The sequence below is a fragment of the Chiloscyllium plagiosum genome, unplaced genomic scaffold, assembly GCF_037043375.1.
Source record: "Chiloscyllium plagiosum isolate Xiang-an unplaced genomic scaffold, Cpla_swu_hap1 HiC_scaffold_4, whole genome shotgun sequence".
Classification (NCBI taxonomy): domain Eukaryota; kingdom Metazoa; phylum Chordata; class Chondrichthyes; order Orectolobiformes; family Hemiscylliidae; genus Chiloscyllium; species Chiloscyllium plagiosum.
This window is the reverse complement of record NW_028270142.1, coordinates 35,169,792-36,323,224: the sequence shown is the minus strand read 5'-3', so window position 1 is coordinate 36,323,224 and position 1,153,433 is coordinate 35,169,792. Positions and strand designations below refer to the sequence as shown.

At 40.4% G+C, this 1,153,433-nt stretch overlaps 7 protein-coding genes, 1 long non-coding RNA gene and 1 pseudogene across 34 annotated transcripts in view; 4 read left to right on the top strand and 5 right to left on the bottom strand.

Moving 5' to 3' along the window:
* Positions 1-364,977, bottom strand: part of itga9 (integrin, alpha 9) — a 389,627-nt gene extending 24,650 nt beyond the window's left edge. Inside the window, exons 1-27 of the mRNA XM_043688825.2 lie at positions 364,539-364,977; positions 363,979-364,106; positions 353,159-353,265; positions 321,630-321,753; positions 316,637-316,704; positions 296,410-296,539; positions 295,181-295,266; positions 290,687-290,749; positions 286,505-286,642; positions 276,714-276,819; positions 270,498-270,592; positions 265,830-265,920; positions 255,171-255,216; positions 242,097-242,251; positions 226,554-226,711; positions 135,300-135,452; positions 113,845-113,921; positions 98,626-98,773; positions 86,062-86,148; positions 78,503-78,582; positions 55,776-55,865; positions 52,949-53,057; positions 48,666-48,773; positions 28,955-29,080; positions 20,769-20,888; positions 18,475-18,576; positions 421-540 (exon numbers count right to left, since the gene is read on the bottom strand). Of these exons, the coding sequence (XP_043544760.2) occupies positions 421-540; positions 18,475-18,576; positions 20,769-20,888; positions 28,955-29,080; positions 48,666-48,773; positions 52,949-53,057; positions 55,776-55,865; positions 78,503-78,582; positions 86,062-86,148; positions 98,626-98,773; positions 113,845-113,921; positions 135,300-135,452; positions 226,554-226,711; positions 242,097-242,251; positions 255,171-255,216; positions 265,830-265,920; positions 270,498-270,592; positions 276,714-276,819; positions 286,505-286,642; positions 290,687-290,749; positions 295,181-295,266; positions 296,410-296,539; positions 316,637-316,704; positions 321,630-321,753; positions 353,159-353,265; positions 363,979-364,106; positions 364,539-364,726 (3,003 nt within the window). The 5' untranslated portion in view covers positions 364,727-364,977. The remainder of the gene's footprint in view (positions 1-420; positions 541-18,474; positions 18,577-20,768; positions 20,889-28,954; positions 29,081-48,665; positions 48,774-52,948; positions 53,058-55,775; positions 55,866-78,502; positions 78,583-86,061; positions 86,149-98,625; positions 98,774-113,844; positions 113,922-135,299; positions 135,453-226,553; positions 226,712-242,096; positions 242,252-255,170; positions 255,217-265,829; positions 265,921-270,497; positions 270,593-276,713; positions 276,820-286,504; positions 286,643-290,686; positions 290,750-295,180; positions 295,267-296,409; positions 296,540-316,636; positions 316,705-321,629; positions 321,754-353,158; positions 353,266-363,978; positions 364,107-364,538) is intronic.
* Positions 364,978-395,327: 30,350 nt separating this feature from the next.
* Positions 395,328-587,332, bottom strand: golga4 (golgin A4). 4 transcript variants are annotated; one of them, XM_087986136.1, is made up of 26 exons: positions 587,172-587,332; positions 574,763-574,858; positions 563,709-563,807; positions 546,874-546,957; positions 545,238-545,558; positions 537,081-537,128; positions 532,965-533,021; positions 519,916-520,014; positions 517,559-517,712; positions 512,636-512,823; positions 504,460-504,543; positions 499,145-499,292; positions 481,188-481,366; positions 476,965-477,093; positions 474,397-474,552; positions 461,017-465,275; positions 439,678-439,799; positions 434,938-435,068; positions 430,995-431,108; positions 423,935-423,964; positions 422,023-422,091; positions 421,846-421,921; positions 418,992-419,092; positions 411,337-411,423; positions 405,323-405,386; positions 395,328-395,857 (listed from the first exon to the last, which is right to left on the bottom strand). In XM_087986136.1, the coding sequence occupies exons 1-25, from the start codon at positions 587,235-587,237 to the stop codon at positions 405,357-405,359; spliced, it is 6,927 nt and encodes a 2,308-aa protein (XP_087842262.1). In that variant the 5' UTR covers positions 587,238-587,332; the 3' UTR covers positions 395,328-395,857; positions 405,323-405,356. The 4 variants fall into 4 exon arrangements, with proteins under 4 accessions (XP_087842262.1, XP_087842263.1, XP_087842264.1 ...); XM_087986137.1 differs by lacking the exon at positions 405,323-405,386; XM_087986138.1 differs by lacking the exon at positions 423,935-423,964.
* On the top strand, positions 587,279-757,399 carry lrrfip2 (leucine rich repeat (in FLII) interacting protein 2). 21 transcript variants are annotated; one of them, XR_015756931.1, is made up of 30 exons: positions 613,978-614,184; positions 616,384-616,557; positions 657,087-657,173; positions 665,662-665,709; positions 672,463-672,513; positions 672,610-672,657; positions 674,848-674,907; positions 678,654-678,707; positions 679,015-679,080; positions 679,298-679,369; positions 683,930-683,977; positions 684,074-684,118; positions 689,558-689,614; positions 689,715-689,768; positions 692,832-692,900; positions 694,718-694,831; positions 706,373-706,402; positions 714,201-714,332; positions 714,521-714,592; positions 717,087-717,257; positions 721,527-721,619; positions 722,985-723,077; positions 723,518-723,610; positions 731,433-731,565; positions 732,734-732,783; positions 734,800-734,920; positions 735,944-736,023; positions 747,575-747,679; positions 748,264-748,451; positions 757,263-757,399. XR_015756931.1 is itself a non-coding variant. In XM_087986153.1 (29 exons), the coding sequence occupies exons 2-29, from the start codon at positions 616,468-616,470 to the stop codon at positions 748,372-748,374; spliced, it is 2,247 nt and encodes a 748-aa protein (XP_087842279.1). In that variant the 5' UTR covers positions 587,279-587,497; positions 616,384-616,467; the 3' UTR covers positions 748,375-749,375. The 21 variants fall into 21 exon arrangements, 20 of the variants coding, with proteins under 20 accessions (XP_087842279.1, XP_087842268.1, XP_087842266.1 ...); XM_087986153.1 differs by lacking the exons at positions 613,978-614,184; positions 757,263-757,399 and adding an exon at positions 587,279-587,497 and having other exon boundaries at positions 748,264-749,375; XM_087986142.1 differs by lacking the exons at positions 613,978-614,184; positions 757,263-757,399 and adding an exon at positions 587,820-588,253 and having other exon boundaries at positions 748,264-749,375.
* On the bottom strand, positions 592,558-595,125 carry LOC148150111 (teashirt homolog 1-like; annotated as a pseudogene).
* On the bottom strand, positions 757,186-813,859 carry mlh1 (mutL homolog 1, colon cancer, nonpolyposis type 2 (E. coli)). The gene is made up of 19 exons (XM_043688835.2): positions 813,655-813,859; positions 804,990-805,080; positions 802,748-802,846; positions 800,352-800,425; positions 799,557-799,629; positions 798,059-798,150; positions 792,550-792,592; positions 790,558-790,646; positions 786,226-786,338; positions 776,326-776,419; positions 776,095-776,248; positions 771,772-772,112; positions 769,656-769,804; positions 768,441-768,549; positions 762,303-762,366; positions 762,055-762,219; positions 761,636-761,728; positions 759,143-759,268; positions 757,186-757,394 (listed from the first exon to the last, which is right to left on the bottom strand). The coding sequence occupies exons 1-19, from the start codon at positions 813,765-813,767 to the stop codon at positions 757,236-757,238; spliced, it is 2,241 nt and encodes a 746-aa protein (XP_043544770.2). The 5' UTR covers positions 813,768-813,859; the 3' UTR covers positions 757,186-757,235.
* Positions 813,860-814,131: 272 nt separating this feature from the next.
* Positions 814,132-900,498, top strand: LOC122549292 (TPR and ankyrin repeat-containing protein 1-like). Of its 4 annotated transcripts, XM_043688833.2 has the most exons (26): positions 814,132-814,279; positions 822,854-822,998; positions 829,882-829,974; positions 838,372-838,511; positions 846,119-846,233; positions 846,852-847,002; positions 848,537-848,637; positions 850,431-850,517; positions 852,132-852,273; positions 855,683-855,823; positions 859,242-859,409; positions 859,506-859,676; positions 861,177-861,422; positions 861,619-861,792; positions 865,568-868,429; positions 869,905-870,104; positions 871,786-871,923; positions 872,219-872,359; positions 876,115-876,271; positions 878,102-878,190; positions 880,130-880,233; positions 881,524-881,656; positions 885,137-885,282; positions 890,425-893,465; positions 895,290-895,385; positions 898,208-900,498. In XM_043688833.2, the coding sequence occupies exons 3-26, from the start codon at positions 829,957-829,959 to the stop codon at positions 898,327-898,329; spliced, it is 8,883 nt and encodes a 2,960-aa protein (XP_043544768.2). In that variant the 5' UTR covers positions 814,132-814,279; positions 822,854-822,998; positions 829,882-829,956; the 3' UTR covers positions 898,330-900,498. The 4 variants fall into 4 exon arrangements, with proteins under 4 accessions (XP_043544768.2, XP_043544769.2, XP_043544767.2 ...); XM_043688834.2 differs by lacking the exon at positions 822,854-822,998 and having other exon boundaries at positions 814,169-814,279; XM_043688832.2 differs by lacking the exons at positions 814,132-814,279; positions 822,854-822,998 and adding an exon at positions 829,250-829,559.
* A 5,919-nt stretch (positions 900,499-906,417) lies between these two features.
* On the top strand, positions 906,418-944,284 carry LOC122549513 (serine/threonine-protein kinase DCLK3). Its single transcript, XM_087986135.1, has 5 exons — positions 906,418-907,614; positions 932,495-934,296; positions 939,416-939,548; positions 942,890-943,057; positions 943,769-944,284. Exons 1-5 carry the CDS (start codon positions 907,278-907,280, stop codon positions 943,984-943,986), a joined length of 2,658 nt encoding a protein of 885 aa, XP_087842261.1. The 5' UTR covers positions 906,418-907,277; the 3' UTR covers positions 943,987-944,284.
* A 64,870-nt stretch (positions 944,285-1,009,154) lies between these two features.
* Positions 1,009,155-1,135,107, bottom strand: stac (SH3 and cysteine rich domain). Its single transcript, XM_043688836.2, has 11 exons — positions 1,134,310-1,135,107; positions 1,091,615-1,091,888; positions 1,088,386-1,088,486; positions 1,074,691-1,074,772; positions 1,074,460-1,074,575; positions 1,072,156-1,072,231; positions 1,071,694-1,071,761; positions 1,037,269-1,037,363; positions 1,028,762-1,028,813; positions 1,018,741-1,018,878; positions 1,009,155-1,011,506 (listed from the first exon to the last, which is right to left on the bottom strand). The coding sequence occupies exons 1-11, from the start codon at positions 1,134,442-1,134,444 to the stop codon at positions 1,011,408-1,011,410; spliced, it is 1,236 nt and encodes a 411-aa protein (XP_043544771.1). The 5' UTR covers positions 1,134,445-1,135,107; the 3' UTR covers positions 1,009,155-1,011,407.
* Positions 1,134,987-1,151,146, top strand: LOC148150110 (uncharacterized). The gene is made up of 3 exons (XR_015756930.1): positions 1,134,987-1,135,124; positions 1,147,676-1,147,832; positions 1,150,631-1,151,146. It is a non-coding gene; the product is annotated as an uncharacterized LOC148150110 (long non-coding RNA).
* Positions 1,151,147-1,153,433: the final 2,287 nt, after the last annotated feature.

The window sequence follows — 1,153,433 nt, the reverse complement described above, 5'->3', positions numbered from 1 at the left end:
TGATCATGGCCTGATGGACCTCATGCACAGCCCCTACAGGCTACATTCCATCACACAGTTGCCTGTTGAGAAAGCCTGGGTTAAATGAATGGATAGAAAATCAGGTAGTTCTGATTCAGGAAGCAACCCCATAGTTTAGAAGTCTGTTCAAATTAGTGAGTAATTGCACAATTTTGTGACAATGGCCTGGAGCAACATTTGCACGGAGGACAAATGTCTCTGGAAATCCTAACTCTGTCTACCTGCAGAGGTCCTTTCTACGTTGTCGAACCAATCCATGTGTTGAAGTTGTAGGAAGCATTTAAATGAACAGATAGTCCATCAAATTTAGTGTGTCCACACTGGAAAGAAAAAGAAAAGGCAAAGTTCTGCTTCCACTGAAAAATCTAAGATAGTCTGAGAAACTACAGGGCCAGTTACCTTCCAAAGCAAGACTGCGAGTAACAGGAAAATGAGGATTCCCACAAAAAGGCTGATGGCGATGATCCATCCCACAACATAACCACGAGGCTCCAGGTTGTGTAAGGCTTCAAACACCACCTAGAGAGAAACGGAAGCTGGGTTACATGCCAGGATTCAGAGTTACCAACTGACCAGACATTAAGATGGCATCACAAATGGTGTTCATAAATTCTCAATACACCTCAATTTGACAACGCGCCAGTAAGTGGAGTATGCCTCATCTGACATCCATATGCCAGCTTTCAAAACTGTCAATCATCAAAGCAACATGCACTTTCAGATTTTCTCAGTGATTCAAATTATTCATCCTGTGGGTTTAAACCACAACACAGTTGATGAAAGGTTGCTGCTGAGGCATTAGGTAGTGGGTGCAAATCTCACTGCAGGACCCGAGACCACAAATCAAAGTAGTAATGACTGAGTGCTGCATTGTTAGAGATGTTGACATTTATGTGAGCTATTAAACCAAGGGTGGATGTAGGAATTCTCTTGATCCCATTTGAAAGAGGAACAGGGAGTTATCCTCAGTGTCTTGGCCAGAATTTATCCCCAGTCTATACCATAAAAAGAATAAATTATCTGGTCCAAATCAAATTAGTTACTGTGTTTCTCAGAACAGTGACTATGCTCCAAATGTTTTCCATTGGCTGTCTCATGATCATGAAAGGTGCTATGTAAATACAAGGCTTTTGTCTCCTTTCAATATTTTCCATTCCAACCTATTGACAATAAACTCTCTTGTAAAAGAATTTATTGGGGTATTAAAGGTTCAGCTACATTACTTGTAAACTATCATACCTGTAACTGAATATTTATTGTCAAAGTTTCAAGAATAGGAAGAGCACATGACTGATTTTCCTTGGGAGCGGGGGACAGGTTGAATTTAAGATGAACCCTGATTACAGTGGATTCAACTCAATTACCTTTCAATAAGTGGGAACATGGAACAATCTGCCCCACCAGCAGAGTTGTGTTCAGAGCCATGCCAGGGAGAGTTACTGAGGCTACAGATTCTAATTGAAATACATAAGCTGCCCACTGAGAGCTAGTTTTGAGTTCCCTACAGGCCTTCCTTAAGGCATCAAGGGTGGATCTAGACAAAAGTAACCTGTCCAAGGAAGGGGATTGAGTAATCAGCATGAAGCCAACATAATTCCTTTGCAGACAAAAATTAAAAGTTAAATTGTTCCTGGAAACGGTTGAAGCGGTACTCCTTCGTGGGATGTTGCCATCATTGACAAGACCAGCAGGTGTCGCCCATCCATAACCACCCTTTACAAGGTGGTAGTTCACTAACAGTTTGAGCCACTGCAGTCCATGTGTTGCAGGTACACAAGTAGGAGCTGAGGGGAAGAGTACACAGGTGGAGGAGCTGTGGATCACGTCAGTTTCCTCGTCTGGATTAGGGCAGGTGCTTTGGATGCTTCAATAGCTCACTGAATCATGCAAATAACCTCACTCTCAAGGTTTGGACTATATCTAAAACCCCAGCTCTACGTGTGTGGCTGAACAGAGTTTGTCAAACTTGAACCTTAATGAAAATGCAAAACACCAAAGACATCACCTGCAAGGCTAGAGAAACATTTCCACATTGGCACAGTTTGATGGCAAGTTATAGAACAAAACAGCTACAGCAGAGAAGACCAGCACTGAAAAATACCAAGACATTTTGTCCCATTTTACAGCTCTTTCAAAAACTGAAAGGTTGTACTTTACATTCCTTCCTCCTGGGAGCAGGCTGGCAGGGGCAGGAATACAATTGGATACCATTGTGGTTGTTGGCCCTGCTACTATCTTGCCAATAGCATAGACTCAGAGAATCCCTAAAGCGTGGAAAGAAGTCATTTGGCCCATTGAGACTGCACCGACATTCCAAACAGCCTTCCTCCGGTCCCCACCCCCCATCCTGTCCCTGTAACCCCGCATTTATCATGGCTGATCCACCTAACCTGCACATCTTTGCACAGAAAGGAAACCAGGAGAGCACGCACAGGCAAGCTACGCAGATAAAGGGAGAATATGCAAACTCCATATGGTCAGTCGCCCCACGGGTAGAACTAAATCTAGTCCCCTGGTGCTATGTGTTTATATCTCACGTTGAAAGCTGGTCATCTTATACCCAACAATGAGACCCCACCCTACCATACTCCCATACCAGGGTGCTCTTCCCCACCAACCTCATCATGCCTACCAGCCTGGCCCCAGTGAAATACTCGTTCCCATGAAAGATCACAACCTGAAACATCTCGTTCTCTACAGATGATTCACTGAGTACTTCCAGCAATATTTAACTACAGCCTTGCATAAGTCTCTGAATGAAAACTTCTGGGCTGCTGGGTATTGTCTCTAGACCCAACAGTGACCACTGATTGCCGGCAGCATTACTTGTACCAGAGAGCCCTGTGATTGGCTTGCAGAGACAGAACCCACTCCCAGATGGGGTCAGACACCTAACCCTGACTCAATGAACAACTCAAACAGTCATTCAAACCATTACAGGATGGCCTGGCTAAGTGAAATCAGCTCGACCCCAAATTTTCAGTCATGTATCAAAGCAACCACCCCTCAGTATAAAAGTCCAGGATCATAATACTACTGGATCATTATCATTACATCATACTGACAGACAGCTATTTGTAGCTCAGTAGCCTTATTCACTACACTTAGTATGTTGACATAACACGCATTCAAATCTGGCTTTATATTCCTTATTTGTCCTTATCTAATATGACACTACCTTTGTCCAGTGCTATTCAACAGGCTTTACCCTTTACGCATTTTACTCCTGTTTTCTGCTTGTATGCGCTGGCATTATGGATTTTGCTTTCCCTCCTGTTTCTGATCACAAAACCATGTTTCAAAATATATTCATTGTAGAATTGATCACATCACTGGCACATCTGATATTTGTTTCCTGATTTCCTTAACTGAATTGCTGATTTGCTCATTTCACAAGGCAATTTAGAGTTAACTATTGATGCAGGACTGGAGTCACAAAAATGCAAGAGTTGTTCAATAGAGAATTTTCAACTTACAACAAATAAATTCCTTTAAGATACTCATATCATTCTTTTGTAACAATCTTAAAATTAATTAAAGATTGTGTGTTTAAGTGTCAAGTTCTGAACATTCTGAATACAACTCCTCTCTCACTCTTCTCTAATAAAGCTCAAATTCTCCACTCACTCCTCAAAACCTTAAGTTAGCTTAGAAACATATAGGTCTACGGAATCAATTTTCAAAATAGAGGGATATTAATTCACTTGAGCAACATAACAACATTTACCACCATCTGAGAAATAAATATGTGTACAATTGGTTGCATTTATTTACAGCTGTTTAAAAACATACTTCAATTTTTCATTTGGAGTGCTTCTTGCTCTGTCAGTGGATGTGTGCTGGTAACAGTTAACCTCTGACTTCTAATTTTTACACAGGATTTGAGCAGGCTTCTTGCACATGCAAAGGTCACTTCTTACTTATTTCAGAGCTTTCAACATTGTGGATTTGTTAGGAGTCGCATTTATGACCAGCAAGCGTGACACAGATTGTAATCTCATTTGAACATAAATTTTTTAACTCAACACACTTGTATTTGTGATCAGAATCGCAGGGTCAGGTTCACCTTCGCACTTTCCCATTTCTACCCCCCACTACTAAAACCCCCCTCCAAGCCCATTCACTCCAGCGGCTCCAACTATGATGAACTTATAACAGCAACATGCATTTATATAGCACCTTGAAAGTAGTACCAATGTCGCAAGGCGTTTTACTGAGCATTATCATAGAAGATTGGACACTGAATGATATAGAGATAGAAGGAAGACGACCAAAAGGTAGATCTAAGAGATATATTAGAAGCAGTAACTTAAAGGAAATAAAACTAGAGAACTGAAAAGGAATTCTAAAACTTACGGCTTTAGCATCTAAAAGCACAACTATTTATACTGCATCAAAGAATATTGGGAGCTTGCAGAACATTGTAATTGCAGGAGGATAGAGATGTGGTGGGTGACAGGGATCAAAGATAATAGAAGGTGTATGAGATCATAAAGAAAATAAAGCATAAGGATGAGAATTTTAAAATGATGTGTTGCCTTAAGAAACATGGATTGAATCCCTCGTATTATTAAACATCAACAATTTGTGTTCACTAAAGCAATGCAAGGATCTTTTGGAAAACACCTGATAGTAAGTCATTTAAATTTCATATCTATCTGAGTTCAGTGACAGTACTCTGCTTCTAAACCACGGAGTTCTAGGTTTATCGAAAGATATGAGCATATAATCTATGTTGACAGGTGACATTTTTCATACAAGAACTTAAATGAGTTTTTTTTATTCTATCTCAGGAAGATGTAAAATACAACAAGGCACATTTTTGTTATGTTAATTCCGAGGACGTGGGCATTGCTTCAGCCCTGTCCCCAGAGAAGGTGGTGGTGAGCTGCCTTACTTAACCACTACAGTTTATTTGCCAATAGGGAGGGAACTCCAGGATTTTGACCCAGCAACACTGAATGCACAGTGATATATTTCCAAATCAGGATGGTGAATGACCTGGAGGAGAAATTGCAGGTGGTATGCGCCCATGTATCTGCTGTCTTTCTCCTTCCAGATAGAAGTGGTCCTAAGTTTGGAAAGTGTTGTCTGAAGAGTTTTGGTGAATTTCTGCGCAATGCATTTTGTCGCTAATACATACTGCTGCAACCATTTCTGGTGGAGGGAGTGGATGTTTGTGGATGTTGTGCCAAACCAGTGGGTTACAGTCAGAGGGATCTACAGTACAGAAAAATACGCTTTGGCCCATCACATCCGCATCCATCAAAAACAACCACCTAGCTACTCTGATCCCTTTTTCCAGCATGTGGCTTTTATGCACACCTGATTATTTCTTGAAAAATTCAAATCAAGTTGATCAAACATAACTTCCCCTTAACAAAACCACTTTGACTCTTTTTTGAGTAATCCTTGTTCCTCCAAATTCTGTCCCTCAGAATTGCTTTGAATAACTGAGGTAAGACTGACGGGCCCATAGTTTCCTGCTTTTTCCCTTGCTCCCCTCTTAAATAACGGTACCACGTCAGCTATCCTCCAGTTCTCTGGTACCTCTCCTGTGGCCAGTGAGGAATTGAAATGTTTTGTGAATGCCCCTGCTGTCTCATAGAGTCACAGAGATGTACAGCATGGAAACAGACCCTTTGGTCCAACTCGTCCATGCCAACCAGATATCCTGACCTAATTTAGTCCCATTTGACAGCAGTTGGCCCATATCCCTCTAAACCCTTCCTATTCATATACCCATCCAGATGCCTTTTAAATGTTGCAATTGTACCAGCTTCCACCACTTCCTCTGGCAGCTCATTCCATACACACACCATCCTCTGTGTGCAAATGTTGTCCCTTAAATCCCTTTTATATTTTTCTCCTCTAACCCAAACCTCTGCTTTCTAGTTCTGGGCTCCCCCACCGAAGGGGAAAAACTTTGTCTATTTATCCTATCCATGCCCCTCATGGTTTTATAAACCTCTATAAAGTCAGCCCTCAGCCTTCAATGCTCCAGAAAAAAAACAGCCCCAGCCTATTCAGCCTCTCACCATAGCTCAAATCTTCCAATCCTGACAAAATCCTTGTAAATCTTTTCTGAACATTTTTAAGTTTCACAACATCCTTCCAATAGGAAGGAAACGAGAATTGCACGCAATATTCCAACCGTGAGGTTAGCGTCCTAACCAATGTCCTGTACAGCCACAACATGACCTCCCAACTCCCATACTCAATGCTCTGACTGATAAAGGAAAGTATACCAAACACCTTCCTTACTATCCTATCTACCTGCGACTCCCCTTTCAAGGAACTATGAACCTGCACTCCAAGGTCACTTTGTTCAACAACACTCCCTAGGACCTTATCATTAAGTGTTTTAGTTGTGCTCTGATTTGTTTTTCCAAAATGAAGCACCTTGCATTTATCTAAATTAAACTCCATCTGCCACTCCTCAGCCCATTGGCCCATCTGATCAAGATCCTATTGTAATCTGAGGTAACCTTCTTCGCTATCCACTACACCTCCAATTTTGGTGTCAACTGCAAGCTTACTAACTATACCTCTTATGCTCACATCCAAATCATTTATATAAATGATGAAAAGTAGTGGATCCAGTACCAATCCTTGTGGCACTCCACTGGTCACAGGCCTCCAGTCTGAAAAACAACCCTCCACCACCACCTTCTGTCTTCTACCTTTGAGCGAGTTCTGTTTCCAAATGGATAGTTCTCCCTGTATTCCATGAGACCTAACCTTGCTAATCAGCCTCCCATGGGGAACCTTGTCAAACGTCATACTGAAGTCCATATAGATCAGATCTACCGCTCTGCCCTTATCAACCTCTTTGTTACTTTTACAAAAAACTCAAACAACTTTGTGAGACATGATTTCCCACACACAAAGCCATGTTGACTTGCCCTAATCATTCCTTGCTTTTCCAAATACATGTAAATCCTGTCCCTCAGGATTTCCTCTGACAACTTGTCCATCACCGACGTCAGGCTCACTGGTCTATAGTTCTCTACCTTATCCTTACCACCTTTTTGAAGTAATGGTACCAGGTTAGACAACCTCCAAGGGGCATAGCAATCACTTCCCTAACTTCCCACAGAGTTCCAGGGTGCACCTGATCAGGTCCTGGGAATCTATCCACCTTTATGAGTTTCAAGATATCCAGCACTTCCTCCTCTGTAACATGGAGATTTTTCAAGATGTCACCATCTAGTTCCCCACGTTTTTTTTTATCTTCTATGTCCTTCTCCACAGTAAATACTGATGCAAAATACTTGTTTAGTATCTCTCCCATCTCCTGCAGCTCCACACAAAAGCTGCCTTGTTAACCTTTGAGGGGCCTTATTTGCTCCCTAATTACCCATTTGTCCTTAATGTATTTGTAAAAACCCTTTGGATTCTCCTTAACCCTATTTGCCAAAGCTATATCATGTACCCTTTTTGCCCTCCTGATTTCCCTGTTAAATATACTCCTACTGCCTTTATACTCTTCTGTCTATACTTGACATATGCGTCCTCATTTTTCTTAACCAAACCCTCAATTTCTTCAGTCATCCCCTACAGCATTCCCTACACCTACCAGCCTTTCCTTTCACCCAAACAGGAATATACTGTCTCTAGACTCTCGTTATCTCATTTCTGAAGGCTTCCTATTTTCCAGCCATCCCTTTATCTGCAAACATCTGCTTTTGAAAGTTCTTGCCTAATACCATCAAAATTAGCCTTCCTCCAATTTAGAACTTCAACTGTTAGACCTGGTCTATCTTTTTCCATTACTATTTAAAAACTAATAGAATTATGGTCGCTGGCACCAAAGTACTCCCCCACTGACACCTCAGTCATCTGCCCTGCCTTATTTCCCAAGAGTAGGTCAAACTTTGCATCTTCTGTAGTAGATACATCCACAAACTGACTCAGAAAATTTCTTGTACACTTTTATTCTCACTATTGTAGATTTACAGCAAAGCTCTGCTTAAAACTATTTACTTCTCTGTTTCTGTGCTGTGACCTCTCTCAAACAGGTTCCTGCGAGATCAGTTGTGAATTTCACTGTTTGTTAGGTTTTCCTCGGTACTCTTCCTTCCTTATCTCACAACAACCAAGGCTTTATTTCATCCAGCCCTGGAGATCATCTACTTTTAAGACCATGAGACCCCTATTTAGAACTTCCTCCCTGTCTATACTAATTTTACGATTGTATCACAGACCTTCTCCCTGATTTCTACACCATCCTTCTCACTAGCAAACACAGACACAATGTCTTAACTCTTCTGGCTCCATGCACAAATCTCTTGATCCTTAATGGGCCCTACTCTTTCCTCCATTATGTTTTTACTCTTAATATACCTCTAAAAACAACCAAGAATTTGTCTTTATTTTACCTGCCAGTATCTTCACCCATCCTCTTTTAGTTCACTTAGTTTCATTTCTATATTCCATCTTGCATATTCCATACTCTTCCAGGGTCGTGCTGTTTTGAGTCTTTGGTATCTGCTATAAGACTCACTATTGGTCTTAATCCAATGCTGGTCCATCCTGGACATTGTCAATCTTGAGTGCTGGTAGAGCTGCACTCATCCAGGCAAATGGACAGTATTCCAGCAGACCCGTGACTTGCGCCTTGTAGATGGTGAACAAGTTTTGGGAGTCAGGAATTGAGTTACTCGTTACAACACTCTTAGCCTTTGAACTGCTTTTATAGCCACAGTATTTATATAGCTCGTGTAGTTCTATTTCTGTTCAATGGTAACCCCCAAATGTTGATGGTGGGAGAATTCAGTGACGGAATACCATTGCGTGTCAAATGGCGATGGTTAGATTCTCTCCTTTCAAAGATGGACATTGCTAAGCACTTGTACGACACATGTTACTTGCTAAATCTCAGTCCAAGCCTGGATACCGTCTGAATCTTGCTGCATTTGACCACGAATTGCTTCAGTGTCTGAGCAGTCACAAACAGTGCTGATCATTATTTGCTGATGATTGCACATCACCACTTCTGCCCTGATAATGGAGGGAAGGTCATTGATGAGGCAGCTGAAGTTAGGTTGGGCCCAGGACACTACTCTGGGGAAGTCAACAAAGGAAGAAGAGTTTTCCTGGTGGCCCAGGCAAAAATTAACAACCAATCAACATAATTAGATTTATTTGGTCAGTTTAGGCATTACAATGTGCTCTTCCTATGTGCAGGGGCTGCCATTTTTTCTGACATGCTAATAGTGACTGCACTTCAGAAAATACTTTTTAAAAGTATCTTCTGGGGGTGCATTGGCAAGATTACAGTTATTGCCCCTTATTATTTGCCTTGAGATGCTGCTCATGCATGACCACCTGATTGCTTTTATTATCAGCAGCTTGCTGGACAACTCCAAAGATTATGAAGAATCAGCCACACGATGTGGACATCACGTGATCTACAAGTCATACCAGAAGCCCATACCACTGCAGTTTCAAAAGGACCTGGTGATTGTGTCGGGTGATTAGTAAAAGCAAAAGGTTATTACATTTATTGAGTTGAATTTCATCTATTCAGGACGGCTAAAATCTTGTGCTGGGGTTGAAAGCAGGAAGCAATCCAACTTCAAATAGTGGAATACCAGGAGACTATTCCAAGTAGTGACAAATTAAATGACACTCATCAATCAGCTCAGTACTTCACTAGGGAGCTATGGCCATTGATGCTGAAGACAGGTGTAATGGCTGAAGAAGATTAAGTAAGATTGGAAGCATTCACAGACAGGCAACCCTCGACAATGAGGTTGGGACTTGACTTTAGATGCAACTGGTGCTCCAACTGCAGGGGTAACCAATTTTGCCTAGAAGATGAGTGGGTGTCCTTTAAAGGGATGTGTGGAATGTGGTGCACTAAAAGGAGTCCATAAAATAACTAAGAGACAGCAAGTGACCTTTAATTAGCCACTTAATTTCCTCAATGGGGCTCCAGGCAGGCAGTAAACTGAAAACGTACCACTGCTGCAAAATTGGCATGTTGGTTGAAGTATTGCAGGTAAGCGCAAAGCTCCAGTTTCCTCACTTGCAGCTCAAAATTTCCTAGCCTTCCAACTCCCAGACTTGATAAAATTCCAGACATGGACTATGATATAATGTGCCTCACAGCAACCACTTCTGACACAGCAGAATCCCTCTGTCTAGTTAGACTTCTAAACAGAGATGGAGGCAAAACAGCATGTTTTAAACTGACCAGCTGCAATATTACAAGTGGAAGAGAAAGGCTTGTATTGATATAATGCCTTTCATGTCCAACAACATCTGAAAGCATTTTCCGGCCAATGAGATTTGAAGTGAAGTCAACATTGGTAAGTGGAACATAGCAACCAATTTGTACAGTGTGAGGTCTCATCAAAAGAAATCCAATGATGACTAGATAATCTGATATTTTTTTTTGCCATGTTGATTGAGGAATAAACGTTGGTCAGGGATAACCCTTTGCTCATTTTTGAGGTAGGACCATGCAATCATGTATATGGACTTGACAGGACAAGCAGAGTCCTGGTTTCACTCAATGAAAGACAGCTTCAATAGTGCAACACACCCTTGGAGCTGCATTGGAATGTTAAGGTGGGATTTGAACACACAAGCTTCTGTCTCACAAGCAAGGGTGCTACCAGCTGAGCCACAGATGACACAGGTGCTGCTGAGAAAACAAAAAAGTGATTTAGCCCCCCCAAAAAATAGAAAGCTGATCAAAAGTACAACATCAGATCTTAAAGGGCATTGTTCATTACAAAATTAAAGCAGATGAACAGAGAAAAAATAGAAAAAGGTAGATAGTGGATGGGTTCCCCATCGGAGATATGCCACAACCTCTCAGCTTCAATTCTTGCCCCTGGTTTGGCATTTAACTAGTTTCTGTACCCGCCTCCCTGCTTTGTAGTCTCCACTTCACTAGTGTTTGTAGTCACTAGTTTGTGTACGTCTGATGGTCAGGTAGGGTTTTATTTCAATGTTGAAAATTTCAAATTTGTAATAGAGAACAAAATATGAGAGTAGGCTGATAAATGGATTTGCAGGGGAATGCACCCAGAAACTTGCTAGATCCCTGCTGCCCATATAATGTACAGGCCCAGGGGAAAAAAAATTACAGTGAGCACAACAATGGAGAGGTAACTTTGCTTAAACCCAATGTTTATCAACAGTTACTGGAGAGGAGAATGCACCCTCCTGTGAGTACAACACCTGTACCATGTTTTACAAGTGTTAATAGCTGGAACAACAGCAGCTAAGCCATTTAAGCCAGGATGCTGATCCAGCACATGTGTTGATTTGGATGCATATAAAACATCAAAGATGTTGGAACTCAGGAGTATCGCTGCTGACAAACTTTGTTAGTTCAGCAAAAAATACTAGACAGGGATTATATAACCGACAGCTTCTGACGCAAACTAAATTTCTTACATCAAACCCACCTCTTAATTAAATTAGCGTTGAGGAGGGATTGAGAGAATTATAAAATGCTAAAATATGAAATGTGCATTTCAGGCATCAGCTCTGCAGTCCTCCTGAAATATGACTTCACATAACACCAAACAGAAGGAAACAGGAAGAAGCAAACTGCTGAGAGGGATTCCAAACCAGTAATCAAAGAAGGTCAAATGACTGGAGTCAACAGTAGTATATAACTTTAAACTAAACTAATCCATTTGTTTAAAATCTTATGATTTCTTCTTATGGAGTTCACCTTTTCAGGAGTCATCAGCAGGGGTGACTTTAAGTTTGCATAAGAATCAGTCTGAGCAAAGCAGGAGATTAGACAATGTTGAAAATAGGCATTGAGGATCTGGAAAATGGATTGAGTTGATGGACCACTGCTTTTAGAGGACTATCAGGGCTTGAGGTGCTTACAGAAGTAATAAAGGGCAAAGCCATGTTGGAATTGAACACTATGATGGGAATTTGAAATTTGAGACATTCGGGACTAGAAGTGTCAAGATGAAAGTTTCAGTAGAAGGTAAAATGAGGTGGAAAAGGAGGAAGGAACAGGTAATGTTATTGTGGCAGACATGGAGGTTAAAATCTTAGCCCAGGCTGGTTCAACTTAAGAGCTTCATCATAAGGTCAGAAGTTGGAATGTTTCCTGATGACTGTACATTGCTCAAAATCATCCATGACTTCTCATATTCTGAAGCATCCTGTGTCCATATGCATTAAAAGCTAGACAATATCCAAGCTTTGGCTGATAAGGGGCAAGTAAAATGCATGCCACATGAGTGCCAGGCAAATGACCATCTCCAAGACAGAACTTAATCATTTCCCATGACATTCAATGGCATTACCATTGCTGAATCGTAGCACTACAGTACTTTCAACATTCTAGGAATTACCAAAGATAGGAATTGAAGATAATCAGCCATATAAAAATCATGGCAATAATAGATCAGAGGCAAGAAATCCATGCGAGCAATTCACTTCTCCACAAGACCCAACTCTGAAGTGTGAGGCAATACTTCCAACTTGCCTAGATGAGTGCAGCTCCAGCAACATTTAAGAAACTTGACACTATCCAGCCAACTTGATTTGCACTCCATCCACCCCGTTAATTATTTGGCTTCTCTATCACAAATGCACAGCGTACCATCTACTTCATTAACTGATCAAAGCTCCTCCATGTTCCAAAGCATGACCTCAGCCAGCTAGAAGGACAAGGGCAGCATAAAACAGAATTTATTTTATGTGTGAGTCTAGAATGAAGGGACACTTTAAAATTTAAGGGTCACTCTTTTATGCATTAAAGGTTACTTTTATTGATGAAAATTGTTTTAAGTCTGTAACAGATACTGAGAAATTAATTTCACTTAAGTATGGTTCCTGAGGTTTGTCTTGATGCATATCACCGAGGGTGTAAGGACAAAGGGGTTTAGGGGTTATGAGTTGGCATGATGTTGTATATGGTTATAAGGGGCCAAGAGGATGCTTGGTTGGGCCGTGGGTTGGCTAAGAACAGCTGTGGTCATGGGTAGACGGGGATAATTTGGTACGTTGTATATGATAGCCATGAAGGGAGGGTGAGGCATGGATTGGCATAGATGGAGAACTGGAAGTGAGTTTGGAGTGGTCCTCAAAGGCCTAATTGCTTTTATTACAACTTGGACAAATTGCAAGAAAACTGAGGCAAGAATCTTACACTGCCCGGATTCGCATTCGGCCACCTCTGACTGCCTGCAAATTGTTCCTGGGGGACAACGAGGCTGGCTCTAGCACACAGCCACTATCCAAAATCCATCTAGAAACATAAAATGATACAGCATGGGAGAAGTCCAGTCTCACTCCAACTTCAAATGAAGCCTTCTAGTGGGCAATTGATGCAAACTTAAGGGCCTCATCCAACTGTCAAAAAGTGCGGCTGAGGTCAGGCAGCATCTGAGGAGCAGGAGAGTCGACGTTTTGGGCATTAGCCTTTCATCAGGAATGCTCATCATGATTAAAAAGATGTCAAGTTCATCTTGTTCTTCCCGTCCCCTTCTGGAAGTTGTCACATATTTGATATTTGAATGCTGTTTCCTTTATAAAAAGTCAGTTCAAAGGCAGGAGGTGCAGAATGTCAAATCTGTTATAACTGGCAGTATTCTGGAGGTTGTGTAGAGGTGTGGGAAAGACACAAGAGGACTTTTGCCAAAATGTCGACTTTCCTGCTCCTTAATGCTGCCTGACCTGCTGTGCTTTTCCAGCATCACACTACTGACTCTGATCTCCAGCATCTGCAGTCCTCAGTTTCTCCTGGCCTCATCCCACAGCTGAGGCAGGGCAGACCCCATGTTGGATGCCCAGAATGCAAACACTGTCATGTCTGCCTGTGGGATTCAGGAGTAGCCCTTTTGTCAACCTGATCAAGGGGCCTAGCATCTGGAAACAGGGCCTGCTCAGTGCTACCCTCGACCCGTCACCCATTCTTTCAACAAGCCCCTGCACCTCCCAAGCCAGCAACCCTAATGTGCCCCTCACTGACTTGTGGGCTTGGCCCTTTGCTGGTCCTGGGTTCCTGAATGATGCACTGCTCAGATGGTGCTGACAACAACAATGAGCTGCCAAGCCTCTGGTCATCAGCTCTTGATCAGTAGGATTTCAATTCCTGTGGTTCTGGATCTTGAGGAAAGCTCATTGCTGGCCACTTTACTGTTGGGGTCATACTTTAAAAGTGGACATTCCCCAAAGTCAATTTTTCAGCCAGGTGGCAAGGCACTGACCAATACACCAAACCCTGATCCCCGCTCCACCAACAACCACCACCACTACCATGTGGATTACATTCCATTCAATATTTCTACAAATTTCCACTAGTTCTTTTGCCAGTCACTTTAAATCTGCAACCTTTGGTTGTTAACTGATTTGTCAGTGAGGGCAGTTTTTCATAGCTTACTCTGTCCAAACCATTCACAACTTTGAACACCTCCGCTGAACCTCCCCTGAACTTCCTCTGCTCGAAGAATTACCCTAGCTTCTCCACAGAACTGAAGTTCCTCATCTCGGGTACCATTCTAGGATTGCTGTCTGCTCTTTCTTCAAAGCTTCAACATCCTTCCTGAAAGCTGGTGCAATAATCCTCTGATATGCAATACTCCAGCTGAAATTTACCAAATATTTTACAAAGGCGAAGCATAATTTGCTTGCTTTTGAATTTGATGCCTCCATTAATAAAGCCATAAGGGACACTTCTGCAATGTCTCACTCCAACTATGCAACAGCACTTCCTGTAGCTCTGTTTTTGATCTGAGCTCGCTCTTAGTGTGAAGCCAAGTTATGGATTTGCTCTAGTACTCTTGTGAAATGCTTGTCAAGGTCTTTGTTTATGTTGAGCAATTGCAGTAAAGGGTTTGCTTAAAAGTCTGTAGCTGATAACTAAAGGACATTTAAGCATCTGGAGCCAGTTCTGAGTTAGTTTTAATACTATGTGAGCGGTTTGGAACTCCAGCAAATATTTTTCATATTTGCACATATCTGTGGCTAATGTTATTTTGTGGTGGGGACCTGGCTCCTTTTCTATTGTTCCCTCAGTTCCCATAACATAAGTATATTCCCACCCTCTTGTCTCTTCCCCCCCCGCATAATCTCCAGAATACTGCCAGTTATAACAGATTTGACATTCTGCGCCTCCAGCATTTGAACTTTAAAATTTTTAAAAAAGGGAAATGCACTCGAATATCAAATATGTAGCAACTTCTAGAAGGGGATGGGAAGAGCTAGATAAACTTGACATCTTTTTAATCATGAGTATTTTCACAAGTGATGACTTAAAATAAATTTAAATTTGATGTCAATTCACGTTTATGTGCAAACAAATATAAAAATAGACTTTACCAATAATTGTTTCCATGAAGTTCCTGCTAACTCAGTAAGTCAACATAAACATGCAACAAAGTACCAACTGAAAGTTGCCACAAACTCCTGTAATAACAACACAATCTGTATTTATCATTTAACTGCATGCAATTGTCATAAATTTCACGTTGTGAAGTTTATTTACAATTACTACTGATATTAATAGGTGATTTTTTTATGCTTCTACTTGTCATAATGCAGATAATAAATGACTAATAAACTTGAATCCACTTGAATCCACACAATATCCCGAAGTGTTTAATCAAACAAACATTTGACACTGATTCATAGATGAAATTAGTGCAGGTGTTCATATGCTTGCTTCTACCTGAAGAAAAAGGCAGAAATTGAAGAAAAAGGCAGAAATTTGGAAGGGCAAAGGGATTTAGGGACAGAATTTCAGAAATCAAGGTTTAAATGGTTGAAGTTACAACCAGCAATGGTGAAGCAAAACAACTGGAGGATATAAAACCCAGAGTTGGATAGCACATATGTCATAGGATTAAAAGGTTGAAACAGGTTATCGAGATGGGGATGGGCTGGTCAAATAGAATGTTGAGATTGGAGGTTCGATTCCAGCACTGTCAATGCAATCCACTTGATTACTTTCGACAATGTCAATGGCATTTCAGACTTACAAGTAGAGTTTATTTCATTCCATTTTCCTTGTATTTATTTGTCTTTTGCTGGAGAGTGCTCTTTAAGTTTGGCCAATTACTATAATTCTCAGCAATACTGTCCCATATACTCAGGGGGATTAGATTGTCTAATTTCAGGTAATGTCTTCACATCCACAGAATAATATTCAGGAATTTTTATATTAGTTATGACAAAAAGTATGGAATACATCATGTCACTGGTGAGTTCACAAATATGATGCATGACATTTTTTTTATGAAGGTTAAATTCAATTCAATTTTAAGCAGGTTGTACTTCCCTTGTAGAATTTTACTCTCTTTTGGGACCACATCAAACCTCAGACCATACTAAGTTTGCCAAGTTTCATCATTAGATTAGCTCACGGATGTCCTTGTAAGTCAGTGATACAACAGCTTCAAACCTAGAGTCCCCTTTCACTTTTGGAATCAATAGGCTTGTAAAAGGAGGCCGAACTCTTAAATTAATCCATGGAGATTGCTGTCCAAGGCTAGGAACTTATGTATCCATTTTCTAACACATAGAAACATGGAAAGAATGAATGACATAGAAGGAGACCATTTAGCCCATCACGGCTAGGCCAGCCAAAAAAAGACCTAGCTATTTTAATTTTGTCTTCACGCTCTGGCTCTCGAGCCATTTGGGGTGCTCCATCTCAAATGCACATCCAAGCATTATTTAAATGCAACAAATGTTTCTGCCTTATCCATCCCTTCAGGTAGTGAGTTTCAAATAGCCACATTGCTCTTTCAATCAAAGGGAAAGTGTCAGTCCTCATACAATTCCCATCTACTTCTTCTCATAATTAATTTATACCAATGCCTCCTGGTTATTTATTTCTCTGCTAATGGTAATAAGTTCTTTATACCCTTTGACCATCTTCACTTAGTAGCCTGGGCTACACTTCATCTGAGCGCAAATGAGTACTGCAGATGCTGGAGATTAGAGCCAAGAGTGTGGTGCTGGAAAAGCACAGCCTGTCAGGCAGCATCTGAGGAGCAGGAAATTCCTAATGAAGGGCTTTTGCCCGAAAAGCCGATATTCCTGCTCCTCGGATACTGCTTTACTGGCTGTGCTTTTCCAGCACCACACACTTGGCTCCACACTTCATCTGAGCCTAATGAATTATCCACTCTCAAGGATGCTAAACAACTTAAACTGCATCCCTCACTAAATTTAAACTACTCAATATGTCATATTCCTCCTCCTAAACCGCAATGTCTATTTTGCCCACTTCCTTTGTGAAAACAGATACATGGCATTCACTAAGAACCAGGTCAATGCTTGTGCTGCCATACCCAGGTTACCATTATTGCCTCTAACTGACCTGGCGCTTCCTTGGTTATCCTGCTGCTCATTTTCGACTGAGAAGGTGTATTTTTTTTTAATTGTACTATTTGGGCTTTTTGTAGGACTCAGTTCTTTCCTATGATACCTGCTTTTTTTAAACTTTAACCTACTCTATGCACATTTGGGCAAGCTGATAGTTGAGGAAGCACTCAATATTTAGGATTCCTGCCCATTTTACTTTATTGGAATATATGTGATCTGTATTTAGCTCCTCCCTGATTATCTTCCACTTCTTTGACACTGATTTACCTTCAAGTAACTTTTTCCAATCCAATTCTGCTTGACCACATTTCAGCTGCTTAAAATTGGATTTGCTTGAATTAAAAACCTTCACTCTTGGTCTTTGTCCTTTTTCTTAGAACTACTCTAAACCTAACTGAATTGTGGTCTACACTAAAATGTTTTTTACCAATAGCCCTAAACCTAACTGAATTGTGGTCTACACTAAAATGTTTCTTACCAATAACCCTAAACCTAACTGAATTGTGGTCTACACTAAAATGTTTTCTTACCAATAACCCTAAACCTAACTGAATTGTGGTCTACACTAAAATGTTTTCTTACCAATAACCCTAAACCTAACTGAATTGTGGTCTACACTAAAATGTTTTCTTACCAATAACCCTAAACCTAACTGCATTGTGGTCTATACTAAAATGTTTTCTTACCAATAGCCCTAAACCTAACTGAATTGTGGTCTACACTAAAATGTTTTATTACCAATAACCCTAAACCTAACTGAATTGTGGTCTACACTAAAATGTTTTCTTACCAATAACCCTAAACCTAACTGAATTGTGGTCTACACTAAAATGTTTTCTTACCAATAACCCTAAACCTAACTGAATTGTGGTCTACACTAAAATGTTTTCTTACCAATAACCCTAAACCTAACTAAATTGTGGTCTATACTAAAATGTTCTCTTATCAATAACCATTTCACCTATCCAGGTTCATTACCAAAAAGTAAGTCTAGAAATATGTCTTGATTTCAGCAATTAAAAATGTCCAGCCTTTCAGCTTCAGTACTACTTCAATGCACGTCCATAAATGTTTATTTCCTTTTTGTCTTATTTGTATTTGAATAACATTGATATATGAAGCAATACTCACAGTTGCATCTTCAGAAAGTCCTCCTGCTACCTCCACCATCCTCAAGTCTGACATTACCATTCCTTTTGCTCTGGTAACGAATTGGATAACTGAGGCACTGTCCTGTGGGGAAATGGTGAAGAAATCAAAAATAACAACTGCTACCTTCATCATTGATGCACGTTGTCACCAGAAAGTTACAGATATTTTAGCAGCCCAAGCAAGAGAAAAATCACGAGTTTGCTCTGTAACACGATTACGGCAAGCGGATAAAGTCCATACAGAATTAATAAAACAAAAACAAGCTGCTCGATCCTTCATGTATGCACCAGCTCTCCACTTTGGTGATTCAGGTGAAGCTATTCTCTGGTCTTCTCCCTGACATTTCACACAATCTTCCTGTGTGTAGCTAACAGTCTAATCCGTTTTTGAATTCTTGGACTTAATTTGACTCCATCTCACTTAGGCAGTGTGTTCCACACATTCAACAAACCGTGTGAACATTTTTCTTTTCTCATGTCATTTTTGCTTCTTTTACTAATTACTTAAATCTGAACCCTGTTATTCTCTATAAATAGGAAACAACAAGTGGGGCCCTACCAACTCTATTCAGACCCCTCATGATTTTTAATACCTCCACCAAATCTCCTCTTACTTTTCTTTTACCAATCTACCTTCATAAGTGAACTTCTTCATCCTTGGAACCATAGTCATGAATCTCTTCTTTCCTGACACTTCTTAAAGTGTGACACCCAGAACTGACACCAATACTCTAGCAGAGGCCAAACTAAAATAATGTTGTATACAAGTTCAACGTGACCTCCATGCTTTTTATTTTATGCCCCTAATGATAATGCAAAGGATACTGTAAGCTTTATTAGGAGAAAGTGAGGACTGCAGATGCTGGAGACCAGAGCTGAAAATGTGTTTCTGGAAAAGCGCAGCAGTTTTTTGATTCCTGAAGAAGGGCTCATGCCCGAAACGTCGATTCTCCTGCTCCTTGGATGCTGCCTGACCTGCTGCGCTTTTCCAGCAACACATTTTCAGCTGTAAGCTTTATTAACTAACTTCTGTTGCCCTCCCACATTCAAAGACTTGTGCACATATTCACTAATGTCTCTGCTTAGATTTGTACCCTTTATTTTTATTGTCTCTTCAAATTCTTTCAACCAAAATGAATCACCTCACATTTCTCTGCATTAAACTTCATCGGTCATCTGACTATCTATTGCACCAACTTGTCTATTGCCTTTTGAAGTTCATCACTATCTTCCTCACAGTTTACAATGGTTTCAACGTCTGTGTTACCTGCAAATTTAAAATATCACACTCTACACCAAAGTCTAGGTCATTAATATATATGTCAGTAAAAGTAAGGGTCCTAACACTAACACCTGGGACACTCAACACCACAAATCTTCCTCTAGACCATAAACATCCATTTGCCATTGCTGTTGTGTCACTCAGCTAAGTTCAAATCCATGTTGGTACTATCTCTTTTATTTCATGATCTATAACTTTGCTCACAAGTTCATGTGCATCACTTCAGCAGCATTGGCCATATCAATCTTCTTTCTTCCCTCTTTGAAAAACACAAACAAGTTAGTTAAAAATGACTTTCCATGAAGGTGGTGGCTATTTCCTTAATTAATCTGCACTTGTCCATGTGACTATTAACTTTGCCTTAGATTACTATTCCTTGAAGATTCCCCGCTGCTGAATTTTAACGTTATTTGCTGGTTCCTTATTAATCAGAGAGATGGAAAGTAGTTCTAGATGAGAATAGGATTGCTCTGTGCAATAGTATAATTTTGGGCTTCAAGACCATCATCAGATGGGATGAAAATTGTCATAAAAATCCAAAGTGATATAGTTCGGACATGTGGATGCACCATTTTACCTTTAACTCGTCCATAATTTAGAACCAATAAGCAATAAGTTACAGCCTGACTCCAAATAGGCGATAAGGACAACCCGGGATGGGAAATGGAAATGTTGCAGTGTTACATTTACAGAAGATATCTGAAGAGGTGATGGGGGAGTGTTGGGGGGTGGTTAGACACATTGTTAGGCAGACCAAAGGGAACTTTTCTCAACACAAAACTCACGTTGCTACAAAATGAGGAGAGCTTAATAATAGTGTTGAGTGTCAAAATGAAAATGTACTGTGCTCCCCAGCACAATACAACTCAGGACTGCTGGCTGACTTGTTAAAATTTAAAATAAAGCATTATATACCTCAAAAGCCATGTTTCTGAAAGGACAGAGTCTTATTCTGTATACCTGGGGGGAGAAAAGAAATGATTTGTACTCACCCTTTTCAATATTTCAGTATTGAGTAGTAAATGTACATAGATATTCCTCGTTTCTTCCTTTGCTATGGAGGTAAGTTGACAGTTGATGATTGAACAGGGTCGTCCAGGCCTATCGCAATCCTAAAAGAATTGGCAAGCCAAACAAAAATAAACTTAACATTCTTTAATTACACAACTGATTTAACAAATTATCCAACATAGCATTGTCCAGAAACGGTGCAAGAACTTTTTCTCACTTTCTTGAATGGTGATCCATAGCGAACTGTGGTGAGAATAATGAAAGAACTACAAACCATGGACACCAACATGGATGCCTGATCCTCCAATCCATGCTATCAGTCATGCTAGGAGCAAAGTCTGGCAACTTCAGGGATTAGATGAAATGAGATACAGATAAGCATGTCAGCAATTGGATTCTGTACATCTGCCTTACATTTTACAGATAAATACTTGGCTTGAACCTTCTGAAGACTAAGCAAATTAAGAAATTATACCCACCAGTTAAGCAACAGCACAGAAACAGATGATACAGTCATAAAACATATGCAAAACAGATAATTTTGTGATAAAATGGATATTTGCAGAATTGCAGACTGCAAGCTACATTTTTTAGGATGTGCTTTTTGAAAGCATCACTTCCCACTGGCAGAACCAGTTCTCAAAATCATATATCTAATAGTATTCAACTTCTATAGTCAGCATGGTTTTGTGAAGGGCAGGTCGTACAGTCAGCATTGTTTTGTGAAGGGCAGGTCGTGCCTCACAAACCTTATTGAATTCTTTGAGAAGGTGACTAAGGAGGTGGACGAGGGGAAAGCAGTAGATGTGGTGTATATGGATTTTAGTAAGGCGTTTGATAAGGTTCCCCATGGTAGACTACTGCAAAAAATACGGAGGTATGGCATTGAGGGTGAGTTGGAGGTTTGGATTAGGAGTTGGCTGGCTGGAAGAAGACAGAGGGTAGTAGTTGATGGCAAAGGTTCATCTTGGAGTGCCGTCACTAGCGGTGTTCCGCAAGGATCTGTTTTGGGACCATTGTTGTTTGTCATTTTTATAAATGACCTGGAGGAGGGGTTAGAAGGTTGGGTGAGTAAGTTTGCGGATGATACGAAAGTCGGAGGAGTTGTAGACAGTGAGGAAGGATGTGGCAGGTTACAGCGGGATATAGATAAGCTGCAGAACTAAGCAGGAAGGTGGCAAATGGAGTTCAATGTAGCTAACTGTGAGGTGATTCACTTTGGTAAGGGTAATAAAAAGATGGGGTACTGGGCTAACGGTCGGATACTTGGTAGTGTGGAGGAGCAGAGGGATCTTGGTGTCCATGTACACAAATCTTTGAAAGTTGCCACCCAGGTAAATAGTGCGGTGAAGAAGGCATATGGCGTACTGGCTTTTATTGGTAGAGGAATTGAGTTCCGGAGTACTGAGGTCATGTTGCAGTTGTATAAGACTCTGGTGCGGCCACATCTGGAGTATTGTGTGCAGTTTTGGTCGCCATACTATAGGAAGGATGTGGAGGCACTGGAACGGGTGCAGAGGAGGTTTACCAGGATGTTGCCTGGTATGGTAGAAAGATCGTATGAGGAAAGGCTGAGGCACTTGGGTTGTTTTTATTGGAGAAAAGAAGGTTTAGGGGTGACTTGATAGAGGTGTATAAGATGATTAGGGGTTTAGATAGGGTCGACAGTGAGAATCTTTTTCCACGTATGGAGTCAGCTATTACAAGGGGGCATAGCTTTAAATTAAGGGGGGGTAGGTATAGGACAGATGTTAGGGGTAGGTTCTTTACTCAGCGAGTCGTGAGTTCATGGAATGCCCTGCCAGTAGCAGTGGTGGACTCTCCCTCATTATGGGCATTTAAGCGGGCATTGGATAGGCATATGGAGGATAGTGGGCTAGTGTAGGTTAGGTGGGCTTGGATCGGCGCAACATCGAGGGCCGAAGGGCCTGTACTGCGCTGTATTCTTCTATGTTCTATGGGTCTAAATCACTGGTTGGAGAAGTGTCGAATTTTGCTCACCACAATTTGGAATGAATGTCAAGATCTTGGAGAAACTTTTGATTTATAACAGTGGCAACAAGAATGAGGCATCTTGAGACTGGAGAGCTAGAATTTTCTCCTTAGATGAAAAAGGTTCAGGGATGATTTGACAAGTATTCAAAATTGAAGGATTCTGAAAGAGGATTAGGGAGAGTTGGTTCACCGAAGGGAGGGTCAGTAACTTATTTTGGCATTAGCATGAGTGTAGGTTGGCTCAATTGTTTCCTGAGAGGAGCAGGTTGTACTATGATGAAAAGCTGATTAAATTGTGTCTGTATTGTGGAATTCAGAAGAGTAATTGAATTAGAGATTCTTAAGAGGTATGACTGGATAAACATTGAGAAGTTGTTCGGCTGGTTGGGGAATCTAAAACATTGGGCCAGACTTTGCATCACTTTGAACTGACAAGAGGAAAAATCTCTTCATTGAAAGAGCTGTGGATCTTTAGAATTCTCTTTCTCCATGAGATTATAAATGTGCCGTCATTAAAGCTGACATAAGTAAGGATGAATTTTACTGGAAATCAGCTAAGTGTCAATTTTGGCGAGTCTCATGGAGGGTTTTACTTAGAGTCATAGAGATGTACATCATGGAAACAGACCCTTCGGTCCAACCCGTCCATGCTGACCAGATATCCCAACCTAATCTAGTCCCACCTGCCAGCACCTGGCCCATATCCCTCCAAACCCTTCCTATTCATATACCCATCCAAATGCCTCTTAAATGTTGAAATTGTACCAGCCTCCACCACTTCCTCTGGCAGCTCATTCCATACACATACCACTACCCTCTGTGTGAAAAAGTTGCCCTGTAGGTCTCGTTTATATCTTTCCCCTCTCACCCTAAACCTATGCCCTGTAGTTCTGGACTCCCCGACTCCAGGGAAAAGACTTTGCCTATTTACCCTATCCATGCCCTTCATAATTTTGTAAACCTCTATAAGGTCACCCCTCAGACTCCAACGCTCCAAGGGAAACAGCCCCAGCCTGTTCAGCCTCTCCCTATAGCTCAAATCCTCCAACCCTGGCAACATCCTTGTAAATCTTTTCTGAACCCTTTCAAGTTTCACAAGCAGGATTTCTCACATAGACTTCCCAAACTTAGTATGCATTAGCCCCCAGTGACATACTGTGTCCTCCCTCTCACCACAGCTTCAACTACTCAGCACTGCTGGGATCCCATCAGATACCTGGTGCTGGCAATGTCTTGGAAACCTAACAGTGTGCTTGGTCAAGTGCTGGCAGGTATGGTTTCTGTCGATTTCCCCTGGAGAGAGGAAATGTGGAACTCAACTTTGCCGACAGGGACTTGGACAACCTGGTGAATAGTTAGTATTCATACAGCATGCATGAAGATATTGTTGACTGGTGACATCCTAAGATGGAGGTCGAGAGGTTGAAGGGCAAGCTTGAGCCACCAAACAACTGCTCTGACTTTCAGGTTAGGAATTGTCGCTATCTAGTTTCTATCTGGTGGGTGGGAGAGAGAGAAAAAGAAGAGAAGGAAAAGTCAATGAAGCAAAACTAACTAATAACAGGATGCTATTATGAACAAATAGGCTTATTTTCACTCACTTGCAAGAATCGCTTCTCATCATTTGGTTGAAAAGAGTGATGCGGAATGGAATAGGAGGCAAAGAGCAGCAATAGCAGAGCAGGTTCAAACAGCCTTGTGGCTGACCCTGCACTTATTTCCAGTACCAAAAAGTCAGTAGAGAAAGGAGATTCTCGCTTTATTCATAAACTTGTTATATTCTGAAATGCTTGCCTAAAAACGTGGTGAAAGAAGATGCAACCATGAGAAAATTGAACTTCTACTAAGCGGAAAACGTTTCAGAGCAGTGGGAAAGAACTAGATTAAATTGCTGCTCTTTCAGAAAGCGAGCACAAGAATAATGGTCTGAATGCTCTGTTGTTCTTTATGGATCAATGACATCATTACAACAGGGTCTCATGAATGCATTTACTAATTTTCCTTTAGAAGCAGTGAACTCTCCTTTTTGTATTACTTTACACAAAATGACAGGAATAAGGTGATAATATCTTGGATGAAAACATTGATAAGCCACTTGCTTTCACAAAAGACAAAATCACCCTCCAACACAAATCACAAGAATGAGATATGTAACTAAGTTGTAGTGGACCTTATGAATGCAATAGACTGCTTTATTTCTGATAATATAGTCATATTTTATGAATTAGTGTATACATATATAAGCAATTGACAACTTTCCTTGCAATTTAATATAATATGATTAGTCCATGTCAGTTTTGGTCAATGGTAACCAGAAAGTTCATAGTAGGGGACTTCAGTGATGGTAATGCCATTGAATGTCAATGGGTGATGGTTAGATTCTCTCTTATTAATGGTGGTCAGTGCCTCGCACTTGGGTGGCACAATGTTCCTTATGAATTGTCAGCCCAAGCCTAGATATTGTCCAGGTCTGGCTCCATCTGGACATGAACTACTTCAGCATCTGATGAGTTGTGAATGAAGCTGAACATTGTGCAGTCCTCCTTCTGACCTTTTAATGGTGGCGTGGAGAGGTCATTGATTAAAGCACAGCTGAAGATGGTTGTATCTAGGACTCAACCCAACAGAATTCCTAACCTCAAACAACCATAAGCATCTACCTTTGCGCTCAGTATGGCTCCAACCAGCGGAGACTGTTCCCTTTGATCATCATTAATTCCACTTTTGCTAGAGCCCCTTAATGTTGAAACTTTATTGCTGGAACAACACAGCAGGTCAGGCAGCATCCAGGGAACAGGAGATTCGACGTTTCGGGCACAGGCCCTTCTTCAGGCCCCTTAATGCCACACTTGGTCAATGAGGCCTTGATATCAAATGCAGTAACACTCACCTCACAAGTCACAGATGACTCAAACCTACCAAGGTGTTAGATACAGGGATTCTGGTCTAAGTAGTATCTGAGTTGTGTCTTTGGAAACCGTACCAGGAACAGTATCTTTGGTACTGTATTAAAGCTGGGTTTTTTTCAATTTATAAAGTTGTTTTCAGGCTAATGGGATAATAATTTTACTGCCAGTTTAAAATCTTTGAATTTGCATTATTATTTTCAACTATTCTATTTTTTTCATCATTTCTTTTGTATTAAACTTCCCATTTCATTATTAAAGCAAAAATCTGCTGCATGGCTTGATTAGAGAGAGAACACTTCATTAAAAGTAAGCCAGATAAAATCATAGTCTATCAAACAAGGTTCCTATCTAAGTTCTGGCTTGTCTGATAATAACATTAAGCAGAGAATCAGATTTGTATTATTTTAACAAATGATAGGCTCTCCATTGAGTAGCAGAGTTTTGGTTGATGGGATACTAACGCCTGGATTTTCACTGTGATGGTGAACCTCCCCATCATGTCAAAAATGGTGGAGCATGACTCTTCTCAATTTCTTGGGGTAGGGGACCTTTCATTCATGTATTTCCTAAAGGCAGTTGGTCATTTATATCAGAATCTGTCTCCAATCGAGTTGGATGGCTGTAGCGTAGCAGTGTGCAAACCCGAGAAGTGGTTTTGTACTTTGAGCATTTCTTCCAATAGCCAGAGTATGTCTTTGGAGAGATATGGCCTTGGGATATCTTTGGCGGGAGTATGTAGGCCATATTTGGGTGTGAGGAAGGATAAGGTGCCTTTGAAATTGTTATTATGTGAATGTGCACAAAAAAGTGTATATATTAATTAATTGTCAAGCGTATTGAAACTAATCAATTAACCTACCAAAAGTAACTCAGTATCAAAGCAATTGTCAAGAGGACCTAGCAAAAGGCCTGGAAAAAACTGTTTTGAGGAACTGTCAACAGAACCTACCAAAGGAAGTCCTTTAGGCCTTAATGTCCCTTATGTATTTGGGAAAAAAGGGAGTGTTTCAAAAATCATTCCTTATTATTTCACTCAGTCTGTTGACATCAGCCAGAGAAATTGCCTTAATGGGTTTGTTCTGCATGACTGATTTCATAACCTTCCATTATTATAGTAGGATGCCTGCTCTTTCACTGTTTGATTGAACACAGCAAGTGATTATAGATTCTTTGAAGTGGGACTATGAATTCTAAATTGCTTGTTGTTATAAGGGACTTGTACTTGAATGATATTTATAAGGATTTATTTGGTTGAGAATTGTAAAAGTAATCATTTTTCTTACGTAGGAAATGCTTTGTTTTAATATAGAAAAGTCTACAATAGACTTTTAAACTTTATTTCATCGCTGTATACATGCTGAGGTCTGTCTGTGGTGGATACAGGGTGAATTGGCATGAAGGTCTAATTACCAAAGGTGGTGGTAATGGGTCATGAATCACCATAGGGGTTTTAAAGGGCCATGGGAGAGGTGGGTAGAGAAACATAGGTTTGCATGGAAGATATAAGGAATTATAAGGTAGTTGTAGGGAATAATGTGAAATCAAGTTTCATGATGTGGCATGAGGTATGTGTCAGGAGCATAAGCATTGCATGAGTGTTCTGTGCTTTACTCTTCCTTTTTACAACTTTGACACAATGCTAGAGCTATTCATTACTTCTGTAAGAGGCAGATTGGCATAGTGGTTAGAACTGCTCTCCTATAGCACCAGAGGCTCGGGGTTTCATTCTAACCTCAGGCGGCTGTTTCTGTTGAGTGTGCACATTCTCCCTGTGTCTGCATGGATTTCTGCTGGATAATCTGGTTTCCACCCACAGTCCGAAAGATGTGCAGGTTGGATGGATTGGCCATGTTAAATTGCCCCATGGTGTCCAGGGACGAGCAGATTAGGTGGATTGGCTGAGGTTATGGAGACGGGCAGGGCATGGTCTGGATGGGATGCTCTTCAGAGCATTGGTGCAGTCCCAACAGGCCAATTAGCCTCAATCTGCATGGTAGGAGTTCTATTATTCTAGGGTCACCCAGCCTTCCTGGATCTAAATCTGATGATTGGGCAGGCACTTTTAAACGTCAGGTTCCCAGAGCCTGGAATCTTCCTGACTCTGTACACTCTATTCATGGCAAGAATGCAAATTGTTGAACATGTTTGTATTTGTGAGGCAGACATTATAAAGACACTATTCTTAGTTAATATGAACACTTCACAATTTGCCAACCAATGTTGGGGTGCATCATATTGGTGGCTTGTGGATCAACTTGTTGCTAAGATTACAGAGGCACAGCTCAAAGTCAACACAGAGATTTTTTTATCTCCTCCCTCTCATTGTTATTCACTCTGAAGAGCAGTTGGCAACCCTGTACTATCCTCATGAAGATAAGAATTCTTTACATGCAAGACAAACTAACGAATGCCTGAATTGTTAGTCTTGGTTTCCAGTGTCTCTGAATAGGGATACAGATCAGACAATCGAGACTCAGCCATTGCTATCAAATGAGACTCATCTATCAGTATGGAGTCACACCAAACAGGAGTACAGTGGATCAAGTGAGAACCATCTATCAACGTGGAGTTGAGGCAGTCTAAGTTGCAATGGCAACACAGACATTTTCTATGCATGCTGTGGCCTGGAGCTGGAGATAATGATAGTAAAAGCTCCAATTTCTTTCTAGCATATGACTGGACAGGGATCTTCCCCACTTTCACTGCTTGTCATTGGCATTTGTTAGAAGCACGTAGAAATCTATCTTCAACTTGTTTGGTAACATTATAAATGCATTTAACTTGATTTTCAGATCCTGAATTGGATATGAATGTAGAGTTTTTGGGTCAGGAACAGGAACATTGCCACTAGGACACAAGGCTTTCTTTTCTACATGCAGGGTCCTTTCAGGGAGCAGATCACCAGTGAGGCAATAACTGAACTTCTAACATTACTTGCCACATCAAATTCAGATATAGTCAGTGAGAACAAGAAAAGTTGTAGGGGACAGAGGAAAAGAAAATCAAGCTGTTGTTTCTTTTTAATACCCCAGGCATATCTTATCCTCTGTCATAATTAGTGCATGATGCAATGCAGCCATTTGAGTGACACTTTATGCAAAAATTCACGTTCATTTTTTTTACTAACTTACTACTAACTTTGTGGTTCATCCTTTTTATTATTCTATCTGATGGACAAACTAAATTTTCTGTATCCTATTCCATTACCTCAAATGAGAACCCATGTTACATATTATTATTAAACTTTGAAAAGCTTCACTTACCAATACTTTTCTACCAGATTTAGTGAAGAAAGCAAAGATTGTGTGAAAAATATTCTCCTTATCCTGAGGTATGAAGCAGGGATCGGGGTTTCTGTGGTAGGTGCAGTTACCTCCATTGTGTTCAACCTTAAAAAAGAACAAAGCCAGGATCAGTGAGCTTTAGACTATAGTATTGAGGATTTGTACTTCAGGAATAGACATACATCAAGCTGAATTGTTATAGTACAGCTACAACACAGTCAAGTACCTAATCATGTGGAAAGTTTTCCTGTCATTTATCATCCACAGAAACCAGGCCAAGTCTAATCCAGCCAATTACCATCCCATCAGTTGACTCAATCATCAGCAATGCGATGGAAGGTGTTGTTGGCAGTGTTATGAAATATCACATACACAGCAATACCCTAAGCAATCCTGATGAACAGTCATAATTGACTTGAAACATTATATGTTTTTCTCACACCATGGTTGCTACCAGATCTATTGAGTTTCTCCAGCACTTTCTGCTTTGGTTTCAGATTTCTGGTGTCCACAGTATGTTGCTTTTGCCTGACTCACTAATGTTTAGTTTGACTTCCACATAGGCTTGAGTTCCACGTGGTTCTGATTTCCATTCAGCTCATGACCTCATTGCATTCTTTGCTCAATTCTTGACAAAAACCTGAAGAAACAAAGTGAGGTAACATTTGACCTGAGGAGATGCAAGATTCCACAGATCCTGACATATACCAAGTCTGCTTTCATGTGTCTATCTTCTTTCCTGGTGAAGAAGCATGTTCTCATCCTATTTTCAAATCCTTCTATGACCACACTTTTGCTAATCTCTGACCTCCTCTAGATCCACATCCATCCAAGGTGTCTATGCTCCTGTAATGCTGGTCTCTTGATAGTCACCAATTTTAATTACTTCATTATTTGGTGCTGCGCCTTCAATGCCAAGATGCTAAAGTAGCTCTGTAATTCCAACCCTAAACTTTTCCATCTCTCTCCCACTTCTTTCACTTTTAAGACTTTTTCGGGAACTTACATCATCGTTCAAACTTTTGGTCATTTGGCTCAAAATAAAATATTTACTTTCTAACTTTCTTCGGAAGTGTCTTGGGACAATTAATTATCTTGAAAATGCTATATAAAAACAAGTTGTTGCTTTTCTTGTTGAATGCTGCACTTTCAATCTTCAGAAAACATCAGATTGAAGCCAACAGCTTCACAAGATGCTTCAAGTATGGCAAAGTCCCAGTTGGATCTTTGGCTTGATTCCAACAGCTTTATGTGGTTCCCTTGCTTCCATGATCCATGTTAGAAAGTCAGATTCTGGCTTGCTGATCTCAGTCATTGTGGTGAAAACATCAGCCTATTCATAGAAGTATTTATTTTACTGCCATGGGAAACAAACCAATATCAACACCACAGAGTTTAATCTATCTCACCTTTCTTAAGCCTTAAACAGAGCAGGTTTCAGCAGCTCCGATTTTAACTCAGAGTATGGATCAGATTGTGGAGGGGAGTGGTGGAATGGCGGAGGGAATTGGTGTAAACAAAAGGCTCCCAATCACCAATATTTCAATAGAATTGGCAGGCTGGCCACCCAAACTCAGGAAAGTGGCAGCTTGCCCACTGTGCACAGGCATTTATTGACTGGAGTCTTCTGCAGCCTATTTGACTGTACCTCTTAAAGTAAGGTTACATTTCCTGAAGATAGAGTGCCTTTCCAGATTGAGCCCACAACTGCACTTAGTCATAGGCATAGAGATGTACAGCATGGAAAGAGACCCTTTGGTCCCACTTGTCCATGCTGACCAGATACCCTAAATTAATCTAGTCCCATTTGCCAGCACTTGGCCCATATCCCTGTAAAAGCCTTCCTATTCTTATAACCATCCAGATGTTTTTTTAAATGTTGTAATTGTACCAGCCTCCACCACTTCCTCTAGCAGCTCATTCCATACACGCACCGCCCTCTGCGTGAAAAAGTTGCCCCTTAGGTCCCTTGTAAATGTTTCCCCTCAAACTTTAAACCTATGCCCTCTAGTTCTGGACTTCCCCAACCCAGGGAAAAGACCTTATCTATTTACCCTATCCATACCCTTCATGATTTTATAAACCTCTATAAGGTCACCCCTGACCTCTGACACTCCAGGGAAAACAGTCCCAGCCTATTCCGCCTCTCCCTATATCTCAAACCCTCCAACATTCTTGTAAATCTTTTCTGAACCCTTTCAAGTTTCACAACATCCTTCTGATAGGAAGACCAGAATTGCATGTAATATTCCAAAATTTACCTAACCAATGTCCTGTACAGCTGCAACATGATCTCCCAACTCCTATACTCAATGCTCTGAGCAATAAAGGAAATCCTACTAAACACTTTCTTCACTATCCTATCTACCTGCAACTCTATTTTCAAGGAACTATGAACCTGTACTCCAAGGTCTCTTTGGTCAGCAACATTACCCAGGACCTTACCATTAAGTGTACAAGTCCTGCTCTGATTTGCTTTCCCAAAATACAATACCTCACATTTATCTAAATTAAACTCCATCTGCTACTCCTCGGCCCATTGGCCCATCTGATCAAGATCCTGTTGTACTCTAAGGCAACTTTCTTCACTGTCCACTACCCTTCCAATTTTGGTGTCATCTGCAAACTTATTAACTATACCGCCTATGTTCATATCCAAATCATTTATATAAATGACAAAAAGCTGTGGACCCAGCACCGATCCTTGTGGCACTCCACTGGTCACATGCCTCCCATATGAAAAGCAATCCTCCACCATCTTCTACCTTTGAGCCAGTTCTGCACTTGCTGAATCAGAGGCTGTCTCAGGTTCTTTGACACATCCCCAGAGATCCTGGTGCAGGGAGCCATGTCAAAGAGCAAGGTATCATTCGGCAGCACCCACAGAGGCAGCCCAAGGAAGAAGCTCCAACTGCCCTTGACAGATGAGGTTGACAGAGTTTGGACCAGCAGCAGAAGCACCCCAGGGTAGCGATTGAAAGAGCAGTAAGGGCAAAACAGTTTTTCCTCTCACCAAATAAAAACAAAAATGCTGGGGGCACTCAGTACGTCAGGCAGATCTGGGGACATGGAGAGTTAATGTTCCTTGTCTATAACCATCCATATCTCCACCTTGCTACCATAGTTCAATATGCTCAAACTCTCTCACTTCCCCCAGGTTTACTGCTCCCCTCCCATCCAGCACATACTTTAAATTAAAATCACGTAAACTTGCTGCTGTTATGGACCAGACTAACCCCCCCTCAAAATATATTAAGAAGATAGCCTAGACCCTAATTCTTTCTTAGTTTAAAGTTAAGTGTAAGGTGTTGCATTCCAGATGCAAGTCGATTGGTCAAACGTCTCGACTTTAAGCAAAAAAAACTTTATTTTTACACCATAGGTAAAATACAGACAAACCAAAAAGAAAAGAATTGGCTTAATTGTAACTCAATCAAAATGGTTAACAAAATAATACATACAGTCAGTTCTTCTATAACGTGATGGTTGCGTTCTTGTGCAACTCCACATTATAGAAATATCACACTTTAGATATAGCATGTAATCACGATGTAATCACATTACAGCCAACACACGTTTAAAAGTTCATGCTTTAGAAAAAGTGTCCCCAATTCATCAATTGTGGTACAGTGAATTCACGTTGATGAAATGTGCATTATAAAAGAACAACCTGTATATTAACTACTACTAAATAATTGTTCCATAGAGTAACATCATTTAAGCACACTCATGGTAAAGGCAAATTTAATAAAATAGATAGTCTCTCATGCAATGCACGCAGCAGGAAGAGAACTCCATCTTTTAGCTATAACGGAAAGAGGAATAACAGCTTCCACATCTAGCTTCAAGTCCCCAACAACTGCAGAAAGCTAAAACTAAAACACCAATTTTAGCTATTTAGAAACATTCATTTTAACCCCTAGTCCTCCCGACTAACTTGCAGACTGGACTCACACCCAAACTCAGTGTATATAATTACGTGGCCAGTGGGTAAGAATGTCACAGCATGAGACCAGCACCTGAAGGAATGGACACCCAAGAAAAATAGTGTGATGGGAGATGGAAGGGATCAGTACCAAGTGTTTCTCTGATGTTGTAGCACACTACTTGATTTATATGACATCAAGTTAAAATAGTTGCTGCAGTCTAACTGACATGGTGCATTACCAATTTTTACCTACTTAGCCTTGTCTGCCTGTGGCAATTATTTCTGATAATTTCCAAGACTAACAAATTCAAAAGAGGCAGGTGCACAGTATGAAAACATTTATTTCTACACAACCTGTTTGGAGAGGTTATGACAGATTGCTTGATCAGGTGGGACTTGAATCCTGGCCTCCTAGCTCAGAGGTAGAGATATTACACTATACCACATGAGCCCTATTAAACCTGGTCAGAGATGTTATTAAACACCTCTGGACAAGGTGGGACCTGAAATCAGGCTCTTAGCTCAAGCATAAGGACACTACCACTGTGCCACAAGACCCTATAGATAAAGTAGCCCGACAGAAACCATCTTTAAATAGATGCCTTCCAAATGTTGAACACTTACCCTGCCTATCTTTATCAGTATAAAGGTTCAAATTGGGACAATAATGTTTTCCTTTCCATTGTTTGTATTTAACTATTACTGATCAGCAACAAGAAAGCTGTCTATATTGTCCTGAGAACTGACCCAACCATTCTCATCTTTGGAAGCAAACACTCCTGACACAGCTGACTGGGGTTCTGTTTATTACTCGATTATTATAATGCTGCATTTAAATGTTGTATTGATTGCTTCCAGCAGGACTCAATGAGAGTAAAATCAGAAAAATTAGTTTTTACAACACATGAATGAATCCCATGCTTTTCTATTAAAGTTTATCTGAATTATGGCTACAGTTGGAACCCTTGTTACTTATACACTATAATATTATTTTAAGAACAACCTGTTTAGTTTAATGTATGCAAACTTAAATATCTACAAACAACTATGTTTCTGGAAGCTAGTGTCTCTATTGCAGAGGGTGACTGTACAAATGCTTAAGAAAATTGATTTCTCCCAAACAGAAATTGGCTGATGTGTGCATTAGTCAATTAACAAGAATGGAGAAGTTGAATTAGAAATAACAAAATTTGCAACAAGTAATAATTGTTGTCGTGACTGTGATACTTTCATAGATTGCATTGATAGCTGTGCAAGCAAATGCTTTATATGATGTTACACCAAGCATCAGACCAGGAAGGACTCAAGAACAGCAGTCAGAAATTGTGCTATACACAGATAAGGGTAAAACTAAAAGATGTGAAGTGATTAAGATGGGGCAAGAAAGAAGAAACTTGTGAATGAAACATTACAGCACAAAGATAGAACACAGTATAACAAGAACAGAAAGGCCTGGAGAAACCCAGCAGGTCTGGCAGCATCTGAAGAGAGAAAATAGAGTTAACGTTTCAGTCCAGTGATGCTTTGTCAGAATTCATTGTTTAGATTGCATGGCCAAATAAACGTTAGTTGATCAAATGTGCAATGTGTACCAAATTAACGGAATGAATTAAAGCCACAGATTCAATTTGGTTGGTGTAATGTTTCAGTCATTGCAAAGATAACTGCAAGACAGTCAATAAACTAGGTTATAAGGTCTACGGGGAAAATGATGTGGTCTATAGGTGAAATCACTTCTGTGAAGGAAAAATATTACAGGACGTACACAGACAGTGGAGAGTTTTAGGGTAGAACTTAGAAACAGAACAGATTCAACACGGTAAGTAGGAGTTGTGCATAAAGCCCCTGCTGACAGCTGTGATATGATAACATTAAGCAGGTAGCAAAGGCACAAAAGTTTACTGTAATGGGGAATTTTAAATTAGACAGGTTGGGAGAAGTAGATTAGGAAAGGTCACCAATTTCTTCACTGCTTCTATTTTTCTGCATCCATATATGGGATCAACAAAACGGCAGGTTACATCAGATCTGGCAATACACCAGATCTGATACTAATCTAAATATACATGAACATTCATCCCATGATAATCATGAATGACTGACTTCAAAGTAACATTTGAAAGAGTGAAACATTATTACAGCTACTATGATTCTAGATAATACTGAGACAAAGACACAGTCAGAACAAATATTTTAATCTGTAAAAAAACAGAGGATCAGTGGCAAAAGTATCTAATATTGTACAAAAATACAGTCTGCTTCTGCTTTGGTTGTATTAGCCTCACAGACTAACATATTCCTCAGACAAGACATCTGTTTGTCAAAAAAAAAGAAAGCCATGGTCAACTAAAGAAAAACTTAAAACAAAAATAGCACAATTCCTGGCAAGTGGAAAAGGGTACAAAGATTAGTAAAATGTAACAAAATAGATGGCAGATGTTTCCCAAGGGAAAGATCAACTTTTACATAGTTGTATGAAGGCTAGGACAGGGAACTGAATTTGATTTTTAGGAAGGAGAAACAAAAACCAACTGTATTTAGGGATAGGAGTATAGGAGTTGGGAAATCATGTTGTGGCTGTACAGGACATTGATTAGGCCACTTCTGGAATATTGTGTGCAAGTCTGGCCTCCCTCCTATAGGAAGGATTTAATGAAACTTGAAAGGGTTCAGAAAAGATTTACAAGAATGTTGCCAGGGTTGGAGAGTTTGAGCTACAGGGAGAGGTTGAATAGGCTGGGGCTGTTTTCCCTGGAGTGTCAGAGGCTCAGGGGTGACCTTATAGAGGTTTATACAATCATGAAGGGCATGGATAGGGTAAATAGACAAGGTATTTTCCCTGGGCTGGGTGAGTCCAGAAGTAGATGGCATAGACTTAGGGTGAGAGGGGCAAGATATAAAAAAGACCTAAGGAGTAATTTTTTCACGCAAAGGATGGTGCGTGTATGGAATGAGCTACCGGGGAAGTGGTGGAGGCTGGTACAATTATGACATTTAAAAGGCATCTGGAGGAGCATATGAATAGGAAGGTGTTAGATGGATATAGGCCAAGTGCTAGCAAATGGGACTGGATTAATTTAGGATATCTGGTCAGCATGGATGAGTTAGACCGAAGGGTCTATTTCTGTACTGTACATCTCTATGACTCTAATGTGTTGAGTCAGTTTCAGTGAAACTAAGAAACAGTAACGGCCAGCAAATATTAAATGATTATTAGGACACCAAAGCGTCGCTGAAGTATAGGGCATGTTATCAGATGATGAGATATCATGGTAATACAGTTGTCAAGAATGACTTTAATCTGCATCTAGATTGGGTAAACTAATTGAGCACTAACACTGTGAAGCACAAAGTTTCGGAGTGTTGAATTTCAATAAGGAATATTACGAAGACATATGGCACAAATTGGCAGGAAAAAAATACATTAAAAAGCAAGACTACCCCTCAGCCCACACCAAATCACCATTTAGTTTCATCCCTAAATACAGTTGGTTCTGATTAATGCAATAGCTCAGTTCTTGTGCAGTCGCATGTTAAGAATATCGCACATCAGCCGTGCCATTTAAACTAATGGGGCCAGAATCGCAGTACAGCCAATACAAGCAAGGAAAGTTTGCATTCTACAAATAAAGGTTTAAGTTCTACAATCGCTTTAAAGCCAATTCGCATTGAAGAAACACACATTGTAGCAGAACTGACTGCAAAGGGCGAATAAAAGTTGCCCATTATAAATTGTGAGAGGGTGGCATAACAGAAGTTTGCCATCTTAATGTTTTGTGACACATTGCTGTGTAGGTACAGTCAGTTCTGATATAACGCGATAGTTCTATCCTCATTTGACTTCACAATAAGAAATTTGTACAATAGCGGTGTCATTTAAACTAATGGGGTCAGAATCGCATTATGGCCAATACAGGTAAGGAAAGTTCACACGATAAATAATGGTACAAATTCTTCAATCGTATTAAAGCCAATTCGCAGAACTGACTATAGCTTGTGTGATGAGGGCAATGCTGAGTCATGTGACAACCATCCACCTTTTCTAATATATTATATGGTTTGCATAATTGCCATTTTCAGTAATTCCCATAAATATCTGTCAACAACAAGTGGCAAGATGTTCTTTTCTTTTAAAAACACAATAGAATGAGAAGAAGAGCTGTGAATACAAATGTGATAAGAATCAATTTTGCAAAAAATCTCTGCTGTAAGAACATAGAACATTACAGCGCAGTACAGGCCCTTCGGCCCTCGATGTTGCGCCAACCTGTCATACCAATCTGAAGCCTATCTAACCTACACTATTCCATGTACATCCATATGCTTGTCCAATGACGACTTAAATGTACTTAAAGTTGGCGAATCTACTACCGTTCCAAGCAAAACATTCCATCCCCTTACTACTCTCTGAGTAAAGAAACTACTTCTGACATCTGTCCTATATCTGTCACCCCTCAATTTATGCCCCCTCGTGCTCGCCGTCATCATTCTTGGAAAAAGGTTCTCCCTGTCCATCCTATCTAACCCTCTGATTATCTTATATGTCTCTATTAAGTCACCTCTCAACCTTCTTCTCTCTAATGAAAACAGCCTCAAGTCCCTCAGCCTTTCCTCATAAGACCTTCCCTCCATACCAGGCAACATCCTAGTAAATCTCCTCTGCAGTTGAAACTTTATTGCTGGAACAGCACAGCAGGTCAGGCAGCATCCAGGGAACAGGAGATTCGACGTTTCGGGCACAGGCCCTTCTTCATGCTGACCAGATATCCTAAATTAATCCAGTCCCATTTGCTAGCACTTGGCCTATATCCATCTAACACCTTCCTATTCATATGCTCCTCCAGATGCCTTTTAAATGTCATAATTGTACCAGCCTCCACCACTTCCCCGGTAGCTCATTCCATACACGCACCATCCTTTGCGTGAAAAAATTACTCCTTAGGTCTTTTTTATATCTTGCCCCTCTCACCCTAAGTCTATGCCATCTACTTCTGGACTCACCCTCTGCACAATCTCCTCTGCACCCTTTCCAAAGCTTCTACATCCTTATAATGCAGTGACCAGAACTGTACACAATACTCTAAGTGCAGCTGCACTAGAGTTTTGTACAGCTGTAGCATAACTTCATGGTTCCGGAACTCGATCCCTCTATTAATAAAAGCTAAAACACTGTATGCCTTCTTAACAACCCTATCATCCTGGGTGGCAACTTTCAAGGATCTGTGTACCTGGACACCGAGATCTCTCTGCTCATCTACACTATCAAGAATCTTACCATTAGCCCAGTACTTTGCATTCTGGTTACCACTAAGAATGTTCCACTCACTGGTAACGTAGACTGGAAAATATAAGTTCATTCTCCACTATCTTCTGTCTATTTAAAAACACGCTAACATTATAGAATAGTACTGCACAGAAAAGGGTCAATCTGTCTATCGCTCTTTCAATACACAAGTTCCCCCATATTCCTTACTCCTTCAATTATTTATCCAATACTGTTTTGAGGATTTTTGAATCTGTGTCCTTCAGCTAAACATTCGGAATCCTAAGCACTTGTTGCATAATAAAAGATTTTCCTCATATTGTTGCTGGTTCATTTTACTGAATGCATCATTTGCTCATGTTTTGTTGATCACAGCTCCCAATGAAGTTCACTGCGTGCCAATACTTGGGAGAGTGGCCAAGTCAGACAGAATGAGCTCAGAAGGTATAGTGTGATCTGACCAAAGTGCATTTCTTGAAAGATCTCTTGCAACGTCCCACTGTTTACTGGTTATACAGATTTTCTACTTATGATGAAGCAAATCTTAAACTGTAACTTATTCCTATACTCTGGGGAAACTGCCGTATGTAAAGCATTAAGTGATCAAACCTTGGAGAAAGATCAGAAAATTGCTCAGATGAATAGCTTAGATGAAATTTCCAGACAAGATGAGACAAGTCAGCAAATTTCTTTTTCATTGGTTTATGTCAATAATGCTTGAAAAACTAAACACCGTGTCACTGTAAAAGAAAACAAATAATATGGGTTAATCAACAAACATAGCACCAAGTTAAGAAAGTGGAGGAATTGGTAATGTCGAAGCTCTGTTCTCTGGTGATTGACACTGATTGAGAAAGTTTTAATGAATCTTGGTACCGCAAATTCAATAGGGAATGGTTATTAAAGTAGAACAGGATTGATCATTTCTCGCTTTATAGCATCAGCAGAGAGCCAACTGAAGCAAATTGCAGGAAAGCCCTCCATGAATGAATACTTCTTTGAAGTAATGGTAAGAAAATTACAAATCATGCATGGTTAAATTTCAGATGCTCATCGACGGCAAATGAGATTACTTGCAGCAATTCAAGGGGTGGCTCAGTGGTTACAACTGCTGCCTCACAACGTCCAACCGACTCTTCTTTGCAGCTACAAACTGGATTCATTCCGCCCATCGACCAACCAAGTCGTACCCACCACCTGTATTTACCTATCACTACCTTACCATTCTGCCCCTCTCCCAACCCATAACCCTTCCACCCCACCCACTGAAATGCAGCTCTCCCTACCTCCACCCCCATTCCTGAAGACAGGTTATACCTGAAACATTGACTTCTCCACCTCCTGATGGTGCCCATTGTGTTTTTCCAGCCTCCTGCTTGTCTACTGCCAATAACTGTACACAAGCTTTTGGCTCACAGATGGATATGCACTATGTACATGGACTTGTTCTCCAATAATTGCAACAACTACAGCCTTACGATCAGCAAGAGAAAAGTCTGAATTAGCCATCAGCCTGTGCCCTATCTTAAGCCCATTTCAGTCCATGAACAAAACCTGTCAGAAGTCGATAGGTGCAATGAATTTGGCAGCGCATTCTCTCAAGCTGCCTACATTAATGATGAGACACACGTAAGAATTGTCAAAGCAAGTGTGGTCTTCAGCAGATCACAACCATCATTTTGGAAACTAAGAGTAACTCTATCGAAAGTCAACACATGAGACATTGACTGTGTACCAACACCATGTCAAAAAGCTCAGCATTTTAATTTGAATAGCTCTGCAACGTTTCTGAAGATCAGATGACAGGGCAAAGTACCAGGCACTCCAGTGCTCATCTGAGCTAGTATGCCGAGCATCCACACCATACTGAAATATTCACAACTGAGCTGGGGCTCATTATGTAACCAGAATGTCTGATACTTACCAAAAGGAATCTTTCAAGGAGAGCTTGGGATATGCTCTCAAGGCTGTCAAAGATAGCATGACAAGGGCATTCTGAAGGTTTCACTTAGAACATAGAACAATACAGCGCAGAACAGGCCCTTCGGCCCTTAATGTTGAGCCGACCTGTGAACTATTCTCAGCTCATCCCCCGACACTATCCCAAAATCATCCATGTGCTTATCTAAGGATTGTTTAAATTTCCCTAATGTGGCTGGGTTAACTACATTGGCAGGTAGGGCATTCCACGCCCTTATCACTCTCTGCGTAAAGAAGCTGCCTCTGACAGCTGTCTTAAATCTATCACGCCTCAATGTGTAGTTATGCCCCCTCATACAAGCTGACATCATCATCCTAGGAAAAAGTATTTCACTGTCTACCCTATCTAATCCTCTGATCATCTTGTATGTCTCTATCAAATCCCCTCTTAGCTTTCTTCTTTCCAATGAGAACCAACAAGGAGTTTTGACATTGACTCCCAGGTCCTGAAAAAACTCTCTCAGGATCACTGTAAAAATGATGTGACCTCCTTTGAAAGCAAACACAAAAACTCAAACACCTCAGACATGGTCATGCCTATACAGCATGTGCGGAATGTGCTGACTGACAGATAACAGTATGCGTCAGAATGCTCAGGAAGCCAAGTGTGGGGCTCACAGGTTTTCTCAGGAAGAAGGTCCTGGTGTAGGAGGGTTGTTCATTACACACAGGAGGAAGGATGTTACAGATGCAAATAATGTTGTACATGTGGGAGAAGATCGCAGAGGACACTGCCAGAAACCCTGTCCCCAGAAACCTGGCTCCAGTGCCACAGAAAAATTAATGAGTGCTACAGCTAGAAAAATAAACTATAGACTTGTTTGTGGTAAAATTATGAGGATGAGGTCTTCCATGCTTCTAAGAATTATACAAACTTTGCAGTAATTAACTTCAGGTGGGACTGGCTAGAACAATTATTTATGATAAATTTGGAAGTATGAAATAATAAATTAGGTTATTCAACATAATTCCATTCCATTAAAAGTATTTGACAGATGGTAAATGCACAAGAAACACTTTAATGTAGAGTTGCTGTGTGTACATGATATCATCACAAAAATGGCAGAAACCAGGAAGGTGTTCAGATGCTCTCAGCAAAAATGTTAAGTACAATTAGCTGTAGCTAAAGTTAAATTATTTCCATTCCTAAATGATCAAGTTAGTCTGCTTCTTATATTAACAGCAATGTACAATTGGCAAAAAGGACAGTTTGATTTTCTGCTCATTTTGCCTGCAAATTGGTCATCGCTGTTGACATGCTGCAAGACTCTACAGAATGAAAGGGGTTACATTGCCCAGCACACCTAGGGAATCTTGGAAAATCTTGTACATGCAATCTATGACTTTCCTCCAATAAACATCTGGCTGTCTAACTTCCAGAGCCAGATATAAATTGTCAGTCTGAGGTGCAAGATTAATTTTCCAGTTTTATACTTCAAACTGGTAACCTCAGCCACTACAAACATATGTAATAAGTTATACCATGGGGTGGACACAATTTTCTGATCATTAATTCAAATGCATGGAAAACCTATACTGGAAAAGCCTACATTTTGATACAAGCTTGCGTCAATTTTCCATAAGAACACAGGACTTAAGACCAGGAATAGACTAGTCTGCCCTGCTCTTCAAAAATACCATGGCTGAAATTGTTGTGGTCTTAGCTCTACTTTCCTCTCTGTCTCCCCCCAGAAACCCTTGATTCTATTCTCCATCAAAAGTCTATCTCGATTAAGCTTGAATAAATTCAATAACCCAGCCTACAATGCTTTCTGACGAAGAGAATTCACAGATTAATGACTATCCTGAGTGCCACTGCACCTCACAGGAACCTTACAGTGAACCACTGCCCTGTTCTCTGTCTTCTACAACAATGTAACCCTTACAACACAGTTTCCTTCACATTATAGCTCATCAAATTTCTACCAAGTGACCTCAGCACTTCAAATTCCTGAAGAAGGGCTCATGCCCGAAACATTGATTCTCCTGCTCCTTGGATGCTGCCTGACCTGCTGCGCTCTTCCAGCAACACATTTTCAGCTCTGATCTCCAGCATCTGCAGTCCTCACTTTCTCCAACTCAGCACTTCACCTCAGGTACCCATTCATACCTGAAGCTCTATGGTAATATGTTATAAGGACAAAACCTCAAGGCTAAGTGGGCCTTTCAATCTTTAGAAAGGCAATCACGATGGGTGCATCACTAATATTACACCCATTCAATATCAAAATCAAAAGTTTCTTCCCCATTGTGCCCCTGTTCGATGCAACATTTAGTTCTGATCATTGGGATATGAGAGAAATGTCATAAGTAACACAAACACATTACAGTATGTGGACCTCAACGAGGATTAATTGTTTGTGAAATGAAACAAATTAATTCATTTTACAAAATTCCATCACAGATGCCATCCCTGCTGTTTTTACAAATTTAATATGTACTGATATTTTTAAACAAGTTACTTGGCTTGGTCTATAAAATAGGCAACAAGGAACCTAGTTGCAACCTGCTACTTTATTAAATACGCCAGTCTCAAGCAAGACCCATTGTCTTGAAGGTACAAGACCTTGGCAGCATATCCCTTAAGGAGTGGAAGAAAATTCAGACAACACTCATTTTTATCATCATTATTCAAACTAACATCTACCACTGGAAGCTGTGTGCGTGGATACAGGATGAAGATAGGATTGCACTAATCGAAGAATGGTGACCAACAAAATTGCCAGCAGCTAATCCCGGCCTGAGTCACCCCCTTCAGAAGACAATGAGGAAATAAAGAATAACAAAGGCAAGAGTGAATACTTTTTTTTGTAATGTGTTGTTTGCAATTTCATAACTCAATGTTTCAAATGTCTCCAGTACATTAAGCTTCAACCATCATTAGACCACTTTGCACAATAAATGTAGTATTTTCTCCCCCTCAGAGAGTTCTATGGAATGGCTTCCTTCAGGCATGCTTCCGAATTCCAGAGCCCCATGGGGATCAGTGCTACTAGCCTTCTCCGCCAACATCTGGCAAGCTTGCAATGGTTTGCAGCAGCTTACTCAACAGATTTACAAGACATCCTCAACATGCCAAATGATTAATAATGAGCAGGTTATCATACTGCACACTCCTCTGACAGGCAGGTATGTGTGCCTATATTGTATTTCACCTCCTATTGCTATACTGTGAAATGAACCTCTTGGGAGATGGCCCAGAATGTTAGGCTCAGCCAGCCCCTGTCATTCTTCCATGTTTTGTTTATTTATACACATATATTTTATTTATCAGTTTTTTCCATCACCTTGTAATTTCAGTACGACATCAAATTATTCATGACAAAATTATGCAGATTGATTTGAACCATTTGCAAATAATAGAATGCTTGCACTGAATTTTCTTCCATGCAAACATCTTGACTAATTAGTCAGTAAACAGACCGTTTCATGAAAGAGACTGGATGAACTCATGAACTATACATTATGATTAGATTGTTAAATGAACAAGCAAAATAAATTCACTGTGCTAAAAGAATTATTTCTTTGTTTGTTATTCCATGTTAAATGTATTAGTCTTCTCTCCATGGATCCCCTACTGCTCCAATGCCATTCTCCAGACTGAGTTTCCAGCTCTTTCAAAGTTGTTCTCCAGCCAGTCACCAGGAGGTTTTCAGAAGTGGGCCAATGGGCTGCAATGACTCACAGCTCTCCCTCTAAGCTGGAAACTATTTGACCTCCAAACAAGATCAGAACGTGGTGTTCTGACTGCAATGTTCAATGTTCTGTCTTTGATTATGGGAATCTGTTTATTATTGATGTTTACTTTGAGAGATAACGGCATGGTGGTAATGCCACTGGACAAGTCATTCCGACACCCTAGGCCACTGCTTTAGGAAGTGTGCTCAAATCCCACCATGGCAGCTGGTGGAATTTCATTTTAATTCTTTAAAAAATCTGGAACGGAAAGTTACTCTTAGTACTTGTGATCATGAAATTATCATCGATTGTCATAAAAAGTCTGCCATATTAATGCATCAGGGAAGGAAATGTGCCATTTAATAAGAATGGCCTAGTAAGCCAATCAGTTCAAGGGTAAATAGAATGGGAAACAAATGCTGGCGCTGCCAGTAACACTCAAATCTCACCAAAAATTATGCAAGTTGATCGAGAAAAGATGTTAAAACAATATCTGCAGTGGACTGTAGCGGTTCAAGAAGGCAGCTCACCACCACTTTCTCAAAGACAACTCTGGGTGTGCAATAAATACTGGCTAGCCAGCAATGCTCACACCCCACAAATGAATCTAAAAAACAAGAGTTGTCGTAATGGGTGATTTTAAATTCCTCAATATAGACTGGGACTCCCTTAGTTCCAAGGATTTAGAAGGGGAAGAATTTGTTAGGTGCATCCAAGAGGGTTCCTTCAAACAAAATACACAGTTCAACTAGGAAAGTGGTCTGTCCTATACCTTGTCTTGGGTAATGCGCCTGGCCAGGTGATTGAAGTTTCAATGGGAGAGCATTTTGGGAACAGTGGTCATAATTCTAAAAACTTTAAGACAGTTAGGGATAAGAATAAGACTAGTCCTCAGGTGAAGTGTTAAATTGAGGGAAGACTATTTACAACAGTATTAGGCAAGAGATGAAGAAATTGGATTGGGGGCAGCTATTTGAGGGTAAATTCACATCTGACATGTGACAGTTTTTTGAAAACCAAAGGATCAGGATCAGAATGTTCCTATAAGGATGAACAAAAAGAATGGCAAGATTCGGGAATCTTGGATGACAACAGATATTGAGCCAAAAAGGAAAAGGAAGCATATATAGGGTTTAGGAAACTTAAACCAAAGAAGACTTTTGAGAAGCATAAAGAAAGGAGAAAAGATATGAAACAAGACGACATTAGTGGAGGGCTAGAAGGGACCATGAAATATCCTTGGCCAATGAGATTAAGGAGAATCACAAGGTATTTTAAACATGCATTTGGAGCAAGAGGTAGCTTAAGAAAAAAGGAAGGAATTTATGTGTGGAGTCAGAAAAAGTGGGTGAAATTCTTAACAAGTACTTTGCATTGGTATTCACTTAGGAATGGCCTGCTTCCACACTGGAGGTATTCTATAAAAGGACACGGATGATGGGAAGATTAGGGAGGGGTATGTTGATATTAAGGAGGGGGTGTTGGGTGCCATGAAAATTATTAAGGTACATAAGTGCCCTCAGCCTCTATCTTAGGATATAGAAAGAGGCAAGTGATGAGATTACTTGGGGCCTTGACAGACATCTTTGTATCTTCTTTAGTCATAGTTGAGCTCCCCAAACACTGTTGTCTCATTGTTTAAGAAGGGCAACAGGGATAATCCAGGGAATGATCAGCCTGTGACCCTTTAGAAGTGGTAAGAAAATTATAGGAGAAGATTCTTAGGGATAGGAATTACTCGCATTTGAAGAACAATGGACTTGATAGTCAGTATGGGTTTATGTGGAGGAGATCTTGTCTCACAAAACTGATTGAAGTTTTTTGAGGAAGTGGTGAAGGTGACTGATGAGGATTGGACTGTGAATGTTGTCTACACGGACTTTACTAAAGCAGTTGGCAAGGGTCTTCATAGTAGGCTGGTGCAAAAGATTAAGTCAGGTCGGATCCACAGTGAGTTGGGTACAAAATTGACTTGCTCATAGAAGACAGAGGGTAGTTGCAGAGAGATGTTTTTCTGACGGGCTAATCACCACAACCAATGATGGTATTTGAAGGGTTGGTGCAGACTCGATCAGCTGAATGGCCTCCTTCTGCACTGCAGGGATTCTGTGATTATGGTATGGTCTTTCAATTGTTCAAACTGGTACTCATTCCCTTGCATCATGCCTTTTGCCTTCCTAATTTCTTGTTGAACCTGCATGCTAAATTTACACTGTGCCTTTTATATGGATACCTATGTCTCTCTGAACATCAAAGTTCCCCTTCTTTGACCAGTGATGGGAAATCCTTGAGCAACTCCCCATCTATCCTGAGGACTATGAAATGAATGTTCAGTCTCTTGTCATATAATTAACTGATTGTTTTTTCACTTTATCGTCATCTTACTGATGTCGTAACCATTAAAGTAATAACGTTAGAAACAAGAGTTGAAATTATTACTGGATTGTAATTATTTTGTTTTGGGAATTAAGGATCATGTCAGCAATTACGCTTCATAAAATAAGTAGCTGTTCATTAATTATTATGCTCTTCACACTGCCTACATTTTGTATGTGTCCAGGAGCTTCAATCATGATAAGATTCTATGTAGTGCTTTTGAAAGGGGTTTCAGCTGTGTAGTTCACAAAACTAATTAGACACAAATTTGCATGATTTGTTAAGGGAAGGTGGTTGACCAAGAGCAACAGATGGGGGAAGGAATTAGTTTTTGCAAATTTCCTCATGGCCTCAATCATAACTTTGACAGAAGATCCATACAAAGCCCATGGTAAAACATCACTGGTGATGCTGATGACTTCTTCCAGGGATTCACAATTGCAGACAGCTGAAATTCACTATTGAGAACTTTACATTTGTAAACTTTGCATTAATTAAAAGTCTGGTTGGCATCAGACAGACATGAATATCAGAGAACACAAAGCACATTGCAATACATAGAAGATGGCTGCCCCCATCTTCAATTGTCATGTTTTTGCACTGGGTAGAGTTCAGAGAACTGAATCAAGCATGAATCTGGGACTCTAAGTTATGAGTGAAAGCCTACAGAAAACTTCGAATTTTTAATTTTCCTTTTTTCCTTTATGCTTTCCTTTATAACATCAAATCAAAAGTAATTACTTCCAAAGTGTAAAAGATGCTACAGAATTGGAAGTCTTACTTTCTTTGATTTCTTTGAGCGTAAGATTGAAATAAGCTTTGATTTAATTTTTCAAAACATTGAATGTCATGGGTAATTTGGATATATGCAGATTACTTCAATAATTCTGCAAGTTTAGAATTATGGGGGAACACAAGTACAAAATTAGTAAGGGAATGGTTTCCTTAGAAAATTCAATAGAGAAAAGAGAACAAATTTCAACCAGCATACTAATGTTACCAGAATACAAAGATCAGTCTTTGATGTCAACACAACCAAAGAAGAACTAAGGTAATTTGAAAAGAAACCCCTCAAAGGGGGTCAGGTGCCTGGTAGTACTGAAGGAAAAAAGGCACATTTTACTGAAGCTTGTCCACTTGTGCTGATCAGGACAATTCATTAAAAATACCAGTGCAGAGGGAAATCCAGATTTATGTTGCATGAGGAGAATTCTGAAGGGTTGGCAGGTGGACTGTGATTGTTAGAGGCATTGTGACAGAGGATGCATAGATTAGCTGATGACTGACAGTTAATTAATAAGCTTTGGTTAAACTTTAAAGGAGATCATTTGGCCCAAGTTGACACACCCCATACACTCTAATATAAAAGCCAAGTTAGCCAGCTGGCACAGTGAATGTGGACATTTAACAAACACAAGGATAGGCCTTCATACTGTCATGGAGAATGAGAGCTGCAATTGAGCTGGGATTTGAAGATAAGTTGCGATCTCCCCAGACCCAGGCTAACAGGCCCTAACAAGGGAGGGTGAAGATACAGGGTGAAGACAGGAGGGGTCAGTCAGCCGATTAGCATGGGACACATTGTGTTTGGGGGCTTCAGATTGTCACAGGGTACCCAGAAAAGAGGCACGCTCTCCCCCTCCTCTCTGCCTCATCAGTTCATGGACTAGATGCATGGTGCTGGCTTCCCCGCCATGTTTAACATCCCACTTTGAATGAGCATTATAGGCCTCAATTGGCCACAGGTGAGTTACTCAAGGATTTTTCATCACTGGTTAAAATTGCAACAGGGCATCTGGAATTGTACCACTGGCGCGATGCCCAATTTTCTGATCACCCCTTTCATGTCATTCTGCCCTATGAAGGGCTGAGAGGTTCAGGACCCTGTCAATTGTGATTCCCTTTACTGAGTATGTTGCTATATTTTCAAGGTGTGCTAGGTGTAATGAAGACAAATTGTCCCTATTAGCAGCATGAATAATATGGGGCTTGTTGGTAGTTACAGGTTTGAAACAAGCAAAACATCATCTTCAAACTTAAATGTGCTGTTAAACGGTCACTGTACACTTTTCAGAAAAAGATGCATCTTACAGTAGAGTCTACTTGCCAACCCTTCATTACATAGAGTCAAAAAGCAACTAAAAATAATCTGAGAACTAGTTCTTTGGCAACGAGTGAATAAAGAGTTCTGAGGCCAGACAAATTGATTGTTTGCAAACAGTGCCAGTAATGTACAAATATGAACTGACATAAAGGAAAAATTAATACAATCTAGGTCTAGAAAGTGAACATAAACAAAAAAAAATTACCTTCAGCCCAGAGATTTACAAAGTTTAACTATCTGCAACATATGATTTTGCAAACAATGATACCTATATGTGCCAATGAGGTTTAAAAACTGATTCAAGCAACATGCTCAAAGCCAGCAGGACACTGCAGTAGTATTGATGGTGCTATGTACTCACCACAATATCCTGGATGAGAAAGATGTCAGCTCCATTTGTAAGAAGTCTACTGGGAATCATAATTTGCACAGCAAGTTCTGGTGCACCGCTTGGGCCCATGTTTATAACCTGTCATTCAATAATAAATGGAAAAAAAGAACATTATTAACCCTGCTTGATTCAAACTCTTATGGGTATCAACAGTTGCTCGATTCCCAAGCATAGCACTCTCCAGTCTACTGACACAACATAGAATATTTATGGCTCTCATTTTAATGTGGAATTCTATAAAAGAACAATTGATAATCCAGAGATCCTTTTTAATGAATGGGAGTTATATGCTGTGCAGACGTAATTTCTAGAGATAGGCCTCATGATCATTGCTGGTAACACCAGCCTCAAGATGTGGCCTTATTTGTCTCATTGTGACTTCCTTCTTGCATGGAACTAGTTTATGTTTCAAAGATTTACTTTTCCATGTTTATCCTTTCTATAATCATCACAAGTTGAAAGCTCGAAAAGAGAAACAAAGGCAGTGCAAGAAGTGGTGAAGTCAGACTTAATGGCAGCTTCAATTCTAATTATGGAAAACCTCAGTAAACATTTAATCACAATTTGATTTGCAGAGTAATTCTTCTCATTTCATAGGCGATAGCACAAGTCCATTTAATCCCAACATAGAAAGAATCGTAATAGAAGCATTCCACTGTCACCAGCAAAGGTGGAACTATTTTAGCATAATTTCAATCAAAAAATTCAACCATGAATTCAGTGAAGCAAACATTTGAACTGCTAGTTATTGCGAGGCCCTTTATGGTTTGTTCAGACAGAGACTTTAAAAATCTTTTGCTTCATATATTTTTCAAACCACATGAATCCAATAAAGAGTTTTAAACTCTTAACACCAAAACAAAACTAAAAGTGGAAACAGAGGAAATAGATTAAACCCACTCATTTTTATTACTTGAATATGTTCAGAATATGTCTCAGTTCTGACAGGAAGACCTGATAACTTTATAATGCACCATTACACAACCAAGTGCATAAATGTACAGCTTTAAGTGTTCTACAAGTGCCAAGTTTCAAAAATAGCATCAATGTAAAATAAAGCCTCAGTAAAACATTCTCTTGACATCTTTAGGGATAAAGTGATTTGTAAAAATTCCAAATTTCAGTAGAATGCTGGACAATAACTCCTCCCCTACTATCATACCTTCCCCATTATGGGAAGGAGCACGATCAGAATGAGATAAATAAAAGCTGTCAATGGGGCCAAACAGGCATAGAATTGGGTTGGAATGTGTTTGCGAGCACTAAATGCATTTTCCCAAAGGGGTTGTTTATGATGAAAGGAATGCTTGTAGAAGAGAGCTTTATGTCCCCAGCCAAGAACTTGCACTATCCCAGAGGTACAAAAAGGGACTGAGTTTAATTAAAATAATGCTGAATGCTCTGAATGTTCAGGTCTTGGCAGCATTCAGACAAAACGAGAGTTCTATTCAGTTACATAGAACAAACTGCAGTGAGTCTCCCTACAAGTCAGGTCCACACAACCTGTGTTCTCTTAGAGATCAAAGATACACTATTAAAATGATTGAAATAAACATACTGCTTTGAAGTAGTATACAGTGAGAATATCAAGCTTTTTAGTTTAGGGTCTGAAACTGTTCTATAAATAAATACATTAGATTACTTTAACTCCTACAACACATTGAATACATCACTGAATTAGAACTACCATTTTCTAAACCTTGTCAATTTGAACTGTTGATATTTACAGCAGAAAAGGCTACTTTTTGGCCCATCCAGCTCCATATTGGAGTTGGTCAGAAGTGACTTATTGCTCAACTCTCTCCCAGAGCTCTGAATTTTCCTCAGCGTCTGTAAATTGTCAACCTTTTCCCTAAAGGAAGCAAATAATCTCCCATCAACCATTCCCTGTGACAGAGCATTCTGAGCTCCAACAATGTTTCACATAAATACTTTTCTCTAATCATCACCGCTCATTCTGTGAAGAATAGTTTGACCAGATCTAGTCACAAGTGGGGAGGCAGGGGGTTGAGTTTCAACTCCAAAGATGTGATGAATCCATGGAGATTGGAGGAGTGGAGTATTTGCTTAACTTTTCTTGGAGATCTACCTAAAAACACTGGCAGATCAGACACCTGATAGGCAGGGATAGGAAATAAGTGATAGGACACTGTACCAAGATGTGGGATTAAATCCTGCAGTCACTGAAGTAGCAAATGAAGACAGAAGGAAGCCTGAAATAATACAGCTGCAAATTTTCCTCAAGATACCTAGAGAAACCCTTCCTGGCCCCAAAAGGCAGCCTAAACAACTTTTTTAAAGCGAAGCTTTCTGGGCCACAGTTTCTGATTCACAATCTATGTCTCAGCATGCCTTGGAAAAGTCATCAATGTTCCTCCACTGAGATCTCTAATTCAAACAGCTGATCAGGTTCCAGGTACAGTAATGGAGTTGGACTGTAAATTTAATGAAGGCTCCTGTCCTTTGAGTGGGTCACATGCTTGCCATTACAAAACAGCAAGTTAAAATTGGAACACAACCAGAGGACAGCTTGACTAAAAGGGCAAATTTCCCATTATTTTAGCCTTCAACTCACCTACCTCACTGGCTCAACTCTCAATAAGCAGGAGATAAGAATTAAAATCAGGGCCATTGATCCACTATTCAAATTGTCTTAACAATTAATATTCTCAAATAGATCTCCTCTTGGTCTTCTTAACTCCAACAGAAGCACTGTCAGCATCTCTGGTCTCATCTCAACACAATGGATTTCCACCAATCATAGGAGTCTTCAGTAAATCTAGAAACACCTGAGGAGTGAGGGATGCCAAGCACAGTCCTTTGTAGCTCAATCTCATAATCTCTGATTAGACAGTTCAGTGAATAGTTCAATTCAAGAGCATCCCAAATCCAATCCGCCAATCTGCTGGCGTAAACCTCAAATCATAGGAGAACTGGGGTGCAGAAGGAGGCAATTTGTTTATTAAGTCTGCACCAGCTCTCTGAGCATTGAGGGTTACTGCCAAACATCGGCCTTTTATACTGTGACCCTGCACATTAATTCTATTTAAATAGACATCTAATACCTTTCTGAATAGCTCAATTGAATCTGCATCCACCAAACCTCCAGGCAGTGTATTCCAAACCACAATCACTATGTGTGAAAACCAATTTCTCTCCCCTTGCACTTGTTTTTTTTTAACGCAAAACATTTTTAAAGTGCACTTTCTGGTCCTTGATTCTCTTAAAAGAGTGAACAGCTTCCCCCTATCTACTCTCTCCAGATTATTCATGATTTTGGAAAGTTTCTATCAGATCTCCTCATGGTCTTCTCTCTAGAAACAGTCCCGATTTCTCCAACCTACCCTTATAACTGAAGTTTCGAATCCTTAAAACCAAATACTAATAATTTCCAAAATGTAAACAAAAAACTGAGAGCTGCAAATGGAAACACAAAATGAAATAAGTTATTTAAACTCATTAAATGTACAGCACCTAAACTTCCCCACCAGCGTTTTAAAATCTATTCACAAGAAATTAAATCCATTAACTGACATCTTGCAAATGAAGTTATCAAACTAGTGATCACTAACTGGTGTTTGTTCCTAACCTTTCGATTTTGGGTATATTCAGATATGTGCATGGGAAGCCGGGGATTCCCATCACATCATCTGCTTCTTGGTGGATGAGAAGCAGGTTGGCATTTTGGACGTGGACCCTTCCTGAGAGCAGTGCACTGGAGAGTTAGGTGTTCCTGGGTTATTCCTCTGTTTGGATGCTGGTAGGTTTCTTGTGAACATTGGTTACTGACATCAGTTGCTGTAGCTTCAAATCAGCTGACTTAGCACAGACCAGAGACTGAATCGGTTAGTATTTGATAAATGCACATGGAACTGAGTAACCAGCTGACAGCATTCTGTTGCTCTTACAGGGTACCAATATGTTTGTCAAATGCTGCAGGGCTTTGGAGTGTGGGTCAGAAAGAGGCGTTCAATCTATGTTCAATGATATCTGTGAATCTCTTGTCAGCATTTCAAGATTATGAAACTGCCTCAGAATAGGGTAGATTTTACTATTTCAGATGCCTGCTGAAATGGGAGCAAATATTTCAGCTTCAAGTAAAGGATTTGCTATAAACCCACATAATTTTTAACACTTGTTAAGGTTACATAGACCAAAATGATATTCTGGCAGAACATTTGTGCAACTACAAGATAGACCACTTTAAAATAATTGCTACTGAAAAGAGATTAATAGTGGCAAGAATAAATCACCTGAAATGTCAAATTAAAAGGTTGAAAAAGGCAGGACATGTCCTCCAATTGAATAAACTTTGATGCATCCACTGAATCACCATAAATAAAGGAAGTTGGGGAAATCGACCTATTTTAAAAAGAAACAAAGAGTTATCAACTGATAGTACTTTGTCCAACAGATTGAACATCAGGAATGACCAAAAGGTTGTGTTGAATTTGTTAACTAGCACCAGCATTATTCTTAAACATCTTCCTACAGGGTTAAGTAATTTTTAGTCTTGAGTTTCAAATTAATGGAACATTTCTCAGAGGCAACATTTAGGATTGAAGAACAAAACAGCACCTGATTGTTTAACTGAATTTATCATAAAGTCCAAAATCTCAATGTCATTTTATTCAATCCACTGATAATAGAATAAATTTAAAAGTGACATATGAATGTTATATATCGTTGATTAAAATGTAACAACTTGCACTTATTTCACAAAATGTTTCTGAATAGCCAAGATCTTTTTCATAGGTTGGGGAGTCCAAAACTAGAGACCACAGATTTAAGGTGACAGGGGAAAGACTTAAAAGGATTCTGTTTGTAATGCAGAGGGTGGTGAGTATTTGGAATGAGCTGTCAGAGGAAGTGGTGGAGGCAGGTACAATTACAATATATAAACGGCATCTGGATGGGTAAATAAATAGTTGGGTTAGAGGGATATGAACCAAGTGCTGGCAAAATACTGGCTAGGTCAGCTTGAGAAGTATGGTCAGCACGGATGAGTTGTACTGAAGGGTCTGATTCCGTGCATATGACTCTGTGACTTGGCACAGTATTGGAAGAGCAACAAAAACTTATCTTGGAGAGAAAGCTTCAAAGGTGTGATTAAAGACTTGGGAATATGTTCCAGAGAATGAGGTCTGGGTAGTAATTAAGTTTAGCCATGAATACAGGGACATAAACAGATGTGGGGTGCACAAGAAGCTGGAGTTAGGTGAGTTTTTTGGGGGTTTTGTTTTGCACCTGATCAGCTAACTGGTAGGACGTATCATCAGTTTGTTACAGAAACCACCCAATTGTCATTTCCAAGAACAATTTTTTTATAACAAGTATTACGACTGAACAACAACCAGAAAATCAATTCTTATTTTTGTGTTGATCAAAGGGAGCACTGGAAGTCCTACCCTGTCACTTCCCAAAAAACCATATACAGTCTAATGTCATGGCCACCTTTCTACAATGTAATGCTTGGAGTATCCAAAGGGTTAATTACTAAACAAGATGTTTCTATTCCAGAGAGTTGCAGTAACTTCAAAGTTGCAGATTTCTAAATTGGCACTTGAGAAATGAGTCAGGAGTCAGTGAACCCATTACTAATAAATTATCAACTTTGACATAACAGTGGGCGTTTCCCTACACAAAAAGCACAAAGAGGAAGTCATCTGACAACAGTGAAGGTCTGTAACATCCTTTGGAAACTGTACACAAAGACAAAGTTTGATATGTACTTCCAGTTCTTCCTGTATCGGGTATTATCAAGAGATCTGTCTTTTTCTTTACAGTGTAACTCTTTCCCCTCTCCAATTGGTGTTCTTGTCTGATCAGGTTTCCCTGCACTCCCATTACCCCATTACCCCATTACCCTGTACTCAATTCTCACAACTCATGGATTACAATCAGTTCCATTATAGTGGCTTTATCTTCCATTGCTATCTAATGTATAAGATTTCCGAATTAGAATCCCCCTCTACTTTGTTCATAACTTTATTAGTAACTGTTACCCTCTCTTTAATATCTTCTACTCCACTTTAATGTTGCACACAGAAAAGCATGTGCAAATTTTATGCTGTAAGTGTCACATTGGGAGAGGAAAGTAAATCATTGTGCTGTGGTTATGCCTGCTACCTTCTGATCTCCAGTCTGAGGCCTCCCTTTAGAGCCCCTTTTTCAATATCCCTGTTTTCTGATCCTCAACCATCCTTAGCAGCAGCCTAAATTTGATCTTTTAACAAAAACTTTAATGGAATGTTGCTTTTGTTTGTTCAGCCAGTATTCATTGCCCTTCCCTAATTTCTCAGAGGGCAGTTCAGAGTCAACAATGTCACCGCTGGTCTGGAGTCATATGTAGACTGGACCAGGTAAGGATGGCAGGTTTTCTTTCCAAGGGGAAGGTGAGGACTGCAGATGCTGGAGATTAGAGTTGAGAGTGATGCTGAAAAAGCACATGTCACGCAGCATCCAAGGAGCAGGAGAATCGATGTTTCGGGCAAGAGCCCTTTATCAGGAATGCCCGAAACGTCGATTTTCCTGCCCCTGGGATGCTGCCTGACCTGCTGCGCTTTTCCAGCGCCTCACTCTCGACTCAGGCTCCTATTCCTGCCAATACTGAACCAGATGGCTTTTCATGACAATCGAACGTGATTACATGATTACTGTTGGCGCAGCTTTCTAACTCCAGATTTTTACTGAATTCAAATTTGAATCCCACCATCTACCTTGGTGGGATTCAAACCCAAGTCACCTGAACATCAGCCTGGGCGTCTGGATTGCCAGCTCAGTCACAATTCCATTAGGCCGCTGTCTCCCCGTCTCTACTCTTTGCTGACGGGCTGCTTTCATCATTCCAGCTGGATGCTGAGCAAGTCCAAGATCCAACATCAGCAGCCAACAAGCCGCTTGGCCCCTCCATACGCTTCATGATTCAGGTGCAATGATTCATCTGTGCACCCCCACTCCACCACTCCCCCCACATCAAAAGATGTGGGCAACTGAATTTCTACTCTACAGTCTTATCTATTACAAATTACATTCCAGAATATTCATTTCAAATCTTGCCATTACGCTGGTCAAATTTACCCTGTAATGGCTGTGTCCACTTCATGTTTCAAAGGCATTGTAAGGATGAGGGTGTTATCAAACAGAGATTCATTACGCTCAACATTTCCACTGCAAAATAAAAAGAAACAACATTTATTTCAGAGGCTGCTTCAACAATGTATAAAAAAAGTTAGACATTTCAAACTGCTGTATCAGAAACAACGTGCAATTAAATAATTGTAATGATGTACTTTGATATCAAATAATGGTGCGATGGGGCAAATTCCTGAGTTTATACAATATCAGCACAAAGCTTGAAAATAGCTTGACTTTTCCTGCTGCTCGTGTTTGACTTGTAGAAATCAATTGCGAACCAGCTGCTCCGTTCAACATTTCTGAACAGCATGTTCAAATGTTGCGATCATTTGATATTTTTGTAGACAAGTAATGATGTCCCACTGGGTTAGAAAGGAAATTTAAGGCAACGGGAGAACTTCAGATGCAATGCAATATTATCGCAAACAGATTAGAAACACTCTGTTGGCATGAAGCTCTCAAGGTCATGATGAATGGATAAAAAATTAAAATGCTGTTTAGCCCAGGAGAATTACATCCCACTGTAGGAGGCACAAAGGTTCTCTTTGTCATGTATCACAGCAAAAGGAGGAATAAAATCCTGACATTTCAGCTTAGCACGTTGCAGGTGACAGGATATTTCAATAAAATTATATGCTAAATTTGAAATAAAAATAATCGTATAACAGGTCAATTTATTTTAAAAATGGGATCATTTAAAAAGAAATGAAGGTTAATGCAGGCCTGAAATCAGTGGAGTGCCACAAGGATCGGTGCTGGGTCCTCTACTTTTTGTAATTTATATAAATGATTTGGATGTGAGCATAAGAGGTATAGTTAGTAAATTTGCAGATGACACCAAAATTGGAGGTGTAGTGGACAGCGAAGAAGGTTACCTCAGATTACAACAGGATCTTGACCAGATGGGCCAATGGGCTGAGAAGTGGCAGATGGAGTTCAATTCAGATAAATGTGAGGTGCTGCATTTTGGAAAGCAAATCTTAGCAGAACTTATACACTTAATGGTAAAGTCCTAGGGAGTGTTGCTGGACAAAGAGACCTTGGAGTGCAGGATCATAGCTCCTTGAAAGTAGAGTTGCAGGTAGACAAGGTAGTGAAGAAGGCGCTTGGTATGCTTTCCTTTATTGGTCTGAGTATTGAGTACAGGAATTGGGAGGTCATGCTGTGGCTATACAGGACATTGGTTAGGCCACTGTTGGAACATTACATGCAATTCTGGTCTCCTTCCTATAGGAAGGATGTTGTGAAACTTGTAAGGTTCAGAAAAGATTTATAAGGATGTGGTCAGGGTTGTGGGATTTGAGCTATAGGGAGAGGCTGAATAGGCTAGGGCTGTTTTCCCTGGAGCGTTGGAGGCTGAGGGGTGACCTTAGAGAGGTTTATAAAATGATGAGGGGCTTGCATAGGATAAATAGACAAAGTCTTTTCTCTGGGGTAGGGGAGTCCAGAACTAGAGGGCATAGGTTTAGGGTGAGAGGGGAAAGATATAAAAGAGACATATGGGGCAACCTTTTCATGCAGAGGGTAGTACGTGTATGGAATGAGCTGCCAGAGGTAATGGTAGAGGCTGGTACAATTGCAACATTTAAAAGGCATCTGGATGGTATATGAATGGGAAGGGTTTGAAGTAATATGGGCCAGGTGCTGGCAGGTGGGACTAGGTTGGGTGGGGATATCTGGTTGGCATGGATGAGTTGGACCAAAAGATCTGTTTCCATGCTGTACATCTCTATGACTCTATGACTCTAATGTTTTAGAAACAGGGACTTCATTAGAATTGGAAACTGAAAGCTAAGTAGGCTATCTAGAGGAACTGAACTAAAAAGGAGACGGAAAATAAGAGGTACTCGCTTGAGATTTTTATTGAAAAGCCAAGAGGTAATAACTGGTGGAAGCTGTATCAATCAACTTGAAGGAAAGAATCGGAGTCTTGCTCTCTGGAGAGGTCAAGCCCCAGTTTTTGTTCTGAGCTGGGCGTGCAGAAATGACAGAACTTGCCAATCTGCAAATCTGACTTTTTTAAATGGCTACCTCAACTTCCAATATTTGGTACTGAGAGTGACGGTGAGGCAGGGGAGCGAAGACAAGCCAGGATGACCTGAACAGGAAGCCCACGATAAAGGCTGGATCGATGAAAAGCTGCTTGGGTGCCTGGCAGCCTCTGCCATATTGCTCAGAATTTATAAATAAGGGCTAAAATATAGAATATCTCTTCTGCCCTCACCTCCTTTATTCCTCATGCTCTATCTATGCCAAATTATGTCGTGTAGGCAAACAGGACAGCCAGAAACACACTTTCCAAGCCACAAAATGCCAGTTATCAAATCCCCATTGAACCCATACCCACCACATCACCCCTGGCTCTTTATATCCTCTATACCAATGTAGAGTCAACTCATAGTGAAAGTGAGGACTGTAGATGCTGGAGATTAGAGGCAAGAGTGTGGTGCTGGAAAAGCACATCAGGTCAGGCAGCATCCAAGGAGCAAGAAAATCAATGTTTCAGGCAAAAGCCCTTCATCAGGAATAAGGATGTGAACTGAGGGGTGGTGAGATAAATGGGAGAGGGGGTGGGGCTAGGGGGGAAGGTAGCTGAGAGTGCAATAGGTGGATGGAGGTGGGAGTAATGGTGACAGGTCAGAGAGGACGTTGGAGCAGATCAGTGGGAAGGAAGATGGACAGGTAGGACAGGTCATGAGGGTAGTGTCTAGTTTGAAGGTTGGAACAGGGATAAGGTGAGGAGAGGGGAAATGAGGAAACTGGTTAAATCAACATTGATGCTGTGTGGTTGGAAGTTCCTGAGGTGGAAGACGAGGCATGACAAGGGAGTGACAATGGTGGAAACCCAGGACCTGCATGTCCTCTGCAGAGTGGGAGGGGGAGTGGGAGGGGGAGTTGAAGTGTTCGGCCACGGGGCAGTGGGGTTGGTTGGTGTGGGTGTACCAGAGATGTTCTCTGAAGCAATCTGCAAGTAGGCATTCTGTCTCCCCAATGCAGAGGAGACTGTATCAGGAGCAATGGATGCAATAAATGACATGTGTGGAAGTGCAGGTGAAACTTTGATGGATGTGGGAGGCTCTGTTGGGACCTGGACGGAGGTGAGGGGGGAGGTGTGGGTGCAGGTTTTGCAATTCCTGCAGTGGCAGGGGCTGATGCCAGGAGAGGAGGGTTGGTGGGTGGCGTGGACCTGACAAGGACAGACCCCGCCCCCCCCCACCCCGGTCCTCACCTTCCCCTCATCTACATTGGGGAGACAGGATGCCTACTTGCAGATTGCTTCAGAGAACATCTTCAGGATTCCCACCCCAACCAACCCCACCTCCCCATGGCCGAACACTTCAACTCCCCCTCCCATTCCGCCAAGGACATGCAGGTCCTGGGCCTCCTCCATTGCCACTCCTTAACTACCTGACACCTGAAGGAAGAATGCCTCATCCTCCGCATCGGGATCCTCCAACCCCATGGTATCAATGTGGGTTTCACCAGTTTCCTCATCCCCCTTCCCCCCACCTTATCCCAGTTCCAACCTTCCAACTTGGAACTGCTCTCATGACTTGTCTTACCTGTCCATATTTCTTCCTACCTATCCGCTCCACCCTCCTATCCGACCTATCACCTTTACCCCCACCTCCACCTACCTATTGCGCTCTCGGCTACCTTCCCCCCAGTCCCACCCCCCTCCCATTTATCTCACCACTCCCTCGGTTACAGCCTCATTCTTGATGAAGGGCTTTAGCCCGAAACATCAATTCTCCTGCTCCTCGGATGCTGCTTGACCTGCTGTGCTTTTCCAGCACCACACTCTCGACACGAGAGTCCACTCATGCCAACTCACCTATACCCTTTACCATGTCAACTGATCTCTTATTCAGCAGGACCCAGACACAGGTGAGAAAAAAAAATCAGTTCTATTCAATAAAGTATATTATTTACTTCATTGTATTGAGCATAAAACTTCCATTCATAAAAACATATTACTATATTTAAATTCACTCCCCTTAATAGAGCCTTGTAAAATGAACAATTCATTCACATGAAAAATATTGGAATTCATGGTGACACATCAAAGACTTGAAAACCACTTTGTTGGTGTCAATTAAATGATGATAATAATGGCAACTATGGTGATGCGAGATCACAGATAAAGAGAAATTAGGAGCAGAAGTAGTCTATTTAACCCTTTACTCCTGTTCCACCATTCAATATAATCAGAGCAGATCCTCTATCTCAATCTCATTTTCCTGCTTATTCCCTATTTCCCTGATGCCTTTAACATTTAAACATTTATCTCTTTCTTGAATATATTCAGTGATTTGGCCTCCATGGCCTTCTGTGGTAGAGAATTCCACAGATTCACTCTTCTTTGAGTGAAAAAATCTTTCCTCATCTCAATCTTGAATGGTAATCCCATACCCTGAGGCTGGTTCTAGATTCTCCAAAATGGGGAAAGCATCTCCTTTTCAACTCTGATGTATAAAGCCTCAGTCAAGCTAATCTCTCCTCTTCGGGCAGTTCTACCAGAACCAGCCACGTAAAACTGTCCTGTACTCCCTCACTGGTAAATATATCCTTTTTTTAAGTAGGGAGATGAAAACTGCATGTAATACTACAAATGTAATCTCACCAAAGCTCTGTGTAACTGTAGTAAGACATCAATTCATATCCTCTCACAATGAAGACCAATATACAATTTGCCTTTCTAATTGCTTGATGCATACATTTTTTTAAAAAATGGAGCTAGCTGGATAATTAAATCATTAACTACCTTACTCCCTTGTGATGTTGTTGAGATAAATATACTGGATACACACATATGGTGACAACATGTTTGAGAACATACAGGTGGGATCTTCTCAGCACAGGATGATATGTTCCAAGCATACATAATGCGATGCGTTTTAGGTACACACTGAGATGGAACAACCCTAGGTTATCCAATATTTCCTCATGGCTGTAATTTTCAAGCTCTGGCAGCATTCTTGTTAATCATCGTACTCTTGATACAATAATTATGTCTTGTATCATGCTGGCTAGAACTGTGCATAAAAACTTCAGTTATGACCTAATTAGTTTCTTAAATAGATCCAGCACTATATTCCCGCTTTTGCATTCAATGCTTTGCCCAATAAGGGAAGGCATTCCATATGCCTTCTTTAACACCTTATTTCCCTGCTCTACTACATTCAGGGATCTGTTGCCTCCCACCAAGATCTCTCACTTCCTTTAAACCTCTCAATACCCACCCTTGTGTTGTTTGCTTTGTTTCCCTTCTCTAAATATATAACATTGCACTATAGAATTCCATTTATCACTTTTCAACCCATTCAACAGTGGTATCATTTTGTAGTTAACAGCATCCTCTTCACTATCAACCACCTGGCCAACTTCTGTGTTGTCCTCAAATTCCCATGCCTCTCAGATTTAAATAATTAATATATGACACAAACTTCAAGAGCCCCAAAACTGAGCACTATGGAAACCACTTAGTGACGTGCTTTAGCACACAAAATGTAACAATGTTTTCTAGGTACTCATGAAATGCTAACGGGTTCTGGATATGCAGAAAACAGCAATAATATGCACTGAATATGAAGAAGTCGCAATGTTTTCAGATTACACAGAGAATAACATAGACTTTTCCAATTTATTCTGAATATACATAGACTAGCAGGGTATAAGAAGTTGATCATTTGATTTGGGTACACAGAAGACAGCAATATTTATTGGATAGATAATTGGAACATTTCTTTTGAGTAAACACAGAACAATATGTGCTGGTTTTAGAAAGGATGGCAATGAGTTCTGGGAAGATAAAATCATACCGATGGCATGTTTAATTTGGTATTAGGCATTCCATTAGCACTGTTGTGGTAAATATATTGCAATGTTAAAGAAATTATTTCCCATGAGAATTACAGGCAAAATCGTCTGAGGAACAGAATCATGGCTTGCTGGCTTAAGCAAACCATTTCACTCATCCCAGCTTCCCACACACAAAAAAACAACCCACATTTACACTGGTGCAGACCGTGTACTGACCTTTTTGAATCTAAATCAAAACAGTAAAAGATAATGGAGAAGAGAAGCAGTGTGGTAGGATTTATTTTGAACAAGTGCCAAAAGTAGCTGCGATGCATCTTTGACTCAGTTATTCACTGTCTGAGTAAGTTCTCATAATCCCAATAACAAGCTTTTCAAAAGGAATTACAATTCCAATGCAATGAGATGCCTAATGAGTATCAGTGAGAAGAAATTTCTAGGCAAGGATAGTTCATGTGGCTGTTGAGTCAGGGAATGTTTGTATATCTGTCTAAATTCAGATATCTGGTAAACAGTATAAACTTCCCCTGTCCCAATACAATTCTGGATTAGTGGTGCTGGAAGAACACAGCAGTTCAGGCAGCATCCGAGGAGCAGGAAAATCGGGCAAAAGCTCGTCATCAGGAATAAAGGCAGAGAGCCTGAAGCGTGGAGGGATAAGCCAGAGGAGGGTGGGGGTGGGGAGAAAGTAGCATAGAGTACAATAGATGAGTGGGGGAGGGGATGAAGGTGATAGGTCAGGGAGGAGGGTAGAGTGGATAGGTGGAAAAGAAGATAGGCAGGTAGGACAAGTCATGGGGACAGTGCTGAGCTGCAAGTTTGGAACTGGGGTGAGGTGGGGGAAGGGGAAATGAGGAAACTGGTGAAGTCCACATTGATGCCCTGGGGTTGAAGTGTTCCGAGGCGGAAGATGAGGCATTCTTCCTCCAGGCGTCTGGTGGTGAGGGAGCGGCGGTGAAGGAGGCCCAGGACCTCCATGTCCTCAGCAGAGTGGGAGGGGGAGTTGAAATGTTGGGCCACAGGGCGGTGTGGTTGATTGGTGCGGGTGTCCCGGAGATGTTCCCTAAAGCGCTCTGCTAGGAGGCATCCAGTCTCCCCAATGTCGAGGAGACCGCATCGGGAGCAACGGATACAATAAATGATATTAGTGGATGTGCAGGTAAAACTTTGATGGATGTGGAAGGCTCCTTTAGGGCCCTGGATTGAGGTGAGGGAGGAGGTGTGGGTGCAGGTTTTGCAGTTCCTGTGGTGGCAGGGGAAGGTCCCAGGATGGGAGGAGGACATGGACCTGATCAGGTAGTCACGGAGGGAACGGTCTTTGCGGAAGGCGGAAAGGGGTGGGGAGGGAAATATATCCCTGGTGGTGGGGTCTTTTTGGAGGTGGCGGAAATGTCAGCGGATGATTTGGTTTATGCGAAGGTTGGTAGGGTGGAAGGTGAGCACCAGGGGCGTTCTATCCTTGTTACGGTTGGAGGGGTGGGGTCTGAGGGCAGAGGTGCGTGATGTGGATGAGATGCGTTGGAGGGCAGCCTGCGAAGGTTTACCTGTCCCAATACGAGTCCAGTACAGTGATTGCATAATGATCTTTGTGATCTCAGGATGCCTAAAACCCTCACAACCAGTGTATTTAGAAGGTTAGTGACTTGTAATGAAGACTTGTGGGCGGCACGGTGGCACAGTGGTTAGCACTGCTGTCTCACAGCGCCGGAGACCCGGGTTCAATTCCCGCCTCAGGCGACTGACTGTGTGGAGTTTGCACGTTCTCCCCGTGTCTGCGTGGGTTTCCTCCGGGTGCTCCGGTTTCCTCCCATAGTCCAAAGATGTGAGGGTCAGGTGAATTGGCCATGCTAAATTGCCCATAGTGTTAGGTAAGGGGTAAATGTAGGGGTCTGGGTGGGTTGCGCTTCGGCGGGTCGGTGTGGACTTGTTGGGCCGAAGGGCCTGTTTCCACACTGTAATGTAATCTAAAAAAAAATGCTGACAAAATACACACTGACCGAGAAAGGTCCACTAAACTTTGGCAAGTGAGCCAAGCAAGATATAGGTCCATATAAAAATTATTAGTAACAAGACTGCAAGGTAAATATTTTGGATTGCATACTATTCTATTTCATTGTGCTAAATTTTGTCAGAATAACAATATCTTGTACCTATGCAGTGAATCATATTAATTACATTTGGAAAAGCAAAAAACGGATTCATATTTGACTTAATAAAAAGAAAGTTAGCTTTTGAATTGTTCCACTCAGTTATTTTCCTTTTCTTAGTGAGCCAGACTGCACTCACTCCACGAGAATAACATTTGGCCTCTTTTGGCAGTGCCAGGTTCATTGTGGGATGGCTCTTGTATCCGTAGCAGACATGGGCCTGTTTCCACATAAAGCATGGAGCTTGGCTATTGAATTCATCAGGAAATAGCTTTAGATTATTTACTGTGTAAATAATCTCAATGTACCTGGTTTGTGTTAGGCGCAGAAATGTCAGTGAGTTTAAAAGTTTGCTGAGTGAGGGTTTGTCTGCGCTAAAAAGTAATTACATCTTACACTATTAACTATGTCAGTATGCAGTTAATGTTTTTGCTAATAACTGTATTTTTGCCATATATGGAATCAATCTCTGAATTCTTGTGCGTATTCAGCCAGACTCCTATAACTGCTAATCTTGGCTTAAGGTCCTCTGAGTAAATCAATTTTTCTCCCTGTTATTTTTCATCCAAAAAATTCAACGCATATTTGAACTCTCAAAGTTCACTTTAGTGCAACTATTATCAGTGGATATTTCTGCAGGACTATCTGAGTATTCCTTGCTATCTTTCAAAGAGCAATGTTCCAGTACTTGTACAGCAATACTAGCTACAGACAGAGAAGCTAGACTTAACCACTGTTTTGTAACATTGATGAATCGAGCAATGGATAGCTGTTCCTTATTGACTAAGGATTAAATTACAAAGTGCACAAAATAAAGAGCACAAGCTACATCTTGCCTTGAAATGCCGACGACAAATGGTTTATTGTGGCTTGTGCTATGGATTAGTGCATTTCTCATATACACATCCCATGGAACGAAGGGCTTAAACTAGATTTAGTGCAATAGCAGTTTTCCTTTAATAGAAGTATTGCTTGGAGATCTGACTGGAAAGCATTACCCTAGAGAAGCTGAATTGCCCTCGCTCCCAGAACCATCTAAAGCAGACCATTTAAAAGTGTGTGAATGATAAAATATCCCTTTATTTAGTTTAATAATTCCTGACACCTAAATGTTCATAATCCCTGCTAATAAAATATTGGGTTGGATCTGAAACTGTTTTTTTACAGCAGCCCATGTCTCAGGAGACAGTTTTAACCAAGCACTAAACTACATCAATGAATATATGGATAGCACAGGCGCTATCAGCCACGATCGAGAATGGCAGAGCAGGCTTGAGATGTGGAATAACCTATTCCTGCTTCCAAATTCGTAAAAACGAGTCTCTGTCGTTAAACAGAGCAGATTGTATTTTGTAGGCCAATAATTTTGTAAATACGCTGACTAGCCCTGTCATCTTGCCCAGTGTATGGTGTAGGTACATCATGAAGTTACGTAAAGCCATCTCCACTGAGTCATAAGTGGTACCTGTGAATGATGTCACGATATAATTGCCAAATTGTGCTGACTCCTGTGCACCAGAGGTTTCCTCAGACAGTCCCAGCAAACCCAGCAGTGGTCAGGACAAAATTGCTTACAAACTCCATCTTGCTTTAATTTGATGTAACCACTTCTGCATAAATTACACTAGGCAAATCAACAGTTCAGCAGTTTGAATCTAAACACTTGAGATTTGAAAGAATTTTTTTGAAATGAGTTGCATTTACACAGTGCCTATCAAGTCCTCTGAACTTCCTAAACCATATTACAACAACTATAGGGTGGCCTTGTTGCAATATTGGGTCAAGCCTGTCTGGAATCACGTGCAGAAATTAATTTGCAATACTGATGGCATGCAAAAAAATGCCGTGGTTTATATGTGGACACCAAGATCTCACAAAGCAGTGAAGTGAAAGACCAATAAACCTGTTAGTTGATGTTGCTGCTAGGAACAGAAATGTTGGCCAAGACCCCAGCAGAGCTCCCTCCTCTTGGACTGTCACAATGTCAGTTATCACTATCTTAATTTCTAGGATGACACACTATATTTTGCTCCAGAAAAGCTGTTATACTCAGGCAATTGTTTGTTATCAATGTTTCTCTCCATTTCTGATTCTTTTTCACTCTCACTATTGCCTGTTTAGTTCTGTCAGGATGGGCATCTATACAATACAAAGTGCTGAAGCAGATCAGAGAACAGATGGGGGCAGGGTAGAGCTGCTGAAGCTGCCTGAAAACTAAGGCAGACAAAGGCACCACCCATAACTCAAAGAAGGAAGTTGTTTAGTTAACAGTTTACAGATACTTTAGAACAATAGTTTTAGAGAAGTGCCCTGATTATACTTAAACTTCCAAATCTTCTTACTTCTGAGTCAGTTTGAGACAGTGCTGATTTTTGAAAGAGAAAGGAAGCTAAACAAAGCCCCTGTCTTGATCCCAATCAATAAATCTAGGGTCTCTTTTATTGGATGGGAACAGTACAGCATTTAATAAATACCGTACGTCTTTCAGGATATTGACTCACAACAATCAAATCCTTCCTCTTCTCCCACCCTCTCTCCCCACCCTCACCCCACTTAAACTCAACAAACAGCTGGTTTGAATTAAGATTATCCCAGGAACTACAAGAATGCTGCATCTGAGTGTATTATGCAATTTATTTGTTTAGCAGACTCCATACAATCTAGAATGTAGGACAGTGCCCAAGCCAAAATCTAGTGTTATAATTCACCCTATTCATTTTTCATGCTTCTGTGTATCTTGTAAACTATTTCAAGTAAATACTTGACTCAGAGGGTTTTTTTTAAACAGTTTTATTCCTTGCAATTATCATCTCAATATAAACTTCCAACAAACTGAAAGCATGTTTTATTGCACTAACTTCTACTATTACACAGCTTGTTACAGCCTGACAGGTGATGATATACTTACAATCATAAATATGTATTTACTTGGAAGAGGCAACTTCCAGTCTGAATAGGGCTATGATTAGGGATGGAAGAGAATGTCCTCAAGCCAAGGATTCAAATCCTATCATGATAACTGGTAGAATTCTCAGGGATCAATGAAGAGGGAGCCCAAAACATCAGTGCAAATGATAATGCTGAAGCATTTGCAATTATCTTAAGCCAGGCGGACAGAGTGGATATCCAGCTCAGCCTCCTGTTGAGGCCTTCAGTATCACTGATGCCATCTTTCAGTCAACTGGATCCACACCGGAGGCACTGGATCCTAACATTCTAGCAATGGTACTGAAGACCTGTGCTCCAAAACTTGCTCCACTCCTCAAACTGTTCCAGTACAGCTGCAGCACTGGCATTTACACAAAAATATGGAAAACTACTCAGGTAGATGTTATACAGAAAAACAAGGACAAATCAACTCAAACTAATTTTATCCCATCCATTGACTCTCAATTATCATCACAGGGATGGAAGTAGTCATCAATATGGCTATCAAGTGGCCTTTTCTCAAACATAACCTGCACACTAATGGTCAAGTTAAGTGCTAACAGTAAAATCAAACAAAATAAACAGAGGATGTTGAATATCTGAAACAAAAACAGAAATTGCTGGAGAAACTCAGCATAAGGATTCTGAAAAAGAGTGTCTAGACTCGAAATGTTAACTCGGCCTTCTCTCCACAGATGCTGCCAAACCAGTTGTGTTTCTCCAGCAATTTCTGTTCTTGTTTTCATTCTAACAGGCCTACTCAGCTGCTGACCTCACAGCGGCCTTGGTCCAAACATGAAGAAAAAAGTTGATCTTTATAATAACATCAAGAAGCCCTATCAAAACTGGAGTCAATGAGAATTAAGGGGTAAACTGCTTGTTGGAGCCATCCCGGGCACAAAGAAAGATGGTTATGCTGGTTGGAGGTCACCTATGGCCCTCAGATATCTCTACAGGAGTTCCTCAGGAGAGTGTCCAAAATCCAAACATCTTCAGCTGCTTTATCGATGACCTTCCCTCCATGATGATGTCAGAACTTGGGATGTGCACTGATGATTGCACAATGTCCATCAACGATCATGACTCCTCAGATACTGAAGCAGTCCATGGCGAATTGCAGCAACAACTGGACAATATCCAGGTTTGGGAAATAACAGTTCAACTCCAAAAATAACTGACAATATCCATTTATAAGGAGACAGAATCTAACCATTGCCCCTTGACATTCAATGACATTACAATCACTGAATCCCCTCTATTAACATCCTCGATGTTGCTATTGACCAAAAACCGAAGTGGATCAGCCATATACATGCTGTAATTTCACAAGCAGATCAGAGGCTAGGAATTCTAATGATTCACCTCGTGACTCCCCAACAACTGTCTACCATCTACAAAGCACAAATCCGGAGTGTGATGAAATACACTCCATCTGGCTGGATGAGTGCAGCTCCAGGACATTCGAGAAGCTTGACACCATACAAGACAAAGCAGCTGGACAGATTGGACCTTCAATATTCACTCCCTTTTCTACAAGCGCACAGAGGAAGCACTGTGTAATATGAATAGAGAGGCACTCAAACAGCTCACCAAATCTCCTTAGACAGTATCTTCCAAATAATATCTTACTACCTAAAGAGACAAGGTCAGCAGGTACATTGCAAGACTACCATCTGCTATTTCCCTTCCAAGAGACACTTCATCCTGACTTGGAGGTATATCATCTATCATTCTGGATCTCCCTCCCTAACAGCATTATAGGTGTACCTACACCACATGGAGAGCAGTAGTTCAATAAGGCTACTCAACAACAACTTCCAAAGGGCAATTAAAGGTGGGCAATAAATACTGCCTCAGCTAATGATGCTCACATCCCATAAATTAATTACATTAAAGTGAAAGATTGGTGGGTGAATGGAGACAAGGAGATGAAAATGAAGGATTCTTACTGGATGAAACAAGGGAGAAGGAGCCATTTAGATTCCCTTTGCCCCTTGCAAATGGCTGGGAATTTGGTACTTAAGAGTTTCTCAAAGCTAGCAACAGCTTCTAGAAAAACAGCATGAATCAAGGACCCTTTTTTTTTCAAGTAAATACAGTCACATCTGTATGTGACAACATGCCACATGATCAAATATCATGTGGGTCCAAATGTCATATGTTCCAACTTAAGTTGGGAACCCTAAAGTGAGCTTAACATTCACTGCCAAATGAGATTTAATTCCAGTGTTGTGCTACCACAGATTGACCGAAATGAAAGAAACCAGTTTCAGATTGCAAGAGCGCAATTTACTTATTAAAAAAAGCATATCTGCATAAATCGAGTTTCCTCACAAATGATACCGGTTTGAATTCCCCTCAACACTTTAACATTAACATATTCTATTAACATGACTGTGCTGCAGAATGTTTTAGTTAGATCAGTTCTGGATAATACAACATACATGTGAAGAGGATCAACAGAAACCTCATTAATTACCTGTAATTGGTGAACTGGTAGGTACTTTTGTTTCTCAGTGCTAAAGCATACATGTTTATGCTGTATCTGTGGAAACCTTCTCCCTGAACTGAAAATAGTTTCCAGTTCTGCTTTTAATCAGCCGTGTGTAACCTCTTGACTCTAACTTGTCTTGGAAAGGTCAACCAAATCCAAATAAATGCCTAAGCTAACCCAAAATGACCTGAACAGGGCAATTTTGATTGAAATATAAATAGCCAAATTCAGTCCATCCTGACCTTTTCAAAGTAAGTTGACAGTACTGATAATTGTAGAGAAAAGAATGTGCAAAGTTATTAGTGAAAATTCACTATTTGGTCCACTGAAAAATTATTCTTTCACGAATTGTTTAAATTGTTTTTGCCATCGTATTCGCAACATCCCAAGTGTAGCAGCTTCTTCCGTTTACATGATAAACAAAACACTCCAAATTAGAGATGCTGAGTTTGGCTTGGCATTTAGGGCATGACTACAAATTAGCCCTGCAGATAAACTAATAAAGGATCAAAACAAATTGTACTTTGTTCATTTTCTTTGAGTTTTTTTTCACCAGTTATAGAAATGTTTGAGATGGGAAGAAAAAAAAACTGTTTGACTCTGGATCATCCAATTGAGTAATGACAGCTTTGACACTTTCTGCTTAATGTGGGAGGATGGACGACCTTTTGGGTAACCAACTGTTGAAGTTGAAAGCAGCAGGTCATCAGGAAATGAAACCTGCAGTAATATGTTCAACCAGAGTTGACACCAAACCAAGATTCTAAACTCATTGCTGTCAAAGACGTTGTCCTCTGGTGATGTGATGCTACCAGAGCAGTGGACAGGGTTTCATCCAACTCAACTGATCTGTCAGTAATATTAACTGATCTCTCAAGGTCAGTAGCTCTTACATTTCTCCAGTTGGATTCCTGAATGCACTATGAAATGGCCAATTTATACAGGCATCAGTAAACTGCCACAGCCTAAAGGCCAAGAAAACCAGGGTGGTGCAGAAAAGGATTCCTGGTGCAAATTAGGAACAAAAATAGGCACATTACTACAGCTATCACTCCAAGTCCAAAGATTATGCATTCAAGTCCCAACGCAAAGCTTGATTGGATGATCTTGATGTGACACCTTGGTACAGTACTGAGATAGTGCTGTAATGAGAGAAGTATGGCACCATCAAACCAACTCTCTTCATGATTTTTCTTGCAGCAATATTACATCTTACCAACAAGCTACCCACACATATGGAGATAATCTACAGAACAGCTGGGAAACTGTTCAACTTTCACAATCAGCCAAAGATTCAGTGTGTAAGTGATGCTTGTGTGTGCACTGTCTTAAAAACTGAGCTTCAGATCATTGTCAACTCATTCTCTGGAGCACATCAGAAAAACAGGCCTTTTATTCAAGACTCATAAAACTCACATGCTTTGGGGTGGCATGGTGGCTCAGTGGTTAGCACTGCAGTCTCACAGCACCAGGGACTTGGGTTCAATTCCAGCCTCAGGCTGCTGTCTGTGTGGAGTTTGCACGTTCTCCCTATGTCTGTGCGGGTTTCCTCCCACAGTCCAAAGATGTGCAGGTTAGGTGAATTGGCCATGCTAAATTGCCCATAGTGTTAGGCACATTAGTCAGAAGGAAATGGGTCTGGGTGGGTTACACTTTAGAGGGTCAGTGTGGCCTTGTAGGGCCAAATGTCCTGTTTCCACACTGTAGGGAATCTAATCTAATACAATTTTCCAACCAGCTCCTACAATAAAGCATCATTCCCTTGTCAATTAAGATCAATCGCTAAATTATGGAAAATGTGGATTGTTTCCCATATCTTGGAAACCTCTTGACAAATGCAGATGTAGACATTAAAATTCTTTATCATTATAATGTGCCACTTTGCCATCAGTCAAATAAAGAAAAAGTATTTAAGATCCAAGATCTTACACTGACAGTAAAGTCATGGTTTACTAGATAGCAGTGATGCCACATTCCTATTGCTTTGGAAACATGGACAATGTACAAAATGCACCTCAAAGTACTCAAGAAGAGCTATCAGCAGTGCCTCACAACATCCCCTAAATCCTGGGGCAAAGACATGTGGTAGAACAGCAACCTCTTCTCTCAAGCTTTGAGCTGCTAATCCCCGAAAACCAGCACTGCTGAGCAGGACATGCCCTTCCTGTGCCTGATTTCACTCTTTAAGTAGTTCCTCTATTGAGCTCAGCTATGGCAGGAGAATGTCAGAAGAACACAGCACAGTGGCACAGTGGTTAGCACTGCTGCCTCACAGCGCCAGAGACCTGGGTTCAATTCCTCCCTCAGGTAACTGACTGTGGAGTTTGCACATTCTCCCTGTATCTACGTGGGTTTCCTCTGGGTGCTCCGGTTTCCTCCCAAAGTCCAAAAATGTGCAGGTTAGGTGAATTGGCCATGCTAAATTGCCCGTAGTGTTAGGTGCAGGGGTAAATGTAGGGGAATGGGTCTGGGTGGGTGCGCTTCGGCGGGTTGGTGTGGACTTGTTGGGCCGAAGGGCCTGTTTCCACACTGTAAGTAATCTAATCTAATCTAGAACAGAGGAAACACTTTAGGAATCAACTCATGAGAGACCTTGGCTTGTGACCAACCAAAATGGAGAAGATTTATTCTATTAGGTATCCAACACAAACTGACTTCTTCAGAACGGTGCTGAAATAAAGTCAAGGTATCAGAGGGATCACACAAACTCCTAAAACCTCATCTAATCAACCCTTTAAGCACCACCTGTTTCCCCACGTGGCAGAGTCCACAGATTGCGCATTGGATTTATCTGGCCATCTCAGACCTATTGCACTTGAGTGGAAACAAGTTATCCTTAGTCCAAAGGAACAGCCAAAGGAGACTGAGCCAGTTCTGTGTTTTAGAAACAATAATAAACCAAGGCTCTGTGTGCGCTCTCATGTGAAATAAAACATTCCTCACTATTATTCTCCTGTATTGGAGATCTCCAGGTATGATGACATATATTCATTTCTCAAGAAAAAAGATTAAAGACTGACAGACTGAAAACTCCATTCATTACTTAAGTTCATTAATAGGTCACATAGTAGCCTGCAGCATATTTCTATGTTAAACCACAAACTAAATTATTATTCAGAGCATCACAAAGCAGCAATTGATACTATTTAGCCCATCTCTTTCGAAGAGCTATCTAATTAACCACTGCTTGCTTTTATCACATGGGCTAAAATGTTTCTCAATCTGCTTCAGCACCCTTTCAGGAGTGTACTCCAGATCTAAATCGCTCACTACTTTGAAAAACTCAATTCCCCTTTGATTCTTTTGCCTATTGTATTAAAAACAGTGTCCTCTAATTAATGACCCTTGAACCATTGGAAACAGTTTGTACTGGCATTATCAAAAATCTTCATAATTTTGAAGCGTTGTATTAAATCTCGATTTATTCTTCAATGACCTAGGGAGAAAAATCTAAGCTTAACTGATTGTCCTCATTGCTGATGTCACTCAAGGGAGTTGATGGCCTAGTGGTTTATTGCTAGTTTATTAACCCAGTTAATGTTCTGGGACTTAGTTTGAATCCTGCCATGGCAGATGATAGAATTTGAATTCAATAAAAATCTGGAATGAAGAACCTAATGATAACAATGTCAGAAACGACATCCGGTTCACCAATGTCCTTTATGGAAGGAAACTGCCAACCTTTTCTGGTTGTGCACTTTTATGACTCCTGACCTACAGCAATGTAGCTGACTCCTCACTGCCCTCTGAGCATTTAGACATTGGCAATTAATGCTGGCCTAGCCGGTGATGCTCACATTCCGTAAATGAAGAAAAAGAAGTTCTAATAAATCCCCACTGCACCCTGCCCAAAACCTAGAAATCCTAGAAACATTGGATACGAGACTCCAGCTAAAGTCTAACCAGTCACACAGAAAGATTTAGCATAACTTGTTATATTATAATCAGGGCACAATCATAACAAACATTAACCATCAGAAGCTAAAAAGTACAGCAGTCATTCTGTGTAACTTGACCCCATCAGTTGACTATCAGTGGTATTCCAGTGACAGTCAGCTATAACTCTTTATGAGCCATGGATGTGACTTTCACCTTTGAACTGGGTTGTTTCTCTTTCAAAGGCCTTCTATAGTTGGAAAAGGGATGAGAATCGGCCGACAGATGTTAGAGACGAGGAAGGGGATGAACAAGACGGATCTCACAGATAATGAGTATTAGTATTAGGACAGCTATATTCTGGATGGTATGGAGTTTGTTGAGTGCTATTGGATCTGCACACATCCAGTCAAGTGGGGAATATTTCATGACACTGGGTTTGACAAAGCTGAGCTTTGTCATGGATAAGGAGAGCTTTCTTTTTCATTATCCAGCACATTGTGTTATTGTCACTTATTTGGTTCCATTTAGGCCCTCTAACCTGCATCCCTAACATCCTACCACCTCCCCCACTACTTTTTCCATCTCTATGCTTAACACAATGCCATTTCATGCCTGTTACCCTCCATCACAGGCATCTCAGACCCTACATGTCAAGTCACGGCCCTTCCATGCTGATTGATGTTATATACACCACGTACTGAACCAAAGAGCCCTAAAGTAACAATAACGTGTGAAACTACACACTGCCCATGACATTCGTGAAAAAGATTGAGGGGGCTCCTGTTAAAGATGTATAAGATGATGAGAGACATGGACAGAGTGAATAGGAAGTAGATGTTCCCCTTGGTTGAAGGGTCAATAATAAGGAGGCATAATTTTAAAGTGAAAGGCAGGAGGTTTAGAGAGAATTGAGGAAAAGCCTTTTCACCCAGAGGGTAGTGGGGATCTGGAATGCACTGCCTGGGATGGTGGTTAAGGCAGGAAACCTCACAACCTTTAGAAAGTGTTTGGACAAGCTTTGAAGTGTCATAACATTCAATGCTATGGACTTAGCATGGGAAAGTGGGACTGGTGTAGGTAGTAGTGTACCTATGGCAGTACAGACTCAATGGGCCAAAGGCTGTCTTCTGTACTGTATGTTTCTATGAAAAAAAGCACTTACAGTTTTTAGAAAACAATATTCATACAACTGCATAAACTTTCACCCAGAATACCAAAATGCAAATAACGAAGTTGATACCACTTGATACCTCTTAACCTTGAAGTCATAGTTTAAGTCATACTAAGCACAGGGGAAGATGGCTGTGGTGGCTGGAGGACAATTATCCAATTCCAGGATATTTTTGCAGGGAGTCATTAGTAGTATCCTAGGTCCAATCATCTTTAGCTACTTTATCAATGACCTATCTGCAATCATATGGTCTGAAATGATACTTCTTGCAGATGATTGCATCATATTCGTCACTATTACTGACTCCTCAAATACGGAAGCAGTTCATATTCATATGCAGCAAAATATGGACAACCTCCAGGCTTCGACTAATAAATGGTAAGTAACATGTGCTTTGGTAATGATGACCTCAAATATAAGTGGATCTAACCCTTGCCCCTTAACATTCAATGGAATTACCATTGCTGAATCTGTCATTATCAACAGCCAGGGCATTACCATTGATCAAAAACTGAACCATTCACTGAAGCGAACCAATTATATAAACTGTGGCTACAAGAGTAGGTCAGAAATTACAAATTCTACAGTGAGTAACTCAGTCTAAATCCCTAATGCCTGTCCACTAATAACAAGGCACAAATCCAAAGTCTAATGAAATATTCTCTACTTGACTGGATGCATGCAGATCCACTCAACAAACTCCATACCATCCAGAATATAGCTGTCCTCTTAATTAGCTTTGCATCCACCTATTTAACATTCACTCTCTCCACCATGAATGCACAACGACAGCAATGTGTACTGCAGCAACTCACCAAGGCTCCTTCAATAGCACTTGCCAAGGCTGCAACTTTTGTCATCTAGGACAAGGGCATCAGTTACAAGTTCATCCCCAAGCCACACATCATCCTGCTTTGGAACTATTTTACCCAATCCGGGAACTTCTTTCCTAAAAGTCCAATGGATGTACCTACATGCTAAAAAATGCAGTGGTTAAAGAAAGGAGATCATCATCACCTTCTCAAGGGTGATTAGGATGGATAATAAATGTTGCCAAGCCAGCAATAACTATATCCCACAAATTTAAAAGAAACTTGTACAAAAAAAATCAAACAATTGAAAAAAATAGAACACAAAAAAACTTATTATAACCTCATACAGACTCCGATTATCAAAGTCAACACTTTTTTTGTATGTTTGGGAATAAACTCAATCATTTTATAAGAGTCAATGCTTTGAATCAAGCCTTAGGTATGCTTGGCAAGATACGACATGTACAGAGCCAATGAACTCTTCTGTGACAATGGAAGGTAAAGAATTGCTTAGAAAACACCCATTCATAACTTTGTCTAAAAATAAACTGCTGTCCCTACAACTGATAAAAATGTGAATCATCCAGACATTTACAGTATCAATAACTGAAGCCATTAGCATGTGTACCACTTTGTCTTGAGCAAATAAATATCAGCCATTTATAAAAGAGAATAAAGTTTTAAAAATGCTCATTATTACATCACAAAATTGTCAGCCTTCTTGGAGTCTGTGTTGTCGAATTCCTTACGCAATTGTTTTATGTTAGTGTGGGCTTTCCACGAAGCCAACTGATAGCTTTAATGGTGGAAGAATCAAGAACAATGCACAGATTTAATTGGCAAAAGCTGCAATAGCAGCATATTAGGGAGCAAGATGTTAGGAACTGGAGTGCACTCTCTGACAATGGTGGAAGTGGGTTCAATTGAAGCATTCAAGAGGGAATTTGCAGGGATACAGATGGGAGAGTGGTATAAGGTCGACTGCACCTTCAGAGGGCCAGCACAGACAGCTTTTGTGCTGAAACTATTCTATGATTCATTCCTCTTCACTATGACCTTGTCCCTTTGTAGTTCACTGTCCCATATTTCATTTCTGTCACTTTTCTTCATTTCTGTTTACACTGCTTCTTCACCCATGCCCTATTCTATCACCAGAAATGCCTTCAGTTTCAAATTCCTTCTGCTCTTGCATCTTTATCTTTAACACATTCCTGGTTTCTCAGTTCAACTATCATGGTCCCATCTCAGATGAATTCATTAATTCCTTCTTCTACTGTCCCATCTTCCCTTAAAATGCCACTTCAAAATCTACCTCTTCAATCATGTCTTCAGTCTCTGCTGCTAATTCTTACTCTACTATTGATTGACATGTTACTGTCCCCTTTGAGATTTTTATTGTTCACGTGATATCATATAAATGCAAATTGTAGCATTAGGTAAAAGTTTTTGTTTCTTTGTAAATGAAACACCTGGTTTATAGCGAAGAAATGACACTGGGCAACTTTTGGGTGCTAACAATGACACTGGCAGAGAGACACTTGCCTATTGGCTTAATCATGTCATTTTCTTCCAATTACTCAGAATGACAGGAAGAAACAAGTTGTGCAGGGAGTTTACTCAACTATCAAATGTGCTTTAATTACACATCCTTCATATCTGAATGTGAATTTGATTAAAGCACAATTTTCTAAAATTAACCTATAAATGAGAAATTGTCATCACATTAACCTGAAAGTATAAGTGTTAATATAATACTTGTTATATAACAAATTATATTTGTTATAATTATAATTTATTCAATTAGAAAATGCTTGGATGAGCATTGAAGTGTCATTACATTCAATACTATGGGCTTAGCGTGGAAAAGTGGGACTAGTGTAGGTAGTACTATATTACTACTTCAAAATACTAATTGCAAAGAATATAACAAAGTTTTGTGTATAAGGGAAGAGAGTAGCAAATCTAAAATCCAAATTTTGTTTTTCTGAATGAGTGATGGAGGAAAAGTTAATCCAATAGTAGAGGACATCTTCCACCTCGTCATTGAGTCTCAGTAAAATCAAGAGCTAAAAAAGCATATGTTATTCACTGAGATGATGCACTCTAGATCATCTTTACTCGCAACAGAAAACATGCTTCATCTTGGATTTTTGCAAGTTCCGTTAAGTCGACATGATCTAGTGGCTGACTCTTCTGTAAGTGAAATCAGTTTCCCTGTACTTTATCAGAAGCTTTTATGAATCTAAACACCTCTATTAAATCTCCTTTAACTTGTGCTACTCTCAGCTTCTCTAGTCTCCTGAAATCGCCAAATTTCTCATCCTTACTATCATCCTTTAAACCTGCTCTGCACTCTAAAATTCTTAGTAAAGTTTGGTACTGACCTAAGCTCAAAATTCAAGCAGCTCGTAATTTATAAATGTTTTGCACAACTTTATTACTTTTAAATGCCAAAAGTCTATTTATATTAATCACATTTGGATCCCATATGTTTTTTCAAAAGCCTATCAACTTGCTTATCACCATCACTAAGATTTCTACACATAAACTCCAAGTGTCTCCATTGTTATTAGATTAGAGTCCCTTCAGTATGGAAATAGGCCCTTCAGCCCAACAAGTCCACACTGACCCTCCGAAGAGTAACCCACCCAGACGCATTCCCCTACCCTACATTTATCCCTGATTAATGCACCCAACACAACAGGCAATTCACCTGACCTGCACATTTTGGATTGTGGGAGGAAACCAGAGCACCTAGAGGAAACCCACGCAGACATGGGGAAAATGTCCACAAAGACAGTTGCCCAAGGTGGGAATCGAACCTGGGTCCCTGGCACTTTGAGGCAGCAGTGCTAACCACTGAGCCACTATGCCACTCAATTCTGCCTTCAGAATTGTACGATTCAAACTGCATGTTCTGATAGAGTCATAGAGATGTACAGCTCAGAAACAAACTCATCCATGCCAACCAGATATCCTAAATTAATTTATTCCTCTTTCTCTCTTCCATTGAGTGTTATTTCACAATCCACTACATGTAATTTCAACCTCCATGTGTCTGGCCGAATGACCTATCTTTCTATTTCGTCTACTGTTTGCATCACTGTTTATTATGTTTCTAATTTTCATGTCATTTCTGCCTTTAAACCCCCAGGTCATAACAACAAGTATTACAAAAAACCGCCAATGTCATGCAGACCACAGGAAATCACCAATGTATAATTCTCTCCATTCGGTAAAACAGCCATTCACCAATACAAAGAATGAAAAAGATAGTAAAAGCTGAAGGCAAAAACAGTATTTCAAATGAAATTGTCTTGCTCAGTTGACGTCAAATAGCCAGACAACCTAAATGCTGAGGGTAGAAAATAATAAACCTAAGTCATTCAATGATTTCTCAATTCCACAGTGAGCCTTACCTTTGTGTTGTAACTGTGAACTCCAAACTCTCCTGCTCCCCAGACAGGTGACTTGTGTCAAAAATAATGCTGAATTCATGCTACAGGGTAAAAAAAGATTTGCAGATGAATGAATGAAGTCACACAATCTTATCTGTCTTGCAGAATGTAAGATGACTGGAGGTGCTGAGTGCAACACTTGTTCATTTCTGTTGATGTATTGCATTGTAAGATAGATACAGAGACACGTCTGCTATCTAATTACCCCAGGCATTTTAATGAGCTGTCGCTGTTGACCTTTATCGTAGATCCAAGGCAGCTCTGTTAAACAATCTATAACTTTATCTAATCTAATACAATCTAATGGATTCCTCGGCCCCAAATTTAACTGAAAGCATAAACAACATTTGCAATGCCTTCAATGGGATCTTATACTCCATAACTACCTGATGAAGGTGCACTGCTCCAAATGCTAGTGCTTCCAAATAAACCCATTGGACTATAACCTGGTGTTATGTAATTTTTAACTTCAATAGGACACATCCCATGGTAATGACTTGTCACGTGGATGCCTGTGAGTTCAAAGCACAATGATAAATAAACTTTTTTTTATTAATCAATAGTACACAGAGAGAATAAATTGACATAAAAATAAATACAAGATGAAAAGATATTTATTCCCTCAATGATTTGAAAACTCTGATAAACATACATGAAACTTTACACATGACCTGCTCCAAGGATGGTCAGTGTACATGCCTTCAGCTGATAACACATGCTAATCTGACCAAAGAACAGTGCTGTTTTAGTTCAGTTTGCCATCTCAAAGGTTAGATAGCAAATAATCTTACAGAAGAAAAATGTTACAGTAAATACAGTATACTGAAGTGATAGATATATTGTGAGTTGTCTTACACTTCCTGTTGCTTAGTTTGAATTTCCAGGTGGCCAAAGCTGAAGAGGACAGAGGAAGCAGCCTTGGGATTTGGGAAGGTTGGTGGGAAGAGGGTGAGAAATAGGGCATGGTAGCAAAGAAGGAGTTAGAAAAAGAAAGGAAAGAAAACAGTCTTGAAAGTTATGCAGAGAATTGGACAAAAGAGGAACGTGATTATGTGATATGTTGGTATCTGCAGCTGATCCATTTATAAGGTCGCCTGTTGACTTTCTACTTCAGCCTTTATCATACCCTGTCCGTTAACATCAACTTTTGGAAAATAGTGAGTTGACTACCACAGAAGCAAAAAACTGTAGCTTTACAATTCATGTAGCCTATAAATGATATCACTACAATAAGCCAAATTTCTAACTGAACAGGGCCCTTCTTCCTTACCAGATTGGATATAAAATTAGTTTGTTGCTTTCTTTTTTAAGACTATAAATAGAATCGCCCTTATTTTCCTCTTGTCACTTTGCAACAATGGCTTTTGAAGAGAAAATGTAATCCCAATACCCAATTACAGGACCAGCTGCACAATCCTTGACCCTTCCCGAATGTGAGTGAAAAGACATTCAGTTATCAACATTCAGTGTGATTCAGGACATATACTTAATATTGAAAACAACAAATGCTGGAGATCACAGCATTCATGGAGAGAGAGCAAGTTTTCATTTCGAGTCTAAATGACCCTTCATCAGAGCTGACGAGAAGTGTGGAAGGGCAGCATTCATGCTATTGTTGGGGGTGTGGGTGGTGGTGGTGGAGTGTAGAGTGCTGGGGAAGAAACAGATCAATGATGTGTCTAATCACCAGACGAGAACGAACTGACAGTCCCACTTGGATGGGGGAAGGGACACCAAAACAGTTGTCTATGTGCTAAAAAATAGTTTTGGGAGTTGCAGCCATTCCTTTATCCAATCCATCTATACAGGTGGTTTTGGGATAATGCGCATTTTGGCTATAATGTCATTGAAGAATTAGTTTTAAAAACGCTTCACTTCATTTGTAATGGCACGATTCCAGCAGAGTTTGGTTCGTGCGCTTCATTCTGCACATGTGTGATGTCAGCTGCTGACAGATCAGCTTCCTTACATTTTTTAAATGTACTGGGTTAAATTTACTTTTGTTAATAAATATGATTTCAACCTTATTTAGGCTGGGCTATAGGTTATATTAGAATATTGGGTGATTTTTGAGCGATTGTGAATGATATATTTTGCTGGTCTACCCCAACCCCACTTTTCCCATCGGCCCCATTATTTCTATTAAGTGATTTTCTATTGTGAGGTTTCGCTAGAAGCAACTACGGCGTTATAGGAGAACTACCTGCACCTCCATTCCCCACCAGGATGGTCTGACAACTTTTGACTTCTTCTTTGGTGAGAGGCCTGAACAATATCTAACCACCACTACTCTTTTCCATTTGGCTAAACTTGATCTCTCACTGAACAATTTCTCCTTTAATTCATCTCAGTTCTAACAAGTCAAAGGAGTTGCAACGGGCACCCACATGGATCCCAGTTATGCCTTATCTTTAGGTGGTTCTTTAGTCCAGCCCTATACTGGCCCCCTTCCACAACTCTTTTCTCGATACAACAATGACTGTTTCCATGCCACTTCATGCTTCCACCAAGACCACCCCTCTATAGCTTTCACATCATCCATTTCCGACACTTCCCTTCCTTACCTTGACCTCTCTGTCTCCACTTCAGGGAATAAACTGTCCACGGCTATCCACTGACCTGCATAGCTGCTTCACAACAGCTTGTCACACCCCACATCCTGCAAGGACTCTAGCCCATTCTTCCAGTTCCTTCGCCTAAGTCGTATCTGTTCAGGTGATGCCACTTTCTAAAATAATGCTGCTGATATGGTTTGCTTCTTCCACAATCATGGCTTTCTGCCCACTGTGGTTGACAGGACCCTCAACCACACCTGAACTATGGTTGAGTACTTCGCCCTTGCCTCTTCCCATCACAACAGTGTGATCAAGTCTTTGTCTTCACTTTTCATCCTACATGCCTCCATAATTAAAGGATAATTCTCTGCCATTTTAGGCAACTCTCGCAGAATGCCACCACCAAACACATATTCCCCTCACTCCTCCGTCAGCATTTCGTGGAGATCATTTCCTCCTGGACATCCTAGTCCATTCATAGACAATTAACACCATCCCCCCCTTCCCATGTAACCACAAAAAATGCAACACCTGTCCCTTCACCTCCTCCCTGTTCATCATCCAAGAACCTAAATAGTCTTTCCATGTGAAACAGCTTTTCACCTGCATTTCCTACAATCTTGTCTATTGTATTCGCTGCACCAAATGTGGCTTATTCTACATTGGAGAAACCAAACGCAGACTGGGTGACCGCTTTGCAGAACACCTCCGGTCTATGCGTGAGTATGACCCCACTTCCTGTCGTTGATCATTTTATCACAGCATCCTGCTCGCATGCCCACATGTCTATCCTCGGTATGCTGCAGTGAATCACGGTGCAAACTGGAGGAATAAAATCGCATCTTCAGACTAGGCACTTTACAACCTTCTGGGCTCAATATTGAGTTCAACACCTTCAAATTGTGAACCCACTCCCATTCCTTCCCTTTCCTTAGCTTTGCTTGTTACATTCTCTGTCACCATGTCCTCTTTTCCAAAGCCCCTCCACTGCCAAACCCAGTGGGACTGTCTGTCCTTTCAAGTCTGGCAATTAGATACACGACTATTCTAACATTCTCCCATTCCAATCACTTAATATGAACTTCAACATCCTTTCTCCCACAGCACTCTACACTCCAATTTCACTCCCCACCACCAACTACAGCATAGATGCTGTCCCCTCCACACTTCACATCAGCTCTGGCGAAGAGTCTAGATTCAAAACATTGGCTTGTTCTCTCTCAATGGATGCTGCTTGACCGCTGTGAGCTTCAGCACTTCTTGTTTGCAGTACATTTGTTCCCAACTAATATACTTAAATTGCTGGACATGGAATATTCAAGTCGAAAGTGAGCATTGCAGATGCTGGAGATCAGAGTCAAGATTAGAGTGGTGCTGGAAAAGCACAGCAGGTCAGGCAGCATTCGAGGAACACGAAAATCAATGTTTCGGGCAAAAGTCCTTCATCAGTCAATTTTCCTGCTCCTCAGATGCTGCCTGACCTGCTGTGCTTTTCCAGCATCACTCTAATCATGGAATATTCAAGTCCTAAAGGATGTATCTCATGAGAGAACTAACAAGGAGGGAAAAAATGAACTTAACCTCTCATGCACCAATCTGTCATAGTTGTAACTGGCCTTGACAGGATTGGTAAGAGAGATCACTGAACAGTCTGAGATTGGATTCCCTACAGTGTGGAAACAGGCCCTTCAACCCAACATGTCCACACCAACCCTCCAAAGAGCAACCTACCCAGACCCATTCCCCTACATTTATCCTTGACTAATGCCCCTAACACTATGGGCAATTTAGCATGGCCAATTCACCTAACCTGCATATCTTTTGACTGTGGGAGGAAACCCACGAAGACACGGGGAAAATGTGCAAATTCCACACAGACAGTTGCCCGAGGCAAGAATTGAACCCTGGTCCCTGGCGCTGTGAGGCAACAGTGCTAACCACTGAGCCATCATGCCGCCCTATTTGTGCTGTAAAAGTCTGTCCACTATTGTGGAAACCTCCATTGTGCTATGTAATGCTACCACATTGCAAAATGGGATGGATTCATAATAGATTCAATACCTCAAAGCTTGGCAATCATGAAGGAATCATCCATCAACATGGTCCATCATTAGTAGAATGAATGATTTCAATTTATTGTAATCTCACAGCTTTCATTTCACTATTACTTTCAAGGTGGGGATCAATCTTGATTCAATAAGGAGGACCAGCACCTGAGATGCTTAAAAATGAAGTGTTAGTCTAGTGAAGCTAGACTATCTGTATTCTAAACTGTCGAAGCAGCATGCTATAGACAAATGTTTAGTAGAATATTAGATTTAAGTGCAACCCATGAAATTATCCGTCCATTAATTCCCAATACACAGTTATAATGCTCTGGAATACTAAATTACAAAAAATAACCACAGATGTTACTTTCTTTCACCCGACAAACTGTTGTAGGAATAAAATAATAACTGTAAAAATAATGGCAAATGTTTGTTTAAAATGTTAGAGAAGTCTATAAATCATACAGAGATGATCAAATACCGTGTGGAGCATGGTGCTTCTGTGGAACTGAATTGGGTAGAGCTGGAAATGAGTGGTTTCATCTTATATGGATATCCTGAAGTTTGGTGAGATTCAGATGGGAATGTGCTCAATATTTCTGTTACATTATCTGCCTCTACAGGGAGCTTGAATGGAGAAAGTTGAGTTTATCCTAACTGTATGGAGAAGTGTGAACTGATGGGCTGATAGGCCTTTTGTGATTCTACACTTTGTATATTTTTATATCTTTTCATTAAAATGTTTGTGTCTATGTGCACTTTCTGTGGACCTCTATTATAAAAGCTTGTGTCTACATTTACACTGAAAAATCCCCATATAAACTGCTCAAGCTTTTTTGCCCCTCCCATCAGCATTGCTGAATCAAACATATATTTCTGCTTCCCAGAGTAAAGCAAATTGTCTGTGTTCACAAGGAAGAGCAATAAATTAATATATATAAAAACAAGGTAGGATGCTTTACTTCTAAAAGGAGACTGATCTATACCTGCAAGCCCTAGTCAAATCCTACTCTGCCCTCTAACCTCACCACCTCAGTACATTCTTGGATTTCAATCTGTGTGCTCCACATCACAGATAATCCATTACAGGGTATATCCATATATGTTTAGAATGCCTCATTAATGTTCTGAAACATGCTTCAGATCACATATTGTTAGTATCGGCCTTGCTGTTTTACATCAGCCCTTCTTCATAGGATCATAGATCAAGGCCACACCAACGCTCTGAACAGCATCCCACACAGACACCCCCCCCTAGTCTATCCCTGTAACCCTATATTTCCTTTGTCCAATCCATGTAGCGTGCACATCCCTGGACACTATGGGCAATTTAGCACGGCCAATCCACCTAATCTGCACATCTTTGGAATGTGGGAGGTAACCAGAGCACCCAAATGAAACCCACACAGTTATGGGGAGAACGTGCAAACTCCACACAGACACAGGGTGGAATCAAACCCAGGTCCCTGGCACTGTGAGGCAGCAGTGCTAACCATTGAGCCACTGTGCTGCCCATTATGACCAATAATACAGAATAACTGCTGATAAAATGAAATACTTTGTTTATTTCTGATTACATTATAAGGAACATTTTACGATATGTTTTCCAATTCCCAAATTACGCTTAAACAGTTTTAGTGCTTTTAATATTGTGGTCCTCTATCACGTGCACTGAGTGTAAAGAGCTGGTCTCTTCTCAAACTGACCAAGCAGCGGTAGTGCAGGACTTTAATCTCTGACAGTGACTAAAGGGCAATGTTAATTACAGACTTGGCATTGTCACTAAACAGAAGCCCACTGTAATAAGCACAGAATGTCAGGTAGTGCTGCAATACCAATAAATCTCAGGTACAGCAGAGTCCCAAAGACACTGCAGAGTTCAAATTTTCTGAGGAAGTTCGAAAGGCCATTTGAGGGAAAGGAAATCCTCAATAGGTCTCTCCGACCATCACATTTCACTAATACATTCCACCCATGCCTTTCTCCCTCTCTCTCTCTCTCTCTCTCTATTTCTCTTATACTTACAAATGTTAGGCAGGGAGGTGGTAGGCAGTTATGGTTGCAAAAGGACGTACATGTAACTGGAACTGAGATGCAATGATTAGTCTTAATGTCAGATTTTATAATCTCATCTTTCACCGATATCCATTTCAATGTTGGGAGGTAACAGAGAACTCAACAAAGAAGTATATGTTTTCCTCATTAAATAACAGATACAATTAAACAGTTGGATTAAACTATACAAAAATTAAGTCAAAGCACCTTAATCACACTGATGTTCAAGATATGAATTCAAATCCCAGCCTCAACTGGTATCCAGAGCAGCTATCCTAAAGCTGTTGAGTTCAGCAAAATACCATTTGCAGAAAACAGGGGAAATATGTTGACAAATACCACAGAGTATTGAAGAGAATTGGAAACATGTTTTGCAGAGCACTCTCTTGGAATATTAATCTGCACTGTTGGTGGATCAAATGGCATATATCCATTTCATCGTCATACACATTTTGAATGCATATAGTACCTCAGGAAAGCCAGACTACTAAATGTTCTCATTGTTGAGGTGTATCAAGCGGGGAGGGAAATATTAATATTCACATTAAGCCACTGGACCTCCCTAATCCAACAAAACAAAAAGACAGTCTATTAAATGAATGCTTCCTGATTCAAGGGGGTCGCAGAGGAAGATGGAATTGGAACAGCTAAATTGGAGATGTATTAGCATCAAAAAGAAAGAGGCAGAAGATTCCAACACTGGGTTAACCTATTTAATATTAAGCGGTGCTGCCAGCATTGCAAAAACAGAGGAAATCCATGCATGATGACAATGACTAACCAGCCAAAGCTTCAGAGAAATTAATCCAAACAGGCTGTTACCGTACCATCTGCTGTAAATATAACAGACTCAGCACTCTACCTTGGACTGCGATCTCATGAAAGGAAATCCCACGCTGCATATCAGGAAGTCCGACTCCATCAGTTCACAAGAAGTGCCCTTTTCTTCCTGAAATGATGATGGGCAGGGTGAGAAATTACCAACCACAACTGGAAAATATAAGGATAGCAGGATACCACCTCTTTCTTCAGCAAATTATTTTACTCCTGCACAAACTCAACAGCAATTAAGAGAAAAATATATGGACTCATTAATTTTAACATCAAAATAAACCTTTTCAATTACAGCCTGCAAAAACATTCGAGAAAATCCCTAGTCCAGAGGGCAGGAAATGTGCTAATCCTGTAATGTCATCAGTGATTTCTTTTTTGTATTGACAGTACCATAAAACCTAATTACTGAAGACATTCTATCTGCTATACACCTAATGAGATAGCTCTGTTTGGTAATTTCTAGTAGAAATGGGATTGGTACTAAGGCAGGTAGCCCAAGATGTTAAACTGGAGGCAAACGTCAAACAATTTTATAAGGCTCGCAGCTACACTGTGACATGTTAACTTAAAATAACAGAAAATACTGGGAATATTCAGGTCACTGAGGCAGCATTTGGAGAGTGAAACAGGTCAATGACTGTATTTCCTCAAACAGAGAGAAAACTTGCTAACACTATGAACTCCCATCTCTAAGTCAGAATTCTGAGATTCAAAACACAGTCAGGATCTCAAATAGGCTATTTAGACTGGCAATTCAGCAAAATACTACAAGTGTACTGCACTATCAGAGGTTCTACCTTTGGGCCAAGACAGTAAGCTGAGCTCTTATTTCCCTGCTCAACTAGATACAATAGATCCTGAAATATCATTCAAGGAAGAACAGGAGAGTTTTCCTGGTGTCCCGATCAATATTTATGCCTCAACTCACTACAGAGTAGAAATTTAGATCAGAATAGAAATTTACTGTCACATGTACTTTTACATGAAAAATACAGTGAAAAGTTTTCTAAGTCTCCCCACCACAATAGGAGAAACACCTGAACTGGCTGTTCCCCCTAGCTGTAAATGTGAAACTTTGCCATGTGGAAATTACTTTCTATGCTTGCCAATATAACAATGACAACTTTTCAAAAAGGAACTCATTGGTTGTGAGGTACTTTGTCACGGGTGGAAAGGTACGACTTGCATAGGGACTGTTCCTTAGATGTGCAAGATTCTATTCTCAAAGCAAGACATTTTTACAAGTACTCTGCACTGTTGTTGGGTAACAAAAAGAAAGGCGGATTTCCTGTAATTGGTAAGGGTAACTCTTGGCTTGGACAAAGTAGTTAGCCAGCTGGTTCCTGCTGTAACTTTTCTCATAGGAGATCAGTGCACACTGCCATGAGAGCAAAGAATAGCCAGGCAATTTGATGGCAGAGTTTAACTTCCATCTGCTGTGGTTGTGGATCAGCTAATTTCTTTTCAGCCTTCCAATTTCTTTCTTCCATTTGTGTCAAACAAATGAAAAATCAGGCACTGTAGTTAATAGAGGGCCAATTCAAAATCACCTGCTTTCTGTCCCTGGGGTCTCGGTGACCCACTCCATACAGCTCAATCATAACTACTTTCAGAAGACACATTTATAAGAATTTCATGCAATCACAGAATCCCTACAGTGCAGATAAAAGCCATTCAGCCCATCACGTCTGCACTGACCTTCCGGAGACCATCCCACCCGGTTGGAACACCCTTACCCTAGACATAAAAAACCCTGGATTTAGCATGCATAATCCACCTGGTCTGCACATTTTGGAGGAAACCAGAGCATCCAGTAGAATCCCATGCAAACATGGAGAGAATGTGCAAACTCCACACAGTCACCCAAGACTGGATTCGAACTCAGGTCCCTTGTGTCGTAAAGCAGCAGTGTTAACCACTGAGCTACCATGCCACCATATGAGCAAAATTCAAACAGCAAAAGATTTCCTTTCATGTTCTTGGGATGCCTTCCTTGACTATACAAAATAGTATCAAAGATCAGTTACATAACCCCAGTTCTGTTAGGTTTAGGTCAGTGCAGGTAACAGCAGTATATTCCATTGACTGAAGGGTTAGTTGTATTTTTTTATACAATGATACAGCAGCTTTTATAAACATTTCTATTACTAATCCAGATATTGGACACTTAATCTCTGCTCTACTAGACTATTATTAAAACCACTTGGATACATGCCCATGACTTCAATTTCTGGGGAAGAGAAAAGTGAAAATGGGATATTTGTCAGATTGGCATAATGCCACACCCAAAGGGAGAACAGTTTTTTTTTTATTTACACCAAGCAGAAAATACACTAGCTGTATAAAAACACAGGGAATGCCAATTACCCCATTTCTATGTCAAATGTGACTGGGATCACCCTGAACAGGGCCTACAGCTAGGCTGCCAGAGCAGCTGCCTGTTTCATATGCAAATGGGTGTCTGATGATGTGTGACTTAGAAGTAAAATCTGGTGAAGCACACATCGTGGCCATTTACCTGGTAAACAAAAACAGTAAGTTTAAAATAATTTGGCTTGTCACACCAATAGTTAACGACTACCTTCAAGATCGCAACTGGACAATGCGTCACTGTTACTTTGCAGCAGGGAGAATTGTTTGCTCATAATGCAAAGTAGAAATATTTTTTTTTCCTCATTCTATCCCAAAGCATCTGAGGCCAGACCTAATACCTTTCCACTTCCAAGATTAAATCAGCTAAGAAGTCACTACTCATGCACATTCCAGAGATTGAATTTGATACATTGCTGAGCTGTAGATCTTCATATCTCATTTCTCAAATCCTCTTTAGTAAGCTATCTGAGGAGATAATTTATATTTTTCCATCTCCCTTCTGGTCACTACCACAGCAGACCATAAACAAACCCAATGAAATATCCGTGAACTCAGTGTCCAGACACTTACTGAGTGGATAGCTCACTTTGCAAAGTTTCCCATATCTGGACATTCACCTCAGTTCAGAGGTTTCCATTAGATCTAAGTTTCATCCTGGGAAGGTGCAACAGGTTTGAGTCAGGCCCACTGCCCTGGGAAGCAGATTTTAGGAAAGCTAGATTGGGTGAGTGCTGAAATTGGCTGGTTAGAGGGTTCATCTTTGCTCTCTGGGACTGAACTCCAATTGTTTTGAACATCCAGACCCCTGAGCCTTCATCTTGCACATCCCAATCCACCTCCTCCATCTATCTCCATACCACTTTCATAGTCACTTGCCTTGTATTCACTCTGGGGTAGGCTTCAAGAGCCATGTAGAGATGAAATGATGTAAAGACAGCTGATCATTTAACAGCATCTTTAAATTATCAATCAAATTGTGAACTCAGAAGGCCCTGCTGAGATTACAGTAGCTTTTGAAACTTAGCCAAGCATATATAATGACATTTTAACAGCTTGTGAGGAAGAGTCAAGAAAGATTTCTATTGACTCTGCAAGACCAAATTGTAATGTTGTTTTTCTACCCTATATCATATGACATGTTAATCAAAACAGTCAAGAGGAGGGCATTTTTTTAAAAAATTCTCACTAACGGCTTCAGTCATTTTTCTGTATCTTTATAACAGCAAGAGATTTTTTAAAAATTCCAGGTATTGACATTTGCACAGAACTTATACAGCCTTCAAGAGGGTGTGCATTTGATCCATCAATTAAGACTCCCACACTCTGGGCAAAGGCAAAAAGCTTGCAAATCAGAAATAGAGTCTGTTAGAACTCAGTCAAGGTTTAAATGATCCAATTTTCCTACCTACATGATATATACCTAACATCCACTTCCACCTATTGGCAAAAATGGGATCTGTCAGAAATGGGGACCGGATTTCCACATCTGGGTCCCATCTGCCATTTTTAAAAGGCTGCAAAGTTTCCTGACTGCACTAAAATTGGGCCTCAGATATTTGAGACCCATGATATTAACTCACAGAGAAGGTGCTCACTGATCACCAATACTGCCAATAGCTATATCTGCTTGATCACGGAATGCTCAAATTAGTGCTCACATATCAAAAATACGTCACATTAAAAGAGACTTCACAAAACTCAAAGTGGCAACTTGTTTTGCTGAATATAGCAGCAATAAGGATCCCATAAAAACGCAAAGAATAAAACTTCTAAAATGTTTTCCCTTCTTCACTATTTTTGCCATAATCTCATTTAAGTTGAGCTTTTAAGACATGATATTGGCATTTGGCACTGACTGCCCATTTTGTTGCATATTCTATGATCTCAGTAGTAAATGCTGCACACTCTCCTCTGTTTTCATATTTTAACAGCACTTACTTCTAGAAGTTTATAAATGGCCAGTCCTAAAGATACACATTTTAAAGTATTTTTGCAGTGAATGATTGTCAAGATTAAACTCAAAGCATTCATACACAGTGGTTGTGTGTGCATTTTTTTCCCTCCGTTTAAAAGCTTGCATTAATGGCTGCTCCTGCACAGGAAATGTTCATACTCCAACCCTGGTCTCTTTCTGTACTTTAAACAAAACATTTGGGTGTTCAGGAAAGAAACATCTTTGTGCTAGAATGTAACTAAGTTGCAGTTTTTTTAACAAAAGTATAAGTTACACATCCATGAAAAATTTAGAATGTTTTATAGTATTAGCATAACTAAATATAAAGTAACATTAAAATAAATTTCTCCTTGGCTCCATCTGAATATTTACTAAAATTTGGATTACTGTTACTGGAACTCCTTCCAATGGGCGTTATCCCATTAAATTGAAAGGACAAAGCTGTGCCCAATGCTCTTATATCATTCCTAAGGCAGCAATGAACTAGTGCAATCTGCAGGGCACTGTAACACTTTGTTTCCACAGTCTACTCGAGTACAATCAGTATTACCTCACATCCCCTCACCGTCTACACAGATAAAATGACACATTTACTGTTGAACCATGAAAGACTTAGAAATCACGACGAACAGATTTATACATCGGTCTGTCTGTTCTGGCCTTTTATGTTAGAACTGAAGAAAGTTCTTTTCTGAGTTACCGTCACATATTTCTTTCCTTGCTGCTACTCATGCACTGGCACTGATTTCCCAACAGACATCAGTTGACAAGTAAGGATTACATTCAGCAGTGATGGCCCAAAGCTTAGCTCTAATGTTTTCTAGGAGGCAGCTTCCAATTAGTTTATATTTCTTTTGAAGCATGGAGTTAGCATAGTAGTGACACCTCCATCTTTGAGTCTGACGATTGTGTAGCCTACACCACACCAGGGACTTCACTGCACAATCTAACCAGATATAGTGCAATACTGAGGGAGTGCAATTATGTCAGAGATGCAGTCTTTTGGATGAGACATTAAATTGAGATTTTTAGCAGTTATTGTGAAAGATTGCACATGATTATATAATAACAAATAATAGCAGGGCAGTTCATCTGGATGACATTGATTCAGCAAACATCGCTAAAACACAGTCATTTATCTCACTGATTTTTGGGGGAACCCTGATGTATGCAAATTGGTGATGATTTCTACATTAAAAAACAAGGGCATAGACATAAAATACTTAATTCCTTTTAGAAGTCATGAAATTGCAAAAATGCTATATCATTACCAGTTCTTTTTCCCTTACCTTCATTTGCCCTCCTATGAGGACAGTTTAACCTGCAGGACAGAAATCTGGAATTTCTATGGGTTGCTCTGCTCTCCTGCTATAACTTGAGGAAGATCAGTAAAAACAATGGAAAATTGCTATAAAAATTCTTTTGCTGCATTTGCTTGTTGCTTTTTTTTCTAGTTACCATATGAAATTGAAACGAATAGCAATATATAGTCAGAGAGTTAATCACAAGTTCTTTTAAAAATTGTATTTCGCAATGTCTCAGCCAGAATTTTCACATTTTTGCCTTTAGTCCAACAGTGTCAACTTTATCTTGTGCACTACAAGGACATTGGCAGAGAATTTCACAGGGTTTTCTCAATTTGGTGCCACAACTAGTGGCTGTTTTTACCATTTCTCACTTGGTTCCTTCAAAGTCACAGCTGTAGATATGGTGAAATGTCAGATGATTAACAAGTTAACCTTGATGTTTCTTCGATAAGCCAATTAAAAAGCATTTTTACATTGCAATGGCAATGTCTGATCCCCCGTGTAAAAAGGTTATGTCCATCCTACCAGAGCCTGACTGAAAAGCTGACAGCATCACTCAATTGTAGTCGAACAAATACTGTTCACAACAACATTCCTGACACCCAATCTCTTTAAGTTCTTGCTCTCTGATTAGCTCTGACACAGGCCTGGTCCCTCCAGCATAGGTGTCGTGCGCCCAAGATCTGGACTTTGTCTCCTGAGGAGTCTGCACAGAGATTGTTAAATTTACCAGCTTACCACACTGCCTTTGAGTGAAAGTGTACCAGTGGTGGGATCGGTGTGTGGGATGGAATTGGCCAACCCTGGTCACAGTTGGACTCACTATCGAGTTCAATAACTTTAGGCCTTTAGCATCTTCTTCCATGTCTTTCATCCACCCATCACCCAAGGCCCTATTATCACATGGGCTGCTACTACCATCAAACCACTGCCAGCTACTAATGGTCCCCATTAGCAATCAATTATTCTTCCAGATGATTGTTGCACATTCCTTTGTCTGCCCATCTGTTGTCTTTCTCTGGCCTTCATCACCACCAATCATTTACTTCTTCCCCAACTCCCCACGCACCATTTTCAACTAGCTACAACCCGTTCTGAATAAGGGTCACTAGACTTGAAATGTTCACTCTGCTTTCTCTCCACAGATGCTGCCAGGCGTGCTGAGTTTCAGCAGCAATTTCTGTTCTTGTGCCATCCCACTCCTCACTTACCTTACTTCATTTGCTGTCAAAGTGCTTTTGGGACCTTTAAGTCCTGAAATAGATCAGTGAGTGGTGTATAAAGGGGAATGATTTGACTTACAATGCTATGCCTGCACCAGCAAGATTTCTCCTGCAGGTCTCCACCAATGGACACAATTGGACAGGTCAAACTCAGAAATCAGATTGGAAAAATCACCAACTGCTAAGTACTGGTCAAGCTTGTTCGAACATTAATCTGAGTATCAGGTTCATTGTGACAGTCACTGTTTTTAAGTTTCCAATAAGAGCAATTTAAAACTGATGCATTTTGATATGTAGCAGTTCCTTGATGTTCAATGGCGTTGCCATCACTGAATCTCTCACTATCAACATCCTGGGGCTTATCATTAATCAGAGACTGAACTGATAAATATTGTGGATCCAAGAACAGATCAGAAGCTAGGGATCCGACACAGTAATGTGCTTCCTGACTCCCCAAAACCTGTCCACCATCTACAAGTCACAACTCAGAACTGTGACAGAGCACTATACACTTGCCTGCATGAGCAAAGCTCCAGTAACACTCAAGCTGCTCAACAACATTGAGCTCTTAGCAGCTCTCTTACAAATGAAAAATACTACAGTTGCTGGAAATCTGAAATTTAAAAAAAGAGAATGCTAGAGAAACTCAGCAGGTCTTGTAACATCTGTGGAGAAAGGAAGTTAACATTTCAAGTTCAAAGACTCCTCAGAATGAAGAAGGGTTATTGAACTAAAAACGCAAAATCTGTTTTTTTCTCCACAGATGTTGCAAGACCTGCTGAGATACTCCAGTGTTTTCTGTTTTTAAAGCAGCTCTATTAATGTGGGCTTCACCCACCAATGTAATTATTCACTCCTTTCACTGCTACATACAATGATAGCAATGTGTATTATGTACAAGATGAATTGCAATAATTTCCAAGGTTTCTTCAATAGTACCTTCCAAAGCTGCAACCTGTTGCATCTAAAAGAACCAGTGTAGCAGATGGACGGGAATATCGTCACTGGCAGATTCACCTCCAAACCACACAATATCCTGACTTGAAACTGTATCACTGCTGTTCCTTCACCATCACTGGATTACAACACATTGTTCCTGGTTATTCTTGGTTATTCTGTCATTGCTAAACTTTAAACCATGGCTCTGAACCCAGTCCTATCATTTTATATCTGATTTGAGTTTGCAGTACCAACAGACAGCGGGAAATGAACAATGCCAGCCTAACTTCAGCCGTCTCTTCTTTTAGGCAATCAGATCACTCATAAACTAATGCATTGTAAATTAAGCTGACAATTAAGATAAAATGTTAAGTCCCACTGTCACCAACTAATAGACAAAAGTCTGACTATTTGATCAGGACATCAATAAAACTATGCTCCTTAATAATATTCAAAATCAATTGTGTTTTGTGAGAACTTGGAGGGCCCTAATACTCATTGTATAACTCTCTACACAGATTAACTAATGTGAAGATAGCCTTCTCTATCTGTAGGACAGGATAAGCAGTGAATCAATAGCTCTTAAAGAGATGGTGCTCAGAATTAAATTGAAAAACCTGATGTTTCCTTACTCAGCTTTCCTTGCTCAGCTGGGAACCAGGGATAGACGTGAGCAGGTCCCTCATTGTAGAACCATAAAGTCATGCAGCACAGAAACAGACCCTTCGGTCCAACTTGTCCATGCTGACCAAGTTTCCCAAACTAAACTAGTCCCATTTGCCTGCATTTGGCCTATATCCCATTCATGTACATGTTCAAATGTATTTTAAATGTTGTGACTGTACCTGCAACTACCACTTCCGCTGGCAGTTTATACACACATGAACCACCTTTTGTGTGAAAAAGTTGCCCCTCAGGTCCCTTTTAAATTTGTTTCCTCTCAGCTTCAAAATATGCCCCCTTGTTTTGGACTGCCTTACCTTGGGGAAAAGACTTGTCCTATTCACCTTATCTATGCCCCTCATGATTTTTTAAATGTCGATAAGGTCCCCCCACAACCTTCAATGTTCCAGTAAATAAAAAGTCTGTCTCTACACATCTTATTCCAGGAAGTGTTGCAAAGCAGTGGTCGATATGCTTAAAGCAAGACTTCCAGAGTACATATATAATATTTCTAGCAGCTTGGGCCAACAGATTTAAAATAAATTACACTGATTTGCTCAGCCATCATCCAGTTTGATTCCCAATGTTACCTCTCATATTTACTGGATAGATGAGTAACTATTATAGAATCTGCTAGACTTAGGAAGGTAACAAAGAAAGATTAACCACTGAGAAAATACATAAAATACTCAGGCAACCTTGGGCTCTTTAGGACGTGCAGGTAAATGTTGCTGTTGCAGGGGAGAATTTGTTGCTGGCTTAGGAAGTGTCATTATATTGTACATATTTCTTGATTCTGAAACCATGCTTTAAACTGGAAAATTATACATGCAACTAAGGAAGGAGAGAGAGGAATAACAGAACTTGTTGCAGAAAATTAATGCTTTCCAATTCACGATAATGTGACTAAATGCCTTGAAAACTTTCAGCTTATCATAGGGAGCCAATCTGGATTTGTAAAGGCTTGCTCATGCTTAATGAGCATGTATTGAAAAGGTAATAGTGGTGTGTAGGGCAATGCCTATTTATGTGGACTTCGAAAAAGGTGTTTGACATAAAATCTCCCATAAAAGACTGTTGCAAAGTTTAACTGCATGAAACTGAAGGTGAATTATTAATCTGATTAGCATATAGGCTATGCAGCAAGAAACAAAGTAGGTATACATTAAAAGGTAGATACTCCAATTGGCAAACTGATTTGTAATGTCCCACAAGCAACTATGTTCAAGAACCTATTCAACTTTTTTTTCTGTTAATGGCTCAGATGATTGGAAAGTTACTGATCAAACAATGATGGGTGGCAGTATAGATAGAAGCATTACATTAGAAATTGATATTGACAGATTAAGTGAATTGACAAAAACGTGGCACATGGGCTTTAATATAAGTCAATGCAAGGTTAACTACTCTGTGTCTAAAATGGTAAAACAGTGTACTTTCTAAATGGGTGAGAAGCCTCAAAAAATAGAAAACCCAAAGAGACTCGCAAGGTTAGTTAACTAGATCATCAAAATGGCATGACCAAGAAGAGGAGGTAATCCAAAAGGCTAAAGGAACATTGGTTGTTACAACTAGAGGACTAGAATACTTGGTCGTCAATGGCATGCTATACAATGCCCAAGTTAGATCTCACCTTGAGTACCATGAACAGTTCCAGGTACTACTCTCTAAGAAAAGTATATTATTCTTAAGGGAGTTTTGTGTAGATTTACCAGAATTCCTGAGCAACCATTTATTAAGATTAATTATAGGCCAGCAAGGCCAATTATTGATTAAGAATAGCCCTAGTGATACATCAATGGAACATCCAATTGGTTCTCAAATGATTTCAATCTTATTGCCTTCACTAAACAATTTGAGAGTCATAAAAATAATAAGGCATAGAAACAGGCTCTTTGGATCAAATAAGTCCATGCTGACCATGGTGCCCACTCAGCTAGTTCCAGTTGCCCACATTGGTCCATATCCCTCTAAATCCTTCCCATCCATGTACCTATCCAAATGTTTCTTTTTAAATGTTGCGATTGTACTTGCTTCAACCACTTTCTCTGGCAGCCCATTCCATATACACACCACTCTCTGTGTGAAGAGGTTGCCTTTCAGGTCCTTCCTAAATTTTCCCCTCCCTAAAATCTATGTCCTCTAGTCTTCAATTTCCCATTCCTGGGAAAAAGGCAATATGCATTCATCTTATCTATGACTTTCATAATTTTATACACCTCAATAAGGTCACTCCTCATTCTCCTACATTCTAAGGAATAAAGTCTTATCCTGGCCAGCCTCTCCCTATAACTCAGGCCTATCAGTCCGGGCAACATTTTCATAAATCTTCTTTGCACTCTTTCCTGTTTAACTATGTCTTTCCCATAACAGGATGACCAAATCTGTACACAACACTTCAAGTGCGGCCTCACCAAAGACTTATACAACTGTAACATGACATCCCAACTCCTATACTCAATGCCTTGACTAATGAAAGTCAGTGTGCTAAATAACTTCTTCACCATCCTATCTATCTGAGACTCCGCTTTCAATGAATTATGTATTTGTACTCCTAGGTTCCTTTGTTCCACAACACTTCTGAGGACCTTACCATTTATTGCATAAGTCCTAGTGAGCGGCACGGTGGCACAGTGGTTAGCACTGCTGCCTCACAGCGCCTGAGACCCGGGTTCAATTCCCGCCTCAGGCGACTGACTGTGTGGAGTTTGCACGTTCTCCCCGTGTCTGCGTGGGTTTCCTCTGGGTGCTCCGGTTTCCTCCCACAGTCCAAAGATGTGCAGGGTCAGGTGAATTGGCCATGCTAAATTGCCCGTAGTGTTAGGTAAGGGGTAAATGTAGGGGTATGGGTGGGTTTCGCTTCGGCGGGTCGGTGTGGACTTGTTGGGTCGAAGGGCCTGTTTCCACACTGTAATGTAATCTAATGTAATCTAATCTAATCCTACCTTGGTTTGACTTTCCAACACCTCACACTTATCTGTTTTGAATTGCATTTACTAATTCTCTGCCCAGTTCCCCATCTGATCAAAATCCCTCTGTAATTTTTGAAATGCAACTTTGCTATCAATGATATCTCCCAATTTTGTAACATCCACTAACTTTCTAATCATGCCTTGTACATTCACATCCAGATCATTTATGTAAATAACAAATAACAGAGACCCAATTCTGTTAAGGAATGTGTTCAAATATCTGTTCTAAAATTATCTTTTACTCATTGCTACTTGTGTTCTATGCTTGTAAATTATTACAGAGTAATGTTTTTATACTTATCTTTTTGATACTATTTAGAATCTTACATTAGTGCAAGGTTGCCTGTCAGATGTCTCCTTACAGGAATGAAAAGCTTGAGACACCACAGTTTTCACAGTTTCCAAAAAAAATTTAATAAGTAGTTCTCTGATACAACAGTTGTAATATTTTTGGTACTTTCAAAGTGCTAATGATGCACAACCTGGAATGATTGCTATCATGTAGGCTCTAATTTATGGAAATTAGTTCAGGGACCTTATTTTGTTGAAGGGATATAATTTGCTTTTAGTTTAGACAGACATGCAGAATAATTGATGTGAGTAGGTCATTTAACCAATGCTATAACTACAGAACCAGAGGAAATGTGTCTGAAATTAACTTGCTCCAAAGTGAAGTCTTGGATTAAAAATTGAAACATGCAAAAAGAACAAGGATTCATGACTTCAACATGAACAGATCTGATAAAATACAGCTGCACTATGGAACCATAACTAAAAACCAGTAGAATGGAATTTTTTTTCTTAATCTTGTATCTCATTCAGCCACACAAGCTTCTTCATAATATAAGGTTTGAACTCAACAGTCAAATTGTTGCCATCAATGCAATTTCCCTTCTGATTTGTTGAAATGAAGGGAGACACCAAAGGAATTGAATCACCAAACTGCTGTTATTGATCCTGGTCTCTGACAGACTTTATGCTATAAGTTACAACCAAAATAAACCTGAAGCCACAGGAATTCCCATAACACCCTTCTATAAATAGCTAAACTTCAAAAACCTGGTAGAACAACATGGGTTTTAATGGCCCTAGTCTGGGCTTCAGTTCCAAAAAGGCAGATCAAAGATTTTGAGCCTTATGAGTTCAAGATTGTTTACCAACCTGCCACATTTTGATGAAGAAGACCTCTTCAGTGAAGTTAAAATAAACATTAGTGTCATATGCATCATCTCCTGCATTTCGAACCGTTACATTCACAGAGATATTCTTCACTCCTCCTAATGCTAAGTAAGGCTTGTGCTCATCAATACTGAAAAGGAAAAGAAATGGATTATCATTCTGTACCACTCAGAATCAACAGAGAGTGTCGCAAGATGTGGGATACAACACAGACATCAACATTTGAGCAGCAAAAGGTGAATTCACAAACCTATGTTGTGAGCAACATCTGAGCCTTCGCTGAAATATAGTATTATGATGCTGTCAAATAAGACTAATATCTGTTAAATAGTAACATAATTCATTCTAAATTACATTTCACTTTTAAATGTCTTCTTTAAACTATAATACATAGGAAATGATAAGACCATAGGAAATAACTGCAAAGTAGCTGGTTTAGTCTCAAAGTTAGAGGACAGTTAAGCAAAACCAGAGAGACTGCAAGAAGTGAGAAAACACTTATGGTCATCAGACAATTGGATGGGGAAGACAGTGTATTATATCCAGTAAATGTGAAATACTTTAGAAGCAGTATTTTCCTCAACATCAAGATACAGTTTTATATTCAGTTGATGGAAGAGCCCTCTATTCCAACCCTTATAACCCCTCATACAGCCACCTTATGCTCATCCTACATTCACAGTCATAACTGCTTATGGCCCATCATTCCTCTCATGCCCCTACCCACTTAACCATATAACCCCCATGCCCTTTAAAGTATCAATGCTGACATAATAGCAACCCATGCCCTGCTCACCACATTTGCCTTTAACCCTCTTCATGCCAACTCAACTAGTATCCAGGAATCATGGTGATAAAAACAAATTTGTATCCATTGCTGGCCATCACCATTTGAAACATTTGCCATGTATACAAAAACATTCAATACATTTAAGTTGATTAATCTAATCTCTTACAAAAGCAAACATTGATATTCTATACTTGGAGCTGTTGATCAGTTTGTACTTAACAGGCATCCCACTGTAAAAATGCTAGATTGTAAAATTCATCATACACCACGTATCCATTTGTGATAAACAAATGGGTTATGTCAAAAAAAAAACTAGAAAGCACTGATTTTTTTATTCACTCAAAAGCTTTTACAGTTCAAATGGAATTTTAGATTTTGACATCTTTGACAATTCATTGGCAGTTCTAATGAATTCATTATATACACAGTCTTGCCTAGTTTTAACAATCTCAAAGGGTACATGACCTCCCCAAAATGGAACCTTATCTCTCCCAAAGGTATAGCTGAGACGAGGATAAGATCAACCACACCTTACACTTTAAACAGTGTTTCAATGGGTGGCAATGGCAATGATTACCTAAGGCAGCATGGTCAATGTAAGCATCTGATCAATGGCTAATTAACATAGCATGACTTGTTTCCTCTCCCATATCCCTTGTGTTCCTTTGATTAGTGGTTCTTGCTACTCCCCATTCTGCTTGCTCTTGTTTTCCAATTAACCTACACCCCACAATGCTCCCACTGTCTCTGTCATCCTGCTCTTCTGGTGTACTTCCCCACTGCTTCTGCTCCATACTGCTCCTCTGATTTTCTCCATGTTTTCATCTCCTTGTGCTCCTGCCACAATAGAAGCAAGCACATTTCACTTGTATCAGTCGGTAAATAGCTGGTTCCTTTAAAAGGATCATTGCAATATGATTTTTTAGCGTTATCTAGCATTACAGTTTGTGTGGAGCTGTGCAATTAAAACTTTATTTGACTGAGGATCCTACAAACAAAACCATTTGCAAATCATTGATCTCATGCACTTCAACTTAATCTTTCTCGAACATATTATACATGGAAGACAGAATTTAGTGCAGATCATTTCTGAACATTCAGCAGGAGTTCAATTTAGTTAGGTCTCATTGCTAGTGCAGAAACTTGCTGCACAGTCACAGCTATAACTCCTATCTTCCAGTGACTGCCATGTAGCCCTCTCTCCTATGTACATACACATACATGCACAAACACACACATATACACTACTACCCCCTTATTCACATATTTCAGCAAAAGAGAATGGGGACCGTGTGGTGATATGAGGAGAAATCTAGTGGGCTCATAATTAGAAGGGTCAAAATCAGGTGCACTGGTGATTTCTCCGAGCTGGTCTGCCATCAAGTGAGGCTCCATACCAGGAGTGTGCATAGAGTCATAGAGATATACAGCCTGGAAATAGACCCTTCGGTCCCACTGAGAATCACTACTATATTTGTTAATGATGTGCAAATATTATGTGGACAATAGGTATAAAGACGATTTTGTTCAAACCCACAGGCTACTACCTTCAAACTTGACTAAACAAAAAAATAAACATATCAAATGAAAACAATACAAATTGTTGCTTGAAGGTATTAAGGACTGTGAATAGTCCTAAACTGATCAAGGTGTATTTTTGCATGTGGGAAGATGCTGAGCCCATTTTGTTGTGCTCCTTCCTTTACAACAGCAAGCCTCACAGTCTGTCCTGTCCTCTACTTGGCTTCCTGAAGCAAGGAAGAACCCAGAATGGCCACACAGATCTGTCTTTCCTCTTTCACAATCCCTCTACCACCCTTTTCTGTTCCCACCCAGGCCTCCGCCCTTCTGGTCTGCCGTGAACTTTTATACTGTATTCGATTTAACACTTCAGCATTTAAAATGTTAGCTTTCAGAGCTCTGTATAAAGCAGTTACTGCTGATATGAGCCCTCTGAAAACATTGAAGCTTCCATCATAAATCAATGGATCCCACACTGCGGGTTGAGGCTGCTGCTAAAGGGAAAACTGGGTCCTTTTGAACCCCAGTGCAAAGTTCAACTGCTCAGCAACTCAGTGCCTCACACCCATGCACTTCAAACCCCACCTCTTTCCTCTGCCAGTAAAAATGATATCTAGCAGAGCCAAGATTTTCCAGCCACTTTTAAAGGCCTCTGGATTCAGCTTGGCTCCAAGATAATCTGACATGGTATCACAGTAGTTTAATCATTTATACTTCATTCTAGTCAGAGTTAAAAGCTGAACTAATCACAGTTATTATATCTTACACTATTTGACTGTGTATAACAGAAGTACAAAGTGGCTAATGTATCAGGCTGAATATTTAGAGTAATAACATAATTAATATGACTCCATTCAGGAACAGTAGAATTCTTATTCCAAACTTGAACATAATCACTCCCAACAGAGAAATTCCAGTAATTCTAAACTTCCAAATGGAGACTTTCATAGCTTAGTCCTGTCTATACAAGTAAATGTGAATAACCCATCACTGACCTGAACCAAAATGGACTTGGAGCAGTCCGCAGTCCCAACTATTCTTCTGCTAGGCCTAGTTTTTACAATCCTCAGCTCGAAAAGAAAGTGAGGTAGGAAATGGTAGCAGTAATACTTACAGTTCTAATATGAAGTCACCACACAGCACAAAGACAAGAGATTGACTAAAATTATAAAAGTGCTGATTAAAAAATACAAGTCCATGTAAATCACTCCATTCGGAAGCTTGGTTTTTAGTCTACTCTCGGGTTGAAATCACAGGTGGATGCACACTAGCATTGGTGCCACTGGCGTGCATGTCTGTTTCCATCCCATCCCCAACCCCTGCTTGGGGTGGTGGGTGGCAGAGTGAGGGGGCAGCACACGGATGACTGTAGGACTAGCCATCTAAATGCAATGGATTGCCAATCTTGCTCACCAGGGGCCACTTCAGGTCAAGGAAGGCAACTGAGATTTTTCAAATGTCTTCCCGTTTCCTTTAGGCAGCTGAAGCTTATTCAGGGGCCTTGAGGCAACCACCCAGCAGCAGACCATGTGCCTGTGATCCAGTTTGGCCAAAAGATCCTCCCAGCAGCCAAAGGCTGCTCTAGTAAAGATTTTGTCCGTTCGCCAACACACACACATACACACAAAACACAACAAAATGTAAAATAAGTTGCAGAGAGGCCTCCTCTAATTTGAAGTTTTCTTTCTCTTGCTTACTTGCCAATGCAATTTATTGCTCCCTATTTTCAGGAGCCCGCTCACTATCCTTAATTGGACAGCAGCCTGCCCTTTGGTGATTAATTGGCCACTCTGGGAAAATCTTGACTGACTTCCTCTCATAGTGCGGCTCCTGACCTCCATTTCAGCCTGACACCAGAGTTCAAATAACCACAAAGAAAATCTTGTCTTTTGTGTGAGATCACAATAGAATATCTGAATCATAGTTTCCACGGGATAGCAGTTTGTTATTTAACAGCAAAAACATGGATATTCAAAGAAAACAATCCAGATTGAAACCAAACCCATACTGGTTGCAAAGCAAAAACACTAACAGTCAGTGTTATGGCAAGCTCTGAGACTGAATGGGTTTATTGATCAAAATTGGCAGAATAGCTGACTGAAAAACATGAAAATTCAATAATTTAATTAGCTGAACAATTCCGAATGGCAATATATTATAAATGGTTTTTCCACTGTTCTATGCTATTTGAAGTGACTTAACCACAGAAAATTAAACTGTGCCTTCTTCTGCTGTTTGAAGTGGCAAGTACTATGCACATTAAGTATCTAAAGTGGAACTATTTATGTAGAGTAACATTAAACAATAAAAATTACAAATGCTGGCATGCTGCAAGGAGCATGCCAGATTTCAGTTGGCCCAAATGAAGATGAAGTCTGAGATAGTTATACCCTCAGGCCACATGCTATGATACAGTGATGATATTGTTGAGCATGTCTCTTAAAAGTGTACTGATACAAGGACACACATAAACTGGCATCTTTCTCAGCAACAATCACCTAGTTGTACAGCTCCTTCCAGTGCAGAGATAATGGCCGAGTATTATTATTGCTAGACGAGTAATCCAGAGACCCAGAATCCAGCCATAGCAGTCGGTGGAATTTACATTTGAAAATCTGGTATTAAGAGTCCAGGAGTTTAATTCAGAGTCTAATGAAGACGGTGAAAACTTTGTTGATTTTGTCGGACAAACCCAACTGGTTTATGAACGCTTTTTGGGGAAGGCCACTGTTGTCCTTACCTGATCTAACCTACATATGATTTCCACCCATAGCTATGTAATTAACTCATAACGGAAATAGTCTAGAAAGCCATTCTGTTGTAAAAATCGCCACAAGGTCTGAAGAAATAAATAAGAGCAGGCATTGTCTGTTTATCTACAGCAGTTCAAGAAGGCATCTCATCACTACCTTCTCAAGGGCAACTAGGGATGTGTGCCAAATGCTGGTCCAGCCAGCAATGCCCATGTCTAAGTGAACAAGAAAAATGTAGTCCAAAGTGCCAAGAGGTTTAATTGGAATGTTAACAAAGCTGTCTGTATCAGTGCCTGGACACAAAGGTGTGGGACCCACTGACAGCCAGTCCCTTGCTCTAGATGCCAATGGCCCACACTTCAGCCTCACCATGAACCTCACCCTCCATCATTCACTTGTCGCCTGGAATCCAATGGCTATCCTAAAGCCTGGGTGAGTCTTTATTAGCAGCCATACCTCCAGTGGCTCTGTGGTTAAATAGAACTGCTGACATCCTGGAAAGGCCTGTTACAGTCCAATTAAGAGCTTGGATAGTCCTTAATATGGTGGGCCTTCCTTAATAGAGACAATGCAGGACTTGTGCCAGCTCTCAGGGTGTTGGGCGAAACTCTCAGCTTATATTAAATATCATCTTGCTTCTTATACACAAGGCATCAACAATGACTTATGAAGCCTCAAAGAAAGTCAGAGCACAAACGATTCAATTTAACCTGGTGTCACATAGGTTATGTAAATCCACTGCTCATTGCTGACTGATCCATTGCAAGTACATTCAGGGGTCTGGCTAGCTCAGCTGGTAGATGACTAGTGTGTAGGTCAGACTAACAGTAACAGTATAGGATTCAACCCTGTTCCGCCTGGGGTACTCATCATCCTATCCATGGTAAAAGAATCTTAGCACTTCGCTGTGATTTGTTAAAAATCACCAATGATCTGCCTCTGGGTAGTGAACTCAAGAAAATGAAGGTGTGTGCAGCAAGTTCAATTTACATCATAATCCTCCAATAGTGTTTCTACTCTTGGGTGTTACAATGGAATTACTCAACAATTGGTTCATCTTGGTGGACCAAATATAATCAGTCCTTTTCCAGAAGTGTGGCTGCTACATGAGCAGCAAGCAATATCAGAAACATTTAGATCCGATTTAAGTGCCCAATAGGCACATAACTAGCCAATGACAAGGCTTCCCTCAGGATACAGGGTCAGGCAGAGGCTGCCAGTTCCCCATTGCAATATCTGTTCTCCAGCCAGCTGGTGAAACACTTCTCAGTCATCAACATTAAATTCCAGCCTAAGGCATCATAGGCTATCCTAACCTGGGAAATCCAGTTAGCACTACTGATAGTTATCTCCACTGGAAATGCTCCAGTTTGGCACTATTTAAATGGACCAAGAACTTCTTCTGGTAAAATGTGAATCTTTCAGCAAGGAGTAGGAATTACAAAAGATAATCGAGCACTTTCTTTCTCTGCTGGTCCCGTCAAGAATGTCTAAACAGAAGCTATCTGCTTCAGCCTAGACCAGCCTCTAAATTTCTCCTCATATTTTAAGGGCAGAGAGTCATAGACTGGTGAGCACAGAAACAAAAAATCATGATACAACCATATTATCCGTATACTGTATTAAAGTTATCTTTTAGTGTCAACTTTCAATGTGCTGTCTGCCATGGGAACTTTATTCAGCTAAGTGTTCTTAACCTTCAAGTGTTGAATATCAGTTTAAAAGCAGTATCAGTTTAAACAGAGAATTAAATATTTTTTTCTTGTTACAGTATTAAAATCAATTCAATACTTGTACTGAAACATAACCTAGAATAAGATAATTACACTGTTGTTTGCCGTTCACTACTTTGTATAGCACCGCAACAGTGTCATGCTATTCAGTCGAAAACTTTTCCAACTTACAAACTTATCTAAAATGTAAAAAAGACTATTTTCTGATCCTATAACATTTTAATGAACTAACGATGCTCAAAACCAGCTGGCTCTTGTGAACTGACTTTGCTTTAGTCTTCTGTGGATGTATGAGACCACTTAACAAATATTGGCATCGACCCAAACAAGTGGAACATTTCCCAGATATGTCTTGTCCATAAAAATCAATGCAAATCCAATCTGGCCAGTTACCACCCCTCAACCAGGAGTAAAACAATGGCAAATATTGTCTACAGTGTTACCAAGAAAAACACACTCACCAAACTTCTTAAACCCTTGGTTCAAACATGGGCAATTAAGCAGAATTCAAGAGAACAGTTGAGAATTACTATCTTTAATATCAAGACAGCGTCTGACCATGTGCATAATCAAAATGCACAAGTAAAATTAAAGTAATTGGAAATCAAGGGGCAAACTTTATGGTTAAGTCATTACTGACATGAAGGAAAATGTTTATGGTTTCTAGGGGCCAAGCATCTCTGTCCCAGGCTATCATTGTAGGCAGGGTCAGTTAGCTCTGCTGGCTGGTATGTGATACAGACTGATGCCAACAGCACCAGCTAAGATTACCACGAGGGTCCTAGCATCTGACCTCCATGGCTACTTTATTTATTATCACACAGAATATTCTGAGGGAAGCGTCCTGGGTCTAACCGTTGGTGGCTCTCCCTTCATCATATGGTCAGAAGTGGAGATGTTCACTGGTGACAGCACAGCACTGAGTTTCATTCCCAATTCATCAAATAATGAAGCAGTTCAGGCCTACTGTTATAATTGGACTATATTCAGACTTGAACTGCTAAGTAATCATTATGGCAATCAAGTGCCAGGCCATGACCATCTCCAATGAGAAAGACAAACAATACTTCTTGATGTTCAAGTTCACTACCATCAACACCTTGAAATGTAACTCAATCAGCTAAATAAAAATTGTGGCTACAAGAATCATCAGATGCTGGGAATTCTGTGGCAAGCAGCTCTCCTTTCAAATTCCAATGTGTTTTCACTGGTACAGGTCAGGAGTATAATTGAATGCTGTTCGCTAGCCTAGATCAGTGCAGCTCAATATAATCAAGGACAAAGTCTGCTTGACTATATTCCTAATCAGCTTTGTAGTCACACCCTCACCACCAGTACACAGTGACAGTAATTGATATAATTAAATCAACAAATGATAATGATGTCACAGGTGATGTGATTCTGACATCAAATGAAGAGGTCAAGAGAAACAACAGATAAGATGGATGTAGAAGGTACAATTTTAGACATTACACAAAAGAGGTACATTGCTATCTCCAAAATACAGATGTAACTGACAGTGTTACAGTTCTTCAGGGGTGAAAGAGCCTTATATAACAACATCAGATAGAGTGTATGTATAGGTATCCACAGCAAAGATATTCCAAGAAGAAATATTTTAATACTAGCTTAAGAATGCAGTAAAGCATGTACCATTTACAAGATGCACTGTAGCAACTATAGCACAGTGGATAGCACTGTTGCCTCGCAGTGCCAGCGTCCTGGGTTTGATTCCTGCCTGTCTGTGTGAGTTTCCTCCCACAAACCAAAGATGTGCAGGTCAGGTGAGTTGGCCATTCTAAATTGCCCACAGTGTTAGTCAGGGCTAAATATAGGGCAAGGGAGTGGGTTTTGCTTTGGAGGGGCAGTGTGAACTTGTTGGGCTGAAGGGCCTGTTTCCACACTGTAGAGAATCTAATCTAAAACTGACTCAAATTTCTTTAACAGTACCTTCCAAATTAAAAATCTTTATTATCATAAAGCACAAGGTTAGCAGCTACATAGATAGACATTTGCATGTCAGCTAGGACAAGATAAAGTACTTATTGGTTCTCCTAATACCAATTCTGACAGCTGTACACCTCAGGACAGAGCCAGCTTGATTAAGAGTGGTGCTACCAAGTCACATTCCATCCAGCATTGGAAATATATCACTGTTTGTTTAATATTGCTTAGTCAAAATCCTGAAACTCCCCCCATAATAGGCCTCTAAGAGTAGCTACATTAGACAGTACAGACTGTAGCAGTTCAAGAAGGTACTTCATTACTATCTTAAGAACATTTAGGAATGGGAATTAAATGCTGACCTTGCCAGCAATACTCTCATCCTGCAAAAGAACTAATTTTCAAAACCAATTGTGAAATTGACAATTGAGCTGACCTTATTAAACTTAAAGCTACTAATCATTAAAAGGTCGTTACACACCATAATACTGATGCAAGTTCAGTCTCCTTCTCTTTCAAAGACTTCCAGGATGTCAAAGTTGAGAAGTTAAAATATTTCCAACTGGGAATGGGACAACCTCAGGACAATTTTAACACCACCTATACGTTGTTCCCAATTGGACAGGAAGTAGGGTGGAGACGAGTTCAAATCAACCACAACATTGCAATTTTACTGGGCCTTTGGGCCGCAGCAGGAATAAAGAATTCAGTTTATCATTACCCTAACTTCCCAATCATATTATACAATCTGTCTTCAAGTCATTCCTGCATCTGTTCTGCATTACACAAAAGGTTGCACAGCAGGTTTACAAAGCCTTTCTGTTCTCTTAGTAGCCAGAAGGATTTAACATTTGAGATTAAAAGTAGCTTCAGTTTTAGTCATTCTGTCCTATAGTATTCTAATTGACAGTGGAACTGTTTGCAAGATGAAAAAGCTTATGTTTTTATATATACATACATACACACACACACATACACACATATTTAATTATTTCTTAAACAAATGAGGTCATTGATTTCTCAGTTTCATCCTCTGTAATCCTTCTCCTTTGACATGGCAACCCCAAATCTATCTTTCATTCCTTAATAAAACAGATGATGTAAAAGATGGAATCTTCAGTGCACCTCTCCTCTTTCATTGTTCATGACCCAGATTTATAGATCCAAGGCAGCAGGACAAGAAGTTCTGTCTGCTCTGAAGGGACTAATAATTAAATATATGCCAATTCTCCATCTTGTAAGTTCTTAGAGACTGCATTATCAAACAAAGAACAAACAACATCGAAGGTGATGAATGACTTCAACTGTGTTAACTCTGAACAAATATGGCATAGTTTTTAACAAGAAAAATGCTTCTTGCCAGTAGACTGTGAGCTGATTTAATATTGAGATATGCAGTTCCATAGTCTCTGTTCGAAAACTATCTACAACCCGTTTAAGTATTAAAATGTGTAAGTGAAGCAAAACCTGCATGTTCCGAAATCTGAAAATTGCCACAAACTGTAAACAACATAATATGTCAGTGAATGTCCTTTTTGCTCACGATCGTCACTCGTCCTGCTAAACGTTGGTCATGGATAGTGTAAGAAATAGTCAAAATAAGCACTGCTGAGGAAATCTGACATTTAGAACTATTTTATGGTCCATTTATGTATAGATCTAAGTTTGTTTTAATTTCAATCGCTAAGAAAGAAATCTACCACAGAAACCCTTTTATTCCATGAATGTGTATTTAAAGTGCAGAAGGGCACTTGCGTTTGCTTAACATTCAACTTCTCCATTTCTGCCCATTACAAAGAAGGAATATTTATAAAGAAAAGGAAGGTAGAGATTGGTGGCCCTTTTATTCTCATCCATTGTTATTATTTATTCGACTAGATTGCCTAACATTTGCCATATCTATGAATCATCATCATCTGCATTGAGACTGTCGACTTCTTGACATCTGCACATCTCAGGAAAAGTTGTGGTATTCTTCCAATCTACGCAGGAGCATACGTAAGTGCAAAGTAATTTGCTGAGAAGACACCCTCATACATATTTTGCAAAGTAAATGGTGGTGGACAATGAAACAACTAACAGGAGGAGGAGTTTTGACAAATATTCCCATCCCCAATGACAGGAGAGTCTAGCACATCAGTGCAAAAGACAAAGCTGAAGCATTTGAGTCCCATCTTCAGCCAGAACAGCCAAGTAGATCAGCCTCCTCCAGAGATCCCAGCATCACATTCACTCAATTTAATTCATCCCATGTGATATCAAGAGAAATTTGTAAAGCATTGAATATTGCAAAGGCTACAGGGACTGACAACATTCTGATGATCTTATTGAAGGGCTGTGCTGCGGAAACAGTGTGCTCAAAGCCAACTTGTTCCAGTACAGGCAACAACCCAGAAAACAGAAAATTGTCCAGTTATGCCTTATACACAAATGCAGGTGATATCTAAGCACCTGATAACAACCCTATCAGTCTACTTTCAATTAGCATGAAAGGGAAGATGGAAAGCATAATTGACAGTACTATCAAATGACGGTTGCTCAGCAATAATTTGCTCAGTCATGTTCAACACAGGTTCCATCAGGAGTACTCAGCTCCTGACCTTCTTTCAGCCTTGGTCCACACATAGACAAAAACACTGAACCTCAGAGGTGAGGTGAGAGTGACTGTCTTTGCTATCAAAGCATTGTTTAATTGAGTATAGCATCAAGGAACCTGAGCAAAACTGGAAACAATGGGAATCAAAGGGAAAATTCTCCACCAGCTGGAATCATACTTACATAAGGGAAGATAGTTGTGGATGTTGGATGTCAATCATCTTGGATTTGGAACATGACTGCAAGAATTCCTCAGGATAGAGTCTTAGGTCTAATCATTACTGGCTCTTTTATCAATGATCTTCTTTCCATCATAAGGTGAGAAGTGGGAAAGTTTAATCTATGTTCACTGTGCAAAACCTCTCAGATACTGAAGCAGTACATGTCTATATGCAACAAGACTTGGTCAATAGCCAAAGTATATGGGCACTTTACCCAAATGTTCATAGCATTCAAAACAAGGTAGGTAAGTTAACGGCAAAAATCATCTTGAATTAGTATAATTCAGTAGCCATTATGGAGACATGGTTGCAGGATGGTCATAGCTGAGAATTAAACATCCAGGGGTATCATACTATTTGGAAAGACAGACAGGAAGGTAAGGGAGGTGACGTAGCTCTGATATTTATGGATGACATCAGGACGATAGTGAGAGATGATATAGGTCGTATGGAGAATAAGTTTGAATCCATTTGGGTGGAAATTAGAAATTTGAAGAAGAAAAAGTCACTGGTAGGCGTTGTCTATAGGCCACCAAATAATAACATCATATTGGGGTGGCCAATAAACAAACAAATAATAATGCCTGTAAAAATAGTATCACGGGAGATTTTAATCTACATGTTGATTAGTTGAACCAAGTCCATCAAAGCAGCCTTGCTGATGAGTTCATTGAATATATCCACGATAGTTTTAACATAATGGAACCAATGAGGGAGCTGCCTAACTTAATCTGGTCCTGTGCAGTGAGACAGGAATAATTAATGATCTCATAGTTAGGGATCGTCTTAGAAGGAGCGATCACAGTATGGTTGAATTTAGAAAACAGAAAAAAACTGAAGATAAAATACAATACCAGGGTCCTGTGTTTAAACAAAGGAAACTACAAAACATTGAGGGAGAAGTTGGCTAAAGTAGACTGAAAGCAAAGGCTTTATGGTGGGACATTTGAGGAACAGTGGAAGATTTTCAAAGCAATTTTTCAAAATGCTCAGCAAAAGTATATCCAGTGAAAAGGAAGGACATTGGAAAAGGGAGTAATCTGCATGGGTTTCTAAGGAAATAGGGGAGGCGATCAAATTGCAAGTGAAGGCATACAAAGTGGCCAAGATCAGCGGGAAACTGGAGGATTGAGAAAGTTTTAAAGATCAACAGAAAACCACTAAAAGTGCTATAAAGGAAAAATAAGATACATTATGAGAAAACACTAGCTCAGAATATAACGACAGATAGCAACAGTTTCTACAAATATACCAAGCAAAAAAAAGTAAACATTGGTCCTTTAGAGGATGAGAAAGGGGATTTAGTAATGGGAATATGAGGAAATGGCCAAGGAATTGAATTGGTATTTTGTGTTGGTCTTCACAGTTGAGGACACGAAAAACATGCTAGTAATTGATGACAAGGAGACTAAGGTAGGTGAGGATATAGAAACAATCATTATCCTGAAAGAGATAGTCTGGGTATGCTAATGGAGCTGAAGATAGACAGGTCTCCTGGCCCTGCATCCCAAGGTACTAAAAGAGATGGCAGGAGAAATAACAAATGCGCTTATGGTAATTTTCCAAAATTCGCTGGATGCTGGGGCAGTTCCAGCAGACTGGAAAACAGCAAATGTGACACACTATTTAAAAAAGGAGAAACAAAAGATGGGGAATTATCATCTGGTTAGCTTAACTTCTGTAGTGGGGAAAATGCTTGAATATACCATCAAGGAAGAAATGCCAAGATATCTATGTAGAAATTATCCCATTGGGCAGACGCAGCATGGGCTCAGGAATAGCAGGACATGCTTAACTAATTTATTGGAATTCTACGAAGATATTAGGAGCACAGAGGACAACAAGCATCCAGTAGGGGTGGGGGGTTAATCTGGATTTCGAAAAAGGTATTTGAGAAGGTGCTGTGCAAAAGGCTGCTACATAAGATAAAGGTGCATGGCGTTATGGACAATGTATTAACATGGATAGAGGACTGGTTAACTAACAGGAAGCAAAGACTGGGGATAAATGAGGAGTACTTTTTTTTGTTGGCGATCAGTGACTAATGGCATGCCTCAGGGATCAGTGTTTGGACTATAATTGTTTACAATTTACATAGATGATTTGGAGTTGGTGATCACATACAGTGAGTCAAAGTTTGCGGATGACACTAAGATGAGTGGTAGAGCAAAGTGTGCAGAGGACTATGAAAGTTTGCAGAGGGATATCGATAGTTTGGGTGAAGGGGCAAAGGTCTGGCAAATAGAGTACAATATTGATAACTGTGAAGTCATCCATTTTGGTAGGAATAACAGTAAAAAGGACTATTATTTCAATGATAAAAAACTGCAGCATGCTGCTGTGCAGAGGGATCTGGGTGTCCTTGTTCATGCATCACAGAAGATTGACTTGCAGGTGCAACAGGTAATTTTGTCCTTCATTGCTAGAGGGAATGAGTTTAAAAACAGGGAGGTTATGTTGCAGCTGTACAGGGTGCTGGTGAGGCCACACCTGGAATAATGTGTGTGTTTTGGTCTCCTTACTTGAGAAAGGATGTACTGGTACTAGAGTGGGTGCAGAGAAGGTTCACTAGGTTGGTTCCAGAGTTGAGGGTGTTGGCTTATGAGGAGAGATTGAGTAAATTGGGATTATATTCATTGGAATTTAGAAGAATGACAGGGGATCTTAGAGAAATATACAAAATTAGGAAGGGAATAGATAAGATAGATGCAGGAAGGTAGTTTCCACTGGTGGGAAAAATTAGAACAAGAGGGCTGAGCCTCAAAATTAGGGTGAGGAGATTTAGGACTGAATTGAGGAGGAACTTTTTCACTCAAAGGTCTGTGAATCTATGGAAGTTCCTGCCCAGTAAAGTGGTTAAAGCTTTCTCATTGAATGTTTTTAAAGCTAAGATAATAATTTTTTGAACAGTAAAGAAATTAAGGGTTTATCGTGAGAGGGTGAATAAGTGGAGCTCAGGCCACAAAAAGATCAGCCATGATCCTATTGAATGGTGGAGCGGGCCAGGTGGTTCTTATGCACCACATATTTACCATCTGAAACAAGAGAAAAGTATCTATCATCCCTTGATATTCAAAGGAATGATCATCATGGAATCCATCACTATTAACATCTTAGGAGCTTACGTTCGCCAGAAACTGTAATGGATTAGCCATATAAATACTGTGGCTGCAAAAGCAGGCCAGAGGCTAGGAATACTGTGGCAAGTACGTCATCTCCTGTGACTCCAAAGCCTGTTCACTATCTACAAGACAAATCAGGGATGGTGGTGAAAGATTCTAAAATTACCTCAGTCTACACAACTCCAACAACATTCAAGGTAATTCACACAATCCAGGACAAATCAACCCCTTAGACTGGCACACTATACACCATCTTCAACACTCTCTTCTTTTATCACTGATGCACTATATTTCTCTGCTTATTGCAAAAATTTAACCTTATTAGAAAACAAGCATTAAAGGTCTTAATTGTAATATTTCCTTTAATTCACATATGTACATTATATATATCAAAGTTTTTACTTCTGGATAAGCTGGAGCTAACAAACAGCTCACAACTCTATTGAATGAAAAGCAACGTTGAAGATTTTAATTTGCTGCTCAAAGGACTGAGGCACCTAGAATAGGATTCACACAACATACCTGGATAAAAGCAGCTTGCCACGAAGTTGCAGATCAGCAGCACAGTCATCTGATAGACAGTTTCTTTCAAAAACAGTCTGTAAAATAAAGAAGAACTCAGAGGTCAGTGAAGAGCCATTGGGAGAAACCTCACAGGAGATGTGCTGAAATTTGGAATTCATTAATTTAGAATTAAATAAAATTGCAAAGCATAGTTTATTGTGAGTTTCTGAAGCAGTCCTAATTTCTACTTCTTTACTTAATTCCCTTTCTCCTTAGTTTCTCAATTAATGCTATACAGGTGTAAAAACATTTTGTTTAATCAAAGATTTTTCAACTGAAATCATTAATTTTAAACTTGCTAATCTATCCATTATTTTTTATCAGACAATTCCAAACCTTTCATCAGTTCATCCTTTTCTTCTAAGCCTAGTTGCAAACCTCACCAGACCACTCTGCCCATCTCTTGCATCAGCACCCTATCCAGTCTTCCATTTAAATGAAGCTAAATATCTAATTTAACAAATCAGGATTGTGTAATTCACAACTAGGAATATACCATGGCATTGCCAGCAAACACTCAATATACTTGGTTGCATGAAAGCATTTGTACACAAGTGACCTATAGGATGAACATCAGAATTTTGGGCGATGTAAATTATCCACATAATTACATAACTAGGATGTCCTAATACATTTGCAGCGTCTTAGCAATCTTATTGAGCAAAATAAGTAATCCTAAAGTCAGATCTTTCTCCAGAAGTGGGTTTCTAGCAGCCATTGTAATTAAAACTACATGACCCTTTCAATTGAAATATGGCAGCCAACGCTTAGCAATAAGTTGAAAATGGCTTTTTTATTCACTGCCAATCATATGGATTCATGTAACACCCCCAATTCAATGAACAAGGAGGAGCTTTTATTTCAGATAGTCTGGAATGTAAAGCTGTCAAGATGTGTGGATTTCTATGCAGATGGCAGGTTAAACAGCAAAACTACCAGTATGTGAGGAAGCTGGCAAAACACGTCAACCCGAAACTGTAACCCAAGCATGTTATTCAGATAGTGGGAAACTACCATAGGGCTGCCACTTACATCTGTTAAGTAATTATTAGCTGCTGTTTTAATCTAGGTTTAAACTCTGTGCACAGGGCTTTCTCATGGAACTTGCCAGGAAAAACAAGGTGAAAGGACAGCAGGAATTCATATGGTCGAGAGAACAAATTGGCAAAAAAGTTTTAAATGCAAAAATGTGTCACCTGTACACTTGCCAAAGTAAAGGTTGTAGAAAAATTCTGTGGGCTGACAGTGTGTTTTCATTGCTTTGGAGGTAATTCTCAATACTTTGAAGTCATTTCTACGACTTTGAACTGGGTGGGTCAGGACACTACAATATTTACTTTCTTAGCCTCCAGGTCCTTCCAGATAGCATTGTGTTTTTATTCATTCATGAGATGTAGGCATCACTGGCTGAGCCAGCATACATTGTCCATCCCTCATTGCTCTTGAGAAGCAGGTACTGAGCTGTTTTCATGAACCGCTGCAGTCCACTTGCTGTAGATAGACCCCAAATGTTGTTAGGGAGGGAATTCCAGGATTTTGTTCCAGCAACACTGAAGGAACAGTGATATATTTCCAAGTCAGAATGGTGAATAGCTTGCAGTAGAACTTGAAGGTGATGGGGTTCCCAGATATTTGCCACCTTTCTCATGGTAGTGCTCAAGGGTTTGGAGGGTGCAGTCTAAGGAGATTCGAACTTTTGCAGTGTATCTTTTAGATGGTAAACACTGCTGCAACTGAGTGTGTGTTGTAGAGTTTGTGGATATCGTGTCAATCAAGTGGGCATCCTTATCCCAGGATGATGTCAAGCTTCTTGAGTGCTGTTGGAGCTGCACTCATCCAGGCAACTAGGGAAATTCCATCACTGTCCCAATTTGTACATTGTAGATGGTGGACACTTTGTAGGGAATCAGGCGATGCAGAATTCCTAGCCTCTGACCTGCATCACGAGACAAATTATTTCTATGATTAGACCAGTTCAATTTCAGTAAATGGTAATCTTCAGAATATTGCTATTGAACCATTCAGTGATAGTAATGTCATTGTGTTCGCCAAGGAATGATGGTTAGATTCTCTTTTGTAGAAATGATTATTGCCTGGCACTTGTGTAGTTTAAAATTTACTTGCCATTTATCAGGCCAAACCCAGATATTGTCCAGGTTTTGCTATATTTGGGCACAGACTGTTTTCACATCTGACAAGCCAAAATGATGCTGAGCATTGTGTAATCATTCCCACTTCTGATATTACAATGGAGGAAGGTCAATGATGAAGCGCTGAAGATAGTTGGGCCAAAGACACTACCCTAAAAGAATACCCATAGCGATGTCCTGGTGTTGAGATAACAGACCGGCAACAACCTCAACATCTTTCTTTATGCCAGGAATGACTCCAGCCAGCAGAAAGATTTCCCCCAATTCCCACTGATTTTAATTTTTTGAGGGCTCTTGATATTGCAGTCAGTCAAATGTCTAGGCCACTCACTCTCATCTCACCTCATGTCTGAATCTCATCTCGTCCATGTCTGAATCAAGGCTGCAATGAGGTCAGGTGCTATGTAATCCTGTGGAACCAAAACTGAGCAGTGCTGCTTCTTGATGACACCTTCCATTACTTTACAACTGAACGAGAGTAAGGTGATAGAGTGGTAATTGGATAGGTTGGAGTTTTCCTGCTTTATGTGTACAGGGACATAGATGGGCAATTTTCCATAGTATTGGTTAGATGTCAGTGTTGTAGCTGTACTCGAACAGCTTGGCTAGGGGTGCAGCACGTTCCGGAGCACATGTCTTTCAGTACTATTGCTGGAATATTGTCAGGACCCACAGCCTTTGCTATACCCAGCATCTCCAACTGTTTCTTGATACCATGTTTGTTACTGATGGTAATGTCAACCAGGAGAAAGTGAGAACTGCAGATGCTGGAGATCGAGAGTGTGGTACTGGAAAAGCACAGCATGTCAGGCAGCATTCGAGGAGCAGCATATTCGAAATTTTGGGCAAAAACTCTTCCTTATTAAGGGCTTTTGCCTGAAACGTTGATTCCCCTGCTCCTTAGATGCTGCCTGACCTGCTGTGCTTTTCCAACGCAACACTCTTGACACTGGTGGTAATGTGCCAAATCACTGTGATATTACAACGAGGGTAAGTGTCAGTGGTGGCTAGTTAAACAGGGGTCTGAGAAGGTGCCTAACATCACCAGAGCGGTGAAGGCCCTTACAGGTTTGTTAGCCTGAGGAGGGGTATGCAAGAAGGCACAATGAGGGGCTTGTGCTGGGCTATTTTCCTGTCCTGATCACTGAACCTCTTATAACACTACCCAAAAGCACACACTATATTCCTGTTGCTGACGGTTCCTGCCACTTCCAAACACACCTGCTCACTCTCTGAAGCTATCTTCCTTCTTCCAGCAGTGAGAAACAGAATCTCTCTTTGCAGGCTTTTCCATTTCCAGACTCATGAGAGCAAATTAGATGCTGCCTCCTTGCCCCCCACCCCCCCCACCCACCTCCTCAGCTATGAAGGTCTGGCTGTGTCAAAATGCAGATTTCAATTCTTATTCTTGCAGAGTCCCTTTAAGTAGTGGAACTTAATAAAATGATGCAGGTCATCATCATACCTACTCAGTAACAGTTCAAGAAATCTAGAAATCAGATGCAATGGCTGTGTTAAAAAGGCATTGATGAGCATATTAATGAAGCGTCTGGTAGACTTTTCTTCCAGGAGCAGGTCTCAATGTTAATATCCAGCTTTATACATTTAAAATTCCATTTTGACAAAACCAAGGCCTCACTTTATCTTGTGTTAGTTATTTCAAGCCACAGTGAGTTTTCTCAATTCTTCCTGAGTCCATTAGGTGGAGCAGCATACTCTGGCGCCTGTTGTGAAAAGGAACAAGCTGAACAAAGCTGCAGGAGCCTTATTGGAAAAGTCAGCCTTGAAGAAAGCCATGAAAAATCTGTGACTTCACAAGTACTGAAGGACAGACTGGAAAAGCCAATATCTGGGCCAATCCTGATTGAAGCAGCGGAAAAGTCCACAATTTGCCCAGCCCTGAAGGCAGCTGTGGAAAAGCTAAGAACCATCTGTGGATCTGTTCAAAAACGATGAGATCATGCACTCCTCTAAGCAAAGGATGTTTCCAAACTGCTTCTGAAACATTCTCTGTGTGAAAGTAACACTTTTCATATTCTGGCTATATATACCACATAGCACAACAGAAAATATTAATCACGCCACTGTCATAATTTAACTGATCAGTATGAGTAGATCAAAACAAAACATGCTCTGGGATATCTTTCACATGGATATTATTTGTTCATGTTCAACTGATCAAAACCCCTTGGTTCTTTATCACGTGGACTCATTTTTGATCTGGTTCAAGATTTTTAGCCATAATATTCAGAAGTGAAAGCATATTTATAATTGATCCTGCAACTTCCAGAGGAATTAACATGGAAAGATTTCTTGTGAAGATACTCTGGAGTTCTGGAATAATCGCTGTCTGCTTGTGATTGAGGTCATGATCCTTATTGGGTGCCAGAACTGGCAAACTGAATCCTAATCTGATGTAATGAAGGCTAGAAAGACCTTTGAGGATTTCAAACAAAAGAGACTTCTGAATCACTGGTATTTTTATGGCATATAAGAAGACCATTCAGCCCAGAGCATCCAGGTCAGCACGCTGTCAAGAAATCTTAGCAATCCCATACCCCCACTCCATCCCTCTAGCCTTGTATGTTTACTTTGCTCAGGTCCATTCAATTTCCTTTTGAAATCATTCAATGTTTCTGCTTCCACTGTCTTCAAAGACAGAAAACTCCAATCATTGCCACTCACCACATAAAAGAAGTTTTTTTAAAATTCATTTATGGGAAATGCTTGTCAGCCACTTGACCAGCATTTATTACCTGTTCCTAATTGCCCAGAGGGTAGTTAAGAGCAAACCACATTGCTGTGGTTCTGGAGGCACATGTAGGCCAGAACAGGTAAGGGTGGCAGTTTCCTTCCCAAAAGGACATTAGTGAACCAGCTGGGTTTTTCCAATAATGGATTCACAGCCATCAGTAGACTCTTAATTCCAGATTCTTTTCTATTGAATTCAAATTCCACCATCTGCCATGACAGGGTTTGAACCTGAGTCACCAGAACATTATCCGAGTCTCTGGATTAACAGTCCAGCAGGAGGACCATTAGGCCATCTTCATCACGTTCCTCCTCCGCTTCTTGTTCAAATCCCTCAATCTGTGTCCCACAGTCATTATAAATCCCTTTTTACAAACAAAAACAAGCGTGTACATATTTGCAGTTCTCCAGGGTGCAGGCACCACTCCTAGATCTAGGAAGGATTCAAACATAATGGTCTGTACATCCACAACCTCCACCCTCAGTAATCCTGGATGTATCCTTGTTGATTCAGGTGATTTATCAACTTTAAATATAGATATCCTAGCTAATATCTCCTCTTAGTCAATTTTTAACCCACCAATTATCTCAACTAACCTTTCTTTCACTGTGAGTTGAGCAGCATCTTCTTCTTTGATAAAGAGAGATGAAAAGCATTCATTTGTAGCTTAGCTGAGCATGGAAATAATTCCACAGAGGCTGGGATCCCATCACCAAGTCAGCCTTTGTTTACACATGGAGAGTCCTTGACACTGATCCAGCTCTGTCAGAGTCAGCTCTCAGACTGATAAGGATGCCTGACACTCCTGTTCTTTTTTTCTTCTGCGGTAGTGCTTATTGTTTCCCCAGCACCCATGGTGTGTGTGTGTGCAGGTGTGTGAGACAGCGGGAGACACAAGATGCACGAATCTTTATTCAATTCCCACCACCAGGAAGAAAGGAAAACACCCGGGTGGCCAGTGACAAGCAGTGCCCTTCAAACAGTGAAGGGGAGGGCAGGGATTAACACTCCTGTTCTTTTTTGTCAACCAGAGCTCCCTGATTGGACCAGATTAACAGCCAGAGTCAGGGAATTCATTTTATGAGGTCCACTTGGCTGACCTTATTACCATCACTACAATGACAATTTATGTATAATAGAGGTAAATCCTGGGCTGTGACTGCCTGACCAAGATTGTGAATTAAACTATGTTTTTTAACTTAAGGTGAAACCAAATGCCCAAGAATGGGGAATGGCAGGATGTTGATCTGAACTCCATTTGACAACAGACCTGTATGAATGGGTTGACATTTGGACAGTGGGCCAGGTCTAATGCTATTGAATTATCAAGTGTGAGCTTCAACATTTGGCACAAAGGGAGAAGCAACTGACCTTGCTACCTGCAGACACAGACCTAGGCAGTCAGCCTGAAAGTAACTGCTACAATGCCAGGTAGAAGGAAAGGACTGCCTTTGGATTAATCATAAGTACAGTGCTGGTGCAGACAGAACTTCTATTCAAAGAAACGAGGCTTAATGTGGGGAGCTGAAGAAGAATGAATCTTCAGTGGGTGCCTCACTACATTACTGGCAGCCCATTCATGTATGCTGTGAAGAAGATCCTTGTTTTAAAGGGTACTGGAAGATTTCTCCTGGTGGTTAGAAGAAGAGAGCCTGTTGAGTCAAAAGGAAACTTTTTTAAAAAAAACTTCAAACACTAGGTTACTTATCTACTGAAAATAAAGGTAAAGGTAATGTTGCCATTGACCAAAGGCTGCTTTCCAATTATAGACAGACAACTGGACATGGTTTAACCTGAGGGGCACTGCACATGAGGCGAAGGCCAAAGATGAGAAAATGGAACTTCCCTGGCAAACTCAGACTGGAATTGAACCCATGTAGCTTGCATCACCCTGCTTCCCAAACCAACCCATCCAGCCAACTATGCTAACCAACCCTTTTAAAAACAAAGGGTCAGTTACCTTGTGTTTTATTTTGCACAGATTCTCTTGGGTTTTTCAGGGATTCAAATTCATTTTATTCAGGAAACGTTCCATCAGATTGGAAAATACCAAATAAGACTCTTCTATTCAAGAAAGAAGGGAGACAGAAGCTAGGAACCCTTGGGTCTGTTAGCTTATAACAGAGTAATTTGAAAATCTGAATGCAATCAGGTAGCATCAACATGGTTTTGTGACAGGTGAATCACCTTTTATTAATTTATTAGCATTATTTGAAGAGGTCACAAGCATCACTGATAATGAAAAACTGTTGAATGTACAGTGCTATCCAGGATTTTCAGAAGTGCCATATCAAGGTTAGGGGTAGAATATTAGGCTGAAAAGAGGATTGGTTAGATAATTAGAAGAGGAGGGTTGGTCTAAGTGGATTATATTCAGGATGGTAGGATGTAACAAGTGAAGTGCCACAGGAATTAATGTTGAGGTTTTAGTTATTTATAGTCCATACAAATGTCTTGGATAAAGCAATCAAAGGAATGGTTGTTAAATTGGGGTGGCACGGTGGCTCAGTGGTTAGCACTGCTGCCTCACAACACCATCAACCTGGGTTTGATTCTGTGTGGAGTTTACACATTCTCCCAGTGTCTGCGTGGGTTTCCTCTGGGTGCTCCGGTTTCCTCCCATAGTCCAAAGATGTGCAGGTTAGGTGAATTGGCCATGCTAAATTGCCCGTAGTGTTAGGTGCATTAGTCAGGGGTAAATGTAGGGGAATGGGTCTGGGTGGGTTGCTTTTCGGAGAGTCGGAGTGGACTTGTGTTGGGCCGAAGGCCTGTTTCCACACTGTAGGGAATCTAATCTAATCTAATCTAAATTTGCTGATGATATGAAGATATGCAGGTAGGTAAGTGACGACGGAGTTTGTAAAGGTTCAGAGAGGTAAACTAAGTGGGCAAAAATCTAGCAGATTTTATTGAATAATTCAACAAGCTTGAGGGGCCAAACAGTTTCCTCTTGCTTCTAATCACAGTTATACAGTAGATGTAAAGCCTTTCCAGCAGCATATATCTAAGTAAATTCACGAGAGCATTAAAACATTCCAGTACTCACAACAACATTTACAAATCCCCACCACCCAGACAATGCTAACCCCCTTCCTCATCACCAACCTCTCCTCTCCATGGCTCCTCCCCAAACCCATTCTCTTGGTTCACCCTCTGGAATCCTGGCACCTGTACAATCAATGTCAGAAGAGTCAGCATTGCCACAGAGTGATGGGGTGAGGTCAGGTTGAACATATTATTGGATGGTTATGGCATGAGGGAAGGGGGAAGAATGTTGTCTGGGGTGAGAGGGTGAGGGATAATACTGTTCAGGGAGAGGGAATAGATGAGGGAGAACATTGCACGGGGTGAGGGAGACGGTGAATAATGTCGGGAGTAAGGGAGCAAGGATATTGTTTTTGGATAGGCAGAGCTTGTTCATGCTGAACCAAAAATATCAACCATGGGATAAGTAACATTCATTGTGATTGTCAGGCCTATGCTCAGCACCAACAACTAAACAATTTGTACTTAAAGCAATAGAATATTCGAAGGCACTTCATGGGACAATTATGAAGCAAAGTATGATACTGAGCAAGTTAAAGACAATATTAGGGCAAATGTCCAAACCCTTTGTCAAAGGCATGAATTTTAAGAAGTGACTTAAAGGTTAGGGGTAGAATATTAGGCTGAAAAGAGGATTGGTTAGATAATTAGAAGAGGAGGGTTGGTCTAAGTGGATTATATTCAGGATGGTAGGATGTAACAAGTGAAGTGCCACAGAAATTAATGTTGAGGTTTTAGTTATTTATAGTCCATACAAATGTCTTGGATAAAGCAATCAAATGAATGGTTGTTAAATTGGGGTGGCACGGTGGCTCAGTGGTTAGCACTGCTGCCTCACAACACCATCAACCTGGGTTTGATTCTGTGTGGAGTTTACACATTCTCCCAGTGTCTGCGTGGGTTTCCTCTGGGTGCTCCGGTTTCCTCCTATAGTCCAAAGATGTGCAGGTTAGGTGAATTGGCCATGCTAAATTGCCCGTAGTGTTAGGTGCATTAGTCAGGAGTAGGAGGAGGTTTTCTAGAGATTAGGGCCTAAGCAACCAGAGACATAACCACCAATGATGGAGGAATTAAAATTGGGAATGTTCAAGAGACTAGAATTAGACTAGCACAGATGTCCTGGAGGGTTCAGAAACTGGAGGAGATTACAGAAAAAAGGAATGGCAAGGTCATAGAAGGATTTAAAAACAAAGATTAGAACTGTGAAATTGAGGCATTGTTTGAATAGCTACTTAAATGATCTTTAATACCATGTAAATTGAGCCTTTTGGTTAATGAAATAAGGGCAAAATTGTGGTCAGCGTGGCTCAGCTCTGATCAAGGCAGCTTTAATTGAATAACATTAGGAAACGAACTCAGATGAATAACCATTACATTTACCCTTTAATAGAATGGCGGTGGGAACAGAACTTACTTTGTTGGAGCAAGTGTCATTAATTTGCTATCTGCAGCGCAATAAGTGTTCAGACAGTTCTGAACTTGTATTTCAATAAATAAAGCATTTTGAACTAAATTATTAACAAGAATCAATTCTATTTAATATCTTAACATTCCTTGTTTTCAGATTGGGTTGCATTTGTCATTTGTAAAGCCAGGCATCTCACTTAAATCATGTAACAACACAATACCCTGTACTAAACAAGTTATGCTAGATTTCTAATGCAAATATCCTCAGGGCACAAGATCATCTGGACAGCATATTGAACACTAAGTGCTTTTTTTAAAAAAACTTTTAAGTCCTTCTATTAATGTTTTAAACAAAAGGACGGAGATCAATACTGACAATATTTCAGCTACAGCTAAACAAATTCAAGTATACCATGGAAATTGACTAACATCTTGAATTTCCTCAATTACAGTAATTATGAATCAGTTCATTGTAGGTGGGCAGTTCTCAGCGTTAGTCATGCACTGTTCACTTTCAGAAATTGGAATTTACATCTGTATGTTGTTACATGTTATATCCAAGCAATTCTTATTCTAATGCAAAATATTTTTATTCAAGAATCTGTCTTAGTTGAGTCAGAAGAATTTACACAAGATTGTTTAAAACATCAGTATTTTGTTTATCCAGTGTGTTAAATTGTTAATAAATGATTCTGTGCCTCAGAGTGCCAGGCGAGAGCAGCCCGATAATAATCATAAGGTGTTACGATACTTTATTGTCACTTTGGCATGAATGTGAAGAGGTGCTACCTGAGCTCCTCATCCACTAATGTCAGTGGTTATCATACCTTCCGCAATGTGATTTCCCAATAGACTTGAGTTATACTTCAATATAATGTAATTCAAATCAGAACTGGCACTCTTTCAAAAATGTTGACAAGATTGTAAAGATTTTAGGAACATTTTAAGGATGTGAATAGGTTTTTTTTAATGTCAGCAGAACTGAAGACACTCTCATATTCAGACGTTGAAGGCTTGTTATTAGGAATAGTACATCTCAACAACAACTCACATTTGAATAGTCTTTTAATATAGTAAAGCATTCCAACATGCTTTACATGCTGTACAATGCATTTACTTATGTGTCAGAGATATGTGTGTTCCATTAGCTGCATATTTAGCTGTCAGCCTGATGTTTATCAATTAATATTGTAATCGTAATTTACAACCAGAGTTGCATTTTTAGTTGCAGTTTAAACCACCAAATTCTCTAGTGTGTTTCCCTCTGGCAATCAGCATTCAACTTCTTCCTTCTGCATAGAATATTTATTGGCATTAGTCCCTTGATATAACAACTAGAGAATCCCATAGTGAATATCTATGCTCGATGACCAAGTTTTCACTTGCCAACAGTATATTACAAGATAGATAATGGACAGGGCTGCAGAGAATATCTGATAGAATGAAACCAGGAATGAGAGGCAGGCCAGAGGAGATTCACTCAGTTGATCCTGGGTATGGAAGGATTTTTTTTTATGAGGAGAGGTTGAGTTTGAATGCATTACAGTTTAGGAAAATGAGGTAAAATACAAAATACTTAGGGGGCTTAACAGGGATAATGCAAAGCAGTTATTTCCCATTGTGGGAGAATCTAGGATCTGAGGGCATAATCTCAGAGTAAAGGGTCATCTATTTAAGGTACAAATGAGGGGAAATTTCCTTTCATTGGGGTGAATTGTGAAGGATGAATCAAGAAATTCCTTGGAGCATTTTTGACTCCTCTGAAGTTACTTTTCCACAATTGCAGGTCTGGAAAAACAGGCAACATTTCATAAGGAAGGATTTTAACTTTGACAAATATGAACAATTGTGGGAACAAGCAAGCACCTCAAGTTATGGTGCATACCGATGGAAGACACACTCTATCCCCAAAAGAAAATTATGTACAAAGTTAAAAGTGTTTAGATGTAGCATGGTGAGGGTGAGTGTGTGTTTCCTCTTGTCTCCTGCTGAGGTCGAAGTGGGAGACCAAGAAACCCTCATGATTAACCGATAATTAAACTCTCAGCTCTGCTGATTGTATCTTGCATAGAGTTGTGTAGGATAGCATGATGAAATTATGTAAGCCTCAAATTATGAGAGTTATTTTACCCAAATATTTTGAGTCACACAAGAACTTCCATGGGCCTTGCTGAAAGATTTCAGCCAAGACCATCCTTAATTCAGTTGTTAAAAAACAGCCCAACACCTGATACTCAAATCTCCTCTATGTGCAAAAGGGAAATACCTGATCTCCATTCAACAGTGCTCTAAAATTATCCATGAAATAGAACCATGGGCCAACTTGGGCTTATCTTTAACTACTGCTTATGTCAATTTTTATCCAATAAAGTCTTTGCAAACATGGATCCATTGGCAAAATACCCTCATGCTCAGGATTTCTCAAACTACAAACATGAATAGCATAAACATAAAAATATACTTATTGCACTCAAAATAAACACTGAGGTAATGAGAACTTATGTATGCTCAGGAAGAAGAAAAGACAAGGTTACACGCAGAATTCTAAACAATAATATGGGGGTGGAGGCAGAGTCAGTGTAGAAGCTTAGCTGCCTAAAAGTTGAATTAGGGCTACTGTGTAGCAGATGGAAGTTCAAATAATTTACTTACTCATCTCAAGGGAAAATACAAAATCTAAATTAAAAGGGTCCAAGATGGAAAAACTGTTAGAGAGAGGTTTAATTGACCATAGGACACAGAAAGCAGTGGCAGAGGTGATGTGTGATGGTCTTGTCAATACTGTCAGTAGTTCACTGAAAAAAAAGTGTCAGAAAATAGAGATAAGTGTTCTACTTTAAAAAGGGATCAATAATTATAATCTAATAACCACAGATGAGTGAATTAAACTTTGCGAGAGGAACTTAGTTAAAAGCATCATTAGCTTTGCTCATTATGATCACCTAGAATATTTCATGTGATAGAGGACACATAACAGAGCATCATGATATGTATATAACCCAGCTGTTCAAAGTCATTAGAACAGTATTTTGGGGAGGTACCGTGGGCATTATCTAATTGGATTTTCAAAATGTTCTTGATTATTTTGGAACAGTCCTTTTGAAGATATTTATATTCCACGATTTAGGGATCACAAATAAAAATTGCCTAATTCTACAGAACATGAATGTGGACTCATTGAATAACTGACATGTGCCCTTTATACTTTTGTAAGCAATTCCTCTTGCAATGAATGGTAACAGCCTATTAGCCTTCCTAATTACATGCTGGAGCTGCGTACTAACCTTTTGCAACGTATGCACCTGAATATTCAAATGCTTCTGCATCTCAAAGCTCTGTAAACTCTCACCATTTAAATCTTTTTTTTGTTCTTTCTGCCAAAATACACAATACACATGTTTCTACATTATATGCCATTTTCCAAATATTTATCCACTCATTTTATTTATTCATATCTCTTTGCGAGTCCGTTTAGTTTCTTTTCACAACTTACTTTCCTATCCAGCTTTGTGTCATCAGCAAATTTAGCAACTATACCTTTGGTCCCTTCATCCAAATTATCTTTTTTTTAAATTAAAATTCCAGCACTGACCCCGTGACACACCACTCATGACATCTTGTCCCATTTATGCCATACCTGCTTCCAGTTAGCAAGCCAATCGTCTATCCATAACCATATATTACCCCCTACACCATGAGCTTTTATTTTCTACAATAACTTTTGATGTGGTACCTTATCAAATGCCTTTTGAAAACTGAACCACAGAAAGGCTACTGGTTCAGCTTTATCGACAGCATGTTACCTCCTCAGGGAACCTCAGGAAATTGCTTAAAATTGATATCCTTTCACTCTGCCTGATTACCTTGAGCTTTTGTAACTGTTTTGTTATGATGTCCTTAATAATAATGACTTCAACATCTTCCGTATGACAGATGTTAAGCTAACTGTTCTGGTTTCCTGCTTTCTGCCTCCATTTCTATTGAATGAAGGAGCTACATTTGCTATTTTCCAAAACTTCCCAGAATCTAGAGAATTTTTGAAAATTAAAACCAATACATCAATTATTGTTCGAAACAATTTTTTAATTTCCTAAAGTGAACTCCATTAGCAACTGGGATTTTGTCAGCCTGCTGTTCCAACCATGTGCTCTACAACCTGGCTTCCTAAATTCTTCTCTGTTGTGTGAAAACCATCATTGACTTACAGATCTATCACTCCAACTTTCCTAATTTACTGTCCTCCTCAAATGTCCTGTACCCTTCAATATTCAAGTCCTAATCTCTGCCATCCATCAGATCATGCTTATTTAGATCTGCATCACCAAGTCATTTGTTCTGTTTTCAATGCTTATGCATTCAGATTAAGAGCCTTTAATTTCACCACTTTATTACTGTTGTAATATCTAGCTTTATCTGTTGATTTACTTTTAGCCTTATGCTCTCTATTTCTGCCATGGTCTCTTTATAATTTCCCATATAAGTGTCTCCCTCTCTTGTCTTATCCCTATATTTTGACTTATCGCATCTTCTCAAATTTGACTCCTTACTCTCACTACTTAAGAACATGAGAACTAGGAGCAGGAGTAGGCCATCTGGCACTTTGAGCCTGCTCACCAACCCCCTCAACTCCGGAATCAACCCAGTGAACCTCCTCTGCACCCCCTCTGGTGTCAGTACATCATTTTTCAAGTAAGGAGACTAAAACTGCATGGAGTACTCCAAGTGTGGCCTCACCAGCATCCTATAACAGCTGCAACATGACCTCCCTGCTTTTCAACTCAATCCCTTTAGTAATGAAGGACAAAATTCCATTTGCCTTTTAATTACCTGTTGCACCTGCAGACCAACCTTCTGTGATTCGTGCACAAGGACACCCAGGTCCCTCTGCACAGCAGCATGCTGCAATTTCTTATGATTCAAGTAATAGTCCTTTTTACTGTTATTCCTACCAAAATGGATGACTTCACATTCATTAACCTTGTATTCCATCTGGTAGACCTTTGCTAACTGGCTTAAACTATCTATCTATATCCCTTTGCAAAGTTTCACAGTCCTCTGTACATTTTGCTCTACGACTCATCTTAGTGACATCTGCAAATCTTGACGGACCACATGTGATCCCCAACTCCAAATCATCTTGGTAAATTGTGAATAGTTGCAACCCCAACGCTGATACCTATTCAGTGCTATGGTCATTTCCTCACATCCCATTACTAAATCCCCCTTCTCATCCTCTAAAGGACCAAAGTTTACTTTAGCTGCTCTTTTTTTGTTTTATATATTTACCGAAACCTTTGCTCTCTGTCTTTATATTCTGAACTAATTTTTTTCTCATATTCTATCTTACTTTTCCTTATAGCTCTTTTTTGTGACTTTCTGTTGACCTTTCAAGCTTTCTCAATTTAGATTAGATTACATTAGATTGCATTACAGTGTGGAAACAGGCCCTTCGGCCCAACAAGTCCACACCGACCCGCCGAAGCGCAACCCACACATACCCCTAACCTAACACTACGGGCAATTTAGTATGGCCAATTCACCTGACCTGCACATCTTTGGACTGTGGGAGGAAACCGGAGCACCCGGAGGAAACCCACGCAGACACGGGGAGAACGTGCAAACTCCACACAGTCAGTCACCTGAGGTGGGAATTGAACCCCGGACTCTGGCGCTGTGAGGCAGCAGTGCTAATCTTCTACCTTCCCTCTGATCTTGGCCAGTTTGTAAGCTTTCTCTTTCAAATTAATAGCCTCCCTTATTTCCTTAGGCACCCATGGCAGATTACACTTTTTCCTACAGTCCTTCCTTTTCACTGGTTTAACATTTAAAAATATTTAAAACATTCCGTCTACGTTCCTAGTTACATGGCTCATTAGAACACTGGTCCTGGCAGAGTTCAAGTGTATACTGCCCTCTGGTACAGCCCCACTTTCCCTTATTCTCTGTATTTCTGCCATGGTCTCTTTATAATTTCCCATATAAGTGTCTCCCTCTCTTGTCTTATCCCTATATTTTGACTTATCGCATCTTCTCAAATTTGACTCCTTACTCCCACTACTTAAGAACTTCAAAATACTGGTGTCAGATCCCCATGAATGAGAACTCACTTTTATCACTCTGGTCTCCAAGCTCCTTTCTCACTTACTCTATGCCAGTTTGTAAATAGCTCAGGTAATTATCTAGAAATTATTACATTTAACATTTTGCTTCTTACTTTGGTGCCTAGCTCTTCATCTTGACTACTCAGAACTTCTTTCCTTGTGCTACCTATGTCCCTGGTATCTAGATGAACCCTGCAATAAGTAGATAAAAGCAAAATACTGTGGATGCTGAAAGGTATGGAGAATATTAGAGAAACACAGCAGGTCCACCAGCATCAATAGAGAGAGAAATAGAGTAAAGATTTCGAGCTCGATATGAGTATTCTTTAGAATCACAAACCACAATAAGTGGATCCTACCCCTCTGACTGAGTTGCTCTACAGCCTTCAGAAGATCTCTAGAACCCTGGCACTAAGCAAGCAACCAAGCCTCTAGACTTTTGCTTTTATTTTGCTGCAGAGAACAGTATCAATCTTCCTCACTATACTGTTCGCTCCTTCCACTACTTTCCTATCTGCTTCCTCATTTAAGTGGCTTCTTGTACCACAATGCCGGTGTCTATTAGTTTATCCATTCCGCAGTCCTCACATTTATCTAAACTAGCTGAGAAGACCTCAAATTGATTGCTTAACTATAAATACTGAGGTACTTGCACTGGGTCCCCTGAGATGCCTTACTTATAAATACACCCACCTCTCCATGTCAAATGATGAAACGAGAAGACCCTAACTGAAAGGTGTGGCCACCTTGCTGGATAGAGTGCCCAGGTAACTTTCCCCTTCCCTGATATGTCACAGTCTCTGTTGTCCAGCCTCCAGCTCCAACTCTCAGGTGAAGCTGCTTAAGTTGCAAATGTTTGCCACAGACATGTTTGTTCTGATCGAGAAATCACAAATTGTGCAACTGCAAGCATCAATTGCCCTGCATCTTTAAGCCCTAATTTATATGATTATTAATTCTTTGTCTCTCACTAGCAATTATTGTACTAACTTGATAATGAAATCCAATAAACATTGTCACTTCAAAATAAGTTAAATAATGCAATATTTACTTTCTTTCCAAAAGGCATTCAACACAATGCCACACACTCAATAGACTTGAAGAAATATACACCTCCCTGAATAAAAGGGATGAAAGTAACATGGATACAAAACTGGCTGAGGGATAAGAAACAGCGACTAATCCCTAATAGGTATTTTTCGAGCTGGAAGAAGATTTGTAGTTGAAGTCACCTGTGGTCGGTATTAGAACCCTTACTTTTCCTGATATATATTAATGATCTACAACTTGGTGTGCCGGAGATAATTTCAAAGTTTGCACTTGATAAAAAATTTGGGAGAACTGCAAACTCTTAGGACAATGCAGGACTTTAAAAGCACATTGACACATAGTAGAGAGGACAGATAGGTGGCAGGTGAAGCTCAATGAAGAGAAGTGTGAATCAATTAGTAGAAAAGCAATTTATTGTCACTTAAGTGAAAAGTGTTTGAAGTGACCATATTCCAGCCCCTATATTAATAACAGAAATCATATATAAAAAAGTTAAGACAAAATCCAACTTTGCTCAATTCACAGCTCATGGTTTCACAAGGTCAAGGAAAAGACAGGAACCCACATTCTCCAATGCTGCAGAAAGTCTACATCGAAGCCCCTGAGTAATGAAATGTAGAGAGACTACAAAATAAGGGGTACTACTCTGAAAGATGTGCAGGAGCATAGAAACCTGGAAGTATACACACATAAATCAAAGGATATAGGACAGTAGAGAGAGCTGTTAGCAAAGCATATAGCATTCTAGGCTTCATCAATAAGGGTCAAGAGACCAACAGCAGGGAGATAATGCTGAGATTCAGGAAGACACCAGTTAAACTTAGTTCTGGGCATCTCACTATTGGAAGGATGTAAGTGCATGGGAGAGAAAACAGAAGAGGTTTGTAAGAAGGATTCCAGGAAGGTGACACTTAAGACATGAGGATCGCTTTAAGAATTTGAGATTGTTTGAAGAGAACATGAAGAGGCGATCTGATTGAAATTTTCAAAATCATGAGACACCTGGAGAGAGGGAATATGGAGAAACTGCTCCCCCTCCCAAACAGATCAAAAATCAGAAGGTACAGTTCTAAAGTATTTTACAAATGTAGCAAATGTGAAATGAGAAAACACTTTTTCACACAGTGTGTATTTAGGGTCTGGTATTCACTGCCAGGTGGTGTAGTGGGAGCAGGTTCAACTGAGGCACTCAAGAGGACATTGTTTCTATTTAAATAATAATCCAATGTACCCGTAAAAGGCAGTAGATTAGCACTAAATTAGTGCAACAAGCAGACGCAATAAATCAACAGCCTCTTCTGAAGTGCTACAATTCTGTGATTCTGCTAAAGTCACTTCAATAAGTCTAAGCTATGGAAATGCACATTGTTTTCAAAGTTACATATTTCTCCATTTCAGCATTTTACGCACAATATTTTATGTAAATTTTAAAGACTTCCTTGCCTGCACTCACAGGGAATATAATTTGTAATTTCTGTGCAATGGGGCACTGGTTTGAGAAATGTTCATAGCTATTCATATCAAGATGGATAAGTTACAAAATTGGACCACCCACCTCATCTAAATAATTTCAATGTAGGAATCTGAGTCTCCCACGTTCTCTCTATGGAGTGCTGGCAGCACAGTCAACCCAGTGAGTAGGGCTGGAAACATAGTTTCCTACTCACACAATAAAGGCAGCTTGTTTTATATTTAAAGACGAGTTTCTCTTAAAGGCAAGTTGAATAGACATTTTTGCCACATTAGAAAATAATGAATAAAGCAGAAGGATCCAGACAAGTGGTTGCGGTGTTGAATGTATCATTGCTCTGGCTTGCAGATGAGGACAGACATTATAAACCCACAGAAAACCAGGTAACTCTTAAAACCTCTCAGAATGGCACAGGAGTGTGTAGCTAGGAGGATCAATTCCCAAAGTCCAGATCTGAGATCCTAGCCGCATTAAATCTCATAAACCTAGACAGATCATGCATGACAATGATTATATCTTATCATGACATCCTCTATTCATTGCACCATTAGCTACTCCTGATATGCACTACATTCTTATCATTCATGCAGCACTAGGCCTTGAAATTCAGGATTCATACGTAGCATTTAGATTTCCAAATCACTCTCTGACTCCTATCAACGCTTCTAGTCTCTCTGGTATCTACATAAGTTATTCTTCCGTGCCAGGCACATCACAACATTATAACATTCACTGAAATTCTGCTTTTCTCTTTAAGACCAGATAGCACACAATGAAAGGAGCTACGTAGAGCAGAATTGACAGGAGACTGTCTGCATCTCTTGAGTCCCACAGAGCAGATACTTTGCAGTGGTGTCTGCTGCATCCAATATCACTGACTGCATTGGAGAGGATAGCATCTTTCTGCCTCTGTCCTTTCACTGCTCCCAGGACACATCCACCTTGATATTTGTATGATCAAAAGGCTGCTGATGGCATGACCATGAAACCTTGTTTTCCACTTCATCCCATCCCTGCTTACCCTACCCAAACTTTTCCCTTCCAAATTCTTATTTTCAGAAAGGCACAAAGTACTGCCTGTCTAACCTCTGGAGGGAATGGGAGGAGGATCAGCAAAAATTGCTTGATTTGAAATTTGCAGCCACCAGTATGAATATTGGCACTCATTTTACCTGGAAGGTTACTGGACTGACAGGATAAGAAAGTGTTGAGTCATCCAGGTATGGATATGTAAAGCTAGGTGTAAATGATGGATGCTAGCTCTCTCCAGAGGGCAAGAGCACAGACAAGTTCTCGCTGCAGAAGATTCAGATAAAGATATCATAGAGGCATGTCTACTGAGATGCTGGGTGTTTGACTGGCCTGCTCGACTTACCTCTGTCATGTTAAGGAGCATGGAGGAATTCTTGCCCAAGTGTCTTCACCCCATTTTAAATTGTAACATTCAGTTTATATCGCCTCACCTTATTCTTCCTACCAAAATGCATCATAAGCAATCTCATGTCTATTCATTTCACTAACCCATCTATGAGCCCTGAAATCTGTTACTATCCTCCTTGAAGTTTACTTTATTTGGAGTTTCATGTCATCAAAATGTTGAAATTATGCCGTTAATATCCAAACCCAAATTTTAAAAAATCGTTGCTCTTAAGGCTGATTTCTGGAGAAAATTATTATGAGCTTCTTCTCACCAGTCTGAAAATCAAACATTTAAAGTAAACAAAACTCTAGCTAAACCAATTTTGTCACCATGCTGCCAATGTCCTTTTAGTTCCCCAAGTTTCAATTATGTAACCAGTTAATTATGTACTTTGTAAAAACGCCTTTTGAAAATACAATACACTACATCAACCACACTACCATCATCAACTCTCTCTATTACAATTATAAAATAACTCGATCAAGTTAGCCAAAACTAACCTCCCTTTTAAAAATTCACATAAAGTCCTGGTTATTAGCAAATAACTTTGCAAATGACAATTAATTTCCATGAATTATTTTCTCTAAAAATTTCCACAATTTGATATTAGGTTGATCGATGTGTAGTTTTCAGGTTTGTTAAAAATATCTTCAAACCAAGACTGATTTTAATGGGCCTGCTTCCCAATGGAGTCATTATTAATGGGATAACCCACAGCTTGCTGTTAGCTCTACTTCTGTTCATTACTTTTGGTACTGGACGCAGGGAATTTAACATGATTATTACATTCATACATAATATTCAATTGAGTAGTAAAGTCACGATCTTAGAAGAAAGGAATTGACTGAAAATTGGATTTGGACAGTGTATTAGATCAGAAGTAAACGTTTGCCTGGAAATGGAACATAGAAGAGCACCAAGCATGATCTCCAACTTGTCTGAGTAGGAGCCAGGCTTTATGATGATGGTTTGGAGATGATGGAAAAGAACAGGCCCAAAGGGCAACTGATTCGGGGCTTCAAAAAAATCACAAGCAAATTATATATAATTTGAAATGAGTGAGCCACGTAGAATTAAGGTGTCATCCATTTAAAAAGCAAAAAACTAATTTAGATGTATCGGTCTTAATTGTCTTAGAAAATTTGGGTCATCCTTACATTTACCCGATCACCTATGAAAAGTTGTAGAGAAATTGTTGACAAATTCCTGAATTGCCTCCATGCTTTTTTGCTCCTTCCAAGTGGTAAGGTGAGGTGGGATTGAGGATAGGTACATTTGAATCAATCTTGTGAAAACAGGATAAGTGTCCACAAGCCTGAATTTTCTTTCTCATCTGAAATACATAGTATATGTATGTGTGCTACATATTAATGTTAAGTTAAGTCAGTAAACATGATAGTACAAACATAAGTTAATTATTTTGTTGTAGAGAAAATCACGTGAACATTGTGAAGTAAATAATACACATCCCTTCACAATTAGATCAAAGGATAATTATTCAACAAGATTCTCCACTTCACAATCTATCCATCACCATTAAAATTATCCCATTATCCAAATTGTCCTTAGATCATTTTCAGCACTTAAATGGCTTCACACATTTTTCAATCAATTACACAGCAATTTCAACTAGATGGGACTGTAAGTGACTGTTTTGTGAATAATTATGAGATTTTCATTAACCCTTTGATCTCTCAAATGACTTTGCCAGGTTTTTAATTCATTCAAAACATCTGCTGAATTAATATCAGTGATTTATTGTCAGAACATCACTCTGTCAGAAAGTAAAACTTCTGATAAAGAATGATTCAATCAAATTCCAGAAGTTAAACACTGAGTTCATGATATTGGTTTGTGCAAAGAAAACCTATTACTGTTCTCAAGGGGTTACAGTGAATGGATTTGCCTGTTGCTGACCATGGTACAAGTCTGCTTAGAGCTTGTACTTTCCATTAAAAAAAACTACATAAAGAACAAAGAATGTGGCATCTGTTGTGCAGTAAAGTCTAAATTTCACCTGGTTTTGCTGAGCCAGTTTCTGTCCTTTTCTCCAGCGCAGGATTGGTTTTAAAGCTGGAAGCTCCTTCTCAGACTTGCCAGCAATGAGGTGCTTGCCCAAGTTGTATGTAACTTCAAACACAATTGGTGTTATCACATCCTTCACCTCCCGCTGTAGAAGAAAGCAAATTAAGAAATTTCTCAACAAGGCACAATAGGCATAAGAACAGAAAATGCTGGAAATACCCAGCTATTCTAGCAGCATCTACTTTGAGAGCAACAGATTTCCACCAAATGCTTTTGTATGGTATATCAGAAACCCCGGGGCTGAAAATGTGTTGCTGGAAAAGCGCAGCAGGTCAGGCAGCATCCAAGGAACAGGAGAATTGATGTTTCAGGCATGATCCCTTTTTCAGGAATGAGGAAAGTGTGCCAAGCAGGCTAAGATAAAAGGTAGGAAGGAGGGACTTGGGGGAGGGGCGTTGGAAATGTGATAGGTGGAAGGAGGTTAAGGTGAGGGTGATAGGCCGGAGTGGGGGTGGGCGCGGAGAGGTCAGGAAGAAGATTGCAGTTAGGAAGGTGGTGCTGAGTTCGAGGGCTGGGACTGAGACAAGGTGGGAGATGGGGAAATGAGGAAGCTAGAGAAATCTGCATTCATCCCTTGTGGTTGGAGGGTTCCTAAGCGGAAGATGAGGCGCTCTTCCTCCAGCCGTCGTGTTGCGATGGAGGAGTCCAAGGACCTGCATGTCCTTGGTGGAGTGGGAGGGGGAGTTGAAGTGTTGAGCCACGGAGTGGTTGGGTTGGTTGGTCCGGGTGTCCCAGAGGTGTTCTCTGATATGTTCTGCAAGTAGGCGGCCTGTCTCCCCAATATAGAGGAGGCCACATCGGGTGCAGCAGATGCAGTAAATGATGTGTGTGGAGGTGCAGGTGAATTTGTGGTGGATATGGAAGGATCCCTTGGGGCCTTGGAGGGAAGTAAGGGGGGAGGTGTGGGCGCAAGTTTTGCATTTCTTGCGGATGCAGGGGAAGGTGCTGGGAATGGAGGTTGGGTTGGTGGTGGTGTGGACCTGACGAGGGAGTCACGGAGGGAGTGGTCTTTTCGGAACTTTGATAGGTGAGGGGAGGGAAATATATCCCTGGTGGTGGGGTCCGTTTGGAGGTGGTGGAAATTATGTATATGGAGGTTGGTGGAGTGGTAGGTGAGGACCAGTGGGGCTCTGTCCTGGTGGCGATTAGAGGGTCGGGGCTCCAGGGCGGAGGAGCGGGAAGTGGAGGAGATGCGGTGGAGAGCATCGTCGACCACGTCTGGGGGGAAATTGCGGTCTTTGAAGAAAGAGGCCATTCTGGATTGTTCGGTATTGGAACTGGACCTCCTGGGAGCCCATATCAGAAACCCCATCAAGAAGATCTGAGGAAACTGGGGAACACTTGCAGCTCACTAAGCACAAAGTCATTCATATTATTTCACAAAAGAACACTTATCAGTTAATATTACGACCAACATAGTTAAGGAAGAAATTAAACAGAAGAAAAATTGCCATTTGTTTTCAATGTTCTAAATATAAGTTTTAATACTCTTTCAAGATGACTTATTTTACCTAATCACTCTGTTAGCAATGTTATCACATATCTCTGGAATAGATGTGGTCTTGAACCTGGGTCTCCTAGCCCAGAAGTAAGGACAATACCACAGTGATCCTACTTTTCCAAGAAGAAATTTTCTAATCACCTGTTCAGAGACATTGTTGCACGTCTCTGGAGCAGGTGGGACTTGAATCCAGGTCTCCAGCCCAGAGGTAGGGATACTACCACTGCACCACAAATGCCCCGTTCTTCAAAGATGTGCATTTTGATTGTATACTTTTCAGCTGAATAACCTGTTACAAAGCATTTGCTTTGATTACACTGATTTTAGCCATAGCTTTAATGCATTGAAACTTGAAAGGACATTTAAGTACTGATGCCAAAGATATAAACCTCTAACCCTTCATGTGCCTCTACGTCCAAGTCTGGATCTAAATATGATGCTTAGTCACCAGCAAGGTGCCACAGTGGTAGGTTAATAAATAATAACAATGGAAAAGAGAGACACATTGCTAATGCTTTTTGACTTGCAATAATCAGGACAAACGTAAGGATTTCAAATTGTCACAACAGTTTATACAACAGCAAAAGAGATTGCAAAATGTTTGGCGAGTGGATTCTGATTGACTGAGTTGTTGCCATTGAGAAAGCAACAGAGAATCACAAGCTCCAGGGTAATTTAAAGACGTCCAAAGCTGAAACATTTTCCCTTAGTTTGCGGAGAATAGCTCCCTGTTTATGAATATACATCACTTCTAGCAAGCAGAAATGAGCCATTTTATGACCTCAGCTGATTATTTTAAAAGTGGTTGTTGGTGTAACTTTTGGCACACTCAGGATTATTTAGCATTTGCTACTGATCATGGAATCACATCTAACAGCAAACAATTCGGGTTTTGCAAGTATGGTCTGGTTGCATATGATCTCTACCTTTGCTTATTACAAATAACCAAAGGAGCATTCTGTTTGATACAATCAGCCAGTTGTAGAAACAGATGGCCAATGTTACTGGCATAATACCAACACAGATATTCATACACAATGTGCTCAACTGTGTGGTAGGAAGAAGATCTTTTTGAACTGTTAGTAGCATCCCATTACTAGAAAACACCACTAAGGAACTTGCTGAACCTAAAGTGGATTTCATAGTTACACCACTTGTTTGGGCACATAAGGGGTCATTAAAACTTAGCTCAAATGCACGAGTTGCTAAGTTTATAAATTTAATACTACATATCTAAAAAACAGGAGCACATCTGTACTGCCATGATATAACAACATGGCATAAATGCTTACAGCTTTCTTCAGCAGCATGTTCATTTCTGAATTTGCAGTTTTGAATGAGCACATACACAAGGCACTGCTATCAATCTGTAGGTCATGTACAATCTTTGCAAAGATTACTCCATTAACAGGATGCTGCAGCAAATCTTGCAATTGAACAACATCACGGATTAATGACAATGCCAGAGTGATATCAGATTTGTATTCCGGAAACTTAATCACAGCAAATTTTAAGGTGCAGAGGTATTCTAGTACATAAGTGATGAAATTAGGCCACCTGATGAAGAGGCAGTGTCTCAAAAGAGTTTCCAAATAAACCTGTTGGACTATAACCTGGTGTTGTGTGATTTTTAAGTAAGTGACAAAAGCATAGTACACAGGAACTACAGGCAATTAACACACTTAGTGGAATGCTATCCTTCACTATGAGAGAAACTAAACAGATTAGTAAAAATGTTCTGTTTCAGTTATACATGGCATTTCTGAAATGGGATTTGAATACTATATGCAGTTTTCACTTTATTATTTCAGAAAGGATGTCTAAACACTTGTGGTGGTGGTGATGGTGGTGGTGGTTCAGAGAAGTTTCACTAGGTTGATACCTGTAATGAATGAGTTGTCTTATAGGTTGGACTGACCGGGTTGGTTCAACTGAAGTTTGGAAGAGTGAGGAGTTACTTGACTTTAAGTGGTTTTGACATGATAAGCATGAAAAGGAGATTTTTGCTTATGAGTGATTCCAGAAATGTTTAAAAATTAGGAGTTCCCCTTTTAGGACAAAGACAATTGCTGTTTCTCTCAGGTGGTTGTGGAACGTTGGAACACTCTGCCTCAGAAATCAGGATCTTTGAATATTTTTAAAGCAGTGCAAGATGGTTTCTTGCTTGACGAGGAAATCAAAGGTTATCAGAGTTAGATGGGAATGTGGAATTCAGAACAGAAACACATCAGAGCCACATTTATTTTTCAGATAAACAATCCCATTCTCCTTTGAATGTAATCAATTGGATCTGTGTGCTCCATTCTCTCCCAACCATTCATTGATAGAAAGATATTTCCTCATCTCATTGTTACTTCTTTTGTTAATCATCTTAAATCAGTGCACACTGATTCTCAAACCTTCTGCCACTGACACAGTTTCTTCTTAATTACTCTGTATTCTTGGCAGACTCTGTAGACCATTTGTCAGTGTTGGTTGCAAGTGCATTATTCTAATGTCTTGGTCAATGAGATAGCTTTCTCCCAAGTTGCACTTTAAGTCAGATTCCCACTAATTAGAAGAAAAAAACTGAGATTGTTTCTGATGAATGCAAGGCTTTGGCAACATGGTTTTCTTTTCAGCAAAACTCAAAGTGGCAGAATATCCCATTCGGTAATGTTAAACAATTCAGCAGTTGCAGGTAGTGTCTGGAGAAGAATAAGTTTTGTTTTGGATATTTCATCATAGTGTTCCTTCTCATCATTTGCACAAATTCTTTTCACAGGCAGCAGAGCTCCCCATATCTGCCACTTTTGCTCCCACGTGAAGGGCAGAGGAAGATGGCCAGTCTAATGATCATGCTCCCTGCAAGTCCCTGCCTACTGCCAGGTTTAATTTGAACACCAACTGGAATTGGGCACTTATGTGCTCTCACTTAAGGATCTTAATGGGAAATGGGGCAGGAAGGCTATTCACAGATCTTCCTGTTACTACCTTAATCAGGTGGGAACCAAAACACACTGACCAGTTACCTGTCTGATTATATGCCCCCCACTTCTGTTATCAAACTCCCCAAAGGGGGGTTGGGGCATTAAGTACCACTTTTCGACTAGAACTAAAGATGTTTTACATTCAGTAGACAGTAACATGTACATTCTTAAAATCTTTGCCAACTAATCCTCTCATTATTTATATAATAGCTAATCACTGGTCTGATAACTGGTCTGATGGTTTAATATGAGGGGAAAACAGGATTGAGTTGAATGAACAACTAAGTGACAAAGTTCCAGCTATCCCATCCCATGCATCCTTAACACACATCTTGGTATCCTTATATCTTCTATCTCTGTCTTCACACTTCAGCATAACCATTTCCCTGCACCTTTGTTCCAAAACCTGTTTATCAGTTTAATTTCATGGAAACCCAAGAACACAAACAGGCAATATTCAAAAAAACTATGAAAATCAAGTGTTTATCAGATGGTTTCAAAGGAGTCTCTCCAAAGAGCTTCATGATCAGGTAGATGCCTTTTACAAATCCTGTCACCTCTATTCATTCAACTGGTATTTCTCCATAATTAGGTTAAATTAACTTATATCAAAATCATTAGCTCATTAGATCTGACACTAATTAAATTAGGAAGGTAAAGTTCAAAATCCCAAGTCAATGCCTAATTAAATGCAGCTTGCTGTGTCAGCTTGATTTACCCTAATGTGTGGACTGAGCTCAGTAATCATACTATTTTCTGAAACAATATAATGTTAAAATCATATTAACAATGAGGAGACATTAAATCTAACATTGAATTTCTTATCTGCTAATCCCAATATCCGTCTTTGTATGTCTTCATAAGCTAATTGACGTACACTGGGTTATTTGCTAATTTATTCTGGCTAAAATGAAGATTTCTAAATGTGATGCTGAACTGATACTTCTATAAGGTTGCCAATTTTATAACTGAGCTGTATAGGGGTATTTTTAAAATGAGCTTTGCCTGAAACAACCAGACATAGGATAAAGCTTTGAAGGTGGACCAGAGAACACCAATTTAAGGTAAAGAGCAAAAGTAGCAAAGGTGACATGAAAAATAACTATTTTATACAACAAGTATTAGTTTCTGGAGTGCATCTGCCCACCTCCATCAAAACTAAATTCAATTTGTCCAATTACCACTCCATCTGTCTATTCTCATCACAAATGGAAAATGTCACTGACACCATTATCAAAGGGCACTGACACACCGTGATAACCTACTCACTGATGCTCAGTTTGAATCAAGCACTTGACACCAGAACCTTTAAAGCTTTAGCTCAAATATGGACAAAAACACTGAATTCAAGAGGTGAGATGAGAATAACCAACCTTGACACAAAAGCAGCATTTGCCTGGACTTGGCGGGTCAAGCTCCAGTGAAAAATTGAAGTCAGTGGGAATGGGATAAGGTTGGTGAGGGGAACTCTTTATTGTCTGAGTCATATACAGCAACAACTTTCATGTAGGATATTCATCTCATCCCTAGGACATCACTATAGGGGTTTCTCAGGGTAGTGTCCTGGCTCAACCATCTTCAGTTGCTTCATCGAGACCTTCCCCATGCATGTGGTCAGAATGTGGCTGTTCACTCAAAATTGCAGAGTGTTCAACTCCATTTGGACTCCTCAGATAGCCATATCGTCTGTGTCCACATTCAGCAGTAACCGGGCAACATTCCAGCTTGGTGTGATAATTGGCAAGTAACATCTGTGCCCACAGTGCCAGACAATTAATATCACCAGCAGGAGAAAATCTAAACATCTCTTAATGATGTTCAACAACATTACCATTTCTGAAATCCTCCAAAGTACAGAGAGCTAACATTAACCAGAATCTGAACTGGACCAGCCATGTGACCTCAAGAACAAGGCAGTGGCTGAGAATCCAGCAGCGATTAATTCACATCCTGCCTCTCCAAAGACAGGCCACAATCTACAAGGCACAAGTCAGAAGTACTATGGAATACTCTTCACTTGCCTAGCTCCACAACAGTCAAGAAACTCCAGGGCAAAGCAGCCTGCTGGATTGCCATTCTAATCACCAATAATCGGAAAGATGTTGTGAATCTTGAAAAGGGTCAGAAAAGATTTACAGGGATGTTGCCAGGGTTGGAGGATTTGAGCTACAGGGAGAGGCTGAATAGGCTGGGGCTGTTTTCCCTGGAGCATCGGAGGCTGAGGGGTGACCTTATCGAGGTTTATAAAATTGTGAGGGGCATGGATAGGATAAATAGACAAAGTCTTTTCCCTGTGGTGGGGGAGTTCAGAACTAGAGGGCATAGGTTTAGGGCGAGAGGAGGAAGATATAAAAGAGACCTGAGGGACAACTTTTTCCACACAGAGGGTGGTACGTATATGGAAAGAGTTGCCAGAGGTAGTAGTGGAGGCTGGTACAATTGCAACAATTAAGAGGCATTTGGACGGGTATATGAATAGGAAGGGTTTGGAGGGATATGGGCCAGGTCCTGGCAGGTGGGACTAGATTGGGTTGGGATAACTGGTCAGCATGGACGGGTTGGACCGAGGGGTCTGTTCTGTGCTGTACATCTCTATGACTCTGACTCTAAATACTCATTCCCTCCATCCCCAGTACACATTAGCAGCAGTGTGTATCATCAACAAATTTAACTGCAGCAACTCAGCAAGCTCATTCAATAGCTCCTTCCAAACTTGAGAGTTCTAACACGTAGATGGTCAAGGGCATTAGAGTAATGGGAACAGTACAACCTGTTCTGCTCCAAATGACACACCATACTTACTTGGAATTATATCACTGTTCCTTTTTGTCCCAAAGTCCTGGAATTTTCCTTAGTAACAGCACTAAGTGAGAACCTCAACAAGATAGACTGTGGTAGTCTAGGACAACTCATCACCAGTTTCTCCACGGCAATTAAGGATGGCTAGATCCTGGCCTTGTTTATGATACTCATGAAAGAATTTTTGAAAACTGCTCAACAGTATGGAGGAAGCAAATTTCAACTGTGTGTTTTAAAAGAGAATTAGATCATTATCTGAAGGAAAAGGAAATTGTAGAGTAGCAGGTAAAAGAAAGAAGAATGGAACTGGTTGACAAAGTTAAAAATCACACAACAGGTTTAATTGGAAGCACACTAGCTTTTGGAGCGACGCTCCTTCATCAGGTGGTAGTGGAGGGGTCAATCCTAACACAGAATTTATAGCAAAAATTTGCAGTGTGATGTAACTGAAATTATACATTGAAAAATTGATTGTCTATTAAGCCTTTCATCTTTTAGAATACAGTGATAGTTTCACTTCTTTCATGTGTAAATCACAAAACCTTTTTTTAAAGTTGCATTCTCAGGTTAGCTGTTAACAATGGTGATAGCTAGACAATATGTTGAAGGTGTTGGCCCCCTGTGTTCTCTGTCTATGACCTGATGTTTAGATTGATTCTAATCTAAAAAGTGAGATAACGGAGTTTTACATGAATTCATTCAGTTTTTAAGCAAAGTGCAATGTAACCCTGCAAGTACAAATTCACCCCACAAAATATATGTGTGCATGTGGGTCTTTGTCTGTCTGTGTGTGTGTGTCTGTCTGGGCTGGGGGTTGTGAGTGTGAGAAAGTGTATGTATGTGTGTGTAGTGAGTGCAGAATGTCTTAAGTCTGTGAGGGGGTGCATGTGTGAGTGTGTGTGGGTATCTGTGTGCGCGTCTGTGTATATGTGTGTCCGTGTGTATGTGTGTATAGGAGTGCCTGTGTGTGTGTGAGAGTGTGTGTGTATAGTGGTCACCTGTAATGTGACATAAATCCAAGGTCCCGGTTGAGGCCCTCCCCATGGGTACCAAACTTAGCTATCAGCTTCTGCTCGGCCACTTTTCGCTGCTGCCTGTCCCGAAGTCCACCTTGGAGGATGGCCACCCGAAGGTCCGAGGCTGAATGTCCTGGACCACTGAAGTGTTCCCCAACTGGGAGGGAACCCTCCTGTCTGTTGATTGTTGTGCAGTGCCCATTCATCCATTGTCGTAGCCTTTGCTCAGTTTCCCCAATGTACCATGCCTCCGAGCATCCTTGCTTGCAACGTATAAGATAGACAATGTTGGCTGAGTACATGAATACCTGCCATATACAAGGTGAGAGGTGTTCCTACGTGTAATGGTGGTATCTTATCTATCTCCACACTATGACACGTCTTGCAGTGCCTACCATGACAGGGTTGTATGGAGTTGTCCTGACAGCCGGGCAGTTTGCTACGAACAATGATCTGTTTAAGGTTTGGCAGTTGTTTAAAGGCAAGTAGTGGAGGTGTGGGGAAGATCTTGGTGAGGTGCTCATCCTAATTGATAATGTATTGCAGGTCACGAAGAATATGGCATAGTTTTTCAGCACGTGGGAAATACTGAACAACGAAGGGTACCCTGGCAGTTGCTGCACAAGACGTGTCGGAGTGTGGACATAGATACCACCATTATGTGTTGGGACACCTCCTACCTTGTACATGGCAGGTATTCATGTGACTCAGCCAACATTGTCTATCTTATATGTTGCAATCAAGGATGCCCAGAGGCATGGTACATTGGGGAAACCGAGCAAAGCTAGTGTGCTTCCAATTAAACCTGTTGGACTATAACCTGGTGTTGTGTGATTTTTAACTTTGTACACCTAAGTCCAACACCAGCATCTCCAAATCGGAACTGGTTGAGTTGCTCTTGTAATGAGCCAACACAGGTACAACACACTGAATAGCCTCCTTCTGTGCTTTTACCAATGACTTTAGATCCCAAAACTTAGTGAACAGTGTAGAGCTTTTTATGAGGCATGACTGGACAAATTAACTGGTAGGGCAACAACCCTAATTTCACACTTGTTAAAAATCAAAGCCTGAAGTTAGTGAGAGGTGCAAACTGAGTTCATTGATCTACCCAGCCATTTGTTCTATCAGCAATTGCTGTGAACTTTCTGCTTTCATGAAGGATTGTGACAAAAGATGAATATTGGGAAACAGCCATTTTATTTACCTGTTTACCAACTATAGTTTTTACACCATTTTAGCATGACAAAGTTGAAGTTTTATTCATACAGAAATTATCTCACATAGGATGTATCCAATCCTTGAGCATGAATGTCAACTTAATGTCTATAAATAAAAAGTATTCAACTTCTTTACAAACATAAACTTTATAAATATAATCCTCACATACATGCTTGCTCTTGAAGTATATACTTAAAATAATTGGCACAGTGACATGATAAAGCACTGGCTATTGTTAATTTATATTTAGCATGCAGAGAATCAAAGTTAGAGACACAGACTCCTTTAAAAACTATCTTTACTGAAAATTATCAGTACATCAAAAGCAGATTATCACCAGTCTGTAAAGCAAAGAAAACATCTCGAGAGTTCATGCTTCCTTAACAAGTTTAATGTATGTTGCAGGTTTATTGTTTCAATAAGCATCTAATTTCCTGAGTTATCAATATGTTAATTTTTTTGAAAAAAGGTTCATATCATTGTTCTTGAGCAAATAACTTGAACTATGTTTAGTACTGATTCTTTGCTTCCCAACTGTGCAATTACCTGAAGGATATCCTTGGTAACTCTCACAAAATAGTGTAAATACAAGATGCTAAGTGTTAATTTTCAGATTAGACTCAGCACCAACTAGAGGACATGTTGGGGATCCCAGTCCACATTAGAATAGAAAACCATAGGCAGTGCCATCATTAATTAATAAAACCCATTCCAGTGGTCATTGTACCTGTAATTTAAATAATTACCCTCATCTTTAGATGAAACGAACCAGTAAAACTGCATATAAAATTTTAGTTACACTGAATACGTGAATTCCAGGTCCAACAACATTTTCATGGAAGATTACATGTTGAAAATTTCAATCACATTCTACACTGAACTACAAAACAATTGGAGTTCTTATGGCCAGACCCTCGATGAGGTTCTGCAAATTATTATGGTTCCAGGTGGAATACAGATTACAGAGAATTAATTAGTTCTCCTTTGGTTGCTTGAAGGTTGATTTGCGAAGGATCCCCTCCCTTTGCATTCTTTTCTCCAGATTCAAATGAATTCAGAAAGAAATCAATTTTTCAGTGATGACAAAAGAGTAAGTTAAATAGTTACTAAATGTAAAAAGTCATAATAACACAGAACACATACAAAAGATTAGAAATGAGAAGCTGGTCCAGAAATTATAATATATATGGTTCAGTCTCCAAGTTATTTATAAAGATTAAACAGTGAAACACTGATAGTAGAACAGCCAATATTTGAGAATTCTGGCTTTTCAGGTTGGTGGAGATTCTTTCCTTTTGACTGGCTTGCTGGCTTACAGCAGAATGAAAGAATCTTTTACCTGTAATGCAGTGACGAATAATGGATGGTTCTCCAACTGTGACCTTCACAACACACTAGTGTTTGAACCCAGACTGTATACCCAAGTTTCTCAGTGCACTGTCACACATGACCACCTCATCTCACTATCACCTTCCACTACCACACAAAGACAGGGGTTCAACTGGCTTTTAACCCTGCTTTTTGTGCATTCTCAAAAAGGGAAGACATAAAACATGTCTCTCATCAAGACCACTTATCTCCTATCATTTTCGTAGCCTGAGATAACTCCAGGAGATTACAGTTCAGTTCGGAATGCATTTTCATTTTCAAAGCTTCCTTGACACTTTATCGGGGTCTCATTCCTAGGTCTCTCTGTCGCTCCACACAATGAATGAATTTACGTCAAGACAACTAGTGAATTTATAGCCACAGTCATTTTGGCTGGAATTGGTCCTTTTTTAAAAAAAACACACGTTGCCATTAATGTTTGATATGTCCATGGGGGATCGGGGAGCGGTTGGGGGTGGGGGTGGGGGTGGGGGCTTGATCGCTGATATTGTCACTGTGACCTCCAAATATTACTAGAGTGACAATCCACAAAATTTTTAGGGCTCTAAAATAAATTTGGGAGACCAGCAGAATCCCTAAGAAAAAGACAACGGAGACAGTGTTTCCTCAATTTCAACAGCTTCCCCCTGCTTTGACTAGAGGTTGAAACTTTGTCCACTGCTTAAAGTGACACACAGCGTTGATTCCTTCAGCTGGAAACCTGAGTTTCTGAGCTTCAATCAATAACAGTGACAATAGTAACAAAAGGTACACCGAGTGCATGAAGCTCATCAATGGTAAATGTCAGCCCCAGGCACTTGGACAGGCAGGTTATGTGAATGATAAAAGCAGTAGAATTTCACACATTGGCCCCTAAGGAAAGGATCAGACTGCCCTTTCACAAAGGTGGGTACAGGATTATCCAACAAACATAACAGAACTGTATCCAGAGTGGTATTTGCACCGGCCCAAACTATTATCAATGATTCGGAGATACCGGTGTTGGACTGGGGTGTACAAAGTTAAAAATCACACAACACCAGGTTATAGTCCAACAGGTTTAATTGGAACCACACTAGCTTTCAGAGTGATGCTCCTTCATCAATTCTTCAATGTATAATTTCAGTTACATCACACTGCAAATTTTTGCTATAAATTCTGTGTTATGATCGAGCCCTCCACAATCACCTGGTGAAGGAGCGTCACTCTGAAAGCTAGTGTGCTTCCAATTAAACCTGTTGGACTATAACCTGGTGTTGTGTGATTTTTAACTATTATCAATGAGTTAACTTACCAATGACTCCAAAAGGTTTGTGGTGATCAGTTTTGTTAAGCCACGTGATGCTGAAATTTAGGATAAGCACATACAGATCAATAGCCTGTTAGTATATAGCATCCCAATTCTAAACCACAGACTATTCTTCTTAAGAACCCTATTAATATGTTTCAGACTTTCTATATTTTATAACTTCTATGAAATAAATTATACCTCTGCCTGGTTTTGTCATATATTATATTAAATTATAGTGATCTGTGGTCGCAGGAGTTTCTGTGTCCTCTCATCTGCAAGTTAAAACCTCATCTGAATTTGTAAGTATATTAAAATCAGATGGTATTGACTATATTTGAATCATGCTGAACATTTAACTGTTTTGCAAGGTAATTTTCGAATTAGATAGGAGCTCTGCAAACTGCAGATATAAATAGCTAACAGGCAGCTGATAACATAGACTATTTCATTGTTTAGTTAAGTCAAACAAAGAAAAATACTTAACCAAATATCTATTCTTTAACTATGATGTCTGGATCCAAGTCACTTAGCTACTTCTGTCTCTGGTTATATTTGGTGCACTGAGCATTAAGAGGGACTATCTGTCAGAATTTTGATCTGTTTTGATCAACTCCACCCAATGAAGAGTCATTAGTTTGGTGAGTAAGAATTCCAGGATTGGATCATAATAATGCTTGGATTGAGATGATATTTATCTGTAACTGAGTATGTTTCCAAACATATTCACAGGGATGATGGCCAGAAAATGCAGATGTTATACAGTTATCTTTTACATGAATTGTTTTATTTTAACCCAGAGTGTTTGATGCTGAAATAGGTTGTAGTCTCTGGCACTCAAGAGCAGTTAAACAGTTCTGGCAAAATAACCTTAAATTTATAATATTCTTGTACATTCTATTATTGAAGGAAATGTACAAGTAATTGATGAGATGTTGAGATACACTGCGAATAAATTTTTATCATTAGCAGGTTTTAACATAAGCAGTTAATGGGTACAGGTGTTGGAGTGTGTGGGAAACCTACATAATGTGAGACCAGAACAGTTTAAATCCAGAGCCCCATTAATATCCAAGAGGAAAAATACCTGCCTGTACACATTAGGAATCACCACCCGGATAAAAGCAAAATTTCAGATGACAAGAATCCATGAAAGAAGAAGAGGGAGTGGGGTGGGGTTTTCAAGTTGCAAGGGTAAAAAAAGAGTTTACAACCCTCAAGGCATTAATAACAATGTGGATGGAGGGATGGGGATCAAAGAGAGAAGACCAGGATAGAGGAGATCCTAAGTTTCTTTAGGGGTCCTGGAGGACGTCACCTTTGCCTCCTGCCTTACAACAGCATTTTCAAAAGTCCTGATGCTGCCTGCCTGAAGGTTTAACTGACTGACCCTCTGCTATAGACAAGTTTCACATTTCTGATAGAGTCACATCACAGTTTGAACAATCACAAGGGCTACAGTGAAGGATAACGCCCACCATTCATCTTCTCGGGAAAATTAGTGATGGGAAATAAAATGTAATAATACCATCACTGCCTATAGCCCATGGAAAATAATCACAAACCATGCTGGCTTCATGTCTACAGATCCTCTCAATAATCCATGGTATCCCTAACCTAAGTAGAATAAAATGACATAAAGTTCCTGATACCATTCTATGGTGTCACATGGCTCGAGTGCACGCTTACGCTTCAGTGAAGAACACAAGGTTTGCTGTGGTATTGCACAGTTAAATAGCTCTGAACAGTTCATGGAGAATGATCAAGCTCACAACTGGTTGCAGTTGGTGAGGTCACGAGGTCTCCAAGGAGCAGCAGAGCCTGTCAGGATATGAGTATACAGTTTAAATTTCTTTTAGTTCTATTTTTTCTTCAGTTCCTGGATAGAGTCGGAGAGATCACAAGGTTTCCAGGGAACAGCATAGCCTTTAGGGAAACGTGAGTAGACAGTTTAAATTTATTTCCAGTTTCTCTTCAGTTCCAGGACGCAGTTGGAGAGGTCACGAGTCTCACATTTGGGCGGTTACTACTATACTACTCGGGTAGTGTCTCTCACTCATCCTCCTCCTCTCAATAAAAGTTCTGTGCGGTGGTTGGTAGGATGACAAATGTTTTCTTTTGTCTTTTTTTTTCTGGCAGTCTATTTGGGAATTTAGAAATAGCAGGAATGGAGGTTAGGGCAGTTGAATGTTCCTCCTGCAGTATGTGGGAGGTAAGAGTCACCTCTAGTGTCGCTGCTGACTTCATTTGTGGGAAGTGCACCCAACTCCAGCTCCTCGTAGGGAACTGGAGTTGGAGCTGGAAGAACTTCAGATCATTCAGGAGGCGGAGGGGGTTATTGAGAGGAGTTACAGGGAGGTAGTTACTCCACAGCCACATAAAGGAGGTAGGTGGGTTACCGTCAGGGGTAGGAATGAGAACCGGCAGGCAGTGCAGGGATATCCTGTGGTGGTTCCCCTCAACAACAAGTATACCAATTTGGATACTGTTGGGGAGGCCAACTTACCAGGGATAAGCAATGGGGCACAGGTCTCTGGCGCAGAGCTTTAGTCATTGGGGACTCCATAGTTCGGGGGACAGATAGGAGATTTTGTGGGAACGAGGGAGACTCACGATTGGTGTGTTGTGCCAGGGTTCGTGATGTCTCTGATTGTGTTTTTGGGATCCCTGAGGGGGGAGGGGGAGCAGCCCTAAGTTGTGGTCCACATAGGCACCAATGACATAGCTAGGAAGAAAGGTGGGGATCTAAGGCAGAAATTCAGCGATCTAGGGTAGAAGTGTAGAGTTAGGACAAACAGAGTTCTTATCTATGGTCTGTTGCCCATGCCACGTGCTAGTGAAGCAAGAAACAGGGAGAGAGCAGACCTGAACACATGGCTGCAGGAATGATGCAGGAGGAAGGGTTTTGGATTCTTAGATAATTGGAGCTATTTCTGGGGAAGGTGGGACCTCTACCAAAGGATGGTCTTCACCTGAACCACAGGGATACCAATATCCTGGTGTGGTGGGGGGTGGAATATTTGTTAATGCTCTTTGGGACAGTTTAAATAATGCAGCAGAGGGACGGGAATTTGAAATATAGTTCCAGTATACAAGAGGTTGTGGGTAGTGAGGTCAGGGATAGGTTTACAGGATGATGGTTTGAAATGTGTGTAGTTCAATGCCAGGAGAAGCTGGAAAAAGGCGAGTGAACATGCAGCATGGGTTGGTACCTGGGATTTCGATGTTGTGGCCATTTCAGAGACATGGCTAGAGGTGGGACAAGAATGGTTGTTGCAGATTCTGGGATTTAGATGTTTTAGCAAGAACAGAGATAATGGAAAAGGTTGGGGGATGGTGGCATTGTTATGCAAGGCTAGTATTACAACAACTGAAATAATGTTTGAGGACTTATCCACTTAGATGGTTTGGGTGGAGGTTAGAAATAGGAAAGGTCACCCTGTTGGGAGTTTTCTATAGGCCTCTGAATTGTTTCAGGGATGTAGAAGAAAGGATAGCAAAGATGATTCTGGATAGGAGCAAGAGTAACAGGATAGTTGTTACAGGGACTTTAACATCCCCAATATTGACTGGGAATACTATAGTTCAAGTAGTTTAGATGGGTCGGTTTTTGTCAACGTGTGCAGGAGAGTTTTCTGATACAGTATGTAGACAGGCCAACAGGCCAACATATTGGATTTGGTCCTGGGGAATGACCCTGGCCAGGTCATAGACTTGGAGGTAGGTGAGCACTTTGGCGATAGTGACCACAATTCCGTTATGTTTGCTTTAGCAATGGAAAGGGATAGGTATATACTGCAGGGAAAGAGGTATAACTGGGGGAAAGGAAATTATGATGTGATTAGGCAAGATTTAGGATGCATAGGATGGGAAAGGAAACTGCAGGGGATGGACACGCTTGAAATGTGGAACTTATTCAAGGAACAGCTACTGAGGGTCCTTAATAAGTATATACCTATCAGGCAGAGAGGGAGCCATGGTCTACTAAAAAAGTTGAAGCTCTTGTCAAGAGGAAGAAGGAGGCTAATGTGAAGGCTCAGTTAGGGAGCTTGAGAGTTAGAAAAAGCCAGAAAGGATTTAAAAGAGAGGGCTAAGAAGAGCCAGGACGGGACATGAGAAGTTGTCGGTGGATAGGATCAAGGAAAATCCTAAGGTCTTCGAGAGATATTTCAGGAATAAAAGAGTGACTAGAGTAAGATTAGGTCCAATCAAAGATAGTAGTGGAAAATTGTGTGTGGAATCTGAGGACATTGGGGAAGCACTTAATGAATACTTTTCATTAGTATTCACATTAGAAATGGCCAATGTTAGTGAGAATACAGAGATACAGGCTACTAGATTAGATGGGATTGAGGTTGACAAAGAGGAGGTTTTAGCAATTTTGGAAAATCTGAAAATCGATATGACCCTGGGGCCGGATGGTATTTATCCTCGGATTCTCTGGGAAGCCAGGGAGGAAATTGCAGAGCCTTTGGCTTCGATATTTATGTTATCATTGTCGACAGGAGTAGTGCTTGAAGGCTGGAGGATAGAAATGTTGTTCCCTTGTTTAGAAGAGGAGTTGGGACAACCCTGTAATTATAGGCCAGTGAGCGATATTCCAGTTGTGGGTAAAATGTTGGAAAATGTTACAAGAGATAGGATTTATAGTTATCTGAAAAGGAATAATCTGGTTAGGGATAGTCAACTTGGTTTTGTGAAGGGTAGGTTGTGCCTCACTAACCTTATTGAGTCCTTCGAGAAGGTGAGAAAACAAGTGGATGAGTAATGTGTTTGATGTGGTGTATATGGACTTCAGTAAAGTGTTTGATAAGGTTCCACATGATAGGCTATTGCACAAAATAAGGAGTTTTGGGATTGACGGTGATTTAGCATTTTGGATCAGAAAATGGCTAGCTGATAGAAGACAGAGAGTGGCGTTAGATGGGAAATGTTCATCCTGCAGCTCAGTTACCAGTGGTGTGCCACAAGGATCTGTTTTAGGGCCACTGCTGTTTGTCATTTTTATAAATGACCTGGAGGTGGGTTTAGAAGGATGGGTTAGTAAATTTGCAGATGACACTAAGTTAGGCAGAGTTGTGGATAGTGTCGAAAGATGTTGTACGTTACAGAGTGACATAGATAAGATGCAGAGCTGGGCTGAGATGTGGCAAATCGAGTTTAATGTAGAAAATTGCGAGGTAGTTCACTTCGGAAGAAGTAATAGGAATGCAGAGTATGGACTAATGGTAAAATTCTTGGCAGTGTAGATGAATAGAGAGATTTCAGTGTCCAGGTGAATAAATCCGTGCAAGTTGCGACCCAGGTTAATAGGGTTGTTAAGAAGGTATAGGGTGTGTTGGTGATTATCAGTAGGGGGATTGAATTTTGGAGCCACAAGGTCATGCTTCAGCTGTACAAGACACTAGTAAGGCTGCACCTGGGGTATTGTGTGCAGTTCTGGACACCGCATTTTAGGAAAGATGTGGAGGCTTTGGAAAGGGTTCAGAGGAGATTTACTAGGATGTTGCCTGGTATGGAATGAAGGTCTTATGAGGAAAAGCTGAGGGAACTGAGGCTCTTTTTGTTAGAGAGAAGAGGATGAGAGGTGACTTAATCGAGCCGTATAAGATAATCGGAGGGTTAGATAGGATGGACAGTGACAGCCTTTTTCCTCAGATGGTGAAGGCTAACGTGAGGGGACATAGCTTTAAATTGAGGGCTGATAGATTTAGGTGTAGCTTCTTTACTCAGAGAATAGTAGGGGTGTGGAATGGCCGGCTTGCAACAGCAATAGACTCGCCAATGTCAAGATATTGGGCATATATATGGATATTAATGGAATGGTGTAGGTGAGATGGGGATCAGATTAATTTCGGAGGTCGGCACAACATCGAGGGCCAAAGGGCCTGTACTGTGCTGTAATGTTCTATGTTCTAATTGGAAGCTGACAGAATTGCATTCAGAAGAGGGTGGGATAAAATGTGAGGCATGGTTTTTAATGAATCAAAATTGGTTCAAATGTTCCTTAAAACTGTCAGTTAATGTTTGAAGTACTTACTTCATTTAAAATAATCTCAATATTACAGACAGCAAAATGTCTGAATGTGAATTCCCAGAACAGAACTGTAGCAAAAAATTGATAATGATAATGGTAGAGATGGTAATAATGTAGCAGTAATGAAAGTGACAATAGAGATAGTCATTGCTGTGAAAACTCTGATAAAATTACAATGCAGATAAAAATATAACACTATACCTAGGAATGCAGTAATAAACTAACTTCAGAGCAATCCGTCCTTTTTCTTTATAAAAGGAAAATACTATTGAGACTAGACTTGCAAGAGAAGTTTGAGAGGGGAATGAAGGACCAAAGGATAAAGCCTCCAATTCTGAAGCCTGAACAGAAATGGCACTGGGAAGAGGCACATATCCAGGTTTTCACTGTGCTGTCAAGCTGCAGAGGAAAACTGGATATTTGTGGAGCCAGGTCTGGCTTCAAATCAATGAGTGCGTTGAACTACGTTGAGCTGCTAGACTGGTCAGTGATCCTGTTGGCTGGACTTGATTAAACTAATAACCACGGCAACTAATTTTCTTTGCCAGTGTATGTATAAATGGGGACATGTGTTATTGTAGTCAGAGTTCTAACATCCCACGTACTCAAAGATGCAAAAGGTGAAGTCCAGTGGGGTTAATTTTTAAAAACTGATCAAACATTACTTTACTATGCATTTTGCCTCCATTTCCAAGTGCAAACTGAACAATTAATCAACTTTCTATAAGCAGAAGTTGAATATTTTAATGGAACTATGCCCTGCTGATCTACAAACTACAGGAAGGAAGGAAATCATTGGAAGTTCAGGAAACTCCCAGTGATGATTTATTGGTAATGATCATTCTGTGACAACATTTTGTATTTTCCCAGAAACAGCTGGACAAATCAGCTACATGGTATCTTTAGCCATGTCAATAACACACAGCAGGCATGAGGGAACTGTCCTTGGAGGAAATGGTACACCCTCCACACTATTGACTCTGCTTCTTCTGCCTTCAAGGGTTAAGTCACAAAATAACTTCCATAATACAGTATGAAAGGTTTGGAGATTTTTGACGGAGTTAAAAAGGCAAGACATTGTTCGTTACCAGGGATTCAGGAATGAGAAGCCACCAATTTAAACTCATCACTAGTAACGGGAGGATTAGCGAAATTTCTTTCAGCAAGGTGTTACTTGGGCATGGAATACTTTGTCAGGTGGAGTGATTCAAGCAAAGACTAGAGCATCTTTTAATGGAGCGATAAATATTTTAATCTACAGGGCAGGAGAAAGAAGCAGCAAAGAATAGATTTCACACTGTCCCAGCACAGACACGATAAGCCAAATAGCCTCTGCCTCCGCTACAAATATCTATTCTTATGGGTCTTATCCATGTTTATATTTTCATTTGGCTATCAACTAAGTGCTCAACAATGCAACCATCCCAAACTAGTCCCGTTAGTTCTTTTTATTTTTGTGCTCACCAGGTAAAATGTACAAAATTTGACTTCATGATGTGAAACCTATTTCACAATAATAGCAAAGTAATATGATGACATGAAGAGAATGTAACATTTTTGACACAGAGCCTTCTAAGCAGGCTTTCACTAGCTGTTACAAGAAAGGACTCTGATCAAGATCTCTCAGAAGTGTCTTTAAAATTCACGCTGGGCACAAATTGCAGCCCAATATGGAAACCTCGTCATTTTCATTTCCAATTATTTCAAGGGGGAAGTCAGTTTTATGCCAAAGTGACAAGTTCAAAATTTATTACCAAATAAGAGCCTTTCCCTTTGTGTACGGTTTCCTTCCCATCGTAACGCCAACTGGAACAACACTGAAACATCTGCTGCATTTAGATTGCCCCCTTTGTTTCCGAGATAACACCTGACTCCAACAGAGTCCCTGAAATACTCAGCTCAGCTTCACTTGGCTCTTTTCACTGCTGGAGGGAGCAGAAGATGAACCTACAATGCCTGCTCGCATAGACCAGCCACTACATTTCACTTTGTTGGTTGTTTGAGGCTTTTCAAGGCAGCAAGGGAATTCCAGCAGCCAGAAATAAAAGTCAAAACATTGGTGCTGAAACCTTTGCATTAGTTGCTAGTGGAGGGAAAATGGCCCACCGTATAAACTGGTGGGAGTTCACTGCAACGGAAGATAAGAAAGAATAATTTCAATTAGATGCAGCTCCACACAATAAGATCACCATTTACCAAAAGTTCCTGAAGAAGAGCTTTTGACCAAAACGTCGATTTTCCTGCTCCACGGATGCTGCTTTACCTGCTGTGTTTTTCCAACACCACTCTAATCTTAGATAATTCACGAGTCAGGTTTTGCTAGTCTCAAGAAATGAATGAACCCTGAAGTGAACTGGAGCAGCCCATTGTGACCAATGGTGCACACTCTGATCACTCGGTAGCTTTAACAATAAAGCATTAGGTGCCAAGCGCAAAGGGTTCCGAATATCTTCCCTCATCGTGAGGTGAGTTATTAGTCAGGATATTGTTTAAAACCCATTGTATAAATAGGGCAAAAGGTGAATCATGAATTAAAAGTTTTTTTTGGCAGTTGATTGAGCTACAATATTTATGACCCATTTGGAGATTAATGGCGGAGTGGCCAGGTTATGATAGTGGGTGGGGAAGTTTGCACGGACACCTGCAGGAAAATAATAATCATATTTATTTTCATTCCCTAGGTTTACAACAATACCAAAAACTAAATAAAGACTCTCCCACAGGTTTCAGGTTGTCATGCTGCTGGCAAAAGTTAAAGCTTTACTCATAACCTCCTAACCTTCCAATGTTTTATTTGAGTCTCCACAGTATTTCAATCCTTCCTTGTTGTTGCTCAGTCCTAAACTAAAAATCCTTAGGATGTAAAATTTTTGCTAACAGTACAAAGATAAACACAGGGGTCAACAATCTAATGGTGCTGACTAGCTTGTGTTGCAGCCAACTATTCCTCTATAGTGCTATAAATTGTGAGTCAACGGGGCAATTTCTAAAGAAGAGAAAGGCCCCCAAAGTACAACACAACATTTGACCTCCTCATGTTGTCAATGATTCTAAGACGGAAGCTGAGGTCATCAGCATTTTCCTTTGGAAATCAGGAACAGGAACAGTTACGGTCATTATTGCCTTGTCAGCAGCCTGCAATCAGCTAGTGCTTGGTTTCAACATGGGTTTCAAAACTTTGTGGGTCACGTTGTTAGCAATGCCACAAACACATTTCTAAATTCATTATCAAAATCAAAAATTTCTGGAAAAGCTCAACAGTTCAAGCAGCATCTGTGGAGAGAAAGCAAAGCTAACACTTAAGTGACCCTTCTTCAGAACTCAATTCACAAGTTCTATTTTGAAGTATGCAAGAAAGGCTGCCAACAAATTCATATATTCGTCAATCTCGCCTTCATGTCTGACCTGGAAAACCACTTCAATGTTTAGAACTATTTTTTTTTCTTAAACTACTTTTTACTATTTGAGTGATTGGTCATCATTTCCTAAGGAGATCTCAAGGAAAAAGCGTCAAATTGATGATCTTGGGGAAGGGAGTGTCGAATTTCTTAGCCAAATTGCTTTTAAAAAGGAAGAAGTGTTGTCCATCTTAAAAAGTATTAAGGTAGATAAGACTCCAGGTCCTGATGGGATCTATCCCAGAATATTAAGGGAGGCAAGGGTAGTAATATCTGGATTACTCCCCGTGCTATGAGCTAGTGAGGGCAGGAACAGGACGATAGAGCAGATGAATGCATGGCTGAGGAGCTGGTGTATGGGAGAAGGATTCACATTTTTGGATCATTGGAATCTCTTTTGGGGTAGAAGTGACCTGTACAAGAAGGACGGATTGCACCTAAATTGGAAGGAGACTAATATACTGGCAGGGAAATTTGCTAGAACTGTTTGGGAGGATTTAAACCAGTAAGGTGGGGGGTGGGACCCAGGGAGATACTGAGGAAAGAAATCAATCTGAGACTTGTACAGCTGAGAACAGAAGTGAATCAAACAAACAGTCAGGGCAGGCAGGGACAAGGTAGGACTAATAAATTAAACTGCATTTATTTCAATGCAAGGGGCCTAACAGGGAAGGCAGATGAACTCAGGGCATGGTTAGGAACATGGGACTGGGATATCATAGCAATTACGGAAACATGGCTCAGGGATGGGCAGGACTGGCAGCTGAATGTTCCAGGATACAAATGCTACAGGAAGGATAGAGGGGGAGGCAAGAGAGGAGGGGGAATGGCATTTTGGATAAGGGATAGCATTACAGCTGTGCTGAGTGAAGATATTCCTTGAAATACATCCAGGGAAGTTATTTGGGTGGAACTGAGAAATAAGAAAGGGATGATCACCTTATTGGGATTGTATTATAGACCCCCTAATAGTCAGAGGGAAATTGAGAAACAAACTTGTAAGGAGATCTCAGCTATCTGTAAAAATAATAGGGTGGTTATGGTAGGGGATTTTAACTTTCCAAACATCGACTGGGACTGCAATAGTGTTAAAGGTTTAGATGGAGAGGAATTTTTTAAGTGCATACAAGACAATTTTCTGATTCAGTATGTGGATGCACCTACTAGAGATGATGCAAAACTTGACCTACTCTTGGGAAATAAGGCAAGGCAGGTGACTGAGGTGTCAATGGGGGAGCACATTGGGGCCAGCGATCATAATTCCATTCGTTTTAAAATCATGATGGAAAAGGACAGACAAATTCTAAAAATTGAAGTTCTAAATTGGAGAAAGGCCAATTTTGACGGTATTAGGCAAGAACTTTCGAAAGCTGATTGGAGGCAGATGTTTGCAGGTAAAGGGACGGCTGGAAAATGGGAAGCCTTCAGAAATGAGATAACAAGAATTCAGAGAAAGTATATTCCTGTCAGGGTGAAAGGGAAGGCTGGTAGGTATACGGAATGCTGGATGACTAAAGAAATTGAGGGTTTGGTTAAGAAAAAGAAGGAAGCATATGTCAGGTACAGACAGGATAGATCGAGTGAATCCTTAGAAGAGTATAAAGAAAGTAGGAGTATACTTAAGAGGGAAATCAGGAGGGCAAAATAGGGACATGAGATAGCTTTGGCAAATAGAATTAAGGATAATCCAAAGGGTTTTTATAAATATATTAAGGACAAAAGGGTAACTAGGGAGAGAACAAGACCCCTCAAAGATCAGCAAGGCGGCCTTTGTTGGAGCCGCAGAAAGTGGGGGAGATACTAAATGAATATTTTGCATCAGTATTTATTGTGGAAAAGGATATGGAAGATATAGACAGTCTGATTGCTCAAAACAGTGGAAGCTTGTGAATTTATTCTTAAAAAGCACATGAGATCTTAAAATTTGCCTACTTAAATAATAAAAAATAGCCAGTCCACAACATAAATTATTGTCTCATCAAGGATCACAACATTTCAAAAGAACAGCATAAAATGTTGCACTGATCTTTAACCACGAAGCTGCCAAATTAAACTTTATTGTTGTGAATTCAAGATTATTGTTGTACTGTTGACTATGAATTGGAAAAGGAGGATTTCCTTCCTAGTCATACAAAGATGTGATGATTGGTGGTTGAATTTACATATTTTTAAGTGACAGCGCAAGACCCACAAAGAATAGAACTACTCCAAAGGGTAACTCGGTCTCCCTGGTGCAACCTTAATTCTTCTGTGTATGGCTTTTTTTGTGTTAAATAAAATCTGAAAATGCTCAAGGAACTCTGCAGATCCGGCAGCATCCATGCAGAGAGAGACAGAATGCAAATCTATTTCCCTCTCTTTTTTCATTTTATGTTTCCCACATTTTCTGTTTTTATTTCACTCATCAGCATCTGCAGTATTTTGCAATTATTCAGGATAGAGGCCTCTACAAATAGCATTGCTTAGTAGTTCAAGGAAGAGGACACCCAACGTAGCATTGTTAGCACTGCCCAAAGGAAAAGATAAAACCAGAACTGTTTGACACCAGTTCTGTTGCAGGATTGTTGGAAAGATTAATTATAAATGACAAGTAACTGCCTATAGAATTCTACTTTGGATTTTCTGTCAGAACCTACTCTCTTAGCATTCTTATTTGCCAAGTCACCGATAACGTATTGAGGCTGTTTATCAATACTGGGGAGTTTATTTCATGGGCACCAGAGTGTAAACATATACACACAGGCCTGAATACCATGCACTTGGGGACCAGACCTCCTACAAGTCCCCTGGAGCTCAGTCTGGGTCTACAGGTCCCCAGTTTACATTGGCCACCACAAGAAGACTTTACGGAGGGCTTGCTGGCAAAGATAAGATGCTCTGGTGTTGAGAAGCTTATATTGTTTGCTTTTATTTTCCTTAATACATGTACTGCTAGCCAGCAGCAAGAATTGAAAGCAGGAAGTGACAAATAGACAAAGCTTTGTACTATGCTGACAAACTTAACACATTACATAAACCAGAGACAGAAAAAGATACACGAATGCAAAAATTCAAGATGCTGAAGAGCAAAATAAAAGGAGAAAATAAGCAATGTAGAAAATGACGAATGAGAGGGAACCAGATTTGTATTCCGTTTCTTTCTGCACAAATGCTGCCAGATCTGCTGGCATTTTCAGATTTTATTTGACATAGGATTGTCATACACACAGCTAATATTATGCAAAACTGCACCAGTCTATTATTTACAGGTCTTGCACTATCGCTTAGAAATACATAAATTCATCTACCAATCATCAGACTTTTGCATAGCAAAAAATCAAAAATCTTAAATTCACAAAAATAAAGTTTATTTTTGTATTGTGCATGGAACATTTTGGAAAATAACATCTGAGGTTCTGACGTTCAATGCAGATTTTTGAATCCATTCCATCAGAACATTGTATATTTTTACAAAGCTTTTATTTTCCTGTTCTTACGATAGTTTTTTTAAGAACCCTTTGAAGAAACTAAGTAAAATAGAATTGGAATTGAGAATTAGTCTGCCTGTGGTATTTTCAAAATTTGTTTTGAAATCCAGAAATCTGAGATGATAACAATTACTACATGAAAAGAATCAATGCTCTTTTTTTGACAACTTGCCTTTTAACTAAGCAGTAATTAAAGCCAAATAATTAGACTCTCACATGTTAGACACTGGCCCATTTCCAATCTCCAAAATAAAATATTTTTACTGTCATGTAGCCAGTGGTTAAGTTATTCAAATAGCAAATCCAGGAAAGAAACCGAAATCGCTGTTTAAACAAAATCAAAATGCTGAATTCAAAAATTTCTGTTCTCAAGCATTATTAAAGCCTACAAACTCAGTGTCATTTATAATAATACAACTTTGCCTATTTTCAACATCAAAAGCTGGCTAGTGAATGATCCAAGATCACCAAATGATAACGAAATCAATTCAAAAAGCTGAGTAAACGTAAAGAAAACCCCAGATATACCTTGGCATTGTGCAAGCGTTCTGTGCTGTGTTGTTTCATATGGCATTTGAAAGATTTTACCACTGCATGGAGTTGATGAAAACATGGCAGATTTCCTCTTTTATAGCATAAGTTGCATGATAAGATAAATGCAACAAATCTGAACATAACATATGGTTACGAGCAGTGTGAACACAACCATGAACTTGTGCCAACCCAACACTTAAACAAATTTGTGATCCTTTGTTTCAGAACGAAGATTGAGGGTTCTGCTTCCAAGACTGGACATAATTGCATGCCACTGGTTTCATCACCACTTTTCAATCACAGGCACAGATCCTCACTAATTCACACACAGAGCATCATCAGTGTCAGGCTCTTCACAGTACAAATTTTTGTAAAGGGATAGACAGGTCACCTGACAATTCTTTCACCACCTCCACCAATCTGTGGACCCATCAGCTTCTGTTCAATGGCACTTCCTTCTCAACAGGACTTCGATGTAAGACCTCATCTAAAATATGAAATAATGCACTGAGGTACGGAGGGAATATTGCACTATCAACCATTTTGGAGTGGCACTTGTTCCTAAGATGGGAATGCCGCAAATTCAGCTAAATTGATGTTTACTTCATCCTTATCTGAACTTTCTTAGAAGAGGGTGGCACAGTGGTTAGCACTGTTGCCTCACAGAGCCAGAGACCCAGGTTCAATTCCTGCCTCAGGCGACTGACTGTGTGGAGTTTGCACATTCTCCCCATGTCTGTGTGGGTGTCCTCAGGTGCTCCGGTTTCCTCCCACAATCCAAAAATGTGCAGGTTAGGTGAATTGGTCATGCTAAATTGCCCGTAGTGTGAGGTGTAGGGGAATGGGTCTGGGTGGGTTGCGGGTCAGCGTGAACTTGTTGGGCCGAAGGGCCTGTTTCCACACTGTAAGTAATCTAATCTAACCTGTACTGAATGCATTATCCCTCTTATACAATTCTTGCTCATTTTCAAACTCAGTGGAAGTGCACTTTGGGATTACGCACTGTAGGGGTTATCCTATTGTTACTGCTCCATCAGACATGTAAATTTTAATTGCATTTACTTCATTCAAGCCTGAAGGCCAAGTAATGTCCATTTTTTTGTTCCTATGTAGACTGCTTGCATGTGGAGTGGAGCTTTCTTGAAACTCATATTAATCTGAGAAGGAGGAATATCTTTGAGTAGCTGACAGTACAGTTACAGTTATTCCACAGGCTGATAGGAATCAGTTTTATGTTCACAGTTGCCTTTACTGTGAATTTATGGTCTTAAAAACACCATATAAATTGTCAAGTGAAGAGAGTATGATCATTCCCCTGTCCCGGCCAAGGAGTAGGGGGTGAGAAGTCAGCACAGTAACTGTGGAGAGAAAAGGACATGTGAGTCCTGACAGAGACCTACGACCAAATCTTTGCTGTTAAGATGGAAAGATTTCATCGGGAAAGCGAACTAAATGACAAACCTGACTCAATGGAAATGAAACCCTCAGGCATGATTTAGGTTCAGGGAGGAGAAGGGCATAATCGAGGCAGCTTGTCACTTCCAAAGACACATAGGCTGCTAGAGACTCAAGCAAGTATGAACCAGTCTTGTTAGAAGGTACAGGATATAATCAGAAATGGGTAAATAAGTCACGTGAGGCCATATTCACAAACATACATACAAGGAGCAGAAGCAGGATATTTGACCCCTCGAGTCTGATCCAACATTCAATAAGAACGTGGTTGGTCTGCTTGTGTTTTGAAATCCATATTTCTATCTAAGCCCAATAACCTTTAACTCCCTTGCTTGTCAAGAATCTATCCACTTTATCTTAAAAATGTTTAATGACCCAGATACCACTCCCTTCTGAGACAGAACATTCCAAAGTCACAAGAGAAATGAAATAATAAAGCTTAATTCTTAAAGTGTCCTCTAATTCCAAATACACCCAAGTCCACATCCACCTTGTCAAGACTATTAGGGATTTTTTTTTCCCATTCATTCATGGGATGTGGGCATCACTGGCTGGGCATTTATTGTCTGACACCAATTGACCTTGACAAGATGGTCGTGAGCTTCCTTCTTGATCAGCTGCAGTCTATGGGATGTAAATATACCCAAAATTTTCTTAGGGTGGGGAATTCCAGGACTTTGACCAACAATGAAGGAACAGTAATGTATTTTCAAGTCAGATTTGGTTAGTGGCTTGGAGGGAACTTGAAGGTTGTAGTGTTCCCATGTATCTGTTGCTCTTATGGTCATGGGTTTGGAAGTTGGTGTCCAAGGAGTCTGGGTAAATTTCAGGAATGCATCTTGTGGCTGGTACACACTGCTGTTACTATACATTGGGCATGGAGGGAATGAATGGGCTTATGGACGTGGTTCCAATCAAGCACGCTGCTTTGTCCTGGATGATGTCAAACTTCTTGAGTGGTAGTTGAAGCTGCACCCATCCAGGCAAGTGGTGGGTGTTCCATCATACTCTGTTCCACGCTGGAATGCACAGACTGAGAAGTTAGTAGAGGTGGGAAATGTCACAACCTTTCAAAAGAAGTGAAGTTAGTGTAGACAGGTCAGTGAAGGCATCGTGGGCTGAAGGACCTTTTCTGTGCTGTATGACTCTATGATGCCTGAATTGTGCTTGGTAGATGATGGACAGGCTTTAGAGCAGGATTCCTAGCCAATGACCTTCTCTTGTAGCCACTGTATTTAAATGGTTAGTCCAGTCAGTTTCTGATCTATGGTAAGCCCCAATCTTTTGATAGTGGACAATTAAGAGATGAGAATGCCATTGAATGTCAAGGTTATGGTTAGCTTCTCTCCCGTGGAGATGGCTATGTCTGGCATTTGTGAATGTAAATGTTACTTGCCAGTCATCAGCCCAAGCCTGGACATTTAACAGATCTTGCTGCATTTGGTCATTGACTCCTTCAGTATCTGATGAGTCATGAATGATTCTGAACACCATCATGAAGAACCCCTGCACAGATGATCTTGGTTGAGATGCGTGACCTCCAACAAGAATAACTATCCGCCACACTCAGTCAAATGTGGCATTGATGTCAAGAGCAGTCACTTTCACCTTCCTTCTTTTATAATTAATCCAAGTCACCTCTCTTGCTTCCAAACTCCATCTGAAACAAATCCAGTCTGTCCCATCTTTCCTCGTAAGAGAACCTGCTCATTCTAGGCATCAATCTAGTAAAGCTCCTCTGAAACACCTCTAACACATTTACATTTTTTCCGAAGGAGACCAAAGATGCGACACGGTATTCAAGAAGTAATTTCACCAATAGTTTTAGTATACTGAAGCAAGACAGTCTGACTTCTCATAATAAAGGATATCATTCTATTAGCTTTCTTAATTACTTGCTGAAACTTCATATTAATGTTTGGGGCTCATGTACAAGAAGACTTTAATTCTTCAGCAATTATTTTTCCTTTGGGCAACACAATGCTTTTTTAAAAAAATTCTTCCTGCTAAAACAAACAGTTTCATGTTTTTCCATATTATATTTCATCTGTCAGTTTTGCCTACTCTGACTATATATTCATCTGTTTCCCTCTGTACTCCTCACAGTAAATGTACTACCTATATTTATGTCACCTGCAAGCTTAGCTACCATGACTTCACTCTCCTGATCTAAACCATTGATCTTAAAAATTGAAAAAGGTAGAGGCCCCAGCACATGGCCCCACTTATTTCATTCTACAAATCAGATAAGGTCCCAGTTATGCTTGCTCTCTGTTTTCTGTCAGCCAGACTATCCATTCTAATATGCTACCCATTATACCATATTCGCAAAGCAGCAGCATTAGGGTAGTGTCACTGGACTGATAATCCACTTGCCGAGGCTAACGTTCTGGGAAAATGAGTTTGAAACACACCAGGGCAGATGGTGAAATGTGAATTAAACAACATGTGGGGAATTTAAAAATTAGCCTAATGGCAAATACATAAGTATCATCCATCCTTACCTGCCCTGCACCTGACTCCAGATCCACAACATTATAGTTGACTCAGAAAGAGCCGACCAGCCACTCAATTATATAAAACTGCTAAAAGATCTAAAACAAGGAATGAAATCAGACAGATCAGTCACTCCAGTGAATTGTTTTGACCATCTCCTACTCATGAGCACATTACCTCAGCTGAAAATGTGTTGCTGGAAAAGCGCAGCAGGTCAGGCAGCATCCAAGGAACAGGAGAATCGACGTTTCTTCAAGAAGGGCTTATGCCCGAAACGTCGATTCTCCTGTTCCCTGGATGCTGCCTGACCTGCTGCGCTTTTCCAGCAACACATTTTCAGCTCTGATCTCCAGCATCTGCAGTCCTCACTTTCTCCTCACATTACCTCAGCCAATGACTTAAATTGACTGACCTTTTACAACATCACATTGCTAATGATAGCTTCTAATAACAATCCATTTTTCTCTTATAACATACAGGCACTGCGAGACCTGTGCCAATTTAAGACTGAGTATCACTAAACTGCATCCGGGCAAAGAAACAAGAACTACATTTACCTATATATTGGCAGACAATTTGGAAAAAATTTCATGGATCTCTCAGAGACTGACGACCGCCATTTGGCAACTACTGACATAGAATGAACCACTCTGGTGCAGTAATTCATATACCTGCAGCACTCCGTATAAGCCCATAGCCATGATGCACAGGTCATCATGACCCAAACAGAATACTAGTATCAAACATTCCGAATCAAAACAGGGAGCCTCTGTGTACTTAACTAACAGACTGCAGCAATCAATGTGCATCATCTCTTATTAAGTAAAAATTAAATTAACAATTTTTTACATCAATTTAATCTTAACATTCGTAGGTCTTAAATGATTCAGGGAACATCTCTTGTCCGTATGCACCAACCAATCCCATCTTCCGGTGGCCATTTGTTTCAACTCCCGCTCCCACTCCCCCGATGATACGTCTATACTGGGCCTCCTCCAATGCCTAAATAAGGCCACCTACAAACTGGAGGAGGAACACCTCATCTTTTTCCTCAGGATCCTACAATCAAATGGCCTCAACGTTGAATTCACCAGTTTCGAAATATCCCCACCTCCCACCTCATCCCAGACCCAACCCTCCAACTGAGCTCCACCCTCTTGACCTCACCTATCCACTCCATAATTCCCACCAATCTACCATAATCACGCACTACCTGCACTCATCTACCACCATCCCACCTTTCCCCTAGCCCCACCCCCTATTTATTTCTCAGCCCCCTTCCCTCTTCCCAGTGCTGATGAAGGGTTATACCTGAATCATTGACTCTTTTGTTCCTCAGATGCTGCCTGACCTTTTGTGCTTTTTCCAGTGCCACACTTTATTGACTCTGACTTCTCCAGCATCTGCAGTCCTCACTAACTCCTAATCCATCTAGCTCACCTATCCATAGCAGTTGCTTTCTGCATTTCTACTTACTCAACAAAATGTTTTGCCTGTGTGTCCCATATTTTTTCTCCTGCTCTTAATTTCTAAGTCCAAGCTATTCTATTTCAATTCTGTATGGCAAAAATGCTTAAAATCTGAGGAAAGTAAATATTTCCTCATATGGTATAAGCTTTATTGTGATGCAGGTGAAGAACAATTTGAAACTGTATCTCTGGCACAAAGACAAGTTCTCCTAATTTAAGAACTCTGTGCAAAGATGTGGACTTGGAATATAGTTGGAAATGCTAAGTCTGGTATGACTTCATTACTTCTCAATGTTATCTCTATAGAATTAAAGTCTAGTGCTTGGTTTGTGTTTTTTATTAAATGGTCTTGTTAACCTGTGACACTGTTTCTAGTGATTTGTGGATTTGTACTTTCAGATCACTTTGTTCCTTGACACATTTATACGTGCTCTCACTACATTTCTTTCAAAAATATATTGTGTATTCATGTTCATATTCATTGGTCAATTCTTTGCCCATTCTGCAAAAATTATTAATATCCTTTTATTATTTATTGTAGTCGTCCTTCTCAATAATGACGAGCACCCATAATTCAGTGTTAGCCCTGCAAATTTTGAACTTTCTCTTAAATTCCACAGTCTGAATTGCTAATTTAAATTATATTTGGACAATATTGGATTCACCATTTACTCACTGTTGGATTCCACTTTCCACATTCTACCACACCCGAAATCCCATCCTCTGCTTTCTGTCCAGAAGCCACACAGCAAGCATTTCTGGTACTTGTCCCCGACGCCACGTTCTCTCAGTTCTTTAATAGTCTACTGTGTGGCTCTTTAACAAACCTTTTGAAAATCCTTGCTCTTATCTTCATTGCTCTTTCTTTTGAGGAATAACAATGCTGAATGTATAAAAATTTCCCCTTTGAAATCTATGCTGACTATTTCATTTTGTTTCGCTTCTAGGTATTCTTCTGTTTTTCTGCTGTCATTGTTAAATTGACAGAGTGCATGCATTTCCTGGGTAAGAAAGTCCAAATCTTTAAAGTGTACATGCATAATTTCATTGTAGTTGCAGGTTGCATTAAACTGAATTCTGGAGGAGCCAACCTTAAGCGGTGATTTTGTTCTTCCCGAGACTTACAATGAAACAGCAGATTTAATTAAGAACCAGCTGAAATTGGATCCTCATTAAGTGACTCAGACCGGTTTTACTGGGAACCCTAATAAATAGCCAACTTAGCACAGTCTCCAATAGAGTACTAGAGTTGAATGTCACAAGGAATAAAGTGGAGAAAAGACAGCAGTGATTGGTTCCTTTTGCTCATACAAGGCAGCTAATGGTGAGTAGGATTGGTGAGCATGTCCAGACTGGAAAGTAAGAGTAAGGCCTTTAGTTTGTGTTTTAGTCTCTAGTCCCTTTTTTCCTTGGGGAAAAAAAAACTTTTTTTTAGGTTTAAGATTGAGACTGGTGTAAAGAATGGAAACCCAGAGAGACCACTTAAGTTAAATAAAATTATAATAGAAAAGACTGATCAGATAATGTGGTGCAACTGTAGCTTGTAGAACCTACTGGACACCCAAAGTGATCCACAGTGAACACATCCGGAGCCGGTGTTTAACATTTAGTAGTCAATGACAGGCATTTAAGACAATAAATCACAACAAATATATATCCTCATGAGGGAGAATGATTTTATAGTAAGGGGAAAAGCTGACCATAGTTAACTAAGGAGATAAAGCATTGTATCAAATTCTAAGTAAAAACTTAGAACGTGGGAAAGATTAATGTGAAAACAGAGGATTTGGAAAGTTTTAAAAGCCAACAAAAATCATAAAACAATAATAAAAATGGAAAGAATAAACTGAGTGTAAACTAGCAAGTAATATAAAAACAGATTAAAATTTAGTCACCATAATGTTATCAGACCATAGGCCTACTTTCTCAGAGAGACAGAGAAAAAGAGATAGTAGCTTAACCTTAGGGTTATCATGCCTCATGTAAGGGGAGAGGCTAAGAAGGACAATCCTCATAGTCAGTCTTACTGGCATGATGGCTCAATGGTTAGCATTACTGCCCCTCAGTGCCACAGATCCAGGTTTGAATTCAGCAACTGTCTATGTGGAATTTGCATATTCTCCCCATAGGTTTCCTCCAGGTGCTCCAGTTTCCTCCCACAATCCAAAGATGTGCAGGTTAGGTGAATTTGCCATACGAAGTTGCCAATAGTGTTCAGGCATGTGTAAGTTAGGTGCATTAGTTGGGTAAATGTAGGGGAATGGGTCTAGATGGGTTCCTCCTTGGAGGGTGTGGTGCACAGAAGGGCTTGTTCCCACCTGGAGGGATTCTATGATTCTAAATTCAACTAGTTCAGGAATTGCAACCATGCTGTTGGCATCACGTTGTATTGCAAACCAGCTATGTAGCAAACTGAGTGAACCCCCTTTTAAAGCAGACTGGAGCTTCTTTAAACACATTTTTCTAAAAGAAGGGAGAAACCAAAGTGAACATTGGCCTCTTAGCGAATGAGGCTGGGGAAGTATTAATAGGGAACCAGGAAATGGCAGAAGAGTTGAATAAAGACTTTGTATCATGGGAGAGGACATCAATAGCATTTCAATAAAAATAACCTAAATCATGGAGCAAATAGTGGAGAGAAAACACATACAATAATTATTACCAGAGAAAAAGTACTTTGGAAACAAGGGTGACAAAATGGCAATTAGTCCCCAAGATATGATGGGTTGCATCCTAGGATACCAAAGTAAGTAGCCTCAAATATAACAGTTGTACCAGCAGTAATCTTCCAGATACACTTCCAGCATGGATGAGTTCATGGAACTGTGATGTAACCATTTATTGTGAAAAGGGCAGCTCAATATTCCAGTGTTCAGATGTTCCAGGCATGATAGAAAGGAATATAAAAGGGTGAGGGGGTTGTGGTGGTGTTGAGGGGAGAGGGGGTGCATTGCATTACTGAATAAAGAGCTGCACTAAGAGGAAATCCCAGATGGTTATCCAGCTAAACTATGTGGGTAGAACTCCAGGAAAAGATGCATTAGAGAAACATATGTAGACAGATCATGCAAAGATGTAAAAGCATCTGGGTTCTAGTGGTAGTTGGTTTTTAACCTCCTAATATTGACTAGGACTCCCCTAGTGCCAGGGGCTTTGGTGTTTGATGCATTCAGGAGGTTTTCTCGAAACAATATATAGATAGTCCTACTAGTGAAGGGATCATACTTGACCTTGTATTTGGAAAGAGCCTGGCCAGATGATCGAAGTTTCAGTGGGGGAACATGATTCCACCTGCACCAGCACTAATGGCTATGTCAGCCACTTCGCTTTTGCTTAATCTCCCTCAATGCAGGAGAAAGCAGCCCACAAAAGGTCAGAAGAAGCCAAGATGGGTAATGAGGAACCCAAACCTGTCTGCTCAACCCCTACAACAAGGGGGTGTTCTTGCCTTATTGGGAGAGGGCTGCTCATTTAGAGCTGCAATCTCCAAATAAGCTTAATCAAAGTGCTGTGCTGCTTCCCCATTTCCAGCACTGTGAATGCATTCTTAACATGCACAAACCTCAAACCTTTTTTTGAAACTCATTCCCCTTTCCTCAACTGTCTTCTGTAGGAGCAAGCCTGCACCTTAAGAGAGCAACCCCACCAATCATAATCTCCTCTACCAGCCAGTTAGGATGGAGATCAGGAGAAATTTCTGTGAAATTCTCTAACACAGCTGTGGAAGTTCAATCATTTAAGAAGGTTCAAGACAGAAATTGATATTTCAAAGACTGAGTCATTAAGGGATATGGAGATAATCGAGGAAAATGGCATTGAGGTGGATGATCAGCTTTGATTGAATTGAATGGTGGAGCACGCTTGTCAGGCTGAATGTCCTACTCCTTCCTATATTTCTATGTTCCACAGCTTTTCATGTGATCAATTGCTGATATTTTATTTTATATTTTATAATTTTATATAATATTTTATTCATAGATTCCATTTTTGTGTTGCTGTCATGTGTAACTTGCAGGAGTAACTTTGTGTAACTTTGACCAAGTGGTCAAAGTCATGGCTTCAAAAGGTGTCTTGGCAGAAACTTTTTTTTTGTTGTTGCAGTGAGCATTTTATATGTTACACAACCACAACTGAGCACCAGTTGTTGAGGAACTGAATGTTAAAAGGTAGTGGTTGGGGTGCCAGTCAAATGGGCTGTTTTATCATGGACACACTAAACTTTATGAAGCTGCACTCATCCAGGCAAGGTGATCAGTGTTCCATTGCACCCTTGTCTTATGCTCTTGCAGACAGTGGGCAGGCTTTGGTCATATGTGATAAGTTGGTCACCACAGTTTACCAAGCTTAACATGGTCATGCAGCTATCATGTTTATGACTGGCAAACCACAACTCCACAGAGTATCATGATTCAAAACTCATTACATCTTAAATGTTAACAGTATCAAAGTGTCACACCTTAAAAGCATGCATAGAATAATTATGATTGGCTCAAAATAATAACCAGCTGTTGAACTAGCCTTACTGATTGGCCCAAATACCTCACTAAATGTGAATCAAAACCACCTTATTTGGATGATATCTTATTAGTAAAATATCAAAGACTTTTCTTTGGAGCATATTCAAACAAAAGTTAACTGTGCCACATAAGCAGATAGTGAGGCAAGTTACAAAAGGTTTGGTGCGAGAGTCTGAACAAAGGAAAGAGTGATAGTGTATTCAGGTGGGAATTTCAGATGTTAAGGCCTTGACAGCTAAAGCCCCCAAGTATTCCCCAATATAAATTGAGGATGTTCACAAGGTCCAGATTAGAGGAATACAGAGTGTAGTGATTGTAATGAGGTCAGTCAGGTGGGCCTCATAGAATGAGCTCCCTGATTGGGGCTGTTAATCTGGTCCAATCAGGCAGTTCTGGCTGAAATATGCTGTTCACTCAGAGGGAGCTCGATCAGCATCATGGACTTTCCACGTGTAAATAAAGGGTGATTTGGTGGTAGGATAGAGGCCTCTGGAGTTATTTCAGTGGTGATGAGAGAAAAACATGCTCCTGAAAAAATACACTTTCAACAGTTATCTTTGAGTTGAAGTAAGCATTTCTGCTATCATACCATTATTTGGGAAGCTGAAGGCTAGGCCTACTATATGGAAAGAATGAATTATTTTTTTCTGGGCAAACTAAAAGCAATGAGTAATTCTCCTAACAGCTCATGGACCTGCAATTTTTTTCAGTTGTTAGCAGCCTAACTTTGTCTGAGGCACAAGACAGTGAAACCTTTCAAGGGTTGATGGATTTAGTTAAAGCAGAAGTGTCTACGTAAAGGATAAGTATGGGATTTAAAATAGAGCAAATGAAGTATAACATCCAGGTTGAAAACACAACTGCCTTATCCAGCAATAATGAGCAGGGAAGGAAATGGATCCCATAGTAAGGAAGGGATTATGGCTTCAATCTAATGTTGAACTAGAAATGTCAGATAAAGTAACTGATGATGGAGAGAAGTAGAGAAAATTTATAAGCAGACATCAGATGAATGGAGTTGATGTTGGTAGTAGGGTTGACACTAGATGAATGGGGGAAGGGTGGTCATATGGGGCAAAAAACTGTCAGGGGTGGGGGAGATGGACAATATTAACAAAAACTCATGAACATGATAAATTCCAAGTGAAACGTAAAAGCAAAACTGCCCAAACATATTGCAGATAAAGACATGGCTTGTGGCAAGATTTATGGCAGAATCACTTCATAGGTCTGGCAAAGCCCATCGTGATAATGGGAGCAACTTTTCACATCTCTTATGCATAAGCTAAGTGAGAAGATATGTTCTTGTGCAGCAGCAAGTTTCTAATCAAGGGTGATTATGATACGTTAAATATCTCAATAATATTTAGCTTCCTACCTTACCAAAAATGCCAGTACCCAGTGACTTCACCTCACCACTTGAAGCAAAGGAACTACATGTTGAACAGTAGGAACTAACTTCTCATAGCATACTCATGGACATTGGTCAAGTGCACCTCCATTCCATTGGTGCTGGAATCTAACATGTACTGGCCTTTAAGAAGCCTTATGTCACATCTCCATTCTATGTACAGGACACTTCTGTCCTTCAGTAATGCACCTTGAGCTCAAGGACTGGACCTGGTTACATCTCTGGACTTCTGTTCAGTTAAAGCATACACTCATTCTGAGCCTACCTGGATGCTCACAGCACCCCTGCCTTGCCTTGCCTTGCCCTCTCAGCCAGAGATATCAGTTTCACATTACTTCTGAGTTACCTTACTGTTTAGCACATGCAAAGAGGCACGAAGCTTGGTCATGGTTGCCAATGGGCCTCAGTAAAGTCAAGGGAAATAACCTCCACTCCACACTAAGACAAAGGTGACCTCTGATACTAGTTCTGGGGCTTTGAAACAGTCAGCCAGCCACTTGGGGTGCTCAGTCAGGACGCTTTCATCATGACTGGTTAGGAGCTGAATGTCAGGCAACCCACCGTTATTATTGACTCTTTTTATGCCCTATTTGTGGCTGATGTCCTCTTGAAACAACAGAAATGGAGGTGTAAGGGAGATGAAAATGGGAGACACTTTTTGTCATTCGTGGTGCAAATGAAGAAGTGTCCCAAACATGTGATCAGACTGAACCAAGGGCATGCAGAGCAACAGCTGTCAGTGGTGATGAATGAGAGATGATGTAGTAGGCAACACTGATTGGGAGAGAGCATGAGCCTTATTAAGAGGTGAATACAGTCAGATCAAATGAGTAGGAGGCACCAGAAGATGATAAAACTTATGCTAGTAGATTGCAGAAGGTCATGGAACCTTTTCACATTGCTGATCATTCCTCCAGATGGTTGAAACTATCCTAAATACAAATGGCAACCTCAGACCTGACTGGCATGATCTGATGGTGAGGCCTCATTCCTGGACTGATGCGAAGAGGATGCCTCGCCTGTACACTATACCATCCAGCAGGACCTCCAGCCCCCTTCCTGTAATTGTGCTCTTGTCTACTAGTCTACATTGACAGCATTTGTTTGGGTGCACAATAGGCTTCTAAAGATTGTACCAGCACTAGGGATGTCAGTCAATCCTGGGACATTTGGTGGGTGGCAAATTGTTCTCGGAATGAGACCTGTTCAAATCTGGGAGAATCAGATAAGAACAACACTATCTGCTCATTGCAGGTAATTAATGAAGTGAATTCGGTCAGATACTGTGAAAAAACTCACTAGATCTCACATCAAAACAAAAACACACAGCAATTTGCACTTAGCCAAAAGAATTGTGAGATTTGACCCACAATGTGAAGTGTTCTGTTGTTACTTCCAGCCACAATCTTAAACAGAACAAGAGGAAAGTGCTTCACAGCATCCACTATAAAAGTAACGGTCAGCTAAATCTCAAATAGATTAGAAAAGACAAGTGTTAGCCTGACTCTCTCTCCATCCTGCACAAACAGACAAACCTGACAGCACTGGAAACAGAGATGAAACAGAGAGGTCAGAGACACAGACACCTTCAGTAAGGTTTTTGTCACCATGAAACAGATCCATTCCCTAATGGCCTGACTCAAAATTGCATCCTGGAAAGAAACAAAAACAGTCAATCGGGCAGGCACCTCTTTTGTTGTGAACAGATTGGTTGAAGATTTTGGCCACATAACAACAGCTACTGTAAAGCATCAAAGAAAAAATTCAAGAACATCAGGAGGAACTCTTTCTCATCTTGACCAAAACATCTGATTCAGTAAATTGAGGTCTTTTCAATTTTGCTTCAAAAATTTGAATGTCCAATAAGATTCATAATAATTCAATGACTGCAACTGTCTTGGGTGGGAAATTTGAAACAGATGCTTTCCATATCCATACCAGAGCTCAGGCAACAACTTATAACAATCCCCCCACTCTCCCACCATACTCTACAATGAAGGTATTCACCTCAAAGATCACTTGTGTCGATGTTAATTACCACCAGATGAAAAACTTTTTAACCTCAGTTACCTCTCTACCAAAATTAAACTGACTACCATAGATATATGTGACCTACAGCCTGACGATAACTGCAATGTCATTGCCCACTCTACCAGATTTGCAAGCCATCATCAATCTTTTTCATTCTGTACCCAAAATATTCTTCAATGTTGCCAAAACGAAACTCCAATCAACCCACACATGGTCAGCCAAGTATTCCACCTCCCATGTACATTGAAAGAGACACTCAGGAAAATGTTAACCACTTCCCATGCCCTAGAAACCATTACCAATGAGAATAGGTTACCACATTGAGGAGGAGATCAGATGTACCATCTCAGCCTTCTACAAAGTATGGCTCCAGAAGTCAAGAAAAGGCTATTGTACAGAACAGTTGCCCATACTCCCATAGTGCAGTGAGACGGAGTGTGCATGTGGAAAGCTAGAGAAATCCTATTAACAACGAAATTTTCTATACTTAAAAGAAGGGCTATCAACTAAATAATAGCATCTTCTAAGACGCCAGCTTCACGAGCAACAACAATGGACCACATATGACTTCAATGATCAAAAGCTATCTGTTTACACGTGGAAAGTATTTAATTGATATTCTACATTGGGATGTCAGTATTTATAGCAATTATCCAAAACTCCTCTCCATTATGTTGACTGAGGTTTAATACTTCCACCAAAATAGTCAACGTGGAAACATTTCAGATGACCGGCTTAAGGATTATTACATAGGTACCCCGTAATGTTATAGATTACAGTACAGACTGCAACGGTGCAGCATAACTTACCATTTTAATAGTTTAAAATGTTAAGCTTAAATCAAGGAATGTGACTGAAACTTTCCAAACCCTCATTTCCATAGATTTGTTTTTCCCAGGAACATTGTTTGGTCTCTGAAAGTCAGTTTAATTTCCTGTTCCTATCCTTGCTGAGGTTTCCTGGATTGGATGAAGTTTGGGGCTTGATTACATGAGATCTTTACTGCTGATATTCAGCAAGCCTGGAAATTGGGGTAAACTGACCATCTTGCAGGTACATGTGAGGACATATTCGCAAATTAAGTATGACAGCGCAGCAGGGTCAGTCTGTGGGTTTGTTCTGGTTGCAGAAGAGACAAATATAACTGAAAGAAGAAGCGAATTTCCAAAATCGTAACATTCCTGATTCTGGAATTAGTGCCAATAGACTCCAGCATCAGAAGCTGTTCAGAGCAAAGTGCTTGAACAGGAAATAGTAACAAACTACTTTAAACAGCTTTTCAGTGATTCGATTAAAATGAAGTGCATGCTAGGTTTTCAGTTATCTGAATTCGTTCTCAAAGTTGGGCACAATTCATTTGTAATTGTGTTCCAAAAGTAGTGAAATCTTTCTGGACAAGAATTCCAATGCAATTCATCAGAAATCGATCAAATCAGCGTAACATATCGAAATTTTAAGCACAAGTTCAATTAATACGACTTGCGTGCAATTCTAGTTTTCTTCCTATTGGGAGGATGTTGTGAAACTTTAGAGTTCAGGAAAGATTAACAAGGATGTTGCCAAGGTTGGAGGATTTGAGCTATAGGGAGAGGTTGAATAGGCTGGGGCTGATTTCCCTGGCGGATCAGAGGCCGAGAGGTGACGTTATACAGGTTTATAAAATCTGGGGCATGGATAGGATAAGTGGACAAAGTCTCTTCCCTGGGGTGGGGGAGTCCAGAATTAGACAGCATAGGTTTAGGGTGAGAGTGGAAAGACATAAAAGGGACCCAAGGGGTAACTCTTTCATGCAGAGGGTGCTGTGTGTATGGAATGAGCTGCCAGAGGAACTGATGGCGGCTGGTAAAATTGCAACATTTAAAAGGCAGCTGGATGGGTATATGAATAGGAAGGGTTTGGAGGGATATGGGCCAGGTGCTGGCAAATGGGACTTGATCTGGTCGGCATGGACAATTTGGGCTGAAGTGTCTGTTTCTGTGCTGTACATCTCTATGACTCTATAACTTCAAGCCTCAGTTTAAAAGTTATTTCACGAGAGACTGACCTTGTCCACAAAACTGGCTTTATCTCCCAGATGGAAATAATGAGCATGGCAAATTTCCACAAAGTACCCATTTGAGTTGGCATTAAAAACTAAACAGCTTTTACCAGGACAAAATAAACAATTGTGATATATTAACTTGCTTTGGTTCAAGGACATTTTTATATATAATTTCGCAAATAGGTTTGACCAGAACTTGAATTTTAACTTCACTTCACCACTGCCAAGTGCAATATTTCCAAAGTGGAAAGTCTACACTGGAATGACAGCAAACTGAGGTCGTTGTATCCTATCCTTTATATTTCCAGCTGTGTTACACCAGCCATCAAAATGATGGACTGAACTAAATATTAGGATATATTCATATCAATGAATAGGAGTCAAGCTTTCGCTGGTATTTTTCTAATGAGAGTTAACCAGTTCCTTAACAGCTCTCTCACACTATGGTTTTAATTCCCATGTTGGGAATCAACTTGCTTTTTTTTCCACACCCCATATAATGATTGATTCACTTAGGACATTGCTATAATTCCAAGGTCAATGATAAGTACCGGTCTTGTTTAGCCTTTCTATTCATACATGGTTAATGGAGGAGGATGCACCTGCCAATCTAACCAATTCAATTTACAAAAAGCATTAATCTAAATTACATCAATCAGTCAAAAATACCCTTGCCAATTGTTTTCAGATATTTACAGGCAGCAGCACTGCCAAGTTTTACAGCAGAACCAAATCAGCAGCACTCCAGCCAACAATTCTTATGGCTCTTGTGGTGCATCTCAATCACAATCATGCTGATATTCTGTGACCTGAGAATTGTAGTGTACGCATCATGGAATCCCTACAGTGCAGATAGAGGCCATTCAGCTCATCAAGTCTGCACCAACCATCTGAAGAGCATCCCACCACTGACCCACTTCCCCCAACCGTATCTCCATAAGCATGTATTTCCCATGGCTAATCCACCTAGCCTGCACATCCCTGGACAATACAGGGCAATTCAGCTCTGTCAGTCCACCTTAATGTAAACACCTTTGGACCATGGGTGGAAACCGGAGCATTTGGTGGAAACCAACATAGAGATGGGGATAATGTGCAGACTCCACACAGACCCCCAATTGAACTCAGATTTGAACCCAGAGCCCTGGTGCTGAGAGGCAGCAGTAACCCTTCACTGAATATTTCTTGTGTCATTAAGTACAGGAAGTTTTAAGTTTGTAACTCAAGAGGCTTTCATCTTCTCAATCACTATTCTTATTTGGATAGTAAAGCAACAATGTTCTTACTCCACCATTCTATTTTCAATGGAGTGGAATGTTCTGGATGGACAATTACAAACAATAGTTCAGCCAGGAATTCAGCTACAGTGGGTCCTTTCTTTCTTCCTAATTGAATGGAAAACTAATTCTTACAGATAATAAAAGAGCTATCACTTCAGTAAGGTTGGGGAGACAATGTGGTGAATTGCATTAAGCCAAATGAACTAGGTGCCACACTTGCTTAAAAAAAATCATCTTCTACTTTGTATTAATTGCTTTTGACTGCATTATGGTTAATCTGAACTGTGATGTGCTGTGCAGAACCTATGATTAACTTTCAATAAGCACAGCTTCATAACACTAACTGGATTATAAATGGTCTTGAACAGTAATACAAGATGGCCAATAGCAACGACCTACTCTACAACCTGCCCAGTTCTCTTTTGAGGTTAAAGCTCATTCACCAATGTTCATTCAGCAAGACTGCTGAGTATCAAGTTTATCAACCAGAATCCGTGGTCCTAAAGTAAGACTTAGTTTTGCTCAATGTGTCTAGTCAAAGCAGAAAATAGTGTTCCCACCCAGGAGCTTTTGAATTATATGAATTGTAATTAATTCTGCTCTTGAATGTAGTCATCAGGTAGAGTGGGTTTGCCAGATTTTAGTACCATTGATTTCTCAATGTTTTTTCTAATATTAATTTTCTCCTTCTTACTAGTCCTTGGTTCTCCACAGAGTGAAGGGATCGTCAATCAATGACAAACCTAAGGAGTGGAATTTAACCAAGGGCAGTGGGAGTTTCATGGTTGGACAGCTGGCAAGAACCCTCCACTGCCTCCCTTGGGAAAGGCCAGCCATTTTAAAAATGGCGAGTTAGGCAAGTGAGTGGCCAGCAATGAGGCTTCCCTACAGAGGTGGAAATTCAGACTCCTGAGAGCTGCCAGCCAATCACAAACCAGCAACTTTTCAGTGCAGGCTGCACTATGAGGAATGGTAGGAATTGTCAGTGATGCATCAATCAAAGGCTTGAGATCCGTGACAGGGTCCCAGGACACTGGTGATCCAGGATGAGTTTGTCACAGGACTGTGAGGGAAGGGGTCAGAGGCTAGCATGGTGGCAGTAGCTGAAAGTGGGATGCAGCACCCCCAACCCCCCGGCCTGCCCCCTCCACAGCCTGATGCCAGGCCTCTGAGACAGGGACAAAATGTCTGACATCAAACAATACCCACCATTCCTCTAAGCACTCCTTCGTCATAAACACCAGCCCACAATGCTTGGGTTTACCTTTCAGGCTCCAGCATGGTGGTCTGTGCCATCCACTACTGTCTGATCACAGAAGTGGGCATTAATTGCACACTACAGAGAGGGGTGACCTTTTGTGGCATATGGTATAGTGTCACTACCTTTGAGATAGGAGGCCCAGGTTTAAATCTCAATGCTCCGGAGGTACTTAATAACACCTCTGAACAGGTTGATGAGAAAGATATCCATAAGACTTCCCTACCTGCTCTTAACTGCACTAATGGAACAGCTGTACAGGCTGCCCTCCCACACCCACCTCGGTGTGGGGGAAGAACATTAATGTCTGCCCTCAGACTAAGCAAGGAGTGAGAGATCAGGTCTGATCAGGCAAGTCAGCTTCACAAGGGAGAAAGGCTATTTGTTGGACATTAAAAATCAACAAGTGGCTGGAGCCAGAGAGATGGAACCTGTTCTGAACTAAGATAAGATGGCCAGCTCTTATTCTGTCAGAATGAATATAAATGGGGCTTGTTCTCATTCTTATGTTGCCAATCAGAACCTATGTACCCACAAGTAAGTCACAGACCTTTCCTTATAAGATTACTTATTTCTTGATTCAATGGGATCACTCCAGGGAATAATTGTCCCTGAATTTACAATTAGATGAGTTGAATCCCTGTGTGAAGTTGAATTTGTCCAAGTGCTTCTTTTTACAACTACTCCCATCCTTTGTCTTCCTGTAGTAGTCAAATAACATGAGCAAGGGTCCCTGACTCCAGTCGAGAATGTTCCTCTTTTTTCTAGGGGAGAATAAGACTGTATTCAAAGGTAAATGGTGCAGATAAGAGAGGTGTTTAAGACAAGTGTGCAAAGAGGTATAGTTGTAAAGCTCTCAAAAGAAGCATGACATACTTCAAGACAGAGGTACCCACTCCATCACTGCCATTTGAACTCAACACACCAATCAACACTACTCGTGCAGTGTGAACTGCAGCAATTCATAAAAATTACTTTGAAAACACTTCTAATCCCTGCAACATTTTGTCATTAGAAGGAGAGCAATAAGTCAACACTGAGTTCCCCTCCAGGTCACATACCACATTAACTTACCATATTTTATTAATCCTTCATTATTACTGGGTCCAAAAAAAAACAAGGAAAACCTACCTCTTACCACCATGGGTGTACATACACCAACCAGGACTGCAGCAGCAACAATGAGAAAGCCCACCCTCATCTTTTCCTGGAAGTTAGTGATAGGCAATAAATGCGACATCACCACCATCACCCATACCGAAGAACATTTTTTTAAAAAATCAATTAATACTCATGAATAAAACTTTGTCAGGAGTTCTACAGACTCAAAGTTACATTGTATGATTTGCACACAAATCATGAACATACTGTATATACTCGTGTAAAAGGTAACCCCTTATTTTTAGCCAAAAGATTTTGTATGTTCCATATATCTTGTATAAAAGTCAACCCTCTTACAAAGGAAACTGCATGTTTCCATTAACTCTCATAAACGACATCACTTTCATTCATTCATACCAGTAACTCTACTCATTGCTCCCACTCTTTGTTTACTATATTGTGTCCCTATTCATTTATTCATTCAAAAATCTACTTAGCCCACATAGTTTACTACAACATGTTTTGATTCATTCGTTCATTCAGACCAGGGCTAAGTCTATCGGTACTTAGCACACTTTACATCCAAAAGTTAATATTGTTAAAAAGTTAATCATTTTAATTGTGCCATTATATCTTAATAAGAGATATTGGCTACATATATCTTTAATTTTTTGACAAATCTGTTAATGATGATGAGGTTCATAATCTACAGGAGTAAATGGGAGGGAAATGAAAGACTATGGCCGGAAGTTTCAAGACGCTTACACATTCAGAATTTAATAAATGTTTCATTTTAAGTGTGCCATTATACCAGGCTATGACCAAGATGAGCAGTGTGGTTTTGCAGGATTTCAATGAATCTTTGACATGTTAAATTTTCATACCAGTATGTATAAGTAAAATTTACTCCCAATAATTGATTCTTGTTTCTCTTCCTTTTATCTGGTAATTACCTTTACTGTCATTCATTGTGTTTTATTTCTTTACCTGGGATTAGTTGTACGGTCAAATCAACTTCTGCTAACAACATGGTATTTCAAATTGCAGCATGAATCTCAGCCCCTCAAAACTAGAGTATTAGTCAACACTATAAATTGAAACTTTTAAAATAGTCTAAAAAAAAATTGACTTTTACACCAGCGTATACAGTAACATTATAACACAAATAGTTCATCTAAAACTAACTGTCTTTTACAAACTTGACTCCTATCACTACAAACCTATTCCAGCAAAATGCAACCATCTACAATCTCATATCAAACTCCTCAAAAGCTCAGGCTGCAGAATGCGTTCCTTTCAATCAGCCCTCATCAATTGGACAGGTTTGACGCAGAATATTCCACAACCTGCCACACTGAATGTTCACCTATCCATTTCATAGCTGTAGTTCAGATCCAGTGACAACATATATCTATGCCAAAATATTTAAAATGTGAATGGCTTCCTAACGTGGGGGTCGTGAGCTGAAATTACACGGTCATGGGCTATGAGGCTGCTATGGCTGCCATTGAACTCTGACAAAGTTGAAACAGCTGTACAGATGTCCTCCCACACATTCACCTTTCACGGAGGGATCATGACAATTCACAAGCCTCAAAATAGGTCACAGCAGGAAAACATTTAGGAATCACTCATCTATGATAATATTGCCTTCCATTTGGAAGTACTTTTCCATGATATTTTACTTCTGCAAATTTTGCGAGTGGAATAAATATAATCACTGCATTTAACTGGTTAAACTGGTCCAACTGGTTAAACTTTTTCCTCTTTTAGAGAGAGGTAGGGCTCCTGTCGGAACCGAGCTCAGCTTCCAGAGTCCATTAGGAATCATCGAGAAGTGTGATGGAAATCAGAAGTAGCAGAACTCGAATTGTACAGGACTGCAAGATTAAAGAATATGTCAGTTCATCTTATGCACAAAATGATGTTGTTGAATGGCAAATTGTTACACTGAGAATCAAAGTAGTGGATATGATTTTTGTGCTTGAGTTGAGGGCTGTTGGCATTGAGCAATGGAACACATCCCAATATGGACACCCATTTGGTGGCAGAGTCAAGCAATCCCAAATAAAGAATACCACAGGCAGAAGCATAGGAAAGTTCCTTATATTCTGTCTTAGCCGTGTGGCTCAGTCCCAAGTTAAATTAAGCACTTTGCACTTTTTCTATTTTGCACACTAATTATCCTTAAGGCTGCCTAAATGATACTGCTAACCAAAACAAATTTGGAACAGTTTTATGTTATGGGCTCTTGCCCAATAAAAACTTCCCAAACTTATATTATGAATGATCCTTCCAATGAGCAGATGGAGGAAACTTCCATCTGTCAGTTGGCCTGGATCTGAACTCAGCTTTAAGACACAAGGGCAGACACTTACCAGAGCACAACTGTTGATTTTTTTTTTAAGAAAGACATCCAAAATTCATAACTGGTTTTGGAAGGCCAACAGCACTTGGCTCCTTCTCTGATGGATTTAGGATAAGGAGTTAAGAGAGCCATTGCATCTTGTTGTGTGTGACTACTGCAGCATAAACGTTGCAGTGAAATTAGATGCAAGGAGTGAACAAGTGGATGTTAAGGATTAAAAAACACTCAAAATTGCTAGGACATTGCAAAGCAGAAGTTACTATTTATAATTCAAACTTAATCCATCAAAATCAACACGTCAAAGGTTCTCATTGTTTTAGCTGCGGTATTGTGGAAGAGATGCATACATTCTTAAAAGGATAAGAACAAAAGGTCATCTGAGATTATGAGTAAGGATAAGCAAAGATTCCAATTGATTAAATTCAATCTTTTATTTCTCCATGCTATACATGGAACCTCTCCCCCGAGAGGCCTGTACAGTGAGGCATCTTTTGCGATTGCATAACAGGATGATAACAGTGGTAACCATGTGTAAAGTACTTGGGAGATATTATCCTAATGAAACTCTGCAGAACAGGGAACTTATAATGACTGTCTCCACATGAAGCTTCAAATCTTCTTTGCTAATCACACAATACATTCTTCTTCCACTTTCAGATCATTAATCCTTGTACACATTTGCTCACTGTCATTGAAGGTGTACACTTCTCTTTAACGTAATTCACTGTAGTCAGTTGAGTTTCTTGAGAAGCAAAAAGGAGGTTTTGTTTCCTTGGTGTAGAGGTTAAATCAGAGATTGTTGTTCTCTCACACGCTCTAACAAACAATATCAAAGATTCATCAACCTGCCCTCCATGTTAGACAACAGCTTGACACAAGTTAGACCCTTGAATCAGCAAAAAAAACACATTGCAAAAAAGAAGACAACTGGTCGAGGGATTTAATAATGCAGGCTGGATGAGGTAATCTGAGACACTCTTCTAAATCCATACAAAAGTAAAGCATTCAAAATGATAATTCACAAAATGTCACAGAAATGATGATCTTTGGATAGTGTGCAAACTGAAACAAATTACACGAGTTTAATACAATATCGGTAGATTTGTGCTCTATTCATGACAGCATTATCAAGCTCTCTGAAGTTTCCAGTACACAGTTTGAACTGAAATCTGTTAAAGACAATACACAAACTGCAGATAACATGTAGTGTGCTTTTAAGGGCAGCACATAAGTGGCTTGTTTCCTGGGAAGGGTCATCAGTCCATTTTCTCAGGAAATGCTTATTCCTTTACTACAATCTCGTCAACAACCACAAAACCTGCCAAGGGAGGTCTCACTGAGTGATACAAAGAAACAGATAATGTGTTTCCATGTACGTCATTACTTCATCCTGATAGGGCAGAGCTACATACTATTTCAAATATTTAGATGAAACATATGCGGCAGTGTTCAGTCATTGAGGTAAAAATATAAAAGAAAAGGATTCTCATTTCAGGTATAGGTACAACACACTTAACGGCTTTGAAGGGCCAAGTTTACAAATTTACAGTTCGTTGCAGTGGGAATACCAGTTGCATTAGGAAATCCTGATTTTCCACCCCTAATAGAATGGAAATTATTGTGAGGTTCAGTAACTTTATATTTATTCTCCAAAACAGAAAAGCTCCATTCCTGGACTATTGTTTTGCCAGATAAAATTAGCTTCAACTCATTGTCTTCCTGTTATAAAGAAACAGGTTTAAAATTGTGAATAACTTTAACCTAACGTGAACATTAGAAAATGATGGGATTGGGTCACACCCCCAATCAATGTAATTTTGCATTTCAGAAGGGATGTCACTAAGACAGTTCCCAAATAGGTGAGATTAAAATTACCATCATAACCTCTGTGTTCCAGTTTCACAAGGGACTCTATGGAACTCAACAAATTAGCTTCTTTTCTGACATGGTCCCCTGTAACAACACTCAGAAAACTAGACACCATTTATGACAAACCTGCCCAGCCTTTGGCCATCTCAAACATTCACTTGATCTGCCATTGGATTACTATCGTTTCAGTTAATAATATTTACAAGATGCACTTTATTGACACTACAAACCATATCTGACAACACGATGAAGTCAATTTTCAACATTCAGAGAATACAACCTTCAGGACACATTCAGTTCCAAGAGTGTTAACTTTAATCATTTCAAAATGCTAATAACATTAAATTTAGCAATAGGGGAGACATTTATTATGAGGCTTTTGATAGGTTACTCAGGACAATTTAAAGTTAATTGAAGATGACGTCAAACGGTACAGTCAGCGAAATGAAGTGAGAGACAGAAGCAGACTACATAGGAACAGGAGTAGGCCATTCAGCCCTTTGAGTCTGTTCCACCATTCAATGAGTTCATAGTTGATCTGAGGCCTAACTCTTTGTACCTATCTCTGGCCCATATCCCTTAATACCTTTGTTTAATAAGAAATGATCGAGCCCAGATTTATAATTAACAACTGATCTAGTATCTACTGCCACGTGTGGGAGAGAGTTCCAAACCAAATGGTGTGTAGACCTGCTTCCTAACATCTCCTCTGGCCCTAATTTTATATTATGCCTCTAGTTCTAGAATCTCTAACCTGTGGAAATAGTTTATCTTCGTATACCCTGTTTTTTCCTGATATTATTTTGAAGATTTAGATTAGATCACCTCTTAACCTTCTAAATTCTAGAGAAAACGGGCCTAATTTGTGTAATCTCTCATCATAATTCTCCAGGTGTCATTCTTGTAAACCTACATTGTACTCCTTCCAAGAATTTATCCTTCCTCAGGTGTAACTGCCCAGATCTGCTGTCAATACTCCAAGTGGGATCTAACCAGGGTTTATATAGCTGCAGCATAACTGTGCATCCTTATACTCCAGTCCTCTAGATATAAAGGCCATTAGCTTTCTTGATTATTTTCTGCACCTGTTTGTGTCATTTTAAAGATCTATGCATCTGAACCTCCAAGTCTCTTTGGACATATCTTGTATGTAACTTCATATCATCTAGAAAGTACTCAATCACTTTTTTTTTGTCCAAAGTGGATAATGTCACACACATTTACATTGAAAAACCATCTGCCACAGTTTTACCCATTCACATAGTCCATCAATATCCTTTTGTGTTTTCATGTTATCATCTACACCATCTACAATGCCATCTAACTTTGTGTCATTAACAAATTTATATACATGGCTTTCTAAGCCATTACAAAGTCTTTAATAAATAATATGAACAATTAAGGACCTCACTCAGATGCTTATTGGACACAACTAGGTCATATCCTATCAAGTTAAACATCTATCCATATGTTCCGTGGCCTGCCACTCAACCAATTTCCCAGCCATGTCAGTAATTTGCCCTCAATTCTGAACTTTTACCTTGATTAACAGTGTCTTAAGTACCTTCTCAAAGAGCAGATAAACACCAACCATAAACCTCCCCCTGTCCACTATCTTAGTCACTTCTTAAAAACTCAGTGAGGTTTGTCAGGCATAACTTACCTATCATGAATCCATGTTGGCCCTCCCGGATTAACTGAAACCTTTCAAGGTGTTCGGTTAACCTATCTTTGATTATAGACTCCAACAATTTCCCCACCACTGATGTTAGGAGACCTGGTCTGTAAATCCCAGATTGTCCTCTCTCACCCTTAAAAAGCAGAGTACCATATCCAATTTTACAATCCAATGATGACTCATGAATCTAGAAAACTCAAAGATTATTGTTAGGGAAGCTACAACGTGTTCCCTTACTCACTTTAACACTCTTGATGGTCCTGGGATTTGTCACTCTTTAGTTCATTAATTTCCCCATTATCAATGTTTCACTTACATTAACTTTTATTAGTACTATCCCAGATCCAATATTAATTTCCTTATGACTTCTAACAAGGAATTCTCTTTCTCTACTGCAAATACTGACGCAAAGTAATTATTCAACACATCTTCTATTTCCCATTTGTCAATATTCCCACTTTCAGTCTTTAGAGGTCCAACATTGTTCCTGACCAACTGCTTTCCCTTTGTCACTAGGGCATTTTTCCACATTGATTTTGATAACCTTAAAAGACAATCAATTTAGGACAAAAGCGTAACTAGGGAGAGAATCGGGCCCTTCGTTCCTGATGAAGGGCTTTTGCCTAAAACCTCGATTTTCCTGTTCCTCGGTTGGTGCCTGACCTGCTGTGCTTTTCTAACGCCATTCTAATCTCAAAGATCAGCAAGGCGGCCTTTGTGTGGAGCCGCAGGAGATAGGGGAGATACTAAATGAGTATTTTGCATCAGTATTTACTGTGGAAAAGGACATGGAAAATATAGAATGTAGGGAAATAGATGGTGACATCTTGAAAAATGTCCATATTACAGAGGAGGAAGTGCTGGATGACTTGAAATGCATAAAAGTGGATAAATCTCCAGGACCTGATCAGGTGTACCCTAAAACTCTGTGGGAAGCTAGGAAAGTGTTTGCTGGGCCTCTTACTGAGATATTTGTATCAACGATAGTCACAGGTGAGCTGCCGGAAGACTGGAGGTTGGCTAACGTGGTGCCATTGTTTAAGAAGGGTGGTAAGGACAAGCCAGGGAACTATCGACCAGTGAGCCTGACCTCGGTGGTGGGCAAGTTGTTGCAGGGAATCCTGAGGGACAGGATGTACATGTATTTGGAAAGGCAAAGACTGATTAGGGATAGTCAACATGGCTTTATGCATGGGAAATCATGTCTCACTAACTTGATTGAGTTTTTTTAAAGAAGTAATGAAGAGGATTGATGTGGGCAGAGCAGTAGATCTGATCTATATGGACTTCAGTAAGGCGTTCAACAAGGTTGCCCATGGGAGACTAATTAGCAAGGTTAGATCTCATTGAATACAGGGAGAACTATCCATATGGAAACACAACTGGCTCAGATGTAGAAGACCGAGGGTGGTGGTGGAGAGTTGTTTTTCAGACTGAGGCCTTTTAACCAGTGCAGTAACACAAGGATCGGAGCTGCGTCCACTACTTTTCATTATTTATATAAATGTTTTGGATGTGAGCATAAGAGATATAGTTAGTAAGTTTGCAGATGAAACCAAAATTGGAGGTGTAGTGGACAGCAAAGAAGGTTATCTCAGATTACAAAGGGATCTTGATCAGATGGGCCAATGGGCGAAGAAGTGACAGATGGAGTTTAACTTTGATAAATGTGAGATGCTGCATTTTGGGAAAGCAAAGCTTACCAGGCCTTATACACTTAATGGTAAGGTCCTAGGGCGTACAAAGAGACCTTGGAGTGCAAGTTCATAGCTCCTTGAAAGTGGAATCACAGGTAGATAGAATAGTGAAGAAGGCATTTGGTATGCTTTCCTTCATTGGTCAGAGTATTGAGTACAGGAGTTGGGAGGTCATGTTGTGGCTGTACATGACATTGGTTAGGCCACTGTTGGAATATTGCATGCAATTCTGGTCTCCTTCCGATCAGAAAGATGTTGTGAAACTTGAAGGGTTCAGAAAAGATTTACAAGGATGTTGCTAGTTTTGGAGAATTTAAGCTATAGAGAGAGGTTGAATAGACTAGGGCTGTTTTCTCTGAAGCATCGGAGGCTGACCTTATAGAGGTTTACAAAAATCATGAGTGGCATGGATAGGATAAATAGACAAAGTCATTTCCCTGGGGTGGAGGAGTCCAGAACCAGAGGGCATAGGTTTAGGGTGAGAGGGGAAAGATATAAAAGAGACCTAAGGGACAAGTTTTTAATGCAGAGAGTGGTACGTGTATGGAATGAGCTGCCAGAGGAAGTGGTGGAGGCTGGTACAATTGCAACATTTAAAAGGCATTTGGATGGGTATATGAATAGGAAGGTTTGGAGGGATATGAGCCAGGTCCTGGCAGGTGAGACTAGATTGTGTTGGGATATCTGGTCAGCATGGAAGGGTTGGACTAAAGGGTCTGTTTCCGTGCTGTACATCTCTATGACTCTAAGTGTTAGGTCTCATTGAGTACCTCATCCCCATGGAATGATGTAAATTCAGAAGTGTCCTAGATATTGTACATTCAGTTTCCTCATACCTTTCAGATGGTTGTAAGTTGCACATGGGAGAGACTTTTGTATTCAAGGTCACATGTGTGGAGAGACATTTCAACGTAACAGATCTGCTCCAATGCACCTCCTTTACACACAAATCGGAGAGAAAAGAGAATGCTAAGGGCCATCACTGACTGTATTTATAAAGTGCCTCTGAGCCAACAAAGCCAGGGCTCAAAGCAATGGACTCTTCAAAATTGTTGCCAATTAATTTGGTGCTCATTACCTGAGACCAATTTGCAGAGTTTCTCAGAAACAGCCGATAAGGAGAAAAGCTTCAGAACAATGTTTTCTCTTTCCCAAAGATCCTGTGCAAGCACTAATAAGCAAACAAGATAATGCAAGCCCAACATTGGCACCAGAGACAGGCCTTGTATCTTGCTGGTTCTGGTGTCCGGTTGTCTCTACTACCAGGGCCTACCAGGCTAATCAGATGACAGCTCTATCCCTTATTTAATCAAAGCCCCAACCTGAAGAAAAATCGCTGTCTCTTCTGGATTTGTGATGGAGGCAGGTTTGGTGTGCAGAATACAGTCTGACTCACTTATCCTTTCTCTGACAGGAAGATCCAAACTCAAAAGTCTTCAACTGATTCAAAACAGGTTAACTACAATTGCTTACAGTGGAAAAGTTTAATTGATGATTTTAGAATTTTAACTTGTTGAGACGTTGGTAATTATCAAGTTCACAGAACGTATTTCATTGTGATTGTTTTAAGTCAGTAGCAAAGTTTTGCTGGGATATATCACTCTGCTGTTTATATTTAAATGACCAGAGCACCACCAGGAACTGTCCTATAAGATTAAAATGGTTGCTTGTTTAAATTATGTACCAGTCAGCAAGTTGCAATTTTAAAGCTTTATTGGCTAAAGTTTATAGAAAGCAGCAACCTTCACAGGGGCAAAGATATCAATCATCTGGACCTGATTGGGCAAAAGTACAACCTTACCGAAAATTGCTTTAAAAGCATTCTCTTTTTTTAGATCACCATCTACTGTGACTTGTGATTTTTAACCTTCAAATTGAATAATCGCATCATTAATCTTGCGGGAAACAATCTGAATATAGTTTTTAAATGTACAATAACATTGCACCAACATTGTATTATTATGCTGTCTCCAAAAAGTAAACATTGAACAAGTATGCAATTAAAGTTTCATTTACTTAGCTTTGATTTTGCAGTCCCTTTCCTGAAAGTAAAGACCATGGTTATCTATAGTTCCGAATCACTGCCATTAACTTGGTGAGACCCCTTTAAAACATCAGAATTCCAAGAAATGTACTGGTGTTCTGAGGCAGAAATAACCTAGATTATCTTTCAAATATTGCTTCATCTGGTCCATGATCATGAAGGAGGAGAATATCATTCAGCAACATATTACAGGAAGACCTCTCTGTTTGTTGGCATCCTTCCCTATAGTTGATAGACACATTGTTAAATTTACAGACCAACAACTGCAGGTTTGTTAATATCTTCCCAATATATAGATGCACACAAGATTCACACTCTTGTACTTGTCTTCAAACAATACATTCCACTATCCAAGCTAGAAAAAAACAACAGATGACTGATCAACTGACCATATCACTCGGGATAGATTTCTAAGGCTTAAATGGTGTTAACAGAATACAATCAGTTGCACTGCATGCCTATGACTGTTAATTTTCCTTGCTGTTCACTTTACAATGCTCATTATAATGGACCTCCACCATCAATAGTCTAAAGCTGAAAATACCAATATCAGTTACACATAGGCATACAACACGGAAACAGACCCTTTAGTCCAACTCATCCATGCTGATAGGTTTCCCAAACTAGTCCCATTTGCCTGTGTTTGATCCACATTCCTCTAAACCTTACCTATTCATGTACCTGTCCAAATATCAATTAAATGTTATAACTGTACTTACATCTACCACTTCCCCAGGCAGTTCATTCCATATACAAGCCACCCTGTGTGAAAACGTTGCCCCTTAGGTCCCTTGTAAATCTTTATCCTCTCACCTCAAAAATATGCCCTCTAGTTTTGAACTCCCCTACCTTGGGAAAAAGACTTTTGCTATTCACCTTATCTATGCACCTCATTAGTTTATTCACCCCTAAGGTCGCCCCTCAACCTCCTACACTCCAGTGAAAAATGTCTCAGCCTATCCACACACTCATTATAATTCAATCCTTCCAGTCCCACACATGTGGCAAAGAACTGTGGAAACACATTTGTTTCTCCATTGTTCAATAGAAATGTACTGCATTTCCAGAGGATTCGCATCTTCACTGTACTGGTTCAAACAGAGCAATTCCACAAACTGGGCATTAATTAGCCAATATACTTGAGGGAGGGCAAAACTATAACAGCAGGACTTATTCAAGAGGGGTCTAATAATGTTTTTGGGGATCAATTTAAAGTAAGTGTTAACATTTAATCACAATACGTACAATCCTTACTTTATAGGGCTATTTCAATATCATGTAGATATTTTTAACTGCAGCTTCCATAATTTTATAATAGCATGAGGCTTACATTTCTCAGAAAAATGTCCAAAGTATATAAAAATGAAAGTGTGAGCAGTTTATCAGATTTAATTATCAAAGCCAAAGTGATTTTGTGAAAAGGGCATGATTGACAAATTTGCCAGTGTTCTTTGAGGATATCACAAGCAGAAATGATAAAAAGGAAGCATTGCATGTAGGGTATTTGGGTATCCAGGAGACACACAGCCACATTAAAGGTTAATGTACAGCACTGAAAGTAACATATTAGTATGGATTGAGAATTGGGTAACACACAGAAGACTAGGTTTTAGGATTAACGGGTCTTTTCAGGTTGGCAAGATGTAACTATTGGAGTTTCACAAGTATCAGTCATCAATTATTTGCTACCCTTTTATTTATGACTTTGAGGGGAGAGGTTGCAGAGTGTAATGTATCTAAAGTTGCTAATGATATAAAAATAGGTGGGAGGGTATTTCATGATGAAGATTTAAGAAAGTTGTAAAAGGGTATAGATAGGTGGGGTGAAATAGAAAACCATTAGTAAATAGAGATAAATGTGGGAAAGCATGAGATCATGCAACTCACTGTGAAGAACCGAAAGGCAGATCTTTTTTAAAAGGAGAGAGACTCCAAAAAAGCATTGGTTTCTTGTGCATGCAACACAAAAGATTAGCACGCAAGTGCGGCAACTAATTAAGAATACAAATGGAAATGTGGCCTTTATTGCTTGGATGTTGGAGCTCAAAAATAGGGAAGGTGTGTTACAACTGTACAAGGTGATGGTGAGGTCACATCTAGAATACTGTGTACAGTTTTGGTCTCCGTACTTAAGAACTTTCAGAATTAACATTGCAGGCAGTTCAAAAGAGATTCACTGGGCTTATTCCTGGGATGAAGGGGCTGAATTATTAAGAATGGTTAAAACGGTTAGGCCTGTATTCATTAGAGTTTGTAAGAATAAGGAGCAATCTTTCTTAAGCATACATGAATCCGAGAGGTCTTGACAGGGTAGATGGTTCCACTAGAGAAGGAATCTCAAACTAGGGGACATAGTTACAGAATAAAGCGACATTTATTTAAAATTGAGATGCAAACTATTTATTCTCTCAGAGGACAGTGAATGTCTGAAATTTTCTATCCCAAAAGGTTGTGGAGACTAGATGACTGAAGCAATTTAAAGAGGATGTAGATAGATTTTTTTGAAATATGGAGAAGTTTAGAGCTATGAGAAACTGGCATAAAAGAGACGCTGGGCAATTAGCTACAATCTTATAGAATAATGGGGTATGCTTGACGCTCTGGATGACCTACTCCTGCTCTTGTTTTACGATTTTATGTAATTCCTAGTAGACATTTTCTATAATGTGTCTTTGAGACTGTCTCACAAGGAAACAAGATAGATGTTGATTACAAATAGTGAATTAAATGAATGTATAGTACAAACAATGTGTGATTAAAAGTACTAAACAGTTCAGAGGTAATTAATACAGAGGAAGCCATAGCATAGCAGTAATGTCACTGGATGAGTGATCAGGGCAAAGGACTCTTCAAGATGGTGGCACTGGCAAGATGACATCTGCAGCTGAAGCGGGACTTGTGACCCAGCAGCAGCCTGGCCTGGCAGCAGAGCCATTGACTCTTCGTTGTGGGGTGAATGTGGGCTCAGCAGCATCAGCGAAGTGGGCCCAGCAGCGAAGAGATGGCACCTAAAGTGGGGCGAATCCTACATTGGTGGATCCTGCGTAGGCAGTGGTGAAGCAGTGGAGGTCTCCCTGCAGGCAAGGTGCCAGCATGCATTGGCTCAAAAAAACTGATATTCTGAACTTCTTAGCTTCTTTATGTTTCTAATTTATTTCCTATGACCTATAATGTTGGAATATTTATTTCTTTACATTTCAATTTTTTTTATTTCCTAAGAATTTGATTTTAAGTATCAGTACTTAGATATCTTTGTAGCTAAGATGGCATGGTAATGCGGTGACTGCAACTTTTCCTTGTACTCTTTTGTACTCTCGTGTCATTCACGTGACACTAAAGCTAATTCAATTCAATAATTACCAAGAGCCTCAGGCAATTGTACTGGGGACATGGGTTGAACCCACCATAGCAGATTGTGAAACTTAAATTCAATAAATAATTTGGAATTAAAAGCTCGCCAAATGTTGACAACTGCCAATTGTCATTAAAAACCCATCTGATTCACTAATATCCTTAATAGAAGGAAATCTTCCATCTTGACCTGGTCTGATCCACACATGACCAAAGATCTACAGCAAATGGTTGATTCTTAATATACTATGGACAGTTAGGGAAGTGTAAGAAATGCCCACATCCCGTGAATGAATAAAACAAATACACATTAATAATGTATAGCAGGGGGATTGAGTTTAAGATCCTTAATGGTTATGGTACACCTCTACGTATTCCTGGTTAGACCACACTTGGAATATTGTGTTCAGTTCTGGTCGCCTCATTACAGGAAACATTTGGAAGCTTTGCAGAAGATGCAGTGGAGATTTACCAGAATGCTGCCTGGACTGAAGGGCATGCCTTATGAAGAAAGGTTGAGGAAGCTAGGGCTTTTCTCATTGGAGCAAAGAAGGGTGAGAGGTGACTTGATAAAGGTGTACAAGATGTTGGCAGGCGTAGATAAAGCGAATACTGAGAGACATGTTCCCATGGCAGTAATGTCTATCACAAAGGAGCATTATTTTAAGGTAAATGGAGGAAGCTTTAGGGGAGATGTCAGATATAGGTTCTTTACACAGTAAGTGGTGGGTGCGTGGAATGCACTGCCGGTAGTGGTAGTAGAGTAAAATACATTAGGGACATTTAAGCGGCTCTTGGATAAGCATATGGATGGGTACAATGGAAGGTATATAGGTTAGTCTGATCTTAAGAGTAGGATACAAGGTCAGCACAACATCGAGGGCCGAAGGGCCTGCACTATGCTGCACTGTTCTATGTCCTATGTTCTAATGCCTGTCTCTAAAAAGTTGGCAGAACCTGTCAGACAAACTTGGAATTTCCTCTCCAGTTATACAAATGCAAACACTGAAATGATTTCTTCAAGCTGTTAATGTTAACACTTAGCAAATTTCCATTTTGAAAATCAGCCACATTGTATTTATTAGCAGTGAAAACCCCTGTTTGGTGCTAAAATCTCTCCTTTTGATATGCCAAACACAGCATCATTTATCAGCTTCTTATGAATATGGGAACCACATTTCCCTATATTACTACAGTGATTGGAAATAAAAGGTGCATTTCGATTTATTATGGAGAACTTTAGGATGTCTCCACATTGTAAGAGTTTGTCCTTTCTTATAACCTGTTCCAGATCAAGCTTTAGAAGTGAAATAATATACCAAGGCACAGTTGTCCTGGTCACTGAATCTCCAGCAAAAGGAAAATCATTTTGATAGCCATCAGATAAGTGAAAACAGTTTTTAGTATAAAACTTTCTTCACATTCTAAGAACCTCTTCTCAGCAAATCTTGTAATCAATTTTGCATTGTAATATGGTTTGTTCTTTCCTGATGCAGAGGCCACCATCCCATTCAACATGATACACGTGCCTGATATTAAATATATTTTGCAGGAAAGGACTTTTTTTTCCACAGGTCCTTCTGTTGTTAGAAAATATGAAAAATATATATGCCTGATCCCATATTTAGAAAGCTAAAGATACGCCATAAACACAGAATCCCAAAAAGATACTTAACAACCTGTCACTACAAGTCATTTTGATTTCAAACAAAGTACATTGAAAAGAAATTAGCAGTTTATCATAAAGAGAATAGCTCCCACTTTTTATTGTTCACTACCAATAGGCCATCTGCGATCTTGAACAAGGATAAAATATTTATTATTTAATAGCCTTAAATTTAGTACTCATTACACCACAAATAGAACAGGACTAGTGAAAGATAACAGAAACATGTGGAATTTATCAGACACTATGAATTCAAAAACGTGGTATTTAACCTCATCAAATAAAAGGAAGTCCAATCAGCCAATTTTTAAACAGTGACTGATAAGGGACTTATTAAAAGAGACTTCTTAAAAAGTTCACAGTGTCATATACAAGGAAATCCAGCATCAAACATAAATTACACAAGAAAACATAAAAATGGTGAATTGCACCAGATCGTTCCAGTTTTCTGGTTGATGTAAGCTCTAAAACCTGCAGCAAACACACATAACCTTGGAGTATATTGTGCTGGATCACATTTTGGTGATGGTACTGGTGCACATACAACTAATGTCTATCAGAGGTAAGCAGACGATGATGTCAACCAGCATCCAACACTTATTTGGCAAATGTTGCCGATTTCAAGCTTGAACTTATACTTTCTCTTAACCTTACACTGCTGAACTCACATTCAGACACAAGACAAACCCAACGACAGAGATCATGAACTGCTTACAACTCAATTATTCATCAATTTCTTATGGAAGGTGCAGTGATTCTACAAGAGTTTGGTGCAATCTTTACTTGTTTCATTTTGCAAAAGTCTCCAGAAATGGTGTGGTCGGTGCTGAAGTCTTTTTTTTTGCAGATGTCAAATTTCTCCACAAACCATGTGCCCCAGATTTGAGCATACTAGAAGGGATTCCCCTTGTAATACAGCATGATTTGGAGAATGGACAGGGAGCATTCAAGCTGCTCGAAAAGAAAGTAAAAGGGAAAGAATAGCTCTCAGTGAAAGGCCATATCTACTGAGTGTTCAAATGCTGGTCTCTGAACATGTAACTCAGCAAGAATGAATTTGTGTGATGTCTGTGTTTCAATAAGGATGTGTTGTCAGTTGTCACCTCAGAGCAGGGCAAGAATGACATTACCAAGTAAAAGGGAACTGTAGAGAAGTTCAGATCATAGCATCCAAACTGGAACTGGAGATATTTGAAGCACTTAGCAGTTTATCATCCATTGTTACTTAAAGGAAATCAAACACAGCTCATTACATGAGATTCTCTCTTGCAAATGAAAAATAGGCAGAGTGACAACACTAAATTGCAGGCTTCCTATTGTGCAGGATATTATCAATCACACACAATTTTGCAAACTCCACATTAACTCAAACATATACGTTTCTAGGACCATAAAGGATTCTGTATCCTCAACATTCAGCTGCTGTGTCCCCATTGGCAGTTAACATTGTTTGTAAACTACAATTTGTGGGCATTTGTAGACAGTATGTCTCCCAGGCAAAAACCTCAATAAATGGAGAGATGGACCAGTATCAAAACTTGTACAGAATGGATTCAAGTGGGGAAAAAATAGTAGATACATTGGGCTGAATTTTACAAAATGCACATTGGTAAAACAAGGACTGCAGATGCTAGAAACCAGATTCTAGATTAGAGTGGTGCTGGAAAAGCACAGCAGTTCAGGCAGCATCCGAGGAGCAGGAAAATCGATGTTTTGGACAAAAGCCTTTTATCAGGATGAAGGGTTTTTGCCCGAAACGTCGATTTTCCTGCTCCTCAGATGCTGCCTGAACTGCTGTGCTTTTCCAGCACCACTCTAATCTAGAATGCACATTGCCCAGTCAACTATTAAATCAGTAGGAAATCTGCCCACAAGAAAGCTATAAAGTTACCATGCCGCCAGTATAGTTATCAGGGACTGTGGATTAATCACACATCACGATCCATCTGCCCATTTTCAGGAGCTTTCCAATGTATCCTACGTTGGCCTAAAACTGGTCTTTGCCAGAAGCATGAAATGAGCTCAGAATAAATTGACAACTTAGGATTTATCATTTTCAATTCCATTATCCAATGAACTTTTGCCTAAGGTAATTTGACCAGTCTAAATCTGATTTAGAAGGGCAGATCATAGCATTTATATGTCTTTGCAGGTACCGACAGCTAGTCTGGACAGGCAAATTACTCTTTCTCTGTGATCTCAGAAGGAGTTCCCAGCCTGCGGCAAGTGTGGGTAGGGGTTCTGCTCTTAATTCAATTGAGCAGTGACCCTGGGATCTCCAGGCCATCAAGTATAACCACAAATAAAATAAATCTACTTATGACAGAATCATGAATTTAGAGTGATGTTAATGCCAAACCAATGTGTGTCACGGACAAATAATCTGTGCCATTAATGGAAGGACAAACTTTCGATCATTGCATCTGAGTAAGTTTAATTGCATCAAAATCTACTTATTATTGGCTAAACTGAAGCACTCAAACAGCTCAGTTCCAAACCTTTCAGTTCAACTGCAGTTCATCCCATCAAAATGAAGGGAAATATTAAACTTATAGCTGAGTATGTTATCTCTCTGCAGTTACTGGCTAGGCTGGTATTTCAAAGAGATAGTTTGACTGCATGTTGAAAGGAAGGAATTGAAAAATTTAGTATAAGAATAATTGGCCAGTTTTTTTTTAAAACTTAGACATTTGGAAACTGACAATTTTCTTTGATTTTCCCTATCCATTCTCTGATGGTAAACATGGCCTTACATATATTATTTGAATCAGTGTAATCTCTGTGACAAATGTGTGAGATATACAATACTTATGAAAATATTGCAAGTAGATCAAGATTCATTTTAGAAAAAAAACACCATTTCACATTTTATAATTCACTCATTACAGAGCAGCTGATCCAGAACATGATAAGTTTCTGGTCACATTTTAAAATTACAATTACAGAGCCGACCTGAATTTTCTTCCACTGTGCCACTCCAAATAAAGCAGGACAGTGACAGAAACCATAGGAGAATGGGGTGGTGAAGCCTACCTCCACCTGTGCTCAGACCATAAGAAATAGTAATAGGAATAGGACATTTGGCTCACAAGCATGCTTCATTATTCAAATGGATCACAGCTGGTCTGACATTCATGTCAATTGTCCAGCCCTTTTCCCATAACCATTCATTCCTGTACTGATCAAGAATCTATCTCAGCCTTTAATACACACAAGAACTCTGTCCCCACAGTCTCTGTGGCAAGGAGTTCAAAAGACACGCAACCCTTGGAGAACAAATTCCTCCTTTCAATCTTAAATTAGTGCCCCTTTATTCTGAACCCGTACCGTCTGATCCTAGACTCTCCCATGAGGGGAAATATCCTCTCGGCATTTAAATCTCTCAAGCCACTGAAGAATCCTAAATGTTTCAATGAGATCACTGGTCATTCTTCTAAACTCCAATGAGTAGATTCCCAATGTGCTTAGCCTTGGCTCATAAGGTAATCCCTCCATATTAGGGATCATCCAAGTGAGCCTTTTCCGACCTGCCTCCAATGAAATAATATCTTTTCTTAAATACACAGATCAAAACTGCTCACAGTACTCGAGCTGTGGTCTCACCAGCACCTTGTATAGTTGTAGCCTTCTCTCCCACCTTAATGGTTTAAAAATCATGCCCAAAGATCTCTTCACTACAACATCACTAAGTATTTGCTCTGCACAATTTACCCTGCATGTTGACTCAGGAAACTTGGTGAAGGTCAAAGCAAGATTGGACTGACACACAGGTTAGGAAAATTCATGATCAGTTAGTTCAATTTCAAAAAGCACACCAATTCCTTGTTCTTCAACAGCACAGGGATCAGAGAATTAGACAGAATTTAGTGAATCCAATTGGTGGGGCCACCGGATTCCTAAAAGTAGTATTAGTCTGGAAAAAAGATGTGGTACCGTATAAATTTGGTCCCCTTGACTTGCACACTCCATTCCCTGAACTGCATCTCCACTGCTTAGCCACAATGCAGAACACAGCCTTGTTGAATTTGGCCCATTAAATCACCATGCTTTAAAACTACTTTCAACTCTGAGTGGATTGGCAAATGAGGCAACAAAATAACTTCTCCCTAACAAAATTTTCTGTGACTTCTAGTGATTCCAAAACTCTCATGTGCCAAGTTAAAATGTATTTTGTTATTACTCCTTCAGAATACAAAGAGGTATCCTCCTGCCAATGTTTCACAATCAGAATACTTGTGATCCAGCATGAGGCAAGAGGCCAGATGCTAGACTGCCTAAGCGCAATGGTAGTCACAAGAGTTGACTTTTGCTTGGAACATAAAAACCAACAAAAGCTAGTTTGACTAAAAGGCCTGTTTCTCTGTTACAACCTCTACGTATTCCATATGTATTGTGGAAATTCAAAATAAAATCACATTGGCAAATTTTAATCTGCCCAGAGTAAAAGTTGAAAGAGATTATGAGTTGTCTCAGAGTTCATCAGGACCATAGAGAGATGGCTGCCAATAAACAAAGGATTTGGATGTTCAATTCTAATATTATCTCAGTTGAGTTTAAATGTTCACAGGTTATATTGTACAATGTCAGTCAAAGACTTACATATAATTCTGGTCACTGTGACATCAGGGACACCTGGCCCTTAAGCAGTTCATAAGTGAACAATGATACTCTTTGCCAAAGTTAGAAGAACTTTGAGATGCGATAATTCAAAGCTCATCATCCTTGCAAACAAACATGTCACCAGGACTCTTTCAGACTTAAGACACAAACTAAGTCCCTTCCAATTAGAAGTCAAACCTCTAACTTCACATTAAACTCTCTCCATTTGCAGTCCTGTTGAAAAACCATTAATATGAAAGGTTGGATCCTGTCCTACCTCAACCCACACCAGATAATTTCCATGGCCTTCCCTACATCGCACCTACATCGATACATTTGAAGAATGCTTCAAATGAGCAATGCCCTATTTAGACCAGAGGCAAATTTGCCACAGAATTAGCAGGATCGAGCTCCATAAGGGAGCTGCCTGCTACAGCAGGAGTATCAAAGGTAGACATCAGTCATGTCAGGGACTGTCACTGTCATGTAAAAGACAGGAGGCTGGAATTCAGAGGGGCAGAAACCTCAAGTGGACAAACAATATTCTCGCTTGCAGCTAAACCCATAGTGGGAAAAGAAAATATTCTCATCTGTAAAATTCTTTGCAGTTTTGTAATTTCAGTTTTGAAAATTGCTTCCACGTCCTATTACAAGCTCCACAAGCTTTTATTGCGCATTAATTTAATGTTAATTTGAGGTGAATAGATTCCTAGTTTTCTCCTGATGAATCTTCCATTTGAAAAATACAAGGATTTCCAGAGGCTTTGGAATTGAGTGAGATCCTCTGGAAACACAATATTGAATGTATTCCTTCTTGAGTTTGCCATCTCATTGAAAGCTCATGTTTGTCCTTTCATTAATCCTGACATATTCAATATTTCTAGTACTGTTCTTTTACTTCCTATTAGCTGTGATTACTGTCAAAGTTCAATGGAATGTTTACATCAGAGTTATCCACATCAGCAACATACGAGAGGCTCGCACCTTTCTTCATGTTAACAAAGATTGTAGAATCATTCTTGAGAGTTTGAATCTAAACTCCACTCCAATTAATCATTGACATTTCAAGGAATGGGGGCTAGATTTTCATCATGAGTGTGGAATTTGGGAGTCAGACTACCCCACCTCCATCTCAGCAGTTCTAACAGAAAGCATTTTCATTTCCTGGAGTGGGTCGTAGCTTGGAATCTGTCCTGCCACCAGAGGCAGACCAATGCTGAAGCAGTCAGATTAGAAGCCACCCTTTAAACCTTACAGCATTAGCCCACTCAGCCAGCTCCCGTTTTCAAACCAAAATCTTGTCCTATGAATAAATACCCATATGAAGCTCACCAATCTAACAAAATGAAGATCAAGCCCAGCGCAGTGGAATGATTGAGTCCAGCACAGAGGAGAGTCCGTGCCCTTGTGGGGAAAGCCCAGTGTGGAGTGTCTGCAGGCCTATGGCTACAGAAAACTGTAATAATGAACTTTTAATTTTATTTCTTTATTATTACACTTTATTCTAAGAAGAACTGTAATGTTTAACTTTCAATTTATTTCTTTATTTTTTCTACTTTGTACCCAAGATTTTGCACCTAGGTACTGCTGTACCTAAAATGGCACTGGGAATGGTGACTTTGAATACTTTTCATTGTGCTCCTCTATCCCCTTACTTGAGTATACGTGACAATAAAATCTAATTCTATTTCCAACTTGGATAGGTTTTGAAAAATGCAATATCCACATCATAACAATGGCAAAATAAACCAATTTACATTACCCTGAATGGCTATGTAAAGAAACACTATAGTAGAAAACCCATTTGTGTTTTTGAAGGTAGACACATCATCAAATTCATGTTCCTGAGGACTGTCCCATAAACAAACTCTGCATTATAACTGTCAATGCTTCTGAACAGCCAAACAGATGGCTGTGCTACTCCATGAAGAATGAACAAACAGTAATGAAAAGAGTTTAAATAATTAGCTCTGGATTTAATTGGAACAAAGCAGAAAACAAGGTAGGACTGATAAATTGAATTGCATTTATTTCAATGCAAGAGGGTTAACAGGTAAGGAAGATGAACTAAGAACATGGTTGGAAACATGGGATTAGAATAGCATAGCAATTAGAGAGGTAGTGCAGGAATGGACAGGACTGGCAGCTTAATGTTCCAGGGTATAGATGCTTTGGAAAGATAGAAAGCGAGGCGGCAAGAGAATAGGTGGGAGTGGTGTTTTTGATTAAGGATAATATTACTGATGTACTTAGGGAGAATAATCCTGAGAATACAAACAGCAAAATTATTTGGATGGAACTGAGAAATAAGAAAGGGATGATCACTTTATTGGGATCGTAGTGCAGACCCACCCCAAGAAACAAATTTTCAAGGAGATTTCAATTATCTTTGAGAATAATAGGGTGGCTATGGTAGGGAATTTTAATTTTCCAAACATAGACTGGGGCTGCCATTGTGTTAAGGGCTTGGGTGGAGAGGAATTTGTTAAGTGTGCACAAAAAAATGTTTTGATTCGGTATGTGGATGTACCTACTAGAGAAGGTGCAAAACTTGATCTACTCTTGGGAAATAAGGTTGGGCAAGTGATTGAGGTGTCAGTGGGGGAGCACTTTGGGGCCAGTGACCATAATTCTATTAGTTTTAAAATAGTGATGGAAAAGGATAGACCAAATCCAAAAAGTTAAAGTTCTAAATTGGAAAAGGGCCAGAACTTTCAAAGTTGATTAGGGACTAATGTTCTTAGGTAAAGGGACGGCTGGAAGAATAGGAAGCCTTCAAAAATGAGATAACGAGAGTCCAGAGACAGTATATTCCTGTTAAAGTGAAGGGCAAGGCTGAAAGGTTTACGGAATGCTGGATAAATAGACAATAGGTGCAGGAGTAGGCCATTTCTGCCCTTCGAGCCTGCATCACCATTCAATATGATCATGGCTGATCATCCTTAATCAGTATCCTGTTCCTGCCTTATCTTCATAACCCTTGATTCCATTATCCTTGAGAGATCTATCCAACTCTTTCTGAAACGAATCCAGAGACTGGGCCTCCACCGCCCTCTGGGGCAGAGCATTCCACACAGCCACCACTCTCTGGGTAAAGAAGTTTCTCCTCATCTCTGTCCTAAATGGTCTACTCTGTATTTTTAAGCTGTGTCCTCTGGTTCAGCACTCACCCATCAGAGGAAACATGTTTCCTGCCTCCAGAGTGTCCAATCCTTTAATAATCTTATGTCTCAATTAGATCCCCTCTCAGTCTTCTAAACTCAAAGGTATACAAGCCCAGTCGCTCCAGTCTTTCAGCATAAGGTTGTCCCGCCATTCCAGGAATTGACCTCGTGAACCTACGCTGCACTCCCTCAATAGCCAGAATGTCTTTCCTCAAATTTGGAGACCAGAACTGCACACAATACTCCAGGTGTGGTCTCACCAGGGCCCTGTACCTAAATTGCTTCTATACTCAATCCCTCTTGTTATGAAGGCCAGCATGCTATTAGCCTTCTTCACTATCTGCTGTACCTGCATGCTTACCTTCATTGACTGGGTGTACAAGAACACCCAGATCTCTTTGTACTGCCCCTTTACCTAAATTGATTCCATTTAGGTAGTAATCTGCCTACCTGTTCTTGCCACCAAAGTGGATAACCATACATTTATCCACATTAAACTGCATCTGCCATGCATCTGACCACTCACCTAACCTGTCCAGGTCACCCTGTAATCTCCTAACATCCTCCTCACATTTCACCCTGCCACCCAGCTTAGTATCATCAGCAAATTTGCTAATGTTATTACTAATACCATCTTCTATAACATTAATATATATTGTAAAAAGCTGCAGTCCCAGCACTGATCCCTGCGGTACCCCACTGGTCACTGCCTGCCATTCTGAAATGGAGCCGTTTATCACTACTCTTTGTTTCCTATCAGCCAACCAACTTTCAATCCAAGTTAGTACTTTGCCCCCAATGCCATGCGCTCTAATTTTGCTCACTAACCTCCTATGTGGGACTTTATCAAAAGCTTTCTGAAGTCCAGGTACACTACATTTACTGGATCTCCCTCGTCCGTCTTCAGAGTTACATCCTCAAAAAATTCCAGAAGATTAGTCAAGCATGATTTCCCCTTCATAAATACATGCTGACTCTGACCTATCCTAATGCTACTATCCAGATATGTCGTAATTTCATCCTTTATAATAGACTCCAGCATCTTTCCCACCACTGAGGTCAGATTAACTGGTCTATAATTTCCTGCTTTCTCTCTCCCACCTTTCTTAAAAAGTGGTACAACATTAGCCACCCTCCAATCCACAGGAACTGATCCCGAATCTATCGAACTCTGGAAAATAATCACCAATGCATCCACGATTTCTCAAGCCACCTCCTTCAGTACCCTGGGATGTAGACCATCATGCCCCGGAGACTTATCAACCTTCAGACCTAACAGTCTCTCCAACACCAACTCCTGGCAAATATAAATTCCCTTAAGTTCAGGTCCTTCAGCCACTGTTACCTCAGGGAGATTGCTTGTGTCTTCCCCAGTGAACACAGATCTGAAGTACCAATTCAATTCTTCTGCCATTTCTTTGTTCCCCGTAATATATTCCCCTGTTTCTGTCTTCAAGGGCCCAATTTTAGTCTTAACCATTTTTTTGCCTTTCACATATCTAAAAAAGCTTTTACTATCCTCCTTTATATTTTTGCCCAGATTACCTTCGTACCTCATTTTTCTCTGCGTATTTCCTTCTTAGTAATCCTCTGTTGTTCATTAAAATCTTCCCAGTCCTTCGTTTTCCCACTTATCTTTGTTATGTTATACTTTTTCTCTCTTAACTTTATATGTTTCTTAACTTCCCTCGTCAGCCACGGCCACCCATGCCTCCTCCTAGGAACTTTCTTCCTTTTTGGAATGAACTGATCCTGCATCTTCTGCATTATACACAGAAATATCTGCCATTATTTCTCCACTGTCATCCCTGCTAAGGTATTGCACCATTAAACTTTGGCCAACACCTCCCTCATAGCTCCATAGTTCCCTTTATTCAACAGAAATATTGTCACTTCCGATTGTACCCTCTCCCTTTCAAATTGCAGATTGAAGTTTATTGTATTATGGTCACTACCTCCCAATGGCTCCTTCACTTCGAGGTCCCTGATCAATTCTGGTTCGTTGCACAATACCAAATTCAGAATTGCCTTCTCCCTGGTAGGCTCCAGCACCACCCACTCAAATAACAATCACTTACCTTCCCGACCGGCTTTGCGCTCCGACTTCACTTCTGCCCAGCACCCGCTGTTCTCTGCTGCAAGCAGCAGATGACTAGAGAAATTGAGGTTTTGGTCAAAAGAAAAGAGGGAAGCATATGTCAGGTATAGACAGGATAGATCGAGTGAATCCCCTAGAGTACACAGGCAGTAGGGTTATACTTAAGAAGAGGTCAAAAAGGAGACATGAAATAGCTTTGGTAAACAGGATTAAGAGAATGCAGAGGGACTCTATAAATATATTAAGGACAAAAGACTAACTAAGGAAAGAATACAGCCCCTTAAAGATCAGCAAGGCTACCTACTTGAGGAACTGTAGGAGATGGGGAATATACTAAATGAGTATTTTGCACCAGTGTTTCCTGTGGGGTGCGGCATTTTGGAAAAACAAATCAAAGCAGGACTTGTACACTTAATGGTAAGGTCCTGTTGCTGAACAAAGAGACCTTGGTATGCAAATTCATAGCTCCTTGAAAGTGGAGTTGCAGGTAGATAGCAGGGTGAATGTGGTGTTTGGTATGCTTGCCTTTACTGGTCAGTGCATTGAGTATAGGAGTTGGGAGATCATGTTGTAGCTGTACAGGACAATTTTTATGCCATTGGTTTTTGTGTTTCCTGTGGAGAAGGATATGGAAGATAGAGAATGTGGGGAAATGAATAGTGACATCATGAAAAATGTGCATATTACAGAGGAGGTGCTGAACAACTTAAAATGTAAAAAGGTGGATAAATCTCCAGGACCTGATCAGGTGTACCCTAGAACTCTGAAAAGCTAGGAAAGGGATTGCTGAGATGTTTGTATCATCGATAGTCACAGGTGAGATGCTGGAAGACTGGAGGTTGGCTAACATGGTGCCACTGCTTAAGAAAGGTGATAAGGACAAGCCAGGGAACTATACACTAGTGGACTTGACATCAGTGGTGGGCAAGTTGTTGGAGGGAATCTGGATTTACACACATTTGGAAAGGCAATGACTGATTAGGGATACTAAACATGGCTTTGTGTGTGAGAAATTGTGTCTCACTAACATTGGTTGAGTTTTTTAAAGAAGTAATGAAGAGGATTGATGAGGGCAGAGCAGTGGATGTGATCTATATGGACTTCAGTAAGGCATTCTACAAGGTTCCTCATGGGAGACTGGTCACTAAGGTTAGATCCCTAGGAATCCAGGGAGAACTAGCCATTTGGATACAGAACTGGCTCAAAGGTAGAAGACAGAGGGTGGTGGTGGAGGGTTGTTTTTCAGATTGGAGACCTGTGACCAGTGGTGTGCCACAAAGATCAGTGCTGGTTCCACTGCTTTTTGTCATTTGTATAAATTATTTGGATGTGAACATAGGAGGTATGGTTAGTTAGTTTGCAGATGACACCGTGATTGGAGGTATAGTGGACTGCGAAGTAGGTTACTTCAGAGTACAACAGGATCTTGATCAGATGGGCCAATGGGCTGAGGCGTGGCAGATGAAGTGGGGTGCGGCATTTTGGAAAAACAAATCAAAGCAGGACTTGTACACTTAATGGTAAGGTCCTGTTGCTGAACAAAGAGACCTTGGTATACAAATTCATAGCTCCTTGAAAGTGGAGTTGCAGGTGGATAGCAGGGTAAAGGTGGTGTTTGGTATGCTTGCCTTTATTGGTTAGTGCATTGCATATAGGAGTTGGGAGATCATGTTGTAGCTGTACAGGACAATTTTTATGCCATTGGTTTTTGAGTAATGCGTGCAATCCTGGTCTCCTTCCTAATGGAGGAATGTTGTGAAACTTGAAAGGGCTCAGAAAACATTTACAAGAACGTTGCTAGGATTGGAGGATTTGAGCTATAGGGAGGCACTGAATAGGCTGCGGATATTTTCCCTGCTATGTCAGAGGCTGAAGGGTGACCTTATAGAGGTTTATAAGATCATGAGGGACATGGATAGGGGAGTCCAAAACTAGAAGGCATAGGTTTAGGGTGAGAGGGGAAAGATGTAAAACAGACCTAAGGGGCAACTTTTTAATGCAGAGGGTAGTGCGTGTATGAACTGAGCTGCCAGAGGAAGTGAAGGAGGCTGGTTGATCGCAACAATCAAAAGGCATCTGGATAGGTACATGAATAGGAAGGAAGGGTTTAGAGGGATATTGGCCCAATGCTGGCAATTAGGACTAGATTTATACAGAATATGTGGTTGGCATGGACAAGTTGGTCCGAAGGGTCAGTTTCCGTGCTGTATGTCTCTATGACTTTATCAGTATGTTTCCAATGTATCCTATTTCCCACTCTGCTGGATATACCCAGAGAATAACCTGGGGCTGGGACTTCAGCCTTGGTCAGTCACAGCCCCATTTTTTTTTAAATTCCCAATCCTATTTTATCCTGGAACAGAAATACAAATCTTGTCCTAGCTATCCAAAGTTAAAATTATAGTAACATCATTTCTACAGTAACTATTTGACACAAATACCAAAGCACTTCATATCATATAGTCAGTTCTGCTAAAACACAGTCGTTCCATTCTTGTGCAATCCTGTCTTAAGAAAATTGCATAATAGCAGCACCATTTAAACTAATGGGGCCAGAATCACATTATAACCAGTACACGCTTTAGAAACAGTGTCCCCAATTCGTCAATCTTGTTATCGTGAATTCGCGCAAACAAAATGCGTGTTACAGCAGAACAACCTGTACAACAAAAACAGAAAGTGCTGGAGAAACTCAACAAGCCTTGCACCATACGTAGAGAAAAAAAAATAACATTTCAAGTGCAATGTTGACCTTTATCAAAACTCATTTTGTAATACCTTGAGAGTTGAGTGTTTACAACATTTTTGTATCAGCATGTCAAAAACAGCATATAAGTGATCTGTTTTTATCAAATGCTACTGATTAAATGTCTATTGAAATAATGCAATTAAACCTCACTATTGCTCTGACCCGCAATATTCTAACTCAAGGGAAGCAGCTCCCCAAAGCCTGACCTGTACGTGTTTTGTCTTTGTAACCTATCAACCATTGAGTGTATCAGTGAGGAGCAGGCATGGAGAATTTAATAACTATAAGTGCTAATCATCAAACCGTGACACACTATTCACAAAGTGACAGAACAAACAAACTCGAAATGTAAATGTCAATGAATTAAATTAAGCTGCTTCAGTTTACAATAGGATACTCTAAAAATATATCCATTACGAATATTAAACCTGTTGACTCAGTGCCACGTGAATTAGCTTCATTCGGTGAATGGGAAAACATGCAATCTACTTCATATGTATTAAATACAGCAAAATTGCATTTTCATCAAGCTGGAAAATTAATTATGTTAAGTAGTATCTTTTTGGAGGAGATAGGAAGTCAGGCAGGGTAGTTTAATTAGGGAGAAAGTAATGAGAGACTGGAGCCAATACAGCTATAAGTACAGCTGCTGATGATGGAGGGAGGGAAAAGGGGGTGCACAATATGTTAGGAGTGAGGAACACAGAAGCATTTGAATAGTAAAACAAGTGGTTTTGATTTGAGGCACTGTTGGATCAGCAGCCAACACTGACCAATCTCAGGAAGGGTGGTGGGCTAATGGAACCTAGTGAGAGTTAATGTATAAAGTTCATGTATGGCAATGAACCTTCAAGCTTAATAAGAATAAAAGTTGGGAGACCAGCCAATGAAGCCATGGAAGAGCTGATTGGAATGTAACAGAGGCTTGAAGAAGGGTTCAGCAGAAAAGGCACTGAGGCAAGATGATATTTCAGTTATAAGTAGGCAAAATATTTGAGTTTATTAACTCAACCCAAGGTTACAGTAAAATAGCTTGCTGATACTGCAGTAGACAATCTGATTCACTAACAGACAGTGGTCAGGTTAGAGTCAATAACTTAGATCTTCAACATAATTGGACATTCAATTATTCATCCAATAGTGAGTGTCATACTGTGCAGTGAGACAGAGATTTGTATCGTCAGTTTACTTGTGGAATTGGACATAATTGTCTAATTATGTCACAAAGATGCTGACTGTGAACAAAAATATATAAGGGACTAGAAGTTGTATCTTTTGGGGATGTTAGAGCTAACATCATGAAAGTGAGAAGAAAAGCCATTGCTGTTTCTCTGGATTCAAGTGTATAGATAAAGATGAGGTAAGAGCAGAAACTTAAAAGAAATTAAAACAGAAAGCTATGGGAAAATGGGAAGAGATTTGAGATATGACAACATGCACATCAGATGACAGAGGAGTCAAAGGTATTTTTGTTTTTAAGAAGGAGAAAGGTGATGGTGGCAGATTTTAAGAAGAGTAAGATAATACCCAAAGGGAGGGAATTGTTAACCATACTGCCCTGTTATTAAGGACTTATCAGAATCACAGCTTTTAAAACCAAACTTTATTTAATGTGGAATCTTTTTGGAACCGACTGTTCTTTTAAAAATGTGCTGCAAGGGTTGCAGCTAAGGGGATCATCTGACCTGGTTTGTGAAGTCAAAATGCATCACTCAGGATGAAAGGACGAAGCCCTGACTACAAGGTGTTAGTGACTCATATCCCAAGATATGGTGCTTGTCTCAATCACCCTCAAGATAAATAAGTTCAAACAATAACACAGGATATTAAAGCTCAGAAAAAACATTTATAAAAGGAAACCATGAAAAGTCATGTGATGGGATAGCCATTGTGGTCTCCCTTTTTTTTAGCTTTAACTGCTGTCTGCAGAAGACACAGTAGCACCTGAAAAGGCAATAAAATCTATCCTTTAAGAATCAGAGAGTGAACTATTATAAGATTTCCAAAGCTATTCCGATTATGTTAACCATTACTGCCAACTGACCTCAAGGTACTAGCATAACTAGCACTACTCTCTTAAATTGTACTTTTTATGTGTGAGAGACAGTGCAAGCGCTGCATTTAATTGTGGGTTGTGTATGGAAAGCAATCCTCTAATACAAACTTGCTCCTGTTTGCTCAAATTGTACACAATCCTCTAATAAAATCTTGCTGCTGTTTGTTCAAAATGTACATATTACTGAGCAGTTTTAAAAAAAACATTCATCTTCCAATCAAAGCTCACTGATTATAATCATGAGGGAAGGGAACAGGGATTTTGGATTTCTTTCACTTAACATTAATTAACATTGGCGACAGGAAGGAAGTTGCTTGGTCAGTTTAGTGTAAATATGGTCAAGAGAGCAGGAGTTGAGTCTTATGAGGAAAATGTACTCCGAAAGGGTATGAGCAAAGATAGATGAGAAACTGGAGGCAATGCCAGTTCAGGGATAAGACAGCATGTGATAATTAACAATTAGGGAATTTGGGTCTTGTGGATTGCAGAAGTGAAAGATGGTGCAGAGGTAGTTTAGTTTATTGCACATATTGTTAGAGGTGAGCATGAAGACAGCAGAGAAGTTTAAGAAATAATTGTTACTACGGAAGAGAAGCTAAAAGTCTCCTTTACATTTCAAGGTAATCATCTGCTAATGATCATTTTTGAGAGGGGAGAATCGGATCTAAAAACATTTTCTACAGTCCAGTCAGTTCTGACAACATATGGTTATACCAATGGTCTGCCAAAAATGTTGAAAACTGTATCTTTGGAATTAAAATTTTAACATTCACTTCATTCATCACTGCACCACAGATGCAATGCATCCCATGTAAAGATGCAATACAGCAACTCATATGAAAGGTGCTTTTATATGAAAGGAGAGGATAAGGCAGGGCAGGAGGGAATGAACCAACAGGAGAGGGTAATCCAATTTGAGATGAAAATTAAAATCATTGAGGGTCAAAAGTTACTTGGTGCTGTGGGTGAAGGAGTAAATCAAGGAAGATATTCTCTAGTAAAGTAACCAGTTGCAAATCATTGCGTTAGTCACTCTTCATGTTTGTTGTTTCATTCATTCATTTTATAACTCAGCTGTATTTCCTCAGCAGACAATAGGTACATTTCTATTTGAATGTACAGAGTTGTCCCAAAAGCATGAAGTGAGCAAAATGATCCTTTTAATGTATCCCTTAATCCAATGATTTGGACACAAATCGGATGTTATTATGGTACTACTGTGTATATCTTTCCTGGTTATTGTTAATAGTTGGGGACACAGGCCAGCTCAATGCTGAATTCTATTAATCAGTGCCTCACAGACTGAAGATTTTCCTTTTATCATCATCCTCTTTCTCTCTATTGGTAAATTTCTTTTGGATCCAGTTGACAAAGTTTTTATTTCCATTTTAATTTCTAAGAGCTTTAATTTTGGGAAAACCTCAAGAGACCTTTATTAAGTGTCCTCTGGAAATCAAAGTTCTTTCAATTGAATTGCTCTTGTCCTCTCATTAATTGCATGCTCAAAGATGTCTAGTCGGAAGAATTGAGAGTTTTCTGTAATTTTTCATTTGACTCTTTGCCTTCCAACTATTTTGATTTTTCCCCCATCTACACTTGTCTATTATAATTATCCATATCTATCTTTCTTGTGCTACCTTTGACTGGCTGATTGCACTTTAGGGCAGGGGCTAGTTTGTACAAACATGACCTAATGAGAACCAGAGTTTTGAACAACAAAAATCTGGAGGCCAAATACAGTGTGAAAACTCTCAGTCATCATGGAAATCCCACTATGTGGGCATATATTGTTGGCGTACAATTTTGTTCAGTTTTTCAACATAGTTGCTGTTTATACAGAAATTGTTCCACTTCATTTAAGCTTGTGGATCAGGTGACTTGTTGAACAAATACTGAAAGGCCTTGATTTAGTTGCAGCTGAAGGTCAGGCCACATGCAGGTGGTCTACAGGTGTGTCCACAAATGGCAAGTTCAGTAACTTCAAGCCTTGAGGCTGTGTTACTTAAAGTGTAGGCAAATAAAGCAACAGGGTTACTCAAATCACTTCCAAAGGTTGTTATTGGCAGCATTTCTGTATCAATTTCACACGCACAGGGCATTGCATAAATAACACATGGGCTGGAATGTAGACTGCATTTCACCAACTAGAGCTATTCATTGAATGAGGTTGGAAATCAGCATTGCACACCATTACATCAATGGTGGATTTTGGAGGTTATGTCACTGTTTTACATCTAGTTGCTTTACCATTGCGTACACAAGTTGCTATGGCAGTCCAATATGTGAAAAAGATTTTCACACAACTCACCCAGCCTGATCCCAATGCTTTTCCATTCCCATCTATTTAATACACCTCATTAAACTAGATGATATTGGCAGCCCTCTCACACTGCTCTAAATTCTATGTGTGAGAAGCCAATGTAGCTCTAACCCTGCCAGATGAACCACTGCATGAGATGTGGAATGGTCAAAAAAGGCCAAGCGAAGTCTAAAAATGTAACTTTATTTGGAATTCTTTCAAACCAGGAAAGATCCCTCAGGGCCCACATGGAGTCCATTCTCTTCCACAGTCCTGGGTGCCAGCATCAGCAGCCAAATTCTACCCCTTCCAGTTTGGATGGATTGAAACATTCAATATTAATCAGACTTCTACTTTGAATAGTGAGCTGGTGCAGGAGTCAACCTCAAAATTAGCTTCAGGGTTGACTTCATCTATATTCAGACCTCAAAGCATATTCATACTCACTGAATGGTGAAAATTATCCTGTAATGTACTTATACCTTTTTGACTCTGGCTACCTCCATCCAAAAACACGACAGCAGATTTCTACCATATCTCCATCAAACACCAGAAAAAAAAATCTGGAAATGGTAACAAACCTCAGAATTTATTGCCATTTCTCAAGCTTTAAAAGTATATTCTGAAGCACAACAGTAAATGCTCGGCTTAACTTGCAAACACCTGAGGAGGGGAATTCCAGTGTAGGCTCATTTTGAAAAGAGAGCTTTCAGTTGGCATGTCAATCTTCCAATGCCTCTGGAACAGGGAAGGGTAATTGGCAGTGAAGGGGAGGGAGCTATTCAAATTTAAATACTGGAAAACAAATAGGCTGGTGCATACATGTGCTCAGCTGTCAGGAGCAAGGCGGTTGGTGATTAAAAATAACAAAAAAAGAGTGCTTCAAACAGAGTAGATAAGAGATCTGCTGACCAACTGTTTGACTTGTATGTATTATCAATCTACTGGGTATCTGATCTATTGCCTGTTCCTTACTGCTTCCCAGTCAAGGTTGACATCTGCCTTTTGATTATTTAAATCTAGAGCCAGTTCCCATGTCTATGCAGTGCTTAATGCCATTAATCAGGTGCCATGTTCACCTATGACCTAACTAATGGCTTTCCATTCCAAAGTAGAGTCATGGGGAGAAAGCAGAGGATGACACTAAGTTATAAAGCTGATTCAGAGAGTCTGTTTAGGCACAATTGAGCAAACAGCACCCGTCTGGACTGAAATAACTCTGCGATAGAAACACAGAAAGTAGGTGCAGGAGTAAGCCATTCAGTCCTTCAAGCCTGTTTGCCATTTATTACGATTATGGCACATCATTCAACTCAACAATTCAATAATAAGAACAGAAGTTGCTAGCAAAGCTCAGCAGATCTGGCAGCAACTGTGAAGAGAAATCACAGTTGGATTGGATCCAACATTTTGGATCTAATAACGGGCGGCACAGTGGCTCAGTGGTTAGCACTGCTGCCTCACAGCACCAGGGTCCCAGGTTCAATTTCAGCCTTGGGCAACTGTCTGTGTGGAGTTTGCACATCCTCCCCGTGTCTGCGTGGGTTTCCTCTGGGTGCTCCGGTTTCCTCCCATAGTCCAAAGGTGTGCAGGTCAGGTGAATTGGCGATGCTAAATTACTCCATAGTGTTAGGTCAATTAGTCAGAGGGAAATGGGTCTGGGTGGGTTACTCTTTGGAGGGTCGGTGTGGATTGGTTGGGCCGAAGGGCCTGTTTCCACACTGTAGGTAGTCAAAAAAAACTTTCTCAGAATTCCATAGCCTCTTCCTGCCTTTTTCCCCAAATTTTTTAGCCCTAAGTGCAATATCAAAACCTTTACAATCATACAATAATTTGGCTTCTAATACTTTCACTGGTAGTGAATTCCACTGCCTTACCACTCTTTGGATGATAAAATTTCTCCTCGTCTCAGCCCTAAAGTTTACCCCATATCTTCTGATTGTGACCACTGGTTCTGGATTCCCCCACCATCAGGAACATCATTCCTGCATTTATCATGTCTTGCCCTGAGTCGGTGACACTGATGCAGTGTGGAGTTGGGACCCAGAAATTATCTGGGTGTCAAGTCCCCAAATCTCAATTGAAACTCAAGTCTATTGTTCCAAATATCTCTTTCACACGGCTGCTTCTTGTTTGCTCATCAGATCACACTGCTGATATTGAGATCAAATGAAAAGATGAAATCTGATAATTGCCGTATGAAAAGTCCTATGGGAGAGAGAAAACATTTAGGTCTGTTAGGTGCGGGTGTCAAAAGAGTAATTGTTACCTGTATACTTCTTAGAAAATTTCTGTACAGCATGGTGGCTTTTTTCCAAAATGTGTCAACATTCCAAGATATATTCTCGTTCCTCTTGAATATATTTTGCTTAATATTTCCTAAAAAAGCCTGCAATGTTACCTCAAAACCTCTTGCAAACAGTGTAATTTACTGTGAATACTTTGGAAACCAGGGACCAAGGTTTTTTAGTTTTGCTAGTAAAGCTGATTTATAGTTAGTATGTGGTTCTATTTGGAGGACATTTTGAAGAACACAAATGTTCACAATGTAATTTGGCAACAAAAAGCTCCCAAGTTACACTTTCATAATTATTTTAGAAGCAATTTATATTTGTACTCTTTACAAAGAATTTCTCAAACAATATCAAAACCTTTACAATCATACAATGATTTGGTTAAAATACTTTCTGTGGTAGTGAATTCCACTGGCTTACCACTCTTTGGATGATAACATTTCTCCTCATCTCACTCCTAAATACTTTACCCCATATCCTCAGATTGTGACCAATAAACAATAAAACCTCCAAATTTACAGTGCCAGTTGAGGCACAAGAAATGCACTACTCTCAATCCAACAATAATAAATATCATGGTTGTGTAGCTGAAGCCACCAATTGAGAGGCAGGGGTAACTCCATGAAAAATCTCTTGTCTGAGCATTAGTCAACAATACTTAAAACTGCTTCTAGAGTCATTTTTTTTTGCCAGAACTATAAGCAATTCTGATTAATTGAGCTAAGAGTACAAGCCCATGCAAAATTTACATGGATCGGATGTTCAGCTGGAGCTGTAGACCCAGTTTCAAATATGAGAATACTGTAAACCGTTTACTTCTGGTACTATGGGAATGAAATAACTCACATTATAGTGAAACATTCACACCTTTAGGACATCCTACATGTATGTTACCTTAAAGTAATTACTTTAAGTGTTAAGTCACTGCTGTGGTAGCAGGAAAATGCAGTACCAATTGATAGGCTGCAATAACCAGGATGAGATAAATGATGTATGACTCTCTCTTTGTTAGTGTTGATTTAGATTAGTTAAGGTGAAAGGAGAACTGCATTGTACTTATTTGTATATTGCTATGGAAATTTTTACATCCACCCAAAAGAACTTTTGATACCAAAAAGTGAAATTGCTGGAAAAGCTCACCAGGTCTGGCAGCGTCTGTGGAGAAAAATTCACAGAGAGAACACAGCAGTTCAGAGCAAAGGTCACTTGACCAGAAATGGCAGCATCCAAGGAGCAAAACCCTTCATCAGGAACCTCCATCTACTTGACCAGGAATGTTAACTGATTTATCTGCACTGATGATAAATTTACCTCAATTGAATTTTGGAAAAACTAAAATCCAAATCTTTTCCATTGCCAAGACCATCTCCTTTTACCCGAGTAACATTTTCCATTTGGCTCTTCATTAAACGTTGTTCAATTATGTTGCTGCAATGTACCTTTGGTAATTTTAATATGTTAATGACAACATTTAAAAGCAAGTTATTATTACTGAAATATCAGCTGTGATTTTATTAGCAAGATGCAAATCTAAAGTCAGGACAAGGTGCAGGTTCCAAGTTCTCTCAATGGTCCACCACTGGGCCCAATGTCCCATTAATCCAAAAATAGTGGATGAATTTTCTACACCGTAAGTCCAATCAGAGGACAAGCAGGTCCACAGTCTCAGTGGTCATTATTGAGGCTACAAAGGGAACATACAGGTATCTCCATTTCAATGTTCTCTCACAAGAGAGAGTTGGAAAAGTTATTTTTCTACCAAGTCCTGGTAGGTAGCAATTGGATGAAAAACCCTTATAACAGCTTCATCAGGACTACTCTGTCATCTGGGGTTAGTGTGGGTGGTGGACACTCTGCATCATGTAACCTCCAGACATGATGCTCTTCATTTCCCATCCACCCATTGGGAAACCATTGAAATACCAGCTCCCCCAACCTGCAGCTTGGAAAATGGCCTTAAATCCCTAAATGTAGGCCACCCAAATCTAGGTCAGAACTACCTGCCAACCATTGATAAAATAGCCCAACAGCAGTACTGTGACTTGGGGCTGTCCCAAACATGTTGATACCTAGGGCTTGGTAAAATGTCACTCATCAATTCATAGAGTGGAAGAACATTATTCAGTCTGTGTCAGCTCTTTCAAAGAGTTATTCAATCAATATTTGTCCACCATTCTTTCCCCATATTATTGCAAATGTTTCCTTTTCCTTTGATACAGATTTACATTAGCATGTTAGCAAAAATGACACGTGTGGGAAATGATGGGAAGCAGCAGATATTAAAGAATAGAAACAGAGCATTTTGGTGCATGGTTTTACAAAGTGGGGATGGTACATGGTGAGGTTCCTCAAAATTCAGGACTTAAGGTACAAGATACAATTCTGAAGCATACAGACGACAAAAATTAGAAATTTAGTATAACCAGTGAGAAAGAGAAGTGCAGAGAACATTAACAAGCTGATGGAATAGGCAAACAGGGAGCAGTTGCAATCCAGTGTAAGAAGCATGAAGTGGTACATTCAGGTAGGAGATACAAGTTAAATGGAACAATTTTAAAGGGAATGCAAGAAATTTTAAAGGGAATGTAGTGTTTGTTAGTTATCTTTTTGAATGCAGTAGGGAAGATGAACAAAATAATTCATCATTAAAAAAAATACAATCATGAGCATTTTTCATGCTTAAGCATCTTAAAGAACCTTACAAGTGACAGGATTTCATTCTAATGTAGAAAATACAGGAGTTTGAAGAAGAGTGCAGCAAAAAACTTACAAAGAGCAACATGATAAAAATTAGATGCTCTACTTTTTTGTTAAAAATCACACAACACCAGGTTATAGTCCAACAGGTTTAATTGGAAGCACACTAGCTTTCGGAGCAACGCTCCTTCATCAGGTGATGTTGTGTGATTTTTAACTTTGTACACCCCAGTCCAACACCGGCATCTCCGAATCATGACTACTTTTTTGTGATGTTGAAGAATGAATGAAGGAAGATTGGCCAGGAAAATGAGACTGACTTGTACTTTCTTCTTCGAAATAGCTTCACAGGTTCTTTACCATCAACTTGTGCAAGCAAATGGCCTGTGGTTTCATACATAATCCAAAACACTGCTTCCAACAAAGCAAAGCAACACACACTCAGTGTTGAATTAGAATGCCAATCTGGTGTTTTGTGCTCAAGTCCTGGAGTAAGCCTTCAACTTTGAAACTTGTGATTTAGAGGCCAGAGTACTACAACTGAACCACATCTAACATAAAACCATATGGATCCTGGCATTTATAAATAAAGGCACAGGGTGTAAAATATCCAGAAGGTATCATGAACCTATAGAAAATAACAGTATAAAACAAGCTGAAATGAACTAATTCTGAATACTACAGTTTAGAAAGGTGTGGAGTTTTTGAAAAGAGTGCAGAATAGAATTTCTGGAATGTTCTAGGGAAACAAGATGAGAGTTACATAGACACACTGGACAAACTGCAGATGTTCACCTTACAGCAGAGATAAGAGGATGTCTACCAACAGACTTCTAAATTATGAAGAGTTTGGATAGAAGAAGTAAAGAGAAACTGTTTACAATGGTTGAATGGTCAAGAACCATAGGGTACACATTTAAGGTGACTGACAAAATAAATTAAGGTGACATAGGGAGAAGTGTTTTTATGTATGAACAGTTAGAATTGGAAATGCGCTGCCTAATAGGGTGTTGGAAACAGATTCAAAGGGTGCTTTCAAAAGATAATTGACCAAAACTTTAGAGGAAATATATTGCGGGAACATGGACAAAGATCAGGGAGTAGGACAAATTTAATTATTTGTTTAAAGAGCCAGCAGAAACCCAACAGACAACATGACCTTCTTTTATGTTCAGCTATTGTAAGATTCTATGATTTATCCCTTTTGAATGTTATTATTCAATGTGTTCTACCATCCTTTCAGGCAAAACAATCCAGATCATAATTCTCTGCATATAATAAATCTGATTTCCCATCAGATTTTATTAATAATTTATTTAAATTTACATTCTGTAGTTACTCATGAATGTTGCCAGTTGAAATGGTTTCTCATTTAATGTTATTCGAACCCTTTAATGAAAAGACTCTTCTGCCAACATCTAGCCTCTGATTTTGAATGCTTTTCTCACTTGTCAAACCAGCCCTTGAAGAGTTTAGGAGGGTCTTGATCTCCCAACTCCAATTTTCCTGTCCTGAACTAAGGCAAAGATTTTTGCTGAGCTTCAAATTCAGGCTTCCTGTCTCCATTTCCGGCAGCTGCAGTATTCAATAGCATGGGAAATTGGGAAAGCTGGGAACCAACACAATACTGCCAGATACTGCTGACACCACTGTGGGAGCAAGTATTTTGAAATGTCCATAATTGTGATGGATGTAGATGGATCTTTTCAAGTGATGCCAACGATATCTGTACAGAGATGTCGTGAATGTTTTTTGTTCATATAGGGGATGTGAGCTTCACTGACTTGGCCAACACTTATTGTCCATCCCTAATTGCCCTTGAGAAGGTTGTACTGAGCTGCCTTCTTGAACCACTGCAACTAATTTGCAGTAGGTACACCCACAAATTACAAAAGGAGTTTCAGGACTTTGACCCAGCGACACTGAGAATATGGTAATCTGTTTCCAAGTCAGAATGGAGAATGCCTTAGAGAGGATTTTGCAAGTGGTATTGTTCCAACGTATCTGCTGCCCTTATCCCTCTAAATGGTAGTAGTGGTGGGTTTGGAAAGTGCCATCTAAGGAGTCTTGGTGAATTTCCACAGGGCAACTTGTAGATGGTAGGCACGACTGTTACTCTGCATCAACGATGCAGCAGTGAATGTTTGTGGAATCTTGGGCGGACCATGGTTTGGAGGCAAGAAACATAATAAAGATTAGCACAAAATGAGTTTACTACTTCAGTCATTATGAATTGCTGAAATAGGAGTTATAGCTTTTTTACTACTATGAGCGATGACAGTGCTTTGACTTGAAAAAGTAAATTACATCACATGGATACCAGGTATTTACTTGTAATAAATGGAAAGCTGTCAAGTGAAAGAACATGTGAAAGTGGAAAGATGCATTTGAGTACTTATCCAAAGTGTTATTCTGCACTGAAATTTGAAAGTTAAATTCAGTTTAAAATCCAGACCTAACTGTGTGAAATTCCCCACTTGCATTAGTTTTTGTATTTGAAGTTCAGTTTATCCATCTGTTTGGTTGTTTTACTTGCATTAATAAACATGACCTTGGAACATTCTCAAACTCTCTTCATAGACAATTCAGAGCATTGTGAAGTATAGGTATTGTGATCTCGGAAATATGCCAGCTAGCTGGCACGTAACTGGAATGCATGAACAACAATTAATGACCAAAAGCTGTTTTAGTAGGGTAAGCTGAGGAAGAAATATTAGTTCAGACACCTGTTTTCCAAAAGCACCATGGGAACTATTTATATCATAGTAGCTCATCATTCCCTTAGTACTGCACTGAAGTATGAGCCTAGATTATGGGCTCAGGTCTCTGGAATTGAAATCCTATTCATGATCTAGACTGGAACCATTACACTGATTTCTTACAATAACCAAATTTTAGCTGCAATACATCTCTAAATTTAGTTTACATTAATGGGCTCACAACATAATCCTCTTAGGTTATTTCATTGACTGACACAAAACCATCATCCAAAACTAACAAAGTCTTTTTGAAAACCTATTCTTAATTACAAATGGAAATTTAATCCTGAAAGAGTCAAATGATTTATCTTTCTGAAATAACTATTTGATCAGAGCTGGGATAATTTGGAGGTTTGACGCCTTCGGCTAGTCCAAAAAGATAGATGCTCACATTAATATGTCCATTTAAGCTTTAATAACTCATGTCTTATAACAGAATTGACATGTTCCAGTGTTTCTCTGCTTAAGTAAACTAAATACATCACAAAAAGGGAGGAAGCAGAGTTTTGGAAATCAAAACACTCATTGCAAAGAGGGATAGCAATGGTTTCCTGTCTCCTCACAAAATTTCATAGAATAGTGACCTTGCTGAGCATGGGCTATGCTTTTAGACTCTCATTACAAACAAGTTGGCAATTTTAAATCACCAGAAAAATCACATAGACTGAGCTCATCATTGTGTCAAAGTTCGAGATATGCGTACCCATCACTCAATATATTATGCCAGAAGACCTAGCTTCACATTTTGCCCTACCTTCAGCTGTTTAGGTCTAAACCTCTGGAATTCCCTCCCTAAAACTCTCAGCATCTTTACCTCTCAGTTTTCCTCGAAGCCTTAACAACCAACTCGTGGACCAAGAGTTCTGTCATCTATCCCAATGGTTCAGATGGAGGATCATCAGCCTGAAAATTTCCTCTTAAATACTTAGCCCTTCCTCTCTCCAGAGACGCTGCCTGACCTGCTGAGTTTTTCTAGCATTTTCAATTTTTATTTCTAACAATTCTTTATTTGGAATTTCTCGGAAAAGGAATTTTCCTTTGAATATATAACTACTAAGTCTGCTTCAAACACCTATTCAGGCAATTCCTGTATTATAAAAACTCACAGTCTAAAATACTGTTCTCTCATGTCGTCTCTAAATTGTCGATCATCCTAAATATTTTTTCTCTAGTTGTTGATGCTTCTACCATTGGAAACAATTTTTCTTTACTTACTCGACCAAACCATTCATTACTTTGAGTAATTCTGTCAAATAAATTGCCTGTTAATCTCCTGTACCCTGAGAAGGATGAACCCATTTTTTTCCAGGTTCTTGCCATAACTGAAGTTCATCAGAGACAGAGACAGAGACAGAGACAATCTCTTCTTTTACCCATCTGGTCTTGACATCCTTCCTAAAAAATGATGCACAGAACTCAATACTATACTCTAACTAACAACTCAACCATTAATCTTTAATGAAATTTTAGCAGAACATCCTTGCTTCTATATTCCATTTCTCTACTGATAAACCAAAGATGCCATTTTTTTTTCAAGGCAGCCTTTACAATTTTTCCTGTAACCTTCAAAGCCTTAAGGATCACCTTTAAGGAGAAGTGAGAAGTTGATAGGTAGAGTTATAAACAGAGAATTCCAGAATTTTGGGCTGAGGCAGATGGAGCCTCAGCCCCAACAATCAACATCCCGAGGTCTCTATGTTCCTACACTTCCCATTATAATTGTACCAATTTGAATATTTTACTCTCCCCAATCTGTCCATCATCATCTGATGATGTAATAAAGATCAAGTCCTTCAGAAGGAAGCCTTAGAAAAACGTGAGTTTTAATAAACTAAATGAGAAGACCGTAGGTTCCAGTGCCCATATCAAAAACTTGACTATGACTCTGGACCATGACTTCAGTGCAGTATTGTGGGAGTGCTACATGGTCATTGTTTCCCTGATCATTAAACAGAGAACACATTAACCTATTCAGATGTTACATACATAGCCCATGGAACTATTCAAAGAAGAGCAAGAGAGCTCAATGCGCTAACCCGCATTTCCTTCAAGGCAACACTACCAGCATGGAAATCTAATCCTGGCTTTACAGCCAGCTGCCGGGTCTTCCAATGACCCTGTGTGGAAGTCTAGTCCCAGCATGGAGGTCTCATCTCAGCGTGGCAGGGCGGTCTTGGCCTGGATTTCCAGCATTCCTTGAACCCAGAAGTCATTAACTGAACTGTGATGAACTTTTAATTATTTTCCCTTATGACTTCTGTCACTAATTTAGGTGCCATGGCGAATTCTAGAACTTTTGTAAAAATACATGTGACAATAAATTGTTATTCTATTCTAAAAGAAAATATATGGCCAATTATTACTGCTGTTAGTGGCACTTTGTGAACATAATTTGGCATTCATGTTTAATACCCGGAATTAAAACTGTGAGCATCTTTTAAGAACAACAATACTTCACTGTCTATTAATCACTTTGGAAGCTTCTGAATTGCAAATCATTGCCGTTTTTAAAAGCATAGTTGAAATCAATAAGCCATACTTAGAACAACTGAGGACATGAACAAGTTTATGCTTTTGAGTAAGATTGTGCATCTTGAAGACCATAGCTAACTACTTATAATACAATTAATGAATGTATGATGCAATATAAAATTCTGGTAGAGTATCAAAACATGAAGAAATAGGAATTAAAAATTGCTCAAATATTTTGAACAACAGCGACTAGGAAAGCAGAAGTACTTGTTATGGTGTTGAAGGCATGTCCTGTACCTTTGAGAGAGAAGAATGCTGTTCTGAACTGACAGCTTACAAGCATCTGTGTATATGACTAGATGGCAGTCCCAGAGTGTATAGAAACATTGAAAATATGTAATATTTGGCTGCGAAAAGGATACCTGAGTTTTGGTTGCTGTTTTGACAACAATTTGAATTTAACCAGTTTAAATTATGCCACAGGATACTACAACCCAATTCAGTTTGACTTTATGGTTTTGCCAACATCAGCTCCATGAGACGATCCAATGTTGGGGGTATAAAATTGCGGACATTTTGAAAATTGGAGAGAGAACAACTGCTGTTGAGACAGAATCACATGGAGAACTAACATCTTGCTCCCCAAGAAATTAGGAAACACTCTCTATTAAAGGTACTTTTTCATATGAAACATGCTCTCAGTAAAAAGAAAGATGACCCAGGGAGATCTTCAGCACAAACAAGACAGACATACAAGATAACAGCGACTGTGTGGTTTTGAAATTAGTTGAAGTAACTTTAATAAGTGCCTTATTGGAACAGCATATTGTTATAGAGTTGGAAGCAGATAATAGCAGTTAAGAGAAAGGGGGGGGGGGGTTAGAGTTGTGAACAGTCGTAGTTTAATGTTCACTTTTAGAATTAAAAAATAAATTGATGTTATTTCCTTTAAATTGTAGAATTTGGGAGTTCTCTGTCACTCATTTTAACAGATTATGAGGCAAGACAAGCTTTTCTGGGCGTTTGGGTTTAAGTAAGAGAAGGGTTCACCTCTGTGTTGTAACATGCCAAACTGATACAATACATTAGGTTTGGTAAAAATGATAGATGTTAAAGTGAGTTCTGAAGTTGGATAAAGAGTTCAAAGACACAAAGATATAGGGAGAAAATTCTAGAGTTTTGGATCAGACAATGAAGGAATAGTTACTAACGGTGAGGCCAAGGAAGTGGCGAATGCAGAAAACATGAGTGTCATTATAACATGGAAACCTCAGTGGGTTGGAGCGGTTTACAGAAAAGGTGAGAAAAGGAGCTCAGGGAAATTCGAACAGAAGAGAGAGAATTCTCAAACTGGACCAATATAGACCAGCAAGAACAGGAGCGATGGGTGAACGGGAATGGGCGTAGGTTAGATTTTGCTGCAGTTTTGAAGGAGCTCAAATTTATGGAGAGCGGAGGTTCGGACTCCAGCATTGAAATTTTTGAGCCTGAAGCTAAGGGCAGCAATGGTGAGGAGTTCAGCAGTAAATAAGCTGAGCTGATGCAGAAACAGGTGGTTTTGTGGAGAAGGCAGTAGGCAGTCTTAATGATGATGGTATGACATCAACAGTTCCATCTAGGGTCAAACAGAATGCCAACTTGGTAAAAATATTATTCTGCTTGACAGTGACCAAGAAAAGGGACTGTATCAATGACTAGGAAATGAAGATTTAGGTAGGGTCCAAAATGAATAACCTCATGGATTCTTCTTCCAAGTGTAAAAGTATGGATGTGAGCTGAGAAACATTTGAAGGAGTTTCAGTGGATACAACTGAACAGGAGACTGAACACCAGGTTTATTAGACAATAAAGGAATGACGCTGATGAATGATGGTTGAGTATTGGTATAAAAAGCCACAGACAGCTTCAGAAGGATAAGAGGGATCGTACACTGTGGTGGCAACAACAGTTATTATCGGCTCATGACACTGGTCGAGGCGGTTTCAGTTCTGCAGCAGAATCCGGTCCTGGATTCAAGAGATTCAGATTTAAAGGGCACGGGCTTAGAAGGCAACAGTATTTCAAGAAACTCTAATAGGAAAACAGGTTGTAGATGAAGAGAAAGTTCACAAAGACAGAAAGGTCGAGGGTATCTTGTCGAGATAGTGGCTGACAAAGGCAGATTTGAATGAACTCGAAAGGAAAAGAATGAGTCATATCTGCAAGACAAAAGAACAGAGCACAAAACAACTCCTACAGGATGCCAGGTTCTAGAAACACATCCAAGAAAGATAGGCCGACAATCTGGAAAGAATTGCTGAGACCACCCATTATCCATTTCTGGAAACAGGTCCAATTACAGTTAGCAGACTTAATGCAGATGCAATGGAAAGGATTCAAAACAGTCACCAAGAGATACTCAAAAGATTTAATCTGTTATCAAAGGAGTGTTGACTTTGGGGGTGGAAGGCAAATCAGGGCTTTATAGTAATAGAAAATGTTTTAAAAAGAACCAAAGTTAAACAAATGTTTGGCTTGGTTTTATATAGCACCTACCCACAACCTCAAGATGTTCCAAGCACTTTACAGTAAACGAAATAGTCTGAAATTCTAGCCACTTCTACAATATTGGAAAGCAAACTCTATGACATAACAACTGGACAAAAATGATCTAAGCTTCACATTTATGTTTAATTTACATGATAGTCTGATGCCAAGCATACCGAATATGGGTCTTGAGGTTTCATACAGGAAACTGACAGTTATATATTTTTTAAAAATGCAGATGCTGGAAATCTAAAACAAAGCAGAGAATGTCGGAGAAACTCAGCAGGTCTGGCCAAAAGATTGTCGGCTTATCATTCTCTGATGTGTTTCTAGAACCTGGCATCCTGTAGGGGTTGCTTTGTGCTCTGTTCTTTGCCTTGCAGCTATGACTCACTCTTTTCATTTCGAGTTCATTCAAATCTGCCTTTGTCAGCCACTGCCTTGATAATATATCCTCGACCCTTCTGTCTTTGTGAACTTTCTCTTCATCTCCAACCTGTTTTCCAATTAGAGTTTCTTGAAATACTGTTGCCTTCCAAGCCCGTGCCCTTTAAATCTGAATCTCGAGTTAATTACCTGCTGCTGCTGCAGAACTGAAACCGCCTCGATCAGTGTCATGAGCCGATAATATCTGTTGTTGCCACCACAGTGTACAGTCCCTTTTATCCTTCTCAAGCTGCCTGTGGCCTTTTATACCATTGATCAAACCATCAGTGCAGAGAGAAACAGAGTTAACGTATTGAGTCCAGTATGACTGTCCTCCAGTGTTGAAGAAAAGTCACGCTGAACTTGAAATATTACCTCTGCTTCTCTCTGCAACCTGCTACCAGACCTCCTGAGTTTCTCCCACACTTTTTCATGGGATTTTAGGAAATATACTATTTCTTGATTCTGCAAGGAGTTAGCTAAAATAGATAATGTCACTGAAAAATATAATTTATGTGGCATCTTCCAGGAAGTTAGGAAATCCTAACTGCATCACAGGCAATGAACTGGCTTTTGATGTGTCTTCATTGTTGGAAACGAGGTAGCCAACTTGCTTATCAAAGTTTCACAAATAGCATAAAGACTCCTAGCCATCTGTTTTACTGATGCTCATTGAAAGATAATAGTGGTCAGAACTTTTCTTCACGATAATTTTATGTCCATCTAGCAGGAAGGCAAGACCTTGATTCAACATCTCATCTGAAAGATGATATCTCCAACAGCAGCATCTTATTGGTACTGCATTACAGGTATTTTACGTGTCAACAGCCGAAGTTGGAATTTCATTCTGGGGTCAGGCAGTATGTCTGCATCCCAACTCTGCATTAGGCTCTGATGGCTTTTTTCTCCCCCCCGAGCTGGCCAGTGATGGCACACACACATTTTCTACATAAAGACTGTGGGCAAGCTCCTGACTGTGGCGACCTAAAAAGGAGCCTCTCCAGAAAGGTTAGGTCAACAGCCTCACCATCAGAGTTGCAAGTTGCCAATGTAGCTAGAAGAGTGGGGAAAGCATCAAAATGGAGATGCCTATCTAAGATTTTGACAACAGGCAAAAATAAAACTGGCAAAAAATAAAGCTGCTAGATTGCTACACGAGATAGGGAGTCCATCCACATGGTGGTCTACGGCCACATCTTACAGGCATAGCTACAGGATGCAGGGATGGGGAATTAAAGAATATTACAAGAAGCAGTCACCAGCTCTTCAATACTGACTGCCACCACCCCATACACCCCCTTCCACCAGCAAGCAATTTCCATTCACTGGCCAGGATTAGGCCTCAGTGGAGGAGCTGATTAGCATCTCCAGTGTGTTCCTAATTGGCCCTTTAAGGGCCTTAATTGGCTACCCACTACTTGTGGGTAGTTATAACAGTTGTTATGACTTGTACCTTCCAACACTTATTCCTAAAGAAGCCCACAGGCAGGAACACACACAAGCTGGGACATAAGCATGCACTGGAACATAAGCATGCACTGGGAAATTCTGGACCTGCCCACTTCTGATCTAGTCTGAGGCCATTGAGACGTTCACCTTCTGCTTCATAAAAATCACATCCTTATTTCAAACAGTAAAGAAATCAAATCAACTGACAAGAGATTTGCAATAATGTCCCCAGAATCTATCTAATTGTCAAATGGGATTGCGGACTGACCTTGACAATGACAAAGTAGTGCTTGCAGCTCTCTTTCCTGGAGGACAGCTTAATTTTCTCCATGACCTGGCTCATTGGTTCACTGGCATAAATGTAAACCCTCGCCTGCAGGCCTTTCTGTTTCTTCAGTGCATCTGCTGTCAGATTGTAAATCAATTCTGGAACGAAGCAGTGAATTAAGTATTAGTAAAGTCATTATAGTACACATCTAGCATTCAGGCACACCAAACAAAGATAATCTAGTTAAAACAGGAACATCAAAGATAATAGTATCAGCACCAGCTTAAATCATATTTAATCTTAAAAAGTCACACAAACAGCACTTCTGGACATAAAACAAAAATTTTAATAAGTCACACAGGATATTAAGAAGAGTCAGAGTGAGGGACTCTTGTTGCAGAGTGGTAGTGTCCCTACCTCTGAGCCAGCAGCCCTTGATTTCAAGTTTTACCTACTTCAGAGGTGTGTATTAACACCTCTGAACAGGGTGATTAGGAAGTATTTTAAAAAGTCACCTCGCAATGCATTATCAGTATCAGTGTTATTAGAAAATTGCTTCATTTTTCCTTTAGACATTTCACTGCTGTCTCATTCATCCAACAGCTTCTCATGCCTTGCCAGACATAACAGAGGGAAGAAAAATCTGCATTTTCCTTTGCCTTCAAAGATTCTTTATCCCTCCAGTTCAGTGTCCTGTGCATCACCCTAACACAAAGTTATCAGATACACTTGATATCCAGTAGAAACAGACCATAAATTATTCAATGTTTTGAACAAGAACTTTTGCTCAGGTGTTTCTTTGCTTCTCTGTTACACTTCACCATAATGAGAAAAGTCCTGACAAGGCTGAGTTTGTGTACAGAGCACAGCAAGCTACACTGCTTGATTTTGACTGGTCATCTTAGTCTGGACACCACAAGCCTATATTCCGCCTCTTGAGGGAGACTGCCATCTTGATTTTGTGCCATTATCCAACTTGAAGCAACCTTAATTCTATACTGTTTGAAAGAGACTGTGTATAATTCTACCAAAGCTCAGATATGAGAGACAGGAATGCACGACTGAGTTAGTGATTAAAGCACAGAGCACACTTGCATTTATGAATAATTTAGATAAGCTATCAAAAACAGATCAAAACCACACTGAAGGTTTCAGCTGAGCAGAGTGTGTCAGCTTGGATCTGGAAAGGCTACATCATGCCTGATAAATAGAACTACTTTCTAAAGCAATAACTAAATTACAACGGGCATGCCTATAAATATAATTTAGCAAATGCCTTCTGTAAATCTGTGTAATGTCCCATAACAGAGAGTAACAGTTCAAGTGAAACTCATGGAATTGACAGTACATTACTGAATGATTACAAGATTGGCTAGACAGAGAATGGGGTTAATGGTCATGTACTCTAACTAGCCAGATGTAACAAATGATGTCTCAGAGGATTGTGTTAAAGCTTCAACTATTCAGATTAATCAATAACAGCTTAGATGATGGGATAGAAAGATACATAATTTGTACATGAATAGAGTAGATGAATACATAAATTACAAAAAAGGTAAGAGAATAGTAAATTGGCAAAATTACAAATGAATTTCAAGATGGGCAAGTGTGTGATTGCCCGAGTTAGACTTTAAAGAATAGATTGCAGTGCTTTTTAAATGGTAAAAAGCAAGATACAACAAAGGTGAAACAAACTTTGCAGTTATGTGCATGCAGGTTAACGTTATATAAACGGATCCAAAGCAATTAAAATGGATAATGGAATCCTGGTCTCTCTCTCGCTCTCTCTCTATATATATATCGAAGACTAGAATACAGAAGATTACAAGTCGTATGCTGTAGCTGTATAAAGTTCCAATTTGACTACACCTGCTTTTTCAATTCTAAAATAGGAGCAGGAATAGAACATTTGCTGCCTTGAAACTACTCAAAACAAATCTCTGAGAGAAGATGTTTTCTTTCTCACTATCTTTGATCGGAGGCCTCTTATTTTGTAACCGTTCTAGGTTCTACTATGAAGGGAAACATTTTTCCATATCCACTCTGTCAAGCCTCCTCAAAATCTTACATCCTTTAATAAGATCACTTCTCATTCTTCTAAACTACAGTTAGTACAGGCCCAATCTGTTCAACATTTTGTTTAGAGGACAATCATCCCAAAAATCAACTTTATTTCTCTGAACTGTCTCCAATGCAAATATGTTGCTCCCTAAGTAAGGGAAACAAAACTGTATGTAGTGCATTGGCTGCAGTCTTACCAAAGTCCTGTACACTTTCACAACTTGAATACCACATTCTCCTAACAATTGATACCAATGTTCCATTTGCCTTCTTGACTACTTGCAGTACCTGCATACTAGAATTCTGTGATTCACATCCAAGCAAATCCAGATTGCCCTGGACAACAACAATGAGCAGTGTCGCTTTCATTTTAAAAATATTCTGCTTTTCTATTCCACCAAAGTGTGGAACCATACAAACTCTCACACTATTATCTATTTGTTCATGTTTTGGCAACTCATTTAAACTATCTATACAGACCCTTTGTGCTCTCCTCAAATCTTGCTTTCCCTTCTATACTTGCATCATCAATAAATCCGGCTACAAGACACTCTGTTGTTTCATTCAGTTACTAACATAGCTTGTTAGTCTATGGACGCACCTTAGTGGGTCCTTGCCTTGGGTTAGGGCTACCTGCACTGGGCAAGGTATGGGTGGTGTCTAAAGTCAAGTCAGCTTTGGACTATTCCCCTCAAAAGGAGAAGTTTCTGTAATGGTTTGCAGGGCAGTGCAGAAGAGCCTCAGAAGGTAAAATATGGATCAGTAGTGGGAACAATTACTCTCTGCAAACTCCCACACACTACAGTCGAATGCAGTAAATTCTCTGCTATCTCTCTTTCACCTTGTATTTACCTAATGGATAATGGTTAAGTCAAAATTAGCAACTTTTCTTTAACCTGTTTCAATTCCCATTCTTTTACTTTGCTCTACTCCTTTTTTTTTGCTCATTTGTTCCTTTGTTTTATTCATTACGTATTAATTATAAGTCAGTTTTTAAACTTGATGAATTATCAGAATAATCCAATGTTAGTACCCTCTATCTGGTTGACTTTGAAGTGAATTTATCATTCATAAATGGGTCTCTGGGCCCCATGTTAGCTCTGACCTTGCTTCATAAGGTTGAATTGTTTTCGGATTCTTCCTTGAATCTCATAAACGATCTCTCCTCTCAGCCTCCTATCTCGAGATTTCCAGCTTTTCTATTTCTACAGACTGAGGATTAAGGAAATACTTCTCCATGCAAAGGGGAAAAGGTTTGTTGGGAACTCTCTTCGCAAACAGCAGTGTTTGGTCAGTGATTCTGATCAGCCAAAAGTATAAAGGAATACAGGGTGAAACAGCTTGCTGGCAATAAATCACGGAGCAGCCTTGATCTCAATAAATTGAGGAGCAGGTTTGAGGGGCTAAATGGCCTCCTTCTTTTCCTGTGTGTGTACATGGAAACAAGGAAAACACTTACTATTTGGTTAAAAATCACACAACACCAGGTTCTATAACCTGGTGTTGTGTGATTTTTAACTTTGTACACCCCAGTCCAACACCAGCATCTCCAAACACGACTTACTATTTGGAGGTTCACAACAAACCATTAGGCTAAATATCAGCTTCCATAGTGTCCTATCAGAGTAACTTTCTCACGCTGAGGGACGAGGCGAGCACAATAACCACAAGGGAGAAAAGTAAAATGACAGTTTTCATAAAATCAGAAGTCTTATTTTTCCATTTTATTTTTGTTTTAATTAGAGTTCCCTGATTTAACAGGGCTGTGTTTGGTTTTCCTACAAGCAAATTTTATATTTTCCAGCTGTTTCCTGTAACATGTTTCTGACGAGATGAATGAGCATCCAGAACTAACAGAGCTGCACAGGGTACTACATTCAGATAAAGGTCCTCTCTCCAGACAGTAGCACAACTGAAGGTGTTTTAATGTGTGTGCAACTGTAATTTATTTAATACTCATTAAAGGGGTGTTTATTATAAAGTGGAATATGTTTGGTAGGGTGGCCTTTTTTATATTGTTCCTCAACATCTACAAGGACCATTAGCTGCATATCACCCCTCCCCCACACCTCTGCCAGTATAAAGCTCTATTCTTCTCGTAACAGAGGATTCTTCTTCTTGCTAGTAATTTCAAGTAGCCACAATCTCTGCTTGAATTCCTGCGGCAAGTAGGTTAGGGATTACTTCTGGTTCTTTGCATTTAATTTTTTGTAAGGCAGTCACGGCACATATATATTCTGGAGGCTGTTTGCAGACAGCAGCTTGGGGCCAGATTTGTTACATCCATGCCTTAATGTGTGATGATCCAGTTCTTCTAGCTCTAAGAAATCAGATATATATCTAAACTGCAGCATAGTGTGGGACTACTTGATCTGTCATGTCTGTCACAGTGCTAGCTTGTCAGCTACAGCTGTCCTACGAATTAGCGCAACTCAGAAATATTCATAAAAGTAAAAGTAGCTGAAAGTTAATTATATGAAAGATATTGTAAAAACCCAAAGCTAATTTGTATGGTTTCAAACTAAATAGTCCTGAAAGGCAGAGCCAATGAAAGAAGAGGAAATCGTGCCTTGTTTCTGTCAATGAACAAATAGAATGTGTCAAAGCTCAAAGTGAAGGAATGATGAAATTTCAAAATAACACCCAAGTAAATAAAAATGCAGTTGCTGAAACATCTACAAACCAAAGTAATTGACAGCATTAAAAGATTGCTGAGGCAGCTAATACACAAGATCATGGGAAACTGTCACAAGGAGCACCTACAGATCCAATGGATGCACATGTGCAACCCACGGCAGCTGAATAGCATCAGCAAAAAATATCTGAGAACTTAGAATTCTTGGAATGGTCCAGATTCCACAGCTGGGCAAGCAACCAGATAACCAGAACTAATTATTTGGAGTCCTAGGAGCTAAGTTACATTACTTTCTTATATCTTAATGTAATATCATGACACTTGTATTATAGAATCATCAAAACTAGTTATTGAATAAACCAACCAGCCAGAACCATGCAGGCAGTATTTTTGAAAGGCTAACAACTTTAAATAGCCACAGTGGAAATTAGATGAGGTTAAAAGGAATGAAAGCAAAGCCTAGTGTATAAAAAGTGTTAAAGATAATGAAAGTACGTGATAAAGTTTTACAGCACATAAGTAGACAATTCAACACATTCAGTGGTTATGCTTCACATGAGTCTCCTTTTACCATACTTCATCTCTCTCCATCAACAGATCATCAATCTCTTTCTCCCTCATGTACTGATCCGGTGTGTGCTTCAATGCATATATGGTATCTAACTACTCTGTGGCATCGAGTATCGCATTTCCACCACCAAGAGGTTTCTCCTAAATTCCTTTTCCATTTATTGGCATCCGTCCGATACGTATGGACTTCCCCAGAAGTGGAAACATCCGCACTATGTCTGCCATATCAAACTTCTTCAAAAATATGACTACAATCAGTCTATTTCTTAGTAGGGAAATCTTACTGCAACTGTACAATGTGCTGGTGTACTATGAGCAGTTTTAGTCCCCATATTTAAGGAAAGGTATCATTTCATTGGAGGTAGTTCAGAGAAGATTCATTACGATGATCCTTCAAAAGGAGGAATTATCTTATGAGCAAAGGTTGAACAGGGTGGGACTCTACTCACTGGAGTTTAGAAGAATGAGAGGTGATCTTATTAAATCATGTATGATTCTTAAGGGGCTGAGAAGATGTTTCCCCTCAGAGGGTCTACAATTGGAGGATATAATTTTAGAATAAAGGGCACCAATTTCATAGAGTAGAATCCCTACAGTATGGAAATAGGCCCTTTGGCCCAACCTATTACTCTACATTTACCCCTGATTAACACACTTTGCCTACACATCCCTGAACATTATGGGCAACTTATCATGGCCAATTAACCTAACCCGCACATGTTTGAATTATGAGAGGAAACCAGAGGACCTGGAGGAAACCCACACAGACACGGGGAGCATGTACAAACCCTACACAGACTGTCACCCAAGGCTGGAATCAAACCTGGGCCCCTGGCACTGTGAGGCAGCAGTGCTAACCACTGAGCCACTGTGCCATGCTATTTTAAGACAGAGAAGGAGAACTTCATTGCTCAAAGGGGTGAGTGTCTTTGGAACTCCATGCTTCAGAAAGCTGTGGGGGCAGACTCCTGGTATATACTTAAGGCTAAGATAAATAGATTCTGGATCAGTAGGAGAATCAAGTATTATGGGGAAAGGACAAGAAAGTGGATGTGAGGAATGTCAGAGCCATGATACAATTGAATGGCAATGCAGGCTTGATGAGCCAAAAAGCTTACTTCTGTTCCTAGTTCTTATGGTTTAAAAAAGTCTTAGCCTGTTCAGTTTTTACTGATAGTTGTATCCACACTTTCTGAAATCATTCTTGTAAATCAGATCTTGCTGTTTACTCAATACTGCAATACATTTTGTAATATGGAAACCAGATTTAAACACAGTACTCATTTGACAATTTTAGGACAACTTGTCTGTTTTTAATTCTGTTCCAGTAAAAATACTCTTTCAAATGAAAATTCATACCTAATAAAGGAGGAAAATTTACAGACTTAATGTGCAAGACCACAGAGGTGGGTCTATTGGCAATTCTAACAAAAAGTCAGCACAGACAGAGTGGACTGACTCTGCTCCTTCTCTGTTATGTGACTGAATTGTATAAATTAACCAGAATGCTTCTTTAGCCTTCACTACTACTTTTAATAACTTGTGAATCTCTTTTTTTTAGCTGTTGTGCCTCCAACACATTTGGCGTCATAGAGATGTACAGCATGGAAACAGACCCTTCGGTCCAACCCGTCTATGCCGACCAGATATCCCAACCCAATCTAGTCCCACCTGCCAGCACCTGGCCCATATCCCTCCAAACCCTTCCTATTCATATACCCATCCAAATGCTGCTTAAATGTTGCAATTGTACCAGCCTCCACCACTTAAATTCATATTTCCCCAAAGTAGATGACCTCCTCATTTCTCTGACCGAAACACAACTCTCATTTATTTCCACTGAAGTATTTTGCCATTTACGAATGGCAAATGAAGCGAATGAATATCTTTTTGTGTTTTGTCATTTTTTCTCAATGTTATCCATACCATCCAACTTGATGTCATCGACACAGTGATATCATATTTCTTACCCAAGTCCAAATCATTTGTGTGAATGATGAGTAACATTAGACTGATCCAGCACTGATCCCAGTGATTCCCTATCCTGGATGATTAAAGGTTTTTAAACAACACTATTCTCTACTTTCTCACCAGTATGCCATGCATTCTGCTGTTTGTATCTGGACTCTGTTTTCTGACCTTACTAATAAGGTTGTTATATAGTAACTTTTAGGAGGCTTTTAGAAGGTCCATTGTGCATACTTTTCAGTTCAGGAAAAAATGTAAATAACAAAATACTTATAAGAACAGGAGTAATGAAAAGCAATGGTGCAAAAAGTTAACATGTAAGAGAATAATAGCAGCAAGGATAAAAAGCAGTCATTTACCCAATTAAAAGTTTTATTTATATATTTAAGGTCATTTACCCTAGTAAAAGTTTTATATACATATTTACGTACAATAGAAATAGCTTAATAGTAGCAGAAATCTAGTTTCAAGGGTATAATGTATTAATTATCACTGAGACCTGACTACAATGGAAATGAATAAAAGATAAATACTCTAGACGAGATAGCCTGGAAAAAAGAACAAAGATTGGAAAAGGAAGAGACATAGCAATGTTGATAAAAGAACGCACTAACATAATATTAGTGAAAGAGGTTATCAGCAAGAGAGAATACAACTGAATAAATAAAAAACAAATGTAAGACTTTGCTAGGGGTTTACTACAGGCAGCAGTGTTGATGTTGTGAGATATGTACAAAGATCAAAGAAACACCTTGCAAAAATAGTGTGGCGACAATGGAATACTTTAATTTCAAGTAGACTGGGAGTAACAGAATACCTTTGGTACCAAAGGTAATGAGTTTCCTGTTTCTGAGACAGTTTTCTGGAACAATGGCCCTGATATTAATGAAGAGGTATGCTGGGAATCTGATGTCAAAGAGTTAACCCGATTGTATGTTCACTGCACTGTTCAGTCACATTTTGCTGAAGTCCCCACATTATTGCTTGACTTCTGAGTTATCGTGATTGTGTAACAGTTGCCAAATAAAAAGCATAACTTTTTATGGGGTCCTGAAGATCAGCAGGAGAATTTGGACTTACTTCTAAATTCAGTGCAAGAAGCAATTTAATAACCTAACCAGGTCAGAAAAGGCAAATACCCTCACCTACTGCGTGCTGTGCTCGTCACTATAACTCCAACCCATTTCACTCTGCCATTTAAGTCTATTCTATCTCATCATTCCACATACTACTTCATATTTTCATCTGCCCACATTTGCTACTCCTCCAAATCCTTGTTGTCATACCACCGCGGGCGGCACAGTGGCACAGTGGTTAGCACTGCTGTCTCACAGCACCAGAGACCCGGGTTCAATTCCCGCCTCAGGCGATTAGATTAGATTAGATTACTTACAGATTAGATTAGATTACTTACAGTGTGGAAACAGGCCCTTCGGCCCAACCAAGTCCACACCGACCCGCCGAAGCGCAACCCACCCATACCCCTACATTTACCCCTTTAACCTAACACTACGGGCAATTTAGCATGGCCAATTCACCTGACCTGCACATCTTTGGACTGTAGGAGGAAACCGGAGCTCCCGGAGGAAACCCACGCAGACACGAGGAGAATGTGCAAACTCCACACAGTCAGTCGCCTAAGTCGGGAATTGAACCATGGTCTCTGGCGCTGTGAGGCAGCAGTGCTAACCACTGTGCCACCGTGCCGCCCACCGCGACTCTGTGTGGAGTTTGCACATTCTCCCAGTGTCTGCGTGGGTTTCCTCCGGGTGCTCCGGTTTCCTCCCACAATCCAAAAATGTGCAGGTTAGGTGAATTGGCGATGCTAAATTGCCCGTAGTGTTAGGTGAAGGGGTAAACGTAGGAGAATGGGTTTGGGTGGGTTATACTTCGGCAGGGTTACACTTGTTGGGGCGAAGGGCCTGTTTCCACACTGTAAGTAATCTAATCTAATCAAACCACTCCATGATACGCACAATCTACAAATGCACTGGGTGTACAACACCATTACAGTATTATGTAGGTCTGTTCTTTTCCTTGTTGCACAGAATTAGGTAGGATATATAGCCCAAATGGGTCAGTTAGCTTGATGGCTGGTTTATGATGCAGAGTGGCGCCAACAGTGTGGGTTCAATTCCTGCAACTGTTGAGGTACCAAGAAGAACTCTCCTTCTCAACCTCCCCCCCCACCCTCCTAAGGTATGGTAGCCCTGAGGTTAAACCACCAACAGTCATACCTCTCTAATGAGAGAGAAGCCCTATGGTCCAGTTGGAATACGGTGACTACTTTCTAGCACAGAAATGGGCCACTTGTTCCAAGTGGACTATGCAGGTGTTTGGAATCTTGTTGCGCCTTTTCCCACCTTTTCATATCTAAATCCACCACTAACTTTTTATTCCTTTCTTCCTCAAAAGTTTGTGAGCAAGAAAAAAAAACACAGGACACTAGGGAGAAGACAAAAAACTTATTTTAAAATTCATTCATGAGATGAGGGAATCACTGGCTAGGCCAGCATTTATTGCCCATTCCTAGTTGCCCAGAGGACAGTTAAGAGTCAAAAAAAAGCCTGACATAGTCAGTCATTCTCACAGAATCATCACTCAAACGAACAACATCTCAGCCACCACCATCACCATCCCTGCATATGATCCAACCTGGCAGACAGCAAAGACTGAGAAGATGTGGTGACATTGAGGGATACAACTGGGAAGGAACTGCCCTGAGAGTCCTCAACATTGTCTTTGTACTGCACGAAATTTCATGACATCAGGCTAAACATGATTAAGGAATGGGGAAAAGATGCACCAATCTTCAGCCAGAAATGCCAAGAGGGCGATCCATCTTGGCCTATTCCTGAGGTCTCTAGCATCACAGGTGTTAGATTGAGTCGATTTGGCTGAAAACTATGTGGTATCAAGAAATGGCTCAAGGCACCAGGTACTGTAAAGGTTATGGGCCCAGACCACATTCTAGGAGAAAGTGAGGACTGCAGATGCTGGAGTTCAGAGCTGAAAATGTGTTGCTGGAAAAGCACAGCAGGTCAGGCAGCATCCAAGAAGCAGGAGAATCAACATCGATTCTCCTGCTCCTTGGATGTTGCCTGACCTGCCAGACCACATTCTAGCCAAGTACTGAAATGCTAAGCTCCATCATAAGCTACACCATAATGTTCATTGGCATCTACCTGACTGTGAAATAGAACAAATCTCAGCCCATTATCCCCTACCAGTCCAGCTTGATCTCTGGCAGTGTGTTGGAAGGGTTCATCAATTGGTCTGCTCACTGATGTTCAGTTCCAATATGGTTACTTAGGTCTTGACCACATTAAGTTAGCTATTTTGGTAGCAAAAACAGGAAGGCAGATTATCTCAAAGTGGTAGATTGGGAAAGGGAGAGGTGTAATGAGACCTGGGTGTCCTTGTACATCTGTCCCTGAAAGTAAGCATGTAGTGAAGAAAGCAAACAGTTATGTTGGATTTCATTCTGAGACGATTCAAGCACTAGAGCAAGGATATCTTGCTACAATTGTACAGGGCCTTGTTAAGACCATACTTGGAGTAGTGTGTGCAGTTTTGGTCTCCTTATCTGAGGAAGGATGTTCTGTGCATGGAAGGAGTGCAACAAAGTTTTACCAGACCAATCCTTGGAATGGCAGGATGGTCGTATGAAGAGAGACTGAATCAGTTAGGATTATATTCACTGGAGTTTACAAAAATGAGGAGGGTGGGGGAAAGGGGTGTTCGCACTGAAATCTATAAATTTCTAACAAGTAGAATGACACAGGTAACATGTAGAAGGTCTAATAAGGGACAGTGCGGTGCAGGACAGGACAGGTGGCAATGGAAGATAATTTTAGTGGTAGTGATCATAACGCCATTTTAAATTTGTTATGGGAAAGGTAAAAGATGGTCTACAAACAATGTATGTGTGTGTGTGTGTGTTATAACAGGTACAAAGGGAGCAAATCAATGGAAGCCCAAGTGGAGTATGGAAAGTGCAGAGGTGAATTAAGAAAGCAATTAGGAAAACATAGAGGTGGCATGAAAAAGCACTGACAGATAAAATAAAGGAGAATCCCAAGATATTCAATAAGTTTAGCAGGGGGAAGAGCTTAACCATGGAAAGAGTCAGGTCCATTAGGAGCAATTTGTGCATGGAGGGTATTAAATGAATATTTCACATTTGTCCTCACTTTGGAGGAGGAGGATGTCGGTACAGAATTCAGGAAGAGGGACTGAGGGGTTTTGAGCAGTTTGATGTCATGACTGAGGAATATTGGACATTTTGGCAGGCTTAAAAGTGGACAAATCCTGAGATCTGGATCAACTGTATCCCAGGCTATTGTGGGAGATGAGGGAGTAAATTAAAGGGGTTCTGATCCAAATTTTTAATTTCTGTCTAGCCACGGAGAGGTGCCAGAGGACTGGGTGACAGCTGATGTGGGTCCACTTTTCAAGGGCAAGCTAAACCAGGGAATCACAGACCAGTGAGTCTCACATCAGTGATGTGGAAATATTGAAGAAAATTCGGAAGGAAAGAATTAATCTCAATGTGGAGAGACAAAGTTTGATCAGGGACAGCCAACAGGGCTTTGTCAGTGGGATGTTATGCAGAACAAATCTAATTGAATTTTCTGAGGTGGCAACCAGGTATGTAGATATGAGTAGTGCAGTTGTACTTTTTATTGATTTCAGCAAGTCTTTGACAAGGTCCCATATGGGAGACCTATAAAGAGGGTAAAAGCACATGGGATCCAGCGTAACTTGGCAAGTTGAATCCAAAATTAGCTTCGTGGTAAAACACAGAGGATGGTGGTTGAAAGTTGTTTGTATGTTTGGAGGCCAGCATCCAATGATATACCGCAGGGATCAGCACTGGGCTGTGATATATATAAATGATAAGCAAGTTTACAGAGTAGTTGACAGGGAGGAAAAAAGGTCTTTGGTTAGAGGAGGATATGGATGGATTGGTCAGATTGGCAGATCAGTGGTAGATGGAATTTAACAGGGCTAAGTGTGAGGTGATGCACTTTGGAAGAAGGAACAAGACAAGGGCATATTCAATGAATGGAATGATATTAAACAGCTCAGAGTTACAGAGGAATCTTGGGATGCTTGACCACAGATCCCTGAAAACAGCAGGATGGATTAATAGAGTGGTTACGAAGGCACATGGGGCACTTGCTTTTATCACCCACAACATGTATTGTAAGAGCAAGTAGTTAATGTTGGAGCTGTAAAAAATCTTTGGTTAGGCTACAACTGAAGTACTGTGTACAGTTCTGGTCAGTGCACTATAGGAAGGTTGCAACTACAGAAAAGGTTCAACAGGATGTTTCTGGGCTAGAGCAATTTAGCAAAGAAGAGAGGCCAGATAACCTCAGGTTGTGTTCTTTACAGCAGAGAAGGTGGAGAAGGGACCTAAGTGAGGCATATAAAACAAGGAGGGATATGATTAGATTAGATTACTTACAGTGTGGAAACAGGCCCTTCGGCCCAACAAGTCCACACCGCCCCGCCGAAGCGCAACCCACCCATACCCCTACGTTTACCCCTTACCTAACACTATGGGCAATTTAGCATGGCCAATTCACCTGACCTGCACATCTTTGGACTGTGGGAGGAAACCAGAGCACCCGGAGGAAACCCACGCAGACATGGGGAGAACGTGCAAACTCCACACAGTTAATCGCCTGAGGCAGGAATTGAACCCAGGTCTCTGGCGCTGGGAGGCAGCAGTGCTAACCGCTGTGCCACCGTGCCGCCCACTAATGAATACGGTGGATGGGAAACTGCTCAGTTGAACAGTCAGTAATAAGGATGCACAATTTTAAGGTGAAAGGCAGGAGGTTTAAAAGGTGGTGGGAATCTAGAATGCAGTTTCTGGAATCTGGAATGTCTGGGAAGGCAGTAGAGGTGGGAAACCACAAAATCTTCAAAAAGTCTTTGGTCCATAGGCTTGAGTGTCAGGTCATTTCAAGTATTCATCCAAGTCCTGGAAAGTGGCATGAGTGTAGATTTAGAGTAGATCTTGTCACGGCAGACATGGGCCGAAAGGCCTCTTCTGGACTGTATGGTCCAATAATTCTTGATAAACGTAGGAAGGATCTATCTGATTACCAGCAGTCCAGAACCAGGGTCAAAGTCTAAGGATACAGGAGAGGCCATTAGGGCTGAGATGAGAAGACTTTTTTTCACCCAGAGATTCGCAATCGTGTAGAATTCCCTGTGACTAAAAGCAGTCGAGGCCAAAATGTTGAATTTTTTCAAGAAGTTGAGATATTCTTCTTCAGGCTAAATGGATCAAAGGGTATGCAAAGCAGGAATGGATCATATTGAATGTTGAGCAGGCCCAAACAGTTGAATGGCCCACTCCTGCTCCTATTTTCTATGTTTCTATATTTAGTCTTGGTCCAAACAGGGATACATGAGCTCAATTTCAAAAGGTGGGGTGAGACCTTAAGAGAATTTGAATACAAAGCCTGATTGTAATTATATAAATCTCAGGTTGGATCACATTTTGAGTCCTGCGTTAGTTCAGGGTTCTGTATAAAACCTGAGGGTAGACATATTGGCTTGGGGTCACATGTAGTGCAGATTCACATGAGTAATAACAGGACTAAGATGGTTAAATTATCAGGGCAGGTGAAATTTCTTTTGCATCTAGAAGATTTTGCAATTGAGTTCTTTCAGATAATCAAAGGGCTTGTTAACGTAGATGGAATGAAATGATTCTCTGATAGAAGAGTTTAGAATGTAGAGGCCTAACTTTACAATAAGAGCTTTGTCATTCAGGAGTGTTGTCAGGAAGTGTTTCTTCGCACAAGGAGCAATTAAAGGAAATCTGGAACAGTCTCCCCAAAAAACTGTTTATGCAAGATCAACTGAAAATCTCAAAACTGAGATCAATGGGTTAGGTTATAGCATTTGAGATACGGAATCATGACAAGTAAATCAAGTTTAGTCACAATTTCACTGAAATAACAACATCGATGTAGCCATTGATCGGACTCTGCTCCAGTCCAAATACATGTTCCTGACCATTCTTCATTTTCCCATGGTCTTTCTCCAAATCTTTACATCCCTGATAAAGAGGCAGGCCAAAACTAATAATGGGATGGAGAAAAATACAATTTTATGTTGAAGCACTCCACCCTCCCTAGTTATGAATTATAAAACAAAATGAGACCCCAGTTTGACAGGATGGTATGAAACTTAAATGTTTCATACATGTTAAAAATTATAAATGGAACAACCATTCCTACCAGGATTGATATGATTTCATAAAACCATAGAATCCTCACAGTGCAGATACAGGCCATTCAGCTCATCACGTCTGCACCAACCTTCCAAAAAGCAACCCACCCTATCCACATAACCTCACACTTTGGTTAACACCTAGACTGCACATTCCCGAACACTATGGGATAATTTAGCATGGCCGATCCACCTAACCTGCACATTTTGGACTTTGGATTTATGGAAATGCTGCTTGTTTGGCTAACTCCTAATTACTGATTTTATTCAAGTCTTATAAATTGTTCACATTTTACTCAACCTCAGTGTTGTGTGAGGATTATTGAACAAGGTAATTTTATTTGTTTCAAGGTACTGATTTAAAAATAGTATATGGACAACAAGTCAAAGTTTAAGATCTTATTTCAACACTGATTCATGTTCTTCATACACTAAAGCTTACAAATTCTTAATCATAGCATCTAAATCACAAATCAGTACATACTGGAGTACATTTTATGATTTGTGCATTTTAGGAGCAAATACTTAGTGTGCTTGTATATTATTCTAATTTTATTTTGACAGTCACTCATCCTTTTAATGAAAAAGGAAAAAAAAGTAAATCTGGCTTAAGCATCAGCGCTAAACATTCATACCTGACATGTACAAATTGAACAGTATTTCCAAATTTTAAATAATTTTAAAACTTTTAAAAGAGACAGCACATGGTTAGATTCTCTAGCTTAATTAAATTCCCAATGATTACAAATTAGTCCAACAATTTTAAATTTTCATTGAATTGCAACTCTAACCATAGTATCAATGTTTTTTGGAATCGGATATTTACTCCTGTCAGGATGGTTTGCAAAGACCAGTCAGTTATTTTATCCCTGCCATTCTGTAAGTGGATGGGAAATCAGTTGGAAAACAAAGAAATAGAGTCATTCAATCTTAATTCAGTCAAGCAGAAACGGCCATGTTTCCGTTAACTCGTTGCTTCGTCAACCTGGGAAACATTCATAGTACCAAAGAAAAACTGAGCATCACAAAGAAAGTAATCGTCAGACTGTTACCTATTTCACCCGGGACCTGCTTGCCATGAAAACGGAAACAAGTGGTGACATTTAGACAGTTGACTGGCTGTATGCCATCATGGCACTGTGGAGCTGTGATGTTAATGGAGTCAGGAAGTAGAATGGAGATCTCCAGGGTAATAACCGGACGAGCTCTGAAAAGGAGTAAAAATATAAAAAGAAACATTCTCAACATGAAACCAAATAAATCAGAGATTTCTCTCCTTTGTGGGTTGTGGGTAACTAACCTTTTCACAAACATGGAACAGTGAAATCGGCACAAAGATCCAATATGGAGGCTGCAGCCCTAACATTCCAGTGCAGTACTGAGGAAGTGCAGCACCATCAGAAATGCTGTATCTCAGATGGGATTTTAATCCAAAGTCCTACCTACCTCAAATAGATGTGAAAGTACAACTCCGAAGAACAGCTGTGGTGTGAACCTTCGTGACCTGATTGATATTTATCTGGAATCAACATTACAGAAGCTAATTAGCTTGTCTTATATCACTTTGGCGTTTGTGTAGGAATTTGCCATGTGCAACTTGGCTACTTTTGTTTCCTTTTCACAGCACTGACTGCACTTCAATAGAAAATTTATCAGTTGTAAAGTGCTTGTGATGTCCACTGATCATGGAAAGTGCTAAATAAATGCAAATCTTTCTTTTTAGAGGGAAACAACTTTTCCTCTGGATTTTCCGATTTTCACAACCAGCAGTTGCTTTCCTGTTCTAATGATCAATTTTAAGGGAAGGATTCAAAGCAGTATCAAAAGGTGTAACATGGTTCTTTTTTGTTCACTACGTCAACTAGATTCCTAGCTTACCTGAACAGAATTCCTAGGTATCAATATTTTTTATAACCTGTAAAGTATGTTAGAGAATTCCAAAGACTACAACAAAATACTCACGTTTCTATTTTTTACAATAATTTTCATGTCTTTTCAGGATTCAGCATCAGCCAAAAGAATAGACAACACAGTTCTATGTATTTACCAGAAGAGTGTAAACCAATTTTCTTCAATGTTTCAATCCATTGCTTTGAGATGTTCATTAAGCACCTTTCCCAAATTATCTAATCATCCATCAATAGAATTTTAACTTGGAGATGTGGTGACAGACTACCATTCATCACCTTAGAGGAGGTTTACTGTACCAATACACTTCTTTCAACTATGTGAAAGTTTACAATTTGTAATTATTATTGGTGGATGTTGTAAAAGTACTGATACCAAATAACTTGGCCCTCCTGCAATGACAATGAAGGATACATTATGTATTATCTTATCAGCTTTTCAGGGAATTTCAAAACATTTTGGCCCCAATTAAATTCATTCGATAAAACTTAAATCTTGAACTGTAAGTATGGGTAGCAATGACTATGAAAATAATGGATGGTCATGAGAATCCATTGTAGCTGTTACTGCCTCTCAGGGAAGGCTATCAATTGTTGTTGTCTGGTCAAGCATTTGTGTGACTCTAGAACTGCAACAATGTTGAGAGTGTAGTGCTGGAAAAGTACAGCAGGTCAGGCAGCATCCGAGGAGCAGGAGAATCGACGTTTCGGGCATAAGCCCTTCATCAGGATTCCTGATGAAGGGCTTATGCCCGAAACATTGATTCTCCTGATCCTCAGATGCTGCCTGACCTGCTGTGCTTTTCCAGCAATACACTCTCGACTCTGAGCTCCAGCATCTGCAGTCCTCACTTTTTCCTAATTGCAATAATGTGGTTGTCTTCTGAAATGGCCCACCAAGTCTGTCAGTTGTACTAAACTGTGACAAAATTTCTAATAAGAACAACTTAGAGCCAGAGATGTACAGCATGGAAACCGACCCTTCGGTCCAACTCTTCCATGCTGATCAGATATCCTAAATTAGTCTAGTCCCACTTGCCAGCAGTTGGCCCATATCCATCTAAACCCTTCCTATTCATATACCCATCCAGATGCATTTTAAATGTTATAATAATACAACCCCCACTACTTCTACACAGCTCATTGCATACACGCACCACCCTCTATGTGAAAAGGTTGCCCCTCAGGTTTCTTTTGAATTGTTCCCCTCTCACCTTAAACCTATGCTGTCCAGTTCTGGATTCCCCCATCCCTGGGAAAAGACCTTGTCTATTTATCCTATCCACGTCCCTCATGGTTTTATAAACCTCTACAAGATCAGCCCTCTGACACTCCAGGGAAAATAGGCCCAACCTGTTCAGTCTCCCTCTATAGATCAAACCCTCCAACCCTGGCAACATCCTTATAAATCTTTTCTGAACCCTTTCAAGTTTCACAACATCCTTCCTATTGAAGGGAGATCAGAATTGCACACAGTTTACCAAAAGTTGATGAATCACCTAGGCACAGGACATAACAAAAGTGCATTCTGCCCAATGAACTTTACAAATTTCACCTCACCAGGTGACTTGTAACAAAATTGAAAAAACTGCCACCCAGATTAGCGCAGTTTAGTCATACTCTCAGAATAATATCACGCATCCAACAGGCCAATTTCTTGATTTGTATCTGTCGATACACCCAGTCTAGTTGTACACAGTCCAGGAGGTGGTGACTAGGGAGTCTTCAAATTGTCAACATTGCACCAATACTCATGAAGTTTCATATCACCAAGGAAGCACGAAAAACCATTGGTGTTACAGCTGACCGCCTACCCACAGTTAATGCATTGGGGTATTCCTCAATGTCGAACACCATTTTGATGATAAGGGCCCAGTTTATATTCAGGATGAGATATTTCAACATATCATCATGAATGGCCCAGCATCTGCATTACTGACTGAATCCTGAAGGACATATCTGCCATAATGGGTCTGTGGAAAAGAACTAACAAGAGAAACAAAACTTTGCCAGCTGTAACTCAGTTGTTAGCAATCTCAGAAACCTGTAGATTTAAATCATATTTAGCATTTGAGCACAAAAAAAAAGCTAATTTTTAAATGCCAAGAAATTCTGCAACAGTTTGAGGTGTGGTTTTTTCATACAAGCTGGTAAACTGAGGCCCAATGAAATAAATGTTAAAAGAATACCCCAGCTGATATTTATCCCTCAATCAACATCACAAAAACAGGTTATATCAGTTATAATCACATTGTTGTTTGTGGATGCTTGTGAGAGTCCAAATTTATTTTTCTTGAATGGGATGTGGGTGTCATTGGCAAAACAAGTATTTGTCGTACCTTGCCAGTCACTCTTAAAATGATTGGCTTTCTTGGCCACTTCAGAGAGATGATAACAGTCAATTGCATTATTATGGACAAGGAGGTATATATAGGCCAGACCACGTAAGCACAACTGATTTTCTTCTCTAAAGATTTAGTACAAGATTATTTTTAACACAAACAAATCTGGTTATAATGGATGCCATCAGACTAGCTTGTAGTTCTAGATTGCCATAGTGAGATTTGAATCTATGTTCCCAGAACTTGGGGTTCCAGATTACTGGTTCAGCTCCATTGCCATCTGATCCAATTACTTTATCTTTGTCCTCTCAGTTAATCTATGTACATATCCTTTTACAACCTCCTTATATCCTCTTCATGATTTACTTTCCCATCTTTATTTGCATCAGCAACAAATTTGACAACTCTCTATGTCCCTTCATCCAATTCATTTATATACTATAACAAGTTGAGACCCAGCACTAATCCCTGTGGAGCACCACTTTTCCAAACAGAAAATGACACATTTATGCACACTGTTTCTTATGAACTAGTCAATCTTCTATCCTTTCTGATTTGCTAACTCCCACACTGCAAGCTTTTATTTTCACAATGACCTTTGAGGTGGAATCTTATTAGATGCCTTCTGGAAATCAGTGTACAGTACATCCACCAGTTCTCCTTAATTCATCGTATACCTACTTCCTCAAGGAACTCCAATAAACTGGTCAAACTTTATTTCCCTTTCACAAAACTATGCTGACTGCCTGATCACCTTGAATGTTTCTAAGTTATCTGCTGTAATGTCTTTAACAGTAGTCTGGAACACTTACATCATGGGAAATGTTAAGTGAACTGGATTACAGTTTCCTGCTTTGTGGTTCCCTCCCTTTTTGAATAAAGGGCTTACATTCACTATTTTCCAATTTAATGGAACCTTACCTGGTTTTGGCTCTATCACTGCATATATTTATATCAGAGACAGACTAATACTTGGTCTTTTTTAGAATCAAGGGATTTTAGGAGTGGGCAGGAAAGTGGTGTCGAAGCCAAAGATCTGTCATGATCATAAATGAATGTTGGAGCTGATTCAAAAGACCGTATGGTCTACTCTGGCTCCTATTCCTGTATTCTTACATTTTCATGTTCTTGTGCTTTTAGATGGGCTTTCTATTTGCTCTGCTAGGAACTCTTGGTACTTCATCACATGGGTTCAAAGATAGTGGTCACCAGTGAATGGGAATCAACAAAATGGATTTGCCAAGACCAACAGGCTGAGTAAGTTTCAATGAATATATGCAGTCAAAAAGAGGAAGTAATAATAGCAACAATTAGCTGTTGTTCAGTCAGTCTTTTCCAGAACACAGTTGTGCTTACACTTTTAAGTGGAATTTTCTTTCCGCCAAAAGCAATAGATACTCCTGATTTGAATCGGACTCTATGTTTCTTCCATTATGTTTACTGAATGAGCACAAGCTTCTCAGTTTCAGAATAGCTGGCACACTTGGAGCACGCCTGCAGACCCATGCTTGTCATGCCATGTCTGTATATCTTGGCGGAGCAGTATCGCAAGAACAAAGAGTAGTACAAACAGAAGTGGGCCAAGTTTTCAGAGAATCTCAGCAATGTATCAATAACACTTGGCTACTTGTCTATTTTTCTTGGCAACCCACTATCCACGACTTATGTGTTTTATTTATATAGGATTAGGTTAAGTGTTTCTTATGATAATAAACTATTTTCCAATACTTAATTTAAAGATGCTGAGATTTACTCAAAAAGACAGTGATGGAGGAAGGATTGTGCCATCACATCTGGACATGCACATGAACCATTGGAGGTTATTCATGAGAGTTACATATTTAGCTTTTGTTTTTGACATTTACCCAGATGTTAATATCTAGTCAGTTCATAAAGTCAAAATTCGTCAATTAATATTAGTTTTGCAACTTTTAATTCTGTTTATTTACTAGGTTTCACACTTGGCTCACTAATATAGAAGGCTCACTTCTGAGAGAAGGATTCGAGTTTCAGGTCAAGGCTTGAGAACATAATCTTCTCTGAAGAATAAGAGAGTATGCATTGGGCACTGCTCGTTGAGGTGTCAAATGCTGTCTGCGTGGCAATACAGCCATTACAATCTCTCATGTGACATCAGCATAAACTACATAGCTATCTACTGAGTTGTTGTATGAAAGACCTTGCTGAATGCAATCTGCTGTTGTGTTTGCCTACAGAACAAGAGTGTCTTCATTTCAAAATGAATGCATTAGTGTTTAACAATGTGGAGATTTCTGTTAATATTAAAAATCACTGTATAAATGCAAGTTTTTTCTCCCTCGGTGTAATAATCTGTGGGACAATTGGAAACAAAGAAAAATCTAACATTGACGCTGAATTACATTCCAATCTGCAACACTCTATGACAGTGAAAAGAACAATGCATTGGCATAATGCCTTTGAAAAATCTAGTTAAAAATCGTACAACACCAGATTATAGTCCAATAGGTTTATTTGGAAGCACTGGCTTTTGGAGCACTGCTCCTGCATTAGGTAGCTGATGACAGGACAGTTACCTGATGAAGGAGCAGCACTCTGAAAGCTAGTGCTTCCAGATAAACCTGTTGGACTATAACCTGGTGTTGTATGATTTTTAACTTTGTCCACCCCAGTCCAACACCAGCTCCTCCACGCCATTTCAAAAATATGTGGTTCCCTTGGCTCCACATTATTGTACTAAAAGTGACTGAAGGAATCAAACATTGCAGTGTTAATTTATCAAGTACTAGTCACTTGCTGACACTATATCCAGGAAAGCCTTGCTTGCAACATCACTACTGCACTCTGGACGAGTTAGGCTGATAGAGAACAGATACATTTGCTCCCTAAATTAACATGATTCCAGCAGAAGTGAACAGCTTGTGAACTCTGAGGGTGCCCCAAACTTTGCTTGCTGATTTCTGACTTCACAGAAACTCTTTCAATCCAGACTCAAGTTTTCACAGTAACACTAACATTTGACCTCCCACAGTTCCAACAGTGCTATAATCTCCATAAGGTAACCATCATTCCCATTTTCCGAATGTGCAGAGAGTATGTCTGGAAAAAGTGTAGTAACTTTCATGGGCATATCTTATGGAGGAGAAGCAGTAACAAAGGGACAAAGAGAAATCAGACATGCATATCATGTCAATAGCTAAACAGAGGTGCCTTGATACCCTCTGAGCAGCTCTGTCTTTGAAATACATATTTGTATAACACTGTCAGTTTAATTCAAGTCCACAAAGCGTCTGTCTGCATTGCTAAAGTGACAATTAGATTAGATATCCTACAGTATGGAAACAGGCCCTTCGGCCCAAAAAGTCCTCACTGACCCTCCAAAGAGTCACCCTCCACTGACCCTTCCTGAAGAAGGCTTATGCCCGAAACGTCGATTCTCCTGTTTCCTGGATGCTGCCTGACCTGCTGCGCTTTTCCAGCAACACATTTTCAGCTCTGATCTCCAGCACCTGCAGACCTCACTTTCTCTCAAAGAGTAACCCACCCATACCCATTCCCCTACCCTACACTTACCCCTGACTAATGCACCTAACACTATGGGACAATTTAGCATTGCCAATTTGGATTGTGAGAGGAAACACACACACACATGGGGAGAATGTGCAAATAGCTGCCCAAGGTGGGAATTGAACCTGGGTCCCTGGTGCTGTGAGAGAGCAGTGCTAACCACTGAGCCACCATGCCACTCATAAGTTGCCCTGCTTTTGTTTTTAAGTACTTGATCTTTTCAAATATATAGTATCAGCACAGGAAATATCAGAGTGGCATCCATAATGGACAAGCAAGAAAGGCACATAGTGTGTAAACATTATCTTGCCTGCGTTGCTTAGGGCATTAAACTTTTCTGGTATTGCTATGCTGTCCTTAAAATGTGTAAGCAGTGAATACTAGGAATCAGGGCCATATCATTTGAGCAGCATATTTGCTTGCTACTTGGCCCTCCTGAATGCAATTTTTCCAGCTGAGTTTGCTGGTATCCCTGCACAAAATGCACAGCCCTTTACAGACATGAGATAATGCTGTACTGCACTGCCCCATGAGGACAGTTACCCTCTGAACTCTTAGGATTCAGACAAGATGACCTCAATGAGGATAGAAGATTATCTAAATGGATAAAATGCCATGGAATTGAATAATTCTCTGCAGACTACCACTGGCATCTCCAAGTGTTCTCGTGAATACTGTAGTATTTACAGAATCTAAGCCAGACCTTTACTTAGGTTTTCAGTCTGAAGCAGCACACTTCACTTTTAGAAATCAAATTATACAAAAATGCTTATCCAATTCATATACAAATTAACTTATCCAGAAAACTTTTATTCAAGTCTGTCTGCTAGTCAATGATTATACTTTGTGCATGAGCACAAAGGCCATTGAGGAAATTGTAAGCTATTATTTCATTATTCAGCTATCTCCCTTGATATAGAGGTGTAAGGGTAATTGTTCAGGAGTGTTTTAAGCACCATCCAACGTGATGATGTTGGTAGAACAGCTCAGGATTTCGAAAGAGTAAGAGCCATCAACGAGTCTTCCTTAAATTCTCTAATATTATTTATCATATTAACGGAACAAGTACCAAGTTGCTGTCATGCATTTTATTTAGAATAAGAGACTCTTCTCATTAGATTATAAAATGGTTTTCCTCTACCACACTAGACCAAGACCCTTTAGATCTCGATGCTAAAACAGGGTAGTAACCGAAAATCAACTTTATAGTCAGCAATAGAACAAAGAGCTCATTCAGATTAAGAACCGCAATGTGGATTTTTCATACAATATCATCCACTCAATCATTAAAAATTGCTGGTACTATAGAACTTACACATTGCTCCAAGAAACAAGAAGTTTATACTTTCTGTCCTGTACACATTAAGACATGAAACAGATATGAAAAAGGCACACCACGTTATACAGCATGAGAAGAGGGTGCTGATTAGTTGGGCCATTACTGGCATTGAGACGCAACAGAAACAGCTACCTGTCAATCTTAATTCTCAGGCCAGGTTGGTAGATTCTGGTTGGGCAAAGTGTTACCATGGCAAAACAGCAAGGATTGACTGTCTCTACGACCTGTCTTTTTGAAAAAGGTGTATTGTATCCACAAATTCCTTCTGCCTGCATAAAAAAGGGTCCTGTGTATTATATTACATTGATGAAATAGCGTTGATGTTGTTTGTCTAGTAATGTAGTAAATGCTCAGGGGATCCAAATCTTATAAGGCAGCTGGTGGAATTTAAAGTCAATGAATGAATAAATCTGGATTAAAAGCTAGACTCAGTTACGGTCACCATGAAACCATCAGATTGCCATAAAAACCCAACTTGTCCACAAATGTCCTTTAGAGAATGAAATCTGCTGTCCTTACCCTATCTGACCTACACGCAAATCCAGAATTCCTTCTGAAATAGCTTAGCAAGAGCACACAGCTATACCAAGTAGCTACATGAAAGTCAAAAAGGAATTGAACTGGATAAACCAACCAGTCTCAATATGAGGTACCACTCTCCATAGTCAACTCTGCAAAGTACTCCTTATCAACATCTAGGGAGTGTGTCAAAACTGAGAGGGCTGTTCAACATAGTAACCTTTTTTTAAAGAAAACAAACCAAACCAAACACCACCATCACCCTCCCAAGTGTATGTCCCACTGGTAGGATAAACCCAATAAGAGCAAGGGGATTGTGGTTCTCAATAGTCACCCTGGGTGTCCTCAATTTTGACTACAAACCCCATGACATCACATGGCAACAGATCAAATAAAGACAAAGAAACATCTGTTGATAATCTACTCCTTCCCCTTAGCTGATGAATCAGCATTCGTCCATGTTGAACACAAATTGAAAGAAGCACTGAGGGTAACATGCACATGGAACATAATTATACTTAATAATTTGTTGGAAATAGGTGTAATGCCAGAACATTGTCAGTATAAATAACTATTCCATCAAAATAAACTATTTAACTGGTGCTATGGGCTTTATGGGAAGTCCTTGGCAGACAGCATAGCAGATGACCAGGAAAAACGGATCAAGGCCAGTAAAGAGTTTCCTGACACATTGATTAGTGAATAGAAGATTCCAGTCACTGCATACAGAGATACACACTCTGTAGTGTCAATGCTTTCATCCTCTAGTATCAGTAAACTGCTCTCTCCTATCACAGGTCATATGCTTTTCTTCTCAATTCTGCTTAACCACCATATCTAAACTGTTGCTTCTTAATAAACTACCTTAACATCACTCATGAGTTCTCAACCTTGTATTTTGGCTAATCCATTTCCCCTGAACTGGATTCCTGTGCAAAACTTCAGTAAGGGTAGTAGAAACAAGGCTCCCTTAATAAATCCATGGTAAGTGTCCTTAATTATTCTACATATTTCAAAGTGATGATTATTATCATCCTCAATATTGTTTCCAAAACGTTTTTAAGGTGACAGCTTGGTCTCTTTCTCCCTTTTTTTAAAAAAAATGATAGCTCATACTCAGACTTCTAATTCTTCTACACCATACCTGTAACTAGATAGGACTGAAGCAAAAACAGAAATTGCTGGAAAAACTCAGCAGGTCTGGCAGCATCTGTGGAGAGAAAGCAAATCAACATTTCGGGTCCAGTGAGCCTACTTCAGAACAGATTGATGTATGACAGGCAGAACCTCTGCTCATTCCTTCTTTACATATTCTTAAACAATCTGCAAGTATTTAATTCAAGCATAATGATTTAAGTACTTTCAATAATGATAATTATTCCTCTATCAGTAATGGCATTCTGTCCAATATCCCTTCGTACTTAACTAGAATGTCTTCATCCTGCATCATTCCCCTCTGTTGTGAAGACAGATGCAAGGTTTCATTAAGAACCATACCCACTTCTTCCACCAGTCACATGCAGGGTACCTTTTAGATTTTCATTAGGCCCTACCCTTTGTTTAGTCACCCCCTTGCTCTTTATGTATTTATAAATGTCTTTAGTTTTATTCTTGCCAATAGATTTTCATATTCTCTCCTTTTCTTCCTCAGTATCTTTGTAATTTTACCTTGCTCATTCTACAACGTATTCTGCGGTACTGCATTTTCAGCATCTGGCATAAGCATTATCCAATCTTGTATTGCTGTTGACCATTCAAGGAGGTTCTCGAATTGGGTGCACTGCTCTTTCCTTTATGTGAACACTTTCTTTTAAAAATTACATCCTTCCCTTGAATATGTTTCTCTTCATTTCCCTTCAAGTTACTGTTTCCAGCCCTGATTCACAAATCACATCACAGCTTAGTAAAACTGACCTTTTCTCAATTAGTACTCTCACTTCTGGTCTTACCATTTTTTAAAAATTATATTAAATCTACCTGTACTATAAACATGCAAAGGATCTCCTCTGATATTCATTCCAAAAGCTCAGTTTTATTTACTAAATTAAGTCCAGGACCACCAACTCTCCATCAAGCCTTCTAAGCACTGGCTATGTAAGTACTTATGAATGTATTTTAAAGAATCCTGTGCCTCTATTCCTTCTATTTATCCTATCCTTACTCAGCTAGGAGAAATTGCCTACTGTTACTGTCTTGTTGTTTCTGCCAATTGTCAAAAGTTGACCTAAATTTTGTTCTTTTATCTCTGACTATTTGGGGATCAATAAAATGCTTCCAGTAATGTCATTGCCCTATTTTTGTTTTTCAGTCATACTCATGTGGCCTCATTTGATGATCCTTCCAGCATATCATCCTACCATCTGCTCTTGTTCTTCTTTCAATAGTGACCCAATATCCACCCGAGAGAACGGATAGGTCATCACCTTAACAACTCAAAATGAAAGACAGCACCACCAAAAATACTGCACTTTCTCAGTACCTGACATCAGTGTGTCAGGCTGGATAATACACTGCAGACCTGGGACGGAGCTTAAACTTTCAAATTTCTAGCTCAGGAGGTCTCCTGTCAACTGCGCCAAGGCCAACACCGAAACATTTATTTTAAACTTTGCACATACTCTTACCCTCCGTGTTGAATTATACAATTAACAATATTGGACTTTTATTCAGATAGATTTACTTTTTAAGAGTTTTTTTTCTCTGAAAAGCATCAAGTTGAAGAATTACAAAGATTCTTTGCATATCCACAGCATAAATCAATCATACTGGCACTGGTTTAGCTGTGCTGTTTTGAAGTCTGCATATACCTTGACTGATTTCATAAAGAAGTTCACAGAATAGTTACAGCACAGGAGAATGCACAAACACATTGCCAAATCCAAAAACATGCCAAAAACACTGCAGAGTGCTTCCAAGCACTTTAGAATGGAAAAAGTCAAAAATCATCCTACCTGCAATTTAGGTGCCTGGTTATTTAAAGAAGGCTAGTGCAGAGCTTATCTTGCATCTCTGCACTTGAATGTAGGTTAATGAAGGTACACATTGCCTTTTTATTATTCTTTAATAAGATATGGGCACTACTGGTAAAGCCAATACTGTTGGCAATGCCAATTTGCTGTTGAAAAGATGGTGGTGAGCAATTTTCTTTAACCACTGGTTTTGATCTGGTGCAGATGCAGGTATATTCTCAGTATTGTTGGAAAGGAAGTTCCATGACTAAAAAATAACAGTGATGGAACTGCAATATAATTCCAAGTATGGATGGTATGTTGCTTAAAGGGGATCTTGCAGGTGGTTTTGTTCTATGTGTCTACTGCTCTTGCCTTTCTAGGTGGTACAGGTCAAGGGTTTTGAAGGTTATTTGAGGAACCTTCAAAAGTTATTGCATTGTATTTTGCAGACTGCACACATTGTTGCCATGGAGGGAACAAATACGTAAGGTGGTGATTTTGAACCTCTTCAGTATTGCCTGAGCTGTACTCATCCATTCAAGTGGAGGGTATTTCATGAATAACCTAATTTGTGCCTTAAAGATGATAAGTAAGTGTTAAGGAGTCAGGACATGAGTGAAATGCCACAGATTTCCCAGCCTCTGTCCTGCTCTTGTAGCCACTGTACTTATGTGGTTGATCCAATTGTGTGTCTGGTCAATGGTATCCGACAAGGTTTTGATGGTTGGGGGGAAGGGGGTGGGCATTCAGCGATAGTAATGATATTGATAATCAAGGATGATTGGTTGATTGTTTCTTGTTGGAAATGCTTATTGTCTGGTATATGTGAAATCTGTGAAGTGAATTGCCACTCATCAGTCCAAGTCTGAATGCTGCTCAGGTCTTATACAGTATTCAGTTTGAGAGGTATAAAGGGTATTAAACACTGCAATGTCATCAAAAAACATACCCACTTCTGGCCTTATTTTGATTTGAAAGTCATTGGTGAAGCAGCTGAAGATAGCTGGACTTAAGACACAACCCTGAGGAACTCCTGCAGCTATGTCCTGGAGTTAAGATGACTGTTCTCCATCAACCACATTGAAATTCTGGGTGCTAAGTATGATCACTGCCTGTACATTCTCCACATTGAGGATACTGCATCTCTTCAGCAGTTGAGTGGTGACACATTATCTGGCACACGCAAGGTGGCCCTGCTCTGCACCCTTCTAAAATAATGCTTGAGGGGACAGGCATACTGAGCCTCTGTAGTTCTATTACAAATGACACTACATGAGGTAATGTCTCACAAAAAGTAGAAAATATACAGTAAGTACATGAATTTCTGTCAAGAAAGGGAAGCATTTTGATTGTAGCTCCCATGAAAGATTACTTGGCCAAACAACTGATATCGGAAACATTAAAGTCAATTCTTCAAATGACCTGCTGCACATTTTCAACTTTTTTTCAGATATCCAACATTTTCATTTCATTTTGTACAAAAAAAACCTAGTTTTAAAGATAGAAAATAAATAGTTCTTACCTCAATAGGACCACACTGTCTGACATGAAGGCACCAATGGTTACATCTGGAAGAAAAAAAAAGACATGTTGATAATTTACCAACCCAGTACTCTTTCTCATCATGAGAACTTCACATTTTTGCAGTAAGGCATTTTTCTTTAACCACTAAATCACTCGAGTGGCATTGTTTTGATAACTTTTCATGTTTTTCACGCAAAGGACATCTTGATCACACTCAATCCGGAGGATGGTAACTTAGTCCAGGTCACCAGCACTGTTTTGAAAAAGATATTTCTCCACCTCCTGATGCTGCCTGGCTTGCTGTGTTCTTCCAGTCTCCTGCTCGTCTACCTTGAAAAAGATAAAATACAGGTTCACCGTAATGAGAACAGGGCATGAAGGGTTAAATTATCCAGACTGATTGTATAACCATGGCTTGTATTTCTATGAGTTGGGAACTTTTAGGAATCATTGAAATTATGATAGGAAACCAAAAGAAATGCAGGTGCTGGAAATCTAAAACAAAAACAGAAATGGCTGGAAAATCTCAGTGGATTTGGCAGCATCTGTAGACAGAAACCAAAGTGAATGTTTAGGATCCAGTGACCCCTCTTCAGAACAGATTCAGAAATGATTTGATAGAATAGATACAGAGAAACTATTTCTAACTGATGGAGGAATCCAGGTTAATGGACATTATCTCTTAAAAATGGAGAGTTCAATCAGTTGGAAAACACAAGGCATCTGATAAGCATCTGGAATCCTCTACTTCAAAAGAACTGGGGCGGTTGGGACTGGGGAAATTTAAGACAAGTTTGTACAGCTGAAATCTCCAACTTGTTGTTCCCTCCAGTTCCTTATGATACTGATATGTTATGGATATGGGATGACTGAAGGTTAGTACCAGGGATTCTCAACAAAGAGTGATCCTGACACCATCCAGACATGAAGGGTGGTGATAGCCTTAGCAGTATTTTCCACAAGTGATGCAGAGAAAATCAGGGGCAAGATGAGGACAACAAAAAGTGTTGGAGATCACAGCGGGTCAGGCAGCATCCATGGAGAGACAGCAAGCTAACATTTTGAGTTTAGATGACTCTTCAGAGCTGGTGAAGTAGAGATCTACAGCAGCTCTTCCCATCCCACATCCTGCAAGGATTCTATCCCATTCTCTCAGTTTTTTTTAACCCATGTTGTATCTGTTTGGATGATGCCACCTTTCAAAACAGCGCTGGTGACATTGCTTCCATCTTCTATAGCCATGGTTTCCTACTCACTGTGGTTGACAGGGCCCTCAACTGCATCCGACCTATCACCCATGCACCTGTCCTTGCCCCGTCCCATCACTCAACAGTGTGATCAGGCCCCCCATGTTCTCATTTTCATCCCACCAGCCTCTGCATTCAAAATTATTGTTCTCCGCCATTTCAGACAACCGCAGCAGAACGCCACCACCAAATACCTCTTCCCTTCACTCTCCCTGTCTGCATTTCACCAGGATCGGGACACCCTAGTCCATTCCTCGACCATTAAATCCAACCGCTACTTTCCATAGCAACTTCCCATGTAACCACAGAAGGTACAACACCTGCCCCTTCACCTCCCCACTACTCACCATTCAAGATCTTTCCAGGTGAAGCCGCATTTCACCTGTACCTCCTCCAATCTTGTGTATTGTATTCACTGCACCCAATGTGGCCTACTACTCTGCATTGAAGAAACCAAACGCAGATGGGGTGATCGCTTTACGGAATACCTCTGACCTTCTCGAAGCCAGTCATTTAATACAGCGGCCTGCTTGCGTGCCCACTTGTCTGTCCTCAACATACTGCAATCACAGCACAAACTGAAAGGGCAACAACTAGGTGCTTTACAAACTTCAAATTGTGAACCCATTCCTTCCCTTTCTTTTAGCTTAGCTTGTTCTGTTCTCTTCCAATCATGTCCCTTCTCCTCTTCCAGTGGGACTTCCCCATCTGGCAGTTTGGCACACCATTGTTCTGCCATTCTCACATTCCAATCACATAATCTAAACTATCAACATCCTTTCTGCCCCAGCAGTCCAACCCCAGGCCCCCAAGCTCCCCCCCCCCCCCCCCCCCCCCCCCCCGCCCCATTGCGTAAATGCTGCCCCCTCCAAACTCCAGATCTAATGAAGAGTAATTTAGACATGAAACGTTAGCTTGCTTTCACTCCATGGATGCTGCCTGACCCGCTGTGATCTCCGGATTTTTTTTGGTTTCAGTACAGATTCCAGCATTTCCAGTAATTTGCTCCTCAATGTAAGGACACTTTTTTTTGGATGCGTACTTGTATCTAGTTAAGATTGATAGTTACTTGTTAGAAAATAGTGGGAAGCCGAGAATGACTAGGGGCTTATGCAATAGTCATGGTGTCCCCACGTTTCAAACAAAAGGTCCTGGTTCAAGACTTGCCATAAAGTATGATGACCACATGTCCAAACAGATTGATTCACAAAAAGAAAATACAGAGATGCCTGAAAAAGGTGTATAATTTAGAAAAAGGGAGGGAGTCATGTGGAATGTACAATATTAATGTCTCAAAAATTATTGAAGTACCAATAATTTCAGGTCATGTAGATCAGGTACAGTCTTCCCAAAACATCATTGAAGTTTCACTTAATGATTACACAAGTGACTGAAAAAAAGAATTGACAGACTCTGTGCAAAGTTGAATTTCACCATAATTTCTCTGCAGATTAACAAATCACTCAAGCAGTTGTATGGTCTTAGCCTGTAACCTAATCAAAGCGGTCCAATGATTCAAGCATCTAAGTTTATTTCACCTACTTTTTGGCCCATATCAGGTGAGCTGCAAATCTTAAATCCATGGAAATATGTCCATCAACTCAACATTTTACCCATTAAACTTAATACACATACAATCACAGAGAGGGAAAGGACAAAACATTTGCATTTATATAGTGTCTTTCACAACCACCAAACATCCCAAAGCTCTTTATAGCCAATGAGTGGTAATTGGCCATAGTCCAGGAGACACAGAAATCTCTCTATATTAGCAAAGCATCAATCCACATCAAGTATGTTAAAGGCGAAAGAAGAAGACCTCCATAATATACTTCAGCCAGTATGGGAATTGAACCTGCACTGTTGGCATTATTCTGCACCACACTCTAACCATCTAAATGAAAACACAATGAAGCACTTTCTCTACTGTTGTGTAAGAAACATCACATCACCTTACACATAGCAATCTCCCACAAATAGGAATGATGGCAAAGTAATGCACTCTTGTAATGTTGAGTGAAGGATAAATATTGACCAAGGTTCCAGTTCTTCAAATAGTGCCTTGGGGATCTTTTATATTCACTAGAGAGGGCAGACGCAGTCTCAATTTAACATTTCATCTCAGAGACCATAACTCTCATAGCATAAAGTTAAAAATCACAACACCAGGTTATAGTCCAACAGGTTTAATTGGAAGCACACTAACTTTCGGAGCGACGCTCCTTCATCATGCTCCTTCTCATAGCATTGATGTCACTGCGGATTTTTGTGCTCAAGTCCTGGAGCAGACCTCACACCCACAACCTTCAAGGCTGCTACCAACTGAGGCATAGCTTATAGTTTCTTAGTCTATAATCCTTGTACGTGGCAAGAATCGGTGCAATGGAACTGCAAGTACAGAATTATGGCAAAAATGCAGTATTTGTTGTTTGCTGCATGTGATATTTTGTTTGAGATCTGTGCTCTCAGTATCAATATATTCTTTACAATATATGGTTATAAGTTCCATCCCTAGAGCATAGGAGGCCATTTAGTTTGTTGAGTTGGCACTGTGTCTCCATATGAGTAATTTGTAATTCTCATATTCTCCACTAGCCTACATATTCTTCCTTCTCAGATAATAATCCCATTCTGTCTCGAATACCTTAATTGAACCTGCCTTCACCACACTCTTATGTAGCACATTCTCAACTGTCATTATTCACAATGTCTTTAAAGCTTCTTTCGCCAATTACCTTGAAGCTGTGCCCTCTCATTCTCAAACCGACTGCCAGTAAGAACAGATTTTCCAAGATTCTTTATGATTTCGAAGGCCTTTACCAAATCTTCCTTCAATCTTCTCTGCACCAATGAAAACAATCCCATAGACATCTTTCTCAATCTATTGGAACACATCTAGTTGTTAAATATAAGAGCCACTGGCTCACATCCAATATTATTCATTTCCGTATACACTTTGGAGCAGACGGAACAACTTCAAACCTAAACAAAGTTCTTCATCCTTGGAACCATCATCATGATTTTGTTTTCTCCACCCTCTCTAGGTTCTCACATATTTCCAATAGTGTGGTGCCCTGAACTGAGAAATACTCCAGCTGAGGCTGAACCAGTATGTTACAGAAGTTTAACATAACCACCTTACATTTTTAAACCACATCCCGTTAATAAATCTTGATGATGTATGTTCATGAAGCACTTAATCTATTCTGCTACATTCAATGCTTTACACAGATACATATAGATTTCTCAGTTCATACATCCTCTTTAGAATGTGCTCTATATTTCATATTATCCAAGTCTTCCAATCAATGAATCATTGTGCACTTCTCCACACTGAATTCCATCCGTCACTTGTGCACACATTCTACCAATTTCTCCACATTCTTTTGAAGCTCTGCACCATCTCCTTCTCAAGTCACAATGCTTCCCAGTTTCAGGTCATTCAAATCTTTTAAAATGTACGTTGTAAAAATGTAAAGTCACCACAGTCTCACTCCCTATTAGACAAACGACTTGTAACTATTTAAATGAGGTACCGATGTTTTAACCACATAAGGAAGTAGCATAAAGAAATGTAAAGAAAATATACACATGTAATGGTCAGTCCACCTGCAAAGACTTTCACATCTGAAGATGGTACTATAGCCTTGGTATTTTAAGCTAAAGACACAATTAAAATTGCTTCAATAGAAGAAAGTACAGAAGTAGTCTTAGCAAAGATTCAGGCACTTAAAAGTTGATCATGCTGATGGGCCTGATTCCATCTGCTCCAAGGAGAAAGTGAGGACTGCAGATGCTGGAGATCAGAGCTGAAAATGTGTTGCTGGAAAAGCGCAGCAGGTCAGGCGACATCCAAGGAGCAGGAGAATCGACGTTTCCAGCAACACATTTTCAGCTCCATCTGCTCCAAAGTGTATACGGAAATGAATAATATTGGATGTGAGCCAGTGGCTCTTATATTTAACAACTAGATGTGTTCCAATAGATTGAGAAAGATGTCTATGGTCCTATTATTTATTGAGATAAAGAAATCACACTCTGTGACTAATAAACCTGACAGTTTGACGTCAGTTGTAGGGATGTTATTTACAACCACTTCAAGGAGGCTAATGGATTTTTAAGGATTTCCAACATTGGTTTCAGGAAACCCATTGACATTGTATACAGAGATTTACTAAAATGTATTTGACAAAGTGCCATATAGAACATGAATGGAAAAAATAAATCATGAGAGAGTGTCAAACAGATAAAATTGACTTGCCCATTTAAGATTGACCCTCTTCTGCAATATCCCTTTTATACCGTCTCCCAAATCCATGCCCTTTTTTCCTATAGCTACACATTGGAATTTTTACAATCATGGTCTTCTCTTCGTCACAGTTCTGAAAAAAACCTGTATCGAAGTCACAAATTGATCACCAAGAGGGGAACCTTGAGATATTTTTACAAGATAACGTATTGGTTTAGAGATCAAGGAGAAGACAGGGTAGAGTGGTATTCTATCTCAGCATCCGAGTACAGTTCAGATCACCAGATTAGGATATCATAGGTTTTGTATTCCAGTATTGGTTTGTGAACAAGATGAAGAATATTAGGGTTGTAGAGAAGATGCCAGTGAAGGCTATCAAATTGCAAGTACATGCTCCAAGGATTCATATTGTTTATTTATTTTTTTAAAAGGAATCGAGCGACATATTGAGCTTATTAAAATGAGGAAAACTAGATTCTGTCCAATTGAAAAGATTATTTTTAACTCAAAGATGTTAAACAGACAGTCAGCTTGAGAGTCATCATTCTCTGGAACAGACTACCAGACCGTCTGTGCTCTAAACAGAAATTTGTCAAGTTGCTGAGTGAAGGACATTTCCAGTTATAGAATCACAGAAAATACAGCACAGGTGGTGGTCAATCAGTCCATTGAGTCTGAGCTTTTGAAAAGTAATTTATCAGTCCTCTTTCGCTCTCTTTCCACAGATCCCTACAAATGCTTTATTCCCTCAAAGAATTATCCAGATTCCCTTTGGAAGTTACAATGTACTCACAGTCCTGCTTTCTAAATCCTCACCATTCACTGTGCTTTTCCATTCAAAGACACATTCAAACTTCTTTGAATAACGTTCAGCAAGAAATTTCTGAGAGGAGATTTTCCTGATTTGGCCCAAAGCAGGTTCTAATTGTAAGTGTTAAGTCAGAACATAGGTCAGCTCTGCTGAAAGTAAAGCCAAGCAAAGCAGACATACAGTAAATGGTGATAAAATCAAAAACGTGCTGGAGATCACAATGGCTGAGGCAACATCCATGGAGAGAAAGCAAGCAAATGTTGAGTCTAGATGACTGTTCAGAGATCCTACAGTGAATGATGGGGGGGGGGAAGGACAGTAAACCTGGGCTAATGTTTTCAATGCTGAACATGAAGTCTTATTGTTTTGGGAAGTCAAAAGCATGGACTGGGTGACCACTTTGCTGAACACATCCACTCAGTCCGCAAGCATAACCCCAACCTTCTGTTTGCTTGCCACTTCGATAGACCATCTTATTGCTCACACTTCTGCCACAGGTCTGCTAGTGTTCCAGCAAAATACAAGCTTGAAAAACAGCACCTCATTTTCCACTTAAACACTTGGCAGCCTTCTAGACATGTCACAGAGTTCGACATTGAGTTCAACATTGAGCATGAACTCTGTCATTTTGTTTCCAATGCTTCCCCACCCTCCACTCCCCCAACCATGCCTGATATGTCTGGTTTTCTTAGCTTTGCTTTCAGCACAGTTAATCTAGATTCTGCCATTAACAACTACTATCAGCACCTATTCTAGATCTATCTCCAATTTCTACAACCATTGCCACTCATTTTGCCTTCTGTTCTTAACACTTGTGACCTCGAATCTGGCTTGGCCTCTAATCTTCCCTTCTGTTTCACTTGTTCTTCCCCACCTTGACCTGCAGCACGAGACCCATCACTTTTCCACTAGTTCCAAGAAAGAGTCATATTGGACCCCAAACATGGTCTTATTTCATTCTCTGCAGATGCACTCAGGCCTTCTCTTGGTTCCTAAACTGGTTATCATCTATCAGGAACTGGCACTGTGAAAGATGTGCAAACAGCCTATTTTGCACAGTCAACCTGACTGTGTTGTTGCAACTCTACGCTCCACATGATCTACCATGCTGTCTGCTGACGTACATGTGCTCCACAACATATCTTAATTACCCATGGAGAAATGCAAAAAATCTTAAAAGCAAAGCTCCTCATGTCTAATTCCATCTTCAAGTTAGCTGTTGTAATTTTATCACTTCCTTTCACTACATGCTAATTTCATGATCTTAGCTGTTAAGGAGTTGTCATCTACATTGGAATGCTCTTTTCCCTCTATTTTTCTCTCAACCAATGTGGAGAGCCAGATGTTGCTCTTCAATTCCCAATATAATTCTGGTAGGTACTGGCACGAATGGTATTGATAAAAACCCTCTGTAACCTCTTGCCAAGAAGGAGGACATTGACTCCAATCCTTTGCTCACATCACTAAGCCATGCTGAATCATAGAGAATGTACAGCATGGAAACAGACCCTTTGGTCTAACTCACCCATGCCGTCCACATATCCTAAAGTTATTTAGTTGTATATGCCAGCATTTGGCCCATATTCTTCAAAACCCTTTCTATTCATACATCTATCCAAATGCTTTTTTAAATGTTGTAATTGTACCAGCCTCCACCACCTCTGGCAGCTCATACCACCCTCCGCAGAAAAAAGTTGCTCCTTCGGTCCCTTTTAAATGTTTCCTCTCTCACTTTAAATCTATGCCCTATAGTTTTGGACTCCCCTCGCCACAGGGCAAAAATCTTGTCTATTGACCCAATCCATGCCCCTCATATTTTTATAAACCTCTACAAGGTCACCCCTCAGCCTCTGACACTCCAGGGAAAATAGCTTAAACAAAGCAGCATCCGGAACATATTCTTGGAAATCATTACTGCTATTACTTGTAGTCATAAAATGGCATAATAATTTTGCCTCTGCTTCCTGTTCAGACTTTCCCCCCCAATATTGCTAACTAATTTACTTCTAAAAAGCTTTTAAAGATGTCACACTGAATACTAAATCATGGTTTCAAAAAAACTGGTTTGTGTTATACCCATAACTGTATCATTATATTCCTTACCATGAAGAGGTCTAGTGGGGCATTGTGTTCCTACATCTGATAACCTAATCTTGGGTTCAAGTCCCATCAGTTTCACAGGTGTTATAACATTTCTGAACAGGTTGATCAGAAAATATCTAATACTCTCCATGAATATTATGAGATAAACATTATAGATTAGCACTCCCTATACAGTCAGAATGGAACTGCCATGGATGTCAGTTCTTGTCATATTCCACCTCATTTTCACCTATTAAGGGGTTAATGCATAATGAGATTTGATTGGACTCCAGGCCAATAAAAGTATTAGCTCAGAAGAGAGGCCATTGTAAAAGGCTGGACTGGTGGATGAGTTAACACTCAGTTGAACAGAAGAATCATGGGGAACATGAAGGGAGAATGAATAATACTTCTGAACTTTTGACAAAGGAGGTGAACTGCTGACTCAGCTGGATTGATATATTTTAGCAGTTATATTCAGTGGCATTTATTCTGTAAACTCTTTCCTCAATGTCTCTGTAGTTATTTGGACATTCTTCTGAGATAATTCAGAGGTGTGGGTATTTGCAGCCCACCTGATAGTTCAATGGTCTGTCTGTTTGACACTTTTAAAGGGTTATAGTAACAGCGTTTTCTCTTTCATAAAAACATTAGTGAACAGGTACTTTAGTTTCTCTCATCAGTTCCACACTTGCCATTGTTTGTATTGTGTGTTTTTGTATAAATAGTACATACTGGGTGAATGGCCAAGGAGGAACATGAGTTAATATGGACATCACGAGAGGCTATTGCAAACAGCAGGACTGGTGGATGATTGACAGTCAGTTAAATGAAAGGATCACGGGGAACATCAAAAGAGAACGAGAGATGTAAATAATACTTTTGAGTTTACTCTTCAAATGTTTTCTAAACTCAGGCTATGGTTCACAAGTCTCTGAGATCTGTGAACTGAGAGACATGATGAAATTGTTGACTCCTTGAAAATTGCAGAGGTCAAGGAGGTGGCTAACCTTGCAATGAAGCCAGCCACATTGAGAGTGCAGGATATGGGTTTATTACCCACACCCTGATCCTCCGGGAGAAAGTGAGCACTGCAGATGCTGGAGATCAGAGTCAAAAAAAGTGTGGTGCTGGAAAAGCACAGCTGGTCAGGCAGCATCGAGGAGCAGGAGAGTCGACGTTTTGAGTATAAGCTCTTTATCAGGAATGAGGGGAGGCCCCAAAGGGCCTGAGAGATAAATGAGGGGGGAGGGGTGGTGCTGGCGAGAAGGTAGCTGGGATAGTTAGATAAAGATGGGGGAGGGGGGGCGGTGATGGTTCAGAGCAGAGGGTGGCAATGAACTGTCCTACCTGTCCATCTTCCTTTCCAACTATCCGCTCCACCTTCCGCTGCGATCTATCACCACCACCCCTATATGCATCCAGCTACATGACACTCCCAGTTACCTTCCCTCCAGTCCCACTTATCTCTCACCCCACCTTGGGCCACCCCCACATTCCCGAAGAAAAAGTTAACCTCTGCCAACTAAAATTAAGACACTAGGAACAAGGGCAGAAACCTGCTAGGATTGATTGATTTATTGTTGGGCAAGTCTATCGAGGATTATAGTCCCAAAACAAATAAATTGATTTAAAGGACAGGTCAGCCATTAATCTAACTGGTTGCTAGAACAGCTCCAAGGGGCTGAATAGTCTACTTTGATCCAATGTATCAAAGTTGAAACTTTATTGCTGGAACAGCACAGCAGGTCAGGCAGCATCCAGGGAACAGGAGATTCGACGTTTCGGGCACAGGCCCTTCTTCAGGAATGGGCATCTGCAGACCTCACTTTCTCCTCCAATGTATCAACTCAATATATTGGAAATATGTATGAAAGGCAGTCAGGATAGCAGGCATTTTCACAAAAGTATGATTGAATTGAGCAAAGGTTGAATGTGATGGAAATATGTTACAGTCCAGACTGTAACGTAAACCATAAATCTCTTCCATGCTATTATTCAATACTGCCTACATTGTATTAAGTAACCATTGTACTCAAAACAGGCTTAACATGCTGAAAAATGCCTCAGCATGAAAGAATGCACATAAAACATGTCCTATAATGGAAACAAACTACAGCCAAATTTCAATCGGCTGCAGAACATGTAGCCAAAAACATAAGCATACCGACATATTGAAATCAAACAGCTTAGGCTAACCTTGACAAGTTTTGGATAAGAGACAAGATACAACAAAACATTTTCCAAAATGGCTTTCAACTCACATACCTGGATAAGCATTTCCATCCATGTCCACTCCTCCTGATATTGACTGGCCAAACATGCGCAATATTGGATTGATTGTCTGTCCTGAAATCCTCTAGAGGTGGGGGAGGAAGAAGCAAAAAAAAAAATTAGAAAAACTGCAGGAGAGAACAGAAAATTTCTTGCATCAGAGGAGACATTAAGCTAGCATCATTTAACATATCTGATGCTGGAGTTTGCATGAGACTCCAGTCAAGGATTCGAGACAGCATATCTCTGAGTAAGACGGCAAACATCTAATTTACCAGCTTACCTTCTGTCATTACTGAACCCAAGTGCTATAATTTTGAAGTATTTTCTAATTATATATGGGGGCTTGTCATTCAAAATCTATGAGCTTTAAATAGGACAAGGTGACAATTTCAAACAAATATAAATGTCATCTGTTTGACAGCAGTGATATACAATCTCTTTTTCAAACTTAATCAGGGGAAATGCTTTGAAGTCTATAAAGCAGCACATTTATAACTGAATATTCCTCTCATCCTGAGTAGCAGTTATATTTTGTTTTCAAAGCCATTGATTAAATGAATAATGTTGGGAAATCATATTGAGAGCGAGACAAGAAAGTAGTAACAGTTCAGCAACCCATTTTGCATCACAATATATTTTCGTGCTCATTGACATCAAGCCGACAAGATGTCAAACAAACTGGTCAGACACACACTCATATTTCTTGTCTGGCAATAAATGAAACTTAACCCTGCAGTGTGCTCTGCTCAATCAAACAGCACCTTAAATTAGAAACAAAATTCTTCATAGGATTTCAACAGCTTCAATCAGAATTCACAGAAGGACGACGTCAACTCTTTCAAAAAGCAGTCAAGTTAGTCCATCTTTTTGTTCTTTTCCCATATCCCTACAATTCTTTTCTCTTCACATTAAAAAAAATTGACCAAATTCATCTTGAAGGCCAACATCGAAGCTATTGTCATTATCCTATCAGGAAGTGCAATTCAATTCCTAACCACTTTGTGCAAAAATGTTTTCCCTCATGTTGTCTCAAGTTCTTCCACTAATTATCTTAAATCTGGGCTCTCTTGTTATCAATTGTTCAGTCAGTGAGAAGAGTTTGTCTCTGTTTACATCATTCAGGATTGTAATTGCCTCTTAAGAAATCTTCTCTTCGCCTCTGCTCAAAGATGCACAATCCCATCATTTCTAGTCTATCCCCATTATTGTAATCCCTCAATTCAGAACCATTATCCCAGAACTTTAGTGTAAATTTCTTCTGTCCCCTGTTCAAAGTTTTACACCCTCCTAACAACTTCCACACTTACTTCAGCTGAATTTGAATTGCATTCTTTGGAGGTTTGGGGTAACATCCTGGCAAATATCCTGGCTTTTGTACTCTATGCCTCCATGTATAAATCCCTTAAGTTTTATTAACTGCTATCTTAACTTGTCTACAACTTTCAAATATTTGTGCATGGTTACCCCATCCTCTATCAAAATAGATCTTTAATTTATGTTATTGTTTCTCATTTTTCCAATAAAAATCTATCAACGTCAAACTTTTCTGTACTGAATTTCATCTGCCATGTCTCTACAGTTTTAATATGGAAGAGGAAACTCCATCAGTGTGAGCATTAAGGGCCAAAGGCCTGTTCCTGTGTGGTATTGTTCTTTGTACGTTTTCCATCAGCTTGTCCATGTTCTCTTGATATTACATTTCTAAGTTTCATGGTATTGCAATTTTGAAAATTGTGCTCAGTGTACCCAAGTCCAAGTCATTATTCTGAGAACAGTAATGGTCATAGCCTGAACCTTGGGGACTCCACTGTATACATTCAAAAGATAACAACTATTTCCCAAATCTGTTTTCTATTCCTGAACTATTTTTACAATCACAATGCTTTGGTACCTTTCACCCTATGAACTTAATTGCATTAACAAGGTTAATATGTGGTATTAAATTTAATGCCTTTAAAGGTTTTTGTACTCATTATCAACTCACTGTTCTTGTATATCCTCTTATCAAGTAAACAAATGTAGAACATTCTTAGAATAAGAGTTGATTGTTTGGATTCATCATGCCCTAAGGTGGGGAAGCAGTCATGAAGGATGCTCACTGATTGCACCAGTGTAGATGAGGAGACAAATATTCTCCAGATAATGAGGGAATTAGGCAATGAATACCATCAGCCAGGATGCAGGTAAAGGGGAGTGTGTTCTCCAGGGTGTGTTTGACCTAATCTGCCTCCTCTTTTCTGAAGGTAAGGCCCATAATCAAGCTCCCTTCTGGGAGTCCTTTGTCACAGGATTATAATGTGTTGTGCATGTACAGCTGCAAGCAATTTGTCCAAAGGTTAGGTTTGTTCACACATTTTGACACTTAAGTGATCACAGTACCCGCACAATGAAATATTCTTTACTTCAACTAACAGAGTAAAGTGAAAAAGTCCTCAATCAATTATCCATGACTCAAAGAGGAAACAGCATGACCACCCAAACAGGAAACAGCGAGCTCCAAACCAGTGGTTTCCAAGAACAAAACCAAGCACATCTTGAAAGCTTAACTGGCCTGGATTCCGATTGCCAAAAGGTTTTTGTGGGTCTGCCTGCCTCATCAGACCACTGTCTTGACTTTTTCCTCTTGGTGACTCACCTCTTAACCCACATTATGACACATTATTTCCCCTTCCTCATTTGAGGAGACATCATACACCTTTCTCTAAGATATCCCCCCTTTGTTGAGTGTGGCTGTGGAGGGCACAGCATACCATGATAATGCAGATGGTGTACATTGCAGGGCATTACCTGAGCAGTCAACACATTGGAATCTCTGTCTCTGAGCAGTCCAGCGATTTGTTCAACAATAGCCCTATTGGAATAATGTTGTACCTCTCCTTGATATCAGTCAGAGAACTGTAGTTATAAGTTGGATCGTGAGGGGTAGCTCCTCTGTGTAAGCAGCACCGTAACCAGGAGGGGGGGGGGCCTGAAAGTACTGCAGAACGTGGGAGTTGTGACAGCTTGCTAAATATCAAGTGCAGACACAGAATATTTGAATGGTGTGGAGACAGCAGACTGTACATTAAGGAAATGGAAACCTTTCCTATTGATGAATACAGGTGGCTGTTGCAATGTAGCTGCAATTGATTGGGTCTTGTACTCGTGGGAAAATGAACTATCACAGAAAACCTGACCAGCATGGCTGCTTGACTCTAAGGGAAGGAACACAAATTCACATATTTTAACAAACAGATCATTGGTCGCCTCTCAGCTTCATTTTGAAAATAGCCTGACTGGAAAATTCCTCAGAGCTCCTCAGTGGGTCTCCGAAACGAGCTCTGTTTCAGAGCCATTGTAACCTTTTGAGAGGGGTGGGGGGTAGCCAAACCATTCTGGCAGTCACTGTTGCTTGTCTAGAAGCTGGGAGATGAAGGAAACAAACTCCTGGGACACCCTGACCACCTTCTGCACTGCAGCAACATGTGTGGATATAGTTTCTGGCCAATGCTCATTGTCACCATGGTAACCCAGATCTTACACCTCTGCAGGCTAGTCTGTAGCCTGTGCCTGCTGGTGCTGCTTCTGTGCCCCACAACACTGATCCCTCCTCAGCTACAAAATGGCCATATGCAGAGCAGGGTTCTGCTGTGCGGTCAGTTTCAGAAGATCTGTGAATTAATGCGTATAATCATTATTCTCTTTGAAGCATATCCTCCCAACCAACTCCATGATGCCCTTCCCTTGCAATTTCCTCCCCAGGCCTCCTCCCAAACCATTGTGCCCACCATGATAAGGTCTTGTATGGCCCCAGAGAACAGCTTCCTACTTAATAAATTGTCGGATTGGTGATGAAGACAATGCATATTGGATGGCCAAGGAGGAAATGTCAATAAACAATCCATCCATAGTAGTCAGCTTGTCTTCTGTGACATTGAAGCAGAAACATATCATTTTTGCCTCAGCACATAAGAGCTACCAACGACCCCCCACCCCCCCAACCCACTGTATCTATCTGTCCTCAAACCTTTTGTTTGGCAGACCCCTCCAATCCTCAAGACAGTTGCCCTACATCAATTAGGCACTTACAGATATTGAATGGATCTCCTTTCTACTATGGCAATGTCTATATCTCAGACTCACTGAAAAACTGGGAAACCCACCTGTCTTCAGGCCCCTTGGGGCTTGGGCTCCCAGGAAATCATCCATCCCTGTAGTGTGCAGGCAGAGGCAAGAACAGGGATGCAGGATCAGTCATGAGTCCGAATTCTCACCCTGACATGAAAATCCAGACCCTCAAATTTGCCCAAAATCTGTCATATCATAAGAGGAAAATATGTCACAAACTGTCATCACTAGAAGTGGGTTTCTGATCGCTGGGGAGGTCGCTATGTAGTGGTAATGTTACTGGACTGGTAACCCTGAGGCTCAAGCTAATGTTCAATAAAAATCTGGAATGACAAACAGTGCTTGTCAAATGGCTACTATGTAACCATTGTTGTAAAACCATCTGCTTCATGTAAGGAGAGAAAATCTGCTACTGTCACACAGTCTGGGCTACGTGCGACTCCAGAATCACAGCAATGCTCTCTGGGAAATTAGAGTTGGACAATAAATGCAAGCCAAGCCAGCAATGCTCAAATCCAATGACAGGATAAAAGAAAATGAATGAACAATTACCATTGAGTATTTGGAGACTATTCCAGCGGCATCTCCATGGTAAATGTAGACAGCTCCACGGTAATCATTTTCATTGGGCGCTCCAATCGCAACATCTGAAAAGAAAAACTTACTTTCAGTAAGTGCTGGCAAATGGTTACTTTGGAGTTGGTGAGAGAATACATTTTCTGATGCAGATAGTGGTTTGTGGACTGGAATTTCACTTGCTGCTGTGGTATTAAACCCATTGACATAGCAACTGTGATACTGGATCAATGAGGTCTGGCAGTTGTGGTATTGGACTTGGTTCGAGCAGCTGTGGTTTGGATTCAGGTTAGTGCTGACCTTAGCACTTTGGGATTGGACCCAGGCCTGTAGCTGTGATGCAGGAGGTAGCTGCAATGTATTCCCCATTCCTAAGTGCAGGATTCGTAAAAATAAATGAAACAGTTGAGCTGTTATGCGCCTGCCACCCCATCTTACTGCACCTCCCTATTCTTAATGGGTCTTTTCAATTTATCTTCGATTTCTCTCTGAAACTATCTAATCTAATCTCTTTATACATGTGAAGGATGTTTTAAATTGGATAAGGAGAAGGACCAGGATAAAACATCAGAGACATGGAAGAAAGAGTGGAGAGATTTGGCAGAAGTCAACATATTCGGATAATGAGCAGTCGAAAACAAAATAGATCAGGCAGGATGAAATACAAAGTACGCTAAGGCGTATCTGGAGTGTGTACATCAAAATGGATGGACAATTACAAATTAGACGAGTAATCTGCAGGTACACACAATTACATGGGCTTACATTAGTCCAGAAATTCCCATGGTTAGACAGCCGTTGGAGCAGCATGGACTGGAATTGTGGGTCAGGACTGTACAAGAATCCTAGATGTGGCTGACTGCAAAGGAATTACCCGTGAAATTGACAACTCCAATGGGCAAATCTCATGACTGGAATGCTCCAAAAGAGTCCATTCAAGGTGGAGAATTTGGGATGCTCCACTTGCATCAATAACTTGCAAGGAAGAGAGAGTGAGAAGATTAAAAGCCTACTTGAACTGTTAAGTAACTATTATGCTGACCCCACAACTAACTACATAATCCCCCATACTTTTGGACCCCTGGCAATCACTCCCCACAACCAGCCTGCCCCAACCTAACAGGATTCCTACAGCCTGAAGATTCAGGGCCTGACACCTCTTCCCATTGCTGCCCCTGACATCTACACCATCCCACCCTAAACCCAGCCAACCTAACCTAAGCAGCCCATCACTCATCTGGCACCCTACCTACCTATTACCCAAAGCGGATGGTGACCTGGCACTCTACTTATCGTGTACTCTACTTATCTGGCAACCTACTCATCAGGCACCCCTCACACCCTACCCACTTTGCATAATAACTCCCTAACCAATGCCCACAATTGCTTTACATACTTACCTTTTCACAGCAGGTGTCCAAGTGTCTGACTGAGCAGTTAAATCTCAGAACACAGCACAGTGACTGCTGCAAAACGGGGCAAGGCTTAACTCTGGAGGCAAACGCAAACTAACCTCTGCTAAAATTATGCTCTAGCAATAACAGAGCCTGGATCTAACAATAGCAGGAATGGGAACTTATCCCTATATACAACATATTCCAGAGAAAAAGGAAGGGATAAAGACAGTGGAGTGAATGCAGGGGGACGTGAGGGATGATATTCAACAGGTAGAGAAGAGGTTGATGTACATAAAGATTCAAAGGCAGAAATAAAAGTTACACTTGTAGAAAAGTGGCTATCATCATTATGTTACTGTTAACTAAATAATGGGGAGAGGGGACAAATCTCAAAGCAAACTTCAGGAAAATGTAAAAGCAGCAGAATAATGTTAAAAGAAGTCTTCAGTGTAATGACTAAGAATGGGATAAATTGTCGAGATGTATACAAGAGAACTTTCATCATTTTGTTGGACCAAGTTGCATGGAAAGAACTAAAATAAACCCCAATGGGAGAGTTATGGAAAGGGACAATGAGTTTCAACTGGAAGAGAGCTAAATTTTGTCAGTCATAGAGGGGTCCATCCCAGATTAGCAAGTAAATTGTTAAATGTGTACCGGAGATAAAGGAGATGATAGTTCAGATCCAGACCAGACAAGTTTCAATGAAGGGGGAGAGAAGATTGTTGACCTGAATCAGTAACGCTGCTTCTCTATCTGTAGACAGTGCAAGTATATTGAGAATATTCTCTTTTTGTTTCAGTGTAAAGATGACACTTTTTTTGTATTGGATTGTAGACCTTACCCTTTCTACTATTTGACATAGGTTAAAATCAGTTTCATTAAAGAAAATTATTATTTTACAGTCAATAAAAATAAAATACTGGCATGTATATTCCTTGAACATGAATGAGACAGTCAGGTAAAATAGTGTAATTTGGTGATTTCATCAATTGTTCACATTTGTGACAACCCAGAGATTCATTGGGCTTGACATCTAGCACATTACCCCATTAATGTATCTGTGTGCCTGTACGCACGCGCTCTTGGCCAGGATTTTTCAGATTTACAAGCTGCAGGTGATACAAGTATGTACAGCTTTATCTTCCTTTCCTACCCAAATCTTAACATTGTGCCTTTCTCCTCTCAGACATCCAAGTAATGTAACCCCAATCAAACAGCAACAATGATGGCACGTGATTTTATGCTTGCAGCCAAGAGTACTGATACTGGCATGGCCCATCGCTTAGAGGATGTCGCTAAAAATGGATGAACCTATGAAGAGACACCAGACACAAGTAGACTTAAACCAGGTCAGGTGTAAGGAGAACACAGCTGACCAATTTTGCTGCCAAAAGCTCAGGAAAGGATTTGGTGGAAGAGCCTAAAGAAGGCTGCAAATTGGTATGCCCAAAGAAGTGTTGGGCATTGATGAGTGTGTTCAATCGCGTGCAGTATGCTGGAGTGCAGCAATGAAATGGTTTGGCATTTTATGCAGAATTTCCGTGAGTGGAAGTGATGGCCAACCATATTCACACACTGAGGTCCCAATCATAATGCACCATCTAACAGCTGATGTCACAGCTTTTGTGCAGCATAAGCAGAAGTCACCTAGCATCTGAATTCTGCAGTGCAATGTCAGGCTGCTTAACATGGCTGGGATTTATAGTATGCAACAGGTTTGAAAGGTGTCACAGCTATCTAGGAGCCTGCCCTCCAACACTTCACTAGCATTCTCAGTTCCCCACTAGAATGGTGGTAGCTCGGTGAAAGGTAAAGATGAAAGGTGAAACCTCTCAGGTTTGATCTTTCCGCCCCTCCCACTAAGTTAATGCCTGCCCACCAGCTAGCCCAAATGGCTTCCACCCATGCCAAGATGACTTGATGTTTGGAGCTAGCCACCCAAGAGCCAGAGTTGCTCACCTTGTAAACTTCTCTGTCACACCACTCCCTGTGGACATTCACAACTTGAAATGAATAATAGAAAGCATCAAAAACACTGCTAGAATTATTGCAATAGCTAGGAAAAGGAAAACTAACCTCTAAGTGATTGAGTTTTATTTTCAAATGGTGCCAGGATGGAGAAAGCCTTTTTTTTTAAATAGTGAATACATGTTCAACCACATGCGATTAAGGGATGACTTTCATTTGAGCACAAGCTGGTGTCAAAAAAAGCATTGCATTCTCACTGACATTGTGATTTGCCTGTGTAACGATGCTGTCACTTCAAAAGGTTATTTTCTTCTGTTTTGTTTTTAAGAGAGGTTGTAAGGCCTAAGTGCAGAACTACCTCTTAGAAAGTAAATAATTTGTGAGGCCTTGGTGTTATTTTATATCTGGAACAATCAGAGCAGCTTGGGCGTGCCAGGTCTCTCAGACTAGGCTTTCTCGTTTTTATTTCAGGTTTTCTGGTTTAGTTTTAAACAGAAGACTTTAGGGTCTCAAAACAGTCAATGCCTCCTAGCTGCGATTCTCTCTGAATTTCCCCTGATGATTTTTTCCTTCTGAATTGGAGAACTGCACCTGAGAATCTGTGTCTGAATTTGCTTTTTTGCCAAGGGGTGTTTATGGGATGTTACTATATTGGGACAGTTCGTTAGTAATAGGCACTGTATCTGTTACTCAGTTAATTTTTCCAATAGTTGTTATTCTAAATTCCTCTTGAATTGTATTTTAACTATAGTGTTTAAATAAATTTTGCTTTGCTTAACATCAAGTAATTTGACTAGCTGCACTGCATCAGGAACACAACACTTCATATCTACCTTGAAAATAAGAAGGTTAGGGTCTGATGTGGTCCCTAACACTTGGAATGCACACTTCTGACAAGCATTCAGTGTTCACATATTCATGCGCTTACAAATTTGGTGTCCCACGTGTTTCACCTCAACAGCGTATATTCCCAGAACAAATACTAATTTGGTAGTAGTCTTTTGAATAACCCCGTGAGATAGTTACCAATGGGCCCGATATTTTTAGACCACTGACATTAAAAGTAAACAGTAACGGCATAGTCAAGATAAATAGCAGGTTTATAAAATAGTAGATGATCAAAAAGATGGCTGAAAGATAGAAGAAGAAAACTGAAAAAAGAAATAAGGGACAAAGAATGTTTGAAGAAACATAAGTGGATAAACCAAAAGGGAACACTGAAGTCTTTTTTATACAAACAAATCCAAAAACAACAGTGAAATAAAAGATGCAGCTGGTTAAGGTCCAAAGAGGAAATTTTGTTGAGCAGAGGTTATGACTCAGATACTATATCAGAACATAATGCCTTTCTTCACTAAAGTTGATGCTGCCAAAATCAGTCATGGATGAAGCGTAGGTTGATGACATTGTACACAAATACGTAAAATGTAGCTACTTAGAGCATTGGCACAACGCAAAAGTGGAAAAGTCATAGTGCAGATAGAATATTTGCTTCTTCAGAGAAGGAAAGGTAGAAAAATCAGAGGCTGCGTTCACAGCCTTTCAAACCTCCTTGGATATGAAAACGATGTCAGAGGACTGGAGGATTGCAAATGTTGTACTATTATTCAAATAAGAATCAATAAATTCAGTAACTGGATCATTCAGTTTGACATGTGTTGGGAAAATGTCTGGAAACTATAATTGAAGATAAAATTAATTGTAACTTGGAAAAACTACAAAGGAGAGGCCAATATTGTTCTCCTCAAAAAAGAGAGGACTAATGGAAAATTTAGAATATGTTATCAAGGACTTTGAGACTGTAAATAAATAAAGAGGAACCGGAGGACTGTTGTGGCACATTGGTAGTGTTCCTACCTCTGAAGAAGGGCTCATGCCCGAAACGTCGATTCTCCTGCTCCTTGGATGCTGCTTGACCTGCTGCGCTTTTCCAGCAACACATTTTCAGCTCTGATCTCCAGCATCTGCAGTCCTCACTTTCTCCTAGTGTTCCTACCTCTGACCTACAGAGGCCTGGGTGCAAGACCCACTTGCTCCATAGGTGTGTAATAACACCTCTGAGTAGGCTCACTTAAGATAGAATTAAGAAGGACTGTTCCCTCTGCCAGGAGGACTGGCAGAAATTTAACGTATTTGGTTCAAGAACCAAATGGAAAAGGAGTTGGTTTTTGATTTAAGCATTAAGTGGTTATGGTTTGAAATGTATTACCTGAAGCGTGGTTGTAGCATACGCAACAGGAACTTAAATTGGATATCCAATTGAAAAGGAAAGTATTGGGAAAAGGGTGAGAAACTAGTTCTCTATTCAAGGAGGTTTATTTGATCTTAAAATAGGATAGAAAGATTTCTCTTGTGTTAGATGATTTTATGATCTTAGGTGTTTGGTCCCCCTTTTTGGAAATGAGGGTGGCTTTTTATCCTGGCTCAAAAGGACTGAAAAGGCTAGTTCTCCACCAAATCAGATTGCTAGTTAAACATGAAAACTAAGCTAAAATGTTGCAGATGTTGAAATTCCGAAATAACAATTCTGATAAGGAAATCTTAAGTCTATATTTTTCTCTCTCGAGATACTGTACAAGATGTTGAGTATTTTCTCCATTTCATATTTCACCCAAAATGTTAAACAATTGACATGGTCAAAACATTGATAGAAAAGACACCCTCCAAACAAGCTGAACAAAATCATGGTAAACTTTGCTCTTTATGTTAATCACCACGAGTAGTGCATTGCAACATGATAAAGATGGCAAATAAAGGGAACAGATAAAGAGGTGTTAAAAATCATTTGACAAAATTGGAAGGTAATGTATAAGGAAACACTGACCTGGAAACCCATCATCATCTATGTCACCCAGAGATCCAATGCTATCTCCAAAGTGTGCATTGTACATGCCATCACCCATTAAAAGCTGCTGTTCCTCCAGTGCAGCCTATAAACAAGAAATCAGGAGTGTTGAGAAAAATTTGTGCTCTGACCTGATTCACTTCAGCGAGGATCACTTCAAAGTTCTCAATTTTTGCAGACTAATTTCAACAAAAGGTTCAAGGATTTTATTCCTGTACTTCCCATTAAAAGTCAAACTTACGTAGTTCCATTTATTTGCAAATTTAGGCTGAATGTGTGTTGTGTGCACCAAACAGTTTTTTCTCAATATTCAACACAGACACCCAATTCATGTGCGTGGATCTTTAGGATGTTTATGCAAGGTTATGCTCGCAATGCAGTTTCTAAGCCACTCTGAAGTAAAGGAAGAGTGTGGGGGACAGCAGCAGACTGGTTAGAAGGCCCACCTCAGCAGATCCTGCATTCCCCCTTATTTCCTTTGCTTACATGTGTCCCTCATATGTTCTGCATAGCTACTCATCCAATATCCACAAGGTATATTGTTGAAGAGTGATGCAATAGCAGTGGGAAATATTTTAAATGCCAGTGTAACAACAAAATTGTGACAAATAAGCTTCTCATGCAGAAATCAGTCTTCATACTGAAAATAAAAATGTGCAATCCTATGAGAAAGAAGTTTAAAGTCTTGAGTAACCAACTCTTGAGCAATTGCAACAAAACACCTCCATCTGATGAGATCAAGCTAGCTTTCCATTTTGGAATTCAGACATGCATTCATATTAGCTATAATCTTTCAAAACAAACCATCACAGCTACATGGAATTGAAAGAACAAATGATGTTACAGCTCTATTTCAAAGCAGACTTACCTGTAAATCAACTGAAGCAGGAATAGACACTTCAATTCTTTTCATGTTCAAGAGCAAAGGATTTCTTTCATAAAGTCAAAGCTGTCTATGAATGTAAATCACGGAACTAGACATGACAGGAGGATTTCCCAATTCATTTTTCTACCTGTTTGAATACATTGTGATACTTTTTCCAAAGTAAAACATATGCTGATGCCATACTCATCAACAGTGGTCAACTTACCCCTGCAGAATGTTGCACTGCAATCAATCACTACATTTAAAATACATTTCTGTTACTTTATGGCATCTCAGTGACATTTGAAGCTGTAAAGACAGTTTAGACATATCCTCAATGTTCTCAACTGCTCAGTAGGCTTCCTGCAGTGGTCAGCAACTTTTCAAGGTTTCTGTACTTCTTGTGAGCTTCCAAAGCCCAGAGCAGCATGTGAAAATAATGTGCAGGAAGAAATGCAATGTTCCTGTGGTCAAACCAATAGGACACCGACCTCAAACAAAAATGCTTTCCAAGCTTCCAAAAGGCCACACAAAATGGTATACAGTTGGGAAGGTACATAAAAAGTGGTTTACCTCTGAAAGAAACATCATCTGCATTTTGTCAGCCAAATCTGTCCTCCACATGGAGACAAAAAAAAATTCTGCCCTGCTTTTTATTGAGCCGTAAACAACAAATTCAATTCTACTTCAGTTATGGCCCAGTTGGTTGCACTCTCACTTCTAGTTCAGAATATTTTATATTCAAGTCCCATTCAGGTTGCCCGCTTACAAAAATCTATTCTGGCGCTGAAATGCAATAGTCCAGAGGAAGGGATGCACTATCAAAGTTTCCATATTTGAATCAAACCCTGACCCAAGGCACAGACTAATCTTTCAAATGGGCAGAAGTGATACCAACTTCAAAAGTATACGAAAGCATTCTTAAGTGATCTAACCAATATGTAATCCTCAAATCAACATAAAGAAGATTTTCTAGTAATTTTCAACGGCTGTATTCAATCCTACTGTCAGTAAGACAGGAATCTGGCACAAATCTGCAGCCTAGCATACTTAAGGAAGTAGTGACCTGGAAATATTGTTTGCGCTAGTTGTCATTTCCAAAATTCTGCAATCTTTGGAAACTTTCTACAGATTGGTGGATAACTATGTCATCTTCTATTTAAGAAGGGAGGCAGGAAGAAAATCAGCAATTGTAGACCAATCAGCCAGGTGTCAGAAGTGGAAAAAATACATTATAGAAGATTTAATAGCCGAGCACTTGGAAATCAGAGGCAGGGTCAGATGGAATCAGCACAGATTTACAAAAGACAAAATCATACTTGATGAATCTATTGAAATTCTTCGAGATCTTCAAAAGACATGTGTATTGAAGGGGAAAATTGTATAGGGCAATGGAAAAAAGCATGGAATAGGATTAATTAATGAACTCCACCCCCAATTTACAGATTTGATGAGGGGAAGCCAGAGGACATGGTTCATTTGGACTTTCAGAAGGTTTTCAACAAAGTCCCACCAAAGAGAGGAGCGTGTAAAATTAAAGCACATGGGTTGGGAGTAGTGCATTGAAACATACAGAAAACTCATTAGTAGCAGATAGGAAACAAAGATTAGGATAAATAGGTCTTTTTCCAAATGGCAGACAGTGACTAGTGGGCTACTGCAGAGATCAGTCTTCGAACCTGATCTTAACAATTAATGATTTAGATGAGGGTATCAAATCCGCAGATGAGACAAAGCTGAGTTTCGAGGGTGAGCCGAGAGATGGATGGACAAGCTGAGTGAATACATACATGACAGATTCAATATAATGTGGATAAATGCTTCCACTTTGGGAGCAAAAACAGGAAGGTGGATTATTATCTGAATCGTTTCTGAACCCTTTCAAGTTTAATAACGTCTTTCCAAACACAGAATTGTGATTGGCTCTTAAGTGCCCTTAATTATTGATGAGCAATGAATGTTGACCCAGTCAGAGACATCCTCAGTCCACGTGTGTACTAAAAAAAATTCTGGGCACCACACTTTAGGAAGTATGTCGAAGCTCTGAAGCAACTTACTAGAACATAGATAGAGGCATAGATAGAGTCGATAGCCAGAGACTATTTCCCAGTGCAGAAATGACTAACACGAGGGGTCATAGTTTTAAACTGGTTGGAGGAAAGTATAGAGGGGATGTCAGAGGTGGGTTCTTTACACAGAGAGTTGTGAGAGCATTGAATGCTTGCCAGCAGCAGTTGTGGAGGCAGGATCATTGGGGACATTTAAGAGACTCCTGGACATGCATATGGTCACAGAAATTTGAGGGTGCATACATGAGGATCAGTGGTGGGCACAACATCATGGGCTGAAGGGCCTGTTCTGTGCTGTACTGTTCTATGTTCTATGTTCTATTCTATGTTCTAACAATACCAGGATGAAGGGCTTCAATTACAAAAGCTAAAGCAGTTCTTAGAAAATTAAGAAGAGACTTGATAGAGGTTTACAAAATCATGAATGATTTTAATAGCTAAAATAAGGAGAAATAGTATTGAGAAGGAGAAAGAGGTCAGAGAACAGAGGTCTAAGGTGATTAAACAAACAATACAGAGGCATAAACAAGGGAACACTTTTTAACAATGTGTTGTCATGATCTGGAAAATACTACAAAAAAAAGGGTGATGGAAGTAGATTCAATGATAACATTAGAAAGAGAATTGTGTGTATTGAAGGGGAAAATTTTGAGGGCAGTGGGGAAAGAGCACAGAATGGAATTAATGATTGAACTCCACCATGATTGGCCAAATGGACACTTTCCTGCACTGTATCATTGTAAAGTGTGATCCATAGAGAGACAAATACATGTATCAAATAGCAGGTTTGCCTGGAATAGCCAAATATAAGCAAATACTGCTGATGCTGGAAATCTGAAAGAAAAAAAAGTAAATGCTAAAGAAACTCAGAAGGTCTGGTAGCATCTGTGAAGAAATAAAGTCAAAGGTCACATGACACCAGGTTATAGTCCAACAGGTTTATTTGACATCACAAACTTTTGGAGCGCCGCTCCTCAGGTTCATCTGATGAAGAAGCAGTGCTCTAAAAGCTTGTTGTTTCAAATGAACCTTTTGGACTATAACCTGGAAGCATGAGACTTCGGAGTTTGTCCACCCCAGTCCAACACCAAGCACGTCCACATTGTGAAGAGAAAAACAGAGTTAATATTTTGAATTGGATACAACTTTTCAGAACTGAAAGAGGTTGGAAAATTCTGTTTTTTAACAGAAGTGAAGGAGTAGCAAGGGAAACAAATAAGGTGGAGGTCTGGTGAAAAAGATGAAGGATTGCTAACTGAAAGGGATAGGAAAATGGAGATGTAACTGCATGTAAATTAAAAGGTGAAGATGAGTCTTCTCCTTTTATCTCAAATCCCCCAACCCCAGCAACATCCTTGTAAACTTTCTGCATCCTTTCAAATTTAACATCGTTTCTATAGCAGGGAGACCAGAATTGAATATAATATTCTAAAATTGGCCTCACCAATGTCTTGTACAGCTACAACATTATGTTCCAACTCTTTTACTCAATGAAGGCAAGCGTGCCAAAATTTCTTCTTTACTACCCGGTCTACCTGCAACTTCACCTTCAGGAACTAAAAAGCTGCACCCCTAGGTCTCTTTGTTTAGCAACACTCCCCAAAGCCCGACCATTAAGCACAAAGGAGTTTTGTGCTCCTTTGCTTTACCAAAATGCAACACTTCACATTTATCTAAGTTAAACTCTGTCCTCCACTCCATGGCCCATCTGATCAAGGCCCTATTGTGCTCGGAGATAACCTTGAAATGGTTCAGAAAAGATTTACAAGGATGTTGTGGGATTGGAGGGGTGTTTCCGTGCTGTATAACTTGATGGCTCAAAACAACATCTTGAACCCAACATCCTTGCATTTAATTTGCAAGGAGAGGTGACATGGACTCAATGCCAAATCATGCCGTGGTGACATGGGTCAGGTGCTAGGTCATGGAGTAGAGTCAGGAATCTTGTGTTAACTGGTCCATATCCAAAAGGCTCCATATGTAAAAGGACACAATGCTCTGTTATAGCTGGATTTCTGCTTGCTAGGTTTCTCAGGAAGGACTGTAATTGACCTAACCTGCATCATGCAATCTGTCCATATTGTGCTAGAAGAATCTGTGTAGATGCAATAGAAGAGTGTGGGTTTGAGTGCAGAGCTTCATCCACAGAAAAAAGCCACACTGGAAGAACTGCAGCTGGCATGGGAGCAGAGCAGTCAATCTCTATCTGAAGCTAAATTTGGATGGATAGGCATGGAAAGTGAGGGGAAGGGAGGCAATGAAGCACCCATAAACTAGAGTGGAAATATTACTCCTGTCTTTGTGTCATTTACAGGGTCAACTGTAGGGTGAAAAGGGAAGGATTTAAAAGGGACATAAGGGGTAACTTTTACACACAAAAGGATGGTACATGTATGGAATGAGCTGCCAGAGGAAGTGCTGGAGGCTGGCACAATTACATCATTTAAAAGGCATCTGGATGGATATATGAATAGGAAGGTTTAAAGAGATATGGGCCAAGTGCTAGCAAATGGGACTTGATTAGGTTGGGAAAACTGATCAGCATGGGCGGGTTAGATCAAAGGGTTTGTTCCCATGCTGTACATCTCTATGACTAATTAAAAAGGTGAAAAGTTGTGATCAGCATCTCAGAAAAGAGATTTTAACACTCCATGTTAAAAGCACAAGAAAGTTGCGAGGTAGTACATGTTGATTTTTTTTCAGTGGAAGGGCAGCAGTTCCTTTTTAGCTAGTAACTATATCAAGTGACCAAATGTAGAGTCAATGCTCACCATCACAAATGACAAAACTAATTGAGGTCTGAGCAGATCAAAAAACTGTTGACAACCATGACAGACTTTCTGACTTTGAGTCTGCATAAAACAACATTGCAAGAACAGAAGTAAAGTAAGGCCAGATGCTATCTTTGAGGAGGCAAAGCAAGACAAGACAAGGCAATGTGAAGCAGGGATGCTGAGCATTTCCAGGTCAGAGTGAGCAAGCTCCATGACAGTGTGTGAAGAACCAATAGATGCAGCTTCATTCAGTCCATGAGCTGGGAACATGTTTCTGAGAGCACACAGTGTCCTTGCTCAGTGTTATAATTATATTTGGCAGCGCTGCCCAAGATGCAACACTGAAGTGCAGAAGTGTCCTGTAAGTGACGATATGCCTTGACGGTTGCCACATAGTGGATGCCAATGTCCCTGAACATGGATTGAGTGTCTGTCCATTGCTCATGGAGATTACCACAAGATGTTGAGTGTCCAACATGGAACTTCTTCAGAGTAAACGGTTAGCTGAAGCTGCCAGGGACCCTATGTTCTAAATGCATTCAACTCTCACGCTTATCACTGTTTTGGCAACTTTATAAACCTCCTAGTTTGATCTAACACAATCTTTAACATCTATTGTTCACCATGGCTAAATCACCTCTTCTCCACCTTTTGTGCCTTAAAGGATTAAAATTTATTGTAAAATATGTACTAATTACTTAAAAGCTAATCATTATTACCTTCTAATCCACAATCTACAAAATGTTGGAAGATTTACCACAACCAATTTGCCCATACTGCATAATCCTTATTAAATGCACCTCTGATTCTGGGTTTGAACCATGTCCTACATTACAAATATTGTTTGCTGGCCTATAAATAAACTCCTATCATTGTTGCTTCCCTTTACTGTCTTTTAGCTCCACCCAAACTGATTCAACATCTTGATCCTTCATCTAAGATCCTCTCTCACTACTGTACGGATCACATCCATTCATTAACAGTGCTATCCCATCTCCTTTGCTTTTTTGCCATTCCTTCCTAAATGTCGAATACCCTTGAGCACTCATTTACCAGCCTTGCTCACACTGCATTGTCACCATTATCCAATTAGATCATGTTTATTTCCATTCGTACCATCAATTCCTCTATCTTTTTGTGAATGTTGTGTGCATTCAGATAAAGTACCCTTAATTCTGCCATTTTATTGTTCTTGCAATCACAAGACTTATCTTGAGTGAACATAAAAGTTTGTACACTGTCTGTTCCTGTCATTCAGATTGCCTATCCCTGATTGTTACTTGTTCTGTTGCTTTGACCGCTCCCTTTATTTCACAGCATTTCCTTTACTTGACATCTTGACCTCACTTTTGTTTAAAGCAATCTCTATCCATTCTAACAATATTACAATTTGCCATTGCTTACTCTAACAGACTTCTCAAAATCCAGCATCTCAATACCGATGTAGAATTTTGCTGCAAATCAGATGACATGCTACCAATACTACAACTTTGACTACATTTCAAAAGAACTTGACTGAATTCGGGATGTCCTGAGGTCAGACAAAGCTTTTTACCATTCACTTCAGTCAGTAAGGAATTATCACCTCCTAACAGAGCCAAGTAGTTGCACAATATACATTGCAAGAGGGCGGGATTAGAATATTTCCACTTCAATGATAATTTATTTCTTCATCCTTCCTGAAAATATTCCCTTGAACTGTGGGAAATGGGGCACTAGTAATTGACAGCTAAATCTTTGCAGAAAGGATGGGAAGAACAAAAGCATAAGATAAACTTCAAGGGTTCTCATTCATATAGGGAAAATAAGCTCTTTTTTAGATAGAAGTTAGGGGTGAGCAGTGAAACATCTACACTTGCCCCTTGACCCCACGTGAGGTAATGATTTATTTTAACTTTTACTATGTTGAGATTTTGCTGCTCATGGTCTGCTCCTCTGTGCTTGCTTTTTTTGGTATACAATCTCCTGACCAGTGCTTTAGCAGTAACCCACATTACTTATGTGTAACACCTACAATGAGACAAACTAAAAACTTTTGATTTAAATAAAAAAATTGCTTTTCAATATCCAAATGAAAATTTACACTAACTTTTAGTTTGAATCAGATGGTAAAATGTCAAAGGGCAATTTTAACCATCTCCAAAACTTGTAATCCCGAGAGAAAAGATATCTTTTGATAACATTATAGAATGCTACTTTCACCTTGCCATATCAAAAACATGTGGAATACATAAAGTACAAGCTTGACAGACAATCGCCGTGCCACATTCTTCAACCATATACTCTTTCAAGTGAGCCTTCTACACAATTGGAGTCTTGGGAATTTCACTCTGTAATGCATACACATACTATGTATGTTTTCCCTACATAACTGATCACTTCCCATTCAGGCAAATGTAAAATACAACGGATATTGGAAATGTGAAATAAAATCAAGCGCTAGATGTACTCAGAAGATCTGGAAACCTCAGAGATGCTGCCAAGATTAGTGTTTCCCTTTTGTTATTCAACCCCTTCTATGGCACAAAGCCTATCATATTTCAAAATAAAAACAGAAAGAACTGTGGATGCTGTAAATCAAAAAAACAAACTGTTGGAAAAGCTCAGTAGGCCTGGTAGCATCTTTGGAAAGAAATCAGAGTTAACGTTTCCGGTCCAGTGATCTTTCCTCAGAAGTGATAGCAGCGGGGAAAATGGTAGCCAGGTTACATACGAAAGATAGGGTGGGGGAGGCTATGAGGAATAAATGACAGATGGGGATAAAGCCCAAAGTGAGAGAAGAATAGTTAGGCAGATAAAGGTTAGATAGCGATCAGACTAGGATGGTGAATAGCTATTAACTGTTAGTGGTTAACAATGGGTTGTGAGTAATAGCAGACTCAGTGATAACAAGGCCTGGTGTGTGTGGTTGAGGCAAGGATATGGCAGAATTCAAGCCTCAGACTTATTGAACTCAATATTGAGTCCAGAAGGTTCCAGCAGAAAATGAGGTAATGTTCTTCCAGCTTGTGCTGAGTTTCACTGGAGCACTGCAACAAACATGAGACAAGATATGATAGGGAACATGTTGACATGGCAGGTAACTGGAAGCTCAGTCTTTTTTTGCAGGTAGAATGTAGGTATTCTATGAATCTAGTAAATCTGATTGAATCTAGTCTACTGCATTCGCTGCTCACAAATGTGTCTCCTCTACATTGGGAAACAAAGCATGGAGTGGTGACTGCTTCATAGAACATCTATGAAGCAACCTGCAAGAGACCCTGAGCTTCCAGCTGCCTGCCATGTCAACGCACACCCCTATTCCCTGGCCAACATCTTTGCCTCAGGCTTGTTGCAGTGCTCCAGCAAAGCTCAGTGCAAGCTGGAAGAACAACACCTCATTTTCCACTTGGGGACCCTGCAGCCCTCTGGACTCAACATACAGTTCAATAATTCCCGGGCTTGAACTCTACCATATCCTTGCCACCACCCCATAATCCCGGCCTTGTTATCACAGAGTCTGCTATTGTACACCAGCAATTGATGGCCATGAATAATCCCCAATAATTGCTGTTCACCCTCCTAGCGAGATCATTATCCACTCCTTTGTCTGTCCCACTCTCTTTGGGCTCTATCCCCATCTATTGTTTACTCCTTACCTTTTGTCCCACCCTATCTTCTGCAATATAAAATTGACATTTTCCTCGCTACCATCAATTCTGAGGAAGGGTCACTGGACCTGAAACAAATCTAAATTTCTCTCCACAGAAGTTGCCAGATCTGCTGAGCTTTTTCTGAAATTTCTGTTTTTGATCGGTCATATTTCTACCTTCTTGCAGTTCTGAAAGAATTCTGGACCAGAAATGTTAACCATTTCTGTGTCCACAGCTGTTGCCAGATCTGCTGAGTATTACCAATCACTTCGATTTTATTTCATTGCTCCGTAGCCTAAATCTTCAAAGTTAAATTTGGAAAGATTTCTCTGTTGAACTCTGCACAGGTCAAAATAAAAAGGTTTTCTCCTATTCAATAACTTTTATCTAAATAAGCAAAAATCGTACTTGTTCCAAATAATAAACTTACATTGCCTCGGTTGATGAACATAGTTACTTGCCCTTCATCTCTTATCTCTGTGAACATTGGGGCTCCAACGAGAAGATCAGAGTAGCCATCTGAGTTCAAATCAACTGCACATACTGTTGAGCCAAAGTAGGACCCCAGCTAGAATAAAGAGAATCAAATTGTGTCAACAAATACATATGGCTCCTTCACTTATAAGAAATCCTCTGTGCAAGAGTAATGATTTTGTAATTCAACATGATATTGCAGTTCTACAGTAAATTTCTGTGTTGAAGGTTTTCACGTAAAAAGAATCAAAGATGAGTTGTACGCAAATCAAATGCTGAATAAACCAGGTGCGTATTATTTTTCCCACTTGTGACTCAAAAGCTTTCTGAACGAGCAGACTTGCCCTACCAGAAACACAGATAATGGAGATACATTGAGACTGATTCAGCAAGTATTTAAATGAGTGGTCAGAAAATTGTATGGGGCCTAGGTCTGAATTTGCAATCTGTGCAAGTGGTGGCTGAGGGTCCACACAACAGTGGCAGGGAAGTCAGAAATTAATCCCTTTTAGCACTGCTGTATTGTCATATTGAAGGTAACATCAACCATTGGCTAAGGTATTTGCTTAAATAATGCACATGCAACTCATAGTAAAACACAGTTCTGCAAGAAGATTATTTTTACTTTTTGTTAGAACACACATGCTTAGTGATAACTAATCATTAGTTTTGTAATATATTCAGCAAGGTAAAATAATGATGGCTAGATATGCTTCAGCACTATTCCAAGGAACAGTAACTGATAATATGCAGTTGGAAAAAAAATTGCTTAAACTCAGATAAGCAATACAATAAACATAAATGTACAACTGCCAGATTTTCTATCTTCACCTGTGCCCAATGCCTGGTTTGCTATTAATGCCCGGTCATAAATCAGCCTCAGGAAGGCAGCAGCTTCCTTTCTGGCAAGATATAACAATGTAAAATGTACCTTGGAGGGTCCACAAGGGATCCCACCCAATAATAAAGGAAAAAGACCTGGGAGGAGACTGCTTCAAAAGTCACCTGGCAGGTCATATAACTGGGGTTAACTGTAATGGGCAGTTCACTGCTAATTGTGAACACGTACCATACTGCCAGATAAATTCTCACAAAGGAAAACTGATACAATCCAGTCCTTCCAACTCCATCTGAGGTCATTGTTTCCATAGTAAGTGCTGAGATAGTGGGAAGTGATTCTTGGCAGCAAAGCACAGATTCAGGAAGGGCAGAGACGTTTTAATCAACTTGTTCAGATCACATCAGGGCAGGTGGGACTTGAACCCAGGCCTTCTGGCCTAGAGGTAGTAACACTACTTTTGCACCTCTCAGGAAAAGGTCAAAAATCAAATGACACCAGGCTATAGTCCAACAGGTTTATTTGAAATTGCAAGCTTTCAGAGCTCTGCTTCTTCCTCAGGCACAGACATCAACATGATTCGTTGCTCACACTATTGTACATGTTTACCGTCAATTGTTATACAGTGTATTCATCAGACTCACAAGGGGAGAACTCAGAATAAGGATAATTTGAACTGTGCAAATACTCAGCAGGTCAGGTTGCACCTTTATAAAGAGAAATAGAACTCTTGCCGAGTATTTCTAAGAATTTGTATTTTAATTTCAAATTTCCAATACCAGAGATACTTTTCTTAAAACTTATGTAGTGCTTCTAACAATTGTAACAATCAAGGACTTCTTGAAAATAAATAAAGTGACCATGCATTTCATAACAACAGTGCTTCTTAAAAACATAAAGAGGGAATTTTTTAAAATTACAGATAAATGGTTATAAAAACGACGTAATGTTCTACAGAGCACAAAGGCTATGGGCTCGCATCTTTCTGAAGTAAGTCAATATAATAAATCCATTGCTTCCCATACCAATCCAAGTAATAGTGTACTTCTGCTGGTGTTATATGGGGCATGCATTGGCTTCTTTACTAAACAGCAGTAGGAACAAATGCGCAAAGGAAATTGTACCATACACTAACCAGGGATCACCCATTCACAATTCAATAGAAGCTCAATGGACAGAATCTTTGAATTACTGCTTTCTGGGCTCAAGCCTAAGTTAACAGTCTCAGATCAAAACCTCTGCCCCCATTTTTGTTTCATTTTGACATTTCACACTTCTTCCAGACACATTCGCTGAGCTGCAAGGTTCAGGCGAGCCTTCACCTGAGGCCCACTGAAGATGTTACCTAGTAGGGTAACGAAACATCTGGAAATGAACCTTGCAGCTCATCAAGCAAACATACATCCAAAACCTCAACCTGAGCTACAAATCTTCTCAAAACCCACTAACATTCTTTGTTTCTTGTCCCACTGTCACCTCTTTTTGTCTTCCAGTTAATTTCTGCAGCCTGTCAGACTTTTTGTCATTTCCTCCCTTGTCTCAAAATCTGTAATATTTCTGAACACTCATTCTGAGAAATGTCAACTCTGTTCTATAATGACTGATGCAGTCAGGTCTGCTGAGTACCAATCATTTCAAATTTTTATGAAGTTGCAGACTCTCCTGGTCAGCAGTTCAATTCATTCAGTGATTGCTACTGCAGACACAGGCCCTAAAATTCACATCGTTACCCTGTTCTACAAATAAGATGTTTTATTATCCTGCTTTCACATGCACTGCCTTTTCAACATGCACTTAATCACTTCAAATCAGTGAATCAAGCAATGTAGACCCCTTAAAGGCAATGGCCGAGTGGCACTAGTGCTTGGAAAACTAACAGCAACTTTAGCTACAATGCACTGGCTATTTTGTTTCAAAATTAAACAAATTTACAAACAGCCTTAGTGGTGGTTTAGTTTTAAGATTTTATAAATGTTGCTATCCCTGTATAACAACTTTTTATTTAAATGGCTGCTTGAAAAGCAAAACCAAAAACTGCATTTTTATCTGATGGAAATTTAATGACAATTGTTAGATTACTGCTGCAATATTCCCACAATACCGATATTCATGAATTTTCTTCCACTACCTTGTGAAAGACGGCTGGAGTACTTGGAATTTGATTTTATACATTATCTCAAGACAGGTCAATGAGTAACAAAGCTGCTTCTGTCTGAAGTAAGTGGAACACTAAAGACATTACGACCAGTTACTTTGAAATTGATGTTCACAAAAATACAGTAGATAAGGATTATATATTTTCAGTGTTGGAGATGATGTGGTTCCAGAATGACATCAATATTATAAAGCCAATGAACACTGAAAACAGCATTAAAATACCTGATAAAGAACACAAGCAATTGCATATTAGAATATGCATTGGAAATTAAAGAAATGGAAAACTCAAATGTAAGATTGAGAACATCAGTGGATTAGAAATAAAGATCTTTAGAATTATACTTCATCTCAAAAAGTGCCAACTCTAAAAAATCCGAGCCTTTTCCAGATCAGAAGTTCCACCTTCCCTTTCTGGGAATAATTTTTTTTTAAATCATGTTCTTCACACCCAATGACAAATACAAAAAAAATGATCTGTTCCTTGATTTTCTGTTTTCCTCCTAACAATCAAGCTCATTTCATTGGTATTGCCGTGGTCAATCATATTATCCACTCCAATTTGTCCCCCAAAACCATCTCTTCCATCCCCACCTCAATTAAATTAAGGGTACAATGTGACAAATGTGCATTTCTGGCCTGGATATTGCCAATAGGTTGCACAGATTGACAGATCCCAGACTGCTACTTACAATATTCTAAATAGTAACAGTCATTTGGACAAATGTACACTGATTAAGGAAATTCTGCATTGCTTGTTAATGCAAATCATACTTAGCTAACCTACCAAGGATATGATGGCTGCTGGGTTTCCAAAAAGTGTTTGACAAAGTATCATACAACAAGCTTGTCAGAAAAGTTGAAGGGAATATTAGGAACAGCGCCATGCATGAATTTGAAGCTGGCTAAGTACAAAAAGCAGTGAATATTGGTTGTTCTTCAGACGAGGGAAATATGGTGAGTATCCAGGGATATATGCAGGTTTTATTTTCTTTTAGACTAAAGTTAGCTTTGCCTCATCAGAAATGCAAGCACCATGTTCAAAATGCAGCCCAGTGATCCTGTCACCTTTAAACCAAATTTATTAGCTGGTGCCAGCAAGAAGCAGGCATATGACAAAACATCAATTCTCTGAAAAAAACTAACCTCTTTTCCTGGAATTGTGAAAATCGCTGTAAGTTTGCCATTGCCAATCTTAAATATGTAAACCTAGAAAAGGAAATCAAATGGCATTATATTGCATCAACCACAATTAGACAAGCCACATAATAAACTTTCATTTTGGAGTGAAAGATGAGTAACGGCAATTAAATGACCATGCTCAGAAATTCTTTACAAATATATATTGTTTCTAACAATGCCCAAATTGAGTTTTAAATGTATGATAAGTGGGTCAGGCTTATGCATTAGATGAGTGTTAATTTTGACTTTAGTTTGACAATATTGTATAATGGAGAGGTACCATTGTGCAGTCTCACTCCTGATGTAGTGTCTGCTTGCTGGGAGCTCATTGTAAGCAAACTAACAATATGTACAAGTTAGCATTATGGATGTGAAAGAATTGGCCAGTGTAATCTTGTACAATGGGAGAAATGTCTTGCAATTGTAGAGGCATAAGTATTTGCAACTGTTGTCAAATCCAAATTAGTTATTTAAAGGTCATTTACTTCACAAAAAAGCTCTTAGCAAACTACAGAGAGACAAATACGAAGCAACCTTTGATGACACTTTGGTCATGACACACCAAACATGGTAATGAGGAAAGTAACATAACTGTATCAAGCTTTAGTACGCTCACAGGGAAAAGCTTTTCAAATAATTTCACATATTTCAAAACCTAAACCAAACCAATTCAAACATCAGTCTCTATTCAATTCTGGCATTGTTCGAACTATAAATGATGTCACATGGGAACAGGAGCAGGCCATTTAGCCCACTGAACCTGTCCCACCATTCAAACTCATCGCTGATTTTCTCTTAAACACCACTTTACCACAGTCTTATGTTCCTAATGTTATTGGATTCCAGAAACCTGTCTGTCTTGAACCTGCTCAATGATTGGGCTTCCACAACCCTCTAGGGTAAAGAATCCCAAATATTAATGAACATCGGAGTGACAAAATTCATTCCCATCTCCAACTTAAACGGTTTGTCTCACATCTTGAAAGTGAGTCACCAGACAAGGAAAATGCAACCTACAGCCACCCTACCACACCTTGCAAAAACTTTATAACTTTCCATTAGATCATCTCTCATTTTTCAAAACTGTAGAAAATACAGAACCAATTTTCTCTCCTTATAAAAGGATCCCACCATCTCAGGGATTAATCTGATGAACCTCTGTTGAACTCCTTCCATGACAATTAAAGCTTTCCTTCAGTGGAGAGATGATAATTTTTTAATAGTACTCCAAATGAGATCTCACCAAAGTTATGTACAAATACTGCAAGACATCCTTACTCCTGTAATTCCCTTGAAATAAATGCCTTTCAATTACTTGCTGCACCTTACATACTAACCTTTAGTGTCTTATAGACAATGACACCCAGATGCTTTGGGCATCCACACTTATTATTTAAGAAACATTGTTTTTTTTCAATTAAATTGCATGACTTCACAGTTATGTAAATTGTACTCTGTCATGTTCCAGACCATTTACTTAGCTTGTCACAGCCTGCTGAAAGCCTCCATGTACCCTCAAATGCTAAATGTCATTAGTATAGCTATAAACTATGAATCTTGAATGAAAATAGTTAGCCAAGAAAATGGTTAAGCATTTACTTAATCTGTTGGAGAATTATCATAGTTGTCATGTTAATGATAAGAAATCTGTTGGAAAATATCAGTGAGTAAAGGATAATATGGCAGTCATGTCTGAGTGAGACACGAAGAGGCTTAAAATATTAAATAATGAAGGCTTAATATTGTTTCAATATTTATTTTTATATACTAAATAAATGTCCATTTTTTGGACTGGACTATTAGTTTTGTGGGCTTCTCTTTTACACTTCCAATGCAGATAAATTATTTAAATTTTAACCATGACCATCAGCTGTGAGGATGATCCATGCTTGCAAGTGCTTTCCTATGTGTACCTGTCATGTAGGCATGGAGTAACAAGGAGTTGAAAAAGGTGTGGCGCTAGTAAAGCGCAACCCTCCAACTTGGCACTGCCCTCTTGACCTATCCATCTTCATTCCCACCTGTCCACTCCACTCTCCCCACCGACCTATCACAACTATCACCCACCTGCATCCACCTTTCACCTTCCTAGCTACCTCGACCTCCGTATTTATCTCTCAGCACCTTACCCCTCTGTATTCCTGTTGAAGGGCTTATGCCCGAAAAGTTGACTCTCCTGCTCCTCGGATGCTGCCTGACCTGCTGTGCTTTTCCAGCGCCACACTTTTCGACACTGACTTCTCCAGCATCTGCAGTCCTCACTTTCTCTCATGAAGTAACAAAGAGAACAGCTCAAGAAAGCAGTGCTGTCATTTATTTCCTTCCTCTCTGTAAGGAAGTACTGTCACATCGACATAATGTTTCTCATCAATAATCATACGAGCAGTCATATGAGCAAACTCACAGATCACTACTACAGAACAAAATGCAAAAATCAGGCTGTCCTTTTGCCTCACAATTTCTTACACCACCACATGGAGACTGGAGAAATTTGTGATCGGAATGAATGAACTAACTGGCTAATCCAAGCCAGCAAAGCAATCTGACTGATAGGACTGTGGCCAAGTTGAATAATTAGCATCAACTCCCAGCATAACTCAACATAGATATTTTGTTATTCTAGGATGTTACAAATGCAGACATCAGCTGAACTGTACAGTCAGTCATTGCTCATGTCCGCACAGGTGCAAGAAGCTTCTCTGTTGATTCTTCTGGGCCCCCATACTGTACTTGCTGTTCCAACATTGTGTCCCTGTGGACCAAATTGGACATCTCTCTCTGAAGGAGAACATCAGGACACCTGATGGAACAAAGTATCTAGGTAACTTCCCTCACCCTCCAAAGCATCGCAGTGTCCAAAGCTTGGACAAAAGTCTGCTGGGGCCCACAGCATCTCTATGCTGCAATTGCAGAACATCATCCTGCCCTACTATCCTGATAGTGTTTAACCAAATAAATCTCAAGTTTAGAAATATTCTTGAAATAGAAATGTCTCAAAGCTGAAATGTCGTTGCATGAGAAGGAACTGAATACAATTGTTCCTTTTGGAAATTAAGGCCGTCTCAAAGGACAGCAATGTATCTTGCCTGTCAGAAGTGTGCAAAGCAGGTTCAATAGTTGGTAGGGTGAATACATGCCATTTAATGTGCATGTAATTTGTAAAACCTGGCATCTGGGAAACATCCTACACTTTGTCAACCAAATGCCCCCATTCCATTAGATTTTTGGCACTTGCTTGATCTATTTGTGTACAACTGACTGATTGATTTGGCCTGTGTCAGCAACAGTGCCTTGAAAGCATCTTGTGCTATGAATATTTACTGCATTCTCATATGTGTGAGCTCATGACAGGAAAACAGTGCCCACAGTCCTGACATGAGAGAATGAGAACAGGAGAGAGTGAGATGAGTATCCAAAGAGTAATGCTTCCTCCAAGATGCATGCTCTTGGCTCCGCTGAAATCTGCGATGTACCACACATACAGGCCTTTCAAAAAGCTCTTGCACGTTCGGTGATTTTCAAATCTACCCAAATGGTCATGTTCTGTGGAGTTTATGGCCAACCCAATAAAAAAGAAAATGAAGGTACATGATCAGTACCAGTGAAGGGTGTTGAGCAAGTTAATTTGCTGCCTGACCCAGAAGTAGCCCTTTAACTTGTGTCTCAGAGTCCTGATGGGAAGTAAAAGAAAATTTATTTTTATGTTCTATACCTTCAAATGAATAGTAACTAATGCTGTGAGAGAATATTGAGACTAAATAGTGAGGTTCAAAAATACACAATCCAACAAGAAACTCACTATTGATACACTTGAGGAAATCAAGAAACTGCAAACCATTCCGATAGTCTGTCTGTTAATTGCAACAGATAGAAAATCATGAGAAACAACCATGCATATTTTTACAACATTCACCTTTCAATACTGATCCAATTCATACATCTTTCATGCACCTGGGATGGGATTGATCCCATTGGAGATTCAGAGATAACTTCAGATAACTGCAAAAGGAGCAGCAGCACGAGAGCAATCTCATAAATCAAGATTGGAGGAATCTATTAACAATACATTGTTATCTCTTGAAGTAGAGGAGGTTCCAGTTCACTTCCAGTTTTGAACAATTGGTGGGGGAAACAGGACTGGGATGTAAGCAAAATCTTTGTACAATAAGAAGTCTCCATTAACCTGCACCACACACTAACTGAACAATTAGAAACATTTATAATTGCAGCTGCTGGTCAACGATTGGATCCAGATGTTCTGAACTTACTAGTGAAAAGTAAAACTCATAACACCACAAACAAAACTGAATAAATAAACAATGTCAAAATGTTCCCTTTATGACACAGTTGCATTTGGAAAAGTAGAATGAGTCTGGAAATACAGCAGTATAGTACATTCATGAAGGCCTTTTGTAATACAAGTGGATGACTGAACTGTTTATACTTCCAAACATATACCTTTCCAATGCCTTCATCCTGTGGGGCTCCACCGACAATCTCCAAAGAACTAGGTTGTGTGAAATGGCCGGTAGTCACTGCATATCCTATATGGGAAAAAGAGGAGAATAATGAACGAATAGTCCAGCTGGTTCAAATTAACAGCAAGACCAGTTTCAGCAAGCACCATTCATTCCCACTAACTCAATGTAAACAAATAGATTCAGCAACTTCAACTATATTTGTCAGTGTATGGCAACTCTGAGAAAATTGAATGCAAATACTTCCTGCAAAAACAAAGCTATGTGAAAGCAGCCTCTGATCTTATTTTAGTCCTTCCCTCCTACCATTTAGAAAAAAAAAGCGACAACCCTTTCGTGCTTCAATTGAACACAAGTATTCCAGTAACCTTAATTTCTTATGTGATATTGTGAGTCTAATACTGCTATTTAGATTTTATGTACAACTATGAAATGGAGTCCAAATGTAAAATGGGTCAAATGATGAGTGGCAAGTTAAGCCAATGGACAAAAGCATGTCCCCACTGCCAACTAATTCGTACCAATTGGATCTTCATCCACTGTAAAAATAATTTGAAGCTTCGAACAGGCTGCAGAAGAATAAATTAACCAACTCATGATCCCTGAATACTCTAATGAATTTTTATAAATACATAATATTTCTGAATCCTGCAGAAAGAGGCGAACGTTATCACCTGAAAGCGATTCAGCACCCCTGGCCCTGGCCACAAAGCAAATCTCAGGCATTACATAGTCTGATGGTCCAGAATATCACATATTTCTATACATTTATACATCTTGCATTAATAATAAGTTTTTTGACAAGCTGTCTGATTCTAGAAAGACATGTTTGGCATTTTTAAATGCCAATATCCAACAACCTCAAAACTTAATGTTCCATCTCTTTTTTGAGAAAAAATATAAACATGTTGTGCATTTCTTTCTCCAAAATATGTCCTGTGATTTTTGTTTTAGAAAAGATATCAGTGAAGATTTGAGGATTTAGCAGAAGAACAAAGATATGTGATAAAAGGCATTGTTTATTGCATTTAGTCCCCAGACTGAAAAGTGGAAGATCTACCCCACTGACACCAGAACAAAATGCAGTGAGACTCCCCCAACTTGCTTCATTTTGAATTCAGTTTGGCCTGATTATAACTTCACTCATTTAAAATATTCTAAAGCAAAAATGTTTTGCCACAGCTCTATTATTGTGGTGCAAATACTTACCAAGGTAACGGTAATGGCTGGGCCCATTGATTGAATCCTCAAAGTGATAATACTTTCCATCTTTCAGACTATAAACTTTGACAGTGCCAGTCCAATAGTATGAGCCAGGTGCCCCCATTACAACTAGATCCTACAAAATAAAGCATATGTTAAGGCTACTAAAGTGTTGTCAATATCACATGGATCTGATGATCATTAATCATACAAACAGTATCAATACACAGAAAATGAACATGGGAAGTTTTGCCAATGTGGGACCTTTGCTAAACTAGTAGTTCACAATATCATCAATGCCTGCGGCCTAGAGGTTACACAATTAAGCTAAAATTGTCCAAACCAGCATTACGTGTTGTGTAATGTTAACTCAAGTTTCATCAGTCATATATCAAGTTATGATAATTAATGCTGGTTTCAAATAAAAATCAACCAAAGCAGCTCTACTCACAAAACAAACAAAAACCTGGATGGAAACAAAGATACCATGATTCCGTCAATTTCTTTCATTCAGGGAGTGTCTTCAAATTACACTCAGTATGGGCAGTACTCAGTTTTAACTGCTGCACAGCAATGAAACTATTAAATGCTCAGTAGCATTTTCTTAAATTCTTTTCAGTGATTAAAAACTACTCACAGACGGATGACTGGACAAACTCAAGAAGAGAGTGTGCTTTGTTGTAAGGCCTCCAATTTTAAACTATAATTATTAAAATGGTGCTGACTTACCACTTAAAACCAATAATTTTTTTAAATTTGTATTAAATAATAGAAAAGTTATATTTTATTATGCTGACCAATATATTGTGTCCCTGAATATGTAAGTAAATTATAACTGAAATCTAAAGTATAACCTCACTTGGAAAAAAATACAATTTCTAGTGTAATGTGGTCCAATTTCCTGGCTGCATCCTAGCGAAACAAAATACCCCTCACTGCTTTTAATTCTTCAAAATTCAAAATGTTTTCCCCAAATCTCTCGTAAGTCTTTCAACAGCTTGAATTAGATGAATAGCTGTTTAAATAACTCAACTTACTGGCCTGAGAGATACTTGGTCTGGCCATAATACTGAGTTGCAAACTAAGGTATAAAAGCAGAGTTTTGGTTTCATAATCCATTTTTTCTTGCTATTTTCTTCTTCCCTATTCCTTCAAGTTTTAAAATGTTAGCCAAAAACAAGAATGTAAAATACATAAAACAACATAGTATTTGAGCCCAAGTGTTATATTTACTCTCTTTGTGCTCCCTCTGAGCTCCTACATTTCATTCTTCTCCTGAAAGAGTGTAAAATATTGTGGCACACTTATTGGAGATTATTTTACCAATTAAATGCATTCCTTCCGCAGAGCATATTTCACACATCTTGTCGAAAACTCAACCATGTAGTCTCCTGAAGAAAAATTCAGCAAAGTTTCCACCTGATCCTCAACCTTATGTTGCTAAATTCCAAAGTATCTGCCTGCTTTAACATCTCAAATTTTTACATTCAAAAATACATAAGCCATGAACATCATTGCAAAATAGCCAGTCATATGTGTCAATCTAGACGACTGGTAGCAATCCCCTCAGCCAAAAGGTTACGAGTCAAGGCCTCAACGAGTCTAGGTCTCAACCAGATGATCTAGGCTGATACTGAAAGATATTATGGAGTTACTGGAGATTAAAAAAAAAACTTTATCTTAATGCTGGTGGAATCCTGCTCTGGGAACACTGGCATAGAAAACAAAAATAATCACAAATCATTATGATTCCAACTGATGCCACAACTCAACAAGTCAGATCCCAGACTTAAAACTAGCTTTATAGGTTTTTTTTGTTTTATGTGGAGGTGCTGATGTTGGACTGGGGTGGACAAGGTCAGAAGTCAGATGACACCACGTTATGGTCCAACAGTTTTATTTGAAATCATAAGCTTTCAAGGCACTGCCCCTTGCATCAGGAGAAGTGAAGAAAAGCATATAGACACAGAATTTATAGGCAGGGAGATCAAAAGATCATACAAATCGTGGAAGTGGAGTGTCAACAGGCAGAAAAATAGGTCTCTGCATGTGATCAAGAGTGTCAGACTATGTGAGTAAAGTGTCAACAGCTGAACAACAAGTGTAGGGATGACCTATAATGCAATTAAATGAGGCAGAGAAATTATTACAAAAAATTAAAAATAAGGTGATGCTAGAGACAAACCAAATGACTGGAATAACATGATAGTAGAAGATTCACGCCGAGCGTCTAACCAAAATAATAAGTAATCTAAAACTATGCAAACTAATTAAGGTTGAGAGATCATATCAATATATCAAGGTGATGGTGTCAAAACAGTAGGGAAGATTTTACAAATTCTGAATAGTGTGCTGGGGTCGCATATAGCACAACAGAAGATCACGGCTGAGACTGTCTTCATGGGGATAGAACTTGGTTATCAGTTTCTGCTTGGTGATTCTGCATTGTTGTGCATCTCAAAGGCTGCCCTGGAGGACGCTTCCCCGAAGATCAGAGGCTGAATGTCCTTGACAGCTGAAGTGTTCCCTGACTGGGAAGGAATGCTCCTGTGGTGATTGTTGTGTGTTGTCTATTCATCCATTGTCGTAGCGTTTGCATGATCTCACCAATGTATCATGCTTCAGAGAATCCTTGCCTGCAGCGCATGAGATAGACAACATCGACCGAGTCACATGAGTACTTGCCACGTACATGGTGGGTGGTGATCCCATGCATGTTAAAAGTAACCATCTCGGTGATCACACACGGCTGCATCATTTGCTACAGCAAGGTTGTGTGGTGTTGTGGTCGATGATGTCCTGAAGGCTGATAATTTTTTGCGAATGATGGTATCTAAGGTTTGGTGGTTGTTTGAAGTGGAGGCATACAGATGATCTTGGCGAGGTGCAACAAAATCTAGGATAGCCTGTTCTTGAGCTATTTATCTAAAAAAGTATCCAGTACATACTCAACAATAGTATTATTGCTAATGTGGTTTGTATAGTCTATAGACAGATTACCATAGCAATGTGTTGCATTCATCTGTAAATTGCTATATAATGCCATCACTAACCTTACACTATTGTTTAGACACCTGGACAGATAACTCCCACTAATGTTTCCATTCCTCTTTGCTTATTAGCTCCAGTCTGACTGATCCAGTCCACACTGAGATTTCTTGCAACCATATCTTTTCTCACTACTTCAAAAGATTTTATCTTTCACTAACTACACCTCAGTAATCAAAGCATTGAAATAGCTAGTTCCATTTCTGCTCCATAGTGAAAATATTGATGAAAGAGGATTTAGCATTGGCAAAACCTTTGAATGTCACAAGCTAATTAAATTCTCTTGTTGGAAATGGTCATTGCCTGGCATTTGTTTGGCACAAAAACTAATTGCCAATTATTAATCCAAACCATTGTTGAAGCGGCTGAAGATGGTTGGGCCAAAACTTTACCCTGAGGAGTTCCAACAGATTAAACCTGAGATCAAGATGATCTGTCCTGCTTTTGGGTGGATGTGACAAATGTGGGCAATATTCCACATTGATTGGTAGATGCCAGTATTGTAGCTGCATTAGAACAACTTGGCAACTAACTCTGAATGATGACTCTTGAACATTACTGTTACAATGTTGTCCAGTCGAGCTTTTATTGTATTTAGTGCCTCACCTGACGTCATGCGATAGGAATTAAATTGGCTAAATTTGCAATTCTGAGGACACCAGGAGAAGGTGAGTAAGGATCATTCACTCAGTACTTTGGCTAAGCTAGCTGTAAATCACTCGAACTTGTTCTTTGCACGGTCATGCTCAGTTCCCCATCATTGAGTATGGGAATGTTTATGAAGGTTTGCCTTCCAGTTAGTTGTTTCATTGACCATCATCATTCACAACTAGACGTGGCAGGACGACAGAGCTTTGATCTGATCCAATGGTTGTGTGATGGCTTTGCCCTGTCTGCCTTATACTGCCTCCACAATTTAGCACACACCCAATCCTGTTCACTCTGTTGACACCTAACTTTTAGGTATGCCATTCTCTCCTGCTATCTTCAATGAAGTAGGGTTGATATTATAGCTCAATTATAATGGTTGAGTGAGGGTTATGGTGGGTCATGGGATTACAGACTGTGGTTGAATATAATTCTGCTGTTGTTGATGGCTCATGGTGCCTCAAGAATGCCCAGTTTTGAACTGCTATACCTGTTCTGAATCCATCTTATTTAGTACACGGATAAGTGTTACACAACATGATGAATGGTAAGCTCAACAAGACAGGATTTTGTCGCTTGAATTTCTCAATTTAACCTGTCTCTACCACTCTTGCAGGCATTCATCCCATGCACTAAATACTCATTCAGTGAAGAAGAATCACATCATAGCTGCTCCTTTTGCATATCATTTTAATTTATGTCCTCTTGTTTTTGCTCCACTCGAATGGAAACGGTTTGCCCTCCCCACTTTGGGCAGCTTGCTCATGATTTGGCAAATTGCTATCAGATCTTCTCTCAGCCTTCCTCTCTTCAAGGAAAACAGTCCCAACTCCTTCAACCTATCCTCATAACCTAGGTTACTCACCCCGGAACTATTCTTGGAAATCATTTCTGCACACTCTCCAATGTGTTCACATCCTTCCTATTTAATGAAACCCAGAACCCCAGACAATATTCCAAATATCTAACAAGTGTCTCATACAAGTTCCTTGCTCTTTTGTTCTGTGCCCCTCTTAATAGTGGTCACCACTGTCCCAGAAAGCCATAGAGTTGCCTTCTCATTAGTGAGAGACAATTGGTGGTGAATTTTACCTGAGCATCAACTCACCTCAGGCAAAAGGGAGAGGTTGAGAAGACAGGACTTCATGGTGACCTCAGTGTGGAAATGAATCTGTCCTGATGATGTCACTCTGCATCACAAACCAGCCATCCAGCCGACTAAGGTGACTGACTCCACTAGATTTATAAAACTGAGAACACCGTGCTTTATTGACTGCTCTCACTGCCTGTCCTGCCACTTTTAATGGTCACTGCACATATACACCCTGGTCCCTTGCTCCCTGCACCCCATTTAAAATTATACTTAAACTGTCTTTCCATGTTCTTCCTGTGAAAATGCATCAGCTTGCATTTCTCTGCGTTGAAAGTCACCTGCCACCTATTTGCCTACTCCAAGAACTTGTCTAGTAACTTAGAATGACATTTCCAAATACCCAATTTTTCATCCTCCAGTCACCCTGACATTTCTGCAACTATCAACCTTCAGAATCCTACTCATCTCATGTTTGATTCTTATTCTCATTTCTAGCGAAAATGTTGCTCCCTCATGCTGGTTATTTCTCTGGTAAAGTCCTCATCTCCACTCCTGGTTCACAACTGGTTAGGTTATTTATCACCAGGTTTGGCAGGATGATGATCATGATCGCCACTGCCAAACTAATCACACAGTTCCAGAACGCAAATATAGTCACATGCTTCATGTTTCCATTGCAAGCCCTTCTCTACAAACTCTTAAACCCTTCCCCCTATACTTCCATCTGCAAATACTAGTCCAAGGAGTTTTGAATTTCTTTGGTAGTATGCAAATTGTTTTTCATTCAACTTCTTCACTGATAGTTTACAGCTGAGATGTTGATAGTGTGGTGCTGGAAAAGCACAGCAGGTCAGGCAGCACACGAGGAACAGGAGAATTGACGTTGAGCATAAGCCCTTCATCAAGGATGAGGCTTGTGGGTTGGGGCTGAGAGATAAATGGGAAGGGGGTGGAGTTGAGTGGAAGGTAGCTGGGAAAGCGATAGGTGGATAAAGGAGAGATTTAAAAATCACACAACACTAGGTTGTAGTTCAACAGGTTTAGTTGGAAGCACACTAGCTTTCGGAGCAACGTTCTGAAAGCTAGTGTGCTTCCAATTAAACCTGTTGGACTATAACCTGGTGTTGTGTGATTTTTAACTTTGTACACCCCAGTCCAACACTGGCATCTCCAAATCAGAAGGTGAGAGAGAAGGGGATAGGTCAGGGGGGCAGTGATGGACGGGTATGGAGGGCGGTGCCAAGTTGGAAGTTTGGGACTGGGATAATGTGGGGGGAGGGGAAATGAGGAAGCTGTTGAAATCCACATTTATCCCAAGTGGTTGCAGGAATATGAGGCCTTCTTCCTCCAGGCATCAGATGGTAAGGGTTTGGCGGTGGAGGCGGCCCAGGACCTGCATGTCTTTGACAGAGTGGGAGAAGGAGTTGAAGTGTTCAGCCACGGGGCGGTAGGGTTGGTGGGTGCGGGTGTCCCAGAGATGTTCTCTGAAACGGTCCGCAAGAAGACCTCCTGTCTCCCCGATGTAGAGGAGACCACACCAGGTGCAACAGATGCAGTAGATGACATTGCTACCCTGCAACCACACAGGATAAATGTGGATTTCAACAGCTTCCTCATTTCCCCTTGCCCCATATTATCCTAGTCCCAAGCCTCCAACTCAGCACCACCCTCCATACCCATCCATCACTGCCCCCTCTGACCTATCTTCTCTCTCACCTTCATCCACCTATCACTTTCCCAGCTCCCTCACCCCAACCCCACTCCCCTCCCATTTATCTCTGAGACCCGACCCACAAGCCTTGTTCCTGATGGAGGGCTTATGCCCGAAACGTCGATTCTCCTGTTCCTCAGATGCTGCCTGGCCTGCTGTGCTTTTCCAGCACCATACTCGTGACTCTGAGCTCCAGCATCTGCAGCCCTCACTTTCTCCGAGCTGAGATGTTGGCAAAGCAACTGGTAATATGATTCAACTATAGTGAATTGCCAGAGGGGAAGTGGTAGATGCAGATATAGTTACAACTTTTAAAAAATCATTTGGACAGGTACACGAGTATGGAAGGTTAAGCACGATATGGGCCAAACAAACACAGTCTAATGGGACTAGTTTAGTTTAGGAAATTCAGTCAGCATGGACAAGTTGGACCAAAGGGTCTGCTTCCATGGTGTATGACTCCATGGCTCTGTTACTGGAGATGCAAGGCAATCAGATTGAGGTGGCAAAGGAAGATTTCTTCCTTCAGTGCAGTTAGTGAGTTAGTCATATTTTTAAAATTCTTAGAAGGCTTTGTGGTCATTCTTCAGTAAATTAGGTTTTTATGCTTTTAATACAAAGTAACATTGTGCATTTGTTTTGTGGATATCCATTAACACCTAGAACAGTAATAACAAATGCATTTCCTCCCAGCTGTTTCTCTTGTGAAACTTGTACAATCTAAATAAAAAATCTGCTTCCCATGGGTCTATTACAGGAGCTGCAGACAGAGATCATTGCTAAACTGGCTTAGAATTCATGATGTTTGTCTGTTTTAGCTCTGTGATTCTTTCATTCAGTCATTAAGTGGTAGTCATGCTTGATCTCCAAACATCTTCATCTACACAGGCCGACCAGTCATTAGCCATTTGGGTTTCTCACTCATTTATTGAGAGAGGTTTCACCCCATCACATTATGCCTCTAAACAAAAAAACGTTCACAGTCCTACTAATGCCACTAGAAAGTGAACACTCTTTTTAACCAATACAATCATCCATAACCCCATAAACTGTAGCAGCAAAAGTAAACCATTCAGCATCGGATTGGCTCTGCATTGAATGAGATCAAGGCTGATCTAGTAAGCCCCAATTCCACTTTCTTGCATTTTCCCCATAATCCTAGACTCCCTTACTAAATAAAAAAAACTGTATCTCAGCTTTAAATATATGATGACTCCGCTTCAAGAGACCTCTATAGTAAAGAATTCCAAGATCTGTCAGAGAAAAAAAATTCCTCCTAGTCTCTGTCTTAAACGAGTAACCCCTTATTCTGAGATTATGTCTCTGGTCCTTCACACTCCACAAGGAGAAGTAACATCTCAGCACACACCTAATCATGTTCCCAAAGTACCTTCTATGTTTCAGCTATTAGTTTAGCAACTCTCAGTTAAATAGTTAAAAATCACAACACCAGGTTATAGTCCAACAGGTTTAATTGGAAGCACACTAGCTTTTGGAGCGACGCTCCTTCATCAGGTGATTGTCACTTGATGAAGGAGTGTCGCTCCGAAAGCTAGTGTGCTTCCAATTAAACCTGTTGGACTATAACCTGGTGTTGTGTGATTTTTAACTTTGTACACCCCAGTCCAACACCGGCATCTCCGAATCATCTCAGTTAAATAAATAGTCTTCTTTTAACCTCCAATGATTCAAAATATCAAAGATAACCAAACCACAATTTTCAACACCCCAGGTATTGCTCCCAAGTTGCTAACAGCACTGCCTGTAAGATTAATATTTTAATTCCTGGAGATTCCAGGTTAGTTCAAGAGAATTAATAAACTCATTCAGCACTCTTCTGCTCCTACAACAGCTGTGATTATTTACAAAGTGTCTAGACCATTGCTTAGCTGATGCTTTAGATAGGTCTGCATTTGGAGTTAGGAGCATTTGAAGCCAAAAAATTCTTTTTGTTTAGCTGAATAACTCACTTCCATGATTTAAATCCACAAGGTAATTGTTGTAGAAAAGTATTCATACAAGTCCCTTGACAAGTCCACAGAGGTTTTTCCAAGTAGTTGACATCTTTACATCATATTATTCTGCATTAAGAGATAGCAGTTATATTGCTGTGCACAGGTATGTGCAGAATGCCACACTCATCAACCAGGTGTCATGAAACAATTCATCAGTCCACAGCACACGATGAGAACTGTGAAATACACAGTCATTGAGAGTTCCAGAATTGTGTCTAAAAACAAGATTATTTCAAACTTCTGGGAATCGTAAGACATAAATGGTGACCACCACCGACTGAAAGTTAAATCCACATGGATTGTGTGCTGAATTAAAATTGAATAAAAACAACCAAGATTAATGGCAAAGCAACGAGGAAAAGTGGAGAATCACGTATAAAACAAAATGGCCACTCTTAGAGCATGTACAAAGAAAAGGTCATGGAGAATGTCAATCTCTGTTGCAGCCTCATGAAGACAGCCTGGCCAATCAGAATCAACCAGCCTCGTCTGAGAATCAAGATTGACCAGTAATTGTTCTTGCTGCATCTCCATGTTAATGATAGACCAGTTAATCAGCACCATCTTTGCATACTTGCATAAAATGGTATCCCTTTGTTCAAATCTGTTTCCTGTGTTCTAGCTCTGATGAGACCAAGATGAAAAGCTCATAGTAACAGATTATTAGTCAAAATTCTCTGTCACCAGAAAGATGAAAGATTTGAGAGTTACAGCACTTATGTCAGCAGTACAAAGCTGTTTGCTGAAATCGAGATCTCTGAAAGAGTAATGTTTGACATTGGAACACATTTCACCTCAAAAGAGTTCAAGAAATTGGTTGAACCAAAAGGGTTCAACATCATTACCGCAGCACCACGTAACCCTCAAAACAGGATTTTATAGAAATACATGTTAGATGGTCAAGAAGATGTTCATGAAATGCTGAGATGAAGGAAGTACAAAACCTTGCCTTATTATCACTTTGAATCATACCTCTTGAGGCTGATATGAAATTGCCTGCAGAGCTATTCAACGGCAAAAAGTACAAGACAAGCTAGATACTTGCTCCTGATCATTTGGAGGATCCAATGCAACAAATCGTTAATGCACAGGTAGCAGAAAGACTGGTAAAATATCAGGAGGAAATAGACTCTATATTCTACTTACACCTGAACTGGAAAAGCAGAAAAGATCATCAACACCACTAACAAGCAAGCCAATAAAACCAATATCAAACTCATGCATAACCCTTAGAATATCAGGCACAATATCACAAGGATATTGTGCCAAGTCATCACTGAGAATGATGAATGACATATGCACAAAACAGAGATATATCCTGTCAATTCAATGGTACTATAAATATTTTTGAGTGAAGAAAACAAGTTATAAAGCACTCAAGTTGTTTAAGCTTAGTGATAAAAGTCAGTTATTAATGTTTAACTTGCTTCATTTTTGTCTAATGATTTGAAGTTATATTATGTAGAGGCATTACATTTTTGAGAGGCTTGTTATACTTCTCCATGATTTGCAAAAAAGTGAAGAACTACATTATTAGGTGCAAATATGCAGAGAACGTGTACCAAAGGCAAAAAACAATTTGTCAAAGATTTTCATCTTCACTCATTAGGACGTTTCACACAAATATCAAATGCAAAGGGAAACAATATATTTACATTGCATGATGTGCAAGTGGATTCTGAGATGAGATGGAAATGTGTTGCTGGAAAAGCGCAGCAGGTCAGGCAGCATCTAGGGAACAGGAGAATCGACGTTTCGGGCATTAGCCCTTCTTCAGGAATGCCTGAAGGGCTAATGCCCGAAACGTCGATTCTCCTGTTCCCTAGATGCTGCCTGACCTGCTGCGCTTTTCCAGCAACACATTTCCATCTCTGATCTCCAGCATCTGCAGACCTCACTTTCTCCTCAAAGATTCTGAGATGATTATGCTTAACAAATGTAACAATAGCAACATAATATCATCACAACCAGTGCATGCCATGAATCAACAGATTTGCTTGAAAGCAAACTAAGAAAATGCTTGATGGCCCACCCCAACCCTCCGAAGAGCAACAAGCTGTTTGATGAGATAAACAACGGGGTTCATTCTCACAGCTCACAACATTCACCTGTGTATGAGATGCCTAACATTGACATCTCTTTACACACTTCTCTTATCTATGACCTGTTCTGCACAGCAAGAATTGGCTAAATGGTTAGATGATTTAGTACAAGGTTTGAGTAAATTCTCCACATACACACTGAAATGTACACCTATGCAAATGGTATTGCCATTGGATTCCCCCTAGACCCAGCACTTGTAAACATTTTTGTTGGTTGCTATGAGAAACATGTCTTTGACAGCTAATTTTTATTCATTCCTCAGAAACCAAACATAGCTTGGGTGATTGCCTTGCAGTGCACTTCTGATCCATATGCAAGCATGACTCGGACTTTCCCATAGTCAGTCATTTTAAACACAGCATCTTGCTTACATGCCCACATGTCTGTCCTTGGCATGCTTCAAAGCTCCAGCAAATCACAGCGCAAACTGAAAGAACAACATCTCAGCTTCAGACCAGGCACTTTACAAAAGTTTGGGCTCAATATAGAGTTTAACACCTTCAGATTATGAACCCTTCCCACTCTCTCCCTTTCTTTTAGCTTTATTGTTACATTTTCTGTCACCATGTCCCCTCTCAGTGGGACTGTGTTCTTTTCAGTCTGGCAGTTAGACACACCATTGTTGTTCTATTCTTACATTTTAATTAGTTAAGCTGCACTATCAACACACTTTCTACCTCCCACAATATTCCACCTCCCTTCCCACTATTGCACAAATGCTGCCCCCTTCACACTTCACATCAGCTCTGATAAAGAGTCATCCTGATTTGAAACGTCAGCTTTTTCTCTCTCCATGGATACTGCCTAATCTGCTGTAATTGCCAGCATTTTTTGTTTTCAGTACAAATTCCAGCACCTGCAGTAATGTGCTCCTACCTTTGTAGGAAAGATGGCGCCGGGAATGACGACATTGAATAAATCATGTACTCCTGTACTGGAGTACAGGTGACAATAACCATCATGCTATTATTATTATTATTATTACAGTATGCATCATATGTCCTTTCTCTTCTTTATTTTCTCATCAACATCCTTAGTCATCCAGGATACTCTAGCTTTTAAAAGCTTTTTCCCCTGTAGGGAAGGGAATCAGCTGCCCTTACCTGATCTGGTCTGTGTAACTCCAGACTCACAGAAATGTGACAGACTCATGACTGGTCTCTGGACAGTTAGGGATGGACAACAAATGCTGAACTAGCCAGTGATGCCCACATCTTGGAAGTGAATTAAAAACAAAATATTTATGGAGGGAATGCGGTGTCATTCACTACTGCATTATAATTAGATGCAAAGTGACATGTCAATTCTCAATATATGGTGAAACCTGCTAAATACATTCAAAGAATGCTCCAGCATTTTGTGTCAAAAGATGTAATTATTTCGAAATTCTGAGAACTACAAAATAACACATTTTATATAAATACAAGCTTTTTGTTTGTCTCATATTAACAGTGGTCTGTGCAATCAGTGATCCACAAGGGCGTTTGTTATGTTCCTGTTGCCATAGGCACTATATTACTAATGCAAACTAAAGGTCATCTGTAAAGAAAAAAAGCCACTCAAAATGCACCAAATATTTTGTTCCTCTCAGCAAGTCCCCAGCTAGTATTGTGTTCTCAATTTCTGATTTAGAAATTTTAGTTTTGCGAGTCTGCATTAGCCCTTTGTGGAGTTAAATAAATTCAATTTAGGCACCAAACATTGATTCATAATGTTTGCCAAAGATCTTCGCCTCTCGGCATGGATTGGGGAAGACAACTGGAACCAATTAATTGAGGTGGATTCACAGTCCAGACACCAACAGCTTATAAAGTACATTGAAAGGCAACTGGACACAGGGTCAGTTGGCTGAACTTGCAGTCTGGTGCACAAATCATCGCAATAAGCATGTGCTAATGCATAGAATAGGTGAAAAAAAACAGGAAAACAGGAGATAAAATTTAAATCAACCTTTAAGAAAAATGTATCCATTCACGATTAAATCCCAGAAATTCCAATTGCATCAGGATACACATGGACACAATGTATTCTGAGCAGGGAGGGATTTCAGTATTCATAATCAAGCCTTAGTATTTTGAGTGACTGTGCTGACAGAACTTTTAAAGATATATTTGCTACACTGGGTGTGCAGCAGAGAACCATCTCAGAGAAAAATACTATCTAATTTACCTATTGGATAGGATAGTATTTGTATGAGTGACCACTACATAGTTGAAACTTTATTGCTGGAACAGCACAGCAGGTCAGGCAGCATCCAGGGAACAGGAGATTCGACGTTTCGGGCACAGGCCCTTCTTCAGGAATGAGCAGAGAGTGTTCAGCAGGAGAAGATAAAAGGTAGGGAGGAGGGACTTGGAGGAGGGGAGTTGGAAATGTGATAGGTGGAAAGAGGTCAAGGTGAGGGTGATAGGTCGGAGTAGGGTGGAGGCGGAGAGGTCAAGAAGAAGACTGCAGGTCAGGAAGGCGGTGCCGGGCTGGAAGGATCCGGCTGAGACAAGGTGGGGGGAGGGGGGATGAAGAAACTGGTGAAGTCCAAGTTCATCCCCTGCGGTTGGAGGGTTCCCAGTCGGAAGATAAGACGCTCCTCCTCCGACCGTCGGGTTGTTGTGGTTTGGCGGTGGATGAGTCCAATGACCTGCATATCCTCGGTGGAGTGGGAGGGGGAGTTGAAATGCTGTGCCACAGGTTGGTTGGGTTGGTTCGTCCGGGTGGCCCAGAGGTGCTCCCTGAATCGCTCCGCAAGTAGGCGGCCTGTCTCCCCAATATAGAGGAGGCCACACCGGCTGCAGCGGATGCAGTAGATGATGTGGGTGGAGGTGCAGGTGAATCTGTGGCGGATATGGAAGTTTCCCTTGGGGCCTTGGAGAGAAGTGAGGGGGGAGGTGTGGGCGCAAGTGTTGCACCTCCTGCGGTTGCAAGGGAAGGTGCCGGGAGTGGTGGTTGGGTCGGTGGGGGGTGTGGATCTGACAAGGGAGTCGCGGAGGGAGTGGTCTCTACGGAAAGCTGATAGGGGAGGGGAGGGAAATATATCCTTGGTGCTGGGGTCTGTTTGGAGGTGGCGGAAGTGACGGCGGATGATGCGCTGTACATGGAGATTGGTGGGGTGGTAGGTGAGGACCAGTGGGGTTCTGTCCTGGTGGCGGTTGGAGGGGCGGGGCTCAAGGGCGGAGGAGCGGGAAGTGGAGGAGATGCGGTGGAGGGCACCGTCGACCACGTCGGGGGGGAAATTGCGGTACCACTCCTCCGCGACTCCCTTGTCAGATCCACACCCCCCACCGACCCAACTTTCTCCTGACCACTACATAGTACTTGTGGAGAAATAATTCTATCTTCACAATAAGAAGACACTCCATCATACTGTCTACCATCTAGAAGATCAGCTGCAACAGACAATGGGGAACATTACCACTCCAAGTTCCCCTTCAAATCTCAGACATTCCTGACTTGGAATGAAATCAGTGATCCTTTGCAATCACTGGGTCAAAGTTTTGAAACTCTCTTGTCACAGCCATCTGGTAAGTGTTTCTATAACGCCAGGACTGGTCCACAAAGTGGCTTAACACGATCTCCTCAAGGAGGATTGCAATCGGCAACAAATTGCCAACCTTGTCACAGATACTTGCATCGAAAGAATGAACAAAAAGTAAAATTGCTATTATGCTAACAGAATAACTTCAGAACAGATCTAGCCATTCAAACAGAACTGTGCAGTCAGGAGCTGCTGTATCAGCAGCAGCAGAATTAAATTTGACCTCATGGTCTAGCATATCTCTCATTCCACATGACCATCAGGCCTGGCCTCGATGTCTACTTCAGTAAGGAGTGCAGGGAAGGATCTAAAAATGAAATATAACCTGGTGAAGCTACGGAACAGGATTACATGCATGCTATAAAACTGAATCAGCATGCTGTAGACAAAGCTAAGCTATCACACAACAACTTATCACATCAATTTTGACACATCCAGTCATTAAAGGTGGTGGACAATTGAATACCAGGAAGTGCTGTGATAGTGTCCATCTGCAATGATAATGGAGCCCAGCTGCTGACTGCAATAGGCTGAAGCCTTTCAGCTACCACATTCAGCCAGGATTGCAGAGTAGATGACTCATTGTGGCTGCCTCCTGAAGTCCTCCTGCATAAAAGAGGCAGTCAAATTGATTGCCTCCATGTCATAGAATGAATAACTGAAGGCACCAGATACAGTAAAAGCTTGGGACCCCGCCAAAATCCTGGCTGCAGTGCAGATAACCAGAGTTCCAGAACGAGCTGTGTCGCCAGCCAAGTTGTTCTACATCATAGGCATCTCCTTGACAAATTCAAATTGTTTAGGTTTGTCCAATCTAGCTATTTACCAACTCTTCATCTGTTGCAATCATCAGCAAATTGATGGAAAATATTATCATCAGTACTATAAAATGGTACTTACACATCAGTAACTACTCACCAGTTTAGGTTCCACCAAAACCACTCTGATCCAATTCCATTAATACTTTGGTCCAAATGTAAACCAAAAAAAAGCTGACTTCAAAAGATCATGAGAGAGTGATTGCCCTTGACATGAAGGAGACAGTTGTTCAAGTTTGCAGTTAAGAAATCAAAACAAACTGAGGAAAATGGAAATCAACAGGAAATTTCCCATTGCTTAAAGACTATTGTCTACGCTGGAGACCAATCATCCCAGCCTCAGGACATTGCTGCAGAAGCTCTTCATAACAATGGATGTGACACAATTATCTTCAGTTGTTAATGATCTTCCCTTCATAACAAGGTCTAAGGTAAGGTTAGACTCAGTCCTTAAGATTTAACCAGGTGTGACACCAAAGAGTTTGAACAAAATTGAAGTCAATGTGAAAAAGAGGGAAAAACCTATCAGTTCAAGTCAAACCCTGCGCAAAAGCAAGATTACGTTGCTGAATGGGAGGGCAATCATATCAGGCTGGGGCATCATCATAGAAGTTCCTTAAGGTAGTGTCCTCGACCAAACTATTTCCAGCTGCTTCATCAACCACTTTCCGCCCCAACCTCAGGTAATGGGAATATTCACTGACAAATTCACAGAGTCCAGGACTATTTGCACTCTCAGATACTGAAGCAATCTGTGTCTCATGCCTGAAGATCTGGATAACATTCAGGCTTGGGCTGATAAATGGTAAGTAATATTCACACCACAAAAATAACCAGCAAGGACCTTGTCCAACAAGAGGTAATCTAATCATCTCTCTTTGACATCCAATAATATTACTACTGTTGAAGCCCACACCATCAACATCCTCAGAGTTAACATTGATCAGAATATCAACCAGAATGGTTTTAGAAATACTGTGGCAACAACAGCAGGGCAGAAATTGGGAACTCTGTAGTAAATAATTCATTTCCTGACTATCCAAAAATTGTCTTCCATCTGCAAGACACAAGTCAGAATTCTGATGGAATACTCTCCCCTGCCTGAATAATTACATTTCCAACAACACTCAAGAAGCTCAACACCAATTAGAAATGTTCAATAAGTTACGAATTTGATTTGCCAGGAACACCCACTTAATAAATAACAAATCAAAAGCTTTCTGCGCATTCACATAAGCCAAATTCCTATCAACAGACTTTTGACTTTAAATTTACATGGTCAAGTTAGGACAGTTCATCATAAATTGCGATGTGTGGGGTTTTTCAATTCGATCAGTCCTGTATATCGGTATTTCTGCTACAAGCGAACATTACTCTAGCAAAAACCAGTTTCCAGTACGTACTTAAACAGAAACCAGATCTTTAATTGTCCAGGGTGCCCAGTATTTTCAAATAGAAAAGCTCCTTTGTTCTGAATTGACACCCATAGACAAACAGATTAATACTCCAGCAATTAGCTTTTTAAATCAAACAGCAATAGCATTTATCTGATGACTGAAATGAAGAAAAGAAAATCATCCAAAGTTGCTTTCCAAAGACACAACCAGACATTCCTGATGAAGGGCTCTTGCCCGAAACGTCGATTCTCCTGCTCCTCGGATGTTGCCTGATCTATTGTGCTTTTCCAGCACCACACTCACGACAAAAAAAATAGGCCATCATCAGAACAGAGAGCAAGTGCTTTGTAGATTTTAAAGAAGAATTGTAAAAGCTTTGCACAGCTATCAATGGTGGGCAAAAAGATGGTGTGCGAAGTAAAAAAAAAGTTGGTGTAATGGAGAGTGTAAGAAAGGTTGTAGAACTGGAGGTAAGGTTTCAGAGTTAGACAGAGCCATTGCAATCAAAGGATTTAAATTTGAGGATGAGAATTTTAAAGCTTTGATGTTAGGACACAAGAGGCCTGTTTACATCAGTGAGCCTTGGCTGATGGACAGAACTTGAGGTGGGTAAGAAAAAAACATTACAGCTTCGTGTGAGCTCAGTTTACAGAGGTGGAGGGCATAAGGCCTGCTAGAGGTGATAAAAGTGTTTCAGAGGATTAGGAGAAGCAGAATCAAGTTATATTACAAAGGTAGAAATATTTTTTAAAGCTTGTATTTATGTAGCACTTTCACAGTTATCAGATATCACAACGAAGAACTTCTTGAAGTGTTTTCACTGTTGCGATGTGGGAATCATGAGAGCTAACTGATGCTCATCAAATTCTCACAAATAGCAATGTGACAATGCTATCTAAGCCGATATTTGTGATGGGTCCTCTCGCTTGCTGTGCCTGCAGGGATAGAAAAGATGACTGAAGAAACAGCAAGGGTTGGACAGAGAGAGCCTGTGACTGGGAAGGAGAGAGAGAGGCAGCTCAGAGCATAAAATAGGAAGAGGATGCTGGGCAATAAGCAGCATTACTCACTTTCACATTTACAATTTATACACCATTTCCCCAAATTTAAAAAAGTGAAATCTGTATTTTTCACTTAAAAACCATTCTCCTGGGCCTTACTTTACCTTTATAAGTTACTGTTGGAATAACAACCACTAAACAAAAAGGTGTTAAATGTTTCTAATCTTTCCTCCTCTTCCATATTTGCCCAAGACGTTATTTTGTGGATAAGGATTAACTACAGGAATAGAGAGATACAGTAAAAAAAAGGACCTTTACTCCATTATGTCCATGCTGGTCATCAAGCATCTATTTACTCTCGTCTCATTTCCCAATAGGCACCAAGTGATCATCTAAACACTTAAGTGTTGTGATGGTTTCTGCCTATACCACCCTTTCAGGCAGTGAGTTCCAGATAGCTCTGGGTGAAGAATTTCTCTCTGAAGTCCTCTCTGAACCTCCTACCCTTGACTTTAAATCTATGCCCCATTGGTTATTGACTCCTACAAAGGGGAAATGGTTTTATTTACCCTGCCCACACACCTCAATTTTGCACACCTCCAGCAGGACTCCCTCAGCCTTCCCCACTCCAAGGCAAAAAAAAACCCAGCCTATTTAACATCTCTTTCTAGCTGAAATGCTGCAGCCAACACAACATCCAGGCAAACATTGGGTACTCTGGAAAACAACTATCAAGGAAGTTGTGTTCCCTTTATAGTATGCTTCAACACTTCCTGCTTTAAAATTGTCTGTTTTTGTACAAAACACTTCTGGCTCTTATATACATTAAAATGCTTTTTTAAAAAACAAAATGGAAATGTGTAGTAAAAGACATGTGTCTAAGTAACTCACAAGAGCATGACCTTCCAGATGATATCTGGAGGATGATGATTGAATGCGTAGGGGTTAGGCAAGATGGTGCAGGGACTGATGGAGCAGTGGTGGGTTGCAACTTTCCCTGTAAAATATTCTTCCTCATTAGCCTTTAATGGCGGCATCCAGCTTAAAGAAAATTTTGACCAAGGAGCCCCTATAGCCAAAACGTAATCCCAAAAACTCGAAAAGAACCTTACAACAAAAACGTTCTGACACATGTAACCACATGCAGCATTGTCCCAGACACTTTGTAATTTTGATTGGGCCACATTGTGCCATGGTACCAGGGAATGATAATGCTGGAACAGTATCTGAAAAAGGAAACCATTTCCAAGTCAGCTCACACAGTATAACATGGTTTTTCTATCGTTGTCAAATAGTTTATTAGAGAATTTGGCAATGAACAGTTTTAGGGAATGGGGTTAAAAAAGGAGATGGAAAGTATACTGGATGAGAAGAAACCAATTTGATGATATCAAAGACAAGGTGAGACAGGAAGTTTCAGCATTAGGCTTGTAGATGGTATACCATGTTTGCACATGCAGCAGTATCGAAGGGAATGAATTGCTAAACACTAAAGGAATAAAGGGATAGCTGTATTGTCACCTTCCAACTGATGACAGCAGACTAAGGCCAGTAATCGACCAGATTTAATTTATCCTGCTTTTCATGGACAGCACATACCTGGGCAATCTTTTACATTGTTGCATAGATGACAACGTTGTAGCAATTCTACAGCACTTTGGGTAAGAATTCTGGGACATGAGTCTTCAGCAATGCAGCCAGAATGTTGTTGGAGTCCACTTTATTGCACACAGCATGTTCACTTGTTTCTTGATATCTCACAACATTCATTTAAATGGACTGAAGTAAGATAGCTGATGACGAGCAACTCATCTTCAAAAACGCAGAACCTCTGATTAAAGATACTTGCAAAGCAACTAGATATGGCTCAATGACAGAGATTCGATTGGATACAATAGCTATGGGTTCAGTTTGTTACCCAAAACATGTTACTTCAGCTGCAAGTATCGACTTTTTAATGAATTTGTTCATAGAATTTGGATATTGTTCATTGGGTCAGCATTTATTGCCCATCCTTAATTGGTCAGAAGGTAGTTAAGAGTCAATCATATTACTGGTTCAGCAGCTCAACAGAATCACAAAGAGCTTCTGCCAGAATGCAACACATATAGAAATTACACCTGAAGGTCAAACACATTTCTTCCCTTTATATATCTTAGTAAATTATATCAAGAATTACAAATTTCTTAATCTCTCAGATTATGAAAGCCACAAGAATCACTCACTGAAGCTTTTATCTGATGCAAAGCACATGTGCACTTTGGAAGCACCAAAAGACTTATAGGATACATATTAATTAATACAAATAGAATCTTATGAGGAGGTGATCTTTTAACTGAGAGGAGTAGACTAAGGAGTCACATATTTCTTGACTATCCCATTCTGTTCCAGATATTTAGCTGTAAGTACAATATAAAGATTCCAATAAAGCTACCAGCATAGTAACACATGGTTTCAGTTTCAAAATTCTCACCAATAATCAGAACTTTAAGTAAATTTAAAGAAAATAAACCGTGAGAACTTTCTGGGAAACAAGAACATCTGAAAGATTTAAGTAATTAAGACAGATCCTTTATTTCTACTAGATAAAAGCAAATTACTGCGGAGGCTGGAATCTGAAACCAAAAGAGAAAATGCTGACCCTTTGACAAAGGGTCAGTTAGACTCGAAATGTCAGCTCTTTTCTCTCCTTACAGATGCTGCCAGACCTGCTGAGATTTTCCAGCATTTTCTCTTTTGGGTCCTTTATTTTTACATCAGACTTAAGTTGAAAATATTCACATTGCATCAAATTTCCACAAATAGTTGCACTGAACTAGACACTGTACAGCATTCCACAAAACAGATCTCAGTAAAGATTGCTTCCTTACCTCAGAGAAGTGACCTGCTATTCCAGCCTGGCAGGAGCCATGTTCCTCACCATATTTTTTCTTGTACTCTGCACAAAAAGCATCCACAATTTATGAGAGAGAATCTTTACCAGAAATAGGAGTCAATACTTTTCAGAATTTCTTATTTTAGTACATGTCATGCAGCTCTTAAAGAAAATGTCCGCATTAACTGTTGCAAACATGTTAGGGTGAATTTTATTAACACTTTCGCGGCAAACTGGAAGATGGTATGGCTGGCTCAATAGTGCAGGAAGGCAAAGGGTGAGAGGACCATCATTTTCCTGCCACCATATGCCAGATCAGGTGAAAGGTGGCAGGCGACTGGCCAGCTCAAAGCCTAATGAACCATTTAAGGTGCCAATTAAAGACCTCTTCCTGCCTTACTGGCATGTTAGGGAGTCTGAAAAATGAGCTGTAATGTTGATTCTCCAGTCTAACCTTACTCTGTGAGCAATTTAAATAGTCAAAAAAGAATAAAAATTGAGTTATATTTTGCAGTAGACAATGGGTCTCAGACAGCGACAGTTTGTTGCTCAATTCAATCTAATTTTTTTTTATCTCTGTTATTTTTGTTTGCAGTGATCTTACTGGATGGTTCCATGATGCCACAACCCTCATTCAGCAAATAGGAATCTAGACAGGAAGCACAATCCAGGCTGTTCAGATATGGAGAGCATCTCACTCTTTAAAAGTAAAAATTCGTATTGGACAAACAACACGGGAGAGTACAATCCATGTTGTCTTATGGCATTGTGTTTTTACTTGATACCTATAACAAAGATATCCTTGCAAATAATGGGAAGAAAATTATATGTCCCATCAGCAAGGACTACATTATTTGAAAAATGGCTTCCCTATGATTAATATTTTGTCAAAGAGGCCAGTCAGTGAGAATGGTAAGCTACCACTAACACCAACCCCTCCCATCACCCACCTCTCCCACAGGAAAATACAGTGGGCAAGGTTCTTTTTAAAGGAGATAGATCTACTGAGTCACCTTTATGTGTCATCCACAAAAATCCAGCCCAAAATGTACATTTAAGGACCATGCCTATTCTTGCAACCCACAAATATCTGTGTCTAACAACAATGCACCACTTTCTGAAATCATTCCGGTTGCTCCTGAAAAGGCACTACTCCAATGTTAGCAGCTAAAGCATCCAACGCAATGGTATTTGGAAAGGCTGGATTTTAGCGGGCCTGGATATCATCATGTCTTTAAACTTGTAGAAAGCATTGCCTTGATGAGAGTCCCAGCACCACCTTGCACCTTCTTGAGAAACTGCTTTAAGCACTAAGTGGTGGTTGTTAACAGAGGCAAAGATTTCACCAACTGCTTTACCATGCCCAGAAATTATTTTATGATCTGCAAAGATTTCTAAGTGGAAAATTGTTTAACAGCCTTCTTTCTCTCTATATCTAATATTATTCCATCCTTGTCAATTCTGTATCCCACGAAGCAAATATATACCTTTGAAAATTCATACTTTTTATTGAGGATAAGCCTTTTAGCTTGCAGGTATCTTAACAAATGTGTTAACTCACTGGTCTTATTCTTCAACTTCTCCCCATGTATCAATATTTCATCCACATGGTGACATCATTTAAACCTTGCAAAATATTAGGCATCGTTCTTTGATAAAAACCTCTGGGGCTGAAACATTCCAAATGGGAATCTATTGAAGCAAAACCTCCCAGATAGTAAGCAGTCTCTACTTCAGAGCTCATAGTACCTGTCAAAACCCATTATTGGCATCAATTTTAGTGATAACTTGACTTTTAGACAACTTGGATAAATTCTCTTCAATGCTGGACATGGGATGGATTCCCTCGCTACCACCTTGTTAAGTTGCATGAGATCAATGGAAAATTCTGATGGATTGTATGTGATTATCCAACTAGGTGCAGTTCAATTCTGTCTAAAATTAATCCTTTCAGCATCATTATTCTCTACAACAACAGTCTTTGAACCTTGTCAGGCTAGTTGAATGAGTGAGAATGCTGAAAAAGGTTAACGGATACATTTCATAAGGTGAGGCACGATAAAATAAAAGATAATTCTAAAGGGTGTTCACAAATCATTGAAGGGGAAAGTACAGATTGATAAAATGATTACAGAAGTAAATCATGGGCTTTATAAATAGAGGCATAAAGTACAAAAGTGAGCAAATAACACAGCTTTATAAAGTACTGCTACAGTCTCAACTAGTGCATCTAATTCTGAGCACTCCACTTTAGACAGATTTTACAGACATGTGTGCTAAAGATCTTCAATAAAGATTCCAGGGATGAATGATTTCAATTCTATAAATATATTGGAAACATTAAGGCTTCTCCTTAGAAAAGAGAAGTTTACAAATAGATTGAGTAGATACATTCAAACTCATGAGGCATCCAGACAGAGTAAATAGGGAGAAACTGTTCCCTCTGATAGTATGTTTGAGGACCAGACAACAGATTGGAAGTGTTTAGCAAAAGAACTGAAGGTGAAATACAGGAAATATTTTTCCTGTAGCAAGCAGTTAATATCTGGATTGCATATCCTGAAAGGGTGTTGGAGAGCAAATTCAATTATGGCTTTCACAAAATTGTTCTTGCAGAAGTGGAATCGTATCCAGCTGTGTTGCAACCATTCTATAATTCTTAGATACTAAATACCAATATTTAAGGCTATTTTCTTTGTGACATTAATGGTGACAAAAATCAGCTGAATTAGTATGCTGCACATAATCATATTGAGCTCACTCATTAATCCATTCACCTGCAGTTAAGGCAGCATCAATGGAACATGGCAAGTGTGTAGTTGAAGCAGAATCCGAATAGGGCGTACAGCATATCTATTTCCTGCACATTTCACACTGCTGTGTGTAGTGCAGTGTGTGTCAATGTTCCCATTTCTCTTTGTCTGTCAAGAAATCTGATCAATTAATCTGTCTGGAATGGAGTGAGCCTATTGTGACAGAGATAATTCTGCACTTTTGTCTGAAAGACAATTACACTGGCCAATTAAAGATATTGTGGGCGGCACGGTGGCACAGTGGTTAGCACTGCTGCCTCACAGCGCCTGAGACCCGGGTTCAATTCCCGCCTCAGGCGACTGACTGTGTGGAGTTTGCACGTTCTCCTCGTGTCTGCGTGGGTTTCCTCCGGGTGCTCCGGTTTCCTCCCACAGTCCAAAGATGTGCAGGTCAGGTGAATTGGCCATGCTAAATTGCCCAAAGTGTTAGGTCAGGAGTAAATGTATGGGTGGGTTGCGCTTCGGCGGGTCGGTGTGGACTTGTTGGGCCGAAGGGCCTGTTTCCACACTGTAATGTAATGTAATCTAATCTAATCTAATCACTGATCTGAACAAACCAAATTAAATATTCTCAATGTGGAATTGCAATGTAGGCTGATTTTATTTTGGCAGTACTACTTAAAAGGTGATGTCTCTTGTCTGGTTTTTCATTCAAAACTTCTGCTGGGTCAGGCAGGTCTAAAAATCGACTATCTAGCTCAAAACCATTCCAACAATCAGCCTTGGATAGTAAGGTTTAATTGTTATCAAAAAGTAAGTCCCGAGGACTTTGAATTCAGACTGTAGTGACTGTAACGTGGTCAGCCAGGTGGACCTCAAAATACGAGTTCCTTGATGGGGGCTGTTAACCTGGTCCAGTCAGGGAGTCCTGGCTGACAGATATAAGTAGGAGTGTCAGGCTTGGGATCTGGCTTTGCCACTCCTCTCCCTTGTAAATTGCTGTTTCTCTGTATACATCTGTCAATGCTAATTGTTTATAAACTGTACTGCTAAATAAAGTTTTTTAAAAAGTAGGAATGTCAAAGGTTCTGTTCACTTAGAATTGGCTCTGAAGAAGCAGGCCCAGTGCCAAGTACTATGCACGTATAAATAAAAGGTGGTGACTTGGTGACAGGATGCCAACCTGAGCTTGTATTAATATCTGATGGACCCATAGAGAACAAGATCAAACCACCAATAATACAGTAGCATTATTAAAGGTAATTTCCAAATATACAGGCCCAGTGAAAAATATTCCTGCACTGAACATTGTGTTGCCTAGGCCCAAAGATGTAATGTCAGAGGTTGGACAGTAGGCGTAGGTATCCTGTATGTTTATTGTTATAATTTAATGCAGACCAGAGCATACATTTTGCCCCGTGACATTGTCGAGACAAATGTTAAGATCAAGGCAAATTGCTCACAAAAAGGTCGGTACATTTTCTAAGTCCACAGATAACTCTTATAGCACCTATGATAATGCCAAATTTTCAGAGCAATGAAGTTACTTTTCGATTGAAACACATTTTCACTGCATACAAATTATGGGCCAGCATGGTGGCTCAGTGGTTAGCACTGCTGCCTCACAGCGGCAGGGACCACAGTGGTTAATTCCAGCCCCAGGCAACTATGTGTGATGTTTGTACATTCTCCCAGTGCCTGCATAGGTTTCATCCAGGTGCTCCAGTTCCTCCCACTTCCCAAAGATGTGCAGGTTAGGTGGCTTGACCATGGTGTCCAAAGATGTGCAGGCTAAGTGGTTTAGCCATAGGAAATGCAGGATTACAAGAATAGAGTAGGGAAGTGGGTCTGGGTGGTATACTCTTCAGAGGGGCAATGTTGTCTCCATGGGCTGAATGGCCTCCTTCTCCACTAGGGATGCTATGATTAAATTGGTTCTGATCCTAGTAAAACAAAACAGGTTCACTCAGACACAGGCAATACCAAAACAATGACATTAAACTTTCTATTTTTTGGAACCTGAGTCAGACGGTTCAAAATCAACAGCCATCAGTCCCATCCAGAGCCCATACGAAGTTAAAAATTGAGAGAAGGTATCTGTTCTCATACCTCTCTGCCACTGGTGACGGAGAACTGGATATGTAGAGAATCGCTACCAAACATACAAACTCTTCTAAACCCAAGGTTGAAATTAGTTAGTCTCTCCATGGGTGATAATTATATCAAGAACTTTACCTTGGTAACAGGGGAGTAGTTCTTTAGTTTTTCTAGACAAATTAGGTGGAATGATGTAGCAGGCTCCGTGAGGCAAGATGTGATCTGACTCATAGTGTATATTCTTCCAACGATGTGCACATGCCTAAAATCAAGTAAAATTAAATTTTGTCACTTACACATAAATTTTACAAATTGCATAATGCATGTATTTCCCAAGCAGAAATCTTACCTTTGTCCTCAATTTCTGGTCACTCTGTTTTGGTCAACAATCATTACCATTGTGAAATGTCCATGTCAAATGTATCTCATTCAATTTCGCTATGCCACATATAAAATATAATTAGACACTCTAGTCTATAACTGACAGTGTTGTGAACTGCGAGTCTTACTGCACAACATTGTCACCTTGCATAGATGCACTCAAATTTGTAAAATAAAAACTCAACTGTCCACAAGCACTAACATTAGAAACTTAAAATGGGCTCAGAGCAAAATACTGGTTAGATTTTCATTAGTACATTCATTACAACACACTGACTTTTTATGTCCACTTTCCCACCATGTACTCTTAGTATTTAATGATTGATCAGGAATTTGATAGAGATCTATAAAATCATGAGCGGCATAGATAAGGGAGTTCAAAAGGAGGGGACAATTTTTAAAGGTGAGAGGAGACAGATTTAAAAGGGAGCTGAGGGGTAAGTTTTTCACACAAAAGGTATGTGGAATGAACTGCTCGAGGAAGCAGTAGATGCAAGTACAGTTACAATATTTAAAAGACATTTGGACAAGTACATGAAGAGAAAAGGAAAAGCTTAGAGGGATATGGGCCAAATGAAAATTGGTCAGTAAGGATGAGTTGGACTGAAGGGTCTGTTTCCATGCTGTATGATGGCACAACTCTATTCATGTATTGATCTGCAATTTTGATACTCCGGTGAAGTTACAGGAACTGATCAAAAATGTTGTGGTGGAAATTCCCAGCAAGGCTCACTGCCAGGAGCTGTAAACCATATACAGGCTAGGGAGGTCAACATCCTTTGTAAGGATGTGAACTGTTTCTATTTTAGTATTTATGATTTTGTCAGAAAAACCTCCACATGTATTGGGAAGACTTTGTTGACAGAATGTGGTTCAGTCACCTGTTTCCTTTTCTATTTGCACTGTTACCTTCCTGTTCAATTAATTTATTCAAGGCCTTAGAAAATTCAAATCCACATAAATATTCAGAGGGATAAAATGGTTATTAGTAATGAAAAACAAAAAGCATATTTTAGAAAATCTGTATTCTGTTTGCAAGTCCCTGTCCGTACATGGGACTGCATGGCTATACAAACTTCAGTCATAGTATTATGTCAATAATTACCACCGAAAATCAATTACAATTGGAATTCACTTCACACAGATTATGCAGGCTAAAACCATCCAATATAATTTTAATGTCTGTAACACTATTTTCAGGCATACTTTAAATAAAAGAGACGAAAGAGTAAAACAAAACCACTAAGTTACAAAAGTAACCACACCAACTTGTACAGATTGTTAGTGGTAAGAAGCAACCAATGAAAGGGGGTCATTGTTCTATTAGTGCTTCAGCAGCAGTTCAGGTCCTTTTCTTCATCAGATGAAGTGGTAGGGTAGTAATCACCAAAACAGGAAAATCTGGGTCTGAATCACATGTTCAGCTGTCCTAAGATATTGTCATTGACCATACTTTCTTTTCAGAAAATTTACCAGGAAAGGGAGGATATACTGCTGAGTGGAGAATCCTAAACCAGTCAGTAAAATTAAATATCCTGCGTTATTATAGAATATTTAATATCTTCAGCATGTCCAAAATGCAGTACAGCCATTGACGTACAGAAATATCAGTCCAGACTGTATGCTTAAGTCTTGAAGTGAACGTTACATCTATAACTTTCTGAATCAGAAGTGGGAGTACTATCACCAAGTTAAAAGTTGAAAGCAATATTGCTATTGGGACGTACCATGCAGGACATTATGTCTGAAGGGAGGACCGATAATAGATGACATTTTATCTACAATAAATGTAGAAGAAAATATTTGTAACCTGCTACAGCTAAACCTAAACATAACATTTAAATAATAAAAACATAAAATTGTGCACCTAACAGCTCATTTATTGTGCTCATGCCAGTTCTTTGAAAGAGTCCAATGAATCACAGTAATTTCCCCTTTTGCCATAACCCGAAAACTTTTTCCCTTTAAATATTTATCCATTTCTCTTTAAAATAAAAATCCTGTCTGAATTTGCTACCAGCATTCTTTCAAGCTGTGCATTCCAAATATGGTACAAAAGTCGTGCTAACTTCATTTCGACATTTCAATTTGGGACATTGAGGACCTCAGATTAAAAAGGTACTCCTAGGTAGCAGTGACCACATATGATTAAATTTTACATCTAGCTTGAAAGGGAGAGGTTTGCATATTTTAAACGTAAATAAGAGCAACTGTACATGCATGAAAGCTGGGGAAGCTAAATTGAATTGGAATTAAGCTAGGAGATAGATCTGTATAATCTGCCAGATATTACAAGGGATATTTCAGAAAACTCAAAATAAGAATTATAAAGAAAAATTCTAAGGGAATTAAAGAATGCTTCAAGCTTAAGCAAAAAGCATATCATTTTGTAAAGAGGAGTGGCAGGTCAGATAATTGATCAGAATATAAAGAATGGGAAAAATAATTAAATCAGGAGAATTAAATTTAGAGGATGAGAGGATGCTAGCTAGAAATGTAAAAACAGATAACAAGAGTTTCTATGTATATTTGAAAAGAAAAGTGTAATTAAATTGAGTTTTGATCATCCAGAAAGGGAGAATGGTGAATTAATAGTGGATAATAAAGAAATGACTGTATTGAATAAATATTTTGTTTGTGTCTTCACTATGAAGATTACAAAAAAAAGTCTGAGTAATGCATGTAAATTTGGCCACTGCAAAGAAAAACTTGGTAAAATTCCAATCATTAGGGAAGTGGTACTGAATGGATTGGTGCAGTGATAGGTTAGTCTCCAAGTCGATTCTTCCTAGGGTCTTACCAAAAGTCTGGATCAGTGGTGCTGGAAGAGCACAGCAATTCAGGCAGCATCAGAGGACAGGCAAAATCGACATTTCGGGCAAAAGCCCTTACCAAAAGTTGCTATTGAGATGGATGCACATTGGTGTTAATTACGCAAATCTTGTTAGATGATAGAAAGATCCGATCAAACTGGAAAGGAGCAAATATTACCCCTGTATTCAAGGCGGCAGAAGAGAGAAAACAATTAAGTAATTAGCTTGACACTTGTGGTGAAGGTGTTGGAATTAACTAGTAAGAAAGTGACAGCTGCACACTTGGAAATTCTCAAGGCAATTAGGTAAACACAGAATATTTTGCAAAAGGAAAATCATCCAGGTTTCCTAAGGTAGACAGTCCTAGGACTCCAGATAGCATAGGCACAGGCGATGACAACTATGGAAATGAAGCACAAGGGAGGAGTAGTTGCAATTAGTTTCCAGTCTCAATTTCCTCAGAAAAGTGGGGCCATTTTCTGGAAGCTGACATTATGTCCGTCATTTGAGGTGGCTCAATAAGCTTGTAATTGCTGCCTCACAACAGGGGTGAACCATTATGAACCCTACAGAGACAGCTTCAGAGGCAGGTGGGAGGAGTTTGGAAAGCTGTTGCATACCATTATACCAGCTCCTGAAATATGCTGTTTGCCAGAGGCAGACGTACGATTACAGTGGCTACAAACTTGTCAATGATGGACAGTCAACTCAGTCAATTCAGTCTTCATCTAGAGTTACTAGTGTTGGATTGGTCCCTGCTGAGTCTGGGGGCTCATAGTAGCTCAGAGATAACCTCCAAACCTACGTTTGCTTTACTTTCCCCTGCCATGGTGTGGACCAAAGTCCGTACGCAGCCAAACAGGGTGGTTCTTCACTTAATTATGAGAATGGTAAGTTGAGGGCAAAAGGTTTGAATTTTTATTTCTGGTAACTGTAATAAAACTGTTCTACCCATCTTCCTAGTCAACCTGTTCAGACATGTAATTACACACATCAGAAGCAGGTGGGACTTTATCCCAGGCCTCTCGGTTCAGTGGTCCCTCTGCACCACAACAGGGCCCCATAAAACCATTTCAAACAGTTCGTTTATACAGGTAGTTCTTCTGTAATGCGAGCGTTGCATTCTTGTGCAACCTCGCAATATAGACAAACCACACTTTAGAAACAGCATTTAACGTATTGGCGATGTACTCCCATTACAGCCAATACACGTTTAAATGGTCATGCTTTAGAAACAGTCCCCATTTCAGCAACCATGTTACAATAAATTTTTGTTATCGAAATACACGAGGGTAAAACAACCCGAGGGCAAAACAGTTATGCTTTTTGTGCCCTTTTTGTAATTAACATAAGGTTTTTTTTAGTACAGTGGTAGCCTCTTGTGAAAATGGTCAGTGACTGAAAATAGTGGTAACCAAACTGCAAAAAAATTGATCAAACCAGGTTTGACCATGCAGTCTGACCAGACCAGTGTCAGCTAGAAACACAACATAGCAAAGTAGCTCCATTTTCAGATGCTTTCACACTCATACCTGCCTCAGCAGCACTCACTTTTTTCCACCTGTCAAGTGCTGTGGACCTCCCAATGGGCTTCTGACCTCCCAAGTACACCCACCATTGGACATCTGCTGTAAGATTCCCCATTGGTGTACCTCCAGCAGATGTAGGTCGGGACCCAGCAATAGGCCTTGCTCACAATTGTAAATAAAATTGCTGTTGCGCACCCAGTCAAGTTAACATGCTTAATTTCAAACACAGTCATTAAATGAACTAACTTAAATTTACAAATCCCAATAGCAGGGGAAGCAGTGAAGCTGATCACCCACGGCAATCTGGTTGACGAGCCTCTGAAATTCTTGAACTGCAGATTACATTCTCCAATAGTCTCACTTGGCAATTCCTTCATTTCATGGAGTACAATTTAAGTACAATCCTATTTTTAGCAACGCCATAATTCAAATTCAGAATTTCATTAGTTTCAGAATAAGCCACAATACTATGGTCTTGCCAGCAACACTGGTCAGACATCACCTCAAAAGCATTTTGTCCCATTAGGATGAGAAAAACATCTACTTTATCTTCATCCGCTAACTTATTTGTTTTCAAGTAAAATGAACAACCTTCATTCCGAATTACACAGGCCCTCTTTGAATACTCCATTATCCCCAAATTTGCCATGCGATGAGACTGGGCCAAGAATCTATTTTTTAGACCATGCAAATAACTGAGCCCAACAATGCAGATACTCAAAATTCTGATGGGCACAGCAAAATCAGAACTGTTAGGACTTGTAGCTTCAAATGAAAATCTAAACATACAGCAGTTTTAAATTGTATTCCCTTGTCCTACACACAATTTCACAAATAACATTCGTGCCACACAGGTACCAGGCAATAACCACTTCCAACAAAATAGAATCTAACCATTGTCTCTTGACAGTCAATGGTATAACAAATGAATCCTCTACTATCAACATCCTGCAGATTACCATTCTCCACAAACTGAATTAGGAGCGTCGCTCCGAAAGCTAGTGTGATTCCAATTAAACCTGTTGGACTATAACCTGGTGTTGTGTGATTTTTAACTTTGAATTAGAATAGACTTATAAATACAATGGCTACAAGAGCCAGTCGGAGGCTAGGAAACCTGCCGCAAATAAATCACACATCTATAAGGAACAAGTCAGGCATGTGATGGAATACTCCCCACTTTCCTGGATGAGTGCAACTCTAACAACATTCAATAAACCAGGATCAAGCAGTCCGTTTAATTGCTATATCTATAAAAATTTACTCCCTCCATCACTGATGCATAGTTGCAGCAGTGTGTCTCATCTAAAAGATGCACTGGAGAAACTCACCCAAGGTGCTTACATAAGCACCTTTCACACACAGTCACAATTGTCTGGTAGGACAAGTGCAGGAGCTACATGGGACCACCACTACAAATTTCAGTCCAACCGGAAGTCTATCAACAAACACATTGAGTTAGACCCCATCTACCACGCCCTGAGAAAAGGATCAGGAAGTGACTTCACCACAGGAAAGAACATCACCACAGGAAAGGACAGCACCAACCCAAAGAAACGCAAACATATATACAGAGAGCAGGAATTTTCAGCATTGCTTTGCCTGAGGCCCACTGAGGATATTACCTAGTAGGATAACAAAACGTCTGGAAATGAACCTTCCAGCTCAGTGTGCAAACCTACATCCAAAACCTCAACCTGAGCTACAAGTCTTCCTGATTTGGAAATATATCACTATTCCTTCAGTGTCATTGGGTCAAAGTCCTGGAACTCCCTCCCTAATGGCATTGTGCACCCACATACAGCATGTGGACTGCATCAATTCAAATAGGCAACTCACTACCACCATCTCAAGGGCAACTAAGGATGTTCAATAAATTTGGCCCAGCCAGTGTTGCACACACTGCCTGAATGATTTCTTTTCAGAAAATAATATTCCAGACTTAGCTTTATCATTCAATGTACTATTCCAATTTACTGTAAGATTACCTCCCAGTTACATCTTTTTGAGGTTAAACAGCCCAAGCCTCTTAAGTTTCTCACACCTCAGACCTCTAAGGTTCAGGAATAGTCTCTTGATTATCTTTCTGAACTGTCTTCAGCACTGAAAATGCTTCCAACTCCAGCTGATAAGTTGCAGCCGGTTGTACTATCTGTTTGCTTTGATCATCTGCTTTTCATTCCACTGGGTCTTGCTGCCAGTAATTTGACCTGTCATCAGATGTGATCGCTCAATAGATCTCCTTATACTAAATCTGAGGTGCTGAGAGAGTGAAGGCAGACCTAGCACAAAGATAGAAAGATAGTAGAGGAGAGACAAATGAAGACAGAGAGTGCACACATCATGAAACACTAAAGTATTCACTATAAACCACAAGTACAACCTCGAGTGACTTAGTAAATCAGATATAACCCCAAATTTATTGTCTTCAGACAATTTCCTGTACACATTGTTCTTCAACAGACTTTAGAATAACTCTCAAAGGGTCAGGAAATAAGAGAATGCAATGCAGCAGATGGAATGAACTGCCCACAGAATTTATGAAGACAGGAATGTCATGGCTGTAAATAGTGTGAGAGTGAAATGAAATTCAACATGTAAAAGAGCACTTACAAGATCATAAGCTTGTCATTTCATCGACAAGCAGCAAAGATGCTGATTCAAGTTTAAATTCTGAGTGTTGTTGCATTCTTGTTGTTACAAACTTTAGTTACAAGAAAATGAATGAAATAGGCTTTAAAGCTAATTAACTGACTGTGAACAATTGCTGAATATGCATTCCGCTAATGGCAGGCAGCTGAATGGCATCCCTGCTGGTTGACAAGCAATTGTGAAACTAGCCTTTAAACAAGAGGCAATCTCTTCCTATTGACCACACTGAGATTAGGAAAGGCAATACAGCCAAATTGTATGTAGAAAATCAATTCATCTTGAGGATTGGAGGAATTTTGCATGGTTCTACACCCAATGCAGAATTCACAAAGTGGGAATATGGGTTGAAGGTAGACAATGATAAGAAAAGGTCAATTCTACATCAAATAAGTGAGGCTACACATCTGGATCCTGTCTCACAAGCTGACCATGTCATTGATGTTAATTATCATATATCAATATTGTTCTCTTCATTTGAACAATGAGCTTTTGCAGCACTCTTGCTATAACAAGTGTATCCTTCCTTAGAGCTGGAACTGTGTTGCTGGAAAAGCGCAGCAGGTCAGGCAGCATCTAGGGAACAGGAGAATCGACGTTTCGGGCATAAGCCCTTCTTCAGGAATGGGGAAAGTTTGTCCAGCAGGCTAAGATAAAAGGTAGGGAGGAGGGACTTGGGAGAGGGGCGTCGGAAATGTGATAGGTGGAAAGAGGTCAAGGCCTCCTCTATATTGGGGAGACAGGCCGGCTACTTGCGGAGCGTTTCAGAGAACACCTCTGGGACACCCGGACCAACCAACCCAACCACCCTGTAGCTCAACATTTCAATTCCCCCTCCCACTCCACCAAGGATATGCAGGTCTTTGGACTCCTCCATCGTCAGACCACAACAAAACGACGGTTGGAGGAAGAACGCCTCATCTTCCGGCTAGGAACCCTCCAACCACAAGGGATGAACTCGGATTTCACCAGTTTCCTCATTTCCCCTCCCCCCACCCTGTCTCAGTCAAATCCATCAAATTCAGCACCTCCTTCCTAACCTGAGATCTTCTTCCCGACCTCTCCGCCCCCACCCCAGTCTGACCTATTACCCTCACCTTGACCTCTTTCCACCTATCACATTTCCGACGCCCCTCTCCCAAGTCCCTCCTCCCTACCTTTTATCTTAGCCTGCTGGACAAACTTTCCCCATTCCTGAAGAAGGGCTTATGCCCGAAACGTCGATTCTCCTGTTCCCTGGATGCTGCCTGACCTGCTGCGCTTTTCCAGCAACACAGTTCCAGCTCTGATCTCCAGCATCTGCAGACCTCACTTTATCCTTCCTTAGGCAAGGGGTACAGAACTGCACATGATATTCCAAGAGCAGTCTAGTGACCAATTATCAGTGAAAAAGTTAAAAATCACACAATACCAGATTATAGTCCAATAGATTTACCACAACCACCTGATGAAGGAACAGCGCTCCGAAAGCTAGTGCTTCCAATTAAACCTTTTGGACTATAACCTGGTGTTGTGTGATTTTTAACTTTGTACACCCCAGTCCAATACCAGCATCTCCAAATTAGGTTTATCAGGCCAGCTTTCAGAGTGCAGCTCCTTCATCAGGTGGTTGTAGAAGACCATAAGACACAGAATTCATAGCCTTTAAACAACTGCCAAACCTTAAACAGAGGACTGTTCGCAGCAAACTGTCCAGTCTTAGGGACAACATCAACCACAACACTGTACAACCCTGTCAAGTCAATCAATGCAGGATGTGTCAGAGTGTCGACACGGATACCACCATCACCCGGGGTTACCACCATTATGTACGCGGCAAGTACTCATGTGACTCGGCCAACATTGTTTGTCTATCTCATTCACTGCAGGCAAGGATGCCCCAAGGCATGGTACGTTGATGAGACCAAGCAGACACTACGACAATGGGTGAATAGACACTGCGCAACAATCACCAGACTAGGGTGTTCCCTCCCAGTCAGAGAACACTTCAGTCATCAGGGACAGTCGGCCTCAGATCTTCGAGTGACCATCCTCCAAGGTGGACTTTGGGATACGCAACAATGCAGAGTGGCTGAGCAGAGACTGATCGCCAATTTCGGTACACATGAGGATGGCCTTAATCAGGGCCTTGGATTCATGTCACACTGCAGGAGACCCCACTACACTACGCACTCAAACAGTCATACAGACACTCTCTCATACACATGCTGTCTCTCAGACACACACATACACCAACCCCATACTCATACCCATGCATACCCTTTCACAGACTTAAACTTCATCACACCCACACACTTTACCAAGCTTTCGCACACACGCACGGACACAGATACACTAACACACTCACTTTCTTTCTTTCTCTCTCACTCTCACATGCAAATGCACACATTTAACTCTATGGGTAAATTTGTATTTGCAGAATTATATTTGCAGATACATTCTATTTTGCTCAAAAAATGCACAACCTGCAGGCAGTCAATACATGTAAAAGAGAAATCTCAATTATCCAAACAAGATGGGCGGGCAGTATGTCGTTTGGATAATTGATTATTCTGTTAATTGATTCAATGGCTCGCCTCTGGGGCTTGGAGTTTTCTGAAGTTTCCTTTGCCCTCTGCCTTGCTACCACACTCTGTCTCAGGGTTTGTTTTTAAGCAGACACACACATGTGTAAGGGACCTGCAGCATTGCTGAAGCCTGCCACACCAGTCCCCCCCAATCAGTTCAACGGAATTGACAGTGAACACTTGCTAAATCCGGTCCTCGTTCAAGAGACTAAGCAACAGCACATCGTGCACGGTCCTCCACCCCGGTCCAACCCCATCCAACTACGCTTCCCTTTCATCTGCCCCTCTGTCCAACCCCCCAACCCTGTCCAACTCTGCCCCTCCCATCAGCCTCCACTCCCACCACCCAACCCCACCCCCATCTGCCCCTGCCCACCCCCAACCCCCGTCCAACCCTGCCGCCCACCTCCTGTCAGACCCACCATCTGCTCCCCGCCCCTCCGGGGCAGCTGGACTGGACACCAACAGCAAGACTGCTACTGCCTTTGGGAGGGGGAGTCTCAAAATAGCACGTGTGTACACACACAACTTTTTGATAAGTTTCACCTTTGCCCTGTACAATGTTGGAGAGGTTATCTGGGGAAGGGGGGAGGGGGGCGTTTAGGATACACCCCTGTGTGGAAGTTCAGGAAAAGTGTGGAAAGACAGAGAGAGAGCGAGAGAGAAAGAGAGGGTGGCGGTCAATTATTTGGAGATGGTGCCTGGGCTCCCATCGATGTCCAGGACTATTCTTGGCAGCATTTCAGTGAGTCGCGATCGTTTTTAATCATTGTAAACAAAAGACACAATCAATGTTGGAAACACCTCTTTGATATAATGTTTCATTTGGGACTTTGAGATCTTCTTCGGATAATCCAATATTCGGATAATTGATATTCGGATAATTGATATTCGGATAATTGAGTTTCCTCTGTGTTTTGTAAATTCCACTTTGGAAATAGAACCAGTCTGACTCAAGATCGGGGTACAGACAGAGCTCTGACTTCACACCTTTAATACATTGTCTGACCTTCTGTTATAGAACCTTAAGTTATCTTGTGAAGGTGACAGAAAGGAAGTTCTGGGATTTACATATTAATGAACCAAAACCTACAAGCCATTCTAAAAGACGAAAGACTTAACAATATTCCAGGTTTGTTTAATGTATCATTTCAGTAACCATGATTTGGAGGTGCCAATATTGGACTGGGGTGTACTAAGTTAAAAATCACACAACACCAGGTTATAGCCCGAAAGGTTTATTTGGAAGCACTAGCTTTCGGAGCGCTGCTCCTTCATCAGGTGGTTGTGGAGAATAAGACTATAAGACAGAACTTAGAGCAAAGGTCTGACCATTGTGGCACAGACAGACCGTCTCACACAGGGCAGCTCACACCTTAAATGCATTATCTGGGCCGACATGACACCAACTGTTAAAGTTCACTTGAGAATGTAACTTCTAAATGTTCTGCAATTTACACGTGAAAGAACTGAAACCAACATTTTCATTCTAAAAGATGAGAGACTTAAACAATCCAGGATTTTTTGCGATATATAATTTCAGTTACATCATACTGTAAACGTTTGCTATAAATTCTGTGTCATATGGTCTTATTCTCCACAACTACCTGATGAAGGAGCAGTGCTCCCAAAACTAGTGCTTCCAAATAAACCTGTTGGAGTATAACCTGGTGTTGTGTGATTTTTAACTTTGTCCCAGTCCAACACTGGCTCCTCCACTTCAATGACGAAGTCTGTTTGCCTGCCAGCAACTGTGTGATTGGTTCTCAGGTAACTGAACAGTTTGGGGCTGGGAAAAAAAAGAGAAATGCTTTGGTCTCCACCAGTACAAGTGCCTTTTCTTTGTCCTTTGTTTTCAAAAAGGATTTTAAACCTGAATAAAACCAATTCATCATTCCTCCAGTAGTTATCGTAAGCTTCAATTTTAACTGAAAGGCCAGAGACCATGTGTAAGTTAATCAGATACCTTGTGTCTCATGCAAACCAGTAGAAACATCCAGAAAAGGATGACTAAAAAGTAATATTCTAACCAGCATAACAACCATCTCAGTAGCCCATGACTTGGAACCTCTAAGCTACCTTGGAATGATTCTTTGCCAAAGCCTATTTTTCTGTGCATGTATGTGCAGGGGGGGATGGGGAGCAGTGCTGGGCATGAGTGCGAGTGCACGTGTGTGTGCACAAGTGTGAATGCGCGAGACAGCGCGAGAGCTTATAAAGTGGGTAAGAGTTTTAATGTATAGGGTTATAAGTTGATTGATTGTGACCTATCTACTTGTACCTAGAGTCTAATTACCTGAAATAAGTAATAATGCTTGTTAAATACAGAAACCTGGTCCATGTTTGCTAACAACCTGGGTCTGAAATAAGAGAATTTTGTGTACTTACTTTGGCATTTTTCACTTTTGTGATGACTCTAGGAATAGCAGGGCTTGATTTCCAACACTCTACTCCATTTTTTCGTAATCACATCCATTATAATAGATTCTAGTATTTTAACTAAGCTGTCAAGTTAACAGGTCTGTAGTTGCCTCTTTTCTTACTCTCTCCTTTCTCAAACAGAGAGATTCTATTTGAGACCTTCCAAATCTACAGGCATCATTGGTAAATTAATAGACTTTTGAAAGATGATCACCAATGCATCCATTATTTCTGTAACCATCTATTTCAACACTCTTGAGTGAAGGTCATCAGCTCCCAAGTATTTGTCAACTTCTACTTCCATTAATTTCTCCAATACTACTTTTTTTTTAATAATACTAATTTTATTCCCAATCACGTGAGACCCATAGCTTTTAATTATTTCGGGGAAACTTTGTGACCTCTTGAAGACAGACAAATTACTTATCTAGCTTCTCCATTTACTATTATAAAGTCTCTTGTCTCTGCCTGTAATGGACCCCCAGCTACATTTGCTAATCTTTTTCTTTTTTACATGCCTTTCACAAAACATTGTTTCATATTTGAAAGTATATCAAGGAACACAACAATCATTTAGAATAAGGTCCATAAGACATAGGAGTAGAAGTAAAGCCATTCGATCCATCCAGTCCACTCTGCCATTTAATCATGGCTAATGGGCATTTCAACTCCATTTTACCGCACTCTCCCCGTAGCCCTGAATTCCTTGTGAGATCAAGAATTTATCAATCTCTGCCTTGAAGACATTTAACGTCCCGGCCTCCACTGCGCTCCGTGGCAATGAATTCCACAGGCCCACCACTCTCTGGCTGAAGAAATGTCTCCTCATTTCTGTTCTAAATTGACCCACTCTAATTCTAAGGCTGTGCACATGGGTCTGCCTGCCTAATGGAAACAACTTCCCAGCGTCCACTCTTTCTAAGCCATGCATTATCTTGTAAATTTCTATTAGATCTCCCCACAACCTTCTAAACTCTAATGAACACAATCCCTGGTTCCTCAGCCGTTTATCGTATGTTAGGCCCACCATTCCAGGGATCATCCGTGTGAATCTCTGCTGGACACGCTCCAGTACCAGTATGTCCTTCCTGAAGTATGGGGCCCAAAATTGGACACAGTATTCGAAGTGGGGCATAACTAGAGATTTACAAAATCTCAAAAGCACATTGCTGCTTTATATTCCAACCCTCTTGACATAAACAACAACATTACATTTGCATTCTTAATCACAGACTCAACCTACAAGTTAACCTTTAGAGGATCCTCGACTAGCACTTTCCGATCCCATTGTACTTCAGCTTTATGAATGGTCTCACCATTTAGAAAATAGTGCATGCCTGTATTCTTTTTCCAAAGTGCAAGACCTCATTTTTGCTCAGCCATTTTATCAGCCATTTCCTGGACCACTCTCCTAAACTGTCTAAAGTTTCCTGCAGCCCCCCCTACCTCCTCAGTACTACCTGCCTGTCCCACCTAACTTTGTATCATCAGCAAACTTCGCCAGAATGCTTCCAGTCCATTAATCAGATCAATAATATATAAAAAGTGAATAGCTGTGGACCCAACACTGAACCCAGCGGGACACCACTTGTCACCGGCTGCCATTCCGAAGAAAGAACCGTTTATGCTAACTCTCTGCCTTTTGTTGGGCAGCCAATCCTCAATCCATGCCAATAGCTGACCTCAAACACTACTTTACTCAGCAGCCTCCCGTGAGGCACCTTATCAAAGGCATTTTGGAAATCTAGATCGATAACATCCATTGGATTTCCCTGGTCTAACCTACTTGTTACCTCTTCAAAAGAATTCTAACAGGTTTGTCAGGCACGACCTCCCCATAGTAAATCCATGCTGACTCTTGATACGGCTGAAATGTCAGGATTCCACATCTGCTCATTTCTCAGATCATTAATCTTTGCTTGTTTAACCTTTAACATGCAGAAAAAATTTTCCAATGGGAATTCTCATTCAGTTAGCATTCCCACCAAGAATGCAAAGTAATAAAAGAGTTCTTAAAGGTTTCTTCATCAAGAAGTGCTTAACAATTTTGTTTTGTTCATTTGACAGCATGTTGTGCATTAAAAAACATGACCCTGTTATGACATATATCATTGTTGCAATACAATGCACAGTTCCCTATCTTTTTCCCAAATGCAAGACAATAAATACATTTGTTAAATTATAAACAGTGCCCCTTGAACTGTCATATCCTTTGGTTTACAAAAATAGTTCAAATCTATACTTCAGCACTTTCTAACACCTTTTCTCAAAATAAAGCTATTTGATAGTCCACAACTGCATCACTTTTCTCGTCAAGCATTAAACAAAATGCATTTTTAAACATACATGAAAAAATGTCAGAACCTTCTCAGAATTAAGCAAATTAGCACATTTAAGTTTCTGAATATTTTGGGGATGTCGTTTTGTAGTAATAGACCACATCTTTGTTGAATAATAAAAAGATTTAACTTTATACAACAAGTTTTATGACTTCAGAATGTCCCAAAGTGCTTTACAACAAAAAATGTGGTTCTGATATGTGGTGATTGTGATCACACTATCTAAATTGTAGCAGCTGGCAATACAGCACTACGTTAATATTGAACTGAATTGTCTGCTAAGATTTGTGTGCTCATATCCTGGAATGGATCATGAATTAACTCACGTAGACTGAACAGTGCTCTCAACTTGCTGACACCAGAACAGAAAGTAAGATTACTTTTATTGCCCAACATCCCAGCAGGCAACTAACACCACAAACTTCAAAATCAGCTACAATCTTCAAACAGCCCAGGCAGATTCTTGTAATTGCTAATAACCAGGTTTAATTTTTGTAAAAACTCTAAAGTTACACATGAAACATTTTATCTGATATTCAGAATTTCCAACAACACATTTTAGCCACCATGAACCCTGCAGTGTATAAACAATTCTATCTTTAAGTTCAGTAAGAGGTTATGCTTTTCTCTAATATAACATTGGTGGTTCAATGTTGAGATCACATTCGTTGAATGGCGTACCCAGTTGGACTATTCCGTATTTTAACACACCAATGGTATTGTAAAGGTTAATAAGTGCCTTCATAACCACTTCAGGCTTCAGCTGTGAGAGGCCAATAACTGATTCTAATTTCAAAGACACTTCAAAGATCATATCATTCAGTTAAAAAAAACACAGACACTAGAATACAGGAAATAAGGGCAGACAGAGTATAAAACCATTCAAGACTGTTGCAAAATTCACTGGTACCTTGGCTGATCTGAACTTGTATTTTTTTAAAGATTACTTGCAGTGTGGAAACAGGCCCTTCAGCCCAACAAGCCCACACCGACCCTCCGAAGAGCAACCCACCCAGACCCATTCCCCTACATTTATCCCTTCACCTAACACTAAGGGCAATTTAGCATGGCCAATTCACCTAACCTGCACGTCTTTGGACTGTTTCCTCGTTCTCATTACTCTCAACTTTCTACAGTTTCTGTCTATTTGAATATGCTCAATAACAGCTATCACAGCTCTCTTGGTACAGATTTCCAAAGATTAACAAGTTTGAAAGAAGAAATTCCTTTCATTCTCAGTTGTGAATGGGTAACCCTGAAACTGTCAATATCTTCCTTCAACAGTACCTTTCTAACCATGAACCTCCCACAATCTGGAAGGATAATATGATCAGATGCATGGCAGCACCATCACCTGCAAGTTCCCCTTCAAGTTACACATTATTCTGAATTTGAATGATATCATTATTCCTTCACTGGCACTGGGTCCATATTCTGGACGTGGAAATGTCTACCCCACATGGACTGAAACAATGCAAGAAGAGAGCTCACCAACAACCTCAAGGGCAATTAAGAATGGGCAATACATGTTGGCACACACAACCTGCAAAATATTTTTTTTAAACTATGCTGTAAAGCTCCAAAGAATCTGAAGTTTCAATAAGATCACTTCTCATTCCTCTAAATTCCACTGGGTATGAGCCCAACCTGCTCAAACTTTACTCGTAAGACAATCACTCATCCAAGGTGAAATTTCTCTGAACTGATCCCAATGGAATTGTATCCCTTTTAAGTAAGGAGATCAAAACTTATCACACTATTCTAGGTGTGGTCTCACCAATGCCTTGGACAGTTGCAAGAAGACTCTCTGTTTTTGTGTTCCAAACCCCTTGCAATAAAGGGCAACATTCCATTTGCCTTCTTAATTAGTTATACCAGCTTAGATGCACACTGCACGTCTAAAGACTCCCAGATCTCTCTATTCTGCAGCATTGTGTAGGTTACCTGCTTATGAGAAATTGTTTTTTCCCTTCTTCATACCAGTGAATAACCTCTCAATCTGCCTTTTTAAAAAAAAAAATCCATTCACTGACCAACATATAACAAGAGGTTTATTTGAAATTGCAAGCTTTCAGAGCTCCACACTTTCCTCAGACATGGGATAATTGGAAGGTATAAGACACAGCTTTCCTAAGCAAAAAGTTAACAACTTTAAAACTAGCTGTCCTTGTTGAACCCTTTAATCAGTTAGGAGGTAGACTGCTGATTAAAATGCAAAATCTATATTCCTTTCAAGTCTTTGTCCCTAGATAATTAAAGGTTTTATTAACATACAAGAGGTGATATCTCAGGTTAGACAATACAATTTAGATGCGAGGATTCTGTCTATGTATTAAGCGGAGGTCCAATTTTATTTTTTTGATAGGAGAGGGAGGGGGGTGCACATGTGTGTAGATGTGATTGCACGGTGTATATATATAAAATACAGTGTGTGTGTGATTATGTGTGAGAGAGGGTCTGTGTACGTGTGTGTGGGAGTATATTGTGTGGTGGGGTTACCTGCAATGTGATGTGAACTCAAGATCAAGGTTGATACTGTCCTCATGGGTATAGAACTTAGTTATCAGATTGCTGTTAAATCTAGGTTTGGTCAATATATCATATCAGTTGCATGACACTATAATATTTTGCTATAAAATCAGTGTCCTACGATCCTGCCCCACTCGTTACCTGATGAAGGAGCAGCACTCCAAAAGCTAGTACTTCTAAGTAAACCTGTTGGACCATAACCTGGGTTTGTGTGATTTTATTTTAATAAGTGGTTGATCAAATCAAACAACATATTCTTTTGGCTTTTCCTAATGAATAGTACATACCAAAATCAACCAGCCTTTACTTTCAAAATTCAAAACAAAAGGTCAATGGTTCGAAGTGAACCTGAGGTTAGGCAGCACTGATTGAGAAATGCTGTGTACACTAATAGCTAAACTAATAAAAATTTTCAGATATTCAGTTGAGGTCATAATGGCTCATTTCCCCTTGCTGAAAGTCAGATACATTCATTTGCAGGGAATTGTTCTCTGCAAGCTCAAAGAATATGTTCAAGCCGTGCAAATTTATTAATTACCCTGCAGCATATTTAATTTAGTAGCTTTAAATTAAGGGATGGTAGGTATAGGACAGATGTTAGGGGTAGGTTCTTTACTCAGCGAGTCGTGAGTTCATGTAATGCCCTGCCAGTAGCAGTGGTGGACTCTCCCTCTTTATAGGCATTTAAGCGGGCATTGGATAGGCATATGGAGGATAGTGGGCTAGTGTAGGTTAGGTGGGCTTGGATCGGCGCAACATCGAGGGCCAAAGGGCCTGTACTGCGCTGTATTCTTCTATGTTCTATGTTCTGTAGGGTGCCTATAGGTACCTATTGCTTTCTCCATAGCAACATCTCAGCCAGAGCCGAGTTTCTAACCAATCAGCACTTTTTTTCTTGTATGATGATTGGTTGAAACTTGGCATTCTGGTGATTATCCTGAGGAGTGCAAGATAAAAGACTTCAGCAATGTGTCTTCCTTTTCAGTAATATTCACATTTAATAATTCATAGAGTCATAGAGATGTACAGATAAAGGAAACAGATCCTTCGGTCCAACTCTTCCATGCCGACCAGATATCCCAACCCAATCTAGTCACACCTACCAGCACCCAGCCCATATCCCTCCAAATCCCTCCTATTCATATACACATCCAAAATGCCTTCTAAAATGTTGCAATTGTACCAGCCTCGACCATTTCCTTGGGCGGCCCATTCCATACACGTACCACCTTCTGCGTGAAAAAGTTGCCCCTTAGGTCTCTTATATCTTTCCCCTCTCACCCGAAACCTATGCCCTCTGGTTCCGGACTCCTCCACCCCAGGGAAGAGACTTTGTCTATTTATCCTATCCATGTCCCTCATGATTTTATAAACCTCCATAAGGTCACCCCTCAGCCTCCGATGCTCCAGGGAAAACAGCCCCAGACTATTCACCCTCTCCCTATAGCTCAATTCATCTAACCCTGGCAACATCCTTGTAAATCTTTTCTGAACTATTTCAAGTTTCACAACATCCTTCCAATAGCAGGGAGACCAGAATTGCACACAATATTCTAACAGTGGCCTAACCAATGTCCTGTACAGCCGCATGACCTCCTGTACTCAATACTCGGACTAATAAAGAAAAGCATACCAAATTCCTTCTTCACTATCCTATCTACCGGTGATTCCACTTTCAAGGAGCTATGAACCTGCACTTAAAAGGTCTCTTTGTTCAGCAGCACTCCCTAGGACCTTGCCATTAAGTGTACAAGCTTTGCTTTCCCAAAATGCAGCACCTCGCATTTATCTAAATTAAACTATTTCAAAGGTTATCACTATTAGCCATAGTTCAGTTACCAATATTTGAACTGAAAATGTGTTGCTGGTAAAGCACAGCAGGTCAGGCAGCATCCAAGGAACAGGAGGGCTTATGCCCGAAACGTCGATTCTCCTGTTCCTTGGATGCTGCCTGACCTGCTGTGCTTTACCAGCAACACATTTTCAGCTCTAATCTCCAGCATCTGCAGACCTCACTTTCTCCTACCAATATTTGAAGTACTCTTAAAAAAACTGATTCTGGCAATAAAGAAACAAAATGATAGTATCAATCAACTCAAACAAACAAGATCCAGAACAGAAGTGGGGATGGGGTAAAAGGAACAGCACTGAACTCAACATAAAAGACAAAATATTTCACATATTACAGGCAAGGAAAGTCAGCTATTTGTCTATTTTAGAAGAAAAATAATAACCTCATGCATTCTAAATCACAATCACTGTAGTGCACAATTATTAATAAAAATTAAGTTCATAATACAGTTGTTATAGCCAATGTGTACCACAGACTCTTTTCAGAAAACTACTTTGGCAAAATAACTAAAAATGTGAATATATTATCTGATGCTCAAAGCTGAGCCTATGTGGTATCTGAGTGAAATATAATCCACCAAAAATAATGTTGTGACTTAGTGAAGAGATATGTAGTTTTAAAGCTATCAAAATTCTTTCGACAAAAATACATTTCCACCTGTTCACAGTCTGCAAGTCAATGTGCTTCTGCAAAAGATTTTATCAACTCTGAGCATCCTGTTGATCTTCAGCATTTCTGTAAACACTTCACAAATGTTATTTCTGCACTAAATTAATGGGTGGCCTGAGCAAAACAACAAAAACATTAAAAGGATCAAATCACTGGTGAAAGCTATGCATGAGAGACCCACTCCGAAAACCTGACTTCTGTCTTCATATCCCCAAATGTCCACTTACAAAGCTGCATGTAGAAGGCCACTGAGAAATGTGAGCTTAATCTTTCTTCTTATTTTCCTAGTTCACTGCCATTGCTTTGAAGCACAGGTACTGGTAACCTTCACAACAGATTACTGGGCTGTCATCAGTCAAGAGCTAAACTCTTTCTGGCCATAATTTAAATAAACCATCCATAACATACAATAGGTAGCTGTGATATACAATACACCAGTCATTTTGTTTTGGTTGGAAACATCAAAAGAGCAATTAGGGCCACAATTGTAGCTATGTTTTCCCATTGTGGAAGTTCCATTCATCTAGCATGCAACAATTTTAAGTTGCCATCAATCAATTAATTCTCATATGTCCTCAGGCCATTTATTAATTTGATGAAGATATATCATTTCAATAATTTTAGTGATGATACTGCTGGAAGCAATTAATGAGTGGTCAGTCACAATGCACCATGGTTAAGTGTTTTAAATATTCCAAGTCAAATTTCATGTCAAAAGGAGGTCCGTCAAGCAGACAGCCCAATGCAGATCTAAAAGCAGACATTCAAGTTCCCTATGATTGGGTCACAAATTCTCAGGGCCTTTCATATCCAAACCTATTCAGTTTAGGTTGCTAACTTGGTGGCATTATCACATGGCCTCCAAATCACCCCTCTGTCAAACTGTCTTTCTTTGCTTGCCTCAGCTTCAACATTTTTCCAGCTAATAAGCAACACAAAAAAACTATTTTTGCTGACGTTCCTTGAATTTTCACATCAACATCCAGCAGATGAATCCTTAAATCTTGGAAATGCAAGGATAACCTTGGAATGAGTGTACTCCAATCAGCTCCTTTCTCCCATGCCCCCAACACCAAAACCACTCAATCCACTAAAACAAAGATAAATTACAAATGACTGTTGACAGTATTTGGATAATTAACAAATATGACAGCTTTGTCATTCTGTCTCTCACATATTCTTAAATACTGGGTTATTTTGGTCCAATGGCTGTATTACTTGGACCTGGACACCGAGCTCATAGGCCTGTCTGGTCAGCTGCATCCGCCTGGTCAGAAGCATATATTTAGTGTAAATTTTTTCCATAACAGTTGCTCAGCCTCCATCTGTTTCCAGATCAACAGAAAATAGTGAGCAACATGGTAATGCTACCCTTCTGGATCTGATCAAAATAGAATTCAAATAATTTTAAGTATACTGCTAAGACTCAAGTATTGCACGGAATTTAACAAACGGTTGATCTTACTGGTCTCAGGGTAGAATGGACCAAGTTAAAATTGGGGATAGACAGCTTTGAGAGTCTGTGCTCTGCGCAAGCACCTGTTCAAAGGAGAAATGGCTAACATTCAGGGAACAGCCCAAATCATTTACAGTGAAGAAAACCAAATGCAAGTGGCACTGTGCTGTATTGTGACACTGCAATATTTCCACAAATCAAAGGTGCATTCAATGAAAATTATATCACTTAATTCCAGGAATATGGAAAAACACAAAAGGGATTCCCAACTGTATCACAGGAATGCTGCTATCCCTTTATTTGAAGAGGATCACAAGACAGACTTATTAAAGCAACTAAAATGGTAACATATAGAGTTTGTAACAAATAGACAATTTGTTTTTAAATGAAGTTTGAGGTCAGTCCCAATTTTATTGGGGGCCAGAGCACAATGCATGCATATCGTGAACCAAAGAAAATTACAGCACAGAAACAGGCTCTTCGGCCCACCAAGCCTGTGCCATCCAGATCCTCTATCTAAACCTGTCACCTATTTTCTCAGGATCCGTATCCCTCTGCTCTTTGCCCATTCATATATCTGTCCAGATACATCCTAAATGACGCTACCGTGCTCACCTCTGCTGGAAAGACATTCCAGGGATCCACCACCCTCTGCATAAAGAACTTTTCCCCTTTCCCCTCTCACCTGGAACTCAGCCCCTAGTAATTGTGACTGCAACTCTGGGCTAAAGCTTCTTACTATTCACCTTGTCTATACTTCATGATTTTGTAGACCTCAATCAGGTCCTCCCACAACCTCCAGCTTTTTGATGATAATAATCCTAATCTACTCAGCCTCTTTTCATAGCTACCACCTTCCATACCAGACTACATCCTGGCGGTCCTCCACTACACCCTCTGCAAAGCATCCACATCCTTTTGGTAATGTGGTGACCAGAACTGTGCACAGTATTCCAAATGTAACCAGGTCACATAGAGATCTCACTGCGGCAAATAAGTTTACTGACTGACCGGAACATTCAACCCGCAAATCATCACTTAGGAAGCATAACCTCAGACCCAATCAGGCAGCAGGTAGTTGCCAGTGGTGAAGGAAGTGCAACCCAGGCCAAGGAAGACTCACAGTCTAGGGCCTGGAGTAGCATTCCTCACACATAACATTAAAATAAAAAGTTTCTATGTTCAGTTTCTTCCTGTCTACAATCCCCCTTCAGACAGGTCTGAAACAGTGGAAAAACCCTTTCCAATTCAACATTCAGATAAATACTACAATCATTTCCCGATTGCACAATAAGGACTCAAAAAACATACATAGAAAGAAACCTCAGCTGATCTCATGTGTATCCTGCTAATCTGCTCAAAAAGAACAAGCTAACTTCAGGATATGGCAGGAAGGCAAAAGTATTAATAGACATTGACTGATGTCATTTAAACTGAACACTTCTCTCACCTTCTCCATCACTACTCAACACCATTTCTTTCTGTCAGGTGAAGAGTTATTTGTAGTAAACAAACACATGAAGATGTTGCTAACTCATTAGTTTAAAAGCAGAGCTATACTCAAGAAATGCTTCTCTCATTCTGCAGTACGTCTACCCAAAATATCAAAAACAGGGTTCATCAAATAAAGTTAGATCACAACGTAGGCTCTATCAATGGGAATGCACTCGTTCTTTTTTTAAAATCCTTCAATCTGATATCCTTTCACTTGAGAACCTTACCAGAGTTGAAACTGGTCACAACATAATGATCAAGGAGGCCTTCAAGAAAGTGTTAGATATTGTAAAACTTTTTTTATAGACACATCAGTTGGTGAAACTCCTGGTATGTAGAACTGGAACTGATAAGAAACTTCTCACTCGCCAACTTGTAAATCATTTGCTGAACCATATTTCATTAAATTGCATGATATCAATAAAAGCTAGCATCATATTTTCTTGCTTTGGGGGTCTGCTAGTGAGTTTATACAGATGCATATGTATCCATAACGTGTCAAACATGTTCAACCTGCATGTTTTTGTTGTCAAATTTTATTACTACAAACAACCATAAATGTGTGAAGATGTACACATAGTTTTAAGAGCAGAGGAGATATACAACATCACCACATGAAAAGGGATGCACAAACATAGAAAAAGAAGTACGCTTTTCAATCCCTCTAGCCTGCAGTGCCATTCAAATTGATCATGCTGTATCTTAATTCCATTTATCCACTTTGATACCATGATCCTAAATACCCTCATCTAACACAAAATTATCCAACTTAATGTTGACGTTTTCCATTGATCGCACCTTCATAGCTTTGTGCAGGAGATGTTTCTAAATACTATAAGTACTTCCTGAAAGCACTCCTGAATGGCCTCAATCTAATTTTAATGTTATGCCCCCTTGTTCTGAATTCCACAAAGGAAATCCATTTCTCTCTTAGTGATACCTCAAAGTTAGCTTTCAATTTTCTATAATCAACAACATAAAACCTAGTCTATGCAGCACACCCACACATTTGACCACTGTATCAGTATGTTGAAACCACAGTTAAGACTAATACGTACTTCAGAGGTGAGCTGTCCAAAGATGTACAGAGGATGTGAGCTGGGATGAATCAGAAATGTATACAATTATAAGATAACTCTTATTCACTTTGTAATCCAAGCCTCTTGAAATAAAGGCCAATATTCTACTAGCCTTTATTGTTATTTCTTGAACCTGACCACTATCTTTTAATAATGAGGAAGAAAGAATAAAATACCCGGCTTCATATTAAAAGGAGAAATGTATTAGAAGCTACAAATGTAGGGAAAAAAATGAATGACTTTAGAAAAGAGATCAAAATGCCATCCGCATACAGTATTCTAATCTTTCTCACCCCCTGATTACACATCAACTGTGGTAAATGTCATGGAAGAAGAACTAAGAAAAGGATTAGTTCATTTGCATTTGAAAACACTCAGAAACACCCACTTTTCAACTTGTGTGAGTGAAGAAATATTCAGTGTTCTGGGTGCCAGATATAATCTTTTGAGAGGTCACTTTCTAGTTCAGATGAATGGAAACTATTTGAAGTGTGTACAAAATCATAAAACCTCAAAACAGCAAGTCAGTGATTGGTAATTCTACAGCAAGTAACTCGCACTTTTCTCAAAGCCTATCCACGGGCATAAGTCCTACCAGAATATACTTTTGCAAAGGATGCCTGCAGAAAGATACAATGGTTTTTGTCAAGGTTCATACCAAGCAACTCCATGACACAGGTCTCTGTGTTCTATGGTCTGTTCCCCAGGACATAGAGACAACATCGACTGTGCTTGGAGGACCATCAACTCAGTGAAAGACACTCTTTGGTCTGCCCAAAGCTTGTTTGTCTTCCAGAGCAAGGAGTTGACCTCAACCAAGTGGCACATTCCAAGGTCCAGGACCACATGGTGAGGGACGTACTAAAGACTGGGGCAGTTGCCTCAAAGGAACAGTAGGAAAGAATGACCATCTAAGGCCTTTCTGCCAAAGGTAAATAGAGATCCATTCAGTTATCAGACCCTTCCAAAGCCTCAAATATACATAAATATAAAATTGTGTAGAAGAAAGCAATGTCTTTGGGTTTTTTTCTTGCTGGATAGAGTCAAACTCCAATGTTAGTTTCTTCATATGCTACTGTACAGTGACTATGTATGCAATGATATTTTTTATGAATAAAATATATTTTTGAAATGAAAATATCAGTAGTGTGAAAAAACACTCAAGTTGCCTAGATAGTACCAATGCCAACAACACAAGAAGCTTGGCATCATTCAGAATGAAACATCCTGCTTGGTTGGCATCACATCCACAAACATTCACTCTCTTCACTGCTGATGCACTATCTAAAAGATGCACTGCAGAAATTCACCAAGGCTCTTGAGACAGCACTTTCCAAAACCATGACCTCTATCTCAGTAGAAACATGCATCAACTGCATGGGAACACCACCATATGCATGATCCCCTCCAACTCAACATTTTGATATGGAATTATACCACTTAGTCAGAACCCTGGTAACCCTGATAGCTTTGTGGGTGTCCCTATACCTGTAGGATGGCAACAGGTCAAGAAGGATATTATTAAACTAGAGAGGGTTCAGTAGAGATTTACCAGGATGTTGCTGGGAATGGAGGGTTTGAGTTATAAAGAAAGGCTGGATAGGCTGCGACCTTTTTCACTGGAGCGTAGAAGGTTGCGAGGTGCCCCGATAGAGGTTTATAAAATCATGAGGGGTATAGATAGGGCTATTGGTAGATGTTTTTTCCCTAGATTGGGGGATTTCAAGAAGACCAGGGGACATACTTTTTAAGGTGAGAGGACAGAGATTTAAAAAAAAGACATGAGGGTGCAAATACTTTGCACAGGTGGTTCACGCATGAAATGAACTTCCTGAGGAAGTGGTGGATGTAGGCACAGTTACAACATGTAAAAAAACATTTGAACAAGTACATGGATAGCAACAGTTTGGAGGGATATGGGCCAGGAGCATGCAGGTGGGACTAGTTTAGTTGGGGATTATGTTCGGCATGGACTGGTTGGAATGAAGGGTCAGTTTCCCGGCTGTATGACTATGACCACCATCTTCCCCAGGGCAATAAAGGGATGAACAATTAATGCTGGTCCAGCCAGGTTTGCCCAACTCGCAAGAATGAATGTGCGTGTCCTGGATAGTGTTGAGTTTTGTGCATGATCGTGAAGCAATACCTATCCAGACCAGTGGACAGAATTCTATTATACTCCTGACTCATGCCTTATGGATGATGACCAGAATTGCGGAGAGTTACTTTCCACAGAATCCTAACCCCTGACCTGATCTTTTAGCTACAGTTATTAAATCACTAGTCCAGTTAAGTTTCTAGGCAAAGATAATGATAGGTAATGACAGTCAGAAATTCAATGAGGTAATGTCATATAAAGTCAAGGGGTGATGGTTAGATTCTCTCTTGTTGGGGATGGTCATCACCTGGTACTTGTGTGATGCAAATGATATGGAAATTTCTCAACGAAAAGCTGGATATTGTCTTCAGACATTCACCACATTATGCATAGTCTCCTCCTAATCCTTCTTTTAGTAATATGTATCAGTTAAACAGGCCACATACATTAGGGAAACTGCACTAACCAATTTCCATTACCATTACTGTCAATCACAATAAATTAATTACTTGTTCACACTGTATTGGTTATTATGGGCTGCATTCAGTAAACAAATGGAATGAAGGGGATCCATTGGAGTGACCGTGGATGCTTGCAATCAATATGAAAGTAAATCAAATATTTTCTTCTCTCTCACAAACATGCGATATGGTTGATGACATAATCAGATCAAGAGCATCACACAAATGAGTTTGGCAAATTAGGCTTAAATTAATACAAAAGTAATTTCAGGATATTGAAAGGATTCATTCTGCATGAGTTCACTGATACGTGGCAGCACAGAGATCAATATGGTTTGGAGAATTAGGCCCAAAACATTAGCCATGACATCAATCAAGGATTGAGCTGCATTATCAGTGGAATTGCATAACTGTGTACGCATGTCCACTGATGCCTGTGTCACTGTGGACTGCCTGAAAGGAAATTTGTTTTTCCTGTCCTTTGATACTTTTATGGAATCAAGCAGCTTTTGGAATGCTTTGAAAAATGCACTGTGTGTTACACTTTGTGAACTTTGGGGAAAACATGCTGAGGCTGTTGGAATATTCTGACAACTAAGAGTCACCCAGTTTTATGGCATCAAATGTCATTATTAGATGTTGTGATACATGTTAGATATGTATTTACTGCAGTGATTGAATAAAGTCTACTATCCTTGAAATTCATTTCAGCACTATACTAATACACATTCAGAACTGAAATACACAATGTTTGGGAACTTTAATATCCAGCTTTGAAGTAATTTAAGAATGCACAATCATTTAAGTTTGAAACAAATTAATTTTAAGCTTTCTCTTAGATTAAAAACAGTTGCCTCTAGATTATTTCAATTGACAGAACAACTGATAAAGCTGAAAAAGGGGCATCATTTTGCAATTACAAAATGTTAGATTGGCTGAAGATGTGATAGTTTATTTTGTACAGTTGGGTCTTTACAAATGCTTCACTGAGTTTCAGAAACATATTTTAGGAGGGAGCTGTGCTCACAAATTGAATAATAGTTTTGAGAGGCACTTAAAGGACTTCTTAAAGTATGACATAAATGGACTCAAGGGTTTGGGCATAGTGCAGTGACATAGATGGAGAACTGGTTAGCAGAAAGGAAACAAAGAGTAGAAGTAACAAACATGGATTGATATGGGCAGAGCGGTAGACTTTATCTATATGGCCTTCAGAAAGGCGTCAACAAGGTTCCCCATGGAAGACTGGTGAGCAACGTTAGATCTCATTGAATACAGGAAGAACTAGCCATTTGGATACAGAACTGGCTTAAAGGTAGAAGACAGAGGGTGGTGGTGGAGGGTTGTTTTTCAGACTGGAGGCCTGCAACCGGTGGAGTGCCACACGATCGGTGCTGGTTCCCTACTTTTCGTCATTTATATACATGATTTGGATGTGAACATAGGAGGTACAGTTAGTAAGTTTGAAGATGACACCAAAATTGGAGGTGTAGCGAAAAGTACAACAGGATCTTAATCAGATGGGAAAATGGGCTGAGGAGTGGCAGATGGAGGGTTAATTTAGATAAATGCGAAGTGCTGCATTTTGGAAAAGCAAATCAGGGGCAATACTTATACACTTCATGGTAAGGTCTGAGAGAGTATTGCTGAACAAAGACTTTGGAGTGCAGGCTCATAGCTCCTTGAAAGTAGAGTCTCAGGTTGATAGAATAGTGAATAATCCATTTGGTATGCTTTCTTTTACTGGTCAGAGCATTGAGTACAGGAGTTGGGAGGTCATGTTGCGGCTGTACAGGACATTGGATAGGCCACTGTTGGAATATTGCTTGCAACTCTGGTCTCTTCCTATCAGAAAATTGTTGTGAAACTTGAAAGGGTTCAGAAAATATTTACAAGAATGTTGCCAGGATTGGAGGGCTTGAGCTATAGGGAGAAGCTGAATAAGCTGGGGCTGTTTTCCATGCAGCAGAGGATGAGGGGTGACCTTACAGAAGTTTATAAAATCATGAAGGGCATGGATAGGTTAAACAGATGAGGTCTTTTCCTGGGGTCAGGGAGTCCAGAACTAGAGGGCTTAGGTTTAGAGTGAGAGAAGAAAGCTATAAAAGGGACATAAGGGGCAACTTTTTCACACAGAGGGTGGTGCATGTATGGAATGAGTTGCCAGAGGAAGTGATGGAGGCTGGTACAATTACAGTATTTAAAAGGTATCTGGATGGGTATATGCATAGGAAGGGTTTAGAGGAATATGGGCCAGGTGCTGACAGGTGGGACTAGATTAGGTTAGGATATCTGTTTGGCATGGACGAGTTGGACTGAAGGATTTGTTTCTGTGCTGCACATCTCTATGGCTCGAGGGCTTTTTCTGAGTAGCAGAAAATTAGATGGGTACCACAGGGATCAATGTTTGGACCCGAGCTACTCACTATATATATTAATGTTTTAGGTAAGGGACTAAATGTAATATCTCCGAGTTTACAGATGTCACAAAGCTTGGTAGGAGAGGGTGCAGTTGGACAATTGCATGGCGGATGAAGTATTATATGGATACATGTGAAGTTATCCACTTTGGTAGCAACAAAAGAAAACAGAAAGTAGATTATCTGAATGACAACAGATTAGGAAAGGGGAGATGCAATGAAACCTGAACATTCTCATATAGCAGTCGCTGAAAATAAGCATACAGGTGCAGCAGGCAGTTACGAAAGCGAACGGTATGTCAGCCTTCATGGTGAAAAGATTCGAGTGCAGGAGCAGGTGCAGTCTTACTGCAATTGTACATGGTGTTGGTGAAAACATAACTGGAGATGTGTGTGCAGTTTTGGCTTCTTATATGAGCAAAGATGTCCTGGCTATGGAGGGAGTACAACAGATTTACCAGACAACTTCCAAGGATGGCAGAACTGATGTGTGGAGACAGAATGGAGTGGGTAACATTATATTCATTTGAGTTGGGGGATCTCATAAAATCATGTAAAATTCTAACAGGACTAGACAGATTAAATGTAGGAAGGATGTTCCTGATGATTGAGGACTCCAGAACCAGGCGTCAAAGTTTAAAGATATCAGCCATTTAGGACCAAGCTGAGAAGAAATTTCTTCACCCATGGAGCAGTAAGCCTGCGGAACTCTACCTCAGGTTGAGGACAAAACATTTAAGGTTTTCAAGAGTTACATGTACTTCTTACAGTTAAAGAGATGAAGGGTATGGGGGAAAAGCAGGAACAGAATACTGAGTTGAATGACTAGCCATAATCATATTGAACAGCACAGCCGGCTCCAAGGCTGCATGGCCTACTCCTGTTCCTTCTTTCTATGGTTCTATGTTTCTATATTTAGCCATCTTTACTGGGGACCTAATTAGAAATTTGTTTATTTTTATAACTGCATGACAACTTGAGAGAATTTATCATTTTGTTTGGTTTGGCTTTCTTTTCCAGTATGAATGGCTGCATGACTCAATGACAACGCTGTTGTATTGTGCTGAATATGTTTTCTTAACATCCATTTCAAAAGGATTCTAATTGCTATCACCTAGCTTCTGCATTAGTGACTACACCTCTAAAGTATTTTGTTGGCTATAAGCTGCTTTGGGATATTGAACTACAGATGAACCTCGATTATCCAACACGCGATTATCTGAATATCGGGTTATCCAGCAAAATCGCAAGATCCCAATGTCTGGTGAAACGATGTTATCTGGCATTCGATTATCCGGAATTCGATTAACTGAATGAACTACTCCCCACTCGTGTCCTTCGGGTAATCAAGGTTCCTGTGTAGACAAGTCATTTCTTTCGTGTTGGACCCAAGCAATTTTATTCATTGCTCCTGTTCAGGCTCTGCTTAGTATGTCCAATTTTAAGATGATTGCAATTAAGGTATGCAATCCCACAAATATTAAAAGTTAGAATTACTTATGACTTGTCATATCATGAAGTATCCTATAATGTTAGAAATGCAACATATAGCAAGTCATAAACTTCTCAGTTAAAGATGTAAATACAAATCAAATACAAAAGCAAAATACTACAGATCTTGGGTATCTGAAATAAGAGCAAAAATAGCTGGAAATGCTCAACAGACCAGGCAGCATCTGATGTGAGAAACAAAGTTAATGTTTCAGGGCAATGACTCTCCCACATCACTCAGAAGGTTCTTGTCCTGAAACATGAACTCTGTTTCTCTCCATGGATACTACCTTAAACACCCCACTCACTTTGCAGAGAGTTATTAAAAATAAAGACCTGCACATAGCAAATTACCACCTCTCAAGTGGCTCAGTATCTACAGAAAGCAGCTATCTCATTGAACAGAGAAGCCGTATAACAAAGTGAATAGTCTATTAAGTTTGGTTTTAGTGTTGAGGTATGCAGGTAAATGCAGAGGAGTGCAGTACACAACGAATGCTGAACTGGACTTGAAATGTTAACCTTTCTCTCCACAGATTCTGCCGGAACTGCTGAGTTTCTCCAGTAATTTCTGTTGTTGTGTAATTTAGAAGTTTACTTGCAGCAATCAGCATCTCACCAGCCCTTTTTTTCTGCCCTTATATTTACTATTTGGTAGTTTATTCTGTTGTAATTTTATTTGTCTGGAGCTTTAGAATCATTTCTGACATTGCTGTCTTATCTCTGAATAATTCCTAAATCAAGGATCCCCACCGACTGTTCTTTTACTTGGCTGTACCATTTTGGAGACTCCACGCTATCACAGACATTAATCTTTCATCAATCTGATTCCAAATACCTTGAAATACAAATAATTAAAAGAAAGATCACACAATACATTCATTGACTCTCCAACCTCAATCCAGTTTCATAAGCTTATGCACCCTGAAACACATACCGCGTGAAGCAAAGTGTCTTCCCTTTTTTAGCTGCTTAACTCTACTTGCATTTATCTCTAAAAAGTCATTATCCTCAAGGATGAGAGGCCTCATCAGTTGCAGCTGGCTGATCAATCCTCAATCGCCCTGCTATAGCTTGTAACGTTGGTTCCCTGTTTGTCTCCAGACCTCAAGTCTCAACGACATTCAATAGTCTAGGCATCATGCACCTTTTACTGCTGGCCTGAATGAATTGCTAGCAAGTTCAATTGCCAAATGGATATGTCTTCATCATCTGATAATACCAGTTTCCTCATGATTGAGGGACGGGAGGTTTAGCCTCAGCATGGCTACTCACCATTTCATACAGTTGGATTCATATTTGAGCAGATTGATGAGCAGACTGCTTCAATGGGAAAAGATCGACAAAGTTGGGTCATGGAATTTAGTAGACTGGACAAGTCTACAAAGGGAAGGTGTTGCTAAGAGGTCATCAGCTTACCAGGATGCTGCCATTGCCTCCAGCCTGTCGAGACAGACTCACACCCATCCACTCGTTGTCTCTGTTCTCTCTGCAAGTTTTACCACAAGTCTTTCCTCGTTGATTACCTGAGAAATTCAAGAACAGTTATTACACTCCACGTTAGTCCCAATAACGACAAATAATCAAAACGTTGTGAAACAAACAAATGACACTTGGATAAACGTGCCAGAAGCATCAAAAGTTATTAACCTTCAAATGGAATACTCCATTCTTTCCATGTAGATTGTGACATTAAGAGTGTTCAACAATGATATGAACATTGCTAGTCCCTAACACAAAGATTAAAATTTACTTGACTAATTGAAAATGGTGTTTGTTCAGGAAAACAAATTGTTTCCCAAACACATGAATTGAACAATTTAATTACATGGCAAAATGGGAATTTAGTGGAAAATAGAGGAAAAAAATTATCAGATATTTCTAACAAGTTAACTAAAACAATAGAACATAACATAACAACAAAATCAACATAGGGTCATTTTATAATGTATGGCCAACAGAAAAGAAGCTTGGAATAAATTCTCAAGTGGTATATGGTAATGGAAGGAGCAGATAACTTGATTGAGGAAAGGATCAAAAATTCAACATTTTTTTGGGGATTATGGCAAAAAGGAATGAAATATTTAGATGTGTTGGTTACTTTTATTTAAAAATGCTAAAAGCCATATTATGTGAGAGAATGGTTTGATATAAAATTAGCCTCTTGCAACATATAAAGGAGCTTGGTTATCCCATTATGCTTGTACCAGCTCTGAGGTTGCTACCCAATTATTACCATACTTCTCCTCTCCCGAGTCGAACAGTGTGGTGCTGGAAAAGCGCAGCAGGCCAGGCAGCATCCGAGGAGCAGGAGAATCGATGCTTCGGGCATAAGCTCTTCTTCAGAAGAACTTATGCCCGAAGCATCGATTCTCCTGCTCCTCGGATGCTGCCTGGCCTGCCGCGCTTTTCCAGCACTACACTTTTCGACTCTGGTCTCCAGCATCTGCAGTCCTCACTTTCTCATACTTCTCCTTTCCCCACTGTTTGGAAATGCTTTCTTTACAAGTGTAACTCCTTCACCTCATCAGCTAGGAGGACAGGTTTTAGATTAGATTAGATTAGATTACTTACAGTGTGGAAACAGGCCCTTCGGCCCAACAAGTCCACACCGACCCGCCGAAGCGCAACCCACCCATACCCCTACATTTACCCCTTAACCTAACACTACGGGCAATTTAGCATGGCCAATTCACCTGACCCGCCCATCTTTGTGACTGTGGGAGGAAACCGGAGCACCCGGAGGAAACCCACGCAGACACGGGGAGAATGTGCAAACTCCACACAGTCAGTCGCCTGAGTCGGGAATTGAACCCGGGTCTCTGGCGCTGTGAGGCAGCAGTGCTAACCACTGCGCCACCGTGCCGCCCACCTTTGTTCCTTTTAGTAACATCAGCATCCTTAAAGGAGCCAATAGCATCAGCAGGGAGGCCATGACCATCCACAAACATCTCTGCTGGGCAAGCCATGTGCTTAGGATGCCTCAGTCCCGATTATCAAAGTCAATATTCTTCACCCACTCAAACAAGAACAGGACAAAGTAAACGTTTCAAAGGCTTCCACCAGGAAATGAAACACAGATGTCAATGTGTGTGAGATCCTCATTCAGAAGAAATTGAATTTGAGGAAACTACTGTTCGGAGGGACACATTATTTGAGAACACCCTTCAGCAAGAGGAAGTATGGAGAGCAACTGAAGAAAAGAATGCCAATGATCAAGGCCAACAACCAATTCCACCTCCTGGAAACACTTGCCAAATGTGCAGTCAGAGATGCATTGGGTTTATCAGCCATGCAAAGACTGTAAGAACCTATAATCTTTAACATAGAATTTCCTAGGTGGACAATCATTTTTTTCACGTGTGATTGTCAATGACAATATTCAATTCACTTTTGAAAGTTATTGAATTTTCTTTCAGGCAGTACATTCCAGATTTTGATAACTCACTTAAAAAGGAAGTCTTTCAAGCCTTGGCTCCTTATCAAATTATCTTAAGTCTGATTTTAAACCACTTTGCAAGCTACTTCTTATCTACTCAATCAAACCATTCATGGTTTTGAACACCGCAATCAAATAACTCCTTAACCTTCCTGGCTCTGACGAGAGCAATCAAAAATGCTCATCTCTCCACACATCTGACATCCCTCAAACTTCATCCCATTCTAATAAATCCGTTTTGCATTTTTCCAAAGGCTTGGCATTCTTTGTGTGTCTAGAATGCACACAATAATCTAGCTAAGGCCAAACAAGTGGTTATTATCCTTTTCCTTAATTATAACAGATAACTCAACTTGTCCTGCTATCTTCAAAGACTTTTGAATGAGAAAGTGCATTCCACATCCTTGGAATATCCTCAAGCACTTCACAGCTAACTCATTTATTTCATAAATGTAGTCATGTAGACAAAAACAACAGTCAGTCAATTTCCAACAATAGAATTGTTAATCTTCTAAAATCATCCTGAAATCACCAGAAGCCAAAGATTAACATCATGGCCTATCTACACACTATGGACTGCAGCAATTCAAGAGAGCTCACCACTTTCTCAACGGCAACTAAGAATGAACAATAAATGCAGACACATTCCTGATGAAGAACTTATGCTCAAAACATCGACTCTCATCTTCCACGGATGCTGCCTGGATGGCTGTGCTGTTCAAGCACCATACTTTTTGACTCTCATCTCCAGCATCTGCAGTCCTCACTTTCTCTCAATAAATGCTAGCCAGCCAGCAATGTCCACATTCCATGATTGAATCTTTAGAAAATTCTAGTCCTCTAGATTTAAAGGCAAACATTAGTTTTCATCGATTATTTTCTGTATCTGCTCATGGCATTTAATTATTTATTAACCTGGATCTCAACTACAAATTTCTTTGGAACTGAATTGCTTTAACTTATCACGCTTTCAAAAATCCCCCCTTTTTAGGTCCAATGTCTACAAATCTATTCAGCACAGTTTTGCCCAATCACTTTTGTACTAACATCTCTGTAAATTTGTGCTTTGACCAACACAGTTTATAATTATAGGCAATAGACAATAGGTGCAGGAGTAGGCCATTCTGCCCTTTGAGCCAGCACCACCATTCATTATGATCATGGCTGATCATCCTCAATCAGTATCCTGTTCCTGCCTTATCCCCATAACCCTTGATTCCACTATCCTAAAGAGCTCTATCCAATTCTTTCTTGAAAGTATCCAGACTTGGCCTCCACAGCCTTCTGGGGCAGAGCAATCCATACACCCACCACTCTCTGGGTGGAGAAGTTTCTCCTCAATTCTGTTCTAAATGGCCTACCCCTTATTTTTAAACTGTGTCCTCTGGCTTGATTCTGCCTATACAGATATTTGTGTCATCAGCAATTTTGGATATGTGGCTTTCCACCTCATTACCTTTGTTGTAAATACATTCACTTAACAGTTGAGACTCCTATGCAAATCTTTGCAGAACACCAAATATGTTGCCAAATAAAGTTTTGGTTCATTATGGAGGAGAAAGTGAGGGCTGCAGATGCTGGAGATCAGAGCTGAAAATGTGTTGCTGGAAAAGCGCAGCAGGTCAGGCAGCATCCAAGGAACAGGAGAATCAACGTTTTGGGCATAAGCCCTTCTTCCTGAAGAAGGGCTTGTGCCCAAAACGTCGATTCTCCTGTTCCTTGGATGCTGCCTGACCTGCTGTGCTTTTCCAGCAACACATTTTCAGTTTTGGTTCATTATCCCTATTCTCTGGCTCCAGCTGTTCAGCCTATTTCTCAACAAGGTTGGTAATTCCATTCAATTCCACAAGCTTTAGCTAACAGTCTCAAGGAGAACTTTCTCAAAATGATTTCTGAAAATCCATATAATATTTTTAGATTAGGTTCCCTACAGTACAGCAACAGGCCCTTCGGCCTAACAAGTCCACACACCGACCCTCCGAAGAGTAACCCACCCAGACCCATTCCTTTACCCTATATTTACCCTTGACGATGCCCCTAACCCTATGCCTCGCTCTCTCTCTCTCTCCCTCTCTCTCCCTCCCAGATGGAGATTACAATATACAAATTGATTTGCTTCTACCAGCTACAGGGACTTGGGATTTACGTGCTAACATGATACATAATTTTCTTCAGAGCACAATAGAGAAAAAGACCAATGCTTTCCCTTAAGGAATTAGATATGAGAAGCAAGGTTTTCATATACCTGGACAATAATTAAACGCTTATTATAAGTGACCTGGGTTTATTAAATGTATTAAGTCATTTTTCCTTTTTAGTACGATCTGTGAAGATAGGCTTCATTGTGTGAACTTAGTACTGGATGGAAAGAACTACTATCACCAATGTCACAAAATACAGATAATCAAAATTTTAAAATGCAGAGAAAATGTTCAATTTTGAAAATAATAGTGTGATATTGTCATCCAAATCATTGGACCATCAGTTGCTCAAGTGCCTGCGTGTACTGAACTAGGGTCAGTATTGAAGTACTGTTGCTAAAAGATCTTCCTCTCTCCACCTCTCTCTGCCTTCTGCAAGGACCGTTCCCTTCACCAATCCTTGGTTTGCACCACTCTCCCCACCAACATGACCCCACGAACCCCCAGGTACCTTCCCCTGCAACCACAAAAGGCGCAAAACCTGCCAGCACAACAGCCCCCTCACCTCCATCCAGGGCACCAAACAGTCCTTCCAGGTAAGATAGAGGTTCACCTGCCTCTCTTCTACCTAGTTTACTCTACCCAGTGCTCCCAATGCGGTCTTCTCTACACCAGGGAGACCAAATTAAACTCAAGACACGTTTTGCCAATCATCTCAACCAGGCCCATAGGGGCTGGCCTGGTCCCCCCAAGTCACCACCCATTTCAATTCCCCTTCCCACTCCCTCCCTGACTTCACTATCCTCAACCTCCTCCATTGCCACAGCGAATCAGACCGCAAATTGGAGGAACAATACCTCATCTTCCACCTGAGCAGCCTACAGCCCAGAGGATTCAACTTGAGTCTTCCAATTTCAAATAAACTCCCTTCGCAGCTCCTCTCCCTCCTTCCTTCCTATTCCTCTCGTCAACCCTACCTTCCAGCCACCAACCGAATTCATTCCTTCCATCAACCAACCAGATCGTACCCTCTACCTGTGTTCACCCACCTCACCACTCTGTCCCTCTCTCCACCCCCATTTAACTGCAACTCCCCTTACACCCATCCTAGTCCTGAAGAAAGATTACACATGAAACATTGACTTCTCCACCTGCTGATGCTGCCTGGCATGCTGTTTTCTTCCAGCCTCTTGTTTGCCTGCACTGGATTCCAGCATCTGCAGTTTTTTTTGTCTTGAGAAGATACATAGCCTGGTAACTCTTTGTCGTGAATGGAACAAGGGCCAGGTGGATCTCATTGATTAAATCACCTTTGACATCCAATTCTTCATCCAGACACACGGAACAGCCATGGGGACCAAATTTGCACCCCAATATGCCAACATTTTTATGCACAGGTTCGAACAAGATTTCTTCTCTATGCAGGATCTCCAACCGACATTGTACACCAGGTACATTGATGACATTTTCTTCCCCTGGACCCATGGCGAGGAGTCACTGATAAAACTACACAGTGACATCAACAATTTTCATCCCACCATCAAACTCACCATGGACTACTCTCGACTGTCTGTCTCATTCTTGGACATGTGCATCTCCATCAAGGACGGACACCTCAGCACCACATTCTACCGCAAACCCACAGACAACCTCACAATGCTACACTTCTCCAGCCTCCACCCAAAACATATTAAAACAGCCATTCCCTAAGGACAAGCCCTACGCATACACCGGATCTGCTCAGATGAGGAGGAACGTGACGGACACCTGGAAGTACTCAAGGATGCCCTCACAAGAACGGGGTACAATGTTCAACTCATCGACCGCCAGTTCCGACCTGCCACAGCAAGGAACCGTAATGACCTCCTCAGGAGACAGACACGGGCTGCAATTGAAAGGGTACCCTTCGTTGTTCAGTACTTCCCAGGGGCTGAAAAATTACGCCATGTTCTTCGTGACCTGCAACACATTATCAATGGAGATGAGCACCTCACCAAGACCTTCCCCACACCTCCACTCCTTGCCTTTAAACAACCGCCAAACCTCAAACAGATCATTGTTCGTAGCAAACTGCCTGGCTCTCAGGACAACTCCATACAACTCTGTCACGGTGGACGCTGCAAAACGTGTCAGATTGTGGACATAGATACCACTATTACACGTGGGAACACCTCCCACCGTGTACATGGCAGGTACTCATGTGACTCAGCCAACATTGTCTATCTTATACGTTGCAGGCAGGGATGCCCAGAGGCATGGTACATTGGGGAAACTGAGCAAAGGTTACGACAACGGATGAATGGGCACCGCACAACAATCAACAGACAGGAGGGTTCCCTCCCAGTTGGGGAACACTTCAGTGGTCCAGGACATTCAGCCTCGGACCTTCGGGTGACCATCCTCCAAGGTGGACTTCGGGACAGGCAGCAGAGGAAAGTGGCTGAGCAGAGACTGATAGCTAAGTTCAGTACCCATAGGGAGGGCCTCAACCGGGACCTTGGGTTCATGTCACATTACAGGTGATCACCATTGCACTACACACACACACACACACACAGATATTCCTACACACACACACTCACATGCACACGGACACAGATACACACAGACGCCCACACACACCCTTATAGACACACACACACACACACATGCACCCCCTCACAGACTTAAGACACTCTGCACTCACTACACACATACACACACACACACATTCTCACACTCACAACCCCCACCCCTGACAGACACACACACAGACAGACAAAGACCCACATGCACACGTATATATTGTGTGTGGTGAATTTTTTTGGTACAAAGTTACATTGCACTTTGCTCAAAAACCACATAGATTCATGTCGAACTCTGAGCTCAAAAACTGCATGAATTTATGTAAAACTCTGTTATTTCACTTTTTGGATTGGAATCAATCTAAACATCAGATCATAGACAGAGAACACAGGGGGCTAACATCTTCAACACATTGTCTAGCTATCACCATTGTTAACAGCTAACCCGAGAATGCAACTTTAAAAAAAGGGTTTTGTGATTTACACATGAAAGAAGTGAAACTATCACTGTATTCTAACAGATGAAAGGCTTAACAGACAATCAATTCTTCAATGTCAATGTATAATTTTAGTTACATCACACTGCAAATTTTTGCTATAAATTCTGTGTTACGATCGAGCCCTCCACAATCACCTGATGAAGGGGCGTCGCTCCGAAAGCTAATGTGCTTCCAATTAAACCTGTTGGACTATAACCTGGTGTTGTGTGAGTTTTATCTTTGATTGGAGTTGTTAACATGGGTCAATCAAGGAGCCCTGGCTGACAAAAATAAATAGATTACCGCACTTAGGTGGTAGTGTGGGGGTTAAATAAAAAAAAAATTTAAAAAATAAAAGAGGACATCAAATAAGCACTACCGCACTTAGGTGGAATAAAAAGGGAAGTGTTACGTTAGGGCCCGGGTGTCCAAAAAAAAAATAGATGATTCAGAGCCTTCTTAGTTTAGGGGACTGATTCTGTGCTGGCTGGTGTTATGGTCAGTATGTTACTGTTAGTTTCTGCTTTTTTGGAGGGGGAAAAAAAAGGAAGGAACCTGATTCCTGAAGTGGCTGAATTAGTTAGCCAGTTTGTTAACTGGCATTCCTTTTAGTGAGGACTGTATCAGGAGTTTAACAATGTGTTTCAGGTGTAACTCAATTCTCATTAGGGGATTGTTGTTTCACTGGTTGGTTACAGCCTGTTACTTTTCTTTTTACCCTTTTTTCAAAGGATGATTTTGTGATAGGGCTTAGCCCTTTGACTCTAGTTTTTGTATGTGTCTTTACTTTTTTTATTGGTGTTTGGACTGAGCCCTTGTGGAAGACATACATTCTTCCAGAGGAGCTGTTCCTGTGGGGAGGCCTGGGACTGGGCCTCTGAAGATTGAACACCTGTGTGCACTGGGAGGAGAGCACCTGCTGTATCCTGGAGTTTGGGTGAAGACCTTTCCTTCAAGAGTGGACCACCCCACCCGGGAAGGGGATAGGCTGTCCTAGAGGTGGCTGGAAGGTGTGTCAGGATAGCCCACTGGCCAGATGGTGCATCAAGCTGGGTGAGACCAATGGTATGTAGGGGCAGACCAAGAGCCAGGAGGTGGGTAGCCATCCTCAGTGCTATCACCACAGGCAGGTACTGGGCTGCCCCAGAAGTGGTCAAAAGGTGCTGAGGGTGGTTAGTAAAGGTGGGTAGGCTGTCCTGACTGCTGTCACCCCAGGCAGGTACCAGGACAGGCTGCCCTAGAGGTGGTTGAAAGGTGTCAGGGCAGACTGAGCTGGAAGGTATGGAGGGGCAGGCTGCCTTAGTGGTGGGAGGGATGGGGGCTTGCTGGGTCTGTTTATGTAACTGGGTTAGTTTTATGTACAAATGTCACTGTCTTTATAGGTGGAACTAGGATTTGAGGTCTGTCCTCCTTTCCCTGTAAACTGGTTGAACGGTAGGGGTTGGAGCCTGGCTTTACTGCTCCTCTCCCTTGTAAAATTGCTGTTGTACACAGCTGTAAATGTAAACTGTTATATTTTAAACAAATTGCAATAGATTCCAGTTCCATTAGAGCCTGAGTGTCTTTGGAGAAGGAGTGCACACAGTCTCCTCCAACACCCTGGAGTTCAGGGAGAGGTGGGCACCAATGTGGAGTGCATTATTTTCCTCCTCCACCTCTACTTTGATTTAATCCCTACCCACCCCTCTCACTGTTTGATCTCATAGCATTGCCCTTTGTGAAGGGCACTGCTTGTCACAGGCCACTTGGGTGTTTCCTTTCATCCTGGTGGTGGAAATTTGAATAAGTGCACCTTGTGCCTCTCAGTCTTCCATCTACACACCCAACATAGGTGTGGGGGAAAAAACCATTACTGTAATTAGGTGGTAGTTGGGGGGGGTCTTAAGTCTCACATCCTGCTAGGGAAAAAAAACAGGGGCTTCAAGAAGAAAAAAGATAAACAGGTGCTTCAGTGAATCCCCTCACTTTAGGGCTGGCTCTGAACAATGAACATCTTAATCAGAGTCTGTAAGTAAAAGGTGACTTTGTGACAAGATATCTGCCTTCTTGCCATGATCTCAGGATGGTACTGAAGTGGCATTGTGATTGTTATCGGAGCAAAGTCATAATTCAACCATTTGCATATTGGCAGAGAAAATCATGGAAGTGACTGGATGGATATAGGAAACAAAATGGTTCACTCATATCCTTCAGAAGAACTTGTTATCCATAGCTCGACTGCATTCATATACAATATGATAGCTTGTAATTCCCATATGACATAGGGATGATCCTTTGCCAGTGTTATCCACATTCCAAGAACAGTCATTAAATAGATCATTACTAATATCACTAATATCACTAATATTTTAGTGATATTTGCTTGAATGTACATGAGGAAAAATAAATTAAAGTATATCAAAAGCAATAAACCTTGTATTCCCTCAGTAAATCCTGCCTTATTCTGGGGGAACCATCACAGTATAGAAGAGTACTTGCACCCAGCTCCAAGGAAAGATTCTTATACAGACCTTACCCCAGCTGCTTCAGGAGCTCAAACTGCTCATAAACACTGCGAAAGGTAAGGACACCCCTTTTACTGGAGGTTAAGCCAAGTGAATATGACTGAGTAAAGTCAGAGTCTCATGTATACAAGGTGTTGACAGTTAATTCAGGTTTTACACCACATGCCCTGACGAGTGGTAGGACAGAGCACAAAACCTTTTCATTGAAAGCAAAATTGAAAAGCTTCTGACAGTCAGCATATTCAGGCTATAAAATGTTCTAATAAAGGTCTGTATTTAATAAACAATACACTTTCTATGTTCTTACATCTTTGATACTAAAAGATGTCCGGCTGATGATTGGATCATTTAGCCTCCTGTGGGAGGGATCGGGTTTCAGGTTCAGCCTCCCATGACGTCCATTCAGACTTCATTTTCATGGAGTCCTTCAATTTAAATGCATACTTAAGATTGCAAACCTCTGCATTTTGGACCAGGGTTGGCTCCTGTATGTGGGGATTTAATAATGAACCGAACAGCCCATCCAAATCAGCTTAGGAAACTTTGTTGAATTCCTTTTTGATTTGTAACAATTCTGTAGGATTTTCAAGTGATCAGGGATAACGTTCTGTATGGTAACGGAATGATTGTGTTATCAGGTTAGAAAAGTGCATAATGGTACTCAGAGTGATGATTCGGTCCTCCACAATGACTGACACAAGCAAAAGCAGCACATACTCAGGGCCTTGGTAGGATCATTTAAATTTGTCTCAGCAGATACAGATCTCTGCTCAAAAATCAAAGTCCCTTCCGCTGCTTGAAAACATTAAAAGTTAAATTTAAGCCCACCAACCTTTCCTCCACCTCTGCCCGCACAGGGCAAGACGCGATTATAGGAACACAAGTGATTTTGATCTAACACTAGAAAGAAGTCGCAACTTCGCAACAAGAACAGCGGGGGGGGGGGGCAATAATATGCATCAAAGTTGCTTCAGACGCTGTGTGTGCTGTCGCTGTCACAGTGATGGGACGTTGCATAACTCAGGAGGTTAGCTTCTTTCTAAAGCGCACAGTCAGAATTCAGGAAGGAAAACACCCCTCACCCCACAAAAACAAATGTAAACGAGACTAACCTCGACCCAGATCCAACTCTGTACATCTCTTCGCTGGATTACTGTGAATTCGGCATTTATATACAGCTCCCGGGGACAGCACAGTCGAGCTGTAAGTAGAGTTAGCCTGAGGAGCTCCTACCAGCACCCTGCAGAAAATATATTACATGAGAAAGAGTGAGGAACTCTGCCTAAGACAAACATTTTTGGAACCGAGTAAAACATAAGAGTTCAGCCTTCTTGCCAGCACACGGGGTAAATTGGCTTTTTCAAGTAACTTCAGGAAAAGTTTTGGACATTGCATGGATCTGACCGAACTCAGTGAAACGTTAGGCGGTGAATTAATCCAATATCAGTGCTGGTCCTGGCTCAGCACACGTTTACCTTCAGAGTGACATTATCAGACAAGCATCTCACCAAGAATGAAATCTTCTCTTTAAATTGCAAGGAAATCACATTGCCAAGGGCTGCAATTTCCTCCAACTTCATACCGTTACAAGCGAGAGTGAAAGCACGGAGCTTATAACGGAGGGATTCAGACGCAATAAACGCTATTTTCTGACACTTATCGTCCTACTCACCACCGTGTATTGTCGTGAAAATGTTCCAGTACAGAATATCCAAAGAAAGTGCCACTGGTCCCCCGAAACACGACTGGATGGTCTAAATCAATATTGTACGAATGCACCAAACCAAAGCAAATTAAAGCCACACAGAGTTTCAATAACTTCATATCCTCTGCAAGCAGCCCATCCATTCCCCACCTCATCAGAAGCCGGGGGGAAGACTTGCTTTAGGCGTCTCTAAGCGAAAAGAAAAAAACCCTCCGGCGAATTGCAAATAAACCCTGAAAAGGAACCAAACAATCAGGTCAGTTGGCAATGCGGCTGGTCCCCGATCAGAGATCAACTCACATCCTGCAAACTGTTAAGAAGGACAGAGTTTCTCCCCTCTGATCATCTGATTAACTGGGAGTGGGCTGCGAAGAGAATCTAAACAGAGAGCAAAGGCGCCACACACCGGCTACTCAAAGACATTTACTATTTCTCCAGCATGTGCTGCATGACCTCGGGGCATTAACTCTTTTGAATCATACAGTCATAGCACGGAACAGACCCTTCGATCCAACTTGACCACAGAACACCTTTCACTGTATCTTTCTAGCGACACGTGACAATAAAAAAAGCAATTCTATAGCTGAAAATCATCTTCGCAACCAAGTATCCCCAACTATGGTCCATATCCATCTAATCTGTTCCTATTCATGTACTTATCCAAATGTCTTTTAAATATTGTAACTGTAGTTTCATTCACCATTCTTCTTTCATTACCTTGATACAAATTGCAACAAATTTTTAAAAGCCTGTTAAAGATATGGCTGTAAGATCCTCAGCTAAATTTCATAAAAGCAGAATGTAATGTATTTAAAACTTAGTGAAATAGGAATAATTAGCATTTATTCCATCTAAAAGGACTTCATGCCATTATTGTCAACAAACAGTACAAGAAACATCACACAGAAAACCTAATAAACTGAATGACCAGCCAGTCTATTTCCTGTGGTGTGTGGGAGCAATGTTGATCAGGGCACCAAGATAATCAAAACTGAGGGACAGGGCTTCAGTTCAGTTCAATGCAAACACCACCACATCCTGGGATCTTTACAGCCTTCAAGTTTCAATATGGAGTTGAACAATTTCAGAAAATGAACATCTATTTTTATTATCTATCCCCAATACTCCCACTATTGCCTATCCCCACTACCCAGACTTGTCATGAAATGAACATCTCCTTCCATTTCTATTACCTACCCCCACTACCCAGGTCCTGTCATGAAATGAGTTGCTTTCAGCACAGCCAACACGTTTTCAACGACTCACAGCCTCCACTATCATTAGTTTCTCTTCTCCCCAAGCCAACTATCAACAATTCCTTTGTCTTCCCTTTTTTCTATTCTCTCTCTCTCTCTCTGGGCTCTGTCTCTATCTATACACTCACTCCTTTCCCTCCACTCTATCATCAGCATAAATACCATCATTTCCTAGCTACTGTCAGTTCTAGTCACAGGACTTGAAACATTAATTTTGTTCAAAGTTGGTGAGAAGATTTGTAGCTCAGGTGCTCATTGTTGTGGTTCTGTTCGCCATGTTGCAGATGTTTCGTCCCCTGTCAACTGACCCAATATACCAGCCACTGCAGCGGACAGCTGGAACTGACAACCGGAAGCGGCAGAGACAAACCACTATAAATGCCGGAGGAAACATCACAGAAGCGCTTCACAGGAGGCTCCCAAGGATGTCCCCTAGACAGGGGACGAAACTTCTGCAACACAAATTCCCAGCTCGGGGAACAGAACCACAACATTAATTTTGTGTTTGCTCCATAGATGCTGTCAGACCTACTGAGTTTCTCCAGCAAATTTTGTTTCAGTTCTCTCTCATTTGCACTTCTTGTTTTATTTTTAGGCTTCAGTTTAATATCTCAAATGAAGACAGCACTTCCAAAAAATGCAAATCTCATTCAGGACTGGACTGATTGATACACTCATATCTGACCTTTCCTTTAAGTTGATTATTACAATCTTGTACAAGTACTGTTAATATTATGATTTTAATGTTGCTCATTTTAACCTAGTCTTAATATGAATAATTATAACAGAAAATTACAAATATCAAAGAGTGAATCTTCGAAAGATTAAGAGGGTTCCTGTTGAATCAGCACAATTTAGTGTGCAGCCGGAGAGTTTATTTTCTGCTTACCTTTGATGAATTGTTTACTCATTTCCAAATACCAAATAAGTAACATATTAGTGCACTTAATGTAAAAACAGAGCTCACATGTGAGCTATCACTAATTTTTAGGGTATTGAATATAACTTGGCATTTCTAACTTGCTTTCCTTTCTGTCATTTGACAATGATAGGACTGTGGTAATAAATTTAAGCAACCTGAACCCTGTTTCTAAAAGGCCAGTGGAAGAAACTAAAAGGAATTGTTTGAATTTTTCCAGTTGAGTTAAATTCTGAAGATTCATGTAGTTTAGCACTTAAGATTACACAGTTGCAGCCTGCTTATCAATATCTGGTTAAAAAAGGGTCAATTTTGAACCATTTACAATGCATCTGTTTGTGATCAACAAAAAATGTTTCTTTTAAAGTAGAATCAGTCTAAATTAATTTAATTTATGATTGATTTGGAACAGATCATCGGAACTGCTTTCCACTTTCTGGAACTGTCAGGTTGCTTCAGTGATAGCGTGTGTGAAGGTCTTGATTGTGGATTCAAGTCCCATTCAACACAAGAGCCCATATTCTGGGCTAACACTTCAGTGCAGTATTACGGAAGTGCTGAATATGCTGTCTTCCAGACAAAGTGTGAAACCAAGACTTTGGCTCATTTGGATTTAAAAGATGCCATGCTTGAAAGAAGAGCAGGGCATTGTCCTGGTTAATATTCAATCTGCACACAACACCAATTACCTGCCGTGTTTGCCTCTCTAATAAAATCAAATGCACGTCAACACATTAATGCAAGTTATTTCTCTCAATAGTCACCTTTAGAACTGCAATGCTATATGATTGTTCTGGCTTTAGAAACAAACAACACAGAATGATCATCATGAAGACAGTTGGACCAGTTTATCAGAAATGTTCTATCTTAATGCATTTGTAAGGGATCAGGTTGTATGGAGGAAAATGACCTCTGAAATAATGCATGAATTTCCTGTCAGTTAGATAGTAACCATTTTCCTTCCTGATGGTCAGGAAAGGGTGTTCTTAAGTTTTCCTGCTTTAATCAAGGGAAGCTTTTTCTCAGTTGACTTTGTGAATATTTTTAAAGTTGGTTTGGAAAAATGCTAACTTTAGGAGAATACCAGCTGTCTGAATCTAAACTCCATATTAATATTAATGTTGTGGTTTTAATCTCCTTATATTGTGCTGAGAATTATGGAGAAGTCCAAATACTTGTCAGAGGAACTCTGCTCTTTTGCAATAATTGATCTTGTGTATGGAAGAAATTTGATTTAAAAAAGGCTGACTCCTTTTGTGCTCTCTCATGCATTGATTGGTGTTTCAGCTGGTTCACTCTATGTCACCTTTACCCACATGGATTTGTCAACAGAATTTTGTGTGTATTCTGAAGTATGAAACTCACAGCAGTTTACATTTTTTGAAGAGTAAAGAATCTTGGTTGATTTTTGAAGAACATAACATTAATTCTGAACTATTGTTTCAACATTTTCATGGAAATAAATATGCAAGTGAAAATTGAACAGGTGGAGCCAGATTACTATCCAAATAACAAAGGAAGAAAAAAGGAAGATGCACATTTACTTGATGCTTTTGATAATCTCAAGGAATCCCAATATACTTTACAGACCATGAAATAGTTCAAAAAACTAGTCACTACTATAATACATGAATCACAGCTACCAATATTCGCACATTAAGGTCCCGCAAACAGCAATTAAACCCAAATCTTCTGGTCTCTAGGTAGTCAGAGAGGGGACATGTGCCCAGAGATACATGTCAGCATTTCTAGGAAGTCTCAAAGCAATGGCTACATGATAATTGGCCAGGAAAATTAAACTTTCAATTAGAAATCACTGTGCATCTGAGGCATGCTGAGAAAGCAGAGGTGGAGTGTCATGAAATAGAGACAGACAGTTGAATTAAATCAGAAGAAGCCAGTGAGGTCTGCAGATGCTGGAGGTCAGAGTTGAGAGTGTGTTGCTGCAAAAGCACAGCAGGTCAGGCAGCATCCAAGGAGCAGGAGAATCGATGTTTCAGGCTGGAGCCCTCCTGATGAAGGGCTCCATCCTGAAACGTCAATTTTCCTGCCTCTCTGATGCTGCCTGACCTGCTGTGCTTTTCCAGCAACACACTCTCAAGCTGAACTAAATCAGCCTGTCTAGTTCTGTATTTACAAAAACAGTAAAACTAAACCATCAAAGACCCCGAGGTAATCACTCCCAATGGTTTCTAACCAGACTTTTGACTGACCAATCCCAGACTTTGTAAATAATCAATTTCCAGACACCAGTTTTATATCTTAAACGTAAGATGTAATCATTTATTAAATACACAATCACTTTAGCAGAGAGAAAATTAGGCAATACAGTCGCTGATTAATGACTGTGTTTTAAATATTTGTTTTGATCTCCCTCTTATACAAAAGACAGACAGACTAGTAGGTTTGCAGATTAAACAAAAACTGGTGGGGTTTGGATAGTGAGGAAGGTTTTCAAAGATACATCAGGATATAGATTAGTTGGAAAGTTGGGCAGAGAAATGGCAGATGGAGTTTAATCCAGACAAATGTGAGGTGATGCACTGTGGGAGATCAAATGCAAGAGGAAAGTATACACGACATGGCAGGTCCCTTGGGAATATTGTTATACATAGGGATATTCGGACGCGTGTCCAAAGCTCCTTGAAAGTGGTAACTCAAGTGAATATGGTGAAAAGAAGGCAGATAGCATGCTTCGAGGCATTTAGTATAAAAGCTCACAAGTCATGTTGCAGCCGTTTAAAACTTTAGTTAGGCCACATTTGGAGGATACAAAAGATGTGGATGCTTTGAAGAGGGGGCAAAAGACATCTACCAAGATGTGGCCTGGATTGGAGTCTACTGGTTATAATGAAAGGTTCAACAAATTTAAATTGAACATCTGAGGCTGAGGTGGGGATGGAGGGGTTGGGAGTGACCTGATAGAATGGATAATTGGAATATTTTTCCCATGGTGGAAATCTCAAATATTAGGGGGCATAAGTTTAAGGTGAGAGGAGAAAAGTTGAAAGGAAATGTGCAAGGAAAGTTTTTTACACAGAGGAATGTGCTGCCAGAGATGTGGGAGAAGCAGAGATAATAGAATGTTTAAGAGACACTTAGGCACTTATGCATTGTATACAGGCTGGTGGGCTGAAGGATCACCTTCCTGTGCTGTACTGCTTTGTGTATTACAACCAAATGCAGTTACAGGATAAGTAATGTAAAATAACCAAACTGACCAGATTACTTAAATGGGTTTCCTGATTGGTAGTTTCACAGGTATAAATAGGAACTCCTTTTTCTGAAAAGTTGATCATGGTCACCTTCTGAGTTCAGCGAGGCAAAGGCAACATAACTCAGATTTCTACATTATGGGCTTCCAGAAGCTGAGGTATCAGGTTAGGGAGGGAGCTTTGAAATCTTTATGCTGTCACAACAGCAACCCAGAACCATCTCTCAGAAAACATAGCTAAAATAAAACCAAGATTAATTCTGCTTCGGCCCTGATAAACCAATCAACTCTTCCCGAGGCCTCAATTAGCATTCAACAACTACCATCTGCTTGAACATAGAGTCTCTTCCAGACTTGCTGGAACCAATTCCCAGTTACTGACCTTGTTTAACATGTGTCCTTAAGTGTTGCGTTGAAGTGTCAGCCAAGGTTTCTGTGCTCACATCTCTCAAGTGGGATCTAAGCAAACAATATCCTGGCAGAGAGACAATACTGCTCCCTCTGAGTCACTTCAAGTGACACTTCAAGCTGAAGAAAAGGTCTTCAAAGAAACTGGACGTTTGTTTCAGTGTTAAGCCTACCTTGAGTTACTCAAAGGTTGAACTGTTTTGGGAAGGAGTGGAACTGAGGTTAATACTCTGCATCTCAGACTCTTGATTCCTTTTTGTTCTGTACAACCAAAACAAATGAAGATGTTGAAAACAATACTAGCCTAGGCATGGTTTACTAGTTCAAAAGAAATTCTAAAAGCTCTCATTCATTCCTAAAATGTAATGTATGCGCTGTCCCCCCATCAAGTAAATACTTTTTCTAACCTAATATTTGGTATCTGTTGAAAATGTTCTTTTTAATGGAGCGAAAGGCCAAAATATAATTTGCTAATAGGAGGACTTTTCTTACCATTGTTTTATGGGCTTGGAACAAGGCAGTGAATTTCGTACCATCTGTGAGGCTCCTTGGGTGAAGCTTCTGTCATTGGAACATGAATCGGAGATTGGCTGATCACAAGTTTCAACATGTCAGTCACACTGATCTCCAAGGAAACTTTTGAGACTCGGCCAAATTAAAATTTAAAACCTAGGAGTGATAGATTTTAGATGGCAAGGATATTAATGGTTCAGAACCAAGGGAGGAGACTATCGGTCAGATACAAATCAGCCATCATTGAATTGAATGTGCATGGGAGGATGAATGGCCTACTTCTGTTCTCCATTCCATGCTCCAAATGAGGCTGTTCTTGAAAGGCCAACTCTTATAAAATGTGCCCGGCAGTACAAAACATTTAGCAGCAATGTAGTAATTACTTATGTGACTCCTTAAAGGATTTCTTCATTCATTACCAAGAAAATCATCATTCATATAGCACCTTTCATGGCCTGAACACACCCAAAAGCATGTCACACCAAAATAATTATTTTTCAAATGCAGTTACTGTTATGTAGATAAATACCGCAAACAGTGTACAGCAAGAGCCCACAGCCACGAAATGTGGTGGGTGACCTGTTAACATGTTAGTGATACTGATTAAGGGATTGATGTTAGGATGTCAGGAGAACACCCCGATGTCCTTCAAGAAAAATGGCATGGGAGTTTGTCACCCTTCACTAAACAGACAGGCACATGCATTAACTTTACAATGTGAAAATGGCATCTCCAATGCTCCTTCTGTACAGTTTTAAAGTATTAGCCTGGATGATTCTATTAATCAGTTTTAGCAGTGAGAAGCAAGATATACAAGGATATTGGGCTAAGAAATCTTAATATTCCATCCAAGTTGACCATTAGCTGACTTTTCATTACTGCAAGGTCTGGATCTTGGGATAAATCCGCATGTGTGGTACAGAGTTAATGGGAGATCTGATCAATTTCTCAGTATGGGCAAATATAGCCCATAACATAATGCGCTCACTTTGACTGATATGTTGTTGATAATACTCATCATATATTAACAGCATATCCAGATGTTAGTATAAGAGCTGCATAAACTTCTGCCTTGCTTTTATAGTTAAATGTTAGTCATATATCAGCTATAAAACAGCATTTTCAATGATGTAACCATTTTAAAATCCAGACAAACTATCAACATGAAGGCTCAAAATAGCAGACCATTACACAAATGATATCATTGTAAATGGCATTGCCTGCAAAAATATCCCATCACAATTGCAGAAATTCTTTTTTTATTGAGTCAAGTTACTTAGAACCTATTAAGGTACTAAAATAACTGGAAGGGGGAAGGGTTGGCTAATTTAAAATGTAGTATGAGTCTTCAGGAGAAATTTCAAATTGAAGGTGAGGTATGTTGATATTCTGAGAATCGTTTATACAACAGAAAAGGTAAAGCTCCAAAATTACTTACATTGGAAGCGCATAATGTTTCCTGGGAATTATTGTAATTCTACTCACCGGAAATTCGGGAGTGCAACAAATTGAACACATTGGCCTCTGCTCCCAATTCGCTAATTTGTCCTCCTGTTAGTGAAAACTTCAAATTGTGAACAGAATCTCACAAAGTTTACCTCATATGACACAATAACTTTTGCCACCCATCACTAAGCAGACAGGCACATGTGTTAACTTTTCAATCTGAAAATGGCACCTCCAATGCCACATTTCACATTGCAGTTTCTTTTTTAAACAAGAACAGAATAAAATTAAAACAGGGCAAAAGGACTCCACTAAAAGGCAGTGCCAAAATTCCTGACCCCAGTTCCTTGGGTCCAATTTCCATCCTCATTTAAGCCACAAAGATCTGTCCATGTTGTGATTGTGAAGTAAATTACCTTGAAAATAACCATGTAATTTGTTCATCCTATTTCAATCTAGGAAACACGTAAAGGTGTACATTGAGCTCATTGTCCTGCTTAAGATTTGTACTCTAAATGAGCCAGGCATGTATTCTATTACCTCAATTTCACGATCTGCATTGACACTGGTTGCCTCTATTGTGTTCTTTTGGCTGATTTGATAAACTTCCAAGGATGAGATTTTGATTCTCCCTTCACATATTATGTAAGGACTTGAGACACAGTGCATAGTGTCCCTGCCTCTGAATCAGTGTTCCTGGGTTTGTGTCTCACTCCAGAACTTCAGGATCACGATAGTTCTATTCGTAACATGAACAAACAAGTTTGTTATCAACTTGTGACTCCTTCCAGTACATCTATGGCAGGTGTCCCTGATCAGCAGTGGCAACTGTTCAAGCCATTGCCTCTGGTGACAAGCCAATGTCCTTTTCTAGAAATAACTAGCTACAGAAAGACATAAGCATGTATTTTGCCTGTCTAATGGCTCACTAGATGTGAAAAGTCTCTAAGTCTAAGTCACACATTATAGTCCAATCCACTCACAGGCGCAGCAAGGTAGAATTTCAATTGTCTGTTTCTCCATCACTGAATCCTGGTTCGACTGACTTTGTGCCACAGAACTCACTAAAAATAACTGCTGCTATTGCACATACAAAGGCTAGACTCAGTCCAATTTCCATTCAATCTGCACAAATCACCAGTGTGAGTTGAGGGAAAAATCCTGCCTATTTAATGTAAGCAAGTAAGCAGACAAAAAGTTATGCAATGAGTGATAGTAATCCAGAATACATTGCTCGTAAAGCTATTGGAAACATAGAATTTTACAATACAGAATGAGGCCATTCAACCCATTGTGTCCATACCATCTCCTGAAAGCTATCCAGCTAGTCCCACTCTCCTGCCCTATCTCTAGCTTCATTCCTTTGAAATATATATCCAGCTCTTTTGAAACCTGCTGTTGAACCCTCAAGCAATCAGAGCTTGTCAAATTCAATAACAAAAGAGAAATGAATATGTATTCCTGAAGAGAAAATATTCACATATCTGTGTGGCAGAATCCTCTCAAGAAACTGGTTAGATAGTTCTTTGAAAGAGACTGACTGTCACTTTCTCAAAGGGAAAGCAGTGAATGCTGGCTTGGTAGTGACAGTTACATCCCAAGAATAATTTTTTAAAACATCAAAGCAAGTGTTAAGAACACCCAAGGTTCCCAGACTTCAGCAATAATTACAGAGAATTCTTTTCAGTAGTTTCCCACAGCCCAAAATGCCCTGGAAACCTGGAGCTCCACAGCACTGGTTAATTTATGTTCTTAGTTCCTTTTTCGACAGGATGCTAGAATGAATATGAAGTACATTGGGCTGAATGGCATCCTTGTGCAGTATGGGAATTCAAATTTTAAAAGCTTGTTACTTATCCAGACTGACATTGTGGCATTTAAACATGTTGTTGGACTGAAACACATTGTCCACATATATTCAGTGGTCAGCTCAATTCACTGTTCCAATGTAGGATTACAGGAGTTACTGAGTACCCTTGACTTGTATATCTCAATTTTGTACTGAAATTTGCTATTGTTGCTATTATTCCAAATGGTTTCAGGAATGGTCATTCAAAATAAACAGTATTATTCATTGCTTTTAATACAGCTTTAAAAAGAGCTTTCTGTGTATATTTTCCATAACTTTGGAATAATTTAAACAGATGCTTTGTGCTACCAGGGTACCTTTCCATGTGCAGAATAATGTTTTTATTGAATATATTTTAAGCTTGAAATATTTTTCAATAGAAGTCTTGTTAGAAAACTTCGAAAAGTAACAGTTTTAACCATGAATGATCAAACTGACTTTTAAATGTAATAACACTAAAGGATTTCTGCAGCAGTAGAAGAGAGTAAGCTTCTAACAAGTTTCTCTTAACTCTCAGAACATAGTTAAAACATCTTATACTGATAGCATATTCCTTCTTACCACTTTATGATACTATTCAAGAGCACTAAAGGTATACCTACACCACACGATTGCAGTTATTCAAGAAGGCTGCTGACTGTCACCTTCTCAAAGGGAAAGCAGTGAATGTTGGCTTGGTAGTGACAGGTACAACCCAAGAACAATTTTTTAAAAATATCAAAGCTAGTGTTGAGAACACCCAGTGTTCACAGACTTCAGCAATAATTACAGAGAAGCCTTTCAGTAGTTTCATACAGCCTGAAATGCCCTGGAGACCTGGAGCTCCACAGCACTGGTTAATTTATGTTCTCAGTTCCTTTTCAGATGGTAGGCTAGAATTAATATGAAGTAATCTCATTATCTTGTCAATTTGTACTAACAACCCATTTCCAAGCTAAAACTTGTACTTACATCTTCTTTCACAATTTCAATTGTATTTTTGGCAAAAATATGTTAAATAAAAATACCTATAGTATTAAAGAAGTAACTATCGTAAAAACTTGGGTGAATCAGATGATAAATGATTAAAAATGAGAGCTTGATGTACAATACAGAAATTGTTCTCAGGCTTCAGGTCACACAAGGTTTTCAGGCTGCACTGTTTTAGTTTCCACTGTGGGCTGTCTCATAACTCAGCTCCATGAGTTCACATTGGTTTCAGTTTGTGTTGTAGGTTGTGTTCTTGTGTCTCTTTCACTACTACTAGATCCTAACCTACAATAAAACTAAGTTTAAAGTTGTGGCACTGGGGAGCATGAAATCCTAATGGAATGCAATATAACAGTCTGGCAACTTTACATGGGTAAATACCATTTGTTGTCAAATTATTTGCCTGACATTGGGGATACTAAAACTACTGGGATGAGTTTGAAATGGGCTCCAGGACATTGATGGAGCATTAAAATATGGAACCTAAGCCTGCACCTGCAAGCAGCAGGACCTTTTCACTAATTTTACACAAACAATCCCCCCTTAGACTCTCTACATCTTCATCTCACTACATAGCTGAACTGTTCCTCTAATCTAGCTTTTGATCACTTAGAGTCATAGAGATGTACAGCATGGAGACAGACCCTTCGGTCCAACCCGTCCATGCCGACCAGATATCCCAACCCAATCCAGTCCCACCTGCCAGCACCTGGCCCATATCCCACCAAACCTTTCCTATTCATATACCCACCCAAATGCCTCTTAAATGTTGCAATTGTACCAGTTTCCACCATACTTCTGGCAGCTCATTCCATACACATACCACCATCTGCGTGAAAAAATTGCCCCTTAGGTCCTCTTTTATATCTTTCCCCTCTAGTTCTGGACTCCTCAACCCCAGGGAAAAGACTTTGTCTATTTATCCTATCCATGCCCCTAATAATTTTGTAAACCTCTATAAGGTCGCCCTTCAGCCTCCGATGCTCCAGGGAAAACAGCCCCAGCCTGTTCAGCCTCTCCCTATAGCTCAGATCCTCCAACCCTGGCAATACCATTGTAAATCTTTTCTGAACTCTTTCAAGTTTCACAACATCTTTCTGATAGGAAGGAGACCAGAATTGTACGCAACATTCCAACAGTGGCCTAACCAATGTCCTGTACAGCCGCAACATGACCTCCCAACTCCTGTACTCAATACTCTGACCAATAAAGGAAAGCATACCAAACGCCTTCTTCACTATCCTATCTACCTGCAACTCCACTTTCAAGGAGCTATGAACCTGCACCCAATGTCCCTTTGTTCAGCAACACTCCCTAGGACCTTACCATTAAGTGTATAAGTCCTGCTAAGATTTGCTTTCCCAAAATGCAGCACGTCACATTTATCTGAATTAATCACGTTATTTGGCTCAATTTCAGTTGGCTGCCTCTGTAACTGTCTTCCTGGTAACTGGTTTCCTGATGAACGTTGTTTGCCCAAAATGTCAATTTTCCTGCTCCTCGGATGCTGCCTGACCTGTGTGTTTTTCCAGCACTACTCTAATCTTGACTCTGTAACTATCTTGTACAATTGGACGTTATAGGTATTAAGTACATGACAGCTGTCGTTGCCTAACTGAGCACTTACCACCTGAGAGACATGACTACCTAGTTGATTTTAACCCGACTGCGAATCCTCTTGCAAGGATGGCTGCCTTGAAGAAGTTTTCTTCCTCTCTCTACAAGAATCTCAGTGAGTCTCTCTCTCAATGCAACCCCCAGGTCATCTCCTCTGCCCTGAAGCTCTTTCCTCATTTCCCCTTCCCCAACCTCACCCCAGGTCCAATCTTGCAGCTCAGCACCGCCCTCATGACCTGTCCTACCTGGCTATCTTTCTTTCTACCTATCCACTCCACCCTCCTGTCTGACCTATCACCTTCATCCTCACCCCCATTCACCCATTGTACTCTTTGCTACCTTCCCCCACCCTCCTCTCTGACCTGTCACCTCCATCCCCACCCCCATTCACCTATTGTACTCTATGCTACTTTCTCCCCACCCCCACTTCCTTCTCATTTATCTCTCCACTCTGCAGGCACCCTGCCTCAATTCCTGAAGGGCTTTTGCCTGAAACGTTGAATTCCCTGCTCCACAGATGCTGCCTGACCTGCTGTGCTTTTCCAGCACCACTCTAATCTAGACTCCGGTTTCTAGCATCTGCAGTCCTTGTTTTTACCTCTTTGTCATTGCAGATCATTATCAGCTAGGTCTGTCATCAATTAGTGCCATGGGAAATGGGAACATTTATGAATGTTTTCTTCCCGAACCCAATGATGGTGAGTTTGAGCAATCACACACTTTTCCTTTTGCTGCCATGAATCATATGACACCTGGTGAAGCAGCAGGTGAAGTACATATATAACAAATAAGATAGATCTGAAGACATGTGGGTAGAAAATGCGGAATCCATAATGTGGAGTTCAACTGATCCTCTTAACTTTTAAATGAATCTTTTTTGCAATAAGTGAAGTTTAAGTGATCTTTCACTCCAAAGGTCTGGCTATCTTGATTCCAAGCCTATATTATAATCAATGTGATGTAACTGTGAGCTTATTAAAGGAACTGAATGAAAAAAAAAGACAGTAACATTGTGCTCTGAATAACATTCAATATTTCATTAACAGTTTCACAATAACAATGTATGTGGCATGTGGATAAGATGGCTCGAGGTGAGAACAGGCAATTGCATGATCTTTAGAAGGCTGCTTCAGCCTATCCGGAATTGATCATGTGGGTAGGAGAAAGTGAGGGTCATAGACCAGAGAGGGGGTGGGGGCAGAGAGGTCGGGAAGAAGATTGCAGGTCAGGAAGGTGGTGCTGAGTCTGAGGGTTGGGACTGATATAAGGTGGGGGGGGGGGGGGGGGGGGGGGAGGGGAAATGAGGAAGCTGGAGAAATCTGCATTCATCCCTTGTGGTTGGATGGTTCCTAGGCGGAAGATGAGGTGCTCTTCCTCCAGGCGTCGTGTTGCCATGGTCTGGCGATGGAGGAGGCCAAGGACCTGCATGTCCTTGGCGGAGTGGGAGTGGGAGTGGGAGCCATGGGGCGGTTGGGTTGGTTGGTGCGGGTGTCCCAGAGGTGTTCTTTGAAACGTTCCGCAAGTAGGCGGCCTGTCTCCCCAATGTAGAGGAGGCCACATCGGGTGCAGCGGATGCAGTAAATAATGTGTGTGGAGGTGCAGCTGAATTTATGACAGATATGGAGGGATCCCTTGGGGCCTTGGAGGGAAGTTAGGGGGGAGGTGTGGGCGCAGGTTTTGCATTTCTTGCGGTTGCAGGGAGTCGAGATTGGGTTGGTGGGGGGTGTGGACCTGACGAGGGAGTCGCAGAGGGAGTGGTCTTTCCAGAACACTGATAGGGGAGGGGAGGGAAATATATTCTTGGTGGTGGGGTCTGTTTGGAGGTGGCAGAAATGAAGAATGATACGATGTATCTGCAGGTTGGTGGGGTGGTGGTGAGGACCAGTGGCGATTGGAGGGGCGGGGTTCAAGGGCGGAGGTGCGAGAAGTGGAGGAGATGCAGTGGAGAGCATCATCAACCACATCTGAGGGGAAATTGCGGTCTTTGAAGAGGGAGGCCATCTGGGTTGTTCGGTATTGGAATTGGTCCTCCTGGGAGCAGATGCGGCGGAGGCGAAGGAGAAGGAATTGGGAATATGGGATGGCATTTTTACAGGGGGCCGGGTGGGAGGAGGTATAATCTAGGTAGCTGTGGGAGTCGGTCGGTTTATAGTAAATGACCGTGTTGAGTCGGTCGCCCGAGATAGAAATGGAGAGGTCTAGGAAGGGGAGGGAGGAGTCTGAGGGTCCAGGTAAATTTGAGGTCGGGGTGGAAGGTGTTAGTAAAGTGGATGAACTGTTCAACCTCCTCACGGGAGCACGAGGTAGCGCTGATACAGTCATCAATGTAGCGGAGGAAAATGGACTGCTCCACATATCCGACGAAGAGGCAGGCATAACTGGGGCACATGCGGGTGCCCATGGCTACTCCTTTGGCTTGGAGGAAGTGGGAGGATTGGAAAGAGAAGTTGTTCAGAGTGAGAACCAGTTCAGTCAGTCGAAGGAGGGTGTCAGTGGAAGGGTACTGGTTGGGTCGGCGGGAAAGGAAGATGCGGAGGGCTTCGAGTCCTTCGTGATGGGGATGGAGGTGTACAGGGACTGGATGTCCATGGTGAAGATAAGGCGTTGGGGGCCGGGGAAGCGAAAACCATGGAGGAGGTGGAGGGCGTGGGTGGTGTCCCAAACGTAGGTGGGGAGTTCTTGGACTAAGGGGGACAGCACTGTGTCGAGGTATGCAGAGGTGAGTTCGGTGGGGCAGGAGCAGGCTGAGACAATGGGTGGCCGGGGCAGTCAGGTTTGTGAATTTTGGGCAGGAGGTAGAAATGGGCGATGCGGGGTTGTGGGACTATGAGGTTGGAGGCGGTGGATGGGAGATCTCCTGCGGTGATGAGGTTATGGATGGTCTGGGAGATGATGGTTTGGTGGTGGGAGGTGGAGTCACGGTCAAGGGGGCAGTAGGAGCTAGTGTCCGCGAGCTGGCCTTTAGCCTCAGCAATGTAAAGATCGGTGCGCCAAACTACCACCGCGCCTCCCTTGTCTGCCAATTTGATGGTGAGGTTGGGGTTGGAGCGGAGGGAGTGGAGGGCTGTATGTTGTGAGGGTGAGAGGTTGGAGTAGGTGAGAGGGGTGGACAGGTTGAGGCAGTTAATGTCGCGGCGGCAGTTGGCTATGAAGAAATCCAGGGCGGGTAAGAGGCCAGTACGGGGTGTCCAGGTGGATGGGGTGTGTTGGAAGCGGGAGAAAGGGTTGTCAGAGGGTGGGCGAGAATCCTGGTTGAAGAAGTAGGTGCGGAGGCGGAGGCGAAGGCGTCGGAAGAATTGTTCGATGTCTCGCCGCGTGTTGAAATCATTAATCCGGGAGCATAGGGGGACGAAGGTGAGGCCTCTGCTGAGGACTGATCTTTCATCCTCAGAGAGGGAGAGGTCTGGAGGGATGGTGAAAATACGGCAGGGCTGGGAGCTAGGACCTGGTGTGGGGCTGGAGCCCCACCTACGTTCGGGACAACACCCATGCCCTCCACCTCCATGATTTTCGCTCCCCATCTAAGTTCGGGACACCACCCACGCCCTCCACCTCCTCCATGCTTTTCGCTCCAGCTCCAGCCCCACACCAGGTCCTAGCTCCCAGCCCTGCCGTATTTTCACCATCCCTCCAGACCTCCCCCTCTCTGAGGATGAAAGATCAGTCCTCAGCAGAGGCCTCACCTTCATCCCCCTACGCTCCCGGATTAACGAGTTCCACACGTGGCGAGACATCGAACAATTCTTCCGCTGCCTTCGCCTCCGCACCTACTTCTTCAACCAGGATTCTCGCCCACCCTCTGACGACCCTTTCTCCCGCTTCCAACACACCCCATCCACCTGGACACCCCTTGCTGGCCTCTTACCCACCCTCAATTTCTTCGTAGCCAACTGCCGCTGCGACATTAACTGCCTCAACCTGTCCACCCCTCTTACCCACTCCAATCTCTCACCCTCGCAACGTACAGCCCTCGCTCCAACCCAAACCTCACTATCAAACCGACAGACAAGGGAGGCGCAATGGTAGTTTGGCGCACCGATCTTTACATTGCTGAGGCTAAACGCCAGCTCGCGGACACGTCCTTCTACTGCCCCCTTGACCATGACCCCACCTCCCACACCAAACCATCATCTCCCAGACCATCCATAACCTCATCACCTCAGAGAATCTCCCATCCACCGCCTCCAACCTCATCAACCCACAATCCCGCTCCGCCCGTTTCTACCTCCTGCCCAAAATCCAGAAACCTGACTGCCCCGGCTGACCCATTGTCTCAGCCCCACCGAACTCATCTCTGCATACCTCAACACAGTGCTGTCCCCCTTAGTCCAAGAACTTCCCACCTACGTTTGGGACACAACCCACGCCCTCCACCTCCTCCATGATTTTCGCTTCCCTGGCCCCCAACGCCTTATCTTCACCATGGACATCCAGTCCCTATACACCTCCATCGCCCATCACAAAGGCCTCAAAGCCTGCCGCATCTTCCTTTCCCGCCGACCCAACCAGTACCCTTCCACTGACACCCTCCTTCGACTGACTGAACTGGTTCTCACTCTGAACAACTTCTCTTTCCAATCCTCCCACTTCCTCCAAACCAAAGGAGTAGCCATGGGCACCCGCATGTGCCCCAGTTATGCCTGCCTCTTCATCGGATATGTGGAACAGTCCATCTTCCGCAGCCACACTGGCACCACCACGCCCCCACTTTTTCCTCCACTACATCGGTGACTGTATCAGCGCTACCCCGTGCTCCCGCGAGGTGGTTGAACAGTTTATCCACTTTACTAACACCTTCCACCCCGACCTCAAATTTATCTGGACTGTCTCAGACTCCTCCCTCCCCTTCCTAGACCTCTCCATTTCTATCTCGGGCGTCCGGCTCAACACGGACATTTACTATAAACCGACCGACTCCCACAGCTACCTAGATTACACCTCCTCCCACCCTGCCCCCTGTAAAAACGCCATCCCACATTCCCAATTCCTTCGCCTCCGCTGCATCTGCTCCCAGGAGGACCTATTCCAATACTGAATGACTCACTTGGCCTCCTTATTCAAAGACCGCAATTTCCCCTCAGATGTGGTTGACGATGCTCTCCACTGCATCTCCTCCACTTCCCGCACCTCCGCCCTTGAACCCCACCCCTCCAATCGCCACCAGGACAGAACCCCACTGGTCCTCACCTACCACCCCACCAACCTCAAGATACATCGTATCATTCTTTGTCATTTCTGCCATCTCCAAACAGACCCCACCACCAAGGATATATTTCCCTCCCCTTCCCCATCAGCATTCCGGAAAGACCACTCCCTCCGCGACTCCCTCGTCAGGTCCACACCCCCCCACCAACCCAACCTCCACTCCCGGCACCTTCCCCTGCAACCGCAAGAAATGCAAAACTTGTGCCCACACCTCCCCCCTCACTTCCCTCCAAGGCCCCAAGGGATCCTTCCATATCCGTCACAAATTCACCTGCACCTCCACACACATCATTTACTGCATCCGCTGCACCCGATGTGGCCTCCTCTACATTGGAGAGACAGGCCGCCTACTTGCGGAACGTTTCAGAGAACACCTCTGGGACACCCGCACCAACCAACCAAACCGCCCCGTGGCTGAACACTTTAACTCCCCCTCCCGCTCTGCCAAGGACATGCAGGTCCTTAGCCTCCTCCGTTGCTAGACCATGGCAACACGACGCCTGGAGGAAGAGCGCCTCATCTTCCGCCTAGGAACCATCCAACCACAAGGGATGAATGCAGATTTCTCCAGCTTCCTCATTTCCCCTCCCCCCACCTTATCTCAGTCCCAACCCTCAGACTCAGCACCACCTTCTTGACCTGCAATCTTCTTCCCGACCTCTCTGCCCCACCCCCTCTCCGACTTATCACCCTCACCTTAACCTCCTTCCACCTATCGCATTCCCAACGTCCCTCCCCCAAGTCCCTCCTCCCTACCTTTTATCTTAGCCTGCTTGGCACACTCTCCTCATTCCTGAAGAAGGGCTTATGCCCGAAACGTCGATTCTCCTGCTCCTTGGATGCTGCCTGACCTGCTGCATTGATCATGTGGGTACCAAGCAATGAGCAGGGGGAGGATATAAGGAACTGTGTCCAACTGATTGTTGGCTAGCTCAGGACAAAGTAGGATAAACAACTGCTTGGAGACAATAAAGCCAGTTATGGTCACTCTTTCCATTTCAACTCTCAGACAAGCCCAAGGAACTTTGCACATATGGACACTAGGCCACATTGGCTAGCTCACAATGAAGGAGACTGGAAGGTGAGAACTGATCAGAACCCCGTTGCAAATCTCAGACAAGACCAGACAACCTTGTACACATAGACAGTATGAATCATATTGAGTATAAGTTTATTCTTTTTTGAGTGTTAATTACAAACAGTAATTTAGGAGTCTTGAATTGTTTGTACGCAGAGTCAACCTCAGAACCAAAAACAAAACCAAGAAACTTACAAAATGTGTTATTTTAGTAAAAGGTAATGTCACATAGTCCTATTGGGTCACAAGGCTGCACTCTCATTCAAGAGAGATACAGAGAAGCAACTGGTGGTGGCTTAATCTAAGGGTCACCTTGCCTCAGATGAGGGAAAGGTTGAGAGGAGAATCCCTTCATGGTAACCTCAGCTGTTACAGGAATTGAACCCATACTATTGGCATCACTCTGCATTGCAGACCAGCCTTCCAGCAACTGAGCGAACCAGTGTTTTATTTTAACAGGTTACACAAAGCTAATTGCAGGACACCTTCCTTTTAATATTCCGAGGATCGGCTACCTCATAATGGACCTGGCATTAAACAATAGACAATAGATTGTAGGTGCAGGAGTACGCCATTCTGCCCTTTGAGCCTGCACCACCATTCAATATGATCATGGCTGATCATCCTTAATCAGTATCCTGTTCCTGCCTTATCTCCATAACCCTTGATTCCACTATCCTTGAGAGCTCTATCCAACTCTTTCTTAAATGAATCCAGAGACTGGGCCTCCACTGCCCTCTGGGGTAGAGCATTCCACATAGCCACCACTCTCTGGATGAAGAAGTTTCTCCTCATCTCTGTCCTAAATGGTCTACCCCGTATTTTTAAGCTGTGTCCTCTGGTTCGGCACTCACCCATCAGCAGAAACATGTCTCCTGCCTCCAGAGTGTCCAATCCTTTAATAATCTTATATGTCTCAATCAGATCCCCTCTCAGTCTTCGAAACTCAAACCTGGCACTTGTTAGCCTAGCATCATATTATAGACAAACACTTAATTTCAACTGTTACAAAAGCTCAAGGGCACATTTGATCAAGGAGTTCAGATGAGTGCAAACTACCTTATTCCACATATTCATGTCCTATCGTTGTCCAACTAAATGCAATGAGTTCTGCAGTTTTACAGTTTGTATCATTTGACCTTCAGAGCAAACATACAATAAAACTTGTCTCTTATTTGGTCTCTCTTTATAGTTTGGCTTTTGAACTGGATCTTTCATTTGTTCCTCTTAGTTTGGTTTGCAAAGGAGCTGTAACTTCAAAACATATTTTTCTCAACTTTACTATCCCTACTAATCAAACCTTTACTCTATTCTGACAAAAATAATTGTGCTCTAACCATAACACAAACATTTCCGATAGCTTTCATGAGTTGGAGGATAAAATGTGTCTCAGGTGGCCTAGTTTGACAACAGAGAGGTACAAGACACTTGGGCTATCTGAAGAATTGTATAAAAATCAAAACACATTTTCTTGGATGTGTTAATTGGGTCATAGTTATTTGTATTTCATTCCATCTGCTTTGGCTCTGATACCATTTACAGTCTTTGCTAATAAAGATTTATGAATCACAGTTTAGAAATTTTCAACTGACAAAGTTGCACATTGTTTCAGATTAAAAATCACACAACACCAGGTTATAGTGCAACAGGTTTATTTGGAAGCACTAGCTTTCAGAGCGCTGCTCCTTCATCAGGTGATTTCCAGTATTATTAATATGATGAAGTACATCATCACATCATCCCTGTTCTTTGTATCCTTTCCCGTGTCATATTCTTTACATCAAAGTTCATCACAATGAACTCCATCTGCCACAGCTTTGCCCACTTACTTGATCATATAATATCACTTGGAGGAGTTGGAAAGGAGGAAGCAAGCAATGCATTCCTTTTCTGGCTGGGCTAACTGTGATTGACTCATCTGATTGTGGTACTAATGATTGCAATCCTCATTTCTAACTTTCCTTCCCTTGTGACTGACCATCAAAGTGACCTCTTGGCTAAAAAAATTAAAAGACATAATAAATGTTTTAAATCAACTTTATCAATCAATTCAAACAATATTCCACATGAAATCAACTAATCACCTTTGCCTTATACTTTCACATTGTGACTTGTCTTCCAGGGATTCTGTAAGGACACCACTCCACACACCCAGTTTCTTCATCTTCAACACATCTGTCCTGATGATGCCACCTTCCACCACAGTGCCCTCTCTTTTTCCTCAAAAGACTGGGTAACCATTTTGCGCTACACCTCTGCTCTGTCCATACAAATGATTCTGACCTCCCAATTGTTTGCCATTTCAATAAACAATGTTGCTCTCATGCTAACATTTCTATTCTGGACCTGTAGTAGTGTTCCATTAAAGCTCAAAGCAAGCTTCAGAGGAGAAAGAAGATCCCGTTTTCCATTTAGGTACTTTATTAAATTCCACAACTTCAGAGAATGACCCTTGCAAGAAAAATGGAGGACAATCTCCAAACCTCCCCAGCTGTGCCTTGTGTCTTTGCTTCAGCAGAGTAGTGCGATTTTCTCTTTTTTACTTTCATTTACACCCATTTTACAACTCTATTGCTCTTTTACTATCATTATCATTGTAGGATTACTAGGAAAACTAATGATTTATCATTGAGTTAGTTTGTTATAATCACATAATCAACGTATATACAATGATACATCTAATGTCACAGTATTCTGCTTAACAGCAGCCAATATAGATCTTAACATTATCATGTGACTTGGCGTAGCTTAATTTGATTTAAAAAAAGTATATGGAACTGTAAACAGGGCCAATGTTTAAACTTACAGCTGTAAGGTTGAAGGGCCTGAGTAGTTTTGGAGCCAGGTCTCCAAGTTTGAGTAAGACAGAGACAGTGTAATTCTGAGGTTATCAGCCCTTATACAGAAAAAAGATAACACCACCTGTATTTTGTACTGGTATATTTTTAAGTATAGCAAACTGACTACATGTAACCTTTGCATTAGCATTAGCTTTATAACAAGGTATTTAAGTTTGTAATAGTATGATCCTTATACTTTAACATATCCTGCATAACAATTTATAGAAATTAGTATACTTTCTGATCTTCTGCATTAAATAATGTTAACTATTTCCAAGCATGCAATACAGCAGCAACACAACCAGGGAAAAACACATGGTCAGTGATAATTAGCAGTTTGATTTAATGGGAACTTTGCAACATTGGGAAATTACCTCTAGGCTATCAATCTTTGGGTTCTGACTATACAAAAAGACAAAGAACATTTGCTCATTGAAGAGGACAGATTCATGGATAATTGACAACAAATAATAACGGTCAGGAGGAGAGGTTACATCAATGTCCATCACCCTAGGAGCCAATTACAGGATGATCATGCATTCTTTAAACCAATTAGCAATAAGTCTTGTTTTGCTGGGGCCAACCAGAATTTATTAATGTCATTGATCATGATATGGGTTATGACTGGGAAAGAGTTAATAAGCAATGGTTTTTGATAACAAGTGCATGAGAGAAAGTTTAAAATTATCCTATTTCCATCAGGAGCAGAAGGCCCATGAGATATTGGAGCGAGACAAGAGCTGAAGTATGCCTGTAAAGAAACTGCCTTGCTTTAATATTAGATAGTTGTAATCTAAGTTTCCAGAGTTATTGTACAAACCATCTCCTGTTGCCTTATTGGTTAAATTCTCAAATAAACAAATTAATATTAGGATTTGAGTATAACACTCCTAAAATATACATCACAGCCCTTATCTTTTGCTCTGGGAACCCTCACAATCTGTTCCACTTGCTTCTCCTTCGTATCTGTCAACAGCATAAAATGTACCAATTTTTATTTAGCTCCTCTCAGTTTTGACATAGTCACACTGGAGTTGAAGCATTCACTGTTTTAGTTCCCCCAGTACCTCGTAGTTATTTCAGAGTTCAGTCATCCGTGGTATTTTGGTTTTATTCCAGATACTTGTTTGTCCTCGTGCTCCTAAATGCTGTTACCCCGGTAGCTTGTTGATGGGAGGTTGCTGAATTTCAGACAGCGAGACTGTGGGTAGTCTTAAAGGATAACTTCAAGCAACAGTGGGCCCTGACTATTCCTGTTTGGGCTGTCAATCTCAGCATGGGTACAGCAGTAGGATGGGTGTGCCTATTTCTAATTTCAGAAGCACTTTATCCTTCAACTTTTGATGCTCCTTCCGTCAATTCCCATAGCCACAACACCCTTCTGCAGATTGGCTCACTTGCATTGCACACATGGTGGCCACATGATTAGACGCTCACAACAGACTTCACAAATACAGACAAGAAATTGCGCGCCAAAAATCGTTAATTTCAAAAACCACCAATCAGGAATGGACTCAGACCATACAACAGGCCGTCACCATAGGTCAGAACAGGACCACACACCGTAAAAAAATGGCACTAAAAGAAAAAATGGCCAAACTAACACACAACAGAGAGGACACCACAACACACACCTGGGTTAGAAACCTCTCCCACAGACAAGGAAAGAACAATACTGGCCAAGGGACTCAACTACAACCACAGGGACGCCAAGACAGCAGACTTCCTAGCAGCACTAGAATGCACACTCAGGAACAATGGACTGACAGAAGAGACACAACAAACAGTGTTATCGTACCTCTGATAATAAGGAAAAGACAAACACATAACCTCAACACCAAGGAGAGGGAAGCACTAAAATCACTAAGAAACGATAAGAACATAATCATACTACCAGCAGACAAAGGCAGAATGACGGTCATCCTAGACAAAGCAGAGTACATCCAAAAAGCGCAACAACTACTTGCAGATACCAACACCTACCAAAAGAGGGAGTTTGACCCCACCCCACAGCTCACCAATCGGATAAACAACACACTGAGGAACCTACAAAAAAACAGACAGATAACCAGGTTTGACCTACAAAGAATGAAACCGGAAAGCAACAACACCCCCAGATTCTATGGACTACCTAAAGTGCACAAACCAGACATCCCACTCAGACCAATAGTATCACTACCAGGGACACCATCACACAAAGTGGCTAAAGAACTACAGCAGAAACTGAAACACCTGATCAGCGGATCCAGACACTCTATACAGTCAACACAGGAATTCTTGGACATCATCAGAAATATACTCATAGACAAGGGAGAAACCATGGTCTCATTCGATTTAATGGCACTGTTCACCTCTATCGACAAAACCCTAGCCAGAGAAACAATAGCCAACCTGCTGGACATACAGAACAGACAACAGGACGGTGAACCTATCAACAAAGACGGCATACTCAAACTACTGGACCTGTGCCTCACAACACACTTCACATTCAACAACCAAATATATGAACAAATCAACGGCCCACCCTTTGGCACACCCATCGCTGGACTCATAGCAGAAGCGGTAATGCAAAGATTAGAACAAACAGTCTTACCGCAAATTCAACCCAAACTCTGGGTCAGATATGTAGATGATACCTTTGTAATCAATAAAAACACAGAAATAGAGAACACATAATGGATCATCAACGCCACACTCACAGGAATCCGATTCACTAGAGAGGAAGAAAAGGACAACCAACTCCCATTCCTAGACGTGATGGTATAGAGAACACCGAACGGACAATTCACCACAAAGGTATACAGGAAAGCCACACACACAGACCAAGTCCTGAACTACGAAAGCAACCACCCCAACACACACAAGTTGCATCAAGACACTGTTCAAAAGGGCCACAACATACTGCAGTACACCAGAACTGCAAAAAGAGGAAGAAGAACACCCAAAGAATGTATTCGCCAAAAATGGATACCCGCCAAATTTCATCAACAGATGCCTAAGGGAAAGACAACGGAACGAGGACATGCCGCAACCCAAAGGACTAATCACACTACCATACATCAAGAGCATTTCCGAACTGACAGCCAGACTACTGCGACCACTAGGACTCATAACAGCATACAAATCAACAGCCACTCTCAGACAATAACTCACCAGAACGAAGGACCCGATACCCAGCATGAGCAAAACCAATGTAGTGTACAAAATTCCATGCAAGGACTGCACAAAACACTACATAGGACAAACAGGAAGACAGCTAATGATTCACATCCATGAACACCAACTAGCCACGAAACGACATGACCAGCTATCCTTAGTAGCCACACACGCAGATGACAAGCAACATGCGTTTGACTGGGACAACACTACTATTATAGGACAAGCAAAACAGAGAACAGCCAGGGAATTCCTAAAGGCATGGCACTCATCCACAGATTCAATCAATAAGCACATCGACCTGGACCCAATATACCGGCCACTGCAGCGGACAGCTGGAACTGACAACCAGAAGCGGCAGAGACAAACCACTATAAATGCCGGAGGAAACATCACTGAAGCGCTTCACAGAAGGCTCCCAAGCACTGAGGATGTCACCTAGACAGGGGACAAAACTTCTGCAACACAAATTCCCAGCTCGGCGAACAGACCACAACAATGGTGGCCACATTCCAGTCCCTCCTACATAATTCTACAAAGCAATGGCTTATAAACTTGACTATGGCACACCCTGGAATTTGGGAGGAATTCATTGCAAAGATATTGGCAGAATAAGTGAATGGGCAAATGGGTTTTGATGCAGGGAAATGTGATGTAAGATGATTAGTACAGGATCCTTCAAAAATGATAGATAGTTGGAAAAGCTGTAAATCATGGAGGCCCAAACAGACTTGGAGGCCAAAGTGTATTAGTCAATCAAATATCAAGAATATATCTTTTTCTCAAATGTTCAAATGACTTGGGAAAGTGTTAAAGTTTCATGTCAAGGTTAACAAACTATCAATAGCTTCAATTGATATACATGAATTGATTGTCATATCACTAGATGGCCTCATTCCTGATGAAGGGCTTTTGCCCGAAATGTCAATTTTCGTGCTCCTCGGATGCTGCCTTTCCCAGCACCACTCTAATCTTGACAATGATCTCCAGCATTTGCAGTCCTCACTTTCGCCTAATACATGTGGATCTCCAAGGGCAGAGATACAGTGGCCCATCACCCTGACCCAGGCTGTCATTAATGGCTACAGAACAGGAGAGGCATTGGATAATTGGCAAGTCAGGACAGTAAATGTGATCATTCTCTAGGGTTTGACATGTCAACCTGCAATACCAGAAACATTCGCATTCGGAAAGAAGATAATAATTTATCAAATTTTTCTAATGTTTTTATCGGGAAGAAAAGTCATCCTTTCAACCAAACTGCCACTGATCTATAGAATTTTGACATATTTCAAGGATTTTCAGTGTTCCTTAGAGTTTTTCAGAACATATCAGCTCCACAGAGGTATTTAACTACTACTGTGTTCATATAGTTCCTTCAGCTCATTTTGATACCCGTATTCCAGTTACTATCAATTCCTGAGATTCAAGGGATACGATTTCTCTGTGTTATTCTAAAATTAACTGCCTAATGGTAAAAACAACACATTGTTAAATCTCTCAAACATGTCTCAAAGTAGTTCCCATAATTAATAATATGCTAGTAGAAAAAAAGCTCATGTAACAAGAGTGCATATTTATAATTCACTACCATTTGTATACTTTTCCATCCAATTATTTCAATAAGCAGTGTAAGATTCACTTCTGTACCCAAATTCTCAGCATGCATCCCAATCACGTGATCTCCCATCTTAAATTTATTTGAATTTTCTGCTGCAGGCTTGTAATGTAATTGGAAATTGTGGAGTGTCTCTGACAAAATTTAGAGTGGTGCAGTCTGTTGAATTTCAGTACCTGTGGGCCTGAAATTCAAATTCAAAGCCTCCCCTGAAAGGAGAGTCTAAGTATAAAGGGGGCAGTTTAACGACAAACAAATAATCGATTTTCCTTACAGCAAGATGCAACAAACAACTTGATGTTAGAAGGTCTAATCATTTGAATTTTGTTCATGTCAATTGAGACACACCAGCTAGAGACTGGGATTGCCGGCAAATAATCTTAAATGTCCACTTGAGTAGGAAACGGAGTCTTGGTTTTGCATTTTCAACCCTAGGTTTTCAAAAATGCAGCAATGGACTTGCAACTCAGATTCTGTTGAATACTTGACCTGTAGACAGTTCTGGGTTGGGTTTTCAGTGATGCAAGTGTCAGAAAGTTAGCCTGATGATAATTTGTTGGAATCTCACTTATATACACTAAACCAAATATGGATATAATTCTCACTGGGACTGCAATCTTACTGGGTCTAAGTTGGAGCTGAGAGCACCTGAGATAAAGACAAATTCCTAGAAGGAACCATAAGATAAATTTCAAAATTAAAATCCAAGTTTTCAGGATTTACCCATTACTAAAGCAATAAATTGTCTACTTATCAGACATACTACTTACGGAATTCCACATGAATGTAATAGGAAACAAAAACAATCAATGAACAGCCAAAACAAACACGAAGGGCTTGTTAACTTCTTAATCAGTCAGAATTTTAGTGTTATCAGGTAATCCAATCAATTTGATATTTTAGTACAAGAACACACTATTGAGTCGCAAGCTCGTAGAAATGTTTAGTTAAATGATCCAAAAAGGTAAAGGTTATTCAGTAAATATTGATTTATGCTATGGATTAAGACCCACATTCAATAAGTGATAAAATATTTACTGCACTCAATTTGGCAAGAATCACTAGGAATGTCTTCAATCATCTAACTATTGTTTGAATTTAACCACATTTTCATTGATGACAAAGAATGTTATGAACTCTATTTTATCCATGTTTAATTTACTCATTTATATTCACAACATAAAATGAGTTCAACATTAAAAAAAAACACGTGTGGGATCAGATTGCTAATAGATTCAGGGTAAAATTGCAAATATACCTACATTTTATGTTGTTCATTTTAATTTCGAACAGTCAACAGGGTCCAGAGGAGAGCTTGTGATGCAGTGGTAGTGTTTTTTTTAAATTTTGGGATTTGAGTTCCAATTGCTTAGTTGGCTTATTGGCCATTGAAGGAGCATTCATGACGTAATTCAATGGGCTAATCATTTCACCACAGAAAATATGAATAAATTTGTTGTACTATGAGAAAGCTAAGAAACCAAATATTGGGCACTCATCAAGCTGTGAAGCAATGGACTTGATTTCCTGTTGCTTTGTTTTATAATGAAGAGACTCAAACTACAGCACAGGGCCTTCTTGTATGCTTTCAAACTGACTCCCTTTTTACATTGGGGAATGATGGGGCAACATGGTCAACCTGCCTTTGTGTATGCAGAGGCCCTCAGTGACCAATTAATGACTAAGCTTTTTTTAAATTCACTCACAGGATGTGGGCATCTTTGGCTAGGCCAGCATTTATTGCCCATTCCTAATAGCCCAGAGAGCTGCTAAGAGTCAACTGCATTGCTATGAGTCTGGAGTCAAATACAGATCAGGCCAGTTAAGGATGACAGATTTCATTCCCTAATGTTCACAAGAGTGAAACAGATTTTTTTTTTCCCCCTTGACAATCAACAATGGTTTAATGGTCATTATGAGACACCTAATTCAAATTCATCATCTACCTTGGCAGGATTTGAACCTGGATCCCAGAACATTAGCTGAGTATCTAGATTAACAGTCTGGTGATAACATAGGGCCATTGCCGTCGCCTCCCCCCCCCCCGCCATATTCAACATTCAACACACGCCATAGCAGTGGTTTTCCAATTAAAGTAGGTGAGTCTGCAATGCTGTTGGAAAAGCTAGTGGAAAGAATTTTTATTTGAGGGTTCCTATGTCCAGTGGAGACACTCCACCTCTGTCATGGCATGACAGAAATGAGACTTTGACAAATGAGGATAGCATGGACAGCAGTGTCTCCTCCAATGAAGAAAATATGGAGGAAGATGATCAGATGGTGCTTTAGAAATCACCCAAGAACCATATCATAGCGCACTGAGAAACATGCAAGCAAGGTTTATGATGTGATAATACATACATGCTTTAGATGATTCACAATTGCAGATCCATGCAAAACAATAAAGCTACAGTCTTCCATAGTACTGTTGTTATTTCCTTTACTGCCCTTACCATTTAGTGGCACCCATACTAACCTCACACGCTGTGATCTTTCCTAAAAGTCCTATAGCCCAGAAAAGCTGGAAACAATTTATCACCTTGTAATGCTCCACACTTATTGGTGAACAAAACAAAAGTTACAAATGAGCATCAACAAAATATAAACCCTGAATCCAAAGTTTAGCTAGACTTTCTGAAATCTCTTTTGTCCTTGTTCCACAGTGCTAACCGAGCACCGTCAGCCAAGTTTGATTCAGGTGGCTGCTCGAAACATTTGATGACCAAAGCACTTACTTTCCTGGCTGACTGAAGGTAGGAAGATCCTGGAATATTGAAGGCTTTCTGGCTAAGTACGGAAGTCTTCTGTGTCATCATCTACCTAGTCACTTGTATCTATGAGAGGATTGCTATCCACACAGAGGACACCAAAAAAAGCTTCAAAATTCATTGGGCAGCCACTCCTCTAACCTTTAACAGAATACTTGTCCCTCCCTGATCATATAAAGTCTTATTGATTTGGCAGTGACTCCAGAGATCTTGAACCCTCTCATCCAACAATTGCTGTTTAAACCCATGAAGGAGGCAATAGCATTACAAACCCACATGCATCTCTCATCCACAAAGCAATCTGATGGGTATGGATCTCCATCAGGGTCATGGGTCTCTTGATGGAGAAATGAAAGCAAGCCACTTCGGATGCTAGAGATCTGAAATAAATGGAGAAACTCAACAATATCTGTGGGGAGAGAAACAAAGTTAACATGTTAAGTCCATCACGTCTCTTCGTCTTGATGGGAGAAAACAGAACCAACATGTGGCTAAAACAGAGGTGTCATGACCAGGAGAGACCACTCCATAACATTTGCTTGAGTGTGCATAGTATTTCTGACTTCATGATGGAGGGAAAGGTAATTGATGAATCAGCTGAAGGACCACGGCAGAGCCCTGAAAACTTACAATGATGTCCTGAAGCTGAGATGATTGCCCTCCAAAAATCACAACCTTCTTTTCCAAAATAATTCATTTGCATAATAAAAACTGATGTAAACTTAGGTCATAATAACACACTGATCAAGCTCCTCCCATTAAAAATATAAACATTTTAACATTATTCATCCCTTCAATTATATCAGTTCATGTGAATCAAAATACGCCCAGTCTCTAACCTGACTGCATTTAACTACACTTTACTATTGACCCTCCAGTGTACAATGTTACAGCACATCAACTAGTTGATTATTTAAAAAGCTACATCACATGACCAAGAAATATTACATTCATTAATATTCATACTTGGAAGTGTCACTGTAAAAGTGTCACTGCCCATTTAAGCCCATAATCAAGTTCATTACAATATTTTCTTGAAGCTGGTACTGCAAAGCAATTATAACTTTGGTGTTGTACTGCAGAAAATTTGCTTATCTCTCTCATTTTGGTGGATATACCCTCAGTTCCGAGAGTTCTAAGCTTTAGAATCCACTCTCTTTTATGTGAAGCAATCAAAGAACTAGGTTTAAGATGCAATACAAACATCATGTTGTTATTGTGGCAATGGAAATTCCATCACAATTTTAGCCTAATTACAGTGGCAAAATGAAATCAAACTAAAAGGCTGGCATTGATCACAAATCTATTGTTTGGCTCTTTTTAATTTCATCAGAAAAGTAATTAATTAATAGAGTGAAATAATAGCTGAAATTAATTGAATGAAACATACATAATTCACAATCAACTGTTCTGTTAATTTAACATATATAAATAGAAATTACTAGCAATTCTTTGATGGTCTTCAGTTTAAAAATATTTTAACTGCAGGATTACAAACAATACTGTGATTAAACAGAAATACTGTCATTAAAATGTAGTAGAGTAGTGACAAAGTAATGGAAGAGCATGAAAATGGTTGACAAATAGCATACAAACTGATCTTCGAAAAGAATTCAGATTTTTAAAATTCTATTATTTTGTGGGATGTGGAGATTGCTTGGCTGGCCAGCATTTATTGCCATCCATATTTGCTCTTGAGAAGGTAGTGGTAGCTGCCTTCATGAACTGTTGCAGTCCACCAACTGCAGGTTGGCCCACAATGCCATTAGGGAGGGAATTACAGGATTTTGATCCAGTGACAGTGAAGAAACTGCGATATATATTCCAAGTCAGGATGGTGAGTGACTTTGAGGGGAACATGCAAACACGTGGTCAGAATAACCAAAAAAAGGCATTTTTGTACATTAAATAAAACTTTATTTCACTTCTCCAAGTGAATGTTACAATTTACCTTTTTGCTTAGCATAGATATGAATCATGTATTTACAATTTACAGTAGTGTATCTCTCCAAAATACAAGTACAAAAGCTGTAGTAAACAAACTAGGTACTGCGATTCAGTATCTTTATAGGCTGAAGCTCCAAGTATATTACCTAGCAAAAAAAAAAATCAAGCTGTACAGAAAGAAGCATTCCAGTCAAACATTAACAGCACCCATTCACGGCTTATATCCCATTAGAAATTTATTGCACAATTTATCCTAGTGCCATTTAACAAGAACCTGCTGAGTTAACATCAGAATAATGTCAAGTCTTCCTCAAATTTTAGACTTTATACAAATCACAGTTAAAGGCCATAGAAACATCATCTTTTAAACAGTACCATATTTCCCTTCCCTGCACAAGCAAACAGATAAATAACATCCCAGCAGCATGATCATGGAATAGCTCCGTGTCACCCTTGTAGGTTTCCCAATTAGCGTAACCAAGTCTAGAAAAGGAAAAAAAAATCATTTTGTAAAAGCCACATCTTTTCCATAATATTTTCAGAACATAATATACACTTCCTTAGCAATGCACTCAAATTATGGTTCATGTTTCAAATGACTAAAACTTTGATGGCCCACAAAAGACAGTGATAAATCCATGAATGCATCACCAATGCTTCTGCAACAAAGAAACTCATTCTAAGTAGCTCAATGACATTTCGAACCCATATAGAAAAATACAATATTCTGATCAGCCAAATCCCAGAGGGGCAAAAAGCCCCTCTCAAAAAAAATGCACAGTGAATATCAATTGTAATCACATTGCAGAGCAACCACAATGTGCAATTTTATTCTGCATGAAAATGAAGGAACATGAATTTGGTGAGCTCTTTCTTGAAGTGCGAAACTCCCTGAGATCAATGGATACCCATAGTGCTGTAATGTAACATTTCCAATATTTTGATCCAATAACAATAAAGGAATTATGAAATATTTCCAATTCAGAATGCTATGTGATTTCGAGGGAAACTAGTAAGTGTTCCCATGCATCTGTGCAGTATTCCATTATAATCCTGACTTGTGCCTTGTAGATGACTGAATAGAAGAACAGAATAAAGAGAGGAGAACACAGTATTGCTTGCTGAGACTGCTTCAACATTCAATATGATCATGGCTGATACTGGGTTCAACTCCTTACCAATTGCTCCCATATCTCCAAATTCCCTGTGATCCAAAAGTCTGTGCTTAAATATTTTCAATAATAGAGCATCCACAACCCTTTGAAGGAAAGAATTTTTAAAAATTCCCAACACTTTTAGCTGAAGAAATTTTTCAGTCCTTAATGATTAACTCCTGGCCCTGAGACTATGCCTCTGTGTATGAGATTCACCGGTTATGGGGAACAGTGTCTTAGTATCAAGCTTTTTCGAAACCTTGAATACTTCAAAGAGACCACCTCTCATTCTTTTAATCTCTACAGAATAAAGGCTCAAAGTACGTGGTTTTATCATAGGACAATCCTACCATCCCGGGGCAAAACTAGCAAATCTTTGCTGTACCATCTCCAATGCAAGTGTATTGTACCATGAATGTGAAATTGAAAATTATGCATAATATTCAAAATAAATGTTCACTGAAGCCTTGTATCATCATAGTAGGATGTCTGTATCTCTTTCCAACGTCGCTGCAATAAAGGCCAACATATCATGTGCCTCTCTAAATCCCTTGCTGTATTTGAATGCTAAACTTTTGTGTTTTTTCCTGTAAGTGCAGCCAGGAATTGCTGAACGATACACTGACATGTCTCTCACCTTCATTTTCTCACATTATTCTAATGGCCACCACATAGAACGAATGATCTGAGCAGAGAAGGAGACCATAATTCAGCCTGACTTATTTATCAAAGGAAGAATTTATCTTGTGTCACCTCTACCTTCTCCCCAGCCCTGCACATTCTCTTGCCAGATCCAATTCCTTCTTAAATGCTTCGACTGCACCTCTAGGTCCATGCAACACGCTTGGTTAGTACCCAACCTAACATTTCATTCCTTCATCACCAACGCACGTGGGAAGTGGTACGATAGACTGCAGTAACTCACCAAATCTCCTTTGTCAGTATCTTCTAAACCTGTAACCTCTACCACTTAGAGACAAGGACAGGAGGTACATAGGCACAACACCACCACCTGCAAGTTCCCCTCCAAATTAAACAATACCCTCACTTAGAATCTTATTACTTTCCTTCACTATTGGTGAGTCGAATTCCTGGAACTCTCTTCCAAGTAGCACTGTATGCGTACCTCCATTCTAAGGACTGCAGCAGTTCAAGAGGCACCTTCAAGACAATAACCATCTCAAGGACTATTAGGAAGAGGCAATAAACACTGATCCTTCCAACAATTCCCACATCCCATGAACTAAAAAAAAATGGTTCCTCATCCATTTCAACAAATATTTTCTGCACTTTTTCTGGTGCCATTTTATCCCTTCTAAAGTGTGGTGTCCTGAACAGGACACTAATCCAACTGAGGCCAAACAAGTGCTCTATGCAAGTCTGCCTCCAAGTCTCACACCACCCTGACTTGGAACTCCAATCACTACTGCCTCACTGTTACTGGGTTAAAATCTTACAACTTTTCTGAGCAGAACTGTGGATGCACAAACATGGATTGCAGTGGTTCAAGGTAGTTCATCAGACCAGGGCAATGCTGGATTGGTAACACATGCTGGCCTAGCCAGTGACATCCACATTCCCTGAAAGAACTTCTCAAAATAAAAAACCCCTGGATACAGTATGCCTTATTAGCCATGCTCGCAGCCTGTCCTTGCAACTTCAATAACTTACATAGATTCACATCCACATCCCTCTACTCCTGTATTCTATACCTGGAGAATTTTATTATTTTTTTCTCATCTTTGTGTTCTTCCAAGCAAGTGAATCAGTTCACACTTGTATGCAGTAATTTTAATCTGCCACACATGTATCAACTCTACCAACTGTCTATATATTTTCCCTTCACTAGCCTTCTGACAGTTCACAATGCTTTTAAGTTCTATATGATCTGCAAATTTTGAAATTCCACCCCGTACACCAAGTTCTAGGTCATTAATATATATCAGGCAGAGCAAGCAGCTCCAATATAAACCTTCTCCAAATCTCAAAACATATTACCCATTACTTGATTTACTGACACTCAGCAAATTTCATTTCCATGTTGTGCTTATCCCTTTTATCCTATTACTTATAATTTTGCTTACAAGTCTGTTATGGCAATTCAACAATGTCTTTTGGACATCCACTTACAATGCAACAACAGCATTATCCTCATTAAGGAAGTACACAAACACTGGGCTGCAGTTACTGGGCTTACTAAGAGAATGTTTTTTGAAGGGTGTGACTTTGAAATTCGCCACCCCTCTGGACCCACCTTGAGCCTAAGACCAGAAAATGCGTCAGTAGTTTCCACTCATTTTGCTCATTATCTTTGGATGCAAATCATTCAGGCCTGAAACCTTTTTTTTTGGTAAATATATTTATTAGCAAATTTTTTTTCACTTTACAAACATAAAATTATTGAAAAATACAATCAATGACAAATATCAGTGTAATTAAAAGAAAAAACACACAAATTACAATATAACTACTGTCTCCTAACTATTAACCTCCCCTCTAATACAAAACAAACCCTGACACGGTGCAAAGCAACACCAAAGAAAAAAACCCCAAAAAATACGGAACAGCTATGCTCGGCGCAAAGCTCCCAAACAGAGGAACAGAAGCATTGTATATATACCCGTATTAACTCAGGGGACCCCCTCCAGGGCCCAGGGCTTGACAAATCTAACCAGCCTGGTTAAACAAACACCCTAGTTAAGACAACTGACAAATCTGTTTCCAAATAACTCAAGTAGGGCTGCCATGTCTTATAAAAATGGTCTGTTGTGGTGCACCAGGTTTGTAAAAAAGTCCAAGGGAATGTGCTCCATAATTAATTTCTGCCATCCCAGCAAGCCCGGCGGGTTCTCAGACACCCAATTCAAAAGAATATTCTTCAATGCACAGTATGCAATAATATTAAATAGTTTCTTCCTATGCCAGTCTAAAGATAGTAAATTTGGTAGACCTAAGACGAGAGATATCGGGTCTACTTTGACCTCAGTCCTCAATACCCCCCCTATCTCTTCCATCACAGCGCTCCAATAAACACGGAGCCTGTGGCATGTCCAGAAGCAATGGGTAAGAGTACCTACACTTATTTTATATTTGGGGCACACTGGAGATGTCCCTTTTTGAAACTTCGCCAGACGGTCTGGTGCCAGATGAGCCCTGTGCAGAACTTTTAACTGATTGAGACCTTTTGAGTATTCTCCCATATGTTGTCCCATGTTTCAGAAGAGATCTCCACTCCTAGCTCTTGCTCCCAGACCTCATAACCAGTTAATATCCTGCCAGGCCCTGGCACCCAGCAGGCGATAGAGGGCACTAACCGAAAGGGTGCTTGTGGAGCGTAGCTTATCGGGCTTATAGGGCTTAGTGAGAAGCATAGTCTTCTTCTGGATGAAATCCCTAACCTGAAAAAAATGGAAAAGATCTCTGCTGGGCAAACCGTATTTGCAGCTCAGTTGCTCAAAAGACATCATAACCTCCCCCTCAAACAAGTCTCCCAAACTAGAAACTCCTCTCGCTGCCCATAGTTTGAACCGAGTCCATCATCCCTGGTCAGAACCCTGGCATGCCAACTATAGACGTTAAGTGGTGAAATTTTGGATAAACAACCCTCACTCTGATGCATTGCCCTCCAAGCCCCGACTGTACTAATAACAATAGGGTTCTGGCAGTGGTCCATAACTGTCCTTACCTTATCCATGAACAACAGTTTAATAAGAGGGAACTTTGCCTGGGAGGCCTCAATATCCAGCCATATTGAGTTTGGGTCGTTACCTACCCAATCGCAGACAAAGGACAGCAGGGAACTCAACTGATACCTCCTGATGTCTAGGAAATCAACTCCTCCCCCTCCTTGAGGCAACTGCAATTTAGTGAGTTTGATGAGGGGCCGCCCACAATGCCAGACAAAGGAACCAAACCACCCCAGAAACTTCCTCAGTGTTGACCTGGGAAACATTACAGGGAGCATATGCATGGGATAAAGCAAACAAGGAAGAACATTCATCATAATGGGAGATATTCGGCGCAGCCATGAGATTGAAAGAGCCTCCCACCTCTGAAGATCTCGCCTAATATTGTCGAGCAAGTGAGAAAGTTAGTCCGAAATAACAGATCAAACTTGGGGGTAATAAAAATCCTGCCCGTGACCACTTAAAAGGGAACTTAGAGCCACCTTCAATTTCTGACACTTCCTTAAGGTTCCCCAAAGGCATAGCCTCCGATTTTGCAAAGTTAATCTTATATCCTAAAACAGCCCCAAATGAATTGATACATTGTATCAAATGGGGTACGGAGGTCATCGGGTTCGATAAAAATAGAAGATCATCATCCGCATACAGTGTAATCTTGTGTGCCCTCGATCGGACTTCTGGAGCGGTTATGTGGACGTTCTGACGAATGGCCTCTGCCAGCGGCTCTGTCACCAACATAAACAACCACGGTGAGAGGGAGCAGCCTTGCCGACTATCCCTACCAATCGTAAAATTCCCAGACTTCACCCTGTTGGTGATGACCGCGGCCAGAGCGTGTGATATAAAATCTCTACCCACCTAACAAAGACTCCACCCAACCCAAACTGTTCTATGACATAAAAAGAATATGGCCATTCCACCCGGTCAAATGCTTTCTCTGCATCTAAGGAAATCACTAACCCCTGAATCAATCGTTGCTGACAAACTTGGACCACATTCAGCAACCTTCTAATATGATTAGAGGACCTACGGCCCCTTATAAAGCCTGTCTAGTCCTCTTTAACAATATGGGGCAACACCCATTCCACTCTCAGTGCCAGGATCTTGGACAGAATCTTGAAATCTGAATTTAATAGAGAGATGGGCCTGTATGAGGCAAAATCCTCAGGAACCTTCCCCTTCTTAAGAATTAAGGAAATATTAGCTTCTCTCAAAGATGGTGGTAGGCATTCCTGCATATAGGAGTGATTGTACATCTCCAACGTCGGCCCTGACAGAATCCCTATAAACTCCTTATAAAACTCACCCGGAAGACCATCAGGGCCAGGTGCTTTCCCACTCTGAAGTTGCCGAGCTGCCTCCTGTATTTCCCGAACTGTCAAGGGGGCATTAAGGAGAGAGGCCTGTTCCAAGGTTACCCCTGGGAGGTCCAGGTTCTTAAAAGAGGTCTCCATTTTAGCCCTCCTGTCTTCGCAACCTTCAGACCAATACAATTCAGAGTAAAAGCTCTGAAAAGCCTCTTTAATCTTTTTAGCATTGTAAGGACCCTGGCGCTGTCTCTGATTGCAGTAATGGATTGGGGAGCACGCATTTTTCTAGTCAGGTACGCTAAATACTTCCCTGGCCTATTCCCCTATTCGAACAGCCTTTGTCTAGCAAAAGCAAGTTCTTTCTTTGAGTTTTGTGACAGTTATTGAATTCAAGGCAGCACGAAGAGCCGTGATCCGCTGTAGCTTAGTCACCGAAGGCTGTGCAAAATGTGCCGCCTCCGCGGCTTTCAACCGCGTCTCAAGTAGACGCTGCTGTTCCTCTTCCTGTCATTTCCGGCTAGCCGAATAGGAAATAGCTAATCCCCTAGCAAAGGCCTTAGCTGGCTCCCACAGCATGTACGGACTACTAGCCATGCCTGAGTTGATCGTCAAGAATTCCTTCAAAAACTATTCCACAAGTTTGGAATCCTTAAGGAGAAAAGGGTCCAAATGCCAGTGCCGCAAACCTAGCCCCTCACTCTTGGCCTTAACCTCCAAATATACTGCTGCATGATCAGAGATAGCTATATTCCCAATTTTACAACCCATAATTGGATCCAGAAGGGCCGAGGGAGCCAGAAAGAGGTCAATCCTCATCTGACATTTTTGTGGGTTTGAAAAAAACGTGAAGTCCCTGCCGGTAGGGTGAAGACATCACCAAATATCCACCAGCCCCAACTCCTTGCATAAGTCAACCACCTGCTTGGCCTGCGAAAAAATAGTTCGGGACCCACAAGGCATCCTGTCCACTGTTGGATCCAAAAGACAATTAAAATCCTCCCCTATAATAATGTGCCGTGTTCCAAAAGCGCACAGCTTAGAGAACTGACTAATCAAAAATTTGAGGGGATGCGCCGGAGGACAGTAGACGTTTAAAATGCCATATTCCTCTCCGTGTATCAGGGCTTTAAGTATCACGAACTGTCCCTGCTCATCTTTCACCTGCTCTAATAATGTGAATGGAAGATTTTTCTGAATAAGTACCGCCACTCCCCTACTTTTAGTGGTAAAGGATGAAAAGAATACCCGGTCATAAACCCCCCTGTTGTAATTTCAGGTGTTCTCCATCATCAAGACGGGTTTCCTGCAACAAAGCGATATCAACCCTTTCCCTCTTAAGGTTAGAAAGCACCTTTTTCCCTTTAACATGTGAATGACTTCCCTTAATGTTCCAGATGCACCATTTAATAAGACACTTAGCCATATCCCCTTTCAGACTCCTTTGAACCTCTCGGAGAGAGAACCCTGCTTACAAAGTGCTGAGCATAAGTAAATAAAGACTCATAGAATCAAAAAACTATATATACAAAAACTACTCTATCATAACTATAAATAACTATTACTACCAAAAAACTACAAAGAAAACCAACTATAAAACCTTGAATGGAAGACTCTTCCCACTGCCCATAGGGGGCATTCACCCTACTCATCCCCTCCTTCATAGCTCCTTCAAACCCGGACTGTGTCCCAGCCTTAGGCCAGAAAATAAAACAAGATGACAATCCTTAAAACAACACAAAAAAGACAAAGTCAGGATGAGCAGTCCACCCATCCCTGGCTTCATGTCACCCCTACTTGTGATAGAGAAGCAGAACAAAAAAAAAGGGAGAGACAACAAAGAACATCCACAAAATTACCCATTATAAAATCCAGTTATTAAAAAAAGGAACAACTTATTCCAAAGTCTTTTCCCCCCTTTCCAAAAAGGAAATTATTAGGGAGAAAGGAAGGAATAAATAAAAGGAAGGGAAAGCATGGGGAAAGATAGAAAAGAGAACAAACATTAATCATATTCTTCAGGCCAATCCGACTATTTTATAGTGTCCACAAATAGTTTAGCCTTATCCGCTGAGTCAAATGTATAAACTGAGTCCTTGTGGCTGAAACGAAGCACCGCGGAGTATCTCATGGAGTACTGGATGCCCAGGTTCCTCAGTCTCTTTTTAACTTCATCGAAGGAATTCCTGTTTCAAATGACAGCTGCAGAGAATTCCTGGAAAAACATGATTTTTGACCCCTTGTACAGTAGTGCCTGCGAATCTTTTCCCAGGGATCTGGAAGTTTCTATGACTTTTTGCTTGTCCTTATAGGAGTGGAAGTGCACTAGGACCGAGTGAGGGCGCTGCACTGGGCCTGACCTGTGCACTGTAACCCAATAAGCCCTTTCAATCTGCAGCCTGCTGGACTCAATGAGAAGGCTCAAAAACTTTGCAGCCAGCTTTCAAAGAAGCTGACTGGCTGCTCATCTTCCGGGAGTCCGACAATTCGGAGATATATCCTCCGACCTCTATTTTCGAGGTCGTCGATGTGGTCTTGCAAGGCCCGCACATCTTGCTCCAGCACCTGGATCCAACTGGATGAGGACTCCATTGCAGCTTCCGAGGCCTTAGTTCGACCCTCCACCTTCTCCAGCCTCTGGATCTCCTGCTCATACTTGTGATAGAGAAGCAGCATGATGCGATAGGTTGGACCTGGGCACGAATCTCCCCACGGATTTCCTCAATCGCAGCCACAACTTTCAAGGTAAGTCTCTGCATTGCCGCAGCCAATTTCTGAGAGTCTGTCAGGTCCCCGGGGGGTTCAGGAGAGGCTGCTGGTGCTGTCGTCTTTGGTATGCCTAGTGCTGCAGGGGACTGTCCTCCCTGCTGCTATTTGTTCACTCCTTTTCTGTTGGGCATCCTTCCCACTTCCAAATATTAACAAATATGTGTTCTGTAAGGTTCTAAACTAATAATTCAACCACATAAGTTGGCGAGGGATGGCAAAAAAACACTAGTATGCCTTGGCTATTAGGCAGAGCTATGTACAGCAGTTCTACAGAATTGCCGCTATTTTGCCGAGTCCCCTGAAACCTTATTAACTTCATGTACAAACCGACTACCCAAAACTTGATTCTTATCAATTTTTTGTATTCACTTGTGGAACACAGGATACTTTGTAAATTAGGCGTTTGCTGCGACTAATCAAGAAATAGATGAATAGAGAGTGGGATCAATTCAACCCTCTCACCCAGGAGCTTAATGGTTTATGGTAGCCCATCTGCCTTAAGTTATTGACCATGAAGCAGTACATAACCAAAAGGATTTTAAACCAAAAACAAATAAATGTATGGTGAGATTTATGCTATTATGTGAAGGAATTCATTCTGCGATCTGTTCAGGCCAACAGGTGAACAAAATATTAGTATATTTTTATAAACTGTAATATTAATGTGATGCCAGCTAACCTTTTAAAATGTGAAATTAACTTGTAACTTTACAGTTTTGTACCCAAAAATACATCAATGTCTTTTGTTGTTATTCGGTCTTTTAATTAGAAAATAAAGGTTGAAATACACATTTTGTTTCTAGAGATTTCACTGTGGTCATTTCCTTCAGAAAATTACAATTATAGTACAATCAAGAGTAGACTAAACGACATGAAAACTATCAAAGAAAAATGTCAATAGTTCAACACACTTAATCAATTACAATGCTGAGTTAGATGAACAATGAAATATTTATATAATTTTGTTAGTAGGCTAGGTTTATGTTGTTACAAAAAGCCGACAAAAACAGACAAATGAAAGGTATAACTCACCCATGTATTAAGTGACTGCATCACCAACCAAGCCTCAGAAAATACCAGTACGAGATGAGGAATACTACAGAGCCAGGGATAAATGAGCTTTTGTTAGATAAGCAAGCAACACACCCAGTGCCATGGAAAATGCATGCAATAGAGTTAACTACAAGATGAATTGTCCAAACAGTTGTAAGGATAGTTAAACTAGCATCTGATTGGAGGAAATCACTACTAATGATGGGGAAAGAAATCAAAAGAATGCTTCAATATTGGACCAACAGTGAGCTCCTTGGAAAGGCCAACAGACTTTTAGAAATATGATCCATTAGCATTGACACACAAAAATAGAAACTGCTGGAGAAACAAGAGTTTCTGTTGAGAGAAAACAGAGTTAATGTTTCGAGTCCGGTGACTGTTCGTCAAGACAAACTCATTGAACTTGAAACGTTTACTCTGATTTCTCTCCACAGATACTTCTAGCCCTGCTGGGTTTTTCCAGAAAATTTCAGTTGTCCATGTTTCAGACCTTAAGCATCCGCAGTTCTTTGTTTTATTCTGTTATCATTAAGCTCGTTTAAAACATTACAATTAGTACATTAAATATTAAAAATCATGTGAATGTGTCAAATTTGTGGCTCCAAGCAAATGTAACCTCCTTTATCCCAACAAGGGTCCACTTTATAGTAGTAATACCTGCTTATTATTTACATATCAGAAGATTTTGGACTCTCACTTAAGTTGATACATTCTTGTCTTATATTCCCTTTCTGCAGTCCTTGTTCTCTTGAACTCCTTTCTGAACCTATCGTATTTGACATAGTTGCACTTGAATAATTCATCTGGTATGTACCATACACCTGCTATTTTTGCTTCATCATTTCTATCTATCAACTCAAAGAGCTCTGATTTTGGTTCTCTTTCTTGTCACCTTTGTTCAATTGTATCTAGCCTGTACTTGAAGCATACCTTGCTTAACAATCACAGTCTCTGGATTCATTTTACCCTGGCTAGATCTTTTCTCAACTCATTCTCAACTCAACTCAAACACATTAATATCCCCATTTTCCTACCTTTTACTAGTGCATAGCACTGTGCCTTTGCCTTTGAGGTCCTACTTTATAACTTCCTCCCTAGTTCCTGAAAATTTCACCATTAGACCTCAATGTCTCTCTACAGCAAGGGTATTGGTGGGGTCGGGTCAAAGATCACCGCTGAATGAGATGTTCCCACTAACTTAGTTCATGATAGCCTTAACAATATTGATTAATGCTGCTTTCAAGATGACCAGTCATCTCTGGAAAGACAATGCTTATAGAAAATAATCTTGCATATTAAAGAGTTCTTCTAAACTTTGAAATTCTCAACTAAGTGTAAAGCATACTTTTTTTTAAACAATTAAACAGTGACATGGGTGCTATAAATAACACTGATGTTACCTTTTAATTTTTTTCGCCCATAATAACTGCAAATTGTCAGGTTATCTTCTAGCCATCATTGAAAGGAAATTAAGTGCTTATGAATTCAAACATTTCCAAAACGGCTGGTCAACTTCTCTCTTAATACAATATAGCACTATACTCCATTGTACCTTTTCCGAGAAATTCTGTCACTGAATAATTGTTTATACTGCATCAGCTCTGTTTAATCTATCTGGACACATGGATGTTTAACTAGTTATATTCCAAGGAATGAACAGACAAACTAAGTTGCAAATTTACTGAAGTTTCCAGCATGACAGCATGGTAGCTCAGTGGTTTGCACTACTGCCTCACAGTGCCAGGGACCCGGGTTCGATTCCTGCCTCGGGCGACTGACTGTGTGGAGTCGGTACATGCTCCCCGTGGCTGCTTGAGTTTCCTCTGGGTGCTCCGGTTTCCTCCCACAATCCAAAGATGTGCAGGCCAGGTGAATTGGCCATGCTAAATTGGCCATAGTGTTAGGTGCATTAGTCAGGGGTAAACATAAGGTGGGGGAATGGGTTTGGGTGGGTTGCTCTTCGGAGGGTCGGTGTGGACTTGTTGGGCTGAAGGGCCTGTTTCCATGTTGTAGGGTATCTAATCTAAATGACATTTTAACTAAATCTGCATTATAACTGGAGTGATAAAGCTTTAGTCAAACCTCTTATTTTAATTTATAGCCAAACGCTCAAACTAAAAATTAATTACAGAAAATTGGTAATGATGCACAAGAATGTCATCTTATCAACCCTATTTCAATCAAGAGCAAGTCTTATTATAAGAAGTTGCTTCTGCTCTTAATCTGATATACTGCTCACTGTGCATCAAGAAAGATTGATAGATAGGTGTAACCCACCAATTTTGGCTTCTTGGTTTCTTTTGTTGACTTGTTTCCAATCCCTAGTGGTGGGCTGTGCAAGAGCAAGAGTTGACTACGTTATGGGTTATCTACTGCAGGAGAGAACTTGTTGAATACTCCAGACCAATATTCAAACCAGGGAGCATTTAGAAGCCATCATATATTTGACTGCAGCATTAAAATTTGATTTAAATCTACCAGCAATTATCCAAATAATAACAGATAATGAAAAGAGTTAAATTACTCAAATATTTCATGTTTGAAATTTTAGTCATGCTATTCAAATAAACAGCTTGTGTGTACAGTAGAAACAAATCAATTTTTTCCAAAAAGGTTTCATATCTATACAATGACTCCAGGCCTTCATTATGAATGATCATAAGTGCAAATCAAGCATAAATGTAAAAATGTATTAAAATATCCACATAAAATATAATTATAAAACAAACAAGCTGGCTATAAGAATAACCGCAGTATAGATATATGAATGTAATAATTTGATAGTAATGGGTACTTTTAAGTAGAAGGATTTGGTGGGGGTTCAGAATCATAAGACATTAAAAGCACCAAAGTGGAACAGGGAATGGAAAATTATGTTTTATAACAAGTACACTGCATAAAAATTAAGATGCAGTAATGAATCTATATCACCTTCAAGTTATCAGAAGGATATTGAGGCAACATAGGGTACAACACAGAATGACAAAGGTCTACAGGGAATGGGGAAATACAAATATAAAGAAAGGCTTGAAAATTGATGCTGCATTATTTAAGTAGTAAAGAATAAGAATTGATTAGAGAAATGTGTTCACAACGAATAAGGAGTGAGAGAGTAAATAGTCCATTTTCAGTGATGGAGGTGTCCAAAATAAGCAACTTCCCTATTCTTCCAATGAAAACATATTGTCCCATCTTACTTAATTTGTCAATCATTTGCCCACTCTCCAAGTTTATTCACGCATTTCTGTAACTTGTTTCAGTTTATGTTGATAAAATAAATAAATTTAAATCACTGTCTCTGGTGGAATTGGGAGAAACAAGGGGAAATAGTTAATAACTATGCTATGGATCATTAGGATAAATGGAAATTTAATGCACTGCTGCTGTAAATCAAAACTAAAATGTTGAAAGCACATTAGTAGTCACATGGTGCTCCACATCAATGCCAGCTCTTAGCTAAAGCAATCCAAAACTAATGTAAAAACAAAACAAAAGCAAAATAATGCAGTTTCTACATAAATAAATTAAAGGAAATGTTGGATGTATTTGACAAATTTAGTACTGTCTGAGGAGAGGGGAAAAATTAATGATTCATATTGAATGTGACTCCAATTTGGAATTGAAGGATAGGATAAACATCTTAGGTTTTATAAGGCGGAGGGAAAGAAGAATAATGAGGAAGATAAGTGACAGAGAAAACGACAAAGATGCCAAAGAACATTATATTTGTCCTGAACTAACTTAGATTGTCCCATTTTCTTCCCACATTTCTTTCTGTTGCTCTACTTCCAATTTTTGGCTAACTTTCACAGCAAACTTGTCACAATCCACCAATCCCTGTAGTCTATGCTGCAACATATTACCATAAACAAAAAGGCTTTATTCCTGAATTTCAGAAATGCATGGGATGCTGTTCCAGATATCAAACACATTTACCAGATTTGCACAGATATGAATGGGAGTAGGCCATTCACTTCTCAAGATCATTCCACCGTTCAACGAGATCATGGCTGACCTGTGGCCTGGCCCTCATATCTGCCCATGTCCCTTTACATCTTTGCTTAACAAAAATTTATCTATTTCAGATTTAAAATGAATTATTTGCCCATTCTCCAAGTTTATGCACATATTTCTGTAATTTACTGCAATCTTAGTGTAGACAACTCTCAAAATGAGGTGTAAATGTATTTTGTTTCCAATCCTGTTTTTTTGGCTTTCAACTAGCTAGTGGTTTCATTCTATCACTTATCCACTGACTCAACATTCTCTGATGTCTTTCATTTACCAATGATGGGTAACTGTTTGAAGACATTTTGAAAATTCATAGGCACTGACTTGGGATTGGAAACCAAATTCATATTATTTATTAACAGCTTTACCTTTTATCAAACAAATACCATCATAAAACATAAGCATTACTTAGTTCCACAAGTACATTTTTCACAGTGTTGTATATCATGAATAAGAATGCAAATCTAATGAAATTTGTGTTTAATAACAGCATAATTCATATTAATGCATTTTATTTTTCTACTGCTAAGCTAAGCTGTGCTCCTTTAAGACAACAAGGTGCAATGACATACCCCGAGACCAACTTCTGATTAATTCCTTTGAGCTCTCACAAGTGTATAATATTATCACTAATTTGCAGCTTAGATCCAGGAGAAAAAAAACACTTTATAGGAAAGTCACAAAAGTTCAACGGGCGAGTATGATTAATTGTTAAGGACATAGTCATAGAGATGTACAACATGGAAACAGACCCTTCAGTTCAACCCGTCCATGCCGACCAGATATCCCAACCCAATCTAGTCCCACCTGCCAGCACGCGGAGCCTATCCCTCCAAATCCTTCCTATTCATTTACCCATCCAAATGTCTTTTAAATGTTGCAATTGTACCAGCCTCCACCACTTCCTCTGGCAGCTCATTCCATACACACACCAGCCTGTGTGGAAAAAGTTGCCCCTTAAGTCTCTTTTATATCTTTCCCCTCTCACCCTCAACCTATGCCCTCTAGTTAAAACATCAATTTCAGCTTAGTCACTGGACATAAGACATATAGTCTAGCTTATTTACCATATTTCAGCAGTTCATATGATGTAACCATTTATTTCTACAACACATCAGTAACCTCGGACCCAACAATCAACAGAAACTCAAATGGGCTCGAGTCCTAAAGAATGCTAAAACACAAAACATCCTAAAATGCTCACTATGTTGTACTCAGAAAATAATTTTGAAGCATTACTGATACCAAAAGACTAACCTAATGGCAACTGCAATATTTTTTTCATTTCTAAGTGGTTTTCACTTGTTAAAATTGACTCTTTTTATAAAACTTGCACACTCTGTCAGAATGATGACTTCCACAAATTCAGAAAAGGATTGGACTAAACAGGAACACTACAATAATTTGCAATTCTGATACCAGAAAAAAAACAAATTTGTATTTCTACAGAGCAAGCCATCACCATCTTCAAGACACTCCAAGGCACGTTTCAAACACAACATAACATTTAGAAATTCTTGCTCATTCTATGAATTACTCTTTAGATTAAATTAATAAATGAAACTCTGGTATTTGGTTTGATATTTTTAAAACTGCTGTTGCATATACTTGCCATTGTGTGACTGGGTCAGGATAAGGAAAACAGACTTATAATTTTAGGCAACAGACTAGAATGCATGAAATATAAGTAATGCACAATGAGTGTTCTGATTTGTATGCAAAGGACTGATGCAACAAATTAAAGTCACATGATTTGATTTTGTCACGGTGATCATTTCTTTACACAGTATCCATTTTACCTGAAGGAAAAACAGTTTAATAGCATTTCAGTGGTAGATATAGTTCAGACTAAAAATCTAAGAGATAAAAGCCTTGAAGGTTTTGTCACAAACATGAAATTTGACAGTAACACTGAAAACCCAGTTCATTATCACTTGCAAAGTTAGCTGAGAAGATTGAGAAAAGACTGAATGTGGACTTACTGTAGATCGAGACTCTTCTCGTTCTAATATTTTCTGTGTCTGCTCTGCTGGGAACTTTAGTACAGTGGTTATAACTTTTGCCAAAGTCTGAAATAAAAAGGCATTAGAAATGAAAAAAAAAGTTCTCTCCAAAAGGATAATCTGGAAATGAGCTGTGTCAACCTAATATTTAATTGATTTGTGGATTGCAAGAGAGTTACCTATCTCTAACATAAAAAGCTCAACAGAACAGTCAATATTTTCTTGATATAATTTGGTTGAAAATAATCTAGCTTCGACTAGATCGCTGCTATTAACCACCACAATTTCAATTGTGATTGCTTATCATGACACTGAATTACAACACTAATTATATTCATCATGTCAAAAGGATGCATGTCCAAATGGCAACTGCCAAATAAGAGCATGAAGTGTGCAACATTTTAACAACATTTATTTGATAAAATAAATCACACTGAAGGTAAGAAACCTTTCAAATTAAACTGAGAACCAGTCCACAATCAAGAGGCATTTGGATGGGTATATGAAGAGGAAGGGTTTGGAGGGATATGGGTCGGGTGCTGGCAGGTGGGACTAGATTGGGTTGGGATATCTGGTCGGCGTGGACGGGTTGGACCAAAGGGTCTGTTTCCATGCTGTATATCTCTATGACTCTATAACTGCTTTAAAAGATTGTTTTTAAGTTGAGGTGGTAGCACAGTGGCAACGTCTAGTAATGCAAAAACCCAGGTTAAAGCTCTGGGTGCATCTGTTTGAATCCCACCTTGGCAGGTTGTGAAGCTAGAATCCAATTTAAAAAATAATTCTGGAATAGTTAATAGTAACCACATAACAAAGAACAGTACAGCACAGGAACAGGCCTTCGGCCCACCAAGATTGTGCCAACGGAAGATGCTTTTTTAATCTGGCTCCATGTGGTCTATATCTGTCTATTCCCTGCCTATTCATACATCTGTCTATTGTCAATTATTATAAGAACCCATCTGGATCACTAATGTCTTTCAAAAAAGGAAATCTGTTACCTAGCCTGGCCTATATGTGACACGGAAATTTAGAAATTAGGAATAGGAATAGGCCATTTTGCTCTTCAAGTCTTTCTGCAACTTAATATGATCATGTTTGATTATTCAACTCAATATCCTATTTCCGCTTTCACCTTTAATTCCCTTTGGCCCCACAAACTATATTGAAGTGATTCTTGAAAACATTCAATGTTTTGGCCTCAAACACTTTTTGTGGTCGTCATTTTCACAAGTTCTCCACTCTGTGTGAAGAATTACCCTATTTCAATCCTAAACAGCCTATCTTGTATCTGTAGACTATGACGCCTAGTTCTGGACTCCCTGGTCATTGGGAACATCCTTCCTGCATTTACCCTATGTTTCTATTAGAAGTTAATAGATGTATATGAGATCTCTCCTCATTTTTCTATAAAGCAGTGAATATAGTCCTAACTGACCCAGTTTCTCAGTCTTGCCATCCTAGGAATCAGTCTGGTAAACCATCATTGCAGTCTTTCCATAGCCAGAACATCTTTCCTCAGATAAGACGACAAAGCTGTACTCAATACTCCAGGTATGGTCTCACCAAGACAACTGCAACTAGACATCCCTGCTCCTGCACTCAGATCCTCTTGGTATGAAGGCTTTCTGCACCACAAACTGCACTTGCATGCTTACTTTCAATGGCAAATGTACAAGAACACTCAGGTTTCAATGCACCTCACTTTTCCTAATCTGTTGCCATTGAGATAATAATCTTCCTTCTTGCTTCTGCTGCCAAAGTGGATAACCTCACACTTACCCACATTATATTTAATCTGCCATGCTTTTGCCCACTCATTAAACTTGGCTAAATCACAGTGAAACACCTCTGCATCCTCCTCACAGTTCACTCTCCCACCTAGCTTTGACTCCAAACCAACAGCAATGTGGTTGACTCTTAACTGCCCTCAGTAATCAGGGGTGAGCAATAAATAGTGGCCTGACAGTCGCATCCTATGAATATATGAATAAAAAATGCTTTAATACATTTTAGGAAATAAATTTATTCCAAGTGTTACAATCATGAGGAATAGCTTAAACTGGAGAAAAATAACTATTTTATGCAGCAAAACATGGTAGAAATTTTGGCTGCAGCTACCAGAGGGGGAAATTACCACTTTTTTAAAAAAACAATATTCGATGGAATGACACCATGTATATTTCCAAACATTGATGATGTGTAAGATATATTTGAAACTGCAGCAACGTTAAATAACTTTCTTAAACGCATCAACAGGCTAAATCCTTCTTTCAAATTCACATTTAAAATTGAGCTGTTCTAACTGATTCCTTTATTCAAAGTGCTATATCCTTTGGAATTTCTATGGTACCACACATCTCTGGTCTTATTGTGCAACCTTGCAAAGAACCATGCAAGCTGGCCAAAAAATTCACTCCAAACAATTCCTACATGATAATGGCTACCCTCGTCAGACCATTGTTGACTATGTATCATGCAAGGTCATGAACAGGTTTGAGTGCTTTAACTTTGGCCCTGGAAAGCATCTGGTCTATCTGAAATTGCCTTGAAAGCATATTGTGTCTTGAAACATTTGAGTAATTGGCAAAATGAGCCATTTAACATTGCTACTATGCAGCACCACAATGACTGGCAACGCACATAAACAAAAAATTAATAGATTAGATTCTCTACAGTGTGGAAACAGGCCCTTCAGCCCAACAAGTCCACACCGCCCCTTCGAAGAGAAACCCACACAAACCCATTCCACTACCCTATATTTACATCTGACTAACACACCTAACACTGGGTAATTTAGCATGGTCAATTCACCTGACCTGCACATCTTTCGATTGTGAGAGGAAACCCACGCAGAACAGGGAGAATGTGCAAACTCTACACAGACAGGCAGGAATTGAACCCAGGACCCTGGTACTGTGAGGCAGCAGTGCTAACCACTGAGCCACTGTGCTGCCCTGTTGTATCACGTGTGCCCAGGTTTTATTTGGTTGCATAACATGGAGTAAATTAACTTGGCTGAAGACTGGCATCAGGGATACTGGAGATCAGAGAGGCATCATCCACTTGGTACTACTGGCTGGGGAATATCAGCCAATTCTTTTCAAGTATGTCCAAAATGTTCATGGTACTGCAGTCACATGTAAATCCAGACTGGATAAACATTGACAATGAATATAGGAGCTGCAGTAGGCCATTCAGCCCTTTTTAAACTCACTCCATCATCAATATGATCATAGCTGATCATCAAACTCAGTACCCTGTTCCCAGTAACACTCCTTCATGAACGAATGTTAGGCATCCTTCATGCCTCCCCCAATTATCCCCAGTCCACATTGTTGTTCTCCATGGAGAGTGAACAAGAATCCATTGAAAAATCAATACATCTCAAAAACAATCAAAACAATATCTTCATGATCCCCAGCACCCCCTCTCTGTAAGATAAATATCAGAAGATTAGAGACCACTGTGATGTCAGTGCAGCAATGTAGTGATGCACATGACTCAAAGAAGGTTATAACAAAAGAGAATGACTGCAATACTTTATATTCTTCTGAATAGTCCACCCTCTCTCTACTCCTCTCTGCAGTTTTGCTATTCCTAATAAGCCCGTCACTACACTGTTCCCATTTTTCACATCAATGTTATCTGAAGCAGTAACATGTCTACTTACGAGAAGCATTCATTTTAGGTTTGGTAAGAGAAACGTGACCTCCAAATCAGATGGTATAGTTCTCTTGGCAGATGTTTAACTCAAGCCCTCTTCCCCCATCAAATGTGTCAGACTGGGCTATCCTCCATAGCAACTGTTGCTGGGGCAAACAAAGAAAACACTTTCCCATCATTTTCCTCCATTGTTCCCTTTCACTGGCCTATGATGAAATTGTACCTTATTGATTTGCAGTTTTTATTCAGCACAAAAGTAAAACAAACAAAATGAAAACTACTTTTAGCAGGAAAACAAGAAAGATGGAGCCAGCTCAATTCTAAGTTCACCTTGAATTGTATCAAGAACGTGTGCTTGGAGGCTGTTCATTCATGTTGGATTAGTTCCTTGGGACAAAAGGATTGTCCTATGAGAAGTGGAGCAGATTAGACCTGTTTTCCCCAGTTCAGAAGAATGAATGGTAGCTTCATGAAGAAAAAAAGTCAAGGGACTTGAGAGGGTTGGGATAAAGCAATCAAAGGGTATTGGGGTGGGGAAAGGGTAGAGTTGGATAACCAATCATGATCATAATGAATGGCTGAAACATTGAATTGACCAGATGATCTGAATGGCCTACTCCTTTTTTTTTGCTCCCTTAGATAGGAAAGAAATCTTTGTATTTTCTAGTCTGTTGAGCTGTGGATGATCAATCATCGCATCTATTCAAGATCAAGATCAAGAGATTTTGATACGAAAGGAATCAAGAGATAGTTTAGGCTTTAAAGGGTGACGCATAAAATACTTATTGAATGGTAGAAGATGCTTGAAAAGATAGAATGGCCATTCGATATTCACTACACATAAATTGTGTGATACTCCCCATTGTGACATAACTAAGAGGTGGTGGTGTGGGGTGACATTTTGTTGCATTGTGGAGCTTTTCCAAATGCCAAGATAGCTCCACAACAGACAATACGCAGTTAAAATATTAAAAATCACACAACACCAGGTTATAGTCCAACAGGTTTAATTGGAAGCACACTAGCTTTCGGAGCGACGCTCCTTCATCAGGTGATTGTGGAGGGCTCGATCGTAACACAGAATGTATAGCAAAAATTTGCAGTGTGATCACCCCAGTCCAACACCGGCATCTCCAAATCATGACAGTTAAAATATGGTTGTCTATCCTAAATCACTCAACCACCTGTGGGACAGTGCAACAAGGATTTTACCAATACAGTCACCCTTCAAAATGAAGACCTGTATTTATTGAGCACCTTTTACAAACCCAGGATATGCAAAAAAAAAGCCTATGACTTACTTCTGAAGCACGGATGTAATAAAGGTAAACATAGAAATAGAGGTGCACCCAGGAGGATTTCACAAGCAATTATGAGATAATGGAGGGTTAACATTTAACAGGATACTCCTCTAGCTGTCTTCTAATGGTGCAATTAAATTTTTTACATCCCCAAAGACAGACGAGACTTATAAAATTTAATATGAAAGAAGGTACCATCAACAATGCAGTACCCCTTCAGTATTCCACTGAAATCGACAGCCTAGATATTTTATTCAGGAGTAAAGTAAACCTCAACTTTCTGGTATGGAGACAATAGTGCTGCTAACGGAACTCTGGATATTGTATTCACTCAGAGGAGAGTCCCGAGAGCGAAAATCATCCCAGCTCTCAGACGTCCACGAATCAAGGTTCTGCAAATCAAACTCAGGAAATTTCGGCCCAGAAATAGAGAAGAAATCCCACAATGGAGAAGCAGTGGACACTACATCCAGTCAGAATTCCAAGGCTTTTCAGAGCTACAGCACTGAGCAAAGAGAAAACTGACTTCCTTCAGCCTCAGGAGATGACACAGCTCTCATGGTACATTGGCAAAAATTCAAATCCTATTGCAGCAGCAGGGAGAATTTAAATTCAGGTAATTAATAAATCTGCAGAAAAAAAGCTCATCTCAGCAACAGCAACCACAAACTTATCAAAATTGCCTGGTTCACAAACAAGGTCTCAAAAAAATAATCAACCATCTTCTTCATGACCAATCTAATAAAACGTGTAGCTTTAGCCAGGAGTCTCAACCCTTTACCTCAATAAGCGCTATTTATCAGTAATGAAAAATATTACAAGGTACAAAAACTTATGGGAAATGTGTAAATTGGAAAAGTTAAATATTTATTATGGTTGAATTACAAAACGTTATGTTTAAGATGAAGGAAAACTGGCTTCCTGTCACCGAATGGCTCAGTGCCGGGTGCTGGCTCCTTAGCCAATGCCCAGGCACAGCCTCCAGAAACGGTTACCTGACTCTTTCTCCAGTTTCTGCTACCGCTGGTGGTTCCACCTTTCCTCTTCCTGGTCGGGCTCCTCGTGGGTGACAGCCCCTGTGGGTGTGGGTGTTGTCAGCAAGTAGTTCTGGCAAGACGGTTTGCTAGTGTGGGGCAGGAGTCTGTGATGATTTTGTTTTCCAAACCTCAATGCGAGCTCCTCATCAGCAGATAACGAACTATCCATGACTCATAAACAATGTGTTGATGTGGAGGTGCTGGTGTTGGATGGGGATGGATAAAGTTAAAAATCACACAACACCAGGCTATATTCCAAAAGGTCCACCCCCAGAACGCCATTCCCCTGTCAGGTAACTAGTGGGGCAGGATCGCAAGACACAGAACCCACAGCAAAAGATAACTGTCGTGCAATTAAAGCAAAATATTGAGCAAACCTAGATGTGATCATTATTTCGAGACACAGTGATCTTTAGCTACAAATTCCGCGTCCCACGATCCTGCCCCCACCATGACGAAAGAGCAGCGCTCTGAAAGCTAGCACCCCCAAATAAACCTGCTGGAACACAACCTGGTGTTGTGTGATTCCAACTTCAATCAATTTGTTGGCAGTCTGTTCTAACCCATTGCTGATCAGTGTAGAACCAAAACAAGTCCAGAGAAAATAATAAATCATTCTTTATTTTAACGTCGCAGGCTGCTTACAGTAATATTGAGAGAATAAGCCTTTGATTCCTGGAAAATCTGCAGCATTCCTGGAGGTGGTGGTAAACCTGCTCCTTTAGTGAAGGGAATGTACCTCGTTCTGAGCTGCTTGTAATTCTAGATCCAAGGCAACATGGCTAGCCTTTACATGTCTGCAAAGGCCCAGCAAGATTCTCATGTGTATCTGAGGGAGCAGTTTATTACCACCTTCGCCAGGGCAATTATGCAGGGGTAAGAAATGCTGGTGTTAGCAGTTCTTGCCAAGTCATGATGTTCAGCCTATTACAGAAATGAATAATGTGATGTACGAATTTCGGTGTCAGAAGGATGCCAGATTTGTAGACTGATGTGGATCACATCAAACTGTACATTCTTTCAGTTGTTTGCAAAAAGCAAAACACTGACTGTACTCAACTGGCTTCTACTTGCAAAACACAACATATAGAATAGGGCGACACGGTGGCTCAGTGGTTAGCATTGCTGCCTCACAGCACCAGGGTCCTAAGTTTGATTCCAGCCTCGGGCAACTGTCTGTGTGGAGTTTGCACATTCTCCCCGTGTCTGCTTGGGTTTCCTCACACAGTCCAAAGATGTGCAGGTCAGGTGAATTGGTCATGTTAAATTGCCCATAGGTGCATTAGTCAGGGTGGGTTACTCTTCGGAGGGTCGGTGTGGACTGGTTGGACCGAAGAGCCTGTTTCCTCATTGTAGGGAATCTAATGTAATATTATTCAACAATTAAATGTAGGGGAATTCTTCAGAGGGTCGATGTGGACTTGTTGGCCTGTTTCCACACTGTAAGTAATCTAATCTTAACTAATTTAAGATTATTGCTCGGATGTGGCTCACATATGCTTGGTAGGAGCTACACTTATTTATATGCCTCACCCATTTCAGACAAAAGAAAAGATGTACAGGCAGTGCATCTTCTTAATCAGGCAAAAGCTTGCGGAACACTGCTCCCTCAAATATAATGATACTGTACCTTAGTTTCCTTTCCCATCATGTATTCAAAGAGCACCTTCTTAAGATATTCTAATTCTGTAGGCTCTGTTATCACAGAACCATCAACAGCATAATTTCCATCTGTTCAGGAACACAGAAAAATATTAGCAAGAGGGAAAATCAGATTAAGTCTTAATAAGACCAATATCTCAACAGAAATGTTTTTTTTTTCAAATTGACATACTAATAGAAAAAAACATTTAAATCAATTGGACATGTCAATAAAGATAGCCATTATTATTAATTGATAGTAATTGTGTATCATCACGCTCAACTAGATAAGTTACACCCCACGCAATTTAAACCAAAGATTATGTCCTTCTCGCTCACTTAATTTTATGCCTCACTCATAAGTATTTAACAAAACATGGCATCGAGGAAACTTAAAATGCATCCAGGCCCAACAAAGTCACAGCACCAGTGGACCCTATCCTAACAACTCCTCTGGTAATTAACTGTTAAAGAATTATCTCTAAATTTGCTTTCAAATTGTGAATAAACAGCAAATTTTATTCAGGTCATATGTTAAGAACCCCTGATAGCACTGCACATTACTGAAGATTTCGTCATTCTGACAAGCCAGTTGGCTAAATCACACAACAGACCAAATCAGTATACATGGAACCTACAAGCAGTTGTGTCGCTGCACAGCTCCAAAGCAACATTACTCAGGAGTTGACTGACTTTGGAACTTTGTGCTTCAGAAAGCAGTGGAGATGGGGTCACTTTATATTTTGAGGCAGAGGTAGATCGATTGTTATTACACAAAGGAAACAAAGGTCATCATGGGTGAAAGTGAACATGAAATTCAGAACAACAACACTTATGTCATGATCTTATTGAATGGCAGAGAATGGCAGATGAACAGAATGACCTACTTTTGCTTATAATTCATAACTTTAGATCTATATACTTTACTACCCTCATCAACCCTTTGCACAACTCCAAAACAGATACCAATCAAGTTGGTCAAACATGATGTGCCTTTATCAAATCAATACTGAGTTTTATTTATTAGTTCATACTTCTTTACACACTTAATGGTAAGGTTCTAGGGAGTGTTGCTGAACAAAGAGACCTTGGAGTGCAGGTTCATAGCTCCTTGAAAGTGGAGTCGCAGGTAGATAGGGTAGTGAAGGCAGCATTTGGTATGCTTTCTTTTATTGGTCAGAGTATTGAGTACAGGAGTTGGGAGGTCACGTTGCGGCTGTACAGGACATTGATAAGGCCACTGTTGGAATATTGCGTGCAATCCTGGTCTCCTTCGTATCAGAAAGATGTTGTGAAACTTGAAAGGGTCTAGAAAAGATTTACAAGGATGTTGCCAGGGTTGGAGGATTTGAGCTATAGGGAGAGGCTGAACAGGCTGGGGCTGTTTTCCCTGGAGCGTCAGAGGCTGAGGAGTGACCTTATAGAGGTTTACAAAATCATGAGGAGCATGGATAGGATAAATAGACAAAATGTTTTCCCTGTTTTCCCAGGAGTCCAGAACTAGAGGGCATAGGTTAAGAGTGAGAGGGGAAAGATATAAAAGAGACCCAAGGGGCAACTTTTTCACACAGAGAGCAGTACGTGTATGGAATGTGCTGCCAGAGAAAGTGGTGGAGGCTGGTACAATTGCAACATTTAAAAGACATTCTGATGTGTATATGAATAGGAAGGGTTTGGAGGGATATGGGCCAGGTGCTGGCACGTGGGACTAGATTGGGTTGGGATACCTTGTCGGCATGGACAGGTTGGACCGAAGGGTCTGTTTCCCTGCTGTACATCTCTATGACTCTATCCTGGATTTTATCCTGGATTACTTTCCCCAAATGCTTCTCCATTGCCAACATTTGTTGAGTTTCTATATCTCACCTTTCAGACAGGAGTAAAACATTTGCAATCATTCAGTTTTCTGACAGCATTCCCACATGTAAAGGCAATGATTGTGGTGACAGCCTTCAGAAAATGCAGCCGAATATCCTTCAGCAAAATCAGACGTATCCTATCTAAGTCTGGCTGAAGTTTTTAACAAGTGTCTTCTCTTTAATCAGAATTGCTGCTGCCTCCTCTTTTATTGTTACATTGACAGCAACCTCTTCACGAGTGAAAACATGTGAAGTACTCATTTAGTATCTCAGCCACATTCTCTGCTTCCACGTGATCTCAGATCGAATTCCACCTTTCCTCTCAATTGTCTTTGATATATTTTTAATGTTCAGATCAGACATTTAGGTTCCCTTCTGCATTAGCTAATGATACAGTCTTCCAGTTTCTCTTTGATTCTTATTTCCTTTTAGATCTCCTGTGTCCTTTTCTATATTTAGCTTGGTTTTCTACTGCATTAATAACTTCATATTCATCATAAGTCCCCTTTCTGTTTTATTTTAAATTTGGTCTTTAATCATTTAGGGAGGTCTAAGTTTAGATGACCTGCTTTTCACCTCTCATGTTCTGTATCTGAATTATTTCTTCCTTTAAGGCCTCCGATTGCTCAATTACAATTCTGTCCATCATTTTTTTGGTTCTATTTCTCCCAAGTGCAGTGTTTTCCAAGTCACCAAAATCAAATCTCCTCTAGTTAACAGTTTTAATGCTGATTTGCTTCTAAGCTTTCTCCGTAAAGATTCTAAACTTGTTTTCTAAATACTTCTCACACAAAATATGGCTCGATGTGCTCCAATTCATTCCTATAAATAGATCCGGTATAGCTCCTTTCTTCATGGGATTCTTCATGTAGTGACCAATGAGGTTTCTCTGCAAACATTTCACAAATTCCTCCCAAAAGTCAAGAAATTAGCATCTCCCCAACCTGGCTGTATTAAAACAAAATTGGATTCTTAATTTCTCACCTCTATATGGTGTTCCAAATGATGACATACAAGAATTTTTTTCATGAACCTTAAGCTGATCCTGAAGTGAATGAATCTGGGGAGAAAAGAACAGAAGAACAATTTGGTGAGTAAGAGTTTTAGGTGCAGAAACTAACCAAAGATTTTACCATAGACAATTAAAATCTGTTTTGTTACCTGCTCTCTAAGTTCCTGTTCATGGAGTATAGCATCATTAACAAGAGTAGTTTTCTCTGCTAGCTGTGCCTATTAAATAAAAATAATTTAGCATTGAAAAAATTTCCAAAGTCCAAAGAATTGCAATTCAAGAACTGGGATGTATTTAGACAGGATATCTAAAATAGTAAGCAGATTTTGATTTTGCATTGACAATCTGATTTACAATATACAAATACAAAGACCAAAATAAAACTGGCACAAAGTAGACCTAACGTAGATTGTCCATTATTTGAATTAACTCTTGTCCTGGAATCAGAGTATATTTGCCTGCATCTTCAATATAGTACAAAGCAGGGCCTTTCCAAATCAATGTTAAATGTGAGGCAAACATATTCTCAGTTTCATAAATTTGAAGGATTTAAGAATCGAGCTCATGCTAAGTAGCAACAAAATTAGAAGTAGTTCAGTAACTCAAGTGGTCAAACATTCGACTCAACTCTCAAGACAGTAAATGTTTCTCATTTGAATTAGTAGAATTGTGTTTGAAAAGTCATAATTATTATGACGTTTCAGCTCAAGCCTTCTTAGACACTGCACAATTAGTAGTAACTGCTTGCTTTGCTGAACTTGCTGGCTCTGTGTGAACAGTGGCTGGCTTGGAGAGGATCTTGTTCTATCTAGTTAACTTGGAGAAAAGCCTGCTAAGAACCAGCTGAGTTAGAAATCAGCTTGTTACTAACGAGAAGCCCAGATGAACTTTCCCATTTTTGAACTGAAAACCCTCTATATCAGTTCAGTATCAAATCTATTTGTTCACTTCAAAGACTGTTTTCAAAGAATATCTTAAAATTGTATTTCCTAAGCAAACTCAGTCTGCAGGACTTTAGAAACAACTATGCATAATTCGTGACTTGACCACATATTCTGAACAGCGCAGCAAGTGATTCTGAAGCGTGTTACACTTTTACCTTCAAGAATAACCCTTTGGCTGTAACATTTTTTGTTGAGAGAACTAAACTGCAGTGATAACTATTTTTTTCCCTCTTTTCCTTTACTCCTGTGATTGCTAATGCACATTGGGAATACTTACAGGGAGAAATATTTAGACTTCAATATTCAATTAGAGAATTCCCACAATGTGGAAGCAGGTCATTCGGCCCATTAAGTCCATACCAAGCCTCCGAAGAGCATCTGACCCTGATCCATCCCCCTAACATATCCCTGTAATCTGCACTTCCCATGGTTAACACACCTAGCCCGCACATCCATGGACACTATAGGCAATTTAGCATGGCCAATCCACATAAGCTGCACATCTTTGGACTGTGAGAGGAAATCAGAGCATCCGGAGGAAACCTCTGCAGACGACTGACTATGTTAACCAATCATTGCTTCTTAATTGAATAAATTTTATTTTGATGAAACATAATTGTGCTTATTAAGAAACCCTGGCTGATGAGATTCTCGTGTTTAAAACCTGATATAGAGAAGGTATTTAATTGGTCACCCTGGTTACTAGAAAAGTATTATTATTTTATATTGCGACCCATGAAGCAATGGGACTTCAGCAACAATGTACTTCCAGCCTTGGTCATAACTGAATAAGTGCAGACAAGCAAGATAATTTCAAGCATTAACATCAAAACAATGCACACCAATGACAGGGTGACAAAAAAAACCATCCATTTTATAAGCACCTTAACCAAAACTAATTATTAACTACAAGTAGGTCTGAATGACCAAACTAAAAGGTTTTAGGGGGGGGAAAAAAATCTATAGAACAGCTAACCTTACAACATAAAGTAATACTTGGGAATACTTCACATATTTCTTTATTGCTCCGGATACTATTTAAAACTAGCTTTGTTTGGATAATAGCATCTGAATATTAGTCAGGAGTTGGCGCTAAAATGTTCGCATGTTGTCTCACCTGCAGTTCTGTCACTGTTAATGGACATTCCTGAAATAAAAGCAATCAAAAAGAGAGGCATAAAAACACTAATAATACGGCTTCATGGCATAGCTATGCTTGAAATTTTCATTAATATGGTCTCTGGTAATTGTATAACATCAGTGGAAATCTTTCTGGCTTTTTCCATTGCAAAATCTCAGACAGTTCAACTCTCCAGATAACGGAAAAGATCATTTAATTGGATATATTCAAGACAACAAAACAATGTGGGGAAATCATCAGCTATTTTAAATGCAATTTGACCAGCAGCCTTTATTATAAGTGCCCAAACTAATTCTTCATGAACAAACCTACCCAATGTTAACTACAGCATGAGAAATTTGCAATGGACAGGTGGAAATGTGATGGCAATATGCAAATGAGGGTTGAATTGATAAATTTCAGCAGCTGCTTGAATGCGACATTGATGAACCAGGTATCCTAGATTTCAACACCAGGCACCTTAAGGTAGGGAGGAGCAGCTGTTTCCAGCAGTTAAGCGTTATTTTTAAACAGCACTGCACATGGACCAGAAGGAGCAGCTATGCCTGTGCTCAACTCTGATCCTGCAAGTAAGTCTTCTGCTGTGGTCAGCCATTCCCTCCCCACACCATCCTCTTTAATCGCTCTTAATTCTTCTTCCCTCAATTGTTCCAAAGACAACTCTCAAACCTCATACCATACTCATGTATTAATCGTCCCAAAAAAAGCCACCTGCACCACTACTCCCAGTCTGCCCTGAAAAGCAGTACTCTCACTGGGTCTCTTTAATGGTTAATCTACTCTGGTCATAACACCTCCTCCTCAACCTTTCAATCTTTTCTGGTTGCCGAGAGCGTCCCAATAGTTCTTAACTTTCTCAAGATTTCAACTGATCAACATTTCAAGGTGGCTCACAACCAGGTGGAACAAGTAGTAAAAAAAAAATTGGTATCCTTTATTAAAGGAGCAGTAGAATTGACACTTCGGACATAAGTCCTTTCCTGATGAAGGGCTTATGCCCGAAATTTTGATTCGCCTGCTCCTCGGACGCTGCCTGACCTGCTGTGCTTTTCCAGCATGACATTCTCAACTCTGATCTGCAGTCCTCACTTTCTCCTAATAACCTCTATTAAGCTTGGAATGACTTCAGCAATCCCCAGGATTTTCAGATACATCACCGCTCTCCTGCTCCACAAACAAAATTCTCCTTCACAAAGCCCCATCCCACCCAATTGCACTTCATTCTCTCGCAATACTAGAGTCCTAATATGTTGACAAATAAACAAAATAGAAGTAGAAGTAGGCAATTTTGGCCTCTTGATCTTGCTTTGTCATTTCAAATATCATTGCTGGTCTGAATATGAGCCCAACCTTATCTTCCTGTTCATAAAACTTTGACCCTTGTCTATCACAAATCTGTTTAACTCTGCTTTAAAATGTTCAACAATCCTACCTCCATTGCTCTCTCTCAGGATTCTACAGATTAAAAGAGGAACAAAGATTCACCTCATCTCTGTCTTAAGTGGGACATCTCTTGATTTTAAATAGTGTCATCTAACTCTCATGTATTCTTTACAAAAGAAGAACATCCTCTTACAACCCATCCTGTCAAAATCTCTTAAGATTCGAAGTTTCAGTCAGCTCAACTCTCAAATTTCACAACTCCAATACAAGTCAACCTTTTCTTATAAGATTAGATTCCCTACAGTGTGGAAACAGGTCATTTGGCCCAACAAATCCACACTGACCCTCCAAGGAATAACCCACGCAGACCCATTCTCCTACATTTACCCCTAACTATTGCACCTAGCACGATGGGCAAATTAGCGGTGGGTCAATTCACCTGACCTGCACATCTTTGGATTGTGGTAGGAAATCGGAGCACCTGGAGGAAATCCACGCAGACATGGAGAGAATATGCAAAATCCACACAGACAGTCGCCCAAGGCAGCAATCGAAGCCGGGTGCCTGGCGCTGTGAAGCAGCAGTGCTAACCACTGAGCTACCCTGCCACCCTTAATCCATTCAACCCAGGAACCAAACCTAGTGAACCTTTCTGAACCATTTACAGCTTTTCTTTTCAAATAAGGAGACCAAAATTGCAACATTATTCAAGATGTGATCTGATGAATGTCCTGTACAGCTGTAAAACCTCCCTACTACATAAATGCAAAGTATTACTGAGTCAATATTTTGGATCCAATATGATTCTTCTTTGCTACAAAAAGAGTATGGACTAAAAACATGAACTTAGACTTTCTCTCTACAGATGTCGCCAGACCTCCTGAATTTCTCCAGAACTTGGTATTTATTCCCTTCTTTTTTCTAATTGCCAAGCAAAAAATGACAATATTCCATTTGCCCTCTTGAATCACTTGCTGCATCTGCCCACCAATATTTTGTGACTCAAACATCAGATCCCTTTGTTTAAGAGGTCTGACACTCAACTAAAGCTATGATTTTGGTTGATGCCAAGAGAAATAAGAGGTAGCCAAGGAAAGATGGGAAGACATAGAGTCATAGATAGATAGAGTCATAGAGATATACAGCATGGAAACAGACCCTTCGGTCCAACCCGTCCATGCCGACCAGATATCGCAACCCAATCTAGTCCCACCTGCCAGCACCCGGCCCATATCCCTCCAAACCCTTCCTATTCATATACACATCCAAATGCCTCTAAAATGTTGCAATTGTACCAGCCTCCACCACATCCTCTAGCAGCTCATTCCATACACATACCACCTGTGCGTGGAAAAAGTTGCCCCTTTGGTCTCTTTTATATCTTTCTCCTCTCACTCTTAACCTATGCCCTCTAGTTCTGGACTCCCCGAGCCCAGGAAAAACAGTTTGTCTACTTATCCTATCCATGCTCCTCATGATTTTGTAAACCTCTATAAGGTCTCCCCTCAGCCTCCGACGCTCTAGGGAAAACAGCCACAGCCTGTTCAGCCTCTCCCTATAGCTCAAATCCTCCAAACCTGGCAACATCCTTGTAAGTCTTTTCTGAATCCTTTCAAATTTCACAACATCTTTCCGATAGGAAGGAGACCAGAATTGCACGCAATATTCCAACAGTGGCCTAACCAATATCCTGTACAGCCGCAACATGACCTCCCAACTCCTGTACTCAATACTCTGACCAATAAAGGAAAGCATACCAAACGCCTTCTTCACTATCCTAGTTACGTAGAACTTCACTTTCAAGGAGCTATGAACCTGCACTCTAAGGTCTCTTTTGTCCAGAAACACTCCCTAGGACCTTACCATTAAGTGTATAAGTCCTGCTAAGATTTGCTTTCCCAAAATGCAGCACCTCGCATTTATCTGAATTAAACTCTATCTGCCACTTCTCAGCCCATTGGCCCATCTGGTCAAGATCCTGTTGTAATCTGAGATAACCCTTCGCTGTCCACTACACCTCCAATTTTGGTGTCATCTGGAAACTTACTAACTGTACCTCTTATGCTCACATCCAAATCATTTATGTCAATGACAAAAAGTAGAGGGCCCAGTACCGATCCTTGTGGCACTCCACTGGTCACAGGCCTCCAGTCTGAAAAACAACCCTCCACCACCACCCTCTGTCTTCTACCTTTGAGCCAGTTCTGTATCCAAATGGCTACTTCTCCCTGTATTCCATGAGATCTAACCTTGCTAATTAGTCTCCCATGGGGAACCTTGCTGAAGCCATTACTGAAGTCCATATAGATCACATCTACTGCTCTGACCTCATCAATCTTCTTTGTTACTTCTTCAAAAAACTCAATCAAGTTTGTGAGACATGATTTCCCATGCACAAAGCCATGTTGACTATCCCTAATCAGTCCTTGCCTTTCCAAATACATGTATATCCTGTCCCTCAGAATTCCCTCCAAAAACTTGCCCACCACTGAGGTCAGGCTCACTGGTCTATAGTTCCCTGGCTTGTCTTTACCGCCCTTCTTAAACAGTGGCACCACATTTGCCAACCTCCAGTATTCCAGCACATCACCTGTGACTATCGATGATACAAATATCTCAGCAAGAGGCCCAGCAATCATTTCTTTAGCTTCCTACAGAGTTCTCGGGTACACCTGATCAGGTCCTGGGGATTTATCCACCTATAACCGTTTCAAGACATCCTTGAAGAATGACAGCGGAGGACTGGAAAGACAAGCTATGACAAGTGATACTCTGGCCACAATTAGGTAGATTAAGATGAAACCAAGCAAGTGCAGGACCATCCAGGGAACAGTGGGAAGGTATTAGAGGAGGATTGTAGAGACAAGCATGTCAAAAGTCAATAAGGACAGCAGCATTAGTCACAAAGGCTCTGATTGTGATTTTGATAATGAAGGACTGGGTAAATAGCACACTTTTCTACATCGTAAAAGCTTTCAAATTGGGATGTTTAACTTAAGTAAGCCAAGAGCATTCCTGCGCATGAGATCTCTGATCTTCCTTCTGTATTGTTGGCCCTCTAGTGTATATTTATGCCTTGATACATAAAGTGAAAAAATTTGATGTATCTTATTATTTAGGAGAGGGATTAAAACATTGTCACTACTTACAGGAATTTAGTCACTGAATCTGAAAACAATGAGTCCAGAAACATTAAGCTATGTAGACTACTTAAATGTTGAAGATGGGCAAAGAAATTTGTGGTTCATTATTGCTTATTTTGAATGCGGAATATTAAAAAGGTCATTTGTTATGCATTCTGTGATTTTATGAAATATAAAAATCTTTAAAATTTAGAATGAATTCTACCAGAATGTAGTGTAACACTAGAAAAGTCGTAAAGAAAATAATCTTCAATTGGGTTTTCACACATCTGAGTTTCTAATATACCTAAGTTGATATACATTTAGAGATAAAATAACTTTAGCAACAGCAGACAGACATGATAAAGAACGTATGGTAAAAAGTGTATTTGAAATACATGAGTAAACAGTATGATTCTATATTGTAGATTTTGTTATGAGTAATATTCTCATGAAAGTCATAACAAATGAATGCAGTCAGCAGCACAGGCCTTTCCCAATTACACTTTATAAAAGTAGATCCTACAGGTGAATTGTAATTAATTTGTTGGACTGCACTTTTTTTTGCGTTATTGAAATGTTGCTTGCAAAGGTAAATACAACATATTAATTATATGACCGTGGATTTAATAATAGTTATGCCTTTTGGATCTAAAGCACATCAATAAAAATGTTTTACTATGAATCCTATTTCCCTGAATCCAGCTAATGTGTCAACATCATTTTTTAAAAAATCAGGTAAAATATGCCTTAACAACTTTGCCTATCGTTTTAAAGACTAATTTAATTTTCAAAGAGAGTTTCACTAAGTATCCTCTATCCGAATTCAATACAGCCCTAGGGATAGTATCTCAAATCAGATGTTTTCTAAGCAAGTGTTGCATATATTTCAAGTACTAGGAAATGACAGAAAAAAGTGGACATTTTGAGAATTACTGGACAGTACAGTGGCATGCTGATTAATTAACTACTTTGTGCATGTGTCATTTTCTGTGGTGTGTGTTTGGAACAACTCTTTACCACACCCAACCCAGCTCAGAACTTCACTGCATATCTTTCATTTTGATTTTTTCTTCAATGCTCAAGCGACCTAAAGTGAACACAGATATTAAATTGGGGCCTGACCAAAGCATTCTGCAGCTTCAGTATGGCTAACTTAATCATCAATCTTTGATGCATTCTACGACAGGTATTGTGAAATGTTTTGGGATCTGATAGCCCTTAAAAACTCAGTCCACAGTTGCCAGTTTTGGGAGATTCAAAGGTTTTGCTCACATTTCTAGCTCGCACTTGGATATAATGTCAACATGTAAACTTAATTTTGTTTTAATCTAGAAGGGTAATGAAATAATCACTTCTGAAAACTTCTCCAATTCTATTTTATACTGTTAATTCTTCAGTTCTACCAGTGGATAAAATAGAACTGTATACTGTAAAAGCTGATTTGAAGATTTAGTTTATTAATTTTTTTCAACATTTATCTTCATTCACAAGTTGTGGATGTTACTGACAGAACCAGCATTTACTGCCATCTCTAACTGCCTTCGAGAACAAGACTATCAGTCTACCTCAAACAATGCTCTGAGTCTGTAGTCAAATATAGGCCAGAAAATAAAAGGACAGCAGTTTCAGTGAACAAGGTAGTGTTTTATGACAATTCAGTATGTCTTACGGTCACATCACTATCTTTCCAATTTCAGATTTATTTAATTAATTGAATTTAAATTCCCAGCTGTTGTTATAGGATTTGAAAACATGAGCTGAAATTTTCAAGTGTGACCTTGTGTGCAGCAGGACAAAGTCATTCTAATTGAAGTCTGACAATGACCTTTTCTTTCTCCTTCTCGGGTTCTGCTCTGTATTCACTGTAGTTTTGAATGCTTCTTTTATGACATCAAAATTAGCTCCATGTATGAGCAAATGAATTGCATTAACAATAAATGCTTTCAAAATGAAATGAGATGGGTGTTTGAAGATATTTGACTGGCAGGGTTAAAAGGATATGACAGGTGAATGGTAAGGGACTGGACTACTCTGCAGACAGGCAATGTGGATGTAATGGGCCAAATTACCTCCTCCTATGATGCAGTTTTTACTATTCAAAGTAGAGATCAGCAGAATCAGGAGGACTTAAGTAGTGTGGAACGTATGGCTCAACTTACAGCTCAATGCATTTCTGAACACGCAAAGTTTAAAGAAATTCAAAATATACTCAGAAAACATCTTTTTGGATGTATACAGAAAGTCAGCAGGCTTTTTAAAAAAACTATTGTGGCTGATTTTTTTCAAACTATGTTTTTCATATCTAAATAAACTTTCAGCTGGATGTATTGTAATTTTTATGCTTAGCTTGTGTCAATTTGCCATTTAGTTTATGTTATTTACCTTACCTATGTTGCATAACTCAGCAGGTATGCTGAGGTAACTCTCAATTGCAAAGTTTTCAAATATTTTATGTCACAACACTAGTTGATGAATTTGTCCTATTTATTTATGGCGCTTATTACAGAATTAATGATTAGAGCTTTTACCTGTTCAATATTCTGATTTTCATCATTATGCTGTAACATCTGATGCTGGGCTCTTAACTCCTCCAGTTCTGCCTGCAGTTCAGTCACTTTAACAGTCATTTCTTCTTCTCGAGACTTAAAAATATCAAAATTATTAAGTTACAATCACAGTTACTCAGGCACATTTCATCAACTCTTGGGAATGGAAGTGAAGAAAGACAAAAATAAGATCAACATTAGGATTAAGAACACTGGCACATGTTGTGTTATTCTCCCAAGTTCCTTTACAGAAAAATTGACATGACACATTTTGGCCTATTGTCCAACAAGAGATATTTCATACATGGACAAGTTTGTTAAATTTCATACAGGGACAAGTCTGGGCTATGCCAATATTTCAGTAATAACTAATGACATATGAATAATTCTTGCAAAAGTTTCTTGGAGCTTTCCTCTGCTTTAATGTAAATAATGGGCTGGGCAGTTCTGTTTATCAATATATCTGGTACTATCATATGAATGTACAAGGTTAATATAAATACCATACTGCTCTCAAATCCTATCACTGATTTTAATGATTTTCATTGGGTAATAAAGACAGTGAAAGTCTTTTTCCTAGGATGATGATGTCAGCTTGAATGAGGGGAGCGTAACTACAAATTGAGGGGTGATAGATTTAAGACAGATGTCAGAGGCAGGTTCTTTACACAGAGAGTGGTAAGGGCGTGGAATGCCCTACCTGCCAATGTAGTCAACTCAGCCACATTAGGGAGTTTTAAACAATCCTTGGATAAGCACATGGATGATGATGGGATAGTGTAGGGGGACGGGCTGAGAAGAGTTCACAGGTCAGCGCAACATCGAGGGCTGAAGGGCTTGTTCTGCGCTGTTTGGTTCTATGTTCTGATCAAATATCAATGAATATTGGATAGTTTAAAACATCAAGATAACAGTGATCCAATTAATTTACAGTCTTCCTTTGGCACGAGGAACAGGCATGGTAAAACATCAAAATGTATAAGGAATTGGCTGCAAGAAAGAAAGTAAAAGGAACTAGACAAGGATTATAGACAGAGGTGGATTGTGACTGAATCAAAAACCCAAGCATTCAGTTACGCCCTATTGCTTCATTAATAAATTCACATCAGAACCACAGTACGTTGGTCAAATTTGCAAATGGGTCAAGGCACAACAGTAAAGTCTGATGAATCATTGAAGCAATCAGGAAGACCTAAAAAAAATTGAACATAAAGAAAATGATGGCAGATGAAATTCTGTGCAGAAAAGTATGAGAAATAGACAGAGGATACATAATGAACATAAAACAAACAAGAGGCTGAGAGATAGGAAACACTAACCACTCGTCAAAGCAGCAACCAACAATGAGACTATTGAACTGTATTGTCAAATTCAACAGAGTGCAGGTCTGAGGCCAATATGCTTACTGCATCACCATGAACACAGGACTTCAAATTAAGAGTAGAACTATTCAACCATTCGAACATTCTTCAATCGAGTTAAATCTTAAATATTTCTAATCACTTTACAAACACTCTGCAAGTGATGAAAACAAGTGTCACCATGTTGCTACTTATTACTAGAGGATAGAATTATGAGCTAAATTAAAAAAGAACTTGAACTTTTCAGCCCTAGAAGGAATTGAAAGAGAGAATTATGAAGGCATATGCACATAAAACCAGGAAAAAAAAAGGTTAAATCTGAACACGACTTCAAATTTAATTCTGGTTCTACAATAATGAAGCACGTAAAAGCTGGGAAATGACCAGTTTGGGATTGATATAAAGAAGTTACCTTTCATGTAAAGGGTGATCAGTACTTTGTACGATCCTCTGCTAGTTTAGTGGCAAACAAAAACTTCAGAGTCATTCAAAAGGCAGTTAGGTACCAGGAGTTGGATTGCAAGTTTCTATGATTTAATGGCTTCCTTTGTCAATGCTTGTTTATTTTTAAATTATTTGTTATTATTCATGGGATGTGGGTCAGCATTTACTACCTGACCATAACTACCCAAAGAGCAGTTAAGAATTTGTGCACCTGGATGCATATGTAGGGCACACCAGGTAGATGGGCAGAGTTTCCTTCTTTAAAAGGGCATTAATAACCTACATTTTACAATAATCAAGAGTGGTTACATTTCATTGGGCCAGCTCTTTATATCATTTTTTTATTGCATTCTGCCAAAATGAGATTTGAACTCTCAGCCTCAGAACTTTGATCTTGGCTTCTGGACTGCTTGTCCAGTGACATGATCACATTTCCATACCGCCCGCTTAGGAGGGCAATGTGGGCACAGTTAGGCTAAAGTTGACTGTATATAAAAAAAATACAAAGAATTGCAGATGCTAAAATCAGAAATTAGTGGAAGAACTCAGCACGTCTGGCAGCATCAGTGGAGAAAAAGCACAGTTAATATTTTGGGTCCAATAACTTCTTCAGAACGCCGGCATTCTGAAGAGGGGTCACTGGATTTAAAATATTAACTCGACTTCCTTTCCACAGATGCTGCAAAACCTGGAATGTTACCAATAAATTGTGTTTTTGGCTTTGTGTGTTTGCATATATGTGTGGGCGTACGTATGTGTGCACATGCATGCATTTAAGTACAAAGTTGCCTGTACTTTTCTAACAACTTTTACCATTTGTATTTGCACATAGCAAGTTTCCACGTGCATTTAATTTATTTACTGGAAATGTGTTGCTGGAAAAGCGCAGCAGGTCAGGCAGCATCCAGGGAACAGGAGAATCGACGTTTCGGGCATAAGCCCTTCTTCAGGAATGGGGAAAGTTTGTCCAGCAGGCTAAGATAAAAGGTAGGGAGGAGGGACTTGGGGGAGGGGCGTCGGAAATGTGATAGGTGGAAAGAGGTCAAGGTGAGGGTGATGGGTCAGACTGGGGTGGGGGCGGAGAGGTCGGGAAGAAGATCTCAGGTTAGGAAGGCGGTGCTGAATTTGATGGATTTGACTGAGACAGGGTGGGGGGAGGGGAAATGAGGAAACTGGTGAAATCCGAGTTCATCCCTTGTGGTTGGAGGGTTCCTAGCCGGAAGATGAGGCGTTCTTCCTCCAACCGTCGTTTGGTTATGGTCTGACGATGGAGGAGTCCAAAGACCTGCATATCCTTGGTGGAGTGGGAGGGGGAATTGAAATGTTGAGCTACAGGGTGGTTGGGTTGGTTGGTCCGGGTGTCCCAGAGGTGTTCTCTGAAACGCTCCGCAAGTAGCCGGCCTGTCTCCCCAATATAGAGGAGGCCACATCGGGTGCAGAGGATGCAATAGATGATATGTGTGGAGGTGCAGGTGAATCTGTGGCGGATATGGAAGTTTCCTTTGGGGCCTTGGAGGGAGGTGAGGGGGGAGGTGTGGGCGCAAGTCTTGCACCTCCTGCGGTTGCAGGGGAAGGTGCCGGGAGTGGAGGTTGGGTTGGTGGGGGGTGTGGATCTGACGAGGGAGTCACGGAGGGAGTGGTCTTTACCGCCTTCCTAACCTGAGATCTTCTTCCCGACCTCTCCGCCCCCACCCCAGTCTGACCCATCACCCTCACCTTGACCTCTTTCCACCTATCACATTTCCGACGCCCCTCCCCCAAGTCCCTCCTCCCTACCTTTTATCTTAGCCTGCTGGACAAACTTTCCCCATTCCTGAAGAAGGGCTTATGCCCGAAACGTCGATTCTCCTGTTCCCTGGATGCTGCCTGACCTGCTGCGCTTTTCCAGCAACACATTTCCAGCTCTGATCTCCAGCATCTGCAGACCTCACTTTCTCCATTTAATTTATTTCTCAACTTGATATGCAATCCTAAATACAAACATTAAATAATTGAGCACAAATGTATGACTTTAGAATTCCTGATTTATTAACATTGGGATCAGTTAGTTAACTTTGCCTGGTAAATACCATTTCTCAGCAATCAAGAAATGTAAGCGTTAAGACATGAGCATTAAATACCTGCAAAATCTCTTCATATTTTTTTGCTGTCCTTTGTATATAATCATCCTTTTCAGCTATCTTGCGATAGAGCTGGTTTACATCCTCCTTGTGGGTTTCCAGGAGCTCTGCCTCCACTTCCTGGGCTTTGCCTGGCAAAGTAAGGAAATATACCTGATTTTGCTATGCTTCAGTGTATATGGCAGGTTTGAAAAGGAAATGATTACATAATTTGAAACCAATCCAATGACCGAATATGATATGAAAATACACTAGCCGATATTCCACTGATATATAAAAATGTCAAAGGGGTATGAAGGGGTCAAAGCTATGATCCATTCAAAGTTACCAATCTTAAAAGGGTGAAATACATAGATATGAATGCTGACGTATGAAGAATAGCTGTTGGTTGAGGTAATAAAGGCCTGAGATATCCAGGATAACTAACCCACTAGTCAAATTCACAGGTTAGTTGTGCAGATACAAAAATCAATTAAGAACAGTATAAATTCAGAAAACAAATGCTGTTTAAGAAAAAATATCCATGAACAAATTCGCTTAAGAAAATATTTATTTGAAAGCAGACAAAATATCCAGGAATTCCTACACCATTTACTTGTGATATCCTTTAGAAAACTCAAGGGGAAGCACAACGTAATCTCCTTGTGAAGCCCTGCTGGCTCAGAGGTGTACTACAAGAGTTCCTGGAACTTCACTGAAGCCAGACTTCATAACTCAACCACTGAGAAGCTGACTCGGAGATGCCGGTGTTGGACTGGGGTGTACAAAGTTAAAAATCATACAACACCAGGTTATAGTCCAACAGGTTTAATTGGAAGCACACTAGCTTTCGGATGAAATCACCTGATGAAGGAGCGTCGCTCCGAAAGCTAGTGTGCTTCCAATTAAACCTGTTGGACTATAACCTGGTGTTGTGTGATTTTTAACTGAGAAGCTGAGATTGCTAAAGCTTAGCAACTAAGGCTTGCCAGGGTATCAGGAAGACTTGAAGCTGAATAGGATCAGAAAGAATCTTTTACCAAGGAGACAGCAATTGAGTGGGAATCTGGGCAACAATGGTTCACAGTATGAAGCCAGGAAAAGCGTTCTTGCTTTGACTGGCCCCACAAGATGAATTCTGTGATGACTTTCTCGGTCTATTCTGCTTCATCACTGCTGCAATGGAAGAAGCATGCATTGAGTACTCTCATGCAACCACAAAACTGTTTCTATTAATACTGTTCTTATAAAAACTTTGGCTAAGAAAGCAGTGAGCAGGATCGGAGCAACAACAAGGTAGAAATTGTAGCATTGTGATTTCAGGACCATTGCTGTCCCAAATCCACTGAGCATTTCAAGCTAAAATCAGCACCTCATTCTTTTAAACTCTACTGGTTCAACTTAAGGTTTCTTCATCCCTGTTGTCAGTTTAGTTTCTATACTTCTAACTGAAGTGGACAAGTTCATAGTTGCCCACAATGTACTCCATCTGCCAAAATTCTGCCCACTCACTTAAGCTTTCCATATTTCTTTATAGACTCTAATTTCTCTTGACAATTTATTTTTCTACCTACATTGACAATAATAATTTTTTTTTTCAAGTATACGTTTGACCTCCACAGGCACAGCAGTACGTACAGTTTGCCAACCTGAAATTATCCATTTATCCCAACTTAATGCTCCCTACTAATCCCCTATCTAAACTATAAATGCTACCTCCGACACCATGAGGTCATTTTGCGTAGCATCCTTTGATGTGGCATCTTATCAAATCCAAGTACACCCCATTTACGGATTCTGCTTTACTTACATTTATTAGAATTCTTTGATGGAGTAATAAGCAATTAGGCAAGCACAATTTCCCTTTCAAAAACTACATTGAATCTGCCTCATTTTGTTCCAATTATGACTTAGGAATTTTCCACTATAATCCATTATTAAGGAGTGAACAGCAAATCTCCCTTAACAGTTGCAGCCTATAGTTTGCTGTTTTCTGCCTCATTTTCTTGACAGAAGGTTTTAAGTTTTTTTTAATTTTCCAATCTGTTAGGCTCTATTCAAATTCGAAGAAAGTTTGGAAGACAATAAGTAATGCCTGTAATAGCTCTTAATTACTTAGGTAATTAACCCTGGAAAGTCAAATTGTTTTCCCAGTGCCTTTTTGTCCTGTGATGGTGACTGCTTAGCCACTTCTCTGTAAACACAATGGGCCTTTCCCTCAACTCGTTTAACTTACCAATCCACACTCCTACAATGTTAGTTGAACAAACATATTCTCCCATCATCTGATTTCTGTGAAACTGTTGAATTAGTATCTCATCAATGCCAGTTGAGGAAATATTTTTCCTTACACAACTGATCAAAACTTCACTGTATCTCTACAGCAGGTCAGGCATAGGGGAAACCATATAAAGCCTCCGGCATATTGCCCTTGCTAACATTTAGGACATCAAGTTAGACACAAATACATCCTGAGATCCTTTAAACAAGGCCTTTTTTTGTTGTAAAGCTCTGGATTTGTAGATAATTTACCTAGTTTTTAGATTAGATTACTTACAGTATGGAAACAGGCCCTTCGGCCCAACAAGTCCACACCGACCCTCCGAACAGCAACCCACCCAGACCCATTCCTCTACATTTACCACTTCACCTAACACTACGGGCAATTTAGCATGGTCAATTCACCTAACCTGCACATTTTTGGACTGTGGGAGGAAACCGGAGCACCTGGAGGAAACCCACGCAGACACAGGGAGAATGTGCAAACTCCACTCAGACAGTTGCCTGAGGCGGGAATTGAACCTGGGTCTCTGGCACTATGTACTAAACACTGTGCCACCGTGCCACCCATTATATTCACCAGATTCAAAACATTGTCCTTGCTTGTACTCGGTTGCTTAAGGCTTTTTGATTGATCTTAATATGCACTAGTCTTTGCAAATAGTTTTATTGATAAATGGTCTTGTGGATCCAAAGGTACATAGAATAAATTAAAAGTACAAGTACTTCTCATATCATTACAGATATTTCTTTCAAATCTAGACGCTAAGTTTCTGGCGGTCACATAAGCAAAAACAAAAATGTATAGCAAACATGGTTTTAACTGGCACCTTATGAACCAGCACTTTCAATAAACCGGCAAACATTATATACCTTAAATACCGGAGGTTTATTGCATTAGTGCGATCTCTGCAACATCCAAGTAGTCAGTTGAGGGTGCGGGTAAGAAGGCTCCCTGCCAGTAGGTTTTATTTAAGGCAAAGTTGCATTATTATTTAATGCTGCAAATAAAATACGCCAGTAATGTGTATACACACTGCATTATGTTTTTATTACTTAGTGTGTGTTTTTACATTGATTGTGGACTTCTTAATTAATCTGTACACTCCTGGTCCCATAGATGCCAGTTAATAAAAAGTTTACTGTATTTAGATCCTGTGTGTTTGATTTATTGGAACATGGTTACTTCCAAGATCATTCTTGATCAATGCAGCTAATTAATTTCTGTTGCTTTAATTCTACAGGAAAAAGAATTTCTGAAATGACCAGTATAAAGTCCAATTTCAACTTAGATTAGATTCTCTAAAGTGTGGAAACAGGCCCTTCGGCCCAACAAGTCCACACCGACCCTCCGAAGAGTAACCCACCCAGACCCATCTCCCTCTGACTAATGCACCTAACACTATGGGCAATTTAGCATGGACAATTGGGATTTTACATGTTATTTCCAGGTGATGAATTATCTATAACCATCCATGTTATTCAGATTAAACTTTTTTTTAATGCTGAGAATGATTTCCCTAATTTATATAAACGGAATACAAATATAATTTTACAATGCTACATTTCAATTTTATTTGCAGCTTGTCAGATATCTCAGTAGCAGATATTAGACACCGATTTTTAAGGAAATGAGCATGTAAAAGAAAAATATATTTGCATTGATGGCCTTTCCATCAGCAATCACTGTGCAGACAAAGTACTTCGAAATGTTGCAGTGTCAGAAACATGGCAGCCAATTTATGCACCATAAGCTCCCAATTCTTGTCGTGTTTGAAGGCTAAATATTAGCATGGAAACTGGAATATTACTCTTACTTCCCTACACTTCTTTGACTACTGAGTCATGGGAAGTTTTGCATTCAGCCACGTTAGAAATAGCCTCGGTTCAACATCTCATCAGTGCAGTATTCCCTCAGCAATATACTAGACTGTCAGTGTGGATTTTTGTGCTGTCTTGAGCAAACTCAGAAGTGAGTGCACTTTTAAATCAGTCACCGCTAACAAAATATTTTCTTTGAAGCTATTTTCCATTTCCAGTTTAAAAATAATGTAATATTTGGCCTTCGCTCTAAATTTTACATACTAAATACAAAAGGGGCGTTTACCTTTAACATGTAGTAAAATGAACCGGAAAACAATGCTCAGTTTTGTCCTCAAAGGCTTCAGTTGGTTTGAGACAAACATACCTTTATTTTTGCCTATTTATCATTTGCATTTCAGTTCCATCTTCTTTACTTTTAAAAGCAATAAAACTCCCAATGATAATATAACTCCTGTTGCATAAGGAGCATTCTGTGAGGTTAAATAACTATTACAGACCATTTTATTGCTTCTTGAATCTGTAATCATTACTAAAGGATTCAATTACAAGTGGAAAGAGACCAAGACAAGAGCGGCATAACAAACATCTACTTAAAAATTATACAATATCCTTTTGGTTTGTAACTATCTTCAAAATTATTCTTGTTCTTATACTTACTAATAGTTTGTTTGACAGATATATTCAACTCTTCTTCTTTCTGAGCTAGCTGTGTATTGAATTCTCGCATTAACTGTTTGAGAGTTGAGTTATGTTTCAGCTGCAGATCCTCGAGTTCCAACCTGTGAACCAAAAAATAATATTTTGAGTTTTTCTTGGAATGACTTTGTGGCCTCAGGAAAAACCTTTTAACATATTAGGATAAAAAACAATGGCGAGTAAACAAAAAGAAGTTTTAACAAATACGGTGACCAGTTGAGCTGGTTAAAAACTAATTTTTCAACATGACTGGTGGGTACCAAGGTTGGACTACATCTTCTTTTGTCCAGGCTTTTTATTTGCTCAGCTCGTGAATTAACATTGATGACATTTAGGAGAAATCAATTTATTATTTGAAGCAAAATATACTAGTTAAGAGTCATGAATGGAGATAATTTGACCCATTAAGTCCAAATCGGTTCTCAGAAGGCAATCGCATCATTCCCATTACTTTGCTTGATTACCATGGCCCAAGTACCAACCCAACTTAATTCTGAAATCTGTTTACACCATTCTCATTCCTTTTTTATGTTTGTTGACATCATGCTGAACAGTGTATTAATTGAAAATCCAACAAATTGAATTATATACACTGCTAAATGCAAATCTGTAAACAATTTGCATCTTACAAACAGATAGTACAGATTTTACAGTTAACTATGCAAAAATTGAAACTCCAAGTTGTAGTCATCAGGTCAAGACCTGGACTGGAGAATTTCAGCTCTGATAAAAGATTGGATGGTTTGAGGTTGTTTCCTTCAAAACAACAGAAATTGACAGGAGAGTTAATTGAGTACAAAATTATGATTATATATTGAGTACAAAATTATCATAATACAGGAAAAACATTTCCTTTTCAAGAAAGGTCAAAGCATAATCAGCAGGCACACAATTAAAGTAACCGCCAAAAGGATTAGAGAGGAGTTGAAGAGAATTTATTTTCATCCAAGAGTGGTGGGGGACTCTGCCTGAAAGTATAACAGAAACCTCCTTAGATTTTAAAACAACTCAGATACAAATTTCAACAGCGTACTTGAAATGTCCCAGCAAAACAGTGAAGAACCTAGGGTCTACCGCAAACAATAAACTGCAAGACATTATAGCTTGTAATAGTAGTAAAAGGAAAAGATTCAAGTTATTAATGGAGGAGCAAATTACTGCAGATTCTGGAATCTGTACAGGAAACAAAAAGTGCTGGAAATCACAGGATCTGTGGAGAGACAAGCGAACATTCAGACAAGAGTCTCAATGACTCTTCATCAGAGCTGAGGCAAAGTGTGGAGGGGACAGTATTTATGCCATGGTGTGAGGGTGGAGTGTGGAGGAGAAAGGGTGTTGATAGTGCAGATTAAGTAATCAGAATGTGAGAATGGCAAAACAATAGTGTGTCCAAACTAGAAAGAAAAGATGGTCTCACTGGAAAGGGGGGAGGGGAGAGAAAACATGGTGAATGAGAATGTAACAGGTGAAGCTAAAAAAAAGGAAGAAATGGGAGTGTGTTCTCAATCTGAAGATGTTGAATTCAATATTAAGTCCAGAAGGTTTAAAATGCCTAGTCTGATGATGGGATGTTGTTCCTCCAGTTTGTGTTGTGATTCGCTGTAGCACTGCAGCATGCTGATCTCAGACAAGTAGGGTGCTGTGTTTAAATGATTAGCAATGGGAAGGTTGTGGTCATCTTTGCGCATGGACTGAAAGTCTTGTTGACCAGCATTTTCAAACATTTCAGATGTACTCCAATATTTGACTCAGGGGATGATTAAATGATGAACTCTTTTGTATTCAAGTCTTTGATCACATCATTGACTGGACTGTCATGTTGACCCAGAGTTTTGATTTTCATATTGATATAAAGTCAAGACATCAGTATAGCCTTGGAAATTAATTAATAGATACCTGACTTCGACTAAAAGTACATCTGTTCAGCCTTTGAAAATAATGAGCAGGTGATGCTTTGTTCATGCAACCTCTTAAAAACTGTTTTGTATGGAGATCTGGAGAGTTTATATATTCATTTGCACAACGGACTTTTTTAGTTATTCATCTTATCACAGCATTTAGGTATCCCTGGTAAAGGTGATACTTTATAAACTTGTCATAATCCATATTACTATAATCCATAATTACTCTTAAGTAGATGTTTTCCTGAACCACTGCAGTCCATGTACTGCACCTCAACCAAAAATGCTCTTAGGGTACAAATTCTAGAATTTTGGCGCAGTGACAACAAAGTTAAGACAGTATAGCTCCCAGTCAGGAGAAAGTGTAGATGCTAGATCTCAGAGTCAATAGTGTGGTGCTGGAGAAGTACAGCAGGTCAGGCAGCATCCAAGCAAGAGAACCAGCGTTTCGGGTGCACTCATCAACTTCTCCTTCCAGGTGAAAGTGGGTACTGCAGATACTGGAGATTAGCAAGATTTGAAAACCACAGCAGGTCAGGCAGCATCCAAGGAGCAGGAAAATTGACATTTCGAGCAAAAGCCCTTCATCAAGAATGAAGCTGGGAGCCTCGGGGGTGGAGAGATAAATGGGAGAGGGGTAGGCCTGGGGAAAAGGTAGCTGAGAGTGCAATGGATGGATGGAGGTGGGGGTAAAGGTGATAGGTCGGAGAGAAGGGTGGAGCGGATACTTGGGAAGGATGATTGACAGGTGGGATAGGTCATGAGGACAGTGTTGAGCTGGAAGATTGGAACTGGGGTAAAGTGGTGGGAGGGGAAATGAGGAAACTGGTGAAGACATGGTGTTGAAGGGCTCTGAGATGGAAGATGAGGCGTTCTTTCTCCAGGTGTCGGGTGATAAGGGAGTGGTGGTGGAGGAGGCCCAGGACCTGGGAGTTGAAATGTTCACCACGAGGCGGTGGGATTGATGTGCTAATTGGCAGAGGAATAAGAAAATTAGGGAAGTAAATACTTGACTAAGAGATTGATGTGGGAAAGAGGGGTTCTATTTCATGGGACATTGGCATCAATTTGGGAACTAGGGCCATCTGTACCAATGGGACGGTCTCCACCTGAACTGATCTAGAACCAGTGTTCTGGTGAAAAGGATAAACAGGGTGGTCACTAGGACTTTAAACTTGTGAGTTGGGATAAGGGAAAGGGAAAGCAACAGGGAGTATGTAGTCAAATAGAAAGATAAGCAGCACGTTAGCCTGTGTGCAGGGTTTAAGATCAAGGCAGATGAGGAATGAAGCAAAAAGGAAGGATAACGGAGGACATATTACTAAAGATGTTGGAAATCATGTGGAAAAGAAAATTAGCATGAAGGTGCTTTACCTGAATGCTCATAGTATTCGTAACAAAGCAGATGTATTAACAGCACAAATCATTGTAAATGATTGTGATGAGATGTGATTGCAGGGGGGTCAGGACTGGCAGTTAAACATCTAAGGATTTACAACTTATTGAAAAGACAAGGTGGTGGGCAGAGGGGGTGGCTAGTTAAGAATGAAATTAAATCTATGATACTGAATGACATTGGGTCAGATGATGTGGAGACTGTGTGGGTGGAGTTGAGGAACCACAATGGCAAAAAAAACATAATGGGAGTTATTTTTTTTCACAGACCTCCCAGCAGTGGTTAGGACCAGGGACGCAACATGTACCAGGAAATAGATAGGACATATCACAAAGGCAAGGTCATGGCGATCATGGGAGATTTCAATATGCAAATGGACTGGGTGAATAATGTTGCCAGAGGATCCAAAGAAAGAGAATTCATAGAATGCTTACAGGAAGGCTTTTTGGAACAGCTTGTGATGAAGCCCACAAGGGAGTAGGCTATTCTGGACTTAATGCTATATAATGAGCCAGACTTTATAAAAGATCTTAAAGTAAGGGAACACTTAGGAGGCAGCAATCATAATATGGTATAGTTCAGCCTGCAGTTTGAAAGAGAGAAGGCAAAATCGGATGAATTGGTGTTGCAGTTAAATAAAGGTAATTACAGGGGCATGAGAGAGAAACTGACAAAAATCGACCGGAAGCAGAGCCTAGTGGGAAGGACAGTAGAGCAACAATGGCAGGAGTTTCTGGGTATAATTGAGGACACATACAGAGGCTCATCCCAAAGAAAGGAGAAAGTGAGGTCTGCAGATGCTGGAGATCAAAGTTGAAACTTTATTGCTGGAACAGCACAGCAGGTCAGGCAGCATCCAGGGAACAGGAGATTCGACGTTTCGGGCACAGGCCCTTCCTCAGGAATGAGCAGAGAGTGTTCAGCAGGAGAAGATAAAAGGTAGGGAGGAGGGACTTGGAGGAGGGGCGATGGAAATGTGATAGGTGGAAAGAGGTCAAGGTGAGGGTGATAGGTCGGAGTAGGATGGAGGCGGAGAGGTCAAGAAGAAGACTGCAGGTCAGGAAGGCGGTGCCGGGCTGGAGGGATTCGGCTGAGACAAGGTGGGGGGAGGGGGGATGAAGAAACTGGTGAAGTCCAAGTTCATCCCCTGTGGTTGGAGGGTTCCCAGTCGGAAGATAAGACGCTCCTCCTCCGACCGTCGCGTTGTTGTGGTTTGGTTGGACTCATCCACCGCCAAACCACAACAACGCGACGGTCGGAGGAGCCCATGGTTGAATCCACGGTTGAGAAAGCAAATGTAATGTTGTCATTTATCTCAAGAGTGTTGGACTGTAAAAGCAGTGATGTATTACTGAGACTCTATAAAGCTCTTGTTAGGCCCCGTTTAGAATACTATGTTCAATTCTGGGCCCCACACCTCAGAAAGGACATACTGGCACGGGAACGTGTCCAGCAGAGATTCACATGGATGATCCCTGGAATGATAGGCCTAACATACAATGAACGCCTGAGGATCTTGGGATTGCATTCATCAGAATTTAGAAGGTTGAGGGGAGACCTAATAGAAACTTACAAGATAATGCATGACTTAGAAAGAGTGGACGCTGGGAAATTGTTTCTGTTAGGCAGGGATACTAGGACCCATGGGGAAAAGCCTTAGAATTAGAGGAGGTCAACTTAGAATGGAAATGAGGAGACATTTCTTCAGCCAGAGATTGGTGGGCCAGTGGAATTCATTGCCATGGAGCGCAGTGGAGGCCGGGACATTAAGTGTCTTCAAAGCAGAGATTGATAAATTCTTGATCTTGCAAGGAATTAAGGACTACGGGGAGAGTGTGGATAAGTGACATTGAAATGCCCATCAGCCATGATTGAATGGCAGAGTGGACTGGATGGGCCGAATGGCCTTATTTCCACTCCTTTGTCTTATGTCTTTCTGCATATGCACACAGATTACTTGAAAAGGCACACAAAGTGCTGAGCATTGCATAATCATCAGCAAACAACCTCATTTCTAATCCACTGATGGGAGGGATGGTAGCTTATTGAAGAAGCAGTTGAAGGGTCTAGGAACATTATGCTGAGGTCTTTCTGCAGAGATGTCCTGTGACTAAGATGACTGACTTCTAAGAATACAACAAAGTTCTGTTTTTGAGTTACTTGGCCTTCTTGATGCCAGACTCAATGAAGATATCAGGAAATGGCCTGCTTTGAGGATTAGATCCAAGCCCTTGTTTTTATGTGCGATCTGAAAGTTGCCACCTCCAACATTGCCACAGTACAGCAGGTCAGTAAAGTTGATGTGCTCAAGTTTCTAAAACAGTGCTTCAATTAAATTCACGATTTTCTGACTCTGATAATGCTATTGCTGAATCAAGGGAGAATCAAATATAAACCATACTATCCTTCATTTGGCACCATTCCAAGCACTTGGGAGTTTAGAAGGCAGACATCACAAAATGGAATGACAAACAAAAATTATTGTCAATAGTAAACAAGCCTCCTTAAAGCACATTTCTTTCAGAAGATGCATAAACTGAAAAATACAAAGTCGGCAGTACAACTAAATAATTTCAATAGGGTTGTCAAAACGTTACGCACATGTATGCATGTTTGGATGATGGATGTGTTGCAGTTTTCAGTTTACACGTTTTTTAGAAATCGGCTTCTTGGGCAAAATTTTAAATAAGCTCTGCCGGGTTCTCAACAAAAGCTGGCATTTTTAGAATTGCAGCCCTTCAGAGTTAAATGGAATTTTTTCTTGCCCTTAAATATTCAGGGGATTCGTATGTCTCTGCTGAATAAAGGATAATTGTAGCATTTTGTTTTGCCCAGATATTCAGTAGAGACTCTGCTGAATAAGGATAATTGTAGCATTTTGTTTTGCCCAGATATCCAGTATTTGTTTCTGAGCAGACACACACGTGTGTGAGGGACCTGCAGCATTGCTGAACCCTTCCCCCCCAATCCCAGTCAGTTCAGTGGGATTAATACAGCGAGCACTTGCTAAGTGTGCTCCCTGTTCAGGAGACTAGGCAACAGAACACCGCGTGCAAGCGCCCACTCCTCTCACCCCATCTGTATTGGTCAGCCCCTCATCTGCTCTGCGACCACCCCCTCACCCCCCCCCCCACCCCCCACCCACCCAAGCACTCCATCTGCTCCCAATCCCCTCCTCCAGAGCAGCTGGACTGGACACCAACAGCAACCTCTGGCGACTGACTGTGTGGAGTTTGCACGTTCTCCCCTGTCCCCGGGTGCTCCGGTTTCCTCCCACAGTCCAAAGATGTGCGGGTTAGGTGAACTGGCCATGCTAAATTGCCCGTAGTGTTAGGTAAGGGGTAAATTTCGGGGTATGGGTGGGTTGTGCTTCGGCGGGTCGGTGTGGATTTGTTGGGCCGAAGGGCCTGTTTCCACACTGTAATGTAATCTAAAAAAAACTAATCAAAACTGCTGTCTTTTCTTTGGGTGTCGGGGTGGGGTGGGGGGGGGGGGGGGGGGGGGGAAGAGTCTCAAAATAGCACACACACACACACCTTTTTACTGCAACCTTTTGATCAGTTCCACTTTTGCCCTGTACAGACAATGTCGGAAAGATGATCTAAGGAATGGCGGGGGTGGGTTTGGGGCACATGCCTGTGGAGAACTCCAGGAAAAGTTTGGGGGGGAACAGAGAGAGGGCGAGAGGTCAGTCATTTGGAGACGGTGCCTGGACTCCCATCAATGTCCAGGACTGTTCTCGGCAGCATTTCAGTAAGCCAAATTCACTTTTAGTCATTGCAAACAAACGACACGATCAGTGCTGGAAACACCTCTTTGATGTAATGTTTTTATCGGGACCTTGAGATCTTCTTTGGATAATCCAAAATTCAGATAAATGATATTCAGATTATCGAGGTTCCTCTGTACTACTTTCACAAAGATCCAAGTAACACTGGAATCAGTTACATGGACGACAAGTGGACTAAAACAGTTTCAACTGTGTGTAAGCAGGACAATGATTACAATTTATCTTCAAGTTAGTGCTGCAGAGGAGAGCCACAAATTGTACACTGTCTCAGCAAATGGTGAAAATTATGATAGGTTTCAGAAAGGCAAATTAGAACATGATAAGGAACAAGGAAGTCTCATAGAATGAGCATTCAGTTACAAAAAGCATTAAAAGCTATTTTAGCAACAGTTCAAACTTTAATAAAAAATGCAAAGTAGGCCATATTTATGTCACGAAAATGGAAATAAAAATGAGAGACGGATAGTTGAGCTTTAAAGTATATTAACAGACCTAATGTTGATTTTTATTTTTTTCAATTTAGACTGTTGAGATAATGAAATAATTGAAATTGATGAATAGATGACATTTCCAGTTAGAGATATATAGCACAGAAAGAGACCCTTTGGTCCAACTTGTTCATGCCAACCAGGTATCCTGAATAAACCTAGTCACATTTGCCAACATTTGGCCCATATCTCTCTCAACCCTTCCTACTCATGTACTCATCCAGATGCCTTTTAAATGCTCTAATTGTACCAGCCTTCACCACTTTATGTGGCAGTTCATTCCACACATGCACCACCCTGTGCATGAAAAAGTTGCCCTTTAAAAGAGGTCCCTTCTAAATCTTTCCCCTCTCATCCTAAACCTGAGCCCTCCAGTTGGGGATTCCCCCACACCATGCCCCTCATGATTTTATAAACCTCAGACTCCAACACTCCAGGGAAAAACACTCCAGGGAAAATAACCCCAGCCTATTCAGCCTCTCCCTATAGCTCAAACTCTCAACACCAGTAACATCCTTGTAAATCTTTTCTGAACCATTTCAAGTTTCACAACATCATTCCCCTAGGAGAGAGAATTGCAGGTAGTATTCCAAAAGTAGCCAAACCAATGTCCTGTAGAGTGCAACATGACCTCCCAGCTCTTATAATCAATGCACTGACTAATAAAGGCGAGCATACCAAAGGTCAAACATATTTGATTGAATATCAGATCAAGTTCAAGCAGCTGGCTGGAATACACTTGTCTTTATGTTGAATTCAATTTTGAAGGCTTCCCACTTTCCAGCCATCCTTTTAACTGCAAATGTCTGCCCACAATCAATTTTTGAAAATTCTTGCCGAATACCATTAAAGTTGGCCTTTCTCCAGTTTAGAACTCTGACTTTTAGATCAAGTCTACCCTTTCCCATAACTATTTTACAATTAGCGCTCCCCTACTGACATCTCAGTCACTTGCCCTGCCTTACTTCCCAAGAGTATGTCAAGTTTTGCTCCTTCTGTAGTAGGTACATCCACATGTTGAAACTGAAAATTTTCTTTTACACACTTAAATTCCTTTCTATCCAATCCTGTAATACCATGGCATTCCCTGACTATGCTTGGAAAGTTATCCCCTACCATTACCGCATTATTTTCAAATAACTGACACCTGACAAATTTGCTTCTCAATTTCCCACTGACTACTCGGGTGGGGGCGGAGGGGAGAGAGAGGAGGAGGAGGAGGAGGAGGGAGAGGAATCTCTAGCACAATCCCAATAACATGATCATCCCTTTATTAGTTCCACCCAAACTAGACATACTCCCTGCAATATCCTCCCTAAGTACAACTGTAATGTTATCCTTAATAAAAAAAACAACACTCCCCCTCCTCTCTTATCCCCCTTTCTATCCTTCCTGTAGCATCCATTACCTGAAGCATCAAGCTGCCAATCCTGTCCATCCCTGAGCCACATCTCTGTTATAGCTATGGTAGCCCAGTCTCATGTTCCCAACTATGCAGAGTTCATCTGCTTTACCTGTCAGGCCTCTTGCACTGAAATAAATGCAGTTTAATTTATCAGTCCAACCTCATCATCAGCTTTGCTCCTGCCTGCCTTGACTATTTGACCTGCTCCTTTTCCCAACTGCACAAGCCTTAGACTGATACCTTTGCTAACTATTTGTCTGGTTCCCACTACCACTAAACAAAGGGACTTTGAAGTACAGGTTCATGGCTCCCTGAAAGTGGAGTTGCTGACAGAGAGGGTTGTGAAGGTAGTGTTTGGTGTGCTTGTCTTTGTTGGTCAGTGCATTGAGTTGGGAAGTCAAGTTGCGACTGTACAGGATGTTGGTTAGTCACTTTGCGAATACTGCCTGCAATTCTAGTCTCCCTCCTATGGGAAGGATGGTGTGAAACTTGAAAGGGCTTGGAAAATATATACAAGAATGTTGCCAGGGTTGGAGGGTTTGAACTATAGGGAGAGGGTGATTTTCCCTACAGCGTCAGAGGCTGAGGGTTATAGAGGTTTACAAAATCATGAGGGGCATGGACAGGGTGAATAGCTATGGTCTTTTCTCCGGAGTTCAAAAACTAGAAGGCATAGGTTCAATACGAGGGGGAAAGATTTTTAAAAGGAATTAAGGGGCAACTATTTCATGCACAGGATAATGGGTGTATGGAATGAAATGCCAGAGGCAGTGGTGCAGGCTGGTACAATTAGAACATTTAAAAGGCATCCGGATGGATAAAAGAATAAGAAAGGTTTAGAGGGATAGGGGCCATAGACAGACGAACGGGACTAGACTAATTCAGGATATCTGGTCGGTGTGGACGAGTTGGACCGAAGGGTCTGTTTCCATGCTATACATCTTAATGATTCTATTTCTACTTTCATCAGGGCACAATTTTCAGCCTTAGGATAGGGTACTATGTTAACAAAAGAAGAAGCCTTTTTCCCTACGTGTCACCATGACAGCTTTCCTGTTTTGCTTGCTTAGAATTGGCTAATCACTAAAGTTTTTGCATTGCAATCAAATTAATGTTGCACCTGATATAATGGAGCTATCAGTTGATTGTCCACCTTTTGATTCCCTAAAATGGGGAAAGGCTTGAATGCATTCCAGAACAAAGGTTGCCTGAAATTTATTGTAATCAAACCACGGTTGGTCATCCCATCACTCTCCATTTTCACAGCTAAAAAAGGGTTGGCTAATGCCATGTTGACACCCTGGAGATCACTAATAATATAGCTACAGCAAATCAGTTTGTGAGCTAGTGCAAATACATTACGCTCATTGAAAGTTTCCACCTGAAATTATTTTGGACTTCATACATTAAATTTGTAAGGTTTAGTTTTGTTTGTAACAATCACTTCATTGAAGATATTTTCTAATCAACCAGTTTAGAGATGTTAAGGCACCTCTGAAGCAGAGGGGACTTGATTCCAGGTTTCCTGGCTCAGAGGGAGAAATATGACGACTGTTCCAGAAGACCTCTAATTTCAGGAACCAGTTCATCACTAAAACCATCAATATATGTAGGTTTCTCTATCTGCTTTCAAACCAGGGCTGTTTCACTCAAAGAGGGTGTGATAACCACGATACAACAGAAACATAGAGTTACAGAGTCATAGCGATGTACAGCATGGCAACAGACCCTTCAATCCAACTCGGCCATACTGACCAGATATCTCACCCCAATCTAGTCCCACCTGCCAGCACCTGGCCCATATCCCTCCAAACCTATTCATATACTCATCCAGATGCCTTTTAAACTTTGCAATTGTACTGTACGAAACCATATCATGTCATATTTTAAATCAACCTGTTCAGACACGTATGACAGCTCCGGAGGGGATGGGACTTGAACTTGGGCCTCCTAGTTTAGAGGAGAAAGTGAGGTCTGCAGATGCTGGAGATCAAAGTTGAAACTTTATTGCTGGAACAGCACAGCAGGTCAGGCAGCATCCAGGGAACAGGAGATTCGACGTTTCGGGCACAGGCCCTTCTTCAGGAATTGTGTCTCTAAACTCCTAGTTTAGAGACACAAACATTACCATGGTGCCACAACAGCCCCAACTACTTTAAGGTATTTTTAATCAACCTGTTCAGAGATGTTAAACACACTCTGGAACAGATGGAATGTGAACCCAGGCCAACCTGTCTCAAAGGTAGGGATACTGCCACTGCACCACAACAGCTCTGCCTCCTTTACCTAATTTTAGAAGTTTATTTTTTATTTGACCTATTTTTCTCATCAATCTGTTCAGAGATGTTATTACACACCGCTCAAGGTGAAACTTGAATCTGTGTCTCTCAGTCCAAAGGTACAGAGAGTACCAGCTACAGTGTCTGGTGTCCTTCCATGGCAGGTGGGTCACCTCAGTTGGTGCACAGCAGCTGAGTTAGAAGTGTTGCAGACCAGGGGAATCTAACTGTTTAATTACCACTGCACCATAACAGCCGTACACTGTTTTATTTAGTTAAATTCCTTTCAGTTAATTCCATCTGGCAATCCATGGTCAACTTGATACCCAACACAAAGCAAACATTTGTGCTTCTTGGAGGCTAATCATCTCAACTCCTGGACATCACTGCAGGACTTTCTCATGTGATGGCCTAGGCCCAAGTATCTTCAGCTGCTTCTTTCAAAGATTGTCATTCAGAGCGTGATTGTTTGTTGATGATTGCCGAGCATTCATTATCATTCACTATTCCTCAAGTACTGAAGCAGGCAATGCTCAGTCCAACATTCAGACTTGAGCTGATAAATGGCAAGGAACGTTCATTGCACAAATGTGCCAGTCAATGACTGCCTCCGACAAGAGAAATCTAACTGCATCCCCATGTAACATTCAATGACCCTAACATCATTGAATTCCCCCACTATTACAGTTGACCACAAACTGAACAGGATAAGTTATACAAAATCCACAGTTGGAAGAGTAAGGTCAAAGCCTAGCAAGTAACTAATGATCTGACTTCCCAAAACCTGTCCATTATCTTCAAAACACAATTCAAGAGTATAATAGAATACACCATACTTCTAAGGATGATTACAATTCAACTATACTCAGGAAGTTTGACGTAATTGAGGACATAGTCAAAAAGTGTGGCGCTGGAAAAGCACAGCAGGTCAGACAGCATCCAAGGAGCAAGAGAGGTGATGTTTCTGTGGAGGGAGGTGGGCCAAAGGTGGGACTGGGAGAAGATAGCTTGGAAGGTGGATGGGTAGATGAAGGTGGGGGTGAAGATATGTTGGAACGGAGGATGGAGTAGATAGGTGGGAAAGAAGATGGGCAGGTAGAACAGTTCAAGGAGGAGGTGCCGAGTTGTAAGGTTGGATCTGGGATAAGATGGGGGGAGGGGAGATGAGGAAACTGGCGAAATTGACATTGATGCTGTACGGTTGGAAGGTCCCAAGGCAGAAGATGAGGTGTTCTTTCTCCAGGCACTGGGTGACTTGGATTTGGCGGGGGAGAAGGCAGGACTTGTATGTCCTTGGCAGACTGGAAGGGGGAGTTGAAATGGTCGGCCCACAAGGACTGTGTGGTTGTTTGCTGTGTCTGTTCCGGAGATGTTCTCTAAATCGTTCAGCAAGTTGGTGTCCTGTCTCCCCAATGTAGAGGAGACCACATCGAAAGCAACAGAGACAGTAGATGAGGTGCTTAGACGTAGTTTCGTCATCTCCCCTCTCCCCAGCTACCTGTCAAGCTACCTTGCCCCAGCCACACCCCCCTCCCATTTATCTCTCAGCTCCCTTGAGCCCCCCCACATTCCTGATGAAAGGCTTATGTCCGAAACATCGGCCTTCTGGCTTGTTGGAAGTTGCCTGACCTGCTGTGCTTTTCCAGTGCCAGACTTTTTGACTCTGATCTCTCGTCCTCACTTTCCCCTAATCATTTGACTGGCACCCTGTCATCACCTTAAACATTCATTCTCTATATCAGAGATCTTTTATTTCCTCTGTATCAAAAGCTATGAACTCTATCCTGAATAGGACATTTCTGAAAAAGGCCAAATTCCAACCTGGATGAAATGTATCCTCAACTGTTAAAAGCAGCAAGAGGGCCCTCTTGTGGCACAGTAGTAGGGTGCCAAGTGTCCTGGTTCATACCCTACCTGCTCCAGAGGTGTGTAATAATATATCTGAACAGAATGATGAAAAGAATAGGTTATTTTTTAAAAATTAAAAGCAAGAGAATAAATTGTGGAGCCTTCGACAATCATTTTTCAATCTTCTTTGAAGACCAGCACGATGCCGATGTGTTGGACCCAACGATGTTCTATCATTTTTTATATTGGGAAAAGAGCGATAAATCGAGCTTCTAAAACATAACTGCTGCAGCATGAAAAGTTACTGGATATAATTGTGGGACAAGAGGAAATAATTTAGAAAGGCACGAATAAATCACAGCATACATGGGAATGCCATGTCTGATTAACATGATTCAATTATTTCAAAGGTAACAAGGACAATCAATGAGACGAGTATATGTGATATGGACTGTTAAAGAATTTGATGGCAAAATAGCAAACTGAATTCAAAATGGACTGGCAGTAAAAGGGTAATGAGAGTTATTGTGATGAATAAGTTATTTCCTTCAAAGTTCTGTGGGCCTCAATACTACGTTTGTGCTTTTCATGGCAAATATCAATGATTAAGAATTGAATGTACATCGAACAAAGAACAGTACAGGCCCTTCTGCCCTCGATGTTGTGCTAACCTTTTATCCTCCTCTAAGACCAAATTAACCTACATACCCTTCATTGTACTATCATTCATGTGCCTATCCAAGTGTTGCCTAAATGTTCCTAAACGTATCTGACTCTACGAGCACTGCTGGCAGTGCATTCCACACACCCACCACATTCTGTGTAAAGAACCTTCCTCCAATCATCTTAAAATTTGGCCCCCTCATGATAGCCAATTCTGGCCTCGGAAAAGTCTCTGGCTATCCACTCTATGGCTCCCATCATCTTGTACACCTCTATCAACTTGCCTCTCATCCTTCTTCACTCCAATGAGAAAAGCCATAGTTGCCTCAACCTTTCTTCCTAAGACCTGCCCTCCAGTCCAGGTAGCATCCTGGTAAATCTCCTCTGCACCCTCTCGAGCTTCTAAATCCTTCAGATAATGAGATAACCAGAACAGAACACGATATTCCAAGTGTGATCTAACCGGGGCTTTACTGAGCTGCAGCAGAACCTCACAGCTTTTAAACTCAATTCGCCTGCTAATGAAAGCCAACACACCATACACCTTCTTAATAACCCTATCAACTGGAGTGGCAACTTTGAGGGATCTATGGACATGGATCCCAAGATCCCGCTGTTCCTCCACACTATCAAGAATCCTGCCTTTAACCCCGTATTCTGCCTTCAAATTCAACCTTCCAAATGAATGACTTCATACTTTCCAGTTTGAACTCCATCCCTCACTTCTCAGCCCTGCTCTGCATCCTGTCAATGTCCCGTTGCAACCTACAACAGCCCTCCACGCTATTCACAACTCCACCAACCTTTGGGTCATCAGCAAACTTACTAATCTACCCTTCCACTTCTTCATCAAGTCACTTATAAAAATGACAAAGAGCAGATGTCCCAGAACAGATCCCTGCAAAACACCACTGGTCACAGAGCTCAAGGCTGAATACATTCCATTAACTACCACCCTCTGTCTTCTATGGGCCAGCCAATTCTGTATCCAGACGGTCAAATTTTCCTGTATCCCTTGCCTCCTTAATTTCTCAATGAGCCAAGCATGAGAAACCCGATCAAATGCCTTGCTAAAATCCATGTACACCACATCCACTGCTCAACCTTTATCAATACGTTTTGTCACATCCTCAAAGAATTCAATAAGGCTTGTGAGGCATGACCTGCCCCATATAAAGCCATGCTGACTATTTCTAATCAAACTAGGATTTTCCAAGTAATTACAAATCCTGTCTCTCAGAATAGTCTCCAATAATCTGCCCATCACAGACGTAAGACTGACTGGTTTGTAATTCCCAGGGTTATCCCTATTTCCTCTCTTGAACAAGAGAATAACATGTACCACACTCCATTCATCTGGTACTACTCCAGTGGACAATGAGGACACAAAGATTATCACCCAAGGTGCAGCGATTTCTTCCCTCACTTCCTGCATTAACTTTAGGTATATCCCACCAGCCCAGGGGACTTCTCTATTCTCATATTTATCAAACTTTCCATCACATACACCTTCTTAACATCAACTGGCTTGGGCATTTCAGCCTGCTTCATGTTGCCCTCACAAATGACAAGGTCCCTCTCATTAGTGAATACTGAAGCAAAGTATTCATTCAGAACCTCCCCTACCTACTCTGACTCCAGGCACAAGTTCCCTCCATTATCCCTGATTGGTCCTACCCTCACTCTGGCCATTTCCTTGTTCCTCACATAAGTGTAGAACGCCTTGGTGTTTTCCTTAATCCTATACACCAAGGTTTTTTTCATGCCTCCTTCCAGCTCTTCCAAGTCATTCCTAATGAAGAGCTTATGCTCGAAATGTCGATTCCCCTGCTCCTCAGATGCTGCGTGACCAGCTGCTATTCCACCACCACACTCTCAACTCTGATTTCCAGCATCTGCAATCCTCACTTTCTCCAAGTCCATTCTCCAGTTCCTTTCTGGCTATGCTGTAACCCTCAAGCGCCCGGTCTGGTTCTTGCTTTCTCAATCTTAATAGATTTCCTTCTTCCTCTTTGATTAGATGTTGCTCATCTCTTGTCACTCAAGGTTCCTTCAACCTACCATCCCTTCCTTGACTTAATGGGATAAACCTATTCAGCACTCACAGCAAGTGCTCCCTAAATAACCTCCACATTTCTTTTGTGCATTTCCTTGAGAATACCTGTTCCAAATTTATGCTCCACAGTTCTTGTTTAATAGCATTGTAATTTTCCCCTCCCCCAATTAAATACTTTCACATCCTTCTCATATCCTTCTCCATAACTACAGTAAAGGTCAGGGAGTTGTGATCACTGTCACCGAAATGCACTCCCACTGAGAGTTCTAACACCTGACCTTGTTCATTGCCAAGCATCAAATCCAATATGGCCTCCCCTCTAGTCAGGGCCTAGATTAGAGTGGTGCTGGAAAAGCACAGCAGGTCAGGCAGCATCTGAGGAGCAGGAAAATCAACGTTTTTGCCTGAAACGTCGATTTTCCTGCTCCTTGGATGTTGCCTGACCTGCTGTGCTTTTCCAGCACCACTCTAATCTAGACTCTGGTTTCCAGCATCTGCAGTCCTCACTTTTGCCCTCCAGTCAGCCTATCTACATATTGAGTCAGGAATCCTTCCTGGACACACCTGACAAAGTCTGCTCCATCTGAACTATTTGCACTAAGGAGGTTCAAATCAATAGTATGGAAGTTAAAGTTACTTATGACAACAACCCTGTTACTTCTGCACCTTTCCAAAATCTACCTCCCAATCGGCTCCTCCATGCCTCTGTTGCTACTGGGAGGGTCTACAGAAAACATCCAATAAAGTGACTGCCCCTTTCCTGTTTCTGACTTCCACACATAATGACCCAGTAAACAAACTCTCAGTGATGACCTCCTTTTCTGCATCTAATATACTATCCATGATTAGCAATACCACTCCCCTACCACTTTTACCTCCCTCCCTATTACTTTTGAAACATCTAAACCCTGGAACATCCAACAACCATTCTTGCCCTCGAGATATCCAAGTCTCCATAACAGCCACAACATCGCAGCTCCAAGTATTGATCTATGCTCTAAGTTCATCACCCTTCATCCTGACACTTGCATTAAAATACACACTTTAACCCATCACATTGACGGCAACTTTGCCCCCTTAACTGTCTATCCTTCCTCACAGACTCTCTACAGGCTGTATCTGCCTGTTCACCAGCTATCCCATCTTCTGATTTACAGTTCCGTTTCCATCCGCCTGCCAAACTAGTTTAAACCCTTGCAAAGAGATCGAATAAATCTACCACTTAGGATATTGGTACCCTTCCAGTTCAGGTGCAATCTGTCCTCCTTGTACAGGTCCCATCTTCCCCAGAAGGTATCCCAAAGATCCACATATTTGAAGCTCTCCCTCCCACACCATCTCTGCAGCCACGTGTTCAGCTGCAATTGCGCTCTGCTCCTAGCCTCACTAACACTTGCTGTGTTGTCGGGGCATGATTAACAGTTTCAGCCAACACAAAAACTAATACTGTGGTAATAATCAGGAACTATACTTTGGTAGATGTTAATGGATGAATCATGTCTGAAACAGTGGCACATCAAGTTTAATGAAGTGAATGAACCCAGCAATGCATTTGTAGAAAGCTAATGAGAGAAGGCAATATACAATGGTAGGTTAGTGAGCAGTGCAAAGAAACAGAGGGACCTTGGAGTGCATGTTAATAGATACCTGAAGGAGGTTAGATAGATGCATGAGGTTAGATAGATGCATAAGGTCATCAAGAAAGTGCCTTAATTAGTCAAGGCATAAAATAAGGCTTGGCTTGGTATATAGGAGCTTTATAAAACACTAAAATAAGCACAAAGATGCTGGAAACCTGAAACAAAAACAAAAACAGTGTGCTGGAGAAATATTGCAGGTCTGGCAACATCTGTAGAGAGAGAAAAAAGTTAATATTTTGAGTCCAATGATCTTTGTCAGAATAGAACTAAAACAGTAGTTGGGTCATAGCTGGAATACAGCATGCAGTTCTGGCCACTTCACTCCAAGAAAGAAGTTGTTACACTTTGGACAATATTGAGGAAGTTTCCCAGGATGTTGCTGAGACTGGGGAAGTTTAGTTAAGAAAAAGGATTGGATAGGTTAGGATTGCTAAGGGATCATAGTGACATGCATAAAACTGAGAGTGGCCTAGGTAAAGTGCATAAAAAGGTCCTTTCCCTCAAAGTTGAGGAGTGCATTGCTTTAAGACAAGTAGTAAGTGGTCAAAAAGGATCACAGGAGTAATTCTTTTCACTGAGAGGATTGCGGGGATCAGCCGAAAAGGGTATAGAGGAAGAAACCGTCATAATATTTCAAAGGTGCAGGGATACACACTTAAAGTGTCACATACAATGAGCTGCAAACTGACAGCTACAAGGTGGGATTAGATTTCTTGCCAACTGAACAAGGACAATGGGCCAAATGGTCTCAAACTATGCTATAAATGTCTATTATTCTCCAACATACCCAAGTAACTGAAGTCCCTCATCTCCGAACCCATTCTTACATATACCTGCCGTGTCTTCTCCAATACCTCCATATCTGTCCTGAAGAATGGTGTCTAAGATTGGATACAATGCTCCAGACAAGGCCAGACATCCATCAAAGTTTACTGTAACCTCTGTTTCTGTATTTGATGCCTTTACTTATAAATCGAGGATTGTGTACAGTTTAATAACAGTGCTCACAACCTGCCCAACTGCCTTCAATAACTTTACACATAAGTCTCACTATGCCTGCAAGTGTTTCCAATGCATCCTTTATTTCACCTTTATTTCATGTCCTTCCTCTCGAAATGTCTCATTTCATCTGTTAAGTCTGCTCATTCTATTTAAGTTAGTCAGCTCCTTTAAACCAGAAAGCTAATTGCTCTAACTTAACATATTCTTGCATCATTCTTATGTTAACTGTTGTTTAATCACAGAACTTTGTAGATAGAATAGACAGGTTACAGCTGAACAGTAATGCAATATTTCAACAATGTGGTGTATCTTCAGTGAGGCAAGTCTATATGTTAATGATCTTTATTAAAAAATAGATTTAAATAGATACACCCACGCAGCAACAAGTGTCAGCAACTATTCTCAGTCTTGCCTATTAAAGCCTGTGAACCTGATGTGCCTTTGTTTTGGCTCTTATTAAGCAGAAGGATATAATAGTCACACAAAGTATTCCTGGAATTCTTCTGTTTTTGTTATCTCTGCCCAAATTTGAGACTTAGGTTTACACCAAATTTATATCCTGTATTTTGAATCAGTGATCTGCAAACACACCAGCCAAGCAATTTAAAACATTTCTCACCCATTTACTTCGAGTATTGAAATTAATGTATTTTTGTTATGAATATTTTAGATAAGAATTTAGCTGTTTTGAGTAAAGAGGCAGTCCTTCTTTGTAAAAAGCCTACTTGCCACCCGCTGTCTAATCATTTCCAACTGAAAAATCAAATTATGGGAAATAAAGATGACTTGAATAAATTATGCAAGATTAAATATTAAACTTGTTATACTAAGTCAGAGTTTCCATAGCTATTCTAAGAAGTCCAAAAATAAAAAGTTTGGAGTAAATAATCTGTTGGAGGCCATAAAAAAATTAACTCAGGAGTAAGCTCGGACGTAGAGTCATAGAGATGTACAGCACGGAAACAGACCCTTCGGTCCAACCCGTCCATGCCGACCAGATATCCCAACCCAAACTAATCCTACCTGCCAGCACTGGCCCATATTCCTCCAAACCCTTCCTATTCATATACACATCCAAATGCCTTTTAAATGTTGCAATTGGATCAGCCTCCACCACTTCCTCTGGCAGCTCATTCCATACATGTACCACCCTGTGTGAGAAAAAGTTGCCTCGTAGGTCTCTTTTATATCTTTCCTCTCTCACCCTAAACCTATGCCGTCTAGTTCTGGACTCCCCAACCCCAGGGAAAAGACTTTGCCTATTTATCCTGTCCATGCCCCTCATAATTTTGTAAACTTCTATAAGGTCACCCCTCAGCCTCCGATGCTCCAGGGAAAACAGCCTCAGCCTGTTCAGCCTCTCCCTATAGCTCAAATCCTCCAACCCTGGCAATATCCTTGTACTTGTTTCAAAAACAGCAAGTAGAATGTAATTTAAAAATGAATTCAGTTGGTTGCGACTGCAGCATAGCTTCATCAAAAGAAGGTAGAGTTGCATTTATAATGCCTCAGTCATTTCTTGGGAACATGCCATTGCAATTTGCAGCTAATGAAGCATTTTTAAGTTGAGTCACTGCTGTATTATAAGAAACATTTTTTTGGAAACCGTTTATATAGTAACTGCATAGCTGATTTCTTATTAAATGTTTATGCTTTGAAGTATTACTCTTTAAATAATCTAAACATTAGAATTAGCTTCCTGAAATATGCAGAATACAGAGGTAGCATATTCAATCTTCAATGGATTGTCAAATATCATTCAAGCGATGAGGAGGGTCCCTTTGTCTTCCGTCATGTAATGTCATGCATAAGTCTCAAAGGTTCAGTTCTGAACTATGCCTCAGTTTATGCAACAGCGGCTTGATAATAATCACAAGTTAAAATTCTAAGTTACATTTGGCTCTGCCCACCATTATGCCAATCTTCATTTGTTTTGGATAGAACAAAAATGTCAACACAAACCTTGGCCACAATGTTTATCCCTCCACGTGGTCAATCCGCTTAACTTCCTGGAATCATTGTATTTCTTTACACCCTAAACCTTGTTTTTGCATGCTGACAATGTCTGATTGTGTCAACTACTTCAGAAGCATGTTTGTGTGCTTTCCAGCCTCAATCCTCACAATCCTGTGTGTAAATAACAAAGATTTTCCTGCTTTCCAAACTAAACAAATCATCCTTCTTCATACCCATGTCTCTCAATCCAATGTTCAATCCTTGGAGATAGTCTATTTTTGCAATTCTGCACCAATTATCTATTAACATTAAACAGTTGTATAAAATGGGTTTTAAGTGTCCTAATTAGCACATTCCTTAAATCAATCCAGGCTAATTCAAGCTAATTACATTGAAAAACATCAATCAGATGAGACATAAAATGTTGGACTTTCTCGTAGCCCAGCCAATATTCATCTCTCAACCTCCAAGGATTCCCATCATGATGACATTATTATTTTTGCAAGACTTCATTGCGAGTTACCGCATGTTTATCATCAGTACAATAGCTACTTAAATAGTACTTGATCAACTTTAAAACTCTTTGAGATGTCCTTAGGTCATGGAAGGCATGATACAAATGTAAATGTTATTTTTAGCTAAATTCTTGTGATGTGATGCGCAATGTAATGTTGACATGCAGAACTACTTTTACAAAATAATACATGGGTTACATTATTGTTATATATGCCTTTTGGTAGCTATTTCTGCACTTTCATAACTTGGTAACGTTAAGACTTACCCACCCCAACCATTAAGACCTAGTATTTTATCTATTAAAGTCAAGACAAAAGAATTTTTCAAAACATTGTTCACTTGAAACAGACACACACTTACTTGGCTTTATTTTCAGTTTCTTCACTTATTTCTTTGCGAATGATTTCTATTTCAGCCTCATGTTCTTTGCGTAACACACGAATGTCTTTTTGCAGTTTAGCCTGTTCTTTGCGAGCTTTTTGTTTCTCGTTTTCTGCCTCTTCCAGTTTGTGTCCCAATTCTTTTTGTTGCTCCTGCATGTCATTGAGCAACTTTTGTAGTTCTGTGTCAGATTTTGTCTTCTCTTCAGAACTTTCTTCAAAGATGTGAAGTAGAGAAACTTTTTCTTCCAACTGCTGCTGGAGTGCCAGTATCTGTTTTTTGTAGCCTTCAATCAGAGAACTGCTCTCTGATTTTTCCTCCCCCTCAACATCTTTCTTTTTTAAAGTGAAGGCACTTGATAGCTCCACTAGGGTTTGCTTCTCAGGAATCTCTTTACCCTGGATTTTATTTTGTAACTCTGCAATTATTTTTTCCATCTCATTTATGTGTTTCTCTTTTATGCTCAATTGTTCCTTAAACTTTTCTACTGTGTTAATTTCCTCCTTTTGTTGTTCTTCTGCCAGTAATGGATGTACATGCTTCTGTTGTTCAAACTCATCTCCATCTCTCTTCTGGATTTGTTTCTCATCTTCAACTTTTTCTTGATGCTTTTGAAGATCTGTATAAGACTTGCTGATCTCATGTTCAGCATTTGTTTCTAGCTGATTGTCTCTGTATTTTTGCAACATTTCATCTCTCGCTGACACATCCATCTGTAGAACGATAATCCTTTTTTCATAGTTTTCTTTCAACAACTTCAGAGAGCTCTCCTTCTCAAGTTCCATTTCTTTTTTCACTTTCTCAACCCATTTCTGCTTTTCTTCCTTTTCTGATCCAATTGAAGCTTCTAGAATTTTCAGTTTCTCTTTTAAGGCTCCAATGACTGCTTCTTGATCCTGTGCTTTGTGTTTCAAGTCTCTTATTTGTTCATTTGCACTATTTTCTTTTTCTTCTAATTGATTAGTTAATTGCTTCTTTATTTTTGCAATTTTTTGTTCTGCTTTTTTCTTGAATTCAGCGATTTTACTGGTGCTCTCAGTTTTCATTCTAGTTTCTAAATCTATGAGTTCTTTCTCTTTGCTATTTATGAGTTCAAATTTAGTTTGTTCCCATTCATTCTGTTTCTGTGAAAATTCAACTCGCAGTGATTCCATCTCTTTCTCAAATGATTGGATTTTTTCTTCAGCATTCTTATATCTGCTGTCCTGGTCACAAGCTCCAACCTGAGCCTGTTCAAGCAGCAGTCCCATCTCCTGCAATTCAGTCTCCTTCTGATGCAATTGCTCGTTGAGTTCTTCAACAACTTTACATTCCTCAGACTTTGCTGCAATGTCTTGGTCTAGTTCTGCTATTCTAGATTTGGTTATTTCCAGTTGGGCATTCAAATCATTTACAATTTTCTCTTTCTCCTTTGCCATATATTCAACTTCAATTGTAATACTTTGTAGGTTGGTGGTCAGTTTTTCCACCTCTGCTGTCAATGTTGATATTTGGTCATCCTTCTCCTTATTCTGTTTAACAGATGTCTCATATTTTGACTCAAGCTCTTTCATTTTGTTGTTATGCTGCACTAATTTTGATTCCATCTTTTTCTTCCATTCTGTTAACTTGTTTTTGTGCTGGCTTGCCTGTTCAAGGGCTGAATCTTTTTCTTGAGAAACAGTTTCAACATTTGCAGATAGTTGATCAATTTGGTCCAGCAGCTTTTGTTGTTCCACTTTGTATTGTTTGTCAAGTAATGAAACAGCTTCTTCCTTATCTGAAAGGGAAATACTGTGCTCAAGCTCCAACTTCAGATCACGTATTTGTTCCTCCAAGCTTGAGATTGCTATTTCTTTTTCCTTTAGCTGTTCTGTAGTGGATTTGCAAGCTAATGCACTTTCAGACAATTCTTTCTTATACTGTTCAATGCAAGCTTCTTTCTCAGTCAATTCTTGACTATTTTGCTTACTTTCTTGCTGGAGTGTGCTATGCTGTGCAGTAATGGTTTGGAGTTCAGATTGCAATGCCTTAAAGTTTTGTTGCTCATTTTGCAATTGTTGTGTTGTATGCAGCAATGAATCATTCAATAAGACATTTTGCTTTACTAACTCATCCAGTTTAACTTCTAGTTCACCAACCCTACTGATTCTTTTGAGTAGTGCCTTTTGTACCTTCTCAATTTGACTTTGGTAAATTTTAACACGTTCATGAAGGATATCCATTTTTTCAGTGCACTTCAGATTAAAGTCATTGGTTTGCAGCTCAACTTTCATATTTGCTTCATGAAAATTATTAATTAACTGCTCTACTTGGCTCCTGATTTTGCTTTCATTCCCAAGTTCAACAGATTTTTCTTGAAGTTGTTTCTGATACTCCTCAGTCTCTTTGCAACGCATATTTTCTAATGCATGGAAGTTATCCTCAGTTTTCTTCAACAAATTGCTAAGCTCCTGAATCTTAGCCTGATTCTGCTCATCTGCTTTCTTCAGTTCATTTAGACAGTTTTCTAATTCTGTTTTTTCCAACAGCTTTTGTCTGTTAGCATCTTCAAAAGCCTGTAATGTAGCTTTAAGTTCTGTTTCACTTTTTATCAAAGTGTCAACTTGAACCAATGCTTCCTTCAATTCCTCTTCAAGTTGCTGTTTTTTATCTGCTCCTAAAGCAACCTCCTTGGTAAGTTCAGTTACTTTCATGGCTAGCTCAGCACTTTCATTATTGGAAGCTTCAAGGTTCTGTTTTAACTCTCTCAATTCTTCTTGCTTTTCTTGAAATGCAGTCTCATGCTTTTCCTGCAATTCTTCAATCTGCCGATTCATCCTTTTCTCCCAGCTTTGTTGAAGTTCTTCAAACTCTTGCTTATGAAACTCCTTAACAGTTTCAAGTTGCTGTTTGTGATTTGATTCCAACTGTGTCACAGTTTCATTCATTCCCGTAGAACTTGCTTGTGCCATTTCCACTAATTTTTCATTGAACATTTGTTCCTTTTCAATAAATTCCTTCTGTTGTTTCTCCAGCTGTGTTTTTAATTTCATCTCTTGTTCAGAAAGTTCAATCCGCAATTTATCCTGCATTTCAGTTCCCTTTTGTTTAACTTCTTCAAGCTTTGTTTCAAGTGCCTTTATCTTTTTTCCATATTCCTCATGAAGTGAATCAATTTGCTGCGCAGTTACTTTTTGTTCTTCTGTTTGTTTTTGAGTAAAGGCTTCTACCTGCTGTTTCTGAATATTTTGTGCATCATTAAGTGCCTTTTGCTTTTCTTCTGAACTTGTCTGTAACTGTCCAATGTCTGATTCCAGCTGAGCTATTTGGGTTTCATATTGTTCTGTCAGGAAAGCTACTTTATTTAGCAGCTCACTGTTTTTCTCTTCCAATTCCTGGGTCTGGGACTTATAGTTATCTAAACTGGCAGTAAGCTCATTGTGTCTGGTCTGATCTGACAACCGCTTCTTTTCTTTCTCAGTTTCTAGGTCCCTTAGCAAGTTCCGCAATTCTGTTAACTGCGTTTCATACAGTTGACGTTGATCATCTAGTTTCCAATTAAACTTTTCCTCAGCATTTCCTTGGTCTTGCTGATAGGTTTGCTTCATGCATTCAAGTTCTGCAGAAATTTCTGTGGCTTCTTTTTTAACCGTTTCGAGTTCATTTACCAGACTCTCTCTTTCTACTTGAAGGTCTCCTACAATTTTGTCCTTGCCCTCAAGAAGATGACGGAGGTTGTTTACCTCATCTGTCAATGTTTTCTCAACTCCACTAAAGGATTGTTCAATGCCTTTTCTATCAGCCTCAATTTTTTCTTCATAATGTAGTTTCTTCTGTGCTAGCTCCTTCTCATGGTCTGCTTCAATTGCAGTTAACTTATTTTCCAGCTCATTCCGTATTCTGAGCATTTCAGTCATCTCAGTTGACAGTGCTTCCAACTCAGTTTGTTTCACATCAAGTTTCTCTAGTGTTTTTTGGTTCATTTCCTCAATGTGTGCATGGAATTGAGTTTCTTTCCCTTTCAATTGTACTTCCAGATTTTTAGATTTTTCTTCAAGTTGTTCCACTTGAGCCTTGTGCTGATGGTTAATTATCTGTATTTTTTCAGTGTATAATTGCTCTTCTTCTTGACGCAAGTTTTCCAGTGCCTCCTGGTGGGTTTTAATTAAGGCTGCAATTTCTATTTCATGCTTGACTCTCTCGGCTTCCAACTCTTCTGCATGAGCTTCACCATCTTGTGATTTCTTTAAAAGCAAACTTTCCAATTCCAAAACTCTCTGTAAAAACGATAACTACATTTTAATAATGGCAACCACATACAATACTTGAATTTCAAGTGACGTGCGTGTGGATGTGTATTAACTAATTAACCAGAAATGACATTTGTCAATGTAAAAGAAAACTAAATAAAGTTAGTTTTCAAAGTTGCTCTTAATCAACAACTTCAATATACTCAGAAATGCTAAATGAATTAAATTTCAAACACATTTTACACACTTTATCCTTTCTGATCTTATAATACAAAGAGAACAATTGTGCCAGAGAACAATAATGGCCTGGATTTGTTGGGAGAAGTGAAGGAATGGTTTCCTCCAATCAGCTTTTGTCCAGGTACCCAGGGTTTGACAGTGGGCTTGCAGCAAAAATTCTACTTCCCAATGTCTGGTTCAAGCTGGTGTTCTCTTATAGAGGATCTCTGGTCTCTGTGAGAAAAGTGCTTAGCAGAGAAACTGGTCAGCCAATAAAAATGCAGAAACCTCAAAATGAGTAAAACAAGAAGAAATTTTAAAAATTAAGCCAAATAAAGATTGGGACACAAATTGGACAGAAGGAAACACTGAAAACAAACTATTCAAGTTACATTGAATGTTCTTTTAAAATCTAGATCATAACTCAGACATGTAAAGTTAATTTTTTAGGGTAAAAATAAGTGTTCAACATTAATCATGATTTATTACACAGCTTTAAAACTCAGAAGCAAGATTCAGCTCAGCAGCTCCCAATCTATGCCTGCTAATCCTAACTTTCTTTAGGCCCTAGAGAGAAACAGAATGGCAGTTGCAAGTTCATCTCCACCAAGTCAAAGCCCTGCAGCAGCAGTGAGGCCCAAATATTATTTGGTCCTGCCCATTCTCTGCTTGTGTCTTGGTCTCATCTCTCTCACTGGGTGATGGGCTCTGACTTGTTTCCAAGTCAGTGCACCTCTAGTCCCAGTCATTGATCTGGCAGAGATGCCTCTGCTCGGAAGCAAAAGCCAGACACAAGCTATCACCCTACTGCTGTGAAAACAACTTGAATCTCAATTTGTGCTTCTAGTGCTTCCTGGTCAAGATCCATAAGCTTGACTCACAGATGCAGTAATACATTGATGAATACATAAAACACCAACTCCTGCTTAAAAAAGAAAACACTTTCATGTGTATATGACGTATTATAATTTGATCTATAATACATGAGTTTAAAACATTATGTATAGAATGTTCCTATTGTTGCACAGCATTTTTATATTTAATATTTAAGAGAACTTTAAAAGGATTGTGGAATAGAATTATTTATTTCAAGTTTTGTGGAAATACCTAGAGTGGCTTTTTTAGTGTATGTCACTGAATGGTAATTGTAGATAATTTTTAAATGAGGATTTTGAGAAATCATATCACTGACACCAAGTGTTTTGTCTGCTGTAGACCTGTTATTCTTATCTAAGTAACTAAATGTAGAGTGCTTTTGAATCTGGAATTAACTGAAGGACAATAAACCTAAGGAAGGGCTGCTCAGCTGATCCAAGTCCAGGGTGAAACCTATTTGTACTGCTGAAAGAGTGCAGAAATTTTTTAACAGTGCATTTTCTGAGTAAGCCGTCTGTCAATGCATGATCAGTGACTTGCCACATATCAGAAAATCAGATAGACAGACTTTTGTGTGTCTGTCAATGCATGATCAGTGGTTTGTCCAGATGTCAGAACTTCACATCGACAGATTTTGGAACATAGTGTGCTTCATCCTTTGGCTGAAAAAATTAACTTGAATGGTCAGGAAGTAGCTATTTTAAACATAACATCTGCATAGAGAATTCTCTTTTTTCCTGAAAAGTGAACATGGGTGTGCATGCATATATAATTGCGTGCTTTGGATTATGAGAATAAACATTTTTACTTTCATACTTCTGTATATGTTAACCAGTTATCGCATTTTCATTGAATAAATTTTGCTTTAACAATGATCCACTAATTGTGCATTTGAAGAACCCTGTTTGGTAGATCTTATTACCTAAAGCATAATGTCAATAAGGTTTCTAATTAACCACCTTGGAAACTGAGAAAAGTATTTTTATTGCACAGTGTGACTCAAGGACTGGGGAGACTGAAACTACAATGCTTCAGTTTTGATTGCAACATAATAGTGCCTTATTCATTTTTATTTCTGTTGGTATCTGGAGTTGCATTAATTTTCAAGTGTTAAATGGGGGAATACTGTCAAGTTCTTCATGAAGTATTGGCATAAGTGCGCCATGTGAACATATGAATTAGGATTAGGCCACTCTACCCATCAAGCCTGCTCTTCCATTGAATAGGAACATGGCTGATCTGATTAGTCATATTCTAATCTACCACCAATAAATTATTACACATTGCTCATCAGGAATCTATTTACCTCTGAATTAAAACATTCAAAGACTCTGCTTCCACCACGTTACATAGAAAGGAGTTCGAAAGAAATGCAACTGTTCCCTCATCAATCTTAAATGGAAAATCCTTTTTTTTTACAAAAAGAGAAACCTTTAAACAGCTAACTTCCTTTAAAAGGAAACATCTTTAAAACATCCAGCTTATTTAGCCACTTACTCTTTTAAACTCCAGCAGACCTAGGTCTAATCCGTTCACCTCTCTTCACAAGACAAACCATCCATTCAAGCTTACACCTGAAACCTACTGTGAACTGCTTCCAATGCATTTACATCCTTTTTAAAATAAGGAGACCAATACTTTACACAGTATCCAAAATGTATCTTACCACTTTGTTGTGTAACTAAAGCATAACCTCCCTTAGAATCATAGAATCCCTACAGTGCAGAAGCAGGCCATTTAGCCCATCGAGTCGATTCTGACCCTCTGAAAAGTATCCCACCAAACGTGAAGCCCTGTATTTCCCATCCCAATCCACTTAGCCTGATCCCTGGACACTATGGGCAATTTAGCATAACCTATCTATCTTTGGATGTGGGAGGAAACCCTTGCAAACAGCATGCTAACTCCATATAGACAGCACCTGAGGGTAGAATCGAACCCTGGTCCCTGGCACTGGGAAGCAGCCATGCTAATCACTGAGCCACTTCGCCACTCATTACTTGTGCATTCAATTCTTCTTGCAGAAAAAAAAGTGTTTTATTAGTTTTCTGAATGACATGTTTGACATACATGCAAATCTTCTGCAATTTATGCATTGGGACACCCAGATCTACCTGCAATTTTTCACTGTTTATGTAATATGTTTCTTTCCAATCTTACCTATCTAAATAGCCAATTTCACATTTTACCATATGAAATGCAGTTTGTCAGATCATTTCCCTTTCATATAATCTGGAAAAGTTCCTTTAAAGCCTTGTGTCTTCTTCACAACTTACCTTGTGTCATCAGCAAATTTAGCAAACAAAACTTTGATCTCCTCATTCAAGACATTTACATAAATTATAACAAGGTGAGGCCCCATATTAATCCCTTTAGCCTATGCTCACATTGTAACTGGAATTTATGTCTAAATTCCATTGGCTAAGACTACAAGCTGAGAAAGTGTATCAGTGAGAAGCAATTACAGATCTCCATATTTAACTGTGCACATGAGGAAACAGGTAAAATTGACTGCAACTTCTGATAATACTGATGACCAGATAATGAAGCAAAATGTGGATGAATATCCCCAACCTTGGTTGAATGCTCCATTGCTCTTGCATTAAAACCGTAGCTGCATTTTTAAGATCAAGGAAGGAGCATCCAAATCATACAAATTAAACACATATTAAAAAGGGTCAGTTGTGCCAACTGATTTAGCACAAGCTACAGCAAAATGAATTTGTCCTATCCTTAAGTTAGACTACTGTGAGAACATTGTGTGCAATTCTAGTCTCCTTCCTATCGGAAGGATGCTGTGAAACTTGAAAGGGTTCAGAAAAGATTTACAAGCATGTTGCCATTATTGGAGGATTTGACCTTGAACGAGAGGCTGAATAGACTGGGGCTGTTTTCCCTGGAGCATTGGAGGCTGAGGGGTGACCTTATAGAGGTTTACAAACTCATGAGGGGCATGGATAGGATAAATAGACAAAGTCTTTTCCCTGAGATGGGGGAGTCCAAAACTAGAGGGCATTGGTTTAGGGTGAGAGGGGAAAGATATAAAAAGGGACCGAAGGGGCAACTTTTTCATGCAGAGGACAATGTGTGTTTGGAATGAGCTGCTGGAGGACGTGGTGGATGCTGGTACAAATGCAACATTTAAAAGGCATCTGGATGGGCATATAAATAGGAAGGGTTTGAAAGGATATGGGCCAAGTGCTGGCAAATGGGACTAGATTAGGTTGGGATATCTGGTCGGTGTGGACAAGTTGGACCAAAGGGTCTGTTTCCCTGCTGTTATCTCTATGACTCTAAGTTACAATAAGACATTGATTTTGGATACTCAGTTCCATGGCAACCACAAACTGCAACCTGATTTTAACATAGCTAGAATATAAAACGCCAATCCAATAAAAACATTCATTTTTATTGATCATGTTTTGCCATAATTCTACTATATTACTTTTATCATGTACTGCGCATCTTAATGGGTGAAGTGATATGAGGAAGTGGTTAAAAAAATTTTAATCATGAGAGCGCCCATCTTTCAGAATTTCAAAGTACAGAAGAACCTTGACTATCCGAATATTGTATTATCAGGCAACATCGCAAGGTCCTGATGCTTGGCTATACTATGTTATCTGGCATTCAATTATCCGGAATTCTATTAAACGAACGAAATACACCCTCCTGTGTCCTCTGGATAATCGAGGTTTCTCTGTATGTGAAATTGTAAAAGAACAGAACTGGAGATCTAAGATACTCCATAATATCTATTTAGTCATTTATACATTTTATCTGCCTTCTAAATGCAAATCAGATATGGCTGACATATAAATAAGCTGTGATTCAACTTAAAAAAAAAATTGGGTTTTAATTATTTGAGGCATAGACCAAAGTCAACATATTACTCAAGCTTTCCTTTGAGTTAAGTTGAAGATGAATCAATGCCTTGCTCACAATTAACAAACAAAGTAATGTTCTTGTATAGTGCAACACTTTGTTCAGGCGCTGGAGGATCTAAGTGGAGCAATGGAGTACGTCACCAGTATCCACTTCTTCACTGCCACAAGTCAAAAGAAAATACAACTTCTCTTCCATGATTTAGCAAGATCTCTTTTTATTGCACTGTGGCATGAATATCAGTACCTCGATTCCCTGCCATAAAACACTCAAGATTTCAGACAATCATCTTTGAAGCAATCTATTTTCTTTCATTAAGATCATTTACCAGCAGATTAAGAAGCCAAGAACAGCTCTGTTATACAATTGAAAGTTAGGTAATATTAGAACAATTTAAATCCTGACCACGTGCATCTGTCACTTGAAGTAATATATAAAAATATTGAAAGCAAGCACAACTCTCAACCAAAGCAGATGGAAAGACTGAGAATGACAAAGCAAAATCAATCAACATATGCTTTCAACTGCAGCATTTAACTCTAATGTGCAGTCTTTGCAAACAATAAATTGATGACTACAGAACTGTGGATGTGCACTGAATAGCAAAATAAGCAAAAATAAAAGAGGCCTCATAATCAGCTAAGAATATAAATTAATCAAAATAACCGACATACAAAGCACTAAAAATGCTGCTTCTTGATAAATAGGAAAAGAATAAACTGCTACAAACAATGCAGAAGAAACAATGAGATATGTCATTAAGGCATTTACAGGGACTGAGAAAAGCATGTGTAGCACAGCATGAGAACAAGAAGGCACAGGTGAGAAGTCTAAAGTAATTTTTATTAGAACCAGTTCACATGAAGAATACAAACATTTGGATTGCCCGCTGTGGAGGATAAAGATATGCCTTCAAAAGATAATGACAATAAATGTAGGTTCCAAACAGGTGAATTAAATGACAAAAACTCCTTGTACTTGCAAAGCATCTTGTATGTTAAGCTAAAATTGTGGAATTTTACACGATGAAGCAGCTGGTGAGCAAAGCAATCATTAGCAGTGAAGCATCTGGCGAGCCAGGGCAGGACTTCGCCCAGTGCAGGTGAAAGCTTGCCCAGCACTGGGGAGAGTGAGCCCACATGAGGAAAGCCCAGTATGGAGTGAGTGCAGGCTACTGGCTAAAGAAAAGACTTCGAACTTAATTTTTCTACTTTATAAGAATTGTCGTGATGAACTTCTTAAACTTGTTTCTTTCTTTTTCTAGTTTGTACCCAACATGGCACCTGAAATGGCGACATTGTAAACTTTTCACTGCACTCCTCTATTTGAGTACATGTGACAATAAAGACGGTAAACAGATCTCTGACAAGGCCCCAGCAATCCCCTCCCTTAGTATCCTAGGATAGCTCCCATCAGGCCTTAAGGGCTTACAGAACTTAATGTTTTTCAAGACACTCAGCACCACCTCATTACTAATATTAACTCCCATAATAATGCATTTTGGTAGAAGAACAACATAGAAGAAACATAACAATACATGCTCAATGGTATAAGTTTTAGTGGCATACAGAAAGAGACACACCTCTGGTTTCACGCAAATAATTCTCTGAAGGTGGTCAGGTAACCTGTTACAGTTGTTAAGGCAGCTTGTGGGATCCTCGGAATTATAAATAGAGGCATGGAATATGAAAGCAAGGAAGTGATGCTATACTTTCACAAATCATTGATCAGACTACATTTGAATACGGCATTCAGTAGTGGGCACTTTATTAAAGGAAGGATGTTAAAGGCCTGGCGACAGGGCAAAGGAGGTTTACTGGAAAGATATAGGAATGAGAGATTTTAAATACAATGAAAAATTATAGAAATTGAGCTTATTCTATTTTGAACAAAGAAGATTAAGAAGTGATCTTATTGTGGTGTTCAGAATTATAAACAATTTTGATAGGGTAAAGAAAGATATTTTGTTTTCACCAGTTGTTATGTTGCTAACTAGGGGTCACAATTTCAAGACTGTCAGCAAGAGAACTAGGAATGAGATGAGGAGAAACTTCTTTACTCATAGTTGCTAAGATCTGGAACGCTCTGCCGAGGTTGGGGGTGGATGCATATGATATTTCTAAAGATAGCTGGATATATCTTTGCAAGTGATTCATTTAGAGAGTTACGGAGATAGGGCTGGAGAATGGTGACTAGTTCAGTCACTCTTTCAGGCCTCTATTTTCTTCATCGACTTTTCTATTCTCATCTTAATCTCTTCTTCAGGTCCCAAGGCATACAGGAAAGTCGATAGAAAGTAGCATTGCGGGTTTTTCTCTTGACACAGGTTTGAGTTTTCTTATGGTGCATACATCTTTCGTTGTCCCAAACTTACTTCTCACTTCTGTATCACATCCACACCTTCTATCATTTGTCTTAATGAGATTAAATTAGCAACTCATTCCAGTATGACACCATCCTTAGTCAATATTTGCTCTTACTTCTTGTAATGTATTCCTTCTAATGATTTTTTTTTGTTATTTATCCTTAATCTATATTTAAAGTTGTAGGTTTTCCTTTATCGATATTTTGTCAGGTCTCTTTGGTTCTGCAAGTAGCACTTATGTCACCGTTTAACTGGCTTATTGCATCCTTGCCTCATAATTTTAACCTCAGGAGTGACTTTACTCTGAATATTTGTTCCATGTACAAATTGAATAATTTTTGCAACAGTACATAATCTCATCAAACTCCTCTCTACACTTGAAAGATTTCCAACTGTCCATCTTCTAGTCTAATGCTTGGTGTTTCATACTTTTAGTGTCACATTTCAGCCACACGTCTATTAGCTTTTGGAAATAAACATGATCCAATGCTTTTTTTTTGTAGTTGATTTCTTCAAGATACTTACCAGATCCACTCGAGGTCTAAAGACTTTAAACAGAAGGATGAGTATGTGTAGGATGATGGACTATATGTTGATGGACAATCAATGAAGAAGCTTTTTCTTTTGAGGATTCCTACCTCATGGTTGGGCATTCCCAATAGATTCAAGGACAGGTAATAAGTCCAGAATCAGAAGTTAATTTTCTTGTTGCAAGGGAGAAATTGACAAGTAAATGAACAAGCTTGTAGTGAACAGTCACAGTTCTGTGCACGTGAGGTCAACACTTGGAAGTATTTCACTCCTGCCATATATGGCTGTAGCTTGACTGATTTGAAAACAAATAATTATGAAATAAAGAAGAAAATCTGGGATAGATTTATTTGCCCAGTTTATGAGTGCTGAATTTGGTAACTCAATTAATGTTCTTCATTAACTTTTTTTTAATTCAATGTCCTTATGCACATTTGTTCACTTGACATGCCCTGCACTAATCTGTACAATCAAATGAAATCCTTTGCACCTTCAAATAATCCATCCTAAATTGTTAATTATATTGCTTCTTCTTTTAGAGGTGGGGATGAGAGAGAGAGAGAGAGAGAGAGAGAGAGAGAGAGAGAGACAGCTGCCAAAGAATTCAACCACATTGGAGGGCAGTTTGAAGGAATTGTCAACTTCAGTTCCATCAATATTTCTGTCCAAGTATCAAGGATCTTGTATAAGTGACAATTGAGAAAACTGCCTTTCCAAGTCTGGCTACAACCAGGCTTGTTGCACAATACTTGTGGAGTGCCTACATGCTCTATCTCATGATCTGATAATATAAATTCGTAATGAAGAGGTGAAGTCAGTCCATCCTCAGATTGGTACACTCATCATTGGCCCAGCATGAGACTAGCAGACTAGTCCTTCAAGACTTAGCTAGCAGTGATAGCCTTGAGGCACACTTGGTAATGGACACTGAAATCTCCTACCATGCATAATGTCTGTGTACTTGGTACCCTTAGTGCTTTTCCAATTGCTGTTTAATTCAGAGTACTGAATCATCAGCTGAGGGAGAACAGGAGCATTAGTTAGTAGAAGAATTTCTCACATATGTGAACTCCATATGTATAAATCTCTGCACCATAGTGACTTACCACTTGGAAATTTGCTTGAGATACAAGAAACTGTTTCTTTAAAGCTTCTTAAGGCAATAAACTATGGGCATTTCACTTACAAGATGATTTAGAAATGGACTGACAAATTGAGATACGTTCAATTATTTTTCTACAAATTACAGTTAATCCCTGACGCTTGGCTTACCGTTTTCAAGGTTTCCAATTCTGCTTGCAAATCCTGGATTTGATTAGTTGCTTGAGTCTGAACTGCCTGCTTTTGTAATTCCTGTTCTTCTAATGCCAACACAGTTTGCTGTTCTTTCTCCTGTTGCTCTGCTTGGTACTCAGCATGACACTTGTCCTGCCAAAAATGGATTACGCCATATGAACAACTATTTCCATATCAGCATATAACTCGTCCCCATGAAAAACGGTGCTTGAAAGTTGTGGTCCTATACACATCTTTGATTTTTAAAGTTGTGTACTTAATTCAAATAATTAATATAAACAAAATGAACATGCCAACCAAGTACATCACACGTCAGTCAACATGCATAAGAGTTAACTTAAATTGAGCAAATGATATGCTGCTTACTAAAATAAACTGATCCCTGAAAATAATTAGTCGGGTGATTGAAAATTAATGCTGCTTAGTTGAAACAATGTCAGATTGCTGGCCCAATCTTTTCATAATTGCTTCTCCAGTACAAAACGGTCACATAGCAATATACTAGAAAGGGAGTGAGAAGAGCTTTAAGTGATCAAGAATCAGATCACTTACTCTTACTTGGTATTTAACACATGCTGCTGATTGATACCAGATAGCTCTGCTGGATCAATGATCATCCCCAGTAGAAGCCCTACCACTGCAATGACACGATTCAAGTTTGGCTAAAGTTGCCTCAATTAGCTTGAATCAATCAAACAGTAGTCAAATCATGTACATCATTTCAACAAGAATCATTTTAATATTTGTTCACAAACATTCTATGCAATACTTTTCAACTTGTGATATTGGACAGTTTCCAATTCTGATTTAGAAGCTCATAGGCTAGGCTAGGGCCTTGTAAATTCTTTGATTGGTTTTGGTTTTGGACAGAAAGACAAACTCAGTGCTTTACTCGTGATGTGCGTTTCTTAAATACAAGACCGCATCATTAAAATCAAGGAAAAACTAGCAACCAGAATGTTCTGAAAATGTGTTGCTGGAAAAGCGCAGCAGGTCAGGCAGCATCCAGAGAACAGGAGAATCGACGTTTTGGGCATAAGCCCTTCTTCAGGAATGAGGAAAGTTTGTCCAGCAGGCTAAGATAAAAGGTAGGGAGGAGGGACTTGGGGGAGGGGCGTCGGAAATGTGATAGGTGGAAAGAGGTCAAGGTGAGGGTGATAGGTCAGACTGGGGTAGGGGCGGAGAGGTCGGGAAGAAGATTGCAGGTTAGGAAGGCGGTGCTGAATTCGATGGATTAGAGCTTCTGTGCAGAGGAGATGGCCTGGGGGGTGCAGTGAGAGAGGGAATGTTCCAACCAGAATGTTCTACCAATGCAAGAAATACATTTTAATAGAGGGAACTATAACCCCTAAGAGCTAAAAAGGGTTTTTTTTTTGATTGGTATCTTATTATGTCTTGTTGAAACATGGTAAATAAGGTTGGCAAGCTGCTTGGCACTATTATAGTGATAATGGAGACTAGCCTTGAAAATAGCAAGATTGGGTAATAAATATTCTGAATACTAGGTATTCAAGAACGATCTGAAAGGAAAGTCATATTGATTGAGAATATTATAGTCTTGGAACGAGACAATATCTATACGGTCAAGCGAATCTATTTGGTCAAAGATAATAGAGTTACTTGTGAAATACTTGGTGTGTTCCACAGGCCATCAATTAACAAGAAAGATATAAAGTAAATTTGCCAGGAAATTAAAGTGTGAAAAGACTTCAAGAATATTGATTATACAACTTTCAAATTATTCTCTTAGAGACTAAGATAGTACAGGGCCATGATGGTAAGAGCTTCTGAAGTATCTGCAGGTTAATTTTGGTACGTTTTTGGTGCAACAAGGAGAGGAGACACTATTGGATTTGGTTTTTGAGAATAAGTAGGGTCAAGGCCGAGGGAGCAAATCAGTATAGGCAGTTCTTTGAGAAAACTGGCATGACGCATAGACAGTAAAGAAAAAAGGTTTAGAATAAGAGGAGAAAGTGCTGCAAAAACATGCAATACTCAAAACAGGATAAAGTACCAGCAAAATAACAGGAGAGATCAAGGTCATATTTGGTCCTAGGGGTCACCATCATGATGTTCTGGGTGAGGTTAGGTGGGAAGACTACAAAAGGGAATACTACTGAAAAGTAGTCTTTGGGATGGCTCAGTGGTTAGCACAGGGACCCAGGTTCGATTCCCACTTTAGGCAACGGTCTGTGTGGAGTTTGCACATTCTCCGTGTCTGCGTGGGGTTCCTCTGGGTGCTTCAGATTCACCTCACAATCCAAAGATGTGCAAGTTAGGTGAATTGGCCATACTAGATTACCCATTGTGTTCAGGGATGTGTCGGTTAGGTGCATTAGAATGAGATAAATGTAGAATTGTAGGGGAATGGGTCTGGTGGGTTACTCTTCGGAAGGTTGGTGTGGACTTGTTGGGCCAAAGGGCCTGTTTCCACACTGTAGGGATTCTATGATTCCTTGTTTCACAGCATATATTAAACATGACATAGGAAATGATCCACCTATTCTAGCTTGCAGTAAAAAGCTGAGGTTACATGATACATACCAGAGCCTTTTTTAACTGTTCCTGAAACTCCTGCTGAGAAGCTTGCAACTGCTTCGTAAACTCCTTTTCTTTGCAGGTCAGTTCTTCCATATGACTTTTCTCCAGTTCTCCAATGCGATCTTCAGAGGACTTGTAAAGGAAGAGACACATTTATAACATTATATTTCCATGTTTTTTGTGGAAAGCTAAAGGACATTTGCTATTTGGATTGATGTTTTTTGTTTAAATAAATAAACTGCAATCAAGAAAACCTTTACAAATAGTTCTTTTTGTCTTGGCCATATTATAATACACTTCAGTTACTTAAAATCCATAATCTTAGAACAATTTCTACAAATTTTTATTGTATATTAACATAGCATGATTCAGTTGAATGCTAATTCCCTCTCTTAAATGTCTGCACCTTCTCCTTCTCATGGCACAATCCCACACAAATGCAGTAAATGCATAATTTGCCCTATTACTTCCTTTTTCCTCACTCTTGAGGACTCCAAACATTCTTGCCTAATGCAACAGTAATTATGTGCATTTCTTTCAATCTCATACGTTACACATGGTTCAAAATGTGGTCTGTGGCCACAGAAATCCTTGCCATTCAATTCTCCTTTATGATTGCTTCTAGTAATATTTTCTCCTTTCTGTTAAAGCTGAGATAGCTGTGGACTGGTTCTAGTTTCACTCTCCATCACATTCACCAATATTCAAATAGTGATTGGAGAGTAAGATGTACACAGGATTCCTGTTTTGGCTTTCTTCATTGCCTGGCAGTCACATATGTCTTCTCATCCTGAATGGTTTCAATTTTACTATTACTGAGTCTAGTTTTTAACTTCAGATAACTAACTGAAGCTAAATTCTACCAGCTGCTACACTGGGAATTTAAACATGAGTTCTCAGAACATTAGCCTGGCCTTTGGATTACTGGCCCAATAACACTAACATTGTGGTACTATCCCCTTGTTCCAATGTGACTGATGACATCCTCGGAGTTCTTCCTCAAATCGTACTCAAGATTGTAAATAAAAGGCTTGTTTGCCTGTGTTACAATTTCCAAACATCAGTTCCTTCGTTGAGCTTTTCCTCTCACTTTGCTTCACTATCTCTCTTTCTATCCAAGGCAAAAAACAGTCTACAGTCATAAATTATAGGATCAGGGTCTCGTTCTACATAAAGTGTATTTTTTCCCATAAATAGGTCATTTGGATCCACATTCAATTAGATTGTGGTTGATCTGGCTATGGTCTTAACTCCAGTTTCCTGTCTGTATCTATGACTCTCTTCTCTTTTAGAAGTTTAAATGTATTCAAAGCTAAGTTAATTAAACAGCGGCCCCAACTACCTTCTGAAGAAGAGAATTCCACATTGGAATGACTCTTGGAGAGTAAAGGGGAGATCTCTTTTGTTTAAGTTGTCTCTTAGTTTTTGTCTTCCCAACACCAAGAAATATCCTCCTGGTGGTCGATACTAAACAATTCTCTCAACATCTTAAATAACGGATATGGCATCGGGCCAGGTCAGTTCCACTTCAATAACTTTGCTTTCTTTATCTCTTCTAAGCAATGACATGAGGATAGGAGCCTCCCCCCAACGAGCTCACTTTGCATCATCATGTTGCCTCACATCACATAACTTTGCATCATCCAATGACACTGGTTAGAACCTTAAAAATCTCACAACACCAGGTTAGAATCCAAGAGGTAATGTGGAAGTACAAACTTTTGGAGCTCTGCTCCTTCATCAGCCATCTAGTGACGAAAGTTTGTACTTGCAAATAAACCTGTTCAACTATCATCTGATGTTGGGTGATTTTTAACTTTGTCCACCCCAGTCCAACACTGGCACCTCCACATACTGATTATAACATCGAGGGAAACGTTAACCTTTCATTACTCTCACTTCCAGCTTCTCTTCTAAGAAACACAATATCTTTTCAACTTTGCCCAGTGTAGCAAAAGCTTCTTCGTGCCTAGGACAGTATTTTGTGGGCACTTCCTCCTATTTAGTATGGTTTAAATTAATTGCTGCTACATCTGGATGACCAAATGCGAATTTGGCGATCAACTGGCTGAGCATCTTGAGGCTATTGTCAGGATCTGCTTGTGATCTCCACAAGACTCACCACTGAATAATCCTACTCGCTTTAGTCCACCTACCATAGTTTGCTGCACTAATCACATGTTTCAGGAGAACTTGCTCATTTTTCTCCTTCACAACCTTCTAGTCTGCAAATTGAATTCAGCAATTGGAAAATGTACTATTTCATTGTCATTTTCTTGCATTAAGGAGTCTGATAACATAGTGTCTCTATAAACATCTGGGTAAAAAGTAAACTAAATTTGTGCCTCAAGCATAAATACTTCATTCAAATTCAATGTTAATACAGGCTAGATTTGAAACTGGCACTAGCCTGATATTTTGGTGTTCACATATCTGCTGTATCTTTGAAGACAAATGTTTCATCCATTCATACTTGGATTGCTTGCATTTTCAGTTTCTTACTTGCTTTTCTTGAGTTTCGCGGTGTCTCTTTTTCTCCTTTATCCATCATCTTTTCTGAGGCCTATTTGTTCTTTCCATTCATTGCCTCACTAAAAAAGCCTTTACATGTGATATTAATTTCCACTGTCTACAAGGTAAACAAAAAGATTGCCAACCAGTTCTCGTTGACAGGACTGTGCATTCCAGTTAGTCACTCCTCTCTTTTTGTTCTCACTTTCTACCTGACCAGCCCACCTTGAATTGTTCAATCTTACTCCATTCTCACAAATAATGCATTCACAATCTCTCTTGAAGAGAAAACAAAAATGAAGATACAGCATTTCAGATCATTTCAAATTTCAAAATACATCACTGTATGGTAATGAAATCAAGATGCTTTGAAAAGAACCAGTCATTTTCATTTATATTAGATTAGTTTTCATATTTCTATATTGCAGTGACTTAAATACATCCTATGGTTAAATGAAAAGCACATTTGAATTTCAGTGTTGAACATTTGCAGTCCATGTCTCAGCTACAGTGTAATCAGCTTGCTGAAACATTACTGTAGCTTTAGAATCATAAAACATTCCACATGTCTACTTGTCAAGTTATATCCAATCAAATCAGGCTTATTGCAGTTTTGCGGTCAAATCTAAAACAATGCAATGCAAGTTAAATTCTACAGCACTACAGAATTTAATTCACAAGTTAATAAAATCTAATACAATTATCTAGACACATGCAAAAAACAGCTACTAAACCACAACTCAATGCCACATAACATATATGTTAAAAACATACATCCTCACTTGCACTACTCCATAAGGTTTTACTCATTATTGTTGACTGTCAACTCAGAAAATTCAGTTTTAAAATAAAGACTATTAAATGTATGTAACTTCTTGCCTTGTTGTGACAGAAGACTTGACCACAATTGGTTCCTTGCTGCCATAATCTGTAATGCTATTTATCAAGATGTCCCCATTACTTCACATTTATTTTGGAAAAACCACATCACAGAAATCACTGAATTTATATGAGCAATGAGCATATTTACTTCACCTCTGAAATTTGGACCATTTTTAAATAGAATTTTTGCAGTGTGGAAGCAGGTCATTTGGCCTCAAGTCCAAACTGACCCTCTGAAGACCATCCCACTCAGTCCCACACTGTCCCTGTAGCCCTGCATTCCCATGGCTAATCCACCTAGCCTGCAAACTACAGGGCAATTTAGTATGACCAATCCACCTAACCTGCACATCTTTAGACTGAGGGGGGAAACTGGAACACTTGAAGGAAACCCATGCAAACAGGGGGAGAATGTGCAAACTCGACATAATTGCCCAAGGGTGGATTCGATCCCAGGTCCCTGGTGCTGTGAGGCAGCAGTGCTAACCACCAAGCCAACCGGTAATTCAACTGAGAGGTGTCCAAAGTTTTCAATTTTAATTTAACATAGAGACACTTTTTTATTTTAAAGACTTTAATAGGCCTCAGCGTAATTTCACTCTTCCAGCCGAAGGTTTTTCCTTCATCTCTGACGTAAGTGTAAATTTCAAAATTCACACTTTTTAATCATGACTTGCTTTATTGAGAAAAGATTAGATTCACCTATAATTTCCAGTGTGTCAAGGATTAGAGACCAAATCAGTTATCAGTTCCACAGCATAGAGAAATAAATTCAGCAACTTCAGAAAGAATTTTCACACCAACTCTACATTATTAGCCATTAGTTTTCTTACCTTCATGACAGTAACAACTTCCAGCTTAACCCGTGAAAGCTCCTGTTGAAAGTTCTTTTGTTGTTCTTCATTTGCTTCCTCCATAGCTTTTAACCGTTTTTCCATCTCTTGCTTCAGTTTTTTACGCTTATCTTCAGATTTCTGAGCTGAGCCCAGTGCTTTCTCGAGCTCCTCAAATGCTAGAGAAACAAAGATCAAAACTTTCGTGATGTGCACCTCATAGTTGGGTCAACCAGATCAACATTCAAATATACAGAGATGTTGAACAATCACAAGTTAGGAGTAATTCATCCAAACTTTTAGTAGCCTGAAGCTGCTCTGCTCTTGAAAGACAACGTATCTGATGCTGAAAGGCAAAATGAAGCAATAAGCTTTACAATTAAATCTTGATACTCAAATATATAGTACCAGATTGCATCCACCACTGAAAGTTGATGAGCAGAAACTTCACACATATTCTTCAAGTGTTTAACATGTATTTGACCAAATTAGGTTTTGTGAGATATGGCTTAGAAGTGGACCAACGTAAGTACAGGAGTGAATATATTTCAAGAGAAATGGAAACTGAAGTTATTGAAGTTTGAACCTACATCTATTAGAATTTCCATTCGAAGTTATACTTCTAGCTTTGAAATATTAGCATGCCATTTTCAAATATGGCAAATGTTTTCTCAAAAAGCTAGAATATCATTGTCTAAGTTCTTCTATTACTTTAAAGGATTGGTGCAGACTAATTCTTAACTCAAGATACCAATGTAATTAATGACTCTAGAGGCTACCGAGAACCATCAAAGTCTTTGCAGTTATGGGGAGAAATAGCCAACAACTATACAATCCGCCTTTTTTTTTAACCATTTTATTGAATACAACTGTCATGACAAGAATGTACAAAGTATCTAAGTAGTACAAATCTCAGTTTATGCTTTTCTAAAAGGCTACTTTTGTCTACAGAATTCCATAAATGGTGAGTTCTTTTGCTATAATCTACCTTTTCTCATAATATTTTTATACTTCTTAAAATTATCAAATAATGCTCACTAAAGTATTTTAAAAATGATTTGCAATACTTCATTCAGTAAATAACTTTCAAAAATAAAATGTCCTATTAGTTTAGGATTTATTTGCACATATTGGCCCAGCTATGACAATTAGATAACTTATCAGTAAATCCTCCAAAATGGTGCAAGAACTTAAGGTTCTTCTTCAAATAACGGTAATGAGACTTGCCCAAATACTCACAGTAGATAGGCTATGCTGGTTTTAACACCTGATCTGAACGGCAGTCTTTCTGACAAAGCAATACAGCACTCCAGTGAAGGAGTAGTATTGTACAAACAAAAGAGGATGGTGTGTGTTTTGGATGAGGTCTTGGGGTATTATCCAGATATCAATCCTTGCATACAGTCATTAGTATCCTCAGTAAGAGAAGCACAGTAGAGAAAATAATGTGGTATTTTTAAAAAATATTAATTCATTCATTAAATAGGGTTTGGGGGGGTAAAGAGGTCAGGTGATGTTCTTCTAAGAAAATTTGTTCCAACCTCTTAGAACACAAAGTCCATGAAATATAGATATTGACATTCATATCTCGATTCAATGAATAATGGTGAATTTGAATATTTGACCATTCCAGTATACTTCTGGATGATCTTCCAATCTCAAATTTCAGCTCACTTGATATCCCACACTTAAATCTCATTTGTCATGTTCATGTCCTTTGAACTCAACTTGACCGAAAATTTTAAATTCTCATCTCTGTGAATTCCTTCATTGATTTCTTTCTTCCATCACTGGACAACCCCAACCAAAATAAAATTATTCCAGAGTTTCAACTTGCTTACATTGACTACTCCTTCATTAAGTGGCACCTGTCCTTTCAGTCACCCAAATTCAATGCTGAGCAAAAAGAAACAAACAAAAACTGCAGATGCTGGAAAGCAGAAGTAAAAAGAAATTGCTCGAAAACCCAGAAGGTCGGGCAGGATCTGTGGAGAGAAATCAGAGTTAATGTAATAGGACTGAAAACGTTAACTCTGCTTTCTGTCCACAGATGTTGCCAGACCTGCTGAGTTTTTCCAGCAAGTTCTGTTTTTGGTCCTCCAAAAGTCATCTCCTCTCCACTTCTTGAGCGCCCTCCTTAAAATCTACCATTCTTAAAAACCGTCTGCTCATTGCTCCGAAATGGATTTCATTGACTCAATGCTCATTTTTGTTCTGATGCCTCTGGGAAAATTCTGGGTACAAGTTCCTGGATCTGTCAAATCTACTCAAATCTACAAAACATATTTGAACAACATCATATTATGTTAAAAAAAATTGTTAATGGTTGATTCCAAGATAACAGTAGAAGTTATAGTCCCATAGTGTTGCTAAATGAAAATCCCCCAACTATCATTCATCACCTGGTTCTCTACACTTTTTGTTGCTTTATATAAATTAAAATATATCTTGGAATAGCTGATTAGAAAACAATTCACTCAAACTAAAGCAACTTCTGAGAAAAGTGATAAATATCAGAAACTAAAATCTCAATGAATCCAAATACTTCTTACCAGGACATTTATACACATCTGGGGACAAGTAATACAAAGATTCTGAAAAATAACAGGAGACCAAAAGGACCATGTGCTGAAGCAAAAAAACCATGCTAGAAATCAAGAAGATTACAGCCACAGCCTTTTTCTCAGGGTAGGGGAGTCCAAAACTAGTGGGCATAGGTTTAAGGTGAGAAGGGAAAAGATATAAAACAGACATCAGGGGCATTTTTTTCACACAGAGGATAGTGAGTGTATGGAACAAGCTGCCAGAGGAATGGAGGAGGCTGGTACATGTACAAAAATGTAGACAGATTCCAAGCAGGACCTCACACCTGAAGTGCTTTGTCTAAGTTGTGATGTCACCTCATGTAGATTGATAAAACTTTTAATTATTTAGGGACAAAGATGTGAAAGGAATCTGGATTTTGCATTTTAAACAGCAACCTACCTCCTAATTGATTGAAGGATTCAACAAGGGCAGCTAGTTTTAAACTTGTTAACTTGTTTAGAAATACTGTGTCTTATACCTTCCAATTAAATCACGTCTGAGGAAGCAGTGGAGCTCAGAAAACTTGCAATTTCAAATAAACTGGTGTCATTTGATTTTTGACATTTAAAAGGCATCTGGATGGGTATATGAATTGGAAGGGTTTATAAGATGTGAATCAAGTGCTGGAAAATGGGACTAGATTAATTTAGGATATCTGGTCTGTATGGATGAGTTGGACTGAAGGGTCTATTACCGACATAGGAGGTCATTCAGCCCATTTTGTCCACCCCAGTTACCAAGATCTGTCGACACTCTCATCACTTTCTGATTCTAGGCCTATGGAGGCTACCACAACATAACACAACACAAATATCGACATACTACTTAGAGGTTATGAGAGTTTCTACTCCTTTCACGCAATGAGTTCCAGAGTCTCTCTCTAGCTCTGAAAAGAAAAACACCCCTAAACACTCCTCTTAGGTTTGGGCAAGGGTATAATAGCCCTTGGGTATTGATGCTTCTACTAATGGAAAAAGTTTTCCTATCCACTCTATGTCCCTCCACCTTATATACCTCTATCAAGTCCCTTCACAACCTTCACTGATCCAGCAAAAACATAGAACATAGAAGAATACAGCGCAGTACAGGCCCTTCGGCCCTCGATGTTGCGCCGATCCAAGCCCACCTAACCTACATTAGCCCACTATCCTCCATATGCCTATCCAATGCCTGCTTAAATGCCCATAAGGAGGGAGAGTCCACCACTGCTACTGGCAGGGCATTCCATGAACTCACGACTCGCTGAGTAAAGACACAGAGATAAACAACCCCAGCTTATCTAGTCTTTCATCACTGCTCAGATCCTGCAACCCAAGCAGGATCCTGGTAAATCACTACAATCTCACTCATACATTTTCAATAATATGGTGACTAGAACTACATACAGTCCTTCAGCTATGGCCCAGTTAGAATATTGTCCAGTTCCAGCAGAACCTTCTTGCTCTTGCATTCTTTGCCTTGACTTTCACAATTGACCTGAACAGCTTGAATCTTAATAAGACTTTGGACATTACTTGCTTACAGTGTGGAAACAGGCCCTTCGGTCCAACAAGTCCACACCGACCCGCTGAAGCGCAACACACCCAGACCCATTCCACTACATTTACCCCTTCACCTAACACTATGGGCAATTTAGCATGGCCAATTCACCTAACCTGCACATTTTTGGACTGTGGGAGGAAACCAGAGCACCCAGAGGAAACCCACGCAGACACGGGGAGAATGTGCAAACTCCACACAGTCAGTCGGTCGCCTGAGGCGGGAATTGAACTGGGTCTCTGGCGCTGACCACTGTGCTGCCCACAAACAGTTAACAGGTATATGATTACCTTTCTGCAAATATTGTTATTGCAGCTTTTTTGCGCAAGCCTACACAATTTAACTTCAAGCTCCTCATCCATAATTGCCATTAATGCCAAAAATTTAATTATTTCCTTCGGCAAATCAAAATAATAAAAGCAGCACCTACACGGATGCATAAGTGAGTTGAGGATCAAATCAAAAATACCATTACAGCTGTTCTGTAGCTCAACTAATATGCAAGGATGAACACTAACAGGAGTTAAAAAGAAACTATTTCCATGGAGTTGGAACGTGAAAGTGTCAGAAGTTAGTTACAGTTTTGGTTAAATCTGCTTTCAAACGAATAATAATACTTGTTGCTCTTGGGAAAGAGTCCATATAAGTTTTTTGTGTAATCTGTTTGTCAAAAACACAATTGGCCCTTGTACCTGTCAAGGTCAATTTTGCTCATCTTAGATTATCTACAATGGTGAACAACAGCACAACATGCATAAGCACAACATTGTTATATCAGTTTCACAGCAAGTATCAGCATTTTCTTTGCAGTTAACAATGGCACATTAGTGAAAAAAGCAAGCAAACATCACAAAACCACACGTAAGGCCACTTAAAAGTCAAATCTATGGATCTCAGGCAATTCAAGTGCGTTGTGTTAAAGATTAGTTTTGTCAGAATGCGAACCGGTTTTTATTTGACAAATTTCATGCTTGCATGTTATACACAGAGATTGGATTCAGAAGTCCTGTATTTGATAAGTTTGTGAGATCGACCAGATAGAATATTAGGAGAAAGTGAGGACTGCAGATGCTGGAGATCAGAGCCAAATCGTGTGGCTGGAAAAGCACAGCAGGTCAGGGCAGCATCTGAGGAGCAGGACAGCCAATGGTTCAGGTATGAGCGCTTCATCAGCAATGTGGAGATGGGGGGGCCCAACGGGACTAAGAGATATATAGGAGGGTTGCGGAGCTGAGGGAAGGTAGCCTGGAAGTTGGGGGGGTTGATGGTGATTGGTCAGAGAGGAACGGAGCTGCCTCACCTGCTGTGCTTTTCCAGTGCCACAGATTGAAAATTACTCCAGTGAAGCATCAATACATGAACTGCATGTTCAACTAATAGATTTGACAACACAGAATTGCTCATTTATTTGATTCATACAAGCATCTATCAGGAATCAATTTTTAAAGCAAAGATATGAAGCACTTCAACAAGTGTAATGAAAAAACAGATTATTGAGATCACCCATGGTTCAGCTAGTTAAGCCATACAGATTCAGCCAATTCAAGGCTGATCTCTAATCTGCATCAAAATCTATTATCTATAGTTCATGTGCACTATTAGATTTTTTGATCTGAAAAGATGTAGGTGCTGCATTATCCAGTTGTTTCCACTGACGGTTAATGGAACGTAAAAGATGAACTGATTCAAGAATTTGCTAACTCATCATGCAGGGTACAACTATTCTAATGCTAAGATTTTCTTCATGATCTGACTGCAGAAAGTACGTTCAAACATTCAGATCTGTGCAATTATTCACCATTGTACTTGGTGAAAATATTAAAAACTCATTTACATTTGTAAAATTTATTTTGAAAAATTCAGCATTAATTTTACTACCTGGAATAACTGCAAATTAGTCATGAAATGGATGCTGAAAATATCCATAATTGGAAGAATTATCACTTGACAAATATTTTGCATGAAGGAAACAATTGATTTTTGTCCTGATTAACAAAGGACCATGAGCATTCAAGATTTAATCCATTGCCTGAGAAACATAGGGGTTTACTTATTGAGCAAGTGCAAGCACTATGGAGTGTAAGAAAGAAGAGTCCTTACCCCAGTCCTGTTCATACAAGGCTTGGGAAAGGCACCATGATTCACTTATTTGCATGCAAGGATGTACAGAAATAAAATGCTGTGTAAGATTTCTGCATAATGAACCTCAAAAATACAAACAGTAGAAACCTAATACTGCTTTCTTTTTAAGATAAGCTAACTGAAATTTGTTCCAGCAAGCAATACTTAATGCATTTGCTATACTTTGCCATCTTTATAAAAATTATCAACTTCTAAGAATCAAAGCTTATTTCTAACTTTGCCCAAGTACCAAAGCAAAAACAAACACTGCTGCAATGTAAAATGTGCACATGATATAACAAAATGTGAACAATAACCAGATTTCCATTTCGTTGAACCTGATGCCAATTACCCAAGATCAGAATAGTTTATAAAATATGGGTCATTATACTTTTATCTCATTATGAAATTAATAATTTTAAGTTCTCCTGATAAAGGAGGCTGAAAATAGTTTCACAGGTGCCAGTGCTAAGTGGTCTTACTTTCAGTACGGCAAATGTTAACAGGCTATTTATTCATAGAGGTACAGAAAGTTCTGGCAAACCTGATCCTGGCCTCACTGAATATCTATATGCAAATACATTTTTTTTGCAAAAGCTTCACTGCACTGCAATCAGTAGTGGGAACCTTGCTTTCCCCTTCATAATCTGGGCATAATTAAGTCAATGCTAGTGGTACTACAAATTTACAGCAAAGAAAAACATTGCAATTCTTATTAGCTACTGTTTCACTAACCTGAAAACGAGGAAATTATATAGAATGAATATACTCAGGATGTAAAACCAACAAAAATCAAAAATAAAGATCTAATATTAAATACACTTAGTCATTACTGTCAAATACTTGCAGCCTGGATTTTTTAGTCAATAACACAATATTTAATTACAGTTGCAACTGCATACAAAGTTTTTATTCACTTTTAAAAAGCTCTGTACTGGAATGAGTGTGTCGCTGGCAAGGCCAGCATTTGTTTCTAATCGCTAACTGCCCCAGAGAGGATGGAAATGATAACATTTCTTGAATCATTACAGTCCATTTGGTGCAAGTACAACAGACTACAGCTAAGGAGTTATAACTGTGAGTGAACAACTGATACAGTTCCAAATAAGGATGGTGTGCATTGAAGCAGAAATTGAAGCTGGTGGTACCCCATTCATTGCTATCCTCATCTTTCTGTGTTTGAAGTCACTGGTTTAAAAGTTGCTGTTCAAGGGAGACTTGGTGATTTGCTGCAGTCTACCTTGGAGATACTGCACATTGCTGGAAATGGTGGATGAAGTGAATGTGATGAATGGAGTGTGTTCAAGTGAGCTATTTAGTTCTCAATGGTGTTAAGTTTCTTCACTGTTGTTGGAGCTCATTCAGACAAGTGGAGAGCATTTTGTCATAATCCTAGTTTGTGGTCTTTCGATGGAGGACAGTTTTTCAGGACTCATGAGAATTAATCGCTGCAGAATTCCTAGCCTCTGACCTGGTCATGTGCCCGTAGCTATTACGGGACTGGTTCAGTTAGATTTCTGGACCAAGGTAACCTCCAGAATATCGACAGTGAGAGATTCGAGGGCAGTCATGCAATTTAACATCAAAGGGAGGTAGTTAATTTTTCTCTTGTTGGACATGGTCACTGTTGGCACCTAATAGGCATGGAATCAGCACATTCCTAAACTTTGTTCACGTCTTTTGAATGGACATCTTTAATGTTAATGTGGATCTCTCTCTTCACCTTCTAGGCAGCTATAACGTTGTATGCCGCACTCTGTTGTTACCTTGAAGCACTTACGTAGTATAATCTGCCTATAAAGTACGTATGGCAACACTTTTGACTGTACCTCGGTACACACCACAGTAATAAATCAAATCAAACCTTGCTGAGTATGGACACTTGTCTGAGGATTGCAAATGTTGCGGAACACCATGCAATTGTAAGTAAGCAACCCCACTTCTGACCTCTGATGGAAGGAAGGTCACTGGTGAAGCAAGCGAAGATGGGTGGGATGAGGATACTAGCCAAAGGACATCCGGCAATGCCTTTTAACTGATAGGATTCAGCTCCAGCAACCACAACCATCTTTTGTGCTGACTATGACTCCAGCCCCGGAAGGATTCCAGACTTCAATTCTGTCACTTCTATTTGATGCCACACTTGGTCAAATGATGCCTTAATGTCTAGGTGGTCACTCTGATTATATCTTTGGTCCATTTTTAGACCAAAGCTGTCCTGAGTTCAAGAGCCATGTGACCCTGATGGAACTCAAATTGAACAGTAAGCACCTTACTGCTGTTTAAGAGTTGCCTGACAGAAGTATCAATCAAAGCTTCCATTACTTTTGTAGTTAGTCAAGGTTAGTCATCTGAGGTAAGGTGATAAACAATAATTAGCAGGACATATCCTTGCCCATGTTGACATGGTGTCAGTTGACTTATTGGAGTCAATGGTGTGGACTCCCAAGGCCAGTCACTGCCAATGGTTTACCAAAAGCACTACTTATGGCGAGTATATCCTGCAGGTTAGCATTAGCCGTAAAGTACAAATTGGTGTTAGGATTATAGAAGGCGGATCCTTGGTTAAAATATGGGACAACTATCACAACTTTGGCATAACTCCCCAGTGTCAGGACAGAGGATTTTTCAGGGACCAATTCATATGGTGCACCTTTAAGATTTTTGGTTTCCAGTTCAACACGAGGTCATCTGTCAGGTTTATTGATTGCTAACCTCTCTGTGCTGGTTTTATGAAATGAATTAGCTTGCCTGTTGATTTAAGACAGTAATTAACTCAGAACTTCCACGAACATTACCACTACATCACCATTACCATTTTGTGCAGCAATTTACTGTATTCCCAAGTCAAAAACAACAGAGACACTCTGTAGGGTATCTGGGACAATTGTGAACAGAGCAAGCAGAATCTTTGGCCGAGGGCAAGATGTACAATGGAAGGAAAGGAATGCCAAAAGCATTGAGTTTGACTGAGTAAACGAACACTAAGAGAAGGTGCTGGAGGTGCAGCTTAGACCAGTTTGTGAGCCGGTTGCTTATTCTGGAGTACAAGATGTCCATGCAGCAGTAGCAGTGCATTTATAGTTACTGTTGTGCCCAGTGTTGCATTCGTGAAGTGCCGATGCATCCTCTAAGTGGATTAGGGATGTGCTGTGACAGTCCTTAATAGTGGGAACATGTCAAATGCCAATATCTGTGGTCATATGTCTGGCTGGTGGCCATGGATTGAGCCCTAAGATGCTGATGGCTGGTGTCAAAAATTAAGATCCTTCATAACATGCAGTGAGCTTAAGTTTCCAGGTGCACAATCAGACCACTGAGAACAGGATATGGTGGTTCCACAGGATGTTGATGAGGCCACTTTTGTTGTACTGTGTGTAGTTCTGGTCGCACTACTAAAGGAAGGATATTTTAAATTGGAGGGGGTGCAGAAAAGATTTACCAGGATGTTTCCAGAACTGCAGAGTTTAAGCCATAAAGAGGCGCTAGATAACTGGAACATTTTTCACTGGAGATTGAGGGGCGATCTTATAGAGGTTTATAAAACCATCGTGAGTATAAATAAGGTGAATAGCAACGGTGTTTTCCTGACTGGAGGGGAATTCAAAATTAGAGGACATATTTTTCGGGTGATAGGAGGAAGATTTAAAAAGGACCTGAGGAGCAACTTTTTCACAAAGAGGGTGATTGACATGTGAAATGAACTGCCTGAGGAAGTGGTAGATGCAGGTACAGTTACAACATTTAAAAGATATGTGGACAGGTATATAAATAGGAAGGGTATAGAGGAATATGGGCAAAATTCAGGAAAATGGGTCGAGTTTAGTTTGAAAAGTTTGGTTAGCATGGACTAGTTGGACCGAACGGTCTGTTTCCATGTCGTACGACTCTGTACGACTTTTGGTTGAGATGGTGGCAGAGTAAGACGCTCCAGCCGGAGCTCCTCTGCTCGCCAGCAATTTTTACTTTCATTTTTTCCCCTTGCTGCAGTTTTTTCTCCCCCCTGCACCCAACATTAAACTTCTTAAAGTACCCTACCTGGAGGGAGTAGAGAACTGAGTCCAAGACCAGCCCGTGAGATGATTCGTGGCCAGACCCCGGAATGGCAGGAGGAAGTGAGGACTGTAGATGCTGGAGATCAGAATTGACAGCATGTTGTTGGGAAAGCACAGCAGGTCAGGCAGCATCCGAGGAGGAGATTCGACGTTTCGGGCAGGAGCCCTTCATTAGGAATGAGGTTTGTGGGCCAGGGCTGAGAGATAAAGGGAGGGGGTGTTGCTTGGGAAGCGAGAAAGTGATAGGTGAATGAAGGTGAGGGAGAAGGTGATAGGTCGGGGGGGGGGGGGGGGGGGTAGTGATGGACAGGTCTAGAGGGCAGTCAGAGTTGGAGGCTTGGGACTGGGATAACGTGGGGGAAGGGGAAATGAAGAAGCGGTCAAAATCCGCATTTACCCCATAAAGTTGCAGGGTTCCAAGGTGAAATATGAGGCATTCTTCCTCCAGGTGTTGGATGGTGATGGTTAGTTGGTGGAGGTGGCTCAGGATCCACATGTCCTTGACGGATTGGGAGGGGGAGTTTCAGTGTTCAAACAGAGGGCGGTGGGGTGGGTGGGTGCGGGTGTCCCAGAGATGTTTGCTGAAACGGTCCGCAAGAAGGCATCCTGTCTCCCTGATGTAGAGGAGATGACATTGTTAGATGTACAGGTAAATTTCTGACGGATGTGGAAGGATCCCTTCGGGCCTTGGGCAGAAGTGTGGGCGCAGGTTTTGCACTTCCTGCGGTGGCAGGGAAAGGTGCCAGGAGCGGGGATTGGGTTGATGGGGGGTGTGGACCTGACAAGGGAGTCGCGGAGGGAATGGTCTCTCTGGAACGCTGATAGGGTGAGGGTGGGGTCCGTTTGGAGGTGGCGGAAGTGGCAGAGGATGATGTGATGTATGCGGAGGTTGGTGTGGTAGAAGGTGAGGGCCAAGAGGATTCTGGCCTTATTGCGTTGGGACGGGTGGGGTTTAAGAGTGGTGGTGCGTGAAGTGGAGGAGATGTGCTGGAGGGCATAGTCAACCATGTGGGAAGGGAAGTTGCAATCATGGAAGGAGGCGGCCATCTGGGACATTCTCAGGTGGAACTGGTCATCCTGGGAATAGATGCAGCAGAGGTGGAGGAATTTGGAATAAGGGATGACGTTTTTACAGAAGGTAGGGTGGGAGGAGGTGTAGTCAAGGTAGCTGTGGGAGTTGCTGGGCTTGTATTATATGTCTGGAATGCAGCACAGCATGCGTGGGCCTAGTCACGGCTGGAGCAGGAATACATAGAACATAACAGCGCAGGACAGGCCCTTCGGCCCTCGATGTTGCGCCGACCTGTCATACCAATCTGAAGCCCATCTAACCTACACTATTCCATGTACGTCCATATGCTTGTCCAATGACGACTTAAATGTACTTAAAGTTGGCAATATAGTGAGAGCACGGGCCAAGTCCCAAAAGTGAGTCGCATCTGGAGCAGGAGCAGCAGCCGAGTGAGTGCGGGCCGAGTTGGAAGCTGAGTCATGGCTGGAGCAACAGCAGAAGCAGCCCAAGCCCATGTTGGCTGGGGGACAGGTCCCGGAGGCGTGCCTAGGCCAGAGGCCAGTGCATGGATGCAGCAAAGCCTCATGCTCTGAAGCCCAGTGAGCACCACCTCAATGAAAGAGGACTATAACTTGACTACTTTAAAAATACTTTTTATTCTCATTCTGGACTTTCTTAAGCTCTATATTCCCATACTAGTTTTTCTTTTACTATTTTACTATTTCTGTGACAACACTTGAACTATCTGTACCTAAGATGGTGCTGAGAGGCAACATTACAAACTTTTCAGTGCACTTATTCGAGTGCAAGTGACAATAAGGACTATTCTGGAATAGGACCATCTCTTCAAATAATAAAATTGGAAGCTCTTTACCAAGTCTGGACAAGGAAATTTCAGTTGGAATATTTAACACAAAACATGTACAAAAAGCAAAATCTGGAGGGGGAAAGAAACATGGGCTAAGAGAAAGAGAGAGAGAGACAAAAAATCCCTTCAGAGAGGATGCAAGCCATTTGGCCTATTCAGTCCACACCAACCCTCCAAAGAGAATCCCACCCATACCCACCCTGTATTTCCCATGGCTAATCCACCTAGCTTGCACATCCCTGGACACTATGTGCAATTTAGCATGACCTATCCACCTAACCTGGACTGTGGGAGGAAACTGCAACACCCAGTGGAAACTCACACAGACGGGGAGAACATGCAAATTCCACACAGAGCCGCTCAAGGCTGGAATCGAATCTGGTCCACTGGTGCTGTGAGACCGCAGTACGAGCCAGTGAGCCACTGTGCTGCATCAGTGACAATGAAAAATTTCACAAAAATATTATGACTTGAAAGAATGAGGCATGACATTTGGAATACTTCTTAAGTGCCAGTAGCAGTAATTACAATACAAAATGTCATTAAAACTCCCCATTTGCCCTAATCTGACATCTGCAATGCATTTCAAGGCCAAATTGCTCAATGAGCTTAGAGTGTAATGATGATGCAAAATAAGCAAGGTAAACCTGACAGCAATTGTTTTTGCACTTAACTGTGAACAATAGAAGTTGCAATCCAATTGACTTGTAAAAAAAAAAGGTCTCCGATATCCCCATCATTATTCTTACCACAGCCCTGCAAAATTCTTAGATGATCTGGGGCTGTGAGAAAACTTGGAGAACTCTTACATGATTATCGAGGCAACAACTTGACATAATCATTGACACGGAATTATACCTCTCAGACAGTACCCCACACAGCTCAACAAAATTCCTAGGTCCTGACGCACCAGCAGGATATAGCCATCAGTGGCACAACAGTGGTACAGAGCAACCTCGGCTATCCGAACATCAATTATCCGAATTTCAGATTATCCGAACAAGATCTCAAGGTCCTGCAAAAATTTTATTAAATTTAAGTAAAAGCACACAGAGGAGGCAGCCCGGGCTGGCGGCGGTAGCAGGAACAGGGCCGCCATGAGAACCCTGCTCCTGCCACCACCACAGGAACCCAGATGAGTTATCCGAACAATCAGTTTAATGAACAAAATACTCCCCGCCTGTCTTGTTCAGATAATTGAGGTTCTTCTGTACATAATTAGGAAACAGTTGCTTTGAGAGTTTTCAACATTGGCTCCAAACCCAATGGAGTTTTATGGCATCAGGTCATACAAGGAAATATCTTTTTGAATACTACTTAAAACACTCCCTCCCCCCTTAGCTGATGAGTCTGGATTCTTCTACCAGTGCCAGCATGTCATACATGGCTCAATGAAGAGTGCAAGAGTGTGTAGCAGAAGCAGAATGATACATACCTAAAAATGAAGGGTCAACCAAGTGAAATAACAACATAAGACTACTTGAATGCCAAACAGCAGAAGCGACATATAACGCAGAGGACTTTGCTTGTAAGAAGGCCTATGGTGTATTAGCGTTCATTAGCAGAGGGATTGAATTCAAGAATCGTGAAGTGATGTTGCAACTGTACAGGACTTTGGTTAGGCCACATTTGGAGTACTGTGTGCAGTTCTGAACGCCTCACTTTAGGAAAGATGTGGAAGCTTTGGAGAGGGTACAGAGAAGATTTAACAGGATGTTGCCTGGAATGGAGAATAGATCGTATGGGGATAGGTTGAGAGTGCTAGGTCTTTTCTCATTGGAACGGCGAAGGATGAGGGGTGACTTGATAGAGGTTTATAAGATGATCAGAGGAATAGATAGAGTAGACAGTCAGAAACTTTTTCCCCGGGTACAACAGAATGTTACAAGGGGACATAAATTTAAGGTGAAGGGTGGAAGGTATAGGGGAGATGTCAGGGGTGGGTTCTTTACCCAGAGAGTGGTGGGGGCATGGAATGTACTGCCTGTGGGAGTGGTAGAGTCAGAATCTTTGGTGACCTTTAAGCGGCAATTGGATAGGTACATGGATGGGTGCTTAAGGTAGGACAAATGTTTGGCACAACATCGTGGGCCGAAGGGCCTATTCTGTGCTGTATTGTTCTATGTTCTATGTGGTCCCAGAGCCAATGGATCAAACCTAATCTCTGCAGTCCTGCTACATCCGGTCATGAAAAGTGGTGGACAAATAAATAAGTAACAGGAATCATTGTCTCCACAAATATTCCCATAAATTAACATTGGTAAACCCAGCATATCAGTGGAAAAGGCAAAGCTGAAATATTGCATCCATCTTCAATCAGAAGTGCCAAGTGAAATTTCTGTCTCTGCCTGCTAGAGACATCCCCAACACCACAGATTCCAGTCTTCAAACAATTTGATTCTCTCCATATAATTAAGAAATGGCTGAAGGCAATGAATAATGCAAAGGTTATGGCTCTGACAGCATTCCAGTAGCAGGACTTAAGGCCTGTGGTTCAGAGGGAGCAATGAACACAGCTAAGTTGTCACACTACAGTCAGAACAATAGCATCGCCCTGACAATGGGAAAACTTGCTCATGTATATCCTAAATATAAAAAGCAGGGTAAATCCGACCAGTGGCCAATTACCTCTGATCTATCCACTCTCGATCATCAGCACGGTGGTGGGAGTGGCTGGCTGATAGTATTATCATGTGGCAATTACAAAGGAATAACCTACTCCGACACTCAATTTGGGTTCTACAAGGCCAATTCTGCTCATGACCTCATGACTCCACTAGTCTAAAAATCAATAAAGGAGCTGAACTTCAGAGATAAGATCAGTGTGACTGCCCTTGACAGAAAGACAATGTTCAACCAATGAGACATCAGGGAACTCAAACAAATATAAAACCAATTAAAAAAAATGGAAGCTCTATGCTGGTTGGAGTAATAGTGAGCAGAGAGGAAGCAGGTGTTGACTGCTCGTATTCAGCTTCAAGACAGGTAGCTGCTTCAAGACATCAACCTGCTCAGAGATGTTATTACACATCTCTTCAGCATGGTATATTTGAACCTGGGTCCCCTAGTCCAGAGGTAGGGTCACTATCACTGCAACCCCAAAGCATCCTTCATCTTCTATATAATGTCCAAGGTCCAACATCTTCATTTCATCTGTCAATGACTTCCCTCCATCATGAACAACAGAAGTGGGGATGTTTGCTGATGATTGCATCAGGTTTAGTGCCATTCATGACTCCTCAGATTCAGGGTGCAGTAACACCTAGACAAGATTCAGGCTTGAACTGATCTGTGGAGTGATTATTATTTGCCAGTGAGGTGCCAGGTAATGACTATTTCAAAAAAGAAACAAATCTCATTCGTGCCTCTAAGCTTAACTAGCATTGCCATCTTTTATCTCCCTATAATCAGCATCCTGGGGATTATCAATAACCAGAAACTGAACTGGACCAATTGTATCAATAGTATTGCTACAAGAGTAGGACCCCCAAGACTCCATAACAACTTAGCTACTTCATCTCCCATCCAGTGCCTATCCACTATGTAAAATATATGCCAGGTGTGATGGAATACTTTTCACCTGTATGGATGGATGCAGTTTCAACAATGTTCAAAAAGCTTTACACTATCCATCGTGAAATAACCTGTTTGACTGGCATCTTATCCACTATGCTGCATTTTGGTAGCAACATGTACTGTCTGTAAGATTGCTCTGCAGTTACTCACTAACACTCTTTTCAACAGGACCTTCCAAAAACTCAGCCTCCAACACTTAGGAAGGTAAGGGCAGCAGATGAATAGGAACACTACAACTTGCAAGTGGCCCTTCAAGTACACCACTACCCTGACTCAATGATATCAACATCCTTTCAGTGTTGTGAATTCAGAATCCTGGAAATTCCTTCCTAACAGCACTGTGGGTGCGCATGTACCCGTGGACTGCACAAGCACAAGGCAGCAATTCATCACCATCTTCTCAACAGCAATTAGGGATTGACAACAAATGCTGTGTACCAAAAAGCCTAGCCAGTGATTACACCTCACAGAGAAATAAAAACAAAAATTCAAAGCATTGTTTTTTTGTTTGCAAACTTTGTTGGCAATAATTAACTGCCCATCCACATTTGCCCATGAGCAATTGGTAGTGAGCCACTTTCTTGAACCATTGTAGTTCATGATGTGAAGGTAAACAACAGTGCTGTCAGGAAAATAATTCTCAGTTTTTGACATTAAAATAGAGAGCAAACAGCAACAAATTCCAAGTTAGGATGGTGGCTCCTTCATTGGTTGTGTTCTCATGCATCTGCTAACCATGTCCATAGACGTGATGGAGGTCGTCGGTTTGGAAGGTCTGCCAAAGCGGGCTTTCTGAGCTCCTGTACAGGACACACTAACGTGGTTGTGTATCAATGGCGGACATGATGTGGAATTGCCGATGTTGGACTGGCTACCTTACGAAGGAGCACCGCTCCAAAAGCTTGTACTTACAAATAAACCTGTTGGACGACAGACTGGTGTTGTGATTTTTATCAATGGTTGAGACCGTGAATATTTCAATGGTGGCTGGGCATCATCAACTGGGTTACTATGCCCAGGATGTTGTTGGAGCTGTACCCATATAAGGCAAGTGGAAATTAGATAATGGATAGGCGTTGATGAGTCAGCAGGTGAATTACTCATTGCAGAACTCCTAGCATCTAACCTGCCCTTGTAGCTTCACATGTTATGAATGATTCAATTCAGTTTCTGGTCTCTGGTCACCCCTGAATGTTGATGAAGCAAAATAAATTATAGTGTTCATCATTAATAACATGTACAAAGAAATAACATAAGTAAAAATGTATTTGCATTGTTTCAGAAAATTTAGCACCACTTCATCATTTGTTGCAGAAGAACAGCACTAATGTACAGATTATGAATTATCTTGACATTTAACATGCAATACTGGACAAACTTGATCTTCAAGTACACATAGTACCTAACTTGCACCCAACCCACAGTGATAATGCTCATTTATAGAATATAGGTTAATAATCTAATTCAAACAAATTCAATCTTTTGACACTGGGCAAGATTCAAGTATAGTACAGAGAATAGTGCACGTGACTGTTTCATGTCACTATCTTGGCAAAAAGAAGCTAAGCGCTTATTTATGAAGCTTGATGCATTGACAATTAGCTACTGCACATACTGTCGATGGTCTGGATGATCATAAAAAATATTCAGTCCACATCTTTTCGAACTATCATTGGCAAATCACAACCAGCAGAGAAATGCCAAAGAATTAGTGACAACCAAGCAAAGTTAATGGATATGGCGAGATTGTGCTTGCAAGCATGAACCATTTGCATCAAATTAATACTTAAATGACTGAATAGGGAGACATTCAGTATTAAGTTGAAGAAACACTATGATCAATGGTGAAAATGTTCCTTCTGCCTACTACTGGCGATTAGATTATTTAAGTTAAGAATTGCAGAGCAATTAAAACATACAAATACGGGCCAGTCTAAGAAGTATCAGTGTAACATGAGCTGGTGGATAGAAACAATCTAAGCTCAAACTGTCACCAATGCTACTTCATGTTCAAAGCACACTTGATTAACTAGTCAATAAAATATCGGCCTGAATTAGACTTGCTATCTTTGACTCGCAGCTAAATCGGGATTTATATACTTATACTTTATTGATTGTGACTGACTTTCGATATCTATTGACTAAAGAAAGCAAAGACAAATTAAGTAAACTAAAATAGAACACAGCAGGAACTGCTTACCAGCTTTGTCAGACTTCTCTTTCTGTTCAAGCAGCGCTTCACGTTGTCCACTGAACTGCTGAATTTTGGCACGAAGTTGAGAGATTTCTTCTTCCTTCATCTCCAATGTTTCATGCATCTGTCGTTTTGTCTCTGCGATCACCATACCCTGTAATTTATCAACATTTTAAATTTTTGGTTATAAAATAGGCCTTTCGGATCAAATGATCTATGCTCATATTTAGACTTCTCACATACCTCCACCTGTTTCAATTACTTTTGTCTATTTTGTCATACCAAGCCATTTATTAGTCCTCTGAATTGTCTTTTACAAGGCAATTAACTGCATCACCAAGTTTCTTCTTAGCCTTGAAATCTTCTGCTTTTTTTTAAAGCTTTCTTTCAAATTGAGGGAATTGACAAGGGGGAAAATCAGTTGAGAAGAACTTAATTCTATCAGCAGCTCACTGAAGAGGAACGTACTGACAAATAAGAACTTATAAAACTCAGAACCAAAACCAACTGTAATTCAAAAACACACCAGTAGTCTGTGTGTGACTAGTATAATAAATTTAACATGCAAAATTACTTCAGATTGGAATTGACAGAAATCAGTGAAACGGATGAGAATTCCCACTGTTAAACAGACATTCTTTAAGCACCTTGATAAAGTGAGGTGCAACTGGGTTTTTAACTAATGCACTTGGTACTAATTTCATAATTATTGAAAAATGCCTTCAAAAATTAATTCTGTGAAGGAATTTAACATTTTTCAATGAGAAAAGATCTGCAATACAAAATTACAAATCTTTCATAAAAGTTAATCCATTTAAATTCTATTATAATTACTGATTAGCTCTCTGAAAAGCTCACTGAAACCCAAAGAATATGAAGTGCAGGATTTCACGCAGAATTGAATAAACAGAGCTTAGATGTGTTAAGGTTTATCCAGGGATAATGATGGGCAGCTGGATAAAAAGACTTTGCAAACATATTTGGTCATGGTTGTTGGCATCATTGGGTACACCAGCATTTACTGCCCAATCCTAGCTGTCCAGAGAGCAGTTAAGAACAAACCACACAGTAGTGGGACAAAGTCAGTAGCAGACCAGACCAGGTAAAGATGGCTGATTTCCTTCAGTAAAGGGCATTCACCAACTCTTTTTTTTTTTTTACAAAGGTCAATTGTGGTTATAACCGCTCTGTAATAGCTTTTTATTCCAGATTTTTACCAATTTCACAATCTGCCAAGGTGGAAACCAAACCCATGTCCCCAGAACATTTGAAACACAAACAGAAACTGCATGAAAAACTCAGCAGTTCTGGCAGCATCTGCACAGAGAAAGCACTGTTAACATTTCAGGTCCAGTGACCCTTCTTTAGTTCTGACTTACAACAACCACAGTTCTTTGGTTTTCCCCAGAATTTGAGCCTGGGATTCTGGATTAAATATTTCTGTGAAATTACCGTTGGCCCGGCACCTCCCCAGAGGAGGTTGAGTTAAGAATAGTTCAGTCAGCAAGAGACAAGGCACATGAGGTGTCTGGCTGCAGCACTCACGTAATGCTAGAGATTCACCAAGTACAAAGGTGGCAAAAAAGAAATTCAGTGATGGAAAGAATTTAAGAAGCCCTATTAGGTCAAATAGGACACCGAAGTGCCAACAGTCTGGTTCAGGCTGAGACTATGGCCAGGGAAGGGAATGGAAGCAGTGACAAAGACACTAACCTTGTTGGAAGTGTCAAAGATGGTGGCATTCTTTTTTTTATACCTAAATACTTTGTTGGAACAAATTGGTAATCACAGCAGAGGTTTTGTGCAGGCAGTACTGAAAACACAGGGGTCATGGAGGAGTTCAGACAGGCTATGTCACCTACGTCAGTATGAGAGCTGTTCCCATTTCTGTTAATTGTATTACGGGGGCAGCATGTAGATAAGGAGCAAAAGGTCTAAAGAATTCATGACTGGCATCTTCAGAAATGAAGAAGAAGCAAAGATGTTTCTTCTGCAGGGTCAACATCTCCAGATAAGCTTCATGTCCTCAATTATCAGTTTTAAGTGACTGTATGCACAGGGGAGAACTGAAACATAAAAACATGAACAAAATACTAGGTCTTCAACCATATTCTAATATTCAATGAGATTGTAACTAGTCAATTCCATTAACCTACCCTTGCCACAATTCTTCAATATATTTGCGAACAAACACCCATCATTGTCAAGTTTAAAATTAACAATTTATCTACCAATACCATTCATAGAAGAGATTTTCAAACTTCTCCTAGCCTCTTGTACAGAAATGCTGCCGAGGTTGTGGTACAGTTCTAATATCACTCTCTCTGGACCACAAAGCCCAGGTTCAAGTCCCATTTGCTCTCAAGATGCATCACAACATCGCCCAACAAGTTGATTGTAAGATATTGAGAAATTTCACTCAAACGTTATCGGGCTCTAATACTGACACAAAGATTCAATCCTAGACCTCTCAAACAGAACAAATCGATACTATTCATCTCACCTCTTGGTCTCTCAGAATATTGAGAGTCATGGATTTTAACGGCATGGCAAGAGGTCCTTCAGCCTATCATGTTCTTCAGACATCGGCTATCCATCTATTTTAAACCTATTTTTCACCACTTGACTTATAGCCTTGTATGCTACGGTGATTCAAGTGCTCATCTAAATAATTCTTAAACATCTTGAGGGTTTGACAAAATATTTGTGTGGGTTCAGTCATTTATGGAAATGTGGAGACATTAATCTAGATCCTGGGTCATCATCAGTCAGAACTTGTGTCAAGTCAGGCTGCGGAATTTGAGCAGTGAATATCAAGGGTGCTCATCAGGGGACAATCCATACTTTGTTGTGCAAAGTGAAAAACTCAAGTCTGGGAATGGGACACTGTGATAATAATTACAAAATGGCCACTCTAAACGTGAGTACAGGATCTGATACAACACCGGATGAGCTTAGATACTGCAGGAGGGTGGAGGAGGTTTTACATCACCTTCAATGGATGGACAATGGATAGCTAACATGGCACAGCAATGTGGTAAAGCCAAGGGCTGAAGGGAAAACTGAGGATATTAACTGCCAACTAAACTGCCCAATGGTAACACGGAAAACCTGAAAGAGTTAACAGTGACAAAAAATGGGAGATGAAGGATCAGTGGGGGGGCAAAAATGACTATGAAGTGGAGCCTGGAATTCACTCACAAGAATGACATCTGAATAGCATGCGCTCTTCAAACCAACCTTATATGTTCAATAAGTAAGAAAAATGGCTGTCAATATATTCACACTGGGAGGACTAAGGTCTCTTTTGTTTTGACTTTGGACACAGGGTGTATATGTTTGTTAATAAATTTCAGTCATCACCCATCCCTGAATGTGTGTGCACTCTCTTGCTCATTACATGGTAAACGACTCTTTGCTTCCATAAAAATGTACATTCCTGAATGATCATGTGGTCATATACACAAGATATCCTTAAGTCTAGAACATGACTGCAGGCAAAGCCTTATTGCAAGGCATTCACATTACCTTTGGCATCTGTGAACTGTTCATTAAAAAGACCTAAGTCTTAGATTAACTTATGTACCTAAATGTTGGAAGATCTCTCAAGTCTACTGCTTTCCAAGTGGCTTCTCAAAGATGAGCAATGCCTCACCAACATTACTTCTATCTGCCTTGGGACATATCGAAAAGCTTAATGTTTGACTGAGAGCCAGAGAGACACATTGTTCATATGCTTGCAACTGATTGTGTTGAGTTTGAAAGGAAATTGAAAACAACAGCTGCATCAAAGACAACTTTTGAGACACTGGTTTGTAAGGAGATGCTATTATGGATTGTCTTTAAATTGTTCTAAGTTAGAAAACCATTTTATTTTTCAAGAAAAACCCATACTTGGTTTTAACTAAGTTTAACTAAGAAACATCATGATAAAGTTAAAGTTGGGTCAATATAATGAAGTATAGTAAATAAGATGAGGGAACTACAGACATAGATTGCCATTTGGAAATATGATACTGTGACGCTACATATTGATAACAAGCGATCATACAGTCATTATAAAGGGAAACTTTGACTGACAGAATGTACACTGGGACTGTGGTAGCATAAAGGATGGATTGCTCAGAGGGGAGGTGAACCTACACATAAGATAAGCAAAGAGGGATTATGAGAAAAAAATGGCAACCAACATAAAAGGGTAATTTCAAAATCTTCTATAGGCACATAAACACTAAGAAGATGTTAAAAGGATTAGTAGGGCACCTGAGGGACTAAAAAGGGGATTTACACCGGAGGCAAGAGATACAAGTGAGGTGTTAAGTTAATACTTTGCACCTATCTGTCAAGGAGATAGATGCTAACTTGACCATGGCGACAAAGAGGAAACGCTGTGACTAGAAGAATTCAAAATTGATGAAGAGAAACTGTTAAATAGAATAGCGTAAAGTTGTGAGGATATCAGGGCTGAATGAAGAGAGTGAGAGTTGAAATTACTGGCTTTAATCTTTCAGACTAGCCTAAACTCAGGAAAGGTGCCAGGGGACCTGTACGTGAATAAGGATTAGCTTGGCAATTACAGGGCTAGCTAGTTTAACTTCAACACTGAGGAAATTTCGAGAAATAATTATTTAAGGTATGATTATGAGTTACAGGGAAAAAGGTGAGTTAATTAGAGATTTTTCAAGGGTTTCTAAAGGGGAAATTATATTTAACAAACTTGCTGGAGATTTTTTAAAAGGGGCAAGAGAACGTAGATCAATAGGATTGATACGCTGGACACAGACTTTTATAGGACATTCAATACATTTCCATGTAAGACTCATGAGAGAAGTTACCACACATGGAATAAAGGATAGGAGCAACGTAGATCAGAGGAAACAGAAGTTCAGAGAAAGAGTTCTAAGGAGTGAAAAGAAAACTGACTTTTTCTACAGGTGCTGCCTGAATGGTTGAGCATTAACAATTTTCAAATTTGTTTCCAGATTTCCAGCAAGTGTAATAGTATGTTTAAGAAAAAAGCACACTTGAAATTTATCGAAGGAAAATAAACCTCCATGCAATGGAACTTGCACTCTGTTTCTAATCTTTATTTAAGAAAGTTATCCATAAACATCAATGAAACCGTAATAGAAATAGTGTAATATTGTGTGCTAGCAGGGACCAATGCACTTCACAGAAGTAAATTGACTATTTCACTTTACTATGCTGACAAACCACAGACTGGGTCAGTTCTGTAGCAAAGCATAACATACAAAATTTAGCTGTTTCTGTTTTCCTGCAGTTTGAGATATGCCACTCACCTTATCTACAGTACTGCTCACCTTATCTTGTTCCAACTGTTCAATTAAGTTCTTTGCATCTCGGAGCTGAGTGATTAGTTTTGTTTTTTCGGCAGTGTGTAGATCCTGAAGAAAATAAACAGTATGAATAGGCACTCATTATCATTCGATGACTGTTTCGGTGTGGCTGCATGCTCTCATCCTGACCTGGAAAAATTCATAAACTTCGCTTCCAGTTTCCATCCCTCCATCACCTTCACCTGGTCCATCTCCGACATTTGCCTTCCTTTCCTTGACCTTTCTGTCTCCATTTCTGGCAATAGTCTATCCACTAATATCCATTACAAGCCCACTGACTCCCACAGCTATCTGGACTACAGCCCTTCTCACCCTACGTTCTGTAAGGACTCTATACCTTTCTCTCAGCTCCTTCGTCTCCGCCGCATTTGTTCCGATGAGGCCACTTTCCAAAGTGGTGCTCTTAATATGTGCTCCTTCTTCTCCAACCGTGGCTTCCCACCTACAGTTGTTGATAGGGCTCTCAACAGCGTGCGGTCCATCTCCCGCGCCACGACCCTCACCCCCTCTCTTCCCTCCCAGAACAAGGATAGGGTCCCCCTTGTTCTCACTTTTCACCCCACCAGTCTTCACATACAAAGAGTAATCCTCCGCCATTTTCACCAACTCCAACACAACGCCACCACTAAACACATTTTCCATTCCCTCCCCCTATCTGCATTCTGCAGAGATCGCTCCCTCCCTCCGGGACAACCTCGTCCACTCCTCCATCACACCTAACACCTCTCCCATCACACACGGCACCTTCCCATGCAATCGCAGAAGATGCAAAACCTGCCCCTTTACCCCTTCCATGCTCACCATCCAAGGCCCCAAACACTCATTTCAGATTAAGCAGCTTTTCACTTGTACTTCTTTCAATTTGGTCTATTGCATTCGTTGCTCCCAATGTGGTCTCCTCTATATCGGACAGACAAAACGCCGACTGGGTGATCGCTTTGCTGAGCACCTTCGGTCTGTACGCAATCAGGTCCTGGACCTTCCCGTGGCTTGCTACTTCAACACACAATCCTGCTCCCATACCCACATGTCTGTCCTTGGCCTGCTGCAATGTTCCAGTGAAGCTCAATGTAAACTGGAGGAACAGCATCTCATCTTCCGACGAGGCACGTTACAGCCTGCCGGTCTCAACATTGAATTCAACAACTTCAGATGATTATCCCATCTCGACCCCTCTGTTTTCATTCTGCTCAGTAATTTTATTTCATTTATTTTATTTATCCTTTTAAAAATTTTTTTTCACTGTCTGTACCTCTTTTTTCTTGATTGTCTCTCTTTCTCTCGATCGCCACTCTCTCATCACCCTTTTCCTCTCCTCTTCCCCCTTTGCTACCCTTCTCCCCCGTTTTCCATTTTGCCTCTGCTTCACCCATCCCCCACATATTTTGTCACATAGCACTGGCTTCAGCCTTGGTCATTCACAGCCCCTAATCTCCCTATAATCTCTCTATGCACTATTATCACCTCTTTATTGCTACCTTTGCTTCTGGAGCCATGACTCACCTTCTCTCAGCCTCGTATAAATACCTCCCTATTTCTCCCATTTTTTAGCTTTGACAAAGGATCAGTCTCTCCTTACAGATGCTGCCAGACCTGCTGAGATTTTCCAGCATTTTCTCTTTTGGTTTCACATTCCAGCATCCGCAGTACTTTGCTTTTACCCATTATCATGTCTCTGTTAAACAGGGCAGAACTTGCAGCACAACAACAGGGAATTCAGCCAACTGGTCCATAAGACCATAAGACATAGGAGTGGAAGTAAGGCCATTCGGCCTTAATTTTCTCACCATTTAGAAAGTAGTCTATGCTTTTATTCTTTTTGCCAAAGTGCAAGACCTCGCACTTGCTCACGTTAAATTCCATCAGCCATTTCCTGGACCACTCTCCCAACCTGTCTAGATCCTTCTGTAGCCTCCCCACTTCCTCAGTACTACCTGCCTGTCCACCTAACTTCGTATCATCGGCAAACTTCGCTAGAATGCCCCCGGTTCCCTCATCCAAATCATTAATATATAATGCGAACAGCTGTGGCCCCAGCACCGAACCCTGCGAGACACCGCTCGTCACCGGCTGCCATTCTGAAAAAGAACCTTTTATCCCAACTCTCTGCCTTCTGTTAGACAGCCAATCCTCAATCCATCCTAGCAGCTCACCTCGAACACCATGGGCCCTCACCTTGCTCAGCAGCCTCCCGTGTGGCACCTTATCAAAGGCCTTTTGAAAGTCTAGATAGACCACATCCATTGGGTTTCCCTGGTCTAACCTACTTGTTACCTCTTCAAAAAATTCCAACAGGTTTGTCAGGCATGACCTCCCTTTACTAAATCCATGTTGACTTGTTCTAATCAGACTCTGCTCTTCCAAGAATTTAGAAACCTCATCCTTAATGATGGATTCTAGAATTTTACCAACAACCGAGGTTAAGCTGATTGGCCTATAATTTTCCATCTTTTGCCTTGATCCTTTCTTGAACAAGGGGGTTACAACAGCCATCTTCCAATCATCCGGGACCTTTCCTGACTCCAGTGACTCTTGAAAGATCTCAACCAATGCCTCTGCTATTTCCTCAGCCACCTCTCTCAGAATTCTAGGGTGTATCTCATCGGGGCCAGGAGATTTATCAATTTTAAGACTTTTTAACTTTTCTAGCACTCTCTCTTTCGTAATGGCAACCATACTCAACTCAGCCCCGCGACACCCTTTAATTTTTGGGATATTACTCATGTCTTCCACTGTGAAAACTGACACAAAGTACTTGTTAAGTTCTCCTGCTATTTCCCTATCTCCTATCACTAGGCTTCCTGCATTAGTTTGAAGTGGCCCAATGTCTACTTTTGCCTGTCGTTTGTTTCTTATGTACTGAAAGAAACTTTTACTATTATTTCTAATATTACTGGCCAACGTTGTATTCCTCACAAGCTACTTCCTCCCCTATTATCTAACTTATGGCAAATCACCCTTCTTTTCTCTCATGTACTGAACCAACTTCCCATAATGCCTGAATATTCAAAATACGTTTTGTTTTAAAATGAGGACCAGGGAAATTTGAAAAGAGAATGCAATAAACAACATTTAAGTGGATTTTAACAAAGTAGTTAACAAGCATCAGAAAAAAGTTTAAAAATACATGGCTCATGGATCAGCACTACAAAGATAGTGCAGGGACTAATTGAACTTGATGTCACAGTAGATCCACGAGACATACTTTTGGTGCTGGGGAAACATGCACATATTACACGAGCTGTGGAAATCCTACTACCTTTCTGCCCAACCCTATGACATTGTCATAATACGGCAGCTGATTCTTTAAAAATAAATTTTACAAATACATAATTACAGGTCAATTGAGCCAACTATCCAAAGCAATTCAATGGATAATGAAAAAAAAGCAAAATGCTGCAGATGTTGGTGATCTGCAATAAAAACACAAACTGTTGGCGAAACTTCCCAGGTTTGTTGGCATCTCCAAGAGAGAAGCAGAGTTACAGTTTCAAGTCCAATGACTCCTCTTCTTTAAAACTGCAGAGTTGAGGAAGAAACATTCTTCATCAGATCGTACTCTGCCCAGTTAACACTGGCAGACAGGCAGGAGTGGACAGTCTGTTTTTGAAACGATACAATTTTGAACTTTCCTGTTTAGCCTCACAATCCTTCTTGCCCACATCCTTGCTTACCGAATAAGGGCTGACTTAACAGGCTCTGCACTCAAACTCTTTTCTTTATGGGACTGCTTTAGCCATTACCAAGTTCAGTCACTCGAATACAGCTAAATGAAAGGGCTTCTTTGAAATTAAATATCAAAAGGATCCACTGGATTGGAAAAGATGTGCAGAACACCAAAGGAACACAAATATAAGGAATAAATACTGAGAACTATAGAAAGGAAATTACAAAAATCTTGGAAGGAACATGAATGCCAACATTAAAGAGTTTTCACGCAAGTCAAGAGGGTGACTACAGCCAATGTATGTCCCTTACAGGCGGACATGTACTTAAAAAAAAAAATCAGGAAATGGCAGACTTGTTAATCATTGCTTTTATTTGGTTTTCAGAACAGAAGCTGCTGGTAAGGGGCTGGGGACATGAAAATTAAAAAGAACTTACTAAATTCAATGCAAGTTTGAAAAAGTAATGGAAAAACTAATAAGACTAAAGATGGACAAATCTTCAGGACATGGTGGTTTCCATACAAGGGTGTTAAAGGAGGTGGGAAGTTGTAGATACTTCAATCATGATGTTCCAAAATCCTCTTGAATGAGAGATTTGTCCTTGGATTTGAAAATAATTAAGTGACAATGGCAATTTATGAAAGATGAAGAGAAAAATTTCAGCCCTTTATTCTAAGGCCCTTTGTGAGAAAGTTATGATAATTTGTTATTCAGAACAGAATTGAACAGATTAATTAAAAATGGGCTGATCAGCAATAATCAGGATGGATTTGTTTTTGGTTAGAATGTGACCAAGAAACCTAATTAACTATTTAAGGGTGGTAATAAATAGTTTAGGGATGGGATTTAACATTATTTATATGGCCTTATGAAAAGCATTTGCTCGTTAATTCTTTTATGCCTAAAATGTGGATAGGGTTTCCCTGGTATTGGAAGGATGTTGTGAAACTTGAAAGGCTTCAGAAAAGATTAACAAGAATGTTGCCAGGGTTGCAGGGTTTGAGCTCTGGGCAGACGCAGAAGAGGCAGGGGGAATTTTCCCTAGAATGTCGGAGGCTGAGGGGTGACCTTAAATAGGGTTTATAAAATCATGAGGGTATGGATAGGATAAATAGATAAAAGTCTTTTCCTTGAGGTCAGGGGTCGAAAACTAGATGGCATCTGTTTAAGTAATATGAAAGGTGAAAGATTGAAAAGGGATCGGGGGCAACTTTGTTTTAACGCAGAGGGTGGTGCATGTATGGAATGAGCTGCCAGAGGAAGTGGTGGAGGCTGGTACAATTACAGCATTTAAAAGGCACCTGGATGGGTATATGAATAGGAAAGTTTAAGAGGGGTATGAGCCAAGTGGGACTAGATTTATTTAGGATATCTGGTCGGCATGGACAAGTTGGACTGAAGGGTCTGTTTCTGTGCTGTATATCTCCATGACTCTGAATCAGCAGAAAACCCAAACACTCAAAATTTGGAGGCATGTCAGGCTGAACATCAAAAGGACTCTAAGAGCCTTGTATACACAATATTTGTTTAATATGCTCAAAATGTTAGCAGCTGGTTTTCATTAAAAAACACATCTGAACCTGTACACCTTTAAAATATGTATTTTCCTATATCTTTCAAACTGACATTCTATGAGAAGTCCAAAAATAAGTAGATCATGTGCATCGATCATTGAACTTGGCAGGACATATTAACAGAATAGTTAGTGAAACATATAGAATCTGGGATTTCTTAAATAGAAGTTGTACTTTATCTTCATAAGGCTTGGATTAACCAAGTCTTGCTTCCATTCTGGTCACTGCACTTTAGAAAGATCCCGGAAGATCCTTGAGGAGGCACAAAAATTACCAGAATGGCTGCTTTTACAAGGGAATTGTGCTGCAAGGTTAAGTTAGAGAATTTAGGACTCTTGTTGGAGCAAAGGTGATGGAGGGAGATTTGTTAGAGGTGTATAAGATTGAATAACTTAAACAAAGAAAAGCTGTTCCCGTTATAATGTAATGGTGGTCTAAAAACAAGGGAACACAGACTTAAGGATTTGGACGAATGTCACAGGATGGATATGTAGAAGGTCTGTCTTTTACACAATAAATTGTATTGACATCAAACTCTTTGCCTATGAGGGTGGAGGAATTGGAAAGAAGGAATAATCTCAAAACAAAATTGGACCAGCACTTAAATTCAACTTCCAGTGCTGCAGGGATGAGACTGTGACTGCGACACCATTTGCTTTACAGAGAGGCAACATTGACCTGTTGAGTCAAATGGCCTCCTTTTCCGGTGTTATAATCATTATGAGAAACAATACTTTAAAAGTACAAACTGCAGCCGAGTAGCCTTTTACAAACAGCTAACCACCGTTGGATGGCAAAAAGTCTGCAGACCTGGTTCGAGGTGCAAGACAGTCAGGCAGTAAAGTTTATTGTAGCATTTGTCAGTCAGTGTGAAGGAAGGAAATAAATATTACAATGGAATTCTGAATAAATGGAAATATTTTTGCATTGGATAAGATCTTCCAATTATGTGTCATCCGATTGCCCAATAACTCGGGTTGCACAAGGAGCACAAGATTAACACAATTGTTTTTGGAAAACAAATCAATTTCAGTTCTGAGCCAAGTGTTAAATATCCAATGACATCTGGACTTGAAGTCCTTTCAGCATATATTAGAATCATAGAGATGTACAGCACGGAAACAGACCCTTCAGTCCATGCCGACCAGATATCCCAACCCAATCTAATCCCACCTGTCAGCACCCAGCCCATATCGCTCCAAAACCATCCTATTCATATTCACATCAGAATGCCTTTAAAATGTTGCAATTGTACCAGCCTCCACCACTTTCTCTGGCAGCTCATTCCATAGACGTACTACCCTCGGTGTGAAAAAGTTGCCCCTTAGGTCTCTTTTATATCTTTCCCCTCTCACTCTTAACCTATGCTCTCTAGTTCTGGACTCCCCGACCCCAGGGAAAAGACTTTGTCTATTTATCCTATCCATGCCCCTCATGATTTTGTAAACCTCTATAAGGTCACCCCTCAGCCTCCGACGCTCCAGGGAAAACAGCCACAGCCTGTTCAGCCTCTCCTTGTAGCTCAAATCCTCCAACCCTGGCAATATCTTTGTAAATCTTTTCTGAACCCTTTCAGGTTTCACAACATCTTTCCGATCGGAAGGAGACCAGAATTGCACACAATATTGCAACAGTGGCCTAACCAATGTCCTATACAGACGCAACATGACCTCCTAACTCCTGTACTCAATACTCTGACCAATAAATGAAAGCATACCAAACGCCTTCTTCACTATCCTATCTACCTGTGACTCCACTTTCAAGGAGCTATGAACCTGCACTCCAAGGTCTCTTTGTTCAGCAACACTCTCTAGGACCTTACCATTAAGTGTATAAGTCTTGCTAAGATTTGCTTTCCCAAAATGCAGCACCTTGCATTTATGTGAATTAAACTCCATCTGCCACTTCTCAGTCCATTGGCTCATCTGGTCAAGATCCTGTTGTAATCTGAGGTAACCTTCTTCGCTGTCCACCACACCTCCAATTTTGGTGTCATCTGCAAACTTACTAACTGTATGTCTTATGCTCACACCCAAATCATGTATGTAAATGACAAAAAGTAGAGGACCCAGCACCGATCCTTGTGGCACTCCACTGGTCACAGGTCTCCAGTCTGACAAACAACCCTCCACCACCACCCTCTATCTTCTACCTTTGAGCCAGTTCTGTATCCAAATGGCTAGTTCTCCCTGTATTTCATGAGATCTAACCGTGCCGAAAGCCTTACTGAAGTCCATATAGATCACATCTATCGCTCTGCCCTCATCAATCCTCTTTGTTACTTCTTAAAAAAAAACTCAAATCAAGTTTGAGAGACATGATTTCCCACACACAAAGCCATGTTGACTATCCCTAATCAGTCCTTGCCTTTCCAAATACATGTACATCCTGTCCCTCAGGATTTCCTCCAACAACTTGCCCACCACCGACGTCAGGCTCACTGGTCTATAGTGCCCCGGCTTGTCCTTACCACCCTTCTTAAACAGTGGCAACACGTTAGCCAACCTCCAGTCTTCCGGCACCTGACCTATGACTATCGATGATACAAATATCTCAGCAAGAGGCCCAGCAATCACTTCTCTAGCTTCACACAGAGTTCTAAGGTACACCTGATCAGGTCCTGGGGACTCATCCACTTTTATGCGTTTCAAGACATCCAGCACTTCCTCCTCTGTAATACGGACATTTTGCAAGGTGTCGCCATCTATTTCCATACATTCTATATTTTCCATACCCTGTTTCACAGCAAAATACTCTTTTAGTATCTCCCCCATTTTCTGTGGCTCCACACAAAGGGCGCCTTGTTGATCTTTGAGGGGCCCTATTCTCTCCCTAGTTGTTGTTGGATTATAAAGAGAATTCATCACAAAAGAAAGCTTTGTTCATCTTTACAATCACCTTTATTTTTTCCAGCTCCTGATAGCGTTCATCCAGTTGTTCTTGAAGGGCTTCCTTTTCACTGGTCATCTGGGTGCAACGCTCTTTGTGTGTACGAATCATCTCCTTACAACGCTGCAAGAGATTTTCTTGCCTCTTTATTCGTTTTTGAAGAACGGATAAAGAATTAGCAGCATCTCCAGATCCCTCTGTGTGAGACAGTGACCACACAGTTGTTAGCAACAGAACCAAGAGAAACATATAGTACAATGCAAGTTGCCCAAGTAAGAACTCTCTAGTGTTAGCAGGATCACCAAAATAATTCGAATTAATTCTTGTTATTATAAAATCATGAATGAGTAAGCAAGCCTGAAATTTCACATCATCATCATCTCATTTGTCTAAATCTCACTTTTGAAATGCTGAACTCAACATTTCTATTTAGGGAGAACTAGCTTGAAGGTAGAAGACAGAAGGTGGTGGAGGAGAGTTGTTTTTCAGATCAGATTAGATTAGATTACATTACATTACAGTGTGGAAACAGGCCCTTCGGCCCAACAAGTCCACACCGACCCGCCGAAGCGAAACCCACCCATACCCCTACATTTACCCCTTACCTAACACTACGGGCAATTTAGTATGGCCAATTCACCTGACCCTGCACATCTTTGGACTGTGGGAGGAAACCGGAGCACCCGGAGGAAACCCACGCAGACACGGGGAGAACATGCAAACTCCACACAGTCAGTCGCCTGAGGCGGGAATTGAACCCAGGTCTCAGGCGCTGTGAGGCAGTAGTGCTAACTACTGTGCCACCGTGCCGCCCACAGATTGGAGGCCTGTGACCAGTGGTGTGCTACAATGATTTGGATATGAACATAGTACGTATGGTTCGTAAATTTGCAGATGATACCAAAATTGGAAGTGTAATGGACGGTGAAGTTACAAGGGGATCTTGATTAGATAAACTAACGCACTGAGGAGTGGCAGATGGAGTTTAATTTAAACAAATGCAAGGTGCAGCATTTTGCAAAGGCAAATCTGGGCAGGACTTATACACTTAATAGTGAGGGCCTGAGGAGTGTTGTCAAACAAAGAGACCTTGGAGTGCAGGTTCATAGTTACTTGCAAGTAGAGTTCAAGGTAGAGTAGTGAAAAATGCATTTGGTATGCTTGCCTTCTGGATCAGTGCACTGAGTATAGGAGTTGGGATGTCATATTGCAGCTGTACAGGACATTAGTTTGGCCACTTTTGGAATACAGCATGCAATTATGATCTCCCTGCTATAGGAAGGATGCTGTGAAATCAGAAAGGGTTGAGAAATGATTTACAAGGATGCTGCCAGAGTTGGAGGGTTTGAGCTACAGCGAGGGACTGAATAGGCTGGGATTATTTTCCCTGGAGCTTCAGGGGATAGGGGTGCCTTATATAGGTTTATAAAATCATGAGGGGCATGGATAGGGTCAATAGCCACGGTCTTTTCTCTGGGGTGAGGGAGTGCAAAACTAGATGGCATAGGTTTAAGATTTAAATGGGATCTAAGGGGCGACTTCATCAAGGAGAGGGTTGTGCATGTATCGCTGCCAGAGGAAGTGATGGAGACTAGTACAGTTAGAACATTTAAAAGCCATCTGGATAGGTATATTAACTGGAAGAGTTTAGAAGGATACAAGCCAAGTGCTGTCAAATAGGATTAGATTAATTTAGGATTTCTGTTCGGCATGGATGAGTTGGACCTCAGGGACAGCTCTATCATTCTATTATTACACTGGCCTACAGCACGCAAGATCTGTTCCTCATATCAACTGACTAAGTTAGTTCATTAGCAACTTAAAAAATACATTAAATATTAATTGCCAAATTTCAAGCCGATACTTCGATAAGCTCAAAAAGCAGCCACATATAGTAAAAACAATTATTGAAGTGCAACTGCAAAAAAAAAGCCGAGATTGTCAGCATTTTTCTTAATTCACTTCAATAACTCCCAAAGATACCCACTTTAAACATTTAACACTGACAGCTATCTAAGAATTGTTCTATTAGCAATTTCAAGGAGAATTACAAGTCTCGCAGGTAAGTCAGCCCAAGTAGACAAGGATTGTTCATATCCTGGTACTCTTGAAGGTCAAACATGTTTCCTCATTCCTAATTTACATCCAATTGCGAACATTTCTCACAACTCAATATGACTTACTGATACAAGGCAGAAAACATTGTTTGATTATGAACAAGGAATGAAATCACTAACAGGAATTTCAGATTTTTATGTCACTTTGCATCATGCGTATGCTTGTAGTCATCATCAATTTGTAAATAAAATGACTAAACTTGAGATTGAAAACTGCATACAATGAAATTGTTAGAACTGGAAACAACAAATGCGGGATATCACAGTAGGTCAGACTGCATCCACTCAAGGAGAAAGCCAACGTTTCAAGTCTATATCACTCTTCATCAGAGCTGAAGTGAAGTGTGGAGGGGACAGCATTTATGCTCTAGTTTGGTGGTGGGGGTAGTGGGTGTAGGGTGCTGGTGGGGAGAAAAGATGTTGACAGTTCAGATTAAGTGATCAGAATGTGAGAATAGCAGAACAATGGTTTCTCCTGCCAGACTTGAAAGCACAGACACTGGGATGGCGGAGACATGACATTAAGCCAAAAGAGAGGGAAGAAATGGTTTACAATTTAAAGATGTTGAACTCAATATTAAGTCCAGAAGCCCGCGAAGTGCCTAGTCTGAAGATGAGATATTGTTCTTCCAATTTGTGCTGTGATTTACTGGAACACTGCAGCATGCCAAGGACAGACTTGCGGGCATGCAAGCAGGATGTTGTGTTAAAATGACCAGCTAAGGGAAGATTGGGGTCATGCTTGCACACAGACTGGAGGTGTTCCACAAAGCAGTCATCCAATCTGTGCTTGGTTTCTCCAATGTTGAGTAGGCTACATTGGGTGCAGCGAATAGAATACAGAGGAACCTCGATTATCTGGCATTTGATTAACTGAACTTCGGATCATCCGAATAAGATCGCAAGGTCCCGATGTGCGGCTAACCATGTTACCCGGCATTCAATTAACCCAATGAAATAATCTCTGCCTGTGTCCTTCAGATAATTGAGTTTCCTCTGTATACAAGATTGGAGGAGGTACAGGTGAAATGCTGCTTCATCTGGAGAGACTTTTTAGGTGATAGTGAGCAGGAAGGAAGTGAAGGTCAGGTGTTGCATCTTCTGCGGTTACATGGGAAATTGTTAATGCTGGAATTAAACAAGTAATGTTCAAAAAATCACAAGTACTTCAGAGAATCATGAATAAAACAGGGACTTAAATGAAAGAGCTTACCAGAATAGGAGAAAGTGAGGTCTGCAGATGCTGGAGATCAAAGTTGAAACTTTATTGCTGGAACAGCACAGCAGGTCAGGCAGCATCCAGGGAACAGGAGATTCGACGTTTTGGGCACAGGCCCTGATTCCTGAAGAAGGGCCTGTGCCCGAAACGTCGAATCTCCTGTTCCCTGGATGCTGCCTGACCTGCTGTGCTGTTCCAGCAATAAAGTTTCAGCTTACCAGAATATACTATTACAAATAGGAAAATGAAAGAACACAGCAAGTCAGGCAGAATCAGGAGGTGGAGAAGTCAATGTTTTGGGTATAATCCTTCTTCAGGACTGGATGTGGGTGCAAAGGGAGCTACAGTTCAAGTCGGGGGTGGTGGTGTCTCCCTGTCCAACATGTCCATCCTCGGCCTCCTCCACTGCCGCAGTGACTCAGAACACAAATTGGAGGAACTATACCTTATCTTCAGTCTGAGGCAGCGTGCAGCACGGAGAACTTAACACTGAGTTCTCGAACTTGAAATAACCTTTCCACCCATCCCCTGGCTCCCATTCCAGCCTCACCTCCTCCCTTCCATTCCACCTACCAACACTTCTTTCTACTACCTATGCTCACCTATCATTACTTCACCATTCTGCTACTCTTCCTTTCCCATCTCTTTATTTGTAGCTCATCCTGCCCCCACATCCAGTTTTGAAGAAGGGTTATAACCGAAACATTTACTTCTCCACCTGCCTGATGCTGCCTGGTTTGCTGTGCTCTTTCAGTTTCTTGTTGGTCTTCTTTGGATTCCAGCATTTACAGTTTTTTTTGTCTCTCAGAATAAACCATACAGCCCCTGAATAAATAACACCCAATATATGTCAGACTAGCCCTCGCTGGTTAAAATTCCAGGAGCTTTAACACAGCAAGTGGCTGCAAGCTTAAGATTGAAACAGCATGGCATGCTCTACAAAGAATGCAGAGTTTGTGTAAACAGGGCAAGTAACTGTATTCATTTGATAGACTGAAACAATGTTAATGAACAGTGTAGAGTGTGAACAGAAAATTTGAGTGAAACATACAATTTAATGTCAAAATAAATGAAGATGCTGAGAAGATTAGACTAAAAGAAAACCAAAAACAGTAAAAGTGACACAAAATAACAATCTATTAAAACCACCAACAGCAGCTAAAGCTTACACAATGCTACCTCATACTTCTAAAGTTCATATACAGTGGCAAAGAGGTTGTAAAGCACTAATTAGACTTAACACACAGTTGAGAGAGTATTTTCACAATGGACAAGCTTTGTCTTGAGTTTACTCCCCATTTATAAATGTATCTATTCCATGCAACTCAATATATTTGAATGGGGAGCGAGTCAACAAGATGCTGTTTTAAGCAGTCAAGCTCTGGCTTTTCAAATTTAACTAGCATTTGCCCTTGTCTCAAGTTGCTGTCTGACTTGTGCATATTTAGCAATTAGGACCCTGACTGTAATTACATTTACAATATATCATAGCCCTATATCTCCTCAGGAAAATCCCTCTCAGCACGTTTGCACATGCCCAATTATGAAAGGTTTCTTGTCCACTATTTAACTTGTGCATCATATAATTGGAATTACCTCCTGATCCATCAGGACTGTCGATGTTATTTTCTTCATTGTTAGGACTCGCTTGAACTGCTTCTGTACTTTCAGTCACAGGTGCTTGAACGGTGGATTCACCCAGATCTGTATTTGCCCCTGCAAGTCCCATCCTTTGCTTCAATAATGCAACCTGAAAATTAATAAGAACAAATGCTGAATGTTGATAGCGCCAAGTGCATTTAGTGCCATAAATCTCCTTTAACTGAATGTACCCTTCAACAGTAGTCAAAAATACTGTAGAAAGCTAAAATAAAAACAAATGATGTTAACAGTCAGCAGATCTGGGAACTTGTACGAAGAGATCCAAAGACTTAATGTTGAAGGACTGCACACAGTACTGTATTTGAATTTGCTTTCATCAAAACACTGCACAAAACTTCAATACTCCAATTCCTGAAAATAATAATATACTATGATACTCCTTCCCTTGTGCATGCTATATCTGCAAATTCCTGCACACAAATCTATCTGAATACTAACATTAATAGTTTCTCATCACAAAAATAAATATGCTTTTCTTTGCCAAGTGAGTAACCTCACATTTGCGCACATTATGCTCTGCCACCCATTTGTCCACACTCTGACAAATCTGCCCAGGCTCTTTCGCAAACTCCTGCTACATTACAGCTTACAATCTGACTTAGTTTTGCATGGAGAAAGTGAGGACTGCAGTTGCTGGAGATCAGAGTCGAAAGTATGGTGCTGGAAAAGCACAGGACAAGCCGCATCTGATCAGGAGGAGAACGTACAATTCGGGCATAAACCCTTCAAATGGAATGAAGCTTGTGGGACAGGGGGCTGAGAGATAAATGGGTGGGTGGAAGGGGTGGGGGAAGGCAGCTGAGAATGCAATAGATAGATAAAGGTGGGGGAGATGGCGATATGTTAGAGGAGGGTGGAGCGGATATATGAGAAAGACGATGGACAGGTCAAGGGGATGGTGCTGAGTTGGAGGCTTGGGACTGGAATAAGGTGGGGGGAGGGGAAAGGAGGAAACTGGTGAAATCCACATTAATCCCATACGGTTACAGGGTCCCAAGGTGGAAGATGAGGCGTTCTTCCTCCAAGCATCAGGTGGTTAGGGCTTGGCGATGGAGGAGGCCCAAGACCTGCATGCCCTTGGGAGGGGGAGTTGAAGTGATCAGCCATGGGCCGGTGGGTTTGCTTGGTGTGGGTGTCCCAGAGATCTTCTCTGAACGATCTGCAATTTGCCATCCTGTTTCCCCAATGTCAAGGAGACCACATCGGGCGCAACAGATACAGTACCTGACGTTTGCGGAGGTACAGGTAAATTTCTGTCGGATGTGGAAGGATTCTTTGGGGCCCTGGACAGAGGTGAGGGGAGAGGTGTGGGCGCGGGACCTTCACAAACGTCATCAACTACACCCAACATTTTCTTGACAACTGACATCAGGCTAACTCGCCTCTTTTTTCTTGTTCTCCCTGCCTTCCTTGAACACATTTACTACCATCCAATCCAGTGGGACCGTTGCAGAATCCAGGGACTTTGAAAAATTGAAAATAATTCATCCAGGTTCTTCAGTTATCTGTCTTGAATCCTATAATGTAGGTATTCTGGTCAGCATATGTGCCAGATTTCACAAATTAATTAAGACAGACAGAAAACATTGTTAAAGTTGCCATTTTCTGATTCCTAACAATAATTTCCCCCTAATAAAGAACACACAACTCCACAGCAGGAGACATAATAGTATAATCTCTCATTCCACAACGGTTTGCAGCAGGGTGATTCAAAAAGATGGTTAACTGTATGTCCACTGAAGTTCTCCTGGAATGAGATCAGCAATCTTCAGTTTGAGGCAGTCTGTTAATATTTACAACAGTAGCAAATGGGAGAAAACTGCCATCTTAATCAATGTATTGGAATGCTAAGTTGGTTAGCAAACCAGTGTTAACAACCACATTTGGAGGAGCATGGCACCTGAGATAGCAGCTTCCTGATTCATATTCTGAATATCGATGCTACAAATGACTATAAATCTTTCACATCAATAATGGTGAGGGTCATTAGCCTTGCCATTTTACTGAAATGTAAATGCAGCTTATTACACATGTGCGACTGCAGCATTTATATAAAAGCAAAATTCTGTGGTACTGGAAATTTGAAATAAAAGCAGTGTTGCAGAAACTTAAAAGGTGTGGCAGCATCCATGGAGACAGAAGGAGAGTTATCATTGTTAGTTAATTGAAAAACTAAGCAAGAATTTGAAAGATGAACACCATGACCATTTGTTGGAAAACTGAGAACATTTCAACCAGTTTAACTATCATCTGGCATTTAGTCAAGATGCAACCATGCTATGCAGCTCTACCTGTGTCTGCAGAACACCAATTAGTTGATCTTTCTCCTCCAGTGCTGCTTCAAACTCATCTTGAAGATGCTTCTTTGCTTGCTGATCCATTTGGAGCTCCTAAGTAGTTAAGACAAAAACGTTTATGAGAAGATGGAATTAGCCATATTTCACATATCAACACATTTGGAACAACTGTATTATGCTGTCTGATCAGTTCTTGGTTTGTGCAATAGAGAAGACAGAAACTAAAGCACTTGTAGGTCAGTAGAGCACCCTGTAATTAATGGAGTACCTCAAGGCTCACTGCTTACAACATATATTAACCAATTGGAGGTACAAAGTGCATACACTCTTGCTAAGTTTGCAAATGACACAACTAGCTGTGAAGGCATTAGTGAGGGTGCCTCTAAAAGTCTGCAGAGGGACATTGGCAGGTAAAGCGAGTGGACAAAAACTTGGCAGATGGAACATAATGTGGTGAAATGTGCATTCATACACATTGACAGGAAGAAGTGGAGAAAATATTATTGAAATGGAGAAAAACTGCAGAAATTTGCAGTACAGGGATTTAGGGATCCTCATCCATAAATCACAAAAAGCTGGTATCCAAGATTAGCAAGTAATAAAGAAGATTTCATTTCAAAGGAAGTGAAATAGAAAAATAGGCAGTTTTGCTAAAACTACACAGGGTACTAGTCTCACCACAACTGGAATACTGAGAATAGTTTTGATCCCTTTGTCTAAGGAAAGATATTCTAGAACTGGAGGCAGTCCAGAGGAGGTTCACTAGATTCATTCCAGATACACTGAGGTTTTCTTACGAGGGGAATTTCAGTCAGTTTGGCTTATACTCATTATGGTTTAGAAACATTAGAGAAAACCTTTTCTAAATATACAAGATTCTGAGGGGGCTTGACAGGTTAGACGTGGAGAAGTTGCACCCTTTTGTATAAGGGTTCAGGACCAGACAGCGCAATCTCGGATTGAGAAGTCACCTATTTAAGACAGAGATGAAGAAGAATTTCTTTCAGAGAGTAGTCGATCTGTGGAATTGTTTCCTACAGAAGGCTATAGAGGCTAGGTTGTTAAGTATATTCAAGGTTGGGATAGACAGATTTTTAGTCAGTAAGGGAATCAAACGTTATGGGGATAAGGCAAAAATGTGGAGTTGGGGATTGTCAGATCATCCAGAATCTCATTCAATGTCAAACAAATTTCTGTGTCAACCGAAAACTCCTCTCATGTGCTCCTCTTTTCCTGTCATATTCAGATTGAGTTTATCTTCTGAATCTATTAATACTACACCATTTGTTATTCGACAAATCTGTTGATGGTCACATCTCAAATGCCTCCTTTCTAGTTATCTGAACTTGTACATAATATTCAGTAGGTTAACGTTATGTAGCACTAGAAATCTATTCCAGTGTTTGAATACAATTAGAATACTACCAGCCAATATATATCTATCCATCTTGATTTCATTACTATTAATGTCCATGTCTAAAACAAATCAATCAGTCTCAGTTTTAATTGGAGTTTTAATTGAGTTTGCGGCTTTGAAGACTTTGAGAAGATTTCCAGCACTCCATAGGCATAATTGCTTCCTGGTACCTCCACTGCTCAATTCTTCTTTGAAGTTATTGCTGACTTGTTCTAGAATAACCTAAAAAGGAAATAGTTTCCCTCAATTTACTCAAGCAAATCTACACAACCTGTCCTCCCAATTTAATTCCTTTATCATGCCATAAAGTCTGCACAGAATCCCCTCCAAAACCAATGTTCCTTTTGCAATTAAATGGTTTCAAAGACTATACTTCTTGACACTTCATCCATTTCTTATTTGATTTTTTATTAGGGTTGGGGTTGGTCATAAACCTGAGGACGACACAGCAATGGCTGAATCAGGAGGCAGCACTGTTTGTACGTGGATCACACTACGCATGAAAGTCACTGGAGTGGGATGGTAGAACTGGTGTTGGATAGGACTTTGGATCCAACCCTCTGAGAATAAATGGGAGACTTTGTTGTATAAGCTTTTTGAAATTTAATTTCCTGGTTGTTACAAGACATCATTTGCATGTTAATTCATGCTTACTCTGCAATGGTTCTAATTTTGTTAGAGTTAATTTTTCCAAAATATAATCTTGTCCATTGTATTTTTCCCCATCGGGGTCACCGAATGCATTTGGTTCCTTTATATGATTTGTACACACAGAATTTGCAACACCTTTCTTCAGTGCAGTGCCCAGAATGACCACAGTAAGCTTACTAAGATTTCATCAGTTTTTTAAAACTGATATGACATTTCACTCTTTGTGTTTCAGCCCCTTAGCGTTGAAGGCCAGCATATCCACAAGCATACTCCTGAGCATTTAGAAAATACTGTAATCAATCTTCATGACCCAAGTAGATGACCATACTTGACCACAATGAACTATGTTACAATTCTGCCCACTCATCTAAGCCAACTTAATTTGGAACCTTCTGCTTTTATTGCACTGCATGCTATGGCACCAAACTTGGTGTCATTAGCAAATATGAAAATACATCTATTTACCTATCCAAATCACTTGTGAAAGCCAGAGGCCTCAAAGATACTTGACAGATCCAATCAGTCCCATTAGCGCTATTCTCAGTCTTCAAACTTGTAAACAACTCACTAGCTATGCTAATAGCTTGCCTCAATCCACTACATTTTTATTGGTCTCTTATGTGTAGCTTCATTGAATGCCTTTGAAAGGTCATATAAATAACACAGAATTAACACTTCCTTAACTGCCAGATTGCTTAACACCTCAAAAAGATTCAAATAGATTTATCAAACATGATTTATGCATAGCTTACAGCCGAGCTCTGTGTTCGGCTTATACTTGTCCAACAGCTTACTTTTTGATCCTCCTAACAGTTCTCCTACTATTGGGATAAGTGCCCCTGAACAACTTGCAACACTCAAATAATTGCTAACGAATAGATTCAACATCGTTAGACAAATTTTTGACTGACAAAGGAATGAGAGGGTTTTTTTGTAAATATATTAATTAGCAATTTTTTGAACTCTGCAAACATATAAAATTATTGAAAATACAATCAATAACAAATATCAGTATAATGAAAAGAAAAAAACACAAATTACAATACAACTACAGTCTACAAACTACTAGCCTACTCTATAATACAAATCAAACCCTAATACTGTGCAAAGCAACACCAATAAATAAGTAAATAAATAATAGATCAAAAAAAGAAAGAAAAGCAAAAAAAAAACACTGAATACAGAACAGCTATGCTCGGCGCAAAGCTCCCAAACAAAGGAACGGGAGCATTGTAGAACTCAGGAGACCCCCTCCAGTGCCCAGGGCTCAACAAACCTAACCATTCTGGTTAAACAAACGGCTTCGTTAAGATAACTGACAAATCTATATCCAAATAACTCAAGTAGGGCTGCCATGTCTAATAAAAATGGTCTGTTGTGTGGTGCACCATGTTTGTGAATGTGCTCCATATTTAATTTCTGTCATCCTCGCAAGCCCAGTGGATCCTCAGACACTCAGTTCATCAGAATATTCTTCTAAGCACGAATATGCAAGAATATTAAATATTTTCTTCCCATGCCAGTATAAAGATGGTAAATTCGGTAGACCTAAGAGGAGAGATATCGGGTCTACTTTGACTTCAGTCCTCAAGTGCCTCCCTATCTCTCCCGCCACAGTGCTCCAGTAAACATGGAGCCTGTGGCATGTCCAAAAGAAATAGTTAAGAGTACCTACACTTATTTTACATTTGGGACACACTGAAGAGGCCCCTTTTTTAAACTTCACCAGACGGCCCGGTGCCAGATGAACCCTGTGCAGAACCTTTAACTGCATAGCGCATGTCCTATTACAGACCATTCTCCCATTTGTTGTCGCATGTTTCAGAAGAGATCTCCACTCCTAGGTCTTGCTCCCAGACCTCACATAACCGGTTAATATACTGCCAGGCCCTGCCACCCAGCAGGCAATGGAGGGCACTAACCAAAAGGGTGCTTGTGGAACGTAATAACAACCTCTCTGTATCGGGCTTATAGGGCTTAGTGAGAAGCATAGTCTTCTTCTGGATGAAATCCCTAACCTGACAAAAATGGAAAAGATTTATGCTGGGCAACCCGTATTTGCCGCTCAGTTGCTCAAAAGACATCATAACCTCCCCCTCAAACGTGTCTCCCAAACTAGAAATTCCTCTCGCTGCCCCCATAGTTTGAACCGTGAGTCCATCACCCATGGTCAGAATCCTGGCATGCCAACGATAGGCGTAAGTGGCGAAGTCTTGGATAAGCAACCCTCACTCTGACGCATCGCCCTCCATGCCTTGACTGTCGTAATGACAGTGGGGTTCTGGCAGTGGTCAATAAGTGTCCTCATCTTATCCACGAACAACAGGTTAATAAGAGGGCACTTTGCCTGGGAGGCCTCGATATCCAGCCATTGGATTGTTGCCTACCCAATTGCAGACATCTCCAACATCGTCCCTGGCAGAATCCCTAAAAACTCCTTATAAAACTCACCTGGGAGACCATCAGGGCCAGGCGCTTTCCCATTCTGAAGTTGACTAGCTGTCTCCTGTATTTCCTGAGCTGTCAAGGGGGCATTAAGGACGCCTGTTCAAAGGTTACCCCTGGGAGGTCCAGGTTCTTAAAAAAGGTCTCCATTTTAACCCTCCTGTCTTCGCAACCTTCAGGCCGATACAATTCAGAGTAAAAACTCCAGAAAACCTCATTAATCTTTTTAGTATCATAAGTAAGACCCCGGCACTGTCTCTGATTGCAGCAATGGATTGGGGAGCAGGTTTTTTCCTAATCAGGTACGCTAAATACTTAGCCAACCCATCCCCATACTTAAACAGCCTTTGTCTAGCAAAAGCAAGTTCTTTCTTTGCATTTTGTGTCAGTATTGATTTCAAGGCAGCTTAGTCACCGAAGGCTGCGCAAAACGTGCCACCTCTGCGGCTTTCAATCGCGTCTCAAGTAGACGCTACTGTTCCTCCTTCTGTCATTTCCGGCTAGCCGAATAGGAAATAGCTAATCCCCTAGCTAATCCCCTAGCAGTCTCCCATAGCCTAGATGGATACTAGCCGTGCCTGAGTTGATAGTCAAGCATTCCTAAAACTCCTCCAAAAACTATTCCACAAATTTGGACTCCTTAAGGAGAAAAGGGTCCAAACACCAGTGCCACTAACCTAGCCCCTCACTCTTGGCCTTAACTTCCAAATATACCGCCGCATGATCAGAGATAGCTATATTCCCAAGTTTACAACCTGTAATCGAATCCAGAGGGCCAAGGGAGCCAGAAAGAGATCAATCCTCAAGTGACATTTAATTGAGTTTGAAAAAAAGGTGAAGTCCCTGCTGGTAGGGTGAAGACATCACCAAATATCCACCAGATCCAACTCCTCGCATAAGTCAGCCACCTGTTGGCCTGCGAAGTAATAGTTGGAGACCCACTAGGCATCCTGTCCACTGTTGGATCCAAAAGACAATTAAAATCCCCCCCCCAATAATAATATGCCATGTTCCAAAGGCACTCAGCTGAAAGAAAGCAGTAATCAAAAATTTGAGGGGATATGTCAGAGAACAGTAGACATTTAAAATGCTATATTCCTCCCCATGTATCAAGGCTTTAAGTATCACAAACCGCCCATGCTCATCTTTCACCTGCTCTAATAATGTGAATGGAAGATTTTTCCGGATAACTACAACCACTCCCTACTTTTATTGGTAAAGGATGAAAAGAATATTTGGTCATAACACCTCTGTTGCAACTTCAAGTGTTCCCCATCATCAAGATGGGTTTCCTGCAACAAAGTGATATCAACCCTTAACCCTCTTAAGGTTAGAAAACACTTTTTTCCTGTTAACCGGCGAATGACGTACCTTGATGTTCCAGGTGCACCATTTAATAAGACACTTAGCCATATCCCCTTTCACAGACCCTTGGACCCCTGGCAGGGGAAACCCTGCATACAAAGCGCCAAGCATAAGTAAATAAAAACTCAGAGTCAAAGAATTATGTATACAAATACTACTCTATCATAACTACAAACAATTATGTCGACCAAAAAACTACAAAGAAAACCAACTATAAAACCTTTTCCCCCTGCCCATAGGGGGCACTCACCCTACCCATCCCTTCCTTCATCGGTCTTCAAACCCGGACTGTGCCCCAGCCTTAGGCCAGAGAAAAAAAAAACAAGGAGACAATCCTTAAATCAACACAAAAAAAGTCAGGAAGAGCAGTCCACCCATCCCTGGCTTCATGTCACCCCTACTTGCGACTAAAAGAGAAACAAAACAAACAAAAAAAGGGAAACAACAAAGAACATCCACAAAGTTTCCCATTATAAAATCAAGTTATAAAGAATAATAGGAACAACTTATTCCAAGTTTTTTTTTACCCCTTTCCAAAAAAGAAATTATTAGGGAGAAAGAAAAGAATTAAAAAAAAGGAAGGGAAAATGTGGGGTAAAGAAAGAAAAGAGAACAAACATTAAGCATATTCTTCAGGCCAATCCATCTATTTTAAAGTGTCTACAAAGTTTTTAGATTTATCCGCTGAGTCAAATGTATAAACTGAGTCCTCGTGGCTGAAAGGGAGCACTGCGGGGTATCTCATGGAGTACTGAATGCCCAGGTTCCTCAGCCTCTTCTTAACTTCACTGAAGGACTTCCTCTTTCAAATTAAAGCTGCAGAGAAATACTGGAAAAACATGATTTTTGACCCCTTGTACAGCAGTGCCTGCGGATCATTTCCCAGTAATCTAGAAACTTCTATCACTTTTTGCTTGTCCTTATATGAGTGGAAGTGCATTAGGACCGGGCAGGGGCAATGCACTAGTCCTGACCTGTGCACTGTAACCTGATAAGCCCTTTCAATGTAGCCTGCTGGATTCGATGTGAAGGCCCAAAAACTTCGGCAGCCAGATTTCAAAGAAGCTGACTGGCTGCTCACCTTCCTCACCTTCAGGGAGCCCGACAATTCAGAGATTTATCATCAGACTTCGATTTTCGAGTTCGTCAATATGGTCTCCCAAGGCCCGCACTTCTCGCTCCAGCACCTCGATCTGACTGGCTAAGGACTCCATCGCAGCTTCCGAAGCCTTAGTTCAACCCTCCACCTCCTCCAGCCGCTCCCAGAGGCCCTGGGTCTCCTGCTCATGCTTCTGTAGCATGGATGAGATAGGTTTGACCTGGGAACTAATCTCTTCATGGATGTTCTCAATTGCAGCCCCAACCTTCAAGCAAAATCTCTCCATCGCCACAGCCAATTCCTGAGAGTCTGTCAGGTCCCCAGAAGTTTCAGGAGAGGCTGCTTTTGCTGCTGTCTCTGGTATGCCTGGTGCTGCAGGGGAGTGTCCTCCCTGCTGCTGTTTGCTCAGTCCTTTTTCCTTTGGCATCCTTCCAACTCCCAAATATTAACAATAATGTTTTCTGTAAGATTTTAAACTAATAATTCCACTGCATAAGTTGGCCAGGGATGGCAAAAAAAAACCCAGTATGCCTTGGCTGTTAGACAGAGCTGTCCACAGCAGTTCTACAAAATCACCATCATCTTGCCGAGTCCCAGAATCAGAGGTTTCTGTGGAGCAGACAGGAATGTTAAGGCCATAATCATAGCAGCTATGATCTTGATGAATGGCAGTGAGCTGAAAGCACAAAACGTCTACTCCTCCTCTTGCTTCTTAACATCCTCACTGATGAGAACTAGAGACGACCTAGGCGGTGCATGGTCTGACTAGTGCACTACATATTTGAACATAACTTCCAAGAACTGCACGAGACCCTTTTAGTTCGGAGTTCAACACCCGATGTGCATTGCTGATTGATACTTCAAAAATTGACAAATCAATTTCGCAAAAACTGAGACAGCCTCCAAATTTCTTTTCAGCTCTAAACTTAAAAATCTGGAGCAAGGTATCCATTTTTTTTCTTCCAATTTGCAGTAATTTATACAATGCATTTTGTAGTCTATGAATCGTCTTCTTGGGTTCATTCATTCCTCTCCAGTTTGCTATTGGTGAAACTGAGTGCAACGTCTGATTGCAAGACCATTCAACATAAACAACAAACCACAGAGGAACAAACAATGAACACTCAGGTAAAATCAAGAGTTTTCCTCCCCATTATTACATTATTCAGCTCACAAATACTCGCAGTTACTCTATTCTAAGTTTTCATTCATTCAAAAGGTCTAACTGCACTGCACATCAAATATATCCCTGTTAACCTTGTCACAAATTAAAAGGAGAGAGTTTCACACAATGTAATTTATTACACAGTGAGCTCATCACTCCAATCTTGAGACAAAACTGAACACAAACCAATCTTTCCTTGGGGGGAAGAGCAATGAGATCAAAAACTGATAATCCAGGCACAACAAATCTCCAAGCACCACTGCAACAGCCTGGGAGCTCTTGCCCATCATACTTTGAGCTGAGAAAAGAATATGGTATTGGAAGCTCAGGGCTGGAAAAATCCCTTCAGTGGATTTGGTGTTGCCTTGCTCACTTAGGAGTTAATCACAACATAATGTTGAGTTATCAACAAGCCAAAAAAGGTCTGAGATTGAGTCCTGATGAATGGCTGCAGCTGTATCACTGCATGGAACAGGAATTAACAGAAGTCGACCAGTACTTCAGTTCGACATCTCTACTTGTGAGAACCGATTTGTGTACCTAAGAACTCAACTGCTATCAATTGTGGTGGATTCACAAAGGAACAGCACCTTGGGAGAGACATTGAAGAGCTTTTCATCCCACTGGAATACAATGCATTTAAATAGCATCTCCAATGTTCATTATTGATCACAAAAACAAGGACAGAAATAATGTAACAATATGTTTAAACTAATAGTTCATCTTTCATAATCTCAGGATATTCCAAAGTGGGTCACAGCCTATTAAACACTTTTGATAAGGTGTTAGCTGTAAATTAGGGAAATGTGGCAGGTATTTGTTTACATGAAGCCCCAAGATAAATTACCAGATTAGCTGTTTTAATGAACTTTGTCATGGAATAAATATTGGCAACGAGAGCAAAAGATTTGTCCTACTGTCTCTGGAAACGCGTCTCAGGATTTAACAAAAAATCTGCCTGAGGTAAGGTCGGAGATTACTTCTTATTCTAAAATTTACTTTTAGAAAATGTAAAGATCAGGATAGGATTCAAGTAGCGAAATAAAGTATCTGAAGGACTGATCAACAGCTTGGTCAAGATGATGGGTTTCATTCACAGAAGGCTTAGAAAAGGACAGAGGTGAAAACACTTAGTGACAGTTACAGGAAGTAGGATCAAAGCAGCTAAAGGCTACGCCACAAATGGTAAGAGGGGACAGAAAATGAGACGATGATATTGGCCTGAGGGAAGGAAGGACAGAGGGTGGGCTACTGCGTTCAGAAAAAAAAAGTATGTGAAGGTCTCAAAAGAGTCCTTAATAGATTTTAAATAATGTAAGTGGAACCAGGGACCAATATAAACAAAGTAAGGTTCAAAGTTTGTGAGAAGATTTGTAGCTCGGGCGCTCGTTGTTGTGGTTCTGTTCGCCGAGCTGGGAATTTGTGTTGCAGACGTTTCGTCCCCTGTCTCGGTGACATCCTCAGTGCTTGGGAGCCTCTTGTGAAGCACTTCTGTGATGTTTCCTCCGGCATTTCTAGTGGTTAGTCTCTGCCGCTTCCGGTTGTCAGTTCCAGCTGTCCGCTGCAGTGGCCGGTATATTGGGTCCAGGTCGATGTGTTGTTGATAGAATCTGTGGATGAGTGCCATGCCTCTAGGAATTCCCTGGCTGTTCTCTGTTTGGCTTGTCCTATAATAGTAGTGTTGTCCCAGTCAAACTCATGTTGCTTATTATCTGCGTGTGTGGCTACTAAGGATAGCTGGTTGTGTCGTTTCGTGGTTTAGAGGTTTACAAAATAATGAGGGGCATGGATAGGATAAATAGACAAAGTCTTTTCCCTGGGGTCAGGGAGTCCAGAACTAGAGGGCATAGGTTTAGGGTGAGAGGGGAAAGATATAAAAGAGACCTAAGGGGCAATTTTTTCACGCAGAGGGTGGTACGTGTATGGAATGAGCTGCTAAAGGAAGTGGTGGAAGCTGGTACAATTGCAACATTTAAGAGGCATTTGGATGTGTATATGAATAGGAAGGGTTTGGAGGGATATGGGCCGGGTGCTGGCAAGTGGGACTAGATTGGGTTGGGATACCTGGTCGGCATGGACGGGTTGGACGAAGGGTCTGATTCCATGCTGTACATCCCTCTGACTCTATGTTTGAGTAACAGTGCATCTTCAGTCATATCTGACTGAATGGATGTGAATCCATTAGCTTAGGATCTACATGGAATCTAGCTTTCTCCTACTCGTTAACTATGTAGCCTTTATTTGTTTCATTTTTCAAATAAGTTAGGTGCATTACAGTTTTAATAAAGCAGTATAACTGCAAAGTTATGCAAAATTATGTGGATTCAAATTCAGAATCAAATTTGAACACCTAAATTTAATGCCATACAGCATCTAGGTAAAGTACACTTCTACTGGGAAATCACATTGAGTCAAATTCAGAAAAGCAGGAACTCCAACTATGTTGAAATTCTCCACCATTCCCCCAGCAGAATAAGAAATCCATGAGAAGATACTATGACTAGATGAAGTTTTGGATTGGTAATGTTGGATTAGCTAAACTCACATATGCTTGTTGTATGACCATCAAACATTGGGCAATGAATTGGTATGGAGTTAGGCAACATTACAGTACAAAATCATGGTCAAGCCTGCTGTAATAGTTGCAAAACAGTCTTACTCATATCTTGAACAAATCTTCAGCATGAGAAATTTTTAATACAGATGAAACCAGCTTGTTTTATCATCTTTTATCGATTTACTCTTTAAGGTTTAAAGATAAATCACACAACGGTGTGAAACAGTGTTTTTGCGCTGCTGGTGTGGTCTGTGGCAAAATGGACAGCATCAAAAAGTTGTAATTTCTTGTGATATGTAAATCCAAAAAGCCACATTCCATCAAAAATGCCAAGAGACTACTTACACACTGTGGGGTAAACAAAACTTCCAAATTTGTGTCACATATAGACAGGGTTAAGAATGCATTTAGCACCATGCCCTTCATTGCTCAGACCACTGAATATAGGAGTTGGGACATCGTGTTCAAGTTGTACATGACTTTTGTGAGGCCTCTTCTCGAGTACTGTATGCAGTTCTGATTACCCTGTTACTGGAAGGATATTATTAAACTGGAGAGGGCTCAGAAAAGATTTATCTTTCTGGGAACGGAAGGTTTGAGTTATAAAAATAGGCTGGATAGACGTGGACTTGTTTTTTTCACTGGGGCATAGGAGGTTGAGGGATGACCTTACAGAAGTTTATAAAATCATGAGGGGCATAGATAAGGTGCATAATAAAGATCTTTTCCCAAAGGTGAGGGAGCTCAAAACTTATTTTTGTTTAATCTAAGAGGAGAAACATTTAAAAAGGACATGAAGGGCAATTTTTTTACAGAGAGTGGTTAGTGTGTGGAATTCAGCTGCCAAAGGAAGGGATGGATGCAGGTACAGTTAAAATGTTTAAAAGGCATTTGGATAAGTATATGAACAGGAAAGGTTTGGAGGGTCTGTTTCCATGCTACATGATTCTATGACTATATGCAGCATTTTTGAGTTGTGAATCAGCAGAGTGGACAAAACGTATCAACAATAAAAGAAAGAGTCATCAGGGCGTCAATATCCTCAGAGTCTGAAGAATGCCATCCGGTCACCTATCCGTCTCCCCCTCTGAAGCTCCAAAGGTTACAGAGATACTGCAGATTCAGTATTGCAGCAGAAAATGCGTCTGACTGCACTGACGTGGTGAACACAGTCAAAGACAACACACTAATCTACCCATGTTCAGCAAGACGTTTCAGGGCTAACTCCCAATATCTTTCAATATTTTATAGCATGTCAGGCCAGCGTAATATGCAAACAGATTGAAAAATAAAGATTTTTTCATATTTTTATATATCTGTGTTTCTTTCGACAGAGTGAAATTTTCAGGCAAGAGAAAATAGAGGGTCTTCCTTGCCTAACAGAAATTTGGTGGTGGTCCCTGGTAAATGAACTTTGCAATTTTACTGTATATGTAACAATCTTTTTTTCTCACCTTTTTAAATTACAGCTTTCATTTAATGATTAAAAAAAAATCATTACCAGGTTGGTGAGCTGTCCAAATATTGTTCTTTTCCATATCCTAAACAGCATGTGTGCAGTCAGGTGTATTAAAGTCAAAGCATGTCTTAAGAGGTTCTCTAAGCAACTTGACATGGGCAGCATTATGTTACTTTTAGATTCATAAAAACTTGTGTAAGCTCACAACACAGTACAGGTCAGCATATCAAAATGTGCATCTGAAAGATCAATTTTTATAACACCATTTTTCCAAACAAATGCGTTTTTGACCACATTCAATGGGATAATGATCCATCAACATAAACACTTGTGTGCTTTGTGTATGCCAATGTAACAGTCAAAATACTACCAACAAAACTGGAAAACTGTCAAACTTGAAATTTCAAATAAATATATGCATTCCATGAGCAATTCTAAATCAGTCATAAAATAACATTTACTTGACTGAATTTCTCTTACAACAATCAAGATGTCAAAAGGTAATTTAGCATTGGAATGAGTTAAAAATTACTTATTTTTATTTACATCCATATTTATGAAAGACAAACATATTCAGCATTATTTTCAGAGACCTCAGTTAACTTAAAGATTCGGATTCAGATTCTATTTCGGTACAATTCATGACCAACAGAAAATGTTGTAAATATCACTAGAATTTCACTGTGCAGCGACGTGTGCCCATATACAAATCAACTTTAACACGTTTCTTTGCTCTTCCCAAATAAAAGTGTCAGCAGTTAAAAGTGAACCACAATTCAAAACAGCTTTTAAAAATTCATAAGGAGAGTGACTTTGGAATTTGAGGCTCCTATTACCTTTTAAACAGCAAGACAGAAGTTTAAATTATAATGTGCAGGGTTTTACCTCACGTAATTCTCCAATCCTACGTAGGGCTTTATCTTGACCCTGACTTAAAACTACCTAAAAAAGATGGACAGAGATGATTTTCAAAATCAATGTACAGAATTGCAAGTAGAAACAAGTTCATGTATCAACTAATCTCGATATTAAATTTCTCGATGAAGAACACATTTTTCTTCATCCTTTTAACATTTAAACTACCAAATAATTAAATGATGCGACACTCTTCAAAATTTCATTGTGAATCTCAGTCAAGTCTTGGTATACATGCTATGTAATGCTTTTCATTGCTGTTTTCAAAGCAAGCTTCTTGCAAAATTGTTTTTGTGTTCTGACAAACAAATTAATGATGCGTAAGTTAGTAATGTCATACATGACTGACTGAGAACTAGCTTTCCATAACACAAACTGAACAGATGCAAACATTCTGCAAACTATGCTTGATAGCTTGAACGGCATTGTGTGATTACATAGAGAAAGAGTGATTGACTTGACTGAAAAATTTGCAACATGGTTTGAAATTGCCATCAATGAGCAAACCAAAAAGATTTCTTGCTACTGAATGATAGTGAGCTGAGTGCACTGGTTGTGAGTGCTATCTATGTACCTTTCATCACATGTAATACTGTATGCATTCTAATCACTCGATGTAATATTAAATTTTAAACTGAACAATGATATACTCAAAAAGCTCATAATATTTCAATTATTCAACACTGAATACTGGTGAAGAAATGACTTCCTCAGTGAGTACAGCCTAAGTGAAGTCCAAGTGCTCTGGAAAAAGTCTCAGCTCAACGAAGGAGGTGGCGGAGGAGAAGAAAGGTCAACAAAGCAATCAAGAAAGAGGAATCAATCTCAATTTTTTAAAAATAGCCTTTTCGGTTGACCCAGATGCAATTGCAGGATGCTTTATTGTTGCATAGTGACAGAGTCACACAGTGATTGGCAAATAATTACAGAGCATTCAGGGAGGGGACAATGGACAAAAATAAGGGTTCATCAGAATACTAATGACAAATAAATAGACAAATCAAGTCCTTGGAAAAAAGCTAAGTAGGACTGCAAAAGTAATCATCTCGGTCTTGTTTCCTGTGTCATTCATTGAGTACAGAATTATGAAATCAGAGCAGATGAATGCATGGCTGAAACGAACAGGAAGGTTCAAGATTTTTGGGGGAGATGGGATGACACAACAGGACAAGTTGCACATCGGGAGGGACTGGACCGAGATTGTGGCAACAATGTTTGACAATGCTGCAGTAGAGGGTTTAAACCAGTTTGAATTGGAACCCGAATAAAAATTCGGAAGGAAAGGCAACAATGCTGAAAATGGAAAGCAGAAATTAGTCACTAAATATACAAGAGAGTAAAACAATGTTTAGAAATAGAAAATTTTTTTGATAGACAATGGAAAGACAGAGAGAGAGAGAGAGAGAGACAGACAATGCGCAGGTGCAAGAAATTACTGAAACTAAATTAGAAAATAATAAAGTAGGGTTGCTTAGCTGAAGAAGTTAGGGAACAGGGCAGAAGAGTGAGAAAATTTAGAGAATTCGTGAGCAAGGTAAAAAGAAAATTCCAAAAATGTCATCAGCACAAGGGACAGTCCAGACTGGTGATTTTTAAAACAAAAAATAAAGTCTTTGCTTCACTTCCTTGAAATTGCAATCAGTAAGCAAACCAAGACAGATTTCTCACCACTAAATGATAGCGAGCTGAGTGCGCTGGTTGCGAGTGCTACCTGTGTACCTTTCATGACATGCATTACTGTATACATTCCAATTACTCGAGGTAATATTAAATTTTAAACAACTGAACAATGATATAATCAAAAATCTCAATGTTTTAATTATTCAGCATTCCTCATTTCGATGGACTGTACATTCTTTAACATGCAAAAACTCCATGAAACTTCTCAAGGCCTGGACAACCACATGTGCAGTAACTCGTCAGCTTGAGGAGCTCAAGCACAGGATTTCAGTGCTTGAGCAGTAACCTTCAAGACTGAAAGTATCATGGCTAACACATTTCTGGATGGAGTTACCATTCTGCTTAATGGTATGCAGACAGAGAGGAAATGGATAACCATCAGTTTATCTAAGACAACCAGATGGGTCATGCACAAATTCCCTGAATGCATCTTACTCTCTAATAAGTATTCAGTTCTCAAAAATGTTGAAGGTGATGTTTCATCAGAGGTGTACAGTCCAAGGCAACTCCACAGTTGTCTCAGGTGGAGACAGGGGAAAAGTGAGGAAAACAATAATGCCCAGGAATCATATCATTTGGGGAATGGGAGGATATTACTCCAGCAGCAAACTTAAATCATGGATGGTACGTTGTCCTTCTGGTGCCAGGGTGAAAGATGTTGCTAAATGGATGAAGAGGACCCAGCAGATTGAGTGAACAACCAGCAGTTGTGGGGGTACATATGGGTGTCAACAAGCTAAGTAGAAAGAGGAATGAGATCCTAGAAGCATTTTTTTGAGAACTAAGTAAGAAATCAAAACAAGTAATCACTGGATTAATGTTTATACTATATTTCACCGAGTATAAGAATAGGACAATGCATTTTCAATTTTGAACTGAAAAGTTGGGGGCTGCAGGACTTTGGATATCTCTGACACTGGAACTACATTTTTTTTGTGGTGGTGTCGTGATAGGATCAGGATATGGCAGTTTACTACTGCCGATCGGGAGAATTTAAATTAACTTGTCAGGGGAATGGGAAGCAGAAAGACATTAGAGGGGAAAACAATACACAAAGAATTGGGAAGGGTAGGTAGCACTACAGCAAACAGCTTGGTATCAAGTGGAATCAAGACATAAAGTGAGTTTACCATGGAGCAAGTGAGATAAAATAGATTGGTAAGCCACATACACATGAATATATCTGACAGTAACAGACAACATCAAAAAAAGCAACTTTTTAAAAAAAGGGTTCAGTACAGTCCTGACCGATGTACTACTGGACAAGTCAGAATGAAACTTGATAGATCATATTCTTTATCATTTGATTTGACATGGTGCACTCAAACATAGTCATACAAAGCTGAAGAATTTATTTCATAACACACCTGAAGTTTTGAACCGAAGTCAAAAACAGAATAAAAACAAATAAAGACAGAGGAACAGTTAGAAAGATCTTAAAACAGTACGTATAATAAAGCCCTCCAAATATTTTCCTAACACCATTACCCTACAGAAATTCAAACCCAGAGAAATAATTCTAAATTAAAACTTCAATTTCTTAACAACTTAAGCCCTGTAAACTGTGGCGACTTCTTACACGAAAAACACATACCAAGAGCTTTCACTTTCTCAGCATCTAGTAACCTGCAGATTCCTCGTGAAACATTCCTTGTCTGGTAGTTGTACAAAATTATTTTTTCTAGGGAAGTAATTTATCTCAACTCGCTGAAAGAAATTTTTTTCCAGGAGAGATACTAGACTGCCTTCTGACTCACGTCTCCTCTGAACTGACTTAATCAAAGAAGACTGGACTTGATATTGCAGATATTTAGATTACCTTGTTTATCTGTGTTCTGCTAGGGGTTATATTATTCGCACTAAATTGTCAACTTTTTGTTCATATTATAATTTTGATGTTCAAGATCTGTTATTTCTAAAGGCTGGTTAGGAATAATTGGACAATTTTGAGGGTCATCAAATAATTTAACTTCACTGTTTCAAGTCCTGTGTTAGTGAGGCTGATTTGGTTCAACTTGCAATCTATATTGTTAGTGTTGATACATTGGCCCCAGCTGAAAGGGCTCAAGGGTGCCTTCTGTGCTGTAAGTATCTATGTGAAATGAGGATGTATTGTTCAATCCAGATGTTGTGTGCTACAACTGTATCTCGGAATACATTTCACAGCAACTATATTTGCATTTTTTATAAAACGCATCATTGTAGCCATTGATTAAGAAACATTTTTAATTTTTTTTAAAATCATCCCTATGAAGTGAAGGACAATTAACTCAGAACCCATTTCAATGCCAAATGGCATAAATAAGAACTTGAATAGCACACTTCAAATTATTATTAATGACCAACTTATTGACTGATCAATGGGCTGCTCTTTAATGCATTACCACAGCTGGCAATTTCATTTACCTGCATTTTTTCTTTATCTCTCTGCAAAGTCCGATAGGCAGTGACCAACTGAAAGAACAAAACAGATGGTCAACATGAAAATTCTATGTACGTGCATTTCCAAGTTCATGAAACAAGATACAGCGCCCTAAATAAACGATGCCTTTATCTACTTCCACAACTATACTAGAAAATTGACCAATTCAGTGATCAGCAAAGAAACTGCTCAGTTTAAACCTTGAAGAAAACAGCCAAAAAGAATGAATGGGCTCTGTGATATCATTAATGGTTTCCCATTAAAGTGACAATTTGATGCAGGTGATGTCTGCTATCTAGGAATAGTGACAAGCAGACAATCAGAATAATCCAAAGTTAAAAAAAGGAGTACTTTCTGTTTAGGTTATTCATTTTTCAATCATTTTATAGAGAATGAAATTAAAATCAGGCAAAGTAATTGGACTAAGGGTAAAGCTGAAATAGCAAACAACGTTTAAAAAACGTATTCATGTTAAAATCTATGGAACTGTTTTTGTGACATGGAAGGAATGACACGGACCCTGAGTTGGTTTTCCAGAACCAAAGTGTCTTTTAAACAATTTTAATGATTTTGAATACCATTAAACTCAATTACACCTCATTGAAACCATATTTTTTCAATGATGAGCATCGTGCATAAATAGTTGAAATTCATGTCAAATTATAGATACTATGCTGATTGCATCTGCAACAGCATACCCTCAAGTCAAGGGCTTCTCGGACATGTGATTTCTATGCTAAATTGCTCTTGCAGATGGAAGAAGTTATTGTTGGTTTTACACAGTAATTGAAGTTGAATTCATCACAGTTTTATTGTCATGACAAAATGCAAACATTGCCATAAAACAACAACTAGCATTCATATCAATACCTGTAATTTGTACAAGCCCCAAGCATTTCAGGGGAGCATAAACAAACAATCATTTGGATAGACACAAAAGTGTGGTCAGGGTTGGTTCTTAAATCCATATTAAAAGAAGCAAGGGGAAGAAGTTTATGATTTGAGGATTCCCAATGTTCAACTGGAGGAAATTTCAATCCGTTAACAACATGCAGTACGGCAAACAACAGACACAGAGTAGGTGGTGGTGATCAGCTAAATGGATGTCACCAGCAAACATATAGAAGCAAATGTGTTTTTGGACCACGATACTGAAAGACAGCATGAAATTGAGAAATTGGAAGGGAACAGAGTTGGATCTTTGGAGCATTTTGAGGAAATAATGCAGGAATGTAAAGGCAAAGCATAATTGGAATGTCGACAATGCATCATCACCAGCCACTGGTGAAGTATCCAAAGATTGGAGCATGGCTAATGTTGTACTATTAATTAAGAAAAGCTGCAGGGAAATGCCTGAGAATGACAGACTGGTGAGCCTAACATCTGTGGTGGATAAGTTGGTTGAGGGGATTCTGAGAAAAAGGAACTACATGCATTTGGATAGGTAACAACTCAGTTGGGATAGACAGCATGGCTTTGTGCATGGGAAATCATATCTCAAGAATTTTATTGAGTTTTTTTAAGGGGTGACCAAGAAAGTATATGAGGACAACATGGTAGATGTTGTCTACATTGACTTGAGCAAGGCTTTTGAGAAGGTACCATATGATGGGTTGTTGAATCAGGTTAAATCTCATGGGTGCTGAAAATGTGTTGCTGGAACAGCACAGCAGGTCAGGCAGCATCCAGGGAACAGGAGAATCGACGTTTCGGGCATAAGCCCTTCCTGAAGAAGGGCTTATGCCCGAAACGTCAATTCTCCTGTTCCCTGGATGCTGCCTGACCTGCTGTGCTGTTCCAGCAACACATTTTCAGCTCTGATCTCCAGCATCTGCAGACCTCACTTTCTCCTTAAATCTCATGGGATCCAGCGAGAGCTGGACAATTGGACAGAAAATTGGCTTGAAGGTAGCAGACAAAGTGGCAGTACTGGGCTGTTTCTCAAACTGAAGACCTTTGACGAGTGGTGTGCCACAGGGATCACTGTTCTTTGTCATTTATATTCGTGATTCCAATGAAAAGTTAGGAACTTTGGTTACTAAGTTTGCAGATGACAACAAGATTGGTGATTCAGTAGACAGTGAAACTAGTTATCAGGGAATACAAGACGACCTTGATCAACAGGGCCAGTGAACTGTGGAAGGCAGATGGAGTTTAATTTAGATAAACTCAAGATGTTGCAATTTGATAGGTCGAACCAGGACAGGACTTACACAGTCAATGTTAGTGCCATGGGGAGTGTTACAGAACAAAGAGACCGAAGGGTTCAGGTTCATAACTCCTTGAAAGTGGAGTAACAGGTAGACAAGATAACAAAGAAAGCTTTCAGTATGCTTGCTTTCATCAGTCAGAGATCTCAGGATAGGAGTTATGACATCTTGTTGTATCTGTATAAAACATTGTAAGGCCAGTGAGTGCTGTGTGCAGTTCTGGTCACCCTACTACAGAAAGGATATTATTAAACGAGAAAGAGTGCAGAAAGGATTTATGAGGACGCTACCCAGACTGTAAGGTTAAAATTATAATGAGAGACTGGGACTTGTTTTCTCTGAAGTATAGGAGACTGAGGGTTAACCTTATAGAGGTCTATAAAATCATGAGAGACATAGGTAAGGTAGATAGCCAACAACTTTTCCCCATCGTAAGGGAGTCAAAAACGAGAGAGTTTGATTTAAGGAGAGACAGGAGATGTACAAAAAGGAGCCAGAATGGCAATTTTTTCACACAGTGTGGTGAGTATCTGGAAGAGGATGCCAGAGGTAGTGGTGGAAGGGAGTACAATTTTGTCAGTTATCAAACATTCTGACGGGTACGTAGATAGGATAGCTGTGGAGGGATAAACACAGGCAAACGGGAATAGATTAATTGTGAAAATTGAGCAGCATGTATAATCTGCTTGGAAAGACCTGTTTCTGTGCCGTAAACCTCTGTAACACTGTGACAACTTGTTTGGAATTAATCCCCAATGAATCTGGTGAGAGGAAGGCCACCTTCCATAGCAATGTTTCCAAACTTTCTTTTCGCTTTATTTTAAGTATTTACCCTCCCAGAGTGTTGATAGGGTCGTCAATCATACCCACTTAATTTCTTACATTTCTGTGCTTCTACCTTTACCTCTCGACCAGAACCATGACAGACTTCCCTTTGTATTCAAATTACATCCCACCAGCCTCGATACTCAATACATCATCCTCCGCCATTTCTGTCAATTCCTGAATGCTGCAACCAAACACATTTCCCTCTACTCCGAAACATTCTGAAGAGATTTTTCCCGACAACGCAATAATTTATTCATCAATCACCGACAAAAACCCCTCCCCCTGTACCTTTCAAGAAAGTACAGGAGATACAACAATTCCCATTTTACCCCCTCTCTTCTTACAGTTAAAAGCCCCTTACATTCTCTCTAATGAAATAATAACTTATTTACAACATGTTCCAAATGAGTGCACTGTAGTTGACACTGATGATGTGGTCACCACTACATTAGGGACACCAAATGCAGATTGAGTTGAGAATGCAGAACCCTGCAATCCATCTTCAAGCGTAACTCCAAGGCTCAGTTCAATTTCCCACTCAACTCCCACTGTGACTCTTGCCTCCAAAAAAGCTTCAACATAGCTTGTCTTGTGTTAAAGGGACAATACTCATCTTTTTTTTTAAGGCACTTCACAGCCTTCCATACTCAAACCAGAGTTCAGCAATCTCAAGTCATAACCTCTACTCCCAATTGCTCCCAGATAACAGTTGTTGATATTTTCTCTGATTCACACGTCCTCGAGACCCTCCTTAATGGTTTTACATATCTTATCATTATTTTACTTTGCCTTAGAGCATCATCCATTAGTCTTTAACGGGTTTGGTCTGTCATTGAAATACAAACTGATCTTTTTTGGTCCACTTCCTCATTTTCTGTTTCTATACTTACTTTTAAAGGTTGTTGCATACCTTACATGAATTGCGAATTCCATTTCTCCCTCCACAGAAGATGTCTGACCTACCATTTGGAGAATTTTCTGTTCAGATGGGTGTCCACTCGGATTAAATAACTCTTAACTCTCGAAACTCCAGGGAATACAACTTGTATGTGACCTTTCATTATAATTTAAGATTAGGAATCCAGGTACCATTCTGGTATATCTATGCTCCACTGCCCCAAAGGTTAATGCATCCTTCCCGAAGTGTGGTTACACAACTCCAGTCTGGCCTAACTCGGACTTTGTACAGCTGTGGCATAGTTTCTGTCCCCTTGCATTCGAGCCCCAAAATACACAAGCCAGCATTCTAGATAGCCTTCTTGATTACTTTTTCTGTCTACCTACGACACTTTAATGGTCAATGCAAATGATTCTCATTGTACATATCTTAACTGCATTTAACCAATATTCAACAATTAAAACTTTAATTCCTAAAGCTGAAAACTATACTCCAAAACATATAAACCATGACTTAGATATTCACAAAAGCTACTGAGGAAACAGCCCTGAAAATGGCATGGAGTAGTATATATCATGCGGTTTATTCTCAGCAGTTCACAGAACGGAAGCACGCAGGTGCAATTCCAAAAGACAGCAAGGAATTAACTTCTTAGGTCCAAGCTCTTATGAAAATAAGAGAGATGCAGACTTTAGGTACCCTGTCTTTCAATGAAAATGTTTCCTGTCATTGTACAATGACTACTAGGGAATTATCCTAACTTGTGGGAAATCTTGAAGGTGTCCTCCAGTAACTTGCACGTATGTCTGTACATATCATCATCAAACACACAATCGCTTATTTTATTCATTCATGGGATCTGGGTTTATCGTCAGATGCCATCAATACTGACCCAGCCATAGATGTCATTGAGAAGGTGGTGCTATGCTACATTATTGGCATAATGCTATCCATTTGATGTAGATACACTCACAATGTTGTAAGGGAGTGTGTTCCAGTGACACTGAAGAAATGGTGATTTATTATGGTCAGCATCTTGGAGAGCAGTTAGTGTTCCCATTTATTTGCTGCCCTTGTCCTCCAGATGGTAGTGATCATTGGTTTGTAAAAGGACTGTCATAGCCACCTTAGGGAATTGCTACAGTGCATCTTATATAGAGTATACACTGTTCCGACGTAGCATTAGTAGTGAAGGGAGTGAATGTTTGGTGACATGATGCCAATCAAATTGACTGCTTTGTTTTTGATGTACCAAGCTTTTTGCGTGTTGTTGGAGCTGCGTTCATTGCAGCCAATTGGAGAGTATAGCATCACATTCCTGACTTCTATCTTGTAAACGGCTGACAGGAATTGGGGAATCAGGTGTCTAGCTACGCATGGCAGGACTTCTACACTTTAACCCGTCCTTGCAATAATTGTATTCATGTGGCTAGTCCAGATCAGTTTCTGGTTAATGACAAACCCCAGGATGTTATTAGTAGAGATTCAATTATAGCAACACTATTGAAGATCAAGGGGCGAGAGTTAGACACTGTCTTGTTGGAGATAGTCATTGCCTGGCACTTCTAAGCTGAGCATTACTTGCCACTTGTCCAAACCTGAATATTGTCCTGTCTTGCTGCATTTGGAATTTCTCAGCATGGGGTGTTGTGAAAGTGCTGAACACTGAAGATTGCAAAATGAACACCCCATTTCTGACCTTGTAATGGAGGGAAGGTCATTGAGGAAGTAGTTTGAAGATGGTTGGGTGAAGGACACCTACCCTGAGGAACTTCTACAGAGATGTGCTGGAACTGAGATGGTCAACTTCCAACAATCACAACTACCGTGGCCCAAAGTGGGTATCAAGAGCAGGTTCAGCTGAACAAGTGCTGCTTGATAGCACAATTAGTGACACCTTCCATCACTTTACTGCTGAAAAGGGGTTGTAAGTGGCCAGGTTGGATTTGTCCTGCTTTTGTGTACAGGATACACCTGGGCAATCTTCCACATTGTTGGGTAAATGCCACTATCGTATCTGAACTGGAATAGCTTGGTTCGACGGTACAGCAAGTTCTGGATCACGAGTATTCATGATTATTGCTGAAATGTTGTCAGGCCCTATACCTTTTACATTATCCAGTGTCCTCATCTATTTCTTCGACTAAAACCTGGCATCTGTGTTGCTGTGGATCTGCAGAGGAAGCCAGGATGGATCATCCACTCAGTACTTCTGACTGGAGTTTGAAGATGTGAGTATTTGTGGACAGTCCTCCTCCAGAGAGTTGTATATTTAAACACCATTCATGGTTGGACTTAACAAGACTGCAGAGCTTAGAACTGATATATTGGTCACGGAATCACTAAGCTCTATCACTTGCTGCTTGGCACAGAAGTAATCCTGAAATGTCTCTTGTTTTTCATCATTTAAAAATTGACCCACATTATCCTTCATTACTCTTTGCTGTTTTCTACATTGCTCCCATTTGTCATAATCTGTGTTATTGTTCTTATCTTGGCATGCTTTCATGTGAGCTTTATGTTGTCACTCCCTTCTTCAATCAATCTTTTTTCTTTAGAAGTACCCCTTCAGCATATAAACTAGCTACTTCAAGTTATTTTTGAAGAACTTCACAGATGTTCTGTCTTCCAAATCGTTAGCAAATTTGCCCAGTTTACTCTTGACAATCTGCATCTAATCATATTGAAGCCAGCCTCAGTGAAATCTTGATATTGTTGTGTTGTGCTTCAAACATTTTGATCATATTATGATTGCTATTACACGAATTTTTAAGCACCGTGAGATTGCTAACTAAATACAGCTCATTACTCATCACCAAATCTAATGTGACTGCCACCTTCTTGATTCTCTGATGTAATATTGTAAAACACTATGTTGAATACATAAAGAAATTCACAACATCTTTTGGAATATGCTAATCTGCTTATCACAATTTACATTCAAGTTAAAAGGCCACTTTTAAATTTTTTTTTGTGGATTTGGATGTCACTGGCACGGCCAACATTCTTTTCTTTCGTTGGTGTGGCTTGCTAAGCCATTTCAGAAGCCAGTGGATCTACAATCAGGTGAACATGTGGCAGATTAGTAAAGAAGATAGATTTTCATAACAATTGATGGTAGTTTTCATGTTTACCAACACTCATGAACTAAATGCATAATCCATGTCATGGTGGAATACAAACCTATGACACCACACTGCTAGCAACCATCTTCCTGCCTAGTTTATCCTTAATCACCAAGGCAGCACATCACCTTTGCTATTTTCCCACCTTTCCTGTGATTCTCACATTTTGGTGTATTTAGATCCAAATCTTACATCCATGCTGCAGTAAAGGCTACCATGTTAGACACTCCAAGCTCAAGTTTTGCAGAAGCAAAATAGAAATTGTTGGAAAAGCTCAGCAAGTTTGGCAGCCTCTGTGGAGAGAAATCAGAGTTAACATTTCAGGTTGGAGTGAACTTTTCTCAGTCCTATTTTCCAATTTCTATGTTTGTTTCTTTTGGTTTTTGTTCTGAATTTGTGCATGCTCTTCATTTATCTTGGTCCTCATATTCTCTGCTAACCCCCATTCGTAACCCTAACTCTGTTTTTATGAAGGATATCTATTTGGGACACATACTTGCCTACCCTTCTACACAAGCATTTTACTCTTTGGGATGAATTGGCAGACGCCAACAGTAATTAACAACTCATTGTCTTATGGCACCAATAAATAAATGAGAAGGTTGCAAAAAGAAACTGATTTGCATTCTGTGTAGATTGGGATGACACTGTCATTTTGAGTCAGAAAATACAAGATCATGTTCCATATTAAGACTTCACCAGATACCACTGTTGACATCAATGCAAAAACACGCTAAATTTCAACACGAGTTTTAAAGAAAAGCACTGCTTGTCTGTTCAGGTTCAAGAAAAACTGGGATTGTGTGTATTCTGGCCAATATTGCTCCTCCCAAACAACTGCTAATATGGCAAGTTATTTAGTGTATTTAAGAGAGAATTACAAGAGAATGATTGCTGCCGCAGGAAAATACAGTGAATGTGAAAGTTGTGTTATTTCAGTAGTAGCACTGAAAGTCTATTGATATCACATAAACTGCAACAGGTCAAGGCAGTTTTCAAACACAATTAGGGCTGAACAAGAAATGTTCATCTTACCAGCCTAGATCACATCCCGTGAATGAAGGATAATAAAATTTTTACCTCTGAATACTTCAGCCGATAGTTGCTCAAACTCCGCTCCATCCTGCGAAACTGGTTTGAAGATGGGTCCTTGCTAAGGCTCTCAAAGTTACCTGTGGAATCTTCTGCCTCACTTTCAATATCTGACGACGGATCAAAGGTGATACCAGAACTTTGAACATCTGCATCGATTCTATTGAGAGATTCTCTTGAGGCAGATCGCACCAATGATTCTTTTGAAGGAGACTGAAATAGAGTCTCTTTTGAAGAGGCTCGAAATAAAGACTCGATAGATGGAACACGAAGCTGAAGTTTTTGGGCAAATGACTGCATCTCAGGCTTCTACAAAAGAACAGACATATATCAATTCTGAGAATAAAAGGAATAACATCTTTTTTAAGTAACTCAAATTTTAGCAGTTTCTTGTGATCTCCCATGTATTTGCTTATGTTAAATCTAAGAGGCAACATATTGACTACGTCCAAATTGTGTCAAAATTAAGAACAGTCTCAGATTCAGAACACGCCTATGTTTTATAACCCAAAGGACTGCAAGTTTTATAGTTTGAACAGGAACTGAATTTGTTCAAGGCCGTTATTATTAGTCTTAAATCCATCAAAAGTTATAATTTTCCTCGACAATAAAATCCCAACTTGACTGATCTACAAATGCTTTGAAACTGGACTCTTTAGTTCCTGTGGAGCAAATGGTTAATCTTTGCTCAAATTATGATGAACAGTAGCAAACAAAGTTGACAGTTGACATCTTTGCACAATAATTTAAAAAAAAAATCAATATCCAGTTCTCCTTTTGAACCAAAAGTATATAGAGAATACACAGCACGGAAACAGTCTCTGCAGCCCAAATCATCTAAGCCTCCTGCCACCTTACTTCATTTCACTCCAACATGCACTTTTATTCTTTGTTCCCTGAATGACATGTCCACCTACTTCTTTCTCTCCCTAGTTACCCGTTGAACATAAAATAAGCTACTTCCCTCAATCATTCCAGGTGGTAGCCAGTCCGACAGTCTATCCACTGAGGTGACAAGGTGTTCTTGAATTGCTAAAGAACTGAATACTAACTCTTTGAAATTTATGATTCCTAGCTTTGAAGACCCCACATTTAGAAACACTTTCTCGATCAATACTCTTCATGAACTTTTAAACTTTTTGCAACTCACTTGTCTTCTTTCTCCCTGTACCTCCTGTATCAACCTTTTAAGTCCATTTTTACATTCGAGTACTTCTTATCAATTCTGTAATGTGGAGTTGAGATGTGTACAGTACCCTAACCAATATTTGATGTAAGCTTTACCTAACTCCTCTACTTTTTAAGTTTATGCAACTCGATTTGAACCTTGCTAAGACTTGCTAAGGTCACTTCTATCATTTGTGAATATATACCCAGAAATCCCTTTGTTCCTTCAATCTAATTGGAAATGTATCTAGTGCAACACTGGCCAATATAAATTCATCTTATAGATCACAGAATTAAACCCAAATATTCCGAGAGTGGAATGTTGCCTTTATGTAAGTCTTTTCAGTATTTGAATTTGAATACTACAATGCAACATTCATGTGCACAATTCTGTAAATCATTGTTATTACCATTGTTTATTAGTCTACCAAATAACATCAATTGGTCAAAGGCTCACCGGAGCAGTGACTGAACCTTCATCACTGAAGTGATCTGTTATCTTTGGAGAAGACAGGTTTTCAGTCGATGTCTTGAGTACATTCTGGAAGCAAAATTAAATCAGACCAAGAAAGCAGTTAATTGAAGCTCATTCTGACATGTTGCTTTGAGAAAAATAATACAATTCTCGCAGTTTTCATTTTTTAGATTAGATTAGATTCCCTACAGTGTGGAAACAGGCCCTTCGGCCCAACAGGTCCACACAGACCCTCCGAAGAGTAACCCATCCAGACCCATTTCCTTCTGACGAAGGCACTAACACTATGGGCAATTTAGCATGGCCAATTCACCTGACCTGCACAGGGTCATCGTATTTACAAAGGTAACAATCAATGTTCTGAAACTTAGGTTGTGGTCATTTTACAGAGCTATACATTTCCTTGATGCACAGGATGTGTCTCATTGGCAAATACTGGCCAATGAGAAGTTCTACCATTGTGTGAAATCATTCTTCTTCAAGTTTATACAAATCATCTCAACTAATTTAAAGCATTCTTTGAGACTATTTAATGCCTAACAAAATGTAATATAAAAGATAATGTTCAAAGACACTTCATAAAGAATGTGTTAAAATCATCAGCAATCTTGAGACAGAGACAGACTAGAAGATTAGTTTAATAGTTTTGTTAGGAGTGACAGTTAATCACAGGAGAAGGACTACCAACACTAGCAAAGACATATTTGTGACTCGGTTTTATAAGATTCATGTTGATAAAATTATTATAAATTAAAACTTCTTTGCCAGATTGCTAGCCCATCTTGTAGTTAAGGTGCATGAATAATGTCAGGCACTTCGTGGTAATAATGGCACTTGCAGATTGATGCAAAGTATTATTGTCTCACTTAGAGAGTCATACAACATGGAAACAGACCCTCAGTCCAACTCATCCATGCTGACCAGATATCCTCAACTGATCTTGTCCCATTTGCAAGTATTTGGCCCAGATCTCTCTGAACCCTTCCTATTCATATACCCATTCAAATACCTTTCAATTCCACCAATTCTCTGGCAGCTTGGGCTTGCACCACTCTCAGGTCCTTTTTACATGTTTCACCTCTGACTGTAAACCTATGCCCTCTAGTTTTGAACTCCCCCAGCCTAGGAAAAACGACCTTGGCTATTAACCCGAATGCCCCGGCCGACCCATCGTCAACAAACCCGACTGCCCCGGCCGACCCATTGTCACCAAAACCTAATCACCTCAGGAGATCTCCCATCCACTGCCTCCAACCTCATAGTCCCACAATCCTGCACCGCCCGTTTCTACCTCCTATCCAAAATCCACAAACCCGACTGCCCTAGCCGACCCATTGTCTCAGCCTGCTCCTGCCCCACCGAACTCACCTCTGCGTACTTCGACACTGTCCTGACCCCCGTAGTCCAAGAACTCCCCACCTACGTTCAGCACACCACCTACGCCCTCCACCTCCTCTATGATTTTCGCTTCCCCGGCCCCCAACGCCTTATCTTCACCATGGACATCCAGTCCCTAAACACTTCCATCCCCCATCACAAAGGCCTCCATGCCCTCCACTTCTTCCTCTCCCACCGACCCAACCAGTACCCTTCCACTGACACCCTCCTTCGACTGACTGAACTGCTCCTCACTCTGAACAACTTCTCCTTCCAATCCTCCCACTTCCTCCAAACCAAAGGAGTAGCCATTGGCTCTGCCTGCCTCTTCGTCAGATATGTGGAACAGTCCATCTTCCACAGTTACACTGGCACCACCTCCCACCTTTTCCTCCACTACATCGATGATTGCATTGGCGCTACCTCGTGCTCCCACGAGGAGGTTGAACTGTTCATCCACTTTACTAACACTTTCCACCCCGACCTCAAATTTACTTGGACCGTCTCAGAAACCTCCTTCCCCTTCCTCGACCTCTCCATTTCTATCTCGGGCGACCGACTCAACACATTTACTACAAACCAATCAAATCCCACAGCTACCTAGATTACACCTCCTCCCACCCTGCCCCCTGTAAAAATGCCATCCTATATTCCCAATTCCTCTGCCGCATTTGCTCCCAGGAGGACCAATTCCACTACCGAACAACTCAAATGGCCTCCTTCTTCAAAGACCGCAATTTCCCCCCCAATGTGGTCGACAACGCTCTCCACCGCATCTCCTCCACTTCCTGCACCTCCGCCCTTGAACCCCACCCCTCCCATCGCCACCAGGACAGAATCCCACTGATCCTCACCTTCCACCCCACCAACCTCCGGATACATCGTATCATCCTCCGTCATTTCCGCCACCTCCAGACAGACCCCACCACCAGGGATATATTTCCCTCTCCACCCCTATCTGCATTCAGGAGAGACGACTCCCTCCGCGACTCCTTCGTCGGGTCCACACCCCCCACCAACCCAACCTCCACTCCCAGCACCTTCCCCTGCAACCACAAGAAATGCAAAACTTGTGCCCACACCTCCCCCCTCACCTCCGTCCAAGGCCCCAGTGGATCCTTCTATATCGTCGCAAATTCACCTGCACCTCCACACACATCATTTACTGCATCCGCGGCACCCGATGTAGTCTCCTCTACATTGGGGAGACAGGCTGCTACTTGCGGAACATTTCAGGGAACACCTCTGGGACACCCGCACCAACCAACCCAACCGCCCCGTGGCTGAACACTTTAGCTCCCCCTCCCACTCCACCAATGACATGCAGGTCCTTGGTCTCCTCCATCACCTGAAGAAGGGCTTATGCCCGAAACGTCGATTCTCCTGTTCCCTGGATGTTGCCTGACCTGCTGTGCTTTTCCAGCAACACATTTTCAGCTCCTCCATCACCAGACCCTGGCCACACGACAGCCTGGAGGAAGAGCGCCTAGGAACCCTCCAACCAAACGGGATGAATGTAGATTTCTCCAGCTTCCTCATTTCCCCTCCCCCCACTTTATCTCAGTCCCAACCCCCGGATTCAGCACCGCCCTCTTGACCTGCAATCTTCTTCCCGACCTCTCCGCCCCCCACCCCCTCTCCGGCCTATCACCCTCACCTCCTTCCACCTATTGTATTCCCAGCGCCCCTCCCCCAAATTCCCTCCCCTCTACCTTTTATCTCAGCCCGTTTGGCACACCAGCCTCATTCCTGAAGAAGGGCTTATGCCTGAAATGTTGATTCTCCTGATCCTCGGATGCTGCCTGGCCTGCTGTGTTTTTTTCCAGCATCACATTTTTCAACTTTGGTACTCCAGCATCTGCAGTCCTCACTTTCTCCTAGTTGATATTAACCCTATCCATGCTCCTCATGATGTTATAAACCTCGATAAGGTCACCCCTCAGCCTCCCATGCTCCAGGGAGACAATTCCCAGCCTTTTCTACCTCTCCCTGCAGTTCAACCCCTCTGGGCCCAGCAACATCCTTGTAAATCTTTTTGGCATCCAGATCGAGGACATGTATTTATTTAATACAGGAATAATTTTCAAATATTCTACATACCTTTGCAACACAGCACCAAATTAAATACATCACACCAAATTAAATACATGAACATGAAAAATGTACAAGACCAAACATAAAGCCAATTTAATTCACAAATAACTTAATACAGAAGGTAGAGAAACCGAACAAACTAGTTGTGATTAGATTACCTACAGTGTGGAAACAAGCCCTTCAGCCAAACAAGTCCACACTGATCCTCCGAAGAGAAACCACCCCCCCCTACATTTACCCCTGACTAATCCACCTAACACTACGGGCAATTCACCTAACCTGCACATCTTTGTGACTGTGGGAGGAAACCGGAGCACCCGGAGGAAACCCACGCAGACACAGGGAGAATGTGCAATCTCCACACAGACAAGTGCCCGAGGCGGGAATTGAACCCGGGTCTCTGGTGCTGTGAGGCAGCAGTGCTAACCACTGAGCCACCGTGCCACCCCACCCTGCCGTGCCATATCCGTGGATGTGCAATCCAGAGTCAAATTCGAATCCCAAAGCAGACAAATTTAAATTCAGTTAATTACAGATCAATACAACAGTTCATAATTTAATGCTGACCATGAAACCACCAAAATAAGAGAATTTACTTTATTACTTCAATACTGACCATAACCTACTATGCCCTGAAGACATATCCACCAATCTGAGCAAACAGAAAGTGAGAAAATCGACATGAGGAAAGTGCCTACTTGACACTGCCGTCACTAATTAATCATGTCGGTTGACAACAATATTGGTAGGCGGATTACCGCACAGTTCTTTTGAAGTCAAAATAATATTAAAAGATGAAGATATGTTCGACATTACAACATGCTATGTGGGATATATTCCGAATACAGCAATAAAATGAACTTCCACGAAATGCTGTGGGCCATCAGCAGGTACAAACTGTGTTCTGTCAGAAACAGTAACTTCATAGCCCAGCATATCCCACCCTAAGATTTTCACAAATTAAGGGATCAACTCTCATTCAACTGCACAAAGGCAAGCTTGGAACTACAAATAAGATACCAACATTACAAAGCTACAACAGAAAAATACATCACGCATGCTCTTTCGAGGAGCAGTCTACTGTTGACAGAGTTGATTGATCCCACAATCCACAGATCAAATCAAAAGTCTGCCACATCCAGTTGGTGGGAAATTCAACAAGAGGTGGCGGCTCCATGAACATCCCCATCGCAATAATGGAGCAACTCAACCATCTTCAGGAATTTCATAAATACCCTTCCCTCACAACGTTTGTAGTGGGAATTTTCACTATACTGGTAATTTAAATCTCTCTGAAGCAAGACATCTTCAATAATTTGGGACTCATGAAGAACAATCTTGACAGAATTATGAAAGTTGCAAACCTTCACACTAAGGGGCTTTGTGCTTGTAATACCTGTACAGCTTCTTTGAAAATATAGTTGCACTTTTTTAAAGCTTATAATTTTGTGAATTCCTCATCTCATCGTCAAATAGCTCCCTTTAAAATTGCTTCAGCAATCAGCTTCCATTGCCTTCTCAGTGGCAGCATTCTGATCCCAAATATTGTCATACCCATGACCCCAATTCTCATCTTTTTGTCATTAATTATAAATCTGCGCTCTGTTTATTGATACACTGATCGGAGAGATCAATTTTTCTATCGAAGACCATAAGAAATAGGAATAGGAGTAGGCCGCTCCCCAGCCTTGGGTTTGCTCTGCCATTCAACTGGGTCATGGCTAATTTAAAAATTTTGATTATATTAGATTCCCTACAGTGTGGAAACAGGTCCTTCAGCCCAACAAGTCCACACTGACCCTCCGAAGAATCAACCACCCAGACCCATTTCCCTCTGACTAATGTACCTAACACTATGGGTAATTTAGCATGGCCAATTCACCTGACCCGCACATCATTGGAATGTGGGAGGAAACCAGAGCACCCGGAGGAAATCCATGCAGACACAGTCACCCGAGGCTGGAATCAAACCTGGGACCCTGGTGCTATGAGGCAACAGTGCTAACCACTGAGCCACTGCGGACATTTTCACATCAGTTTTCCTGCAGTTTCCCCGTAACCCTGATTTCCCCAACTCAGCAAGAATCTCAGGCTTAAATATACACATGGAAGCTGCCCAACAGCTCCACGGGGTAAAGTTCCAAAGATTTAGATTCCCTACATTAGATTAGATTCCCTACAGTGTGGAAACAGGCCCTTAGGCCCAACAGGTCCATACCGACCCTCCGAAGAGCAATCCACCCATTCCCCTACACTGACCCATGACTAATCCACCGAACACTATGGGCAATTTAGTATGGCCAATTCACCTGACCTGCACATCTTCGGACTGTGGGAGGAAACCAGAGCACCCGGAGGAAACCCACGCAGACACAGGGAGAATATGCAAACTCCACACAGACAGTTGCCCGAGCCGGGAACTGAACCCAGGTCCCTGGCACTGTGAGGCAGCAATGCTAACCACTGAGCCACCAACCCTCATAAGAAATTCCTCATCTCAGTCTTAAATTGCACCCTCACCGCCCGCACCCCCCCCCAAACTTATTCTGAAACTATGCCCTCTGGCCCTAGACACTCTCACGAGGAGAAACATCCCCTCAACATTTACCCTATCAAGCCCCTTATGAATCTTATGGTTCAATGAGATCACCTCTCACTCTTATCAACTCCAGTAAGTTGAGTCCCAACCTGTTTAGCTTTTGCTCATAAGATAATACCTCCTTACTACCAATCATCTCGGTGAACCTCCTGTGTACTGCCTTTAATGAAATAATTTCCTTCCACAAATAAGAGGCGCAAAATTACTCACACTAGTCCAGGTGCAATCTCACCAGCACATAAGACAGTTGTAATGACACTTCCCTACTCTTACACTCCAACCCCCATGAATTAAGGAGAAAGTGAGGTCTGCAGATGCTGGAGATCAGAGCTGAAAATGTGTTGCTGGAAAAGCGCAGCAGGTCAGGCAGTATCCAGGGAACAGGAGAATCGACGTTTCGGGCATAAGCCCTTCTTCAGGAATGAAGCCCTTCTTTCCTGAAGAAGGCTTATACCCGAAACATCGATTCTCCTGTTCCCTGGATGCTGCCTGACCTGCTGCGCTTTTCCAGCAACACATTTTCACCCATGAAGTAAGGCCCTACATTCCATTAGTCTTCGTCATTACCCGCTGCACCTGTGTGCTTGATTTCTATATTTCCTGTACAAGAATCCCAAAGTTATTTGTGTTGCAACTGTCTGTTGCTATGCTCCATTTAAATAATCTTCTGATCTTTTATTCTCCCTTCCAAAATGAACAATTTTACATTTTCCCACATTATAGTCTATTTGCTCACTTCCTTAACCTAACAATTTCTCTCTATAAACTGATTCTTTTTTCTCACAATCTAGCTTCCTACCTTCTGGGCGGCATGGTGGCACAGTGGTTAGCACTGCTGCCTCGCAGCGCCAGAGACCCGGGTTCAATTCCCGCCTCAGGCGACTGACTGTGTGGAGTTTGCACGTTCTCCCCGTGTCTGCGTGGGTTTCCTCCAGGTGCTCCGGTTTTCTCCCACAGTCCAAAGATGTGCAGGTCAGGTGAATTGGCCATGCTAAATTGCCCGCAGTGTTAGGTAAGGGGTAAATGTAGGGGTATGGGTGGGGTTACGCTTCGGCGAGTCGGTGTGGACTTGTTGGGCCGAAGGGCCTGTTTCCACACTGTAAAGTAATCTAATCTAATCTAATCTAATCTATTTTTGTGTTGTCTGCAAATTTGACTACAGTACATTCACTTCCTTCTTCCAAGTCATTAATTTATCTATCTACTTTATCAAAATCTTTCATCATTTTATGTTAGGTCACTTCTTAGCCTTATCTGTTCCAAGTCCAGCAAACCTATTTTATTCTGCCTAAAACATGATGTAGATCCCTGGTGATTTTAATTATTTGTCCATTCATTATTCATGGTAAATGCTTTGACCATCAGAGGGCATATCAAAATACAGGATAATAATATTTTAATTTTTTTCTATATTTTAATCACTTAAATATAACAATATTCTGACCAAGGTTTTCTCATGGTTTAATTACTGCATATCTAATTATTATGTCAATTATTTAATTGCACTTCAGATCTTAGCTTATCTTTTTGTTTTCTTCCCTGCTCTTTTCATCTTACTTCAACTTTACATTTAACTCCATTTCTTTCATTCCTGGTAATTACTTCATTAACTGTCCCCACAAGTTATCACCAAAGATACAATGTAAATACATGGAAGTTGTGCTCAATTCTAGAAAGGCAGTGGGAAGGTTAATGAAGTTCAGATATGACTAGTGAAAGAACATCAGGAGATCTAGTTGAACCTTCAGCCTTGCATGCACCATCGCCACCCACACTGCATAAGTTAGTTCTGAAAATAAATGCTGTGCTTCGTCATGCGCAAAAGTACTGTATTTACAATTACAGATTTATTTGCATGAAAGAGAGAATATTAAGGTCTTGACTGTAGATTCTTATTATTTTTGGTTTATTACAGGATATGCGCAGGAAGAAATAGATATTGTAATACATATGGCTCCCATTATGTAATGCTGTTCTGACAACAGTTACAAAATAATTTTATGCACAATTAACAATCAATGTTTGTATTAAGAGTGGGATAGATTAAATTACATTTTTCTATTAGTTACGGAAATGAGTCATGTAAATGGATAAATTTGTGAAATTGTTTAAAATGAATAAGGAAAATAGCATGAAAATTTAGGAAAGACAATGTAAATACATGGAAATCTACATGTCAGTTCTTGTGGCTGTGTATCAGTAGTTCTAGATCTGGATTGGGGTGAGGGACAGAAGAGGCTAACTAACAGTCCAACTACAATGTCGAATATTATAAGGTCTTTATCAGCTTTAGTGGCTATTGGGATGACAAATAATGCCAACATTAGAAGTCTGTGCAGTGAAGAACGTGATTATAGAGTGCAGATGGATCAACTGAGGAGTTTCAGTGTCATTTGGTCTTCCAGGCTTTTGTGTTTCTTCCTCAAGAAAGCTTAAGCTGACACCCTATCTGGCGTTGCCTAAATTCCATCCATTTTGAAGTTTATATTGAAATATTGAAGCTCCACCTAAACATTCCACAACTGCACGTTATAGAGTCATACAGCACAGAAACAGACACTTTGGTTCAACCAGTCCATGCCAAGCATAATCTCAAACTGAACTAGTTCCACCTGCCTGTTCCTGGCTTATATCCATCCAAATATTTGCTATTCTTGCATCCACCCAAATGTCTTTTAAAAGTTGCAATTGTACCTGCATCCACCATTTACTCAGGAAGTTCATTGCACACATGAACTATCCTCAGTGTAAAAAATTGTGACTGTTGTTTGTTTAAAACTATAGAAACCTGTGAATTCATTGTCTTATGAAATAATCTAGATCTCTAGAGATGTTGATTTTCAGTCTGGTCTGGGGTCGTAACAAATTATTGGGTCAAATGACCGAAACGCTGATCAAAGAGATGGGTTTTAAGAGGTGTGCTGGAGAAATAAGGATAATAGAAACACTCCCAGGAAACTAAAGATACAGCCATCAGTTGCATAGCAATTATCATTGGGACTTCACAAATGGCTAGAATTAAAGAACAAGGATCTCATATGGGATTGGCTTGCACCCGCACTGTGGGCGGCACAGTGGCTCAGCGGTTAGCACTGCTGCCTCGCAGAGCCAGGGACCCAGGCTTGATTCCAGCCTTGGGCAACTGTCTGTGTGGAGTTTGCACATTCTCCCTGTGTCTGCGTGGGTTTCTTACCGGTTGCATCCCATAGTCCAAAGATGTGTGGGCCAGGTAAATTGGCCATGCTAAATTGCCCATACTGAGGGGTGCATTAGTAGGGAGTAGGTGAACGGGTGTGGGTGGATTACTCTTCGGAGGATCGGTGTGGACTGGTTGGACTGAAGGGCCTGTTTCTGCACTGCAGGGACTCTAATCTAATCTAATCTTGGAGGAGTTGAGAGAGATCAGGAGGGGCAAAGCTACAAAGGGACCTGAAAACAAAAATGTGTGGAGTAAAATCAAAATGTTGCTTGCGGTGAGGAAATAGGAGTTGCTGCAATCTAAGACAGCAACATTGAATCACTTCAAGTTTAGGGGTGCAGAATGTGGGAAATCAGCCAGACATGTATTGCAATAGTTATGCCTAGAGGGAGTGAAGGCATTGATGAGGCTTGCAACACACTGCTGATCAATTTAGTGTATGGTGCTACAACGTAAATCACATTGGCAACCTCATGAATAGGATCTCAAGCCATTTGCTCACTGTGTAAAATTAATGCTGAGATAGGGTGTATCAAAACTAACCTGTATTATCATGGCTACCCTGATCAAATCATCACCTCCTTTCTTCTCACAAAGGCTCATGACAGGGCACTCGATCTGCATGCACCCAGACCATTAAGGGATTAATTTGCATGCCTGAATTCAACAATAACCAATGTTTGACACATCTTCACTTCATTGGGGAAGTCAGCACTAAATAACCTGCCCTGGTCTGCCCCATGTCGACGTGATAGTCAAAAAAGCACCAAGTCTCAACTTCGTCAGGAGGATAAAGAAATTTGGCATGTCCACAAGGACTCCTCCCTGTTTTTACAGATGCACCATAAAAGCATCCGATCAGGATGCAATACAGCATGGTATGGCAACTGCTCTTCCTAAGAGTGCAAAACACTACAGAGAGTCGTAAACACAGCCCAGTGCATCATGCAAACCAGCCTTCCAGCCAATGACTCCATCTATACTTCTCAATGTCTCAGGAAAGCAACAGCATAATCTCAGACTACTCCCACTCAGGCTTTACTCTCTTCCACCCTCCTCCATCGGTCAGAAAATATCCAAGTTTGAATACACTTATGAGCAGATTCAAGGACAACTTATTCCCTGCTGTTCAAATGTTAATTCTTATCTCTCTCTCTGCACCATCTCTATGGCTGTACATCGATATTCTGCACTCTATTTTGCTATTCTGATGTACTTAGTATATTAAGTATGTTATACAGATGTACACTTTTCATTGTATCGCGGTACATGAGACAACAATAAATCAATCAATGCTGCCAATTACCTCAGCTATAACTCTAATTTCAGAAGAATGAAAGGAACACAATACCACCTACCGTGGAGCTATCAATAAGCCTAAATGTACATCGCTACTCCTAGACTCCTGCTGGAGATAGTAGCAACATGCTGCAAATTGCACAAAGGTTACAGTAGACCTTTTCAAAGAGATATAACATTAATTCTACAAAGCCAGTCATGTAAGACAGAATTAGAGCCAGTTTGGAGCAAAACCACACTTTAAAATTTATTTAAAGATATATTACAAGCATATATTAGATTAGATTAGATTAGATTACTTTGTGTGGAAACAGGCCCTTCGACCCAACAAGTCCACACCGACCCACCGAAGCGCAACCCACCCATACATTTACCCCTTCACCCAACACTACAGGCAATTTAGCATAGCCAATTCACCTGACCTGCACATCTTTGGACTGTGGGAGGAAACCGGAGCACCCAGAGGAAACCCACACAGACACGAGGAGAATGTGCAAACTCCACACAGTCAGTCGCCTGAGGCAGGAAATGAACCCGGATCCTCTGGCGCTGTGAGGCAGCAGTGCTAACCACTGTGCCACCGTGCTGCCTTGTAACACAACAACCATAGCCTTAGGATGTATCTGTTTCTAAGGGCTCATGTGAACACCAGATACTGCTAATCATCTAAAGACAACTGAAAATACTGTACGATTAGCAACACTTCATTTCATTCCTTTTTGCCAAAGAGAATCAGGTGCAATTCAGGTCTGTAAAGATTACAGGTTGCTATTGATTGTAAGCATGCAACTTTTGTGTGCACCTGATGTAAATTTTGCAAACCAGTTAAGCTAACAAGTATCACATTTCCTGAATCAGCAGCTGATGAGACCATAATTAACACATCATGCAAGTCAATATCCAGTATCCTGGCAGTCATCACAATATGTCCAATCTGCAGCAGTATGCCGCTCCAGCCATCATGTCAAATCAAAGTGGATAAGGGTGACAATGGCTATCTTCTGGTGACATACTTCATTAGACTGGTTCACAATCTATGTCTTGCCTGTATACAGTGAGACATACTGCTGCAAGGAATTTGATAGAAGAGATCACTAATGTCCTAAAATGATCCTGTTGCTTGTACCACTTGACAAGAGCCCTGAAGTACACAGGGAGCATCAGATATCAAGAAGCTGAGAAGTAGAGAACAGAAGGTGACAAGAATGAGAAAGCAACGGAAAGACAGAAAAGGGATATATTGCATTTTAGGATTAGCACAAAGCGGCCATCTATCTGTAAAGAACAAATTCCAATGTGATACCAATGACCTTAACTCCAATTGTCTAATGACCAACAGTCTAACACTCCCTACTGTCCCTGATCACAGCATCCTCTTGGTCACAATACTAAAATAGAAACAATCATAAAATACACCAAATGTAGGTATTAAATCTTGCCAAATTACACAAAAGTTAATTATCATGATACATTTCTTCCATGCTGGTCTTCCATGTGCCTTTGCCTGCCCTGGAACTCCTACCAAACACAAGTGAAAGGAAGATAGTTGGTGGAAGCTGCTGACTTTCTGTAGAGAAGATTATCCATGGACTTGGAAGAATAATCTTGAATTGCTCTGAATTGTGAAGATATGACAATCGAATGCATCACCTCGCCATAAAGTGGTTGGTAGAATGAGTGAGAGTGTGGAGTGAGTGTGGGAAAGAGAGAAAGAATGGTAGTGGCAATCTTCTAATCCACTAAACTGTAAGGCAAGAGCAAGAGTGCTGACAGAATGGAAATGGATGAAACTCAAACACTGTAAATCTAACATCAGGTTTGTGTTTCATACAGCCATAATTGTCAGGACCAGCATATCACCAATCCAAATAATTTGTTGAAGGATATATTGCAAGACTGCTGAAACACCTTAGAAGCATACTTTAATACTGGTATCCAGACCCACATTACCACCATTTTGAGCATCTACCCTCAGTGGAGATCCAACATTAGGTAGCTGTTGTCTGTACTGCAACAAAAGCCACATCATGGTTAGTTCCACAAGGTAGATGGATTTGAGCTCAGATTCCTTCATCTGAAGAATAGATTCCAAACCGAACAAAGCAAATGTCAAGTTGGTGTCAAATTGCTCTGTGGTCAACAATGAATGCAGCCTTCCCAACATGTCTAACATTTGTACGTGTGTACCAACAGTCTTTTACTGTAGCCTGCCTTGAAGTTCTCATCAGAGTTCTCTACACTACAAATCCTGTGCAGCCTTGCTCTTCATCAGCTGACTCTGACATGATCCTTGCCCTTTGTCTTGCCATAGTCCACTTGGGCTCAGTAACTCAGCACGTGCAAATTGTTCCTGTATCCTGTTATCTGGCTGTATGAAGTCCAGCAATGGTGTATTTTGCTCATCATTACCTACTTACTCTTCTTCTACTTCATGGGCAGGGTGTCATTTTTGACAGCTGAAAGTAAAAGAGATACATGCTAAGGTTGTGAAGAGGGGAGGGAAAAGCAAGAAGTGCATGCTTATGCCACAGTCAACTTTTAAATCAAAAAAGACTGTGGCTTGAGGGAGAATTAGAATAAGAAGGATTAGCTATCTAGCATGCAGTTCTCTTCCTCGACTATAAATTCTATTAAAACATGCAGGTAAGCTTAACGCTCCTCTGTTTAGTTAGTGCTATAACGAAGAGGAAATTTGATACTGATTTTCATCCAATGTATTTGGATGACTTGTCATAGGTGAACAACTGCCCAGTTTGAGCAAGATGTGAAATGTGGATTTGAGCCTTGTAAAATTGCCTAGCCCATAAACATGAGATGTGTATAACTGTTGGGTAAGAATCCTGGTTGGCTTAGATTGCCCACAGATCAGTGGTTGGTTTGTGGTGAATTGAGCACCCTTGAGATTCTAGGCACATGTGAGCAGCTGTGATATTTCAAGACTTGTTGAGTGACATCAACTACTCGTGAGCTCTTGTCATGACCGTGGGCTGGAAATCACGCCCTGACACTCCATTAGTCATTACAAATGAAAATAAACGACTAATGTAATCACTAAGATGGATAATTTGCCTAACTTAAATCCCTATCTGAAATAAACAAAACTCATCTCAGGTTCCATCAATGAACAAAAAACTCTATATTTATTCTGATAAACATTCCATGACAAGTAACAAAATAGATTATCAATTGCTAATATACAAAGGAAGACCAAACTCTTACTAAAGTCAAATACACGCACATTTATTCACAATCTAGGGTAGACACAACAGTTCTAAGGTAATATCATGGGTGGAATATATAGGCAAAAATGAACAGATTCTGTGGTTCAGATTCTAAGAATCCAGGCAACAAGAGTGGTATGGGACAGCCTTCTTTTAGGTCTTTTGGTTTCTGGTGACGGAATCAAGCTGCTGACTGCAGTGATCCTAATTTTAGCCACTAATTAGTTGGATTTAGGAATTTTGCTTGCCTCAGATCTTCTTTTTGTGCTCATTGCTGTTATTCAGCTGATCTTCTTTCTAACCCAAAGGCACATGGTGCCTGCCCATCTCACAAATGTATCCAATCCAGCTTCTGCAAAGGTTACATGCTTTTCATAATTCATGAGCAAACAATATAGTTGCACTTTTGTTTCACATTGAAAAACAAAACTAGTTTATTCTTTGCAATACATCAGCTAAAACTTTCCAATTTATATTTTAAATATAACAAACTTTGTTTTAATTAGCACCTTATGAACTTGCATTCTCAATAAAACCTGCAAAAATGATATACCTGAAATACTTGAACTTTACCATTTAATCGCAATTTCCAAGTGGTCATCGAATGAGAGAGTGAGAAGGCTCTCTGCTCGTAACTTTTGTTTCAGGCAAAGTTGCACTACTATTTAAACGATTTATGCTGTAAATAGAATACAACAGTGATATCCCACCTGCATTATTTAGTTTTTACATTAAAGGTGGTCCTTGATCAACTGGAATATTTGATCAACCAGCAGACTCCTGGTCCGATAATTGAGAGTTAATAAAAAGTTTGCTGCTAAATATATGCAGTACTTAATACTGTATCCATACCTTTGTGGATAATCTCCAGGAATTAACTTCCACAGCTTTGTTCTTTGTTTCTCTTCATGTTTCTCAAGGAGCTCCTGCCTTTCCCTGCGTGCACCTTACAAATATAACAAATACTGACATTTCTCTTCTTTTCTTCTCCTCCAAGAATTCCAATTCAGCATTTCGCTATGTTCTCTTCCAAACTGACTGTTGTACACAAACCACACTATAACCAATTGTGATGATACTATAGTATTAAGAGGTGTATTTTGTCTGTCTGTGTTGAAGAGATTTTGAGTCATCGTTGACAAGCTGTCTCCTCCAAGTTAGTAAACAGCTTGTAAGGCCTTGGGTTTTTATTAAAAGGTTGAAACAATCGAAGCAGCATGAATGGGTGCAGTCAGGCTCCCATGGAACCAAGTCATAGTTTAGCTTTCAGTCGTTGCTGGGGTCTTGAAGCTGAATGTGGACGTTGTTATTCATTTCTCTGTTACAGTTAAAAGCTGGAGTTCTCTCTGCTGCCAGAATTGCATGTGAGACAATCTATTTGACTAAATTTAACTTTGTCAAGAGTGTGTTTATGGGATGTTACTATATTGGAACAGTTACTGTTTGGTCGTTAAATAATATTATTCTGTTAAATTTTCCAATAGAGTTAAGTTAAACCAATTCTTGTATTTTAACTACAGGGTAAGATAAAGTGTCCTTTGCTTAAATCAATGTAGTATAATCAATCGAATTAGGTCTGGAACATAGCGTCTTATACTTAACTTTACGTAAGATAAATGTTAGTGTCTAGGCTATCTCCTAGATATATATGAGGGAGGCTTGGTCTGGTCCATATGCAGTGGGCATAACCTTCACAATGCACATTCTCGTGCAAAGATGTCACTTGGAGGACTTACAGTAATTTTTCCACAATCTAAAAGTTATATCCAGTTTGTGGACACACAAGGTTTACTGTGATCAATGGACATTTTTTTCAAACAAAGTTCCCTCAAAATCACATGACTGGTTATAAACTTCTTTTGTTTGAGACACTCCTGAGATTGTTTTTAACAGTGACTGACTTGGAGAGACTTTTTTCTGATTAATTTGGCAAGAAATTGCTAAGAACAAATCAAGTACGTCAAGACTGTCTTGCTGTTCAAATACATCAAAGCTAATGTGCTACCATGACTCTGAAACCTTCAAGACAATGAAAATCAATTTTGAGTGACTTTAGCTTCAAACTGACCTGGCCACAACAAGTTTTTGTTGTGCAAGTTCATGATTTCCACTGTACCTTTTGGTAGGAGATATTTCCTGACAATGATTTTCTTTGATGCTCATTCCTGGGTGGTAAGCATATCTGGCAAAACCTGTTCCTCAGCCCCAGTGCTGTTGAGGAGGTGGGGATGAGTTGCCTTCTTCAACTGCTGCATTCCACATAGCCTAAGTAAATCCAGTATTCACGAAAGAGTATTCTAGGATTTGGACCCAGCAACAAAGGAACAGCATTACAGTTACAGTTCAGAATGGCATACAAAACCTTATGTGGTGGTATTCAATGCATCCGCTGCCCTTGTTTTTGAGGGAGGCAGATTTTATAGGCATTAAATGACAACAGATATGTTTATTATTGCAAGTTATTTATTTTTACAACCTTCAACAGACTGGATGAATATGACAAAAACAAATACCTAATTTAAATGTACTATATTCCACTTTGAGGTCAGTTGGCTCAAGTTTAATCAAAAATGCAGAACTGATGTAATACTATAACTGTTAACATGAAGAGATAACCTTTGCTTTTAATATTGTAAAACACACATTTAGGTATTAGTTACAGCAGCCAATTACAGGGAGCAATACCTGGTGAGGACTTTAGAGCAAAGCCTACTTTGAATGTCTAAGGGTTTCATTATTTGTTGAATGCTTGCATATTCGGAACATGGACTGAAGGATTTCTGTCAGACAGAACGTAATTTGAATTATGAGACAACATCAGCAAATTATTTATATATTTCTAAGCCAGGTTCTGTTTCCCAAGCTGGTATGAGCTTTTCTCATCTTTTAATGAAACCCCTAGATAAATTCAGGGTTAAGTGGTAAATGGCTTTGAAAATAAATGCAAGCAGCAAGCGGCACAATCTTCTCTAGCGAAACACTTCTCCTACCCTGCCAATGGCATTGTTGGAGGGGCGGGAGGACTCACCACATTGATATTCTGCACGTTAGGCCGTTTGGTGCTTTCCAGAGCAAAGATAGTATACTCAGAGAGAAAAGCAGGCTCTGCTATCATCTCGGCCAATAGCTGTTTCATTCCCAAGCAGAAAAGGAAACAAAAAAAATACTTAGAGGAAATGATTCATGTCACTGGTCACAGGTAGAATGTTAAAATTAGACTCTTCACATAGGAAGGTTCAGACTTAATGTGGCTTCACAGTACATCTATTTGAAAATGCATCCTTGGGAGGAAAGCAATGCCACAGCAAATAAAATTTTTTTTCATCTTTGGAGCAATTCACCATAGTCTTTATTAATTATGGAGCAGTTTCCTCAACAAATCTCAAATTTATCTTAGAGAAACAGAAATTGCTGCAAAAACTCAGCAGGTCTAGCAGCACCTACGGAGAGGAATCAGAGTTAATGTTTCGGATCCAGAGACCCTTCTTCACGACACTTCTGAAGAAGGGCGACTGGACTCAAAATGCTAACTCTGGTTTCTCTCCACTTATGTTACCAGACCTGCTGAGTTTTTGCAGCAATTTATGCTTTTGCTTCTAATTTCCAGCATCCGTAGTTCTTCCAGTTTTTCAAATGTGCCTTAATTTGTTGCTAATTCTTCTAATGGGCGGCATGGTGGCACAGTGGTTAGCACTGTTGCCTCGCAGCGCCAGAGACCCGGGTTCAATTCCCGCCTCAGGCGACTGACTGTGTGGAGTTTGCACGTTCTTCCCGTGTCTGCGTGGGTTTCCTCCGGGTGCTCCGGTTTCCTCCCACAGTCCAAAGATGTGCAGGGTCAGGTGAATTGGCCATACTAAATTGCCCATAGTGTTAGGTAAGGGGTAAATGTAGGGGTATGGGTGGGTTCGCTTCAGCGGGTCGGTGTGGACTTGTTGGGCCGAAGGGCCTGTTTCCACACTGTAATATAATCTAATCTAATCTAATTCCATGTTTTTTCCATCAGCTAAATAAACCCTCAATATCGAAGCTTCATTTCCAACAACAGTGTCTAACAAAGTTATACCTTGTTTATAGGAGAGCTTTGTTTAAAATAAAGACAGACTACTTGTAGCTAAAATCAAAGATTGCAGGCCACATTAGCATCTAATGTGACTAGGCTACTTGACAAATTCATGTTCAATATGTCAAAAAGGCAAAACCTAATTGTTCCATAATTTAACAAAAAGATTCAACTGGAATGAACACTTGATTTTCATCATTTATTCTTTCATGGGATGTGGGCACTACTGGCTAGGTCAGTATTTATTGCCCATAGTCAATTGTCTTGAGATTATAACAGTGGTAGCCTTCTAAGAACACTGCAATCCATGTGTTGTAGATACACACAAATTGCTCAAACATTAGCCACCAACACAGATTTTAGGCCAATCATTATACAGCATTCCATACAGCACGGTAAGATGCCAGAAGCATGGACAAAGAGGGGAGTAAACCACAGTAAATTCTAAAAGCTTTGACAAGCACATGATAGGGTACAGAAATATAGATTTTAAGTAATACAACAAAAACCAAATATTACCCATTTAATCTAGAATTGTAAAATGTGCATTAGGCTTTAACTTTCTCGATTCACAAGTCCAAATTGTAACAAAAGATAACATACATAACTTGGAGCAAAAGGGGTGACTGGAAGAATACAATTATTCAGAAAAAACTCCAAGTCAAGCATACAATTCATTATGAATTACTTAGTGAACCACAATGACGAGGAAGATTCCAGATTCAATCCTTGACCTCTGCTATCTTAACTTCTGTAAGGTGCCAACAACTGTATTTCTTTTTAGTTTCAGGCCCGATAGAAAAGAAAGAAAATAGTTGGGATTCCCATTCTTCAATGGCATCTGCAGATTTCATTGCATATTTGGTGAAATGGAAATGCAATCAGACTTAGCAGTAATACTCTTTCTTACTTCGAAGACTACAATAATCATTGTTCTTAATAACCACATCAGAACAATAGATGCTGAACAAGTACACCATTGTACAGAACTGTTGAGGTTGTCTGGGTCATATATAGAGCACCAAAGATGTATTTTGACAGGGTAAAGTTCAGAAAATATTTGTCTAGACAGACAGCCTTACTTAAATGAGCATAAAATTGTTGTTTAGAAAAAAGAAAGCCATTGAAGACTTTTGTTGTCAACTTCATGACTTAACAGAAATTATTTAAATTATCTTAGTAGAAATGACACAGAAAATTGAATAAAACATTCAAACACGTGACCAGAAATTTCCCAGTTAAGTGGTCTTCTGATATTCAAATTAAAATTCAACTTAGTCTGCACTGCCAGTATATTGATATTGTGTACACAATCAGATACTCAGTTGGTTACACTTAAATCACAAAACATTGAAATATTGACATAATCTAATGTAACTCATTAATTTTGTTCTCCTACCCTTTTCTTTTGCCACCCAATTGTCTTTATCCCTTGACAACTTATACTTCTTTCTCCTCTTCAGCCTAATCAATTAATGTCTGAATTGATTCTGTATTGTTGATCAAATTTGCTCATCTTCATTCAAACTCATTTATATCTTGCTTGCCTATTTATCCCAAGTTTCTTTCCACTGAAACATTTCATCCTGTGACAATAACTAACTCAGAATTACTGAAAGCAAAACATTTTAAACTTAAATGAGGTAAAGGCTCAGTCAGTCAAGTCTTGAGTAAAAGAAGAGTTTTGACATTTAGAATCGTTATATAAGTTCCCAATACATACCACAAGTAGCAGTGAATAAATGCTTTATCACTCTTAGTTCCTACAATCTAAACATATAGAACAAAACTTTAAAAATAAATTATTTGGACACAAAGTGGAAGTTTAAATTTCAAAAATGTATTTACAATGAAGATAAAGATGGGACCTCTTTTCAAGATTCATGAAACTAAACATTTGTTTTGTACAATTCAATATGAGCATAAGATGAATCAACCCAATTCAAGTGTGTTAACAAATTTGCAGAGTTTGTCATGTTCCAACAAATTCACTGAATTGAAAGGTAGCAGTGAACTATCTCTCCCAAAAATAATTCTCAGCAAAAATTTAAAAAGTTCGACAAAACAAAATACCCCATCATAACAAGTGTTTAAGATGCATGTGTGTATACAATACTTCTTCATTATGGAAAACAATCCAAATTAAGCTGCATCCACTAATTATTTTGGTAGAACACTATCAGCTTAAATAGAATATCAGCTTGTCAATACTACAGAGTTTTAATACAAGCTTGCATCATTTCAACAAAAAGTGTCCTTAGTCAGATTTCATGACCTAGAAACATAGAAAACATGAGAAATAGGCCAGGGTTGGTCCTTCAACCCTGCTCCACCATTTCATATGATCAAGCATGATTTGCTATCTCAATATGTATTCCACTTTCTCCCCATTACCCTTTGATGCCTTTACAATTTAAACAAAATCTATTTCTTGAATATATTCAGCAGAAAATTCCACAGGTTCTTTTATGTGAAGAAATCTTTCCTCATAGAACAGTACAGCACAGTAGAGGCCCTTCAGTCCTTGATGTTGTGCTGACTTTTTATCCTACTCCAAGACCAAACTAACCTACATGCTCTATTGTACTATCAACCATGTTCCTATCCAAGAATCACTTAAATGTCCCTAATGTCTCTGACTCTACTACCACCATTGGCAGTGCTTCCATGCACCCACCACTCTGTATAACAAATTTACCTCTGACATCTCCCCTAACCCTTCCTCCAATCACCTGAAAATGATGCCCCCTCATGATAGCCATTTCCACCCTGGGAAAAAGTCTCAGGCTATCCACTCTTGTCTATGCCTCTCATCACCTTGTTCATCTCTATCAAGTCACCTCTCCCATCCTTTTTCGCTCCACAAAGAAAACCCCTAGCTCCCTCAACCTTCCTTCATAAGACATGCCCGGGAGTCCAGGCAGCATCCGGAAAAATCTCCACTGCATCCTCTCTAAAGCTTCCACGTCCTTTCTACAATGAGGTGACCAGAACTGAACAGAATATTCCAAATGTGCTCTAACCAGGGCTCTCCAGAGCTGCAGCATGACCTCGTGGCTCTAAAACTCAGTACCCCTGCTAATGAGAGCTAACACACCATACACCTTCTTAACAACATTGCCAACTTGGGTGGAAACTTTGAGGGATCTATGGACATGGACCCCAAGATTCTTCTGTTTCTCCACACTGCCAAGAATCCTGCCTTTAACCCTACATTCTGCCTTCAAATTCGATCATCCAAAATGAATCACTTCACACTTTTCCAGGTTGAATGCCATCTGCCATTTATCAGCCCAACTCTGCATCCTGTCAATGTCCCACTGCAACCTTCAACAGTCCTCCACACTATCCACCACTCCACCAACCTTTGTGTCAACAGCAAACTTACTCACACACCCTTCCAGTCCCTCACCCAAGTCGTTTATAAAAATCACAAAGAACAGAGTTCCCAGAACCGAGCCCTGCAGAACACCATTGGTCACCAAGCTCCAGGTTGAATACTTTCCATCAATCACCACCCTCTGTCTTCCATGGGCCAGCCAATTCTGTAAGCAGACAGCCAGGTTTCCCTATATCCGCAAGCCTCCTTACGTTCTGAAGGTTAATTTCTGAATCTATTAGTTAAACAAGTTATTTACTGCGACACACAGAACAGTAATATCTCAAGCATATGAATAAAGAGACCTTCCTGACCTTGGAATGCCCTGCACCCGTGCCAACCCTCCTTCCTGTCTTCCTGCTAACTAGTTGGATTTTAGGGTCGACATGAAATTGTGTTCACCACCGGAACAACACGATTTTGAAGTGCAGGTTGCTGTTCTCGCTTGCTGTCGCTGGTGCTGTTTTGAGGCCTTGGTACACTGTCGGTCTTCAGTCTGGGCTGTGCCAGCTGATACACTAAGACATGTTTGGATCTGTTGGGTCAATTTTCCTTATTGCTGGTGGTTCTTGCAAATGGGTCTTAATCTTAGATGGTGCACAAGGTCAGGGGTGTTGATCAGGATGGTGCTCTCAGGTGTCTTTGGTTGTTGAGCCTTTGGTTCATGGACGGTCGATGGAGGTTAGCGATGGCTGTGAGGATTGTTCTTGGTGCAGTGGTTCTTGTCCTGACGGTAATTGTGGGGGTGTGGTGCTGGAAAAACACAGATCAGATCAGAATGGAACTTCATTCCTGGTGAAAGACTTTTGCAGAAACATCAATTCTCCTGCTCCTCAGATGCTGCCTGACCTGCTGTGTTTTCCAGCACCACACTCTCAACTCTGATCTCCAACATCTGCAATCCTCACTTTCTTCTGGTAGTTGTGGGGGATTCTTCCCTCTTCTGTTTCAACCCCTTCTGAGACTGTGACCCCTGGTTCTAGGATTTCCATCCAGGGAAAGCATCTTCCCTGCATGGGGACCTTCAAGCTCTGTTAGAATTTTACACGTTTCAATCAGATATACTTTGCAGTCATTGATAATTGTAATACAACTAATGTTTAGTTAATATTGTACAATAATTAGCAACTATCTCCAGTTCCTCAAACCAGTCACCAAACAGTCTCATACTATACATTGTTCTGCAGTAAGTTTGTGGAAAAATAACCCAGTTTCAATCAGATGATTCATGAAGACATAACCAAATCTTTAAGTTTTGCAAAAAAGGTAAAAGACAAAAAGTACATAAGATGTGCAAAACTACAGATCAGTGAACAGGTATTTAACCAACGTATTTTATTTGTAACATAATCATTGCCTCAAAATGCATAAATCAATAACATCAGCAAACATATTAATTCATCAAAAAGGCTGAAGAGCATACAAAGTATTCATTCCTTCTCAAGCAGTAGATTGATACATATTCTGAAGAATGACAAAATAAGGCAAAAATGCCAATTGATCACATTGCAATTCTAAAGATCTCCTCCTGACCTGAAGCTGGGATCATGGATTTGAGATTTCTTCCCACAGGCAATAGTGCCAGTTCATTTGATCCTAAACCTGATAAAGTGAACTTCTGAAAACATATGCAATGGCTTCCTTTCTCTTCTCCGACTGCCTTGCTATATGTACATATAATTCAGAAGCACGCTTCTAAAGAATTGTTATAGAGAAATCTCCTGTCAGGGGCATAGACAGGAAATTCTGTGGCAGTGAGCATAAATTTAGGATAGTTTATGTTTTTCGGGTGCTATGATTAAGGACACCTCTAAACGTTTCAAGCATATTTTTAAAGATGAGATTTAGAAACCAGAAATTCATGTGCATATTGGTAGGGATGACAGTTTTAGGGAAAAGATTAAAGCAGCTCAGAGTGAATTTAAGAGGTTAGGTAGAAGATTACAAAAAAACCTTATTGAGTACAAATTTCTGGTTTACTCCCAGTGCCAAACTTCAAAGAGGGAAGGGACAAAACATTAATGGAAATACATCAATGGATGAAGAGCTGGTGCATTGTTCAAGTTTTTGGAGAATTTGAAGTCTTTTAGGATAGAAAAGACCTGTTCAAAAACAAACTGGAAAGTGACCAATATCTTAGCAGGGAGATTTGCTCATTTTCTTAAAGGAGACTTTACACTGATAGAGACGGGGAGTAGAGGAATTCTTAGTGGTGTAAACAGAAGGAATGATGGGGAAGGTTCTGACTGTGAGGAGAGCATGTCAATTAGAAAAGAAAAACAAGAGAGTCAGAGTATGTAGTAACTCTGAAGAACTAAATTGCATTTATTTCAATGGTATCGTTTTTGATTAAAGAATACATTACTGCTGTAACTAGGGAAGATATTTCCGAATGATCAGTGAAACTATAATCGGTAGAAATTACATATAAGAAAGCAAAGATCACTTTGATTGGATTGTATTATTAGCCCCCAATAATAAGAGGGAAATTGAGAAAAACATATATAAGGAGATCGCAAATATACGTGAGCATAATAAGGTTGCAATAATGAGGGATTTTAATTTTCCAAACATTGACTGGGGTTACCATAGCATTCAAGGTTTGGATGGTGAAGAATTCGTCAAATGTGTTCAAGAAAATTTTCTTTATCAATATGTAGGCGCTCCTACAAGAGAAGGAGCAAAGCTAGACCTTCTTTTGACCAATAGACAGGACAGGTGATTGAAAGAAAAGTGGGGGAACACTTTGAGTCTCGCGATTATAATTCTATGAGTTTCAAATTGGTTATGAAAAACAATAAGCCTTCCATAAAAGTTAAAATTTTTGAATTGATATAAGGCAAATTTTAATGATATGAGATAAGCATTTTCAAAAATTGGCTGGAGTAGACTGTTCACAGATAAAAGGACATCTGACAAGTGGGAGTCATTCAAGAGTGCAATGACTAGAGTCAGAGGCATTTTGTTGCTCTCAGAGTGAAGGATAAGGCTGGTAAGATTAAGGAGCAATGGATGAATAAAGACATTGAGGTTCTAGTCAAGAATAAAATAGATTCTTATTCTAGACATGGGCAACTTGGTTCAATTGAATCTCTTAATCAATACAGATTGTATAGGGCATTCTTAAGAAAGAAATTGGGAAAGACAGGAGAGATAGCATTGGCAGATAAGATTAAGGATAGTCCAAAAATATTCTACAAATACATTAACAGCAAGAGGTTAATGAGAGAGAGGGTGGCACCTCTTAAAGATCAAAGAGGTTGTCTTTGTGTTGAAGTCCAGGAGAGAGGAGAGATACTAAATAAATATTTCGCATCAGTTTTTACTGTGGAGAAAGAAATGGAGTCAAGCGGAAGTAGAGAAATAAATTTTGATGTTTTACAAAGAGTTCACATTACAGAGAATAAAAGTGGATAAATCTCCAGAACTTGATCTAAGCACCCCAGAACGTTGTGGAAAGTAAGGGAAGAAATTATGAGATACCTTGAGAAATATTTGTATCATCTATAACTATGGGTGAGGTACCCTAATGACTGGAGGGTGGCTAGAGTTGTACCTTTGTTTAGGAAAAGTTGTAAAAGGAAAGGGGGGGGGTGGGAAACTATAGACCTGTGAGTCTGACTTTAGATTAGATTAGATTACTTACAGTGTGGAAACAGGCCCTTCGGCCCAACAAGTCCACACCGCCCCGCCAAAGCGCAACCCACCCATACCCCTACATTTACTCCTTACCTAACACTACAGGCAATTTAGCATGGCCAATTCACCTGACCTGCACATCTTTGGAGGAAACCGGAGCACCCGGAGGAAACCCACGCAGACACGGGGAGAACGTGCAAACTCCACACAGTCAGTCGCCTGAGGCGGGAATTGAACCCGGGTCTCCAGCGCTGTGAGGCAGCAGTGCTAACCACTGTGCCACCGTGCCGGTTGTGGATAAATTGTTGGAGGTGCAAAAATTTATCAGGGATAGTCAGCATGGTTCTGTGTGAAGCAAATCGTTGAGTTTTGTGAGTAAGATAGCAAAAAGATTGATGATGGCAGAGCTGTAGATGTTGTTTAGTTGGATTACAGTAAAGCCTTAGACATGGTTCTACATGGTAGAATAATTAGTAAAGTTAGGTCACATGGATTCAGAGTGACCTTGCAACTGGATATATAATTGCCTTAATGGCAAGAGACAGAGGGTCATGGTGGAGGGTTGCTTTTCACACTCGAGGCCTGCGACCAGATGTGTTTCGAAGTGATTAGTTATAGGTCCTCCTTTATTTGTCATTATATAAATGATTTGGATGAGAACATAGAAGGCATGACTATTGAGTTTGCAGACGACACCAAAATTGCAGACAGCACAATCGACATTGATAGTTTTCTAAGATTACATGGATCAATGGGCTGAAAAATCGCAGGTGGAGTTCAATCTGGATAAATGTGAGGTATTGCATTTTGGTACAACAAACAAAGGTAGGGTTTATACAATTAATGGCAAGACTTTGGGTAGTGCTTTAGAACAGAGGCACCTGGGGTGCAGGTACATAAATCTTTGAAATTTACGTCACATATAGACAGGGTGGTTAAAAAGACACTTGGCATGCTTGCCTTCATTGCTCAGACCTTTGATTTTAGGAGTTGGGAAGCCATATTGAGGTTGTACAGAACATTGGTGAGGCCTCTTCTAGAATACTGTGTCTAGTTTTGGTTGCCCAGTTATAGAAAGGATATTATAAAGATAGAGACAGTTTGGAAGAGATTTACCAGGATGTTGCCGGGTATGGAGGGTCAGAAACTACTGGAGTGATTTAGCTGGTCTGAAAGCTTCCTGTTGAGAGAAATCAGAGTTAATGGTTTGGGTCCTCGTGACTCTTCCTCAGAACTGATGGTTTGAGTTCTGAAGAAAAGCTGGAAAGACTTTTTTATTAGAGTGTAGGAGGTTGAAAGGCGGCCTGAAAGAAGCTCATAAAATAATGAGAGGCATAGATAGAGTTAATGGTAATTGTCTTTTCTCTAGGGTGAGGGATTCCAAGATTAGGGGTCACATTTGTAAGGTGAGAGGACAGATGTTTGAAAAAGACATAAGAGGCAAATATTTTTTACACAGACGGTGGTTTGTCTGTGGAATGAACTTCCTGGGGCAGTGGTAGGTGCAGGTACAACGTTTAAAAGACATTTGGATAGGTACGTGAATAGGAAAGGCTTGGGGGTATATTGACCATGAGCAGGGAGGTGGGACTCGTTTAGTTTGGGATTATGTTTGGAATGGACTGGTTGGACCGAAGCATTTAATTCTATGCTCTATTACTCCAGTTGTGTCAGAAACAGTTTGGTATCATGCAATAAAAAAACTTGGCAGTTGAAGGGTTCAGATTCCAATAATTTTTGTCTGGAAATATTCAAATTAAGATGAAATCAGCCACAAAATCTCTTTTCTTGGAATCCCAATTCAAGTACCAAACAATATGAAAAGTTACAGACACACCAATATCAAATCTCTAATATGAACAGGATTTAGTTTTCACTCAATGTATTGACATCTAAGGCATTTTTGTAAAATTATCAGCAAAATGTTATAATGCCATTCTGACCAAGGGTTGTTAATTTAACTTGCTTCATTATTCTTTTCTCCTCCATATATTTGTAGCCAACCTTCTGCAAAAATCAGAAGTGAGGCGTTTAGTAATTTCAACTTCAGACTAATTTTAAAAGGTAGATGCACCAAAGATTATCTTTTCGAATGAATAATTCTGAATATTTAGTTACAGAAGGCAAATTACACCAAACAGGCTTTCTTAAACAATTTGTGGCACACACAGGAATTGAAGCAGAAAATTCATGAAATAAAGAATTTCATAAGAATTAAATTAGAATAAGCCTTCAAAATGTAGTGAGCTCCTTGAGCAAGGAACTCATTAACAAGGAACTATTTAGAGCTCAAAAGGGCAGAAACACTCTACCACACTTTATTATAAAGATCCTAAAATGTGAATTAAATAAAGAGGTAATTACATCTTGCATACACGGATCAGATGTACAACAACATGGACTCTCACATTTCTGGAATAAATGAAAAATCTTAAATCTGACTCAAAATACTTAGTAACTGCCAAAAATGAAGCCAACACATCCATGATGCAGTCTTCAATTAGACTTAATTGAAAACTTATCAGATTGGTTTGCATATTTTGGTAGCCATTGGCTATTTTAATGCAACAACCTGATAATGAAGCAGAAAACACACTGAAAGGTCAGTGACCTGAAATGTTCACTGTTTTTCTCTCTACAGTTGCGACATGACCTCTTGTATATTTCCAGTATTTTTGTTCTTAAAACTTGGTGTTAACATTTAAACTGATGGACTGTTCTCAACAACATTCTTACAAATTGAGTACTGTTCCACTTTCCACTACATAATCAATGTTTTAATATTGCAAAACAAAGAAGAAAATTGTGGAACAAAACAAATAGTTAAGTATCTGAATTAAAAAGGGTTTACATCGAAATCATGGCTATGGTGTTTCCAGAGAAGGGAAAAGTAGTGATGCAGCGTATCAAAATTAGTTTCCCCCCATCCTGGAATATTTCAACAACTAAATGAAAAATGTTCTTTGATTCACACTTGGTCACTCATATTTACACTTAAATTTACCTCTCTGTCACCTAAAGTGCCTTCATTGTGTTGACCTGACAAGGAAGAGGTGTGGCTTCGATTTCCTGTTGAAGGTGGAGTTGACTTTGGAGAAGCCTATGGGGAAAGAAAAGAGACTGTTTTCAAAATCTAAAAAAAACATTTAAAATCTCACACACCAAACCATGGAATTTTTGTTTCTGTTGTCCAATTGTCTTTGTATTTTTTTTTAAACAATGTCGAGATTTATTCATTGACCAAGTGTAAGAACTACACTGAATTATACACTGAAAAATACGTAATTATAATTTTCATACAAAGTTACTTACCTCAAATGTCTTCACCAATTCCAGGCTAATAAGTATCTTTTGTTTGTTGTTGGTATATTCCAATTTCATGAACCTTTCCTAACAGAACCTACAAGATTTACTTGCTACAACATGCCAGCACATCTTAATGTCAATTGTTGTCCATCACACAGTATCCAAAATCAAAATACAACGGTTGAAAATCTGAAATAAATAGGTTCAGTCATAATCTTAGTGAATGGCAGAGCAGACTTGAAAGGCTCAATGGTTTATATCTCCTCTTAATTTATATGCACAGACATTTACAAAAGCACATGAGGAGAAAGAAATTTTGAGCAAACATGAACTCTGGCCCTGATCTTCTGATTACAACAGCAGCAAACATAGTTATGTTTAGAACTGCTGTACATTTGGACCTTTCTGATGTCCTGATTCCTGGTAGGTTTTACCTACTGATGGGCAAAATTGTGCAGCCAAGTCTGTGTGGTTTGACAAACTGATTACAGTTTTTTTGATATATATTATATGGATACAGTTGGGTATATATTGCTGGATTTCCAAAAGACATTTAATAAGCTACTGCAGAAAAGGCTAACAGGCCAAATAGGTGTTCAAGGAGATAGGAATTATATATTGACATAAACAAAGGACTGGTTAATGGACATAAAGAGTGAAATAAGGCATTTTATATTAGCAGGATGGAACTAATGGAATGTTGTATTCTGGCCTCAGCTATTTACAATCTATATTAATGACTTAGACAAGAGTAATGGAGCTAAATTTGCTGACAATACAAAGCTACAAGGAAGTGAAAACTGTCAGGAAAAGACGGAGGTACAGCAAAAGGATATAAAAGGTTAGTGAGGGGACAAGATGGCAAATAGGACATTGTTACGAGACTTCCTCAGCATATATTCCATAGCTGAATCATCTTCAGATACTTCACCAATGCCCTTTCCTTTATTTCAAGTCAAAAGTGAGAATGTTCACTGATGAAGGCTCTGCTTCTGAAACAGTTGTTGCCCACATACAGTGAAACTTGGGACAACATTCAGGCTGAAACTTTCAAAGAAATAATATTCATGCCAATTAAATGTCAGGGAATGATGATCTACAATGAGAGAGAACCTACCCAATCCCCCCACATCCTTTCACCCTCAAACTCCCAATCTCAACTACACCACCAAAACCCTGGGGTTATGACTGATGAGAAACTTAACTGCAGCACTGCAAATACCATGATCGTAAAATCCAGTCAGAGGCTGGAAATTTTGTGATGAGGAATTCAGGTTTTGATTGCCCAAATCCTGCCACCCATCAACAAGACATGAGTCAAGAATATAATGACATACTCTACAAATGGCTGGATGGATACAGCTCCAACAGCACGCAAGAAGCTTAACACCTTCCAGGTTAAAGCTGCCCACCTGAGAAGCATATGATTCAGCACTTCAACATGAACTCCCTCCAATATTAGCAGAACTGGGACAGAATTATGTCTTATACACAAGACTCAAAAACATGACCTCACAACTCCTATACTGGTCTGAGCAATAAAGGAAAGCATGCTAAAATGCCTTCTTCACTATCCTATCTACCTGCAACTCTCTACTTTCAAGGAACTGTGAACCTGCACTCCAAGATCTCTTTGTTCAACGACACTGCCCAGCACCTTATCATTAAGTGTACAAGTCCTGCTAAGATTTGCTTTTCCAAAATGTAGCATTTCGCATTTATCTAAATTAAACACCGTCTGCCATTCCTCAGCCTACTGGCCCATCTGATCAAGATTCCGTTATACTTGAGATAATCTTCTTCGCTACCAACTATACCTCCAGTTTTGGTGTCCTCTGCAAACTTACTAACGATATCTTCTATGTTCACATCTGAGACATTTAGATAAATGATGAAAAGTAGTGAACCCAGCACTGATCCTTGTGGCACACCGCTGGTCACAGGTCTCTAGTCTGAAAAGCAAAACCCCCACCAACCCCCCCCTCTGTCTTCTACCTTCGAACCAGTTCGTTATCCAAATGGCTAACTCTCCCTGTATTCCATGAGGTCTAACTTTGTAAACCAGTCTCCCATGAAGAATCTTGTCGAATGCCTTACTATGTCATATAGATCACATCCACTGCTCTGCCCTCAACAATTCTCTTCATGACTTCTTAAAAAAAACTCAATTATGTTAGACAGACATTATTTCCGAAGCACAAAGCCATACTGACTATCCCCATTTGTCCTTGCCCTTCCAAACACAAGTAAATCCTGCCCCGTAGGATTCTCTCCAACAACATGCCACCACTGTTGTCAGGCTCACCGGTCTATAATTCCCTGGCTTGTTCTTACTACCTTTCATAAATAGTGGTACCACGTTAGACAACCTCCAGTCTTCCAGCACCTCACATGTGGTTATCGATGATACAAATATCTTAGCAAGGTGCCCAGCGATCACTTCCCTAGCTTCCCAGAGAGTTCTAGAGTACACTGATCAGGTGACAGGAGTTTATCCACCTTTATGTATTTTAAGACATCCAGCACATCCTCCTCTTTAAAAGGACATTTTCAAGATGTTGCTATTTATTTCCCCATGTACTCTATCTTCCATATCATTCTCCACAGTAAACACGGATGTAAAATACTCACCTACCAGGCTTGCCCTTCAATTCGGAATGTTTTTAAATTATGTCAAGGAATGACGTTAAGGTTTAGGAAAGATTTTCTGATAGTTAAAGTCAGGGGTATCTCTCTGCTCTGTTAACAATGAAACTGCACAAAAGGGAGGGATATGCAAAAGGTCAAAGTCACAGGAACAAACTTTTTGAGGAAGGTGGGAAGAAATATAGTGCTGCAAGAGGTTGGAAAGATAACATGCAAAATACCATGGAGGGATTTAAAAATGGATAAGAATTGAATGATCAATGAATTTGGGATCGGTTCATCGATTAGGACAGCATGAAACAGACAGCAACAGCCTTGAGTTATTTCATTGTTATTATTAAGTGACGTGCACAAATAACCAAGTGACATGCCCACCAGATAACTACCACTTGTGATTCAAAGGTTAGCCTCCTTTTGGAAATGTTTGTTTCATTATTTCTTCTAATAGACCATTTCGCACAATAAAACTTAACTGCCAATTTGATTTAGTGCACAACCAAGTTAAAGGAATAAACACAAATATTTTAGCTGACTTCTGAAAATCTTCAAGGCCCCAGCTTTACTCCTACATCGAACAATACAGCACAGAACAGGCCCTTCAGCCCACGATGTTGTGCCGAACATTTGTCCTAGCTTAAGCACCCATCCATGTACCTATCCAATTGCCGCTTAAAGGTCACCAAAGATTCTGACTCTGCCACTCCCACAGGCAGCGCATTCCATGCCCGCACCACTCTCTGGGTAAAGAACCCACCCCTGACATCTCCCCTATACCTTCCACCCTTCACCTTAAATTTATGTCCCCTTGTAACACTCTGTTGTACCCGGGGAAAAAGTTTCTGACTGTCTACTCTATCTATTCCTCTGATCATCTTATACACCTCTATCAAGTCACCCCTCATCCTTCGCCGTTCCAATGAGAAAAGGCCTAGCACTCTCAACCTATCCTCGTACGACCTATTCTCCATTCCAGGCAACATCCTGGTAAATCTTCTCTGCACCCTCTCCAAAGCTTCCACATCTTTCCTGAAGTGAGGCGACCAGAACTGCACACAGTACTCCAAATGTGGCCTAACCAAAGTCCTGTACAGTTGCACCATCACTTCACGACTCTTGAATTGAATCCCTCTGCTAATGAACGCTAATACACCATAGGCCTTCTTACAAGCTCTATCCACCTGAGTGGCAACTTTCAAAGATCTATGAACATAGACCCCAAGATCCCTCTGTTCCTCCACCACACTAAGAATCCTACCGTTAACCCTGTATTCCGCATTCTTATTTATCTTTCCAAAATGGACAACCACTCCATCTGCCACTCCTCAGCCCAGCTCTGCATCATATCCAAGTCCCTTTGCAACCGACAAGAGCCCTCCTCACTATCCACAACTCCACCAATCTTCGTATCATCTGCAAATTTACTGACCCACCCTTCGATTCCCTCATCCAAGTCATTAATAAAAATTACGAACAGCAGAGGACCCAGAACTGATCCCTGCGGAACTCCACTTGTAACTGGGCTCCAGGCTGAATATTTACCATCTACCAACACTCTCTGACTTCGACCGGTTAGCCAGTTTTCTATCCAATTGGCCAAATTTCCCTGTATCCCATGCCTCTGACTTTCCGCATAAGCCTACCATGGGGAACCTTATCAAATGCCTTACTAAAATCCATGTATACTACATCCACTGCTCTACCCTCATCCACATGCTTGGTCACCTCCTCAAAGAATTCAATCAGACTTGTAAGGCAAGACCGACCCTTCACAAATCCGTGCTGGCTGTCCCTAATCAAGCAGTGCCTTTCCAGATACTCATAAATCCTATCCCTCAGTACCCTTTCCATTACTTTACCTACCACCGAAGTAAGACTAACTGGCCTGTAATTCCCGGGGTTATCCCTATTCCCTTTTTTGAACAGGGGCACCACATTCCCCACTCTCCAGTCCCCTGGTACTACCCCCGTTGACAGTGAAGATGAAAAGATCATTGCCAACGGTACTGCAATTTCCTCTCTTGTTTCCCACATAATCCTAGGATATATCCCATCAGGCCCGCGGGACTTGTCTATCCTCAAGTTGTTCAAAATATCCAACACATCTTCCTTCCTAACATGTATCTCCTCTAGCTTACCAGTCCGTTTCACACTCACCTCTTCAACAATACGGTTCCTCTCATTCGTAAATACTGAAGAAAAGTACTCATTCAAGACCTCTCCTATCTCTTCCGACTCAATACACAGTCTCCCACTACTGTCCTTGATTGGACCTACCCTCGTTCTTGTCATTCTCATGTTTCTCACATACGCATAAGATGCCTTTGGGTTATCCTTGATCCTATCCGCCAAAGATTTTTCATGCCCTCTCTTGGCTCTCCTAATCCCTTTCTTCAGGTCCCTTCTGGCTATCCTGTATCCCTCCACTGCTCTGTCTGAACCCTGTTTCCTCAACCTTATGTAAGCCTCCTTCTTCCTCTTTACAAGACATTCAACCTCCCTCATCAACTAAGGTTCCCTCACACGACCATTTCTTTCCTGTCTGACCGATACATACATATCAAGGACACGTTGTATCTGTTCCTTGAAAAAGTTCCACATTTCCACATCCTTCCCCGACAGCCTATGCTCCCAACTTATGCTCCTCAGATCCTGTCTTACAGCATCGTAATTACCTTTCCCCCAATTGTAAAACCTACCCTGTTGCACGCACCTATCTCTCTCCATAACCAAGGTGAAAGTCACAGAATTGTGGTCACCATCACCAAAATGTTCACCCACTAACAAGCCCATCACTTTTCTCGGTTCATTACCGAGTACCAAATCCAAAATGGCCTCCCCTCTGGTCGGACAATCTACATACTGTGTTAGAAAAGCTTCCTGGACACACTGCACAAACACCGCCCCATCCAATCTACTTGATCTAAAGAGCTTCCAATCAATATTTGGGAAGTTGAAATCGCCCATGACTACTACCCTGTGACTTCTGCACCTTTCCAAAATCTGTTTCCCAATCTGTTTCTCCACATCTCTGCTGCTATTGGGGGGCCTATAGTAAACACCCAACAAGGTGACTGCACCTTTCCTATTTCTGACTTCAGCCTATACTATCTCTAAAGGCAGATCCCCCTCGAACTGCCTTTCTGCAGCTGTTATACCATTTCTAATTAGCAACGCCACCCCTCCTCCTTTTTTACCACCCTCCCTAATCCTACTGAAACATCTGTAACCAGGAACCTCCAACAACCATTCCTGTCCCTCTTCTATCCATGTTTCCGTGATGGCCACAACATCGTAGTCCCAGGTACCTATCCACGCCTTAAGTTCACCGACCTTATTTCTGATACTCCTTGTGTTGAAGTATACGCACTTGAACCCATCTCTGTGTCCGCAAGTATTCCCTGTCAGTGCTACCTTCTTTGGGGAGAAAGTGAGGTCTGCAGATGCTGGAGATCAAAGTTGAAACTTTATTGCTGGAACAGCACAGCAGGTCAGGCAGCATCCAGGGAACAGGAGATTCGACGTTTCGGGCACAGGCCCTTCTTCAGGAATGAGCAGAGAGTGTTCAGCAGGAGAAGATAAAAGGTAGGGAGGAGGGACTTGGAGGAGGGGAGTTGAAATGTGCTACCTTCTTCACAGCCTCCCCACATACTTGGACATCCTGACAAACAGCTGGACTACAAGTCTGGATCCCATCCCCCTGCCAAATTAGTTTAAACCCTCCCGAAGATAGCTAGCAAACCTACCCCCCAGGATATTGGTGCCTTTCTGGTTCAGCTTGCAACTTGTAGAACAGAAAATTCAATGTGTGATGTGAGAATGTGCTTTAAAATGTGTAGAAATACATATGAAAACTGTATATATTGAGCCATAAAACATCGCTATAGCATCACAAGTTGAATAGATCAATTTAACAAATTATATTTGTAATGGGCATTGTCACTGTCATTGAGAAACAGATTAATTCAGCAAAATAATTTCCTTCGAGCATATTATATGCAGCAAAATCAAATCTCATGGTGGAACACTATTGAAAGACTGAACACAACACCTTTAAAATAATGTACCAATTTTCCCCCAACTCCCCAACTTTTCCCGTCTCACTTGGTTCATCATGCACTGGCACAGAGTTGATGGCAGACAACAAGAATATTACACTCTGGTCATTTTTCACTAGTGGGCTTAGACTGCATATGCCATTAGGTTATTTGCTGTGATAAGAATACACCTAAAAATATTCAAATCTTTTGGGTATTTATAGGTTGAAGGTATATGATGCGTCTCCACCTGCAGGCAAGATGTGAAGTTGGTGCCATAAATATAAGATAATTACAAACAACAGCATAAGGGAATTTGAGAGAAACTTGTTAACTAAGCTGCTCAGTTTCAGTCGCAAACAATCCAGCGTATAACAGTAGAACCACTCGACTAAAGTGTAGATGGGGTGTCATTCAACTCAGTAAATAATTAGAAAATAGAAATCACACCACCAAGAGCAGGTGACAGGAACAGCACAAATGCATTAAAGACAAAGCTAGTTAAAGTTGAGGGAGAGAAGAATTGAAGAATATCTTGATGGAATTAGACGCAGTAGCATGTGGGGAGTTTTATGGAGGTCATAACATTGCCCTGGACCTGTTGCGTCAAATCTGCTATTCTTCATAACAAACTATATTGGACACGTTATGTAGAATTACACAATGTGTCCACAATGTACAATGACACCAACAAGTACATGACTGTGCACTGAGCTGAAAATGTGTTGCTGGAAAAGCGCAGCAGGTCAGGCAGCATCCAAGGAACAGGAGAATCGACGTTTCGGGCATAAGCCCTTCTTCAGGAATCTTATGCCCAAAACGTCGATTCTCCTGTTCCTTGGATGCTGCCTGACCTGCTGCGCTTTTCCTGCAACACATTTTCAGCTCTGATCTCCAGCATCTGCAGTCCTCACTTTCTTCTCTATGACTGTGCACTGACAATTCTCATCTTAAACATGTGAATGTAGTCAATCAAAGAGCATCACACTGCAAAAGCTTCTGTACTTAACCAAATTGTTCATTTTTCTACTTTCTTATTGGCTTGAAGGATCAGAGACTAGCCATTAGCAGCTGACCTTTTGCCCTGTGTTGTCAGAGAAAATTGTTTTGGGGTGATACCCACTTATAACCTCAGAACTACTATTGGTAGAGTTTGGGAAACAGTACTGGAATATTACACTATTGTTCTGAACTGAGTCGAGCCAACTCATTGAACAAGGTCATTGCAACTTTTGATTTACTTGCTATGACAGTTGACCACAAAACCTGGCAGTTCCTGTTGACTGCACAGGAGTAATGAAATCCAAATAAGCAGTGAGCTTTCAAGTGTTTTTTCTTATTCCCTCTCAAACTCAAATGATCTTTGAATAAGATCATGCATATGATTCTGTCTTTTAAGATGGATCCTCAAATTTTTAACAAATTTTAAAATCAAGTACCAACAACAATAAATCAAAAGCAATTCACATGACAAAAATCCAAACATAATACTGAAAGTACCATCATCTTGTGGACAGCTTCTTGTCTGCCTGGTTTCATAGAGTCATAGAGATGTACAGCATGGAAACAGACCCTTCAGTCCAATCCGTCCATGCCGACCAGATATCCCAACCCAATCTAGTCCCACCTGCCAGCACCCACCCCATATCCCTCCAAAACCTTCCTAATCACATACCCATACAAATGCCTCTTAAATGTTGCAATTGTACCTATCTCCTGGCAGCTCATTCCATACACGTACCACTCTCTGCGTGAAAGGTTGCCCCTTAGGTCTCTTTTATATCTTTCCCCTCTCACCCTAAACCTATGCCCTCTAGTCTGGACTCCCCGATCCCAGGGAAAAGACTTTGTCTATTTATCCTATCTAAGCTCCTCATAATTTTGTAAACCTCTATAAGGTCTCCCCTCAGCCTCCGACACTCCAGGGAAAACAGCCCCAGTCTGTTCAGCCTCTCCCTGTAGCTCAGATCCTCCAACCCTGGCAACATCCTTGTCAATCTTTTCTGAACCCTTTCAAATTTCACAACATCTTTCCGATGGGAAGCAGATCAGAATTGCACGCAATATTCCAACATTGGCCTAACCAATGTCCTGTTCAGCCGCAACATGACCTCCCAACTCCTGTACTCAATACTCTGACCAATAAAGGAAAGCATACCAAACGCCTTCTTCACTATCCTATCTACCTGCAACTCCACTTTCAAGGAGCTATGAACCTGCACTCCAAGGTCTCTTTGTTCAGCAACACTCCCTAGGACCTTACCATTAAGTGTATAAGTCCTGCTAAGATTTGCTTTCCCAAAATGCAGCACCTCGCATTTATCTGAATTAAACTCCATCTGCCACTTCTCAGCCCATTGGCCCATCTGGTAAAGATCCTGTTGTAATCTGAGGTAACCCTCTTCGCTGTCCACCACACTTCCAATTTTGGTGTAATCTGCAAACTTACTAACTGTACCTCTTATGCTCGCATCCAAACCATTTATGTAAATGACAAAACGTAGAGGGGCCCAGCACCGATCCTTGTGGCACTCCACTGGTCACAGGCCTCCAGTCTGAAAACAACCCTTCACAACCACCCTCTGTCTTCTACCTTTGAGTCAGTTCTGTATCCAAATGGCTAGTTCTCCCTGTATTCCATGAGATCTAACCTTGCTAATCAGTCTCCCATAGGGAACCTTGTCGAACTTTGAAGAAAATTATCGAAAACATGAAGTTTATATGAACTTCCCAATTTACTAGAATAACGTTTTCCTTGCAAGTTGCTAGCAGTATTTGGTTTGGATATCTTTGTCCAAACAATTATCCACGCGTGGGAAAGACAACCTTGGATCTTACTAAATATAGGTTTTGTACAAGAGTCATATTGAGAATTGAAGACTGAGTATACCTTGTCAAATTGCTAAATAGCTCAATAAATATCTCAAATTTGGATTCTAACCTCTAAGAATTCCACAATTCTAGTGGCCAAAGCAGCCAATTATTTCTCAGTTGTATGAACAGTGTTTACAGGTTTTGGAATGATCTTTAGCTCTCATATTTTATGTTGTTGTTAATATTGATTGGTTTCTGCACTTATCTCATTTACTCTTAGGAAGTTCTCTCTTTTCCTCAATCTGTTTAGCTGAAGCTTCAGGCTTATTTTATTGAGACTCTCAACAAGTTGAGCGCCAAGTTTATACACATTTTACTGATGTAAATTTTAAATTCACAATTAAATTGAGCCAAGAATTGTGGATAAATCTTAACAATGGAGAATCCTTCAATACCAAGAAGAGTGGGCAAATAAATATGAAAATTAGAGTGCAAACAAATAAAACAGCTGTGTCACTGGTTTAATCTAAATGTAGACCCATAGTCGAAGTGAAACAATTCAGTTGCACATCTTACTAAATGTATTTACTGGTATGACAGACAACCGGTTGAGCGAGTTTGCTAAATATTTACTTCGTCATGCATCTACTGAGAGATCCACTTTCCTTTATTAGTTTCCATTTCTAACTGAAGCAATACTGGTGCTAAATCTTCCTGGGATTTACGAGGTTCCAGGTTCTTAGTAAAGCTGGTTGTAATAAGTCAGTTATTTCAATTATCTTTCAAATTTAGCTATTTTCAGACATCATACTCAAGAGGATAAAATTCAGAATATATAATTAAAATACCGTGCGTAATAAGTTTAACTTATGAAGGTGGCAACAGCTTTGCTTTAATTAGCCTGTTTCTGACATATGTCCAACTTGTTTCCAAATAGGTTCAAAGTATTATATCAACAGCCATATGTATAGAGATAGCAATATCAAATCAGCACTTTAAATTTAAAAATTTCAAGTTAAACTTGACACTAATCCAGCATTACTAACACCTGCACAGCCAACTGGTGGTTTGTTAGGCATAGGCTGTAACCAACCACTAAGTGAAGTACATAAGCATTTTGTAACTTTATATTCATAGGCAAAGAATCCAAATATGGGTTTATCTTCCAAAAAAGCTTGAATAGCCAATGAAGTTCAATTCGTTACAAAATTATAAATTAGTTTCCTTGCTTTGTTAGGTAATTGCCCAATTCTATTGAAATTGTCAACAAGGTCAATTGCCATGAACTCCACTATTATTAATAAAGCAATATGTTGACCAATGAGAGAAACGCTAAGAAATATTAAAAGTGTCCCATTCCTCTTGGTGATGACAGAGTTAACAGCATAACACTCAAGATCCCCACTGATCAAAAAGCAACAGCAGAAAATATTCACGAAGCCTCATACCCTTTTCAATAACTTGAATTATATTTTGACCTCAGTCTGTAGTCTGCTGCTCTATCCCAAATACTTTAATTCACTTGTGTCCAAAAGCTAATCATCTCAGGTTGTGAATTCATTTAACTATTGAGTATCCCTGGTCACTGGGAGAAGTAACAAATCAAAACCAGCTGCAGGTTGCTTGTGATGCTTGAACTGGAGACCCAGGTTCCAGTTCTACATATAGCTATAACATATGAATAAGTTGATTAGAAAATATCATTATTTGGATGGATAGAAGTATAAGCTGGTCCTTAAAAACACTTGTGGGGTATTGTGGCACAATGTTTAGTGTCCCTTCCTCTGGGACAGTCGACATGTGTTCAAGTCCCACCTTGTCCAGATGTACATCATAACATATCTGAAGGGGTTGATTTAGAAAAAAAAAATACTGTGATTCAAATACGGGCAAGTAAATCCTTTTCACTACTGGGCTCCCAGGATTGAAAATCAATAAAGGAACAGTAACAGTTTTCCAGACGTATCTCATGTGAAAATAGCAATATCACCAATGAAGTCATCTCACAACACACAACTAAGCTGGGTTACCGTGATTAAGGTTTTCTTCCAAATACTCTCCTAAAAGCAATTACTATAATAGTTTAAAAGCAAATTACTGCGTTTGCTGGAATCTGAAACCAAAAGAGAAAATGCTGGAAAATCTCAGCAGGTCTGGCAGCATCTGTAAGGAGAGAAAAGAGCTGACGCTTTGTCAAATAATAGTTTAACCTGACAGAGCCACTGTGAAGTTAGAAATCACTAAGCTTCAAAAATCCCATACACAATCATGTACAATACAGAGACAGGACTTCTGAAAACTTGCTCTGATTCATTCCCATTCTGTCTGGGGTCCCATCCAACCAAGAAGTGCCAGAGGTCAAAGGTGAAGTGTGGGGGCTCCGTCTACAAGGTCTCTAGGAAAGGAGGGACTGATGGGAAAACTCTGAGCTTGGTGCCCAGCTCCTGCTCCCTGGGACACCGGCTCCTTTCCCACTCCCCCCTGACGTTCAGAGTGGGGTCGGGAATGGAGTCCCGATCATCCACCCTCCCGCAGCTTCAACGAACGCCGCTCCCCGGCCGGGCCGGGCCGGGCCGGTTCGGTCCAGGACAGGCCGACACTGCCCTCCCTCACCTGAGCGAGGCTGCTCCTGACGGGGAACTGCTCCTCGTTAAGCTTCTGCTTGAGTTTCTTGAACATCGTGCCGGCCGCCCGAGAGCCAGGGACAGAAATTGCGTGGGTCACCCGCAGCTGCCACGCTTCCTCCCAGGCCCCGGCTCCCGGACCCTAGGCCTCACTCTCCGAATGACCGCACAGCGCATGTGCCGGCGACGTGGCCCCGGCAGCGCAAAGCGCATGTCACCCCCATCAAAGACCAGCTGGGGACGCTGTCGACATCCAGGACCCTGTGGAGGAGAGAGACCAGCAGGAGGCACTGTTTGCATCCAGAGCTTTGCAAGGTGAGGCACTTGCAGGACGTTGATTGCACCGGAGGTCTCTGTCGATGGGAAGATCCAGCAGGGGCACTGACGACACCCAAGTCTCTTTAGAGAGGGAGGTCCAATAGGAGTCGCTGTTTGTACCAAAATAATGTTTGCTCGATAGAAATGATAGTGCAACAGGGACATTTTCTGCATCCAGAGCTCTGGGGAGGTGAGGTTTCAGGATGCACTGTCTGAACCCAGGATTCCAAGAAGGGGAGGGTTTAGCACGCATAGAGTTGTCAGCCACAGGCAGGTACGCTGTTTATACTAGGGATTGTGCAGGAGTGAGGCTGAGCATGGCTGTTGTCTGCACTCTAGACTGTTTGGAGGAGAAAGACTAGCATTGGCACTGTCAGCACCCGTGACTCTTTGAAGGGAAGGAACCAGCAGGGACACTATCTGCACCCAGGGCTTTGTAGAGGAGATGGTTCAATAGTGGTACTGTCTGCACATAAGTTAGAGGGGAGGTGGAGAACCAGCAAGGGTCTGCTTGCACCTAAGTCTCTGGGGAGACCTTGAGTTGAATTCCCAACTCCCCTGGACATTGCTGATGAAGGGCTTATGCTCGAAACGTCAATTATCCAGCTCTTCAGATGCTGCGTGACCTGCTGTGCTTTTCCACCACCACACTTTGCAACTGTGATTTCCAGCATCTGTAATCCTCACTCTCAGCACGATCTTGGAGCAATTAACTTAAAATATTCATCTTAATTACATTGTGAACAATCTCAGGTAACACATTTTTTGCTTTTTTCGATATGTAATTTTAATTGATTATTTTCATTTATAGTGTAATAGAGCTGGAGAGCATGGAAGCAGACCCTTCGGTCCACCATTACACGCTGACCATGATCCTAAACTAAACTAGTCCCACTTCTCTGCATTTGGCCTATATCCCTCCAAACCTTTCCTATTCATGAACTTATCTTTTAAACATAACTGTACCTCCATTTACCACTTTCTCTGGTAGTTCATTCCACACATGAACCACTGCGTTAAAAAACACCCTTGTTCCCAGTATCCTCTTTAAATCTTTCTCCTCTCACCTTTAAAGTATACTCCCTAGTTTGGAACTCCCCCATCCTAGAGAAAGATCCTTGTCATTCACCTTATCCAAGTCCTTTGTGATTTTATAAACCTCAATAAGGTCACTCCTCAATCTCCTACGCTCCATGTTTACTATATTTTATAAACATCAATATCTCTTCAGAGAGGAGCCTGCAGGAGCACTGTCCACACCCAGGGATCTGGCTTGAGTAATATTGTGAGCGTCCCTGCCTCATTCCTGATGAAGAGCTTTTGCCCGAAATGTCGATTTGCCTGCTCCTCTGATGTTGCCTGACTTGCTGTGCTTTTCCAGCACCACTCTAATTTAGACTCTAATTTCCAGCATCTGCGGTACCCACTTCTGCCTAAAATTGTAAGTCTCCCACCCTCCCCCAATGAAGCTCACTGTAAGATTCCAGAACACCATTTGAAAAAGAGATCTGTGATTTAATTCCAGCTCATAAAAGGAACAAGAATGAGAGGGCATAGTTTTAAAGTGTTGTGCAAAAGAAGCAAGGGTGATGTGAGAAAAAACATTTGAACTAAATGAAGTTAGGATATGAATGCACTGCCTATAAATATGATGGAGGCAGGTTTAATTGAGGCATTCAAGAGGGCATTGGAGTATTACTTGGATAGAAATAACATACAAAGATATGGGGAAAGGCAAATGATTAGTACTAATTTGAATAGCTGGTGAAGCAGGATGGACTCAATGGCCTTCTGCACCTTAGGAATTTTGTGAACTGACTCCAATTCTCAAGTCAGTTACTTTTCCCAGAAATAGTCTGAGTCCTCAGTCACTTCTTTACTGATTAGTTTGTGATTAAAATGGTTGCTGCAGTAACAGGAACTTGATAGAAGCAACAGGAACCTGATATGTTTTGATATGTGAAGATTCTATCACTTTTTGAAATGGATACAAGATGAAATTGTTTTTCAGACATACTGGTAAAACAATTCTATTCGACTATTAGGTTAAGAGTTTCCCACTTGGTTCTACATGTATTAATTTAATAAGGGATTTGTCATATTTATGAACAATAATGGTGAAAATATTGAATACAGAGCTTATTTTTGAACTCTGTTTCCTGAGAGAATGAGGTAGTTATGAATTCACTGCTTGAAACTGTGTCAGAACTTGGTCCATGTTGACCAGACGTTTGTCCTCCTTCTGGTGCTTTTGATCTATTTATTTGCCACAATTGTCATTTAAACTTTTAACTCAAGGAAATTAATCCAGAAAAGAACATAAGTGCCAAACGCTCAACCATTGTACAAGAGGACTAATATCATATAATGGTTAGGATCAATGCACTGCTTGAAAGTGTGCTGGAGGCAGCTATGATCATGACTTTCATGGATTGGATAAGTCACTGACAAAATATTTACAAATTAACTAAGCAAAGTTGATGTGTTGAAAATTAGCTGAGTTGGATGTACAGAAATCTGAGATGGACACAAAGGACCGAATAGCCACCTGCTGTATTGTACCATTTGGTGATCCTATTCTATTGTATTTGGCTGTATTCTGTAGACGGTTGATATGTGCACTAACTCCATCAATAAGCTTTAGTTCCTTAACCCTTTTATTAAGAGATGGAACTAGAAGATTGACAGAGAAACGCTGATATGCATAAATAAGGAAAACAAAACATTAATGTGCTGATCCATCAAGTTATTAGTAAGGTCAGTGGTAGGATGGCCTTTATTGCAAGAGGATTGGAATATAAGAAGAACATCTTGCCACAATGGTGCTTTGGTGAGACCAAATCTGGAATACTGTTTACAATAAGTCTGCATATTTAAGGAAGTTTAGTGGAGTATGTCAAAAAAATCAATAAAATGGTGTCTGATGTCGTGCAATGGTTCAATGTAATTATACTTCACAATATTACAACATTGAGTCTCTTATGCAGCCTTGAGAGGTGTAGACAGAGCAGTAAATTTGTTTGAATAAAATTCTTGTTTTATACAACTCTACAGGCTCATATTCTTCCCACAGTTTAGTCAACAGTAACAATACAATATGGTGGTTGTGTATGTTTTGAAGACCATTGCCATTGCTTCTACCATTGCCTGACAGCTTTAAGATTGCCAGACTCAACAAAGCAGAAGAATAGTGAAAATGTTATTGGACACTTGGTAAGCAATGTACTGCAAGGGGTCAATGAGAAAACCACATGATGAAGTCATCAAAGTACTCAGTACACACTTCAATCTGAGAAAGAATACATGTGAGTGTGCTACATTTATCATACCCAGCATGTAAGTGTGACAGCTTGAAAGATGAACAGATCTGAGACAAAATGAACATGGGAATGCTGGATGATATCTTGTCTGACCATTTGCAGTCACAAGTTGAACGCAAAGGAAATCCAACAGAGCACACAAACTTGGGTCAGGAAACAGAACTGATTGAAATTCAAGGTGAGAGGGATAGACCTATCTTAAAAGCAACTATTCAATACAATGTGTCAAGGATGTTAAAAGTCCAGTGGGATCTTTTTAATAGGTCATGAATCAGAACAAATAACAGAAATAAGATCACAACATGGTAATACTAAAATTGAAGATAAGATGGAACCTAAATATCCCTCAGAAGAGACAAAGTCAAAACATTTCATCTTGCATTCATCAGAACTGAAATGCAAAGAAACCGAGTATAGAAATTAAAGAACAATTTGGACAGCAGAAGAGAGTACCAGTTGATTGGACTGTGGTTGGTATGGAAATGCCGCAGGAACTGTTAACTGATTAAATTCAAATGAGGCATGTCAACTGTAGCTAGTCAGAATGCTGTCATCAGGAGACAGAAGGATTTGGCTGTTTACATAGTTTTTCATTGAAAAAGATATAATGCACGGACATATTCTTTTTGCTTCTGGTCATGGCCACACTACGTGGGTCCTTGGAGTGATTTATGAACAATGAATTTGCAAAACATATTTAGCCCCTTTGAGATTTGGGTTTTCCAATTTGAAAATAACCAACAGAAATGCTTTGGTCTTAAAAAATGTCCAAAGATTAGTTCATTACTCAACTGGTGATAAACATTCTTGGGTAAACAATTGATAGCTATTGATAAAATACAGGTACAAAGGTTAAAATTAAGTATAGGTAAATAAATTATTGAAGTAAGGTCACCTTGTTATTGTTGTTGGGCTGTTACTTTCTTGAAGACTCTCTGTCTGAGGTGAAAGGATTGAAAACTTGGAATGTCAATTGTTATGGACCAGGCCATACCCCTCAAAACATTTCAATAAGGTAAATCAGACCTGAACCTTTCTAATTGTTTAAAGTAGACATAGAGTGGATATTCCAGGAGTGATGCAGCAAGCCCAACCACTTAGTTTTAAGTAAAACAGAATTTATTTGCAACATTACTGAATGAAACACAAATAAAAGCAAACAGAACATAGAATAACTTAACTATTTAAAAACCCAATTGACTCTATCTCAACTTAATGATGCTGTTCCAAATACTTCCAATATATCCATAAATACTACCTTGACAAAAAAGGAAAAATCAAACTCAGGTTTTGACAGGAGAGGTGTGTGTGTGTGTGTGTGTGTGTGTGTGAGAGAGAGAGAGAGAGACAGAGAAAAGAATACACAGTCACAACAGTCATTAACAAAGCCTAGAATTGGGCACCTATTTGAGGCAGCTACTCCAGCATTCATGCAGCATATCAGCTTTCAGGGACCATATGACCCTTTCAGCCAACAATGCAGAACTTTCACTTGATCCTATCTACGCAATAGCGTCAAGGCTTAACTTCAAAGTATCTCACTGCAGTGGAATCCTTAGAGTGTTGCCACGTCAAAAGAGCAATGTCCTCGCAATAGAGGAACTTGTGGAGAAGGTGACAGGTAAAATGACCATTAAGTCACAAGATAAACCAGTAGAGAAAGAGCCACTGGCCACACTGGTGATCAGGATAAGCTTGACTTAAAGACTACAGATTGGTCATCGTTTTATAGTAGTATCAATCTTCAATATCTGTTTTTTTGATCTGAGTGGCAGGGAATATGGGCTTGTCTAATACACTGATGCTTATTTTGTACAGCATGGCCAGTGGGTCAAGGCTAGGGCTCAAAGGCTTGGCAGCCTTGCCCAAGTACGGGTTCATAATTGACTGTAGTGCACTAAATGGATTGACAAATGGTGACTCCAGTGGATGATCAGAAATAATTGTCATGTTGTTCCAGCAGTTGCTCGCAGTTGATTTCAAACATTCCATCCCATTGGGAGGAGTTCTCTAAATTGCTCTCCTTTTTCACTTTCACTCCCTCCCCATCAGCACCTCTCTTCAGTTGTGCTGCACCATCAAAGTCCTAAGGTTTGGGAAGGTCCTTGGTGCTGGGAGGTGATGAGCTACAGCTTATCCTGATCACCAGTGTGGCCAGTGGCTCTTTCTCTACTGGTTTATCTTGTGACTTAATGGTCATTTTACCTGTCACCTTCTCCACAAGTTCCTCTATTGCGAGGACATTGCTCTTTTGACGTGGCAACACTCTAAGGATTCCACTGCAGTGAGATACTTTGAAGTTAAGCCTTGACGCTATTGCGTAGATAGGATCAAGTGAAAGTTCTGCATTGTTGGCTGAAAGGGTCATATGGTCCCTGAAAGCTGATATGCTGCATGAATGCTGGAGTAGCTGCCTCAAATAGGTGCCCAATTCTAGGCTTTGTTAATGACTGTTGTGACTGTGTATTCTTTAAGAACTTGAAAATATCAATTGCACCTTTAGGACTTTCATACAGGTCCTCTTCTTGGAGATACTGATACTGAGAGATGGACTCAAGCTTTTCTGTGGGATTGTCTCTCTCCTCCTTTATTTCTTGTTCCTTTTCGTGCTATTCCAGTGGCTTCTCCTCCTCGTGTTCCTTCCGAGACTTGGTAACTGGTGAAGATGGCGTATCGGGCTTGGTCTGGGAGCTTGGTGCCGCTATCCAGGTTTGAGTTGAAGAGGACAAGGGGATAAGATTGGACTTTCTCCTCACCCACTTCATCAAAAACCAGCTGCTTCCCCTTCTTGGAGGTGGAATTGGTGACTTTGAGGAAATGGCCGGTCATCATCATGTGGGCGGTTAGCTGCTGCAGTCTCTTCTGAGAGCTGCCACACTCTACACACTTCAGTATCTGCATTACCGGGCCTCAAACTGCAAGGTGTAGCTGGCATCATTCTGGTAGCCATAGCAGTTATTGGGAGTCACGTAGGGATTGGCAGCTTGGACTCCGGCGAACAAGGCTGAGTGTCATGCTGGACTCTCCATTTGGTGGGCGTGGCAGCTTAGAGGCTAGGGTGGGCACCAGCTCCTTGAGAGGTGAAACAGAGCCGAGGTTGAGCTGTCCAAGAGCTAGAAAACTACAACAGTCTGGAGAGGCCCAACTGGAAATTAGCTCCAGACTAGTGAGGCCTAAGAGCCAGAAAAGAGAGTCTGAGGTGGAGTCACCTGTGCACTGCTATAGAGCATCAGATGGGAATAGCCCGAGGTGGAAAATGTGCCACATGGCTGTGGTTTGACAGCCAGAAAATAAGGTCAGAGTGAAGAGCTACAAAAACCAAAAGGCAGAGAGCTGGAAAACAGCACAAGAGGGAGGAGGCCTGAGAGCCAGAAAACAACGAGGGGAAATCATCTGAGACCTGTGAAACAGCACCTGATTGGAGTGGCCTGAAAGCCAGAAAACTGCGCATCAGAGAAGATGCCCAAGACCTGGACAACAGCAATGGTTAGGAGAGGCTTGAGATCTAGAAAATTGCGCCAGATTGGAGAAGTCAAAGAGCTGGAAAGCCTTGGGGGGATGGCGTTCTGAGAGCTGGAAAAGAATATCTGGCAGTGGGAGAGATGCAAGATCAGGAAAAGTGTGCCAAATTGGATAATCTCAAGGGCTGGGAAACTGCACCAGATGGAAGAGACCGGGAGATGTAAAAGAGCTGAGAGTAGCTGCCCATAAGTCAGAAACTGTGCCAAATTAGTGAGGAGTGAAAGCTGGAAAACAGTCTGAGGAGGAGCTGCCCGGTTCCAGAATATAATACCAGATAAGAGTGGTGCTAGAGGTGGAAAAGTGTGCCATACAAGAGTGGTTTGAGAGTGGAATATAGCAGCTTTCTGGCTCTTACTGGCCTATTCCAATATGCCCAGTTTATCCACCTTTTGGCATGCTCCCATTTGGTGCTGTTTTCCAACTCTCAGACCAGACTACTCATGCTATTTTCCAGCTCTCAGATTTATTCTTCTTATGCAACTTTACAGTGCTTGGAGGAGAAAGTGAGGTCTGCAGATGCTGGAGATCAGAGCTGGAAATGTGTTGCTGGAAAAGCGCAGCAGGTCAGGCAGCATCCAGGGAACAGGAGAATCGACGTTTCGGGCATAAGCCCTTCTTCAGGAATGGACCTTACTCTCCTGCACCATTTTCCTCCTCTTGAACCTCATCACTCTCATCTTGTTTTCCAGCTCTTGAACCTCCACGCATTCTCACAGTTTTCCAGCTCTCAGGTTGTGCTCTCCTCTCCTTACCCTGCTCTTGAACTTTCATTTTACTCTCCATCTTGGGCTGTTCAACCATCAGACATCACAGAGTCATAGAGAAGTACAGCATGGAAACAGACCCTTCAGTCCAACTTGTCTATGCCGATCAGATATCCTAACCTAATTTAGTTCCATTTGCCAGCACTTGGCCCATATCCCTCAAAACTCTTCTATTCATATACCCATCCAGATGCCTTTTAAATGCTGCAATTTTACTAGCTCCATCACTTTCTCTGGCAGCTCATTCCATAGACGCACCATCCTCTGTGTGAAAAAGTTGCCCCTTATGTCTCTTTTATATCTTTCCCCTCTCACCCTAAACCTATGCCCTCTAGTTCTGGACTCGCCCACCCCAGGGAAAAAAAACTTGTCTATTTATCCTATCTATGCCCCTCATAATTTTATAAACATCTATAAAGTCACCCCTCTACCTCTGACACTCCAGGGAAAACAGCCCCAGCCTTTTCAGCATCTCCCTATAGATCAAATCATCCAAACCTGGCAACATCCTTGTAAATCTTTTCTGAACCCTTTCAAGTTTCACAACATCTTTCCAATAGGAAGGAGACCAGAATTGCATGCAATATTCCAACAGTGGCCTAACCAATGTGCTGTATAGCCGCAACATAACGTCCTAACCCCTCTACTCAATACTCTGATGGAAAAAGGAACATGCTTCATGCTTTTTCTGAGCTGTGGTATGACTCCCATTTCTCTTGATTTTCCAACTCTTGGGCCTCTCTGTCCATTTTGCAGCTCTTGGCCTGTCCTCTCTGGCACTCGATTCTGCTCCCAGGTGTTTACCTTTTACAGGATTTACCTGGACACGGGCCTCTCACCTCTGTTGCTGTTTTCACAATCATTGGCCCTCTCTCCTTTCATTCCATTTATTGCTGATATGGCTACATTTTGTGCCTCTCTCTGTCTGGCACACCTATGGCTCCATCTTCATGCCTTCAGGCTGCACCTCACTGTTGCTGTTATCCGGCTGTCAGTAATCTCCATTATGACACTGTTCACCCACTCTCAGGCCCCTCAGAAGTTTTGTGCCCTTCAGACAATGACTGACAGGTGCTTTCTTCCAGCTCTCAAGCCTGCCAAACTTTTACGGCGTTTGACACTGTCCTATTCACCTCTCAGGCATCGCCTATTCTGCTTTCTGACTTTCAGTCCTCCTCATTTAGGCACTGTCAGCTCCTTTCCATCTCTGATCGAATCATACTTTGTCCTTTTTGTAAGCTCTGGTATGATCCCCCTCGCGCGCTCTCTCTGTTTCCAGGCCACACTCCTGAGGTTGTTTTGTGGCTCGAAGGCCTCTTTGATCTGGTGCAGTTTTGCAGCTCTTGAATCTCTCTGATTCAATGCTGCTTTCCAACTCTGGATCCTCTGCCCTCTTGCACTGCTTTCAGGTTCACTGGTGTCTGCCATATTGCCCACATATCTGCCTCTCTGGCCTCCTTCTATTTGCTATTCCCTCCTCTTGTATTCTGGTGGGAAAGCTTTTCACATCTGGTGCAGTTTTCTAACACGATGGTCCTCTCCGGTCTGTCCCTTTTGTCCAGCTACAGATCATCTCCCACCTCGGGCGAAATCACAGAATACCTCCTTCCAAACACTCATAACTATTTTCAAGCTGTCGCCACTCTCTTGACTCCCTCTGTTTACCAGGTCTCAAATCCTTCCTGTCTCACAGTCTAACACAGCTCTCTGACCTCTCCACACTCATGCTCTTTTCCATGCTTTCGTTCTATCATGCCTCATGTGTATTGTGAGCTAGAACATGACGCTTTCTCTTGGTATTTGAACTCTTGGGCATCTCTCAATAGCTGTTTATTGGTTCTTGGATCCTTACCCTCAAACACTGATTTTCGGTCCTCTGGACTCTTCCACTTGGCACTGTTCTCCAGTTGTGAGGGTCCTCCAGTTTTCTGCAGGTTTATGAACTCTGGACATCTACTGACTGTCACTTCTTACCAGCTTTGAATTCTCTCCTTCTTGCTCTGTTTTTTACCGTCTCATGGGCCTCTCCCAATTTGCCCACCTTGTCTGGCACTCTGGCCTCCCTCCACCCATGCTGTTTTTCCAATCACTGGATGTCTCTCCTTTCATGCAGTTCTTCCAGTATGGCTGTTTTCAGTGTCTTAGCACCCTCCTAACTAGGGTTGCACTCTCAGATCACACACACATATTTCTGCTTTCCTCCCCTCATGCTACTCTTGCCTGCCTCTATTTTCTGGCTATCAGAAATTTCTCCCGCAAGTAATTTTTGATCTCTCAGGCCACCCTAGACTAGCGTATTTTACCAACTCTCTGAGGTCTCATGTTTGTCTTCTTTCTCTCAGCCTCTCCAATGCGATATGGTTTTCCCATTCTCGGGCATCTCCAGTCCTTCAATTGTTTTCCGGCTTAGGGTCCTCTTCCATTTTACCAGATTTAAGACTCTTTGGCCCCTCACGTCTACTTGCTCTTAATTACATTTCTAGCTTTACAGCCTCTCTTGTCTGGAGCAGATTTCTAGCTCCACAGCCTCTCCTGTCCCTTGCACTTGTCTGGGTTTTGGGCATCTTACGACCAGCAGAGTTTTCTGGCTCACTGGCTTTTCCATTGTGTCCAGTTTTCTGGCTCTCTGGTCTCATGACTCTTCACTCTAGCTCTGTATTCCATTCTTTCCTGAGTGCTGCTGTCTTCTGGTATTTAGCCAATCCCATCCAGCTGTCCCAGGTAGCTACCCTCGGAATTTTTACCGTGTCTTGGTTTTCTCCAATCCACATTGTACATGCCCAAGAGCAGGAAATCAGTCACACAATTTTACAGGCCTCGAGCCACTCTGATCCAACACTGTTTTCTGGCTCACTGGTTACTCCTGATAGCTATAGTTTTCCCGCTCTGGGGCCTCTCTGATCTATGTTGATTTCCTGCACTGGCATCTGCGCTGTCACACACATTTCCGGGTCTCGAGCCAGTTCTGTCCTCCTGTTCACTGTTCACTCCTGACAGCTGCAGCTTTCCCACTCTCGAGCCATTTTGTCTCAGGGTTTTCAGGTCTTGAGCTTCTCCCTTATCTTGTTCTTTTCCAGCTCACAGGCCAGTCCCACTATCACCAATCTTCTGACTCTTGAACGCTCCAATCTGGTGGAGGTTTCTTGCTCTGAGACAACTCCTCTCTCCTGCTGTTTTCCAGCTCTAGGCCCAATCTATTCACCTGCTGGTTTCCACCTCTCAGGTCTGTTCCCACTCGGTGTTTGAATCTCACCACTCTCATGCTGCTTTCCAGATCTTGAACCACTTTCCACTCTCATTGTTTTCCAGCTCACAGACTGTTCGCCTCACACACTGCTTTTGAGTTACTCAGATCTCTCTCTTGTGCTAGTTTTGACCTCTTTGAGCCACACACCGCTCACCCGGTTTTGAATTTTGACAACATGGTGTCCTTCAGTTCTCAGATGTATTTTTGTTTGGAAAATTTTCAATCTCATGGATCCCTTCCACTGTAGTGCAAAATCAGAGAACACAGCTTACATTGTTTTCGAGCTGTCATAGCTATTCTCCGTCCCTGTTTTCCAGGTCTCATGTCTCTCCTCACTCAGAAAATATTCCAGCTTTCTGACATATCTACTTTCATGCTCTTTTCCAGCTGTCATCCCATCACTGCCTCACGTGTTTTGTGAGCTGTAATATGACTATGCTTTCTCTTGGCTTTTGAACTGCCAGGCCTCTCCCATCCAGCACTATTTTTCAGTCCTCAGGACTCTCCCAAATGGACTGTTTTCCAGTTGTCAGGCTCCTCCAAAGTTCCAAAGGTTTGTGGCCCCTGACATCTGCCGACTGTCACTGTTTCCCAGCTCTGGCTTCTCTCCCTCTTGCTCTGTTTTTTACAAGGCGGAAGTGGATACTGCAGATACCAGAAATTAGAATCAAAATTAGAGCGGTGCTCGAAAAGCACAGCTGGTGAAGCAGCATCCGAGCTCCAGGAAAATCGACGTTTCAGGCAAAAGTCCTTCATCAGGAATGTTGTCAGAACATGTATTAAATTCGTTGATGTTTGGCCAGAGAGGGATGAAGCTAAAAATGTGTTGCTGGAAAAGCGCAGCAGGTCAGGCAGCATCCAAGGAGCAGGAGTATCGACGTTTCGGGCATGAGCCCTTCTTCAGGATACCCTGAAGAAGGGCTCATGCCCAAAACGTCGATTCTCCTGCTCCTTGGATGCTGCCTGACCTGCTGCGCTTTTCCAGCAACACATTTTCAGCTCTGATCTCCAGCATCTGCAGTCCTCACTTTCCCCCCAGAGGGGGATGAAGGCAAGGCCTTTGCTGAGAATTGATCATTCATCCTCAGCGAGCGGGAGGTCTTGGGGGATAGTGTAAACTCGGCAGGGCTGGGAGCTAGGACTTGGTGTAGGGCTGGAGAGGGGAGTGGGGCAGAGACTGTAACTGGAGTGGGCATGGTAATAGGTGGAATGGGGGTGACGTCATTTGCAGAAGTGATGCTCACCTTGGGGTTCTGGGGGGGTGGGGATAGTGACAGAGGGGGGCGTGTCACCAGTGCACAAGTGAGTGACATCATGGAGATGGAATTGGTAGTTACGACAGCAGCTGCAGGGGCGGACGTTTGTGGAACGCATAGCGTCAGTGATGACTTAAAGGGTGGAAGTAACGAAATGTGTAGTGTAGATGAAGGCAGTTGGGGCAGAAGTGGCTGCGGCAGTAACCGCAAAGGGAGAGGAAGTCGCAGAACGCGTGGCATGGACGATGTCGGGTGGAAGTGGCTGCGGTGGTGGCTGCGGTGGTGGCAACAGAGGGGGCAGAAGTGTGTTTTCAGTCGGTCCTTGCGTTGGTCTGGGCGGTGGTGGATCTGGTGGCGATCGCGAGGCAGTAGGTTGTCCGGCGGTTGCGGCAGCTGTGGTCGGGCCAGCAGTCATGGAGGTGGCATGAGCAGCTGTGGCGTGGAAATGATGTCATTGATCACTGCGGTGGTGGTGGCTGGCATGGTCTCGTGGCTGATAGCGGCCAAGCAGTTTCACAGGTTCGAGGAATGCTGACTATTAATGTGGGAATATAAAAGTTTTTGTACTTATAGTTTTTAATGTTTGAAATGGTGTAGAAATATTGTTTGCGGAGAGTATGAATTCTTCTGAGGATATAATACAGTCGGATTCCTTTGCAGTTCTGAAAGGCATAGCTGACTATGGAGAGATTAGGTTGCACCGCAATGTTGCAACTGTGGAGCGGAGGATCCGGAAGGAGAACGTTTTGAATTTGTAGTCTGTCCTGGTTATCCTGTTCAGATACAAACTGTGTTGGTCTGAATGTGGTTTGGAGTCAATGCGGGATTAGTTGGTTCTGGAGGCGGGTGTGAGGAAGGAGATGTGACTGTGGTAGCAAGTCTGTTTCAAGACGTGGGTGAAGAGCTTCAGAGCAGAGGAGATGATCTGGGGTTGTTGTGGGAGAGAGACTCACTGAGATCCTTGTAGGGAGAGAATTGCTTCAAGGTCTGCATCCTTGGAAGAGGATTCGCAATAAGGTTAAGATTAACTAGGCGGAAGTGGGTACTGCAGATGCTGGAGATTAGAGTCAAGATGAGAGTGGTGCTGGAAAAGCACAGCAGGTCAGGCAGCATCCGAGGAGCAGAAAAATTGATGTTTCAGGCAAAAGCCCTTCATCAGGATAAACTGTCTTACCGGCCTCTCCAATTTTTTCAATGTTGCAACTCTCTGGCCGCTCTCCTCTCATGCTGTTTTCTTAATCACTGGGCATCTCTCTTTCCATGCTGTTTTTCCAATACAGCTCCGTTTTCAGACTCTTAGCTGGGGTGGATTTTTTTCAGCTCTCATATCATGCCTGCTGCTTTCCTGCTCCCATGTGACTCCTGCCAGGCTGTATTTTCTGGCTCTCAAACATTTGTCCTGCAAGTGATTTTCAAGCTCTCAGCCGATTCCAGAGTAGTGTTGCTTACTGGCTCTTGAGCTACCCATGTTTGGATGTTTGCCAACTCTTTTGTTTCTCTAATGTGTGGTTTCCAGCTCTCGGGCATCGTCAGCCCTTCAGCTCTTTGCTGGCTCAGGGATCTGTTCCATTTTGACAGGATTTCCACCTCTCTGGCCTCTTACGTCTGGTTGTTCTTCACTTTGCCTCTGTATTCAGGTTTCAGAGCCTCATATATCCAGTGTGGTTTTTTTGGATCAACAGCCTCTCCCATCCATTGCTCTTTTCTGAGTCTTGGATATCTTATTTGCAGCACAGTTTTCTGGCTCACCAGCCTCTCCCATTTTGTCCAGTTTCCTGGCTGTCTGGCCTATCTCCTCTTGTGACTCTTCACTCTGGCTCTGTACTCTAGCACTCAGCTCTCTCCTGACTACCTCTGTCTTCCGGTACTTGGGGCAATCCCACCTGTTGTTGCACTCCAGATCTCAGCACGCTACCCTCGGACTACTTACCAGATCTCTGGCCTCTCCAATCCACATTGATTTGCTAATCTTGGGCATCTGTGCATTCACATGTTTGCAGGTCTTGAGCCTCTCTGATCCAACACTGTTCTCAGGCTCATGGGTCTCTCCTGACAGTTGCAGGTTTCCCCGCATCTCATGCCATTCCTTCTCAGACTTCACAGCTCTTGACCTTCCCCCTTACCTTGCTGTTTTACAGCTCACAGTAAATTACATTATTGCCAATCTTCAAACTCTTGGCATGCTCCTATCTGGTGCAGTTGTCCGGCTGTGAGACCATTCACCTCTCGCGCTGTTTTCCAATCTACTCACGTGCTGGTTTCCAGCTCTCAGATCTGTTCCCACTCACACCTTTCAATCTGACCACTCTCATGCTGCTTTTCAGGTGTTGAACCATTACTGTGTTTTCCAGCTCTCAGACTACTCACCTCACATTCTGTTTTTGAGCTTCTCAGACCTCTCCCTCCTGTGCTATGTTTAATCTCTTGAACCCCACAACACTCTCGCTATTTTTGAGCTATTACATCATGTTGTTCTTCAACTCTCAGATGTATTTCTGCTTGCACAATTTCTGATCCCTTAGATTTCTTCCCCACTCACTCTGCCTCACAGAATACATACCTCTACATGCTTGCACTGTCTTCAAGCAGTCAACGCTCTTTGAACTCGCTGTTTTGAAGATCTCAGATTGCTTCCTTCTGGTGGTGTGTCCAGCTTTCTGACCCCTTCCCTCTCATGCTACTTTCCAGCTCTTGTGCTATCATGCCACGCACCTTTTGTCAGCTGCGGAATGACTCCCATTTAACATAGTGTTAAAATACTCGGGCCTCTCCCCTTTGGCTGTTTTGTGGCTCATAAATCGCCCGATCCAGTATGGTTTTCCAGCTATCTGGTCTCTCCCATCAAGCACAGTTTTGCTTAGGACTCTCCTTCATAGCGCTGTTTCTGACTGGACAATTTTCGATCTGTTAGATTCCTTCCCCAATGACCCTGCATGACACAACATACACCTCTACATGCACACATTGTTTTCAAGCTGTCACTGGTCTCCGTACTTTTTCTATTTCCCACTTCTCACATCCATCCTTCTCGCGATGTATTCCTACTCTCTGACCTCTCCACTCTCATGCTCTTTTCCAGCTATCATCCAAAAAATGCCTCGCGCTTTTTGTGATCTGCAGCATGACTGCCATTTCTCTTGGCTTTCTAACTCTCAGGCTTCTCTCACTGTCTGTTTGCCGACTCTTGGCCTGTCCTACTTCGCACAGGATTCCACTCCCAGATCTTTACCCTTCACATTATTTACCAGGAATCGGGGCCCCTCTCGTCTGTTGCTGTTTTCCCAATCATTGGCCCTCTCTCCTTTCATTCCATTTATTACAGATATGGCCACATTTCAGACGCTTTTTTCAGATATCATTGTGGTCTCGCATTGTTTACTGGCTCACAGGCCTCACAATCTACTCGTTCAATCTACTCATCTCTTCTGTCTCTCGGGCCACAATTATCCAACAGTTTTTCTGCTCTCAGGCCTCTCTTGTTAGGCACCACTTTGCCGCTCTCAGTCATCTCCTGTCTGTCACCATTTTTTGCCTCTTGTGCCTCACCCCATTTAGCACACCTATGGCTTTATTTTCAGGCCCTCAGGCAGCACCTGACTGTTGCTGTGAACCGGCTGTCAGGAATCTCTTGTATGATAATTTTCCCTCTCTCAGGTCTCTGCAGTTTTCAGAGATTTTGTCCTTCAGACCTCAATTGACTGATGCTTTTTTCCAGCTCTCTGGTCTCTCAAAGTTTTAGCATGCTTGAGGCTGTCCCATTCAGCTCTCATACACTATCTTTCCTGAATTGTTTTCTGGCTTCCAGTCCTCTTGGACACTGTTGGCTCATTTCCATCTCTCCTCTAATCATGCTTTGTCATTATTATTAGCTCTGGTTCGAACCCACTCCCAACCTCCGTTTCCAGGTCTCTCTGCTTAGGTTATTTTGTGGCCCTTTGAACCAGTGCTGTTTTCCAACTCCGATCCATATATTACCCATATATCTGCCTCTCCTGCTTCCCTCATCTGTTTGCTCTTCAGTCTGGCTCTGTATTCTGGCTTGAGAGTTTTCCACATCTGGCGCAGTTTTCTAAGTTTATATTCTCTCCAGTCCATCCCTTTTTTCCAGTTCTTGAGCATCTTATGTCCTGCATGCTTTTCTGGCTCACCAGTTTTTCCCATTTTCCCCAGTTTTCTGACTCTCCGGCCCCTCTACTTTTTTTTATTCGTTACTCTAGCCCTGTATTCTGGCACTCAACCCTCTCCTGACAGTGGCTGTCGTCCACTACTTGAACCAATACCATCTGGCACTGCAATCCAGCTCCCAGACTTAGATTATTTATCGGCTATCAGGCCTCTCCAATCCATGTTGATTTCCTGCCCTTCCATCTGCACTCTCACAGGCATTTCTATACATTTCTCATACAAATGCATTTGTGCTTGGACAATTTTCAAACTCTCAGATTTCTTTCCTTGTCCATGCATCACAGATACAGAGCAAACCTCTAGATGCTTGCAGTGTTTTCTTGCCACTCTCATCTGATTTCCAGGTCTCAGATTCCTCCCCCTTGCAGTGCATTCCAGCTTTCTGATCTCTCTGCTCTCATGCTTGTTTCCAGCTACTGTCCTATTATGGCTTGCTTGTTTGTGAGGCCTTTCTTCTCACAGGATTCTTCACACTAGCCCTGTGTTGTGACATTCAGTTCTCTAACTTGCCACTGCCTTCCAGTGGTTAGCACTGTTGCCTCGCAGCGCCAGAGACCCGGGTTCAATTCCCGCCTCAGACGACTGACTGTGTGGAGTTTGCACGTTCTCCCCGTGTCTGCGTGGGTTTCCTCCGGGTGCTCCGGTTTCCTCCCACAGTCCAAAGATGTGCAGGGCCAGGTGAATTGGCCATGCTAAATTGCCCGTAGTGTTAGGTAAGGGGTAAATGTAGGGGTAGGGGTATGGGTGGGTTCGCTTCGGCGGGTCGGTGTGGACTTGTTGGGCTGAAGGGCCTGTTTCCACACTGTAATGTAATCTAAAAAAAAAATCTAATCCAGTTCAAGGCCAATATGGTTCGGTGCTGCATTCCAGATCTCAGGTGACTACCCCTGGACTATTTATCAGATGTTGAGTGTGCTGGAAAAGCATAGCAGGTCAGGCAGCATCCGAGGAGCAGGAGAATCAACGTTTTATCAGGAATGAAGCTTGTGGACCAGGAGGCTAAGCGATAAATGGGAGGGGGTTAGGGGGAAGGGAGCTGAGAATGTAATAGCGAGATGAAGGTGAGGGAGAAGGCAATAGATTGGAGAGAAAGGTGGAGCGGATAGATGGGAAAGGTGATGGACAGGTCAGGACGGCGGTGATGAGTTGGAGTCTTGGGACTGGGATAACATTGGGGGAGGAGAAATGAGGAAACTGATGAAATCCACATTGATCCCGTGTGGTTGCGGATTATAAGGTGTTCTTCCTCCAGGCGTTGAGTGGTGAGGGTTTGGCAATGAAGGAGACCCAGGACCTGCATGTCCTTGGTGGAGTTGAAGTGTTCAGCCATGGGCGGTGGGGTTGGTTGATGCAGGTGTCCCAGAGATATTCTCTGAAACAATCTGCAAATAGGTGTCCTGTCTCCCCAATGTAGAGGAGACCACATCGGGTGCAATGGAATAAGTAGATGACATTAGTGGAGGTACAGGTAAATTTCTGTCAGATGTGGAAGGATCCTTTGGGGCCTTGTTGGAGGTGAGGGGAGTGGTATGGGCACAGATTTTGCACTTCCTGCGGTGGCAGGGGAAGGTGCCGGGAATGGGCCGTCGGCTGGTGGGGGCGTGGATCTGATGAGTGAATTGCAGAGGGAATGGTCTCTCTAGAACGCTGATAGCACTGGGGAGGGAAACATACAACTGGTGGTGGGTCCATCTGTAGGTGGCGGAAGTGGCGGAGCATAATGTGACGTATGCAGACGTTGGTGGGGTAGAAGGTGAGGACCAGGGCGGGGGTTTTGTCCTTGTTGCATTAGGGTTCAAGGGCGGAGGTGCGGGAACTGGAGGAGATGCGCTGGTGGGCATCGTCGACTACGTGGGAAAGGAAATTGCTTGCGATCTTGGAGGAAGGAGGCCATTGGGGATATTCTAAGGCGGAAGTGTATGTCCTGGGAACAGTTGTAGTGGAGGCAGAGGAATTGGGAATAAGGGATGATATTTTTACAGGAGGTAGCTGTGGGAGTTGGTGGGCTTGTAGTAGATATCTGTAGTTGGTTGCTCGCTGGAGATTGTGAGGTCCAGGAAGGGGAGGGACACATCCAAGATGGTCCAGGTGAATTTGAGGTCAGGGTGAAACGTGTTAGTGAAGTTAATGAACTATTCAACCTCTTCATGGGAGCACAGGGTAATGCTAATATCGTCATCGATGTAGCGAAGGAACAGGTGGGGGTTGGTGCCGGTGTAACTGCAGAAGATGGACTGTTCCATGTATCTGACAAAGAGGCAGGTATAGCTGGGTCCCATGCAGTTGCCCATGGCTAACCCTTTGGTTTGGAGGAAGTGGGAGGATTGGAAGGAGAAGTTGTTAAGGATGAGGGTGTCAGTGAAGGAGTATTGGTTGTGATGGAGTAAGAGGGCTTTGAGGCCTTTGTCGTGGCGGATAGATGTGTGCAGCGACTGGATGTCCATGGAGACAATGAGGCGTTTGGGGTCGGGGAAACAAAAACCTTCAAGGAAGTGAAGGGAATGCATGGTGTCCTGGATGTAGGCGAGGAGTTCCTGGACTAAGGGAGACAGACAATATCAAGGTAGGCAGAGATAAGGACATGACGGTGTCAAGCTATTTATCAGCTCTCAGAGAATCCATGTTGGTTTCTCGCTGTTGTGCATCTGGCTTCTGCTAGTGTCTCAAACTTCTCCAATCTGACTCCACTCTCCGACTTCGGGCCTATCTTGGTAGCTTTTGTATTCTGATTTCAGGCCATGCCTTCTCATGCTTTACTGGCTCTCAAACCTGGCCTTTACATTGCTGTTTTCTGGCTCAGTGGCCTCTCCCATTGTGGCCAATATTCCAGCTCTTGTGATGCTCCCATCTGGTGCAGTTTTCCGCCTTTGAGACCACTCACCTCTGAAACTGCTTTCCAGCTCTCAGACCAGTCTACTCTCGTGCAGCTTTCCAGGTCCTAAACCTCTACCTCTCACTGTCTTTCAGCTCTGACTGCTCACCCCACACACTGCTTTTGAGTTTCTCAGACATCTCCCTCTTGTGCTATTTTTGACATCTCAAATCCCATACAGCTCACCCTGCTTTTCAGCCGTTGCGTCATGCTATTCTCCAATTCTCAGATGTATTTTTGCTTCGACAATTTTTGATCTTATATTCCTTCCCGACTCGCCCAGTATCAGAGAACATATATCTCTATCTACTCATGGCTTTCAAGATTGTACCAGTCTCCTCAATTGATTTTCTAGGTCTCAGATCACCTCCCCTCAGGCTGCCTCACAGCACACATAGCTCATTTCCAAGTCTCAGATTAACTCCCTTCACATTGCTTCACAGCACACAAAGCTCAAAACGCTCATGCTCTTTTCATACAGTTAACACTCTCCTCACTTGCTGTGTTTTCGTGATCTCAATCCCTCCCTTCCTGTGGTGTCTCTCTAACCCCATCCCTCTCATGCTTATTTTCATCTGTGGTCCTGTCGTGCCTTGTGCATTTTGTGAACTACAGCATGACTCCTCTTTGTCTTGGTTTTCCAACTCACAGGCCTCTCCCTTCTGCTATTTTCCAGCTATTGGGTCTCTCCCATCCAGCACTGTTTCTCGGGCCTCAGGACTCTCCTACATGGCACTATTTCCCAACTGACAGGCCCCTCCACCTTCCATAGGTTTGTGGGCCCTGGACATCTGCTGACTGGCAGTGTTTTCCCACTATGTCATCTCTTCTGTTGCTCTCTTTTCTATCTCAACGGCCTCTCCCTCTTTGCCCAGGTGTCTGGCTCTCTGCTCTTGTTCACTCTGGCTCTGCATTCTGGCACTCAGTCCTCTGCCAGTTTCCAATGTCTTCCAGTTCTTTGACGAATGTCATGTGGCACACACTTCCATCTCTCCGGCTAATCACATCTGGCGCCGTGTTCAAATTCTCGGACCTCTCCCTTCCCACACTTTTCCACCTCTTGAATCTCATCACCCTCAATTTGCTGTTCAGCTCTTGAACCACTACTCACTCTCCCTGTTTCCAAGTTTTCAGGACTGCTCTCTACGCACACTGTTTGAGCTTCTCTGAGCTCCCTCTTCAGCGATTATTTCACCTCTTGTCCTCCACACAGCTCACACTGTTTTTCACCTACCACGTCAGATGTATTTTAGATCAGACAATTTTCAATCTCTTAGATTCCTTCCCCATTCACCCAATGTCACAGGAAACATATCTCTATCTGCTCGTGGTTTTCAAGACTGTACCTGTCTCAATTTGTTTTCTTGGTCTCAGATCAACTCCACTCGCATTGCTTCACAGCACACATAGCTTGAAACACTCATGCTGTTGTCAAGCAAACACCATTCTCCTCAGTCATTAAGTTTCCCAGGTCTCAGATCCTTTCCATCTCTGACACCATCCCTCTCATGCTCCTTTCCAATTTTTGTCCGATCATGCCTCGTGCTTTTTGTGAACTGCAGCATGACTACCCTTTCTCTTGGTTTTCCAACTTTCAGGCCTCTCTCTTCTGCTTCCATATAGCACTATTTTTCAGTCCTCAGGACTCCCCCACATGGCACTGTTTCCCAGTTATCAGGCCCCTCCACCTTTTGTAGATTTCTGTTCCCTAAACCTCTGCTGACTGACTTACTGCCTTTCTACTCTTCTAAGGATTCATTCAATCTATCCTGTCTATACCTGACGTATGCTTCCTTCTTTTCCTTAACCAAACCCTCAATTTCTTTAGTCATCCAGTATTCCTTATTGCTACCAGCCTTTCCTTTCACCCGGACAAGAATATACTTTCTCTGGACTCACGTTATCTCATTTCTGAAGGCTTCCCATTTTCCAGATGTCCTTTTACCCAAGAACATCTGCACTCAATGAGCTTTTGAAAGTTCTTGCCTAATACCGTCTGGCACTGTTTTCCGCTTCCAGGCTTTTCCCTTTCACATTATTTACCAACTCGGGCATCTTTCCTGTGTTGCTGTTTTCCCAATCGTTGACCCTCTTTCCATTGATCCCATTTCCCCCCCCCCCCCCCCCGATATGGACACATTTTCAGATGCTGTTTCTCTGCCCGTGGAATATGTTAGATTCTTGCTGTTTTCCTGCTCTCATTGTATTTCCACTTAACTCTATTTTTGGATCACACCTCTGCTTCAGGCTGTTTTCCAGCTCTTGGGATGTTATGGTCTGGCATTTTTACCAGTTCTCAGGTGTCTTCAGTCTGTTGGATTTTCTGGTTCTATTCTAATGCAGCTTTTTCAGAACTCAGGCTTCTCTCATCATCAACATGTTCCCGCTCTCAGTCCTCTCCAACTTTGCACCATTTTTATCTCTTGCCTGTCTGGCACATTTACAACTGTTGGGCTTTTCCCATCTGGAGCAGTTTTCAGCTATTCAGGCTACAAGTAATAATGCTGTCATCCAGCTCTCAGGAATCTCTTGTATGTCGTTGTTTCCCCACTCTCAGACCTTTCCAGTTTTCAACAGTTTTGTGCCCTACAGATCTCTGCCGACTAATGCTGTTTTTCAGCTCTCAGGCTTCTCAAATTGGCACAGTTTTACGATCTTCAGTCTCTCGCATTCACCTCTTGGACCTCACCTATCCTGTGTTGTTTTCTGGCTCTTAGTCCTATACAGTCAGGCTCCATCTTCCTTTGATGTCTCCCGTCTTATCATGTCTTGGGTATGTTGTGAGCTCCGTCTCTCTCTCTCTCTCTCTCTACCACCCCCACCACCACTTCCCACCCCACTTTGCCCAGCTTTCAGTTTCCATGAATACATCACCACTGTTACATTTTCATGAGCAATTGTGTAGAAGACTGTGTGCCAAAAAAGTCAATCCAAATGTTCCCCAGTCACAAAGTATGGAAGAATCAGGAAATCAATTGCCTACTAAAGTCCAGTTGTGTGGCGTTCAAGTCAGACAAACGTGACCTTTACAGGAAATCCAGATAGGACCTACGCAAGGCCAGTAGAGACACCAAGATGCGATATCAGACGAAGCTACAGACCCAACCACTTGGGCACCCACCATTTGTGGCAAGACCTACATGACAGACTACAAAGTGAAGCAGAACAGAACAGTGGACAGAATCCAGATGGGATCTCTGTAAGGCCATTAGTGACACCAATAGGCAGTACCGAACCAAGGCAGACACCCGAACTAACCACTCAGACTCCCACCATTTGTGGCAAGGTCTACATGACATAATAGATTTAATAAGCAGAACGGAATGACAGACAAAAATTCATCCCTCCCTGATGCAATCAATGCATTTTATGCTCGTTTCACACAAAAGGTCAGTGAAACAGTGTCAGCTTCCCTGACAACTCGGATGTACTTATTCCATCAGTTACCGCTGCAGACATCAGATCAGCCTTGATGAGAGGGAAACCACAGAAAGCAAGTGTCCCAAATGGAGTGCCCCGCGATGAACTCAGAACCTTGCGTACCAGTTGGCAGGAGTATTCACTGATATTTGTAACCTCTCTTTACTACAATCTGTAGTCCCCACTTGCTACAAAAAAGACCATCAGCCCAGTACCAGAAAAACCTTCATGGACCGTGCTTCAATGACTACCATCCGATGGCTCTGACCTCATAATGATGAAGAGGTTAGTCATGGCTCATATCACTTCTACTGTCCCAGCCTGCCTTGATTTCTTGCAATTCATCTACTGTCACAGCAGGTCCACAGCAGACGCCATCTCCCTGGCTCTGTACCGATCCTTGGAACATCTGGAATAACAAGGATACCTATATCAGGCTCCTACTCATGGACTACTGCTCCGCCTTTAAAACTATAATACCAAGAAAACTAATCTCCCAACTCAGAGACCTAGTTTTCTGTTCTGACCTCTGCAACTGAATTCTTGACATTCTGACCCACAAGAAATCAAGGCAGGCTGGGACAGTAGAAGTGATATGAGCCATGACTAACCTCTTTATCATTATGAGGTCAGAGCCATCGGATGGTACTCATTGAAGCACGGTCCATGAAGGTTTTTCTGGTACTGGGCTGACCCACAGACTGCAATTGGACAGAATAGGCAACAGCACCTCCTCCAAGACAATCTCAACACTGACGCCCCACAAGTCTGCGTATTCAGCCCCTTACTATCGTCCCTGTACACTCATGACTGTTTATCAAAGTTTGTCCTAACTCAAGCAACAAGTTTGCTAAAATCATCACCTTTGTAGTCCAGATGTCAAACAATGACAAGGTAGAATGCAGGAAAGATTGGTGATGTGGTGTAAAGATAACAACCTCTCCCTCAATGTCAGTAAAATGAAACAGCTGCTCATTGATTTCAGGAAGAAAGGTAGAGGGCATGTCCCTATCTCCATCAATGGAGGCAAGGTGGACATGGTCGAGAGCATCAAGTTACAAGGAGTGACGATCACCAAAAATTTGTTCTGGTCCACCTATGTTGATGCAGCTGTCAAGAAAGCACTACAACGCCTCTATTTCTTCAAGGGGCTGGGGAAATTTGGCACGTTTGTAAAGACTCTTTGCAATTTTTAATCGATGCATCTTAGAAAGCATTCTACCTAGATGCATCATAGCTTGGTATGGGAACTGCTTTGCTCAGGACTCTAAGAACATAGCCCAGTAAACAGAGTTGTGAACATAGCCCAGTAAATCTCACAAGCCAACCTTCTATCCACTGACTTAATCTATACTTTTTGTTACCTTGGGAAGGCAACTAACATAATCAAAGACCCCTCCCACCCCAGTTAAACTCTTCTTTGGTCAAGTAAAAGATACAAAAGCTTAAGCATACATAGTAACAGATTCAAGTAGAGCTTCTTCCCCACTGTTATTAGATTTTGGAACGGACCTTGCAAATTTCAAATTTGTGTCCACCTTGCGATTTGTGCACCTTCTCTGCAACTGTAACAGTGTTCTATTATCCTCTGCACTTTGCATGGTATGAACTGCCTGTACTGCACAAAAAACAAAACTTCTCATTTTCCATAGGTACATGAGACGTCCCTTGCTCTTTTCCCGCTCTCGTCCTATCATCCCTAATGCTTTTTGTAAGCTGCAGCATGATTCTCTTTTACTCTTGCTTTTCGAGATCGTGTGCCTCTCCCTTTGGCTGCTTTCTGTCAGATCTCTCCCATCTAGCACAATTTCTCAGATTGCCCAGATTTCCATTTATCTCGCCTCCCTCTACTGTTTGCTCTTCACTCCAGCTCTGTGTTCTGGCTTTACAGCCCTATGTACAGCATAGAAACAACCTCTTCAGTTCAAATTGTGCACGCCAACCAGATATCCTAAAACAATTCTACTCTCATTTGTCAGCATAACACCCATATCCCTCTCAACACTTTCTATCCACGTACCCATCCAGATGCCTTTTAAATGTTGTAATTGTACCAGCCTCCACCACTTCCTCTGGAAGTTCATTCACCCTCTGTGTGAAAATGTTGCCCCTTAGGCCCCTCTCACATTAAATCTATGCTCTCTGGGTTTGGACTCACCTACCCTGGGGAAAAGACCTTGTCTATTTACCATATCCATGCCCCTCATAATTTTATAAACCTCACACCTCAGCCTCTGACAGTCCAGGGAAAATAGCCCCAGCCTATTCAGCCCCTAGCTATAGCTTAAACCCCCAACCCTGGCAACATCCTTGTAAATCTTTCCAGCTCTTGAGCTTCTCATATCCGAATCTTGGGTATCTCATCTTCAATACAGTACTCTGGCTCACCAGCTTCTCCCATTTTGTCTTATTTACTGTGTCTCTGGCCTCTCTTCTCTTGTGACTCTTCACTCCGGCCCTGTATTTTATACTCATCCTTCTCCTGACTGCGCCACTGTCTTCCAATTCTTGGGCCAATATCATCTGTTGCTGCGGTCCAGCTCTTTGGTGGCTCCCCTCAAAGTATTTATGAGGTGTTGGGCTTCTCCAATTCAGCATATTTTCTGGTTCCCGTCTGGCGTTGTTTTCTAGCTCTTGGGTCCCTCGTATTTGACATTGTTTTCTGGCTTATCCTCGATATTTACCAGCTGTTGGGTCTCTCCTGCCTGCCACTGTTTTCAAATTTCAGACCTCTCCCTCCTATGTTGTTTCTCAGCTCGTTTATTCCATCTTGCGTTGTTTTCAGCTGATTTCCCTCCTGCCGCAGGCTGTCAACAGTCTGTCAGACCTCACTCTCACTTCTTTTGAGCTGCTGGAGTTTTGCTCTCTTGCACTGTTTCCAGTTCTTGGACTTCTGCCCTGTCATACTTTTTTTCAGCTCTCAGAACTCTCAAGATAGTTCAGCCACACATGGAGCACCAACAATATTTGGAATTCAGTCATTATAGAGTTCTGCCTCAGCTAATCAAAGCAAATATCTTGTCATATCCCTTTTCAGCCACCTAAATGTGTCCTGCTGCCTTTAAGAATCTATAGGCATTTACACCCAACTCCCTTCAATCCTTCATACTTTCTAGGTTCCTACTATTTAACACGTACTTCCTCGCCTTGTTATTTCTCCTAAAACGCATCTTACTTTTCAAGATTAAATTCCATTTGCTACTGTTCTATCCATTTGACCAGCCCAAGCATATCACCATGTAGTCCAAGGTTTTTCTCCTCACGATTTACCGAGCCTTCAATTTTCGTGTCACCTCCCAAGGTGCTTACCAAACCTCCCGTATTCATGTCCAGGCACCAAACAACAGCCAGCACTGAACCCTATGGGACATCAGCTTTCTGTCATAAAATTACCCTTCAACCATCACCTTCTGCTTCCTGTCACTAAGAGGATTTTGGATCCAATTTGATATAATTCCCAGGGCGCTCTGGCTACCATCGCTCTTGAACAAGCCGGCCGTGTGAAACCTTGTCCAAAGTCGTCTTGAAGTCCACATCAACTGCACTGCCCTCATCGACACACCTAAAGGAAAAAAAGCATTCAGGTCTCCTGTTGCGTAACTCTTCACAAAAAACGCTTCGTTTTGTGTCTTCGCCGTCGTCGCACGAAATCATCTTCGATCTGTTCCCAATCCCGCCTCATCGAATCAGACATGCGCAGAACAGCCACTAGCCCGAGCTCTCGACAAACCTCCAGTTTGCAGCCTGTGCGCAAGCGCACCAAGCCGCCTCAATCGTCGCTGGCGCGGCTGACGTGCACGCGCGCGGTGGGCGCGGACTCATTGAGTTGCACGCACTTCGGCGCATGCCCAGCCGGCGGGTGTTGACGCATGCGTACAAAGTAATTGGCGGAGTTGCGAGCTGTTGGTTGTTTAATTTTGGGAAGGTTTGAGTTTTTATTTTCGATTCGGGAGGAGGCAAAGCTGAGTGTCGGAGCTCGGGCGGGTTACAAGTGGGCTTGTTGGTTTGTGGGTGACCTTTGAACGGGTGGCTTAGCTGGTGAGGAGTCAAATGGCTGGTTGATTGTCCAGGACTGACCGAAGGAGTGGCCGGGCGCTGGTAAGGCAACCTCGGGGCCGACTGATCATTACCACCACCACCACACCCCCGTTCCCTCCCCGGCAAGATCGCTGCATAGGCCTTATCTCTTCCTCCAACCTCGAGCGCTTTTCAAACCTTTTTATTTTCCCTGACCTGTCCCCCGGATTTGGCTTGATCTTGGCCCAGGTCTCTTGTCCATGTTGGAGAGAGCAGGTCTGATCCGCGATTCTGGTGTCAGCCCGGGGCCGAGCCTGTTGTTGCACCGTACCGCCCTTCGATTGCTTACATTCAAACTCAGCCTCTGGCTCCTGTCCAGGATTATTTTTTGTATTTGAAAATCCTGTCTCTAACCTGCGGAGTGAGCTTGAGGTGAAATGGGTTACCTTGGCGATGAGAGGGCAGTCATGCTGCATTCCAGAGCAGTTCGCTGTCAAACTTCACTGTCGGTTATGAGGAGCCAGTGATGACATGGGTAATAGGAGAGCAGAATAGGTAGGGCACTTTGCTACCAAATCGAGTCCTGCTTGGTATTGATTGTCGACTTTGATTATTGCCATACCTTCTTGACAATTTTACATTATTATATTTGTGTTTGAATTCTTTATATCAATTTCCCTAGTTGTAGTTGTTTCCTCTTAACTCCTGCCTTTTGTACATCTTCCCTTTTCTAGTATCGGCAGCTATGTCGTTAGTTACAATGATATTAAATCCCTTTTGTTTCTCAAATGCTGTTCCTTTTTATTAAGTCCACTTTTTGACCAATCTTAGGATAATCCTCCTGAACCTGCTTTTGGCTTGAACTTTGTTTTCTTCTGGTTTCTGTCAAACATCTTTGGATATTCTTTTACACTTAATATATACATAAAACTGCACAGCGGTTAACAAGAAGACTGCTGCTTGATGTCTGCACATCGACACTACAGTATTATGCACTGAATTGTCTTGATGCTTTGCATCTGATAGCTGTATGACTATGAAAAAAGGAGTTGACCTTCCTCTCCCAGTTACTGGGCTAATTGGTTTTTGCCTCTGCGATAGCTTCTGCAGCATTCAGACTATTCACAACTTGGTTTGACATTGATTTTACACAAAGAAATCAATGTCAGATCTCTGATGCTTTTAAGTTGGCAATGTTAGTATTGAAGCAAAAAGGTTGGAGCCTAAGTACTTGAACATGACATTCTGGTTTGAGATAAAGTTGTTGGATCTTCTGTTAAATGACCATAACCAGTGAAAATAATATGAAGCCATAGCATTATGCAGCATAATTTGCAAAACAATTTTTTTTAACTTTAACATCACAAGAACTTGGAATAAGAGTAGGCCATTTGCTCTGTTGTGCCCATTCTATAGGATTGTGGCTGATCTGACTTTTCTCAACCCACTGAGCTGGAGAAGAAACTCCTCCTCATCTTAAGTTGGCACCCCTTAGTTCTGCCTTCTGTACTTACACATTCCCATGAGGGGAAACATTCCCTCAGCATTTTCCTTGTCAAGCGCCTAAGAATCGTAAATATTTCAATAAGATCACCTTTCGTTAACTCCAGTGAATAGAATCCCAACCTGTTTAGCCATTGTTCAAAGACAATCCCTCAACACTGGGATCATCTTAATTGCAGAATTATAGAAATTAGGAGCAGGAGTATACCATTTGACCCCTCGAGCCTGCTCTACCATTCAGTATGACCATCGAGCTCAGAACACTAATTCCTCCCTCCCCCAAATCACTTGATCCCTTTAGTCACAAGAGCTATATTTATCTCCTTTTTGAAAATACCATGTTTTGGCTTCAACCACTTTGTGTTGTGGTGATTTGCACTGCCTCGCCACTCTAGATGAAGAAATTTTTCCTCATCTCAAACCTAAAAACTTTACCCCTTATTCTTAAACTATGGGTTCTGGACTTCACCACTATCAGGAACATCCTTTCTGCATCTCACCTGTCTAGTCCTGTTAGAATTTTAAAGCTTCCCATGTGATTCCCTTCCTCCACCTCAGTCAACCTTCTCTCTGAATTGCCTTCAAAGAAACAATACCTTACCTTAAGGGGGTCCAAACAGATTTCAGTATTCCAGAAGCAGCATCACCAGCACCGTGTACTTCCCTTACTCTTATATTCCAGCCTTTAAAATAAGGGTCTACATTCCTTTGGCTTATGACATGTAATTATTTTTATGGAGGAAAACAATTTATAAAAAATCAAATTTTGTCTTGTAGTACAACTGTGGAAGGAGTTCCTCTCCAAATGGTATTCGATCGTTTTCTCTTGGACTTGTAGAAGATTTTAATTATTTGGAGAAAATGGGGACACCTGGATCTGGAAGGAAGCGAACACCTATTAAAGATAGATTCTCAGCTGAAGATGAAGCCCTGAGCCACATTGCCAGAGAGGTTGGTTGAAATTTAATTTTGAATGCTTAAAGTATTATAAGCTGCTGTGACTGTTTATTATGAGGGGACATTCTCATCTTTATCATCAATTTATAGTTTAAATTCACTTCCCCTCCAGGGTACACAATTTGACAAGCCAAGGCTTGTGACATACTTTGTATGAACTGAACTGCAGTTCTTATGCAGAATTCTGTTTCAGTACTGGAAAGAAATACAGTTGCAATCTTAATTTTTTTAAGGAGTAGACTGACATAAATGACTATCTATAAATAGTCTCTTTTTGATTGCCATTCTATAGTTGAGGAACAGATGTATCTATTTGTCTGTAAATTTCACAGCCATGTGAAGTGCAGAATGTTCTGGAATACTTTTTAACTCTTGTGAATCAGAATTAATACTAATGTCCATGATTTGAGAAGCTGTAGTTTGATGGATCATGTGTTTGAAATCAAATATGTCATCCTTGTGCATTGAGCTAATGCCTAGCTTTCTTATTTTGTTTGCACTTATTTTAAAAAGTGGAATGTTTTTGGGTCAGATGTTCCAAATTTAAATCAGAAGCACAAGTCATTCATTTCAAACTTCTACATAGATTGAACAAAGATGGGTGGGTGTGTGGTCGAGTCAGTGAATGCCCCATCAACAGGTGGTCAGCGTTTTTAAGTATTTTAAATGCTGGCTGCCTGGTCAATGAAGAGGAGTATGAATACTTCTGCCACCTTGTGTTAGAAATATAATGAAGGATCAGGCACATTTATTCCTGTCCATCAGTATGCCACTGAGTTGTGTCTCCTCACCACCAAGTGTCTCAAAACCCTAATACTACTTGTAACGTTCGAGTACAATGGACATTTTTCAAAAAGGTTATTTGTTTCCAGTTAACTGTTGAGGAGAAAGTGAGGTCTGCAGATGCTCGAGATCAGAGATGGAAATGTGTTGCTGGAAAAGCACAGCAGGTCAGGCAGCATCTAGGGAACAGGAGAATCGACGTTTCGGGCATTAGCCCTTCTTCAGGAATGAGGAAAGTTGGTCCAGCAGGCTAAGATAAAAGATAGGGAGGAGGGACTTGGGGGAGGGGCGTCGGAAATGTGATAGGTGGAAAGAGGTCAAGGTGAGGGTGATAGGTCAGACTGGGGTGGGGGCGGAGAGGTCGGGAAGAAGATTGCAGGTTAGGAAGGCGGTGCTGAATTTGATGGATTTGACTGAGACAGGCTGGGGGGAGGGGAAATGAGGAAACTGGTGAAATCCGAGTTCATCCCTTGTGGTTGGAGGGTTCCTAGCCGGAAGATGAGGCGTTCTTCCTCCAACCGTCGTTTCGCTGTGGTCTGACGATGGAGGAGTCCAAAGACCTGCATATCCTTGGTGGAGTGGGAGGGGGAATTGAAATGTTGAGCTACAGGGTGGTTGGGTTGGTTGGTCCGGGTGTCCCAGAGGTGTTCCCTGAAACGCTCCGTAAGTAGGCGGCCCATCTCCCCAATATAGAGGAGGCCACATCGGGTGCAAAGGATATCCTCTTCGTAGGATATGTGGAACAATCCATCTTCCGCAACTACACTGGCCCCACCCCCCACCTTTTCCTCCGCTACATCGATGACTGTATCGGCGCCGCCTCGTGCTCCCACGAGGAGGTTGAACAGTTCATCCACTTCACCAACACCTTCCACCCCGACCTCAAATTCACCTGGACAGTCTCAGATTCCTCCCTCCCCTTCCTCGACCTTTCTATTTCTATCTCAGGCGACCGAATCAACACGGACATCTACTACAAACCAACCGACTCCCACAGCTACCTGGACTACACCTCCTCCCATCCTGCCCCCTGTAAAAACGCCATCCCATTCTCCCAATTCCTTCGACTCCGCCGCATCTGCTCCCAGGAGGACCTGTTCCAAAAACGCACATCCCAGATGGCCTCCTTCTTCAAGGACCGCAATTTCCCCCCTGACGTGGTCGACGATGCCCTCCACCGCATCTCTTCCACTTCCCGATCCTCCGCCCTTGAACCCCGCCCCTCCAACCGCCACCAGGACAGAACCCCACTGGTCCTCACCTACCACCCCACTAACCTCCATGTACAGCGCATCATCCGCCGCCATTTCCGCCACCTCCAAACGGACCCCACCACCAAGGATATATTTCCCTCCCCTCCCCTATCAGCATTCCGTAAAGACCACTCCCTCCGTGACTCCCTCGTCAGATCCACACCCCCCACCAACCCAACCTCCACTCCCGGCACCTTCCCCTGCAACCGCAGGAGGTGCAAGACTTGCGCCCACACCTCCCCCCTCACTTCCCTCCAAGGCCCCAAAGGAAACTTCCATATCCGCCACAGATTCACCTGTACCTCCACACATATCATCTATTGCATCCTTTGCACCCGATGTGGCCTCCTCTATATTGGGGAGACGGGCCGCCGACTTGCGGAGTGTTTCAGGGAACACCTCTGGGACACCCGGACCAACCAACCCAACCACCCTGTAGCTCAACATTTCAATTCCCCCTCCCACTCAACCAAGGATATGCAGGTCTTTGGACTCCTCCATCGTCAGACCACAGCGAAATGACGGTTGGAGGAAGAACGCCTCATCTTCCGGCTAGGAACCCTCCAACCACAAGGGATGAACTCGGATTTCACCAGTTTCCTCATTTCCCCTCCCCCCAGCCTGTCTCAGTCAAATCCATCAAATTCAGCACAGCCTTCCTAACCTGCAATCTTCTTCCCGACCTCTCCGCCCCCACCCCAGTCTGACCTATCACCCTCACCTTGACCTCTTTCCACCTATCACATTTCCGACGCCCCTCCCCTAAGTCCCTCCTCCCTATCTTTTATCTTAGCCTGCTGGACCAACTTTCCTCATTCCTGAAGAAGGGCTAATGCCCGAAACGTCGATTCTCCTGTTCCCTAGATGCTGCCTGACCTGCTGCGCTTTTCCAGCAACACATTTCCATCTCCAGTTAACTGTTGGTGAAGCAAAAATTGCATAATTGGCATAACCACAAGCTCTGTATCAGAATCTAAATTCTAGCTACTTTCTGTCTGTAGACCTTTTCGTTTTTTAGAATAACAGTTGTTTGTGTCAGTGATGCTTCTTCAAAAGAACCAGAAGACATTATCTTGTTTCAGTCTCTGCATACAGATTCTCTATAAAAATACAAATTATTGTCAAGCTTCTTGTGATGCCATGCCCAATGAATAGATCCTTGGTTTCATGTAGATATTGCATGTTAGCAGAATTTTCACTAGTTTTTATGAATCCTACTCTTGATAATTTTCTTTGGTTATTAATTCACTGTATGTGGATGCCTCAAGGGCCAGCTTTCTCACCATCCCTAATTTTCCTTGCACAAACGGCATGAGCTGCTGAAATCCTTGGGGCTTTGGTGCATTCGCTGTGTCTTTTGAGCGAGTTTCAGAATTTTGACACAGCGACAGTGAAGGAGCACAAGACAGTTCCAAACTAAGATGGTGTGTGGTCTGGAGAGATATTTACAGGTGGTCATGTTCCCATGGTTTTCGTCTATCCTTGACCCTCTTAGTTGTCGAGTTAGGATTTTGAAGGTACTGTTGGAGTAGTCTTGGTGAGTTACTGCAGTGCACCTTTTTAGATGCCAGTCTGCATTGCTAGTAAGGGGGTTGAATGTGAAAGGTGATGAATATGGTGCTCATCAAATGGACGGCTGTGTTCTCTGCCAACCTCCTTGAGTGTTAGAGTTGCATCACTCAGGTGGTGAGTCTTCCATTAGATACCTGTTTGTACTTTGTCGATTGTAGGTAGACACTGGGGAATGCGGTGGTGAGTAATTTGCAAGCCTCTGACTAGCTCTTGTAGCCACATTATTTATGTGGCTGGTCCAGTTCATTTTCTGTCAATGGTAACCGCAGGGATGTTGATATTAGGGTATTCAGCAATGCAAATGCCGTTGAATGCAAATGTTAAGATTTTGTCTTGTTGGTGATAGTCATTGCCTGGCATTTGTGTTTTGAATATTACTTCCCACCAAAAGCTCAAATCTGGATACTGTCTAGATCTTGCTGAATATGAACAGGAGCTGTTTCAGTGAGAACGAAGTCACAAATGGTGCTGAACATTGTGCAATCATCAGTAAAGATCTCACTTAATTTTCTTTTTAAAAGAAGCCAGGGTTATGCCACACCCCTGGAATAGGTGGATCTTAAACTCATGCTTTCCTGGCTCAGAGATGAGGATAACATCACTGCACCACAAGATAGACCACTTTTGAGCTTTGTAAAAGATTTTTCTTATTAATACCAAATCACTGTGACATCCTTGTTCTGTTCATAACTATTAACCACCATCAATAAATCACCTGTGTAATGAATTGGATATTTACACGCAAAGCTCACAAAGGATGATGCAAACGACTTTAGACCTCCTGAAGGATGAGAAGGTCTTTTAAAGCATCTGATGATGGTTGGGTCTTGGACAATACCCTGAGGAACTTTTGCAGAAATGTTCCGAGACTAAATTAATTTACAAACACCATTCGCAACAATTGTTTGGTCTGGCAAGATTCCAGCCAGTGTAGAGATTTTACCCTGACCTTCATTGATTCAAGTTCTTCCAGATCATCTTTAAGCCTTACTTTGTGAAATGTTGCCTTAATGTCCAGGATGGTTGTTCTCATGTCATCTCTGAAACTCTTTAGTGCATGTTTAGACTAAGGGTAAAATGAGGTCAGGTGTTGAGTGACCTTGGTGGAACACGAACTGTCGGTGAGCAGATGCAACTTGATAGCACAGTTAAGAATCCCTTCCACTTCTTTCTGATAATGGTGAGTAGACTAAGTGAGGTCGCTGGGGGTTGGATTTGTCATGCACAGGACACAGCTGGACAATTTTCCATATAGTCGAGTAGATGACAATATTGTTGCTATAGTACAGTTACATGAGTAGGGCATGGCTGGTTCTGGAGCACAAGCCTTAATCCTATTGCAGAAATGTCAGTGCCTCTTGCCTTTGCAGTATCTCATACCTTCAGTCCATTTTTTGATATCACTTAGCCTGAATCAAATTGGCTGATGGCCTGCATCTGTGTTTTGTTGGGCATCTCTGGTGGAGACCAAGATAGATTGCTACTCATTTTTTTCTGGTTGAAGATAGGTGCAATTATTTCGGTCTTTGAGATGGATGTGTTTGGTTCCCTATCATTTAGGGTGGGAATGTGGAGCTTTGACCTGCTGTTCATTTGTTTAATTGTCCATCATTTTTCATTACTATGTGTGACAGGATTTCAGAGCTTGGATCTGGTTTGTTTGTGGGATCTGCTTCCATTGTTTGCCCCACGCTGTAGTTTCAACATGTTCATATATTATTTTTTTAAGTATGCCTGGTGCTGTTCATGGCATGCCCTTCACTGGACCAGGCTTGATCTCCATTCATAATGGTTGGAGGGATATGCCAGGTCAGGAGGTGCAATTTGCAGTTGAATACTATGCTGCTGATAGCCCTCACCACCTCATGGACGCCCAGTCTTGAGTTGCTAGACCTGGTCAAAATTTGTTCCACTTTAGCATGGTAATATCATGACGGAAGGTATCCTTGGTGTGAATATGGGACAGTTTCTCCATAAGGTCAAGTCATTCTTAGCAATACTTTGATGGACAGGTAGGTTGGTGAGCTTAAGGCCAAGGAGGTTTTTCTAAATTATTTGTATCCTAACGACCCATTGCAGGCCCAATCTAACAGCCATTTCCTAAAAGATTGAGCGAGCTTGTTCAATCATGGTGCCATTAGGCTAGTCTTTATACCTGTGGAAGATCCTACTCCGGGTGGACCTCTTGCATTTGTCATCCTCTGTGCTGCTTCCAAGTGCTGCTCAATCTGGAGAAGTACTGATTGATCTGCTCAGGTTAGGTGGGATGGTAGGTGGTAATTAGAAGAAGACTTCTGTGTCTGTTGTATAAAGTTTCATGAGGATAAGTATCATTGAGTTGTTCCAAGGCAACTCCTGCCTGATTGTATACCACAATGCTGCCACCTCTCCTATATGGGACATGGTCTGTGAAATGTGATTGCATGTAAATACAATCAGCTGACTTGTGCTGATGGTTTGCTAGTCTGCTGAATAACTCTTCTAATTTTGGCACAAACCCCAGACATTAGAATAAAAGACCTTGCATGATTGATGAGGCTGTGCTTGCCATTCTTGTTTCCGATGCTTAGATTGATTCAGGGTGGTCCATCAAGTGTCATTGCACTCTTCAGACTACTTAGAGATTTTTAAAAAGTGGCTTACTAGTCACTTTCAGAGAATAATTAAGCATTCAGCACATTTATTTGAGATTGAAAGCATACATAGGTCGACCAGGTAAAGATGGAAAATTTTCTTCTTTAAAGAGTGTTAGCGGATCCGATGGGTGTTCAGAATAATTAGGAGAAAGTGAGGACTGCAGATGCTGGAGATCAGAGCTGAAAAATGTGTTGCTGGAAAAGCGCAGCAGGTCAGGCAGCATCCAAGGAGCAGGAGAATCAACGTTTCGGGCATAAGGGCTTATGCCCGAAACGCTGATTCTCCTGCTCCTTGGATGCTGCCTGACCTGCTGCGTTTTTCTAGCAACACATTTTTCAGTTTAGAATAATAAATATTGCATACACTCAATTAAACTAGCATTGAAATTACATGTCACCATCTGCTATGATGGATTTAAACCCATGTACCCAAAGCAATACTTGACGCTGTGGATTTCTAGTCAAAGCATATTTTGCAGAGTTAGCTTCATAATAATCAAGATTTAAACACTAGTTGATTTTCTTTGACTTTACAATCCTGAATTATTTAGCCTCCTGCACTGTTGTCCTGCTAAGGACTAGCTTGACTTGAGTGCAGACTGGGCAAATTGGGTTTACCTGACTTGCAATATCAAAGCGCTCAACCTGAAGTACCTGGACTTGGAAGTTTTTTAATGATCTTCACAAACTCCAAGTACTCGAAGATAAACTGGTCACAATTGATAGCAAAACTGAAAAGTCAGGAGGTGTGAAGCTTTTTTTAAGTAATTATTTTTGTATTAAAGTTTGTGGTGCACAATGAGGTTCAAACTTTATTTTATTCTGTCTTTATTCATGACCCCTAACTGACACTTTCCGGAATTGGAATTAGAATTAGAATATCTGTTGTGTGGAAACAGGCCCTTCAGCCCAACAAGTTCACACCGACCTTCCGAAGAGTATCCCACCCAGACCCATTCCCCGACATTTACCCCTGACTCATGCACCTAAGCTATACGTCCCTGAATATTATGGGCAATTTAGCACAGCCAATTCATCTAACCTGCATGTCTTTAGATTGTGGGAGGAAACCAGAGCACCCAGAGGAAACCCACACAGATAGGGTAAGAATGTGCCAACTCCAAACAGACAGTTGCCTGAGGCTGGAATTGAGCCCGAGTCCCTGGTGCTGTGAGGCAGCAGTTCTAACCACGGTGCCACCAAAAGAGTTGATGTTCACTCACTGGGTAGAATGAGGAGAGTGGGCATCATGCTTAATTTGCAGGGCAATTACAAATGTTGAATAAATGGAAATGACAAGTATCTTTGTAATGGTTGATACTCGAAAAGCTTCGTTGCCCATCTTTTCACTGTCTCATGGGGCCTTTGCTGGCCACCTCTACTGATAATGCTTCAGTTTCAAGTCTCAGCCAAAAGCTATTTATGTCCTCAAGCCATAAAATGGGGCTTTGACTCAGATCCATGACCTTTTGGTTGCAAGAAGTGCTTCCACTTAAATATGACATTGGAGATGTCATTAAAAGCTTCTCAAATGGTAAAGAGAAGAATAATGTTTTGAAATGCACATTGTCATGATGTTGAAACGTGACTCGTGTTGCAAGATGCTGCGGTCAAGCGTGTTGTCATTTGTGTGTTCTGATGTTAAGTATAAAATTATTTAATTAAAATTTGCTGGAATCTGTTTATCTTGTTTATAATGATCACATAGAATCATAGAGATGTACAGCATGGAAACAGACCCTTTGATCCAACTTGTCCATGCTGATCAATCTAGTCCCACCTGCCAGCACCTGGCCCATATCCCTCCAAACCCTTCCTATTCTTATACCCATCCAGATACCTTTGAAATGTTACAATTGTACTAGCCTCCACCATTTCCTCTGGCAGCTCATTCCATAAACATATCACCCTCTGCATGAAAAAGTTGCCCCTTAGGTCCCATTTATATCTTTCCCCGCTCACCTCTAGTTCTGGATTCCCCACCCCAGGTAAAAGACCTTGTCTGTTTACCTTTGCCCCTGAAAGTACAAAGCTACACCAAGTTACCATGGACAAATAAAACTGTATGGTGAAGAATTAGCAGACAATGAGCGAAGGAATTGCCTTTGGTCAGAGCTTGGGAATGAAAAAACAAATAGGATGAATGAAGGGGAAAATGAATCTAGGTGATGCATGTAAGTTTCCAAAAGATCTTTTGGTTAGGTGTCACCCAAAATGTTGCTCCACAGACAACTGTCTGTACAGTTCAGGGTTGCATGTTAGCAGGAATCAGTAAGTACAGAGTAGAGATAAATGGAGCATTTTAAAGATGCTAAGCTGTGACTAGTGAATAACTGTCAAGATCAGCAGTGGGCCTGAACTATTTGCAATCTATATTTGTGACTTAGAGGCAGAGAGTGAAGTATCTATGTTTGCTGATGATAATGAAATTCAGTGGAAAGGGAAACTGAGGGCGCAGACTGCAGCGATGTTTGCAGATTAAACGATTAGCAGCAGATACCAGATTTTAGTGTTGGGCTATGTGAGATGATTCACTTTCATTTTAAGTGGAGAATATATTTTAAATAGCATGAAACTTGTAAACGCTAATGTTGCCGACTTGTGTTCTCGCACAAGGAACATCAACCAAAAGAACTTCAGAAAGATAATAGCATGGTAAAATATCTTTTGAGCACACCATGCATTGCTGACTGAAAAAATTAGGGCTCATTCTAATCCCGTTTAGCACCTGATCAATAGTTTTGGAGATTACAGCACTTGAAGTCCAAGATTAGCATGAATTTACTTGGGCCAACTGATGGACTCCCGCTCCCTTTTCTTTTGTTTGCATTACAGAGAGCAAATGACATAGCTATTTGATCTACTTGGTCTATGCCAGCGTTTGTGCTTCATGAGTCGTCGTCTTCATCTGACTTTATCAACTTATTTCCTTCTTCCTTGTACTTATCTGGCTTCCGTTTAAATGGTACTATAAATTTCTCCTCTGTTCATTCCTGTCATTGAGTTCCATATTACCACAGTAAAGAAGGCTGTTTTGCGTTCTTAGTGACTGCGATTTCTTGGTAACTGGTATATGTTGATGGCTTTTCACTATTTTATTCCCTATTAGTCGGCAGACTGGGAGTGAAATATTTGATTATTGTTAAGACCTATATTAAATCACCCCTCAGCTGCCATCTGTTAAAAGGTAGATCAGCCTGTTCATTGTTTCATCACAGGTCTGTGTATTTCTCCGACATGCCGTTTTGGTATAAGGCAACAGTTGCATTCCTCTGCAACCTCACGCTATATAAAATTCCACTATGAGGAGCCTCCATAGAAAGTCTCACTGTAGAAGATCGCTATGGAAATCGCTGTAACCGTTAAGTAGAAACGTTGTTATCCAAACAGCATCCACAATTCATCAATCACATTATAGCCAACACATGTTGACGAAATACATTATACCAGAACTATGTATTGCCCTTTTCTCATTCTCATGATTGTGTTTTCAGTTTTTCTAAAGATAGCAACCAAAACTGTACACAGGATTTGGGTGTTATCAAGTCAATTTCAACAGGTTTAGCATAATTTGTCCATTTTTCTATCCCTCTGGAAATAATTGCTTGTGTGCGACTCGAGATGGCTATTGCCTGCCCAATGCCGGGATTCTGGACATCTGCTCAGGGCTAGAGTGTAATTTTGTTGTGACAGGAGGAGGATCCAGTTGTTGTAATCCAGGAAGGTATGAATGACATAAGTCGAATGAGGAAATAAGTAAACAAAGACAAACACGTAGTTAATCTGGGAACATCTGAGGAAAGAGAGCAGGTAATTCTTTTCATTTGTGACATTCCTTCAGAACTGCAAAGATATTCTGTGTAGGGGGTTTTAGGAACTAGGCACCAAATGAAAAAGCTCTGATCTCTTGATTGTTACCGAAGCCAGGTGGAAATTGGAAAAGGGTATATTAATTGGAAAGGTGAATACTTGGGTCAAAAGCTGGTGTGGAAGAAGTGGTCTCTGGTCTGTGGAGCAAAGGCACCAGTATTGATGGAAGTAGGATTGCATCAATGGGGCAATCTACCTTTTGCGTTGTGCTGGAATTATTGTTTTTGTGACCTGCACTCTGAGGAAGCAGGAGGGGATGTGGTGGCAAGGGATCAATGGTGTAAAGATGAATGACAGTTAAGACATATGGGTGTAAAATAGCAATGTGGGAAACTATGGTCAGAGAATGCTGGTGCTTTCTTGGTCCCTTCCTGTTGATCAACATTAAATGTTATAAAGATAACAAAAATATAAAACTGAAGGCTATCTTTGTGAATGTGATACTTGTTCACAACAAAGTAATTCAGTATCATGCATTGAAGTAAATGAGTGTGATCTGACAGCCATTATGCTGCATGATGACAAGGATAAGGTCCTGAATACTGAGTAATGACATTTGAGGAGGATAGGAAGTTAGTCAGAGGTAGTGAAATAGCCCTGTTAATGAAGGTTAGCTCTGCGCAGATGGCATTTTGTTCAGGCGATTAGAATATAGAATTGGCTTGGGTGGAGATGAGGAAGCTTGGGTAGAGGAATTGTAAAGGAGGTAGAGGAAAAAGCAAAGAGTTTCCACAAATATTTAAAAATGAAAAGAGGAAGTGAAGTGAGCATGAGTCCTGTATAATAGTAAGTTAAAAGTGGGCAATAAGGAAATGGCAGAACAAATGAACAAATTTTACTTCTGTCTGCACTAGAAAGGATACAAAACAAATGTTAGTAATGATTATAAATCAGTACAGAGAAGGAAGAGAGAATTTTGGTGTAATTGTTATCACAAAGTGTTATACCTCAGTTGGGGTATCAATAAGGTGATCCATCTCCATTATTCCCAGAGTAGTTACAAAAGTTCAAGATTGTAAAAAGAAACCACAAGATTCCCCAATTTGCCTGTTTTGTTCGATCTATGATGACAAACCATGGGCCAGGACACTAGTAACAGATAAACAGTTATGAACTGTCAGCATATAACTTATTAAAATCTCAAATTCCCTTATAAGCACACTCTCGCTTGTGTGAAAAAAATCTTTTATTATTTAAAAGTCACACTTTACAGTAACTGCTGAAAAAAAGCACTGGTTTTCTTCAGGCTGAAAATGGCTTTTACTGCAGAGAGCAGAAAGCGAGCTTCTAAACTGGTGGTAATCAAAGGTGATGTAAAGAGAATTAGGGATGTATGGTGTGAAGTAAACATGAGTTTGTAGATGGTCGAGCTTCTAAACTGGTGCTTATTTGCACCCTTTTCATAGTCCAAAGCTGGTTAGCTCCCCAAAAACCAATTGCATAACGGCTTGGCAGACAGCCTTTGCCATTGGTTTGTTGACGACTGAGTAGTCACTAATTGACTACTCCTTGCCAACTGAAGCACCATTTGAGTGCAACCCTTTAGCACCAGTTCATCTGCAACCACTACTGTAACTCATAGCTATGTAAACTGTGGAAATCCTTGGATGCTGCCTGACCTGCTGCGCTTTTCCAGCAACACATTTTCAGCTCTGATCTCCAGCATCTGCAGTCCTCACTTTCTCCCCTAAACTGTGGTCACACCAATTTAATTGAATTTATTGTCACGTGTACTGAGGCACAGTGAAAAGCTTTGTCTTGGAGCAATACAGGCAGATTACATAGTTAAATAGCGTAAATAAGTAAATAGCAGGTAAGCAGCAGCAAAACAAAAACACAGTTACAGGCGATGCTAAGGTTTTGAGTCCATTCAGTATTCAAGTAAGTTTTATGCCTTCAAACCATGCAGCAATCCTTGCTTATTCCTGAAGAAGGGCTTATGCCCGAAACGTCGATTCTCCTGCTCCTCGGATGCTGCCTGGCCTGCTGTGTTTTTCCAGCATCACATTTTTCAACTCTGGTCTCCAGCATCTGTAGTCCTCACTTTCTCCTAGCAATCCTTGCAATCCCTGGATTTGAAATGGTTCTTTCTCCTTTAAGTTCGCAATTTTAAAAAAGCACTGATATGTCTCTGGGTCAAAATGGACCTCTAAGGTCTTTAGAAGAAATGGCTGATGAGGTAGTAGATTTGTTTGGATTTTTTCAAATACCCTATATCCTGGAACAGTTCAATTTGTGTGGAAAGAAGCAAATATAACCTCCAGGAGACAGAAAACAAGAAAACTCTTAAGACCGTTTGCTCGACATTTTGAGGGTGTTAAAATTGATCATTTAAAAAGGTTATAGACAGGCATTTAGAAGAATACCATATATTTGTGAAGCGACAACATGGTTTTGTGAAAGTGAAATCATGTTTAACCAATAGTTAGATTTGTTTGAAGGAGTAACATTAATAAAGAGGGACCGCTTTATGTATTACACTTGGATTTCCAGAAGACCCTTTGATCTGGTTTCACATCCAAGGTTATTGTGGAAAATTAGAGCTCGTGATGAAGGGAGGGACCATATCAGCATGGACAGCTGGCGGAAAACAAAATGGCAAATTTTTGTTTTGATCAGGATGTGCTGTGTAGTATTCGACAGGGTGGTTGTTTAGGGACCTCAGCCTTTTACAAATTGCATCAATAATTTGGATGAGGAGAGCAAAGGCATGCATCTAAATTCAAAGATGATGCAAAGAGAATTAGGGATGTATGGTGTGAAATAAACATGAGTTTGTAGATGGATAGAGAGTTTGAGTGGGGAAAATCTGCCAGGTGGAGTCTAATGCAGATAAATGTGAAGTTCTTCACTTTGGCAGAAACAATGATAAAACAAGGTGTTACTGAAAAGGAGAGCAACTCTGAAATTCTGGCGTCACTGGGGAACTAGGTGTTCTCATGGTTATGTCACAAAAGCCATTGTGCAGGTGCAGCATCTAATCTCACAGTCTAGTGGCGGCTTTATTTATGATGAGAAGAATTGAACATAACAGTGACAATGTTAAGTTATACGCAACATTACTGAGATCATATCTTGAATGCTGGTTTTGGTCTCATTATTTAAGGATGGATGTAAATTATAAGCAGTTCCATTGAGGTTTAAGAGTTGGATAGCTAGAATGAATGGGTTGTCTTTTGAGGTTAGGTTGGGCAGGATGTTTTTTTTTCTCCCCACTGGAGTTGAAAGTGTGAGGGGTGACTTAAGGTGTTTCAATCCTGAAATGGCCTTGAGTCAATCCGGAACTAGAGGGCACCGTTTTAAAAATTTGTATTTGTCGTTTTTGAAACGAGGTCAAGTTAATTTTTTTTTCTGCTGAAGCTTCTGTGACTTCTGAAAACTGCCTCAAAAAGTGGAGTCATTGAATATCCTTCATGTTGAGGTAGGTATATCTTTGCTTGGCAGGGGAATATCAGGTTATCAAGTGTAGACAGAATATGAAATTTGAAATACAAACAGATCAGCTATGATTTTATTGATTGTCTTTTATATTAATGTATGTTGTTTCAGATTGCAGCAGCTTTGCCAACCTGTCTCCGCCTTTGACACCTTGATTTCTTACTATACTACCTTTTGCATTCATCATCCGGTCTCGGTGACCCCTTTCACAAGCTTGGCTTGGTACCAACGGTTTCAGTTCCTTCATACTTGCTATGATATTGAGAAAGTTACTGTGACGACATAAGACAAAGTGATTTTGTTTGGCTACTCCTTCAGTAACCTCCCATTCACCTTTCCCTACTTCTCCTCTTCCTGCACCGTAGGGATTCTGTGATGTTATGATTCTATTTTAGATTAGATTACATTACAGTGTGGAAACAGGCCCTTTGGCCCAACAAGTCCACACCGACCTGCCGAAGCGTAACCCACCCATACCCCTACATTTACCCCTTACCTAACACTACGGGCAATTTAGCATGGCCAATTCACCTGACCTGCACATTTTTGGACTGTGGGAGGAAACCGGAGCACCCGGAGGAAACCCACGCAGACACGGGGAGAATGTGCAAACTCCACACAGTCAGTTGCCTGAGGCGGGAATTGAACCCGGGTCTCTGGCGCTGTGAGGCAACAGTGCTAACCACTGTGCCACCGTTTTGTCAAGTTTTTCTGTTAGGTACTTCAGGATTTATTTCATTACTTTTTTTTCTTATTATCTGTAAAGTCATGCAACTATATGGGATGACACTAAACATAATACACCTTTAATTAGACATGTTCTTATATCTTCTGCATGTCATAGTCATATTGGGTATGTTTGGTAAAACACTCTTGGATTTGTGACAAGTTGTGGTTCACATGGAACCCAAGTTGATTCAATGTTCTGGTGAGCAATGTGAATGGACTCTCAGCAGCTATGGCACATTTCCTTAAACATCAAGCAAGTGAACAGATATGTCTGTTTTCAACACCATTTGATGCCACTTAAATGAATTAAGTAGCTAGAAAAGCAACAGGTGGTAATTTTCTTCAAAAATTTCTGTACACTAACACAGATGAAATGCTGGTCTAATTGACAATCAAAATGCTTAACTGACTAAATTGATAACTGTTAACAAGAGATTTTTAAAAAATACAGCATGGGGGATCCAAGATGGCGGCGACCCAGTAAGACTGAGTCTATAGTGCTCCTCCCAAGGCTTGGGTACAGTGGGTCACCCACCCCCTACCAAGCTCACTATATCATTTATAATAGTTGTGTAATTTAATTAGTTGTGTAATATTACATTTAAACAATTTAATCCTAAGTTAAAATGACTAAAGGGAAGGGAGCCCGCAGCTCTCAGCAAGCAGGAACCCCTCCCCCACCCTCTCCAGCTGCAGCAGAGGCGTCCACTGCCGCCCCGGGGGACTTAGCAACAGTAACAAGCCTTGCAGAAATGATTTCCAAGCTTGACTCGAAGATCGATGCCTTTATTGTAGAATCCAGAAATCGTTGGGAGTCGCTCTCGGCCGCGCTGCAGAAGCACGACCGAGAGATTCAAGAAATTGAACGCCGAGTCGGAGGGGCAGAGCTAAAGGCCGCGACCTCCGAAAATACCGCTCAATCGGCCGTGGATCAGGTCCGGACTCTCGAGCAGCGAGTCCAGACCTTGGAAAATCATATTGACGACCTCGATAATCGAGGTCGCCGAAAAAATATTCGTTTGCTGGGCCTTCCCGAACGGGAAGAGGAAGGCCAGCTTACAGCATTCCTGGAGCAGTGGCTGCCACAACTTTTAAATCTGCAAGCTGGATCAGGCCAGGTAAGGGTGGAATGGGCCTACCGGGTCGCAATACGCGGGCCCGGCTCGAACCAGGGCCCGCGATACTCCTAGAAGCCTCGAGAAATCTCGGAAAAGACCCCCAAGCTATGATCTACAAAGGATCCACGATCATGCTATTTCAGGACTTTTCCCCGGCTCTGGTTCGAAAGAGGAAGGCATTCGACGAGGTGAAGAAGCGTTTAAGGGACTTAAATATTCAGTACTCCTTACGCTACCCAGCGATGTTACACTTTAACCATGAAGGATCCGTATATAACTTTGGATTACCAGAAAAGGCTAAGGAATTCTTGGACTCTCTTAGATAAACTGTAAGACATAATGGATGTTGGTCTGCCTTCCCCCCCCCCCCGCTTTGGTTTATATCCCCCCTTTTTTTTTCTCTTACCTTACTGTTTAATATTATCATGGGGGGTGGGGAGAGGGATTTGATATGGGTGGGGGTAGGGTGCTCACTGTTAACTATCTTTGTATTATATTTGAATTCTCCTCATTTTACTGAGGAGTGCCTGGGTCAAGGGTGGGGCATTGGTTGGGAGAGGATATGAAGGACTTTTGGAGAGGAAGTGACGCCCCCTGGGAACAAGGGGGAAAGTCTCCACTAAGATACGTTTTATATTTTTTTTATTTAGAAATAGTTTTTTACTGTATTGTTGTGGGTGTATTAAAGAGGCTTTATTTTTGTAAGTTTTACATGTTCTATGCTCGGGATGTTCTGGATAGGGTTCCCCCTCCCGAGGGGTCTCGGATTGGCCCAGAGGATTATGGTTGATCAGTCGGTTAAGTGGTGCACCTGGAATGTCAAGGGGAGTAATTCGCCACTCAAAAGGAAGAAAATATTATCAAATCTTAAGAAGGAAAGAGTTGATTTAGCTCTCCTACAGGAGACACACCTGTCAGATAAAGAACACTTGAAATTACGACAGGGCGGATTTGATCAGGCCTTTTTTTCTTCTTTTAGCTCAAAAAGCAGGGGAGTTGTTATTCTTGTTCGGAAGAATTTCCCTTTCAAAATCCTAAAGCAGATAAAAGACGAATCTGGACGATATATCTTGATTAAAGCCCTCATAAATGGAGAGGAATATGGGATTTAAAATTTGTACTGCCCCCCGGCACACCCCTTTAAATTTATAACGGAAGCCTTTTCAAAATTGATGGCTTTTGATGCCCGTCATATAATTATAGGGGGAGACTTTAATTGTATTATGGATCCGGAAATAGATAGGATTCCCAAGAGTACTGCAGGAGTATCTCCCAGATCTAGACAATTGATGGATCTGAACAAAGAATTAGGATTAGTAGATGTATGGAGATGTCTTCATCCACAGGGTAGAGATTTTTCTTTCTACTCTAATCCACATAAATGTCATACCAGAATTGATATGTTTTTTGCCCCCTCGATTTTTTTAAATTCCATATCATCCTGTAAAATAGGTAATATAGCAATTTCTGACCACGCTGCTGTATATATGGAAACTAAGGCGAGGAACAATGGGACATCCCCTCGGCATTGGCGTATGGACCCCTTCCTAATGAAAGATAGTAAATTTGTAAAGTACTTCTCTCAAGAATTTAAAACTTTTTTAGAAATTAATTCAGGTACAGCTAGCAACCCGTCAATGATGTGGGAGACCATCAAAGCTTACACGCGAGGCTTGATCATCTCCTACTCAGCGACCCAGAAGAAATTAAAGGGAGAACAACAGCGTCTGCTTGAAGCCCGCTTAAAAGCGGCTGAAACAGTATACACTGATAGACCTATTATTAAATTGCAAAGGATTACAGCTCTTAGGACAGCTCTAAACACTACACTTACTCAAACGGCTAAGAGGGAAATATTATTTGCAAAGCAAAGGTTATATGAATATGGCGACAAACCGGTTAGATACTTAGCATTTCTTGCAAAGAAAAAAAAGGCCCCTCAGACTATTATGTCTATCAAGGAAAGTACGGGTATTTTGACTCATGATCACAAAAAGATTAATGCGACCTTTAGAGAATTTTATTCTGAGTTATATAAATCACAGGATTGTGAAGATAGGACGAAGAGGATGCAGTCATTTTTTAAAAATTTGACTTTTCCAGACCTAACTCCGGAACAAGTATCGGTCCTAAATGCTCCTCTTACACCCCAAGAAATAGTTGATGCAATTAGGCACCTTCAAAATGGTAAGGCGCCGGGCCCAGATGGTTTTCAAGCTGAATTCTATAAAGAATTTACAGAAATACTGGCTGGTCCACTTGTGGACATGTATAACTATGCATATAGTCAGGGCTGTCTCCCGCCTTCGCTGAAAGAGGCAAATATCTCTCTTATCCTTAAAAAAGGAAAGGACCCAGAAGATTGTACATCATACAGACCAATATCCTTGCTAAATGTAGATTTTAAAATCCTCTCTAAAACGTTAGCACTGAGACTAGAAAGGATACTGCCACATATTATAAAGGAGGATCAGACGGGGTTTATTAAGGGCCGTAGATCATCCAATAATGTTAGAAGGGCTCTGAATATGATTCAAGCTTGTCATCAGGGAAAGATACCAGGAGTAGTGGTTTCATTAGACGCGGAAAAGGCATTTGATAGGGTCGAATGGTCATATTTGTTTTACACATTGGAGAGGTTTGGCGTTGGACAGGTGTTTACCAAATGGGTCTCAACATTGTATAGTGATCCCAAAGCAGTTGTGGTTACCAATGGATTAGGCTCGGATAGCTTCAGTGTGGGTAGGGGCTGCCTTCAGGGATGTCCCCTCTCGCCATTGTTATTCACGCTAATAATTGAACCACTAGCAGAAGCTATACGAGCTGATCCTAATATAGTGGCCCCAAGGATTGGTACAGGTAAACATAAAATTACCCTTTATGCAGATGATGTTCTTCTATTCCTCAGTAACCCTTTGATGTCCATACCTCGCTTAATCCAAGTTATTAATACATTTAGTGCATTCTCAGGCTATAAAATTAATTTTTCAAAATCGGAGGCTATGCCAATGGGTGGCCTTGCTATGATACCCCGCTTAGCGGACGGATCCCTTTTTCCCTTTCGCTGGTCCCTGGAGGGCTTCTTATATTTAGGCATTTTTATTACTCCAGTATTTGGTCAGTTGTATAAGGCTAATTTTGTGTATTTATTGGAAAGGATAAGGCAAGACCTCCAGCAATGGGGAGACCTACCAATTTCCTGGTTGGGTAGAATAGCATTAATCAAAATGAATGTCCTGCCCCGTCTCCTATATCCTATGAGAATGCTTCCGGTGATGCTGCCGAGGACGGCTTTATGTAAATTATAAGGCTGGCTGAGTTCCTTTATCTGGAATCATAGGCGGCCCCTCATTAAGCTGAAGAAGCTACAGCTTCCACAGGCAAGGGGTGGATTGGACTTCCCAGACTTTAGGAAATATCAGTTAAGTTCCCTATTAAGTTACATAGCTGATTGGGTCTTGTCTGATCCACAATCAATCTGGTTGGACATCGAGGCTTCTCAAGTAAAATACCCACTTATTAACCTTTTATTCTCAGACAAGAGGAAAATCATTACAGATCACTGTAAAAACCCTATAATACTAAATACAATCAAGGCTTGGAATATTATGCGGCAAAATGAGGGCAATTCACATAAAACATCCCCCTATGAACCGATAGTGGGAGCATGGGGATTCCAACCGGGGTTAACAAATGCCACTTTTAAACTCTGGAGATCCAGGGGTATCTCATGTCTAGGGGATCTATTTAAAGATGGGGTCCTGATGTCTTTCGAACAGCTGCGTCAGAAATTCGGATTACCCAAAGGAGACCTCTTTCGATACTTCCAAATTCGAGATTATATACAGAAGAAGACTACGTTATTAGATAGTCTTTATAAATCCGATAGAGAATGTAGTGTCCTACGACCAGTGGGGGTATCTTCCGTCAGTACTATTTATCATTTACTACATGATGAAGTATCGGGAGATATGGATAATCTGCTTAAAACATGGGATCAGGATCTGGGACTAGAAATCTCCACAGAAACGTGGAATGATATTTGGGAAAATGCTAGAAGAATTACTATTTGTAACAGAACCCAGGCTATCCAGCTGAAGATACTTCATAGGGCCCATATAGCACCGGTTCGATTGGCAAAATTTAAGGCAGGAGCATCTCCAATCTGTCCTAAATGCAAAATAGAGGTGGGCACTCTTGTACATTGCTGATGGACCTGTCATAAGATCCGTAGATATTGGATTAAAGTAGCAAGTACCCTGACAGAAATTTTAGGAACGGAAATTAAAGTGGACCCTTTATCTCTCCTCTTGGGCTTTTCGAACTTTCCCTCCCTGGACACGTACGGGAAGAGACTATTTTCTATTCTTTCTTTCTGTGCAAGGAAAAATATTTTGGTGAACTGGGCAGCTGAGGGCCCCCCTGGACTTTCAAATTGGCACAGACTAATTATGGAATGTATTCCCCTTGACTTCCTTACAAATATGGTGCACCGAAAGACCGAATTATTTTATAAAATATGGCAGCCCTTTTTGAATTACATAAATACAGATATTTCGGCTATCCTAACAAGGGCTTTTATTTAATTGAGATTACAAACCTGGCTGGTCCGCGGCCCCTCGGGGGAGGTATCCCGCACGAATACGGGTTTTATTATATCTGATGCTAACACATCCCGAGCATGTAAGAGACTTAAATATATACTCTGGTTAGTTGTAGGTTAGATTAGTAGATAGTTGAGGTTTGTTTTTTTCTTTTTTTCTTCTTTTCGGTTTTTTTTTGTTGTTTTGTTTTTTTTGTTAAATTTTGGCTATTGTATATTTGAGCTAATTGTATATCAATGTTTATATCTGAGAGTTTTGTTTATTTCTGTAAACTTGTAAAAATGTTAAATTTCTAATAAAAACATCTATTAAAAAATAAAAAAAAAACAGCATTATTCTCATATCTGTTTCATTATCTATTAAAAGTGGTAACCTGAACTTCAGCAAAATGCCTTAGCCGTACTGAATTTTAAGCACTCTACAATAAGGGATGATTTTAAGAGAGTAATATTTTAATCAAAATGACATAACCAGAATCGATTGGGAGAATTTGAATTTTTTGAAGGTAAAATGATTTGAGGATAAGATTTGAAAAGGTTGCAATGAAGTAGATGAACTGGGTTCTCTAAATTGAACTGAGTGGCTTGAGGATAGATTACATGGGAAGTAGTTCTCCCCCTCCATCTCAGTGGATTGTTGTTTCTGTGGCTATGACTGCACAAAAATACTTCAAATAAGAAATTGGATGCATATTTCTTTGCTGGAACTGTAGGTTATCACAATGAGATTTAAGGATCTCTGTTCATGTCTTTGTCACAGGTGCATGGAACCTGATAGAGCCATATATCCAGATTAAATAAGTGTTCACCTTAATTTTGAGTTACGGATGCTTGATAAATCTTGGTGTACTATCTTAAAAGTTATTGATGAAGAAGCAGTTTACATTAACAACATACCTTTGCAAATATTTTTGTTCATGCTGGGATAAATCAAGGAATAAGAAATTGAAACACAAGGTGGCTTAGGTTCTCTGATTCTAGAGCAATAGTAATAGTCTAAGACAAGATTTTAGGTGACCAGATGCTTGAGTGCATTGCAGTTTTATTGACATGAGTTTTTAGTGGGGTTGGGGAGAAATTCCAGTTTTGTCTTGGTTATGTTTGTTACATTTTTGTACTGCAGCAAGTCATGGAATCTTAATGCTGTAAACACGTGTTGCCCATTCTGCATTTTGAGTCTTAAAAGATTGTAGCTGTGAAACCTTGGGACCATACTGTGCTAAAATTGCTATTTCTGCTCATACATATGTACAGTCTTGGTGTTTCTAAATTTGCTTTCGTATTCACCGAGGCAATAGGATGGATAAACGCCCTCTCTACACAGATTGCAGGCAGGTCAAACAAGTGACTAAAATTTATTAAATGCAATAAGAGCACTTAGTACACAGTTGCTTGGAGTTTTGAGTTACATGTGACCCTGCAGCTGTACTTTGGACATTGGCTATGCAGAGTTACTGATACTGTTTACTCGGGGTATTTAAATAATGTCTGAGTTACGCTCAGTAGTAGACTTCCAATGTTAGCAGAATTCTTTGTTCCTTTCTCCTTTGCTGATTTTGTATGTAAAATAATGAAAAATGAAGGAGATGTATCCTGTCACATCTATGAATCACACCCATCCTTGCTCTCATACACTGTTTTCCTAACTTAAACTTCTAAATATAACATCTATATGTGGAAGTTCTGCCATGGCCCTGCTATATCCTACTTGTGCAAGATATACAAAACAAAATGCTATGTTGTTTTCTCAGTCTGACTTGTGGTGCATTCTCCCTTTTTTCTTTGCTGTTCTATCAGCCGAAGAGTCCTAGGGCACATAGTTTCTGCAATTGTCTGCCAAAATCCCTTGACCTATGCTTTCTAAAAACATGAAAGCTGGGTTTGCTCACTCAGTCTTGGTCAGTGGCTGACGCCTACTCTTTAAAGTACCTTCTGTGCAAAGGTGCTTTTTGAAAACCTGCTTTTAATGTCAGTTTCAAGTCACTTTTATTTTGTGATGATATGTGTGCAACCCACAGCTTTCCTCATTTGACGCAAACTGCTACAAAATTGTGACAATTGAAAGCGATGAAAATGACTTCAAGTTCTATCGCACTTCACTTCACTTTTCATGTTAAGCTGGTGATTGTTGAGATTTATTGGGAGAGAATTTTGTCAGAAATTGACATGGCTGGAAAACTCTAAATGGGGACAGAGAGAGTGGACGTTTGTCTTTTGAACCCATATTTCCACTTCGAATGCAAATGAGATATTTAGGTGAATGTCTGAATGTGCAAAAACATGGAATCCATCCGGAAGTAGGATGCTCGCTTGATAGATTTGTTGATTTGAATTGCGCACTTTAAATGCTTGAAAAACTTGAAAGCAAAGTTTAAGAATTTGATATAATAGAGCTATAGTGTTAACACATTTGTTACTTTGTCCTGTCCTCTGCTATCAAAATACCTTTCTATATTACTTAACAGTATCATTCTATCTTGTGTTAAATGCAATACTCTTAAAAAGTTTAAAATTTTGATTCAAAGACTTGCATAACAAATTGCAGAGCATATGAATATTACATTTGGAGAACCTGGTTTTTGAATTGGACTGATGAATGCAAGTTCTTATTTCTGCTGTTCTCTATGCATATGGCATTACATTAGTCAGTGACATTACATTGTTTCAGTTTCTAGTCATCTGCATCACTTCGATTATGAAGCTTGGATATGAACAATTCTCTTTTAAAAATCAAATTTGAACACCAATGCTTCTAAAAATTTTGGTTCAAAATTGTAACTTTCAGTTTTTATGAAATACTTGACATAGTTTTAGTCTTGATTTGATAAGACAGTCAATTGTTTGCAGACTATTTTTGTTCACTCAGGAATTGGCTGGACCATCATTTGTTATTCGTCGGAATGGCAATAACGGATTTATTGTCAAGTGTACCGAAGTACAGTGAACAGGTTTGTTTATGAGGAGTACAGGTAGATCAGAGTAAGCAAGCATGTGCAGGTCATAGGCTTTAAAAACTAATTTATAGGCTTACAGGTTACGTTGCACAGGCTGTGCGCGAGGCAAGGTCGATATTAGCATGATGAGCATTATTGAAACAGTACATTCATCAGTCTAATATAAGACCAGGAACAGGCTGTTCCTGAACCTGTTGGTGCAAATGATCAAGCTTCCATATCTTCTGCCTGACGGAAAAGATTGCAGGAGACCATTACCGGGGTGTGATGGATCTTTGATGTTGACAGCCTTTGTATACAATCCTTACAGTGTGGAAACACGCCCTTAGGCCCAACAAGTCCATGCCGACCCTCCAAAAGTATCCCACCCAAACCCGTTCCCCATTAATCTACCTTTACCCCTGACTAATGTGCCTAACCTCCACATCCCTGAACACTATGGGCAATTTAGCATGGCCAATTCACAGAACCTGCATATCTTTGGATTGTGGGAGGAAACCGGTGCATGTGGAGGAAACCCATGCAGACACAGGGAGAATGTGCAAACTCCATGCAGGCAGTCACCCGAGGCTGGAATCAAACCCAGGTCCGTGGAGCTGTGAGGCAGCAGTGCTATCCACTGAGCCACCATGCCACCCGTAAAGCATCAGCCTGGGCCTATGTATTACTAGTCCAGTGCTGTTATCAGTACACAGTTTCTCTGTTCTCATTCTACGGCAACGAGCCATGTAAATGGAGTCGATGGATGGAAGGTTGGCTTCCGAGCTGGCCTGGGCTCTGCACGCTAGCTTCTTTGGCTCCTGAGCAGAACAGTTGCCCTACCAGGCTGTTATGCACCCGGACAGTAGCTTTTGATGTTGCACCTGTAAAAGTTGGTGAGTAACCTTCAGGACATTGCAAATTTCCTGAGCCACCTGAGGAAGAAGGGATGCTGTTGTGTTGCCTTGATAATCGCATTTATATGGGAAGTCCAGGTAAGGTTGTCAGTTATTGTCACTTGAGGGAATTGATGCTCTTCACACTCTCAATTCCAGTTCCATTGATGTAGCTGGGGGCGTGTTCTCCTCTTTTCTTTCTGAAGTCAAGGATCTGTTCTTTAGTTTTTCCAACTGAGAGAGCAATCATTCTCATTGCACCATGTCACCAAGCCTTCTATCTCCGTTCTGTATTTTGACTTGTCATTGTTAGATAACCTTCCTTCGTTGGTGATGTCATCAGTGAACTTGTAGATGGCGCTCATTCAGAATGTGGCAACAAATTCATAGGTGTACAGTAGGGGGCTGAGGACACACCCTTGGGAGGGCTCCAGTGCTGAGTGTTATTGTGGAGAAAGTGCAATTACCTATCTTCACTTAATGGGTCAGAAAACTGAGAATCCAGTTGAAGAGGGGGAAGCTGAGATCAAGGTCTCAAATTTGAGATCAGTCTGGAGGTTCTATTGGTGTTGACTCTGACTCCACCTTCAATGAGCAAAAGTCTGATTTAGGTTTCCTTGTTGTCCAGGTGTGCTCGGGATGTGATGTCTGCTGTGGGCCTGTTATGTCAGTAGGCAAATTGTAGGGGATTGAGGCAGGCTACGAGACTAGAGTTGATGTGGGCCATGACAAGTCTCTTGAATCACTTCTTGATTATTGAGAACAGAGCCACTGGGTGGTAGTCATTAAGGCACATTGCATGTCCCACGTCAAGATGGTTAGTGGCTTGGAGGGAAAGTTGCAATCAGTTAACCTTTTCATTGTAGATTTGGAAGATGCTATTGAAAGACGCATTTGTGAATTTGTACACTTCGTCTTGTAGATGGCACACACTGCTACCACTGAGTGTCAGTGAGAGAAAGACTGAATGTTTGTGAATGTGTTACCAATCAAGCAGTCTGTTTTATCCTGGTTGGTGTCCAATGTTTTGTGTTGCTTGAGCTGCACTTAACCAACCAATTGAGGACTTCCAAATTTTCAGCACCATGTTTTTGTCCACTTTGTTTCAGTGCAATACACCTGGCATGTTTCTAAACATTTCGCAATAGGTATTGAGATTCTGTGCAGTTTATAATAACTGTGGCAGAAATGTAGAGTATTTCTGTTTTTCTATAGATAATAGCGGAGTCTCGGATGCTAAGTATGATCAATTTGTAGGTCTACTCCAAGACACAGGAAGGAACTTATGCATGGAGCTGGAGGCAGTAGTTGAGGTCCTTAAGGAATATTTTGTATCATTATTTACGAAAGAGAAGGACATGGTAGATGGTTCGTGTGGAGGTGGGGGGTTATGTTGATCGAGGGCATATCAGTATAAAAAACGAGGTGGGTGTTTTGAAAAGCATTAGGTAGACCAGGACATGATGGGATTTATCCCAGAATACTGAAGGAGGCAAGTGAGAAAATTGCTGGGACCTTTTACAAAATCTTTGTAGCCTCTTTACTCATAGAGAACTGGAGAATAACCAAGGTTGTTCCTTTGTTTATGAAGGGCAACAGGGATAATCTGGGAAATTACAGGCAAGTGAGCCTGCATACGAGTCAGGAAATTGTTGAAGTTTCTGAGGGACAGGATTCCTTTCTTCTGGGGAAGAAAAATGGCATTTTTGGTGATAGGCAGGTGAGCTGGTAAAATGGATACCGAACTGGCTTAGTTATAGAAGATAGAGTAGCAGTTGTGTAGTCCAGATGAAATTCCCTCAAAATATATTATGATAGCCTAGACACTAACTTTTTCTTAGTTAAAGCTAAGTATAAAGCATTGCACTCCAGATGCAATTTAATTAGTCATGCTACTTGACTTTAAGCAAAACACATTTCTAGTTTACAGTTAAAAAAACAAAATTTAAAGTAGAAAAGAATCAGCTTAACTGTAACTCTATCAAATGCTTAACCAAGTAGTATATTTACTAACTACTATTAATTAATTGTTCCAAGAAAGTAACATCCCATAAACATATCCTTGGTAAAGGCAAATGCAGTAAAATAGCTTATCTCACATGCAATTCTAACAGCGGAAAGATAACCCTAGCTTTTAGTTGTAACAGAGAGGCAGATAAGAGCTTCCACATCCAGCTTCAAAACCCCAGCTGCTGCGACTGAACGCTACACTAGAAATCCTGGTTTTGTGGGAGCTTGACCTCACCTATTCGGGCAGCAGCAGTGATGGCATTGTGGCCCAATATGGGAATAGCAAGTTGTGGGAGGTGTCCCCCGATAACTGTGGCAGCATCAAGAACAGGCAGCTGAGGTCTCCCAGACAGCGAACGAAGCAGCGGACTCAGCTAAGACTGCTGAACTTTTAAACTTGAACTGGAAACATAAAGGAATTAAGAAGGATTTTAATGTTAACTATTATCTTTTTTTTATTTTTCTACTTAATCGATGAAGGTAATGCTTACCTTTTAATTCTTTTTCTACTTTGTACCGAGGTTTTATTTTGCACAAAGGTACATTTGACCTAAGATTGTGCTGTATATGGCAACATTGTATGCTTTTCTGTGTTTACACTTTTATACACTGTTTACCTGTCGATGGAAAATATTCATTGCAAATAAATAGAAATTACGTACAGAAACCTAGTCATCACTTCCTGTTTCTCTCTGTCTGAACAAATCAGTAAATTGGGCAACTTTTGTGTATTTGGATAAAATCGCTAACTTTTGTGATGCCTCCAGGAAGATGGACTTGATTTCCAGTGCATGACCCCATTGAGATGTGATATAATTGAATATGACTGAATAAAAAAAAGTCATGTTAAAACTTAGTGGCTGAAATGGACCATTATTCATTCCACATCAGCCAAGTCTAATCTTTGTCACATTTTTACTACATTTTAGAGATAACGTACTGTGTTCCACCAGAATAACTAGTTTGCTTAACTAAAATTGTTGGATCAGAATTATGGATTTAGACAGCTACCTTTTAATGTAGGTTTTTCTCCAAGCTTTGATCTCTAGTCCATATGAATGAATCACTTTTTCTGTTTCAGTGGTTTCTGCAGTTAGAAGTTTTGAACTACGATGTTTTTTGGACTGTAAGGCTCCATCAGCAAAAAAACTATAAGGAGAGCTGAGATTTTGTTTTCCTGCAGCAGTACGTTTGATGTGCAATCTTAAACACGTTTACACATGTCAAGTACATCAAAATTCTGGAATTCTGTGGTGAAAGGAAAATAATAGTCCAGTTTGCCAAATTAAAATGATGCTTCTGGTAGAAAGATAATTATGCTATCTGAGGAGCTCATGAGTCAGGCAGGTTGCTGAGCTAGGTTCAACTTAACATGCTTGGGAGCTCTATAAATAGAAATGAAAGCAGAATAATCAGCTGCTCAGTTCAATGTATGCTCAACAGGATTTCCCTTTCAGAGGGATGACAGGTGCAGCTTACATTTGGGCTAGTTAGTGTATAAAAGTTAGCCCTGCCTCAGCTCTGAGGCAGTTGACAGATACACGAGAAACCAAGTGCTGGCACCAGATGATGGGCCATTTATTTCTCATTTTTTCTGTAATGAAAGAAAACTGAAATGAACTGGTAATCCTCTTACCTCAATGGCATAAGATTTTATTTTCAAGTTGTATTGAGTTTGAACAAAACAAAATCAGAGCCATTTTTCTAGTACAATACTAAGGGAGTGCTGCATTGTTGGAGGCATCATCTTTAAGGTGAGATTGTCAGCTGGGGACTGAGGATTGTACTTGGATCAGGCATTGCAGAGCAGAGAGAACATTTTAAAAACTATGCTGGTCATTATTGTAAAGCAAGCATGTATTTTTATTGTATGTTTAAAGGCTGCAGGATAAATTGTATGTGTTCTCTCCAATCTAGTCATTGTACCTGCTAGAAACTAGTAACTGCTTCAAACCATCATTGTTAGTAAGTCTACATGAGAATTGACTTCAGAAATACAATTTTTTAGTGAATGATCTGGTATTCAAAAATATCTTAGAAGTAAGACTGAGGGTTGGCCAATTTGATGACGAAGTGTCCTTCATCAGTTAGCAAGGAGCAGTGCTCCAAATGTTTGTACATCCAAATAAACCTGTTGAACTATAACCTGGTGTTGTGTGTTTTTTAACTTTGTCCACCCTCCCCCAACACTGGCATCGCTAATAATCAATTGGTTGAAAAATCATTGCCCTCTCCAGCAAAGGTTTTGCACTTCATCTTTGGAGATGGACATATGGAAGGGAATTACGAATACAAATGGGAATGGTGTAGAGAAAATGTAGATACTTGAGTGAATAGAGGTTTGTTAGCATCTCAACCTGAGTCATGAGTTTCACACTTTGCTTCCAAGTTATAATATTGTGGGCTTAAGCTCATTCCAGATACCTAAGTACATAATTTCACCATTCACTAGAAAGAATATTCCACTGACCTGAGGTGCTCCCTTCTAGTAAAGTGTTAAATTGAGGGTATATCTGTCATCTAAGGTAGTCTCCAAAGGTTTGTTCTATTATTCCCGGTTCATATGCATTTTTAAATCATTCATGGTAAAACAAATTATTTTGGCCGGCCAGCCATTTTATTTTTTATGATATTTTGATGTGTGCAAATTGGCTGTGAACAGTGTCAACATTTAAACACACAGTAAGGCAATAAGAGTGAGTTTTTTTTTTGGTCAGCCAGAACAGTGTGGCAGCTGTGGCACAAAAGCCACCCCACATGAAATCATTCTGCAAGCAGTTTTTTCCATGGGTAAGCACTATCTTGTTCTGAGGAGCTCAAATGCACTTTTTTCAAGGCGTAGCCTCCACTACCACCTGATGAAGGAGCGACACTCCGAAAGCTAGTGTGCTTCCAATTAAACCTGTTGGACTATAACCTAGTGTTGTGTGATTTTTAATTTTGTACACCCCAGTCCAACACCGGCATCTCCAAATCATCAATATCCTGGACATAATTATGCATCACTGTATAATGCTTTAGCTATGCAAGAAGACAATCAACATTCTGATGTATTTGGCATTCTCTACATTGTGTATACAAGGGCATGGGGAGAAAGAGGGGGATGCGCGTTAGGTAATGATGCTCAATGAATGAACTATTGTAGGCACAATGCCTTTATAGCCTCGTTATACACTGTAACACTTTGACCATAGAACCATAGATTCCCTACAGCACTGAAGCAGGCCATGACTTGTGATTGTGTCTTCGTGATCTTATTAACAGGAGCTAGTTCAAGGACTGAAGAATGTGCTCCCAGCTGCTAATTCACATGCATTGTCAAATGACAGCAATTTCTGTTCCATCATCTCTGAAACTGAAGCAGTCTATTTCAAATGCAACAAGATCTGGACAATGTCCAGACTTGGGCTGACAAGTGGCAAGTAACATTTGCCCCATAAAAATGTCAGACTATGACTATCATCAGTGAGAAACAGTCTAACTACCGCCCCTTGACATTCAAATGGTGTTTCCATCACTCAATTTGCTACAGTCCTGGATCCAACACATGAACAGAGTGGCTGCAAGAACATGCCAGCAGCTAAGAAGACTACAGCAAATAATTCCCCTCCTGACTCCTAAAAGCTTGCTCATCTTCGGCAAGGCACAAATCAGGAGTGTGATCCAATATTTTCCACTCACCTGGATGGATGCAGCTCCAACAACATAAAGCTTGACACCATCTAGGACAAAGCAGCATGCTTGCTTTGCATCACAAAAATAAACATACACTGGAGCTCAGTAGCAATAGCACGGTGCAAGGTGCACTGCAGAATTTCACCAGAGATCCTCGGACAACACCTTCCAAATCCATGACCCCTTCCATTTGAAAGAATAATGGCAGCTGATACACGAGAACAAGAATACTTGCAAGTTCTCCTTCAAATCACTTACCATCCTGACTTAAATGTATATTCCGTTCCTTCACTGTTGATGCATCAAAATTCTGGACTGCAGTGTGGGTCAACTCTCAGCAGGTGGAGTGTGATAATTCAAGAAGGCAGTTCAGCACCACCTTCTCAAGGGCATCTAGAGAAGGACAGTAAAAGCTGACCAGGCAGCGAGACCTATGTCCCTCAAATCAATGATGAACACTTGGGAGAGTTTGAAATCTCATCAAACTAAGACAATTCAATCTGTTCCAAATTTCACAAATGTCTCGAAGCATTTCAGCAAAGAATGTACTGATGAACATGGGCCATGACACATCCATGCTTCACATTGTTTTCTTCTTAATTGAAAGAGGTCAATGATTTGACGGCAGTTAGCATTCTGGCTGTAATTTTAATCCTGAATCCGCTGTATCAGCACACCCAAGTATGGCAGTGACTTTCCACAAGTGTTCTATGTTTACGTTATCAGAGGCTTCAGCTGAACAAAGACTTGGATCTGTTGTTTGTAACATTTCTTTTGTAATTGCTGAAGATCATGTCGCTTGATAGATGTCTCCATTGCACTCAAAACTCTGGTGATCCTAAGAGCTGTGTTCTTTTGAGTAGTAGGAGAATCAATCTGCTTCCAGTGTTTAGATATAGAATGCATCCAAGTATTTTGGTACATTGCCTTCTATCCATTAATCATGTGGTGATGAAAATATTCCAGTGGGACTCACCTGGGTGCCACTGTTGCATTTCCCTAGACCTGCCTTCTGCAAGTATTATAGTCCGCTCCTACCCTTGCGTTTGAAGCCCTCTTGTCCTGTATTTCTAACAGCTTTATTAAGTTTCATATTGACTTTTCCTTGATAATTTCAGAGTTGATCATTGGGCGTACGTACTGATGATGGTCACAGTTGTTCTGAAAAAGCAGGTATAGAGTAATGAGGCGATTGATTAGGCCTCTCAGCTCAAATGTAAGCATTTTGAGATGTCAGAACTGGTTTAAAAGCTGAACCCTGCCCATTGCATTTTGCCCAGTGTTCTTTAGTTTGATCATCCAGGAGTGTGTATAACAACGTAGAGCTGAAGAGGACCAGCTAGCATGGTGATGAGTTTTGCTTAAGCCAGTAATGTCAATTTGTATTGTCTGGTTTCCTTTTGAGTGTGGCTTGTGCGTTCAAAAGAGCCAAGCAGACTTTGCACTCATATAGGACGAAGAGAAACAAATATACAGTTGAAAACTAAAATATTCCTTTTCAGGATAAAAGGGATGCATTTAAGGAATTCATATCCTGTGCACACAAGAATAGCCTGTTTGAGTGTTGATTTAGGATGAAAAAGAAATTGTAGTTGACTAGTCCCACTCTTTCTTGCACATTTTGAGGCTGATGGCTTGACAAATTGAGACCACTAAGGTTTGATCACCCACAGCGCTTTGCGAGGACCCATGAGCCTACTGTTCATATAACTGTCTGGAATGCTTTTGTTGACAATAAGGGCATACCATTTCCTTTATTAGATGTATTGGAAAATGGTGGGTGAAGATGGGCATTCTCTCCCCCACTTGGACACTTGGCTCATTGGTAATCCTTGTCTGGTTTGAACTGAAAACTAACATAGTTACTGAGGTGTGCCCCAAGTGGAGCCACAGATGGTGTACACTGGGTGAGTACAAGATGCAGTTATCCAACCAGTTGAATAATGGTCTGCAGCTGATCTTTGAGGAATGAACTCTCTCTATTACGTGCTTCACTAACGACAAATCTAAAAGAGATTCAGGAACAAAGAAACCTGGGGCTTTAGGTAATTTAAGGTGGCGGGATAGATTTGAGGAAAATAAAATATAAAATAATAAAATAAAATATAATCAAAATCAATATATCAATAAACTCTCAATACCAAAATTCTGTAGGTGCTTTTCATCAGAAATAAGGCAGTGTTGGAAACTCATGTTCGCAACATCTGTCTGGTGGAGATGTGGGGGAGGTTTGGCGAGGTATAGAGAAAGAGTGAGTCTGAGAAAGGGGTGAGGGCACAAGTGCAGGAAATGGGAAATAAGTAGTCCTGGGCCTGGTCAGCTACTAGGACTGATTTTATTGTTGTCACATGTACAGTGAAAAGTGTTGACTTGCTTGCTTTACAGACAGAATGTAGCATACATCACGGTAAAAGAGTGCAGGCACAATGTTCCAGCTGCTGAGAAGATGTGAGATCAACATTAACATTAAAGATGCCCATTCAGAACTCCAATAACAGTGGGGAAGAAGGTGATCTTTGATCTATTTGTATGTGACGACAATCTTACATATCTCCTGGCTGACTGAAGTGGATGGAGGAGAATATAACTGAGGTGGGAAAGGTCTTTGATTATGTTGCTTGCTTTCCCAATGCAGCAGGAAGTATAGATGAAGTCAGTGGATGAGAGGCTGATGAACTGAGCTGTGTTCGCAACTCTTACATTTCGTTCGGTCTTAGGAAGAGTAGTTGCCATACCGCACTGTGATGCACCTGGATAGGATGCTTTCTTTGGTTCATGTCTAAAAGATTTTAAGAGTCTTTGTGGTCATGTTGAATTTCCTCACCCTCCTGATGAAATAGAGGTGTTGCTGTGCTTTTGTGACCCATGTCAATATGGATGGACCAGAATAGATTGTTGATGATCCTCACTCCCGGGAATTTCATGCTCTCGACCATATCCACCTCAACACCATAGATGTAGGAATCGTGTGGGAAAAGTAAGATGAAGCAGAAAATTAGTGTTAGATTTAATTTAAAAACATTTAGAGCAGAGTAGGACTGTTGAGCATGTGGAACTTTTTCCATCATGGCAATTTCATTGACAAAATTATTTCTACACATTTATTAATGCCCTTATCAATCAAGTCTCTGACTTAAAAGCTCCAATTCTCCCAACATCACAGCTATATTGGGAACAAGTTCCAGATTTCTAATTGCCTTAATGTGACAAAAGTGGTTTCAATTCAAAAAGGCCCAATTCTGAAGATTGTGCCCTATTGTCCTTGATTTGACCCATCCAAGAAAAATAATTTCTCCACGTAACTCAAAACATTTTAAATTAGTTCTTTTGTTGTACTTGTTTCATTACTTGCTCATAATAAGCAGCTGTCTTTTTTTTATATACTGTCCAAATATGACTAATTAGCAATTTGCTATTGTAGCCTCAATTCAGGCTCTGTTTCTATCTTTGCCTCTCCAGCTCCCTGCTGTGCTATTCCTCTCCCTGCTTTGCTGTTAAGCCTTTTTGACCATTGACTCTTGATTTACATTAAATTTAGCATTTGTGCAAATGACATCATCTTCAGGTGAAGTCAATTTGCCAGTCCCTGTTGCACTCCCTCCACCTTCAACAGGACACCTAGCTATTTTCTAAGTGCCAGAACAGGTGAAGATGAAAAAACATATTCCCAAGTTCAAATCAGGGCCAACAACAGAGGAAGAAAAAACTTTTTGGTAAAGTGTTTCAGAAATTAAATTGACAAGTAGCATGTGGATGCAAATAGAATTTTCATGTTATCATTCAACTCATGTGCAAACTAGCTCGAGTTATCAACTGAGTGAAGTAAATGGTTCCCAGAATTCTTGAGAAAGAGGGGTCTCTCTTCAAAGAAACCGAGAAACTAGCATTGAAGGTTCAGAACCGTAGCTACTAATAACCACGTTGTTACAATCTATGAAGACAGGCAGCTTTTAGAAAGATATTCAAACTTTTAGTTAACAGCTGAGAGAATGGCAAGACAAGTTTTAAGATATGAGCTAATAAAAGATTAAAAGCACTCATGGCTAAATAGTATCTTTCGTAGTTGACTTACATTTTGAAGTTTAGCGCATATACTGCCTTTGTTATTTAGCACAAATGAGCAAAAAACACGTTATAGGTATTCATTACGTTGTCCTTTTAGGTATTCTTGTGAAATCTGTCCCAAATGTTTGCGGTCCTGAAGGTTTTGATTGTTTCTTTTTACAATCTTTGATACTGAGAGTTTTCTTGGAGATTGTTTACTGTAGCTAAAGCTAGCCAAATTTTCCATCTTCTTATCTGCTTACCAGTTTGGTATTTCCAATCCAAGCACAGGGTTCCACTCCTGTTCCAGTTTGCTGAATCAGAGACTTCCAGCCTCAAGGTGTTTCATCTCTCCTGGACCCAACAGATGAACTGTGTGAACATTTTCAGGGATATTTTATTCGCCTCTCTCCCCTTGAATTACATCTTGATGGCAATGTAAGCTTTGTCCCTAGTTTGAAATTCTGATAACCTGTCCTTGAAAACTTGACACTTTCTCAATTTGGAACTAAAGGAACACTTCAAAACACAGCCTGAGAGTTTAAAGCACAATCTGACTTTATCCAAATTTTTATGGGACTTTGCAGGATCCATTGTTAGCATGCAGGATGCTCCCATTGTCTTAAAGCGTAACATTTTTTTTCCATTCTGCCCAGTAAAGGAAACAAGCGCATTATCACAACTGTTATGATCTGAAATTGTCAAAAAAGGTCAGTGCAAATGGCTGAACATCTTCACTTGAAAGATAAAGTGTGTTCTTAGAGCTCACATTGTGCTTCATTGAAACAGTAGTGCAGGCTGAAGATAGAGAAACAGGTGGGATGACAAAATTGTCATACTTGCAGATGGGATGGTGATATTCCCTAAAGTCAGAGCAAGTGGTAGAGGTGGGTACAATTACAACATGTAAAAGACATTTGGACGAGTACATGGGCAGGCAAGGTTTACGGGGATATGAGCCAAACTCAAGCAAATAGAACAAGTTCAGTTTAGGAAACCTGCCCAGCATGGGAAAGTTGGGCCAAAGGGCCCAATTCCATGCTGTTTAACTCAGTAACTGTATCATCAACACGAATGCAGTATGTTAAATAAATAAGTAGGAGTAAATCATTTGAAATGTGATTGGAGCACTAAACTGTCTGTATGTATAAGGTAAAAAGTGCTGATCTTGTGCGACTGGCACTTGCATAGGGCAGAGTTATTGGCAAAATTAGAAATTCATTGATCTGAAATGTCAACTTTGTTTACTGTCTCCTGGCCTGTACTTAGTGTATTTGATGTTTGCATTTCATATTTCCCAACAGCTGCCACCTTTTGCTTTGCTACTAATATTTTGATTTATTTTGGATATGGTACCTGTTTAGATGATCATGGTCTGTTTGTTTATCAAGTTAGTCACAATTCTCTTGACTATTTACTGGAAATGTCTTAAATTTGAATATTGAACATTATGATTTGTGTGTAATAGTGGTGAACAAAAGTGCACTGTTCCTTAAGTTGAGGTATACTGCATCCAAACTCAATTTTTTTCTTTTTAAAGGCAATGTCCAAATCAAAGTAGTGACCAAATCTGAGAGACAGCATTTTAGATTACTTAAATTCTTGTTCCCTGGGTTTGATTACTCCAAAAACCTCTAAATACTCACAAATTTGATGCATGATGCATCAACAGCCTTCAGCTGTTGGAATTTGAGTTGTTATTCCTTCAATCTTTAAAACCTGCGAAACAATTGCCAAGTTGCCATCCTTTACAGTCCAGGTATTTGCACTGTCCCTTCGTTAGCTTTCCCCGTATCACATTGTAGAATTATAGAATCCCTCCAGTGTGGAATTAGCCACTTGACACATTAAATCCACAATGATCCTCCAGAGAGCATCCTATCCTGACCCTTGTAGCCCTGAATCTTTTATTCCTAACCCACCTAACGTATATTTCCTTTGACACTACAGACAATTGAACATGACCAATTCACCTCATCTTTGGACTGTGGGAGAAAACCAGAGTACACTGAAACAACCCGTGCAGACATGGGACGAATGTACAATCTCTACACAGACCTGAGGGTGGGATCGAACCCAGATCCCTGGAATTGCAAGGCAGTGCTAACCACGGAGCCACCGATCTCACCGAGTTGACCTGCTTGCGAAATTATCCTCACCTTTGAGTAACATTTCTTAGCAGTCTTATCTGTCATGATGATCACAAGAAATGTACCAGCGTGATACATCATTTTAATACTTTTTCTTCATGAATAAGGTCTTTGCTGTGGGATGGAGGAGTCTGGACCTGGAGGGCATTGGTTTAGGGTGAGAGGGAAAAATTTATGAGATCTAAGGGGCAACTTTTTCACGCAGAGATGGTCCATGTATGGAATGAACTGCCAGAGGAAGTGGTGGAGGCTAGTACAATTACAACATTTAAAAGACTTAGAGGAATATGGGCCAAGTGCTGGCAAATGGGACTAGATTAGATTGGGATATCTGGTTGGCATGGACAGATTGGACCAAAAGAATCTGTTTCCGTGCTGTACATTTCTATGACTCTCTAACTCCATTCCTTTAAGAATGGAAGAAGTAGGAACAGAAATAGACAATACTGGACCCCATGCCTGATCTGCCTTGATTCTATTTTCCCACCCAATCCATATGTGTCTTAATTCATAGCAGGCTCAAAGGATATCTGACTCAACAAGTTAGTATGAAGGTATACCATGTAATTAGGAAAGCAAATTGCAAGAGGAATGGCATACTGGCATATAAATTTCTCTGGGTTTTGATATCATTGTACAGGGCCTGAGTGAGACCATCTCTTCTTTCCTTGTTAAGAAAAGGCATAATTGCATTTGAACATTCACTGAACTTATTACTGGTATGAAGGAGTTAGCTTTTAAGGAAAGGTTGGGCAGTTGAGCCTGCATTTAGAAGCGTGAAATGTGATCTTAAGGGATCGTGTGACATCCTGTGGGAACTTGACAGAATGGATACTTAAAGGATAGCACCTCCAACTTGTTGACAGACTTGTGTTAAGGGACATAAGAATAGAAGTAGGAGTATGCTGTTCCCTTCTTCTGAGCCTGCTCGCCCATTGAATAAGTTCATAGTTGATCTGGTTGTGGTCTGAGCTCCATTTTCATGTCTACACTCTGTCCTTAATTCCCTTGTCTATCAAAAGTCTATCTGACTCAGCCTTAAGTAAAATTGAAGGCCTAGCTTCTTCTACATTGCCACACTCAAATGACTCTTGGAAAGAGGGTCACCCTTGGGGTGAGGAAAGAAAATGGCTCAGATCTTGGAGAGTTGAAAAACAACTCAGCATGTTGAATAACATGTTGATGAAGGTTCCCGATGAAGGGCTTTTGCCTGAAACCTTGACTTTCGTGCTCCTCTGATGCTGACTGACCTGCTGTGCTTTTCCAGCACCACTGTAATCTTGACGTTGAATAAAGTCAATGCTTTATTCTTGTCACTGAAGTAATGTCACCTGGTTCTAGTGTCTCTCCTTCTCCCAACATACCCCCTGCCCCACTAAAAACAAAACGGTCTGAGTATCCAAACTCATCTGTCTTCTCAAGAACTTGTTTAATTGAGAACATTACTGATTTTTCAAACCTCCATTTGATTCAAGCTTTCTGTATAAGATAAGCTCTTAAACCCAGGAATAAGTCAGCACATTTTAAAAATTAGTTTCCCGTTTTATATAAATGATGAGGAGGAATTATTTCTCTGAAGGTTGTGAATCTATGGAAGAGGCACAGCCATAAATATTTTTGAGGCTGAAGAAAGTAGATGCTTGATTTAGAATGAAGTCACAGCGTATTGTGGGTAGGTAGGAACACAGTTGTGGCTACACTCTGATAGCCTATGATCTTACTGAATGGTGGGGCAGTCTCAAGTACAAAAGGCTCCTCATTTGTGTGTTCATATCCTGGTATTACAGATGTAGTTTCACTAATACCCTATGTGATTTGAGCAAAACATGCTTCCTCAAAACCATGCATATCTTGATGCCTATCCTCCAGTCCACTTGCATTAAAGGGCAGTATGCCATTTACTATCTGAAAAGGACATGGTTAAGCATGAGATGTTAAGAGTTAATTTGTTCTGCTGACGTATAAGAAATTGGATGTCCTGGGACGGTGTGTTTTTCTATCTTGCAGGCAGGATGTGAAAATGTAATCATACTCTGTAAATGCCGCAGTTTAAGGAATAACCTAATAACACGTTATTTTGAGGAATAATCTAATCACACTTTGTTTCTGGAAGTAATCTAATCACTTTACATTGTTTTGGGTGGCATGGTGACTATGGGGGAGTGGCAAGGGGTTGTGTCTTACGTGCATGACTGACAATGATGTAAAACCCTGTATAAAGGGGGATGGTTTCCTTGTTCAGAGAGCTCGCTTAACACACACCGCAAGCATTGCAAAGAATGTTAAGTGATCCTCCAAAAGCTTATACTTAAATCGTGGCTGTTCAAGAAGTTGGCGTGTTGCATTTCATCAAGCGTGTAAGAATCTCAAGAAGGGAACATAACAGAGCACTTGCAATGTTAACATTCAAGGCTGTGGGACTTCTGTAGATTTAGCGTAGCTCCTATGTGGTATGATTCTGATTCACTTGCTGCTTGTACCTGCCTGCTAATTTAATGTTTCTCATATGTGCACACCCAAGTGTTGTACAAGTTTTAAACTTTTTTTTTTAAAAGGGGATGGTTTTCTGTTGACCAAAGTGAATAAGTTGAGACTTCTCCTCAGTTAAATTCCATCTGTCAGGTTGCTGCAAACTTGCAGAGCTTGTCTGTATATTTGTTTCATCCTCATTTCATGTCCTTATAGAAATAGTAGGCTTCAATTTCTCCAAGCCGCTCTCTTGCTTTTTGCAATCTGTGAACTCAAACACTGAGCAATTAAGACATAAAACCTGGGAGCGGAATTAGGCCATTCAGCCCATCAAGTATAGTCTTCCATTCAATCATAGCTGATATGCTGTTTAACCCTATACTTCTGCCTTCTCCCTGTCCCTTACCAATCAAAACCTATTTATCCTTAAATACAATCAATGTCTTGGCTCCACACCTCTCTGTGGCAATGGGTTCCACAGGCCAACCATCCCCAGCTGAAGAAATTTCTCCTCATCTCCATTCTAAAGGGTTGTCCTTTCACTCTGAGGATGTGCCTCTGAGTCTTAGTCTCTTCTACGAGTGGAAACATGTGCACATGCACTCTGTCCAGGCCTATCAGTATTCTGTACATTCAAATGAAATACTTTATCATCCTTCTAAACTTCATTGATACAGACCCAGACTCCTCAACTGTTCATATGACAAGCCCTTCATCCCTGGGATCATACTTAGAAACCTCTTATGGTTCAGGACTCGATTATTCTATAGGTGTGTAGTAATGTTACTGAACTAGTTAATTAAAAAATATCTGTCCAGGTCTTAGCCAGGATAGATCAATCGTTTAATTTAAACTGGCTGAATTCATCCTCAAATGATTGTTAGTAAAGATACAGGTAATTAATGTTATTTTGAAAGTGCCCCTAGATATTTGTCTCATTGCAAATGTGTTGATCACGGTCTAAACAGGCCCAAATGGACTGAATTGACGGACTGTTCACTTGTCTGACTTCTACATGAGGTCAGTTTTGTTAATGAGCACCACTAAGGATAAATGATTTTTTATATCAGCAAGTCTGCCCGGTTTGCACTGATAGCTAAGTAGAAATCACAAGTAAACTTAAAGCACTACACTTTGTCACCCTCCTGAGCTGCCCAGTAATTTCATGCATAAAATTGACGAGAAATTTGCTGAGTTCCTCCAAAGCCAAGTGTTCAGTTTTCTATTTTTTTCACATTTTTCTAATAATTAGTTTTCCTTGACTGACTTGGTCCAACTTTAATGTGTTCTAAAATAGAGCGACATGTTTTGGCTACAAGTTGCAACAGGTATCAGTATATCTTGAGTGGCGGTCTCCGCTCTGTATGCATGGTTATATGAAGTGGCCGTAAACTGTATACAACATGCACAGTGTGTCAAAGTTGTTCAGATAGTATCACAAATGTGTTTTTTGCCTCCAATATTAGTAGTGGCTATAAAACCTTGAAAGCTGTGTTTAAAACGTTGTCCCATGTCTTCATGCTGAGTGCCTGGTCGTGTTTTTTTTTAAAATCCAAAATTAGTTTATTTATATTTTTGTGGTTGTGGAGGCTGCTTAAGTGAACATACCAGTAGAACATAACTCCATTTTTTTTCCCCACTCCCTGCCTTGCCATCAGCTGGAGTGTGATTGCAAATTCATGTCACGTTCAATTAAGGAAGTGAGGGACTATTATGGCTATTTAGGTAACACATTGTAAATCGAGTCCTGCTGTTCCTGGACCAAATGTTTAATGCTAGTTTTATGGTTATGCCCTTATCCCAGATAACCCCACTGAAAGGGAACTATTTAAGTTGTTTTTATGTATGTCTTGTGCTTCGTACAAAGCAACCCTATGTCTCTTCTAAGACGCTAACTGGCTACCAGCAGTTAACCAAGCATAATCCCAAGTTGAATGTCACATTTGTTGAGACCTGATGTCTCTCAATACTAGATATTGAGTGCTTTTTGGCCTACCATAATTTCAATTCTAGCGGCTGGTTGCAATGTAAAAATGACATAATTCTTTTTCAAGTTACCTTGGAATTGAAAGCATGGTATGATAGTGGAGTTCAGGACCCAAGTCAGAGTCTCTTTATCTCGCAGCACTCCAAGATTGTCTTCAGCAGCACCACATGTGAAGCCTCAAAATGCAATCACAGTGAGACAAGGTTTGGGAAGCACTGCTTTAATCATCCTGGAAACTGCTTTCAGTATGAATAGTTTTTTATTATGTATTGCAACACACTTGAACTCTTGTGTTTTCTCCACGTTTTTTTGCCATTGCATAGTATAGAATTAACAAATGTTAATTTACTTTTGTAGGCAGAAGCCAGGCTTGCAGCGAAGCGGGCAGCCCGAGCAGAAGCCCGAGATATCCGAATGAAAGAACTGGAACGACAGCAGAAAGAGGTACAAGCAGATGTCATGATATATTGAAGTGTGTAGTTGCTGGATGCTGGAGGAAAGACTGAGGTGATGACCCAAGATGACCCCCTCAGGTGGTCACTTCAACTAGAAATGAAGTACTGTTGCTCTGAGACAGGATAGGCAAAGACCTTGCCTGAACCAGATTTGTAAGCTCACACACATGATCTTGTTTATACTTGCATGAACATGTATTAATATGAGCTGCAGATAAATCTGTAGTGCGTGTAGTAAGTTTTTTGTGGTCTTAGTTGTAGGAGTACATAAGAGATGAACAGAGATCTAGAATGGCAGATTAAGCTTTAGGCTTCACTTTCTCCCTCCTGGTTAGTTGTGATCGGAAGCACAAAGTCAACTGTGACGGTCAGAAACAGCATCTGTTAGAAGCTTTTCTGTGTATTTGTTTACTTGCAGAATAAAAATGTTCCTTCACCTGCCAGAATATTGCCAACTTAGTAGCCATGGAAAATACAATGTAGACAGTGAATAATTGAAGACTCAAGCTTGGGGATATGGTTTTTATTTTAACAGCTTCCATTAACTCCAATTTGCCAGCTGAAAAGGCACAATGCGAGTTCAACTGATAGAGTGCCATTATGGCGACAAGCAAATGCTTTGAGTCTCTGCTTTCACCCTCTATGTGAAACGATTTTCCATTATAAAAAGCCTGCAACACCTCAACTCCAAGATGATATGCTGTTCCTAAATTAGTTCCTATCAGTCAGGGCATAACACAAAATTTCAGCATGCTTCATCTTGTTGGCAGTGTCTCAAAGTCTCTCATAAAATAAGAGCTGATTTAAAATGGCAGAAAGCATTACCTGTGGACTTATCCTTGTAATATTGATCCAAAAAACAGCTTTGAATTTTCTTATTTGGATATTCTTTCTGATGATATAGATCTAGATGATGTCAAGGAGCAGCCTTGTTAAGTAGAATGAATGAGCCATTCTCTGAAGTTAATTTCTTTTGTCTCTTGTTAAGATAAATAGTTTTTTTTCAATATATGGTATAATTCCACCACCTCATCAACTTAAAAGTCTTACTTCTGTGCCTGCAACAGAACGTTTTGAGCTTGTGCCTAAAATCGCTTCTATTTATTTGAAATATTTGACTGCCCTCTGGTTGTAGAGCCTATTATTTAGAAGATAAATGTGGTTATCTTGTGGTTAATTAAACAGTGTTCACTTGCATCTGTTAACTGCTTGCTATTGTTTGGTGGTCATGTATCCATTAGTGCATATCACTGCTTCAGGTTTGTGTGCCTTCTTGTTTTTTAATAGTTTGTGATGTGTTAAACATTGTTTTGACCAGTTATGTTGTCCGTGCGCTTTTTTAAAAATTGCCCTCCATGCTCATTGTTATATTTTTGGTAATTCTTTTGTATTTTCATAACTTAAGCTATGTAGTTGTGAAATCAAATGTTTTTGTTCTCAGAATAATGTAAATCCAGAACTCACTGCAACCCTGAAAAAAAAATCATGAATGGTGATCCAATTAAAATTTCTATGACCAAGATTCTAGAGGTTGCAGAAGATGGTAGATAAACGGAATTAAAGCTTGTCAGTAGGCAAGATCAACTTGGATAATGAAATGGATTTTCATAGCTGTGCATTAAGAAATAATTGATTAGAATACATTGTAGAATGAATTAAACAAATTAAATCAGTGATAACCATTCGGAATTCAAACATGTTCTTTAGCAATTCTGCCTTGTTGGCCCGTAATTTACTCAGCATAGTTTGAAATTCTAGGACAGAATAGTACTGAATCATGTGGCAGTTTTTATTTGAAAAAAAATTGTTTCCATGCTGACACATCTGGGACAACCAGTCTTTATTTAAGATTGAATTTTGCATACCTACAAATGTAACGTAACATTTCAATGGGAATAATAAAATGAGGTTTACTCAAACTAAAACATATAGGGTGGGGAACACTGGGGGAGTCTCTGTGACAGTGCAGGTTTTTGCATTCATCACAATGTAGCTGAAACTGCTTCTCTAAGTGGAAGCAAGCTTTTTTTTCATTTTGCGTGGTGAATTGTGGAGGATTATTGAAAATTAGATTATGTTGACTGTATATGTTTCTGTATGCAAATGTGTTTTGCATATTTCTTTGCAGTGACAGTCCATAAATTGTAACTAAGTTTAGTGTTTGCATTCAGTATAAAATATCCGAAGGTGCTACACAAAAATCATCTTTGTTATTAATTGAAGCAAGTCTTTTATTCATTCAGTTTGGATATGCTTTGAAAAAAAATGCACTGTATGACTTGGAGCACTGCTAATAGCCTGCTAGGCTCACTTTGCAAAAGCTGGAATTAAAAACAAAAGTAAGCTAATAGAATGAGGGAATTGAATGCAAAAGTAGGGAAGTTATGCTGCAGATATGTAGGACACCTGAGACCACATCTGGAGTACTGTGTACAGTCTTCGTGTTTGACTCAGCGAAGGATGTTAATAATTGGAAGCAATGAAAAGAAGGCTTACTAGACTAATATCCACAAGTGGATTGCCTTGAAGCAAGGTGGGACAAGCTAGGCCTGTATCGTCTGGTGTTTAGAAAAGTCAATGCTGACTTAATTAAAACATAAAAGATCCTTAGGAGACTTGACTGGGTGGATGCCAAAAGCATGTTTCTCTTGGGAGAACCTACAACTGAGGATTATCATTTAAAAATATGCGGGCACCCATTTAAAACACATGAGGAAAAATTTTCAGAGGTTGAGTGTCTTTGGAATTCTCTAAAAGGCAGTGAATGCAGTATCTTTAAATAACCCTTAAGGCAGAGGTGGATAGATTCTTCATTACCAAGATTAAAATTATCCAGGATATGCAGGAATCTAGAGTTAAAATTCAATCAGATCAGCCATTATCTTATTGAATGGTAGAGCAGTCTGGAAGGGTCAAGTGACCTACTCTGGTTCCATGTTCATAAAATACCATGTTTTTTCCATTTTGCATGTTTCAGTTGAAGTAATTTTCGGAGATTCGTTAACCTAATGAAGTGGCTGACTGGAACAGAATGCTCTTTTGCTTGAACACAATACTGTGCAGAAACTTTTACTGTCTTCAGTTCTCTGATCTTCAAGCAATAACTTTGGCAGTAGCCTTGTACACATTGATACACATTTGTTGTCATATTCTTGAAAACTGAAGAGCAAGGTACAAAAAAAGTATTTTCCAGTTCACCTATTCCGAGATATTAGTACACACCGCTCAAACAGATAGGTCTTGAACCTGGGCCTCCTGGCTCAAAGGTAGGATATTGCCAGTGCACTACAAGAGCTCCATAGTTCACTAAAGGGCTGCCTTTTCATAAAAGTTAACTTGCACCTCAAAATGGGCACCATATAGGTTGCTTCAAAATTGGATGCATGCATAATTGTACCTAAGCCTTATTTTAAGTGAAAATGCTTCTTCTGCAGTAGTGGGAGCCAGGAGGCAAAACAGAGCGCACAAATAATTGAATGGCAAACAGTACTGGAGTTAAAAAAAAAAAATCAAGCATGGTAAGAATAAAAGGGATTGCAATGTGATTGAGATTATGTTGACTGTACGTGTATGTGAATGCACTAAGTATGGCAGTTAGGTTTCGTGAGTTGTAGAGAGCAAAGCAAAAACACAATGGAAATCTAGCTTAAAGGATAGGACTGGATACTAAGTATTTCTTGATAGAAAGTGTTTGAGAAAGATACCGAAGGAAACAAAGGAGGAATGTGACAGTGATGGAGAGAATATTAGTGTGGAGGTAGAAGCTATCCTGGATTAGTCAAGAATCAAATTTTCACATTAGAACTTTGAAAAGTGTTGGCACCATTATGTTAGATGAAGTTCTTTGCTGACTTGTTCTATCAATATCTTGGCCTCTAATTGGTGGTTAGAGAATACAGAGAAATGCAAAAACAGAAAGTAATTGGAATAGGTGACTTTGTGCTGCGATCTCAATGTGTATTCTGAAGAATATTCTTGTTACATATTTATGTTTTACTTCTGGATAAATGAGGAAGGAGGCTTTGGTTAGATGTGTTCTAAGTGAAATGAATCAAGCAAATCAACTTTGCAGTGGAAGATTCAGCTGACGATGAGCCCAGCATCACAAGATTTAAATTAGAAATTGAAGAGGGGGGTGGGGGGAGCAGGGGAGATCTGGAGTTAAAATCAGTTGGAGGAAATTGTGTTTTGACGGTGTGAAAACAAATCTGGCCCAGGTAACTTAGAATTAAACTTTGCAGGCAACATTAGTGGAAAGCACTTAATAAAGTGAATGGTATCTTGGATTTCTTACAGAATCCCTAAAGTGTGGAAGCAGGCCATTTGGCATGTTGAATCCACACCAACCCTCTGAAGCGCATTCTACCCAGACTCAACCCCCTACCCTAGCCAGCACATCCCTGGACTCTATGAGCAATTTACTATGGTTAGTCCGCCGATCCTGCACGTTACTTCAACTGTGGGAAGAAACCAAAGCACCGGGAAGAAAACCACGTAGACATGGGGTGGGGTTGTGCAAACTCTACACAGTCACCTCAGGAATTACACCCAGTTCCTGAGTGCTGTGAGATAGCAGTGCTGAACACATGCTGCCCACAAAGAGATCACAAAAACAAGGAAGTTCTGGCAAATATTTCCAAACATTGATTTGGTCTCCATTCCATAATATTATGTCTAAATCTGAGCAACACACTTGAAAAAGGATATGCAAGTTATGAGAGAAGCTTAAAAAAAAAGTTACTTAAGTTGAAGATTCTAGAGCTTGTATCCTCTTTGGAGGAGAAGCTGGACATGAAATTTAATTGACCTGTTCAAAGTTCACAAAGAATCTTGACTGGGTGGATGGGGCTAAACTTAAAACTATTCAGGGTAAAGCCTGGAAACTTCTTATTTTACACTTAAAACAAGCATGGACACAATGGACCAAGTGACCTTGTTCTGTGATGCGATTTCTCTGTGTATATATATATAGAGGTGATTTCCAACTAGAAACTGGAAACGTTTCTTGCTTCACAAGAGTTTAAATCTTAAAGCAGGAAATGTGGTGTTGTGCTTCGTTGCATCATTGCAGTGAGCGCAGGGTGGAAACGTTAGCATGAGTGCCCAGCCCATATCCCTCCAAACCTTTCCTATTCATATACCTATCCAAATGCCTCTTAAATATTGCAATTGTATCAGCCTCCATCACTTCCTTTGGCAGCTCATTCCATACACGTACCACCGTCTGTGTGAAAAAGTTGCCTCGTAGGTCTCTTTCATATCTCACCCTAAACCTATGCCCTCTAGTTCTGGACTCCCCACCCCAGGGAAAAGAGTTTGTCTATTTATCCTATCCATGCCCCTCATAATTTTGTAAACCTCTATAAAGTCACCCCTCAGTCTCCGATGCTCCAGGGAAAACAGCCCCAGCTTGTTCAGCCTCTCCCTATAGCTAAAATCCTCCAACTCTGGCAACATCCGTGTAAATCTTTTCTGAACTCTTCAAATTTCACAACATCTTTCCAATAGAGAGGAGACCAGAATTGCACGCAATATTCCAACAGTAGCCTAACCAATGTCCTGTACAGCCTCAACATGACTTCTCAACTCCTGTACTCAATACACTGACCAATAAAGGAAAGCATACCAAACGCCGCCTTCACTATCTTATCTACCTGCGACTCCACTTTCAAGGAGCTATGAACCTGCACTCCAAGGTCTCTTTGTACGCCCTAGGACCTTGCCATTAAGTGTCTAAGTCCTGCTAAGATTTGCTTTCCCAAAATGCAGCACCTTGCATTTATCTGAATTAAACTCCATCTGCCACTTCTCAGCCCATTGGCCCGTCTGATCAAGTTCCCGTTGTAATCTGAGGTAACCTTCTTCACTGTCCACTACACGTCCAATTTTGGTGTCATTTGCAAACTTACTAACTATACCTCTTATGCTTGCATCAAAGTCGAGGACCCAGCACCGATCCTTGTGGCACTCCACTGGTCACAGGCCTCCAGTGTGAAAAACATGCTTCCACAGCCACCCTCTGTCTTCTACCTTTGAGCCAGTTCTGTATTCAAATGGCTAGTTCTCCCTGTATTCCGTGAGATCTAATCTTGCTAACCAGTCTCCCATGGGGAACCTTGTCGAACCCTTTACTGAAGTCCACATAGATCACATCTACCGCTCTGCCCTCATCAATCTTCTTTGTTACTTCTTCAAAAAAACTCAATCAAGTTTGTGAGACATGATTTCCCACGCACAAAGCCATGTTGACTATCCCTAATCAGACCTTGCCTTTCCAAATACATGTACATCCTGTCCCTCAGGATTCCCTCCAACAACTTGACCACCACTGACATCTGGCTCACTGGTCTAAGGGTGTCCTTACCACCCATGACTCAAAGATTCTGAGTACAGTAAGATTTATTTAAATAGCAAGCATCTAGAAGGTCCCTCAGATGATCGTCTCATTTTCACCTTGGGCATTTTACAACCTCTATGTCTCAATGTTGAATTTAATATCTTCAGAAGCTGACCATTATATTTGTTTTCTTGGTAGATTCTCTCCCTCTCTCTCTATACACACATGAAGCACATCCCTGTCCTGTTTGTCTGTTCATATAGCTCTTAATAGAGGGGATCTGTCTCCTGTTCTCCTCCTTGCACACTTTAATGTATACCCTTTTTACATTTTCTTTTCGCTTTCTCCACCGATAACAACCCTTTGCCTTTTCCACTGGGGCTCTGCCTCTGTTAAATATGAAAAGTAGTATTTTTCAGCACTTCACAGTTCTGAAAGATTCATACTAGACATCAGCTCTGCTTCACTGTCTAAGAATGCAGCCAGACCTGTTCTCTTTTCTCCAGCAGTTCATGCTTTACAGATTTCTAGCCTGCGCACTACTTTATCTCCAGTCCTGTGCTATGAAATTATTGCTGAAAATGATGTAGTTTTTGAATATTGTTTCATGATGAAAACTATACCATCAGACTAGTTGAATGTTTTTTCAGCTGCTTTCGTAATTCTTCCTTGAAAATCCAAAGTTGATTTGTTTTGGATTATTTGTATCAAAATTGGACATGTGCTTCATCTTTTCATGCATTGTACTGAGGGCAGTTTAACTTGATGTTCAAGTACAATGTTAGCTTTATTTGTTGAAATAATTTTAGCATTTGAGAGAAATATGTAAAATTCTAAAAGGGCTGAATGTACCAGATGCATGGATAATTTTCTTAGTTGTGGAGTCTAGAACCAGTATTATGATGTTGGTTAGGCCATTTAGGGCTTAAGTGAAGATGTGTCCATGTTGACTGCTCCTACCACCTCGTCCTGAATCAGACAGAGCAGTTTTTTGCTCGAAATGTGACATACTGAGTTCTAATTGTGATTTTTGTTCAGCTCTTGTTGATGCTATCATTAATTCTAAATCTATGTCATGAAATGTATTTGACTTGAGGGCAATTTTAGTGTAGCCATATTTGGGCAATGCTAACAGTTAATTGTACCACATTGGATCAGCCATCAATATAGAAATCAATAATATATTAGATTAGATTCCCTACAGTGTGGAAGCAGGCCTTCAGCCCAACAAGTCCACACCGACCCTCTGAAGAGAAATCCACCCTCCTATATTTACCCCTGACTAATCCACCTAACAGTACGGGTAATTTAGCATGGCCAATTCACCTAACCTGCACATCTTTGGACTGTGGGAGGAAACCGGAGCACCCAGAGGAAACCCACGCAGACACGGGGAGAATGTGCAAACTCCACACAGACAGTTACACGAGGTGGTAATTGAACTGGGTCTCTGCTGTGAGGCAGCAGTGCTAACCTGAGCCACCCTGCCGCCATAAATGCAATGAAAACCTGAACCGTCAACTAAATTGGCAATCCTCCAGTTAACATGTTAAACACATGAGGTTTTTTTTGGGTAACCATACTATGGGTCTGTATTAAAATTATTTCTTAAATCCTTTTGCATTGTCTGTTATTTAAACAGAAATGGCAAATCGTCTCATGATTTCCAGTCATAACAGCTCAGTCATCCATATACAGCCACGACTATGCTACAAATGCCTTGATACCGGAAGATGATAGAATTCAAATAGAGTTGGATGGTCTTTAAGTCGTGGGGGTCATTTTTAAGGATAGAAAGATGCTGTTTGTCCTGTTGAGTCCATGTATTTTTGTTGTGCTGGCATTTGTATTAGTGACTTAGTGCGTGAGCCTTTATTCCTTGATTTGTGTACCTTTTGAAATTGATTTGAATGATTTCATCTGCAAACCTTTCACCTCCCCTGCAGCTTTTGTCTAAGACTGTGAAGATTGATCTCTCTTGATAACTTACTGATGTCTCACCTTCCACAAGGTGAACTTGGAAGAAACATCAAAACGGAACCTAAACTTTGTTTTTTCTATTTATATTGATCCAAGTTGATAGTACTTTAGACAAAGTGTTTCTGAAATAGAATTGTTTTCTCTTGCCCTTACTTTTTAGATTTCTCGTTCATCTGGTAGGAAGTGGGGAGAGATTCATCAATGGATGGTACGGTGCCTGGTATTGGTGTGCATGAATACCTGATGTTTAATTACTAACATGCATTTTAATAAGTGCATCTACTTATTTATAGTGCATATGTCTGGATTAACAAGATGCTCTTGGTTTAATTGGTCTAACAGATTTGACATGTCAGTGACTAAGATGCAGCATTCAGCTGGTGCAGTACAAAATGTGCAAATAAAACCAAATGAAAGTTTTCATGAGTGACATGTCACTCATTTCTGCCTTTGGGCATGAGGATCTTGATTTTAATCACCAAGATTATCTGATCTGTTAGTATTGAGGATTTGAGCATGTAGTTTACATATGTGTTATGAGTACAATACCAAATTTTGTAATGATTCTGTAATTTTAACTTGATCATTCAGTTATAAGTTGCAATATCTTTTGGAACATTTTCTAATATGAGCTTTATTTAGTGGTAACCTGTCTAATATTTCTTGAAATCTATTGAGGCTTTTTTTGTTCCATAACCTGCACAGATAATCTGTTCCACGTGCTTGCCATCTTTTTGTAAAATGTAGAAGTTCTTACGCATTGCCTGTTTTATCAGTTATGAACTCCTACATGGCAGAAAAATCATTTCAAACATGTTTAACTACATTCCTCCACCCAACCCCACTTCTCTTGTACAAAAAAAGCTACCAAAACATCTATCCTTTTACTTCATTCTCTTAATTTCTGTTGTGGATGTAGCCTTTCTGTATAACATCACCAACATTTTCTCGAGTTTCTGGAGGCCAAAACTGCAAGCAGTATTCCAGGTTTGGTCTTAGCAGGATTGAATGTTTTCAAAGTGTGTCTCTGTATTGAGTAAAAGTTTGTTGAAAAATCCAACTGTTTTCTTTAACAGTCAAGTATTATACTGATACATTTCATAGCCACATCTCAAAAAAAAAGTTCTTCACTCTGCACTTCGTACCTCAGCAACATTCCCATTGAACAAAATCTTTTCCATGTGACTGCTCTACTTTGCATTTTCCAGTATTAAATTGCATCTCCGACATCACCATAATTCACCAACCTTGTCAAAACCCATTACAATTGATTATCTTAATTCATATGGCTTGATTCTGTCAGCAAGTGTGAACACTCTGAAAACCATCGTTCCTCTCATTTAAATCTATTAAAAAAAAATGAGTCTACTGCCAAGTAACGTGACAGTCCAATCCATATGTTCAAGTGCAGATATTGCAAATTCATTTTATTATATTAAACTTTGTAAATGTCTTGCACGATCAAGAATCAGATGCCTTATTGAAACACTCTCTTTCTGCCTTCCCCTCCCTCCTTCTATCCTGTCTATCTGGTCTAATCTTTTCAAAATAAATCAACAAGAGAATCAAGAATAATCTTTCTCAGTGCTAGGACTTTACACTTCAAAAGCATCTTTCCCAACAGGAATATTTAAGGCTTTATACCCATATTTGTTATTCCCTTTCCCCCTTTGATGATGGGAATCACTTTTTTTTCCCCCGTATCTGTTAACTGTTCTTAGACCTGTGAACTTGATGAAATATTTTCAAGATGTGTTGTTTGAGCCATTTCCTTAAGTTTGAAATTGTCTTTCAGATAGCTTACACAACTCTTAATGTTTGACACAACCTTGCTTTAGGCATAATCACAATTCTCTGAGTAACAATAGGGACAAGCAGATGCTGTGTACCTCGAACTGATATGATAAGCAGCATCTGTTTGTACACATACTGTGCTGCATTGAGACTTTTCTGCTGTATGCCACTTTAGCACCGTGTAGACAGAGGATATTTTTCTTTGTTTTGAGCTTGCATCTGAAACACTACTTATTTTGGTATTTGTTGTGTTCTTGTCTGCTTTTTGTGGTTAAACAGTTAAGCTGCATTTCAGAATATGGGCATCAGGCTGAAGGGATGTTATCATACTTAAGCAAGAATGCCAAAATCATGGTGGCATTTCCAAAGTGACTTCAATTATTTTGGTAATAGCCCTTTTTTCAGTTCTGTTTCAACTGTGCATTGAACGTAAGGAATGCAGGAGACCTTGCTACAGTCAGCACATGGTCATGTTTACAGTTTCATATATTGGATGTCTTGATGACTGCTATTTTTTAAGCAAGCATTTTCAGGCAGAAGTCTGAGTGGTACAAGAAGGGTATGTAAGAAATAATCTTGCTTTCCAATATTTGTAGTGCCCAACAGGACGGAAGGTTTAATTTAGTTCTCAAGGGAGGACTTGATATTCAGCTGACTGTAATAAGCTTTCAGCTATTTATAGACCTGCCACAAAGAATCTACTCAAAATTTGGACCACATATCTGTTTCTGGAATGTGAGTGTAGTTATTTGATTCATTTTTAAGCTTGTTCTGTCTCAAAGATCATTAACTCCTTGGTTCAGATTTGTGTAGGTTAATTACTACCGTGACTTGCATTAAGGCAGAAATTGAGGTGCTACAATTAGCATAAAATTAGGCCTTCAGTCATAGTGAGCTGGAACGATCTCCACTACTGATTACCGATCCTGAAAATGGCTGTTTTCAAACCAACTTGTTCAGAAATGTTATAAGACACCTCAAAAGCAGGTGGGACTTTAACGTGGACCTCCTCGCTCAGAAGTGGTTACACGACCATTATTCCGCATGAGCCCTTTATCCCAAATATGTATATATAGCCAAATTGCATTAAGCCAAAAATATAGTTTAGTAGCTTGGAAATACTCTGTTTGCCTTTCACATGAGTTGTCACTTAAGCAAGTTACCTGAGGATTGTGCATGCTCATATGAGTGAGCATATGGGTTTTGGTTCAAGGATTCGATTGATGCAAAGTTTTTTTTGACACTTCAGTGCCACATAGAAGTGTCAGTCTAGATTTAATATTCCGATTTGCAAAGCAGGATCTGAGAATCTTCTGATTTGAAAATGAGTCATTACTGTTAGCTATCTGCAAATCTGTTTTTGGATTCCAATTTATCCCACCTCAAATTTTGGAAGAGAGTATTAAATACTTTGAATACTTGAATAGTAGTTAATTGAGGTTTCATTGAAGTATGCATTCCATAGTTCTGCTTCCTTTCCAACTTGAAGGTTCTTTCATTTCATATCTTAATGAATTAAATCAAATAATCTGATTGGCATAATACTTTATTGTATGACTTCTCAGCTTAATGATGAAAATGAATTCATAATTATGTCACTATTAACACTATTTGCTCCAGTCTACGGTCAACACCATTTCCATTCACTCTAAATTTTGAACGTTACTATTTTTTAAAATTTCTATCCCACAGTCAAATAACTTTCCACAATCATACTTGAATTCTGCTGATTGTAATTTAGTGAAATTGACTGCTATGCTACTTTTTCTGATTCACTGAGTTCACTCTCCATAACATAAAAAACATGTCTTTCCCTCAGCTTATGGTTCACAGAGAAGTGTTCTTATGCATTCTTAAGTTGCTTCAACGTTTTGACTAATCCAACACACTGCTAACCAGATTTCCATGTCCTATCCCCTAAACTTGAGGTCATCCAAAATTGCGTCATGCTCCACTTTCCTTAATACATGTGTGTTTGCTGACTTATTTTGGCTCTCTGTTAAGATATGCTTCCATTTTAAACTGATATATTTGCTATATGTCCTTTAGTGGCAATATCTGTCCTACGTCTTCATCTTCTATAGCCTCATCACCTTCTGATTTATCTGCTCCTCTGCAGTTGACTTGTTGATTATTCCTGATGTTAATTATTCATCCTTAGCAGGCTCTGCTTTGAGTTGCCTCGAACAGATGCTATGGTATTATCTTGTGTCACGTTCACTTGACTGTTCTCTCTGTTTTTTATAAGTTTTTTTCGGTCACCTGTCTCAATATCTCCTTATGTGACTAGATGTCAACACTCCTGGCAAAGCACCTTGAGATATTAGATAATTACAATGCATCAAAACAAGTTGGGATGTCATGTAGCTATACAGGATATTGGTAGGACGCGTTTGGAAATATTGCCTGCAATAGGAAAGATGTTGTTAAGCTTGAAAGGGTGCAGAAAAGAGTTTTAAGGATATAAACTCACCAAGGGAGAAGCTAATGACTAACTTCGTGCTTTTCACACATTGGTGTTTCATCTGTCATGTTCCTGTCTATTCAGCCTGTCAAAAACCCCTTTGTCAAAAAGTCACATTATCACTTAGTTTTGTATTGTCCTAAAGATTGAAAGTATTGAATTTGGGCCCCATTTCCAAATCATTGATACAGATCTTGGAACAGCTGAACCACAAGTACTGACTCTTTATAAACCCCATGTATCACCGCTTGTCAAGCTAAGAAGACTTGTTTATATCTACTGTTTTTTTTCCATCCATTTAGTGATTCTCAATTCATGCCAGTATATTGCTATGAGCCTATTATTGTAATTTAGTATGTAACCTTCCTGTGTGTAATCTTTGCAAAAGCCTTATGAAAATCAAAATACACCATACTTACTGGTCACTGTTTATCTATTTTGCTTTTTGCAGCCTCAAATAGATAGCAATGGGATTGCCAAAAAAGAAATTAATTTTGAAGGTGCTCACTCGTTCCATAATTTTTCAAGTAGTTAGTTAGCACATTCTTGAACAGATGTGAGGTTCAAAGAATGGGGTGAGAGAAGTTAATTGATAATTGCCATCAGTACAGGGGGAAGTGAGAGCTGTGTCATTAACAGTCTGCACTGAACTGTGCAAGGATCAGTGCTCTGCCAGCCATTTTTCATATTTCTGTTTTGCTTCCTGGCTTGACTCTACTGCTTAATTTGTTACATCAAGCTGACTCCTGCTTCCATAGTTATAGTGGGACAAAATATGAGAAGTTTGTGATGCAACGACACCAATAATCATGAATGACTTCAATCTACTCTCAAACAAGAATAATAAGATTGACAGTGTAGCCTGGACGAGGAGCTTATCCAATGTTTTCCAGAGAGTTTCTGAGGGCAGTCCACCCTGGAACCAACCAGAGAGCTGATTGCACAATATCAAATCTAGTTTAATGAGACAATATTTATTAATGCTTTCAGAGTAAAGGTGTCCCCAGGGAGCAGCGACTGCAATATGATTGAAGTTTATATTCAGTTTGCAATGCCCTAAGAGTAGTAAGATAGCAATGTGGACACAAGGCAGACTAACTGAAATGAATTGAGAAATTAGGACAGAACAGTGGAGCAGTAACAGACATTTAAGGGAACATTAGAGAATTCTCAGAATATGTGTACTCCTACAGCATTGTTTAAAAACAAATCTAACTGAAGGATTCGCCATCTGTGGTTAACGAATGGAGGTAAGGACAAGATCAAACTTGAAAGCATGAAATTTTGTGAAGATAAGCGGTATATCGACTGGATCGAATATAAGAAAGGCAGGGGACTCGTGAAATATTTACCAAGAAACTAGTCTGAGATAAAGCGAGTTATGTTTGGGAAAAATGGATAGCAAGAGTTTCTACAGTTAGTTAAAATGAGAAGACATGAAGATGCAGATGAATTTAGATAGTTTGAATGACATGTCCAGGGCCCTGACACAAGGCTGGAAATCATGGAATCTAATACTGCCAACAGGCTATACAATTTCTATACTGTCCCAGACTAACATTAGTTCTTATTAACTCCTCTGCTTGCTTGGATTCATGGTCAATTCATTCATTTAGGCAATAGGAGCCTCACACCTGTCAGACATTGCATGGTTTGAAGCTGTCCTCTGCTACCTTGATCCCAGACTAGGATCACACCCTCTTATCCCTTCTTTAAAGGAAAAAAAGCTGCTATTCAGTGAGATCATAAACTGATCTTCGAGTACACTGCTGTTTTGTTGCTCCAACCTGTACTTCTTGATCTTTCTCATCTGTCAGTTTCTATCTGATTCAAAGACCAAGCCTGCACAGTCTTTGAATGAGGTCGGCGCAACATCGAGGGCCGAAGGGCCTGTACTGCGTTGTAATGTTCTATGTTCTTCTGGTGCAGAGAATTCTGATGGCAAGTAGATCATTCCTTAGATGAGGCGACCAACACTGTACACGTCTCACAGTATGATCTTGGTACGGCTATATGTGTTTGCAGTAAGACATGATTCTGGTTTTACCACCAAAGTGGATAACCTGAGATTCCTCCATGTTGTATTCCATTCTGCCATATTTTTGCCTATCCATAACTTTCCTCCCACTGATCACTATATCTGCAACCTGGTCTTTGTCTCAGTATGAGATAATGAGGTATGAGGATCATTGGCTTATGGTGCATATTGATCAACAGCCAATTCCCAGAACTGGAGCAGATACTGATGAAGATGAGAGCACCATCAGCATGAGTGTTAAGATGATTATTGCTAATTTGATTCCTGAACTATGTCGTTAGTTCCTGTTGCTCGCTGCATGACAAAGTTTGGAGCAGCTAATTCAGTTGTTACTTGCTATGTTGTGGAGTAGATGCTCTCTGGAAGGATTGTTAATGGAATTAAAGGGTTCATAAATTTGACCATGACTGTTAAGTTTTTTTAAGGCTAGCAAGTTTTGAAGAAATTGAATGTCAAAGCTGTCTTGTTAAATGAACACTCTAACCTATAAACTACTCATCTTTATGTAGACTATTTGCTTCTTCAGTGCATTTTTTGTGCATGTGTCTTAAATATATTTTTACTTTTTTCCTGCACACAATAAGCTTTTGCTTCACTTGAAAGACTTGTTTTACTGTGAGCATGTTCATTTTTGTTTCTGATCCTGTTCACTGTCTTCCTCCTAGGAGAATGCAGAACGTGCCAAGCATTCTTACAGGCCTAGCCGACATCACGTGGTTTGTTTTTTTTTTAACTCTCCTTTCCTCCTTTCTCATTTTCACAACAATGGATTGAACTGGCATAATAACTTACTTTCCTTTTTAATTTATCAGGCAGCAAATCATGATACCTTGCCTGTTCACAGTGCTAGCAGTCAAAGGGTTAGTATTTCACCTGAGTTCCATTAACAGTATTCATTGATCTTCTTCTGGTTTACTTTTGTTGCAAAGCATTTTATTTTATATACCTGAAAATCACATAGCATGTATTTGCCAACTGTCTCTGTTTTGGTTTTGAATCTATAAATAAAATGTTCTGACAAGGGGTGAATAATGGAGAAAATGGCAGCAGTTTATAAACCTTCATAGGAAGCTCAAGTGCACACAGATCTTCAATCTTTGTCTCTGAACAGAAACAAAATACATCCTCCATTAACTTTTATGTCGGTTTCTCAGCATAGCTCCAAGCCAATAGCTGGGAATAATGGCAAATAGTACTTGTGAATATGTCTGTATTTAAAATTCTGAAAAAAAATGCTGTTATGTGCTAACCAGGTTTCAATTATATAGTTTTTCTAGAAAAGTTTACAACAATAGAAAGAGCATTAATACAAAATAGCTAAAAGCCAATTAAAATGTAGAACAAGCAAAAGAGATTTATTGAGCCTAAACAAATAAAACAAAACAGTATGGGGAATGGTGGGAATTGAGATAGCAGATTCATAAAGTCAGTACCCCATTAAGCTATAAAATGTAGTTTGTGTTGTTTATTGTAATTTTCTCGTGTGAAATGATGCAGGGTTGTGCAAAAAAAGCTATGATTTCACATGATACATCTGCTGTAAACCTTTATCTTAAGATTACCTGAAAATAAGCTGTGTATGAAGATAAAAATTTGAATTTAGTAATAATACCCAAGACTGAAGTTTTGAGACTTCTTCACATGAAACAAATAATTGTTTGTTTGTTTTTTCATTTGCATTTGCTTGCTCCAAACAATGGTATTTATAGGGCTTGGGTTCAGAGCAAGATTATGTGGATTCATTTGCATTGTATTTTTCTCCTTAATTACCACAACCAAAAGACTAAGTGAGGTTTTGAAAGGTTTCATGGGAAATATTTCAATCTAAAGCATAACTTCTATTTGTTCTGTTTCACATTATTTTCTCCCTTTTGAGACATGGTCAGATTTTAAAAGCTACATTAAATACAATAACTTGTGTTTCACAGAAATATACACTACTTGTCACCAGCAGTTCATTATTATATACTTGGAAAGACAGTTATAAGAATTTGTTCTTCACTGAGAAGTAATGTGAAAGATTTTGTGACTAGACTTTAATTTACGAAAAATATCCAGTTACTGCTGGAATTTTATTTCACATAATTTGTAATCTCACTTTAAATTTTCCCTTTAAAGTTGCCAGTTCACCAAGTTTATTAAAAAGTAGTACTGCCTCTGGAAGTTACCAAGCATCCACAACATGCAGAAACAAAAAATACAGAACCTGGAGTACACTTTATGGCCACACAAGTCAGATATGGCTAATCCTTGATCTCAAATGTACTTTCCCAACTGCTCTCCATATCCCTTGGTTCTCTGACTTTAACTCTACGATTGAGAGATTTTAAAAAAAATATATTTGACAATTGGCAATATTAAATGCTCTGGAATCAAGAGTTTTAAAGATTCACTGTTTTCTCCTCATTTCAATCCAAGGTGATCAACCTTTTCTTCCGAGACATTGCATCCTTTTTCTGGATGTCCCAGCCTTGGCAAACGACGTCTCAGTACTCTTGCTGTGTTGAGCCTCTTTAGAATTGTTTATATTTCCATGAATGCACTTCTCATTCTTCTTAATTGCAGAGAATATGTCCATTTAACTTGGCCTCTCATCATAACATAATGTTTTAATCTATAAAACCAAGTGAATAAACCATTGCTGTACCGTGTTGAATGCAAGTGTATTCTTGATTAATCATTGAGACCAAAACTCTGCACACGTTCAAGGTGTGGTCTCACCAAAGCCTAGCACAACAATGGGAGTGGCACAACTTACTTATTATTGTACACCAATTTCTTTCTCACAGTAAAAGTACTAAGTTCTTCTAAATATCAATATTCTTGAAACAAGCTTGTATTCATTTACAAGCTGCAGAAATTTAATAGCAGTTTGCTTAATTTGACTTTGTTGAATTTTAGGTCGGCTTCACTTTGTGAGCCAAATACCTAAAACCTTGATTGTTTGTGTAATCCCATTGAATTATCCATGTGTTGTAAATTAGAATTTTGGAGCAGCACGGTATTTCTAAAATACATTTTTATTCCTTCCTACCTTATTCTTTTCAAAGCATTCCTCCCTTGATGTGGGTCTGTTACAGAGAAGCAGCTCAAGACGAAATAACCTTGTGGTTTGTAAAGCAGAAATCGGTGTTGGCTGTTAACTATGATAGACTGCATGTAATTAGTGGTTTGCAATGGAACGATCTTTACAAATTAGTTGTGTGAAGTGCTCATTCCACTTTGCTAATCAGTAAATGCTCGGCATAAAGTATACTGGAACTTATCAAGATTCTTGCATGAATACAAGCCATGATGAACGTAAAGTAATACGTCACTATTTAGTAAAATTAGATTCCATATGTCACTTGGTTGATTCTTGTTTACTCAAAATAACTAAACTTATAATACACTTTTGTTTTCCTGTCTCCTCTTCCTGCCTTCAAAACAAGTCAATGGAATGAAATCCCGATATCATCAACCATCAAGTTTCCATAGAGAATATTTTGGACTTTTGAATAAGAAATCCTGGAGTCATATTAGTTAACATAGAATAAGAAAATACTTTTGTATTCCATGGTTTGCTATTTTATTTCAAATGAATTTGAATATATAGTTCAGGAAATGTAAGCTGGTACGTCGTATTTGTTTTGTTGCCTTTCTTCATTAGTATCATCACAGAGCCCCTCTTTGCCATATTTCAAAGTTTTGGCAGTTTGGATTAGACTTCAAATGAACGCCATTTAGCATGTTTTTGAAGAGCATTTTCATAGTGCCTTAAATAGGAGCCCAGTTACTGTGCTAATATTAGGTCATCTTTTTCAAAATAAGACATTTTCAAGAAAAGAGCAAGGCTCATGTTGATAGCTTGGTTTGTGCTAAGATTACTTCAAGCAAAGTTCCAAAAGCATTTATTTGACTCCTCTCTGATAGTTCCTAAATTCTGCTTTAAGAATTGTGATTCGTTATCAAACCTGAGCTTTGGTATCACCATACATGAATCGCAAAGACTTGCTGAATGTCATGATGTATGAAATTTAATTTGATTGTGCCCATAGACTATCATTAAACTATGATATTTCAATGATGTAAACATTTTAACAGTATGCCTGTTCATCTTATGTTGAATTACACTAGCAGTAGTTTTACTGTGACAACAGATTCCGACAGACAGCACAAAATAAAAAAAAAAGAGGGAATTGGATTTTTGCCAATGTCAACTGTTCGGCTAGGCCAGTTTACTGCTATCCCAATGCCCTTTCTTCATAGCCCTGCATGTTCTTTATAAAGTAATTCATGACTTGGCTTTTTAATCATGTTATTTCTCATCCAAGAGAATCACCATAGCCATGCCATTTTCACCATAGATGCAATGTTTTGAATGACTGGTTACAACATAGATTTTTTCTATTTCCTTTGTAGTATGTTGCAATAACGTTTCTTCTGACTCTCCCCTTCATTCGGCTCCGAATAATCTTGTTGCTAAAGCTCATTAGCACTTGTTGGAAATCCAACCATTTCAAAATCTTTGTGATAGCTCTGTTCAATTTCTACCTCCACTCCAATTGACACGAGAAGTTTTGACTAAGTTTGTGGAAAGTGAGAGATCAAAAACAGTAGATACAGAAGTGGTGGCATTTGAGTGGTCCATGTTATATATTCTGCATCTGGTTTATTTGAGCTTTTGAAGTAATTATATTTAATTGGAACAAGTGAATTTTTAAAATGTATTTGGTAGTCATGTAGAGAACCCATATCACCTCAAGTTTGGCCAGAACAACATCTTATAATATTGACCCTGTTATGGGAGAATGATGAGCTGGAAATTAACAATTGTAAATCTGTCTTGCTAATGCTCAGGACTTTAAGTGGCATTATATTATCCCCTGTTTGTCTGTGAATTCTTTTAATATCATTGTTTAAAGATCTTCAAATTGAGAAAAGATGCCTCATTAAATTTAGAGTTAGGAGATATAAAGATTAGTGAAATCTTCTAATCAGATTACAGGCTTTTACAGATTTGGCAGGTACTAGTTACGTTGCAGTTGAATTTCTACGTGCAAGGAACTGAAGTAAAGTGTAAGTCAGTAGCCTGGATCTTGGGGACGCTAAGATCTTCTCTCCATTTCTTTTGTTATGTTAAGCCAATTTTTCTGTAGTGGAATTGTGCTATTGGAACCTAACATTTAATTCATGTATAGGGTTGACATTTTGGCATAAATTATTTGCAGAAATTATGATGTGCCATAACATTAATCTGAAATTTTGGTAAAATAGACAAGGGCAGGGCTTGCACAGTTAATGGTAGGGCCCTTGGTAGTGTTGTAGCAGAGAGATATTGGGGTTCAAGTACACAGCTTTTTGAAAGTTGCATAGCAGATGGACAAATGATTAAGAAGTTGTTTAGCAAAGTTGTCTTCATTGCTCACGCCATTGAGTTTAGGAGTTAGGACATCATGTTGAGGTTGTACAGGACATTAGACAGACCATTTTTGAAGTAGTTTCAACAGTTCTGGTCACCTTGCATACCAAGCATATTATTAAATTGAAGAGGGTCAGAAAAGATTCATCAAAATGTTGCTGGAACTTGTGAGTTTGCATAATAAGGAGAGGCTGGACATGTTGGGGCTTCCTTCTACTGGTACGTTGGAAGTTGAGGTCTGACATTATACTGGTTTATAAAACATGAAGGCATGGATAACAAAGCTCTTTTCACTTCGTGGGGTCAGTTCAAAAGCTGGGAGAGCACATTTTTATGGTGAGTGGAAAAAGATTTTAAAAAGGACATGAAGGGCAATGTTTTTAAATGGGGTGGTTTGTGTGTAGAATGAACTTCCACAGGAAGTGGTAGGTACAGTTACAGCATTTAAAGCTCATTAGGATAAGTAGATGAATAATAAAGGTCTGGAGAGATATGGGGCAACGCAGGCAAGTGGGATTAGTTTGGCTTGCGAACATAGTCACCGTGGACTAGTTGGACTGAAGGTTCTGTTTCCATTAATGACTGTATATGACTATATGATCATGGCTGTATAGTTAATTTGTCTAATTACTTGACCTTTTTTTTAATCAGTCATTGCTTGCTGTAATGTAATGTTCCAGAGGCATCAACGTTCATGTGATGTAGATACTTAAAAATATAGAGTCCCATTTTACTCCACTTAATTCTCAAGTGACTCCTGAGTTTTGCCCAAATGCTCACCTCTTAGCAGCAATTTTAGAAATATTTTTATGGGGTTTTCAGTTTTCATTTTAGATTATCTACTGATTCCATATTAGTTGTCACTTTGATGAAATCCCATTTTGAGAAAACAAATCAAGCAATTTAGAGGAACTTTTTCCACACAAACAGCAGGTTGATTGTTGGCCTATTTTATTTATTTTTACGGCTATTGTTTTTGGATGTCATTTAAAAATGTTCTGAAGTAGATCCTGTTGAACATTGGTATTGGACATGTGAACCACATTTGAATATGAACATTTTCTAACAAAGCATTTTAACCAGCACCTTTTAAAAGAAGCAAGATATGTACTTTTAAACTGAACTTAAAAAAAACATGTAGAAAGAATTGTTTAAAACATGAGTGTAGAAACAAAAATGCGGATCTTGTTACAGTGACCATTTATATGGAAGGTTTTCCCTTCCAAGTGTACATGACTTGATCAGTTTTCAGGGACACCTATACCTGCATATGTCCCTTCCGATCAAAGAATTACAAACGTTTTGCTGTAGTTTTCCCAGTTGGAAAAGGGGAGAAGAGAGGAATTAATTTAAATGCTTATCATCCTGCAATTTTTTTTTACTTTGATATACCATTGACCTGTATATATTGTGTCATTTCTCATTATTTCATAATCTTTCCTTGTGGATTTGTAGATGACTTCTTACGCAAAGGACAAGTCAGTTCAACTTGAGAGAACCTCACGAGCTGTATGTAAACTAAATCTCACTTGGATTTAAGATTCATCTGTACATTATGCGCCTCAGCTAATGTAAAAATCCTTTGCTTCAGAGTTGAGAATTGAGATAGTGTTCCAAAGTCCATTTTAAGTAATTCTACTTTGTAAAAACTGTCAAGAAAAATGCTGGATCCCAAATTTTGCTGTCAGCATAGTAATTTTAGTCTTGAAAAAAATTTATTTTTCACTGTGTTGATGTCGAAAATGGCTCAAATTTGTAACGTGGATTTTGACCTGGTATGTTTGTTAATTTGGATTAATTTGCCTTTTGCTACCAGAGTTCTGTTTACACAGATGCCCATGCAATCAGGAAGAAACTCTCCACTTCGAATAATGACTTCTTGGTTAGTTGATTTATATTTAGCCTGTTGAAACAAATGCCTGGAGTCTTGGATAAAACTGATAAGTTTAGATTTTGTGAATTGTTTTGCAGTGTTGTAGAAATTGCAAATACCGTTTTTAACTATTCATGATTTCAAATATGTGATGACTTGATTTTGTAACTTTGCAAGTATTGAGCTTTTGCTAAATTTATCATTACTTCTGTGATTTGATTTTCAGAGTGGAATGTACCACAACCAAAGAAAGCTCAGCACCTTAAATAGCATTAAATCCTCCTCCTCTTATACTCGGGTCTGTCTTACTATTTTATTTACTTTGGTAACCTGTGTTGAGTTCAGCATGGTTTGGGTGTCTGGTGGCACAAGATTGACAATATCTTAACCAGTTTTGAAATTAATTTCCAGTTGAGAATGTGTGCACTTTTAGTCTTACAATGCTCTTAAAACTACAAAATTAATGTATTTCATGTGTTGGTTTTATTTCTTGTAATGAGCAGAACCTACATTTGTGAACTTAAGTTGTGATGTGACTTGGCTCCTTTAGATATGCAATTGCAGTCTGATATGCAAAGCTTTGTTTTGTGTGATGTTCCCAATCTCAGGTGCTAAACTAAGAGCTACAAAACCAGAATTTCAGCTGGACATTATGATGATGCTGATTGGATTTTTGGAGCTGGGATGTATGAGGCAAATAAACGAGGTTTTCGAGCAGAAAAGTTGGTTAAAACAAGTCCAGAAAGTTGTCTGCAGAGACATTTTTTTTTGCTTAGGAGAAAATGTATTTTCAGAAATATTCTATGTGAGTGGTATTACTTTGGAAAGTTTCATTGAGGAAGTGAACATTAACCTCTACTTTTTGCAACTGGCATCTTCTAATAGCCAAGTGTTAAAGAAAGTTGTCAGGCAGCATCTGTGGAGAGAGAACCAGTTAAAAATTGAGTCTGAAGGAGGTTTTTCAAGGGGGAGGAAGAACATAGAGCAATAAACAAAGAGAGTGCTAATTGTTACAAAGGAAGAGGTATAGCTGTAAAATTAGTGTTGGTATGAATAGGAGACAATGAGAGCAAATACGACATGACAGGAGCATTGGACGAGGTGGTGGAGAGAAATGTATAATGAGAATTGAGGATATTGATCATGTTCTCAAGTTGCTGAGTGTTCTCAATGTTGAGTCCTGAAGGCTGCAAAGTGCCTAAATTTAACATAACTTTGTCTCCAACTTTGTCTCTTTCCTAGAGCACTGTAACAAGCCTAGGACAGAGAGGTTATCATGAAAGTAAGGCACATTTTAAGAGTAGAAATGTTGAGCTCTCCCACTTGACTCATACTTTTTTTGCATAACTTTAGGGATGCATTTTCTTTGAAAATTGTACACCAAGTCTCTTTATCTTTTTTGTTTTTGATGTCTGGACAGAGATTCAAAGTTGTACCAAACAGAAACAGACCTTTCAGTTCAACTTGTCCATGCCAAACAGATATCCTAAATTAGTCTTGTCCCATTTGCCAGCATTTGGCCTATATTCTTCTAAACCATTCCTACTCATGTACTCATCCATGTGCCATTCAAATATTGTTATTGTACCAGCCTCCAACACTTCATCTGGCACTCCATTCCATAAGGAGAAAGTGAGGACTGTAGATGCTGAAAATCAGAGTTGAAATGTGTAGTGCTGGAAAAGCACAGCAGGTCAGGCAGCATACCATACCACAGCATACCAGGCACTTCATTCCATAACACACACCACTCTCTGAAAAACTTACCCATTAGGTGGTCCCTTTTAAATCTTTCTCTTCTCAGCATAAACCTATGCCGTCTGGTTTTGGACTCCCCTACTCTGGAAAAAAGACTTTGGCTATTTACCCTATCACTGCTGCTCATGATTGTATAGACATCCAAAAGGGAAAATAGCCCCAGCCTACTCAGCATCACCCTATACCTCAAACCCTCCAACCCTGCCAACATTCTTGTAAGTCTTTTCTGCACAAATTATCATCTTTTGATGATTGTCATCAGCTACTTGCCTTTCTCAAGGATAATAAGTAATAGGCAATAAATGGCCAAATCAAACATTTCAATTCCATTAGTAAATTAAATAATTCTTTATTACTCAATTAAGTACTTCACTCCAAAGAATATAGGAGGTATGGTTAATGAGTTTGCACATAATATCAAAATTGGTGATTATAGTGGACAGTGAAGACGGTTACCTCGGAGTACAATGGGACCTTGATCAGATGGTCCAGTTGGCCAAGGAGTAGCAGATGGAGTTTAATTTAGATAAACGTAAGGTGCTGCATTTTAGTACAGCAAATCAGGGCAGGACTTATCCAGTTAATGTTTGGACCCTGGATAGTGTTACCAAACAAAGGGACCTGTGGTGCAGGTGCATAATTCCTTGACAGTGTCAGGTAAACAGGATGGCCATTAGGCTCCTTAACACTCTATGATCAGACTCTATTCCATCTGAAACTCTTGGCACAATTTTGCATTGCTACTAGAACAATAGTTTATTAATTATTCTTTTATTACACTGTAATTTGTACACCACTATGCCTTTTGTCTTGACTTGTCAGGAACTATTGTGCTGTCTTGTGTGTTTTGTATTTCTTATGCATTTTATGCTGGCCTGCACATGATCGTGTGGCTTTATGCTGTCCATGTAACACCTTGGTCCTGGAGGAATGCTGTCTTGTTTTACTGTATCAGTTGTATATGGTAGAAATGACAAAGCTACTCTTGATTCTCTTGAAGGCGGCATTTGGCATGCTTGCCTTCATTGGTCAATGCATTGCGTTGGGATGTCATGTTGTGGTTGCACAGGACATTGATTAGGTCACTTTTGGAATACTGCATTCTCTTCTGGTTTCTCTGCTATATATAAAAAAGATGTTGTTAACCTTGAAAGGATTGAGAAAAGATTTACAAGATGTTACCAGGATTGAAGGGTTTGAGCTATAGTGAGAGGCTGAAATGGTTGGGGCTATTCTCACTGGAGTGTCAAAGCCTGAGGGATAACCTTTATAGAAGCTTATAAAATCATGAGGTGCATGGACAGGGTAAATAGACAAGGTCTTTTACCCAGAGTGGGGTAGTCCAAACCTAGAGGACATAGGTTTAAGGTGAGAGAGTTAAGAATTAAAAGGAATCTAAGGAGCACCTTTTTCTGCAGAGGGTGATGCGTGTGTGGAACAAGTTGCTAGAGGAAGTGATGGAGGTGGGTATAATTATAACATCTAAATGGCATCAGAATGGGTATATGAATGGGAAGGATTTAGATGGATATGGGCCAAATGTTGACAAATGAGACTGGATCAGTTTAGGATATCTGGTTGGCATGGACAAGTTGGACCAGAGTCTGTTTCCAAGCTATGTAACATAACTCTCAAGTTTTTTGTTCAGCCTACTTGTATGCATCCTTATTTAAACTGTGTTTCTGAAACCAGAGCTGGAATTGATTAACAAGAGCAGCATCTGTTTTTAGTTTCATTAACTGATGTAGGTTTGTCCAATTCAAGCTTTCCAAAGACTTGATGTTCGTTTTTGGGAGGTACATAGATATACTTTACACCAAGACATTGTAAGTACTCCTGAGGAAAGCATAATTGCCAGCTAATTTCTGTACTGTAATGTTTCTGAACATGCCAGGTCCTCCCAAAAGCAGCTATGGTCATTTCCTAAATGTCCTATGCAAAGGATGCCTGAAAGACAGCATGTGCTTTGTTTCTAACTCTAAGCACTTTGTAATTGTAATGAGCTTTCAAACCTACAATTATTAAGACAAATACTTGGATTGTGTAAATTGTCATCTTTTCGAGCTTTGCCCAAACACTTACCTCTTTTAAAAGAATTGCTGAATATTGTGCAGCATTGCTTATTTTATTAACAATTCATTGGATCGTTGATTTGACAATGAACTGATTTGCTGGGAATTTCAAGCCAAAGCATACTTATTAGTTTCCAAAGCATGTGTCAACTGTGTCTCAGTTCACTATTTAAAACATGGCAATCATGTGCTTTTTCATGAAATCAGTATTCTGAGAATCTAACATGTACTCATGTTATGAATTTTTTAAATTGCCACCATTCCACTGGTATTTTCTCCACTGGCATCTTATGCCAAGCCACACAAAATAATTATTTTTGGGGTGATTGAAGTTGTGACAAATTAGCTATTGCCCACAGTCATTCCAGTTGATGGTTCACGGTGAGACAAATCTTTGGATCAATTTGAGATGGTACTTTAAATTGTGCCATTTCCTTTTCCAGCTCACTTGGCCTTCAATACAAATTCTTCAGTGCTTGTAACCTGTGGTTAATTTTTAAAATGAGAATTTTGTTTCTAAAACGTAGAAAATTTGTGGGAATAAATTATGTAAAATAACTATGAATTCAATTCAATAAAATAGCATGAGTGTTTTAAACAACTCCAGAAATCCCATCTAAACCAGAATACTGATTCCCTTTTGAATTAACGCAAATTACTGCGGATGCTGAAATCTGAAACCAAAAGAGAAAATGCTGGAAAATCTCAGCAGGTCTGGCAGCATCTGTAAGGAGAGAAAAGAGCTGACGTTTCGAGTCAAAGCTTTGACAAAGGGTCAGTTAGACTCGAAACATCAGCTCTTTTCTCTCCTTACAGATGCTGCCAGACCTGCTGAGATTTTCCAGCATTTTCTCTTTTGGTCCCTTTTGAATGTCCTAGCTTGCGTACAGCAATTTCCAAAAACACACTTCATTACTCAATTAGTATTCTTCTTCCTTTCAGCTTAGTCGGGTTGTTTTTCACAAAATAAATTGATTTTATAACTGAGAATACATTAATTCATTTGGATTCCTTCATTTACAATACAGCCATCATCTCTCTATAATATTTCTGTTACAACATCCAAGAATTACAGGGTTAGTATAATTTATTTTACAATTCATTTGTCTAAACAAAGTTAGATTCCTACAGCAGTATGGTTCACATGAATAAATGCATCTTTCCTTCTTTAGGCCTCTTCTAATTTGGGCCAGGGCCTAATTCGAAGCCAGAGTTTGGTTGGTATAATTTAGCTGCATGGGCTGTAAATAGAAAGCTGAAACATTGTAGTTGCTCATAGCAGTAATTGCTTGTCTGCAACTGATAATTTGTTTGGTTATTTAACGTCTCCGGTCTCTGAGTTTACTCAGTACATGACATTGACAATAACAAAAGGTATTCTGTGATGATTAGTATTGGCAATGGCAAAATTGCATTTTTAACATTGTGCTTGTTGCCTTTAAGTGCTACGGTCTTGTTTTATTGCGCATCATGTACCAAAGCAAAGCTGAGAGCTCATGAATAAATCTTAATATATCTTTTGACGTTAACCTTATAGTACATATGTCCACCATAATATGGACTGTAAACTAATGCATCAAGGCATTGCTGGAGATGCAAGTCAGCCAGTATTTGTGGAGAGGAACACAGTTAATTTTTCAGATCCTTGACCTTTCATCAGAAAGAAGTTCATTTGCGGCCTGCAACATTATTGTTTTGGTTCTGTGTTTATAGTAGAGCTGTACTATTACACTGCACTATTGTGATATTTAGTTTTCAATTATGTGTCACTGGTGAACACGTTATCTTCTGGTCTGATCTGATCGTACTTTATTGATCAAGCTAAGTACCAGAAAGAAACTTTGCATGCAGAATGTTTTTTTTCTTTTAGTCAGTTAACATCCAAGTTAGTCTCTGATTCCTCATGGTTTCTTTTTCATGGACTGTGCAGTCAATTTGATAGGCCCTTTTCAAATCTATTGTCTTAGGCTTTCACACAAATCTGAAAGCCTAAAATTTCTCAATTCTAAAATAATCTACACATTTCTAACCAGAAGAGTTTATTTAAAATGTTTCGCAAGCTAAAATCTCTCATGTAAATGGTTCCCTGAACTACTGCTGGGAGAGAAACTAAACTGACATCTAAACTGAACAGGCTTCTCAACATTGGTGTTTTCTTAACTGAACTGGAACATTTGTTTGTTAACTGAATTATTTAGAAAAGTTGCTCATCCTAGATTCTTCGGAACTGAAAGCCGACAAGCTTGCATATTTACCCTATCGGTCAAAAACACTTTGATACATAAACAAAATAAGAGCAAAATGCTGTAGATACTGGAAATGTGAAACATGAAAAGAAGATGGAGAAACGCAGCAGGCCTGACAGTGTGTACAGAGAAAAAAGTAACGTTTTGGCATACTGAAGCAGAGTTCTGATGAAGAGTTGTTTGAACTCAATATCAAATTGTTTCTTGCTCCACAGTTGCTGCCAGACTTGCTGAGTTTCTCCTGATGTTCGGTAAACATGTTGCTGTTATATCACTGTTACAGAAGGAGTGACTTTTACAGAAAATCCTTCACAGAAATAATTACCAAAATGCCACCTTTCAAAATCCAAACTCCAAAGATGACATTAATATGTACATAAGTTGTACACTTTTCATTATGATATGCATTTGAACTCCGAATGGATAATCATCATCTTTGACTGTTGCTCCTTGAGTCCTAAACAAAGAAAAATATTTTGGTTTGAGTAGTCCCTTGCAGGATCACAGCGATGTCCCACTGTGTTAGATGATTGATTGAAGTGCCTTTGAAATGTAGTCTCTTTTAAGAGATAGGTGGCAATTTCTATATAATAAAACTCCATAAACAACAATTAAATAAATGATGGGATCATCTGTTTGAGGCCTTGGTAGAAGGGCAAATGGTGCCGAGGACACCAGGGGAACATTACTGCTCCTCTTCACATCATACTTTTAGAATCTTTCATGTCCAATTATCAACAATAAAAATGTCTTTTCAACTGTAAAGGTGCCACTTCCAGCATTACTGCGTTGCCATAAAAAGGAAGTCTTCTGCTAGATTTCATGCCCAACTCTAGACTGGGACTTGAACCCACAACTTACTTTATAAAAAATAAGAATCTAAGGTGGTGATCAGTGCCAAGTGAAAAGGCACTAGTAGTCTTAGCAAATTTAATTTGTATCCAGACCGCTCATTGCAAGCTAAAATAAGCAGAGGTACTTCTGGAGAAGAATTATTTCAGATTTTTTGGGCTGACGTTTTGTTTAGGGATCAGGAACTCAAAAACACGTGCATTTGAGTCATGACCCCCTCAGGTTTAAATGTGATTTAGTGGCTGTTAAGATGCTGGACAGGCTTAAGGCTGACTGCCCAGAAGCAGCTCTCCAATCTTGCAGAAGAGGAGATGGTCGTGTATAGGTAATGGCACTTCATCAGTAATCCAGAGTCCTGTACCCATGTTCAAGGAACTTGGGTCAAATCTGTCCATGGAAAATGGGGAAATTTGAATCTGTAACATCTGGAATGAAAAGCTAATCTAATGTTAATTATTGTAGATTAGGACAAAAAAAGCCACCTGCTTTAGTAACGCCGATTTCCTCTGGGGAAATCCATACATGTTCTGGCCAAAATAAGAGTCCAGACCCTCAACACTGATTAATTCTCAACAGTCCTTTAAATAGCCTAACAAGCCATACACTTGTATCAAATGATGATACAACCTAAAACAATTAAATGAAACCAGACGGATCAACTAGCATTGACCTAGACTCCAGAAATTGTTTGTACTTTGGGTGGCTCAAGTGGTTAGCACTGCTGCCTTAAAGTGCCAGGGACCGGGTTCAATTCCAGTTTGTGCGGAGTTTGCACATTGTCCCTGTGTCCGTGTGGGTTTCCTCTAGGTGCCCCGATTTCCTCCCACATGCAGAGATGTGCAGTTTAGGTGGATTGTCCAGGGATGTGTAGGTTAGATTGATTAGTCATAGGAAGTGCAAGGTTATAGGGATCAGGTAATTTGGTGAGTTTGGATGAAAGGCTGTTCAGAGAGTCAGTGTGGACTTGCTGGGCTGAATGGCCTGTTTCCGCACTTTAGAGATTCTACGAAATACTTCTGCTCCTATGTCTTATGGGTAATGCAGAAAGTAGAGTTGAGGATTATCAGGTCAGCCATGATCTAATCAAATGGCAATTGTGTCAGGATCATGGTCTGTAAGCCACATTGTTGATGACTGTACTATAGGGATAGCTCTCTTTAATTTGGCACAAGCTCCCAGACTTTACGAAGGAGAATTTTGTAGGGTTGACAGGACTGTGTTTACAGTTTTTGACGAGACCATAAGACACTAGCAGAAGTAGGCCATTCAGTCCATTTGCTCAACTGTTGAAAGTGCGTACTTTTTTTGGATGAGACTTTTAAACAAGGCCCCATCTTCCTAATTGGGTGGGATCCCATAACGCTTTCAAAAGAGTGGGGGAGTTATTTTGAAACCTAATGTCACATTGCCACGTGGTTATTAGCAGTCCTGTTTGCCACACATGACACTAAGAACATTTCTTGTGCACTTTGTTTGCTGTTACTGCTTTGAGACATCTGGTTGTTCAAAAGGTTTTATAAAAAGGCAGGCTTGAAGAGCCAAATAAGAACACAAGAAACAGGAGCAGGAGTAGGCCATCTGTCCCTTTTAGCCTGCTCTGCCATTCAGTAAGATCATGGCTAATCTTTTCGTGGTCTCAGCTCCACTTACCTGTGTGCTCACCATAACCCTTAATTCCTTTATTGTTCGAAAATCTATCTATCTTTGCTTTAAAAGCATTCAACTTGTCTCACGTGCTTCACTAAGCAGGTAATTCCACAGATGGAGAAAGTGAGGACTGCAGATGCTGGAGATCAGAGCTGAAAATGTGTTGCTGGAAAAGCGCAGCAGGTCAGGCAGCATCCAGAGAACAGGAGAATTGACATTTCGGGCATATGTCCGAAATGTCGATTCTCCTGTTCCCTGGATGCTGCCTGACCTGCTGCGCTTTTCCAGCAACACATTTTCAGCGCTAATTCCACAGATGGCCAACTTAGTGGCTATTTCTCATGATCTTATGTTTTTGTAATAGGAATACAGGTCTTAATAGTAGGATAGACCGTTTGATCGTGGCTGATCAGATTATGGTCTTGGTTCCATATGACTTTCTGACCCCTTAAGTCTTGGCATCCTTAATTGTCAGAACTCTTCCACAAATAAATTAGTGACTCAGTGTTTGCTGATTTCAGAGGAAGTGAATTCCACATCCTAACAACTTTGAGAAATTTTCTCCTAATCTCCATCGTAAAAGTGAAATCTGTTTGTAAACTGTGACCACTAATCAACTCCCCAGCAAGACGCAACATCCTCACCATGCCCCCCACCCCAATAAATTCCCCCTTACTATCTTTTGCATTTCAAAAACATCACCCCTCATTCTTTTAAACTCCAGTGATTGTTGGCCCAATGTGTCTGAACTTAGGTTTCAACATCATCTGGTCTTATAAACAGTGATGATTTTGCATACTATCATTAATAATAATGAGATCATCTGTTTAGATGTTGTTTAAAAATAATATTGACCAGGAGATGATTCCCTGCTTAGCAAATTAGTGTCATACAAACAAGGAACAATAGTGGGCCCTTCGAGCCTGCTCCTCCATTCAATAATATGACATCTGATTTTAACCTCAACTCTATGTTGCTGCATATTCCAGATAATTTTTCATCCTCTTGATAATCAAGAATCAAGAAACAATTAGACTCTGCATCCATTGCCTTTTGAGGCAATGAATTCCAAAGATACTCAACGCTCAAAATCAATGTTTTCTCCATTTTAAATGGGTTTACAATCGCTTTTTTTTAAATCTATGACCCCGAGTTCTAGATTCTCCCAGAAGAGGAAACATACTTGCAACGTTCACCCAAACAAATCCCCTCAGGATCTATTTCAATTAAGTCACCTCTGACTCTTCCAAACTGCAAAAGGTACAGGCTTAGCCTGTCTAGCCTTCCCTCATAAGGCAATCGGCTCATTTCAGGTATTATTTCCACCTCAAAACATTTGGGTATCATCTTTTTTTAATGTCTCAACCAAATAATATTCTGACAAGTAGAAAGCTGAGATGTCTGCCTGAATTAGCTGCTCTAGTTGCCTGAAGTGGGACGTGAACACAATGTTATAATTCCAAGAGAAGTGTGCTTACACAAGATAATGGCTGTTAGTAAACAGTTTGTCTTTGACTGTGGGAAATGCTTTGACTGAACCATCAAAAGTTGAGGGAACATTAATCGGATCGAAGACTGACTTTGATAGTACTGATACATTTGCAATGCTTGTTTATTTTCTTGCCCACCAAACTATTGATATGTTTGACATTTCTTGATACAGTTTTAGATTTTCATGAAGCTCTAATTTTAGATGTGACTTTGTGTGTGTATATAGGTTCGAAGTCAATTATTGGAATGTTTCAGATATTTGACATAGACAAATATTCAGTTATAGACCATGGAAAGCCAGATTTTTCATGAAGCCTGAAGTTGATTTTGACTGTTCTGCTGACCTGTTTGACCATATGAGAGCTGAGTTAAGCTCATTTCTCTAATAAGTAAGCATTTAACACATATTTATATTTGTAGGTGTCATTAAGCGATGAGAGACTTTACAGTTACAATCGGAGATCTAGTTCAAGAACTGTAAGTTTACTGCAATGTGTAACGAAGACTCCAAGAAAAACGTTTTTTGGTTATGAGGCAGCGTTGTTACATTTTTTAACATCCCTGATCTTTCCCCCAGCCATCTGAATACAGTTATTCTTCTCGAGCAAGTTCAGGGCACAATAGTCCATTGGTAAGAATTGTGTCTTGCATTTTGAATAGTTTTGATTTCATGTATTAAAATGTTGATGATGAAACTAATTATGCAAGGTATAAGTTGTTGCCACAGAAATTTATACAGCATGTACACTGAAGGTGTATAGTTTTTAATGTGAAAATAACACTGAAATGAAAATGTCTTATCTCTGCAAAAATAAATTTGTGCGCATCGTTGGCATGCTGACTAGCATTGATTTTTAGATGAATACTAATTAGTCATCACAATAACAATCTAATAACTGTACATCAAATGTTTTGATGTGAACCACTCCATAATACTTTACTTAACTCGAAATGCTAGAAACCTAAACAGCAAAGACATTCTGAGTGCATAATAGTACAAGAACATTATTTATCACCATGGACTATAATGCACACTGTCTTAGGTGCGCATGTATAGCACAGCATCAGTTTTCTGTTGATATTGCTTTGCACAAATCCTATTGTATTGAAGTTTATGAACAGTTAAATCTTAATTCGGACGTTCAGCTGAGTCACTCAACATTCTGGTCTGATTGAGAAGAAATGGAGCTGCTCACAGTCTAAGTTCCAGTAGAAACACTGATCTGCAGACTTTCTGACGAATGGTTAAACTTTGAAACAGCGCCTTTCCAGTCCACCTATGCATTACCACACTCCTTTGTCTGACTTCTGTTCTTCTTTTCTGGTTCGCTTGCTCTCTCCTCCCACATGCATGCACACACCACCCCCTTTTTGAGGAATGGGGTGGTTATGACAGATTGAAGAGGAGGGGTATAGCATCTGAAGAATATCAGCAATGTTGGCTAATTTGAGGGTTGTAAAGCAATATTGAATGCTTGAAAGAAGAACTTAGGCTGGGAATGTGGAGAGATGTACTTTTGAGGCTATAACCTTGCTGGGTGAAGGAAAGAGAAGCAGCAGAGGCATCAAAATAGTTGTCAGTCTTAATTCCAAAGAAATCGGATTTCTCATGCTTGTTGGAGTTGAGGATGGAGGAGCAGCAGCTGGAGCAAGCAATTATACTCCTTTAATTTTAATAGGATCTGAGTACAGAACTAAATATGTCTTGCTGCAGTTAGAAAGCCTTGCTGAGACTTCATATAGTGTATTATGTGCAGTTTTGGACCCTTTGGCGAAGGAAGGATATGCTTGCCATAGAAGGAGGTTTCCCCAAAATTAATCACTAAGATGGCAGAATTGTCTGAGGAGACAGACTCATCTCTAGATTTTAGAAGAATAAGAGGTGATTTAATTGTAACTTACAGAATTGTTTCAGGGTGGATATAGATGGGATGTTACCCCTGGCTCATGACTCTGGAACCAGGAGCTATAATCTGAGGAGAAGGGGCAAGTAATTTAACACTTGGATGATGAGGAACTATTTCACTGAGTTGTAAATCTTTGGAATTCTCTTACCCCCAGCTTCTTCATTGAGCAAATTGGACACAGAAATTGATAGTTTCTGGAGCTTCACAACTTTATGATATAGAGATGTGAAAAGTGGCATTGAGGAAACAAGCAATTATGATTGAAAACAAATGGCCTACTCTGTTTCTAAGTCTTTGTTGTGGAGCAGTCCAAACCTCTCTCGACGTTCCAAAGGATCCTGGAATAACTATCAGCTTTGACAGAGTAGCACCCAGTAATGTTTTCTGATCCAGCCATGTTTGACAATAAATGACTAAAGCAGTTTTCTGACAAAAATGCTTAAATCTGTCTCCTTGGGATCTAAGCAAGTGGAAATGATGGCTATAACAAGAAGCAATGAGGGTGTGAGAGTTATGGTTTTAGTGGAGATAGCAGCATTAAAGATAGAGGGTAGCGTACAAATAACAACGATCAGAAGGATTGTGATGAATTATTGTGGGGAACTAAAGTTGGACACAAGAGTGTGCAGTTGTAACTAACTTGGGGCAGTTCCTACCAGGAGCAGATACACAGAAAATAGGGTGAGAAGGAGAAACGTAATGACTATTGGATGATTTTGTCCATGATGGACCTCATTGGTGTAAACAGGCCATACAAAATGGCATGGCTAACCATACATATAGATATAAACTTGATACTTGGTACAAAGGGTGAGATTAAGGGAGTATTCAGAGAAAGAAAATATGAGGTAGAGATTGAATGAGGATAAGAGGATCTTTGCATTGGATGAGAAAAGAACATAGTGACTGTATAATAATGAGATACTTGATTATTTTGGTTTGAACAATAAAGAAAAAGGATGTTCAAAGAGATGCAATCTGAGTGATACTCAAGAACTAAGAAATGCTGTTGGAGATGGGGTGTGATTTGGTAAGGAGGGCCACGCTGGTCTTAGTGATAGCTTGTCCACCAAGAACCCACAAAATCAGACTCCAAAGGTGTGGAGCCATCATTTAAATTGGCTAAAGTCTTTTACTGATGAAAACTTAACCACTTAATTTCTCATGGGTTTCTAAATTTTGCAGATTGCATCTTCTATCCCTGTCCTTTTACAATTGTAATATTAACTGCAAAGGTGTACTTTTTCTGAAATCAAATTTTAAAAATACAATTCATCCATGCATGCGTCTTAACTCCAAGGCAGGAATTCTGATCTGATCTTTTTCATTTTTGTGGATGGAAAGCTTACCTATGTTTGATGATAGTGATGCTTTGCAGATTGACTCTCTTGGGCTTTTGTTAAAATCTTTAATGGAGGAGAAATTTTAGCCTGCTTTCATTGTATTATGCACAGCTTGTGCCTGGTCTAAGAGTTTAGTCCACCAGTAATGAACCTGCCCTCTGCTAGAGTCATTGAAATCGGGAACTCCGCACATTACGGAACCATTTCTTCTTGGAGTTGTGTCACTGGAATATAACTACTACATTTTCACTAAAAATCTTGTGCATGTTATTAACAAGGTTGGATTTATTTAAAATATGAACTTGCACCTTATTTGCAACTTTGTGCAGTTCGTGTCTGAGTTAAAGAAATGCAGTCATTTTGAAAATATTTATACTATTTAGTGTGATAAGATTCATGTCATCAAGACTTGTTCTATAGCTTGTTCACTTGAACTGTTGATAGAATTCAGATGATGAGAAAATGAGTACCGTGTCCCAAGATAATATCAGCCGGGGGCGTCGTGACAGTGTGGTGAGCACTTTATGCATGTCAGCATGTGTTCTCTGGTACCAGCCGATACTCATGATGAAAGATTTGAAATAACAGGGATGGTAAAGATTATTACCATAGATGAAATCAATTTTGTTTCCCGTCAACATGTATAAGACACTGTAAAAGACAAGTTAATGGACAGCTGTAGAATTGTAAACATAGCAAGTGTTTAGTATAGGTAGAATAATAAGTATATGAAGTAAACAAAAGTTTTTCAATTGCAGACGACAAGTTAATGGCTTGAATGACTTGTCACTTTTTGAACAGAAGAGAAAAGCGTTCTTGGTGACAAGATTGTCTCAATTGAAGCCATAAAAAGATCATGCAACGAGTTGGTTGATTGGAGGCCCACGTTAGCAACAGGAGAAATAAATTAAAGCTCGCAAATGACCAATATTATCTTGAAATGAAAACTGAAAATGTGATTAGACTGTAAATGTACTTGCTAATTGTATGCTTATATCACTGGGCTCATCTGTTTTGTTCATGACTGGTTAAAAAACGCATGTTTCTTCACTGTTATTGTTTTTCAATGGCATGCATCGTTTTTCATGACCAGTGTCCTTCACACTGTACATGTCTGGGTTGTGACCAAATGAAACCAAAAACAAATTTGTTTTTCCATTTTTTTATTAGTATTTGCAAATTTGCTTCAGATTTGTTTTATAACTTTAACTGTGCTTTATAATTCAATATAAAACTCTGTATAATTCTATATAAAACATGGATTAGCTCACTCATTTAACATGCTAATTGGATGTTTCTTGGTGATATCCCTATTCTAATTAGCTGCAAATGTAACAGACAAGATGTGGGTGAAGGATCACTTGGGAGATCATAGCTGTCTTAAATGCACAGAAACAGGTTGGATAGGCCATGCACTAACCTAAGTGGTGGTTGTCTTCAACCACCTAGGCTAAAGGAAAAGCTACAATTGCTAGCAGCAAGAGATCAAGACTATCTCATAGAGTGTAGCATTCCTGGAAGGAAGTTGCTGTTTTGTGTCCAACATAATACAGTGCAAAAGAAATTACTGAGACTGCAAACATCTATATATGTGCCCTTGCCGTACATCTACAGAGGCAGCTTGAACTCTTCAACATTTGATAATTATATTTATATAGTGCCTTGCATGATCTCAACGTGCTGGACAACTGATCAAGTATTTAGAAATGTAGTCACAATTGTTACGTAGTAAATCAGCTAATTTGTATGCAGCAAGGTCCCACCAAGAACTGAGATAGGTGATCAGATAATCTGCTGTCATGGTCTTTTGAGGGATAATTATTGGTCACATTCCAGGAGAACTTGGCTGATGCAATGGCTGCTTGTACATCCATCAGATGGAACTCCAATTTAACATCTCATTCAAATCCAGCAGCCTTGTAATTGGAATTGATGATTGTTCAATAATACACGAATGACTGCCACATTGTTGTTTGTCACATGCTATATTGTGAGAGCCACCTTGTCGTTGTCCAAGATGCCTTCCTGAAACAAGTTTCAGGCCTCTTCACAGAAAATACTACAAATACTCAGCAGATCAAGCAGCATCTGTGGAAAGAGGCAAAGTTAACATTTTGAATAAATAACTTCTGATCAGAAGTTATCAGAAATGCTCCTTCTGAGTTTGAAACTTTATCTTGAGTAGCAGTCTTTGAGTGAGGAAACTGTGTTACTGTTGTACCACCAAACATGGTCTGCAAAAATATTTAATTACCGTGCATTTGTTTTTAGAATGCTCTGTATCCCATGTTGGTTTCATCACTTTTTCTTATTTTGCAATTTCTCTGCAGTCCTCTGATTTTTCTGATCACAATGGATCGATAGCTGACTATTTTAGCCGCTCAAACCGCAGGGGAAGTGTGGTCTCGGACTTGGATGATATTTCTACTCCAGATCCCTTTAGTGTGAGTGAGCACATATGCACTGTGTGGTTTGCGGTTAGTTTTGAAGAGGTGGCCATCCTATGTGCAGTTTTATCAATTTTGTTCGTGATCTCTGATAACTTTAGTTATGTAATACATTTTAGATGTATTCCTATTTGAATCTTCTGCTTTGAACTGTCAGGTAACTGACCTGCTGAACTTTTGGAAAACCATGAGACTGCAATGATTGTAGAACTGCATGTTTGTGAATGCAACCTACAGTTTTAAGCATGATTAAACAATCTGGTGTCATTTTGTGACTTTATCTACTTAAACTAATATAAAAAGTGTTGAGAGAAAGTTGTGTATACTTATACCTTACAATCCTCAGCGTATGGATATTCCATTATCTTGTGTGGAGAACCTGAGCTTGTTAGCCTATTGACTTCTTTGTTCTCTTTTCATGCTCCATGTTTACTGTTTTCAAATGTTGAAGGAAGATTTGTTATTTCTCGAAGCTGGACTTTCAAATCAGCCTGTCCACCTCCAGTGGATTTAATTTGAGGGCAGATGAAGGAATTGTTAAGATGACTACTTATGTTGACAGGCAGTTAATTGTTTTACTGCTCTTTAGTCTATTACATATTCCTTTTGAGTAAATTTTGTTTGCAATAACTGATTAGTTATTTGTTACTCAAGGAATCTGGCAGATTTGTTTCTGAAACTGTTCGATTATGTAACCTTTTTCTTTAAATTTCATTGACAATGTCACTTCCTTTTTAAATTGAGATTGTATGGTCAATGAAAAAATGGAATAAGCAACAATTAGTTTACTCCTAATTTGGCTATAATCCCAAGCCATAAAGGTGTATGAAGATAGAAGTTCATTTTAAGGGGTAAGTTTTAAGGATTCCATTACAGAAGGAGGTGTTTGACTAGAAAATTCAGGCCTTGAGGGTGCAAACAATTAAATGCTCAACTGTCTCTGATGGAGCAAATCAGAGATGCACAATAAGCCAAAAAGTGAAATGGGCAGGGATCACAGAGGTTTGTAAGGCTGGCAGAAATCATGGGTAGGTAGAATCGAGGAAGTGATTTGTCAGATGAGAATTTTAAAATCAAAGCAGTGGGATCAGTGTCAGTATGTGTTAATGAGCTTGAAATGCAGATAAACAAAGCTTATTGCAAGCTGAGATACAGGCACAAGAATTTTGTTTGAGCTCAACTTTGAGAGGGGAAGTTGGGAGGGCCACCGAGAGAACTTCAACTGTTGAATCTCTCAATTACAAAAACTTTGAGTGTCTGTGCAGGTGTGAATCCGTTTTATAAGAATAAAACATTGTTACCACAGGACAAATTCACTTTGGCACAATTCACAGGTGTTGGTATATTCTTTGTTTTTCAGCATGAGAACTGAGATCTAATTATGCTCTTTATACTCCTTATGCTTGTTCATGTCATTCTTTAAATCATTTGCTCTGACCTTCATTTTGCCTTTGCTTTCTTTGAGTACTTTAGCGTTTTTGTAATAGTTAAGTATTGCAGAGATCACAAGCTAATTTGGGAATCTAAATTTAGTGACAAGTGACCTATTTCAAGTATATTGAAATCATTTTACCTTGCATATCCGTGTTCCAATATCATATCATTGACTTCCTCCTCCCTCTCCAGTTCTTGAACTAGTAACAGGTACTTATAGCAGTTCCTACTGGCCATATTCTACACAGGATGCAAGAATTCCAATCCTCAGTCCGAGCATGTTAGTATCAGTAACCAATTCCATACTTGGTTTTGGCTTAGTGAACCTTCTGACTGCCTCCAATACCCATACACCTTTCCTTGTGTTATGAGACTGGTCATAGTTATCCAACCAATCCAACTATTGTTTCATCAAATCCTCCTGAGATTTATGCACCATTTGGTTTCCTTATTAGCCACTGAGCTTGCATGCTAGTTTTTTGTGAGGATTCCCAAATCACTGTTCCAAAGCTTTCTGCAGTCTTTCTCCATTTAAATAGCTTGTCTGTTCTTCCTGACAAAGTATGCCTCTCATTTGCCCAGGTCATATTCCTGCTGCTACTTTTTTGGTCACTCATTTAACATGTCAATAATCTTTGTGCAAACTCTGTGTCGTCTTCACTACTTGTCATCTCACCTATTTGTGTAATCCACAAACTTGACGATAGAGCATTCATTTTCCTCATCCAAGCCATTAGTATGTCTCATAAATATTTGTTGACCCAGCACTGTTCCTTGTGGCACATACAAGTGATTACCATCCTGAACATGTTCTCCTTATTCCAACTCTGTCTTAACATGTATAGAGGATTGGCTAACTAACATACTACTTCCCAACACCCTGGGCTCCTACATTATGCAGTAGTCGAATGTCTTTTCAAAGTCATAGTAAAAATCTACATATATTACATCCACTGTTTTCTCTTTAATCTATCCTATTGCTAGCTCCTCAAGACCCCTGGTAAATTTGTTGTACATGATTTCCTCTCATGAAGCCATCCTGACTCTGCTTGATCATATTAGGAGCATTTTTAAATGCTCTGTTATTGCATGCTTTATTATAGACTCTAACATCTTTCCAATAAATGATATTAGGCTAACAGGCCTATAATTCTTTTTTTGTTGTCTCCTTCCCTTTTCAAATAGAGGTGTTAACATTGGCAGTTTTTCAGACTTCTGGTATTTTTCTATAACCTAAGGATTCAGAAAGGAAGATTCATTTACTGCCTCTGAATATGTAGAGCAGACAGACTTCACTTCCACTTTGGTGTTAGAATTAAGTTTGCCTATTCCAAGGAACCATTTGGGTTGTTGCATCCTAAGTGTCCTTGAGGAAAGGTCTTGAACGGAACAGCTTAGCTATTTGCATCTTGGTGGATACCAATTTAGTAAACTCGTTCATGATAGAATTCCTACATATGCAAATAGTAAGGTCAGATTAGCACCACACTGAATTTTGCATGACACACAGAGAAGGGTTTCACGGCAATTTCTAAAGGTGGGAAGCAATTCTTGAGGTTTGTTTAAAAACTGGTTGAGATGTAATTGATCATAAGCACTTGCTAGCTCACTTTGCTGTTATGTGTTTTAATATTGTCAGACTTAAATATTGAATGTTAGTGAAGAACAATCCTGAAACAGTTCCCTTTTATTTTTGAAAAAAAGTGCTTTTAGTTCTTCAGGCATGAACTGTTTAATTTTTAAAAATAATAACTTGCAGCACATTAACCTCCAGCACACAATGTATCTTAAAGCTCTCTTGTTCCACATGTGTTCACAATGAATTGCACATACAACTCTGTTGTTACCTATTATCAGTGGGGGGAATATCAGAACAGTTTATCAAGTTATCCATCCTTCCAATTCTTACATTTGTGACCCACCTTGGCTAATTGACAAAGTGCCCTTTGGCCATCACACCTCAATGACCTACGTTAGGTTCTTTCCCATCAGAAACACCAATTGACAATTCCTAACCTGTGTTGCCTCAACAGATCCTTAATCTCGAACTTGAATAGCTGTGCAACACTTGAACAGCTTTGCATTTCTCCAATTCTGGCCCCTGTATTTTCAATTTTATTGGCAGCCATGCACTCAGTTGTTTAGGCTCTAGATTCTCCAATTTATTCTTGACATTTCTTGCTGTCTCTTCACCTTTTTCTTACTTTAGGTGTTTCTTAAGACTGAAATCTTGGCAAAACTTTTAGTTTCTGCCTTCATATGTGAATGTGTGTAAGAGTTTGTCTGATAATACTCCATAAATAGTCATGGGGCTGTTTTACTATGTTAAAGTCACCACATAAAGATGTAAGTTTGCAAAATGATTTTGGTGGTAAACCATAAGGCCTTTACTATATTCTTCCTAGACTTGTGAAATAACTAGAAAAGTAACAGAGGCTCTCAGTGCCATTTTCGAATTCTTTAAATATAAGGTATGTTGTGATGATAGCCAATTATTTTGATTCAAAGCAGAGCTAAAGTAAAAGGAAAAAGAGACTTACATTTGTATAGTGCCTTTCATGACCCCAGGGCTCCTCAAAGTTTATTACTGCCAATTAAGCAATTTATGATGTGTTGACACTGCTGTAAAATAGGAAATGCAACAGCCAACTTGTGTACTGCAAACCCCCCTGCAAACCACAATGTAATAATTATCAGATTTCTTTTTGAGGAATAACTATTGGCCAGAACACTGGTGCTAATTCCCTGATCTTACTTGAAAATAGTGTCATTGAATCTTTCACATCCACCCAATGTGAGTAGATGGACTTTGATTAACACCTAATCCAAAAGGCAACATCAGAAACAAAGACAAATCCACACTGACTTTAAGTGGACCTTGATTCTGTCATTTCCTGCTACTCCACAGGATAAAAATGGTTTCTGAGCAATGAGCAGGAACAAGAATCCATGTAGAGACTCCAATCCTTATCAGCCATGAGCACTGAGGTCAACTGATGTGCTTCCAGTTCGAGTGAGATCATTGACAATGGATGGGGTTTGGGATCACCTTGGTCAACAAGATGGTTCTCCTATTTCCGATTCAAATACAAAAATTAAAAGCAAAGTTATATATCAGTTTACATACTCATTATGACTGTAAAGTTAATAATTGGTTTTCTAAATGGGTTTACTGTGTGGAATGAACTGCCAGAGAAACTGGTAGATGCAGGTATTGTCACAATATTTCAAATAAGTATTGAATAGGAAAGATTTGGACAGATACAGGCCAAATGCAGGCAAGCAGGGCTAGTGTATTTTGGGAAACTTGGTCGGCATGGACGAGTTGAACCAAACAGTCTATTTCCATTGCTGTACAACTCCATGATTGTAATTGTAGAGTTATGGAGTTACGTAGCACGGAACAGACCATTCAGTCCAGCTCAACCATGCTGACCAGATATCCTGAACTGATCTCATCCCATTTGCCAGCATTTGGTCCATATCCCTCCAAGCGCTTACTATTCATGTAGCCATTCAGATGCCTTTTAAATGTCATAATTATCCCCCTCTCCACCTCTTCCTCTGGCAACTCTTTCCATATACGCAGCACCCTCTGTGTGAAAACGTTGCCCCTTAGGTCCCTTTTAAATCTTTCCTCCCTTGCCCTAGATCTATGCCATCCAGATTTGGACTCCCCTATCTTTGGAAAAAGACTTTGCTATTCACTCTATCCATGTCCCTCATGATGTTATAAACCTCAATAAGGCTAAGCTGTAGCCTCTGCTTCAGAGGAAAATAGCTGCATCTTGTTCAGCCTCTCCGCATCAGCTCAAACCATCTAATCCAAGCAATATTCTTATAAATCTTTTCTAAGCCCTTTTAAGTTACTGCCAAGGCAGTCACTATTTCTAGAGATAATCCCTTTAATGTCCAAGGATGCATCTTATCAGGTACGGGTGTCATCCAGTTTCTTCCCCCCTCAGTCGAAGCAAAATGCTCAGAAACACGGTGTGGCTTTCCCTCCTTCATCTTTTTTCCGGGCCCTGGAGGGAGAGAGAACGTGCACGTGCACAGAGACAGGAGTTCAGTCTTCTCTGGAACAGCAGTTTCTCAGGGTACTTTATAGTCATTTTATAGGGAGGACCATCAACGTATGTATTGATTGGGGGACTGCTACAATCAGCGAGTGTCAATAATAAAGATCAAGCCATTTGCTGTTACACAATGAATAACTGGCTTCACATAACGAATACTTTCCATGTTGTTAAACTGACCTCACATTATGAAAGCTTCTAATATTGTTAACTGGCTCTACATAATGAATGCTTTTCCACCTTGTTAACCCATTACCCTTGCCTCCAGCACCCCATTGTTAACTGTGAATTCTTATCTGATCTAAGTCATCGTCAACTGAACCTCTTGCTTCACAAAACTCACTCTTTCCCTGCCTGCTTATACCCTGTACATATTCTCACAGAGAACTACTTCATCTTCACTTGCGTAAATTTTCTATACTATTACATTCTCTAATGATAGTTATTGTATCTATTTCCTTTCCTCCTCTTGGCCCTTAAGTATTGAGTAACTTTGGAATGCTATAAGTATCTTCTACTGTGAGAACTGATGTGAAGTATTTATTCAACTCCTCTGCCATTTCTTGGTTCCCTATTATAATTTACCAGCCTCATTCTCTAAAGGGCCAATGTTCATTTCCACTTTTTTCAATATATGAAAAGAGTGAGAGAAGATCTTGGTGTCCATCTTTATTTCTTGCAATTTTATCAAGGTTCTGTTTCTCCCTCTTATAATGTGAGACTGGTGTTTGAGCAGTCTATAGAATAAGTTTCCAATTTGGCTCATACCCAGGTATCGACTTGAATATAGGAGCAAAGTAATCTTCAATTTTTATAGAATATTAATGAAACGTAGCTAGAGTGTTGTGTTGTTATGGTCCCTTTGTCGAAGGAAGAGATACATTTGTGATAGAGTGAGCGTAACAAGGATTCTTCGGTTGTATTCATGGGATGATGGTCATCTATTAGGAAGTGAGACTTGCATTCTTTTGCTTTTTCGAAGAATGAGAGGCAATCTCTCTGAAATTTAGAAAATGTTAAAAGAATGGATAATATAGCGACAGAGAGGATGTTTCCCTTGAGTCCAGAATGAAGGGGCTCTGTCGGAATAAAAGGCAAGTTGTATCGAACTGTGAAGAAGATTTCTTCCCTAAAGTTGATAAATTTCTGGAATCCTCTCCCTTTTAGAGGGCAGTGAAAACTCAATCATTGAGCATTTATGCAGGTATTGATGAGTTTTTCAGTTGTTAGTGACATTTATTGTGGATAATAATCTAGCATGGTGGGGAAAACCTGAGGTGCTGAATGGCCTACTCCTTGTATGTTGCTTTGAGTGAGGAGAACTTTGCACAGCCTTCATGAGTGGACGTCCCTGTATGACCCAACCTGGTGACTACTAGATCAGTGGGTACCAACCCTTTTTGAGTATCAAGGCACACCTCAATAAAATACAAAATTCCATACCACATTTTTTTTCCAGCTGAATTTATTGCTCCAAAGCATCACATTTGCTATTCCGTAGTAGGTATGGAGACACCAAATGAGCGGTAAGACTCCCGTGTACTTCTCACTGACTGCCCATTATCCATACGAGCCATCATCTGTGCTACTCATAGTGTGTCGCCATCTTAATGGTTGTGGTGCACCCAGTCACATAGAGGAAGCCTGGTTGCTGGTGGCAGCAGCTGAGCCCGACCATAAAGAGCTTGAATGAACTGGCGAGCCCGAGCAAGAGTTGCTTGGTGTGCAACAACTCTCACACTCAATTCTTGGCCCCTCTCTGGGATGACCTGATGATTAGCAGCAGCAATCCTTCTGGCTCAGATCAGAAAAGGGCTAAAGCCAAAGATAAAAGCAAATTGCTGCAGATGCTGGAATCTGTACTGAAAGCAAAAATGCTGGCGATCACAGCAGGTTGGGCAGCATCCATAATGAGAAAGCAAGCTAATGTTTCGAATCTAGATGACTCTTTATGAGAATTGATGTGAAGTCCATGTTAGCTCTGTTGAGTCATCTTGACTCAACATTAGCTTACTTGCGTTCAAAAGCCATGATGTGGTGGAGCAGGTGTCGGACTGGGATGGACAAAGTTTAAAGTCACACAACACCAGGTTATTCTCTGGTAGCTGTGGAGCCGGATGATAAGACACAGGATTCTGTGCACAATAGCTAGTGCTTCCAAATAAACCTGTTGGACTATAACCTGGTGTTGTATGATTTTTAACTTACTCAAAAGCCAAAGATGAAATACTCACTGGTCCCGCACACAGAGTGACAGTACTGCGCACAAATAGATGGTGGGAACAGTTCAACCCAGTCATGCGATTGCAGCACTTGGTGTCAGCAAAGATTGCCTTCAATAACAGAGATCGAGGCTCCAGAAGAGATTGGGAATGTGAACACGGCCTTGAAGCACAGGTCTGCTGTTTCCTAAAAGTTTTGCGCTATGCTGCATCATGTCACAACACATCAGAATGCCACAGCACACCGGTCAAAAATTGCTGGACTAGATTGATGTGTGCAAGTCTGTATGGTTTTAAAGTTCAGCCTTTTTGTCACAATTGTGATACATAGTGACTTACTGGACATTTTGGAGAGCAGTTAAGAGTCAATCACGTTGCTGTCGTCAAGTGTTGCGCTTGGGCCAGACTGGTTATGGATCTGTTTTCTTCCCTGAACGATGTTGGTATAGTAGAGGGCTTTTATGAAGATATGATAGTTTCATGAAACTATTTCTGTGACACATTGGCTATTGAATTCCAGATTTTTTTAAAAAAATTGTCCAGTCACTTGGGAATCGAACTTATTCTATCCAATTTTTTTAGCGTCTGCCCCTGAATTATTCATTCAGATATATAATCACTGTGCTGCCCTTTCATGATTGAGATATAAACTTCAATACTTACTTTCATTTGATTCCTATGGATATTTTAAATTATAGTATTTCAACCAGGTAATATCTCTGGAAGAACCTTGTCATACAAAGAGTTAAAAAGCTGAGGCATTTTACACTAATTTGGCATTCAACTGTATTACACCCACCAATTCATAGTAAAGTTGTTTATCTGTTTTGATAAACACTCGAATGTCATGGCAACCATAACTATGTGGAAATACGTGTACTATACTTGATGTGTGATCATTGAAGTCGATGAGTATTTTGTCCGATAATATCCTTTTCATTTAATTTAATTAGCAGAATATTGCATTAAGGCACCAACTAAGTTCCTTGAATTTTTAATTGATGGTTTTCTACACAGCTGCATGTATATTTTCATGTCCTAAAAATGGTTTTAAGTATCCTTCCACAATTTAATCTTGTAATATTCAAAGCTGATATTATGCTCAGCAAGTCCTGACTTGTTCAGATTACATTTTACATCTGGTTCTTCAGGTTTTTGTGTTGAAGAGGATCCTAGTCTCCCTGTTGAAATTCTCTTAATTGGTCTCCGAAGTTATGTATATGTCTACGTGTACGCTGGTTAACCTGATAACTAGTTTTGTTTGGCTTTTAACTCGGAATGAGATTGTTAATGTATTTTTTAATTTCAAAAATATACTTTATTCATACACAATCTTTGTACACATACATAGTCACCAGTTCAGTTTGGTTTTGAATAGTAGCATATCTAGAAAACTAACAAATAGAGTTTGACTCTCTCCAAACAAACCAAAAATCATGTTTCACAGACAATACTATATTTACATGCATTTTGAGGCGCTAGGAGGGTCCGTTGAGTTTTTATAGAATCATTGTGTTAAAGGCTACTAATCCCTCACAGTTCAGTTTGAAATTGCTTAGTATTATGTATGCGCAGCCACTTCCAGATGTGGAAGTGAAACTCATTAGAGTTGGTGGTCTTGTGCCTGGTAGTGTAGAGTTGTAGCAAAGCCTGAGTGATCTTTCATCACTTTGAGCCTTATGTTGCCTGCTTTTGATTCCTATTCACCATCAATTACGCAAGCTTCAATATTCAGTTATAGAATGGTGGTGAATCTAACAACATTTGGTGTGACCATCTCCATTATCGCAGTTGCTGAGGTATAAAATAGATTTTATGCATTACAGAAAAAAAAATCATTCAGGGGAAAATAATTTCTCTCCCGAAGTGTGGAATTGTTTGTTAAAATGAGGGCCTTACAATATTGTATGTTGATATGGTCCTTATGCTGTTCTGCCCAAGCACCTGAGTGTTGTTCATTTACCAACAATGTTGATGTAAATTTCCTGACTTTACTAGTTTTCAGAAAGGCTTGCTTGAAGAAAACTGCACATAACTTTTCAGGCCAGCTCCAAAAATTACCTTGAATATACTCTGAATGGAGACTATGTGATCTATGTATATCAGCTCAATATTTGAATCCTGATGCAAGATACGAGTCTTGGTAACTTGATTGTGAAATTGGGCTCGAACTGGCATATCTCATTAGGTTTGAATTTGCATAATACATTTCATAATCTTGGGCTCTTTAAAGTGCTTTACAGGCAATGTAATAATTCTGACGTGCAATTACTGTTACTGTTGGAAGAGTTGGAGTCAATTTGTGCGCAAGCTCTCCAAGAGAACAAGTAATCTCTTTTGGTGGTGTTGATTGAGAATTAATACTTGCATGGTTCTAGTATACTTTTTGGATAGTCACTTAAGCAATACTGTTGTTATTGGACTCCAATGTCCATTAGCTAATTATCACTCAAGTCACTGTAAGCACATGTTAAAACATGTTTTGCCTTTATGGGAACTGCACAACAGCAATGCATTTCGTGCAGTGAAGAAAGATATTGCAAGCTCTAAAGACCTGGCAGGTAATGTTTAGTGCTGCACTTGAGCTTGTGTATAAAAGAAACAGAAGCAGAGTTTAAATCAATAGCATTGTTACCCGGATTTTGGGAAATAGAAGCACTTATCTCCTATTCTTCTGTACAGTACAATCAGTTTTCCTGTATCTCAATTGTTATTGAAAGTAAACATTGTGTACAGGGCTGACATTTTGGCACAAATTATATTGCAAATTATGGCGCTGTGCTATCAAATCACAAAGTATGTTCCAGGCTTGACACAATGAAGGACAAAAAAACCAAAGATTTACAAGACAGGTTCCAGGGCAAGGAATTTAATTGAAGCAGAAAGATTAAGAGAGCTGGGTTCACCTTGGAAGAGACATGGTTAAGAGATTGTGTATTCAAATTATGAAGTGTCTGGACAACGTATGTGTGGAGAATCTGTTCACCTTGTTAGAATGGTCAAGTGTTAGAGGGCACAGATTTCAGCTGATTAGCTAAAGATCCATTGGCAAAATGAAGATTTTTTTTACACAAAATATCATTTGGATTGATTTGATTCGGTGTGGTGGAGACAGATTCCATCACGGTACTCAAAGAGAATCAGACCAATACCTGAACAGGAAACACTAACTGCCACAAAGAGAAGGGACTGACAGTAGGTGAATTCCTTTTGAATAGAACCAGCAAGGATGTCACAGATTGAGTGGCCACATCACTGAACAATTACAGTGCAGGAAGGTGATTAGCAAGTGTAGTGTGACAGACACAGTAGATGTTATGATGTGGGTGCAATTATTCCAGTGCTAGTTAGATTGCAGTCATCAGTTCAACAATGTATTTTCCTGGCTACTAATACAAAAGCATATTATTACTAATAATATCTTCAGTGGCTGAGGGAGACCCATGCCAAAACCATGGGATTGTAACTTGAGCAAAATATAAGTTGATCCTTGGATATTGATTATCAGCTGCAAAATAGCGAGTAATTAGAACCTGATGAGTAGGTGAACATTACTTTTAAATTAACTTTCTGATGTACATGAGCTGATTGTTGGTAAGTATAATCCAAATGATGAAATACAAGTACAAATCAGACCACAACTACAACTAGATAAAAACAAGCTAAATTCTCAAATAGTTTTGTTTAGCATAATACAGTCGAGATACTGCATCATTCTTTCTTTTGTATTCAAGATGCTGAGATTCTTTTTAAAATTTTTATATCCAGGTTTAGTTTCTTAATCTATAATTTTCTCTTTCTTACAGTTGGATGAGAAGACAGAATCATTTTCTAGGGTGAGTAATAAGTAGTTAATGGTTGCAGGACAAGCTGAAAGAATAGTTGGCAAAGTTGCATGTTCAACATAGAATTGGTGTTCAAGTGTTTTTATTTATGATTGATAGAAGTTTCATGGAGTAGCTGATTCTTGAATCTAACCATTTTTCATGTCCAAGATTTTAGTTGAAGTATCCATATCGGAGCAAAGAAGGCTGCAAAATCTCAGGTCAGGCACCATTGATGGAGAGAAATGAGTTCATATTATGTTCGATGACCATTAGTCCGATCTCATGAGGAATAGACCTTGAGGGATAACAGGGTTATCTTTCGACTATGCACTCTAGCCTTATGGACTTAAAATTGAGTTCACCAACTTAATCTCTTGCCCATCTGTGATTTTTTTTTTGTTCCTTCCTCTTTTTATCTATCTTGTTTTGCTGGATTGATCTTTTGATTTATTTGTTTCTTTAGGGTTTAGTGATGGATTTATAAGGGTTATATGTAGCTTTCATGTCTCATTTCGGTAAAACTTGTTTTTTTTTGTTGTCGCTATCTCCATTGCCACCCATTTTGGTGGTTCCATCATGAGTTTTTTTTTGTGACTTGATCATCCCTGACCAAGATCATCACAGATCATCTCTTTTGTTCTTCTGTCTCGCTCTGCCTCTGTTTGTCGCACTCTGTATGTGCCTCTCAGTGTCTCCCTCACCTGCCACCCAGTTTTGCCAGCATCTATCTTGGATTTTCAGCAGCTCCCATATTTTGATTTCATATCCATATTTGACCAATGATCCACAATTACCTTGAGTCATTCATTGAACACATTGAAATGATTTAGAAAAGTAGATAATTGGAGCAGGAGTGTATCACTCAGTCGTTCAAGTCTGCTCCATCACTCATTACAATCATTGATTATCTAACTCAATATCTGTCTTGTGTTGTCCCCACACCCTTTAATCCCTTACCTCTAAGAAGTATATCTAACTCCTTGAAATCCTTCAATATTTTGGCCTCACCCTCTTTGTAGAGGCAAGAATTCCACAGGCTCACCACTCTCTAAGCCAAGAAATTTCTCCTCTCAGTGCTAAATGCCCTATTCTGTACATTAAGACTGTGATCCCTGCTTCTGGAAATTTATTTTAGTTTTTAGCAATTTGAGATCGAGATGTACAACTTTCTTGAATATTTTCTGTACACTTCCGAATGCTTTTACATCTGTAAATTATTGTGTACTGTATTGGATACAGTACTCTAGTTGAATCCTAATCTGGATTTGAATATCCATTTGAATGCAATATATTAGATAAATGTGGGCACCAGAAAAAAGGGGATGCCAAGACAAAGTTTTTTTTCTCCCAACTCTGTTCATGATTGCAGCGACACATTAAGAATACTAATCCCTGTGCTTATGGGGAAAGGAGGTGTCTAGAAGCAAAAGGCGACTTTTGTAGGACAAACATTGCAGGATCAGCAAAGGAAGCTGAACTAGGCAGACAGATGAAGAAACCATTACAGTCAAAGAGTTATACAGTATGGAAACATACCCTTTGGTCCACTTCGTCCATGCCAACCAGATATCCTAAACTGATCTAGTCACATTTGCCAGCATTTGGCACATAAACTCTTCCTAATTATGTGCCCGTTCAGGTGCTTTTTAAATATTTGTAACTGTACTTGCCTCGTCCACTTCCTGTGGCAGCTCATTGTGTGTGCACACCATTCTCCGCATGAAAAGATTGTCCCTCCAGTTCCTTTTAAATCCTTGCTGTCTCACCTTAAACATATTCCCTCTAGTTCTGGACTCTCCTACTCAGGGAAAAAGACCTTGTCTATTTACAGTCTCCATGCCCCTCATGCTTTTATAAACCTGTACAAGGTCACCCCTTGGCCTATGATGCTTCTTGGAAAAAAATCCAGTCTATTCATTCTCTCGTTGTAGTTCAAACCTCCAACCCAGCAACATTGTTGTAAATCTTTTCCGAACCCTTTCAAGTTTAATAGCATCTTTCCTATTGCAGGGAGACCAGAACTGAACACAGTATTCCTCTCCAATGACTTGTAGAGTTGCAACATGATCTCCCAGCTGCTGTATTCAATGCACTGAACTAACGTAGGCAAGCATGCCAAATGTCATCTTCACCATCTTGTCCATCTACGACTCAACTTTCAAGGAACCTGCGTTCCTCGGTGCAGCAACTTTCCTCAGAGCCATACCATTAAGTCCTGCCCTGGTTTGCCTTAGCAAAATGCAACACCTCACATTTATCTAAATTAAACTCCATCTGCCACTCCTCTGCCCATCTGACCAAGACCAGTTTTACTGTGCGATAACCACTTTCACTGTCCACTACAGTAACTATTTTGGTGTCATCTGCAAACTTACTAACCATACTTCCTATGTTCACATCCAAATAATTTACATAAATGATGGAAAGCAGCAGGCCCAGCGATCCTTGTGGCACACCACTGGTCAAGGCCTCCAGTCCGAAAAGCCATCCTCTACCACCACCCTCTGTCACCTACCTTTTGAGCCAATTTTGTATCTAGTTGGCTAGCTCCTCTTGTATTCCATGTGAAATAAGCTTGCTAACCAGTCTATCGTGTGGAATATTGTTGCATGTCTCGCTGAAATCCAGATGGACAATGTCTACCACTCTGCCATCGTCAGTTTTTTTTGTTGTCTCTTCAAAATTCTCAAGCAATTTAGTAAGGCATGATTTGCTATGCACAAAACAGTGTTGACTATCCCTAATACATTCTTTGCCTTTCCAAATGCATGTGAATCCTGTCCCTCAGAATTCCTTCTAATAAATTACCCACTATTGATGTCAGGCTGACTAGTGTATAGTTCCCTGGCTTTTCCTTGTCACCTTTCTTAAATAATGGCGTCCTCCAGTCTTCAGGCACCTCATCTGTGGCTATTGATGATACAAGTATCTGAGCACGAGGCACAGCAATCCCTTCCCAAGTGTCCCCCAAAGTTCTGAGAAATACCTGATCAGGTCCTCGCGATTTAGATACCTTTATGCATTCTAAGATCTCCGGCACGACCTCTTTCGTCTGTTGGAGAAAAACAGAACGTATGCAATACGTGATTTAGCCCTTCAAGCCTGTTCCTTTATTCACTGAGATCATAACTCCACAAACTGCTTTTTTGTCCCCCGTATGCCTTAATGTGTTTAGGTTAACAAATTTTATCTCAACGTTTTGTGTCCAAAGAGGTGGTGATTTGTATTGAAATGGAGGAGGCGCTCCAATGGAGACAACTATGGATTTTACTTGGGGATTAAGGGCAAGAAAAGTTTTTTTTTCCTCAGTATAATTCTGTCGGTAGAATAGTGGATTAAAGTGAATAGAGAAGGAGGAGGCAGAGAAACTGGTGATGAAGTTAAAATAGAAAGTGATTGGGTAATCATGTTTTTAAGGAAATGTCAGGCTTTTCTCTAGGTATTTCTCAATATTGTTGTGGCAGGCTGACTTGGAAAAAAAAAGACCAAACAATAACAATTCTCCTATATTTACTGTGCTCCCTGAGAAATCTCCCAAATACACAACTCTACTTTCAACTTAGTGCTTAAAGAAATAGAGTGCGTGAGTAGCAAGTTACAATACCCGATCAACTTCATGACATATGTACCTGAAGAGCTAGCTTCTGACCCTGGTCACATGCTCTCAACTATTTTGAGCAACTTATTTACAGCAGAATTCAGGCTTGGGATTATAATGATAACACCACCTTCAAATGAGGGCAGAGAAACATTGAGACAGTGAGTCCAAAAACATGTTACTTTGTTTATTGGAGAACACTAAGGGGGATCGTGAAAAACCTGGCATCTGTGTTATAGTAAAAATGAGGGAAAATGGATTTTTGAGCCAAATGCCTTCCCTCTTAACTTGGTGAACTTTCAGGACAAACTTTGTTGGAAGAATTTCTAAGGATATGTATTTACATGTCAGCTTGGATGTCGATACCCCACATACTTAGTCACAACAACATCCCTCATGCAGTCATGAAGTAAATAAACACATTATAAATTTTGGATCTTCTTTGAGGATGAACTTTGTTCAAAATACTCAGCACCACCTTGCAGTTTTTGAAGTGCTCTTAAATCATTTACATTTAAGAACAAAGTCAACTTATTAAAGTTAGGTTGAATGTCACAGAGCATAAGGCCTTGAAAGGACAGAGATGAGATTGTGACCTTTGTTTCCTGAAGGGCAGAGGAAGATACTGTGATAGCGGTGTGGTAACAGTTGAAACCTGTCAACATAACATTTTTGGTACTGCTTTATCTTTAAGTTCTTTGTTCCACTGAACATTAGATAAAGATGCATTGATTTGACTCTGAGTTAACTTAATACCACATTTTTCACTGGCCTTGCAAATGATACCCACATCCCATGAATAAATAAAATTCAATTTAATGAGAAATAATCTTTGTGAAAGATGACAATAAATGACCAGAGAAAATAGAGATGCAATGTGTAATAATCATATACAATTGATATTTATGGCAAAGATATATATAAAACTCATATGATGTTTGAAAAATGGTCATATTTCTCAAAGCATCTTCATAGTTGGCATTCGTCTAACATGGTTCTTGACTCGTTTCAGTGCAATTCTCGGGTTAATTGGATAAAATCCATATTAAATACTCATCTTTGTTTCACATGAATAAGGGTTGTATTTCATGTTGATGTGTACAAAGGACCAGCTGTGTGGCTTTCTGAATCACTGTACACATTTTAACATTGTGCTCATCGATAAAATTACAGCTCTGCCTTTGAAGTCTTTTCTACAAAGCATTTGGATATATTCTCAATTAACTTTTCTATTACTTATAGCTGTCAATGACTGAACGGTTTAAAAATGCAGGAATTAGCAGGATACAGCATTTTCCTAATTTCGTAGGTGGAAAAGTTATTCTGTATTGGGCAGCTACTAGGCTCCAGTCAGAGTGAAAGAACCCAAAGTCATGGTCATACAACACGGCAATAGACACTTTAGTCCAACTTCTGGATTAGTGGTGCTGGAAGAGCACAGCAGTTCAGGCAGCATCCGAGGAGCAGGAAAATCGATGTTTCGGGCAAAAGCCCTTCATCAGGAATACAGGCAGAGAGCCTGAAGGGTGGAGAGATAAGTGAGAGGAGGGTGGGGGTGGGGAGAAAGTAGCATAGAGTACAATAGGTGAGTGGGCGAGGGGATGAAGGTGATAAATTGGCGGGGGGAGGGTGGAGTGGATAGATGGAAAAGAAGATAGGCAGGTAGGACAAGTCATGGGGACAGTGCTGAGCTGGAAGTTTGGAACTGGGGTGAGGTGGGGGAAGGGAAATGAGGAAACTGGTGAAGTCCACATTGATGCCCTGGGGTTGAAGTGTTCCGAGGCGGAAGATGAGGCGTTCTTCCTCCAGGCGTCTGGTGGTGAGGGAGCGACGGTGAAGGAGGCCCAGGACCTCCATGCCCTCGGCAGAGTGGGAGAGGGAGTTGAAATGTTGGGCCACAGGGTGATGTGGTTGATTGGTGCAGGTGTCCCGGAGATGTTCCCTAAAGCGCTCTGCTAGGGGGCGTCCAGTCTCCCCAATGTAGAGGAGACCGCATCGGGAGCAACAGATGCAATAAATGATGGATGTGCAGGTAAAACTTTGGATGTGGAAGGCTCCTTTAGGGCCTTGGATGGAGGTGAGGGAGGAGATGTGGGCGCAGGTTTTGCAATTCCTGCAGTGGCAGGGGAAGGTGCCAGGATGGGAGGGTGGGTTATAGGGGGACGTGGACCTAACCAGGTAGTCACGGAGGGAACGGTCTTTGTGGAAGGCGGAAAGGGGTGGGGAAGGAAATATATCCCTGGTGGTGGGTCTGTTTGGAGGTGGCGGAAATGTCGGCGGATGATTTGGTTTGTGCGAAGGTTGGTAGGGTAGAAGGTGAGCACCAGGGGGTGTTCTGTCCTTGTTACGGTTGGAGGGTGGGGTCTAAGGGCGGAGGTGCGGAATGTGGATGAGATGCGTTGGAGGGCATCTTTAACCACGTGGGAAGGGAAATTGCGGTCTCTAAAGAAGGAGGCCATCTGGTGTGTTCGCTGGTGGAACTAGTCCTCCTGGGAGCAGATACTGCGGAGGCGAAGGAATTGGGAATACGGGATGGCATTTTTGCAAGAGGTAGGGTGGGAAGAGGTGTAATCCAGGTAGCTGTGGGAGTCGGTGGGGTTTGTAAAAAATGTCAGTGTCAAGTTGGTCATCATTAATGGAGATGGAGAGGCCCAGGAAGGGGAGGGAGGTGTCAGAGATGGTCCAGGTAAATTTAAGATCAGGGTGGAATGTGTTGAAGTTGATGAATTGCTCAACCTCCTCGCGGGAGCGCGAGGTGGTGCCAATGCAGTCATCAGTGTAGCGGAGGAAGAGGTGGGGAATGGTGCCGGTGTAATTACGGAAGATTGACTGTTCTATGTAGCCAACAAAGAGACAGGCATAGCTGTGGCCCATACGAGTGCTCATGGCTAACCCTTTGATCTGGAGGAAGTGGGAGGATTCATTTACCTTTAGTCCAACTTGTCATGCTGAACAAGTTTCCCAAACTAACTTATCCCATTTGCCTGAGTTCGGCCCATATCCCTCTAAACTTTCCATTCATGTAACTATCCAAATGTCATTAAAATATTGTAACTGTACAAGCATGTACCACTTCCACTTGTAGTTCATTCTACACACAAATCACTATGGAAAAGAAAATGACCCTCCGTACCCTTCTCTCCACTTATATTAAAATTATGAACTCTAGTTTTGAACTGTCCTATCCTGGAGAAAAGACCTTTGCTATTCACATTATGTCCAAATGACTTTATACACCTCTGTCAGGTCATCTCTAAACCTCTTCCTATGCTCCAGTGAAAAAGTGCCAGCTTATCCAATCGCTCCTTATAACTCCAACCCTCAGTCCCATTAACATCCTTGTAAATCCTTTAAGCATCCTCTCTAATTTAATAATTTTCTTCCTATAGTAGTGCAACCATAACTGTACAAGTACTCCAAAAGTGGCCATACTAATGTCTTGTACAACCGCAACATGATGCCCCAACTCCTATAATTCATTGGCTGAGCAATGAAGGCAAGTGTGCCAAATGTCACCTTTACATAAGATTTTATTCCAAGGATAAGCAGTCTGTAAAAGCATGAGGCAAGTCTGAAAAAGCCCAAAAATCTGGCTGATGATTCTCCAATGCATCTCACTACTCACCTCTGAAAGGAACACTGTCCATCATAACTTCTACCAACTTCAATACACAACAAAAACCTCTATTACAAATTGACATTTCCTGAGGGCTGTTTTTTCTTGTCTTCAATCTAATTTTCTGGATATTCCTGTGAAGAGTGACTTATTAGTGGCAGGGTGAGGCGGACAATTTCAGAGGAAATTGTAAAATTAACAATTCCTCAATAGTTATATTCAATACTGAATGTAACTGTCTTGTCTCAGCATACAAGTCTGTTCAAAAGCATGCTAACTAAAGCTTAGAACCAATGAATAATAGATCACATTGAGGATAATTTCAAGTGATGAATGATGTCTGAGATAATTAGGTTAAAGCAGTTTAATTTACATTATTTAAAATTATGCCGTTTCCCATTAAGAAGGAACAACTTACTTGCTGAATCAAGATTTTTCAAGTATTTTCCTGAAGTATATGCCAGATCGTACTACTTTTAAAATTCAAGTTTAAAATAATTAACACTTGCTCTCCTTCACCAGTTGTCCTAAAATTCACTCTTCCGGGTTTTCATGGTAATTAATACAGTCTGTCTCTTTCCTTCACCTCCCAGCCTGCTTCTCGAAATGCAGTTGCAGGGTTGTCACCAGCAACACTGGCCTCACTTGGAGGATCATCCTCTCGACGAGGAAGCGGAGATACCAGTAGTATACTAGATCCAGATGTTTCACTCAGTGAATTGCGGGTAAGATTTATTCAATAATCTATGTGCATAGAGCTGATGAACTGTTCTAAGTTCATTGAAGTGCATATGACTATTTAGCAAATTCTTATAGCAATGTGTATCAAAACTGTAACACTATTTCAGCTTGATTTGTTTTGTTCCCATCCCCCTCCCATTTTATCCAATGGTTCATTCCATGTGTCCAACAGGATATCTATGAGCTTAAGGACCAGATACAAGATGTAGAGGGGAGATACATGCAGGGATTAAAAGAACTTAAGGTATCAGGACCATGTCCCCCAGCATGTTTTTTTTCTATTTCCTGTGGCTGTCACGTTGGGAATTTTAGCTGCACTCCTTTAACATGCTAGAGCAGAATTCTTAGCATTTGACTAACTTCTTGTTTTGACTGATTTGTAGATCTTTTGGATTCTTATAGTGGCATGTGCTCTTACCTGAGTGTAACCCTTTTCAGCAATTTACGTTTTCATGTGTATGTTGGAGTTTGATTAAAAAAAAACTTTATTTTCTCAAAGCAACTAACTGTACTGATAGTGATCAGAACAAAATAATTGTGGGCCACAAAGATGGAAAGCCATTCCAGTTTTCTACACTAAGGACCTAATTTGGCTTGGATGACAATTCACTTTGGATGTAATATGTTGCATATTTGTTATATGAATGTAAGACCAGCAATGGAAAACTCTGCATGTTCAGGCTCAGGAAATATTTTGAGATTCTGCTTTGAACCTGTCAGAGATAGTTAAAAATCAAGAAATTAGATTAGATTACTTTACACTGTGGAAACAGGCCCTTCGGCCCAACAGGTCCACACGACCCGCCGAAGCACAAACCACCCATACCCCTACATTTACCCCTTACCTAACACTACGGACAGTTTAGCATGGCCAATTCACCTGACCTGCACATCTTTGGACTGTGGGGGGGAAACCGGAGCACCCGGAGGAAACCCACGCAGACACAGGGGGAACGTGCAAACTCCACACAGGCCGTCGCCTGAGGTGGGAATTGAACCCAGGTCTCTGATGTTGTGAGGCAGCAGTGCTAACCATTGTGCCACCGTGCTGCCCTAATGATGAGTGAGATAGCTGAGGTCAAATTTATTGTATCAATTGGAAAATTAAAAGAAGTCCAAAGAATTTTAAAATGCCTTTTTTTGGTAATTCATCCTTTGTGCATTTTCTAAGTAATTTTGTCCTTTAGAAATAAAATCTATTGCTCTGGGAATTTTGAATAATTCCAATCCGATGCCACTCGAGAGAATTCGCACTTTTGGAAAGCCAGAAGTTGTTTTTACAGTTCAGGTAAAATAGTTTGAAAAATCAGGATATTTGAATTATCCTAAGGTAAAATTCGAGCCAAAAAAACAGCTAAACTGGTTAAAAATTACAAGTGTGGAACCCTTTGGAACTTTGAAAAGGAGTGTCAAGATATAGAGTTTCAGATTGAAAAGTAATCTTGTTTTTTCTAATTTCAAAGAATTTCATAGTTCGTATCAGTTTATAGCACATGCTTTTCATCCTAGAAATACAAGGGCTGATATTAATCATAATTGCTCAGTATCCATGTTAGTGCGTTACATATGACAGTCCTGAAGTTATGTATTGTGCTTCTGCATGGCCAAGAGCATTAGCAAAAGGTTTTTTTTTTAAAAACAAAGTTTTAACATTTCCTTTGCCTGTGTTGAAGTAAAGATTCCTAGTATTAAGGTTGCTCAGCAATATAACGAAATTAGTCAAACTGTTAGTTTTGCTTAAGCTATCCCGATTAATAATCTTGCTCCCTGATTTTAAAGCCTTAACCTTGTGTTTTGCTTGTCTTTATTTGTGACTGCTAGAGCAGAAGGAAGTTCTTTCGCCAGACTCTGGAAGATTGTGAATTTCAATTAAAATATTTGGGCAAGTGAAAGTACTCTCTGTTGCTCAAATGCTAGGGCTCACCTGCAAGAGCTATATAAAACATAAAAGTTGAAGAAGTCAAAGGTTGAAGAGTTTTTCACTTAGCTGGTTAAGTTTGCTTTCAACAATTCATTTTTACGGAGGTAAATGTTGACATGTTTCTCATAACAGGAAGACTTTTGTCTGCAGAATACTCATCTAAAGACTTGTTTAGTGCAGTTGCAGACAAATGAACATGTAGCAAAATTTAGTGACGTGAAATCTAATATTACGTTTAATATTTGGATCTGGAAACCAATTCTTACCAATTTGTGGCAGGATTAAATTATGTTTGTAGAGTGATGGATTAAGTTTGAAGGAAGGTTGTTAGCTTCATCTGGGGTAACAAGTACTTATTTGTAATCAACAGGTTTAATTTGAAGCCATATCATGCTTTGTTTTCAAAGAGCTGTTTCCAGTGTTTTGTAACCGAGACATGCAAGAATTTTAATTAAACTTTGGAATGCACACAATAAAACCTTTGCATGAGCTTCATTTTGTGCTGTAGTCTGTTTGATTGTCCTCTTAGTTGTAAATGTTTTAAGCACAAAGCAGACAATATAATTCCTTAGTGTCATTTTGCCCCTGTGGTTCCACTTGTATTTATTCTTGAGGTTCTAATTTTCGTAAGAAATCAGTGAACAACTGTGAAACTATTGATTTTTACTTACTGCAGTGATAAATATGTTATAAACCAGCAACTTATTGTCTAGAATTTTCCCCCTCGCCTAAGACGTTTTCATATCTAATGTATTTATAATTGTTTTAAGCCTCATTCATTCTGTCACCAGAATGTTATTTTACTTTTCCTTTTCAGGATTCGTTATCAGAAGTCGAAGAAAAATATAAGAAAGCTATGGTCTCCAATGCACAACTTGACAATGAAAAATCTAACCTTATCTACCAAGTGGATACACTAAAAGATGTTATTGAGGAAATGGAAGAACAGATGGCTGAGCTACTTAGGGAGAATGAAGAAAAATCCAAGGTAATCGGTTATGATCAACTACAGCAGTGCCTGGAAGTTGCAGTTTGTTTGTTTTACAATAAAGTGAAGATTTTCATTCATCGTGTTAATCAAAAAAAAACCTTCAGTGTAACAATTATAATTTTTAAAAATCATTCAATTAACCTGTATTGCAGCACAAGTTGCATCTCGATTGTCTTTATTCATGGAGACATGTAACTGATGGATTGTCGATTAAATTAATTCTGATTATGTTTGTGAAATAAAATTAAATCCTGGATTATGTACATGGTTAAATAATTCAGTTTGAAATCTGAGATTACCTAAGATGTTTCTTTTAGCAAATAGTTACTGAGAAGTTTTTACTCAAATGGAAACTCATCTTCTGAACATTATATCTGGTTAAGGGTAGTGACTGAGGAGCAGAGTTTGTGCGGTTTTTTTTGGCATGTCCATTCCTGATAGTTTTTCCAGCTAACCTAGGAGTAGATAGGAGTAAAATTAAATTTTTCTAGTACCTCGTCCCATCTTTCAGGAGTGTTTTCTTTGTTTTGTTCTTTCGTTCGTTCTTTCTTAGTTCAGTCACTGTTATGTTAGTCAATGCAGCATCCAGTTCTACGTAGCAAAGTCCTATGTGATCTATTTGTGGTAGCAGCGCACAGAACTCCAAAGTCTCCTTCAGTTTATGCCTTGGGAAATTGTATTCCTGTTTTGATTTTAAGGAGCAGGTAGACAAGAACTTTACCTTAACAATTACAGTCATTACTAAATAAAGCACAAGCTGAGGCACTTCTGGGACATCACAAGTTGCATGCTGCCAATGATACTAGCTCTAGTCTTTATTTTATGTCAATCAACTAATCTCCCAACGATGTCAATAATTCTCCTTCCATTCTCTGGGCTTCAGTTTTTGCAGCTCCTTTTGGATGGGAATATTTTCTGGCTCAAGTCACTATCTTTGTTATACTTGAGTGAATAGTCCTGCTATTGACTATTTAAAGTTGAAGAAATTTCATTGCCTATTCCAGTCATCTTCCACTTTTCACAAAAGTTCATAAGATGATCAGGAAATCAAATTGATAAGAACATCTCTGAATACTATATAAGAACATAAGAAATTGGAGGCTATTCGGCCACGCTAACTGTAGAGATTATTACCTGCCTAGGTTTGTTTTCCAGTCGCTTTTGAGTTGGCTGACTTCAGCTAAGTAGTGACAGGAATGTTGGAATTAGCTTCACATTAAACACCATGCAACAATCCACTAATCTTTTCCTCTTAGCACATGGAATTAGTACATGGTGTTTTTGTTAAGTGTGTACAAGAAAATGTTTGATTCAGTATGTGGATGTACCTGCTAGAGAAGGTGCAAAACTTGACTTACTCTTGGGAAATAACACAAGGCAGGTGGCTGAGGTGTCAGTGGGGGAGCACTTTGGGGCCAACAACCATAATTCCATTAGATTTGAAACAGTGATGGAAAAGGATAGACCAGATCTAAAAGTTGAAGTTCTAAATTGGAGAAAGGCTAATTTTGATGGTATTAGGCAAGAACCTTTGAAAGCTGATTGGGGGCAGATGTTCGCAGGTAAAGGGACAGCTGGAAAATGGGAAGCTTTCAGGAATGAGATAACGAGAATCCAGAGAAAGTATATTCCTGTTAGGGTGAAAGGAAAGGCTGGTAGGTATAGGGAATGCTGGATGACTAAAGAAATTGAGGGTTTGGTTAAGAAAAAGAAGGAAGCATATGTAAGGTATAAACAGGATAGATCAAGTGAATCCTTAGAGTATAAAGGAAGTAGGAATATACTTAAGAGAGAAATCAGGAGAGCAGAAAGGGGACATGAGATAGCTTTGGCAAATAGAATTAAGGAGAATCCAAAGGGTATTAACAAATATATTAAGGACAAAAGGGTAACTCGGGAGAGAATAGGGCCCCTCTAAGATCGGCAGATTTGTGTAGAGCCGCAGGAGATGGGGCAGATAGTAAATGACTATTTTGCATCAGTATTTTCTGTGGGAAAGGATATGGAAGATATAGACTGTAGGGAAACAGATGGTGACACCTTGCAAAATGTCCATATTACAGAGGAGGAAGTACTAGATGTCTTGAAATGCATAAAAACGCAGGCGACTGTGTGGAGTTGGCACATTCTCCCCGTGTTTGCGTGGATTTCCTCCGGGTGCTCCGGTTTCCTCCCACAGTCCAAAGATGTGCAGGCCAGGTGAATTGGCAACGCTAAATTGTCCGTAGAGTTAGGTGAAGGGGTAAATGTAGGGGTATGGGTGGGTTGCGCTTCGGTGGATCGGTGTGGACTTGTTGGGCCGAAGGGCCAGTTTCCACACTAAGTAATCTGATCTAAAAAAAGTGGATAAATCCCCAGGACCTGATCAGGTGTACCCTAGAACTCTGTGGAAAGCTAGAGAAGTGATTGCTGGGCCTCTTACTGAGATATTTGTAACATCGATAGTCACAAATAAGGTGCTGGAAGACTGGAGGTTGGCTAATGTGGTGCCACTGTTTAAGAAGGGTAGTAAGGACAAGCCAGGGAACTATAGACCGGTGAGCCTGACGTTGGTGGTGGGCAAGTTGTTGGAGGGAATCCTGAGGGACAGGATGTACATGTATTTGGAAACGCAAGGATTAATTAGGGATAGTCAACATGGCTTTGTGTGTGGGAAATCATGTCTCACAAACTTGATTGAGTTATTTGAAGAAGTAACAAAGAGGGCAGAGTGGTGAATGTGATCTAAATGGACTTCAGTAAGGATTTCGACAAGGTTCCCCATGGGAGACTGGTTAGCAAGGTTAGATCTCGCGGAATACAGGGAGGACTAGCCATTTGAATACAGAACTGGCTCAAAGGTAGAAGACAGAGGGTGGTGGTGGAACGTTGTTTTTCAGACTGGAGGCTTGTGACCAGTGAAGTGCCACATGGATCGATGCTGGGATCTCTACATTTTGTTATTTACATAAATGATTTGGATGTGAGCATAAGAGGTACAGTTAGTAAGTTTACAGATGACACCAAAATTGGAGGGGTAGGGGACAGTGAAGGTGGTTACCTCAGACCACAACAGGATCTTGACCAGATGGGCCAATGGGCTGAGAAGTGGCAGATGGAGTTTAATTTAGATAAATGCGATGTGCTGCATTTTGGGAAAGCAAATCTTAGCAGGACTTAGACACTTAATGGTAAGATCCTCGGGGGTGTTGCTGAACAAAGAGACCTTGGAGTGCAGGTTCATAGCTCCTTGAAAGTGGAGTCGCAGGAAGATCGGATAGTGAAGAAGGCGTTTGGTATTCTTTCCTTTACTGGTCAGAGTATTGAGTACAGGAGTTGGGAAGTCCTGTTGCGTCTGTGCAGGACATTGGTTAGGCCACTGTTGGAATATTGCATGCAATTCTGGTCTCCTTCCTATCGGAAAGATGTTGTGGAACTTGAAACGGTTCAGAAAAGATTTACAAGGATGTTACCAGGGTTTGGAGGATTTGAGCTATAGAGAAAGGCTGAATAGGCTGGGACTGTCTTCCCTGGAGTGTCAGAGGCTGAGGGGTGACCTTTATAGAGGTTTACAAAATTATGAGAGGCATGGATAGGATAAATAGACAAAGTCTTTTCCCTGGGGTCGGGGAGTCCAGAACTAGAGGGCATAGGTTTAGGGTGAGAGGGGAAAGATATAAAAGAGACATAAAGGGTAACGTTTTCATGCAGAGGGTGATACAATTGCAACATTTAAGAGGCATTTGGAGGGATATGGGCCGGGTGCTGGCAGGTGGGACTAGATTGGGTTGGGATATCTGGTTGGCATGGATGGGTTGGACCAAAGGGTCTGTTTCCATGCTGTACATCTCTACGACTCTGTGACTCAGTTGACTATTATTAAATTATGGATAAATGGCATCAGCTTGGACCCCAAACCCCAGTTCACATTTGTTATACAACACTTAATACATTAGGTGCAGCTGAATCTCCTCCACATGAGCAAAAATTCAACATTTTCAGGGAAGGAGAAAAGGATAAAATTATATTACTCTGAGCAGTGACCATAATCAGGACTGCCAGTCAATGTTAGTCAAAGTAATACTTTGTATGAGTATAGTTTTTTGGCTATATATAACTCAAGTCCCAGGGTTGAAAGAACATGACCTTATCCCACAGTAGTATTTATCATGTCATGATCTAATCATTAATATGTTCGGGGAAAAAAATGCGTTTTTTGTAGGGGGGCGAAAAGAGCATGATGGACATTCTTAAATTGTGACTAAGTTTTAAAAAAATTTTTTTTAGGAACTGGAACGACAGAAGCATACGTGTAGTGTACAACAGCACAAAATAGAAGAACTTAAAGAGGGTATTCAGCAAAGAGATGAACTTATTGAGGTAGGTGGAGGGTGAAGGCCTGTATTCTTGTTTTCATGTTATTTTATGTCTGCTTAAATTAATTGAAATAAATTTCCATCATTAGCCCATGATTCTTGACTTCTCTAAGTTAGATGGTAACTGTCCTGTGAATATCTTAAGTTTTGAATTTCCATAGCCAGTGAGCTGAATACTTTGAGAATCTGTGTATTTCAAAAGAAGAGAATTCGATCACTATCCCGAGATTGCTATCATGAAGTTTTTGCAATAGCATAGCAGAAACCTGATTAAATACGGCCGATGCTAACTTCTGAGTAGTGTATTCACTACCTTATGTACTCAAGTAATTGTCGAACTCATGTATTTTTGGCCTAATAACTTGGAATTTTCCATATATCTCATCTAAAAATTGACTGTATTTCTTCACAAATAATAGATCATTGTTTATGAGTCAGTGTGCTGGCCGTCACATCCCACTCCAGCTTTTAAGTCTGCCGGTCGTTCTGCTCCGCTCCTGGTCTTCCAGTTCGCTGGCTGTTGTGTTCTTCTCCAGGTTTTCAGAATTACCATAATTCGTTTTATTGGTTTAGAGATCAGTTGGGCTTCTGCTAACAGTATGAATTTTGATGGAAATGAATTTCAGTCCCTCAAAAGTAGTATCCATGTAATAGTCAACCCCATAAATTTAACCTTAAAAAGTAGTCAAAAAAGTTCAAATATTTCTTGAGTATATTCGATATATAATCTGAACCAACAAGTAAGGTGGACAATTCTTATGAAATGCTATTAAGCAAACTCATTGAACAGAAAAGGTAAAAATGCTTATATGTTCAACAATAAATGTAGGAATCCCTAGCTGTAGGATGTCCTGAATCTTTCTTGTACTTTCCACTGCTGTCATCTTTAGCAATCAAGGGCATTATGTATCTCAGATCGACTTAGATACACCAGAGACAAAATACTCTAATAATTGAAACAAGTTGAGTAAGTTTATGCATTCCAGATCTTGAGCTGCATTAACTGCATTTTAAATGGGTTTAAAAAGGCCATCATAAATTATCCATACACTATTAAAGTCTGTAATCTATAATTGCATCCTAGTTCAGCAGCCAGTAAACAAAAAAAGACTTCCTTCCTCAATGAACTCTTGCTACTTAATTGAGGGCTACTGTACAATGGAGTCTATGCCATTTGATCTATAACAGATTTGCATTTCTTGTTAAAATTTACTTTATTCATCTTTCTGCATCCTCTACTATATTGTACACTGTTATGGCCTAATATTTGTTTTGTTGAATCCTGTAAATTCATCCCTTTAAATACCTAATCTGTCTTTGCTCCAACCAATGCTGAATTTCCTTTCCTCGACTGTGGCTTTTTCTGTAGGAAAACAAGTGTTTGCAGCAAAGGGTGGACACCCTCACCAGGGATGTGTTTGATCTGCAGGAAACTGTCAACTGGAAAGACAAAAAAATTGGGGTAGGCGGTCATATTGAGCAGTGGCTGCATGGGGTGTTCTTTGTTGACTGATTAGTAAATGTGATGTCCCATTCTCTATTCTGTATGTCAGAGCATGATACACTATCAATTGAAGCAACAGACAAACTTGCCTTATTGCAAATACCTTTAGTGTAAGTGCTTGTTGTGATTTATCTTTTGTTTACTGTGTATGGCTTAGATTTATTGTGGTTTGTTTGCATAAGTATCTCAAAGCATGTGACACATTACAATAGCTGTGCACTATGAAGTCAGAGAAGTTAATCTTGAGAAATAGTTGAAGCTGAGATTTAGTTTTTCCAAACTTCATCCTGTTGCTCTTGCCCTCTTGTCTCATCTGCTATATTCATATCTTTGTTGCAATTTACATATATTTTCTTTCTCTGCACTGTTCTTTATCCCACTTGCTGCCCCGTATTCAGGCTCTAGAGAGGCAGAAAGACTACTTTGACTGCATTAGGAATGAGCGTGATGAACTAAGAGATGAGTTGGCTGATCTGAGGGAAAAAACAAAGGTAGGAAATGTGTATGGTTTAGGCTAAACAGTGTGTAGATTGATTTATTTGGGCTTTTAGTTGAACTCTGCAGTAATAAAAAGTGTGGTAACTGAGAATTGAATAATGAAGCATCAAAAGTAGAGTAAAAGTATCCCTGTGAAACAATGAAATAGAAAATTAGCATTTCTTTTAGTTTTAAAAACTTTCATTAACCTTTTGCTTGTCTCATTGATTAATGTTTACTTTTTCTTTAACAGACTCGTCTTGACATTTTCATTTAGTGCAGTTTTGTTGAGTCAGCTTGCCTATCATTCTCCTGGTGTTCTCCATCTGCTTATTTTTGTTGTTCGTGTTTGGTGAAACAGGATCTAACTGCTATGTAGCTGAGCTGTCTTTGTTGTCACTATTTGATTACCTCAGTTTTTCAAGATCTGGGATTTCAGCACTATTTAGCTAAACTTGTGTGATAACTAATCTGTACTTTGTAAGTGAGTGCAACACATCCTCTAATATTAATAAAACCTAAGTCTCAATAAACAGAGCCGTTTCAACTTTACAGATCATGTGTAGTGACAGTACTGAGAAGCTGGTATCACAGTAAAAGATGGGTTCTTCAATCAAGCTGTTTGTGCTTACGTCCACATTGCAAGCGGTATATATACTTGTTACTATATTTGTGGCACCTTGGATGTAATGAAATGCTCCAAGGTGCTCTGTCGGAGCATTATATAACTAATTATAGTATCAGGAAATGTAAAGAGGTATTAATCAGATTTCTAAAAACTGAGGGATAGAAATTGAGGACTGTTTTAAAGATGGACAGTGAGGTAATGGGGGCTTTTTCAGTGCAGTGAGGGTGTTCCAGAACTTGGGGTCAAGGCACAGCCACAAATAATGAGAGAAAAAATTAAATAAAAATTGGGATTGAATAAGAGACCTGAATTAGGTGGACATAGAAATATTGGAGAAAGTGACATGTGCAGGTGTTGGAGAGCAGAGTTGAAAAGTGTGGTGCTGGAAAACCACAATAGGTCAGTCAGCGTCCAAGGAGCATGAGAATCGACCTTTCAGTCTTAAGCCTTCCCACAGGGATTTTGGAGGGTTGAAGGAGGTAGGAAGGGACAAGACTATATTGGAATTTGAAAACAAGGATAACAATTTTTTTAAACTCCAGGCATTATTGACCAATGTTATCTTCACCTCGGAAATTGGACATTGATTGCCATTTGGATATCGACTCAAATATCTAAATCTTACAAATATTTTGGATCTACTCAGTTTGACGTACAACACTCTCAATTTAGTGTCTGTTTTACAGATGTTCTTGCCCAAATCTAAGAATTACAGAATGGTTACAGTACATGGAGACCATTAAGCCTGCCCTGTGCTTCCCCACATTCTCCTTATTGCCCTCTGTGTTCTTCCCTTCAGATAAGCAAATTCCCTTTTGAATGTCTCCATTAAATCTACTTCCACTACATACAGTGCATTACATACCCCCCTCAGTCTTCACTGCATGAAGAGGTATTGTCCTCACATCACCATTGCTTGATCATATACTTCATATTTTTTCAGATGTGATATTTGTCAGCTTCATGAGTTAATGAGTTTGCCCAGTGATACAAGTTTTGCAGAATCTAGATCCATGATTGCATCTGAATTGGAGAGATAAATGAATTGTTTAAAATAGAGATTGTAACTATTAAAGATAAAAACAGCATGAAGGTGGAGCAAATACCACAAAATGGACAGTGTTTCGTCATGTTCATCCTTAAGATTCCTTGTGAACTACTGATGTATGCTGAGAATCAGCAAAGCAAAGAAGAAAATCAAGCAGATGGAAAACTTAAGAATCAGAAAATTAAATATCTATGAAATATGCTATGACAGCCAAGAGAAAAATGAACGACCTCAGCTGTTAGTGGATCATGGGGGGAAAAAAGCAATGGCTCCAAATAAAAAACGTTAAGATTATGGCACTGGTTTTAAAACTGAGTCATAAGCTAACATGAGAATTGGAGAAACAGTGATGACATCAGTTTCTCTAAGTGTAACTGACCGTTATCTTGACACAAATGTTGTAAATTGTTGTGATAAACTTCTACAAGAGGAACGACATGAGTAAAATTGGTCAACAGCTGATCTTCTTTACATCAATTAACAACATAATGAATGAACCAACTTCAAATATCTGACTTTGTTTAAAAGGTTTTTCATGTATCTGAAAGTAAATGTTTATTATACCCCACATAATGGTGTCTCATGCTCTTTTTTCACTTGAAATCTTTTTATTTCTGATATAGAACAATTAGCTTAAGGAGTCTATTTAGATTTGAATCTGTTTAACATCTATTTTTGTTGTTTGGATTCCTTTATATCAAGTCTTTCTGAAGATGGATTTTTTTGTGTGCCAAACAGGTTATATGTATATGGCAAACTAAAGTGGTTGAGCACAACACAAGACTGAGGAGCAGGGCTAGGTCATTTTGGCTTCTTAAGCCTGCCACTTGATCTGTTTGGGGACTCAATTCCACTTTCATATCTGTCTTCATAACTATTGACTTTTATTTATTGAAAATCTATCTAACTCAGCCTTGAATATATTCAATGGCTGAATCCTTCTTTTCTTTCTGTGGAGAGGATTCTACACACTTAACCGTCCTCTGAGAATAGAATTTCTGATTATCTCAATCTTTGAATGAGATGTTCCTAATTTTTCCATTATTTGTCTTAATTATAGACTTTCCCATCCAGCATCCTGTCAAGTCCCCTCAGAATCTTCTATGTTTCACCTCTTTTTCCTAAACTCCAATGGGTGTAAGTGAAGCCTGTTTGCCTTTCTTCCTAAAATAACTGTTTCATCCCAAAAATCAGACAAGTGAACCATCTCTGGGTTTAATTCAGTGATATCCTTTCTTAAATAAGGAAGTTAAAACTACATGCACAACACCCAGATGTGGTCTAATTTAAGAGCCTTTACCTATCCAGCCTACACTTAGCTACTTTTATATTCTATTCCCTTTACAGCTAATGCTAACACTCCATTTGTTTTGCAAATCATTGGTTATACTTGTCTACCAATACTTTGGTTCATATAGCAGGACCCCCAGATTTCTCTCTGCTGGTGAGTTCTACAGTCTATTCTCATCAAAGTAACATACTGTGTTTCTGTTCTTTCTGCCAGAGTTGACAACCATATACTTCTGACATTACACCACATGAACCATTTTTTTGCCAACTTTTATCTATCTACATGTATCCCTTTGCGGACATCTTGTGTTCTCTTGGCAATTTGATTTCCTCCTTTGTGCCATCAGTAAATTTAGCATCCAAATCATGGATAAAGATTATTAATAGTTGAGACTTCATCACAGATTCCTCTGGCATTGCCATTAATAACAGCTTGCCAACATGAAAATTAATCATTAATCTGCTTCCTGTTAGCTAACCATGCCCTCACACCCCACTCCTTCACCACCATGAGCCCTTATTTTGTGTTGTAATCTTTACTCCACTTTGATAGATGGTTCCAAATCTATAGATTTCCCTTAATTGTATTTCTCTTCATATGCCTAAACATAGGAAACAACAAAGTTTTGAAAGGCAAGTTGACTGTTTGTAGATTAGGAAACACTGTTAAGAGTTAACGATTGTAGATTGTCGATAACTAACATTTGAACAATTGGTACATGGTTTGCAAAAGTACCAATTTGAGGTACAAAAACCCAACAGGAAAAGTGATCCAGCCATGACTAACAACATCATATTAGTTCAAAGGAAGAGGAGTGTAATAAACCAAAAACCAACTAAGCGGCCTGAGAACTTGAAGCATTTTAAAATTCAGTTTAAAAAAAAAATCACCAAGAAGCTAATTTTTAAAAATTGAAAAAGTATATGAAAGTAAATTAGTGAAAAACATAAATGAACTATGAAAGCTTCTATCATACATAACAAAAAGATTGTCAAAGGCAGTGTGAGCCCATTGCAGGCAGAGACTGGAGAATTCATAATGGAGTGAGGGAGCAACAGAGAAATTAGACAAATACTTAGTGTCTGTCTTCTCAGAGGAAGATCCATGAACCTCCAAGGATACTGAGAACAAATGTCAGTGAGGAATTGAAGAAATTAATATTAGTCAGCCAAAATTGTACCAGTTTCCCAGTATTAATTCCCCACTCTCGTCCTCCAAGGAATAGCGTTACTAAAATACTTGTACAAGTTCTGTTTTTTTTATATATTTCAAGCTAGCTTTCTCTCAAGCTCTTAATTTTTTTTTCCACTCATTTTTTTGGCCATTTTAAAGAAATAGCAAGACTTCACCTTCTCTTGGAAAACAAGGAAGGGCAAGTGACTGAAGTATTAGTAGGGGAACACTGGGACTCGTTAACATAATACTAATAGTTTTTAAAAAGTTATGGAAAAGGATAAGTCTTTCGTAAAAGTTAAAGTTCTTAATTGGAAGCCATGATGTGGAGGAGCTGGTATTGAACTGGGATGGACAAAGTTAAAAATTTCACGACACCAGGTTATAGTCCAAATAAACCTGTTCGCCTATAACCTGGTGTTGTGATTTTTAATATCTTAATTGGAGTAAGGCAAATTCTAAGGGTATGAAACAACTTTCAAAAGTTGATTGGAGTAGACTCTTCGCAGGTGAAGGTACAGCAGACAAGTGGGAGGTCTTCAAAAGTGTGAGATTGAGAGTTCAGACACATTATGACCTTGTTACAGTGAAAGGTAGGGCTGGTAAGGTCAGGGAGCAATGAATGCGTAAAAATGTTGAGGTTCTAGTCAAGAATAAAAAAGAATCTTAGATATGCACATTGTAAGCTTGCAGGTGACACAAAAACTGAATGTCTTGAAGAATATAAAGAGAGTGGGAGCATTCTTAAGGAAATCAGTAAAGCAAAGAGGGGATATGAGCAATAGAGCAATTAGGGAAAGAGTAGGACCCCTTAAAGATCAACGAGGTCATCTTTGTATTCAACCTCAGGAGATATTAATTGAATACTTGGCGTTAGTTTTTACTGTTGAGAAAGAAATGGAGGCTAGAAATAAATACTGATGCTTTGAACGAGGTTCACATTACAGAAGAGGTCTTAAAAAATTGAAGGTAGATAAATCTCCAGGATCTGATATATCATATCCCAAGATTTTGTGGGAAATTAGGGAGGAAATTGCTTGACCCTAGCAGAAATATTTGTATCGTCTATAAACATGGCTGGAGACTGGCTACTATCGTGTCATTGTTTCAGAAAGGCTGTAAGGAGAAGCCAGGGAACTATAGACCTGTGAGTCTGGCATTGGTGGTGGGTAAGTTGTTGAAGGTGATTCTGAAAGGTAGGATTTACATGCATTTGGAGAGGCGAGGATTGATTAGGGATAATCGGCATGGTTTTGTGCGAGGGAAATAATGTGTGTCAAACTTGAATGAGTTTTTTTCATGAAGTAACCAAAAGATTGAGGGCAGATCTGTAGACATTGTTTACTTGGACTTAAGTAAAGCCTTTGACAAGGGTCCACATGGTAAACTAACTAATAAAGTTAGTTTGCATGGAATTTAGCGTGAGCTTGCTAATTGGGCGCAAATTTACTTTACAGTAGGAGACGGAGGGTGGTGGTGGAAGGTTGTTTTTCAGACTGGAGGCCTGTGACCAGCGGTCTTCCACAGGAATCGGTACTTGGTCCACTTCTGTTTGTCACCTATGTAAATGATTTGGATGAGAATGTAGCAGGCATAGTGAGTAAGCTTGCATGTGACACAAAAATTGATGGTATCGTGGCAGATGGAGTTTAATTTAGATAAATGTGAGGTATTGCATTTTAGTAATACAAACAAGAACAGGACTTATACAATTAATGGTAGGGCCCAAGATAGTGTTGTAGATCAGAAAGACGTAGTGGTTCAGATACATAATTCTTTGAAATTTGTGTCACAGGTAGGCAAGGTGATTAAGTAGGCATTTCGCATGCTTGCCTTCATTGCTCAGACCTTCTGAGTATAGGAATTGGGGATGCTGTGTTGAGCTTGTATGTTGGTAAGCCCTCTTCTGGGTACTTCCTGTTATAGGAAGGATATATTAAATTGGAGAGGGTTCAGAAAAGATTTACCAGGATGTTGCCAGGAATAGAGGATTTGAGGTCTGAACATCACAGGAAAGGCTTGGACTTCTTTGGAGCATAGGAGGTTGAAGGGTGACCTTACAAAGGTATATGAAATCATGAGCGGAACGTTTTTAAGGGGAGAAAGGTTTAAAAAGGAAATGATGGGCAACTTTTTTTACAGTGTTCATGTTTGGAATGAACTGCCAGAGAAAGTGGTGGATGCAGGTACAGTTACAATGTTTAATACATTTGGATAAGTTCACGAATAGAATATGGGATATGGATATGGCCCAAGTGCAGGCAAGTGGAACTAGCTTAATCTGGGAATATGGTTGGTGTGGATTGGTTGGACTGAAGGCTGTGTTTCCATAATATGTGACTGTGCTCATTACTAATTTGTAATACCTGACCAATCTTCTAACCTGCCACAAACCTTCACAGTATAGTATGTTTTTTTCTTTGAATTTGATAATATCTTTACTTTGGTTAACTAGGGATGGTGCATCTATCAACTAAGGCTGTCCTTTCTAGAATTTGCTTTACTGAGAATTATGGAACATATCCTCAAATGTCTGCAGCTGCTTCTCAAACTTTCAATTATTTACCTAGTTTACTTCAGTCAGCACTCTCTTCAGACCCTTAGATTTGAATTTTTTCAAGTTTCAGATGCTAGTTTTTGACTTTCAGCACTTGTCCTCTAACAGAATGTGAAATTTCAGTTACATTATGATCATCCTTGCCTGGATGTACCTTTTCTGAGAGATCATTAAAAAATCTTGTCTCATTGCATATTATCAGGTCTAAAATATCTTGCTTCGTGGTTGGCCCTGAAACTTTCAGCTTTAAGAAATTGTCCCAAGAACACTCTGAACTCATCTTCCAGGCTACTATTTCTGTTCTAATTTATCCAATCCATATGAAGACTAAATTTGCTGAAGATTGCTGTAGTACCTTTATGGCAGACCACCATTATGTCATCATGTATACTCTGTTCTACTGTGTAGCTACTGTTAAGAGACATAGAAATTACTTTTACAAGTCATTTTGGTTTGCAATTTCTCATCTCTACACAAACTGGTTCTACATCTTAATCTTCTGAACTCGTGTCGTTTATCGCTGTTGTCCTTAATTAACAGTGCCACCACTTAACTATTTAGTTCCAGCCCTGAAATTGCTAATAGCCTTGAATATTTAGGATGGTTTAATTTCACTTGTTAATCAGCTTAATTCATGCCTTGAAATTTCTATTTTTCTGCTTAGTTATGTTTGCCAACCAGAAAACAAGGAAAGCTCCATTTTTACCATTGACGTCCTTGAGCAATATTGTAACTGGTCACATTTCATTTTGTTAATATCAATTAGTTAAATGAAGATACCAAGCCTGGCTTTCCTAACTAACTATTTTAATTTTGCAAGTGACCCAATGATTGTTTAAATCTGAGAGTTGAATTTTTTTTCTAAGGTGTCTTTTTTTAAGTTATTTGATAAATTCATAGCTTTAAAAGACAAGAAAAAGGTGAAGCTGCTTCTGCTAAGTTCACTTGGTAACTTTCATTATCTCATTTTTTTCGTTAAAAATAATTGTTGCATTCTGCTTGTGATGTAAAGCATATTCCACAGCTCAAGTTAACAGATTGAAATAAAGCAGTATGGTTAGCAGTTTTGTGGACCATAGAAAATTGAAGATACTTGCATGATAGAACTTGACATTTTCAATCTTTTTTTTATCTTTCAGAAACATGGTCTGGTTATAATCCCAGAAGGCACACCTAATGGTGATGTGAATCATGAACCAATTGTTGGTGCTATAACAGTTGTGTCTCAAGAGGCTGCTCACGTGCTTGAAAGTGCAGGAGACGGACCACTAGGTATTGCTTGTTCAACTATACCGCCCCAAGTCGAACAATAGAGCTTAACTGTTAAAAATCTTATCTTGGCTGCTATCTACTTGTAAAATATTTAATCCAGCTGGGTAGCTTAGTTATCTCATTCAAGTCAGAATAGCAAGTTTTGTCATACTGGCAACACCAAAACACACTCACATAGTTCATTCAGCGACTCCAAACTATGTTGGAACATGCAATTTTTAAATGCATTTTGTATTCCAGAGCTGTGTGATGACTTGGAGGCTCTAACCCTTTCCAGCACATGGCTGACCAGAGATTTCTCTCACTTTTAGCACCTGTTGGATAAGTTTATAAAAAAGGTCGATAACAAAACTATTTGGCCACAAAGAACGCATCATTTTTGACCATCAAGTCATGAGATGGATCTTGAACTTGGAACTCCAAGCCGATGGTGGATCATTTTCCCATGGCATCATAAAAACAACCTGTTTTGTACATGTAAACTAACTAATTGACCTCCATCATACTGGATGTGCCCTATGAGTGTTTGAGTGGATTCATTTGTTGCTTTGGACTTGCTCTACTCTGCCTTTTACACAGCTTTTTTTTTTCTGATTCAAATGCCAGTTTTATCAGGCTTAGCTTCTTCAAGGCAGTACTACGATTTTTAGGCATGTCTAGTCCTGGTCCTGACATGCTCTTTTATAATTCTCTTTGAACCAAGTTTTATGGTAATGGTAGATTGAGGGATATACCAGGCCATGAGATTACAGAAGTACAGTTCTTCTGCAAATGGTCACTATAACCTTACGAATGTCCAGTTTTAAACGCTAGGTTTGTTATGAATCTACCCCACTTATCATGACAGTGCCGCAGAGTGATTTGAAGTATTTAATGTCAAATTACTGTGCAGTAGTCATTCCTGCCAATAAATTTAGTGCTCAGATGCATCCTTAGCCTGGAACTGAAAGGTCCCTCACCTGAAATGTTAGGTTATTTTTCTTCTCTACAGATGCTGCCTGACCTACTGAGTATTTCCAGCATTTTTGTTTTTTTTAAATTTCTGATTTTCAACATTTTCCTTTTTGAAGGACGTTCAAGTTATCCAACTTGCTCAAATAATGAGTTAACATGATTATTTTTGACCTTTAAGCTTGCAATTTTTTTTACGTGTTTTCTTATGTTGTAGATGTGCGGCTAATGAAACTGGCTGATGAAAAGGAAGAATTGCTTGCACAGGTAATTAACTTAATCACTTGCAGGTTGGGAAGGAAAGCAAAATAATCCAAAAATCATGCAGTATCATAAAGGAAAACTTGTTCTCTGCTCTTTGACTTGCATATTTAGGCTGAACTTAGCATTGCCATTCTGAAGTTAGGCAATGCTAGTAGGAAATTTTATTTTGTGCCTTGATATGCTATGTATGACTAGTATTGTTTGGTCACATTTATACCTCCACTGGAAAGAGTTGGATTCCCAACATATTTGTAACTTTGAGAACAAGAAACACAATCATGCATTTGCAGCAAAACCTATCAGTTTTTTTGGACCATCCCAAAATATTTCACATGCAGTGAATTGCACAGTGCATAAGTTGTTCTATGTTGATGCTTTCATCAAAATATCACTCCAGTGATATCATGAATAAATACATCATTTGAAAAACGTCTCCACTGAAGGGAATAAAACACTAAGATACTAGACTGGAGCTATCTCAACATTTTAAGAAGTTTTGATACTTAAGCAGAAACAGCCCACTTGATTGTTCATCCACCACCTTTAGCATCCACTGTGACTGCAGTGTGCAGTATCCAATGCATGGAATATAGCAACTTGCCAAGGCTTTTTTGAGAGAACTGAAGGGCAGGAGGTGCATGGGAATACCATTATCTGCCAAGTTTTCTTCCAGTCTCTCATTCTTCTGACAGATGTATGTCATAATTCTTTGTTGTTTCAAGATTCTGAAACTCGCTACCATATAGTTACAGTGAGTACCTACAGCATTTGCAGAAGAATGCACCAGCATTTCCAAGACATCAAGAGGCAGGTATTAAGAGGTGTTCTTTTGCTCTGAACCAAGCCTCAAAACTACTCTTATGGTTTTCTGCAGAAGTATCTTCTTTAAAATATTTTAGTTGTAAAGAACAAAACAGACACTTTTTTTATTACATGTGTCTGTTCCTTGAACAGCTTTGATCATTTAACCTAACTTATCTTTAAATGTAACCTGGCTGATTTGCTTCATCATTTCAGTTGTGATGCAATCTTGACTGTTCTATTTCTGATTAGGGAGTGTTTAAAGTATGTGTAAATGTTTTGTTTGGCATAAATGATCTGAACAGTACAAATTCTTTAAGTCATATTCATGTTAGCTTGTCAAATTTCATGTCAACTTTGAAAATGTAATGGTAGATTCTGCTAATGATGGTGTGGATGATTTCTTTCTCCCAGGTTGCACAATGTGAAATGGTGTAATGTCTTAAATACCAGCTTAGAGTGTACGGTCACTCTCATTAGTATCTCATTTGTCAACTTTTCACTTAAAAGTTTTTCTGGGGATATGAGGAAGGGTCAATGACATATGTCATTGCTTTCCCAAAGCAAAAGGAAACTAACCTGTCCTGCTTGACAATTGGCAGATTACTCTCTGCCAGTATTAATGGTTATACCCAATTGACTTGTTTTCCATTCTAAAATGTTATTTCGGCATATTCTACTGTTCCAAACTTCTTTTTTGTACTGCTTCGATCATATTGGCGAATCATTCAATTCTTCTTCCCAGGATGTCAGTCACTTATTCAAAATCTCCTCTTTGTTTTACTATAATACAGCAAACTTACTATAGGACTTGGTAGTAGTGGAGAAATAAACAGACTGGCCTCTGCATTGGGCTATGGATAGAAACACAAGAGGAGCAAAGTGAAGTGTTAGAAACCTAAGATCAGTCTTGAACCACAGATGAAGTAGTATTCTCAGCTAATTATAGCAAGCCATTAATGATTTTCAACATTTCTTCATTCTAAAACCACAGCATCTTGACTGAAGTTGGTGCTATGGCAGTGATGTGGTCAATGTGAAATTTATTTGCCAGAAGAGTTTTCCAGTATTTAAGTTTTCTTCACAAACAATATATGTGTTTACATTCCTCAACGGGAGGTATTTAGTTATGTGACCTACTTAGACCATTCTAAATGTATATTTTGACTACTTCAACTTTTTGAATCATATTAACCTTTGGCTACTTGTTTTTGGTAGATCAGAAAGCTGAAACTGCAGTTGGAAGAGGAAAAACAAAAGAACTCTAGGATTGAAAATGTGCTCACCGATTCTGATCGACTAGAAAATGGCACAGATCTACAAATTCTAGAAATGCAGAGTGAGTTCATGGGATCAAATGCTGTCACATCTGTTATTTGATAAATAAAGAGTTTAAGTATCGGGCTTCTCTAACCCATCGACATGTGAAAATTCTGATGTTTGCTAGGGTATAGTTCCAGCTACCATTGCAGATTCTGGTTCTTCGCCCAAGTTGTTGACCTGGTTAGTGCCAGCAAGCTATATGTATGCCAAGGGGTCCTTCCTCAATCAACTGTGTTTGCAGGGATGAATGGAATTTAATGCAAGAGCACATTGTAAGAAACAAGAGCAGCAGAAGACCATAAAGCCTGTCGAGTCTGATCTGTATTCAGTGCAATCAGGCTGATCTTTGTATCCAACTCTACTTTCTCACACACTCCCACTTGTCTTGATTCCCTGAAAGGGAAAGAATGTATCTCTTTCAGCTTAAATATATTCAAATCATACTGCATCCATAACCCTCTGGGATGGAGAGCAGTGAAGGTTCGCATAGAGTCTGCAGCAACACTGAAGAGCATCCCACCTGGGCCCAGGCCTCCACCCTATCCCCAAATCTCTCACTTTCAGTGGCCAATCCACATAGCCTGCACATCTTTGGAATGTGGGAGGAAACTGGTGCACCCAGTGGAAAACCAAGCAGGCATGGGGAGAACATGCAAACTCCACACAGACAGTCACCCAAAGCTAGAATTGAACCAGCATCCCTGGCCATGTGAGGCAACTGTGCTAACCACTGTGCCACCCTAAAGTTATTTAATAATAAAGTGTTTTAAAAACAGTTTGAGTGATTCCATTATGGAAAGGTTCTGGGCATGTAATTGGGGGCATGTATTTTTAATAGATTACTGTTTCTTGCACAAGATACTTTTATAGTCAGCTTAAGTTATTAATAGGCACTTTGAGCATGACTTTTAGTCTTTGCTGATGACTTGTTTCCCCTCTGTCAATTTCAGTTTGCAGTATTGTTTTCTTTAATCTTGTCAAGCAGTTCCATATGCTATTGAGTTGCTTAGTGTAATATCACCTCATTGTTTACTTTTAGGAGATGTAAATAGGCAGTTGAGTGAATACAAGTTTAAACTCTCTAAGGCAGAACAGGACATTGCCACTGTTGAACAAAATGTGAGTATCTGCCATACCATAGAGTATTTGCATCTCAAAATTGCTATCAATTTTCTTTTTGCAGTTGTGCAGAAATAATTATTGTATAATGCATGTGTGGAATAATAATTTAATAGCTTGAGTCTAAGGAATTGAACTAATGTTGATGCAGCATGACATGACAGAGTACATGTGCTAGAGAGTGATCTCATGAAGGAAACTCCGAGCTGGTGTAGATCTGTCACTGCATGTAGCATTAAGTCTGTAAATAACAAAAAAATGCTGCTAAACTGTGTGCCTAATGTTAAAATTGGAGGTGTGCAATGTCACTCTTGTCCCACTACTCCTCAGGTCACAACATGAAGATACTTTTCTAGGTGTTGAAATTGCCAATGTTTGTCTGGTTTTAAATTAAACAGTGTAATAGCCACTTAATAAACACTGTGGATTATCATCAAACTTATTCAATCAAGGTGCAATAATTGGTTAATGTACACAAACAAAAATATAGAATTATAAATGATTATCCCTCTAAATATGCTCAAAATATATGCAAAGGAACACATGCATGCGCGCACACTTCCTATTCTCTTCAGGAAACAAGAGAGAAGTTTGGATTTGTGTACAACTTGGAGTTCTGAAAAAAATACTTTGTCAATAGGTTATCCTTTAAGGCAAAAGTGTAGAATGTTCGGAAGTCTGTTGTTGTGATGTCCTAGCATAAGTGGTGGAGTCACTAATCTCCCACTGTTGCCCCTTGAGTCCTGGAGACACAACTTGCTCAAGAAATATGATATGGAGACGTCCTTTCAAAATAACAATTAGATTTTACCTTGAATTTACAAACAGGATTTTCTTTTCAGAAAAGGAGAGATCAGCTCCTCTTATTTTCTTCCCTCTCTACCTTTCCCACCCTCACTATTAAATGACAATCAAATTAAAAATCAGAATCTCTTCAAACCACTTTGTTTAAATACTCCATGTAAAACAACCAAGTTTCACAAGACATGTAATTTCTTGGAAGCCTTGTTTAAAATAAAATTTCCAATACCCACAGTGACACTCCAGAAGTTTCCACAATCCTTCAAAACTTAGGTTTCTCAAAACCTCTGTTCTCGCAACTTGAAGATGGAACACTGTATTTTTAGTATCATTTTTGTTGCCATTGTTGTAATTTGGTTTGTATGCAATATTTAATATTAAGATATACATATAGGTAATTAAAAATTGAAATATGAACATATTCGTGAAATGATTGTCGATATTGTATTGCTTTTTGTTCCACTAATGTACCATGGGTTATTCCATTTTTAAGTATAAACTAAATGACCAAAATATCTTCAATTTATGTTGGTGTCTGTAGAAGTCTATTTCATATGAGGCCAAAGATATACATGACTGAGTTAAGACTGTGATACCATTTTCCTCTGATGTGTAGAAAAGTTATTTGGTGAAGCATGTTTTGGCACTGTCCAGCTGAAAAAAAACTTGCATTGCTTTTATTTGTTATTATATATAAAGATACGTCTATTCACTCAAATTCTTGATCATTCATTGAGTTCTGTATAGTGTCGTACTCAAGCCTACAAACCAGAAAGATCCAGGTTCTCATTTGTGTTGAGTTAGCTAATCTCCATGGAAAATAAGAGACGGTTGTTTATGTGTACATGTTTAATTTTTTTAATGTATGTTGTCTTCTAATACTGCCCTATATTAAGTCACCACTTCTTATTTTTAACTTTTATTTTTGTTCCTTTTTCATCAATCACTCTTTGTGTCAAGGCACGTCCATTCTCGGGTCACATTTATTCCATCGTCCTTGCTAATCCGCCCAGGATACTTAATCCTATTTAACTTTTCTGGGCTTGTATATTTGGAAAGGCTATCGTTGCCTAACTCGTTAAACATTCATTCATCTAACCAAATTCTGAAGGTACATGTGTAATACGAGACAAGTAATATTCCAGAATGAAACCTGGCTTGATAGATTGCAGGTTTTATTTTCACAATTTTATCATTGTAGTGTGTTGGCAGCCTCTTATGAATATGTTATAGTTTTAACAAAAGAACAAAGTTTTATTATACACAAGGAAAGTAAAGGACAAACTATTACACGACACAAGTACCAGTTGAAATGGTTTTATTAGGAGGAGAAAGTGAGGTCTGCAGATGCTGGAGATCAAAGTTGAAACTTTATTGCTGGAACAGCACAGCAGGTCAGGCAGCATCCAGGGAACAGGAGATTCGACGTTTCGGGCACAGGCCCTTCTTCAGGAATGGTTTTATTACACAAATCAAAAATAAAGATTTAATTCTGCAACCCTCAGCAACAGACTTAGATATTCAAATCTCACTCTATTGCACTTTAAAATGCTTTCTTCCGTTTGCATGCTATATTTGGCTTTTTGCCAGTAAAATTCTGCATTTAGTCAATGTCTGTTTCTGACATCTTTGAAATGTTAACAGAAGTTCTTATTTCTTACATGGGCTCATTTAAACTCCTCTTCCACAGCTTTCTGTTTCTGGGTGGCAGGGTGAAATGTGAGGAGGATGTTATGAGAATACAGGGTGACTTGGACAGGCTACATGAGTGGATGGATGCACGGCAGATGCAGTTCCATGTGGATAAATGTGGCAAGAGCAGGAGGGCAGATTACTATTTAAATGGAGTCAAGTTAGGTAAAGAGGAAGTACAACGAGATCTAGGTGTTCTTGTACATCAGTCATGAAAGAAAGCATGCAGGTACAGCAGGCAGTGAAGAAAGCTAACGGCATGCTGGCCTTCATAACAAGAGAAATTGAGTATAGGAGCAAAGAGGTCCTTTTGCAGCTGTACAGGGCCCTGGTGAGACCGCACCTGGAATATTATGTGCAGTTTTGGTCTCCAAATTTGAGGAAGGACATTCTGGCTATTGAGGGAGTGCAGCGTAGGTTCACTAGATCAATTCCCGGAATGGTGGGACTATCATACGTTGAAAGATTGGAGCGACTAGGCTTGTATACACTTGTGTTTAGAAGGATGAGAGGAGATCTGATTGAGACTTATAAAATTACTAAAGGATTGGACACTCTGGAGGCAAGAAGCATTTTTCCGCTGATGGGTGAGTGCAGAACCAGAGCACACAGTTTAAAAATAAGGGGTAGGCCAATTAAAACCGAGTTGAAGAGAAACTTCTTCACCCATAGAGTAGTGAATATACGGAATGCTCTGCCCCCGAAGGCAGTGGAGGCCAAGTCTCTGGATACTTTCAAGAAAGAGATGGATAGTGCTCTTAAAGATAATGGAACCAAAGTTTATGGGATAAGGCAGGAATAGGATACTGATTGTGGATGAACAGCCATGATCATAATGAATGATGGTGCTGGGTCGAATGGCCTACTCCTGCACTATTATCTATTGCCTATTGCTCCTTCCCTAACATCCAAACCACTGAGGACTTTATTTCTTCTGCCCTGATTGTTCTGCAGATTGCTGGTCATACCAGCCTTTCTCTCTCTGAAAGAAATTTGAACACTCCCCTGAAAAGGAATGCACTAATCTTCTGGCACATTCTTCCTTTAAAAAAGAACTGCTTTCTGTCTCTGTCTTTTGATGTCATAGGAAATCTTGTGCAGCAATCCTTCTTTTCTCTTCATAATCATTTCGAGTTTTAAAAGCCTCACTTAGATTATATAAGAAAAACTTCAGTTTCCCAGAATCTCTCCACTACAACTCAAAAATGAAATTAAAATTAGGTCCTTTGAACATAGAACATAGAACAATACAGCACAGAACAGGCCCTTCGGCCCACGATGTTGTGCCGAACATTTGTCCTAGCATAAGCACCCATCCATGTACCTATCCAATTGCTGCTTAAAGATCACCAAAGATTCTGACTCTACCACTCCCACAGGCAGCGCATTCCATGCCCCCACCACTCTCTGGGTAAAGAACCCACCCCTGACATCTCCCCTATACCTTCTACCCCTCACCTTAAATTTATGTCCCCTTGTAACATTCTGTTGCACCCGGGGAAAAAGTTTCTGACTGTCTACTCTATCTATTCCTCTGATCATCTTATAAACCTCTATCAAGTCACCCCTCATCCTTCGCCGTACCAACGAGAAAAGGCCTAGCACTCTCAACCTCTCCTCGTACGACCTATTCTCCATTCCAGGCAACATCCTGGTAAATCTTCTCTGCACCCTCTCCAAAGCTTCCACATCTTTCCTAAAGTGAGGCGACCAGAACTGCACACAGTACTCCAAATGTGGCCTAACCAAAGTCCTGTACAGTTGCAACATCACTTCATGACTCTTGAATTCAATCCCTCTGCTAATGAACGCTAATACACCATAGGCCTTCTTACAAGCTCTATCCACCTGAGTGGCAACTTTCAAAGATCTATGAACATCGACCCCCAAGATCCCTCTGTTCCTCCACCTCACTAAGAACCCTACCGTTAACCCTGTATTCCGCATTCTTATTTGTCTTTCCAAAATGGACAACCTCACACTTGGCAGGGTTGAACTCCATCTGCCACTCCTCAGCCCAGCTCTGCATCATATCTAAGCCTCTTTGCAGCCGACAACAGCCCTCCTCACTATCCACAACTCCACCAATCTTCGTATCATCTGCAAATTTACTGACCCACCCTTCGACTCCCTCATCCAAGTCATTAATAAAAGTCCTTACCTCAATGCATGTAATAGAGAAATACACATCAGCCCTAAATCTGTATGTGGTCTTGTCAGTTTTAGAACCAAATTTCCCAATTATAGTATATCACAAACCTTCATTGTGTGGATATGGATTAAAATTTGATAAGTTTGTCTCTTGGCTATAAAGTCAAAATATTGGACAGTGTTTCTTTGTGCCTCTATTTCTTTTACCAGCCATTTATTGAGAGATGTCCGAAAGAAATGCAAATTCGCTTATCCCTTTGGCAAACGGCCATGCTTTCACGCAGCACTGTTTTTGGCCCAGCTGGAATATCTGAACTTAACATGTGTTTTATCAATTGTAGACAAATTAATAATTTAAATGTTAAAAAAAATCTGCAAAATTGGAATCAAAGCATATCTAGTTATGGGGGGAATCAGCATGCTGAGCTCTTGTTCTTCCATCCTTTGGTGTATTTAGTTTAATAAGTCTGCCCTAGTTAAGATCTCAAGTTTTCAAAGAGCTGATTATTTCCTCCATCATAATGGATTGAAGTGCTACTTATATCGAGAGATACGATGCTTTGTCTAGTTATGTTTATTACAGATATGATGCAGGGAAGTGAGTCTGAAACTTCTGAGCTATCAAGAGGTTTGTAGGTAATGAACTTCCCTCCAAGTCAACAGATCATAAACTTTTATACTCCAGAAACCTTCGTGCGTAAACTATCCTGACACCACATTGTGTGGGGGTCACTGTTTGAATTTCATAAGAACAGGAGTAGGCTATTCAATCCCTTAAGCATGCCCCATTGTTCAGAGAGATCACAGCTGATCTGTGGCCTAAGTCTATATACCTGCCTTTGGCCCAAGTCACTTAACGTCTTTTGGTCATGAAACATGTATCTGTCTCAGATTTCAAATTAACAACTGATTCTGCATCCACTGCTGTCAGTGGAAGAGAATTCCAAAACGCTATCAGACTTTGTGTGTGTAGAAGTGTGTCCTAACATTTCTCCTGAACAGACTGTGTCCCCTAGTTCTAGAATCCCTAGCCAGTGGACATAATTTATGAAATAATTCCACAGGCCAATATCCTGTCACTTAATCATCCTTTATTTGCACGTGGAGAGTCCTTGACACTGATCCCTCAGAGCCAGCTCTGAGTGAACAGGATGTCTGACACACCTACACACATAGAACATTACAGCACAGTAGGGACCCTTCAGCCCTTGATGTTGCGCCAACATGTGGAACCAATCTGAAGCCTATCTATCCTACACTATTCCATTTTCATCCATATGTTTATCCAGTGACCATTAAATGCCCGTAAAGTTGGCGAGTCTACTACTGTTGCAGGTAGTGCGTTCCACACCTCTACTACTCTGAGTAAAGAAACTACCTCTGACGTCTGACCTATATCTATCACCCTTCAACTTAAAGTTGTGTTCCCTCATGCTAGCCATTACCATCCAAGGAAAATGGCTCTCACAGTCCACCCTACCTTAACCCTCTGATTATCTTAATGTCTCTATTAAATCACCTTTCAACCTCCTTCTCTGTAACGAAAACAGCCTCAAGTCTCTCAGCCTTTCTTCATTAGATCTTCCCTCCATATCAGGCAACATCCTAGTAAGTCTCCTCTGAACCCTTTCCTTAGCTTGCACATCCTTCCTATAATGCAGTGATCAGAACTGTACGCAGTACTCCAAATGCTGTCACATCAGAGTTTTGTACAGCTGCAGCATGACCTCATGGATCCGAAACGCAATCCCTCTACCACTAAAAGCTAACACATCATATGCCTTCTTAACAACCCTATCAACCTGGGTGGCAACTTTCAGCAATCTATGTACCTGGACACAGATCTGTCTGCTCATCTACACTACCAAGAATCCTAATATTAGCCCAGTACTCTTTATTCCTGTTGCTTCTTCCAAAGTGAATCACCTTACATTTTTCCACATTAAACTCCATTGCCACTTCTCAGCCCAGCTCTGCAGCTTATCTATGTCCCTCTGCAACCTGCAGCATCCTTCAGCACTATTCACAATTCAACCGACCTTCATGTCATCCGCAAATTTATTAACCCATCCTTCTACACCGTCATTGAGGTCATTTATAAAAATGACAAACAGCAGTGACCACAAAACAGATCCTTGTGGTATACCACTCGTAACTGAACTCCAGAATGAACATTTCTCATCAACCACCACCCTCTGTTGTTTTTCAGCTAGCCAATTTCTGATCCAACTGCTAATTCACCCTCAATCCCATGCCTCTGTTTTTTTCTGCAATAGCTTACCGTCGGGAACCTTATCAAACGCCTTACTGAAATTCATAGACACTACATCAATCACTTTACCCTCATCCACCTGTTTTGTCACTATCTCAAAGAACTCTAGGTTTGTGTTACATGACCCAGCCTTTACAAAACCGTGCTAACTATCCCTAATGAACTTATTCCTCTCTAGATGGTTATAAATCCTACCTCTTATAACCTTTTCCAACACTTTACCCACAACGGATTCACTAGTCTATAATTACCAAGGTTGTCTCTACTCCCCTTCTTAAACAAGGAGATAACATTTGCTATCCTCCGGTCTTCTGGCACTATTCCGTAGTCAATGACAACATAAAGATCAAAGCCAAAGGCTCGGCAATCTCCTCCCTGGCTTCCCAGGGAATCCTAGGATAAATCCTATCTGGCCCAGGGGACTTGCATATTTTTACACTTCCTAGAATTGCTAACACCACCTCCTTGTGAACCTCAATCCTGTCTAATCTAGTAGCCTGTATCTCAGTATTCTCCTCGATAACATTATCTTTTTCCTGTGTGAATACTGACAAAAAAATTCATTTAATGTTTCCCCTATCTCCTCGAACTCCACTCACAACTTCCCACTACTGTCCTTAACTGGTCCTAATCTTACTCGAGTCATTCTTTTATTCCTGACATACCTTTAGAAAGCTTTAGAGTTTTCCTTGGCCCTATCTGCCAACAACTTCTTATGTCCCGTCCTGGCTCTTCTTAACTCTCTTTAGGTCTTTCCAGGCTAACTTGTAACTCTCATGCACCCTCACTGAGCCTTCATGTCTCATCCTAACATAAGCTGCTTTTTCCCTCTTGACAAGAGATTCAATTTCCTTAGTAAACCACGGCTCCCTCGCTCGACCATTTCCTGCCTGCCTGACAGGTACATACTTATCAATGACACACAATAGCGTTCCTTGAATAAGCTCCACATTTCAATTGTGCCCATTGCCTGCAGTTTCCTTCCCCATCCTATGCACCCTAAATCTTGCCTAATTGTATCGTAGTTGCTTTTCACCCAGCATTAATCCTTGCCTGCATTATATACCTATCCATTTCCATTACTAAAGTAAATATAACTGAATTGTGGTCACTATCACCAAAAAGTGCTCACCTATCTCCAAATCTAACATCTGGCTGGGCTCATCAGCCAGTACCAAATCCAATGTGGCCTCACCCCTTGTTGGCTTGTCTCCATACTGTGAGGAAACCATCCTGCACACATTGACAAAAACTGACCCATCTAAAGTACTGTAACTGTAGTATTTCTAGTCAATATTTGGAAAGTTAATGTCCCCCATAACAACTACCCTGTTACTCTCGCTCCTATCCAGAATCATCTTTGCTATCCTTTCTCGTACATCTCTGGAACTATTCGGAGGCCTGTAGAAAACTCCCAATAGGGTGACTGCCTTTCCTATTTCTAACCTCAGCCCATACTATCTCAGTAGATGAGTCCGCAAACATCCTTTCTGCCACCGTAATACTGTCCTTGATTAACAATGCCACACCTCCCCCTCCTGTTACCATCTTTTCTGTTCTTATTGAAACATCTAAATCTTGGAACCTGCAACAATCATTCCTGTCCCTGGCTCTATCCACGTGTCCGAAATGGCCATAACATCAATGTCCCAGGTACTAACCCATGCTGGAAATTAGATTAGATTAGATTCCCTACAGTGTGGAAACAGGCCCTTCGGCCCAACAAGTCCACACCGACCCTCCGACACGGACTGATTCTGTGCCAGAGACCTGTACCCTATGGCTTACCCCTGGTAAGTCCCAATAGTATCCAAACTTGTCATTGAGGGGAACAGCCACAGGGGTTCCCTTCACTGCCTGCTGGTACCCTCTCCGTCCCCTGACTGTAACCCCTCTGCCTCTTTCTTGTACCTGAGATGTGACTGGAGAAAGTGAGGTCTGCAGATGCTGGAGATCAAAGTTGAAACTTTATTGCTGGAACAGCACAGCAGGTCAGGCAGCATCCAGGGAACAGGAGATTCGACGTTTCGGGCACAGGCCCTGAAGAAGGGCCTGTGCCCGAAACGTCGAATCTCCTGTTCCCTGGATGCTGCCTGACCTGCTGTGCTGTTCCAGCAATAAAGTTTCAACACCTGAGATGTGACTACCTCCCTGTAACTCTTCTCAACAACCCTTTCAGCCTCCCGTATAATCTAAAGTTCATCCAGCCCCAGTTCCCTTATACGGTTCTCGAGGAGTTAGATTAGGGTGCACTTGTCGCAGATGAAATTAGCAGGGATACTACTGGTGACCCTTACCTCCCATATTCTGCAGGAGGAACATTCAACTGCCCTAACCCACATTCCCACTATTCTGAATTCCCAAGAGTATATTGAAAAATAAACAATAAAAAAAACTAGTTACCTTACCAATTTGGCACACAGAACCCTTTTTTTGGTTAGAGGAGGAGGATGGGTGGGAGACACTACTTAAGTAGTGTTTCAGATAATGCAACCACCCAAACATATTACTTCACTTACTCAGCAGCCTCATGTCCACTCCTGCTCAGCGTGCGCTCCACCTCTTCACGAGGTAAGTTTTTAAATTGGTGATTCACCTTCCCGTCAGCCTTCAGGTCAACACTGCCACTATTCCTGGTGCTGAAACAAAAATGGCAGCCCCGACACTCAAGCTTAGTTTTTAAATCAGTGACTCACCTTCACCTGTTCTTTTTTTGTCTGAAATAACCGCACAAAGACCGATATTTCATCACCAAGTCTCGCTTTATTTATTTGTTCACAATACACTGGCTGTGACCAGCCAGCTCAGAGTCAGTGACACTACTGTTCTTATCTTTAGGCCAGGGCTCCCAATTGGACCACATTAGTAGCCCCAATTAGGGAACTCATTCTGTGAGGTCCATGTGATTGACCTTAATACAATCACTGCAGTTTGTCATCTTCTATACCCTGTTTTTCCAGTTATTATCTTGAAGACTTCATTCAGATCACCTCTTAACTTCCTAAATTCTTGAGAGAAAACACCTAATTTATATACTCTCTCACAGTTCAGTCCCTGAAGTCCAGGTATCATTCTTGTAAGCCAATCTTGTATTCCCTCCAAGGCCAATATATCCTTTGTAAGGAGTGATGCCCAGATCTGATCTCAGTACTCCCAAGTGTCTGTGACCAAGGTATTGTATAGCTTAAGCATCCTTGTAATTCAGTCCTTTAGATATGAAGCCCAGCATTCCATTAGCCGTCTTGATTATTTTCTGCACCTAATTATGGTAGTTTAAAGATCAATGCACCAGAACTCCAAGTCTCTTTCGACATCCAATAAATTTCACTTCATACTGTCTAGATAGTAGCCTGATCTATCCTTTCTTGGTTCAGAATGGATAACCTCCATTGCAATTATTGAAATTTATCAGTCTCCCTTTTGCCCATTCACCTAGTCTATCAATATCACTTTGTAATTTATGCAATCATCTATACTGTCTACTGTACTGCCTAACTTTGTGTCATCAGCAAATTTGGATATGTCTTTCTGTACCATTTACCAAGTTGTTAACAAATGTGAATAATTGAGGCCCTCGCACAGACCCTTATGGAAAGCCAAAGGTCATATTGCCAATTTGAGTACTTATTTATTATCTCCACCCTCCCAGCCATGTTAGTAAGTTGTCCTCAGTTCTGTGGACTTCTACTTCAGTTAACAGGCTGTAGCTTGGTACTTTGTCAGATGCCTTCTAGAAGTTCATATAAAACAACATCCATTCCCTTATTGATTAGTTTGTACCTTCTCAAAAAATTAAATTAAGTTTGTCAAGCATGACCTATCTGCCATTAAATTGAGGTGCTGTTGTCTTAGTTTGTGGGTGTAATGATTAGGAGAAGCAGATGTGTCTGCCTGGTGTCATGGACAACAATGTTCTCTTTAAGAAAATATGCTTAATTGATCACTTAACTCTTCATCGAATCTTACAAGTTAACTTGCCAACTCTTTACATTAAAGTTTTTTAAAATGTGCATTTATATAGAATCTTGCTTGACCTCAGGATATCCAAATACAACTTAGAGCCAGTGAAATATCCTTGTAATGCAGTTATTATTGAACCTAGGAATCATAACCGTGAATCTGCTCACAGCCAGCTTCCATGAAAAGCAATGAAACAAATGACCAGATAATTTGTTTTATATATTTGCTGACGGATAAAATGGTGACCAACACACTAGGGGTACTCTTTTTTTGTAAATCTGGGATCCTGAACAACTGACTGAGATGACAGGCAAAAACTGTATAATCATTTTTATGTATGGTTATTTATTGCCCAAGAAATGCCCTTTTATTTTTGCATTTGTCAAAATGAGAAAGCTTTTGCAACATCTACAATTGTAGTGATTTGATCATCATCACATTCTCAAACATAGTCAATGAAAGGAACCATTGGACCTAACAATAATTCAGATATTTGGAGGATTATCCAAAGTATTGAATCATGAGTTTAAATATTTTGACTCGAGTGGAGCTTTGCTTTGGGTGGGAGTAACAAACTAGCTAATCCAATATTTCTTTTTAATAATTCTGTGGGAGAGTTTCCTGCAGTTCCCATGACAGTACTATTGTGGCTGACATTTTTAAATGAATTTTCAGGTTGTCAGACTTGAAGGACAGGTGCTTCGCTATAAAACAGCAACAGAAAACTCAGAAAAAATAGAGGATGAACTAAAAGCTGAAAAAAGGAGGTTGCAGCGAGAGGTATGCAGAATGTTTACTCAATGCTACTCTGAGTTACAGAAACAGGTTGGACCGAAGGGTCTGTTTCCATGCTGTACATCTCTCTGACTCTATTTTAGGCCATTCTGAAGAGCTCTTTTAGGTCTAACACAGATCACAGAAGGCTAAATGGTCTTTTCTTTGCCTAAGTGGTCTCTTCCATTCTTTTGACTGAATACATTTTTCCCCTCATTTGTATTTTGCATGTTCAGTGTTAAATTGTAAGTCCTAATGATTTGATGATGAATTTTTAAATATCATTTCCAATACATCATTGTGTTTATCTTTTTTAAATATTTCATGTACAGTGCTACATTGTTTTTACTTAACCCCAAGACCTCCCTGCAAAACAAATTTGACTTGGGTGACTATAAATGCATTTTTAGTTCTACATTGCATCATAAGTGGAAAAATGATTCATATTTGTTTCCAAACAATCCTTCCCATGCTGCTACAGCTAATTGAGGGGCTCAGATGTTTAATAAATTTGTCATAACATTTTATGATTTTCAATATGTTGTGTTAGCTTAGTGATAATGACCAAATCTCTCTCAATTCCTCCTCAGTTACGATCAGCATTGGATAGGAATGAAGAGATGGAAATGACCAATAGCCACTTGATGAAGCGATTAGAGAAGATGAAAGCCAACAGAAATGCATTACTCTCTCAACAGTGAAGAGGAAAGAGCTGGTGCACTGTATCTATGACTAGCAGAACTTCCAGGCATCACAACTTAAAGGCCCTTTCCATTTGGTACAACCACTTTCAAACACTGAAAGATGTCCTTTATTAAGGCTTTGGTTTTATAAATGTTGGCATAAAGTTTTTGTAATTTATGAGAGATTCATGGCATTGTCTAATGTCTATATGTTTGTTAATTGTGAATTGTATTGCCTGTTTAGCTCACTGGGTTAAGAGCCTTTGAAATGGGTTGTGGATTTGTTATGAGTGATTTTAGCAGGTAAATACAAATAGATTTGATTGTTTATGGCTTTAATATGCCAAATTGATTTACATAAACCTTTCTGCTGCTTAGAAATTATAGTGGTTGCTTAAAGACCTTGAACAACTGCATGAACAGAACAGATGCACAAGATAACCTCATGACACTTTTGAAAATCTGACTACTCTCATATGCCAATTGCTCTGTGCGCCCCACAATGCAGGAATCCCACTTCAAGTGCCTTCTACGCGGTGCAAAGGAAATTATCTTGATCTGGTTATTCAATCGAATTTATGGACCATTCATTTGGTCTGAAATATTGTAATTGAGATATTTTAAAAACAGTGGGTAAATTCCTAAGACAAGTATCTGCCAAAAATGACGTACATAATTTTTTCTTCAAAAATACAATTTCAAAATTGTCATTTGTATTACATGCAACTTTTTCAAGTAAAGAAATGATTGTAGGTAAAGTAAGTTTTGCAAATGTTCCTATAGTTTAGTTTAAAGCACATGAACAGGGCTTTTCTGCTGCTCCTCGCTTCATGGAATTTAAAGAAAACAAATGGAAAGAATTTCCTTTTCTGTACAAAATATTGGACTGCATCTTCAGAGTATTACTGGTATTGCCTGTTTATAAGGGTTTTGTCTTTCTGGAAAAAAGGCATGTGAATGGGGGTTTTGACAATAAATGAAACTGTGGGCACTTTATATAACGAGACCACAGAAATTTATTTTTATGATTGCTGCTTCTGTCTTCAAATAGTAAGAACACCTGGCTATATAGTACATGGTTTGCAGGCCACATGCAATTATCTTAAAACAGCATCCTCAAAGTTTGCCCATGCAAATATTTGTGTTGAGAAAGAGGTTTATTAAAAGTGCAAGAATCTCCAAATTAGTTTTGATTAACTGTAACAGATCAGTATGTAAATTGATAGCTGAAGATGTACCAGAGTTGATCTGATCCAACTCATAATTTTATACAAATGACAAGTACAGTACAACCTTGATTATCCAAATGAGACAGGCAGAGAGTATTTTGTTCGGATAACTGAAGTGATCGTAAACAAGCGGTAATTTGTGTGCCAGTTATCCAGCAATACATGCCATTTAACTGATGACTGATTGGATCGTAAAAAAGCAGTAGTTCGAGTGCTGGTTGTGAACATGCCTTGGTTATCCGGCAACACATGCCACAATGCCATTTAATTGGTAACTGAATGCTGAGTTGCCTCATGCTGTTTTTACGGCAATTTGAGATCTTGTTGAGATAATCTGAAATTCGGATAATTGATGTTCGGATAACCGAGGTTATACTGTATTGTGGCTGAAGATCAGTCCTGCCAAAGATACTGGTATTAATGCACTGCCAGTTGCATTTCCTTAACAGTATGAGGCAGAATGTTTAGAAGTATAAAGTGAACATAGAGCAGTTGTCATGTGAAAGTTTTAATTACTCCTTGCTAAATTGCCAAAATGAGTTAGGAAATGTGCTTAATTTACAGACAATTTTCTTGCCAGAATGAGGTCCAACAAAAGACTGCATTGAGCAGGGGGAAGGAGCCAAAGCAGATAATATATCCAATCTTGGGAGCATCTTGGCCTTTGTGAGAATAATGAAATAAAGCTTTAAAAGTTTGAAAAACATACATAACATATTGTCCTCATCCACAATAATCTACTGGTTACAGTTGCATCTGTCCATGGTGGGGTGTTGGTAGCAGTAATCATTGCACAATTCATGTGGAGATTTAAATCCTGTCTTTACATTGAGGATATCCTATCTGGTGATGTGTGACACTACAATTGTATTGAGAGAGATTTGGAACAAATAAAGCAGCTGGAACTTGTGCATCCGTGAGATACAGCAAGCAGTCAGCAGCAGGAAAATTATATTCAACAACAATTTGTCATTTTTTGGCATGACATAATCCCTCCATTCTACCATTGCCATTAACCAATCAACCTTGGTTTAATGAGTGCCAGAGAGTATGCCTGAAACAGTAATATGAGGTGTTAAACTATTTAAGCTGCAACATAGGACCTAAGTGTGTGCTTAGCGGTACAGAGTTACTAATAAAGCTAAATGATTCCTGAACCCATTGGATCATTTCAAATCTCTGCAGCAGGCACTATCCAGCTTGGAGTGATGGTGGATAATGGGATGAGGAGCAGCTGTGCTGCTCAAAAGATAAAGTTGAAATGCTTAACATTCTTCAGCCAAATAAAGATTTGCTCCACTTTAAGTAATTCAGTACTTTTGAAATAGTCACTATTTTAATGTAGAAACATGGCAGCCGGTTTGTGTGCATTAAGGTCCTACGAACTATAATGTGATAGCCAGATAATCTGCTGTCCATTGTTCTTCTAGATGGTAGAGATCATAGACTTGGAAGTACTTTCAAAGATGTTTTGATATATTTTGTACATGATACCATTGACACAATGACAGAGGTGTGTGGGCATGTGAATTACATCGTTTAAGGTGGTGCATGGGATTCAATCAAGTGGACTTTTGTCCATAGGGTAGTCAGCTTAAAATGTTGAGTGTTACACTCATGCAGGGTTGAGGCAGCAGTGATAACCTCTGAGGCACCATGTCGCTCCCCCAACTGTTACTGTACCCCCTTGTTTACATTGAACACACAGCTTGTCTCAGCAGCTGTCAAACAGGACTTTTTGACCACAGATTATAGCAATAATACTGGGGAGGGGGGGAGGGGGAGGAAAGGAGTGCAGTTTCGGGGTAAATCCACTCTGCAACAGAGCAGCTGTGTTTCCTGGACTTATCAATGTTGAATGGCTAGGAAGACACCTAAACCAGGATTTCATCTGACAAGCCACACCAAAGATAAATGGGCAAGTTTTAATTTGATTGGGCCAGAAATAGGGATTTCAACCCAGATCTGAACCCAATGTATGACTGATGATCTGAGAGCTAAACCAATACACCATCATCCCTATTCACGTCTTACAGCCATTCTGTGAACATTATGCCTTCTCCTAACTTATCACTGCGTTCTGATTAGATTAGATTCTCTACAGTGTGGAAACAGGCCCTTCGGCCCAACAAGCCCACACCGACCCTCCGAAGAGTGACCCACCCAGACCCATTTTCCTCTGACTAATGCATCTAGCAGTACGGGCAATTTAGCTTTGCCAATTCACCTGACCTGCACATCTTTGGACTGTGGGAGGAAACCGGAGCACCCGGAGGAAACCCACGCAGACACATCGAGAATGTGCAAACTCCACACAGACAGTCACCCGAAGCTGGAACTGAACCTGGCACCCTGGTGCTGTGAGGCAGCAGTGCTAACCACTGTGCTGCCTCTAAACTCAAACTCAAATAAAAGCAGTGTTATTGCCAGACAGAGTTTAGAGGAAGTACTATGTAACAATACACATTCGAGAACATTAAATCTTTCCGAAGCAGCTAGGCTCAAATACCACTCAGAAATCTGGTCCAATCCATTTATATTACAGGTAGACCGAGTCAATAGGGATGGTCCTTTTTCTGGCAGAAAGTGAGGAAAGATAGCATTCCAGATGAGTAGCTTATGTTTGCATCGACTCTCCTCAGGTGCTGCCTTTTCCAGCACCACACTTTATGGTCCTCTTTCTGCTGACTTACTGGAAACCAAATTTATGCATGTTACTGTCTGGTTTAAAAAAAATTTTTGTTAACCTCTTGTCATCAAATTCCAATGGCTGTAACAAGCAAAAACAAAAACTGCTGGAAAAACTCAACAGATCTGGCTGCATCTGAGAACTAGGCAAAAAATAAGGACTGCAGATGCTGGAATTCAGAGTCGAGAATGGTGCTGGAAAAGCACAGCAGGCCAGGTAGCATCCGAGGAGCAAGAAAATTGACATTTCAGGCAAAGGCCCTTCATCAGGAATTCCTGATGAAGGGCTTTTGCCAGAAACGTCGATTTTCCTGCTCCTCGGATGCTGTCTGACCTGCTGTGCTTTTCCAGTGTCACTCTAATCTAGTATCTGAGAACAGTTATGACTTGGAGATGTCTGTGTTGGACCGGGGTGTACAAAGTTAAAAAGCACATAACACCAGCTTATAGTTCAACAGGTTTATTTGGAAGCACTAGCTTTTGGAGTGCTGTTCCTTCATCAGGTGGTTGACCTGATGAACAAGCGGCGCTCTGAAAGCTAATGCTTCCAAATAAACCTATTGGATTATAACCCTAGTGTTGTGTGATTTTTAACTCTGAGAACTGTGGCTATTACAATTGTAAGATATTACAATTTTTGGATGCCTTTGCAGCTACTTGGCAGCTTTCATCTGTGAGCTTTACAAGTCAACCTTGTGTTTAAAATGTTAGAAAAGTTTGACATTCCAACATGGGTGAAAGCTATTATTTCCTTTAAGGAAATCAAGTGCAAGGGGCTATGATCCTAAAGTTAGGGTTTAGGTTCTCAGAAGCATAATCAGGAACTTCTTCCACAAAAAGAGAAATTCCCTTTCCCAAAGGCTGTAGGTTTTGGCTGAGACTTTCGAGGTAGGTTTTTGTGTTATGACAACTGATGGGATATGGAAAAAAGACAGACAATTGGAGTTGAGGTGCAGATGAACTGACTAATGGTGAGGAGCTAAATGGCATATTTTTGTTCTTGATATTTCAAAGTGCCTGCAGAAGAGTCACATTTAGACTAGGTAAGATTGGCAGGTGATTAGCTATCCTTTTACAAGATCCTTCAGTTTCATGGTAATTTTTTTGATGCCAGTCCATAAATTGCCACATTCGTTGCCAAAATCAGATTTATTTCCCACCTCATGAACTTCTATATTCAGCTATTTCTACCATCATAAACATGATACCACACCAAAAACACCCTTTCAGCATTCTAAAAAGTTTCCTCAGTCACCCCTCAATACTCCCTTCTTTCCCTCCAATAACCAACCATACAAACACAGTCAAGATACCCTTTACCTCACCTCGCCACGCAAGCCCTAAATATCCCTTTACAAGTCAAAGTGTGATTAACTGTAAGAATTCACTGCTCATCATATGGTCTCTGCTACATCGTAGAAATCAAATGCATTTGTGCTTAGTGTAACATTGCCTTTCAAACTGCAAGCATGACCCCAAGGTTTCTGTCCTTTCAATCTACCACCCTGTCCTCACACTAATCTTTGTTAAAGTGCTCCAGTGATGCTTAATGCAAGCTGCAGACCAACACTTCATTTGACCAAAAACATTACAGCCCTTTGGATTCAACAGATTTTAACAATCTTAGATCAGAATCTCTGCTGTCATTTTTTTTGCAACATTGGCTTTTTTTTTTCTTTTTGTGTTTCACTTGCAGTTTGGCACTATTCCTACAGCAGTTAGCACTGCTGCCTCTCAGTAGCAGGGACCGAGGTTCAATTACAGCCTCGTGTAAGTGTGAGAGTTTGCATGTTCTCCTCCATGTCTGCATGGGTTTCTTTCCACAGTGCAAAGATTTTGCAAGTTAGATGGATTGGTCATGCTAAATTGTCCATCGTGTCCAGGCATGTGCAGGCTGGATGGATTAGCCATGGGAAACACAGGGACAGAGGAGGGATGTGGGACTGCATGGGATCCTGTTTAATGAGTTGGTGTGGACTCGATAGATCAAATGGCCTGCTTCTAGACTGTAGGGATTTTATGATTTGTCAAGATTTATCTTTTGCATTTACCTGTTGCCATTTGCTTTGGCTTTTTAAAAAAATTCTCCTGCCATGTACTTCCATAACTAGCCTTCCTTTTTTTGTTTTTTTTCTCCCTAGCATTTCATTTGCTGAAAACCTTAGTTTTATTGCAATCATAACTTCCATCAGTTTTGATGACAGTTCAGACCTAAAATGTTAACTGTTTTTCTCTCCATTGATTCCAGCATTTTCTGCTTTAGCTTATGAAATTTTTATCTATAATTGTTAACCTATTTATTTTAATTTATATGAAGTTACACATTATAGGTGTAAAGCTTTCAACACTGAAACTGATCACCACTATTCTTTGCCTCCTATCATTCAGTCAACCTTTATCCATACTACCGTTGTAGCCTTTAATCCTTTGGGCTTTAAAGCCGCTGACAAGCATTTTACATGGCACTTCATTAATACCTTTTTGAAATCCACGTATGCCAGATCACAGTTTTAAGCATCTATTAATTTTGTCCCAACTTTCCTAACACAGATTGTACTGACTGACCTGTAGCTGCTGGACTTTTCCTTACATCCTTGTTCAAAAACATTTGCAGTTTTCTCATTTTCAACTAACTCTCGTATCAAAGGAGAATTAATTATAACCGGTATTTTCACAGTGCACTTTTGATCCATGGCAAGGGATATACTCATAGGATTTCTTGATTTAAAGGGTAATAAACCTCTGGAATTCTCTACCACAGAAGGCTGTGGAAGTTAAGCTACTGAATATATTCACGACTTTTTTTTGATATTAATAAAGGGTATAGGGATAACACACAAATATGACATGAGACAGCTGGAGAATCAGCCTTAGTCACATTGAATGGTTGAGTTGGCTCAAAGGGCTGAATAGCTTACTCCTGTTCTTAATTTTATCTAATTTCCATCCTTACGTGCCTTGGAGTTCTTGAATTCCACCAGGTGCTTTTGACTTCAGTTTTAAGTCCAACTGATCTTCCTCTTGTCTCTCCTACTAATTTTAAGCAGTTTAGGTAAAAACAATGACTGCAGATGCTGGAAACCAGAGTTTAGATTAGAGTGGTGCTGGAAAAACACAGCAGTTCAGGCAGCATCCAATGAGCAGTTTATCCCAACTACTGACTTTACCAAGAAAGATGCTGCTGCGCAGATCAAGTATTTATAGAGTATTAGTCTGCTGCCTCTGTATGTAGAATCCCTTTTTGGTCACTCAGCAGCAGCACCCTCTGCTTGCAACCCTTTAACTATGTAGGTGTATACAAAAGCTACAGGACATTGGTTTTTCAATGTAAAATGGTCAGTTAAACTTATAATGTGGTGTTATTATTCATTCTCAAATCACATTTTAAAATTAGATTTTTGTGTTTTGGGTATGTGGGCTTTGCTAGCAAGACCAGCATTTATTGCCAATCCCTAATTGGGAAGATAGTGGTGAACTCCTTGTTGAACTAGTGCAATCATGTACTACAGACAGACCCACAATACTTTTCAGGAAGAGTTCAAGGATTTTGACCCATCAGCAACATTCTTAATCAGGATGGTGTATAACCTGCTCCCTTTGTTCATGGATTAGAAAGTGCTGTTGAAGGATTCAAGGCAAGTTGCTGTGGTGTGTCTTGTGGAGTACCCATTGCTGCCACTGAGCACTAATGGTGATGGGAGTGAATGTTTAAGATGGAAGTCTGCTGTCTGTTGGACTAGATTGAATGAATCTGTTGAGATCTTTGTGTATTTGGAGTTGTACCATCCTGGCAAGTACGAAGTATTTGTTGTAGCCCTAATTGTGCCTATTTATTAGATGATCCATTAAAGTTTATTGGAATTCTTGGGATGTTATTAAATGAAAGACAATGGAATTAAGGAAACCTGCTCTTGCTTAAAGGTAGTCATGGCCTGGCACTTCAGTAGACAAGATTTCAAAACTGCAGCCAGGATGTCGTCAGGACTCATCAGCCATTTACTGATGTAATTTGAAGTGAATAGAGTTGGGTAAGGACTTGAAATGTGTGGACCTTAGGAAGAGCTGAAAATGCGCAGCAGGTCAAGCAGCATCCAAGGACCAGGAGAATCGACATTTTGGGCATGAGCCCTTCTTCAGGAGGGCTTTCCTGAAGAAGGGCTCATGCCCAAAACATCGATTCTCCTGCTCCTTGGATGCTGCCTGACCTGCTGCGCTTTTCCAGCAACACATTTTCAGCTCTGATCTCCAGCATCTGCAGTCCTCACTTTCTCCTCAGACCTTAGGAAGAGGAAAGGATAGATCAAACTCAAGCCCCTAACAGCAAAGATGCTTGCATATGTCTCAGTCTTTTTGGTGTTTCATTTGTGGTCTAAATCAGTTTTTGGCCATTGGTTAAAAACAGTGATAAAATGATCCCCTGATCCATCTGCATAGAAGTGACTCTCTGCATGTCTATGTAGGTAAGATCAAAACCTAAATGAAAGTTTCTGCTATTGAAATTTAGTGACAATAGCAGAATTTTATTTGATGTAAAACAGTGCAATTATTTGTCCTTTGAATAAATTCCATATGTGACCTAAAGTTTTGAAAACACCACATCATCTCTATTAAATAAAATTATGTGCAACCTAGAAATTTGGATCTTTTCACTCCCAAGAGAATACAGGTTTTCTCTACATTTAGTCTATGAGTAGGTTTGCAAGATGGTGTTACCAATGTAGAGCTGTATTAGATGCAAGTCTTATTATCTGAATAGATTTGCTAATGAAATAAGATTGAATCCCAGCAACAAAGCCTCAACCTCGGGCCTTTTATAATATTCACGTTTTATACTTTCAAAATAAGAATATAAAACCAAGTTTTGTAAAATAAAAGTGGTGCAAAATTGAAGACAACTGTTTGTAGAAATGAATTAACAAAATATTGTCTTTATGCAATTTGTGGTCACATTCCAAGAATTAATTAACATCTCTCAAATACTTTGTACAGATCAGGCAGATTGGCAAGCTGCAGGATGGATCCATCCTCTGCGAAGTGTTTCGGTGGAAGGAGGAGAGTTCTGAAAGCTTTGGAAACAACATGTTCTATAGTCCACTTCCAGGGCTTGTCACTACCAAACTCCTGATTATAAAGAAAAAGACAGTTGCACACTATATAAACGTCAATAAGCAATGCATTAAACTTAATACATCTCTAACATTTAGAAACCTTTCCGGGATTGATCTCTCCCTTTCCATAAATAGTTGACTTCTTCAACACCAGTCACTGGTCCCTAATCAAAGAGGTCATTCTCCATATATGGCTGTCAGCCAAAAGCACAACCATGCAGGTGGTGAGGTGGAATTACAGCTGAACTGAACTACAACTACCACCAACAGTGTCACCAGCAATCAGGAGCAGGGATCCAGATAGATTTGCTGCTTCAAGTGATGGTGATGTAATCACGTTACAGCCAATACACATTTTAAAAGGTTGCACTTCAGAAATAGTATCCCCAATTCATCAATTGTCTTACGGCGAATTTGTGTTAACAAAACGTGCATTATAGCAGAATGAACTGTACTTGTTTCATTATTGTCAAGTTTGGACTGGTAAAAATTAATAAAGTAGGAGCAAATTTTACTCCACCACCCAGGTCGCCATCATCCATAATGATCAAGGAAATTTAGAAAAGCATGACATTTGTTTCCCTGTGTTGTATAGTGTGATCTAATTTAGCTACATTCAAAATTAGAGGGCATTCATATGCATTTAGCAATATAAAACCTATGCAAATCTATCCATTTGACTCTTTAGAACGTGACTTAGCCAAGTCAATCCATTTACAGATTTTATATACACTTGTAAGACAAAATGAGGTCGGATTGTTTTGTCATTTTTCTGTGATTAAGTTAGTCTGTCAGTTAAAGGAACAAAGTAGTCATGCAAAACTATTATGCGCACTTCACAATTTTTTGCAACCTCAAACCAAAGCACAAGAATTAGTAATCAATGCTAACTGAGTGACACCTACCTGCTGCTTTTTGTTTACAAAAGGTTGAGGCTTGGCTCAATGCCAATTCCCCTTTTCAAAGTCTAGGTTGGAGGCTATTGCATTCTCACAGCCTCTGCAGCATGATCCAAAAACACTTCGGATACAAAAGAAGCAAGCGAAATGACAAGAGACAACAGGAAGCGGGATGTTGTTAGTCTGATTATTTCTGGATTTACTCCACGGCATCAAGTCACTCCAAGACATATTCACAGCTTGTTGTGCTTCACAGAACAGCAATTATCAATCTATTTAGATCCTCTCTTCCTTAGGCAGTCCCTCAGGATCTAGGATACCTTCCATGCTGGTTGGGTGGTTTCTAAAATGCCTTAAATATCCTCGATATGCAAACTGCAGACTCTGTCACGTGCAGGGAAAATGGCATTCTAAGAGTTGGGTACATACATGGTTTGGAGAGTCGTGCATTGTATCCAAACTCAACTTCTCATCTGTGCCTGACAATCTGTCTTGCTGTGTTTGGTGTTTTCCCAGATGAAACTTTTCTATTTTGGTCAGTCACGAGAGGGTCTCTCATGACTCACTGGTGATGTTTGACCTCTTCAGAGATACCATGAGGACATCCCTAAAACATTTATGTTGTCCTCCCTTTAATCTCCTGCCAGCACCAAGTTTTGAGTACAACAATTGCTGCAGCAATCTGCTGTCAATTATCTATCTGACATATCCCATCCAGCGGTCCTCAATATTAGGCTTATTGATAAGGGAAAGGTTCTTCTTATTGATTCTGCTTTACTGACATAACACATTGATCTAATGGACACTTGCAGTTATTATTGACCTTACTTAAGAACAGTAAAACAGTTGATCACATTTATACCTGCTGACCCAAATTTGGTGACACCTGAGATTCTGTATCCAGTGTATATTCTTTTCTGATGGAGTAAAACATACCACATTCCTTGCTTAATTTTTCAAAACACTCCTTTTCTTCATCCCAGTTCACCTAAATAAAGAGAGGAACATGATGTACGTATAATCACAAAAGATGCCAGGCACAATAAGATTAGACACAATGAAAACTACTTGCATCTTGTATTGTTATTTGGTGTCAAATACAACAATTTAAAATAAATACTGAAAATTGAAGTAAGGTTTAAAAATAGTCAGTATTATTTCAATGCCTGGTCAAATGAGATTTTGCCATGATCAAGTGTGAATTACGGTATGGTTGCATTCGGAATTGGCTAGTTTATCAGAGAGGAGGTCAAGCTGGAACCTGGATTGTCAAAGCAGTTATTCTGAATCGAAAGGTGAGAACTGCACACATACAAACAACATACTGCAGATGCCCTGGAAATCCAGAATTCATGAAATATTCAGCAAGTTCAGAAACCAAGAGGGAAGCAGAGTTAATGTTTCAGGTTGACACTGAGGAAAGATATGAATGTAATAGGTTTCAAGCAAATGAAGAGAAAAAAATGGAAAATCTAATGCAGGGTAAAGGCCAGGACATATTGTTAGGTGAAATAAGCTTTCATGGTAGAAACACTAAAGGGTAATGAGACAAAGAAAAAATATATTTCCAAACGAGAACTGAAAAAAATGACCCAGTAAAAACAGATGTGGAGGCAGAGGTTATAATCTAACATAGTTGAACTCAGTGTTGAGTCCAAGAGTCTGTACAGTGCTGAGTTGAAAGATGTGATGCTGTTCACAAAACTAAAATCAAACTTATTTTGACCAATGTAGTTGGCCAAGGACAAATTGGGCAGAATGAAAGTGAGGTGGCGACTAATGACAGGAAGCACAGATCGAATACAGGTATTCCACATTGCAGTCAACCAGCATATGTTTGATCTCTGTGATGGACATGTCATGTCCATAAGGAAGCAAGATGGAATTATGGACATTGTATTATTTTAATATGGTATCTGGAAAATCAGGTATCTTTTGTTTATGGTTTCTAGTGGAAATGGTAGCATGGTGTTTGTGTCACTGGACTGGTAATCCAGACACCCAGGCTAATGCACTAGGAACATGGGTTCAAATCCCAGCACAGTAGCTAATGAAATTTAAGTTCACTAACTAATAAATGAAGTGTAAACTAGTCTCTGTAATGCTGAATGAACCTGTAACAGAATGCTGCTGGAACAAAGTGTAAACCTGAGAGTTTGGCAAGTAAGGAAGCTTGGTGAAGAGGGGAGGGAAAAGATTTTCCTTTCCTTTTCCAACTTAGTCAGCTCCAAAATACTGGGAGTTAAAATACTGTACAAGAAGGGTCAGAGAGCCAGTAGGAGGTCAACTATGTGAAACTTGCTACAATTAATATAGTTGGAAAGGGGAATGTGATCCCGCAGTCAGAATTTAGCAGCCAGCCAGCACCTCAAAAGGAGTAATCTTGGTATTACTCCCAATGTCTTGTGAAAGTGAGGACAGAAGCAATAAGATGACATAGATGAATGTACAGCTGCAGGAAAAATTATAAAGGAAGGAAGACTTCAAAAGCCTGAACTTGTTCTGGGAGAGGGGCCAGCTGTTTGTGTCTGAACAGGGCTGAGACAGAGTTCCTTGCTAATGCTTCTAGGGAGCTTTGACCTTTCTCTGCAGGGTTGCAGAAATCAGGGAAGAATAACATCATGGTGCATATAATAATGGGAGAAACAGATAAGCACCAGAATACAGAATAGTTAATTAATAGATAGAATCAAAGCAAGGGGAAAATTAAAACATTCTAAATCAAGGATGCACTGCATATACGTGCATGTGTGGAGTAAAGCATATAAGACTGATGAGTCGAATGATGCAACCCTTTTGAATGATATGTAATGATAACAGAGACTTAGTTCAAGGAGAAGCTGGATTGGATCATGAGACATAGGAGCTGAAGGAGGCTGTTCAGCCCATTCAGTCTGTTCCACCATTCAATGAGATAATGGCTGATTCTATAATCCTCAATTCCACTTTCCTATCTTTTCCCCATAATCCTCGATTCCTTTTCGAAATAAAAATGACTCTCTCAGTCTTGAATAAACTTAGTGACCCAGTATCTTCAGGCCTCTGTGGTAAAAAATTCCACAGATCCATTACGCTGTGAGAAAATAAACCACTCATCTTTGCCTTTAAAGGATGATCCCTTGATATGAAATTATGCCTCCTAGTCAGAGACTCTCCCAAAAGACCTATGCATCTAACCAATCAAGCCCCCTAAGAATCTAGTATGATTCAATAAGATCACCTCACTCTCAGTGTCTAGGATGCAAAGACCTTGGTGTTGTAAGTTTTGAATTTTGGAGCCAGACAACTAAGCTGAAATGATTTTTATCAATCCTCTACAATTTGATTTTATAGATACAAGTAACAAGTTACCCACCTCTGTAGCGAGACGCAGGATGAACATTGGCAACCCCTCCAGAGCTGGAACATAGTTTTCCAAGAGTAGAGGTAATCCAGTCAGGTTTCCCTCCTAGGAATGAGCACAGTGAATAATTCTAACAATGGCTTTCTCCAGAGTGTCACAGGCAGTCCCCAAATTATGAATGGGTTCAACTTCTGAGTTTGTTTCTAAGTCGATTTGTATGAGAGTTGGAACTCAACATATTTACAACTATTTTATTTTGTACTCAGTACAAGCATTCCTAAGTCTGATGTTTGCAAATCAGGGACCAGCTGTAACTGCAATGACAAAGCACTTTATTTCTTTGTCCATCTTTACCAAGAAACAGATAGACTGTTTAAGCAGGACATTCCAGATTCTAACAACTTTCAGTCACCTTAAATTAGTATACTAACCTCATCAATACCAAGGGAAAAGTAATCTTGTAGCATTTCAGATTTTGTTTTCAAAAAATCAACAATATACTCTGCCAATCCTTCTTTGGGACCGTCTTCTTCTGTCCAGCCGCTTTCTGGACTGTCCAATGCTAGCATTGCCAATTCATACAAAGGGGCAGGGCTCTGAACACAAGGTAGAAAAACAAATTTGGTGTCCTGTGCTAGCAATGAAATTACTAAGACAAAGAATAACATCACACACTTACCGACAACTTCAACACTCCAAAATTACCAAAGTCATAGATTAAGATCTGGTAGAATAATTCCTGACTGAAAGAAAAGCATAACTTGGAGTCAAAAATTATTTATAAACAATATGGCATTTACAAAGTCAGAAACACTTTGAGGCAGCAGTTGGTTCAAAGACAACAATAATATATTTATTAATACAAGGAAATGCTGGGAATATGCAGCATCAGTAGAGAGAAACAGTTAACATTCATTGGAATAAAAGCAAAATACAGTAAATGCTGGAGAATCTCAGCAGATCTGGCAGCAGTTCTGAGAAAGAATGCATTGGAAACTGTTTCTAGTACTGCAAAAAGTTCTTGAGCTGAAATATCAACTTACTTTTTACATTGAATTTGCTTGGTTTATTGAATATCTCTTGTATTTTCTATTCATATTACACGTTGTCTTTAACTTTTTTTAACAAAAAGGTTCCCATAAAGCTGAATCAGTAGATTTTAAGAGACCTCACTCCCACTACAGTTTATGAATAATGTTCACGAGTCACCCCTTTTCAATCTCAAAACACCCTACTTCTTCAAATATTCTCATAACAATGTAGCATGAACACTGGGAGGCCTATGCTCAATTCTGTTCTGCTGTTTGGATAAGTTGGAGCAAACATTTGTCCTATTGTTAAAATAGCTCTAAATTACTCTTTGTAGCATCCTAAAGCTAGGAAATACTAACTTTCTCAGTCTTTCATTCCTGCCACAAAATCTAAACTTGGTGTTATTTAATCACTGCCTCCTGATTAAACACATCTTCCCTTTGACTCTATTTGGCCTATTATGATACCTCCAAATGAGCCGTTGGCCCTTCAACTGCAATTCTGACAATGAAAGCAAATGCTCCTCAGAAGGATGGATTGTATCTGAATTGGAAGGGGACAAAGATACTGGCAGGGAGATTTGCTAGAGCTACTTGGGAGGATTTAAACTAGTAAGGTGTGGGGGGGGAAAACCAGGAAGATTGTGAATAAAGAGATCAATCCGAGACTGGTACAGTTGAGAAAAGAAGCAAGTCAAACAGTAACGACAGGTAGGAACAAAGCAGAGAACAAGGTAGAACTGATAAATTAAACTGCATTTATTTCAATCCAAGAAGCCTAACAGGGAAGGCAGATGAACTCTGGGCATGGTTAGGAACATGGAATTGGGATATCACAGCAATTACAGAAACATGGCTCAGGGATGGGCAGGATTAGCAGCTTAATGTTCCAGGATACAAATACTACAGGATGGATAGGAAGGGAGGCAAGAGAAGAGGGCGAGTGACTTCTTGTTAAAATTAACATTACAGCTGTACTTTGGGAGAATATTCCCAGAAATACATCCAGGGAAGATTTTTGGGTGGACCTGGGAAGAAGAAAGGGATGAGCACCTTATTGGGATTGTATTATAGATCCCCTAATAATCAGCAGGAAATTTAGAAACAAATTTATAAAAGAGATTTCAGTTATCTGTAAGAATAAATGGGTGGTTATGAAGTTAAAAATCACACAACACAAGGCTATAGTCCAACAGGTTTATCTGGAAGCACTAGCTTTCGAAGCGCTGCTCCTTCATCAGGTGGTTGAGGCCATCCCCATGGGTACCAAGCTTGGATATCAGTCTCTGCTCGGCCACTTTTCGTTGTTGCCTGTCCCAAAGTCCACCTTGGAGGACGGTCACCCAAAGGTCCAAGGTCGAATATCCCAGACCGATGAAGTGTTCTCCGACTGGGAGGGAACACTCCTGTGTTGATTGTTGTACGGTGTCCATTCATCCGCTGCCGTAGCATCTGCTTGGAGTGTTTAGATTAGAATCGTCTGGCCATTGTGGCACAGACAGCCTCACACAGGGAAGCTCACACCTTCAATACATTATCTGGGCTGACAAGACACCAATTTTTAAAGTTCACTTGAGAATGTAACTTTTTAAAAAAACGTTTTGTGATTTACATATGAAAGAACTGAACCCAACATGTTCATTCTAACAGATGAGAGACTTAACAAACAATCCAGGTCTTTTTCAAGATATAATTTTAGTTACATCACACTGTAAACTTTTGCTATAAATTCTGTGTCTTACAATCTTTTTCTCCACAACCACCTGAAAGTGTGGTCAGAAAGCTAGTGCTTCCAAATAAACCTGTTGGACTATAACCTGGTGTCGTGTGATTTTTTAAAATTTGTACACCCTGTCCAACACTGGTGCCTCCAAATCAGGGTGGTTATGGGAGGGGATTTTAACTTTCCAAACATAGACTGGGACTGCCATAGTGTTAAGGGTTTAGATGGAGAGGAATTTGTTAACAGTGTACAAGAACACTTTCTGATTTAGTATGTGGCTGTACCTACTAGAGAAAGTGCAAAACTTGACTTACTCTTGGGAAATAAGGTAGGGCAGGTGACTGATGTGTCAGTGGGGGAGCACGTTGGGGCTAGTGACCATAAATTTATTAGTTTTAAAATAGTGATGGAAAAGGATAGATTAAATCTAACTGTTGAAGTTGTAAATTGGAGGAAGGCTAATTTTAACGGTATTATGCAAACACTTTCAAAAGCGGATTGGGGGCAGATGGTCGCAGGTAAAGGGATGGCTGGAAAATGGGAAGCCTTCAGAAATAAGATAACAAGAATCCAGAGAAAGTATATTCCTGTTAGGGTGAAAGGGAAGGCTGGTAGGTATGGGGAATGCTGGATGACTAAAGACATTGAGGGTTTGGCTAAGGAAAAGAAGGAAGCATATGTAAGGTATAGACAGGAAAGATTGAGTGAATCCTTAGAAGAGTATAAAGGAAGTAGGAGTATACTTAACAGGGAAATCAGGAGGGCAAAAAGGGGACATGAGATAGCTTTGGCAAATAGAATTAAGGAGAATCCAAAAGGGATTTTACAAATACATTAAAGACAAAAAGGTAACTAGGGAGAGAATAGGGCCCCTCAAAGATCAGCAAGGCGGCCTTTGTGTGGAGCCACAGAAAATGGGATACTAAATGAGTATTTTGCATCAGTATTTACATGGAAAAGGATATGAAAGACAGACTGTATGGAAATAGATGGTGACATCTTGCAAAATGTCCATATTTCAGAGGAGGAAGTGTTGGATGTCTTGAAACGGTTAAAAGTGGATAAATCCCCAGGACCTGATCAGGTGTACCGAGAAAATTGTGTGAAGCTAGAGAAGTGATTGCTGGGCCTAGGAGTGGGAGCAGGTTCCAAGGACTTGCGACGGGAGTGGGAGCGGGTTCGGGTTCCAAGGGTCTGCGACAGGAGTGGGACCGGGTTCTGAGGGGCTACAGCGGGAGTGAGAGCAGGTTCTGAGAGGCTACAGCGAGAGTTGCTGCAGAGGCAGTTTCCGAGGGTCTGCAGCAGGAGTGGGGGTGAGTTCTGAGGGGGGCACGCCGGAAACAGGAGTGGGTTCCGAGGGCCTGTGGTAGTAGTGGGACCGGGTTCATAGGGCCTGCGGCAGGAGCGGGTGCGCATTCAGAGGGCGTGTGGCAGGAGTGGGAGCGAGAACGGGAACGGATTCTGAGGGCATGTGGTAGGAGTGGGAGCAGGTTCCAAGGGGTAACTGCAGGATTGGGCGTACGATCGGGTTCAGAGGGCCTGCTGCAGGTTTGGGAGCGTGATCGGGTTCAGAGAGCCTGCGGCAGGACCAGGAGTGGGAGCGGATTCAGAGGGCCTGTGGCGGAACCGGGATCGGGTGCGGGTTCAGAAGGCCTGTGGCTGGAGCAGGAGTGGATTCTGAGGGGCTACGGTTGGAGCGGGAACAAGTTCTGAGGGCCGTGACGGGAGTGGGTTCTGAGGGCCTGTGGCGGGAGTGGGGACGGGTTCCGAGGGGTTATGGTAGGAGCGGGTGCAAGTTCCGAGGGCCTGTCATGGGAGTAGGAGCGAGTCCCTAGGGCCTGTGGTGGGAGAGAGAGCGGGAGTGGGCTCCGAGGGCCTTTGGTGGGAGTGGGAGCATGTTCCAAGGGCCTGTGGTGGGAGTGGGAACGGGAGTGGGTTCCTAGGGCCTGTGGTGGGAGCAAGAACGGGAACGTGTTCCAAGGGGCTACGACGGAATTTATAGTGGGAGCGAGTCCGGGTTCCAAGGGCCTGGGGCGGGAGCGGGTTCTGAGGTGCTATGGTGGGAGGAGCAGGATCCGAGGTTCTCCGGTAGGAGTTGATTCCAAGTGCCTACGGCGGGAGCTGGAGTGGTGCAGGTGTCAAGGGCCCACGGCGTAAGTGCAAGTAGCAGGAGATGCAGAGGGCCCACAGGGGGAGTGGGAGCCAGGACCAAGGGCCTACAGCAGACTTGGGAGTGAGTTCCAATGGCCTACAGTGGGAGTGAGAGTGCGGGCAGGTACCAAGGGCCTGCGACAGGAGTGGGGGCGGGTGCTGAGTACCAACAGCAGGAGTTGGTTCCAGTGGCCTGTCGTGGAAGTGGTGCGGGAGCGGGCTCTGAGGTCCTGCTGTGAGAGCACGTTCAGAGGGCCCAAGGCAGCCCTGAGACTCGAAGCTTGAGAGAGGAAGGCCCTCTTACCTTAGAAAAATAAGATTTGGATCTGAACACTTTCTCTTCATTTTTTTGCTTTTGTGGTTTTGTTTTAATTCTAATTTGTGTAACTTCAATGGATGTTTTGGTTTCTGTATCTATTTATTGGCTTTTTAAAAAAAAATTGTGCTTTTGCATCTAAGATTGCAAGTGAGTGGTGACTTTGTTTGCTTTTCACTATACTCCAGTATTGAGTACATGTGACAATGAACCTAATTCTAATTCTGCTGCCAGTGAGATGTGGATGTATTGTGATGCACAGGGCATCAAATTTGTCTAGTGAGCTGAATGGTCCAGTGCATAATTACCTGTCCACCACTGTATTTTTTTTAAATTAACTGCGAATGTTTGAGGAAACTTATTTAATTTGGTCTACTATTTACATTAATACTGTACTACACAGGAAACTTCCGACAGATGGACTTGAAATCATTACTGAGGTACAGATAATAATCAAATAGGCTCACACAACAGAGATGGTCCTGTTTTAATAGGATGATGTTGTGAATCCTTCTTTTAAAAAGTTCTCTGTCATTTTCTGTGCATTCTGTCAAAATGGCAACATGATTGAATTCAAGGGTACACAAGAGGAGATCCACAAGGAGTTGGTGGTGACATTCAATTCTGCCCTGTGATAGCAGCAGGGCTTACTGCAAGATTTTTCATAGTTCACTCAGTTCAATTCTAGGAGTCACTGAAAGCAATTCCACAATGACAGATAGTTGAAGGTAGAGAATGAGATAGGAATGGACTCTGTATGGATGCTGATTTTTTTTTTTAGCTGCCCTGCAGGGAAGGAATCAATTGCTAAAATGATACCAATAACTGCAGATGTTAGAAATCTGAAACAAAAGTAGTAATTGCTGGACAAACTCAGCAGATCTGGTAACATCTGTGGAGCAAAATCAGAATCAACGTTTCAGATCCAGGAACTTCTTCAGAACTATCAGAAATCGTCAAAAAAATCTGTGGGATCTGTTCTGATCACATATGATATTACCTCCTTAAATTCCAAATCCACAACTACTTCCATCCAGAAGCACAAGGGCAGCAGATACATGGGAGTACCACTATCTGAAAGCATCCTCCAAATCACTCACTACCCTGACTTGGGAACATATCACTGTTCCTTCAAAGTTAGTTAGTTAGTCAAAACTATGAAATTCCCTCCTTAATGTCTACCTACAGCTCATGGAATGCAGCAGTTCAAAGCAGCACCTCGCATTACTTCAAGGGCAAATAGGGATGGGAAATAAATGCTGGCTGTGCCAGCAATGCCCACATTACATTAATGAGCAAAACCAAATATGCATTGTGGGGTGTTCAGTCAAAGTGTACTATCCATGTCTACCACATATAATTCTGGGCCTTAGAATTGTATTATTGTTCTAACTTGTATAGTAAGAACTAGTTTTTTCAATACCATTGATGCTTGTAACTTTACACTTAGTATGTTCCCTGGACCACACATATTGTCGACTTGAAAAATGAAAGCTTACTGGCCCGTAACCAGATAATTGCATACTTTCTTGGCATCACCCAAGATTATAACAAAATTCACAGTCTATTCTGGGATCATAACAATATATGAATTACCTGAGTTTAGTAGTATTGATCAGGTAAAGTTTTGTTTGATACTGCACCAGTGCCCACTGAGGATTTACACAACCAACAAATGAATGATTCTGTAACATGTCTTGTAGGCCTTAGAGACAAAATAGCAAGAAAATTAGTACCCTGACCACAATAATTCCATCTTATTGCATCACGTGAAGTATAACATCAACAGCATTTCTATTGTATTTGTTTTGTCCAATTTTGATTTCATTCTCACTTACTGAGAAACACTGGATAATGGCTTGGCTAATCCATCTGTAAGAAATGGCAATATATACACACAAAACCAACACACATGAACTTTGCCTCTCATCTATTCCTCCTCTGACAGTAACATATACAATAGTTGGCACCTCTAACTTAAGACCATAAGACCTAGGAACATTAGTAGATGATCCGAATCATCGGGTCTCTCTGCCATTCTCAATTTACCTGCCTTTTCCAAAAAACCTTTTATCCTCTTACTGATTAAAAATCTATTTCAAACTTTAGTATACTTAACAATCCAGCATTCCACAGATTCATATACTTGAGAGAAGAAATTCCTCCTCTTCTGTCTTAAATGGCTGACCCATTATGCCCTCTGGTTTTAGACTCTCACAAGGGGAAACAATCTTCCAAAATCTACCCTGTCAAAGCCCCTAAAAACTTTACATGTTTTAATAAGGTCACCTTTCATTCTTATCTCCAATAGTACAAGCCTAATCTACTCAACGTCTTCTCGAAAGAAAATGCTTCCAGACTCAGGATTAACTGATTGGATACATTCCAGCAAAGGTTCAATGCCCACATATCTTTCTTTAGTTTTGGCTCCCAAAACTGTTCATTTTATTCCAGATGTGGTTGACCAGTGCCACATATAGTTTCAGCAATACTTCCCTAATTTTGTACTCCATTCTCATTGAATGAAAGGCCAACAGTCCACTTGTCTTACCCATTACCTGCTGAACCTGTACACTAACTTTTGTGGTTTTTCACCAAGGACTCCCAAACCTCTTTCCATTTAAATACTATTCATCTCTATTCTTCCTGCTTTCCCACATTATATTACATTTTGCCCACTGACCTAACCTATTTGTATCACTCTGCAGACTCTCATCTTCACCACTTGCCTTCCCATTTATTTCTGTGTCAACTGCAAACATGACAGCAAACATTCACTTCCCCGATTTAAATCATTAAAATATATTGTACCTGCATGGTTCTGATTGTTGATCTCCCCTTGCAGGGTGAGAACACTGGTTAAGTTAATAATTCTCCTCTTTGGAAGATGGGCAGCTGTCATCTCATGGCTGGAGTTCGCTTCTTTTATCTCACCTGGTGAATCAACCCTTGATCGTTTCCTATGAATAAACAAGATTTTGCCTTACATAAGTACCAAGATGCATTATTTTAGATTTATATACTGACAACTTCTTAACATATTCATCCCATTTATCCAGCCATTCACTTTCAGTTACTGGTTGTCTTAGAATCTTTTTATTTAATTTACACACCATTACATGGAAGACATTTCATAGTTTGGGTTATGTTTTTAACTGCCTCACAACAACAACAACTTAACAAAAATCATGAGTAGAAATAAATAGCAACAAAAGCAATGATGCCTTTATTTTTTGTTTTTGATAATTCAGTAATTTCTTTGCTAGCAGCAAGATCAGTAGACTCCAAGAATTTCAAGTGGCATGATTCAAACTAGCAACATAGTGCCAGATTTTCCATTTTCTAATTGAAAATTTTAGAATCAGAGTCTGATGTCACAAAACTGACGTGAGACTTTATTTGTTATTTTAAATAGAAATCTATAAAGTTACCTTGGCACTTAAAATTTATCACCATGGCAGAATACCACTATCTTCAAAACAAAAATAAGTAGGCCCTTAAACTAAACTGAAGACAACATTTATTTGAAGGATATGCAAAATTGTTTTCCTCTGCTCAGTCAAAAGATTAAAACCATCTTTCTTTTCCACTTACTGGAACAAAAACAATTCAAGGTTCAAGCAAGTTTTAATTTTTTTCACCAGTAATCTGAACATGCTTAACAAAAGGTGCTCAATAAATTGTATAGTGTTTACTGATCAAGTAGTGAATGAATTTGGATCTCAGTTACAGTTTAGCGAGGTATTCAATCCGTTGAGCTTCAATTTCAGTGTTCCACCACCAGAAGTAGAGTGGTACTTTGACCATTAAATACAGACCACCTGGGAACAGCTTTTGTCACCTATTCATTCAAACCAAGAATCATGCAAATTTAAACTCAAACTGCACTGAGCAGCTACTCAAAGCATTTAAAAATCAGTCTACTGAAATCTAACCAAGTGGATGAATACAAGAATTGCCAAAGAAAAAAAGTGACATACTCTTACACCAACAATTGTACACCTGCTCCATCCACCCTGTCAACAGAAAGGTCCCTTAGTTTTGCACTACAATTTTCCCTACAACCAGTAATATTTTCAAAATTTTAAACAGAAGAACTCAGTAGTTTGAAACTGTCAGTCACTTTTATCCAAACAATAAGATACACCCTATGCCACTCGAGGATATCACCTAGTGACAAGTGACAAACAGACAAGGACGTCGCAGGCACCACAGCTACTAGGGGGAAGGGTTTTCAGGGAGTGTGGAAAATCTTGACTGCGAGCTCTAACTACAATTTAATTTTATCAACTCCCTCACTTTATGCAACCTCCTTATGCACCAAGTTATAGCAGGGATGTGACTGTACTGGAAAGGATGCAGAGGAGATTAACTAGACATGTTGCCTGGGCTGGAGAATTTCAGTTATGAAAAGAGACTGGATAAACTGTGGTTGTTTTCCTTGGAGCAGAGGACATTGGGCGTGGGGTGGGAGCATTATTGAGATAAATAAAATTATGGGGGGGGGGGCATTGATAGGATAGACAGGAAGAGACTTTACCCTTTGGTGGAGAAATCAAGGACCGGGACAGATTTAAGGTAAGGGGCAGAAGGTTGAGAAGGGAAAAAAAAAGAGGAAAAAATGTTTTCACCCAGAGGCTAGCGAGAATCTCAAATTCACAGTCTGAAAGGGTGGTAGAGGAAGAAACACTCATAATATTTAAGTAGGATTTAGATGTGCACTTGCAATGCCAATGCATACAAAACTATGGTCCAAATGTTGGAAAATACGATTAGCCTACCAAGAAGCTTGTTTTTGACTGGCACAGAATTGATGGGCCAAAAGGCCTTTTTTTTTCTGTGCTGTGACTGTAACTAGCCCATGAAGAAATTCATAAAATAATGTTCAGAAATTCAAGGGATTTCTACATTGACAATTACCATTTACCTGGCTGGGGCACTGGATGGGTCATCATTGCATGGATGCAAGGGTTTCTGAATGTTTGTACTTGAGCTCCCAGCTTTTTCCGCAGCAAGTAAGTCAATATCACTTAGGTCCTCCATCTCAGAGTCCTGACACACAGTCCCTCCATCAACAGAAACAGTGGTGGGTAGTGCCTCCTGTGGTTTGTTGATTGGTTGTAGAAAGGCATCAATTTTTTGTTCCTTGGAGTCTGTGCGCACCATTTGATGAGCATATGGTTTGTCGCTCGAACTTGGAAGTGTGGCTGATGCTACTGAAGGCTTGATAAAGTCATTGGAGGTTATGGTTGGGCCAGGCAGTAAAGTCTAACCAGATTAAAAGAGAAATTTCCATTATATAGTAAGATATACAAAATTTATAATGCTATTACATTTATTTTATTGCTGTCACTCAAGGAAAGGGAGCACATGATCGACTGAACTAAGTTTTCCATATAAAACTCTCAAAATAGAGAACATAGCTGTCCATGCTATGTTACATGTTTCTGACAACTATTTTTAACTGAAAGTCAGGATTATCAATGTGTTTAAATAGGTAAACAATAATTATAAGATCCAGGCTTTTGCTTTTTAGCAGCAATAATATTTACTCTATTACTCAATTGGAAAGTAGCCAAGTTGCAAAGGATTTTAACAGGTGCAATCCTCTTCAAGTGGTATATTTGCAGCAGGCCAAGTTTCCAATGCCTCTGGCCCATCAGAAGCAATTCTGACTCTTTTGCCTCTCACTGGCCTCTCTTAAAGTCCCTATTAGACTGTACAATCTTTTGACTGAGTTCAATAGATTTACATTATATCCTCTGCTTCCATCTCATTCAATGTTTTTTTTGTTTTATTTCTTGTTTTAATTTCAGTAAGAGAAAGTATAACAGGCAATTAATTCCTCCAATTCTCCACTCAGTTTGTATCATTGGTGAGGCCAGAATTAATTTCCCATTTCTAAATGTCCGTCATTAGTGTGGTGAACCGACCTCTTTAAACTGATTGGTACACCCATTGCCCTGTCAGGGAGGGAGTTCCAGAATTTCAACCCAGTGGCAATGAAGAAACAACATTATATTTCCAAGTCAAGATAGTGTTAAATTTGGAAAGAAATTTGCAAGTGGTAGATATGATTCTAGAGGTGCTGTCATAGTTTCACATGTACACTTTGCAGTCACTATAGACCACTGATTTAGGAAATAAGTGCTTCAAGTGGTGAATGGGATGAGTGTCAGATGGAGTGCTTTATTTTGAATACAGTCATAGAGCCATAGAGATGTACAGCATGGAAACAAACACTTCGGTCCAACCCGTCCATGCCGAACAGATATCCCAACCCAATCTAGTCCCACCTGCCAGCACCCGGCCCATATCCCTCCAAACCCTTCCCATTCATATACCCATCCAAATGCATCTTAAATGTTGCAATTGTACCAGCCTCCACCACATCCTCTGGCAGCTCATTCCATACACATACCACCCTCTGCGTGGAAAAGTTGCCCCTTAGGTCTCTTTTACATCTTTCCCCTCTCATCCTAAACCTATCCCCTCTAGTTCACCTCTCAGCCTCAGACGCTCCAGGGAAAACAGCCCCAGCCTGTTCAGCCTCTCCCTGTAGCTCAAATCCTCCAACCCTGGCAACATCCTTGTAAATCTTTTCTGAACCCTTTCAAGTTTCACAACATCTTTTCGATAGGAAGGAGACCAGAATTGCACGCAACATTCTAACAGTGGCCTAACCAATATCTGTACAGCCGCAACATGACGTCCCAACTCCTGTACTCAATACTCTGACCAATAAAGGAAAGCATACCAAATACCTTCTTCACTATCCTATCTACCTGCGACTCCATTTTCAAGGAGCTATGAACCTGCACTCCAAGGTCTCTTTGTCCAGCAACACTCCCTAGGACCTTACCATTAAGTGTATAAGTCCTGCTAAAATTTGCTCTTCCAAATGCAGCACCTCGCATTTATCTGAATTAAACTCCATCTGTCACTTCTCAGCCCATTAGCCCATCTGGTCAAGATCCTGTTGTAATCTGAGGTAACCCTCTTCGCTGTCCACTACACCTCCAATTTTGGTGTCATCTGCAAACTTACTAACTGTACCTCTTATGCTCGCATCCAAATCATTTATGTCAATGACAAAAGTAGAGGACCCAGCACCGATCCTTGTGGCACTCCACTGGTCACAGGCCTCCAGTCTGAAAAACAACCCTCCACCACCACCTTCTGTCTTCTACCTTTGAGCCAGTTCTGTATCCAAATAGTAGTTCTCCCTGTATTCCGTGAGATCTAACCTTACTAATCAGTCTCCCATGGGGAACCTTGTCGAACGCCTTGCTGAAGTCCATATAGATCACATCTACTGCTCTGCCCTTATCAATCCTCTTTGTTACTTCTTCAAAAAACTCAATCAAGTTTGTGAGACATGACTTCCAACACACAAAGCCTTGTTGACTATCCCTAATCAGTCCTTGCCTTTTCAAATACACGTACATCCTGTCCCTCAGGATTCTCTCCAACAACTTGCCCACCACCGTCGTCAGGCTCACTGGTCTATAGTTCCCTAGCTTGTCTTTACCACCCTTCTTAAACAGTGGCACCACGTTTGCCAACCTCCAATCTTCCGGCACCTCACCTGTGACTATCGATGATACAAATATCTCAGCAAGAGGCCCAGCAGTCACTTCTCTAGCTTCACACAGAGTTCTAGGGTACACCTGATCAGGTACTGGGGATTTATCCACTTTTAACCATTTCACTTCCTCCTCTGTATTATGGACATTTTGCAAGATGTCACCGTCTATTTCCCTGCAGTCTATATCTCCCATATCCTTTTCCACAGTCAATACTGATGCAAAATATTCATTTAGTATCTCCCCAATTTTCTGTGGCTCCACACAAAGGCCGCCTTGCTGATCTTTGAGGGGCCCTATTCTCTCCCTAGTTACCCTTTTGTCCTTAATGTATTTGTAAAAACTTTTTAGATTCTCCTTAATTCTATTTGCCAAAGCTATCTCATGTCCCCTTTTTGCTCTCCTGATTTCCCTCTTAAGTATACTCCTACTTCCTTTATACTCTAAGGATTCACTCGATCTATCTTGTCTATACCTTACATATGCTTCCTTCTTTTCCTTAACCAAATCCTCAATTTCTTTAGTCATCCAGCATCAGCATTCCCTATACCTACCAACCTTCCTTTCACCCTGACAGGAATATACTTCCTCTGGAATCTCGTTATCTCATTTCAATGGCTTCCCATTTTCTGGCCTTCCCTTTACCTGCGAACATCTGCCACCAATCAGCTTTCAAAGGTTCTTGCCTAATACCGTCAAAATTGGCCTTTCTCCAATTTAGGACTTCAACTTTTAGATCTGGTCTATCCTTTTCCATCGTTATTTTAAACTTAATAGAATTATGGCCACTGACCCCAAAGTGCTCCTCCACTGACACCCCTGCCTTATTTCCCAAGAGTAAGTCAAGTTTTGCACTCTCTAGTAGGTACACCCATAATCGAGAATGAATAAATTGTAGAGATATGATTGTTTTTGAAACAAGTCCAAACATTCCTCTAGAAGGGATATGAACAGATGCTGAACAAAGTGGAATTTTAGAAGTCACCATAATCGCCCAGACCAAAGAATTTACTTGCTTATTAGAGAGACACACAATGGATTGTGGTTTAACTTGAGGAAGTGAGGACTGCAGATGCTGGAGATCAGAGGTGAAAAATGTGTTGCTGGAAAAGCACAGCAGATCAGGCAGCATCAAAGGAGCAGGAACATCGATTCTCCTGCTCCTTTGATGCTGCCTGACCCGCTGCGCTTTTCCAGCAACACATTTTTCAGGTTCAACTTGAGGGTCACCATGCCCAAGGAGAAAGGAAAGATTGAGAAGGTAAGTCCTTCACAGTAGCCTCAGCCATTCCAAGAATTGAACCCATATTGTTGACATCACTCTGCATCACAAACCAGCTTTCCTATCAATTGAGCTAACTGACTCCCAAAGAGGAACATTACAGGGACACATTAAGTAAAAATAATAGAACAACCTTAGAGAGCACTTAGATAAAACACCAGTGTAGACTGCATCAGCCAAACAGCTCATTTTTAAGCTGAAACATTCTTACGTTCAAACACCATAAAAAGCAAATGAATTGAGATTTTGAATGATAAGAAGTTCTAATATTAAGATAAACCTGTTCAGAGAACAACTATAATGTTATGCCCCCACTAGAAATATATGGTAGAGGTAACATGGCCAGATTTATTTGGAGAATGATTGTAAGCATAATACTGACCTGTGTGAAGTAGGTTCTTGAGGAGTTGGAACCAAGTAGCTTACTTTCAATATGTTGTTGCACACTCTCGATGATACTGTCCTCATGGAGAAAGTGTACTTCATGCTTCGTGGGATGAACATTTACATCAACATTCTGTGGCAATATTTCAAGGCTTGAAGAAAAGAAAAATAGTCCTAAACATTGCACATACAATGAGAATAACTGTCCTTTGCAATCTATCATACTTACCTCAGATACAGGAAGGGATGTGTATTTTTAGGAAGATAGGCTGCATAGACAGTTTCGATTGCCTTCCGTAAAGCAGTGGATTCCACCAAGCGATCTTCAAAATAATTGAAAGAAAAATTAGATGTGAGGAATCACGACAGATCCATCAGGAATATTTGAATATTTACACAATTGCAGAACTACATTCAAATGCAACAAAGTCTCCAGGATCAAACCATCATTAGACAACATATTAATTTACGGTGAAAGCTCGCCTGAACTAGGCACCAATCTCTAGTATGTTCTCAAGAAGAATCATTGGACTTGAAATGTCAACTTTGTTAGTCTTTCCACAGATGTTACCCAAGTTGGTAACTCTTATTTTGTCTGCTTCAGTTGCAACTTGTTAACAATCAGCTACTATTTATTAGAAGTTAAGTGCAGAAAATTGCTGTGGTTCTGTTCGCCGAGCTAGAAGTTTTTGTTGCAAACGTTTCGTCCACTGGCTAGGCGACATCATCAGTGCTTGGGAGCCTCCTGCGAAGTGCTTCTTTGATGTTTCCTCCGGTGTTTATAGTGGTCTGTCCCTGCCGCTTCCGGTTGTCAGTTTCAGCTGTCCACTGTAGTGGTTGGTATATTGGGTCCAGGTCGATGTGTTTGTTGATGGAGTTTGTGGATGAATGCCATGCCTCTAGGAATTCCCTGGCTGTTCTCTGTCTGGCTTGCCCTATGATAGTAGTGTTGTCCCAGTCGAATTCATGTTGCTTGTTGTCTGCGTGTGTGGCTACTAAGGATAGCTGGTCGTGTCGTTTCGTGGCTAGTTGATGTTCATGTATGCAGATTGTTAGCTGTCTTCCTGTTTGTCTTATATAGTGTTTTGTGCAGTCCTTGCATGGTATTTTGTACACTACATTAGTTTTGCTCATGTTGGGTATCGGGTCCTTCGTTCTGGTGAGTTGTTGTCTGAGCGTGGCTGTTGGTTTGTGTGCCGTTATGAGTCCTAGGGGTCGCAGTAGTCTGGCTGTCAGTTCTAAGATGCTCCTGATGTATGGTAGTGTGGCTAGTCCTTTTGGTTGTGGTATGTCCTCGTTCCGTGGTCTTTCTCTTAGGCATCTGTTGATGAAGTTGCCCGGGTATCCGTTTTTGGCGAATACCTTGTATAGGTGTTCCTCTTCTTCTTTTTGCAGTTCTGGTGTACTGCAGTGTGTTGTGGCCCTTTTGAATAGTGTCCTGATGCAGCTTCGTTTGTGTGTGTTGGGATGGTTACTTTCATAGTTTAGGAAAGTACACTACTATCATAGGGCAAGCCAGACAGAGAACAGCCAGGGAATTCCTAGAGGCATGGCATTCATCCACAAACTCCATCAACAAACACATCGACCTGGACCCAATATACCAACCACTACAGTGGACAGCTGAAACTGACAACCGGAAGCGGCAGGGACAGACCACTATAAACACCGGAGGAAACATCAAAGAAGCGCTTCGCAGGAGGCTCCCAAGCACTGATGATGTCGCCTAGCCAGGGGACGAAACGTTTGCAACAAAAACTTCCAGCTCGGCGAACAGAACCACAGCAACGAGCACCCGAGCTACAAATCTTCGCACAAACTTTGAGCAGAAAATTGGTCAGATGAACTTGAGTTCATCAGACACCACTTGAGGCCTTTCAATAATTTGATTAAATATTTAACTCCTATTACAATACCAGCAGTGGTGGGCCTCAAGCGGGTCATACAGCTTAAAAACTAATCATTGAGATTTACAAGAGAAGTAAAAGATAAACATAGGGGATTTCATCTACTCATAAGTAAACAGGCAAGATGACATAAGGAAACAGGGGAAAGGGAATGCAGTTTATGTGCATAAAGAATTTTTCTCTTATGCTGAATCTAAAAGGCCTAAAAGGGAGTATTTAGTATTGAAACTAGTAATGGGTATTGAATAAATTAGATGAAATAAGCCAACGTGGAAAACATCTAGGCAATTATAATCACAAAGTACTAAAGTTTCAGACACAATATGAAGTTCAAAGTAAATCAATGGAAAGAGGCTGAAGTCTGAGGTGGTGAAGAAAAGGTAAACAGCAAAACAAAATTGACAAAATAGACAGAAAAACAATGGGAAATAATTAAAAGGTGATAAAAGTGTTCAGGAGAAATATATTTAACTAAAGAAAAATGAGAACTATCGAGACAACAGAGATATAAATGACAACAAATGCAAGAGGCAAAAATTAAAATTTAGATTCCGGAAACACAGCAATACCCAGCAAACTACTGACAATGCGTTTTCAATGCTCACAAATTAAGATTGACATAGATATGACACACAAGGTCCATCACAGACCAACAAAGTCAGCTGCAAGATCTGACAAATTTCAAATCCCAGCATGGAATTTGCTCTACTAGGAAGGAATGTGGGAACTGTGCTGAAAGCTTCTCTTTCTCGGTTGATGACTCTTCAAATTTGAAAAATATACACCCTGCTTTTCACTGAGTAAGTGCCTTGGCAAAGAAGAGTAAGAGTTATGCAAGAACTGGAAAACTAAGTTCACTTGAAAGTACTGTACAGGAAAAGGGTCCCTTGATACCCATTCAGAGGAGAAAGAACTCACTACTATCCCATGGAGATTCAGACAATTATCATGTAAATTCTGCAAATGAACGTTGGGCACCAAATTATTTAACACTGGAGTTCAAACCCAGGTCCAGATTGCCAAAACAGGGCTCTACGGATGCTAAGAAGCTGAAACATAATTTTAAGAAAGCAAATGAAAGTGCCAGACTGACATGGTCTCATTTACATCATACTTGCAACTTTAGTATCACAGGTAAATTGTATATAGTTGCATATGAAACATATCAAAAATCAATTTCATAAACCTATCTAAAAACTTAAATAAAAATAAATATTAATTTGTAGAAGTGGAGAAAAATTCTGCCTCTCCTCCACCTTTACATCCCAAACATTTTTAAAATATTCATTCAAAGAATTTGGGAATTGTTGACCAGGCCATCCTGGTCTAATCCCTAACTGTCCTGGAGAAGAATGATGATGCTAGTGAACTTCTTGAACTGCTGCAGTCCATGGTAGTATGTACATTCACAGTGACGTTAGGAAGAGAGTTCGTGGGATTTTCACATACCGACAATGAAGGAATTTAGATAAAGTTCACAATGATATGTGTCTTGGAAAGGAATGTGACAGTGATGGTAGGGCTCCTATACACCTGTTGTCCTTGTCCTGCTAAGTAGTAGAGTTCACAAATTTTGAAGGTGCTGTCAAAGGAGAATTGGTGTGATTGTCCCGTGCATCTTGTAGATAGTACATACTGTCTGTAATTGGTTTAAGAAGAGAAAGTTGAAGATGGTGAATGGGTGTTAATCAAGCTACTTTGTATTGGGTAAAGTGGAGATTGACTGTGATTGGAGCTACATTCATCCAGGCAAGTGGAGATATTCCACCAGCATCTTGTAAATGATGGGACTGGCTTCAGAGAGGCAGGAGATAATTTACTGTTTGGAGGATTCCTAGCCTCTGGCCTGCTCTTGTAGATACAGTATTTGTATGGCTAGTCTAGTTTAGTTTCTAGTTAATGGTAATCCCCAAGATATTGATAGGGGTTGATATCAGTGATGGTAATGCCAATTACATGTCATGGGGAAATTAAAGTCCTTACCATAATTTTGTCACCTCTCAGACTCTCATTGCAAGGTAGTGACCAGCCTATCAAACTCCAAACTTTCCATAATTGTGCTGCCTGCATCTTGTCCATTGCGATGTCTTGTTCAACCATCATCTTGTTCCTTGATGACTTACAGCACTTCTCTGATACCCAGCACATTGTGGAAACTCAAAACTAATTCATCCAAAATCAATCAGTTCAGTGCAGAGGATCCAGAAATGTCAAGCAAACATTAAGTTCAATATAAATTGAGTTTCCATAATCTTTTGCACTAGCTTAAATGACTATCAGATTAGAGGCTAGATCTCTGGGGAAGGCATCTTCAGCCATCTACTGGGCTTAGACTTCAGCAGGAGGAATTCATGCCCTCATGCCATGAATGAATATAATTAAAAAATTAAGAGCCCAGAAGCTTCACCAATGTGTCCCTAAGTGGGCATCTAATATTCACTGATTAGATACTGCTGCTGAGCAGTGTCTGATGTCAGAGTCAACATACATTTAACAAGTTCACTTTGAGATAAGAACATGTTGGGGAGCTATTCTGGCGCAAGACTTTCCAAAACGTGCATCAGCTTCTCAAAATTGCATGACTAAGAGACCTGAATATCCTGCCCTAACCCCACACCATTATAAGTTATAAGTTCAAAATCCAAATGAAATTCTATCTCTCTTATCTGCTACTCCAAAAGGGCTAAATATTCATTCCTTTCAGAATCTCTGTCCATGTTAAAGCTTCATATTACATTATAAACCAGAATTGCAGAGATCAGGATTAGAGTGATGTTGGAAAAGCACAGCAATCAGGCAGCATCCGAGGTGCAGGAAAATCAACATTTCGGGCAGGAGCCCTTCATCAGGAATGAGGCTGGGAGAAATAAATGGGAGGGGGGTAGGTAGCCTAGAGTGCAACAGGTGGAGGAGGGTGGGGATAAAGGTGATAGGCCAGAGGGAAGGGTGGAGTGGATAGGTGGGAAGGAAGATTGACAGGTAGGACAAGTCATGAGGATGGGGCTGAGCTGGAAGGTTGGAACTGGGGTAAGGGGGAGGGGAATGAAGAAAATGGTGAAGTCCACATTGATGCCCTGGAGTTGAAATGTTCTGAGGCGGAAGATGAGGCTTTCTTCCTCCAAGTATCGGGTGGTGAGGGATCGGCGGTGGAGGAGGCCCAGGACCTGCATGCCCTCGGCAGAGTGGGAGGGGGAGTTGAAATGTTCAGCCATGGGGCTGTGGGATGTCCTGGATATATTCCCGAAAGCGCTCTGCAAGAAAGCATCCAGTCTCCCCAATGTAAAGGAGACCACATCGGGCGCAATGGATACAATAAATGACATTTGTGAAAGTGCAGATAAACCTTTAATGGATGTGGAAGACTCCTTAGGGCCTTAGATGGAGGGGAGAGGGGAGGTGTTGGCACAGGTTTTGCAATTCCTGCAGTGGTAGGGGAAGGTGCCAGGAGGGGAGGGTGGGCTGTTGGGGGGCATGGACCTGACCAGGTAGTCATGGTGGGAACGGTCTTTGCGGAAAGCGGGTAGGGGTGGGGAGGGAAATATATTCCTGGAGGTGGGGTCCGTTTGAGATGCATTGGAGAACATCTTCAACCATGTGGGAGGGGAAATTACGGTCTTGAAAGGAGTAGGCCATCTGGTGTGTTCTGTGGTGGAACTGGTCCTCCTGGGAGCAGATACAGCGGAGGCGAAGGAATTGGGAATACGGGATAGCATCTTTGCAGGAGGTAGGGTGGGAAGAGGTGTAATCCAGGTAGTTGTGGGAGTCGGTGGGTTTGTAAAAAATGTTAGTGTTGAGTTGGTCATCGTTGACAGGGATGGAGAGGTCCAGGAAGGGGTGGGAGGTGTCAGATTTGATCCATGTGAATTTAAGGTCGGGGTGGAATGTGTTGGTGAAATTGATGAACTGTTTGACCTCCTCGTAGGAGGATGAGGTGGCGCCAATGCAGTCAACAATGTAGCGGAGGAAGAGGTGGGGATTGGTGCCAGTGTAACTACAGAAGATGGACTGTTCTACGTAGCTGACAAAGAGACAGCAAAGCTGGGGCCTATGTGGGTGCCCATGGCTACCCCTTTCATCTGGGGGAAATGGGAGGATTCGAAGGAGAAATTGTTAAGGGTGAGGACCAGTTCAACCAAATGAATAAGAGTGTCAGTGGAAGGGTACTGTTGGGGACGATGGGAGAGGAAGAAACGGAGGGCTTGGAGGCCCTGGTCATGGCGGATGGAAGTGTAGAGGGATTGGATCTCCATGATGAAGATGAGGCGTTGGGTGCCAGGGAAACAGAAGTCTTGGAGGAGATGGAGGATGTGGGTGGTGTCCTAAACGTACATGGGGCGCTCCTGGACCAGGGAGATAGAACAGTATCGAGGTAGGTGAAGGTGAGTTCGATGGGGCAGGAGCAGGCTGAGACAATGGGTTGGCCAGGGTGGTCAGGCTTGTGGATTTTGGGAAGAAGGCAGAATCAGGCAGTGCGGGGTTCCCGGACTATGAGGTTGGAAGCTGTGGGTGGGAGATCTCCTGAGGTGATGAGGTTCTGTATGGTCTGGGAGATAATGCTTTGATGATGGGGGGGTGGGGTCATGGTCGAGGGGATGGTAGGAGGAGGTGTCTTCAAGTTGGCGCCTGGCTTCAGCAATGTAGGGGTCAGTGTGCCAAACTACCACTGCACCCCCTTTATCCGCTGGTTTGATTGTGAGGTTGGGATTGGAGCAGAGGGCTGCACATTGAGGGTGAGATGTTGGAGTAGGGTAGACAGGTTGAGGCAGTTAATGTCTTGGCAGCAGTTGGAAATTAAGAGATCAAGGGCGGTAATAGGCCAGCACGGAGTGTCCAGGTGGATGGAGTGTGTTGGAGGTGGGAGAAGGGGTCCTTGGAGGCTGGACGTGAGTCCTGATTGAAAAGGTAAGCTTGGAGACAGAGGCGGGGGAAGAAGTGTTCGATGTCACAACGTGTATTGAATTTCTTGATGCGTGGACAGAGGGGGATGAAGGTAAGGCCTTTGCTGAGGACTGATTGTTCGTCCTCAGTGAGGGGGAGGTCAGGGGGGATGCTGAAAACTCAACAGGGCCTAGAATTGCAGAGATATCAGACATCTGGACAAGAACCTACTCAGTCTCTCTACAACTTGCCTCAGGGACCACAGATTTCATTTATTCTTTGATGGGACATGGGTGTTGCTGACAAGACTAGCAATTGTTGCCCATTCCACATAACCATCAAAAAGACTTTCTTGAAATAATGCAGTCCATGTCATGTAGATACACCAACAATATCATTGAGGAGCTCCAGGTTTTTGACCCTAGTGGCACAGTTCCAAACGAGGATGGTGTATGGCTTGGAGGGTAAATTTACAAACGACGGGGCTCCCAGGCATCCACTGCCTTGTCCTTCGAAAAGATAGCGATCATGAATTTAGAAGATACTGTTACAGGAAGTTTAATAAGTTAAGACTGGGCATCTAATCTATTATATAAATTGTGTCAGTGTTGAAGGAAGAAAATGTTAAAGTGATGGATGGAAACTAATCAAGTAGTCTGTTTTATCCTGGATGACATTGAGCTTGCTGTTGTGATACTGGAGCTGCATTTCCCCAAATAGTGAGCATTCCATCTCACTCTTGATTCATGCACTTTTGATGGTGGAAAGGTTCTGAAAAATCAGGTGAAATACCCCAGAATTCCCAGCCTCTGATTTGCTCAGTTAGTTCAGTTTATGGTCAGAGATAACCCCCAGGATGTTGGGGAATTTCAGCAGTGATAATATTGCTGAATAAGAGTTGACATTTCAAGCACGTCGACTGTCCTGCTCTTCAGATGCTGCCTGACCGGCTGTGCTTTTCCAGCACCACATTCTTCGACCCTGATCTCCAACATCTGTAGTCCTCACTTTCTCCTAATACTGCTAAACATCACAGGAAAGTGGTTAGATTCTCTTTTGTTGAAGGGTTATTTCCTGGCACCTGTGTAACATGAATGTTATTTGCCATTTATCAACTGAAGCCTTAATATTGTCCAGGTCTTGCTGCATATGGACAAACTGCTTCAGTATCTGGGGAGTTGTGAAAAGACCTGAACACTGTGCAATCAATAACCCTGCTTCTGGCCTTATAATGGTGAGAAAGATGTCTGAATCAAAATGTTATTTCGTTATTTAATTTTGATTTTGCAGAATACTAATTGCAAGGTTAGATTACATGGAACCCAGAGAGAGCTAGCCATTTGGTTACAAAATTGACTGGAAGGTAGGAGACAGAGGGTAATGGTGGAGGGTTGTTTATCGGACTGGCGGTCTGTGACCAGCGGTGTGCCACAAGGATTGGTGCTAGGTTCACTGATTTTTGTTATTTATATAAATGATTTGGCTATGTAGAGAGAAGAACTGGTTCATAAGTTTGCAGATGACACCAAAATTGGCAATGCAGTGGACAGTGAAGGTGGTTATCTCAAGAGTATAACAGCATGTTCATCAAATGAGTCAATGGGCTGAGGAGTGGCAGATGGAGTTTATTTCAGCTAAGTGTGAGGTGTTGCATTTTGCCAAGGCAAATCAGGGCAGAACATATACATTTAATGGTAGGGCCCTAGGGAATGTTGCTGAGCAAAAAGACCTTGGGGTGCAGGTTCATAGTTCCTTGAAGGTGGAGTCACAGTTAGACAGATTAGTGAAGGAGGTGTTTATTACATTTGCCTATAGTGGTCAGTGCTTTAATTATGGAAGTTGGAATGTCATGCTGTGGCTGTTCAGGACATTGATTAGGCCACTTTTTCAGTACTGCATTCAATTCTGGTCTCCCTGCTGGAGGAAAGATGTTGTTAAACTTGAAAGGGTGCAGAAAAGATTTACAAGGATGTTGCCAGAATTGGAGATTTGAGTTATCAAGAGAGGCTGAACAGACTGGTGCTGTTTTCCTTGAAGCGTCAGAGGCTGAGGGTTGATCTTATAGAGGTTTATAAAATCTTGACGGACATGTATAGAGTGAATGGCCACAGTCTTTTTTCCACGGTAGGTGAATCCAAAACTAGACAGCATAGGTTTAAGATGACAGGGGATAGATTTAAAATCCCCAAAGGGAAACTTTTTCACAGAGGGCGGTGCATGGATGGAATGAGCTGCCAGAGGAAGTGGAGGAGGCTAGTACAATTACAACACTTAAAAGGCATCTGGTGGGTATATGAATTGGAAGGGTTTAGAGGGATATGGGCCAAATAAAGGCAAAAGGGACTAGATTAATTTAGGATATCTGGTCAGCACAGTTCAGTTGGCCTGATGGGTCAGTTTCCGTGCTGTACAACTCTCGGACATTACATTCTGAATATAAATGCTGAAAAATCTCAGCAGAACTTATCATCATCCAATAGGTTATGTGCAATGGATGCACAGAGAGAAATGAAATGAGGGAAACACAATATGGTGGCCATATTGAAAACTTTCATTTTGTTTCTTTTTTTGTCTTTGCTTCACCCAAGACAAAAGCAATCCTCCTTCCAGGGTCACTTGCTCCCTCAACGTTTTACTTTGGCTGTTGTGCTGGCTTTCCTGCTCAGACCCATCTGGTAAACAAGTGCAATTTGGACAGGAAAGCAGAATAGTGAAGAAAATCAGAAAGGGATCTTCTACTACTTCAGGAATTATTCACTGAACTCTGCTGTTGAGCATTGAATGTATTTTCCCAAATATGGAAGTGAGCACATTATAGAATGTAAATTATGCTGTGTCATCATGCAATAGATTTCCGTCCACATGTTCCTTAACACTTGAGAGCTATTGGCATCTAATGTTGAAGAGAGGAGAAATTAAATTTTGAATACTGTACTGCTTTTTTTAATCTGAAGGCAAAGCAGCAGCTTCAAGGTTCCCAAGCTTTACCCAGTGTCACCAGTTACATCACTAACAATTTTCCCACCACGACCACCAAATAGTGCAACTGCTTATTTCCTAAATTTCTCTGACTGACCCAGGAAATAGATGGGTGAAAATTGCAGTGCAAAGACCATCATTGCCACCATACCAAGACACAGTGAAAAGATACATGCCCAATTCACTGGATACTATTTTTTGGATCAAATGAAAACTTTAGGAGATCTGCAATTCCCTTATTTAATTTTCTCATCTGCACTCTACTCCAGCAAAACATGCTGGAAACAGGGACTCAACTGCAAGCTTGTGGTAGACTAGGACACCAGATGAACCATTTCAAGAAACAAATTGAAATGTTTACTTACGATTGATGAAAAGTAAAAAGATACACTTTTTCACAGAATAGTTCGCATTTGATATATAGCCTTTCATTGTGAAAGCAAATTTTGGATCTTCAAAACATACTTCAATTAATTCCCTGCAGCAGAAATAAAAATTTGGCACTAAATTGATTGCCTTTTAATGTTATCAAAGGAATCAACCTGACTAGTTAATTAAATATTGCAGTCTTGTGGTTCTATGCCATGAATTATTTTATTAGGAAATGCTTGTTTTCAGTCACGTGTTACAAGCAAATCAAATGTGACAGAAATTGAGTTTATTAACTACTGAGTCTTAGATAGTTTCTAATCAACTTGTTCAGAGATGTTATCATGCATCTCAGAAGCTTTTGGCCCAAACATACCACTGTGTCACAAGAGCCCTGCTGTGATTCGGTTTTAGATATTTTAATTAACCCACTCAGACATGATATGCTAGCCTCCTGGCTCAGAGGTAGGGACATTACTAATGCACTATAAGATCCCTAAAACTATCTTTTATTGTATCCAGAATGCTCTTCCATACAACTGCACTGTTTCTTTCCTCCAGCACCAAATTACCGACAGTATTTTCTCATCTATTAACCATCACTAGTAAATCACTGAGTATTTCCAATTGAGTAATTGAAGTGCAAAGCCTGTGGTAATACAAGCCATCAATGCTGAGGCAGATGTGGTGCTCACCTTCACTAAAGGCACTGAGAATATTGGTGGATATCACGTGTCCTTTCCAAGGGCACTCAGGCACATACATAGCCTTGGAAGTGAAGCAGTCAGCAGCTATTACTCAGTCTTAAATGTTTTGTTATGGTGCCCTTGTCATTTAGTTGAGATTTATTTTTCTAAACAACCTGTTCAGATGTCTTACTTACACAGCTCTGGAGCTTTTGGGACATGAATCCAGGCCTCCTTGGTCAAAGGTAGAGACACTAGCACTGTACCACAAGAGCTCTATCACTTGTTTTTTTTAAAAATTTAACTATTTTTCAAATTCACCTGTTCAGAGATGCTATTACACCTCTGCAGCAGGTGGGACTTGAAACCAGGCTTCTTTGTCCACTGTGCCAAAAGAGGGCCTCCTAAAATAGGCACCACCAGGTAAGAACCCAAATATACTGCTTATCAGGCAAGCGTTTTAACATACTAAGCCACGACACCACCTAAATGTTGATCAGTGAAGTGCCCTTACACTAATTGCATTCCTGTGTGAAAACGGCTTTCATCCATCGCCTTCTGTGAGATAGGCCTAACCTGCTCCTGCTGCACCACTCTGTTCCAAAGTACTTTTAATCAACCTGTTCTAAGTTGCTATCATAGATCTCTGGGGCAGGCAGGACTTGAACCTGGGCCTCCCAGTATTTGGGGTAGGGACCTTACCACTGTGTCACAAGGGGGCCCAATTACTCAGGTTTTTTTTTCTAATTTTTACCCAATTTTTCTAATCAACCTGTTCAGAGATGTTGCTACATACCTCAGGTGAACATGGGACTTGAACCCAGGCCTCTTGGTCCAGAGGTAGGATCTCTTCCACTATACCAAAAGAGGGCTCCATTACTGAGTACAGTTTTTTCCATACACCAGTTCCACCTGTATCCCTTGTGTATCTACTCAGTCATTGACTGAATCAATTAATCTCAACCACATGCTTAACTAGTTGCTTATTAACACTATGTCTCACATCTTTGTTATCATTGAAGACATCTTTTTGTAGCCCTCGTACGGTCTTAGATTGGTGTCAAAATCCACAGATACTTGGGAGATTTAGCACTGCCTCCACAGGACCGTGGTTTCTATTGCAAAAAGCAGTTGCATTCATGTTAACCTGCCTGTATACAAAGTGGACTGTAAAATGATAATGGAGTAACGCAATTTGCTATGTGCAAATTGACTGCCATATTTACCCTTATTCTGATGTTAATTACACTTAAAAAGCATTTGGTAGGCTATAAAGTGCTTGAGATTCCCTGAGATTGTGCAAAGTGTTAGATGAATGCAAGTTCTTTCTCTGTTTGAGTGCAGTTCTTTCCACAGTTGATAACTGTGCGTTAAGTAACACTTAGGCACTGATTGACGTCTCCACATTTTTGTCTCCTGTTACCAATATGAAAGGATTATAACAGATTCCAGGCAGCTTTAATCAGCGAAATAAAGCTGGAAGACCCAACTGACTGAAATCAGTAAAGGCACAATATTTTTCAAATAACATCTGTTGTCTACCAGCATGAAAATAACAACTAGTAAATTCTGTATGGTAAGAGAGGCAGCTGGTAATACCATCTCTGAACAGGTTGATTAGAAAATATCTAGGTGGTGTTCTTATGGCATATTGGCAGTGTTCGTACCTCTGAGCCAACAGTTTCGAGTCCTACCTCATCAAGGTATGTCATCACATATCTGAACATGTCGATTAAAAATATCTTAGTGTTAGGGACTGAAATACTGAGAAATAATTTGCTGCTGTTAAATCTGTGATTGTTTGAATGAGTGATGAATTCCTAAAATCCATGATTGCAGTCACTTGAAGGGATATGTATGAACTGTTCTTATTAAAGACTGCAGATTTCTCAAAGTTTGATGTTCTCTGCCAGGGTATAGGCTTATGATATTGAGCACTAATCAAAACACTATCCAACATGAACTACAGGTAATATCAAATGCCTATATCTCCATATTTTTGATTGCTGAGGAAGGTGCAGTAGCCATTGCTAAGAACAGGCATTGGATTTCTCAATAGCTTCCAAAAATTGGAATCAAAATCCAAAAGTGAGATTTTTCTTTGAACTGGTGTTGGGCTTTGTATGATCTGCTGTGGGACAGATTTGTTCTTCAAACCCGTCCTCTATTTAAATGCTTCAGTTATTTCCTTACAATCAGAGTTAAAATAACAACATTGCAGCAAAGGTCAACATTTCTTAGTGACCAGCGCTGCCAGTCTGTGTTAATTGCAGGAAGCACAGATCTGAAAGGGAACAGAGATCTCATAGAACATGATGACTGACTCAATCAGCCATAGAATTTCACTTACTAGGCTAAATATTTTCTTGAAGGTGGTAGCCCTGATGATGAGCTGGACACTTGGGGCAACACTATCTGGCTGTTTCAGGAAGCTTCAGCTGGAGACTGTGGCAATCAGTGAGCTTAAAGAATTGATTTTGTATCTCCCATCCTTATAAGGATTGGGATTTCTAAGAACCCAATCAGGAGCAGCTCCCATTCTGAAAATCACATTCCTAACTTGCAAGCAGCTGCCAGGATTTACAGCGCGGTCTCCTCAAACATCATAGACCTACTCAGCTGCGGTACAATGCCAGTGGTGGCTGTAAAATGCCTAATGTGGCCTATCACTTTCCACTTAAGGACCTCAACTGGCCTCAAATGGGGAAAGGCTCACCTCCAACTTCACCACCACTGATGAAATTCCAAGACATCAGGCACTCTACCCCAAGCAATGAATTGCTATTTTATGGCTACTTTCCATTTTCCAACCCTCTCCTGAGGGCCCCATTAAATTCTGTTCATCATTTCATGCCATACCACCCAGATGTACCTAGCACCACATGTAATACCTCTTATTCCCATAAATTCAACAAAGCTGTGGAGCAATCTGCCATGAGCTCAGTACACATTTTGCTCTTTAAGTAATTTTAATCATGAGCAATTGTGCTTCACAGCCCACTAAGGCTGGCGCAAATGAGTTGATGGCAGGATACTTGCACCCTCCGCACTTGTCCCATCTAGTCACCTATATTAGGAAAACATATTAATGAAAGGTTACAGACCTATATTCTAGTTAATGCTTCCTTCAGAGTCAAAAAGCCAATGAGTACCGAAAAATCAGAGATTTAAATTTTAAAGTAAAAGAGAAGCTCTGACTCCTGCTCTTCCTCTCCTGCGCTATTTTTTTGTTGCAGTGATAAGAAAACTCTGGCTCACAGACAGGAACATAGATACACACTTTTAAACTCTCACCTGAGACGGCAGCAACTTTTTTTTTTAAATTAACTGACTCGAGTCATGATTAAACCCAGTGATCAGAATATATGACTGGATAAAAGCTACTGACTTCGCCCTACTCCGACTATAAGCTGCCTTTCGTTCCCCACTGCCCAGTACTCCTGACTACTCCACAACTCTCACACAAAAGTTCATATTTTTAATGTTCATTTCTCTCTCTACAGATGAGTAACTCTGGAATTTTTTGACTTCATTTCAAAGTTCCAATAGCTACAAGTAGTTGCCTTTGTGGATGTTTAGTTCACTGTTATCACTGCTATTTTAAAACCCATGGTATAAACATGCATTCAGAACTGATCATACCTGCTTACAGCATTCCCAAATATTGTTCGAATATTGTCCAGAGTTGAGGCATTAGGCAATGTTCTCACATCAGCAACAGTTTCACCTTGCTAGAAGCAACAAAGCAAATACATGTAAATCATGATTACTAGAATAAGTTTGTTTAAGTGACCTCAGTTCAATAGAGGGAGTGGCCTATGTAGATATTTAAATGAAGAAAACTGCAGAATTCAGGAGGTGCAGATTTAGACATTCTGGTGTACGAGCTATAAAAGGTTTGTATGCAGGAACAGAGCGTAATCAAGAGGGATACTCTCCTTTATTTCATGAAAATTGCACATAGTAGGATGATGTGCAATTTCCCGGGCGGCACGGTGGCACAGTGGTTAGCACTGCTGCCTCACAGCGCCAGAGACCTGGGTTCAATTCCCGACTCAGGCGACTGACTGTGTGGAGTTTGCACATTCTCCCTGTGTCTGCGTGGGTTTCCTCCGGGTGCTCCGGTTTCCTCCCACAGTCCAAAGATGTGCAGATTAGGTGAATTGACCGTGCTAAATTGCCTGTAGTGTAAGGGGCAGGGGTAAAATGTAGGGGAATGGGTCTGGGTGGGTTTGCACGTCAGTGTGGACTTGTTGGGCCGAAGGGCCTGTTCCCACGCTGTAAGTAATCTAATCTAATCTAATATATTTCGGTTACATTGGACAATGACGAGACCACATCTCAATTATTGTGTGCTGTTTTTGGTCTCTTTATTTAAAGGAAGAGTTATATGCATTGGAGACAATTCAGAGAAGATTCACTAGACTGATATCTGGAATGAGCAGATTGAAAAAGGTTGGATAAGTTAGCTTCTACTGGAGCTCAGAAGAGTGAGTGGTAACCTGTTGGAAGTTGATAAGATCCTGAATGCTCTTGACAAGTTGGAGTTGAGAAGGGTGTTTCCTCTTATGGGTCAGTCCAAAACTAGGGATCACCTTTTCAGGACAGAGATGAGATTTTTATCTGAGTTTTGCAACTTTAAACTTTGCTTCAGGAGGAGATGGAGACAGGGTTATTAAATATTTTTAAGACGGAGCTTAACAGATTCTTCTTAGGTAAGAGAATCAAGGGTTATTGGGATAGATGGAAACATGGAATTTAAAACACAAACAGATCAGCTGTTTGGTGATGTAGGCTTGAAGGGCTTTCTTCTGCTCCTAATTCACATGTTTGCATGTATTTCTGGTAAGTTTAGGTGATGGTTTAACAGGGACATTTACATTTTTTCAAAACATTATTGCAAATACATACTGCAAATTAGTGTATGGAAAGAGAAAAGACCTTATAAACAAAAGACACAGTTATGAATGATAGAAATAATCTATTGACTGTGGTTGGTCAGCTCAGTTGGCTGGACAGTTGGTTTGTGATGAAATGATGCCAACAGTGCAGGTTCAACTCTTGTGCTGACTGAGGTAACCGTAAAAATCCCACCATCTCAACCTCTCTCCTTGCTTGAGACATGGTGATTCTTTATCGAATGAGAAAGCAGCTCTGATTCTCTAGAACTATGGTTACTACCTACTGCTTGATAAAACGATTGTGTATTTGGACTGCAGTTTTAAGAACAGCAAGATTATCTTGAGTGAACACAACTATATCTCTCACTTGAATGTTGCCAGCTTAAAATCACAAGCTGACGTGTGGCTTTGAGATAACAGGACACACAACGGAAGGAAGCAGTATCCAGACAGTTTGTTCCCAATTTGGTCATACCCCACAGAGATCCAGGTTCATAATGGGTTTGGTGTGACCTTGAATGCAAAGTGAGGAATCCAAGTGAGAGAAAACAACTCTCCGCAGAAGCACAGCCTATTCGATAGGTTGGATAGTGCTGCTTGACACCTGGAGCAGAAATTCATAGCATTTAAGTCAATACTTCCAACAGAACCTCCCTTTAGGTGGAAAAACCCCTCAAACCTCAAAGGAAATATCTCAGGAAGAAAAAGCTTAATCATCCCACAAAAAACTCACCTTCTTCACAGCAAAGCTCACTCCTGAATTGTGGATTGCATACCTGGAAGGAGAGATTATGGACTATGACGACAAAATATAGCAATGTGATATAGAAAATGCTGTAAAACGTTACCTGGTGCTCCCATTACTTAGGATAACCATTTCCCATCATCTGATGGAAGTGCAGAGAATTCCTCAACCAAATACAGATCACGCAAACTATCTTATTCTCCCAAACCAGATGTACACCAACAAGTGTACATCTGGTTGGGGACTCGATAGTTCGTGGCACAGATAGGCGGTTTTGTGGGAACGAGAGAGACTCACGTTTGGTATGTTGCCTCCCAGGTGCAAGGGTACGTGATGTCTCTGATCGTGTTTTCCGGGTCCTGGAGGGGGAGGGGGAGCAACCCGAAGTCGTGGTCCACATTGGCACCAACGACATAGGTAGGAGGAGTGCTGAGGATGTTAGACAGGCTTTCAGGGAGCTAGGTTGGAAGCTCGGAGTTAGAACAAACAGAGTTGTTGTCTCTGGTTTGTTACCCGTGCCACGTGATAGAGATTCGAGGAATAGGGAGAGAGAACAATTAAATGCGTGGCTTCAGGGATGGTGCAGGAGGGAGGGGTTCCAGTTTTTGGATAACTGGGGTTCTTTCTGGGGACGGTGGGACCTCTATAAACAGGATGGTTTACACCTGAACCTGAGGGGAACCAGTATCCTTGGGGGGAGGTTTGCTAGTGCTCTTGGGGGGGGTTTAAACTAACTCGGCAGGGGCATGAGAACCCAGATTGTAGCTTCAGGGTGCAGGGCCTGGAGTGTAGGGAGGTGAGGAACATGGCATCAATTTCCAAGGAGGGTGCCTGTAAACAGGGAAGTGGCTTGAAGTGTGTACACTTCAATGCAAGAAGTATACGAAATAAGGTAGGTGAACTTGCAGCGTTGGTTGGTACCTGGGACTTCGATGTTGTGGCTATTACGGAGACATGGCTAGAACAGGGACGGGATTGGCTGTTGCAGGTTCCGGGATTTAAATGTTTTAGTAGGGTCAGAGGTGGGGGTAAAAGAGGGGGAGGTGTGGCATTGCTTGTCAAAGATAGTATTACAGCGGTGGAAAGGACAATGGATGAGGACTTGCCATCTGAGGTAGTTTGGGCTGAGGTTAGGAATAGGAAAGGTGAGGTCACCCTGTTAGGAGTCTTTTACAGGCCTCCTAATAGTCCTAGAATCATTGAAGAAAGGATTGGGAAGGTGATTCAGGAGATGAGTGACAGTAATAGGGTGGTTGTTATGGGGGACTTTAACTTTCCTGATATTGATTGGGAAAGCTATAGCTCAAGTTCGTTAGATGGGTCAGTGTTTGTTCAATGTGTGCAGGAGAGTTTCCTGACACAATATGTAGACAGGCCAACAAGAGGTGAGGCCATACTGGATTTGGTTCTGGGTAACGAACCAGGCCAGGTGTTAGAATTAGAGGTAGGTGAGCACTTTGGGGATAGTGACCATAATTCGGTGATTTTTACACTCGTGATGGAGAGGGATAAGTGTGTACTACAGGGCAAGAATTATAGCTGGGGTAAGGGAAATTATGATGCGGTGAGGCATGACTTAGGATGTGTGGCTTGGAAAAGTAGACTCCAAGGCAAGAGTGTAAATGATATGTGGAACTTGTTCAAGGGGCAACTATTGAGTGTCCTTGATAATTATGTACCTGTCAGGCAGGAAGGAAAGGGTCGTGCGAGGGAGCCGTGGTTTAATAAGGAATTGGAATCCCTTGTTAAATGGAAGAGGGCGGCCTATCTCAAGATGAGACATGAAGGTTCAATTGGGGCGATTGAGAGTTATAGGGTAGCCAGGAAGGACCTGAAGAGAGAGCTAAAAGTAGCAAGGAGGGGACATGAAAGGTCCTTAGTCGATAGGATTAGGGAAAACTCTAAGGCTTTCTATAGGTATGTTAGGAATAAAAGAATGACTAGGGTAGGAATAGGTCCAGTCAAGGATAGTAGGGGGAAGTTGCGTGTGGAGGCGGAAGAGATTGGGGAGACACTGAATGAATACTTTTCTTCAGTATTTACTCAGGAACAGGGCATTGTTGTCGATGAGAATACTGAGTCACAAATAAGTAGAATGGATGGCTTTGAGGTATGTAGAGAAGAGGTGTTGGAAATCCTGGAAAAGGTGAAAATAGATAAGTCCCCTAGGCCTGATGGCATTTATCCTAGGATTCTCTGGGAAGCAAGGGAGGAGATTGCAGAGCCATTGGCCTTGATTTTTATGTCCTCTTTGTCTACAGGAGTAGTCCCAGAAGACTGGAGGATAGCAAATGTGGTTCCCTTGTTCAAAAAGGGGAGTAGGGATAGCCCTAGTAACTATAGGCCGGTGAGTCTCACTTCTGTTGTGGGCAAAGTCTTAGAGAGAATTGTAAGGGATAGGATTTATGCACATCTGGATAGGAATAATGTGATCAAGGATAGTCAGCATGGTTTTGTGAAGGGCAAGTCGTGCCTCACAAACCTTATTGAATTCTTTGAAAAGGTGACGAAGGAGGTTGATGAGGGGAAAGCGGTAGATGTGGTATATATGGATTTTAGTAAGGCGTTTGATAAGGTTCCCCATGGTAGGCTACTGCAGAAAATACGGAGATATGGCATTGAGGGTGAGTTGGAGGTTTGGATTAGGAATTGGCTGGATGGAAGAAGACAGAGGGTAGTAGTTGATGGCAAAGTTTCTTCATGGAGTGCCGTCACTAGCGGTGTTCCGCAAGGATCTGTTTTGGGACCATTGCTGTTTGTCATTTTTATAAATGACCTGGAAGAGGGGTTAGAAGGTTGGGTGAGCAAGTTTGCGGATGATACGAAAGTCGGAGGAGTTGTTGACAGTGAGGAAGCATGTGGCAGGTTACAGCAGGATATAGAGAAGCTGCAGAGCTGGGCAGAAAGGTGGCAGATGGAATTCAATGTAGCTAAGTGCGAGGTGATTCACTTTGGGAAGAATAACAAAAAGATGGGGTACTGGGCTAATGGTCGGATACTTGGTAGTGTGGATGAGCAGAGGGATCTTGGTGTCCATGTACACAGATCTCTGAAAGTTGCCACCCAGGTAAATAGTGCGGTGAGGAAGGCATATGGCGTACTGGCTTTTATTGGTAGAGGAATTGAGTTCCGGAGTCCTGAGGTCATGATGCAGTTGTATAAGACTCTGGTACGGCCGCATCTGGAATATTGTGTGCAGTTTTGGTCGCCATACTATAGGAAGGATGTGGAGGCATTGGAACGGGTGCAGAGGAGGTTTACCAGGATGTTGCCTGGTATGGAAGGAAAATCGTATGAGGAAAGACTGAGGCACTTGGGGCTGTTTTCACTAGAGAAAAGAAGGTTTAGGGGTGACTTGATTGAGGTGTACAAGATGATTAGGGGGTTAGATAGGGTCGACAGTATGAACCTTTTCCCGCGTATTGAGTCGGGTATTACAAGGGGGCATAGCTTTAAATTAAGGGGGGGTAGATATAGGACTGATGTTAGGGGTAGGTTCTTCACTCAGCGAGTCGTTAGTTCATGGAATGCCCTGCCAGTAACAGTGGTGGACTCTCCCTCTTTATGGGCATTTAAGAGGGCATTGGATAGGTATATGGAGGATAGTGGGTTAGTGTAGTTTAGGTGGGCTTGGATCGGCGCAACATCGAGGGCCCAAGGGCCTGTACTGCGCTGTATTCTTCTATGTTCTATGTTCTAAGTATAACCATTAAGTCAAATTCAAAAAATTGGATTGCTGCATCATCCTCCATTTCTTTTCATGGTACAATTTGGGCATGCAAGTGAAGATTAGGTTTTAAACTTGAAGGAGATAGCCACTGATATCAGCAGGAGATTTCTAAACAGGTAGGTGTTTGATAGAATCGGTTCTCAATGGCGTGGAGGTGGAGTGTGTGGGGTAACTGTTGTTATGAAACACTCAAAGGAGTTGCAGAAGTTGGAAAGGAACCTGCTGCCACATTTGTGGAAGCAGGGAGTAACAATCCTTAACCCTGTGAAGTAGGATCCCTGAGATGATGGTAGTGGCAGAGGGTGGGTTCTGAAAGCAATATGGTTAGCACTGGTTGTTGGTCATCAGAATCACAAGCAATGAAGGGCATTTATTGTGTCCTCAAGGCTGTCCTCTCCTCCTTTGAATCTTTTTGGCAGAGGCCAGGTATCATCCACCATGATACCTGGTGGAACTTGAAATCAGCCAATAAAATCTGGAATTATGAAACATTTATTTGCAATGGGGAACACAAAACTATTTTTGATTGTTGCGAAAACCCATCTGATTTACTAATGACTTGAAATGAAGGATAATATTCAAATCTGAAAGACAGGTTTAATCAGAGGTTTCCAGCCTAATTTTAGCATTTAACAGGCGGTTTTGCCCCATGACTGGTTCGTTCCCAGCTCTTATCCCATTTTTATTAAACATGGAGCAGATTAGAGTTGGGTTTGAGATTTCTAAACGTTTTACAGATTTGTATGCTTCCAACTCACTTGTTTTTAAGATTAAAGTGATCCTGATTCAAACTTTTATCGCTTTTACGTAATAACAATTTTGAATGTTATCATGGCATCATTTTTTAATAACAAATTTGTGACCCAAGAAGTGGAATGAGAGAAAGACAGTGCAATCATCCCATCCTGGTGGGAACACAAATCTCAAGTATAAATGTATTTCCTGTTAAATTATGAGGTTTAGCATTATTTTTGAAAGGGTACCACAAAGATTTACAAGGATCTTGCCATGGTTGGAGAGTCCGAGGCTGGGGCTATTTTCCCTGGCACGTTGAAGGCTGAGGGGTAACCTTATATAGGGTTATAAGGTCATAAGGGTCTTTTTCCCAGGATCGGGGAGTCCAATACTCGAGGGCATAAATCTAAGGTAAGACAGCATAGATATAAAAGGGATGCAAGGGGCAACTTTTTCACACAGAGGGTGATAGGTGTATGGAAAAAGCTTACAGAGGAAGTGGTGCAGGCTGGTACAATTACAACATTTAAAAAGCATCTGGATGGGTACAGATAGATATAGGCCAAATGCTGGCACTATTTCCTTGCAATACAACTTTGAGTTTATTAAAACATCTTTAAATACTTCCATTTTAATGTACAAAATGAATGTTACTTCTTACAGCCCTCCACCAATTAACTATAAACTGCCCTTAGCTAGGAGCTGTTCGGTTTACTTCGCTCATTAATGACTTAAGACAATTATAGACACACACATGATCTTAATGATTCACAATAAAAAGTTCAACCATACACACAGTCTATTCAGGCTATCTAGTCTCTGTTAAACATTTGCCTCTCCTTACTCACTTAGTCGAATTCTGATCTGCTGCTCCATCCCCATCAATATTCCTCTTGTTTAACCACTTAATTGGCATTTAATAGAATCGATGTGTTCAGTTTCAAATATGAAATGGCACTGATGACACTAACAAAGAATTGTAGCAGAGTTATAATCAAAGTAGTTGATAGATATTTTATAAACTGCATCTACCTGCTCATAACTTCCACGATTCTAGAATACTCATCACTGGGATTTTTCAGAGCCTTCCTTCTTGTGGCAATATTGTAAAAAAGATCTTCCACCTGAAAGCAGATGCTTATGTCAGGAACACTGCACTAAAAATCCAGCAGTCAAGCAGAGCTAAGGCCATTGCATCAACCACAGACCTCGATACAATAGTTTATTTTTCTTATGTTGTTTAAGGATATTTGAGTCAAACACAGATACATGAATTTGAAGATTAGTTTAGCTATGATATATGCAAATGACATTACAGGTTAATGGTACAGAATTCTTACAAATTTCATTGCTCATATAAAACCAAGACAAATACATTACCTGGCAATTTCAAACGTATTGCAGCAGTGATAACAATTCAAATATTGCACTGATTTTAAAGTGCTATAACATCCAGGAGTCATGAAAGACACTAAAATGAATACAAATTCTTTCAATTGTACATTAATTGTGTTTAATTATATACAGGAATTAAGTATTAACTCAGAATTTACTTGAGTCCCTCAAACTGGCAGACCAAAATGGTGGATACTGGGTTAGGAAGTGAATGCCTATAATGTTTAACTGTATATAAATATTAAAACTGGAGCAAATATTGCCTCCAGTCCTATACTTCAACTGGCTTTCTCACTAGCGATCCCTCAAAAATGATTAGTATGCCAGGGACTGGTTTCTGTACATATGCAACTGGGATGGATCTCTATCTAACTTAATCTTGCAAAAAAAAAAGACCTGAGCTTGAGAGACAAAAGAGTTTGTTTAAAGATATTTTCACATGAATTGCTTTTAAAGTATGTACACATGCTATAACCGCTACAGTTTGCTGTGTGTCTGAAATGAATGTTCTTTGCACAATACAAGAAAATTTAAAGACTAGCTTTACCAGCAAGTGTACCAGACCAGAACAGAGCAGAAGGCAGAAACTTGAAGGCAGATGCATTGGCAGTTAACAAAACAGCGTCAAACATTTATATATATGTACCTATCCTAAATGTGGAACATAAGAATTATCACAATGTGGAGTCAAGTAGAGCATAACGCTAATACACTTTCCTAGATGACAGCAAACCAACACTCTTTCGTAGCTTATCCAATTTTCTTTCTTGAATGGAAAATAGATCTTCTGATTACAATTAAATAGAAAAATAAAAGCGCACAAGCAAGAAACAGCAATCTAACTCTGCAAGAAAATGTGATGGACATGGATGCAGAACCAAGCTGGAAGGCAAAATTCACTAGGTTGCATGTAATGTGTGTTTGATTTGAGTCAAGGCAGAGACTGAAACTTGATTGGAAAGACTGAAATGAGCTGCTGCAAGAAAAATGGATGTGGATTTAGAAGGTGACCGGCAGACTTTGGAAAGGGAGATTGCATATTGGGAAGAAGTGTTGGGTTGGGTTATGAATATTAAAACAACCAGATGATCAATCAAGAATGAGAGAATAAAAGTTAAAATATCAAAGAACTTACGGTGATCTGTGTACCCTGGTTTCCAGCACATGGCTTTGGAGGAGCCTTTAACCTCCCGTCACAGTAGCTAGCTCTGAAGAACAAACATAATGTAAGGTTCATGTATTTTTAAAAGTGCATTCAACTGAACCACTTTCCTCATCCTGTTTAATTTTTAAACCAAAACAATGGTTTAGAAATGCTAGGACATAGCTTGTCAATCCTTGCATGTCGCACACATCTAAACCAGCTGAGTACATATCACATTATTATAGAGGTCCACATGCCCCCTAATGATATGTGATGCTGCAGTGCTGTTTAAAGCTCAAAATCTGAAGGTCAATTCTAAAATCTAATCTCCTCTCGGACTTGCCGTATTTTCATTGTCTAATGAGATATAAAGATAAAAATAATTCATTCCAACAACCAAGATCTAAAACTAAAGGTTACTGATGGTATAACTTTAAGAAAATGAAGATTTAAGGACAGATGTTATGAAAAGCAATAATGCAGCATAGCTCTTCACCTTTTGAAAGTATAGGGATTTTCAATACCCTAAGGCACTGTTGATCAACCTGCCTGAATTATCCCAGTAGCTGCAGGAAACTGTCCTGCAAAAAGGCCATCACCACATTCTCATTTTCAGGTGCTGCATGCAGGTCAAAGTGTTGTGAAGATTAAATGCGCAGATCTTGGTGTCCTCAGATCACATATTGGGAAGCTGCAATGATTATTTTGGCCATTCTTGATGAGAATAACTCAAAGGGCACTCATTTGTCAGTTGAATCCAAAAAAGTGAATTATTAAAACATTTACCTGAACGCACATTTTCCATCAGCAGTTTTGGTTGTTACAGTGACATGTGCCACATGGCTTATGCTGGCAAGAGCCTAAAAAGCGAGGGAGTAGAGTATTCCATTAGGAAATGCTTTCCATGCTTTGTACAAATATGTTAAACAGTAAAATTGCAGTTTAAAAAAAATTTTAAGTTCAACTGCTAATATCAGGCACCCTTTGAATTTTTCAGTGGGTTAAATGTCCATGTTATTCCAGAGTAAGGTGATCAAAAGGTTTTCTTTAAAAAAATTAAATAAGATTGCAGTGGAGTACAGACTTCAAACACTTAGACCAAAGAACCAACTCATGACTAAAGTTTACAACTTTACTGACAGTTGGCATCAAAAGAGTTTAGAGGATTTGGAGAATTACAATGGTCAGTATGGGCACACACACACACAAAAGAATTACAGTAAGTAGATAGATTTAGGGACAGAACATGCAAGATTAACAGGGTTATACAGTAGATTTGGAGTGAAAGAAAATGTATCTAAAGTTAACAGAGTACATGCTACATTTTAAATAGGTAAATGCAGGAAAGCAGTCGAGTCAGCTGGCTCTCCCGTGACACGGGCAGCTATGCCAAAACAATACAAGAAACGAAGGTGAACATGAATTTGCTTAACTGTAGCACTAATCACATCACTATTGTTTGTACGTCAGAGTTGTGCGCAAGAGATGGCAATTTGGCCAATCATGCTTTTTCTGGTTCTTTTGTTCAATTAGTCACACCCCCCTGCTCTCTCTTAAATGGAAAATTAAGGGTTATTAAGTAGTATATTTATCAAATTCTCATTTGAATCAGTTTCTAGTATCCTTTCAGACAGTGTATTCTAAATCACAAGAACTTGCTGCATTTAAAAAAATCCACACGTCATGACTAGTTCTTTCATTCACCTTAAATCTGCCAATCAAAACAATTTATTTTTTTCATCCTATCAAAAACATTCATGATTTTTAACAAATAAATCAATTACCCCGGAGGGCTAACAAAACACGTTTTATGGCAGACTGTGCATCAGAGCTTATTTTAGACACCTTTAACTCATCTTGTGCTGACTACTTAGCTATAACACCACCTTCTGCAAAAAGAAGGATGTCTGATAAAGAGTCACTGGAACTGAAACACTGACTCTGCTTTCGCTCTCCACAGATGCTGCCAGATCTGCCAAGTTTCTCCAGCAATTTTTGTTTTTGTTGTCGAAGAATCTCAGGCCGAACAACTTAACTTCTTCCAAAACTTGACTTTGACGAGGGGGCAGGACAAACATTGTCCCCTCCTCTTAGTGAGCTGGAATAATTCAGTGTCCGCTTGAGAATTACAATATTAAAGGCTCATCAAAATGAGCCTTTAAGAGATGATTGCAGATGTCGACAAAAATGTGAAGTCTGTGGTAGAGTAATTAAATGCTTAAAGTAAATTATTTCACATCACTACAAAAGGAGTGTAAGTATATTTTTATTAAACTACATCAAATCCTCAGAATTTCTCAACAGGCTTCACCACTGATGGATTACTTTTGAAGTGGCATCACTGTTGCAGGTAAAAACACAGCAGTCATTTTCCAGAAACATTGGTCTGTTTTTAGCAGTGCTAGTTGAAGGAAGGAGGTTATCTGTCATACCTATGACCTTTTACATCCAGCAGAATAGACAAGTAGGACCTCAGTTTAATTTGTCACCTAAAAGGTGCTACATCTGACACACAAGAAACCTATAATCATTAAGGAGACTTTACACAGAAATTACAGCTAAGTACAAAGTAACATTTTCTCTGCTCTTTCAAGACATTTCTTTAAAAAAAAAATCTTTATAAAATGGCAGACAGCTTAATCTCTAAGGTGCAAGTTGTATCATCTGTACAATTCCAGATGTTAGCCTCAACAACAAAAAAAGGCAAACTGTTCAAATTGTGAATTAAGTTTAATTAATTACAAACTCAATAGGTGAAGTGGCAATGCTGGTAAGGATGAAAATAATGTTCCTCAATGTAAAGTTCTGCTCAACAGAATATTTTGAGAAATTGGAAGAAGGTCTGACTGAAAACAAGATACCGAGCTTAGCAGAATAAATTTTTATACTTATGATTGAATAGTTTATGAAACATTAAGAGGTACTTTACACCAAATATTAAAAATACCTGAAGTTTTGGTTTCTTTCAAGTTTACTTGTATTTAATGGTGATCATCAGGAAAGATAAACATATTAAGATGATGTCATGGAAGTGCACGTTTTTCATGGGCAATTAAGAAACTAATTTGATAGCTTAAACTGGATTTTTCAATCCCTATTTCAATTGTTCTGACTGTAGACAGTACAACTAAAATTCATTTCAAAATTATTATCATAAAAGAACTATCAACTTCCATACATACCTCTCCTCTAAATCCATAAGTAGCAATACTAGCAAGATCTTCAAATTTCTGTAACTTGCTTGTTGTAAATCTTTCACAAAGTATTTCCAAATCTTCTTTCTGTTTATGAGTAAAAGATAAATTGGTAATGGGGGAACCATACAAAAAACACATTACACTGACATCTGGAAAGCTATGTAGAATAGGGTACAGGACAAAACTGAGACACTTCTGAGTCAGCTTATGAGACAAAAAAAATAGACTGCAATATGACAAGAACCATCTCTCACTCTTATGACCAGCTCTACCAGCTGTTCTCTCAAAACTCCTCCCTAGACTTTGCAACATCTCAAACTTTAAAAATGTTCTCGAAGTCCCTCACTCTGACCAACCTTTCCATCTTGATCTTTCCCTGTCACAACCTGACTTTATTTCCTTGCTCAATATATGTGAAGTGCCTTTGCTTGTTCCTTTCTGCTAAAAAGTGCCACAAGTGCGTATACCATCTTTTTTATGTAAAATTTCCTTCTTTCCACTTTCTGCCATAATTGTCATATATAACTTCCAGCTCCAGGGGACAAAGATATTGCCAAAACTAACCCTCTGGAGTTGGTGCACTGGCTTTTCTTTCTGACAGAGCATGATATAATTCAGAATCCATTCTTCAACTTGTGACAAGATAAGAAATCGCTGTAGAAAGGGATACGAGTATGATCCTGATCTATTGCATTGTATGACATTTGCCTTATTTAAGCTTTAATAATTTTTTAAATGCAAAACACTCCCCCAAATGACAGATTTATTTGATCCATTTACAAATTGGCCTTTAGACAGCAACAATGCATAAAGCAAACTTTGTCCACGTGTTAATCTTTATGCTATTACAAATAGTATCATCAGCACCAGCAATTAACAACCTCAAAAAATGTTAGAATTGAACTTACACTGAGACCACAGTTTCAGTGATGAAATTTAATTGTATCTGAAATCTATCATTAAAATAGGAAACAAAATGTATTTCACAACAATCATCTGGGATTTCTATAATTGTGCCAACATTCCCATTAAATTTTCAATGGTTTGAGGAACAAACGAAGGAATGGACTGGAAAAGGAAAAGAAATGAGGGTAGGTGACAGTTGGGAGATCCTAGTAAAGAGAAAAAGCTGTCAGTTTACAATTACAAAAATCCTGAAATGATTATTAAAGAGTGAAAATAGAAAATGAACAAGGAACTACACAATCAAAAGCTGGAAAATACAAAGACATGAAAAATTAGTATTTTGGGTGAAACGAAACGAAAGAGAAAGTAATCAGCAGCAGAGTTTGGACAGGCATTGGTCCTAGAATGATAAACTTACAAATATTTCTGTTCTTTGACCCTGACGTAGATTGATAGACACACCATTGATCATAGTGGAGGAAAGCTACCACTATTAGGGTTATAGAAGTGGTTTAGTTTCAGTTTCGGAGCAACTCTGCAGGGTTCTTAGCTGAAGATAGCTATGTAAAGCAGTTGCTTCTGACAAAGGGAGAAGATATTTTAGATTTGTTAAGTAAGGAGGTTAGTAATTGTTCCAGACCAGAAGAGTGTGTGTGGGAAACTTTGAAGGAGTTATCTGAAGCGGAGAAAGTTTAAATTCGGATGTATGAAGATTCTAAGACTTTCAGATTCTCCAGACTGGAAATTGAAATCACAGTTAAATTAAGTCTATAGAGGTAAGACAGAAGGAGATTCTCACTAGTGCAATTATTCTAAAGGTGTTTTTTTTGGTCTGTAAAAGTGCGTTTCAAGATCTATAAAAGTATGCTTTTCGGATGGATGGGATTATGTTTTTAATCATTGTTTCAATTTTTAAATTTACTTTATGAAAATAAGTATTTTGGTTTATTCTATTGTACTTTCATTTCTTTTGCAAATTAAATTTCTGTTTCATTGTTAAAATCCCCCCAAGTCTGCAATATTGAGTATTTATGTTTCAGTGAGAGATCACCTCATTAACACAGATGAAAAAATAATGACCTGTCAAGGCAGATTTCCTTTTGGGACCCCAATAACAACATCTGTCGGAGATCTAAACACGGTAGAATGAGCCAGCTGATACACTTTCAATGCGGAAACTCTACTCAGCACAGGGCCTTATGGGACTAAAGACACATATTTGCTTACCTCGTAGTCCTGACATTTTTAATCGAAGATTTGTGAAATTTCAAGCCCCTAAACATAAGTCAACATCTTTGGCATACATGTTAAGATGTCTTACCCTGATGCCGGTCCCATTATCCTGGATCTGAATCAACTTCAGCCCACCATCCTTTACAGTAACCTGAATACTTGTAGATTTGGCATCCAAACTATCAAAACAAAGCCAAATATCCTGTTACACATCACATGAAGGTATTTTGTTAATTCAGGGCAGAACTACAGAATGCAAAGATACCAAGAAAATACAAGTGAATTATAACTTTTTTTTTAAAACCAGACTGAGGTACAAATACATTCAAAACCCACAAGAAAGCTGCATATATCAAACAATGTATCATTTTACAAAAAAAAATAACTGTTTCTATAATTGTCTGAGGACTTCAAAACAACAAAATCTACACAGAATCTCACAACATTCATAAGCTTGTGTGTTCTTCAAAGCATCCATTTCAATTCCATTCATCTGAATTCTTGTTACTCAGTGTGCACACAAGGTTAACTACAGGGTTACTTTAACTATTTCACCAGGCTGTAAAGAATACTCATTTGATTAACATATAGATACCTTGGTGAGGGCAGAACATAAAGCTAGAGTAGTACAGAGAGGTAAAACAAAGATCGGCAGATACTGGAAATCTAAAAGAAAAACAGAACTTGCTGGATAAACTCAGCAGGTCTGCAGCATCTGTGGAGAGAAAGCAGAGTTAACATTTTGAATCTAGACTATCTTAATAGAAAGCAATTGCTTTTGATTAAATCGCTGAGTAGGAATCCAACAAGTCACTCAAGAAATTTGGAAACAGATCAATGAATCGTGCCATTTCATTCAAACATAAATAGGATGAAATTGTTTACCAGTTATCTATTTGACATTTGGATTTATGTGGGTGAACAGCATTTTCAGTTTTGCAGGTGGTTTAACACCGAACCGAGGAATAAAAGATATTGTTTTGTGCCTTCTTGTTTTATGGCATCTTCAGGGCTTGCTAACTGGAACTCAACAAACCTATAAAATAACTTTTGGCCGATCACATGGAGAATTCACAACTTTTTTGGAGAGGTACACAAGGGATGGGAAGAAAAAGAATTATGCACAGTACAATGCATTTCTAAGTAAGCAGCTTTTACTACGAGTCACATTTTAAAATAATCTAAATATAATTATGAATACAATGAATATATTCAAGATGCTGCAGAAATTGAGGAAACAGGTCTTTCCCAAACCTTGAAGGTGGGAACTGTCAGAGTCTACCTGATGAGTGCAGTAGCAGCTATTTTATACATCTCCACTGAGTACTTAGCTTTGCTACATTGAAAAAAAATTAATCCATCTGCTCATTTTTCAAAAATTACAAACCTGATTCCAATTTTTATTTTGATGTATTTGTACTGACTTGGGATTCTCATTGTGCTCCATATCCTGAGTCAGTGCTTTGAAGAAAGACTTGAACATTAACGGTGTTACATGAGTCAAGATGCCCCCATCAAAATGAACAATATTTTGGTTCACTCAGCATACATGGACATTGCTGGTTGGCTAGCATTTATTGCCCACCCTTAGTTGCCCTTGAGAAGGTGCTGGTGAGGTGTTTTGTGAATCACTATGTTGTAGATAGACCCACAAAGCCCCTAAGCAGCAAATTCCAGGATATTGCCCTAGCGATGGTGAAGGAATGGCGAGATATTTCCAGGTCAGGAACGTCAGTGGCTTGGAGGAGAACTTACAAGAGGATATGATATTAGCACCTTGACACCTCAATTACAAAATGAAAACGTAACCTTTTTTTCAATGCATGTATATAATTATATCCCATATTACCTAACATTCCATTACTCAAGAAGAAAATGGGATTATCAATTTTCATGGTCTCTTGATTGTCACTTTGTAACTAGTCACCGCTGGTGAGAGAATTGTGGTGCAACCATGTTTTTAAAGAAAAGAATGGGATGAAAATTAAATATCTGCAGCATTACAGAACTAGGAGCCAGGAGACAAAAGCCCTTCCAGAAATAAAACACATAAGCTTGGGGGGGGGGGGGGGGTGAGTCTACTGTTGAGACAGCACATCCCCGAGTTGTTGCACCTGCAAAAACAGGTAATTTGGCCCATTCAAAAGGAATCAGCTTGTGGCCTCTACTGGTGAAACTCAAGTTACAGTGAAATTGTGATGAGTCATAGTCATATAGCATGGATACAGATCCTTTGGTCCAACCATGTTTCAAATCAAATTATTCCCACCTGCCAGCGTTTGGCCTATATCTCATATCCAAAAGGTCATTCCTCTACTTTCTGCACTCCAGTGAAAAAGTACCAGTCTTTCCAGTCTATTTTTATTTTCAAACTCTCCATTCCTTGCAACATCCTGGTAAATTGTTTCTAAACCATTTCCAGTTTAATAATATCATTCTTATAACAGGGCGACCAGAGGAGCCCTCACCAACATCCTGTGCAACCTCAACATGTCGTCCCAAATCCTATACTCAAACGTCTGAGCAATGAAGGTAAGCATGCAAAATGCCTTCTTAGCCATGCTGACTACCTGCGACACAAATTTCAAAGAATTTTGTACCTGAACCCAAGGTTCTCCAATACCATTGTCGAGAGTGTGGAAAAGCACAGCTGGTCAGACAGCATCCAAGGAACAGGAGAATCAACATTTTGGGCATAGGCCCTTCATCAGTTTCCTGACGAGGGGTGCATGCCCAAAATGTCAATTCTCCTGTTCCTTGGACGTTGCCTGACCTACTGTGCTTTTCTAGCACCACACCCTCCTCAACTGTGATCTCTAGCATCTGCAGTCCTCACTTTATTTTTCTATGACACCATCAAGGGTACTACCATTAATTGTATAAGCCTAATATGGATAATCCAAAACTCCAGTTGCGGTGAAGTAGTTAGCTATTCCCACAGGCAGAATAGGAAATTCAAAGGAAGGATGCTCACAGTGAGACAATATTCTGGACTAGTACCTCTGGATTGGCTGAAGTCGTGCATTTGTCATATGCCTCAGCCAATCAATCAATCAATTGGAGAAAATTAGGCCACACTAAAGTATGAAATCATGGACGAGCCATCAGTTGGCATTGCCCTGTGAAAAGATATTTAAACCCTGCAAATATGGCTAAACTTCTGAGCAAGTTATAAAGTACTGTCAATTGGAGTGAAGTAAAAGCAAAGCATCTGGGCCACTTTCAATTGGAACTGCCTCCATCTGAATTATGCTGGGATTGGTGTTACTATGAGCTACATAACTAGGGACAGAAAGCGAATTTTAAACGATATAGTAGACAAGGAATCAAATTTGGGATGAGGTGGTAAATTAAGAATTATTAATTTAGGAAATGATTAACAGGCAGTGAGAGGAAGGGATATTGTACAAATCTGTGAGTAAATTGACAAACAAGGTGGAGGTTACAAAAACAATAAAAGAATAAGCATAAATATTCAATGGACATAACATTCCAAAAAAAAAGGTGAACTGAGAGCATAGCTAGAAATAAATGATCCAATAGTCATTACAGAGTCAACATGGATTGGAACCTGAATGTTGTAGGGTACAGATGATTTAGGAAGTACACGTGTAGGGAAATGTGTAGGGTTGCTTTATTAGTTAGCGTAGGCAGAAATGTTTATTTGTGATTATAATCAGATAGTGATAGTGAAATTACAATAAATAAAATAATCATTGGACCACTGCTAAGAGAAGGCTTTTTAATCTGAAGTTTTATTTTAGTAATTGAAAACATTACTGTGTTTAAAATCCAACTTTCATCCAATTCTACATTTTGATACAATTCATGCTACCAATTGATGTGGAATGCAGCCTGCTTCACTGTCTGCTATCTTTTTGGTTTTATGTTATTTAATCATTCGGTCCAGATAGCGAGGTTAGATGACATTACAGTGTGGAAACAGGCCCTTCGGCCCAACAAGTCCACACCGACCCGCCGAAGTGCAACCCACCCATACCCCTACATTTACCCCTGACCTAACACTACGGGCAATTTAGTATGGCCAATTCACCTGACCTGCACATCTTTGGACTGTGGGAGGAAACCAGAGCACCCGGAGGAAACCCACGCAGACACGGGGAGAACGTGCAAATTCCACACAGTCAGTCGCCTGAGGTGGGAATTGAACCCGGGTCTCTGGCACTGTGAGGCAGCAGTGCTAACCACTGGGCCATCGTGCCACCCACCTCAGGTAGCTCATCTGAACCTAGTAACAGGTAGTGGTCCACTTCCTGTTATAGGAGAAAGTGAGGACTGCAGATGCTGGAGATCAGAGCTGAAAATGTGTTGCTGGAAAAGCGCAGCAGGTCAGGCAGCATCCAAGGAGCAGGAGAATCGACGTTTCGGGCATGAGTCCTGAAGAAGGGCTCATGCCCGAAACGTCGATTCTCCTGCTCCTTGTACGCTGCCTGACCTGCTGCGCTTTTCCAGCAACACATTTTCAGCACTTCCTGTTACAAACTGAATTAGCAAACAAGATGATGGAACTTCCTTTCCCTTAAAAACTCATCACAAATATGTCTGACTGCACATTCTGACCTCACTTAAAAACACTGAATATTTTCACTCAGATGACCATTTATCACTACCTGACTGTCCAAAATTCTAGGTAAAAAAGCTCCTCGATGCTGCCTGAACTGCTGTGCTCTTCCAGCACCATTAATCCATGTCCAAAAGTCTAGCCCATGTATATTACAGGATAGGAGAGGTGGTAACTAAAGTTTGCAGATGACAAATTGTAGGTGTTGTGGACAGCAAAGAAGGTTACCTCAGATAGGCCAATGAGCCAAGGAGTGGCAGATGGAGTTTAATTTAGATAAATATGAGGTGCTGCATTTTGGAAAGGCAGGTACTTAACAGTCAGGTCCTGAGGAGTGCTGCTAAACAAAATGACCTTGGAATGCTGGTTCATATTTCCTTGAAAATGGCGTCACAGCTAGATAGGATACTGAAGAAGGTGTTTATAATGATTGCCTTAATTGGTCAGAGTTGGGAGGTCACGTTGCAGCTGTACAGGACATTGGTTAGGCCATTTTTGAAATACTGCATGCAATTCTGGTCTCCCTGGTCTAAGAAGGATGTTGTGAAACTTGACAGGGTTCAGAAAAGATTTACAAGGATGTTGCCAGGGTTCAAGGGTTTGAGCTTTTGAAAGAGGCTGAATAGGCTGGGGCTATTTTCCCTGGAGTGTCAGAGACTGAGAAGTGACCTTACATAGGTTTGTAAGATCATGAGGGGCATGAATAGGGTAAATAGATAATATCTTTTACCCTGGATGAGGGAGTCCAAAACTAGAGGTGATAGGTTTAAGGCGAGAGGGGAAAAATTTAAAAGAGACCTAAGGGGGAAACTTTTTCACACAGAAGGTGGTGCATGTATGGAATGAGCTACCAGAGGAAGTAGTGGAGGCTGGTAACATTGCAACATTTAAAATGCATATTCATAAGTATATGAATAGGAAATGTTTAGATTAACATTAGCCAAATGCTGGCAAATGGAATTAGATTTGTTTAGGATATCTGGTTGGCATGGACAAGTTGGACTGAAGGGTCTGTTTCTGTTCTGTACATCTCTACGACTATGTCTCTGGAGAAGTTTCTTAAGGTAATGTCCGACACCCAACCATCTTCTGTTGCTTCATCAATGGCATTCTCTCCATCACGTTCACTAATGATTGCACAATATTCAGCACCACTCGTGACTCTGCAAGCATTGAAACAGTCCATGTGCAATTGCAGCAAGAACTGGACAATATCCAGGTTTTGACAAGTGGCACAGAACTTGCCAGACAACCATCTCCAACAAAAGAATCTGACCATCTCTCTATGGCACTCAATGCCAAGAGCATCACTAAAGCTCCCACTATGAACATCCTGGGGATTATCACTGACCATAAATTGGCACAGTGATTAACACTGCTGCCTCACAGCGCCAGAGACCAGGGTTCAATTCCCGCCTCAGGTGACAGACTGTGTGGAGTTTGCACATTCTCCCCGTGTCTGCATCGGTTTCCTCCGGGTGCTCCGGTTTCCTCCCACAGTCCAAAGATGTGCAGGTCAGGTGAATTGGCCACGCTACATTGCCCATAGTGTTAGGTGAAAGGGTAAAGTAGGGGTATGGGTGGGTTGCACTTCGGCGGGTCGGTGTGGACTTGTTGGGCCGAAGGGCCTGTTTCCACACTGTAATCTAATCTCATCTAATCATAAATTGGACTGGATTAGCCATATTAAAAACTGCAGCTACAAGAACAGATCAGAGATAGGAATCCTGGAGCGAGTAATTCATTTCTTACTCCTGAAGACTGTCCACCAACTAAAAGTGCAGTAAACGCTTTATTATTCAGCACCGATGGGACGAGGACTGTGCCAATTAACCAAATATTCTAGATTATGAATGCAAAAACACACATTAAGCAATAGAAATGTAATGCAAGGGGCATACACACCATTGTCCTTTATTTATAGCATAAAACACTAAAATATTAATGCAACTTGGCTTTAAATAAAACTACCAGCAGGCAGCCTTCTCAATCACACCCTCAACTGACTACTTGGACATCAAGGTAGATAATGGTATTAGAGGAGAAAATGATTTGAAATTGAATTAACTGTCGATATTTCATGTGGTCATTTGACTGAACAACAAGTATATTTAAATTGGGGTAAATAAATTTAAATAACTATCAATAAATGGACAGAATAACGCAGTAACTTCGCAGTATTTGGGCTATAAATTTTTGCTGGTTTATCAAGAGTGCAGGTTCCTAAGATACCAGCAAGAACAAAGTTTCCCCAATTGCCTGGATGAAAACAGCATCACGGAGATAGTGAGGACAGCCCTTTGTCCCCCGTGCGTCCAGCTGTTGGAAATTGCACAGCAGGCCAAGCAGCATCAAAGGAGCAGGGGAGGTGATGTTACAGCACCAACATTATTCAAGAAACTGGACAGCAGCCAGGACAAACATTCAATCTTTCCACCATTTAGCAGCAGCATGTACAATCCACAAGTTGCACTGCAAAAATTCACCAAGGCTCTTTAGTAGCACCTTCCAAACCCATGACCACTTCCATTTAGAAGGACAAGGGTAGTACAGTAGATGGGAACACTACCACCTGTAGGTTGCCTTCCAAATCACTCACAAACCTAACTGGGAAATCCTTTAGTGTTGCTGAGTTAAAATCCTTGAATTCACTCTTTAACAGCATTGTGGGTCCACAGTCATCAAAGGGATTGCCATAGTTTAAGATATTGGGATCATCACTGTTTTTCTTTATGTTTCTCATTTTTGGTTTGGAACTCTGAGCTGAAGTTGAGAGTTGAACTTTAGACTTTGAGTAGTAGTTTTTATTTAATAGAAAGGAAATGAACAAAGAAACTGAAATTTGTTTATAGGAACTAGCTTGGAAAGTTAATTGCAAATTAATTGTTTTCTATGAACACTGCAGATGCTTTGACATTCAAGATGTATTATGCTGAAGGGCTGGCAGGTGCTTGGATGTTAAAAAGGATGAACAAAGTGGAGCTGATACTACCCAGTCAAAGAAAGAATGTTCATAAAGAAGAAAGAGAAACTGTAGATTAAACACATTTCGACTGGGTTTTGGGCAGAAGGCAGTGTAGCTTGAAAGTTGCTGGATGAAGTTTTGCTTGCTTTCTAGTTAGTGAATTATTGAAAAGAACTCCAATTTGTAAAATACAGGTAAAAGTTTCCAGCAATCTGCCTAAGTTATTTGCATAATTAAGTGACTTTGCAATTCAAGCAAAATACATTTCTCTGTGCTTGAAACACAACTCATAATTCAAGCATTTTGAAGGTCTAGTACCTACCATGAAACACTGAAATGGCAATTACAATATTTTAGATTTCTCTCATTTTTTTTAATTGCATCTGTCTATTTGTCCATCTGTATGTGAATGAGGATGGAGTTTAAAGTATATTGGGCTTAGATCATAGGTATTAAGTAGATCACCATGATGTTTATTAAAATAAATTAAGTTTTTTATTCAAATATAAATTTGGTGTCTGACATCTGTTATTTGAAACAATTGAGGGCCACTGAATGTTTTAATTTTTCTGTGTTGCAATATCCAGTGTTTGCGAATCTGATCTGGCTTGTTGTCCCAGTGTCATAACAAACAGCATCACTTTAGCAAAAGCAACTGGGGATAGGCAATAAGTGCTAGTCCAGCCAATGACGCCCACAGCCCAAAAATGAATAGAATTGCCATCTCTTTAGACGGTGCTCCCCTATTTTAATCATTCATTTGCACTTCATTAGTGGCTTAGCACACCACGATGTCTTGTGACACAGAGAAGAGCAGATCAACGCTTTTTTTTTCCAAAACGCAAGTGAAAAACACTTCCATAGGACTATAAATCACACTGAATAAGAAATTCTCTGCTCCTGCAAACACGTATGTGCACAGGGCGTGTGCTGGATCATTTTACTTTACTGTGTGTGGCACTTCATATTTACCAGCGTCAAAATGCCATCGCAACGTTGTGTTCAACATCTCCTGTAATGTCAGTGCAATCTCATTCAATTCCACTGCACTCCTCTGAATTCCAATCAGGAAAATGGACCCTTTTGTATTGACTGGGTTTCAGATTAAAGTACTGATTCTTACTCCAATTCCTGAAGCACTCAATGTTACTGAAAACACTTGCCTTGCCATCATGTACTCTATTGACCATGTCAAGATGAACCCACCTGTTCTCCACCATCTCTTTAATGGCATTCGCAGGTCTCTGGATCACCTCGCCAGCAGCAATCCTATTCACCACCGTCTCCTCCAGCCTGCGGATCACCCCGGGAGTCACCATACTGTCCCGTTGAAAGATTAAAAACACAAACCCTCTCAATCGCGGCCGCAAGGCCACTGACACAACACCCGCCGTCAAACTCCAACCGCCCACCTGTGCGCGCGGGAGTGTGTGGACTGCAGGAAGTCCCGCTCTTTGACCCCCGTGCTTCCAGCTGCCAATCACGGAATTGCGACCGCCCGCATTGGTGATTCGTCCCGGCGACAACATGATAAGGCCCGTACTGATTGGACGAAGCGGCCGTCAACCATCGGCCTTGCGTCGTATCCATTGGATATTGAGGCCGCCACTCACAATGACTGGGCAGTGCCCATTGGAGGATCTAGCTGTCGGTCATTGGCCCCCGTGCAGAGTCCTCCCTTCCAGTTGCAGTTCCATCGCGCGCGTCACCCCGGGCCCTTGGCCCTGGGAGCCATGCGATCGACCGAATGGCACGGGTTTGTCATCGGAAGAGGCGGATGGCAGAGAGACTGAGCAAAGGATTTGTATCCCAATGCAATTGCTGAGTTACGGTAATGAGAGCATCTTTCTTTTAGGCCTCTGAATTATTGTTGTTGGCAGTGGAAAGCTTGAGAGAGACTCTTTTCCTTGGAAATGTCCCTGATGCAAAAATCATACTTTGCATCGTGGCGATCATGTTGCAAAAGAGAAAACAAAAAGCGACGGGAAACAAACCGAGGAGCAGAGAATTTCTTATTCAGTGTGATTTGCAGTCCTATGGAAGTGTTTTTCACTTGCGTTTTGGGAAAAAAAAAGCGTTGATCTGCTCTTCTCTGTGTCACAAGACATCGTGGTGTGCTAAGCCACTAATGAAGTGCAAATGAATGATTAAAATAGGGGAGCACCGTCTAAAGAGATGGCAATTTTATAAATGTATCCGTCACATTTTATCAGAATTAGAAACTCCAGTTCACCTACAACACGCAAGAGCAGAAATAGGCCATTCAGCCCATCGAGTCTGCATAGTCATTTAATACGATGATGGTTGATCTGATTATCAACTTAATTTCCCTTTTCAGTGCATAACTGTACTTAATGGAATGTTCTCTTGTTCCTGACCAGAGGAGGTTATGAAGATAGCCGTGTTCATCTGGGTGTTTGAAAGGGATCTGCTGGGTTTGTAGACCAATGTGGATCTGCAAATTTTTGCCGACAAGAGAGAATGATGCAAACAGTTTTGGAGGAATCTCTCCAAAAGGATTTGCTGCTTTATTGTCTGATTATCTTGGTGGTATTTCCCCACATAGCAACTCCCGGTACCACGTGACGTTTGACACTGTTCAGAATATATTGCTGGGTATACTGTCATTTGAGGTTGTTTGTTGCCACCAAGGTTTTTGCTTTGTCTATCTGGTAGTTATTGGTAGAGGATGCATTGAGTATATACAAAGGAGTTACTGTTCTTAGATAACAAAGATTTATTGCATGATTGATAAATTCGTTTGGTCAGGCATAATTACTTAGGGAGCTGGAATAAATATATCTACTATCCTCAAAAGTTACAGCAGAACTTCCCTTCTCCACCCCCATACTGTGATGACTGTAGAATGGATGGAGCCAATATAATATGAACTTTAACCCCTTCAGAACCATTAGTTTATACAATTCCTCAGATACTGGCTTTCTTTCAAAGGAGAAGTTGCACTTTTTATTTGCTGGGCCAGTTGAGCTCCATCACGGATTTGAAATTCTCATCAAAATTCCTAAGTAAAGCCTTCATAGTGTATCAGAACATTAATTCTTTTGTTGTTTCAATTTCTGCCATGCTCTGTGTTTTTTGAGTTTTGCACCACTCTTATGGAAAATGTAGGCATAACACGTAAACTTTGTACCTATCTTCATAGATACAGCTAGGCCAAATGATTGTTTCCAGCATTTTATGTTTGTATTTTACATTTCAGTGTTTACCTTGAGTTATATCTTGTTTTCACAAATCAGACAAATGCTGGAGCTTCATCAAATATATTTCTCCATGTGGTGCTGACTGACTAAGTGCATCAGGTCTACTCTACCATTCAATGTGATCACGGCTGATCTAATAATCCTTAACTCCATTTTCTAGCCTTTTTCCCATACCATTTGATTCCCTTAGAAATTAAAACTCTGACAGAGTCTTGAATATGTCTAATGATCCTGCTTCAGCCTGCTGCGGTAATAAATTCCACAGATTCACTATCCTCTGTGAGAAAAAACTTTTCTCAACTCTGTCTTCTGCATTATTAGAGTCATAGAGTCATACAGCATGGAAACAAACCATTCAGTCCATGCCGACCATGTTCTCAAACTCAGCAAGTCCAACCTGCCAGCATTTAAGAAATCATTAGAGTCTTAATGTAAAGGATGTTATACCAAAGCATTTAGGAATGCATAATATGATCAAACAAAGTCAGCATGACTTGATGAAGAGAAAATCATGCCTCTCAAATTTATTAGATTTTTTGAGGTGACAAGCAGGATAGATAAGAGACCCAGCCAATGTAATATATTTGGATTTTCAGAAGGTATTTGATAAGGTATCACACTTACGCTATTTAATAAAATAAGAGCTCATAGTGTTGGAGGTAGTATTCAAGATGGCATGGATAGAGGATTGACTAATGGAAAGAAGTCAGATAGTTGGGACAAGGGGACACTTTCAGCATGGTGACCTGCAGTTAGAGAAGTGCCACAGGGATTGGTGCTGGGGCCACAATTATTTATAACTTTTGATTATCAATAACTTGCATGAGGAGAGTGAATGTACAATAGCCAAGTTTGCAGATGACACAATAGATAGTAGTGAAGTGGTGAGGATGACAGAGTCTGCAGAGGAATACATACAGGTTAAGTGAGTCGGGAAAAACTTGGCAGATGGAATATTTTGTTGGAAAATGTGATGTTATGCACATTGGAAGAAAGAATTGAGGAGCTGAATATTATTAAAGTAGAGAAATGGGGCTATAATTACCTGTTTTTTGTCTCCTTAGCTTTGTTTCAAATAAAGGTGTTACATTGACAATTTTCCATTCCTCTGGGACTTTTCCAGAATCTAATGATTCTTGAAATATACTACCCAGTGCATCCGCTATCTCTGTAGTTACTACTTTTAATATCCGAGGATGCATCCCATCAGGTGTAGACACATTGTTATTTAATACGCAGATAGTGTTGCACAGCGAGTTCTTGTGTCTAAATATCTGTAAACTATGCACTATTCCAAAATCATATTGGAATAATATAGTGATACATCCTTTTTTTTTAAGAAAATTGTAATGCTTCTACATAGGAATATGACCATTCCAGCATTATTTTAGACATAAACGATAATGGTGATTGATAAACAGCTTTCATATTTAAATTGAAGTCTTAAGAATTTTTATAGCTTGTTTTCTTTTTTCAACTAACATGAATAATGTTATCAGCTATATGGTCATATGTTTTTCTTCTTCTAAGCTAAAGTGGAACACTGCAGTCCATTATGGACTAGGCCAGACCAGGAGATTCGATGTTTTGAACATAAGCTCTTCATGATGAAGAGCTATGCTTTTTCAGCACCATGCTTTTTGACTACATTGTGATTATGTCAATTATTTTTCTGATTCAACCACTTTATGTGTCAATCTTCCACAGATTTCCAAGCTTCCTACTGTTCCTGCTCTACTTGGCTTCCTTGATTTTAAAAAATAATTTGCTCGTGGGATCTGGGGAGTTCTGGCTCGATTAGCATTTGTTGCCTAGTAAGCTGTTGTCTTGAACCACTGCAACCCTTGTGGCATGGGTTCTACACAATAGGTAACAATGAAAGATTGGCAATATAGTTCCAAGTCAAAATGGTATATGGCTTAAAAGGGAATTTGGAGATAGTAGTGTTCCCATGTGTCTGCTACCTCTGTCCTTCTAGGTAATGGAGGTTTTGGGTTTAGAAGTGCGGTTGAGGGATCCTTGATGGGTTGCTGCAGTGCATGTTGTTGATAGTACACATTACTACCACTGTACATTGAAGATGGTAGATGATGTGCCAAACAAATGGGCTTCTTTGACCTGAAAAGTGTTGAACCTCTTGAAGTGGAGAGTATTCCATTACACTCCTGATTTGTGTCTTGTAGTTGATGATGAGATGTTAGAAAGATGGGAGATGAGTTACTAATTGCAAGATTCCTAGCCTCTAACTTACTGTCATAAACACAGCATTTGTACTGCTGGTTAAGCTTAGTTTCTGGTCACCGGCAAGCGCCCAGATCAGTGATGGTGAGGAATTTGGCAATAATAATGTCATTGAAAGTCAGGAGCAATGTTTGCATTCAGTCTTGTTGGAGATAATTATTTCTCGTTCTTCATTCGGAGCCAGTATTACTTGCCTCTTATTAGCCAGGGTGTTGTGTCCAGGTCTTGTTCCAGATGGACAGGGACTGTTTCAATATTTGAGGAATCACAAATCATGCTGAACATTGTGTAATCATCAGCAAATATGCCCACGTCTGACCTTACAACGGAAAGAATGTCATTGCTGAAGCAGTTGAAGGCGGTTGCCAAGGATCGCCTGAAGAGGTACCTTGGAGCTGAGATGATTTATCTCCAACAACCACAACCATTTTCCTTTGAGTTTGGTGTGGTCCTCTCCAAATATTCCAATGGCGCATCCGGACCCTGTGGAATCCTGGATACAGCAGGCTCCGTGGGCATTGCCTAGGAAATTCTGATTGGCAATTCCCCATCATCTGAAACTCTCTGGAAAACATCCCTTAACATCAGAGAATTTGGTGAGTTTGGCTTCCATCAAGATAATAGTTGCCCAGAAAATGTTGGAAGCAAGTTTCAATTTTCCAACTCCTGGATCACTATTAACCTGACCCTCATGCCCCACCAAGCAACAATTCCCCACCACTTCCAACTACACCACCTAACATTGTCCTTTTCTCTTCCCCAGACAGATACTGCCCTCACCCCACATTACTGGCTTGAAACATGACAGCCCTGTTACCTCCCACACTCCCTGCACCAGGGCCTCCAGGATCTCTAACTCCACCACTGGCCATAATGTTCCCCACTCTCCTTGCCATTGACCGCAATACACACACTTCCTCACCCTGAGCTAATCCAAGCTCTCCATTGCTTAGCTGCCACCAGAACTCTCCACTTGCCTTCCACACTCCCCTTTCACAGCAGCTGTTAAAGTATCAGGTTGTCCTGTTGGACATTTAAATCTCAGAACACAGCACTGACAGCAAGCTGAAAAAAAAGCCATGGTTTGACTTCTCCTGACTTACTTCCCTGCATGGGAAAGAATGGAGCTATTGATTTCAGCTATGTTCTGCATTTCTGAAGGAGCTGGGTTCCAATGTCCCAGCGGAGAAAGTGAGGTCTGCAGATGCTGGAGATCAGAGATGGAAATGTGTTGCTGGAGAAGCGCAGCAGGTCAGGCAGCATCTAGGGAACAGGAGAATCGACGTTTCGGGCATTAGCCCTTCTTCAGGAATGAGGAAAGTTGGTCCAGCAGGCTAAGATAAAAGATAGGGAGGAGGGACTTGGGGGAGGGGCGTCGGAAATGTGATAGGTGGAAAGAGGTCAAGATGAGGGTGATAGGTCAGACTGGGGTGGGGGCGGAGAGGTCGGGAAGAAGATTGTAGGTTAGGAAGGCGGTGCTGAATTTGATGGATTTGACTGAGACAGGCTGGGGGGGAGGGGAAATGAGGAAACTGGTGAAATCTGAGTTCATCCCATCCAATGTCCCAGCTCCTTTTAGAAATGTGGAGTTGAGTGTTAACATGAAAAGAATAAGCCAAGTGGCAGTCTGACTTTGAGACTCAATGGACTCCATTTCGCGGAGTAATACTATTTACACTTTCTCTTTTGAAAGCTTCTGCATTTCTTACAGATTATTATTGGTTTCCTGAAAATCGTTTTCTGACTGTGATGTTTGTTCACTTGCTGTCTGAACTTAATTAGCACTATCATTCTTTTCTATTGGAGCATGTGCTGTTGAAGTTTTAAATCAAGGTTTGGGACCTCCCCTTTGCCTCCCTCTGCTTATAGTTTATTAATCATGTACTGTTTTTCAACATGCCACCTGATGCCCTGCTTTTCTTTCAGTCAGCTACTGTGCTGTCATTCTAATGTTTCATTTTGGAATGATGTAGATCTGTATCCTTTTTTTTGCTCCACCTGAACTTTCTAAATGAACTTTTCCTGTTTCTGTCAAAACTCTACATGCCTCTCAATGCTGGCCTTGAGAATGTCAATGTCTGACTGTAGTCCAAATAATTTGGCTTTGTATGATTGCTCTCACAGTGCTAGACTTTACCATTCTTTAGACTCTGATTCTGGCAGTCATTTTCTTATGCAGTGCACACTTTGAAAAGCACTATCTTCAACCTTCCTTAAAACCTCCTTCATCTTATGATTTACTGAGATCAGGTGCGGCTCGTCATAACAATTCAACCCAAGATTGCAGGACCATCTGTTTCCGTGACACACAACATGCAGTTAGTGTCGTTTGCTTTGTATGTTCCTCTGATTTGAGTCATTCTAGCTGTCAGATGTGCTGAGCGTTTCTAGTCTGTCCTACTGTAATTCATGCTTTCAGCATCTACAGTATTTTATTCTCATTTTGAAAATGAGTACCTCAGTTTGAGGACATGAGCAGTGTAGATTAGATTTGGAGATGCTGGTGTTGGACTGGGATGTACAAAGTTAAAAATCAAACAACACCAGGTGATAGTCCAACAGGTTTATTTGGAAGCACTAACTTTTGGAGCGCTGCTCCTTAAGGTGATTGTGGAGTATTAGATTATAAGACACAGAATTTATAGCAAAAGGTTACAATGTGATGCAACTGAAATTATGTTTTGAAAAAGACTGGATTATTTATTAAGTCTCTCATCTTTCTGAATGAATTGGAGGAGCCGGTGTTGAACTGGAGTGTACACGGTGAATACAAAGTACGTTTAAAAATGACATAACACCAGGTTATAGTCTAACAATGTGTTATCTGAGAATGTAACTTTAAAAAGGTTCTGGGATTTGCATGTGAAAGAACTGAACCCAACATGGTCATTTTGAAAGATGAGAGACTTAACAAACAATCCAGGTCTTTTTCAATATATAATTTCAGTTACATCACATTGTAAGCTTTTGCTATAAATTCTGTGTCTTACGATCTTATATTCCACAACCATTTGAAGAAGGAGCAGCACTCCAAAAGCTAGTGCTTCCAAACAAACCTGTTGGACTATAACCTGGCGTTGTGTGATTTTTAACTTTGTACACCCCAGTCCAACACCGGCATCTCCAAACCAGTACAAATTAAGGTCTCAATCTCTGATTTATTATAATTTGTTCAGGACCTAAAAGGGGACTGTCAGACTAATCCTAGGCAATTGTGAGCTTGAAAAAGAATATTCGCCTACATGTGAACATTGACTGAGGGCTGATATATAAAGGAGGAGAGTCAGTGAGCCAAATATGTTTTGTGTTTGAGGATTTCCAAGGCACGAGAGCAAGGAAAATTTATTTCTTGAAGTAACCTCACTGTAGACAGGAGATAGTGAAGTCGCACAAAGGCAGTTCCACAGCAATAAGCAGCATTGGAGAATATTCATGATGTGGACGTGCTGGTGTTGGACTGGGGTGGACAAAGTCATAAGTCACACAACACTGAATCATAATCCAACAGAGTTATTTAAAATCTCAAGTTTTCAGAGTGTAGTCTCTTTGTGAGGTGAAGCGAGAGAGATAAAGATACAGAATTTAGAGGCAGATCAAAAGATCGTACAAATGGTATCAGTTGAGTGTTGAATAATAAGCATCTGAGGAACAGGAGAATCGACGTTTCGGGCAAAACCACAATGAAGGACTTTTGCCTGAAATGCCAATTCTCCTGCTCCTCAGATGCTGCCTGACCTGCTATGCTTTTCCAGTACCACACTCTCAACTCTGATCTCCAGCATCAGCAGTCCTCCCTTCTAAGTGATCATAAATGTCAGATGGTGTGAGTAAATTGTCAACAGCTGAGTAGAAAGTGAAGGCGAGAAAGTGTATAAGGTAGGGAAAGAGTTAAGTTTTGGGTTTTGTGAAACAAAGGTTCAGTTAGCATGACTTGGCTCAGGTAAAACTACCTATCGCATTTCCAACGCCCCTCCCCCAAGTCCCTCCTCCCTACCTTTTATCTTAGCCTGCTGGACACACTTTCCTCATTCCTGAAGAAGGGCTTATGCCCGAAACTTCGATTCTCCTGTTCCCTGGATGCTGCCTGACCTGCTGCGCTGTTCCACCAACACATTTTCAGCTCAAATAAAACTTCCAATAAACAATGAAATGTTGGAGGCAAGGGTAGTGGTTTAACAAGTGTAAAAGCATTCATTATGTAAAGCCCTTTAACAAGATGAAGAAGAATTCAGTATGTAAAGTCAATTAACAAGGTGAAAAGCATTCATTATGTGAGGCCAGTTGTTCCTTGTATAACACCAGATGGTTTAATCTTGACTATTGACACTTGCTGATTGTAACGGTCACTCAATCAATATGAATGCTGCCTTATCTGGATGCTGCTCTCTGTAAGTGACTACATAATTCATTAAGAAACTGATGTTCGAGAGAAGACCGTGAACTCATGTCTCTGTGCACACGGGCAATTGTTCTCTTTCCCTCCAGGGCCCAAAATAAAGATGGAGACGGTAAAGACATACTGTGTCTCTGACCGTTTTGCTTCGACTGATATGGGGATAGGGAAACGGGTCGACAAAGGGATGACCTCTAATCCGATTAAATGAGGCAGAGAGATTATTATCAAAAATTTAAAGTCAAGTGGTGCTAGAGACAAACCAAGTGACTGGAATGACTGGAATAACATTATAGGTATGAGAGTCTCATGCATAGGGTCTAACCAAAGTAATGAGTAATTCAAAGCTGTATATTAAGGTAGCAAGAGCATCAGTTTATGATGGTGTTAAAATAGGACAGTAAGGAAAATGTTCTGTATCTGTAAAAGTGTGGTGAGCTCACATGTAGAGTGACATGAACCCAAGAACATGATACAGGCCATCTTCATGGGTACGGAACTTAGCTATCAGTTTCTGCTTGGTGATTCTGTGTTGTTATATATCTCAAAGGCTGCCCTGGAGGACGCTTACCCGAATATCGGAGGCTGAATGTCCTTGCTGGCTGAAGTGTTCCCTGACTGGGAGGAATACGGAGGAACCTCAATTGTCCAAAGGACACTGACAGGATTATTTTGTTCGGTTAATCGAATTCCAGGTAATCAAATACCAGATAACATAGTTTAGCCGAGCGTCAGGACGTGTGATCTTGCCAGATAATCCGATATTTGGATAATTAAATGCCGGATAATCAAGGTTCCTCTATACCTGGTGATTGTTGCGCAATATCCATTCATCCGTTGTCCTAATGTCTGGATAGTCTCGCCAATATACCATGCCTTCAGGCATCCTTTTCTGCAATGTATGAGACAGGCAACATCGGCTGAGTCACATGAGTATCCACCATGTACATGGTGGATGATGTTGCCAAGTGTGATGGTAGTATCTGTGTCGATATCTGACATGCCCTGCAGCAGTTGCCATGCCGGCGTTGCGTGGTGTTGTGGTCGATGTTGCCCTGAAGGCTCAGTAGTTTGCTGCGAGCAATGGTCTGTGTTAAGATTTGGCAGTTGTTTGAGGCAGAGAGATGATCTTGGCAATGTGCTCGTCATCACCAGTGACATGTTGAAGGCTGCGAAGAACATGGCATAGTCTCTCCACTCCAGGGAAGTACTGGACGACAAAGGGTACTGTATTGGTCGTATCCTGTGTCTGTCTTATGAAGAGGTCATTGTGATTTTTCGCTGTGGCACGGCGGAATGCTGATCAATGAGTGAAGCATTGTACCCCAGTCTTATGAGAGCATTTTTCAAAATCTTTTGGTATCTGTTACGATCCTCTTCATCTGAGCAGATCCTGTGTATGCACAGGGCTTGTCCAGAGGGGATGGCTTCTTTACTCTGTTTAGGTTGGAAGAAAGAGAAGTGCAGCATTATGAGGTTATCTGTGGGCTTGCGATGGAGTAAGGTACTGAGGTGTCCTTCCTTGATGGAGTTACATGTGTCCAAGAATGAAACTGATTCTGAAGAGTAGTCCATGGTACGTTTGGTGGGATGAAACTTGTTGATTTCACTATGTCGTTGTTTCATTGATTCCTTGCCATGAGTCCGAAGGAAGAGAATGTTGTTGATGTATCTGGTATACAGCATTGGTCAGAGGTCCTGCACAGCAAAGAAGTCTTGCTCTCACTTGTGCATGAAAATGTTGGCATGTTGGGGTGCAAATTTGGTCTCCATGGCTGTTCCATGTGGATGGATGAAGAACTGGTTGTTGAAGGTGAAGATGTTGGACTCTAGGATGACTGGAAATTGGCAGTTGTTGATATTGAGTACTGAGGCTTTTGCAGTGATGCTGTCATCGTGGATGATGCTGGTGTAGAGTGCTGAAATATCCGTTGTGGTGAGGAATGTTCCTGGTTCTGGTCTGTTGGTGCTGAGTTTCTATAAGAAACCATAACATTGGTTCGACTGGCTTCACTGTTGTTACCTGGCCAGGGTTTGGTGAGAGAGACACAAAGCTAGGGTGCAGTAAGTACTTGGTTGGCGATACAATATGGAAGAGAAGAAATTTTTCTGAAATGCAGTGATGTAGCTTCGTGAAAATGGGGAAAATCAGTGTTTTCAAATGCAACTATGTTTCCAAGCAAAAACAGAAGTTACTGGAAAAGCTCAACAATTGTGGCAGCATCTGTGGAAAGAAATAAGAATTAACGTTTTGGATTGAGTGATTCTTCTTCAGAACTGATTTATAAAAAGTCATAGAGATGTACAACACAGAAACAGACTATTCAGTCTAAATCGTCCATGCCAACCAGATATCCTAAATTAATCTAGTCCCATTTGCCAGCACTTGACCCATATCCCTCTAAGGTAAAAACAATGACTGCAGATGCTGGAAACCAGATTCTGGATCAGTGGTGCTGGAAGAGCACAGCAGTTCAGGCAGCATCCAACGAGCAGCGAAATTGACGTTTCGGGCAGAAGCCCTTCATCAGGAATAAAGGCAGTGAGCCTGAAGCATGGAGAGATAAACTAGAGGAGGGTGGGGGTGGGGAGAGAGTAGCATAGAGTACAATGGGTGAGTGGGGGAGGAGATGAAGGTGATAGGTCAGGGAGGAGAGGGTGGAGTGGATAGGTGGAAAAGGAGCTAGGCAGGTCGGACAAGTCCGGACAAGTCATCAGGACAGTGCTGAGCTGGAAGTTTGGAACTAGGGTGAGGTGGGGGAAGGGGAAATGAGGAAACTGTTGAAGTCCACATTGATGCCCTGGGGTTGAAGTGTTCTGAGGCGGAAGATGAGGCATTCTTCCTCCAGGCGTCTGGTGGTGAGGGAGCGGCGGTGAAGGAGGCCCAGGACCTCCATGTCCTCGGCAGAGTGGGAGGGGGAGTTGAAATGTTGGGCCACAGGGCGGTGTGGTTGATTGGTGCGGGTGTCTCGGAGATGTTCCCTAAAGAGCTCTGCTAGGCAGTGCCCAGTCTCCCCCATGTAGAGGAGACTGCATCGGGAGCAACGGATACAATAAATGATATTAGTGGATGTGCAGGTAAAACTTTGATGGATGTGGAAGGCTCCTTTAGGGCCTTGGATAGAGGTGAGGGAGGAGGTGTGGGCACAGGTTTTACAGTTCCTGCGGTGGCAGGGGAAAGTGCCAGGATGGGAGAGTGGGTCCTAGGGGGGCGTGGACCTGACCAGGCAGTCATGGAGGGAACGGTCTTTGCGGAAGGCGGAAAGGGGTGGGGAGGGAAATATATCCCTGGTGGTAGGGTCTTTTTGGAGGTGGCAGAAATGTCGACGGATGATTTGGTTTATGCAATGGTTTGTGGGGTGGGCATATCCCTCTAAACTCTGTCTATTCATGTACCCATCCAGATGCTTTTTAAATGTTGTTATTGTACCAGCCTCCACCACTTCATCTGGCAGCTCATTCCATGCACAAACCACCCTCTCCATGAAAAAAAATGCTCCTTAGGTCCCTTTTAAATCTTTCCCCTCTTAGCCTAAACCAATGCCCTCTAGTTCTGGACTCTCCAGTCCAGGGGAAATACCTTATCTATTTACCCTATCCATGCCCCTCATGATTTTATAAACCTCTATAAGGTCACCTCTCAGCCTACGACGCTCCAGGGAAAACAGTCCCAGCCTATTCAGCCTTCCCCTGTTGCACAAACCCTCCAACCCTGGCAACATCCCTGTAAGTCATTTCTGAACCCTTTTGAGTCTCACAACATCCTTCCGATAGGAGGGACACCAGAGTTGCACACAATATTCCAAAAGTGGCCCAACCATTGTCCTGCACAGCTGCAACATGACCTCCCAATTCCTTACTCAATGGTCTGACCAATAAAGGAAAGCATACCAAACACCACCTTCACTATCCTATCGACCTGCGACTCAACCTTCAAGGAACTATGAACCTGCTCTCCAAGGTCTCTTTATTCAGCAACGCTCCCCAGGAACTTAACATTAAGTATACAAGTCCTGGCCTGATTTGCCTTTCCAAAATGCACATTTCAAATGCAAAATTCCATCCTCCATTCCTCAGCCCATTGCCCCATCTGATCAAGATCCCATTGTACACTGAGGTAACTTTCTTCAACTGATACCTCGTATGTTCACATCCAAATCTTTTATATAAGTGACAAAAACAAACAGTGGACTCAGCACCGATCCTTGTGACACACCGATCCTTGTGACGCAGGTCTCCAGTCTGAAAAGCAAACCTCTACTACAACCCTCTTTCTTCTATCTTTGAGCCAGTTCTGTATCTGAATGGCTAGTGTGGGTAACTCCCCATCTCTACACCACCACCACCACTCTATCTTCTGCATACAAACTGATATTTTCCTAGCTATCATCAGTTCTGAGGAAAGGTCACTTGATCCAAAACGTTAACACTGTTTCTCTCCACAGATGCTGCCAGACCTGCTGAGCTTTTCCAGCAATTTCTGTTTTTGTTCTTGATCTACAGCATCTGCAATCATTCGGTTTGACTATGTTTCCAAGCAATTTCAAGTGATCAAAAAGGTGGACAACAAATTTTTTTTAGCACAAAATCCAAAAATCTAATATTACTGCCATATGTTTTAGAATAACCATTAAAATCCAAAGTAAACTGTTCCCTTAAATTTTCCAAGTAAATACTAATATGTTCTCTCTCAATAATGAGAAGGAAACACCTTACAGGAGGTGTTGCTTGACAAAGACCAACACATCTGAGTTTCTTGCTATTAGATTCCCATGTTCAGACTGAACCTCATTAAATCGTACCTTGTAAATGTGGGTATTACCTCTCTGCATAGATTCATTCTCTATCTGTATGAGATTGCAATATTCAGCATTATTTTATTTAATTTTTGAAAAAAGCCCCTGATGAAAGTACAAGCTTTTATCTGTTCAAATTGTTTATAACATCTTAGAGTGAGAATGCTGTGATTTTATTCATAAAAGCCCTTTTTTTAAACAAAGATCACTTGGTAATTTTTTTCCCTCCTTCAGTACAATGCAGGTGTACTGTGCGAGCTTAGTGGTTAGCACTGTTGCCTCACAGTGCTAGAGACCTAGGTTTGATTCCACTCTCAGGTGGCTGAATGGAGTTTGCATGCTCTCATTGTGTCTGCATGGGATTCGTCTGGATGCTCTGGTTTTTCTAACAGTCCAAAGATGTGCACGTTAGGTCGATTGGCCATGGGAAATTGAGGAGAAAGTGAGGTCTGCAGATGCTGGAGATCAGAGATGGAAATTGTTGCTGGAAAAGCGCAGCAGGTCAGGCAGCATCAAGGGAACAGGAGAATCGACGTTTCGGGCATTAGCCCTTCTTCAGGAAAGAAGGGAAATTGTCCTATAGTGTCCAGTGATGTACAGGCTAGGTGGAGTAGCCATGGGAAATGCAGGGTTGTGGGGATGGGGTAGGTCTGGTTGTGGTACGTCTGGTTGTGATTGTCTTCAGAAGATTGGTGTCAATTCGATGGGCCGAATGACCTCCTTCCACACTGTAGGGATTCTATGATTCAGTCAGTATCACACAACATTTGTTATTTATAGGAGATACCTGTAGGTTTCTTGTCTCATGTCTTTTGTCTTAAGAATTTCTTTTAATGAAAGAAAGCTACTTCACATAGGTGCTAGTCTCAACAATTGACTACTTAATGAACTATATGTGGTATCCTCTTTTTGTTTTCTCGACCTGTTTAACCTTTAAGGTGAATTCCCAGTTTTTAAAATTTGTACATTCCAGCTGAGACACTGGGATGAGAGGATCTCCGTTATTACATGTACAAACTGAATAATTATCTTTTCAATGTAATGTTTTAAACATATCCGAATTTAACCACTTATCTGTACTTTCCCAATTATACCTATACTGCATTTCTTTACGTACTAGCCCTACTCTGTGCCATCTACATTCCTAGAAACATAAAGCAAGTCATTCAAGGGCAGTGGTTTATTGAGGTGTGCCTGCGCTCTAATTCCTGTGACTTTTAAGCCTGCAATTACACTCAAAGCAGTACTGTTAGTGCTCCAGTTGTTATGTGCACACAGCATAACATAGAATTGAAAGAACTGAGTTCCCTTGGAGAGGTGCCATATTCCACCTAACTGTCACTGCAGACTAGGCAGCAATGCTGCACAAATTTAATTTCCAGGTAAACCCTTTAATGCAAAGTTGTTCACAAAGAGATGTTCTTTAGGAAGCAGTTTCGCTATGCTTTCAGGTGCCTTGGTGTTTTCCTCCTCAAAGCTCAATGCCTCTTCAGATCTTCCTTGAAACCTGCATTTTTCACCAAGCCTTTTCTCATTTTGTAATTTTTCCTTATGTGGCTTGGTGTCAAATCTAATTCTATAACACGCCTGTGAAGCTGCTTCAGACTTTGTGTTAGGCTGAAAATGTGAGAGAAATGCAAGTAGCAAGATGAGATGAATACAATTTCTATCCTCAATTGAGTGGAAGTACTTTTTAGTTGGGGCGTATTTCCCTAAAAATGTCTGGGAGAGGGAAGAATTTTGTGATATTCGTAAAGTGATTATGTGATGATGATACTGAAAACAACAAATGCTAGATATCTGCTCCAATTGTTTCTATTTACCAATACGTTGAGCAGTTTTATAGGTGTTTTCGTGACTGGTGTCTGGAGCAGGAAATAGAAAGTGAAACTGATTTCTGAATTTGTGAGGATTTGTTTGTCCAGATTAAATGCAGCAGTTTCAAGAAATCAGCTGCCTCGGAGTGGTGTTAATTATTTGTATTTTGGAATTGAAAGTTGCACGTGTAGTTTGTTGATGTCTGACTGTTTTTTCAGTTTTGTTTTCCTAGCAGTGACGTGGCTGCAGGAGTTTTGATGAAACCTAACTAAGGCTGTGGCTGAGGAGCTCACAGGAAACGAGAGAGAGAGAGAGAGAGAGAGAGAGAGATGGTGGTGGAGGAGAGGTACAAAGACAAAAGCAGAGGCAAAGAGACAAAGAGAGAGGAGGAGAGACAGAGAGAAAGAGACAGGAAGGAAGACATTGAGAAAGAGAGAGGCAGAGGCACAGAAAGAAAGAAAGACACACAGACGGAAACAGTACTATATAGAAAGGCCAGGAGGCATTCAGCAGCCCCTAGTGTTCTCATTATTAGTTGTCGGGGAGCTCAATCTTTTGCAAAGTGCTGGTCCTCCTCCAGTTGAAAAGGAACAGTCATTCCCCTTGAAGCAATCCCTGCCTTTTGTAACATTTATTGTTCTGGTGAGTTGCTGGTTTCCTATAATTTTTCTTTTTTGTTTTGTTTTCCTGAGACCATATTTTCAAATCTATGCACTCAGCCTCAACATTGGGAACTTGCTGAGGGTTTGGTGGAGTTAATTGCCCTCCCTAATAGGGGACTATCTGGAAATTCAGAGCTTGTACTGTTTAGTATTCCCCTTATTTGAATCCTGGGTCATTAAAAGTTATGTTGTTGCTGACCTTAGTTTTCAAACATCTTTGGTTGTTAATATGGAGAGATACCAGCGTTATTTGATTAGGGATTTGTCCACCAGTGCTAAATACAACACTTCGAATTCTTCAGGTTCGGGAAAGTCAAACTGGGTAAGTCAACAAACAAGAACAGAAGCTAAAAAGACCAAAACCCTTGGGAACACTGATGGCGTTTGATTTTAAGGTAATTTTCATATTTTTTACTGTGTAAATATTTGTCTAACGTTTCTCTTAAAAACATTTGCAGGTTGTCATATTTGACCTAAAGCCCTGTCTCCAAACAATGTAAAGAGGAGGGAGTAAACATGCATGCCAATTGATCTTTGCTAATGCAAGGCTTTTTTTTTAGGGCTTTTGAATGCAAATTTAGTAATGCGAGAAAAATTAGGAAGTTGTGAGTGCAATGCTAGGCTGTTTTTATATAAATTTGCCTGAGAATTAAAGGAGAGGGAAGACTGAATAAACTTTTGAATTCTATATTTTTGATATCCTAAGAGATAAGTTAGTAGTGGAAACTGGGAGACAGTTTAATTTGAACCTAGAGAATAGCCTCCGAAGGAGAAATATTTGATTTATTGTTGTCACATGTACCCTAACTATAGTGAACAGTTCTGTATTGCATGCAATACAGGCAGATCATAACATAGAAGGACCTACAGATCATCGGGTGATTGAACAGCGCGAGGAATACAAAGTTACAGATGGAAGTTGTACAAAAGTGCAAGATCAGCATTAGATTTAATATTTGAGTGGTCTATTTAGCAGTCTAATAACAGCAGGGACAGGGCTGTTCTTGAATTTGTTGGAGAAAGTGAGGACTGCAGATGCTGGAGATCAGAGTTGAAAAGTGTGGTGCTGGTAAAGCACAGCCGGTCAGGCTCCTGATGAAGAGTTCATACTCGAAACACCGACTCTGCTGCTCCTCTGATGCTGCCTGACTGGCTTCGCTTTTCCAGCACCACACTTTTCGACTTTAAACTTGTTGGTACATCTGTTTAAGCTCTTGTATCTTCTGCCTGGTGGAAGAGGTTGCAAAAGGTTATAACTGGGGTGGGAGGGGTCTTTGATCTCATTGCTGTGGAAAATCAGCCAATGTGAAGTGTAGGTAGAAGTCAGTGATTGGGAGAATCGCTTGGTGATCATCTGGGCTGGATTTACAACTCTCTGTAGTTTCTTAGAGACCGGGGCAGAGCAGTTGCTGTACCAAGCTGTAATGCACTCAGATAGAATGCTTTCTGTGGTGCATCTGTAAAATGAGGGTGAGGGTCCTTATGGATATGCTGAATTTCTTTAGCCTCCTGAGGAAGAAGAGGTGTTGTTGTGCCTCCTTAGCTGTCACATCTACGTGTGAGGTCGAGGACAGATTGGTTATCGTCACTCAAGGAACTTGATGCTCTCGACTTTCTCCACCTCAGCTCCATTGATGTAGATTGGGGCATGTCCCCTTTGCTTCTTAAAGTCAATGATCAGCTCTTCAGTTTTGCTGACATTGAGGGAGAGATTATTATCTTTACACTATGACACCAATCGTTCTATCTTCTTCCTTATTGTGCCTCGTTATTGTTTGATATCCAGCCAACAGCGATGGTGGCATCAGCGAACTTGTAGATGCTGTTTGAGTGAAATTTGGCCACACAGTCATGAGTGTACAGGGGGTACCACAGGGCTGAGTACACATCCTTGCAGGATGCCGATGTTGAGCATTATTATGGAGAAGGTGCTCCATGATACAGGCTGCACGAACAGGCAGAATGGTGTATTTGAAGAAACTTTGCATCTGTTATCTCTTCTTGAGCCAGTGGGGTGAGGTTAGATAATTGATGATAAGTAGTGTTGTTATAGCGGTCTTTAAGTTGTGTGCTTTTTATTTTATTCTGAAATCTCAATGGAGGTTCTGCAGAATAGTTCTTTGTAATAGGTTTTTAGCAAATTGATAAGTTAAAAATTCAACTAAGAGCTTAAAGTTCGGTAAATAAGCTTCTTTCTAAAAGGTCACCAAGATCAGATCATGCGTGTTTAATTTAGCAACCTTCACCCCTTATTCTCTCTGGACTTGTCATTATTAGAGTCATAAAGACCCTTACGTCCAACCCGCCCATGCCGACCAGATATCCCAACCCAATCTAATCCCACCTGCCAGCACCTGGCCCATATCCCTCCAAATCCTTCCGATTCATATACCCATCCAAATGCCTCTTAAATGTTGCAATTGCACCAGCCTCCACCACTTCGTCTGGCAGCTCATTCCATACACGTATCATCCTCTGCGTGAAAAAGCTGCCCCATAGGTCTCTTTTATATTTTTCCCCTCTCACCCTAAACCTATGCCATCTGCTTCTGGACTCCCTGACCCTTTGTATATTTATCCTATCCATGCCCCTCATAATTTTGTAAACCTCTATAAGGTCACCCCTCAGCCTCCGACGCTCCAGGGAAAACAGCCCCAGCCTGTTCAGCCTCTCCCGAAAGCTCAAATCCTCCAACCTTGGCAACATCCTTGTAAATCTTTTCTGAACCCTTTCAAGTTTCACAACATCTTTCCGATAGGAAGGAGACCAGAATTGCACGCAATTCTGAAAACCTTGTCATTAAATTTTTCTGCTTAACTAAATAGAACTTATTTGTAGCTTCAGCCTGACAAAAGTACCATCTTCAGTGGATAGAATCTTTATAAGATGGCATGTAAGCAATGGAGACTATCACTGGGATCGTGAGAGGTTGAATCGGATGAGTAAATCAAAATAGTTTTTCAAATAATAGACAAAGCTGTTATTATCTCAAAGGATCAAATGGTTGCTCTCTCGTTAGAGAGAAACGACTGGTGGTAAGTTTAACCTGAGGATCACCAAGCTTCAGAGAAGAGAGGTGAGGTTGAGAAAGCAGATCTTCATAGTAACCTTAGCCGATGCAGGAATTGAACCCATGCTATTGGTGTCACTCTGTGTCACACCAGCTGTCCAGCCAACTGAGCTAATGGATTCCCCCCCATCACAGGGCTGGTCACTAATTTATGAATTTCTTTTGATTCATGTTGATTACTTGGTTTTTTTTTAACAAAATAATCAGATGTTTGTATTTCTGATGAGAATACACATGTAGTTTGTTTCAAAATATATAATTCTTCATGGAAATTCTGTTAAAGTTTCACTTATCCTTTTTTGAGGCGAATTATCAGGCATGAGCTATACTAACTGTGTGTGACAAATTTTTGGTTTTGATCCCCCATTTGTTGTCTGTGTCACAGCATTTACTAGACAATGTGCACAATACAACTCTCTCTTGTTTGCTCTCCTAATTTTTTCTTAATTTATTTGTGGGACTTGGGTGTCACTGGCTGGCCAACATTGATAGCCCATCCCTATTTGCCCTTGAGAACGTGGTGGTGAGCTGCCTTCTAGAATCACTGCAGTCCACTTGCTGTGCGTTGACCCACAATGCCAGTAGGGAGGGAGTTCCAGGATCTTGACCCAACGACTGTGAAGGATTGGCAGTATATTTCCATGTCAGGATGGTGAGTGGCTTGGAGGGGAACTTGCAGGTAGTGGTGTTTCCAAGTACCTGCTACCCTTGCCCTTCTGAATGGAAGTAGTCCTGGGTTTGGAAGGTGCTGTCGAAGGATCTTTGGTGAATTTCTGCAGTACATCTTGTAAATAATGTACACTGCTGCTACTGAGTGCTGGTGGTAGAGGGATTGAATGTAGATGTGGTGCCAATTGTCCTAAGCTGTTCTTAAATTCTTTAACAGAAAATCATTTTCCTATAAGAAATCATACAATTAAAGTGGGTTGCATTCCTAATCTGTAATTTTTACAATTAAACCTGTACTGCTTTCAACCTCTAACTGGCCTAAAAATTCTCTTTCTATATACTGTTTTATTCCACTCTCTTGCTTCCTGCTCCTCACTGCATCCATATCCTAACTGCCTCACTCCTTCCTGCTCACTGCCCCTCTCTGTGCTTCCATTATCCAATTCTGCTACTCGCTGTCTTACTTGCACCCTCCTGCACCTTGCCCTACTCCAGATCCTTGGCTACATCCATTTGTCACACATAGTCCAGAGCAAAGCTACCAGGGATGGGAAGATAGATGGCAATTGGTAAAGAGTGAGCAGGATGTAGTGAGGGGACCTGGAGGAGGAAGTGACTAGCAGGAGGGTTGGAAGAGGGAAGCAATGAAGGTTTGGAGAGGTGTGATGAACAGGGAGGAGTAGCAAATGAGTTGGAAGAAGGAGTTTAGGAAAGAGAGAGGTAATGAGTGGGAAGGAACGAGGAGTCGGGGAGGGTGGAGCAAGGCATTTGAGGAGGGACCAGTGAGCAAGACAGAGCAATGGGGTAACTAGCAGGGGGCTGGGAGTGGTTAATGACAAAGTGGAAGAGGCCAAGGAGTGGGAAGAAAGAAATGAAGGACTAATGAGTAGGAGAGTTCCAGGGGTTCAGGAAGGGTGGCATGCAGGGCAGGAGTTGTTTAAATAAGTAGACTGAACTAGCACAATTAAAGTGCAGTCCTGGCAAATGTGTCACAAACATTATGAAATAAAAATGATGATAGCACTATTTGTGCAAGTTATATTATTTACAAACTGTGTTAAAGCAAACGTGCCATTAGAATGTGCTTTAAATGGGGAATACTTTTACTGCCGCTGGAGTCTCAGTGAAATGTGAGGCATATTACAGCATGACAGTTCACATTATAACTGTCAACATAGTAACTTAAAAAAAAGTTGACCAGAAATGCATACCAATGCATGATTTTTATCATAGCATATCAATGATCACTTAAACTGTTCAAAAACATCCTGCTATTTTGTTTGCCTGCTCTTTGCTCATGTTTGAAGCGAAGTTGTGTAATTTCATGGTGTTAGACTATTTTTCTCATATTTCCTGTCTATAGGTCCTAAATAATAGATGGACATAATATTCTGTAGTAACAAAAAATTTCTTTTTGGGAGTTACATTGAGTAAGTATAAACATATTAAATTATCATGATTAAGGGGACACCAGTATTCTAACGGGGCAGCACGGTGGCTCAGTGATTAGCACTGCTGCCTCACAGCACCAGGGTCCTGGGTTCGATTCCCGCCTGTCTGTTCGAAGTTTGCACATTCTCCCAGTGTCTGCATGGGTTTCCTCCGGGTGCTCCGGTTTCTTCCCACAATCCAAAGATGTGCAGGTCAGGAGAATTGGCCATGCTAAATTGCACACAGTGTTAGGTGTGTTCGTCAGGGGTAAATATAGGGTAGGGAATGGATTTGGGTGGGTTTCTGTTCAGAGGGGCAGTGTGGACTTGTTGGGACGAAGGGCCTGTTTCCATACTGTAGAGAACTTAATCTAATCATATATTTGTTTGTCTCAGGATCATATTAAGGAAAGAGGGAGTCATTATTCAGAGAGCAATTCTTAAAACCAGTTACAACTCTGGTCTTCATTATCGTGTCCTTGACTTATCACATTATATGGAATGTTCTGCAGCTGCTGTTGTTTAGACTGTACTCTGTAGTGTATTGGCACAATTATAAGGTTTTATAAGATTACTGAACAGGCAGTCCCTGGTTATGAACTGGTTCCATTCATGAGTCTGTTTGCAAGTCCATTTGTACACCAGTCAGAACACAGTGCAGGAGAAATAAAATAAGCTAGACAAACAGCACCTCAGTTTAAGTTTGGGAACCCAACAGCCTTCTGGACTTGATATTGAATTCAACAATTTTGAGGCTTGAGCACCTTTCCCCATGCTTTCCCTCACCCCCACACACCTGGTCTTGATTTTACATGGTCTGCTACCACACATTGTCAGCCACTAATTGTCCCCATTAGCAGCTATTCATTCTTTCAGGCTAACCTTTAACTACTCCTTTGTCCAATTGCTTTTCTCTCTATTTGGGCTCTATCTCCACTTGTCGTCTACTCTTTTCCCCACCCCATCTTCTGTATTTAAAAAAAAATCTTTTCCCTCGCTGCCACCCATTCTCAAGAAGGGCCACTGGACCCAAAACATTAACTCCAATTTCTTTGTGCAAATGATGCCAGACATGCTGGGATTTTCCAGCAATTTCCATTTGTGTCCGATTTTCAGCATCCACAGTCCTTTTGATATTTGTCTGAGTGCCCATAAAATGTTGCAGTCATGCAAAACCTTGTCCTTAATGTATCCAGTTGATTGTATGGGTCTCCTAAGCCAACCCAAACCGACACCACTGTGCTTCTCCAAATAAAAATGCAGGAATCCTCGGGCTTGGAACTTTATCATAAAGAAAATTTTAGAGTCAAACCGTAAAGAAACAGGCCGTTCGGCCCACTGTCTATGCAACCAAGAAACACCAAACTACAGTAATCCCATTTATCTGCATTTGGTCCATAATCTACTGCGCCCTGGCTTTTAGGTGCTCATTTGAATACAGCTTAAATATTGCAATGGTATCTGCCTCCACCATCCTCTCAAGCAGGTTCCATATTTTTACCGTCCTATGAGTTTTAAAAAAAAAAGGTTTTCTCAGATCACCCCTAAACTGCTTGCTCCTCATCTTAAACATACGTTTGCCATGTGGAAAAGATTCTCATAATTTCCTCTTTTTATGCCTCTCATAATTTTGTATACCTCAATCAGTTACCCTCCTTAGCCTCCTCTGCTCCAAGGGAAAACAAACCCAGCCTATCCAATCTTTCCTCATAGCTGAGACTTGTCAACCCATCCTGGTGAATCTCCCGTGCACCCTCTTCAATTGAAATCAAGTCTCTTCCAGTAGCACGGCGCAGCATTCCACCTGTGGCTTAACAAATGTTTTATAAAGATGTAACAAGACTTCCTTATTTATATATACTACACCCCAATTAATGAAGGCAAACCTCCCATAATAAGTATCCTTCTTCACCAAAATAAAACAAAGAACTGTGGATGCTAGAGATCTGAAACAAAAACAGAAATTACTGGCGAAACTGATCTGGCAGCATCTGTGGGAAGAAAGCAGAATTAATGTTTCAAGTCCAGTGACTCTTTGTCAGAACATAACAATCCTAAAACCCAAATCTTTAGGTTACCTATTTAAAATTTAAAATAATGCATCAGTACTTCATACTTTTTATGAGTAAAGAAAGTAACTCTTAATGTGATATCTAAACTTTTGATGTCTGGCAGTCTTGACTCAAAGATAGTGCTCTTGCCGTTAAGTGCGTGTGGTGTAAAATTCCAAGCAGTGGAATGTGGTGAAACGGTTAAAAATTATGTCCCAATACATGTGTGAATCTAACCGGAATGGAGGTGTTGCTTAGTCCCGTGTGAATCTTATTACACACCTCCCCGTGTGAATCTTCTTATCTGTATGTAACCAGAATGGAATGTGTTTTTTAGCCTTGCTCTGCTGTTCACATGAATGTTTATATCTGGAAAAGAGTATATCAGCTGGAAAAGTCTCCAGTTCGGGGAGTCTGCTCCGGGGTTACGTTTAACCGCCGAGCGTGGGTTGTTGGCAACCGCTCTACGAGAACTGACGGCTCCCAGTTCCGGTAAAAACATGTAGAGTGAGTATAAGCCAGACCCGGGAGTCTGCTCCGGGGTTACGTTTAACCGCCGAGCGTGGGTTGTTGGCAACCGCTCTACGAGAACTGACGGCTCCCAGTTCCGGTAACATGTAGAGTGAGTATAAGCCAGACCCGTTGTGGCGACGCTGCGGGGAATAAAATGCCCATATTCTAGCAGACTCGCCTCTTGGTCGTTTGTTCTGTGTCAGACTACTCTCCTACGAACCTGACCTTGAGAATTTTTTAAAACAGTGCGTAGGCTGAGAATTCAAACATCAACCTTGAAACGTGGGAAAGGTATTTTATACTTGATGAAATTCTGTTGTCTGAGCAAGGTCAGATCTCTCCATGACCATTCAAAGACATCTTGCAGCTGGTCCCGGTTAAACATTTTACCCACCAACTGACACCTCCAAACGATTAACTGGTCATTTGCTCTGTGGAATCTAGCTGCTTGCAAATTGACTACTACATTTACCCATGTAACATAATGGCTAGCCTTCAAAATAAACTCATTGTGAAGTGGTTTTGCATTTTCTGAGGAGACAAGGTGGCTTTGCAAGTTGCAGTTCATTCTCTCTCGCTCTCTCTCTCTCTCTCTCTCTCGCATGTTGTGGCTCGCATTACCAATGGTTATTCACTGAATTTCACTGAACAATTCATCTCTTTTCACAAAAGATTAAAGGTTTAAACAAAATACAACAGCTTGTATTTATATCGGACCTTCAACTGTATCCACCAGCTCTCCCAGACAACTAACTTTTGAGCGGGAGGGAAGTGAGGACTGCAGAGGCTGGAGATCAGAGTCTAGATTATGGTGCTGGAAAAGCACAGCAGGTCAGGTGCATCTGAGGAGCAGGAGAATCGATGTTTCAGGGCATTTGCCCTTCATCAGGAATGAGAGTTTTTGAGAGTTCTGTCAGTTGTATTTTCAGCTGTGTGATACATATTCAGGAACCCAGCAGAACCAATACATGCCTTGAGTGTGCAAGACCTTTTATTTTAGTGGTCAAGGAGGTTGATGTGTCACAGTTGCAAGTTTTAAATATATTTATTTTCTGTTAGAGCATGGAGCAGTATAACATGATTGCACATCAACTGAAAACAATTGGGAATGAAGCATTTAAACAACGGCGTTATCGTATTGCAGTCCAGAAATATGATGAAGCTTTGAACATTCTACGTGGTTTGCAGCCGACTAGAAGGTAAACGATCTTTTTCAGTTTGTAACTATTCTAAATGTTGTCTGCAGTTTAGCTATTCCCAGGAGTATTTCCTTGAACGTTTCACAGGAGTATGGAGGAGAGTCTATATAAAATGGATTCCAGTATTGTGATTTCTATATTGGAGTTAGTCCCCGTTTAGGTGTGAGATAGGAGTTCGAACATGCATTTAAGATCATAGGAGCAGAAGTAGGCCATTCAGCCCATTGAGTCTGCTGTGCTATTCAATTATATCATGGTTGATCTGATAATTCTGAACTATTTTTTCTTGCTTTTTCCCATAAGCCTTGATTCCCTTAGAAAAAAAATCTATCTACCTTAAATATTCTTAATGACCCAGCCTCCAAAGCCCTCTGAAGCAAAGAATTCACTGCCCTCTGATAGAAGGAATTAGTTTTCTCGGTCTTAAATGGGAATTCCCATATTCTGAGATTATACTCTCTAGTTCTGGACACTCCCATGAGAGGAAACAACCTCTGCATCTGCCCTGTCAAGTCCCCTAAGAATCTTGTATGCTTCAATAAGGTCGCCTCTCATTCTTCTAAATTCCAATGACTACATGCCCACTCTATTCAACCTTTCCTCATAACAGTTCTTCCAAACTCAGTATTAACCTAGTGAACCTTTTCTGAATTACCTCCTGCGCTTGTGTATCTTGGCTTAGATAAGGGTCCCAATTCTGTTCATAGTATTCCAGCTGAGGCCTAAATAATGTCTTCTATAGATTTAGTAAAATCCCCTTAGTTTTATTTTCTTTCACTTTTGAAATAAAGGTCAACAACCCATTTGCCTTCACTATTATCCACTAAATTTGGGTGCTAGCTTTTTGTGATTCATGCAAAAGGATTCCCAAATCCATTTTAAATAATATTCAGCTCCTCTTACTGCTAAAAGGCATAACCTCCTCATTTTCCCAGTTTTGTATTCCATCTGCCAATTTTTTCCCACTCGCATAATCTGTCTATATCCCTCTACAGGTTTTTTCTTTGCTTTATCGTAACTACTTGCCTTCCTATCTAAATTTTGTGTTAACTGCAAACCTGGCTATAGTACATTCATTCCTCTCATCCAAGTCATTAGTATATATTGTTTAAAAAAAACAATTATGGCCACAGCACTGATTCCTGTAGCACTCCACGAGTTATTGATTTTCATCCTGAAAATGACCCCCTTATTCCAACTCATTATATACTATTTGTTGCCAATTTTCTAACCATGCCAATGTACTATCTCCAAAATCATGGGTCCTTATCGTATTAAGTAGTGTAACTTCTGGTATCTTATCAAAACATTCTGGAAATCCAAATATATTATATCCACTGCTTTCCCTAAGCAATCCTGCTTGTTATCCCCTCAAATAATTCTAGTAAATTTGTCAGGCATGATTTATTCTACATAATCCATGCTGACCTTGGTTGATCATATTATGTATTTCTAAATGCTCTACTGTTATATGCTTTACAATAGACTCTAACATTTTCCCAATAACAGACATTAAGCTAACTACCCTATAGTTACCTGTGTTTTTTCCTCCTCCCCTTTTTAAGTAAAGGTGTTGCTTTGACAGTTTTCCAATCCTCTGGGACTCTCGCAGATTCTAAGGATTCCTGGAAGATTATGACTAATACATCCACTATGTCTGTTGTTACTTCCTTTAATATCCTAGGATGCATCCCATTAAATAAAGGAGGTGTAACAGTCTTTAGCCCCATTAGCTTTCCTAGTACTTTTTCTTTATTGATTGTTATTGTATTTATTTCCTCTTTTCCCTTTTTGACCCCCACTTTTTTTTTGGTTTACTTGGTAATTTTAGAATGCCATTAATGTCTTGTACTGTGACGGAAAGTATTTTTTCAACTCCTCTGCCATTTCCTAGTTCCTCATTATTATTTTGCCAGCCTCATTCTTGCCTCCACTATTTTCTGATCTCACCACTTTTGGGTGTGTCCTGTTCACCTTTTCCTCCTCTGTTCCCTCAGAATTTGATCTTTATGGTGCACTACTGTAGGAACACAGATATTCCAGAAAGGTGGAGAGGTTGATATGGTAATAGGTTTATACACTTCAAGAATGTGTTGTTCAAGAATTTGAATGTGAACCTTTGGGTGAAATTTGATATAACCCCATTAAAATTAAGCATATCTTAGTCATGTGAAAATTTGTGTAGGTTCTGAGAAACACTGCTCTGAAAAGATTAAATAATCACATAATAGTTCCTGCTGTAGCACATGACAGATGCTGTTCCAGTATCTTTAACTAAGACAAACAATTGACAAAAGAACAATGTTGCATTTTAATTACAAATTCCCATGGTGTATATTTATTTAAATGTGCTTGCTTTGTCTCCCATTTCCTTATTTCTCTTTTTATACAGTACAGTAAACTTTTTATTAACTGGCATCTGATGGCATTAGGCATAAAGACACTGATGGCATTCCCAAATTACCAAGTAATCAAGGGGCAAAAGGAGGAGGGGAAATAAATGCAACAGCTATCACTGGAGAAAAGGTACAAGGAAAATGAATGGGATGAGAACATACTAGTTGATCAAATAGTTAATCTAGTTGATTAAGCGGTCCACATAATCAATGTAAAAACACACACTAAGTAATAGAAACATAATCCAAGGGGCATATGCATCACTTGTATTTTATTTACAGCATAAATCACTTTAAAAAATACTTAAATGAAACTTGCCAACAGAGAATCTTCTAACTTGCACCCTCAACTGACTACGCAGACATCACTGAGAACTCAATAATATTGTAAACTTCTGGTATTTCAAGTATATAATTTTTGCTGGTTTATAGAGAGTGCCAGTTCATTAGGTGCCGGTTAAAATAAAGTTTGCTATACTTACAATTAGTAAATGCATTTACCTTTTAATATGTTAGAAGTTTAACACTTTTTGACTCCAGAATCATGCTTCGCATTCTCTTATTTCTGATAGAATCTTGTGCCAACCGTTTCCACGATAAATTCCTATGTCTTCAAAACTTGTTGCATTGTAACTACACCCTCCCATTGATTGGGTGCTTTAACAACTGTTCCGCACCATGCAGAAAATCTCCAAAGTTTCAGTAGTTTCTGCTTCCCAAAAATGGCCTAACTTTTCTCATGTAACATTTATCTTTTAAAATCGATATGTTCTTTTATAATAAGAATGAAAAAAACTGACTTAGAAGGAGATCCAAATGAGGTCTTTACATCCAGATTTGGTGTTTCTCTTGTTTCAGCTGAGGTATGAACTCATTCTTGGGTCAACTATTGTGTAAACTGTCTGATAAAGACAGCATTCTAGTTATGACTTCTTCTGTTATCAGAAATCCTGTTGAGGCTCTGTGAATGAAATCTCTTCATGCAGCAGCAATAATTACTCAATAGTGATCACATGATTAGGCTTGTTCAACTCCGACTCCTGTCTGTGTTCTGTTTTAAGTTTGTTTTCATATAACTGGCATACAAACACTGGAACTTTTTTTTAAACTTTCAATTAACTAGTAGAATGAGGATTTTATGATTTGGAGATGCTGGTGTTGGACTGGGGTGAACCAAGTTAAAAATCACGCAACACTAGGTTATAGTCCAACAGGTTTAACTGGAAGCACACTGGAAGCACCGCTCCGTGTATCAGAATTGTAGAACTGTCCTTTTGTCTGAGCAGTAAAAAATGACTTTGTCCCTCCCTGCCTATGCTATATTCTTAAGACCCATAGTATATTCCCATCCATCACCTCCTATCTTCCAGTTCATCTAATGGATGACTTGTGCATCTCCTTCGCTTTCCATCCTCAGTCTAATGTTGCCATCGCTGATGAATGTCCTCCTGGAGATTTGAGCACATCGCATTCGTTCATGTAATGCTTAACCAATTACAGTCGATATTTAGCCACTGTTTACAAACATTATTGCATATACTTTGAATGTGGCAATGTCCCCAAGCTTCAAATGAAATATTTGACTTTCTTTTCTGTAGTGAGCTGAACAGCATTGTTTATAACTGGCAGGAAAGAAAAGGAAATTTTAAAGATAATTTATTGTTTAAATAAAAACATCTTCAGCAATTAGTAAGAAACAGAAAGTAAATTCCACTGATCTAATAAGAGGATCATTAATGTATTTCTCACTAAAATCTTTGTATCTCAACTCTTATTTTCTTCCTTTTCCAGTCTCTCTATCGCCACATGCGACTCTTCTGATGTTTTATGTCACCTTTAACAGTTTCTTGGCTATAAGCATGTCTTATTTCTCTAAGTCTTGGTCCTCTCGGAAGACAGTGTGAGGGCTTTCTACCTCTTCCTTGAATCAATATCCATCCACCACTACCCCCTCCACATGAATAACTTCCTCCAAATTGACCTAAGAACATAAGAAGTAGGAGCAGGAGTAGGCCATTTGGCAGTTGGGAGCCAGATATGACTTCCTCCCTTGCACACTCCCTCACCTCTTTGTCTGATGCACTGATGAATATGTCAATGCCATTTGCCACCTCCCTTGAACTGCAAAATTATGTAAATTTTGATTTCAGTTTCCAACCTTCCCTCACCTTCACATGATCCTTCATTGATTTCCCTGTCTTGTAAAATGCTACCCACCTATATACACAGCAAGCTCTCAGACTCCCAAAGCTACCTCCTCACTTCCTCCAAGGACTTTTTTTTCCACAGAATATAGTTTCGTGGCTCAGGGGAGGCCATTTAGACCATCACATTTGCACCAACTCTTCAAATGCATATTCACTCCATGTGCTATCAAGAAATGATTCGAGGCACTGGATTAAACAAAGGCTACAGCCTCTGAGAACATTGCCACTGAAGACTGAATAGTACTGCTCCAGAATTTTCCATTCCCCTAGCCAAGTGCTTCCAGCATAGTTACAGCACCAGCAAAATTGCCCTGTTATGTCCTGTTTACAAAAGATAAATCCAAACTGGTCAATGACTGCCCCATCAGTCTTCACTCGATCATCAATAAAGTGATGGAAGGTGTCATCAATGCTAACAAGCAGCACCTGCTCAGCAGTAACCTTCTGTGTGACACCCAGTTTAGGTTCCATCAGGACAACTCTGCTCCTGACCTCATTTCAGTCTTGGTTCAATGTGGAGAAAAGAGCTGAATTCCAGAGGTGAGGTGCGAGTGTCTGCCCTTAACATCAAGGCCGCGTTTGACTGAGTGTGGCATCGTGGAGCCCAAGCAAAACCTGAAACAGTGGGTATTAAGGTTAAATTTGCTCCTGGTTGAAGTCATACCTGCCATATAGGAAGATGTTTGCAGTTGTTGGAGGCCGGTCATCTGAGTTCCAGGACATCCCTGCAGGAGTTTTTCAGGGTAATATCCTCTGCCCAGTCACATTCAGATGTTTCATTAATGACTTGCCCTCCATCATAAAGTCATAAGTAGGGATGTTTGCCAATGCTTGTGCAATGTTCAGCACTATTCGCAATTCATCAGATACTGAAACAATTGTTATGAAGTGGTGGTAAACCCTTCTGCGAATGAAACCAAACACACAGAAAAGCTCACCTCGCCTCAATGTGTTAAGACCTAAGAACATAAGAAGTAGGAGCAGGAGTAGGCCATTTGGCAGTTGGGAGCCAGATAACTACCCAAATTCCACTATTTAACAAAAAATGATCAATTTTATTCTTTAACACTAAACAACAACTATTAACAAGAGATTTGTTATCTACCCTCCAGTTTATAACAATCTACTGGTCTAATAAAGCCCCTATTAAATTTACAGCAAATCAATTTTCAAAATTAGACAGCAGCTGTCATCTGCAGTGGTGATCTTTCTGTTTATAGATCTCCCTGGGTCATCTTCGGTCTTCTGCTGCAAAGATGTTTCATATGAAAAAGGTACCTTTTTTAGAGAGAGTTTTCAGGCAGTTTTTCTGACAATGGCAGGTGGTGCTCTTTCTCTGGCTAACTGTCCAAAATGCTTGCTTTTTATACCCCAAAACATCGCATCCTCTCATTGGTTCGATGTTGTCAAAACAGTAAAATTCAAATTTGATTGAGTTTCAGTATCTTGGGGCATAATTTAAACTGATTAAACTGCTGTGAAAACAAACTTAATGAGGTATCTAGGTTACTGGCAAAATGTTAGATCTTTCAATTGTCCAATACACTTTGTGCCTGCTAGGTGCTTGCCAGCTTTCACTCTCTCAAAGTACACTCATTCACAACACAATCCATGCTCAAATGTAACAAGTTCTGGACAATATCAAGGCTTGGGCTGATAAAGTCAAATTACATTTATGCCCCACAAATGCCAGGCTATGATCATCTCTAACAAGAGACAATCTAACCATCATCCCTCGACATTCAGTAATGTTACCATCACTGAATCCCTCACTATCAACATCCTTAGGATTACCATTGACCAGAAACTCAACTGGACTCACTACATAAATACTAGCTAAAAGAATAGGCCAGAGCTTAGCAATAGAGCTGTGAGTAAGTCACCTCCTGACTCCCCAAAGCCTGGCCATCATCTACAAGACACCATCAGGATGGTGACTGAACACTCTCCACTTGCATGGATGGGTGCAGCTCCAGTTAGGTTTGACACTATCCAGTACACTTTTGATTGGCACCACATCCACAAAGATCCACTCCTTCCATCACCCACACTTCTCAATCTTTGTTACTCCTCTTGGCTCTCAAATTTTATTTTTGAGCTGACGCCTGTCCAATTCTTCAAGTTAAATTCTGTCTCTCTTGTCACTGTGAGATTTCTGGATTTGTTTGTCCTGCCTTCGCATTTGAGAAAACATTTTGATTACCTGAGCCATCTCTTCTTTGAAAGCTACCCGTTGTTCAGTTACAGTTTGTCCTGCCAATCTCTTGTTCCCATCATTGCAACTGAAGAGATTAAAGGGTAATTTGATAGACATATGTGAAATTATAAAGGAAATAGTGCTGTATGTTTAGGAATAGATTGGTTACAATGAAGTGACAGATGTGAGATCTAGGACAGTGCCAGAGAAACAATTTTTACATATATTTTTGAGGCTGAGGAATGCTGTACTGGAGTGGGAGATTGAAATGAATTGGTAAGTAAACAGTTTGAAGCGATCAGGAAAAATGGAGATATAATAATCTGGCAACATCTGTGGAGAGAAAGCAAAGTTAGCATTTCGAGTCCAGTAACCCTTCCTGAGGGGTAACTGGACTTGAAACATTAACTCTGTCTTCTCTCCATGAATGCCACCAACCCTGCTGAGTTTCTCCAGCAATTTCTGGGTTTTTTTTGTTTCAGATTTCCAGCGTACACAGTTCTTTGTTTTATTTTATGGTAATAGGACCGCTGCTTTTATAGAGAATAAATGTCAAAACAGGCTAACAAAAACCCCACAAAGAGCTACGAAAAAAGTTCTGAATAAAAGTCACTGAACCCAGAACATTAACTCTGATTTCTTTCCATAAAGGTTGCAAGACCTGTTGAGTTTTTCCAGCAATGTCAATTTTTGTTTTTGTTTCAATACAGGCTAATTGTATCCAAATACCTCTTTGCAAATTGTAATTTTTACATAATTGAAAACTAAAGCTCTGGGACAAACTTAACAAAATGCCTATGTTTATAGGGAACTGGCTGTGCTGTACTGCAACAGATCAAATGCCCTTTATAACCTGGAAATGTGGAAACTTGCTTTTGATTCTGCACAATATGCTATTGCTGTTGACAGTACTTTTATCAAGGTAAATATGTATTTCTCACTATCACAAAGCATTGATCGTTGTGCATGCATTGAATTGTGAGGTGTATAGGGTCCCTGTGTTATGTACAAGTTTGTTAATGTAGATTGCATGGTTCTCTGTGTTTCCTAATAACCTGATAATACTGTTAAATGTATGAAAACATTTTTAGAGTCTTCTTAGAAGTGTAATCAGACAAAAACTATTAAGAGCTCTGCCACATTCAAGCCATTTGTATTATGGAGTCATAGAGATGTACAGCACGGAAACAGACTCTTCAATCCAACTCGTCCATGCTGACCAGATATCCCACTCTAATCTAGTCCCACCTGCCAGCACCCGGCCCATATCCCTCCAAACCCTTCCTGCTCATGTACCCATTCAGATGCCTTTTGAATGTTGCAATTGTACGAGCCTCCACCACTTACTCTGGCAGGCCATTCCACTCACACACCACCCTCTGCATGAAATAGTTGCCCTTTAGGTCTCTTTTCTCTCTGATGCTTTAAAAACAGTGCAAATGAAATCAATATTTCTATTTAGCCTACATTCTCAATGGACTGGATTTGCCTTACATTTTTGTGTTGCTGATATCTCACATAAATCTTGTTTCTAACATAGGGTTACTACTGGACTGGCAATGCCTTGTTGAAGATGCAAGATTATTTTGGAGCACATCAGTATTTCTATGAAGGGCTAAATATCCTGGACACAGATCGGGACCAGTCTCATCATCAAATTGCAGATTTCATAGTGGGAATACTGACATGTGGTGTGTTGAATCTTGTGTAGTATTCTCCAAAGTCTCTATTCATGGATTTAACTGGGAACACACTGCTTACTAAATGGCAAATTTTGTAACAAATCAGAAATTAATTAAATATGATATTTATTTTCTGTTCTATTATTTATATATCATGACTGGGCCTTGGCTAGGGTATTATAGACACTTCTGGAGGAAGTTGTTGAAGGCCTGAGAAAAGATACAGAAGAGGATTCCCAGAATTTTATCAAGGAAGAGGAACTTGAGTTATGAGGAGAAAGTAACCTATTTTGGACAGTTCTCCTCAGAAAGAGCAAGTTAATGGTGACTTTAAGTAGTTTAAGGTTTGGAGAAGTTTTGAGTCCATAACTAGAGCTATTGATTCAAAACTATTGACAACTGTACAGTTAGGACACGTGGATAGGGGATATTAGAGAAGGAGAAAGAGAGAGGAAAGATGAGGTTGGAGAGGAAGGGTGGGTTTGGTTTTGGAGCTGAGAGAGAGAAGTGGGGAGGAGGTGCTGGAGTTCGAAAATCTGCCTATCCCAGCCTTGAATCTATTCAACAGTGGTGTTTCCACAATCCTCTGGGGTAGACAATTCCGTGTGTTTGCATTCCTTTGAGAGCCATCATTCCTTCTTATCTCAATACTAACTTAACAGTCCCTTTGTCCTACGACAGTGCCTCTATGTTTTAGATTCACTGACCAGCAGAAATAATGTGTGTGTTGACTCTGTCAAATCTTTTTAGTGAGTTGCAGCATTGTTAGGATGCAGGAAAAGACCATCCAGCCCATTGTGTCTTCACTGGCTCACTAAGCATTTTGATTTGGTGCCAATCTCCTGCATTTTTCCCATAATCCTCCACATTGTTTCTGTTTAAATGATCATCTAATGCCCTCTCGTTTGCTTCAGTTGAATCTGCCTCGACCACACTTCCACGCTGTTAGTGTGGGAGTGAGGAGAGGTGACCAAGGGGGAGAGAAACAAGGAGTTTTGATGTAAAAAAAAAGTGGGGTAGAAGTGAGCATTGGGCAATGTGATGTTTAGGATTATAGTGAAGCGCTGGCTGGCCAGAAAGGGAAAGACAACAGACAGAACCTTTGGCTCCAGATATTTTAAAAAAAAAAATTCTGTGCCAGACAGAGAGAAGATTCATTAGCATAAAATAAGGGGAAGAAGTCCGTTTTTGATTGTTCTTGATTCTGTGTCTTAATGCCTTCCTCAACGCAGATTAAGCATTATCAAACATAGACTTCACTTATTATATCCCCAGAGCCTCCGCAGATCTACTTGTTGAGTTACTTCTTGCAACTTTATTGAAATGAATCACCATTAACTGTTTTCTTTTATTGTGATTTCAATGGGTTTTCCTTTCAAGTCTATTATACAGTGACTTGCCAAAGTAGCAATATTGTATTATCACCAGCAAGCACTACCTAATACAAATCAAACCAATTATGCTTGCATGACAGCATATATTAATGACAAATTTAGGATTTGTGAATTTTAGATCATTTTAATTGTTAATCAAACTTTTATAGGGACTGACAGCAACTTTCTTGAAATCCTAAAATGGAAAGGCTACAACGCGACAATTTGGCAAATTGTTATTGAAAAAGCTGCAAAGAAAAATTTATGGAAGGTAAGCAATCACTTAAAGTAACACTGATTCAAATTGAAACTTGTCTGAACCAAATATTTGAATAAGCACCTTTTAATATATTGTAGAAAGCAAATCATGGCATTTTAAAGGACAGAAGTAAGCCATTCAGCCTTCGTACCTATGTAGCTGCTCTGTTAGAACTATCTAATCAGTCTAATTCCTGTTATCATAAGATTTCAGTGAAGCTGTTGAACATTTGAAGTCGGGAGGGTCATAGATTCAATAATACAATGTATGCATTAGTCAAGATTGAGTCAGTCAGGTTTCTGGTAGACAAGGGAGTCGAGGTCTATGGCAGAAATACAAGCAAGTGAAGTTGAGGTGACATCCTGAAACTTGAAATAATCAAGTGGCAAAGTGGGTTCAAATGGCCACCTGCCTTCTCTTAAGTCCTGTGTTCTTGATCAGACATTTTAATGGTCATACCTAGAAACTGCACCTGATCGTTTGGTTGGGAATAGAAACATGTTATGATTACAAGCTTATGAACTTAAATTTTTAAGAATCCAAACACACCTTACAAATTGTCCTTGCTTATCCATTTCTCTCACTTTCTAAATAACAGTTCACATATTTTTGTATTTCGTTATTATACCAAAGTTAAAACTGTGAGGGGAAGTATCTAGTCAATAATTTTAATTTTATTTACTTGTCAAGTTATTTTTGTGTTGCACTAGAAATTTTGGTATAGTCCTTTTTAATATATAATTGATGATGCTTGAGAAACTCAGCAGCATTGTGGAGAGGGAAGCAGAGATAACATTTCAGGTGGGTACAATTTAGAAGGATGATGTGTAATCAGATCTTTTCCTACTCTGAATTAGTTTTCTAAACGCAATGACAGGACTCATTAAATTGCTTAATAACATTGATTGTACGTTCAAGGCTAAACTTGGTCTAATAGTCCAATCAATAAAGTGTCAACCTGGCAGACCAGGTTAGTTTTACAATCAGTTCCATATGCGACCATTTCCTTAGACCATTTTAAAGCTTTTTTTCCAAATAGTTCATGACTTTCCTCAATTCTGTAATCTGCTTCTTCTACTGTTTCTGGTAAGGCAATGCATATCCTGATAAATAATCCTGCATTGGACAAAAAGACATCCCCTTTATTCTTTTTAATGAGGGTTAAATTTGTAGCCACTAAATACCAAATAGTGAAATAGCTTTCCCATTTTAATTTATTAAAATCTTCAATAGTTTTGACCACTTCTATTAAATCTCCATTTTATTTTCTCTGTTTTAATGAACAGAAACACAATTTCTCTTCATAACCAAAACCCCTCAAATCTGCTAATTTTCTTATACTCACTTGTGGATGCTGGTGGCTGGGACAGGCTTTATTACTAATCCCTAACTGATCTTGAGAAGGTGCTGATGAGCTGTTTTCTTGAACTGCTGCAGACCATGTGCTGTTGTCTCAGTAATTTATTTCTGCAACTTCCTCATGGCATTTCCCTTTCTTGTGATGCAATTTACACACTGAATTGTGAGGACTGGTTGCAGTAATGTGGTTTCTATAACCTTGATTGCAGATGTGTTATTGATAGTCTAATTGTAATGAATTAATAATTTAATGACAAATGTGCTTGAAAGGGTAGGCTATATGCTGCTTCCCCTTCTTCCTTCTTGGTGAAGACAAAAAGAAATACTTTTATTATGAAAGGAATAAACGGAAACATATCTCCATGGTTATATTAAGTGATACAGTAATTAATTTGTCGGGTTTATTGGGAACTGACTTCATATTTTTTATACCTTTTCCTTCTTAGGCTCTTTATATTATCCTATGTGATTTGAAACTGATGCCTGGAAATGAATACAGCGCTGCACAAATCTCCCTTAAAGAACTGTTTGTGGTATGCATTTCAATGTGGAATTTATCACTGGGAATGTATTATGCTTGCTGATTTGGTTTCATGTAGCTTTACTTGAAAGAAGTAAGGGAATTTCTTTTATATTTCAAAAAACTCAACATGATCTGATGTGGCAGCAGAAAAAAAAATTGCATTTGTGTAACACCTCTCATGACCATAGGACATCTCAAAGCATTTTGCAACGAAGTAATTACTTTTGAAGTATTGTCACCATTGAAGTATGGAAAACAACCAAGTTGAAGACAGCAAGCTCTCACAAATGCTAGTATAATAATGATCAAGAAATCTGTATCTAGAATGTTGACTGTGGGATAAATATTGACCAGGTTAAGGTATAGAGATCTCTACATTTGTTATGGGTCTCTATTCACTGGAGTTTAGAAAGATGAGAAGGGGTATGATTGAAATGTTTACCACCCTCTTGAGTGAAAAAATTCACTCTCATCTCAGTCCCTTATTTTGACACTTTGCTTCCTGGTTCCAGAACCCTAGCCTTCCTGCATCTACCCTGCTGATTTCTGTGAGACATTTGTACATTTGAATGAAATAATCTCTCTCCTCTGGAATTTTGAAAATTTCGGCGCAGCCTATTTTAAACTTGCCCTAGAGGACAATTCCACCCATTCTAAGAATTACTTTAGTTGCACCCCTCTTGGCAAATGATGACCATAATTGCACAAATTATTCAAGGCAACTGAAAGAGCTGGAGAAACTCGGCAAAGCTGACACCAGGCTAAAATATAGATAAATTTGAGGTGACTCACTGGCAGATAAAACAAAAAGAGTATTTCTTCAATAAGAGGTTGGAAAGTGTCAGACTTCACAGCAACCTTGGTGTTCTTGTTTATGAGCCACTGAAAGTTGATCTGTAAATACAGTAAACGATTAAGATGCTAAGTGGCATATTGGCCTTTATTGCAAGACATTTTGAGGCAAGATTTAAAGATGTCTTTCTTCAATTATATAGGTGAAGGGAATAATACCAGAGTTGGAGAAATAGAATAAAAACAGAAAAGTGCTAGAGAAACTCGGCTGAATCTTCATTTCCAAAGACATGTGGTTTGAGAAGACAGCCTGGAGTTCCTGTTCAATTGTGTTGGTTTCCTTTGCTAAAATTAGCTTGATGGGCACAAAACGATCACTGAATTTTACACCTATGCTTGCATTTAACACATCCTAACTTGAGTATTTATGTTCATTTGGTGTATTAGCTTTAAAAGCTTTGAAAGCCTTTCCCTATTGCAAAATAGGTCATGGCCCTAAGATGAATTAATCATCTTTGGGAGGTTCTGCTAATAATCCTTAGTTTTTAGCCTTCAATGAGGGTGCTTTTGGATGCATGGGCACCAAATTTCTGTTGTGTAATTTCTCTGTATATCTGATGAACAAAGTTTGCTAAAACTGTTTGATTCTTTTTAACCTTGACTCCTTGTCCCATACTGAATTTATTTTGGGTATCAAAAGTCTCTGGCAATTAATTTTTTCAATCTGTTTTAATCAAAGTATTTTCACTTCTGTTCATAAGTTTGCTTGAAAGGTTTATGTTCAAATGCTTCTTTTTCCCCTTTTATTTCTTTCCCCCCCCATTTCCCCCAGAATTTTCTTCCTATGTGTAGACCATTCCAATACAGAGATTGGATAACACAGCTGTTGCGTACCTTAGTGTCTCATGGTGTAAAGCTTGAAAGCATTGGACCATTCCCACTTCATTCCATCCTCAAACTTGCCATAAGGACCAGTAAGTAACTCTGTTTTTAATAAACCTGTTTCATTAAAGTTATTAATTGCAGGTGTTGGCCTTGTCTTAGTGGTGGCACTTCCACATATCACTTAGAAGATCATGGGTTCAACACTTTTGTAAAGAGATACAAACGTGATTTAGGTTGACATTTTGAGTGAAATTTCCGTAACCAGAGCAGAAATTACCCGGTTTGTCAGACTGTCTTTGGTTTAAAAAGGCCCGTTGTATGTTGTGGATAGGCAGGGCTGGGATTGAGTCAGGCATATTGATCCCAGAAGCAGACCATATTTGCCACTGAGGTTGGCGTTTTAAGAGCTGAGGCAGGCTGGTTAGAAGATCCAACTCCATCCTCTGCGCCTTCATCAATATTATCTTAGTAGCAGTTAGGTTTTCCATGCCTCACCCATCCACATTCTCCCTGTGCGAACTCCAGGCATTCTTTGCCTCTTTCATGTACTCCATCACCCTTCCATGCCCATTCAGATAGAATCCACTCAGTACAGAGTCAATTCACCTAAGTCTTGCAGTTGTTGACAAGCTGAGAAAAAGAACACTCATTGAGAAATCTTCTTTGAATACACACTGCTGCTCCTCCAACCTTCTTAAACATTCATCATGTCAGATAATTACAGCGTCAGTAACATAAACTTCAAACATTTCGCATTTCATAATCCTGTTGTTTGTGGAACTTTGTTGTGTGTAAATTAAATACTCACTTCGTCACTGAACTTCAAAATACATGTTGATTATGAAGTATTCCTGGAAGTCCTGAGGTCATTGAAAATGCTATGTAAATGCAATTTCTTCCCTTGTTTCAAATACAGTGAACTTTCCTGAGGTTGGACTTTCTTTTTAGTATTTACATTCTATAGTGTGCCTATTGCCTAGGCCTGTACCAGACCATTTATCTGAGATGATTTATGGATCACATGTCCATTTCATTGCTAATTACATTCAATATATACCGGTCTCCATCTCTGCTTCACTTAATCGGATGATGAATCCCTCATTCCTTTTTTTTTGGTTCCTTCCTATGTTTGACTATTCCATTGCTATTTTGGATGGCCTCCTATCTTTCACACTGAATAAACTTCAATGTATTAACTCTACAGCCCATATCCTTAAACTCACTTCTGTCTAGAACATAGAACATTACAGTGCAGTACAGGCCCTTCGGCCCTCGATGTTGCGCTGCCCTGTCATACTAATCTGAAGCCCATCCCACCTACACTATTCCATGTACGTCCATTTGCCTGTCCAATGACGACTTAAATGCACTTAAACTTGGCGAATCTACTACCGATGCAGGCAAAGCATTCCATACCCTTACTACTCTCTGAGTAAAGAAACTACCTCTGACATCTGTCTTATACCTATCTCCCCTCACTTTAAACTTGTGTCCCCTCGTGTTTACCGTCCCCATACTTGGAAAAAGGCTCTCCCTGTCCACCCTATCTAACCCTCTGATTATCTTGTATGTCTCTATTAAGTCACCTCTCAACCACCTTCTCTCTAACGAGAACAGCCTCAAGGCCCTCAGTCTTTCCTTGTAAGACATTCCTTCCATACCAGGCGACATCCTAGTAAATCTCCTCTGCACCCTTTCCAAAGCTTCCACATCCTTCTTATAATGCGGTGACCAGAACTGTACACAATACTCCAAGTGTGGCCGTACTAAAGCTTTGTACAGCTGCAGCATAACCTGGTTCCAGAACTCAATCCCTCTATTAATAAAGGCCAAAACACTGTATGCCTTCTTAACAACCCTGTCAATCTGGGTGGCAACTTTCAAGGATCTGTGTACATGGACACAGAGATCTCTCTGCTCATCTGCACTCCCAAGAATCCTACCATTAGCCCAGTACTTTGCATTCCGATTACTCTGGCCAAAGTGTATCACCTCATACTTGTCCACATTAAACTCCATTTGCCCCTCTCAGCCCAGCTCTGCATCCTATCTATGTCTCTCTGCAACCTACTACATCCTTCGTCACTATCCACAACTCCACCGACTTTAGTGTCGTCCGCCAATTTACTAACGCACCCTTCTAAGCCCTCATCCAGGTCATTTATAAAAATGACGAACAGCAGTGGACCCAACACCGACCCTTGCGGTACGCCACTAGTAACTGGAAACTAGTTCCCTCAACACACTTCCCCAGGAAAATATTGGCTCAGGGTCTATGTCATCAAATTCCTGATCAAGAGCTTGTATTCGAAATGTCAATTCTTCTGCTCCTTGAATGCTGGCTGACCTGTGCTTTTCCAGCACCACACTTTCAACTCAGGGTCTACGTCACCACAAGTTTAAAAGTTTTAAACCTTGCTTTTAAATGCTTTCCATAGTCTCTCCCTATCCTATCTCTATAACACCCTCTGGCACTTCACACAACCCAGACATCTGCATTCTTCCAATTCCAGCCTTTTGTGTATTCCAGCAATAGTGCCTGTGCCTTCTGCCATCTTCCTCTTTTATGATGCTTCTTGAAACTATCTCTTTTGCCAATTTTGGTGACATCTCCTGTGTGGCTTGGTATTTGATTATACTGATCCTCTGATGCACCTTGGGATGGTGCTTGGAGGCGCTATATAAATGCAATTTTTCCTTATACATTGCATGTGTTGATGTGATTAATGTAGCCTAAACTGAAAAATATGCGCTGTCGGTGAGAGACAACAAATGTGCAATTAGGTGGTGCCTTTTATTTCACATGTTAATTGACAGTCAAAGATGTGCTTTCAAAGCATAGTTAACAAATTTGTTTATTTTGCTTCTGTTTGAGCCGTTTCTTGTGGGTGTTAACTAATGAAGTTAGTATCGGTAGCATTTCGTCCAAGGAAGTAGCAACACAACAAGGACATATTTGCCAATGCAGCAAATATTCAGTAGACTGATCCCAGAAATTAGGAAAAGTTGAGCAGACTAAACCTGGAGTTGAAAAGAAGGAGAGATGTTCGAATTAAAAATCAGGAAATTCATTTGGGGCTTAACAGAGTAGCTGCAGAGAAAATGTTTCCTGTGGCTGGGGACTGACTTGGGTTACAGTCTCAGAATGAGGGCATCAGCCACGTAGGGCTGAGATGAGGATAACTTCCTTCAATCAAAGTATCTGAGTTTTTTTCTGTCCAGTGGAGCTGTGGATGATGATTGAAGGTTATGTTTAAGACAGAGGCTGGTAGCCTTTTTGGTTCAAAGCAAGTTAAGGGATACAAGGACAGTGTAGGAAGGTGGAGTCGAGGTAGAAAATTTGCCACACTTGTATTGAATGCCAGAGCAAATGGGAAGGGCAAAATCACCACCACCTGCACCTTTAATGTTTTTATGTCATATTGCAGATAAGATGATTAGAGAGATGAGATTGGATGCTCTGCTGCTGTGTGCACTAATCTATTTCTTACATTTTAGATGACAGGAAACTTCTTAAATGGATTTTCTCACAAAAACCATATCTACAGGATACAGTTAACCAACAGGATGACAATGGGCATTCCCTTCTACATGTTGTGGCTTCCTGGCAGAATGGGTTGGATGGATATACTCATAGGTGTAAGTGAACAGATGTTGCAGAATCAACACATTTTTCTACTCTTCTAATTCTTCTATCAGTTATCTCTGATACTGTGGCAGGTTGTGGTCCATACTCAACTCTCCGTTCAGATATTTATGGTGAAGGTCCTGTTTAAAATGGTATGACAACTCCTCTTGTGGTATGGAGGAAGCTATTACTGCTGCTGCCAAAAGGATGTTCAGGATTGCAGGGGTCTAGGCTCTCTGTGATTGCAGGGCAGAGGAGTATGGCTTTCAGTAACCATGTACACACATGTCCACATACCTCAGCCCCTATCCAGTCCGTCAATCAGACACATTGTCTTCAATTGAGTGGACTCCTCCTCCAGCTGACAAGGTGCCACAGGGTTTGACTTTTCAGGGCATGGTGCCTGGTGACAAAATCCCAGCACTGGCATGCCCTGCCCCAGAAATGGTCCTTATTTGGCCATTCGGGGGTGTAAGTTGGCAGCTGGACAGGAGGATCAACCACAGACTTTCTCATTCACAACTTAATTCAGTTGTGATGTGGAGGTGTCAGTGTTGGACAGGGGCGGACACAGTCAGAATTCGCACAACACCAGGTTATAGTCCAACAGGTTTGTTTGAAATCATAAGCTTTCGGAACGCTGTGTGACTTCTGACTTAATTCAGCTGGAGAGGAGGATCAATCGCAGACCTTCCCTCCCAGACTTAATTCTACGGGGGCGGGGGTGCAAAAAGCTTTTGGCGCACCACCACTCTTCCAAGAATCCTTCCTGCCACCATAAGGAGCAGAGGATTCTGACCTGAGATAGTCCTTCCCCTGACTATTTTTTGCTTGATAACAATCTGGCAAGATCACATTTTCTTCATAGTTGCCCTGACTGCACTTAATTTATTTTGTAATGCAGAATTTAAATTTTCCTCTGGTGCCCAGTGGTAGAAAGTAGATACTACATCAGTTTTGTGGGCGGCACGGTGGCACAGTGGTTAGCACTGCTGCCTCACAGCGCCTGAGACCCGGGTTCAATTCCCGCCTCAGGCGACTGACTGTGTGGAGTTTGCACGTTCTCCCCGTGTCTGCGTGGGTTTCCTCCGGGTGCTCCGGTTTCCTCCCACAGTCCAAAGATGTGCAGGTCAGGTGAATTGGCCATGCTAAATTGCCCGTAGTGTTAGGTAAGGGGTAAATGTAGGGGTATGGGTGGGTTGCGCTTCGGCAGGTCGGTGTGGACTTGTTGGGCCAAAGGGCCTGTTTCCACACTGTAATGTAATCTAATCTAATCTAATCTAGTTTTACTTTTAGTTTATGTAAATAAACTAGATTCTCCTCCCTGTCTCACTGAAATAAAGTTACCATTTCAACCAACAAATCCACTGTATTAAGACTTCAAATTCCAAAAGTAAAGTAAAACTGCAACATGGCAATGAAGCTAGTTTTACAATCATGTTCTGTTCCCAGCCAATCTAGAAAGATCCTCTGAAAATACCTTGGGTCCCTTTCTATAATATGTTCCATTATATTCATATAATTTATGATAACATAAGGCCTGTCTAGAAACCTGAAATTTCCACTTCAGTGAAAAACTGCTGTTGTCATGATGCTACAGAACTAATCTTCTGAAGAAAGCACATTTATATGAAACTTTAAGTTCTGAGGCAAAGTTTGCCCAAGAGGTGACTCAGTGTACCAAATTATCAGGCCGTTGTGGCTGGCTTCTTGAGTACTGTTGTAATGCGTTGGAGTCTTAGCCATCCTACCTTTGCATTCAGCTTTTTTATTCAGTTACCTTAAGATTAGTATTAGATCTGCTTTCTCCACTTTTTCAGGTAATACACAATTCCCCATTTACTTTCTACTTCCTCTGGCATTACATTTAAGTTTGTGTCTTCTCCTTGCCTGTTTTCTTCCAGCAGAGAGAGTTTCCCCTTATTGTGTCAAACACCATTATTATTTTGGATGTATTTTTTAAATCGCCCCTTGAACTTCTTTGTCCTAAGGAGAAAAGTCTTCCTTCCTTTAGACTTTCCATGGAATTGAAGTTTTCATCCTGCAAACTTCCTTTGAATTCCGGTGAAGGTGTCCAACCTGATTTTAAAAATTAGCTTATTGTTGTTTAAGTAAGGCGTTTAGGAATGTTTGAGTAGGCATCTCAATGTTTTTATCTGAAGAGCAAACCTTGGAGTTTAATCTACACTTTTGACAGGAAAAATACACCATTTGCTCTTTATAATAAATAAATTAATTGGTTTGATGCATCAGAATTTTATTACTTCAACACCATTAAAACAGAAATATATCTTTAAAGGATTCTATGATATGGAACTGACAATTAAAGTCAGTTTTTATTGTGAGAATGATTGGGGTGAGTTAAGCAATGAGAAAAACTGCTAATTAACTTCCTGTGCCCCAAATGAGTTTCAGTACAATACTTCTGAATGTATCCCTTCTGGCTGGATCTAACTCTAATATTGATTGTACTGTCCTACCTGATGAATCTCCAGTGCATTGTGCACATACACTGCCTTTTATGACTAGCTTTCCAAATGATATCCAGTATGCTCTAATGAGAGGGTGAATACAGTGGGAACATTTCCTCTTGTGGGAAAGTGCAAATTAGAGGCCATTAATATGATAGTCACCAAGAACTTCAGTTGATAATTCTGAAGAAACTCCTTTGTTTGAACAATGAAGAGAATATGGAACTCACTATCATAAGGAGCAGATGAAATTTTGAATATTGATGCATGAAAGGGGAAGCTCAGTAATTTTATGAAGGAGAACAGAATAGAGAGAGATAAACAATTATAGATTTAAATGAGGAAAGATGGGAGGAGGCTGAAATAGAACATAAATATTTGCGTGGGCTGAATGCTTTGTATCTGTATTTTATTTCCTACACATTGCCCTTTGATCTCTCAGTTCAAATCAAGTCCTTGCAGTTGGGTTTAAAATCTTGTGTTGGTTATTGAAGAAATTTTCTGTGAGGTTCTGTGTAAACTGATCTTGGCCAGTGTCCCAATAAGCATTGGCCTACAGCAATTGCCTCTGACTTGGCACTTGTTAGGAGTATCAATAGGAGGTCACTGTGGAGTTTTTTTAAAATTGAAAATTTATCTCTTGACTTTTCTTCTGAGCTGGGTGCTGAGGTAAGTTGTTATAGCAAAACAGAAAGAGCTTTTATCTGGAGTGCAATGTGTCAACCTGGCTGAGGATATGCAGATCTGAAATATGCAGATTCTGTTCTCCAGAACTAATTTTGCATGTCAAAAACTCTGGGTACTCAGTGGAATTACTTTTGTCAGGTGTGATTTAAAGGATTTTGTAGTTTGGAGTTGATGTAATATTCCTTTATCCTGTCAGGTGCAGCTTTCAGAACCCAGAGGCAATATTTCAGAAATGCTCACTGTTTCCAATCTCTTGTTGTTTTCATCATAGTTCAGACTGAAGATGTGCGTTATCTCCTACAATTAGGAGCTGATCTCAATATTCATGATAATAGGAACAAGGTTCCAATTTACTACCTGAAGAAACTCAAAAACTTTAAAGCAGTTGATTTCATCAATAAACATTATTCAGCAATGGAGACAGATGCAGCATCCCAAGGTACAAAATTGTTAAATACCTCATCTCTTCCACACAAATTACTTGTAAGCGCAATTTGGAATTTCCAATCCTTTACGAAAAATTATATTTGTGTAGAATCAGCAAACCAGATGGAGGAGGGTAAATCTGCTTGTGCTGCTGTTACATTTGAAGAGGCTGTTGAGCAGTTTGTACAATTCTGCAACTCAGAAAGAGAGGAATCTTGTAAAAACTTGATGGCCCAAACCCAAGTCCAGGTTTTTCTACAACAGCTGTCTACCATGACAGGTAGGACTTCCTTTTTAAATATAAACTAAGCATGATATTAAACAAACTAAACTGAATTACAATTTTTTTAATCTAATATTTAAACTTTGTGACTGTGGGAAATCCAGAACCTATAGCAACTAGGATAAGCAGATTAAATTCTCTTGCTCTGTTATTTCACACTTGAGGTCATTTTCTCTTCCATGTTTTATAAAATATTGGTGGCTGAACCTATGATTATTTACTGTTTTTATCTGGCAAGAATTTTGATGTCAAGAAACTTCATGAGTGAGTTCCCAGTGATCTGGCCCTATCTTTTGTAATTGTGAAATTCTGGACCTGCTGGCAAGAATATGGGATTGGAATGTTCACAGACCTGCTAAAAATCCATTCATGTGATGGCAGAAGTTTTAATATCGTGCTGCTGTAGAACCTACTGATAATTCAAGTAAACCTTTTTTTTGTAGCTAACGGAATTTTTTTTTATTCCTGAATTATAAGATTGGCTTGCAAGGTCAGCACTTATTGCCCCATCTCTATTTGCTCATGAGAAGGCGGTGGTGAGCTGCTTTCTTCAACTGCCACATTCCATGTGGTGCAGGTATATCATAGCACTTATAGGGAGGGAATTCCAAGATTTTGACCCAGCAACAGTGAAGGAATGATGGCACAATTCCATGTCAAGATGGCGTGTTATTTGGAGGAGAACTTACTAGAGTTGCTGTTTCCAAGTGTCTGCTGCCTTAAGTGATAAGCGTTCATGGGTTTGGAAGTTGCTGTTAACAGCGACTTCATCATGAGTTGGCTGAAGTGTATCATGTAGATGGTATGCACCACTGTCACTGTACATCGATGGTGGAGAGAGTCTGTTTTTAAGGCAAACAGATAAATGTAATTCTTTAAAAGCATCTGTACAAGTGAGCAAACTAACCCATTTATTGTAGTATCAATCATTAAATAGTAATAGATCCAGTCATGCAGAAAGTAAGATTTATTAACTGTGATATTTAAATAAGTAGAGCTGGGAAGAATCTTATTCAAATCAACAGAGCAGAACCTAGTTGGATATACTCTGGCTGTTGGATTTAACTATATGGTATAATGGAAGTATTGTGCTGATGAGTCTATTGATCTCAGCCTTACTGTCCTTATCAACAGAGCATTCACAGCCCTCAGAGTTTGGGTCCAAAGATACACTGAACACTTGAATAAAACCAAATTCAGCTCATCTCTATCCTAAATGGTTAACCCCTTTTTCCTGAGACAGTGCCCCTTCTTCTAGACTCCCATACAAGGGGAACAACCAATCTGTACCTACCCTGCCAAAAACACTCAGAACATCCAATATTTCAAATAGATTATGTCTCATTGACCTAAATTCCAGAAAACATTTCCATTTTATTCACCTCCCAACTACTATGGAACTGACACTTTGCCTAATGTATTTTGATCTTTATTATTTTGCGATAGCTGCATTTTGTTTCTTATTTCCAGAAGAATAGCCTTTATGTTGTTTTGCAGAAATTAACCCGGCCATTTTACAGAATGTTGAGTGCAAGGTTGCAAGCAGCTTAATCAAAGAGCTTCTTCGCCGTCATAAGTGGCATGATACTTTGCTGTTACTGACTGGGTGTTGCAATGAAAAGCAAAGCAAACAGCCAGTTCTGAAATGTGACCTCTCTGATCTGGATCTTTGCACTGTCACTTGTAATCTTGACCAACAAGAGAACAGAGAATGGCTTCTGCAGAATTTAATGGACTATGGAGGTAGGTTAAGCTGCAGACATATTTTTATTCTATGGCTTTCTGCATTACAACTTTGATAAATATTCAAAGTTATTAGTTGATTATAAAATGAATTGAACATCCTGACATCATAAAAGAGCCAATATAAACCTAAGTGTCTTTCCTTTCTAACTTTTCCACTGCATTTACTGATCCAGTCTTGCATTTGTTTTTGCAGCTTCTCCCTGTGGAGTTAGCACTAAAGAAAGTCCAATATGCCTGTCTTTGAAAAAAGAGGATTTTGTACTTGTGCATCTGTTTTTGATCAATGGAGCGAAACCACAGGATCTTTCACTCACTCCAGGCGACACACCTCTGCATGCAGCAGTTTGTATTGTTCTCGACAAGAAAGGTCTCACTGCCAATGCTAACTTATCATTAAGTCTACTTCACAAGAATTATGAAAACAAACTTTTCATCACTTCTGATAAAATGCAGAAATACATTTAAAGGAATTTAAACCACATTGTGTTTGACAAAGTACCAAATGACACATTGGTAAAGCAAATTGAGGTTCATGCAGGCTTAAAGACAGAAAACACCTGAGGTGCAGTGAATAGTTATTTTTAAAATTATAAGATTATGGATAGTGATGTTCTCCAAGGGTCAACGTTAAGATCCCTGCCTCTATCTTACATATAAACGAGTTGGATAAGTTCTGAGTAAAGTTTTGCAAGTGTGTACTAAGAATGGTATACATTGAGTACTAATGACATTGATCATGCTGCCCATAAAGGTAGTGGAAGCAGAGACAGTCAGTAATTTCAGATGGAAGTTGGACAGGTACTTATGAAGAAAATAGTAGTGCTTACAGGCAGAGCGCTGAGGAATAGGGCTGATTGAATTGGTAAACAGGGAACCAGCACAGATTCGAGTGTTCGAGTGGCCTCGTTCAGTGCTATAATGATTCTGTTACCTGAACACAGATGTTTTGAAAACGTCAGAATTGCCTTCTTGCTATCTATCAAAAAATTCTACAGTTAAATTATTGTGTATGTTTAAACGTTTGCAGTGATAATATTTAGTTTCTTGCTTGATTTTTCAATTCAGAATTGACTAGAATTGCATTTACTGCCCTCTACATCTAAACACTCATGTCCCTGAAATTCGGTTGCAGAGTTACTCTGGTGGAGATCATGCTGAATCTCTGCCATTTTTCTCAAGGTTCTGCTGGTCTAGCCTAAACTACCAAATAAAATCCTCTGGAACCTTATATTTGTACTTCCATTGGAGAAATTCTTTGATTTAAAGAGATGTAAAAATGGTCCCTGAACATTTTCCCAGAGCGAAAATCCAGCAATATTTCAAAATGAATTAACTGATTATACTAGACCTCCACTTTTTTGAAGTATGCAAGACATGTCAGATGTTGGTGTGTTATTGCATGCTTTGATTGCTTTCCAATATCTGGGATTTTACTCCTGTTCTTACCTCTTCTCCTCCCTCTCAGAGCCATGCTGGAGTTCTCATTATCTTTCCCTTCTGCCCTCTGTATTCAATGATTATTTTCCACCATTTTTGCTGATGCCACAGTGATATAACTATCAAACATACCTTCCCCCTGACCTGCTCTTTTAGCATTCTGTGGAGTCCATTCCTTTCATAATATCTCAAGAGGGTTGGAATATAAAAGCAGAGATGTACTACTAAGACTTTATAAAGCTCTGGTTAGGCCCCATTTGGAGTACTGTGTCCAGTTTTGGTCCCCACACCTCAGGAAGGACATACTGGCACTGGAACGTGTCCAGCGGAGATTCACACGGATGATCCCTGGAATGACAGGTCTAACATATGAGGAACGGCTGAGGATACTGGGATTGTATTCGTTGGAGTTTAGAAGATTAAGGGGAGACTTAATAGAGACGTACAAAATAATACATGGCTTGGAAAAGGTGGATGCTAGGAAATTGTTTCAGTTAAACGAGGAGACTAGGACCCGTGGACACAGCCTTAGAATTAGAGGGGGTCATTTCAGAACAGAAATGCGGAGGCATTTCTTCAGCCAGAGAGTGGTGGGCCTGTGGAATTCATTGCCACGGAGTGCAGTGGAAGCCGGGACGCTAAATGTCTTCAAGGCCGAGATTGATAGATTCTTGTTGTCTCGAGGAATTAAGGGCTACGGGGAGAACGCTGGTAAGTGGAGCTGAAATGCGCATCAGCCATGATTGAATGGCGGAGTGGACTTGATGGGCCGAATGGCCTTACTTCCACTCCTATGTCTTATGGTCTTATGGTCTTATAATACCCTAGTCTACTCCCAGACATCACCAGCAGACCTAATGCACTTCCTAGTACACTTTTCTCTGCAACTGAAGTTGTAGCACCCGATTTTTTACCTCCTGCCTTCTCACTGTCCAAGGTCTCAACACTCCTTCTGAGTAATATAGTGATTTGTTCCTACCTCTTTCGATTTAATGTATTGTAACTTCCATACAGAAATGCAGATTGGTGAGCTGTTTGCAGAACACATTGTTCAGTTTATAAGCACAACCCTAAGCTTCTGGTTGCTTGTCATTTTAATCCTCTAACTTCCTCTCAAGCTAACCTTCTGTCCATAGCCTGCTACAGTACTCCAGTGAATCTGAGCATAGCTCAAGGAGTAACATTATATCTTTCACTTAAGCACTCTACAGCTTTCCGGAGTACACATTGAGTTCAATAACTTTCAATCATAACTACTGCTTCCATCATCTTCTGTTTTTTCTTTCATTTTGCTGTGTTAGACATGATCCCTTCATGTCACATTCAGATGGTTTTATGCTGCAATTCATGTCTTATTTGTGCACAGCGTTTATTCCCGATATCCGTTACAATTTTCTTTGAACGCCGTGAGCTGTTTTGTTATTTAATCACCTGAGGTCTTAACCCTGTCACAGAACTTCTCATCTGTTCTTTTTGACACCAGCTCTCTTGCACCGGTTTACTGACTCCTTCATTTCCATTTGTCTTTTGTTCTGATGACTTGAAATGTTAACTCTGTATTTCTCTGCACAGCTACTGTCTGACTTACTGAGTATTTCCAGCATTCTCTGTTTTTATTTCAGACATCCAACATCTGGGGAATTTACCTTTTGTGTAGAAAGGGCCGAACTTGGTTCACACCACAAAAGCGTGACTATATTCAGAAAAATTCATTTTCCTACTATGCATTTAATAAGATATTTCAAATCTTGTTTCTGGGGAATTTTTCATCACAGTCCCAGGACACATTTAATCCTTGAATTTATATAAAGAAAGACTGAACATTAAATCAAAAAAGTAACTCGGGGAAATTGTTCATGGCATTACCTTCCCTATCAGCTCACTAGATTCCTGCTTTCAACCAGAAATTGATGTATTACTTCACCATATTCTTGTTGAATCTCTTTAAAAACAGTATGGGAAAGTTTACCCCCTCCCATTCACAACCACCCTGCCCACTCTTCCATAAATTGTTTGTGGTATAAGTCGTAGCACTGTCTGGAAGAAATAGGAAGGATGTTAACTTTTCAGGACAAGGCTGACCCAACCCTGACAGATTACTGCTCATCCATATGAAGCAAAGCTGTACTGCCATTGTCAGACTTTTTGTAGGTTGTAGATTCTCCAATATAAGCAGGATAGAAGTTCTAACAAGTTCCTGTGACTGTTGCTACGATTAAGTGTTTACTGTTATGAGAAGTGATGATAAGAAGTCAAGGACTTTTTTTCTGGAACTGGTAACTTGGAAGAAGTCTTCAAGATTATTTTAAAAATCACAATGAACTAAATAGTGTTGGATTTCATGGGCTGGTTAATGAAATTTCAATTGAATGTCAAAACTTTAAGATCGATCACAAGAAGTATTAAATGGAAAGGATAATCCCTTTACACAGAGGATATTTAGAATATTGAATTCTTGCCACAGTGCAATGTTGAAGTGGAGTCCAGAAATGCTAAGAAAAGAGAATTAAATAATTACTTTAAATTGACAATCCTTAAAAGTGTACGGACTGTGAACAGGAATGAGTTCAGAGTACTTGGGAGTGAATAATATCGGTGCAGACCTTTTTGCAGACCATCTTATGCTATAATGTGATGTATATTGATGCATTCTGCATTGTTAAATATTAAATTATCTTTGTTATCTTTTTCTTTTCTGCTTGCAGATGAGATTGGTTTGCATATATTGAAATATCTGTTGGAAAAGTATAGCTCTGATGCAGCTCATTATCCATATCTAAATCCCAGCTGTCAGGATAGCAATGGAAATACCTTGCTGCACATTATATTTCATAAACCTTACTCTAAAAATCATGAAGAAATAATGGATCTTCTAAGCAAGTTTGAAATCAATAGCAAGATAAAAAACAAGGAAGGGAAACAATGTCTGTACAAAATCAAAAAAGATGACCCACGTTTCATCCTGTGGAATAAAGCAATATTAAAAAATCGAAAGAAGAGAGAACAAAATGACCAGAGCCAGAAGTCACGAACTTCAAGAAATGTGAAGAATGCAATGGGCAGAAAGCGACCTTCTCAGCAAAAGGTCGAGAAGTCGGAGAGTTCACAATCTGATGGACAAACACCAATGAACGGTCCTTTTGAAGCAACTTTTAAAGTGGAATTAGGACATCCACTGAAATCAAGGGATGAACCAAGCATTGCTTTGACTGTGGAAGAAGTCCTAGTGAATGAAATTAGAAAAATGATTCAAGAGTTTAATGTGGTTGAGATACCAATAGAAGCAAGCTCTTCCAAACTACCCACTTCTGATACATTTCTCAATGATTCAGCTCAGACTTTGGAATCGACAACTTCAGCTTTCAAAACTCATCCTTCACAAAACACTGACAATACTGAAGTTGTGATGTTAAATGAGACCACAGAGCATTCAAACTGTTCTGTGCAGCAAGATCCAGGCCCTGAAGAAGTGACCGATTTGCAAGACCTGGATTTTGACAATATGACATGGGAGATTGAATGTACATCAGAGTTATTGAAAAAGCTCAGTTGCAGAGATGTACCTCAGCAGATGAAAACAAAAATTGTAAAGGTCATTCAGCAACTTGGAAATGGAGAATGGACTCAGAGCCTCCAAAAGCCACTCAAACATCTGAACAGCCCCATCAAGCTTTACGAAGCTAAACTTGACAAAGGAGCAAGAATGCTTTGGGAACTCGCAGTGGATTTTTCACCTCGTTGCAGTGAAAAGCCAGAAAAAATTTTTGAATCTGAGCTTTCTTCTCATCCTCAAGAGAGAGTCACAGGAAGGGTGTATAGTGAGATCATTCGAATCTGGGATATCATTCTAGACCACAATAAACTCAACCGAGCATTGGATATGATCCGCAGTTCGTATGACCGTGGACAAAACTGCATCCTCCGCAAGAAACTTAAAGGAATAAACAAAGCTGTGCTTACTTCAAATTTAAATGTCCAAAAAAGAATCCCATTATTCTTTGTAGAATGTATCGATTGGAAAGAACCAAAGGAAAAAGTACCTGAATACTTCCCACCTGCTAGTGCAGTGGAAACAGAGTACAATATAATGAAATTTCATAGCTTTAGCACCAATATGGCTCTTAATATCCTTACTAATCTGGAGAAAAGAGTTGAATACCCTTTTAGAGTTGGCGAGTTGGAGTATGCAATAATTGACCTTGTCCCGAAACCATTACAGGCAATCATTCTGATTGGCCGAAGTGGAACAGGGAAGACTACTTGCTGCCTCTACAGACTTTGGAAACACTTCCAACTTTACTGGGAGAAAACACAAATTGGAAATCCCTGGTTGGTGCGACAGGTATGGCATAAGTGGAAAACAGGGGTGATGGATGACGACGATAAAGAATCAGCAATGATAGATGATGGAACAGGTTCCTGTGATTATGTAAATGGCAAGGAGGATTTTGAATCCGTGGTCCAAAGCTGCGATTCGGATCTGCATGGAATGCCATTTGATGGCTGTGGCAGTGAATTGACAAATGACCATGAAGGTATGCAAGTGAGTCCAGATGATGCTGATAAACTTGAACACTTTCATCAAATCTTTGTTACCAAAAACCATGTGTTGTGCCAGGAAGTCTTGAAAAACTTTATAGAGCTTAGCAAGTCTACCAAAGCTACGAGCCACTTCAGACCTGTGGAAGCTACTATTTACAGACTTCAGGACATTAAGGATGAGAACTTTCCCCTGTTCGTAACCTCCAAGCAATTGCTGCTGTTAATTGACGCGTCCTTACCAGACCCTTTTTTCCCTCGAAATGAAGACGGCAGTCTGAAACGGACAATTGTGGGTTGGTCTGTTCAAGAAGATATGTCAATACCAGATTTAGGTGACGAGGATGAAGAAGAGGAGAATGAAGGAGACTTTTTGGATGATGAAAGTAGGGTTGCAGAGAGTCATACCAAAGAATCTGATCCCCGCATCTTTGTGACTTATGAGGTATTTGCAAGGGATCTTTGGCCTAAAATGGTAAAAGGCAAATCTCACTTTAATCCAGCTTTAGTGTGGAAAGAGATCAAATCCTTTTTGAAGGGTTCTATTGAAGCTTTAAATAGTCCTCAAGGTTGCCTTACAGAAGAACAATACATTAAACTGGGAAAGAAGAGGGCACCAAATTTCCAGGAAGACAGATCTGAAATCTACCATTTCTTCTGCTTATACCAGCAGATAAAATCACAGTTTAGATACTTTGATGAGGAGGATGTGTTGTACAGCATATCACTGAGATTATCCAAATCAGCTGTACTGCCGTGGTCTATTCATGAACTTTATGGGGATGAAATACAGGACTTTACCCAAGCAGAGCTTGCCACCCTCATGAAAAGCATCAGTGACCCAAATTCCATGTTCCTTACTGGTGACACAGCTCAAAGCATAATGAAGGGGGTTGCTTTCCGCTTCAGTGACCTGCGTTCCCTGTTTTATTATGCCCACGATTCCAATCAAAATGAAAAGAAACAATGCAACGTAGCTGTGCCGAGCAGAATTTACCAACTTCATCAGAACTACCGATCGCATTCAGGTATTTCCTTCAGTCTGTTGTTTGATTAAATTAATTAACTGCAAATAAGCATATAAAATCTTTGTTTATTAAAAAAAGGCGAGAATTTTACAAATATTTTTGCCGTTTTAATTGGCAACTTCGTAACCAAATTCCTTCACGTTTAGAATTATTCTGGCCCTTCTTTCCTGAAAGTTTTAGGTCTTGCTTAGGTTTTTTGGCATCAAACTACCTGCCAAGCTACAAACTGGTTTCACCTTGTATCTGTGACTAACATACCTGTCTATATCTCGGATTCTGAGTTGTTTTAATTGACGCTTTACCATGACCAAATGCTTCCAGAGTTGACGGATGATTGCTTTTGAACATTTTGCATTTTCACATTTTGCCAGCAGTATTTCACTTCATTGTTGAGTGTATAATTCCCATTTCCTGTACCTGTATGCATTGTTCACATTTACACTCAAATCTATCTGCCACAACTCATTCATCTGCATAATTGATCTAATCCTCTGGTTTTAAATCTTATTCGAGAGACTTAAGCTGATAACGCAGGCTGATGGTTCTCAACTTAGTCCTGAAGGAGTGCTGAAATGTTGAAGATGTTGTCATTCAGCTAAGATGTGAAGCTAAGCTTTGCCTGTTACCACGATTAAACATAAAAGGTCCTATGAAGGTATTTTTAAACAAAACCATGGATGTGGTTCATAATGTTTATCTCACTGAACCTCTCCAAATCAGAATGTCTAATCAGCACACTCCGAACAAGTTGTGGAGTCCTGCTATGTCCAAATTCTCTTGATCTGTTCAACCTCCATTGTAATGATTATAAATCAAAAGTATTACCCAGATATGCTTTCAAATGTTTTCAGTTGCTGTACTGGGATTTGAACTCACCTATCACCAAAGAATGCACAAAAGGATTAAATATATCATGCAAATATGAAATGTGAGATAACATCAACAAAGTATATGTTGGTGACTTTTTTTTCTTAGTCGTTAAAGATAGATTTAGACCCATTTGCAGTCTCCTAACCATTTGTGGCAAACATATTTTACAGAATTTCACAGAAGCCCTACAGTGTGGAAACAGGCCACTTGGCCCAACAGGTCCACTCTGACCCTCCGAAGTGTAACCCACCATTCCTTTACCCTATTATTCTACATGATTCCTAACTAATGCATCTAACCTAAACATCCTGTACGCTGTGGGCAATTTAGGATGGCCATTTCATTTAACCTTTGGACGGTGGGAAGAAACTGCTGCACCCAGAGTTAACCCACGCAGACACTGGGAAAATGCGCAGACTCCACACAGTCACCCGAGGCTGGATTCGAAACCCGGCCCCTGTTACCGTGAGGTAGCAGTGCTAACCACTGAGCTACCATGCTGCCTATTAGACAGCATTATTTTAGATGTTGACAAACTGAATATAACATTTTTAATTTTTGGTGTGATTTCTGTTGTTTCATGTAAGTTTCTTGTGTATGTTTAGGAATTTTGAATTTGGCTTCCGGTGTAGTGGATCTTCTTCAGTACTATTTTCCAGAGTCCTTTGATCGCTTACCGAGAGACTCTGGCCTCTTTGATGGACCGAAACCTTCCCTTCTAGAGTCCTGTAGTGTCAGTGACTTGGCTATTTTGCTTAGGGGAAACAAGCGGAAATCCCAGCCAATAGAATTTGGTGCTCATCAGGTTTGTATTTATACATTTAATGCTATCACGCATATTTTAATTAGGAAATTCATTTGATGTGTTCTGTGTGTAAATGAACTGTTTAGACCATGAACAAAATTATAGAACACATAGAAGGAAAAATTGGGATCAGAAATTGAAATAGCAAGATATTTTTAGGTTCCTTTGGGCAGAGACAGAAAATCATAGGGAGAACTGACATGATTTCCAACAGTAATGTTGCAGAGTAACTGTACTCAGCACCAGTCAGAAGAGCTAGGAATGAGAAAATTCAATTATGAAACTGGATTGGAAAAGTTAGGACAACCTTCCAAAAGGAGATTAAGAGCTTTGATAGAGGTATTCAAAATCGTGAGAGGTCTGTACAGAGTAGAAAGAAACTGAGGGGACACAAATTTATGAAGGCTGGTCTGGAGAACTCCAGTTTTCTGGCATTGCTCGTGATCTCAGTCTGAGATGGAATCCAATGGTACTGCAGAGTCCCTGATACTAAAGTACTTTCAGTACTTTGCCTCACATTCCATTTTGCAGAAAACCATCCTCCAGGTGGCTGTGTCACATGATTCCCCATCACCTGAAACAACTGTCTCACACTAAACCAGTTATTTTCCACTTGTCTTCAGTTGCCCGTTGTCATGTCCAATTAACCCTTAATGATCTGATTTGAAGGTATCATTTTTAATCCTCCCACTACACCTTTAACTGGATATTCCACCAGGAGCTCTTCTCAATACATATAAGAGTTAATAGTGGAGATAGGTCAATCTCTGGAAACCCATTTGTCTTCAGGGCAACCTCCATTATCCAAACGACACAGGCAGGGAGAATTTTGTTCAGATAAATGATCATTCGGATAACTGATCACACTCCCTTCCACCCCCGCTACAAGGTGCCTTCTCCCTTTAGCATGTCACTCGCACATTCCCACCAGGGCCTCTGTGCATTTGCGGGCTGTCGGCGACAATTTACAGATCAGGCTGTCTGTCGGGGTGCCTGGCATCGATCGGTGATCGGTGGCTTGCGGGCAAGGTATGTTGCAAGGAAGGGCAGGAGGGACAAACTGTTTCCAAGGTCCCCAATGCTCCACAGTCATGGGCGGGCCAGGCAGTTGTCACTTAAGCCAGTGTGGCCCCTGTCACCATGACTCCTCGCAAACGTTCTCTCGCAATCTCTCCACCACGTCCTCTCATGAGCTCTCCTCCCAGTCGATGAGCAAACAGTGTGCCCGAATGGGACCTTGAGATCTTGTTCGGATAATCCAAAATTTGGATAATTGATGTTCGGATGATTGAGGTTGCACTGTATATAGATGACCGTTAACTCCTATAATTCTCTTTGGCTTCAAAGGCCATGTCACCTTTAGTTTGGATGGTTATCTTTCCCTGGACACTAAGGATTCTGTTATGTTTTTTTTTCCATTATCTTGATCTAACTGATTTATTGTTGAATACGCGCCATCCTGAAATGGAACAATATTATCATTCCTTGACCATCACTGGATCAAAATCCTGAAACAGCACCCAGAGAATGAATTAAGAACAAAACTAAGCCAACTCCATTTCTTTCTTTGTCATATAAGTGAGCATTGCAAGATGATCTACATTGAAGTTGCGTCATCATTGACATAGATCTTGTTAAATTGAATCACCGTCCTTAACTTTACTACACCATACCTTTTTAGGTTATTCTGGTCACGAATGAAAAGGCAAAGGAAGCAATTCCAGAAGAACTTAACCTGGCCCTGGTTTTGACAATTTATGAATCCAAAGGTTTGGAATTCGATGATGTCCTCCTCTACAATTTCTTCACTGATTCTGAGGTAACTGCTCAGAAATGGAACAGGCTTTAATTTAAGAGGGAGGGGGATCTCTTTATTAGGATGGGGGTAGATAACTTCTGTTGTTTTAATTGCCTCCATCCAGCTGCCAATCTAGTGGTTTAAGGCCGGTGTGGTCAGTAAAAAAAATCTTGCCTGAATGGAACCAACCTGGAAAGCAGAGAATGTAGGATTAGATTGGGAAGTGAGGAGAATATAAAATGAATTTTAACAATATTTTTGAGTGCTTTAATTGAAAATTCCTTTTGAAGAACGTGCTGTGTTTGACACTTTTCAGGCTGATAAAGAATGGAGGGTCATCTCCACATTTCAACCTTCACCTCAGTCAAAAGAAAAATATGGGCCAATACTGGAACAATCAATGGATGACATTGCTGCACAAAGCAGACCTCTTGAATTCAATATGGAACTGCACAAGGTAAAACTCTATTCTCATACAATGCAGTAAAATAGTTTACTTTAAAAAATAAATTTGTGGGATGAATGCATTGCTGGCAAGCGTAAACTTGATTGGCAATCCCTCAGTGCCTTTATGAATGCAGTGGTGAGTCGCTGCCTTAAACCATTGCAGTCCTTGTGCTGCAAGTGCACTCTGTGCTGTTCGAAAGGGTTTTGTTCCAGCAGCACTGAAGATACAGTGATATAGTTCCGAATCAGGATGCTGTGTGGCTTGGAGGGTATTATGGACCAGGCGAAACCCCTCAAAATACTTCAAGCAAGTAGCCCAGATCCTAACTTTGCTAGTTGTTTTTAACAGGTGTAAAGTGGTTATTCCAGGAGAAATACTGCTGGTCAAACCACTTAGTTTTAAACAAAACAGAATTTATTTACGAGATTACTGAATGAAACACACACACAATTGAACAGAATACTAAATAACTCAATCTATCAGAAAACTCAACAGATCATCTCGACTTAAATCTGCTGCTCAAAATACTTGCAACAATCCCCATAAACACCCCTTGGCACAAAAGGTAAAATCAAACATTGGGTCTTACAAGAGAGAAGTCAGAGTGAGATCAGTATGGACCAGCTTCTTTGGGTCCACCAGCTTTCACAACAGTACTGTGCTAAAGTCGAGAGTGTGGTGCTGGAAAAGCACAGCAGGTAAGGCAGCATCCAAGGAGCAGGAGAATTGACGTTTCGGGCAAAAGCCCTTCAGGAATAACCAAACCAAACCAGAGAAAAGCTGAGCTGGGAGAACTGGCCACTCCCCTTTCATTGATCTTTTATAAAACTTGAAAGCCTTCTGCCTAATGCAGGTATCTGTTATCTATTATCAAATTGCCCCAAGACCCTTCCACCCCAGACTTTTTGAAGTCTGTGTCATTTACGACCTCCAATGGGGAAAAAATGCTAAGGACAACATAAAGTTGTTAAAGGAGCAGCTTCGTCACAGAGGGTAACTTGGTCCAGCATCATAGATGCTTATCATCAGACAATCTAATTCCCCAACATGATAACAAGAAAGGGTTGAAAACACTGGATACTACAAAGTCTATGAGTCACAACAACATTTGAGCTATAGTACTGAAGACTAGTGCTCTCTTGCACGTCACTAGCCAAGCTGTTTCAGCACAGTTACAACACTGTCATTACCCAGTGAAGTGGAAAACTGTCTGATCTGCTGTGCTTTTCGAGCTCCATATCTATTGATTTTGGTTCCAGTATCTGCAGTCCTTAGTGTCTCCAAGATGTGACAAATTGCACAGACATGTCTTGAACACAAAAGCAGGCGAAACCTCACCTGGACAATTAACACGTATGAATCTACTCTTTACCTTCAGTAGAGATTGAAGATGTCATCAGCAGTGCTATGAAGGAAGATTAGGTTAACAATAACCTGCTTATTGTTGCTCATGTTGTGTTCTGCCAGAGTTACTGAAATGACCTCATTACATCTTGGGTCAAACATGGAGGTTATATGAGAGTGCTTGACCTTGACATCAAAGTTGCATTTGACAGAGTGTGGTATCAAGGTCCCCCAGCAAAATGAAAATCACTGAGAATTGGGGGGAACCTCTCCGCTGTTTGGAGATATACCTAGCTCAAAGGAAGGGGATTATGATTGTTAGAGGTAAACCATCCCAGGCACTGGACATCACTGCAAGAGTTCCTCAAGAAGTTAGGCCAAACCATCTTCAGCTGTTTTATGAATAACTTTTCTCCATCATAAAGTCAGAAATGGGGAAGATCACTGATGATTGCACAATGTTCAGCACCACTTGTGACTGAAGTACTGAAGTAGTCTATGTCTAAATACACTAAGTTGAAACTTTATTGCTGGAACAGCACAGCAGGTCAGGCAGCATCCAGGGAACAGGAGATTCGACGTTTCGGGCACAGGCCCTTCTTCAGGCCTGTGCCCGAAACGTCGAATCTCCTGTTCCCTGGATGCTGCCTGACCTGCTGTGCTGTTCCAGCAATAAAGTTTCAACTTTGATCTCCAGCATCTGCAGACCTCACTTTCTCCTCTAAATACACTAAGACTTGAACAGTATGAAATTTGCATCTGTCAGTTTGCCAACCATTGTTGCATAAAAATAGTGTTTGGACCTGTATTACAAGAGAGCTGAATACATTTTGTACACTCTTGCCAAGTTTAAACAACTACAGCAAGCATCCCAACGGTGCATGCATGTAATTCTGTGCACCCAGGCACATTCCCTTACTCTATTACTCTACATGTCCCCTGACTAATGCATCTAACCTACGCATCCCTGTGCATCATGGCCAATTTAGCATGACCAATCCACCTAACCTGCACATCTTTGGCTGTGGGAGAAAATTGGAGCACTCGGAGGAAACCCATGTAGACACAGGGAGAATGTGACACACAGACAGTCGCCTCAGTGTGGAATCGAACCCAGGTCCCTGACGTTGTCAGGCAGCAGTGCTAGCCACTGAGCCACCATGCCGTCCTACCAGATTTGAAGCAAAACACACTTTATTCATACGCTATTGTTAAAATACGAAAGAAAGAAAAAATTGGAAGAATTAACTCTGTTGGAAAACTTAACAGAATAATAGATTATTTATGTACTAAACTGTAAATGTTCAAATGTAATAACATCCCATAAATACACTCTGGCAGAGGCAAATTTATTAAAAATAGACTGTCTCACAGGCAGTTTTCCAGCGCAGGAGAAAACTCTTGAGTGAGAGAGAGAGAGAGGAGCAGGGAGAGATGTACTGCAGCTTCCAAACCAGCTTCAAGACCCCACCAACTACTACTGAAACACTAAAACTAAACATCACGGCTTCTGGGGAGTTTGATCCAACCCATTCAGGCTGCTTCTATTGTTCCAACTTTTTTAAAAAAACCAAAGTCTCACAATGTATTTATTTTATGGGTTTTTGAGTAGACTGCTCAGTACTTACTCTCAACATTTCTTTTTTAAAAAAAGCCCAGGAGAAAATATACCTCTTAAAGCCATAGTATCGTCACGTCATGCTCTGCCTGCATTCTGTAGCCTGTTGTTGGAGCAAGTTGCCATCGAGCAGGGATAAAGTGATGCAGTGTATAGTATGCTGCATCTTCAGAAACAGAGGTATTTATATATGGGGCAAAGCATTTTGCAAATGAGCAGGAGTAAATAGACTGGAAAAGAAACAAAGTAGAAGTTGACAAGTTGAAGAATAGGATACTCACTGGTTTTTGTAGATTATAACAAGGAAGTTGCTTTCACAAACAAGTTTTTAGAGTTCAGGCGGCGATCTGTATAGATTGACTGACTGCCCCCTTCATGTTAAGAGCAGCATAATTGGTCTGCAGGCTGTAACACTTCAGCGCCTTCTATTGGAATTGGCATCCTCAAACGACAGCTTCCGTTGTGTTTTCTGACTTTAATGTAAGTACAAGTGAAGTCACCTTTGAAATCTTAAGAAAGTCCCTCAAATTATGTAACATGTTTTAAAGTATGTAACTATTAGTAGATATAAGTTAATTTTCTTAAATTGTACCTCCTACCATTCTTGAGCAACTCAGAAAAACATCACGGTGAAAGGAATAAAACTCAAAAACTATTTTTATTCTAAAGCTGGTGTTAAAATCTTAAACTATGTTGTCACAGCTGAATAAAAACAATGACTAATCTGTTGTGCTGTGCAGACTCAAAAATGAATGTTGGCATCAGTTCTAATCAAAGTGCTAATTTCTGTTTTGTACATCAGTTGCTGAATTGTGAACTCAAACAATTGTACACTGCTTTCACAAGAGCAAGGGTCAATTTGTGGATCTTCGATGAAAACAAAGGGAAACGTGACCCAGCCTTCAAATATTTTATCAACAGAGATTTTGTCAGAGTTGTCAAAACAGATGAGAACAGAGGTATGAAAGTAGAGATGTTAAGAGTACCGAACAGAGCCAGAGTTTTATGGTAGTTTGCAGTGTTAAAATTTAGACAGTCAATGTATGCACCTAAAGATTCAAAAGCTTGTTCAAACACTTTGAAAAAGTAACAAAGGGGATTGATGAGGGCAGAGCAGTAGATGTGATCTATATGGACTTCAGTAAGGCGTTCGACAAGGTTCCCCATGGGAGACTGATTAGCAAGGTTAGATCTCATGGAATAAAGGGAGAAGTAGCCATTTGGATACAGAACTGGCTCAAAGGTAGAAGACAGAGGGTGGTGGTGGAAGATTGTTTTTCAGACTGGAGGCCTGTGACCAGTGGAGTATCACAAGGATCGGTGCTGGGTCCTCTACTTTTTGTCATTTACATAAATGATTTGGATGCGAGCATAAGAGGTACAGTTAGTAAGTTTGCAGATGACACCAAAATTGGAGGTGTAGTGAACTGCGAAGAGCCCAGATGGGCCAATGGGCTGAGAAGTGGCAGATGGAGTTTAATCCAGATAAATGCGAGGTGCTGCATTTTGGGAAAGCAAATCTCAGCAGGACTTATACACTTAATGGTAAGGTCCTCGGGAGTGTTGCTGAACAAAGAGACCTTGGAGTGCAGGTTCATAGCTCCTTGAAAGTGGAGTCGCAGGTAGATAGGATAGTGAAGAAGGCGTTTGGTATGCTTTCCTTTATTGGTCAGAGTATTGAGCACAGGAGTTGGGAGGTCATGTTGCGGCTGTACAGGATATTGGTTAGGCCACTGTTGGAATATTGCATGCAGTTCTGGTCTCCTTCCTATCGGAAAGATGTTGTGAAACTTGAAAGGGTTCAGAAAAGATTTACAAGGATGTTGCCAGGGTTGGAGGATTTGAGCTATAGGGAGAGGCTGGGGCTGTTTTACCTGGAGCGTCAGAGGCTGAGGGGTGACCTTATAGAGGTTTACAAAATTATGAGGGGCATGGATAGGATAAATAGGCAAAGTCTTTTCCCTGGGGCCGGGGAGTCCAGAACAAGAGGGCATAGGTTTAGGGTGAGAGGGGAAATACATAAAAGAGACTTAAGGGGCAACTTTTTCACGCAGAGGGTGGTATGTGTGTGGAATGAGCTGCCAGAGGAAGTGGTGGAGGCTGGTACAATTGCAACATTTAAGAGGCATTTGGATGTGTATATGAGTAGGAAGGGTTTGGAGGGATGTGGGCTGGGTGCTGGCAGGTGGGACTAGATTGGGGTGGGATATCTGGTCGGCGTGGACAGGTTAGACAGAAGTGTTTGTTTCCATGCGGTACATCTCCATGATTCTGACATTTTAAATTTTACTTGACAAAGTTGAGAGAGAGAAATCCTACTTTGCAAGCTCCTGTCTTTACTCAGTCATGGTGGCTTCAGTTCTCAGATCATGAGTGAGCTAGCCAAATAACTGCAAACAGTTTAAACTCTTTGGGTGGTGTGATTATAGTGTAAAATGGTAAGAAATTTCAGTTTTTAACATTGCACTGCATTGGCTGTTAGGTTATCTTTTTACATCCTAGAGTTGGGCTTGAATCTCTGGCCACAGCAAAAGCTCTACCAACCAAACCAAAGTGATTTTGTGGCAAATGATGGTAATGTTTTAACAGGACAGAGATTGAATGCAATATTTCATTTCCATCTGAAAATAGCAATGCTTTATATTTTTGCTCTCTATAAATTGGAAGAGTGCAAATTTTGCAACAACAGCAGCTTGCATTTTTTAATAGCTGTGTTCATTCAGAATTAGGTATAGTTTACCAGAATGAAGTTAGTTAAAATTTATTTAAACTCCATGTTCTTCTTTCAGAGCTTGATGACAGCATGTTTGTAAAAGCCTCAACGATGCAAGAATGGTCAGAAAGAGGTGACTACTTCGCAAAACATCAGTGTTGGAAGGTGAGATCAAAGATTTTAGGTTGAAATATGAAACCTAGCTGGTGGTTGATGACCAGGTAAACAGGCCTGACAGGATTTTTCAGAATCCCACAGGGAGCGGGGGATGGATGAAATTCATTATGGGTGAACAGGTGGGTTTGGATATGCATGAAAGATCAAATGTGCAAAAGATCTAAAGGTGTCAGGAATTTGGGTCCAAGCCACCCAACTTCTGCATTTTACTGAGGAGAGTGACCAGCCATATCCCAGAAGGAGAGTGGGCATTTTAAATATTTCGTGAGATGAGAAGCCTCAAACTCACCTTGTTTGCGTTCAGCCAGATTTCCTGGGCCTGTGGAAGTTCAAATGTTACAGTGAGGACAGCCTTGAGGGAGAACATTTGACAGCATCCAAGTTCCCTCACCACAGCAGATCGGAATAACAACCACGCCACCCCCGGCCGCAGCTCATTGTTTGAGAGGTTCCTTTGTGAGAAAAAGCTCAAACATAAAGCAAAGGCAAAGACCTAAGAATAAGGCTCTGGCCTCCCATTCAGAAGGCCAATTTCAAAGTCAAATATCCAAGACAGTTTTTACGCTTGCACTCTTGCTCACGCTCTCACGCTCTATCTATCACACTCTCTAGCTAACATCCTTTTCGTAGAGACATACGAATTATCGGATTACAAAACTTAGATCCATTTTGATCCCCTTCTGCCAACCTGAACAGTTATATGATGCAACAATAGTGGAGAAATGTAAGGTTATCTACTTTGCTGGGGGAACAGATGTGCCTCTGAAATGGTAAGGATGTGAAAAGTTTAGATGTACAAACTTGGGCGTCACTGTTAAGTCACTGAAGGTCAACAGGCAGATGCAGTAAGTAGTTAGGAAGGCTGATGGAATACAGAACAACCTTGATTATCCGAACGAGATAGGCTGGGAGTATTTTGTTCAGATAACTGATCGTTCGGATAACTGATCTGATCATAAACAGAGGAAGCCATGCTGATCTAATACTGTGCTCTACCAGAGAGTTGTTTAAATCTATAATTTTGATGAGCCTGCTATTTAAACAAACTAATATTTGTATTCTGCAAATTGCAGGTTAAACTGAGAAGGACTAAACCTTTGCCATCACATTAATATGGAAATCCCAGCATTGAACAAGGTCCCGAACAGCTCATACAATCACAAGAGCATTTGTCAGTTTCTGCTGAACTCAGTGTTGTGATAGAAAAACAGAAGCACTGCCTACGCATGCATTTACTTTCTCTGCCATTTTTTCATGAATGACCCAGTAAAGTGATGGGAATAAAGCACTTCCTTTTGCAAACAGCTGTGTAACTAACCCTTATGTAAAAAAGTATCCAGTTGCTGTTGCTTTAGGTGCTTGTGTTTCTTTATTTTTGGCAGCGCTTTCACATGTTCTTCAGTACCAGTAATCCGAATTCACCTACCTCTTTGATGTAACGGGACCTTGAGATCTTGTTCGGATAATCTGAAATTCAGATAATTGATGTTTGGATAATTGAGGTTGTACTGTATTAGCCTTTTTTGCAAGAGGATTTAAGTATAAGAGTAACCTCATTAGTGTTGTGGGCAGCTAAACAACCAGTCCCCTCCACAGAATTACATCCAGAGTCTTTCTGAGGAAGTAATGTTTCTGTTACTGATTTGAGGCAGTTAGTGTTGAGTATGTTAATGCAAATTCCTGATCAAGACCTTAGGCTTGAACATTGATTCTCCTACTCCGTGGATACAGCCTGACCAGCAGTGCTTTTCCAGCACCACACTCTCGACTCTGATCTCCAGCATCTGCAGTCCTCACTTTCTCCCATGTTAATGCACATAGCTATTTTAATAAAATGGGAATGATACACATACAGCTAGTTTATAACAAAGTTTGCACGAGTTATCTGGTTCCTATATGCTTTGTAAAAATCTCTTTAATTTATTAGGTGGCTGCCAAGTGCTACCAGAAAGGTGGAGATTTGGAAAAAGAGAAACTGGCACTAGCACATGATGCTGTTCTCAATGTACAGGTCAAAAAAAGAAGTCAGAGGTAAGATATCCTTGGTGTATAGCTTTTGCAGTGTTTCATTGCTATTGTTTAATTTTACTTGCAACCCAATGCAATTTTGAAGTAAGACTAGACATAAATTTCATAATGTACCTAAGTAGGATAAATACAGTTTCTTCCCTCGGGTGGGGGGAGTCCAGAATGAGAGGGCATAGGTTTAGGGTGAGAGGGAAAGATACATAAGAGACCTGAGTGGCAACTTTTTTCACGCAGAAGGTGGTGCGTGTATGGAATGAGCTGCCAGAGGAAGTGGTGGAGGCTAGTACAATTGCAACATTTAAAAGGCATCCGGATGGGTATATGAATAAAAAGGGTTTGGCGGGATATGGGCTGGGTGCTGGCAGGTGGGACTAGATTGGGTTGAGATGTCTGATCGGCATGGATGAGTTGGACTGAAGGATCTGTTTCTGTGCTGTACATCTCTATGACTCTAAGTGCTTTCGTAGTACGAAAGTGAAATACTGCAAGTGCTGGAAATCTGAAATAAGGCGGGAAAATATTGTGATAAATCTGCAGGCCTGGCAGCTTGTGTAGAGGCAAAGTAACATTTCAGGTTGATAGCTGTTAAAGCTTTGTTAATACATCGGCTCAGTACTTTTTTTGAACATATGTTTTGAAATGGGGCATGTCAGGCAGGAACATGGATTGGAAATCTGCTTCATTGCGTTTGCTGCCATGTTTGGTTCTGGCTGTTTGACACTGTTTAATACTTTGCTTCTCAAAGCAGTTTTTGTGGTTTTTGTTTTCCATGTGGGACTTGACAGCCCTCATTCTGCTCTTTATTCCTCTCGTTATTCCGAATGTGATTATTTGTCCAATTCCCACTATCATTCAGCAAAATTCCTTGTGCCTCACGTTGTATTTGAGTCTTTAGAAATCTCTCTGCTTTGTGAAACAGTTGGGCATGTTGCTGGGAGCTGTGGTTGTCACTGTAGAAATAGGAGGGATGGGGGAGATCCCAGATTTCAGATACAACAAGAAACTTGGAAGTGCATTCCATGGCCAAGTAGGTCAAGATCTGGAATACCTCTATCAATTTTTGATCACACATTTTTATACAATTTGTAAATATTAAATGATTGATAAATATTCCTCATTTGCTAGTTCAACACCTTGTAGTTTTAATATGCAGATGCTCATCAATATGCAGCTAAGAGAAACAATGTAAATTTGGGGTGCTGCCTACTTTCCAGATTTTGAGTTAATGAAGGATTTCTTCTGCAAAAATGGAAGTGTGTTTATGATAAAGCTTTCTTTTTCCACTCATTCTAGGGAAATTCAGATTGAATACCTCCAGTTGGCGAAGACTTACCTCGAGTGCAAAGTGCCAAAGCTGTCAATGAAGTGTTTGAGAAATGCAAAGGAGTACAAGCTCTGTGCAGAACTGCTTGAGAAATTAGGAAAGGCATGTGATCACCATTGCTTCTGTATTCCTTGTCTTATTTGATAGAACAGTAATAGTTTCCAGACCACCCCTTTTTGTACTGCTTGGTCAGATACTGCAAAAAAAAACTTTTGCATGTGGGACAGGGTTTCTGTTTTTTCGATTTGACTGATAATCTTATTCAGAGACAAGTATGCTGCAGCATCTTTAATCTGCTTGTAGATTGGTTGAACCAACTCGGTCAGGGTAGCCTTGCGGAGGAGTTCATTGAGTGTATCCGTGACAGTTTTCTTGAATAGCATGGAATGGAACGGACGAGGGAGCTAGCTATCCTGATCTGGTCCTATGTAATGAGACTGGAATAATTAATGACCTCATAATCAGGGATCCTCTTGGAAGGAGTGATCACCGTATGGTTGAATTTAAAATACAGCTGGATAGTGTGAAGATAAAATCCAATACTAGGGTCTTGTACTTTAATAAGGGGGAACTATGATAGAATGAGGGAGCACCTGGCTAAAGTAGACTGGAAACAGAGACTTTATGGTGCTACAGTTGATGAGCAGTGGAGGACATTCAAAATACTTTTGCTGAGTACTTTGAAAAATTATGTTCCAATAAAAAGGAAGAACTGAAAGAGGAGGGATAATCTGTCATGGGTGTCGAAAGAAATAAGGCAGGCTATTAAAGTGAAAGAGAAGACATACAAAGTGGCTAAAAACAGCAGGAATCTAGAAGATTGGGAAAACTTTAAAGGTCAACAGAAAGCCACAAAAAGAACTGTAAAGAAACGTAAGGTAGAGTATGAGAAAAAAACTAGCACACGATATATAAAGACAGATAGTAAAAGTTTCTGTAAATGTATAAAACAAAGAAGAGTGGCTAAAGTAAATGTTGGTCCTTTAGAGGATGAGAAGAGGCAGTTAGTTATGGGATATGATGAAATGACTGAGGCATTAAACAGGTACTTTGCATCGATCTTTGCAGTGGAGGATACTAATAATACGCCAGTAAGTGACGAAGAGACTAAGGTAGATGAGGATCTGGAAACTTATTGTTACAGAAGAGTTAGTGTTGGATAACCTAATGGAGCTAAGGATAGATAAGTCTCCTGGCCCTGATGGAATGCATCCCAGGGTACTAAAAAGAGATGGTGGGAGGAATAGCAGGTGGAGTGACAGTAATTTTCCAAACTTTGCTGGATTCTGGGGCAGTCCCAGTTAGGGGTGGGGTATTAGCATGGATAGAGGATTGGTTGACTGACAGGAAGCAAAGACACCTGTACGGTGTCAAAATTTGCTGATGATATGAAGATGAGTGGCAGAGCAAAGTGTGCAGAGGACTGTGAAACTTTGCAAAGGAACATAGATACATTGAGTGAGTGGGCAAAGGTCTGGCAGATGGAATATGATGTTAGTAAATGTGAAGTCATAAATTTGGTTGAGGTAATGGCAAAATAGATTATTACTTGAATGGTTAAAGTTGCAGCATGCTGAGTTACAGAGGGACCTGGGTATCCTTGTGCATGAATCGCAGAAGGTTGATCTGCAGTTACAACAAGTGATTAGGAAGGCAAATGGAATTTTGTCCTTCATTGTTAAAGGGGTTGAGTTTAAATGCAGAGACTTAATGCTACAGCTGTACAGCTGGTGAGGCTACACCTGGAGTAGTGTGTGGAGATTTGGTCTCCTTACTTCAGAAAGGATGTACTGGCACTGGAGGGGTGCAGAGGAGGTTGATTTCGGAGTTGAGGAGTTTGGTTTACAGATTACAGATTTACAGATTACATTACAGTGTGGAAACAGGCCCTTCAGCCCAACAAGTCCACACCGACCCGCCGAAGCGCAACCCACCCATATCTCTACATTTTTACCCCTATACCTAACACTACGGGCAATTTAGCATGGCCAATTCACCTAACCTGCACATCTTTTGGACTGTGGGAGGAAACCGGAGCACCCGGAGGAAACCCACGCAGACACGGGGAGAGGAGAGGCTGAGTAAATTGGACTTACATTCATTGGAATTTAGAAGAATGAGGGGGGGAATCTTATTGGGGGGAGTGGGGTTAATGCAGTTAATGTTATTTACATGGACTTCAGTTAGGCTTTTGATTATGTCTGACACAACAGAATAGTTAAGAAAATGAGACCGCATGGAATCCGGGGCCATTTGGTAAATTGGATCCAAAATAGGCTTAGTATCAGGAAGGATGATGGTGGAAGGATGATGGTTGAAGGTGTTTTAGAGCATGGAAGCCTGTGTGCAGTGGTGTACCACAGGGTTTGGTGCTCAGTCCCTTGTTGTTTGTTGTGTACTTTTATAATAAAGACATGAACAGAGCACCTAGGGTGAGGAAAGCCTTTAACTACAGAATGATATTGATGGCTGGTCAGATGTACTGAACAGTGGCAAATGGAATTTAATTCTGAAAAGTGTGAAGTGATGCATTTTGGTTGGACTAACAAGGCAATGAATGGTAGGACAATAGGAAGTATGAAAGGATCAGAGGGACCTTGGTGTGCAAGTCCATAGATCCTTGAAGGCAGCAGGACAGACAAATAAGGTGGTTCAGAATTCAGGGGATACGTGTCCAGGCATTGAATGTAAGAGCAAGAATGTTATGATGGAACTGAATGGGACTTTGGTTAGGTCACAGCTGAAGTACTGTGTAAAGTTCTAATTGCCACATTATAGGAAGGATGTGATTACACTGCAGAGGAGATCCACCATGATGTTGCATAGGCTGGAGTGACTCAGTGAGAAAGAGGCTAAATTGGAGATTTTTTATCAGAGAAGGCCAAAGGGATTCTGAATGAAGTGTACAAAGTTATGAGGGGTCGAGATTGGAAGAAACATTTCCACTTGATAGAGGGATCAATAACCAGTAGGCACGGTTAGATTACATTACATTACATTACATTACAGCGTGGAAACAGGCCCTTCGGCCCAACAAGTCCACACCGACCCACCAAAGCGGTTTTAAGGTAGGGAGCAAGAGATTTGGACGTGTTTAAAGAAAAATGTATTCACACAGAGTATATGGAACTAACAGCATAAATGAATGATGAAGGCAGGTACCCTTAAGATACTTAAGTGTTTAGATGAACACTTCAAACACAACAGCATACAAGGCTATTTGCCAAATGCGGAAAATGGGATTATACTAGATAGATGACCAGTGTGGACGCAATGGGCCAAAGGGCCTCTTTCCATGCTATAAAAACTCTCATTCTTTGGCATCATCCCAACCTGGACACATACAATTGTTCTTTCACTGTTTCTTGGAAGCCCCAACATTTGCTTCCTTATTGTTGCACCTTCAGCTGGTTCAAGACGATGACTTGCCATCACCTACTCCAGTGCAATTAGAAATCACAACAACTGCATTCCTTTTTAATGATGCCTATGTTCTTAAAATATGTTTTAAAAATGATTTACAATTAAGTGCTACAATTTAATGTTCAGACTGTTATTTGATCCTCTTCCCTTATCTCTTAGGTGGGAGATGCAGCTTGTTCGTACAGAAAGGCTCAGTGTTACAGACAAGCTGCAAATTGCTATGAACAAGTGCACAAATTTGAGTTGGCACTCCTAATGCTCTGCCGTGGTGGATTTTACAATGAAGCCGCTCTGGCTGTAGAAAGGTAATGTTAATGCATTCACGAATTGATGTTTTTCCCCTGAGTGTAAACTATGTGCATTTTACTTGAAGTTAAAGTTAGAAAGATAGTGTTATTAAATGGGGTGCATTTCAACCAACCCGATGATTTATCCACATGAAGGATGCCAAACACTGTTATTTTTGTTTCTTCGTTATATTCATTGTTCACTTTCTCTCATTCTGCCTTCTTAAGTTGTCTGCTGTTCTTCTCCACTCACCCATACCCTTTTATGAAAAATTGAGAATGGTGCCCACAGTTTCTAAGCAGTTCTACTCTTTACTGTTTCATAAGACATCTTTGGGTTTCTTTGATTTTACTTGATAATATGTTTTTGTGTCATCTCTTTTTACTTATTAATTTCACATGCACTTTCTATACTCCTCTCATGTTTCTATAGTATTAAGCCTTTGATATCTAACATGAACTTTTCTTTGTCTTTTCCTACCGTGTTCTTTTACATCCAGGAAGTCGTGATGTAAAAGTGATGGGAGAGTTGCATTACTGATTAGGGAGAACATCAGCTGGACTGAGGGAGGACACTGTGATGGAATTGTACTATAGGTCTCCTAATAGCCAGCAAGAAATGGAGGATGAGATATGTGGACAGATTATGGAAAAATGTAAGCACAACAGGGTTGGTGTGGTGGATGATTTTAATTTCCCCTACATTGACTGGGTCTCCCTTAGTGCCAGAGGCTTGGAAGGGGAGGGTGCAGGGACCTGTTGGGCACATCCAGGAAAGTTTCTTGAAGCAGTGTATGTGAAAAGTCTAAATAGGGAAGAGGCCGGCAGTCAAGTGATCAAAGTTTCAGTGGGGGACCATTTCGGGAGCAATGACCATAATTCTGAGAGTCTTAAGCTATTTATCGAAAATGACACAAGTTTTTGAAGAATCATAGAGTTTTGAGATTTGTAGCTGAGGTTGAGGTTCTGGATGTAGGTTTGCTTGCTGAGCTGGAAGGTTCGTTTTCAGACATTTTGTCACCATACTAGGTAACATTTTCAGTGAGCCTCCGAAAGAAGCACTGGTGTTGTAGCCCGCTTTCTATTTATATGTTTGGGTTTCCTTGAGTCGTTGGTGTCATTTTCTATGGTGATGTCATTTCCTGTTGTTTTTCTCAGGGGGTGGTAAATGGGATCCAAGTCAATGTGTTTGTTGATAGAGTTCTAGTTGGAATGCCATGCTTCTAGGATTTCTCATGTGTGTCTCTGTTTGGCTTGAACAGGATAGGTGTGTGGTCCCAGACGAAGTGGTATCCTCCTTCATCCATATGTAAGGATACTAGTGAGAGTGGGTCATGTCTTTTTGTGGCTAGTTGATGTTCATGTATCCTGGTGGCTAGTTTTCTGCCTGTTTGTCCAATGTAGTGTTTGTTACAGTTCTTGCAAGGTATTTTGTAAATGACATTAGTTTTGCTTGTTGTCTGTATAGGGTCTTTCAAGTTCATTAGCTGTTGTTTTATGTGCTGTTGGGCTTGTGGGCTACCATGATGCCAATGGGTCTGAGTAGTCTGGCAGTCATTTCCAAGATGTTTTTGATGTAGGGGAGAGTAGCTAGGGTTTCTGGACGTATTTTGTCTACTTGTTACAGTTTGTTGCTGAGAAATCGGCAGTCTGTGTTCATTGAGTACCCGTTCTTTATGAATACACTGTATAGGTGATTTTCCTCTGCTCTGCGTAGTTCCTCTTTGCTGCAGTGTGTGGTGGCTCGTTGAAATAATGTTCTAATGCAGCTTCGTTTGTGGATGTTGGGATGATTGCTTCTGTAGTTCAATATTTGGTCCGTATGTGTTGCTTTCCTCTAGATGTTGGTTTGAAGTTCCCCATTGGCTGTTCGCTCTACTGCGTTATCTAGGAAGGCAGTTTGTTGTTGTTTTTCCTCCTGTTTAGTGAATTCTCTGCCAGTAAGGGTATTATTGATGGTCTTGAGACAGAGACACGCACGAGAATTCCTAGAAGCATGGCATTCCCACTGGAACTCTGTCAACAAACAAACACATTGACTTGGATCCAATGTACCACCCCGTAAGAAAAAGAACAGGAATGACTTCACCGTAGGAAATGGCATCACCACAGGAAATGACATCACCAATCCAAGGAAACCCAAACATATAAATAGAAAGCAGGCTACACAACCAGTGCTTCATCCGGAGTCTCACTGAAGATGTTACCTAATATGGTAACGAAACATCTGAAAACATCTTCCAGCTCAGCGAGCAAACTTACATGCAGTAGAATCATAGAGACATCCAGAAGGGAGACAGATACTGTGGGCCAACCCTTCCATGCCAACCAGAAATCCTATATAAATCTAGTCCCATGAACCAGCCTCCAGGGGTCGAGGCTAATGAGGGAAAAGGGTGGGTCTGCTCCAGGACAAAGGAGGAAATTTATGCATGGAGTCAGAGGATCCAAAGATGTGCAGGTTAGGTGAATTGGCCGTTCGAAAGTGTCCCATAGTGTTCAGGAATGTGTAGGTTAAGTATATTAGTATGGGGAATGGGTCTGGGTGGGGTACTCTTCGGAGGGTCGGTGTGGACTTGTTGGGCTGAAGGACCTGTTTGTCTAGAGATACACTAGAGATATATTGATATTCTAGGGCATTCATATAAAAAAGGTGGAGGTGTTGGGTGTTTTGAAAAGCATCAAGGTAGATGGGATCTAACCAAGAATACTGAGGGAGAAAATTGCTGTGAGTTTGTACAAAATCTTTGTATTCTCTTTAGTCACAGGACGAGTCCCAGAGGACTAAAGAATAGCTAATGTTGTTCCTTCCTTTAAGAAGGGCGACAAAGATAATTGGGGAAATTACAAGCTGGTGAGCCTTGCATTGTCGTAGGGAAATTATTGGAGAAGATTGTTATGGACAGGAATTGCATTTGGAAAATATGCAATTATTGGCAATAGGCAGCATAGCTTTGTGTCAGAGGGGGGGTCTAGTCTCACAAACTTGATTGTCACATCCTCAGAAAAACTCAGAAGATTGATAAGGGTGGCACTGTAGACTATTTCTAGCAAGATCTTTGACAATGGTGAAATCACATGAGATAAGTGGTGAGAGCTCATAAAGTGGAGACAGAACTGGCTTGATCATAGAAGACAGATTAACAGTGGAAGTATGTTTTTTGATTTGAGACCATTGAAATATGAACAATTTGGAGGGGAATGTAGGAAGTCTGATTACTAAGTTTGCTCACAACAAAGATTGCAGGAGCTGCAGATAATGAGAACGATTGCCAGAGGACACAGCAGGATATGATTAGGCGGAGTCTTGGACTGAGAAATGGCAGGTGGAATTTACTCCACACAGATACGAGGCGATGCATTGAGAAGGTCTATTGCAGGAAGGAAGATATGCAGTAAATGGCAGAACTGTTAGAAGCAGTAACTGATAGAGGGATCTAGACTCAGCCAGGTCCACATTTCTCTGAAAGTTGCAACACAAGTACATAAAGTTGTCAAGAAAGCATATAGCATGCTTTCCCTTATCAATCGGGATCTAGAGTATCAACATTTGTAAGCTATGTTGCACCTATATTAAACTTCAGTTAGATCATATTTAGAATATTGCATACAGTTCTGGTCACCGCACCAACAGAAGGTTGTGGAGGCTTTGAAGAGGGTGCAGAAAAGGGTTTGAAAGCTGTTAGCTACAAGAAGAAATCTAATTTGATTTCACTTAAACGTTGGAGGCTGAGGGGTGACTTCATAGAAGTTTACAAAATTACGAAAGGCATGGATTGGCTAAGTTTTTTTCGCCGAGGTAGAAATGTCAACTACTATGGAACATAGGTATAATGTAAAAAAGGCAAAGTTTAAAGGAGATTGAGGGGCAAGTTCTTTTTTACACAGAGGGTACTAAGTGTCTGGGATGTGCTGCTGAGGAGGCAGCGGAAGCAGATAACAATACCAACATATAAGAGACATGTTGACAGATACTTTTGTAGTTTGGCTTTCTAACTAAAGTCAATGTTCCCATGTGCTTGCTTTTTCACAGCAGCCTCCAACATTTGACCTGAAACATGCATTGTGAAGAGAAACAGATTACACCTGAAGTGCTTGCATTTTCTGTTTTGTTTTCAGATTTTCAGCAGCTGCACTAGTTCACTTCAGGAGCAAAGACTTTTGTTTTTCATGCCCAGTTAGGTTTCCTGTTGCATCCCTTTTAAAGCTGTAACTTGTTGGCTTATATTGTTTCTCCTAAATCTTCCTTTCAGAAAAAATGATCACTTACCATTTCACTGCATTATAATGTATTTGCCATATGTCTGTTTATTTCATTACTCTGGCCAGAAATCTGCTGTTATCCTCATTTGTTGATGACTTTTCTGAACATTGCACTGATATCCAAATCCATATTATTGATAAGTATAAATAAGAGCAATGAACTTAATAACAATTCTTGTTGGAAACCCGATTATATATCCTCTGGTCTGCAAAGCAATAGTTCTGCATGCTACTTTATTTATGTCTTTCGGTCATTTTTGTACCTGTGCTGCCACTGTATGTTTTAATCCCTTGAGCTTCAGTTTTGGTGGCAAGTCTATTGTCTACCACTTTCTCATGTGAACTCCATGTACACAAAATCAACCCTCATTATTTTGTTAAGGAACTCAAATCAAGTTAGTCAGAACTGATTTTGTCTTCAACTAAGACGTATTAAGTATTCTTCTAAGTAATAATCCCAATTCATCTTGAGGTGATTCTAAATCGCTAATGGTAGACTGTCTGTTCAGTAGTTAAGTGTTTATTTCCTTTTTTTTTTGAATAAGGCATTGACAATTGCAACCGTACTGTCTCTGCCATCATTGCCATATTCAAAGAGCTTCAGAAGATTATGTTCCAAGCTTTTGCCACTGTCACCTTTATTTTCCCAAGCCACCTAAACTGCATCCATCTTGACCTGTGACATTTCCAGTCTATGTGCCAACCATTTTACAAACTTTTTAAAATCTAATTTATGATATCAGTTTCTCTACCATCAGTTCCTTTACAGTGCAGCAACTTCTGATGACATCCCCAGGTTCATTTACTATATGTTAACCATATACCTCTTGTACATTACACCAATAAATCCCAAAAGAAAATTGCTAATGTATAAATCTCATTGTTTTTAATTTCTAGATACAAAGACATTCAGCCTTCTATAAAATTTAAATATTCTGCAGATCAGTTTCGTTTAGAGGCTGCTGCCATGTTTCTGAATGAGAATAAACTCATTGACATGATGGCCTCTCTGAATTATCTTGATCCTGAAGACCAGCTAGTTTTCCTCAAGTCAAACAAGTGTTTGTCTCAAGCAGCTGAGCTCTTGAAAAGCCAGAACCGTGAGGAGGAAGCTGCCATTTTGATGCGGGAACACGGAAAACTCCAAGAAGCAGCAAGACTTTCGAATAAGAAAGAATTTCAAGCTGAATGCCTTCTTGCTGCAGCCCGAGTGATCCTACTCAAAGAAAGCAAAGGAGAAGAGATAAGTGCCTTAGAAAAAGAAAGCATCCAAGATATGCTGGATGAAGCAACCAAACTCTTCGAAATCAGAAAACGACAGTTGTCTGATGTAGCAGAAGCCATGCTCTTGAAAAGTCTTCTAAATAAAGAAACAAATGTGATTACAGAAGCTTTTGATATTTTTGTCAGAGAATATAACAGTGCTGGAGCCGTGGAGAGCCTCTTCATATTACTACAGAGAGACCCTGAGGCTTTGTCAGACTTTGAACGATCATTGACTTGTTTGGAAATGTTGATGAGGTTAGTGAAAGCACTAAACAATCCTCAGAACAATGCGGAGAAAGAGATGGTCAAAGCTTGCTATGCGTTTTTTGGAATTTCACCAGTAGATGCCAAGTATGGCAGAATTCCACGATACGAAGGAGTGAGAATTTTGCAGCTGGACTTTGACTTAGATCCAAGTGAAAAGCAAGGCAGTTTTTACAAATGTGAAATGAAAAAAGTTAGGATCTTGCTACAGAAGCACTTTCTGCTTCATCTTTGTGACTTTGCTGATAAAATCAAGTCAGCGGGACAGAATACTCCAGATATTTGTCCAAAGTTTATCTGTGGTTTGGCTTGTAAATCTCCTTCCTGTCAAGATTATCACAGGCCTTTGAAAAGATATGAAGCAAAATATTCACTTCATGCCAAGTTGTATCTGACTGTTCTAAATGGAATATTGCTGGAAGCCAAAGATTTCTATTCCAAAGAAACTTTTCCAGAAGCTGAGAAAATTGAAGATATTCTCACTGGAGACCCATATGCTTTATGTACCCCTCTGCTGAATGCTTTTTACCCAAAACATTTTCACCTGAGGGTTATTTCCGAAAGCCCTGTTGTTTGCCGTGAAGTTTTGGGATTAATAAAGGGGATTAAATTTCACAGCTTCAAATCTGTGCTGCGGGAGTACATATCTCATTATTTTCAATGCTCTACAGTAGAGGAAAGAAGGGAATCAACAGATTTGTGGATACGGGCCCAACAGGTTTATCTTCTAACTTGTGACTACCCCAAGAAAATTGAAGATCTGCTTTCAAACATTGAGCAAGCATATGACTCTGAGCGAAGGAAATATGAAAGAGGCTCATGTAATCAAGACAAAAGGAGAACAGGCTTAGGAGGCAAGCGTGGGATGTTCCCTACCAACACATTACATTTGTGTATTTTCAGACTTCTAGTTACATCTATGAAGGGTTTTTATGAACACGCTGACCCAGAGGAATGTATCCACCACTTCTTCCGGTTCATGAATGTACTAATTAGGAGATGTACTCGTGCTCATCTCCTCATCCCAAGTATAGCCAATACAGTGTCAATGCTTGAATTCCAGTTTGTTTTGTGTTGTTCCACGCTCATGCATTTCAAAAAGAACCTTGTTGTCTGTCTCCCAAGGAGTTTTATAGCTCTAATTCATTACTGGAACTTCATGTTCAAATTTAATGTCAAAAACAGAAACACCAGAGATGCATTTAGCATCATAAATGAGTTCAAGCCAAAGGATCTGCCCAGAGTCATTTATAAAATCAAGAAACATTTGGCTTACCTGATCCATGTCTTGTGTGGTGAGGAGAGTGGACATTTCAATGTACTTTTAGATGCTTTCCGTGATCCAGATTATACTTCTTCAGGAGAGGCTGAAAGGACAGCAGTTCTGGGTGTGGTAATGTTGATAAATGCAAGATACGTTTTGGAATGTTCGATTGAAAAGATGATCAAATCTAGTTTCTGTGAAGTAGAGAGACAGTTGAAAAACCTTTGTCAACACCATGGATCGAAGGTTCCTGCGAGACTCGTAAATCTTGTTGAAAATGTTAATAGAGCACAAACTGTTAATGATGTGGTGATCAGCCTTCAGGAGTTACTGAAGACAAGAGATGATGAGTATTTGCATGACTGCTTCTGGAACTGGGATCATCACTCTGGCCCTGGTTCAGTGCGGGGTATTTACTTTCAGAACATTCAAGCTGAAAGATTTAGTGATGAATATTGGACAAGAAATGAAGAAATTGCACTCATCTCAGAAGAATACTATGATGTTCCAGACAATGTTCAGTACTTTGAAGAAAAGGACGAACACCTACAGGACATGGCTTTTGAATTGCAAAAGATAGCAAATTTGAGACGGAAATGGCAGTGTGTAGTACATGTAATTAGTGCATGCAGATACCTGGTAAAATTCTTGACACAAACAGATTATGATACTGTCCAACCGACGACTGAGGTTCCCAGCAACTTCAAAGAGGCCTACGTAGATGAGACACAGTGCGATATTTGTGGAGTGAGATTTTCTAGAGGGTCTAAAAGCTATGCTGACCTATGCAGAAAACAGGAACATGAAGAAGCTGCTAACCATATCTCAGAAAACTGGGAAGACAATGAAGATGAAGAGGAAAGTGAAACTTTATGCCGGTACGATTGCTTTGAAACCCACATCAGTCTTGAAGAGCACATAAAGAAAGTAGCTGCCTACAATGCTTATTTGACTTACTTCAGAGGATCTGTGGAGCCTGTCATGAGCAAAGCCAGAAGTATGTTGCATTCTCTTGAAGAAATGGCAACTGATTACTTGACTTCTAAAGAACTAGCAAAAGTGATGTCTGGAAAACTGCAGAACAGTATTCATGTTGTTGCAAATTTGATCGATGGTATCTACAACCAGAAGGCCTGGATAAACGGTAATATATTTCTCTTTAAAATTAGCTAACGTATTTTCATGAAAATCATGAAAAGTCAATTGGTCTGACCACTGGAATTTTTTCTTAGTTTCCCGTTTTGTAGTTTCCTCGTTACTGCTTATAGTTTAAACATAGAATCTGAAGATCATTTGGCTTATCAATGAAGACCAGCTCATTCCTCTGCACTTTACACAGTACCCTGCATTTTTTTATTTTCAGATGTGCATACATCTCAATGTTAAAAATCATTCTTCTTTCATTCTCTTAAATACTGAGCTCCAGAACTTAACAATGCACTGCCTCAAAATAGTTCTTCTCTTCTTCTAGGCTCGTGTACCAGTTACTTTAAATCTAGGTTCTCTGTTCCATTTATACAAAAGTTAATCACCGTTGAAGGATCTTGTTGCAATGTGATAATGCCCAACCTCTGGACCAGGAAATCCAGGTTCAGCTTCTATCTGCCCAAGATCTGTCACACACTGATTAAAATAGCTTATGTGGAACAGTATTTGAGAGAAGGCATGATTGTTTTTTTCTTGGAGTAAAGTATTTAGCAGCAATTTAATAGAGGGTGCTCAAAATCAAGAGGATCTTTTACAGTATTATTGAGAGAGGATTAATAATCGAACCCTGGATTTAAGATAATTGACAAAAGAACAAAGGAGGGGATAAGCTGATTTTTAAACCAGAAGGTTTGTGATTTTTGAATGCATTCTCTGAAAGCTTGGTGGAAGCAGATTCAGTTGTAATTTTCAAAAGGAAACATACAGTATATTTTAGAGAAGGGTTTGTAAGGCTCTGCAGGAAGCTCTGGAATCGGACTCATGGATCATTCCTCTATGGAGCCATAATAGACACAAAAGGCCAAATTACCTTCCTCGGTTTTGCATGACTTGATGATCAAGTAAACCAAAATAATCCATTTCCTGTTTTGTAGAAGGACTGCAAGAGGTCAGTGCTCATTACTGCTTCTCAAATTAAAAAGGTCTCTCAGACAAATAAAATTCTACATATTCAACCTCTGTCTCTGCTCACTAATTTAAGTAGCTGGCCTCTACTTCTTCAAGGCATGTCATCTCAGACAATCTGTCAATTTGTCTGTTGTTTTGCTACCCTTAATCATTTTAAACACTGACTTGGATTCTGTCCAAACTCAAAGCAAAAGCTTGGATTGCTGAAATTACATAGGCCAAGGATTATTGTAATTGACTTTGTATGATTGTGATCCTTGAGGTGTAGGTGGAGAAGAGAAGCAGAATGGCACACAGTTCTCCAGATGGAGTCTCACCAAATTTTTATCACAAAGTTCAGCTTGGAATTTGCGACTATGTAGGTGCACCAGGTAGTAGTGTTTCATTGAGTTCTCTCATTAAAGTTGTAGCAATATTCGGCAGTGCAGATTGGGAAAGATGAGCAAAGGGCAGAGCCTATCACCCTGGGTGAGTTCTATTGAGGGCCTGCATGCTCAGCTTTGGAGTAGTACTGGAGAGTCTTGGAAACAAACACTCTTCTCCCCCTGCTCCCCTCCCCCACCACTAAATTCTTCTGATCTCAGGGAAACTCGCATGACAATTGGAGAAAGTAACATTAAAACATATCCCCTGATTTGGTCTTTTACTTAAGCCAAAAGACAATTTAGTCAGTTCTGAGGAAGGGTCACTCGACCCAAAATGTTAACTCTGATTTCTCTCCATACTGCTGCCAATCTGCTGAACTTTTCCAGCAGTTTTCCAAAGATTTTCAGGTTTTTGTTAACTGTTAATTTAGTGTTGGATATATGGGACATCTACATAATTCAATTGTTTGTGCTTTTATATTCCTTAGGTAAAGAAATATTATCAGAGAAAATTTACATGCTTCAGGAGATTGTAAATGATGCTGACATGCGACAGAAGCAAGTACTCTGCCACACTGATGATGGTATGTTTAAATATCTAACACAAGTAATTCTAACTTGCTGTATTGGCACATTTATATACAATAGCCATTACAAAATATTTATTTGACTGTAATTATCTTAGACACTGTTATATATTATGATGATATGTTCAGCAAAACCAGTAAGATTCTTATAATAGTCAGATTAAGCCCCACTCAAATTTATTACACATACAGTTCATGCAACCCATACTTAAGAGAAGCAACTTACAGCCACATCTGTTGTCGAGAATTTAATTGAACTATAGTCCTGGTCTTAGTAATTTAGCTGTTTAATCACTTTTCAATCTATACTCTCTTTCCCCAAGAGCTATTAGCGACAGGCAATAAATGTTGGCCCAGTTAGGCTATACCTGCATCGTGTAAACAAAAAAAAAACTCATTTAAGTCTGTTACTTCCCATGAATTCTCTCTCACAAAACCACATGACAGTCTGCACATTCCTACATTACATCATAATACCAAAAGTAAACGTACAGCTTCATACAATTTTATTTACCTTAATAAAGAAACCACCTCATTATCTGAAGTTATTAATAAGTTTTTTTTTGTCCTGTGGGATAATGACATCAGTGTATCTTCCTTTCCTTATCGTATTAATATTTTGCAGTTGTTACACATAATTGCTATCCCGCGAAGTGAAACTTCTGCTTGTATACAGAGCGAACGTCATGCTTCCCTGGAGGTGAACTGGGATATGGGGCGCACAGTGATGGGTGGGGATGATTTCTCTAATGGGGCAGAGTGGGGACCCTGTCACTTTCTTGGATCCTCCAATTAGCTCCAGTGCCAGAAGAGTCAAGGACAGCGTTCCCATCAGCACTGGTACTTACTGGTATTTACTGCCATCAGTGAATGGGGACCACACTGTGGGCAAACAGCCAAGTAAATTCTGGCCTGCAGCTGTTTGTGGGAGAAAATTGGTTGGGACATTTTTCTAGGGGAACCTGAGCTCAACAGTGAACCTGGCGATGGAAATAAAGGCACTGTCAAGAGGCAATGGCTCTCACCCCTTACCTATCAGTACTTGACAGATCCCAATCCCTCTTCTGTCCCTTACAAATTACTTTGGTCCAGGGTCACCATTGACTATCCTATTTATTGGCCCTACTGCATTACTAGCAATGGCTACTGCAACCAAGCTGTGCTCATGGTGCTGGAGAGCTGCTCACATCTTATTTTATGGCAGCCCTTTGAGGTGAGTAGTTACTTTGCAATGAAGGGTCCAGAGATAAATTGTCCCTGATGGAGCCAGTGGTCCATTAAGTTCTTTATCTTTGATTTTGTGCTGTTTGAATTCAGCTCTTTCTCACTTGCAATAAACCCTATTGAAAGGTGAGTTATCTGAGTAGTTGTTGGCATTGTAAACATTATTTGCTACATAGTCTCACTGTAATTTAGGGATACTTGTAAAGTCTTCAGTAGCATGTCTTCAGTTGATTTCCTTATTAAGTTGGTGATAAGTTTATTTTGAAATTAACCAGTGTTCTATAATCTATCTCCATTCAAATGTACCTTGTATTATACCAACCTGCATAGCAAAAGTTACATTAAAGTAAATTTTGTAACATACTGATAGTATTCCAATAGCAGATCCGAATAACTTTGATTAACTTTTTCCTTTACCATTAACAGAAATTTCTGACTAACACTTAGAACCAATGTTGGTTGAAGAGCAGTTTTTGATGAAATAGTTATCATTTGTCTGCTTACTTTTTGTGGAAATTTGCTGCATGCAAACTAGCTGTTAATTTGGGATGTTTTAACAAACATGAGATACAGAGATTTTTGTCTTACACTCATCAGGACAGTTGCAAGAACAGCAGAGGGTGCAACAATTTATACTGAATGACAAAACTGTGTTGATCAGTTGACAAGGCAACCATAGTAGCACCATATTTTCATACATTGTGTATTGTTGCTCCCTATGAAATTTGGTGGTGTTGTATCTATCCAGATGAATGCCATGCGGAAAATATCAAGTGTGTCTTTGTCAGCAGTGCTTAAGTTCCATACTCCATGTAATAAATTGCCTTCAGTTACAGCAACAGGAAACATTGAACAAAGACACGTGTCGTGTCCACAATTAATTGTCTTAACTGGCTTCAAATCAGGCCAATCACATTATACACTCAAAATATTGCATGACTGCTGCTCTTCCATTTGGTAACAGTTTTTCATATGGATTGGGGTGTACCTGGCTAATACGTTACAGATTGTTGTAGGTATTCACAGTTTAGCTGCGTGTTGTATCATGATCATCCATCTCTGATCACAGACATTAAACTGTAGATGGATATTTTATTCAGAATTTCGATGAGATTTTGAATCTACATGAAATGTCAGTTGCCTTCAGAAGAATGTGGGCGGCACAGTGGTTAGCACTGCTGCCTCACAGCGCCAGAGACCCAGGTTCAATTCCTGCCTCAGGCGACTGACTGTGTGGAGTTTGCACATTCTCCCCGTGTCTGCGTGGGTTTCCTCCGGGTGCTCCGGTTTCCTCCCACAGTCCAAAGATGTGCAGGACAGGTGAATTGGCCATGCTAAATTGCCCGTAGTGTTAAGTAATGGGTAAATGTAGGGGTATGGGTGGGTTACGCTTCGGCGGGTCGGTGTGGACTTGTTGGGCCGAAGGGCCTGTTTCCACACTGTCATGTAATCTAATCTAAATGTTTTTGTTGTACCTTTCCCCTATGTCTCTGGCTGGAGACCTCTCCCTCTGCACTATTGGCATATTTAACCATGTACATTTCTATCCGTTTGTTAGTTCCATTAAATGTCTCATACACACAATATTTTGCCAGGAGTTGAAGCTAACCAGAGTGCAGCTGATTTTGAAGAAGGCCTAGAAGACAGGCAAGAAAACTTTGATGAATTACGCTCTAGGAAAAGGAGGAAGGGCATCAAGAAAAAGCGAAAGCACTAACATGAAATCAAACTTGTACAGTGGACACAAAGGAGGAGATCAGATTTTCACTGTATACCAGCTTTCATTTATCATTTGTGCCTCTGATCATGTTGATTGAATGTACACATCATTTTGTATTTTCCAATATTATATACCATAAATAGTTATTAGTTCGCTTTGTACTTTTATGGAATTCAACATTTGCATTGGGGGAGCCCTCCTTAAACGCCAGGCTTTTTAAACTTTTTCAAATATTGCCAGTAAGGTACAATGTCCATTTTCTAAGACAGTATAGTTATTTTTCAAGTCTTTATACAACTGTTTTACAGATCAGTTTTTTTTCCATTATGTGATTACTATCTTGGTCCTTGGAATTAAAAAGGAATTTGTACTATGAATATCCAGTTTAAAAAAATGAAAACACCAGATTTCTTTCTTTCTCATACTTGAAAAGTATTGTTTAGATAGATGGGAAGGCATTTTCCTGGTCAGACTTCATAAAATCTCTACAATGTTAATGCAGGCCATTTGGCTCATTAGGTCACATCGACCCTCTAAAGAGACCATCCCACCCTAAACCATCCCACTACCCTATCAGTGTCATCCTGCACTTCCCATTGCTCATCCACCTACCCTGTTTGTCCCTGAACACTGTGGGGTAATTCAGCATGGCCAGCCCACCTATCCTGTATATCATTGGACTATGGGAGGAAACCGGAGCACCCGGAGGAAACCCACGCAAATCCACAGAGAATGTCGCCCAAGTGTGGAATGGAGTATGAGCCCTTGATGCTCTGAGACAGCAGTGCTAACCACTCAGCCACACTGCTGATGAGCTGCAAAACTTCTCAACCAGTTCTTAAGGTCATTGCTGAACAAAATCAGCTCAGACATAACTAAATAGTCATTTTTAACTTGGCCAATTTTGGGAAGCTTATCTCTACTGAAACCCTCTTATTCTGTGTCTTGTTTCAACATGATAGTGCCTCCTAGTGGTAGTATAAACCTTAAATTTTTTGGATTGTTTTAAAACTTTTTCTTTATCATGGTTATTGTCTCACTTTATAAAAAGCTGTTGAATTTGAAATTTTACATTGAGAAAAAAACAGATCAAAGAAGAAAACCAATATAAGATGATTGTAATATTTCATTTACCCATGTGGATGTGGTTTACCTGTACTTTTTATCAAGTTAAATCATTTGTTTTAAAATCAAATGCTTTGTGCTTACGTTTGAAATAGTTGTTTATAGATATGAGCTTACTTGGACCAATTGTTTTCTTACTAAAACTCAACTCAAGCTCATTTTCTTCATAAACGTGAAATTTCTTAAACGTAAAAACAGGCATTTAAAATCTATTCATGTTAATAAAAGTTTCATTTTAGTCAGGGAAGAAAAACTATATTACCTATTGATTTGAATTGAACAATTCAAATAGCCAACAGGAGGCAGTTCCTTTTTCTATTGATGTAAGACTTGAGTAGGAGTTAATGGATAGCTTGACTTATGGTTTTCGAATTGACTAAAGCATTTTGTAAACTTGATACAAAAAAAAAGACTCCTATCAAATAATGACTTTTGTTGAAGATTTAACCTTTTCTAAGAACACCATGGGTTATGATATTGTTAATCCATATAGTTTGATTTTTTTTAAAAAGCCATTTTATCCATTATTATTGAAATGACAAATGATCAAGCCAACAGGTCAATATTATTGCACACTCGTTAGTTTTTTTATTGTCCGTCAAACTGAGTAGCCCTGTTCAAAGCATTCAAAACCAGCAGTCAAAATTAATGTCAAGTGTGCTTTGCGCCCTTTGGGAAAAAGTTGCCTTCCAAGTTTAAAATGTTGTTCAATGTGTGAAATTCCCTCAATTCTTCTAGAGTCTAGTTTTAAGGACAAGAAAATGAGTAAATAAATTGGTGAGTTCTATATGAATGTTAAAATATGTATATTTTATACTTTACCAATTAATTTTTTCTGAAAAATTGTATAATGTTTTAAGAACTGAGTGAAGCTTTAGTTTTTCTAGACATGTGATTTTGAGTACAAAAGGAGAACATTCCTTCTGAAGTATAATTTTTACTGAGATGCCTTATTTGGTATCAAGTCTGTAATAGTTGTTCTAAATATTCCTGTGTTTTTTGGTCTGTATTATAGAAGTAAAATCATTTTCCACACTGTTACCTTGTGTTGTCAGTCACTGACTCTCTCAAAGACTAAGGATTGGGTTAATTTAGAGTCATAGAGATGTACAGCATGGAAACAGACCGTTCGGTCCAACCTGTCCAGGCCGACCAGATATCCCAACCCAATCTAGTCCCACCTGCCAGCACCCAGCCCATATCCCTCCAAACCCTTCCTATTCATATACCCATCCAAATGCCTCTTAAATGTTGCAATTGTACCAGCCTCCATCACATCCTCTGGCAGCTCATTCCATACACATACCACCCTCTGCGTGAAAAAAATTGCCCCTTAGGTCTCTTTTATATCTTTCCCCTCTCACCCTAAACCTATGCCCTCTAGTTCTGGACTCCCCGACCCCAGGGAAAAGACTTTATCTATTTATCCTATCCATGCCCCTCATAATTTTGTAAACCTCTATAAGGTCACTTCTCAGCCTCCGCCACTCTGGGGAAAACAGCCCCAGCCTGTTCAGCCTCTCCCTGTAGCTCAGATCCTCCAACCCTGGCAACATCCTTGTAAATATTTTCTGAACTCTTTCAAGTTTCACAACATCTTTCCGATAGGAAGGAGACCAGAATTGCACGCAATATTCCAACAGTGGCCTAACCAATGTCCTGTACAGCCACAACATGACCTCCCAACTCCTGTGCTCAATACTCTGACCAATAAAGGAAAGCATACCAAACGCCGCCTTCACTATCCTATCTACCTGCGACTCCACTTTCAAGGAGCTATGAACCTGCACTCCAAGGTCTCTTTGTTCAGCAACACTCCCTAGGACCTTACCATTAAGTGTATAAGTACTGCTGAGATTTGCTTTCCCAAAATGCAGCACATCACATTTATCTGAATTAAACTCCATCTGCCGCTTCTCAGCCCATTGGCCCATCTAGTCCAGATCCTGTTGTAATCTGAGGTAACCTTCTTCGCTGTCCACTACACCTCCAATTTTGGTGTCATCTGCAAACTTACTAACTGTACCTCATGCTCGCATCCAAATCATTTATATAAATGACAAAGTCCTACTGCAGTTCATTTGGAACAATACTTGTTGAAATATTTTGAAAGGAGATAGAGCCATTGAAAATTGCATTTTATAAGGTCTCAGAACCACCATAAAACATTATGAAACCAAATGTCCATGTTATTCAAACTTTTTTATTCCAGTCCACCTCAAATCCAATTAAAAGAGCAATAAGAGCCTAACATGTTAGTAATATCTCTTGTGGCAACCAATAAGTACCACAATCTTATAGACCTTGTAGAAGGTACACAATACAGGCGTGCTGATGAATGGAATAGTGATGAAATTGGCTGCTTTTTCCTGGATAATAATAAGCAGTGCACAAAACAACTTTTCGGGCTTTTCTTGGTTTTCAGAGGTTCCTTTTGATTACTCACAAACTCATTTATTTGGTATTTCATTCAAGTAACTTAATATTTGATTTATTTGTGTTGATGTATGGTGTGTTTATGCTCCCATAGTAGAAGAATGAATGGCTATCCTCAATGCTCACTGCGTGTATTTAAGACTGAGATAGATAGGTTCTTGATTGTCAAGGGTTATGGGAGAAAGTAGGAGAATGGGGTTAGAAAGCTTATCGGCTATGATCAAATGGTGAAGCAGACTCGACGGGCTGTTGGCCAAACTTCTGTTCCTATGACTTATGGCTAAAGCCACCAAGCACATGGAAAATGTAAATTTCCTACACGACATTATTTAAACTCTTAGGAGACAATAGATGTAAGTTAGGAACAATTTTTTCCCCCCAATATAACTGACACACTCTTTTTCTACTCAAAATACCATCAGCCTAAACATTGAGACTCCACATTCATTTGCCAAAAATTCATGACCTCAGGGTTTTCACATTTTCCTGGCACCTAGTTAAATATTCGTTTGTTGTTGGATGTAAAAATGTTCTGTCTGCCTTCCATTTCCACGTTGCAATTTCCCAGCCTGCACAATCCCTGAGCCTCCCCCCTCCCCTAATCCCCTTGAATATTTTTTTCCAGCACTCCAAGATACCTAACGGCTTTTCCTTCCCCTGACCCCAAGTAGCCTCCTCCTATGACTTCTGGTGGATAGAAGACCTCCACCCTTAAAACCCAGAACTTTACAATCTATGGCAAATCCACAACCACATCACCCAACACTCTTTCCCCCCCCCCCCCACCCCCCCCTAAAAAAATGAGCCTAAGGGGTGTAGGGATCTTCAAAAGAGGGAGATGGTCCGCAAAGGCAGAATGCGTTTGAAAAGCGATAAGGGGTCTGTAAATGTTGGAAAGGGCCTGCAATGAGAAGCGAATTTGAAACATTTCAGCAAATGAAATCTGACTTGTGAACACAAAAACAGGTTATGTATTCCTTGCAAAGGTATGCAGAGTCTCTTTAGTTTAAAGATTTATTCATTTGTGGGATGTGGGTATCACTGGCTGGCCAGTATTTACTGCTGGCCCTAGTGCTACAGCAGTTCGGGAGCTATGGTAGGGAATGATTTTTGTAACGAATGTGTCAATTGCTTATTTTAATATTGTGCAGTTGTATTTCATAAAGATTTGTGTTCACACAGAATCATATCTTAAAGAATCTTGCCTATTGTGAATGACTTGAGGTGCAATGGCCATGTCAGGGCCAAATATAATAGTGCCTCACCAGTCTGTGGGAAGTGTGTTTAGGGTAATAGATTTGGTGTCGAATGTGTCAGTTATTTTTTAACGAGTATTTATTGATATAAAATTGATGTATTCTTTGTCTGGCATGAAGCATAATCGAATAGTGTTAAATATTGAGGAATTGTGAATTCTCCTAATCCTGCTCTAATCTTGCTTCTTTATGTGTTCAAATCCATCAGATGCCAACACAAATAGAAAATGTGTTAATACTCGGTAACTATATCAATTAATGAAGGAGTTAATGAGATTTAAGAAAGAGATCCTGAAAACCTCAAGGAATGCCCTCAAGAAAAACAAATTATTTTTAGCTCTGTTAAAGTCACAGGGAGGTATTTAAAATGGTAGGTTTGTTGCAATCTTGCACCAGACCCTTAAATTTGGTTATGGTCTAGTTAAAAACAATAACTTTTTGTTTAAAGTACAGGATATTTGAGAATCACAAATCTTTACTGTTAGAGTAAAGCCGATTGATTTTCAGGGTCTTGAAATCTAAATATAAACTTTATTTTCCCAAGTCAAAAATGTAAATAGCTTACAACATTTATCTCTCTCGCATCAAAAATCAGCAAGCGATATAAAGTCACCACCAAGTTGTGATCAAGCACAATACTGTGCAGATTAAATGGCAGATGTGACCAAAACTACTCCCTTGCACGTGTTTGCAACCCAGCTAGATATCGTAATTACTTTGAGTCACAAAAGTCTTATCAACAATCGGTCTTTCTTCAGTGGAATTTCATTTCTCGTTCTTAAAGATTCGACTTCTTAACAACCTCCAATATCATTTCAATTGGAATGCCTGAACATGGGCTCACCCCCTAATGATTCAATCTCATTTTACAGGTGGTTCCTAGAATTATGCTGAGTTGTTATAGCACAGAAGGAGTCCATTTGACCCATTGTGTTTAAGCTGGCTCTATGATTGAGAAATTCATTAAATGCCATTATTCTGCCTACTCCCTATAATCCTGTTCATCCCTTCTCAGAAAACAGTCCAATTCTCCTTTGAATATTTCAATAGAATTTGACTCCACCACACTCTCAGCCAGTGCAATCTAGATATTAAGTACTCATTGTGTGAAAAAGAGCTTTGCTTTTTTTTGCCAAGGACTTGAAATCTTTGCCTTCTAATTCTCAATTCTTTCATGAATGGGAAGTTTTTGTTTCCATCTACTCTGTTCAGACCAGTCGTGACTTTGAAAACCTTTATCAAATCTCCTATTGATCTTCTTTTCTCTAAGGAAACTCTTAACTTCTCCAATCTATTTTTATAAGGGAAGTTCCTCAAGTATGGAACTATTACACACTGCTGCTACTTGCAAGGTTTACAAACTTGGGAACTGTTACCACAGTGAAGAACAAAGTAGCAGATACATGGACATAACATATGCATTTTTGTCTCAAAATTACACATCATTCTGCTTGGGAACAACATCATCATTGTTTTACTGCTGCTGGGTCAAAATTCAAGAGCCTTCTCCCTAACCAAACCCACACCACACAATCATAGTGGTTTAACTTCTCAAAGGCAGTTAGGCTTGGGTGATTCGTGCATTGTCTTTTCAGCAATTGCAGCATTTCATGACTTAACAAAATTAACCAAAGGTATGAGTGATGGGTAAAATGCTAGTGGCTGGACTGCCAGAAAGGGAAATGTGTGCAACAGACTCCAGTGGCCCAGAAACAAGGCAGAACCATATTCTGTCTTTTAAAAAGTTCAGTTTGGTTATCCAACTACAACTGAAATGTCACTACATTACAATAAATACTGACCTTCAGAATTGAAATGTGATTACATTTCATCTCAGAAGAATAAGGATGATTAGAATAACTGCAAATTTACAAAACAACTTCATATTAAATATTCAACCACATGATAGAAGAAAACCCCTAGAAGATGCCCATAAGCAATATACAGGTGTATTTTACATCAAACTCTATTTACATCACACTCTATTTATGCTATTTATGAATAGTTCCATATAGCATGTACATTTGTAAGCACCCACTCATTTTCTTTCAAATCTAAGCAGTTAAACTTTAGCATATCACAATAATGATATGCTAAAGAAGAAGGGCTTATGCCCGAAACGTCGATTCTCCTGTTCCCTGGATGCTGCCTGACCTGCTGCGCTTTTCCAGCAACACATTTCCAGCTCTGATCTCCAGCATCTGCAGACCTCACTTTCTCCTCATATCACAATAATGTTGATATGTACAATATATGATCTGAGTAGTGTACACTAATATACTAAATGTTATTCACTGTTGATTTGTGAACTATCACCAAAGACATACGTTTTGAGAATCTTTGCAACTCCTTGTCACAGAAAGCTGGGTGGAGGGGTGGGTAGAATTCTTGTGTATATTGAAGTTTGAGATGGACAGATTCTTGATTAGTAGGGGGAAATCAAGGGTCATGGGAAAAAGTAGGAACCTGAATGGGAAGAGTGCCAGATCAGCCATGATCCTATTGAATGGTGAAGTAGATTAGATGGGCTGAACGACCTACTCCTATTGCTATTTCTACGGTCTTAATAAACAGTAGCTTTGAGAGGTAGATGTCATTGACTGCAATCTGCGAAATTACAAGCGCTATTCGCCTAGAATCGCCTGTGATGGTACATTTTGAGGGAGTGCGATACGGGAGTCTCCTGTAAACTCCAATTGGCTTTGTTTTGCAAATGCTGGAAGTGTATCTTTGTGACCTGGGTTGAATGACTGGATCATTAAACTAATTATTTAAGGGAGACATTTAAAGGTAGAAAAGTAAATTGTAAGTGATGGAGAAACAAGTTAAATTCAAGTTAACTTAGATATGGATGGGTTAAGGGATTTAAATGAGAAGTGTGAAGCAATGGACGATTTGAAAAGCTCTAGAAATAATTTACCTGCAGGAATGTTACTTTTCTGGCTTCAGGGGTCGAGTGGCTTTGCAGCAACACAAGTCTTGCCATCGGAAAGTGTTGTCAGTTCCTGAAAGACCGGCCCTAACTTTCTGTCGTGAGTTAAATTTGTGTTTAACTGTTCATGTGTGATGGGGACAAATTGTGGCGGTTCTCAACAAACACGATATTTCAGACAAATTGCTATTTCTGTTTATTTTAAACACGCCCAGCAAAGTGCGGACCCCTTGTTCTGGTCCCTGTAGGTTGGTCGTTTTTAGTTTGTAGTAAGCCACTCGATGTGACACAGTGGAGAGTTACCTGATCTGCAACGGAAATACTTGTCATTAAAGTTCCAGCTGTCGACGTGAGTTCGTGCGGGTGATACGTTATCTGAAACGAGTTGGCCCAAGTAAAATGAAATGTGTGTTCTCTCCAACGAAATCAACCTAAAATATTCTCTTTCAGCCTATTATCCAAGGGCCGTTACCCCGGCAACAGCCTTCAAACATCCACGGTGGAAAAGCAAACAAATGATTTCCTCAGCCTGGCGATGCTAATCTGGAGAGAGAGCTGAAGTCCTGCACGATTCACACCAAATCGTGCTCTGGGGCTGAATCAGAGAGCAGTGGCGGGGGCTGCCGCCTCTTGTTCAATAAAGTTCACATTTGCAAGTTGCATGTCAGTGTTTTCCAGTCAAGTGCTCTCGCCCTGAATCAAGCATGCGGACCACTGAGTGAAAGCGTGAAAGTTGGTGACAGTTGATACACACCGCCCCGCCCTGTGAGGGCCCGGTTACTGTCTAAATAGTTCTCTGAAGCAACAGGAGACGAGAGTTGAACTGAGATTTCGAGATTGGCGCTTTGCTGAGCTGCAGGGCAAAACAAAAGCTGGCAACTTCCACGAAGCGAAAGGAATCACCAGAATAAGGCGACTGTACCCCCACCTACTTCATTAATCTTGCTGCAATATTGCGAAACTTTTTGTGGCAAAGAAGTTGTGCAGATACAAAAGCTTTTAAAAAAAGAAACAAGAAAGTAATTTCGTGCATCCCCAGATTGTGTTTTCTTCGAGGAAAAAAGGTCAATTACAAAGATTGGAGAGCGTTATTTGCCGATTTGGGAGAGTAGCCAGGAGGCTGTGGGGATTGCTGATGTGAAAGCCGGAAGAGAGCAGCAGCAAGTTCAGGACGTGGCTGAGTTGCAGAGTGCACAATGTCCAGCCCGGGGCTGAATGTGTGCCCCCCGGAGGAACCCTGGCAGCGGCCCCGCGTTGTCACCTTCTACAAGAACGGAGACCGCTCGTTCCGAGGCAAGGCGCTGCGGATCCCCGCCCGCCGCTACCTCTCGCTGGAAGCTCTCCTGGTAGAGCTCAGCCGCTGGGTCCCGCTGGCTAACGGCGTCAGGCGCCTGTACAGCCCCCGGGGCGGCCGCGCCGTCCGCTCTCTGGCCGAGCTCAGGGACGGACACGGCTACGTGTGCGCCGCCTTCGAGCCCTTCCGTGGCGGCTGGTACGGCCCGGAGGCACCGGGAGCTGCCGCATCTGGGACAGGTGAGAGAGAGGGAGAGAGCTCAATCCCTTCTACCCATCCCTGCAAGGCTGTATGTATCATATTTCCACCTGTGCATTTAGAAGTAGGTGCGATATACTGTACAAGTTATGAAAAAAGTTCTACCCCATTTCTGAACTGATTTTGGAAGCTTCATACCTTATGAAGCTTTCTTCATTTTAAGTGGAGATTAATGCTGTAACTATACTATTCTCAAGAATACTCTTTGAACAAATGAAAGCTGATTTTTGCAAGCTGCATTTGTATTTTTGTATTGAGGTGGAGAATCGGTAGGATATGGAAAGGGAACTGAATTCCAATATCTCTCCCTGTCAGGGTTCATGTGTCTTAGCTACTCAGTGAACATTCTTCACAATTGACTTACTAAAAACCCTGGGAAACCAGTTCTCACTGTCTGGAGCTGGAACATTATCTGTGTTTAAAGATGTTTTAAATTCCTCTGCCTCTTTCCCCACTTTGGATTCTTAGTGTAATTTATGCTGAGGAGTGTTTGTGCTTTGGTCTTGTCCGCATCACATACAAATAGTAGTACTCAGCTCAACAAGTGATATGGATTAGTTGGGCCTTGTAAGAAAGGAGAAATTCAAATAAAAAGGGAACATTTGCTTCACTTAACACGTTTGTTGAATTTATTAATATCTCTGAAAAAAATTCTAAAGGCCCTTACCATCTACATCATTTGTTTCTTTCACGTTGGGTACTGTGGTTTGAAAAGAGATAGCATAATCTGATTGTATTGAGTTAAAATTCTGTGATTGAACTTGTGTGTCACATGAAGAAAAAAAATCACAATTCAAAGATGACAAAAGATCAAAAGCCAATGAGCATTTTGAGTTTGATTCTGATTACCTATTGTAAATATTCATGAAATGCAGCATGATTCACTTTAATGTCTGGATATAAATATGGAATTTCAATCGTCATTGCATCTATTTTTAGCATGTATGCAGTCTTTAATTTCAGATCCATCCTTGAGAACCAGACCTTTGTTTGCTCCTACTTCTGTGTTTCAGAACTAATATTTTAAAATCTGCCCTTGTTATTCCTGCTTTTAAAGCACTTTTGTTACAGAACATTTAACATTTAGGATTAAGGTGACCATTGTGTGGATTTGGCTTCCTCATCATTAGTTTTAATATTAATAAGGTTACATATTTAACAAATCCCAGGTGACACTTTACCAAGAGATCTGGAATTGACAAACTATGGATTTAAATGATGTTGCAGCAAGAATGATCTGAATATGCTGCCTTACTTATTGCCATCCCTGTATTTGTGTAAGATGATAAACATGCAGCAAATCAAATCTTGTCGGGTATAAGATAGCTTAATCTAATGCACTTTTGCTGGGCTGAGGGACAAATCTGTGAAACTCGGTTTCCTTCACAAGTACTGCCTTTGAAGTGGTGTTCTGGGTTAATTTTGGTTTCTGTTGCTGAGGCACTGTAACCACCCAATCATCATGGTGACATATGCTAACCTACAAGTGATGCTGCCATTTTTCTCTGTCATTGGCCTGTATTTCCCAGGTCTGAAAATTAATGTTTAGAACCTTCATTCCACACTTCGAATTTGAAGTTGGTGCATCCTACTGGCTTGTGCGTTACTATATTCTTTCATCAATCATGAAATATGAACATCCTGATATTCTTAGTTGTAGCTGCAACTCACTTGTGTTCTGAGAAACTTTTCAAATGATGAACAAATAGTGTTTAAACAAAAACCTTTTTGGGGAAGTTTAAAGTGGAGTCAAAGGTAGACAGGGTAGTGAAGGTGTTTGGTATTCAAAAGAGAAAATGCTGGAAAATCTCAGCAGGTCTGGCATCATCTGTAAGGAGAGAAAAGAGCTGACGTTTTGAGTCTAACTGACCCTTTGTCAAAGCTTTGACAAAGCCAGACCTGCTGAGATTTTCCAGCATTTTCTCTTTTGGTTTCAGATTTCAGCATCCGCAGTAATTTGCTTTTATATAAGGTGTTTGGTATGCTTGCCCTAATTGGTCCTTGCACTGTGTAGGAGTTGGTATGTCATCTTGTGGCTGTACAGGACATTGGTTATGCCACTTTTGGAATATTGTATTCAATTTCGGTCTGCCCACTACAGGAACGATTTGTTTTTTTTTAATAATATATTTTTATTAAGTAAAAATAGATTTTTAAATATTACAATAAATACAAAACAATGCAATTCAAAACAGTACAAAAATAATACAAAACTAAATCCAAATAATAAAAAAAAATTCCCCAGCCCACCCTTCAACACAAATGTATAAACATATATAGAGAAGTATAAAATTTAAAAAAAAAACTAAACTAGCTATTTAACTAACTAAATAAATACCTAACAACAAACAAATAAATAATAATAACTCAGCCCAGCCAAACAAAACACTCATACATTCACAGTTCCTCCTCCCTGGATATTGGACTCATGAACAATCGTTACAGCTATATAAAAGCCCTTGTTAGTGTGACAGATAAATCTGTGTCCAGGTATTTCAAAAAGGGTTGCCATGTCTTGTAAAAATTCTCAGTTTTGTGGTGTACCATGTTTGTGAGAAAATCCAGGGGAATATGCTCCATAACAATCTTCCGCCAACCCAACAGGCCCTGGGGGGTTTTCTGATATCCAACCTAGCAAGATATTCTTCCTTGCACAGAATGTAAGAATATTGAAAAGTTTTTTCTTATGCGAGTCTGCAGGAAATGCAATGGGTAGGCCCAAAAGGAGTGAAATAGGGTCCTTCTCTACCCCTACACCTAAAATCCTCTCCATTGCACCCACCACAGCATTCTAATATGTTTGAAGACCAAAGACAATGGGTAAGAGTACCCATACAGACCTTGCACTTGGGACATGCTGAAGATACCCTTGGTTTAAATTTTGACGAATGGTCTGGGGCTAAGTGGACCCTGTGGAGAATCTTCAACTGTAAAGCATGGGTCCTATTGCAAATTGATATCTTCCTTGCATTCTCCCAAATATCCTCCCATGCCTCTGAAGAAACTTCAACACCCAGCTCCCTTTCCCACATCTTGCAGAGTCTATCAGACGCATCTGAGGTGGCAACCCCCAATTGGTGATATAGAGTACTGACAGAGAGTGCACTCTTAGCCCTTAGTACCCCTCTTTCTATGTCAGATTTGTAGGGATCAGTCAAAAGTGTGGTCTTTTTTTGAATAAAATCCCTAACTTGAAAAAAACGAAAGAGGTAACTCGTACTTCAGTACTGACTGATCGAAGGACATCATTATATCTCCCTCAAATAAATCACCCATGCAAGATATACCCCTAGCTGCCCAACGTTTAAATCCTGAATCTATCATACCTGGTTGAAAACTCGGCATACCCACTAAAGGTGTAAACAAAGACATTTTGCCAATATTACCTTCACTCTGCCGAATTGCCCTCCATGCTTTAACAGTATTGATGACTATTGGGTTATGGCAATATTCCCTAACTGTCCTCACCTTGTCCAAAGACAGCAAACTGGTAAGGGGGCACCTTGCCTGGGAGACTTCGATATCTAGCCATATTGAAAGAGGGTCCCCACAAACCCAATCACTTACGTAGGTCAAAAGTGAGCTTAATTGGTAATTTTTAATGTCCGGAAGGTCTACTCCCCCAATCTGTGAGGCAGTTTGGCTAATTTAATGAGGGGCTGTTTATGGTACCAGATAAAGGAGCTGAACTAACTGTTCAGTCTCCTGAGTGTTTGTTTATTGAAAATCAGGGGGAGCATCCATATAGGGTATAGCAAACGAGGGAGAATATTCATCTTAATAAGCGCTATCTGTCCCAACTATGAGATTGGAAGTGCCTCCCAACTTTGGAGATCTTGTTTAATTTTTTCAAATAATTGAGTAAAATTGGCTTTGAACAGCCAATCCAGAACTGAAGTAATGAATATGCCCAAATACACACAACCCCCCTGTGACCACCTAAATGGGAATCTATAGTCACTCTCAAGGGCCAACTCTTTCGTAAGACCACCCATAGGCATAGCCTCTGATTTAGCAAAATTAATCTTATACCCTGAAAAAGCACCAAACGCATGAATGCATTGTATCAGGCAAGGCACTGAAACTGCTGGAATTGTCAAGAAAATTAGAACATCATCTGCATACAGTGAGATCTTATGTAATTTTGACCCCACTTCTGGAGCTGATATATTGAGATCGCCACGAATGGCCTCTGCCAACGGTTCGATCACCAACGTAAAAAGTAATGGTGAAAGGGGACAGCCCTGCGGGCTGCCTCTAGAAATATTAAAATTGCTTGATCGTACCCCGTTGGTAATAACCACAGCGAGAGGTACACTGTAGAGAACCTTTACCCATCTTATGAAAACTTCGCCCAGACCAAATCGGTCTAGAGTATAGAAAAGGTATGGCCACTCAACTCGGTCAAATGCCTTCTCTGCATCTAAAGAAATCACCAATCCCTCTATTGACTGCTGTTGGCATGCTTGAATTACATTAAGCAGCCTCCTAACGTTATTGGAGAAGCTGCAACCCTTTATGAAGCTCGTCTGATCCTTTTTAATAATAGAAGGTAACACAGTCTCCAGCCTTAACGCAAGAGCCTTAGAGAGGATCTTAAAGTCCACATTTAAGAGCGGGATGGGCCTGTATGAAGCACAGTCTTCCGGATCCTTCCCTTTTTTAAGGATAAGTGAAATATTGGCCTCGCTCAGAGATGGTGGGAGCCAGACATGACTGTATGAATCATTAAACATATTCAGCATCGGGCCTGACAGTATACTTATAAATTCCTTATAGAATTCACTGGGGAGTCCATCAGGACCGGGCTCCTTTCCACTCTGAAGCTGCCTCACAACTTCCTGCACCTCTTGCTCTGATAATGGAGCATTGAGAAAGGACTGTTGTTTGGGAGTCACACCCGGGAGCTTCAGATCTCTAAAAAAGGATTCCATTTTGGCCTACCCCTCCTCACAATTCTCAGACTGATATAGCTTAGAGTAGAATCATTGGAACGCCACATTAATCTTTTTAGAATCACATGTTAGGTTCCCAGACCCTTCCCTAATCGCTGTAATGGTTTGTGGAGCACTTCTTTTTCTGGCAAGGTATGCTAAGTATTTGCCTGACTTGTCACCATGCTTGTATAACCTTTGCTTTGCAAAAGCCATCTCCTTCTTTGCCGTCTGCGTGAGCATGGAATTTAGTGTAGAGCGCAGTGCCGTAATCCTCTGTAGTTTGACCAACGAGGGTCTGTCAAAATAGGCCTTCTCGGCTGCCTTCAACCGTGTTTCAAGGAGACGTTGCTGCTCATCCTTCTGCCGCTTCCTACTTGTGGAATATGAAATAGCTAACCCTCTGGCATAAGCTTTGGCAGTTTCCCAGAGAACAGATGAGCTATCAACTGAACCTATGTTGATGTCTAGGAATGCCCGAAATTCCCTAGAGAAATACCCCACAAACTTGCTGTCCACGAGAATAAAGGGGTCCATTCGCCAGTACCTTGAATCCACTGTAACATCCTTAATTTTAACCATGAGGTACACTGGAGCATGATCAGAGATGGCAATATTACCAATCATACAGGATGCCACCAGATCCAGGGTTACCGCAGGCGTCAGAAAAAAAATCAATCCTTGTGTGACATCTATGCGGATTGGGAAAAACGTGAAATCCCTACCTGTAGGTGGAGACACCTCCAGATGTCCACCAACCCTAATTTCCCACACAAACCCAATAACTGTTTAATTTGTGCAGAAAGTATCGAGGGACCTTTAGGCAACCTTCAACTATGTGGTCCATGAGGCAGTTAAAATCTCCCCCTATAATGGTGTGCCGAGACTTGAGACTTATCAATTTAGAAAAAGCATCTACCAAGAATTTAAGAGGATGAGCTGGGGGACAATAAACATTTAAAATGCCATATTCTTCCCCATTTATCAAGGCTTTAAGAATTACAAACCTTCTTTTTGTGTCTTTAACACATTCCAACAATTAGAGATTTTTCCCTACCAATATAGCCACAACCCTACTTCTGGTATTAAGTGATGAAAAATAAACTCGGTCAAAACCATTCTGCTGTAATTTCAGATGCTCCTTGTCATCCAAATGTGTCTCCTGTAACAAAGCAATATCCACCTTCTCCTTTCTAAGACTCAAGAGTACCTTCTTCCTCTTAATTGGTGAGTGACTTCCCTTGATATTCCAGGTACACCATTTAATCAAATCATTAGCCATAATCTTTTGCAATTACATATAAATTCCAGAGAGGAGGAACCCGAACCACAAATTGCTAGCCTTAGTGTCGCATGATCTACCAAATGTAAAAACCACATAAACTAAAACCACTACATTTAACAAACATACAAAATTATTAAAAATAAAAAACAGCAAAAAGCAGAAAACAAACCAACATATAAAGCGCCAATAGCGCTGAGTAGGGGAACTCATCCCCTGCCCAGAGGGGGCAACTACCCATCCTGAACTGCCCATAAATAGGCATCTAACCATCTCAACCACCTTCACTTCTCCCAGCTAGAGCCACATCACAAGCACAAGCTAAAAAGAATAAACACCCCATAGAATATCAATATGAATAAAAAAAAATTCTTTTATAAAAAAAAAGGGGAATAAATACCCCACCCATCCTTTGGTATGTCCTAATTTAGAAATTTAAAATGTACATCTTAACCACAGCCAGACATAGTTTGAACCAAATTATTGTCAATAGAGGAAAAAAAAGGGGAAAAACATGCTCCAACCGGATTTCCTCCATTTCTTTTACAGAATGATAAACGCATACCCAAGCAACAATATTTGTACATACTACAATTGTTTAAATTAGGTTAGTTTGTCCACAAAGTCTCTTGCCTTCTCCGATGTGTCAAAGAGATGCATGGATCCATCTAAGGTGATCCAAAGCACTGCCGGATATCTCTGAGTACTGAATTCCAAGGTCCTTCAGCCTTCTCTTGACACCATCATACGATTTTCGTTTCTGGATCACCGCCGCTGAAAAAACCTGAAAAAACATGATCTTACTCCCCTCGTAAATTAGAGCCTTTGGATCCTTCCTCTGGAGTCTGGAAGCCTCCATGACACTCTCCTTATCCCGGTAATGATGGAACCACACCAGGAAAGGACGAGGGCGTTGACCCAGACCCGACCTCCGTGCTGGGATCCGGTGAGCCCTCTCTATCTTCAATCCTCTCATGCCAGTCTCCAAGTCAAGAAATTTCGGAAGCCAATCTTCAACAAATTCAGAAAGCTACTCACCTTCCTTACCCTCGGGCAGACCGATGATCCGAATGTTTTTTCTCCTGCCCTGTTTTCAAGATCATCCACTTGGTCACGCAAATTACGAACTTGCATCTTCAGGGCTTGGATCTCTTCCTTGAATGAACTGGCATCAGCTTCCACCACTGTGACGCTGTGCTCCACCTCATCCGTCCTCTTCTCCAGGTCTCCCAGTTGCTGCTCATGCTTTTGCAGCATGAGAGAGACTGGAGCCAGCTTCTCTTCAACCTGTTTCCCCAACATCGCGTGAGATTTCGAGAGCTGGTTCACCTGGAGAGTACTGGCTCCGAGGCTGCTGCAAGCTGAGCTGCAGGCCCGGCCCCAGATGCTCCTCCTCCCTTTTTAGGCATTTCTGGACAGCTGAAAATACAGGTAAGTCGATTTTTAAATGTTTCTTGGGGCTCCACAATCTTTCTAATGTCCCAAGAAATCCTGATGACCTGGGTTGGGTGGGTTAAAGGACCGTCCTGCTCCTGCTGCGATGTGAAGCTCTGCAGTGTGATCCTCTCAGATCACCGCCATCTTACATCCCCCAGGAACGATTTGTTAAACTTGAAAGGATTCAGAAAATATGTGGGAGGATGTTGCTGGGGTTGGAGGGTGTGAGTTACAGGGAGAAGCTGAATAGGTTGGGGCTATTTTGCATGGAGTGTCTTACAGAGGTTTATAAAATCATGAGGGGCAAAGATAGGGTGAATACCCAAGGTATTTTTCCCAGGGTGTGGGAGTCCAAAACTAGGGGGTGTAGGTTTAAGAAGATAGAGGATGATTTAAAAGGGACCTGAGGGGCAACATTTTCTTGCAGAGGGTGGTGCATTTATGGAATGAGCTGCCAGAAGAAGTGGTAGAGGCTGGTACAATTAAAACATTTAAAAGGCAACTGGATGGGTACACAAATAAAAAGGGTTTCGAGGGATATGGATCAAATGCTGGCAAAATGGACTTGCTTAATTTAGAAATGAAAACAGAAGTTGTTGGAAAAGGTCAGCAGGTCTGGCAGCATCTGTGCAGAGAAATCAGATCCTTCAGAGAAAGGGTCACCGGACCTGAAACGTTAACTCTGATTTCTCTTCACAGATGCTGCCAGACATGCTGAGTTCTTCCAACAATTTCTGTTCTTGTTTTTCATTTACAGTGCTTTTGGTTTTTTGATTTATTTAGGATATCTGGTCAAGTTGGACCCAAGGGTCTGTTTCAGTGCTGTACCACTCTATAAGCAACCAACATAGAATCATGTTATTTTCATTCTTTTATGGAATCTGGGTATCACTGGCTGGGTCAGCCTTTGTTACCCTTCTCTAATTGCCTTGAGAAGTTAATGGTGTACTGTCATTTGAACAGTTGTAGCCCATGTGGTGCAGGTACATCCACAGAGTGCTGGGAATTTGATCCAGCAACACTGAAGAAAGGACAGTCTGGATTAAAGTCAGAACATGTTCAGTTTACAGGGGAATTTGCAGGTAGTGTTGTTTCCATGCATCTGAAGTTCTTGTCCTTCTAGATAGTGAAAGTTGCAGGCATGCAGGGTGTTGTCAAAGGTGCCTTTGTGAGTTGCTGCAGGACATCTTGTAAATGGTAAACACTGTTGTCATTGTGCTCACTGTTCAGTGACTGAATATTCAGTTTGGTGGATCCAGCAAACTGATTTTTCCTGGATGCTGACAGACCTCTGAGAGTTTTTGGAGCTGCACCTCTTCCTGCAAGATAGTCCTGCATCTCCTTTCTGACCTGGACTGGCTTTGGAGGTGAGGTAAGCTAAACATGCAGAATTTCCAGCCTCTGGCCGGCTATCACAACCTCAGTATTTATATGGTTAGTCCAGTTTAGTTCCTGGTCAATGGTAGTTCTCCAGGTTATTGATTAAAAAGTGTTTCAGCAGTGATAATATTGCTAGATGTCAAGGGACAATACTTACATTCTCTGTTGTCATTGCTTGACAGTTCTGTGGAGTAAATGTTTCTTGCCTTTATCAGCTCAATGCTGTATGTTGTTCAAGTTTTGCTACATTTGGACATGAACTGTTTCAGAGTCTGAGGTGTCGTGAATGTTACTGAACATCATACAATCATCATTGAACGTCTCCACATCTGACCTTATGATGGCGTGGAAGTTATTAATGAAATATACGATGGTATTTGAGCTTAATGTACTTTCCGGAGGAACCCCTGCAATGATGGCCTGGAACTGAGCACAAATGGAGACAAGTGGTGTCTTATACTGGTGCTGGCTCTGCAAGGGCTATCCAACTAGTCCCATTCCCCTGATTTTTCAAAATACCCCTAAAAATCATTCCCTTTGAAGTGTGCAAGACGTTTCTTCTGAAAAGTCAATATTAAACCTGTTTACATCACCCTTTCAAATTTCTATGCATGTCAGAGATCTGAGATAAAAACAAAATGCGAGAGAAACTCAGCAAGTCTGGTTGCATCTATGCAAAGAGAAACACAGTTAATGTTTTGAGTCCAAAGTGTCACTTTCTTTTTCAGAAGAAAAGTCCTAGAGTTAACCCTAGAGTCAGGACTTTTGAACTCAATTCGAAAAGAGTAGAGTGCTGTTCCTGCCAGTGCCAGTAATCTACTCGAAAGTTATGTGTAAAATGAGAGCCAAGCCAAGAGCGGCTATGATGTGCTTTATAATGGGATGGCTGTGGGCAATTACTTAGGGGAAGTAGCAGCAGGAAACGGCCACCCTAAGTTCTATTTTCTAATAATGTTGCCTGAGAGAGATACTTGGAGAGAATAAAAATACAGTCAAGTGATCACTGCACTGGAGAAAAAATGCTAAGAAAATGTCCAGTTTCTAAGCAACAGTTTGTAAGATAAATATTAATTCAGGACGATTCATTGACTAGACCAGATGGTTACTTCATCTGGAAAAATCTCCATGCTCTGCCCAGGAGCAGAAAGTCCATTCGGCAATTATAATTCTTAGAGGCACTATGGAGAGTCATTTTTTTTCAAATGTCGTTTTTCATCTCTCTGCAGGACGCCTTTCCAGATTTTGTAAACTGGTGATCCATTTTGGAGCAATACTCAATTGGAGCATTTATTCTTCCCATTAATTCTGATTTTTATTTTAAACTTTGGACAAACCAGTCTGGAAAGTACAACCATAGCAACTAAAAAGCATCAATTCCCAAGAACATTGTACCACACAATGCTACTTCAAAATAATTCCAAGGGACAGTATAGGATACTTGCAGACAGCTAGGTTCTCAGATGAGTTTTATAAAGTGGTTTGAATGGAGTTGTTTAAATTATGCAGGACTAAGACAGACTAGATGTTTCCAATGATTGTAGAGTTTGGAACTAAAAAAGCAATGTTAAGTTTAGAACTCCCGCATCAAATAATTGAGGCAATGTTTGTTGAGGACTTTCGTGATTAAATAGATATTTGAGAGAAAGTGAGTAAAAGGATTTGAGATCAGCATGACAACAGGGTTAAGAATTACTATTCATAGTCTGAGATAGTTTTTATCCTCTCTGTTTTGATTGGCACATGTCTGCTAAACATGAATAGAAATCACACGTAATTCAGCATTTACTCGTGATTGAGAAACCTTTACAAAATAATCTATATGAAGCTTAATTGTTGCAAATGGAGTTTGCTGCAAATGGCTATTGAATAACTTAATTGATTTACTGGTGGCGCACATCACACAATTCTCATGCTTTTTATTGAATGATCAGTGGTTATTTTGTGGGTGTATTACAACTCACATTGTCCTTTTTTGTTTCTCTCTCTCACTTCGTTTTGTGTCTCTGTCCGTCCAAGAATGAGCTGTTTGCAAATTGTTCCATGGCATTATCAAATAAGACTGTAGAGAAAGATTCCTGTATCAGATTTCTGTTAAACCATTCCTGTCTCAATCCAGGTATTTCCTCCAGAGATGTCAGTGGTGGACGTCCTCATTCATGTACCTTTGTTGCCTTCAGAAAGGGCTCAATCTTCTGTATGCAGAGCCATGATATTTAGCTTAAACAGTTCGGGAGTGATTTTACTTGCAACCCAATGCATTTTTTGAAGCAAGACTAGACATAGGTTGCATAGCTCACCCAAGTCCTTTTGTAGAATAAAAGGGCAAATATGGCAAGTGTTGGGAAAATACTGCAAGTGCTGGAAATCTGGAATAAAGCCAGAAAATACTGGAAACAAACACAGACCTGGCAACTTGTCTGGAGAGGGAAGATTATATTCCAGTTGATGCTTTTGATAGTAAGTTGGTTCAGTACTTTTCTGAATGTATGCTTTTGAAATGCGACGTGTCAGGCAGGAACGCAGATTGGAAATCTGCTTCAGTGCCTTTGCTGCCTTGTTTGGTTGTGTGGTTTGATAATGTTACGGAACAGTTTACAAACAGGTGAAAGTGATGACTGTAGACGCTGGAGATCAGAGTCAAAATTATAGTGGTGCTGGAAAAGCACAGCAGATCAGGCAGCATCCGAACAGCAGGCAAGTCGATGTTTCGGGTAGGAGCCCTTCATCAGGAATGAGGAGCTCCTGCCCGAAACACCGATTTTGTTGCTCCTCGGATGCTGCCTGATCCACTGTGCTTTTCTAGCACCACTCTAATCTCGACACAATTTACAAACAGTTCATTCTTGGACAGGCAGAGACACAGCAGGAAGAGAGAAAGAGAAACAAAAAAGACAATGTAAATTGTAAAACACCCACAAAGTAACCACAGTTCATTAAAAAGCATGAGAATTGTGTGACATGCATCACCAGTGAATCAATTAAATTATTCAATAGCCATTTGCACCAAACTCCATTTGCAACTATTGCAAGCTTTATATAGATTATTTTGTTAAGATTTCTTGATCACAAGTAAATGCTGATTTACATGTAATATCTGTTTATTTTTAACAGACATGCCATTCAACTCACATAGATCTTTTCACATCCAGCAGAGATTTTCCTCCACTTCCACGCACCTCATCTACTGTGTCCGCTGCTCTCGATGTGGTCTCCTCCTATTTATCGCTCAGCCCATGTCGCTTCCACATTCCTGATGAAGGGCTTATGCCCGAAACATCGACTCTCCTGCTCCTCGGATGCTGCCTGACCTGCTGTGCTTTCAACTCTGACTTCTTCAGCATCTGCAGTCCTCTCTTTCTGTTGCTTTACACTGTGTAATACTTTGCCTCTCAAAGCTGTCCTTGTGCTTTTTGTTCTCTATATGAGATTAACAGCCCTTATACATGCTCTTCAGTTTTCTCATTATTCCTAATGTGATTGCTTGTTTCAACTCTCACTGTTTTCTCACAAGCAAAATTCCTTGTCCCTCACATTTTATTTTAGTCTTTAGAAATGTCTCTGCCTTGTGAAACAGTTGATTTGTTGTCACCATAGCAATAGGAATGAGGGAAGAGCTCCCAGATTTCAGATACAGTGAGGAAACTTGGAAGTGCATTCCAAGCCCAGGCAGATCAAGATCTGGAACAACACCCCTACCTATCTTTGGTCCCATTTTTATACAGATAGGTAAAATATTATGTGACTGATAAATTTGCAAGATCAGCACCTTGGTTTTGGTGAGTAGATAAAGTATGTTTTTACGAGTTCCAGGGAAATTCAAATTGAATACCAGCAGTTGGCAAAGACTTAACTGGAGTGCAAAGTGCCAAAACTGTCAATGAAGTGTTTGAGAAATACTAAGGAGTACAAGCTCTGTGCAGAACTGCTTGAGACATTATGAAAGACAAGTGGTCACCATTGCTTCTGTATTCCTTGTTCTTTTGTGATAGAATAGTCATAGTTTCCAGATCACCCTTTATTTTTCATACCACCTCTCTCGTCACATAATGGAAAAAAAATGTATGTAGAACAGAGTTTTTTGGTTTTCTCGACTGACCGATAATCGTAATCAGAGAAAACGTCTGCTGCAGCATCTTTAACAAGAGTACGTGGCTGCAATCTTCTTACTATGTATGGAATATGCTGCAACATTAAAGCTTCCTCAACAACGACTTACAAACCAAAATTATCTCTATCATGTGTAAGGATAAACAAAAGGAATATTGTATCCCCAAGTTCCTTTCCAAGTCACACGTTTCAGGAACAGTCAGGGTGACTTTGTCCAGGGCGGCAATTTTTAACGAATTGTTTGAATTTTACAAGGAGGTGACTAGATGTGTAGGTGAGCGTTGTGCAACTTGTGTGCACTAATAATCTAGACATGAATATAGAAGATATGACCAGTAAGACTGCAGATGACATGAAAATATAGAAGATATGACCAGTAAGACTGCAGATGACGTGATAACACGGAGGAAAGCCTCAGAACAATACTGGCTAGTCTGATGGACCGAACAATGGCAAATGGAATTTAATTCTGAAACATGTGAAGTGATGCATTTTGGGAGGACTAACAAATCAACAGATTACATGTTGAACTGTAGCACTCTAGGAAATACAGAGGATCAGAGAGACCTTGGTATGCTTGTCCATTGATCTTCGAAGGCAGCAGGACAGTTAACAAGGTGGTTAAGAAATCATATGGGATACATGCCTTTTATTAATCAAGGCAATGTATACAAGAATAGGAAGGTTATGATGGAACTATATAGAACATTGGTTGGGCCACAGCAGGAGTAATGTGTGCTGTTCTGGTTGTCACATGATTGGAAGGCTGTGATTGTAGTCAAGATGGATACAGCGGAGATCCATTAGAATGTTGCCTAGGCTTGAGTGAATCAATGATAAAGACTCTATGGGCTGGAGATTTTTAAGCAACTAAGACTAAAGGGATCTGAAGGAGGTGTACAAAGTAAGGAAGGGCACAGCCAACTCCCTGCTCCACATGTTGGACGATGCTTTTATTTCTCATTCCTAATTGCATTTTTAGAAAAGTTGCTGTGTACACATCTTCATATAGAAGCACCCCTTTGTTTATCTGCACTATAATTGAGCCTATTACACTTCTGAAGCTGGATTGACACTTGAGTTTCAAGAGCCTGTCTCCTGCTCTGATTGAACAATTAACCTGATTTCATTCCAGTTAAATGAAATCTCTGTAAAATTTCTAGCCAGTAACTTTATAATCAATGTAGGTAGTTTTAGAACCTGGATATGTTTCCAATCCTTTGTTTCTGTATTTGTCAAATCGTCTATAATGTGGGGTTTGTGTTAGCCTTATACTCGTGTTTGCAACCATTGTTGCATGACTTTCTTCTCTTATTTCCTACAGACGTTACTTTGGTTCCTTGTTGTCTTTGAGCAATGAGGACAGTCAAACTAGAGCTTCAACTCCATTGTTGTATCTACCACAGAGTCTACTCCTGCCCACAGCAGTGTGGCCACTATCTTGGACACTGTAGCTACTTTTCTTTCTGAACGCTTATCTTTCATTGTTTGGATGTCTTCCAGTAGAAGATTTTAATTGTTTCTGCTCTCTTTGTTGTCTAATTGGCTTTTTACCAATAATCTTTTCTGTAAATATCTTTTCTGTAATAAAAATAGTCTGAACTGTAAATAAATTGTGTTGAGACCTTATGCATTGAATAGATCTCACCGTATTCTTTTGAAAATTGCAGTTTGCCAGTATACTGTTAAGCAGTGGCTGTAATTTGAGCCAGATTTGGATAAGACCAGCTGGGCAGAAAGGATTATGCAGCAGGTTTGGAAGAAGGAAGCGAGTGTTATAGGGAGCTGGTAAAACGAGCCTTTAGATAGTTAGTGCTTTCAGAATGATTGTTGCAAATTACGATTTAATGTGATTTAATTTTATCTCCACCTCTACTATTACTTGTGTAGTGTGGACAGGCCCTCTCATGAAGTTAGAATTCTTAGAGTTAGAATTTCTACAATGTGGAAACAGGTCCTTTGGTCCTCAGAGTCTCCCACACAGAACCCTACAGTTCCCCTGACTAATGTATCTGATGTACACATCCCAAGACACAGTTTAGCTAACCTGCACATCTTTGGGCTGTGGGAGGAAACCGGAACACCCGTAGGAAATCCACGCAGACACGGGGAGAATGTGCAGACTCCACACAGATAGTCGCCCGAGGCTGGAATTGAACTGGGAGGTAGCAGTGCTAACTGCTGAGCCACTGTGCTGCCTTCATTTCCATTATGCCCATTGAATCCTAGGATTGCATCATTAAAAAAACAACTTTTCTGAAATTTCCTGAATTTAGGAGACAGACAAATTTGGTTGACAACTGCCAAGATTTTAAAAAATTCATGCATTATAATTTCTGGGACTTACAATGGTTTACCATAACTCTAACTCTTATTATTTTAAAAAAAATAGCATTATGCAGTTTTTAACCAATGGAGGATTAAAAATAAACCACTAATTGCAACTCAATTGTCAGTTCAAAGATCATTTATTTCAGTATTGCTTGACCTGCACTGATCGAGACAGGTGCAAGAATGCCAAATTTCAAACAGAACAACAAATTATACTGCAAATCAATTCTGGTCTGGGTTAAGCCTTGTGGAACATGTTAAACTATTGTTCACTGTGTAATATTTGAAAAATAACAGATTGTTCAGTTCCCAACTTCAATGTTTTACAGTAAGACAGACATGCCATTCTGCTGCTGTTTAATTCAAAAAAGTACCCAGACATGTTGCTTTATCCTGTGTTTGAATATGTGTAGCTTCTGAGCCTGACTGAAAATCTTAAATTGATAGTGTAATTTTTAGCATACTTGGGATTATTCAGCAAGTGCTATCTGACCATATAATCACATTAAATTGTAGATATTTTATTAAGCACACTGTTGTTTGAAGGCAGAATTCTGTTTTCATAGAATCGCTACAGTGTGGAAACAGGTGCTTTGGCCCAACAAGTCCACACCGACCCCTCGAAGAGTAACCCACCCAGACCCATTCCCCTATCCTACATTTTAACACCTGACTAATGCATCTAGCCTACACATCCCTGCACACTATGGGCAATTTAGCACAGCCAATTCACCGAACCTGCAGGTCTTTGAATGTGGGAGGAAACCAGAGCACCATTTCCAACGGGGAGAATGTGTAGCTTCACACAGACATTCGCCCGAGGTTGGAATCAAACCCAGGTCCCTGGCGCTGTGAGGGAACAGTGCGAATCACTGAGCCACCATGCTGCCTGTGTGAAACAATGTGCTATTTAATTAGATTGATAGGACTTCTGTACCAGGCTTAGCAAAAGTAATGCCCTTTATCCCTCACCTTTTTTTTTGTGGCTGATAATGGACAGTATATTTCTTGCAACTGATATGTAATGTCCCAGTTGTAATGTCTGATATGATTCATTGGAATTCTTCTGATACTATTCAATTCATTTGTTTTAATGCATGTAGATTGATTTGTTTGTTTTCTAGAAGGAATTAGCTATAGAAATATGTAGGCTTAAGGGTTCAAAGGTTATGGGGAGAAAGCAGGAAGAGGGTACTGAGTTGGTTGATCAGTCATGATCATATTGAATGATGGAGCAGGCTTGAAGCGCTGAATGGCCAACTCCTCCAAATTTATGTGTTTCTATGATTTACAGAAGTTGACTATGAGAAAGCATATTTATTTTTATGCACATTTAGTGGCTAGGGCAGCCACTGTAGTTTTTTATTTTCCAGTAACTCATCAAAACATTTATTCCACAGCCTTTGAATATTCTTGAAGTTGACATGTGCATCTGTCCTTGCTCCTATACTCCAGCAAATCCTCTCTCTCCCCATCTAGCAATGAGATTAAGAGCATCAAAGTAATCCTTATGAAATGAAAATGTATCACTTGGTGCACTTTCTGCACAACATAAATTTGGAAGAACGCATGTCTTACAAATTCTGCTATCGTTGGATATCCATTGGAGATTAATTCAACATGACCTGGATAAAATTTTCATGTCTTGGGATTCCCTTTACATAATCAAATAAGATTGAATACTTTTCAGTAACACTTAAGTTAACCTGCTGATTGCAGATTTCAGGTCAGCAATAGATATTCTTTCAGGTTTCACATGACTGATGTCTGCTGGGGTTACATCTGAAACGTCGACCAGTACTGAAGAACTGAAATGCGACTTCTGCACCTCCTGATGCTACCTGCCTTGCTGTGTTCTCCCAGGCTCCTACCTGATCTCTGTTGTAAACAGTTCCTGTGACTATACAATCAGAACTTACATCTACAGCCTTGCACATAGTCGTAGGAGAATGTTCGCACCATCATCGAAATTGTGAAGGTGGAACAAATTAACAATTAGTTGAAATGGTTCCATTCCATCATTGCTTTGCCCAAAGATAGGTCCTTGCTACCAGATATAAGTTGATACTTTTTATTTATTTGTAGTGCACAATTTAGCAGGAAATAATTACAAAACTGGCAGGGGGTTTGGAAACTTGAAGAAACAGATTTTCCAATTCTCCCAATGGAAATATTGCTGAATTAATCTTTGTCTAATCATTGTTTAAGTAAGTTAAATAGTGCAAACAGTGACACATGCTCAAATAATCTCCACATTAACTTACAGTTTATGTTCCTCCAGAAGTCCATAGCCTTTATTCTTTGGTTTGGCTGCAATCTGGATCTCCAAACAATCACAGGAAAAAAACTGCATCCCTCCTGCCCCACTTCTGTCACCTTACCCCCCATTGTGTAGTATCTTTAGCTAAAAGCAGCAGCATGTAATAAAGAGCAACAGAAGTATTGCAAAGTGCTGACAAACATGATCTATCCACAAAATTACAACCACAAAATAGGAGTATGTGAGATAATGATCTCTTGTGAGTCTTCAATCAAATATAAGAAGAATTGAAATTCAAATATACTGTGAACACAAAGGAAATTTGATCCATCAAATTTCCAATCCTTTTGGTCGAGCTGATTGATCTTCCTTGGACATCACTGATCCTTAGTTATTCTCCCTTTTTTATATTTGACAGGCATGCAGAGGTCTGAAGCTTACATTTTGTACCGTTAAACATAATTGTGTGCATACTAATTTATACATAAGTATTGCAAGGGATCACGATGTCAGTTATATATTCACCTGACCATCCATATTTTCTCCAGGTCTGTAGTGGGGAAGTTCTTGGAGAAGGTACTAAGGGACAAGATATATACACATTTGGAAGAAAATGAACTAGTTAGTCACAGGCAGCATGGTTTTCTACAGGGAAGGTCATGTCTCACCAACCAATTTTTTGAAGAGCTGACAAAGATAATGCATGAGAGAAGGTCTGTGGATGTAGTTTGTATGGACTTTATTAAGACATTTGATGAAGTCCAAAATGGCAGCTTGGGATTCTGGGTGGGCTGATTAGTTGGATTCAAACTGGCTTGGTCATAGAAGATAGAGATGGAGAGCTGTAACTAGTGGTGTTCCACAGGGATCAGTCTTAGGTCCTCTGTTGTTTGTAGTTAATATAAATGATCTGGAGGAAAATGTGGTTGGTCTGATTAGTAAGTTTGCAGACTACATCAAGATTGTGGAGTTCCTGATAGGGCAGACGATTGAGAAAGGATACAACAGGATATAGACGGATTGGTGATTTGGGCAAAGGTATGGCAGGTGGAGTTTATTCCAGACAAATGTGAGGAGATGCATTTTAAAAGATCAAATTTAGTGTGAATTATACTGTAACTAGTAGATGCCTTAGGAACATTGATATATAGAGGGATCTGGGCATGCAGGTCCACAGTTCCCTATAAAAATGGTAACACAGGTGGCCAAGATGATTAAGAAGACATATGGTATGCTTACCTTCATCAGCCGGGGCTTGGAGTACAAGAGTTAGCAAACCATGTTACAACAATATAAAATCCTCATTAGGCTGCATTTGGAGTATTGTGCACAGTTTTAGTTGGCAAACTACCAGAAGGACATGGAAGCTTTGGAGAGAGTGCAGAAAAGGTTCATTAGAATGTTGCCTGGTCTCAAGGGCATTGGCTATGAGGAAAGGTTAAAAAGACCGTATTTTCATTGGAAATACAATGGCTCACAGGAGACTTGATAGAGGTCTACAAAATTATGGTTACATGAGTGGGGAGGAAGAAGAGAGATCTGGACCAAATAAAGGCAGAAGGTTTGATTTTTAGTTTAGTTTGGGCATGATGATTGGAATAGGGTTGTAAGGCCGAAGGGCTTCCTCCTATGCTGTACTTCTCTTCTGTTCATTCTATTTTCGTTCTGACATTATCCCACCTAGATCAATTTTATTAACTTGTAATGGATAACCAAGTGATGGTTGATCTAGAAGACGAAGGATATGAAGCACAGTCACCATGACATGTTACTGAGTTGGGAGGACAAGGATTCTTCAGGGAATAATCAGTAGTCATAGTGTCTCAAAGTCATCAGTCTAACGCATGCAGTTTTACTGACAGGTTTAATATCAACAACTGTCCAAGAAATAAACTATTGAGCATTTTCAAAGTCAAACTGTGTATTCTACAGGACTAAAAGAGGTGGCCATGTAATTAATGGATGTGTTGGCTGTCATCCTTTAAAGTTTTGTGAATTCTGTAACAGCCCTGGTCAACCAGAGATAGGAAAACGTAACCCAACTATTTGAAACAGGGAGTAATAAAGAAATTTGGGAATTACAGGCTGTAGTAAAGAAAATGCTTGAGTCACCTATAAAGGATATGCTGGTAGGCACTAATAAAATACCAGTGGGATTAGATAAAGTCAACATGGATTTATAAAAGGGAAAGGCAAATCTAATAGAGTTTTTTGAGATGTAACTAGTAAAATAGGGCCTGCATTTTTTTTAAGAGTCTCATGCAATGAGATGATCTCATTGAAACCTACAGAATATTTAAAGGGATAGAGTAGATGTGGATAAAATGTTTCTCCTGGTTGGAGAATTCTGTACCATTGGGGCACAATTAAAAATAAGGGTAATGCCATTTAGGACTACAATGATTTCTTTTCAATTCAGGTTTATGATCTTTGGAATTCTCAACCCAAGTACTGAAGAAGCTCAGTCTTTGTATTTTAAGTAGACATTAATATTTGATTACCAATGCTGTAATGGGTTATTAGGATAGTGTGGGTAATGGGCAATGAGTGTTCAGTCAGCCATGATCATATTAAGTAGTGGGGCAAACTCCATGGGCTAAATGGCCTACTGATAAGGGGGAACCAGTGGATGTGTTGTATTTGGACTTTCAGAAAGCTTTTGATAAAGTCCCACTAATGAGATTATTGTTCAAATTCGAGCACAAGTACCTGTTAGAGGGCCCCTTTAAAAAAGTGGTTTGGACTGATAAGCTCATAATCCTTCAGTGGATCTTCGAGTCACCAGCTAAACATTCTGAAGATCATAAGATATAGAGGAAGAATCAGGCCATTCAGCTCACAAAGTCTGCACAGTCACTTGATCCAGGTGGATGAACAAGGACCTGCAGGAACTGTGGGCAGTATCTTACATGATTATTGTTGGCAGAGTATATAGAAAATGCTAGTATTTTCTGTTCCACTTGTCTTCCTGGATCACACCTTGGGTGGCTTGGGTCCTATTAACTGAGCTCCTGTGGAGATCAAGCTAATGGAGAAAGCTCATGCCAAATATGTAGCTAAGGTTCCACGGATCTCAGGCTAAAAACAAGCACAGACTTAATATCTACCCCAATGTATGAACTAGCTATGCAGTGTCATACTTAATAGTTGCTATACGTGGCAAGTCAATTTCATGCATTTTACCTTCTACAGCAGCAGAATTATCAGTTTGGAAAGTCTATTCATTTTGTGTGTTTTTTTGGAAGAAATGTTGAGGAACAGTAAAAATGTAACCTATATAATTGGAGTATATTCAGTGGAAACAAGCAAAACACTGCTGGAAATGTGAAATTAAATCAGAAAATGCTGGAAAGTACTCAGTATGTCTGGCAGCATCTGTGGAAAGAACAGGTCTGAGTTAAATCAAGTAACAGATCTTACAGGTTTTACCTGTTTTTTTTTCTCTCTCCGCAGATGCTGGCAGACCTGCTGATTATTCTTAGCATCTTCTATTCTTCTTGTCATTGAAATAGAGATCCGACCTAAAAGAATAATGACGCTGGCTTCTTAGTTTCAGTGCTCTTTGATGTAATCAAAGAGAAGACTGCCTTTCATTTCCTTCTCTGATTGATATGGAGAACTCCTCCTTTCTCCAGTGGCAGAATATGTTATGCTTTTCAATAGTTATCATCGTTATAATTCATATTGTTTCAGCACGTAGGGTACTATTGAGTAAACTGATGATACTTTAACTTTTGTCTGTGCTCGCTCGATGTGGAGTGTGGGTATAACTTGGCCTAGAAATTGACACTTGGACATTCACGTCTGGTACACCATGCAATTAAATCGTGGCCGAATTGATCCTTTACCCAATACTTGAACACCTAAAAATCTACGTCTTGCAAATTCCTCCATAGCATTGGTGCTGATTCAGTTTACCTGTCCAATATGTGGACTGAAATCACGCCATGATTACTACATTCTCTTGCTTCATGCAACTTTAATTTTCTGACTTACACCATGCCCTACACTACCACTCCCAGCCCACTGGCAGGGCAGACTCAGCAGTAGTACCTTCACAGTAGTATACAGTTAAAAGAGATTTACCCTGGGAATCTTGAAAAATGACTCCGGACTCCACGGGTCTCATGACATTAGATCAAAATCGGCTGCTGATTACTACCTACCAACCAAACCTTCCATTCCCCCTACCTGAACCATCAATGGATGAATCGGTATTTTTCCATGTTGAACACTACTTGGAGGATGGCAAGGACACAGAGTGTACTCTGGGAGATTTCAATGTCCGTCAACAGAATTATACTCCAACGCAATCTATAACCTCATGGTCTGGTATAAACCCCACTCTATTATGACCATCAAGTGTGGTTCAATAAAGAGTGTGGGAGGGCATGCCAGAATCCGCACCAGCATAGCTTTAAAATAAGGTGTTAACCAGGAGAATCTACAATTTAGGATTACTTGTGTGCCAAACAGCATATGCAACAAGTGATCGACAAAGTTAAGTGATTCCAAAAGCAATATATCAGTTTAAAACTCTGCAGTCCTGCTACATCCAGCCATGAATGGTGGAGGACAAATGTACAACTCACTGTCGGAGGAGCCTCCACAAATACTCTCATTTTCAAATGATGGGAGGCCCCACCCAATTCAGAGCAACAAAAAAATAAGGCTGATACATGTGCAGTAATCTCCAGCCAGAAGTACTAAGTGGTTGATCTATCCTGGCTTCCTCTGGAAGTCTCAGCAACACAGATGCCAGATTTTGGTCAGTTGGATTCACTCCACATATCGAGAAATAGCTAAAGGCACTGGATACTGTAAAAGGAATGGGGCCTGACAACATTCTGAGAATTTGCCATACCCCACACCAAACTATTCCTGTACAGCTACAACACTGCATTTACTTAACAATGTGGAAGATTGCCGAAGTGGATGCTGTACTCCCAAAGCAGGACAAATCCAACCTAGCCAATTATTGGCCCATCAGTAGTAAAGTGATGGAAGGTGGCATCAAAGGTGCCTTCAAGCAGCACCTACTCAGCAGTAATCTGCTCTTGCCACCCTGTTTGGGTTGCCCAAGGACCATAGCTTCTCACCAAATTACAGCCTTGGTTGAAACATGAATAAAAGAGGTGAACTTCAGAGGGGAGGTGTGAACAACTGCCTTGGACATCAAGGCTGCATTTGACCTAATGTGCAATTAAGGAGCCCAAGCAAAACTGGAGCCAGTGGGAATCAATGAGATGTCTGTTGATATCTAGTACATAGGAAGACAGTTTTGATTGTCAGAGGGTGGTCATCTCAGTTCCAGCATATCTCTGTAGAAGTTCCTCAGGGTTGTGTCCTTGGCCCAACTATCTTCAACTGTTTCATTAATGGCCTTCCCTCCGTTATATGGTCAGAAGTGGGAATGTTCACTGTGCAATCATCAATGTTCAGCACTATTCATGACTCCTCATACTGAAGAATTCCAAATGCAACAAGACCAGGATAAAATTCAGGGTTAGACTGAGGAGCAGCATGTAATACTTACAGAAGTGCCAGACAATGACCATTTCCATCAACTGACTGTCTAACTATTGACCCTTGACCTTCAATAGCTTTGAAAATGTGTTGCTAGAAAAGTGCAGCAGGTCAGGCAGCATCCAAGGAGCAGGAGAATCGATGTTTCGGGCATGAGCCCTTCTTCAGAAATGAGGAAAGTGTGCCAAGCAATGGTAGAAACCAATGATGACTACCATCAAGAAGGACAAGGGCAGCAAATACATGGGAACCCCCACAACCTGCAAGATCCCCTCCAAGGCGCTGATTATCCTAACTTGGATTTCAAATGCATCACCATTTCTTCAGTGTCACTGGGCCAGAATCCTGGAATTCCCTCTCTAACAACATTTCAACATCAAAAAGACAGCAGGAATTCAAGGAACTAACACAGCACCACCATCTAACGGGCAACTATAGCTGGGCCAATATTTATAGCAGAAAATGTGTTGCTGGAAAAGCGCAGCAGGTCAGGCAGCATCCAAGGAACAGGAGAATCGAAGAAGGGCTTATGCCCGAAACGTCGATTCTCCTGCTCCTTGGATGCTGCCTGACCTGCTGCGCTTTTCCAGCCACACACTTTCAGCTCTGATCTCCAGCATCTGCAGCCCTCACTTTCTCCTCCAATATTTATAGCAGCCCAGGGAACCCAGACCCCATGAGTGAATAAGCAGAAGTCAATTCTGGTGTTTGATTGTAGTGAGATAATGCTATGCACAGAAATGCATGCATTTTAATAGACTCCTTAAAAACTTCCCACATGTTACACTCGTTCCCTTGCAGTCAGATGAAACAACTGCTGGTACACAGGAACCATTTTTATTGAAAGACCAGGTACTTAAGGCCTGCACCTCTGTTATTTTCATAAACGTTAGGACCTATGCAGTAAATTACTGGCCGCCTTCAGGATTTACACCTGCTTAATTCTGCTCTGTGTGACATGTTGAGTGTAGACTGATAGATCTCACTATTTATGCTACACTGTGCCAATTTCAGTGCTGCTTCCTTGGTAGCTATTGTTGTGAATATTTAATTCATGGTTTTTGGAGTTTTAGAATATCATTTTTAGCTTTAGGAATTAAAGTTTAAATTGTATAATATTGGGAAATACAATTAAATTGAGTTTGGATTCAATTGCAATTAAACCTTTGAGGCAATGTTGACTTTACAGGTTAATGGAAATAAAGGCAAGATCATAAAGTAGCAGTGGAGAAACTAATTGTTGCAAAATTTCTGACCAGTTTGAGAGGCTTAATCATAATTTAAGATTAAGAATTGCTTCTTAACACGTGATGTACAATGTGTCACAGTGAGTGTTGTCTCCAGACCCTCAGTGGTTCATTTATGAATTGCATTTGATGACAGATCAATGAGAACTCTTTTTTTCAAAAAACAACCAACATCTAAGCTCTCTCCTATTTAGATCCTTAGCATAGTGCAAAGGAATAATTCAGTCTTACATAAGTCACTTGCATATTGTGCACTCATGCTGGATAATGTTGATCATTGGAGCTTTTCTGGTTTTAATTTTTGAAAAAAGCTGGTGTAACTAGGAAGACTAAACTATTAAATCTTCTGTTTTGCAGAGAAACAAGCCTTGTTTGATGACCTAAGCAGTGAGCTTCAGGAAGATAACTTGCAGGCAATATATCCACCCATAGGACGGGGTACTTTTGGACAGTCATTGCCTGGTGCCACGAATCGCAATACACTCCTTCACAAAAGGGGCTGCTGTCATGCTATCCACTCTGACACCATTCCTGCAAAACCGAGGATCATGACAATAATAAAAGCAAGTGGGCAATCACATAAGAAGGTGACCATTCTTTTGAACAGATACTGCACGCAGACATTTGAGCAACTCATAAGTGATATCGCAGAAGCTATGAGACATCTCCATGGCAAAGGTGAATGTGTGAAGAAGCTGTACAATTTGAAAGGGAAAGAAGTGAGAAGTATTTCAGATTTTTACAGAGGAGATGATGTGTTTATTGCTGCTGGCAGAGAGCAGATAACTATGAGTGATATAAAGAAAGTATTAAGAGAACTCTATCCCAAGAATCCATATGCCTGGAGCTTGATCCAGCGACACTGGTGTCATTCTGAGAAACCTCCCTACAGACGCAGTGAGATGAGATTCAAAAATGCTGAAGTTGCTCAATCCGAAAAACAAATTGCCAAAAAGATGGAAGAAGTCCGAACCAGAGTGGGACAACAAGAAAGAGAGAGAGCTCGGAAATGGGAACAGGAGAGATGGGCAAGAGAGTACAGAGAGCTGGATGAGATAGCAAGACAGCAGAAGAATGATGGAAACTTTGACAGGGACAAAGAAGAAATGGATAAATACCAAATCAACAAAAAGGAGAAGAAGCATAAAAGCAAGGAGAAGAGTAGAGGAACAGAAAAGGATATAGAGACATATGAAAGAGGAGGTAAAAGAGTGGAAGAAATGAAGATATTGCAGGTGGGAAGAACTGAATGGGAAGAAGATGGAATTGAAGCCAATAGTAAACAAAAAATGTCTTATGAGTTTAAGGAAATGGAAAGGAGAGAGGTAGCAAGAAACAGGAATAAATGGAAAGAAGATAAATGTGACAATGAAGGAGAACAGCCAATGAAGAATATAAGGTGGGAACAGAAGAGCATTAAAGCAGAAGGAGAAACAGATAAATGGGATAAAGTGAAGCCTGAAAGACAACAAGGGCAAAAGGAGGATCACCAATGGAGAACGGAAGATAAATCGCATGCTCTAAGAGATGAAAACTGTAAAATGTCAAAGCAAGAAGATAGAAAAAAATGCTGTTGTGGTCAGGAAACTTCAAGGGATGAGGAAGAACAAACATGGAATGATGAAGAAGTGGAAAAAGCTCAAAACCAACCTGTAAAAACAATCAGAATGGAACAGCCCTTAATCAAAGACCATAGCATTCATTCTAGAGAAACACAATTACTGATGTCAAGACCACAGCAATCACAACCTCGAAGAGAAATTGAGCATTATTATGAAATTGGTAGAACTATTGGAGACGGTAACTTTGCTTTAGTAAAAGAATGTCGGCTTAGGAATACAGAATATGAATATGCAGTGAAAATCATTGACAAATCTAAGTTAAAAGGAAAAGAGGTCATGATTGAAAATGAAATTGCAATTGTAAGGAGCCTTTCTCACCCTCATATTGTGAGGTTCATTGAAGAGTTTGAGACAGAGGGTGAAATATACCTTATTATGGAATACATTCATGGAGGAGACCTATTTGATGCAATTACAGATAGTGTTAAGTTTACAGAAAGCAATGCTGCCCTTATGATGGACAACCTTTGTGATGCATTAGCATACATCCACAGAAAGAACATTGTGCATCGTGATTTGAAACCAGAAAATCTTCTTGTAAGTACTGACAAGTTGTTTTTACACTACAGAGTGTACCTATTCTTAATATTGCATTCTTCCTCATTTATCCATCACTCATGGATTCACAGTGTTAAATCCACTATTTGCTTCACCCCAATATTAATGGTTGTGTCCTAAGCAGTTTAATTCTTAGAATCTTTATCCACTTTACCTCTGTCCTCCTTGGGATTTCACTTAGAGGTTGGTTACTTGCCCTGATAACTTAGGTGACTTGGTTTATTTTATCTGAGAGTTCGTTGGGATGTTGAAGGAACTATATATGTCATACTTTATGCTTTAGAGAAAATCGTGCTTTTGCCCACATTGTATTTTGAATATCATTATAATATTAACAATAGCTATTTTTATTCTTTAAATATAATTCATTATGTTATCTAACTTCAACTTACCTTTTCTACTTATTGATTGTAGATATCTTGGAAATTTAGCAAAGAAGTCTAATGTCTATGCATGATTTAGAAAGCACCCACCTGGTCATGTAATAAACAAGGAGCAAAGTTATATGAGGTTTCATAATGTGTCAGAAAATTTTCAGATTCTGAATTAAAAAGCTCACCCTTTTGAAATTTTGGAGTAAATTTTGATGTTGAGCTTATGTCAGGAGTGTATATTGGAAGCTCAAACATAGATCCAATGTGTCCTCTGTATACATTCCTATCTATTGAAATTAATGCTTGATGAATATGAGGCTAAAGAATGGGGACCAGTAAGATTTACAATTTATTTCAAAAGTGATGAACACAATGCAAATATGTGAGCCATGAATTAGTAAATGCTTTGTAAAAGTTGTCCTTCTGGCTTGAATGAATCTTTGGTTTAGTATGTAATGTGAGTTAACAGTTTTATTCGATATGTTTGAAATGTTTCATTATTGATATAAAATTTACTTTTAAGATGCTATTACACGTAAAAGGCTTCTACTTTAATTCTTCTATTCATTGGACTGATGGTTGTTAGTGGAATATAGGTTTTCTCATTCATGAACTGTTAATGCACCTCCTTCTGCCCCAGAAACTGGATTAGCATTTTTTAAAATTCATTCATAGAATGTGGACGTCCCTAGCTGGCCAGTATTTTTAACTAGGAGAAAGTGAGGACTGCAGATGCTGGAGATTAGAGTCGAGAGTGTGGTGATGGAAATGCACAGCAGGTCAGCCAGCATCCGAGGAGCAGGACAGTCAACGTTTCGGGCATTCCTGATGAAGGGATTTTGCCTGAAATGTCAACTGGCCAGTATTTTTGCCTATCTCTAGTTGCCCTTAATCATTTTCTTTGAGTTTAGTTTCCAATCATGTACATTTTCTGAGGGCACTAAATGAGTGGTCATTGAATTCGTATCATTGTTGGAATTCTTAAGAGCCAAAGGAGAATAATTTTAAGTTTAAATGAAAGAAAAAGCTGTTGTTGAGCAACCAATCCAATATGCTTGAATTTACACAATTTCCATTTGTTAATATTTTAAAAGAATTCATTTTCCAGTAGGTGAGAGTCTGGTTTCTCCAATCCACAGAGGAAGCAGCAGGGGAACCTAGCTTTGATATTTGACATTCATTACTTTCAACACAAATATGACATTCTTTCTTAAACACAACTTGCACACAAAGATTCTTTGTGGATCACTAGAACAGATGAGTGGCTCTACCTTGACAAAGAACAATCTATGACAACTCTGATTAGAAACTTTGATACTAGGCTAGAATACAGTCGCCGTACTCATGGAAAACAGCTCTCCGAATGAAAGCAGTGTGCCATCTTAACCACTTGAAGGTCTCTGGCCCAGTAAAGCTCTCATGACCTGTCCATCTGTCAGTGGACCTGCTAAAAATAGATTTGCAGAAGAAAAGCTCCATAAAGACTACAGCAGTCATTTTGGATTCAATTTGTAGGTCTATAAAAAAAGTCAAAAGCTTCTCGGGTAATGATGATTGAAATTTTATTCTTGGCTGCATATTGAGGACCTTCCAATGAATCTGCTAATTGTTTATATAAGAAACATCAGTGGATAATATAAGATGGTTAGAAGAAAAGATAGAAAACCCTCAAGTTATGCGATTTATGGTCCTAAAAGATCAATCAGATCTTCACAGCACTATTAATTACTTGGACAGGATATTTGTTATGATTTGGAGTTGCCGGATATTTGTTAATTGCCTCTTCAAAATTCCTTTGAAGTCTGCAGCAGACCAGGGGATCAGTTGTCTATATTCAGGCCCTGTACTGGTGGAAAATTGGATAAAACTACAGATTAGTCAGCAGCTGTCACGAGGTGAGAACTCACATGCACAATCTTGATTCCATTGTTGGCTTTCCCACTTGGCTTGTGGTTTGGCAGATTTTCTCCAAAGAAAGGCAGCATAGGTTTCTCACTATCACAGACCCCTGACCGCTCAACAAGATTCCAATCTTAACGCCAAATGGCAAGTTGCCATGTGTGCATCCAGGGCAGAAACCACCTCCGGTCATTTGAGGAGACCCCAGAGGTGGTAGCTGAAATTCAAACAGCCTACAAGTTTGTATGAGAGGAAAGGATGTAACACTATGTGAGGCAATGAAGACCAATTACCTCCATCAACTTAGTTGGAGAGTTAAAAATCACACAACACCAGGTTATAGTCCAACGGGTTTAATTAGAAGCACACTAGCTTTTGGAGTGACGCTCCTTCATCAGGTGATAGTGGAGGGCTCGATTGTAACAGAATTTATAGCAAAAATTTACAGTGTGATGTAACTGAAATTATACATTGAAAATTTGATTGTCTGTTAAGCCTTTCATTTGTTAGAATACAGTGATAGTTTCACTTCTTTCATGTGTAAATCACAAAACCTTTATTTGAAAGTTGCATTCTCGGGTTAACTGTTAACAATGGTGATAGCTAGACAATATGTTGAAGGCTTAACTATTATGGGCGGCATGGTGGCACAGTGGTTAGCACTGCTGCCTCACAGCGCCAGAGACCCGGGTTCAATTCCCGCCTCTCCCTGTGTCTGCGTGGGTTTCCTCCGGGTGTTCCGGTTTCCTCCCACAATGCAAAGATGTGCAGGGTCAGGTGAATTGGCCATACTAAATTGCCCGTAGTGTTAGGTAAGGGGTAAATGTAGGGATATGGGTGGTTTTCGCTTCGGCGGGTCGGTGTGGACTTGTTGGGCCGAAGGGCCTGTTTCCACACTGTAATGTAATCTAATCATAACCTGGTGTTTTGTGATTTTTAACATTGTACACCCCAGTCCAACACCGGCATCTCCAAATCATGACTAGTTGGAGAGATAATGGAGTGAAATGTTTTTCGCTAGTCCAGTTTTAGATTTTATGTAATTGGAGTTCTTGTGTCAGTCACATGATTGCTTGCAGTTATGCCACTTAATTAAGCTATCGTAGGAGTATCTATCTAATACCTGTGTAATTCATTGACCATTATCTCATCTTGATTCTGTGATCTTGGTCACATTTCCTGAAGGTCATTTCTATAAAGCTCGGGAAATAGTGGTGGAGCAGTAATGTTGCTAGCCTATTATTGCAGAAGTACAGGCCAATGTTGTGGGGATGAAGGTTTAAATCCTATCACAGCACTTTGTGAAATTCCAATTCAGTTAATAAAATCTGGAAATGAAAGCTAGTTTCATGACTGGTGACGATGAAACTATGATCAATTGTCATTAAACCTTAAATGGTTCACTAGGGAAGGTGGCATCTCATCCTTATTCTGCTCTGGGTAATTCCAGACCCCCAGCAACATGACCGACTCTTGTGTATCCCTTGAAATTATATAGCAAAGCATTCAGTATAAGGGCTATTAGGGATGTGCAACAAATGCTGGTCCTGTCAGTGATGCTCACTTCCCTTGGAAAGGTACAATAAAAGTCCATCTTTCCCTATGGGAATGTTTCCAAATTGTGTTAGAAGTCATTCCATGACTAAAACTGATACACATACACTGGCTGAAAATAACTTCCCATATTTCAGCTAATATTTGGTGGCATGGCAGCTCAGTGGTGAGCACTGCTGCCTCGCAGCACCAGGGACCTGGGTTCAATTCCAGCCTTGGGCAACTGTCTGTGCGGAGTTTGCACGTTCTGTTCGTGTCTGAGTGGGTTTCCTTTGGGTTCTCTGGTTTTCTCCCATAATCCAAAGATGTGCAGGTTAGGTGAATTGGCCATGTTAAATTGCCCTTGGTGTTCAGGGATGTGTAGGTTAGGTGCATTAGTCATGGTTAAATGTAGAGTAATAGGTGGGGAATGGGTCTGGATGGGTTACTCTTTGGAGGATTAGTGTGGACTTGTTGGGCCAAATGGCCTGTTTTCACAGTGAATCTGCTTTGAAATGGCTGTGCCATAGCTGCATGTTTCTCTCCTTATTTCACTCTTGGAGTTTTAACTTGACAGCATTCCCCAAGGGTTGGTTGATGATAAAGTTTACATTCCCAGTGAGGCATTGACTTCCAGCAATTGGATGAAGTAAATAAATTCACTAGAGGAGCTGGCAAAAACATGATGGCCAAATGAAGCCCTTCATTATATCATGTATGTAATTATTTGTATTGTGATACGATTCTGAGAGGTCACAGCAGAAACAGTACATCTAGATTCCTGTTCCTGTTATGTAAAGTTTTGCTAGTCTGTAAAATTTAAATTCATCAGGTTACATTGAAATTTGTAGTGAATTGTGAAAAACATTGCTCAGAGACTAGTTTAGTGCATTGGACCTTTCACGTGTAGGCTGAAGTTCACATCCATCCAGCTTAGGCAGGTGTAATAAAAATCTTCACTTGTAGCTTTAAAAGCTGTATGTGAAGTGCGGTTAGATAGCCCCAAGCCCACTCCTAATGGGAATAGCCGCAACATAACAGTGCCCATAATGTTCCTACGAAAATCAATAATCCATCTTGTGTTGCCCAGGATAGCTGTGTCAGAAATCTCACTCAGACAACAGTTGTGACATGTTAATGCTATGTGGAGGGGTTTATACACTGTATCTAGGTACACTCCTTGATAAGCATCTACTTCCTAACACCAACAAACTTTGCATTGAACAATATGTTTTCTGTGGTCATGAACTATTTCATTCTAATTCTTCTAAGTGTTTGACTTCCAACTGTAGGTTCAACATAAAGCTGATGGAAGCCCAGTATTAAAACTAGCTGACTTTGGCCTCGCTTTGAAAGTGACCAGCCCCATATTTACTGTGTGTGGGACACCAACATATGTGGCTCCTGAAATCCTGTCTGAGAAAGGTATTAAAGACGATAGGAAAATATATCCTAATAGTAGGAATTAAATATTATAAACTTGTTTATTGGTGTTAGCCATTGGGTTTGTTGGTGTTAGCCATTGTTCCTATCATTGCACATGAGTGTTGCAAGACATTTATTTGCTGTGCAGCATATTTTGTTATTCCTTGATAATGCTTCTTCTGTTGTCTGCTTTGTATTTGCTTTTAGTCCTGCACCTAATGTACCGTTCTCCATTATCCGTCAATCTCTTTCATGCAACAAAAAGCTTTCATCGCTTTTTGAAGTACCATCATGTGCCACTTAAATGGAGACCTTGGGTGCTGAAGGCAGACTATACCTTTCAATAAATGTACAGGCTCTGGAATGACCAAAGGTTATTCGATTTACAAAACCAATTCTTTCAGCCCACTGTGTAAAATGGAGTTGAATGTGGATGTTTGACTTCCTATTTAATGATTTTTGGAGAGAATGTTTTATAACTAGTCATTGCTCAGATCTTCAGTACTGAAGCACTGCAAGAGCCATTGTGGCAAACTTCATCATGTAGACACTGGCCTGCTGCGGGTGGAGGGTTTTGTGAGAATACAGACACGGTTTGTGGACAAAGTGATTTTTTTTCTGTCAACTCATTTATACAAAAGTACTGATTCGTACTCCTGCAGACTTTTCTTCCTTGAAAGAATTTCATTAGGCTTAAATATGGATTGATTTTTGACCCTACCAAGCACATAAATAGTTATAATGTAATGGGTAACTTAGCCTTCAGTGACCCACTTAGGGTCACATAAATAGTTATAATGTAATGGGTAACTTAGCCTTCAGTGACCCACCTAGGGTCGCTGTTGCCAATTTTTATTAACTCTTCGGAAAAGGTAGGAAAGCTGCCAGCCAAAGTATGTCGAGCCTTTTTCTAAAATATGCAAATTGGAGCCCAATGATGTAGCAGTTTTAACTCTAATCTGAGTAGAGAATTGCAAGAATTTTGCTGCCAGATGCAGACTATTTAGAAGAATATTAGGTTCTGCCAGGACCAACTGGCTCCAGACTTCACTACAGCTTTTATTCACACATAGACAAAAATAAATTCAAAGAGGTAAGGGTGACTGGCTTTGACATCAAGGCAGAATTTGACCCTGTGGCATCAAGGTGTAACATTGAAATTAATGGGAGTCATGAAGACAACTCAACACTGGCTAGCGGCCTACAAAGCACAAAAGATGATGGTGTGGTTTTTGGAGGTCAATGATCTCTGCTCCATCGTGTTGCTCAGGATTTCCTTAGGGTATTCATCTGGACCCAAAAATTTTCAACTGAACTTCCCTCATCATAAGAACAGAAGTAGGAATGTTTATTACTGGATGTTCTGCCCCATTGCCCATAAATAATAGATCTGCCTGCGGTCATATGTAACAAGATCAGGATCATATTTAGGTTTGAGTAACATTCACTCCATACAAGTGCCAGAGAATAATTCAACAAAAGAGGATCTAACTATTGCCCAATGACATGCAATGGAATTACTATCTCTAAGTCCCCCATAATCAAATCTTCAAGGTCATAACTGACCACAAATTTAACTGCACCAGCATTATAAATATGGTGGCTACAAAACCAAGTCAGAAGCTTAAAATTCTATAACGCCCCATCCTAACTCCCCAATAAATGCCCATCACATACAACAGAAAAACTATTGCCATAACATAACTATTTAAGCATCATAGACTAGATACTGTGTTCCCCCTGTTATTGGTTACTTGTAATGGACTTCATTAAAATGCACAGTTGTATTTAGTGCACTCTGTTGCATTATTCTTGACATTTCAGTTCAAATCACAAGTTTCCCAAATGCTAACAATTTGTTTTGCTACTGACATGAGAAGAAATGTGTTTGACCCCAGTTTAGGAGAATCAACAACCGAAAATTGGGTAATTTATTTCTTTGTGACAGAGTAGATTTTCATGTTATTATATTCCCACTGACTGGTGTCACTTAGCATCAACTATAAAGAGAATAAATTGGGGGTCAGCAAGCTTAAGATGTTTCTATACTGAAGCTGTTGGAGAAAATACTTGCAAATGAAAAATACCTCTCCAGAACCTGCATCCAGACTGGGAATCTTATGTTGCACCATGTAGTAATTTTCTAGATTTTAACACATCAGGAGTGCTCCTTGGTAATGTTGAACTTCCAATATCTCACCAATTCTCCTGCCATCCCCTGAAATGATTCAGAATTATGTAGAAGTTCCCATACAAAACTGCAATGACCAGCCAGTGCAAATTGGTGTTAATTCCCTAGACAAGTGGTATTCCATTATTCACATGTGTGTCCTAGTCACATTTCCCTGAATTTCCCTTCCCACATTGACTGTACCCTGATTTAACTTGCTTCAGCATATGCAGTGCTTATGTGTAGGAATGTAGGAACAGGAGTTGGCCATCCAACCCCATCCTGCTGAATTAAATTCAATTAGACCATAGCTGAGTCCCTCAACTTCATTTGATCAGTATCCCTTGATGCCTATAATCTATAGTCTTGAAAGTTTCAATTGATCCAGCAGCCGCAGTATTTTGGGAGAGAATTCTAGGCTTCCAGTACACACAGTGTGCAATAGTCCTTTCTGATTCCACTGCCAAATTGCTTAATTTCAGCTCTAATTTTATACTATGTTTTTCTGGATTCCTTCAGCAGAGGGAATATTTTTTATGCATCAAGAGTATCAAACCTCTCTACTTTTAAAGATCTCAATTAGAATTACCCTCAACATTTTAAATTTCAGGGAAACCAGTCAACTTTATGCAAACTAGCTGTATGATTTAACACTTTAAATGCTGTTCTGGTGAATCTATGCTGTACCTCCTCTAAAGTCAGACTAGGCTGTCTGAGGTGCTGTGCACAGACCAAACACATTACTGCAGCCGAGATGTGACTAAGGCTCTGTACAATGGAAGTGTTCCTACTTCCACTTCGTAATTTATTATTTTTGATTAATAGCATTTTATACTGTGCATTAATGTTTAGTGAAATGTTGACCCTTCAACAAAATAGGCATTTAACCATTTATTTACCCCTGTGCTACATACAGCTTTATTCAGGCTATAATTTTATGTTACTAATGTCATTTTGGGGCAGTAAGTTAAATTTGCCTTCTTCATATTTAATTACTTAGTCTCTACTATTCCAATGTATAAAAGAGTAACTCTTCCACTCAACCTACTCCTCCTTTTGTAACACTAAGTTCAATAGAACACTGTATTGACCTTCAACTACAGTTAGTATCTGTGTACCTACTGAAGCAAGTCCATACTGTCTTTAACATTTGGTTACATTCTTTTCATAGGCTATGGGTTTGAAGTGGATATGTGGGCCACTGGTGTAATCCTGTATATCCTGCTGTGTGGCTTTCCTCCATTTCGTAGTCTGGAGCGAGACCAAGAGGAGTTATTTGAAATGATCCAACTTGGAGAATATGAATTCCTCTCTCCGTATTGGGACAGTATTTCTGATGGTGAGATTCATTTTATGCTGTGACTAGTCAGTTAAATTAGATAGGTAGTGAATTTGGGGGATTTTATGGGGCATACAAGAAGGGGAAATGTGACATTGAGATAACTTAATGAGATGGGAACTGGAATTTTGCTTTCTGACAGCTGGTTCACATTTAGAGATTAACTGCAGTGGTATGTTTATGATGGGTTGAGCCTCTCGCTTTCCTGTGCTGGTTTCTTTCTTTTAATACATTTGCAATGAAGACTCATTAAATCTTTATGTAATTATGCCCTACTTTCCTGATCAAGTCAATCGTGCACAAGAATCTAATGGCACCTAGTACATGTTCATCTCAAGGTGTCATCCACCAGTTGGCTTTCTGCAAATATGTTAGCAGTTTTCCTTGTGTAACTCTATGGCATAAGGGAAGGGAACAGGAAATTGGCAGCTTGCATGGAGATCCAGAACCAGCAGAGTTCAGTCAATGGTGGAGGACTGCAGAGGTCCTGACACATGCACAGTTGACATAATTGCCTGGGGTGTTTAAATTTTCAGTGGGGTGATTTGCATTATTATCATGCAGTCCAGGTAGGCGTCTGTCCACTTCAGGATCCTGCAACTGGAAAAGTTACTTTCCAAAACTGTCTCCTTGTTACTTTTGTCTCTGTGCCAGTGCTTCAGTCATCAGTGGCATGATTTAGATGATTGTTTCGTGCTCTGCTTTGATCAGGTGCTAAGGATCTTGTGAGCAAGCTGCTGGTGGTGAATCCCAGAAATCGATACACTGCACAGCAGGTCCTCAAGCATGCTTGGATCTGGTCAGCAGCCAAGCGGAACACCCACAATTTACAGCGGGAAGTAAGTATGAACATCGGGCAACATTTCAGGCGCTGTCGTCGACAGGAGATTCTGAACTCTGCAACACAGAGGCCCAGTCTGAGATGCTGACTCTGAAATGTCCCAGCTTCGAGCAAAAACAAAATAAGTCTACTGGCAGCTGATTTTCCAACATGAATGAATAAATGTATTCGGAGTAGTGGTATGGTGGCACAGAGGTTAGCACTGCTGCCTCACAGCGCCAGAGACCCAGGTTCAATTCCTGTCTCAAGTCAACTGTCTGTGTGGAGTTTGCACATTCTCCCATGTCTGCGTGGGTTTCCTCCGGGTACTCCGGTTTATTCTCACAGTCCAAAAATGTGCAGCTTAGGTGAATTGGCCATGCTAAATTGCCTGTACTGTTAGGTGAAGAGGGGAATGGGTCTGGGTGGGTTGCTCTTTGGAGGGTTGGTGTGCACTTGTTGGGCCAAAGGGTCTGTTTCCACACTGTAAGTAATCTAATAAATAAATTATACATTAAAAAAAATGAAAACTATTTTTTGTTAGGATTGTTACAATGCTGAAATTTTAGATTTTATTTGTAACTAACATTGCTAATAGCAAATGGAAGGAAGATCTCAAGGCTGTTCCCTGGACATTTTCAGTCAATCTGAGACAGACATGAGGTGAAACAGGTCTCTCCCCTCATTTCCAAATGTGTAGCATTGATGACGTAAAACAGCTATGACCACCTGTGGGATTTTAACAATATTGAAACTAGGAAAATGCAGTTATCTGTTATTTCAGGGACAGGTTGAACCGAAGGGTCTGTTTCCATGCTGTACATCTCTATGACTCTATATAGAAATGATGGATAAAAGCTGACTGGCTATTCCATCAAATCTAACCACATGACTGTCAATGCTCCTGATCCACAAATACCTGTATCATGCATCAGGAAAATTAGTACACTTTTTTAAAAATCCCTTCTCCAATTCAGGCTGAAAATAAATCATTGCAAGAATTCTGCTGTATATGGAAAAAAATTCCAGAACATTACATGAAACATATAGCCAGTTGTGCACACACACAAAAATACAAACCAATCAGCCACCTTTTTTTAATCAGTGATATTAGTCTTAGTCAGGAATTCACCCAGTTGACAACTGAAATTGAGGACTGCTTGGTAGTATTCAGAGTACTGGTCCTCACGAAGACCCAAGGATAAGATACAGTATTTGTTATTAACAGGTAAGAGGCAATTGAAATCTCGATATTATAATGAGCGTGCATGACCTGTCTCATCATGAAGGTTACTAAAATCCTAACGTATTCATACTTCGCAACTTCATAACTACTCATGCTTCACTACATCTGCATTATTGCACACCCCCACTCAGTGCCCCTACCCAAAATTACTATTGTACTTTTTGTCCTAAAACACCGCTCAACCTGATTCACCAGGAGAGGCCATTCTTATGCTCATAATAGGCTGGATCTTGGGGCATTTCTGTGAAAGGGGCATATGTTGACTGATGGGTCTGCTAAATTCTACATTAAATAGTTTAGTTGGAAAGTTTTAACTCTCAAAATCTGTATTTTAAGTTAATCTGTGGTTTATGTTTATATTAATGTCTAAACTGTTCTAGGGTTTTGTACATAATTGTACTGTATTGCAGCACTAACCAACTTAAAATGCACACAAATAAGTTATATTTTTCAGAATGTTGATTAAGTTGTTGGGGCTTATTTCACTTAAGTAGCAACTAGGGATGCACAATAAATGATGAGCCAGCCAGCGACTCCGACGAGTGAATGTTTTATAAATGTAGCTGCTGTATGTTTGCTTCGGATTCGATTTTATTTGTATGTGTAAATTAATCTGGAAACCTTTTCTGAGGAAACATTTTGAGGACACCAGGTGTTTAATTCCCCTTCACTGTGGTCACTGTACAATGTGTTTACGTTCTACAAAAATTTCATTTCAGCAACTAATACTGATTGGTGTCTCCCCTTATTTGAAGATGAACACGTATTCTTGTCCTTTTGAAAACAAAATAAAATGGGATACTTATAATGCTTTTGGTTTGGTTATTGTAATCATTAGTGATTTGATATTTTACTTCGCTAATCTCTTGTTTCTGGTAGCTTTTTAGCTGATCCAACTGTACACTCTGATTTTGAGATTGAGCCATTTGCTCAATGCAGTTATTATAGTCATCACAGATTATAGTAGTATAAATGACTATTTATTTCATCTAATACCTAATATTGTTTGATTGCTTACCAACATAATTTACAGCACACATGGCCAAAATTTTAGATTAGGCGTGAAAATTTATGCTGTCTTTGATTCAATACAGCCTCAATAAATTTCTTTAGACTTACCTGCCCTGATGGAATAAATGGTCAAACCTTTAAAATTCCTTTCTAGTAATTAAGTTTGTTAGACCATATCCACAAGGAATTTCAAGTGCTGGAAAAGAACAGAATCTAGCAAATAGAAAGCTGGCCCATAGCTGTTATTAATCAGTTGGACATGCAAGGTCATTAAGTATGAGAGGCCAGTCTCCTCCACTTCAAACAAGGTGCTGCTAGTTGGTGAAGTATGCTTTAAGGATTTAAAATTTCCAGCTTCACTTGTAAACAAGAGGAAATTTTAATGAAGGATATTAAAATAGCATGAAGTTAGGGTTGGCTATAATGAATTGAGAAAAGGCATTATAGGATAAGATGATAGAGAAGCAGACATTTAATGAAGTATTTCATAACTCTCAAAGCTATTGTATTGATAAAGAATGAGAGAGAAGATGGACGGGGATGCCTTCTGTGGTTAAATAAGCAAGTTAAAGATGATATAAAATTGAAAGAATTTCTTGGGAAGAATAGGAGTAGTTCAGAAGGTTGAACATTTTAGAAACAATGAACAATTTGAAACAATTGGAATTGGTAGAAAATAATTCAGCATGAGAAATTAAATTACAAGAGTAAACTAGCAAGAAATCTAAAAACAAACAGTTAGAGCTTCAATGGATATACAAAAAAAAGATTAGCAGAAGTAAATATTGGTCACTTTGAAGCTAAGACTGGGGAATTTATAATGGAAAACAAGGAAAATGTAGTCTTAGAACAAGTATTTCTTTACTATATGCCTGGACTTCATGGTTTGCATTCCAAAAGTCTTCAAGCAAGTAACTAAATAAACATTCTCTTTTCAATCTTCCAAAATTCCCAAGATTCTGGAAATCTCCTTTCGGATTAGAAAATTGCAAATGTAATACACCTGTTCAAAAAAAGGAGAGAGACAGGGAGCAGGGAAGTATAGGCCTGCCGTGTGCATTAACAAAATGTTAGAATCCATTATAATGGAAGAAATAGTATCTCGTAGAAAATCAGAATGCAATCAGGAAGAGTTAACATTATTTTATAGAAGGGGAATTTTTTGACAAATTTATTAGAGTTCTTTGAGGATGCAACAAGCAGGGTGGTAGAAGTATTCTAGTATTTTATATTTTACATTTTATGGTACCTTACTTGGGTTTCCAAAAGACATGCAACAAGGGGCACAAAGTGTTGCTGCTCTCAAGTTCCATGTGATAAATATATTATAAGCATGGCAAGAGGATTGGCAAAGTAATAGAAAATGGAATATTGGGGTAACTGGAATATCTTCAGTCTCGCAAACCAGAACTGAACTCTTTGTAAGGCATAATGCTGGAACCTCCAGGATGTATGATTTAATATTCGTGAATTGGATGAAAGGTTTGTGTATACTGTAGCTGTATTTGCTGACAATGAAAAGATAGTTGGGAAGAAAGTGTCTGCATAACTATAATGGGATTTAGTCAGTTTAAATGAATAGGCAAATATTTGGTAGATCAGGTGGCATCTTGTGCCCAGAGAAATGTGGGCTGTGGCAAGATGTGATAGAATTGCACAAGAAGTCCTGTTGGGCAGTGGAGGTCCTATGCGGTCAAGAAAAGATTGGAGTCACAGCCTCTGACTTCCATGATGAGCAGTCCTGCAAAACCTGTCTCAATGTCAGGAACTAGGTTCAGGCATCAGGCAAATTGCCTATCAAGAGGGAGTATTGCTTGGTAATGCCCTTATTAATTGCAGATCTCACTTCACTAATATCAAACTTTCTATCACACCATCTTCTGCGAGCAAACTAGATGCAAAGAATCATGACATGGAAGTCAGAGCGGGTACCTGTCAACTCCAGCTCACTATTTGTATCAAAGGACCCCATTATTGGACAAAAGGTATCAATAGCTGGTGGCACTAGTTTCTGCACCTTACATCCACAGATATTGGCACATGACACATGCAAACTACACAGAAACCTCATAGCACATCTCTGATCCATCTAGTGATGCTTTGACACTTCAAAGCTGCACCTCTGGGTGCAAAGAGAACTACCATTGTAATGCAGTAAGAATACTCGATGCTCAAGGACACTCACCCAGCTCATTGACTGGACCATGGTGCGACGGTGAGCTGATCATTTGCTGTCTTGGCACTCATTCATGTTGAGTCCATCTGGATGCTCACAGCATCCTTGCCTTGCATCCCAACATTCAAGATGAAGCTGCTTCAAGGGGATTAGGAGAGGTGAAGTGATTGGGCAAAAATTGTGGATGGAATAAATTGTGTAGAAATGTGAGGTTATTCACTTTTTGCTTGGAAAAACAGAAATACAGTGTATTTCTTAAATGGTGAGAGTATAGGAAGTTATGAACTTTAAAGGAACTTGGGTGACCCTGTTCATAAGTCACTGAAAATTAACATGTAGGTGCAGCAAGCAGTCAATGCAGACAAATGGCATTTTGACCATTTTTTAAAAGAGGATTGGAAAATCTGAGCATTGTGTGGTGTTTTTGACGACTTACCAAAGGAAAGATGTACTTGCCATAGTGGGGGTGTAACAAAGGTTCACCAAACTAATACCTGGGAATAATTGTCCCTTTAGGAGCATTTGTTTTTCTTTGTTGCATTGGAGTCACATTAGAACTGGGCAGGGGCGCTACACTCATTTTTTAATCAGAGCCCTCAGTTTATATCTGACAACTCAAAAATCAGTATTATAACTCTGCTCTTTGTTCATGATGTAATAGAGGTATTGCGAGTTTGATTGATATCCAACTCTTAATCTTCAATCAAATTGCAAACAACAAAGAAGAGATAAGAAAGCATAAGAATAGGAGGAATAGGCCATTCAGTCCAGTAAGCCTACAATGCTATTCAATGAGATTATAGATGATCTTATATTTCTACATCTTTTTCATGCATTATCCCAAATCCCTTAAACCTTTCGATAGAAATCTATCAATCTAAATCTTGAACATACTCAATAACAGCTCACTTTTAACTCTGGTTTTATAAAACACTTGAATTTGTTTACTCCTATTTATAATACCTGGGCCGAGGGCAGGGCCCTAACTAGGAGGAGTTATGATGGGGTTAATGATAGGTAGTTATGCCCCCTGGTAGCAAGGGGAAAAGTCTCCTTTTGAATATGTTTTTCGTTTTTTAAATTTAGGATTAGTTTTTAATTGTGTTGGTGTAAATGTTTTCAAGAATTTTTGTATTTGCGCATTTTCTATGGTCTTTATTCAAGGTCTGTTGGGTGGGGTTCTTCCTCCTGGGGGGGGGGGGGGGGGGGTCTCGGGCTTGCCTGGACCATCATGATTAGCCATTCATTTAGGTGGTGCACCTGGAATGTCAAGGGGAGCAATTCACCAATCAAAAGGAAAAAAGATATTATCAAGTCTTAAAAAAGAAAGGGTCAGTGTAGCTCTCTTACAGGAGACACATCTACTTGATAAAGAACACTTGAAGTGACAAAAGGGTGGATTTGATCAGGCTTTCTTTTCATCTTTCAGTTCAAAACATAGGGGAGTAGTCATTCTTATTCAGAAGAATCTTCCTTTCCAAATGTTAAGCCAGATAAAATATGAGTCTGGACGGTATATATTGATCAAAGCCCTAATACATGGAGAGGAATATGGAATTTTGAATCTTTATTGCCCCCCGGCACACCCCTTTAAATTTGTAATGGAATTGTTCTCTAAATTGTTGGCTTTTGGGGTCTGCCATACAATTATAGGAGGAGATTTTATTTATATTATGGACCCAGAGACGGATAGGATACCTAGGAGCACTATGGGTATATCTCTGAGAACTAGACAACTGGCGGATCTGAATAAGGAGCTAGGACTAGTAGATGTGTGGAGGTGCCTTCATCCCCAGGGTAGAGACTTTACTTTCTACTCTAACCCACACAAGTGCCATACCAGAAATGATATGTATTTTGCCCCCTCGACCCTTCTGAATTCGATACTGTCTTGTAAAATAGGTAATATAGCTATTTCTGATCATGCCACAGTATATATCCAAGTCAAGACTAGGGATGATGGGACAGGCCCACGACATTGGCGCATGGATCCCTTCTTATTGAAGGATAGCAAATTTATAAAGTATTTTTCGCAGGAATCAAAACCTTCTGGGAAATTAATTCAGGTACAGTCAGTAACCCGTCGATGATGTGGGAGACCATGAAGGCATATGTGCGAGGCTTGGTCATCTCATATTCTGTGACCCGGAAACAACAAAAGGGAGAGCACCAGCGCCTGCTCGAGCCTCGCCTGAAGGCAGCTGAGACAGTGTATGTTGACAAGCCCTCCATTACTAAACTACAAAGGATCACAGCCTTTAGGGCAGCCTTGAATACCGCACTTACCCAAACAGCAAAGAGGGAAGTACTATTTGTCAAGCAGAGATTACTTGAATATGGCGACACGCTTGGCAGATATCTGGGTAACCTGCTAGAAAGAAAAAGGCTCCCCAAGCCACTAAGTCTATTAGAGAAAGTGTTGGTATCTTGACTTGTGAAAAAGATTAATAAAGCCTTTAGAAAGTTCTATTTTGAACTGTATAAATCGCAAGACTGTGAGGAAAGATCTGGGAAGATGGAATCTTCCTTAAAAAATTTCACCCTTCCGGGCTTAACCTCAGAGCAGGTGTCGATCTTGAATGCCCCCCTGACAACCTGGGAAGTACTGGACACAGTTAGGCAGCTTCAGAGTGGCAAAGCATCTGGGCCAGACAGATTCCAGGTTGAGCTGAAAATGTGTTGCTGGAACAGCGCAGCAGGTCAGGCAGCATCCAGGGAACAGGAGAATCGACGTTTCGGGCATAAGCCCTTCTTCAGGTTGAGTCCTATAAAGAATTTATAGGGGATCTGGCCGGGCCACTCATAAGTATTGTACAATTACTCACATAGTCAGGGCTGCCTCCCGCCTTCGTTGAGAGAAGCAAATATCTCTCCCATTCCTAAAAATGGAAATGCCCCAGAAGATTGCTCATCATGTAGACCCATGTCCTTGCTAAACAGGGATTTCAAACTTCTTCCCAAAATGTTAGCATTAAGACTGGAGAGGGTCTTATTATATATCATAAAAGAGGACCAGACGGGGGGTTCATAAAGCGTCGCAGGTCAACTAATAATATTAAAAGGGTCTGAAGTGTGATACAAGCCTATCAACAGGGAACAATACTGAGTTTAGTTGTCTCCTTGGAGAAGGCATTTGATTGGATAGAATGGCCATATTTTTTTTATTCTCTGGAAAGGTTCAGTGTCAGAGAGATAGTTACCAAATGGGTTTCAGTATTATATAATGATCCCAAAGCAGTGGTGATCACCAATGGTTTAGGTTCAGATAGCTTTAGTGTTGGCAAGGGATGTCCTCTTTCACCATTATTATTCACGCTGGTGATTGAACCACTAGCGGAAACTATATGAGCTGACCCTAACATAACGGCTCCGAGGGTTGGATCGGGCAAGCACAAAATCACTCTCTATACGGATGATGTCCTCCTCTTCTTAAGTGGTCCTTTGAAATCTGTGCCCCGCCTAATTCAATTGGTCAATCTATTTGGTAGGTTCTCAGGTTATAAAATCAATTTTTATGAAATTGGAGGCCATACCGTTGGGAGGTCTTGCTAGTGTATCCAATTTACCGGACGGATCTTGCTTCCCCTTTTGGTGGTCACCAGAAGGTTTTCTATACTTAGGTATTTTTATCACTCCAGTATTTGGTCAGCTGTATAAAGCCAATTTCGTGCACTTATTAGAGAAAATAAGGCACGACCTTCAACGTTGGGAAGATCTCCCAATATCTTGGTTAGGCAGAGTAGCCTTAGTTAAAATGAATATTCTACCTCGTCTTCTATATCCTATGAGAATGCTCCCCTTGATGCTGCCGAGTCAGGCATTGCGTAAGCTCTACTTTATTTGGAATCATAGATGGCCCCTTATCAAATTAGAAAAGCTGCAACTTCCACAAGCAAGGGGAGGACTGGACTTTCCAGATTTCAGGCGGTATCAATTGAGTTCTTTATTATCCTGTGTAGCTGATTGGGTCTTTTGTGACCCACAGTCAATCTGGTTAGATATTGAGACCTCCCAAGCAAAATGTTCTCTCATCAATCTTTTATTTATGGACAAAATGAGAGTTATTATGGACTATTGTAAATATCATATTGTATTAAATACAATTAAAGCCTGGAGGATAATGCGACAAGATGACAGTATCCTGCAAAAAACCTTCCCTTACACCCCTATAGTGAGAGCATCAAGATTTCAGCCAGGGCTGACAGATGCTACATTTAAAACTTGGAGGTCCAGAGGTATCTCCTGCTTGGGAGAACTGTTTGATGGGGAGGTTATGATGTCCTTTGAGCAATTGCGTCAGAAGTTTGGACTGCCTAATAGGGACCTCTTTCAGTATTTCCAAATACAAGACTTTATACAAAAGAAGACCACACTGATAGTTAATCTCTACAGATTGGATAGGGAAAGGAAAGTGTTATGGCCGATGGGGCCGCTCTCGGTCAGTACACTTTATCACTCATTATATAATAAGGTGTCGAAGGACATGGAACGATTATTTAAAACCTGGAATCAAGAATTAGGGTTGGAAATCTCTTTAGAAATGTGGGAGGACATCTGGGAAAATGCCAGAAAGATCTCTATTTGTAATACAACTCAGGCTATTCAATTAAAGATACTTCACAGTGTTCATATGGCACCTGAACGACTCGCAAAATTCAAGGCAGGAGCATCCCCAATGTGTCCTAAATGTAAAATAGAAGTTGGCACTCTCACACATTGTCTATGGATATGCCATAAGATCCGTAGGTATTGGTTTAAAGTAGTGAATGCCTTGACAGAGATCTTGGGTACGGAGATTAGATTGGATCTAGTGTCCCTACTTCTGGGCTCTTCAGATTTTCCTTCCCTGGGTATGCACGGGAGGAAATTATTTGCCATTCTCTCCTTTTGTGCAAGGAAAATATTTTAGTGAATTGGGTAGCTGAAGGCCCCCCCCCCAGGACTTTCAAACTGGCACAGGATAGTCATGGAATATATCCCCCTTGACTTCCTCACAAATATGGTGCACCAAAAAACTGAATTATTTTATAAAATATGGCAGCCCTTTTTGAACTATAGCGACACAGATATATTTCGGCCATACTGTCCAGGGCTTTTGTCTAGCTGTGGTAATGGTTCTGGCTGGTTTGGGGACCCCCGGGAGGAAGAATCCCATATAAATACGGGTTTTATTACGTCTTGATGTGAATCTATTTTGAGCATGTTATCTAGTTATTTAAATATTTTGTCCTTTACTCCTAGAAATGTATGATATTCTATTTTACGTTTTGGTTGTTTGTCAGATAGATTAGTAGTTAATTGGGGGTTTTTTTCTCTTTTTTTGGTTATTATTTATCTTTTTTCTTAGTTATTTAATTTTATATTGGTGCTTATACTTGTTTGTATTACTTTTGTAATTTTGTAAAATATCTTAAAAATGTTCTTTTTTTTCAATAAAAATACCTATACAAAATGAGTGTGGCCCATTTTCAGGCACCTAACTAATGGAGCATACACCTCAACTGTGACACCAATTCTAACGTAAGCTTCAATTTTGAACTGGCATAATTCCTCAGCTCAATCTGTAGGGGAGGCAATAGAAAGGGGAATCAGGACAGGTGGTAAAATTTTTACTCTTTGATTATCATTGCAAAGGTTATAGCATCAGCTGAAGAATTAAAGTGAAGATGTTAGCGCTGTGGTAATAAAACTCGACTAGTAATCCAGAGGTCCAGGAAAATGCTCAAGGGATATGGATTCTAAAATCCACCACAGCAATTGGTGAAATTTGAAATCAGTTAATACATCTGCAAAAGACAACTAGTGTCAGAAATAGTAACCATGAAACCATCATCTTGTTAATTTTACCATCTAGTTCACTAATGTCTTTTTCGGGAGCTAAATCTAGCATCCTTACCTGGTCTGGTCTAGGGTATTGTAATTGACTCTTAACCATTCTTTGGAATTCTCAAGCATAGAAACATGGAAGATAGGAGCATAAGTAGGCCACTCAACCCTTTGAGTCTGTTCGAGCATTTAATATAATCATGGCTAATTAGTGAGCTCAATACCCTAATCCCACCCTTCCCCCATATTCCTTTGAACTCTTTAGCCACAAGAGCTATATATGTTTTCAAGAAGGAGGTGGATAATGTTTAGGTCTGAACCACTTTCTCTGGTAGTGAATTCCACAGACTCACCATTGTCTGGGTAAATAATTTTCTCCTCATCTCAGTCCTAAAAGGATTACCTCTTTTCTTTAAACTATAACCGATGTCATTCTTTTTAAGGGCAATTTGAGAAGATCAACAAATGCGGGCTTGCCAGTGACACCCACACCTCATGAAGAAATAAACAACATTGGTTACAATTTCAATGCAAATATCCAGAGATGGATGCGAGGCACCTTGCAATTTTACAGCTCTCTGAACACTATTTTACGTATTACAGGGTCCTGCCTATGTGTATAAGGCTACTCTGGAACACTTATGCTGAGCATCTATGGAATGTTATTGCCCAAAATTACACCTGTTTTACATGATAAAATTGGTCTCAACAAGGTCCAATTTCTAACTATTCATTTTCAGTTACTAAACATAGTGATATCATCTCCAATGTAATTTCCCCTACAATGTATGACTTTGGTAGTCATTTATTTTTTCACTCGGATTGTATCCCAGGTAATGTAGTTTGCATAGGATGTAAGGATTTTGTCTCTTGTTTTGGTCGTTTCCATTGTTTACAAGTTCTGTCCCGTCCTACCATATAACTGGCAAATGCAGATACACATATTCTAACACACTAACCTTAAAAGACTTGCACACTGACCTTCATATAATTGCTTCCTCCTCAAGTATCCACTCTGTAGCAATTATAACCATGCAGTAGCCTCTCTGATCTGGTTTCAAACAGAAGAAGTGCTCCACCTGCACATGCAGTAGATGTTGAGTCCATTATCCACAATTCTAGTTTCTCAGAAATGCAGTAAATATGCATGTAATTGAACAATGGCAGTAAAACTATTAAATTAATGTTGAATTGCTCAATGGCAGTAAAGCATGTAACTGATTAATCTGAATGTATTATTCAGAGAGGAAAATGTGAGTATCTTTAATGAATTCCAATACAGCACATACTACAGTTTTCAAAATTAAACCATCCTGTGAAACCCAAAAAACAACTCATGCATTAAAATAATTGAAATTAAGAAAATTAAATATTTTAGTCACTTGCTTTTCAATTACAACATACAAGGGTCATTAGCAGTTAAATATGGCATGAGATCTTGAGAAGTCCTGTATCTTTCTTTCTCAATTACTGATAAATTAGTTTGTTTCCCACTGTAAGCCACCACAAATGTTGCCATTAAAAGGACCCTAGATGAACATGTCATGACCATGCTACCAGGCAACATTGTTGGAAATGATAGCTGTTGCATAGTTTCTTTATGTCTGTGGTCTCTGTCTAGGTCCTATGCAACATTAAAAGCAAATTAAATTTATACAGCACTTTTAAAGATGGAAACCAATTCAAAGTAATTATTAAATAAAATTTGATACCAAGCTATATTAAAAGTAAATGAACAAAAGATTGGCCAAAAATAAGTTTTATGAAGCATCTCAAAGAAGGAATGAGAGGCAGAGAGGTGTAGAGAGGACATTCCAGAGATCAGGTCCTTAGCAGCTGAAGATATGGCCTCCAATGGTGCACTGCGTAAAATCAAACATGTCTAAGAAGCTAGTTACATAGTTCTCCAGTTGTGGTCTCATCAAAATGAAGTACTGTTGCAGCCAGAGATCCCTACACTTGAACTCCATCCCTCTTGAAATAATGGCCAACTAATCACTTTCCTTTCTAATTGCTTCATATACTTATCTGACACGTAAGTGTGTGTCCTGTCCAAGAACGTACACTAACAAAGCATGAGATTATTTGCTCATTGGGAGGATGAAAGAAGAGGCAGGGCATTAAAATATACCTGGCTGCCAGTCTTCATGCTTTGCTTTTGATAATCTATTATCCTATCAGGCCACACCTGATCACTAATAGACTCAATTTTGGTTTTGTAAGAGCCACCAGTCTTCATTGCAGCCTTGATTTAAATTTGGGTGCAAGGGCTGAATGCTATGTCTGATGATGTAGTAGCTATTTCCATTTTCATGGAACAATTGAATTTGATATGGTAACAAGGAACTCTGGCAAAACCCATAATGGTGAGGTTATGCCGAGAATTATCCAATGACTGGTTTCAAGCCACGAGAAAAGAAGTTGTTTGGGCTAGTTAGAGGCCAAACATTACAGCTACATGATATTATGGCAGTCTATCCCAGGGCAACGTCTGCTGCTCATCCACCTTCAACTATTTTCTCAACCATCTTTTAATCATAAATGTTGGAAATGGGGCCAACAATTTGAAAATTTTTCACTCTGTTTGCAAACTTCTAATAATGAAGCAGCTCTTACAGCAGGAATTGGACAACATTTAAGCTAGGGCTGTCAAGTGAAGGATAACATTCACACTGCATAACCACCAGGTAATGATAATCACTGACAAAAATGGCCTGCCATCTCTTCTGATTTTTCAGTAGCACCTGAGGAGTTACCATTGACCAAACGTTTAACCACATCAGCATTACGGCTACAAATAAATTGAAATCCAACCCAACCAATTATCACCTCCATTAAGCTACACCTGATCCGCAGCAAAATAATGTAAGGAGTTGTTGACAGTTTTATCAAACAGCACTTATTCTGTAATGATCTGCTCTCTAACACCTAGTTTGGGATCCACAAGGGCTACTCAGCTGTTGATCTCATCACAACTTTGGGCTAAGCATGAATACAAAGAATCGATTTCCAGAGGTGGTGAGAGTCAATCCCCTTGATATCAAGACAGTGCTTGACTGAGTGTGGTATTCAGGATCCTTAGCAAAAGTTGCATCAAGGGGAACTGGGGAAGAACACCCCTCCGGTTCAATTCATACCGTTCACAAAGAAAGACACTGATGGCTATTGGAAATCAATGAGCTCACGTCTGATACATAACTGCAAGAGTCCTAGGCTCAACCGTCTTCAGTTGGTACAATGAACTTAAGCTCATCATGAGGTCAGAGGTGAGGATATTCACTGATGATTGGACAGTGTTCAGCACCATTTGTGACTTCTCAGGCTCTGAACCAGTTTGTGCCTATATTCAGCAACGTCTGGATAACAGAGTCAAAGAGTGTGGTGCTGGAAAAGCACAGCCAGTTAAGGCAGCATCCAAGGAGCAGGAGAATTGATGTTTCGAGTGTACTCAGGCTGATGGGAGGCAAGTAACAATATGTGATACTCAATTATCAGGCAATACCCATTTCCAAAAAGAGAAAACCTCATTATTGCTTTTTGACATGCAATGGCATTTCCATTGCAGAATGCCACAGTAACCATATCCTCGGAGTTACTATTTTCCAAAAATTGAATTGGACCAGTCATCTAAACTTTGCCCAAAACATCGATTTTCCTGTTCCTTGGATGCTGCCTGACTTGCTGTGCTTTTCCAGCACCACACTCTTGACTCTAATCTCCAGAATCTGCAGTCCTCACTTTTGACTATCTAAATAATATGGCTACAAGAGTATGTCAGAAGCTATGAATTCTGGTACAAGTGACTCACATACTGATTTTCCAAAGCCTGTCCACCATCCATATGGCACAATTCTGGATTATGATGAAATAGTCTCTGCTTGCTGGACACTCAAGAAGCTTGATGCCATCTGGGATCGAAAAGCCTACTTCATTGGCATCTCATCCACATTCACTACCAATGCACAATGACAGAAGCTGTGCCATCTACAAGACACATTGACTCCTTTGACAACAGCTTCTAAATCTATGAATTCTGCCACCAAGAAATGCAGCAAATACTTGGGAACACCACTACCCGAAATTTCCTCTCCAAGACACATAACATGCTGACTTGGAAATAAAGCATCATTCTTTCATTGTCATTGGATCAAAATCCTGGAACTCACTTCCTAACAGACCTGTGGATATCTCTACACTATTTTAAATTGCAATGGTTCAAAAAAGCAGCCCACTGCTACTTTCTCAAGGGCAGTTATAGATAAACAACAAATGTTGGTTTAAACAGCCATGTCCACAACCTATGAAAGAATGAATTAATGATGAGAAAATAGAAGTTGTGTGTGAAGTTTATCTTCTGTTTCTTCACAATCACTCCCAACACTTAAATCTAAATCGGAAGAGAATTCCCACTCTGGAACCTGTAAAGTCACATTAAGAGGGTTTACTTGCTGTTGTGTATATCTAATGGATCATTGATTTCACAATATAAATTCTTCTTTAAAATTATTAGCCTACATTTTCGAATTGCCCACTTCATCAATTTGGATCTCAAGAGAAATGAGTTTGAGGGGGCTTTCTGCCATGCACCCCTTTGACCTATTACATCACCTTGACCTACCCCACTGCCACTCCCTGTGTCTGGTGTCACTCAGTTTATCCATACATGTGATGCTGCTTTGTATTTACATGCAAATGAAATGCACACCATAAACCTCAGTGAGAGGGAGCTGTGCTCATCAGTGTAAAAGCTATAACTGAAGAACTGCTAACCATCTTCTTGGGCCCTGGCAACATTTAGTTCAAGACTTGCGCTCCAGAACTGGCACACCTTGGTTCAGTTCTTTAAATGTAGTGAATTAATTAAACACTGGCATTGATGCAAAAATATGCAAAATTGCACATGTATGTTCTGACCATAAAAACAAGAGCAGTACAATCTATTCAAATTCTGCCCGAACAGTCTACTCTCAACCGTCAGCCAAGTTTTAGAAGGTATCATTGATAGGGGAAGTGGAGTGACACTTACTCAGTAATGCTGTCTTCACTGATTCTCCGTTTGAGCTTCCCCAAGACTATTCAGTGCCAGATCTCATGACATCCCAAACTTGGAGAAATGAGCTGAATTCTTTACGCCAAACTGCACATCAATGCAATATGACTTAGTGTAAAATCAAGGAGGTCTAGTCACATTGAAGTCAGTGGGAATCAGGAAAATTTTCCACAAGTTGGAGTCTTACCCAACACAAGGGAAGATAGTTGTGGCTGTTAAAGGTCAATCATCTCAGTCCTAGGTCATCGGTGCAGCAATTACTCAGGGTAGTGTCCTAAATGCATCCGACTTTGCATTGCATGACAACTCAATTTGTACAAGGACTCCAAGCAGGCATTTACATCTGATTTTTTTCTACTATATCTGAAAGTGCTAACACACAACTGAATGACTTTTACCACCACTAAGTCACCTGTGTTTCCAATTGCTCAATTTATGTGAAGAGCCCATTAAGACCATTGCAACAACACAAAAGGTGAAGGACAAGTAGCCTAACCCTTCATTCACTTTGCCTAAAGCATGATTCAGAAGTGGCCCTTTGCTCATGTCTGCGACAACATTAGACCATGTGATGGATGACCTTTCATTATGGGGTTTAAATAACATCAAATTTATTGGCCTTTCTTTATTTGGTGATCATTATATGTATGATTATATAGAAAAATTAATGTGTACTTGGAACATTTTAAAGATTGGTATAGCACCAGGTTTTCATTAAAATTACAGTTCATTTAAAAACCAATTGGATTCCACAATGCAGCTGGCTTCAGAAGGACAAACATTTGTAATGAACGGATATAAGTTTGCAGTTGCTTCAACTAAGTTTCACTTTTCTCTGGGGATCTGCAGCAGATTACTTATTAGACATCCCAGTTTACAGCATTAATATTGTAAAATGAATGTGAATATTCTCTGTCATCATCAAGAGAAAATTTCATAACTGCAATGGAATTATAAACAGCTGTGAGTATATGATGGATGTGTTCACTTTGGAAAAGGTTAGGAAGCCATTAAGAAGAAATAATTCTTAACGTATTTTTAATCAAACTTTTTCTTCAACCTTCATCCATTTGGGGGAGGGATATGTTCAGAGGGTCAAATGCTATCTGTAAAAAGATAGGTTTCCATTTGTAAATCTGGGACAGAGTTTACAGTTTCTGTGAGCATTAGCCCAAGTTACTTCTAAATTAAAGAGAACAAAATCTATTTTGCCTTTCAACCAACTGACCAATTGGATTGCCAGTCCTCCAGGATTGTGGAGAATTTTCCAGGAATTGTAGATTAATCTTGAGAAGAGTGCTGCTAGCTATCATTGATAGTGAAATTAGGCCAACAAAAAAGGCAATTTGGCCCTCTGACTCAATGCAGACTGCTGTGGTTCTGTTCGCCGAGCTGGAAGTTTTTGTTGCAAACGTTTCGTCCCCTGTCTAGGTGACATCCTCAGTGCTTGGGAGCCTCCTGTGAAGCGCTTCTGTGGTGTTTCCTCCGGCATTTATAGTGGCCTGTCCCTGCCGCTTCCGGTTGTCAGTTTCAGCTGTCCGCTGTAGTGGCCGGTATATTGGAGGAGGAGGCTACCAAGCACTGAGGATGTCACCTAGACAGGGGACAAAACGTTTGCAACAAAAACTTCCAGCTCGGCGAACAGAACCACAGCAACGAGCACCCGAGCTACAAATCTTCTCACAAACTTCAATGCAGACTCTTTGTACAGTAATTCAGTTTGTCCTATTCTCTCGCCCCCATTCTATCTCTGTAGCCATGACAGTTCAGTTACCTTAAGTGCTTATCCAATTTCCTTGTGAAATAATTTATACTCTCCATTTCGACCACAAACATAGGCAGCAAGCTCTAGGTCATTACTATTTGCTGAGTAAGAAGATTTTGCCTCACATACCCCCATATTACTTACTCAAATCCATAAATCTGCATTGAGAACGTGTAGCTGGAAAAGCACAGCAGGTCAGGTAGCATCCAAGGAAAATTGATGCTTCGGGCTGGACCCCTTCATCAGGAATACCTGATGAAGGGCACCGGCCCGAAACGTCGATTTTCCTGATCCTTGGATGCTGCCTGACCTGCTGTACTTTTCCAGGAACACACTCTCAACTCTGATCTCCAGCATCTGCAGTCCTCACTGTCTCCATAAATCTGCGTCCCAATTCCTTGCACAATCAGTTATTACTAATATTGTTGCATGAACTTGGCTTTTATTTATAGGAAGTTGAGGAATGATCTGATTGAGGAGTTTAATAGTTTGAAAAGAATTGATGGCATCGATATAGAGAAACTATTTCCTCTGGCTGCGGAGATTGAGAAGAAGTGAAAACACTTAGGAATGAAGTCTATAAACTTTTTTTAGTCACACAAAGCATGGTATAAATCCATGTTTGACTCTCTCCTTCCCCTCAAAAAAAGATAGTTGATACTGAGATAGGGCAGCTGTCCAGGCTGACAAAGGTATATTTTTGTTGGGTAAGAACTTTAAATTATGTAGAGCAGAGAGAGTAAGGTGGAACCAAGGTGAGTTGAACCAGGGCCTCATCAAATATTTGAGAAGGCCCTTGAATATGCAGTGGGATACCATGGTCCTGCATATCCATAGATTGCTTTTCCAATCATTATAAATACGAATAATGATGGAGACTGTGAACTCACTCAATCCCTTGTGCTTGCATTCAGAAAACCAGTTTGCAGATAGTATGATTTTCAAATAGCATGCCATAAGATTATAGAAGGCTTTAACGATGGTTAAAAAGATCACAGAATTAGAATATGAAAATAACTTTGATTAAAAATGAGCTTAACAGTAGGAAGCATCAAGGATGATGCATAAAAAAAGCTTAATTTTTATTCACATGCATTAACATTCAAAGGCATTTTAGAACAGACAATATTTATATTTAGGCAAACGTGAGGACTGCAGATGCTGGAGATGAGAGTCAAGATTAGAGTGGTGCTGGAAAAGCACAGCAGGTCAGGCAGCACCTGGGGAGCAGGAAGATGGACATTTTGGCAGGAGCCCTTCATCAAGAATGAGGCTGGGAGCCTCAGGGGTGGAGAGATAAGTGGGAGGGGTGGGTGGGGCTGGGGAGGAGATGGTTGAGACTCCTCCGATGCTGCCTGACTTGCTGTGCTTTTCCAACATCACTGTAATCTTGACTCTGATATTTATATTTAGTATATCAGATCAATAAAGAAAGTAATTCTGACTTAAGTGGTGCGTTTCACAAATTCAGGCATTCCAAAGGCTTTTACAGCCAATAGAATTTTTTTTTTGTGTATCTATGTTGCAACATGAAAGAACAGGCTAGCAACCTGTTCCAGGAATAACCTGCTATGCAAACAGATGGAAATATAGGGGTGTAGCTTTGCTCGCTGAGCTGTAGGTTTGATATCCAGACGTTTCATTACCTGGCTAGGTAACATGATCAGTGGCGACCTCCAAGATGGAAATATGTACTTTCCTCATGCAACCCAACACAGGAACAGAAAAGAAGATCCGATAATGCAGCTGGCCACAGGATGACGCTCCTGAGCTAAAGATAACATCACAGCATCGATGTTGCTGAGAGCCTGCAGAAATTCCAAAATGTGGTGAATATTTTTCTGTTTATTATGCCAATATTTGATAGTTATATAAGGTTTTTCACAAAATCTTAAAACACTGGATTAAAATACATTAGCGATACCATCGATTTCAAAATAATGCAGGCTATTTAATTGGATACTTTATTAAAAAGCCAGCAAAAGCACACTGGGTTGAAGGAGCTCCTCCATGTTGCATCATGTTATGATTGTGTGAACTTCCAGCATTGTGCATGAACTGTCTACAGTAGAACCAGATCATAATGTTGCATAAACACCTTTCAAATAGATAAGGCCGAACTTTCATCTTGGAGTTGGAAGTCGTGTGTCAGGCCAGTTTCCATGTCAGAATTTTGCCTTCTGCTGAATTATCGTGAGGTCAGATGGTGGGGTTAGACTGAAGTCAGTGCTACAATCACATTGGAACTTCAATGTTGTACAATACAGAATAGTGTTTTATCCACTGGATCAAAGGCTTTCTTACCTTGACAAGCTATTCAAGTGAATGGTCACCTTACCTTTTCCATCAAATCCCTGCCATCAGTCACTGAATTAAAAAAAGATACAGCATGTCTAATAAAATAACATACCATTATGCCGTGAACTTTGCATCACCTTTTGAATTTACCTGTCATGTAGTTCCTGGCTCTAAATAAGGGCTCCTAACATCTCTTAAGTGCTATGCACTACATGGCCTTCAAAATCAAACCCAAGTCCATAAAAACTCTGGGGATTGATGGGTGGGGAAAATAGGGTGATTTCAAACGTCCACTTCTGCGATGGAGGCAGCTCGCAAAGCTTCCCCTATCCAAAGCTAATCATATCTGCTAGTGATGAGAATCAGATTATGAATTCTAGAATCAGGTTCTGCCTGCCATTTATACACATCAGTTAATGCAGGTTGGCCCAATGGTGAAATCCAGCCCTATATTTAGGGGTGTCAGTGGTTAGCACTACTGCCTTGGGAAAGGGACCTGGGTTCAATGCCACCCTCAGGCGATTATCTGTGTGGAGTTTGCACATTCTTCTCCATGTCCGTGTGGGTTTCCTTTGGGAGCTCTGGTTTCCTCCCACAGTTTAAAGATGTGCAGGTCAGGTGGATTGACTATGCTAAATTGCCCATCGTGTCCAACGATGTGCAAGCCAGGTGGGTTAGCTATGGGAAATGCAAGGTTATGGGGAACAGGGATTTGGGTGGGATGCTTCTTGGACAGTCAGTGTGGATTCAATGGGTCAAACAGCCTATTTCCACACTGTAGGTGTTCTCTGATTCTATTTACGGTTTGTCTAATGGAGTTGGGGCACAAATCTCTTGTCAGTAACAGATAGTATTGCTTAACTCCAAAGCAAGACACTGGTTACATTTCTATCGACTCTGAGAATGATAATAATGTTCAGCTTAGTGTTAGGAGTACTATTGTTGAGTGACTGGTTACTTCAGGAGAGAACTCAGATTCTTGTGAGGTATACACATTTTAAAGCCAGTCTGCATTACTTCAAGCCAGCCTGCAACTCTCGAATAAGTGATGTGTTCTGGTTGGCGACATTGTGAAGGATTTAGCAGACCTTGTCAAATCCGGATGTGTGTTCTGGCATTTTTGTAAGGCTCTTCCAGAGTGGTCTGTATAACTGAACTACTGTCTCAGCATCCCAATGGTTTACTCCTTGAAATGGTGTCTCACATACTGAGGGAACAGCAGATTAGTGTAGAATAAATGCAGCATAGCTTCTGCCAGGATGTAGACTACTTTCTTGCACAATATGCTGAGCATGGTCATGGGCTAACTGAAGATTCATGAGCTGGAACCACTACAATCCTGTTGCATCTGTGTCTAAATGAAGCATCTACAAAATCAATATGCCTGTCATCAGTAATACCCTACATCATGGAGAAAGCCTCTCGGTGGCATTTATTAATTTTCAGACTGAGTCCCTTGAGCTCCTGGCCAATCAGAGGTGATGTCTCCAGCGCTTGACAGTGCCGCAACCTTGTTTCTGGGTTGAATCCCCCAACCTGAATGAGTTAGTGCAGAGCAAGGGACCCAACCCCTTTTCTCCAGATTCCAGCCTGGTTTACTAGTTGTGCAGGCGGGCTCTTCGTCATCCCATCTGGAACTGAAATATATACAGCCTAGGAGGGATGAAGCTCTTAAATGGTCATTAATTGACCATTAACAAGACCTAATTTGGCCAGGAACATAAGTAACGAACATTCCTTTTCAGAACCTTATTTCTGAGGTGGTGGGGAGTGAGTGGGTGTTTTAGATTAGATTAGATTAGATTCTCTACAGTGTGGCAACAGGCCCTTCGGCCCAACAAGTCCACACCGACCCTCCGAAGTGCAAACCATCCAGATCCATTCCCCTACATTCACCCCTGATTAATGCATCTAACACTATGAGCAATTTAGCTTGGCCAATTCACCTAACCTGCACATCGTTGGACTGTGGGAGGAAACTGGAGCACCCAAAGGAAACCCACACAGACACAGGGAGAATGTGCAAACTGCACACAGTCGCCCAAGGCTGGAATCGAACCTGGATCCCTGGCGCTGTGAGGTAGCAGTGCTAACCACTGAGCCACTGTGCCACCCCATTATTAGATATTACAAGAGTCCGCCTCCACGACTATCAGCCCTTCCTATCAGCTACTCTGCTGCTTATTGAGAGCAGGATGCTCAGTGTTTTTTTGTGATCAGAGGAAAGCAGACAATGAATTCCTCTCTCCTGGCATGAGTAGCATCTCCCACCTCCCTGAGTCAGCAATGGACTTGAAACAGGCGATGCGACTGATGTCACCTGTTAGAAAATAGAATGAGTCTAACAAGAATTTAAAGCCATGGTCACATTCACAGTTACGGAATACTATCATTGCCTTGCTGTGTGGCTGCAGGACTGTCTGCAGGAGATGACATATTTTCATAAACTGGAGCGCACATTTTCCCTATCTTAGTCTGAGGAAGAAGAAATGCTACCAGAAGATCCTGGGTAGATAATGCTTCCTTCTGAGATGTCCTTCTCTGTCTTTTTCCCTGCTGCTTCTGCACCATTTTGATTTTTGGACCAGTGAGGCCAGTAACCATTGTATTTAAGACTGCAAACAATTCATCTGATCAAGACCCTTAAAGTTAAAACTAACCAGTAAAACTGCCTGTCAACTTCATCAACCTTTGAAGAATTCTGCAAACCACCAAGCACTTCTTTGAATTCACACACTGCCAAGAACCAAAATAACCAGCAATAACTTGAATGGTTGGTGATCCCTTTGTTTAGCACTGGGTGGGGAGTGGTGGAAAGGAGGTTACTCATATCTTCTACCTTCTGTTCACCTGGAGTCACAGAGTCATAGAGATGTGCAGTATGGATACAGACCCTTCAGTCCAACCCGTCCATGCCGACCAGATATCCCAACCCAACCTAGTCCCACCTGCCAGCACCCGGCCCGTAACCCTCCAAACCATTCCTATTCATATACCATCCAAATGCCTCTTAAATGTTGCAATTGTACCAGCCTCCACCACTTCCTCTGGCAGCTCATTCCATACACGTACCACCCTCTGCATGAAAATGTTGCCCCTTAGGTCCCTTTTTATCTTTCAACTTAAATCTATGCGCTCTAGTTCTGGACTCTCTGACCCCAGGGGAAAGACTTTGCCTATTTATCCTATCCATGCCCCTCATAATTTTGTAAGCCTCTATATGGACACCCCTCAGTCTCTGATGCTCCAGGGAAAACAACCCCAGCTTATTCAGCCTCTCCCTACAGCTCAAATCCTCCAACCCTGGCAATATCATTCTAAATCTTTTCTGAACCCTTTCAAGTTTCACAACATCTTTCCGATAGGAAGGAGACCAGAATTACACGCAATATTCCAACAGTGGCCTAACCAATGTCCTGTACAGTCACAACATGATCTCCCAACTCCTGTACTCAATACTCTGACCCATAAAGGAAAGCATACCAAAAGCCTTCTTCACGATCCTATCTACCTGCAACTCCACTTTCAAGGAGCTATGAACCTGCACTCCAAAGTCTCTTTGTTCAGCAACACTCCCGAGGACCTTATCGTTAAGTGCATAAGTCCTGCTAAGATTTGCTTTCCCAAAATGCAGCACCTCACTTTTATCTGAATTAAACTCCATCTGCCACTTCTCAGCCCATTGGCCCATCTGGTCAAGATCCTGTTGTAATCTGAAGCAACCCTCTTTGCTGTCCACTGCACCTCCAATTTTGGTGTCATCTGCAAACTTACTAACTGTACCTCTTATGCTCGCATCCAAATCATTTATGTAAATGACAAAAAGTAGAGGACCTGGCACCGATCCTTGTGGCACTCCACTGATCACAGGCCTCCAGTCTAAAAAAACCCTCCACCACCATCCTCTGTCTTCTACCTTTGAGCCCGTTCTGTATCGAAATGGCTAGTTCTCCCTGTAATCCATGAGATCTAACCTTGCTAATCAGTCTCCCATGGGGAACCTTGTCAAATGCCTTACTGAAGTTCATATAGATCACATCTACTGCTCTGCCCTCATCAATCCTCTTTGTTACTTCTTCAAAAAACTCAATCAAGTTTGTGAGACATGATTTCCCACGCACAAAGCCTAGTTGACTATCCCTAATCAGTCCTTGCCCTTCCAAATACATGTACATCCTGTCCTTCAGGATTCCCTCCAAAAATGTCAGGCGCAACGGTCTATAGTTCCCTGGCTTGTCCTTACCACCCTTCTTAAACAGTGGCACCATGTTTGCCAACCTCCAGTCTTCCGGCACCTCACCTGTGACTATCGATGATACAAATATCTCAGCAAGAGGCCCAGCAATCACTTCTCTAGCTTCCCATAGAGATCTCGGGTACACCTGATCAGGTCCTGGGGATTTATCCACCTTTACCTGTTTCAAGACATCCAGCACTTCCTCCTCTGTAATCTGGACATTTTGCAAGATGTCACCATCAATTTCCCTACAGTCTATATCTTCCATATCCTTTTCCACAGTAAATACTGATGCAAAATACTCATTTAGTATCTCCCCCATTTTCTGTGGCTCCACACAAAGGCCGCCTTGCTGATCTTTGAGGGGCCCTATGCTCTCCCTAGTTACCCTTTTGTCCTTAATGTATTTGTAAAAACCCTTTGGATTCTCCTTAATTCTATTTGCCAAAGCTATCTCATGTCCACTTTTTTCCCTCCTGATTTCCCTCTTAAGTATACTCCTACTTTCTTTATACTCTTCTAAGGATTCACTCGATCTACCCTGTCTATACCTGACCATATGCTTCCTTCTTTTTCTTAACAAAACTCTCAATTTCTTTAGTCATCCAGCATTCCCTATACCTACCAGCCTTCCCTTTCACCCTAACAGGAATATACTTTCTTTGGATTCTCATTATCTCATTTCTGAAGGCTTCCCATTTTCAGCCGTCCCTTTACCTGCGAACATCTGCCTCCAATCAGCTTTCGAAAGTTCTTGTCTAATACCGTCAAAATTGGCCTTTCTCCAATTTAGAACTTCAACTTTTAGATCTGGTCTATCCTTTTCCATCACTATTTCAAAACTAATAGAATTATGGTTGCTGGCCCCAAAGTTCTCAACTGTACCAGTCTCAGATTGATCTCTTTCCTCACTATCTCCCTGGGTCCCACCCTCCCACCTTACTAGTTTAAATCCTCCCGAGCAGCTCTAGCAGATTTCCCTGCCAGTATATTAGTCTCCTTCCAATTTAGGTGCAATCCATCCTTCTTGTACAGGTCACTTCTACCCCAAAAGAGATTCCAATGATCCAAAAATGTGAATCCTTTTCCCATACACCAGCTCCTCAGCCATGCATTTATCTGCTCTATCCTCCTATTCCTGCCCTCACTAACCCATAGAACTGGGAGTAACCCAGATATTACTACCCTTGAGGACCTCCTTTTTAAATTTCTGCCTAACTCTCTGCAATCTCCCTTCAGAATCTCAATCTTTTCCCTTCCTATATCGTTGGTTCCAATGTGGACAATGACCTCTTGCTGGCCCCTCTCCCCCGTGAGAACATTCTGCCCCCTCTCTGAGACATCCTTGATCCTGGCACCAGGGAAGGAACACACCATTCTGCTTTTTCTCTGCTGGCCACAGAAACGTCTCTCTGTACCTCAGACTATAGAATCCCCTAACACAATTGATCTCTTGGAAGCCGACGTATCCCTCGTTGCATTGGAGCCAGTCTCAATACCAGAAACTTGGCTGTTCATGCTACGTTCCCCTGAGGATCCATCACCCCCTACACTTTCCAAAACAGCACACCTGTTTGAAATGGGTATATCCACAAAAGTCTCCTGCCCTAGGTCCCTACCTGTCTTACCTTTCCTGGAGTTAACCCATCTATGTGACTGTATGTGAGACTTTCCCCTCTTCCTATAACTGCCATCCATCACATATTGTTGCTGTTGCAAATTCGTCATCGCTTCTGTCTCTCCAACCGATCCATTCGATCTGAGAAGACTCGCATCCCACAGCATTTACGGCAGATATAATCCTCAGTAACCCTTAAACTCTCTTTAAACTCTCACATCTGACAAGAAGTACGTATCACTGTACTAAAGCCATTTTTGCTCCTTCACAATCTACAGACCCAGAAAATAACACCATCTTATTCCTCTACAAAACACTGCCCCAGGTTAAATTCCACTCTAAGTTTTTAAGAGATGATGTCAGCTGGAATGGCAAAGTCAAAAAAAGGGCAGTGTTGTACTGACATGTCATAATTTACCTATTCTACATATCTCTCATTTATACTCCTAAAGCCCAAACTATTGAACCCTCCCCCCCAAAAGAAAAGGCCAAATTCACATACAGCATAGGCCCCATTTTGAGTTCAAAATGACATCCACAGCTCCAAAATGGTAGGTGTTCCTGAACCTCATTTTATGGACAAAGTTTCTGATAGTTAACAACTTTGTTTGCTCCATAGAACAGAGTGTGTTGTGTTACATCTTTCTTGAAGATTTGACTGAAGTACAACTATGCCTCAGACACATAAATGAGGCGTCATTCAAAGAGAAATAACAGAGCAAATTCTATTATTTAAGTTGTTCACTAAATTTATAGTAGTCCAGTTGGCAACGGCTACAACATAAAATATGAAAATATTCTTGATTATGAGAGCCTTGTGTGCACCTGCACACTGTCGAAAAGAATAACATAATTTGCAAAGCTGGAAATGTTGTCATCTCCCTCTTTGGTATCTGTTACTACCACTTACAAGACATAAATAAAACTTAGAAAATCTAACTTACTCATAACGTCAACCAAAGTCACGTATAAGAACTTTACAATTAGATTTTTACCATCAGAGAGTAGTACAATATAGTAAGTTGTCTTTTCACCTTGTAATTCTGTTCTGGCTCTTCTGAAAAGCTCAACTGGCCTCACAATAAAAATAAGATAGATGTCCACATCCAGGAAGTTATAAGGATTACTTCTGGGGAGTTTGAGAGCAGCACAGCTCTTAGCTTCCTGTGCTAGAATATACTAAGCCCCCAACATCCACAAAACATCCTCCTTAAAGAAAATCATCTGCTGACTGCTAAGGAAGCACTTCCATTGACAAAGGATTTAAATACAAATACACACACACATCTGAAATGCCATTGTCCCTACTGAGACAAAACAATGCAGATACTGGAATCCAAAGTAGACAGATAGGAGACTGAGAAAACACAGCAAACCAGGCAACGTCAGGAGATGGAGAAGTTTTGGGTAAAAGTCTTTTTCAGGAATGGGGGTTGGCATAGGTGGAGTTGCAGATTAAGGGGTGTGGTAGGGTTATGGATGGGAATAAAGGCATAGAGGTGAGATGGTGATAGGTAAACATAGTGGTAGGTACGACCTGGTAGGTCAATGGGAAGAATGAATCCGGTTGGTAGCTGGAAGGAGGGGTCAGTTGGGGAATGGAAGGGAGGGGGAGGGGCTGGAAATGGAGCCGGGATTGGGTGAGAAGGTTATTTGAAATTGGAGAACTCAATGTTGAGTCTTCCAGGCTGTAGGCTGCCCAGGTGGAAGATGAGTTGTTGTTCCTTCAATTTGCAGTCTGATTCACTGCGGCAATGAAGGAGACCAAGGATGGACATGTCGAAAGGGAATGGGAAGGGGAATTGACAAAGGTGGTGACTGTGAGGTCAGGTTGGACCTTAATGCCAGACTTCTCCACCTCCTGATGCTGCCTGGCTTGTTGTACTCTTCCAGTATCTTGCTTGTCACTGTGGTGCCTACTGAAACACACCCTACAAATTGATCACTATCCTAAGTCATGATGGCACTCTTTCTGATCAACTGCAAATATCATTAACTGCAATCAGTTAACTGACTCAAGTGGTAAAGTCTCAATTTTCAACCTTCCACGGAAAACCTGGGCAACTCTCAAATGTTTCAGGACTGGCCAAGCGAGACATACCTGGTTGCTCCATCAATGGAATACAAGGAGCAGTTGAAATTGTGACTAGCTTTCCCAATCAGATTGTCACTGACTATAACTTAATTTCTGCTCAGACATCCATTCTTGGTGGCATCACAACCACTCAGCTGAAGCTGTGTCATGGATTGTTTGCCTCAACATCAAACTAGAATTGCTTCCCCAATTACATAAAGTGAAAAACCACTCAAATCCCAGATGCCCTAGATTGGCTTATACCCTCAGCAGTGAAATAATTAGCCCAGCCATTTGTTGTGCTTGCCTCTAGATTTCCAACAGGAATTTTAATCGGAATTGGTTGTATATTGGTGAGACAAAAACTGCATTGCCTCCTGGTAAACATTTATGTAAATGGGGCAAGCACCTGGATATCTCCTTAACAAATAAATTTTTTAAAATTGTTAACAAGCAGTACAGAGGTTAAATTAGAAAGTGTCAGACTATTGAACTCATTTTCAAATCATCTATGAAAGAAAAGTTAAAAACGGGAAAGAAGATTAACAGAGAAATAATATGCAAAGCCTGTTAAAATAAGATTTTTTGTATTAATATCTGACAATAAAATATGTAAGGAGAAAGTGAGGGCTGCAGATGCTGGAGATCAGAGCTGAAAATGTGCTGCTGGAAAAGCACAGCAGGTCAGGCAGCATCCAAGGAGCAGGAGAATCGATGTTTCGGGCATGAGCCTGAAGAAGGGCTCATGCCCAAAATGTCGATTCTCCTGCTCCTTGGATGCTGCCTGACCTGCTGTGCTTTTCCAGCAACACATTTTCAGCAATAAAATATGGAAAACTAAAGCTCCATAATCGTTAAAGTAGAACATCAGTGTCAGAGAGGTGATTTGTCAGTATTTATCATTTAACATTGATAAATTGGCACGAGATTGATAACACCCTGACTTTCTCCGAAGAATTTAGCTCTTATGTTAAATACATCTTTACGTTGTGCAATGTATATTGAATGGTGAGTCAGATAGCAGGATACTGCCATTTCACAGCGTTTGGGGGAGCAAAGCATTTTAGAAAACAGCTTCAGATGGTTTCCACATCTAACTGCAAGTATGATTACTGGAAAATGCCATTCAATTTTCATGTGAATAACAGGGTACTGTTCATCTCACCAGTATCTCTACTGCAAAATCGGATTTTCTGTTTCCTTTACAGTGGCATTATCAGCTGTCTCTTCCACAACTCTTCGATGCCTTGCCTTATCTTCCAGTGATATGCAAAGTGCAATCAGCATGCTACAACTAGCCTAAAATGCCCGTTGTTGTTAAGGTAGTGATGAGAGTTTGGGGGTGAGGTGGGGTGGGGTGTGGGGGTAGGGTGTGGGGTGGAATTGGTAGGAATGGGAAGAGTGGGAATAAAATTAACACAGAAACCAGAAAGAAACATCTTCATACCATCCAACTCAAGCTATGCAGTAGTGAGTTCAATGGTTCCCATATGTTTCTGAAGGAAGATGTTTTACCTGAATTCCTTATTGGGTTTATTAATATCTGTCTTATACTTATGACCCCAAATTTTGGGTTCCTCTGTTTCATTTGCTACTTTACAATGTTACATTTTTGCTCTAAACTTTCATACTTGGCGTTAAAGGGAGAGAGTCACTTCCACATATTGTAAAATAATAGTCCAATAATACTTTCAGAGCAGACTTCTCAAATATTCTCTGAAGTATACTTAATCTATAAATTCAGGGCAAAAAACTTGGAAACTTATGTTGTATTTCTTGCTGTTCCAGGGGAATTTATTATAATTTAGGAACTCCATTTTTATCTTAAGGAAGCCAGTCTTTGTGAAAACAATTACCTAACATCTGCACAGCAATACAACCTGATACCTGAAATGTTTTAATAGGGGTCATATCTTGCATTCTGTTGTTCATCGAGATTCTGATCTATTGGGCTGGATTCTCATTTGTGAATTCTGATCCCACTGTCAGGATGAAATGTGAGACTGGAATCTGCATGTGCTGCTATAGGGGCGCAGTGGGTCATTTTTGATTTGAGTTGATTTATTATTGTCACATGTACCTAGGTACAGTGAAAAGTTTTGCTTTGCGTGCAGTACAGGCAGGTCAAACCATACAAAGTGCATTAGGGTACTGGAAAAGAGTGAGGATTACAATATTACGACTGCAGGGAAGGTACACAGAGAGTGAGATCAACATTAAATTTAAAATTTGAGAGATCCATTCAGAAGTCTAATATCAGCAGGGAATAAGCTGTTATTGAATGTATTTGTAGGAGTATACAAATTCTTATGTCTTCTGCCTGACGGAAGAGGGTGAAGAGAGTATAACCAGGGTGGGAGGGGTCTTTGATTATTTAGGAATTTTGAAGTGATAACCAACTAAATAGCTACCTCTGACAGCCCTGTTCAATTATGGACAGAGGGCAGGTACCCACGATTGGAGAACAAATACTTCAAGCTCTCTAGCACTCAGCGACTGACAGAGGTGGTCACATTTATAGGTAAAGGAAGAAAGGTACCTTTGAAGGTGAAGGTGTTGCGCAAGGTGATTGTTAGTATTTTTAATGGTTTAAAATGATAAAACTGCCAACATGAAGGGGCAAACCATACACTATATGGTTATTGAACACAACTGTGGCCCAATGGTTAGTTACTGGGGGTGGCTTCCTAGGTAGATGGATTGCTGGTCCCTTGTTATGTTATTTGTAAAGTGTTAGAAACAAATTGTTATGAGAATGAACGTTCAGTGTGGTACATTCACTTTTGTACTGCATGAATCCACTAGTCACATGGAGAACTGTAAGAAATATATTGCATGAATGTGCAGCATTTTGATTCTTATAATCTGAAAATTTCAAACCTATGGGAACCAGAAGACATAATACCTTCCTCCTCTAGCTCCCTGAGTTTACGGACAGTCAGCTGCCTCCACTTTAAGGCTGTGCTTTGGCCACAGTGGTGCCCTGCATGCTGAATAGAAAATTCAAGTTGATGTATGGACATTGGTCTGGAGACATCCTTTAATATGATTGATAGGCTATCTGTAATTTGTTCAAAAGTCTGGCACTGGAAAAGCACAGCAGGTCAGGCAGCATCTGAGGAGCAGGAGAGTCGATGATTTGGGCATAAGCCCTTCATCACGACTATGGGGGTGAGGTGGTGGGGAAGGGGGTTCAGAGATGAATAGGAGGGTGGCGGTAGGGCTGGGGGGTTCAGAGATGAATAGGAGGGTGGGGGTAGGGCTAGGGCTGGGAAGGTGATAAGTAAATGCAGGTGGGGAGTGATTGTGATAGGTGGGTGAGGAGGGTGGAGCAGATAGGCGGGAAGGATGATGGACAGGTGGGACAGGTCAAGAGGGCGGTGCCGAGTTGGAGGGTTGGATCTGGGGTGAGGTGGGAAGAGGGAAGATTTGGAAACTGGTGAAGTTGATATTGATGCCGTGTGGTTGAAGGGTCCTAAGGCAGAAGATGAGGTGTTCTTCCTCCAGTTGGATGTGGGCATAGGTACATAAATGGGAAATGTTTGGAGGGATATGGGCTAGGAAAGGGCAAGTATGACTAGTTTAGTTTGGAATTATGTTTGTAATGGACTTGTTTGACTGATAGGTCTGTTTCCATGCTATATGAATGTATGAGTCTATGACATGCAGGCAGCTTGACCCCTCTAGGTTGTGGTGTGGTAATTGTTCCTCAATCAATGGTACTCAGCACCTTTGACCAATGGACCAGACAATTGACAATGACCAACTTTTGTTGCTTACAAGGAATGGGAGAAGAGTTGATCCATGCTTTATAAGGAAGTTGGGATGACACTAGAGCTAAATAAACTTGTGTTCTCAGACTAACACAGAGAAATTAGATTGATTGTTCAAAGATTTAGCAAGGATATGATGAGCTGAATGGCCTCTTTCTCGGCCATTATGTCTCTACGAGAACATGAGAGAGTGGAACTTATCTGGAGGTGGTGCTCCAGTCATCTCCAATTTGACAATTGCAGAGCAGCAGATGATAGAGATAAGTCAGATCTCACCAAACCTAACTGGTGAAGATTCAAAGGTAGGATCTCCCAGGCTTACAGTGACAGAATTAAATATCACACAGTAATCTGTGATTGAAAACATTGCTCACGTGAGTCAAACTCATGTTTCCTGGAGTTCTGTCTGTGTTAGTCACTAGAGTAGTCCTTTACCTATAAGCAACATAGGAACACAGGAACAGGAGTAGGCCACTCAGTCCTCTAACCTCTTCTGCCATTCAATTAAATCATGGCTGATCTGTGGTCTAACTCTATTCACCTGTCTTTTAACTCCAGGCTTGACTTGCATACATTGAGCATGAAGCTCACCCAAAGTTGGTGGGATTGACACAATTACTGGTGGAGGTGAGCCAAATTTGTTGCAATGATGAGCTGTGGTCAGGCAGGGGACCCAATGGAGTAGTTTGTGGCAAGGTTAATTAAGGATATGGGATTCAACAGGTCATGGATCAGGAAAGGGGTAAATCTGAGGGTGCAAGGTACCAACCTTTAAGATACTTTACAAAAGAAAAAGACTTTCCTGCCTGCCCCTTGTTTGAATCTTTCCCACCAATGGATTTTGTTGGCAGAGCCATACTCTGTGTGAACTGCAGTTAGACCCATGATTAAAATCATATAATGGAGTAGTGACTGTGCCATTTAATTCAGATTCTCATTTCTCTGGGCTGTGCTGATTTTCTGTGCCCTAGAACAGGCAAATAAGACTGCTGGGGTTGGGGCTGAACTCTCAACCTGCCATTTAACCCCTCTTGGCTTCATTGCCCCACAGGATGAGGAACTTGGGAATGTTTAACACTGACCCCTGTATAATTCGGTATAAACTGTAGAAATGACTGAGTAGGCGTAGATTGCTTTTTAAGCATGAAAATTACACAAGTAATGCTTGTGTTGAGCACAGGCTTTGATTCTCACAGAGAGGAGCACAATTTAAGTTCACTGACATTTTGCTGAAATTCGTTCTGCTAATGATAATCCATTAGGATGATGGGAAAGGGCTGTTCAGTTCCATCAAGTCATTCACCAGCTGTCATCACTTACTGTGAAGCAGTTACTCGTCTTCGAAAAGGCCACAGTAGATGACTGCATAGAGTGTTCTGGTCATGCCTGCTCTCCTTTTAGCACCTAATCATGCCTGTGCATGCTGAGGAAATGATTTTTCACATTAGACTGAGAAACTTGTGACAGTTGGTCTCAGCCTCCCCACTTTTACATTGATTGCCTGGAGGATGCTTATGGGGATTTTGCAGAAAACTACCACTCGTTCTGACTATAATGTAACTTGCTCTAATTACTCTCTTATGCACTGTTGCATATACCAAGCAAAGACATAAGGAAGCACAAACATAAGCATGCAAGTCGCAAAGTTATTAGGCAATTACACAATAGGTGAACATAACTGCGGGAATTAGTCATTTTCCACACTTTGCTATCATTCTCAGCTTGTTTTCATGTAATGGTGGCGGGGTAATTGCTTAAAAGCTGACAAAAATGGGTCACTTAGTGATTCTGAAGCCAAGTGAGCTCTACATCTCTGATTAAATACACCTCTACTGAGCAAGTTGCAAGGACATCGTCTCGAACTGGTTTCTTTATTACACATGCAAGTTTGTTCTGATTATCCTATCAAGAGCCAACTGTTATTTTAACTCAACAGCTGGTCAGTAATGTCTTCTAGCCATTTGAAGCCATCTCACCCAGGCCTCATAAAAAATGCTATCCTGCCAAGTATTTATATCCACTTCCTAATTATTCAGAACAAAAAGGACCACAAAAATAATTCAAGTTTACCTCCAGTCATCTTCCTGCCCTTTACTTTTGGAATTAGACAAAAGCTACACTGCATATACACGAACCATTTCTACCATAAATGCCAATTGGGCTTCATTTACAGCACAAGAAACCCAACTTCTATGTTAAAAGAGACCTATTGCATGAAACAGCCTGTCACTTAGGATACCTGAAGGTAGGATCCTTTTAAAATTACACTAGTCGCAGTAACACAATTAATGATATGGTTACTGAAGCATTTTTAGCCCGATATCACACCAGGAAAAGGGAATGCAGTTAACGGAAACAGAAATTAAGATTGATTTAAGATCAAGTTCCTAACGCATTACACTATTGTTCAAGGTTAAAATCGACCTCATGATGAGTATCGCATGCGTCTTTCATTAATCTTGTATGATTTAGGATTAATTATTAGATGTGAGCTTTGCTAATTCATATTTGGCAGATAATAAGACACAGCTTTCTAGCAATAAGAAATTCGACCTACTTATGGAAAGAGTAGTCTAGCCTTCAACATGAGAAAAATGCTGGGACAAAGCCCAAACGTGTTCGTGACCATCCTGCACTCTGCTGAGAAAATAAACAGATCACAAAAGACATAGAACAGGTTGATTCTTCTGCGTAGTAAACATGTCTTGAGTTGACATTTTTGCTTAAGTTATGGAAACTTGCGTGTGTAAATAGTATTTGGAATAGATGAAGTTCATATAATAGATCTCACTGTGTCAATAGATGGTACAGGTTTGTACTATATACTTATGTATAAAATTATTGGGGACCTAGGGAGCTGGATAGACAATACCTATTTCCCTTAGCAGAGAAGTCAAGAATAAGCATAGATTTAAAGTAAATGATAGAAGGATTAGAGAGAGTGAGTAGAATTTTCAATTGTATCTTTATATTTTGTATTTTTAAAAACCACATGGCCATACAATGTAGGAGGACAAGCAGGTTGGACTTTCAACCCATCCAGTTTACTCTGCCAATCAGTGAGGTCAGAGCTGATCTGATAAATCATAACTCTATTTCCAGCCTTTCCCTAATAAACCTTGATTCCTTAAAAACCTCAACATTGAATATACTTACCGGCTCAGCCTCAACAGGCCTCTTTGGTAAAAGATTCCACAACTCACTCCCCTCTGAGACAAGAAATTCTTTCTCATCTCTGTGTTAATTGTACAATCCCTCAGAGATTGAAGCATTCTATGTCCAATTGTAGCAAAACTTGAGCAATATCCAAGTAGCAAGTAACATTCCCACCACACAAGTACCAAAAATGATCATCCACTACAAAAGAGAATCTAACAGTCACCCCTTGACATTCAGGGGTGTTGCTATCCCTGAAATCCCCACTGTCAACACTGTGTAGGTTATCATTGACCAAACTGAACTAACCATGTAAATACTCTGGCTACATGAGGAGGTCAGGCATGATCCTGCAGTAACTCACTTCGTGACTCCCCTAAGCCTGCCAACTATTTACAAAGTGCATGTGAGGGTATGGTGGTACAGTGGTTACTCACTGCTGCCTCACAGTGCTGAGGACCCAGGTTCAATTCCAGCCTTGGTTGGTTGACTGTGTGGAGTTTGCATGTTCTCCCTGTGTCTGTTCTGTGGTTTGCTCCCACAGGTTAAAGATGTGTAGATTAAGTATATTAGCCACTTGATTGCCCTGTTATGTCCAGGGGTGATTAGGCTGGGTAGATGAGCCATGATAAATGTGAGGTGATGGGATAGGATTGTGAGGGGGGTGGTGTTAGGTCTGGGTGGGATGATCTACAGAGGGTTAGTGCAGACTTGATGGGCAGAATGGTCTCTTATTGCACTGTTGGGATTCTATGAGTGTGATGGAATACTGTCCACTCACCTGCAGGAATGCAGCTTTAACAAACCAGAAAAATCAAACCATGACACAACAGTGTACTTGATTGTCACTCTATGTTCCAATCACAACATCCATTCTCTACACACTGTTACACACCAGTATGTACCATCTGCAAGATGTGCTATAGCATCTCACCAATTTTCCTTTATAAGCATCTTTAAAACATCTGACCTCTACCACCTGGAAGCCCAGGGGAGCAAATACATGAGAATATTACCACCTGCAGTTTCACTTCCAAACCGCTCATCATCCTGACTTGGAATTACATTATCATCCCTTCACTGGACCAAAATCCTGGAATTCTCTTTTTAATGACAATCCTGGTATCCCTAACTTCTTTAATTGCAGTGGTTCAAGAATCAGCTCACCACCACCTTCTTGAGGGAAATTAGGGATTAGTAATAAATGCTGATCCAACCAGCAATATCTACATACTGTGAATGATGGCAGCCACATAATCTAAAAACTGCTGACTGTAGGATACTCACTGATGCACTTCTTTCTTTGTTGCAGAGGAAATGCACATAACAGCAAGTAATAGGAAAGAACCAGAGGCATACAAGATACCTGGATGTTTTAGCAACCATAAAGAAGTCAATATTATCATCATTTCAATAGAGATCGATGGGACTGTGGTCAATGACAGATTTGAAGCTGTAAACGATAAGAGTTTGCACTTTCTGCACCCATTCTGTCTCACCTAGAATTCAGTCTTATGTTTCAATCTCTTCTGACTGAGAAGCTGACTGGTATAAGCCCACTTGCCTTACTTTCTCCCCTTTTCATTTGAGACACCAAAGAACTAGACCCTTCCCTGCCAGTGAATGAAGAATAAGACAATGTTGATGTTGCTTAATCTTACAGTCACAGGCAACAGTTCAGATATTGAGACTGCACATATTTTATAGACTAGAGTAGGGGTGGGCTCACTCAAGCTGAGACATTTGACACAAGTGATTGAACCAAGAAAAGGGAAAGGTTAGCTAAGGTATTAATGTGCTTTAGGATAAAGGCACACATTAGTTTTGTTGCAGAAAATCAGGAAATGGCTTTGATGCAGCAGGATAAAGAAGAAAGCTGTTCAGCGAATGTAACCAAGTGCTCAGTACACTGAAAAACTGGTCAGTAAACCATTTGTGCTGAATATTAATGAGCACATAAGAATCCAGGACTTCATGGATGCACAGCTTTGCAAGGATCTTGGAACCAGTCCTTACCAATATAGAACAGGTGTCCATCTCCACTAGCGCACCCATGGAACCTATCATGATGTTGTGTCTGATGACTAATGTTGAGGCTCTGTATGAAGCATAAACAGTTTTTCTCAGAGGTGTAGGGGCTGTAGTGAAAGGTCAGACTGAGGTCACCATGGTTCTGGGCATCAGTCTTTAAAGGATGTTCCAGGGCACAATCCCATTTCATCAACCTTATCAATCAGATTTCCAATAGATCAATGGGATGACTGAGAAGCCATTCTGCACAGGGACAGTGGCTTCCTTTGTCAAAGTGACATCGTTCCTGCGCCCACCCTGCCATTCTGTGGTGCCCTTGTTATTACCTGTTCAGCAGCCAGCCCTAATTGCTGTACCCCAGGATTAAATGGTGAGATATAAAACATTTTAGGCTTTGAGTTGTTTGAGATCACTACCAAGGACCAGTTGCTCAATTGGAGGCCAACAGTCTTTCACAGTCATACATGAAGTCCAGTACCTGACCACAGAAATGCAGAGAAAAGAATCACAAAGGAAACCTACCAGGGGTGATTACTATGTGCATTATGTCAAGATTGAGTTTATCAAAGCTTTTGAAAAGCACTTTTTTTTTAGATTACTTACAGTGTGGAAATAGGCCCTTCAGCCCAACAAGTCCACACCAACCCGCCGAAGCGCAACCCACCCAGACCCATTCCCCTACATCTAAAACTATGGGCAATTTAGCATGGCCAATTCACCTAACCTGCACATTTATGGACTTTGGGAGGAAACCGGAGCACCCGGAGGAAACCGATGCAGACACGGGGAGAATGTACAAACTCCACACAGTCAGTCGCCTGAGGCGGGAATTGAACCCGGGTCTCTGGCGCTGTGAGGCAGCAGTGCTAACCACTGTATAGTAGCTTTTATTTTATTGTTATGTATAAGAGTACAAAAATTGTCAGTGGTTGAGGAACGGTGAGGAATGAGAGAGTTTGGTGAATGGGAAATTGTGATTGAGGTTATTAGTATCACTCATTAAATATTTCAGATGAGTATAAAGAGACTTTCTATCTCTTGCAACCTTTTGTTCCTATTCTGTTTCTGCAGTTCTTGCTGCACTTCCTTCTTCATGACCTTCTCCTCATCCTTCACTTCCTCATGTGCCTGCTCCTTAGCTATTCACTTGATTAGTACAGACAGCATCTATTCCTTCTTAATGGTGAGCTTGCATAGCATAGAACATAGAACATTACAGTGCAATGCAGGCCCTTCGGCCCTCAATGTTGCACTGACCTGTAAAACCAATCTGAAGCCCATCTAACCTACACAATTCCATTATCATCCATATGTTTATCCAATGACCATTTAAATACCCTTAATGTTGGCGAGTCTACTATGTTACAGGCAGAATGTTCCACACCCTTACTACTCTCTGAGTAAAGAACCTACCTCTGACATATGTCTTGTATCTATTACCCCTCAATTTAAAACCAAGTCCCCTGGTGCTAGCCATCATCGTCCGAGGAAAAAGGTATTCACTGTCCACCCTATCTAATCCTCTGATTATCCTGTACATTTCTATTAAGTCACCTCTCAACCTTCTTCTCTCGAAAGGAAACAGCCTTAAATCCCTCAGCCTTTCCTCATAAGACCTTCCCTTCATACCCTCAGGCAACATCCTAGCAAATCTCCTCTGAACCCTTTCCAAAGCTTCCTCATCCTTCCTATAATGTGGTGACCAGAACTGTACGCAATGCTCCAAGTGGCCACACCTGAATTTTATACAGCTGCAACATGACCTCATGGCTCCGAAACTCAATCCCTCTACCAATAAAAGCTAACACACCGTACACCTTCTTAACAACCCTATCAACCTGGGTGGCAACTTTAATGGATCTACATAAGTGGACACCAAGATATCTCTGTTCATCTACACTACCAAGAATCTTACCATTAGCCCAGTACTCTGTATTCCTTCCAAAGTGAATCACCTCACACTTTTCTGCATTAAACTCCATTTGCCATCTGTCAGCCCAGCTCTGCAACTTATCTATGTCCCTCTGTAACCTGTAACATCCTTCCACACTGTTCACAACTCCGCCGACCATAGTGTCATCTGCAAATTTACTAACCCATCCTTCTATACCCTCATCTGGGTTATTTATATAAATGACAAACAGCACTGGCCCCAAAACAGATCCTTGTGGTACACTATTAGTAACTGAACTCCAGGATGAACATTTTCCATCTACCACCATCCTCTGTCTTCTTTGAGCTAGTCAATTTCTGATCCAAACCGTTAAATCACCCTCAATCCCATGCCTCCATATTTTCTGCAGTAGCCTACCTTGGGGAACCTTATCAAATGCTTTACTCAAATCCATATACACCACATCAACCACTTTACGCTCATCCACCTGTTTGGTCACCTTCTGAAACAACTCAATAAGGTTGTGAGGCACAACTTACCTTTCACAAAACCGTGTTGATTATCCCTAATCAAATCATTCCTTTCTAGCTGATTATAAATCCTATCTCGGGGATCCAAGATGGCGGCGACCCAGTAAGACTGAGTCTATAGTGCTCCTCCCAAGACCTGGGCACAGTGGGTCACCTACCCCCTACCAAGCTCACCAAATCATTTATAAATCATTTATAATAGTTTAGTAACTGAATTAGTGGTTTAATATTACATTTAAGCTACATTTAAGCAACTTTATCTTAAGTTAAAATGACTAAAGGGAAGGGAGCCCGCAGCTCTCAGCAAGCAGGAACCCCTCCCCCACACTCTCCAGCTGCAGCAGAGGCGTCCACAGCCGCCCCGGGGGACTTACCTACAGTAACAAGCCTTACAGAAATGCTTTCCAAGCTTGACTCGAAGATTGATGCCTTTATCGTCGAATCCAGGAATCGTTGGGAGTCGCTCTCGGCCGCGCTGAAGAAGCACGACCGTGAAATTGATGAAATTCAACGCCGAGTCGGAGGGGCGGAGCTAAAGGCTGCGACCTCGGAGACAACCGCTCAATCGGCCGTGGATCAGGTCCGGACTCTCGAGCAGCGAGTCCGGACCTTGGAAAATCATATTGACGACCTCGATAATCGAGGTCGCCGAAAAAATATTCGTTTGCTGGGCCTTCCCGAGCAGGAAGAGGAAGGCCAGCTTACAGCATTCCTGGAGCAGTGGCTGCCACAACTTTTAAATCTGCAAGCTGGATCAGGCCAGGTAAGGGTGGAATGGGCCTACCGGGTCGCAATACGTGGGCCCGGCTCGAACCAGCGCCCGCGCCCGGTCCTGTTCCGGCTGCAGAGCTACAGGGAGAGGCAGATACTCCTAGAAGCCTCTAGAAATCTCGGAAAAGACCCCCAAGCTATGATCTACAAAGGATCCAAGATCATGCTATTTCAGGACTTTTCCCCGGCTCTGGTTCGAAAGAGGAAAGCATTCGACGAGGCGAAGAAGCGTTTAAGGGACTTAAATATACAGTACTCCTTACGCTACCCAGCGATGTTACGCTTTAACCATGAAGGTTCTGTATATAACTTTGGATCACCAGAAAAGGCTAAGGAATTCTTGGACTCTCTTAGATAAACTGTAGGACATAATGGATGTTGGTCTGCCTTCCCCCCCCGTTTTGGTTTATATCCCCTCCCTTTTTTTTCTTACCTTATTGCTTAATATTATTATGGGGGGTGGGGAGAGGGATTTGATTTTCTCCCCCCCCCCCCCCCTTGGAGTTGTTTTCTGTTATTATTTTATGTATATATGAGGGGTGTATGTATATGTGTGTGTATGTATGTATATATATATATATATATATATATATGTATATATATGTATATATAAGTTGGGGGATTTGGTTAATGTTGGTGGGGGGAGGTGGTTACCTTATTCGATTTTACCTCTGTCTTTAGGAGCGGGGTTGTTTTTCCCTTCGTTATTTTGTATTATCATATTTAATTATTATTTGTTGAACTGGTAATTTTATAGTTATATGTTTATATATGGTATTAACATTACCAAATATACCCAGGTGTTGGTAGGGGTGGGGGTGGGGTGCTCACTGTTAACTCTAGCTTTGTATTATATTTGAATTTTCCTCACTTTATTGAGGAGTGCCTGGGTCAAGGGTGGGGCATTGGTTGGGAGAGGATATGAGGGATTTTTGGAGAGGAAGTGATGCCCCCTGGGAACAAGGGGGAAAGTCTCCACTTAGATATGTTTTATATTTTTTTTATTTAGAAATAGTTTTTTACTGTATTGTTGTGGGTGTATTAAAGAGGGTTTATTTTTGTAAATTTTACATGTTCCATGCTCGGGATGTTCTGGATAGGGTTCCCCCTCCCGAGGGGTCTCGGATTGGCCCAGAGGATTATGGTTGATCAATCGGTTAAGTGGTGCACCTGGAATGTCAAAGGGAGTAATTCGCCACTTAAAAGGAAGAAAATATTATCAAATCTTAAGAAGGAAAGAGTTGATATAGCTCTCCTACAGGAGACGCATCTGTCAGATAAAGAACACTTGAAATTACGACAGGGCGGATTTGATCAGGCCTTTTTTTCTTCTTTTAGCTCAAAAAGCAGGGGAGTTGTTATTCTTGTTCGGAAGAATTTCCCTTTCAAAATCCTAAAGCAGATAAAAGACGAATCTGGACGATATATCTTGATTAAAGCTCTCATAAATGGAGAGGAATATGGGATTTTAAATTTGTACTGCCCCCCGGCACACCCCTTTAAATTTATAACAGAAGCCTTCTCAAAATTGATGGCTTTTGATGCCCGTCATATAATTATAGGGGGAGACTTTAATTGTATTATGGATCCGGAAATAGACAGGATTCCCAAGAGTACTGCAGGAGTATCTCCCAGATCTAGACAATTGATGGATCTGAACAAAGAATTAGGATTGGTAGATGTATGGAGATGTCTTCATCCACAGGGTAGAGATTTTTCTTTCTACTCTAATCCACATAAATGTCATACCAGAATTGATATGTTTTTTGCCCCCTCAATTTTTTTAAATTCCATATCATCCTGTAAAATAGGTAATATAGCAATTTCTGACCACGCTGCTGTATATATGGAAACTAAGGCGAGGAACAGTAGGACATCCCCTCGGCATTGGCGTATGGACCCCTTCTTAATGAAAGATAGTAAATTTGTAAAGTACTTCTCTCAAGAATTTAAAACTTTTTTAGAAATTAATTCAGGTACAGCTAGCAACCCGTCAATGATGTGGGAGACCATCAAAGCTTACACGCGAGGCTTGATCATCTCCTACTCAGCGACCCAGAAGAAATTAAAAGGAGAAAAACAGCGTTTGCTTGAAGCCCGCTTAAAAGCGGCTGAAACAGCATACACTGATAGACCCTCTATTATTAAATTGCAAAGGATTACAGCTCTTAGGACAGCTCTAAATACTACACTTACTCAAACGGCTAAGAGGGAAATATTATTTGCAAAGCAAAGATTATATGAATATGGCGACAAACCGGGTAGATACTTAGCATTTCTTGCAAAGAAAAAAAAGGCCCCTCAGACGATTATGTCTATTAAGGAAAGTACGGGTATTTTGACTCATGATCATAAAAAGATTAATGCGACCTTTAGAAAATTCTATTCTGAGTTATATAAATCACAGGATTGTGAAGATAGGGCGAAGAGGATGCAGTCATTTTTTAAAAATTTGACTTTTCCAGACCTAACTCCGGAACAAGTATCGGTCCTAAATGCTCCTCTTACACCCCAAGAAATAGTTGATGCAATTAGGCACCTTCAAAATGGTAAGACGCCGGGCCCAGATGGCTTTCAAGCTGAATTCTATAAAGAATTTACAGAAATACTGGTTGGTCCACTTATGGACATGTATAACTATGCACATAGTCAGGGCTGTCTCCCGCCTTCGCTGAAAGAGGCAAATATCTCTCTTATCCTCAAAAAAGGAAAGGACCCAGAAGATTGTACATCATACAGACCAATATCCTTGCTAAATGTAGATTTTAAAATCCTCTCTAAAACGTTAGCACTGAGATTAGAAAGGATACTGCCACATATTATAAAGGAGGATCAGACGGGGTTTATTAAGGGCCGTAGATCATCCAATAATGTTAGAAGGGCTCTGAATATGATTCAAGCTTGTCATCAGGGAAAGATACCAGGAGTAGTGGTTTCATTAGACGCGGAAAAGGCATTTGATAGGGTCGAATGGTCATATTTGTTTTACACATTGGAGAGGTTTGGTGTTGGACAGGTGTTTACCAAATGGATCTCAACATTGTATAGTGATCCCAAAGCAGTTGTGGTTACCAATGGATTAGGCTCGGATAGCTTCAGTGTGGGTAGGGGCTGCCGTCAGGGATGTCCCCTCTCGCCATTGTTATTCACGCTAATAATTGAACCACTAGCAGAAGCTATACGAGCTGATCCTAACATAGTGGCCCCAAGGATTGGTACAGGTAAACATAAAATTACCCTTTATGCAGATGATGTTCTTCTATTCCTCAGTAACCCTTTGATGTCCATACCTCGCTTAATCCAAGTTATTAATACATTTAGTGCATTCTCAGGCTATAAAATTAATTTTTCAAAATCGGAAGCTATGCCAATGGGTGGCCTTGCTGTGATACCCTGCTTAGCGGACGGTTCCCTTTTTCCCTTTCGCTGGTCCCTGGAGGGTTTCGTATATTTAGGCATTTTTATTACTCCAGTATTTGGTCAGTTGTATAAGGCTAATTTTGTGTATTTATTGGAAAGGATAAGGCAGGACCTCCAGCGATGGGGAGACCTGCCAATTTCCTGGCTGGGTAGAATAGCATTAATCAAAATGAATATCCTGCCCCGTCTCCTATATCCTATGAGAATGCTTCTGGTGATGCTGCCGAGGACAGCTTTATGTAAATTATACGGCTGGCTGAGTTCCTTTATCTGGAACCATAGGCGACCCCTCATTAAGCTGAAGAAGCTACAGCTTCCACAGGCAAGGGGTGGATTGGACTTCCCAGATTTTAGGAAATATCAATTAAGCTCCCTATTAAGTTATATAGCTGATTGGGTCTTGTCTGATCCACAATCAATCTGGTTGGACATCGAGGCTTCTCAAGTAAAATACCCACTTATTAACCTTTTATTCTCAGACAAGAGGAAAATCATTACAGATCACTGTAAAAACCCCATAATACTGAATACAATCAAGGCTTGGAATATAATGCGGCAAAATGAGGGTAATTCACATAAAACATCCCCCTATGCACCGATAGTGGGAGCATGGGGATTCCAACCGGGGTTAACAGATGCCACTTTTAAACTCTGGAGAGCCAGGGGTATCTCATGTCTTGGGGATTTATTTAAAGATGGGGTCCTGATGTCTTTCGGACAGCTGCGTCAGAAATTCGGATTACCCAATGGAGACCTCTTTCGATACTTCCAAATTCGAGATTTTATACAGAAGAAGACTACGTTATTAGATAGTCTTTATAAATCCGATAGAGAATGTAGTGTCCTACGACCAGTGGGGGTATCTTCCGTCAGTAATATTTATCATTTGCTACATGATGAAGTATCGGGAGATATGGATAATCTGCTTAAAACATGGGATCAGGATCTGGGACTAGAAATCTCCACAGAAACGTGGAATGATATCTGGGAAAATGCTAGAAGAATTACCATCTGTAACAGAACCCAGGCTATCCAGCTGAAGATACTTCATAGGGCCCATATAGCACCGGTTCGATTGGCAAAATTTAAGGCAGGAGCATCTCCAATGTGTCCTAAATGCAAAATAGAGGTGGGCACTCTTGTACATTGCTTATGGACCTGTCATAAGATCCGTGGATATTGGACTAAAGTAGCAAGTACCCTGACAGAAATTTTAGGAACGGAAATAAAAGTGGACCCCGTATCTCTCCTCTTGGGCTTTTCGAACTTTCCCTCCCTGGACACGTACGGGAAGAGACTATTTTCTATTCTTTCTTTCTGTGCAAGGAAAAATATTTTGATGAACTGGGTGGCGGAGGGCCCCCCTGGACTTTCAAATTGGCACAGACTAATTATGGAATGTATTCCCCTTGACCTCCTTACAAATATGGTGCACCGAAAGACCGAATTATTTTATAAAATATGGCAGCCCTTTTTGAATTACATAAATACAGACATTTCGGCTATCCTAACAAGGGCTTTTATTTAATTGAGACTACGAACCTGGCTGGTCCGCGGCCCCTCGGGGGAGGAATCCCGCACGAATACGGGTTTTATCATATCTGATGTTAACACATCCCGAGCATGTAAGAGACTTAAATATACACCCTGGTTAGTTGTAGGTTAGATTAGTAGATAGTTGAGTTTTGTCTGTTTGTTTTTTTTTGTGGGTTTATTTTTGGGTTTTTTTTTGTTGTTTTGTTTTGTTTTTTTTTTTGTTTTTGTTGTCAAATTTTGGCTATTGTATATTTGAGCTAATTGTATATCAATGTTTATATCTGAGAGTTTTGTTTATTTTTGTAAACTTGTAAAAATGTTAAATTTCTAATAAAAATATCTATAAAATAAATATAAATCCTATCTCTTATAATCCTTTTCAACATTTTGCCCACAGCTGAAGTAAGGCTCACTAGTCTATAATTGTTAGGGTTGTCTCAACTCCCCTTCTTGAGCAAGGTGACAACATTTGCTATTCTCCGGTCTTCTGGCACTATTCCTGTAGACAATGACAGCATAAAGATCAAAGCTACAGGTTCAGCAACCTCCTGCCTAGCTTCCCAGAGAATCCTAGAATAAATCCCATTTGAACCAGTGGACTTATCTATTTTTACACTTTCCAGAATTGCTAACACCTCTTCCTTATAAATCTCAGTCCTGTCTAGTCTAATAGCCTGTATCTCAGTATTCTCCTCGACAACATTGTCTTTTTCCGGTGAGAGTACTGACAAAAAATGTTCATTTAGCGCCTCTCCCACTCCTTGGAATCCATGCACAACTTCCCACTACTGTCCTTGGCTGACCCTAATGTTATTCTAGTCATTCTTTCATTCCTGATATACTAATAGAAAGCTTTAGGGTTTTCCTTGATCCTACTTGCCAATAACTTCTCATATCTCCTCCTGGCTCTTTTTAGCTCTCTCATTAGTCCCTTCCTGGTTAACTTGTAACTCTCAAGTGCCTTAACTGAGCCTTCACATCTCATCTATACATAAGCTTCCTTTTTCCTCTTGACAAGAGACTCAACTTCTTCAATAAACCACAGCTCCCTCACTTGACCACTTCGTCTCTGCCTGACAGGTACATACTTATCAAGGACACTCAGTAGCTGTTCCTTGAACAAGCTCTACATTTCAATTGCGCCCATTCCCAACAGTTTCTTACCCCATCCTATGCATCCTAAATCTTGCCTAATCGCATAATAATTGCCTTTACTCTGCTATAACTTTTGCCCTGTGGTACATACCTATCCCTTTCCATTGCTAAAGTAAATTAACCATATTGCAGTCACTATCACCAAAGTGCTCACCTATCTCCAAATCTAACATCTGGCCTGGTTCATTACCCAGTACCAAATCCAATGTGGTCTCACCTCTTGTTGGCCTACCTACACCCTGTGTCAGGAAACACTCCTACACACATTGGTCAAAAACTGACCTATCTAAAGTACTCGAACTATAGCATTGCCAGTAAATATTTGCAAAGTTAAAGTCCCCCATAACAACTATCCTGTTACTCTCGCTCCTATCCAGAATCATCTTTGCAATCCTTTCCTCTACATCTCTGGAACTTTTCGGAGGTGTATCGAAAACTTCCAACAGGGTGACCTCTCCTTTCTTGTTTCTAACCTCAGCCCGTACTACCTCACTAGACAAGTCCTCATCAAACGTCCTTCCTGCCATCGTAATATTGTCCTTGACTAACAGTGCCACACCTCCCCTCTTTTACCACCTTCCATGTTCTTACTGAAACATCTAAACCCCGGAAACTGCAACAACCATTCCTGTCCCTGCTCTATCTAGGTTTCTGAAATGGCCACAACATTGAAGTCCAAGGTACCAACCCATGTTGCAAGTTCACCCACCTTATTTCAGATGCTCCTGGCATTTAAGCCAATGCACTCCCAACCATCTTCCTGCCTGCTGGCACATTCTTGCAACCTTGAAACCTTATTATGACCTCCTACTCTCAACCACTCAATCTACAGTTCTGGTTCCCATCTCCCTGCTGAATTAATTTAAACTGGTAGCATATATGCTACCACAAATTTGGTGCTCAGCTGAATATCACAAGAGTTCCCCCAGAGCAGCCCAGACAGCAGAGGTTTTATTTGAGGACTGCAATGGTAGTCTTTATTGTTCCTTGTGGCAGCATTGCTCTTGCTCTAAGCCTCAATGTCGACTAACAGACATGAATGAATTCTGGACTGGAATCACGAGTCATGTTTTGCTACGATAGGTGACTCAAATCAAAAGAGGTTTGATTAATCTATTAATTAGTTAATTTGTTAATACTCTTTAATAATCACTCACAGGGAAGAGAGATGGCTGATTATGATGGCAATCAGTCTGCAATGCTGGCTTGACTCTAGCATTGCCATTAATAAATCCTCTTTGTTCAAATTGCATCCAGTGCATTTCCCTTTGAAATTATGCATGCAAACTTTAGAATGATTGTTTGAATGCTAAAAGACCCAACAGTACTTCAAAAAAATGGATGATGCAGAGCCCAATGTCTTCTCTATATGTACAAATAACCATGTATGTGAGGGATGTACCAACCTTTCTTCATAGGTTTCTATTGATAATCCTCATGCAATGGCCTCATATCAGTACTTTGCCTACCAGAGAAGACAATGGAAAAGTCTGTAACAAGGCAACTTTCTCTAGCCTTACCACTTTGCCTCGAAATATTCCTCATATCAAAGATTGATGGAATATTCTGCAGGATACGTATATTGTGTACCATGGAGAATTCCATATTCACTACTGATTACATCGTTGCTTTAACACACTATAAAATTAATTAACTGTTACTTTTGGGAAAACACAAGTCCAACTTTTAAATATAAGTGATTCACTGACCCTGCAGAATAGATTAATGAATAGTGAAATAGTGATAATTGGAAGTGATGGGGTTAATTTTGGTGGACTAGGGTGAGAGGGACACCTTGCTCTCCCCCTCAATCCATAGGGGCATGAACCATCTTCATTCCCTGGCCTCATTCAAATTTCACAGCACTGTGTATCAAGCTTGTGGACAGCAGGAATCAAAGGGACAGGTCCCGGTGAAGGAGGTTAGGGATGGATGGGAGAGAAGTACATAGGGTTGTGGAAGTGCAAAGAGTCGTCGCAAGGCATGCATTAGCAACCCTAGACTCACAAGGATTTCACAAAAAGGTAAAATTTAGAAACTAAGCTTGAATGTTTTGGCCTCTGTGCTATATCACACCAGACCATGATGCTGGAATTTGGGCTTTGTTGGCCTCCTGTTTTTTTCCAGCTAGAATAGAATTGTGGGATTAATTCTATCATTGAACTGTAATCTTTCCATGTGAAGTAAGCAAACCCTTCCATGCCTGAACTAAGATCAGTTAAGATGGTGCAAGGTGGAAGGTGGGGAGAGGAGTGGTGAGAAGGGGAGAGTGGGTTCCCTTGACTGGGTCTAAGAGTCTACTTGGTTTACTGTGATAGAGGAAAACTATTAGTGAGTCTTAACAAGGAGAAGCTCTCATCTTACACAAGCTGTCATTTCTTGCATGATAGCAATCAGGTACAACTTACATTAACAATTTAGGTACCATTAATACTAATGGTAGACCTGTGGTTATAAGTCTTCACTGTACAAGACCCTAAGATGTTCTGTCTTTTCTAATGCAATTTTGTATGACATCATCAGATTGGGTAGGGCTTAATGCAGTCTCCAACATTAATCCTTTCAGAACCACACCTTTGTATAACATGAAAATGCCTGAAGAGTGCAGCATCTCTCTCTAACCAACTTATCTCCCTGCTGTACAATCTTTGCTAGATTGGTTAGAATAGATTCTAAAATGTTTAAAATTTGTAACTGTACTCTTTGTCTCAGTTAATGAACAAAGAGATTGAACATATGGTATAGCAGCATCCTTTCAAGAAAAGATAATTAAGATGTATTCCCCAGCCTCATTCCCCAGCCAAGGTGAGACACTGACACTTTGGCCATAGGGATGAGAAAAGGAACTGTATTTAAATGGTCCAAATGCTAACCTTCTCTCCTTTCTTATTGGAAAATGAGCAAATGGCACCTATTGCTCTGTGCCTGCCCATTCCCTCCTCCACAATTCAAGCTTCATCCTGTGAACCTTGATAGTACCATTTGATAGATCAGTGCCCCAATCACTGTACTCAACATACACCTCATTCACCAAAAGCACACAGTAGATGCAGTGTGGACATACATTGTTGTGCCTGTATGACCACATGTTAAATATTATCTATCTACTACTATAAGGGAGCACCACAGGTCTGGAGAAGTTCTAGTCAAATATGCAGCCCAAGATTCTCAGGCTATCAAGTGATGAGCATTAATTGTGGTCCACGTTCCAATATCAAACGCAAATAATTTTATTTCTAAATCAAGAAATTCAGAATGATTTGTCCTTGCTGGACCAGGCAGGAAACCTATATAGTTAGTATAGTTGAAACTAGTGATAATTAGAACACAAGGTCATTGCAATACATGAATATATTATTACTTCTGAATTATTAAAGGAAGGGAACAAGAGCTGGAAAGCATTTGAATTTATATAGCACCTGTCAGGATGTGTTAAACGCTTTACAATTGGTTACATTTAGAAGTGTAAACACTGGGACATAGACAAATGATAAAAGCTGATGGATAAGAAGAGGAGCTAAAAACACAACAAATCACATAAAAATTAGCTTAGGCCTATTATAAATAAGTAGAATAATCATAATGGTAATGTTTTAGAATTAAATGCATCTATTACATTGACCTTCTGCTCGTCAACATTTTGACATTGGTTTTGCTTGTAATGCTTCTAAGGATCATACAGTTATCAAATCCTCTGGGAATGAATGAAGAACTCAAAAGATAGCAAAGTGTGACTAAGGCATTTTAGGCATTGAATAAGCTCTCCAACTGGCATCAAAACATCAACATCGATTTGAAGTTCTCAAAGGCATCAAAATGAAGCTCTCGAACGCCTCAAGAAATCTCTCTAAGGCTTTAAAGGGAAGCATCCGAAGGAAACTCTCAAAGACATCAATTGACAGCAAAAGCATTAGCAACCCACATAGAACATAAAACATTGCAGCACAGTACAGGCCCTTCGACCCTTGATCTAGCACCGACCTGTGAAATTAATCTGATGCGCAACTAATCTACACCATTCCATATTTATCCATTTGTATGTTCAATGTCCATTTAAATGCCCTTAATGTTGGCGAGTCTACTACTGTTTTAGGCAGGCTGTTCCACACCCCTATTACTCTGTGAGTAAAGAAATTATCCTTGATATTTGTCCTAAATCGCTCACCCCTCAATTTAAAGCTATGTCCCCTTGTGTTAGCCTTCACAATCCAAGGAAAAAACTCTCACTGTCCACCCTATCTAACCCTCTGATTATCTTAATACAATTTGGGAAAGTGTGAGGGTTACACACTTTGGTAGGAAGAATAGAGGCTATTTTCTAAATGGGGAAAGGCTTTGGAAATCTGAAGCACAAAGGGATTTGGGAGTCCTAGTTCAGGATACTCTTTAAGATTAATGTACAGGTTCTGTTGGCAGTTAGACACACAAATGCAATGTTAGCATTTATTTTGAGAGGGCAAGAATGCAAATGCAAAGATATACTGCTGAGGCTGTATAAGGCTCTGTTATACTTGGAATATTGTGAGCAGTTTTGAGCCCTGTATCTAAGGAAGGATGTACTGGCCTGGGAGAATGATCCTGGGAATGAAGAGCTTGTTATAAAATGAGCAGACGAGGACTCTGCGTCTGTACTCGATGGAGTTTAGAAGGACTAAGGGCGGGTGAAACTCACTGATACTTATAGGATACTGAGAGACCTTGACATTATGGACACAGAGAAGATGCTTTCACTGGTAGTAGAGACTAGGACCTGAGGATACAGCGCGGGTGCAGCTTGGCAGTCCTAGGCAACAAGAGCCTCACCTGAGAAAGATGAAATCCAGATACACTGTAGTACCCACCATTGCTACAGTTTTCTTTTCTTGTTGGGTCATTAGTGTCAGTGCGTGTAATAAGGTTTTGTGTGCAAGTGCTGTGAACAAGTGCCTCATCCAGGTAAGGTAAAATAGTAAATCCGTGTGAAAGGCAGGATCACAATTATGTTACAGTCCATTCATCTTCAGCTTAAACCCCAACTGGTTTGTGTTCTAGATTCGAAATCATAGAATCCCTACAGTGTGGAAACAAGCCCTTCGGTTCAACGAGTCCACACTAACCCTCTGGCAAGTAACACACCTAGATCCATTTCCCTACCCTATTATCCGATATTTACCTCTGACTAATGTACCCAACCCACACATCCCCGAATACTATGGGCAATTTAGCATGGCCAATTCCCCTAACCTGCACATCTTTGGACTGTTGGGAGGAAACCGGAGCACCCGGAGGAGCTGGGCCCTGTCAGCTGGCCTCTGATGAATGTTAGGATCTACAACTGAGCTTCATGGATGAAATTTACAAGGACGTTCATCTTTTAGATGCATGTGTGGCATGGTCAAACTCTGGCGGAATGGCAAGTGGTCATTCCAAAGAGGAATGTATCATGGAATTGAGCTGACTGTATAAAATGCTGTGGAAATTCCCTTTTCACTAACCACATTTAAATTGCTGGGTTGTGCTAAGACATCACACATGGGGATCAGCTCCTGGTCTTAACTGGTGTTCAGTTCTCAGAAAACAACAAACCCTGTTGGATCAAATGTAGACCATAAGATATAGGAATAGAATTAGACCATTTGGCCCATCGGGTCTGTTCCACCACTCGATCATGGCTGATATGTTTCATAGCCCCATTCTCCTGTCTTCTTTCTGTAAACCTTGATTCCCTTACTGATCAAGAATCTTTCTGTCTTAAATATAGTCAGTGACTTGGCCTCCATTGCCTTCTGTGTCAATGAGTTCCACAGATTAACCACCCTCTGGCTGAAGAAATTCCTTTTCATCTCAGTTCTAAAGGTCATCCCTTCACTCTGAGGCCATTGTTGATAAAAAAACAATTTAATCTATAAACTTATGAAACAATAAAAATGGTAACATCAAGAACAATAAATTATAAAAGCAATGGGAACCATATAAAATAGCCAGATCCCCATCAATTGTTAAATAGCCTCCAATTACATACCCAAAGTCTTGTTGCCTGGCCGTCTTGTGTTTGTGTAACAGCTTTGATGGTCGGATTGAGCTTTGGCTCAGTCATTACATGTACCTCCATCTTTGTTGGGGTGCAGTCTCCTCAACGCTAAAAAATAACATGATCATTTGGTTAACTCACAGTTCATCCTTGAATAAGCATATCAAAGGCAAGTCAGTGGACCTTCAGATGCTGTTTATCCCAGAATCATTTCACGTGGGCTGGATGAGGCCACAGTTTCAGCCATAGACCTATGGCCACTTGCCTCCTCTCAGTTTGGCTGAGGTATTCTCTGTCCTCTTAGTGTTGCCCCCAGCAATGGGCTGCTGCAAGGGTCCCAAGGTTGAAATGGTCACAGTTCTTGCCACTTCCTCCTGGCTGGAAGTAATTTTCAGAAGAATTTATGTACTCAGAATCTGGTCTGCCTTCAATCTCCATTGTACCGATCCTCATCATTTGCCCTATTTTCGTACTGAGCTGTTTAGGTTACCACTACTTTTGGCCTTTGTTTTTTTGTTTTGTGGATGGACTACGCATTTGCAGTCATGTTCAGCAGTGTCTCCAGTTGAGAGAGTACTATGTGACAATGCGTTACTTCCTTTACCTTGAATAAAAATACAAATAAATCATTTTGCGTTGAATGGGAAATGTTTTGCTCAGTAAAAGACTAATTTCCCTCCAAGGTTACTACAGCTTTGATTCACATTCCTATAATCCAGTTTTGGAATAATCATTGCAAGTGTTACATTTATTGTCATGACTAGATGAAGAGGCAAAATCTCTTCCTTCATCTTCTCTTGATCATTCACAACAAATATTTTTACTTCTTTTTAATGTGCAGCTTTCACATTTCACATTGAAACATAATTAACTAGATAAAATGAAGGAGCCAATTTATTGGTTTACTTGAGTGAAAGAAAGAGAAATTATATTACTTATGACCGGCAGAAAATAATAAAAATGCGACATTAAATACACACAATGAGAGTTCATGAACTTAAAAATAAGATGGGGGTGGGGTGGTACCTGCACCAATAATAAGGTAAAGGCAATTGCTTGTTTCATGGTTTTAAAGTCTAAATGTGTTAGATTTTAAATCTAAACCTCAGCTAGCTTTATTCTTCAGTTGTGAAGTTTGTAGCTGTTGAGTTGTCAGTGAACAGTATTCCACTTATAATTTCAGTGGGCACTGGTTTTTGAAGTTACGAGATAAAGAGCTGGAGAGAGTTTTTTTTCCATTTCTTGCTTGCAAATGAGTTTTTCTTTGTCTCTGCTTTGTGACTCAGAAACAACTGTAAATGTAGGTTGTATTCTTCTACAACTTCTGAGTCAAGAATCAAAGAAGAAGGATAATATTTATTGGAACCAGAAAGTCTCCTCTTCACCTCACTTCAGCTTTGAGAGACTGATAATTTTTATAAGTTTGTTATACATCAGTTGATCTCCATGTAGCATTTCAATCTGAATTAGCTAAGATCTTTAAATGTCTGATCCAACATGCTCATTGGTTAACTACTCAATTCTCAAGGTGAGAATGAGCACGTATTTCATTTTATAAAACTGGAACTGTTGTCTGCATCTAACTCCTCAAATACCTGGTTACAGAAGAATTTAATTTAGCTTCCAGCCTGCAAACACTAACAACAGAGCCAGGCATTGCTTGACCAGATCTTTATTCTTCAGGAGAAAATTTCTGCACCTCTTGACTGTACGAACTTCTGTTTTTAGGACTCTTCAAACATTGAGACTCTGATCGTCAAATCAGAGAGCTCTCCCAGTAGAAACATTCCCTGAACTATAGCCAATAGTCTTGAATTGGCATCCAGATTCTGATACATTTACTGTGTTAATTGCATGCCTTGCTTCCTGCATTATTGAGGGAAGAGAACATTCAAGTTAAGTGCTTTTAGCTTTCACATTGAATTGATTTAAGCAAAAGATCTTACCTGATGTTTGCATATGTAGAAATCAGTCTCCCAAGGAGAGTAATTTAATTTAAAATAACATGCACAATTATTGCCCAATTGATAAGTAGGTGGAAATTGCTGGTTTGATGCAAGTTTTCATCACTTTTGCAGAATGTTGTTCAAGGTTGTATTCAATTTCTTCATGCAGTAACTGCAAGTAGTGCCAGTTTGGCATTAGTTCATCACAGTTCCTCAAAAGATTATGATTTCAAATCTCAGTAGGATATTTTAGTAGAAAACTGAATATGTCCCTCACTATAAAGACCTGCAAAGTTCCAAATTAGTCTCCCATCTGTCTGCTCAGGAGATCATAAAATATTACAAAAATATTTGAAGAATTCATGGGCGGCACGGTTGCACAGTGGTTAGCACTGCTGCCTCACAGCGCCAGAGACCCAGGTTCAATTCTTGTCTCAGGCGACTCTCTGTGTGGAGGTTGCACATTCTCCCCGTGTCTGCATGGGTTTCCTCCGGGTGCTCCGGTTTCCTCCCACAATCCAAAAATGTGCAGGTTAGGTGAATTGGCCATGCTAAATTGCCCGTAGTGTTAGATGAAGGGGTAAATGTAGGGGAATGGGTCTGGGTGGGTACGCTTCGGCGGGTCGGTGTGGACTTGTTGGGCCGAAGGGCCTGTTTCCACATTGTAAGTAATCTAATCTAATCTAAAAACAGCTATTCTCATATCGTTGCCAATGTTTAATTTTCATCTAGTATTGCCAAAAACAAATTTAATGTTCATTCATTTAATTGTTAATTGTAGGGCATCATTTTTAAGTTAGATACATCCTGATTTTTGTGGGACAGGACATTTCTTAGCAATTTTTCACATTATTAGATAGATGGTAATTTTATAGCTGTACTGGATCAGTTTGGCTAGAGGCCAGGAGCAGGGACAGAAATCATGGGCCCTAGTACTGCTTGTGGCCTGGGTTCCTTGGCTCTATTGAAACCAGAGAACCATAGAAAAAATACAGTACAGAAGGGGGCCATTTGGTTCTTTTTGTGCATGCAGCCCCAAAGACAGCCAAATGTCCTTTCTAATTCCATTTTCCTGTACATAGCCCATAGCCTTGCAGTTTTCTCCTGTCTACCCTACCTCTATCCCTTACAATTTTGCCCCTTGTTGCCCCTCAGCCTTCTCAGTTCCAAGGAAAACAACCCCAACTTTTCAAATCTTTCCTCATGGTTACAACTCTCCAGCCCTGGCATCACTTCAGTTAATCTTCTCTGCACACTCTCCAGAACAGTTACATCCTTCCCGTAATGTGGTGAGCACAGCTGCACATAATATTCCAGTTGTCGCCTCATCAGTGTCATATACAGTTTCAACATTAAACCTCTACTTTTGTATTCTATACTCCTATCAATGAAGGATAGAATTCCCTATGGCTCTGCTACAATTTTATCTACCTGCACTGGTAACTTTAGGGACCTGTGCACTTGCAAGCCAATATCTCTCACTTCATCTACCCCTCTCAGTATATTATCATTATTGTGTATTCCCTTTTACTGTTTGACCTACCTAAATGTAATTACCTGACACTTACCAGAATTGAATTGCATCTGCCATTTTCCCTCCCACTCCACCAAACCATCTATATCATTTTGAAGCTTACAGCTATGCTCTACACTATCTACTACATGACCAATTTTTGTGTCATCGACAAATTTCCCAATTGAACACCACCATATTCAAATCTAAATCATTGTTGTATAAAACAAACTGCAGGGTCCTAGCTCAGAGCACTATGGAAGATCACTAGAAATAGCTTTCCATTTGCAAGTACAGCCATCGACCATTATCTTTGTTTCCTGTTACTAAGCCAAACTTGAATCCAATTTAACACTTTATCCTGTATCCCATGTGCTTTTTTTTTATCTGTTTGCCATGTGAGACCTTGTAAAATTCCTTACTAAATCCACATAGACAACATCAACTGCACTACCATATGATTTTTCTTGTCACTTCCTTACAGGGTAAAAACAATGACTGCAGATGCTGGAAACCAGAGTCTGGATTAGAGTGATGCTGGAAAAGCACCAGTTCAGACAGCATCCAAGGAGCAGAAAAATCGACATTTCGGGCAAAAGCCCTTCATCAGGAATACAGGCAGAGTGCCTGCAGGGTGGGGAGATAAATGAGAGGAGGGTGGGGGTGGGGAGTAAATAGCATGGAGTACAATAGGTGAATGGGGGTGGGGATGAAGGTGATAGGTCGGGGAGGAGGGTGGGGGAAGGTAGCAAAGAGTACAATGGGTGGATGGGGTGGGGATGGAGGTGATAGGTCAGAGCGGAGGGTGAAGTGGATACGTGGATAGGAAGATAGGCAGGTAGGACAAGTCATGGGGACAGTGCTGAGCTGCAAGTTTGGAGCTGTGGTGAGGTGGGGGGAAGGGAAATGAGGAAATATGAAGTCCTCATTGATACCGCGGGGTTGAAGGGTTCCGAGGCGGAAGATGGGGCGTTCTTCCTCCAGGCATCGGGTGTTGAGGGAGCGGCAGTGAAGGAGGCCCAGGACCTCCACGTCCTCAGCAGAGTGGGAGGAGGAATGTTGGGCCACAGGGCAGTGTGGTTGATTGGTGCAGGTGTCCCAGAGATGTTCCCTAAAGCGCTCTGGTAGGAGGCGTCCAGTCTCCCCAATGTAGAGGAGACCGCATCGGGAGCAACGGATACAATAAATGATATCGGTGGATGTGCAGGTAAAACTTTGATGGATGTGGAAGGCTCCTTTAGAGCCTTGGATGGAGGTGAGGGATGAGGTGTGAGCACAGGTTTTGCAATTCCTATGGTGGCAGGGGAAGGTGCCAGGACGGGAGGGTGGGTTGTTGGGGGGCATGGGAGTCAAGATTAGAGTGGTGCTGGAAAAGCACAGCAGGTCAGGCAGCATCTGAGAAGCAGGAAAATCAATGTTTCAGGCAATAGCCCTTCATCAGGTTCCATTGGGGTCTAAATTTGGCAGGCAATTCCAGCAGAGTCAATGCATCAGAACTTCTGATGTGTGGTCCGAGGTATACCTGGACACCAACTGTCAGCAGGATTAGGGTCAGTAATTTTTCTGACTTATACAAATAATTGGATAATTCCTGAGCATTTAGATGAGAACTGGCACCCAGAGTTAGTTCATGGAGTGGACAATTTAGAAGCCCAATTCCAAACAAACTTGATTTTGATTTCATCTATTTGCTGAGAGTCTACCCATCTATGCGCTTAAGAAATGAGAAAATAACATTTTAAGGGATGGATCCTGATCAACCGGTTTCCTTTTAATAATGTTATTGATTTCACTAAAACTAAAGAAGAAAATTAACCTCACAAATTAATCATTGATTGACATCCATGATGTATAGGTAATTAACAATTAATTGAAGGAAAGAACATAGTGTAACCCTTAACTGACATCATTCACGAAAGCAAATGTATCCATCAAGTTGGCCAGAATATCTTCTACCACTCATTGAATGTAATGCATATAAATTTGCTGAATGATATCTTGCATTAATGTCTATAGACTAATGGCTACAAGACCAAGTATGTACTGCCCCCACCCCCACAGAACTTTCAATTCATCGACAGTTCATGGAGGTTGATGCAGCTTCAATGAATGGCAGATTTCCAGCAGAAACTGACTGTTAGTTACAAAATTATAAAGAGAAGGAGAAGGAAATCCAAAATATCAACCCAGATAGTATGGAACAAGAGTCTGTCCAGCTAAAGAATAAAACAGCTGTGGTTATAGAAGGTGTAATTGTTCTGCTTCATGAGATGATTATATTGGAGATGTTAGGGAACAGGTCCTGTAAGGGCTAAGTAATAAACTGAAAAGCAGGATTACTAAAAAGATGAGTGATGATAGTAAACTCACAGCTAATGACAAAGAAAGGAAGGGGCGGGGAGGGGGGTTGAATTCCTTCTTTGTTTTCTTTAAAGGAAAGAACAAAATAGACACTTCATTAAAGAATGACCTTAAAAAGATGTTAATACAGTTGAGATAGAAAGGGAACAAATAAATAACAAACTAACAAAATTTAAATAAAACACCAGATTGAAGGGTAACAGTGCATGTATACGCAAAACACATTCTTCCAGAGAAGATTCGCAGATCACTAATATTGTTTCTGTACACAAAATTTGAGATAGACTAACAACGTGAAACTAAGATTAATCAACGTCACTAACCAGACAGATTTTGGAATCTATACTGAGAGGACAGATAGAATAACACCTATAACAAAGACAGCATTCTTATAGCACCTTTTGTGTATTATGGCACTCACAGATACATTGACAAACAAAATTTGATTCCAAGCCATCCAAGAGGATATTAGGACAAATGACCTAAGGTTTAGTCAAAGAGGTAGGTATCATGGATCATTTTATAAGAGAAGCGAAGTGGAGAGGCAAAGATTTAGGGAAGAAATTTCAGATCTGATGAGCAGATCTATGCAGCTGAAGGCAAGGTGACCAATGACAAAATGAGTAAAGACATTGAAGTTCATAAGTGACCTGAATTAGAGGAGCACAAAGATTAGGAGCTGGAGGAGGTTAAAGAGGTGTGTTCCTGCAGGAATTTGAAACAGAGATGAGAATTTGAATACTGTGACTTCATCAGACTGGGATCCGTTTAAAACCAGTGAGCAGGGGGTGATGGTGAAAAGAACTATAATTTTAGGTGAGCACAATTTTATGTAGGCTGCAGTTGGGAGACCAATAGAAGAGAGTTGAAATAGTCAAGTCTGGAAATAACAAAGGCTGAAATAAAGGTATCAGTGGCAGATGAACTCAAATAGGGATGGCTCAAACAATTTTATGGAGGTGAAAGGAGATGTTCTTGGTAATGAAATGGATATGAGGGGTTGAAAGTGTAGCTCAATGTCAATTATGACACCAAGATTAGGAATGTTATACTTCACCCTCAGGGAGCTACCAGGCAGAGTAATGGAAGCAATGGCTAGGTATCAGAGTTTGTGGTGGAAATTGAAGACAATTGTTATATTTTGGAATGGAAATTTTTTGTTCATGCAGTACTGCATGTCAGACAACTAATGCGATGAAGGAACAAGTGACACATTAATGATGGAAAATATAATTTTAAAAATGTCAGCGTGGATTCTGAAAAGCTGAATCACATTTAACTAACCCGTTAAAATTTTCTGAAGTGGTATAAGAAAGCATAGACAGGGCTAGACCTGCAACAAAGATTAGGACACATTAAAACTGAATGGATAAGAGTAGGGATAAAATAGTATTGTTCAGATTAAATGAGACTCTTTGATTTTCACCTACTGACATTAGAAGTAGTCCTGAGGGTGGCAAAGGACCAAAATATACTTTGTCTTGGAACGTCAATGTCCATCATAAAGAGTAGCTCCATAGAACCATTCGTGACCAAACTGGCCAAGTCTTGAAGAACATATCTCCCAACTGGCTTGCTTGCTGCCAATGGTGAATCAACTTGCTCTATATTATCCTCACCAGTCTATCATGGAGTTCCCAGTGAGGTTCCTCACTCACTGGAAACCCTATGCAAATATCTCTGGCTTGGAGCTCGACTTGGAGTTTTGAGATCAGACCAACTGTCTTGTGCAATGACCCAGAAATCTTAAGACAAATCTCCTGTGTAACCATATAACCAATATCATCCATGCACCCCTGCTCCTATTGAGCTCTGCCCACCCCAAGTCCCAAACTCCTCCTTGGACTTCCTTGACACTTCATGGCACTCCGACTACCTCAACCTTCCTGTCTCCTCTGATTCCCTTTGACACTCCAGCCCTGATCATCTGACTCCCCGAACTTTCCAACTGCCTTTTGACCTTCTGATCAACTCTGACTTTCTAAGCTCTCATCCCAAGGCTCCAACAGCTCAGTCCCCACATCTCCCTGATGTAGTCTCACCACCTGGCCTCCTGCAAACCCACTCAGCTGGTACCCTACTCAACTTGCCACCCTAACAGCAACACCCCCAACCCGACCCCCAACCCCTTCCCACTGATCTAACTCACACTCATAGAATCATATGATAAAGAGACCCCTCGGCCCATCAAGTTTGCACTGATTAAACTGCCCTAAATCTACACGAGACCCATATTTCAGCATTTGACTGTTACTTAGCCTTGAAAGTGTTCTCCTAATATTTATTTAAAGTTTGTAAGGTTTCCCATCTCAAGTATCCTCCCAGGTAGTGAATTCTAGATTCCCACCAACATCTGGGTACACCAAATCATTTTCACTGTGTCCATGAATGAAGACATACCGGAACATGGCAGTTTGTATTGTAAAAAAAGGGGTATGGCTTGTGTTATGATGAAGGACACTGATGGAAGACAACCCCACATTTCTAAAGAGGCCGGAGTTTGACTCCTGGCCAGGTAAGTCCTTCAGTTTAGGAATGAATCAAGTGAACATTTACATCTGTGCCTATACCCCTGCCCCATTGATGTTAGTTGCATTGATTAATACACTTACGACAATATATAAAATAGAAGCAGGAGTTGGCCAGTTGGCCTTTTGAGCTGTAGTTTCTAGGTTTGAAATGTCTCAGTAATGAAACACTTTATGGCCCCAATATCTTTCAGAAGATTTATACTATAGATACAAACAACTCCAACATTGCTGATCTGGGAGCTACTAGCAATACTCTCTTTCTCTTAACTGGCTGCATGCTCCTTCCTGAGGCTAGGCTTAGTTTAAGCTGCCTGTGCTTTCACTGTTTAACTTTTGCATCCAATACTACAAAACCACTGGCATCCTGCTAATAGATATAATGACACTGCAACACCATGCATGTCAGGAGAAAAGAAATCCCTTAACTTAAAAAAAACTCTAGGGAAAACTAGAAATTAACCAAGATTGTGTCTATCACAATTCATCGAAGCTACTGGTTTTGTGGTGCATCTAGCCTGGATCTAAGCAATATTATGTTGCTACTAGCCCAGTGTTTCTAATTATAATAATGCCATAACTCTCTAAGTTTACTGTTATTACAAATGTAAAACTGACAGAGATCTCTGGTGTCTGCACATGCTGTAAAATGTGGAAATCCAGAAGCTATTGTCAGTAATTTCCCTGTTTTTCCATGTTTAGGTTCTCATGAATGGATTTTTAGAAATCAATTAATGTGTGGCAAAATTCCATATTTTATACTGTTAATTTCACCGCAGAAATAACTTATACGAAGTTCATCTTTCTCAATAAAGTGTAACTGGGCTTTTAATGCCAAATTAAATTTATAATTATTGCTTGGATTTGGAAGAAACAACTTTATAACTGAATTATAAAATTTCTCTACCATGGTAAAAAATGCACAGATTTTAAAAAAATAATAAATATATATATTTTAAGGTTTGATCTTGATATCAAAATTCCCACCTCAATTTTCTGTGTAAGTTTGTATAAGACAATTATAAAGGAAAGTAAAATCAGTGCTTTTTATTTCTTGGTTTGCCTTCAGTGAGAAATTAGCTGCTTTGCCTGTTTGAGAGCTGTTGTTCTCAGAGTCTGCTTTGTACAAGTAGGGTTGGCACAGTGGCTCAGTGGTTAGCACTGCTGCCTCAAAGTGCCAAAAGCCTGGGTTTGATTCCACCCCTGGGTGACTGTCTGTGAGGAGTTTGCTCATTCTCCCTGTGTCTGTGTGCGTTACATCTCGGTGCACCAGTTTTCTCCTACAGTCCAAAGATGTGCAGCTTAGGTGTTTGGCCATACGAAATGGCCCATAGTGTCCAGGGATATGCAGGCTAGGTGGATTGGCTGTGGGAAATGCAAGGATAGGGTAGAGGGATTTGTCTGGTTGGGATGGTCTTCTGAGGGTTGGTGTGAACTTGATGGACCAAACGGCCTGTGATTCTAAGTCTTCTGCAGATAAAAAGGTAGAATGAAAATTGGGAATCTTCTATAGATTTTGAGAAAAAAAAATTCAGTTAGAACTCAAATGTTTATTTGTTGGCTGAATTGATTAGATATCTGAACTTCAAGCCTACTTGAATGAATGATAAATTGAATGTATAAATTGCCTATATTTATCTTGTGTTTATTCTCAAATTGATATTACTGTTCACTATATTGCAATATAAAAACAAGTTTATTGTAAAATGTTTCTAGTGACTGAAAAGCAGAACCTGAAGACTCGAATTAACACACATGATGGATATCATGCTGTGAATGAGAACATATTGTAATGGAGATCAATACAAACATACACGATCAATCTGTCAACATGAATTGACTGAATTGAAAGAAGCAACACTATTTAGAGAGAAAAAAATGAGCATTCATCCAGAATAGTGGAGAGCTTTTATTCTTGGAAGTTAAGGGCTTGGAGGCAGGAAGGATTCTTAATTAGGAAGGGAGATGGTGAACCTAAACTCTACCACCTTGCCACCTCCACCAGAATTAAGTTCTAGTTCAAGGTTGATCTTCCCACACTGCTGCTAACTGTTAGTTGGCCAATTACATGTCACCCAGGGGCTGGAGGCTGCTGCTGAGGTTAACTCGGCTGAAAACAGGCCAGTAACCATGTGATGTCAACCTTTGCGGGGCAGCTGGTCACCTTGTGGTGGGATGGATGGGTGGGAAAAGCCCCTTTATCGAAGGCCCTCAGGGACTGGGAACAGGGAATATTCCTTGCTTTTGATCAGCTCCCCCACCTCCATCCTATGAATCTCAAATTGTTTATCCCACACTCACCCCATAAAATGTCACCCGTTGTTCTGGGTCTCTAAGTATGTTCTTGGGACTTTAGGGATTCCTCCCACTGTAATGCTGGCATCCTCCAAGATGCTGCTGAGATAAGACCCACTAGCTTCTGACTGGCTGACAGCTCTTGCTGGACAGCACTTCAGCCCATTAGATCCTGACCCTCAACACCTCAACAAGATTCTGTCCATTGGGTGGGGACAGTGCTGGCTGTGTGGAGAAGGGCTCCTGAAAAATCATGAGGGGAATCTCTTGCCCAGAATCCTAATATCATGAATCCTGTCCTATATTTTACCAGTGGCTAGAAAACACCATATCAGTGTTGAGACTACGATGCAGCAAATTGGAATTCAACTTGTTGAGCAGGTACTAAACTGTACACAGTTATCAGCGCTTGATATAGAGTTTGGGATTTCTGGAGTGGTACACAGCAATCTCAAGTGGTCAGATCCCTGGCTGGTTAAAGTTGGCAGTTCTAACCTTAGATCTTGGGGCCATCTCTGGAAGTTAGCCATATTGAGCTGGTTGCTTGATTTACGGTTGACTTGAAGTGGTAGACATCGGAGCAGAACCAATTACTGCCTGTAGCAGCAGATTTCTAAAGGTAGAAGAGTAGTCTGCTGGTGTGGCTGTCAGTAACAATGAGAATTGATTGCCCTGGTGGCCACTCAGCAAGGTTCACAGAGGAGAAAAGGATTCAGGGTCCCAGAGAAGGTTGGCGGTAAAGACAGAGTACAAGGGAAGGAGAGAGCATGGGAGGGTAAGGTTCTTGCCATTCATGACAATGAAGAATACATTAGGGATGACCCAGTAGAGCTGATCCATGACCAAGAGCATAGTAGACACACCGAAAACATCTACAGTTCTCCAATTAAAAGTTTCAACAGATACTGTGGCTCCCAAAGTCATAGATTAGTTGATAGTGGTGCTACTGAGCCATTCTTGGTGATGGACTTTGAAATTGTCATTTCCATAAATCATAACCTTGAATCTACTAAAACTTTATTACTCTTTTATGGGTTTTTTTCAAAAGAGCTGCAGCCACAATGACTATGGTGTAAATTCAGTGGCTGTGTGGTGAGAGGGAGAGAGAGGGATCCTAGATGAGTCACAACTGATGAGTTGTCAAGGAAGCTTCACAAGGATGGACCTGACAGGGAGAAAATGCATTTACGAACTGAATCATAATCTTCTGATCTCCTCTGACCTATTTCAGACTTTAAAATGATTGGGAGAAAAGATAGCATTTTGGTGAGAGGCATGTTTGTTTCCTCTCCTTTTAAGAACAAAGAAGAACGAAGGTTAAAAGCAAGTTTAATCTTGGTCTGTGTATGGTAATAGAAGAAGCTATCCTAGTCAGCTGAAATGTTTACATGTCACAGTGGACTGAAATCCGCATGTATACAGTTTGGGTTCGAGTGCTAACATATTGTGAAGTTTGAAGGACCACCCAATAATTGTGTTGCAGATCAAGGACTCTCTTGCTCTTAATGCGAGCAGCCAATTACAGAGGAACCTCGATTATCCGGAGGACTTGGGCAGGGAGTATTTTGTTCGGTTAATCGAATGCCGGATAATCGAATGCCGATAACATTGTTAGCCAAGCACCGGACCTTGCAATCTTGTTTGGATAATCTGAAATTCGGTTAATCAAATGCTGGATAATTGAAGTTCCTCTGTACTGGCAAAAGGAAACAGGACGAAAGAATCTTAAATAAGCTGCAAAGCCATGGACAAAAGAGACGAACTCTAGAGGTGAGGTGAAAGTGACTGCTCTTTAAATTACAGCAGCAATAACCCACATTAAGGATCCTAGCAAAACTGGAGTCATTGAGGATCAGGGCGGGGGAGGAACCCTTGCTGGTTGGAGTTTTACCCAACACAAAAGAACATGATTATAGTTGCTGCAACTCAGTCATTCTAGCCCCAAGACAACAATGCAGGAGTTCCACATTTCTAATCAACCCATCTAGATATGTTATTACACACCCCTGGAGCAACTGGGACTTGAGCCCAGGAATCCTGGCTCAAAGCTAGGGACAAGGTAAAAACAAGGACTGCAGATGCTGGAAACCAGATTCTAGATTAGAGTGATGCTGGAAAAGCACAGCAGTTCAGGCAGCATCTGAAGAGCAGGAAAATCTCCTCTCAAAGGTAGGGACACTACTGCCACAACATGTGAGCCCCCGAAAGATTAATCAGAGTAGTGTCCTAGACCCTACCTTTTGTCTAAAGCTGGGAGAGAACCTGAAGTTGTCCTGATCATCTTTGTTTCTGCAAGCCTTCCAATGTATTGAACAATGGCCAGCTTCTAGGTTTCTTGATTACACAAGGGTCAGCCTTCAGATCGGAGGCTTTCCATTCTGGAAGAATGCTTTCTGCTATTTGGAATGTGGAAGCAGAACTGAATGCAGGGTTGGCAGGTTCTTAAAAAATAGTGTCAATATCTGCCTTTGCATCCAGTGATGCTGAGGTTGGTGTCTCGTAGCACATTCCTGTGCCAAGACTGGATAGGCCCTGTGCCTCAATTTTGCTAATTGACCAGTTGGTGCAAGATCATGGTCAGCTAGCTGGATTTCTCCAGTTCAGCAACAGCAGTCCACCTCAATTAATTGAGTCCACATTGTGCCTTATCGTATCTTTGAGACATATTGAAAGAACATGTCACAAATTAGATTATGACCAGCATTCTAACCAATATACACACAATACATGGGCAACTTTGTATGTCAGCAACAATGTTAATGAAAATGACAATGTGGATAGGGAAATGCTTCAAAGAAAGGTCAGTGATGAATACTTATTCAACATGTAAACACGTTTTCTTTTCAGGATATGCAGGGAATGGTTTGTTTCTCTCCTTTTTTATTTCACAAAATTTCCCTAAGCGTGATCTGTTAGACCCTCTCATTGCTACAGAACTTGGATGGTAAATTTGCCTTCATTTATTGGATTTGAGTTCACACACAAAGAAAGAGAAACTCTTTGTTTGGTCTAGCACAGAGTAATCAAAAAGCATAATTGTCATATGACTGTTTAAAAGTAAACATTTATCTTTTATTGATTAATACATTATTTGATTTCCAATAAGTTTATTTTTATTAATCCTGAAACATCCAAACAGTTCTAGAGAAATGACTCCCTCATAGGCTGGCCAGTTCCATTGATTTTCAGACCATACATTGAGAATGGTGAAGCATACAGTTACTTCTACAGTTCAAGCTACTAAACAGTCAGGAGTTATCTTATTACATTCATTCTACAAAAATAATCAGAGAAAACACATCTACAATTAAAAATATAAATACTTGAATTCTGCACAACCTGTTCTCTCTTTTATTTTCATTCTCTTAATTTCTAACATTTTAATGAAATTAGTAAATTTATTTTAGCTTTTTTAAAATATTAAACCTTTTAATATCTTTACCACATATATTCTTTCTATCCATAGAAATCCTATCTCCAGAAATATGACTTTTCAACTGGCCATTAGTGAAGTTTAAAGACTGGTTTCACACCCAACAAAATTGCTCACAATTCTTAAGTGGACTTGGTTGTTAAAAACAGATGACTAGTTTGACCCCTAATATAAAAAAAAGCATCATATCAGGTCCAGCATCTGCCAAATATTTAACTATTTAATACTGCCTCCCAGAAGCACACAGATGAGATTTCAAATAGGATTGTAATAGTTTCAGTTAAAAAGAGGCCGTTACTTTTCAAATACTTTTGAAAATCCTTTTTCTTTTTTTTCATTTCTCGGCTGCTCTTTGAATGGACTTTACTTAAGTCAAGAGAGCAATTGAGCAACCTATCCCTTTACCTTTATCATTGTCACTGACAGCTGGGAGGAAGCTGGGAACAATCTAGGGATTTGCACCAATTTTCTTAGATCTCTTATGAGAATGTGCTTGACTTCCACACACTCCATTTTGCAATGTAGCTGAAACCAAATACTCATCATCTGGGGGCAAATTATTTTTGGTAGTAGATTTTGATCTGTAGGTAATCAAGTATCTTTATTTATATCAACCCAGAAATAAATTTTACATGTAACTAAAAATGTAAAGCATTTTGCTAATTTATGTCTATAATATATATTATGGCATAGTGGCTCAGTGGTTAGCACTGTTACCTCACAGTGCCAGGGATCTGGGTTTGACTCCACCCGCTGATGACTGTCAGTGTGGAGTTTGCACATTCTCGCCGTGTCTGTCTGAGATTCCTCTGGGTGCGCTGGTTTCCTCCCACAGTCCAAAGATGTGTACGTTAGGCGTATTGGCCATGCTAAATTGCCTGTAGTGTGCAGGTTGTGGGATCATGATGGGATGCTCTTTGGATAAGTCAGTGTGAACACGATGGACTGAATGGCTTGCTTCCACACAGTAGGGATTCTCTGAACATTTGACCAACCAAACGAAAATATCCAGATCGATTTTAATAACAAAACAAAGGTACTTTTCTGTTTTGTGGTGCCTTAATTGTTATGTAAGTGATGACCAGTTTCTTTCTCTAGTTATACTGGCATCAATGTAGATCAGACCATCTTCAAAAACTGCAAGCTGCTACAAATGGAAATTTTTTACTCCAACATTATAACGTTAATATATATAGCATTATATAACGTTAATTTATATAGCATGAGGAAAGTATAATTCCCATTTAGATGAGAGGCAGATTTCTTTTGGTCAATTAAAATTGACGATAATTATGATCCTAGACTTCCAAGTAAATGTGTTTCAGGCAGATGTGTAATTCTGTGAGCTGTTCAAACACCAGTAAGGCAAATAATTTTGGGATTAAACTATACCTCACCTTAGCCACAAAACTCTATGTTGGTCACAAGATAACATAACCAGCAAATGTGATGCAGGAACAGCTGTCCTTTGGAAAAAAACATAGTACAACACATACTTATTGAGCACACACACAGTTTTTAAAAAATCCCCATATTGGATTAGCTACTTTCTATTTGGATGCCAATAAAGTGTAAATGGACAATATAGACATTTAAGCTGTCCTTGCCATTGTCAAGTTTTATAGAGATAGGCTTTTACCAAACCTTCATACAACTGCAGATATTCTCTCCAGTCTGGAAAATGAATGCTAAGATTTTCAGCATTTGGGTTTCATGAAGCAACTCTGAACTCCTTCATTGACTCAACATGCTCTTTTTAGCAGTCTGACAGTCCACAACGGACCACAAGATAATTCATCTTTGCTGATAATGTGAAACAAGGATGGCAAGTACCACAGGAAGTAACATCACCTTCACTACATAGATCCAATGTCACATCAGATATTGACAAGGATGTCAAGTGGCACAAAACCTTTCTTCTTTCCACTGCACACTTTAATGAATCCATTGGTTTCTTCACCCTTGTCCACACAGATCTGCAAATAAGAGGAAGTGTTAAATAGCAAGTTGCAAAAGATTCATGTGACAACATTAAAACCATCAACAATACTCCAAATACTAACTTACATTAGTTGTGAAAATATAAATGCACATGTGATAGATGGTTTAATGCAAATCAAATCTGCTTCTCTTTACTCCAGTTTGGAGATGTTACAATACCAAAGGCTAATCATCTGATCTGAAAAACTTAGTTGATTTTAAACCACACAGCCTGTACAGCAACCTGGAGGAGTGAATTTGTACAATTTGTTTCCATTTGACTCTCTTCTGCAGGTAACAGAAAAAGTGCATTGGCAATCTTCTGTGAATATGTTCATTGTCTGGCAACCAAGATCAACAAAAAGAAACTAAAACTTATAATCTAACAAGCCAGATTTCATTCTGGGATCTGACTTGTCCAATATTACCACATTACAACAATTTGCATTAACACAGGAGCATTTAAGAGGTTTAAATTGCTATTGTTTTATTTGTAAACTATACCTGTTCTTTGGCTTAGTACAGTTGATTTTCAAATATATGTAACATTGTCTATTGGGGGCATACTAGCAAATCACTCTAAATGTTTCTGGATGATGCCATTGCAGTTCACTCCAGATTTCTCAATATGATGCCGTGATGGATGAGGCTCTACACTGAGAGGATAGGTTTAGAAATTACTTCTAAGTGATCATCTATGTCAAACTTGAATATTTGCAATAACAGCAGTGTGGCATTTTATGGTTCAAAGATGGTATAGTGCAAATATAAGGTTCACATTTTTAAAAGGTACAAAAGTAAAGGGTTTAACAATGGTAAATGACCTCATGACCAAGCATAAATGGCTGTGAATTGCAGATTGAGCAGAAAGCAGCAATTTGTATTTATATTGTGCCTTAAATGCAGTGAAATTTCTAAAGACACATCACAGGAGTTGACTGTCCATAGCTGTGTTTTTCCTTTGAAAGGAGTTGTGGATTATAAATCTATACACTCTAGCAAAGGATTCTGCTACAATTAGTTTTCAGTTTCAAAGATGGAAAGTGGACATGTGAGGACCCAAATGGCAGGTGACATGTAGGTATCCATTCTGTGCCAGACATTTGCCACTTGTCGTGCTACTAAAGGCCCCATGATAGACCTCCAAGCTTAAGGTACTTAATTACATAAAATCATGGAACTATTTGAACAGAAGGCATCATTTGGTTCATTATGCTTGTGTTGGCCAGAAAAGAGTTATCAAGTCGAATACCACTTTCTAACTCTGTCTTCTGGTATACAACACTTCAACTGCATATCTAAGTTCTTTTAAATGCATCGAGGGGTTCTGTCTCTGCTACTCTTTTAAGCAGTGATGCTCAGACCCCACCACCATCTGAATGAGAAAATTACTCCTCAGCTCTCCTCTAATCCTCTACCATGACTTTAAATCTAAGTCTCAGGTAAAAATCCCTCAGCCTCCTCTGGTCTAAAGAAAATATCCCCAGCCTGTGCAATATTCCCTTACATTTAAGATTAACCAATTCTAGTAACAGAGATGGAAATGTGTTGCTGGAAAAGCGCAGCCGGTCAGGCAGCATCTAGGGAACAGGAGAATCGACGTTTCAGGCATTAGCCCTTCCTGAAGAAGGGCTAATGCCCGAAACGTCGATTCTCCTGTTCCCTAGATGCTGCCTGACCTGCTGCGCTTTTCCAGCAACACATTTCCATCTCTGATCTCCAGCATCTGCAGACCTCACTTTCTCCTCAATTCTGGTAACATCTGTGTAAATCTCCTCTGATTTCTTTTTAGTGGGCCATAACTTTCTTGTAATACAATAACCAGAAATATACACAGTCCTCAAGCTAAACAGAGCATAACCTCCCTGCTCTTACTATATATGCCCCAGCTAATAAAGGTATATATTCTGTATGACTCCTTAATCAGCTTATTTACTTGCTCTGCTACTTTCAGGCATCCATGGACATGACTCCAAAGTCCCTTTCTCCCTCTACAGCACTCAGTCACCTATTATTTATTGCATAGAGGACGACTGCTGTATCTGTGGGTCCTACTACCACGATTTCAGTCACCTGTGGTTTACCACGGCCCGAACATATGACATGGAACATTCCAGAACCAGGGACCAGGGGGCTGACGGGGAGGTGAATTTCCCATTTAAATGAATGGGTTCGCTTCTATCCACTGTTTGGGGCATCGGCATTAGGTCCTGGAACATATCCCCCACAGGTACAGGGGACTATTGTATTCCTTTACCTTATTTATCCTCTCCAAATGCATTGGTTCACACTTCTCCAGACTGAATTCTATTTGCTAGTTTCCACTCATCTGACCAGTCCACTTATCCCTTTCTGCAGTTTACAGCTTTCTTCCTCATTATCAAAGACAATTTTTCTATCATCTGTAAACTCTTAATGATGCTCTCTGCATTTAGGTTTAAATCATCAATATTTACAATAAACCAGGGATCTCTTGTTGAGCCTTCTAAAACCACTGGAAACAGCTTTCCTCTCACAAAAACATGTGTTGACATTTTGGTTCTTTTCGATAAGTTAATTCGGACCCAACTTGCTACATTCCCTTAGATCCATCCCTTGTCTACTTTTCTGACTAGTTTGTGACTTGGGATCTTATGAAAATTATGTTGATGACATCAAATGTGCTACCGTCATCAACTTTCCTTCGTACCCCCTCAAAATATGCAATCAAATCACTTGTAGGAGGTGGGGTTCCCATGCTCTCAGTGCTTGTCCTTCTTGATGTTTGAATTTGTGATTTTGGAAGATGCTGTCGAAGGAACCTTGGTGAGCTATTCCAGTGCCAATCAAGTGAGCTGTTTTGTCCTGGGTGACTTTGTTGGATCTGCACCATCCAGGCAAGTGGGGCGTTATTCCATCACACTCTTGACTTGTGCCTAGTTGCTGGTGTATAGGCTTTGGGAAGACAAGAAGGGATTCACTTGCTGCAAAGCCCTTGCCTCTGATCTGCTCTTGTAGCCATAGTATTTATATCATTGGTTCTGGTCGATGTAACCCCCAGAATGTTGATAATGTGGCATCTAATGATGGTAATTCATTGAAAGCCAAAGGGTAATAATTAGATTCTCTCTTGTTTGAGACACCTAATACCTAGCACTTTACCTGTATGAATATTACTTGCCATTCATTAGCCCAAGCCTGGATGTTTTCCAGGACTTGCAAGTGGACATGGACTGTTTCCATATTTGAGGAGTCATGAATGGTGCTGAACATTGATGTTTGCACAATAAACATCCCCACTTCTGATATATTAATGATGGGAAGTCATTAGTGAAGCAGCCAAGGGTGGTTGGGTCTAGCATGGAGCTCCTGTACAGCGATGTTTTGGAATTGAGATGATTAAGTTCCAACAACCACAACCAATCTCTTTTCTGGTCGGCATGAATTCGACCAGTGGAAAGTTCTCCCCCTGATTCCCAATGACATTTGCTAGGACTCCTTGACGCTATACTTCATCAAATGCTACTTTGGTGTTAAGATCAGTGACTCTCAGCTCACCCTGGGTGTTCAACTCATTTGTCCAAACACAAGTTACCCTTTTCTACTCTTCCCTTATTTCCTTATTATGTGCTTTATGTACTTATAAAATAACTTTAGAATTCTCACAATTTTATTTGCCAATATTTTCATGCCTTCTCTTTGCTTTCTTAATGTCCTTTTTGCTTTAACTTGTGCTTTCTATACTCCCTTAGACTTTCTGCTGCATTAAACGCATGGTATCTGATAGAACTCTCCTCTCTCTACATTTGGCAGCTGGGCTGCTCTTCTTTGTGAGAATGTATTCATTCTGAACCCTGATTATTGTCTACTTGAATGCTTCTCCTCTCTAATTCTAATGATCATTCTGAGTTGTTTCCTGTTCACCTTTGCTAAATCTCACTGTCTTTATAAAACTGGTTGTTCCTAAAACAAGAACTTTTGCTCCTGGTCTACCATTGTCCATTTGCAAAACCACAGTAACCAAATTATGATCACAACCTCTAAAATGCTATCCAATTGATATTCATTCTACCTAGTCAGCCTTATTTCAGGTACTACAGATACCACCTTTCTCAGAACTAATCCCATTGCCTAGGAATTGAAAGTCTTCCCTCCCACCATCCACAGACTTCTGCACCAGCTCTTCAGTAATGTATAGAGAGAGACTGAATAGACTGGGGCTAGTCTTCCTGGAGTGTCAGAGACTGAAGAGGTAACCTTATAGACATTTATATAATCATGAGGGTCATGGATATGTTGAATAGCCAAGGTCTTTTCCTCAGGTAGGGGAGTCCAAAACTCAAATTCAAGGGCATATGTTTAAGGTGAGAGAGGCAAGATTTAAAAGCGACTAGAGGGGCAAACTTTTCGTACAGAGGTTGGTGTGTATGTAAAACAAGCTGCCAGAGTCTGTGGTAAAGGTGAGTACAGTTACAACATTTAAATGACGTTTGACAGGTACATGAATAGGAAGGGTTTAGAGGGATATGGGCCAAACGCTGGCAAACGGGACTGGATTAGGATGGTTGGCATGGATGAGTTGGACCGAAGAGTCTGTTTCCATGCTGCATGATTCTATGATTCTGTAATAAGTATCCCTATATCTAACACATGCAATGAGAATAATTTGGAGATTACTGTTGTTGAGGTTATACCTATTAATTTATTTCCAGCTCCCTAAAATCTGTCTATACAGCCTCATCCCTCTTTCTACCTGTACTGTTAGTATCAGTACAATGTTCAGTCTCCCCTTCAGAATATTCTGCAACCAGTCGGTGATTTTCAGATCTGGTAGTAGAGAGATAATGCACCACCTTGGGATCACACCTGCAACTACAGAAATGCCTGTGTTCTCCCAGCTGTTGAACTTCTTTTCCTTTCATGGAATTACTGAATTGTTACAGTGCAGAAGGAGGCGAAATGACCCATCATGACTGCCCTCGTTCTCTGAGCATTTTCTATGGAATGCTAATCTCCTGCTTTTCCCAGTAATCTGTTTTTCTATTAAAATAATCATTCAATGTCCTCATGAGTGCCTCAATTGAACCTTGGCCAATAAAATTCTGGAATAAAATGTGAACATAATGGTGACCACATAACCACTTTCAATTGCTGTAAAATGCTATTTAGTTGTATCACGTCCTTTCAGGAATCATTACCTGATTAATTAGGGTCTTTCAAAGTTCCACAATATCCTCTCACCATTTACAAAATTCTCTCAAATTTTCTATCATCTACAAACTTTGAAATTGTCCCCTGTACACCAACACTCGACCTTTAGTATATATAGAGAAAAACAATGGGTCCCAGTTCAGACTCCTGGAAAACTCTACTACAAAGAGTGTAGTAGGACTCTTCATCAGGACTATGCCCGAAACGTCGATTCTCCTGCTTCTTGGATGCTGACTGATTGGCTGTGCTTTTCCAGTACCACACTTTTAAACTCTACTACAATCCTTAGTCCAGCCTACAACAATAGCTAGTACCAATTACTGTACATATCCTAAATGTTTTGTATCAATGTTGCTATTGTCCCTTTCATTCCATCACCAATAACTTCCCTCAAGTCTGTGGCACCATATCAAATGCCTTCTAGAAATTCATGGAGAAAAGGTTCAGAAAATATTTACAAAGATGTTACCGGGACCAGAGGGTTTGAAGTATAGGGACAGGCTGAATAGGCTCGGCATTTTTCTCCCTGAAGTGTCAGAGGTTGGAGGTTGGCCTTATAGAGGTTTATAAAATCATGAGCAGCATGGAGACTTTGAAAAACTGGAGGGCACAGGTTTAAGGTGAGAGGGGAAAGATTTAAAAGGAATCTGATAGGTAACTTTTTCTTGCAGATGGTGGTGGAACATACTCAGAGAAAGTAGACAGGGCAGGTACAATTGTAAAATTTAAAAGGCATCTGGTTGGGTGCATGAATAGGAAGGATTTAGAGGGATATGCGCCAAATGTCGGCAAATGGACTAGATCAGTTTAGGATATTTATTTTGTGTGGACAAGTTGGAACGAAGGGTCTGTTTCCATGCGGTATGACTCTATGTTACCCTCGATCAAGCCTCTTCAAAAGACCCCAGTAAGTTAGTTAGACATAACTTTTTGTCAACAAATTAGGCAGACTGTTTCAAATGAATTCACAATTTTCCACGTGACTATTAATTCTATCCTGAAGAATTATTTCTAGAATTATTCCTTACTGTTAAAATTTAAGTCTGTAATTGGTGGGTTGGTCTTTACAAACTTGCTTTGCTGACCTGCTTCCTCCCCTCCTTCCATTGTGCTTTTCCATTGATACCCATTTGATATACACAACCTCACTTCTTATAAACAAATCCTACCTCTGCACCACCACCACCAACCACCAGGTATTATACTAGTGCCACATCTTGGTGTCTACTGAATCAATCCCATTCCCACTGCAATGTTACCAGCACTGAGGGGAGGTGTCAGTTGTTCCATTCAGATAAGGATTAATTGATACTTTTAAGTGGCCAGTTAAGGATGGTAAATAAATCCTGACTTAGCCAATGGTATCCAGATTCTGTGAAAGAATTTAAGATAATTGATGGAAGGTTAAGGGTCACCTCCAGTTACCTTTGGATTTAGTTTACGCTGGTGATGGTCATGCCCCCTTCTCCTCCTTGCCAGGTCTTGCCAGCTTGGCCCTGGTGAGGCCACAGCCTTTCATCCAAGTCTGTTTCTACCGCAACCCATCTTCCTCAGGGACTTACTGCAGTCTCAGCAGTGGGCACCACTCCTGGCTATAACTGCTAGGACAAGAGAGCTCCTGGTGTTTAAATGACTTGAGGGCTAGTTGGCCAAAAGGAGCGGGTTCATTTCCAGCTTTTATACTAACATAAAATTCAGGTCCGAGAATGTAGAGCTGCCATTTCTGCCATACTTTAAGCACCATATTGGTCCCTGTATGCTCCTTGGCATCCAGAGAACTCCAGATTGGGGAGTAATTTTATCCTTGTGAGAATACACTTGTTCTGAACTCTCCCGATTTACCTTCAAGTAGCTGCTTCCAGTTCAAGTTTATCAAATTAGATGTCAGCCCAGTGAAACCAGCCTTTCCTAATTTAGAGATCTTACCCCTACTCTACCTTATTCCGAATCCATATTTTACAATTAGTTCCAAATAAAATTAATTTGGAAAGCAATCGCATAAGCTGTATTTTTCATTAAGAACATTGGAAATAAAATGACCTGATTTTCTTTCACGTTTATCTGTCCTTCTTCTTTACAGCCTGAGAATGGTTTGGTGCATCTGAAGACCTTCTCACCCACCAGCACTTTCTGAACAAACGTTGCAGGAAAATATCCAACACGATCAGCAATTTTACCCTGGGAAATAGAAAAGATAAATAAACAATAAAATGGATAATTTCACATTTTTCCACTGCTACAGTAGGATTGGTATATAATGTCATGGCTATAACTTTGACCCAATAATGACAACTTGGTAAACTCCTCATTGGCACAACTGTGTTGTCACATTATCTCGTGAGCTATTGACAGGGAGATGTACATCATGTGACTTGGGCTCTGTCTATTTTTGTTTTCCATTTAAGTCAGTGACTTGGTTTCTGTAGATCTTCTGTGGCAGAGAATTCCATAGGTTCACACCCTCCGAGTAAAGAAATCTCTTTTCATCTCTGGTCAAAATGGCCTGAGACTATGATCTCCTGTCCCGTCAACTCAATCTCTCCTCATACAACAACCTGTAATCCCAAACATCACTCTGGTGAACCCTTACTGCACGTCGTCTATGCCAAGTAAAAGTTTTCTTAGATAAGGAGACCAAAATTGCACACAATACTCCAGGTGTGCTCTCAACCAGGCCTTGTAGAGCTGGTGTAAGACTTCCTTGCTCCCATACTCAAACCTTCTGACAATGAAGGCCAGCATATCATTTGCCTTCCCAAATGTTTGCTATACTTGTATGCTTACTTTCAATGATGGGCATACAATGAAATCCAGGTCCTTTTGTGCACCAACATTTCCCAACTTATCACCATTTAAGAAATATGCTGCCAGTCTGTTTTTGCTATTGAAATGGACAACTTCACACACATCCACATTACACTCCATATGCCATTCATTTACTCATTAATTCAACTTGTCTAAATTGCCTTGAAGGTTCTTTACAATCTCCTCACTACTCACAATCCCACTTAATTTTATGTACAGGCTGTCCCCTAGTTGCAAATGGTTTCTGTTCGCGAATCTATTTGCAAGTCAATTTGGATGCAAATAGGAACACAATACAGGATGATACAAAGTAAGCATTCGTAAGTACTGGAAAGATTTGTATGTTTCATCTTTAAAATTAAACTCCTGTATGGAATTGCATTTTTAAGTACAAGCATTTGTAAGTCCAACATGTGCAAATGAGGGACCTGCTGTAGTTAGAAACTTGGAAATATTATATTTGATTTCCTCATCCTAATCAATGAGATATATTGTGAATAGCTGGGCTCAAGCATTAATGCCTCCAGTACACCATATAATTTATTCTTACTCCTGTTTCCTGTCTACTAACCAATGCTCAATTCATGTCAGTATATTAACACCAATCCCATGTGCTTTGATTTTGTACACTATCCTCTTATATGAGACTTTACCAAAAGCTGATTGAAACTCCAAATAGACTACACCCACTAGTTCTCCCTCATCTACTGTACAAGTTACATCCCCAAAAAACTTCAATAGGTTTGTCAAAATGATTTTGATAAATTTTTGCTGACCTTGTGTAATCCAGTTGGTTTTTTTTAAGTGTCCTATTATCACAATCTTTATAAGTGACTCCAATTTTCTTTCTACTCCTGCTATTAGACTAATTTGTCTACATTTCTTTGTTTTCAATCCCTCCTTTTTTAAAATATTGAGGTTATATTTCCACCCTCCAATCAGCCACAGTTGTTCCAGTATCTTCAAAATCTTGAGAGAATAGCAACCAACAAATCTATGGCCACCTCTTTCAGTGACATGGGATATAAATTATCTGACTGTGGGAATTTATCAGCTTTCAATCCCATTAATTTCTCAAATAATTTTTTTTACTAATGCAAATCACCTTCAATTCCTTTTTCCTAAAAGACATTTCCCTAGCATTTCAGGAAGATTATTGAAGACAATTGTTTCATTGCTCTGCCATTTCCTTGTTGTCCAACATTAACACCTCCTATTTCAGACTGCGAGAGGCCTACATTTCTCCTCATTAATACTTTTTTCTTTTACACACTTACAGAAGCTCTTACAGTCTATTGTTATGTTACTTGCAAATAGACTCACATATTCCATCTTTCCCAACTTAATCAATCTCTTCCCTTTCCCCCACCTTTGCTGAATGGTTCAAATTGCTTTAAAATTAACCTTTAATGCAATGCTGGCACACTGAATCAGGCCTTCTGCACAGCCTATCTCCTGACTTGGGCAGGCCCTGCTCTCATTTTAGAGTCGCTTGGCCTGACCCATGTTGAACTCTGCCCCCCAACATTTCAAGCATAAGCTCTTCATCAGGAATGAGGCTAGTGGCCTAAGGGGACTGAGAGATAAATAGGGGTCTTCGGGATGGGGGAAAGTTAGCTGGGAATAAAATAGGTAGATGAAGGTGGGGGTGAAGGTGATACGGCAGAGAGGAGGGTGGAGCAGATAGGTGGGAAGGAAGACGGACAGGTAGGACAGTTCAAGAGGTGGTGCCGAATTGGAAGTTTGGGTCTGGGATAAGGTGGGGAGAAGGGAAATGAGGAAACTGGTGAAATCCACATTGATCCCGTGTGGTTGGATAATTCCATGGTGGAAGATGAGGTGTTTCTCCTCCGCATGTCAGGTGGTAAGGGTTTGGCAGTGGAGGAGGCCCAAGAACTGTATGTTCTTGGTGGAGTGGGAGGGGAAGTTAAAGTGTTGAGCCACAGGGCGGTGGGGTTGTTTGCTTCGGGCACCCCAGAGATGTTCTCTGAAACTATCCACAATCCCTGCCTGATCCATGACCATCATCCTTCTGATCTAACGCCTGCAAAAGTCAGCAACAACAAACCACCAGCATTATCACATTGTGCCTTCTCTTGGACCAACTAACAAACTACTTTGGTTCTTTGATACTTTTGCCAGATCATGCTGAATGCAGGGTCACACGTGCATCTCTTGCATCTATACAGGATATGTCTTAAAGCCCCTATTGACACAGGATATATCTTAAGGGTCTTAGCTTCCTTTCCTCACTTACTTTATGGTTACTTGGAAACTGCGGTCAGTCAAGAGTACTGCCACAGTTGGTTCAAGAGATTTATCCAATTACAATATAGGGTAGCCATGCTTAATCAGGTGCTTGGTACTATAAAGATCAGGGATCTTGGTCTTTGCCCTGTTGGGTTTGTGTCAGAGTCCAACAGATGGAGTCATCAAGTCATACAGCATTGAAACAGACCCTTTGGTCCAACTTGTCCATGCTGACCAAGCTTCCCAAACTAAACCACTTGACTGCATTTGGCTTTTATCCCTCTAAACCTATCCTGCTTGTGTACCTATTCAAATGTCTTTTAAATGTTGTAACTGTACCTGCATCTACCACTTCCTCTGGCAGCTTGTTCCACTATGAACCCTCTATGTGAAAAATTTGCCCCTCAGGTCCCTTTTAAATCTTTCTCCTCTCATCTTAAAATTATGCCTCTGCAGTAACTGGAATTAGGTGGATCTCATTGACCACGAGATCCTTGATTGGGACTTTTATCCTGGGCCAATCAGGGAGCCGTGGCTGACAGATATAAACAGGGGATTCCACCGTCCGGACACGCCTTGGCGTGCCCATTTGCCACCGGGCGGTGGGGGTCCCCAGTGGAGGGCTCTCTACGCGGGAGTCCTCCCCCTTTCTCTCGGGGATCTGGGGTGGAGGGTGCTGCACGCAGCAGTCCCCTGCAACCGCAGATTGCGGTGGTTCACGGACTCCCAGCCCAACTGCTTGTTCTGTGGCGCTGTGGAGTCCGTGGACCATGTATATATTGGGTGTGGGCGTTTGCACTCCCTTTTTGATTTCCTTAAAAACCTTCTCCTCTGTTTTTGGCTGCACTTCAGTCCCACGCTCCTGATCTTTGGGCACCCGGTACGGAGGAAGGAGGGCAGGTCTGAAGACCTCCTCGTGGGTCTGCTCCTGGGCCTGGCCAAACTGGCCATCAACAGGTCCAGGCAGCGGGCCGTGGAGGGGGTCGTTAGGGCCGACTGCCTGCCCCTCTTCCGCGGTTACGTTAGAGCCCGGGTGTCCTTGGAGAAGGAGCACGCGGTGTCCACCAACACCCTGGAGTTGTTCAGGGAGAGGTGGGCGCCGCAGGGAGTGGAGTGCATCATTTCTCCCTCCAACTCTATTTTGATTTAGTCCCTACCCTCCCCCTCACTGTTTGATCGCACAGCACTGTCCTTTGATGTGAAGGGCAGCGCTTGTCACTGGCCACCCGGGTGTTTTCCTATCTTCCTGGTGGTGGAAATTGAATAAAGATTGGTGCACTTTGTGTCTTTCACTGTGTCTCACACCTGCACACACACACCATGGGTGCTGGGGATAAAATAAGCACTACCGCACTTAGGTGGTAGTGTGGGGGGTTAAAAAAAAAAGAAAAAAAAAATAAACAGGGGATTCAGAGAGTTTCCTCCCTTGAGGGACTGACTCTGAGCTGGCTAGACCCAGACAGCATAGGTGTCAAATAAGAATATCTTGCCCCATCATAACTGAAATGTTATCTATTGGAGCAGGACTTGTGCTCAGAAGGACTGGGTGACAATCCCATTCCAGCGGCCATCAAGGTCAGAGCTGCCCTGAATTTTTATGCCAGTAGCTTATTTCAAGGTGCAACTCAAGGCCTGTGTGACATCTCTTAATCTCAATCCATGAACTTTACTCTGGATTGCACTTGTTTATATCCTTCCCCTGCGATGAGGGGACTCAAACAGTTTGGACAGTGGGATTCCCCACCATTACCACAGCCCCCAGATGCAGGACACTATTGACTACACTTGTGTTTCATTGCCAATGCCCAATCACCAAAGATGATTCATCACCAGAAAAGTCTTCTACTTCATCAATATTCAAATTAAATGTGACCATTGACGTCAACGTTTGGAGGCCTGTGCCGGATATCCTGTGAGCTGCTGTCTCTTAAATGCCAGAGAGCTCACAGGGTCCCACCTCTTTAATTCTTCCTTTGGGCAAAGCAATGAATGATTGCTGGGAGACAAGAGCCAATTCCTCCAAACATGACTCATGACACCTTGAGGAAACCCTCAGACTGACGCAAAAGAAAGATACGACATTGCTCACTCTTCCATCATGGTGATAGTGGAATAGATCATGGATCTCCTTAAGGTAAAGTTTCCATAACTAGATGTTTTTAGCAGACCTTTAAATTGTGTTATCAAGTTCCCTCCACAACAAGTGCCAACTAAGGGAGTATGTTCCGGAAACAAATAAAATAGGGACCAGTGGCAACCTCCTGAGAATGAAAAAGACAACAAGACAGAACAACGCATCACCAGGCCTGAGAGGCCAGAAAGAATCTCATTAAAACCCACTTCCAAGATTAATGAACTGGATTTGGATTTCACTTAATTGCTTAATATTCTAAAAGGCAAAGGGCAAGCAACCCTACCTTGCTGTGCAAAGGACTCACAGACCTTGTTACTTTTACAGTCTTTGCAGAATAAATGTCTGGTTTCCTATCTGATTGTATGTTTGATATTTTTGGGTAATCCCACTTTCAAATGTCTACACCTTACATGCCCAACTGACCTCTAAAGAAAAAGTAGCAGTGAGACAATGCAGTAACATTGCATGCCATTAAGATTAGGTAGCTTTTAAGGCTGCCATCAGGATATTACATCCATGTTGCCCAGTCAAGACTCTATGATACCCAGCACAGGAATACTAAGGGACCTTCCTTTGGACCATTCCATCATCAGTAAGCTTTCAGTGTTAGTGTGTGCCTAGATTTAAAACTGACCCTGAAACTGCCCAGTCGTTTAGCACTGAATCATTGGAAGGCAGTCATTTGTGCATTTTTTGTTGGTCGACCAATGTGCTAAGGAGAACAGTGGACAAATGAGCAGTTCTCAGCCTTGAATGGAAACGTGCTCTCCTGAAAAGTTAACACATAAAATAAACCCTTTCCTCCAGAGCTCAGTGTGTCGGACTCTCAGCTCAGCATGTTGGGCTGTCGGCTCGGTGTGGCGGACTCTCAGTTGATCTTTTGGCGGTATGTGGTGGTCTCTTGGCCTGGCCTGCTCTCAGCATGAAGTGCAGTCCTACCATGGCTAAGCACTTAAGAAAGACAGTAATGTTTGGACTTTTAGCTTTATTTATTTATTTGCTTCTTAAAACTAAGAAGATCTGCAATGTGTAACTTTTAACCTTATTTTGTATGTTTTACACTCTACCATAATTACTGCAATGTGTTCTTTCTTTCTGGCTTGTTCTCAAGATTCTGTACTTAGGTTCTTGAACCTAAGATGGCGCCTTGTGTGGCGACATTATACACTTTTCACTGTACTCCTGTTGTACATGAGAGCACATGACAATCAAATCAAATCAAATCAATCAAATAAAATTAAATCAAAAGTCCAAACTCGAAAAAAAGGGAGACTTTTCAATCCAGTCAGTTTCCTGTCAACAAGATCGAAATGTTGACAATCATAGAATGAGATCCTCAAATCAGACTTAAGTCTGAATGGAAAGTCAGTTAGATGCAAATCTTTGGATTGATGTAACAGCTCAGCTCCAGGTTTTCTGAAGTAGTCAGCGATATTGATTTATGGAATATTCAGAGGATCCCAGGATGACATCACTGAGAAAGATCTATCTTTATCGCAATACGTTGTTTGAAGTCTCCACACACTCACACGCAGACACACATGCAGCCCCCAGCCCCCCTGCTGTCCTGAAAGAACAGAAAAACTTCAGAGAGTGTTGCTAAGGAGCCTTCAGCCCAAAGGCCCAATCTCTTCCAAAAAAGGTCTGTCAAACAATTAAGATCATAAAATTGATCTCATCTTTATTACAAGCTTGGTTTGCCTTTTCCATGCAAAGTTGCTTGACTTTTTGTAAACAGTAGGTAACTGTAACAAACCTTGACCTTTTGATTTGTCACTTCAAAAGGTAAATGGTCTTCAAACCAATAATGGTTCAAATCCTTCCATCTTTTCCAGCTCCTTCACACAATTATTTTTTGAGGACTAGTCTACCCAAAATTATCCATATTAAATCACAACATTCTACATACAGATGGAAATAAAGGTATGAGAAACAGTTCTCTAGTGATATGCCTAAGACCCCTCTCTTCATACACTCATTCTAAGCTGATGTCTTCTCTCCTTTTGATGTTAGAGTCCTGTGGTGAGTTACATCATCATGATTTCCCTGAATCTCATGACACCCTAAAGAAGGGATTAGTTTGCCTGAATTGAGAAAAAAAAATGACAGTTTGGACAGAATAAAAAAGAATAGCATTTGAACCTGAGCTAGAGAGGAGCAGAAGGTCAGGATAAATTGGAATTGGGTGTGGGTGGTATAGAGGCAGAAGAGTGTTAAAGTTAATTGGTGGGTTGTGGATGGAGTGAATCGGATGCAAGCAGGACAAGGCAGGACGTATAGAAACATAAGACAATGACTGTTGAGGTAGTCTTTGAACAATTGGTTTGTCTAGTAAAAACCTATATAGTTTCTTATTTTTGTTTTTCAGATTAAAGATCTATCAACTGTGTCTTAAAGTCTTTTATAGAAACTAAACGAAATACCACATTTAGAATGCAAAAATTCTAAATTTTCCCAGTGGGAATAGTCCCAGAGCTCTCCAACTCACCCATTTCCACATTTGTAATGGGACAGAGATGGAGAGAGCTGAAATGATGGAACATAACTGTTAGTTTGCAGCCTACAGTAGAAACTGGAAAGATCTCATAGTCATATGATAACGGTTCAAATTTTAATGTGTGTCACAGGGCAATTGATTTGAAAAATGCAGTCAATTAAAACAAGATAAATCCTGAGGACCTGATCAGGTGTACCCTAGAACTCTGTGGGAAGTTAGAGAAGTGTTGCTGGGCCTCTTGCTGAGATATTTATATCATCAATAGTCACAGGTGAGGTCCCGGATGACTGGAGGTGGGCTAACGTGGTGCCACTGCTTAAGAAGGGTGGTAAGGACAAGCCAGGGAACTATAGACCAGTAAGCCTGATATTGATGGTGGGCAAGCTGGAGGGAATCCTGAGGGACAGGATGTACATGTATTTGGAAAGGCAAGGACTGGTTAAGGATAGTCAACATGGCTTTGTGCGTGGGAAATCATGTCTCACAAACTTGATTGAGATTTTTGAAGAAGTAACAAAGAGAATTGATGAGGGCAGAGCGGTAGATGTGATCCATATGGACTTCAGTAAGGCGTTCGACAAGGTTTCCCATGGGAGACTGATTAGCAAGGTTAGATCTCACAGAATCCAGGGAGAACTAGCCATTTGGATACAGAACTGGCTCAAAGGTAGAAGACAGAGGGTGGTGGTGGAGGGTTGTTTTTCAGACTGGAGGCCTGTGATCAGTGGAGTGCCACAAGGATCGGTGCTGGGTCCCCTACTTTTTGTCATTGACATAAATGATTTGGATGCGAGCATAAGAGGTACAGTTCGTAAGTTTGCAGATGACACCAAAATTGGAGGTGTGGTGGACAGCGAAGAAGGTTACCTCAGATTACAACAGGATCTGGACCAGATGGGCCAATGGGCTGAGAAGTGGCAGATAGCATTTAATTCAGATAAATGTGAGCTGCTGCATTTTGGGAAAGCAAATCTTAACAGGACAAATACACTTAATGGTAAGGTCCTGGGGAGTGTTGCTGAACAAAGAGACCTTGGAGTGCAGGTCCATAGCTCCTTTTAAGTGGAGTCTATGGTAGATAGGATAGTGAAGAAGGAGTTTGTTATGCTTTCCTTTATTGGTCAGAGTATTGAGTACAGGAGTTGGAAGGTCATGTTGCGGCTGTATAGGACATTGGTTAGGCCACTGTTGGAATAATGTGTGCAATTCTGGTCTCCTTCCTATCGGAAAGATGTTGTGAAATTTGAAAGGGTTCAGAAAAGATTTATAATGATATTGCCAGGGTTGGAGGATTTGATCTATAGGGATAGGCTGAACAGGCTGGGGCTGTTTTCCCTGGAGTGTTGGATGCTGAGGGCTGACCTTATAGAGGTTTACAAAATTATGAGGGGCATGGATAGGATAAATAGACAAAGTCTTTTCCCTGGGTTCGGCAGTCCAGAACGAGAGGGCATAGGTTTAGGGTGAGAGGGGAAAGATATAAACGAGACCTAAGGGGCAACATTTTCAAGCAGAGGGTGGTACGTGTATGGAATGAGCTGCCAGAGGATGTGGTGGAGGCTGGTACAGTTGCAACATTTAAGAGGCATTTGGATGGTATATGAATAGGAAGGGTTTGGAGGGATATGGGCCGGGTGCTGGTAGGTGGGACTGGATTGGGTTGGGATATCTGGTCGGCATGGACGGGTTGGACCGAAGGTCTGTTTCCATGCTCTATGACTCTATGACATAAGGCTGACTTCTCATTAGAGAGAGATGACTGGGTGTCATTTTAACCTGAGGGTCACAATGCCTCAGGTGAAGGAGGATGTTGAGAAAGAGAGTTCTTCATGGTGACCTCAGCTAGTGTGGGAATTGAACCCATGCTGGAACATGTTTTTATTATTTCCAGATATTTTTATTCCCCTTTCTTAACTACTAACAGCCGGCAGGAACAATCCTCTACGTGAATTGAGTGGCAAAAATATAAATGCACCAGACAGAATGTGTTTAATTACACATAATACACAGGGGAGTCTTCCCCCTAGCTTTTCAGCAGACAAAGCATGTTCAGAATTTTTAAATTGAATTCGGCTACATGCATAGGTCTAACTTTCTAAAGTATGTTCCTGGCTCTGGTGCTGAGAATGTGTGGTTGGAAATTTGTCCTTCAGTTGGACATTTCAGCGCACATCCAATTTTCTGATTGATAGAACCTTCATTGGGTTTTGGGGATGATGGAGGGAATGGGAGAGGGGGTTGATTTGGGCATGTTGATACCTTCGATTAGCCTCAGCCATTTTCCAGGGGTCTCTTTCAGGCTTTTGCCAATGCTACGGCAGGAGATTCTGCTGGAATTATTTAACATTGTAACCTACAAAATTAAGAAGACCTACCTTCCACCATTCTTCATTCGAATCATCCAGCAGAAAAACTCTGTCTCCAGCACTGGGATTTTAAGAAAAAAAGATTTTGTGAGCCTTTAGTTGAACTGAACAACAAAGCTTCCACAAATGCTAGAGAAAGACAAGTTCTATCAACGTTGTGCATACTACTTCTCACAGCAGTACATATCAGTATTAAGGACATATGCACTGTCAGAAACCATGTAGTTCAAATTAAATTGCTGACTGCTCAAACTGATGTCAAAGAAAAGTAGAGTTCTCCTGGTCAATAGTTTTCTTCCTGATCACAACAAAAATAAATTACAGAGACATTGTTGTGGAAACGTTCGGTGTACAAATTGGCTGCTGGGTGTGCCCACAAAATACCAGTGATGACAGTTCAGAAGTCAGTCACTGGTTCCAAATTATTCTGGGGAATCCAGAATGTAATTGGGAGAAGATGCAAATTACAAGAAATATATTTTTGCTTTTCAGAAGATATTAACTGACTGTGATGACTCACTGACTAAATACATTGTGTAATGTGAGATTAATCATACAGACCAGAAAGATCCTGGATAGAGGTCGAGTCGAGGTAACTTGGCTAATGGTGAAGCAACAATAATTGGTCTCAGCATGTGTTAGCAAAGGATGGATACTATCAGCAGATGTACTTATTTCCCTGACTATCAAGTTTCCTGCAGTGTCCCATGCTTTCCCTTGTGCATCCAAGTCTCCCACACTGCCATGAATTTGTTTCTTATTATACTGTTGCAAGGCATCTTCACCTTGATTGGTATTCACCACTGAAGTATGTTTTCTATGTGTCAATCTTGCAGGACATTCCTGCACTGCCTCCCTTTTGATGCCTTTGCCTATTGGTCACACAGTTTCTGTTCACCTGAATTCACTGGAGTTGGGAAGTGACCTCCTCCAGATATTTGACACCCACAAAATTCTTATCTTCCTGAAATGTGAATGAATTCTACTGAATTTTCTTTTGAACGTGTCAATACTAACTGCTTTCACAGTCTCCTGGAAGCATGCCCCTTAAGCTGGCAGCTGGTTGATGGACTCCGAACAACCTGGCCCTACAGATATAGTGAGCTGTGGGTGTTTTAAACTAGTACAGAATGAGACTTCTGCTGTTCTGTGGGATGAAGCCCCAGTCCTTGCAACACTAAAGCTCCAGAGTAGGCAATCAGTCTCTGAGTAAAGGCTCCATATATGCCCTGTCCCAGTTAAGTAAAGGGCATTGGGTGGAGATAGTTTGATGACCTTCAGAAAACTGATAAATGAAGGGGTAAATAGGGGATTGAGGGTTGGTTTTTAAAGTCTATGTGTGGAGCGGGAGAGTAAGGTAACACTCCAAGTAACATTCAGACTACACAGATACCAGGCAATGACCATCTCTGATTAGAGGCAATCTAACCGCTACCCCTTTGACATTCAGTGGTGTTACCATCACTGAATCCCTCACCATCAACATCCTGAGAGTTATTATTGACCAGAAATTCAACTAGAATCACCACATAAACATAGTGGCTGCAAGAGCAGGTCAGAGGATAGGAATACATAGGAACCTCAATTATCCAAACAAGATGGGCGGGCACTATTTCGTTCGGATAATTGATTATTCGGTTAATTGATTTCCTCTGGGGCTCGGAGTTTTCTGTGAAGTCTGCTCCCCGTTCAGGAGACTAGGCAAAAGCACACTGTGCACAAGCCCCTGCGCCCCCCCCCCCCCAAACCCCGACCACCCCTCCATCTGCCCCCTCAACCCCGTCTGCTCCCACTCCACCCTGACCCCCAACCCTGTCCGCCCCCACACAGCCCCTCAACCCAATACTTCCCCACCCCCAAAACCTGTCCGCCTCCCAAACCCCATCCAGCCCCGCCCACCCCAATCCCATCTGCCCTGACCCCGCACCCCCAAACCCCATCCGCTCCCACCCCGCCCCCATTCCCATCCACCCCTGCCCCTATAAGCCCCCAATCCCTGTCTACACTCCCCGCCTCCCTTCGCCGACCTCCCCCCCACTCCCAGAGCAACGGGACTGTACACCAACAGTCAGACTACTGTCCCTTTTGCGCGAGCACACACACACATTGCTGTACACATACAGAGACACTCCTATACACAGACACGCACACAGACACACACGCTCCTACAGACACACACACTCCCACACTCACACATGCATCCTCTCACAGACCACTCTACACTCACACAAACATATACACTCTCTCTCACATACACACACACATGTTTGAGGGGTGAATTTGTACTTGCAGAATTACATTGTAAACAAAAGACGTGACAGGGTTGAAACAGGTCCTTGACGTAATGTTTCTATTGGGACCTTGGGATCTCCTTCGGATAATCCGATATTTGGATAATTGATATTCGGATAATCGAGGTTCCTCTGTACTGTAGCACGTAAGTCACTTCCTGACTTCCCAAAGCCTGTCCACTATCTACAAGACACAAGCCAGGCGTGTGATAGAACACCCTTCTCACTTGCCCTGTGTGGATGCAGCTCCAACAACATGCAAGAAACTGACACCAGCAGCCTGGTCGAATGGCACCACATCCACAAGCATCCACGCCCTCCATCACTGACATTCATGAACAGCAGTGTGTATTATCTACAAAATGCAATGTAGGAATTCACCAAAGCTCCTTATACAGCATTTTCAAAACCCATGTCTGCTTCCATTTAGAAGGATAAGGGCAGCAGATACATGGGAACACCACCATCTGCAATGACTCCTCCAAGCCACTTATCATCATGACTTGGAAATGTATCGTTATTCCTTCACTGTCACTTGGTCAAAATCCTGGAATTCCTTCCTGAAGGTTCAAACTGTATCACATGGACTGCAGTAGTTCAAGAAAGCAGCTCACCACCTTTCAAGGGCAATTAGGTACAGGCAATAAGTGCTGGCCAGTCAGTGACATCCATATTCCAATGTGAATTTTATAAAAGTACAATGGGTTCCTCACAATTAGAATGTGCCCTTCCATTCTGAAATGTTAAAACCTTTTAAAGAGTTGCCCACGTGGAGGGTAACAAAGGAGTCAACTGAGCTGTTAACCATTCCATTTAATTCTGAATTATTTACTTAGATATTTTGGGTAGGCTGCCAATTTTGGCATTTGTCCACCCTCCATGTGATTGGGGTGGCCTCAGACAGGATGGTGGTTGGCTGCGCACCCTCACTATTTTATTTGAAACCCCCCAACCTTTGCTGAAAATACTTGGGCAGGTAATAACCAATTCACTGTTTCCATAGATTAATTTTGAATTTATCGTCCTCCCCCTCCTTTCCCTGCTTCTTAAAGATGAATTGTGCCATCTAGATCCATTACACTGGACTCATAAAAAAGCTCAACAGCTATATTATCGACTTCCTATAGAATGCTAACAACTGCAATCATATCCCTTCACAATCATTTCTGTGCCAGTGAGAATGTGTGCAATTTATAAAAATATAAATAGAAGTTCATAGCCAAAAGTGGGTAAAGCTCCTTCCTGCTATCACACTGATGAGAAAATTAGCCATGTTGGCTAGTTATGTTCAGCATCTCAAATATACTGAAGCGATTATTGCTTTCTGTAACTCTGTCCTAAATCAAGGTAATGAAGCAGACTACAGTGCTGTTCTTCCATCTATTTGTTGAGTATTACTTTCTGATGAGCAATGGAACATTCACAGACACACGTAAAGTTTCCATTATAAATCACATTCAGGAGAGCAGGCCAGTTACATCATAGGTTTGGATATAGTGCCATACATCTTAGAATGAAACCTTACAGCCTCCTTAAAGCACTGTCTCTGGAACTCAAGCTGCACATGTTTGAAGCAGTGCCAAGAGAAATCTGACAGGCAAAATCAAACCTCCTGGTAATCTGGAAAGAGTGGAGATGAAACTGGCTGGTCCTGTTCAGATCAAACTGGTAAACTGAAGGTTGAGAAATGGTACTATTTTACTGTAAAGGCATAGAATGCTTTTTTAAAAATGAAACTGTGCTCTTGATGTACAGATTCTCAAATAGTGGAACGTACATTAGGAACCAAAGCTGGTAGACAATGTACCCACACAACTGAGCTCCAGTTACTGATATGTGACCCTGATATGCATTCCAGTAACACAAAGCTTGTCAGGAGGAGTTCTGCCTAATGGCTGGACTCTCCTCTTGATGAGGCTGGACTTCTCTGTGTGACTCCAAGACCCTGAAGCAGCATTGTTCATTTCAGCAAGGTTGGATCTGCTGTTTACTGTGGAAACTGGCTTAAAATATTTGCAACAGCAGTAAGCCTTTAATTCCTTCAAGGCTTTCAATTTGACTATGGTTGATCTACATGTCAAATTCACTTTGCTACCTTTGCTTCAATTCCTTTGATATATTAGTCAAACAATTCTTCCTGGCTAAGTCTGAAAGCTTCAATTGTCCTAGTATTCACAGACCTTTAAAGGAGAAAATTATAAATGTCCTCTGTACGAAAATGCTCCCTGACTTCACCTCTAAATGTTGTAGCTCCAGTTTGAATATTGTACAAATGCAATGTATTGTAAGATTACAATGTTTTGGATTGTATCTTTAATGTCGGGTCGAACAAAGTAATGACAAGACATACAATCAGTTAAGATTTCTGCCAGACAACAAGTTTTTGTGGCTTGGCTATCATGGGATCAGAGGGACCAGGTTAACATTTACCGGAAACAAGGTGTAATATGTTCAGAGACAATACTGAGATCTGCCGAGTTAACAGTTGACACACACATATAGAAAGAAAAGACAAAAGTTCCTCAGAGACAAAGGTCTCTGGTGTGGTCAGCAGAAGGAAGGAAGTCAATTATCCTCTGCAAGCTACCAGATGGAATGTGGGAGAGAGGAGGCTTCCGGTTGAAGAGATGGATCCAATAATGATCTAATGAGTTACGCTGGTGAGGCCAGCAGGACATTATGCTAATGTGGGCCTTACTGCATGTATCCGGATCAGGATTCTTCAAAGACTGGAGGAAGGACTTTTGATAGTCATTTGATGTTATGAGTGAACAAAATGGGGAGATGTAGACCAATTGGAAGCTGGGGAATTGACATTAAGACATTAATAAGGGGTACACTTACTGTAGTTTAAGATTGGAACTGGGTAGCTATTATCATGACATATATTTGGTATCACTGAATGGTTGGATAAAGATGTCTCTGGGAAAACCATACCATCAGCTCTGTCATAACTGACTGAAAGAAGTTTCACAGAGGCATGCCTTACTGGTGATGAATGTATCCATACAACTCTGTACTAACGGTGTCATCAGAGGTTACCAGGCAATCACATCCGACATGATGAAGAGTGGTCGAAATCTACTCAGGAAGAAAGGGCTAGTAGGAATTTTGCATGTTGAGATTTACCCTTGTTGCTTCATCTGTTTAATGTGTAATTTATAGTTTCTACAGAACATGATTTGCTTGTTGCTTCACATTTATGTTTATTTTGGTTACATTGTTACAGTAATGGTTTAAAATGTGGAATCATGCAATTAGTTTCTTTCATTGGGGTCATTTAGGAAGATTATTTCATTTATGATATTGGTCTCCATAGGTCAAAGTAAGTGCAAGTCATAACAAAATCTGTAGCAAGAATAAGTATGATTTTATAGCCAGGAAATGGTTGCTCACATGTGATGTTTAATATATTTTAAACATGATAGGAGTGAGGAACAGGTTGCAATTGACCCATCTAGGGTTACAAAATACTCCCCCTGACTTCTCACACCCTGTTAATCATACTTGGTGCACATACATTCCAAATCAAATTGAAAGGAAAAATCTAAATGAGTCATAGTCCAGAAAATGTTGCAACCAGCAATGGAAAACAAAAAAAAGAGGAGAAATTGCGGTAAAAAATATAGCAAGAAATATAAAAACAGACAGTAAAACCTTCCATAAGTCAACAAAAAAGTAGCTTAAATAAGTATTGGTTCTTTAAATGCTGAGACTGGGAAATTAAAGATGGAAAATAAGGAAATGGCAGAAACTTTGAACAAATATCTTGCATCTGTCTTCAATGTAGAAAACATGAAAAGCCTGACACAATAGTAGAAACTCAAGTAGGAAATCAAGGGACAGAGGGAAGAAATTAAAATAATTACAATCTTTAGCGAAAGAATATTGGGAAAACTAATGGGATGAAAGCCTGACAAGTCCCCTCGGCCTGATGGTCTGTACCCAAGATTGTTAAAAGAGGTGGTTGTAGGATAGTGGTTGCATTTTTTCAAAAACCCATATATTTTGGGAATGTGGCAGAAGATTGGACAAATATGCCACACTACTATTCTGGAACGGAGAGAGCCAAAAGCAAGAAACAATGAACCAGTTAGACTAACAGCTATCAGTGGGAAAATGTTAGAATCCAGTACTAAAGAGGTCGTAACTGGAGATTTAAGAAAACACTATACAATCAGAGCCAGCATGATTTTGTAAATGCAAAATTGAAGTTGATGGTTTACTGGAATTCTTTGAGGATGTAGATAAAGAGATACAAATAGATGTAGTGTATTTCAAATTATGGAAGGTAATTTGATAAGATGCTAAATAAAAGATTACTGCATAAGGTTAGAGTTCACTGTGCTGGGGGGTAATATATTAGCATGGAGGGAGGATTGGCTAAGGAGAAACAGAGAGTCAGGGTAAATGCAACATTTTCAGGCAGATATCTGTAGCAAGGGAAGTGCAACAGGGATCTGTACCTGGTGCTTACTATTTATAATTTACATTGATGAGTTGGATGAAGGGACAGTGTATACTGGAGGTCAAATTCACTGATGATACAAAAATGGGGAGGATAACAAGTTATGAGGAGGATTCAAAGTGTCTATAAAGAGATATAATTTAGTTGTGGGCAGTAGAATAGGAAAAATAATGTATTGAGTAGTTCTAGCCTTCCACTCAATCACCTGATTACACTGAGATTGGCCATCAAAAGATCAATGTGCTGTCACTGTGTTCCTCCTCAAAAAAATGCCACCGCTAATGCTGGAATTCCAATGTACCTGCACTGCTTTGAAGTCTTTACCATGGTTTTATATTTAATTAATCATAGCCGCCGATCAGTTCCATTACCATAGAAAGCAAAGGGTGAAAAAGGAAATTACAAGTACTGCAAATCTGAACAGAAAACGAAGCACTGGAAATTACACAACAGCTCAGTTGGCATCTAACAGAGTAAATTCTCCCTTGAAAGATGTCCTCTTTTCTTGGTTTGTGAGTTGATAGGTGGGAGTGGGCTAATTTTACAAAGTTATGACTCCACGAGAGGAACCTTTTGGGTCAAACACCTATTCCTTTTGAAATGTACTCCTGTGAGACATGGATCTTTGAAGGAGTTTGTTTGTTGTAAAAACCTACACAATTATAGTATCCCTTCAGTGTGGAAACAGAGCACTTGGCCCAACAAGTCCACACTGACAGTCCAAAGAGGAACTCACCCAGACCCATTCTCCTAACCCACACATTTCTGAACAATTTAGCATGGTCAATTTGCCTAACTGGCACATCTTTGGATTGTGGGAGGAAACCCACATAGACACAGGAAACTGTGCAAACTCCACACAGACAGTCACCCAAGGCTGGAATCAAACCTAGGTCCCCAGCAATGTGAGGCAGTAGTGCTAACCACTGAGCCATCATGCTTACTTATAAGGCAAATGTGGCTTAAAGCTTTTAGTGTTGCTTTTATGTGTGCCTATATATGTAGAGCTGTGCTAAATGAATACCTCATTATTACACCATCTGGTTCACCAACACAACACAGACCTCACTGTCAGCTCATTCTGCTGAGTCTCACACAGAAAAAAAAACAAAGCAACATGGCAGTGCAATAAATACTGAGAGGAAAATATGTCAACCTTCCCTTGTGCCTTTGTTCCTCCTTCATCTCTTCTTTTTAAGGTCAAATTAAATTTCACAACACACCACTTATTGCATGTTGCTTTTATTTTGATAAATCACAGAATCATAGACATTACAGCACAGAAGGAGGCCATTAAAAACATTGTGTCTGTGTTACTGCTATGCCTTCAGCTGCAGATTCGACTTTAACAAAACATTCTCTATGATGAGCTAGTCAAAAGGAAATAAGGTTGTGAATAGTGTTTTATCAATCTAAAGAACAAAGGAATAATGTGTTTGCAATCAATACATTCTGGAGAATCACAATTATTCTTTAAACTGCAAAACAGAAACTGCCTTCAGTGTCAGAATGGTTAGCATCCATCCTGGAGAATGTGTGGAATAATCTAATGCACCAGATTAGTATGCCGTAAATGCAGTTGTTGAATTCAAACACAGAAAAAAAATCATGCATAGTTTGACAGAGTAAAGTTCTGGACACAGATAATTAGATCAGATTACTATGTTATGCATTAGCTATTCTCCTGGTGTCTGTAAAAATACAAGATCACTTTAGCTACATTAGACTGAGGTTAGGCAAGTGACAATATTACTTACTACATTTCCAGATCATCATTCTCCTGTGGTATGAATCTGTACAAAGCAACGTAATTGAAATGCTGCAAGGTGTCTTTGTTTTCAGGTGCTTTCAACTATCAAATAAAATGAAAAATACAGGTAAGTCAGATGAAAAAGGTGTCATGAGGAATCAGACTGTTTGACTTAGACATCTTCATTTTGCTTGTAGTTTCAGATCCTTACTTGTATGTTATCCTACTTATTTTCCTATGATTTCAATACTTCACTCAATACCATTTTTTCTCAAACAAGACAATTTCAATTCTCCAATCACTCATGCAACAAGCCCTTTTACATTGTAGAGGTAGTAATCACTGCTGCTAAATTAGATTCATAGGTGCTGTCTTCCAGAAAGTAAAGTTAGTAAGGAATATAACTGAAAACAATTTCTTATATAATTTCATCAACACTGATTTGCAGCTGCAGACCACTGGCGAGCACCACCTATCTCAACAAATACAGTTTAATTCAGTCAAAGACTGAATGCTGCAAATCTGGAACAAAAAGCAGAAACCAGTTCTGAAGAAGGCTCACTGAACTTGAAATGTTAACTCTGCTTTCTCTCCAAAGATGCTGCAGGCCTGCTGAGTTTCTCCAGGCAATTTCTGTTTTTATTTCAGTTTAATTCAGTGTCTGTTTAGAGGGGTACAATTACATTTTTTCCCTAACCAGTCTGTTCACAGATGATATTACACACCTCTGGAGCAGGTTAGACTTGAACACAGATCTCCTGGTCTAAAGATAGTGACACCACAAAAGGGCCCCCAAGAGGTGCACAACTGAATCCCCAGTTAATGGGTGTACAGTTAGAAACAATTCATATATAGTGAGCATATTTATTTCCCTATTTCAACATAAAAGTTAATGCTAGTAAGAACATTTGAAATGTCAAAATAAATTAAAATAAAAACCAACACCTTTTGTACAAACTAATATACTGTGATTGACCCTCCTCTATAACTACTAACAAGTTCTTTGTTCACATTTCTATTTTGCAATGCAATCAAAACGTTGTTCCTTTTCTCCAAAGTTTGTTTCAAATCAGCAAATTCAATAATTTATTAGCCATTCATCACACTTTTTGTACAGTTTGCACATTCCACAACAAATGATTATCTACATAACATTCAATGGGTATATTATTTTCCATTTCAATTGAATGGACTCACATCTAAAATAATTGATATGTAGAATCTTACATGAACTGTGTCCAAATAAACGATGCTTCCACAGCTAAAGCACTTTCAAGAACTCTTTATATTTTCTTGAATCATTTCTCTTTTCCACCTTCAAGAAGTATTGTGAAATCAACTACATGAGAAGCATTACTAAAAAGACTACATCCTAAAAGCTTTACTGAGACTATGGACACATTTATTTAGCTTCCATTCCCTTCCTTCTGCATTTCCAGTCTCTTTGGGTAGTTTCTTTGACCCTGTGGAAACGTAACTTTTTATGATGATTGATCCACATTAAAATTTGACCAAAATAATTAAATATATTTTCAAAATCAATTGTCCAGCTGTTAGAGAATTCAGTGTAATTATTATATCATCCAGTGGCTGTTCAAAGCCCCTAATGATTAGTCTCAGTTTAGCCTCATAGGTCTCAATGGCAAAGACATTTTCAGCACAAGTTGCTGGTAAAGCTGGTTATCCAATAACTGATATCTCAGAATACACTCCAACTCTCCACTACAATCTAATTTATTTTGTTTTGGCTCCTTATCAGTTTAGCCTCGGGTTTTATTGACAATCAAATTGAGAGACTGATCTATGGCCTTTCTTTCATTTTCTTTTCTGTTCAAGGTCTGAACTATAAGTGTACTTTAATGCCTGTCAACTGTACAAATGCGAACTCCTTCTTGCACTGGCAGAGGCTGTTTCTCCAGTACATGATCATTTATAACGCAAGTATCACTCTGGACCCATTATCAATATCTGCACAACACTTTCTTCCTTTCCACTTTTTTTATCCCTTCTCTCGCTTGTTTTCTATAGGTCAATGTGATGCGCCTGATGCATGGGAGAAAAGAATTAACATGCTTTCTGCTTGTGTGAGTCAGTTTGCTTCTTATTTTCAGGTTACACTGCCAGCAGACTCTACAATTTATCAGATTGAAAATGAAATCAAAAGCATAGTGCATCCTTAATGCTGACAATGCTGTGCTTGTCACCCACAAGGCCACTCAGCTCCAAAGACTCATGGACAATCTCCCAATCTCCTTTAGCTTGTTCTCTCTGATTGTAAGTATCAAGAAAACTGTGCTCATGGGACAAGGTGTTATATCTCCAGCCCTGATCACACTAATTAACACCTCATTAGAAGTGGCTAGCAAATGCTGCTTTGGTACTTGTGCCATCTTATTCATCTAAGGAAGGAAACCCTAAGAAAATCGATACAAATACAGGGGATATTATTATAAGGCTGCATCACCTCATGAAGAAGTTACTGAGAATGAAAAAGAGTCCCTAAAACCAAAAGGTGGCCCTCAAGAAAATCTCCAAAGGAGCCCTCAAAAATATTTAGACCTGACTCTGATCATGCATACTGGTATTTAATAATCTTTGTTGCAAGCTTCATCTGAGAACTCTAATGGAACATTCCAAACTTTTTAAATCTTCAACTGATGGACATTCACAATACTCCAGCTGTGGTCTCAGTAAGGCCCTGAGTAACTGCAGCAAGCCATCCCTACTTCTGAACTCACGTTCTCTTGCAATGAAGGTCAATACACCATTTGCCTTCCTATTTGCTTGCTGCACCTGCCTGCTTACTTTCATTGACTAGTGTACAAGGGCACCCTTGTGCATACACATTTCTACAAGGATTCCTTTGTACATCCACATTTGATAATGTATCACCACTTAAGTGACATTTTTCCTTTCTGTTTTTCACACCAAATTGCATAACACCATTCGGCCTTTGTATTTGTATTGCATTTGTCATGTGTTTGCCAACTCACTTAACTTAATCTAAGTCACCTTGAAGCCATATCTCATAACCCCATCAGTTTTGTGTTAACAGCAAATGTGGGAATATTGCACTTTGCTCCCTCCTGCAGTACATCATGAATGGCTGGCCCAAGCATCAATCCTTGTAGTACCCCACTATCACTGTCTGGAAAAGTCCATTTATTCCCAATCTGTTTCCTGTGTGTCCACCAATTCTCAATCAATGCCCAGTACGTTACTTTCCAATCCTTTAATTTTGCCACTAACCTCCAATGTGGAACCTTACCAAAAGTCTCTTTGATGTCCAAATAAATTAATTTTCTATTGGATAGAACCTCCTTATTACAGAATGGCTACAGGAGCTTGTAATATAGGTCAACAAGTGGTCAATGTGGGTATAGTTACAATCTTCAAAACATTTGGATAAGTATAGAAAATAAGAAGTATTTGGAGGGATAGTAGGCAGATGGGATTAGTTTAGTATTGGGTTATATTCGGAATGGGACTAATTGGACTGAAGGGTCTGTTTCCATGCTGTATGACTCTATGACTCTATGATACCCAAAAATGGTTCAGGATCCTAGATCCAACACTGCAACAGGATGAATGTTTCACAAGTGCCACTATCTACTCAATGCTTCATTCTGCAATGAGTGTGAATTCACATTATGAGTTTGTCACTTCAGAGAACTCATGTGTACTGCATATGCCTCAATGGCTGTGATTCATACCAGGGTGAAGCTCCCCAGTTTTGTTATGGCTCCCATTTACAGTTCAAACCATAAAACTCCCAGCTGGGGAGGGGTGAACTGGCTCTCCTTGGTTATTCACCCTGTCCCCTCAGTCGGTCACAACAAAATGAATTTTAAAAGGACTCCTTCCCTTGTGGATACCTTTCTCCTAGACACAAATGATCTTATGTTTTAGAGACAGCCAAGCTAACCAGGCTTTTTTGAATAAACAAAATGAGATGAATTTATTAATTATTACATATAAGAAGAGGTAGTAACACAACATACATACACATAGATAAGAAAGAGGTGAGTCTAACTGGACAGTTGAATGCTGCGACTGTTACAGTGGAGGCTGCTGGTAGAATTAATGTTGGTAGTTGATCAGTTTCTTCATGGATTTGTGAGTTGATAAAAACTCTTGACCTGATTCCTTTTGATAGCCTTTGCTGGCTAGCTGGTTTCGAGCACTCAGAATGAGTAAGCCCTTCTGTTGCCATGTTTCCTTTTCACTGGCTTGCTGCCTAGTCTGCTTCCAGCACTCAGTATGAGAGAATGTCTTTTTTTCAGTTTTATTTGCAGTGAAGGGACGTTTAAATGGCTGTTCTCAAATCTGTGATCCTCACAATACTCCAGTCAACTTAGTAAGACTTCAGGCCACTCACACACATAAGTTAATATTGCAGCCATTTTCTAACTCCTTTTTTTCTACATTTCATGAAGGCCAAAACCTAAACATTTTGCAAGAGGTGGCTTTCTGCTTAGATGATAGAGTTAGGTAGCCCCTTGCAATGTCTTCCTGTTACATTTCTCTCTAATGGTAGTTTCCCTGAAACACTACAGGTGTGACATTCCATGAGTCTCAGACCAGGTTTTGATGGACAGTGACTGAATGTACATCTGCAGTTTTTATTTGGCTATACCAGATGTCTTTTAAAAAAATACATTTTGGAGTTAAAAGTTCATGTGCATAGTACTTCAAAGTTCTGATCTGTCATCATGATGCAGTTAATTAGGGTTGCCAATGTTGCACAACTATCACTTCAGTGATGGTGGCTCTCATACCTCTATTAGGATTCACAGTTAATACATAAACGCAGCTATAACACGCAGCAGCTCATATATCATCAGGTCACCGAGCCTTGAAACCAACTAGGACAACTTACCCATCTGATACATTTTCACCAAAAGCTTACATGAAACAAGGATACAATTACAATAGGTGGCTTTGTTTAGAACACTCCAGAGGTATCTCAGGCACACACATCATACATAATACTTTGCCTTTGGCTTACTCTCACAATTGACCAAACAGAGACAATTCACAACCCTTCTCACATGCCCTATACCACTTTGTTTGTACCAGTAAGTTTAAAATACACATTCATAGCTCTGGGGATTACCATCTTAATGCTCATCTATGGCTACAGGGTAGGTGCTCCGGTACCCAATGCTAATGTCTCAATGCACCTTCTATTGCAGGAAAAGAATGTATATAGTAAGTGCCAATGTATCTAGATAGTTGGAGGTATTCCTGATATAAGACTCCCGATCCCTTTCAAGAAGCAGGCAGGGGAATTGACATGAGGCAAAGGTACCATAGCTGTGCTGTACTAAAGAGGAGGTTGGATATTTGATGTACAACCAAACAAGAAAGTCTTAAACACAAGTTGGCGGTCGAGGTGGCTTGCAATAGTAAGTAATCTTTGTTTTTCTGTGTAGCCTCTAGAACCCACTCCTAATTCAGGAGAAAGAAGGAGCCCCATCCCCCAGGTATAGCTTCTGTACCAAGTTATGCAACACCATAGCAGTCAGTTCTCTGGCACTGAGCCTGACACTGTGGCAAAGAAGGGTAGGGGGCGGAATAGAAAAGTACTCGTGGTAGGGGACTCGATAGTTAGGGGAATCGACAGGAGATTTTGTGGTCAGGATCGGGATTCCCGGAAGGTATGTTGCCTCCCTGGTGCCAGGGTCCGGGACGTCTCCGATCGGGTGTATAAGGTTCTAAAAGGGGAGGGCGAACAGCCAGAAATCTTGTTACATATTGGCACTAATGATATAGCCAGGAAAAGGATCGAAGATATAAAAGTGATTTCAGGGAGTTAGGATGGAAGCTGCAAAGCAGGACGAACAGAGTAGTGTTCTCTAGTTTACTACCGGTGCCACGAGATAGCGAGGCGAGGAACAGGGAGCGGGCGCAGCTTAACACGTGGCTGCGCAGCTGGTGTAGGAGGGAGGGCTTCAGATATGTAGATAATTGGGATGCCTTCTGGGGAAGGTGGGACCTATACAAGAAGGGCGGGTTGCATCTGAACTGGAAGGGGACCAATGTCCTGGGTGGAAGGTTTGCTCGAGTAGTTCGAGAGGGTTTAAACTAGTATGGCAGGAGGGTGGGAACCCGAGCTGTGTACCGGAGGTGAGAGTTGATGCAGATGAGGTAGACCAGCTAGTGGGAAGGGTTTTCCTGGCATGGAACCAAGGAATCAGTTAAAGTGTGTTTGCTTTAACGCAAGGAGTATCAGGAATAAAAGTGATGAACTTAGAGCATGGATCAGTACCTGGTGCTATGATGTTGTGGCCATAACAGAGACATGGGTTTCTCAGGGGCAGGAATGGTTGCTAGATGTTCCAGGGTTTAGAGCATTTAAAAAGAATAGGGAGGGGGTAAAAGAGGAAGGGGTATAGCACTACTAATCAGAGAGGGTATCACAGCTACAGAAGCTTCCATTGTCGAGGAAGATCTGCCTACCGAGTCAGTATGGGTGGAAATTAGGAACAGCAAGGGAGCAGTCACCTCTTTAGGGGTTTACTACAGGCCCCCCAATAGCAGCAGGGAGATGGAAGAAAGCATAGGTCAGCAGATTTTGGAAAAGTGTGGACGTAGTAGGGTTGTTGTAATGGGTGACTTTAACTTTCCCAATATTGATTGGAACCTCCTTCGAGCAGAAGATTTAAATGGAGCTGTTTTTGTAAGGTGTGTTCAGGAGGGTTTCCTAACTCAGTACGTTGACAGGCCGACGAGGGGAGAGGCCATTCTAGACTTAGTGCTCGGAAACGAGCCGGGGCAGGTATCAGATCTTGTGGTGGGAAAGCATTTTGGTGATAGTGACCACAACTGCCTCACATTCTACATAGCTATGGAGAAGGAGAGGATTAGGCAAAATGGGAGGATATTTAATTGGGGAAGAGGAAATTATGATGCGATTCGACATGAGTTAGGAAGCATGGATTGGGAGCAATTGTTCCATGGTAAAGGCACTATAGACATGTGGAGACTGTTTAAGGAACAGTTGTTGCAAGTGATGAATAAATATGTTCCTCTGAGACAGGCAAGAAGTGTTAAGATAAAGGAACCTTGGATGACGAGAGCAGTGGAGCTTCTCGTGAAAAGGAAAAAGGTAGCTTACATAAGGTGGAGGAAGCTAGGGTCAAGCTCAGCTCTATAGGATTACAGGCAGGTGAGGAAGGAGCTTAAAAATGGTCTGAGGAGAGCCATGAGGGGGCACGAAAAAGGCTTGGCAGAACAGATTAGGGAGAACACAAAGGCATTTTACACTTATGTGAGGAATAAGAGAATGGTCAAAGAAAGAGTAGAGCCAATCAGGGATAGCATAGGGAATTTGTGTGTGGAGTCTGAGGAGGTAGGGGAAGCCCTGAATGAGTTTTTTGCTTCTGTCTTTACGAAAGAAATGAACTTTGTAGTGAATGAAACCTTTGAAGAGCAGGTGTGCATGCTGAAATGGATAGAGATAGAGGAAGCTGATGTGCTACAAATTTTGTCAAACATTAAGATTGACAAGTCACCAGACCCGGACCAGATTTGTCCTCGGCTGCTTTGGGAAACGAGAAATGTAAATGCTTTGCTACTTGCGAAGATCTTTTCATCTTCACTCTCCACTGGAGTCGTACCTGAGGACTGGAGAGAGGCAAATGTAATTTCTCTCTTCAAGAAAGGAAACAGGGAAATCCCTGGCAATTATAGACCAGTAAGTCTGCAAGGTGTTAGAAAGGATTCTGAGGGATAGGATTTATGACCATCTGGAAGAGCATGGCTCGATTAAATGCAATCAACACGGCTTTGTGAGGGGCAGGTCATGCCTCACAAACCTTATCGAGTTCTTTGAGGGTATGACTAGAAAAGTTGATGAGGGTCGAGCTGTGGATGTGGTGTATATGGACTTCAGCAAGGCATTTGATAAGGTTCCCCATGGTAGGCTCATTCAGAAGGTCAGGAGGAATGGGATTCAGGGGAACATAGCTGTCTGGATACAGAATTGGCTGGCCAACAGAAGACAGCGAGTGGTAGTAAAAGGAAAAGATTCTGCCTGGAAGTATGTGGTGAGTGGTGTTCCACAGGGCTCTGTCCTTGGGCCTCTATTGTTTGCAATTTTTATTAATGACTTGGATGAGGGGATTGAAGAATGGGTCAGCAAGTTTGCAGATGACACAAAGGTTGGAGGTGTCGTTGACAGTATAGAGGGCTGTTGTAGGCTGCAGTGGGACATTGACAGGATGCAGAGATGGGCTGAGAGGTGGCAGATGGAGTTCAACCTGGATAAATCTGAGGTGATGCATTTTGGAAGGTCGAATTTGAAAGCTGGGTACAGGATTAAGGATAGGATTCTTGGCAGTGTGGAGGAATAGAGGGATCCTGGTGTGCAGGTACATAGATCCCTTAAAATGGCCACCCAAATGGACAGGGTTGTTAAGAAAGCATATGGTGTTTTGGATTTCATTAACAGGGGGATTGAGTTTAAGAGTCGTGAGATCTTGTTGCAGCTCTATAAAACTTTGGTTAGACCGCACTTGGAATACTGCGTCCAGTTCTGGTCGCCTGTTATAGGAAAGATGTAGATACTTTGGAGAGGGTTCAGAGGAGGTTTACCAGGATGCTGCATGGACTGGAGGGCTTATCTTATGAGGAGAGGTTGACTGAGCTCGGGCTTTTTTCATTGGAGAAAAGGAGGAAAAGAGGGGACCTAATTGAGGTATACAAGATAATGAGAGGCATAGATAGAGTCGATAGCCAGAGACTATTTCCCAGGGCAGAAATGACTAACACGATGGGACTAAGCTGGTTGGAGGAAAGTATAGAGGGGATGTCAGAGAGTTGTGAGAGCATGGAATGCATTGCCGTCAGCAGTTGTGGAGGCAGGGTCATTGGGAACATTTAAGAGACTCCTGGACATGCATATGGTCACAGAAATTTGAGGGTGTATACATGAGGATCAGTGGTCGGCACAACATCGTGGGCTGAAGGGCGTGTTCTGTGCTGTACTGTTCTATGTTCTATGTTCTACCTCAGAGAAGGAAGAGTCAGCACTCTCAGATGATGCACCTTGCTCCCCATCCTCCACTAACACAGAGACATTCACTTCAGTGGTAATCTCGGGGTGATTTGTAATCACATTCTGGTGAGCGCAGCCTGACAGGGGCCCACAGCTCATGCAGAAAGTTACAGCCAAGGTCTCTGAGACTCAGCGGGCTGCTGGAGAATAGGTCTCTACTGAGCTGGCTGCAGAAGATGAGCTTCTGGATTCAGCCACTGAAGGCAAATGCAACCAGAGAAGATCTAGCAGAGTACCAGAGAGTTTGCGCAGACTGGAACAAAGTGACAAAGACATTACCATGTTCTGTCTGATATGTGATTCTGGCTGCCTCTAATGAACAGGGATTGGCTGCTATGGAGAGCCAAGTCCAGTAGAACAGTCAGTATGTGTTGGAAATGCATAGGGACCTTCACTCCATCACTCCAGCCATCGATATATCGAGTCATTGTCTAAAGGGGAGGTAGCTGAGGGTTTTTGACCTTGCTCCAGGTACTCCATGTTGTCAAACATAGAGGGAGGTGCCATTGTATACTGGCAGGAAGGAGGAGTGACAGTCAACCACCCAGGAGTTATCACTTCAGGACCCTTTCTCTCTGCCTGCCCTCTGCTAAGGACCCAATTGCCTCCATCAGCTCAGGGCCAGAAGGTTGTTTCTGTGTAGGAAACCTCCTGTAGCCAGAGCCTTTGAGCCTCTGGCCACTACAGGATGCCTGTCTAACTCACCTGAGGCAAGCCAGCACAGGATATTCAGATGTAGCTATTGAGGTAGCTCCCACATGTAGTGATAGGGAAAGAAAGACTAAAGAACCATAAAATCACTTTGGGTGCACAGGTGTCAATATCACGAGGAACCAACACTGTTCCCAAAGCACATTGACCTACACCAGTCAAGTCTGTATCTATATATGGCTTCTGATTGGTTAAGTTTTTCAATGCCAACTGTGACTGGCATTGATTACTCTCGGCAGTCACATTTGGAGCTGTGCCCAGAGCACTAAGTTACACTCTCTCCTGCTCTCTAGGGGGTACATGATCTTGGGAAAGCACCAACTTCAGGATCGTGTACTGATCTCTAAATCTCCGCAACTACACCTCTGCTGTTTTCCACCATAACTTCATCTTGATGCTGTGACCTGGAAACTGAGCAGAAGGTCATTAAGGCAAAGCTAACATAGTCATTTTTCCTGAATGTCAAACGAAGTAGCAGAATGTCCAAGTATTAGAAATCAAACATTCCCTTTAGGGCAGCAATGCCTCCCAGCCATAATGGGCTCTTACCTCAATGACCAGTCATATTAGACCAAAGTCATTTGATCTCAAATCTCTCTGCCAGTAGGCCCAGAAAATCTATCTGCCATTACTACACCAAAAACAAAGAACTGTAAATGTTCGAAATCTGAAACAAAAAAAAATGGAATTGCTGGAGAATCGAAGCAGCTCTGGCAGCATCTGTAGAAAGGTCACTGAACGTGAAGTGTTGAGTCTGCTTTCTCTCCACAGGTGCTACCAGACTTGTTGAGTTTCTCCAGCAATTTTGGCTTTTGTTTCACATCTCACTACTGTCCTGGCTTCATCAACAGTGACATAATTGGTGCCACCTCTCTCAGTGTCTCTGTCAGAGTTCCCTTCTTCCTTGCATGTGACTGGTCATCACCCCTTTCACTATGCTGTTACTCTATTGTTGAGCTAGGTTGTGCAGGACACAGAAAACAATCTCTATTCTGGAGGCAGGTCTGGCAATTATTGGAGTGCTCCAACTCAGCAGACCAGAAAATGAAAGCACATCTTCAGGAAACTATCTGTCTGTTCAACGATCACCCCCATGAATGCATAGATAGCATCATCAGTATCAGACTGTACACTAAGCTGTGTCTTTTTCAGGTCCCCCTCATCACCCATGAGCCAGTTATGAAGATGATGTGGGGGAATGTAAATTCATGGTACTTGAAAGTTTGTAGAATATGAATCACATGATAATGCCCGGTATAGAGGCACACTGGTGCAGGAATTGTTGTCTGTGTTCAAAAGCTGGTTAGATTTTGAGGGACTGAGATCCATTCTTCTTCTTGCTTGAATGATGCCAGAAAACTCTGAGAGCCAGGTATACAGTCATTGGCCCAAGGACCCATAATGCTGCAAACCTGAGGCATTGGGCATCTTGCTCTCTGTGTCCATGGAGAATTGGACGAAACAGATGTGCTTTCCTGAGAAGGGTGTCTGTAAACTCAAATGCCCTTATACATGACTGGCTGAGAGATTAGATACACCTCCCCGGTCATGGTCTGAAAGGATCTGGCAGTGAGAAAGTTCAGTCCTGCTGTGAGCTTCAGCTCCATGGGCATAGTATTTCCTCACAAGCTGCACAGCTGCAGATCTTCCAGCAGGAAGTACACTGTGCAGTACACTGCTTGATGGACATGCATGGGGTCCCTTCTTTAGTCTGTGCACCCACAGCTGGAGTGCCTTGAGCTTGAGTCTCTGGTGCTGTTGTCAGTAGGCATTCCTTCATTTTTTCTCCTTCTCCTCCTCTTTAGCACAGCAAAGTCAGTGCAGCTGCTGGGTTTAGCTGTCAAACATATTGCATTGAGGTAAGGATCTATGAACAAATAGCAGGAAAGAGATAAAACATAGAACTGTGGATGATGAGGATCTGAAACAAACAAAAACAGAAAATGCTGGAGGAACTCAGCAGATCTCACAGCAGTTTGTGGGGAGAAACACAGTTAACATTTTGAGTTCATTGATCCTTCTTCAGAACTGAAACTTTTGAGTAAAAGACTCAAAACCTAAACTGCTTTCTTTCTACAGGTGCTGACAGGCCTGCTGAGTTTCTTCAGCACTCTCTTTTAGCAGAAAATAGATGTTTGGGCTTCCTTTTGAGAACTTAGTTAACCTAATGGTTCAGTCCTTATCAGGCTGCTTCTCTCCTAAATAAAAGCCTGCCCTGCCACCCCGAATATGGTAAGGCCCATCTTGCAAGACGGGTGAGCAGTTGCCCTCTTCCTCAGTCAGCCATATGCAGGAATTTGAGCATTATCGTGCTTTCAATGAATGTGGTACGTGGCTCACTTTGACACTTGGTAGCCTTCATTCTGCCCTGTTACACAGCCTTTGGGATCAATGGTACATTTAATATTGTTCATATACAAACACTGGAATTATTGCAGCCTTATTCCATGTCCATAACATTCAGCTGTGGAGATCAATGAAGGTGTTGCACACCTCAGCAACATTAATGCATTAATGGTCAGTGTGAGTTGCTCTTCAGCTTAGAGCTCAATGCACTATGGAATCTGGTTGCAATGTCAGTATTAAAGGTGGCTTGAGCCTATTAACTGTTATGCCGCAGTGAGTGCTGTATTCAGTGTATTCCTCAATTAAGTGCCTGTGCAATCTGTTTTCTTGTTTTCTGTTTTGCCTCATATATTTGAGTATTTGAGTCACGCAGGAACACATGGAAATATACTTCAGGCCCTGCCATTTCTACTTGCAACCTCAGCTAGGGCCTCTGTATTGAACTAACTGAAGGGAAGAATGGTGCATGTACATTTTTCTTTTGATTTCTTTATCGTGAATCAGCTTCCTTTAACACACATATTTCTTCTGCCTTCTTCTTTCTGCTAGTGTCTGCTCTGTCATGCCTCAAGCCATCTGTAAAATTGAGACCCAATTCCCTATTTTCCTTGATATTCCTAAGTTACCACAAGCCCACACTCCTTCATCTCTCCATACCCACCCTTAGCCTTGCGCCGCCTCTTATTCAATTAAACAACTCCTTCATCTTCACCATCATATATCATGATCCCATTGTGCTCCTCAGTCTCAAAAGGCAGCTTCAACCCTTCCTTATCCCCATCACTAAAACTCTGCCCTCTGTCTCTTCGTTGCTAACTCCATTCCACAAGATTCATTTGGCACCCCTAATAACCATGCCTTTTACGTGCAATTCCCTGCCATGCCTTCCCACCTTTATCTGTAAGGTTTGTGTAGAACCCCTTTTGTTTCAAGCTCCTCCTGCCTGCTTTGGTTATGTTTGTTGGCATCAGTCTGTGTGGCTGCCTCACTTGGGCAGGCTGTTGGGAGCACAGTCTATATCCTTTATACTGTTAATGATAGACAACAACATTATGCAAAACTGGCTACAGATGATATTTCTCATGAATTACTGCAAAAAATAATCGAGAAGCCCGATGGAATGTTGGCCATTATATCCACGGGATATAATGCAAAAGTTATGCTTCAGCTATACAAAACTCTAGTTAGACTCCACTTGGAGTACTGGGAGCAGATCGGAGACTACATCTTAGTATGGATATAGTAGCTTTGGAGGGAGTATCACAGCGGTTTACAAGATTGATATCTGGACTTCAGAGGCTAAGTTATGAGGAGAGATAATACAAATTAGGCCAGCTTTCATTTAGAGTTTAGAAGATTAAGGGGTGATCCGATTGATGTCTTCAAGATATTAACAGTAAAATGCAAGGTATTTCTGCTGGTTGGTGATTCTATAACTAGGGGATATAGTCTAAAAAGTGGGGCCACAACATTCAGGAGGCATTTTAGGAAGCAGTTCTACACACAAAGGGTGGTATATGTTTGGAACTCTCTTCCTCAAATCGCAGATAATGCTGGAGCAATTATTAATTCTAAATCTGAGATAGATACATTTTTGTTAAGCAATGGTATTAAGGGATATGGGCCTAAGGCAGGAACATGGAGTTAGGCCATAGATCAGACACAATCTCATTGAATGGCAGAACAGGCCTGAGGGGCTGAATTGCCTACTTATATTCCTATGTAACACATTACATTACTGCTGTTATACTGGAGAGTAGCAGCTAACTTGCATACAGTTTCCACCTCATAGTCAAGGAGTTTCTAAGTGGCAGTGAACACTGGAATTTCACATTCAGTTCAGAATTCAAGAAAGAGATGAGAGGGTCACAGATTAATATTTTAAACTGAAAGGCAATTAATAAGATGACGGACTAAGGTGAACTAGGAAAATAAGCCAAGCGTTAGGTCAATAGAAATACAGCAGCTGACATTAAAGCAGATATTTCATGACATTCCCCAACAATATATACCAATAAGAAAGAAAGACTATATAAGATAAATGCATGGCTAATTAAGGTAATCGAAAATAACACCAAATTGAAAAACAGCGCATAATGCAATAATCCGATCAAGAAAGAGATAGATTTTTCTTCAGATTTTAAAGGCATTAGGGGATGTTGGGAGGAAGTAGGAATATAGCATTGAGATAGTGAATCAACCTTGATCATTTTGAATAGCAGAGCTGGCTTGAAGGGTCAAATGGTTTTATTCCCGCTCCCAGCTATTATGTTTCTATGATGTAAAGATTAGAGTAGGTTAGAAGATTAGACAGAATTTTAAAAACATCAAAGGATGATTAAAAATTTAATGAGAAGGGAGAAATTAGAGTACAATAATAGGCTATGTCAAAAAATAAAAACATGTTGCAAGAGTTTTTACAATTATTTAAAAAGGAAGAGTAACCATCAAACTCATAGGTCCACTAGAGAGACAGTCTAGTGAAGTCATAGGAAATAAGGAAATGGTGGAAGCATTTAACAGATATTTTGTGTCTTCACTATAAAAGATGCAAATAACATTCCACAAATACTTGTAAATCAAGAAGTAACAGGAAGAGGGGAAAACTGAAAGCAATTATTATCAACAGGGTGAGGGCGCTGAGAAATAAGGCTGACAAGCAACCAGGACTGGACAGACTTATCTAGCATCCTAAAAGAAGTGGCAATGGAGATAAAGGAAGCATTGTTTTAATTTGCTTAAAATTCCCTTGAATCAGGAAAGGTATCATGTTAATTGCCCTTAGATTGGAAAAGAGCAATTCCTCTTTTCAAGAAAGTAAAATAAAAGAAAATAGGAAACTATAGACCAGTTAATTTAGCATGTGTCAAAGGGAAAATGCCAGAAATGTTTACTAAAGAGGTTACAGCAGGGTGCTTAGACAATCTTAATACAGCTAGGCACAGTCAACAAGGGGAACCATTAGATATTGTGGATTTAGATTTTGAAAAGACATTTGATAAGGTGTCGCATCAACAGTTACTATGTAAAATGAAAGCATATGGCGTAGGGAGCAACATATTATCATATATAGAGGATTGTTTGACTAACAAAAAGCATAGACAAATGCTTTATCTTCAGTTTGGCAAGCTGCAACTAGCAGAGAGCCACAAGGATAAGTGCTGGAGACTCAAATATTTATTAAATATACGTATGTGCATATAGGAACAGATGAAGGGACTGAGTACATGATAGCTACATTTACAGACAACACAAAGATAGGGAGAAAAGAAAATTGTTAAGAGAACAAAGGGATATTGATTGATAAGTGAGTAGCAAAAGAATGGCAGATGACAGATAATGGGAAAATATCAAGTTATCCACTTTGGTAAGAAGAATGGAAAAGCAGCATATTATTTAATGGACGAAAACGGCTCAACTTGGTGGGTAGATGAACCACATGATAAAGCTAGCATGAAGGTGCAACAAGTGATTTGGAAGTCAAATGATATATTGCTGTTTATTGCAAGAGAAATATACTATGAAAGAAAACTTTTGTTAACATTGTATAGGCTGTTAGTAAGACTGGAATACTATGTACAATTTTCGTCTCACCTTGACTAAGGATGTAATACCATTGGAAGTTGTTCGGAGAAAATTCATTCGACTGATTCCTATGATGAGGGTCTATCTTATCAGCAAATGTTTAGACAGGTTGGGCTTGCATCCATTAGAGTTTAAAAAAATGAGAAGTAAACTCGTTGGTATATATCAGGATCTCAACTGGAATGGAAGTAGTGCAGCAGAGATGTTATCTTTGTAGGAGAGACTAGAAATAGGAAACACGAATTAGAAATAAAGGATCTCCCACTTAAGAGAGAGATGAGAACTTTTTTCCTTTTAGTTCATTGGTCTGTAGAATTCTCTTCTCCTGAGAGCAGTGGAGAAGGGCACAGTTTGATGGATTATTGACAAGAGGGTTAATGGATATAAGAAGCAGGCAGGAATTCAGGCCACTATCACTTCAGCCATGATTGTATTAAATGGCAGTTCAGGCTCAGAAGGCTGAATGGCCTTCTCCTACTCGAGAATAATATGTTTGATATTCACAGCAAACTCCTGCAAATAATGACATTATACTGACCAGATATTTTTGTGAGATTAATTGATAGATAAGTATTGGCCAAGCTACTTTGGATAACTCCCAACCTTCTTTCAAATAGTGCTGTGGGGGATTTTACATACATCAGAGAGGACAAAAAGCAGCACCTCTAATATCGACACTCCACCAGCACTACATTGGAGCCTCAGCTTATGTGAGACTTGAACCTGTAGCCTTTTGAGTCAGCTGCAAGAGTACAGCCAACTAAGCCATTGCTGGCACATAGATAACTGTGATGTTGCCCTCCCAATGCTACTTCCTCTTCACACTATACATGTTCGATGACTATGATGCACAATTATTCACGGGTAGGTGCAGGGCCAACTTACCATATCGAGAGCTTTGTGCTAAGTGATGCCTTGACGGAGTATTTTTATCCCTTGAGATGTGTAAAGACTGATTTAACTCTATCACTCCTGCACTCACAGTAGATTTACAACTTCGCAAGACCTGCGTTTCCATGCTTTTGAATTAAGAGATGAAATATCAGGAACTTCAGATATATCAAATCTCTCTAAGTGCAGTTTTGGGAATAGGGTACCAACTCAAAGATCAACTTCTTTTTGACACAAGATCAAGTACAACACACCGTCCTGATGGAACTGTATCACTGTTCCTTCATTGCCCTGGGTCAAAATCCTGAAACTCACTTTCTAACAACATTCAAGATGGTCCTAACCACATGGACTGCAGCACTTCAAGAAGAAAACTCATCACTTTCTCTCGGGCTAACCCAGCCAGCAAATCTCACATTCCATCTATGAATAAAAACAATATTTTAAAAATATCTGAATACTTGTTCCTGCCATGGATCTTCTTCTGAAGAAAAAAACAGAAATTACAGAGCAACAGGGAAAGGCAGAGAAAGTGTACTCATGAGCCGCTCTTTCTGAGAGTTTGCACAGCTTACCCAGAACCTCTGTGCTTTGACCATTCTATGCCCAGCCCAACAATAGCAGGAAAAAAATCAATTCAGGCTCTTACTACTTCCTCAGCCTATTCGCAATCATCAAAGTGTGGAAAATGGACCTTTTGAGTATTGTCAAATCACACTCAATAATAAGTTACCTATTCCCTGTTGCTCTGTTTGGGTTCTGCCACTTGGCTTCACAACTCATTTGAGCCTGGGTCAAGCATTGACAAAACATCTGAATTCCACAAATGAGGTGCAAGTGATTGCACTTGATATCAAGGGAGCAATGTGTTGTCAAAAAGCTATTTAAAATTGGAGGAAAACCCGCTGAAGTCATACCTGGCACAAAGGCAGATGGTTGTTCTGATTGGAGGCCAATTGTCTCAGTCCCTGAACATTGCTGCAGAAGCAAGATGCTTAATAGCATTCAGGACAAGGCAGCCTACCTCAGTGGCACCCCACCCATACCTTAAAGCTTCACTTTTCTTCTACTATCAGTGCACTGTGGCAGCATTGAATATCATCTACAAGATGCATACAACAACTTGACATTTCCTCAAAAGGAACTTCTAAATGTAAGACCTTTGCCACAAAGAAGGACAATGGCAGAGGATGCATGGGAACACCTCCACCTGCAAGGTTCCTCTCCAATTCACAAGCTATCACAACTTGTAAGTACTGTAGAACCTCAATCATCCTGAATGAGATGGGCAGGGATTATTTTGTTCGGATAATTGATCATTTGGATAAGTGATCTGATCATAAACAAGCAGTAATTTGAGTGTTGGTAATCAAACATTTCTCGGTTATCCAGCAATGCTCGCCATAATGCTGTTTAACTGATAACTGATCTATCATAAACAAGCAGTAATTTGACTGCCGGTTATAGAACATTTTTCAGTTATCTGGCAATGCACCCCATAATGCTGTTTAACTGGTAACTGAATGCTGACTTGCCTAATGCCATTTTTACGGGACCTTGAGATCTTGTTCGGATAATCCGAAATTCGGATAATCGATGTTCGGATAATCGAGGTTGTACTGTCCAGCGGCTTTGTTTCATATTTCCTCCTTCACAGCACAGCAGCAATGTTCCATTTCATGAGCTGCTTCAGTTCAAGAATGTGACTCATCACCAACTTCTTAAGGGCAATTAGGAACAGAAAGTGGCTACACCTGATGGATGAATAGTAAGAAAAAGATGAGAGTTGATTCTGAGGCAGTGAGGATCCATAAACATGAAAAACACTCTTTGGGGTGATATCTAAGTTTCCCTTTCTCTGACGTCCGACCTTGTACAGGAAAGTCCCAGCCACTATGACCAATGCCATTGAAGGTCTGCCAATGTTCAGAAATTGCAAACCATAACATACTTGTCAAAAAGTTGATTTTTTAAAATTTAATCCCTTAGTGATCTTTGAGAAGATTTGTAGCTCAGGTTGATGATACGTTTTCCAGCTCAGCGAGCTAACTTACATATTTATATCCCTTGATTGCCTATAATTTATATAATATTCATGATATATGATACACACCTTGAAGAGAAACTAGCTTTAAGTGTATTATGTTCTAACTTTAAATGGAGACATTAAGTATTGAAACAATGTCTGGGATTCTGCTGGATTGCTTTGTTGCTGTAGTTTGGTCAGAGATGCTACACAAAAGGAGGTTTGAAACAGGAGCAGAATGGAGAAAATTCACAGACAAAATTTTAAGTTCACATTGATTCAAGTGACATATATTCAAGAGTCTACATCTTTCAACATTTAATACGTAGAAAAAGAAAATAGAAACCTAATGGTTCCTGTTTTAAGGAAGGGGTGGTCAGACACTACATGGGTATCCCAAAATTGAGAACAGCTCCTCTGTCAGTGGCTTTTTGGGCTGGATTTTCCAGTGGCCTTTGGTGTCAGGACCAAATGAGATTTCCAAACTTACACTTAATACCAGTTCTGATGAAGAGTCACCACACTTGAAATGTTAACTCTGCTTTCTCTCCTGATGCTGCCAGACCTGCTACATCCTGTCAGCAATTTCTGTTTTTGTTTTTTGGTCTGCAGCATCCGCAATTCTTCGTTTTATCCAAACGTACACTGGTTTGGGCCAGTGGAACTGCCTGCACTGCTGATACAGCCTTCTTTGCCTGGATGAACCTCCTGCTCCAAAGGGTCAGCCCAGAAAATCTCTGCAGGAATTCCTCAGGACAGTATCCTCAGTCTGAACATCATCAGCTCCATTACCAATAACCCCATCATAAGGTTGGAAGTAGGAATGTTTGCCAATGGCTGCACAATTTTACAGCACCATTCACAATCTCTCAGAAATGGAAACAATCCATGTCCATATGCAAGATAACCTGGACAACATCCATGTTTGGGCTAATAGGTAGTAACATTCGGCCCCCCAGCATTCGATGGCAGCCATCTCAAGGAAGTAAGAATCCAATGATAGTCATCTGATATTTAATAGCATTACCATCACTGAATCCTCCACCAGTAACATCCTTGGAGGTTACCATCGACCAGGTGGTGAACTGGACCAGCCATATAAATACTGTGATTACAACAGCAGGTCAGAGACTAGTAATCCTGTGATGAGCAACTTACCTCCTGTCCCTCTAATAACCATACACCATCTACAAGACACAACTCTCAGCAGTGTGATAGAATGTTGTCCAAGTGCCTCAATGAGTGCTGCTTCAATAACACTCTCAAGAAGTTCAACATTATCCAGGAGAAAGCAATCTGCTGAACTGGCACCACATCAACCACATTTTCTGTTCAATAGATTCACCACTCAGTTACAGCAATTGAATTATAGAGTGGATGAAGACCTGCTATTTCAATTAATCAGTCCCTTGTAGGAAAGGAAAATAGAAAATACAGGGAGACAAATAGAGGTCACCCTCCATAGATTACTAGGTTCAGAGCTACAGAGAGGGACACACAAATCTTTGGAAATGGAAACACAGATGCTCTCAGTCACATAGTGACATGATTAAAATAAAATCTCTAGGTCATTCATGCTAATGTGATTTCAACAAGAAGTTAGATATAATCATTTTCTTAATGACAACTTGCCTGATGTACTCGTGGGAAAGCAAAATGATGCAGACACTGGAAATCTGAAGCAGAAAATAATGCCGGAAATACTCAGGTCAGGGAGCATCTGTGAAAAATAAAAGCTTTCACTTGTATAGCAGTAGATAATGGGCACTGTAGGCACAGAGACCCCAGAGGAGAGGAGTCATTCTGAAAGTGCAACATCACAGGATGTCTTCTGAACGTGCATCCGCTCAGGAACTTGCACTTCAGTGACATCAGTTAGGTAGATAGTCGGACCTTTTCCTAGTAATTCACACTTCACAAATGAGTAAGAGCAGATGACGCAGGACAATGTAGAGTTCATGTCAAATGGCACAATGTTTCTAAGCCCTGATCAACACAACATGGTTTTGATGTAATCAAAGAACCATTGATGAAGAGATGAATCATCAGAGAGCAGCAGAAAATATGCAATACACTGACTGACCTTTAAATTAGACCACCATAATTGCAGAGAGATTGAAAGAATCAATTTTAGCATGGGGGTGTGATATCAGATGCCACTAAGATGATCTCTTCTTTCATGACTAGAATAGCCATTGAACTCATCTAAGGTAAAGTCATCACAGTCTTACCAGATTCCGGACCTGCATTCTTGTTACAGAGAAATGACAGATAGTAGTTTAACCTGAGGGGATCATTGCACCTCAGGCAAGTCCTTCATGACACCCTCAGCCAACCTAATGAATCCATACATGTCTTCATTATCTGTGCAGAATTGGGATGCTGGCATCTTGTCCATCACAAAAAACTTGGCAGGTATCTTAGCCTTGGTCTTATAGAGACACAATGATCTACACCAAAGTGATCTTGAACACAATGCTAAATTGACATGTATCTGGACCATGAGAAAGATATTGAACAATCATGGAATGGGTACTGCATTGAAAGCATTTCCATTTGTGTCCCAAAACCCCTCTCCAAGTCAGTAGCCCACATTAGACACAAGGATCTCAATAACAATTGAAGAGATCTAAATATGTTGCTTCTACCTTTGTTGAAGTCATAGAAGTAGTGGCATGGAGGAGAAGAAACAAAAGTGACAATTGGTGGTTCAACAAGTTCAACATGAGTCAAACAAAGTGTTGTTGTGATTTTTTTTTTACTTAGCCCACATAAATTCTACTTTTTCTCTCTACTTTCCTACTTTCCCCTTCTCAAGTACTGAGTGCAAAGTGGCCTTCTCATCTGAATGTGAAAACTTGACTCAACAGGTCAATATTTAAAGGGTGGCTGTTTAGTAAGGACTGCTTTTTGTCAGTGGAGGGGAAAGAGAATGGATCAAGAGTGATGGATGCACTTTCTGACACTATTGGCAAACTGTTGTAAGTTAAGCGAACTGAACATTAATAAGAGAATCAGTCTCCTCTTGCCTTCATTTCTCAAGTTGTCAGAGCAGGATTGGAGGTCTTTTATTGTTCTTCCTGCATGTCCAAGCCTCACTGCTGTGCAGTATTGTGCACAGTTGTTGTGATGCCACAACCATTCTATAGAATCTAATGTCTACTGTAGCACTTCAGTGGACCAGTTTCTGATGATGTCATGCCAAGTTTTCAGTGGGTAGCCCTGGTCATTTACAAGCCACCTTACATGTATGCTTTCAGGATTGAAGACCTCAGCGATGTTGGAACTGCTACAATATGGAAGCATCATGGCAGCTGCCCAGAAAACTTATGCAAAATCACATCAGGACTTTTTTTTTGTAGTCATGCATATTGAGGGAGTGGAAGCTCTTGACATTGATAAATATTCCTGGGGTTGTCCTGGGGCTGCCTGAATTGGCACACATGGATACTCAATGGTGTCCTGTACCTTTGGAAAACCAGTCATGGCTGCAAAGCTGAGTAACAGTTCATTCTGAATGAGATATTCACAATCAGTGTTGATGCAATTAGCAGGCTTGAGAAAACAAACCCAGGGGTTATTCGATGCCAGAAACCCAGATGGTGAATGATAAAACTGGAGCCAACTTTTACATATTTTTATATTTATTTACAAAATTATGCATTACAAGCATTTGCCTCTGAACTACAGTATCAGTCTATATCAACTTATAGACAGTGAATGCCCATTTACTGCCCACAACTTACATACAATTAATTACAATTAATATGAAATTGACAGTTTTCTTCACTGTTGTTTCTAGCTACTCCTAACAAGGGATCTGCTGTCAAGGAGCTGTCAAGCCTATCTGCGGTGCGCCATATCCCCATTTCCACAGTAGTTCACCTGCAACCACTCTGTGAAGTCCATCATCCAATTATGTCTAGGTCTACTCCTCCTTCTGCTGCCCTCCAGTAGAGATCTCTGCAGCTTTTCAGCTTTGGTCAAATGGCTGAAATACTGACATTTTCTTTTCTGGATGTCACTTTTTCAGAATTCCTTTTGCTCTTGATATTTCAAGCACCTCTTCATTTCACTTATGGTCTATACATGGAATATTAAGCATACGCCTTAGCATCCACATTTCAAAAGACCTCTGTTTTCTTCCACAGATCTTTATTTATTGTCCAGGTCATCTACAGAACATCTAGAAAGCCTTGGAGAAACAGAAATAGAAGTGGTAACAGGAATTTGTGACTGAATATATATCAACGGATATATTTTAAATGACTTGAGACATTGTTTGCTAAGACACATAAGAAACCTAAAACAATGAAGTGCAATCAGTATAGAACTCTGAGCTGAATTAGTCATCTCATTAAAATGATCTTTAAAATTATCATTGAAAGAAATAACACACCTGAAGCAGAAACTGGTGAAACACAGTCTAGATGGTGAAGGAATGAGAGAAGGAATATTTAACCCATGAACAACCTTCAATCAATATCTAGAAATAAACAAGAACATCTATATGGTTGATAAGGCTATGGAAAAAGCGTTTGATTGTGTTCATCACCAAAAGTTAATAAATGTGCTGCTGAATAGTGACATTCACAGTTAAAATGTGAGATGGAACTAGAACCATATTCAGAGCAAATAATGAGCAGATGAGAAGAGGGAGAAGTGGAAATTGAAGAGAGGAATACAACAAGAGTCCTCTCCGGTCTCCGAAAAATATTCAATATGCACAGAGAACAAATATTCAGAGTTGGATATACTTGTGGATAACAAAAGAACAAACTTGAAGGATGCTGATAACACAGTGCAATTGGTGGCATGGTGACTCAGTGATTAGCTTTGCTACCTCAAACCGCCAGAGATCCAGATTCAATTTTTGCCTCGGGCGACTGTCTGTGTGAAGTTTGCATATTCTCTCAGTGTCTGCTTGGGTTTCCTCCGGGTGCTCCGGTTTCCTCCCACAGTCCAAAGATGTGCAGGTTAGATGAATGCCAAATTGCCCCATAGTGCATTAGTCAGAGGGAAATGGGTCTGGGTGGGTTACTCTTTGGAGAGTACGTGTGGACTTGTTGGGCCGAAGGGCATGTTTCCACACTGTAGGTAATCTAATCTAATCTAAACTTGCAGCATCAGAAGAATCCCTACAAAATATTGTGGATGATGGCCATGATTTTCTTAGCAGTGTCAATGACAAGGGAATTGCTGCTTTGCTCATAAATTTCTGGCTCTATGCTGCTGTGTACTTTTTTATTGGATCTACCAATCCTGGCTTTCACAGAAATGTGCCGCACACCATCTCTCTAAGAACTCAGCCAGCAAAACAGAGTTGAGGGGAGACAGGACGTTTACTGAATGGGTGAAAGGATGAATGAATAGGCAGGTGAGGTAGGAATAGGTAGGAAAAAGTGAGGACAGCAGATGCTGGAGATCAGACTCAAAAAGTGTGGCGCTGGAAAAGCACAGCAGGTCAGGCAGCATCCGAGGAGCAGGAGAGTCAATGTTTCATGCATAAGCCCTTCATCAGGAATGTGTGTGGGGGTGGGGTCGTTAAGGAGGCTAAGAGACAAGTAGGAGGGGATGGGGTTGGGGGGGGGGAAGCTTGGAAGGCAATAGGTAGATTAAGGTGGGGGGTGATGGTGATAGGTTGGAGTGGAGGGTGGAGCGGATAGGTGGGAAGGATGATGGACAGATAGGACAGTTCAAGAGGATAGTGCAGAATTGGATGGTTAGATCTGGGATAAAGTGGGGGGGGGAGGGGAGATGACGAAACTGGTGAAAGCGACATTGATGCCGTGTGCTTCCATGAGGAGTTGAACAGTTCATCAACTTCATGAACACCTTCCACCTTGACCCCAAGTTCACCTGGACGATCTCGGACACCCCCTCCCCTTTCTGGACCTCTTAATTGCCATTTCCAGCGACCGACTTAACACGGCCATCTACTTTAAACCTACCGACTCCCTCAGCTACCACGACCACACCTCTTCCCACCCCCACCTCCTCTAAAAATGCTATCGCTTACACTGCCTCCGCCCCATCTGCTCCCAGGAGGAGCAATTCCACTCCAGAACATCCCAGATGGTGTCCTACTTCAAGGACCGCAATTTCCCCTCCTATGTGGTCGATGATTCCCTCCAGTGCATCCCATCCACTTTCTGCATCTCCACCCTTGAACCCCACCCCTCCAACTGCAACAAGAACAGAACACCCCTGGTCTTCACCTTCCATCGCACTAATCTATGGAGACAACGCATCATCCTCCGCTATTTGCACCACCAAGATCAGGTCCCACCACCAGAGATATATTTTCCTCCCCAGCCCTTTCAGCATTCCATAGAGACCATTGTCTTCGCGATTCGCTAGTTAAGTCCACGCACCCCCACCAGCCCACCCTCCACTCCTGTCACCTTCCCTTGCTGCCGCAAGGGTGTAAACTCTGCACCCACACCACCCCTCTCACCTCCATCCAAGGTCCCAAAGGATCCTTCCACATCTGGCAGAGACTTTTCTGCATGTCTAAACACCTCATCTGCTGTGTTCGTTGCTCTCAATGTGGTCTCCTCTACATTTGGAGACAGGAAACCAACTTGCAGAATGTTTCAGAGAACATCGCCAGGATACCCCATCAAATAATCCCACCATCCTATGGTCGATCACTTCAACTTCCCCTCCCACTCCGCCAAGGACATGCAGGTCCTGGGCCTCCTCCACTGCAAATCCTAGCCACCTGATGCCTGGAGGAAGAACACCTCATCTTCTGCCTTGTGACCCTCCAACCACATTGCATCAATGTCGATTTCACCAGTTTCCGCATTGTCCCTCCCCCCACCTTATCCCAGATCCAACCCTCCAACTTGGCACCACCCTCTTGAACTGTTCAACCTGTCCATCTTCCTTCCCACCTATCCACTCCACCCTCCACTCCGACCTATTACTATCAACCCTTAGCTTCATCTACCTATTGCCTTCCAAGCTACCTTCCCTCCAGCCCCAACACCCTCCTATTTATATCTCAGCCACCTTGCCCCCACACCCCAACATTCCTGATGAAGGGGTTATGCCTGAAATGTTGATTCTCCTGCTCCTCGGACTCTCCTGCTCCTGACTTGTTGTGCTTTTCTAGCGCCAGACCTTTTGGGTAAATAGGTGGGCTGATAAGTGGGTTGTGGATGAATGGCAGGGTGAGTGAAGCGTGTGTGTGGTAGTTGGGAGGATAAACCATTTGTGGAGAGGGAGTTATAGTTGGATTGGAATGGAGAACAGTTGGGAATCAGAACAGTCGTTTGATGGTTGGGGGATATTTGAGAGCTTGGAGGCAGTTGAAGGTTGATTGAGATTAGGATGTGTGCCTATCCATGCATTAGATTACATTTTAATGAACAGGATAGATATCCAAATAAGTAATCCAGCTCAGAGTCAGAGACATTTCCAGAGGTTTACAGGGAGCAGAGGAAGTGTCCATTGGAAGTTTAAACATAGATTAATTCCCATATAGATTCCCATGTCAGGATTTCTGCAATGTCCTGATGGGCATCTGCAGATATATGCCCAGTCTTAGATGAGCTGGTGAGCAGAAGATTTAGTCTCAAGAAAAATTAAGAAGCTTTCGTGATATGTTGTTAAGATGCTAAATTCTCATCACCTTCCTGTGTCCCTCAGAAACCTGGACAATAAATAAAGAGATTCCTTTCATTATCTTTAAAACAAAATGAAAGAGTTTATATGCACACCAAAAATCTTCAAACAAATTAAATCCAAAACCTCCATTCTCTGAATAAAGCATTATGTGGGGTCGGTCCTCTATGACCACTAACAATTTCTTCACACGTGCAGAAGTTCAGCCATGAGCTTAATCAATGGACTACCCTGTTCCTATTTTTAATGTTCTTATTGCTGTTCCTGCTTTTGGGTTATTCTTGCTGGAAAAAGATGGCCATCTCTGTCATTGAGCTTCAGTATACCAGAATGCCTGCTTAAAACTTTGGAATCACATAATATAATTATCCATTGACCATTCAGGCTAATGAGATATCTGGGATTGATGGAAATTAAGAACAGAAGCTTTGTAAAGATAGTTTCGAAGCAAGTATTCAAGTGAAGAATTTTCAAGAAAGAGTTGGATACAGCTCTTAAGGATAGTGGAATCAAGGGTATGGGGATAAGGCAGGAACTGATTGAGGATGATCAGCCATGATCATAATGAATGGTGGTGCTGGCTCGAAGGGCAGAATGGCCTACTCCTGCACCTATTGTCTATTGTCTATTGAAGGAAATGATAGATGGCCCTTGAGAAGGGATCAGGGAACTGCAATGAGGCAGAAGAGTAAAAAATTTCAAGCCTACGCTATTAATGTAACACTTTCCAATGAAATTGTCATAGGATCTGTGAGACCTAGGAGAAAGTGAGGACTGCAGATGCTGGAGATCAGAGCTTAAAAATGTGTTGCTGGAAAAGCGCAGCAGGTCAGGCAGCATCAAAGGAACAGGAGAATCGACGTTTCGGGCATAAGCCTTCCTAAAGAAGGGCTTATGCCCGGAATGTCGATTCTCCTGTTCCTTTGGTCTGTGAGACCTGTAAATGCTTTGAGAATTAATATTTCATTTGGTGTTCTCTTTGAAAACTTGCCTCCCTCTACTCTCCCCTAGACTGCATTGATTTTTCTGCTTCTACATTAAAACAGCAAACAAGGGAAATCCCACTGGAAATTATACAGCCATTTTCCAAATTATCTTAGTGTAGATGGTGATAAAAATATTCAATCATCTCAGAAGCCCTTCTACTGCAAGACAAATCCAGTTCTCTGCTCAAGATGAGGTCAATTTAAAATTAAGAAGATCTTATGTAACATGAGGAATCTTAAATAAAAATGTCTGAGGGTACAGGATCGAAGGGCATAACATCATAGCCATAGAGACGTACAGCACGGAATCAGACCCTTCAGTCCAATTTATCCATGCCGCCCAGATATCCTAACCTAATCTAGTTCCATTTGCCAGGTAAAACACATTCGCCATTCTCACTGGATATCAGCAAAAGTTATTATTTTATTTCTTTTGATTGCCTTATGGAAATGTAAGGCATTGGAGTCAGGCACTTCAGCATAATTGCCCATCAACATAACTGCTGGCATCACGGTACCAGAATCATAGAAAAGCAGGACAATTTAAAATTCAGATCTCAAATTACAGCACAACAACAATGGGATAGCAGAAATGAATCCTTCAGCAACTACCAGCAGAAGTGCCCTCTGGTACTGCGGTAGCATCCCTACCCTACTGCAGGAAGCCCAGGTTCAAGTCCCACCTGCACCAGAGGTGTGTAGTAACATCTCTGAACAGGTTGTTTAGAAAAACAGGTTAAATTTTAATGCCAATGCACCTACATAAAAGACATAAATTTACCCTGTTGGCTGAGTATGATTTGAGCTGACTATATTCGAGGCTAGTATCTGTGAAATCAGAGAAACTATTGCATATGCATGACCATTTTCCAGATGTCCATGGGAACAAATCAGAAATAAACAGAATGAAAAACAGCTGTAAATTGAATGCAAATGGAAGAATCCAGCAAGAATCTGAAATAGATTATCATGTCAATTTCTTTCTCAAATGTTTGCAGAAGATAGTCTGAAAATCAAATCAAATCAAGGTTATATCCTTCAAACTTGTTTGTAAATTAAAGCCAAAGTATTTCACAATGTGTAACGCTAATAGAATTTTAGGTTAATCTCTAACTGAACTCAATGTTGCCTTAAGCAGTCTCTGTGTGATAGGGGGCTGAATGAGCCCCCTTGGTGTATCCTCTCATTGATATGGACAGTTTTACTCTCCATGTCAAACTGAACCAAATCCAGAACACTAAGGTGTTAACACTCACTTTTCCAGGTGTTATTGGGCTTAACACGAAGGTTGAAATTTACCTTTTGAGGAAACCGTTGGCTTGTAAACTTCAATCAGAAGGCTTTCTCTGTCATGGTTTTTTTTTTACTTTCCATTGCCATCTCTAAAAGTGGGACAAGCTCAATTTTAAATTTATTTTTTCTTTTTGGATATTGCTGGACCAAATGTGTCCATTTGTATTTTTTACTGTCTTTTGGCTTCTCAGTACATGTGATGTATTAGTGCTTGATGTTGTCCCATATGGTGTCGCAACATATTTTATTCATAAACACATTTGCAGACCTAGTCAATGACTTCTTCCTGAATGTTGCAAAAAACAGACAAAACAAATCTCCCTACAGCAGCAAAGTACACACTGAGAAGCTTTATCTTTCAAACTAAACCACTTCTACTGTCTTGCAATACAGATACCCGTGCCATGAATTCTGACTATCTTCCACTGAGGAAGTCCTATGGGATTAAGGATAACTTCATTTCACAACAGTTCAATGTGTTCTGAAATGGTTCATCAGTCATATTTGTGATGTGCAGACTCTGACAGGGCAAATAATGATTGAAAGGTTGGGTAGATAAGGTGCTCGGAGATTTGTGCACTCCTTCTGATGTCTCAACCTTGCCACTACACATTCCTGGCAAAGTTTTTCCATGTGTTGCTCCATTCCTGAATGACCTCTCTCCACTTTGATCAATCTCAGGTCAAGAGACTTTCACGAGTCAGGATGAATGACTGATCACTTCAAGGACACTTTAAGGACATCTCCAAAGCAGTTCCTCTGTTCTCCTGTGAGTCTCCTGCTTTGACTGAGTTGCCAGTAGAAGAATTACTTTAGTAATCTACTAAGGCACATAGCCAACATGGCATGCACAGTGGAAGTTCTTTTGAGTGATTGATGAGTGTGTGTTTTGACCTCAAATCCCACCGTAACAAGCACCCATGAAAAGGTCTTTACCAGGAAACATCATGAGTGGCTTGTTGAAAATGACCAAGAAGTACAGGACCTAATCAAGTGCAAGTGGAAACCTTTTGCAAATGATAAATCATTACTCCAGAGAAAAGCAGCACTTCCGCAAGTTGTTGAAGGTGGCTGTACAGTGTAAAACCCATGACATAATAAACAAATGGTAAGTAGGAGGAGCACAAGAGATCCAACAACGCTCAGATACTAACAACATACACTGTTTCTTCATTGCTACTGTAATGGTTATGCGAGATCAGCCTCATAGAATATGAGTTACCTGGTTGGGGCTGTTAATCCGATCCAATCAGAGAGCCGTGGCTGACAGATAAGAACAGGGGTGTCAGACATCCTGTTCACTCTGAGAGCTGGCTGTGATGGTGTGGATCAGTATCAAGGACTGTCTATGTGCAAATAAGGGGTGACTTAGGGACAGGATACCAGCGTATGTGGAGTTATTTCAGGTGACGAAAGAAAAGCATGCTCCTGAAGAAATTTGCTTGCGACAGTTGTCGTTGAGTTGGAGTAAGTATATTGGGCATCATACTGATATTTGGGAAGCTTGGTTCATTCAATCCTGCCATCAAAGACTGGGTCCAGTATGTGGAAAAGTGCGTTTTTTTTCTGGGCAAGTGATATTGAGGTAGATGAAAAGCAATGAGGAATTCTCCTGGCAGCTTGTGGACTGCCAGCTTTATTGGTTATTGGGATTCTAACTTTTCCTGAGTCACCAAATATATAAATCTTTCAAGACTTGGTGAATTCAGTTAAGGAATCTTAAGATCCTAAGCCTCTTCTAATTCTGAGATGCTATCAGTCTTACTTGGCAATTCGAGAAACAAGGGAATCCGTATCGGGATTTTTGACAAGGTTAAGATGACTGACAGAAGCATGCGACTTTGGTTTGACACTTAATGAGATTTGATATGTGGGATTAATAGTGTAACCATGCAAAAGGACTACCAGCTGAAGCTCAATTGGACTTCCAACAGGCACTACGACTGACTTTATCATTTGTGAATGTGGCAAATGAAGCAAATGAAATGCAGGGTATTCCAATGGAAGTGGACACTCTCGCCAGTCTGACTGCGCTTGGGGAACACCATTTGAGTGAAGGCAATTGCATAGCCTTATTCAGGACATATCCTTAACAGAGGGACTCTAGGTCAGCCCACAGCAAAACCCCAAAACAAAGCCAATCCTGAGCAAAATGCTTCTTCAGGTTCCAGGACAGCAAGCCATTGTAGTTGCTGCCGTTGTGTAGACTTGAGACAATAAACAGTCCCACTAGACTAAATTGAATAACAGAACTTACAGGCCAATATCCAGGAGAGTACACACCTTGGGAAGTTCACCAATATCTGGTTTGGAACAATTAAATTTCTTAGCGACATCCAAATCAGAACCAATCAAAATAAATGTCCAGTTAAATGGTCACCAGGTTCTATTGGAGTTCGATACTCCTGCGGCTGTTTCAGTAATTGCAGAACCAACCTCAAACAAAATTTGCTTTGGACTCCAATCCTTAGGCTTATGCAAGACCTTGGATAGACTGAGAACCTATACTGGAGAACCTTTACAGATTAAGGGTACAACTTCAGTTCTGGTCTTATGTGAGAAGTAGCTGATTCAGTTACAACTGACTGTAGTAAAAGACATAGGGCCCAAGCTTGATGGGGCAAAGATTTGTTGACAAACATTCATCTAGATTGGCTCAACATTTTTCAATTAGAAAATGGCCGCCTGGGTGCTTTTTAGGAAGGCCTAAGGGCTATCAAAGGAGCCAAGGTCATTTGCATCTTGATCAGGAAGCAATTTCACGATTCTGTAGGAGAGGCCCAGTGCCATTTGCTTTATGGGCAAAAGTAGAGGCAGAAATCAGAAGGCCAGAAATCAAAGGAATCATCAACCAGTCCAGTTTTCCGAATTGGTAGCACCAGTTGTAGCGATTGTGAAGCACAATGGGTAGCTTCTGTTTTGTGAGTAATCCACTTTTTGCAGCTGAATAAATACCCAATTCCTTGCATAGAGTATTTATAGGAAATGCTAGTGGGGAGAGGTGGGGGTTGGGGAGGGCTGTCCTTCACAAAGCTGGACCTGCAATTGCAGTTAGATGAGGTTTTCCAGAAATATGCTACAATTAATACCCATATGGTTTGTACCAATATACGAGACTGCCATTTGGGGTATCATTAGCCTGTGCAATTTTTCAGTGGACGATGAAGAACATTTTAGAAGGTCTACCCCAGGTTGCCACTCACTTAGATGAAGTGCTAATACCAGGGAAGCACTTAGAGAACTTGGACATAATCCTTAGGTGTTTCTCCTAGGTGGGTGTATGCCTTAGCATGTGTGTTCCAGAAAGCCAAGAGACCTACTTGGGTAATAGAATTGACAAGACTGGATTACCTCTGTTGGAAGATAAACTGAGGGCGATCAAAGGACAGATGCAACATTTTTATATACTGTTTTTGCCCACCATGATACAGACTTCCCTGGTTGGATTGGGAAGCTAATGTGAGCCTGAATTCCAGGTTGAAAATGAAAAAAATGCCTGATTGGGTATCAATTGCAATTTTCACAAAAGTGCCAACTGAAAAGCCACCTCAGGAAGCCCCTTCCAATTAAGTATAGTTGATGGTCATGGTAGTACGAAGTACAATCAAAGGCAGGCCTGACCAGCAGCCCAGTGGGAAAGCAGTAGTTGATGGGACTGGTAGAGACTGCAGCATTGTGATAAATAAAATCTCATGCATGGCTGTCAGAGCACCATTGTAGAGGAGGAAACCTCCCACAAAATGGCCTGTAGCCGTACCCATCACATTCCAGCAGTCTCTGCTAGATTCCTGGTCTGTGGTCAAGAGGCAGCCTTCAGTTCAATTCTGGGTTCTATCCTTGACTGGAGTGCCAATGCCATGGATAAGACCCCAACCCACCATTTGCTTCAATTGGTCCATTAGCAGACAGAAGTGTCTATCTACTGTTGCTAGGAGGATAGTTTCTGCTGTTCAAGTTTATTGTGTCTGGTGACAGGTTAGTCACTTGCTACAGGAAAAACTAGCTACAGAAAAAGATATAAGCACATGGTTTGGCAGCCACATGTGTCGGTAGATGTGGAAAGCCTCCAGTTCCTGCATCCAAACTAGTTCTGCAGGAGCAGGACAAGCCAGACCTTTTATCTAGATTTGTTACAGCTCAATTAATGGCGGTCAATTGCTAGGATTTATTAACAACTATATTGTCATCATAATATGTATGGCTGAAGGCAAATGAAACTGCTCTTTTCCTGCACTGTTATAAAAATAGAAAAACAATGCTATGCACAGTGTATTATTCTGCTGCATCTTTACAATCTTACCATTAAGGGCCTTAAAGGGGCAAGTAATTGCTCTAATATTTGAAGGCACTGATAAGCTACTTGCTCAATAGGACATTGGGAGTCAATTCCAAGGTTTTTAAAAATTGTTGCTATATTTTGCCAACTGTTGCTCTTCTAAGTATAGCAATTTGCATGTGTGACAAGTATGTCTCACATACTAAATGGCTGAGTGTCTTTTTTCTGCTTTGTAGGATGGGATTCTTATCCTTCAGCTGGAGAAACCTTTGGTTACTTAAGAGCAATATCAGTGCTGATATTAAAGACAACAATTACAATTCACAATCTTCATGATTTAATAAATGGGGTATCCTACATTTCAAAACAAAGGGATTAATGATGATTTACAAACTTTATCATATTTGGGCAACCCTTCTCCAAGTTCATTCAGCTGTCTGTGACCCCTACTGCTTTCTAAAGGGAATAGAGTCATAGAACCATAGAGATGTACAGCATGGAAACAGACCCTGCGGTTTAATCCGTCCATGCCGACCAGATATCCCAACCCAATCCAGTCCCACCTGCCAGTACCCGGCCCATATCCCTCCAAACCCTTCCTATTCATATACACATCCAAATGCCTCTTATATGTTGCAATTGTACCAGCCTCCACCACTTCCTCTAGCAGCTCATTCCATACACGTACCACCCTCTGCGTGATGAAGTTGCCCCTTAGGTCTCTTTTATATCTTTCCCCTCTCACCCTCAACCTATGCCCTCTAGTTCTAGACTCCCCGACCACAAGGAAAAGACTTTGCCTATTTACCCTATCCATGCCCCTCATAATTTTGTAAACCTCTAAAAGGTCACCCCTCAGCCTCTGACACTCCAGGGAAAACAAAACCAGCCTGTTCAGCCTCTCCCTATAGCTCAAATACTCCCACCTGGCAACATCCTTGTAAATCTTTTCTGAACCCTTTCAAGTTTCACAACATCTTTTTGATAGGAAGGAGACCAGAATTGCACACATTATTCCAACAGTGGCCTAACCAATGTCCTGTACAGCTGCTACATGACCTCCCAACTCCTGTACGCAATACTCTGACCAATAAAGGAAAGCATATCAAGTGCCTTCTTCACTATCCTATCTACCTGCGACTCCACTTTCAAGGATCTATGAACCTGCCCTCCAAGGTCTCTTTGTTCAGCAACACAGAATATTTTGGTAAAAAAAAATTAAATTGAATTATGGCACTCACTGGAACCTGTGACACAAAAGTACCATGCCACTTCAAAAGATGTATTTCAAGCAGGCAGGCAAGAACATCACCGAGATACCGAAACTGGGATCCACTGATCTAAAGAAATCTCAAAACTACTTTCACTTGTGAAATGATGCCAGTCTTGACAAGGAAAGCCAGCTTCAAAAAGTTCCAATTATGGATTCAGAGGATCAGCTGATTTACATATTTGAGCTTTACTCCTTTACGGTGAAAAGAAACGTGCGTCTCTCCTAGCCCAGGTTTCCACTCCACTCCTAAGTGCAATCAATGCCAGCTTCTCTTCCATGGCCTTTGTGATTGGAGCTGTTGCATCATAAAATGGGTTACAAGATGGTCTTATCAGGATTGTCAGGTTCCTACCTGAGAACTGGAAGGCTTCCTTTCTACCCTCGTGATATTTTCAAGTCCATTCTCTAGAGAGCCAAATACTACAAAAGAAAGAAAAATGTCATTATTACTGATAACCAAAACTCACTCATGCCCTGGTTTCTTTTTCTGCTCTGCATGTAACATTGTACTTCACGTCTCATTAAATTGTAAAAGGATGGATTTCATTATTAATCATTTACAACACTTAAAAAGCCAACTGTGAAACAGAACAATAAATAGAACGTGAAAACTGATAAGTTACAAAGAATAATGTTCATGTATCATTGAGATCTAGTTCAATTACAGGCATTAATCAAATGCTGCTTGAAATTTGGTAGCAAAATTCTGTTAATAGAGCAGATGCACATTTTGTAGAATTTTCAGATGCTAAAGCTTCTGGACTCAGTGATTCCAACACAAAGAGCTGAAATGCAGATTTAGTTTCATGCTTACCGCTATCGCTATACTCCCTTGACAGCCCACGTGGAGCATCAGCACCTTCTTCTGGGACTTCAGCCAGGTCTGAAGCCTGGGACAAAATGAAGAGAACAGCAAGTGTGTGTGGTCACAAATGGAAGTTAAGACCAATTACACTGATGAGGTTTCAACAACTTCAGTAAAACGTTAGTTTGAAACAAAACTGAGAAATCTAAAACCAATGAAAAGAATGTTGGAAAGGCACTTGTGCGAACAGTCACGAAAAGGGGCAAAAATGTATTTCAATTAGAATCCCCACAGTGTGGAAGCAGACCATTTGGCCCATTTAGTCCAGACTGACACTCTAAAGAGCATCCCACCCTGATCCACTCCCCTATCTTATGACCCTGCAATTCTAATTGGCTAATTCACATAGCCTGCATATCCCTGGACACGATGAGTAATTTGGCATGACCAAAGCATATAACCTGCATATCTTTGGGCTGTGGGAGGAAAACAGAGCACCCACGCAGACACAAGAAGAATGTGCAGACAGTCACCTGAGGCTGGAATTGAAGCCAGGTTCCAACCGCTGTGAGGCAGCAATGCTAACTACAGAGCCAATGTGCCACCGCAAATTATGTGAATAGGTAAACAGAATAAAGGAAAGACTGACTGAATGATTTAATGGATAATACATTAATCAATAGGCATTTTATATAAATATATCAGGCCTTACTTCTTTTAGTCATTTACATAATGTCTGTTAGGAACATACGAACAGGAATAGGCCTTTCAGCCTCGGCCTAATTCACTATTTACTTAGATCAAGGTATAATATTTCCCTCAATACCACTTTCCCACATAATGTACATGCACCTTGATATCATTCGCCTCCAGAAATCTTTTTTTAATTTACTCATGGGCATCACTGGCTGGGCCAGCACTTATTACCCATCCTTAGTGGCATTTGAGAAGGTGACAATGAGATGCCTTCTTCTATGAGTCCAGTCTACTATAGTACCATTATGGATGGAGTTTCCATTATGGATGGAGTTTCTGGGTTTTGACCAGCATAATTGAAGGAACAGTGATCTATTTCCAACTATCTATTGATTTCTATCTTGAATGTGCTCAATGACAGCGATTCTTCTGACCAAATGATGAAGTGGATATTAATAAAGTATCTGATGTTGGTTAGGCACAAGACACTAGCCTAAATAATTTCTGCAACGAGGTCTTGGGAATGAGAATCACCTCCAACAACCACAATCAGCTGTCTACATGTTAGGTATGACTCCAAACAGCAGATTTCTGCCAAATTCTCAGTAAGTGCAGATTTGCCTTGATTTCTTGATGCCATTCTGATTTAATAGCTGGATTGATGTTCTGATTTAATAGCTGGATTGATGTTCTGATTTCAGTAGATTTTGTCCATGCTTACACCAAGACTACTAAACAGGTTATGCTGATAAACTGAAGAAGTTAAGCTTGTCCGATTAAAGAAGGGAATGAGATTTGATAAGATATATCTAAATCATGAGAGATCTGGACACAGTGGATAATGAGAAACTGTCCCCCCATTGATGGAGGGGTTGAGAACCAGAGGACATCAAAATAAGGTGATTGGCTAAAAAACAAAATCAAAGGCAGCGTGAGAAAACACATATTTGTGGAATCTCTGGTTAGGATTCAGATTGCAGAACCTGATTGTGTGGTGGAGGCATTGGATAAGGCTGAGACCTGAAGGCTGTGTTAGTTTTGCAGAGAGCTGGAAAAGCCATCAAGGGCTAAATGGCCCCCTTTTGTGCTGTAACATTCTTGATTCAATAACCATGAAGCATTTTCAATTACTGGGTCTCTTTCTTAACCAATGTACTATATGTTGGTGTTGAAGTTTGTTGCTGTCTGCCAAATTGAACAATCTGTTTATACTGTTGTGATGCTGCATGCACAGCTTTCTCTATTTTACCACCATAAGCAAATTTAGCCTAGGCAATATTGCAGTGAAAAGAATTAAACTAAAAAGAAAAATTTTAAGATTGAACACTGACATTCAGTTGCAAAAGAAGGATAATTTTCAGCATTATTGAGTTTCTGGCAGAGAACCTTAACTGCCAACTACTTATCAGGATATTTTAATGACTGCTGGGCAAAGTGCTCTGCCAGAAACTCAATAATGCTGAAAATTATCCTTCTTTTGCAACTGTATCAACTCTATTGTTAACATGGAATTACAAACAGGAGTAAGGGTCTTTGTTTTTAGCTTAGATAGTATATCAAAGGGAGGACTGAGTCAACCAGAGTTAGTGAAAGTACCTGATAGCCCGTATTACTTACAGAATTACGCTGAGGTGAGTCTGATGTACTGCCTGACCCTGACTTCTTAGTTCTTTGAGCCAGGGAAGTTCCAAACCGAAGGGCTTCATATACTGGGTCTATTTTACTGCCGCATGCTGAATTGGGAAATAAACAGAAAGCAGTAAGTGAGTTGAACGGAACTGCAGCAATATGTCTCACAAATTGACAAGACACACCTCGGCCTCAATACTGGGAAGAACAAGTACTTACCGATAGGCATCACTTCTTTGATGCACCCATATTGTTCATGGATTAATAGCGGAGAGCTATAGTAACGCCGGAACCCTTTTGGCTGCCAATGAAAGAATAAGCATATGAGCAGTAATTAGTGGAGGATGATACTCTAACTTATTCTACAGAAGGTGACCATTCAGCCTATCATTTCATTTCGGATATCCTGAAGTTATGAAAGTCACTAACTAAATTGCTGCAAGTGCTTTGTTTTTTGCTTTCACACCCCAAAAAGACAAATCATTTTCTAAAACGTCTGTCTTCATATTCAACAGTTTATAAAGATTCAAGTATAATCAATAAAGTAGTATTGGAAACAAGTGTAAGGCATTTAAGTGACCAGAAAGCAGTCAAAACCAAAATGAGGTGACTCAAAGTTGCCCTCTGATGATGAGCAAGCCATTCGTTTCTAATAAACTCAAAACTAATACATATCCTATAATATTTCCAATGTCTCTCAGGGAAATAATGGAGAGATTGGAAATGCCAACATTCTTAGCAATGTCAAAAATCACATGATACAAGGTTATAGATTAGATCCCCTATAGTGTGGAAACAGGCCCTTCAGCCCACCAAGCCCCTCGGAAGAGTAACCCACCCAGATCCATTTCCCTCTGGCTAATGCACCTAACACTATGAGCAATTTAATATGGCCAATTCACCTAACTTACACATCTTTGGACTGTGGGAGGAAACTGGAGCACCCGGAGGAAACCCACGCAGACATGGGGAGAATGTACAAACTCCACACAGACAGTCGCCTAAGGCCGGAATTGAACCTGGGTCCCTGGTACAATGAGGCTACAGGGCTAACCACTGAGCCACTGTGCTGCCCCAATGGGACTTTTTTTACAAACACTAGCTTTTGGAGTGCTGCTCCTTCATCAGGTGCTAGTTAGTGAGGAAGACCTTTGACACAGAATTTAAAAGGAAAAGATCAAAGGGTCTTTTCCTTATAAATTCTGAGGTCTAAGGTCGTCCTCTCTACCTAGCACCTGATGAAGGAGCAGCGCTCTGAAAGCTAGTGTTTTTTCAATAAACCGGTTAGATTATAAATTGGTGCTGTGTGATTATTGACCTTGTCCAACTCAGTCCAATACTGTTACCTCCATATCATTCTCAGCAATGACAGAGTAAGAATTAATTTTTAAAAACAGGGGCCAATGGGTAATCTTTACTGTCATGAGGTCTGTTTTGTCTGAGAGCTGGATTTCAACCTTAGTACAGTATAAGGTTAGAACTGCAATCTCAATAATGTCACCTTTCAATCAAGATGCTACAGCAGCACAGTGTTTGCTTATTTATCCAGATATAAAGAAATCTGTACTTGCTGAAAAGCAAGAGGTTCCTATGGCTTCTATTCTTCAACAATCATCACAAAAAACAGAATAACTGGCCATTATTCTCAATACAGTTAGTGGGACTTATCTAAAGTAAATCTGCTGGTGTGTTCAGCTACATAACAGCAGTGACTGTATTGCAAAAGCAATCTGTTGATTGTGAAGCAGTTTGCTACATCTTCTGAATATTAAACATATTAAACATGTATCTAAATGCAAAGTATTTCCTTTTCTCCTGAATTGCACATGAATCATATTTAAGGCATTTAAGCTTATGGAAAACTAGATGCCTGCATTTGTATCGTCTAGGAATTTAGATAACAGGAATGAAGAACTCAAATGCATTAATAATCCAAAGATGAGGGACTTAACTTACAAGGATTGATTGGAGAAGCTGGGGTGATCCATTTTGAACAGAAGATTTAGAGTAGATTTGACAGAGGTTCCCAAAATCATGAAGACAGGGGCAACAAGGGAAACTGTTCCCATTGGTGTATACTTCGAGAACCAGATTTAAAGTGAATAACAAACAAACCAAAAACAACAAGAAAAATTGTTTTTTTACACCACGAGTGATCAATTTCTGGAATTTACTGCCTGAAAAGTGCTGGAGACAAATTCAATTGTGGCTTTCTAAAAGGTGAGAGATAACGATCTGAAGAGAAATGTTTGCAGCGCTGCCTGAAAAAGGCACTGAAGTCAAACAGCTGAGTTGACCTTACTGACAGCGATCTTGGGCCCAATTCACTCAATGGGATCCTTTGTCCCACTACTCAGTGGGTGGCATGGTGGCTCACAGCTCCAGGGACCTGGGTTCAATTCCAGCCTTAGGCAACTGTCTGTGTGAAGTTTGCACATTTTCTCCATGTCTCCACTGGTATGCTCCAGCTTCCTCCCACAAACCAAAGATGTGTAGGTTAGGTGGATTGACCATGCTAATTTGCACATAGTGTACAGGGATGTGTAGGTCAGTGCATTAGTCAGGAGTAAATGTAGAGTAATAGGATCTGGGTGGATTACTCTTCAGAGGGTTGGTGTGGACTTGTTGAGCCAAATGGCCTGTTTCCACACTGTAGGATTCTAGGATTCTTCTTTGCATAATCATTCTGGAATTCCATATCTAAATAGATTACCAACAATAATGTTATTGCATCAAAATGTATTAAAATAAACAGTGTAATATCTATGAAATAATCTATAACATTCAAAGCTCCCCTACTATCCTTCCCCGGATCTGACAAGGCAACATTGTACTGATAAGTAGAAGCTGGTGTAAGACAGTATCTTACACTCATTTTTTTGACTACATACGCTAGGCCTGCCTGGAGTAAATATTATACGTGTTCAGATCATATCTCTGTGTGTTCACCTGATTTTTTGATACATGACAAATATCAAGGTGGTGTTTTGAAAAATTCCTTGCAATGTATTTAACCGAAACAAACTGGATTCAGTCACTTCTTAATTTTCCTATCATGCCTACAATATTACTTTTTCACTTGTGTCAAAGCAGCAACTCCAATTAGGTTGGTGAGTTGATTAGGTTTACAGAGTTGGAGTCATACAGCACAGAAACAGATACTTCAGCCCAATTTGTTCATGCCAACCAGGTTTCCTAAACTGAACAAATCCTACTTGCCTGTGTTTGGTTCATACCCCTCTAAATCCTTCCTCCCAATGTACCTGTCCAAATGTCTTTAAATATTGCAATTATACCCACCTCTACCACTCCTTTGGCAGCTCATTCCAGAAATGCACCACCCTCTGTGTGAAAAAGCTGTCCCTTGGGTCCCTTTTAAATCTTTCCCATCTCACCTTAAACTTATATCTGCTAGTTTTGGACTTCCCTATCCTGGGGAAAAGACCTTTGCAATTCACCTTATTCATGCCCCTCATGATTTTATAAACCTCCATAGGGTCACCACTCAGTCTCCTACACTCTTGGAGAAAAAAGTTCCAGCCTAACCAGCCTCTCTATGTAACTCAAAGCTTCTAGTCTCGGTAACATCCTTTTGAAACTTCTTTGCACCCTTTCTAATTTAATAATGCCCTCCCTGTAGCAGGGCAATCAGAATTGTACGCAGTACTCCAAATGTGGCCTTACCAATGTTTGCACAGCTATAACGTGATGTCCCAAATGGCTGCTCATGCTCCCCATTGAGAAGTTTTTGCAACTGCTCCAAGACTTCCTTGACCCTGACGCCAGGAAGGTAACACACCATCCTGCAATCTCAGCCACAGAAACACCTTTTTATGCCTCTGAATAGAGAGTCCACAATTACAATTCTTCACTTAGACTTTTCCATACCCTCCTTTACAGTAAAACCAGTCTTGGTGCCAAAGAGCTGGCAGCTGCTGCTATTTTCCACTGAGGGGCTATCCCCTCCAACAGTATCCAAATAGTATTGTTGCTTGAGAGGGGGATAGCCACAGAAGACTCCTGCACTACCTGCCTACTTCTCCTGGCAGTCACCCATCTACCGAACTGAACTTACTGTGTCAAAAACTGTAGCGCTGGAAAAGCATAGCATCTGAGGAGCAGAAGAGTCGATGTTTTGAGCATAAGTTGTTCATCGGATGCTGGCTGACCAGCTGTGCTTTTCCAGTGCCACACTTTTTGACTGATCTCCAGCATCTGCAGTCCTCACTTTCTCCTGAACTTGTGGTTTGACTACATCTCTAAAGCTACTACTTATCACACTTCCTGTCTCCTGTAATTCCTTAGTGTATCCAAGTGCCATTCCAAGCAATCCATGTGGTCGGAGAGGAACTGCAGCCATTTCCTGCAGACATAATCACCAGGGTCACTCGACTGCTCCCGGATCTCCCACAGGAGGAGCATATCACTCCATTATCTGCCTTCTCTGTTCCTTTAACAACTACTGCACTTAGGCCCTTACCTTTTGGCTGCTTACCCTCCTGAACCAAACTTGGTATTCACCTAGCTGGAAATGTGTTGCTGGAAAAGCGCAGCAGGTCAGGCAGCATCCAGGGAACAGGAGAATCGACGTTTCGGGCATAAGCCCTTCTTCAGGAATGAGGAAAGTTTGTCCAGCAGACTAAGATAAAAGGTAGGGAGGAGGGACTTGGGGTAGGGGCATCGGAAATGTGATAGGTGGAAAGAGGTCAAGGTGAGGGTGATAGGTCAGACTGGGGTGGGGGCGGAGAGGTCGGGAAGAAGATTGCAGGTTAGGAAGGCGGTGCTGAATTTGATGGATTTGACTGAGACAGGGTGGGGGGAGGGGAAATGAGGAAACTGGTGAAATCCAAGTTCATCCAGCAGGCTAAGATAAAATCTGTCTTCTTGGTATTCACCTAGGCCCACACTTAGACCTACCAGCAGCACTTTGACCAAAAAATGGCCACAAAAATTGCTGGAACAAGACACAGTAATGACTCCCTTCCCCACTTCCCTAAATTCCCACATTTAACTCAGCTCCCAGTGTTTTCACTCTCTGCAGCTCACACTCTGTTTCTGTCATCAAGATGATCACCTTGTGCTGTAAATATTCTGAGATTCTATGTTGTTTCATCTATTTTGTATGAATCATGGCGAAGGATTTTTTTTGCCTCTTATAACAGAGGGAAACAAAGAGCATCAATAAAGCCCACATTGAGCAGTCTGTACAATAGCCCTCCAAAGTAACTTTCTGTTCAGAGACCTCACCAAACAAAGAGAGAAAAGATTTAACTTGAATGAGCCTGTAACAAATTGTAGGCATAATACTGCTCTTTCATTTAGGAGAAATTTTTAATGTTGGATTATTGCATAATTATAATTGCTTTATCCACTATGCTTTTTGAAGCACTGCCCTTTTCTTTTGGGAACAAGGGTTCGTAAGGTGAACAGATGGTATTACACCTACTTCAAAAAGCATAGTGAATTTAGCATCTTAATTTAGTTGCACAGTCAATGCTGATTAGATATCATATGCATTGGTGTTCAGAATGAAGTAATTGTAATTATGCAACAATCCAACATTTACAATTTTGTACACGTTACTTTAAAATTAGCTGGGTGCAAGATAAATAAAAGAGCTCCCATCACATCTCATTTTGAGCAGTGTCTAGCTATATTGTCATAATGGCTGAAAGATGCAGAAATGACAGGCAAAAACATTTTGTCATGTCAAAAAAACCTTGCTTAATTTAGGCTCCTAGATGCAATATGGCCTGATGATGTCTGACTATCATCAAACACTGAAACATTTATGAAGTCACCTCCAGGTTTTGTATTTCAAACCACTATGTAGGCAAACACTTTACTTCAGTACAATGTGGTCATTTGACATTTTCTTTTAATGACAAGGCTGATCGCTTCCCAGCTGCCTTTCACTTACAAAACACAACTTTTGCTATTTTGATTAAAAATTTAATGGTCACCTTCTAAATGTCAATGCATTGAAACACAATGCTGAGAACATAATGTTCATGCAATCCAATCAGTGCTTTTAAATGAATGATGTGGCTTCATTTGCATTGTTTTAACATTCTTTGACCATTCTTTCTCCTGTGCCTCTGAAAGTATTAATTCTTTCTGGTCATGTGGTTCTAAGTACCCTGCATATCTTTTGTTATCTTCTCCAATTGGCTATTGCTAATGCATAATTATTGCCAATGAGGAATAGCACCTTGTTGACAGCTGAATAGATTCAGTTACCAAAAACAGAAATTACTGATGAAACTCAACTGGTCTGGGCAGTACCTATGGGAAGAAAGGAGAGTTAGCATCTCGAGTGTGGAAAACTCTTCATTAGAACTGATAGCAGCTAGGGAAAAAAAGCTGGTATTTAGGGGTTGGTGGTGGGGAAGAGGTGAGCAGGTAGGTGCCGATGGAACCCATAGAGAGAGAGAGAGAGAAAGAGAGAGATACAGGCGAGAGGATTACTGATAGTGTGCCAAGCCAGGACAGAAACTGATAATAAATGATAATGAGAGGAGAGAGTGAGTTGGCTGTGCTGGAAACAACCTGACAGAACCGTGATGTTGGGGTGTGTAAAAAAAGTGAAGGAAGGAATCAGGCTCTAAAGTTATTGAACTTCATGTTGAGACTCAGAGGCTGCACAGCCCCCAAACAGAAAGTGAGATGTTGTTCTTTGAGCTAGTACTGAGGCCCACTGGAACACTGCAGCTTGAAGCAGGAATGTTGGTGTGGGAACACATTGATATGTTGAGGTGACAGGCATCTGGAAGCTTGGGATTATTTTTACAGAGATAACAGAGGTATTCTGCAAAGTGGTCACCCAGTCTGCATTTCATCTCCCCAATGTAGAGGAGACCACACTGTGAACAATGAATAAGTAGACTAGATTGAATGAAGTATAGGTAAATCACTGCTTCACCTGGAAGTTATGTTTCATGCCTTGGACAGTGAGAATGGAAGAGGTAAACTGGTAAGTGTTAGACATTCAGCAATTGCATGGGAAGGTGCCTTATGGCTGTGGGGAGATGTTGGGAATCGACAAAGAGTGAAGCAGGGTATCCCAGATGGAATGGTCTCTGCACAAGCTGCACTTGACTTGTTCTTCGAGGGCTGTCAATGTGATGTTGGTCACCTTAATTTCTCTGCTCCCCTCACCCATTCGAACATACCTCTCTCTGACCTGACTGCACTCCATGCTCTTGGATATAATCCTGACTTTGTCATCAAGCCTGGTAACAAGGTGGTGCTGTTGTTATCTCACAGACTGATCTCTACATTGCAGAAGCTGAGTGCTAGCTTGTAGATACCTCCTTCTATCTCACCTGGATCATGTCCCCCCTATCGACCTTCAACCTCATCATATCTTGGGATCTCCCAAAGAAAGCCTCCTAGCTCATACTTCCTAAACCCCACATAGTCGACTTCGATCTTCTCTCAGAATCCACAAACAGGACTGTACCTAGATAGACCCATTGTTTCTTCCTATTCCTGCTCCACAGAACTTACTTTTTCCTTCTTTGACTCAATTGTTTCTCTCCTTGTCCAAACCCTCCCCACTTACAATTCCTAATCTTCTGATTCTATATCAGTTTCAAAAGTTCCACTTCCTGCGATACAGCCATCTCCTCCTCACCATGGATATGCAATCCCTTGAGACAGCTATTCCCCATCAGGATGGTCTTACAGCCTGGAAAGATGGCCTGAAGCATCCGCATCCACACCTCTCAGCCTGACCGAGATCGTCTTCACTTTGAACAACTTTGCCTTTAACTTCTCCCACTTTCTTCAGGTCAAAGGGATGGCCATGGATATCTGAATGGGCCCCAGTTAAGCCTATCTCTTTGTGGGGTACATAGAACATCCCTTGTTCCAGTTCTACTCAAGCCCCCACCCATAACTCTTCCTCTGGTACATTGAAGGCATCGGTGCAGCTTCCCATTCTCATTTGGAATTTGAAAGTTTCTAATTTCTCTTCTAATTTCCACCCTGCCCTCACCTTCACCTGTTCTAGCTCTAACTCCTCCTTTCCCTTCTGTTTCCATTTCTGGGGCTAGGCTAGCTACCGATATCCAGTACAAACCCACTGACTCCCACAGTTACTGGGACTATACATCCTGAGGCCCTGCCTCCTGTAAGCACTACATCCCATTCTCACAGTTTCTCCATTTACATTGCAAATGTTCTGATGATACTAACTTCTACAGTGGGGGCCTCAGAAATTTCCACCTTTCCCCCTCCCTTCCTTTGTCAGCATTCCACAGGGACTGTCCCAACTGGGATACCCTCCTCTACTCTTCGTCCATTCCCGACACCTTCCCAAGCAATTGCTGAAGGTGTAACACCTGTCTATTTCCCTCCTCCCTCCTTGCTATCCAGGGCCCCATACATACATTCCAGGTGAAGCAGCAATTTACCTGTACTTCATTCAATCTAGTTTATTGTATTCCCTGCTCACAATGTGGTCTCTTTTTTTATGCTGGGGAGACAAAATGCAGACTGGGTGACCACTTTGCAGAACACCTATGTTCTGTACATAAAAGTAACTGAGCTTCCAGTTGCCTGCCACTTTAACATACCACCATGTTCTCTGGTCAACATCACTGTCTAAGGCTTGCTGCAGTGAAGCTCAGTGCCAACTGGATGAAGAGCTTCTTGTTTTCCGCTGGGGACACTGTGGCACCTGGGACTCAACATTGAGTTCAAGAGCTTTACAGCTTGATTTTGTCCTTCCACTTTTTCTACCCACTCCCTCAGACTCTGATCCTTTCAGCACAGGCAAATCATTCTCTCAGTTCTCATTATCAATAAACCATTTTCTCCTCTGTCCTGGCCCACTATCAACAATTCCCTCATCTATAGAACATAGAACAATCCAGAGCAGTACAGGCCCTTCGGTCCTCGATGTTGCGCCGACCTGTCATACCAATCTGAAGCCCATCTAACCTACACTATTCCATGTCCGTCCATATGCTTGTCCAATGACGACTTAAATGTACTTAAAGTTGGCGAATCTACTACCGTTGCAGGCAAAGCATTCCATACCCTTACTACTCTCTGAGTAAAGAAGCTACCTCTGACATCTGTCCTGTATCTATCACCCCTCAATTTAAAGCTATGCCTCCTCATGCTCGCTGTCACCATACTTGGAAAAAGGCTCTCCCTGTCCACCCTATCTAACCGTCTGATTATCTTATATGTCTTTATTAAGTCACCTCTCAACCTTCTTCTCTCTAATGAAAACAGCCTCAAGTCCCTCAGCCTTTCCTCGTAAGACCTTCCCTCCATACCAGGCAACATTCTAGTAAATCTCCTCTGCACCCTTTCCAAAGCTTCCACATCCTTCTTGTAATGCGTGACCAGAACTGTACACAATACTCCAAGTGCGGCCACACCAGAGTTTTGTACAACTGTAGCATAACCTCATGGTTCTGGAACTCGATCCCTCTATTAATAAAAGCTAAAAAACTGTACGCATTCTTAACAACCCTGTCAACCTGGGTGGCAACTTTCAAGGATCTGTGTACCTGGACACCGAGATCTCTCTCCTTATCTATACTATCAAGAATCTTACCATCAGCCGAGTACTTTGCATTCTGGTTACTCCGACCAAAGTGAATCACCTCACACTTGTCCGCATTAAACTCGATTTGCCACCTCTGAGCCCAGCTCTGCAGCTTATCTATGTCTCGCTGTAACCTACAACATCCTTTGTCACTATCCACAACTCCACCGATCTTAGTGTCATCTGCAAATTTACTAACCGACCCTTCTACGCCCTCATCCAGGTCATTTATAAAAATGACGAACAACAATGGACCAACACCGACCCTTGCGATACACCACTGGTAACTAGACTCCAGGATGAACATTTCCCATCAACAACCACCCTCTGTCTTCTTTCAGCAAGCCAATTACTGATCCAAACTGCTATATCTCCCAAACTCCCATTCCTCCGCATTTTGTACAATAGCCTACTGTGGGGAACCTTATCGAATGCCTTGCTGAAATCCATATACACCACATCAACCGGTTTACACTCATCTACCTGTTTGGTCACCTTCTCAAAGAACTCAATAATGTTTGTGAGGCACGACCTACCCTTCACAAAACCGTGCTGACTATCTGTTTTAAAAAATTCTCAAGGTCAAGGACCAGGCTCGCAGGAAAGTAGTCTGACACAGAACAAACAGCCAAGAGGCGAGTCTGCTAGAATATAAGTGTTTTATTCCCCGCAGCGTCGCCACAACCAGGTCTCGTACTTACAACGGGTCTGGTTTATACTCACTCTACGTGTTACCGGAACTGGGAGCCGTCAGTTCTCGTAGAGCGGTTGCCAACAACCCACGCTCGGCGGTTAAACGCAACCCCGGAGCAGACTCTACCGAACTGGAGACTTTTCCAGCTGATATACTCTTTTCGAGATCTAAACATTCATGTGAACAGCAGAGCAAGGCTGAAAAACACATTCCATTCTGGTCACATACAGATAAGAAGATTCACACGGGAAGGTGTGTAATAAGATTCACACGGGACTAAGCGACACCTTCCATTTTCGGTTAGATTCACACATGTATTGGGACACAATTTTAACCCTTTCACCACATTCCACTGCTTGGCCCAATACATGTGTTACATTATGATTCACACATGTATTGGGACATAATTTTACACCACACTATCTCTGATCAAATTATTCTTTTCTAGATGATTATAAATCCTATCTCTTATAATCTTTTCCAACACTACCAATAACTAAAGTAAGGCTCACGGGTCTATAGTTACCAGGATTGTCTCTACTCTCCTTCTTGAACAGGGGAACCACATTTGCTATCCTCCAGTCTTCTAGCACTATCTGCCAACCCCTTTCATATCACTCTCCCTCTCCCACTCTTAGTTCTGTCTGCACCTATTCGTTTGCCTCCTCTCACCACAAACCTCATCTTCAGTGTGAGTACCAGTTCTTTCAAGCTGCTATCAGTTCAGATGAAGAGTCACTGGACTCAAAATATTAACTCTGCTTTCTTCCCACAGATGATGCCAGGTCTGCTGAGTTTCACCAGCAATTTCTGTTTTTGTTTTGGATCTCCAACACTTACAGTTATTGGTTTTACATTATTATTAACCCTTACCATGCCCTGAGCTAAACTGGAATGGCTGTTTGAGCAATCGAGTGTATATCAGCTCCTTACAAAAGAACTTCACTGAGTCGCATTCCCCTGCCCTTTCCCCACACCCTGTAAATTATTTTCTCTTTAGATAATGACCTAGTAACTTGAAATGCCTTGATAGAATCTGTTTCCACCACACTATCAGGGCATGTGTCACAGATCCTAACCACTTGCTGCATAAATAATCCTTTTTGCCAATCCCCATCAGTCAATATCTTCTAAATCCTTTTTATTTCCTATTTTATTCCCACTTATGATTTTGAACATCATAATTACATCTTCTAAAGAGAACAGTCTCAGCTTCTCCAATCTATTACAGTCTTTGCTCTCTTCTCTCCTGGTGCTATGCTATAATTCCTTCGTGTACCTTCTCTAATGCCTTCACATCCTTTTTGAAAGTGTGTTGCTTTGAGCTGCATGCAATACTAAAGTGAGATCAAATGCATGTTTTACACTTTTTGGTGATCACCTCCTTGCTTTTGTACTCTATGACGGTATTTCAGAAGCCCAGGATCTTGTAAGCTGTATTCATGTTAATCTCAATCTGTCCTGCCACTTTCAATGACTTGTGAACATATGCTCCTAGGTTTTTCTGTTCCTATGCCTGCTTTAGAAATTGTACATTTTGTTTTATATTATCTTTCTTCATACTTCCTACCAAAATCAATACCTTTTCCATTATCTTTTATCATTATATTAGCCTAATGAAGTTTAACACTATCATCACAGTTCACAACACCTCCAAGTTTTGTGTTATTCATACAGTTTGCCTATATAAACATGTCAAGGTCATTGGTATATATCAAGATAATTAGATTCTAACATCATCTGACAATAAACCATCAATCTTAAAACACTTGGGTTTCTTGTCACTTAGTCAATTTTATATCTATGTTTCTATTGTCTCTTACATTTCACGAGTTTGCACACAAACTTGTTGTGACAACGCATTTGTGCACTACACCCGCCTCAATACCTGCAAACACACTCTGTGTCACCTCATCGAAAAGACTAAGCAAGTTAGTTAGTTACAATTTACTCTGAACAAATCTGTGCTGGAATTCTATGGGATTTATTTGACAGAAAGCATGAGAAAGGACGTTGGTTGATTCTCTTTGCTTTAACTTTGGAGCAAGAAGGTCGATTGTGGTGCCTATTTTTTGAATTATGTCACTCATTTCGTACGAATCATCACTGATTTTTCTAATCGGAGATCTGAGTATAGTCTCGAGTCTGACCTATGCTGTCAAAGATATCACAGTGGCTCAGTGGTGAGCATTGCTGCCTCACAGCAGTAGGGTCCCAGGTTCAATTCCAGCCTTGGGCGACTGTCTGTGTGGAATTTGCACGTTCTCCCCATGACTGTATGGGTTTCCTCCCACAGTCCAAAGATGTACAGGTTAGGTGAATTGGCCATACTAAATTGCCCATAATGTTAGGTGCATTAGTCAGAGTGAAATGGGTCTGGGTGGATTACTCTGGGAGGGTCGGTGTGGACTGGTTGGGTCGAAAGGGCCTGGATATGAAGAATTGTGTGGTATTTGATGGAAAATAGCAAGTTTGTGTACTGTCCTGGTCAGTTTAACTTCTCACTAGCTTAATGATTGTGGCATCTGGGAAGAATTTTGCTACTTCACTAATGAGCTTTTGCATGATGCTGATGTCACACCTCATGCCACTGAACAGGGTAATTATTAATCTGCAAATACTTCTGGTGAGCCTACAGCTGGTAGTGTGATTACGAGAGTCCTGATGAAGGGCTTTTGCCTGAAACATTGATTTTCCTGTTCCTCAGATGTTGCCTGACCTGTTGTGCTTTTCCAGCACCATACTCTCGACTCTAATTGCCAACATCTGCAGTCCTCACTTTCGCCTGAGTGTGAGTGTTTACTGGTTAGCCAGAAACATGTGGCAATTGTAGCACAATAGCTATCCCATGTTGAAAGACGCTTTGAATTTCTTGAATTATACTGATTCCGAAGGAGATGGAAACACACACACACACACACAAAAGAATATGAAGACGGTTGCAACACCAAGTCTTCTGGTACAGTTCTTCAGATTACATATCTGATTTCAAAGCTAATCCAAATGATGAGTCATTTTAAATTAAAAAGTTTTCCAAGTAAGAAAGTCATTTGGCAAATTTAAATCAGAACAACTGCTTTCATTACTCGTGTCTTTATCGTTTTGCTGGGTAGATTCTGCATTTAGATCCCTAGTTACACCACATAACCTCCAACTGTATCCACTTTCAATCTAAAACCAGTGAACAACTCTAGCCTTTACTAATCTAACCCTTGGTCAAATAGCCAGATATGCTTTTCAATTCTCTTTCGGTAATCATTCTCCATACTGTCAGGAGAAACTTACGCAAGCACTTCCCATTGGACCAGTCCTCCAGCAACATAAACATTTTGTTCTTTTTTCTCAGAGTCTTTTAAACAACATAGTCACCCTTTTTCAGGATCATATTAGTCTTTCTATGCCAGAATGAAAAATACAATTTGATTTATGGAAAGAATGTTGTAAATTTAGCAATAGCTTCCAGTTTTGTTGCTTTGCTTCTGAATATGCTCCATAACGTGCTCTGTGAAATAATTTTTATTAGTTTTTTTGATGGCTAATCTCTGCAAATTTTAAAAGCTGCAAATCACAATCAACCCTCAAGGGATTAATCTTTGAGCGTACAGTGTTCTGTCTGTTTCTATGGTAACCATACTATATACACAGTGCTTCTTACCAGCTTGCCCATGCATCGCTGCTGTTCAACACCATCAATGCATTTGTGATGAATACTCATCTTACAAGCCTTGCAGCGCAGCCCAAGTTTGGCATTGGTGCCTGTCAAATAAATACACATCACAAGTTAAATCAATATTTTCCATATATCCAGTTAGCAATTAAGTGATCTGAATGAACAGAGAGTGCATTTAATGGCACATATTAACCTGAAGCTATATCAGTACAGACAACTGCAAATAAATAACAATTGAACTTTCTTAAAACCATGTCGGGCGTAATTTTCTATAATTGGTTTTTGACTCACTGTTTCCTCCAATGCGTGGTTTTAACCCACACAATAATTAATTATAGAAATTATAAAACTGGAATAACCCAATTGATCCAATTAGACATGCAGTGTGTCCAACATTGTGAGCAACAGCCCTAAGCACAGGCACCTGTCCTACCCCAAATTCCTTCATTCTTTTCTGTACCTCAGCCACCTATCCTTAAATATTAACAATGTTCTTCCTCCAATCACTAACTCTGGTAGTGCACTCTACAGTCTCTCAAATTTATGAATATGAAACATTTCTCCTACTCCACGCCTAAATATCCTAGACTTAATCTCACATTCATGGTGCCAGATCCTAAAACTCTCAGTTATTGAAACTATCTAACATACCTTTTCATAATGTCATGCACCTCTGTTTAAATGTGACCTGGTAGAATTCCTCCTAATATCCTATCCATAAAGGAACCCTGGGATCAGCTTGATTTCTCCCAATCATAATCATGACACCTTACCTTGTTTTAGCACAATTCATTGGAGCATAACACATGCATGCTGCACAGAGGGAAATATATTGTTTAAGTGTGGCCTGATTTTGCTGGGTTTTAAACCACTAAATGGAGAGAAACAGAATTAATTTTTCAGGTCAGATACATTTCATATGAACTGAATTCTTAGCCTGATGAGTCCTGACAAAAGTTTACTGACCTGAAACGTTAACTCTCATTCTCTCCACAGATGCTATTCGATCTGCTGAGTACTTCCAGCAATTTTTGTTTTTATTCCAGCATCCACAGTATTTTACTTTGTTTAAGTCACTAAGTTCAGTTAATCAAATGAAGCTCCATGATTTAGCAATGTAAAGACTATTACAATAATCATAAAGAGTGATACATTTCTGTCAACAGATACCAATGATAGTACATTTCATAAATATGGAATTCCTTTAAAACATGCTTTACAAACCACAAAGTGTAGCACATAAAAATAAAAATCAATATTTCTGCTTCAATTATTATTATAATCATGCATTAAAAATCATCGTTCATTAATAAATGGGATTCTGGTTCTCTTTCAACCCTTCAATACTTGTAAATATCCCCAAACTAATCAATAATCCAATTTTTGTGCAGTTTTTTTATAAACTTGTTTGGCATTTTGGCAACAGGTTAACAAGAAGCACTAATTAAGGAGGAGGTGAGCAAACCAATAGGAGACGGAATTCTGTATAGGAAGGAAAATGAGTATTTTCTAAAATAGAAAAATACGACCAACTGGATGATAGCAAAGAGATTTGACAGACTATGTGCACAGTTCATTTACAGCCAGCAGGAAAAAACAATGGCATAATGACCTTTATCTCAAAAGGACTGCCTTACAAAAGAGCGATTGCTGCAGTTGTTTCAGGCTTTGATCAGATATCATCTGGAGTGCTAGGCACTGCACCTCGGAAAGCATACATTGTCCTTGGAAGTCATACTGTGCAGATTCACCAGAAAGAGGGTTGGATCAGAGGGGAATAAAAATTTCTGGTGTGGAAATGAAGAAAGGGAGTCAAAATCTTAAAATCTGAGCCTGGCCAGGAAGGAGCAACATCAGGGAACACTTTTCCACATAAAGGGTAGTGGGGCAGTGAAACTGTCTTCTCCCAAAAGGCTGTGGCTGCTGACACAATTGGAGCTGACAAGACTGATGATCAATAAGATTCATTTTATAAACAAATATTTAGGGATACCAATGTAAAGCAAGTAAATAAAATTAAGATACATATACAACCATCCATTAATGGGAAAATGCTAGAGTTCATTATTGAGAAAAAAAGCAGGACATTTGGAAAGCATTACACAATCAAACTGAATAAACATGGTTTTCTGAAAGTGAAATCATGTTTGACAAATTTGCTAGAGTTATTTGATTATATAACAAGCAACTTGATAAAGGGCTGCCAGTAAATGTGGTGTATTTGGAATTCCACAGGGGGATTGTTAATGTGCCATATAAAAATATTATTGCACAATCAATCAGCTTGTAGTATTGAAATAACATACGTGCATGGATTGGTTAACAAATGAGAGAGAGGCAGGACTAATGGGTGCTTTCAGGTTGAAAATATACCACTATTAGAATGCCACAAAGATCAGTCCTAGGGCCTCAATTACTTACTATTTGGAGGAGGGGGATGGTAAATTGCAATGTATCCAAATTTCCTGATGATACAAAATTGGTGGATGTCTACAATTGGGAAAGTATTAGAGTATATTATAGAAGATGTAATTGCACAGTTTTTTGAAATACATAGCATGATGAAGCAGAACCAGTGTGGCTTTATGAGGGAAAAATATGCCGAGCAAGTTTACTAGATGTCTTTGAGGAGAGAACAAGCAAGTAAGATAAACAGGAAGCAGTGAATGTAATACATTTGGATTTTCAAAAGGCATTTAAAAAGGTGTACAGTATACTCCAAACCATGGTGTTTGAGGTAGTATATTAGCACAAATGGAGAATTGGCTAACTAATATAAAACACAGAACTGGGATAAGGGGTGCCTTTTCAGGATAGTAAACTGTAAGAAGTGATGTACTTGTGCTGGGGCCACAATTAATTACTATATAGAAGTGATAACCAATTTAAAATTGGGGTCAGCTAGTTCGGTTGACTGAACAGTTGGTTTGCTGACAATATTAGGGACTCTCCTTCTCAACCTCTTCCCTCGCTTGAGAGAACGACCCTCTGGATGATGGAGACATTTTTGCAGACTCATTCTTACAACGACGCTTTGGTATTATCAACAATTATGTTGTCTACAAGAAAGATCTTAAATTCAGTGCAAAAGAACCCTCAAAGTATCACTTGCAAGATGGGTAAATCTAATAATAGCAATTCTTGTCCAGAGATTCATCCTTAAAAATATGAAGAACATCAACATGCTTGCATACTTCACAGGGGAACTGCTTACCGACGATCATGTGGTTGCAGGTATCGCAAAAGGTTGGTTTCTTGAAAACGTATTCGAGGAAGGAGTGCGTCCTGTTCTCATACTGCCTCTGAGTTTTAGTTGGGGTGGACGTTTGACTTTCGGAGACTGGGAGCTGTCCAGTGCTGGAACTGACTCCAGGCAGTAGTTCTACCTGCAGCTTTGTCTCACTGCTTGTCCGTTGGAAGAAGTTTTCTGCACTTTTACTCCGGAGACCTTTTGTTTTAAATGACAGTGACCGCTTTAGCTTCTGCAGCTGCAATCGAACAGAAATGTTTTTTAAGTAGATGAGGGACATGATGATGATGTGGAAAAATAGAAACAGATGTACTGAACGCTAGAGTTCTAGCTTTGCATCTGAGAGTATACAAGGTTACCTTAGCTGACCTACGTTTGAAACTGTATCCTTGGAAAATGCAGTGATCACATTTCTAGGCACTCATTGTTGTTTTCAATTAATGAGGCAGTGCTGTCAGGGGCCTAGCATAGATACTGACTAATGTAGTTTCTATCTGCTTAAAATATTCTCAGTAATCTCCTATCACTACCTGTTACCTTTTGATGACTTGCTAAAGACTATTACTTGTTGTATAACTAAAAAGTGAGTGGCCATATGATCTTTGGCAGTGAATGGGATCAGTTCCAAGTCAGATGATGTTGCTTTCTGGTGCTTACAAACATGCTCTAGCAGAAGTCATAAGGCAATGATAAAGAGGCAAATCAAAGCCAATATTCCCTTCCACAAACCAAACTCACTGAGGCTATCTACAGCCACTTGCTTTGGTTCAGCTGAGATTCAGCTGAGGCTTATTATATTTTTGGTTTACGTTCATTTCTTTTTCATGTTTCAGCACCATAGATAAATGAAGTGTCATTAACTAGCTTATTGAATATCATTATTAAAAGGCTAATGTACTTTAAAGACTAAACTGATCTTGCTGTTTGCCTCTCGCTTCTTTCCTTTTCTTGTCTTTAATATGGACCCTGAACCTCCCCAGTGTTTCATATGTCATCACCACTCCCCCAATATCCTTCCCCAAGCTGTCAAACTTGATTTATTCAGCCTTTGGTCCTCAAACTCCATGACACTTCAACTATCAATCTGCTTAATCATACCCTCACCTCCAATTATAATGCTCTTGTTTCTATCAAAGCCTTTCACCTTTCCAATGACTGATCTCCCTGAAGGAGGGATTTCATTTTCACTCCATCAATTTCAGGGATGCAGATTTGGGGCACAACTAGATTAGACATTCATTTCCAGGTCCACATCAGAAATTGTTGGATGCTTCATGCAGTATTCAAGACCATCATGGAATGCAATGATGATAATATACTTTAAATAAAATGTAGTAAATGTAATCAAATGCAGTTTATTTACTTCTTTTCCTCTTCTTACTGTTCTTTTCTTAGCATCTCTCAGCTGTCCCTTCCATTTTCACCTCAATTTTAAAACACACTCTTCATCAAATGCCTCCATGACCTCACCTTTCCCAATGTTTGTGGTTTCCTACATCTTAAGAAATTTAGAATAATTCTGCATTTTTCAATTTTGACCTCTTTTACATCTTCCATCATAGCCCAGCCATTTGTGGTTGTGAATTCAAACATTTAAGTACTAAAATCTAAAATTCTAACCTTAGACTTCCTAGTCTCTCCATGTGGTTTCACTCCTTAATAAACTCACCTCCCGAACCAAACTTTTATCAGCTATACTAATATCTCTTCTTTAACTTGGCATCAAGGATTTTTTTATATCATTTTCCATGCAAGATAATGATACGTCCCCTTAAATTTAAAGGGACTATATAGAAATAGGATGCTCATACTATTGCAATCAGGGTCAGAGATAGTCGGGATTGGTGGAGGAGATCACCAGATCAGGCATCCAGGCTCGTGGACAGTGTGAAAATGGACTAAGGATTGGGAGAAAGGGGATGGCTTGGGAATGGGGTTTGGATAAAGGCTGGAGGTCAGGGAAACTGGTGCTTGGTTGGGGTGTCAGAGAAGCAGGATGTGATGGGGTGAGTCCCTAGATTTCCTATGGAGCTTCAACATGTTGAGTGGCAGCAGTGCTTTGCAAGTTTCTGAAAGCAATGGGGTAAAGGTTCCAGGAAATCTGTAGAGGAAGGGTCTATGAATGCTGGATCACCTCCTGCATTCTTGGATCACTAGGTGAGGGAATGCTGAGGGTTGTTAATGGATTAGAAGGCACTGATAAAGACAAAAAAAATCTTGAAGTGGAAGGAGAAAGCTTAGGGAGAAAGTTTTACAGCTTTTCAAACAAAGTAGTATGCAGGCTTGCTGGGATCTGGAAAATTCTACATGACAGCAAAGTTTACTTGCCTTGAGGGAATTGGGCTTCATCAATTATACAAATTAAATTGCTGTTGATCCTTTTAAAAACCATTAAACTCCAATTCCTCAACATGCTTTTACCACTCATTTTCCTCCCTCCACTATGTCTATTGCTTCTTTTATAGTCTTTAATAATCCACATCACATTGTCTGTTGCTAGCTATTTCTTATTTTTATTTTCCTCCCTTGAGATATTTAGGCATAAATTACCTGCTCTTTAAAATTATGGGTGACAATAATAGGCTGGAAGGTACAGTTTTCTGATTTACTCTCCATTGTGCAATGGAAATGCAGATACACATATGCAGCATTAGTGAACTTTCCATTAAACAACCCGGAACAAACAAATTTTAATGTTTTTTAATTAAATTGCTTAAACATGCTTGTTTATTCAAATCTTAAAGAATCTTTCTGGCATTAAAATTAAGCCTTGAATAAATGAGAAACATTCTTAATATTCAGCTGAATCTATTCTCTATAAGCTATATTTTTCTCCTAACACAGAAACTGTGATGATAGGCATTCATGCTCAAGTTTGATCATCTGACCAATTCACAATGGAAAACAACATTCTATCATCACTTCCCTGAAGTACAGCTTTGAGAACCCAGTATCATAATGCTCCAGAGAAAACAAAAAGTGTTCACAAGACGGGAAAGTTTCAGCTTGGTTTGCCATTCAGCCTGACAAGAAAGTATAAACTAATCCTGACAGTATTAGCAAATCCCTCTGTGAGGGCATCAGTCCTAGTCCTGTTAAAATGTATCCCGTCCAACTTGTACAGGTCCCACTGCTCCAAACCTTGTTCCAATTCCTGGAAAATCTGGTGCCCTCCCTCTGACACCAGTTCTCCAGCCACATGTTCAATCGATTAATCATCCTACTGTTATTTTCACTAGCACGTGGCACTGGAAGTAACCCTGAGATTACTGCCCTTGTGGTCCTGCTTTTCAATTTTCTTTCCAACTCCATGAAATCTGCTTTCATGATCTCATCCCTCTTCCCATCATCAATGTGAACCACAATATCTGACTCATCCCATTCCCCTAAAAGAATGTCTTGTAGCTGCCTTGTGACATCCTTGACCCTAGGAGGGAACATATAATCTTGAAGACACGTTTCATGCTGCAGAAATGCCAGTCTGAATCCTTGATATGGAGGCGCTGGCATTGGTCTGGGGTGGGCAAAGTTAAAAATCATACAACATCAGGTTGTAGTCCAACAGGTTTATTTGAAAGTACAAGCTTCCGTAATGCTGCTCCTTTGTTTAATCCTGACCGTGGAATCCACTATATGTATTGTGTTTTCATTCTCCATTGCAGGTGAGATGGTTTTGATGTCATGGACCTGTTTCAGACTCCACTCCCTTGAAGACCCATCATTCTAACCCTCACCAGCTTCCAAAATAGAATACTGATTGGCAAGCATGTAGACAGGGGGCTCCTGCATTATTTTCTGGTCTTCTTAGACTACCTCATAGTTCCCTATTCACTCTCTACGTTTCTCACCTGCAATGCGACCATTTGCTTAGGTGCTATCCACACAGTCCTCTGTCTCGTACATACATAGCCGTGACCCCAGCCACTGCCCAAGTTCTGAAACCTCGAACTCAAGCTTGTGCAGCCAGTGACACTTCCTGCTGATGTGTTTGTTTGGGACACATGGTCTGCTCATGATTTCATACATACTGCAGGATGTATAGTTCTCTTGTCCTTACCATCCTGACATTCTGAAAACTATTTGTTACCCTTAGAATGAATGCAAACTTTACTATAAAATTTATTTTTCTTCACTGCTAGTTTGTTTTACTTTGCTCATGCTATGTCCTGAAATTCATGGAACTGCTGTTTCTTTGTAAATCACACATTTTTAAAAAAATTAGGCTATTTAGACTCAGCCATTATCAACAGCTTCTCACCAACCAATGAACTTACAGATTTCCTTGGATTATCTTTCACACTTGACCTCTCTCAGTGCTGAAGCTGCTCCCCACTCTCCATGTTTTCAAACGTGCTGCCTCCTCTCTCGATGTTGAGTTCATAATGAAGACATACTTCTCTCTCCACATTCTTTAATGTTCTTGTTGCCTCCTCTCTCTCAGTGCTGTGTTCAGATTAAGTGTCTCTGCATGCTCTTTTAAACTTGATGCCTCCTCTCTCTCACCACTGTGTCCAGAATGTAGCAGTGAATGTTTATTGTATTGACAGGTGTCTCATGTACTATCTATGTTTGCCAATGGAGCAATCCATCTCAAACACAAGCAGGATATGGTGCTAGGCCATTGCGATAACCTGGTCTTCCATGAAAAGAATTACTAACTGCAGACAGCATCAAACAAAGCAATCAAATATGTGTTAACATGTGTTGTTATTTACACCCACAGTGTTAGCAGAGTGTACAGCTCTGACATGTGAAGTGTGATTGTGGAAGAGACAGAGAAAATACAGCTCAAAGTGCTTCCACTTCTCAACTGCTGTATCCGCATGAGCTCCAAAATCCAGTTGTCACTGGCAAGGACAGCTCAGCAGTTACAGCAGCCTGTCGCTGGTTCTGATGAAGTCAAAGAAGGCTGTAACACATTAAAGCATGAAGAAAAGGAAGAGTAAAGGTGGGTAATTTCAGAACAAGGAGAAAGTGAGGACTGCAGATGCTGGAGATCAGAGCTGAAAATGTGTTGCTGGAAAAGCGCAGCAGGTCAGGCAGCATCCAAGGAGCAGGAGAATCGACATTTCGGGCATGAGCCCTTCTTCAGGTATCAAGAAGGCTGAAGAAGGGCTCATGCCCGAAACGTCGATTCACCTGCTCCTTGGATGCTTCCTGACCTGCTGCGCTTTTCCAGCAACACATTTTCAGCAATTTCAGAACAAGAGCATGCACATCAATGCATCAGACATTATTATTATACTCTTAACAATTTGCTCCTACTTGAAACCCACATTATGTTGCACCACTTTCCCCATCTTGCCCATGTTTGGCTACTGGAAATCAAGTGATGTTTTCAGTTGTTTATATGACAGGTAGGAAGACAAAAATTGATAGCAACCCATTGAGAGATCTGAAAGAGATGCTTGATTGTTACAACACTATTGAGTTTGTGGTTTTAGTTTTGGATTGGTAAAATGTAACTTATACATGTTAGATAGGCACATCAGTATAACCTTAATGAACCTCATAATAATCTGACTTCCTCAGGAGACAGAGCATTGCCCATAGGCACATAGGAGGAGGCCATTCAGCACAGTGAGCTTGCCTGCCATATTAGAAAATGACGAATCAACTTCTTTTATTTTTCGGGGGAAGTGAGGACTGCAGATTCTGGAGATCAGAGTCAAAAAGTATGGCGCTGGAAAAGCACAGCAGGTCAGGCAGCATCTGAGAGCAGGAGAGTCGATGTTTGGGTGTAAGTTCGTCAGGAATGTGGGGGGAGGGGCAAAGAGGCTCAGAGATAAATAGGAGGGGTATGGAGCTGGTGGGGGAAGGTAGCTGGGAAGGTAAGAGGTGGATGCAGGTGGTGGTGGGCGGGGGGGTGGGGTGGTGATGGTGATAGATCAGAGAGGAAGGTGAACCGGATAAGTGGGAAGGAAGCTGGACAGGTGGAAGAAGTTCAAGAGGACAGTGCTGAGTTAGGTGGTTGCATCTGGGATAAGGTGGAGGGAGGGGAGATGAGGAACCTGGTGAAATTGAGGTTGATGCCATGTGGTTGGAGGGTCACTAGGTGGAAGATGAAGTGTTCTTTCTCCAGGCGTTGGTTGGCTAGGATTTGGCGGTGGTGGAGGCCCAAGTCTTGCATGTCCTCAGTGGAGTGGGAGGGAGAGTTGAAGTGGTTAGCCACAGGGCAATGGGGTTGTTTGGTGCGTCTGTCCTGGAGATGTTCTCTGAAATGTTCTGTAAGTTGGCATCCTGTCTCACCAGTGTGGAGGAGACCACATCGAGAGCAATGGACACTGAATATGGGCTTCACTGGCTGGGCCAAAATTCATTGACTAATAGCTATACCCAATTTGTCTGAAGGTGGTGGTGAGCTGCTTTCTTGAACTGCTGCAATCTATTTGTTATAGGTACACCTATGACGTGGTTAGGGAGGGAGTTCCAGGATTTTCACCAAGTAACCATGAATGTCCAAATCCTCAATTTAATCTTTCCAATCTATCTCTTTATCCCTTAATGTCATTAGTCTACAGAAATCTATTGATTTTTATCGAGAGCTTGCTCTATGATTGAGCTTGCACAGCATTCCTGGGAAAGAGAATTCCAAAGATTCACCACCCTCTGAGTGAAGGAACTTCGCATCTCAGTCTGAAAATGGATGGCCGATACTTGAATTACTAGTTAAGGCAAGTGTCCTCTCCATATCTACTGGGTCCCGCTTGTACGAAATTCATAAGTCTCAATGGCAACACTTCTTGCTCATCAAAATTCGAAGGACACAATTTCTCCAACCTCTTCTCATTAGATAATCCTGCCATGCCAGGGTTTAATCTGGTGAAAGTCCTTTGAAAAGTCTTTATAACATGTCCTTATATGAAGAGACCAAAACTGTTCACCATACCCCAACTGAGATTTTACCAAGACATTATATAATTGCAGTAACACATTTATAGTTCTATACTCCAATCCCTTTGAAACTATTGCTGATATACTGCTTGCCTTCCTAATCACTTGTTGCAGCTATCTGCTAGTCTTTAGTTGCTGTGTAAAGCCTTACAGGGCAATCTTGTGCTTATGTCACTGAGTTGCATATCACTGATTGCAAATATGTAGCGTGGGCAAAGCTATGGTGCACTGCACTGTCCTGCCTGAAAGAACACCAGGTTAACGATGTGGATGAGAAGACTCACATGAACACATGCAGAAAGTTGATTAGTCCTTATCTAAAGTCATTATAAGATCAGAGCCATGTATATCATTGATTAAAACATGCTAATGTACAATAAATTATGCTACTTTGAAATCACAATCTGAGGATAATTCTTCAATTTGCTTTCTCCTCAACCACTCTGTCCAAACCAAACTCAGTGTGGCAAGAAATCACATGAGAAAAGGCTTATCATTTATGAACAAGGATACCCAGTTTTTTAATACACACCTATATTTCCCAGTTTCTCACCATTTAAGGAATATTCTGCCTTGCTGTTTTTGCTACCATAGTGAATAACTTCACAGTTACACATATTATCTTCCATTGGTCACATTCTTGCCCATTCACTAAACCTGTTCAAATCCTCTTGAAGCCTCCTGGCATCCTCCTCATAAATTATATTCCCATTTAGTTTGATGTTATCAGCAAATGTGGAAATTCAACAATTCGTTCCCAAATCCAAATCATTTATATAAATTATGAACAGTTGTGGACATAACACTGACTCTTATAGCACTCTACTCGCAATAAAGTGCCATTCTGAGTAGAATCCATTTATTCCTATTCTCTGTCATACAGTTTTGCAGGACAGAAGAGGTCTTTCAGCCCATCAAGTCTTGCTGACCTATGTTACTACCATCCTGTGTGGTACCTTATCAAAAGTCATAATGCCTTCTGAAAATCAAAATACTTTCACTGGTTCTCCTTTGTCTGTGTTATCAGTAACATTCAAAAAACTCCAATGAGTTTGTCAAGCATTATTTCCCTTTCATAAATCCATATTAGCTCTGCACAATTTTGTCATATCTTTTCATATATTCAGTAACACATCCTTCCTCACACTGATATTACTGATATCAAATGAACAGGTCTGTAGTTCTCCACTCTGCCTCTTCCTTCTTAAATAATTGGATTGTACTTGCTACCTCCATCAGGAACCTTTCCAGAATTTGTAGTATCACAAAAGGTAACCACAGATGCTTCTACTATCTCTATTGCTATTTCTTTCAACGCTCTAGGATGAAGCTCTTCTGGTCCAAGTGGTTTCTCAATCCTCAATCCAACTAATTTTTCAATCACTCCCTCTTCGTGGGAGTGATGCAGCTCGTCAGTTACACAGTCTCTTAGTTTGGTGAGATGATAGATTTTCTGCGAGATTTTCTGTACCTTTTTGTAGGCTTAAAAATGTGTTGCTGGAAAAGCGCAGCAGGTCAGGCAGCATCAAAGGAGAAGGAGAATCGACGTTTCGGGCATAAGCCCTTCTTCAGGATCAGAGCCTTTTTCTATACAAACAGATGCAATTGTTGTTTAGTTTCTCCACTATGTCCTTGTTTTCCACAAAAAAATCTCCTGTCCTCATCTCTAATGGCTCTAAATAAATCCTTCCAACCATTTTCATCTAATATATTGATAGAAGGTTTTATGTTCTTCCTTTATGTTTCTCACAAGCTTCAGTTCATATTCTCTTATTTTCCTTGTCAGTTTTGTTTTGACCTATTTCAGGTTTACCATTATTTCTGGAATTCTTATAAGCTACTTCCTTTGATAATACAATCTTTAACCTTTGTTTGATACTTAAGTGTTTAGAGGAATATATACCTGTTGTAGACCTTGTGGCATTTCTTTAAGGACTATCCGCTGTTTGCCTACTGTCAACATTTTGAGTGCATTTGCCCAATCTACCATCACCAAGTTACCCTCATACTCTCAGATACCCTTGCTCCACTTTAAGACCTCCACTTTAAGACTTTAGAATGTATTATGCCACATTCAAAGTTTTTGTAAAATTCTATCATATTACATTCACTATTTCCAAAAGACGCCTTTACAGCAAGGTTATTAATTAGCCCATTCTCGTTATATAACACCGATTTGAAAACAGCGCAAATTTTAGTTGTCTCTTCAAAATAATTTCAGAAATTTATTACTTTCACCTTCCAGGAATTCACCTCCCACAGCATTAGTGCTAATTTGGTTAATACAGTCCAAAATGGAAATTGAAGTTTCCTGTTACTACAGTATTACCCATTTTTCATGCATTTCTACTTTCCTAATTTATAGCATGCTGAACATTTGTACTTTCGTTTGGTGTTCCATTAACAATGCGCATTAATGTTTGTTTCCCTTTTCCCCGTTTTTTAGCTCCACTGAAATTGATTCTACATCTTGATCCTTTGATCCAAGACCCTCACTTACAAATATACAAATAATGTTATTCCTTATTAAGACTGTTACCCCACCACCAACCATCTGTAGCTGCCTCATCAAGGGCTTTCCCTCCATCTTAATATCAAAGGTGGGAATACTAGCTGCAGTCTTCAGTTCCTTCTTGACTCATCAAATTCTTAATTGTCATATCCATATGCAGCAAGATCTTGGTAACTTTCTGACTTTGGTTGATAAATGGCAGGTAATAGTTCCACTTCACCAATTGCCAGGCAATGACCATCTCCAACAAGAAAAGGTCTAACCACACCCCCTTGACTTTCAATGCCATTACCATCACTGAACACTCTACTGCCAACATCTTGGGGATTATCAATGATCAGAAATTGAAAGGCACCAACCATATAAATAACTAGCTAAAAGAGCAGGTCAGAAGCTAGACATCCTGTGATGATTAACCTACTTGCATGGTCCTCAAAACCTATCCACCTCCTGGCACAAGTCAGGAGTCTGAATACTTCTGACTTGCCTGGATGAGTGCAGCTCCAACTGAGGATGTGGGCATCTGACAGGTAGGACAAAATGGTTGAAAGCACTGCACAAAATGGCTTCTGCATTGCTAAATTAGATTGCACTGAACCAGACAAAACAAGAAACTGCAGACTGATCAAACTTGATAAAAATACAGAAGTAACGGTTCAACCCTAACCACAAGGCAGGACAAAGACGATTCTAAGAACAGGTTGTTTACAAGAAATTATGATAGGATAAGACAGTATGCACAAATGCTTAATGATATTTTATTGGTTACTACCAAGCGATCATGTTCCATGCCTGCCTATGAACAATGTATATGAACCCTATGCAAATTCTGAGTCATTGGATTCTTTTGGTGGTCTAGGAGTACTCATACTTCTGGGCTGATCAAAGTCTAACGACCTGGCCAAATCAAAGAATAAACGCTTGCTTGTGTGATTCACAAAGAGTCATTTACAGGTGTGTTTACTGGCCGATCATGGAACTGAGAGACCCCCCCTCGGGAATTCAGATCTTCACAACAACACTCAAAAAGCTCACTACCATCCAGAAAAAAAATAGTCCATTTGTTTGGCATCCCATCTGCCAAATTAACATTCACTTCCTCTACCACCACTGTACACCAATTAGAAGTTGCACTGTTAAGGCTCCTTTAACAGCTACTTCCAAACTTGTGATTTCTACCACCTAGTAAGACAAGGGTAGCAGATGAATGGCAACACCACCCCCTTCAAAATCCCCGTCAAAATTATATGCCATCCTAACTTGGAATGATATCATTGTTTCCTTCACTGTCACACTATTGGTGTACGTATTTCATATGGACTGCAATGCTTAAAGGACAATAGGGATGGGAAACATATACTTCCCTTGTTAGTGCTGCTGAATCCTATGAAATAAAAACAAAATAATTTTAATCAATGTCCTGTAGTTCTCAAATGATTTAATTCTATCTACTGTTTGTAGACTTTTCATGAATTAGAGCACCTCTATCAAACCTCCTTACAGTCTTTGTTAAAGAAAATAACTCTTTTTTTCCAATATAAAGCAAAGAACTGCAGAAGCTGGAAATCTGAAACAAAAACAGAAATTGCTGGAGAAACTCAGCAGGTCTGGCAGCAGCTGCAGAAAGAAAACAGAGTTAATATTTCAGGTTCAGTGAAGCAGGGTCACTGGACTTAAAACGTTAACTCTGCTTTCTCTCCACAGATGTTGTCAGACCTGCTGAATTTCTCTAGCAATTTCTGTCCCAGTTTCTCCAATCTATCCACAAAACTGAAGATAATTATTCCTGGAACCTTTCTTGTAACCTTTTTCTCATACCCCTCTGAAGTCTTCATGCCCCTCTAAACTGTAGAAATTAGATGCAATCCTCCAGTGAGTTCAGATCAGTGTTGTATGAAGTGTTTATCATAACTTTCATACAACTGTATCCTACACCTCTATTTATTAAGCCCAGGATTCTTTACGCTTTTTAAGCCATTTACCAAGCTCCCTGTTACCTTCAAGAATTTGACTCCATTTACCGCAAGGTCATCCTGCTTGTGCATTCCCTTAAGAATGCAAGCTTTATTATATTGTTCCTTCTTGTTCTCAGCAAAATGTATCACTTCACATTTTTCTACATTAAATTTTGTTTGCTCATTCCACCAACCTGTCTCTTGATGGCTATCACTTTCCTCACAATTCAGAATAGTTACAAGCTTTGTCTCATTTCTAAACTTTGAAATGGTACCCTGTGTATTCAAATCTAGGCTATTAATACTTAATCAAGAAAAATTGGGGGGTCTCATCATGGAAGCCTAGAGAACTCCATTGTACATCTTTTTTCAGGGTGAAAATGAACTATTCATTTTTGTCCGTTTTCTGATGCTCAACCAACTTTGTATCCATGCTGTCATTGTCCCATTTTGCTCACAATTGTGCTGACGTCTAATGTGTCATTTCTATAAAGACCTTAAAGAAGTTTATAAGATCGGGTATAGACAGGCCTAATGGTGGGTGTCTTTTCCCTAGGATGGGGGATTTCAAGACTAGGGGCATACTTATAAGTTAAAAATCACACAACACCAGGTTATGATCCAACAGGTTTATTTGGAAGTACAAGCTTTCGGAGTGCTGATCCTTCATCAGGTAGGACTATTACCTGGTGTTGTGTGATTTTTAACTTTGTACACCCCTGTCCAACACTGGCACCTCCATTTCATAGTTTTAAGGTGAGACGAGAGAGATTTAAAAAAGACATGGGGGCAAATTTTTCACACAGAAGGTGATTCGCATGTGAAATAAACTTCCTGAGAAAGTGGTGGATGTGGGCACAGTAACAACATTTAAAAGACACGTAGTTAAGTGCATGAATAGGAAAAGGTATGTATGGATATAGGCCATGACGAGTTTAGTTTGGGATTATGTTTGGTGAAGACTGGTTGGACCAAAGAGGCAAAAGTGAGGACTGCAGATGCTGGAAACCAGAGTTTAGATCAGAGTGGTGCTGGAAAAGCACAGCAGGTCAGGCAGCATCCGAGGAGCTGGAAAATTGATGTTTTGGGCAAAAGCCCTTCATCAGGAATAGGGGCAGGAAACCTCCAGGGTGGAGAGATAAATGGGGGGGGGGGGGGGGGGTGGGGGTGTGGGGCTGGGGAGAAGGCAGCAAAGAGTACAATAGGTGAATGAGGGTGAGGATAGAGGTGATAGGTCAGAGAAGAGGGTGTGGGAAGGTAGCAAAGAGTACAATAGGTGAATGGGGTGGGGATGAAGGTGATAGGTCAGAGAGGAGGGTGGAGTGGATAGGTGGGAAGGGAGATTGGCAAGTAGGACAGGTCATGAGGACAATGCTGGAAGGTAGGAACTGGGATAAGGTGGGGGGAGGGGAAATGAGGAAACTGGTGAAGTCCACATTGATGCCCTGGGGTTGAAGTGTTCCGAGGCGGAAGATGAGGCGTTCTTCCTCCAGGCGTCGGGTGGTGAGGGAATGACGGTGGAGGAGGCCCAGGACCTGCATGTCCTCGGCAGATTGTGAGCGGGGGGGGGGGGGGTGGGAGTTGAAATTTTGGGCCACAGGGTGGTGGGGTTGATTGGTGCGGGTGTCCCGGAGATGTTCCCTAAAGGGCTCTGCTAGGAGCCGTCCAGTCTCCCCAATGTAGAGGAGACCACATTGGGAACAACGGATACAATAAATGATATTGGTGGATGTGCAGGTGAAACTTTGATGGATGTGGAAGGCTGCTTTGGGGCCTTGGATGGTGGTGATGGAGGAAGTGGGGGTGCAGGCTTTGCAATTCCTGTGGTGGCAGGGGAGGGTGGCAGGACGTGAGGATAGTTTGTTGGGGGGCGTGGACCTGACCAGGTAGTCACGGAGGGAACGGTCTTTGTGGAAAGCGGAAAGGGGTGGGGAGGGAAATATATCTCTGGTGGTGGGGTCCGTTTGGAGGTGGTGGAAATGTCGGCGGATGATGCAGTTAATGCGAAGGTTAGTAGGGTGGAAAGTGAGGACCAGGAGGGTGTCCTTGTTACTGTTGGAGGGGTGGGGTTTGAGGGCGAAAGTGTGGGATGTGGATGAGATGCGTTGGAGGGCATCTTCAACCACTTGAGAAGGGAAATTGCGATCTCTAAAGAAAGAGGCCATCTGGTGTGTTCTGTGATAAAACTGGTCCTCCTGGGAGCAGATAAGAGTCTGTTTCTATACTGTATGACTCTGTGACCCTACGAAATGAATCAACTTGGTTAAACATGACTTGCCAAGATCCACATTAGTATTTCCTTAATCAATCGACACATTCAAATGACTGTTTATTCTGCCCCAGATTATCATTTAAATATGTTTGTTTCCAGTGATGGGGTGAAACTGACTGGCCTGTAGTTGCTGGGTTTATCCCTTTATCTTTGGGTTTTTTTCTTGCTTTTGAACAACTCATGATTTTCCAATCTTCTGACCCCCACCTTCTGTGTTTATTAGGGATTACAGAATGATGGCCAATACATCTACAATTTCCTTCAGCATCCTCAGATGTATCAGATCTGTTCCTGATGACTTATCAACTTTAATCAACTTTTATTTGATCAATGTTTAGTTCATTGAGCATCTTAACTATCTCCTCATTCACCAAAACCCCAGTTGCACTTTATTCTTTGGTGAACACAGTCAAAAGTTACATGACACTGGGTTATAATCCAACAGGCTTATTTGAAACTGCAAGCTTTCAGAGCCACCGCGCCTTCCTAAGGCTGCTGGTGAGGGAGAATACATTGGACACAGAATTTATAGTAAAAGATCAAAGGGTCATATGCGAATGTATTGAACAAATCTAGATGGCTATTGAGTCTTTAACCAGTTAGACTGGAGTTGCAGGTTTCAATTGATTAATAAATCCCTACTGCAAGATAGCGTCAGGTTTTATCAGAATAAAGATGAGACCTTAGGTCAGACAATGCATTTTAGGTGTGAGTTGTGAGGTTTGGCGTGTATTTGCATTTACAGATTTGAATTTGCAGGTACATTCTGTTTTGTTCAAAAAGCACACAATCTGTAGACAGTCAGTCAATGTGGCATTTTATAAACTCGTACGTGGAAATAAAACCAGTCTGGCTCCAGGATGAGATACAAACAGACCTGAAAAATGGCCTCACAATTTGTTGCTTCCAAGTGGTTCCATGGTCCTTCACAGGGCACTTCAGCAGGCGTCATTAAATTCCACATATTATTACCATTTTATTATCATTCATGTCTCTGTAATCTCTGAAAGTTTGTTCCGCTATATGTTTCCCATTGGTTAGTATCTCAGGACGTTTCTGATAGGATAATTTCAGCTCTACCCAACTAGATACTGTCTCTTTAGAACAACCCTCTACAGGACTGAATGATCTCCTTATGCCTCACCTCCTCCTATCTTTCATTCCCTATCTTCCCTGAACAACTTGTGTCCAAGAATAAGGAATTCACATCGTGTTCTTTTGTGAATCTGGTCCCTGTTATTACCAAAACATCATACTTGTGTTTGCTGTAGCTCACCATTCATATTTACACCACTTTGTGCATTTAGGTAGAGATACTGTAAACCTGAATTAGAGTTTACTGCATTCCTTCTTAATCTGACCTCACGGAGTATCTTATCATTTCTTCCATTAACTATCTGAAATCTTTGTGTAAATTGTTCCTCATTTTTGGTGTTACAGCTAGGTTCCCAACTAAATTAGTTTAAACTCTCTCTCACAGCACAGGCAGACTGCCTGCCAGGACATTGTTTCCAGTCCTATTGTGGTGCAATCTGTCTGGTCAGTCCAGATCCCACCTTCCATGGAATTGGCACCAGGAATTTAAAATCCTGAACCCTGCATCAACTCTCTAGCCATTCTGTCATCTGTTCAGTCCTCCAATTTCTATGCTCAATAGTGCCTGACACCAGGATTAACCTGGAGATTATTACCTCTATGGTCCTGCTTCTTTGACTCTCATCCAACTCCCTTAGATTTGTCAGCAGGTTGTTATCCCTCATTCTATCCATGTTGCTTGTATTGAGATGAACCACAACCTCTGGTTGTTCACCTTCTCGCACCACCACGCCTGCTAAAACCTCCAACACTTGGACATCAGCTGCTCAGTGTTATCCTGAGCCCTTGTACCTAGGAGGCAGCTTCAGTTTAGCTCAGTTCACTGGATGCTTGGTTTGCAAAGCAGTGTGATGCCAAGAGTGTGGTCTCAAATCCCATTACTGGCTGAAGTCACCATGAAGGACTCTCCTTCACCATCACTCCCCTCACCTAAAGTATGGTGACCCTCAGGTTAAATTACCACCAGTCATCTCCAGATTAGATGTTTTGGGCAAAAGTCCTTCATCAGGAGTTTTTCCAGCACTTTCTGTCCCAGTTACTCCAATCTATCCACGAAGATAATTATTCCTGGAACCTTTCTTGTAACCTTTTTATCATACCACTCTGAAGTCTTCATGTCTCTCTAAACTGTAGAAATTGGATGCAATCCTCCAGTGAATTCAGGAATCAAGCCCTTCCTGAAGGCTTTTGCCCGAAACATCAATTTTCCTGCTCCTTGGATGCTGCCTGACCTGCTGTGCTTTTCCAGCACTACTCTAACCTTGACTCATCTCCAACATCTGCAGTGCCCACTTTCGCTACCAGTCATCTTTCCCTAATGAGAGAGCAGCCCTATGGCCTGGTAAGACTATGGCAACATAAAGTTTCACACATTTCCCAGATGATCCATAAGTTTAACCAGTCAAAGAACAAGATACATTTGGGACTTCTTTAAACATGCTTCTTCCATTTTGATGGTCTGGCAGTCGGTCATTCATTATCTCGTTGCTTACATATCTTTAAGATTTGGGGTGACCACATTCAGAACTGTACGTACTCATCAAGCCATCAGTTGCTCACAGGTCCATCAGTTGCTGCTCAAACTCTGAAATTCAGACCTTGAGCTCAATTGTGACTATCCAAAAATAAGAGACATCCTGGTGTTACAATGTGACAGAGGATCCACATTCCATGGGACTGAAATTCCCTGTCCCATTTATAATTGACTCTTTACAAAATTAAGGAAAGTAAAGATTTACATAAATATTCATCAGCTGCACAATAATCTGCTCCTTTCCCTGTGCTAACAAATTAATTTTATGGGTAGAGTAACCTAAATGTTTTTAATCTAACTTTATTATCTATATCTTTCAAACCATAATCAAAAATGAGAAATTCTTCAATGTTGCTAACCTTCCTAGTGTAATTTTAAACTTTATTCCGCTGAATCAGAAAAATTAATTCACCACTGATTCTAATTACATGATAAATCATTTGATAAAGAATGGATAAAATAAATTAAAGATTAATTTCAGATTAATTTGGGTGTCTTTGTCTGGTGATGTTACCATGTACCATTTTTTCCCTCCTGAATGGATTACAGCTTCATAAAAAACAAGCAGCCTCTCCCAGTCACTCTCCATAAACTATTCTGCTCCCGACCATGCCCCTTTACTCTTCACACTTTGCTCGTCTGCCTGCCACCATGTGGGCCTTCTCCTAGCCTTCACCTTCCAGGCCTTGCTTCTTCCTTTTGCTGTTGTGCTCCTGCATTTTCTCCTTATTTCACCACACTCTCAGCTTCTCTGCTTATGTGGGATCCAACGAACGGCCACCCAATCTATGGCACATTAAGCCACAGCAAAGCTAATCTGATCATGATATGGAGATGCCGGTGTTGGACTGGGGTGTACAAAGTTAAAAATCACACAACACCAGGTTATAGTCCAACAGGTTTAATTGGAAGCACACTAGCTTTCGGACCACCTGATGAAGGAGCAGCGCTCAGAAAGCTAGTGCTTCCAATTAAACCTATTGGACTATAACCTGGTGTTGAGTGATTCTTAACCTAATCTGATCAATCAGAGATTCCAGTGCAGATCAAACTTACAAACTTCTAAAGTGTAATTGCCACATCCAGGAAGTGTTGAAGAAGAATCAAGAGGGAGTGAAGTATCCTTTTAGTAATGTTGCATATGGCTCTGCAAAGGGTTAATACTTGGCTGCATGCAACATGCAACACCCGGTCAGAGTAAAGAAGGAGTTCTGAAGGAGAGTCACTGGACTCGAAATGTTAACTCTGCACAATTGCTGCCTGACTTGCTGAGTTTCTGTAATTTCTGTGTCAAAGGAGGAGTTTGTAGGAGAAGGTGGATCTGTGAAAAGTGTGCTAATAATATGTAACATGTGGACCAAGTTCATGAAACTTCTAAGTAGTTTCTGTAATGCCATAACATTTATACAGTGCACTCAATAAGGCTCTTCGAGATAGGCCAGAAATATGGATATCTTCTTTCACACTACACCAGTTTGGGTTTGAAGAGATGCACACAAAACATGATGGCAACAGTGGGGTCCTGCTGTTGACGACTGCTACTCACAGTTTCTAACTGTTACCAGTTGAGAGAAAATTGAAATGTAGTCTTCCTAGGAAAATTAGGGCTAAAACATGCTCGTGACCCAGAAGACTTTGTGAAAGAGTTTGCTGATTGCTGACAGCTCTGAGCCCTGTGAACCTTGTAGCTACACTCAACACAAAACCACACAGCATTGCAGATCTGACAGAAGGCACAGAAATGGATCAGAAAATACCTGCAGCTCCAAGGCAGATGTACAGGCTGCATCGCAAGGTGGTGGGCTGTGGAAAAGGGACGACATCCAAGTTGAATAACTGACTTAACCAATCAGCGGATTGTGTGAGTCTGAACCAAAAGCTCCTTTGTAATAAGGGGAAACCTTAAATGCTACAGTAATTTAGCTGAAAGGGAAGTAATTTTAAAACTATTTGCAGATCTAGTTGCTGCCATATTGTGTACACCATGAGGCAGGACTGGAAATATAAAACTAAGAGAACCACACGATAAAACTCATATGGCAATGAAAATCACTAACTAAGCCACTTAATACAGAAAAAAATTGAGAAAGTTAAAGAAATTAATGATTCTGGTCTAATACTGAAATTTTGGGGGGAAACAAGGAGAACAAAGGGGAAGTCGTAGTAATACTCTGAAAACAGAGGAAAATCTACACTCCAGCTGCAAAGGGATGAGAAACCTCCACTAAAGTTGCAGACTTTGAGAAAACCTTACAGCATATGTGCGAAGCATAGGAAAATCATAATGTATAGGCAGAAGTGTGAGAGAACTGTTTTTACTGCGAAGTAAAAATAATTACTTAAGATAAAATACCTCATATCATTCGGAAACAATGGAATCAGAAATAGTATTTCCAGGAATATTTAAAAATGGACCAGAGAGCACACAAAATTCAACATCCTGGAGAAGTCAATTCTTGAGGTATACAATAGCTTTAAAACGGGATAGAAAGACATAAGTTGGATAAATAAATACATTCCTGTTCACAATAACGAGCATAGAACATTGTGTTATTGCTCAGTAAAAGGTAAATAAAAGATCAGAAAAATTTGAAGAGGTATTGAAAACCTTTGACAATAAATTCAGCCCCTGAACTAATAAAATTCTTGAAAGGCTAAAAGTTAACAAAAAAAGTGCAACATCCAGGTAAATCCATAGATAATTTTATTAGTGATCTCAACAGGCTAGTGAAGAGATGAGACTATGGTGATTTGAAGTCAGAATTCAGGAGAAACCCCAGATTGTTCTAGGTGCTATTGATGAATCTTTGTCAGGTTTATTATAACACAAAGAATGTCTAGACAAAGCTGTTCAGATGGTGAGTGAAGTAGAGGTCCAGAAACAAAACAGATCAATCCTAAGACAGGAGAAGTCAAAAACTGGCATGGGGCTCTACAGAATCTATTCATTTCTTGAGGTAAATAGACAACAAAATAAAATCACACCAAATAAGCCAATTTGGTGGATAGGTTAGACACCAAATACTAAAATGCTGTGCAGCAAAGAAACTTTACAGCATGAGCATGCTAAGCTTTTGAAACCAAATTCTTTTATTGTGAGAAAGTAGGTCACTTTCAGAAGATATGCTGAAGCAGAACACAACCACAGAAAATTAAGATACCAAAAACTACACAAAGAGATAAATTAGGTAAACATAAACACAAACCTTTTCCTTGAGGAAACTAAACAATGAGGCATGCAGACGTTTATGTCAATGGGTCTCTCACATTTTTAATGCTAATATCATAGTATTGTCAGTTTGACAAAGCACTACATGCAGCAATAAAACCTCAGCTTCAGGATACAAGGGACTTTACACTTAATTTTAAAGGTATGCTACAAGCAAATCTCTACCACGGGAAATATCAAATACTAGAAAATGTTTGCTCTTCAAAGGAAGGGTCTATAACGTCAAACTCATTTGAAATGCAGAAGGAGATTAAATAACTAAATATGAAGAATAAGCCAGTAGAAAAGTGGTTGGGCTTAATAAGGTCATGACATAACCTAGACCAAAAACAGAATTTTCTGAGGTTAGTTACATTGGAATAAAAACATTCTTTTGCACGATCAAGAGAAGCATCATAGAAGAGATACCTCTAAACATATGACTGAAATGTTTTCCATTGCTATAAAAATGAAAAAGAATTCAGATCACAAGTTCCAACAATGCTCAAAATATAGTGCGAACGAAGAGGCAATAAATACAATGTCTACGTCACTCAAGAGGATGTTGAAATCACTCTGAAGAGGCTGGTATCCAGTCACCAAGTCACCTCTTATTTACACGTGCATAGTACTTGACACTGGTCGACTTCTTCAGAGCCAGCTCTTTGAATGAACAGAGCCCCTAACATGCCTATTTACACCTGTCAGCCACTGCTCCCCCACTGGATCAGGTTAACAGCCCCAATCAGGGAACTCTAGCTGACCTCATTACAATCACCACTCACTGAATAGTAATATACATATGCAATGAAATCGAGTCAGATTGCAATCCAGTGCAGTGAACAACTATTTTGACAGATTCATGCCTGATGTTAGCTGCTAAGGTGAATAAGAAAGGAGAGGTTCAACCAAATTATCTGACTTCTCCAATTTTCAAAGGAGGGTCCCCAAAAAAACACATCACATTAAGGATGAATCTCTAAGTAGGAACCTAGAGATTAAGCACACGTCACCAAAGTTCTCCCTGAAAGCAACACCATGGTCAAAGACTCGCAAAGGCAACTACAGACCTCAAAGCATACGGAAGACTAAGTCAACTATCTTTTAACTCCGTCAACAAACTACTATCCTTCTAAGTCTAAAGGGAACATATTCAAGGAGAATTAAGGCCCAAACATCGATCCAAGTGTCACATCACTAGTTACAGCCTGCTAACCCTAAAATGTTTAATTTATTCCTAAACTATGAAACTTACTTCCTGCTCTCTCCATCACTTTCGAATTAAACTGATGACCACTTCTTGACCTCGATATAATGTTCATCTTGTAAACTGCTCCCTATCCTTGGATATTCTTTTTAAATTTACTTCACCATCATTCTCCTTATCAAAAAAGCTCACCTTGCACTTCTGTCCCTGCAATTCTCTGCACCATTATCCCTTTTCTCTCCATAGTATTTTTGTTCTCAACCTGGAACTTTTTGTTCTTTTGTGGGATGTGAGTGTTGTTGGCAAAAGTCAACATTCCTTGTCCAACACTGACTGTCCTTAAACTATAGCCTCCTAGGTCATTTCAGAGGGCATGATGGGAAAGTGCCAGTGTTGGACTGGGGTGGACATAGTCACAATTCACATGACACCAGGTTATAGTCTAATAGGTTTATTTGAAATCACAAGCTATCAGAGCACAGCCCTTTTTCATCTGACAAATTTTCAATAAACTTGTTGGACTATAACCTGGTGTCATGTGACTTCTGACTTTCAGAGGGCAGTTAAGGGTCAACTATATTGCTGTTGATCTGGATTCACATATGGTACAGACTACGCAAGCTCAGCAGACTTCCTTTGCTCGGGACATTAATGAGTCAGATGAGTTTTTACCACAATCAATAGCTTCAAGGTCACCAATACTGAAAGTAGCTTTCAATTCCAGTCTAATTAACTAAGTTCAAATTCCAGCAGCAGCTGAGATCTGAACCCATGTCCTAGAGGAGTGGACCTCTGCATTATTAGTTTGTGATATTATTACCAAGTCACAGCCTCTCCCGAACTAATCCACATGCACTTTAAGGAGCATAGTTGGGCATCCTTTATGCCACTTAACATCATGTTTAATTGTACATTTGCTAGAGAGGGAATAAGCTGTGGAAATCACCTTAAAATGATAGCCCTGGTAACAGGATAGTGTTCACACAGATTGACACCGTGATCTGTCTGATGTGTGGCTCTGCTGGTCATAAGGTACACATGTGAAAACGCATTTACAAACATGACATCTAGTGGAACAGCATCTAATTTAGCTCCCAAAGTGTTTTGGTGATGGAGTCAGTGTAACTGAATGTTTTTGCCCTCTAAGAAAATCCCATTCACATCACAGTGTTATCATGTAACATATGGAACTTGACCCAACTGTCTGTTTTTTAGAAAAAAGCATAAACATAGAACAATAACAATGTACCTTCACAAAATGGACCCTAGAGGATCAGGTAGCTTCTTTTGTGGTTTCTGGACAGATCAAGACCAATATGACATAATTTTGGGTTGTTACTGCTGGTGTCATAAGAAGGGTTTCCAAACAAAGTCATGCAGTGATAAGATCTTAACTAGAATGTCGATAGGGTACCAAACATTGTGTGTCAACTGCAATCATTTCAAGCCATTACTGGGAGGATGGAACTCATTGACATTCCAATCAAGTGACTGAAACTGTTTAGAGAGGCTTTATTAATTTGTTTTACTTGGAAGGATATATTTCTTCAAGGTAGAAGCTCAGCCATAACTGCATATAATACAGCCAGAATCCTCCAACCTCTAACTGCTTTCAAAGAACCAAGAGAGCATCCTACAGGCCTGCAATACTTTCAACCATTACCTTAAAGGATGGTTTCTTGCTCCTGAGTAATCTCCAGCATTCATGTTACATCTCTCGAAATCATCTTTTCTTGTATGCACTTACATGCACACTAGTTTGGAAACTGAGTGTTTGTTGCATTTACATTTTGGGTGTTGAGAAAATAAACATTTATCTTTCTTTTTGATTTAAATTTATAAGAAAGCCTTTTTGCATCTATTCTTTAAAGTAATTGTGCTTACAAGATGATTAGAATACTTCTCAAAAATACAAACTGATGCAGTCAGCTGAGAGGTGAGAAAATGATCCCACATCTTTCCCTATCTGTGAAATATTATTTTGGCTTGCCTTCTATTTCCTTGTTAATATTTCTGCATGTGCAATATTTTTGCACTTTTTGCATGCTGACCAATACTTATCTGTAAATCAATATCACAAACAACAACAGCTTACAACGTCATTGATGTTATTGGACTTCAGAGTGTGCCATTTGGTTGCTGTGTTTACTAGATTACAAAGTGATGGCTCTTTAAATATAATTAATTGATTTATAGATACTTTGGAACACTCTGAGGTTTATACTTGTTTCATCAACAAATGTTACTATCGTTTAGATTCACATATAGCCGTGACAATTTATAGCTACGTCTAATGTACTTTTTCCCTCGATGTAAACAGGTTGACACATTGGGATATTTAAGGACCATGATGCTCCAAGTTATCAGCACCTGTAGATCCCTGCCGGAAATTTGAAGTTTTCTCAAAGTTACACTGTATCATTCTCTCTATATATTATGCACAGCACCACTAGGTTAACAATCATTTCAATGTTTAATTGGCTACGTAGCTTGTGAATACTAAAGAATCAGAAAAACAGCAAATCAAATGCACTTGCAATGACTTCATACAAATCATATTCCATGCAAACATGTTTTAAAACTTTGCATGCTGTGGTTATAATTTACGACTCACCAATACAGTAAAAAGTTGACAATTCGCATGTTTTTGTCTAGAATTTCTAAGAAGTCCCAAACTTTGGAATGACCTTTTCCTTGTTAGCAGCATAATTCTTTGTGTGGCCAACATCAAGATTCTTTCCTTGTGCTGACATTGTCCTACTTTTGCTACAAATAAATCAAAACTCAATCTTGATACACTACCCTGTGCTAAATTTAATTTCCATCCCTTTGCGGTTGTGCCAATTATGCAGCATAATGATAAACCCCAGCTTATTTAAGTTACTGACCTCGCCTCTTCTGTGGCAGTCAGAAAGATTAACATAGCTCCAAATTTGTTTCTGGGTGAAAAAAATGGGACACATCAAATGATATTCCCAATTTCCAGATAGATTCCTGGTGACTTTACCTCAGTTGGAAAAGAACTCATTGTCCTGAGACTCAGAAAATTTTAACAGTTACAGGTTCTTTCTTAATATAGGGGTAATCCTTGATCTTCATATTAACTTGGAAGTTTCTCCATTTCTTTTACATGATCACAAACAACAACAGCTTTGCACATCATTGATGTTATTGGAGTGTGCCATTTGATTGCTGTGTTTACCTAGATTACAAAATGATGACCCTTTAAATATAATTAATTGATTTATAGATACTTTGGAACACACTGAGGTTTATACTTGTTTCATCAACAAATGTTACTATCGTTTATATTCACATACAGCCGTGATAATTTATAGCTATGTCTAATGTATTTTTTCTCTCAGTACACTTATGAAACTTTTGAATCCAGAGAGTGTTTTTTTTTGGCAAAAGCAAAGGGAACAAACATAGGTTCCTTCTGCCGATTCTCCTCAATATCCCCTGTGTTTGATATTAACTAGATAAATCTTGACCTTTCCCAGACTAAAATAAAACTTGTTTCAGTTGTAGAATAAAACATATTCCTTATTAAAATTAATATATTCTTTCTGTCAATCCTTATTAGTTCTTAATTTATTTGGATGTGTGACAGGGCCCACCATTTAAAAAAAAACTCCACATAAAACAACAGATTATCATCTTTTAAGTGTACAATTAAGAAATCAATTTCTGCTTCTTGTTGATTTTAACTGTGCCAAATCTCAAGCGGACTCTGCAGTTTTTTTTTCCATATTTATTCATGGGATACAGCTGTCACTGGCAAGGCCAGAGTTATTGTTACCCTTCACAGGATGGTGGTGAATCACTTTGCTGAATACAAATTAGGGATTTTCTAATCTGCTTTGGAGGGAATCAAGAGTTAGTCACTTTGCTGTGGGTCTGGAATTACATACAGTTCAGGCTTGGAAAGGAGGGGAGATTTCCTATACACCTTCCTGCTTTTATTTTGTTTTAGTTAATTGAATTTAAATACTCTATTTGCTCTGAGAGAATTTGAACACATGTCCACAGACCATTAGTTTAGGTCTCTACATTACTAATTCAGGATTTTAACTACTACATTCAATAACATGGAATGTAGGATCTCACTCCACTCCTGGCTGAACTATAGTTCTAGACTCAATCTCTGTTTGTATAGCAGTGATAATGAAGTTTAATAGCTTTACACTGACACATTTGTGGTTTCAACACCTAGTACTTGAAAACTTAGGTCTGTTCTTTGGAAAAGAGGAGTTTACAGGCTAAGAAAAACTTTAAATCCTTAAAACAAATACCAAGCAGGTGACGCACCATCTATGGAGTGAAACAGTGTTAATACATCAGGTCGCAAACATCCTAGAATAACTTCAGATGATATGGTAATTCTGTGAAAGTGATCAAGATTAAAAAGATGGAGCTAAAATGGATAGAAACAAATTGCAGAGGTCAGAAAAAAGAGACAGGACACAAAATAAAAGATTAAGTGAAAGATTTCTGACAGGGCAAGAGAGAAACTTTTTATATAGAGGGTTGTGAGGCTATGGACTGGACTTAGGAGTTAGTGACTGAAACAGAGGTTATCTCCACATTTACAAGTAGCTTAGATAAGTGGTTAAACCGAAGGGGATTAGAAAAAAATGAAGAACACGGTACAAAGAATTTAATATTAGTTGTGGGAAAGCTATGAGAATCAGTCAGGAGGGAGGGAAAAACTGACAAAGGCATTTGAACAAGACTCAGCTGATCCAATACAATCAATCAGTAAGGTTTTAAGGGGAATTCTCACAGAAGGGGTGAGAATTGATAGCTGCTTGTGTTGAGAGCGAAAGGCAAAAGCTTCAGTTTCCCTAACATTTAATTGCAGGATTTGTCTTTTAATCCAATTCTCGATGAACAACAAATAAGGAGACAAATCAAATGCTGTGAAGGGCTGAAAACAGATAGTGGTGAGATTGTGTTCAAAGTTGTTTGGAACCTATATGTTTTCTGGTGATATAACCACTGGTGATTGTAAATGATCATCAGGATGGGGATTCCAGAGGGAATGTTGTAGAAGGAGGAAAGGAAGCCATTGAAAGAGCATTACTGATTCTAACAAAGAGAAAAAGGAACGGAATCAGATGAGGCTAATCGCACTCAGGAGGACAATGGAAAGAAAGCACTGAAGGAAGATGATGTAATCAAACTTGTTAAAGGTTGCTGATAGATTTACAAGGATGAGGATTGACAAGCACAGTGAACCACTACCATTGTCAAAGTTAAAAATCACACAACACCAGGTTATAGTCCAACTGGTTTAATTGGAAGCACACTAGCTTTTGGAGCACTGCTCCTTCATCAGGTGATAGTGGAGGACACAATTCTAAGGCACAGAATTTATAGCAAAAATTTACAGTGTGATATAACTGAAATTATATATTGAAAAATACCTTGATTGTCTGTTGAGTCTTTCATCGGTTCGAATACCATGATAGTTTCACTTCTTTCATGTGTAAATCACAAAACCCTTTTTTTAAAAGTTGCATTCTCAGGTTAGCTGTAACAATGAGTGTTAGCGAGACAATATGTTGTCTAGCTAACACTCATTGTTACAGCTAACCTGAGAATGCAACTTTTAAAAAAAGGGTTTTGTGATTTCCACATGAAAGAAGTGAAACTATCATGGTATTCGAACAGATGAAAGACTCAACAGACAATCAAGGTATTTTTCAATATATAATTTCAGTTATATCACACTGTAAATTTTTGCTATAAATTCTGTGCCTTAGAATTGTGTCCTCCACTATCACCTGATGAAGGAGCAGTGCTCCAAAAGCTAGTGTGCTTCCAATTAAACCAGTTGGACTATAACCTGGTGTTATGTGATTTTTAACTTTGTACACCCCAATCCAACAGCGGCATCTCCAAATCATGACTACCATTGTCATGTAGGATGATAATGTAGCTTTGATAAGGGCCATGTCAGCACTAGGGCAGAAATTTAATTGGGTGAAAGTGGGTACTGCCGATGCTGGAGATTAGAGTCAAGATTAGAGTAGTGCTGGAAAAGCACAGCAGGTCAGGCAGCATCCAAGGAGCAGGAAAATCGACGTTTCAGGCAAAAGCCCTTCATCAGGAATGAGATCACACAGCTGCTAATGTAGACACAGCTGCTAAACTCAACATTTTCTTCACCAACATTGTTTTAATCCTGCTCCCTTATACTTTTTGGTGTTAAGATGAAACCTAATTGTACCATTAGAACCGACTGACAGGAAATTCACAGGTCTGATTGTAAAGAAAGTGCAGAGGAAATCTCATTTGTGTAAGATACTTGTGAAGTAACACCAGCAAAACATGATTGCATGCAAGGAATTCCGTAGCCTGACAGTTTAGTAAACTCACCAAAAGGAACACTGCTGCCTCTACTATGTCTGAGTAGAAAATAAAGAATAATCAATCATCTGCAGCTTAACTAGAATGCACCTGCATCATTTAATTGTGTTTGTGATAGACTGCCTCCTTTAAATCAGCCACCAATTTAAGATTACTTTTTGTGCAAACATGAACAAGCCAGTTGTAATGGTTATCGTATTTCAAGATGATGCCAAGAGAGTAGCAACAGATGTTGCGGGAAGGTGCAGAGCACTGCATGTGCAGTGTCAGTGGACTAGCAAACCAGCATCCAGGCTAACATTCTGGAAACATGTTTCCAATTCCATCCTGGCAGGTGGTGAAATTAGAATTTAGTAGAAACCTGAGAAAAAATTCTAATTACCTTGAAACCACTGCGATTTTTTTGTTTGCAAAACAAAACTATCTGGTTCACTAATGTTCTTTAGGCAAGCAAATTTACCATCCTTACCTGGTTGACATGTGAGCCCAGACACACAGCAATGTGACTAATTCTGAAATGGCCTAACAAAGAACTCAGTTCAAGGGCAATTAGGGATGGAGATGAAATGCTGGCCTTGCCAGTGATCTCCACATCCCATACAAGAAGAAAAAAAATTCAGATAGGTTCCTATTTTTGCAAGTGGGAAAGGGAATGATGTATGATACACCCAAACTCAGCAGCACTAGTCAAAGTCAATACTGAGATCAAACAGAACACATTTCACTGCAGGAAAGGCCTTAATCCACAATGAGTTTTTTTTAAAAAAACAGCAGACACAAATGCTCTTGAATAATGGATAAGATCTGAAATACTATCAGTCATGGAAAGCTGATTCTCTTTCCTTCTGGGTTGGGTTTTTAAACAAAAAAAAATGCTTTTATGCCCACTTGTTCTTGTGCAAGGCTACAAATTGCCAGATAAGTTGAATTCTAGTGCAAACTTTGGAGAGCTGATCTTCCATTCTCTGGGTCACTAGAGTACCATAAATAAAGTACCATAATTAATACACAACCTATACCCTGTCAGATGTGAGATAATATGCACAATAAGGCAAACGTTACTCATTTTAAATGATGTAATTCTTAAGACTTAAAATTAAAATGTCACAAGAGTAAAGAACATAAAATAACAAACTGATGTGCTGATTAATATGTACTTATTGTAAAGTCAAATGAATACAGAACACACTTAACATGGCCCAACTCACCTTGTGTTCAGCTCAATCATGTTATTCCTGAACCTAAAATGACATTTAATTATGAGGTATAAATTACCATATACAGTGCAACCAGTGCTAAAATAGCATTATTTGAAGAACAATATTTCATATTAGTCTAGACAGTAGAAGGCCCATCACTAATGAGTTTGAAGGTTCAAGCAGATCAGCTGTCAATTACCCAATATATGCAATTTCCACTTTCTAAAAACAAAACATAAAATTGCATTCCATGAATAACATTGAATAGACAGCCATGGCTCAGCTGGTGGCAAGCTCACCTCCACAAAACAAGATTATGGGCTCAAAGTCCCACTTTAGGACATGAGCACAAAAAAACCAAGGCAGACATTCCAGTATATGTACTGGTTGAGGTGCCTCTTCCCAATTTGGCCTCTCAGGTATAAAGAATTGTTCAGTGAAATATCTCTCAATCAACATTACCTTGTCAATTTCACATTGTTGTTCTTGACAACTGGCCTTTCTGCGCACAATTTGGCTGCCATGTTTCTTACCTTACAACAGTGATTACACATCATAGTACATGATTATCCACAAAGTGCTTTGAGATATCTGGAGGTCAGGAAAGGTGCTTTAAAATGCTAGATATTTTATCCCTTTAAAGTGGAGCAGTATGTTTAAATTCACAACTGTCAGTTTACCTCTAATCACACTAAGACTTGTAACAAGACCATCAAGTTCACACCTCTGTTCAATGAGCCTCAGGTTTACATTATGCACCATCAGAGAGACAAACATCTTGGATTGATCAGATGTTGAGAGGGTGAGGCCAAAAGATTCTCCACTGATTGAGAGGAGGTGGTTATACAAGTGTTGAGTAGAGTCCCAGCCTCTGACTTAACCTTGAGTGGTTTTCAAAACACTCCTTATATGCATTTGACTTTCCAACAGTAGGCATCGTTAACAACAGGATCTCACTGAAAGTCATTGGAAACTATGCCTGTTGTGTTCCAAACAATCAATGATCAGTTTTCTTCTGGCTATGAGTCATACAGCACAGGAGAAAGTCATCTAGAACATTGTGTCCATCAGTTCTCTGAAACAATTTTGCGATAACTCAATCTCTTGCTCCACCTCTATCACCCTGAATTCTTCTCCCCTTCAAGTAATTTATCTAATGCATCTTTGGAAGTCATTGTTGATATTTACGTTACCCTTTCAGATGGGGGCATAGAACATACAAACAAGGAGCAGGAGTAGGTCATTTGGCCCCTCAAGACTGCAACACCATTTAATAAGATCATGAGTGATTTGATAGTAATCGCAAATCCACATTCACATTTACCCCTGATCATGTTTCAATTCCTTGTTTACCAAAAATCGATTCACCGCTGCCTTAAACGTATTCAAGGACGATGTCTCCACCATCTTTTCAGGAAATGAGTTCCAAAGATTCGCAACCACATGTGAGAAGAGATTTCATCTCATCATTCCACATCAACCCTGTTAAGATCTCTCAGGATGTTACTGTTTCTTTTCATCTCCTAAACTTCAGTAGATAAAAACCTAGCCTTTCCAAGTTTTTCTCTTAAGACATTCTGGGTAACAGTCTGGGAAATTTTCTGTGAACTGTTTCAAACTCATTTATAATTTTCCTCAAATCAAGTGACTGATACTGTACAAAATACTCCAGCAATGTCACCTGTGAACTTGAGGAACTGAAGTGTAAATTCCTCACTTTTGTAATCAAGTCCCCTTGTGACAAATGAAAAGATTTATTCATAACTACTTGCTGTACCTGCTTACTAGCCTTTTCAAATTGACACAAGGACACTATCTGCATTTTAGAGCTTTGCAATCTCTCACTATTTAATTAAAATACCTTGGTTATTCTTGCTGCCAAAGCAGACAATTTTCTGTTTGCCAGATCTTTGCTCATTCAGTTAACCTGTCTGTATCTTTTTGTAGCCTTGGGTCATAATTCATGTAAATAAAAAAATTATTTTCATCCAAACTTTTGCAACTACCTGAAATCTGTTAAATAGTGTTGCTTCTTCCACTATTGACAGTTTTTCCTGATTCACTCTATTAAATATCTCTACTTAATCTTTTCTTCTGTTGGAAAAGCCATAGCTTTTTTTGTCTTTCCATATAACTATAGTGCTAAATGAATTATCGGTGTTAAATCTCTGTTGTATCTTCTCCAAAACCTTGACTTCCTTCCTAAAGTCAGATGTCCAGATACTCCAGCTCAGGCTTAACCAGTGATTTCTAAAAAATTAATTGTAGCATCCTGACGTTTGTAATCTATTCCTCTAATAAAAGAGCCTAAATCCAATACAGCCTCCTTAGTTTGTTTTGCCATCTTCAAAGATGTGCATAAGTACCCCTTCCCCCCCCCGGTTTCTTTGTTCCTGAACCCCTTTTAAAGTTGCACTATTTAGTTCATATTATCTCTCCGAATTTAGAATACTTACAGTGCAGAAAAAGGCCAATTGGCCCATCAAGTCTGCACCAACCCTCCAAACAGAATCTCACCCAATTCCCATAACCCTGCATTTCATATGGCTAACCCACCTAAGCCTGCACACTATGGGACAGTTTAATATGGCCAGTCCACCTAGCCTGCACATCTTTGTACTATGGAATGAAACCAGAACAACCAGCGGAAATCCACGCAGATGTGGGGAGAATGTGCAAACTCCACACAGACGGTCACCCAAGGCTGGTATCAAACCTGGTTCCCTGGTGCTATGAGGCAGCAGTGCTAATCAGTGAACCACTACGCTGCCTGGAATGTAGGGAACAGTATGTAGTGAACAGGATTATAGCAGACCTTAGAAGGACATTGACAGACTGATGAAGAGGGCAAAGACACAGGAGTAGAAGTAGGCTGTTCAGTCCATCAAGTTTACTCTATTATTCAATAAGACTATACCTGAGTTGATTATCCTGAACGTCACTTGCCTGAATTTTCCCATAACCTTTGACTCTCTTACTGATTAAAAATCTGTCCATAGTATCCTTGAATATACTTAATGACCTGGCCTTGACAGTCAGCTGTTTTAAAGAATTTTACAGATTCACTGTGCACTGAGAGAAGAAATTGCTTCTCAACTATATCTTAAATGTGTGATACCTTATCCTGAGATTATGTCCTCTGGTCAACAAGGGAACAAAGGGAAAACAACCTTTGAGTATCTACCCTATCAAGTCTCCTAAAAATCTTGCCTCTTTCAATAAAGTCGACCATCAATCTTCTAAATTTCAATGAGCACAAGTCCAATCTACTTAATCTCTCTTCATAAGGCAGTCCCTCCATTCCTGGTGTCAGCATTGTGAACCTTTCCTGGCCTCCAATTCCAGTGTATCTTTCCTTTGATAAAGGTCCCAAAACTGTTTAAAGTATTCTAATAGTGGTCTAACTTGAGCCTTGAGTAGTGTATTAGCAAAACCTCCATACTTTCATACATCATTCCCATTGAAATAAAGGCCAGCATTCCATTTGTTTTCCCCATTAGCTGCTGAACTTGGATGCTAGCTTTTTGTGATTCCCACCAAAAACCATCACTTCACACCTCTGTTAAATGGTATTTGCCATGTGTCTGTGCATTTCAGTAATCTCACAATGTCCTCTTGAGGAGTGACCTTAATCTCCTCATTGTTAGCAGTCCTTCCAAATTTCATATTATCTGCAAACTTTGCTATAACGTCCTGGATACCGTGGTCCAGATTATGAATGCATAACAAATAAATCACCAATCCAGATATCAACTTCTTAGAAACAACAGTGCATACTCTACTCCAGGCTGAAAAATAACCATTCATTCTTGACTACTCTTTGCCTTCTGTCCGGCAAACAATTTTGTATCCATTTTACCACTGTCTGTAATAACTCCATGGGCTTTCTTTCACTAGCATGTGACACTTCATCAAAAAGCTTCTTAAAAGAAATGGACTGCACCACCTTCTTTCATCCTCATCTTTACTTTTAAGAACTAGATAGTTTAGCAAACAGAATTAGTCTTTTAACAAATTTGTGCTAACTTTTTTAAATGCCAATTTTCTTCATTGCATGTTATGTTTGCAAAAAGCTAGCATCCAAGTTCAGCAGCTAATGGGGAAAACAAATGGAATGTTCCCACAACACCAACGTTCAACTAACTGGCCTGCAGCTTCTGAGTTTATCCTCTTGTTGGTTTAAACGGGGTTTAATATTTGCAGCCATTCACTCCTGCCACACTAGCCAAAGAGGATCAGAAGATTGTAAACAGAACATTTATCAATTTTTGAATTAACTTTGATCAACAATTAAGGATGTATCTCATTTTGTATTTTTGAGGAATAATAACTTTAAGTACTTTTGCTATTTTATTCTACTGAATATTGCTACTGCATCCTTTTCTAATTTCTGCAGCAGTAGCATCATCATTTCTCATGAAAACAGAAAATTCAACCATGCTGTTTCTTTTGTATCTCACTTGGAGTTGCCTGAATACAGGTAATATGCATTAATTTGAAATATAACTGTTACCCTTATGGTTATGGAAGCATAATCATTGTTTGGAAGTACATGATGTTTTAAGTGATTTTTTTTTGTTAAAGTAAAAGCTTACAAGTGTATAGAAATTAAGCTTCAGTGTTCTATCCTTTACCATCTGGCTTTGTGTGCTAATATACTCTGTCTCCACAAAAAAAACCTACTTAACGTTCAGCCCTACATTTCTTCTAATTATCTTTTGCACACACATAAAATTTAATATGTGTTATAAAAGATGGTGTTAATAAATTGCAAATGGGGAGTATAAAGACGATCTCTTAATATAAACAAAACAAAATATATAGTTAGGTTCCCTACAGTATGGAAACAGGCCCTTCGGCCCAACACCGACCCTCCAAAGTGCAACCCACCCAGATTTATTCCCCTACATTCACCCCAACTAATGCACATAACACTATGGGCAATTTAGCATGGCCAGTTCATCTAACCTGCACATCTTTGGACTGTGGGAGGAAACTGGAGCACCCTGAGGAAACCCACACAGACATGGGGAGAATGTGCAAACTCCACACAGACAGTTGCCCGAGGCAGGAATTGAACCCGGGTGCCTGGTGCTGTGAGGCTACACTGAGCCATTGTGCTGCCCCAATGGGATTTATGAAGGATAAACAGGCTTAGGTGATATAGGAAACGAAATAAAGGCATCTAACCACAGAAAATGCAGGAGGAACTCAGCAGTCACTGGACTCGAAGAGTTAACATTCTTCCCACAAATGCTGCCAGGCCTGCTGAGTGTCTCCAGCAATTTCTGTTTTTGTTGCAGAGCTTCAACATCTGGAGTTCTTTATTGCATTTTAGTAAGGCATATAATGGTGGACAAAGAAATGGCTAGCATTTAAGGATTAATAAATTATTTACAAAAAATACCTTTATATTTAGGCCCAAACCGCTCACAGAAAAGGAGGGTTAACAAGGATTTAGATTATATTAGATTAGATTACATTACATTACAGCGTGGAAACAGTCCCTTCGGCCCAACAAGTCCACACCGACCCGCTGAAGCGCAACCCACCCATGCCCCTACATTTACCCCTTACCTAACACTACGGGCAATTTAGCATGGCCAATTCACCTGACCTGCACATCTTTGGACTGTGGGAGGAAACCGGAGCACCCGGAGGAAACCCACGCAGACACGGGGAGAACGTGCAAACTCCACACAGTCAGTCGCCTGAGGCAGGAATTGAACCCGGGTCTCAGGCGCTGTGAGGCAGCAGTGCTAACCACTGTGCCACCGTGCCGCCCACCGTGCCGCCCATTTACAGGATGAGCTAAAGATTGTGTTAGATTGAAGGAGGAGGTTTAATGTTACTAAAAGAGAAACAAACCTGAGATATAGGAGGATGTTAAAATTTAGGAAAGAAGTATCAAGAAGTACCAATATATTGAGATGACCAATAAAAAGACTAGCAGAAGATGTTAAAAACAGAACTGTAAATGTAGTGAAACCGCAAATCCACCTGAGATCAAACCTGGAGAAGTTACAATGAAGATTAAGAAATGGGCAGAGATAAGAAATAAATACTTGTATCTTTTCTCACTTGTAGAATACAAAAAAGTGTTCTGAAAATATTGAGGAATCAGGAGTCTAGCAAGAATGAGGAGCTTAAAGCGGCCAGTTTAAGATACTTGATGGGATTGAATTTGATTAATCCTCAGGACCTGACAGACTTGCATTCATAGAGTCATAGAGTCATAGAGATGTACAGCATGGAAATAGACCCTTCGGTCCAATCTGACCAGATATCCCAACCCAATCTAGACCCACCTGCCAGCACCCGGCCCATATCCCTCCAAACCCTTCCTATTCATATACCCATCCAAATGCGTCTTAAATGTTGCAACTGTACCAGCCTCCACTACTTTCTCTGACAGCTCATTCCATACAAATACCACCCTTTGTGTGAAAAAGTTGTCCCGTAGGTCTCTTCTATATCTTTCCCCTCTCACTCTAAACCTATGCCCTCTAGTTCTGGACTCCCCGACCCCAGGGAAAGGACTTTGCCTATTTACCCTATCCATGCCCCTCATAATTTTGTAAAGCTCTATAAGGTCACCCCTCAGCCTCCGAGGCTCCAGGGGAAACAGCCCCAGCCTGTTCAGCCTCTCCTTATAGCTCAAATCCTCCAACCCTGGCAACATCCTTGTAAAGCTTTTCTGAACCCTTTCAAGTTTCACAACGTCTTTTTTACCCTCAAGTCTGCTTCCCCCATGCAATAAAATCATGTTTGATCTGAGTGTAACCTTGACTTCACTTTCCCGTAATCCTCAAGTCCCTTCTCAAATCAAATATCTGCCTATTTACCATTGAATACATTCAATAGCCATGGTTCCACTACTAGCTTGGAAACAGAATTCCAAACATTATCTGAGTGAAGAAATTCCTTGTCTCCATCTTTAATGGGAAATCCCATTTTGAACCTGTGCTTCCCAGTTCTAAACAACCCCACAAGGAGAAACATTTTCCCAGCATCCACTGTCAAATTCCATCAAAATCTTATGTTTCAATAAGTTTAAACCTCACTCTCTCAAATTCCAATGACGACAGGCTGAACTTTTTCAATGTTTCTTCAAAAGGTAAATGCCTCAATCCAGGGACCTTCTCTGAACTGCTTCCAATGCGAATATATTCCTCCTTAGGATTACCAAACCTGTACTGTATATGGTACTCTAGGTGTCCTTTTACTAATGTCCCACATACATTGCAGCCAAATTTCCTTACTCTAATATATGATTCCCTTTGCAATAAACACCGTTTCACTCACCTTCCAAAATACCTGCTGTACCTGAGTACGAGGACAACCAGATTCCTCGGTATGGTGGAATTTTTTGGTCTCTCTCCTTAAGATAATGTTCTTCTTTTCTATTCTTCCTGCTGAAGTGGACAACCTCATATTTGCCCATAATCATACTCCTTCTGCCAATTCTTTCCCACCCACTTAATTTACCAGTGTGCAAACTCTTCGTATCCTCTGCATAGTTTTCTTTGCCATACTTGGCAGCAGCAGTAAATTTGGCTTCACAGTCCTGTTCCTGTGCTGTACTGTTCTATGTAATAGAGTTAGTCCCTTAGCCAATCATTAATCTAGATCATATATCATTGAGGCCTCAGCACTGATTCCGGCACCAAATCCAATCTACCATTCTGAAAATGCCCCTATTTATCCCATCTTTCCTGTTCATTTAGCAGTTCTCCAACAGTATATACACATCAGCACCATAACCTTGTATTTGTGTTAGACTTTAATGTAGCACCTTATCAAATGCCTTCGGAAATCTAAACGCTTTGTTCCCCTCACTCACCCTATTTGTAACATCCTCCAAGCACTCTAGTAAATTCATCAAAAATAAGTTCCCTTTCAAAAAATAATGTTGAATCTGTCTGGTTCTATTTTAACTATTGGTAATCAGAAGTAGGAAAAATGAGCTTAGAATCTGGTAATGGGGCACATAGGAAATCATAAAATTTCTAAACTAAGTCAACGTCACTAAATATTTATGAAAGGCAAATATGTTTGACAAAACTATTAAGATATTCTTGAGGATGTAAGTAATAAGACAGATATGGGGAAAATAAGCATGTAGTGTATTTTGACAACCGAAAATATTCAAGAAGAAATTATCTACACAATTTTAGGACTTATGAGTTTTGGAGCAACGTAATAAAATGGATTGATGATTACTGCCTATGAAACAGAGACAGGAACAAATGGTATATTTTCAGGTTAGAAGATTGTACCTCGTAACTATGCACTACAAAAATTATTGCTTGAGCTTTAGCTATTTACAAACACTATTAATGACTTGGATCAGGAGACTAAGTGTAACATATTTTAGTTGGTGATGATATAAAGTCAAGTACAAAGGGGATGTAAAGATGCTGCAGAGGATATAACAGGTTGAATGAGTGGGCAAGGAAATAGTTTCTGAAATACAATGTGGTGAAAAATAGAGCTTAATATTGTTTTAAATGGCAGACGAGGAAATATGTGCATTTAGAAGACCCTAGATGTCCAGATATGTTAATTATAAAAAGTTAACAATCAGATCAGCAAGCAGTTAGGAAAGAAGGTTGTAGTTCAAAATTTGTTACAAGAGGATTAAAATATAAGAGTAAAGTTTCTATAAACACATTTGATATGTGAAACTTGAAAGGGTTCAGAAAAGATTTACAAGGATGTTGCCAGGACTGGAGGCTTTGAGCTATAGGGAGAGGCTGAGTAGGCTGGGGCTGTTTTCCCTGGAGCGTCGGAGGCAGAGGGGGTGACATTACGGAGGTTTATAAAATCATGAGGATAAATAGACAAGGTCTCTTCCTTGGGGTGGGGAAGTCCAGAACTAGAGGGCATAGGTTTAGGGTGAGAGGGAAAAGATATAAAATAGACCTAAGGGGTAACTTTTTCACGCAGAGGGTGGTACGTGTATGGAATGAGCTGCCAGAGGAGGTGGTGTAGGCCAGTACAATTGCAATATTTAAAAGGCATCTGGATGGGTATATGAACAGGAAGGGTTTGGAGGGATATGGGCCGAGTACTGCAGGTGGGGTTAGATTGGGTTGGGATATCTGGTTGGCATGGATGAGTAATGACTCTATGACATTAAGCACAGAGTGGCCTTGTCTGGAACAGTGGAGTAAGCTTTCATCTCCTTAGCTGAGGAGATATATTTTTCCTCTAAAGTTCACTAAGCGGTTCCTGGAATGAGGGAACTATACTTCTGAGAGGAGATTGAGTAGAAAAGGCCTTTGTTCCCTAGAGTATACAAAAAGACGAGGTGATCTAATCACAACATATAAAATTCTCAAGAGGTTCTCCAAGCTAGATGGTGAGAAAATGCTTTCTGTGTCTTGGGAATCCAGAATTCAAGATCTATCTCAGAAAACAGGATCAGAGAGTGTGAAGAGGAATTACTTCACTTAAAAGATTTTGAATACTCTACCCCAGAGATCTGCAGATGACCACTCATTGAATATATTCAGATAGATAGATCTTTGGGTGCTTGCAGAATTAAAAGATTTGGGGAACAGTATAGGGAGGTAGAGTTGAGATAGAAGATCAGTTTGATTTGGTTGTCTGGGGAACCAGACTCAAAAGGGCCAAATTTTATATTTTGGCTTCTACATACTTTCTTTTTTTATGAAAAAATGTTTTTGGTTATACAGCTTTTCATCATGATGAATAAAAGGTAATTTTCAACTGCAATACAGAACCTTCTGCTATAATGCACGTTTCATTAAATAGGAATTCGATGCAATATGACTGACGAATCCGGGACACTGTATCTAAAGCATGAACTTTTAAAACATGTGTTGGTTGTAATGCAATTACATTGTCAACACTTTAAATGCTGTTTCTAAAGCGTGACTTTTCCATAATGCGGGGTTACACAAGAACGCAACCATCACGTAGTAGAAAAATTGCTTGTACCTGGATGTTAAACTGGTAGAGCTCAAGTCTAGTCCAGTGAAGAACGGCCCTTATCCCTATCACACTGAGAAACATGAAATGAAAATCGAGACATGTTCAACAATAGGCAGATGATTCAATCTACAAGGTTATCACCTGAGCAGTTAAGACTGAAAGTTACTCTCATATTTCCTTACAATTCAGTTCTTGCTCCATTCTTCTGTATTGATAAATGGAGCTTTTCCTTTTTACAGCTGCAGACTGATCTCCTGTGTATTTCCAACTTTTCCCTGTTTCTGTCAAGAAAACTGCATAATGTTGGGTACACTACTTAGCATATGCCAAATGTACTATATGGGGAATAAAATAAAATAGATGTTTTGCATACTTTGAAACGTAGCGTAAGGTTTTTCTGACATGCAAACTATTCCACAGTTACCTTTATGTTGCTTTCATGGGATAGATGATTAAAATATCTTAGTTGTGTAGCATATTATTTGGAAAATGACTTTGAAATCTTAGTTGTAAACATCATCTATTTGCAGTAGACTCAAATGACCAAATGGACTACCTGCTCCAACTTACAATGGAAAACATTGCAGCAATAAGGTAATCAATAGGAGGGATTTGATTGTGCACTTGAGCAATACCTCATAGTCAGACACAGATATATATCCTGTCAAATAGAACCATTAGGCAAAGTGAGTGTTTTGAAAACAAGGACAGACATCTCTACCAGTTTATTTCAAAACACAAGAATAAATAAATGCAGATTTAATTGTGAAAATCAAATCCAACAAGATAAAGCTGTTTTGTTTTCTCTTCAGGCCTGACATTCAACTCTTCAACCATGAGTGGGCAATAACTCTGAACCAGAAAAAAAATGTTTGTCACAGATTAATATATAAAATATTCATTTTAAAGGTTGTATCTTCCTAGGTATTAATTGAGTCCATTTTATAGTGCAACTTAACAGTTTGTAAACTACTTCTAAAAGTATTTTTACAAACTTTCTAAATAATGATTTACAAGTAAACCAAAGAACTGTGGATGCTGGAAGTCTCAAACAAAAGCAGAAATTGCTGGAGAAACTCAGCAGGTCTGGCAACATCTGTAGACAGAAAAGAGAGTTAATGTTTTGAGTCCAATAACTGACTGAGAAAGGGTCATTCGACCTAAAATGTTAATTCTGATTTCTCTCCACAAAAGTTGCCAGACCTGCAGAGTTTCTCCAAAAATTTCTGCTTTTTTGTTAATGATTTACAAGTGACCAGCCGAATTTCTTTTTAGAACTGAGTCTCAAACAAATGTTGTGTTTGCTGTGCCATTTTAAGATCTGCCAAAGCACATACTCTTCCTAATTTAGCCTGTTATGTCTCAATCTAGTTATTAAACCAAGACACAATAATGTATATTTGTATTTACATCATACATTTAATTCAATTAAGCATCTCTAGGCATTTCATAGGAGCATTATCAAGCATACTTTAATATTGAGGCAGATAAGAATTTTAGGGTAATTAACCAACATTTCCTGAAAAAGATTGAGAGTCCACACAGTGGAAAATTGGTGGAGTCAGAGAGTTTAGGGAAGGAATTGCAAAACTTTGTGCATTAACAGCTTAAATCAGATCCATTAATTAAGGAAACAACTGAAATTGGGGATGGTTCAACAGACAAGAATTTGAGGAGTCCAAATATATTGGAGAGTTGTGGAGGCTGGAGCCGATGGTAGGTAGAGAGAAGACCATGGGGTCAATGCTAGTTAGTGACTATAGGGTAATGGATGAATAGGACTTGGTGGGAATAAGAATGTAGGCAGCAAGGTTTTGAATGCAGTGCAAGAGGGCAATGGTTTTGTCAAGTCTAGAGATAACAAACAGGTTTACAGGTAACCTGCTGATTAGAGTTCAGCTGTAAGTGACCTAAGGCAGGGATATTTTTGGAGGCAAAATAGATTTCAGTTAAGCAGATATATATATATAATATCTCATGGTTAAGTATAACTCCAATATTGCAAATGAAGTAGTTCAGCTTTCGGCTCTTGCCAAAAAGGGATGGTTAATGGCTAGGGAATGGAAATTACAGTAGGCACTGAAGGCATGGTTTTGATTTTTCGGAAGTTGAGAAAAATAGTGATCATGTAGAGTTGAATGTTATCAGTACACATGTGAAAAATAACATTGTTTTCTTGAATATTGTTGCCAAGGAGCAGAAATAGGAGAATGCAAAGTTAGATCTTTGGGGCATGTCACAACAAATAGTGCAGAATCTGAAAGGGACGATAATGTAGGCTTCAATTCAATGGCTACAATTAAATAACTAAGAATGAAATGAGACTAGTACCAGCCCACTCAACTGTGAGAGGGGTTGGAAAGGATGCTGTAGACAGATTGAGGAGAAATACTTTAACACTATTATGATCACAAAGGACGTAATCTGTGATTTTGAAAAGGGATGCTTCGGAACAGTGGCAGGGCTTGAAATCTGATTGGTAGGATTCAAATATGGAGATGTGGGGAAGATGGACATGAATTTGGGAAGTGACAACACATCAAAGGTCCACGGAGAGGAAAGGCAGTTTGAAAATGCAGCAGCACTTTGGAAGGACAATAGGTTCAAGGTTTTTTTTGAGCAGAAACACATGATGGCAGATTTGTTAAAGAGCAAGACTGTGTACCTGGTCAGTGAGAAGTGTTTCATCAACCAACATGGGAACCACGGAGAGAGGTTGCTCAGCTGTTTAGCAGCAGTTGGCTCAAGGCAGAAGAGATGGGTCCCATGGAAAGATTTAGCTGAGAGCATGAAGGGAAGAAAGTATGACAGTAAATTGAGAATAATGCATGTTCAGGATAGGTTAATGGAAGTTTGGACTGGCTGAAGCCACTGATTGCACAGTCCCTGTTTTGGTGACAAAGAAATAAAGAGCCTAATGCACTTCTGGTTGGAGGGGAGGACAATGGAGGAAATGGACAGTTTTAAGAGGTCTATCTGTATCACAGAAAAGACATTTAGGGTTATCTGACTATACCAGGATAATCTGGAAAAGCAGTTTTGGCAGATGACAACAGGACTCATGATTGATTCATAACAATAGAATTTTAAACAGCTCAAAATAAATTCTATTTTTTTTGGAGAGCAGGAAATCTGCTTCCCCGTTATGATGTTGACATGGATTTTAACAAAACATGGGATCAGATATATAGTGTAATTGAAGATTGAATTCCAGAATGTTTAAATTCGTGTCATCTGTGGAATTTTTGCTTTAGGTACAAAATAGCTTTGAATCATATTATTTTGGAAATAACTGTGATGAACCTGCAATTGGAAGGAGTTCTAAACCAAAGTAATGAATTAGCGAGTGTCCATTTTTAATATTTCTTTGAATTCAACTCTTCTTGTTTCTAGGAAACTTTTCATTTCATTAGATACAGCCAGTTAGTTCCATTTGGGTTTGTGGGGAAAAGCACCATAATAATAATCTGAAACCAAAAGAGAGTATGCTGGAAAATCTCAGCAAGTCTGGCAGCATCTGTAAGGAGAGAAAAGAGCTGACGTTTCGAGTCTAACTGACCCTTTGTCAAAGCTCATATAATAATAATCTGTCTTTAGAAAAATTCAGCCAAAACAGTTGGGGCGGCAGTTTGTGTGTGTGTGTGGGGGGGGGGGGGGGGGGGGGGGGAGGGGAGGGGGGGAAGGAAGTGGAGATTCTAACATAGCAGTATAATTTCTCAGCAATGGGGGATGATTTCTACACAGCCTCTTGCTACTGGGGGCAGAAGAAACTCTGTAGCAAGTCGCTGGGTGAATGGGGAATCAGTCTCTCTCTTTATTGCCCTGGGTGAGCCAGTTTCAGATTAGGGACCATTGCTGGAGCTGGGGATGGGGTACTGTTCTCTCTCTCTCGCCCCTCATTGGGGCTGCTGGTGGTGGGGAGGAGGGCGAGGAGAAGCCAATCTCTCCCTATTACCCTCTCACTGCTGCTGGAGAGGGGCAACACCCTCACTGGGTGCTATCTCCCCACAACCTTCCTCTCCCTAGAAAGTCTAGTTGCCCCACAGAGCCTTACTGAAGGGTTTGGAACATGGATTTCTCTCCATACAGACCCTGATGTGGCAGGTTGGGTTTACAGTATAAGTCAAAAGGGCATGGGGATGAATGGTGGTGAGTGAGTTCCCCCCCCCCCCTCTCTCTCTCCATAGCACCTTACTGGGGTGTGGGAATAAAAAGTGAGTCTCTCCCCCAACGTTCTCCCTTCTGTAGTTCTCTCCCTCTCTTGCCCATCCCTTTGGTGTCGGGGCTTGAGTGAAAGGGGAGAGCACCCTGCAGCAGCAGCAGCAGCATAAGACCCCGCTGCACTCCGATCCCCCTGGGGGGAGATACCAGCACCCAAGGCCGCTCGGCCCGCTGCCCAATGGCCAGCCTCTCCATTCCGTTCCCCCCCCGCCCCCCAATGCCTGTACCTTGGACTCCCTCTGGCTCAGGGTTGAAACCGGGGAGACGGGTGTCTCTCCGCCGAGCCGCTCGTTTTCTTTCTCTGTGTCCCCAGCGCCGGGGCTGCTGCCGGTCTCCTCCGCTGGTATTTCCCGGTTTGGCATCTTGCACTCTCCCTCCCCGCTCAGGGCATTCCCGGGAGCGAGCGAGCGAGCAAAGATCGGGGAGGCGCCCTGGGACGGGGTAGGCGCCTGCAGAATGATGAATGAATGACTCGACTGGCGGCGGCTGGCTGCTTCCTTCCTCCCGCACCGATGGCCACAACTCCCAACTCTGTGTGGAGTTTATTCCTCTCTCTCTCTCTCTCTCACTCTCTCTCTCTCTCTGTCTCTCCAGTGGCTTTTACCCTCCGGGCTCCTCACGTACTTCCGGCTGCGTGATGGATAAGAACAGCCGAGGGAGAGGCTTCAATCCCGGGAGCGGAGTCCGGGGAGAGGAGCCCGGGGAGAGGAGCCCCTGGCCCGGGGAACAGTAGCCTCACCCCTCGCTGCTGCTGCTGCTGCTGCTGCTGAGGCAACTTCCCAGCGCCCTCGCTGCTGTCCAGCCCAGCACCTGTAGCTGCCCTGACTTCTTGTTGATCAAAAGTCTCCCTCAGAATCCCGGCTTGTGTTGTTGTTGTTGTTTGCAGTCGGCAACCTTCCACATGCCAGCACCGTGCAAGTGTTGCTCAGCGCACACTCCCGCCCGCTCTCACAACTGGTTTAACTTTTATGATTTGCCAATGCGCAAAACAAGAATGACAAGGATGTTCCCTAGATGGCTATGTTCCCTGCCCTCCACTGGGGTAAGTGATCCTTCTACCCAACTGCCGCTTCAGACTAAAAAGGAGGCATTTAAACAGCAGGTTTGGAAGTTTAGAAAAAATGTTCCACACTTTCTGCCTGTCAGCAGCTTTGCAACAAATTGACGCTTGGCTGTTCCTTAATATACGCACGTCTTTCATTCCTGCCGTTTGCAACAAGATCCAAGCTTAATCCGTCTCTTCTATCCTTGATTATGCTTATTTCTGTTTGAGTTTTGCTCTGACTGTTTTAGTCTGTCAAAGAATGATTTTTTTAAAAAATTGGATTCGGCGTTTACTGAAAGGTCAGATCATTTGCAGACCTGGCTCAAGTGGTAAACGAGTCAGAATTGTATCTGATCGCACTCTGGCAAGATTATAAATGGCCACGTTACTATAATTACACATTTAATATCACTCACAATTGTTCCCTGATGAAGTATAGACCAGAAATTTACAAAGTAAAACAGAAGCGATAGGAATTAATCCTTTGCAAATTGTGGAACAATTTGTACCACTTCATAGTCAAACTAAACTGAGCAACATTCACGCGTTAAGGTTCCCCGTTGAGCTTAATGGCGATCGTGAAATTACAATATGAGAATTTATTCCTGCGGCAGCTATTTAAGATTTGGAATTAACAATGCCATCAATTATGGAGCTGACATCACTCTCCAGTTTGGAAGCAGATAAAGTAGTCACCGAAGCTGAACTCTAGCAGGTCCACAATTGCTACTGAAAGCGTTTTAATTTCCTTCTGAGATTTTAAATCATCTTTTGAGCCGGCTGCCATCCACAGCTTTGAAGACAATGTGCAGAATTTACTCAGCGACATGGGCACTGGAGAGAACGAAATAATAAAATTCTCAATGTCGTGGTGGGGGGAGCCCGATTTTCACCTTAAGGTTTCAACCACGAGATGAGAATCTCTCTCGTGAAGGTCCTATTTGAAATAAAAATCAGGAACGGCTGGGGAAACTCCAAGTGACTCCAAAGTTTAAGTCTGTTTCTCGCTGTAAAGATACTGCCAGACCTGCTGAGTCCCTCTATCACTTACTGTTCTTATTTCAGATTTTCAGCATCCACAGCATCTTGCTTTTATTTGAAGGCCTTATTGGTAGGTATTGTCATCCCAAAATCTTGCCTTGTGTATTTGCAGGTTGTATGTCCCAGTTGGTGGGAAGATATTAGACAGTGCCAATTCCTGACTTAAAAGTCAGAGTGGTTACTCAGTGCTGCGGAAACCAGTGTTTTCTCTGGCCATCCATGTTGGCCATAATCTCGGAGCATCCTCCATGGGCAGCAACTGCCTTTACTCTCCATCAATGGAAATTGGCATTGACAAAGCACCAGCCTCACCACATCATCATGGCATGCCTTGGACTAACTTACCACAGTTCACCAGATCATTACTGCATCTTACGCATTGGAAGAGAGTGCATCATGGGCCTTTTGATTTCTTTGTGATCACTCATTTTGTGTTTACTTGCATATTCACAGCTTCTCTGTCTTGCCTTTTTGCGCATCATGCATTCATTCAGAACTTACAGACTGCAGTACATCTACCTTGTGACCACATACAGAAAGCCAAACTGCTTGTTGTGGTTGCCAACACTGAAGAGTCAACAGCATGGACACGTTACTGTACAGGACTGTGCTACATCCATGTCACACTCACAGCATATGCCAGATACTTATGTCACAAACACAATACATGCACTTCAACCAAATGGCCATGTCTGAATGTTGAAAGGGAATAGCCCTTAGTTCAGTCAAGAGGACTATAAGTAGGGGATCTCCCAACAGTGAGTCTAGGGCATTGCCTGATTTCTGGCTAAGGAGCTGACCGTTGTCAGATGGGCATTTGGTGCAATCAGGGTCCACATCCTCACCTTCTGGAGTTTGGTCCATAGTCATTCCTGCAGTTTGAGTCCAACCAGATTGGGATTACTGTTTGGGGAGCTTTACAGGAATCAGTTGGGGGTTGATCTACCCTCAGTTGGTCACAATCAGTCTGGGAGTTTGGCCATCAAACATCAGGTGGAATTATCGGATGAATGCTGTGATGGGGAATTTGGGGGAGAGTGGGGATTGGAGCCAGCATCATTGGATGCAGAGGGGACAATCACTGTACAGAGGGATAGTTTAAGACATAAAGGTGGATGCCGATATAGCATGACAGGACAAGGAGGGCATTCAATGGTCACGAGCACCCTGGTTTCAATGGGGCTACATTGGATAATGATGTTGAACACAGTTATGTGGTAAGCCTAAGACCTGTATACACTGCAGAGATGAATAGAGAAATAAAGTGGTTGGGTGGGAACAAGGGGTGGGGGGGGGGGGGGGGAGGGGGGGGTTCAAACCTGAGAGGATTGACATAAATGCAAAATGGAACATGAAGATTGTTGGGGGCACCATGTGGAGCCTATAACTCCCTCTTGATCAATCTGGAAAGCATTCCATCTTTAACTGAATGACAACCGTGCAATAAACATGAAAAATGTCTGCTAGTACACCCAGACTGCATGGAATAAATTTGGTTGTCACCTGTGTGAGATTGGGCTCCACTCCTGGGCAAGGTGAGGATCTTCAAAGGGTGAATGCAATAGTCAAGTACTGTCACATTCAACTAAATGTCACTGTAGTCCCATTAGAGAGACAGGCGACTGATGGTTTAACCTGAGGGTCACCTCAGGCAAGGGGTGAGGTTGTGAAGGCATGGTAACCTCAGCTGGTGTGGGAATTGAACTGATATTGTTGGTGTTATGCTGTATCACAAATCAGCCATCAACTAACTGAGCTAATCACATGAAGAAATCATGGCAAAAGATCCCCTTAGGCTGCAAAGGAACTTCTGGTGGGTAAGAGTTTAAGGAGTTCTGGGTGAGTAGTGGGTGGTACTGCTGTTGAATGTGAATGTCCCAGGGCACTGTAATCAAACCATTTGTCATCTGGAGCTAGGCTTATGATCTGAGGTGGTGAGTGACCATGCTATGTCTGTGATACATTTGGTATGACTGTCTGCTTCCAATGACATCCAGTGATCTGTGTGGGATCTCATATTCCTCAACCTACAAATGTTTTAAGGCAATTTGTGCCAAATCTCATGGTTTCATCACATTTCTTTGTGATGCTATCAGTGTTACTCCCTGAGCTTGCAGCTTTGCCAACATAGCTGGCTTCTGCAGGTACAGGGTATTATAGACGGTACTTAAGTTACGTTGCATGTCATAATGTAGCTGACTTCATTAAAAGGAAAGGATTGAATTTTGTCAATGTATGAGTCATCTGTGATCATCACTAACACATCTTAGAAGTCTGTGTCAGGTACGCTGGAAGCTGCCCTTATGTCTATAACCTTGATAATTCTTAGGCTCCTGCTCCATTCCAAAATCCAGATGCCTCATGAGAATGGCTGTTGGGTGATTCAAACTTCCGACTCCAACCATGGCTGTAGAATTTCTGTGCAACTCCTTACCTGGGGTCAAACATTTGATACAATGCAGTCTATGATTCCACCAGGGTCATTGTGGAATACACAATGGCCTCCTCAAGATAACGTTCTGATGCTTAGATTGATCTGGAGATGTCCTGAATGAGTGATTAGGAAATGCAGAGGGTAGAAAAGGTGAGTAGGTTTGGGAGGATGAGGTGGTTGACAGCCATTGAAGGACGATGCTATATGCAAGATTGAGAATGGTACTCCATGAGCCTTGGTGAGAAGTAGGTGCAGAAGTAGAGTTAGAGTGAGTACAAAGTAGCAAAAGAAGAAGATGACATATCGCCTTGCAGACCTCAGAAGGTCATTAAGTTGACTGCAGCATTTCTGCACATTCTGTCAAACGGTGGCTGCTTTGGACAAAGGCTGGCAGTGTCTGGTGGTCCTGGAGAAAGTGGACAAATTTTCTCTCTATCACCCCATCCAGGCAGGACCATTGGGTTCCTGTTGATGAAGCGGGGTATTATCTTACCTCTCTTGTCTATGTTGTTCTGAATTGCATAACACACTAAGGCTACTTCTGGCTTGCAGGAAATAGTGTGCAGCTAGGTCTTAAAGGTGGTGCCCATGGCATGAATACCAGTATATCCTAGTATTGATGACCACTTCTGCTTCTGCTGAGCTCAAGAATGTATGAGAGCCATGTCATGAAGGTAGGATGTATAATTAATGAGATGAGCAGAGAAATGTGTGGGAAAAGTCACCAAGGCTCACAGAGGAAAACCCTCCAAGAAACTCCCAGAAATAGACACTGAGCCAAAATATAAGAAAATTCAGCCTGCTCTGTTTTAGTAAGCAAGCTGTTCAGCTTTCAAAACTAGTTCACTCATCCAAATGCAAGTTATGTGGGTTCAGAAAATAACATTTTAGAACACAATATGTGACTAATAAGAGACATGCATTCAGTGCAGCATGTTTGGAAGAGATAGGTGACTTTGGACCAATGGTTCTCAACACTTCTCATCACTGGGGAATTCCTCTTGGCATTTCTGGGTCTGTTGTAGATCGACAGAGATTGATGAGTTTACAACTCCATTGCCATTGTATTATACAGCTACCAGGATGGTAGAAAGTGAACTAGTTGGACCTTAGTCTCATTCCTGCAGTTGTTATATTCCTGTGAAAGAAATGCACTGGCATGTCCACTGTTCCTGTTCTGTGTTCAACACTGTACTTCCTGGGTTACATCTACCCTTCCATTAACTTGCTAACTACTCAAGCAGCAGTACAGTACATTATTTTCAAATACAACTTAGTTGCAATGTCTTCTGCTTATGCTTTCTAATTTTTCTTACTTTTTAAAAATCTCTCCTTTATTCCCTCAATCCGTTCTGTTTATATCTATTCATATATTTATTTTGTTTTACTCTTGCTTGCCTGTAGTCCCTTCCTCATTATTCCCTCTGTTTATCCTTTCATTTCAGGAGTCACTTTTGGGCAAAATATTTGCGAGGTATCAGATGCAATATTGATATTGTTGTTCAGTTATTGGATTAATGTTTACACTGCAGATATAGTGCAATGTCAGTGATAAGCATGAAAATCCAATTTATGCTGTTGGGTGCCAAATCTGCCATTATATAATTTCTGGCTGGTATTTTAGCCTTGTGCTGAATTAAGTAAGTAAAGACAAATTGAATTTTAATGTGAATATGGATGAGTTCTGTCTTAACACATTTACATTCAGGAATAAATAACTGGTATCAGTATAAACTACCAGATTTTCATTGAAAAAAAAAGATCCACTTCACTACTCATTCAGGTAAAAAATAATCTGCTTCCCTTATCTAGTCTGGCTTGTATGTGAACCCAGTCCAACACCAACATAGCTTACTCTCTGAAAATAAGGTTCCAATCATTTTTAAGAATTAGTAAATACACCACTTTAAGTCTAAACGGTTTTGTTAAAATATGTCTACATAATTTACTCAGGCTCAGTGTGTTTTCAGGAAATTGAAATTAGTAGAAGACAGAATATTTGTTGCAAATATCTGATTTATGGTTTGGTATATAACGTTTAGTTTTGGAAATTAAAATTTAACAGTATTAATTGGGATAAATGAAATTGAAGTGTGTCATATTTATCACATTTTACAAGTTGTGGTCATTGTGTTTTAAGAGGTTACGAGCTAAAAAGATAGGATTAGATCCAGCAGCTGGGCTTGCTGAGCTGAGGACATGCTTGCAATAATGATATTCCAGAAAGATTATTTGTTTTAAGAGTTACGATACATTAGTTAGGTTCATTTACTGAATTCTGCGGCTGTAAAACACATTTCCTTCATCAGATCAAACAAGAAATTGTAAATAATGGTTACTGAAACCTAAGATTCAGGTTAAGGATTGGTCAGAAGTAGGCTGTCATTGTTTCAGTGAGTAGAGTTCAAAAAGATTGCCAGGTTTCAATTTATCTTGGTGTTTGTTTACTGGGAGAAGTTGCAATTAGGAGTTGGGAGGGTATTAAACTGAAGAAGTGCTATTGTTAACTGATCCAGGCAGTTGGGCCTCAGAAATCCCAGGAGGTGGTGGCTCCATGCCATGGAAAAAAAGAGTTAGGGCTAAAACAAAGCTCTGAGAGCCATTGATAGTTCAGCTCAATCAGAATCACTAACCTTTTTATGCTAGGTGTGTCTCCAACCATTGGAGATTTTTGGCAAAATCCCATTCACCTCAAATTTCATTGGGGCTACTTGATGTCACATTTGGAGCCAAGGGCAGTCATTCTGACCTGCCCTTGATTGCACTGTCAGCCACATTTAGCATCACTTTTCTGATGTTTGAAAGGGAACTGCTGGGCCCTCTTTAATTGACTGGATTGGCTTTGTTATGCTTATTTTGGCAGGAAATGCCTGGGCAATTTTTCACATTGTCTGTCTGGTAGTTGCTGTTGCAGCTGTACCAGAACAGCCTGACTAGGCATGCAGCTAGTTCTGGAACACGGGACTTCAGTGCTATAGTCGGGTGTTGTCAGGGTCTGGAGCACTTACTGCAACTTGTGCCTTGCAAAACCTGCGGTAGCTGATTTGCCTGAAAACTGCCGTCTTTAATGCTATGAGAAGCCCCGCCTCAACTTGCCAATGAAGCATGTTCCAAATGCTCAACTTCTGCTACCTTGTAGAACAAAAGCAGCAGATGTATAGGAACAGCTTCATCTGCAAGTCATACACTATCATGATTTGGATCGATATCTCTCTTCCTTCATTGGTGCTGAATAAAAGTATTGGAACTCCCTTCCGAGCATGCTCTATGGCTGTATCTGAACCAGATCGATTACCGTTCAAGAAGAAGCTCACTATCATCTTCTTCAGGACAGTTAAGAATGGGCAATAAGTTCTGGCTTAGCCAACAATACCCAGATTTCACAATGAATAAAGAAAATACAGGGCAATTTTGATTCTGTGCATATTGTTGATATTTCTTTTTCAAAGTAATGTCTAGGCTAGTGAAAATCGATGCTGAAGAAATAAGATGCTTTTTCCAGTGCCACACTTTTCGACTGCTGAAGAAATAAGTCAAATTTAGGTAAAAATCAAAAGAATTGCGGATTCTATAAATCAAAAACAAAAACAGAAATTGCTGGAAAAGCTCAGCAGGTCTGGCAGCATCGGTGAAGAGAAATCAGGAGTTAATGTTTCAGGTCCAGTGACCCTTCCTCAGAACTGGATTTAGATATTTGCAAATTTCTGAGTAAAATAATTTTAAATCAAAACTCAGTAGTAGAAAGCTCCAGGGACAATAAAAATCAGACCTTCCAGTGATTTTGGTTTGAAAATAATGAAAACAATTGTTTTACATGGGGATAAAAATTAATGGGGATATGCAGGAATATAGGGTTGAGGTTAAAATCAGATCAGCCATGATCTTATTGAATGGCAGAATAAGCTTGAAGGGCTGAATGGCCTATTCTTGTTTCTTGCTCATATGTGACATAAGTAATGCTAATTCAAGAGCATATACTGTCATTTCTATATGATCACTAATTTGTCTGCTTTGTATGGTAAGACCTCACATTAGGTCACATTGCTTAGTGTCATTTATTTTTAAATTGCTTTATTCTCCGTGGTTTGTTTCTCTGAGTTACGATTTCTGTTTTAATGTAGTCATCAGAAGTATTGCACATTGTCATTAGCAGAGCAATGGAAGAGTACTGTTAAGAGCTTTGCTGCAACCTCAGAAGTTAGCTTGGGAGGTTCTCAGATCAGTATGCTCCCAACTTGCTCACTGGCTTGATCCCATCCTGCTCAATCTCAGTACTTTCATTCTACCTTGTGCCTTGCTCCCACCCTGTTCACTGCTGAGCTGGTTGACTTCCTACTTCATTGCAATGGTCATAACTACTATCATTGTTTCAGGGTCCAGATAACTGAGAACAGAGAGGCAATCACAGAGGATCAGAGAGAGACTCGTTGGAGATCAAGAAGCAACTTCATGGGGACCTCAACTTTCGTTTATACACCTGTTATGAGAAAGCCTGATTCACCGCTTAATTGTTTCATTTAAAATCGCATTTCTAAAGAACACAACTGGATGTTAAGCAAGGAACCCCTGAGCGTTTAAATAAGTTCTGAAAGAGCTGTTTTGTCAGTGAGTTAAATTGTGAACCAGCTGCTACTTTGAAAATTGTGCACTTCCTTGGCTTTAGAATGCTATTATCATCTCCCTGAAGATAATACAAGTAAAGACATGGGGAGATGCTAAATTTGTTCATGTAACTCTTCCATTCTGTGCAACGTTCACAGCTATAATTGTAGAATCCCACATGGGCTGCTCAGGTAGTACCTGGCAGTGATGCCTGGCTCAGGAAATCAATGTAGTCCATTTGGCACTCCTTGAAGTTGTGCTACCAGAATGAATTATTTTCCCCTTTGTTTAAATACACAGGAACAGTACCAGACTGATTAATTTGTACTGCAGAATCAACGTGCTTCATAATTGACAATTGCTACGTAAGAGATTGAAAATAATGGAGCCACTGCAAAAGCAGATGATATTTGAGCTATTAAATGGTTTTAAGAACAGAAAGGAAGGAAAGAATTAGAAAGAATAATAGATCAGAAATCAATGCGGAAAGCAAAATAAAGAATTAACAAAACAAGTTGTAAGAAGAAGTATTTATTTGTAATGATAGAAGCTGCAGGAACCAGAATAGCAAAAAACCTGAAATGAAACAATGTGAAAAAAAAAGAAAATTTGAAAGCTTTCAATAATTAGAACTAAAATTAGATTTTATTGTCATGTGTACTGAAGAATAGGGATACATGAACGCAGTGAAAAGTGTACAAAGTCACCATTCTCCGGTGCCATCTTGGTTACAAAACTAGAGTAAAAAAAAAATTTAAACGAACCAACATGTAAGAAAACATCCAAATTTTAAAGTTTAAAATTATATCTGTAAACGTACTTGGAACAATCAGTTACCATTGTGGGTACCTGGACCTAGCCATGGCATGGACAGCCTGTGAGTCTCGCATGGACAACTGGGAGGAGCTGCATTCTTGTTGCTGCTGACGATGCTGCTGCCGTCTCTGATCACTGGCAGGAGCTTTGCCGTTGCTGTCGATGCTGCCACATCCAATTGCTAGGGCTGCCAGGAGGCTACTGCCATCATGAGAAAGGCCCGCTCTCACTTCTGATGTTGTGCTGCTGCCTTTTTCAGTCACCTTGGAGACCACTGCTTCAATCCCATCACCTCTGACTGCTGGGAAGCTGCTGCCATTCTATGCATTGCCCACTCTTTCTGCTATGCTAATGCCACTGAATTACAGTAAAAGTCTTTTAAGAAAAAAAAACTAAGAAAAGAAAACTAAGAAAAACAACAAAAGAGAAGTCAATAAAGAAGAAAAGAAAAAGTAAGAAAGGAAGCAGGCGGGAATCAGATGAGCATGGGGCTAGCCCTGCTACTCTGCTGCGTCCATCTTGAATAAGAAATATGAAACAACATGAAAAGATAATAAATGTGTAAAACAAAGAGGAATTGCTAAAAAGGGGAAGGACTGAAACTAGAAATGAGAATAAAGATCAGAAATTATCAATGGAATCAGAGAAAACAGAAAAATAAGTACAAAATAGAGGAAATGTTAAAGGAGAATCAGCGAAATAGATGAATCAATTAAAAAGTGAATAATTTTGGAGAAATATGAAATGACTCAACAAAAAGGAATTAGTGCAAGGAACAAGGAATCATTCACTAAAAACAATACAATCAGATTATAATTTGTGAAAAATAGGATTCTGGAAAATAACAGATTCAATTCAAAGATAGTGAATGAGTCAAAGAACCACTTAATGGTAACAAAAGCAAGAATCAGTTTAACAAACAAGTTGTTTCGGTGTGTATAAATACACAAGCCAATGAATAAGCAACAAATGAAACAAGGGGAATTGGAGACAAGGCACAAAGTCATAGCAAGAGAAACATCAGCAAAAATTATTCTTTCTCTGATAACTTTTTAACAAAATATTCTAAACAAAAGTAACAGGATTAATGTTTCACCATGAGTAGCCAATATGGCAGATTATGGCCTCCATTTTCTTTACAGCAGATGAGAAAAGTGGCCAGTTACCATCCCTCTGCAAGGTTAATGGGTAGGGTGTGTGGGGCTCATTTGTTGAGATCTGGGGGCATTCGAGGCTGGGGAATTTACTGGTGAAAGCCCCTAGTTTTGCCTCTTACCTTCCCCACCCTCTCTTGCTACAGCACCACCCAATGAGCCTATTCCTCAAAAAAGGCTGCTCACTGGTGTAGCTCTTCAAGGCTGCACAGCATGGACGTTCAGAGATGCTTTTCAGCTCTTTGAAGTTGGCAGCCTCGGGCAAGATTTCAGTTGGATGAGAAACTGACTCGATGATTGAATGAGAAACTGACCATCTTCTGCAGCTACACTGGCACCACCCCCCACCTTTTCCTCCGCTACATCGATGACTGTATCGGCGCTGCCTCGTGCTCCCACGAGGAGGTTGAACAGTTCATCCACTTTACCAACACCTTCCACCCCGACCTCAAATTCACCTGGACCGTCTCAGACTCCTCCCTCTCCTTCCTAGACCTTTCCATTTCTATCTCGGGCGACCGAATCAACACGGACATTTACTATAAACCAACTGACTCCCACAGCTACCTAGACTACACCTCCTCCCACCCTGCGCCCTGTAAAAACACCATCCCATATTCCCAATTCCTTCATCTCTGCCGCATCTGCTCCCAGGAGGACCAGTTCCAATACCGTACAACCCAGATGGCCTCCTTCTTTAAAGACCGCAATTTCCCCCTAACATGGTTGACGATGCCCTCCACCGCATCTCCTCCACTTCCCACTCCTCCGCCCTTGAGCCCCGCCTCTCCAACCGCCACCAGGACAGAACCCCACTGGTCCTCACCTACTACCCCACCAACCTCCATATACAGCGTATCATCCGCCATCATTTCCTCCACCTCCAAATGGACCCCACCACCAGGGATATATTTCCCTCCCCTTCCCTATCAGCGTTCCGAAAAGACCACTCCCTCCGTGACTCCCTCATCAGGTCCACACCCCCCACCAACCCAACCTCCACTCCCGGCACCTTCCCCTGCAACCGCAAGAAATGCAAAACTTGCGCCCACACTTCCCCCCTTATTTCCCTCCAAGGCCCCAAGGGATACTTCCATATCTGCCACAAATTCACCTGCACCCCCACACACATCATTTATTGCATCTGCTGCACCTGATGTGGCCTCCTCTATATTGGGGAGACAGGCAGCCTACTTGCGGAACGTTTCAGAGAACACCTCTGGGACACCCGGACCAACCAACCCAACCACCCTGTGGCTCAACACTTCAACTCCCCCTCCCACTCCACCAAGGACATGTAGGTCCTTGGACTCGTCCATCGCCAGACCATAGCAACATGATGGTTGGAGGAAGAGCACCTCATCTTCTGCCTGGGAACCCTCCAACCACAAGGGATGAACTCAGATTTCTCCAGTTTCCTCATTTCCCCTCCCCTCACCTTGTCTCAGTCAAATCCCTCGAACTCAACACCGCCTTCCTAACCTGCAATCTTCTTCCTGACCTTTCCGCCCCCACCCCACTCGGGCCTATCACCCTCACCTTGACCACCTTCCACCTATCGCATTTCCAACACCCCTCCCCCAAGTCCCTCCTCCCTACCTTTTATCTTAGCCTGCTGGACAAACTTTCCTCATTCCTGAAGAAGGGCTTATGCTCGAAACGTCGATTCTCCTGTTCCTTGGATGCTGCCTGACCTGCTGTGCTTTTCCAGCAACACATTTTCAGCTGAGAAACTGACCAGACAACACTTACACACCCAATTGGTACATGATCCAATGAACTTTCTCTGTGAAGGGGGCAAGTAGTTAACTGCTCCTGATGTCGCTTGTCACAGTGCTGAGCACTAAATCCCAGCCCATGAACTATGTTATTCAAGGAAGCTTGGTTTACTGGTCTGGCATAGGATTGTTAGCAGAGTGAATCCGCGACTTTACCTTTTGATTGTGACCTTGACATGAGCCTAACTCTGTTAAAATTTAACCTGCTTCTGGTGCAACCCAGTATCCATTTCTGGATACATATGATGTCATCTAAATGCCGGTATAAAAGGAATCGTAATTCTGTATTTCAAAACTTACTATCTGAGAGAGATATGTAAACAGAATTAAAAGCCCTAAAATTGTGTGTTTTATATGTGTGTGCATTTTGACTTCTGAGGGTGAAATTTTCTCCTCCCCTGGGTGGTAAAAATAATGGTGGGCATGACAACTTAATGGAGTGAGTCCAAGCATCAGTTTCTTGCTTTTGCGATAAACTGTCACAATCGTATGACTCTAAGTCCTTGCTGCTCAGGAGGCAAGTCAACATTCTTACACTCAGGTGGTGAGGATGTATATGCATCTCATTAATTGCATAACTCACCAGAGTTAACTTTACCTTCCTAATTAACTTCTGTCCAGTTGAGATCCTCAGCACTTCAGATACTCAATTATACATAGCAAATGTATACCTTGGTCTCAGACCTGCAGTCCAGATAAAGTATTTGCCTTTTCTCTCTCTAGCAAAACATTGTGAATGTTCATTGGTGGGCTTGCAGCTCTAGCAAAGTAGAAAGTCCAATGTGACCAAGGCATGATCTGTTTCTGGGACATCGCGCAACTCAACCGGAGAACATTTACATAGCAGCTTGTGACTGGAGCTGGAAACGTATCTCAGCAGGTAAGGTATTAGGGTCTGGTGGTACAGCATAGTAACATTTCAATGTGAAAGAGTGGGTATATGTAACTGAATACCACGATACTTTGTCAGCTTCAGAGGTGGTGCATGTGGCTGCAACATGTACAGCAAACATCATGCTTATACCTGAACAGCATGATATGTCAACAGGAAACGAGAGGCACAGTTAGGGCGGACTTCTATCGGTCAGTCCAGGGACTGAGTAGTTTTTGGTTTGGGAGTGTTAGTTGTGGTCAGTCAGATATTTGGTTCAGTGTAAATCTGTGGATGAGCAGTATAGAGGTTAGATGATAGTCAGTTTGGAAGCCAGCCAAATCAGTCCTGGCCTTCTTAATTGATCAGTCTGGGGCTGAGCCACAGTTAGACAGAGGCCAGGTTGTATGTAAACTGGGGGGTTTGTAGGGTCTGTGCATGGTACTGTTGAGGCCTTGAGCTGTAGAGTCTGGGATTGACATGGTTATATTGAATAGCTGAGGGAATGGCTAAAATCTTGGAGGCAATTGGATGTCCTAGTGTTGAACGTGGTAGAATAAGGGAGGATAGTGGACAGCCTCGAAAGAAACAAAGGTTGAAAAAATTTAAGTGACTCTGATCTCAATCTGGAGAGGATGAGTGCCAGCAAGTTCAAAGGACCTTCGATTGTGAAGGGCTCTTCGGGTAAAGCAAGCATATTGTTTGGAATGTAATCGGTTGTAATTGAAATGAGGTGGGAATGGGGGGAAAATGAAGTGTCATTGGAAAGGGGATTGTGAACTGGTGGGAAAGCCACGGGTGGTGGCTGATATAGTGAGTCATGGGGAGTGTGCAACTACTCCCAGAAACACAAATCATGAGTTCCCCATATTGATCCAAAAATCAACTCTCAATACACTTTCAATTTCAACAAGGCTGCCAACAAAGTAACATCTATTTTTCTGAAAGTAGGTGGAGTTTTTGGATGGAATGTGTCTCCAACTGAAGGGCTGCTCAATATTCAGAAATCCACTGATTATTCAATCTTGAGTATCCCCCTTCAATTCCCATTCAAGCAGCATACCTATGTACCTCTAGCTATTTAAATGTCTTGTAATGCTGTGGTAGTGTGCTTACTTCGAGACCAGAAAGTTTGGTTTCAATTCTCATGTCAGGATGTGATGGCCATGGAGATGAGATGTACCATGTCCAAACAGGATCATTAAAAGCATTTTTCCAAGGTTTTGTGTTGCAGTAATCTCTCTACCACTCAGCCAGAAAATCTGGGTTGTTATGGACCAGACAAAACCCCCCTCAAAAGTTAGCCTGGATCCTAACGTTTTCTTGTTTTAAAGGCAAGTGCCAGGGGTTGCATTCCAGATGCAAATTGATTGGTCAAGCTACCAGTCTTGAAGCAAAATATACTTTATTCATATACTAAAGTTAAAAGACAACAAACGAAAGAAGAAATTAGAATAACTTTATTGGAACACTTACTAAAAGATTATTTAACTACCAAATTAATGGTTCAAATATAGTAACATGCCATAAATAAACCCTTGTTATAGACAAATTTGGCAAAAAATATTGTCTCGCATGTAATTCTAGCAGAGGGAAGAGAGCCCCCAGCTTTTAACTGTAAACAAGAGATGAGAAACAGTTTCCACATCCAGATTCAAGATCCCTGCAGCAACTGCTACCAAGAAACTGAAACCATAAAATACTGGCTCATGGGGAGCTTGACCCCACCCATTCAGGCTGCTTCTATTGTTCCAACTTTAACAAAAACAAGCTGTTTTCTTTATTGGATTAAAACAACCAGTCTTTCACCCCAGTCTCAAACTTTCTTCATTTAAAAAAAAATAATAAAATACACTTCTTAGGGCCATAGTATTGTCACAGGGTTCAAGCCTCACCTGCTGTATGTCATAATAGATTGATTTAAAAAATACCTCACACTGTTCATGGGATCTTGTGGCACAGTGTAGTGTCCCAGCCTCTGGTTTAAGTCCCACATCACATGAAGGTATATCATAACAGGTTGATTATATTTTTCCCTTCATACTATCCAATTATCACTCAATCTCTCAAGTAATTACACGGTGATCTGAGTGGCATCTTAGTTATCTCTCAGGGGTTTAGTCAATAAAGCAAGGAACATATGAGAAACACCTCAGCTTCCGCATTTGCAATGGCAGGTCCTCACTAGGACTGCAAACTGTGTCATGGCAGCTGATGCAGCCTGACAGACAACAAAACAAGTGCCAAGAGAGCTTTGGTGTGGTAAGGTTGATTCACTGGGGGAATGGGTTTGGGGAGGGAATTCAGGTGATTGGGTCAGAGGGGGATCCTGGTTGCTGCATCACATAAAGGTTACAGTGACCAGTTTTTGGGCCAACCTGAATTAGATCAGGACATCAGGATGACTATAGCGCATGTATAGGTGTATGGTTGGGACAGAATGTAATCAACTTAATGGCTGCCTCCAAGCTCCTGTGATTTTGGTGGCACATTGCTGTCTGTTCAAGCCACAACAATGGAGAATCACATGAAAATATACCATCTAGGGACTTGGCCAAATGCAAAACTAAACTCTGTGGGGCATAAGCTACCATTGACAAGGGTGTCATTGTGGGGAAGCAATATCTAGTGGTATCATTGCTAGACTGTTAATCTGTATACCCAAGCCATGCTCTGGGATTCCAGGTTTGAATCTTGCCCTTGACAGATGGTGGAATTTGAATTCAATAAAATTCTGAAATTAAGATTTGCATGATAACCATTGTTAATTGTTGGAAAAACCAATCTGGTTTACTAATGTCTTTTAGGGAAGGACACCGTCATCCTTACCTGGTTCGTGACTCCAGATCCACAGCAGTGTGGTTGACGTTTGACTGCCTTCTGGGATGGGAAATAAATGATGGCCAAGCCAGCAATATCCTCATCACATGAATGAATATCAAAAGGAATGTGACACTCCATTAAGAAGACTTTTGCTTACTGTACTTAGATCTTCCATGAACATAAAAGTGCTGTTCTGTAGTTCTTGTACACTAAAGAATTATTTTTTCAAGTTCAATTGAAGCGATTAATAATTTCTTTCATGTGCAAGCAAGATTTAAAAAATACCTAAAGGGCAACGTTTTCATGCTAAGGATGGTGCATGTATAGAATGAGCTGCCAGAGGAAGTGGTGGATGCTGGTATAATTACACCATTTAAAATACTTCAGGATGGACATATGAATAGGAAGGGTATAGAGTGATATTGACCAAGTGCTGGCAAATGGGACTAGATTAATTTAGGATATCTGGTTAGCATGGGCGAGTTCGATCTAAGGTGAGTAAGAAATAAGGTGAGTGAGTATGCAAGGTGAGTGAGAGTTTTAAGTGTAAAAGGGAAGCGTACAAGGTGCAGGATGCCAGGTTGGTAAGTATCCAGGCAAGAAGGGTTCCAGGTGGGCAGGGGATGGGGTCCCAAGTGGGTAGGGTGCCAGAACATAGGGTGGCAAGGGGGCCAGGCAAATGATGCAGTGTTTGGGTCTGGTGGGTCAGATATCATTGGAGTGGTGCAAGATAGTGTTAAGTATGGTGTTGGTGTTGGTAGAGTAAATTAGTTCTGAGGAGGATGGGATGTCAGGACCTGAGGATTGTAGGATCCCGAGATAGAAGTGGGTGTTGGGTCTCAGGTCCGATTGTGGGGTGTACTAGCCATTGGGGTGGGTGGGTTGATATCAGCTCCAGTGGGCAGGGGCCTCCCAAGGATTTTGGGGGAGTGGGGGTGGGGGGGAGCTTGAGATGGGTTGTTGGATCAGGAACTGGGGAGGTGTAATGGAGGTAGGTGGAAATGGTATGTTGGGATCATTTCAATAGTTACTCAGGTGTTAGACTTGGTATTTAATAGCCTTGTATTTTTCTGAGCAAATATTACATAACTGCAGTTAAAGCCCTCAAACTCTCTGATAAACTGCCAGCAGAAAATCTTCAAATTCCTGGACAATACCCTTGTAGTATGATACCATGGGTTCCCACGCTTAACTCCCATCCATGCTGCAGAAATTACTATCTAACCATTGGAAAATCCAGGTTGATATTTATCAAGGAACCACGTTACTCAAAAATTGACTGGACTCTGAGCATTCAAATCCAGAATCTGAGTTCAGACCACACATACCTGAGGGAATACGAATCTCAGCTGTTTGTTGACTGTTAAGATTTTATTAAAATAAATTGAACAGACAATCTGCTTGTAGTATAGGATAAGATGGAGGAGTCTCATATGAGAGAGCAGAGACACTGATGTAGACCTTTTGAGCTAACTGGCCTGTTTCTTTTTGGTGCTGTTAATCCTATCTCATTCTTTGTTATTTAATACATATACGGTGACATGATCGGAAAGAGAAAGAGTCAGATGAGAAAACTAGTATGAAGATAGGACCCTGGAAAGCTCCTCAGTTAATAGTTATAGTCATAGAGATGTACAGCATGGAAACAGACCCTTCGGTCCAACCCGTCCATGCTGACCAGATATCCCAACCCAATTTAGTCCCACCTGCCAGCACCCGGCCCATATCCCTCCAAACCCTTCCTATTCAAATACCCATCCAAATGCCTCTTAAATGTTGCAATTGTACCAGCCTCCACCACATTCTCTGGCAGCTCATTCCACAGACGTACCACCCTCTGCATGAAAATGTTGCCCCTTAGGTCTCCTTTATATCTTTCCCCTCTCACCCTCAACCTATGCTCTCTAGTTCTGGACTCCCCGACCCCAGGGAAAAGACTTTGTCTATTTATCCTATCCATGCCCCTCATAATTTTGTAAACCTCTATAAGGTCACCCCTCAGCCTCTGACGCTCCAGGGAAAACAGCCCCAGCCTGTTCAGCTTTTGCCTGGAGCTCAGCTCCTCCAACCTTGGCAACATCCTTGTAAATCTTTTCTGAACCCTTTCAAGTTTCACAACATCTTTCCAATAGGAAGGAGACCAGAATTGCACGCAATATTCCAAAAGTGGCCCAACCAATGTCCTGTACAGCCCCAACATGACCTCCCAACTCCTGTACTCAATACTCTGACCAATAAAGGAAAGCATACCAAACGCCTTCCTCACTATCCTATCTACCTGTGACTCCACTTTCAAGGAGCTATGAACCTGCACTCCAAGGCTCTTTGTTCAGCAAGACTCCCTAGGACCTTATCATTAAGTGTATAAGTCCTGCTAAGATTTGCTTTCCCAAAATGCAGCACCTCACATTTATCTGAATTAAACTCCATCTGCCACTTCTCAGCCCATCTGGTCCAGATCCTGTTGTAATCTGAGGTAACCCTCTTCGCTGTCCACTACACCTCCAATTTGGTGTCATCTGCAAACTTAATAACTGTACCTCTTATGCTCGCATCCAAATCATTTATGTAAATGACAAAAAGTAGAGGGCCCAGCACCGATCCTTGTGGCACTCCACTGGTCACAGGCCTCCAGTCTGAAAAACAACCCTCCACCACCATCCTCTGTCTTCTACCTTTGAGCCAGTTCTGTATCCAACTGGCTAATTCTCCTTGTATTCCATGGGGAACCTTGTCGAACGTCTTACTGAAGTCCATGTAGATCACATCTACTGCTCTGCCCTCATC

Excerpts from the sequence above, each read along its gene's own strand:
- golga4 (XM_087986136.1), bottom strand. The coding sequence starts at position 587,237 with ATGTTCAAGAAACTCAAGCAGAAGCTTAACGAGGAGCAGTTCCCCGTC. Across the intron at positions 439,800-461,016 it reads GAAACTGAAAATAAAGCCAA|GTTGGAACTCGAGGATCTGC; the intron begins GTAAGTGTGTGT and ends TTTGGTTCACAG. Across the intron at positions 423,965-430,994 it reads AAAATCAGAATATTGAACAG|GAATGTCCATTAACAGTGAC; the intron begins GTAAAAGCTCTA and ends CTTTTATTTCAG.
- lrrfip2 (XM_087986153.1), top strand. The coding sequence starts at position 616,468 with ATGGGGACACCTGGATCTGGAAGGAAGCGAACACCTATTAAAGATAGA. Across the intron at positions 672,658-674,847 it reads ACAGTGCTAGCAGTCAAAGG|CATTCCTCCCTTGATGTGGG; the intron begins GTTAGTATTTCA and ends TTCTTTTCAAAG. Across the intron at positions 714,593-717,086 it reads AGGGATTAAAAGAACTTAAG|GATTCGTTATCAGAAGTCGA; the intron begins GTATCAGGACCA and ends TTTCCTTTTCAG.
- mlh1 (XM_043688835.2), bottom strand. The coding sequence starts at position 813,767 with ATGGTGACTCCCGGGGTGATCCGCAGGCTGGAGGAGACGGTGGTGAAT. Across the intron at positions 798,151-799,556 it reads ACCAGGGTACACAGATCACC|GTGGAAGATCTTTTTTACAA; the intron begins GTAAGTTCTTTG and ends ATCTGCTTTCAG. Across the intron at positions 768,550-769,655 it reads CAACAATCAGAACCATGCAG|GCCTACAAGACATGTTACAG; the intron begins GTACAATATATT and ends TTTGTCTCTAAG.
- LOC122549292 (XM_043688833.2), top strand. Across the intron at positions 855,824-859,241 it reads GGATGGATATACTCATAGGT|TTCAGACTGAAGATGTGCGT; the intron begins GTAAGTGAACAG and ends TTTTCATCATAG. Across the intron at positions 878,191-880,129 it reads CAAAACATCAGTGTTGGAAG|GTGGCTGCCAAGTGCTACCA; the intron begins GTGAGATCAAAG and ends TTAATTTATTAG.
- LOC122549513 (XM_087986135.1), top strand. The coding sequence starts at position 907,278 with ATGTCCAGCCCGGGGCTGAATGTGTGCCCCCCGGAGGAACCCTGGCAG. Across the intron at positions 907,615-932,494 it reads AGCTGCCGCATCTGGGACAG|AGAAACAAGCCTTGTTTGAT; the intron begins GTGAGAGAGAGG and ends TCTGTTTTGCAG. Across the intron at positions 934,297-939,415 it reads TGAAACCAGAAAATCTTCTT|GTTCAACATAAAGCTGATGG; the intron begins GTAAGTACTGAC and ends TTCCAACTGTAG.
- stac (XM_043688836.2), bottom strand. The coding sequence starts at position 1,134,444 with ATGCCAAACCGGGAAATACCAGCGGAGGAGACCGGCAGCAGCCCCGGC. Across the intron at positions 1,088,487-1,091,614 it reads CTGCAACCACATGATCGTCG|GCACCAATGCCAAACTTGGG; the intron begins GTAAGCAGTTCC and ends TTTATTTGACAG. Across the intron at positions 1,037,364-1,071,693 it reads GGAAGCCTTCCAGTTCTCAG|TTGAAAGCACCTGAAAACAA; the intron begins GTAGGAACCTGA and ends TTTATTTGATAG.